General features: G+C 44.7%; 28 protein-coding genes, 8 long non-coding RNA genes, 4 other non-coding genes and 3 pseudogenes across 105 annotated transcripts; 19 read left to right on the top strand and 24 right to left on the bottom strand.

Moving 5' to 3' along the window:
• Positions 1-15159: 15159 nt before the first annotated feature.
• Positions 15160-132449, top strand: NPEPPS (aminopeptidase puromycin sensitive). 2 transcript variants are annotated; one of them, XM_027974632.2, is made up of 23 exons: positions 15160-15520; positions 23228-23312; positions 79771-79848; positions 92001-92122; positions 102195-102302; positions 103572-103772; positions 104228-104324; positions 104441-104474; positions 105624-105738; positions 107950-108114; positions 108952-109056; positions 109459-109519; positions 110777-110886; positions 113365-113428; positions 115188-115327; positions 117169-117303; positions 118561-118780; positions 123171-123313; positions 123920-123976; positions 126980-127087; positions 127570-127725; positions 127994-128041; positions 130948-132449. In XM_027974632.2, exons 1-23 carry the CDS (start codon positions 15260-15262, stop codon positions 131098-131100), a joined length of 2766 nt encoding a protein of 921 aa, XP_027830433.1. In that variant the 5' UTR covers positions 15160-15259; the 3' UTR covers positions 131101-132449. The 2 variants fall into 2 exon arrangements, with proteins under 2 accessions (XP_027830433.1, XP_060251551.1); XM_060395568.1 differs by lacking the exon at positions 15160-15520 and adding an exon at positions 25492-25624 and having other exon boundaries at positions 23226-23312.
• On the top strand, positions 90880-90979 carry LOC114117032 (U6 spliceosomal RNA; annotated as a pseudogene).
• A 14660-nt stretch (positions 132450-147109) lies between the features above and the next one.
• Positions 147110-163021, bottom strand: LOC132657421 (large ribosomal subunit protein uL11-like; annotated as a pseudogene).
• A 290-nt stretch (positions 163022-163311) lies between these two features.
• KPNB1 (karyopherin subunit beta 1) lies at positions 163312-187554 on the top strand. Of its 2 annotated transcripts, XM_015098744.3 has the most exons (22): positions 163312-163670; positions 163774-163832; positions 165905-166087; positions 168328-168528; positions 169543-169695; positions 171167-171226; positions 171790-171879; positions 172221-172331; positions 173204-173305; positions 174786-175010; positions 175898-176089; positions 176857-176987; positions 177535-177682; positions 178008-178079; positions 179240-179384; positions 180612-180694; positions 181169-181276; positions 181631-181774; positions 181887-181992; positions 182637-182751; positions 183398-183559; positions 184496-187554. In XM_015098744.3, coding segments are annotated over exons 1-22 (2631 nt in total). In that variant the 5' UTR covers positions 163312-163630; the 3' UTR covers positions 184497-187554. The 2 variants fall into 2 exon arrangements, with proteins under 2 accessions (XP_014954230.2, XP_060251552.1); XM_060395569.1 differs by having other exon boundaries at positions 183398-187554.
• LOC105610172 (uncharacterized) lies at positions 177827-193977 on the bottom strand. Of its 2 annotated transcripts, XR_009595576.1 has the most exons (5): positions 193716-193977; positions 190510-190602; positions 189899-189979; positions 179632-181403; positions 177827-179415 (listed from the first exon to the last, which is right to left on the bottom strand). It is a non-coding gene; the product is annotated as an uncharacterized LOC105610172 (long non-coding RNA). The 2 variants fall into 2 exon arrangements; XR_006061207.2 differs by having other exon boundaries at positions 177827-181403.
• On the top strand, positions 193703-211335 carry TBKBP1 (TBK1 binding protein 1). 4 transcript variants are annotated; one of them, XM_042255894.2, is made up of 10 exons: positions 193703-193736; positions 195630-195889; positions 196272-196394; positions 196632-196736; positions 197764-197944; positions 199170-199342; positions 199537-199598; positions 207923-208041; positions 208218-208945; positions 209790-211335. In XM_042255894.2, exons 2-10 carry the CDS (start codon positions 195665-195667, stop codon positions 209916-209918), a joined length of 1845 nt encoding a protein of 614 aa, XP_042111828.1. In that variant the 5' UTR covers positions 193703-193736; positions 195630-195664; the 3' UTR covers positions 209919-211335. The 4 variants fall into 4 exon arrangements, with proteins under 4 accessions (XP_042111828.1, XP_027830434.1, XP_060251553.1 ...); XM_027974633.3 differs by having other exon boundaries at positions 199167-199342; XM_060395570.1 differs by having other exon boundaries at positions 193703-194276; positions 199167-199342.
• Positions 211336-231485: 20150 nt separating this feature from the next.
• On the top strand, positions 231486-242950 carry TBX21 (T-box transcription factor 21). The gene is made up of 6 exons (XM_004012818.6): positions 231486-232081; positions 239375-239529; positions 239893-240014; positions 240612-240761; positions 240911-240972; positions 241214-242950. The coding sequence occupies exons 1-6, from the start codon at positions 231588-231590 to the stop codon at positions 241830-241832; spliced, it is 1602 nt and encodes a 533-aa protein (XP_004012867.2). The 5' UTR covers positions 231486-231587; the 3' UTR covers positions 241833-242950.
• Positions 242951-261065: 18115 nt separating this feature from the next.
• LOC121820708 (uncharacterized) lies at positions 261066-278939 on the top strand. Its single transcript, XR_006061403.2, has 3 exons — positions 261066-263960; positions 274791-274908; positions 277315-278939. It is a non-coding gene; the product is annotated as an uncharacterized LOC121820708 (long non-coding RNA).
• A 30801-nt stretch (positions 278940-309740) lies between these two features.
• On the bottom strand, positions 309741-321577 carry OSBPL7 (oxysterol binding protein like 7). Of its 7 annotated transcripts, none has more exons than XM_042255883.2 (24): positions 321448-321577; positions 319950-320118; positions 319709-319834; positions 319479-319532; positions 318766-318879; positions 318341-318451; positions 318143-318260; positions 317403-317506; positions 317180-317327; positions 316993-317085; positions 316783-316893; positions 316599-316693; positions 316308-316403; positions 315559-315696; positions 314894-314987; positions 314002-314234; positions 313727-313864; positions 312915-312978; positions 312736-312814; positions 311730-311874; positions 311489-311633; positions 311276-311402; positions 310937-311059; positions 309741-310736 (listed from the first exon to the last, which is right to left on the bottom strand). In XM_042255883.2, the coding sequence occupies exons 2-24, from the start codon at positions 320022-320024 to the stop codon at positions 310628-310630; spliced, it is 2640 nt and encodes an 879-aa protein (XP_042111817.1). In that variant the 5' UTR covers positions 320025-320118; positions 321448-321577; the 3' UTR covers positions 309741-310627. The 7 variants fall into 7 exon arrangements, 6 of the variants coding, with proteins under 6 accessions (XP_042111817.1, XP_042111816.1, XP_042111815.1 ...); XM_042255882.2 differs by having other exon boundaries at positions 319950-320099; XM_042255881.2 differs by having other exon boundaries at positions 319950-320048.
• A 1635-nt stretch (positions 321578-323212) lies between these two features.
• Positions 323213-329214, bottom strand: MRPL10 (mitochondrial ribosomal protein L10). Of its 3 annotated transcripts, none has more exons than XM_060394861.1 (5): positions 328118-329214; positions 327103-327236; positions 326810-326979; positions 325468-325632; positions 323213-325215 (listed from the first exon to the last, which is right to left on the bottom strand). In XM_060394861.1, exons 3-5 carry the CDS (start codon positions 326912-326914, stop codon positions 324733-324735), a joined length of 753 nt encoding a protein of 250 aa, XP_060250844.1. In that variant the 5' UTR covers positions 326915-326979; positions 327103-327236; positions 328118-329214; the 3' UTR covers positions 323213-324732. The 3 variants fall into 3 exon arrangements, with proteins under 3 accessions (XP_060250844.1, XP_004012865.1, XP_060250845.1); XM_004012816.4 differs by lacking the exon at positions 327103-327236 and having other exon boundaries at positions 323213-324180; positions 325071-325215; positions 329144-329214; XM_060394862.1 differs by lacking the exon at positions 327103-327236.
• Positions 329215-329379: 165 nt separating this feature from the next.
• LRRC46 (leucine rich repeat containing 46) lies at positions 329380-333868 on the top strand. 6 transcript variants are annotated; one of them, XM_027974642.3, is made up of 9 exons: positions 329380-329433; positions 329607-329681; positions 329785-329893; positions 331170-331293; positions 332159-332205; positions 332490-332599; positions 332785-332854; positions 333020-333168; positions 333301-333868. In XM_027974642.3, the coding sequence occupies exons 2-9, from the start codon at positions 329672-329674 to the stop codon at positions 333741-333743; spliced, it is 1062 nt and encodes a 353-aa protein (XP_027830443.1). In that variant the 5' UTR covers positions 329380-329433; positions 329607-329671; the 3' UTR covers positions 333744-333868. The 6 variants fall into 6 exon arrangements, with proteins under 6 accessions (XP_027830443.1, XP_027830446.1, XP_027830444.1 ...); XM_027974645.3 differs by having other exon boundaries at positions 329380-329681; positions 331185-331293; positions 333373-333868; XM_027974643.3 differs by having other exon boundaries at positions 329380-329681; positions 331185-331293.
• On the bottom strand, positions 329891-338033 carry SCRN2 (secernin 2). 3 transcript variants are annotated; one of them, XM_060394860.1, is made up of 8 exons: positions 337965-338033; positions 337419-337592; positions 336931-337112; positions 336173-336372; positions 335512-335727; positions 335226-335391; positions 334955-335135; positions 329891-332251 (listed from the first exon to the last, which is right to left on the bottom strand). In XM_060394860.1, the coding sequence occupies exons 2-8, from the start codon at positions 337590-337592 to the stop codon at positions 332201-332203; spliced, it is 1170 nt and encodes a 389-aa protein (XP_060250843.1). In that variant the 5' UTR covers positions 337965-338033; the 3' UTR covers positions 329891-332200. The 3 variants fall into 3 exon arrangements, with proteins under 3 accessions (XP_060250843.1, XP_027830442.1, XP_060250842.1); XM_027974641.3 differs by lacking the exon at positions 329891-332251 and adding an exon at positions 334374-334694; XM_060394859.1 differs by lacking the exons at positions 329891-332251; positions 336931-337112; positions 337419-337592; positions 337965-338033 and having other exon boundaries at positions 334374-335135; positions 336173-336924.
• A 1913-nt stretch (positions 338034-339946) lies between these two features.
• Positions 339947-348162, bottom strand: SP6 (Sp6 transcription factor). The gene is made up of 2 exons (XM_042255880.2): positions 347970-348162; positions 339947-345734 (listed from the first exon to the last, which is right to left on the bottom strand). The coding sequence occupies exon 2, from the start codon at positions 345674-345676 to the stop codon at positions 344549-344551; it is 1128 nt and encodes a 375-aa protein (XP_042111814.1). The 5' UTR covers positions 345677-345734; positions 347970-348162; the 3' UTR covers positions 339947-344548.
• Positions 348163-391727: 43565 nt separating this feature from the next.
• LOC114116860 (uncharacterized) lies at positions 391728-431816 on the bottom strand. 3 transcript variants are annotated; one of them, XR_009595344.1, is made up of 6 exons: positions 431757-431816; positions 427638-427717; positions 426963-427084; positions 394749-418001; positions 393207-393357; positions 391728-392890 (listed from the first exon to the last, which is right to left on the bottom strand). It is a non-coding gene; the product is annotated as an uncharacterized LOC114116860 (long non-coding RNA). The 3 variants fall into 3 exon arrangements; XR_003590657.3 differs by having other exon boundaries at positions 391728-393357; XR_009595345.1 differs by lacking the exon at positions 426963-427084 and having other exon boundaries at positions 391728-418001.
• Positions 395653-426161, top strand: SP2 (Sp2 transcription factor). Its single transcript, XM_004012813.4, has 7 exons — positions 395653-395710; positions 414869-414945; positions 415740-416714; positions 419223-419535; positions 420647-420821; positions 421049-421242; positions 424916-426161. Exons 1-7 carry the CDS (start codon positions 395704-395706, stop codon positions 425014-425016), a joined length of 1842 nt encoding a protein of 613 aa, XP_004012862.1. The 5' UTR covers positions 395653-395703; the 3' UTR covers positions 425017-426161.
• A 156-nt stretch (positions 431817-431972) lies between the features above and the next one.
• On the top strand, positions 431973-440917 carry PNPO (pyridoxamine 5'-phosphate oxidase). Its single transcript, XM_004012812.5, has 7 exons — positions 431973-432246; positions 435802-435926; positions 436388-436487; positions 437333-437386; positions 437640-437768; positions 438072-438142; positions 438363-440917. Exons 1-7 carry the CDS (start codon positions 432109-432111, stop codon positions 438529-438531), a joined length of 786 nt encoding a protein of 261 aa, XP_004012861.1. The 5' UTR covers positions 431973-432108; the 3' UTR covers positions 438532-440917.
• A 2633-nt stretch (positions 440918-443550) lies between these two features.
• Positions 443551-449310, bottom strand: PRR15L (proline rich 15 like). Of its 3 annotated transcripts, none has more exons than XM_012185981.5 (2): positions 449220-449310; positions 443551-444711 (listed from the first exon to the last, which is right to left on the bottom strand). In XM_012185981.5, exon 2 carries the CDS (start codon positions 444680-444682, stop codon positions 444380-444382), a length of 303 nt encoding a protein of 100 aa, XP_012041371.1. In that variant the 5' UTR covers positions 444683-444711; positions 449220-449310; the 3' UTR covers positions 443551-444379. The 3 variants fall into 3 exon arrangements, with proteins under 3 accessions (XP_012041371.1, XP_004012860.1, XP_012041372.1); XM_004012811.5 differs by lacking the exon at positions 449220-449310 and adding an exon at positions 448749-448970; XM_012185982.4 differs by lacking the exon at positions 449220-449310 and adding an exon at positions 448943-448970.
• Positions 449311-460829: 11519 nt separating this feature from the next.
• On the top strand, positions 460830-470154 carry CDK5RAP3 (CDK5 regulatory subunit associated protein 3). 3 transcript variants are annotated; one of them, XM_004012810.5, is made up of 14 exons: positions 460830-460856; positions 461080-461125; positions 462836-462967; positions 463247-463347; positions 463731-463779; positions 464445-464623; positions 464846-464982; positions 465162-465306; positions 465691-465801; positions 466322-466400; positions 467095-467183; positions 468989-469194; positions 469559-469730; positions 469822-470154. In XM_004012810.5, exons 1-14 carry the CDS (start codon positions 460851-460853, stop codon positions 469885-469887), a joined length of 1518 nt encoding a protein of 505 aa, XP_004012859.2. In that variant the 5' UTR covers positions 460830-460850; the 3' UTR covers positions 469888-470154. The 3 variants fall into 3 exon arrangements, with proteins under 3 accessions (XP_004012859.2, XP_060250840.1, XP_060250841.1); XM_060394857.1 differs by having other exon boundaries at positions 469559-470154; XM_060394858.1 differs by lacking the exon at positions 460830-460856 and adding an exon at positions 461498-461561 and having other exon boundaries at positions 469559-470154.
• A 35327-nt stretch (positions 470155-505481) lies between these two features.
• On the bottom strand, positions 505482-515610 carry COPZ2 (COPI coat complex subunit zeta 2). 5 transcript variants are annotated; one of them, XR_006061203.2, is made up of 10 exons: positions 515116-515246; positions 514390-514464; positions 512676-512757; positions 511916-512007; positions 511412-511467; positions 510634-510711; positions 508619-508670; positions 507981-508019; positions 507218-507333; positions 505482-505810 (listed from the first exon to the last, which is right to left on the bottom strand). XR_006061203.2 is itself a non-coding variant. In XM_060395563.1 (9 exons), exons 1-9 carry the CDS (start codon positions 515224-515226, stop codon positions 507280-507282), a joined length of 639 nt encoding a protein of 212 aa, XP_060251546.1. In that variant the 5' UTR covers positions 515227-515246; the 3' UTR covers positions 505482-507279. The 5 variants fall into 5 exon arrangements, 4 of the variants coding, with proteins under 4 accessions (XP_060251546.1, XP_027830450.1, XP_060251547.1 ...); XM_060395563.1 differs by having other exon boundaries at positions 505482-507333; XM_027974649.3 differs by lacking the exon at positions 507218-507333.
• Positions 514700-514768, bottom strand: MIR152 (microRNA mir-152). The gene has a single exon (NR_107948.3). It is a non-coding gene; the product is annotated as a microRNA mir-152 (primary transcript).
• A 9363-nt stretch (positions 515611-524973) lies between the features above and the next one.
• On the top strand, positions 524974-537228 carry NFE2L1 (NFE2 like bZIP transcription factor 1). Of its 10 annotated transcripts, none has more exons than XM_060395557.1 (6): positions 524974-525081; positions 526547-527571; positions 532271-532453; positions 532871-532960; positions 533184-533342; positions 534163-537228. In XM_060395557.1, exons 2-6 carry the CDS (start codon positions 527062-527064, stop codon positions 535510-535512), a joined length of 2292 nt encoding a protein of 763 aa, XP_060251540.1. In that variant the 5' UTR covers positions 524974-525081; positions 526547-527061; the 3' UTR covers positions 535513-537228. The 10 variants fall into 10 exon arrangements, with proteins under 10 accessions (XP_060251540.1, XP_014954221.3, XP_060251542.1 ...); XM_015098735.4 differs by having other exon boundaries at positions 532238-532453; XM_027974652.3 differs by lacking the exon at positions 524974-525081 and adding an exon at positions 525428-525487.
• A 5884-nt stretch (positions 537229-543112) lies between these two features.
• CBX1 (chromobox 1) lies at positions 543113-563706 on the bottom strand. Of its 4 annotated transcripts, none has more exons than XM_060395565.1 (6): positions 563488-563706; positions 548361-548537; positions 547735-547912; positions 547087-547181; positions 545125-545259; positions 543113-544582 (listed from the first exon to the last, which is right to left on the bottom strand). In XM_060395565.1, exons 2-6 carry the CDS (start codon positions 548498-548500, stop codon positions 544438-544440), a joined length of 693 nt encoding a protein of 230 aa, XP_060251548.1. In that variant the 5' UTR covers positions 548501-548537; positions 563488-563706; the 3' UTR covers positions 543113-544437. The 4 variants fall into 4 exon arrangements, with proteins under 4 accessions (XP_060251548.1, XP_060251549.1, XP_060251550.1 ...); XM_060395566.1 differs by lacking the exon at positions 563488-563706 and adding an exon at positions 562974-563266; XM_060395567.1 differs by lacking the exon at positions 563488-563706 and adding an exon at positions 563066-563266.
• A 62-nt stretch (positions 563707-563768) lies between these two features.
• On the top strand, positions 563769-596185 carry SNX11 (sorting nexin 11). 9 transcript variants are annotated; one of them, XM_012185973.5, is made up of 7 exons: positions 563769-576000; positions 579653-579707; positions 580151-580237; positions 580532-580632; positions 581905-582000; positions 582209-582421; positions 583164-596185. In XM_012185973.5, the coding sequence occupies exons 2-7, from the start codon at positions 579666-579668 to the stop codon at positions 583435-583437; spliced, it is 813 nt and encodes a 270-aa protein (XP_012041363.3). In that variant the 5' UTR covers positions 563769-576000; positions 579653-579665; the 3' UTR covers positions 583438-596185. The 9 variants fall into 9 exon arrangements, with proteins under 9 accessions (XP_012041363.3, XP_004012856.3, XP_012041362.3 ...); XM_004012807.6 differs by lacking the exon at positions 563769-576000 and adding an exon at positions 576133-576186; XM_012185972.4 differs by lacking the exon at positions 563769-576000 and adding an exon at positions 576133-576232.
• SKAP1 (src kinase associated phosphoprotein 1) lies at positions 594067-900332 on the bottom strand. The gene is made up of 13 exons (XM_027974662.2): positions 900189-900332; positions 846838-846943; positions 817248-817273; positions 801435-801551; positions 642637-642714; positions 641614-641697; positions 638734-638858; positions 636368-636431; positions 634035-634244; positions 624906-624956; positions 617582-617682; positions 596404-596512; positions 594067-594431 (listed from the first exon to the last, which is right to left on the bottom strand). Exons 1-12 carry the CDS (start codon positions 900235-900237, stop codon positions 596411-596413), a joined length of 1113 nt encoding a protein of 370 aa, XP_027830463.1. The 5' UTR covers positions 900238-900332; the 3' UTR covers positions 594067-594431; positions 596404-596410.
• On the top strand, positions 751690-766845 carry LOC132657420 (uncharacterized). Its single transcript, XR_009595575.1, has 2 exons — positions 751690-752276; positions 764992-766845. It is a non-coding gene; the product is annotated as an uncharacterized LOC132657420 (long non-coding RNA).
• On the top strand, positions 882280-882386 carry LOC114117024 (U6 spliceosomal RNA). The gene has a single exon (XR_003590820.2). It is a non-coding gene; the product is annotated as a U6 spliceosomal RNA (small nuclear RNA).
• Positions 900333-954390: 54058 nt separating the features above from the next.
• LOC101121617 (dnaJ homolog subfamily A member 2-like) lies at positions 954391-984565 on the top strand (annotated as a pseudogene).
• Positions 984566-998261: 13696 nt separating this feature from the next.
• On the bottom strand, positions 998262-1000732 carry HOXB1 (homeobox B1). The gene is made up of 2 exons (XM_004012806.6): positions 1000041-1000732; positions 998262-999590 (listed from the first exon to the last, which is right to left on the bottom strand). Exons 1-2 carry the CDS (start codon positions 1000618-1000620, stop codon positions 999262-999264), a joined length of 909 nt encoding a protein of 302 aa, XP_004012855.1. The 5' UTR covers positions 1000621-1000732; the 3' UTR covers positions 998262-999261.
• Positions 1000733-1009827: 9095 nt separating this feature from the next.
• Positions 1009828-1013994, bottom strand: HOXB2 (homeobox B2). Its single transcript, XM_027974663.3, has 2 exons — positions 1011710-1013994; positions 1009828-1010947 (listed from the first exon to the last, which is right to left on the bottom strand). Exons 1-2 carry the CDS (start codon positions 1012089-1012091, stop codon positions 1010265-1010267), a joined length of 1065 nt encoding a protein of 354 aa, XP_027830464.1. The 5' UTR covers positions 1012092-1013994; the 3' UTR covers positions 1009828-1010264.
• Positions 1013785-1020934, top strand: LOC105608416 (uncharacterized). 6 transcript variants are annotated; one of them, XR_009595568.1, is made up of 3 exons: positions 1013785-1017120; positions 1017533-1017595; positions 1020242-1020934. It is a non-coding gene; the product is annotated as an uncharacterized LOC105608416 (long non-coding RNA). The 6 variants fall into 6 exon arrangements; XR_009595571.1 differs by lacking the exon at positions 1020242-1020934 and adding an exon at positions 1018122-1018428 and having other exon boundaries at positions 1017533-1017583; XR_009595570.1 differs by lacking the exon at positions 1020242-1020934 and adding an exon at positions 1018122-1018428.
• Positions 1016026-1056379, bottom strand: HOXB3 (homeobox B3). Its single transcript, XM_012185970.5, has 5 exons — positions 1056273-1056379; positions 1040219-1040396; positions 1022688-1022775; positions 1019194-1019790; positions 1016026-1018359 (listed from the first exon to the last, which is right to left on the bottom strand). The coding sequence occupies exons 4-5, from the start codon at positions 1019639-1019641 to the stop codon at positions 1017527-1017529; spliced, it is 1281 nt and encodes a 426-aa protein (XP_012041360.3). The 5' UTR covers positions 1019642-1019790; positions 1022688-1022775; positions 1040219-1040396; positions 1056273-1056379; the 3' UTR covers positions 1016026-1017526.
• On the bottom strand, positions 1041882-1044741 carry HOXB4 (homeobox B4). Its single transcript, XM_042255871.2, has 2 exons — positions 1044197-1044741; positions 1041882-1043371 (listed from the first exon to the last, which is right to left on the bottom strand). The coding sequence occupies exons 1-2, from the start codon at positions 1044651-1044653 to the stop codon at positions 1043073-1043075; spliced, it is 756 nt and encodes a 251-aa protein (XP_042111805.1). The 5' UTR covers positions 1044654-1044741; the 3' UTR covers positions 1041882-1043072.
• Positions 1046129-1046237, bottom strand: MIR10A (microRNA mir-10a). Its single transcript, NR_107943.1, has one exon. It is a non-coding gene; the product is annotated as a microRNA mir-10a (primary transcript).
• A 993-nt stretch (positions 1056380-1057372) lies between the features above and the next one.
• Positions 1057373-1060255, bottom strand: HOXB5 (homeobox B5). The gene is made up of 2 exons (XM_004012805.6): positions 1059276-1060255; positions 1057373-1058597 (listed from the first exon to the last, which is right to left on the bottom strand). The coding sequence occupies exons 1-2, from the start codon at positions 1059835-1059837 to the stop codon at positions 1058350-1058352; spliced, it is 810 nt and encodes a 269-aa protein (XP_004012854.1). The 5' UTR covers positions 1059838-1060255; the 3' UTR covers positions 1057373-1058349.
• A 1610-nt stretch (positions 1060256-1061865) lies between these two features.
• On the bottom strand, positions 1061866-1070917 carry HOXB6 (homeobox B6). Its single transcript, XM_027974664.3, has 3 exons — positions 1070420-1070917; positions 1063786-1064310; positions 1061866-1062756 (listed from the first exon to the last, which is right to left on the bottom strand). Exons 2-3 carry the CDS (start codon positions 1064198-1064200, stop codon positions 1062497-1062499), a joined length of 675 nt encoding a protein of 224 aa, XP_027830465.1. The 5' UTR covers positions 1064201-1064310; positions 1070420-1070917; the 3' UTR covers positions 1061866-1062496.
• A 2290-nt stretch (positions 1070918-1073207) lies between these two features.
• HOXB7 (homeobox B7) lies at positions 1073208-1091178 on the bottom strand. The gene is made up of 3 exons (XM_004012804.5): positions 1091068-1091178; positions 1075794-1076899; positions 1073208-1074051 (listed from the first exon to the last, which is right to left on the bottom strand). The coding sequence occupies exons 2-3, from the start codon at positions 1076191-1076193 to the stop codon at positions 1073798-1073800; spliced, it is 654 nt and encodes a 217-aa protein (XP_004012853.1). The 5' UTR covers positions 1076194-1076899; positions 1091068-1091178; the 3' UTR covers positions 1073208-1073797.
• HOXB8 (homeobox B8) lies at positions 1077622-1091178 on the bottom strand. 9 transcript variants are annotated; one of them, XM_042255866.1, is made up of 5 exons: positions 1091068-1091178; positions 1082742-1082800; positions 1081448-1081620; positions 1079565-1080036; positions 1077622-1078782 (listed from the first exon to the last, which is right to left on the bottom strand). In XM_042255866.1, exons 3-5 carry the CDS (start codon positions 1081514-1081516, stop codon positions 1078475-1078477), a joined length of 849 nt encoding a protein of 282 aa, XP_042111800.1. In that variant the 5' UTR covers positions 1081517-1081620; positions 1082742-1082800; positions 1091068-1091178; the 3' UTR covers positions 1077622-1078474. The 9 variants fall into 9 exon arrangements, with proteins under 9 accessions (XP_042111800.1, XP_042111798.1, XP_042111799.1 ...); XM_042255864.2 differs by lacking the exon at positions 1091068-1091178 and adding an exon at positions 1083563-1084479; XM_042255865.1 differs by having other exon boundaries at positions 1081448-1085698.
• LOC121820605 (uncharacterized) lies at positions 1084088-1087420 on the top strand. The gene is made up of 2 exons (XR_006061196.1): positions 1084088-1085715; positions 1086281-1087420. It is a non-coding gene; the product is annotated as an uncharacterized LOC121820605 (long non-coding RNA).
• Positions 1086497-1095270, bottom strand: HOXB9 (homeobox B9). The gene is made up of 2 exons (XM_004012803.6): positions 1091068-1095270; positions 1086497-1088435 (listed from the first exon to the last, which is right to left on the bottom strand). The coding sequence occupies exons 1-2, from the start codon at positions 1091582-1091584 to the stop codon at positions 1088200-1088202; spliced, it is 753 nt and encodes a 250-aa protein (XP_004012852.1). The 5' UTR covers positions 1091585-1095270; the 3' UTR covers positions 1086497-1088199.
• LOC121820604 (uncharacterized) lies at positions 1092280-1112460 on the bottom strand. The gene is made up of 5 exons (XM_042255869.1): positions 1112074-1112460; positions 1111739-1111809; positions 1101272-1101413; positions 1098569-1098834; positions 1092280-1094344 (listed from the first exon to the last, which is right to left on the bottom strand). Exons 1-5 carry the CDS (start codon positions 1112302-1112304, stop codon positions 1094254-1094256), a joined length of 801 nt encoding a protein of 266 aa, XP_042111803.1. The 5' UTR covers positions 1112305-1112460; the 3' UTR covers positions 1092280-1094253.
• LOC132657419 (uncharacterized) lies at positions 1096009-1101812 on the top strand. 2 transcript variants are annotated; one of them, XR_009595573.1, is made up of 3 exons: positions 1096009-1096121; positions 1096388-1096483; positions 1097172-1101812. It is a non-coding gene; the product is annotated as an uncharacterized LOC132657419 (long non-coding RNA). The 2 variants fall into 2 exon arrangements; XR_009595572.1 differs by lacking the exon at positions 1096009-1096121 and having other exon boundaries at positions 1096374-1096483.
• LOC121820606 (uncharacterized) lies at positions 1111936-1143583 on the top strand. Its single transcript, XR_009595574.1, has 2 exons — positions 1111936-1115386; positions 1140832-1143583. It is a non-coding gene; the product is annotated as an uncharacterized LOC121820606 (long non-coding RNA).
• TRNAE-CUC (transfer RNA glutamic acid (anticodon CUC)) lies at positions 1119509-1119581 on the bottom strand. Its single transcript has one exon. It is a non-coding gene; the product is annotated as a tRNA-Glu (tRNA).
• Positions 1143584-1148122: the final 4539 nt, after the last annotated feature.

Raw genomic sequence — 1148122 nt, 5'->3', positions numbered from 1 at the left:
AGTTGGCTTAAAGCTCAACATTCAGAAAACTAAGATCATGGCATCCGGTCCCATCACTTCATGGGAAATAGATGGGAAACAGTGGAAACAGTGGCTGACTTTATTTTTCTGGGCTCCAGAATCACTGCAGATGGTAATTGCAGCCATGAAATTAAAAGACGCTTACTCCTTGGAAGCAAAGTTATGACCAACTTAGACAGCATATTCAAAAGCAGAGACATTACTTTGCCAACAAAGGTCCGACTAGTCAAGGCTATGATTTTTCCTGTGGTCATGTATGGATGTGAGAGTTGGACTGTGAAGAAAGCTGAGCACTGAAGAATTGATGCTTTTGAACTGTGGTGTTGGAGAAGACTCTTGAGAGTCCCTTGGACTGCAAGGAGATCCAATCCATCCATCCTAAAGGAGATCAGTCCTGGGTGTTCATTGGAAGGACTGATGTTGAAGCTGAAACTCCAGTACTTTGGCCACCTGATGCGAAGAGCTGACTCAGTTGAAAAGACCCTCATGCTGGGAAAGATTGAGGGCAGGAGGAGAAGGGGACGGCAGAGAATGAGGTGGTTGGATGGCATCACCGACTCGATGGACATGGGTTTGGGTGAACTCCAGGAGTTGGTGATGGACAGGGAGGCCTGGCGTGCTATGGTTCATGGGGTTGCAAAGAGTTGGACACAACTGAGCAACTGAACTGAACTGAAAATAAGTTAACTAGTTTATAGGTTAATTAAATAAGTTCACATATATTTATAGCCATTGTCATAATGGAGAATATTTAATAACAAATATTTGAATGATATAGTAAGTCAAATAGGTTATGATCCCCAAATGGTAAGTGTGCGTGAAAGTGCATGTGTTGTGAATCACTGGGGAAAAATACAGGTGGTCAGTGTATTAATTATTAACAGTGATTTTGTTTAGAATTACTGATACTATTTTATTAATGCTCATCTAAAATTCCTGTATTCCCTACATTGATCAAGTAATCCTTTTATAATCAAAAACCTCCTTACAATAAACCTTATTAAAAAATTTTTTTAAACCTTAGTTTTTAAAATAGCACGAGAACCATATAGCTTCTAGAAAAAAATACAGAAGAGAATCTTTGCAAATTTAAAGAAGGAAAACATTTCTCAGCAGGACACAAAAAGCACTAGCCGTAAGAGAAAACAATTGAAAAATTGGACTTCATCAAAATGATATCACTAAGAAAATGATATCACTGGGAAAAATAGGAATCACTGTGTGTGTGTGTGTGTGTGTGTGTGTATGACCAAGGATTCATATCCAGATAATTTATGGAGTGGCTGTAAATTAACAGCAAAAAGTTGAGCTACCCAATTAAAAAATGGGCAAAAGACTTGAACAGATGTCTCATAAAAAGAGAGATATAAATGGCCAATAAGGCATGAAAAGTGCTTGTAGCAAATGCTATGATATGCCGCTCTGATTCTCCTTTGGAATGAAGGGCTTGTTCTTCAGCTGTTGGAGAGGCTGTCAGCACACAGCCTTCAATCAATCCACTTCAGTGACTGCCTATGCTGAAGAGCACTGACTTGCCCAGGGTCACAGTGGCCATTAATAGGGGGGCAGAGAAGTCCAGCCACTTGCCTAAACTCAGAATATTTGTATTTTTTTTGAGTGCATTTTCAGTGCTCTTGGTAAGGTCAGCTAAGGCCTCTGAGACTCCATTGTACAACAGCTCAATTTCTTCCCTTGTCCAATAATGCTTCTGTCTTTTTTCTTGCGCAGAGGTTGAGCCTAAGTGCTCTCCCTGAAAAAACCTACTGCTAACTAATCTCCCAATGAGTCTGCTTCCAAGGGAATTCAACCTGTGACAATGCTCAACACCAGCAACCATCAGGAAAATGCAAATTAAAACCATAAGGAGCTATCAGTTACATCCACTAGAAGGGCTAAAAAAAGACTGACAACACCACATGTCCATGAAGATGTAGAAAAAGTGGAACTTTCATATAGTGCTGGTGGGAGTGTAAAAAGGAACCACCACGTTGGAGAATTGTTTGGCAGTTTCTTACAAAATTAAACATATATTTAACCCATGATCCAGGAATTGCATTCTTAGGTACGTAGTCAAGAGAAATGAAAACATATATGTATGACTGTATAAGAATCCTCATAAGTAGCCTTAGTTATAATAGCCACAAACTGGAAATAATATAAATGTCATTTCAATAAGAGAAGGAATAAATAAATTACAGTATCCTCCTACCATACTACTCAGCAATATGATGGAATGGAGTACTGATACACACGAGCCACACACCACACATATACACAAACACACGTAACACATACTAAATGATTTCACTGACATGAAGTACAGGAACAGGCAAAGAACGTCTATGGTGATAGAAAGCAGGAAGTACTCGGGTTGCTTGGGTGAAGTGGGTGAAGTGGGTGCAGGAGTGGGGATTGACTGAAAGTGCCAAGAGGAAACTTTCTGGGGTGATGAAAATATTCTGTATCTTGTTTTGACTAGTAGTTACACAGTGGTTACAACTGTCAGTAGGCACTGACATAAACATTTAAGATTTGTCCATTTTATTCATGAAAATTATATTTCAGTCAAGTTATACACATACATGGGGCTTCTCAGGTGGCTCGGTGGTAAAGAATCCACCTGCAAACGTAGGAGACACAGGAGACACGTTCAATCCCTGGGTCGGGAAGATCCCTTGGAGGAGGAAATGGCAACCCACTCCTGTATTCTTTCCTGGACCATCCGATGGACAGAGGAGCCTTGTGGGCTACAGTCCCTGGGGTCGCAAAGAGGCAGACCCAACTGAGCGACTGAGCATCACACATACACATACACACACAACGGCTTCCTCTAGGCATTCAGTAAATGTTTAATAAACAAGTGAAGAGATGATTTTTCTAAAGAACCAAATTATTAATAATTACGGAAAAGATTTCTCTCCCTGGCTTATGGCAAAATGTGATTCTCTTGGGATATTCTTTGATTTCAGCTCTGTGAATATTTATTATTTACAGTTGTTTTTTTCCCTCCTGCATTGAAATGACTAAGCTTTGATCTCTCCTAAAGTGGCAGAATCGGGTCTATAATGTCTGTCTGAATCATTTGCAGGTGAGTGGAAATGTTAAAAGGATATTAAGATAGTAACAGTGGTAGGAGAAAGAAATAAAAAACCATCATTGGTTTCCCAGTGTGGTAGATAAGCATTTGGCTGCTATTCCACATAATCTTGCCAACATCACTCTCAAAGCAATTTCTCTTACAAAATATGGCACAATCACCACCCTATTTTGAACATGGGTATTTAATCTCAGAAAAAGTATTTAAAGTATTTGAAATATTTGAAGAGAGAAGTTGATTTTTGTGGAGGCAGCTGATATCAACCTATGCTGTTTTCCACTGAAGTTAATACCCTGGGGAATATGAAAATTTGAAGAGAGAGAATCCTTTTAGGGGTTTCATAACCTAGAAAACTAAACATGACAGAATGCCAATGACTCTCAAGAGAAAGATTTTTGCAAACACACAAAGCTACTTTTAAATTCCCTTTAATAAAATCAAACAGTTCAAAAGCCATTGGCTGCCATCTTCAAAATCTGAAAGCAGACTACTGGTGGAGTTGCCAGATTTAGCAAATAAAAATCTAGAATCGAATCTTCAATTAAATTTGAATTTCAGGTAAACCGTTTTTCAGTATACTTGTTCCTCCCAACTATTGCCTATTTTAGTGTTAGCAGCTCCCATGAAATATCTAAAACATATTTGTACTAAAAAACAACTTTGAAAACTTATTTTTTATCTGAAGATCAAATTTAAATAGCCGTCCTGTACTTTATCTGGCAATCCTAGTATTTGGGAAAGCTACTTGGCCTACTCTGCAGAACAGGAGCCCTCCCTTGCCCCCCGCCACCCTCGACCCACGCCTGCCAATCTGGCTGATGAGCATGTACCTTGAGGGTTACTGCATGGAATTACAAGGTTAGCAACACTCATGTTGGGGCTTATCCGGGATCTCAGCAGTAAAGAATTCACTTGCAATTCTGCAGGAGATGCAGGTTTGATCCTTGGGTTGGGAAGACTCCCTGGAGAGGGAAATGACAACCCACTCCAGTATTCTTGCCTGGGAAATCTCATGAACAGAGGAACCTGGAGGGCTGGAGTCCATGGGGTCGCAAGGAGTCAGACATGACTTAGTGACCCAACAACAACAATGGTCATAATAAAAAGAACTGAAACTTTCTTCTGCTCCACAGATTCCTACACTCTTTCACACAAAAAATACTGTGAAAAACATTTAAATGTGTCCCTGTTATTTAGAGTGGTAATGGATTAGTTGTACTAAGTAAAGAGTATACTTCAGTTGGATCTCTAGAGTTTGTTTGAATAGGGCCTGAGAGCCTAGGATTAACCGTATGGATTTATGAACCTAGAGAACTTGTTTCTCTTGTTAGGTGTCATAGTCCTGAGGAATGAACAGACCTGATTTGTAAAGCATCTGGAAGACTTCAAATTTGCTGCATGAAAATATTTTTTTTCTGATGAGATTATCCCCCCGCCCCACACCTCTTTCACTAAAGGATTACTGGCATTGTTCTACTTTATAGGACTTGTTACTATGGTAGATCTCCCTCTGTCAGATCTCATCCTTTTTAATGGAGGCTGGAGTACCAGTACTCCAGAGGTAGGCTGAAACAGCAACATTGTTCTGAATCTGCTTTGAATGCTCATGGAGGGAGTATTCTTAGCATTAGCTGGTGCTCCATGGTGCGGGATTCTGTTACCTTCATTTGAGCTGTGAGCTGCCTGGTTATTCTAGCAATCAGATCTTTCTGTCTCCTTCCTATTACCTGGCCTTGAAGCCAGCTATCATGTGCCCTCTTTACCTTGACTCCCAGGCCCACAATTATTCTTTCCTTTTCTTTGCACTCAAATGCCAGAATTTTGGAATTTTTAGGACATTTACATGGTTATGACAACAGCCATGAAGAATATTTGAAAAGAGGACTGTCCAGTAAAATGGAGGGCATGTAGTCAGTCCTCCTAATATTTCAGCACTTGTCCTCTGACAGTTACCTCTGATGGCATGGATATTTTGAAAGGAGACAGGACCGGGAATCAGAAATTCTCTTCATGGCTTTTTTTTTGCAGTTAATTTGAGGCAAATTACCCCCCCCCCCCCAAATTAACTGCAAAAATCTATGTAACCTTCTGATCCTTTTTATTTGAAATCCCTTATAAAAATAATAAAAAAGAACAAAGCAAAAGGACCTTGTTTTCAATTTACTGGGCGTATCCTGTAAGTTTGAATCCTAGTGTTTGTAATACAGCCTATTGGGCTTCTCTGTCCCTTTACCATGAGGGTGGGGAAAGCCAGAGAAAACTAAGATCTTAAAGATTTTACCATTTAATTTTAATTTCTTATTTAGGAGTACAAAACAAGTGTCAGCTTTCAGGACTGCAATTTATAAACTTCAAGTCTGAACCCAACCTGGACAGAACTGTAGTATTCTAACTCCCAGAAAAAATAAAAGGGGCTTATAAGCCAAAGAAAGTGATTTACCCTGTCAAACAGTAAGAATAGCGCTATCGGTAAAATAGTAACTCCTTTTCCTCTCCTCTACCTTTTCAACTACTTTGATCCTGTCAGCCTCCCCTCTACATGATAGCCTCTTAAACTGAGATAAGATAGTAATGAATCACTTTATTAAAAGTACATAGGGCCAAACTAAGATGTCATATTTTGGCATCACTTGGCACTGAGACATATCAGAACAGGATAGAAAGAGTTCAGGGTTTCCTGATGTAGAATTCCTAAGATTGTTTTCCCACTAACTAGCTAATCTAGGTTTGGGGCAAAAAAAAAAAAAAAAATATATACACACACACACACACACACACACACACACACACACACTTTGTTCCCAGGACTTCCCTGGTGGTCCAGCAGTTAAGAATCTGCCTTGCATATCAGGGAACGTGGATTCAGTCTCTGGTTGGGGAACTAAGATCCCACATGCTAGGGAGCAATTAAGCCTACAACCTGATGCAGTCAAATAATAAATATATATATATATATATCTTGAATGTCTGAATTGTGCCTTTTTGCCTAAAGAGTTTTGTCTTTTTTTTGGCCTGCCCTAATTTCTGATGTCAGGTCCCCAGGGTATCTGTGCTCTGCCTCCTTCTCAGTGAATGTATATTTTATACAGTGTGATCGCACTTTGAACTAAAATAAACCATATCTAGAAATCTGGTACGGCTTCCCAAGGACTAAAGAATATGAATAGTCTGAATTGCTTTTTGTTTCTGTGGCTTCTTCTTGAGTCAATCCACAATGCAGAGATGATACCCTCTAAATTTTATTTTGGAAAAAACAGGCACCAGATCTCAAACGCTAGCCTCCATATTCCAAGACTGTTTTCCTAGAATAATGCAGAACATCTGCCAATGAAAGGGGACTAGATGCCTACCTTTCAATCTCTCTTCCCTTCTGGCATTATTTTATTCATTTTTTTATTGAGGACAAGATAATTTTCAGTTCAGTCCTGTGCATAAGCAGACCACAAGCTAATTTCTAGCTCCCCACCAGCCCATTTTAAAGGAGATCAGCCCTGGGTGTTTGGAAGGAATGATGCTAAAGCTGAAACTCCAGTACTTTGGCCACCTCATGCGAAGAGTTGACTCATTGGAAAAGACTCTGATGCTGGGAGGGATTGGGGTCAGGAGGAAAAGGGGACGACAGAGGATGAGATGGCTGGATGGCATCACCGACTTGATAGACATGAGTTTGAGTGAACTCTGGGAGTTGGTAATGGACAGGGAGGCCTGGCGTGCTGTGATTCATGGCGTTGCAAAGAGTTGGACGTGACTGAGCAACTGAACTGAACTGTACGCTTTTTAAGTGTTTATTTATCTTGACTCCAATGCAAATTCTGTAGGGAGCCTGGCAGCAGCAGATTTTCATCCTCAGTTATTTAAGATATGGCTAAAGTTTCAAAGGCAGGTTGGCAGGCCTTAATGTTTTGAGTATCTTTTCTTCACCCCACCCTTAACCTAGGGTTAGACATGGGTGAGATTATTCTCTTTGAGGTGAGGGGTCAAGACATAAAGGGAGGACTAATTCTGATGTAAATTATTCTTGTCAGGGATTTAAAAAACAAATAGAAATAGAGCCAAGGGTGGAGAGGCTATCTGACTGTTGCTAAGTTGCAGAGACAATGCTCTTGGCTACTTCACTGGTCTAGTTCAACCTGAGCCCTCACTTACTTTTTGGGGATTTGAAGTAAAGGCAAAACCATTGCTAAGTTAATTCTAACATGCCAGCTCCAAAAGAACCCTGTAACCTTTAAAGACTTGTGATTTCAAGGGAAATATTGTAGCAGCATTCCAGGGACCCACGCATCAGACACAGATATATGCATTCTTCCCTGCAGCAGAGGGCGTTGGCCTTAATTTCTAATTCATGTTCTGCAAGAGTCTGGTGACTGACCCTTCCTAAGAGTACAGGGCCAAACAGGCTCATCTCAACTTGAAGATCATCAACAAAGGGCCTGTGTTTAGTCATATAGTTGCCCAGTCACTTGGGATTGGTAAATAAATTTGCACTGGTGTTAGTGAAAAAGGACGCAGAAGTACTGGGAAAGGAAAAAAAAAAAGAGGGGAGGTGCTAGAAAGGAAGTAAGACAGGTGGAGGTGGAAATGCATGACTTTTTCAACTTCCTGATGGAAAGATACCAAGAGAAATAAAACTCTTTCCAACTCTGAGGGCCTTTCTTTGGCCATATTTGGATGTATATAATGTCATATTGCCATCCTAAAATAAATAAAGGAATGAATACATACAGACATACATATATCACCTGTTATGTATCGTTATTATCCACATTTTAAATAAAGCATATGGAATTAATCTACTTCTCTTTAATGAAGAACACAGGATAGGTAGGCAACATTCTATCTACTCCCCAACGGTTCAACAGCCATTTTAAGTTACAGAAAAGAGTGAAGGCTGGGATCTCATGGCATCAGCTACTATGGATTGCTCTCCAACTTTTTGTTTCCCTGGTTTTTGGAACCCCTTCACCATCTTCCGCAGGTAAGACTCACCTTAGTGGAACTAGAGTTACAAGTTCCAAACTGACATTGAAGCCTATAATTTCTAAGTCAGTGAAACTAAATGATTACAAAATGATTTACTTTCATGTAATGTGGGGAATGTTTTGGATCCGTAACCCAGTTCCTTCATATTCTCTTTGCTGTGAAACATCTCTTTCAATGACTTACATTTGCCCTATATAGTTGACCCTTGAACAGCATAGAGATAAGGGGCACTGACAACTCCCTCCAGTCAAAAAAATCTGTCTCTTAATATAACTTTATAGTCAGTCCCCTGCATCTGAGGATTCAATCAACCACAGATCATGTAGTCATATAGTTTGTATTAAATGAAAAAAAAAACCCCAAGTGGACTAGCATAGTTCAAACTTGGGTTGTCCAGTTAAGGGGCCAACTGTATATCCTTTTACTCCAACTCGTGCTATGAAGATCATTCTGATATTAAGAACATGACAGATTTTTTTTTTTTTTAGAAATTCTCAAACCACAAGTGAATATAATACTTTTCTTTGAGAAAAGTATGTATTATGCACTTATCTGCTTTAAGGCCATTATTAAAGAGAGAAGCCAAGAAATCTGTTGGAAGTGCTGCTAATGACCTTGAGATATACTGTCTTTTCCATTCTTTCTGAAGCCCCATTGGAGGGAAATTAATTTCTGAGAGCCTTAAACTTCATTTAAGTTATCCCAGAGAAGACTGTCTGGAGCATATGTCAGGTCCTTAGTCTTTTTATGGGAACTATTATGACCAACCTAGACAGCATATTCAAAAGCAGAGACATGAGTTTGCCGACTAAGGTCCATCTAGTTAAGGCTATGGTTTTTCCAATAGTCATGTATGGATGTGAGAGTTGGACTGTGAAGAAAGCTGAGTGCCGAAGAATTGATGCTTTTGAACTGTGGTGTTGGAGAAGACTCTTGAGAGTCCCTTGGACTGCAAGGAGATCCAACCAGTCCATTCTAAAGAAGATCAACCCTGGGATTTCTTTGGAAGGAATGATGCTAAAGCTGAAGCTCCAGTACTTTGGCCACCTCATGCGAAGAGTTGACTCATTGGAAAAGACTCTGATGCCGGGAAGGATTGGGGGCAGGAGGAGAAGGGGACGACAGAGGATGAGATGGCTGGATGGCATCACTGACTCGATGGACGTGAGTCTGAGTGAACTCCGGGAGTTGGTGATGGACAGGGAGGCCTGGCATGCTGCGATTCATGGGGTCGCAAAGAGTCGGACACGACTGAGTGACTGAACTGAACTGAACTGATATGCCATCTTCCATTCCTCTATCCCAGGAGGCCTGGGTTCAATCTTGACTTGCTGCATTGGAACCTCTGGGTCATGGGACTAGGGATGGGGCCAAGTAAGTTTCTCCCCTTTATCCTCAGCAGGGTCACAATTACCGTTGCCATGAAGTCCATTAGCCCTGATAGGTTTTTTGTTTTGCTTTTCAAAAATCATTCCTGTGATTTTATAAAAGAAGGTTGCCTCTAGCCTTAGGTTCACATAGTTTCTCTATGGAGCACACAACACAAGGGTTTTTTTACCCTTCAATACAAAGGGTAAAGTATTATCTCTTGGTCAACTGGTTAGTCAGGTCAATAACAACTGAGATGTACTTTGTGCAGGGCTCAGTCCTGACAGTTTCAGGAGAATAAGAAGTCAAGCTCTTGCCGGTAGTACATCTTAAAAAAGATATGTATATAAGACAAAGTGACAGAACAAGTACAAATATGTCAGCAAAAGCCAGTACTTGAGAGATGATGGGAAATGGGTTATAGCTGGGTGGAGTTAGTCAATGAGGACTTTCTGGAAGGGGTGAGTTTTGAAGGAAGGGAGGGGCATGGGTTTGCTAAGAAGGATGAGGAAGACTTTCCAAGCAATAATGCGTGAGCAATGGTAAAGAAGAGATAGTGAGCAAGCTCTAAGAACCAAGGATAAACAGGTTAGCTTGCTAAGACTGGAGAATCTGTGTTAAAGGGTAAAGAGAAACAAGTCTGAGAAAATGGTAAGGACAGCTCATGGAGAGCCTTAAATGGTTATATATTAAATTTGCTTTAACAGAAAAAGGGAGCCTCATGGGTTCTTGCATAATGAAAATAAAGAAGTTGAGGTACAGATCAGTTCAGTCGCTCAGTTGTGTCTGACTCTTTGCGACCCAATGGACTGCACCACGCCAGGCTTCCCTGTCCATCACCAACTCCCGGAGCTTGCTCAAACTCATGTTCATTGAATTGGTGATGCCATCCAATCATCTCATCCTCTGTTGTCCCTTTCTCATGCCTTTGATCTTTCCCAGCATCAGGGTCTTTTCCAGTGACTCAGCTCTTCCCATCAGGTGGCCAAAGTATTGGAGTTTCAGCTTCAGCATCAGTCCTTCCAATGAATATTCAGAACTGATTTCCTTTACGATGACTTGTTTGATCTTGCAGTCCAAGGGACTCTCAAGAGTCTCATCCAACACCATAGTTCAAAAGCATAAATTCTTCAGTGCTCAGCTTTCTTTATGGTCCAACTCTCACATTCATATATGACTATGGAAAATCCACAGCTTTAACTAGATGGACCTTTGTTGGTAAAAATGTCCCTGCTTTTTAATATGCTGTCTAGGTTTGTTACAGCTTTTCTTCCAAGAAGCAAGCGTCTTTTAATTTCATGGCTGCAGTCACCATCTGCAGTGATTTTGGAACCCAAGAAAATAGTCACTCACTGTTAACACTGTTCCCCCATCTATTTCCCATGAAGTGATGGGACCGGATGCCATGATCTTTGTTTTTTGAGTGTTGAGTTTAAAGCCAGCTTTTTCACTCGCCTCTTTCACTTTCATCAAGGGGCTCTTTAGTTCCTCTTCACTTTCTGCCATAAGGGTGGTGTCTGATATCTGAGGTTATTGATATTTCTCTCAGCAATCTTGATTCGAGCTTGCGCTTCATCCAGCCCAGCATTTTAAATGATGTACTCTGCATATAAGTTAAATAAGCAAGGTGACAATACACAGCCTTGACGTACTCCTTTCCCAATTTAGAAGCAGTCCATTGTTCCATGTCCAGTTCTAATTGTTGCTTCTTGACATGCATACAGATTTCTCAGGAGGCAGGTAAGGTGGTCTGGTATTCCCATTTCTTGAATAATTTTCCAGTTTGTTGTGATCCACACACTCAAAGGCTTTAGCGTAGTCAATGAAGCAGAAGTTTTTCTGGAATTTTCTTGGTTTTTCTATGATCCAACGGATGTTGGCAATCTGATCTCTGGTTCCTCTGCCTTTGCTAAACCCAGCTTGACCATCTGGAATTTCTTGGTTTACATTCTGTTGAAGCTTAGCTTGGAGAATTTTGAGCTAGGCTAGCTCAAAATTACTTTGCTAGAGTGTGTGATGAGTGCTATTGTGTGGTAGTTTGAACGTTCTTTGGCATTGCCTTTCTTTGGGATTGGAATGAAAACTGATCTTTTCCAGTCCTGTGGCCACTGCTGAGTTTTCCAAATTTGCTGGCATATTCAGTGCAGCACTTGAAAAGCATCACCTTTTAGGATTTGAAATAGCTCAGCTGGAATTTCATCACCTCTGCTAGCTTTGCTCATAGTGATGCTTCCTAAGGCCCACTTGATTTCGCACCATAGGATGTCTGGCTCTAGGTGAGTGATTACACCATCGTGGTTATCTGGGTAATTAAGATCTTTTTTTTTGTATAGTTCTGGAGAATTAGGAAATAGGGAAGCTGCAACAAAATTTTCCAGGAGGGAAAAAAATGGCTGAGTCTTAATGCCAGCTCTGCCATTTACCAACTGTACAACCTTGGGCAAGTCACTAAATCTCTGTGTGTCTGTTTTCTCATCTGTAAAATGGGGATAATGGTGTTGACCTAAAAGAATTGTTGAATGGATCAAATGAATTAATACATGTAAAGTGTTTAGTAAGCACTCAGTTCAGTTCAGTTCAGTTCAGTCACTCAGTCGTGTCCGACTCTTTGCGACCCCATGAATTGCAGCACGCCAGGCCTCCCTGTCCATCACCAACTCCCGGAGTTCACTCAGACTCACGTCCATCGAGTCCGTGATGCCATCCAGCCATCTCATCCTGTCGTCCCCTTTTCCTCCTGCCCCCAATCCCTCCCAGCATCAGAGTCTTTTCCAATGAGTCAACTCTTCGCATGAGGTGGCCAAAGTACTGGAGCTTCAGCTTTAGCATCATTCCTTCCAAAGAAATCCCAGGGTTGATCTTCTTTAGAATGGACTGGTTGGATCTCCTTGCAGTCCAAGGGACTCTCAAGAGTCTTCTCCAACACCACAGTTCAAAAGCATCAATTCTTTGGCACTCAGCCTTCTTCACAGTCCAACTCTCACATCCATACATGACCACAGGAAAAACCATAGCCTTGACTAGATGGACCTTAGTCGGCAAAGTAATGTCTCTGCTTTTGAATATACTGTCTAGGTTGGTCATAACTTTTCTTCCAAGGAGTAAGCGTCTTTTAATTTCATGGCTGCAGTCACCATCTGCAGTGATTTTGGAGCCCCCAAAAATAAAGTCTGACACTGTTTCTACTGTTTCCCATCTATTTCCCATGAAGTGATGGGACCAGATGCCATGATCTTCGTTTTCTGAATGTTGAGCTTTAAGCCAACTTTTTCACTTTCCTCTTTCACTTTCATCAAGAAGCTTTTTAGCTCCTCTTCACTTTCTGCCATAAGGGTAGTGTCATCTGAATATCTGAGGTGATTGATATTTCTCCCGGCAATCTTGATTCCAGCTTGTGTTTCTTCCAGCCCAGCGTTTCTCATGATGTACTCTGCATAGAAGTTAAATAAGCAGGGTGACAATATACACCCTTGATGTACTCCTTTTCCTATTTGAAACCAGTCTGTTGTTCCATGTCCAGTTCTAACTGTTGCTTCCTGACCTGCATACAGATTTCTCAAGAGGCAGGTCAGGTAGCCTGGTATTCCCATCTCTTTCAGAATTTTCCACAGTTTATTGTGATCCACACAGTCAAAGGCTTTGGCATAGTCAATAAAGCAGAAATAGATGTTTTCCTGTAACTCTCTTGCTTTTTCCATGATCCAGAGGATGTCGGCAATTTGATCTCTGGTTCCTCTGCCTTTTCTAAAACTAGCTTGAACATCAGGGAGTTCACGGTTCACGTATTGCTGAAGCCTGGCTTGGAGAATTTTGAGCATTACTTTACTAGCATGTGAGATGAGTGCAACTGTGTGGTAGTTTGAGCATTCTTTTGCATTGCCTTTCTTACTCAATATGTTATTATTAGACTAACAGAATTATATTATTAATTTATGACCAAAAATGGTCACAGAAATGAATCCATGCAACAAAAGGCCCCATCTCACATCTTAGTTTGAAAGGAGTGCAGCTTTTCAGTCTGTCCTAAAAGGTTTGTAGGATTCAGAGGATAGCAGGACAGGCCTAGAGTCTAAGATGGTGCTGATCAATATATTGATAATAGCTACTAGTCACATGTGACTGTTAAGCGCTCAGAATGTGCCAAGTCAGAATTGAAATGTGCTGTAAAATATGTAAAATATAAAATGTAAAATATACACTGGATTTCAAACCCTTATTTTGGAAAAAAGTTGCATATACACACACACACACATATACATATATATATATATACACACACATATACATGTATATATTTGGCTGTGAAGCTTGTGGGATCTCAGTTTCTCCAACCAGGACTGAATCTAGGCCATGGGAGCAAAAGGAATCCTAAATATCAGGCCACCATGGAACTCTTTGGTCAATATTTTTATATTGGTTACATGCCAAAATGATAATATTTTGCATATACTGGGTTAAATAAGATGTATCGATTTCACCTTTTTCCTGTTTTTGATGTGGCTATTAGAAAATTTAAAGTTAGTTAGCTAGGTTGCATTATATTTCTATTGGACAATGCTGGTTCAGTACAGCCTTCAGCACTGAGTTTTAACAATTAAGGGGTGCTATATAAGAAGGTTTTATAAAGGAACATGGGGATAGATAAAATCTCATCCTTGACACTTTAAAACATATTCAAATAGATACACATTTATGTATAATATATATTTATATTTAAAAATATATGCCTCAATTTGTGAGATGGCTATAAAACTGAGGGAGCCATAGCTAATTTACCTTTAAAGAGGCCACAATTGGTAAAAGGTCTTTTATGACTATAATTTTTTTGGCCGCACTGCAGGGCTTGTGGCATCTCAGTTCCTCCACCACGGATAGAACCCAGACCCTGGCAGTGAGAGCAGAGTCCTAACCACTGGACGGTCAGGGAATCCCCAGGTCTTTTATTTTATTTTTTTAAAGTAGAAACAAAGATGAAACTAGAAAAAAAGTGAAACATATCTTACTTTTAACATGAAATCATGAAAACAAAACTTCTAATTTTGAAAGCACTTGATCAAAGGTCCAAATCTTACTGATTTATTAATCTTACTGGTTTATTAAAAGATTTTCTGAGAAAATTTTTCATATCATCCCTTGAAGTTACACTGAAAATAACAGGAATAATTACGGCCAAAGAGACTCGGGGCGTTCTGTTGATCTGGAGCTAAAAATCTAGGCTGGGATTTTGCTCTAAATTGGTATTTTAACATTTTGCACTGACCAACTGCATAGGTTTCTACTCCAAAGACAGCCCGGGGGGTGGAGATGGGGGCGGTGAGGGGAATGTGGGGGACGTGGGGGTGTGATAAGGGAGCCCTCACACCTTTTCTCTGCTTCCCAAACCCTTCCGGGCTTCTTCCGGCTCCGGGAGCAGTCCGCTGTCCGCGGCGCCGCGGACAGGTGCAGCGCCAGCAGTCCCCTCCCGCCTCCAAGGCTCCCTCGCTAACCCGCATCCTCCCGCCCAGCCGGCCGCGCCCTCGCCGCTCCTTCCCCTGACTCGGCGCGTGCGCGCACACCGGCGGAGGCGCGCCCGCCCCGCGGGGCCGCGCACGCAGTTGCTGCCGCCGCCGCCTTCCCTCCCTGCTGGCCCTCCTCCCCTTCCCTCCCCTCCGCCCCCTTCCCCGTAGGCAGCCGGCCCGCCAGCCCGCCCGCCCGCACTGCCTCCCTCCTGGCCCCTGGCGCTCGGGCTGGGTCTCTCCCCCGCCCCTAGACTCCCCCGGTCGCTCTCCTCAGGCGGTCGCCGGCGCTCGGTGGATGTGGCTGGCAGCCGCCGCCCCCTCCCTTGCTCGCCGCCTGCTCTTCCTCGGCCCTCCGCCTCCTCCCCTCCTCCTTCTCCTCCTCAGCCGCTCCTCTCGCCGCCGCCGCCGCCTCCACAGCCTGGGCCTCGCCGCGATGCCGGAGAAGAGGCCCTTCGAGCGGCTGCCTGCCGACGTCTCCCCCATCAACTACAGCCTCTGTCTCAAGCCCGACTTGCTGGACTTCACCTTCGAGGGCAAGCTGGAGGCCTCCGCCCAGGTACGGCGACCCTCGGGCGCCGGGGGCGAGCTGCCGGGCAAGCAGTTAGGCCGCGCCCGCGGGCTGGGCTGGGGGCCCGACCCGGCGGGCGGGCCTGGGCGCTGCGGACCTGGGGCTGGGGAGGCCGGCTCGGGGACGGGCGCGCCCCTCTGGGGCGGCCGCTGGGCGCCCGGTCTGTGTGCTCTGCCCTGCTGGGCTAGGGCCCGGGCCGCGCGCCTCTGGGGCCAGCACACCTGTGTGGGGCCTCCCCCAGATCCTGGCCCTTCCGGGCTTGGTCGTGGTCTGGGAGAGGCTGGAGGGTGTTGGGGAGGCCAGAGGGGTCATCGGAGTGCATGCTCAGCCTTTTCCGTCTTTTTCCCCACGCTCCACGGAGGACACTTTGGAAGGGGCAGTCATCTGGGACTCCGGCTGCCGCGCGTTAGAGAGGAGGGGATTCTAGAAGGGGGAAGAGAGTGAGAAGGGGAATGTTAATCCCGTGCAGCCTAGCTGTGTTCTCCCCGCCTGCTCCGGCCCAGGGGCAGGGTTTCTAAGATGATCCGCCCCCTCCCCCTTCCCCTCTAGTGACAGTGCAGCAGTGACTTTGTTCTCTCCTAACCTCCAGAGTAGCTGAAGGAGGACCCCTGTCTCCGCTTTTCCTCCCATCTTCTAGCTTTGCAGCCTTTGAAGCAGGTGGATTTATTGCTACAGCGATGGTTGCTTAGCAGTACCCTCCTCTGAAAGAAGCCATCAGTTTTAGTGTACCACTGGTGAAAATATTCCATTACTCCTCATTGCAGTTTTTGGTGAATCATGCTCCCCCGCGCCTCCCCCCGCAGATTATCTAAAGTATTGTTTGATTTTGGAGATCGTTAGTATTGATGCCCTACAAAGGTCAGGGACAATAGACATTTGTGATATCGTGTTATGTGATGTCTTATGTGAAGTTCGTAATGAAAAATGGGAACTGTTTACTAGTACCTTTAAATATCTTGTAACGATAGCTTTAAATATCTTTTACTTGTTATCTTTAAAAAGAATGATGGTAAATATATTTTGTTTCATTTCTTTTCCTACTGCAGTTAGGGGGGGAAATCAGTAGGCCTCAATCTTAAAGAACAGGGTGTATGTAGCAATGAAATAAAAAGAAATGTAGACTAGCATAGCGTTGGAATGAATTGAAAGTTGGCAGTTGTATTTGAAAGCCTAGTACTCAGGTTGAAAATGTGTCTAAAAGTGTAGAATTAAAAAGTATACTGTCAGATTTGGGGTGCTTGTAGGAAAGCATGAGGGCTCTGTGGTCTCACTGAATCTAAAGACGAAACTTACCCCTGTAAAAGTCAGGTGATTTAAAAATTTTCCATTGAGAATATGAATCAGAATGAGTGCAATGTGGGCCTAAATTAGGATTTGAGAGGGTTATTTGGGAGACTGTTTGTTTGAGCCAAGTGACTATAGAATGTTTGATATATATTGGCTGGGAGCAGATGGGAGGGAGTGTAAACAGTAGTGTGTCTTGTGACTTGGCAGACCTGCGGGAAGAAGGACCTAGCAATGAATGAGTTCGCATTATGTCAAAAGGCTAACATTAAAAAAAAATCATTTGTTTTTTTACTCCATAGTTGTTTTACCCCATAATGGATTCATAATTTTGAGAAGTATACCCTAATAGGTTCATAATTTTGCGAGGTATACCCCATAATGGGTTCATAATTTTGAGAGGTATAGGGAAAAATTTCAGAAAAAAACTGTTAATAAAGGTTTTATTTAAGTGTTAGGGTAGAACAGCAAGCAGTGACATGCTTATCCGTTTTCTGCTTGGCATTTTGAAAGAAATGAGAAATATATGGAAGGCTGGTTGGGACACTGAGGGAGCACATGGTAATGTACTAGGTATTAGCAGGACTTGTTAATCTGATGCAAGGAAAAAAACAGGTTTTATTAAAGAAAGATTGGACTTTTTAATTGTACACATTGCCGCTTTTGATACTGTGAAGAGGAGTTAACATTAGTAAAATGTTAACAGTTGTTAGCATATATTGATGTTTTTGAAATAGATTGGAGCAGTAAGTTTAACCTTTGGGATTAGGTGGTATCTGATTGTGGAAGTCTAAAAATGTGAACAAAATTATATCTCTGGAAGCCAAATTGATAACTGATATTGTGTCAGTCCCCTAACAGTTTGGAATTACCTTGCACAAAGTATGCAATTTGCTTGGTTGCTTTAGTTGCAAAATTTTGTAATAAGCCCAGAGAATTTGTACAGGTTACATGTTAGAAATTTAGTAGATTTTTAACCAGGCCTGGGTGTGGACTCCTGGGGAAGATGAATTAGTCAGTGTGCACTGATTTAAAAAGTAGTTGTCTTTTACATAAGTGTGTGTGGTCTAATTCAGCAGGTTTTGAAAATGTGTTATCATGGGCCTAGAAAAATGGGACATTCCCTTTCCCCTCCTTGTACATTAGGATATGTGAGAGGAATAGACTTTCATAGCTATTTCAAATTCTGACTCTCTTGCTTTGTAGGTAATTCATTTAAAAATAGATTACAAGTTTATGTGAGTGGTGACAGTTCCTGGTTATGAGTGTATAGGGCTTTATACAGTAATTGTGTTATGGAAATAGTTTACCTGTGCCAGAGAAATAGGAGTCAGGATATACTAAACAATCCCTGGCCTCTGCCAACAAAATATTCATGATGGAGATGACTAAATTGGCACTTTGAGGAGAGTTACAGATACAGTAGATTATTTGGCAGACTGAAACTTGGCACCTAAATGGATGTTATTGTCAACCCTGTGTTACAGAAGTTTCTGCCCAAATTTTGCAGATTTTCTATGCAGTCATTTTGGTAGGGTTTTTTTTTTTTTCTTTTCTTTTTTTTTACTTTTAAAAAAGATAAAGGTAATTAATTTTGTCCAGCATTATGCTAGACCACTAAATGGTCTTAAATTTGAAAGATTAGTCATAAGGAATTGAATTTGTTCAGATTTCTATTATGTTTCTTGAAATGTATCATGGAGGAAACCCCCGAGTATAAGAGAGTTTTGTATGGTTTAAGTTTTATCCAGTATCAACTGGCAGTGAATTCTGCGGTGGGTATTCCAGATAAATGAAACTTATTCTTTGAGACACTCAGACTTTAAAAAATATTTACTGATTTGATGGAAATATTTATCTTTTTAAACTCTGTGATTCCTCATATTCTAGGTTTTCTAAATACTGGAAAGCATTCTCAATATGTCACTGATACTTATAACCATAGATTACCCAGGACTGTGTACTATAATTTGTTAGTTTCATATCTGTTCTTTAAAGTTTTTTTGCTTTTCTTATTCTCAGGTTATTACTTGCTGCTTACTGTGTGTTGTTGCTCCCTGTTGTGCAATTTCTTCCCTCTTCTGTTTTACTAAACTTGATCTGAATAGGTCTAAGTAACCAAATAAACAAGCTTGTTTGAGCTTAAAATTTTTTTCTAAATGTGTTTGATGGATTCTCTTCTGAGTGAAAGAAGAAAAAGTATATGGACTTTGTGTCATCGCTTCTGGTTTCCATAAAGGCTTTATTTATTTATTTTTTAACTTCCTGGTTCTTGATAACTGATATTGTACAATGCAGCCTACATAAATGTGGTCTTGAGTAGTAAATTATCAGTGAGACATCTCTGAACTTTGCTACATAAGTGAGCCTGTTCTTACTGTAAAGTAAATCTTACTGTAATCTGTATGTGAGTCAGTGTCAAAGGACTGAGTCTTCAGATAGCTGTTTTGTTGTTAATTGAGATGAGTTCTCTAGATCTTGGAGATTCCATTTTGAACACCGTACAAGTATGTAGTTCTCAGTTTATTTGGCCATTTGCAATCATTTTAACATTTTATTTTAAATTGGGAAATATTTTAAATACAGAGAAGTAACCTACCACTTAGATTTAGCAGATGTTAGTGCCTTGTCCCCTTTGCTTTAGACTTTAGATGTTTTTTGGAAAATAAAATGTCACAGATGCCACTAAAGTCCATTTCCATCTCTTCCCACCCTCACCCTGAGCGGTAAATTCTCTTTTTTGGTAGGTGTTATTTCTATGTATAATTTTAAAGTTTTATGGTATATAAACAATAAATAGTAATGTTCTGTATGTTTACTTGTTATGTTTGACTTTCTGCAGCTTGCTGGTTTTAGTGGCTCTTTTGTTAGAAAACTTGGCTCAATTTGTGTTTACTAATTATTTGCTCCTTATTGTCTTTAGAAATTATAGCACTGTTTTACAAAGGCAATGATTATTACAAAATTTTAATGATGAAATTGCTTGTTAGGCAAAGTGGTAGCTTGTCAGGCTTCAGACTGACTGGTTTTTGGAATTGTCAGACAGGAGGTTTCCTTTTACTAAAATCTCAGGGTTTTAGCAATCAGGAAAAAACCCTTTAGCGTCTTAATAGTACACGTAAGGTGTGTTCCTGAGTGACTGTGGTAAAGACTCATTCAGGAAAAAAATTGTCTCAGATTGCTCCCTTCCTAGCTCTTTGGAAACTTCCATTGCAAAATTGTTGCTAATGGTCAAGTTGTCTATTCAGTAGAAATGTTATGGTTTGGTTTAGCTGAAATACAGTCTGTATGGGACTCCAAGAAGACTTAACTAGCCCTAATTTGAATTAAAGAAAGAATATATTAATAACCCATTTATTCATAGCACCAGATGGAAAGGTTGAAAGTAAGTTTGTTTTCAATACAATTTATATGCCCACCTTTAGCATTCTGCTTCTATTTTAAGCTTGGAAAGTGAAGATGTTAATGCTGACATTCTTTTGATTTATTACTAGTTTTTTTTTCAATTGAAGTATAGTTGACTCAACATTATTACCTGTGTTTTTGATAGTGGAACATACAAGCAGTATTCAGTAACATGATGATGTTAACCTGTGAGGAATCACTGAATCATCAGGTTAGAGCTCTTGTTGGTAAAGCATCAAAAAGATCAGTGTGATAGTTGAGTGCATGCTTAAGTCCACATAGTTGTTTTAAATTACATTCCTTGGATGGTACAAAAGAGTATGCTGATATCCAATATAATATATAATATGTGCTTTATAGTACAGCACATAATTCTTAAGTTTGCTATCATTTTGATTAAGTGCTTTCTAAACCATTAGGTGAATGCTGTTAGATGATATTCAGATTAATATCTTTATGAGTAGAGCACATTTAGTCTTGTTCTCTGTGCATGTGTCTGAATAATAACATCTATTAAAAGATTACTATGTGTGAGGCACTAAGTGGTAAAAGAAACACTTTCTATGGATTATCCTGTTGTTTATAAAGTGCATTTCTAATATGAGACAGAATATATTGTCTGATTTTTGAAATTTGAGTATTGCCTTCCAGAAATGGCAGTACTCTGGAAAAATGTTGCTGTTCAACAAGCAGCTTAATTTATTAGTATAAACTGGTAGTGGTGTTCGTTGTTCAGTTGCTCAGTTGTGTCTGACTCTGCGGCCGCACAGACTGCTGCACACCAGGCTTCCCTGTTCTTTCTATAAACTGGTGGGTTTTCCCTAAACCCAGGAGGAATTGGAATGTACTTGTAACTGGATGTTGTGTCCTGTGCCTTTCCAAAGTACAAACACTTTTCCTCAAAACGGTACAATATTAGTGAGATAAATGTCATTTGGCATATGTCGTATAGTACAAGTATCTTGACATGGTAGATTAACTGCTTGGCTACCATTAAATTCATTGTAGATGTTGATGGATGAAAATAAAAGTTGCCTAGGTAAAGATTAAGACATGTAACTAAACAACTTGTTATTATTCTCTATGCCAACTTCAAACCCTGGAAAATTTTTTATTCATTTTACCCTTTGGTGCATATGCTAGTAAATGCTTTATTCCTGTGTTTCTGAAAAAAATTTTTAAAGTCAGTTTATGAATAGGCAAGGTTGTTTTTTTTCTTTTTGTTTAAATGTAGTGCTATAAACAGTCGATTGGAACTAAAAGTTTTAGTGTTGTTTAGATGTGTTCTGGCAAAATAAACAGTGTGAAGAAAGGAATATTACCACTTACAGAATTAAAAAACTGTTCACCAAATGGTATTTTTGTTTAGAAACAGGAAGATTTATGAGAAGATTTTGTTTTTTATAAGCCAAAATAGTTTCTCTTTACGTGTTATAGATTTTAACAGTCTGTTATAAAGTTTAATAACATACTGTCTGTAATTTAGGCCGGGTAATTTTAATATTAATCATATGTATGTATTGGTTCCTAATAAAATAATTACTCTTAGGTTTTTCATACAGATTTTATATTACTCTGTTTCTTTACCTAGTGTTGTGGTCTGTTCAGTGACCTCAAGGCACTGTTGACTACAGTTGATTTTGTTTGATCTACACAGTGTTTTTGAAAAATCTGAATTAATTGTCATTAATTAAAAATTGGGAGATTGCATATGAAATTTGTATTTGTGGCTTTTTAAAATTGAAAGATCTGGCAACGTTGTTTGTTTTTTTCCTCCCTATTTAGCAATAATTGGTTGGCTCCAAGAAATGTATACTTCTTCCTTCCTTTGCACATAGCTTTCCTTTATGCATAGCCTTCACCTGGCCTACTGTACTCACCTGTTTCATTGGCCTCTGTGGGCATTTGTTTGTGATTTAGGATATCTGTATTTTTGTTATTTTAGATTTAGACTGTTCAAATGTCTGAAAATGAATTTGAAGCTTTGTTTAATGCAACAATTATATAAAAACAAGGTTACAACCAAATTGGAAAATGAGCAGGGGTTATGAATAAGTTGCAGAGGAAAAACTTAAGGGCCAAAAAAGAAAGAAAATGAGAGAGGGAGGGAGGGAAGAAGAGAGTTGGGGGGGTGGTTGTAGAAGTTGGGGAGAGAGAAAGAGAAGAAACAAAAGAGATAACTAATGTTACTAGTGATCAGAAAAATTCTCATTTAAACAACAGTGGAATACAGTGCAAAGATTATACACACTTTGATATCATTTGTATAAGATTAAAAACATTTCTGTTCTTCATATATGTAACAAAAGTACTAAACATATATGAGAAAGATATACATTAGCTTAGGATAGTGGTTATCTCTAAGGAATGAGGAAGAGAGGAAGGGGCATTCTTTATACCTATATTTTACTTTTTTGGATCTAAGTCAAATAAGACAAAGCCGTAAAAGTTTATTTAATCTTGGTGGTGAGTCATTAGTGTCTCTTACATTCAAGATGTTTCTTTGGGAGAAGAAAAAATTTAAAGAGTGTTTTATGAAGTTTTGACGTAGTTTACAATACCAGGTTTCTTCCTCTATTCTTACAAAAAAAGCGTACACTCATGATGGGTATGATGTGCAGGTTGAGATACATAATTATTTGCAACATGTAAGAAAGGTTTCCTAATTAAAATTTTTTGAAATTAAAAAATTTAAGTTGTTTTAAATCAAGGTTTAAGTGGGGGAGAAAAGGCTTTTATTTAGCTCAGTGGTCAGATACTTGAATTCTGTGAAATACCTAAGTATTTATTATTGCTTTGAATATTACCACAAAAATGTGAATTGCTTTGGATATTTAGAAGTAGTCCTTTATTTCTACCATTGTTGCATAAATACTTAGTTTAGGTTTTAGTCATGTCTGGATTTTTAAAATTGCCTATGACGTATATTAGGCCAAGATGAAGATGTACATATTAATAATGTAGGCTATTTCTGACACTGCTGTCTTTTTTTTTTGGCCATCTTAGGTGAGGCAGGCAACCAATCAGATTGTGATGAATTGTGCTGATATTGACATTATTACAGCTTCATATGTACCAGAAGGAGATGAAGGTAAGTGCTGTTTTCCCTTTTAGTTTGCTGTCTCCATGTTTGTGTATAATATGTACTTTTGTGTGTGCTTTGGTATGTGTGTGTGTTTAATACATACACTTCAGATTAAGATAGCAATGTTTGTTACATTCAAAATAGGAAAATTCTTTAGATGGTCATAGGAGCTATTTGAATAATATGAAATAAAGAAAATGTCACAATTTTACTTCTACTTCAAACATTGTTATTTTGTGACCCTAGGCAGATCACATTTTCATGAGTGTAAAATAAATATAATACCATTCACATAGATCTGAAGAGTTATTTTGAAAAATTAAATGCTTTGAACATGAAAAGTTTCTCAAGCAGACTAGTTTATACGTGAGTTTCTTAAAGTTTTTTTTTATTCTCTTAAACAATAGATTAAAATTGAGATAGTGTTACTCATAATTGGGAGAAAATATTTGCTTTATGAGATCTAATGTGAAGGTTGGAAACTAAATGATGGAGTTAATTATAGAGGAAGAAAATGTTGAAAAGAAACATAGCTTAGAATGTGTGGGAACTCAGCATCTTTATCAAAGAAATATTTTAGATCTTATAATTATAATAAGAATTAAACTGATTAATCCATTTCTGCCTGAATTCTTATTCCCACATAAACTGCTTTTGAAAAAGTTACCAAGTTTGGCATGAACTCACAAGTATATCAATTTTGGATCTGGATTGCTCTTTACTTTTGATTTGACATTCCCTGTTAAATGGCTTATTGATTAGTCTTTGCTACTCAGACTTTTCCTCTTAGAAAACCTTCTCTTTTGATATACATTGTTAGAAATTTGATCTTTTGATTTACATTCTGTATTGCTATTTCCCCTTTTCACAGTATACTGTAACATTTTAAGGCCTGGCTATATGTGTCTCCTCAATTTTTCTTAAATTATCTTGTCCATAGAAAGATAAGATATGTAGCAGTTGAGCATATTATTGCCAAGAAGTACTTAAGTTCAGTTGATTGTAAATGAGGTCAACTGCTGCCATTTTAAGTTAGAGGAACAGATCCTTCAAATGGACTTTAATTGAGTGCCAACTTAAAAAAAAAAATCTTTGGTAAATGAAAGAGATTATTCAATTTCTTTAACGGAGGAAAAATGGAAGCACCTTAGGTAAGCATATCAAGGCAAGCTTTCTTTTTTGTAGGTAGAGAGCGTTTAAATTCAATATAGGGTTTCAAAAGGTTGTTTAAGGTAGAACTAGCAACATAAATGTGTATCCTCCAGTTGGCCTAGTTTCAGCTCAGGTTTGTTTTTATCCTCCTCTACTAAAGTGGCAGGAAAAGAATTCAGAGAATTTAAATGTTTGAATATGTGTAACTGAGTGTGCCAAGTGCATAAAGATCTGAATCTTAAGGAAGCAGTGTTAGTACTCTTAATGAAAATTGATAGGCAGTAGGATTTGGAGAGAGATTCATACAAATCATTAAATGTTTTTAAATATGTAAAATATTTTCTTCAGAACTAGCTAAGGTAAATTTCTCAACTCATCCTATAGCAGTAGGAAAAACCTGGAGTCATGTGTAAACCCACTTTATTTTAGAGTATAACAGAATAGGAAGTTATATTAATTTGATAGTTTAAGGAGACAGAAACAGATTTGGCCTTCCAGATATATACAAAGCTTAATTTTGCCCTTAGATATGGAAGCATTTCTTGATTTTTATCTTTTTGGGAGAGTATAGCACTGTTTCTTTAGAAACTAGTAGTTGTGAACTTGACTGTCAGCTTCTTCCAGGGCTGTAAGTTGGTGGCAGGGTAATAAATGAGTCATAGGGGAGATAGGATTTTTTAACCCAGCTAATCTCATCCAGTACCTATTAATATTTATGATTGCCTTCTGGAAGGCTGCTTTACGTATCTGTAGCCAAAATCTTGGTGCTTTAAGGTAAAATCAGAAAGTTATTTGAAGGCATGAAATTGTTGCTTCTGTGTGTAAATTTTTAATTGATGAAAAAGGCCATCTTGTGATATGTGCAGTAATCCAGATAGATCTATTGGCGTGTCTTTTTAAACTAAGGCACTGCCTTTTAAAAAGAAATAATTTATTTTAAAACCTATTTGAAATCTTACTTTGTAATTTTTAAAATGAGAAATCAGTAAGAAAAACGGCTGAAAACTGTTTTTTTACTGTTCTGCACTTCAAGGGTTGGTGAAATCATTAGCACTTAAGCCAGTGCAAGGAATGCACCTCCCTACACAGTGCAGGGATTAGTATTGTCATCAGCTTCTGCAAGAGAAATACGAAACTTTTGAGTGCCTGAACTCAGGTCCTGACAGGTAAATAGTCTTTTAATTTATCATTAATAGTTGATGGCTTGGGCATAACCACATAGAGAATGATCACTTGAAAGTTTTGTACCAATTTTCCCTTAGTATACTCTGTCAGGTATGTGTTTGTAGAATTAGCTATGTAAGAAAAAGCTTTTCCGTTAGTTACATAATATATCATGCAAAGTTCTATTATATAGTTTCAGATCCACCAGCATCACTTTGGTTTAGCCATATAAAGCATTTAAATTTTAACACATTTATTCTTGAAGTAGAATTGTGTATTTCAATATGACGCGTATGTGCATGTGTATTTCATGAAAGGATAAAACAGAAATATTGCCAAATATTAATTTTGAGTAAAACCATTCAAAAACAAGAAGGTTCCTCGCATTTGATCATAAGCTTTTATCCAACTATTAGTAACCTTTATTCTTCCATACAATTATGTGTGGATTAGTAAAAACATTAATACACCACTTTCTCTTTGTGATAGAGTTGTTTATGGCATTGTTCTGAAAATACATATGTGACTAATTAAGTGCTAGCTCTCAAATCAGGAAGAGTGAAAGAAGGGAATATATCCCTTTCCAGTACAAATGTACTAAAATATGATACCACGATTCATATGAAAATTTTTAAAGAAATCTGAATATAACTTTAGTTATACTAATAACAATATAGGGTAGGGCCTAAAACCAGTTCATTCAGCAAACTTGAATGAATTGGGCTGGATGTAGGAAAATAAGAAATTGGGGCAGAGGCTGAACCGAAGAGTCTATATGTCACATAAATATATTAACATTTTAAACAACTTTTCTGGCCAAACAGAACATTTTTGTGGGCCAGAATGCTGTTGATTTTGCAACCTCTGAAGAGGGATTTCAGGGAACTGTGGTGTGTTATGCATATTCTTTATCACTTGGACATGAAGATAAGACTTGAGCATAGATGTATCATTAAAAAGAGGAAAATCCCTTGGGGGATTCTTCTTGGTTCTTAATTGAAACTGATATAAATTATGTATAATATGCCATTACTATTAAATATGTTAAGCAAATAGTTTTAGTTTGTGATATAAGTTCTGTGGTATGTACTTTTAAAGAATTCAAAATATAGCATAACATCTTTTTTTAGGTAGCTTTTAGAGTTTTTGAACACTAAAGTGGCATTATTTTTGAGAACTTGTTTTTATTTTATCTTTTGTTTATTTGGGGACTTCCGTTATAGCTCAGTCGGTAAAGAATCTGCCTGCAATGCAGGAGACCTGGGTTCAATTCCTGGGTTGGGAAGATCCCCTGGGGAAGGAAATAGCAACCTGCTCCAGTATTCTTGCCTGGAGAATCCCACGGGCAGAGGAGACTGTCCATGGGGTCGCAAGAGTCGGACCTGACTAAGCGACTAAACCACCACCACTTGTTTATTTACTATTGTTTTTTCTGGACTGCACCACTCTACTTATGGGATCTTATTTTCCAAACCAGGATTGAACCTGGGCTCGTGGCAGTGAAAGTGCTTAAACCCTAGCCTCTGGATAGCCAGGGAGCTCCCAAGTTTTGGAAGTTTTGAACATAAAGTCTATTATGTGCTGTTACCCGTCTGAAGAATAGTTAAATTATTGCATAAGCTTGCCATAGTGTCCAGCCTACATTAAGGAACCAAATATTTCCCCGGTTCTCTGGTAACTGTCAGGGCAGCTGGTTTTCAGAATTAAATGTTGATTTTATTTTTTAAATTAAAAAGCTTTCGTTTTTGGAGTTTTAAATTTAGTGCAAAATTGATGAGGAAGTACAGAGATTTATCTTGTACCCATACGTACAGCCTCTCCCACTATCAACATCCCAAACCAGAGTGGTACATTTGTTACAATAAATGAGCCCACAGTCATTCTCACCTAAAGTCCATAGTTTAGAGTTCACTCTTGCTGTTATACATTCTGTGGGTTTTGACAAATATGTAATGACATGTATCTGCCACTGCCGTTGTAGTATTGTACACAGTCTTTTCACTGCTCTAAAAATCTGCCTGTGCTCTGCCTGTTTACTCATCTTTCTCCCTGGCAACCACTAATCTTTTTGCCATAGTTTTGTCTTTGCCAGTTTGTCATTAGTTGGAGTCACACAGTATGTTGCCTTTTCAGATTGGCTTTTTTCATGTAGTAATATGCATTTTTCCATGTATTTTCATTGTTTGGTAGCGCCTTTCTTTTTATCTCTGAGTGCTGTACCCTTGTCTGTACATAAGTTTATTTATCCCTTCACCTGCTGAAGGTCTTCTTGGTTGCTTCCAAGTTTTGACAGTTATGAATAAAGGTTCTGTAGAGGACATGAGATTTGAACTCCTTTCACTAGATACAAAGCAGCATGATTGCTGGATCCTATGATAAGAGTGTGTTTAGTTTTGTCAGAAATTGCCAAAATGTCCTCCAAAGGACTCTTATCATCTTGGATTCCAACCAGCAATGAATCAGAGTTCCTGTTGCTCCTCATACTCCCCATCATTTGTTGTTGTGTTTTGGATTTTAGCTATTCTATAGGTGTGTAGCGGTGTGGCATTATTTTAATTTACAGGACTGTAATGATTTCTTGCCATCAAAATACCTTCTTTGGTGGGTATGTTCAGGTCTTTTGCACAATATTAGTTGCATTCATGCGTGCTCAGTCTTGTCCAACTCTTTGCAACCCCATGGAGTATAGGCTGCCAGGCTCCTCTGTCCATGGAATTTTCCAGGCAAGAACACTGGAGTGGGTTGCCATTTCCTTTTCTAGGCAATCTTCCCAACCCAGGGATCGAATTCTATGTCTCTTCCGTCTCCTGCATTGGCAGGCTGATTCTTTACTACTGAGACACAATGTTAGTTGGAAAAAGAACAATAGAACAATATTAGCTGGGTTGTTCTTTTTCTTATTGTTGAGTCTTAAGGATTGTTTGTACATTTATTTGGCTCCGTAGGGTCTTATTTGTGGTGCACGTGTTTTTTGTTGCAGCATGCAGGCTTCTCTCGTTGCTGTGTGGTGCACAGGCTCTAGAGTGCAGGCTCTGCAGTTGCGGTGCACAGGCTTTAGTTGCTGTGCAGCCTTAGTTCCTGGACTCAGGATCAGACCCATGTCCCCTGCATTGGAAGGGGGATTCTTAACCACTGCACCACCAGGAAAGTCCCTGGAGCTGTTAATTTTAATGAAGTCCAGGTTATTTACTTCTTTCATGGATTGTGTCTTTGGTGGTGGTGTGTGTGAAAAGTCTTCACCATACCCAAGGTCAATTAAATTTTCTTGTATGTTATCTTCCAGGAATTTTATAGCTTTGTATTTCACACTTTGGTCATTGATCAGTTCCTCAGTTATGTCCAACTCTTTGCTACCCCATGGACTGCAGCACGCCAGGCTTCCCTGTCCTTCACCATCTGGAGCTTGCTCAGACTCATGTCCATTGAGTCAGTGATGCCATCCAACCATCTCGTCATCTGTCATCCCTTTCTCCTCCTGCCTTCAGTCTTTCCCAGCATCAGGGTCTTTTCTAATGAGTCAGCTTTTCTCATCAAATGGCCAAAGTATTGGAACTTCAGCTTCAGCATCAGTCCTTCTAATGAATATTCAGGACTGATTTCCTTTAGGATTACACCATAGTTCAAAAGCATCGATTCTTCAGCGTTCAGCCTTCTTTATGGTCCCACATTCATATCCATACATAACTACTGGAGAAACCATAGCTTTGACTAGATGGACTTTTGTCGGCAAAGTAACGTCTCTGCTTTTTAATACACCGTCTAGGTTTGTCATAGCTTTTCTTCCAAGGAGCAAGCATCTTTTAATTTCATGGCTGCAGTCATCATATGCAGTGATTTTGAAGCCCAAGAAAATAAAGTCTGTCACTTTTTCCATTGTTGCCCCTTCTATTTGCCATGAAGTGATGGGACCAGATGCCATGATCTTAGTTTTTTGAGTGTTGACTTTTAAGCCACCTTTTTTCACTCTCCTCTTTCACCTTCATCAGGAAGCTCTTTAGTTCCTCTTTGCTTTCTGCCATAAGGGTAGTGTCATCTGCATATCTGAGGTTACTAATATTTCTCCCAGCAATCTTGATTCCAGCTTGTGCTTCATCCAGCTCCGCATTTCACATGATGAACTCTGCATATAAGGTAAATAAGCAGGGTGACAATACACAGCCTTGACGTACTCCTTTCCCAATTTGGAACCAGTCTGTTGTTCCATTTCTGGTTTTAGCTGTTGCTTCTTGACCTGCATACAGGTTTCTCAGGAGGTAGGTAAGGTGGTCTGGTATTCCCATCTCTTTAAGAGTTTTCTTAGGACTGTAATCTATTTTGAGTTAATTTTTATAAAACAGGTAAGATCTGCCTGGATTATTATTATTATTATTTTTGCATTTGGGTGTTCAGTTTCCAGCACCATATATTGAAAAGATACATCCATTGTGTTACTTTTGCTTCTTTGTCAAGATCAGTTGACTGTATTTATGTGGGTCTACTCCTAGGCTGTCTGTCCTTTTTCATTTATCTGTTTCTCTCTTATTTCTCCAGTGCCGCATCATCTTTATTATTGTAAAGTCTTGAATGAAGTTGGGTAGTGTCAGTCCTCTGACTTTGTTCTCCTTCTGTATTGAGTTGGACATTCTGGATTGTTTGCTTCTCCATATAAACTCTAGAGTCAATTTAAAAATATCCACAAAATAACTTGCTAGGATTTTGATTGGAATTGTTATTGAGTCTGTAGTTCAGGTTGGGAAGAACAGATAGCTTGACAATACTGGGTCTTCTTATCCATGAACATGGAATATCTTTTTCTTCTTTTACTCCTTTGGTGTCTTTGTCATCAGAGTTTTGTAGTTTTCTTTGTATGAATCTTGTACATAGTTTGTTAGATTTATACCTAAGTATTTCATTTTGTGGGGTAATAATGTAAATGATACTTTTTAAAAAATTTCAGATACCACTTATTCATTGCTGGTATATGGGAGAGCAGTTGACTTTAGTGTGTTAACCTTGTATCCTGCGTCCTTGCTTTAATGGCTTATTAGTTGCAAGAGTTTTTTGTTGATTCCTTTGAATTTTCTACATAACCATATCATTTGGAACAAAGATAATTTTATTTCTACTTTTCCAGTATGTATACTTTTTCCTTTTCTTGTCTTAATTGTATTAGCTAGAACTTCCAGTATGATTTTGAGAAGCAGACTTGAGAGGAGCCATCCTTGCTTGTTCTTCATCTTAGCTGGAAAACTCAGAGTTTCTCATTAAGTATGATGTTAGCTGTATGGTTTTTGTAGACATTCCTTATCAAGTTAAAGATGTTCATCTTCATTTCTAGTTTGTTGAGTGTTTTTATCACGAAAGGGTGTTGTATTTTGTAAAATGTATTTTGTGCATCAATTCATTTGGTTATGTGGTTTTTCTTCTTTGGTCTAACTGTGATGGAGTACATTAATTGATTTTTAAACATTGAAACAGCCTTACATACTAGGTTAAGTTCCACTTGGTCATGGTACATAATTATTTTTATAATTTTCTTTTCAAATTTAAACTTTTTCTTTTGTATTGGAGTATAGCTGATTAACAATATAATGGTAGTTTCAGGTGAACAGTGAAAGGATACAGCCATACATATACATATACATTGTTGGATTTTATTCACTAATGTTTTGTTGAGAATTTTTGCATCTGTGTCTCTCAGAGATATTGTTCTATAATATTCTTATAATGTCTTTGTCTGGTTTTGATAGTGAGGTAATGACTAGTCTCATAGAATGAGTTTGGAAATATTCCCTCTGCCTCTGTCTTCTGTAAGAGATTGTAGAAAATGGATCAAGCCCATGTCCCTTGCACTGTCCGGTGGATGCTTAACCATTGACCGCTACAGAAGTCCCACCGTTTTATGGTTTTAATTGAACATCTTATATGATGCCACTTTCTCTCCTTTTTTAGCATATCAATTATACTTAAAATTTTTTTTTAGTGATTGCCTTGGAGTTTGCAGTACACATTTACCTCTAGACCACTTTCAAATAAAAAGATAATATTTCACAGGTAGTGTGAGTACCTTATAATAATATATTCCTAATTCTTCTTTCCTATTCCTTGTATCATTGATGTCATTCATTTCACTTATGCATACACCTCCACACAGAAGCCAACATAGTCAAATACATTGCTGCTATTAGTATTTTGAAGAAATGACTATCTTTTAGATGAATTAGGAATAAGAGAAACATTTTTATTTTACTCTTATTTATTCGTTCTTTGATGCTCTTCCTTTCTTATGTAAATCTGAGTTTTTGGCTTACATAATTTTCCTTCTCTTTAAAGAACTTTTAACATTTCTTGGAAATCATGTGTACTGGCAACAGATTCCCTCAATTTTGTTTGAAAAAGTCTATTTCTCTTCACTTAAAAAGACTTTTCTTTTTAGAGCAGTTTAGATTCACAAAAAGATTGAAAGATTTTCCTACAGTTTGAAGGACAATTTTGAAAGGTACAGGATTTTAGGTTAGTAGTTTTTCTCTCTCAACACTTTAAAGACTTCATTCTTTTCTTTTCTTGCTAGTATAATTTCTGAGAAGTCGAATGCAAAAAGATTGAAAGATTTTCCTGCAGTTTGAAGGACAATTTTGAAAGGTACAGGATTTTAGGTTAGTAGTTTTTCTCTCTCAACACTTTAAAGACTTCATTCTTTTCTTTTCTTGCTAATATAATTTCTGAGAAGTCGAATGTAATTCTTATCTTTGGTTCTCTATACTTAAGGTATTTTTTCCCTCCAGCATCTTTCAAGATTTTTTTTTTTCCCTCTAGCTTTGATCTTCTAAATTTTGACTCTGATATGGCTAGGTGTAGTTGGTTCCCCCCCCCCCCCACCTTCTTCCCACCCCCTGCCACCTCCCCATTATTCTCTTGGTCTTATCTTAGTTTCCTGGATCTGTGGTTTGGTTTCTGACATTAATTTAGAGAAATTCTTACTCTTTATTGCTGTAAATACTGTTTCTTTCTTTTTAAAAAAAATATTTATTTGGCTGCATCAGGTCTTAGTTGTAGTATGCAGGATCTTACCTTACAGTGTGAGGGCTCTTTGTTGTGGTGCTCGAGCTTAGTTGCCCCCTTTCTGACCAGGGCTCAAACCCATGTTTCCTGCATTGGAAGGTAGGTTCTTAACCGTTGGACCACCAGGGAAGCCCCTGCTTCTGTTTCTTTTTCTTGTCTTTCTGGTGTTCCTTTTGCATGTGCTTAAATGCCTTTTGTACTTTTCTCACAGTTCTTGGATATTTTGTTCTGTTTTGTTTTTGCTTTTTTCTAATTTTTTGTCTTTACTTCTCAGTTTTGGAAGTTTCTAGTGTTATATCCTCAAGCTCAGAGATTTCCTTTCTCAGCTGTGTCTAATTGTGAGCCCACCAAAGACATTATTTCTGTTAGTGTTTTTTATCTCTAGCATTTCTTTTTATTTCTTTAGAACTTCCATCTCCCTGCTTGTGTTATCCATCATTAGATGTTATTGTTGTTGTTGTTCAGTTGCTAAGTTATGTTCAACTCTTTGCAACCCCCTGGACTGCAGCATAACAGGCTTCCCTGTCCTTTACTATCTCCCAGAGTTTGCTCAAATTCATGTCCATTGAGTTGGTGATGTCTTCCAACCATCTCATCCTTTGTCGTCCTCTTCTCCTCCTGCCCTCGATCTTTCCCAGCATCAGGGTCTTTTTCAGTGAGTTGGCTCTTTGCATCAGGTAGTCAAAGTGTTGGAGCTTTAGTTTTTAGAAAAGTTACTGGTCTGGTAATTCTAACATTTGTGCCATATCCTTCCGTATATGATTCTGGTTTTGATTCTTGTTCAGTCTCTTTAAATAGTGTTTTCTGCCTTTTAGTATCCCTTGCAATTTTTTGTTGAAAGGTAGACATCATGTCCTGTGTAAGAGGAACTGTGATAAATAGACCTTTAATAATGCAGTGGTGAGGTAAGAGCAGAGGGGAAGCATTCTTTAGTCCTGTGATTAAATCTTACTCTTGGTGAGCTAGTACTCTCTGGGTTGAGCTTCACTGGTGCTTCTCAAGATTTCTTACCCCCTTAGGTGGGACAGGATGACTGGAAGGGCTGGAGTTGGGCATTTCCCTTAGGTTAGGCTCTGTTAGGAGAAGGCAATGGCACCCCACTCCAGTACGCTTGCCTGGAAAATCCCATGGACAGAGGAGCCTGGTAGGCTGCAGTCCATGGGGCCGCAAAGAGTCGGACACGGCTGAGCAACTTCACTTTCACTTTTCACATTGGAGAAGAAAATGGCAACCCACTCCAGTGTTCTTGCCTGGAGAATCCCAGGGACGGGGGGACTGGTGGGCTGCTGTCTGTGGGGTCGCACAGAGTTGGACACGACTGAAGCAATTTAGCAGCAGCAGCAGCAGCAGGCTCTGATAAAACCCTAGCAGGTTAAGTTCTGGTAAAAACAGTTTCTCCTGAGAGCAGGTTTTGTTAAGAAGAACCAGAGTATGCCAGCATATTTCAGAATGGTTTCTTTTCCCCTCCCCATGCCAAAAGCTTGAGGGGATTTTCCCCTGATACTCGCTTTTAGGACCTTGTATAGCTCCTAGAGGTAAGACTCACAAAAGTGTGAAGGTCCCCCTATGACGAGGTCTTCCTGGAATTTTAAACTCTCAAACTTGTTCACACTGAGCCTCCAGCACTTTATCAGTTACAGTTCAGGTTTTCCTACCCCAGCACTGGTTGCCAGAGGTGATTTCTTCTTTTGGGTTTCTGCACTGATAAGTTGTGATTTTCTGTATTTGCCTGTCTCCAATTTTTCAGCAGTGGTTTACCCTTTGTCCTCACTTCTTGGGTGGATCTGAGGAGAATTAGTGATCTCCACTTTCTCCAGCTTTTTACTTGTGCTCTAAGGATGGGATGTCAGCTTCTAAGATGTTTACATGTGTGACCAGATATCAGAAATCCTCTTGGTGATTTTACTTCCAACATAAAAGGTTGTTATTTTTAAGATGTAAAAGCAGTCTGTGCCATTTGTGGATGTATGCTTTCATTGCTCTTGGGTAAATACCTGTAAATAAAATGGCTGCATCATATGGTAAATGGAGAATTTTTAAAGAAACTGCCAGTTTTCTAAAATCTCTGTACCATTTTATATTCCCATCAACTGTGTGAGAGTTCCAGTTGTTCCCTATCCTTACTAACATTTGTTATATTCCATCTTTTCAATTTTAGCTATTCCAGTGGTTGTGTAGTAGTGTCGTATTGTAGTTTTAAGTTATATTTCCCTAATGGCTATTGATGTAAAGTCCTTATTTGCCATTTGTATTATCTTCCCTTGATGAAGTGTCTGTTCATACCTTTTGCCAACTGGAGGAAGTTGTTTATCTTCTAAGTGAATTTTAAGAGTTTTCATATATTCCAGGTTTAAGTCTTAGGTGGATATATGTTTTGCATACTCACCCAGTCTGTGGCTTGCCTTTAAAAAAAATATTTATTTATTTATGGCTGCACTAGGTCTTTGTTGCTATGTGTAGCTTTACCTGGTTGCAAAGATCAAGGACTACTCTCTAGTTGAGGTACACAGGTCTCTCATTGTGGTGGCTTCTCTTGTTGCAGAGCACAGCCTCTAGGCTCATGGGCTTCAGTAGTTGCAGCACAGGGGCTCATTAGTTGTGGCTCGCAGGCCCTAGAGTGTGCAGGTTTCAGAAGTCGTGGCTTAGTTGCTCTGCGGCATGTGAAATCTTCCCAGACCGGGATTGAACCCAGGTCCCCTGCATTGGCAGGAGGATTCTTATCCACTGTACCACAAGGAAAGTTTTGTGATTTGCCTGTTTATTTTTTGAAGAGCATAAGTTTTAAATTTCAGTGGGTTCTAGTTTGTTGAATTTTTCTTTTCTAGTGTTTGGCTTTGTTATGACTTATTTAAGATGTTGCAGGATTCAAGGGCATTGTGATTATCTTCTAGAAGTTTTATAGCCTTAACTTTTACATTTAGACCTTTCGATCCATTTTGAGTAAAAAATTTTGTTTGTGTAATGAGATAAGGGTAAAGGTTCTATTTTTAATTAATTGGTTAGTTATTGGTATATGGGTATCTACTTTTTTTTTTTGCAACATTTATTATAGAGGTTATTCTTTCCCCCTTGAATTTCTAGACTCTTTCTGTTGTATTTTGAGTCTTGAAATCAGGTAGTGTCAGGACTCCATACTTGTTCTTTTTAAAAATGGTTTTGGTCCTTTAATTTTCATTTTAAAATCTGCTTGTCAATTTCTATAGAAAAGCCTGTTGATGTTGTTATAGGAATTGCATTGACTCCATTGGGGAGAGCAATACTGAGGTTTACCATTCATGAAGAATATACATTTCTCCCTTTATTTAGATCTTCCTTAGTTTCTCTCAGCAGATTTTAACTCGTACTAGAGAGGAATTTTCTTCTTTTTCTTCTGCAGACAGAATACAGCTAGGTCATCTTTTTTTAAAAATTGTGGTAAAATTCACAAAACAAAATTTACCGTCTTACCCATTTATAAATGTAGAGTTCATTGGTACATGTTTACCTGGTAGAACAATCGTTCCTGCTATCCATCTCCACGATTCTGTCTTGCAAAACCAAAACTCAGTGCACATTGCGTAATAACACCCATTTCCCCTGTCCCTTAGCCTCTGGCAACTGCGATTATATTTTCTGTCTATGAATTCGACTACTCTAAGTACATTATATAAGTGGAATCTTCCAGCATTTGTCATTTCATGACCAACTTACTTCAGTAATGTCTTTAAGGTTCATCCATGTTGCGGCGTGTTTCATTTTAAAGGAAATGTAGTTTGTATACTTTGTTTATCAGTAGACATTTGGTTTGTCTCCACCTTTTACCTACTGTGTATAATGCTGCTATGAACGTAAGTGTGTAAATATCTCTTTGAGACTCTGTTTCAATTCTTTTGGATATATACCCCAAAACAAATGGCTTGATCATATGCTGATTCTATTTTTACTTTTTTTACCATACTGTTTTCTGTACAGGCTGTACCATTTTTCATTCCCACTGATAGTAGACAAGGGTTCCAATTACTCCATACCCTTGCTGCTGCTGCTAAGTCGCTTCAGTCGTGCCCGACTCTGTGCGACCCCATAGACAGCAGCCCACCAGGCTCCGCTGTCCCTGGGATTCTCCAGGCAAGAACACTGGAGTGGGTTGCCATTTCCTTCTCCAATGCATGAAAGTGAAAAGTGAAAGTGAAGCCAGCTCAGTTGTGTCCAACCCTCAGCAACCCCATGGACTGCAGCGGCCCCATGGCTCCTCCGCCCATGGGACTTTCCAGGCAAGAGTACTGGAGTGGACTGCCAATACCCTTGCTAGCATGTATTATTTTCTTTTTTTGGTAATAACCATCCTAATAGGTCTGAAGTAGTAACTCATTGTGGTTTTGACTTGTATTTCCTTAATGATTAGTCATACTAAGTATCTTTTCATTCACTTATTGGCCAGTTGTGTATCTTGGAGAAATGTCTGTTTAAGTTCTTTGCCATTTTGAATTGGATTGTTTGTTGTAGAGTGTAGGAGTTCTTCATATACTCTGGATATTAACCCCTTGTCAGATATATTATGCAGGTACTTTCTCTCATTCTGTAGGTTGGCTTTTCGCTTGGTTGATTGTGTCTTTTTTTTTTTTTTTTTTTTGCCCCACTGCATGGCTTTTGGGATCTTAGTTCCCTGACCAGGGATTGAACCTGGCTTTCAGCAGTCCTAACCACTGGAATTCTCTGTGTCCTTTGATGCACAAAAGTTAACCATTCATGAAGAGTATACATTAAATTTTGATAATATCTAATTTGTCTATTTTTCCTTTTGCTGCCTGTGCTTTTGGAATTATTGTCAAATCCAATGTCATGAAACTTTTCTCTTTTATTTTCTTCTAAGAGTTTTATAGTGTTAGTTCCACATTTAGGTCCGTTTTATAGCATTAATTCCCACATTTTGATTCATTTTTGTATATGGTATAAAGGATCTAACTTCATTCTTTTGCATATGGACATCCAGTTTCCCAAAGACTATTTTTTGAAGACTGCCCCGAGATCCAACCAGTCCATCCAAAAGGAGATCAGTCCTGGGTGTTCATTGGAAGGACTGATGTTGAAGCTGAAACTCCAGTACTTTTGCCACCTGATCCGAAGAGCTGACTCATTTGAAAAGACCCTGATGCTGGGAAAGATTGAGGGCAGGAGGAGAAGGGGACGACAGAGGATGAGATGGTTGGATGGCATCACTGACACAACGGACTTGGGTTTGGGTGAACTCCGGGAGTTGGTGATGGACAGGGAGGCCTGGTGTGCTGTGGTTCATGGGCCTGCAAAGAGTCAGACATGACTGAGCAACTGAACTGAACTTTCCCCATGAATGAATGAATGGTCTCAGCACTCTTGTTGGAAATTGTTTGACCACGTGTCGAAGAGTTTATTTCTGGGCTCTTCATTCTATTCCATTGGTCTGTATGTCTGTCTTAATGCCAGTACCACACTTTTTGGCATTAACAGTAGCTTTATCAGGGACTTCCTTGTAGCTCAAATGGTAAAGACTCTGCCTCTGAACCAAGAGACCAGGGTCCGATCCCTGGGTCAGGAAGATCCTCTGGAGAAGGGAATGGCAATCCACTCTAGTATTCTTGCCTGGAGAATTCCATGGACAGAGAAGCCTGGCAGGCTGTAGTATGTGGGGGTCGCAAAGAGTCAGACATGTAGCTTTATTATCAGGAAATGTGAGACTTCCAAATTTGTTCTTTTTTCAAGATTGTTTTGGCTCTCTAGGGTTCTTTGAGATTCTGTATGAATTTTTGGGTGGCTTTTTAAGTTTCTGTAAAAAATGCTGTTGGGCTTTTGAGAGGGATTGCACTAATCTATATTTTAGGAATCAGTGAACTAAAATTAATGGAAATGGATTATTTTAATTCAGATGACCATTTATCTGCTACTGTGGGCAAGAATGCCTTAGAAGAAATGGAGTAGCCCTCACAGTCAACAAAAGTGTCCGAAATGCAGTACTTGGGTGCAATCTCAAAAATGACAGCATTATCTCAGTTTGTTTCCAAGGCAAACCATTCAATATCACAGTAATCCAAGTCTTATGTCCCAACCACTAATGCTGAAAAGCTGAAATTGAACTGTTCTATGAAGACCTACAGAACCTTCTAGAGTGAACACCAAAAAAAGATGTCCTTTTCATCATAGGGGACTAGAATGCAAAAATAGGAAGTGAAGAGCTACCTGGAATAACAGGCAGATTTGGCCTTGGAGTACAAAGTCTGGAGAGGGGAAAAGCAGGCTTACTTAGTACTGTATACTTATTGCAAAATTCAGATTTAAATTGAAGAAAGTAGGGAAAACCACTAGGCTATTCAGGTATGACTTAAGTCCCTTACGTTTATACAATGGAAGGGACAAGTAGATTCAAAGGATTAGATCTGATAGAGTGCCTAAATAAATATGGACAGAGGTTTGTAACGTTTTACAGGAGGTGATGATCAAAACAATCCACACGAAAAGGAAATGCAAAAAGGCAAAATGATTGTCTGAGGAGGCCTTATACGTAGCTGAGAAAAGAAGAGAAGCAAAAGGCAAAGAAGAAAGGGAAGTATATGCCCATCTGAATGCAGAGTTCCAGAGAATAGCAAGGAGAGATAAGAAAGCTTTCCTCAGTGAACAATGCAAAGAAATAGAGGAAAACAATAGAATGGGAAAGACTAGAGGTTATTGATATATTAGAGATACCAAGGGAACATTTCATGCAGAGATGGGCATAATAAAGGACAGAAATGATATGGAACTAACAGAAGCAGAGGAGATTAAGAAAAGGTAGCAAGAATACACAGAAGAACTATACAAGAAAGATCTTAATGACCCAGATAACCATGATCGTATGATCATTTACGTAGAGCCAGACATCCTGGAGTGTGAAGTCAAGTGGGCCTTAGGAAGCATCACCATGAACAAAGCTAGTGGAGGTGATGGAATTGCAGTTGAACTATTTAAACCCTGAGAGATGATGCTGTGAAAGTGCTGCAGTCAATATGCCAGCAAATTTGGAAAACTCATAGTGGACTCAGGACTGCAAAAGGTCAGTTTTTATTCCAGTCCCAAAGAAGGGCAATGCCAAAGAATGTTCAAACTACCACACAATTGCACCTATCTCACATGCTAGCAAGGTAATGCTCAATATCCTTCAAGCTAGGCTTCAACAGTATGTGAATGGAGAACTTCAAGATGTACAAGCTGGATTTAGAAAAAGCAGAGAAACAAGGTCAAATTGCCTACACCCATTGGATCACAGAAAAAGCAAGGAAATTCCAGAAAAAGATCTATTTCTGCTTCATTGGCTACACCAAAGCCTTTGACTGTGTGGATCACAACAAACTGTGGAAAATTCTTCAAGAGATGGGATACCAGGCTACCTTACCTGCCTCCTGAGAAACCTGTATGCAGGTTCAAGAAACAACAGTTAGAACCAGACATGAAACAATGGACTGGTTCCAAATTGGAAAAAGAGCACATCAAGGCTGCATATTGTTACCCAGCTTATTTAACTTATATGCAGAGTATATCATGCGAAATGCTGGACTGAATGAAGCTCAAGCTGGAATCAAGATTGTGGGGAGAAATACCAATAACCTCAGATATGCAGATGACACCACCCTTATGACAGAAAGTGAAGAAGAACTAAAGAGCCTCTTGATGAAGGTGAAAGAAGAGAGAGAAAAGGCTGGCTTACAACTGAACATTCAGAAAACCAAGATCATGGTATCTGTTCCCATCACTTCATGGCAAATAGATGAGGAAACAGTGACAGATTTTTCTTGGGCTCCAAAATCACTGCTTATGGACTATGGCCATGAAATTAAAAGATGGTTGCTCCTTGGAAGAAAAGCTGTGACCAACCGAGACAGCATATTAAAAAAAGCAGAGACATTACTTTGCCAACAAAGGTCCATATAATCAAAGCTGTAGTTTTTCCAAAAGTCATATATGGATGTGAGAGTTGGACCATAAAGAAGGCTGAGATCTGAAGAATTGATGTTTTTGAGCTGTGGTATTGGAGAAATTTCTTGAGAGTCCCTTGGACTGCAAGGAGATCCAACCAGTCAGTCCTAAAGGAAATCAGTCCTGAATTATCATTGGAAGGACTGATGCTGAAGCTGAGTCTCTAATACTTTGGCCATCTGATGTGAAGAGGCGACTCTTTCCCTGATGCTGGGAAAGATTGAAAGCAGGAGAAGAAGGGGACAACAGAGGATGAGATGGTTGGATGGCATCTCCGACTCAATGTACATGAGTTTGAGCAAGCTTCAGGAGGTGGTGAAAGACAGGGAAGCCTGGCGTGCTGCAGTCCATGGGGTTGCAAAGAGTAGGTCTCAACCGAGCGACTGAACAACAACATAGATTTCCTTTGGTAGTAAAGAATCCGCCTGCAATGTGGGAGACCTTGGTTCGATCCCTGGGTTTGGAAGATCCCCTTGAGGAGGGCGTGACAGTTCACTCCCGTATTATTGCCTTGAGCATCCCCATGGACAGAGGAGCCTGGTGGGCTACAGTCCATGGGGTTGCAGAGTTGGGCATGACTTAGTGACTAAGCACAGCACACAGTTTTGTGGCAATCTTAACAGTATTGTCTTGTAATCCGTGAACGGGCTTCTCAGGTGGCTCAGTGGTAAAGAATCTGTCTGCCAATGCAGGAGACGTGGGTTTGATCCCTGAGTCAGAAAGATCCCTGGAGAAGGAAATGGCAACCCACTCCAATATTCTTGCCTGAAAAATCCCATAGACAGAGGAGCCTGATGGGCCATAGTCTATGGGGTTGCAAAGAGTCAGACACGACTGAACGCATGCATACCCACACACGCACACAATCTTTGAACAAAGGATGTCTTTCCATTTATCTGTGTGTTTTTTAAAGTTCTTTGAACATGGTTTTGTAGTTTTTTGTGTACAAGTCTTCCACCTCTTTGGTTAAATTTTTTCGTATTTTATTTTTTTGATGCTATTGCAGGTGGAACAGTTTTATAAGTTTCCTTTTGAGATTGTTTACTCTTAGAGTATAGAAATGCAGCTGATTGTTTTAATTAATTTTTTATCCTGCAACATTACTGAATTCATTTATTAGTTCTAACATATGTATATAACCTTTAGGGTTTTCTACATATAAGATTATTTCATCTGCAAACAGATAATTTTACTTTTTCCTTTCCAACTGAAGGCCTTGTGTTTATTTTTGTTGCCTAATTACTCTGGCTAGAACCTCTAGTCCTGTGTTGAATAGAAGTGGCAAAATCAGGCATCCTTATTCCTCATCTTAGGGAGAGAGCTTTCAGTCTCTCACTAAGCAAGGTTATCTTGGTCCTGTTGAATCTCCCCCTTGCCCCCAATTTGCTCTTCTTTCTAGTTTGTAGCCCTGTTAGAGGTTTTTGCTAAGATTTTTCCTTTCTTTCTTGGCCCTGAAATCCAATTTCTAGTTCTTTACCATCATAAAACTGCTATAATATAGGAGGCAGTAAATATCTTGAGGGGAAGTTGAATGAAGAATGTTAGACTTTATCTGTTATTCCATTTTTCTGGCCATATGAAGATTGGCTGCGTTGGTAGTCCTCAATTCCAAGTTGTATCTCCTCAGCCTAGTGAAATTATTGCAAGCTTTATTACTCTGCTTTCTCCATTGGCCTCTGTGTTCTGCTTAGAAGTCAGCAAATGCCAACAAGGGAATAAAGAGCCTGTGAATCTAGAGCTGATCTGTGTGTGACTCACATTCAAACACTTAAAACACTTAAAAAAAATTCAGTATTTATGGTTATTCTGATACCAGCTACGCCGCTAAACAGCCAGAGTGGAGGCCTAGATGCATCATTTCTTTTTCTTCTGTACTTCTCTGTTTGTTGTTATTTCGTTGCTGAGTTGTGTCCAAGTCTTTTGTGACCACATGGACCATAGCCTGCCAATCTCCTCTGTCTTTGGAATTTTCCAAGCAAAATACTGGAGTGAATTAGATTCATCATTTTAAAATGTGAAATATATTTCCGTATGAAATCCGTAGCAGAAGATGATATTTTACTTGACTGTAAGTTCAGCGGTTTACTGGCCGGATACGGATGATCATTTGGGCTTTCCAGGTAGTACTAAAGGCACTAAAGCACTTACAGTACGAAAGGTGCAGGAGACATGAGAGTTGTGGGTTCGATCTCTGGGTCAGGAAGATCCCCCCCAAAAAAGGAAATGGCAAACCCACTCCAATATTCTTGCCTGGAGAATTCCATGGACAGAGGAGCCTGGCAGGGTACAGTCCATGGGGTTGCAAAGAGTCAGACACGACTGAGGTGAGGTGTGCACGCACGCGTGCACACACACACACACACAGATGATCATTAGGAAGTGTTTTAAATGATGGTTTAATGGTTTGAAGATTGTTATTAAAGTGTAAAATACTGTCATAAATGTTGCATAGGAACAGTTTTTAAAATGAACAATTATAGGTTATGTTCTTGACATGGTATTTAATATATTGTTTTGCCTGTCTTTTAAAATTACAAAAGAAATACATGCTTGTTGTAATAAAATCCAACAATAGAAAATGTGAGATGTGAAAGTCTTCTTCCCTCACTTTATTATACCACCTACCCCACTAGTCTCAGAAGTAACCCTTATTAGTAATCTGATATGAATTCTTTTTATACATCCAAGTTTTTTCCTGTAATTACAGAAGTTAGATTATGATATATATATATATAATGTTTTATAACTTGCTTTTTTTAATTTATTTTTTAATTGAAGGATAATTGCTTAAGAATTTTGCTGTTTTCTCTCCGACCCCAACATGAATTAACCGTAGATATACATATGTCCCCTCCCTCTACAAGCCCTCCCATCTCCATCTCTACAACTTGCTTCTTTTTAAGCTAATGTGGTATACATCTTTTTTCTTGTTCTAATATTTATTTATTTTTGGCTGTGTTGGGTCTTGCTTGTGGCCCTCAGGATCTTTGTTGTGGCATTCGGGATCTTTTATTGAGGCCTCTCTAGTTGTGGCACACAGGCCCCAGAATTGTTAGGCTCTATAGTTGAGGCACACTGTCTCTCTAGTTGTGGCTCACTGGCTTTCTAGTTGCAACTCATGGGCTTTTTTGTCACTTGGCATGTGGAATCATAGTTCCTAACCCTCTGCTTTAGAATCATGGAGTCTTAACCACTGAACTGCCAATATGCTAAGTCACTTCAGTTGTGTCCAACTCTTTATGACCCCACGGACTGTAGCCCTCCAGGCTACTGTGGCCATGGATTCTCCAGGCAAGAATACTGGAGTGGGTTGCCATTCCCTTCTCCAGAGTATCTTCTGACCCAGGGATTGAACCCTTGTCTCTTAGGTCTTTCATAGTAGCAAGCGGATTCTTTACCACTAGCACCACAGGGAAGTCCCGTGTTATACTAACTATACTGAGTAAGAGATGTCTACTCTTCTATCCTGTCTTCCTTGAAAAGATGAAAGTGAGACCATTTCAAGTAGAAACTAAAACTTTCTCATACTTTTAGTCCAGATATATTACCTTTTGGTTCTTTTTTTATTTTGGCCATGCTACATGGCTTGTGGGATCATAGTTCCCCAACCAGGGATTGAGCCCAGGCCCTCGGCAGTGAAAGCTGGACTCTTGACCACTGGACTGCCAGGGAATTCCCAGCAGATCATGTTTTGGATGCTTTGACAACCATAAGCAATTCAGAGACAGTTTTGGAAAGTATGTTGTTGTTTTTTCTCCCAATATGTTGCGATTTTCTATTTTAATTGAACTTTACTCTGAAGGTGTATATATTCTAACATTTAAGCACTGGTTCCAGTGCTTATGTGGCTGCTTTATAAACATTTAGCATTTTTGGTTTATTTGAGTCTTTTTTTTCCCCCCTTTGGTCATGCCGTGTGGCTTTTTGGATCTTAGTTCCCCAACTAAGGATCAAACCCAGGCTCACATCAGTGAAAGCACTGAGTCCTAACCACTAAACCACGAAGGAATTTCCTATTTAAATCCTGCTGATGTGTAAATAAATAATTATTTATGTAAATTATGTTAGAAGCACGTGCATACCTTTGATTATTGTGGAACTGCAAGTAATGTGCAGAAAGTTCCCCTCTATCTCCCATGTTCTGCTTGCCTTTCAGGTAAATTAGTTAAGAAAGTTTATTACTTATTTGAAACCTTTCTGTCCGCAGTATTAAAGTTTGTTTGTTTGTTTGTTTTTTGCTTAAGTGGCCATTGTGTAGTCTTTCAGGTTTTTATTTAATATTGATTTTTAAATGGTAAGTGTGAAAGCATGTCTGAAGTATCCTTTATCTACAAGAAACTTAAAAGCAATTGCAAAAACAATAGAGATAAACAGATGACATATTCTTCAAGGGAAGAACTTATATATGGTATTAACAATAAAATAAAACCTCACATTTTAAATTCCTTATGTTGTTGGGATTTCTGAGTGTATCTGTGAACTGTATTCTGCTTTCTATGCAGAATGGATCTTTTTTTTTTTTGGCAGCACCATGGCTTGTAGGTTCTCTCAGTTCCTGACCAGGGATTGAAAGCCATGGCAGTAAAAGTGCCAAATCTCAACCACTAGACCACCAGGGAACTCCAAGAATGGATCCATTTTAAAATAAGTAATCTTCGGGAGTTCCCTGGTGGCCTACTGGTTTGGATTTTCAGGCTTTTACTGATGTGGCCCAGGTTCAGCCCCTGGTAACTGAGAACTCATTTGGGAAACTGAGATCCTACAAGACCTGCTGTGTGGCAAGAAAGTAAACTGGAGTCAGACTGAATAAATCTTGCATTAGAAGGAACAAATGATAGCTTTGTTAGCTTTGATAGCAAGAAATTGCACTGGTCATAGCAAACGCCCTCTTCCAACAACACAAGAGAAGACTCTACACATGGACATCACCAGATGGTCAGCACTGAAATCAGATGGATATATTCTTTGCAGCCAAAGATGGAGAAGCTCTATACAGTCAAACAAGATCAGGAGCTGACTGTGGCTCAGATAATGAACTCCTTATTACCAAATTCAGACTTAAATTGAAGAAAGTAGGGAAAACCGTTAGACCATTCAGGTATGACCTAAATAAAATCCCTTGTGATTATACAGTGGAAGTGAGAAATAGATTTAAGGGCCTAGATCTGATAAATAGAGTGCCTGATGAAGTATGGAATGAGGTTCGTGACACTGTACACGAGACAGGGATCAAGACCATCCCCATAGAAAAGAAATGCAAAAAAGCAAAATGGCTGTCTGAGGAGGCCTTACAAATAGCTGTGAAAAGAAGAGAGGTGAAAAGCAAAGGAGAAAAGGAAAGATAGAAGCATCTGAATGCAGAGTTCCAAAGCATAGCAAGAAGAGATAAGAAAGCCTTCTTCAGCGATCAGTGCAAAGAAATAGAGGAGAAGAACAGAATGGGAAAGACTAGAGATCTCTTCAAGAAAATTAGAGATACCAAGGGAACATTCCATGCAAAGATGGGCTCGATAAAGGACAGAAATGGTCTGGACCTAACAGAAGCAGAAGATATTAAGAAGAGGTGGCAAGAATACACAGAAGAACTGTACAAAAAAGATCTTCACGACCCAGATAATCATGATGGTGTGATCACTCATCTAGAGCCAGACATCCTGGAATGTGAAGTCAAGTGGGCCTTAGAAAGCATCACTACGAACAAAGCTAGTGGAGGTGATGGGATTCCAGTTAAGCTATTTCAAATCCTGAAAGATGATGCTGTGAAAGTGCTGCAGTCAATATGCCAGCAAATTTGGAAAACTCAGCAGTGGCCACAGGACTGGAAAAGGTCAGTTTTCATTCCAATCCCAAAGAAAGGCAATGCCAAAGAATGCTCAAACTACCACACAACTGCACTCATCTCACATGCTAGTAAAGTAATGCTCAAAATTCTCCAAGCCAGACTTCAGCAATACGTGAACCATGAACTCCCTGACGTTCAAGCTGGTTTTAGAAAAGGCAGAGGAACCAGAGATCAAATTGCCGACATCCGCTGGATCATGGAAAAAGCAAGAGAGTTCCAGAAAAACGTCTATTTCTGCTTTATTGACTATGCCAAAGCCTTTGACTGTGTGGATCACAATAAACTGTGGAAAATTCTGAAAGAGATGGGAATACCAGACCACCTGACCTGCCTCTTGAGAAACCTGTATGCAGGTCAGGAAGCGACAGTTAGAACTGGACATGGAACAACAGACTGGTTCCAACTAGGAAAAGGAGTACATCAAGGGTGTATATTGTCACCCTGCTTATTTAACTTCTATGCAGAGTACACCATGAGAAACGCTGGGCTGGAAGAAGCGCAAGCTGGAATCCGGATTGCCAGGAGAAGTGTCAATCACCTCAGATATGCAGATGACACTACCCTTATGGCAGAAAGTGAAGAGGAACTCAAAAGCCTCTTGATGAAAGTGAAAGAGGAGAGTGAAAAAGTTGACTTAAAGCTCAACATTCAGAAAACGAAGATCATGGCATCTGGTCCCATCACTTCATGGGAAATAGATGGGGAAACAGTGGAAACAGTGTCAGACTTTATTTTCTGGGGCTCCAAAATCACTGCAGATTGTGATTCCAGCCATGAAATTAAAAGATGCTTATACCTTGGAAGAAAAGTTATGACCAACCTAGATAGCATATTCAAAAGCAGAGACATTACTTTGCCGACTAAGGTCTGTCTAGTCAAGGCTATGGTTTTTCCTGTGGTCATGTATGGATGTGAGAGTTGGACTGTGAAGAAAGCTGAGCGCCGAAGAATTGATGCTTTTGAACTGTGGTGTTGGAGAAGACTCTTGAGAGTCCCTTGGACTGCAAGGATCCAACCAATCCATTCTGAAGGAGATCAGCCCTGGGTGTTCTTTGGAAGGAATGATGCTAAAGCTGAAACTCCAATACTTTGGCCACTTCATGCGAAGAGCTGACTCATTGGAAAAGACCCTGAGGGAGGGATTGGGGGCAGGAGGAGAAGGGGACGCCAGAGGATGAGATGGCTGGATGACATCACCAACTCGATGGACGTGAGTTTGACTGAACTCTGGGAGTTGGTGATGGACAGGGAGGCCTTGCGTGCTGCGATTCATGGGGTCGCAAAGAGTTGGACAGGACTGAGCGACTGAACTGAATTGAACTTTATTCCTTTTTAGTACAAATCAGAGATAAAGAACATGAAGTTTGCAATTGTACATGCTTGAATTCTTTCACTTTCACTTTAGTTGGTTTTGAATGATAGTGAAAGACTGATGAGCTGAGAAAAGAAGATAAAATAGCTGAGAAAACAAGAGAGGTCAAAGGCAAAGGAGAAAAGGAAAGATATATCCATCTGAATGCAGAGTTCTAAAGAATAGCAAGGAGAGATAAGAAAGCCTTCCTCAGTGATCAATGCAAAGAAAGAGAGGAAAACAATAGAATGGGAAGACCGGTTATCTCTTTAAGAAAATTAGAGATACCAAGGGAACATTTCATGCAAAGACAGGCACAATAAAGGGCAGAAATGGTATGAACCTAACAGAAGCAGAAGAGATTGAGATGCAGTGGCAAGAACACACAGAAGTATACACAAAAGATCTTAATGACCCAGATAACCATGATGGTGTGATCACTCACCCATAGCCAGACATCTTGAGTATCAAGTCAAGTGGGCCTTAGGAAGTATCACTGTGAACAAAACTAGTGGATGGAGGTGATGGAATTCCAGCTGAGCTATTTCAAATCCTAAAAGATGATGCTGTTAAAGTGTCGCACTCAGTATACCAACAGATTTCGAAAACTCAGGCTGCAGAATGGGAAAAGGTCAGTTTTCATTCCAGTCCGAAAGAAAGGCAATGTCAAAGAATGTTCACACTACTGCACAGTTGCCCTCATCTCACATGTTAGCAAAGTAATGCTCAAAATTCTCAAAGTGAGGCTTCAATAGTTTGTGAACCAAGAACTTCCAGATATTCAAGTTGGATTTAGAAAAGACAGAGGAACCAGAGATCAGAGTGCCAATATCCATTGGATCATAGAAAAAGCAAGAGAGTTCCAGAAAAAGATCTACTTCTGCTTTTTTGATTACACCAAAAGCCTTTGACTGTGTGGATCACAACAAACTGTGGAAGATTCTTCAAGAGATGGGAATACCAGACCACCTTACCTGCCTCCTGAGAAATCTGTATGCAGGCCAAGAACCAGCAAAACCAGACATGGAACAGTGGACTGGTTCCAAATTGGGAAAGAAGTACATGAAGGCTGCATATTGTTACTCTGCTTATTTAACTTCTATGCAGAGTACATCATGCAAAATGCTGGGTTGGATGAACCATAAGGTGGAATTAAGATTGCAGGGAGAAATATCAGTAATTTCAGATTACTGATAAAATCTGAGTTTAAATTGGTAAAATCAGATAATTACTGCAGATGGTGACTGCAGCCATGAAATTAAAAGATGCTTTCTTCTTGGAAAAAAAAAGCTATGACTAACCTAGACAGAATATTGAAAAGCAGAGATATTATTTTACTGACAAAGGTCTGTATAGTCAAAGCTATGGTTTTTCCAAACTAGTTATGTATGGATGTGAGAGTTGGACCATAAAGAAAGCTGAGCTCCGAAGAATCGGTGCTTTTGAACTGTGGTGTTGGAACACTCTTGAGAGTCCCTTGGACAGCAAAGAGATAAACCAGTCAATTCTAAAGGAAATCAGTCCTGAATATTCATTGGAAGAACTGATACTGAAGCTGAAGCTCCAACACTTTGGCCACCTGATTTGAAGAACTGACTCATTGGAAAAGACCCCGATGCTAGGAAAAGTAGAAGGGAGGAAGAGAAGGGGGCAACAGAGGATGATATGGTTGAATGGCATCACCGACTCGATAGACATGAGTTTGAGTAAGCTCCAGGAGTTGATGGACAGGAAAGCCTCGTGTGCTGCAGTCCATGGGGTGGCAGAGTTGGACACCTCCTGAGTGACTGAATTGAAAAACTGATGAATAGTTTTTTCCATATGGCTATGTACAAATATAAAGTATATGAGTGTATCATAGTTTAAAAGTTTTATTTGGGGACTTTCCTGGTGGTGCAGTGGATAATCATCCACCTGCCAATGCAGGGGACTTGGTTTTGATCCCTGGTCTGGGAAGATTCCACATGCTGAGGGATAACTAAACCTGTGTGCCGCCAACTACTGAGCCCTTGAGCACAAGGGCCCACACATCCCAACTTGTGAGCCCACATGGCGCAGCTACTGAAGCATGTGCGCCTAGAGCATGTGTTCTGCAGCAAGAGAAGCTGCCACAATGGGACGCTCATGTCCTGCAAGGAAAAATAACCCCCACTCACTGCAGCTAGAGAATGCCAGTGTGCAGCAACAAGGACCTAGTGCAACCAAGAATAAACTAATTTAAAAAAAGCCAGCAAAACTCATGGAAACATTATAAAAATAATAGATGAAAAAATCATCTGTATTTTGTGAGTTTTAAAACATTAAACAGCTTTAAGGTGATATAGATTGCTTTAGTGACTCTTAGTTTAAGAATTTAGATGTATTGTTTGATTATACAAGGTATATTTGTCTTCCTGTTAGGTTTCCTAACCTTCTGACCAGGTGCAACCAGGGTATCATTTTTCTTAATAATGATAATGTTAATAGTAATGATAATAAAAACAATGAAGAGTTCATTGCTTACTTTCTGCTAGGCACTAAATACAGAATCATACAGATATTCCTCCTTACAGAGAGGTTACTTTTAGATCATAAAATTGGCTCCTAGGGTCCATGCCCTTAAATCACAGCCTGTCATTAATTTAACGTCACCATATTTTAATTATATGTTTGTGTCTGTGCTGCTTCCTATTAGAATCTAAGTTCCTTAAGGTCTAAGAGCCATGATTCATTCTCTTTCATCTGTAGTCTTCCATGGTGTCTGACATATAGTCGGTGTTCGGTAAATTTTTATTGAGTGAACTAAAGCAAAGTCTAAAGGAGTAGAGTGAGTCTGTCACATTTGTTAGGCATGAATTTCTTCATATGCTTATTCTATTGACTTTATGTGTAACAAAATTATATTTGGGATTATTTTCCATTAGCTTTAATTTGTATTGTACTTTTGAGGAATACAATCAAGATGTATTATACCCAATACAAAATAAAAAGTTTAAAGTTAATTTTAAAAAGATATTTACTAATTGTAGAGATTCTGTATGGTGTTTTACTATTAAGGAAATGGAGAACATAAAAATTGTAAATTATATACTTTTTAGATTAAATGGAGAGAGAAATAATTCCATAGTAGCATATAATACTATATTATATGCTGTTGTTTTTTCCAGTTTTATTGAAGTGTAATTAGCAAACATTATCTATTTTTAAGGTATATAATTTGATGTTTTGATATACATGTACATTCAGTTCAGTTCAGTCGCTCAGTTGTGTCTGACTCTTTGTGACCCCATGAATCGCAGCACGCCAGGCCTCCCTGTCCATCACCAACTCCCGGAGTTCAGTCAAACTCACGTCCATCTAGTCAGTGATGCCATCCATCCATCTCATCCTCTATCGTCCCCTTCTCCTCCTGCCCCCAATCCCTCCCAGCATCAGAGTCTTTTCCAATGAGTCAACTCTTCGCATGAGGTTGCCAGAGTATTGGAGTTTCAGCTTTAGCATCATTCCTTCCAAAGAACACCCAGGGCTGATCTCCTTCAGAATGGATTGGTTGGATCTCCTTGCAGTCCAAGGGACTCTCAAGAGTCTTCTCCAACACCACAGTTCAAAAGCATCAATTCTTCGGCGCTCAGCTTTCTTCACAGTCCAACTCTCACATCCATACATGACCACAGGAAAAACCATAGCCTTGACTAGACAGACCTTAGTCGGCAAAGTAATGTCTCTGCTTTTGAATATGCTATCTAGGTTGGTCATAACTTTTCTTCCAAGGAGTAACCGTCTTTTAATTTCATGGCTGCAGTCACCATCTGCAGTGATTCTGGAGCTCCAAAATATAAAGTCTGACACTGTTTCCACTGTTTCCCCATCTATTTCCCATGAAGTGATGGGACCAGATGCCATGATCTTCGTTTTCTGAATGTTGAGCTTTAAGTCAACTTTTTCACTCTCCTCTTTTTTTCACTTTCATCAAGAGGCTTTTGAGTTCCTCTTCACTTTCTGCCATAACGGTGGTGTCATCTGCATATCTGAGGTGATGGATATTTCTCCCGGCAATCTTGATTCCAGCTTGTGTTTCTTCCAGCCCAGCGTTTCTCATGATGTACTCTGCATAGAAGTTAAATAAGCAGGGTGACAATATACAGCGCTAATTAACATGTCTGTCACCTCCCATAGGTAACATTTTTCTGTTCCTTGCTTCATTTAGTTTTTTTGTGGTGAGATCATTTATGATCTACCCGCTAGCAAGTTTTAAGCATGCAATACAACAAACACATTGCTGTACACTAGATTTCCAGAACGTAGTCATCTTCCATAACTGAAACTTACGTGGACCAATATCTCTCCATTTCCCCCTCCCTCCAGCTCCTGGCAACCACCATTCTACTTTCTGCTTCTGTGAGTTTGATTATTTTAGGTTCCATTCATGTGCTATCATGTAATACTTGTCTTTTTGTGTGTGGCCTATTTCATTTAGCATAATGTCCTCCAAGTTCATCCATGTTGTCACAAATGGCAGGAATTTCTTCTTTTTTAAGTCTGAATAATATTCCATTTAGAGCTCCCCAGGTAGCGCTAGTGGTAAAGAATCCTCCTTCCAGTGCAGGAGACAAAAGAGGCGAGAGGGTTCAATCCCTTGGTCAGGAAGATCCCCCTGCGGTATTCTTGCCTGGAGAATCCCCATAGACAGAGGAGCCTGGTGCGCCATAGTCCGCAGGGTCACAAAGAGTCTGACACAGCTGAAGCAACTGAGCAATATTCTGTTTACACATATAAACAGCCACACACACAAATACACCATGTTTTCTTTATCCATCCATCCATCATTGACAGACATTTACGTTGTTTCTGTGTTATACTTACTGTAAGTAAAACTGCAATGAACTTGGGAGGTACTGATTTCATTTCCTTTATGTATACAGAAGTGAGATTGCTGGATCATAAAGTTCTCTTTTTAAAAAATTTTTCGTTTATTTATTTATGGCTGCACTGGGTCTTCGTTGCTTTGTGTGGGCTTCCTCTAGTTGTGGCGAGCAGGGGCTGTTCTCATTACAGTGCACTGGTTTCTCTTTGCTGTGGCTTCTCTTGTTGCAGAGCACAGGCTCTGGGTACATGGGCTTCGGTAGTTGCAGCACTCAGGCTTAGCAGTTGTGACGCTCAGGCTTAGTTGCTCCGTGGCATGTAGAAGCCTCCTAGACCAGAGATCAAATGCATGTCCCCTACATTTGCAAGTAGATTCTCACCCATTGCACCATCAGGGAAGTAAGTCCCTGTAAAGTAGTTCTTCTTTTAACGTTTTGAAGAATCTTTATACTGTTTTCTGTAATGGCTGTACCAGTTTTCATTCCCAACAATATTACCAAGTTTCCCTTTTGTACATATTCTTGCCACCCCTTGTTTAGTATCTTTAGTCTTTTTTCCATAATATATATGCTGTTTTTGTATGCTAAAGAGTTAATTGTCCTCCAGATCAGTGCTTCTTAGCTTTTTCCCCCCCAAGATATTAGTAGAAAAGGATGTTTTCTTGGTATACTGGGAAGGAGAGGCTCACAGAAGGGTGAGTCTCTTATTGCTCAGGATCTGCTGGCTGACCCAAAGGCCAAAGAATCAATATTTGGGCAAACCTGTAATCTATATTTAAAACTGCCTTAGAACATTGTGTGAAAAATCTCTGCTGTGAATAGTTTCAGATTTTTAGAATTGCAAGGCATCTTTGCTTTGAGATCCCTTATAATAAAATATCAAGACCACCAGGGAAACCCTCACTTTTGATTTTTTTTTAAAATCCTCAATTGAATGTTTGTTTTCTGTTTCTTTAACTTCTGCTCTTACCTTTATTATTTCCTTCTACTTTGTTTGGATTTGTTTATAAAACAACTGTAAGTTTTTGGGTTTTTATTTTTAATTTCTTGAGATGGATGCTTGGCTTATTAATTGCTTTTCTAGTATATTCATTTGAAGCTGTAAATTTTCCTCCTAAAAATGTCCTGCTTTTAGCTATATCCCACACTTTTTTGGATTTGGTTTTTTTTTTTTTGGATTTGTTTCTTTTGGGGAAAATTCTCCAGGCAGTGACTGTAGCTCTTGTTACTTGCTGTTGCTGTTGCTCCTTCCGTCCTCTCCCCTCCCACCCCTCTTAAAGCTTTGTGAAGGTGTATGCAATATTCATATAGAATAAGCTGCATATCAGAAAGTGTATAATTTGATACTTTTTGACCTGTGAATGCGAGGGTCATGAACATATCCATCACCCACACGGTGTTTCCTCAATGCCCCTTTGTAATCTGTCTCTCTCCCTTTCCTTATCCCCAGGCAGCCACTGATCTGCCTCTACATTTTTTGATGTTCAGTTTTATCATTCAGTGAAAAATATGTTCTAATTTTTGGTCTATGGAATTTTTATATGTACCTAGAGATTTTCTAGTTTAATTTACTGTATGATGTCTGTATGTGTGCTATGTGCTCAGTAAGACTTGCTTTATGGCCTAAGATATGGTCAACTTTTAAAATGCTTGTGTGTGCTTCAAAAGAGTATATAGCTGGGATTTCCTGGTGGTCCCGTGGTTAAGAATCTGCCTTTCAATGCAGGGAACTCGAGTTCTGTCCCTGGTCCAGGAAGTAAGATCCCACTTGCTGCAGGGCAGCTAAGCCCAGGCACTGCAACTATTGAGTTCCTTGTGCCACAACTGGAGAGCCCATGTGCTGCACCTATAGCGCCGTGCTCTCTGGAGCCCTCGAGCCACAACTAAAGAGAGAAGCCTCTATGCTGCAGCTAAGATCTGCCACGGCCAAAAATAAATATATAAAATTTAAAGATAAATTAGAAAAACTTGAAACAGTATAGCTGTTGGATGTAGTGTTTTATGTATGTCTTATAAAGTCAAGTTTGTTAGTTTTCTTTAAATCTTCATTTTTACCAATTTTTTCCTCCTGTTTTTTTTTTTTTATGAATTATTGGTTAATGTTGGTATGCAGTTTTTTCTCATTCTTTACCTTCACTCTTTTCAGATCTTTATGTTTTAGGTAAACAGCTCTTTTTACTTTTTTTTCCTTTTAAAATCCAGTCTGAAAATCTTTGTCTTCTAAAGCGTTTAATCTGTTCACATTTAATGTAATTACTGTTATTTGGCTTTTTTTTAATGTACCATTTTCTTATGTATGTAATTTTAGAACAGTTAAAAAAAATTTTTTTTTAATTTGTAGTTGTTTTTTGGATATGTGTCGTTACTCTGGGAATTAACACCCATCCCTGACTTTAAAAAAAACCCAGTGTTGGGACTTCCCTGGCGGTTCGGTTGTTATGACTCCAGGCTCCCACTGCAGGGGGCACAGGTTTGATTCCTGGTCAGGGGATTCCTGCATGCCACACTTTGCAGGTGGAAAAAAAATCCAGTATTAATTGATCATTTCACCCTTCTTGGTAGTACAAGTATCTTAGAGCACTTAATCTCCATTTATCGTCCTCTGATTTATATGGTATTATTGTGGTATAGTTTAATTTTCTTAAGTATATATTTAGCTAGTTACGTGTCTTTGAGTAATAAAGACATTGTCTTAACTGTTTTCATTTAATTTGTCTTGTCCTCCATGCCAGGCTTTATTTGATTATTGGATGTTAAATTAGGAAAATTGTGTCATCAAAATAAGATGATGATTTTTTTTCATCTAGGGAGGACTTTTGTTTACTTTATCTGGGAGTCACTAGTACTCAGTTATAATCTTTTTCCAGTATCAGGGCTTTAGATTTTTCTGAAGTCCAAGTGGTTTCCTGTGTGGACTACTTTTCTTTCTTAGTCACCTTTACTATAATGTTAGTAAATTTTGAGGTTCAGATCCAAAGGAGGAATTGGTTTACCTTGACCCTCACCCAGAAATCTTGACAGACTCTGAATTCCACTTTTTGTCCCAGGAGCCCGCCAGACTCAGACTTTAAGGCTTGTATACCAGATCAGCAAGTGACTTTAGGACAAAAGTGGCCTGGCATAGAATAGCTTCCTATTTCTGGAATCCTATTTGTTGTGATACTTTTGAGATTTTTTTCCCCTCATTTAACTCTTTTAGTTTTAAGGGAGCTGGGTAAGTGAAGAGGAAAGTTTCTTTACATACTACTCTATTACTTGAAATACAGTTTCTAATTGTTTTATACATACGGAAAACAGATCCAGAGATTTAAGTAGTACTATAATACCACATAATCAGTGGCAGAACCAGGTCTAGAATCTGTCTTTGTGTTACTCTGATACTTGCATTGCTGATAAGTCATTTTAACTAATTATGCAGCAGTCATTTTGGGTTTCATGTGTATTTGGTATATGGCTAATTCTCTTTAGAATTTTTAGATTGCTTAATAGGGTAGGATGATTGTTATATAAATCCATGTCAAAATATGGAACTTTGAATCTAGGTATTGCTTGAAGTGCAACTGTGCATACAACAGAATGGCTTCTAAAACCACAGACATAATATGGTGGGTAGCTTGCCCCCCCCAAAAAAAGCACCTCATCACATGTTTACTCTAGTACTGAACTATACAGGCTTATGAGGACTATATAGAACTACTTAGGTTAGGTTTCCTGTTACTTACATATAGCAGTGGCTTGGAGGAAATAACATTCTGAGTTCCACGTGGACAGCTTATAAAGAAACCTTGCAAGTACAGTTGAATTGGAGCTTCTAAGTTGAGATTTTTAGATTTTACATTTGTTCAGTTCAATCACTCAGTTGTGTCCGACTCTTTGCGACCCCATGGACTGCAGCATGCCAGGCCTCCCTGTCCATCGCCAACTCCTGGAGTTTACCCAAACTCGTCTCCGTTGAGTCGGTGATGCTGTCCAACCATCTCATCCTCTGTCGTCCCCTTCTCCTCCTGCCCTCAGTCTTTCCCAGCATCAGGGTCGTTTCCAGTGAGTCAGCTCTTTGCATCAGGTGGCCAAAGTATTGGAGTTTCAGCTTCAATGTCAGTCTTTCCAATGAACACTTAGGACTGATTTCCTTTAGGATGGACTGGTTGGATGTCCTTGCAGTCCAAGGGACTCTCAAGAGTCTTATCCAACACCGCAGTTCAAAGGCATCAATTCTTTGATGCTCAGTTTTCCTTATAGTCCAGCTCTCACATCTATACATGACTACTGGAAAAACCGTAGCTTTGACTAGGCGGACCTTTGTTGGCAAAGTAATGTCTCTGCCTTTTAATACGCTATCTAGATTGATCATAGTTTTTCTTCCAAGGAACAAGTGCCTTTTGATTTCATGGTTGCAGTCATTATCTGCAGTGATTTTGGAGCTCCAAAAAATAAAGTCTGTCACTGTTTCCACTGTTTCCCATCTATTTCCCATGAAGTGATGGGACCAGATGCCGTGATCTTCGTTTTCTGAATGTTGAGCTTTAAGCCAACTTGTTCACTCTCCTCTTTCACTTTCATCAAGAGGCTCTGTAGTTCTTCACTTTCTGCCGTAAGGGTGGTGTCATCTGCATATCTGAGGTTATTGATATTTCTCCCGACAATCTTGATTCCAGCTTGTGCTTCATCCAGCCCAGCGTTTCTCATGATGTACTTTCATAGAAGTTAAATAAGCAGGGTGACAATATACAGCCTTGACACACTCCTTTTACTATTTGGAACCACTCTGTTGTTCCATGTCCAGTTCTAACTGATGTTTCCTGACTTGCATACAGATTTCTCAAGAGGCAGGACAAGTGGTCTGGTATTCCCAACACTTGAAGAATTTTCCACAGTTTATTGTGATCCACACAGTCAAAGGCTTTGGCATAGTCAAAAAAGCAGAAATAGATGTTTTTCTGGAACTTTGTATGTTAATATAATATGAAGGCAGAATCCATTATGGATTTCATAGATGATGTTAAGCACTGACAACTTTGGCTGATTTTATATAATTTTTTCCATTTCAGTCTTTTTAAAAATGTGGTCTCTTGAGTGTACCACCTTGTAGTTCTCTCTTTATACTTCCTTTTCTGTGATTAAAAATTTCATTAAGTTTAAACAAATGGGGAAGGTCAGTTAGTTCTTGGCTCCTTAGTTTCATGGCTCAACTAATGATTACCTTTCAACCCAAGATTATCATGCTCAAGTATTAATATAGGAAGACTTTTTGAATGCAGAGAGAGAGACAGAATATATATGTGTATGTAGAGGAGTAACATTAAAAAGTTAGACAAAGTAAGGAAGAAGAGGTGTTATTCTAAACTTAAATCTTACTGCTTCTGGTGAATTTTACTGGTGAAGTACCAACTTTAGTTAATTGTGACATGAGTTTGGGAAAACCCTGGAAATTGGTGATGGAGAGGGAGGCCTGGTATGCTGTGATTCATGGGGTTGCAAAGAGTTGGACATGACTGAGCAACTGAACTGAACTAAGACTTCCTTCTTAATATGAATGTGGCATCTTCTGACAAACTGATCTGTACTTTGGAGCTTGTTGTAAATCAGTACATAAAGAGCTTCCTCTTTTTTATGATTTAATGGAATGAATTTATAATAAATCATTAAGAACCCATACTGCAATGAGTAGTAGTATACATATCTCACATCATTTTGCACATGTGAATAGGTCTCTAGAATAAATTCCTGGAAGGCAGTTGCTGGGTCAGGAGGTATATTCATAATTTTGCTTGATATTGTCAAATTTATAGAGATCATGTTGTCAGATTTACTTTATAGAGATTGTATCAACATCTACCAGCTTGTTAGTCAAACAGCATGCTTATTAAGCAGCTTATCTTCTCAAATTTTTTGATCTTTTGTTAATCTGATGGTAAAAAATTTGTTACTTTGCACTGCTTTTACTTTGCATTTCTTTATATTGTAAAGTTAAAAATCTTTTCATGTATTTAAAAAGAAAATTGGGAGATATCAGTGAACATTTCATGCTAGGATGGACACAATAAAGGACAGAAACATTTGGGACATAACAGAGGCAGAAGAGATTAAGAAAAGGTGGTGAGAATACACAGAAAAACTATGCAGAAAAGGTCTTAATGATCTGGATAACCACAGTGGGGTGGTCACTTCATACTCCAGCCTGACATCCTGGAGTATGAAGTCAAGTGGGCCTTAGGAAACACTACTATGAACAAAGGTAGTGGAGATGATGAAATTCCAGTTGAGCTATGTAAAATCCTAAAAGATGATACTGTTCAAGTGCTGCACTCAGTATGCCAGCAAATATGGATAACTCACCAGTGGCTACAGGAGTGGAAAAGGTCAGTTTTCATTCCAGTCCCAGAAGGGCAATGCCAGAGGATGTACAATTATGGTACAATTTGCTCATTTCACATGGCAGCAAAGTTATGCTCAAAATCCTTCAAGCTAGGCTTCAGCAATATGTGAACCCAGAACTTCCAGATGTACAAGCTAAGTTTAGAAAAGGCAGAGGAACCAGAGATCAAATTGCCAATATTCATTGGATCTTAGAGAAAGCGAGGGAGTTCCAGAGAAACATCTGCTTCATTGACTATACTAAAGCCTTTGACTGTGTGAAAGTGTTAAGTCGCTCTGCTGCTGCTGCTGAGTCGCTTCAGTCGTGCCCGACTCTGTGCGACCCCATAGACGGCAACCTACTAGGCTCCTCTGTCCCTGGGATTCTCCAGGCAAGAATACTGGAGTGGGTTGCCATTTCCTTCTCCAATGCATGAAAGTGAAAAGTGAAAGTAAAGTTGCTCAGTCGTGCCCGACTCTTAGCGACCCCATGGACTGCAGCCTACCAGGCTTCTCCGTCCATGGGATTCTCCAGGCAAGAATACTGGAGTGGGTTGCAGATAACAACAAACTGGAAAATTCTTAAAGAGATGAGAATACCAGACCACCTTACCTGTTTCCTGAAAAATCTGTATGCAGGTCAAGAAACAACAGAACCAGACATGGAACAACAGACTGGTTCAGAATTGGGAAAGGAGTACGTCAAGGCTGCATATTGTCACCCTGCTTATTTAACTTATATGCAGAGTACCTCATGCAAAATGCCATGCTGGATGAATCACAAGTTTGAATCAAGATTTTGGGGAAAATATCAACAACCTCAGATATGCAGATGACATCACTCTTAAAGGCAGAAACTGAGGAAGGACTAAAGAGCCTCTTGATGAAGGTGAAAGAGGTGAGTGAAAAATCTGGCTTGAAACTCAGTATTCAGAAAACTTAAGATCATGGCATCTAGTCCCATCACTTCATGGCAAATAGAATGGGGAAAAGTGGAAGCTGTGACAGATTTTATTTTCTTGGGCTCGAAAATCACTGCAGGCAGTGACTGCAGCTGTGAAGTTAAAAGACACTTGCTCTTTGGAAGGAAAGCTGTGACCAACTTAGATAGCACATTAAAAAGCAGAGACATTACTCTGCCAACAAAGGTCTGTATAGTCAAAGGTATGGTTTTTCCAAAAGTCATATATGGATGAGAGAGTTAGATCATAAAGAAGGCTGAATGCTGAAGAATTGATGCTTTCAAATTGTGGTGCTGGAGAAGACTCTTGAGAATCCCCCGGACAGCAAGGAGATGAAACCAGTCAATCCTAAAGGAAATCAACCCTGAATATTCATTGGAAGTACTGATGCTGAAGCTGAAGCTCCAATACTTAGGTCACCTCATGCAAAGAGCCGACTTATTGAAACTGATGGACAGCAAAGAGTGACTAATCACCAAGCACATCGTGGTTCTATTTTCAGTCTTTTGAGGTACTTCCATACTGTTTTCCACAGTGGCTGCACCAACGTACATTCCCACCAACAGTATACAAGGGCTTCCTTTTCTCTACATCCTCACCAGCATTTATCATTTGTAGATTTTTTGATGATAACCATTCTGTTATAGATGTGAAGTGAAAATCTCATTGTTATTTTGATTTGCATTTCTCTAATAATTAATGATGTTGAGTACCTTTTCATGTGCTCAAACACATATTTAGAAAAGCTTTCTCTAGCCAGAGATTATTTTTTCATCAGTATTATTAATAGTTCCTGCTTTTACGTATAAATCTTTGTTCCATCTGGAATTTTCCTCTTAGGTATAAGATATGATTACAACTTAAATTTTTGCTCTGACACCATTTGTGGAATATCCATCTTTTTCCCCATATCCAAATGGTACCTTTATCATATACTAAATATATATATATATTTGATTCTGCTTCTTACTTTTGAATATGTTCTGTATTCCTGAGTTTATTTCCATGCTTGCTGTAATTACTATAACTCTGTAATCTGTTCTGCTATCTGGTGGAACAAGCCGCCTCATTGCACTTTTTTAAATTCACTGTATGTGTGTATGTGCCCATCACTCAGTTGTGTCTGACTCTTTGTGACCCTATGGACAGTACCCTGCCAGGCTCCTGTGTCCATCTATCTTGCCTGTATCCTGGCAAGAATACTGGAGTGAGTTGCCGTTTCTGCCTCCAGGGGGATCTTCCTGACCCAGGGATCGAACCACGTCTCCTGCATTGGCAGGCGAATTCTTACCTCTGAGCTACCTGGGAAGACCCTGAATTCACTGAGTTTCTCTTATTTATTTTTGCATATGGACATTGGAGTCCAATTGCATAATTATAAAATGAAAAAAATCCTGTTGGTGTTTTTATTGAGATCATATGGTACGTAACTTAAGAAAATTAACAACATTGTTATATCCCTAACTAAGAATATTATTTACCTTTCTCTTTCTCTTCTATGTCTTTAAGTAGTGTTTAAATTTTTCTTCATAAAGGTTTTCCTTTTCTGTGGAGCGAATTCCTTTTGTCATTGAAATCTGTTTTACTGAATTGGTTTAGTTGTGTTTAAAATTGTAAGAAATGTTTTGGGGTTAGGGTAGATGATATCCTTCTCTCTCTCTTTTTTTAATTTGGCTGCATTAGGTCTTAGTTGAGGCTTGAGGGGTCTTTTCCTTGCAGTGCTCAGCCTTTCCGCTTGTGGCATGTGGGCTCTATGGCTGTGGTGCATGGGCTCTGGAGGATGCAGGCTCAGTAGCTGCTGTGCATTCAGGGTTAGTTGCTCTGCAACACTTGGGATCTTAGTTTCCTGACCAGGGATCCAACCCGAATCCCCAGCATTGCACAGCAGATTCTTAACTGGACTGGACCACCAGCGAAGTCTTGGTATCTGTCTGGTTTTGTATGACCCCTTCTAGAAATTTTTGAACTTTTTATTGTGAAAATTATCATTACCTCAAAAATGTGCATATAACAGTTTTATAGCTTAGTACTAAACCTCATAAACCTCTCACATGCCCCCTTCTGATCACATCCTGTCCTTCCTGGAAGAGATTACCTTACTTTTGAGGTAATAATTGTCTTAGTTTGCTTTATAGTGACAATTTAAATGCGCATCCCTGAACAGTATTGCTTCATTTACCCTTTTTTGTATTTTATAAAAATGGGATCATAGTAAATGCTGTGTGGTTTCTTTCACTTGAGATATTACGTTTTAAAGGTTTATCCTCATTATTTTGTGTAGCTTGAGTTTTTTCTCTTTTTATCACTGCCCTGTATTCTATTATAGAAATATACCAAATATTTTTATCCATTCTTCATTGGTGGACATTGATGAACATTTGGATTGTGTCAGTTTAGGGCTACTGTGCACAATGGTGTTCTTACTTACTGTTCAGCTTGGTGCACATAAGCCCACTTTTCCATAAAGTATGTGCCTAGGAGTGGAGTTGCTCAGTTATAGTGTATACACATCTTTGGGTTATAGCAGTTATATTACTTTCACAAGTGTGTTCCAGCTATGCTGTGTTCTCGTTAACACTTGTTATTTTCAGACTTCTTGCTGTTAGCTAACTTGGTGAGTATTTGATGGAGGTTTTAATTTTTATTTTCTGGTTTTAATGAGGTTGGTTACCTTTCATATGTATATTGGACAAATTTATTTCCTCTATTGTGATGTATGTGTTAAAGTTTTTTTGCCCATTGTTTTATTGAGCTTTGTGTCTTTTTCTTAGAATTTAAAAGAATTCTTTTTATGTTCTGGATGTAAGTTCTTTGCCACTTACATGTTACAAATATCTTCTGCATCTTCACTTTCTTAATGATGCCTCTTAATGTACAGAAGTTCTTAATTCTCATAGGGTCAAATTTATCATTGTTTCCATTTATATTTATTTTTAATTGATGATTGCTTTACAATATTGGTTTGATTTCTGTCATACATCAACATGAATTAACCATAGGTGTACATATGTTCCCTCCCTCTTGAATCTCCCTCCAACCTCCCACCCTTTCCTACTCCTCTAGCTTATTATATAGGGCTTCCCTGGTGGCTCAGATGGTAAAGAATCTGCCTGCAGTGCGGGAGACTTGGGTTTGATCCCTGGGTTGGGAAGATCCCCTGGAGGAGGTCATGGCAACCCACTCCAGTGTTCTTGCCTGGAGAATCCCCATGGACAGGGAGGCCTGGTGGACTACAGTCCATGGGGTTGCAAAGAGTCAGACACAACTGAGCAACTACCACAGCATAGCACAGCTTATTACAGAGCTTTGTTTTCCTTTATTGCTCTTTTGTTCTTAAATTTCCCCCCTATTGCAACATCATGAAGGTACCTTCCCGTATTATCTTCTAAAAATTTCATTGTTTTGGCTTTCATAATCTACTTCTTGGTCTTCCCTGGTAGCTCAGGTGGTAACGAATCCACTTGCGATGCAGGAGACCCCGGTTTGACTCCTGGGTCATGAAGTTCCCCTGGAAAAGGAATAGAATACCCACTCCAGTATTCTTGGGCTTCCCTGGTGGCTCAGATGGTAAAGAATCTGCCTGCAATGCAGGAGACCTGGATTTCAAATCCTGAAAGATGATGCTATTAAAGTGCTGAACTCAATATGCCAACAAATTTGGAAAACTCAGCAGTGGCCACAGGACTGCATAAGGTCAATTTTCATTCCAGTCCCAAAGAAAGGCAATGCCAAAGAATATTCAAGCTACCGCACAATCCCACTCATCTCACATGCTAGCAAAGTAATGCTCAAAATTCTCCAAGTTAGGCTTCAAAAGTATGTGAACTGAGAACTTCCAGATGTTCAAGCTGGATTCAGAAAAGGCAGAGGAGCTAGAGATCAGATTGCCAACATCCGTTGGATTGTAGAAAAACCAAGAGAATTCCAGAAAAACATCTGCTTCATTGACTACACCAAAGCCTTTGACTGTGTGGATCACAACAAACTGTGGAAAATTCTTAAAGAGATGGGAATACCAGACCGTCTTACCTGCCTCCTGAGAAACCTGTATGCAGGTCAAGAAGCAACAGCTAGAACGGGAAGTGGAACAACAGACTGGTTCCAAATTGGGAAAGGAGTATGTCAAGGCTGTGTATTGTCACCCTGCTTATTTAACTTAAATGCAGAGTTCATAATGGAAAATGCCGGGCTGGATGAAGCACAAGCTGGAATCAAGATTGCTGGGAGAAATATCAGTAACCTCAGATATGCAGATGACACCACCCTAACGGTAGAAAGCAAAGAGGAACTAAAGAGCCTCTTGATGAAGGTGAAACAGGAGAGTGAAAAAGTTGGCTTAAAACCCAGCATCAAAAACCTAAGATCATGGCATCCGGTCCCATCATTTCATGGCAAATAGATGGGGAAACAATGGAAACAGTGACAGACTATTTTCTTGGGCTCCAAAATCACTGCAAATGGTGACTGCAGCCATGAAATTAAGATGCATGCTCCTTGGAAGAAAAGCTGTGATGAACCTCGACAGCATATCAAAAAGCAGAGACCTTACTTTGACAACAAAGATCCATCTAATCATGGTTTTTCCAGTAGTCATGTATGGATGTGAAAGTTGGACCATAAAGAAGGCTGAGAGTCGAAGAATTTATGCTTTTGAATTGTGGTGTTGGAGAAAACCCTTGAATGTCTCTTGGACTGCTCAGAGATAAAACCAGTCAATCTTAAAGGAAATCAATCCTGAATATTCATTGGAAGGACTGATGCTGAAGCTTCATCTTCAGTACTTTGGCTACCTGATGCAAAGAGCCGACTCATTAGAAAAGACCCTGATGCAGGGAAAGATTCAAGACAGGAGAAGGGGACAGCAGAGAATGAGATGGTTGGATGGTATCACTGACTCAACGGACATGCATGTGTTTGAACAAGCTCTGGGAGTTGCTGAGGGAAGCCTGGCATGCTGCAGTCAGTGGGGTTGCAAGGAGTCAGACATGACTGAGCGACTGAAAAATAATCTACTTTGTAGGTGCAGTATGAATCCAGATCCCAAAGCTTGGCTTTTACTCCTTAATGCAAATTCTGTTGTCTCAGTACTGCTTATGAGAACATGATCCTTTCCCCACTGCTCTGCAGTGTTCCATTTAGTAGATGACATGGAGGAAATGATATGTTTAGTATCTGTTGATTAAGTTCTTGGTCAACCTTCTGTGGATTTAGTACTACTTTAAAATTGAATTTATGTGACTACTGGTATTATTTAAATTTGAAAAAAAAAATGTGAGCCACTTTAGCATCTAAATAATTTTTTTTTTGGCTGGACCTCATGGCATATGGGATCTTAGTTCCCCTACCAGGGATTGAAACGTGCACCCTACATTGGGAGCATGGAGTCTTAATCACTGGATTGCCAGGGAAGTCCCCAGATAATGTTTTATGTTTACGTTGTCAGTGCAGTAAAGAGATCGGATAACCAGTGAGACCAGCATGAAGCCTGTGCTTAATAGGAAGGAAACTATTTATTCTTTATTTTTTATATTTAATGCTTTACTCTTTAATATTTAGGTAGTATGGTACAGATGAAATAAAAGATTAAATTGAAATACAGGATTGTAAGTGCATATGGATATATTTAGAAATTTTCAGTTAGGAGAAACTCTGACCTAGATTTTTTTAATAGGGAAAATAGGAGTTACCTTATAATTCCTCATTGTGTTACTCATTGTTAATACAAATTGGCCTTACCAGCTATAGGTTCCCTCATAGGGGTAGGTGCTTACTAAATAAAAAGCATTGTATCCCTCTTGAGGTATACTGTGGCAGAGAGAGCACCAGAATTAACATATTAAATGATAAAATGAGAAAGGCCAGCAAAAAGGGAAAATTACAGTGAAGTAATTTTTAATTTTAGTATTTTTAATTGGAGGATAATTGTTTTACAGTATTGTGTTTCAGCTGTACAACAACATGAATTCACTATAAGAATATAGATATCCCCTCCCTCTGGAGCATCCTTCCCACCACCCCTCTATCCTATCCCTCTATGTCATTACAGAACACTCAGCTCAGCTCCCTATGTTACACAGCAGCTTCCCATGAGCTATCTGTTTTACACATGGTAGAGTGTGTGTGTGTGTGTGTGTGTGTGTGTATTAGTGCTACTCTCTCAGTTCGTCCCACCTTCTTTTTCCCCCTTCTCCCCCCCACCCCCCTGCCAGCCTGCTGTGTCCACACATCAGTTCTCTGTTCTGTTCTCTATGTCTCTACTTTGTCTTTACTTCTCTATGTCTGCATCTCTATTCCTGCCCTGCAGATAGGTTCATAAGTAAAGTAGATTTATGAAGGGGCCTGGGGATCCTGGTATTCTTTGTGGAAGTGAGCAGAGTAATTTAAAGGAAAGGTACTGGACCAGATAGCATACCTGCACAAATATCAAACAGAAAACAAACTCTGTTCTAGAAGAACGCACATGAGAAAGGTTCTCAAATTTTGTCAGAGACTAAGTGGTGATTGGTCAGTTTTCATTCCGATCCCTAAGAAAGGCAGTGCCAAAGAAGGCTCAAACTACTGCACAGTTGCACTCATCTCACACGCTAGTAAAGTAATGCTCAAAATTCCCCAAGCCAGGCTTCAGCAATACGTGAACTGTGTACTTCTAGACGTTCAAGCTGGTTTTAGAAAAGGCAGAGGAACCAGAGATCAAATTACCAACATCCACTGGATCATTGAAAAAGCAAGAGAGGTCCAGAAAAACATCTATTTCTGCTTTACTGACTATGCCAAAGCCTTTGACTGTGTGGATCACAACAAACTGTGGAAAATTCTGAAAGAAATGGGAATACAGACCACCTGACCTGCCTCTTGAGAAACCTATATGCAGGTCAGGAAGCAACAGTTAGAACTGGACATGGAACAACAGACTGGTTCCAAATAGGAAAAGGAGTACATCAAGGGTGTATATTTAACAGCCTGTCACCCTGCTTATTTAACTTCTCTGTGGAGTACATCATGAGAAATGCTGGGCTGGAAGAAGCACAAGCTGGAATCAAGATTGCCAGGAGAAGTATCATCACCTCAGATATGCAGATGACACCACCCTTATGGCAGAAAGTGAAGAGGAACTCAAAAGCCTCTTGATGAAAGTGAAAGAGGAGAGTGAAAAAGTTGGCTTAAAGCTCAGCATTCAGAAAACGAAGATGATGGCATCTGGTCCCATCACTTCATGGGAAGTAGATGGGGAAACGGTGGAAGCAGTGTCAGACTTTATTTTGGGGGGCTCCAGAATCACTGCAGATGGTGACTGCAGCCATGGAATTAAAAGACGCTTACTCCTTGGAAGGAAAGTTATGACCAACCTGGATAGCATATTGAAAAGCAGAGACATTACTTTGCCGACTAAGGTTCGTCTAGTCAAGGCTGTGGTTTTTCCTATGGTCATGTATGGATGTGAGAGTTGGACTGTGAAGAAAGCTGAGTGCCGAAGAATTGATGCTTTTGAACTGTGGTGTTGGAGAAGACTCTTGAGAGTCCCTTGGACTGCAAGGAGATCCAACCAGTCCATCCTAAAGGAGATTAGTCCTGGGTGTTCATTGGAAGGACTGATGCTAAAGCTGAAACTCCAGTACTTTGGCCACCTGATGCGAAGAGCTGACTCATTGGAAAAGACCCTGATGCTGGGAGGGATTGGGGGCAGGAGGAGAAGGGGACGACCGAGGATGAGATGGCTGGATGGCATCACGGACTCGATAGACTTGAGTCTGAGTGAACTCCAGGAGTTGGTGATGGACAGGGAGGCCTGGCTTGCTGCAGTTCATGGAGTCGCAGAGAGCCGGACACGACTGAGCAACTGAACTGAGCTGAAGTGGTACAGTGATTAAGAGCGTCTGCCTTCTTTTCGTTATAGTGAAAGCTTTTTGCACTGGTAGACTGTGCAAACAAGATGAGCCACTTCCCCTTTCGTGTTCTCTAAGAATGACTGTGATTTTTGCATTATGATTGACCAGAGTCCTAAAGATCTAGGCAAGAGTACCTCCTCCTTAATAAGCTATACTTGGAAAGCCCAAAATGAGAACACATATTCATTAGATTTGTTTGATAAATGGGCATGCTATACAAATTTGATCAGGATCTCAAAAGGAGTATCTTTCAAAAGATTTTAGCATTACAAAATTTTTCATAATATGTTCACATGATGCCAAATTCAAAAGTTACACAGTACTAAGTAAGCCTGCTTTCCCCCTGTCCAGCCTTCAACCTCTCCTGCCTAGAGACAAGTTGTCAAGTTTGTATGTATCCTTCCTCAGATGTTCTAAGCATTTATAGACATATATGTTCATGTGTGTCTGTATATCTGTATCTACATACGTATTGTGTGTGTGCTCATAAATGATAGCATATTGTGTACATAGTTCTGAAATTCTTTTTACTTTTAAGTCAAAATTATATCTTAAATTATATTTTAACTTTGTAGGTATATATTGTCATGAATAACCTTTTTTAGTCAAAGTGAATATTGTTAGTAGTTTTGAGTGTTAAGATTTTTTTGTTATGGTTTTATACATGCTATGCTTATGTTCATGTTTTGCTTCTGTTTATTTGATTACTAAAATACATACTCAACACGTGCATGCTTATACCCAAATATGTGTGTTTATATCCACATATTTCAAAATACCAATTATATTTAGTTTTTTTCTGAAATGTAGTGCTCTATTGTAAGTAATTTCAGCAAGAGTCCTTATTTATACAGGTATAATGAATTAGTGGACTTTCCTGGTGGCAGTAAAGAATCCTTCTGCCAAATAGGAGACACAGGTTTGATCCCTGGGTCCGGAAGACCCCCTGGAAAAGGAGGTGGCAACCACTTCAGTATTCTTGCCTGAGAAATCCAATGGAGTCGAGTGGGCTACAGTCCATGGGGTTGCAGAGTCAGATATGACTTAGGGGCTCAACAGCAACAATGAATTAGTTGTAGTTAATGAAGAACTGTTACATATGTTATGATCTAGAAAAAGAGTGTTCATTTTTTTGATGGTCATAACCAGACACTATGCTAAGCACTTTACATAGAGTGCATTATATATAATCTTCAAATAACTAAGGAATCGGTAATGATTTTAATTTTATAGATATGACAGTGAGGGCTCAGATTTGAATAACCACATATGCCTGGTTATAAGATTACTATTCTCACATTTAAAATATTTTTTTAAAGATTTTTTGTCAAGCTTAAGTTTGGTTAAGCTTCAGTTCAGTTCAGTCGCTCAGTCAGTTCAGTTCAGTTCAGTCGCTTAGTCATGTCTGACTCTTTGTGATGCCATGGACTGCAGCATGCCAGGCCTCCCTCTCCATCACCAACTCCCAGAGTTTATGCAGACTCATGTCCATTGAGTCAGTGATGCCATCTGACCATCTCATCCTCTGTCGTCCCCTTCTTCTCCGACCTTCAATCTTTCCTAACATCAGGGTCTTTTCCAATGAGTCAGCTCTTCACATCAGGTGGCCAAAGTATTGGAGTTTCAGCTTCAACGTCAGTCCTTCCAGTGAACATTCAGGACTGATTTCCTTTAGGATGAGCTGGTTGGATGTCTTTGCAGTTCAAGGGACTCAAGTGTCTTAATTTCTGCAACACCACAGTTCAAAAGCATCAATTCTTCACCCCTAGTTTTCTTTATAGTCCAGCTCTCACATCCATACATGACTACTGGAAAAACCATAGCTTTGACTAGATGGACCTTTGTTGGCAAAGTAATGTCTCTTCTTTTTAATATTTTGTCTAGGTGGGCCATAACTTTCCTGCCAAGGAGTAAGCATCTTTCAATTTCATGGCTGCAGTCACCATCTGCAGTGATTTTGGAGACCAAAAAAATTAAATCTGTCACTGTTTCCACTGTTTCCCCATCTATTTCTCATGAAGTGATGGGACCAGATGCCATGATCTTCGTTTTCTGAATGTTGAGCTTTAAGCCAACTTTTCACTCCCCTCTTTCACTTTCATCAAGAGGCTCTTTAGTTTCTTCTTCACTTTCTGCCATAAGGGTGGTGTCATCTGCATATCTGAGGTTATTGATATTTCTCCCAGCAGTCTTGATTCCAACTTGTGCTTCATCCAGCCCAGCGTTTCTCATGATGTCCTCTGCATGTAAGTTAAATAAGCAGGGTGACAGTATACAGCCTTGACATTCTCCTTGTCCAACTCTTTGCAAGCCCATGGACTGCAGAACGCTAGTCTTTCCTGTCCATCACGACTCCCGGAGCTTCCTCTAACTCATGTCCATCGAGTCGGTGATTCCATCCAACCATCTCATTCTCTGTCATCCCCTTCTCCTGCCTTCAGTCTTTCCCAGCATCAAGGTCTTCTCCTGAGTCTGTTTTTCACATCATGTGACCAAAGTATTGGCGTTTCAGCTTCAGCGTCAGTCCTTCCAATGAATATTCAGGACTGATTTTTTTTTTTTTTTACAATTGACTGGTTTGATCTCATTGCAGTCCAAGGGACTCTCAGGAGTCTTCTCCAACACCACAATTCAAAAACACCAGTTCTTCAGTGCTCAGCTTTCTTTATAGTCCAACTCTCACATCCATACATAACTACTGGAAAAACTGTAGTTTTGACTAGATGGACCTTTGTTGGCAAAGTAATGTCTCTGCTTTTTAATATGCTGTCTAGGTTCATCATAGCTTTTCTTCCGAGGAGCAAGTGTCTTTTAATTTCATGGCTGCAGTCACCATTTGCAGTGATTTTGGAGCCCAAGATAATAGTCTGTCACTGTTACCATTGTTTCCCCATCCATTTGCCATGAAATGATGGGACTGGATGCCATGATCTTAGTTTTTGAATGTTGAGTTTTAAGCCAACTTTTTCACTTTCCTGTTTCACCTCATCAGGAGGACTCTTTAGTTCTTCTTTGCTTTCTGCCGGTAAGAGTGGTGTCATCTGCGTATCTGAGGTTGTTGATTCTGTTTATACGTCATGTAGGTAACTGTCTACTTATAATGCTCAATTTACATATATACAATTTAAATTATAACTATATTAATGTAAACATTAATTTGGTAATATTGCCTTTACTTTATTGAAGCATATTTATTGAGATTTTTCATGTATCTTTAGTGTATTAATGGCTTTCCACACTTTGAACAATCTAGTTGTTCCAGAGCAAATACTATCTTCTAAGGCCTTTTTGAATTACTGTATTATGTTTTAATTGAAAATTTTCTCTCTAGCCGTAAATCCCCATTCATATGTTATTAGTAAAGGTATTTTTTATTAATATATTTTATATGGGTACTCAGCGATCAGTGCAAAGAAATAGAGGAAAACTAGAGATCTAGAGATCTCTTCAAGAAAATTAGAGATACCAAGGGAACCATGCAAAGATGGGCTTGATAAAGGACAGAAATGGTCTGGACCTAACAGAAGCAGAAGATATTAAGAAGAGGTGGCAAGAATACACGGAAGAACTGTACAAAAAAGATCTTCACGACCCAGATAGTCATGATGATGTGATCACTCACCTAGAGCCAGACATCCTGGAATGTGAAGTCAAGTGGGCCTTAGAAAGCATCACTATGAACAAAGCTAGTGGAGGTGATGGGATTCCAGTTGAGCTGTTTCAAATCCTGAAAGATGATGCTGTGAAAGTGCTGCACTCAGTATGCCAGCAAATTTGGAAAACTCAGCAGTGGCCACAGGACTGGAAAAGGTCAGTTTTCATTCCAATCCCAAAGAAAGGCAATGCCAAAGAATGCTCAAACTACTGCACAATTGCACTCATCTCACATGCTAGTAAAGTAATGCTCAAAATTCTCCAAGCCAGACTTCAGCAATACGTGAACCGTGAACTCCCTGACGTTCAAGCTGGTTTTAGGAAAGGCAGAGGAACCAGAGATCAAATTGCCAACATCCGCTGGATCATGGAAAAAGCAAGAGAGTTCCAGAAAAACATCTATTTCTGCTTTATTGACTATGCCAAAGCCTTTGACTGTGTGGATCACAATAAACTGTGGAAAATTCTGAAAGAGATGGGAATACCAGACCACCTGACCTGCCTCTTGAGAAACCTGTATGCAGGTCAGGAAGCGACAGTTAGAACTGGACATGGAACAACAGACTGGTTCCAAATAGGAAAAGGAGTACGTCAAGGCTGTATATTGTCACCCTGCTTATTTAACTTCTGTGCAGAGTACACCATGAGAAACGCTGGGCTGGAAGAAGCACAAGCTGGAATCAAGATAGCCGGGAGAAATATCAATAACCTCAGATATGCAGATGATACTACCCTTATGGCAGAAAGTGAAGAGGAGCTAAAAAGCCTCTTGATGAAAGTGAAAGAGGAGAGCGAAAAAGTTGGCTTTAAAGCTCAACATTCAGAAAACGAAGATGATGGCATCTGGTCCCATCACTTCATGGGAAATAGATGGGGAAACGGTGGAAGCAGTGTCAGACTTTATTTTGGGGGGCTCCAGAATCACTGCAGATGGTGACTGCAGCCATGAAATTAAAAGACGCTTACTCCTTGGAAGGAAAGTTATGACCAACCTAGATAGCATATTCAAAAGCAGAGACATTACTTTGCCGACGAAGGTCCGTCTAATCAAGGCTATGGTTTTTCCAGTAGTCATGTATGGATGTGAGAGTTGGACTGTGAAGAAGGCTGAGCGCCGAAGAATTGATGCTTTTGAACTGTGGTGTTGGAGAAGACTCTTGAGAGTCCCTTGGACTGCAAGGAGATCCAACCAGTCCATTCTGAAGGAGATCAACCCTGGGATTTCTTTGGAAGGAATGATGCTAAAGCTGAAACTCCAGTACTTTGGCCACCTCATGAGAAGAGTTGACTCATTGGAAAAGACTCTGATGCTGGGAGGGATTGGGGGCAGGAGGAGAAGGGGACGACCGAGGATGAGATGGCTGGATGACATCATGGACTTGATGGACATGAGTCTGAGTGAACTCCAGGAGATGGTGATGAACAGGGAGGCCTGGCATGCTGCGATTCATGGGGTCGCAAGAGTCGGATACGACTTAGCAACTGAAATGAACTGAACTGATTGATTATCTTCATGATGTAATCCCTTAAAATGTTGTTTTTGAAGTGACCTATTCATTCTGCTAATGATTACTAAACCTACTGTGTGCCAGAAACCATTCTAGCATTGGAGGTAGAGTGGTGGACAAAACTAGGAGTTAGCCTTCCAGATATATGTATTCAGTTTGGGAAGATAAATAACAAATATGTAATGTAATGAGTATAGTGATAAGTACTCAGAAAGCACAGGAACAGAATATAGAAGGAAGCCTGTTGTTTAAGGTGATGGAACAGATTTCTAAAGAAATGATTTGAGCAGAGACCTGAATGACATAAAATGTATAGGTAGCTGGATAGAGAATTTTTCATGAAGTTGCAGAAACTCAGGTTAGAGAATGCTTGCAGTCTTTGAGGAACGACAGTGAGGCATCAATGGCAAAATATGAGTTCTAGTTATTACTCCACATCTACAATAGCATTTTGTTAGATTTTTGATGTGCACAGCATTGTATTTCTACTTCTGTATGCCCTTATAGTGTGCTTACCACCAGATCGTTCCAGTATCTTTAGTTGTGGCATGCAGACTCTTAGTTGCATCATGTGGGATCTAGTTCCCAACCAGGGGTGGAACCTGGGCCTCCTGCATCGGGTGCATGTTGCCTTCGCCCCTGGATCGCCAGGGAAGTCCCTAATTACTTCATATATATATATATATATATATATATATATAAAATCTCAGTGGTATCATATAGTATGTGTCCTTTATCTGACTTATTTTACTTAGCACAATAGCCTCAAGGTCCATCTATGCAGTCGCAGATGATAAGGTTTCATCTTTTTAAGGCTGAGTAATATTCTATTTTATATATAGCCCACATCTTAATTCATTCATCAGTGGGTGGATCCTTAGGTTGTTTCCAGGTCTTTGCTATTGTAAATGTGATGGACATAGGGATGCATATATCTTTTTGTATTAGTGTTTTTGTATTCATTGGATGAATACCAGAAGTAGGATAGCTGGATCATATGGTAGTTTTATTCTTAAATTTTTGAGGAATATCCATACTGTCTTCCATTAGTGGTTATACTAGTTTACATTCCCACCAACAGTGTATGAAAGTTCCCTTTTCTGTAGATCCTTGCCAACATTTGTTACCTTTTAAAAAAAATTTATTTATTTTAACTGGAGGATAATTACTTTACAATATTGTGATGGCTTTTGCGATACATCAGGGCTTCTTTGTTGCTCAGCTGGTAAAGAATCTGCCTGCAACGTGGGAGACCTGGGTTCAGTCCCTGGGTTGGGAAGATCCCCTGGAGAAGGAAAAGGCTACCCACTCCAGTATTCTGGCCTGGAGAGTTCCATGGACTGTGTAGTCCATGGGATCACAAAGAGTCGGACACAATTGAGCGACTTTCACTTTCACTTTTGTCATACATCAGCATGAATCGGCCATAGGTATACATGTGTCCCCCTCATCCTGAACCCACCCATCCTGAACACCACCTCCCTCTCCACCCCATCACTCCATGTTGTCCCAGAGCACTGGCCTATTATTTTTTGTCTTTTCTATAATAACCAGTCTAACTGGCATGAGGGAGTATCTCATTGTGGTTTTGAATTGCATTTCCCTAAAAATTAGTGATGTTGAACATCTTTTCCTGTGCTTATTGGCCATTTGTATGTCTTATTTGGAAAAAGTGTCTATTTAGCTCCTCTGTCCATTTTCAAATCAGGTTGTTTTTGTTGTTGTTGTTACTGTTAGTTGTATGTGTTCTTTATATGTTTTGTAGATTAACCCCTTATAGGATATGTTGTTTGCAAATGTCTTCCGATTTGATAGGTTGTCTTTTTGTTTTATTGATGGTTTCCTTTGCTGTGCAAAAGCCTTTTAGTTTGATGTAATCCCATTTGTTTATTTTTGCTTTTTTCCCCTTTGCCTGAGGACATATATCTAGAAAGATACTGTATTCTTGAGACCAATGTCAAAGATTCTGTTAAAGATGTTTTTGGTTATCTGTCTGTCTATCACTGGGTTGTAGAAGTTTTTATGTATATTCTGGATATAATTTTTTTGCATCTATACAAAGTAAAATATTTTCTCTTCGTCTGTGGCTTGCCTGTTCATTTTCTTCATAGTGTCTTTTGATAATTACAAGTTTTAAGTGTTTTTTACATACATATTCTTTTTCCATTATGGTTTACCAAAGGCTGTTGAATATGGTTCCCTGTATTATACAGTAGGATATTAATGAAATCTGATCAGTCAGTTTTTCAATTTTATGATAAGTGCTTTTTTTGAATCCTCTCCAAGAAATAATTGCCCATCTCAAGCAGATTTAGATTTTCATTATGAATATTGTAGGACTCCCATTAGAGGCTTTGCTCTCACTGATGACCCTAGCTGCTATAACATAGACTATAAGGCAGCAAAAATGGAAATAGACCAGTTAAGAAGCTATTATAGTGACCTAGGAGAGAAGTAATGATACACAGGACTGGGCTATAGTGGTAAAACCTTGAAAATTCTGGGATTAAGAATGTTGAACTTGCTTGTTGAGTGTATAGTGTTAGAGACAGACAGACATGGAGGGGGAGGCAGGCAGGATGCTTTCTTATTTTTGGCCTGCGCCACTGAATGGTGGTGGTGATGTACAAAACTACAGTTGACTGAGGTTATTTCAGACTCGACTTCTGCAAAGTAGTATGTTGTCCACACGAAGCAATTAGAAGAGTATCCCATAATCCAGGAGACTTTTAAAGAATTCAGATATATGGCTACTTTCTTTTTACTGAGAGAGAATTTTGGAGGAAACTTGCTCTTTGTTTTATACACAGGTGTAGTTGATATGTGTACATTTGGAAGGATATGCAGTAGGATATAATCTAGCGGTACAGTATTTGATTGTTTCAATTTAAAAACTGCTATTCTTTTGCTTTTCTGTCTTCATTTCTTACCAGTTTGAAGCTTTTCTTGTGCATTTATAAAAACAAGTTAGTTTTAGTAAACTTTTATAGAGATAGTTTTTGATCAGAGTACCTTGCTACTGCTGCTGCTGCTGCTAAGTTGCTTCAGTCGTGTCCGACTCTGTGCGACCCCATAGACGGCAGCCGACCAGGCTTCGCTGTTCCTGGGATTCTCCAGGCAAGAACACTGGAGTGGGTTGCCATTTCCCTGTCAATCCATGAAAGTGAAAAGTGAAAGTGAAGTCGCTCAGTCGTGTCCGATTCTTCGCGACCCCATGGACTGCAGCCTACCAGGCTCCTACGTCCTTGGGATTTGCCAGGCAAGAGTACTGGAGTGGGTTGCCGTTGCCTTCTCTGCAGAATACCTTAGAGGTACCATAATGCTACTTTATATCTGAGTTAGAAAAGTGCATTCTTAATCCTTGAAGTGCCTTGTAGCTTCCCTGGAGGCTGAGGAATATTCTATTCTTGGGGATCAAGTTAGAGCAAATCTAAGATTTTTGCCAGCAGAAGTCATTGTTTCAGTAGAGATTTATTTTATCAGTATTGTATATATACCAAATGTTGAGTTTCTGTTCAAATTTAGGCGCTATCTTATGATAATTGAAAGAATTTTGGCAATAGGAATAGCAAAGGAACTGAGTTCTAGTCCAGCAGTGTGACCTTGAGTGAATGATTTACTTTAGATACATCATTTTCTTCATCTGTAAAATGAGGAATAATTGATTATAAAGTTCTTTCAAAAACAAATTATTAATGCTTATTGGTTTTATAAAGATTTTGGCTTTATAAAACTTGTTTGAACCATCATATTAGAAACATTGGGAATTTAATCTTTAGTAACTTATGAGAAGAGAGTGAATTGTGGGCATCTTGCCTGACTCATAGAATGTTATTAAATCTGAATCACTGTTACCCGTATCAAACTTAAGCCTGTGACTGGTAAGGCTGCCTCTCTTTTAATAATAACTTTTTGAGATATAATTCACACACTATAGAATTCAATTCAGTGGTTTTTAAGCTACCGTCAGAATCAATTTTAGAACATTTTCATCACCCCAAAAAGAAAAAACCCATGAGCTGTCACTTTCCATTTCTGCATGACCTTCCAGCCCTAGGCAGCCACTAGTTTACTGTCTGTATGGATTTACGTATTCTGAACATTTCATATAGACATGTGGCCTTTTGTGTTTGGTTTCTTTCACTTAACATGTTTTCAAGGCTTGTCCATATTGTAGCATATATTAACACTTTATCTTTTTATTGTCACATAATATTCCATTGTATATCCCATAGTATCTGTTCATCAGTTGATAGACATTTGAGTTGTTTCTGTTTTTTGACTACTAAGAACCTTTGCGTATAAATTTTTATGTGGACATATGCATTCATTTCTCTTGGGTATATACCTAAGAGTGGAATTTCTGGGTTATACAGTTAATTCTGTGTTTAATCATTTGAGGAACTGCCAGGCTGTTTCCCAGAATATTTGGAAACATTTTTACATTCCTATCAGCAATGTGTGAGGGTTCCAGATTCTCTACATCCTCCCTAAACTTACTATTGTCTTTTTGGTTATAGTTGTCCTAGTGGGTATAAAGTGGTATCATATTGTGGTTTTGATTTGCATTTCCCTGATGATTAAAGATACTGAACATCTTTTCAAGTGCTTATTAAGGCTACCTCTCTGGGCGGTTTTTCTTTCGGAGTGAGGATGTGGGTGGGAATTGATCTGCTATGCTCTTTTCCTGAAGTGTCAACTAAGCATTCTGAAGTATCATTTAAATAAGCAGGCTCTTCTTACTACTGGTTCAGTTCAGTTCAGTCACTCAGTTGTGTCCGACTCTTTGCGACCCCGTGAATCGCAGCACGCCAGGCCTCCCTGTCCATCACCAACTCCCGGAGTTCACTCAGACTCACATCCATCGAGTCAGTGATGCCATCCAGCCATCTCATCCTCTGTCGTCCCCTTCTCCTCCTGCCCCCAATCCCTCCCAGCATCAGAGTCTTTTCCAATGAGTCAACTCTTCACATGAGGTGGCCAGAGTGCTGGAGTTTCAGCTTTAGCATCATTCCTTCCAAAGAACACCCAGGGCTGATCTCCTTTAGAATGGACTGGTTGGATCTTCTTGCAGTCCAAGGGACTCTCAAGAGTCTTCTCCAACATCACAGTTCAGAAGCATCAATTCTTTGGCGCTCAGCTTTCTTCACAGTCCAACTCTCACATCCATACATGACTACTGGAGAAACCATAGCCTTGACTAGATGGACCTTTGTGGGCAAAGTAATGTCTCTGCTTTTCAATATGCTATCCAGGTTGGTTATAACTTTCCTTCCAAGGAGTAACCGTCTTTTAATTTCATGGCTGCAGTCACCATCTGCAGTGATTTTAGAGCCCCAAAAATAAAGTCTGACACTGTTTCCACTGTTTCCCCATCTATTTCCCATGAAGTGATGGGACCAGATGCCATCATCTTCGTTTTCTGAATGTTGAGCTTTAAGCCAACTTTTTCACTCTCCTCTTTCACTTTCATCAAGAGGCTTTTGAGTTCCTCTTCACTTTCTGCCATAAGGGTGGTGTCATCTGCATATCTGAGGTGATTGATACTTCTCCTGGCAATCTTGATTCCAGCTTGTGTTTCTTCCAACCCAGCGTTTCTCATGATGTGCTCTCCATAGAAGTTAAATAAGCAGGGTGACAATACACAGCCTTGACATACTCCTTTTCCTATTTGGAACCAGTCTGTTGTTCCATGTCCAGTTCTAACTGTTGCTTTCTGACCTGCATATAGGTCTCTTAAGAGGCTGATCAGGTGATCTGATATTCCCATCTCTTTCAGAATTTTCCAGTTTATTGTGATCCACACAGTCAAAGGCTTTGGCATAGTCAATAAAGCAGAAATAGATGTTTTTCTACTGGTAGGGAGTAAATCAAAACCTTAATTTAATCTGCACACCTGTTTTTACCTTCCTTATTTGTATAAAACGTAACAAAGAATTTCAGTGGAAATAGGACTTCTATCTTGTTGGAACTGTTACCTTTGTTTGAGTGGGAGAACAGAACTTTCACTGATAAATCTGTGTTTTCGTTTTATTTTTTGGATCATTTTTGACTGTTGGGTCTTGGCTTTTCTCCCGTCGTGGGGAGCGGGGGCTGCTCCGGTGGCAGTGCGAGGGCTTCTCAGTGCAGGGGCTCGTCCCGTTGCAGATCCTGTGCTCTAGGTGCACAGGCTTCAGTAGTTGCGGAGTGTGGTCTTAGGAGTTGCAGTTTCTGGGCTCTAGAGCACAGGCTCATTAGTTGTATTGCATGGGCGTGCACGGGCTTAAATTAGTTGCATGTGGGATTCTCCCAGATCGAGGATCTAACCCGTGTCTCCTGCATTGGCAGGCGGGTTCTTTATCAGTGACATATCTTAACACTGAAATCTTGGCAACCTGTTCTGTATTTCAAATGTTCAGGAGTAAGACTGCAACTAATAAAGCAGTATAATTATTACACAAAGAAGGATGAAGTATGTCTGGGAATCCGGTAGAAAACCTTTTCACATTTATAGTAGCCCTATTTCCTTATATCATGAAAGTTTTGTGAATTAATGTAGGATGTGTAATTATTTTTAAGGAGCATATTTAAGTTAGGTTACATAGTCTAAAATAGGTTAGTTTGAAATGACACTCTTGTTAATAGGAACTTAATTTATTAAATTCAGAATATTTAATTTTATTTGAGATTTTGCTCTTGAAAATGTTAATTGCTACAGGCTGGATTTGGTCCAGTCAGATTTGTGAAGTAATTTTTTTTTTTCCATTCCAGAAATACATGCTACAGGATTTAACTATCAAAATGAAGATGAAAAAGTCACCTTGTCTTTTCCTAGTACTCTCCAACCAGGTAGGAGACATGGCTTTTATAAAATCCCATAATGAATAGTGACATCTTACTTCTTCCCCCAAAATTTATTGCATGTCTTCTTTTTTTTTTTTTTTTTTTTTTTAAAAAGCTCTTTGTTTAGGGAGATTAAGATCTTGGGCAAACTCTGGGAGATGGTGAGGGGCAGGGAGGCCCGGCATGCTGCAGTCCATGGGGTCTCAAAGAGTCAGACTCTGCTTGACAACTGAACAACAGTAACAGAGCATGAAGATAGAGCTTAAAACAGTCAGGTTCATTTCAATGTTTAGCCACCAGGAAAGAGTAAGAAATGACAGTCATTCTATTCTAGAACATAATTCATTGTTTTCACTTTTTCAGTTTCAGTTTTTTAAAATTACATCTACCTAGTTCTTCTACTAATTGAATCCAAATATCTGAGGCAAATGTTCCACAGATGATTTTGAGGTATAGTCGGAGATTAGACAGATGCCATGCTAAGTGAGAGCATGGAAGGAAAGATTCGTTGATACATTACTGCATGTGCCGTTTAAAAGCACAAAGAAACTAGACGTTCTGAGCTTAATATAGTGGAAGAAATGATATACAAATCAGTTGGTAAAGTACTGAGACTTTGATAAATGAGCATATGAAAAGCCACAGATAACATGAAAGAAAATACAAATGAATAATAACAGTGTGTTAAGATGTTTGCCCTCCTTGTAATGAGAGATATTGAAATAACTGCTACTGATAATACCAGTTTTTGTCTGTCATGTAATCAGAAGTAAAAAAATGAATCTCTATGTGACTGCCTTAATGTTACTAGTAAGAATATAAATCCATGTAATTTATTTGGAAAGCAGCCTGGCAGTATGTGTTAAGAGCCTAAAGATATTCATGTCTTTTGACCTGGCAGTTCTGGTATTTAGGAATATAGTATCCTAAAGAAGAGTCATAAATACAAGAAATACCTTATGCCTAGAAATGTCTCTTCAGACATTACTAAGATAGTAAAAAATTAGATATAATACATTTGTCCAACACTAAGGGAATAATTAAGCTAATTATGACATATATGTATGATGAATACATCCAGCAATTAAAAGTGAGGTTTATGAATTCTTAACACTGTAAAGTACTTATTATAATGTAAAATTGAAAAGCAGAATACAGAATGACACATACAAGGTGATGAATCATATCTCTAAAATGGTATGAATATTATATGTCTGGTTGTTGACATAATTGATGATTTTTATTCTTATTCATACCCTTCTCTGTTTTCCATAATTTTTATATTGAGAATATATTCCCTCATTATGAAGTGTTTATAGAAAGATTTTAAATTGGAGAAGTTTTATCTTGGTACTCTTTAAGACCTTTCATTTTGTCTTTTTCTCACTAGGATTATTTTTGTGTGAAATTATTATAAAAACAAATGTTTGCCATGAACCTGTATTAAAAAATACTGAAGATAATAACCTGAAAACTGAGAATTTCTCTCTCCGACCCCTTCTACTTTTATTGTCTAGTGAATCCTTCCAGAAATATTCTATGTATACATAAGTGTGTATATATTTTAACCCACAAATGGAATCACAAATATCACTGGCTTACAACATATTTCTTGTTTACACATGGGCCTGAGGACTGCTGATCATCTGCAGACATATTGCCAACTTCCCTGAACTCCACTAAGCTCATATGACTATTGATGCCAGGCTCTGTAGTTGAGTAGCCGCTATGTGCAACATGCCGTTCTCTCATATGGCAGAGGGCAGAAGCTCGGAGCTGGAGACAGCAACAAATCACAAACATTTAAAGCTTCTACGTGGATGGTGATGTTCATTCACATTTCATTATGCAAAGCAAATAGCATGGCCAAGCCCAAAGTCACTGGGGCAACAATTACCAGATATTGGATAAACTTCTAAATGAAACTATAAAGCAAAAAGGAAAGCAATAAGTATAATAGAAATGTAGAAACCCAAACAGATTAATATCCTAAGGAGTATTACTAATATTACATTCATTAAATAAAAAGAGGATAGAATAGAGTAAGCACACTTTTGGAAATTATAATATATTAGGAGTAAAAAAAAAAGAAGTTTTGAAAGGTGAAATAGAGGCATCTTCCAAATAGGAAGATTGGAGGACTGATCTAGCAGGACCAGGCATCCAGCTAGTGAAAGAGAGGATATAGAAAATGGGAAGGGGAAATTATGAAAAATATACAACATGAAAATTTATTTGAACTGATGAGACAGAAGCCTTAAGTTTGAAAAAATACACTCTCAAAAGGAAACTCAATAAATGTAAGAAGTCCCACACCAAAGCAAATTTTAGAATTTTCAGGGGGTAAAGTGAGGCTCTCAAAGAGTTTCTACCCGAGGCGAGGGAGTTAGGAGGAAGTTACCTTCAAGGTTCAGAAATCAAAAGAGCAGTAGATTTACAATGGAAACCAGACTCTAATAAAGCCATTCCTTGAAAATTATAAGTGAATCTGACTCTCAATTTAGAATTCTGTGCTTAGCCACACAGTGAGGTTAAAGAAAATATTTTCAGATCTTTGAAGTTGTAGAAAATTTTAATTCTTTGTGAAAGATATAGTAGTAGAGATGTAGTTTAGCTCAAACTTCACTTTTTATAGTAAGAAGAAAATTGAAAAGTTAAAAAAAAGCTAAATAAACAAGGTATTTAGAAATCACAGGGTTGTTACTGAGGCAGGTGTAGGGAGTAAGTAGCATTGGGTATGCCTGGAGCTTATATAGGTGGGCCTGTGGAAAACTGTATTGTGTGTTAGCCGCTCAGTCGTGTCTGACTCTTTGCGACCCCATGGACTATAGCTTCCCAGGTTCCTCTGTCCATGGGATTTTCCAGGCAAGAATACTGGAGTGGGTTGTCATTTCCTTCTCCAGGGAATCTTCCCAACACAGGGACTGAACCTGGGTCTCCTGCATTGCAGGCAGATATATGAGGTTTAAAACTGTGAACTATCATTTTGATGGAAATGATAGGAAATTTTTTAAAAATTTAAAATCTGTATCATTACAAACTATATTCTGTGTTCATACTATGAAAAGATTAAAGTCAGTAGCAAAAGACAAAAAATGCCTTTTCATATATTAGAAAAATGATATTTCTGAAAATTAATGAAGGAATGATGCTAAAGCTGAAACTCCAGTACTTTGGCCACCTCATGTGAAGAGTTGACTCATTGGAAAAGACTCTGATGCTGGGAGGGATTGGGGGCAGGAGGAGAAGGGGACGACCGAGGATGAGATGGCTGGAAGGCATCACTGACTCGATGGATGTGAGTCTGAGTGAACTCCGGGAGTTGGTGATGGACAGGGAGGCCTGGTGTGCTGCGATTCATGGGGTCGCAAAGAGTCGGGCACGACTGAGTGACTGAACTGAATAAAATTGCTACATACAGAACATGTAGGATGCAGCTAAAGCATTATTTTCAAAGAGGATATTTAGCTCAGAAGAAAGGCTAAAAATTAATTAAGAGGGCATCAAGATCAATGTTAGACAAAACAGGTAACTTGAAGAAAGTAGAAGAGAAAGATTTAAGGGCAGAAATTAATGAAATAAAAATGAGGAAGAGAGGAGCAAAAATATTTAAAGGTGGCTTAAAATAGCCTAAGAAGATGCATAAATCTAGTTAGCATGTATAGAAAAAAGTAGCATAGATTCAATTGTTTAGCATTAGGAAATTTGACATAATTTTTTAAATCAAAAATATTAGTGTGTTTATCAAAAGAAGCCAGAATATATTTGCTGGAACTCATCAGGTAAGAAAGGACATAAACTCCCAGAAGATATGTGTGTATGTGTGTGATGTATACCTGTATATGAATGTATGTGTGTATTATATATTCACACATGTATCTACTGAGTGCTTAATCTGTGCCAGGTACTGTTTTATGTGCATCATAAACATTTGTTAATCTGTTTTGAAATAGATTCTATGATCTCCGCTTTAATGATAAAGTATTGCGCCAAATGATGTATTTAACTTACATAACTTGCCCAAGGTCAACAGCTAATAGTGGCAGTCAGAGAACACAAGCAGTTTAATTCAAAACTTTGTGCTACTAACCACCACATTATGCTCCTTTTATTTTTTAAATTAAATGTTCAAAAAATGTAACACATGCACATGGCTTGAAATTCAAGTGATACGTAGTGATAATTTGTTGGTTGTTCTATTCCTGTCTCTCTCAGCCCCACTTCTCCTAAGTGGAGAATACAGTTTCCTATGTATTCTTTCAAAACTGCTCCATGCTTTTATAAGCATTTATGTTTATACCATTTAAGAACACAGAAGTTAGCATGTCATATGTATTCTCTACCTTTCTTTTCTCCTTCTTTATATATAAGAGGTCATTTATTATCAGTATATAAGAGCTACATCATTCTTGATAAGGACTTTTTACAGTAGACATGGTAAATTGTCAAGTCATTTCTAATAAAAGCAGGAACAAGTCACTGAAGGTTATGACCATTAGTATACACTATACTTTTTTCCCAGGTGACGCTAGTGGTAAAGAACCCACCTGACAGTGCAGCAGACTTAAGAGACTCAGGTTGGATCCCTAGGTCGGGAAGATCCCCTGGAGAAGGGAATGGCAACCCACTCCAGTATTCTTGCCTGGAGAATCCCATGGACAGAGGAGCCTGGGGGGCTGTGGTCCATAGGGACTCTAAATAAGAGTCGGACACAACTGAAGCGACTTAGCACGCATATACGTAGTATATTTGACAAAGTTTTGGAGATTTTTACCTAATGTAATATACTTAAGTACCTAATATGAATATTAGAATTAAAAATTATCATTTACAGATGTGATTGTATTAAATTATTGAATATATATAAATATGTTTGAAAATCACTGGCTTTCACATTTTCGTCAGATATCTGGGTCAGAGTTACCTAGTCATTCTTTGCTTTAAGAATAAAATCCTGATTTTGTTTTTTAAATTTCAGTTAAGTGGTGTCTCTTGTGGTAACACATACTGAGCGTGTATCAGGAAGACATTAGTAACCTTTGTGTTTAGCTGATTCAAACTTAACAGTCATGCCAAATACTATATAACAAAATAAAACATCTTTGTTTCTGAAACTGGCACCATTTTAGAATATTGGTTAACTTCCCATGATCATCTAAGGCCTAACAACCTTAGAATCAGTGGTTAAGGATCCTGTAGAGTGACAATCATTTGCAAAATGCTAGAAAATATTAACATTTTGAGGAGTGGAAAACAGGATCATAAGAAATGGTGACAAAAAGTCAGAGACTTATTCTCTTTATATAAAGTAATCTGTCTTAAATTTCATAGCTAGACTCATTAACTTTTTTATAATATAATTTTTAGTAATTTTGTTACTTCAGGTTTTGCAACAATTATTATACTCTCCTAAGCTTTAAAAACCAAAGTTTTTTGGAGGAAGTCCTGATTTTTCAGTTGTTTAATTAATAAATGAGCTTATATGTTTTAAAAGGCTTATCATCCCAAGAATAAATATTGTATACCTTGGATATTCAAATAAGGCATCTAATTTGAGGAAGCAAAGTCAGTTATATGTGAAAATAGGTATAAAATCAGACTTTCTGGCAATTGATTCTTTAGTGTGGTATAAAATTGACAGATGAAATTTATCATGAAGTCCTTATTCCTCCTGTTTTTGCCCTCAAATTCTGTATCAATAGCAAATATTCTATAATTAGTACTGTATAATGTGACACCAATTAAATTTAGTAATATATTAAAAAAACAAACGTGTTTTGTTTGAATTTCAGGTAATAACCCTTCCCAATAATTTGTATTTTGTAGTCTGCCACTTTTCAGAAATGGTCATTGTCAATATCTTGTTATAGTATTATGACCTTGGAGATTTAAAACCAAGTAAAAATGTGAGCAGACTTTCTTATTTAGTTAAGAATTTTAAATCCACTTTTATTCCAAGTAGGAAAAGTCAAAAGTAAATTTACCATGGAATATGAAGACATCTTGGAGAAGGCAATGGCAACCCACTCCAGTACTCTTGCCTGGAAAATCCCATGGATGGAGGAGCCTGGTGGGCTGCAGTCCATGGGGTCGCTAAGAGTCAGACACGACTGAGCGACTTCACTTTCACTTTTCACTTTCATGCATTGGAGAAGGAAATGGCAACCCACTCCAGTGTTCTTGCCTGGAGAATCCCAGGGACGGAGGAGCCGGTGGGCTGCCATCTATGGGGTCACACAGAGTAGGACACTACTGAAGCGACTTAGCAGCAGCAGCAGCATGAAGACATCTTACCAGTTGACTTATTGAAAAACAGACTGGCCAATTCCATTTATGGAATTGTAACATAAAATTGAGTTAGACACTTGTCTAACTCAATGAAACTAAGCCATACCCGCAGGGCAACCCAAGACAGGCGGGTCATGGTGGACAGGTCTGACAGAATGTGGTCCACTGGAGAAGGGAATGGCAAACCACTTCAATATTCTTGCCTTGAGAACCCCATAAACAGTATGAAAAGGCAAAACGATAGGATACTGAAAGAGGAACTCCCAGGTCAGTAAGTGCCTAGCACACTACTAGAGATCAGTGGAGAAATAACTCCAGAAAGAATGAAGGGATGGAGCCAAAGCAAAAACAATACCCAGCTGTGGATGTGACTGGTGATAGAAGCAAGGTCTGATGCTGTAAATAGCAATATTGCATAGGAACCTGGAATGTCAGGTCCATGAATCAAGGCAAATTGGAAGTGGTCAAACAAGAGATGGCAAGAGTGAATGTCGACATTCTAGGAATCAGTGAACTAAAATGGACTGGAATGGGTGAATTTAACTCAGATGACCATTATATCTACTACTGCGGGCAGGAATCCCTCAGAAGAAATGAAATAGCCATCATGGTCAACAAAAGAGTCTGAAATGCAGTATTTGGATGCAATCTCAAAAACGATAGAATAATCTCTGTTCATGTCCAAGGCAAACCATTCAATATCACAGTAATCCAAGTCTGTGCCCCAACCAGTAACACTGAAGAAGCTGAAGTTGAACGGTTCTATGAAGAACTACAAGACCTTTTAGAACTAACACCCCAAAAAGATGTCCTTTTCATTATAGGGGACTGGAATGCCAAAGTAGGAAGTCAAGACACACCTGGAGTAACAGGCAAATTTGGCCTTGGAATGCGGAATGAAGCAGGGCATAGACTAATAGAGTTTTGCCAAGAAAATGCACTGGTCATAGCAAACACCCTCTTCCAACAACACAAGAGAAGACTATACATGGACATAACCAGATGGTCAACACCGAAATCAGATTGATTATATTCTTTGCAGCCAAAGATGGAGAGACTCTATACAGTCAACAAAAACAAGACCAGGAGCTGACTGTGGCTCAGATCATGAACTCCTATTACCAAATTCAGACTTAAATTGAAAAAAGTAGGGAAAACCGCTAGACCGTTCAGGTATGACCTGAATCAAATCCCTTATGATTGTACAGTGGAAGTGAGAAATAGATTTAAGGGCCTAGATCTGATAAATAGAGTGCCTGATAAACTATGGAATGAGGTTCGTGACATTGTACAGGAGACAGGGATCAAGACCATCCCCATGGAAAAGAAATGCAAAAAAGCAAAATGGCTGTGTGGGGAGGCTTTACAAATAGCTGTGAAAAGAAGAGAGGCAAAAAACAGAGGAGAAAAGGAAAGATATAAGCATCTGAATGCCGAGTTCCAGAGAATAGCAAGAAGAGATAAGAAAGCCTTCTTCAGTGATCAGTGCAAAGAAATAGAGGAACATTTCATGCAAAGATGGGCTCGATAAAGGACAGAAATGGTCTGGACCTAACAGAAGCAGAAGATATTAAGAAGAGGTGGCAAGAATACACAGAAGAACTGTACAAAAAAGATCTTCACGACCCAGATAGTCATGATGGTGTGATCACTCATCTTGAGCCAGATATCCTGGAATGAATGTGAAGTCAAGTGGGCCTCAGGAAGCATCACTATGAACGAAGCTAGTGGAGGTGATGGAATTCCAATGGAGCTATTTCAAATCCTGAAATATGATGCTGTGAAAGTGGTGCACTCAACATGCCAGCAAATTTGGAAAACTCAGCAGTGGCCACAGGACTGGAAAAGGTCAGTTTTCATTCCAATCCCAAAGAAAGGCAATGCCAAAGAATGCTCAAACTACCGCACAATTGCACTCATCTCACACACTAGTAAAGTAATGCTCAAAATTCTCCAAGCCAGGCTTCAGCAATACATGAACCGTGAACTTCCAGATGTTCAAGTTGGTTTTAGAAAAGGCAGAGGAACCAGAGATCAAATTGCCAACATTCGCTGGATCATGGAAAAAGCAAGAGAGTTCCAGAAAAACGTCTATTTCTGCTTTATTGACTATGCCAAAGCCTTTGACTGTGTGGATCACAATAAACTGGAAAATTCTAAAAGAGATGGGAATACCAGACCATCTGACCTGCCTCTTGAGAAATCTGTATGCAGGTCAGGAAGCGACAGTTAGAACTGGACATGGAACAACAGACTGGTTTCATATAGGAAAAGGAGTATATTAAGGCTGTATATTGTCACCCTGCTTATTTAACTTCTATGCAGAGTCCATCATGAGAAACGCTGGGCTGGAAGAAGCACAAGCTGGAATCAAGATTGCTGGGAGAAATATCAATCACCTCAGATATGCAGATGACACCACCCTTATGGCAGAAGGTGAAGAGGAGCTAAAAAGCCTCTTGATGAAAGTGAAAGAGGAGAGCGAAAAAGTTGGCTTTAAAGCTCAACATTCAGAAAACGAAGATCACGGCATCCGGTCCCATCACTTCATGGGAAGTAGATGGGGAAACAGTGGAAATAGTGTCAGACTTTATTTTTGGGGGCTCCAAAATCACTGCAGATGGTGACTGCAGCCATGAAATTAAAAGACGCTTACTCCTTGGAAGGAAAGTTATGACCAACCTAGATAGCATATTCAAAAGCAGAGACATTACTTTGCCGACTAAGGTCCGTCTAGTCAAGGCTATGGTTTTTCCTATGGTCATGTATGGATGTGAGAGTTGGACTGTGAAGAATGCTGAGCGCCGAAGAGTTGATGCTTTTGAACTGTGGTGTTGGAGAAGACTCTTGAGAGTCCCTTGGACTGCAAGAAGATCCAACCAGTCCATTCTGAAGGAGATCAGTCCTGGGATTTCTTTGGAGGGAATGATGCTAAAGCTGAAACTCCAGTACTTTGGCCACCTCATGCGAAGAGTTGACTCATTGGAAAAGACTCTGATGCTGGGAGGGATTGGGGGCAGGAGGAGAAGGGGACGACAGAGGATGAGATGGCTGGATGCCATCACTGACTTGATGGACGTGAGTCTGGTGGACGGGAGTTGGTGATGGACAGGGAGGCCTTGCGTGCTGCGATTCATGGGGTCGCAAAGAGTCGGACACGACTGAGCAACTGAACGAACATAAAATTTCATCTAACAGTTCTATGTTTAAAGAGGTTTTCCTAGTCTAATAGATATTCTTTACTAACTTTATTGGGGCTTCCCAGGGGTGGCTCAGCAGCAAAGAATTCACCAGCCAAGCAGGAGACATGGGTTTGATCCCTTGGTTGGGAAGATCCAAGGAGAAGGAAATGGCAACCGATTCCAGTATCCTTGCCTGGGAAATCCCTTGGACAAAGGAGCCTGGGTTGCAGAGTTGGACATGACTTAGCGACTAAACAACAACAACAAAAACTTGATTACTGTGAACACATATGCCCTTTTTTTTTAAAATCAATGAATTCCTAATGAAAATAGAGAAATGTTATATTATTTATAGCTAAATTCTTTAGTATCAGTCAGAATTGTTTCAGATTCTTGTACTGTTTTTATATTTACTGTCCCAGTAATCTATCATTCTCTTAAAAAAATAAGTATTTATTGATCCCTTCAGCCCGAATGTCCAATTTAAAAAAAAAATACTATCACAAATGTCTGTTCAGTGGACCTTCAGCTGAGTTGTTTGGTTTTATTTTCCTAGCATGATTCAGAATGTGGTACTTTGTTTAGTTGTGACTTTGCTGCAAACATCTGAAATTTTTACTTGAAATTACTTTCAAAACCAGTTTGAGGCATATAAGGAAATTAGCTTAATTACTTCATAGGCACAATTAGTGTTTGTCTAGAAATAGATTGCAATTTTTTATTCCCATAATCTGCAGACTTCAACTTTTTATGACTTGGACCTTTCCAAAAAGCAAATTCAGTTTTGGAAGGTGAAGATTTGACTTTGTGAACATCCAAAAGGATATGTCAGAAAGTCAAGAACATTTTGAACAATGTCAGTGTCATTGCTCTGCAAGCTTTCCAAAATGTCAGTTTGAAGCATTAGGGTATAAAAGTTTTGATATAAGTGGCTAATTACTTTATGGTCATATTATATCTCTGATTTATTAGATTCCCACGCTATGGATTCTTTTATAAATAGGCACTTTAAAGGGATCAGTTACAAAGTCAACATTTTTGGGTTTTTTTGTGACTGGATTTATAAAATGTAGAATGGAATTATTGTTTTGTCATGCATCTGAATTTAGTAGATGACACTAGATAATAGTGATAAGGTTTTTTCTGTTATGAAAGAAAGTATAGTTGATGGTTAAACAACACAGGTTTGAACTGCATGGGTCCACTTATACTCAGATGGTTTTCAGTAGTAAATAGAGTACCTCACAGTCCAAGGTTGGTTGAATTTGGAGATGTGGAGAAACTGCAGATATGGAAGGCCCCTATCCCAGTGGTGCCTCTGGAGGCGTTAGTTGCTTTTATTGTGCTTGCTGAGGCTGTGCATGGGACTTCCCTGGTGGCTCAGATGGTAAAGCGTCTGTCTACAATGCAGGAGACCCGGGTTCAATCCTTGGGTTGGGAAGATCCCCTGGAGAAGGAAATGGCAATCCACTCCAGGACTATTGCCTGGAAAATCCCATGGACAGAGGAGCCTGGTAGGCTACAGTCCATGGGGTCACAAAGAGTCAGACATGACTGAGCAACTTCAGTATAGGCTGTGCATATACTAAAATTGGAACAATACAGAGAAGATTAGCATGGCCCTGCGCAAGGAAGACATGCAAATTTGTGAATCGTTTCATGTTTTTTTGGGTTACTCAGGTGGTTCAGTGGTAAAGAATCTGCCTGCCAAGGCAGGAGACCCAGGGTTCGATCCCTGGGTTGGGAAGTTCCCCTGGAGAAGGAAATGGCAACCCACTCCAGTATTCTTGACTGGGAAATCCCATGAATGGAGGAGCCTGGTGGGCTACAATCCATGGGATCACAAATAGTCAGACACGACTTAGCAACTAAGCACCTATAAATTATAGGTGGATTAACCCCCGTATTATTCAAGGGTCAGCTGTATATATATTCGTAAAAACTCTCATTTTGTATGAAAAAAAGAATGTCTTTATGTGTATAACTGAGTCACTGTACTGTACAGCAGAGATTGGCACAACATTGTAAATCAACTGTACTTCAATTAAAAAAACCTCCTATTTTATCTAAATTGATTTTGCTCTTATATAACAATAGAATATGTATTCAGGTTGTATTTTTATTTGCATTTAATAATTATTGGTTAAAATTTATTTCTTTAATATTCTTAGATTTCAGGAAAGGATCAATCTATGTGGCATAATTGGCAGAGAGCATGAATTTTGGATTAAACAGACCTAAGTTTTTAATCTTATTCTTGCTACTTACTAATTGTGTGACCTTGGGCAAGTTATTTACCTTTAGGGTTAGTTTCTTCATCTCACAAAATGGAGACAATGTCTGCCCAAGTAAATATTTTTAAAGCACCAGTGCATAATAGCCAGTCATACATCGAATATATTTATTTCTTTCCCTGCTTTTTGTGTATTGGTGATTTGAAACTCATTAGTAAAATTAAACAACTTTCTTAGCAGTCACTCTAAACATGACTTTCAGGTTTCCTTTAGGATTAGTTTGCCATTTATTTTAGTAAATACTGTATTCTGTACATTGCCAAGAGGAGTGTTTGAGAAACGAAGGAATGATTTGAACATTGTCAATAGCTATGAATTAATGCTTAATGACATGCTTCTGATAACTTGTACTTAATATCTCCATGAAAGTATTTTCATTTATCTTCAATCACAGGTACAGGAACCTTAAAGATAGATTTTGTTGGCGAACTGAATGATAAAATGAAAGGTTTCTACAGAAGTAAATACACTACCCCTTCTGGAGAGGTGCGCTATGCTGCTGTCACACAGTTTGAGGTATGGTATTCTTTAAAATACGAGCTTCCCAGGTTAGCGGTAAAGGGTCCGCCTGCCAACGCAGGAGACGCTAAGAGATGCTGGTTCAATCCCTGGGTTGAAAAGATCCCCTGGAGGAGGAAATGGCCACCTGCTGCAATATTCTCGTCTGGAGAACCCCATGGACAGAGGAGCCCGGTGGGCTACGGTCAGTGGGGTTGCAAGGAGTTGGACACGACTGATGTGACTTAGCACGCATGCATTCTTTAAAATATTATGATCTTGGGACTTCTCTCATGGACCTGTGATTGAGAATCTGCCTGCCAGAGGCTTCCCTGGTGACTCAGTAGTAAAGAATCCATCTGCTGGTGGAGAAGACATGGGTTCTATTCCTGATCTGGGAAGATTCCACATGCTGTGGAACAGCTGAGCCCATGCACCACAACTATTGAGCCTGTGCTCTAGAACCCAGGAGCCGCAACTGCTGAGCCTGCCTGCCACAGCTACTGAAGCCTGGGCACCCTAGAGCCTGCACGTCACATCAAAGAGTAGCCACAACTTGAGAAAAGTCCGTGCAGCAACAAAAACAAAGCACAACCAAAAATAAATAATGAAATAAAATTATTTTTTAAAAACAGAAAGAAAGGATCTCCTACCAATGCAGGGGACATGGGCTTGGTCCCTGGTCCAGGTGCTAAGATTCCGCATGCTGCAGGGTAACAAAGTCTGCGCACCACAGCTGCTGAGCTAGCACCCTGGAGCCCATTAACAGAAGCCATTCTCACGAAGGTCTGTTCTCTTATTCGCCTGATTATTTGAGGCTAGATGCCTGTAACCGTAATTGTATTAATGATTTTGAAATTTTTATTCTGTATTCAGTTATCTTTATTATACAGGGGAGAGAATTAGGGATGTGGGCTGGGGAATGATATTTTTGTAACAGTATCAGTATTAATTTAGTAGGAAAAGCCACAGATACAAAGTATAAAAGTAATCCAGGTGTTGGAAGTTTTTTTACCAGTATGTATTCGTATATAGCTATACACAGATATATGTGGATTTTATATACATATGTATATATGTAAATATAATTTTGTTACCTGTGTGTATGTGTGTATGTGAGAGTATGATTCCAGTGCTTATCTCTAACCCTTTTGAGCATTTCTTCATCTTGGAATGATTTGTTGGAGTGTGTCTCCAAATGATTTTTAAAGGGAGAGTATGTAGGTGGTATACTTCATAAGTATTGGGATATCAGGAAATCTTTCATTTGCCTTTATATACAACCAGTTTTACTGAACATATAAAAGATTTGTTGGGGGAGGGGGAAGAAAAAAAGAGCAGCCCCTGACATAAGTTGTTCTAGCACTGAAGCTAATACATGTTGTTTTCCTGTTGGATGTAAACAGAGTGCCAACCTCAGCAAGGTTACTACTTTGACACCATGATAAGGTGAGACAAAACAAGGCCCCTTCGTAATTTCCTCCAAGCACAGACAAAAACAAGGTCATTTTGTTCATTACAGAAGACAAACAACTCTCTTTCTTGGTTAAAATGAGTGACTGCTACTTTTTTTTTTTTCCCAAATGCAGTCTTAGGCTTGCTCTAGTTTGCCCTCTTTATATTCACAGAAAAGATAATACTCGATGACAAAATTGCCTCCACTTTCTGACAGCACTCAACTTAGAATTCTCATCACAGAGTAGTTTCTTACCTTTGAACTGAGACACCCTATAGTTTCTTTGGAGTGAGTTTTCCCTTGACAAGCCCAACTTCTTCAATAAGAGTGATTCAATTGGCTTACAGTTTTTCTCTTTCAGAGGTACATAAATGTTGGTCTAGGGACCACCCTGGTGGTCCAGTGGCTACGACTCTGAGCTCCTGATGTGTGGGGCCTATCGGTTTGATTCTTGGTTAGGGAACTAGATTCGTTGTGCTGCAACTGAAGATCTCGCATGCCGCAACTAAGACCTGGCACCGCCAAATAAATAAGTATTAAAGAAACCCAGAAACGCTGGACTGGAAGAAACACAAGTTGGAATCAAGATTGCCAGGAGAAATATCAATCACCTCAGATATGCAGATGACACCACCCTTACGGCAGAAAGTGAAGAGGAGCTAAAAAGCTTCTTGATGAAAGTGAAAGAGGAGAGCGAAAAAGTTGGCTTAAAGCTAAACATTCAGAAAACGAAGATCATGGCATCCGGTCCCATCACTTCATGGGAAGTAGATGGGAAACAGTGGAAACAGTGTCAGACTTTATTTTGGGGGGCTCCAAAATCACTGCAGATGGTGACTGTAGCCATGAAATTAAAAGACGTTTATTCCTTGGAAGAAAAGTTATGACCAACCTAGATAGCATATTCAAAAGCAGAGACATTACTTTGCCGACTAAGGTCCGTCTAGTCAAGGCTATGGTTTTTCCAGTGGTCATGTATGGATGTGAGAGTTGGACTGTGAAGAATGCTGAGAGCCGAAGAATTGATGCTTTTGAACTGTGGTGTTGGAGAAGACTCTTGAGAGTCCCTTGCACTGCTAGGAGATCCAACCAGTCCATTCTGAAGGAGATCAGCCCTGGGATTTCTTTGGAAGGAATGATGCTAAAGCTGAAACTCCAGTACTTTGGCCACCTCATGCGAAGAGTTGACTCATTGGAAAAGACTCTGATGCTGGGGGGGGATTGGGGGCAGGAGGAGAAGGGGACGACAGAGGATGAGATGGCTGGATGGCATCACGGACTCGATGGACGTGAGTCTGGGTGAACTCCAGGAGATGGTGATGAACAGGGAGGCCTGGCGTGCTGCGATTTATGGGGACGCAAAGAGTTGGACATGACTGAGTGACTGAACTGAACTGAAAGAAACCCAATATAGTTCAGGTTAATATGAAAATTTTTTTAATGTATAAAAACTTTGCTTTATTGTAGCTCCTGACTCCTTCATGCTATTATTGTCATAAAAATTTGATCTTTATATAGTATTAATACATCTAAGCCTGTCAGTCATTTTCTAATTATTACCTTATACAGTTGCCTTTTAAAGACAGAGTTAAAGACAAAACAGAAAAGAATTACAAATAAAAATGTTTATGGGAATTCCCTGGTAGGCTAGTGGTTAGGACTTTCTACTACAGGGAGCGGGTCAGGGTTCAATCCCTTGTTGGGGACCTAAAATCCTGTGAGCTGTGTGGTACAGCCAAAAATGAAAAACAGACAAAACCCAAATAAAAATATTTATGCTGTCTTTATAATTCCTCGGTGTTCCCCTTCATGGTGTTCTCCATTTCTTTGTATGGATTGGAGTTACATTTACTGTATTTCACTTGAGCTTACAGGACTTCTTTCAGTACTTCTTATAAGGCAGGTCTGCTAATGATAAGTTTTCTGTCTTTTGGCACAGCCTAATAAATAAATAAAAATAAATATTTAAAAATATGTTGTTCAAAACTCTTACATCTCATTTTGTCAAATAGGAGGAATCAGACTAAAATGGGTCTTCTCCCTTTGTAGAGTAACACAATTTAAAATTTTGCTGTATTTTCTTTGTGATTGCTTTTTAAATTATTTCTTTGTACCTAAAAATTTTTACCAGGTGTTCACTGTTCATTAACTTTTAATAATTGGTGAACCCTACTCGGGAGAAGGCAGTGGCACCCCACTCCAGTACTCTTACCTGGCAAATCCCATGGGCAGAGGAGCCTGGTGGGCTGCAGTCCATGGGGTGGCTAAGAGTCTGACATGGCTGAGCAACTTCACTTTCACTTTTCTCTTTCATGCCTTGGAGAAGGAAATGGCAACCCACTCCAGTGTTCTTCCCTGGAGAGTCCCAGTGACAGCGGAGCCTGGTGGGCTGCCATCTGTGGGGTCGCACAGAGCCGGACACAACTGAAGTGACTTAGCAGCAGCAGCAGCAGCAGAACCCTACTCACATTCAGATTCAGATCTTTCATCAGTATAGCAGTATTTTCTTCTGTTGCATCTTCATTATGTTTCTGCTCTGATCTCTTCTTCAGGAACATTTAATAATAGATTTAGCTCTAGTGTCTATCCCCTAAATGTACCTTTGATTGCTTTTATCACCTTGTCCTTTGTTTGTTTTTTGCTTAATATATATACTATTGAAGTATAATTGACTTACAGTGTTTCAGGTGCACAGCAAGGTGATTCAGTTATGCATATATTATTTTTGAAATTATTTTCCATTATAGTTTATTATAAGATATTGACTATAATTCCCTGTACTATACAGTAAACCTTTGTTGCTTATTTCATCTTTCTAATTAGAAATGTAGCAATCTATTCATACTAAGTCAAACAAATGGAATCAAAATATCATAAATTTTTAGGTAGGCAAAAATTCATAAGTTTTCTAAAATCTATATATCATATATATTATTTATGTATGTGTATACATAAGCTTTTTTACTATGCTTGATAAAGGCTTGAGAAAGAACATTTAAAAAAAAGAAAAAGATGGAGAAATTGGAAAACATAAACTAAATGAAATGGGAGGACTGAATGTGAAATAGAAAAAGTAAACTAGATAAAAGATCATCATATAGTCCAGTTGTTTTTAAACATGACTACTCATTAGAAGCATACCTGGAGCTCTGGAGGAAAAAAATGCAATACCTGGGCATTTGTATTTTTCAAAAAATTTCAAGATAATTCTGATAAGCATCTGGATTTTAAAAAGTGGTTATAGGTTTTTCTGTAAAATTGTAGTTTTGTTTGGTGATATAGAGTACTATTAATTTTCTGTTGACCAATCATGATACAGTGGTATAAAGTGAGTAATAGTTACATAATCACCATAGTAAAAGGTGTTTATCAGTTTTCCCAACCAATAGCCAGACAAAAAATAGATAATTATAATTTTAAGCCATAAGTGGTGCTGGGAAAACTGGTCAACCACTTGTAAAAAATGAAACTAGATCACTTTCTAACACCACACACAAAAATAAGCTCAAAATGGATTAAAGATCTAAATGTAAGACCAGAAACTACAAAACTCCTAGAGGAGAACATAGGCAAAACACTCTCCGACATAAATCACAGCAGGATCCTCTATGATCCACCCCTCAGAATTCTGGAAATAAAAGCAAAAATAAACAAATGGGATCTAATTAAAATTAAAAGCTTCTGCACAACAAAGGAAACTATAAGCAAGGTGAAAAGACAGCCTTCTGAATGGGAGAAAATAATAGCAAATGAAGCAACTGACAAACAACTAATCTCAAAAATATACAAGCAACTTAATGCAGCTCAATTCCAGAAAAATAAACGACCCAATCAAAAAATGGGCCAAAGAACTAAATAGACATTTCTCCAAAGAAGACATACGGATGGCTAACAAACACATGAAAAGATGCTCAACATCACTCATTGTTAGAGAAATGCAAATCAAAACCACAATGAGGTACCACTTCACACCAGTCAGAATGTCTGCGATCCAAAAGTCTGCAAGCAATAAATGCTGGAGAGGGTGTGGAGAAAAGGGAACCCTCCTACACTGTTGGTGGGAATGCAAACTAGTACAGCCACTATGGAGAACAGTGTGGAGATTCCTTAAAAATTGCAAATAGAACTGCCTTATGACCCAGCAATCCCACTGCTGGGCATACACACTGAGGAAACCAGAATTGAAAGAGACACATGTACCCCAATGTTCATCGCAGGAAACAACCTAGATGTCCATCAGCAGATGAATGGATAAGAAAGCTGTGGTACATACACACAATGGAGTATTACTCGGCCATTAAAAAGAATACATTTGAATCAGTTCTAATGAGGTGGATGAAACTGGAGCTGATTATACAGAATGAAGTAAGCCAGAAAGAAAAACACCAATACAGTATACCAACACATATATATGGAATTTAGAAAGATGGCAATGATGACTCTGTATGCAAGACAGCAAAAGAGACACAGATGTGTAGAGTGGACTTTTGGACTCAGAGGGAGAGGGAGAGGGTGGGATGATTTGGGAGAATGGCATTGAAACATGTATACTATCATGTAAGAAACGAATCGCCAGTCTGTGTCCAATGGAGGATACAGGATGCTTGGGGCTGGTGCACTGGGATGACCCAGAGAGATGTTATGGGGAGGGAGGTGGGAGGGGGGGTTCATGTTTGGGAAGGCATGTACACCCGTGATGGATTCATTTCAATGTATGGCAAAACCAATACAGTATTATAAAGTAAAATAAAGTAAAATTTAAAAAAAAAAGCCATATTGGGAACATGATTAACTTAACAGTATAAAATAGTTCCATACAGTTTGGGGGGGCCAAGCACAGTGATGCAAGTGGAAGTACATACATGCACATGTTTTCATCTGCCTAGCCGGTGTATGTCTTTTGGTTGGTGCATTTAATCCATTTACATTTAAGGTAATTATCAGTATGTATGATCCTATTACCGTTTTCTTAATTGTTTTAGGTTTATTTTTTGAAGGTCTTATCCTTCTCTTGTGTTTCCTTCTTAAAGTTCCTTTAGCATTTGTTGTAAACCTGGCTTGGTGGTGCTGAATTCTTTTAACTTTTGCTTGTCTGGAAAGCTTTTGATTTCTCCATCAACTCTGAAGGAGAGTCTTTCTGGGTATTCTTGGTTGTAGGTTCTTCCCTTTCATCACTTTAAATATATCATGCTGTTTGCTTCTGTCTTGTGGAGTTTCTATTGAGAAACCAGCTGATAGCCTGATGGGAGTTCCCTTATATGTTATTTGTTATTTTTCTCTTGTTGCTTTTAATATTTTATCTTTGTCTTTAATTTTTGTCAGTTTGATTACTATGTGTCTCAGTGTGTTCCTCCTTGGATATATCCTTCCTGGGACTCTCTGTGCTGCCTGGACTTGGTTAACTGTTTCCTTTCCCATGTTAGGGAAATTTTCAGTTATTACTTCAGATATTTTCTCAGGTCCTTTTTCTCTCCCTCCTCCTTCTGGGACTCCTATAATGTGAATGTTGGTGCATTCAGTGTTGTCCCAGAGGTCTCTTAGGCTGTCTTCATTTCTTTTCATCCTTTTTTCCATATTCTGTTATACAGCAGTATTTTCCACCATTCTGTCCTCCAGGTCATTTATCTCTTCTTTTGCCTCAGTTATTCTGCTCTGATTCCTTCTAGTATATTATTCATCTGCTTTTTGTTCTTGTAGGTCTTTGGTAAACATTTCTTGCATCTTCATTGTTTTCACGAGATCCTGGATCATCTTCATTATCATTTTTCTGAGTTCTTTTTCTGGAAGGTTGCCTATCTCCACTTCATTTAGTTGTTTTTCTGGGGTTTTATCCTGTCCTTTCATCTGTGATACAACTTTCTGCCTTTTCATTGAGATTAACTTTCTGTTTTGTTATGGTTTTTGTCTTAGCTGCTGTGGGACTGTGCTTTTTGCTTCTTCGGTCTGCCCTCTGATGGAGGAGGCTAAGAGGCTTGTGTAAGCTTCCTGATGGGAGGGACTGGCAGTGAGAAAAACTGGGTCTTGCTCTGGTGGGCAGGGCCTTGCTCAGTAAAGCTTTAATCCAATTATCTGCTGATGGGTGTGGTTGCACTCCCTCCCTGGTAGTTGTTTGCCCTATGGTAGGGTTAATGGCAAATTCCAAGAGGGTTTACTATGCCAAGGGAGGGGCCTTCTTGGCCTGATGCTGCCAGTGCCTCTGTCCCTGTGGTGAGCCCCTGTCAACCCATACCTCCACAGGAGACCCTCCAACACTAGCAGGTAGTTGTGGTTCAGTCTCCTGTGGGGTCACTGCTCCTTTCCTCTGGGTCTTGGTGTGTGCAAGATTTTGTTTGTGCCCTCCAAGACTGGAGTCTCTGTTTCCCCTAGTCCTATGGAAGTCCTGTAATCAAATCTCGCTGACCTTCAAGGCCAGATTTCCTGGGGATTCCCAGTCCCTTTGTCCAATACCCAGGCTGGGAAGCCTTACTTGGGGTTCAGAACCTTCACCATAGTGCAAGAACTTCTTTGGTTCTCCAGTTTGTGGGTCACCCACAACTAGATACAACTAGAGAGAAGCCCATCTACCACCCCAAAAGATCCTGTGTGCAGCAACTAAGGCCCAATGCAGCCAGACAGATCAATAAACTTAGGTCTTACTATCCATGTCACTCATTTAATTTCCTCTAGTATAAACTCATTTATTTAGTGCTGCTCCTAATTTGAATTTTTCTGTGTATTTTTTCCTTACAGTCTACTTAATTTTTTCAAACATCTTATTTACTGTTTAGTAGAATTCATAATTTATTTAATTTCTTTGACAGTGCAGTCAGACATGTTACATGTTTCCTTCGAGAAATCCTTTTCTAAAAAATATTTATTTATTGGCTGTGCTGGGTCTTCATTGCTGTGCAGGCTTTTCTCTAGTTGTGGTCAGCCTGGGCTACTCTCTAGGTGTGGTGCGCAGGCATTGCTGTGGCTCCTCCCGTTGCAGAGCACAGGCTCTAAGGCACATGGGCTGAGTAGTCGCAGCTCCTGCGCTCTGGAGCACAGGCTCCGTAGTTGTGGCACAGGGGGCTTGTTGCTCCATGGCACATGGGATATTCTCAGATCAGGGATCAAACCCTTGTCTCCTGCATTGGCAGGCGAATTCTTTACCACTGAGCCACCAAGGAAGCCCCAAGAAATCCTTTTTCAGAAGTATATGTTTCCCTGGCAGGCCAATGGTTAAGGTTCCACACTTCTACTGCTGGGGGCATGAGCTTGATCCCTGATGGGGAACTAAGATCCCACATGCTGTTCAGGCACCCCCCCCAAAAAAGAAACAAAAATTAAGAAGCAACAGTTAGAACCGGACGTGAAACAACAGACTGGTTCAAAATTGGGAAAAGAGAGTACGTCAAGGCTGTATATTGTCACCCTGCTTATTTAACTTATACACAGAGTACAGCATGCAAAATGCCGGGCTAGATGAAGCACAAGCTGAAATCAGGATTGCCGGGAGAAATACCAATAACCTCAGGTATGGAGATGACACCACCCTAATGGCAGAAATTGAAAAGGAACTTAAGAGCCTCTTGATGAAGGTGAAAGAGGAGAGTGAGAAAACTGGCTTACGACTGAACATTCAAAACACTAAGATCATGGCATCCGATCCCATCTCTTCATGGCAAATAGATGGGGAAACAGTGACAAGACTTTATTTTCTTGGGCTCCAAAATCCCTGCGGACAGTGACTGAAGCCATGAAATTAAAAGATGCTTGCTCCTTGGAAAAAAAGCTATGACAGACCTAGACAGTGTATTAAAAAGGCAGAGACATCACTTTGCCAACAAAGGTCCGTATAGAGTTGGACCATGAAGAAGGCTGAGCACCAAAGAATTGTTGCTTTTGAACTGTGGTGCTAGAGAATACTCTTTTGAGAGTCCCTTGGCCAGCAAGGAGATCAAATCAGTCAATCCTAAAGGAAATCAACCCTGAATATTCACTGGAAGAACTGATACTGAAGCTCCAATACTTTGGCCACCTGATGGGAAGAGCCAACTTACTAGAAAAGACCCTGATGCTGGGAAAGATTGAGGGCAGGAGGAGAAGGGGGCAACAGAGGATGAAATGATTAGATGGCATTATCGACTCAATGGAATGAGTTTGAGCAAGCTCTGGGAGATAGTGAAGGACAGGGAAGCCTGGTGTGCTGCAGTCCATTGGGTCACAGAGAGTCAGTCGGACATGACTGAGGGGCTCAACAACAACAATATGTCTTCTCTACCTGTGCGTATTTTGTTTGTCCTTTTTAAGATACAGAATCTTGTCAGCAGTTCCATTTCTATTTTACTAAAGATTCTTTCTTTTATAACTGATATTCTGCTGCACCACTAAATCTTATTTTGCTTTAAAGTTTATTACTCTTTTTTATGGTTACAGAAAGAATGAGATCTCTTTAAATAAGTGGGTCAAATGCTGACAGTTTTATGTGTTGTATATGAAAATGCTACTTGTATTTTCTTTGTAATCAGTGCCTAGCTTACTGCCTAGCATTAAGTGGAAAATAAATATTTGAAAAAGTGAATGAATGAATGATAGAAAGAATGGTTGTTACATGAAATAGTCCGGTAGGTTCATTCAGTGATAGTTCATATTTCATATTCTTTTTTTAAGGCTACTGATGCTCGGAGAGCTTTTCCTTGCTGGGATGAACCTGCCATCAAAGCAACTTTTGATATTTCATTGGTTGTTCCTAAAGACAGAGTAGCTTTATCAAACATGGTATGTATGTGTTAATGAGCATTCTTATATTTTGAATAAGCATTTAGCATATTTTGTTTGCTGATTAGATGGGATAGCATGGAACTACCTAGTCACCCAGCACAGTACTTGACACATAATGGGAGCACAGATGTTAGTGTTCTTAGTTTCTTGTAAGCCCTCTTTTTTTTTTTAATTGCCTCATTTGGGGAGTTTTCCCGCACCCTGGAAGAAATTCCTTGTAAGCTATGTTAACAAGATTACCTGCTTCCTTTAATTTGGAAATCTAAGTAAGAAATGAACTTAATAACTATTACCTGAGAGGAAAAAAAATCTGATAATCTTACTAAATGCCAAAAGTTATAGCCACATAATGAAGTGTATTTAGGTTTTAACTGATTGTGTTCCTGGATGTGCTCCCTTCACTGATGTCATTGAATATCATTCATAGTAGAATAAGCAATTACTACTTGAAATGTGTTGTCTAAGACTGCCTTATTTAAGACATAGAGTAGCCGGTAGACTATAATAGGAGTCTAGGGAACTTGGAAACACCTACTGGACCTGAAATAACTGGCTTTGCTTCCTTTATTAGTGGAGAGAATTCCATAGGTTCTCTTCTTAAAGATGCTTTTCTCAAATATTCTTAGAGAGCAAGCTAAGAATATTTACACTGATAATAAATTACACTGAAATGTTCATTTGCAGTTTAATGCAAATGAATTTATCAGATCAGTTCTTGAATAAGTCTTACTTGGAAGAAAAAATAGCAAGAACTTGAAACTGAGAGCCTGAATAGGAAAAAGGGAAATTAGGGAACTCTGAAAGTAAATGAGATCTGTCACAAATTTGCTTAGAGCCAACCTTCATACAGAATATGCTCTAAATCTAGAAATCTGTGCCCTTTGAAATGTCCAGTTTCATAACTACATTTTATTTTCATTAATATTTCTTATCTTCTATCCTTCATTCACTTAAAAGTATTAAGGCCTTAAAATATCCCAATACCTGTTATGTTAATAGGTATTCAAGAAAAGTTACTTCTTTTACCTTACAAATCCTTGGTAGTTTTAACACTTGAGCTCCAACTTCTTAGTATGTATGCTTCATCAGTTCACTTTCTTAGCAGGAAAAGTCTTGAGAGTATAATAGTACTGGGTAAATTAGGATAGAGAAGTAAGCAGTGCTGGAAAGGGGGAAGAAAAGGTTACAAAGCCTACAGTTTGGGGGTAGTGTTTGCTTTAAGGTATTTAATGTAAATCTGTTAAATTTTCCTTTTTTTTCCTTAAGAATGTAATTGATCGGAAACCATACCCTGATGATGAAAATGTAGTGGAAGTGAAGTTTGCTCGCACACCTGTCATGTCTACATATCTGGTGGCATTTGTTGTGGGTGAATATGACTTTGTAGAAACAAGGTCAAAAGATGGTGTGTGTGTCCGTGTTTACACCCCTGTTGGCAAAGCAGAGCAAGGAAAATTTGCGTTAGAGGTAAATGTACTTGAAGAGGATTGTTCCAACAGTCCATAACTCCAGGTTGGGGAATTTACATTTCTGATCAATTATTAGTACAATTATTTATAATCTAATCTGAAATATCTTGTGCTACTTTGGTTTTACTTTTAATAGACTCTTGGAACTAGCAACTTTGGTGTTAACATTTTGAAAGATAATAATTAAGGGAATATTAGAATGGAATTTATTAACCTAGAGAGTGGGGAGGGGGGAACATATCTAATTGTACTTTTCATACTGAGTTATAAATGGGTTAAAGTTTGGCTGACATATACAAAGCTTAGGGCTAAAGCAGTCTCTGGAGGTGGGGGTCCCCCAGGGTTGGTTTCTTGTAACTTGAGATATTTGGCTTGCAACTGGATTCCTTTGTGGATTTCTGTAGGAATGGCAATAGGATTTATCAGATGGTTCTTTTCTTTATACTTTTATAGGTTGCTGCTAAAACTCTGCCTTTTTATAAGGACTACTTCAATGTTCCTTATCCTCTACCTAAAATTGATCTCATTGCTATTGCAGACTTTGCAGCTGGTAAAGTAAATTTCATTTTATTGATAAGCTGTAATAACTTTTATTTTGAATTTTATGATTTTTCAAGAAGAAGTATGTATAAATGTCAATAAATGTTTATATTTTATTTTATGAAGGTGCCATGGAGAACTGGGGCCTTGTTACTTATAGGTATGTTAATGATGTATTACCCTGCCTTGTCTTTTAAATCACTGATTTCATGAGTGCTTCACTCCTAATTACAGTTCAGTAGCTTCTGCTTTGTGATCTGCCATAAATTTTCCTACCTTCGCCCATTTCCTTGAACATTTCAAGAATGCAGATGAACACCCTCTGGTGCTACTATCTGAGAATGTAAGATTTTGAAGTGAGCATCTGGCATTAGTAGTATTTCTAGATGTATTTTTGGCTGAGTTTCTCATTTCAGTGCCTTCTCTTCCTCCTGGTAGTTACATAGTTATATATCCAGCTTGAAGAACTTCCCCCGATTTAATGTCTTCTAGCTAAGTTCTTGGAGAAGGTGATGGCACCCCACTCCAGTACTCTTGCCTGGAAAATGCCATGGATGGAGGGAGCCTGGTAGGCTGCAGTCCATGTGGTTGCGAAGAGTCGGACACGACTGAGCAACTTCAGTTTCACTTTTCACTTTGGTGCATTGGAGAAGGAAATGGCAACCCACTCCAGTGTTCTTGCCTGGAGAATCCCAGGGACAGGGGAGCCTGGTGGGCTGCCGTCTATGGGGTCGCACAGAGTCGGACATGACTGAAGCGACTGCAGCAGCAGCAGCAGCCAAGTTCTTACGTGTCTGTCACCACAATATAAACATGTGGGTTGTATAATTTTAAAAGCAATGTCTGTAAACAAGTTTTGGCCTTCTACTTTGAATTGCCTTCTTCGATGAGCTAAGTTTTGGACACTCTGTTCAGTGTTCTTTTTGGGACTGTGGAATGCATCTTCCTCCAGCTTGCCACTTCTCTGCTTTTAATGGAAGAACTGTCTTCTCTTTCTGTCTAGCACAGTAATCCCTAATCCTTTAGACAGTTTTTCTAAAATTTCAGGCAGCTATCCTATAAACAAATTGACAATTAAACTTGCGTCACATCTTTGATCTTCTCTTGTATGAATTCAATTGGAGTAGTCTTTAATCTTCCCAGAACTTTTTCTATCCTGTGTACTCTAAGGAAATGTTTTCTTGACATCTTTAAAGCCTAACTTGACCATCTTATTTACTGTTTGAATCTCCCTCCCCCACTTCTGCATGCCTGCTTTTATTGAAATACATTTATTTTAAAAAAAAAATGTTTTTTTTTTTAAACACAGGGAGACTGCATTGCTTATTGATCCAAAAAACTCCTGTTCTTCATCACGCCAGTGGGTTGCTCTGGTTGTGGGACATGAACTCGCCCATCAATGGTTTGGAAATCTTGTTACTATGGTATTTAATATTTTTAAGTGCTCAAATATATTTTTTTCCTGCTACACCTTATGTTGGCTAAATAGTATTTCAGGTTTGGCTGGCACATTGTACCAAAAAAGTTTTTTTGATAGAAAAACTTTATTTTGAAAAGTTTTTATCAGGATATCCATGTTAATTAAGAACATACAGGTAATCTTTATTCAACAGAAAATACTACCTAAACTGTTCTAAATACTGCCTGCAAATGGGGCAAGTCATGATATTAATTTGGGTGAAAGGAAGAGATTCCACTTAGATAGACAATTTCCGTGCAGTGAGATTCAGACTGACTGAAGTTTTTTGTGTCATATGTCACTAGCTGTAAAGTAACCTGATGAATAGCAAACTATCTTTAATAAGGTTGAAATGTTTTTAAGGGTCATTTTCTTCATTGCCTAAAATTTTAAGTTGATATTTGATAGAAATGAAGGCAAAGAAACTACAGAATAACTGAAGTATATTAAAATTTCCAGCTCTCCTATTGAAGTCCTTGTTTATTGTAGTGTCTGTAGTGAATGATCTCTGTCCTCTAGTCTTGACCTTTCCCTTTTACTCTAAATGAATACTATCTATAGCAACCAACTGTGTTAGAGCTTGGAAGCACAGCTTTTAATAAGTGAACTAGAAGTACCTCTGCAAAGAAAGAACTGGAGATTGTGGAGCCAGCCAAATTCCCTGATGGCATTTTAGGCTGCCAAAGAGCAGAGCCCAACTTGGATGTTAGTTGAGACCACATGTCACAGAAATAGGCAAGAAAGAAAAACATTTAGCAACTCTTAAATGTCTGAGTTTGAGCAAACTCCAGGAGATAGTGCAGGACAGGGAAGCCTGGCGTGCTGCTGTTCATTGGGTCACAGAAAGAGTTGGACATGTCTTAGCAACCAAAACAGCAATGTGTCTGAAAGAGTTCCTAAAGAAAGTCAGCCCTTGAAAGTAAATCCTATCCTTTTTGCTTTGGTTGTTTAAAATTTCGCTTAGGGGTTAAAAGAAAAAAAAAAAGGTTGTTTGAAATATACTTTTACATGAAATTAAGTATGCTAGTTCCTGTGTTCAAACATGTCAGAAATGTTCCTTTCTCCTAACACAGCAAGTTTGTTGCCACCAAACAATTTTTTTTTTTTGCTGTGTTGAGGAGATTTTATTTTTAAACTTCCAGTAATAAATTTTAGTGGGGGAAATGTATGCATTCTCATGTTGCTTTTAAACACCTTTTTGTTGTATTTGAGTAACTTCTAGTTATTGGATGTCAGTTTTTTCATTAACTTAAATATAGGGGTTTAGAGAGACTTAGAAAATTACTAGCTTTGTACCAGCTTATCCCAGTGGAGTCTGTTAGTTAAATAAGTACACAAAGCATGTAGACAGATAGCCATTTATCACTATATTGAAAACATTTGATCTTTTCAGAATTTTAAAATACCCTTTTGTTTTTCACCATTGCATTTATCCTTTATCTTGAATTCATATAGTATTGCTTTTTTTAATGAGATTTAATCAACTTTAGTGAAAATTAGATTGAAATCTTTCTAGAAAGTTTATTTCTATTTTTAAAAATTGATTTTGTCTGTGACCCATTATATTCTTTGTCCACTCCACTATTAATTCTTATTATTAACAGATGAGAATTTTATATTCTATAAATGTTTAAATACCAGTTGTATTTAATTTAAACTTACTGCTATGACATTTTATTAATTTCATGTAATTCTTGTATAAGCAATACTACTTTTCTGTTTATCTAGAAAGTTTAACTTGTCACTCAGCAATGATTTTTTTCCCTGTCATTATGGAGATAGTTCCCAGTTTTCCTTGCCTGGCCCTAATAACTTTCTGGTTTCTTAAAGAGAGTTGTTTATTAAACTAAATTTTATATGACAGTGTAGCTCTTGCACACATTTATGCACTCTCTTCCCATTTTCCATCCTGAGGGTGTTTTTCATCCCCCTTCTTCCTCCTTTTTTACCTTTAGGACCAAAAAGTTACTTAGCAGTGGTGATAATGCCAGTGTCACCAGTTGCCATTCTTAGCAATTCTTTTGTTCATAGATGTGAATTATTTACTAAATGTTTTGAATTGAATTTTAGCTCATTAAGAGTTTTAGAGTATAATGGAAGGGACATAAGAGTGTTTTATATTAGTGGAGTGACCAGCATCTTCTTTCCTTTACATATTTCCATCTTCTGTTTTTAGGAATGGTGGACTCATCTTTGGTTAAATGAAGGCTTTGCATCATGGATTGAGTATCTGTGTGTAGACCACTGCTTCCCAGAGTATGATATCTGGACTCAATTTGTTTCTGCTGATTATACACGAGCTCAGGAGCTTGACGCCTTAGATAACAGCCATCCCATTGAAGTGAGACGTAATTTTCAGTCATTGGCCTTTCCTTTCACTTTCCATGAAATATGTAGTTTTTAAATTTTTCTTTGAGAAGAAAATTGCATGAGTGATGTCACTTACTTTTGTAGTTTATATTTCCATTTTGAAACTGCAGGCAGATTCTTTATCGAGTAAGCTACAAAGGAAATCCCCTTGAAATTCTACAAAGTTCTAGTTCTGTTTCATTTTAAACATCTATATCTTTGTAGAAGCAAGTTTTCTGTATCCATAAACATTCACTGAATTGATTTTTATTGATTAGTAATTGGGTAACCATACCTGTTGGGTAATATTATGATTCTATTGTTTCAAAGAAAATTCTAAACATACTTTTTTGTTGTCATTGCTTTATATATATTTTAATTATTTTGACTTAATCTGTCCTATTTTGGCTAGTTTATATGTATAAATTTTGCCTCCAAAGAGCTAGACTTACAGTCTACTTTGACATATTTAACCTGGGTCCTATGTAACTGTTAGCCATTACAATAAGTGCAAGAAGTCAAATGTTTTTCATCTTTCCCTTCCTGACCTTCACCTCCCTATCTCCAAAGAGATCCACAGTGAGTTGCCTCCCAGGAAAGCAGTGTCAAGACTGGAACCCAGGTCCTAAAGAGATGATGGGGATCGTGTTATGTATTCTGTTTTATTAGTACTAGTTATTACGCCCTTTTAAACAATTATACAGTATGAGTCACCTAAAGGTAAAAAGTATCTTACGGGTTAGAAGAGTTTTCCTAGAAAGCTCTTTATGTAATTCAGTATTACAGTTTGTCTGCTCCTGTTATAACCTTGAATCACACTGTCTGCCAGGTCAGTGTGGGCCATCCTTCTGAAGTTGATGAGATATTTGATGCAATATCATACAGCAAAGGTGCATCTGTCATCCGAATGCTACATGACTACATTGGAGATAAGGTAAAAAAATAAATTAATCAGCTAAATTCTTTAATGATCTCACAGAGTTTTACATGAAAAAGAAAAGTTTGATTTTATTTAGGTTAAGTTCCTAAGTAATTTTTCTAGAATCTGTAAGAATATTACTCTAGCTTATCTTTATTTCTTTTAATGTCGACTGTTTTAGTCTCTTGAATGATGTTGCAAATATATTTTGGGGGTTGGTGGAAGTCTGGTATAAAACTTAAAGTAGAAGGCAAAGTGTATACATTCTTAAATGAAAGGCAGTAGACATTACTGTGTTTTAGTAAATCTAATACTCAATTAACTTTGAGTAAATCAGTTTTTGAGTACTCTGTAGTCAAAATATACTATAATTCTGAGTTCTGACTCTCCTGGATTTTAAAAATTGTGTTTTTTCAGGACTTTAAGAAAGGAATGAACATGTATTTAACCAAGTTCCAACAAAAGAATGCTGCCACAGGTAATTTTTAATAACTTGAGATAGAAATGGAGAGAATGTTGGCACATTATCCAGAGTATGATATTTTATTTTTTTCTAAATACTCGATTTTCTATGTGACGGATAGGAAATAAAGTCGACTCTTTTGAAGATATATTACATCATAGATCAGTTTGAATCAGAACCTATTATCCTTTTGGTCATCCTCCAGTAGTCTGCTTTCCACAGTTCAGTGTTTTGCTAAAGAATCTGAAAAGTTCTGTTTACCTTACCAGAGCTTGTTCTTTTTTGGTGATTTGTGGGTTTTGTTGCCCTTAATTGACCATTGGACATTAAAATAGCTGCAGATTAACCATTTGTAGGAGTTGAACTTGTGGAACTACAGATTTTCACTGAAGGAAATTCTTAAAATTTTATGATAGTCTATGATTTATTAGATATTAGAGTCAAAAGGAAGAATAAAGGTCATTGATTGATTGATTATGAAACTGAGTTCCTTAATGAACAAAAAAAGTTTAAAAAGCAAGAAGATTTGTGTAATGTCATTAATGTTTAATAGAATCCCCAACCAGGAATTTAATAGATCGCCGATCAGGGATCAAACCCAGACTCACAGAAGTGAAAGTGCAGAGTCCTAACCACTGGACTGCCAGGGAATTCCCATGTACTTTCCTTTTTGTACATATAGTCCGTATATTTGGAATGTTCCTTTCTTCCCTGTCTAATGAGCAACTCCTCTTCAAGATTCAGAACAAAAATTATGTCTTGTGAAACCTTTATTCTTTGGATTTGTTTTTAAGGACTTTTTCCCCTGTTCATTCTTCTGTTATAGTTATGCTACATTGTATGGTTGTTTTGCTTATTCAGCCACCAGAGTTGTTTGACCATATGGACTTGACTTTGGCCTCGTCAGCATTGAATATTTTTTAACTTCTGTTAGTTGAATGGGTATAATGGTTTTAATTTTGTGAATGATCGTCTTGTAGTATTCTTGAATATGTTTCCATTTGTTTGTTCCTGTTTCTTGTTTGAACTCACCTGTTTGTCTTTTGTTTATAATTTGTAATTTTTTAATAAATTGGAACAAATTGTGATATAGTTCACTTAATGGCAAGGCAAGGGTAACATTAATTTGGTCCACTGTTTGTTTCCTGAACCTGAAAAAAAACCACAAAATTGGTCAATGATGTAGTTTCGAGTTATATAAAATTTCTGCTTTGTTTACAAAAATAAAAATGTAAATATTTTAGATTTTCATTGTTTGTATTTATCTTCTAGAGGATCTCTGGGAAAGTTTAGAAAATGCTAGTGGTAAACCTATAGCAGCTGTGATGAATACCTGGACCAAACAAATGGGATTCCCTCTCATTTATGTAGAAGCAGAACAGGTAAACTTATACAAAGTTCTTCAGTTTGTCTGATATTATATTAAATGAAATTCAATCGGTGTTACCAATTTGCTTTTCTGTACTTTTAGTATTCTAGGTAAGATTTAAACCAGCCCTTATACTCCTTTCTCAGTGATTTATTATCTGTATACCCAAAAGTTTGCCCCACATCTTTAAAATTATACATGGGTACAGTAGAAAACAAAATATTGTCTGCCCTTACTGTCCTCGAGGAAAACACTATAACATTGTTGATATAATTCTAAAATCACCAAAGGAGATTTATTCTAAGAATGCAAAGTTGGTTTAATATTAAACAAATAAGCAAGGTATTGACTCATAATTACTACATTAACAGAATCAAATTAGAAGAACCATATGCATTACTAGATGCATAAAAATTTGATAAAATTCAACACCCATTTATAATACCCTTCTTCAAAATTAGTTTTTAATGTTGGATGGCAGTATGATGTGATTTTGATTAGAATTAACATTCATATTAGTTGAACTGTTATCTGAATTCAGACAGGTGTAGTTCAAAATGAGTTGTCCTCCAGAAGGATTGAAAATTACACATCAGAAAGTTTGTCTTAACTTAGTTTAACTGTATGAAATTGTGAAATCTTTCTCTTAAATGTCTTTGCCATGGTTTTATGAGCTGCATAGAGAATTAATTCCGTTCATTTAGGGAGGAAGATTCATAGCTCCTTTTTGGTATGTGTTTGTCCTTGTGGTTCTGCGTTGTCCCTAAAGCTAATATTTTACAAAGCCTTCTCATTGTGGCAGTTTAAGTTAGTAAATTTGCTTTTCTGTAATTTAAGAATCTAGATGACATTTAAATCAGCGCTTCTACTCTCAGAATGCACCCAAGTGCTTGCAAGTTAACCTTTTAGAGACACATCTTAACCTTAAATATGACTGTATTTTATAATAAAGTATACACATTGGAGGACCTCTCATATTGGCTGCAAGCATTTGAAAAGGCAATTTAGGTAACACAATTAATCCTACTTGGTGGGAAAAGATATCTAAAACTTTAGTGAGCTGCCATTGTGACCTTTCTGTTTCTAGTCTTCTTTCTCCACTCTGGATGGACTAGTCTGTTATAGGAGATGGCTTGATCAAACTTGACATTGACACTCTACACAGATTGACAGATGGTTTTCATTTTACCTGTTTAAAGAATAATATACAAAGATGATTGTTGCTTTTACTTCTGGGAATTTCTATCCCTCAAAAACTGTCAGTACCTCAAAACTATTAAAATATTTAATGATTATAATAAAGCAAACTAAGGCCATAATTTTTTCAAGTAGAGTATACTTTTAAGAGCATAATAATTTACCAGAAGAGAGGATACTAATACCTCACTTCCTCCCAATGTTATTGAGACTCAAGGAACTTAAAACATCAAGCTACTTTCAAGATCTTACTTTTTTTGCACTTTTTTGGTCTACAAGCATAGCCAAATTCATCCTCCTTTTTACATTACAATAAAATGCATGCCTATGACTCAGTTCTTTTACAAATAGGAGAGCTCTGCAACATAGCATCTTGATTATGATCTGTCTCTCACCTTATAGTCCCTAAATTTAAAAAGTTCATTAGTAGTTTCTTTATGGCACTGAAGTGGCCATTGCTTCCCCACTCAGATTTTTAAGTTTTCAGTTCTATCTCTTATAGTCAGTTGATCCCTTTATAAAGGTCATTGACCCAATTTTACGTTTGGTTTAAGTGATCTTAAATCTGTTATAGCTTGTGTTATTTAAAATGTTCTAGAGTATAGTAACAAACAATAACTAAACAAAAGACTGAGTATTGTTGAAGTATTTTTTTTAATGTACTTGCTTTTATTGCTTCTGTTTTTTTAGTTTATTACAGTCTCTCCTCCTGACTTTATTGTTTCATTGCAAAGCTTATCCTTTGAAATAGGTTATGTTCTGCTTTCATGTTTGCCATTCTTTTTTTTCACTCAAACTTGAAACTTTATTTTGTGTTGGGGTAGAGCCAATTAACAATGTTGTGGTAGTTTCAGGTGAAGAGCTGAAGGGACTCAGCCATCCGTATACATGTATCCATTCTAAATGACTCTGAATATTGAATCCACATGCTGATTTAATGTTGCCACTTTTTGGAACTGGAAAAGACTAAACATATAACCCTCCTTCATAAGTTAACTGTGTATCCCTTTTGAAATTTTGAAGTTCTTATCTGGATACATCTCTGTTCTCATGGGCAGTATTACACAGGACCTGGCCTTTTATTTTTAGAGCCTTGTTCTTTTGAGGCCTTAATGAGAAATAGTGAGTTTTCTTCCATTCTGTAGTTTCATCATGTTTATCGCCATAGCATTTTGTGTATTCAGGAGCCATTTGGCTGTGCTGGTTTCACCTCTGCTTTGTCACAGAAATGTCTCCTCTGAGAAAAAAAAAGTGTTAATGCTCCTACAGCCTTTGTTTTGTTTTACTTCTTTAGGTAGAAGATGACAGATTACTGAGGTTGTCCCAAAAGAAGTTCTGTGCCAGTGGACCATATGTTGGTAAGCAAATGGCTATACATGGGAGCTAATCAGTGAATTTGGATACTATACCAGTAGTGTTTAAACTAATAATAAATAATTATCCATGTAAAAATAATAGAATTAAATAGAAATAAGGAAATGGTAATAGAATAAAAATGATAGGGAAGGAAAAGGAGGTTCATGGGGTATTTGTAGTATTCTACATCTCTGTGTTACTGGAGGCTATAATGAATGAATAAGGATATAAACATCAAGAGGTGATGTCTCTAGCCTGAATCCCTGAAAGAAAACTTGGTATGCAGTTTTGTACTAAGTCTTATGCACTTGTGTACTAAGTACATTTGGTATACTTGTGTATACACAGTGACTTTTTTAAAAAAAATTCTTGGTCATAGTAAGTAACTAAGCAGATAAAGCCCAATGATTATTTAGGTTTATTTTGTACCAGTCATTGTGCTAATAAGCACTATAGCTGATCCTTATTTCATACTCTTAGCAACCCTACTAAGTGGTTCATATTATTTCTGTTTTACAAATGAGGGAGCTGAGGCATAGCTAGATAAGTTAAATTGTCCAGGATCACCTATTTAATGAGTTAAAGAGTAGGAATTCAAATGAAATAGTTGCATTATATAAGTTTATACTCTTAACTACCACTCAACTGTGCTTTTTCAAATATTTCTACATGACATTAGACTCTTGTACCCAGGGAATTAAAGATAAATTGAAAAATTATGACGTGTTTTTCTGCACCTTTCTCACTTCCTTTAAAATAGTTCTCAACAGGGAGAGAGGTATATCAGAACCACCAGTGCCTTTTCATGTTCAGTCCACCAAATGATGATGCACTCTACCAAGGTTAAGTGGTATAGCCTTCAACTCTGAGCCTTCCCAGCATTGAGAATCACTCTCTTAATAAATGTGTCTGACAAGTCCGACCACAGGTTTATTATCTAAATAAATAATGTCACAGATGCTATTTTCCACATGTACCAGCAGTCTGCACTGTATGACTGACAGGTTTTACGGTTTTTCTGATGCTCTGTGAGCACTGTAGGCTGTATTAAAACCTGAATTATCCTAGTGTCAGGAGAGAATTTTCATCTGTGGTTTAGCCTGATAGCATAAAGCTATTTAAGTGATTAAGATAGTTCCATTAATGTACTGGGCAATGACTTTCTTTTGTTTGGCATCTTAATGCAAAATCTATTTTGCTAATACTTGAGACAGTATATGTATTTGTCTTACAAAACCTTTGGCTTTTAGCTATGACTCCTCAGTGACGGACTCTTAACAGCTCCCAAGGTGTATCCTATCACAGTGTCTTAGCAGTATATATACCTATTAAGGACTGCACTTTAGAATTTGTTTAAGTGCTGCGTGAGAGACTTAACCCACTCGAAATGTCTTTTATCATTAAAATCATTATCTCTATTGCTACAATCTGTAGGGTCACAAAGAGTTGGACACGACTAAGCAGACTAAGTGTGATATTGCTCTGAAAAGGGAAAAACAAAAAAATCATTGTATTTGTGATTCTACACAAATACAGATTCTGTTCTCTTTTTTTATAGGCTGTTGTGATTTTGTTAGTAAATTCTTTCTTCATTATTATTCAGGTTACCTAGAAGAGTTCATGCATCATTAAAAAGGAGCTGTTGGCTTAACAGATTCAAGTCCATACATGGGACACCAGTCCTCTCTCTCTACCTTACTTTCCATTTCTTCCAGTGAAAAATTATTTTCAAGTTTTCTGTTTGTTATTCTCTTGCTTAAGGAGAAGACTGTCCCCAATGGATGGTTCCTATCACAATCTCTACTAGTGAAGATTCCAGCCATGCCAAAATGAAGATTCTGATGGACAAGCCAGAGATGAATGTAGTTTTAAAAGATGTCAAACCAGACCAGTGGGTGAAGGTGAGTCCAGAAAGGCCATAGACATTTTTATCTTAACTAAATTGATTTATTTCTTTCATTTCCTGTATGCATTTTATGGCTGGCTCTAAATTCTACTGATTCATTTAGGTCTAGGACTTGCAAAGAAAAAGACATTTCTAAACTTTCTTATGTGAAATTTAGTGTTGTCTAGATATTTGCCTTTATGTCAGGTAAGGGAGTGGTTAATAAGCAATTACAAAGGATAGGATTAAAGAGGAAAAAAAGAGTAGTCTCTGTATAAAGTCACATTAGCCAAAACATTTGCAGTCTTGCAACTTCAAACTGCCCTGTCATTGTAGTGACATGTTAACTTCAGTGATGTGTTGTCATCGTGTGTGTACAACTATAATCAGGTGGGATCAGACGTAATAATCAGTTTGTGTCACTGAAGTGGGAAGTTCCTTTGAGCTGGTGTTTTAAAGGCGTTTCACAAAAATAACAGTAAATATTATTTTTCATCATTCTGTACTCTACCTTTCATAATGAAAATATCTGCTACAAATTTTTCTCCCAGTTAGAGATTCCTGATAGGAATTATGGGCTTCCCAGGTGGCTCAGTGAGTAAACAGTCCACCTGCAATGCAAGAGATGCAGAAGACACAGGTTCGATTCCCTGGGTTGGGAAGGTCCCCTGGAGGAGGGCATGGCAGTCCACTCCAGTGTGCTTGCCTGGAGAATCTCATGGACTGGCGGACTCTTGTCCATTGAGTCAAAAAGAGTTGGACATGACTGAAGTGACTAAACATGCTCACGTGCAATGGAATCATGTATTGTCTCAGACTTTCATGCTTGCAGAACTGTTTCTCACTCTGTTTTAAATATATTTTAAAATATTCTCAGTGGACTACTATATATTGCCATTTGGAATTATAACCTGGAGCATATGTAGCAGTATGAAGTTTTTCTTATAAGAAAAAAGTACAGTATGGTTATAATTAGGTAAATAAAGATATTCTTCCTATAGTAAAAGATAGAGGGAATCAAGACAATTACTATATTAGAAATGTGAAGTGATTTTTAAATATATACAAATAGTAAAATACATATATCTTATATTGTCATTTTATCATTAAAATATTTTGTATATAAATATTATGAAAAATATTTTTGAGTATTGGTAAATAATACTTTGGTCACTAAGTTGTGTCTGACTCTTGCTACTGTGGAATTTCCCAGGCAAGGGTACTGGGGTGGGTTGTGATTTCTTCCTCCAGGGGATCTTCCTGACCCAGGGATCAAACCCTGGTCTCCTGCATCTCAGGCAATCTCCTGAATTGCAAGCAGACTCTTTACTGACTGAGCATAGAAAATAGTGATAGTCAATGATTACCTCGCTCCAAAAATCATATGAAGCTGCCTTTTAAGTCCATGTAATTCTTTAAAATCTAGGTCCTGGCAGTTGCTATTCTGTCGAGACTCTGGGTTCAGCAGATCAATGTAAAGGTTTAGTTTTCCTTGGAGACTTTATTATCCAAGAGTTTTTATATATAGTAAATACTTTCTATAAACTGAAAACTATCCACTGAAATTAGAAACTTAGCCAGATTATTTCCTCCTTTTCAGCCATGTTCTTTCCACTGTCACTCACTTTGCCTCCCACTTATGTCAAGTTTCTGTGTTGTGTTGCTTCTGTTTTTATCTTTGATAAGTGATTACTATCTTTATGTGTTGTTTCATTTTATTCCCTGTCTGTTAACATAAATGAGCTTCATTGTTTTTCATTCAGGTGTACTAAAGCTAAAGCTCTTTTCATATCTACAAAAAACTGATTTAAAAAATAAATGCAACTGTTTAATAATACCTGTTGGATGTCTTTTCAGTTAAACCTGGGAACAGTTGGGTTTTACCGGACCCAATACAGCTCAGCCATGCTGGAAAGTTTATTACCAGGTATTCGCGACCTTTCTCTGCCCCCAGTGGATCGACTTGGATTACAGAATGATCTCTTCTCCTTGGTGAGCCTCAAATAGTATGATGGATTTTGTTGATTAAATGGTTTTGTTTTTCCTGGAATGGCTGACTAGAACATAATTAGAAGAATATAGTTCTTACTGAGAGGTGCATGCCTTTGGGACTAAAGAAAATGACTAATTATTAATTGATATGCAAGATTGAACCTATAGAATTTTCCAGAAACAAATCTCACTTTCTTAAGCCAGCTTTTTGCAACTGTACATAAACGATCATTTGTAAGGCATAAATTCTTTTCAATAGATATAGATATGAACCTTGAAGAGATTTCTCTATTGATGATTTTTTTTTTTTTAATAATTCAGAGTGATTTATATTTTTCTAAAATAGTGGTTGTACTTTGCTGGGAGACTCTAGAATTTTTTAAACATTCCATTATTATTCAAATTATAATAGCCCATTATCATTCTAAAATGATATTTTATATTTAGCTTTGTTCAAGAAAAAATTTAAAGGAGCACTTAGTAGTATTATCTTTATAACTCCAAAACATAGGTTAGATAATTTCTAGATGTCTTTGTGATAAAATTGTCAGATTCCTCCTAATGTTCCTTTAATTGGACTTGAAATTTTCATTCCCGTCTGTAGTAACTGGTTTTGGATTCCTCCTTTGTATAAACACAGATTAGCATTGATGCACAAAACCTCACATCTGCTGAGCTCATTGCTGAGAGAGACCTGTCCCAGGAGAGTGGTGTGTTTGTGCACTTGGCTGCTGTAATAAAAGTTCTTTTTCCTAACTCTGTTAGTTAATTCTGAAAGGGACGAATTTGTAGTACCTTCCAGTTTGTCTTCTTTTAGAAATGAGTAAAGGACAGGCTGAAGTTGACACAGTTTGCAGCTCCAGTTTTGAAAGCGCCTCTGTCAAAAACTAAAGCCCCAACTGTTTTTGTACCTTTTCTGACAGTATGAAAATTTTCAAAAGACAAACAATACCAAGACCCTAGAAACTGAATAGAAATAGGAAGTTAACTGTTCTCTTTCTTCTTTGTTCTTTCTAAATTGGTGACATTTTAACATTTTAAAAAAGTAGCTGTTTTATAAATAGCAAAAAAGTAAGGAATGTTGTCATAATACTGTTTTTATTTTATAAAATTTTACAGTGTTCTGAACTTATATAGTCTAGTCTCTTCCCTAAGGGATGACTAATTAGCAGAAGACAATGCCAAAAATGCATGCTTGTGCTTTTTGTTTTGTTTTTGTTTGAAGACTAGATTGATTTATGTTTTTTCCTATCCCAGGCTCGAGCTGGAATCATTAGCACTGTAGAGGTTCTAAAAGTCATGGAGGCTTTTGTGAATGAGCCCAATTATACTGTATGGAGCGACCTGAGCTGTAACCTGGGGATTCTCTCAACTCTCTTGTCCCACACAGACTTCTATGAGGAAATCCAAGAGTTTGTGAAAGATGTCTTTTCACCTATAGGGGAGAGACTGGGCTGGGACCCCAGACCTGGAGAAGGTAACGAATGTACTGAACGCAGAAGGAACTGATCAGAAATGGGTCCTCTTTAACTCAGCTGTTGTTGTTGTTGTTCAGTCGCTCAGTCGTGTCCGACTCTGCGACCCCGTGGACTGCAGCACGCCAGGCTTCCCTGTCCTTCACCATCTCCTGGAGCTTGCTCACACTTATGTCCGTAGAGTTGGTGATGCCACCCAACCGTCTCGTCCTTTGTTGTCCCCTTCTCTTGCCTTCAGTCTTTCCCAGCATCAGGGTCTTTGAGTCAGCTCATTAGAAAACCTAGCTGTGGTTAACAGTAACATCATCTTTGTATCTACTGGACATTACTATGTATTCAGCTAACTAGAAATGAAGACTTAGGACTTTTAAGCCTCCTGGTGAATTTATATGGGTAACCAACATAAAAACGGTGGTATGTGTATTTGTTGCTAAATATGATTTACGCACAGAGCAAATGGTGGAAATAAGTCTTTTACAGAGTTCCAAAGGCCCATTTTTAGTCAAGAAAAGCTAAAAGGGATTTTGGATTATTTTGTTGTTATCATAAATACCAGACACCTATGTACAACCTGAAATGATGTTGAGAGACACAGAGGCCAGTTTTCTGAATTAAAGGAGTTACTTGCTTTCTACATGTGTTCTCTTTATCTCTGTAATCATGTGTTTATTCTTTTGCTGTCATGTAAATGTTAGAATAGTGAGTACAGGCTTTAGATATATTTTCTACCATATGCTAATAACTGAAGGTTGTATTTTCCCCTGCCCTTCTTGTTCTGGGAGTCTTTTGCAATAAGAATAATAGTAAAAATTGTCTAGAGCTCTGTATCTATCTTTCACTGATTCAGCAAGCACTTATGCACCCAGTAAATAACCAGGTACTATACTAGGAGCTGGTGGTATAACAGTGAATAAAAAGTTGCCCTGTGTGGCTTACATTCTAGGGGAAGGCACAGCAAACAATTCAATAGATAGTATTTTAGGTGGCAGCAAATAATCATGAAGAAAAAGTTTAGGTAAGGTAGGTCAGGAGTAGGAGTAATAAGCCTCTGTTTTATAGAATAGAGAGTGGACGGGATATTTAAGCATAAGCCGAGACCTGTAGAAGAGAACTGTGAGGCTATGTGGTGGGGAAATGGTCCAAACAGAAACCAGCAAGTACAAGAGACCTGAGATAGAGGCATGCTTAGGTGCTCAAGGAGTAACATGGAGGCTGGTAAAGTCAGGGCAGAGTAAGTGTGGGAGAGAGGAGGGCGGGAGCAGAGCAGCTCCAATAGGACCTTTGGGACTCTCACATTTAGTGGTATGAAAAATTCATTTGGAAGTCTGAAGCAGAGGAACATGACTTGATTTACTCAGCTGTGTGAAGAACAGGCTGTAGTGGGGGAGGCAAAAGAGGAAGCAGGGAGACAAGTTAGAAAGCTGTTTGAGTAATGCATCTGGGTGCTGCCTGCAACTAGCATTTGCAAGTAGTAAATTCTGGGTATGTTTTGAGGGTGGAACTAAAAATACTTGGTGGTGGCCTGACTGTGTGGTGGAGAAAGATGGGAGTCATGAAATTTTGGCCTGAAGAACTGAGTGAAGTTAGCATATACAGAGACAGGGAAAACTGTTGTAGAAGCAGGTTTGGGTGCAAAAGGGAATCAGGAGTTTCGTTTTGCTCATGTTAAATTTGAGGTCCTTCTAGACATCCAAGTAGAGAGTACCATGCCTAGAGGTGCAGGCTGAGTAATACATTTAGTGCATAGATGGTATTCACAGCCATAAGATTGGATGAGACCACCTATGGCTTGAGTGTAGGTGGAGAAAAGAGGTGTGAGGACTGGGTCCTTGGGCAGTTCAGGATTCAAAGATTGGGTAGAAGAGGGGGAATCAGCAAAGGAGACTGACTGGCCAGTGATGTAGGAGAGTTAGGAGGAAGAGGCGTGTCCTAGAAGCCTTAAGCAGTAGAGGGAGGAAAGCGATCAACTGTGCCAATATTGTACCAAGTCAGGCAGAATGATGATGAACTGATGGTTACGTTAACTGGATTCTGTGGCATGGTGGAAGTCCACCAGGACTTCCCTTCCTCAGATGGTAAAGCATCTGCCTACAATGCGGGACACACAGGTTTGATCCCTGGGTTGGGAAGATCTTCTGGAGAATGAAATGGCAACCCACTCCAGTACTCTTGCCTGGAAAATCCCATGGACAGAGGAGTGTGGTAGGCTATAGTCCGTGGGATCACAGAGTTACACACGACTGAGCAACTTCACATGGCATGGTGGTGAACAACACCAGAATGGAAGGAGAGGAAAAGGAGACAGCAGTTTTAGACAACTTTTTAAAGGAGTTTTGCTAAAAAGAAAATCAGGTAAAAGGAACTAGGAGAGAGATGTGGGACCAAGGAGGCACTTTTTCACCGTGGGAAATTTTATGTCTTTGTTGATGAAAATGATACAGTAAAGAAAAATTCATGGTGTGAAAGAGAGAGGTAACTGCTGGAGTGATGGCTAAATACTTGAGAGGAGTTGGCTTTAGGTTGTAAACCAGCAGATCCATAAGAACAAGACAGGAAGTAGATGGACACAGATGGAGGTACATTGATGCGTGTTGCACTTTTCTTTCATGATGACAATATGTGAGACTTCACGGGCTCAAAAACACCGTTTTGAAATAGGGAGAAATGTCTTCAGTTTTCCAGTTTTACAGATGGAAGAATCAAATATAGCAGAATAATAAAAATACTGCATCAACACAGCAAATCAGCACCAGAATTATAAACTGGTTCTTTTAAGAACCTTAACTAGTCCCTAGTTGTGTTGTCTATTGATTTCTTATGGTTTCCTTAAACCTTGTATGGAGTTACAGTTTAAATACAGCAGAACGCATAAGTTCAGTTCAGTGACTGGACAGATGCATACCACGTTTCCGGCCCCACAGGAGGTTGCCCTGAGGCTACCTCCCAGTCGGTTCCTGCCACCCCCTACCCTTCCACCCCCTGCAGGCAAACGCTATTCTGACTTCTTTCACCCTAGATTAATATAGTCTCTTCTAGAACTTTATATAAGTGGGATCATAATATATATTCTGTTATCTGGCTTCTCTCAGTATAATGTTCTAGAGATACATATAGGTTGTTCATTTCTTTTTATTGCTGAGTGGTATTTCATTATATGAATATATCACAATTTATCTGTCTGTTGTGCTGTTGGAATCTATCAGTTTGTGTGCTAGTATTAACTTTTTTTTGAGATATAATCAGTATACCAAAAAATGCGCCCTTTTAAATACACAGTTGGGTTGTACAACTACCACCACCACCACTATCTTAATTCCAGAAAAATTTCTTTACACTCAAAAGAAGCTCCATACCTGCTGGCAGTTACTCTCTATTCCCTGGCAACACAGTCCCAGGCAACCACTAATCTGCCTAGTGCCTCACAGATCTGCCTGTTCTGACATTTCATATAAATGGAATCATACTCTGGCATTTTTTATTTGGCTCCTTTCACTTACTACAGTATTTTCAAGGTTCACCCGTGTTACAGCATGTATCAGCACTTCCTTTTTATAGTCAAATAGTATTTCATTGTATTGCATGATTATACTACATTTTCTTTGTTCATTCATCAGTGTATATATGCTTGGATTGTTTCGACTTTTTGACTGTTAGGAATTCATTTCTCCAGAGTGGAACTGCCGGGTCATACTCTGTGTTTATTAACCTTTTGAGGAATTACTGGACTTTTTTTCAAAGTGCCCACACCATTTTACATTCCTACCAGCAGTATATGAGGGTTCTAATTTCTCTCCATCCTGGCCAACACTTGTTATTGTCTGTTTTATTTTAGCCATCCTAACTGGTATGAAGTGGTATCTCATTGTGGTCTTGATTTGTATTTCCCTAATGGCTAATGGTATTGGTTTCATGTGCTTATCAGCTACCTGCATATCTTTGGAATAATCCATCAGACTTTGATTTAAAAAATCTAAGATTCCAATTTAATCTCCCTGGCGTACTAGTTCCGTATGTGGCCTTCCTCTAAATTTGGGGTCAAACTGTATGATCTAAGTGTATTCCTTCCACACATAATTCTTATTGGTGTAATTACCTAGATGGAGAGAATATTTAATAAATATTTAAATGGATACAGTTGGCATTTAATAAATATTTAATAAATACAGTTGGCATAGACAGAGTCAGCGTATTTGCTTATCTTAGTGTGTTATGTACTTCATTCTCATTATTTGATAAATTTAAATCAAGTGTTCTCTCAAGTACTAAGGTAATTGATTTTGTTTGTTCAAGATTGTAGGCATGGTCTAACACAATTATACAATATCCAGGTGGCATATTTGTAAAAAAATAAGCTTTTTAAGTAGTTCTGTATCTCTTTTACTTCTCAATCAGGTCACCTAGATGCACTCCTGAGGGGCTTGGTCCTGGGCAAACTAGGAAAAGCAGGACATAAGGCAACATTAGAAGAAGCCCGTCGTCGGTTTAAGGACCATGTGGAAGGGAAACAGATTCTCTCTGCTGATCTGAGGAGTCCGGTAGGTTTTCTTAATAAAGTACTTTGATTTCTAGGTGTCTGCGTCATTCTGTGTAGTGTGGAATGTATTTAATAATAACCAAAAATGACCTAAAGAATCTGCTTGCAGTGCAGGAGACCTGGATTTGATCCCTAGGTTGGGAAGATCCCCTGGAGAAGGGAACAGCAACCCACTCCAATATTCTTGCCTCGGAAATCCCATTGACAGAGGAGCCTGGCAGGCTACAGTCCTTGGGGTTGAAAAGAGTCAGACACGACTCTGATTAAACAACAACAAAAATGACCTGAGTACTGACTACAAATCATGCCTAATTCTCGTAATACACACCATCTAGGGAGTCTGTAGGCAACATCTCATTTGTGTAGTCTCTCAGCCCACGCTAGGGTACTAAAAGGTGATTATCAGTGCACAGTCTCCTGTGCTTTGCTGTTACTGCCTGCCCTCTACCTTTCTGGTTGCTGAAGTGGGCTCTTAGATTGTTGCCATAATTTGTATGTAATACCCACACAATTTCTTTTTACTTGCTTTCTGTCTTAACATTAGAATATTTGGAATAAGTTACATATAATCAGATGCCTTCTTTTTTGTTCCTATATTCTCTTGTAGGTCTATCTGACTGTTTTGAAGCATGGTGATGGCACTACCTTAGACATTATGCTGAAGGTGAGTAAATTTGGAAAGGGCTCCTATTTTCTGCTTTTGAAGTTGAATTGACACAGAGAGTATGACCTTGAATGGTTTAAAAAAACAGTCCTAACAAAAGAAATGCATGCTGATATGCACACTGTAAGCATGCATATATTTAGAAAGCTATAGGAGAAATATCTGGAGAAGGCAGTGGCAACGCACTTTAGTACTCTTGCCTGGAAAATCCCATGGACCAAGGAACCTGGTAGGCTGCAGTCTAGGGGGTTGCTAAGAGTCAGACACGACTGAGCAACTTTACTTTCACTTTTTACTTTCATGCATTGGAGAAGGAAATGGCAACCCACTCCAGTGTTCTTGCCTGGAGAATCCCAGGGATAGGGGGGTCACACAGGGTCAGACATGATTGAAGTGACTTAGCAGCAGCAGCAGCAGGAGAAATATCGGCTCATCTGTACCACCAATACAAATGCCAAATCATCTCATTTATTCACTTTTATAAATCACAAGTTTATGTATCTTAAATCTTAATACTAAAAGGTTAAGTTAGATTTTAAAGTCCAGTTCTTAAAAATTTTCCCATCAGTGCAAACTTACTCGGGGTTCTGCCCACTTTAAGTTTATTTCTGTGCCTAGGAAAGGGATAGATGATTAGGTGCCTCAAGGATTTGGTCTATGCTGGTGCCTCTTATGAACGGACAGGAAATTAATTCACTTGCCTTCATAGCCTCTGTAGTTTCCCAGGGTGGTTGGCATATAGTTAACTCTGACTTAGAAAAAATGTAGATAAAACCATGTCCTTACAACGGCAGTGATCTGTGTTAAAAGTCCTACTGTAGAGCAAGTGCTGTCTCCAGTGTGTATCCATGCAGTTATTAGTCTAACCTGGTGGCATTAGAGGTGGAGGGAGCTGATTCTACTTAGCAAATAAAATATGCAATACATGCCTAAATACCCAAATCATCCATCAGACCCATTCATTAAAACATCCACACTTAAGGATCTTAATCAGAATACTTTTCTGACCCCAAGTGCATCAGAATTACAAATCTAACTTCTGGTATTTTAAACAAATCGTATTTAAATGATTAGAATGTTTTAAAAATACACAAACTTTATTTAAGAAACTACATTGCGATTGTATTGCTTTAACTGCCTATGTTGTATAAGGGTTTCCTTTCTAATAACACAAAAAATTATACTTTGGGTTTACCTTTCAACTAAATGACGTTAAGGTCTCTTCTCACTCTTAATATTCTGTGAACCTGTGCACTATAAATCATGCATTTCTTTGCATGTGAAATGAGATACTTGGTATATTTTGTCCATTTCATGAAGATATGGGAAAAATAAAGGTTCTGAAAATTTCATGACAGGTCGTTTGACATTTTCATGTCATGGCATATGTTTAAGAATTTGTACCAGTGTGTTTATTTAATAAGAGTTTGCATCTGTTTAACACAAGGGAGCCCACAATGATTCAACTTACTATGCAAAGAGCTCTAATGAAGGCAGAATCAGGGTTCTTCAAGAAACCAGTTAGGGGAGGTTGGGGAGGGATGGACTGGGAGTTTAGAGTTAGCAGGTGCAAACAATTATTGTATATGTGTAACTGAATCACTTGCTGTACACTGAAAACTAACACAACATTGTAAATCAACTATACCTCTATAAAATTAAAGGAAACGAAGCCAGTTGATGGGAAATGAGAAGGATTTTGTGTTAGTAATTTAAGAATAATGAAGCAGGCTAAAGAACTAATTCAGAGTATATTTGAAATGCAGTGTTACGGTGCCATCTAGTGGACTCCTGTGACAGGTCCTCTTGGGGGTGGGCTGGGGAATGCTTCCTAAATGCCAGCGTTCAGACCTTGACTATTAGAGCTGAAAAGGACCTTAGAAATCATCTGTCCACCCCGCTCATTTTACAGATGGGGAAACTGAGACCCGGAGAGGTTAAGGACTTAGTCAAGATCACACAGCTAGTTAGAGGCAAAGCTGGGTCTAGAACCCAGGTCTTCTGACCTCCTATCTATTTTACTACACTGCTGCTCAAAAGAGTCCAAAGGAAAGGAAGAGGAAACTGGGAGCTGTGATGGGGTCTCCAGACACTGGTCAGTGTTAACTCTTCAGAGGGAAAAAAAAAAGGTCAAGAGAGTCTATAAATTAAGTTGTCTTAGAGAAGTATCTCATATACATTTGAAGTTCTAATTTTTAGAAAAACATAATGTTTTGTTTCTAATTATGAAAAAAGATTTTGGTATACTCACTATGGAAGATTTAGAGGCTAGAAAAGTATAAAGAAGAAAACAGAACTTGTAATTTTAAAAAAGTCACAAATATAGCCTGTATAATATGATCTTATCCATGATTTGGTTAATGTAAATATAGTAATTTTTTCTTTATACTTTTCTATTTTCTTAATGTTCTGCATTCATAATACTTTGCAGTTAAAAGTGTGATGCTGCATAATCCTACTGATCAGAGACCATTATTAATGTTAACATTTTGATGTGTTTTCAGGGTATTTTCTCCCCTTCTCATTAAATTTTTTAAAATTTAGAACCATTTTGCTTTGTATCCCTTCTTTCAGTTAATATATCAGTGGCATGTTTATGTCATCAAATATTCTTAAAATATTACTTTCAATAATGCTTCCTGTGTTTTTTTATTGATGAGTTGAATTGATTTCCAGTGGTATTAGTAATGATGATTATTTTGCCTATCTAACATAGAACATTAGTCAGACATCAGTGAATAAAGAATTTGGTCATGACGGGCTCACCCCTTAGATCTTGAGGTTGAACTGCTCAGAACTGATGACAAGCTCTTCATGTAGTGAGCACTTACACCTAATGATTTACTGTAGGGGCACAGGACAAAGTTAGTGCTCAGACCTCTTGAAAAATATTCTTTTGTTAATTTCATATCCTGCAGTCTTAGCCAATGAGAATGTAAAACAAAAGTTTCACCTCATTCAGGGAGAAATTAATTGTCTCTTTCTGTATTTTTTTCACTGTAGCTTCACAAACAAGCAGATATGCAGGAAGAGAAAAACCGAATTGAAAGAGTCCTTGGGGCTACTCTTTCACCTGAATTGATTCAAAAAGTCCTCACGTTTGCACTTTCAGTAAGTTACAATGAAAACTGCTTTTAGAGGGAATTATTACCAACTGATCTATAGCAATTGTCCTTGATTCATATTCTCTTGATCTGTCTTAATCCTAGACTAAAGGCTTCCTCTTTCTTGAAAAACTGGAGTAAGCTTTTGTTACTAACCACTATATTTCCCTCTAGTGGTAGGAATCAGAATAGTTGGGAGACTATGAAATAAACTGTAAGGTTGACACATCCGTGTGCCTACTTCCTGTCTCTTTCTTCCTTTACCCTAGAGCAGGTATCTATTGAGCAGCCATCTGTTGTACCCATCTCAGTGCTTCATTCTCAATTTGGCTGATCTGTAGGTTAAACATTCTCCTCTTTGCTAGAAGCTTCTGGTGCCAGTTATTCCTGAAACAAAAAGGGGATTACTTGGGTACCTCAACAGCATTTGCCCTTTCTGGCATCAGACAATATTCTGGATACGGTAGACTTGTAGTTTTCTTTTTTTAGGAAGAGGTACGTCCACAGGACACTGTGTCAGTAATTGGTGGAGTGGCTGGAGGCAGTAAGCATGGAAGGAAGGCTGCTTGGAAATTCATAAAGGACAATTGGGAAGAACTTTATAATCGATACCAGGGAGGATTCTTAATATCTAGACTAATAAAGGTAGGTGAAAATGTTTGAGTAGCTTGCTTATCATGGATATTACTGAGAGACATTCATGATTCACTCAACCCATAGATTATCGTCTGCTTTTTAAAAGTTTTCTGAAGTAGTTACTAGCTTTACTAAAGAGTTTCTCCATAACCCATCCTGTATCCTGTAGAATAAACTGAAGTTGGGAAAGAGTGGTATGATTTGTTTTTATGGTAAATGGAAGTTTGTTCCTAACCTCTTAGTTATATTTACTATTTATAAACCATTGTTTTTTCAGCTATCAGTTGAGGGATTTGCAGTTGATAAAATGGCTGGAGAAGTTAAGGTAAGGAAAGTACAGTTTACTTTTCACTTTTCAATCCAAAAAATAAAAATACTAATCAAATTATAATCATAGATTGTTGGGGTGACATACTTTAGGAGTGTCTCCATGTTTTTCTTGGAGAAAGGTTAGGTTGTATCCTTAAGGCCTGAAGAATTTAGAGTTGGAATCATCTTTGAGGGCATTAAAGTGTTTGAAAGAATGTGGAATTTAGAGTCAGTCAACCTGGATGTAAATCTGTGCTCTGCCCCTTGTTAACTGAGTGATTTCAAGCAGGCTTTTTTAACCTCTATGAGCCCGTCTCCTCTTCCATAAAATGAGGTGATAAGATTGTCTAGACTAAGTAATATAGGGGGCCTGGAACATAGTAGAGCTTTCATATTAGTTCTTTTTCCCTTCTGATACTTTTCATACGTCTTTTATGTGCACAGAGAGACAAGATGACTACGTAGGGACTCTACTCCTAGCCCTTTTCAGTGTCACTTCCACCTTCATTCTTGAAAGCAAGAAGGTTTCGGGGTGAATTTGGAAATTCTGAGAGCTATAATGTTTGGTTCACATTATGAGTTAATTTACTCAGTCATAGGTTAGTACATAACAGAGAGTCTAGATCAAGATTCAATATTATGTATTGCATTATGTAAATAATTACTTTATTGTAAAGGTAATAAATATTCCTGAAGGAGAAATACATATAATTAGTTCAAGGGGAGGCCAGTGGCCAAGTTAAGGCTAGTAAAGTAGAGGCCTGACTGTAGAGGGCCTTGTAGGCCATATAAAAATGCTCCTAAGAATGGGAAGCCCTTGAAATGGCTTATAAACAAAGGGATGACTTAATCTGGTCTATATGATAAGAATTTCAATCTGGCTGCAGTACAGAGAATGCAGTTTGAAAAGGGGAGATACTGGGAAGCAAGAATGATAAAGTAGCTTGGAGGAGATGGTGTAATGAAAGAGATTCAGTTCAGTTCAGTTGCTCGGTGGTGTTCGACTCTTTGCGACCCCACGGACTGCAGCTCGCCAGGCTTCCCTGTCCATCACCAACTCCTGGAGCTTGCTCAAACTCATGTCCATCACCAATTCCCAGAGTTTACCCAAACTCATCTCCATTGAGTCGGTGATGCCATCCAACCACCTCATCCTCTGTCGTCCCCTTCTCCTCCCACCTTCAATCTTTCCAAGCATCAGGGTCTTTTCAAATGAATCAGTTCTTTGCATCAGGTGGTCAAAGTATTGGATTTTCAGCTTTAGCATCGGTCCTTCCGATGAATATTCAGGACTGATTTCCTTTAGGATGGACTGGTTGGATGTCTTGCAGTCCAAGGGACTCTCAAGAGTCTCCTCCGACATCACAGTTCAAAAGCATCAATTCTTTGGCGCTCAGCTTTCTTTATGGTCCAACTCTCACATCCATACATGACTGCTGGAAAAACCATAGCTTTGACTAGATGGACCTTTGTTGGCAAAGTAATGTCTCTGCTTTTTAATATGCTGTCTAGGTTGGTCATAACTTTTCTTCCAAGAAGCAAGCATCTTTTAATTTCATGGCTGCAGTCACCACCTGCAGTGATTTTGGAGACCCAAAAAATAAAGTCTGTCACTGTTTCCATTGTTTCCCCATCTATTTGCCATGAAGTGATGGGACCAGATGCCACGATCTTAGTTTTCTGAATGTTGGGTTTTAAGCCAACTTTTTCACCCTCCTCTTTGACTTTCATCAAGAGGCTCTTCAGTTCTTTGCTTTCTGCCATAAGGGTGGTGTCATCTGAGTATCTGAGGTTACTGATATTTCTCCCAGCAATCTTGATTCCAGGGCTTGTTTTGTTAATCTTTAATACAGCCAATATTTATTGAATGTTTTGTCTGTATTGTGAACATATCTGGGGGAGGAAGAAGGAAGTAGTCAAGGATAATTTCCAGGTTTCTCATATGTAAGCAGTGGTACTATTTGTTGAGGTAGAATGAGAGGAAGTCTTACTCAGGCTCTAAGAACCCAACTGTGATAGGAGCCTTGGAGCAGGAGCCATTGTCATCCATGTCAGTAAAGTGACTGATTTCTAAGAGGTTTAGACTTAATCTGATGAATTAGTCATTCTCTCTTATAGACCTGTGATGACTAGTTCAAAGGAAAGACACCCCCCCCCCCGCCCCCTGGCTCAGTCCCTATCCTTTTGCTGGTTGATATTTTCTATGAAACCAGGTGTCCTTCATTAGAAAATGGTTTATTCAGCTTTTAATCAGTAAGCACTGCAATAATTACAATGAACTCTGAAGTAGTTTACTGTATGAAAATGTGTCTATCAAATTTTAAATTATTAGAATATGGCAGCAATTTAAGCTTCTTAGTTTTATTATCCCTTACACATTAATCTTTATTGGAAGTAGCCAAAATGTGTTGAATCCTTAACTACTCTATGCCAAGTATTTTATTTTCTCATAGATGATAAAACAGAGCAGTTAATTTACTCAGTCACACTTTAGTACATGATGGAGCCTAGATCAAGTCCCAAGGCTGATTTCAAAGTCTAGACTTCAAGTAGGTTTTTTTTAACCCCTGTGAGCCAGTCGCATCTGTAAATTGGGTGATAAGATTGTCATTTAGATGAAATAACACAGGGGGCCTGGTCCTTGATAATAGTTCTTTTTTACTTTCTTTTGCTGCTTGGACAGTGAACCTTAAAGAATATAGGTTCTTTCTCTCTGATTAGGCTTTTTGGCATATAATACATTAGGGGAAGAATTCCTACAGGTCTAAGATGCAGCTTGTTTTCTTTTAGCCTGGCAGTGGTAAATTTTCTGAGTGAAGCTTATGAACCCTTCATAGACAGTGGGTATTTTCTCATGACCTGTGATATTAGCTTCTTACTGTTGCTAGTAATGATCCTACATTCTGGATTGTTTTGTGCCAGGCTTTCTTCGAGAGTCACCCAGCTCCTTCAGCTGAGCGTACCATCCAGCAGTGTTGTGAAAATATCCTGCTGAATGCTGCTTGGCTAAAGCGTGATGCTGAGAGCATCCACCAGTACCTCCTTCAGCGAAAGGCCTCGCCGCCCACAGCATGAACCTGGAGCACACCGCCACTGCGGTTCTACTGCTTTGTGCAGGGATAAGGTGGAGCGACTGAACAGCTGATTCACATGCCAAGAATTTGGAGTCTGCTTTCAAGCCAGTGGGGGTTGGACAATGAATGTAGTTAACTGGTTCCTGCTCACACTCCAGAATTAAATTCTATTGAAAAAGGAAAATCAGCAATTCAGCAAAAAAATAAAAATGTAAATATGATAGTAATAAAATAGAGCATAACGAAACTGTGAAACTTCCTGAAGCCTTGTCAGTGGTTAAAAGTATTTAACACTCTCCTGTTAATGACAGATGTTCTGTTTTTATAACCTACGAAAAGGAAACTAGAGGCTTCTGTAAAGAGGATTTTTGTGAAGTGGGTTCTACAAGCAGCCTACAAGCCAAGTGTCCATTGCTGGGAATGGTTAAACATTAAAGGCTGATAGCTGGTATAATATAGAGTCTGTGCATAATCTCAAGTGGGGTTTTTTGTTTTTTGTTTATTTGGCATGGGGACTGATCAGGAAGATATATTTTCCTGCATAACTCAATCTGAACCAAGGATTGTAGTTTTCCTCCTTGCCTTCCCTTCTGTGTGACCCCTTGGCAAGAAAAAAAAAAAAAAAAGTTTTAAAAAAAAACAACAAAACCTATCCTGGTCTGGGTTTTTTCCTTCCCTTAGTTCCATCCCAACCCACCACCCCGGTGTCCTTCTTAGAGATAAATAATAAGGAAACATCTTTTATAGCCACATTAAATAAGAGAAACTGATATACATTATTTTTTTCTTTCTTTTTTAAGATGACTTTTAAGAATCCTGAAATGCATATAGGTGAGACAATAGAAATGAAGTTTTCAGCCAGGCCTTTCTGAAGGAGTTATTCTGCTGAAAATGGTCTGACAGGCAACTGTTGACCCTCTTTCTGACAGTATCAGCACTGGCTTCTCCTGGTTCAGTTCGGGCCTGTAAGAAGTCAGTGGTTGCTGATGCAGGGCCCATGTATTCGTGGTAACTGGTTTAAAAAAAACAAAGACTGTAAGCCTGTGTGTGCCACTCTGCTTCCACAGTGTATCCTACTAACAAGCCTCACCAACCTAATCCAGTGAGTTTTAACTCTAAATCTCATTCCTTTCCTCTTTCCCTACTTTTTTTCTTTTCTTTTTCTTTAAAAAAAAGAAAAAATATTTTTGTGTGTTATTAACAGGAATTCATATTTGGTGTGGCTTAACTGTATTTCAGAAGGTCATCAGATTGTGAGACTGCTTCCTTGAAACATTTTTGTGCTATTGTTTTAAAAAAATAATAATTAAAAAACAGTTGGCGTTAATAAAAATGTCAATGTGAAATCGATGTCCTGATGTCCTCTGTTCTCTTCGGTAAGCAAGTAAAACCTTTTCTGTCACTCAGGAGGATTATAAGTAGTTTTACTGCCATAGGGGTTTTTTGAGTCTAAGAAAATCCAGTTGCTTAGTTTCTAATGAATAGTACCTAGCCAGAAATACCCTAAGATTCCTCCTAAATTACTTCTGGATTAACTCAGAAACCTCTTATAGCTCCTTAGAGTCAGCATTAACGAGTTAACCTTAGCCTGCCAGTTCCTATGTCCTGAGGCTTCCTTTTATCTAGGCATGTGCTTACAGTACCAGCAAAGTAAAGACACCAGACTGAGAGAAATTATTTTAATGGAAGAACTCAAATCAAATGCTGGAAAGAAGTCTCAGTTTTAGCACACATGCAAGTTGTGTGTATATAACAGTTCAGTGGTTTGAGTCATGCTGGGGAGGAGATGGTGCTGGCTGCATTCCTCTTCAGAACTGCTGCTCATCCTGTTTTGTGTCCCAGGTCTTGACCCCCATGGACTGCATCAACAGGTTCCGTTGCCCTTTGACTTTAGGTTGTGTTGATCCAATTAGTAACACCGTCAGAAGATCAAAAGGCTGAGGAATGGATATTTAGAAGCCTGGGTATTTATTTCCCTGGCTTCTAAGTCACCAGGTCACATAGGTTGTCTGTGTTCCTCTACCAAAGACTGTGACTCCTAACAAGCAGCCCTCTTTAGCTTCTAGCTCCTTCTCTCTGCCCCTTTACATCTAGGGATAGAAAGGACCACTCATTTACTATCTCCTGAACTCTGCCCATGTCTTTGTGAACAGTCCCTTTATTAAACCTCCTTCAAATTACCCAGTTTTAGTGTATTTTCTGTTTTCCACTAATACCTTGATTGATTCGGGCACCAAAGTCTTGATGCTTTGGGTCTCTAAAGGTCTTAATCCAGCCTTTTCTGTGTCAGGTATTTTGTTTTATGTGGCTGCGCCGTGAGGCTTGTGGAATCTTAATTTCCCGACCAGGGATTGAACCGATGCCCTCGGCAACAAAAGCATGGAGTCCTAACCACTGGACTGCAAAGGAATTCCCTGTCAGATGTTTTAGTTTATTGTTTGTCTTCCAAATAGCTCCCTATCCTAGGTAATATACTCATTTTACAGATGAGAAAGCAGGCTCAGAAAAATTAGGTAGTCAAACAGCAAATAACTCTCAGTCCTAGTGGTCAACTCAAGCTTGCCAGTCTGCACGAACCTGTGTTCTTCCAGCTGATTGTTAGGTTTCCACAATTAGAAGATCATGCAGTCACAATGGATACAAGCAATAGCTTTTAAAATACTTAATGATTCTCCTTTTCCCTAATTTTTGTGAAAGTTCCTCAGTGGTGTCTGACTCTTTGCGACCCCATGGACTACAGTCCGTGGAATTCTCAAGGCCAGAATAGTGGAGTGCATAGCCTTTCCCTTCTCCAGAGGATCTTCCCAACCCAGGGATTGAACCCAGGTCTCCCACATTGCACATGGATTCTTTACCAGCTGAGCCACAAGGAAAGCCCAAGAATACAGAAGTGGGTAGCCTATCCCTTCTCCAGCATATCTTCCTGATCCAGGACTCAACCGGGGTCTCCTGCATTGCAGGCGGATTCTTTACCAATGGAGATATCAGGGAAACCTCTTTTCTGTAATTTAAATCTGGTTAAAATTTTTAGAAAGTTGGGAAGAAAGACAAATGTGTTAGTTTCTTATAGAAAATGTTATTTTATATTCATGGGAAGCAGTAGAGGCTTTTGGGACAGTGGGCAGCAGTGGATGAATTCTTATCTGCCATTTTCTAAGAATGAGTTTCAGGAAGTAAGGAACCCCTCTATAAAGAATGTATCTCTGTAGTGTGCAATTTGGGGAGTATGAGGGGGTTTATAGCTTTAAATCAAGTCTTTCAACTCTGTTATCCAAATGAGTCCTGGACTTGGAGCCACATTTGTAGGGCTAGTGATTTTTTTTCTCAGCAAGAAAATAAAAAGCTTTTGGTAATATAATGTTGACTGTATACTTACAGTATCATATTTGACTAAAGAATAAATCTGCTGTTACTAAATACTAGTTTTAGGATCTCGGGGTTGTTTTTCATAAGACTGTCTTCTGTGGGCTTATACCAGGTGGCTCAGTAGTAAAGAATCCACCTGCCGATGCAGGAGACTCGGGTTTGATTCAGGAAGTTCCCCTAGAGAAGGGATAGGCCACCTACTCCAGTATTCTTGCCGGGGAAATCCCATGGACATAAGAGCCTGGTGGGCTATAGTCCTTGGAGTAGGGTGGCAAAGAGTGCATGACTTGCCATGCATCTTTTCTGGTAATGCAAAATACCCACCCCAAAATGACCTGCCTTCTTAGAACAATCCTAGCACAGTGAAATGGTCAAGGTGTTTGGTTTCAAATGCAAGAGTGAGACGGGACCCTGACATTAATGAAACGTGGGCCAAATAACTTACTTTCCCTAGGAAACCAAGTCAGAGGATGATTGGTTCTTCTAACGGTTTGATGGTTAACTTTGTGATAAACGGTAGTGTCAGGAAGGAAAGCTGATTGGGCTGTTACTGCCACTTGTGGATAACTCTTGTTCAGTCGCTAAGTTGTGTCCGACTCTTTTTGACCCCATCGACCGCAGCACACCAGGGTTCCCTGTCCTTTGCCATCTCTGGAGTTTGCTCGAACTCATGTCGTTGAGTCAGTGATGCCATCCAACCATCTCATTCTCTGTCACCTCTTTATCCTGCCCTCAGTCTTTCCCAGCATCAGGGTCTTTTCCAATGAGTTGGCTCTTCACATCAGGTGGCCAAAGAGAACTCTGCTTCTCTGATTTTGTTGCTGATATGCTTTCACTCCTGAGTTCCTGGTCCAATGTTGGGGTGGAATTAGCAACAGAGAAGGAACATAGCTTACTATCTATCATAGCTTGTGCTTTCTCAGGAAGCTGCCGCCAACTGACAGTAGATATGCTATACACCAATTAAAATGAACACCAAGAAGGGAAAAACAGTCCTGCCATAGTTTGGCTGATCATACCAATATGGTCCTCTGTGACACCCACCTCCTCTCACCTCCCAACCACCTTAACCTTTATCATAAATTTGACAAATTGTACAGGTATACATTACACTGCAATCTTAACCCACTCATTAAGGTGTTGATTACCTTGTATTATGTATCCTAACCTTATGGATATACTCTTCTTCATGCTTATTAGACTTTTAAAGACATCAAGAAGGAAACAGTACACTGAATGGCTGATGATTTAATAGAAATCTCAAGACAACACAGGATACAAGGTAGTGGAGGAGAGGTGGAGAGAAACGGCTGATAAGAAAAAATACAAAACATTAAAAATATTTGACATTAATGAGGATGGGTGAGATGATTACTGCTTCTCTAATAGGTCAGTGGCCTCTTCTATCAATGGAGCATTTAAAGTCAGGAGAATAGGAGGGGTGTAGGAGGATGAAGTGAATGCTGTGGCCTTTACAAGTGCAAAGAAGCGCCTCCGCTCATGTCATCCTTGAAACAGACTCTCTCCCCACTGGGTAGACAGCATGTCTTATAGAAGATCTCTTGGCTACCAAAGCTGGTCTTTCCCTGCCTCTGCTGACTCTCTGCTCCCTATAAATGGAAAATTCTAGACCTGTGTGTTCAAATACAGTAGCCACCAGCCATATGCAGCTATTTAAGTTTAAAGTAAGTTCCACGTTCAAGTGCTCAGTAGCCACCCATGGCTGCTGCTGCTAAGTCGCTTCAGTCGTGGCTGCCATATGGGGCAGTACAGATATAGATCATATCCATAGCTGAAGAAAGTTCTATTTGAGCACCCTGATCTACACCTAGTATGTGCAAGTGTATGTTTTGTGTATGGTAGAGAATAATTAGATAAGTCTATGCAGAATGATCTCTGTTCATCTCCAAGGCAAACCATTCAATATCACAGTTATCCAAGTCTGTGCCCCAATCAGTAACGCTGAAGAAGCTGAAGTTGAACAGTTTTATGAAGACCTACAAGACCTTTTAGAACTAACACCCAAAAAAGATGTCTTTTTCATTATAGGGGACTGGAATGCCAAAGCAGGAAGTCAAGAAACACCTGGAGTAACAGGCAAATTTGGCCTTGGAATGCAGAATGAAGCAGGGCATAGACTAATAGAGTTTTGCCAAGAAAATGCACTGGTCATAGCAAACACTCTCTTCCAACAACACAAGAGAAGACTCTACACATGGACATCACCAGATGGTCAACACCGAAATTAGATTGATTATATTCTTTGTAGCCAAAGGTGGAGAAGCTCTATACAGTCAACAAAAACAAGACCAGGAGCTGACTGTGGCTCAGATCATGAACTCCTTATTACCAAATTCAGACTGAAATTGAAGAAAGTAGGGAAAACCACTAGACCATTCAGGTATGACCTAAACCAAATCCCTTATGATTATACAGTGGAAGTGAGAAATAGATTTAAGGGCCTAGATCTGATAGATAGAGTGCCTGATGAACTATGGAATGAGGTTCGTGACATTGTACACCAGACAGGGATCAAGACCATCCCCATGGAAAAGAAATGCAAAAAAGCAAAATGGCTGTCTGGGGAGGCCTTACAAATAGCTGCGAAAAGAAGAGAGGCGAAAAGCAAAGGAAAAAAGGAAAGATAAAAGCATCTGAATGCAGAGTTCCAAAGAATAGCGAGAAGAGATAAGAAAGCCTTCTTCAGTGATCAGTGCAAAGAAATAGAGGAAAAGAATAGAATGGGAAAGACTAGAGATCTCTTCAAGAAAATTAGAGATACCAAGGGAACATTTCATGCAAAGATGGGCTCGATAAAGGACAGAAATGGTCTGGACCTAACAGAAGCAGAAGATATTAAGAAGAGGTGGCAAGAATACACAGAAGAAAAAAAAAAATACACAGAAGAACTGTACAAAAAAGATTGTCACGACCCAGATAATCATGATGGTGTGACCACTAATCTAGAGCCAGACATCCTGGAATGTGAAGTCAAGTGGGCCTTAGAAAGCATCACTATGAACAAAGCTAGTGGAGGTGATGGAATTCCAGTTGAGCTGTTTCAAATCCTGAAAGATGATGCTGTGAAAGTGCTGTACTCAATATGCCAGCAAATTTGGAAAACTCAGCAGTGGCCACAGGACTGGAAAAGGTCAGTTTTCATTCCAATCCCAAAGAAAGGCAATGCCAAAGAATGCTCAAACTACCACACAATTGCACTCATCTCACATGCTAGTAAAGTAATGCTCAAAATTCTCCAAGTCAGGCTTCAGCAGTCCGTGAACCATGAACTCCCTGATGTTCAAGCTGGTTTTAGGAAAGGCAGAGGAACCAGAGATCAAATTGCCGACATCCGCTAGATCATGGAAAAAGCAAGAGAGGTCCAGAAAAACACCTATTTCTGCTTTATTGACTATGCCAAAGCCTTTGACTGTCAATCACAATAAACTGTGGAAAATTCTGAAAGAAATGGGAATACAGACCACCTGACCTGCCTCTTGACTGTATGCAGGTCAGGAAACAACAGTTAGAACTGGACATGGAACAACAGACTGGTTCCAAATAGGAAAGAGAGTACGTCAAGGCTGTATATTGTCACCCTGCTTATTTAACTTATATGCAGAGTACATCATGAGAAACACTGGACTGGAAGGAACACAAGCTGGAATCAAGATTGCTGGGAGAAATATCAATAACCTCAGATATGCAGATGACACCACCATTATGGCAGAAAGTGAAGAGGAACTAAAAAGCCTCTTGATGAAAGTGAAGAAGAGAGTGAAAAAGTTGGCTTAAAGCTCAACATTCAGAAAACGAAGATCATGGCATCCGGTCCCATCACTTCATGGGAAATAGATGGGGAAACAGTGGAAACAGTGTCAGACTCTATTTTGGGGGGCTCCAGAATCACTGCAGATGGTGACTGCAGCCATGAAATTAAAAGATGCTTACTCCTTGGAAGGAAAGTTATGACCAACCTAGATAGTATATTCAAAAGCAGAGACATTACTTTGCCGACTAAGGTCCGTCTAGTCAAGGCTATGATTTTTCCTGTGGTCATGTATGGATGTGAGAGTTGGACTGTGAAGAAGGCTGAGCACCAAAGAATTGATGCTTTTGAACTGTGGTGTTGGAGAAGATTCTTGAGAGTCCCTTGGACTGCAAGGAGATCCAACCAGTCCATTCTGAAGGAGATCAGCCCTGGGATTTCTTTGGAAGGAATGATGCTAAAGCTGAAGCTCCAGTACTTTAGACACCTCATGTGAAGAGTTGACTCATTGGAAAAGACTCTGATGCTGGGAGGGATTGGGGGCAGGAGGAGAAGGGGACGACAGAGGATGAGATGGATGGATGGCATAACTGACTCAATGGACGTGAGTCTGAGTGACCTCCGGGAGTTGGTGATGGACAGGGAGGCCTGGCGTGCTGCGATTCATGGGTTTGCAAAGAGTCAGACATGACTGAGCGACTGAACTGAACTAACTGATGCTCTGCTTGGGCTTCCCAGGTGGTGCTAGTGGTAAAGAACCTGCCTGTCATTTCAAAAGACATAAGAGACATGGGTTTTATCCATGGGTGGGGATGATCCCCTGGAGGAGGGCATGGCATCCCACTCCAGTATTCTTGCCTGGAGAATCCAATGGACAGAGTAGCCTGATGGGCTACAATGGGGTCACAAAGAACTGGACATGACTGAAGTGACTTTGCATACATGCATGCTTTTACCAACCTCATTGTAACAATTTGCTATTCATCTAACAACGTATCCCCTTAAAATTTTAATTCTGTTCACAAATGTAGTACATATCCATTTTCCAAATTTTGAAAGGAAAAAAACACCCCAGAGAATGACTATCCCTTCTTATAAATCCACCTCCTGAAGAAAATCATGCTTGCCAGATAAGTTTGGGGCATATTCTTCCAGCTATGTTTTTATACACTAGGCATCTAATTATTTTTAGTACGAAGACAGGCTGTGCCCTCTTTGCCTGTTCCCCTTTGTAACCAGTGCCACAAACTTTCAGTCTTTGCCTGATGCATCTAAGTGTGCCAGGCTTACACCTGCAACCCCTGATGTGCATCAAACCAAGGCAAGACCTGGGACAGGAGTAGTCTGAGCAGCTTTCAATGTCGCTGTCATCTGTGATCCACCCTTGACTATCTCAAAAGGGTGCTGGGCAAAGGTGGCCACTGGCACAGGAGCATCACAGCGACAGCCGAAGAGGTGAGAACAGCACCAGTCTCTTCTGCGGCTGCTAAGTCGCTTCAGTCGTGTCCCACTCTGTGCAACCCCAGAGACGGCAGCCCACCAGGCTCCCCCATCCCTGGGATTCTCTAGGCAAGAATACTGGAGTGGGTTGCCATTTCCTTCTCCAATGCGTGAAAGTGAAAAGTCAAAGTGAAGTCGCTCAGTCGTGTCCGACTCTGAGCGACCCCATGGCCAGTCTCTTCTAGTTGTTAACAAAGAACACGGTGGCACTGTGCTCTAACCCTGCCACCTGCTATTGATGCGGGAGGTGTGCCTTTTGGTCACAAAGGACCTTGATTATTGTAATATCAGAAGCAGCCCCACAGCACTGGACTAGAAGGCAAGGTTCTGGTGCATCAGTTCCACAGCCATGGAAGCCAGAGAGCAGACTCGTTACAAGAGCTTTCAGAGTAAAAGTATAGTATACAAGGCACCGAGCAGGAACAAGAACCACCGAATGAATAATTTAGACTTTCATTTTTGGCTGCACAGGCCTTCGTTGCTGTGCAGGCTTTCTCTGGTTGCAGCGGGCAGGGTCTTCTCTAACCGCGTGCAAGGGCTGCTTGCTGCAGTGGCTTCTCCTGTGGAGCACAGGCTCTAGGTGAGTGGGCTTCAGCAGCTGTGGCAGGTGGACTCAGTAGCTGGGGCTCGCATGCTACAGAGCATGAGCTTAGTAGCTGTGCACATGGGGGTTAGTTGCCCCAAAGCATGTTGGATCTTGGATCAGGGATTGAATTGGCAGGTGGATTCTTCACCACGGAGCCACCAAGCAAGTCCTGAATGAGTAATCTGCAGCGTGATGAGTCTTTGGAATGGGAAGTGCTGGGTGGTACAAGGGATGTTACTGGCAAGTTCCACGTAGCCTCAATGTTTAGGAAAGACTCCCGTGAAGAAACGTTGTTAAACTGGGACTCAAAAGATGCTAGCTAGGCAAAGAGGACAGGGAAGAGTGTTCTAGATGGAAGAAACAGCACATGCAATGCCAGGCCTATGGCTGGAGAGAACCTGACCAATTGAAAGAACCAAAAGAAACCCATAATAGCTAAAACAAAGAGAGTTCCTGGGAAGGTGGTGAAACAGGCTCTGGAGAGGTAGGGAAGGCCCAGGCTAGGGTGGTGACTTAGGCTACGTTGAAGATTCTAAACTAGCTAAAGGACAATGGGAAACCATCAGTTTCCTTATCAAAAAGTGAGAAATAATAATCTCAGAGTTACCAGGAAACAAGATGAGAAAAATGCAAGTCAAAGGTCTTTGTAAGTTACAAAGCATGATAGGAATGTTACTAACATTGCAATATCATTAGTAGTAATAATAAGCAGGGTTGCTTTCTCAAGTAATAGAAGTAATAGCACAAATCTTCTAAGTGGGAACATGAGGCAGTCACTTCCACCCCACCTCCCCAGCCACGCTGTGCAACTTGCAGGATCTTAGCTCCTGGATCAGGGACCGAACCTGTGCCCCTCCACAGTGCAATCACAGAGTCTTGACCACTGGATAGCCAGGGAAGTCCCTGAAATAGTCTATAGAGTATAAAACTCTGACTTATTCAAGGGAACTGACAGAAAGGTCAGAAGTTTATTTTAGTTGAAACTTGCAGTGTAAGGTTCCTGAAACCCAGGCGTTAGCTCAGCTCTTTGGAGCAGGATCACACCATTTATGGACATGTGTGTTTCTCAACTCCACTGACTCCCCAACACCACTTGCAGAAAAGATCAGTATTCTGCCTCCTTCTCAAACGCACCAGAGCAGAATGGCTGACACATTCTTTCCTCTTCATTTCTTCCAGCCAGAGCTGGGGCTCAGCATCTCCTTCCTAGGTCAGCTTTTGTGGAAGCTGTCACTATTCCCAAAACATTACACTCTTCTGAGCTCTTCGTGGCAAGATAATTATCCCAGTTAGCACCTGCATTACATTTTAGGAAAAATTTGACACCTGTCCAAGTCTATGATGTTTTACAATGGTTCTGTGAAGTAGGCACAACTGAATATCACAGAAACGGTGCAAAACCGGGAGCTCTCCTCTCCTATCTGATCAGCACAGATATGCCACCAGGAGAACTTAATGGCTCAATTTAGGCCACTTCCTCTCTGCCTGCAGCACATTAAGTTCTAACCAATGATAGAAGGGCAGAGTTTCTGCAAGTGTAGCATTTGATCTGGTCAACCAAACCAGACCTAATTCTTCCCCAGAGGTCAACATCATCAATGCTCCACACTGCCACATACCAGAAGTTGCAAACTTGCATTTTTGTCTTTGATATTCAGAATGTCTTTAAAACTTTTTGAAAGTTTGAATGCCAGTTTTTAAAAGTCAAATTGCACATCAAAGTTCAGATTTCTAGCTTTTCCCTTTTTAAAAAATTTTTATTGGAATATAGTTGATTTACAGTGTTAAGTTTCAGTTGTATCCAGCTTTTCTTGAAAAATCAGATCTGACACCAGTCTTTGGAGATGAGCAGAGTCTTCTGACCAACACACTCTACCTCTGTCCCTACTCGGACCAGATCTTTTACGAAGGTCCCATGACAGCTCCAGAATATGAGTTTGTATACCTACCCCCATACCCACCAGGCCTCATGAATATGGAATCCCTCCTGTGTGGCTCTTCCATATGCATGGGGCTTATTCTGTTTGGATGCAACTTTGAGAATGTTTTGGAGATCTTTGTGTAGATGAGAAAAAAACACCTTGGCCGCTCGTCTACCGCTGGTGGGTCTTAATTATTTGCAGCTACTTCCCAAGGGTAAAGATAAAAATCTTGATCCCACCAGACTTCTGTTAGGCCACTCCTGTCTGTTGTCTCCTCTGCTCCTTCACTCTGGCCCTTTTTTCATTCATTCAAAATTCAGAACCTTTTTAAAATATATATATATATATATACTTAAGAAGGTGCCGAGACAATGGCCTCAAATCATTTTTAAAATTTCATTTGTTCCCTCATTCATGTATTTGACTGGGCTAGGTCTTCACTGATGCATGTGGGCTCTCTCTAGTCACAGTGTGCGGGCACTGCAGGGGCTTCTCTTGCTGCAGAGCATGGACTCTAGAGCTTGGGCTCAGTAGTAGTGGCCCACAGGCTTCATTACTCCGAAGCATGTGGGATCTTCCTGGACCAGAGACTGAACCCATGTCCCCTGCACTGGCAGGTGGATTAACCACTGGACCACCAGGGAAGTCCTCAAATCATTTTCGTAATGAGATGGAGAATTTAAAAAATGTCTTATTGGAATCCCACTTCCAGTATACATCCAAAAGAACTAAAAGGAAGATCTCAAAGAGATATATATACACCCATGCTCATAGCAGCATTACTTACAACAGCTAAGAGATGGAAGCACCCAGGTATCCACTGATGGATGAATGGATAAATAAAATGTGCTACATACAGCATAATATTGTTTGGCCTCAAGGGAGGAAATTGTTGAACCTCGAGGACATATGCTAAGTGAGATGAGCCAATCACAAGGAGACATACACTGTGTGCCTCCCTTACAGAAGGTATCTAGAGTGCTCAAATTCATAGAGACACAAAGCAGAGTGGCGGTTGCCAGAGGTAAGGATGGGTGAGGGGAAAGTAGAGGTTGTTCACTGGATATAGAATTTCAGTTTTGCAAGATGATTAAGTTCTAGAGAGCCATAACCCACAACCATGTGACTATACTTAACACTACTGAACTATACACTTAAAAATGGTTGATGGTAAATTTTTTAAACCATGTTTTTTTTTAAGTGTTTTTTAAATGCATCATTAGAGATCTGAGTTCTGCTAGGGGTTCCAACACTGACTTCTGTGACCTTCAGGAAGGCACTCTCTGGAACTCAGGTCCTCTTCCAAAAAATGAGAGGGGAGAAGAGAGGATAATGAAAACAGCAGCCTCGGTGTGGGGCAGACACATGTGGCAGTGCAGGGTGAACAACTGAATGCTCTGCAAATAGTAGATGTCCTCGCCAACTCAAACCGTGGTCTCTGTGGTGACTTAATCGTAGGTTTTTTTAAAAAAAAACCAAGGTCTGTATTAAGTGCCAGAACCTTACAGAGGAAAGAACAACAGCCTGCCCTCAAACTACTCACAGTCTAATGGAAAAAATTAGAAACAGAACTAGAAAACAATTCACCATGTGTCACAGGTCAGTCTAACATATAACAGATTCAAATAGACACAACTTGATTCCCTATTAATGGGATGAAGGCTGGACATACACAATGACTGGTTGTTTGGGTAAATCAACAGTCTCAAATTAGAGCACAAGTTTAAATCTAGATAATCTTTTCCAGGTGTTTAGTGTAAAAAGGAAAAAAAAAAGTGTGTGTGTGTATACTTTCGACCATAGACTTTTGCTTAGATGCATTTTAACTGATATTTTAATTCTTTAATTAGTTTATTAATGTACTGATTAATTAATTGCATTTAATCAACTTGATTCCCATTTAAACAAAAGAAGCCCCAGACAGCTGGAACAAAGAGCACTCCTGCTGGCTGGACCACAGTCTACAAGGAAGAAAGCCTGAAGTGTGCGGGTTGATGGAGACCAATCTCCATACTCTGTTGACACAATTATGTCTCCATAAATATTATCCACAGCCAAGCCAGACTATCGTGATTAAGCTTTGGTTTTCAGTTCTTAAAAATATTTTTTTTTCCTGGAGTTAATAATTAATTTTTTAAAAATTGGGGAGTGCACACTTAGATTTCCAGGTCCCTATAATGAACTTTTTCTACCATCATCAAAAGTGTAGATATTTCCTATGTTAATTTCGTCTGATTTCTTGGAGACATCCCTTCTGGGGCCTTCTGTCCTCCTGCCCCAGTGCTGACTGATTACTCTGGAAGGCCTGCAGCCAGGTTATGTCACCCTGGGATTTCCTTTCATCATTATCATGAGAATTCTCTTCACTTCTCACCTCTGTTGAATATCCTGTTTCCAGGATCACATGTCTTCTTGTTTCTTGATTTGTTGTCTCATTTTGGCATACCACATCCTCCAGTCATTTCCTGAGAAGGGGTACATAGGTAGAAAGTAAAATTTTTTAAGATTTCACACATCTAAAAATGTGCTTACATTACTGAATTAACAATTTGACTAATTCATAAAGTTATAGGTCATAAATAATTCGAAAGCATTCCTCTGCCGTCTTCCAGAATGCCTGACGGAAAGCATGGTACCATTCCAACAACTGTTCCTTTGAACGTTAATTGCTTTTTCCCTCAGAAGGTTTTAGTAACCTTTGTCTACTTACTCAACAACCTGAAATATCTGATTTCTTTTCCATCCACTGTTGACATCACTTTGCCCACAAAGGTCCCTATAGTCAAAGCTATGATTTTTCCAGTAGTCATGTACAGATGTGAGAGCTGGACAATAAAAAAGGCTGAGTGCCAAAGAACTGATGCCTTTGAACTGTGGTGCTGGAGAAGACTCTTGAGAGTCCTTTGGACTGCAAGGAGATCAAACAAGTCAATCATAAAGGAAATCAACCCTGAATATTCACTGAAAGGATTGATGCTAAACCTGAAGCTCCAATGCTTTGGCTACCTGATACAAAGAGCCGACTCACTGGAAAAAGACTCTGGTGCTGGGAAAGACTGAGGGCAGGAGAAGAAGGGGGCAACAGAGGATGAGATGTTTGGATGGCATCACTGGCTCAATGGACTTGAATTTGAGCAAACTCTGGGAGACGGTGATGGACAAGGAAGCCTGGCAGGGTGCAGTCCATGGGATCACAAAGAGTCGGACATGGCTGAATGACTGAACTGACTGATGTTGGGCACTCAGTGGGCTTCTCATTCTGGAGATATATTTCATTCAGTCCTGATTTGACTTTTTTAAGTTTTCCTTTTTCAGCTGTGTCAGGCCTTAGCTGTGGCGCACAGGCTCCAGGAAACATGGGCTCTGTAGTTGCAGCACTCAGGGTTAGTTGCCCATGGCATGTGGAATCTTTGTTCCCAGAGCAGGGATAGAACCCATGCCCTCTGTACTGGAAGGTGGATTCTTAACCACTGGACTCTTAGGAAAGTCCCCTGGTTTGATTTCTTGAATTATCCCTTTGATGACTGCTTTCCCTCCACTTTTCACACTTTTCACATCTGCTCTATTTCTCTGTAACTCCTAAGATGAATGTTAACCCTTCTGCGCTATTTCCAGTTTAAAAAAATCTTTTCATGCCCGTTTTCCAGCTTTTTTTTTCTTCCTTTGGCCACACTATGCAGCTTGTAGGATCTTAGTTCCCCAACAAGGGATCAAACTTGGGCCTTTGGTAGTGAAAGTGAAGTGTGCTAACTACTGGACTGCCAGGGAATTCCCCAGCTTTTTTGTCTTTTTTTAATATAAGTCCTTTACAATACTGTTTCTGCCATACATCAACATGAATCAGCCACAAGTATCCGTATGTCCCTTCCCTCTTGAACTTCCCTCCCACCCCATTCTACTCCTCTAGGTTGTCACAGAGTGCTGGTTTGAGCTCTGAGTTACACAGCCAATGCCCACTAGCTATCTACTTTGCATATCACAATGCGTATGTTCCCATGCTACTCTCCCCATCGTCCCACCCTCTTCTTCCCCACCATGTCTACAGCTCTGTTCTCTGTCTCCACTGCTGCCCTGCAAAAAGGTTTACCAGTACTGTCTTTCTAGATTCCATATAGAATGTTAATATGATATTTTTCTCTAACTTATTGCATTTTGTATAATAGGCTCTAAGTTTGTCCACTTCATGAGAACCAACTCAAATGCATTTTTTTTAGCTAAGTAATATTTCCTTCTGTATATGTACCACAACTTCTTTATCCATTCATCTGTCAAAGGACATCTAGATTGCTTTTATGTCTTCAGTTCAGTTCAGTCGCTCAGTCATACATGGAACAACAGACTGGTTCCAAATTAGGAAAGACGTTCGTCAAGGCTGTATATTGTCATCCTGCTCATTTAACTTTTTTCATGTCCTAGCTATTGTAAATAGTACTGCAATGAACACCAGGTACATATGTCTTTTTCACTTGTGGTTTCCTCAGGGTATATGCCCAGTAGAGGGATTGCTGGATCATGTACTTTTACTGCTAGGTTTTTTTTAACAGCATCTCCATAACTAGTCTCTGTAAAAGTGAAATCACGCACTCATATCCCACTCTTTGCAACCCCATGGGCTGTAGCCTACCAGTCCCCTCAGTCTATAGAGTTCTCCAGGCAAGAATACTGGAGTGGGTTGCCATTTCCTTCTCCAGGGGATCTTCCTGACCCAGGGATTGAATCCAGGTCTCCCGCATTGCAGGCAGATGCTTTGCCGTCTGAGTTTGACTGTATAAATTTGCATTCCCACCAATAGTGGAAGAGGTTCCCTTTTGTCCACAGTCTCCAGCATTTATTGTTTATAGACTTTTTTTTGGTTGTCAAATAATCCTTTTTCTTTTTCCTTTGCCGTTCTTAACTAGCTGAGCACCCCACCGCACCACTGTTGATGTCATCTATGATGTCATGAAGTGGCAGCCAGCAACATTGCAGCCCATAGACTGGGCAGTCCCCAGGATCTCTTTTATGGTTCCAGAAAGTTCTCTAGCTAGAGACTGATACCGCATATATGCTGGGCAATGTTGATGATATCATCAAAAGTGGTTTCCACTGTGCTTAATGTTTTTCTGCTTCTTTCTGTCTCTTGGTGGTTCCTTGAGGGCTTTGATGATCAGGGCAGAAACAGAAGGTACTGCCTCAATCTGGGCCTGTCTGAATCATCAGTTTCACTGTAATCCTCAGACCCTTCCAATCACCAGTTGCCTTGGTGACGTCATCACCGAGCTTTTTTGGAGACAGGCCCAGGGGACCCATCTTGGGGGCCAGGGCAGACGTGGCACCGACTTCCCCATCAGTGTACCTCAGGTATACAGCTTTGATCTCATTAGGGTCGAACTTAAATAGCATCGTGGAGGCGGCTGGTGTCAGATGAACCTGGATTCGGGAGGACCAAAGCAAGTTGCACCTTTGCCTCCTCTGATCCGAAAGGTATTGTTTGTAGGTTTTTTGATCATGGCCGTTATCACCAATGTGACATGATGCCTAATTATAGTTTAGACTTGCATTTCTCTAATAATGATGTTGAGCATCTTTTCATGTGTTTATTAACCATCTGTATGTCTTCTTTGGAGAAATGTCTGTTTAGGTCTTCTACCTACTTTTCGATTGGGTTATTTGTTTTTCTGGTATTGAGTTCCATGACCTGCTTATATATTTTGGAGATTAATCCCTTGTCAGTTGTTTCACCCAGCTTTTCTTTATTTTTAAAGGATATTTTCTCAATTTTATCTTCTAATCCTTTGTGGGTTTGGGTTTTTTTTTTTAGTATTTATTTATTGGCTGAAGGTTTTAGTTGCAGCAGTTGGGATCTTAACTATCGCACGTGGGATCTAGTTCCCTGACTAAAGTTGAACCTGGGCCCCTACACTGGGAGCACAGAGTCTTAGCCACTGAACAAGCATGAAAGTCCTGTAACTCTGTGACTGCAGTTATTGGTTATCACATTTTTAAGATGTTTTATTCCCTGATTTTTTTATACCCGTTTTTACTTCATGGATGTAACGTCAGCTTCATATCTGAGAACATTTACCATCTTTTAAGTTATATTTTCTTTTGTTCTAGTCTGTGCTGTTTCTATATTCTCCAAGTTCCTTTGTTCTTATTTGTTTGGTCTTTGTCTTTCATGTTAGAGACTTTCTTCAACTATCTGGTGATCCTTGACATCCATTCACATTTCCAACTGAGGCACTAAAACTTTCTGGACACTCTGTAAACACAGAGTGAGACGGGGCTTCTCAGTTGCTGGACCTTACTGCAGTGAGCTGACTTTCACTGTGGACTCTCAGCTCTTAGAGTGGTTGAACAGTGGTTCCCCAAAAGACATATCCGCATCCTAATCCCCATAATCTGTGAATGTGACTTCATTTGTAAAAAAGTCTTTGCAATTAAGGATTTTAAGATAAGACCACCTTGGATACTCTGAGTGGGCCCTAAACCCAATAACAAGTGTCTATAGGAGACACCCAGAAGAGACACAGAGAGGAGAAAGTTATGCGAAGATGGAGGCAGACTGGAGTGATGCTGCTACCACCCAAGGAATACCTGGAGCCACCAGAATCTGGAAGAGGCAAAGAAAGAAATGCTCCCTAGAGCCCCTGGAGGGAACATGGCCCTGGCATGTTTTCAGACTTGACTGATTTTGGACTTCTGACTTCCAGAATTGAGAGAGAATAATTTCTTTGGTTTTAAGCTACCAAGACTTTGTTATAGCACCCTTAGGAGACTAAAGCACAAGTTGGAATCAAGATTTCTGGGAGAAAATTATCAATAACCTCAGATATGCAGATGACACCAGCCTAAAGGCAGAAAGTGAAGAGGAATTAGAGAGCCTCCTAATGAAGGTGAAACAGGAGTGAAAAAGCTGGCTTAAAACTCAACATTCAAAAAACTAAGATCATGGCATCCAGTTCCATCACTTCATGGCAAATAGATGGGGAAACGACGACAGACTTTATTTTCTTGGGTTCCAAAATCACTGTAGATGGTGACTGCAATCATGAACTTAAGACACTTGCTCCTTGGAAGAAAAGCAATGACAAACCTAGACAGTTGTATTAAAAAGGAGAGACATTACTCTGCCTACAAAGGCCGTATAGTCAGGGCTATGATTTTTCCTGTAGTCATGTATGGATGCGAGAGCTAGAAGGCTGAGCACTGAAGACTGAAGGCAGAAGGAGAAGGGACAACAGAGGATGAGACGGTTGGACGGCATCACCGACTCAATGGACAGGAGTTTGAGCAAGTTCCAGGAGATGACGGAGGACAGGGAAGCCTGGAGTGCTGCAGTCCATGGGACACAGAGTCGGACGTGACTGAGTGACTGACAACAGGACACTAACAATATCTGCACGTATTTCTTCATGAGATGGTCAGTTTTCCCAAAGGATCCTCCAATATGCTGACCGAAGAGCATTAATCTGCTTAGGACACTCTTAGGGCCAAGTGTGACAAAGGGGCCAGGTTTCACTATATGCTTTGTAGTTGTGTTTCAGCTATGCTTAGCATCCCTGAGTTCAGATAATGTACCTTTCAAGAAGGTGTATTAATCATGGTTTTACATTTTTTCTGTATTTACTGATGCTTTGACATCTCGGGGCCTTTTCAGCCTAGGGCAGAATGCCCCTCTGAATGCTAAAGAAAGTGAAAGTGAAGTCGCTCAGCCGTGTCCGACTCTTCCCGACCCCATGGACTATATCCTACCAGGCTCCTCTGTCCATGGAATTTTCCAGGCAAGAGTACTGGAGTGGGTTGCCATTTCCTTCTCCAGGGGATCTTCCTGACGCAGGGATTGAACCTGGGTCTCCCGCACTGCAGGCAGATGCTTTACCCTCTGAGCCACCAGGGAAGCCACCAAAATAAACTCATTGTCGCTTCTGAAAAGCACCGCTGGGATTAGAACCCAGGATCTCCTGTTTACTAGACACGCACTTTAACCAATTAAGCCATGGCGCCAAAGATTCTGAATGCTAACCAATTCTTAAAAGATAGTAAGTCATTCTGCCAGTGCACCTTTTATAAAACCACCAACCAATCCAAAACCCTTACTCCAAACCACCTCATTTATCAAGCTCACAATTAAAGTCACTATTCCTTTGTCCTAGTCACCCCAGGGCCAGATACCAGACTACTAAAGGCAGTTCCTATACAATGGAGCACAATAGAAAGGAATGGACTCTTGCTATGTGCCACAATGCAGATGAATCCCCAAAATAAGAAAAAAGCTGAGCAAAGGAAGGTAGGCACAAGAGGACGAGCTGCACGATTTCATTTAAAGAAATCTATAAAAATGCACAACAAAGATGCCAGACTGTGGCTGAAGATGGGAGAGCTGACTGCAAAGAGGCACAATTTAGAACCAGGTAACCAGTTTTCTTGCCTGGAGAATCCCAGGGACAGAGGAGCCTAGTGGGTTGCCATCTATGGGGTCGCAGAGTCGGACACGACTGAAGCAACTTAGCAGCAGCAGCAGCAAACTGGTTCTAAAAAAAATTTTTAAAGCCCTCATTTGCGGCACTCTACCAATTTCTGCGGTGTAAATGTTCCCACCATGGCCACTTTTGAGCTGCTAATGTGATACCGCTCAATGTAAACCTGAGAAGAGACATACATGAAACTGGTTCTCCTGAGCAGGTGCTAGGGTACTAGTCAGCCTCATCACACCACTACAGAGGGGAACAAAGGCGATGAAAATGTCTCGTACCTTGTCCTGGTTGTAACATTTGTCAAACCTTTCCAAACCGTACCCTTAAAATGGATGCACTTTATTGCTTGCAAGTTATACTTTAAAAATTGACTATAATGCTTCAAAGGAAGTTATCAGCAAAGACCACAATGCCCAAAAAGAAAGGACTGGTCATGTTATTGTCTATCTTCCTGACAGAATATGATGCAGCCATTCAAACAATTTATCAGATTTTAGCAACATGGCAAAATGCTTTGCTATGTTTTGTGAAAAAGGCAAAATAGGAATTTTATTTTTAGCTTGTGTTCGCCTATGCAAATTCTGCAGGCAGAATGCTTGGCTTTTTAAGTTAGTTTCTTTTGTATTTAAAGGCAGCAGATAGCAAAATGGTTTGAGTCCAGAATCTGCAGCTGCACTGCCCTGGATAGGCAAATCCCAGATGTTATTTTGCAGGTGGGTGACCTCGAGCAATTAACCAAACTACTTTTGAGTCTTGGTTTTTTGACCGTAAAAAGGGCATAATAATAGTTCCTACCTCACAGGGTTGTTCTGAAGATTAAATGAGTTAATATATGTAAACATCTTAGACTACTACAAAGAGCAAGGCTTTATAAAGATTAGCCATTACTCTCATGAGGCAATGATACTGTTTGGACGATAAACTTACTATATGGAATACAGGCATTTATTAGATGTCAAGGAGCAGTGGTTCACAACTGCAGGGGTAGGAGAGCAATTTTTGCTACCAGGGGACAGTCAGCAAGGTCTGCAGACATTTCAGGATTTTATTTAAAATATTTATGGTTGTGCTGAGTCTTCGTTGCTGCGTCTTCTCCAGTTGCGGCAAGTGGGGGCTACTCTCTGGTTGTGGGGCCTGGGCTTCTCATTATTGCGGTTTTCTCTTGTTGTGGAGCTTGGGTTCAGTAGCGGCTGCTCATGGGCTCTACAGTGCTGGCTCGGTAACTGCGGCTCATACAGCCAGTTGTCCAACCCACGGCAGGTGGGATCCTCCAGGACCAGGATCAAACCCATGTCCCCTACACTGATAGGATTCTTTACCACTGAGTCACCAGGGAAGCCCTGGAGAGTTATCTGATGGCCAGGGTTGGGGACCAGGGTGCAATACTGTACGTTAGTTAAAAGATCCTCAGTGCACAAGACAGCACCCCCACAACAGAGAATTATTTGGTCCAAACTATTAATGGCTCCAAGGTTGATAAACCTTTAGTTATAGCCTAATAGGGGACAAAGATATTATACTCCATCCCCGACATGGGGATCCTGAAAACCCTTGTAAATCTGAAGTGCTTACATTGGGAGCATTTTTTGTTCTGGATGTGCTCCTGGATGGCAACTGGTCACCAGAAAGACCAAAACATAATTAGAAGCTCAGAATTTTCAGCCCTACCTCTTACCTTCAACTTCTCTAAATAGGGGAGAGGGTAACAGTTGATCATGTCTACGTGAAAGTTGCTCAGTCGTGTACGACTCTTTGTGATTCCAACTCTCCAGGCCAGAATACTGGAGTGGGTAGCCTATCCCTTCTCCAGTGGATCTTCCTGACCCAGGAATTGAGTCAGGGTCTCCTGAGTTGTAGGTGGATTCTTTACCAACTGAGCTATCAGGGAAGTGAGGTCTACATGAGGAAGCCCCTATAAAAATCCTAACAGTAAGGGGTTTGGGAGCTTCCAGAGGAGTGAATACACCCTAACAGCTCCTGTGTTCAGACCCTCCCAGACCTCCCCCATGTATGTATCTCTTAATCTGTATCCTTTAAAATTTTTAAATTGTATTATTTATTTCGCTGCACTGGGTCTTAGTCCTGGCATGTACTACCTTTAGCTGCGGCATGTGGACCTAGCTCCCTGATGCAGGGTAGAACCTGGGCCCTGCACTGGAAGCATGGAGTCTTAGCCACTGGACCACCAGGGAAGTTCCTAAAAAATACTTGTATTTCGTTTTGGCTGAGCTGGGTCTTTGTTGTTGCATGGGCTTTTCTCTAGTTTGCAGAGTGGAGGCTACTCTGGGTGTTGTTGCCAGGGCTTCTCATTTCAGTGGCTTCTCTTGTTGCAGACCACAGGTTTGCAACAGAGTTGCGGTTCCCACACTCTAGATCACAGGCTCAACAGTTGTGGCGCAGGGCTTAGGTGGGATGTAGGATGTAGGGTCTTCTGCAGCATGTGGGATCTTCCAGGATCAGGGATTGAACCTGTGAGCCCAAGGAAGCCCCATCTGTATCCTTCATCATATCCTTTAATGCACTGGTAAATTTAAGTGTCGCCCTGAGTTCTCTGAGTCACTCTAGTAAATTTAGAGATCCCAAGGAGGGGTCATGTAAGTCTCAGATTTGTAGTCAAGTCAGAAGCTGTGGGTAACCTGGGGGCCTACTACTTATGATCGACATTTGAAGTGGGAGGTGATCTCGTGAGTTGCTGTGTTGTGCTCAGTCGTGTCTGACTCTTTGTGACCCCATGGACTGTAGCCAGCCAGGCTCCTCTGTCTACAGAATCTCCCACTCTGCCCAAGAATACTGGAGTGGGCTACCATCCTTACTCCAGGGGACTTTCCTGACCAGGCAATTGAACCCATGTCTCCTGCGTTTCCTGTAGTGGCAGGCAGATTCTTTATCACTGTGCCACCTGGGAAGTACCAAACCCTTAACCTGAGGGAGCTGACTCTATCTCCAGGTAGACAGCGTCAGAATTGAGTTGAATTGACCCTCACTGTCAGAGAATTGCTGGGGTGGGGGGGCGGGAACGGGGAGACTCCCACACATCTGGTATCAGAAACCTGTAAGAATAAAGGAGACACACAAGACAGCTTGCCTTTTCTTAAAACAACGAAGCATATAATCAAAACTGAGGATGTACTCAACTAAATAAAGAAAAGAAGAATAGAACATTAGCAGGGTGCTGCCCAGAACACAGGATTCCCTGTAACACCTGGCCAGGAGGGGCCTCAGTGAGCCTCAGGGTTTGTGATCCACTGGGCATACCCAGTGATTTTCAATTTTTACCTTATTTTATTGGTACATTTTTAAAAAGCTTAAGTCAACATTAAAAGCCTTTACTTACCTCTCCATCTGCATTCCAAGCATGAAAACCCAACTGGAGTCAGTTCAAATATGTTTAGTACATATACTACTTTTTAACACAATCTGACAATGATATCAAGCAATTAAAAATTCTAAAAAGCACTTTTTTGGGGGGAGGAGCAGGGTTTACCAAAATGTTACATAGTGATACTTTGATCTTCATTTAAAATTGAACTATGTTGAGAACTATCAATAACCTCAGACATGCAGATGACACCACCCTTATGGCAGAAAGTGAAGAGGAACTAAAGAGCCTCTTGATGACAGTCAAAGAGGAGAGTGAAAAAGTTGGCTTAAAGCTCAACATTCAGAAAACGAAGATCATGGCATCTGGTCCCATCACTTCATGGGAAATAGATGGGGAAACAGTGGAAACAGTGTCAGACTTTATTTGGGGGGGATCCAAAATCACTGCAGATGGTGATTGCAGCCATGAAATTAAAAGACGCTCACTTCTTGGAAGAAAAGTTACAACCAACCTAGATAGCATATCGAAAAGCAGAGACATTACTTTGCCAACAAAGGTCCGTCTAGTCAAGGCTATGATTTTTCCTGTGGTCATGTATGGATGTGAGAGTTGGACTGTGAAGGCTGAGCGCCGAAGAATTGATGCTTTTGAACTGTGGTGTTGGAGAAGACTCCTGAGAGTCCCTTGGACTTCAAGGAGATCCAACAAGTCCATTCTAAAGGAGATCAGCCCTGGGTGTTCTTTGGAAGGAATGATACTAAAGCTGGAACTCCAGTACTTTGGCCACCTCATGCGAAGAGTTGACTCATTGGAAAAGACTGTGATGCTGGGAGGGATTGGGGGCAGGAGGAGAAGGGGATGACAGAGGATGAGATGGCTGGATGGCATCACCGACTCGATGGACGTGAGTTTGACTGAACTCTGGGAGTTGGTGATGGACAGGGAGGCCTAGCGTGCACAGAGTTGACACAACTGAGCGACTGAACTGATGTTGAGAAATACACCAATATTTCACCGGTATTATAATTTGGGATTACAGGTGATTTCTGCTTAACTCTTCACGTCTTTTCAAATTTCTCCAGTGAGAAGCATGTATTATTTCGATAACTAGGAAAAGAACAAAGGAGCCTCCCCTAGTGGCCCAGCGGTAAAGAACTGCCTGCCAATGCGAGAGACCCCTGGCCTGGGAAGATCCCACAGGCTGCCGGGCAACTAAGCCTGTGCGCCACAACTACTGAGCCTGTGCTCTAGAGCCTGGGAACCGCAACTATTGAAACCCGTGCACCCAGAGCCCATACTCTGCAACAAGAGAAGCTACCACAGTGAGAAGCCCGTGCACTGCAATGAAGAGTAGCCTCTGCTCACTGCAACCAGAGAAAGTCCCAGCACAGCCATCCAGAAATACAATTATAAAAAAAAAAGCAAGGAAATAATGGAGGACTGAAAATGAAAGGAGAAAGTAGCTGAAGGTGTGTGGTCTGTCTCCAGGCTCGCTCTCTGGTCAGTACAGGAGAGGGCAGGGGCAAGGCTCTACTTCCCCCCCATCTCTCGGAGGCCCTAACTCAGGATCCAGGAAGCTTTTACCTCTGTATTCTTGCCTTTGTTCTTCTTCCTTCTTCATCCCCAGGATCGAATCCCTTTCTGTTGGGGGTGGAGGGGATATAATTTTTTTTTAAATCACCTATTTGCAGAAAATTGTTGATAGTGGGTTGGTTGTGCCAGGCGCTCCAGGGCCCTTGCCCTTGAGCATACAAAACTTTCTTCAGACTTTCCCTCTACCCATTTTCCTTGATTTTTAAAAACTAATTTTTGATCACAAAAGTAATATCTGTTCACTGAAGAAAAACTGGAATTCACAGAAATAAAAAAATGAATATAAAAATCATCTGTAATCTGCCACCCAGAGGCAGACATTATTAACATATGGTTTATACAGTCTCAGTCTTTTTCCTATTTGGATACACTGGTTTAATACGGTTTAATACACTTCTCTTCTTGGAACAAAACAGGACATCTATATAATATCTGCAAAACTCTTTTTATTGAGGTATACCATGCCTACGTTCAGTGCAAAAAATGTGTAACTCTTAAGTGTACCTCTTGATGAATTTTTCACATAAATACCTACAATATCTTTACTTGCTTTCTGTATTTAGCAATCTATTATGAACATTGCCTATATTATTAGATGATCTTTAATGGCATAATTTTTAATGGCTAACTACAATAGTCCACCACAGTAATGTACTGTAACTTATTTAACCAATCTGTCACTGCTAGGAATTTAGGTTGTTTCCCGTTGTTAACCCCTGCATTAGTTTTCTATCACTGCTGTAACAAATTACAAACTTAGTGGCTTACAGCAACACAAATTTATTCTCTTCCAGTTCTCAAAGAAGGTTAAATGAGTCAGCAGGTTTGTGTTCCTGGGGCTTTGTTGGTGCTCGAGTGATTAAAATTTCACCTGCCAGTGCAGGGGGTGGGGAAGCTAAGATCCCACAACCCTAGCAGTCAAGAAGCCAAAAGGTAAAACAAAAGCAATACTGTAACACATTCAATAAAGACTTTTATAAAAAGAACTGTTTTCTTTTGGGAAGCTCTAGGGAGAATCTGTTCCTTGCCTCCTCCAGCTTTCAGAGGCTGCTGCCATTCCCTGGCTCATGGCCCCGCATCACTCAGGGCTTTACCTCCGTCATCGCGTCTCCTTTTCTGACACTCATCCTCCTATCTCCTTCTTCAAAGGATTGTGATTACAGTGGGTCCACTGAGACAATCCAGTTCCCACCACAATCAACCTCAACCACAGCTGCAAAGTACCTCCTATCAGGTAAAGTAACATTTTCTTGGGCTCCAGGGATTAGCATCTGGATATCCTTCAGAGAAGACATTCAGACCACCACAGCTATGGACACTCCCCTCCCCATTTCTTTTTCTACTTCTGTTCCTTCTCTTGTCCCTCTCACATTTACTGCCCACTGGTTTTTAACACCATTCCAGTCCCCAAATCTCTTTATTGCTTTTGTTTCCTATGTCCTTCAAGACATAATTTATTCTTGGGAGCTCAATGATTGTTTCTGATCTACTGATTTCTAACTTACTTCCCCAAGCTCCAGCCTTTCTCTCAGATCCCAATCAAGAATGTACAGTCTCTGGGCATTCCCTGGCAGCCCAGAGGTTAGGACTTTGTGCTTCCAATACCATGAGCGCGCGTGCGTGCGTGCGTGCGCGTGTGTGTGTGTGTGAGAGAGAGAGAGAGAGAGAGAAAACGAGAGAGAATGTAGTTTTCCTTGGCTGTCCCCTTAATGTTTCTGAAACTGGATACATGACCCCTCCCCCATCCTCTACCCCACCTTCCTGCACCAACCTGGCTCCCATATAGGATCTTGTTAAAGTGACTACTCTCAAAAATATTTAAGGCTGAAGACTGAGGATTCACCTTGCATCTCTCTTCTATTTAATTAATCACTAAATCCCATCAATTATTTTATGACTTAGCATTCCTCTAATATTCACCTACTATCTTGGTTATTGCTAAAGTGTATAATTACACTTTCTCCCCATCAAAACCATACTGCTTTTATGGAGGTGGACTATCCTCTCCTCCAGGAAGTCCTCTGTGACTGCTTCTTTCTAGGATACCATCTTCCCACTTCTAGAGGAAAAACCACATAATTAAGTATCCACTATGTGCTCAGATTTTTCAACCATTTTAAAATTTAATCCTTACTTCTTTAAAACTATTTATTTGGCTGCACTGGGCATGCAGGATCTTTAGTTTCCGCATGTGAACTTCTTAGTTGTGGCATGTGGACTCTATTAATAGCTCCCTGCACTAGACTCTGAGCTTCCAGTACTCAAAGTCTTAGCCACTGGACCACCAAGGAAGTCCCTAAACCTTAATCTTTAAAGTAATGTTTTTAATGTATACAAATGAGGAAACTGAGAAGCTAAGTAACTATGCAAAGTAACAAAACTAGTAGATGGTAGAAAGTGAACCCCAGCCTGACCAACTCCAATGCCAAGCTTTTTGCCTCTACTCCACCATCACCTCCTTGGCGTTGAAGCCCATGGTTCAAAACTTGACTGTTCATTAAAAGCATCTGGGAAGGGTCTTCCCTAATGGTCCAATGGTTAAGAATCCACTTTCTAATGTAGGGAGGGGACACAGGTTTGATCTTGAGTGGGGAACCAAGATCCACATGCTGCGGGTGATAAGCCTGCATGCCTTATCTAGAGAAAAGCCCCCAGACGCCACAATTACAGAAAAGCCTGCATGCCGCAAGGAAGGCCCAACACAGCTCCCCTCACGCTCCCCCCCAAAAAACATCACCTGGGGAACTGATTCTTAAGTCCCATACCAAAGCCACTAATAAGGTTCTCTGAAGGTGGAACCCAAAAATCTATTTTTAAAAATTTCTATACTCATGACATATTACTTATTACTAACTAGGTATGCTTAACATATACACCTTATTCCATCAACTAGTGGAGGAAATACTGTCCTATTCATCTCTGTGACCCATCCAGTACCATTATAGAACAGGCACTAGAAAATATCTTGTTAGTTGTTAGAGTCCCCTGGTGGTCCAGTAGTGAAGACTCCACAGTTCTGCTGCAGAGGGCACAGGTTTGATCCCAGATCAGGGAAGATTCCGCTCCCCCACCCCCCAAAAAAATCCCTGCTGATTATTTCCTTTTAAAAATATGTATTTGTATTTACGGCTGTGCTGGGTCTTCACTGGCATGCACAGGCTTTTCTCGAGTGGTGGTGAGCGGGGGCTACTCTCCAGTCGCAGTGTGGGAGTCTCTCAATGCGATGGCTTCTCTTGTTGTCTGTTGAGAAGCACGGGTTCTATGCACATGGGCTTCAGCAGTTGTGGCTTGGTAGTTGTTGCACACGGGCTTAGGTGCCCCTCAGCATGTGGGATCCTCCTGAACCAGGGATCAAACCAGTGCCCCCTGCATTGCAAGGCAGATTCTTAGCCACTGGACCATCACGGAAGCCCTCTGTTGGTTATTTATATGCTAAAAAATTATAAGGTACACTGTGAGCTATATTATTACAAGAGTTCAAAGGATAATAGTAACAGTAACAGCTAGCGTTTACTGAAACCTCATCATATGCCAGGCCCTCACTGTTCTAAGGAATTCACAAGTATTAAACTTCTTAGGACTTTGCAATAATCCTATAAAGCAAGATCAGGACACAATCTACAGGGTCCCTCGTTAAAAAATTATTAAGAATTTCAACATGGTGACAGCGGAGCATTAAACCATACTGAGGGGCCAACATTTCTAGGCACATGTGTGGCTGTACAGGTCTCATACCCATAAGCCAACCCTGGCTAAAACTACTATCCCCATTTTACAGATGAGAAAACAGACACAGAGGCATCAAACAAGCATTTCCAAGATCACAGTTAACAAGTGAAGATATAAATGTGCACTATCTTAGAGAAGGCTTCACTGCAATCTATTTATGAAGTTCTCCAATCCTTCAAGGTTCAGATCAAAGACCCTTTGTCTAAGTATTCTCATAAGCCAGAAAAAATTATCCTCCTGATATTTTAGCTCCACGACCACATCTGGTTTGCACATTTCTTATGGACTTCATCACATCCCCATGTTACACCTGAAATAACCTGGGAGGTGGGGGGTATATCTAATAAACTCATGTATTTGAATGAATGATCAAAGACACAAACTTGAGGACTGGGAGAGACGAGGAGGTAACTCCAAGCAGGCACAGGCCTAGGACAGAGAGCACTTCTGAAGGACGAAGAGATATGGCTGCCCAATGGTACACATAGGTGCTAGTGTGAAGAACGCTGGAAAAGATGAAGTCTAAGATGTTATAAAGTGCCTTTAACAAAGCTAGACCACCACTTCTCAGGGGCCGAAAGGATATGGTGCATGTGCCCCTCTAAGGTCAGCCAGCTTTGCTTAGGAGGAAAAGGCATCAGGTCACAGTCTGACAGCTTCTCCCCTCGCAGCCAGTCACCTCACATATAAGCTCTATGGGTTAGCGGGGAGACTGAGCCTGGAGTGCCATCTGATCTCATCCATTCACCAATTCACTTGTTTAATACATGTTGGTGAACATATTCCAGAATGAGATACTTGCACCGAGCACTTCACAGCTCCCATTCATGCTCAGTCCACCCAGTGGTGTGCCCGAGTTTCCCATTTCACAGGCCTCAGGAATTAAGTAACTTGCTCAAGATCAGACAGCAGGAAGTGGAAGAGTAAGACTAAAACCCAGTTTCTCTCTTTAATTTCACAATTTGTTTACTGGACATGAATATTCCTGATATTCAAAAAGTTATAGAGAACAGCCTATTAAAACCCATGTACTCCATTCAGAGCTCAAGAGATAGAACCTGAAGCGCCTGTGTACCTCTCCACATTCTACTAAACCGCACTGCTGCCAATTCCTCCTACTTGGTTAACACTGCATGTGGCATCACCACCCAGAAATCTTCCATCAGTTTCCAAGTTCAGGGCCATTTCTATTTCCACTATTACTTCTACCCTTCTCCATTTTACAAGTAACATCTTGTATCAGGATTATTACAATGGCCTTCTAATTGGTTTCCTTTCATCTGCTCTTCTACATTACAATCACCAACCTTTTTAAAACCTTTGAGTAGCTGCCTTTGGTCTTAGGATATAGACAAAAGCATCTGCATGACATTCAAGGGTCTCAGACGGTCTTTCCCCTGCTCTGCACACTAGCTTGTTCCCTATGTTTTGGGCCTACTGGCCTTCTTGCACTTCCTTATAATCCCCAAGCTCCCTCCCACTACAGGGTCTCTGCACACAGTGTTCCTCCCTTCTTCATCTGAGTAACTCTCTTCCCTTTCTCAGGTAAACTTTCTTTCCTTGAGTCTCCTGGCTGGGTCATTCTTTATATCTCTCACTTTTACAACTTTACATTTATTTGTGAGATTAACTGATTAAATTAATAGGCCTTTCCTAACAGGCCAAGGACCAAGAACCACTTGCTTACTACAAAATACATGTTAAATAAATAATAGCTAATGTATATATAACATATATAACATGCTGGCAGTGATCCTAGGACTTACCAACCCACTAAGACCTCCCAAAAGCTCTCTGAAGCAGGTACAGTTATTAGCCCCTTTTTACATATAAGCAAAGTAAATCACACAAGCTAAAGAAGTGGCAGAGTTGGTTCATGAACTCAGGCAGTCAATGAGTACTAAGTGCCTCAGTAAATCTGCTGAATGCATAATGCTGAGTGCTTTTGACAGGGACTACATAGCGCCTATCTTAGTTCAACAAAAAAATCAGTTGGTTATGCTAAGGGTCTTATGTTTGACTGGAACTTTGCTACAAAACATTTCTCTTCTTAGCATTTTATTCCAGCTACCTGAAAATCCATTTGCCCTCACTGGTAGTATCATGAATCATGACTGATGCTGAGCAGAGGGGAAAACCGGTAAAAGGCCAGGAAAAAGTTGGTGAACAGAACTGCGGATCATTTGTAATATGGGTAATCCTCATAAAGACAATTCAAAGGTTTTCATAGATGTCATCTCACTTAACCTTCATTGATTCCTAATAAAGTTACACACACAGGGCAGTTCTGCATCAGCTGATAGATGAAGCAAAAGGCTGAGATGAGGATTCCTAAATCATCAGAAATTAACTAGTCACAGGATGGGTAAGGGAGGTGTTCCCCTATTTCCAATTTCAGAAATGCGTTATTTCTGGCAGAGAAAGACCTCTTCCTTCTTAAGGGTTAAAGGTAGCTAGCTAATTTTCCTGATTCTTTTTTGGCTGCCCTGCACCGCCTGTGGAGTGTCCAGTTCTCCCGACCAGGGACTGAACCCAGGCCGTGGCAGTGAAAGCACTTAATTCTAACCGCTAGGCTAGCAGGAAACGTCCTAACTCTTAGCTGGAACTTCTCAGCAAGGACGGTGTTGCTCTTAGGTTTTCCCAGTATGGCTACAGTAGGGGAAATTATCGTATAGGCTCAAGTTACACGGTAAAGAGCTCTATAAGCTAACTACATCCACTTAACCCTAGGCCAATATGGTGCAACTGTAACAATTCAGGAAATTCTTCACCCAAAGCCTCAATACCAATGTAAAGGAAGTCAAGAAAAACTGTACGCACCTTTTCTTTATGTGCATTTTGCTAAGTTAGAGTTTTCATTAGTTTCTTTCAGGGCTGTAACTAAAAAAGTCTAAGAACTTTATGCCTGTACACACATTCTTTCTGGTTCACGGGACCAGAACTTTACAATAGGAGCACCTTCGCAGGATGAAACATTTCTATTCCTTCAAGTACCTGATAGCTATGGATGCAGATCTAGGAGGAATCCCAATATCCAACCCACGTTGTTTGACCTTGTAACAGCGCAGGCCTCAAACTAGAAGTAGGTCTAAAGGGACTGCATTAGCATTCACCTCCTTGGAGTGGCCTGTAAGGACAGTGAGGAATGCCCGAATCCAGTCCCAATCAGGCCACTCATCAGCTGAATAACCTTGGACAAGTTGCATACCCTCTCTGGGCTTCAGTTTCCACATCAGCAAATTGGAAGTTGAACCGCACGGTCTTCAAGGTCCTTTCCAGCATAGAGCCTGGTACCAAGTAGGCCTAGCCATTAAAGCAGCTTCCTGTGGGCGCGGTGCAGGGCTTTAACGGTCCCCCCTCCCCCGCTCGAGCCCGCGAAACCCTCAACACGCCCCTCCGAGTGACGCCGCTTTCTCAACCGCAGCCTGGACACAGCTCCGCCTCTTCCCGGGGGCGTCCCGTCGTGCCCCGCGCCAGGCTTCTAAAGCGGTGGGTCGACTCCCGCCTTTCCGCGGCCCCGACCCCGACCTCCTCTCCCCAGTTTTGTCGGGTGCCCTATCCTATCAACGTCTAGTATCCCAGCCAATCACGCGGGTCCGAAGTCTTACCTTCGGTCCATTCTCCTCCCAGCGGCCAGCCGGCCCGAGCTCAAGGCCTTTAGCAGGCCAATCCAATCAGTGGCCGGCTCTGGCCTGCCTCACCCCAATGTCCCTCCTCTCGACCAATCAGCGCGCCCCATTCTGCTACCCGCCCAGCCAACCCCGGGCCTTGAAACCAGCGGGCAAATGGGCGCAAGGCGGCCCTTCAACGCTGACCGCCTGGCCAATTGGGGATTCCGCGTGGCCACGGCGGCAACCAATCGACATGGAGCGCGGTGCCGCCGCGGAGAGGTCCGGCCGAATATCCCTCCGCCTTCCTCCCTCCCTCTCTCTCCCTCCCTGCGAGCCGCCGTTCACTTACCGCCTCCCTTCCCTTCTTTCTCCCTCCGCCACCCGAGCACCAGCCGCGCTCTGAGCTGCCCCCGGGGTCCCTCCCCCGCCGTCAGAGGAGCAGCTGCCGCCGCCGCCAGCAGCAAATTAGAAAGAGGGAGGAAGGAAGGAAAGGAGGAAGGAAGGGGAGCTGGAGCGACTACCAAGAGGGAGCCGGTGAATGGGCTTGTGGTGACCCCCGCCCCCCACCCCACCCTCCCTTCCCACCCGACCCCCAACCCCCATCCCCAGTTAAGAGCCGCCGCCCGAGAGGCCGGGCCGTCGTCTTAGGAGGAGTCGCCGCCGCCACCACCTTCGCCATGGAGCTGATCACCATCCTCGAGAAGACCGTGTCTCCTGGTAGGACGCGGGGGCCGGGGGTCGGGCTGAGGTGATTGGGTGGGGGGAGGGGAAACCCTGGCCCCTCTGACCCTGGCCCTTTTCCCACTTTCCTTCCCCCCAGATCGGCTGGAACTGGAAGCGGCGCAGAAGTTCCTGGAGCGTGCGGCCGTGGAGAACCTGGTGCGTGCCACCCCACCGTCCCCCATCCCGTCTCCCCATCCCCTGCGTGCGGGCCTTCCCGCCCTCCCGGAGGCCCAGGCCTCGGGAACCCACCCCGCCCCATCCCGTCCCCCTCCCCCCCCCCCCGGTCCAACCTAACCCCGCCATCGGGAAGCCGGTGGGTGTGTCCCGCCCTGGGCCCCGGCAGCTAGCCAATGGCGCGGCGCGCCGGGGTGACTGCCGCCCAATCGGCGCGCGGCCTGAGGGCGGCGGTGCAGCAGGAGGGAGAAAGAGGGAGGGAGGGGAAGTTAGGTTGCGCCGCGCTGCGTGTTCAGCAAGGGTGGGGGTGGGGGAGCCGGGCCTAGGGGCCATGTGGAAGCTCCGAGCCCCGCTGCCCGCCCTGTTCGGATCAGGACCGGCTTCTTCTTCCTGTTCTTTGGACCCTATGATTTTCTACGTACTTGCAGAGCTCTACCTTTTCCAATTTCCCTTGATCTATGTTCATGGCCAGGCCTGCACCTGAATGCCTCTTAACCCATTCCGGCAATGTTTCTCCTTTTCTTGACTGTTATTCCTCTCCCAGGTCCCCCCTCCCCCTCAATCAGTAAAGACTAAATCTGCACCCAGATAACAGGCTGAGGCTCATCCTTGAGATCGGGCGTGTTTGCAGAGGAAATCACAGAGCAAAATTCCTCGTTTATCGTATTTTCGAATTTAAGGGGTACAGGGAAAAATGAATGTTAAGCCCACTAGAGACTGGACCTCTCTATAAGAATTGTTAGATGGATTGGTTGAAACAGCCTGTGTGCCAGTGATGTTTCTCTGTATTCCCTCCTGCTGGGGGGATGGGGAGCAGAGAGAAGGCTCAATGGTACTAGACATGGTTTAAGGTAAATATCACTGTAACCAGATGTGTTCTTCTGTGTTATCTATGCAAAATAACGCAAGCAAAAACAGTGACAAGAAGTATTTTTATTTTATACAAGCTAGGTTTTTTTGTGTTTTGTAGGTTCCCCCCTTCCATGTACTAGTTTTTGTTGCTCATCTTTTTATCCTTAACTTTCCATAGGAAAGATTTTTAACCACTAGTATGAAACTTTTGGTATATATATTTCTGTTTTCTGGTTTTGCTAAATTTGCAAGAAGCCTTTTCTTATTTCTAACATTTATTTTGTCTTGTTCCCAACGTTCCTAATATTCTTCAGTGGTACATAATTAATAAAAGTTTTAAGAATTATCTTCCACTGTGATTAAGGAACTTGTTAGTGGTAAGAAACTGCTTTGGGGTTTTCCTGTTAACTTTTCCATTGGAGAGAGCTTTTTGTGGGGAAGAGTAATGTATGTTAAGATACTTACACCAAAGGAGTAGTTTGAGGGAACCTCTGCAGTACAAAAGGTTGAGTGGATTAAAAAATCCACTGTGTTTAAACAACTCAAGACCAAAATGAATAGGAACCTTTAGTGTGGTAACCATAAAGTCATTTTCCTTGACATTTTAATCCTTTCAGTTGCCCCCTATTTTTAAATATTTGTTATTGCTTTTTCCTTACGTATACGTTTTACATTGTTACCCTCTTGCTGAAGCACTTAAAACTAAAGATTAGCGTCCTAAGTCTGTTTTAGATTTAGAAGTACTTCCCTCTCTCAGGCATGCTTTCATTCAAAAGCTACCCTTGAATATCATTCTTTTTGGACTAATGTGTTTTTTTTTTAATATAAAACAATTTTACTTTCTACCCTGTCATAACATATTCACTTAATAAGTATAATTTACTGAGGTACCAGATACTATTCTAGGCATGTAAAGAATCCTCTGACTACCAGTTTGTCAAACTTGCTTTAATTCTGGGGGATCTAATGTGAAGATTTGGGCACTAAGCTGTAACTCCTTGTTAAATGCTGAGTCTGTGTGAGAAGATGGATGACTTCCTTATGAACCAAGTAACATTTTTATAGGAATCTTGAAGTAAATATTATGGCATTTTCTGAGACATTATGTTATGTCATAAAATCTTTAGATTTTCCCCATTTTTTGGGTGCTTTTCTCAATTGGTGAAATTCCTAAGAAGTATTTTATTCACATCTTTTAACAGCCCACTTTCCTTGTGGAACTGTCCAGAGTGCTGGCAAATCCAGGAAACAGTCAAGTTGCCAGAGTTGCAGCTGGTCTACAAATCAAGAACTCTTTGACATCTAAAGATCCAGATATCAAGGCACAGTATCAGCAGAGGTGGCTAGCTATTGATGCTAATGCTCGACGGGAAGTCAAGAATTATGTAAGTAACTTTCATCTCCCTTTGTTCATACTAGCCTAGGGACTGTGGGTTCTTTTGTCATCTACTTGGGATAGGGCTGACAGTGTAATGATTGGGGGACTTAAATTTGAAGATGAAAGTTGTGTTTAAGTCTTTCTCATACAGTCTTTTTCTAAGTAATTCTTAGTTAACTAGCATGGAGCTTTTCTTGAACGTCTTCTGTAGATCATTCTCAATGTTTGGTGGGTTAGGCATGGCGCTGTGTGGTCAGGAAGGGAATTAAATGATCTCTTGGGCCTTTCAAGCCCAAAGAGTTTATGAAATAAGATTATGACTTCAATCTTGTTTTTATCTATTTAGCAAATTATGAGAAACTTTTAGAAATATCTGGCTTTTTGTCAGTGTTTTAAGGAGTTAGAAGATGGTTGTTGTTTGGTTTTTTTTTTTTTTTTTTTTTTTTTTTTTTAAGAAAAATCGAATGTCCCTTGTTGTGCATTATGGGATTCTTGTGAGTTTCTTGCTGAATTAGAAATCTGTGATTCTTGACACAGCAGAATATCAGAATATATGTATATATATATGCTTTTTTAAAATTAGATCTTTAGTGGCCTGTCTTACATGAAAAAGGTGCAAAGAGTAATAAGTCAAGAATCTGTGCAGTCAGATGGGCCCTGCTATTTGATGGGAAGCCATTGGGAAGATTCCTGCTTCTGTACTTGTGCTGGTCAAGGTTCTGCATATCATTTTTTCTGTTTCCTGGTTCTGGGTGTCAGCATTAGGTAAATTAGTGCCCTTTGCAGCAGTAACTTGTTTCTAATTATGTACCTCTTTCTCCAGTCTTGCATGGAGGAACTGATGACAGGAAACTGGGTTACAAAAGCCAACTTATTTTGAATCTTCTTTGGAATATGTAGAGCTATTTCTATCCACTTGAGTTTGCTTATATAACAACATTTTAATCTTCTCAGTAATTTGATATCAATGAAGTTTATCCCATTAATGACTGGAAATCTTGATATTTACTATTCAATTTCTTATTTTCCTCAAATTACACAGTAGTAAATGGGAGAAGACATAATCAGAACTGTAATTGGGGGTGGGGCACATCAATCTTAACCCCAGAATTTTTTAAAATTTTGAATAAGAATTTCTATCAGCATTATTGAAAGGTAATAGTTATTTAGGGCTTGTTTCCTTTTCATAGCACATCTGGTAATACTCTCAGTGCTGGTGGTTATTTCTGTTTTTTGAAATCTGGGTGTTGGACAGAGTTGAGAGCTAATTTCTTACTCCTCTTATTTCTGATAATTGAGTATTACCATTAGGGTCACCCTTGGTTAAATAACTTGTAGTACTCAAGAGTTAGACATTTAGTTTTTAAATCACCTGAGGTAATATTAATTAATGGTCTTCTGGAAGCAACTTAAAGGAGAAGAGATAAACATAGAGACTGGGATTCAGTATGCATTCCATACGTACTACAGATGGTGCAGTATGATGTGAAGGCACCTTACGATTTCTTAGTCTAACTTGGATTAATACCTGTTCACCCCCTGCCCTTTTGGACAGTTCCTCTCATCCCTGCTCCCTGCCCATGTCTTTGACACATAGATTTTGTTAAAGTCCAGTCTAGCTCTGGTAGGCCTAGAGAGCAAAACTTTCATTTAGAATCAGTCAGACGGTTACTGAGCTGATGATATACCATATAAGGGGGAAAGATAGGAGGGAGTTCATTATTATTAGCTACAAAGCAGGATACTAAGTGACCTGACCCAGTCAGCAGAGCTGGCCTGAATGTCTGGCAGCTACTCTTTGTCCTGTGTTCATGCCAGGAACAGTTAACTGTTTGCCTTTTTGAGTGGACTGGTGAGTCTTAGTGAGTTCATTGACTGAATTAGCTGATCATGATAATGATTAACTCTGGGTCATTGTGGCTTCATTCTTTGTCTATACTTGTGCCTTTGCTACTTTTCTTACCTTGTGTTGAAAATTGAGGTGAGGTCTCTGGCTTTGGAGATTCTATTTGGAAATAGGGGGTGATTGGTTTCATTTCTAGGCTCTGGGGCAATTCTTATTATGCTGCTCTTGGTATTGAGGCCAGCTGTATTCCCAACCGTTGGCCTATGCTGTGTATGCCTTTTCCTACTTTGCTATATTAAAGATGATTCAGAGGCTGATGTAAGGTGTGTGCTGGTAGGCACAATGTGTTCAAATAGTATTAGAAATTGATATCTTCTGTCTTTGTGTGTGCCCCTGCACAGGTTTTGCAGACTTTGGGCACAGAAACGTACCGGCCTAGTTCTGCCTCGCAGTGTGTGGCTGGTATTGCTTGTGCAGAGATCCCAGTGAACCAGTGGCCAGAACTCATTCCTCAGCTGGTGGCCAATGTCACAAACCCCAACAGCACAGAGCACATGAAAGAGTCAACATTGGAAGCTATTGGTTACATTTGCCAAGATATAGTAAGTACTGTATCTAACTTATATATTGCTGATTCCCTCTAGTTGTAACATGCATGGTATTGGAATTATTCCTTATCATCATAGGAAGAAAAAAACAAAAAACAAGCTATTGCAATGTGTTTTGAAAGTAGGGCTGCTTTATTTGTTAGACTTCTGTATTTGGATAGTTAATTTATCCTCATATTGCTAATCATGCCCTAAAGGAAAGAGACTGTTAAGGGTCACAAACTCAAGATGAAAATCCCTGTTTGGAGAGGCATAGATTCTGCTTCCTCTCCTTGACCTCATCCATTTCTGAAGACCCTCAATGTAACAGGGATGCTGTGTTACTTTTTCGATGACTATTTTACAGAAACAGGGTGCCAGCTGCTTCTGTGGTTGGTCTAACCACTGGAGCCATGACACAGTGTGTTAAATGCAGCAGTTCTAGGACTCTTGCTGCTGAGATTACCACTCTTGGTATCAGTTTTTGTTGTTGTTTTTTTTTCTATTTCTTCAGATTTTATTTGGTTTAGATGCTAAGTCATGTCCGACTCTTGCTACCCCATGGGCTGTAGCCTGCCAGGCTCTTCTGTCCATGGGATTCTCCAGGCAGGAATACTGGAGTGGGTTGCCATTTCCTTCTCCACTGGTATCAGTTTTGATATAGATGTGCCCAGTTGTTGATCCTTGGTCCTCAAATGTTCTGAAGCTTTACTTCAGTTGGTACAGACGGCCTGGAAGAAACACTACACTGCCATCTCCCTGTGCACAGAACGGTGGGGGGCAAAGCCAGCATTGCCTCATGCCCAGAGTCATTATGCTAAGAAGTCAGGAGATGAAGTTGATGAGTTTAACTTGTTCCAGTTCAAGTTTGGACTATCAGACCCTGGGATATTTTGCAGGTAGTTTGTCCTTAAATGGAAATGTTTGGGGAAAGATCAGAGAAAGTCCCATGATAATCTCTCGAATAGAAGGACTGCTGATTAGTCATGAGCTCAATTCTTATATTCACTGCACTTCTGCTTGTTTCAGGACCCAGAGCAGCTACAGGATAAATCCAATGAGATTCTGACTGCCATAATCCAGGGGATGAGGAAAGAAGAGCCTAGTAATAATGTGAAGCTAGCAGCTACTAATGCACTCCTGAACTCACTGGAGTTCACCAAAGCAAACTTTGACAAAGAGGTAAGTGTCTTTTGATTAAAAAATACAGGTTCAGAGGATGAGGCAGGGGAATTAAATGAAAGTTTTGTGTTGTTTTAAGGTTATGATTCAGAAAGTACTATCTTGTTTAGAAGTATTTATTTCCAGTCTAGTTAAGATTTGTGTTTTGTGAAACATGGCCATGGAGTAGGTGTTGCCATTTCTCATTTGGCTTTTGGGAATGATGTGATCTAAAACGTTTCTAGGCTTAGGTTTTCCCTTTTGCAGTCCAAAGTGTGAGTATGCTTGCAGGATTTCTTTTTTTTAATTATGGAAATTAGGCTGTTTCGTACTTCCATAGGAAGGTGCTTTTGGAAATTTATATGTAAATTCTATTTTGACTGACAGTATTTCCTTCTATTATTTACTTTCAGTTGTGTTAAAATGCACAATAAAATAAAGTTTACCATCTTAACCATTTTTAAATGTACAGCTCAGTAGTGTTAAGTGTGTGCACGTTGTTTTGCAGCCAATCTCCAGAACTTTTTTCATCTTGCAAAACTGAAACAATTGTTAATTCCCTGTTTTCCCCTTCCCAGTCACAGGCAACCAACTTTTCTACTTTCTGTTCCTGTGAGTCTGTTTACTGTAGATAATTTATATTAGCAGAGTCGTACAGGATTTGATTTGTCTTTGTGACTGGCTCATTTCATTTAGCATTATGTCTTGGGTTCATTCCTGTTGCAGCATTTTTAAAACTGAATAATATTCCATTGTATTTGCTTGTTGATGGGCATTTGGTTTGCTTCCTTCTGCCTTCTGGCTATTGTGAATAGTGCTGCTGTGTATATGGGTATACAAATATGTCTTTGAGAAGTTGTTTTCTGTTCTTTTGGGTATATTATCCAGAAGTGGAATTGCTGGATGATATGGTCTGAAAGCATTGTGTATATTTGTTGACTCTTTAGTTGGGCTTTCTGGTTTTGGGGGGGCCTTAGATTGGACAAAGTTGGGATGTTTAAGAAACCAAAGCAGTTCTAATTGCTTGGAAAACTGGGTTTTTCCTTGTAGATGTCAAAAGAGGATGGTAGCAAACAAAATTCATTAATCTTCTATATTTTACCACATTTGATCTTGGTTTGTTTAAGAATTCTCTTAAATTTTAAATGCAAGGAAAGTTTTCCTGATGTATGATTTTTTTGTTTTAACCATCTTTATTTAAATCCTGTGACCTACATTTTCCTATCTGCTTCCTTCTTCAGGTCTTGTTTAGTGAAGATCATTTGAGGGATTAAACGATTAGGGACCTCCTTAGAGGGCAGGTCAGATAGTAGACACCAGGACAAACACTAGAGTCCTCATAGTCCCATTGCTGTGTCCAGGAAAACCTGCAAACGGTCCAGAGTTCTGTGGGTCCCTGAGGGAAAGAGAGGTTTTCCTTGAAGGGATGGTCTAGTAATTTTCGTGTGTATATATGCTTCTTCTAATTCTCTTTATTTTTGTTCTTCTGCAGTCCGAAAGGCACTTTATTATGCAGGTAGTCTGTGAAGCCACACAGTGTCCAGATACGAGGGTAAGTGTAAGGTCATGTCTTCTATCTTTCCTAGGAGATGCTCACTCTAGCATAGTAGTTTGAAATGTTGGAATCTGGTGACTTCAGAAATAATGTTTGACGAATACTTTTATTAATAAAAGAATGTTTCTTCAATACGTTGGAGAAGAGGGAAGAATAGTCCTTTGGAAGCTAACATGATGGAAGTTGCCACCCTCTTAAAAAATATTTAAGGGAGAAATGGTTTGTGATCAGCCTTGCTACTTAATTGCTATAGGTTGTTCAAGGGCCCGTTTTCTGTTATAGCCTTTGAAACAGCTTTCCTACTTCAGGAACCTAAACCTTGACACTTGAAGCAGGTGGAAGTAACATCCAGTCTGAGGGCAATAGTAAGTAGTCCTGCCAAGGGTTCCACAGACACCTTTAAAGTAAAAAAGAAGGAAAGGAAAATATTACCCAAATATACCACGATTGATCCTATGGATTATTGACCGTCTTAAGTGAAGCAGTTACTTATTTACCTTTGTCAGATTGCATTGTTGTTAAACTAAGAAGTAAACGGTTTAATCTGATGTTTGCACAAGGTACGAGTGGCTGCCTTACAGAATCTGGTGAAGATAATGTCCTTATATTATCAGTACATGGAGACATATATGGGTCCTGCTCTTTTTGCAGTAAGTACTTCTGTTTTATGCAGTTGAGCATAGAGCTAATTGCAAAAGCCCCTTATTCTTAGATGCTGTTCTGTCAGTTCCGTAATCTTTTTATTTAATGTTGTGAAATCAAGGAAATTCCTTGAGATTTGAGTTCATCAGCAGTGTGCCAAGAAAACTTGTGCTAACTTTGTACTCATGAAAAGAGTATATTTTAAAACTCTGTTTCTTCCTGCGTTTCATTTCAGACCTAGCTTTCATAAATCTACATTTTTGAAACTTGAATATCTGTGGTTGTAGTAGGGGTCAAACTTGAACCAGCACTTATTTGGAACCTGGGGTATCTTGTTTTCTCTTTTAAGATCACAATTGAAGCAATGAAAAGTGACATTGATGAGGTAGCCCTACAGGGGATAGAATTCTGGTCCAATGTCTGCGATGAGGAAATGGATTTGGCCATTGAAGCTTCAGAGGTGAGCCTAAGAGGGCTGAAGTGGTGGGAGCTGTTATTCTGACTGGGTTTTGGAACTTACCTTTTTTATGGATGTTATTTTTCTCCTCTAGGAGAGCTTTTTTCTGACTGGGGTTAGAAGGTATCTCCATTTGTAGAGATTTTGGGTTTGGTTTTTTTCACTAGCCAAAGCCATGCGGCATCTATTTTTACCAGTTGGGATTTGTTGTAAATATTAGTCCTGTGAACACAAGGGGGCAGCAGGCAGTCACATTTTAACCAGATGCTCTCTGATGCTGAATTGTTTTCTTTTGGAAATCCTAATGCAAGGACGGGATGTATAATTGATAGCTTATCAATTCTGGTGAAGAAATCAGATATGGAGAAAGGGGTTAGTTCTGTACTTGCAAATTAAAATTCCGGCTTTGTTTCCAACCTTAATTGTCTTTATGTCCTTCAGAAAGCACCAACTTTTGGTCTCCTCATGGGAGCTTAGTGCATCTCTTTATCCAAAGGTCAATTAGTGAAAAAAGAAGGATTGCCTTGATCCTTTAAAGTAGATTCTATGTATGGCCTAAAAGAATCTCACTGAAGTAGCTAGACAAAATGAGTGCCTCCAAAGGCAACTCATACTGCATGTTACCATGGGCTCCATTTGTTTGGCGGAGGGACGGAGTGCACCTCAAGGCCTGCAGGATCTTCCCTGACCAGGGATGGAACGTATGCCACCTACATTGGAAGCGTGGAGTCTTTAACCGCTGGACTGCCAGGGAGGGCTCTGTGTCCCTGTTGCTCTGTGCAGACCCGTGGGCAGCTCTCGCTGTGTGCCTTTATATGGTATGCCTTCATGGTTTGTTTGCTGCCATCCAGAATTTGCTTTATGTTTCTCTTCAGGCAGCAGAACAAGGACGGCCCCCTGAGCACACCAGCAAATTTTATGCCAAGGGAGCGCTACAGTACCTGGTTCCAATCCTCACACAGACACTAACTAAACAGGTGAGTTACCCTCCAAATCTAGTCAAGTGAACTGTAAAGCCTTGGTACTGGTGGGTTTGCTGTGGAACAGTTGTCATGAAGGAACTCCGCAGTTCTGAAACAACTTGATGTTCTGTTACCCATGACTTCAAAGAGCTGAACTGGATCTATAAGGTCCTTTAGGCTCTGAGTAGTTTGTGACCAGATAAAAGTAACAAGACTTCATGAAGAATGTGGGTTTAATGAGTAAATAGAGAAATTATCTGTTTTTTAAAAAACTGTCTTTGGCTCTGCTGGGTCTTTGTTGCTGCGCGCAGGCTCTCTCTGGTTGTGGAGAGTGCGGCTCCTCTAGCTGTGCTGAGCTGGCTTCTCGCTGCAGTGGCTTCCCTTGTCGCCGAGCACAGGCTCTAGGGCACGTGGGCTCTAGGGCGCAGCCCTTGTTGTAGCGCGTGGGCTAGGTTGCCCCACAGCCCGTGGGATCTCCCCAGACCAGGAATTGAACGGTGTCCCCTGCATTACAAGGTAGATTCTTAACTACTGGGCCACCAGGGAAGCCCTGAGAAGTTATCTTCTAGGAAGTGTTCTTAGTTTCTGGTGTTCTTTTTGGCTTTATGGTGTTGAGAAAGATTCTGTCACCTCACCTGTTCTGGTGCCTGTGAGCTATACCAAAGAGCTGGCAGTGCTCTGAGGAAATAATGCTGTGACTGAGCACTGCAGGATTTCTGTGTATACAGGAATATAATTTGCTTTTAGGGAATTTCATGACTCTTAATACAGCAGTCTCAAAAGATAAGTAGAGATATATTACTTTGAAATGGACTGGGTGTTCCCTTAAATTTTCATCTCATCTTTCAGTTTTACAGTTGCCTTTTTTTTTTTTAATCTTTTGATCTTAGTATTTTTGCTTTTGTATATTTTTGCTGTGCATCTCATTGGGAAACAAATCATTCTTTAGGTATGTAATTTTCTGAAACTGCATAAGTATAATTGTCTTAAATTACTCTGGTGTGAATGGCCACAATAAAAAACACCTTGATTGCCAGTTTCAAGGGAAATCCAAATGTAATCTTTTTTAAATTTTTGAAATATAACAATTACTGGCATACCAGAAGGCTCTGCCTACCAGTGCCTTCTTCCTCTTCCCTCACCTTTAACTCCATAGGTTTTGACTAGTTTTGAGCTTTATATTACTAGTCATTTAGCTTTCTTCTGTTCTGCCTTTTACTCTATGTATTTGAAATTCACCTGTATTCATGTAGTGGGAGCTTGTTCATCTTGTTGTATAGTAGTGAGAAATACCTTCCCTCTGTCTGCATCTTGTTTAACAGAGGTTGTGTTGACGAATTTTTGTGGAGGAGATAAAGATATGAAGGTTTCTATTTTATTTACTTCCCCAAAGCTTAAGTTGTAATGATAATTGGGAGTACTGTAATCAGAGGTCCTTTTGAGTTGAAGAGCTTCTTTGATCAAGAACTGAACTACTGTCACATTCTTTAACCAGGATGAAAATGACGACGATGACGACTGGAACCCCTGCAAAGCAGCAGGGGTGTGCCTCATGCTTCTGGCCACCTGCTGTGAAGATGACATTGTCCCACATGTCCTTCCCTTCATCAAAGAGCACATCAAGAACCCTGACTGGCGGTACCGGGATGCAGCAGTGATGGCCTTTGGCTGCATCTTGGAAGGACCAGAGCCCAATCAGCTCAAACCACTAGTTATACAGGTAAAGCTAAGGGAGTGTAGGGGTGGGAAGTGGGATTGTTTATCGTTTAACCTTTTGCTTGAAGATTTGTCTTTAAGAACAAAGCTGTAAATAATCATCCACAAAGGTCACTTATAGATAGCTGTTTGCTGTCAATGAGGCATAAAATGTATTTCTTAACTTTTATTACAAAAACCATACAACTTGAAAAATGGAGACAAGGCCCCCAAAAAGGTTACCTTTAATCCTCTTGCCCAAGGATAACATTATTAATGCTTTGTATTTATCCTTGAAGGTTTTCTTCTGTGTGCGTACTAGGGTGGAGGTCTTACTGTATGAATACTTTTACAACTTGTTTTTTGTTGGTTTCTTTTTTCTTCACTAAATATTATAACACAAATAATTCTCCATGGTTTTCAATGATGTGGGTATTCAGTCCTCAGGACAAAATGACATGTAATGAAAAATCTTAATGAAAGTTTTGTTATTTATTTTCCTACAACAAGTGACACAAGAGTGCATTTTAGTTTAGTATATGGAACTCAACCTTTCAGGAATAGCTAAATGCCATTTCAGCTGCATCCTGGGATCTCTGCCTGAATAATTCAATAAAGATGGCTGAAAGTATTTGTACCAAAGTCTTAATAAAACTGTACTGAGATTTGATGAAGAGAGAGGGACTTTTTCATGTTTCCAGTTACTTTTGTTATATTGTTGAATATTTGACAAGCATATCGTATAAAATGACAAAACTGTTTTGATAACTTTGAGTTAAAACCCAACTATCAGTGTTTCCTCTTCTGAGGTGTTGGTCAGCATGAATTTCAATCTTTGTTTTTCTTTGCCAATAACTGTTATGTTTACAGGCTATATTTGTTTTGTTTTGCCAATAACTGTTATGTTTACAGGCTATGCCCACCTTAATAGAATTAATGAAAGACCCCAGTGTAGTTGTTCGAGATACAACTGCATGGACAGTGGGCAGAATCTGTGAACTGCTCCCTGAAGCCGCCATCAATGATGTCTACTTGACTCCCCTGCTGCAGTGTCTGATTGAGGGCCTCAGTGCTGAGCCCAGAGTGGCTTCAAATGTGTGCTGGGTGAGGCATTTTCTTCCTGTTGAGATAAGGAGCTTGACTAAGCCATTGGCAAGGAAGTAGGAGGTGTGGGAGAGAAATGGATCTACCTCACTAGAAGGCTCTTTTTGAATAGCATCTCCTTCCTAATTTCATCAATTAAAATGTGGGGGAGATGTGAGCTGCATGACCCAGAGGGAGCTGTTGACTCATGGTGACCGGTTTAGAACAGTCATGCTAACCCAGTGGGAAAACTCTGTGGACTTGGTTTTCTTTCTTTTCTTCAGTGGCTTGGGGACAAGAAATTTTAAGGTAGAGAGTTGCTGGCTACGAAAAGTACCATTGCTGAGAAGGGGTCACGAGGGAAGGAAGGTAGGCGGCCCAAGTGCTGAGTCAGTATAGGCTGAGTATAGTTCACTAGGGAACTTTGGGATTTGGGGGAGGAAGTTCAGATAAAGAATGAGTGGAATTAAAAGGCTTCCTGTGAATGCAAAGAGAAGAAATGAAGTGGTAGGCATTCATGGTAGGTGAGAATACTGTACTGTTTAGAGAATATTTCTCCTGTGGGCGGGAGAAACAAAATATAAATACAGATACATACATTTATTTAAGGATACGTATAGATATTGTCTTGAGATGACCTTGACAGGGAGAATTAAAGATTCACTGCCATTGATTTATTCTTAGATCAGTTGGAAAGGAACACTGCCCAGGGTATCTTAAAGGAAAATGAGGTGATTCTGGAATGGGGTTTTCAGGACTAATTAATATTTACTCTGTCTGGGTTTAAGGCTTTCTCCAGTCTGGCTGAAGCTGCTTATGAAGCTGCAGATGTAGCTGATGATCAGGAAGAACCAGCTACCTATTGCTTATCATCTTCTTTTGAACTCATAGTTCAGAAGCTCTTGGAGACCACAGACAGGTAACTGGTACTTAACAGAAATGAGTGGTGTCTTTGCATCCAACTCCTTTTACACTCTTTTTGGGGGCTGTCTAATATAGAAACATTGCAATAGGAGAAAGGAAAAGAATCCTGGTGCTTCACTGCCTGGCTTATGGGATCTTAGTTCCCCCACCAGGGATTGAACCTGAGCCCTTGGCAGTGAGAGCATGGAATCCTAACCCCTGGTCCACCAGGGAATTCCCAAGATATCTTTTTCATAGCTTTTTGTGCAAACTAGTCTATTGTCCACATAGGTTCTTCAACATTTTTAACTATTTTTCGTATAATTTTAGCCCTTTTCTAAAAGGGCCATTCTAATTATCAGGTCTGGAAACCATATTGAACATAATCATTGGCTCAGAGATTGAAATTTTGGTTCCAGGCTATATTGTGTCTGCCAATTTCAGATCAGGTCTGCAGCCATATTGGTTTGGGGGTTATTTTCAGTGAGATAATGTCTACATAAGAACGACTCTGTCCTTTCTCGGTCAAGACTTTAAGGTTTTTTGCTGTGTGTTCCTTATAGACCTGATGGACACCAGAACAACCTGAGGAGTTCTGCATATGAATCGCTAATGGAAATTGTGAAAAACAGTGCCAAGGACTGTTACCCTGCAGTTCAGAAAACTACTCTGGTCATCATGGAACGCCTGCAACAGGTGCTCCAGATGGAGGTGAGACTGAACGCCTTCCTGACGGGAAGGGCGTGGTGCTTTACACATGGCTCTGTTTCAAGACTGTTCTCTTGTTTTCGGTGTTTAAGTATATATGTTCTTAGAAAGACATAAGGCTCATACAAAAAACGTTACAACTTCCAATTGCATTGCTTAGTACAGTTTATTCATGTATGTGTTACACCATATATATGCATAAGTTTATTAACTTTCCATTAGCACTAGTAGAGATTATTTATCCAGCAAAAATGGAAGCTTTTTTGGGAGGGTGTTCAGAGCCTTTCAGAAGGTGTTTACTCAGAACATGATCTTCTTTTCTTTGTAGTCACATATCCAGAGCACATCGGATAGGATCCAGTTCAATGACCTTCAGTCTTTACTCTGCGCAACTCTTCAGGTATGATGGTGCCTTATCACTTAATAGTACCAGGAAAAGCGCTGTGTCTCAGGATGAAGATGATGTTGTGGGTGATGATGGTCAGAAGCTCTTCTCAAAAGACATTCGTCTTAGGAGAGTTTCCCATTTTCCTTTCTTGTCTGTCCATAAAATTTGCCTTTTGTACAATGTAGGGAAGGAAACTCCTCCCATTTGTGATGGTCCTCCCAAATATGAAGCTATTTTGTATTAGCAGCCTTTCATTTTGGTTTTCATCAGGTTGTTCAAGTGTAGCCTGGTCAGATTTGGTTCCCAGCTATGGTTCACTGAGCTAAAAACAGACCCTTGTGTTTTTGCCATCATCTTTTGAAGCAACTGCTTTTGGAAACTTTGTTATTTATAATTGTAATATACAGATTATAAATTTATAATTTCCTGATAATCACAGTAGACTTTTTTTTCTGAGGAGAGACTGGGAAAATGTTACTCCTTGATCATGACTAGCGTGATGGCATGGCTGAAGAGTTACTCCCTTTTTTACCTAAGAATAGGGAAACCTTGGAACTTGTCTAGTGCTTAGGGTAGTACTAGGTTATAGAATTGAGTGATGCTAACTAGACCATCTTACCTATGACTCCCTTCTCCTTAAGTCTCCTTACACCAGACTTAATTTTTTAAAACATGACTGTTAACAGCTCTTTACTGATTCAGTGACATTAGTTGAAACAAAGGGTAAGGAGGGAGGTTTGAAGAATGTTGAATTGGGAAAAGTCAGATTGGCTTTATCAAGACTTTCTTGACCAAAATCTGTAAATGGGTTAGGCCATTGAAAGGGTTGCTTTTTTTGTTTTATGAGTAATAATTCACATATGACATGTCCTTCTTCAAAGCTGAAATAATTTAACTGCCATTTCAATACAGCTAAATAATGGAGGCAGATTTATCACACTTGATGGAAGATCCTCTTATGCTTGTTCTGAATTGGGAAATAGATGAGTTATTTAGATGTATGTTTTGTTGCAGTTGATTTGCACTTTCAAAACTTCTGAGCAGAAAAAGCTTTTCCCCCAAAAAAAGTTCTAGAGACTTAACTGATTAAAAAAAAAAATCAAAGACACAGTATGGTGTGCTGGTTGGAGGGTTTGGAATTACCAGATTCTGAACTTTTATTCATTTTACAGAATGTTCTCCGGAAGGTGCAACATCAAGATGCTTTGCAGATCTCTGATGTGGTCATGGCCTCCCTGTTAAGGATGTTCCAAAGCACAGCTGGGTCTGGGGGAGTGCAAGAGGATGCCCTAATGGCCGTTAGCACATTGGTGGAAGGTCAGTGAGCCACAGTCAGGCAAGGAAATTTCTGTAGAATGCAAGAGAGTTTCAGTAGCCATGAAGAATTTTTGACTGCAAAAAGCATACTCCTGTCTTTTCACATACGTGTTATCGAGTCAGTTCAGAGTTGGAGTGAACATGAGTATAAATTTGTGCGTAACTGCCCTGCCACTCCCTGAAGTGAATGGGAGCCAGTGTGCAAGTCAGGCTGGCAGCTGTTTGGGGGTGGAGGGAACTCACCTACCTCATGTTCCTCGGGTTCCTTTTCCCCCTGAAACGTAACTTGCTTCATTGAGCTTTGACACCTGTAAAGGATGGAGGAAGCAAAGGTTTTATGTTTTCTTTCCTGGCACTTGGTACCTTCTGGTTTGGGTTTTAATGCTTTGGATCTAGGTTGAGACAATATGGTGCTTAGTATGGAATGGAATGAAACACTGAGTTCTAGGAATTAATTGATTTTCTGATTGTTACATATCTTAACTATTCAGAATTGCTTTGGGGAAACCGTATCTGACTTCAGAAACTGGGAATGCTTCTTCAGTGGTGGTCTATAAGGTGTATTACTAAGGCAGACTCATTTCTAGCATAAGGAACCTATGTCCAACTGGTCCGGCCCCTTGTGACCACCCTGGCAGGGCACAGAAGTTAATTTTAGTTCCCAGAGTAGCTGAATTGAATATGAAACCCAGACAGCTTTTCTTGACAGGCTTGTTAAGTAAGTCCTTGATGGAATTGTTTAAAGATCCTGATTTATTAAGCTGGCTTCTGGGAATCCCTCATGGACTGGTGGTTAGGATTTGGTGCTTTCATTGTCGTGGCCCATGTTCAATCCTTGGTCAGGGAACTGAAATCCCACAAGCCACATGGTGAGGCCAAAAAAACAAACTGGCTTCCAAAGAGTTCATGTTACAATCAGATGAAGAAGTATAAATCAGTATCACTAGCTCAGCCAATTCATAATTAACTTTGACATTCCTTGAGAGCCATACCGCTTGGTAGTTTCAACCAGACTGAAATCCCACTCTGGAGATTTGGCATTATCTCCAGCAGTAATGAATTTGGCTTGTCCAAGACAGCAGTAATGTCTTTATGATGAAATTGCTATTTAACTCTCATTTTACCCAGCCTTTTGACTGGAGTGCATACATTTTGGGAGAGCTAAGATGGTTATTTTTGCTCACATCTGTGATCCTGTGGTGCTAATAAATTGGGGTTTTTTTACAGTGTTGGGTGGTGAATTCCTAAAGTACATGGAGGCCTTTAAACCCTTCTTGGGCATTGGATTGAAAAATTACGCTGAGTACCAGGTAAACTGTGCTTTTCAAAAATAATATGTTTATGTCTTCATTTATACCTGGCGGGTATTATAGTACAGAAATCTGGATCCTGTAACCCAGGTGGGGCTTCTCCATGTGTATCAGGGTTGAGCTACTTTGTTGCCGTAAGTGTCTGAACTAAAAGTAGTCAGTAAGAAACTGGATATTAGACACACCAGAGTAGTACCCTCAGAAGGGTTTTGTTTTGTTTTCAATAAACCACCTGTCTCTGCCACCACCATCCCTGGTGAATATTGTCTTTTCTGTCCTTTCTTAATGATAGTTTAAATAACCGTAATTCTCTTTCTGCCGTATTGGTTGTTAAAATGAACTAAGCTCAGGGAAGAAGGGTCTTTCCTTCTTCAACTCTAAGTTCATGTGGTAAAGGATCAGTAGCTAGGTATGCCTTACCCCTTGCTGGCAGCCTTTTTCTGTTCCAGAGATGATCGACTTAATTCTTTGCAGGTTTGTTTGGCGGCTGTGGGCTTAGTGGGAGACTTATGCCGTGCCCTGCAATCCAACATCTTACCTTTCTGTGACGAGGTGATGCAGCTCTTACTGGAGAACTTGGGGGTGAGTGTCTACACACATAGTCTTAGATGGTTAAACATCAAGATCTGTGGCAGAGAGTTTGTATGTTCCAGAATGTTGGCTGTGGGCTTATGAAGGGAATTGTTCATTTTCACAAGATGATTCTAACCTAAGGAAATAAAGAGATGCATGCTCAATGTATGGAACCTGAGCGGCGCAGGTGGGAACCTAAGTGCAAAGGAAAAGTAAATATTATAATCTCCTCTACCTAGAGATGACCACTGCTGACTTTTGTGTATGTCACTTACAGGTCTATACCCAATATATTAGTTGCTTATTGTTAAAAAAGCTCTTTGAGTCTTTGGACAGAACTCTGTTTTTTTTCCTCCTTGTCAGAATGAAAATGTTCACAGGTCTGTGAAGCCACAGATTCTGTCAGTGTTTGGTGATATTGCCCTTGCTATTGGTGGAGAGTTTAAAAAATACCTAGAGGTGGTTTTGAATACTCTTCAGCAGGCCTCCCAGGCCCAAGTGGACAAGGTAAGCTTAAAGGTATCTTTTAAGTCCAGCCCTGATTGGAGGAGTGGGACTTTTCACAAATGCACAACCAAAAGCCATCGAATACAGTGATCCTATTCTTTTTCTCTTGCAGTCAGACTATGACATGGTGGATTATCTGAATGAGCTACGGGAAGGCTGCTTGGAAGCCTATACCGGAATTGTCCAGGGATTGAAGGGAGACCAGGAGAACGTACACCGTTGAGTATACATTCCAGTTGACTTAGTCTAGTGTGCACTTAGCCAGATGGACTGTGTGCTCATTGCATGGCTTACTTGTAAACTAGCACTTACTGCTTAAAAGAAGGGGAGGAGGAACAGTGCTCTAATGAAGGGAGTAGCTTTGGGGGAGGTTATAGACTTTATTATTTCTGACCACCATTCCTCAGCTGTGTTGTTTGATCATTGCAAGGGATGGAATCCAGCAAGCCTGTTGATGCTGGTACATGTATACCAACCCCAAGTGGGAGTTCTTGAGATGTGCTGCCCCTCCCCCAGTCCAGTCATCTGAATTGAAGGATTGGGGGATTAGATTTCCTCTGTCACCTGATGTTTTTTGTTATTGACCGGGGAAATACTGTACTTCACACTTCTGATGATATAGGCTTAAAGGAAAGGTTCCATTTGTCCTTCTATATATATATACATACTTCTGTTTGTTAAGGAGTATCTACCTCTTCTGTTGACTTGACGAATGAGGAAAAACAGTTTGGTGTAACTGTGTACGACTAGTTCTCTAGACCGAAGCCTCCATGATGGGCATAGGGTATTTGGGAATTTTGAAACAGGGTGTATGCCTGCCAGGTGGAGGGCAACCTCATTCGACCTTCTCTTTCTTTTATAGCGGATGTGATGCTGGTACAGCCCCGAGTAGAATTTATTCTGTCTTTCATTGACCACATTGCTGGAGATGAGGATCATACAGACGGAGTAGTAGCTTGTGCTGCTGGACTGATAGGGTAGGTTATACCCTGCTTCTGATAGCTGAATAGAACTTCTCATAGAAAATGAGAAGACACGTTATAAAGAATATTGAGAGTAGCCTGGATTCGCACAGGGGGGACTTCTTTCTTTAATAGACCCCATCATACCCTGTTTTGAGTTCTTAGGTGATCATTCATTTCGGACTTAGCTCTAATCTCATTCTAGACCCTCCAGATTTCTAATTCCCCCCACCAAACTCTAAGAAGTGAGCTCTCAAAGAAGTATAGAAGCAACATCAGATCTATGTCAACATCTCATATTCTGATGCTGGTCAACAAATTACCTCTGTTTGGCCTCCTCTACTGAGGGTTTCTGAGGCATCATTAGAAGACAGAACATTGGTTTTGAGGAGCTCAAAGACTTGGAGTCTAGTTCTGATTTTACCATGAATTGGCTGTGGAACCTTGGGTAAGGTCATTCTATTTTTTTTTTTACATCTCATTTTTGTAATCTTTTGAGGGCAGGTATTAGACTGACTTATGTTGAAAATTTCTTCTGGCTTTAAAAAGTAGGTAAATACCAAGAAACCTATAGCTAGCTTAGCTATAGGTGTGGAAGGTTCTAAACATGGTCTTGTTGTCGGGCCAAGAGCTCATTTTCAGTTGTGCTTATTTTGCACAGGGACTTGTGTACAGCATTTGGGAAGGATGTACTGAAGTTAGTAGAAGCTAGGCCAATGATCCATGAACTGTTAACTGAAGGGCGGAGATCGAAGACTAACAAAGCGAAAACCCTTGCTACATGGGCAACGAAAGAACTGAGGAAACTGAAGAACCAAGCTTGGTAAGAGCTTGTTTCCACTGCCCGCTTTCTTGTGCTTTCTTGGGGAGGAGGTACATTTTCTTTAGACTTCCCTGACAAGGACTTTCTTTTGGTGTTTTGTTTTATACTATTTCCCGTATAAGTGCTGCTGAGCCAGGACTTTGTTCCTCAGCCTTATACTACTGAAAGGGTCAGGCAGCCCCTCTTTCTTTGAGCCAAGTATTTGGTGATAAAGGACAGAATTTATATGACTAGAATTCAATGAAGTCGCCCCAAATCATTTTGGAACCTTAATAAAGTCATCGATAATGGCCTTTTCCCGTAAATCTTTTTTTTGCTGCTATTTCTTTCCTCATGTTCTTTCTTTACTGAAGTGCTTTTAGACATGGCTTTCTTTTACAAAAGATATCCAAAGTTGGAGTTGTCTGACCTCTGCTTTGAAATATAGCTTTGTTTTTCTCTCACATACTCAGTTATCTTACGTCACAGATCTCAGGGCTTCCCAGGTGGCACTAGTGGTAAAGAACCAACCTGCCAATGCAGGAGACATTAAGGATATGGGTTTGATCCCTAAGTTGGGAAGATCCCCTGGAGGAGGGCATGGCAACCCACTCCAATATTCTTGCCTGGAAAATTCCATGGACAGAGTAGCCTGGTGGACTACAGTCCATGGGGTCGCACAGAGTCAGACACAACTGAAGTGACTTAGCATGTGCAGACACACATCTCAGTAAAATTGGCCATTTTGAGTTTTGTCTTTATAGTTTTCCACCCTTTGTAAGTGCTAATGAAAGCAGGTGGATGGCACATAGGGAACTAATAAAAATAATCAGTCCTTGAAAAGTTGACAAATTCACTTCAGGTCTCTGAGCACTTAATTGTAGGAATCAGTGAGATGTTTGGCTCTATTGGCTATATGCAATCTCAAAAATTGACCTTTTTTCCATCTGTTTTTAGATCTGTTACCATTGGGATGATAACCTGAGACCCCCACTGGAAATCTCCAATCTTTTGAAAAACCCGGAAGTGAGGAGTGTGCACGGATGCTGAATGTTTGGGAAATGAGAGAATGAGTGAGTGAGGCTTGAAAACACACCATATTGAAAATCCTGCCACAGCAGCAGCTGCAGCCGCCAACAGCAGTGCTGTTAGTGAGCTAAGTAAGCACTGACTTCGTAGAAAACCATAACGTCGGCCATCTTGGAAAAGTGAAAAACAGTGGAATTACTTGCTTATAAAAAAGGAAGCTCTCGTCCCAGGAGAGGCTAGAACTAGCTTTTCTGTCTTTTGGCCGGTGCCGAGTGGAATGACTAGCTTGGGAGAGGAGGAGGGACTGGGTTCAGCTGTGGTGCTTTGCTGTAAAAGGCAGCCTGGCCTTTGCTACTGATGAGAGAGACGGAGCCTGGGTCTCAAGCCCACCTTTGGTGTACCTTTGCCACATGGTACTGGTACTGTATGCGTGCCGGCTAAAAGGAGGGTGAGGGGTTCTTCACAGTCTGAGAATGAGTGTGTGTGAATGAGGCGGTATCCACATTCTCAACTTCAAGTCATTGCAGTTTCTTTTTCCCAGAAAAAAAAAGGGGTTAGATGTTGCATTTCATAAAACTAACTGAAGTTCGGTCTACTGATGCAGCACAAGAGATGTAAGAGAAGAAAAAAAAAAGGAAAGACGCTCTTTAGGTTTTGTTTTTTGGGTTTTTTTTTCTTTCATTTTCTTTTTTTTAATTTTAGGGAAAACACTGACGAATGGTCAGAGCTCCCATCCTGATCTTTTCATCAAGGCGCCTTTCCTAATAATATGGTTCAACTGTGAATGTAGAAGTGGGGGGTGGGGTGGGGGGAGAAAAAAAAACAACTCTGGAGTTAGAGGATACAGAAAAAATAAAAATACATTGTTAACAAATAAAGAATGCAGACTTCAAAAGAATGCCACAACCCAAACAAACCAAAATTTAAACGCTCAGAATTGGCAGCACAAAAGAAAAGTTCTCTCCTGACATGTATTGTGGCAGTCTGAACGCCCCCAGAAAATTGTGCCAAAGAGTTTAGAAAACAGATACTGAGAACAAAACACATACAAACAGCAAACTTCAGGTAACTATTTTGGATTGCAAACAAGGAAAAATTAATGTTTATAAACAATCTGATAAAATAACCATTTGGAAACTGCTTGGCCTTCTGTTCTCATTTATTTGATTGATTATAATGAGGTATTGGTCTCTTGCTGCACTTCAAAACCAAGTGATCAAAAGAATACATATGTGTGTGTGTGTATATACACACACATATATATACATTAGAACTCTTGTGATGAAAATGGCACTTGAAAAGGTTATATTTTTCCACTGAAGTTGAAGATTAATAAAATGGTGTCAAAACATTTCCCTGGTCACACGCTTTAATATTTTTGTTTAAAGTGTGATGTGCTATGATAACTAAATCAGACAATTTTTTTCCCTTTTACAAGGGAACAGGGCACCTTGAATTTTGGTTTTAGCCTCTTTCAGCAATAAGGAGGGATGTCAGTGAGCTTTGATCCCCTTTTGGTTTTGCAATTATTAGGAGTTTTTGCTGGCATTTTGAATATGCTGCTTTCAAAAGCACCAAGGAAGATTTTAAATTGCTTCCTGGTATTTGGAGGATTAAAAAATAAGACCTTAACTTTCCACTTTTACTTCCATTCTAGCAAAAAATATGGGCTTACATTTTTTTCTCTTTGCCAACTCCCTGTTCAGGCCTTCCATTCATACGTGGGATTGGCTCAGTTTTGCCCATCCATATGGCAGCATCTCTAATAGCTCTTGTACAGGGTATCAGATATTGTGCCTTTTGGTGCCAGGTTCAAAGTCAAGTGCCGATCTATGAACCAGTGTACAAAAAAAAAAAAAAAATCCAGGTGTTTGAAGGAAAGACGCTCCATTGTGAATAAAGAGCTCACACCAGCTCCTAAGCCCTATGAAGAGGCCTGGCCTTCTAATGCCTTGTTTAAATTTTAGTTGTTCCTTGAGGGAAAGGATGATCTACTAACCATTCCTGATAGGGTTGGTCAGGGCTTAGGGAGGGGGCAGGAATATTGGGGAGAAAAAAAAATCTGATCATTCCTCAGTGCTACCCATTTCTGTCCTGTGTGGGCTGCTTAGCTAGACAGCAGGAGAATAAAGTACACCGAGAACCATGATGAAAACAAAACCTTCCGTGTGTTTTGTCATGTTTTGTTCCAGGGAAGCAGTTGACAAGTGCTGTTACTAATGCTTTCTCCCAGATCCGTTCAGTGATGGAGAGGAGGAAAGTGGGCTGGTTGGTTTGCGGTCTTGGTGCCTCGCAGTTTTCTTTGCACTGGTTATGCGTTTATTATCCTCTTTTTCTAGTTACCTTTGGCTAGTAGGTCTTCCCACTGGGTATTTGTCCTTAATCAACTGTACCACCTAAGGCAACTGGATGCAAAATGCATTCTGTCCACTCACTGTCTGGGCCTTCCCCACTCTAGTCTTGGCACATTCCTTCAAGAATGTCATTACCGTCTGGTAAGATGTCAGTGAAATGTGAAGAAAATAGGCATCAGACTAGGCTTTGGTTTGCCACAAGTGGCAGCTGCCTGTATCAATTACAATTACATTTATTAATTTTGCTTTTCATTTTCCCAGTTCCTCCCAGCTCCCTTCTGTTGAAATGTTGAGATTTTGGCTGTCAGAGGCAACTGCAACATTGCCTTAGGGACTTGTGGAGGAGGGGAATTGCTCAGTATAGTATTTTCATTTTCAGAACCAAGTAATCTAGTCACTCTTATATAAAAGTGTGTTAGTCCAACTTGAAAAATTCAAACTCCATCAGCTTTTGATAGCATCTTGAATTTTGAAACAACTTCCGTCTGTAATTGGCATTCAGAATGCCCTTGGCATGCCAGTCTGTGATGGCAGTAAAAGACCTGTTAAAACACTTGAGCCCAACTTTATTAACCAAAACTGATACCACCACCTTTATCTTCTAAATAAAGTCCGCTTTATTTTTATTTTCAACATTTTGCTGCTTCATTTTTGGTTCTAGATGGTGTCACCTTTTTGGAGGTGAAATGAGCTGTTTGAAAGAAGCTGGTATGTATGGTGACAGATGTGTGAGTTGGGGAGAGGAAGGACACATCTAAGGAAAAGCTCTACTGTAGTACAATGGGAAATGAGTGAGAAACAATTTCCTGCAAATTGAGGCAGTGAGAAAGAACTACGTGGAGGAGGTTTCCTGTCCAGAGAAATCTGAAACTGCTGGAGACTGTCCTGTCTTGTGCATATTTTTCAGGCTAATGATCTGGTCTGTTTAATGGCTTATCCAAAAGTTGGATTTTTTAGTTTGCAGCGTGTACTTAATTTCTGCTTACACTCTTTCCCCACCTCTGCCCCCCTAGGCCCGAAACTTGGAAAGAACACTAACTTGAGATTAAGAAACGGTCCTTTCTTTCACCCTGCTGTTTATTAGTGCAGTGAGATGCCTGCAGGCTACTTTATGGAAAAATGCACTTTCTTACTTTATGTTGGACAAGTAAAATGAGGGCTGACCTTCATTTTCCTACCTTAGCCTCCATGTGGCCTTTCACCATTTCTGATTGCACACCCGTCAGTAAGAAATTTTTGATCATGCATACCCCTATGTGTTGATAAATTATATACCTGTACTACTGTACCCCATATATTGTGTAATCATAAGACACAAAAATAGGTATTAAAAAGCAATTATATGAAAAATAAATATAAATAGGAGTTCTAATATTTTTTTTCTGTACCCAACTTTGGAGATACTGGGTTATAGAGGGTAACTTGTAATTCTTAACTAGACTGCATTAAATTTTGAGTGATGGCAAGAACATTTCTCCATTGAAAGTATACTTGGAGGAAAGAATGGTATCTGTTCATTATCTAATGATGGGGAGAAGCTGCTTCCCCTAAGAATCTTTTCCCAACAGTCCTCTAGATAATTCCCCATTCCTATCTAACTCCCTTCTCAACTAACACTGAGAAAGGACATAAAAGTACAAGGTTATAGTTGCACCTGGCCTCATCAAGGATTCTAGCCTGACCTCCCTGATGTGAAAAGTTGTAAACGCTGAGATTTTATGTTTTATTATACCTTAATTCTCAAAACCTTAGCAGGATGCTGTATGGGAGAATATACAGGCTTGAGGGGCAGAAAGGGTAATTTATCAGACCAAGGTCACAATGGAACTAGAGTTCAAACCCAGGCCAGTCAGTCAGATACCAAAGCCCAAGCTTTTCTCTCATTTGTCCTAGACAGATACTGTCCATCTTAGTAATACAAAACAAGGATCCATACTGTACGTATTTAAGATATGCCATCCATTTCCTTCACAGCAGTATGTAAAGGTGCATTTGTTGCTTATTTATTGCCAGATTTGCCAGCTATAATGAAGGCTCCCAAATTTGGTGACCTTGACTGTCTTTCCTCAGCCTAGGGCAGTGTCTGAAGTACAGTAGACCTTTATAAATATTTGTTGAACTAATGACACGCTAGTACAGTTGAGGGGGGTCTCTGAAATGGTATCACTTAGCCTTTGAAAGGCAGAGACTTGGGCTCCTGGCTCTTACCTCATTTGCTGGATGACTTCAGGCTAGCCTCTTAACCTTGGGTTAATTAGAGAAATGGGAGCAGGATTAGTCAAGTCATACAGTGTTCATTTTACGCACTTAAGATGCCAGGCTTGTAATAAGCATCTTAAATAAACTAATACAAGTAACCCTCATCAACCCTATAACAAAGAGACCATTTTAGTCCCAGTTCACAGATGAGAAAAGTGCAGTGCAGAAGGGGCAAGAACCTTGTCCAGTAAGCGAAGCAGGGCTGACTCCCCATGCTGTGCTTGCCCCGCTGGACTGTTGCAGACTGCTGTGCGTGGCTCAAGGATGAGCAGATGAGCCACTGCTCCCAGCAAGCTTACAGGTAACAAGCAGGGAGAGACATGGATGAAGGAGTTTTGGAATTAAATGATGAAGTCATTTTGCCTTGATTCCATGAGGTCCACTGTGAACCTTTTGTCAACTGTCAAAACAGCTCAAGGATGGAGGGGGAGGTGTGTGACATACTTCCTAAAGCCAACTTTACTCCCAGCTGGAGTTTGAATCTTCTCCCTGTACTTCTGCTTCACTTCCCCTCAGCTAGAAGCTTTGGGGAACAGGGCCAGGGGGCAGGGTGGATGTTGGTGCCTGATGGCCCCAAAGTGCACTCCACCTCTGAATTACCCCTGTGCCATCAGCCAATCCTGGGCAGTGCAGCATGGGTAGGAGGCCTGAGCTGTTCCCTCTCCCAAGTGTTCTTAGGCCATAAGTTCCTGAGCTTAACTCTGGGTATGAAACATACCTTCTTGTTTGAAAGCAAAGTACATCTCAGCTTTGGAGCCGGGCCTGAGCTCTGGATGCAGAGGGACAGCCTGTCACCATCCTGAAGAAAAGATATGAAATGGCTTCCTGTGAATTAGCTCTTCATTGCAATGAGCAATGCCTCCTATTTTCTGACCCCTGCCCTTCAAAATATTCTAAGTCCTTAGAGTATAACCTTGTGCAAATTATTTTCTGATCAGGAGACTCCTCATCTGCAAAATAGGAATCCAAATGAAGGAAAATAGAAAGTTCTAAGCACAGGATCTCAACACATGCATTAATTAAATTTACTGATCAATAACTGTCATTAAATTATGTGCCAGGCTCCAGGGATACAGTGGTGAATGAAGCAAATAAAACCTTCCCATGGAGCTCACATCTGCTGGACAGCACATAGTATTCAAAAATTCAGTAGAGGTATATCTCACTCAAAGATACTGTGGATTCTGTTATAGACCATCCTGATAAAGAGACTATCTTGATAAAGCAAGTCATACCAATTTTTTTAGTTTCCCCTGTGCATAAAAGTTACATTATACTGTAGTCTATTAAGTGTGCAACAGCAATATGTCTGAAAAAAAATGTACGCACCTTCATTTAAGAATAATGCTGTTGGAAAATTGGTGCCAATACACTTGATCAATGCAGGATTGCCACAAACTTCCAATTCGTGAAAAGCAGTATCTGGGGAAGTGCAATAAAGTGAAGTATAATAAAACAAGGTATGCCTATAGACGAATTTTTAATTGGGAGATAGCAGAAATGCACACAGTTGTGAAAAATATGAAGCACAAATAGTTATAAACTGTACCCAAACCTTGCAGATTTGACTGGAGAATGTATGTTACTTCCACAGAAATGGGGATCTGGGGAAGGAATGAGTCTTGCCAACTGTGCAAACCTCTGATATGATGGAAAACTATTGGCTACAGTTGGAATCCCAGGATGGTTCTGGAGCAAACCCTAATTTTCTAGGGTCTAGAACGGGAGGGCTAAGGTGGCAGCTGAATCCAGCATTGTCACATGTGTCTAATCAATTTTTCTGCCTGCCTGATTCTATTTGAGTCATCTGCATTTTATTTTGATTCAATCTTTTTGCCAGCTGCTACCACCACCTCCTCCATTTAAGGCAAGAATGGGACAGGAAAGATCGTGTTTCTCCAGAGCAAGAGTCCTGGGAGTGGGAGACAGTCCCCACTCCGATGATTTCCAAGGAGAAAACATGTTGGGCTGACTTGGGCCCTGCTTCTGTCTCTCCCACCAGTAACTCAGCCATCCAACACATTCCAGCCTTTCCTCTCACTTACCCCCCCCCCCCTTTCCCCAGGACCTTGGGTTTTACCTTTCTCTGTCTCTATCATGATGAACCCTGATAATATGGGTTCTTACAAGGGATTCAGACCAATTGCCAGTTTTCTCAGGTGAGAGAGGTAACATCTAAAAGTCACACAACTTCACCCACTTATTCAACCAGGAACACTCCTTCCTACCCTTCAAAGTTTACCTTAAACATTACCTCACCAGAGGATCTTCTCTGACTACTTTATCTAAAGCAGATTCCCACCCCCCAAAAAAATTATTCTTTATTGTTACCCCTTGTGTCTTCTTACTCTTTATCACAATTTATAATTGTTTCATTTATTAATTTTTTTTTCCCATCTGACTCCTCTACTAGAACATAAGCTCCATGAGGGCAGGAGACAACAGGTGTTCACGAAATCCTTGAATAAGCGTACAGTGAGCAAGTACTATCAGGGCAGCTGGGGATAAGGATGGATAAAATGCAGTCCCTGTTCTCAATGTCTGTCCAATACAAACAACAGAATCAGAAATGGGGGGATGCTATGAAATTAGGTCTAGATTCCAAGGAGGTAATTTGGGGGCAGCTGAACCAGGCATAATATCTGTTGGGCTTTTGCTACCAATTGCTTAGAATCCCAGATAAATCACTGGGCTGGCCCTGCCGGGTGACTCAGGCCTGAACCTTGACCAGCTCAGAAGCATCAGAAGCTGACAACTAATCTTGTAGAGTGTGTGCTTAGACTATACCTGGGCCCATTACCCTTTCCAGTGAGAGAAGGGCTGCCAGTCAGTTTCAGGTCCAGCTGATGGCCCAGTCCATGCTCATTAAGACCTCAGGCAACCCCACTACATTTATTTCCAGCCTCTAGTCTTTTGCCTGGTCTTCTAAGTTTTGGAAGAGAACCTGTACAGTCTTAAGGAAGATGACACCTGCCCAGCCCTCTGGATTAGTGGGGTGTCAGATGTCCCAGCTGGGTAGCCTTCATATCTAAAGGGCAGGGGGATTGTCCCACGTGGCTCAGAAAAAAAGCCAGTGTTCTGGACTGTAAAAGTCTAGCAGGAGAGACTGGAAAGGAAAGCAGCAGGAAAAGGAGGAGGTAGGAAGCGGTGAGAATCCCTTTCTTTGAAAGGAAGGACTACAGAGCCTCTGCTGGCTCTTCTGGGAGGAGTTCACCCTTCAGTCCACTCTTCTCCCTACAGTGGGGCAAAATGGGAGCTGCTGCTGCTGCTTCTCAAAGCTCACAGCAAGAAACGTTTTTTCCTGTCCTTTCCGCATTCACCACCCCTTCCTCCAGTAGCCAAAAAAGTAGGCTCAGGTTCCCAGCAGCCTGAACCTTCTCTCCAGATGTGAGGCTTCAAGCTAAATGCTGAACCCACCCAAAGCCCCTGATTTACCCTATACCCTGCTTCCAGGGTTGGCTTGTCAGGAGTTAGCCAGAGTCCTCCAGAATTTCCCGGATCATTCTCTACTGCAGCCAGGCTGGCCATGCCTCAGCCCACGTTTTTTAATCCATCAGGGAATAACCAAAAAGATTTTAACACCCCGGAGGAGACGAGTCACAGATCACCTTTAGTTCCTATCCCCATTCCTCTTCTACAGTTGCCCAGGTCAGGAATTATCGCCAATTTAATTCAGAAGGGTTAAGTCACTTGCCTAAGGTCACACAGTGGGAAAGGGACAAAAACTTGTGACTCCTCCCCAGCAGTTTGGCAGGTGCACAAATACTCTTTGTGGAAAGGGTGAAATCTGTTTGTTCATTTCGCTGGCCTGTGGGCGCCTCTGTGTGTTGGGGGAGGGGGTTGTGTGTGGGAGAGGGAAGCTGTTCTTCCTAATGAACTTTTATCTCCTCAGTTCATTCTAATTTCCAAAGTTACTGATTTAACGCTAATCCGACTGAACTCCACGGTTACAGTATTTATTATCAGAACAATGCCCCCTCCCCCAAGAGCAATGAAGAGTAGGTCTAATGTTTTCCTTCTCAAAAGAGCAAAGACCAAAACAATCCAATAAAGAATCTCACTTTCCCCTAAAATATATATCCTCAAAGCAAATCCCAACGCACCACCCGAGTTCCTACGCTGTCCGCAGACGCCCCCACACACCCGCCACGCCACACTGCGTGGGGAGGCGTCGGGGAGGGGGCGCGGAGCGCGGGCCGCGCGGCGGGGAGCCGGTGGGCGCCGGGCGCGCAGCCAGGCTGGGCCGCACGGCGGGGGCCGGCCGCCCCTCGCCACGTGGTGGTGGCCGCGGCGGGGTCCGCGGCGCCTTCCCAGCCAGAGAAACCCGGAGCAGCCGGGGAGGAGGAGGAGGCGGCGGCGGCGGCGGCGGAGGAGGAGCGGGGCGGGAGCGAGGGAGGGGGGCTGGGGGGAGGGGTGGGGGGTGGGGAGAGACCCGGCGGCGGCGACAGGGCGAGAGCGGAGCGCGGTGCCAGGGGGGTGGGGGCACCGGTGCCCGTCTGGGGAGGGAGCAGGCGGAGGGGGTAAGCTGCGATTACCAGCAGGAACCGGCAGCAGCTGTGAGTCCCGGCAGGGCTGGGCGGGGGGAGGGGAGCGGCGCCTAGGGTTGGCCCCCGGGGGTCGCTGGGTGGGCTGAAGAGGAGGTTGGCCCGCAGCTGGTCCAGAGGAGCGGGGAGGGGAAGGGTCCGGCGTCGGCCGTTCGCTTTCCCCCTGTCCCCCTCCTCCGCCGCTTCTCAGGCCGCACCGCTTCCGGAGCCCCTTCCCCGGCCCCGGAGGTGGACTAGGGGCCCGGGGCTCGGCGGCAGTGGGGGAGGGGGCTGCCTGGTCCGGGCCTCTGAGAGGGGGAGGGACGACAATTTCTGTCGGCCAAGCTAAAGGGGTTTAAAGGGCGGCTCTTAAAGGGGCCGCAGAAGGGGCCCGGGCCGAGGAGGCACCCCTTCCCCATCCGCCTGTCGTCGCGCTCGCGCGGGGCCGCTGGGCCGAAGGGAGAGAATGCAGAGGAAGCAAACGCGGGTCGCGATCGCCCAGGAGGCAGAGCCCCAGCTCGTGGGGTTGGGCTCGAAGTGGCGGGCCGGGGGTCGGGGGTGTGGTGAGCGCTGGTGAGCGGAGCTGGGGGAGAGGGGATAGGCTTGGAGAGGAGAGGGTTAAAGGTGGGGCCAGCCCTACAAACACGCGCACACACTTCTTACTCAGACCCGGTCACACGCGTTTCCCTGGCACTTAATGCGGGGCGGTGTTGGGGCCTGGGCCCGAGTCCTCTGCACCCAAGGCTTTTGCTGCCCGGCTTTGGGAGGTCGCGGACCCCACTGCCTCAATTCACACCTCGGGAGCCCCCTCTCTTACGCGCACACATGCTCCGGCGCGCGCGCACACCTCGGACATTCCCATAGTGCCTCACGTGACACACGGCCCCGAACGTGCCCACCCTTCACACACGCTCACGCACGCGTGCACACACGCACACACAAACACTCACGGCCTCCCGGTCACTTCCCCCTCCATCCGACCCCCGCCTGCATCCCCGCTTAAGGCGCTCATTGACTATGACACACCTACACTCATTCACAGACACACACTCCCCCCACACATGCCAGCCACAGACACATTCATAAACAGGGCCAGGAGAAGTACACACGCACCCCCTCGCCTACTGTTTCGGGAGCCCTGAGTCATTCCTGCCCCCTCCCAGGGCTCCCCACTTCCCTGTGTGCAGGCACACAGGCCGGGCTTAGGAGTTCTTTGTCTGCCCTCTTCACCTGAGCCCTGCGGCCTCTCCCAGAGCCCCCTTCCCCTCTGTGTTCCCTCAGACACAGCCGAGGACTTCCTGTGGGTCCCAGGTCAGGGGTGAGGAGGGCCTGGAGGGTTGCCACAAACCCAGTGTGAGTTGGGGAGGCGCTTCCTTTTCCTGAACTCTGGGATCCTACAGGAGGAAGCTGGGAAGTTGGGCGGGGGCCCAGCAGAGGATGTGCTGACCGTGGTGGGGCTGACCCTCCCAGAGCACTGGGCCTTCCTTAGGGAGGAGCCAGGGGTGCGGGAGGCCTGGCATGAGGAGCTTGTCAGAGAGGTATTTGGGGAAGTGAGGCCTGGGGTGGGGAGGGGACTGAGGAGTAAGTCAAGGCAGGCCTCATCTGGGCCCCCGGTGCTGGGAAGGCAGCGCTCTCCTGTCCACAGGTCTCCCTGGGTTCCGGAAAGAGTCCTTCTCCGCTTCTGGCTTCGCTTACTTGTCCCTGTTTGTCCCTGCTCCCACTGTCCCCCGCAAGTCTTACTTGTTTCTGGTCCCAGCCCCTTCCTCAGGGCAGCAGAGAAGAGAAGATGGGTCTGGGAGGGAGCTGTGAGACACAGAGGCAGGACCAGGCTGCATCTCAGCTGGCCACAGAGCTCCTCAGGCTAGGACAAGGGGTGTTGGGACAAGCTCTGGGCCCCCCTCCCCACCGTTGCTCCTGCTCTCCCAGGAGGCCCAGGGCGGGCTGTGGCCCAGGCCCTTGCCATGGAGTCCATGTTTGAGGATGACATCAGCATCCTGACCCAGGAGGCCCTGGGGCCCAGTGAGGTGTGGCTGGATGCCCCTGGAGATCCCTCGCTGGGGGAGGACATGTGCTCTGCCTCCCACTTTGCCCTGATCACAGCCTACGGAGACATCAAGGAGAGGCTGGGGGGCCTGGAGAGGGAGAATGCCACCCTCCGCCGCCGCCTCAAAGTCTACGAGATCAAGGTCAGAACCTGGGGGTGATGGGGGTCTGACTGTGTGTGTGGCAGGGGAGGGGGCTGCTGGAGATCCAGCAGAGACTTCATGGATCCGAAAGAGGGGTCTGGGGCACTCGAGGATCCCTCATGAGGATTATGGCTGCTCTGGATGGATGGGGACTCCGAAGAGCCCAGCACAAATCAGGAAGGGATCGGGAGGGATCCTCTTAGGAACGCTAGACCTTAGATCTAAAAAAGATCTGGCTGGTGGGAACCGCTTCCTGGGCTATGGGAATTGGGATGAACAGATCCCACTGGAACTGGGAGGGAGAGACTAGAACTCTGAGTCAGGTTGTGGGACGGGGACACAGTTAGGCTAAAGCTCTTCTGAGGGCCTACCTCATTTGCAGTACCCACTGATCAGTGACTTTGGGGAGGAGCACGGTTTCTCTCTGTATGAAATCAAGGATGGTTCCCTGCTGGAGGTGGAGAAAGTCAGCCTGCAGCAACGGCTCAACCAGTTCCAGCATGAGGTGAGCCCTCCCTGAGTCTTTGTTCCAATCCACCTCTGATAATCCCCAACCCCAGCCTCTGGCCTTCCGTCTCTTTGATCAGAGATGGCCATGGTCCCCCACAGTACCAGCTTCAACTCCGCCTGCCCTTCCACTGGGTGCTGGCAGTGGGGGTAGGAGGCACAGGGTGCTGCTCTGCCCCCAAGTCAAGGTAGGCCTGACTCTGGCTGCCCTCTGCCCTCTCTGTGCCTCATCCAGTTGCAGAAAAACAAGGAGCAGGAAGAACAGCTTGGGGAGATGATCCAGGCTTACGAGAAGCTCTGCGTAGAGAAGAGTGACCTGGAGATGGAGCTGGGGGAAATGGTGAGGTCCAGGGAGCCTGGGTGCTTGAGGGTGTGACCTTGGCTGTGTGCTTGTGGTATGCACTCTGCGTGTTCATGTCTGTCTGTGAGTGTCCACGTCTGGTAAGTGGGGTTGTGTGTCATACAAGTTGTGAGCAACTCTGCGTACATCTTGACTATACAGTGACGGAGGATGGCTATGTGAGTGGTCCTGTAGAACACTGTGAGTCTGTTTGTATGTTTGGGTCTCGTGCTGGGTTGACCCTCTGCCTATAGCACTGTGCTGGAAGGCTGTATGGGTAAGGACAGAGGGGACTGGAAGTGTTTGTGACTGCTGGGATGGGCCTTGGCCTGTGCGTGATTCTAAGTCACGGTATGGCCATGCAGTTGAGCAAGTGGGCAGGTGTCAGTCAGGAGACATGGTCTCTTACTGACTCCTAGCTATGACCTGGGTCAAGTCACTTAGCCTCTCTCCTGCCTCTGAGAAGCGGGGCAAATAATAACAACCTTGCTGAGCTGTTATGGGACATTCGTGTAAAAATGCTTTGACTTAATCGCCATTTACATGGCACTTACCTGTGTGCCAGGCATAATTCTCATCTCTTCAGGTATATTTACTGATTTTAATCCTTGTAACAAACTCACCTCAGAGGTAGGTGTGGTTAGCCCCATATTACAGATGAGGTACACAAAGCCCAGAGTAGTTACGTCACATATACAAATGGAAGTTTTTACGCTCTTGAGGGGGTGGCAGTGTTCGGATAGGGGGCTGAGTATCTTTAGAAGTGTTTCTATGTGTTAGTGACAGGGAAGAGGCATTAACTGTGACCTTGCAAGGGGCAGTAGCCAGAAACATCTGCATTGCAGTTGATGGGAGGGACCTTGTACTCATGGCCTCTTGGAGAGTGGAGTTGGGATGTGTGACCTGGGGCCCCCGCTCAGTTTGGAGGGGTGATGGATACCCAGACGCGGGGAAGTCCTGGGTTTAGGGAGCCCATTGGATTGCCCTGGCCTGGCGCAGGCCCTCACCCTTTTTTCTCCCTCTATAGCGGGCCCTGGTGGAGACTCACCTGCGGCAGATCTGTGGTTTGGAGCAGCAGCTGCGGCAGCAGCAAGGCCTCCGGGATGTAGACTTCCCCAGCCTGAGCCCCCCGCCCGCCCCTGCCCCACCCTGTGCTGATCTGGACCTTCACTACTTGGCACTGAGAGGGGGATCCAGCTTGAGTCACGGTGAGATTTCAGTGACCCCTGGTATCCATACTCCAAAGTCCCCCCAGCCAACCCCCCATTTCAACCCCGTTGGACACCTCTAGGGTTTCAGAGTGTTAGTCAACACCCCATTCAGTTCAGTTCAGTTACTCAGTTGTGTCCAGCTCTTTATGACCCCATGGACTGCAGTATACCAGGCTTCCCTGTCCTTCACCATCTCCCAGAGCTTGCTCAGACTCATGTCCACTGAGTCAGTGATGCCTTCCAATCATCTCATCCTCTGTCGTCCCCTTCTCCTCCGGCCTTCAGTCTTTCCCAGCCTCAGGGTCTTTTCTAATGAGTCAGTTCTTCGCATCAGGTGGCTAAAGTATTAGAGCTTCAGCTTCAGCATCAGTCCTTCCAATGAATATTCAGGACTGATTTCCTTTAAGATGGACTGGTTTGAGCTCCTTGGAGTCCAAGGGACTCTCAAGAATCTTCTCCAATGCCACAGTTCAAAAGCATCAGTTCTTCGGTGCTCAACTTGAATGTGAACGTGAAGTCGCTCAGTCGTGTCCAACTCTTTGCGACCCCATGGACTGTAGCCTACCAGGCTCCTCTGTCCATGGGATTTTCCAGGCAATAGCACTTGAGTGGATTGCCATTTCCTTCTCCAAGGGATCTTCCCAACCCAGGGATCGAACCCAGGTCTCCCACGTCTTAGACAGATGCTTTACCATCTGAGCCACCAGGGAAGTTCGGTGCTCAACTTATACTGTCTTAAATTTCTCCCATAATCACCTCATCCCTCCTTAACCAACTGTCCCCTCACCTCACCACTATTACTCCAGGTTCTCCCAACTGACATCCCTCCCTTAAATCCTTCGTTCACAGGCTCCTCCTGCCATTCCTATATATGCCAGCAGAGGGCAGCCCCACCCAGAGTCCCCCTGCTCGTCTTTGGTTGCAATTAGGAGAGGCCCCTACGGATGCTTGGGGACGAGAGTCTGACCAGGGAAACTCTTCCAAAGCCCATCTTATCTCTCCCCTGACCTCCAGGAAGGTTAGAAAATGCAACGCAGCCCATCACTGCCCTCTGCTTTTAGCAGAGGTTTGTCTGTCGTCCTGGGGTGGCTGCCCTCCAGCTGTCTCTCTTGGAACCCTCGTGCTGCAGCTCTCACCTGTTTCACTTTGTGTTGATCTGGGAGTGGGTGGAGGGTACCCAGCAGCTGGTTCCAGCATGACATTGTCCTTTCCTCTGCAGCAGGCTGGCCAGGCGCCACGCCGAGTATGAGTGAGCTGGAGCGGCGGCGGCTGGAAGAGGCTCTGGAGGCTGCCCAGGGAGAGGCCCGAGGGGCTCAGCTTCGGGAGGAGCAGCTCCAGGCCGAGTGTGAGCGGCTGCAGGGGGAGCTGAAGCAGCTGCAGGAGACCCGGGCCCAGGTAAAAGCGGGGGCACCAACCCCAGGCCCCTGCTCTGGCACCTGTGGAGCTCTGTGGAGTGCTGGGAGCTGCTGGAAAGAACTCTTACAGAGATCTGGGGTTTCCTCACTGAGTACAGACCCGCCCTGGGAATGGTAAAGAAGGGAGGTCCAGGCCAGTGAGGTTGGGGTCTGACTGCTCCATCTTTCCCTTAGGATCTAGCCTCCAACCAGTCGGAGCGGGACATGGCGTGGGTGAAAAGAGTTGGGGATGATCAGTAAGTCACTTTGTAATCCTCTTCCTCTGAACCTCTGCAACCCAGGGGGTGGCATTTTCCAGGTTCCCTCTTTGGTTCACTCCTTCCCCTCCACATTGTTTGGGGGAACCTCTCTTCCAAGCAGTCAGGGCTGTGTTTTGGGTTGCTTGTGCGGCTCTGCATCCTTCACAGGGAAGGAGGCGAGGTTCTGGCATGCTCAGGTTCTAGGAGGTTCCCTTTGCTTTCTCTGGCACCCAGGCCTGTGTCTTGTCGAGGTGTCGGGTTGAGAGAGACTTCCTCGGCAGCTTTGCTGCTGTGTTGTGTCCTCTGGTGAGTTCTGGGTCTCTGTGGGACTCATTTTCTATCCCAGTAACAAGGCCCAGCCAGTTGGGTTAACCAGCTCCTCCCTGACGAGGAGAAAGGAGAAGATGGTCTCTTTCAGGATTGTCTCCTACCTCAGGAGAGAGAAAGCTGAGACTTAAGAGAGGACAGACTTCCTTGAGTTCATGCAGCAGCAAGCCGGGAATTAGAACATATCAGGCTGGGGTGTCCCTTGGGGATCCTGCCATTGAAGAGAAGCAGCAGTAGGTGGGAAGGGCGCTGTGTCAGTGGGGTGCCTAGTAGGGGCCTCTGGGGCAGCACTGGGCAGCCAGGGAGAGGGTGCACGCAGCCCGGCAGCAGTGAGCCTGGTGCCTCTCACATCCGCACCCGAACTCATCCTCTCCCACTTTCTGAGAAATAGAGCACAAGCCTCCTTCCGCCTAAGCCTTCCCCCCACAAGATGAGGAGTGTGATGCAGACTCCCTCCTTTCATTGGTGGGGAAGACTGAGGCCTGGAGAGGGCAGGAGCCAACCCTCCAGCACACACACACCCGGCTCCGGGACTCCCTGGGCCTCCTCACCTTCCTCCCTGCTCTGGTCAGTCAGGGGTACGCTCACCTCTCCCTGCACCCTGGGGTGAGGACCTGGGTGGAGCTGTGATAGCTGGGGAGTGAGAACCTAGTTTGTGGGACTAATGGGTGGGACTCCTCACTGTTAGGGGCCTCTGCAGAGAGGGTCCACCCTAGCTTGTGGCTGGCGCTCAGAGCCCGTCCTAGCCTGTATGCCCAGACCCGGAAAACACACATACCCATACATGTTCCAGAATCCTAGCTTGCCCCTAAAGTCACACTGTATCTCCCTTTATGGCTCACTAAATCCACCTCCCTCCCAGAAGACCAGTCGAGAAACCTCCCTCAATAGGTTGAACCCAGAGAGAGGATTTTTTTTTGGCCGGAGTCTGAACAGCCAGGCTTCGGATCTCAGGGACCCCTCCTGGGATGCTGAGTGGCTCAGCTTTGCTGATTTCACTTCGTTGGCCCCAGGTTTCCCTCACAGGCTCAGCGGTCCATCACTGCTGAGGGATGTGAGTGGAAGGTGGTGTGGGGGAGGCCGAGAAGAGGTGGCACGTCCCCAGGGGCCGAGTGAGTGGGTAAAAGAGGATCCCTCCCACAGGCGCCTCTGGAGGCCAGGCCATCCATGCCACTCATCCTAGCCGGAACAGCCCCTTTTCCTCCCCTTACAAGGTACCTACGCCCACCCTGTCTCTTAGCCAGAGGGAGCTGGGCTCTGCTCCGGGCTGGTCCTACCAGAGGTGACATCCAGCTCCTGCCCCGGGTCTTCATGTTTGGACTCTGCTCACTGCCTCCCGGACGTCTGCCCCTGGAGCCAGCCGGGCCCTGCCTGCCCAGCTTGACAGTTCCTTTCAGGCCAAGCATCTCTGGACAGCCCCAGCTTGGCAAGAGTTAATTCTCAGAGGAAGTCCTCACTCCCCCGGTAGTTTTATTTTCTTATAAGCTCAGCTCCTTTTGGTAATAAGCTGCTTCCCGAGTGCTCCCTCCCCTGTCCTCCCACCTGAGGAGGCGTCAGTCACCTGCCCTCAGCTCCTTTCCCCGCACCAGCCCCTGCCTTCCTTTCTACTTCTGCCTGACCCTTCAGGCTCATGGGAATTTTACATGTGGGCCTTCCAGGAGAGGATAGCCGAGGTGGGTTATCTGGATGGAGGTGTGAAAGCAGAAGAGGGGGCCACAGAGGTTCCTGAGTCCAGCCCACGCCTCGGTGGGAACTCATTGTATCCCAAGAGGTGCTCCCCTCCTTGGCGTGGATGCCTCCAGGGTGGTCGTCACTTTTACTGTGGGAGTCCTGGCTGTTCACATAGCCTTCCCCACACTACAGCTGCCTCTATGAATTCCCCTCTGTGAGGCTGCCTGGTGCTGAGGGGCCAGGCCTGGAGGCAGTCCCAGCCCCAAGGTTTCCAGTCTCCCCTATCCCAGCCCCTGGTTCATAAGACCATCGTCAGTGTTCCTCTGACAATGGGCACCCAGACCAGATCGCCACCCTCCAAATCTGACCTCAGGGCAAGATTTCCCGGCCGTGTGGTCAGCCCAGCATCTGGTAGTCAGTGCCCAGGGGAAGGGCCACTGAAGGTGACCCACCTTCAGTGACCAGGGGCTAAAGGCAATAATGAAGGAAGAGATGGGAGTGGAGACCAGAAGGGTCCCAGCCAAGCGAGAGGTGCAGACCCACGGCCCCTCCTCTGGCCTATTCAGGGTCTCAGGTCCTGAGTGTGGCCTTCCTGGGGGTGTGGCTAACTCTGAGGATGGAAGGGCGATTGTGGAGAGGGGGCTTCTGAGGGGATGCAGGGCCAGTGAAGGAGGGGGTTCATCCATGAGGGGAGCATCTGTGAGCAGATGGGGGTTCAGTATCAGTGATGAGGGGGAAAACTATCGGCCTTTTTCCCCAACATGGGGGGCTCAATGTTGCAGCCTGGGTGCTTTTCCGCCCACTCCCCCCCACCCCTCTCTCCGCCCACAAGCCTCTGCGTGGGCTGCGGTTAGTGGTAGGGGAGAAGTGTGAACTCTGAGAGAGAGAGGATGGAAACTCTGCACAGAGGTCAAGGGCAGTGTAGGGGGGTCAGGACGGAAGTCGGAGACCCCCGTGTACCCTGAGCTCAGTCTCATGCCCCAGAGCCAGCAGGCCCAGGGCCTCCCCCTTCACGCTTCTCACCCTCCCTACTTCCTTTCTTTCAAATTTCCTTCAGCCCGGACGCCCAGCCCACAGGACTGAAGCCCTGAGCTCTTGCAGCCTTGGGGCTCCCCAAGGGTGGGGAGGGGTTCTGAAGTCGGGGGCCCACCACGCCCACCTAACTGTGGTCTGAGGAGTTGGTGGGCTTTGAACCACCTCTGACCCTCTCCCTGCCAGGGAGGCAGAGAGCAGCTCTTACCCACGCTATCTCCCTCGATGAGGAACACCACATCCTCCCCTCATTCAAACCAAACTCATTGAGCTGGTATCTCCTTAAATGGATCAAAACTGGTTTCCCCTTTTCACCTCCCATCTCCTAGGCATTTCCCCAAGTCCTTATTCCAGCAGACACCGTGCGAGGCAGTTTACCTATAAAATCTCATTTGAGTCTCACCAAAAACCATGTGACAGTGTTGTCCCCTGAGCAAATCAGGGTACAAGGAAGTAATCAGAGAAATTAAGTGCAAATACCAAGCAGGTCCTGAAATGATGAGGTAATAGCACTTCTGTGGTGTTTTTATGGTTCAAATTCTTGTCCAGGTAGGAGGTCCTTATACGAGGAGGAGCAGCTAGCCCAATTTGTTGACTGATCACTTTTGAAAGTGAAAGGAGGCCCTATTAATAATTCTGCCAGGTGACTACTGTCAACCAGGACAGCCCTGGGCAAACTGGGATCTGTGGGCCCCCACCCTGGAGGAGGACTCTGATTCCAACCCTGCTGTGAAACTTCTCCATTTAGCTGCATCTGGGGAGGCTTTCTAGACACCAAGAACATCTGGCTGAGCTGGAAGGGTGGCAGGGGCTGCCATGAAGAGCCGGGCTCTGTGGACCGCAAGTCAGAGCTGGTCGAGGAGAGTGAAGGGGCTCAAGGCGCCTGAAAGGAAGTGGTAGATCGCTGGGTTGTTGCAAGCGACTTCCTCCTCCCCCCAGCCCGCAACCTCAAGTCCGCTCCACGGCCGGGTGCCTGTGGTCCCCTCCCTGAGGGTCAGGCCGGGCGGGAAGACTAGTGCTGGGTGTGCCTGTGGGTAGTGGAAAGTTTGGTCCTTAAATGCCCTCGCAAGGGTGAAGTGGCTAGGGGGCAGCGGGGGCAGCTATGGGCAAGGATGGAGGAGCTGGGAATGCTGGGTTTCTGTTTTCCTCCTGATTCTGTCAGCCAGGGATTCTGACCACATGATCAGCTCTGATCCTGATCCCATCCCTGCCTGTAACCCCCATCCCTGCCTGTAACCCCCATCCCTCATCCTGACCCCAACTCTGTCTCCAGTCCTGACGGAAGATGATCTCATCAGACCCTGACTCCCGCCTTAATCTTGACCTCGAGCCGTCCCTAGTTCTAATCCCATGACCCACTGCTAGCCTGAATCTTGACCCTGCCACATCCGCATCCTCATGGAGGCTCCAGCGCATCACAGGGCACCCAGTGCACCAGGAGGACACTGCATGCAGAAGCCCGTGTGTCTCCCAGCTGGTTTGGGGCAGAATGCTTAGATCGCTAACCTTTCTCATCTCTGTTGCTTTATCAATAGCAGTGAAGATGATTGTTTCTACATGAGTTTTTGAACTCCCTGAATTATTCGTGGAAAGAAAGAATGAAAGGATAAGTCAACAGAGGGTGGAATGGTGTACAGGGCCTTGGAGCCCTTTCCTGCCAGCACTGCCATTTGCACTCTGGCTCCTCCAAAGGTGCCAGCTCAGCAGGCTGAGGTGCCAAGAGCCTGTTTGAGTCCCTGCTTCGTGCCACTGCTGCTCTGTGATGACCTTGAGCTGGCCTCTTAATATAAACTCTGTCCTTCCACTTCCACATGTGTTGAGCACCCTCCTGTCCCCTCCCTGGACAGGGCTGCTGATACTCAGGGATCCCAGGCCACTTTGGAGGTCCCCAGTCTCTTTCTCCTCCTCTTAGCCTTCTGCTGCCTTCCCACCTGTCTTTTCCCCCTTCCCTGATCCTTTTGGAAGGCAGTTGATAGCTGAGTAGTGAGCAGCCTTGACTTCAGCATCCAGGAGACCAGAGCTCCCATTCCAGCAACTCCACTATTACTAGGCTTTATGACTTTGGTCAACTGATTTAACCTCTGTAAGCTTCGGTTTTCTCATCTGTAACATGGAGGTAACAAGCCAGCCAACACTGCAGGGTTGTCCTGAAGATTAAGTTCTTAGCACAATGCCCGGCCTCTGATAAGGGCTCATACAGATTATGATTCTTTTCTGGGTGCTTCCCAAGTTCTGAGAGATTCAGACGGAACTTGTTCCCCATAATTTAAGCAATGAGGAAGCACCCAGATGCAGGCATCTGCTGCCGTTCACCTGACCCAGCCTTCCCAGACAGCCGTGATGGTGGAAAATAGCACTCAGGTGTGGGCCAGGAAGCGGAATGTGTATTCAGGTGCACGCATGCAACTCTTGGTTGTGTTGTGAAGTTGAGATTTTTTCCACTGAATTGGCAGTGTTTTCTAACGTGAGTCATTCAGGTCGTTAGCGTATTTAGCAGCCCAGGCCTGTGCCTCTTGAGGTGGGTAGTCACTAAATGCAGGAGGAAGGTCTCACAGCACCTTGGAGCATCAGGTCTGGTCCCCCTAACCTTGCCCAGGGTCTCAGAGGCAGTTTCGAGGGTTGCCTGGAGCTCCTGGAGGACACGGGGCAGTGGTGGGGGGTGCAGAGCTGGAAGAGGGGCTGAGTGTCCTGGGCTAGGGCCTTCTCCCTTCCATTTCCTGCTGCCTTGTCTATTTTGCTGCGAGGAGGGTACTGGGAACTCGGTGCTGGAAACTAGGGTAGCTCCTGACAAGGGGAGGAAGGCAGGCAGAGGAGAGATGGGGCCTGGCAACTGAGTGTGGCAGGTGAGATCTCTGAGGCAGGGTGTGAAGGCGACGACCTGTATCTGTCACCTGAGATACGCAGTGAAAGCAGATGGGGAGAGAAACTGGCTGCTCGGTCAGAGGGGATGTTCCATCTGTGCCCTACCCAGAGCCCCCTCCTGCCCTCACCACTGGGGGGTTAGCATGATTGTCTGGAAGTCCCCAGTCTGAGGGAGGAGATGCAGCTCTTACCCTCAGACCCCCTTGGCTTGAAGTGGGGAGACTTCCACTGGGAAGTCCCCCATTTACTATGGGCCATAGACCGGACCTCTCAGTCTGATGAGGGTGATGCCGTTCCTTCCCATAGACCCATGCTAAAGGAGGAGAGCGGGGGACATAGGACACCCGAGGGCTGAGATAAGATGGGACGGAGGCTGCAGCACCTTGGCAGAGGCTCCCCAAAGGACTCCTTCCCTCTGTTCCTGTCCACCATCAGACTGGTAGAGGGCACTCTCCCTCCCTAAGAAATGGGGTTGTTCCCCAGAATCCCAGCCTGTTTGCAGTAATTTGGCTTTGGCCCAGATGGGTTAAAAATAGTTTTGTTGTGGGAGGGGCTCCCCCTCCACCCAGCTCTGCCCCAGGATTAGTGAGAGAACAAGGCGAGGGCGAGGGAGTTCAGTCACCATCTACCCGCTGCACTCGGCTTTTCCTGCCCTCTGAAGCCCTAACCTCACGACTTCCCGTCCTCTTCTCCGGGGTTGGTCAGACACACACACACACACACACACTCTCTCTCTCTCACTCACTCGCCCTGTTCCTCACTCATCACACTGGTCTCACACCTCCCTTTGCTCCCTCCCATTCACATGTATCCTCTCTTACATGCCCCATTACCATGAGATGAGAGCAGGGTCCTCTCCTTGCTTCCCAGCTATTGGGGCAACACCCCCCCCCCCCCCCCCCGCCTCCCCGAGACAGAATCCCTCTGGAGTGGCCAAGCTTCTCTCTGCCATTTCCCCCCCAGCTCCGACTTCCACCAAGTTCCAGAATCCCTTCTGGATTGGGTGAGGGGGCAAGATCTGGGGAAACAATATCCCCTGCCTCCCAGGCTCTGTCCAGGCCCAGATCAGAGATGAAGGCAGTGACCCAAGTCACCTGTGTCACAGGCATAGTCTCCTGTTACGTCAGGATGGGCTCCCTGGAGGTGTGCAGGCTAGGGTGGGAGAGAGAGGAGGGGCAGCACTGAGAATGGTAACTCATTCAGCCATTCTGGGTCAAAGGGACCCAAAGAGAAAGGGAGAGAAAAGGAAGTGGTTGAAGTCTTTGCTGAGTCTGTTCCAGCTCCATGAGGGTGGGTGCCCTGGAGGCCTGAGCAGGAAGTGGGAGGAAAAAAAGGGAAAAAGAGGGACTTCCCTGGTGGTCCAGTGGTTAAGATTCCACCCTTCCACAGTAAGAGGCACAGGTTCAATTCTTGGCCAGGGAACTAACATCTTGCATGCTGCATGGCCTGGCAAAAAAGAGAAAAAGGGAACAAGAAAGAAAAATGGTAAGAGAGGCTCAATTCAATACTGACTTACTGAACAGCTACCGGGTACCAGATCCTGGACAAGATGCTGGGAATACGAACACAGTGATGATCTCTGTGTTTGAGGAACTCCCAGTGAAGTTCCAGAAGAAGGCAACTTTTGTTAGGTGCTTAACGTGAGTGGTACCCCCTGGAGGTGTGCCGGGCACAATAGCTGTTCACAGAGATCTCCAGGTAAAGGGCTCCCTGGTGGTCCTGGGAGTTGCAAGACTGAAAGGAGCAAAGCAGTGGACCTAGGCATACTTGGGTTCAAGTGTATCAGTCAGCACCTCTGCCAAGCCAGGAGGCCATGTCTTCACTTACAGAATGGGGCTCTTCATAGGCTGTGCAACAGCGGTCTCTAATCTTCCAAAGGTGAGAACTCCTCTGGCCCCCGCCCCCATACGCAGATTGTACTTCACTATTAGCATGAGTACTTTGAGAAAACTCACAGCGACAAAAGCTACTATAAATTCAGTGCAGCTTTTTGATGAATCTGTGTTTTATTTGTCACCACAGTTTCTGCACAGATTAGAAACACATTCACACATACCTGTATGAGATGTGTTCAGGCCACAGACAGTGCTCAGTGAATACACAGATTCAGGGAGCCCTTGAAATCACTGAGCGCTCCAGCCCCCGCCCATTGTCTTGGGAACCACTGCCCTAGCCCCAGGTAAGGTATAGGGAACCCCCTGGAAGAGGTTCCCCTTTGAGGTGGCCCTTAATGCCCAAGAGAATTTCTGCAGCGGGGGTTGGAGGGTCTGGGAGGGGAGGGCCAGATGCCAGGGCAGAGGCTGTTCTTCCTCCACAGCTGTGACAGTAAACCCACTTCCCTTCTCCGCTTACCCACTCTCTGCCCTCTGACCTCAGGGTCAGGGCAGGCTGCGGTCAAGCCTTGACCGGGGTGACTGGGTGTCCTTCAGGGTGAATTTGGCACTGGCTTACACGGAGCTGACCGAGGAGCTGGGCCGGCTTCGAGAGCTGAGTTCGCTGCAGGGGAGGATCCTGAGGACGCTGCTGCAGGAGCAGGCCCGGAGTGGCGGTGAGAGGACCCAGAGGGTAGCAGGGGCCACCCTCCACTTCCTTCCCCGGTACCCCGGCCTGTTCCACTCGGGAGGAGACTGGGTGGGCACTGGTGGCTGGCAAGGCCCGGGCTCCCCAGTCCTGACGTCCTCTAGCCCCACCATTGTCACCTGACCTGTTCCGCTTCTCTTCTAGGCCAGAGGCACTCGCCGCTGTCGCAGCGCCACTCCCCGGCCCCCCAGTGCCCCTCGCACTCCCCGCCGGCCCGCGCGGCGCCCCCGTGTCCCCCTTGCCAGTCCCCTGTCCCCCAGCGCCGCTCCCCTGGGCCCCCCTGCCCCTCACCCCAGCAGCGCCGCTCTCCGGCCTCGCCCTCCTGTCCGTCGCCCGTCCCGCAGCGCCGCTCGCCGGTGCCGCCGCCGTGTCAGTCCCCCAGCCCGCAGCGCCGCTCCCCAGGGCCCCCCACCTGCCCGGCCCCGCAGCCCCGGCCTCCGCCGCCCCCGCCGCCCGGGGAGAGGACGCTGGCCGAGCGAGCCTACGCCAAGCCGCCCAGCCACCACGTGAAGGCCGGCTTCCAGGGCCGGCGCAGCTACTCCGAGATGGCGGAGGGCGCGGGCTACGCGGGCGCCTCCCCGCCCTGGCTGCAAGCCGAGGCGGCCACGCTGCCCAAGCCGCGGGCCTACGGCGGCGAGCTCTACGGTCCCGGCCGGCCCCTCAGTCCGCGGCGCGCCTTCGAGGGCATCCGCCTGCGCTTCGAGAAGCAGCCGTCGGAGGAGGAGGAGTGGGCCGTGCCCGCCAGTCCGCCCAGCCCGGAGACCGGCGCCATCCGCTGCGCCTCGTTCTGCGCGGGCTTCCCGGTCCCCGAGTCGCCCGCCGCCACCGCCTACGCCCACGCCGAGCACGCGCAGTCCTGGCCGTCCATTAACGTGAGTGCACTGTGGCCGGAGACCCGGGAGCCCCGCCCTCGGCTTCGCACCGAGTGATGGGCGGGGCTCCCTGCCTTGGACGCCACACTCCTCCCCCGGACGGTGCGTCCCCCTCTCTCCAGTGGCGTTTTGTTGGCTTGAATTGGGGCCGACTCTTTAAAACTTATTCAGTTGCATGGTTAAAGACCCAGTCTTCAGAGTGACAGTCCTTGCTTTGATTCTGGACTTCAACACTTAATAGTAACCATCTATTAATTGGTGATGGAGGCCGTGCTGACACGGGTCTTGGGTCCCTGCAGGGACAGCCCTGCTCATTCAGCTCTGTTCATCAGGCCTCAGAGCCCTTTTCTGTCTGTCCTAGAAGACAACCGTTTCTCAGGGCTGTATCGTTTCACAGAAATAGTGAGTTTCCTGGATGTCAGAGCCAACCCTCGCCACCTGGAAGGACCAAAATACATTCCGGAGTCAGACAGAAAATTATTTTGGGGCGGTACATCGTTAGGGTTATCCGTTGCTCTGAGTTATCAGGGAGCTGTGTCTGAGTAATTCTGAGGGCATGTCTAGGTCTTGGCTCCCCTCATTGCTGCAGATATCCTGGCAGGCTGAGCATACCTACCTCCCCGTTCAGCACCACCTGGGGACACCATGCCCAGGATTGGAAGAGTGGGTGCTTAACTGGGGGAAAGTGGTTAGGGAGGGGGAGGAAGGGGGTGATATAGAAGTGCCCAGACGCCTTCTCATGCCACAGCGCTCCCTGCCTTGAGTCCTAGGAAAGGGCAAGCTGGAAAGTGGGGGCTGTGAAGGACTGATGTGGACCATAAACAACTCCTTTCTCTCCCCACAGCTGCTGATGGAGACAGTGGGCTCTGATATCCGCAGCTGCCCCCTCTGCCAGCTGGGTTTCCCAGTCGGGTACCCAGATGATGCCCTCATCAAACACATTGACTCCCATCTGGAGAACAGCAAGATCTAGGGTGCCTCCCCCCACCCACTGGCAGTTTCTCCTCCTTTTCCCATCACCCCCACTCACTCACTCACTTTGAATGCTGCATGAATCTCGTGGGGGGCTCCTGCCCCTTGCGACCCCCAGATACCTCCACTAGCTACTGAGTCAACGTGTGTGCCGTCTTCCCTGGTCCAGGCACCACTCAGCCCTGACTCTTCCCGGGAGGTCAACCGAGGCTCTCCCCAGCTCCCTGGCTTCTGCTGGGGAGGTGGGAAGGGCTGGGATGGGGAGGGGCGTATCCTACCCAGCCTCTCCTTCTGCCTTTCTCTTCTCAAACAGTTGGATCCAAGAAGGTATCTAGTGCTTGGGCCTGGGAGAGGGGAGGGTATCAGAAGACTCCAGAAGCTCCCCCAGCCCCTACCCAGATGGCCACATTTCTCAGGCTGTGCTCTGTCCAGGGAGTGCCTCCCTGTGGGGTCCCAGAGCCTGCCCTGCACACTGATGCCAGTTCCTCTGTCCCCTGGCCAGGTTGGAGCTCGTGGCATGGGTCCCCCACTGCGGGAAGGAGGCATCTTGTTTCTTGCCATTCCCTGCAGGCCAGCCTTGTTTCCCTCCTCAGCCCACCCTGGGGAATAGGGAGGGTGGGAGAGGAGAGGGAGGACCCTAAAGGACTGGGAGCATCTGGCCCCAAGAGTCTGCCCGGAGGCACCATGGCCCGCAGGCCAGTAAACCATCTGTGTCTGCCTCCCAGGCCCATGCCCTCCTTCTGGAGCCCCCAGTGTCAAGGCACAGGTTGTTAAGGCAGATGCGTCCCCCCACCCTGACCCCACTCAAGCCCTGACACCACAGGTGCCCTGGAGCCCAGGTGTGACTCAGCCTCCAATAGCTGGGTGGATGTCATCAGGCCAGCCTCCCAGGCCAGAACCTGAGGATGGGCCCAGGGTGCTGTGGAGATCAACTTAAAAAGAGCTAACCCCCTTCCCACACCCCAGCGACCCACATTCCCTCTGTGAAATCTACCTCAGAGTCATACCCTCAGAAGGACGGGTAAGCAGGAGGCCAGGGGGTCCCCGGGGCTGAGATGGGGAGCTTCCCAGGCAAGAGCCTGCTGCCCCACGATGAGTCCACTCTCCTCCACTGCGAGCCTCTCCCAGGCCTCAGCCCGGGCGGGGGCAGTGGGTGCTGCTCTCAGTGCACGTACCATTCTGACCCAACTCTTCCAGGCCCCCCACCTCCTCACCCGCCCGCCTCCTCAGTGCAGGGGAGGGAGGGGGTGTGTCGGGGCGGGGCAAGCGGCCAAGGACTACAGGTACACATGGCATTGTACCTTGAGTGTCCCCCTAGGGAGGCGAAACAGGGAAGGGGGACTGGAAAGGGGAGGCGGGGCCCCTGAGCTCTCTGAACAAGTTGAAAGTCCAAATAAAACTTACCTGTTCCATCTGTGCTCGGTTTGTGCTCTCTGTGGCTGGGGGAGGGAGGGAACCCTTCCAGGCGGAAGGTCTTGGAAACTGTCTCAAGTAACCACAACCACGGGAGGGCAAGTAGGGGATGCTTAGAGCCCCCGTGTTCCCAGGTGGTTCTAGAGACTCAGGCATGCGAGTGGCTACAGGTGACTTGTGATGTGGACTTTATTTGGAACAGATGGGGAGCAGCAGAGTGTATCTTCGTGACCAGCCCTGAGCAGGTGTCAGGGACTCGTGAATTTTCCCTCCCAGCAGGTCTGGCAGGTAGAAGTTCTGTAGCCTGAGGATTCATTTACCTGTAGCACTATTTTTTTTTTTCATCAAATGATTTCTCATGCCAGGAACCAGACTGGAGCCTCAAAAATGAAGGAACATTTATCTGGGTTCCATGTCCTTGTGGGTCAGAGAGTGGGTAGCGGCTCAGCGGGTGCCTTGAAAAGTGCCATAGCCTTGGAGGTCAGAGCCAGGTCGTGAACCTGTGACTTCTGCCCCAGCTTGGGCCGTGCCCTCTCGTCTGCAGAAAGAGCCTGAGCTACTTACTCATCAAATCTTGGTGCCTTTCATTTCCATGTGACACTTTTTGGCCAAGGATTCACTTGGAAGCAAAAGGCAGGAGCCACTGCTCACTGAAGACTCAAGGTCCAGCTCCAGACCCGGGGTTTACATCCCTCCCCGTTCCATGCCAAGGCGCAGTCCCCACAGGGAGCCTTCCCTGCTCCTCTGTTGCAGTTGACAACTATAGCTGCTAAAAGCTTGTCCAACCCTGATTTCATCTGTAGCCAAGTCTTGACTGCCAGGGAAGGCAAGAACAGACATCCCCATGGGACATGGCTTCTTACAAGCCCTGGTAGAGAGGGTTCTGGAATCTCTGGCACATGAGTTCCCCTGATTTTCTCCCACTTCATGGAAGAGGTTTTCTTTCTGCCATGGATGAATGCAGCACCCAGGTGTCTGGGTTTTGTTTGGACCCCTGGAAGCATTTGCTTGAAGGACATGAGAAAATTAGGGGTGGTAAAAAGACACAAAGCAAAGAGAAATCCCAGCCATTGAAAAGAAGGGCAAAGGGTGACCTGGAAATAAGCTGTGTGGGGGCATGGCTTGTGTAACCTCACCTGGTCCTTGGGCATAAGTCTGAAGGGGTGAGGAAACCCAGCTACCCACAACCTGGACACTCCTGTCACGGGGGAGGGGAGTATGGCAACGTCAGGTGCGGATTCCAGCAACATGTCTCCTGGATCTCTGGGGATGTGGGAAAGGGCTCAGATGCAGGATGGGAAGCTGCTTGGGGCTGGAAAGGAAGGGAAGGAAGAAAAAGCTAGTGTTTCCCCAGCCCAGTTCCTCTAGACCTGCAGCCTTTAACTTAATGCCTGCCCAAAGGAGAGGACTAGGGGTTGGAGAGCCCTGCCAACACTCATCCTTCTCTTCCCAACGGAATCTGGGCTGCGATCAGACGTGAGGACGCTTGTTACTCTTTGGGAGTAATTCAGGGACCCCAGGGCCTGAGACAGCGGGAGGCAGAGGGGTCTGGATCTCTGGGCTCCTGGAGCGGTGAGGAGGGTGGGATGACTTGCACAGGAGTGAAGTGGGGGAAGACCCCGTCGAGGCTGGAGACGACACCTGGGAACCGACTCACTTTCACCAGCACAGATGGGGAGCTGGACTTGGGGAGGAGGGGTCAGTGGCAGGGAGGAATCACAGACTCCAAGCCATCCGTGGCTTCACCTCCAAGTGCCTGAGGAAAGGCCGACACCCAACATCCCAGCTCCAGCCCTGCTGCCCTCTGTCTCTCCTTCATCCACCAGCTGTCCTGTGGGCCTCCTGGCCTCATCTTTGATTTCCTCAGCCAGAGCTACCAGCCTACAGCCACCCCGCCCCTCTCCTGGGTCCCTGTAGAAGCTGTGCCAGGTGATCAGCTGAGGAATTAAGAGCTTCTATCAGAAGCTGCTGCTGCTGCTGGTGCTGGTGTGTGTGTGTGTGAGAGAGAGAGGCGGAGGATGGGGGGTTTGGGGGGGTGGGAAGCTGATCGCTAGCAAACGGGAGGGGTGTGTGGGTGAGTCAGCCGTGTGTTAATGAGAAACACCACACCCCGCTGATTAGGACTAATGAGGAAGAACAGAGGGGGGTGGGGGTTTCAGTCAGTGATATCTTGACAGGGTTGCTTGCTCCCCCAGTCCCATTTCTCCCTTAGCCAGGGCAAAGAACAGAGCCACTTTGGCTACTGCAGGAAGAACGGAGGTTAGACTCAGCGATGAACCGCCCGGCGCGAGGCGGTCCTCGCTGAGAAGGGGTTGAACAAGGAGTCTGGGCAGAGACCTCATTCAGGGGAACTGTGAGAGATCCAGTATGCTCCTGTTCCTGCCCATCCTCTAATCTCTCTGTTGATTCACTCCAGAGAAATTTCTGGCACTCAGAGCTGTGCCTCCCGGTTGCCTCAGTGAAATCTAATGGACCTCTGCAGAGGGCCCTGATTAAGGGGGTGCTGCAGACAGGGCTCCGGGCTGTGCCCTTCCTATTGGCAGCCTGGTTTGAGGCATTGACTGTCTATGCAGATGTTAATAACCCAGGGGGGCCTGGCAGGGCTGAGGGCGGGAGGGGTTGGGGTAGGGGAAGGCCTGTGGGCATCTGCTGAAGGCCCTCATGGTAGCTTCCCTATCCTTGTGGCAGAGGCAGAGGCCCCCAGAACCCGCAGCGTCACCCTGCCCCTCCATGCCGACTCAGCTGAGGGCAAAGGCCCCAAGCTTGCCTGGCCTATGTTCCAATCCGGTGTGAGTGCAGGCCTAGGGGAAGGGAGGGCAGAGGAGGGCTGGGAGGGGGACAGGATGGGTGTCGGCCAGCACCTCCAACACCTCCTCATTTGCATTACCACTGACACCCTTCTTGACCAAGAAAATGGAGCCAGAAATAACAAGGGGGAAGGTGATTCCCTGGGGGGACCTTTGAGGTTCTCTTTCCTTGCTCCAACACTCCCAGTGCTGATGGCAAGAGGGCAGCCACCCCCTCCCATCACTCGCCGGCCCCTGGTAGGGAAATGTACTTATATTTGCTGCTCCCTCCACAGGTTGGGCAGTCACCCTGTCCCAGCCCCCACCTCCCTTGGCCCCGAGAACCCCAGCCTGGCCCCTTTCTTGGGAGCCCACACCACCTCCCTCCCTTCCTCTGGGAACCCTCTCCCTGGAGCCCCTCACACAGCTGTGCTGACCCCAGCTCTGCCCAGCTGCGTTGTTCTCTTCAGTTCTTCCTGCCTCCCCTCTCAGACTAGGCATTTCCGAGGGCAGGGCCCAGACATCCCCTGCCAACCTCGAGAGAACATTCTGCCTGAGAAATAATCCCAACACTAGCAAGGGAGCTTGTGAGTAGATTCTAGAAACGGTGAGAGGTAGACCAGAGGTGCGACCCTGGCCCTAGGGTCATGAGGTGGGAGGGAGCGGGCACTCCCAGCTCCATTGGAAGAGGCCTCAGTCCACCTTTACTTGGAGATATTGCCAGTTGTCCGCTCTCTGTCCTCTGCAATCCTTGGAGAAAGGGCCAGGACTGTTCATTTTGACTTACTTCTCCACTGCCCCAGGGACTACCACACAGACCCCCTGCAACGAACACATTTGGTGCTCAGTTTACATGCATTGAATTTACTTCTGTCCCGGAGAGGGCAGGGAAGGATGTGGCAGTCACAACTTGGAGGCGGGAGATGGTGAACGGTGAACGTGACGGGCCAAGTAGAGGGAGATGGGACCCTCCGCCAGAGTGTCCTGGAACCTGGGACCTGGAACAGCCCATGGGGAGGGTAGAAGCAGAACAGAAGGGCCTGGCAGGGAAACCAGGTCGCGAGAGACAGCCGCAAGAGCTGTGAACACACTGCGAGAAGGAGTGAAGGATGAGCTGAGAACTACCCCCACTCCCCCTCCAGAGATGCTATTTTGGAGGGAGCGAATATATGCAGTGCAGGGGCAGGAGGGGGAGTATGCCAGCTTCCACAGGGGTCAGCGGGACCACCCGCTGCCTGCACTCTCCCCTCTCCCAGCCAGGGCCAGCCGTCTTCACTGGCCTTGGAACCCCTTCCCTGCTCCCACCCCCACCCAGCACTTCCCTCCCCACTGGGAAATCTTGCTCCTTTGAGCACAGGAGGAGAAAGAACGAGCCTGAAGATTTGCAGCTGGCTTCTTGGCACCTGCCTGAGGGTCCCCTGGGTCCTCAGACTTAGGGAGATGCTTCTACTTCCATCCCTGCCTTGGAATGAAAACATGGCGGGTACAGTGGGCCACGGAGTGGGGCAGGCACCGCAGACCGCTCAGGGGGCCTGCACACTTTTTGCCTCCAGCTCTGCACTTAGGAGCTCGGCACGGATCCCCCTCTAGCAGCAAACAGGGAGTGAATCTGGTGTTAAAAGAGACCAGGGCAGAGGCCCCTTGCAGGGCCAGCTGGGTTCACCCACAAGAGGCCCAGCCCCTCTGGGTGGAAGCCCGTATCTTGCCCCTTTGGACCAAGGAGGCTGGACAGGGGTCGGTGTCAAGTAGAACCTCGCTTGGCATGGAGGGAAATTCCTGTGCCCCAGATCAACCTCTCTGAGGGGCCCTGACTCATTTTGGGATGAAGGCTCCAATGCCCTGCGGGTTTCTGTGGCGGCAGGGCGTGTAGAGAGCTCTGGGGACAAGAGGAGACTTTTGTTTTCGTTTTTGGAGCTTGACTTTTTTACTGCCTGAGAGCACAGCTTCAGCTAAAGGAGCAAGATTGCCCAAGATGGGAAGATGCTGGGCACGGCCGCAGCAGAAGGACCGTTAAGTTAGACTTTAGGAAGAACTTCCTATGAAGACGCTGGGGCACATTTCCTAGAGGAATCGAGGGAACCAGTTCCCTGAATGTTTTCCACAGTGAATCCCTCGCTCCCTCGGAGGCTGGGGGTTCGGGCCGGCATCGAGGTAGTGCAGGCCAGAGGCAGATAGACGAGAGGAATGACCCACTGCCAGGGCGGGGACTGAAGGCTCTAGAGAGGAAGGATGAGTGTGGGTTCAGGCATCAGAAGACATATGGCCCCACGCCAGACAAGGTGAGGGATTGGAGTGAGAAGATCACAGGTGTGAAAGCCTGTCTCTCATCTTGGTCCCTCTCCCACTGTCCGAGCATCATGCTCTTCTTCTTCTGGCCTTTGCAGACCAGGGAGGGAAGGAGAGGAGAGGAAAGCAGCCGTGGTGAACAGGCTGCTTCCCCTGTGCCTGGGGTAGGAGGTCTGCAGGACTTCTTGGCCAGAGGTCGGGGAGATGGGATTGTGCAGCCAAACTCCCTGGGGCAGAGGAGCTGGGGAGGCCAGCAGAGGGGCACGGGGATGCAAGAGCCTGTGTGATTATTCTGTCCGGGGCCCCCTCCTCCAGAGGGATGCCCAGTCCAGGCTTTCAGCCCACAGTGAGTAGATGGATGGGGCCAACTGGATGATCTTCAGGTCCTTCCCCCTTCCTGGGGCCCATGACCTTGTGAGTGTTGCAGGAGCTGAACTCTCTTACCCTTACCCCCCATAGCAAAAGCAATCTGTGGATGGGAGGTGGGGGAGGAGGAGATGGTGTGGAGATAGGTCACCCAGAAGCATGGGTGAGGGGCAGGGAAGGGGAGAGTGCCCCCTGGTGCTGGCCTTTATGGTGTGCCCAGCACACGCAGCAGAGAGCTCACCTGGGGGATCAGAGAGCCCCCTGCCTGCCCTGGCATTCCACTCCCTCCGGGCATGGCAGGTGGTTAAGCCTGAAGACAGAGGGGGGCCTGAGCAGGACTTGGCACAGGGGGTCTCTGAGCTCAGGGATTCGGGTGTCTCTGATCTCAGGCACGGCCTTAGGCCCCTACAGTCGGCACATGTGGGTATTTTCCCCATGCTGGTCCTCCAGGCTCACCCTGTCACACATAACCCCAGATACACCCTTCCAAAGACTCAACTGCACACACACACACACACACACCCTTCCTCACTTACCAGGCTCCCAGTGACACCCATCTGCAGAGACACGCTTCTCCCAACACGCATGCATTCAGAGTCTCACAGGACCACAGTGCACACATGTCCCAGGTGCCACAGGGACATGGACATGTACTGCCATGCATTCGCACAGGACCCATGCGGACCCCAGGAACAGTGTCCACTAACACACGCGTGTGCTCTGGGCTTTGCAGCTGACCCCACTGCCCAGTGGTGTGCTGGTGCATGTTCGACAAGCAGCCCTCCAGCTTGAGCTGCCACTGGGATGGTGCTGAGCCCTGGGGAGAGACCCACACAATCACCTCCTGCGAGCTGGTGCAGCCAGCTCCAGCCCACCACTCCACAATCCTTTGTAGAAATCACATGATAAATCTTAGCCACAGATGGGCAGCCCCCAGGAGGGCTGCACCTGGGCAGCAGTGACTCATTAGGGCAGCTTCTTTCCCCATGGGGGGCCTCCCCTTCCCTAGCTTCTCCCACACACAACCCCCCTGCTCCTGTCCAGACCTCACTTCCTGTCCCAAGTGTGGAGGGTGATGGTCCCCCCACCCACCAAAGGTAATTCAGGCAGGCTTCCTGGACGAAGAGGGCAAGGAGATGCTGCATGTTCTCAGGGAAGCGTGAAATCTCTGTGCCCAGCTGCTTCTGATCTGCATCTGCCCCCTTGCTTCTGGCCCGCCCCCCGTTTCCTGATTCTTCTCCCTAGTCATCAGGACCAGGAGTTGATCAATATTAAGAGCTGAGAAGGGAGAAAGTTTGCACCCTGTGGAGCAGTGGCTGGAGGTGCCCAGAGCCTGTCCTGACAGTGAGGAAGGACCTCTCATTATACTCAAGCTCTGGAAATGTTGCATCACTTCTCAGAGCTTTTGCTCCCCAATTAGGAAAAGAAAAAAAGAAAAGGAAGGGACTGGAACGGATGGTTTTAATTTCCCTCTTGGCCCTGACATTTTGGCATTCTATATTGCTGAGATTCCTCTAAAATCTACTCCTTTATTGCTAATCCGGATCTTTTCCCAGCTCATCAGGGAACTGATCAGATGTGGTTTGAGGCTGGATGAGGGGAAGCAGTGAGTGCCACAGCCCTAGGAGCTGCAGACTGGGTCTGGGCATCCATAGGTTTGGATCTGGGGCCTGGCAGGCCATATTCATTTGCGGGAACCTTCCAGCAGCCTCAGCTTCCCTGGTGGCTCAGAGGTTAAAGCATTTGCCTGCAATGTGGAAGACCTGGGTTCGATCCTGGAGAAAGAAATGGCAACCCACTCCAGTATTCTTGCCTGGAGAATCCCATGTACGGAGAAGCCTGGTGGGCTACAGTCTATATGGGGTCGCAAAGAGTCAGACACCACTGAGCAACTTAACTTTTCCTTTAACTTTTCCAGCAGCCTCTGTTCACTTTGCTATGGCTCCTGAACTATTCCTGCCACACACACATATTAGAGGAAAAGGGGAGGGAGACGGAAGAGAGAGGGAGGGAAGAAGGAAGGGAAGGAAGAAAGGAAAGAAGAAAGAAGAAAGAAAGAAGGAAAAGGAAAGGAAAGAAAAACAAAATGAAACAAAAAGGAAAGAAAAGAAAAGAGTTCACCTTGGATCCAGGAAGCAGCCAGCCTGACCAGTCAAGTTGCTGGGGGGACGTGGAAAGGATGGGGGAGGGCGGTGTTCCTGGTTGTTATGAACCCTTGCCCTGTGAATCTGTGAGGTGGGGGCAGTTCTGTGCCTTCCTGGGCTTGGACTGAGTTGTGCCAAGGCAGAGTAGAGTGCCCCTACTCTGCCCTGTCAGTGCCCCAGACAGGGGCTGGGGTCCAGCAGGCAGCCCAGGGCCTCCTGCCACTGCACTGCTGCTCCTTCTGAAAACAATTGAAACCACAAAATTGGCTTTGTGGTTGGGTGAATATCAGTCACTGCTATTCAGCTTGGCTTCCTAGGATGACTAAGGGGGTTGTAAGCCCCTTCTATGAGCCCCCCAGAGTTTCAGAGGCAAACTTGGAAAAGTGGTTTCTTTTGGAGGTTTTCGCTGGAAGCTGAGCTCCCAGGTGGCAGGGCTACAGTCACTGTATCCAGCGTGACCATGGGCCCGAGGTCTCAGGTGATCACCGGGTGGAGGGAGCTGTTATCCCTGGGCTGCCTCACGCAGCAGCTTAGAGAAGACAGGGGCTGAGGGTGAGGCCACTAGGTCCCCAGCAAGTCTCCCTTCAATCAGCCTGGGAGTCCAGTTCCAATTCTCAAGGGAGCCAGGAGCCAAGATGCTGCTGCAGGTGTGACTGGCCACAGTAGGTCCCATGGGCAGGGCCTGGGTGCTGGGGCTGGGACCAGAGACCTCAGTTGGCTTTCTCCCACCTCCCTCCCAGGTGGCTGTGTGACCTGCAGATAGTCCCCTCCACTCTCTGGGCCAAGTTCTGCTGGTGGTCTTTCAGGCAGGGTGCTGCAGATGGGAGAAGCCGGGCTGAAATGGGAATGCCTAGCCCCTGGTCAGTGCCATCTAGAGTTTGATGGTCTGGAGTCTGACAGGGCCTTACTCTCCATCCTTCTCAGAGTCAGGAAGAAACAATCGAGGTCATCCTGAGTGTGGGCTGGAGGTGTGTGGGTAAGAGAGTCGCTGTCTTTCTTCTGGATGTTGACACTCTTGGCCACTTTGCCGACCTCCTCCTTCCTGCACCAAGGGAGGAGTTTGCATTCCCTCCTCTCAATGTTGTGTTTTGTAAAGTGGCGTAAAATCATCCTTTCGAAAGTTTTGCTATTTTTATTGATCTGTAACATCTCAGAGGAAGAAGTGTGCTTGCCATGCAAATCCGTGTCAAGACTAATCTCCAGTCTCCTTCCCCCTTGCCACCCCTCCCCCCTTGCCACCCACTCCAGCCCCACCACAAAGAATGTGGGAAGTGCCTGCTGAGCCCGAGTACCCTCCAGAAACCCATTTGGGCTTCCAAAAAAAAAGAACTCGATCTGGGAAGCGGGAGGGTGGGTCCTCCCCAGCTCGGTTTTCCCTTTTAAGTGACTCTATCACTAAGCCTCGATTTCCCCTTCTTGACATGAAAGACTTGCATTCTTTCCTCGCTGACCGATTGTGCATCTGTGATGCCCGTGAAAAAAGGAAAAGGCAACCCTTCCCTTGACCCCTGCGGCCAGCGCGCCCGCGGTCGCCGCCGCAGTCCTGCTCCTAGTGCCCCCCCCCACCCCGCCCCAGTTCGGCCCTTCGATCTCTTTCTGACTGTCCACCGTCTCAGTTTCTCTCTCCGGCTTTCGTTCTCTGTCTCTCCATCTCTCTTCCTGTTTCACTCCCACGTTCTCCCCGCCCCGCCCCCGGGCTGCGGGTGGGTGCACGTGAGTCCTAGATTGCCGACTCAGACTTTTCTAACTGCCCCCTCCCCGGGATTCAGTTTCTCCAAACTCATCCTGCCCTCATCCGGGTCCGGGAATGGGGTTCATGAGCTTCGTGTCTCTTTGAGCCTCTGACTAGGTGGAAAGGTTGAAAGTCTGCAGGACCTAGCTGTCACCTGTCCGGACAAGCTAAGGACTGGGGGTCCCTGGTGGGACGAAGAAGGATCCGTTTTTTTGCGAAGGGAGGGGCCTACCTCCTCACTGAATCCCTTAATACCTCATCCTTTGGGGAAGCTGAAGGAGGGTAGGCTTCTCACTTAAGGAGAGGGAGGGAATATGGTTAATACCCAGGCTGCAAGGAGTGGGGTCCATGTGGACCAGACTTGTGATTCTGGGAGGTCTGGAGAGTACATGGCGGACAAGGAACATGTGAATAACATACGTGTGGAAAAACTCTGTGTCACTCACAGACACACCAGTGGCATGACATCTCCCCTCCTTCACCCCACGCTCACCCTTGGGGATTAAGGAGCCCACCCCCAATACCAGCTATACAAGTGCATTAAGTGTGCATACACACACATACCATGCTCTTGTACTGACACACACATCCGACTAGCTAGAAGAGCAGGACGGAGGAGCTGGGCTGAATGAGGGGAGGGGAGGGGAGGGACAGGAAGGCAGGGTGGCCCCACCCCCGCCCCATGCCCCATGCCCACCGTCCGCCGCCTCCTGCCTCCCGGTAACTGGCGAGGTCTCTGCCCCCTTGACTTTTCCCAGCTTCGAGGAAATACCTCCCTTTAGGGGAAAGCGAGATCGTGAGGGGAAGCAGGGGAAGCACTGACTCGGGGCAGAGGCATGAGCCTGATTTTCCAGTCTGGGGCGGGGCGGAGCGAGGTGGCACAGGGGACGCCCGGGTGATGGGGCCTGACTCAGAGCCAGAACCACAGAACTCGTACGCTGTATTGTCGTCGGGGAACAAGAAGCCACCAGGTTTATAAGAAACTGCGATTCATCTCTGCCCCCTTCTACCCCTCTGCAAGGGATCACAGTTAGGCTCGAGGAAGAACTTACAGTGGAGGGGAGGAAAGGACTGTCTCGGTTGACCTTTTTGGAAGGCTTCCCTGGGTTTGTTAAGGAAAGGTGGAGCATTTCAGGGGGTCTAGATCTGGAGAAGAGTCTAGGGCCCACGATTTGCCCACATGAGCTGTCAGAGGAAGCCCCCTCCTCCCTCCTAGCCAAGAACGGGAGCTCTTAAGCTCCACTTGCTGTCCCAGAGCTACTAAAGCTACAGCAGCAGCTTAAAGGTGTTCCAGAATCACAGGCCATCCAGGAGGCACGGAGAGGGGTGGAGCAACTGTCAGCTCCAGCCAGCTCTGTGCCCCGCTCATGGCCACTGGCCTTGCTTCTCACAGGTCTCCAGGTGAGAAGCAAGATGAGAAGTGAGCACAGATTCTATTAGCAGAAGGGCAGAGCTGAGGTGTGATGAACCTCAGAGTGGGCAGAGTGGGAGGCAGCACTGCCTGGCAGGGAGCATGCCCAGTGGCGCCCTCCTCCCATCTCTAAGAGCTGACCAGGCCTCCTCCCCACTCAGACAGAATCACCAAATGGCTTGGATGTGTGGCAGTGGGCCAGTGTTCAGGGGCAGGGAGTTCAAAAAAGTGAGGAAGGTCCCTGCTCCCGCCTCTGGAAACCTGCGCCTGGAAATCAGAACTTTTGGCTTCTTCCATCTGGACCTGATTTCCTCTACTGCTGCCATGCCCAGCCTGGCCTGGGCTGTGTGGCTGAGCCAGTCCCTGGCCCTTTTAGTTCCTCAGTCCTGCTCTCAGTCCTTGCCCCATAAGTGGGATGGGCTTTGCTAAGTAATGGAGCACAGTTCTGCACGGTCATCAGACAGGACACTAGGAATGACTTCCCAAAGACAGAGGAACACACACTGGGGGTGACCTGGGGCGGCCCTAAAGTCTTGCCTTTCTCCAGAGGGAGGGAAGGACTCTGAGCCAGCATTGTTTGAGTAGGATCCTTGTGAGCAGAGAAGGATAGGGGATAAAAATAGCTGAGACCCTAGGGAAATCAAATCATCCTCTGAGCATCAGTTTCCTCATCTGTAAAATGAAGAACGATAGTATCCCCTTTACAGGTGAGGTCACGGGAAGGGCACTGTGCAAGCATAAGGGTTCAGTGTGGGGTCACCAGCTTGACAAGGTACTTAACCTCTCTATGCCTCTGTTTTCCTGTCTGCAAAATGGGTACAGTGATCCCTGCCCCACTGGCCTGCAGTGTTGTGGAGCTTAATGAAATCAAGAGTGTGAATTGCCTGGGCGTCTTCTCTTTTTTCATTCTCTGTGTCCCCAAGCAGCAGTGGGATCATCAGGAAGAACTTGGGTTTTTCCAATTTCCAACTTGCTGGGCATAAACAGATGAGACAAAGCACAAACTGGACTCAAAAGCACAAAAGCAGTATGTCCACGAGAGCGTGAGCCTGAGGACCCTGGTACACAGTCCATTCCTGGGGCCCTGAGCCTTGGGTGGTGATTCCAGGTCAGTGTGCACGTGTGTATATGTACGTGTGTGTGTGTGAAATGCAAAGACCATGGGCCCAGTATCTCAATCCCCAACCATTGGTCCAGTTGCTGAGAACTTGCCTAGCCATAGCCATCACTCCCCAACCACAGAACATGTCAGGTTCTTGTGCCAGTGGTTGGAAAGAAATGGAGGCAGGCATGAGGTAGGCAGGCTAAAAGCAGTCACACCAGCTTCACGAGCCCTGTGGCTGGAGATGAGGGTCCAGGGGCTTCCAGCTGCCCATGGCTGTGGTAGAAAGATGTTAGCAGGACGCCTTGTGACACTTCCTGGGTAACTGAGGGGGCTGGGCAGCAGCCAACAGGCTCCCGGGGAAATCTCAGACTACTGTGTCAGAGCAGATCTGCGTCTGGTATCATAAGTGGGGTTAAACTCAAGGTCAGACCTAGCCAATCCATTTCCGTGCCAACATGGCCTTGGGTGCCCTCCATTGCAGTGGCTGGGACCCAGGTGTCCACTCAGCTGGAGATGGCTCTGCTCCTGCCTGCTCTGTTCCTCTCCCCGGACTTCCACTGGCTGTCTGCTGGATTTCTGCTTGTGCCTGGGATTTAGGAGAATGGAGCGCAGCACAGAGGGCCAAGGCGTTGGCTCTCCTCCCAAGTTGTGGGTGCTAATCTTTCCAAGATCTCAAAAGTTGGGGGATCTCAGAAAGGGAAATGAGACTGAGCTGCAGTATAAAGGGCTATGGGGAAACAACTTCTCAGCCTTAAGTGGATGAGGTGGGAGGTGACTCTAAACTGCTTAAACAGAGGGAATGCTCCAAGGTGTCTCAGGGCTTTGTATTATACAGTCCAGACTTGGTCACTCAGCCTTTGCCAGTGAAATGCTAGAAGATGAACTTGTCCCAGGCTCCTGGGTCTCCTACCTCACTCCTCCCTGCTGTCTACCTTATGCCATTCCCAGGCCACTGTTAGGTTTCATGGAGTTGAGAAGGAGGAAAGGAGAAAAAAGAAAGCCATGAGAACAGGCTAGAGGGCCAAAGCTGACCCCAAGCAGGATGCAGAATTGGCAAGAACAAAGAGCACAGTGGTAAGTGAATTTGTTCAGATGGGCCAGAAATGAGGGATAAGTCAGCAAGCTGCTTTTGCAGAGGGGGACAGAGCAGAGGGTAAGGACAGGCAGAGGGTAGGGAGGACTGCCAAAGTGGGTAGTGGTCTTAGTGTTTCTGGAATAGGCTGTGTATATATATATATTGTGGGAAGGGTAGGGCCAAACAGAGGAAGAGCTATATCTTCCTGCCTTTGAGGAGGAAGACCACGTGCAGCAGGAAGGCCAGAAGGCAGACCGCAAGTAGGACTTCAGAGCGTCCCCGTGAGACAGGGATGAGGGAGACAGAGGGCCAGCTGCTGGGCCTGCAGCCTCCTTGTCCCCACTCCCAGCACTCCCACCCCTGCAAACACTCCTCAGCCCCCTCCCACCCCATTTTGGCCTGCAGCCCTGGGGAAGCTGCATGGCGTTCTCACTAAGGATCCAGTGCCGGCTGTGGCTTCTTCCTTCTGACCTATTTTTTAATCATCTGATGGGATCCCCCGCCCACCAAACCAAAGCCTTGGCCCCCTGGGCCCGTCAGCTCCACCGCGTGTCAAAACTGCCCCTGTCACTTTGCGTTGGTTTCTCCGTCCAGCCAGCCCCTCCCCCAGGGCCTGAGAGCGAGGGCTAATTACCCAGCTGCTGAGCCCCCACCCCCTCCCTGCCCCTCCACCCTCAGCCCCAGCAGAGGGGCCCCAGGACCGCTGGGAGGAGAATCCTCACCCTCCCGCTGTGCAGCAGGAAGTCCTTGCTGCTAGCTAACTCCCATTCTTCCCTCTGTCCTGCCGGGAGTGGAGGGACAGACACAGATGGTGTTGGTATTGGAAGGGACCTTGGGAGACCCCTCAGGGGACAGACAAGGGCAACCAGTCTCTTGCCCTGGGTTTAGGGAAGTCTTCTGCCTCCCCCTGGCTCTAGAGGATGGTCTCTACTGACTGTTTCATTTTACAGAGCAGAAAACTGAGGCACAAAGAGGGAAAGCACCTGGCCCAAGGTCATCGGGAGTTAGCGGGGGAGCTGTGGTCAGAACGCAGAGCTCCCTTCTGCCTCTCCATTTCTTTCTGAGTCTTCCTCACCTGACGTCTCTCAGTTCCTTGCAGCTCTGCCCTCGTCCCACACCAGAAGGGTCCCTGCCAGGTCTCTCCCTTGCCCACTGGCCAGGAGAGCTCCAGCCTGGTTTTTCGGCAGGCTCCAGCTGGCTTCAGGCAACGTTCAAGAATGGGGTTTGTCCCCTCACCTCCTCCCCTCACTGCCACCTGTGCCCCCCTTTTCCCTTCCTCTCTGGTCCATCCCAGGTCCAGCCCCATCTAGTCTGCCTCATCTAGTCCCCACCCCCACAGTGTTAACCAGATGGACAAGCCAAAGGGCCTCGGAGCCAGAGACAGGCCCAGAGCAGACTCGCAGATGGGGGCCCAGTCCCAGACAGACAGACTGACATGCAGCAGGCACACTGAGACCTAGAGAGACCTCGAGGCGCTGACAGAGACGTGGAGATACAGAGGTGTTTGCAAATTCAGCCCCGGAGTAAGCAGATGGACAGACACCAAGAGAGTGACAAGGAAACTACTCTGAGGATAAGCACCCCAAGATTTTACAGATCCTAGAGCTAGAGGTGGATGTGAAAGAAACACATGGCCAGCCAGGCAGGAACACAGGGGACCCCAAGAGACTCAGAATCAGATAGATATAGCAGAGAAGAAACTCAGAGACTCAGAGGCCCTGAGAGACCAATAGGGTCACGGGGCAAACAGGGATACATACAGCTCACAGGAAGCCAGGCGAGGGCCTTGGAGAGCGAGGGGCCAAGCAGGGGCTGTTTGGCTGTCCTGTGGCCAGAAGCCCTGGGGAGTGGCCTTCCAGAGGCCTGGCCTGGCAGAGGCCTGACAGTGCCAAGGGATTGTACGATCTCCAAAGGCACAAGAGAGGAGCCTAACTGTGGAGGGGTTAACCCCTGGCCCGCATCCCACTACTCGGCTCTTTCTTGTCTGCACTCCCCCAACACCAGCTCCCTTTAACCAAAGCCCTGAGTATCCCCACCACCACCCCCCCTCAACTCCTGGTAACCGGACTCTGCTTCCTGCCTGAGATTAAGGGCCTGTCTGCTGAGATTCCCCAGGAAGGGGAGGGACACACTCTCTCCCTGGGGCCTCCCTGAAGCTCAGGACTGCCCACTCATAGCCTGGCATGCCCCCAAGATGTTGCTCAAGCACCCAACGTCTTGAGGTCCCTTCAAGAGGGGGCAGGAACCCTAGCCTGGAAACGCAGTGGAGGTGGGGTGCTCTGTGGGTGTGTGTGTGGGGTGTGGGTCTAGTGTGAAGAGCTGGGGCCCCAGGTGACAGCGGTTAGAGACAAAAGAGCTGCTCCAAGATAGGATGCCCCCAGGAGAGGCCTGAAATACAGGAGAAGCCGGTGTGGCCTGGAGCTAAAGGGTAAGGCTTCCCAGCCTTGCAAGGTGTAGGAGGTAAGGAAGGGGAACCAGCCTGGAAGTGAGAACCCAGAGCCCTTGCCCTTGATCAGTGTTGAGCCCACACTGATCAGCTGGTGCTGGGTGCTGGGGACCCGGAACTCCCGCAGCTGTCACGGGCAAGGGCTTCTACAGGTGCTTGTCACTCCCCTCCTGCCCTCCCTGGCTGTTAATCTGATGGTTCCGGCCATGCTATCTGAAGGACTGGCAGTCTGGGCCCAGAGCGGGAGGAGGTTCAGAGCAGGTGGGGGTGAGCAGAGCAGATGCCCAAGGAGTTCAGGGAGGCTGCATGTGGAACACGAGAAGGGGGTGAGGCTGCAGGGCTGTGTCTAGTGTCGCTGTGTGTTTGTGTGTGCGCGGATGTGCTTGCTCACACATGGGTGCTGTTCATTGTACGTGCACAGGCTGGCATGTTTCAAGCCTGCATCCGAAGAGCAAATGCACTGAGGGGCTGGAGAACTCGGATCCCAAGGTCACCTCGCTAAGAGTTCTTTGGAGGAAGAGGCTGAGCCTAATTTATCTCTGTGACCCCGAGTCCCTGGGGTTTGGCCTGTCCCGGTCTTCAGGGAATGGCATATGGGTGTCTGGAGGGGAAGACTGTCCTTCCTGGGATGGGATCTTACGGAGAGGTTCTCTTTGGGCCCAGGGCTCTAGTGGAGACTGAGGTCTGGATTTGAAGGGCATTTTGTGGGGAACCAGTGGATGCCAGGGGAGAGAAGGGACCTGTGGGCGGCTTGGAGGAGGAGGAGAGGAGGCACTTTAGCACAGCCGGTGCCTCTGCTCTGCTCTGGCCTCGGGGCAGAACCCCATGGCCTCCACACTGCCTCACACCTCACTGGAGACCTGGTCATCCTGACGGAAAGTCTTTTAGCTCCATTTACTGATGAGGAAGCCAGGGAGGTGAAGATACTTGAACAGACCACACAGCCAGTTGGAATCGGGGTTCTAAGCCAATTACACCATTTCTGTTGCCACAGGTCTCTCTGCCTGCAAACCTCCCTCTCCCTGGCCCATCTCCCCCGTCTTCTTTTCAGATCTCGCTCTCCTGGCCTGAGACTTTCTCATGGAGTCATGCTCTGGGTTTCTGACCTTGTGGTCCCTGTCCCACTCCATCTCTGCCTCTTTCAGAAACCCAGCCCAGCCCCCTCTCACTGTGCTCTCTCCTGTTCCTGTCCTGCCTCTTCTCCAGCATGCTGCCCTCCACAGCCTCTCAGGTTACGCCCAGCAGGGTGGAGGCAGACATCCTAGATCTCAGTGTCCTACTATGCTAGGTCTCTACCAACAGCCACCCCCTGTGACTGCCCCGTGGGCCATTCAGCACCCTACCCTGGCACCATGCAGCATGAGCCCATTCAAGAGCCTTCCAGGTCCTGGGAGTGCTAAGCATCCACACATTGTAAGCAGAGATCACAGGTGATTGTTTAGATTCTGGGGTGAGGAATTGCCTGGTCCTGGCACTTCGTTAAGAAAATGTACTCAATGCCTGTAGTGGCCATCCTCAACCATCACACAGTCTTCCAGGTGCCAAGGGGCACACAACAAGCAGGGTCAGGGCACAGGCTTTCTCAGGTTGGGACATGATTTGGAAGCAGAATGGCAAAATGAGAGTGGGCCTGAGAGTGGGATGCATGGACTCCGGGGGGGCCCAGCATCACCAGGACAGATACTGGATAACCAGCCACAGACCTGGGAATCAGAATCTCCAGAGGCAGGTCTGAGGAATTCACATTGTAAAGCTTCCAGGCACAGTCATGGCAGGTGCTGTGTGGCATCAGAGGAGCCAAGCTCCTTTTTGAGTCTTGATAGGAAATGGCTTGAAAAGAAGCCTTGAATACAGGCAGAACAGGGTGAAGAAAACCGCTGTCCAGGTTGGTGAGATACGGGGCAATTTACTTTTCTGTTTTCCAAACCTTTTCTGATGTGATCACATGACTTTTCATTTATTATGAGTGTTCTCCCTCAAAATGGGAAGGCAACACTCTTGTGGGAAAAGCACTGGATCAGGAGTCAAGAGATGGGGGTTCCAGCCCTGGCTCTGCACAAGTGGGGAGTGGGAGTTTGGTAAGTTGTTCATTTTCCCACAGTTCCCATCCAGCCTGTCTCATGACGTTTGATGTTTGCTGGAGACAGTGTCTCTCCCATCCTAGAGACATACCCTGTCCTTTGCTCCTGCCCCACCTAGACCAGCCTTCTGGATGATCAGTGGGCAGATCCACGAGAGAGGGGCTGGGATGAGCAGCGATGGAAGTGAGCAGACCCCAGGAGGCCCTGTATCCTGCTCCACCTCCCCCACCTCTCCAGTCCTGGGGCCTGGGAAGAGGATGAGGTGGCAAGGGGAGGAGGAGGTGTCACTGCCAGGGTTCTTCTTCTCACCCAAGCTGGCAGAGAGGCGGGACTGGCAGTGGTGACACCAGGGCTACTCAGCCCCTGCTTTTCACAGGCACTTTCTTTTTTGGGTGGAGGGAATTGGAGGGAGTGTGTGAGGAACCTGGGGTTGATAAGCCGGGCTATAAGACCCTCTAACAGTTCATCAGGTTACACAAAGACTGCCTCCTGCCACCCTCTTCCTCCAGGGACATGCCCCCAGGTCCACCTGATTCTGAGATTCATAATCCATCCTGCCCCCAAAGCTGGGCAGGGGCTTAGGTTCTTCTGTTCAGGGGTAGGGGGATGGATCACTTCACCTGAGGATGAGCATGGAGAGGAGGAGAGGGAGAGACAGGGAGGAACAGGGCCCCACTTGGCCCTCCATAGCCAAGCACTTAGCAAGAATGTCTCCCAGAAGAGGCGTCAGCATCCCACAGCCTCGTGTCTCCTGGGGAAACCAGTCATTCAAGGAAGACTTACTAAAATCTTTCATGTTTCCCCAAAAGTAGCCAAGGGTCTCAAGATTACCCTCTCTTTCAAGCAATGCAGCCCACATGGAACAGCAGGCAGAAACTCCCCCCTTCTGTAAGGATGGAGAAGGTGGGTAATGGGCCAGGAGGAAGCCAGTTCCGGGATCTGGTGCTGCGGTGTGCTGGCCTCCGTGCTCAGAGGATGTGCTCAAGCTCTTTCCTCCCCCTCTCCCTGGGTCATGCCCGCCTCCTGGGGTCCCCAGCTTTGCTTTCACCTGCCAACCTGCCTCTTGGTTCAGCTCTAGTTGGGAGCAGAGAGTCCCCATGGGCCCCTGAGGGTGAAGCCCTGTTGAGTTGGGACAAGGATGCAGAGATGGGGCCAGCTCCCAGGGGAGAACTGAGGAGAGCTCGGGTGGAAGAGGAAAGAGAAGAGGTTAACCTTAAACATGATGACAATGTTAGGGAATTTTTTAAAACACTCTTATAAATGTAAATCTTTATATATTGACATGTAAAAAATTCCATTACACCTTATTGAGTGAAAAATCATTACAAAGTGTGTATATGTGTATGTATGGGGTGTGTGTGTGTGTGTGTGTGTGTGTGTGTGTGTGCAAAAGACAGACCAAAAGGGGATGTGCAAGGAAAGATGTCTGGGGTCTTCAGCAAAATTGTAATCCTTTTTGCCTCTGGGGGATGGAATTTGGAGTGATATACACAGTCCTGTTTTTACTTCTTTGTACTGCTTAAATTTTCTATATGAGTGTGTTTTATCTTTATTCACAGGAAAACTCCCAATGAAGATATTTTCAATCAGGGGAAAAACAATCATCACAAAAGGAATATAACTACATTAGTTAACAGAAAAGGAAAACAGAGAAAGACAAGCCCCCAGAGTCCTACCACCAAGGCAGCCCTTCAGAACTTGTGGTGGGTTTCCTTCCTGTCAGCCAGCTCTGGGTCTGTTCAAAGCTGCTTTTCCATCCAGGTATAATAATAGACTGTAAAGTGCCACCCAGGTGTCCCCTCTCGTGTAAGGCTCACAGGCCGTCTGAAAAATGCATCAGTTTGTTTTCTCTAGCCTAGGGGACTTGAGGCTGACCTTCAGGCAAAGGAAGTGACTTGCCCAGGTCACATATACCTGAGTGATGGTCAGAGCCAGTCCTGGGACTCTGAGCACAGGTAGTCCAGTGCCGCTTCCAGTGCCCGTGGCTGACACACCCGGGCGCAAACCCTCAGCTGCTGCTATGCAGTTCGCTTGAAGGAACTCTTCTTGCTGCCCACCAGATCCCACGTCTGCCCTAGGCTGAAGGAACAGATGCATGGGACACAGCCCCCCTGGGCCTCTGGCAAAGAGGAAGAGCGCAACACTTCACACAAAGCCACTCAGCACGGAGCCTGGGCACATAGCGAGCATCAGTGAACATCTTGTCACATGACCATGGGCGAAGCAGCTCGGAGCCTGCGAGTAAGCCCATCTGGGTCATCACCAAAGGCTTCCCGTAGGAGGGGGCCTTGGAGTTGAAGCTTCAAGGATGGGTGGAATTTCCACAAGGGTCCAGAGGAGAGAAACAGTCTGGCGTTTCACGTGGAGGGGTTGACTCTCCCATAAAGCATAAAGTCTTTGAGCGTGAACTACAAGGCGCACCGGAGACTCGCTGCTCTGCACGATGGGGGCCCTACAGCCCTCACCAACCGTGTAGAATTTGCCGAGTTATTAGCCAGGAGGGGCGGGGTGAGGCGGGGCGGGGCCGAGGTGGGGGGTGGGGAGGTGGTGGCCGAGAGAGCTTCATAAAGCCACAGCAAAGGCGCCGCGACGCTAGTGACAGCGACCCGCTGGAGAGGGAGCCCGGGAGCTGCCGCGCGCCCGCCAAACGCGGGCGCAGGACCCAGGCGTCCGAGCCCGGGCTCCGCTGGGGCCCCGCCCCGCCCCCAGCCCCAGGGCCTCCGCCCCGCCCCCACCCACTCCTGCCCAGCCGACCCCCGCGCCCGCCCCCGCGCGCAGAGGGGCCGGTCCTCGACGGCCCGCGGGAAGGTGCCAGCCCGCCCCGGATGGGCATCGTGGAGCTAGGCTGCGGAGACATGCTAACGGGCACCGAGCCGATGCCGGCGAGCGACGAGGGCCGGGCGCCAGGCGCCGACCCGCAGAACCGCTATTTCTACCCGGAGGCGGGCGCGCAGGACGCGACCGACCGTCGCGGGGGTGCCAGCCTGGGGGCGCCCTACGCCGGGGGCGCCCTGGTGCCCGCCCCGCCCGGCCGCTTCCTCGGAGCCTACGCCTACCCGCCCCGGCCCCAGGCCGCCCCCGGCTTCCCCGGGGCGACCGAGCCCTTCCCGCCGACGCCGGGCGCCGAGGGCTACCAGCTCGGGGACGCCTACTCGGCTCCGGACCCGCGCGCCGCACTCTACCCGGGGCCGCGGGAGGATTATGCACTGCCGGCGGGGCTGGAGGTGTCCGGGAAGCTGAGAGTTGCGCTCAACAACCACCTGTTGTGGTCCAAGTTCAATCAGCACCAGACGGAGATGATCATCACCAAGCAGGGACGGTGAGTGAGCCGCGCGCGGAGTGCCAGCGGCGGGCGCCCCTTCGTCCTGCCTGCCCTGACCTAGACGCGCTTCTGCTTTTCTGTCGAGACCTTGCTCGTGTCTCCGTGCCCCTCGCAGCTTTGGCTCAGGCCTTGAGGGGAAGGAGGGAGTTGAGGTGGGGACGGACAACCTGGGGGCTGTTTACTCTCGGGACATTGCGCCGACAGGCGCAACCCAAACCCGTGAGTGACGGAGGAGAGAGACACAGGGAGCCATGGTTTGGTTTAGGGCGAGGGTGCCTATGGTTTCCCCAGGCACTAGTGTGCCGCTCTCTGCCTGAGTGGGGGACACCCAGGGCGCAGGGGGAGTGTGCGATGTGGGTCTGACAGAGCAGAGCACCTCTTCGCCACTATGTGCTGGGAAACCGAGGGGAGGGCAGAGTCTTGCAGTGGAGCGGGCAACAAACCAGCCCTCATCTCAGGGGCCCTCTGTGCCCACCTCTCCCAGCGCCCTTGCTGCTGTTGTATACAGGTCAGTTCTAGGGGAGGGAGACGTGTAAAACTGGGATTTGGTGACACAGAGATATAGTCGCCAAGTTTCCTTTCCGGTAGTACTTTGAGATCATGTGTCTGGTGCGTGCGTGTCGTGGGGGGAGGGGGATGGTACAGTGGGAGAGGGCACAGATTCCTTCCCCACACGGTCCCTGCCTGAGGGCACAGATGTCAATGGGCCTGAGCAGGTGAAGCGACCTCAAGGGTCCCAGCTGGCAGCCAGTCCCACTCTCTGTACCCTTCAAGGCCTGTCCCGGAAAGCCTGCCCCACCCTGATCCAGACATTCAGTCCACCCTGGGGAACCCCTGGTTCCGTGGCTCAGGCTCCCCTGAGCCCAGTGCGTGCAGGGTAGGGTTTTGGGGCTAAGGGTGCTGCTTCCGGAGAGAGTCTCCTACGTGGGGAAAGAAAGAGAAACTTGCAGCTTGTGTGTTATTTGTGTAGCAAACTCCACTGAGTGGGCCCTGACTGTGTCTGGTGGGTGAGAGTGTGCACCCACCCTTCCCAGGGGGGTTCTGTGTGGGCAGAGAACTACTGAGGGCCTCTGTGTGGAGCGACTGTGTCATCAGTGGACCCAAGAGGTGTTGCAGAGCAGATAGGAAGTGTGGGGCTCGGGAAGGGAGAGCGGAGAGGCCATGCTGGGCCAGAGGGTTGACACTCATTCAAGCAGCACCCTTGGCCCCAAACCCTACCCTGTATGCACGGGGCTCAGTGGAGCCTGAGCCGTGGAACTGGATCCCTCAGGGTAGGCTGAATATCTGGGCATTGCTGGAACATTTTTCCGTCCTGATGAATGATTTCTGTGGGATGGCTTGGAAGTGAGGGACCTGTCCACCGATCACAATTCAAGTTGCTGAACTGTTCTTTCTCGGGGATGAACCCAGGAAAGACGGCATTTTCTTTTATGGCCTGGCCTTCATCTTCTAGGCCATCTGATAATTCCTCTCTGCTCCCCCAACCCTAGCCCCCTTCTGGGTGCACCTAGGCACAGCCCAGGCTTCTAGGCTGGCATGTCTAAATTGGAGGGAACCCAGAAGGTCCTGTTCCGTCTTCTTCCTGGACATACAGGGACATGGACCTAGAGACAGTAAGAGGCTTTTCTGAGGTCGCATAGCACATCCATCGCCGGCAGAACTGGCACCAGCTCCCAGATGGTATGTGCCTGGGTTTCTTTCTCTGCTCCCCCAAGACCAGGGGTAAAAACAGCCACCAACACTGTCCAAAGGCCTTGATGCATTCATGGTGCTTTCACTTCCATTATTTCACTGCGCTGGGTAGGCCAAGCAGCCTCCCCGTTTGCAGCCGAGGGCGCTGAGGCGCAGGGGGCTGATGGCTTTCACTCGGTCACACGGCAGACCCGAACTCAAGCCTCCACTCCGTTGAGGCAGGAAGCCTTTCCTCCCCGGGGCGGCCTGCTGGGGTCTCCCCACAGACTTGTGGCCAGGCCCCTGACCCTCCAGTCTTAAGGGCTGGGGTAGACAGAGCTTCAGCAGAACTTCAGGGATGGGATCTGGGGGTACAGGACTGGCTGTGGGTCTTAGGGTGCAGTGCAGTACATATTGCTGTGCTGGTTGTCTCCTTTACAACCTCCTTTTTCCTTTACATTCCTGCTGAATAATCCTCTGTTGACAGTTGTGTTGTCTCTCTTTTATTTTTTATTTTTTTTATTTTACTTTTTTATCTTTTGGCTGTCCTGCGCTCATGTGCAGCATGTGGGATCTTAGTTCCCTAACTAAGGATTGAACCTGAGCCCCCTGCCTAGGCAGCTTGGAGTCTTAACTACTGACTCACCAGGGAAGTCCCTTGTTGTCTCTCTTTTATTTAAACCCACACACTTAATTTCCTTTATTATGAAAAATTCCAATATATATAAAAGTGAAGAGAAACGTGTAACAGATCTCCATCTACCCATTACCTAGCTGTCGATACCAGTCCAACCCTATTTCTACTTTTCCTTTCTCTGTTAACGTCCATACCTCGGGTCTGAAACTATGTTAGTGATAGCGTAATTAGTAAGTAAATCCTAGGCACTATGACTTCATCCTTAAGTAGTTATCCGTGCACCTCTAAAAAAATTTTTTTTTTTAAATAAACGCAATACCATTAGCAAACCTGAAAAGAAATTCTTAAATATCTTCAAATTTCCCTGATCGTTTTGTATGCTTGCGCGCACTCCCGTTTTGCAATCCTCACGCTTTCAATCCATCCTGACGGACTGCTTCGGACACTTCGTGGGCTGGAGCTGTTGGAAGGCGACAGTGGCCTCTCACCATTTCCCTTGAGGCCTCCTCTTGGATCAGGCCTCAGGGGCCCCAGGGTGCGGTGGAGGAGACAGAGGACACACGGCCCCCAGTTCGGCACCCGGGTCTGTGAACTTAGGCTCCAGTGATCTGGGAAGTCGGCAGCCATTTCCTTCTGCTACTGGCTTCTGAAAAGCAAGACGGGCTCAGTGAACAGCTCCCTTTCTGTCCTCCTGCCCTGGTAGACTGGCTTGTCCCTCTATGGTTTCCAGTGATCCGTCAGTCACCACCACATCACCCACGACTTTCTTCCTTTTTGAAAAATCCTTCCAGCAGGCCCACCCACAGCCCCGTAGCCTTTCGCCTTGGGGCTGACTCACTCCCTCCCAGATTCTTCCTCTCCTACCCACCCTAGAGCCACCCCGCAGTGTGGACAGGACACACAGTCATGCTCTCCTCCAGAGCAGGAATGGGATGAGGAGAGGGCCGGGGGGGTGGTTCTGGAGTCCAGAGACTGATCCAGGCAGCTCAGATGGGACTGGGAGGGGAAACAGATGATAGGAAGATGGACCGGCCAACTGGAGGGTTTGGAGTTCGAGTTTGTGTGTTCCTGGTCTGATAAGGGCACTCATGTTGCCCGGCCTCGTGTTGTTTCTGGGAGGCAGGCTGTCTGATAGTCAATGGTAGACATTCTCAGCAGAGGAAGAGCCAGGCAGCTGTCTCTGTGTGTGGGTGTGTGGGTGTGCAGTAATTGCTGGCAATCCCCATTTTTCTGGGTGTGATTAATTGATTATTATAATTAAGATAACTCTGTTGTTAAACAGCTCTATTTGCATTTGTGTATGTTTGTGCGAGGTTAGGGCTTGGTAAAACAATTTCAGTCCTGCATTATCCTCGATCGCAGGCCTCAGCCCTTTTGGTTTTCTCCTCTCTATATTCCAACTCCAAGAACTTTTTAGATCTTTGAAAAATATTTTTAGCTTTAAGCCTGCTTTAATTTGGGCTGATGGGCTTCATTTCTCGTGGGATGGGTGAAAATGGCTTTGCTTTTTCTCTTCCCCTGTTTGCTGGTGGCCGTCTGATTTCTATTTAGTGGATCCGAGGTTAGTGGGAGGAGGCACTCCCTTGATGCTCAGGTGCGTTTTTCATTTGGATCCGTAAAAACATTGCCGGAACATGCTCCTCAGACTTCCCTGGCAGTCCAGTAGTTAAGACGCCAAACATCCACTTCAGGGATTATGGGGGTTTGATCCCTGGTTGGGGAAAATCCCACACTCCCCGTGGAGCATGGCCGAAAACAAACAAAAAAACCCTCCTCAAAAGTGGTTTCAATTTACACCCCCACAGATAGTGGAGGAAAGGGCCAATTATCCTGCAGGCTCAATAGCAATTAGGTATTATCAATTTTGAAACATTTTGGGAACATGCCTGATAAAAGTGTTAGTCATTCAGTCATGTCCAACTCTTTGCAACCTGGTGAACTGTAGCCCACCAGGCTCCTCTGTTTATGGGATTTTCCAGGCAAGAATACTGGAGTGGGTTGCCGTTTCCTAACCCAGCTCTCTTACATTGCAGGCAGATTCTTTACCGTCTGAGCCACCAGGGAAGCCCAGACTGATAAAAACCATCTCCTTTAAATTTGTGCCTAATAACTGCGAATTGGAGCATTGTCGGAAGTGTTCAGGATGGGGAAGGGGTACAATGACTCGGCAAATCATTTCAAGGTGGATGGTCCTTAAGGAGTGATGAGCTCTCTTTTCTAGGGGCTCAGATTGGCATCAGACTCCCTTTTCCTTCCCAGCAAAGCGTCATGTAAATCAAGGGCTATTTTGGAATCCCAGCTGGCGGTGAGTCTAGATCTTTAGAGTGAAGCTGAGACCTCCCTTGTCCTCTCCCTCTCCCCTGCCCTGCCCCAGTCTCCTTGTGTCTCCTGCTTGTCCCTCTACTAGTAAGAAGCAGGAGGGGACGGTGGGGATTATAGCACATGCCCTGCCATCAGGAGACTCCAGCTCTGTGCTTCCACCAAGAAGCCATCACCAAACTTCTCTGAGCCTCATTTTCTTCAGATATAAAATTGGAAAAAAACATTTTGTACCTCAAAGGACTTTTTCAGTGAACTGGCTGCTGCATGAGTAGACGTACAATGAATAAGTTCCCTTCTCTCTCTTTATTACTACGTGTCTGGATAGGAACTGGGTACAATATAGGAAGCATGAATGACCTGACCACTGTTGCAAAATGAGTTAGTGGTAGCAATGGTTTGAAAATATTCTCTCACTCTCGATTGCTCAAAGCCTCATCCCTAACTTTGATTTCTCCAGTTGACTGGCACGCTAAGCTCCTGGGACCCAAGGCCTCAAACCAGAACTCTGGACTCTTGCTTGGGGTTCTTCAGCCAGGCCAGAGAGTTTTGATCACTCTGGGCCTGGGAGAAGGTGGGATGAGGGTGGGAGAGGGGAGACGGTGAGCTGAGTTGCACATCTTTCAAACTTCTTAACGGCTCTGAGAGGAAAAATGGACAGGAATTGTTATCTCCATTTATAGGTGAAGGAAGTGAGGTTTGGTTTAAGAATTAACTTATCCAAGACCATAGGGCCAGTAAGTCTCTTTTTCTCAGCCCAGGAGAGTCTGGGGAAGGCAGGAAGGTGACAGTACTCTCCCCGGAGATCTTTCCAAGGTTATTAGGGATGTTGCTCTAGGACCCTCTGGGGACTCGTGTGTGTGTGTGTGTGTGTGTGCGCGTGTGCACACATGCATGCTCAGTTGTGTCCAGTTCTTGGCGATCCCGTGGACTGTAGACTGGGATCCACCTGAAAGTGTTCCCTGACCCCTGGAACTCTCAATCCCCCAGGTTTCCTGACTCATGGACCAGTGCCTTTCTTCCCGCCCTGCAGGGCTTCTTGTAGGAGGAGGAGAGAAGTGTGTGGGAACGAAAAGCAATTCTGATGAGGGTTTGACTCTGCCATCTTAAGAAGTGTACTCTTCCTGCTTGAGTTAGAAGAGACAGGCTAAGCCGGAGAGGCGGTGGTGATGGTAGAGGTGCTGGTTGTAGTGATGGTGGTGATGGGAGTTGTGGTCATTGAGGTGTTCCTTGTAGTGATGCTGGCGATGGTGGAGGTGTTGGTTGTGATAATGATGATGTTGATAGTGGAGATATTGGTTGTAATGATGGTGGTGGTGGTGGAGGTGCTGGTTGTACTGATGTGGTGTTGGGGTGGGGGAGTGATAGTGGAGGTAATGATCATAGTGGTGGTAGTGATGCTGATGCTGCAGGTGCTGGTTGTAGTGATGGTGGTGATGGGGTGGTGATGCTGGAGGTGATGGAGATGGTTGTGGAGTGGCAGTGCTTAGTCCTCCGAATCTGTTACTCAGCACAATAGCACAGCATCCCAAATCCAACTTCCTCCACTTTTCCTGGGAACCAGGACTTTGATCACGAGAACTGTGCCCAATAGAGTCCCTCGTCCAGGTGGATGGAAAGCTCCGGCTAGGACTTCAGCTACTTGTCTGAAGACCCAGGCCTGGAGCAGGTAGCACTGCAGACGTCAGGCCCAGGAGGATGGGGCAGGGAAAGCCTGCAGATGACCGCTCTGGGGCTAGGTGTGTGTTAGCACCGTGAGAGCCGCAGCGAGAGGATGGATGATAGACTGAGGCCAGACCAGGGTTCGGGGAACTCAGAGATGAAGACCTACTAGGAACGGCCTGTGTTGGGGCTGGCTTGTGGCTTTGCTCCCCTCCAGGGAGCAAACTAAGGCTAGAGACGGGTGTGCAGCTAATGTTAGCAACTGACACTCAAAAATAAAAACATTTTTTAAAGCCCTGCTTCATAGTGTTTGCTGATTTCCCTTGCAAGCTGCCCACATGTTATCACTGAACTTGGAGTTGGGAAGAGACGTGAGGCAGCAAATATTATCTAGTATATCTCCACCATACCGATAAACAATCTCAAGAGCAGAGATAATAGTAAAGTGTAGTAAAAAATATCGAGAAGTGATTTTTTTGAGTATTTATTACCTTGACTTGTAATGTAATATATTTCATGGTAGTTTCTATGATTTAATCTTCATTGATATTTATTTTTGGTTGTGCTGGGTCTTCACTGCTGCACAGGCTTTCTCTAGTTGCCACAAGCGGGGACTGCTCTTATTTCGGTAAGCAGCTTCTCATTGCAACGAATTCCCTTGTTGTGGAGCACAGGCTCTAGAGCTCGAAGGACTTAGTAGTTGTGGCTCGTGGGCTTAGTTGCCCTGCGGTATGCGGAATCTTCTCCGACCAGGGATCGAACCATGTCCCGTGCACTGGCAGGTGGATTCTTAACCCCTGGACCACCAGGGAAGTCCTGATTTAATTTTTAATTGTTGCTGTCAAACAACTGGCTGGCAGACTTCCTGGACTTCCCCAGCTGGCTCTGGTGAGGATGAGAGCTGGCTCCAGCACACCACTGATGGGTGGCCTTTGCCCAGGAAACGGCTGTCCGGGGGACTGGGGGCCGATGATATTGGTGGGTTTCTCTGTTCTCCCCAGACGGATGTTCCCATTCCTGTCATTTACTGTGACTGGGCTGGAGCCCACCAGCCATTACCGGATGTTTGTGGATGTGGTCTTGGTGGACCAGCACCACTGGCGGTATCAGAGCGGCAAGTGGGTGCAATGTGGAAAGGCCGAGGGCAGCATGCCAGGTACGTGCCTCCTTGGGAACCGGGGGCATGATTTTTCTCTAAGACTGTGCGCCCCCTGGTGGAGCCAAGAGGAAACCCCCACCCCCAACCCCCTGCCTCTTGACTGCTAGGATTTAGTTCTCTAGTTCCACCCCGCCCCATCCACTCCATCCCACACCCCCCTTCCCCTCCCACTTCTCACTTTAATTCTGTGCTCTGTCCTGTCTTCAGCTCGGTCCTCTGCCCACACCTCCCCCATCCTGCCCCGGCTGTCCTCCCCCTCCATCCTTCTTGCCGTGCCCCTCAGAACAGGCAACGGAAGCCCCATATGACCAGGGACCTGGTCCCAGGAGCTGCATGCCAAAAAGATATAACTGTCCACAGGGAACCGCCTGTACGTCCATCCAGATTCCCCCAACACCGGAGCCCACTGGATGCGCCAGGAGGTGTCGTTCGGGAAACTAAAGCTCACGAACAACAAGGGGGCTTCCAACAATGTGACCCAGGTGGGACACCTCCCCTCAGGAAAGCCCCCCACCTTTCCCTGTCCCTGAGGCCACAGTGGATCCTGCAGGCTGATTCTGTTCTATAAGAGTGACCTCTCTCCCTCTCTGACTCTGGTTCTTTCCCACCCACCTTGAGAGGAAGCTGAATCTCAAGGCAGACGGGGGTCACATTCAGGCCAACGTGGGCCAGCCCAGCCTGGGTGTTTCTTCACCGAATCCCAGCTGCAATTGCTAGTATTGGGTATGGAGTCGATACTGGTGGTCCTAGGGAGAGGGTGCAGGGTTTCTTTGAGTTGAGCAAGCCTATTAAAGATGCCCTTATTCCCTGAGAAGCCCTGTTTGTGCTAATACTTTGGTCACAGTGGCCATTTGGAGATAGGAAAGGGGGCAAGAGAATAGCACTGGTGCCCTGAGGAGGTTCAGGACTGAGGTTGGAGGCTTGGGAGAAGTTACGTGTTGGCAGGGCAGAACAAGGGTCACAATGACTTCAGGGTCCTTTGTAGCTTGGCCATAGGGTGGACCATAGGTGGGGTGGGGGAGGGGAGGGTTCCTTTGCACTCCCTCCTCCCATGCTCACAGTCATCTCACCCGCCTCAGATGATTGTGCTTCAGTCCCTCCATAAATACCAGCCCCGGCTGCACATTGTCGAAGTCAACGATGGAGATCCAGAGGCGCCCTGCAACACGCACATCTTCACTTTCCAAGAAACCCAGTTCATTGCAGTGACCGCCTACCAGAACGCCGAGGTGAGGGCTGCCTGGGCGAGGGTAGGCTGAGCCTGGGCAGGTTGGGTGGGAAGAAGGGAAGAACAGGGCCCCTTGACTTCTTGGGAGTGAATTTGGAAGTTCCTCAGCCTCAGACTCAGCACTCAGATGACTGTTTCCCTTCTTTCTAGATTACTCAGCTGAAAATTGATAATAACCCTTTTGCCAAAGGATTCCGGGAGAACTTTGAATCGTAAGTGCCCCTGGGTTCAACTCATGTTGGCAGAGGCCTTCCTTGTCTGTCTGGGACTGGAACTCCAGACAAGTGCTCAGCCCTCTCTGCCTCTGCGGTGGGGAAGTGTGCAGTGGTTGCAGAAGGGCAGCGGGCAGGTCAGGAAGGAGGTATGGGGAGGGTCGTGCAGCAGGCAGGCTCCTAACTGACCAGTTCTATTCATGACCCCCTGTCTTTTGCCCCCTGTTTGTTTTTTTTAAAGCATGTATGTATCCGTTGACACCAGCGTCCCCTCCCCGCCTGGACCCAACTGTCAACTGCTCGGGGGAGACCACTATTCCCCTCTCATCCCCAACCAGTATCCCGTTGCCAGCCGTTTCTACCCCGACCTTCCTGGCCAGGCCAAGGATGTGGTTCCCCAGACTTACTGGCTGGGAGCCCCCCGGGACCACAGCTACGAGGCCGAGTTTCGCGCTGTCAGCATGAAGCCTGCATTCCTGCCCTCCGCGCCTGGGCCCACCATGTCCTACTACCGAAGCCAGGAAGCCCTGGCGTCTGGAGCGGGCTGGCCTGTGGGCTCCCAGTACCCTCCCAAGGTGGGCCCAACCAACTGGTTCCACTCCATGCGAACTCTGCCCATGGAACCTGGCCCTGGAGCCTCAGAGGGGCGGGGGCCAGAGGAGCAGGGCTCCCCCTCCCTGTGGACTGACATCGCCCCACTGCGGCCAGAGTCCAGCAACTCAGGACTGGGCGAAGGAGACTCTAAGAGGAGGCGTGTGTCCCCCTATCCTTCCAGCGGTGACAGCTCCTCTCCTGCGGGGGCCCCTTCTCCTTTCAATAAGGAAACTGAAGGCCAGTTTTATAACTGTTTTTCCAATTGAGCAGATGATGTGAAAAGAAAAGGAAGAGCGTCGTTAGGTTGGTGACGCCAACCACACCACAAACTCAGGACTGAGCTGTCCCCAGCTGCTTCTGTCCTGTCTCCTTTTGTAGTTGGTTGAGGAAGAGGGGGGTCAAGAAGGATTCTGAGGTTCACCTGCTGTCTCCTGGCCCACCGGGAAAACTGTGAGGACTGTCCTCTGCCCCAACTACAGTCATATACCTGGTGCTGCTTCTGGCTGTGGGTTCCCAGCTGGAGAACATAAAATGGACCACGGAAGGTCTGGGACACAAAAGAGCTTCCTCTCTTCTGCAGGTTGGGGTTGGGCTTGGGGGTGGGGGTGTCAGGGTCAGGTGGGATGGCCCAGCTGGAGACTCAGATCTCTTCCTCTGTAGAGTAACTGTCAGCATTTTCATTTCTGTGTGTGTTAATCCCTGATATGGAAATAAAGACACGTGGATTTTGTAAGTCAGCCAGCCAGGGTCAGGGAGAGGACCCGAGTGACTTTGAACAACTGGCCTGGGCCCCACCCTCTTAGACACAGTGGAGTCCTGAGGAAGGGGCTGGCAAGGGGGTGGGGATTGTGCATGACTCAAGAAGCAAAGTCTTGAGATTTCCCAAGTGGCTCGGTGGTAAAGAATCTGCCTGACAGTGCAGAAGACACAGGGTTTAATCCCTGACCCGGGAAGATCTCACATGCCATGGGGCAACTAAGCCTGTGCCCCGCCACCATTGAGCCTGTGTCCTGGAGCCCGGGAGCTGAACCTGCTGAGCCCACGTGCTGCAGCTGCTGAACCCAGCGAGCCTAGAGCCTGCGCTCTGAAACAAAAGACGCCGCCTCAATGAGAAACCTACATCCCACAGCTAGAGGGTAGCCCCGCAAGTAGGGAAATGCTCCGCACAGCACTGAAGACCCAGCACAGCCAAAAATAAATAAATAAACTAATTTTTTCATTTTAAAAAAGAGCACTGACTTGCCAAGGGGACAGGGGATGGTGTGTAAGGATGCATTTTTCTTTTTTTGGGAAACAGGGGAGGCTATTTATTGTACAGAGAGTGGTGTCCAGATATATTACTTTTGTCTTCATCACTTTCTGGAAATAAACACAAAACTGTCAAGCGTGTCCTGCTTTGATACCTGGGTGGGGGACACAGGCGGGGACTCTACTGGGAACTACAGCTGTACCCAAACTGTTCTCTCTGCTCTAGAACAGAACTTGAAGTTCCGAAGACCCTCCTAGAAACTAGAGGTGATTTCACTCGGGATAAACTGAATTAGAGCAATTCTGCATGTCCTGCCTTGGTGCTCAGGTTGATGGCTGATGCCACCTCTTAAGGTATCTTGGGATACCCTGACTGTAGAGCTGGATGTGAGGGCAAGACCAGAGGGTGGGGGCTCTGCAGAAAAAGATGACACTTGATTTTTCTGTGCATTTCTGGCAGCTTGGGATCTCCATCTTCATCTTGGGGTTGTTCAAAGATTAAGGAGTAAACATAAATAGGACCACATGAAATTGCTGTTTTCATAGGTCAAGAACAGCTAAATATTGGCAGTTTCATTTTATCCAACCTAGTATATGTAATGAGTTAAAACAGTGCCAGAAAAACAGTAAGCCCTCAAGGTGTAAACTATTATCATTGTCAATATTATCATCCTCTAGCTGTTTCTCTCTCTCCTTGCAAACATACTGAATTGTGGTTGTAAAATGATACATGCTTCTTTTAAAGAATTAAAGCATTGTGGAAAAGTATGAAGACAACAATAAATTATCTTAACTCTTACTGCCCATGAATAATTATCACTAACAATAGGTGGATTAGATAGACAGAAATATATGTATGATATTGGAATCATACTGAAAATGCTTTTTTTTCTTAAAACTATCAAATTTTCATTAACAGAAGCTAATGATAATGATAATAACAGCCCACCAAGCAAACCATCAAGACCCCCCAAACTCTCAAATGAGTGAAGAGAATTGCTGAACTCAAAATAAGTCTTCCTTCAAGATGAGAAATATTTCTTGAAAGAGCATGCAAAGGTTAAAAAAGGAGCTATGGGAAATAGTAAAAGGTCAGAGTTACTATGTTTGCCTCACCCCAGTCCAGAGTATACCATTCTAATGTGGGAACAATGTTACAGGCTTTGGGGTGTTGTTCCAGTTCTGTTCAGAGCCTGGAAAATTTTGCTTGTTTCATAGTTCACATGGACTCTTTTACTGGTCTCTGCCCAGAGGTAATTTTCATTACCATCTAGTCAGAAGAAGGAAAAGATAAGGGGACAGTCATATCCTTGGTTCCATCTTCTTTGGATTTGGAAGTTCATCTTTTTAAAATGACATGAGGAAGTCAGCCATCTTGCACTCTGTGAATACAGATTAATTCTTCACTTGCCCTACCCCTTGCCTCTCACTCTTTGGAGTTAATGATATTAAGTTGAGCTTATTTCTTTTTTGGGGGAACTCTGGTGGGTAGTTACAATAGTTTTCTCCCTCACTATTTTTAAATGGTTTTGGTTTACTTCATTATATGCAGTGAAAGCAGTTGTGATCAAGTCATACTCTTTTGTTTTCTTCTGGAAGTCTGGTTACAGATGTTTTGATGCTTTGTTATTTGACTCACAAAAGTTCATTACTAGTATTTCTTCACTGTTAGATGAACCTTCCCAAATATTATATATTTTCCAAAATATATTTGTTTATTTTACTGAATGTATATGAATTCACATACGCAGAGTTGTTAGTCAATGTAATGCATTTTACCTTATCAGTCTGACTACCCTGGTGATCCAGTGGTTAGGACTCCGCACTTCCAGTGCAGGGGGCTTGGGTTCAATCCCTGGTTGGGGAACTAAGACCCCCACGTGCCATGCACGATATATGAGAGCTGGACGTGACTGAGGACACACATGCACACGTATATACGGTGGTGGGAGTTAGGCCCTAAGTCGTGTCCAGCTTCTTGCAACCCCAAGGACCCCATGACCTGCAGCACACCAGGCTTCCCTGTCCTTCCCTATCTCCCGGAGTTTCTTCAAATTCATGCCCATTGAGTCAGTGATGCTATCTAACCATCTCATCCTCTGCAGCCCTCTTCTCCTTTTGCCATCAGTCTTTCCCAGGATCGAGGTCTTTTCCAATGAGTCAGCTCTTCGCATCAGGTGGCCAAAGTATTGGAGCTTCAGCTTCAGCATCAGTCCTTCCAATGAATATTCAGCACTGATTTCCCAAGATTGGCTGATTTGATTTCCTTGCAGTCCAAGGGACTCTCAAGAGTCTTTTACAGCACCACAGTTCAAAAGCATCAATTCTTTGGTGCTCAGCTTTCTCTATGGTCCAACTCTCACATCTGTACATGACTCCTGGAAAAACCATAGCTTTGACCATATGGACCTTTGTCAGTAAAGTGATATCTTTGTTTGCGAATATACTCTAGGTATGTCATAGCTTTCCTTCCAAGGAAATCTTTTAATTTCATGGCTGCAGTTACCATCTGCAGTGATTTTGAAGCTCAATAAAACAAAATCTGTCACTGCTTCCACTTTTTCCCCTTCTATTTGCATGAAGTGATAGGATCAGATGCCATGATAACCAGCTTTTTCATTCTCCTCTTTCATCCTCATCAAGAGGCTCTTCAGTTTATCTTCACTTTCTGCCATTAGAGTGATATCATCTGTATATCTGAGGTTGTTGATATTTCTCCTAGCAATCTTTATTCCAGCTTGTGATTCATCCAGCCCAGGATTTCACATGATATGTGTGTGTGTGTATATATATATATATATGTATGTATGTATGTATGTATGTATGTATAGATGCATGCTAAGTCGCTTCAGTCATGTCCAACTCTGTGCGACCCTATGAACTGTAGCCCACCAGGCTTCTTTGTCCATGGGATTCTCCAGGCAAAAATTCTGGAATTTTGGGGGAGGGATTGCCATGCCCTCTTTGAGGGGATCTTCCCAACCCAGGGATGGAACCCGCATCTCCTGCATTGACAGGCAGGTTCTTTACCGCTAGTGCCACCTGGGAAGCCTCTATTAATTTGCTAATGTTTGCTTTGTTTTTATTTGACTTCATCTAGTAAGTTTTCTTTTTTAGTTGATAAGGTTTTAGTTTCATTTTTGTTGTAGTTATGTCTGTCTTAAGCCGCAAACTAACAAATTTAAAAATAATCTTTTTATAATTTTATTTAAAATGCTTATTTAATTTTGGCTATGCTGGATCTTCGTTGCTGCATGGCTTTTCTCTAGTTGGGGTGAGTGGGGGCTACTCTGCAGCTGCAGTTCAAGGGCTTCTCACGGTAGTAGCTTCTCTTGTTGCGGAGCACAGGCTCTAGGGCTTGTGGGTTTCTATAGTTGTGGCTCCCAGGCTTTAAAGAACAGGCTCAGTAGCTGTGGCCCACGGGCTTAGTTGCTCTGAGGCATATGCGATCTTCCTGGATCAGGGATCCAACCCATGTCTGCTGCATTAACACGCAGATTCTTTACCACTGAGCCACCAGGGAAGCCTACAAAATCAAATTTTAGGACTCAAAATATTTTCTATTTATTTATAAATATAATGATCACATTAACTCATCACACAACTTAAGGACTAAACAATAATAACACAGCTAGCTATATATTACCCCATCCTATCTCCTGTCTTTTCCTTATGGATAGCCAGAACCTTGAATTCTGGGCTTCCCTGGTTGCTCAGTGGTAAAGAATCTGCCTGCAAGGCAGGAGACCAGGGTTCGATCCCTGGGTTGGAAAGGTCCCATGGAGGAGGGCATGGAAACCCATTCTAGTGCTCTTGGCTGGAGAATTCCATGGACAGAGGAGCCTGGAGGGCTACAGTCCATAGGGTTGCACAGTGTTGGACACAGCTGAAGCGACTAAGCAGCTAGCAGCAACCTTGAATTTAATGATCATCCTTTTCTTGCTTTTTAAAATTAACACTTTATATATCTAATTATTATGTCATTTAGTTTTTTGTTGTTTTGAACTTTATAATATATATAGTATATATCTTTATATTATCTTTATATGCAAGAACATGGAATATTTCTTTCTTCCTTTATTTATTTATTAAAAATTTTTTTGGCTACGCTACGGGACAAGTGGGATCTTAGTTCCTCAACCAGGGATCAAACCCTTGCCTTCTCCAGTGGAAGTGCAAAGTCTTAGCCAGTGGACTGCCAGAAAAGTCCCTCTTTGTTTATTTAGGTCATCATTAAGATCTCTCTCTTAGTAAAGCTTTATAATTTCTAAGTATAGATTTGAATATCTTTTATTAGTCTTAGGTATTAAGTTTTTTTCTCTATAAAAAGCATATTTTAAAATATATATTTCCTAATTGTTACTGGTGTGTAGAATTATAATTAATTTTTGTATGCTGATGATAAGATCCAGCCATCTTGCTAAGCTCATTATTTTTTAGTGGTTTGCCATAAATTCATTACTTTCTCTATGGGCAACCTGGTTATTTCAAATAATGAGAATGTTATTCCCTCCTTTTGAATCATTATCCTTCTAATTTTTTCTTCTAATCCTATCGTACCGGCCAGAACTACAAGTGCTAGTTCCTTGCCTTCAGTAGAGTGATTTCCCCCTATTTACTTCACTTTTCCCCTTAATGCTGGTTTGGTATTTCTGTAACCTAGTTCTCTCATTTTAATGGTATCTCTAGACATTTTAGATGCACGTTTAATCTATCAACATAATGTTGAATGATAGTCCGCCCTCCATTCTGGTCAATAAAACAATTTTAGATCACTTTGTTGTTGTTCAGTCTAAGCCATGTCTGACTCTTTGTGAAAGTCGCTCAGTCGTGTCTGACTCTTTGTGACCCAATGGACTGTAGCCTGCAAGCCTCCTCTTTCCATGGAATTCTCCAGGCAAGAGTACTGGAGTAGGTAGCTGTTGCCTTCACCATGAAATCTTCCCAACCCAGGGATTGAACCCAGGTCTCCTGCATTGCAGGCGGATTATTTACTGTCTGAGCCACTAAGAAAGCTCTAGTAATACTGGCGTGGGTAGCCTCTCTTCCCCAGGGGATCTCCCCAACCCAGGAATCAAACCAGGGTCTCCTGCAATGCAGGCAGAATCTTTACCAACTGAGCTACTAGGGAAGCCCGACTCTTCGCCACCCCATAAACTCCAGCACACCAAGCTTCCCTGTCCTTAACTATATCCCGGAATTTGCTCAAACTCATGTTTAGGTCACTTCAGCTCTGCTCTTACCCCTCTGATTCACTATTGCCTTTGCCCCCCAACTTACTGATTTTGACATTTCAGTTGTGTAGTTTCTCATTCCCCACAGATTAGACTCCTGTATTATTTTACCAAGACAGTACTTGTTTGGGCTTACTTTTATGTTACTATTCATTTTGTTCATTTTTCCTTTTAGCATTTCTACCTTTTTCTGATAAATAAAGTGTCAGACTTTATTTTTGGGGGCTCCAAAATCACTGCAGATGGTGACTGCAGCCAGGAAATTAAAAGACGCTTACTCCTTGGAAGAAAAGTTATGACCAACCTAGATAGCATGTTGAAAAGCAGAGACATTACTTTGCCAACAAAGGTCCATCTAGTCCAGGCTATGGTTTCCAGTGGTCATGTATGGATGTGAGAGTTGGATTGTGAAGAAGGCTGAGGGCCGAAGAATTGATGCTTTTGAACTGTGGTGTTGGAGAAGACTCTTGAGAGTCCCTTGGACTCCAAGGAGGTTCCACCAGTCCATTCTGAAGGAGATCAGCCCCGGGATTTCTTTGGAAGGAATGATGCTGAGGCTGAAACTCCAGTACTTTGGCCACCTCATGAGAAGAGTTGACTCATTGGAAAAGACTCTGATGCTGGGAGGGACTGGGGGCAGGAGGAGAAGGGGAGGACAGAGGATGAGAGGGCTGGATGGCATCACGGACTCGATGGACGTGAGTCTGAGTGAACTGCGGGAGTTGGTGATAGACAGGGAGGCCTGGCGTGCTGCAATTCATGGGGTCGCAAAGAGTCAGACACAACTGAGCAACTGAACTGAACTGAACTGAACCTTTTTCTGGGATTATTTTCCTACTTCTTGAGCTAAATCCTTTGTATGTTCTTTTAGAGAGAGTCTCTTTGTAAACTCCACATGTGCTCGTTTCTTATAAAAATCCTTGGTTTTACCTGCACTAATAAATGAGATTTGCTGAGAAGATGATTTTAAATGCTTAGTAATTTTCTTCTTACCATTTAATACAAGTTATTCCACCATATTCTAGCTTTTGTAGCTGTTTGTGAAATCTGATGCTATTCTAATTGCCATTCTTTCATAGGTCATCTGTCTTTTTCTTTTTGCTTTCTAGATCTTCTATTTATGTTTGATGTCCAAAATATTCACTATAATGTTACAAGTTATAAATTTATTTTTCTTGCTCATTTTTAGGATATTTTGTGCTTCTGGATCTGTGCGCTCATGGTTTTCATCAGTTCTAAAAGTTCTCAGTCAACTATAATTTTCTAGTTGAAATATAGTTGATTTATATTATTTCATTATCCCTTAAATATTGCTTCATTCCATTCTCTTTAATTTCACCCTTTGGGACTTCAATCAGATAGATGTCAGACATTTTTATTCTATTATTATTCATGCCACACAACTCTCTATTATATTTTTCCCTTGCCTTTCTTTGCTGAATTCTGGATAAATTACTGGGATATATTTTTAAGTTGAAGTCTACTTTCAAACTGTATCAAACATGCTGATTGATTAGCCCATCCATTGAGGGCTTTTTCCCCCACAGTTTACAAAAGACTTTCCATAAGTATTTTATATCTCCATTGCTTTACTTCAAAGTTATACTTTGCATCTTTATAGTTTTTTATTTTTTCCAATCTGTACAATCCTGATGATTTTCTGTTTTATAAGTTCCTTATAATTGCCTTTTTTTTTTTTGTTTCTGTAAACATTGTTTGCACAGTCATTCTGCATTTTATATTTGAAATTTTCAACATCTGTTGTCTTGGTGAGGGTGGTGGTAGGGATACTGCCTGGATGTGTTGTTTCCTCAGGTCCTCACTCAGAGTGTGTTTTTGCACACTTGATGGTCTTTGTAAGGTCATGTTTGACTTTTAAACCATACAAATCTAATAAGACTAACTTGGGGAAACTTTCTTCCACAGGTGTTGCCTCTCATTCAACAGATGTGGACCACCAAGTAGCGGCTGGACTTTTCTTTCCAGCAATAAAGTTCTATTTCTTGGCTAAGGGCTCCAAAAGAGTGAGACAGAAGCTTCCAGACCACTAAGAGCCAAGCCTGAGACTGGGATGGCATCACTCACACTGCATTCTATTGGTTAAGACCAGACCGTATACAAGAGCAAGGGAAACTATTTCCTCTCAGGGTGGGAAAGTAACGTGTGGTGCCTAGTAGTTCTCTTGGAATCTTTCCGTCACCATCAGTCTGAGAACTCCTTTCTTGTCTCTCTGGTGTTGGATCTCCTGTCTCCTGGATCGCGTCTTTCCATTTCATTGTTTATTCTGTTATTTTACTGAAGGGCCTTTTTTTATTCTGAAGGAGTTTTATGACGCGCAGGAGGTAAAACTAACATGTTCAACATGTCTGAAAACGTCTTTATTTCACTTGCATGTCTGGTTGGTGGCTTGGCTGGATATAAAAGCCTCAGTTGGGAATAATTTTCTCTAGAAATTGCCCAGGCATGTTTCCATTTTCTTTCAGTTTCCAGTATTGCTCTGAAGAAGTCTGATGCCATTTCAATTCATGATCCTTTGTGTTGGGTTTTTGGGTCCTCTCTTTATCCCCAGGGTTTTGAACATTCTAGATTATATTTGTTGGTTGGAAGCCTTTTTTTGGTCTTTTATTCTGGGGCATTCAATGAGACCTACCAATTCAGAGACTCTGTTCTTCATTCTTAGAAAATTTCCCTTTTATCCATTCTTTTTTGGTTCTCAATGTCTTAATCATATGGTAGATATCCAAGGTGATTCTCTAATTTTATTTCCTAACTTTAATCCTTTTTCTTTCTATTAGTATTTCAAGTGAGCCTCTAGTCTTTATCTTCTGATTCTGTTATTGACTTTAATATTTCTCTTACCTTGTTTTGAATTCTATAATCTCTCTCTTGTCTTCCAAATGTTTTTATAGCACCTTATATTTGTCTTAGGGGTAAAATATCTTTTCATATCGCTAAACATAGTGATTGGAAGATGGAGTTTTTTTTCCCTTGCCTCTTGCAATGTATCTTTTTTTTTTTTTCCAAAACTCTTTTTTTCTGCTTATTTATTTTAGGCTCTCTTTTTCATAGGGGAGGCTTGGCTCAAATATTTAGTAATCCTTGACTGTGTTTGAGAACAAAGCACTATAAAGATAATAATTTTAAAGAGAAGCAGGCACTGAAGCTTACATGAAAGCACTTGTGTGTTCATGTTGCTGTTGTTGTTTAGTAGTAGCTAAGTCATGTCTGACTCTTTTGCAACTCCATGGACTGTAGCCCACCAGGCTCCTTCTCTCCATGGAATTTCCCAGGCAAGAATACCGGAGTGGGTTGCCATTTCGTGGAGAAGGGATTAATCAAGCCCTTTAATAAAAGGGCTTCATTTCAGGGTTAGGTTGGGGACCTGGCAATGGTGTGCTGGAGCTGGCTTATCCGTTCAGTTCAGTCGCTCAGTCGTGTCCGACTCTTTGCGACCCCATGAATCGCAGAACGCCAGGCTTCCCTGTCTATCACCAACTCCTGGAGTTCACTCAGACTCACGTCCATCGAGTCAGTGATGCCATCCAGCCATCTCATCCTCTGTCGTCCCCTTCTCCTCCCACTCCCAATCCCTCCCAGCATCAAAGTCTTTTCCAATGAGTCAACTCTTCGCATGAGGTGGCCAAATTGCAAAAGCTGAATGGGCACACATATCCCAGCTCTGCATTCAGCAACATGAAGTTGGTAACTTGAAATTGTCTATGGGGATATTTATACCCGGAAAATCAGCAAATGCTACAAGCAAGGGCACACTTCCTCCCAAATTGTTGGCTGTTAAACATTTACTGCCACATCGCTAGGTTGGGAACCTCACAGTGAAACCTGAGAGGCACGTCCAGAGGTCTTTTCTCCTAAGATACCATTCAGTTCTCCAAAGGAGACTCAACTTTTTGCATGGTTGACAGCATTCCAGGAGTAGAATATAAGAAGAGAACTTAGAGGTCCAATTTTTTCTTTTATAAATTTTCATTTAAACTTCCTGCTTTCAGCTTTGCCTCACCCTGCCGCCTACTTTAGTATCCCCAAGTCCCATGTCTCTTCTCACTTTATTCAGAGAACGACACTGTTCTTTCAGGTGGTGGTAGATATCTTGATACTCATGATTTCAGACTTTTAGCTCATTCACTAATTTTCAGTTCCTTGCCTTAACTCCACCTGCCTGATATACTCCCAAGTCCTGAGCTTCTTAAGGGTTGCATGCCTGCTTCAGTCGTGTCTGACTTTTTGTGACCCCATGAACTATAGTCCCACCAGGCTCTTCTGTCCATGGGATTCTCCAGGTAAGAATGCTGGAGTGGGTTGCCATGTCCTCCTCCAGGGGATTTTCTGGACCCAGGGATTGAACCTGAGTCTCTAATGCCTCCTGCATTGGCAGGCAGGCTCTTTACCACAAGTGCCACCTGGGAAGCCCTTCTTAAGCGTTGCTGGGCTGGGCTTCATTGCTCAGCTGTGTCCAACTCTTTGCTAACCCATGGACTGTAGCCTGCCAGGCTCCTCTGGCCCTGGGGATTCTTAAGGCAAGAATACTGGAGTGCATTGCCATGCCCTCCTCCAGGGGATCTTCCCAACCCAGGGATCGAACTCAGGTCTCCCACATTGCAGGTGGGTTCTTTATCGTCTGAGCCACCAGGGAAGCCCTTCTTAAGGGTTATTGGTTGGTAAATCAGTTCACCCTTGCTGATTCTGTTTGGAGGCATTTCAGGTGTGGCTACATTTCAGTTTGTTGCTCCATCTTGCTTAATTGGATACTGGACTGCAAGGAGATCAAACCAGTCAATCGGAAAGGAAATCAGTCCCGAATATTCATTGGAAGGACTGACGCTGAAGCTGAAGCTGATGCTCCAATACTTTGGCCACCTGATGTGAAGAACTAACTCATTGGAAAAGACCTTGATGTTGGGAAAGATTGAAGGCAGGAGGAGAAGACAACGACAGAGGACGAGATGGCTGGATGGCCTCACTGACTCAATGGACATGAGTTTGGGTAAACTCTGGGAGCTGGTGATGGGCAGGGAGGCCTGGCATGCTGCAGTCCATGGTGTCACAGAGTTGGACATGACTGAGCGACTGAACTGGGGTGCCTCTATTTTCTATATTCCAAAAATTTGCTGAAATTTATTGGCTGCTTCCTTTACCTCTGTCACTTCTGCGGTTTTATACATTAGGAAGATTCTTCTATTATCATTTTGGTAATCAATAAAAAATTTAATTTAAAGATAATTGATGTACATTATTATGTTAGTTTCAGATGGACTACAGAACAATTTGACATTTACATATATTATGAAATGATGGCCACAATAAGTCTAGTAACCATCTGTCCCTAAAGTTATTACAATTTATTGACCATATTTCTGTGCTGTATATTATATTTCCATGATTTGTCTGATATGTAATTGGAGATTTCTGCCTTTTAATCTCCTTCATCTATTTTCTCTACTCTGCCCTCTCCCTTCTGGCAACCACCTGTTTTTTGCTCTGCATCTGAATCTGTTTTTGCTTTGTTTTATTTATTTTGTCTTTTAGTTTCCACATATAAGTGAGATAACGTAACATTGTCTTTCTCTGTCTAATTTCACTTAGCACTGCTCCTGTTGTTGCTCAGTCACTCAGTCATGTCCGACTCTGTGCTAACCCATGGACTTCAGCACCCCAGGCTTCCCTGTCCTTCACTATCTCCTGGAGCCTGCTCAAACTCATGCTTCCTGAGTCGGTGATGCCCTCCAACCATCTCATCCTCTGTTGTCCCCTTCTGCTCCTGCCTTCAATCTTTCCCAGCATCAGGGTCTTTTCCAATGAGACAATTCTTCCTATCAGGTGGCCAAACTACTGGAGTTTCAGCTTCAGCATCAGTCTTTCAGTGAATATTCAGGACTGATTTCCTTTGATTGACTGGTTTGATTTCCTTGCAGTCCAAGGAACTCTCAAGAGTCTTCTTTAACACCACAGTTCAAAAGCATCAATTCTTCAGTGCTCAGCTTTCTTTATGGTCCAACTGTCATATCCATATGTGACTACTGGAAAAACCATAGCTTGGACTAGATGGACCTTTGTCAGCAAAATAATGTCTGTTTTATAACATGCTGTCTAGTTTGGTCATAGCTTTTCTTCAAAGGAGCAGAGTCTTTTCATTTCATGGTTGCAGTCACCATCTGCGGTGATTTTGGAGCCCAAGAAAAGAAAGTCTGCAGTGTTCCCATTGTTTCCCCATCTATTTGCCATGAGGAGATGGGACCGGATGCCATGATCTTCATTTTTTGAATGTTGAGTTTTAAGCCAGCTTTTTCACACTCCTCTTTCATTTTCATAAGAGGCTCTTTTGTTCCTCTTCATTTTCTGCCATAAGGGTGGTGTCATATGCATATCAAGGTTATTGTTATTTCTCTCAGTAATCTTGATTCCAGCTTGTGCTTCATCCAGCCCAGTGTTTCTCATGATGTACTCTGCATATAAGTTAAATAAGCAGGGTGACAATATACAGTCTTGACGTACTCCTTTCCCTATTTGGAACCAGTCCGTCGTCGTTTCATGTCCAGTTCTAACTGTTGCTTCTTGATCGGCATACAGAGTTCTCAGGAGGCAGGTGAGGTGGTCTGGTATTTCCATCTCTTTAAGAATTTTCTAAAACAGCGTTGAAACATGTATATTATCATATGTGAAACAGGTTGCCAGTCCAGGTTCAATACATGAGACAGGGTGCTCAGGGCTGGTGCACTGGGATGACCCTGAGGGATGAGATGGTGAGGGAGGTGGGAGGGGGGTTCAGGATGGTGAGCACATGTACACCCATGGCTGATTCATGTCAATGTATGGCAAAAACCACTACAATATTCCAAAGTAATTGGCCTCCAATTAAAATAAATAACTTTTTAAAAATTCATGTAGCAAAAAAAAGAAGGAAAAAGAATTTTCCATAGTTTGTTGTGATCCACACAGTCAAAGGTTTTGGTGTAGTCAATAGAGCAGAAATAAATGTTTTTCTGGAACTCTCTTGCTTTTTCTGTGATCCAACGGATGTTGGCAATTTGATCTCTGGTTCCTCTGCCTTTTCTAAATCCAGCCTGAACATCTGGAAGTTCTTGGTTCACATACTGTTGAAGCCTGGCTTGGAGAATTTTGAGCATTACTTTACCAGTGTGTGAGATGGGTGCAACTGCACAGTAGTGTGAGCATTCTTTGGCACTGCCTTTCTTTGGGATTGGAATGAAAACTGACCTTTTCCAGTCCTGTGGCCACTGCTAAGTTTTCCAAATTTGCTGGCATGTTGAGTGCAGCACTTTAACAGCATCAACTTTTAGGATTTGAAATAGCTCAACTGGAATTCCATCATCTCCACTAGCTTTGTTCGTAGTGATGCTTTCTAAGGCCCACTTGACTTCACACTCAGGATGTCTGGCTGTAGGTGAGTGATCACATCATTGTGGTTATCTGGGTCATTCAGATCTTTTTTGTATAGTTTTTCTGTGTATTCTTGCCACCTCTTCTTAATATCTTCTACTTCTATTAGGTCCATACTGTTTCTGTCCTTTATTGTGCCTATGTTTGCATGAAATGTTCCCTTGATATCTCTAATTTTCTTGAAGAGATCTTTAGTCTTTTTCCATTCTATTGTTTTCCTCTATTTCTTTGCATTGATCACTGAGGAAGACTTTCTTATCTCTCCTTGCTATTCTTTGAAACTCTGAATTCAGATAGGTGTATCTTTCCTTTTCTCCTTTACCTTTAGCTTCTCTCCTTTTCTCAGCTATTTGTAAGGCCTCCTCAGACAACCATTTTGCCTTTTTGCATTTTTCTTGGCAATGGTCTTAATCACTGCCTCCTGTACATAGTTCTTCAGGCACTCTATCAGATCTAATCCCTTGAATCTATTTGTCACTTCCACTGTATAATCATAGGGATTTGATTTAGGTCGTACCTGAATGGTCCAATTTTCCCTACTTTCTTCAATTTAAGTCTGAATTTTGCAATATCTGAGCCACAGTTAGCTACTGGTCTTGTTTTTGCTGACTGTATAGAGCTTTTCCATTTTCAGTTGCAAATAATATAATCAATCTGATTTCAGTATTGACAATCTGATGATATCCATGTGTAGAGTTGTCTCTTGTGTTGGAAGAGGGTGTTTGCTATGACCAGTGTGTTCTCTTGGCAAAACTGTTAGCCTTTGCCCTGCTTCATTTTGCACTCCAAGACCAAACTTGCCTGTTACTCCTGTTACTCACTTAACTTCCTACTTTTGCATTCCAGTCCTCTATGATGAAAAGGATATCTTTTTTTGGTGTTAGTTCTAGAAGGTCTTGTAGGTCTTCATAGAACTGTTCAACTTCAGCTTCTTTGGCATTAGTGATTGGGGCATAGACTTGGATTACTGTGATATTGAGTGGTTTGCCTTGGAAATGAACAGAGATCATTCAGTTATTTTGGAGACTGTGCCCAAGTACTACATTTCAGACTCTCTTGTTGACTATGAGGGTTACTCCCTTTCTTCTAAGGGATTCTTGCCCACAGTAGTAGATATAATGGTCATCTGAATTAAATTCACCCTTTCTGGTCCATTTTAGTTCACTGATTCCTAAAATGTCGATGCTCGCTCTTGCCATCTCCTGTCTGACCACTTCCAATTTACCTTGATTCATGGACCTAACACCACCACTAAGGTCCATCTAGTGAAGGCTATGGTTTTTCCAGTAGTCATGTACGGATGTGAGAGTTGGACTATAAAGAAAGCTGAGTGCAGAACAATTGATACTTTTGAACTGTGTTGGAGAAGACTCTTGAGAGTCTGTTGGACTGCAAGGAGATCCAACCAGTCCGTCCTAAAGGAGATCAGTCCTGGGTGTTCATTGGAAGGACTGATGTTGAAGCTGAAACTCCAGTGTTTTGGCCACCTCATGCAAAGAGCTGACTCATTTGAAAAGACTCTGATGCTGGGAAAGATTGAGGGCAGGAGAAGGGGACGACAGAGGATGAGATGGTTGGATGCCATCACTGACTCAATGGACATGAGTTTGGGTAAACTCCAAGAGCTGGTGATGGACAGGGAGGCCTGGTGTGCTATGGTTCATAGGGTCACAAAGAGTCAGACACAACTGAGCAACTGAGCTGAACTGAATGGACCTAACATTCCAGGTTTGCACGTAACGTTGTTCTTCACAGCATCAAACTTTACTAGTCACATCCACAACTGGGTGTTATTTTCACATTGGCTCAGACTCTTCATTCAATCTGGAGTTATTTTCCAGTTGCATATTGGGCATCGGCCAACCTGGGAAGTTCATCTTTCAGCGTCATGTCTTTTTACTTTTTCATATTGTTCATGGTCTTCTAAAGGCAAGAATACTGAAGTGGTTTGCCATTCTCTTTTCCAGTAGACCAGGTTTTGTCAGAACTCTCCACCATGACCCGTCCATCTTGGGGGGCCCTGCACAGCATGGCTCATAGTTTCATTGAGTTAGACAGGGCTGTGATCCATGTGATCAGTTTGGTTAGTTTTCTGTGATTGTACTTTGATGTACTCTGTAGAAAAGTTAAATAAGCAGGGTGACAGTATACAGCCTTGACGTACTCCTTTCCCAATTTGGAACAGTCCAGTGTTCTAGTTAGAACATGTCTGGTTCTAACAGTTGTTTCTTGTCCTGCATACAGGTTTCTCAAGATGCAGGTAAGGTGGTCTGGTATTCCCATCTCTTTAAGAATGTTCCACAGTTTGTTGTGATCCACACAGTCAAAGGATTTACTGTAATCAATGAAGCAGAAGTAGATGTTTTTCTGAAATTTTCCTGCTTTTTCTGTGATTCAGCAGGTGTTGGCAATTTGATCTCTGGTTCCTCTGCCTTTTCTAAATCCAGGTTGTACATTTGTAAGTTCTCAGTTGTCATACTGTTCACTTAGCGTAATACCCTCTAGATCCATACGTGTGGTCAGAAATGGCAAGATTTCATTTTTAATGGTCAGATAATATTCCATTGCATAAATATACCACATCTTTCTTCATTCATTTATTGATGGGCACTTAGATTGCTTCCATATCTTGGTTATTGTAAATAATGTTCCAATGAAAGTTGGCGTGCGTGTATCTTTTCAAATGAGCATTGTTGCTTTCTTTGGGTAAATATCTAAAAATGAAGTTGCTGAATCCTATGGAAGTTCTATTTTTAAAAGAGCCTCCATACTGTTTTCCATAGTGACTGCACCAGTTAACAATGTCACCAACAGTGCACAAGTTCTTTTTTCTCCACATCCTCACCAACACTTGTTATTTATTGTCTTTTTGATGAAAGCCACTCTGACATGTGTGAGATAGTATCTCACTGTGGTTTTGATTTGCATTTCTCTGATGATTAGTGATCTTTTTAATGTCTGTTGGTTGTTTGTATGCCTTCTTTGGAAAAATGTCTATTCAAATCTCTGCCAAATTTAAAATTGGCTGTTTTATTGATGTTGAGTTGTATGAGTTCTTTCCATATTTTGAGTATTATCAGATATATCATTTGTAAATCTCTTCTCCCATTCTGTAGACTTCCTTTTTGTTTTGTTGATAGTTTCCTTTGCTGTGCAAAAGCTTTTTAGTTAGGTGTAGTACCATTTGTTCATTTTTGCTTTTGTTTCTCTTGCCTGAGGAAACATATCCAAAAGGCATTTCCAAAATAGATCTCAAAAAGCATACTGTCTATATTTTATTTTTCTTAACAGCTTTATTGAATATAATTGAAGTAAAATAAATGGCACATATTTAAATTATACAGTTTGTAAAGGTTTGACATACATATATATCCATGAAACCATTACCACAATCAAGATAAAGAATACATCCATCATCCCCAAAAGTTCTCTTGTTCCTTTTTGTGGAGGGGAAGCTTTTTGGATATATATATTTAAAATTTATTTGTTTTTAATTGAAGGGTAATTGCTTTATGATATTGTATTGGTTTCTGCCATACATCAGCATGAATCAACCATTGGTATATGTATGTCTTCTGCCTATGCTTTCTTCTACGAGTTTTATGGTTTTTAGGTTTTATATTTAAGTCTTTAACCTATTTTGAGTTTGTTTTTGTATATGGTATGAAAAATTAGTCCAGTTTGATTCTTTTGCATGTAGTTGTTCAGTTTTCCCAATACCGTTTATTCAGGAGGTTGTCTTTTCCCCATTGTATAGTCTTGTCTCCTTTGTCATATATTAATTGGCCATATAAGTGCAAGTTTATTTCTGGACTCTCAAATCTATTCCCTTGATCTGTGTGTGTGTGAGTGTGTGTGTGTTGTGCCAGTACCATACTTTTTTGATTACTGTAGTTTTGTAATATAGTTTGAAATCAGACAGCATGATACCTCTAACTTTGTTTTTCCTTCTCAATAGTGTCTTTTGTATTTCCATACAAATTTTAGAATTATTTATTCTGGCTTCCCTGGTAGCTTGGACGGTAAAGCGTCTGCCTACAATGTGGGAGACCTGGGTTCGATTCCTGGGTCGGGAAGACCCCCCCTGGAGAAGGCAGTGGCAACCCACTCCAGTATTCATGCCTGGAAAATCCCATGGACCAAGGAGCCTGGTGGGCTACAGTCCATGGGGTCGCAAAGAGTCAGACACGACTGAGTGACTTCTAGTTCTGTGGAAAATGTCATTGGTATTTTGATAGGACTTGCATTGAATCTAAGATTTCCTTGGGGAGTGGCATCTTAGCAATATTAATTCTTCCATCTCATAAACATGATTTATCTTTCCACTTGTTTGTATAGTCTTCAATTTCTTTCCTCAGTGTCTTAGTACATTGTATAATTTCTCTATTAGTACAGTTTCTTTCATCAGTGTCTGAGTACAAGGTTTTTACTTCCTGCTTATGCTGAGTCACTTCAATCATGTTTGACTCTTTTTGACCCAATGGACTGTAGCCCAGCAGGCTCCTCTGTCCATGGGATTTCCCAGACAAGAATACTGGAGTAGGCTGCCATTTCCTCCTCCAGGGGATCTTCCCAGCCCAGGGATTGAACCTACATCTCCTGAATTGCAAGCAGATTCTTTACCCACTGAGCCACTTGCAAAGCCCTCTTTTACTTCCTAAGTTAGATGTACTCCTAGGTATTTTATTCTTTTTATTGCAATTATTAGTGGAGTTGTTTTCTTTATTTTGCTATTAGCGCATTGTTAATATATAAAAATACAGTAGATTTGTGTGTATTAATCTTGTATCCTGCAACCTTACTGAAATCATTTATTAGTTCTAATAGATTTTTTTTTGGTGGGGTCTTTAAGATTTTCTCTATTTGATATCATGTCATGTGCAAACAGTGACAATTTGCATTCCTTTTATTACTTTATATTGTCTGATTGCTACGGCTATGACTTTTAATACTATATTGAATAAAAGTGGACATCTGTGTCTTATTCCTGATCTTAAAGGAAACGCTTTCAGCTCTCTACCTTTGGGTATGATGTTGGCTGTAGATTTGTCATACATGGCTTTTTTAATGTGAAGATGTGTTTCCTCTGAACCCACCTTGTTGAGAGTTTTAGTCGTAAATGGATGTTGAATATTGTCAAGAGCTTTTCCTTAATCTATGGAGATAGTCATATAGTTTGTTTTCTTTCATTTGTTAGTGTGGTGTATCATATTGATTGATTTGCATATATTGAACCACTTTTGCATCATATACCATGGCCAAGTGTATAATCTCATTTAACTATGGTGTATGATCCTTTTAATGTATCATTGAATTCAGGTTGTTATTATTTGGTTGAGGACTTTTACATCTATGTTCATCAATGATATTGGCCTGTAAATTTTTTTGTCTGTGTGTGTGTGGGATCTTTGTCTGGTTATGGTATCAGGGTGATGCTGGCCTTATAGAATGAGTGTAGAAGCATTCTTTCCTCTTCAAATTTTTCTAATAGTTTGAGAAAGATAAATGCTAACTCTTCTTTAAATGTTTTGTAGTATTCACTTATTAACTGCCTGGTCTTGGACTTTTGTTTTTGGGGTGTTGTTTTTTTAATTATTGATTCAATGTTTTATTCAATGATTCAATATGTTTTATTTCACAACTGGTAATTGGTCTGTTTGTGTTTTCTATTTCTTCTTAACTCAGTCTTGGGAGATTATTATTTTAGGAATTTTTCCATTACTTCTAGATTGTCCATTTTATTGGCATACAATTGTTTGTAGTGGTCTCTTACAATCCTTTGTATTTTTGTGGTGTTGAAATGAAACTTCTCTTTCATTTCTGATTTTATCTATTTGGGTCTGTTCTCTTTTTCCCCTTGATGAGTCTAGGTAAATGCTTGTCAGTTTGTTTATCTTTTCAAAGAAACTGCTGTTATTTCATTGATCTTTTCTACCATTTTTTTAAGTCTCTATTTCATTTATTTCTGCTTTGATCTTATTTCTTTCCTTCTACTAACTTTGGGTTTTGTTTGTTCTTATTTTTCTAGTTCCTTTAGGCATAAGGTAAGGTTTTTGTTTTTTTAAAGTTTATTTCTTATTCCCTAAGATAGGCTTGTATCATTATAAACATCCCTCTTACAAGTGCTTTTACCATGTCCCATAGATTTTGAATTGTTGTGTTTCCATTTTTATTTGTCTACAGGTATTTTTTAAAATCTTCTTTGATTTCTTCAGTGACCCATTGGTTATTTAATAGTATATTGGGTAGCCTCCATGTGTGTGCTTTTTCTTTGCAGTTTTTTTTCTTTGGTTGATTTCTAGTCTCAAGCCATTGTGAGGGGGAAAGATGCTTGGCATGATACGATTTAAATCTTCTTAAATATATTGAGACTTGTTTTGGGGCTTAGGATATATTATATATTCATATCTTTATATATTGGACTTCCCTGGTGGCTCAGACGGTTAAGCGTCTGTCTACAATGCAGGAGACCCGGGTACAATCCCTGGGTTGGGAAGATCCCCTGGAGAAGGAAATGGCAATCCACTCCAGTACTATTGCCTGGAAAACCCCATGGACAGAGGAGCCTGATAGGCTACAGTCCATGGAGTTGCAAAGAGTCGGCTCCCTGCTGCGTTTCATCATCAACTTAAAATATTCCTATTTTTATATATATGATTATTTTAAGTTGATGATCTCTTCAGTTCAAACTCATTATAAGCTTGTTATTGAAACTCCAACTAAAAATTTTAATTTATCTACTTAAAAGATAATTGTAATATATAGTGGAACTATGTATAATTTTGTTCTGTAGTTTCCAAATCTCCTTAAATGTGTTATTATACTTTCATAATTTAAAAAATTTTAAAAAATGTTTTAGTCACATGCTAAAACTCTGCATTTTTACCTCCCCCACCACATTGAATGTTTTTGATGTCATTTCAAAATATCTTTTTGTTTTGTATATCCCTTAACTGCTTACTGTGGATATAGGTGATTTTGGACTATTTTTGTCCTTTAGTAAGTGGTTGATCTACTAGCTTTACTCTATGCTTGCCCTTACCTATGAGATTTTTCCTTCCATTATTTTCATATTTTTAGTTATGGTCTTTTCCCTTCCACTTAGAGAAGTTCTCTTAACATTTCTTATAAAACCAGTTTGCTGCTGCTGCCACTAAGTCGCTTCAGTCATGTCTGACTCTGTGCGACCCCATAGACGGCAGCCCACCAGGCTCCCCCGTCCCTGGGATTCTCCAGGCAAGAACACTGGAGTGGGTTGCCATTTCCTTCTCCAGTGCATGAAAGTGAAAAGTGAAAGTGAAGTCCTCTGATTGTCTGTAAAACTCTTCAAATCTGGATGATAGCCTTGTCGTGTAGAGTATTCTTGGTTGTAAGTTTTTTCCTTTTATTACTTTGAAATATGTCCTGCCACTCCCTCTGGCCTGCAGAGTTTCTGCTGAAAAGTCGGATGATAGTCTTACAGTAATTCTCTTGTATGTATTATAACTGATTGCTTTTCTTTTGATGGTTTTTAGATTCTCTCTTTACCTCTAATCTTTGCCATTTTAATCATAATCTGTCTTGGTCTAAAGCTCTCTGGGAACTGTCTGTGCTTTCTGGACCGAGATGTTTGTTTCCTTTTCTAGGTTAGAGAAGTTTTCAGCTATTATTTCTTCAAATAAGTGTTCTGCCTCCTTTTCTCTTTTTTTCTCCAACTGGGACCCCTCTAATGTAAATGTCAGTACACTTGATGTTATACCATTCGTCTCTTAGACTGTTTTCATTTGAAAAATTTGTTTTCCTTTTTTCTGTTCAACTTGAGTGATTTCCATTGGTCTCTTCGAGTGTCCTGATCTATTCCTCTGTATCATCTAATCTACTGTCAGTTTCTTCTAGTGAAATTTTTATTTGTTACTGTAGTCTTCAGCTCTGTTTGGTTTCTCCTTGTATTTTTCAAGTCTTTGTTAAAATTCTCACTGTGTTCACCCATTCATCCATTCTTTTCCTGAGTTTGTTGAGCATCCTTACAATCATTACCTTGAACTCTTCTTTTAATTTAAAAATCATTTGTTTATTTGATTGCACTGGGTCTTAGTTGTAGCACGTGGCACCTTCAGTCTTCATTGCCCCTTGTGAGAACTTCAGTTGCAGCACGCAGGATCTTTCGTTGCAGCAGGCGAACTCTTAGTTACAGCATGTGGGATCTAGTTCCCTGATCAGGGATTGAACCCAGGACCCCTGCAGTGGGAATGTAGGGTCTTAACCACTGGACCACCAGGTAAGCCCCGTCTTAAACTCTTTATTGGGTAGATCACCTGTCTCCACTTCACTTACTTCTTTGTCTCAGGTTTTGTCTTATTCATTTGGAACATATTCCTCTGTCTCCTCATTTTGCCTAAGTCTCTGTTTATTTCTATGTATTAGGTAAGTTGACTACATTTCCTGGATTTGGAGAAGTGACCCCTATAGAAGACACCCTGTGGGGCCGAGCAGCACACTCCCCTCTGGTCACCAAAGGTATAGTACTGGTTCTGTGTTCTGCGTGGTCCTTTCTGTTGTGGTGGGACTGACTACTGTGGGCAAGTTGTTAGGCAGCCCTCAGCGTGGCTGGCTGTCAGGCCCTGCCTTGTGTAGTGGCTCCAGGAGTGCTGGTTGACAGGGCTGTGTCCGGGTGCAGCTGGCTGTGTATCTCAAGGGTCCTGGAGCTGGTGCCAGCCTACTGGTGGGTGGGTTCATGTCCTAGGGTGATGAGCTTATGTCCCAAGGTGGCTGGATGTGGAGTGAGGGAATGATGAAAATCACAAAATTGGCAAAGAAGAAATTTTTTTTTTAATTTTTAAATATTTTTGTTTAAAATTTTAAAATATTTATTTTTAATTGATTGTGAGATGAATGGAGAGAGTAGCAAGAAATAAGTTTTTAATTCTAAAAAAATTTTTTCAATAGGCTATGAAATGAGGCCCCTCTGTCATGCCTGACATTGTTTTTATTCCCCCCCCCCCCCCCCCCCCCCCCCCCCCCCGCCGTGGCTAGAGGTTTATAACTGGTATTAATCTGCTCAAAGAAACTTTGATTCTACTGATTTTTTATTGCTTTTTTCTATGCTTTAGTTCACTAACTTTTGTTCTAATCATTAATATATCCTTTTATTTCCCCCAGATTTTATTTTTTCCTCTCTTTTAGCTTCTGAAGGGGATAGTTAGCAACTTGATTCTGCTCCATATTTAAGGTTGTTATGTTATGTCTGTTTTAAGTATTCATTCTAAGGGAGCATTGTCACATTGGGGGCCAGAGCTAATAAACAATTTTTAAACTAAATACTCTTCATTGAGTTTGAATAGAAACTTAGAAACCTTTCACTCTTAGTAAGCTGGCCTTTTATCCCCCTTATTAGGAGAGTTTTAGTTAATTTTGTCTCTGCCTCTCATCCAGCGAGTATTTGTTTTTCGGGAACATCTGTCATTCTTTGACTTGATCTCTACTCTCTGTTTCTCTCCCTATGACTTTATCTCATCTTTTAAAGTTTATGTTCTGTACTCTGAGAGAGATTTCCAAGTTTGTCTCAGTTGCTGTTGTTCATCACTCAGTCATGTCCAGCTCTTTGTGACCTCACTGACTGCCGCATACCAGGCTTCCCTGTCTTTCACTATCTCCTGGAGTTTGCTCAAACTCATGTTGGTTGAGTCGGTGATGCCATCCAATCATCTCATCCTGTGTCATCCCCTTCTCCTCCTGCCCTCAATTTTTCCCAACCTCAGGTCTTCTCCAATGAGTCAGTTCTTTGCATCAGTTGGCCAAAGTATTGGAGCTTCAGCATCAGTCCTTCCAATGAATATTCAGGGTTGATTTCCTTTAGGATTGATTGCTTTGACCTCCTAGCAGTCCAAGGGACTCTCAAGAGTCTTATCCAGAACCACAACTTGAAAGCATCAGTTCATCAGCGCTTAGCCTTCTTTATGATCCAATTCTCACATCCATAACTCTGGAAAAACCATGTCTCTGACTATATGAACCTGTACTTATAATTTACATGAATGCCTTTGTGAATGTGTGTGGTTATGGCTATATCTTTATATGTTATTTTATGAGAGTTGATAATGGCAACACTTCTAAATAGCTGGATATAAAAGTAACTGCTGGGCTTAAGATGTGAAACTACACTAAACACTAGTCTAGTCTTTTCTCAGACTTAGCAAAGCTCAGCCTGTTTGAGTTACTTATATGTAGATTACCAATGGTTTCTCCAAGTGGGGAAACGGGACACAGGAAATGCATCAAGAAATATCTAAAAAAGTATAACTGCCTGTGCTCATATTCTTATATGACAAGTGTTCTTCTGTGATGAAAGAGAAATTGTGGCACAGATATGTGGTTGAATCACGTCCAAACACACACACCAGTATGATCATTTACTACACTGATTCAGTTTTCCCACAGTTCAGTCGTGCTCTTTAGAGCCTTCACTGAGAGTTTAAATTCTGATATTAGATTTGTTTCCCTTTTTAATTTGTGTTATCTATCTTCCTCTTATCCTTGGATAAAAAGTCTCTCCTACCAGATTTCTTTTACTTAATTGACGATGCTGATAATTCCCTGGAATTTTCTTTTGGACCTTGAAATGGCAAGATAATTGAGTGAGGCAACTTACTAATTAGGATTATTAGCTACAAATAAGTTAAATGAGTAGTTGAACAATAAAAGTTTGGGGGGAAAAATAGGTATGTGTCTTTAGATTATACTCCTTCTTTATGCAGACTCTAACCACAACCCCTTCCCTCCAGGGGTAAGACCCTGAAGGCCATGTTTATATAGCGTGATCCTGCCTTCCCATCATAGCTGGTTGGAAGAGGAATTGATGCATGAAGGAACTGGAGTTGAGAATTGCTAGTTACTTTGGAGTACAGCTTGATTTAGGTTGTGTAGACTGCAACGCAGCCAATTATATGAAAATACAAAGAGTGCAGTTCATAGATACAGGAGCAAAAGATGTGCAAAGAGATACAGAAATAAAGGATGAGAGAGGGAGTGAGAGCAAGAGCAAGGTGACAGTGAGAAAGAATTTCCTTGTTCCAGTTCCTTGCAAGGTCCACTTGAACTTCCTCTCTGTCCTCTGAGCCACATCCATGTGCTAACAACAATTCCCTTTTAGTTTCAAGCAGGATTCTGGGCCTAAGAGAACATTGATTAAGACATCCCTCCCTAGTCATAATATGCAAATTGTATCATTGTGAGTAAGAGGATGAAAAAGATGTTTCACATTCTGTTTTCATAGTGGGAGGTTGTGTATCCAGTTCATCCCAAAGTGATATCAACAGGATCAGGAAACAAGATGAAAAAGTGTGGGGGTGGGTTAGAATGAGGGGGCAGAGACCACATCCTCATTTACCCCTGTGGAAATTATTTGCTGATCCCTCAGAAAGTTGACACCCTCTTGCCTAGGACTTGTGAAGTATTGAGGTACAGGTTCCATATGAGCAGCAAAAGCTTGTGAAGCTTAGCTAATAGCCAATTCCTGATCATGGAGTTAAGGGTGAGAGCCAGCAATGAAAACTTTTAGCTTGTTGAGGACCCCAACCATAAGCTGAAGTGTAGAGTCATACCCAAGGTCTGCCTGCTCCTCTTGTTCAATACCAGCCAGAGAAACCTAGCGCCGCAGTTCAGCGAAAAAGCAGTGGGCGTACATTTCGGATGGATGCTGTGACTTTGGAGGAACAGCAGGTTGCCTTTTAAACAGGAAGACTGTGAGATTCATCTGGATGGGAATCAAGCCTGTGGAACTGACAGCAGGTTTGCAGGGATCAAGGGCACTCTCCAAGGTGGCCCTTGAATATCACCAGGGCCAAGGAGTTTTCTTGGATGCTATATTCTGTAACAGCTTTATTCTTTAAAAATGTTATATTATGAAAAATTCAAACATACAACAAATGCTTCAGATTCCACCATTATTGATATTTTCCCATATTTTTTCCATCTTTCCTTTTCATATGTGTTTAAAATTATGAACATTAGGATATTTCACCTCCAAATATTTCAGTTGGCATCTCTTAAAAACAAGAACACTCTCTCACATAACCAGATGCCATTATCACACTGACAAAATAAACAATAATTCCTAATAAGTGCCCATACTAAGTCCTTGTCCCCAAATTGTATTTCATGATTGATTTGCCTGGGAGCAGTGCTCCCAGAGTCAACATCTTTCATTTGATTGTATTCCTCTTAAAAATGTTTTAATATGGAAGAGTTCCCCCACTTTTTCTTTCATGCTGTTGACTCTCTAAGAAGCCAGATCAGCTGTTCTGTAGAGCAGTATCCCACCTTCTGGATCTGACCAGTTGATTCTCATGGTATCATTTAACTTGTTCTTCTTTCTCCTTCATTTCATGCAAATATATATTTGTATATACTACAGTAGAATATGGTATAATATATAACACAGTTACATATATGGAGAGAGAGAGAGTCTATCCCATTAGAACGCAGTCTGCTTGTCCAGCTAGAACTTTTTTACCAACTTTGCAAATGAAATTTAGGCACAGTCTGGGGTCATATCTTCGATGATTGCTGTTGTTCAGCCTCTCAGTCACATCTGACTCTTTGTGACCCCATGGACTGCAGCACACCAGGCTTCCCTGTCCTTCACCGTCTCCCAGAGTTTGGTCAAACTCATATCCATTGAGTTAGTGATGCCATCCAACCATCTCATCCTCTGTTGTCCTCTTCTCCTCCTGCCCTCCATCTTTCCTATCATCAAGGTCTTTTCCAATGAGTTGGTTCTTCGCATCAGGTGGCCAAAGTATTGGAGCTTCAGCTTCAGCATCAACCATTCCAATGAATATTCAGGACTGATTTCCTTTAGGATGGACTGGTTTGATCTCCTTGCAGTCCAAGGGATTCTCAAGAGTCTTCTCCAGCACCACAGTTCGAAGGCATCAATTATTCAGCACTCAGCCTTTTTGATTGTCCAGATCCCACATCCATATATGACCACTGGGAAAACCATAGCTTTGACTATATGGAACTTTGTCACCAAAATATTGTCTCTGCTTCTTAATATGCTGTCAAGATTGGTCATGGCTTTTCTTCCAAGGAGTCAGTGTCTTTTAATTTCAGTCACTGTTCACAGTGATTTTGGAGCCCAAGAAAATAAAGTTTGCCACTGTTTCCATTGTTTCCCCATCTATTTTCCAAGAAGTGATAGGACCAAACGCCATGATCTTAGTTTTTTCAATGTTATTTTAAGACAGCTTTTTCACTGTCTTCTTTCACCTTCATCAAGAGGCTCTTTAATTCCTTTTCACTTTCTGCCATAAGGGAGGTATCATCTGCATATCTGAGGTTATTGATATTTCTCCCAGCAATCTTGATTCCAGCTTGTGCTTCATCCAGCCCAGCATTTCACATGATGTACTCTGCATGTTAGTTAAATAAGCAAGGTGTCAATAAACAGCACTGATGTACTCCTTTCCCAATTTTGAACCAGTCCATTGTTCCATGTCTGGTTCTGTTGCTTCTTGACCAGAATACAGGTTTTGCAGCCAATAGATAAGATGGTCTAGTACTCCCATCTCTTTAAGAATTTTCCACAGATTGGGATGTGCCCTCTAATCATGCCCAGAGGTGGACCACCTACTCACCCTAAAATTAGAGGTCTCCAAAGGAAAAGAAATATGTTGTTTTCTTTGAACCGCTAAAGTTCGAGATCTCTGTTACAGCAGTTTAACCTGTCCTAATCAATACACGCCCCACTGAGTTATCAGAGGAAATATGTGCATAAAAGATAGCATTTATTATCATAGAACCATTTGTTGACTAGTCCTTTAGTTCATCATTTATTTGCAATGCTGTTCTTACCATATATCACACTCAAAGGTATACATGGGTATCTTTCTGGATATTTTCTTTTTAAAAATTCATCTATTTGCCCATTACAATTAATAACCTCAGATATGCAAATGACACCACACTTATGGCAGAAAGCGAAGAACTAAAGAGCCTCTTGAAAGTGAGAGAGGAGCGTGAAATAGTTGGCTTAAAACTCAACATTCAGGAAACTAAGATCATGGCATCTGGTCCCATCAGTTCAGTTCAGTTCAGTTGCTCAGTCGCGTCTGACTCTTTGCGACCCTATGAACCACAGCACTGCGGTTCCCATCACTTCATGGCAAATAGATGCGGAAACAATGAAAACAGTGACAGAATTTATTTTGGGGGGCTCCAAAATCACTGCAGATGGTGTCTGCAGCCATGAAATTAAAGACGTTTGCTCCTTAGAAGAAAGGTTACAACCAACCCAGACAACACATTAAAAAGCAGAGACATTACTTTGCCAACAAAGATCCATCTAGTCAAAGATTTGATTTTTCCAGTATGGATGGATGTATGGATGTGAGAGTTGGACTATAAAGAAAGCTGAGCGCCAAAGAATTGATGCTTTTGAACTGTTGTGCTGGAGAACACTCTTGAGAGTCCCTTGGACTGCAAGGAGATCCAACCAGTCCATCCTAGAGGAAATCAGTCCTGAATCACTGGAAAGACTGATGCTGAAGCTGAAACTCCAGTACTTTGGTGACCTGATGCGAAGAACTGACTCATTTGAAAAGACTCTGATGCTGGGAATGATTGGAGGCAAGAGGAGAAGGGGTTGACAGAAGATGAGATGATTGGATGGCATCACCGACTCAACGGACATGAGTTTGAGTAAGCTCTGGGAGTTGGTGATGGACAGGGAAGCCTGGCGTAGTGCAATCCATGGGGTCGCAAAGAGTTGGACACGACTGAGTGAGTGAACTGATTCAATAACACACTTTAAATCACATTTTACTTTGAGATAATTGTAGATTCATATGCAGTTGTACCTGGAAGAGGGCGTGGCAACCTACTCCAGTGATCTTGCCTGGAGAATCCCCATGCTCAGAGGAGCCCAGTGGGCTACACAGTCCATGGGATCACAAAGAGTTGGACATATATTTGTAATTGTTATCAAATGTTTTATCAGTATATAATTTCCTTCTTTGTCTCTTGTAACTTTTAACAAAATTTTAAATTCTACTTTGTCTGACAATGGTATAGACACTACAGCTCTCTTTTGGTTACTGTTTGCATGGATTTATCTTTTTCATCCTTTCACCTCAACCTCTTCATTGTCCTTCTATCTAAAATTAATCTCTTGAGGATGAGCAAATAGATAGATCGCATTTTTTTCACTCTGTCTGCCAATCTCTGTTGTGTAATTGGTATATTTAGATCATTTAGACCATGTCTTTACTATAAATTTCTCTCTCAAGCACTGCTCGATCTCATGAATTTTGATATGTCTTTTCATTTTCATTTAGTTCAGTGCATTTTAGGAACTTCCTTTGAGATTTCCTCTTTGATGCATGGATTATTTAGACATATGTTATTTAGTTTCCAAGTGTTTGGAGATTTTCTTGTTTTCTTTCTGTTATTGATTTCACTGTGGTTTAGAACATATTCTACGTGATTTCGATTCTTAAAAAAAAAAATTGACTTTGTTTTATGACCCAGGATGTGGTCTCTCTTAGTACACATTTTGTGGGCACTTGAGAAGAATATGTATCCTGCTGTTGTTGAGTAGAGTGCTCTATAAATGTCAATTAGATCCTGTTGGTAGAGGGTATACTTCAGTTCTTCTGTATACTTGGTTCTCTGTCTAGTTGTTTTATCAGTTGTAGAGAGAGTGATGTTGAAGTAGCCAATTTAATCATGGATTTGTCTGTTTCTTCTTTCAGTTATATAATTTTATTTCCTTCATCCACTTTTCTTCCAGTTTTATTGAGATGTAATCGACACTGTATAAGTTTAAGGTGCGCAGCATAATAATCTGACTTAGCATACATCATGAAATGATTACCACAATAAGTTTAATGAAGTATCTGTCACCTCATATAAATAGCAAATTAAAGAAGTAGGAAAAAAACAGTTTTTCTTTGTGATAAGAACTCTTAGGATTTTACATTCTTAGCAACGTTCATATATCGCATACATCTGTGGGTTATGTTTATCATGACACCAGTTACATAGCTAGTCATTATTTGTCTTCTGGCTGAAAGCTTGTAACTTTTGACCATTCATCCAATTCCCCCTCCCCCACATCCCACTTCTGCTAATCACAAATCTGATCTCTTTTTGTATGAGCTTGATTGTCTTTGAAGTATAATTGACCTACAACACTGTGTTAGTTCCTGGTATACAACATAGTGATTTGCAGTTTCTATACATTTCAAAATGATCACCACAGTAAGTCTTGTTACCATCTGTCACCGTCCAAAGATATGACATAGTTATTAACTCTATTGGCCACATTGTGCATTTCATACCCATGACTCATTTATTCTGCAGCTAGAAGTTTGTGCCTCTTAATCTCCCTCACCTATCTCTCTCCTTCCCCTACCCACCTCCACTCTCGGGCAGCCATCTGTTTGTTCTCCGTAGCCATGACTCTGCTTCTGTTTGCTTCTCTTTGTTCATTTGTTTTGTTTTGTAGATTCCACATATAAGTGAAATCATACAGTGTTCGCCTTTCTCTATCTGCTTATTTCACTTAGAATAATACCTCTTTAGACCCATCCAAATTGGCACAAATGACAAGATTTCATTTTTTTATGCCTAGGTAATATCCCATTGTACGTGGATACCATATCTTCACTATCCATTCATCTATTGATAGGCAGTTAGGTTGCTTCCACATCGTGGTTATTATAAATAATGCTGCAACGAACATAGAGATGCATATATCTTTTCAAATTAATATTTTTACATTCAGTTTTTGATTCATTCTTTTTTTTTATTCAGCTCTGTTCTTTGGTGCACACACATTTCCAGTAGCTATGTTTTGTGATAGACTGACCCTTTTATCTCTGCTTGGTAGTTTTCTTTGCTTTGATGTTACTGTAGCCACACCTGTTTTCTTTTGATGTTTTCATGATGTATCTTTCTTCATCCTTTTATTTTCAGTCCGTCAACAGCATTATATTTGGTGAATTTCTTATAGACAGCATATGCAGTTGACACTTGAACAATGCAGCTTGAACTGTGTGGGTCCACTTACTTGTGGATTTTTTTCAATAAATACTTATAATTAACTGAATCAGTGGATGTGGAACTGCAGATATGGAGGGCTTACTATGGGACTTGAACATTCATGAATTTTGGTATTGATAACACGTCCTGAAACCAATCCTCCACGTTGTTCAACAGTCAGTCTAGTTAGCTCATATTTTTTCATTCACTCTGCCAAACTGTCTTCTACTTGGTGTATTTATACCAGGGGTTCTAACCCTCAGGCCACTGGTCTGTGGCCCCTTAGGAACTGGGTCTCACAGTAGGAAGTGAGCGGTTGTCTTCCACAAAACTGGTCCCTGGTGCCAAAAAGGTTGGGGACCACTGACTTATATCATTCACATTTAATGTAATAACTGATATGTTATGGATTAAGTCTGCCATTTTTTCGCTTGTTTGTTTTGGTTTTAGAATTGTTTTCTCTGTATTTCATTTCTTTGCTTTCTTTCTCTTGCCTCCCTGTAGGTTACTTGAACATATTTTAGAATTTCATTTTGATTCATCTGTACCGTTTTTAAATACATCTTTTTGTATATTTTGGTAGTTGCTAGTTATTGCACTATACATTATATATATCCGGTCACAATCCGCTAGTGCTGTCATTTTGCCAGTTAAAATGAAAACCAGAAAACTTACCACCCTTGGTCCCTTTACCTTCCCCGTATTTAGTATAATTGCCTTCAATATCTCCTCCAGGTGCATTTAGCACCACATTAGACAGTGTTACAATTTTTGCTTCAAGCATCAAACATAATTCAGAAAACCCAAGAGAAGAAGGAAAGTTTGCTGAATGCACTCATACATCTTAAATTTATTTATTTATTTGTATTTTGGCTGTCCCGTGTCTTTGCTGCTGCACCGGTTTTCCTCTAGTTGCGGCAAGCAGGCGCACCTCTCTGGTTGCAGTGTGGGGACTTGTCATTGCGGTGGCTTCTTGTTGCAGAGGACAGGCTCTAGAGGGCACAGGCTTCTGTAGTTCTCGGTAGTTGTGGCTCCCAGGCTCTAGAGCACAGGTTCAGTAGCTGTGGCCCACGGGCTTAGTTGCCCCCAGGCATGTGGAATCTTCCAAGATCAGGATCAAACCTGTGTTTTCTGCAATGGCAGGCTGATTCTTTACCACTAAGCCATCAGGGTAGCCCAAACTTACTTATATTTTTGTTTTACATGTTCTTCTTTATTTTCTGATGCTCCAAAATTCATTTTTTTTAAATTTTCGTTTATATTTAGAGAATTTTCTTCAGTCTTTTTTTTTTTTAAAGGGTAAGTCTGCTGGTAACAAATTCTGTTAGTTTTTCTTCATCAGAGAGTGTCTTGATTTCCTCCTCATTCCTGAAGGACATTTTTGCTAAATGTAGGATTCTGGGCTGACACTGCTTTTCTTTCAGCACTTGGAAAACATGCCACTTCTTTCTGGACTCCGTGGTTCTTGATGAGAAATCCACTGCCGTTCAAGTTGTTTTTCCCTTATAGGAAAGATGTCATTTCTGTCTCACTGGTTTCAAGACGTTGTTTTGGTCTAGTTTTCAGAAGTTTGACTGTGAAGTACCTTGGTGCTGATTTCTTTGAGTTTTCCTATTTGGAGTTCATTCAGCTTCTTGAATCTGTAGGTTTATGTATTTTGCCAAGTTTGAGACATTTTCAGCTGTCATTTCTTTGTGTACTTTTAAAATCCTACCTTCTTTCCCCTTTCTTTGAGACTCTGATGACAGGAGTGTTAGAGATCTTTTATTATAGTCCCTCCAGTCCTTGAGACTCTATTCATTTCTATTTTGTCTGTTTTCTCTCTGTGGTAGTTATTTTTCAATCTTCTAGTTCACTTGTTTTCCCCTCTTATTCCTTCTATTTTGCTGTTGAATGCATCAGCCAAGTTTTAATATTTCCACTATTACATTTCTCAATTTTATTGGCTCTTCATGTCTCCTATTTCTTTGCTGAAACTCTATTTCTTTGCTGAGGCTTCCTATTTATTTTGTTTGTTTCAAGCATGTTTATTGAAGCATTTTTAAACTCCTGGCAGCTTTACAATCACGGTCACATAGCATTAACATACCTGTTGTCTATGTTGGCATGATTTCCTTTTTTTTCATTCAGTTTGAGAACTTCTCGATCTTGAAAGTGACTTTTTCCTGAACCCTTTTTCCTTTTTCCTGTAGCCTTTGAGTATTATGTTATGATACTCTGGATCTTATTTAAACCTCCTGTTTTAGCTAACATTCTCTGACACTGCTCCGACAATAAGTGTTGACACCCCCTCCTTACTGCCAGGTGGAAGTGGAAGTCCAGATTCTTCACGTCATCTCCACTGACGCTGAGGAGTAGGAGACCGCCCTCAGTGGCAATGAAAGTCCTGACCCCTTATTCAGCCTGTCCTTGACCTCAGTAGGTGAGTGGGGGAAAGAGTCAGTTGTCTCCTTACAGTCTGGCAAGCCTGGGTCTTGACTCCTCACTTGGTCTTTGCATGTACGGAGATTAGGTCAGTTTCTGTTGTTGTTCATTTGGGGGAATATTTTGGTAGTGTTTGGCTGCAGTAAAGTGGTTATTGTTCAAATTATGTCTATATTGCTAAGCTGCCCTTTTCCTGATCCTTTAGCTAGAGAGAGTAGATTTCCATAGGGTTTGCTTATTATTTTGTGGCCTGTTGGTGTTTCCAGATTGCTGGCTCAAGACCCAGTCTGGGATATATGGAGCAAAAAGGAAACCCACAGAACTCACCTCTGTGTTATTTTTCAGGTCACAAGGTGCCTATGACGGTCTACCTTCTTCTCTCCACTTTTCAGAGTTTTCTTATGTTGTTTTATGTAAAAGACCCAGGGTTTTCAGTTTCACTTAGCAGTAGGAAGAGGGGGAAATATGTCCACTACATTTCCTTGGAAACTGAACCATCCCCAAGAATATACTTTTTTTTTGGCTGTGCTGGGTCTTCGTTGGGGCACATGGGGCTCTTTGTTGCAGCGTGGGCTTTCTCTAGTTGCCGCCAGCAGGGACTATACACTGGTTGTGGTACACTGGCTTCTCGTTGAGCTGGCTTCTTTTATTGCGGAGCACCCATGTCCCCTGAATTGACAGGCAGATCTTAACCACTGGACCACCAGGCAAGTCCCCCCAAAAAGACATGTCTAATTACTGTAGTTTTATATTATGTTTTGATTTGATAGCAACACCTCCTTCATTAGTTTTCTCTTTAAAGAGTTGTCTTGGTAATACTCATGCTTTTATCTTCCTGATTAACTTTAGAATCAGTGCTTTCAATTCCCTTTTTAATAATCCCACTGGGATTTTTGATTGGAATTATATAAAATTATAGATTAATTGAAGATGGTATCCACTGCATTAGAATATTAACTTGTTGCATCTGAGATCAAAATCTATTTTTGCTCATGCTCTATTTTATGTTCTTCACTGAAGATCCATAGTTTTCTTGAACACTTTTCATTAAATGGATCCGTACAGTTACAGGTGTTTTTAAAGTTGTAAATGAGATGTTATTAACTAGCAAGTTCAACTGGTAAATGTGAGTGCCTGTAGAAGCATTGTTTTCTACTCAATCTTTTTATAAATTTTTTTCAGTGTTTTTCTTTTTCTCTTCTAAACATCCCCTTCCCCATTTCTTCTGGTAACAGATACTGGAGTGCATATATAATCCAGTACAAGTTGATCGTAGCATCTTACACTCCTGGATGAAAGGTGTACACATGACCCAAGATAAACCAATCAAACCCCTTCCTGGTATTTTTTATGGTTGTCCTTGACAGGAAGGAGGTTTGCTTCTTTTCTGATCATGGAGTTGTCAAGGACAATCCTGGATGCCATGGGTGGCCAATGTTTTCTAATTTGCTTAGAGAAAGCCACCCTAACTTGGAAGACAATGAAGCTGAAACAGAACATGAAAGGGAGAGAAAGTATTTCTCAACTGAGAAAGAGAGAGCAGTATTCCATCCCCATTTATAATATATCCCTGCCCTTCCCATCCCATAAGCCAAAAGCCCTCTCTTCATTAAATTACTTTGAGTGAGGTTGCTTTACATACAACTAAAAGAATCTTGACCATGAAGAACTGGTACAAGAAATGGGGTGTTGTATGACACAGAATTAAAAATGTGGACCTGGCCAAGAGGTGTGGAAAGCAGTAATAAACCATTCTTTCTAATCTCATTATCCTCATGGAAATGGATCAGCTTGTCTAACCATCTCCTGTTATATTTTAGGGCTCAGACTATGTGCCCAATGCTGTGGGAATTATTGGAGATTTCATTAAAAATAATATTTTTATTAGATACTGAATGTGATGACTACTAGTGACCTTCATGTGGTGCTGTGTGAGTGCTAAGTTGCTTCAGTCATGTCCAACTGTTTGTAGCCCTGTGGACTGTAGCCCACCAGGCTCCTCTGTCCATGGAATTCTTCAGGCAAAAATACTGGAGTGGGTTTCCATGCCCCGCTCCAGGAGATCTTCCCAACCCAGGGATTGAACCCCCATCTCCTGCATTGCAGGCAGATTCTTTACTGCTGACCCACCAGGGAAGCCCTCAGATGGTGCTACAAGATGCCAAAAATCTTTCTTCTAAACTGGACCATCAGAGGAGGTTGTATAATTAAGATTTGTTAATACAGATCTAACCAATGATCTAAGTCCAATCATCTAACATCACTTAGAGACAGTTGTGAGCTACCTATAACTGTGAAAGTGGAATTTTATTTTCAGTGGTAAAGTTAAGAGTACTCAGAAGAAACAATCCATTGTAACCATAACCTAATTTTTTTTCTTCATCTTTTTATTCTGTTTCCTCAGTGTTGGATGACTCCCCTCATAGTCCCAACAGCTCTCATGGCTGACAGCAGCTCCTGGGGCTACAAGCTTCCTTGTTTAATATCATCAAGAAAGAACACATCTATGTTCCAGCATTTTCAGCAAGAGTCCTCTGATTAGTTCTGATTGGGCTGCCCATCTCTGAGAGCAATCATTTTGGTGAGAGAGATGGGGACATACTTATGGCACCCGCCTAGACTTAGAGGTAGGAAACAACCCCGGATTAAATCTCTTGGCTGAGAGTGAGAAGGGGAAAGCTAGTTCCCTCAAAGGAGTTTCAAGATCTCAGTCACAAAAAGGATGCTGAGCTGTGAACCCCAGATGACCATATGCCAAGGAAGAATCTTGACCTAAGGCCTAGATGGATAGTCAGAGCCCCCAAGCCTGTTGCTAAGAGACGAGCCACAAGAAGTGGGTTCAGAAACAGGTTTCATGACTGGGCAAGCTATCTGACATTGGTTACTTGTACATGGCATCCCTAAGAACTGAACTGGCAGACAGCCAACTAGGATTTCAGGGAGTTATGTCACTAGAGAAATCCCAAGCCTGGCAAACAGAGGCCTCTGACTGCTTGACCCTGGGATAATTCCAACTCTGTCAGCAAGAAGTGGAGCACTTGAGCAAGACACCTCCAGAGAGGGGAATGCTCTTTACACTCCTCTCAGGTCTGGCCATGGAGGACAGTGGGCAAGATAATCCAGGCAGTGGACAAAATCAGGGGTGATCAGACTTGCAAAGAGAAACCCTATTTCACTGGCAGGAAAATAAGACCTCGCAGATCCCATCCTTCTGTCTGTGGCATTTTCCAGACTGAAGACCGCCGTCTGTTATTCCCCCCTATTCTTTTAAAAAATGCACACTAAAAGTTTTTTTTAACAAAAATAATAAGTGCTCACTTTTATAACACCACATAATATAGTAAGTTATAAAGAAAGTGAAAAGTGAAAGTTAGTCACTCAGTCGTCTTCTTGACTCTTTGCAACCCCTTGGACTGTAGCCCACCAGGCTCCTCTGTCCATGGGATTCTCCAAGCAAGAATACTGGAGTGGATAGCCATTTCCTTCTCCAGGAGATCTTCCCCACTCAGGGATCTAACCTAGGTCTCCTGCACTGTAGGCAGATTCTTTTCCATCTGAGCCACCAGGGAAGTCCCCAGTAAGTTATAAAGTGAAATTTAATCTGTCCCCAGACCCTCCTTCTTTGGGAGTGCCTACTCCCTGAGGTTTATATCGTTAAGAGTTAGGTCTGTATCCTTCAGCTATTTCCCTGTGCACATCTACACTGTACCTAGAGAGTAAAATGAAAACTTAAAGTCTTCCTCCATCGATCCTGAGGCCCATTCCCCAGAAGTAATCATGTTACACCATTTCTCCTTTTATCCTTCCTGATGGTTCTTCCATGGTGCCAGAAAATATGCTAATGTCTCTGTATTTAATTCATCAAGTTTAAACAGTATCTCCTGACTCCCTGCAATGAAAGGTGATGAATTTAGTTTGCTTTCACTGTTTCCTGTCTTTCCCTGATCCTTACCAGTCACCTATTTATTTACTCCTTCTATTACTTATTTTTAGGGCTTTAAATAATACATTTAAACATCTATTTCCTGACTTCTCTTTGAGTTGTTGTCTGTACAAAAATGATTTCACTTTATTCTCACACTTGATTGATATGCTGGCTGTAATTTCCTTTCAACATCAGTCTGAATCAGGTTTAGTGCTGTAAATAAGAGACCTAAAATAGCAGTGTTTCAAACAAGTTGAAGTTTATTTTTTATTTTTTCTCATGTAAAAGCCAGCAGGGGACTAGGCTCCTCCCAGTTTTCTGGTACACATTTGATGTGGTTGTTATTCTCATGGTCCAAGATAATGGCTTCTTATTGGCTTTCCAGGCAGCAGGATGGATAGAGGAAGGAGAGGAGGAGGAAGGAAGGCACGACTGAAATTCACTCACATGGCCAAACAGCATCAAGGGAGCCTGGAAACATAAACTGGATTCTGGGTGACTCTGTGTACAGCTAAACACCCAAGGTTCTATCATGAAGGGAGAGTGGGGGGCAGACGCTGGAGACAACTAGCAGTCTAGCCATGCCTCCCCCTGCAGGATTTGCCCTAGCTTCTCCTTGCACGGGGGCTTGCTGAGGAGATGTCTGTTAACAATCTAGTTTTCATTCCTTTGCAGGTAATCTGTTCTTTCCCCTTGAAAGTTTCCAGTGAGAGAGAATTGCATCTGCAGAGGCCTTGGGACCTGAGAGCACAAATCATGTTCTCACCACGTGCCGCTGACCTGCTTGTCCTTTTCTCAGACACTTTCCTTCTTGCTTCCTCTGTGTCCACCCACTCAGCCAGCGTGGGTGTTCACAGCTTTCCTCTCACTCTCCCTGAGTGACAGCATCCTCCCGTGGCTTTTGCTACCACCCACTGGGATGAATTCCAAATTTATATCCACAACATAAGCCTTTTTCTCAACCTCTAGATCCAAAACAACACACTCATCTCCTGGTCTCTCCACCCGACTGGCTCACAGGCCACCAGATTCTTCGTTGCCGCTTCCCTTTCTGCCTTTTGCTAATTTCTTGTTCATCTTTCCTATTTCAGTTGAGGGGCAACTTTTGGAGGCATGTGCTTTCTAGTTTATTTCTGTCTGTGTTGGGTGCTCCTCTCTTGGGTTCTCAAAGTGTCTGGTGAGTCCCTGTGTCTCCTCATTATCGTGATAATTTCCAACCATCAAACCCTTATCTGAATGGGAGTTATTTGATGGCAGAGATAATACCTTATCTCTGAATTCTCCGCAGCTAGAGTCTTTGGCAGACAAAAATGGAAATGACTTTTTTTTCCCCAGTCTGGATTATCTCCTCCTGATAACAGAATCCCCTTTTCTTTGGAAAACCTCCTCCTTTATTCCATGTGGTCCTGAGGAGCTGTGAGTGGGGGTGCTTCCTCTAGAGAGGTGAACATGTGACCCAGCCCAGGTTAATTACAGTCTCAGCAACAGTGATTAGACCAATGGGTGTTACTGACTGAGCAGGACCAATGACACCCTCCCTTGGGGTTAATATACAGACACAGGAAGGAGGTCCTCTCCATTTTGGGAGTGCTGCTTAAGATAACACAGGCATGGGGCGCTGGGTGGTCACCTTCCCTCCGTGAGAAGAGGTCTCTGCTGAGCAGAGCCAAGCAGAGATGGAGACGAGCCACAGGCGGGCAGGATGGGGCTCTGATGGCTTCCTTCTCCTCTTTAGGCTCTCACGGTGCCATCCCCAGTCATGTGAACCAACAAATCTTTTTGTTTAAGGTGGTTTGAGTGGGTCTCTACCACTTGAGCCAAAAGAGTTCTGACTAATAAGGAACTTCATAAAAGTTTAATGAAAACATTAATAAACCAGTGGACCAGTGCCTCTCTCGCCCACAGGCGCCCTCTGAGCATGGCAAGTTGCCACCTCATCTATGCTCTTTGGCAAGGTCGATACCACCCCCTGCCTGCATTTATGATGCCGGTTCTAAACTCCTCAGCCTGGCAAGTGATCTGACCCCAGCTTCCCGGCCAGGCTCCTGTCTTCCTCCGAGACAGGCTCTGTGCCAGCCAGACAAATGTTCACAGTCCTGCACTTGCTCTGCTGCTTTCAGCTGCTGCGTCTTTGCCTGAGCCTCTGAGCCTCAGCCTGGAATGCTGCCCTCCCCATGAATCCCAATGCACCCTCCGAGACCAGTCTCAAGTGGCACCTCCTTCAAATCCTTCCCGCCCCTCCCCCAAGCAGAGTCCAGCCCTCTTTGCTGCAGCAGTCGCCTCCACCGTCCACCTGTCACACTGAATTGCAGTTGTTTACTCACCCATCCCTCTACTAGACACAGCTCCTAAAGGGGAGTGAGCTGCACTTTATCCACCTCCGTGCCCCCATCACCCATCACCCGCAGCACATTGTCAAGTAACACGTGATGAGTGAGTAGAGGTCTTAGGAAGAAGGTTCATTTCCTTCTCTGTTCAATGATAGAGAGGGAGTTCCTCTGACCCCATACACCTCCAGGTTTCAGAAGAGCGGTGGGTCTTGTGATCTCTTCCTGGGACACTCTCCATGCCAAAAGGGTAGGGAGTGGGAAGCCAGTGTGAATGCCATCTGACTGGCCTGTGTCTACACTGGCTTCTGGTTCAGGACCATGTTGCCCTGGAGAACTCTGACTCTCCCTGAGTTTTGCAGAACTTTGAGTAGCCTGTCTCCTCCCTCACTGTCCACTTCCCAGAACCAACAAGGTCAGAGAAGGAAGGTTCTTGGGAATCTCCTGGCCCTCCATTCACGGAGCAGGACACGATCTGTGAGAGGTGTCGGGTGAGCTTTGGGGGAGTCAGAGAAGGAGCCTGGGGACATTCTTTACTTCGCAGCACACACATCCACTGTCTGTGCCTGAGTCACTGGGTGAGGCTTCCCAAACGATGAGAGACAGCATGGTGGAGTCTGGAATTCAGAGTTGCTGGGTGACTTTAGGCAAGTTACTCAACTTCTCTATGCCACAATTTCTTCATCTGTAAAAGAAAAATTAGTCCTTACTTCATGAGTAAGCTGCGAGGGATATGAGTTGATATTTGTAAAGCATATAGTAAGTGCTATGTAAACACTTGTTTAGACTATATTAGGGTTTCATGTCTTGAAGTCCAATCATAGGATTCTAGAACCCTTTTTGCCCTTAATAGAGAGACCACCCCCCACCCCCCCAAATGGTCTGTGAATGCATAGGCTAGAGGGTGGACATGGTCATGAAACTATTCAATATTTGGAGAATGGAAAAGATCTAGTGAATTTCCTCAAGTATCCACAAGAGGGCACCCAATTTCCTGAAAGAGCCCACTCCATATAGAGAGCCTGACCGGGACTTACTGCCTTCACAGGCCATAGTGAAGGAAGGTTCTGCCCAGTGGTGATAAAGGACTCACAGAATCATCTCCAAACTCAGGCTGTGTGCATCTCAATACACAGCACCTCAGAGACCCAGATATCCTCCACCTTTAGCGCTGTCCCTGAACCTGCTACCCTGAGGTCTGGATATTTGGGAAAGGGAGTGTCTGGTGCCTGGATCCACTGCTTGTCTCATCCCCACCCCCACTCCCGGAAGTCAGACCCCTCCACTAACTTCACCCACCAGGCCCTCAAAATGGTCCATAGCCTTATGCCATCACAAGCCCCTCACTCACCCCACCACCTGCCCCAGCTAACTGAGCTTGGCAGGAGTGTGGGCTGGGTCATGTGAGTCCAGCTCTGGTCCTCACAGTCCCTGGTTTTCCAGAGATAACATAAGTGGAGGGATTGTGAGGTGGTGAGACCAGAGACTTTCTTTGGCCTGGCGCTGGCTGAGACAGTGAGGGTTGGGATGGGGAGCTTGGGTCCAGGGTCTGATTCAGCAGAGAACTCAGGACCCAGTGGGACGGCATTGCTCTTGCATCCCTCTGGTAAAGGGTAGAAAAGGTGGGATGTAGGGAAGGGAAGTCCCACAGACTCACCCTCTCCACCTCTCTTCCTCCGCACAGTTCAGGCCCAGGGCCACCTTTCCTGCAGCCACCTCTGAGGGTGCCCAGTCAGGGCAAAGTCACTTCCAGCCCCTCCCTGCTTCACAACAAAGGAAGCCAGGGGGAGAGGAAATGACGCTGGCTTTACAGGAAAACTGGGTTCTATGCCTGACACTGTCATCGACTGCTTTCGCCTCTCTGGGTCTGCGTTTCCTCATCTGTAAGGTGGGGATAAGTGTGCCACGCAGCTCAGGCGATGGGAGACTGTGGCAGACTGGCTCCTGAAGATGTAGCTCGATCTTGGAAGGCTGGAAGGAATAGGGATCCTGACAACTGCAGGCGGGAACCCAAAACACTTCCTAAAATTCCCTAACAGCTGAAACAGAGCAGGTGGTGACCTGGGGTCTCTCTCAAAAATGAGGTCCTTCACCATCAGTCCGAGAGGGAACACAGCATCCCTGTGTCTGTTAGCCTGACCCCCCTCCCCAATTAAGGAGCCTCAGGCTGTGAGGAGCTTTTGACCCACCTGCATCAGACACTCCAGGCTTAAAGGAGCCAGAAAGTCCTGGAAGGGCAGCACATCCTAGGCGGATAAAAATGAAGGTTAAGTAAGGGGCAGAAATGGACACCTGCCCCAGGCATCACCTTCACTTTCACCTTCTTCACCTGTGGCCACTTCACCGGGGTGGCCGGGGTGGGAGGAGGCCCCGACGCCTGTGGACACCCAACTTCTCACTGGTGGCAGGGCTGCGCTGCTCAGTTTGGCCGCTCGGGTGTAGCTGGGGCCATGGCCGCGGGGCGGAGCCCGAGGACGGGAGACGCCCGAACGCATGGCCCTGGCAGGGCAGGAGGGAGCGGAGCTCCGAGTCCTCGGTCGCCTCTGCGCTTCCCTGGGGGCTGCGGGGCTCTGGGCGCTGAGGAGACCGGGGCTCCGCGAGGACGGCAGGAGTCTCCGAGCCCTCCCTCCGCGCACAGGATCGCGGGGCCCCGGGGCCCAACGCGCTCACCGGGCGCTGCGGGACCGGGGACCGCGCCTCCGCCGGCGGCGCTCCCCCTGCAGAGAGGGCAGGCTACCAAGCAGATGCGGAGGCTGCAGGATGACGAAAAGGCACCTGGGTCCTGTGAATTAAAGGTGTACATTTGTATACTGTGGGGGACCAGCAGCTCACACAATTCTCTCACCTGCTTTTGAAAATATAATAAACCATTTTGAGGAAAAGGCACATTTATTGTAATATGACAACTAATCAAATCACAATAGGAAAGAAAGTAGAACCCGGGAAGATGAGTGCCTGTCCCTGCCTCCCTTTGTCCCCAGGCCTGCTCTGTGGTCACATGATATAAGCCTGGTGATTCCCTACCAGGGTTTGGAGGACAGATCCCTAAAGCTGGGGTGCTGGACGGGAGACCCCAGAGCAGGCTGGTGCAGACGGAAGCCATCATCCCAGTGCCATTACCATCTGAGATTCCAGGAGGACAGGGGCCCTGAGGGCCTGGGGAAAGAGTGGACTCTTTCGTGGAGCCTGGAGCAAAGACTTTCAGGCCAAGCAAGCTGAAGGGTCCTGCCCAGACATGGCCACCACTGACCCAGCCACTCTGTCAGGCTGAACTGCTCTCCTCACACCCTCCCCTAGGAGTCTGAGAGCCCAAAGGCTTCCTCCAACCTCCTCAGGCAGTAAGACTCTTCTGTCTCCTCAAAGCTGAGGAAATTTCCAGGAACTGACCAGCAAGCAGAGAAACCACAGGGCGTGGTGAGTGTGGACAAAGTGAGATCACAGGTCACTTAAGATGACTCAATACTTCAAGTGAGAGAGCGTGTTAGGAGGGCCCCCTGGGAAGGCTGCACCAGTGAAGGGGACCCCTAGGCTACCCAAGCCTTAACCATCCTCAGGGTCTGTGGCAAGGACAAGGGATGAGAGCAGACACCCGTGGGTCAGCCAGGGTCGCCCAGACCTCTGTGTTTTGGGGCTCTGAATGGTGGGCCCCTTTCAGACTGGCAAATCTGGGCTTCTGTCATGCTTTGGGTATGGCTGTGTGTGTAAGGAATGCCCATCCTCCCCCTCCCCCGTGGCTTTCAGGAGAGCAGCCTCCCTCAGGCCTTTGGAAAGGTTGAGCACTGGCCTTGCAAGGTCTCAGCATTTTCAGGCCCTTGGGCCTCCCACCCTGTGTCAGCTCTAACCTGCCCTTCAAGGCAGAACTCCTTTAAGGAAGCCTCCACCGAGGATTATTATCCACCATGTTCCAGGTGCCCTGGCCTGGCCTGGCTCAGGAGAGAGCTTCAGTAAGACCTGAGTTCAATCCCTGGTTGGGAAGATCCCCTGGAGGAGGAAATGGCAACCCACTCCAGTATTCTTGCCTGTAGAATCCCATGGGTAGAGGAACCTGGTGGGTTATAGGCCGTGGGGACATGACTAAGCAACTAAGCAACTAAGCATGATGGTGCTTGTAGAGATGTGAATTTTTCACTCTGCACACTGACGGTAATAAGTCCAATGACATGGGCTCCCTCCTGCTCTTGTGATCTGAGGGAGGAGTTGACATCCTCCCTAGGACGGGCCCCCACTCAGTCATGGGCAGGTAAATAAGCAGATGACTGCACATCTCAGCTCACTGTTCCTAAAGTACTTAGTTCCATCTTATGTACCTGAAGTTAGACTTTAGTCAAGGATTTGAGGGGTGTTTATCTTGCCTGGTAAATTCCATGGACGGAGGAGCCTGGTAGGCTGCAGTCCATGGGGTTGCTAAGAGTCGGACATGACTGAGCGACTTCACTTTCACTTTTCCCTTTCATGCATTGGAGAAGGAAATGGCAACCCACTCCAGTGTTCTTTCCTGGAGAATCCCAGGGACGAGGGAGCCTGAGTCAGCACAGAGTCAGGACTGAAGTGACTTAGCAGCAGCAGCAGCAGCAGCAGTATTATCATAACAATTATGTTCCTTTTCCCTAATTTGTTTGATTGTTCTTGCTTTTACAATGAATGAATGTATTTTTTTCTTACAATAATTTATTTTCTTTAAAAAAAATTTTTAAATGATGTTTTGGTTATGTGATCTGCTGTGCCCCTGTCTCTACAAATATATACCTTACGTATGTTCATCTTTCAATGCATACGGAAAAATCTTGAACCTTTACTACAAAAATGTGAACAGGGACTTCCTTGGTGGTCCAGTGGCTGACTTCCTGCTCCTAACGTAGGGGGACTGGGTTCCATCCCTGGTCAAGAAACTGGATCCCCCACATGCTGCAACTAAGACTTCCTGTGGCCAAATAAATAAATACTTTTTAAAAAATGTGAACAGTGTCATGTCTGAGGAGTTACAGTGAGAGCAGATCTTCAGTGTCTTCTTTTGTACCCTTTAGGATTGCTTACATATTTTATAAGTACTCCTTTAAGAGTTAAATTTGAGAGAAAGTATTCATAATATTTCACTCAATGATCCTAAAATAATAAGCCTCTGTTGGCACAGATTCATGTGTAAGGATGTTGGCTGCAGCATGATTTAGAGAATATTTAGAAACTAAGAACCTAATCTTCCATCAATAAAGAACTGGCTAAATAAGTTGTCATCTAGTTTTTCAATGGCGACCCACTCCAGTACTCTTGCCTGGAAAATCCCATGGATGGAGGAGCCTGGAAGGCTGCAGTCCATGGAGTTGCTGAGGGTTGGACACGACTGAGCGGCTTCACTTTCACTTTTCCCTTTCATGCACTGGAGAAGGAAATGGCAACCCACTCCAGTGTTCTTGTCTGGAGAATCCCAGGGACAGAGGAGCCTGGTGGGCTGCCATCTATGGGGTCACACACAGTAGGACACAACTGAAGTGACTTAGCAGCAGCAGCAGTTTTTCAATAAAATATGATACAACTTCAAAAACCCCACTTTTATAAATTACTTGATATGGGAAAATGCCCTTGATATGCCCTTACCTTTTAAAAGCAGGATACAAGTTTAAATATAATTTATAATTTTCTTAATTTTGTTGTAAATTTTCTCAAATAGATTTGCATCACTTTTATCTGCAAATGATTTATTTAAATGAATGCAAAGAGCATTTAAGCCTAGAAAACGTTCATAGACCTTCCAATCCCTCCTTCTAATGATGTGCGCGTTGGCTTTTTCCGCCTGTCCCCACCACACCTTTCCCTCCAAACTCCCCTGCCCCTAACCCAATCACCTCTTGACCCTCAGTCCTTTTCACGGGACCTGAGGTGCCTTTTCGTCATCCTGCAGCCTCCGCATCCCCTTGGTCACTAACTCTGAGGGTAGAAGATCCCAGAACCCCGTCCCCCGGCCTGCCCTCTCTGCAGCGGGGAGCACCGCAGGCGCGGGCGCGGTCCCCGGTCCCGCAGGGCCTGCTGAGCGTGTTGGACCAGGGCATCCGCGATCGTTTCGTGTGTGCCGAGGGAGAGCGCGGAGACTCCGGCCGCCCCCTCGGACCCAGTGTCTCCCTCGCGTCCGGAGCCCTGCAGCCGCAGGGGAAAAGCAGAGGCGGCCGAGGACTCGGCGCGCCGCCGCTCCCTCCCGCCCGGCCCTGGCCGGCGCTCGGGCGTCTGCGGTCTTCGGGCTCCGCCCTCCGGACACTGGGCACTGCAGCGCAGCTCTGCCCCTGGGTCTCCACACACCCGCGAAGCTGGGTGTTCACACACGCCCGGGGTCACCTCCCACGCCGGGCATCCCGTGTCGGTGCCGCAGGTGAAGATGAGGGTGAAAGTGGAGGTGATGCCTGGGGCAGGTGCCCATTTCCGCCCCCTTAACCCTCGTCCTTGCCAGCCTGGGACTCGCTGCCCTCCCCAGATTTTCTGGCCCTCTTTAGCTGGGAGTGTCTCTCCTCTGTTCGAGGTGGGCGGGTCAGGAGCTCCTCACAGCCCGAGGATCCGTAATAATTCGAGAAGGAAGTCAGATATAAGAGATTAGAAATACAGAAGATACTGTGTTTTGTCCGCGGAGTGCACTTGACAGGAGCCAGGATTTGGGGCCCCTGCCGGACCAGCAAAAGGCGTGGGGCCTTGAGCCCAGCGTGTGGCGGGCAGCACAGCCTAAGACAGCCCAGGCTGGTGACTAGTTTGGTGACTCCCAGAGCCCCACTTACCACCGGCTTGACCCCTGGAGTTCATAGTTTATTCAGTACCACCATCCTCTTTGACTCCTCTGTCAGTTCCTGGAGGAGAGTGGGAGAAGGAGGGGCCAGATAGCCAGGGCTGAGCAATGGGTTATCCCAGGGCTACCTGGTGCCCTGGCTTTGCCCGAACACGGTTACCTGAAGTATGGCAAATCCTTGCAACGACTTTGCATTGCCATGGTAGATTAAGCACACCTCTGCACCCCATTTCACTCCAAATCCCACAAAAGGACAGAAAGATGGGAGAGGGAAATAGTATGAGCAAACTGGAAATGCTGACGAGTTTCTTCAACATGGAGATCAATCTAGATCAGTCTCCCATGAGGAAGAAAATCATGACATCTCTGGTGGCTCAGATGGTAAAGAATCTGCCTGCAATGTGGGAGACCCAGGCTGGATCCCTGGGTGGGGAAGATCCCTTGGAGAAAGAAATGGCAACCCACTCCAATATGCTTGTCTGGAGAATTCCATGGACAGAGGAGTTCGGTGGGCTCCACACCATAGGGCCACAAAGAGTCGAACATGACTGAGCGACTGATACTTTCACGCTTTACGCAGGGAATGGCTCTGGAGCTGGAACCAGGGTGATTAAATGCTGCATCTGGAAGAGTGGGCAGCACCACATCCCTTTAGTCACTACTGCTGAGCAGCAGGCATGAGAGATGCAGAAACGGTAAAACAAGTGTGGGGCCCTGTGACTGGAAAGCAGGGTCAAGGCGTCCTCACACCCAGAAGACAAACTCCCAGCTCATCCCTCTGTTATATCAGCACACTGTGTCTAATAGCCTGAGAGCTGAGAAAAATGAGACATGTGAAGAGGTACAGTCAGTATCTCCAGAGAGACGGCTGGCAATCTGTCACTTGCTCAGTCTCTAAAGAGCCACACCTCCTGCTGAGCCTGTCCATGGTAGTTCCCTCTCATGTTGGCTCTGGGCTGGCCAGGGACCTGCTCTAATCAGAGCACTATGACAGAAGTGTGCCAGTTCTGGGTTTAACCTTAAGAAGGTCTGGCATGTTCCCTGTCAGTATTCTTGGCAGCCCTGAGCCACCATTTAAGAAGTCCAGCTACACTGCTGGAGAGATCAAGTCGAGTCACTTAAATTGCATACAGCAAGTGAGATCTGGTCATCCCCGCTTAGTGCAGCTGTACGGACCACTGGCAAGACCAATAGAAGAACCACCCATACGGCCCTGGCAAGAGGACGGAATCACGAGCAAATAGTTGTTTCAAGACACTGAGATCTGGAGTAGTTTGTCGTACTGCAGTGAATGACTGAAAACCAAAGGCAAGATATCTCATACACACACACACACACACACACACACACACACACACACACACACAGCCAGAAATCCTAGAAATTAAATATTTGATTGCCAGGGGGAAAAAAATTCAAAATATGGTTGAATAACACTTGGAAACAGCTGATTAGTTAACTGAAATATTGAACTGAAGAATCTCCCACAATACAGTACAAAGGAGGATGAAAGTGATGGGAAGAGTAAGTGAAAAGCTTAAGGTATTTGTAGAATTTCCACATCCATCTAATAGAAGTTCTATAAGAAGAGAACAGAGGGTCGAGGGTGGGAGAAGCAATAAAGAAATACAACAGTATTTCTTATACATCTTCAATTTGAGAAAGTCCACCAAGTCTAGTGGAGGAAGAATTAAAAGGTCAACCCATATACACGCTGGGTTGGCATTTAGAGTCCAGTGATGTTGAGAATATTCTAAAACCAAAAGAGTGGGGAAAGCTAAGGAGCTAACAGAGGTGGGAGGAGAGTTGGCCTCAGAGGGGCAACCCAGGGACTTTTTGAAGTGATGAATCTTGCATGTCTACACTGCTGTAGTGATTAATGACTTATACATTTGTTAAAATTCAGACATGTTTACCAAAAAGGGTGATTTTTACTCTACGTAAATTTTTTAAATAAATAATTTTTGAAGACTATGTAGATAGATCATGAATCAGAATGACTTGCGTCATGAACACAACACAAAGCTGGAAGACAAGAGAGAGAAATAGCCTAAAAGTTCTAAGGGAGAAGATTTTAAACTTGAAATCTTAAATGCACCCAAATAACTTTCAAATGAGGAGGCAAAGTAAAGAAGTTCTTGGGTATGCAAACCTGAATAAAGTTTAACACTCCTGAAGCGCTCAGTTGTTCAGTCGTGCCCCACTCTTTTGTGACTCCATGGACTGTAGCCCGCCAGGCTCCTCTTGTCTGTGGGATTTCCCAGGCAAGAACACTGGAGTGAGTTGCCATTTCCTCTTCCAGAGGATATTCCCAGCCCAGGGATCAAACCTGACTCTCCTGCCGCTCCTGCACTGGCAGGCAGATTCTCTACCACTGAGTCGCCTGGGAAGCTTACATACTCTCTAAAAGAATGGTTTGAGGATGCACCCAAAAAGAAAAGGCAATGCATCCAAAAAAGAGGACAATGTGGGGTAAATAAAGGGCAGGGGACAACGAAACTAGTGTCTTTAAGTCTAATTAATTGTTGATAAACAAAAAGGGGAAGAAATAACAAGCTGAGAAGCACACCTCAGGCTATCTCACTGTGGGAGTTGGCAGCAGTACTGGTTGGGCTCTTGGGACAGGATGCTTCTGGGGGTCTTATTTAGCCCAGGAAATTATGTATCTGTTAAGATGACTGATGTAGTCCTCCTCATATGCAAATGGAAAGATACCCGAAATATACTATTAGGTTCAAAAAGAAACAAAAGTTATAGAAGGATATTTATAGAATGATTGCTATTTTAAATACACACACACAAATACATACACATATGTAGTTTGCATGTGTAAAAACATTTGGACGATGCAACTGACATATGACTCAACAATTGCACTCCTGGGCAGTTATCCCAGTGGGAAAAAAAAAAACCATGTTTACACCAACACAGGTATGTACATGAATGTTCATAGCAACTTTGTTTATAATACAAATAAATAGAATGTAAGTCAAATGCTGGAGGAGGGCATGGTAACCCACTCCAGTATTCTTGCCAGGAAGATCCCATGGACAGAGGAGCCTGTCGGGCTGCAGTCCATAGGGTTGCTTTTGAACTGTGGTATTGGAGAAGACTCTTGAGAGTCCATTGGATGGCAAGGAGATCAAACCCGTCAGTCCTAAAGGAAATCAGTCCTGAATATTCATTAGAAGGACTGACACTGAAGCTGAAGCTCCAATACTTTGGCTACCTGATGCGAAGAACTGACTTGTTAGAAAAAATCCTGATACTGGGAAAGATTGAAGGCAGGAGGAGAAGGGGACAACAGAGGATGAGATGGGTGGATGGCATCACCGACTCAATGTACATGAATTTCAGCAAGCTCCAGGAGTTGATGATGGACAGGGAAGCCTGGCATGCTGCAGTTCATGGGGTCCCAAAGAGTCAAACACGACCGAGTGACTGAACTGACTGACTAAAGCCAAATATTAGAATCAGCTCAGATGTACTTCAACAGATAAATGGTTAAACAATTGTGATACATATATACCATAGAAAACTACTCAGCAGTAAGAAGGAATGAACTATTGCCACAGACAACAACTTGGATGAATCTCCAGTGAATTAAAAAAAAAAAAAAAAAGAGCCTTTCTCAAGTGGTTGTATATTGTATTATTCCAATTATAAAATATTTTAAAATGACAAACATTTGGAAATGGCAGTCAGATTGTTGTTTGTCAGGGGGTTAGGGATGGTGGGGAGAAGGGATGGAGGGAGGGAGATGTGGTTATAAAAGGGCGGCGGGAGAGGATCATTGCAATATCGGGACTGTTCAGCATCTTGACTGTACTGGTGATTACACAATCCTGCACAGGTGGTAAAATGGTACAGAACTAAACACAAACACACACAAATGATGAGAACAAGTAAAACTAAAGGATTCTGGAAAAATTGCATGGATGGTATCAATATTAACATCTTGGTTGTAATACTATGACACTATAGTTTTGCCAAATGTTACCAGTGGGGGAGACTGGACCAAATATCAGATTTCTCCATTATTTCTTTTAACTGTAAAATGAACCTATGATTATCTCAATAAAAATTGAAAAAAAAAAAACCTTGAACACGTTTACTGCAAAATGATAAGACTGATGACCTTGAAAAGTGGGGATAGGAGGAAGAGTCACTTATACATTTTCTTTTGTATGCCTGTAGTGTTTCAATATATTCTACATCAAGAAAGCATCACTTCTGTAACAAAACGAAAACAAATCTTTGTCTAAATTGCTTTAAAGATGGATATATAAACATGAATATGTTAATTTTATTTGTTGCATTGACAACATATTTGCAGTTTATCTTAGAGTATCGTGTTTGGTAAAAATCTGACTTTATTTTTGACCAAAATGGTTTATAAACTACTGTAGTATTGTTTGTCAAACTCTTCTTTCTTTCCCATTGATTTATGATGCTGCCTTTAGTACAGGCTAAATTCTTACATGTGCTCCTGTCTCCTCTGCTCTGTGTTATTTTTCATAATCCATTTGATGATTAGTAAAAAATACATTTGACCTAATTAATTTAGAAAATATTTTAATATCTGATGAAAATTATTTAATTTTAACATCTATTTCTCAAAATTTTTTTTCTGAAATGGTCTCATGTTTATTCTTTCAGACATCTAGAAAATCAATAGGATTTAGAATCACATCGGCATGTTGCAAAGAGGCCATTCTTAATGTTTTATTACAAAATAATTTATGTTCATAATGACAATTCAAACAATGCAAAAGGCTTAAAAACCATGATATCATTTCTCTCTCTCCCCACCCTATTCCATCCCTCTGACATAACTACTGTTTAGAGTTTAATGTGTATCCCTACACACCATTCTTTATGCTCATGTGAAAATGAAAGTTAGTTCGCTCAGTCTAACTCTCTCAGTCTACTCTCTGGGACCTCATAGACTGTAGCCCATCAGGCTCCTCTGTCCATGGAATTCTCCAGGCAAGAATACTGGAGTGGGTACCCATTCCCTTCTCCAGGGGATCCTCCCGACCCAAGAATCGAACCCAGGTCTCCTAAATTGCAGGCAGATTCTTTACTATCTGAGCCATTTTATGCTTATATAAACAATTAAATATATATACATATTGATGACTTTTTTCTTTTCATTAAAAAAATGGATCATATTTATATTACTCTGAAATTTGCTTATCTTATTCAAGAGTAAATAATAGAAGTGTTTCCTGGTCAACAAACAAATCTTATCCCCCATTTAATTTTATAATCTAGTTTTTCTATCTTTTTGTCATACAGTAGTTTAAAGAACTAAATTGTTCTAGAAGATTTGTTATGAAAAGCTTTAGCCTCTCACATTCCCTATTCTTTTTTCCTTGGAGGCAACTGCCTTAACTCTCTTAACTCAAAATAATATATTCATATGGCTACTAATTTGTTTTTCAGTTTTGATATATTATTTACTTCCCAGGATGGAAAATAAGGATTTACCTTCCTCACCTCCAACCCTACTCATACATCCTCACTTCTCCACATAATTATATCATAATGTGGCTGAAACCTGATTGACTAGATCAGTTGTCCATGTTCACATCACTGGGACCATGTAAAGCCCTATTTTTACAGCTGAAACTCACAGAAGTCCTATGAGTACTTTTCCTTTTCTGAGCAACTCTTTTTGCCCTCCAAAGTCAGTCATTGTTTTTGTTTGCTTTTTTTTCTAGAAATATATCACTACTTCAACCCCAAACCTTCTGCCAGGTGTCCAAATTGTTTCTCAGTATTTTCAGTTGCATCGGGTAATCTGATCCTTTCATCTTACGGAAGAATCTTTCCTGAGCAGAATATTCCCTTCTGCTCCAGTCTGGGCTGGCCACTCTCCCAAGTCATCCTTCTGTTTCTCCCTTGGGTTGAGTTCCTGGTGCCCGTTCCCCCTTTCTTAACTTCCACCCTCATTTTGGTAGAATATATCCTCTAGTAACTTCCTGAGAAGGAGGACATGGCTTGTATTTTCAGAATTTGTACATCTTGAATTCTTGGTTTCAATTCATGTTAAATTGGTAGTTTTTGCGGGTGCAAAATTCTAAGAATTAACTCACCCTCAGAGAAGTAATGGTTCATTTTCTTCTGACTTCCGGTGTTATCTTTGGGGTTTAAAGCTTTTCTGGTTTACATTTTATATGCTAAAAAATTTTCTTCTTTCTCAGGAAACTTGTAGGATCTTTTCCTGGTATTTGGGAATTTTGAGATCATGTGCTTTTTTCACGTGAATCTGTTTCAGATTTTTTAGTCAGTTTATATTTTTTGCTACATGGACTTTTCTCTAGCTTGGTGAGCGGGGGCTAACCCCTAGTTGCAGTCGGTGGGCTCTCATCGCAGAGGCTCCTCTTGATGAGGAGAACAGGCTCTAGGGCACTCAGGCTCAGTTGATGTGACACACAGGCTTAGTTGCTCCAAGACATGTGGGATCTTTCCGGATGAGAGATCGGACACGAGTCTCCTGCACTGGCAGGTGGATTCTTTCCTGAGCCACCGGGAAGCCCTGATTTTTTAATCAGCTTTATCTTCTTTGAAGAAATCTCTTCTGGGAATTCCCTGATGGTCCAGTGGTTAGGACTCCTCACTTTCACTGCCATGGGCCTGGGTTCATGGCACCTCTCCACTACCTAAAAGAGAAATCCCTTGTAAAACCTTCTGGTCGAAACTCACACCTGGGAAAGCCTTGTCACCAGACTTTTCCAAGAGCAAGTGACCCTTTTGTCTGCTTATGTTTGAGAATAGGACACGAAACACTTATTGGAGTAGCTGAGTTAGAGGAGTAGCTGAGCTTCATCTGCTGTGGGCTCATGTAGTGATCTAGCTGGACCTTTTGAATATTTCCTCATAAGCTAGTCAGATTCTCTAAGAAGGTCCCCTGGACCCCTTGCCTATAAAGTTTAAACCTTGAGGCCAGTGTCTGGGTGCTGAGTAGAAGAAAGGTCCAGGAAGGGGGGTCTCAAAATTTATCATATCTCTTGTTTCCTGAATAATAATTCCATTCTCAGCTACATCTGGGACCTCACAGGGCAGAAACTATTTATTTTAATCGCTCCACACAATAAAACTCCATTTTTCTTTTGGGAACTGGAAGAGGAAGTTGTTCATCTGTGTTGAGTATGAAGAAAATCAGAGGATGCAAATGTCTCTTAAACAGGGTTTTAAACTAGCTTCCTTTTCCTTTTTTGAATCTTACCTTCTACCCCACTTCCAGAAGTGCCTGGTGCCTGCTATGCCAGAGCCGTTGGGAAATTATGTAGAAATCAGGTTCCTTACTAGGCTTTTCCCACTGCTAGCTGTATGGTCATTACCACTCACCATTTCTTCCCAGTTGCCAAAATTTTGTTGATACTGTCTCCTATCTCAATTACTATGTTTTTCTTTTAATATCTATAAATAGCTGTTAAAGATAACACATGAATGTGATAAGCAGACTGAAGTTTTGCTCCATTGAAGAAATGGAGAATGGTAAAAACGGTAAAAACTAAAGTAACAATAGGATTATTTTTCCTTATTTTTAATCACTCTAAAAGAGAATTTACTTTAAAAAATAGCTCAATAAAGATCACAAACCTCAATATAAAATTGTAAAACTTCTAGAAAATATAGGAAAAATTAATTTTTAACATTAAGTTAGGCAAAAATCTGCTAAATATTATACCAAAAGCAAAAAAAGAAAGAAAAAAACTGATAAAATTGGACTTCCCTGGTGACGTAGTAGATAAGAATTTGCCTGCCCCTGCAGGGGACACAGGTTTGATCCCTGGTCCAGGAAGACTCCACCTGCCACAGAGCAACTAAGCCTGTGCACTGCACCACAAGCAAGCCAGTGCTCCAGGGCCCACCAGCTGCAACTGCCAGGCCTGCATGCTGCAGCCACTGAGCCCATGCTTCACAAGAGAAGTCACCGCAATGAGAAGCCCATGCACCGCAACGAAGAGTAGCCCCCACTCCCCTTCACTACAGGAAGCCCGAGAAAAAAGCAAGGAAGACCCAGCACAGTCAAAAGTGAATATATAAATAAACAAAATAGATAAAATTGGACTTCATTCAAATTAAGAACTTATGCTGTTCAAATAATACCTTTAAGAGAACAAGAAGACAAGCTACAGACTAAGAGCAAATATTTGCAAGATAAATATCTGATGAAGGACTTGACCCTAAATATATAAAGAGCTCTTAGAATGCAATAATAAAAAAACAGCCTAGTGATAAAGGGTCAAAAGATTCAACGAGATGCTTCAATAAAGGAGATATATTAATGACAGGCATATGAAATGCTAGGATCACTACTCTTTAGAGAAATGCAAATTAAAACCACAATGAGATAACACCACACACCTATTAAAATAGCTCAAAAATGGGAATTCCCTGGAGGTCTGGTGGTTAGGACTTGGCGCTTTCACTGCTGTGACCCAGGTTCAATCCCTGGTCGGCAGACTGAAATCCTATGAACCATACAGCTAGGCCAAAAATAAATAAAATAGCTAAAAACAAACAAAATTTAAAATTCCTAATAATACAAGTGGTGTTGAGAATGTGGAGCAAGTAGTGATCTCATCCGTTCTGAGTGGGGATGCAAAATGGTACAGCCACTTTGAGAAACAGTTTGTAGTCTCTAATAAAGTTAAAGATATGACTCAGCAGTTCTACCCCTTCATATCTATCCAAGGGAAAAGAAAACTTTAGTTCACACAAAAATCTGTACATGGATATTTATAGTGACTTTATTCATGATTGTCAAGAACTGGAAATAATCCAAATGTCCGTCAACTGGTGAATGGATAAACTATGATACATCCATACAATGGAAAACTACTCAGCAATGGAAAGAAATGAACTATTGATACACCCAACCACATGAATCTCAGATGCATTATGGTAAGTGAAGGAAGTCAATTCAAAAGGCTATATATGTTATACTATTATTCTGTTTATATGACATGTTGGAACAGGCAAAACTATGAGACAGAAAACAGATCTAAGGTTGCCCGGAATAGGGTAGGGGAAGGAGTTGACAACCCAAGGGCACGAGAGAACCTGTATGTGAGGGTAACAATATGCATTTGTTGAAAATACGTAAAGTAAAAATGCATAGAGAAAATTTAAAACGAAACTGTACTTCTAAAAGGGTGAACTTTACTGTATGACTATACTTCAATTATTAATAAATATTGCCCAAATGATTAAATTTGATTTATTTAGTGGTGATTGGCAGAGAGAAACATCATGCACCCGTGTACAATCTGTCTTTACTGAAAGCCATTTCATACACATGTGAAAAGCAGCCTTTCAATTTCCATTTTGCTGGACTAATCCATTTGGGCCCATGTGGGATAGTAAGGTTTTTGCCATCAAAACCAAAGCTGTAATAAATATCTGCTTCTTGTTTGTGCTTTTACTATACGGGACGTGACTTTAAAATTAAAAAGTCCGAGGGTACTTCTCTCTCTGAGTGATGAAAGCATACAGGGAAGCTTCTAAACCTGAGTAAGGGGCCTGGAGTCTACTCTCCGACACAGCAGAGCTCTGCGTCACTGCCTAGCCCACCCACCTAGGAGGACATCAAGCCTCTTTCCCAGCAACTGCCAGCCCTACGCTACACAGGCTCAGAAGTTTTGGTAATAGTCAAACGACTAAATTGATGTGTATGAAGTTTTAATAACACCTGTAAAATCTTTAGTGGTATTATAAAAATGTACATTAATACGACCACAGCAAGGAAACGTGAATGCATAACATGGAAAGAAATGATCTAAAAAATAGCATTTATCATTGCCTTTGGAGGCAGGAACATGAGTGATTATTTCCTCCTTTCTGTATTTCTGCATTTTTTCTATATATTAAGTGTTAGTCAATCGGCTGTGTCTGACTCTTTGCGACCCCTATGGACTGCAGTTTGCCAGGCTCCTCTGTCCATGGAATTCTCCAGGCAAGAATACTGGAGTGAGTTGCCATTCCCTTCTCTAGGGGATCTTCCCTAGCCAGGGATCGATCCCAGGTGTCCTGCATTGTAGGCAGATTATTTACTGTCTGAGTCACCAGGGAAGCCTGTATATTAAGAGGATCGGGTTAATTTGATGAAGTTTCTTTCCATCTAGAGTAGTCCATCCACCCTGTCCTTACCCTTCTACTATAAAATTATGTTGTTGAAGAAACCAGGCCAGTTATCTTGTAGAATATCCCGTATTCCAGATTTCTCTGTGCTTTGGGGATGGCATTTAACTTTTCCTTTGTCCTCTGTTTTCTATGAACTTGAAGTTAGGTCTAAAGGCTTGAACGATTCAGGTGCAACTTTTCTCTTGGATAAGAACATTTTAAAGGTGATACTAAGTCACTCACATTACATGTCCCCAGAAGGCACATAAGACACTTTTCGTATGAAAGCCTGATGAGCCACTTTACAGTGAAGGCTTCAAGCTGTTACCTCCTGAAGCCACAAGACAATATTGGCACCACGAAGAATGGATCAACCTGATGTTATGAGCCTTCTGGGGACATGCGATGTCCAGGACGTAGCACCACCCCTGAAATGTTCTTATCCAAGAGAAAAGTTGAACCTGAATCGAATCAAGCCTTTAGACCTAAACTTGTGTTCACAGAAAACGCAGAGCATAAAGGAAAAGTTAAACGTCATCCCAAAAGCACGGAGAAATCTGGACTATGGGATATCCTATAAGGCTGAGTGAACTCCGGGAGTTGGTGATGGACAGGGAGGCCTGGCGTGCTGCGATTCACGGGGTCGCAAAGAGTCGGACACGACTGAGCGACTGAACTGAACTGAACTGAACAAGGTAACTGGCCTGTTTTCTCCAACAGCATAATATTAACAGTAGAAGGGTGAGGACAGGGTGGACTACTCCAGATGGAGAGATAATAAGAGGCATCATCAAGTACCGTGTGTGGACCTTGACTGAATCCAGATTCAAACGGCCCAACTGTAAAAAACATTTTGGAACCCTTGGAAAATTTGAAAATGGACTAGATGTTACATGACACCAAAGAATTATTATTTTTTTAAGGCATGATAACGGCACTGGGGTTTTGAAGAAAACATCCATGTATTAAGGACTTCCCTGGTGGCTCAGTGGCAAAGAATCTGCTTGCCAATGTAGGAGACTCAGGTTTGATCCCTGGATTGGAAAGATCCCCTGGAGAAGAAAATGGCAACCCACTTCAGTATTCTTGTTGGGAAATCCCATGGACAGAGGAATCTGGAGGGCTACAGTCCATGGGGTTGCAAAGAGTTGGATATGACTTAGCGACTAAACAACAATCCATACATTAAAGATACAGACTGAAATTTATAGAATTGAAAAGATGTGAGGTCTGGAGTTTAAAACAATAATAGGAAGAATAGATTACGCAAGTGTGGGAAAAATTTGATAATTGCTAGTTCTGAAGGATGAGAATATGGGGGTTCATTTTATGTTCCTTCTACATTGTTTCATAATGCTTTTGTAATAAAAATTAAACATTTATAAAATACACGGTTATATTGTAAAGATCATGAATGGTGAGTGGATATCTTGGGATAACATTTCCAGGGACAACATCATACATGAGGTAAACATTGCTTCTCCTCAAGCAGCTCGGATAGAAGTGCTCAAACAGTCCCAGTAGTGAAAATTAGTACAATGATACCAAAGGAGCAATTTGGATCAAAAAGTTTTATAAAATGAGAATGACAAAGAAATAGTTCTATTCTAGTCTACGATAATTTTATATAATGACACTTTCAATATAAAAGTGTAAAATTAGCAATTTGAATGTTTTTGATAGTAAAAAACAGTGTTAGAAATGAAAAAATAAAAGCTTTCATTTCTTTCAGTACCAAGTAAATACATCCCTAGGCATAATTTTTTTTCAAGATTCTTTTAAGGAATATTCTTAATTTTCATATCTTTTATATTGCATTTTTGGTTCATGTAAAAAAAATACATGTGGCATATGCCTTGGACTTAAAGTGTAATATTAAAATAAATGCCTATGAATCAAATACTCAATTAAGAACCAAAACAATACCAATATCTTTGCATCTATCTGTGTCTTCCTTCCCTACCTATATGCCTGAGTCTCCTCCAGAGCTTACCATTATCCTGAATCGTGAGTTTATTACTTTTTTGCTTAAAAAATTTTAATCCAATGTTCATATATTCTTAAATTATTATTTAGTTGTATTTCTTTTTGAGCTTTCTAACTCTTAGAAGTTCCTTGGGGTTCTAGTCTATTTGGTCTAAGACATGATGCCTTAAACTTTATTTTCACCAGGGTAAGGGAGGAGCTTGGACCCTTCTTGAGACAGGGAGCCATAAAGCCACTGGAGCTAATTTCATAATTTGCCTCAATCTTTCCAACCTGTTCGGTAGCATGGCATGTGAGTTGTCAGCACCCTGGACAGATCAGAGTCATCTCAAGTGCTCTGCTGCCTTCCCTTCTCCTGAAAGAAAAAAAAAAAATTTTTTTTTCCTCCTCGTTTCACCCCTCGGGTTTTTGCAACATTATCCTAAATCATCAGTGTTCTGAATGAGGGACCCATTGACTCTTCTGGTTCTGGATTTTGCCCAAGTTGGGAGCCAAAGGATTTGTACTGAGTCTAGGCTTGGAGATAAGATGTCTAAGGCTTCCACCTCTCCTCCACCTGATATTTTTCTCATATGTAAAAACATGCAAGAAAGTATTTCCCTTTTAATGTTGACAATATGATTTTCTAGTGTCTGAAAACGTACTTTCCGTCCATGTAATGTTTACATCACATTTCAGGCAAAAATTGACCTCTTCAACATCCTGTGAAATCACAGTGAGCAAAATTAACCCCCTTCAAAAATATTACTATTTGCTAACCTCACACCCATTAAAAATGGCTATCATAAAACCACAAGTGTTGGGGAGAAGAGAAAAACCTTGTACACTGTTTGTGGGAGTATAAACTGGTGCAGCCAATGTGGAAACATCCTCACCGACATTTATCTGTGATCTTTTCTGTGATAGCCTTTCTGACAGGTGTGAGGTGATATCTCTCTGTGGTTTTGATCTGCATTTCCCTGCTGATTTATCATGCTGAGCCTCTTTTCATGTGTATATTGGTCATCTGTATATCTTCTTCAGAAAAAAATGTCTATTCACATCTTCTGCGGATTTTTAAATCTTTTTCTGCCTATTTAAAAATCTGTTTATTTGGTTTTGAAATTGAGCTGTATGAGCTGTTTAATATATTTTGGATATTAACTCTTTGTCAGTCATTTCATTTATAAATATTGTCTTCCATTCAGTCACTCGTCTCTTCCTTTTGTGGATGGGTTCCTTTGCTATGCAAAAGCTTTTAGGTTTAATTAGGTCCCATTTGTTTATTTTTGATTTGTTTCCTTTGCTTTGGGAGACATATCTTATTTGTATGTTTCTAACTGTCCAAGGATGAACATGCGTTATTTTTAACGGGCGGGTAGGGGTAAAACACAACCAACCAACCAACCAACCAAAAACTAAGGAAAACCCAACAATCTAGAAAGGGAACTTGGTCACTACCTCCTCTTCTGACAGGGGTCTCTAAATTATCCTGCCTTCAGGCATCTCCGCCCCCATGCCTCTTATCCTCACCCCTTGCGGGCTCTTCCAGCCCACGCAGCTCCTTCTCTGTCCTCCCCTCGGTCAGGACTTCCTTTTCCAGATGGTCATCTATGGGACACATTTCATACCTATGAGATGGAGAGGATGAGTGGTCCACGCTGTCGGGGGAGACTGTCCAGAACTGGGTCCCCAGGCCCCTTGCCCTCTCTGCAGCGGGAGCGCAGCAGACGGAGGCGCGGTCCCGTGTCCCGCAGCGCCCGGTGAACCTGTTGGACCAGGGGATCCGCGATCGTCTGCGCGGAGGAAGAGCGCGGAGACTCCCGCCGTTCAGCGGTTCCCGGGTCTCTCCCGCACCCGGAGCCCCGCAGCCCGCGGGGAAACGCAGAGGCGGCTGAGGACTCGGCGCGCCGCTCCCTCCCTCCTGGCTGGCGCCCTAGATCGGGCGTCTGCGGTCCTCGGGCTCCACCCCGTGGCCACGGGGCCAGCTGCACCCGGGCTGCACGGCTCCGGCCCCTAAGGCTACTGCGAATCTGGGTGTCCACACGCGCCAGGGCCACCTCCCACCCCGGCCACCCTGTATCGGTGCCACAGGTGAAGATGAAGGTTAAAATGAAGATGATGCCTGGTGCAGGTGCCCATTTCTGCCCCCTTAACCTTCATCTTCATCAGCCTACGACGTGCCCTTTCAGGACTTTCTGAACACTTTAGCCTGGAGTGTTTGATGCAGGTGGGTCAGGGGCTCCTCACAGCCTGAGGCTCCTTAATTGGGGAGGGGGTCAGGCTAACAGACACAGAGGTGCTGTGTTCCCTCTTGGGGACTGATGGTGAGGGGCCCACAGAGTGGGGGGTGTCACCCTTTGCCCGCCACCAGTACTTGAACCTCACATCTTTGGGGGAAGATGCTTTGTATCCTTTTCTTGGCAAAAGTATTGGGAAACCAAAGGATGGACTGGCGTCTGCCTGCCCACACTTGACCTCTGCTTCCTTCTCTCTCAGGAGGTCCTGTGCTGCACTGGGAGGCAGCAGAGCTAGTGGTGACTCTGGTCAAGGTCATCTGAAGCCACCCTTGTCCCGAGTCCCACTGCTTAGAGAACGCTGGGTCCCACAATCTCTTTCGAAAAAGAGAGAAACTGGCCCATTATCATTATACCCATCCTGGTGGTGGTTTAGTTGCTAAGTCCTGTCTGACTCTTGAGGCCCCATTGACTGTAGCCCGCCAGGCTCCTCTGTCCATGGGATGTCCCAGGCAAGGATATTGGAGTGGGTTGCCATTTCCTTCTCCAGGGGATCTTCCCAAGCCAGGGGTCAAACCTAGGTTTCCTGCACCGTGGACAGATGCTTTACCAACTGAGCCACCAGGGAATCTCCGATACCCACTCTACAGAAGGAGAACTAGAGAAGGGCAGCAATGGCAGAGCCAGAGCCAGAACTGAGACCTCCTGGTGCGAAGTCCAGCGTTCTCACCTGCCCTCTATGCCGTGAAGGTGGTGGACGGGGAGTGTTCTGGCTTCTGATGACCTGGCTTGGAGGAGAGAGGCTGCCCTGGGCCTCTCTTGCTAGTATTGCTGGTGGAGGTGGGGAGGACTCCCCGTCTCCCACTTCTCTAGCTCCCTCCAGGGTCCTAGGCCAGAGGACTTCCCACAGCAGCCAAGACTTCTCTGCTAAACGGGCACTGGCCTAGCTTCCTTCTCATCCCCAATCTCATCCTTCCCAGGAGGCACAATGACACCCCTTGACACCCCACACCCCCCCACACACACACCATGCATACACCTTTGAGAAACACAGCACAGAGAGTCTTCCCAGGCCCAGGACAGGAATACAAATGCAGACCCTTATGTGTGTGTACTAAGTCGCTTCAGTCGTGTCCGACTCTTTGTGACCCTACGGGCTGTAGTGCACCAGGGATCCTCTGTCCATGGGATTCTCCAGGCAAGGATACTGAAGTGTGTTGCCATGCCCTGCTCCAGGGGATCTTCCCGGCCCAGGGATCGAACCCTCATCTCCTGCATTGGCTGGTGCGTTCTTTACCACTAGCACCACGTGGGAAGCCCCTCGTGTATTAAATACTATAAACCAAGCTAACAAATAAAATATGTTCTATTGTCCAAACTTGACAAAAGGTAACTTCATTATGACCTGAAAGGTCAGGTTCCAATTTAGAATTTCCAGACTCCTCCAAGTTCCTCACCAGTGAGGGGAGACCTGGCGCTAGGCCAGTGGCAGACCCCCATTTCTGTCATGGGTTGGAACTGCTCATGCTGGCAGGCAGTTGACCCTGGACACGGTGCGCCTGGGAAAGATCCCTGCACTGTGGTCTAGAAACCAGCTGGTCAGGAATTCCGGCCACCGTATAGATCCCTTTCCCCGTGGGAGGGGCGCTGTCAGAGGAAAGCCAGGACCAGACCTTTCAAAGCTGAGGACGCTGGCAGGGGCACCTCCTGTCTGGACTGAAGGGTGGCCCTCTTCCTACTCTGCCTTCTACTTGCCTTTCTCTTTGAAAGTTCAAAGTTAGGGGACAAGACTAATTCAGAGTTTCCTGCCCCAGTGTGTGATGGATCTAAGGGCTACAGAAGCAGGAAAGGTGTTAATAGAATCTTAGTGGAAACTTAGGGGCAAATTCTCTTATGAGGGCTCTGCATGGGGGGGTTGTCTTAAAAGAGCCCCTGGGGCAGTTGTCTGACAGTGAGGAGGCACCAGCAGGCAAGGTTTGGTCATGCCCCCAGACCTGCAGGGCAGTTTCTGGGTGTGGTTGGGGACACTTGGGTTTCCCAGGAAAGGGGGTTTCCTGGCCCAGTGAGTGTTTTCTGAAGAATAAAGTGGGGACTTCCCTGGTGGTCCAGCGGCTAAGACTGTGCTCCTAATGCAGGGGGCTCAGGTTTGATCCCTGTTCAGGGAACTAGATCCCATATGCCACAACTAAGAGTTGGCATGCAATAACTAAGACCTGGCACAGCCAAATAAATAAATATTAAAAAAGAAAAAACAGTGAAGGTGGACAGGTATTGAGGGCACTGCTGATAAATGGTGTCTGTGTTGTGAGCTGGGCGCCAGCCACCGAAAATTGTAGGGTTCTGATACTCTGAGCCAACAGTGGGTGCAGCCAGCTACTCAGGATGTGCCTGCTACTGCTGCTAAGTCGCTTCAGTCATGTCTGACTCTGTGCAACCCCACAGATGGCAGCCCACCAGGCTCCACCATCCCTGGGATTCTTCAGGCAAGAACACTGGAGTGGGTTGCCATTTCCTTCTCCAATGCATGAAAGTGAAAAGTGAAAGTGAAGTCGCTCAGTAAGTGTCCGACTCTTCGTGACCCCATGGACTGCAGCCTACCAGGCTCCTCCCTCCATGGGATTTTCCAGGCAAAGGTACTGGAGTGGGTTGCCATTGCCTCCTCCGCAGGATGTGACTGAATCGGTCCTTTCAAGACACCCAGACGCCCTCTAGAGGATGCTTGAAGAATCTCACTGCCTCCGTCCTGGATATAGGGCCAGCTGTATCTGAGGCCAGCTCTTTGAATTCTCTCTCCTTCTAGCTCCTGTCCAGACCCTTCCAATTTCTTCTTCCACCTACGGCCTCTGCCATAGTCCAAACCCACCTGAGAGGCCTCTCCTATTAGGTACCAGCAAGGCCCAGCATCCCCAGCATCCTGGCATCATGGGGCATAGTGCCAACAGTCTAGATTTATCCATAGGAAAGCACCCCTCCAAATACATTAGGTCCCCAAAGCATCTTCCAGCAACCTGAAGATTTTGTACTACATGATGACATATGTTCATGAGACATGGATAGTCTCATTAACTCCAATTTTCACTGCCAAGATTCTCTCAGCCCCCAGGAGCACCCTGCCCAGAGCCCCATGCCCAGCTGACCCTGTTGTAGTGGGGATCTTGAGAGCTCTCAATACATAGGCTCTTAGTGAGCAGGTGAGGGGAGGATGGCAAGAAGCAGGGTGGATCAGTCCCTGAACTTTTAGGTCAGTTGGCCAGGTGAAGAGGCTGAACAAGGAAGAGGTAAACAAGAGTCAGCTCAGGCCAGCCTGTGAGGGTCCCTGTAGAGTCGTCCTGCCCTCCCTGATCACCTAACGGGCACAGAGTCAGCCCCAGGGGGGAGAGCACTAAGCCCCATCTCCTCCTCTGCCCATGCTGGAACCAGAGGGCCTCTGAAGGGGAAAGTCAGTTGATCAGCGAGTCCTTTCGAGGAAGCGGGTATCATTAAACTAATGACCAGCCACATGGGGCCCCGTGAACTTTCCCTGAAAAGGATCCCAGGAAATGTGACCCAGGATCTCTAAGGTGCTTGTGGAGAATGGGACTAGAATGAGAGCACCGAGGACAGGAGAGCTGTGTACCCTTTTGGGAACAGACTGAAACCTGCGGACGTGGAGTCAGGCACCAGGACCTCTGCATCCTGAGTGGGCGTCCGTCCGACCCTGAGGGCATCCCCACCGCCGCCCGATGTGGTGCTCCTCCTCCCAGCCGTGGGCCGGGTGGAAAAGCCCCTCTCATGGCCACGTGGGCTGCATGATGTCAGGGAGCAAGGAGGGGCTGCCTCCAGCTTGAGGGGATCAGATCTGCACTCTGTTCTCCAGACGGGAATATGAAGTGCCCCCTAAGAGCTACAGATCAGCACACAATGACTCCACCCAAACACCTGCACCAGGAGATGCTCAAACCCAGGCCCTGCGTCCCTAGGCCGACCCCAGTCGGCCTCAGGATGCCTGTCTGGGAGAGCTCAGTGCTGCCAGCAGAATTCACTGCTTGTTCTCGCCAACACCTGACCCAGGCCCCTAACCTCCCTTTCTTAGAGCATTTACTAAACAGGACTTGTCATCGTGATTCCTTCCTCTGCCCCTCCTCCTCCAACAAGAGTGTTTTTCACAAGAACCTGAAGGCCACTTCTTGAAGTCACTCATCAGGAAGGATAGAGGCCATGTCTCCTGGTCTCTCTCAGAGGACAGAATCCTGAGATAATTGCCGCTCGTGGGCACCCTGGCCTCATCACACAGACACTCCTAACGCTGTAGTTTTCTCTTCTCCGAAGCTGCTTGAGACCCCGCTGCCCTTCCCCACTCCTTCATGCTCCCCTTAACCGCCCAGGGTCCTCTGCACAGATCAGAACGGAGCTCAGCTCTTTCCCCTCCTGTCGGTAGTCAGTGAGGAAAATCTGTTTTCACCACTTTATATATTTTTAAATATAAATTTATTTAATTTAACTGGAGGTTAATTACTTTACAATATTGTATTGGTTTTGCCATACATCAACACGAATCTGCCACGGGTATATACGTGTTCCCCATCCTGAACCCCCCTCCCCCATTGTACCATCCCTCTGGGTCATCCCAGTGCACCAGCCCCAAGCATCCAGTATCATGCTTCAAACCTGGACTGGCAATTCGTTTCATATATGATATTATACATGTTTCCACTTTAAAGTTCGACTATGTTTACTTTTGACACAGGCTCCTGGCCTAACCCTGGTTCAGCACTCCCTCCCCTCTGCAGTTCACTACAAACACACACACATACACACACACACACACACCAAACCACCCTTTATTCAGAAGATATAGGGAATGGGGCATGGGGGCAAGTTTTAAGTGTTTCTGGCCTTTTTTTGCCCCTTGCTACCTGGGTATCCCCAATAGCAACTCAGTCATTACGGTTTTGTTTTTTTTTTAAAGATTAAACCACTGATTTGCAACTTTGATTAACAAATTTCATCTATATCTATAAAAACCAAGATAACTGATAACTTGATTTCAACTCAAGTTTTGACAGCCGTTGAAGTTTTGCATTAAAAAAAAACTGCAAAATGTCAACTGAAAAAACACAAAATGCTGGGACATGAGTTTGTACTTAAATGCTACCAACTTCAACAAATAGAGAACGGTGCCTATCAATTCACATCAGTCCTCTGGTTCGAAACACACTTTCCACTAGACACGTCTTATTCACTCTTCTGGGCGGACGAGCGGGTGGCTTCTTCAGTCAAAAGACAACTTTAATCTCTCTAGGTGGAGCGATTTGGGGTTGGAGGGTCCAGGCAGGTGAGCTGAAGACTGACAGCTCTTGCCTGCCTCCCTCACCCTCTGCCACCATCCTTGGGCCGTGGTTTTCCTCTGCTGTTCAAGCTCTGGTCTTTGCTCATCCGGGGAAACAGGCCCCTGGCTTTACAAACTGGTGTGTCCCACCTTGCCTCTTTCCCAAGCTGAGTCAAAATATGGGCCGTTGAGCCCATATCCTCCCCTCTGCCTGGGACTGCCGCATCCTCTGAACAAGGCCCGGGGTCTGGGCTGGGCTGCCCTGAGGCCCACAAGGAGCAGACTTCCTGTGCCTCCATCCTCAGACTGGATGGAGAGGGCTTAAGAAGGAGGCCTGGCCTGCCTTCCTCAGAGCAGACTAGAGCACCATCCAGGCCTGTCTTCCTGGTGCCCAGGAGGTGGCCACTGCTGTCTGTACCCACAGTTGTTTCCTCCCCTTCTGCAGCCTGCAGTCAGAAATCCAGGCACCCCTCTGCCCGGCCTGAGCGCCCCCATCAGCAGCCGTGCACCAGACCCTGACTGGGTGGGGAGGGCTTCTGAGAGACAAGGGTCCTCCAGTAGGAATGCCACAGCAGGAGCAAAACCAACTTGAGCATTCCCTCCCTCCGTTGAGCTGGCACCGGGGAGGAGAGAGGATACTGGTCTCCATGGCAAAAGCCACAGATGACCTGGTTCCTGTGGGCAGAGGAGTTGCGCCTAGTCTCCTGTCTCCATTAGAAAAATACCTTTGGAATTCGGTCTATTTGAAACTCTAGTTCTTAAAACACGTGGGAGTTGAACACAGGCTGGTTGGTCAGGCTGTGTGTGATTCTGGGTAGAAAGGTCGGGGAGGAAGAGAGCACACCTTGTTTTAAAAAGATCCTGAATGTGTGCAGGCTTCGGCTTTTTCTGGAATGGGTTGAGGTTATTTCTGGTGCATGGTGTCAGGACAAATTTCTTCCTTTTAGCACCTTCTGTAAATAAACTGTGGAAATGTGGACCACACTCCAGGGGTGGCGGTGGGCGGGGTGGGGAGGGGCTGGGGGCGAGGGAAGAAGAAAGGGATAGCGCTGGAAGGGCTGTTTTAGCTCAGGGGACTCCCTCTGTTCCTGCTGTTCCCCTGAAAAAGCATGACCTCCTCTTGGGACACCGCTTACACCAGAGCAGAGCCTGTGGGGGCAGTGGGGTGGGCTGAGGGGCTAGGAGACCACTAATGAAATCAGAAGGCTGCACATATGTTCTCCTCTAATACACAAAGGAAGCCAAATGAGGGAACGGAGTCTCTGAACAGAAAGGTGAAGCACTTGGTCAAGGTCAGAACAACTCTGGAGTAACAGCGCTGGGGTTTGAACTTGGGAAGTGGTTGGGGGTGGGGTGGAGAAATGCAGCTTGCCCTGTCCTCCCAACCCTTCCAGTACCTCCCCTCGCTGCATCCTTTCCTTGAAAAGTCACTGAGGGAGTGAGAGGGTGAGCACAGACCTGACTAAGGATGCTGGGGGTTGGGGACAGGGACCACACAGGTTTCTGCCTGGTTGAAGAGTCTGGGTTTTCCCTGAGGCACTCAGAAGCAATGGATGTATTTGAAATTTATTTCTCTTTTAAAATATTGGCCTGAAAGCCAACATTAAAATGGAAGTGACTTGAGGTTCTGAAAGTGAAAGAAAGTGAAGTCCGACTCTTTGTGACCCCATGGACTATAGCCTACCAGGCTCCTCAGTCCATGGGATTTTCCAGGCAAGAATACTTGGAGGATACTGCAATAGTCCAGGTGAAAGTTTATGAGGGCCCAGTCTAAGCCGGGTATCACTGGGGAAGGGGCCAGAGCCGAGAGCCACTGAGGCACAATCGAGGTGAGGCTTAGGGAGAGAGATGACACTGGGCCTTTAGCCCAGTGAGTGGGGAGCTATGGACTTCCACTGAGCTTGAGCCTGCCTGCCTACTGCCTGCTCGGTTGAGTCTGACTCTTTGTGACCCCATGGACTATAGCTCCAGGCTCCTCCATCCATGAAATTCTCCAGGCAAGAATACTGGAGTGGGTTGCCATTTCCTTCTCCAGGGGATCTTCCCACCGCAGGGATTGAACCCGAGTCTCTTGTGCCTCCTGCATTAGCAGGCAGGTTTTTTACCAGCTGAGCCTCGAGGAAAGCCTGAGCTTGAGCACACGTGTTTTTAAAGGAATGGTCACAGGCCAAAGTTTGAGACAGTCTTTATTGGAGCTTGGAATGTCATAGCAATTCACCTTTAACAGAGGCAGACTGGTAAGATGAGCAGCAACAGCAGCAGGACGTCCAGCCTACATGAGGAATCCTGCTCGCCCGCAAGCAGGACACAGACACAGACACACACACACACACATCTACACAGACACGCACACATGCTCGCTCACTCCTGGTGGGTCAGAGGCCAGGTACCCTTCCTGCCCTGCCTGCTCTGGGGGGATCCGCTGAGCTGAGACTGAAGGAAGCCACTTGAGGACCAGGGACGAAAGAGCTGGCGGCTGCAGGCGTTTGTGGTTTGGGAGAAGGGGATCCGGGAGGACAGGGAGACTGCCAGGGCCAAGCAAAGGGAGCCCCCCTGGGCCAGGGCATGGAGAGAAGATGCTGGAGATGGGGCATGGGAGGCACGGGGGTGGGAGAAAAGGCCATCCCCTCTCCTTCACTCACTCCAACCGCACAGCCTCACAGCAAGGGCCAGAGTCCTGGGCCGAGGAAGCCTGGGGAGCATCAGGGGGCCCCCTGTGTCTTAGGAAGGCACTGAAATGGGGAAGATCTTGAGGGCCTGGAGACTCCCCCAGGAACCCCAGGAGGGAAGGAAGGCGGATGGCAGAGCAAGGAGGGTCTTACATGCCGGTTGTCTGGGGGCAACAAGACTGGGGAAGCACGAACCCTGCTTCCCACCCCAAGCAAGGGGTGGGTGGTGGGCTGAGAGGAAGCCCCTCTGGCCGGCAGAGGGGAGAGGGCCAGAGCCAGGGCTGCCCCTTCGGTCTCCAGGGCAGCGAGTGGGAGAGCCTGGCCTCGTCCATGTGTCCGTGGGGGCAGGAGGGAGGGACCGAGGCCTCCTGCCCCCGGGGCCGGGGCTACCAGAGCACGGCCCCGTCCAGGTTCCCATAGCCTGGCTCAGCCCGCAGCCGCCAGTACGTGTTGTTAGTCACCCACCACTCCTTCCCGCTGCTGTCCGTCTGCCGCCTGGGGGAAAGGGGCCGGGGAAGGGGAGGGGTGAGCGCCCAGCACTGAGGACGCTGCCTCACACCACAGGCCCCACTCGAAGCAGCAAGGGACTAGTGGGGAGGGGGAGAGAAAGCAGGGGGTGGTGGTCGAAGCAGCAAGGGACTAGTGGGGAGGGGGAGAGAAAGCAGGGGGTGGTGGTCGAGGGGGCATGGAGGCACCTGAAGAAGCGCGCCTGGTGGACAATGTTGTTCTCCTCCATCACTTTGCGCCTGTCTCGCTGAAGCTGCTCGATCCTTCTCTTCTGGGCCTCTGCCGCCTGTATGTTCCCCTCCTCCAGGTATCTGGGCAGCCAGACTGCCATCAGTGGAACCGCCCCACCCTCAGGGTCCCCCCAGATCAATCCAAGGCTTCTGTCCCTGCCCAGTTCTGCCCTCAGACAGGTCCCATCTCCCTGAGGCAACACCAAGAAGGAAGGATACAGTCCCGGGTCTGTGCACAAACCCCCATGGGGAGGGAGAAGCCTGGAGCTTCCAGAGTGGCTCCCGCCTGGCACTGACCTCTGGTCTGGCCGGAGCCGCGTGTCCGTGGAAGGCAGGGACCGTTTCAGCTCTGCGGTCAGCTCATTCAGCTCCAAGGCAAACTGAGTGAAGCCGAAGTTTCGCTCATAGTTTGGGGGCATTGAGTCTAGGGGGAAGGCAGGGGGCTGGGGCAGGTGGACTGTGCGCAGCTGCCCTCACCCCTGCCCAGCCCGCCCCGAGCACCTCACTTACTGGGCTTCCAGATGCACTGACCGCCCGGCTGGGGTCCGCGGTACAGCCCCTCATGCCACTTTCCGAAGAGTCGGTGGAGGACACGGCCACTCCGGCTGAACACGGCCCCCTGTACCTCATGGACGTTGGAGCTCCAGTACTTGGCCTGGGGTGGGGTGTGGCAGGGGGCTTAGAAAGAGGTCCCCTCCCCTCCTAGTGGAGGGGCTGCTGGGGCGGAGAGTGGGGGCAGGCGGTCACCCACCTTGCAGAAGGTGAGCTTGCAATGGCAGGAGCTGTCCTGCGTGTTTCGGATGAGCACCTCCCCGTAGTGCTCGATCCAGCGCTGGCCACTGAGGATGTTGTGAATGCAGGACGTCACCTTATTCCACTCAAAGTGGTCCCCAAACCTGAGAGAGAGAGAGCAGGGCGGGTGAGGGGCAGCTGGCTGGCCCTGGCGAACAAGTGCTACCCTGACCCGGGGAATGTCTCTCTCATCGGAGCAGGTCACGTGGGTCCGGGGAAGGAGCCCTGGCATCCTGGTTCCAGCTCGTGGCCCTTCCATGAAGGATGACATATTTATTAAGTAGAGCAGCCTTCCCAGAGAGTACTCAAGTAACACATCTCCATTTGCTGAAAAAGCTCCTAAGCGCCTAACTCATGGGAGTGAAAACATAGACAGGGTCCCTGCTCTTGGATGCCAGGGACCTTGGTAGGCTGATCATATACAACAACCTGTTTACTACCCACTTCTGCTGGCTATTACTTATTACTCTTATTCTATAGATGAGCAGACTCAAGTATTTTTGCTGCTGCCTAACTGTTAAGTGGCAGAACTAAGACTCCCACCCAGGCCTCTTGACCCTGAAGCCCAGGGTCTCCTGCGCCCCTCATGCGGGCCTCTGGTTGCAGTTCCCCACCTGTAACATGAGCTAGATGCGGATGCTTCAAATACAGTTAGTGACTTGTCCTAAAACGACTTTAGGTCTCTGTGTGTGTGTGTGTTTGTTACAATGCACTAGCTTCAAGTCTCAGATGCATTTCTTACTGTGAGTCATAGTCAAAAATTGTGAAAGCTCTTGGTCAGATGGCCTTGATGAGCCCTTCCAGCTCTAAGACTTTCCCTTTTCTTTACTAACAACTGCTGTAAACATGGGTTTAAAGTGCACAGACACTGCCCCACCCCGAGCAGCTTCAGGATACCTCCCCATCCCAGCCCGGAGGATGGCCTGTGGGCTGGGCCTGGCTGCCCAGCACTTAGGAACACTCACCTGGGCAGGCTCACGTTGACTGTCCCAACAGGCACAATCTCCAGGGATTTGCCCCAGAACTTGTTCTTCCACTTCATGTCTGGAGTTGGGTTGGGGGAGGGAGAGCGACAGCAGAGGTAAGACCAGAGGGTGTTCCAGCCCCTCCCCATCTGCCCTTCACTCCCAGCTCCAACTTTCACCTTGCCAGAAGATGAAGTTCTCAGATTCTGCATGGCACGCTGAGATGGGGGGGTGATGGGAGACCTTGAGGAGGAAAGAAGTTCTCTGGAGGCTGCTCCTGAGGACTGTGGGGTCTTGCTCCTGACCCCAGGCCCCCAACACCCCTCACTTTCACCCCCAGTTCCCCTATGAACCAGAAGACCAGCTAGTTCCAGGTCTCTTGTCCCTGTCATACTTGGCCACCACCCAAATTCCATCATCCTCTCCTTTCCCACAAGCCCCAACTTTCTCTCTTCTCATTCACTCCCCTCCAGGGCTCTCCTTGCCTCTCCCCATCCCCTGGCACCCACCACCGCCTGAGTGTTCTCTACATAGTGCAATTCTAAGAATGTCGCTCTACTGCTTAAAACCCTCCCATGACTTCCTGTGACCTTCAGGATTTAAAAACCAACCAATCAACCAATCAACTGTTCCTTATCTTCACCCACAGGGCTTCTCAAGGTTTGGTCCTGCCTTGTCTTCCAGCCTTGTCTCTAACTCTTTCCAAATGTGCTCCATCCATCCCTTTACACTGCCTGGAACAGCCTGGTCTCCCACCTCCTTGCACACTTGGCCAACTCCAATCCATCCTTCAAGACTGAGCTCAAGAATAACCTTATATGAGGTTCCTCGACCCAGAACACAATGCACGTGTTTCAAGGAGTGGGGACCTCCTTTCCTGACTGCCCATCTGCGGGGGGTTCTCACCCCTGCCCTGGCCCCTTGAAGCCTGGATCCTCCCTAGCCTCATCCACAGGGCTCCCCCGCCAGCCCTCTTCTTCCTGGCCTGCACCTGCTCACTGATGAAGCGGAAGCCTCGGTCAGGGCGCTCACACTCATAGGTCTCCCCCAGGACAGGGTTGAAGGGCTTGCAGCCCGCCCGGTGGTATGTGGAGGAGTAGGCAGACACTGCGAAGGCTGCAATGTACACCTAAAGGGGGCAGAGCACCAGGGGATCAAAGGAGATGTTACCCACGGCCACCCGACCTGGGCAAGAATGGGGGCTGGGAGACGGGGTCATGAGAAGTGGCAGCAGCCAGGGCGGGGTTGGGGCTGGGGCCGGCGTACCATGCGCTCGCAGGGGTCGGCGGTGCGGCTGGCCCGGTCTAGGAGGCTGCTGTACTCCAGCTCCTCGCAGAGCCGCTGCAGGGTGTTGAGCGGCTCGTTGAGCTGCACTGGCATCGACACCTTGGACAGGTCCTTGCCGATGTTGTTCCGCAGGATGTTCCACAAGCTCACGTCAGTGCCGGGCCCGCTGGCGGCTGGCAGGCATCGGCGGCGGGGCGGCCCCACGGCTCCTCCTGGAACACAACCCGCCTGTCCCTCTCCACTGCACACCACATCAAGGCCCCTCCTAAGCTCCTGCAGCGCCCCGAGGTGTGTTCACTCCCAGGCTCCAGGCTCAACTCACTACAAGGAGCCTGGGCAGGTGGCTGGGGGCTAACTCTTGAGGCACTCCCGGGGATTTAGGTGCGCACAGGGCTAAGAATCAGAGGACGCTTCCCATTGTTGGAAACGGAAACCCTGCACCCAGAACCTCTTCCTGAGTCCCATCCTTGGCTTCTACTCCCTTTCATAAACACAGAAACCGAGGTCAGGATGCAGACTGTCCAGCCCATTGTATAGACAAGGAAACAGGCGCCTGGGAGTAAAATGACTCTACAAAGCCAGGCTGCTATAATAAAAGGTGGCAAAGTGGGCTCTTCTGCCTCACGGAGGCCCACATGAGCCTCCTCAGAAGCCCAGCGTGGAGGCCAGCCCCAAGCTGAGCCAGCCCCACCCCCCAGAGCCACCGCTGGAACCCAGCTCACAGCTGAGCCTTCTTCACTTCCAGTCACCCCAAAGTCAACGTCCAAAGCCATCAGCCCACCAGTCCTACAAGGGACAACTTCCCAAGGGGCCTGGGCCCAGACATTCTCCGTTTCTGGGCACCCCTCCCTCCTGCTCGCCAGGTGGGCACCTTTCTGACAGCGCTCGGCTCCCCGGAGATCCAGCACCTCCTCGGACAGGCTGGTGGTGACTTCACTGGTGCACGATTCCTCCTCCTCCGAGCCCTGGGCCGGGACAGATGACAGGCCGGGCAGACTAGGCCTCCCTGGGCAGCTGGGCAGTACCCAGGGCCTGGCGAGAATCTGCCCAGCTAGCCCTTTGGTGGGAAGGGGAAGAGAACATATTTGGGGGGTCTGAACCCTAAGATACTGCCCCAGGAGGCCTGATGTCACGGTGTGCCCTGTCACCTTGGGAGGGAGAGGGCCCCCAGCTCAGGGACCTGGTGGTCATGAAGGGAGGGAAGTAAGGGATTCCTGGGATCCAGGGTTGGGAAGGCAAGGGTCAAGGGAGCGCAGAGGCTGAAATGGGGTCACAGAAAGATGACTGGTGGTGGAGCTGAGGCAGCATTTTCAGGAGAACCCATGAAGACAGAGCACATCAAACTGGAAGAAGGGTCCTCAGCAGAGATTTCTAAGCAGGGCCACACAAACCCAGCAGGTCTGGCCATGTTCCCAGAGAGAGCGGCCGAGCTGATTAGAAAGGACTTGGGGATGTACTGATTCCAGCCTCCCGGAACCCCAGCCCTCTATTCCCAGGGTCCCTCCCCTCTCACGGGCAACGTCCCCCCTCCCTCACCTCATTCTCAGAAGAGCTGGCAGAGAGGAGAACCTCACAGGCATCAAAGAACTCTGTGTGGGAGTCAGCAAGGGATAGGACGCTGCTCTGGGACAGCTGGGGGGTCAGCTCTCGCCCCTTCATGTACAGAGCTTCTTGCTGTTGGGAGCAAGACTGGTTGGTGTCGGCCTGAGGCCCAGCCAGGAGAGTCGGGCCAGGCTCCCCTGGCCTGACAGTTCCCTCGAGAGGAAGTGTGACTGGGGACTTTTACTGTCTGAGCTGTGCAGAGCAGGAGGAGATGTGGAGGGGAGTGAGCATCGTGTGGTGTGAGGCCTGGGGAAAGATCCTGGCCTGGGAGTGAGGAGACACAGGCTCCACAGTAACTGCCTGTGCTTCCCGCACTGGCTCTGAGCCCAGCTCCACGCCCTTGGCGTGTGTAGGTCCCATTATCACCCGCCCTCGGTGGCTTAGGAGCCTCCGGGTCACGAGGCCGGCATGCAGTGCAGCCAAATGCAAACCCATATAGTGCAGGAGCCTGGGCCCATCATTAGATCCATTAAGGCTCAGTCTCCTTATCTGTGAGCTTGAGGGCAAGAATCGGCTTCCTCACGAGGTCCTGACTTAAAAGCGCTCTACACACTATTAAGAAATGATCCGGATATGGCTGCTGCCTGTGTTCTGTGAAAGGGCCTGGAGTTTCAGGTCTGAAAGCGAACCCTGCCTTCGCTCCTGCTGAGAAAGGAGGGCCCCACTGCCCACCCAGCTCCCACCTCCTCGGGGTTGAGGGAGCTGAAGGAGTCTGCAGTGGTGTCGGAGGAGACGGACAATGAGTGGAGGCGCCTCGGGCCAGCTGAGGTCTCAGAGACCTGCGGGGAGAGAGTGAGGGAGCAGGTACAGGGCGGGGATAGGGGGAGCCCCCCACACACATTGAAGGCCTGTCAGGCAGGGCCTGCCTCAACCAACCCCCTTCCCGGTCCAGCCCTGCGACCACCCCCACGCCTGCCCGGAGCCTGCCATCTTCAGGCCGCTCCTCCCACTAACCGCCCCGTCCCCAGGCTCACCCCCAGCCTGGATGGCTCCGAACCCGGGTGCAGGTCCCTCAGTCGGTCCCGTTCAGCAGTGAGGGCAGCCAGGACGCTGCTGAGCGAGCTGTGCACTGTGGGGGCAGGGCCGGCCATCAGACTCCCTTCCTCTCTCTCGCCCTCCCGCAACCTGCTCCCAGCCACCCCTCCAGCTCACACTTACCCTTCTGGGCCAGGGCCCAGAAGCTGCGCTGCAGGTGGGCATAGTCTGGGGGCGGCAGTCCTCGGGGGCCTGAGGGGTCTCGGGACTCCAGGTAGCGAGACAGGTTGGGAACTGAGCCGTGGAGACGACCCACCTGTGGGTGAAGGGGAAGGGTGGAAGGGCCCAGCTTCCTTCAGCGCCTCCCACCCAGCGTCTCAGGGACCACCTCACCCGCCCGATGGTGTCGTCCTTGGCAAAGCTCTGCGTGCACCACATGCGGCTGGTCCGCTTCCCCTTCTTGGGTCTCTCCGTTGTCACCGAGGCCTGGCAAGTCGAGGTGGGTGAGTTTCGGTCTCAGGGTGGAGAAGACCGCCAAAGCCAAGAGAGAGGCGGACAGCCGTGGAGGAGGAAGACTCACAGCCTGGCAGCTGCCTGGGCACAGGGGGAAGGGGTCGCTCCAAAGGGGCAGAGAGACAGCCGGAGGTGGTCTGGACACGGTGGGAGGGGCAACTGGGAGACGGTGGCTCTCCAGCAAGTGGCAGTGTGTAAGGGGGCAGGGGACCTGTCTGGGGAGGTGATGGAGATTAATATGGCAAGAGGGGAGAGGCCCGGGCGGGCCCCTGTCTCCATCTGGACCTCACCTGGTGCGTGGGGATGACAGGGGCCGAGGGAATCCGGTGCAGGGACTCCAGGCTCTGGAGGAGTCTGTGCAGTTCCTGGAGCTTGCCCTGACACTCCGAGAGCTCTGTGGGAAGGATGGATGAGGAAGGCCCTCTCCCAACACTGGCTGGGCTCCCCTCCCTCCTCCAAAGACTTCACTAGCAGCCTGGGGAATCCTGACACTGCCTCCCTCTCCCGCTCATGAGCCCACAGCCGCTCCCGGCTCCCACCCTTTGGTTTGGCCTCCAGACTGGCACCCCAGTCTGCACTCTGTCCCCAGACCACACTTCACCTCCGCTGCCTGCACATAGGCCAGGCAGCCCTCACCCTTGCTCTCCTGCCTCGGTCTGCATTTCCCTCTCCCGGGCCAGCATCACAGCGCCCAGCTCTAGGAACCTGATGCCAAAACGCACCCCTTCCCTGGCACTCCTCCCCAGGCCCCTCCCTGTGGTGGCACCCAGGACCTTTGTCAGGAGTCCCAGCCCTGTGCCCAGCTTTATGGCTTAGAGCACAGGCCCTGCCTTCTCTGTGAGCCTGAGGCTCTGGGGGTGGGGCCTGAGGAGACCTGATCAGCTAGAGGTAGAGGCTGTCGCCCCCACTAGACAGGGGCTCCCAGAGCAGGAAAAGAGGCCGCATTTTCTCCTCCCTGTGACTGCTGATGCCACCGAGACACAAGAGCACGGGCCCTCCCCATGGAGGCTCAGGGCCAGGGATCCCTCACCGTGAGAGCAGCGGTCCAGCCCATCACTGTCCCTCAGCCAGGAAGACACCTTCTCCCGAGGTCCAACCCCTGGCAGAGCCGAGGCACTACCCACTGCGGGAGGCTGGGCACCAGCAACCTGTGGGACGAGTCAAAGGTCAGGAAGGCGCCTCCTCTGAATCCTCACGTGACTGGGTCCTGCCCTGGGGCCCATCTTACCTTCCGGTGGGAGGTGCTGGGCAGCACGCTTCGGGGCACATCCAGGTGCTGGGCTGAGCGGTGGGCACGCAGCTGGGCCACCCAGCTCTGGAACAGGTCCTGGGACTTGATCTGCAGAGGTGATGGAGAACGAAAAGGACGTGTGAAGGGAAGGATCGCTTTCTAGGGGCAAGAAGTTGGGGCTCTGGACCCCAGGCAGACAGGATCTCTCCCTACGGCACACACAGATGGTGCAAAGGCCCCTCTCTGTGCCTGTTCACATAAGAACCAGCAGGGCCAGTTTGCCGTTGGCTCTTGTACATGGTGGGACCTCCCCTCTGGTCAAACTCAGATGGCCCCTCAGCCTCTGCTCCTCTCTCCTGCGTGACCCAGTGCCTCTGCCAGGCTGGGGGGACAAGCCCTCCCCCGCCTCCCATGGATGTCACCTTGAGGTGGTAGATGTTGTCTTCAGTGTCAAGGTCAATGCGCTGAGCCTTTTTGTTGATGGACATGACCGACAGTCGGACATCAATGGAGCCATGGAGCTTCCCCTTGGTGATCTGGGATGGAGAGACCAAAGAGGGAAAGGGACATGAGTTGAGGCCACCGGGGCCACCACCCCCTTGAGGTCATGCTAGGTTCAAAGGTCAGGCAGCAGGTTCACCCTCAGGCTCAAGTGACAGTGTCAGCAGGACATGTCAGTCATCCTCCCATGCACTGGACAGCCTGCTATGTCACGTCACAACCAGAGCTCCAGGGAGTCACAGAGCGAGGAACACTTCCCACCCTCGGGAGTCTGCAGGAAGGGCTGATGACGATGAACCTCCTGCAGACAGCCTGGGTGTCTAGGCCTTTAGTTTCTTGTACTTGCCTGAGCATGGTACGAGGATAAGGATGATAAAGCCCCTCGGTCTTGGGCACTAATCTGAGCCTGGCACTGTCCCGAGAGGCCTCACCAAACAAAGACTCTACAAGTGGGTGATCACTCTCTCTCCACCTTAGGGGTGAGGAGTTGAGACCCAGGGAAGTAACCTGCCCAAGACCCCACATCCAGAAAACGGCATACCTGGGATTTGGGCCTTGCTCTGGGGGATTCCAGAAGCCCCCTGCCTGCCCAGGGCCCCCTTCTCTCACACCCACAGCCGAGGCCCCAACTCACATCTTGCCGAGTTGTCGCGTAGTGAAGAATCCCATCCTCAAGCACGAAGTATCTCTGTGAGGGTGCCCAGAAGGAACAGGACCGGGGTGTGGGGTGCGGAGAGGAAAGGGTGTAGAGCAGAGCAACCACACGGAAGTCTCTCCTCACACACAGATAGCCTGTGCTGCCCAGGAGCCCCACATCCCTTCCGGCCCCGGCATCTGGCCCCTCCCTCTGCCCTGCCACCCTACCTTGTGCCAGCCCTTCAGAGGCCACTTCCTCTTCTTGAGCAGGTGGCCTTCCTGCCTCTCGGGCATGATACCCTCTGCCCCCAGCCGGCCCCGAGGCTCCTCCACCACCTCCCACAGCTCGGTGGCCTGCAGTCCAGGACAAAGGGCGAGGGGGTGGGGAGCGGTGAGGCCACCACATCTGTCTGTCTCCTGAGGGCAGGCCCCCCTGCCCTCCGCTCCCGCCCGCTTCCCACCCTCAGACCTGCTGGGCACTGCTGGGCTTTGCAGACTGAGTGCTCTCGGCCAGGGAGGGAGGGTCCCACTCTTGGAAGTCCATGGGGAAGGGAGTGGCCACTCCCTGCTGTGGACGGAGAGCACAAGGGGAGGGACGTCACCTTGTCCTGAGGGGGCCCTTCAAGCAGAGAGAGAACCTGTGAGCATAGACTTGGCTGTCACCTTCCCCACCTCCGCCCCCTCCCGCTCCCTCTGAGCCTTGAGAGCCCCAGCACATCTTCTGCTCACCTGCTAAGCCCATCCCGAGCCCATCCCCACCCAGGGCAGGTCTCCCTGCCCACACCCTCCGGCTGCGGCCACTGCCCAGAGAGGCAGAAAGTGCAGCAGGCAGGCCGGTGCCAAGAGAAAACCTCGAAAAGTCCGCTCCGCCCCACCTTAGGCACACACATTCTCTGGCTCTAGGACACACTGGGTGCTTTCTCTGGAGGATTCCCTGGGGGGGAGGGTAATCAGAGGTGAGCCGGGCAGTGAAGGAAGAGGCTCCAAAATAGGGCAGAGGGATTCAGGGACTGGGCAGGCGAGATCTCACCCCAGCTCCTCTTCCTCGGGATCCCAACCCCACTACCACCACCACAGAAGTGCAGACGCCCCTGCCATCAACCTTTTACAGAGCACCCCCCCAACCCTTGACCCCAGCTCCATAGAGGCCACCAGCTGCCTGACCAACGGGCCTCCGTATCTTCTAGTTCACGGGCTCCCATTGTCCTGCCTGGAGAGACCCCTGACACAGCCCCCATTTTCCCCTGGGCCCCCCCATCAATCATCCTCTTAGGATGCCCACTTCGGACCCTCGGCCCACCACCACCCCCTCCCCCCACCCCCACCCAACCTCCTTTTTCCATCCCAGTCCTTGGGGCTCCTGAGAAACACCATCCACATGGAGAGTGCTGGGGACAGACTGATGGAGACACATGCTGAGGTCTACACTGGTCCCTCAGCCGTGCCCACAGGCGCCCTGGGCACCAGTCCTGGCCATCCTGACTCCACGAGGGGATCAATAATGCATGAGACTCTGTGTGTGAGAGATGGGGGAGGGGACTGGAGGGGGCAAGGTTGGCCTGAGGCCGGGGAAACAGCTCACATCTTCTGATGGAGCTAGCAAGCACCTGAGGAGCTGAGGTCAGGAGGGACAGGGATATGGGGGGTGCGGGTGGCGGGAAGGTCAGGGCAGAGGGGTCCATGCTACACTATGAGAGGCTGATCTGGGGGAAACTCCTGCATTTAGCCATTGGAAGTTCCCAAACTCTTCCAGTATTGGGACATCCCTGTACCCTCTTCCTGGCCCCTCACTGCTTGTGTGTGGAGAAGCAGACTCTGTTACGGAGGGCGCAGGTCGAGGTGAGCCAGGTGGGTGCCCTCTTTCCAGCTCCATTCCCGCCCTCATCTCCGGACCAGTGACCCACCAGCTTCAGGTGGGAGGAAGCCCTCTCAGGGAATGTCAGCTGATGCCAGAGCAGCCCTCTTACCCCAGGGTCCATGGACGCCAGTGCTTCTTGGCCCGAGCACCGCTCCGCCTCTGAATCACCGTCTCCAAGCCACCGGCTCCCTGCTCTCAGAGCTGAGCAGTGGCGGCAGCTGCAGCAGGAAACCAGGAAGGAAGGAGACGTCGGAGCCTCCCCTCTAGCCGGATCTCCTCACCTCCCCCTCCTCGGCCCCTCCTCCTGCCGAGCTCCAGGCGGCCGCTCAGCTCTGCCCCCCTGCTCCCCGGAGGACTCAGGGCTGAGCTGACTCCCCAGTGTCCAGGCTTGGGAGTGAGGACAGAGTCCCCTTTGGGCACAGTTCCAGATAGATCACAGAGTACTGAGGAGTTGCTGGCCTCAAGCCAGCGGTGGTAAAGAATTTACTCATACCAGCATGGCCTTGACCCGTTAGTACCCAAGGCCGTTTCCTTGTTAACCCCCGCTTCTCGTTTTACAACTGAAAATAGGTGGCTAGATTTGGAGCCAGCAGAGCTATCAGGTTGACAGGAGGGGAGGGATGGCCCGAGGGGACACAGTCGATGGTGCCAAGGGCACAGTCAGCAGGGCAGTCAAGGTTAAGAGGGCCACAGTGAGGCTGTCACTGGGGTGATGCGCTGCCAGGTCAGGACTCAAGGGGGCTGGAAGCACCTAGGTGGTAGGACACTCCCACCCACCCCCGGCCTACCAAGTCTGGATCAGGAGCAGGTCCAGGGCAGTAACCAGCTGGCTGGTAAAGGGCTAGCCCAGCCTCCCTCTCTGAGCGCCTTTACCCTTCTGCTAGAATAGTGTCCAGCTGCTCAATTTTAATTAAAAACTTGCTCTTGCTGAAAAGTCTGGAATTTATTCAAATGGATGTGAACTGGACTGACAGCTTTAAGTGCAGTACAGCCCCTTTCTAGAAAGTAGGTTTTGAATGGTGTGGCCTCAGGCACCGCCAGTGGGTGAAGGGTGCAGTCTGAGGTTCTTTGATTCCCAGTATGATGTGGGCCACTTTCCCATCCAGCTGTTGCTGCCTCAGTCTCGGCTTACCCTTCAGGGTCTTACATTGCTCAGAAGATGCGTGCTCTGTGTTCCATTCAGAACCTCAGCACAGTTCCTGCCACCCCAGGAGGGCGCTGTTGGCACCTGGCAGGGCTCTGGAGCCAGGGAGAGCACTGGGCAGCGCTGGCCAGACTAGCTCTGGCACCCAGGCACCTCAAGGGCCTTTTACTTCACCTTATGTTGATTGAGCATCCCTGGGCGAAGGGCAGAGCTGGGCACCGTGGGAAGCTGATCCCGGACCAGGGAAGGAAAAGCTGCCGCAGATAGCCACTGCCAGAGCAGCGTCTGCCCAGGACTGAGGAAGCTGCAGCACTGCTCCAAGTCCCAGAAACGGTCCATGGCCAACTCTGTGCATCACCCGTGTCCACATGGAACGTGCTCCCATCAAGGACAAGGGCGGGCTCCAAGTTAAACATCCTCCATGAGAAACTTTTAGTTCCCTGAGACCTGGATGAGGCCTCTACTAAGAGCCTTCAGACCCTGACATTAAAACAGAATCCTGGTTTCCCCCTCACTCAGCTCTTTTTGTTTTGAACTACCTGAGACATGTCAGCTACTTGGTAAAGCGGGCGGCTGCCTTCAAAAGGACATGCATGTAAGCGGTGTCATTTGTGAGAGCAGGTACAGGGAAGTGGCAGGCTTGGACATGGGAAGAGGAAGGGAAGTGAGTCAGAGATGACCCTGGGAATATGTCTACAGGGAGGATAAGCTTATAAACAGCAAAACACAGTTAAGAAATATGTATTTCACTTTATCATAAAGCAGTACTCCGAACTTTCCCATGACATGACACACCCCAAGGGTACAGCATTAACTCTCAAAGCACTTTTGGGACCCTAATGAGAAAGCTCTAGTGTAGAAAACCAGGGGAGCATCTTCACAGCTGAAAAGAGCCTGCTTCAGTCCCTGTGCTGCCTCTTACTAACAGCATGACCTTTCACAGGCCATTTAACTTCTTTTCCCCACAGTCTTCCTGTCTGTGAAATGGGGATAATTATGTGAGAAATCAAGGAACTAGCACATGTAAAGTGGTTAGCAGTGAGCCTGGCACAGCAGGCTCTCAACAGATGCCATTCTCAGCACAATTAACTACTCAGCTGAGCTATTCTGGCACATAGGAGCCACAAGGGGCTAGGCTGGGAGGCGTGTGCAGCAAGGCACAGTGAAAACAGAAGACAGGGCTTCTCCGCCTTGGACCTGGAAAATGGAAAGAGATGGCTCCTATCAGGTCCCAAGTTAGGAAAACTAGGAACAAAGACAGTGATTACAAGCCTCTGTTCTGAAATGAAATTCCCCTACATCTCTGGGTGGCCATGTACTGGAAGAGATCATTGTCAGTAAAAGCCAGGTAACACCACCACTCCCTACCCTAAATTCCCCATGTCTCCGACAGCCAACAGGGCAGAATGTATTTATGGGCAGGCTGGGTACAGGAGGCTGGCTATGAGTCCTGAACAGGGTTGGGAAGATCCGGCTGCACGCTGGCTGGCACGACGGGGTCCCCCTCGTGCTGTTGTCTGGCGTACTGATCCAGCAGGGCAGTCAGCTGGAGGGGGTGGTGCTGAAGCAGGGAGTGGGTCCGGGCTGTGAGGAGGGTGAGCCCTCCTACCAGCTCCCCCTGTGCCAGGGCCAGGCTAGGGAGCTTGGAGTAGTTGATGAAGCCCTGCCTGCTGAGGATGGTGTCGTCAATGCAGCCACCTAGAAGAACACAGATCAGAGAGGCTCCCACACATGATTTTCCTCTTCAAAGACAATGGTTTCACCCTAGGAATTTGCTCTCCACCGCCCTTTTCTACCTCCCAGTCTTCCCCCAGGTCCAGTCCCCACCTGTGTCCCACCCCACTCCCAATGTTTCAGATCAGTCCCCTCCTCTCCTTCCTAACTCTTCCATGGAAAACCCTTCCATGTATTATGTAACCTCCACCACATCAGTGTTTCCTCCTAAATTTCCTTGAAGAACCATGGTGTGTGTATTGATGGAGGCGGGGGCAGTGGTGGAATTTGTATTATCTGTATTATATACACAGATTCCTGCCCCACCAACAGATAACTGTGAAATCAGCATTCTCTAAAAGAAGCGCCTCCAGGGTTTCTCAGCATCAGAGGAATCCTGTCCCTCAGCACCCTTCCCTTGGCTTGTTTAAGAATCTTCATCTGTGTGGGTTTCAACACCCACTACCCCCTTACTGGACTTCCCTGGACTTCCCTTCAGTGGTAAAGAATCCACCTGCTAATGCAGGAGACCCGGGGTCAACCCCTGGGTCTGGAAGATCCCCTGGAGGCGGAAATGGCAACCCACTGCAGTATTCTTGCCTGGGAATTCCCATAGACAGCGGAGCCGGGTGGGCTATACTCTATAAGGCCATGAAATAGACACGACTTAGTGACTAAACCAACAACAAAACACCCCCTGACTAGACTCAAGGTGTCTGAACTGCCCCTCCCCAGAGTGACACAGGCAGGCCCCATTGTGAGGAAGGGGTCCCCTCCAAGCATGGCCACAGTGTTACCCACACGAGCCTTGAAGGGGACACCAGGCTGCTGGAGCACCCACTCCACTTCAGCCCCACCCCCAACTGGCTGCTCACCCAGCAGCGGCAGGAAAGGCACACTCTTCAAGATTCGCACCATCTCCTTGACCTTGGGTTCTTCACTGACCAGCAGGAAGTTGTGCCCCACGAAAAGGGGCAGCAAGTTTTGGTATTTGGAATCCTCCAGGAAGGGCTTTAGGATCTGGGCCGGCAGGAGAGAAGGGCTTACTGAGGCTGAATAGGAGGAAGAGTCACCCACCTTGGTCACAGGCCATCCCAGGCTGTGGGCTTCAGCTAATGAAGGCCTCCTCAGCCCCTAACACAGTTCAGGCCCCGGACTAGAGAGCTGCCATGGAAGGGAGCTGGGAATGCCATTCTGGGCACAGATGCTGCAGTCTGACACGGGGGTGGAGTGGGTGGGGAACAAGGTGAGGAATGAAGGTCCGCTCCCTACCTGGTTGGGGAAGACCTTCATCAGGATCTTGTGCTTCCGCAGCCGGTGCCGCATGAGAAGCTTGTCCTCCGCGCTCATAGCCACGTTCTGGCAGACAGCTATCATTCGGTTGTCTCGGAAAACTGCTGCTATCTCCCGACGGAGGAGCCGGATGAGGCCTGTCTCCTGAGGTCAAGAAGGGAGGACCAAGGGGCCATAAGCTGCCCCTTCTAGTATTCCTTACTCCCTCGGGGATGGGTGCCAGAGCTCCCAGTGATGCCCAAGTGAAGATTAGGGCACAGGAAGGAGAACCAGGCCCCTGACTCTCAGAAACATGTTCTCTCACTCCACCCTTTCATTTCCATTTGATAACTACAGGCTTCAGAGCAGTATTTTTATTATTTTAAAATTTTATACTATCATCTTTTTATGGTGCCATGCAGCTTGTGGGATCTTAGTGCCCCGACCAAGGACTGAATGCAAGCCTTTGGCAGTTAAAGCGCAGAGTTCTAACCACTGGACTGCCAGGAAATCCCCTGGAACAGCATTTTTTCCCCCTCAAACGTTAAACTTTTTATTTTGTATTGGAGTGCAGCTGATTAACACTGTTGTGGTAGTTTCAGATGAAAAGTGAATAGACTCACCCATACATATATATGTAGCCACTCTTCCCCAAACCCCTCTTCCATCCAGGCTGGCACATAACATTGAACAGAGTTCCATGAGCCTAGAGCAGTGTTTTTAAAACCTGAGAACACTCAGTCCTTTTGAAATGCACAACGTCTGACTCAGCTAATGTTATTTTGATAATAATATTGTCAAAATTACTTAATTAGCCCTCTGACACTGTATTCATGTTGAATTCTTTTACCAATTTAAATACTAGATTACTCTTTTGCAGTGTTGATTCAAAATTGAGGTATTTTCACAGAACAAGACTTCATTTTCTCAAGACAGTGTTTCTCAAAGTTGAGAACTTGGGGACTTGAGAGCCACCATCAAGTTACTATTCTACTGATCTTTCTGCCCTTTTTCAAGGACCAAATACTTTGTATTGTTCCTCTAAGAAAACCTGGAAGCTTCAAGATCAGTGGGATGTTCTCTCCTATGTGGAGAGTTTCAAGCACACATTTTTGGAGACAAGAGTGAAGGAAACCCACACCTGTCCAATCCACTGAGTCCAAGAGGCCAACCGAGAATCAAGGGTAGATTTCATTTTAAAGGATCTGAACTCTGGGATCAAAGTGGGGAAGTTACAATGTGGATGACCATGTCCTGGAGTGCTACTTCATTATGGCCACAGAGACAAGATCACTTTAACCCACCATCCCACCACGGGCGACATGCCCAGCCTCCTCCTTACCTCCTTCGGGGGGCTGGGAGGGGGCGGCAGGCACCTTGGGTTGACAACAGGTTTGGGGGCAATATACTCAGTCACAGCCATCAGCTTCTGCCGCTCAAAGTGCATCACACGACGGTGACGAGTAACAGCCTTGGAGCCACAGCGGATAATCTGGTGGGTGGGCAGCCGGCCTGGAAGAAGACAAGGGCCATGTGGTGAGATGTAGCATCTTGGAAGCCTTAGTCTGCCCCAGAGACAAAGAGCCTTAGTCTGCTCCAGAGACAAAGAATCCACCCTCTATGAACGGAGCTCACAAAGCTAGCCTTGGCATTGAGTGGAACAAGGAACTGTCTGCTGGAAAGCCTGAATCCCCAGACCTTTTCTTCTCTTTAATGGGTGACCGTAGCTCAGGTGTTTCATCCTGGAGGAGCCCACTCCTCCAGCTCTTCTTTATGCACAGAGATGAGGAAAAACAGGAACAAAGGAGAAAATATTTCAAACACATTTTTAAAAGGAAAGAGTTGAACGAACTTTTTCTTAAGTGACCAAACACAGATTTTATGTTTGAGAGCCATATGGTTTGTTGCCACTACTACACTCTGCCACTGTATCGTGGAAGCAGCCATAGTCACTATGTAAACAGACAGATGTAGCTTGTTTCTAATACAACTATGGAGAGAAGACAGTGACCTGCCCTGCCATAATTTGCCAACTTTAAGCCAGTGGTTCTCAAAGTACGCGCTACCACCAACTCCCAACCCAACAGCATCACCCAGGAACTTGTTAGAAATACAACTTCTCGGGCCCTGTCCTCGATCTCCTGAGTCAGTAGCTCTGAAGAGGAGCCCAGCGAACAGTGTGTTAACAAGCCCTCCAAGTGATACTGATGATGGTGAAGTTTGAGAATCACTGCTCTAAGCACTACTCCTTCCCCCAGGATTTGAAGCAGGAGGGAAAAGTTATACTGTTCTCACATCTCCCCCGAAACAAGTTTTTCTCCTCTCTACTTTTCTTTTTTACAGGCATTGCTGCGGAGCACCCCTCAGAAGACAAGGGAGACATTCGAGATACCAAGGCCAAAGAAACCCCTTCATTCTCAATAAAAGGACTCAGGTTACAGCTTCCCATTTTCAGCCCTCCCCAAGCCTAGGATGGGATCTCAGGGAAAGTTTCAGTCAGAAGGTGGCTCTAATAATCAGAGAGCATGGAGATTTTGCTGAAGTGAGAGGTTTTCTTGCTAGTGGCCACAAATCCTAATGGTTGAGAGCACAAGCTCTCTATCTGATGGAACCAAATTTTTTCAGTTTTATTGAGATAGAATTGACATACATGGAGCCAATTTTCAATCTTTCTTCTGCCACTTACTGGCTGTGACCTTGACCATTCAACAAGTTTCTTCACCTGTAAACAGGGGAAGAGAATGTCTTCTTCATAGGATGCTTTACGATTTAAATGAAATACATGTACTTATCACTGTGCCTGGTCTATATAAGGTACTCAAAATCATTCATTAAACAAATATCTATAGCATGCCTACTAATATCAAGCACCATGCCACCTGCTGGCTATGCTGAAGGAATAGGGTTCTGCCTTGATGGAGTTAAAGTCTAATTGCCTGGAAAATCCCATGGATGGAGGAGCCTGGAAGCTGCAGTCCATGGGGTCGCTGAGGGTCAGACACGACTGAGCAACTTCACTTTCACTTTTCACTTTCATGCATTGGAGAAGGAAATGGCAACCCACTCCAGTGTTCTTGTCTGGAGAATCCCAGGGATGGGGGAGCCTCGTGGGCTGCCGTCTATGGGGTCGCACAGAGTCGGACATGACTGAAGCGACTTAGCAGTAGCAGAGAAAACAAACTAATGCAAAATTACAGTTTGTGATGAGGCGAAGGGGTCAATAAACAGGGTGACAGATACAGACTTAACAGGGGAGACCTTCTTTGCAGAGGGTGGCTACGGAAGGCCTGAGATCTTCATTTTTGGAGGCAGAAAAAACTAGGTAATGGGTTAAAACCCTAAACAAGGCAGGGAGACTAGGGGATAGAGAATAAGTACTGTGGTTGTCCCCGACGCTTCTGCTGTGTTGCTGTTACTACTAGAATCTGGAATCACAGGAAATTAGATTAGGCCAGCGATCTTCATAGGATGCTTTAAGGTTTAAGCGAAATAATATATGTAAAGTACTTATCACTGTGCCTGGTCTATATAAGGTACTCAAAAATCACTCATTAAATCTACAGTCAGCGGGAGCTGTCTGGGATCAGAACTTTGGGGAGAGGACCAGCAGCAGAGGAGGAAGACGAGTAGAGAGCATCGGCCAGAACGCGCCGCGAAGACGCGGGCCGCTCCTTACCCGCCTGGGGTAGGAGACCCCCTCGCAACATCCCAGCCACGGCCGCAGCCATCACCACCGGAAGAAGGACCGGGAGACGAGCGCGACGGAAAGAGCTAAGTATTGTGGGTAGTACCAGGACCGGAAGCGGAGGGAGGAACCGCCGGCTGGAGCAGTAATCCGCATGCGCCGAACCCGGCACCTGGGAGCCCGCCCTCGCCAGGGCGTCGTCAGGCGTCCGGTCTCCTAGCAACGACGCCTCGAGCCGCTCTTTCCATCCGTCCGCACCGCTATCTACCTACAATCCCCCTGTAGGCGGCCTGGAAAGCCCCTATACACCCCTCAAATTCCAGATCCTCCACTTCGATTTACTTTCGTCTTCTGCCCTACCCCAACAGTTAGCTCTGAGCCAACCCCTTTCCATTATCCCCCAATTCTCTGAGCTTCTCTCTCCTCATACCATCCTGGGTTCTTCCATTCCCAGGGGCTGTCCAAGCCGCTCTACTTCTCTTCGTTCCAATCGCTCTGCAAGCCAGCAACTTTTAGATCATGCCTGGAGGTGAGTAGGGAGGTGGGACGGTAGGTAGAACAGTTGGTTAACAGTAGTAGAGTCAGGCCTCCAAGAACAAGGAAATGTAACAATTGGACTCATCTTTTCACAGCTAAACTTGCCCAGAGTCCAGAGGAAGTCAATGGCATGTGCATTACTGAAGCCCTCATCACTAGGCGGAACTTGGCCTTCCCTGAGGATGAGGATCTGTCAGAGAAGATGTAAGTGCACCGGAGAGGAAAGGGGTGCTGGAACGTTGAAACACACAGAATGACCAGCAACCTGAGCTCTACTGATTTGTCAGCTTACTTTTGTCTCTCTCTTTATTCACTCTACACATTCATTCAGTGGCAATGTCCAACTGATTCTTCCTCCTTAAAAATCATTCTATCTTTTTTTCACCATGCCCACTCAGTTGCTTTAAATAAGGGTCTAAAGTCATCACTTCTCAACAAACTCCTAATTAGCCTGTCTGCCTCCAGTCCAGGCACCCCATACTGTTGCCAAAATGATCCTTTTAAATAACAAATCTGATCAGACATACCCTGATAGGACCTTCCTTAACTTCCCTAGCACCTCCAGAATAAAATCCAAACACTTTAGCCTGGTGCCTTTTCAACCTTATTTTTTGCCACTCTCCGTAAGTGTGATTCCTCTAAGACCCCATGTTCTCACAGCTTAGCACTTACTACTCAGAGTGGTCCTGGGGTGAGTGGGCAGCATCTGCATCACCTAGGAGCTTGTTAGAAATGAAGAATCTCAGGCCCACTTACTGAATCAAAATCTGCACTTTAACAAGACTCCCTAAGGGATTCATGGGCACATTGCAGTTGAAGAAAGGCTGGAATCACACATACTATTCCTTCTGCTTGAAATGCTTTCTCATCCCCCCTCTCCTTCCAGTCTAACTCCTACTTATGTGTCATCTCCCCCAGGAAGCATTCCCTGAATCCTCTGGATTCAATGTATAGTCCATGTACTCCCTTAGTCCTCTGCACATGCTTCTGTCATCCACTTGTCATAGATGTTTGGCCAGCTTCCCTAATAGTGATGGGCAGGGACTCTCTCATTTGTCTCTAAAGGGCATTCAGTAAGTGTTGCAGGATTAACGAATGGGTGGGTGGAACAAGTGATTTTCCTTCCAAGGACCACTCAGAAGGGATGTGAGGAAGGATCTCCTCTCTGTCCCAGCCCCTGCCTCCCCAACCCAAGCTGGCTGGGGAAGTCTGCCCCCACATCTGCAGGAACCATAAGCTGCCATCACCCAGTTGCCCAGTCCAAGGAGTCTCACTCCCCTCTCACCCTTATCCCTCCCAGTGCTACTGATAGATACTGAGGTCTCCAAGTCAACCCAGGTTCCCAATCTAGACCCCACCTCATGAGTCAAGCAGGTTTCTCTGACATCTGATCAGAGTCACTGAGCCATCCATCCCTCCTTAAAACACCGTCCCCTCCATCTTCCTGCTAAGAGACCACAGAAGTGGCACTCCGTCACAGCACCCGTTTGCCCAGGTTCCACACGCTTGCTGAACTGCAGACTGTTCGCCTGGACCGGGAGGGAATTACCACTATCAGGAACTTAGAGGGCCTCCAGAATCTTCACAGCCTCTATCTGCAAGGGGTAATGTCCTGCCTCCTGCCCTCCCTTCTCCCTGGGGAGGGGACTCCAGCCCCTATGAGCCATGTCTGTTTAATCTGAAAGACGCCAACCAGGTCATCTTGCCCATTTACTGGTGTTCAGGCAGGCAGACCTTCATTGAAACGGTTCCAGATGAATCAGGAATTCTGTTGAATTCAAAGACCAGGACACCCAAAAGAGATCAGAATTCTGCTGAATTGAAAGACCAATGCACCCAAAAGAGATCCTGACCGTGCTCTTAAATCACCGTTTTTCTATCAGACACTTTTCTTGTTCTAGAAGTCCTAGATGGTGTCTGTCCTAAATCTCTCATGTTATACAGCTCAAGTTCATTTCCTGTTTTGAAGGAAAGGAAGAGGGAAGCATAAGATTCCTCTGCATCCTTCAGAACCTCAAAGGCTTTTTGGTGGGGGTGGGAGGGGGCGTGGTTAATCTCTAGGCTCCCTCAGGTTGAATACACCCAGATCCACCCAGTTTCCCCCACAGACACTGGGCAGATCAAAGTAGTATAGGTTTGCACTTCCCCTTGGTGTGTGCAGTCCACCACCAAGGCCTTTCCGTTTCCTGGCCCCCACCTTGGTTTCCTTTCTCTGATGTCCAGGTTGTGGGGCAATCAGGGTACTTAAATCAAGTTTAGCCAGCCCCAAATTTATGTCCTCAGCCATCAACTTGGAGAAAGCAAATCATCCCAAGGCACTCACGACTTGTTCAAGGGGAGGGGTGATCATTCCCAAAGGGCCAGGTCTCCAGCCTCAAGAGTAGATACGGTCTTAGGGCTTTGTCCTTTTAAAGGGACCCCACTCAACTGACCTTAGCTTGGTTTCCCCACCTTGGTCTCTTCCTGCAGAACAAGATTCAGCGAATTGAGAACCTGGCCTGCGTCCCCTCCTTACGGTACATGGTGCCAGGGCTCCGGCAGGGTTGGGGGAGGGGAGAAGAGCTAGAATGAAGGGGAGAAAACCTGGTAATACTCCAGAAAACTGGCTCAGATGTCCCCAAGCCTGGCTGCTGGTCAGCCAAGGACCCTACAAGCCTAGCTCTGCTTCCCTGATCCCAGGAGGCCCTGTGTCCCCACTCATCCAGCTGCTGAGCCAGGGGGGCCCCGGGCACCTGGGGCCCCATCCCTTCCTCCAACTGTCCTGTGATTCAGCTGTCTTTTCCCCTCCCTTCCCCTACAGCTTCCTGTCTCTGGCAGGAAACCAAATTAGGCAAGTGGAAAACCTCCGTGACCTCCCCCACCTCCAGTTTCTGGACCTTTCTGAGAACCTGATAGAAACACTCAAGCTGGGTAGGAACGCCCTTGCCCTGGCTCATGGAATAGGTCCTGGGGTGCCCTCCCTCCTCTCTGCCCTCCTCCCTGTGCTTGCATCAGCAGCACATCCTCCAGGGGGCCAGGACCTGTGCAAAGGGGCAGTGGCTTTGGACTGGAAAGTGGGGGTGCGAACCTCATCCCCCTTTCTTTGCTGTGTGCAGATGAATTCCCCGAGAGCCTTCTCATCCTCAACCTGACTGGAAACAGCTGCACCAACCAGGATGGCTACAGGTGAGAGGAACTGAAGGTTCCCGTGTTGACCTGACCACAGGCCCATCTTCTAGCTCAAGAACACCACCCCTCCCGGTGTGGTTGCTGCGGCTTGTGTCTGCACATCCTCCCAGCTCCACACCCGGGGTGCCCTCCTAGGTAACCTCTGCTCTTTCCACCCCACAGGAAGCTGTTGACAGAAGCCCTGCCACTGCTCCTAGACCTGGACGGGCAGCCTGTGGCAGAGCGCTGGACCTCGGATGAGGAGGATACAGCCTTGAGTGATGAGGATGAGGAGTTCCCAGAGCTGAGAGGCCCATTCTGCTCAGAACGAGGTGACCCTGCTTTCCAAAGGGTGCAGCTGCCCTGTGGGGTCCGGGAGACGCTAAGACAGGCGGTGGTGTCTGGGGAAGTGGTCCCAGGGCTGGAATAGTCCTTCCCAATCTGCCTTGTCTCCTCCCCTCTAGGGATCGTAGGGGAGAGTGTGCTTCTGCCAAGCCCGGGGCTCTATCCACCACCCACCATCCCACCCCTCACAGGCTTCCTCAAGGAGCTGGAGCAGGAAATGAGCAAGCACCGGGAGCTCAGGCAGCAGACAGCCCTGCTGGAGCACCAGCTGAGGGTGGAGACGCAGCCCACCCTCACAGACCTGCCCCCGCTGCCGGGGGTGCCCATGGCTGGGGACAGCAGCCCTTCCGTCACTCCCACTCAAGAGAAAGAGACACCCCCGGAGCCTGCTTCCTTGCCACAGGCCTCCTCTACCACCAAGAGACTGTGCCCTCTGGCTCCCAGGGGCCAGCAAAGCACTGTTCAGGCAAGGAAGGGGGCCAGAGTAGCCGCAGCCGCCAGGGCCTCTCTGGCTGGGGGCCCCAGCACAACCAAAACTGTGACCAAAAGAATCAAGAAGTGAAATGCAGCCCACTGCTATCAGCAAAGCCCCAGGCACATGGAGGAACGAGGAGTGGGCCTCTCCTCGGCCTGAGAGCCCTGGCCTGTGGCAGGAGCCTGTCCCCAATAAAGCATCTCTAGGCCCTGCGTGTGTCTTCTGCATCACCTGGGGCATCTCAGGGGAAGCTGTCAGTAAAAAGCACCCAGAAACCATAGCAGGAATACAGAGCCTGATTCTAAAGAACAGGATCTTTCAGGAACTGCCCAAGGGACTGGCACCCCACCTCAGGGCCCCCACCTGGCTTCTGAGCCGGCAGGAGGCGGGCACTGCCTGGTGGAGATGCCATCTCACAGTAGACACATCGCATACCACCGCTCCCCACCACCAGGACTGCCCTTCCAAGGTTCAAGCCAGGAACCAAAAACGTGTGGTTGTAATTCTCCCCATGAGCAGCCACCTGCTGTACCAGCCATGCCCCTCCATGTTCCCACACCCACATGCTGGGGGCCCCCCATCTCCTCACAGGTTCCTCCACCACCTAAGTCAGAAGAATCTGCTGCCCAGCAAGGCTCCCAGAGGCCCTGCAGCCACCGCAGTGCTGCCCTTTGTCCTCTCTTGGCCCTCCCACCCCCACTGAACCTGGACACTGAACAAGAAAATAAAACACATTTATTAGGGCTAAGGCCGACCTGGCCACTCAGAACAAGGCTGGGGTGGGGGATGAGGTGAGGGGATTGCTCTAGCCCTCTACCCCAGGGGTCCTGTGCCCACCGCAGCCCCCTGAACCCCAGACCAAGTCAGGAGGGGCCGGGCTCAGGCATATGCCTGGCTCTCCTTCTCCACAAAGGCCTGGAAGAGGCCGCCCAGCTCCTGGGTGGGTGGAGCACACTCCCTGGTCAGCAGCCCCCGCACAGCCGCCAGGCCTTCCTGCTCCAGGTCTCGCTGCTTCTGCCGAAGCTGCTGCCCCTGAGCCTGCCCAGGAAAGGCGGCAATGACTCCCCAGGACAGGCTTCCCTCCGGATTACGGGGTAGGGGCAGATGGCTGCCGTCTCACATAAGCAGGAAAAAGGATATACACCCAACATTCTCCAGGGCTGACTTTGAAGGGAGAGACTCCTCTCCTCAGCTCTAGAATCTCCTTCGCTCCCAGTTCCCCTCATATTTCGAGAGTGCCAGTTGGGGTGGGGGAAATGCGTCATCCCTCCAGGGTAGCCCCTCTTCCCCGGGGTTACCTGTTCACTCTCCATCAGTCCCAGGGCCACCTGGTGTCCACGGTAGAGGGGGTGCCGGCGATCCACCTGAGTCTGGAATCGAGGCAGGGTCCGAACAGGGTCGTGTGCTCCAAAAGTGGGAGACAGCACCTGGGGGGGCTGGGCTGCCCCCACCCCAAAGATGAAAGGTTTGAACACTGACCTAGTGGGACAAGGATGGAAGATAAGGGCTCTGGTACCCTTCCGTCTCCCCTGCCTGGGGTGCTCCCCTCCAGCTTCCCCACCCTCTCACCGGGATGGGTCTGGTGTGGCAGTGAGGAAGTGCACGCAGGGCTGGGTGGGGTCCCGGGGCAGCACGGACACCATGCTGGCCGTGGTGCGGAAGCCCCCAGAGTCCATACAGATGCCGCTCTCCTTGTCCCTGAGGATGCCCATCATCACCTCTGCCGTGATACCCCCTGCCAAGGAGGACCCAGTGAGGGCCCCCGGGGGGCAGAAGGGGGCCCTCCGGCCTCAGAGTAAGCCCCCGAGGCTGTGGGAGGGAGGAGGGCTGGGCCCCACGCTGCCCACTCACTGACCTTGTTGCTGCTGCAGCAGCTCCCGCCCGGCCCGGAAGCGGGCCTTGGCAGCCTCCATGCGCACAGGCTGCTGGCTCAGGGAGAAGACCTGGGCAAAGTCAAAGGTGCCCTGCCCGTCCCACCAGCCCTGGGCCCGGGCGTGGGGCCGGAGCTCAGGGTGTTCTGCCGAGATGTCCGAGCCGATGCTCAGCTGGTTGGAGATGTTGTGGACTCCCTCTGCAGAGGAGATGGGGGGTCGCTCATATATTCTTGAGCCCCTGTCCTGTGCCAGGCACTCAGCTAGGCGCTGAGAACACAGTGGTGAAGAGAACAAGACAACCCTTGTGGAGGGGACAGATAAACCGATCACACGAATAAAAGAGAGCCGGCAGCTGCAGGGAACATCATCATGAAGGGACCCCAGCTTGTGTATAAGGGAGAAGCCTGGCCACCAGGAAGTCCAGGAAGGCTCCCCAGAGGAAGCTGCAGGCTGAAGCACAAAAGGACTCAACCAAGTGAAGGGGGAGGTGAGGTACCTGAGAGGGCTCATCTCCCATGTCCCTGGACGTCCCCACCATCTGAGACATTTGCACCTGGATCGGGCCTTCCTTGCCCCCAACACCATTCCCACCCCAAAAGGAGAACACTTCTGGGAGGCAGGCCCCAGCGCCAGGCCCCTCACCCTGGATCCTCCGTGCAGCCCACAGCCTCCCCGCCGTCTCCAGCACCCAGGCCTCAGTCCGGTCAGCCAGCAGGAAAGTGTTGTGGTAGCAGAATGGCGTGGGGTCCTCCCGGCAGCTGCCCCCTTGTCCGTAGCGCTCCAGCAAGCCTGTGATCACGTGCAAGGCCTCCCGGGCAGAGCTGCCCCGTTCCAAAGCCAGCCTGGCACAAAGAGTCCAGGGAACAGAAGGGCGATGGGGTATCAGTGCTGATGGTAGAGCTTCAGTGGACACAAGAGTCCCAGAGAAGTTTGGTTGATGAGCCCAAGTCACAGAGAAAATCGCCACCATCTGTAGGCTTGTGGTTTTCAAGGTGTGCTCTGAGGGTTCATGAAATGGACTGAAACACATTCTTGGAGGAAGACATGCCCTGAGCCCTCCATCTCTTCTATCAGAGCTGCTCCACGTTTACTGGTTTTACAAACCAAAATTCTTCATGAGATTTCACTTGAAAAAAAAAATTTGCTTCTATTGAAAAAAAAGTTAAACCACTGCCCTATTTCTGGGCCAGGAGATACCCAAAGCTGGCTACATTTGGGAGCTCCTCACCAGACTGTGGAGATGGGGCCAGAAGAGGGGAGGGGAGGAGGCAGCCTACCTGGGGAGGACGACAAAGTGGGCAGAAAAGGGGAGGTGCTTGGGGGCAGGGAGGGTGGCCTGGGTCAGTATTCAGCCCCAGATTTCTGGTGTATTGAGGGGATGAAGGAGGGCAGGTCCGCACCTGAGTAAGTCCATTCCCAGCAGGGCTTCCCCTTCCCGGACTGGCTCCTTGGTCCACACTGCCTCATTGCCAATGCAGACACCATGCTCGTTGGCGCCCATCTCAGCCCCCCACAGCCAAGAAGGGCGGCTCAGGATCACAGCATGGGTCTTTGACACCTGTTCCACCTCAATGTAGGTGCACTGGAGATGAGGGAGGAGAAAAGGGAGATCCACTTAGAAAGGGGGAAGGTACCTGTAAAGTGGTGGCGCTGTACCCATCACCCAACACAGCCCTTTGAGGAAGATCTTCTTATCCCTATTATACAGATGGGAAAACTGAGGTCGACAGCCGCGAAATAACAGGTTAGGTCCCAGTCAGTAGACTCAAAGCTCGTGTTCTTTTCACCACATCTGGTAGCTTCTCAGCTCGGGGGAACAGAGGAGGAAGGTTTTAGAAGAATACCTAGTACTGCCACACCTCCCAGCACTCTAGAAGGCCTAACCCACCTGGAGGCGGCTCCCAGGAGCGTGCGTGCGTGCCGGTACAAACACCACTTCCTGCACCTCATCCCGGGGCCGGTCAGAGTTCTTGGCAAAGATCACGGCTGGGAGAGCCGAGGCCGGGGGCACCGAGACAAAGCAGTCACAGGAACATGGGGTGTCAGGGCTCCACGACGCCATCTGGGGAGAGATGGGGATGCGTGTGTCCCTCTCAAGCCACCTCTGACGGGGGAGCGGTCCTAGGGAGCACCCCTCCCAACACGTGCTGACACCAGGGGAAGACACTGCGACGGGTTTGCGACGCACAGCACCGCACTCATGCTCGGTGCTCGGCGTGCGCGAAGGAAACGCCCACTCTCTCCACGGGCTCCAGGTTTGGGAATCGCAGACGGGCTTAGACCGCACGCTCCGAGGGCCCTGCTCTACTGGGGAACGTGACTCTTCAGGGCAGTCGCAGGAGCGCCTCCCTCGCTACCCAACCTCTCTCCAAGAGTCCCAAGCCCCTCTTCTGTCGGCCCTTTTCTCGCTCCCCCAACACTTTATGCTCCTCACCCTCTCCCCGTGCAAATCCCCAGCTTAGTCCGCAGTCCTACAGCCTCCGCTTCAGGTAAGGTCTCTCCCAGGGGCGGAGGCTCCTGGAAGTGACCTGGAAGACTTTGGCCTCGGGGGCGGAGTCGAAATCGAGCGCCTGCAGTTCTTCCGTTTTCCAGCAGAGCGCGCGCCAGCACCACTTCTTGGAGCTAAGCGGCCTTCGGAGTCCGCTTGCTGCGTGTCCTACCCGGGTGCAGCTTTTAGGCCTGATGAAGGCTGCGACGAATCCGCTAGTTTCTCCAGTGGGGTCACTGTCGGGAGAGGGAGCCGGAGGTGGAAAGAAGCCCACGTGAAAAGGGAAGAAAGGAAAACTTCGCTGATTCGTTAGAGAATGTGGACAGCTAGGGGCATCTGGAGATTAAGGAAGAACCTCAGCTACTTGTGACCTAATTTGAATTCCAAAGGCACAATTCCAGGCTGGTGCACTCTCCTTCGCATCCCCGGCATATCGTTTCCCCGGCTCTTCCCCATCTCCCACCTCTCCCTCCCCAACCCCTCAGAAATAAGATCGAAAAGAGAAAGATCGACAGGAGTGGTCACAGGCCAGGAGGCCTGGGAATAATTTAAATGAATTCCTTAAAAATTTTAAGGCATATATACCTGGTGGCTCAAATGGTAAAGAATCTGCCAATAATGAGGGACACCGGGGTTCAGTCCCTGGGTGGGGAAGATCCCCTGAAGAAGGGAATGGCTACCCATTCCAATGTTCTTGCCTGGAGAATCCGTGGACAGAGAAGCCTGAAGGGCTACAATCCATGGGACCACAATGGGTCAGACACAGCTGAGCAACTAACTCATATGCACAAAATCCATTCTGAGTCCCCAAAGGCCAATTCTGCCCCACAGTGCTCAAACTCATTGGAAGTTAGCTTTGAAAGAAAACTTGGAAATTTCTAGTCCAAAGATTTGTAACCGAAACAGCAAAGGAGAAATCTTGGCCAAGGGGGCATATATCCATATGGAGGTAGACTCTGATCTCAAATATTCTGCTTTCCAGGTCATTTTCCTGTATAAATCATCTCCATAACCAGCATTTAAGTGAATGCATCTCACTCCCGTTTGCTTTATGGAGCCCTCTGGAATGTGGGGAGAGGAGACAGTGCAGGTTATATACTTGGCCCACGTCCACCCTGCCAACCAATCAGTGCTGCTGCTCAGAGCTCTGGCCGCAGCATCCCAGCCTTTTGTCATTCCTGGGATGGGAATGAAGGTGGAGGTTGAGGTTTCCCCGGGGGGCAGGCTGCGGGAGTGATGGCTGGGGAAAACCTACAAGATAAGGCTGTTGGGACATCTGAAATCTGAGACATTTTCTTTTTTAAAAAGATTATTTATTTGTTTCTATTTTGTTGTTCTGGGTCTTCATTTCTGTGTGTGGGCTTTCTCTAGTTGCAGCGAGAGGGGGCTGCTCTCTAGTTGGGGTGCCTGGTCTTCTCACTGCGGTGGTTCCTCTTATGCGTGGTGCAGCTCTAGAGTTCAGGTGGGCTCAGTAGTTGTGGCGCAAGCGCTTAGTTGCCCGGAGGCAGGTGGAGTCTTCCCCGACCAGGGATCAAACCGTGTCCCCTGAATTGGCAGGTGAATTCTTAACCACTGCAAAGTCCTGAGACATTTTCTGATTGCCTCCAGATAAACAAGGTTGGTTCCCAAGAGGGTGCTGTTTCCAGGAAAATGGGTGTCACTTTCAGAAAAGGGACTGCCACTTGAACAGAAGGTTGACCTAGAAGCTAGGCTGGAGGGAGAAGAGCATTACCTCGAACTGTGCAGACCAGCATCTCATCCTGCTCCTTTTTCCTGCTATAACATAGCGCCTCAGGCCTCTTTGGGCAGGTCACTTTACCTGCAAGGGCTTCAGTGTTTCCAGTAACGAAGAAGGCATTGGACTAGATCAGTGGTTCTGAATCATGGATGGGGTGAGGAGGGATTATATTTCAACCACACAACTCCCATTGCATAGGACAATACTTTAATACTCTGCTTCTCAAAGTGTCCGAGGATTGCCAGCATCAGCATTATCTGGGAGCTTGTTAAAAATGCAGAATCTCCGGCCCCACCTCAAACCTACTGAATGGGAATCTGCCTGTTAACAGGACCCCCAGGTGTAAAGTTTGCAAAGCGCTGCTCTACTGCACCCTCAAGGGACATAATTTGGTGGGATGTTGGGGCGTGAATCGGGGTATCTGGAATAACTCCATGGATGGTTCTAATATGCCCTCTTCCAGGTGGGAACAACTGGACTACTTGGTTCCTGAGATTCTTTTCAAACCCACACTGCTCAGATGCTGAGCAGTCAGACTCGCTAGGATTAATGGGAAGTGAAGGATGCTTCTGGTGTGATGTACAGGGTGGGGGTGGGGTCTTGAGGTTGCCACTGGACGTCCTTCCAGAAGCAAATATCAAGGCTGTGTGGTGATCAACATTGAATAGCCGCCTCGCTGGGCTGGAAAGCCAGTTCACGTCGTGCACTTCCCCAGGTGCCCGCTGGGGGGCAGGAACAGGCAGGAGAAGAGGCCTGGGGCCGTACCGCACAGTCTCCAGCTGCAGTTCCCAGGCTGCTGGTTCCCTTGTCACTTTCCCGTTCCTGACTCCACTCCCCCACCCTAGAGGGCTTCTACTCCCACTTCCCAGGAGAGAAGAGTGGCTCAGAGACGTTGCCAAGAGGGGTCAGACCCATGTTCTTATTTCCCAAACTTGCTCTCAACCCCTCTAGGACTGTCCTGCCTGGGACTACAGAACTGAGGGGTCAGAGGTGGCCCCGGGCCCCATTGAGGGGGGAGGGGGCAGCCAGGCAGCATTGCTGCCAGGGCCAGCAACTAATCATCAGAGCCCCACCAAAGGCCCCCGCTAAGAATGCAGGTCAGCGGGAGGAGCTGCAAGCGGAGGAGGGGCAGCCCCAGCCCTGCCCAGACAGGCCCAGCCGGCCCCACAGCTGCCCTCCTGTCCCCTGGGGGCAGCGATGGGGGACAGGAGGAGAGGATTCACCAGTTTCCTGGGGTCTGAGTCCCCAGAACCGGGAAAACAAAAAGAAGAGTTGCAGGGAGTGGAGTGGGCCTGAGGTCAGAGGAATGCGCCTCCACCCAGGCGTCTAAGTCCAGCAGGATATGAAAATAAACATTTGGCCCCTCACCAGTCTGCTCTCCACTGTAATCCCTAAATCACACTGATGCCACTTAAGAAACTTTGGAACATCAGACTCTCCCAAACAAGTGATGGAATTGGCCAATCTGGGTACCAGACTTGGCTCTGAGAAAGTCGGTTAGGGTTAAAGTGAGGGGAATAGGAGTCCCACTAGGGTAGGTAATTTTGGCCATCATGTAGGATGAGAAGGTGGAAGAATACAGTAACCTACTCTGCACCCTTGGAGCTAAAAACTGATCCCTATCAACCTTCCTAGGTTTGGGACTCTGGAGTCATGAGGCTTTTACTCTGACATGTGTCAGGCACCAACTGTGCACCAGGCACGGAACAGCCTGGAAAAAGTATGCATTCGCACATATCGGGAGGTGCCCCATGGACCCAGTGAAGCACTTCTGTGCACACTGCGATTGTGTAACTGTGTCGGGTCTCTAGCTGGGAGCTGCAGTAGGAACCTTCCCTTCATACTTTCCCGCTGGGCGGGAGCCCATCAGATAGCTGGGCTGCCTTTCATCACCTTGTCCCTGATAGGGATCATCCTGAGTGAAGAAATCGCTGTCAGTCACCCCCACCTCACTCACAACCAGAAGGCCTGATTGACAGGCACACCCCCACAGGGGTGGGGAGAGGGGACCAAGAGGCTGGCCATCACTGGGAAGGCAGGGAACCAGCATTCTTGGTGGGGGAGGCTAAAGAAGGGGCTTGCATGCGGAAGAGGAAGGAAATATCTAGAATCTTTCCATCTCCACAGGTGAAGACCAGGGAAGGACAGTCGGCCCAGCTATCAACCCGAGGGAACCCCACCCTCCTCCTGCACCAACAACCTCCAGGCAGGGCAGGATCAGACCCTTCAATCAGCTCAGCTCTGCCCCCAAACAAAAGGAGGGGAGGCTGCCCAGGGCTGCAGGATCAAAGAGAAGTGTCCACCCTACCCTGTAGCCAGCCTGGTCCTCACTGCTGAGGGACCCTGAGTCAAAAAGGAAGCCAGAGCTGGAAGACAAATGAAGCAGTGATGTGGTTGATGACTTTATTATGGCATAAAAAACACAGGCCACTTCTTCCTCCTCCTCCCCCCACCCCCCCTAAAGTGGGTTCACAGCAGTTAAAGAAAAAAAAAAAAAAATCCTACATTTCTCCTCTAGGGGGCTGCCTAGAAGAGGGCAGACAGCCAAGCAACCTCGGTCTATAAAAGAGGGGGGCAGAAGAAAATCTATCCAAAGCCCTCACCCGCACACCTTAGAGCTTGGGGCCTCCATGGGGGGAACATCCACACCCCCCTCCCCAACCCCCACTAGGGAGTTCCCCTGAGAATGGTCACTGGGAAGGACTGTCCTGGTGGCACAGGGAGAGGGTGGCTGGTTTCGATGGGTGGAGGAAAACGGCATCTCACGCCCACGGAACCCTCTCTCCCTCCCCCTTGCCCACCAGGCCAGGCAACCTGCAGACACTGCCCATTCTCTTCTGCCCCCAACTCTCTCCACAAGGGACCTCTGGTCAGATAAGCAGGAGGTAGGGACAGAGGGAGCATAAAGAAAGGACGTGACTTCTTAACCTACCCCATGGGTCCTTCAGGGAGAGTCACCCTATCCCTCGTAAGAAGGGCTCTCTTCTAGACAAACATATGCCCCTCCCTCTCAGATTCCAGCCCCACTTCCCGAAAAGCACCCAGTCCTTGGACTGGGCTCCAGCATCCCCAAGGAAAAGATGCTATGGGCCTTAGGCCAGAGGACCTTGGCTGGGTTGAACAAGACGGGGTCTCCCTGGCTGGAGACCCCAGGCTCAGTAGAGAAACACACATACACACAGAAACACACACATACATAGGTACACACAACATGCACACACATGTCCTAATATTAAATAAAATACCCTTTGCTTATAACTTAAAAAATCAATACACAACTAACCCTTGCATAGGGCTCTGGGTGGAGAAAGAAGGGCAGGGAAAAAGGAGGTCAAGGGAAACCTTAAGACCGCTATCTGGAGCCTGGGAAAGCCCACTAGCACCAGGGTCCTATGGCCCACCAGACCCTTCCCCCCATCAGCTTCCTTCCAAGTGCCTGGCTCAGCCTCTGCTGGCTTCCCCCGGCCCCACGTTCCCCACTCCAGGATCACCATCAGGATGCATTTTTAGCATCTAAAAAGGGAATAGGGATGCTTCCTGGACATCACCTCAGAAGGCAGACCCCTTCCAATGAGAGAACCTCTTCATTTGGAAGGGGAGCCTCCTAACACACTCTACAGGAGGGGCAAGACTGGTAGGCAGCAGGAAAGGGGAGGGTTGAGCTAAAGAAAGAGTGGGGCTTAGCTTCTCGGCTAAGAGGCAAAGAAGAGAAGATGGCCAGACAGGAACAGACTTCTCCACTCAGAGCCAAACAGTTGGAGGTGGACATTCCCACCTAACCCCACGAAGCTGAGATAACCCTCTTCGTTCTATCCCTAAGGGGAAGGCAAATGCCAGGGACTTAGGGTGAGGAACTACATCAATTCTGGAGCAGGGGCTCCTGGCTGCCTTGAAGACCTACCTGGGGTGACAGACCAGAGTGGGCTACTGAACTTTATTTCTATAAAGACCAAAAGTGAAGGGCTGAATCAGAGTTAGAGAGGGAAAGGCTTAGTTCCACTCCCTGACCAAATTCCTTTCTCCCATTTTTTTAGAAGAGATTTCCTTGCTCAACCCCCGCATCTAGCCCTCTCCTCCACCCCACCGGTCTTGCTGGAAGCTGTCGCGGGATTCTGGCCCTCTTCCCCTCTTCCTTCATGCCTCCATCAGACTGGGTCTGGAAGGCTTAATAAGGAGGCACATCAAAGGCGTTACTTCTGTGGCGACAACCCTCCCAGCCAGATAGAATCTCCTCCCTTAGGGGGACCCCCAGCCTCTGATACCCCATCTCAGCTCTTCCTCCGGAAACCCTGGGGTAAAAGCAATCTAAGGGGGATGAAAGGGACCCGGGGCGCAGGGCGGCTCTGGAGGCCCTTTTATGTCCCGGTTCCCAGGCGCTAAGGACGTGTCCAGACAGCTACCCCCAGCGCCCGGGGCGGCCCCACTCCCCTCTGCTCCTGGGACACGCTGTCTCCTCCAACCTGTGCCCTCCGCCCTCCAGCCGCCACAGGGGTATCCCTCCCCAACTCCCAGCCCAGGGGCGTGAGTGAAATAGAGGAAGGGGAGAACTGACCGGCATGCACAGCTCCTCCCTGCCCAGTCAAAACAGTCAAACGCATCTGTCCCGTCCAGCTCCAGAGACTACGAAACCCCTAGCGCCCAGGTTCCCTGACCCCCACACCACTTTTCCTCCCTCTCAATAAATAACCACTTTCTCCTCTTACTCAAGCCACCCCCCGACCAGGGCATCCGGCCCGAGGGCTCTCTTCTGATGGCCCCAGGGAAGACCAGCGGGGAGGCAGGACGGAGGAGCTCAGTTGGAGGGAGCCGCGCTGCCCTCAGCCTCGCGCTTGCCTTTGCCGCCGGGGGGCTCCACCCCGCCAGCCTTGCCCTCGCCCGCCGCTGCCCCGGCTGCCTCCTCTTTGGTGCCCTCGTGGGTTTTCATGTGTTTGGCCAGGTGGTCGCTGCGCATGAAGACCCGGCTGCAGACGGCGCAGGGGAACTTCTTGGTGCCGGTGTGGGTCTGGAGATGGCGCTGCAGCTCGTCAGAACGCGTGAAGCGCTTGCCGCAGAAGAGCCAGTTGCACACGAAGGGACGGTCACCGCTATGCCAGCGCAGATGCGCCTTCAGGTGTGACGTCTTGGCGTAAGCTTTCCCACAGCCTGGGATGTGGCAGTTGTGCAAATGCTTCTTCTTGCCCCCATCGGGCCCGCATGGAGCCCCCAGTCGCTCCGCCTCCAAGCAGTTGGGACAGCGGCAAACGGTCTGGCCTGAGCTGCGGGGCACCGACCGCCGGGAGCCTTTGGGCCGGGCCGCCCCGTCCAGACTGGTATCCAGGCCCTGAGACTCTGGGGCTGCTGCTTCCAACGCCTTCGCCCCGTCGGGAGGCACCAGGAGGTGCTGCCCTCCGGCGGCTGGGAGTAGGTGGTGCGGATGTGGGTGGGGCGGCGGGGCGCAGAGCTGGTGGTCTCCAACATAGCCCCCCAAGCCAGCCTGAAGCGCCCCGGGGTGGCCCGGTGAGGTCAGCGCGCTCTGAGCGTGGGGGAGGTCCATCCAGCTGGTACCCGGATGAAGGTCCCACCACGAGCCATCCTCGGTGCCTGGGTGTGTCGGCCGGAACCAGGATTCGTAATGGTGTGACATGTCCGGCTGCAGGAGCTTGGAAAAGGGTCCCGGGACCAAGGGGCTGTCGTTTTCCAGGTCCTCGCAGGTTACCCGAGAGGAGGCCCCCGGCAGCTCATAGCCCTGTGAGAAGTCCACCTCGGGGCCCAGAGGGAGGCTCTGCAGCTCTCCAGGCTGCAGCGGGGAGGGGTAGTCCCCGGCCTCCGGGCTCGTGTGGCCCTGGTATGTTTGGAGAGGCTGCAGGTCGAGGCGCGGCGGGGAGGCGGCAGGCGCGTCCGTGTGCTGGCTGCCCAGAGAGCCGCAGACGGCGGTTAGCATTGCCGGGATCCGGGGTGGAATGGGGGACAGGGATAGTCAAGGGCACCTCAGGTGGGACCTGAAGGAGGCAAAGAAGAGACAAAGTGAGGAAAGTAACTGGCTTATTTTCCTTCCCAGCCCAGATCCCCTCCCGGGCCAAGTACTTCTTTCCCACCCCCAGGTGAAAAGAGGGGAAAGAACCTTTGGTTGAGGACTAAAGACCAGTTAAGAGCGCTAGGGAAGGATTGAGGGTGCGAGGCCCTCCACCGATGGCAGACGCTGACAGAAATTCACCTTCTCCTAGGTGATCCTTCCTACAGGACCCAGCTCATCCAGGGAGTTGGGCTGGTCCCAGGTGAGCAGGTCAGACTTACCTAGATTACAGTTCTAGAACCATCCTAGCTGCCCAGCTGGGTATCAGGGGCAGTGGCATTGCTCCCATATCCCTCCCCCAAAATTCCCACCCCCACCCCCACAGATCTGCTGCCAGCCAGAATGGAGAATCTAGGCTCATCTCTAGTTTAAGTCCCCACCTTAACTCAGGACTCACCTGGGTAGAGGGAGGTGTTCTAACCCAAAACTTAAGGTGACCTGACTTCCCAAAGCCACAAGCAGGTTCTGAGGTTTTAGAAAAAGAGCCCTCTTTCCATCCCTGAGGCATGTTCAGTGAAGAAGAGCATTTCTCTGCCCTACACCACTCCCCCCAGCTCCCTGCTGGCTGGATTGCCCCAGCCCCATCAAACCCACTCCCGTACCTGGCCCCCATTCCCTTTCTCTCTAGCGGGGACTTCACCTTCCCAGGGTATAGCTACAGTGCCAGTTTCCAGAGGATGTCTCTCCACCAGAGAAAGCTAAGCCCCCCCTCTCTGACCTGACAGCACCCAGCCGGTTTTCTGGCTGCCACCTCTGCCCTCCTCCAATCTGGGGAAGACCCAGATATGAAGCCTGGAGGGGTCTGCTTCCCCGGAGAAGAGGTCAGCCAGAGAAGAGCTTACCAGCAAGCTCAGGAAGATAAAACTGCCACCTCCGTAAGGGATTTGGGGACAGAGTGGGGGAAGCAATAGGAAAAGCCAGAATAGCACAGAAATTAAGAGGAAGAATTACCCAGAGATATACAGGGAGTGCATAATCTAGACTTGGATCGTTTTTTAGGAGCTCTCCACATGATTCTAACGTGCAACCAAGTGTTGAGAACCACTGCTCCTGGCCAATCCTCTTATTTTATTTTTCAATCCTCATTTTAAAGACGAGGAAACAGCCATAATTGGAAAAGTCACTTGAAAAAAGATATTCAATCTGTTCATTCAATCAACTAGTATGTATCTCCGTGAACCAGGTCACTCCATTCCTGGTCTGTTTCTCTTTCCTTTAACCATTGGGAACCTAAAGACCACCCCCCTCCAGAAAGAATGGGCCCCTTTCTGGAACACATACTTGTCACTTGAAGGTCCCCCTCATCTCACCACCTCTTAGTAAGATCTGGGAGCCCTGCCCTGATGCCTGGAGTGAGTTCGGGTGCCTGGACCTTCGCTGATTGTGGCGGGAGGAGACAGTGGTTTAGGGCAGGGATTTTTCCCTCCCAAATAAGTATTTGGATGACCTTACTATCTTCTGCTTCTGGGGGACCAGGGAGGTCGCTTCGGTTGTCTGGGAGAGGGAGGGAGTAGGGAACTAGGGCGCCTACTCAAGCTCCTGCTGCCTCACCACAAGAAAGGAACTGGGTGAAACGGCAGGAACAGAGCCTCAGGCCCAGGCGGGGCAGCCCAGTAGGGGCTGGGTAGGAGCAGTGAGGTCTGGGACCCTAATAGCTTTTGGCGCCTGGGAACTGCCCCAGGGGTTGGAGTGGGGGTTGGGGAACAAGCTAACGATCCAGGCTCCAGAGTGGCCTCTCCAGCCACAGGGCCAGGGAGCCCAATCCTGGGATGCACTAGCCTGCTATCGAGATCTCGGTAAGGGAGACAGCCGGGCGCGTACCCGGGCTTGCGGCTCCCCAGGCGCGAAGGCGGGTAGAGACACCCTTCTTCCCTCTTCCGCCGGCTGCCTCTCCCATCACCGGCGCTCAGGTGGTTAGGACTTCCGTACTCCCGGTCCTCAAGTTTCCAGTCCTCCAGCTGTCCCAGTCGCTCCACTTTCCCCAGTCTCCAGCCTCTCCCTTCCGCCCCGTTTTCACTCCGCCGGGGCTCTAAACCCCTCAGATTCTTTAGGACCACCTCCCCCGAGGCCAGAGGAAGCTGCAGCGCGTTTCGGACACGTCTTTCCGAGAAGATCCCTGGTGCGCGCGCCCCTTGCCGCCCGGATCCGGGCGGGCTCCTACCTCGAGTGTGCGCTCGGGCTCCGGGCACGGCAGGCTGGCGCGCTCCCGAAGGGCGCTCTTGAACCCGCGCGCCAGCGGGCTCTCCAGCGGCGAGCGGCAGGAGCCGAGGGCCAGCGAGAGCAGCGAGCAGACCCGGCAGCGGGCGGCGGAGGAGGGGCGGAGAGAGGCGGCGGGAGGGCGGAGGGCGGGCGGGAGCCGGCGAGCGAGCGAGCGAGGCCAGCTCCGCCCGTGACTCACCGCGCTCTCTGCCTTCATCCTCTGCCCTGCGCTCCTTTTTCCCCGAATTCACGGCCCCGCCCACCTCACCTGCGGCCGCCTTTAACCCTTGCGGGCTCAGCCGGACCGGGCCGGGCCCAGGGGAGAGGGAGGGCGGGCGGGGGGTGGGGGGTGGCGGTGATCTCTAACTAGGTCGCACTCCGCCCCCTCCCTTGCTCCTCCTTGGCCCCTCCACTGCTGGGGCGAGGGGCCTGGGCGGGGTGTCTCCCGGGTTCTGGGGCCCGCCCCATCGAGCGGAGTACTGCCCTCGAGCTGGCTTGGTTTGGCGGGCACGCAGGACTCAGACCCTGCGGGAATGGAGGAGGAGGCGGGTCCTGAGGGTGATACCGAGTCACCCTAGGGCGCCGTTTGCCTCGACGCCCCACCACCCAGCCGCCCACCCCGGCTAGGCAGAGCTGCCACAGAACGGAGAGGAAAGAAACAGGATTGAGCGCCGAGTATGTGTCCTGTCTACCCCAGGCCTGGGCCGTGAGAAGCTGGTCTTGGCCGCTTCCCTCTTTCACCATTCCCCCAGCCGCTTCTCTCCGTGACCACCACCTTTCCAAGTTCTTTGCGCTCTCTCTTGCTTCCCGGCTCTCTGGCTACTCACCGTTTTTTGAGTGACCTCCTCCTCTCCTCTTCCCACCCATCTGGTCGGTCTCTACCTGCCCCCTCAGCTCTCACTCTCCATCTACCCCTGGGCAGCAACCCCAGCGCCTCCCAGGTCCGCGTCTCAAATACAGTCGCGTTCCCCTCGGGCCCGAAGGTTCTCAGCCTGCGCCCAGCCCCTCTCGTCCTCTGGCGCACCCGACTGTGAAAGTTGGGTTAGGCGCCGGGATAGCCTGGGAAAAGGACACTTCTGCAAAGATTTGCGCGACCCCTTGCCTCACTCCTTCCCAATTCTCATCTGAATGTCTAAACCCAAGGTTCATAACTTTGGAGAAAGGTCTTGGATTCCTGTGAGAAAAACAAATGCAGTGCAGCCCTCTGCAAAGTTTCAGGGCGTTTGCGACGCCCACCTACAAACTTCTCTCCAGATCGGAGTTGATTGAGATAACCAGGGCGGATGAGTTGGGGAGTTCCCGTCTCCTCCCCGCCAGCCTGGCCTGTGCGCCGGGCTAGGAGGCTCCCTTCCCAGTGGGTGCCTCCCCGTACTTGCCGCTTCGACCTCCTGAAGTGACTCTTCTGTTGCAAGGGGAATTCTGATCAACTTCCTAATATTTTTCGTTGCCCCGGCTGGCTTTCCCTATGCGCTCTGCCATCTGCTTTTTAAATTTCGTTTTTGTCTTTACATCTATTTCATACAACCTGAGTGAAATTTAGGCTGATTCATTTTCACAGATAGAGCTTCGGTTCCACCGCAGTTGGTTTACCTGTCCTGAATAGTAAGTGCAACTATTAAACTGCCAAACTGAGTCCACAAGGCACTTGAAAATCGATCTTTTTGTGTATGGTTCTCCACCACCAAACATACACATTCTCATATCCAGAATCAGTGTTTGATTCATCTGTGCAAATCCCTCGTTTGTAGGACCCGGTTCCCTCATCTGGACAACCTGGGTACAAGTCGGGAGGGTTTCCTGGGGCTTAGAAAAATTGATGTTCCTAAAGCATTTAACCCGTGGGGCCCCTGGTAAGCTCGTAGTAAAGGGAAGTTATCGTTTATAGTGTTATAATTATTAAATAAGTTGGTTCCCAGCAAATGTTTGTTGGATTAAGGTATATTCACAAAGATCTTAGGACTGGAAGTTGACAGACCTAAATTCTATCTCTGGCCCTGCATTTGCTATGCTGATCTGGTGAATCAGGTTGCTCTGAGACTCAGTTTCCTCATGAGTGAAATGCGGTTAGAGCAGCCGCCCTGTGGGGTAAAGGACGGGCAGGCACTTAGGAAGCCGAGAGGTGCCGCCCAGATGTCAGGGATTGCACTTTCTGATTGGGATTTAATTCCTGACTCTTGGGCCCCTGAGATGTCGAGTCTCAAGAACGGCTCTGGGTCTTTGTGGCCACAGCTAAATGGACACCCCCTTTCTGTCCACATGGTTTTATTTCCATGCATTCAGCCTGCAAATCTTGACTTGGATTTGCACTTGAGTTCATAACCACATCTGGAACGGAGTTACAGGCTCACATCGAAGAGCCTGCTACTCGAATTTCTGGATTAAGTCTGATTCGACCCCTAGGAATTCTCTTCCTCCTCCTCGTTGTCCTCCCAGCAGCCCACTGACCTCTGGTTTAACGCCTGAGCACAGATCTAACTCTTGGTGGGAAACCCGAGCCCCTCTCTCATTTATGTATAGGCACCAGCTTGTCTTGTCTTCCTGTTTCCATCTTTCCCTGGAAAGAACACAGAAAGGTATACTGCCCCTGGATGGTAGACATCCCACCAGGCTTTCACCCTGCCCCCCTTTAACCCCGCCAGGTCCTGACCCACAGCCACCTGGGTTTCCCAGAAGCAAAGACCCTCCATCTGCCTGGAGCTCATTGTCATTGTGAAATTCAGCAGTGCAGTTGTCTCAGAAAAGTCAGCCTTCCTCACTTCCTGCCCTCCCTGGGTTTCTGCCTCTGACTCAGGACAATTTCTTTCTTCCAGATCCCCCTCTGCTTTTGTTCCTTTGGTTCCAGCCCTTTCGATTTCCCACTTGTGAGTTTCCTTACTTAATGATGCTCATAGTCTAATCTGACTGCCAAGATCGCCCCTGCCTGCTGCCTGGATATCTCACTTCAAAGTTGAAGCACGCTGCCCACCGAGATCTGTCCAGGACTTGGGCCATTTCTCGTCCCCCTAAAGGAGTAAACAGATTTTGCCAAAAGTGCTGTCTCCCATTCTTGCCACTCCTCTCCTTCTCATGCCTCATTTATAGTCAGCAATCCACTTTGTAGCTGGAGCAGCCTTGATGGTCTCCATGTTCATCATAACCAGCATTTATTTATTGGGCACCAACATCTCAAATTCTCATGAGCATGCAGCAAGGTAGTTGTTATTATCCCCCCATTGTACAGATGAGGAAGCTGAAGTTAAACGGCCTGCCCAAAATTACAGAGCTGTTAAGAGACAGAGAAGGAAACCAACTCCAGATCTGTCAGGCTCTAAAGCACATATTCTGCCCCCTGTTCAATCTAGCCTCAGCAGTAGTGATGGCCCTGGAAGTCTGGCTCCCCTAGATCCTGAAGGTGGAAAGGACAAAATTCTTAAAATATTCCCCAGCACAGAGCCATTAAGATCCTGATGTTCAGACAGGACAAACTGGTCCCATCTTGGATTGGTTTGCTGTGGTCCCTTCCAAACCTCAAGTGTCCCTCTGTAGAGATCGTACTATGAGAATATCAAAGCTATTCAGTCCATAAAAATTGTCCAGTGCAAACCCTCATTTTGAAATTAAATCTCAGAATGGGGAGGCAAGTAGCTCAAAGTCATACAACAAGTTAGAAGCAGAGCAGGGGCCAGAACCCCAGTCTCCTGATTCTTGGTCTCCTAGCTGCTTGCTCTTCTCTACTCCCAACTCCCACTTCCAGGTTGCACTCAGCAAGCTGGTGATCACAGACACTAATACCTTCCTCATATCCCCTCCTGCCCACCCCCTCACCTCCCCCAAGCTCCTGAGAAACTGGACAGAGTCCAGAGCTGGAGTCAAATGTTATTCTTTCATTCATCCTTTATTCACTGAACTAACACTTACTGAGAGCCTACCCAGGGCCAAGCACTTAGCATGCAGCGTTAGTTGTGTCCAACTCTTTTCGACCCCATGCACTGTCGCCCACCAGGTTCCTCCATCCATCCCTGGGATTGTCTAGGCAAGAATACTGGAGTGGGTTGTTATTTCTTTCTCCTTCCCTATTTGGGGGTCTTCCTAAAGCACTACTTGTGCACTAATTCTATTATAAACCCAAATGTCCCTAGCATCACACTCACTCTCAATCTAAAAGATGAACCCAACTGAGGCTAGTACATCTCTATATGTGTGTGTGTGTGTGTGTCTAAAAATGTGTGTGTACTCACCACACCTGTGTGTACCTTTAGGGCTGGAATATGGGGTGCTGGTCCTCTCTCCTCCATCATAAAGGATGGTCCTCACAGGACATGAACGGTTGTTTCCCCCTTACGACTTTTGCAGATATGCTATCATGTATGGACTTCCATGTGGTTGAGTGTGTGCCCTGCATGTCTGTTATATTAGCCCTTCTATTTTCTCAGAATGAAATCCTCTGTCAGATCTCAGCCCAGTACAGAGACCTCCAAGAATCCTCTTTTGTTCTCCATGCAGACCCCTCTAAGATCTCCCTCTTATGTTCCCCTCCCCAGTTCAGAGAGAATCAAACTTTCTAACCCCTTCTCAGTGAGCCCAACTTTGGAGTGGAGATCTGGTCCTCCTGTCCCCTAAACTGGACAGAGAACAGCCCCTCTTACCAGTCCATGGAGCCCAGAGTTGGCAGCAGCAGTGAGGGGCAAGTGGGGGTGATGGAAGAGTCAGGCTTTATAAAGGGTGCAACAGTCAGAGCCAGAGGGGGAGGTGAGAGACTCGGGCAGGGATGCTGCCAAGTCCTCACGGCCTCGGAAGCTTTTAGGATAATCCAGGAAACAGTGGCCCCCGGCTGTCCTGGGGGAGTGGTGGGGCTGAGATCTGAGTCTCTGATGTCTGCCAAGAAAGGAGGATTTCAGCTGGAAGAGGCAGCTGTATGGGGGGGTGCTGGACATCCTTCCCTCCCCAGAGGTTGGACAGGTGATGGGAGAGGGACAAGGTGGTTCTCCCAGGATGGAGAAAATGAGAGCATCATCAGAGGAAAGAGCTGGCATGGCAGGAGCTCTCCAGCTCCATCCCCCTCCTTTTGTTTTCTCCATGGACATGGGAAAGAAAGAAGGCACTTTTAAGACGTCACACACACACACACACACACACACACACACACACACACACACACACACACACACCCCTTCACGTGGTCCCTTCCTGAAGAGCTCCCAGCAGCGTTCCTGGCTGTTCTGGCAGCTGAGGTGGGTCTCTCATTCTCTGCTGGGGTCTTGTTCCTTCTCCCTTTTTTTTGTCCCCCTTTCAGTTACTTTTCAACTCGGAACTGCCAGGAGGGTCCAATGTAATTCACATTTTTGGATCTAGGATCTCTCATTGTCAAATAGGAAGGGAAGACATTCTCCCTGAGTTAGGATAGGGTGGGGCAGCTTGGGATGGACAAGAGTTCACCAAGGACCAGAGGCAGAGCCCAGCCAAAAGCTTTTTATAAGGAGGTTGGCCATCCTGGAATGCCAGGAGAGTGAAGAGGCTGGGAACACAGCCTACAAAGGGAGAAGGGGCCTAGGGGTGGGTTTAGGTGGACCCGCATGGTCCCCAACCACATAAACTGAACAGTAGAGTGGTTGTGTATTTAGGCATGCTGACTAACAGGAGCATGTCCTGGAGGAGAGAGGGACAGAAGATCAGGAAGGGGAAAGCAGATGAAACAGGCTAAGACCAGTTTCCCAAAGCTCTCTTAAGCTAGGAATTCTAACCCACATAGAATAGCCTGGAGACTTTTCATGTGACCACATCCCATTCTTGACCATTGCCCAGTGCCCTCGGCACTGGGGACAGGAGCTGCTGTGCACCCCCTACACACGCACAGATCCCAATAGCCCAGGGCTTGCCTGCCACCTCCCCCACCAAGTCTCCCACAGGGTGAGTCAGGGCCTCTGCACCCTGAACTCTTGTCCTGCTCCTCCCCCTACACCCCCAGAAATCTCTAGACTGGGGATTCCCAGTCCCTTCATTAGCTTTTCAGTAATTATCCTGTAAAGGCCCCGACAGGTCCTTCTTCTACCCATTTCAGAGATGAGAACATTGAGGCCCTTAAGAGTGCAAAAAAGCTTAGCAGAAAGCCACCCATCAGGCAGGAGAGAATAGAGTGGTAAGGGGCTTAGGAGTCACAGCTGCACCCTCTCCCTTAATCCCAGGCAAAATTAAGAGGACAGGGCTCATGTACAACTCCCTGGGGGAGCCCAGGCGTCAGGATAGAGGCAGGCTCCAGGGAGGGGCTTCCCTGGCCCTCCCCACCTTCCAGCCCAGAAAATCAGAGTGAGGGGGGAAACAAGCCGAGGAGACCACACAGGTGGAGTAAATAATGTTAATACGGGAGCATTATCACTAGGGCATTTCCTCATGGATAAATGTCTCAAATACCAAAGGATGCCTCCAAATTATAGTTAATTACAGAGTTGATTTGCATAAATTATAAGGTGAGCATACAAATTCTTTCAATCGGTTCCATATGCTTAGGTAGCAGGTCCAGTCCAAAATGGGAGAATCTTGGGGTGGGGGATTTGGGAGGAGGAAAAGGATGAAGCCCTTGGCTTGGACCTACTGGCCCACACCCCTCCCAAGCCCTGTGATCAGTAGAGAGTGCCTGGAGACCCTGACTGGTTTGCGGGGAGGGGTTTTACCCAGATCCTGGTTTACCTGGACCCTAGCTGACTGGAGACCCCCTTCCTCCTCTCTATTCGCACCTTGGAACAAAGTGCTTTCCCACCAATAATGAGGTAGGACAGTGGGGGTGGGTGGTGCGAAGGGGCCTCAAGCTGCATGGGGGGGTGGGACTCCGGAGCCCAGGCTTCCGGGTGTTCAGAGGAAAGAGGGGTGCTGGATGAAGCTGAAGACCCAGCAGAGTTCATCGCAGATTCAAGCCCCCGTCTTGCTCTCAGCTCCCCCTCCAGCCCCCCCCCCCCCCCCCCGCCCAGTTCCAGCTCACTCCCAGAGCCAACCCTCCGATCCCAAGTTTGATGTTGCCGCTGCCTGCACCTTCCAGGTGGCTCCTCAGAGGCTCAGACGCGCAGACTTTTGTCTCCAGTGCCTGGGCCCATTTCCTCTGCCCTCGCCTCCCAGTCCCCACCTCCTCCCTCACCCACCTCTAGCTGCTAAGACTCTACTTCCTTCTCCAGCTCTCTAATTTGTCCCTCCTCCCTCCTGGCCCCCATCCTCACCCAGAGGCCTGTCTCCCACTCTTCTCTCCACCTCTGTCCTCATTGCCCAGCCTCCTTCCCCCAGACATCCCGGGTCCCCTCTACACTCAGCTCTCAACTTTACTTTTCCCTCCCATCAAGAGCTTTCTGCTGCCCAAGCTGCTTACCCTCCTGCCCTCAGATTATCCTACCTCATGCCATCCTCCAAATCCTTACGGTGGTTATTTCTCTCATTTTCCCCCTATAAACCTGCTCCAAAGGCAAGAGCTACTGGGTTAGCTTGGGTGTGGGGGGTGTGGGGAGGGGCTGAGGAGGAGGCTGGACTAAGGTCCCCAGACGTGTGTGGGTGAAAGTTTACCTTTGTCTTCAAAGCCGAAAGTAAGTGAGGGAGACAGAGAGGAGAAAGGAATGAAGAAACAGTTTTGGGTACTTAGTAAGCAGCACTCTTGACTGGAAAATCCCATGGACGAAGGAGCCTGGTGGGCCGCAGTCCACAGGGTCGCTAAGAGTCGGACAGGACTGAGCAACTTCACTTTCACTTTTCACTTTCATGCATTGGAGAGGGAAACGGCAACCCACTCCAGTGTTCTTGCCTGGAGAATCCCAGGGACGGGGGAGCCTGGTAGGAGGCCGTCTGTGGGGTCGCACAGAGTCGGACATGACTGAAGCGACTTAGCAGCAGCAGCAGCAGCAGCAAGCACTGCTTAAAGGCTTCCCAGGTGGCACAGTGGTAAAGAATCCACCTGCCAATGCATGAGATGTGGGTTCAATCCCTGGGTTGAAAGATCCCTTGGAGGAAGGCATGGCAACCTACTCCAGTGCTCTTGCCTGTAAAATTGGGGTAGATAGAGGAGCCTGGCCAGCTACAGTCCATGGGCCCACAGAGTCAGACATGACTGAGCACAATAACAGCAAATTTTGCTTAAATATTTACTGAATGAATGAATGAACAACCGAATGAATGAGCACTTGATCTGTGAAAGTTCTAGAGAAGTGCCAATTTGGTGATAGGAGTTACTTTTATTTTTTCCCCCAAGAAAGCACAGCAAGGGTTTATTAAGTGGTAGGAGGTTCTGAGAGGGATAGCAGGCCAACTGGGGTGAATAGCTGCCAGGAATTTCTTCTCATTTGGATTCGTTTTTAGGTCTCCTAGGGGGTTTTCTCGGAGAAGGCAATGGCACCCCATTCCAGGACTCTTGCCTGGAAAATCCCATGGACGGAGGAGCCTGGTAGGCTGCAGTCCATGGGGTCTCGAAGTCAGACACGACTGAGCGACTTCACTTTCACTTTTCACTTTCATGCATTGGAGAAGGAAATGGCAACCCACTCCAGTGTTCTTGCCTGGAGAATCCCAGGGACGGGAGAATCTGGTGGGCTGCCGTCTATGGGGTCGCACAGAGTCGGACACGACTGAAGTGACTTAGCAGTAGCAGCAGCAGCAGGGGTTTTCTGCCACTTCTGTATCCACTCACCCAAACTGTCCTGCAGACCAATAACAGATTAAGTATCATGAAATGCCACCCCGTCTTTCATCTCAAACATGTCCAGTGACTCCTCAGTGCTGACTGTGACATTTAAGACCCTCCTTAAAAAAAAAAAAGGAAAAGACTTTCTACTTGGCCTCCATCACCTTCACAGTCTTCACTTGCACTAGTCCTTGTTTAAACCCTCCAGCCCAGCCCCTGCTGGACTTAATCTTCACCAAACATGTCTAGCCTTCCTACTTTTGCTCCAATTATTTCCACCCGTCACCCCGCCTATGCCCTCAAGAAAGCTTCTCATGCTCACGCTCCCGGCTCGTGCTTTCTCTGTGGAATCACCTCCTAGCAGCATGTCACTGCCTCAGTCCTCTGAACTTCCATAGCATTGATTTCCACACGCTTTTTCCATGGAGTTGTCTTATCTTCCCTGCTGGTCAGTAGATTCCTGGAGGGCAGGAACCATGTCCTTTTCATGCCACAGGGTGTTCAGCACAGCACCTTTCTCTGAGAAGAGCACATAAGCCGCAGCTGAGGGAACTGGAAAACTACTTCCCTGTAATCGATGCTTCCAGAAGCTCCTTAGTTGAGGAGGATAGTGGTGAAGGCAGAAACCTGCGTCAGGAAGGAAGGTACAACAGACGCCTGGATACCTGAAAACCCATGAAGGAAATGAACCCAGCTTCCCCACCGGCTGTCCCACCCCCTCCCCAGTTGTGTGATGGAGGTGGAAGGACATGAAGGGTTGGAGTGAGAGCTAGAGGAGTGAAATGCGCTGCCCTATTAGCCTGCTTGGAACAAACTGTTGGAGGTTTGGGACAAAAAGGGCAAGGATAATGAGTGGGAGCTGAGAGAAAGGGCTGGCTACACAGCAGCCATGGAGAAAAGCAGAGGCAGAAAAAGCAGAATCCCCTTTGTCCCTCTGTGAGCAGCTACAGTTCTTACCAGATGCTGATCGTGTCATGCCTCAGTTTAAAAACATTCAATAGCTCCCCATTCCCTATAAGAGGAAGTCTAACAGAGAACCTGCAGCCAGGGTCACTCGGACAACCTCCAGCTGGATCCCATGAGAGGAGAATTAGAGGGGAAGGTTGGGTTTCAGGACCTGGCAGGCGAAATTGACCAGGCATACACTTTGGCCTGGAATTTAAGCCCCATTTCCCCATTGGGTCTTGGCCTACCTTTTCAACCTCACCCCTCTCACTTCCCAGGCTCCAGCCACAGGAGGCTGCTTCTCATCCTTATTGTCCATACATTTTTACACCCCATAGTCTTCTTTGTTTGAAATGCTCTTCCTCATTTCTCTGTCTGTGAGCTTCTATTTGATCCTTTGAAGCCCAACTCATATATTCCCCTCATCTATGAAGCCTTCCCAGTTCTCTAAGTTACTCTTTTTTTCCCAGAGTCCTAAAATACAGAGGGCTGAACACGGCCTGATGGGTGATACAGTTAAAGGTGTGTGTGTGAGCACATGAGCCCCTTGAGGGACTGGAGTTTTTCTGATCCTCTTTGTATCCCTGCAGCATCTCATACAATGACTAGTGCTGAGTGTGCAATAAACTGATGGTGCACTGAACTGAACTGTGCCCTTTGCAGAGGAGAAGGGGTTGCCAGGCCAGGGACTGTGGGTTATCTATAAATCCTATTGTCTCAGCCACCCGGGGTTTGCCTTGCGGGGCATCAAGATGGAGCACCAAAATCACAAAAGCATGCCCTGACCCTTCCTCTTTCACCCCCAACTATGCCCAGGGCCCTGTCAGGAACCCAAGATCAGGCTGGCAGATGTGGCTCATTGAGAGGCCCAGTATCCTGTGTTGTGGCCAGCTGGGCACTGCCACCAACCTGCAGCCAGGGTCGTCCAGACGACCTCCAGTTGGATTGCACGAGAGGAGAATTAGAGGGGAGGGCTGGGCGAAATCTGACAGGGAAGGGGGAAGGCAGGCAGTGCCCTGGAAAAGGGGCCGGTCTCATTGTTGTGGTCTGTCTGGGAGATTCCTCCCCTTTTTAATTTGCTTCCTGATTGAGGGGTTGGCTCTGCCTGCCCAGCTCCCCAGTCATTATCTGCTGCCGGTGGCTCAGGTGCTGGCGAGCCTGGCGTGGCCCCTAGGTTATTACCTGGAGCTCTGGGGGTGGCAGAGGCTGCCCCTCTGGCCGAGGTGGGGGCCTGTCTGGAATTTGCCCTGATTCTACCACCCACGGGGCCGCCATCTTGATGCCTAACATGGTGGACACACTCACACAGTGGGGGACTGCTTTTATGGGAGACAGCTGGTCCCAGCAGGATTTTAAAGTCTAGAAGAAGCTTCGTCAGTAAAGAGCCTACAATATTGATTCAGGAATCTGAGACACGTAAGACATAGGGGTTAAAGCACCCAAAGTCAGAGTCATTCCCCAAAGGCTAGTGAAGGCGGTCAAGTTAGACAACGAGAACTTCCCAGCCACGTTGAAAATGAAGGAGGCCAGTGAATCGCAGTGATTTCCACCATGAATTCCCCCTGTTTTGCAGTGTCCAGAAAACCAAGAGTCATAGAGGGGAAGGTGTATCATTGCTCCAAGAACCTGCGACAATCAGAACCCAGAATCTCTAGAGTGGACAGGGAGGGGTTCAGGCTTCTCACTGAGGGCCCTGGAACATGAGACCACTAACCTCTGCCTGGTGCCACTGGAAACAGCCTAGAAACCTCCAGGAGAGGGTCCCCTAGCCTCTGCCTCTTTCGGAGTCCCCAGAGCTCTAGCCCTTTACCCCATTCCCGATTGGGCCTGTGGGCTTCAAGGACAGGAGATAATATCAAGACAAACAGGAAGCGCTGAATTAGAGACATGAAGTTTGTTGTTTTAGAGGGCGCCCAGCGCCAAGCAGCGGTGCCAGATTGGCAGCCTGGAGCCTGGCGTCTGCATGCTTGCTACACAGCAGCTCCCGCTTCACACCCTCAGTCAGGACTTCTGCAGGAGGACTCCCTGCAGAGGAAGGGAGTCTGGAGGCGGAGATGGCAGGGAAGGGGTTAAACAAGGGGTTTCTTTTTTTTCCTTCACCAGCTGAACTTTTGTAGAGTCACCTCTGATGCAGATTGGGCAAGTGTTTATAAGTGTCTGCTCTGTCCCAGGCCCAGGCTGGGCACAGTCCCTCTCCTCTGTAGCTAAACAAACCCCTTGTTGGAGAGCAAGCTTCATGGAGGCAGGGGGTTTGTGTATCATTTCCCTCCCAGTTCTTGGAAAGGTGCCTGGCACTCTATGAAGGCTTTATGAGTTTGCTGAATGGATGAATGGAAGGATGGATAGGTGGAAGGAAGGAAGGAAGGGCCCCTTAGAATGCGTCTAGGAGGGTCCCATGACTTTTCGGCCCACTGGACTTCTTAGTGGGAGCACTGGTGATCCACTGGTGTTCTCCTCCCCATCCTGGCTGCCCACAAATGAATCTTTGAGTCTTGATACCAGTAGGTGGCCATGGTCCATTCACTTGCCCAGATGCCACCAGGGAGTTCAACTTCTAGGCTGCAATCAGAGAGGAGGAGGAGGAGGGGTGATCAGGAAACACAGGTGGTCCATAAGGCAAAGCCCACCAGGCCATGACAGACCCCTCCCTGGACATTATGGTGCTAGTGGTCTCCCAAGCCTGGAATTGTTGGCCCTCCTGGGCCCTGGCAAGCTGCCCTCTGCCCTGGCCCGCCTCCTTCCTCCATGGTGGTGCCAGTCTTGGGGTATGGCAGAAGCTGAACTGAGAGCCACCTCACCTTCTTCCCGTGGCTCCATCCCCCTGTCCACACCCAAGAGGTGAGATCCTGGGGCAGTTGGCATCTGACAGCCTGGCATCAACTCATGCCCACAGCTTGGAAGCTGCAGTAATTAGAAGGGAAGAGGGAGCGAGGGGGAGAAGGAGTGCGAAGACAAGCTCAGGAGAAACCTTCTCCTGCCTGCCGCAGGGCAAACTACTTCAAACGAATTCGTTTCGCTCTTGTGAAACTGAAGACAATTTCCTTTTCTGTCATAAAACAAATTATTGCTCATCAAGAGTGCTGGGCTAGTCTCTCTCCCAGAGGGTTTCTCCTGCTCCCGTGCAGGGCCCCAGGTGGGCAGGAAGATGGGCGTGTCAGGGGAGGGGGCCCAGGGCCCAGGAGGCACCTGAGGAGGAGCAGGGAGGAGGTGTGGAGAGAGTAACGTCCCCATTAGGAGGAAAACAGCGCTATGTCCTCCTTGTCAACCTCCTCCCCTGACCAGGGACAAGCTCTGACCACCGGCAGCAAAAAGATTCTGGGGAGGTCATCTCACTCATCCCCCTGCCTCAGAGCCGGGTTGGAGAGAGGCTCCACCTCCTCCCTCAGGCACCTGTTCATGGGCTAGAGAGGTGGGGAGAGGAAAGGGAAGCACAGAGAAGTGGAGGAACTTGCCAGAGATCACTCGGCAAACTAATTAATGGCAGATCCAGGATTAGAACCCAGTGGGTTCTCTTCCAGGCCAAAACCAGAGGATGCCTGGAAACTTCATTTAGAACTTTTTGACTTGGGACGGCCGCAGTGAGCCCATGGCAACCAAATACTACTGCCAGGTTTATAGGGCTCAAGAAAGAGGGACCAGTTACACAGGTTCCCTCCATCTCAACAACTGACCCCCAAGACTGGCTCCCCCAGGAAACCTCACCTCTCTGGGCCTTCACTTTGGTAAACTCTTCCAGGGAACCTTCTGTCAGACCTGCCAGAGAAGCCACCAGGACTGTCTTTCTTTCCACCCCGCCACTCCCCTCTCAACTTTCAAGACTCTGCCTTCTTCTTCTCTGCCCTGCTCCCGGGCCAGGGCTCAGGGCGACTCTGTGCTTATCTGTGCCTCAGCTCCTGTCGATTCTTTCCCGTCACCTCCTGATAATTCCCTCTAATTCCCTCCCTCACTTTTCCCAGCCCTGCCCTCATGGAGTGTTTTTTGGAAATTAGGAAAATATCAAGGTTCCTATCCGTGGTGTGTTTCTTATCAGGGAGGCGGGAGGTACAGGCCCCATCCTCAGGGAGCTCCTGCCTACTTATACAAGACCCAGTGCACACCCTGGCAGACTCTGGCTGAGAAAACAGGGGCACCAGGATGGGGAGAAGGGGCAGGGGAGGAAGGAGGAAGCACGGTCGAGTGAGGACTCCCTGGAAAGGAAGGGGAAGGAAGATGTGAGGAGATGCCTGGAGTGGAAGATCCAAGCCATAGAATCCTTGGAGACTTGGAGACGAGGAAGAAGTCAGGCTGAGGCTGGGGCAGCATCGTGACGCCTGGGAGGGAGCTGGGAGCCAGGACAACTACGGGGTCAGACAGGCCGCTGGCAGGGTCCAATGTGAACAACCATTTCTAGGGTGTGGAAACCCAGTTTTATGCTGGGGTGAATAGAGAAATCTTTGGGGATTGGCTGTCAGACTGGAGCAGCCAGACATCTGTGGTGAACGGTGCCGGGGACAGCATGAAGGGCAGAAGGGAGAAGTCCCCCATCCACTCTTTGCCCAGGCACATGCGTTCCCTTCCCTCCCAACCCACTGACCAGCGCTCCTTTGCTCCCAAGGGAAGTGGGGCCTTGCCACATGATACTCCTGATAAAAATTCCTTGTGGGAAAAAAAAAAAAAAAAAACTTCCTTGTGTCTGACCACAGTTCCCCTGGTGGCCAGTGGGGGCTTGGTAAGGAGAGGGGCGATGGCGAAGGTGGCAGGGGCAGACTGCAAGCAAGTGCCCCCACCCCTCCACCCTGAAAGTGGCTGGAAGAGAGACAGGGAGGAGGAGATGAGCAGAGGGCAGGGCCTGGAAAGGATCATGTCCGGGCGAAGACTCTGGCTCATCGGACATGCCACGCTGGGAATCCAAGAATCCGTGGTGGGAATGGGCCGGGCAGGCAGAACAAAGGATGAAAGGAGGCTGTGTGGCCAGCTGGGACATACACACCCTCCGCTGACGTACTTCAGTGGCCGGTGACCTCAGCCAGCCGTCAGATCCCGTCTCATCATGCTGTTCCAGTGGGGTCCCCCTGGAGCCCGCCCCGAAACGTCCTGAGAACATAAAGAAAGTCAGTTAGACTCCCAGCCAGACCTGCTGTCAGGGTGAGCCTGGGCAATTGCGTTTCCTGAGATGCATACAGTCAGAGGAGGGGACATGGGGAGGTGAAGAGCAATGATGAAGCTTAGAAGGAAAGGGGCAAAGATGTGATGTCAATGGTGCCCCTTGACTTGAGCATCCAGGGTACCCACCATCAGTGGTTTGTGTCCATGTAAAGATGCTGACAAGGGGAGGGCAGTGCGTGGGTGGGCCTGGCATATAGAAAATTTGGGTTAGACCCCAAGAAATCCCTTTCTTTGGGGTAGTAGGACCAATAAGGCTCTGAGTATAGAGCCCCCCGCCAACACTAGGAATGTGGAATCAGGGCTCCGTGCAAGGGCAGATCACTGCTTGGTTCTACAGCCAGGCAGGGCGAGGGCAGGGCAGGAGGGGGCTCTGACCCTCCCCCGCACCCCTCCCCTGGAGCCACAGAACTCCCAAGGCCTCCCAAGGAAACTCGCCACCAGCACCTCACCTTTTCCCACGGACCAGGACAGGGAGGAGGGCTGTGGTGTTAGGGAGTGGGCTCCATGGTGTTTCCCTCCCAGCCCTGAGGTGAGCAGCCTGAGAAGGAAGAAGCCCCCTGGTTGGGGACCTTTTCTGCTCCTCTAAAGACCTCATCACCACTGGAAACCTTAAACCAACCCTCAGGCTCAGTCAGACTTGTATGCGGCCCCCACCACCCTCAGACTCCAGACAGCTTCACACACAATCACGTCCATCCTCTGCCATCGCACCCACACACACCTGCACTCATCCACACACTCTCATAGGTCATCACTCACTGAGCGGCTCATTCAGAACCAAACACAGACAGATACCACGGAGTCACGCCACTCCCTGTCGGCCCACAGTGACCACGCGTGCGGGTGCCGACGGACACATCCCCTCAAGGTGTTGCTGTGACCTGCAGTGGTCACATACACGCTCACGCAGAGACCCTCACTCCAGAGGGGCCCTGCCCACATGTGCCTCCATCACACACTCCCTCTCCCTCACTGGTAGACCCTATAGTGAGCACCTGCTGTGTTCTGGGCACTGGGCTGGAGGCAGATCCAATATGGTGCCTCAGGGAATTTGCAAGGTGACGGGATAGGCGACTCGGACCAATAAACAGATTGTTGCCAAGCATGCACTAAGGGCTTCAGAGGAGTAGACATCAAGTACTATGGGGACTTACTCAGTCTTGGGGGTCCCAAGAGTCTTCCCACATAGAGTGGCATCTTTCCCTTTCTAAAGATGCATTCCTCCTAAAAGCTCAGGGCTTCACAATCATTGTGAGGTAGATATAAATATCCCCATTTTACAGGAGAGAAAACTGAGGCTTGAATAAATGAGAGGAAAGTCTTGCAGCTGATAAGGTAATGGAACACAGACTCCAACCCAGAGCTTCCTGAGTCAGGTGCTCATGGACACCATTAAACTGCCTCCCCTGGGGACTGAACTTTCACACTCTCAGGACCTACTCTCTAGAGCCATTCACCAACCCTTCTAATGCCACCCAGACCCCCCAAGCCCCAAACTTCTTGTACACACACAGGCCCACCCTCCAGCCAGCTGACCTCACGGGTCCTCCCTCCCAGGAGACAGGGCCACTTGTCACTAGAGGAGCCATAATTGGCAGGTGCTGAGGCTGCTGCTGGAGCTTTAGAACAGGCAGATGGGAGGGAGGAGAAAGGCTCCTGAGGCAGGGGGCTTGGGAGCTGGGACGGGGGAAGAGGGAGGGGGCTGGCTCCAGTGCCCTCTCCTCCTCTCTGCAGGTGTAATTAGCCCTGGCAGATGAAAGGGCGTCTTTGAAAGCGGGTGAGATCCTTGTCTGTCAGCAGGGCGCTCTGGGTGGCATCGGCAGCTTATCCTGAAACCACACACGGCACCAGAGCCGGGCTGTCTGGGCGCTGCCCGGGAGGCAGGGAGGCAGACCCCAGGGGTGTGGGCCCTTGAATCCCCTCTCCCCAGTCTCTTAGCCCTGGGCTTCCTGCCTCTTTGGGCAGGAGCTTCTCAGAGCGGAGAATCCTCCAGAACCTGGTGGTGCCAACCCCAGTAGTCTGATGCCCCATCCCTGGGCCTTAGGGGGTAGCGTACTTCCTCCCCTCCCCTGCCAAGCTGGACAGCAGGCCAAGGACAATGGCCCTAGGCAGTCCTTTCATCCTGAGATCTCAAAGCGCCATCTAATTAACCCTGCCCAGGTTGGGGACTTCCTCTGAGTCCCTTTAGAGGGGTGTGGTCTGGGACCAGCAGTTCCCAGATCCCTGCTTGGATAGGAGCCCCGAGAGAACAAGGTCTCCCAGAGTGTTCTTCCTGTTTGGGAACTGGGGATACAGAAAGGGATCTCAGGGGAACCTGAGTTTGAAACCCAAAGGGAATAATCTCTGATACATCCCATCCGTCTCCTCACAGATGGGTTCCAACTCTAGCAAAGGATGAATCTCGCAAACGCCTGTGGTGAAAGAGTCCAGATACAAAGAGCACATTACATGACAGTCGAAAAGTCGGCAAAAAAGCCACAGCTATATGCTCTTCGAAGTCAGAATATTCTGTTACTCTTGGGTAGGGGTTAATAACTGGAGGGGACACAGTGAGGGCTTTGGGGTGCTGGTCAAATTCTGTTCCTTGAGCTGAGTGCTGGTTACCCAAGTGTGTTCACTTTGTGAATTTTCACTTCATGGTTTAATTTACTTCTATCATGTACTTGTGGCACCTTTCGCTTTTTGTGTGTTTTAATTTATTGTTTAATAGAAAGAAAATTGCTTTACAATGTTGTGCTGGTTTCTGTCTTACAAGACGAATCAGCCACATACCCTATCTCCCTCTTGAGCCACCTTTCTATATGCATCTCATAGTTCAATACATGTTTGCATTAAAAGATTTTTACATATCAAGCCAAAACTATGCTTTATGAATCCTTGAAGGATCTCTCATATCGGTCTCTTTCCTCGGCTAGAAGATCATAGTAATCACTCCAGAATGAAGACCTAGTGGGGCCAGATTCCTGGAGAATTTCTGGACTGTATGTGTGTGTGTGGATAAGAAGGCGGATAAGAAACTGTACAGAGTCGGCACACTGGCGGAGGCTCTTGCACCCCCTTTCCTGCCACCCCCCCCTGATATTCATACTAACACGCTAACCGGTGCTATTTTGCTGAAAGCCAATGGATGCTTTGATGCCCAGGGAACCAATGAGATCGTCAGAATCTCTGCTTTCCTCTGCCCCACCCCCTCTATCTGCTCCTGAAATCCATTTCCAGTCAGCTCCCACCTTCTCCACCCCCCCATCCCCTAAGGTCAGCTCTGTCCCTTTCATCTTCCTCCTCTGCTTCAGGGCCTAAAGAGGTATCTGGAGAGAGGTGGAGGGGTGTTCGTGGAGGAGCCTTTGGTCTCCACCTCATCAAATGACATCCTTGTTTCTTTGTCTTTCCTCTACCCTGGAAAAGGGTAGGAGGCATTGCTTTCTTCTACTGCCACTGAGGGAGAGGGTTTTGAGCTGGACCTTTGGGACAACTTCCTGACAACTGAGGTGGCGAGACGTGTGTGAAGGGACTGAGGAAATAACCAGGAGAGAAAGGCATGAACACAATGATGGTGCTTCCTCCGACATTGTCTGTCTGGTCGGGATAAATGTCTGGGTTTCTCAGTGGGTAGCCCAGGACCCACAGTCATATCAGACACTGAACCTCTGCCTGTGCTATGTGACCTCAGGCGGGACCCACTCTTTCCTGCTCTGAACTTAGTGGGGAGACCTGGTGCCCACTAGTTTGATTGACGGTCTCCATAACCGGGAGCCGAGAGCCACCTTCCCTAGTTTTCTGGCAAATCTCAGCACCCGTTGAACTCATCCTCTCTAAGCAGCTCCGCTAAAACACACTAAGAGGGATTTGTACTTTTCTGAGCTTCCTTCCAGCAGGCAGAGTCCTTGACCTTCTGAAGTATTCTCAAGGATCCTTGCAGAACAGTGATTGGCCCATAGTAGGAGCTCTATAAATATTTGCTCAATGACAAATGGTTCTTATGTTTGAAAAGTCCCCCTCAAGTCCATCCTACGTCTCTATAAACGCCATTCAAATTTTCAGTTGTTGGAGCTTCAGAAGAGAGAGGTCATCTGCCATCAACAATGATGGATTAAACACCTACTGTGAGCAAACCTTTGTGATATGTGACTGTCTTTTCATAATTTAAGAGTTTTTGTGCATCACGGGGAAATATAGACATTATTTGGAGTGACTTTAATTGGAGTATAATCTATAAAAATATTGAGTCTCTATGTTGTACACCTGAAATTAACATGATGTTGTAAACTAACTACACTTCAATTAAAAAAAAAAAGTCTTGGCTCATTTCAGTGCTTCTTACTACCTCCCTTCATCCGCCAAGTCCAACTTTCATTCGACCTCAATGATCTATGCTCCAAGAGTTACCCAGGGTTTAAAAGAATACAAGAAATAAGGAGCTTGTTTTCTCTAATTTTATTTGTTCTTTCTGTTTCTTCTTGTGTCACCGTTTTAAGCGAAGGCCTCTGCATTTCTGTCCTTTGCCTCTGTAGCCTTCTCTATAGTCTCTGCTTCTTTATGTGTGTGTCTGTTTCTTCCTTTGTCTTTGGGTGTGCCTCAGGCCCTCTCTCTCAATCTCTCTCTCTCTTTTCCTCCTTTCCTTTACAGCAAATGGGTAAACAGGTGGTTGAGAAATGGCAAATGGGAGGGGAAAAAAAAAAAAATCCAGAAGAAGCTAGAGTGGAGTGTTTTCTTCCAGGTATCAGGGTCGCAGGTAGCTCCAGCCCTCCCCAGGAGCGAGTCCGGACAGGTGCAGCGCCTGTCCAGATGTTGCGCAAAGCGAGGCACGTGCCCACAGCCCAGGCCTGGATCAGGTTGCGGGGCAGGGACAGGGCTGGGGGTTTGTCCAGACCAGAAATAGCCTTTCAGGTCCCTGTCCCGGACAAAGACCCCGGCCACCGCCGGGACTGCTCCTCCCCACTCTGGCTTGCGGGCGTGGAAGGCGGGGAAGGGTGGGTGGGGGGAGGCCGAGAGGTAGTTTGCCGGGAAAGGACACTTGGGGACCGGGGAGGGGAGTTCCCTGTGTCTGGGCCGCGGGGGGAGCTGCAGGCCGGCGGGGGTGAGTAAGGCCCAGCGGACGCAGGAGGCTCAGTGGCGGCGGCGGCGGCGATGGGGAGGAGGGTAATTACGCTGGGAGGCTCTCGCCACAGCACGTCCCCACAAATGAGAGGCCCCGGGCCCCAGACACCACACAACAAAGCAGGAGGCAATTATTTGGCTCCAGTGGGAGGGGACAGCCCTTCGCCGGCCCACTGCCGCTGAGCACCCGGCCTCGCCGAGGGCGCGGGGGCTGAGAGAGCACGGACCGCTCTCACCGGCCCCCGCGGGCAGGGGGGCCCGAGGGACTCCCGCTGGGTTACCCTCAGAGGGGGTCCCGGTTGGGGCAGGCAGAGCTGTAGGAGGCCCTCAGCATGATTAGAGCCATCGCTCAGCCAGCCCGGAGCCTCCCACAAGGCCTCGGGGAGGCCTCCTGGGCACCCAGGAGAGCGAGGCGAGCAGGACCCAGGGCGGGGCTGGGGCGCGGACGACTTTGTGCGAGTCCTAGGGAAGCCAGTGGCCAGCATCTGAACCCCCCCTCACCCCTCTTCCCCAGCTGTGGCCACACAACTGGCAACCGGGAGGCTCCCAGGCAGGTGGGAAACCACAGAGGAGGGAGCAGGAGCCAGGGAGATTCCAGAGCACGTGGCCAGACCTGGAATTCACATAGTTGATATGCAAATCAAATGCAAATTTGTCTTCTTTTATTGCTCCCCTCAAAAATCTTCGGATCAGGCCCTTTTGGAAGTGAGGTATGCCTGATGAGCTGGGAGTACCTCAGCCTCTGCTGACCCTACCCGCCCCCACACCCCCACCCGGGACTCTCCATCCACCCATGTTTGCTACAGGAAAACTGTTAGAAAGTCCTGTTAATACCTTGGATTCATTTAGGACCTTCCTGCAAAGGACTTTCCCTCTTTAGATGAAAGAGCCCAAAGTACAGATGGGGAAAAAGAGGCCTCAAGAAATTCAGGTACTTTCCCCTGCACTAAGAGCCCACCTGGAGAATGGCAGGGCTCCTGGAGCCTTCTGACAACAACCCTAGGTTATCCATGTGCCAACTGCGGGAGGGGAAAGAGTTCAGACTAGGAGCCCTAAAATCTGGTCTCTGGTCTCAGCTCTGCCCCTAACTTGCTGGGTTATCTTGTTCAAGTCACTTCTCTAGGTTCACGCCCTTCTCTAGGGCTTGGTTCCTCTGAATGTCAAATGACCACCTCTGGAAAAAAGCTCTTCCAGATGTATCAGGGCCATCTGGTGGTGTTGCTCAGAGACCTCTGAGACCACCACCCCCATCTTCGTCCCCATCAGCTCCCACCCTTCCCTGCTCCAGTTCCACGGAGAGTGAACCCCTAACCCCTGACTGTCTCTTCAAAATCTCACTCAGAATCTGCTTCAGGAAGCCTCCCCTGATTAACCCTGCTGAACTGATTGCTCCCTTATGTTGGGGCCCCTCCGTCTGTGAAAGGCATTGTTTGTCCCCTAAGTTTGGCTGTGTTGTTATTGTTGCTGAAAGAACTCCTAAGTAATTTTGAGAATGTGTGTAATATCCCCTTCTGCCCCCGCCCCCTGCCCCCAGCACAGGCTGCAGGCAAGGACTGTGTCTCTTCCATTGGACTAGGGCCTTCCTAAGGGCCTGGACAGTGTCCTTGGGACAGAGGCCCCCACCTGGGTGGAACTGTGTCTCTACCATCAGATTAGAACCTTCCCCTAGGGTTGAGGACTCTGCCTCCCCGACTTGCCTAGAGCCTTGTTCAGCAGGGGCCCTTCTCAGGAGGAGAGACCCAGACAGTGTGCCTCTCCCAGCTCTTCACTGGCTGATTTCTCAACTTCTCCTTCAACTTCGTGCCATGGCCAGGTGCCTGATTTTGCCATCTCCCTCTCCTTCCTGGGGGTCGTTCTGCCTCTTCCTCAGGAAACTGGCCTGGAATCTGCCTCCTCCTCCCCCTCCTCCCCTCCTCGCCTCCTGCCTCCCTCATCCCTCTCTAAGACCTCAGGGCAAATATTTGCCATCTGCCTTGTTAGTGGGATCCTGGGGCTGGCTCCCAGTCTCTCTGCTGCCCTGGGGGGGCGGGTCTGAGAACACTTCTCATCAGAACTGCCCTCACCACCGCCAGAATGCTTGGAGGTCCCTCGCTCACCGCCCTCCTAGGCTTCCTGGGGCCGGCGGTGTCTGGGATCCAAAAGTCCTAGTCTATCCTCTACTCAGGGGCTGAAAAACCTGTCAGAGTAAGCCTGAGGGGGTGGGGGGCCACTGACACTGCATGCATCTTCCTGAGTGTTGCTCATTCACATCTTCTCTGCCTTCACCTCAGAGAGACTCCTTACCTGGGAACCTGCCACTTGGTATTAATTAGTATACTACATTTATTGGTCCAGCCCAAGAAAATTAATGCAAATGCAATGCAAACCTGATACAAAGAGGCTCCACATCTGAAGGAGGAGACTTGCCTCTCTTTCCAGAGGTGGTGATTTGCAATTCAGAGAAACTGAGGCTTAGATAGAATGCTTTCCTGGCTGGGATGCTGGGGCCTTTGGAAGATTCCAGAGGCCACTGACCTGAGTTGTGTAACAGGTATGCTCTCTTCTTCCTTGGACCTCATCTAGCCTGTGGGGCTTCTTTCACACAGTTTCTATTAATACGCTTTTCCTTCTCTATGACTTGCTCCTTCTCTGGCTCCTGCCACTCCTTGCCCTCTGCACAGGAGCCCCAAACCCCATCATACTCCCTGTAGCTGAGTGACAGAGATGGTTCACCACGTCGACTCTGAGGGGCCTCACCTGCCCCAGTGGGTCCTCCCCACCAATCTGCCCATGAACCTAAAATCTCTGCTATTGGAGTGTTTCTGTGAGTGCCAGTGATAAATGCAGGCAGCATCTATTTAAAGACCTGTGACACTGAGGGGTCTGGCTGATGGGTTACCACCTCAACAGAAAGCAGGAAGTGTAGATTTGGGATTGTTGGAGAGGGCCAGGGAAGAAAGCTGGAGTGAAAGGAGGAGTAATCGCTAGAAATACTTTCACTTGACGGGCGTTGTTTATTGAACATTTACCGTGTCCCAAGAACTGAGCTGGGCCTGCAGGTGTGGTGAAGAGTGCCCGCCCTCATTTAGCACAAGGGGGTTGTTCTCAAGCTTGAATTACACCAGCATCACCTGGGATGCTCATTAAAACAAAAGGTTCCAAGCCCCTGTTGATTTAGTAAGTCTCTGAGGTCCCGGGAATGTGCATTTAGACAAGCATTTCTCCTTCCCTTGCCCAGTGATATCCATGCAAGTGGTCTGGGGATAGAAAACCTTGGTAGGGACTTCCCTGGTAGCCCAGTGGTTAAGACTCTCCCCTTCCAATTCAGGGAGTACAGGTTCAATCCCTGGTTGAGGAAGTTCCATAGAGTGTGGCCAAAAATATATAAATAAATTTTTTAAAAAGGAGGGTTTCCCTGGTGGTCCAGGGGTGAAGAATCTGCCTTGTAATGCAGGAGATACTGGCTCCCACATGCCTCAGGGCAGCTAAGCCCGTGTGCCACAACTACTGAACCCATGTACAACAACTACTGAAGCCTGAGGTCCTAGAGCTCATGCTCCACAACAAAAGGAGCCACGGCTAGAGAGTAGCTCCCAGTCTCCACAACTAGAGAAACCTGTGCAGCAACGAAGACAAAGTACAGCCATCAAATAAATAAATATTTAAAGAATTTTAAAAAAAGAAGAAGAAGAATCTGCCTTGCAATGCAGGGGACGTGGGCTCGATCCCTGGTTGGGGAATGAAATCCTACCTGCCATGAGGCAGCTAAGCCTGCACTGCAACTACTGAACCTGTGCGCCACAGCTAAGACCCCAGCAGCCAAATAAGTAAATAAGTATTAAAAAAAAAAAAAAAAAACAGATTAATGTTTCAAAAGTCTTTAATAAATCCCTGGTGGTATGTTTTGAATTCTAAGAACATCCTGGAGTTTCGAGGCCCCCGGGAGGCAGAAAGAGGGGAGGAGGGTGCTAAGAGGAGGAATGAGCGGGAGGGGAGGTGCAGGGTCTCGTCAGGGTGGCTCGCTGGCCCCTCACGGTCCCTGTCTCCTAAGGAGCAGGCCTGGCTCCCTCTCCTGAGGAGGGCCTTGCTCCACCGCAGCCTGTTGATTCCTGCCCTTCACCTCCCACGGGGAGCGGGGCACCTTCTCTGGAATCCATGGAGGGTCAGCACCAACCGGGCGGGATAGCAGAGCCGTCTGGCCGAGACCCCAGGCCATACTCCCCACCCCACCTGCTCCTTCCTCCTGCTCTCAAAGAGGTCCTCCTGGAGTCCGTGACCAGGCTAAAGAGACAGGGGCTGAGAGGAAGGGCTTGAGGAAGCAGAAACGGTAGAGGTAGAGAGCGGAGGGAAGAAGCTGCCCCCCTCCTCTCTGCGCCTGGCGTTTGATGCTGGGGGTGCGGAGACATCTCCTCTCCCGGAAACTTAAGGCCAGACAGATAAACACAGATGGAGGGAGAGACTCAGCTGCTTTATTTATGGGCCCGGTGACAGGCCCTCTCCTGTCTCAGAGTCACTAATCTACCAGGCGGAAGAGACATCCCACCCCCTTGCCGCCACTGTCTTCCCTCCCTCCTAAGACTGGGGCTCAGCCAGGCTCCAAGCCTCCCCCGCCAGTCGGGCGCAGGCCTGCGGTGCCAGCTCCTGGAGCCTGGGGGAGAGCGTCCAGGGCTCAGGGTCTACCTCCAACAAAGTGGAGGACTTCGTGTCCTGCTCCCCTATGCCCCACCCTGCCCTGAATGGGACATAGAGAACATTTGACTCTGGCAAGGAGACCCACTCCTATGAACGTGCCTGGGGACAGGGGGATGGTTTAGATACCACCTCAGGAGGTCCTTCCCGCAGAGAGGCCACACAGTTCAAGTGTCTGGATTTGGAAGTGTCTGCGGAGCCCCCTGGGCTGGCCTGGCTTAGGCCTCCCTAGAGCAGGGACTTATGGGAGATTCCTGATGTCCCCAAGGGGTCAGACTCAGAGCCAAAAGGTCTGGTTCCCTACAGTATTTCTCCCTCCTTCTCCTTTTTTTTTTTTTCCCCTTTTTTCCACACTGCTTGTGGGGTCTTAGTTCCCCTACCAGCGATCTTACCCAGGCCCCTGCAGTGGAAGCTCAGAGTCCTGGATGGCCTAACCACTGGACCGCCAGGAAAGTCCCTGCAGTGTTTGTTTCTAATGATCTCCCTCTAATGGTGATTAACACCCACACAGAGGGGCTCTGGGGACCCCTGTGAACTCTTCCTTCTCTCCCATGACATACTCCCGCCCCTGGCACCCTCTTAAATAGGGTAAATTCCACTGGAATTTACTGGAGCGGGATCCAGCAGTCACCCGGTCTCTCAGCAGCCGGACAACACAAATTTTTCTGGCCTCCCTTGCCCTGTGCCCATCTGCATGGCCTCTTCATCCTGACATTTTGATCCAGATCTACCCTAAACCTGGGCAGGAGGAGAAGTAACTCAGCCTGCCAGAGAGAACTGGTCCCTCAGGCCCTAGGCTTGAAGGTCAGAGAGCAGCCAGAGAGCAGGAAGAGGAGGGGGTCAGGGAGGGGGCAGATTCCTACGCGGTGGTCAAAACTGGACACGGGGAGTCTTTAAAATCCCAGCGATTTGGGGATTTAGTTCATAGGATCAGACGGCCAGCCGGCTCCCTGACTCACCAGACAGGGACCTGTTCAACTTGCCTCTGTCTGTCATTTCAGTGACTTTGGGTCATCCATGGGCCAGGGAGGAACTTCACCAAATGACACACTCCCCTACCCTCTCCCCTTCGGGTCTGTCCTGCTCTCTGCCACTTCCCCTCCTCTGTACCTGATCTTTGCAAACTCCCCCAGCCCGGGAAAAAGGGGGGAACTGGAATCCTAGCTTACACTTACCTTGAAGTCTCAGGCAGTTTCTTCTAAAGATAAATGGGCATAGCTCAAGGATAAATGACACCACCTGCCTCTCCCCCTAATCTCCTTCACCTTCTCCTCTTGGAAGCCCTCTGCTAGATTTTCTCTCCATCCTTCCAGCACCACCTCAAGATTTCATTCATTTGCTGTGTTTCCTTGTTTCTGGACTCTGATGACGAATCAGGGATGTGTTCTGTCTTTCCCCTCAGACTGGGAAATCTTTGTGGTCTAGAACCATGTCTCTCCTATCTAACCAAGAGCTCCCTGAAACAGTCTCCTTCTGGACCTATTCCCAGTGCTGGGCACAGGACCCTGCCCACTGGCAGGCAGAGCCAACAGCCAGCCCTGGGGAGGGAGGAGGGTGAAGGAAGACAGGCACACTCATTTCTCCAGTCCTGTAAACAGATCACCCCAAAGTTAAACCCAGGGAGTGATAGGAGCTTATGAGAAAGGCTTCCTTCCAGTAGGGGAGACTTTTAATTTGAAAAGAAGGAAAAAGAAAAAGCATTATCCCCCAAGAGTTTCAAAAGCACCTCATCCCACCCTGCCTTCCCCTTCCCACTTGCTTCTTCCTTGGAGGCCCAAGACAGAGGGTAGAGGGTCTGCCCCATCTCATTTGGACTGTCATGGTTCTCCCTTCTCCTCCCACTGGCCTGTCCTGCCCGCCTGAGGGCCCTGGCTCCAAGCCAAGTGTCAACCCGCCCAGTCCCACCCAAGGTCCTTTACTCAGGGCAGAACCAGCTGGGGAGGGCAGTGCCTCCTTTTCCTCCTGACATCTGTCAACCTGTCAACCCCAAGGCCCCCTTCCACGTGACAAGATGCAGTATTAATATGTGAAGCAGCCTGTGGACCACTCTGAACTCAGGGGCATTTCTCGATCCACAACAGAGAAGGTGTGTGTGTTCAGCTTGGGTGCATTTTCACCTCCTTCAAGTGATTTTAGAATCCATGGTCTCGGAGAGGTCATTGTGTCCATCCTCCTGCCCATGCTGAATGAGCATCTCTGTTGGGTTTGAGACCACCACCATCCTAGCAAAGAAACCATCATATGCCTGAGAATTCCCTGGCAGTCCAGTGGTTAGGACTCATGCTTTCACTGTGTTGGTCTGGGCTCAATCCCTGGTCAGAGAATTAAGATCCAAAAGCCATGCAGGGTGGTTAAAAAAGAAAAAGAAACCACCACACCTCTCCCCAGTATTCTGAAGCAATGAAATGCAGAGACCCACATGGAACCAACAGGCTGGTTGGTGTTGGCTGCTCCCATCTAAACCTAGGGGACTGGGGTCCCATCTAGTTTCTGATTGGCAGAAAGCTGCTGCCCAGGCGTCTCTTCCCTTTTGCCAGCTGCCCAAAGAGCTAATGAGAGCTCTCATTTACTGAGCTCTTATCGTGGATCGAGCACACACAGTTTCTGGTTCAATCTTCACAACAAACCCTAAGGTTGGTCTTATTATTACTCCATTTTATAGATGAGGAAGTGAAGGTTACGGCTACATTTCCCAGCCTCCCTTTAGGCCAAAGGCAGAATCATTGTTTGATAGACAGCAGGGGGTGCCCACTATGGACAAGGCTCTGGGCACTTGAGGGAATGGTCAGTGGACAAACGCCTGGCCCTCTCTTGGGATGACATCTCTTTTTAAAAGTGTTTTATTTATTTACTGATTTATTTGATCACAAAGTATGTAGAATCTTAGTTCCCCAACTAGGGATCAAACCCACACTCCCTGCTTTGAAAGTGTGAGGTTTTAGCCACTGGACCACCAGAAGTCCCCAAACATCTGTCTCAAGGAACGTTCAGTCTGGAGGAGGGCACTGATGATCTGAGAGAAGAGTCAAATCGTACTTGAAAAAACAGCGATTTCCTGATCCCTAATGCCAACATCCCACTGGTACCAGCCAGAGGCTTCCATGTCTGTGTCCAGGTCCCAGGTGTGAGCCTAGGTCCCTGCCGACCCTATCCCCAGAATAAACAGACTTGGGATTCATCTTCTCCGAGGACAAGAGAAAACCCCTTTCCAAGGCTGAAGAATTCTTCAGAAGACCTTCTGACTTCCATGGCTGCAGGCCTCTCTTGAAGGAAGAACATTCTCCCACCTGAAAGAAGGGAGATGGCTAGGATGAACTCTGAAGGCATCTTGGACTTCCGTCCCATCCCATTTCCTCTTCTTCGTCCTGGCCAAGCTCTGGGGATTATGACAGTCTTCAGTGTGGGCAATAAAAAGTGCCTAATTGGTTGTTGTCCAGCTGGGGCTGCTCCCTCTTCCCCTGGTTGGGGCGGGGAGCCGGCTGAGTTAGTTTCACTTTTGTTATTGCAGCCTCCCATGGTTGCTGGGCGCTAGCGGAAGCAGCGCATCCAGTGGGAGCCAGCTGCTGGGACGGGATACTGCTTCTGCAATAGGCATCCCCGGGGAGGCGAAGGGCCCCAGAGAGGGCCAGAATGTTAGGTAGGCCACATCGCTCCTAACCTGGGAAAGAGGATACCACCCCCTGGCTTCTGTGGGAGTCAGGAGGAGTGCAGGCATGCTCTCTGCTCTGGCCTCAGCCGCAGCACTTTTGCTTCTGCAGTAGAGGGCAGGGGAGGAGAACACGGGCTCCAAAGCCAGGCTGCACCTGACTGTGCCATTATCCAGCTGCTGACTCTGGGCAGGTTACTTAAGCTCACTGTGCCACAGCTTTCTCATCTGTAAAGTGGGGCTAAGCACATACAAAGCATTTAGAGCAGTGCCTGGCATGTAATAAGTGTTGAATGATTGTAGCCACTAGGACTTTCCTAGCTTGGCAATGGGAATGAAGAGATGGGATGTAAGTCAGTCTGAATTTCCCCATGGGGGGAAGGGGATGGATGAGATGATTTCTGGGGCAGAGAAGCTGGGTTTCCCATGGGTTTCTCTGAGATTGCCCATGCTGAACACAGCTCTCCTTGTTTCCTCTTGGGGATAATGAACCTGACCTGTCTACCTGCGTCTTAGCCAGAGACTGCACAGTCACCACTCTGGATGGCTTCTTCCCTTCCCATTTTGAGGACACCCTTATAAGCTTAGGACTTCCCTGTGGCTCAGATGGTAAAGAATCCGTCTGCAGTGCGGGAGACCCAGGTTCGATCCCTGGGTCAGGAACATCCCCTGGAGTAGGAAACGGCAACCCACTTCAGTATTCTTGAAAGAATAATCCCTATGCACAGAGGAGCCTGGCAGGCTACAGTCCATGCGGTTGCAAAGAGTCGGACACTGAGTGACTAACACTTGCACTTACTTGCTTCTAACCTTGGGCCAGAGAGCCCTGAAAGCCAGGAGGGCCAGTGAGACCCCAGGATGGGAGATCCTCTGCCGTAGAGGCTGTGTTCAGCTCCCCCAAGCCCTCTCTCCCACCGTCCACCTTGCCTCTCCTGACCTTCAGCAGGAAAGCTATTCCTCTCTTCCTACCTCTGATTCCAGGAAGGGCAGAGCCAAGCACAGGCTCCTCACATTCCTGGCAAACCTGCCGCCCAGGCTGCGTCCTCTCCCCTGGGAGTCTTTGAACAGACTGTTCCCTCCTCTGGGAAACACGCTGCACCCTCTGCAGCTCTCATCTGGTCCTTCCTGAGCCCCTCCTGTACTGGACACCAGCCCATCCCTTCCTTGCCTGTCCCCACCCTGAGACTCCCCAGGGCCTGCAACCTGAGACCCTCTGTCTCTCCCCTTGGTCCTGGGTGAGTGTCCAGCCTCCCCCATCAGCCTTCGAAGCTGCGACCTGTGTCTTACTACTGATCCCCCTGGACCATGCAGGTCATCCCTCTGGGTCTCAGCCATGATAACCTTTTCCCATTCTTCAGGCTCCCCATTTTTGATCCAGGAAAGCGGCATAGTCACTGGGCTGCCTGCCACCTCTGACTGCACCTGGGGGCTTGGCAGACAGACAGCCACCTGTCTCAGGAGGCTCAGGTGGATGCCGGCAGGCAGTGGAGGCCAGGGGTTCCCCATCAGGGACTCCCTAGAAGCCTGTCCAGTGCTGGAGGCTGCCGTAACAGATCACCCAGTGACAGGGTCAGGACCCAGCTAGGCTGCAGCAAGAGAGGAAAACCCCTCACCCAACTGTTGCCCTGCTCAGAACTTTTTCTGCCCCCTCCCCATCACCTGCCGCTGCTCTGTGTCTGCTGTCTCTTGGGGCGGGGTGGGGGGGGATGCTTGTAGGTAGTGGGTGGAGTGGGAGCAACGCTGCTAGCCCCTGGGGGGCAGCTGAGATTTATAGGACTGGATTTTTACAGGCTGGGGAGAGGCCCCAGGCTGGAGCTGTGGAGCCTGACTGAGGAGCAAATGCATAAAACCTCCAAACATGAAAGTCTCAGCTGCAGCCTCCCCCAACCCCCCAGGCCTGTGGGTGGTGAGAGATTTACAGCTCTTGCACAAGGCCTGGAGGGGACCTGGGGAAGTTGTGAGGACACTTCAGAGCCAGAGTAACTCCCCACCAAAGCCTTCACCTTTCTCCTCTAGGAAAAAAAAATTACTCACCACGAGAACAGGTTGGAGCTGCCAGAAAGATGGTTATCACTGCGGGGACCCCGCCCCACCAGGTGACTCCAAACTTCCTCCCCTACCCTGGACTCTTCTCTGCCCGCAGGTCAGGGAGAGGTGCCTGGGGCTGTGTGGTGGGGAGGAAGAGGGGACAACCTCCAGGAGGGCCTCCCTCTGGGGACAGTGGGGCTCAAGCTCCCAGGGTCCCTTTTCCCAGACAAGGAAAGGGCAACAGTGGCCTGGAAGTGGGGGCAGGAGTGTGGGTGGATTCCCGACAATTCTGGAAGAGTCTCGACATTTAGGGAGCACTTTCAGAGTGTGTCCGTGGGGTAGGAGTCTTACCTGAAGGGAGATAAGGATGGCCCAATAAGGACACAAAAACAATGAAAACCCCGGAGCTCAGTGGCCGTCTCTCAGATCAGCCAATGAGCCAAAAAGCTGAGCTGGGACTCTCAGGAGTGGAAGGCACTTGACTCAGCCCCATACCCTCAGTTCTTGCCCACTCAACTCAGCTACCAGTTTTCCCCTGGGCCAAAACTCTGGCTCCTTCCCGCCCGTGGCAGGATTATCTGTGATAGGGCTCCACACCGGGGGCAGTTTAGTCGGTTCAAGGGTATATTTTGGTCTCCTCCCTGACTCTGGACTCGGCACCCCATCATCCTGGTCCCCCACTTCCCCTGCACCTGTATTGAGAAGCCCTAAATTTCAGCTGGGTAGGGGAGGGGTACACTGCAAACCACTTGAAAGGGGCCAGATGAGCATCGTGGGACAGGTGGAGATCCAGAGCCTTTGAACTGGGAGGGGGTGGGGCTGCTGCCAGAAGATGGAAATCCTGGGCCAGGCTGGCAGCGCCACAGGGAGAGGGCCGGGGAGGAAGCCCCATAAAAGGCTGACCCACCCTCTCTCCAGCCTAGCCTTCCGTTCCACGCCCCTTAGTCCAGCCTCCCAAGACAAGAGCTGGCACTGAGACAGCTAACTGAGTAATGTCTCGGGTGCCCAGCCAGGTGGACAGACTCACTCACTGCCAGGCCCCACCCTGAGTGGTGGGTCAGCACCCCCAGGACCAGGCCAGGGCATGGTACGGAGGAGATGGAGGCACTGCCAGTCTAAGCAGGGCACCACTTGAATCCAGCCCACCAGGGAAGAGGTTGGGGTGGGGAGCCCCATATTCAGGAGAAGGTGGGGTGCAGCTGTACTGTCCCTCTTGGTCTTTCTCTGACTGGCAGGCAGGTGGGCAGGGCAGGGAAGGAGGACAAACTCAAGGTCAGCGCTCCAGAAGGGAGGGGGCAGTCAAAGAGGAGAGAGGGCTTTCTGCCTCCTTGGCTCCTAGCCCCCTTCAGATGACAGGCCCAAGGAGGAGTGGGTTGGGCTGGTCAGGACCTGCCTCCAGCCTGCCTTCCTTCCCAGCAGGTCGGCAAAATTACTCTCCTGGTACTGCTTTTTTTTTTTTTTAATTTTTTGAAGCCAGATCAAAGGTGGGATCCAGCTGGGCGCTCTAGTAAAATCTCAGCAATGCGGAGCCTCGGTTTCAGTCGGGGAACCAGGAGCTGGGGGAGGCACTGTCCCTGAGGGCTCAGGGATGCGACGAGAGTCAGGAGTGGAGCTGGTGGGTGGGGGCCCCGTCAGGAAGGATCAGTGACTGGAAGGATCCAGGCCAGGCTACGGTCACCCTTGTCTCCACTGCTCTACTCTCCAAGGAGGGACCCACCCACGTGTGACTCTCCCAGTCCCAGCATCCAAGCTAACTGGAACCTGTGTTCACACTGGCCACATGTCACCGCTCTCATCCTTGCCACTGGCTCCAGGGCATTCCTTTGTAAACCAGGAAGCTCTTAGATTAGATAACCTTACTCCCTCTTGCTGCAAAAGACAGCACATTCCCCCTTTCCATTCTGAGCTCAAACTAGAAAAACTCATCTCCTTACTTCTCTGTACTCTCCTGGTGAAGCTGAGATTCAGTCAGCCGTGCCAGCAGCAGCTCTCCCTTCCCTCCTTGCTGCTGACCACAGTGTCTTCCTATGTAGGCCAAATAACTGCCATTCTTGTTTGGGAGACTTTTTCCTTCCCCCTAAGGACTACCATATCTCTTCTTCTTCCTGGAGCCGCACTGCCATCCTTAATATTGTGACTGGATGGGGTTAATGGAATCCTGCATCCATACTGGTTTTCCGAGTGAACACGTCCTTGACACGGTCAGTGCGGGACTTGTGCAAGCAGCCCACCCTTCTTTCCTCACGACTCCTGAAGTCTGTAAAGGCCTGGCTGCTGCTAGACACAAGGTGCGTCCAACAGGACAGAGACAGATATCCCCAGAACCTTGGCTGACCCTGAGACGCCCTCCCTGGTCATGACAAGGATGGCCCTCCTTGTTGCCCTAGGCAACAATCCTTTACTCAGGTTCCGGCTTCTCCCAGACATTGAGGTCCCTGGCAAGTGCGTTCCTGGGCACACACACTTAGGTGGGTCTTGATGTAAAAGAAAGGACGGCGAGAGCGCCCCTTTCACAAATTCTGCCATCACTAATGCCCTGTGTCACCTCGGCCAACTCCTTCACCTTCTCAGGGCTCCAGTTTCTCCAACCATAAAATAAGGGGTTAATTGTCCCTCCTAGGGAAGCTGGCAGAGTTTGTTGGGCAATGGCTCTGAAGTGTCTAGGAGGAAGGAGATTTATAAATATAAGGGATCATTAGAGAGGATTTCACAGCCATTTTGTGGGCCCCAACGTTATGATTAATATTATTATGGTTATTGTTATCACCACTTCCCGAGTCTCTGCCAGCTGGGTCGGAGCTCCCAAGTGAAGAAGTCATGCTCTTGAGCCCAGTGTCCCAGATAATGGCCTCACTCAATGCCCACTCTCCACACTCAGGGGGTCTGGGGGACTCTCAGGAGGCTAGTGATGAAGAAGGAGATGGAGTTTTGACAAAAGGGCTTTGGGGATCCAGAAGAGAAAGTGCCTGCCCAGGGAACTTCACAACTGCTCTGCGTGCCTAGGGATGTTTCCAGTCTGCTGTGGGGAGTCTGGGCTCTGAGAAGCAGACATGGAGCTGTGTTCCCAAGGTCAGGAATGGTGGGGAGGGGCTGAGCGCAGGCAAGAGGCCGAAGGGGAGAGAGGATGCTGTTACCACAGGCAGTAAGAGGAGCTGGTTGGTAGAAAATGATTCCTTGGAGAGGCAAATGGTTCTTTTCAAGGAGTCTTTGTAGAGGCTGGAACGTGCTCTGTGTTCAGGCGAATCAGGGCACAAGCCTGGCAAACAGTGGGTACTCAATGAATGCTTGTTAAATTGAATTTTCAAGCTTGTCTTTCTGCTCCAATATTAAAAAAAAAAAAAACACAAAACACCCAGCATCCGCTGTTTGGAAATGCCTTGGCCGCCCCCTGGTGGCGACACACAAAGGCTGGGGAGCCACCAGTGCCTTCCATCCTAAAAGAATCCTGTGGGGGCTGCCTTTCAGAGGTTTCACAGATATCATCCCAAGGGGACTGGGAGTAGGGAGAAGCCGGGGAAGGGGAAGAACTCTGTGGGGAAGGATGAGTGGAATGTCCTCGCTGGAAGATTCCATGGCAGTTGGTGGAGGACAGCCATAGGTCTGGGCAGGGGAAACACGGGACAGAGGGAGTTGATGAGTCAGTATTAGGCTAGGCATCTCTGGGTAGTGGAGAAAGAAGGGTTGCTGTGTGTGTGCCCTTGGAGTGAGGATGGGGTAGCTGCCAAAGTAAAATCTGGGAGATACATTTTACAGCTTCTGTTAAATTCTTCGTGCTCAGAAAAGACTAAGGAAACCTGGATAATTGAAACCATAGATGGACCTGGGAGAAAAAAAAACAATGGTTCATTTAAATTAGGTCTATGTCCCATCAAATCTTTCTCTTGGCATGTAAGAGTGTCAGGAATGGTTTGAAAAGTCTGCAACTTTCATTTTTCTGTAGGTGGCAAGAGGAGAGATGAGAATGTAGAAAACCAGAGGAAGGAAAGAGAAGCAGAGGCTACTGGGGAAATCCTTAAGGCAGAACGAGCAGCCTGTAGAAGGCTGAGTTGGCTGCGACTCTTCAAAAATAACAACAAAGCTTGGGTTGCAGTGATGAGTGAGGATCAACAGAAAGTCAAGCGCTGGGACATTGATATTCTCCTAATTTCTGGACCTCCAACAGCAACTGCACCAGCTGGTTCCTTTCATAAGAGGTCCCAGAAGGAATGTGGAGCTTCTTGAGGGCAAAGACTGTGGTTCTGCAGCCATTCCTCCCTCCCTCTGGTGCCCTCGGCATCCTCAGGGATAGACGCTCGCTATCTGGTACTGATGAATCAGATGGGGGCAACCACATGCAGAAAAGAAGAAAAAGGAAAATGTCAGGAAGCAGGAAAAACATGGGAAAATGAAGAGGGAAAGGGGTTAAGAGACAGACAGGGAAGGAAAAGTGAAGTGGAGGTGGAGGAAGCTGGGACTGGAAGAGAAGGAGATAAGTACATGAAAAATGTTAAAAGGATGCTGGAAGGTATAGTTCTGGTAGCGGCAGAAAAGGAGAGACGACCCTCAACGGAGGTAGGTTACCTTGATTCAGGCAAGGAGGGGCGACAGTCGGCCTAACGACCAGGCTGAGAGGGATCAGGGAGGCTTCATATTTAAAGGGAGGTTGTGGAAGCGATAAGGCAAATGTTATCAGGTGGGACGTTTTGGGTAATCTTTTGTTGAGATGGTATTTGTAGTTGAACAAGGGGTGGGAGGTTTCTGGGCAGGGGGTGATAAGTCCCAGGTAGATGCAATCGGCCCAGAGCACCAGGGTGGGACTTAAAAGTTCAGTTTTGTTTTCCCCGCAGTTAGATGATTCAGCAAGGGCCTTTGAGACCATTGTTTTCTTTTCTAGGCCCAAGGACTCCTTCATTCCAGACCCTGAAATCATAAGAAATGGGAAAAAGGGTGCTGTATCTCTCTGGCTACTTCCTGCTGGATAGGGACGATGGTTCTGTGTCTGGAATGGAGGATTGTCCTAGGGCCCAGGGTCTCCTTTTCCTGAGGTCAGGGTGAGGCTCTTGAGAAGAATGGTTTTGACCTGGTCTCTAGAGGTGACCTAAATTCATTCTTGGAGAAACCTTTGAAAGAGATTGAAGAGACAGGGTCCAAATAAGAGGAATAAAATGATAAGTACCAATGGTCCCAAGAAAGGGAGCAACCAAGGGAGGGCCAGTTGGAACAGGTTTTGGGGAGTGTAAAGGTTTTGTAACTCTTTTCTGTGGCATTCGATTCTGTCTCTAAGTTCTTTGACTCTGCCCTAGACTATGCCCATTTCATTAACAAAATAGCAGCAGTCCTCTCCTAGGAAAAGGCAGGTCCCTCCCTTTCCCTCAGTGAGAAGGTCCAGGGCTTGCCTATTTTGTAGGGCCTCAGAAGCTAATGAGTTAATTTGTCTTTGGACCGAAACAAAAGACTCCTCTACCTGCTCCACATCTTCATTAAGTTCTTGGGACAGCTTGTAGCAGAAATGGGCCGAGGTCGAGATGCCCCCGGTCCTGGCGCCTAGGGCTGCTGCTATGCCAGTCCCAGTCAGGAGTGGGGCTATGACAGCTCATTTTTTTCTGTGGGAAAGTTCCCCTTGGGGGTGGACTATCTGTTCTATCTCTTCTTCTTTGAGGATGGTTATACCTGGGGTCAGGAAGATCAGTGGGGTCAAGGGGGAAACATGAATATGCGTAGGTCCCGCAGAGAATGAAGATCCCCAGATTAGTGCAATTGTTTGTGCTGTTCCAGAGAACCCAAGTGGAACAGAAGGAGGGAGCGGAGTTTGTGAGACCAGTGTAGTTGGGACCAGAGTAGTTGACACAGGTTAGGTCTGAAGAGGCTGAGAGAAGGACATTGTCAGAGCCTGGCCCAGTGAGTTGCGTAGCTTTCTGTTGGGGAGGGGAGGTGTAGTTGCCTGTGACAGCCAGGTTGAGGGTAAGGGCATTGCTCTGCGCGGTGAGGGAGACAGTGACGTGCATGTCCAGCACTGGGATGTGTGTTGTGTGCGCTGGAAGAATTGGAAGGAAGAGTTGAGAAGGCGGGTAAGGTCTTGGTTGTCAGAGGGAGGTTTTAGGAAATGCCATAATTGGGAAAGGAGGTCTAGGCGTTTATAAGGCTCTGGGGTCGCCTGTCACCGGGAAATTATGTTCTGTATGACTTGTTCTTGTTTTCTTTTCCCAATATTAATCTTTTACCCCACTCCCGTCGGAGAAGGCAATGGCACCCCACTCCAGTACTCTTGCCTGGAGAATCCCAGAGACGGGGGAGCCTGCTGGGCTGCCTTCTATGGGGTTGCACAGAGTCGGACACGACTGAAGCGGCTTAGCAGCAGCAGCCACTCCGGTCTGAGTACCCCCAGTGGGTAATGGGATAGAAACATATGTTTCTTCCATTTGGCTAATGGCAGGTGCTCACGAAATTCCCTCTCTTCTGTACTTTAACAGTGAGTAAGGATTTGGACTTCCGCCCCCGCAAGGTTCATGGTCTTGGAGCCATATTATAACATGAGGAATGAATATAGGAATAAATGTCTGAGCAGGGGCAGGGACTAGCCAGAAGGCAAGGGAGTGCAGCAAGGATAAGGAACAGGGGAGTCACGGGTCTGTTAGGCAGTGTGGAGGACATAGCACCCTAGGAGTAGAATACAGCTAGCAACGTAGGCGATACCGACAAAGAGATGAAGGATAGGTGACCAGTCCTGAGGGGAGACAGTTACTGGGCCTATAGCAAGGACTAAATTAAGAGTGCTGTTACAGTTAGAGAGACGAGGAGAGCCCAGTCAGGGCGAGGGGCGGAAGGCTCCAAGTTGGTGGTTGCTTGAATCTGAGGAGGAACAGTGTTCATGTATGAGAGTAAAGAAATCAATTTCTTCCGGACTTAGGTTGTAGAAGGTCCCCTGGAGCCACGATGAGACACCAGGGTGGTCAGATCTTCGAAGGAGGTTCCGGTCGGGTTGCTGGTCCAGAGGTCTTGTAGTAGTTGGGTCAGGAACAGTTGTAGGTTAAGGAGTGTCGAGGTCATTCAGTGTCCTCTCGGGTGGTTGACAGGGGTTATCACTGGGTGATTTTTAAGGAGGTGGGTCCTGTGAGGGAGACCTAATAGGGGTCAGTTAAGGAGGGCAGCGCAGGGTCAGAGGTGACCCATTTTAGGCGAGAGAGGTGTACCCAGGAGGTGACCTTCTGAGTTTAGCTGCAGTCGGTGTGAGGAGGAGGATTTTGAATGGTCCCTGCCACTTTGGGGTTAGGTCACCCTGGGGATTATCAGACGGATAGACCATGTCCCCAGTTTGTAAAGGGGGCAAGGGGGCTTGGGGGTCAAGGGTGGGCAAGTTGTGGTTGATGTATTTCCAGAGGGTATTGTGGAGTTCCATCAGCAGAGGGGAGTGTAGGAAGCTTGGAACTGGAGGAGGTTCAGGGGGAAGTCCAGGAGGGAGCATGGGCCTTCCATACAACACCTCAAAGGGGCTGAGCCCCAGGGGCTTTCTGGCCAAAGCCGGTACTTTGAGGAGAACAATCAGCAAAGGTTTAGTCCAATCCAGATGTACCTCGAGGGACAGTTTGGGAAGAATTTGATTATTCTATTCATCCTTTCTACCTTTCCTGAGGACTGGGGACGGTATGGAATGTGAAATTTCTAGGGTATCTGAAAGAATTGGACAAGTTGTTGGGTGACCTTGGATGTAAATTCTGGGTCATTATCAGACGGTAGGGATGAAGGTAGGCCAAACCTGGGGATAATTTCTGTGAGGAGGATTTGGGCCACGGTGTGGACCCTTTTGTTTGTGGTAGGAAATGCTTCTACCCATCCCCAAAAGGTGTCCACATGGACCAGGAGGTATCTGAATCTCCGAACCAGGGGCATATGAGTAAAGTCTGTCTGCCACTCCTGTGCTGGAAGGCTGCCTCGCATTTGATGGGTTGGAAAGGGTGTAGGTTTAAGGTTGGAACTGGGATTAGTACATTGACATGTCTGATAGGAGTGGGTAAGGTTATCTAAATATTGTTGGTCAGCAGTCGACATGGGGAAGTGGTTACGGAGGAGGAACTGTTGGAGTGTCTTAGACGAGGGATGAAAGAGTGAGTATAGATAAGAGGACTTCTCTGGTGGTGGGAGGTTGGATGGAGTCAGGGCTAAGAGGACAGGGGACTGGAGGGAAGGATGGGACAGGGCTATCTCCTTTGCCTTCTGGTCTGTGGCATTGATATGAGACTTCCCTTTTGATGTCCCCTACGGTAGAGGATGGTGGCTTTGTTTGGTAAGAGTGTGCCTCTAGGAAGTTTGTGGATCAGGTCTGAATTAATAGTGGGGGATCACTTGGGTTAGGAAACCTCTTTCTCTCCATATTAGGATATTTGAGTGAAGTATGTTATAGGCATATTTGGAGTCTCTGTGGATGTTAACCCTTAGATTTTTAGCCAGAGTTAAAGCTCTGGTGAGAGCTATCAGTTCTGCCTGTTGGAAGGTGGTGTGAGGTGGCAGAGGTGAAGCTTCAATTGTCTGGGTCCCGTGATTGTGACGAAGGTCCCCCTGGATGATGGCATATCCTTCTGCAAAGGGTGGGGATTTTTGAGAGCTGCCATCAACGAACCAGTGTGGTGGGTCTAGGATGGACTGATCTGTTAAATGTTGGAAGGGGTTTTGGGTAAGATCTACCCTAGGCTGCATCTATGTATGAGGGGGTCTGTTGTAGAGGATGTGGGTAATAAGCTGGCGGGGTTAAGGGGAGGGTTGGGGAGAATGAGAGCAGAGGGTCGAGGAGAAAGGCATGTAGGACCTGTACCCTGGAAGAGGGAAGGGAGAGAAAAGCCTGATGTGATAGCAAGTCTCAGAAGGTGTGTGGAGAACAGACTGTTAAAGGGGCATGCCTAGAGAGTTTATTTGCTTCGGGTACGAGCGCTGCAATAGCAGCCACGGCCTGTACACAGGGAGGCCATCCCTGGGTCACCATGTCCAGCTGTTTTGACAGATAGGCTATGGGAGCCCAGGTGTCTCCAGCCCACTGACATAGAAGTCCTAGGGCCTGTCCTTGGTTGGAGTGGGCAAAGAGAAAGAATGGTCTGGTGTAATCTGGCAGGTGGAGAGTTGGCACTCAGAGGAGGCTCTTGGTGAGCTGGCAAATAGGATTGGACAGCGAGGAGGGGTTATAGAGGGGCTCACCTAGACAACCTTTAGTTGCCTCATAGAGCGGCTTTGTAATGAGGGAGAAGTTAGGGATCCAGCTACGGAAAAAGTTTAGGAGGCCGAGGATAGAAAGGAATTCCCTTTTTGTTTTTGGAAGTGGACAGTTAATCAAGGCCTGGATTCTATCTGGGAGAATAGTTCTTTGTTGGTGGGATATGGAAAGGTGACATTTGTCTGTAGGTGACATTTGTCTGTACTACTTGGGCCTTGGATCGGGACACCCAATAACCCCAGGACCCCAGGGCCCCAAGGAGTTTGGCAGTATGTTGAAAGGCAGAGTTTTTGTGTTGGGCTACAAAGGAGCTCATCTACGTATTGGAGGAGATGACTCGGGGCTAGGTCGAGTGTCTGTAGGTCCTTTTGTAAAGACTGTCCAAAAAAGTGGGGTCTGTCTCTGAACCCCTGGGGGAGAACTGTCCATGTTAGTTGTTGGGAAACATGAGTCTCGGGGTCTTGCCAGGTGAAGGCGAAACGGGGTTGGGAGAGGAGGAGGAGGGGGATGGTGATAAAGGCATCTTTGAGATCTAATACCCTGAAGTGGGTTGCAGTTGGGGGTATCACAGACAGAAGGGTGTAAGGGTTAGCGACTACTGGGAATGTCGGCATGATGCCCTCACTGATTTTTCACAGATCCTGGACCAGTCTCCAAGAGTTTGGTCCCTTCCTTACTGCCAGAATTAGGGGTGTTGTGTGGTGAATGGGTAGGAATTAAGATGGAGACTTTCAAGATGGTCTATGATAGGCTTAAATCCCTTGTGGGCCTCCAGGATGAGAGAGTAATGTTGAGTCATTATAGCTGAGGGGTCTTTTAGGGTAATGTGGAGTGGGGGATGATGTTTGGCTATGGACGGGTGATCAGTGTCCCAGACTTGGGGGGTCTTTTGCCGTCTGCATGTAGAATATAAAGACACTATCGGGGGGGGGTATGGTAATAAAGACCCCAATTTGGATAACAAATCTCTCCCTAGGAGTGCCATGGGACACTGAAGCATTATGAGGAATGAGTGTATGAGGGTCGATTTTCCAAATTGACAGAGTAATGGAGGACTGATTTTGGGCCTTAAGGGAACTCCAGTTCAGTTCAGTCGCTCAGTCGTGTCCGACTCTTTGTGACCCCACGAATCGCAGCATGCAAGGCCTCTCTGTCCATCACCAACTCCCAGAGTTTACCCAAACTCACGTCCATAGAGTCACTGATGCCATCCAGCCATCTCATACTCTGTCATCCCCTTCTCCTCCTGCCCCCAATCCCTCCCAGCATCAGAGTCTTTTCCAGTGAGTCAACTCTTCGCATCAAGTGGCCAAAGTATTGGAGTTTCAGCTTCAGCATCAATCCTTCCAATGAATACCCAGGTCTGATCTCCTATAGGGTGGACTGGTTGGATCTCCTTGCAGTCCAAGGGACTCTCAAGAGTCTTTTCCAGCACCACAGCTCAAAAGCATCAATTCTTTAGTGCTCAGCTTTCTTCACAGTCCAACTCACATCCATACATGACCACTGGAAAAACCATAGCCTTGACTAGACGGACCTTTGTTGGCAAAGTAATGTCTCTGCTTTTGAATATGCTCTCCAGGTTGGTCATAACTTTCCTTCCAAGGAGTAAGCATCTTTTAATTTCATGGCTGCAATCACCATCTGCAGAGATTTTGGAGCCCCCAAAATAAAGTCTGACACTGTTTCCACTGTTTCCCCATCTATTTCCCATGAAGTGATGGGACCAGATGCCATGACCTTCGTTTTCTGAATGTAGAGTTTTAGGCCAACCTTTTCACTCTCCTCTTTCACTTTCATCAAGAGGCTTTTGAGTTCCTCTTCACTTTCTGCCTTAAGGGTGGTGTCATCTGCATATCTGAGGTTATTGATATTTTTCCCAGCAATCTTGATTCCAGCTTGTGCGTCTTCCAGCCCAGCGTTTCTCATGATGTACTCTGCATAGAAGTTAAATAAGCAGGGTGACAATATACAGCCTTGACGTATTCCTTTACCTATCTGGCACCAGTCTGTTGTTCCATGTCCAGTTCTAACTGTTGCTTCCTGACCTGCATATAGATTTCTCCAGAGACCTCCTTTATTGTGAGTTCTGAGTCTTGAGTTGGGCCAGAGTAGGAAATTAAGAGAAAGTGGCTCCAGTGCCTACTATAAAGGAGATCTTTTCACCAGCCACTACCCCACCTAACCTGAGTTCCAAGCTTGTGTCCAGGACACGGGCCGGGGGGCTGGAACCCAGGTCCCGTCATTGGAACAACTCTCGTAGGACTAGGCTGGGGTTCCGGGGAGAAGTGGGGATCTCTCCAGGGGCACCAGGGCATCCCTGTGGACATTCCACTCTCCAGGTCTGGGAGGTGGGGACCTCCCCAGGAGTGCCAGGGCATCCCTGGGGACAGTCCATTTTCCAGTGTCCCCATCAACCACAGTTTGGGTACGCTTTTGTGGGGGGGAGGATCGTGGGTTTGCGCATGTCTTTGCCCAGTGTGCTGACTGGTTGCATTGGAAGCAGGGTCCAAGGGGCAGGTCTTAAGTCCTGGTCTGAGATGACTTGGGCCGGGCTGATCTCTTAATTGCTGGCACCAAAAAGGCATATTTAGCTTCTGTCATGGTCTTTTTCTCTCGTAGCCACCTCCTATTATTGAACACCTTGAAGGCTACTTCTAGAAGGTCTCTTTGTGGGCGGTCTCGGCCCTTCTCTAGTTGTCGAAGCTTGTGTCTAGTGTCAGGGGTGGACCGCCTGACGAATTGAACACGAAGGTAGAGTAACCCAGCAGGGATGGTGATATCTAGGTTGGTATACTTCTAGACTGCCTCTGTGAGGCCTGCCAAGAATAAGGCTGGATTTTCATCTGCCCCTTGAGTGACTTCCCTGACTTTATCATAACTGACATGGATAGGAGTATTTTTCTGCTTTCCTTCTAGAAGGCAGGTAGTCATTTGATTGAGTCTCCTGATACCTAGGTCACCGGCTAGTACGTCCAGCGGGGATCTAACTGAGGCACCGCCTCATCAGCAGCTGGGCTATCCCGGTCTTGGTTATGTAAGGGATCGGCATGGGCTTTCACTGCTTCCCAGACACGGTTCTTTTCATCTGGGGTGGGAGTGGCATTTAGGATATAATATACGTCATTCCATGTGAGGTTATAGGTCTGGGAGAGTCTCAGGAATTCTTTTCTGCATCTGGTAGATTTTCAGAAAATGATCCTACCTTTTCTTCTATCCGGTTCATGTCTGACAATGAAAATGGCACGTGCACTCAGGTGGGGCCCTCTGGTCCTGCCACTTCTCTCAGGGGAAACATGTACTGACCCTGCGGCGGCGGGGGGGGGGTGGGTAGTGGGGTTGAGGGAGAGTCAGGAGAGGTTTCAGAGTCAGTAGGTGAGTTGGATGAGGGGGAAGGAGAGGGTTGGAGGTGTGGCTGGTAGGGAGGGGGCTGTCAGTGGGGTCAAACTCCAGGGATGCAGAAGGTCACCACCGGGGGTTAACTGAAGAAGAGCCCTTTTATTTGGGAGGCAAGGTGCATAGAAGGACCTTGTAGGTGGAGCACACCTTACATAGGGAGGACCAGCTCCGAAGGGCCCAAAAGGCTTGGGTATATGGGACCTTCGACCACTTGCCATTCCGTTTAAGGAAGTCAGTGAGATTTTTAAGAATGTTAAAGTCGAATGTGCCAAATTCAGGCCAGCGGTCTTGACTGTCCAGTTGGTATTGAGGCCAGATCTGCATAGAGTTGTTTTAAACGGTTAGCTTTGAGTTCAGTGAGTAAGAGTGGTTTGAGATTTTTGAGAACACAGGCCAGAGGGGAATCTTTTGGGACAGACTGGCCAGATCCCATAATTGAAAGGCAAGCAGAGGCTCCCACTGGGAGTTCGAGTTGTCACCCATAATAACAGGCGTTATGAGAAGAGAGCTCTGCGTCGAGGTGGAGCATCCCTCACTGTTGCCTACAGAGTGGCCCTGGGCCGGGGTCCCCGGGACCCGGAGAGGACTGGGTTCTAGGGCACCTCTAGAACACCGTCCAGATCTTACCTTAATCTAGGGACTGGCTTGAGTGGAGTGTTGCATGTAGAGCAGTCGAATGGCAAGAGTTCCCTATTCCAGAGGTTGTCAGAGAGCAAAGGGGATAGAGCCGGAGGCCTGTGGGTACGTAAAGCACCAATAAAGCCTTAGGACAAGGCTTGCAGCACTCACAAGGGCACTAGGCGTCCCTGAGGGGAACTTATGAGCCCTGGCAGAAAGTGAGTTCACGTTTCCAGATTCCAGGAAAAGGGGAAACAATAGAGGGAGAGCGAGCGAGAGTGAGAGACATGAGTGCCTCGCCCTCTCCTGGGTTTCGGCACCAAGAATGTAAGGTAGTACGGGCTGAGGCAGAAAAGGAGACGACCTCAACAGAGGTAGGTTACCTTTATTCAGGCAAGAAGGGGTGACAGTCGGCCTAACAACCAGGCTGAGCGCGAGAGGGATTAGGGAGGCTTCATATTTAAGGGGAGGTTTGCGGAAGCGATAAGGGAAACGTTATCAGGCGGGACATTTTGGGTAACCTTTGGTTGAGATGGCATTTGTAGTTGAACAGGGGGTGGGAGGTTTTGGGCAGGAGGCGATAAGTAACAGGTAGATGCAACTGGAGCATCAGGGTAGAGGCCTGGAGCATTAGGGCAGGACTTAAAAGTTCGATTTTGTTTTCCCAGAAGTTAGATGATTTAGCCAGGGACTTTGAGACCGTTGTTTTCTTTTCTAGGCCCAAGGACTCCTCCAGATGCAGTCATTCAGTCAGTCAACAAGCATGTACCATGTACCTACTATATATCAAGCAATGTGCTGGGAGTGGAAGGTGCTGTGGTGGACAAGACAAATACAGGGACTTTAGTGGTGGAGAACAGGTTAACTTTACCAATTAGAAACGGGGAGAAAGTGACAACTTAGGGCAGGAAGAGGCTGAAAATGGTTGGAAACAAGGCAGGCATCACCAAAGGAGAAGCTATGTCCAGGTGCACCCACGGAAGAGATTCTTCTCCTGGTTGATGCTGAGACCTGCAGCTGGAACCACCTGTCCACCCTGGCTCTGTGGAGATCGTAGCAGGTAGGATGGGCAGGGGAGAAACTCAGGAAGAGGAGGGACAGGACTGGGTACAGGTGAAGGTTATAGACTATTCAGAGTGGTTTACCTGAGGACCCCCACCAGAAAACATCTTTGGGCTGACCAGCATTCTCTAATTTGGCTGCCTGTTGGAGTAACCTGAATAACTTAATACCCTCACCAGGGTTGCACCCTCAGAGATACTGATTTTCTTGGCCATGGTTTAGAATTTATTAAACAATCATCTCTAGTGAATCTAAAGAGCACCCAGGGGAAAGCAGGCATTAGGAGCTGGCAACCTTGCCTGTCCTCTCTGTAGAGTCTGGGGGCCATCTGCGGGAAGCGATCTATGGGAAGCGAAACTGTGTGATGGCTTTAGTGTGTTCTAAGTGAGGCTCAAGGACTCCAAGGGTCCTGGCAAAAGTACAACGGGGTCTTCTCCTTAGCAGGCTCCCCCTTCCTCAGCTGTACCTCTGGTGGAAACAAGAAACATGGTGGTCTTTAAAGGAAAGAACCATTTAAACTACTCAAAACTGCTGCCAAATTCTTTGAAGTTTTTGCACCCTGCCCTCTACCCACATATGCAAATCCCTCCTGCTTCTGCTGGCTTCATGACGGGGCTTCTGGGGTGGAAGAAGCACAGCGGCCCCAGCTTTCATCTCATAAGAGGTTTGGCAGTAGCCCAGCAGGAAATTCAACCCCACCTCACCCCTCAAATCCCTGCACCCTAAAGTAGCTGACTCATGGAACCCAGGCGGAGTCCTTGGCTCAACAGTGAAGCAATCTTACCTTGAATAATGGCATGGGAACAGACTGTACGGTCTACATAAACAAGTCTTATGTAGATGTAATTGTATGCAAATATTCATTCTTTAGCTCAGCATACATTTCCTGCCAGTCTTCTAGTCCTGGCCTCAAACCTTCCACTGCAGCCCACAGTCTAGGAGAGAAGTCAGAAGAATGAAATTGAGTAATGCAGTGTGAGAGAGTGCGGCCCTTTGCCTGTGCCAAGAACAGCCCAGAGAAGGAAAACGATCTGGCTTAGTAGGAGATCAAACTTTGAGCAGGTTCTTGAAGGATGCATAGGAGTTTACCAGGAAAAAGGAAGGAAAAAGACAGGAAATGGATGAGTATGTGTTTAGGAACTGTGGAACCTTTTCTTGAGGCAAAAAGGTAGGATTATGGAAAGAGAATAGGATGGCAGAGGGAGATGAAACATGAAAGGTACACAAAGAGTGTGAAGGCCATTGCTTGCCTAGAAAGGAGTATGGACTTTTTATCTAGAAGGGCGAAGGGAGCCAATGAAGGATCTTAACTGAAAAGATGAATTCTTTTGAAGTCCTATTTTTTCAAAGGGGTAGCCTGGAAGAGACTAGTAACAATCATTCAATAATTACAATATACTGAGCATTCTGCTCTGTATTTTATTACATCAACGATTCATGATAATATTATTCAAACTGCCAGCCATGATCAAGAAAAGAAAGTAAGGGAAAGGATAAAATAGGAGGAGGTTGGGATTAACATATACACATAGGGCTTCCCTGGTGGCTCAGATAGTAATGATCCGCCTGCAATGCACGAGACCTGGGTATGATCCCTGGTTTGAGAAGATCCCATGGAGAAGGAAACGGCAACCCACTCCAGTATTCTTGCCTGGAGAATCCCACAGACAGAGGAGCCTGGTCAATGGGGTCGCAGAGTCATACACAACTCAGCGACTGAACATGCATGCATATATAAAATGGATAACCAATAAGGACCCACTGTATAGCATAGGGAACTATACTCAGTAATTTGTAGTAACCTACGAGGGAACAGAATACATACACACACTCACACACACACATATATATATATATCTGAATCACTGTGCTATACACCTGAAACTAACACAATACTGTAAACCAACTAGACTTCAATATTAAAAAAAAAAAAAAAAGGAAAGGAGGGAGAAAGGGAGGGAAGAAAGAAAAAGATTGGACAGGACAAAAAACATCAATGGATCATGGTAGGAAGGGTAAGTATTGTTTTTGTAAAATTTTATCATCCACTCACAGGAGTGTAAGCGTACTGGGTAAGAATGCAAATGTATTTCTCACTGTGGGGTTATGATTTAAAAAAAAAAAAAAGGAAAGTCCTGCTGTAAGGTGTAGGTGTGAGCAGCCTCATTTCACAGATGAGGACATAAGATGCACGGAGTTTCGGCACCCTGCCTCTCTTCTAAGTAGGCCGTGCGAGTTTCGAACCCCGGCTGGTCTGACACCAGAGTGGATTCCTTCTCACTAACGCGTTCCAAAGTTACACATCTTACAGGGAAGAGAAACCTACCCAGGTCGCGCCTGCCAAGTGCTGTACTCACAGCGCTTCATTCAAGGAGGTAAGTGGGGGCAGAGGCCAATTCTGTCCACCAGAGGCGCTCGTTAGAATGCACATTTCTGTCGTGCGCCGGACACGAGAGGCAGTCCTAAAATCTTTTAGAGAGCTTCAGGTGATTCTGATACCCACGTTGGCAGGTTGATGCAATAACCAGGTGAAGATTATGAGGGATTTGAACTGAGACGGTGAAAATACTTTGAGAAGTGTCACGCAGCCCCAACTCCCGCTATTGTGCCTGCCGCCAATGTCTCACTGACAAAGTCGCCTGGAGGCTCACTTCCCTCTTCAGAAGCGATGAAAGGTAAAAAATTGAATAAAAAGCTGGTGACTTTCAACTCACCAGGCAACGAGTTGAATAGCGGAAGAACAAGAAGCCCCTACCACACCAGGGCGACGCTGGATTTAGGCTCAAAGTAGATGCTATTTATAGGGCATTTGTCGGCCTCACCCTGAGGACTTTTGATTGGCTTTAGGGCAGATCTATCACTCATCTTTTGGATTAGAGGTGGGTGGAAGGTCAACCACGACCAATACAAAACCACTCCTTAGCTAAGCCCCTCCCCATCTAGCTTCCTGTTGCTGTCCATCAAACACCTGGTAGGTGGGACTTTGCCTCCCTTCAGTTGGCTGGCGAACATGTCGTTCACTCTTCAGTAAGCTTCCGGTTGGTGCCCGCTACCGTCCGTCAGTGACATTTCACAGGTCTATTGGCCAAGCCAACGTCGCTCTAGATGACTCTCTTTGATTGGTTGATAGTGCTGTCGGTCCCCAATGTACCGAGCTCTTATTGGTGAGCGCTGCCGTCGCTCGGGCGGTGGCGGGCTCCGGGATTGGCGGGTGCTAGGCGGGCGGTGTCAGGCTCTCGGTGGCGGCGGAGGCGGCGGAGGCCAGGGAGGAAGATGTCGTAATGAGCGGTGGGTCCTGACCGCTGCCGGCGGGGTCTTCCCGGCTCTCAAGGGTCGGGAAGACGGGCAGAGGCCGCAGGGAGAGGGAGCCGGGACTGGGGGTTCCCCCCTGGGGCCGGACCTGGCGCCGGGGCCCGGCTCCGGTAGGGGCGGGGAGGGAGGATTCCCGCCCGGAGGAGGAGCGGGGCTGGCCAGCCAGGCGGAGGCACCCGGAAGGGGGCGTTCGACTCCCCGCCCCCTCGGAGCCCGCTAGGCGGGAGGGAGGCGCTTCCGGGGCTGGCGAGAGGAGCGGGCATCCAGGGCAAACCTGGCACCCCGTCTGCCTGGTCGCCGGCCCACCTGAGTGTTTCCTGGCCCGGGGACGTTGCCTGGGTCTGCTCTGAGGAGGCGGTCGGGCTCCCTGTGCGCTTGTCCTGTGTTCCGGGACCCTCTTGCATTTTGATTCTTAAGTGCCCACCAGCGATTCAGTGTTCTCCCGACTGCAGAGAGGGGCGGGGGAATACTTGAAATTCCGACGGCGCCAACACATGGGCACTGATGGGCGTGGAAGCCAACGTAGTTCTCTGGGTAGAAAGTCTAGAGATGGTGTCAGGACACTAGGGCGCTCCCTAAGTAGATGACCTCTCGCCTTAGACTGAGGAGTGGGCAGAAACCTTTTAATATTTTCACTTGCATCTTTGAGCTTCCAGCTAGATAATGTGTTAATGCTTAGCAGAATTGTGAGACGTTTAAGAACTTGTGGACAGAACTCCCAGCCTGTTGCCTGATATCCCATGGGGGTGGAGAGGTTGGAACTGCCAAATCCCAAAGGCCAGGAGCAAACCTAATGAATGACAGAAGAAGTGAAACAAAATGGGTATTTCCTTTCTTCACCCCACCTCCATTCTCATTGCTAGCTTATGATTCTCAGCCTTCTACCCATGCTTCTTGGCCTATGTTCCGGGTGGCTTTCTAATTTTAGATGAAAAGGAATTGTGTCTTCTCCTCCCAGCAATTGAGAAACTTGTCCTCACGGCATTCCTTGGTTTTGATTCCAAGATACTGTCATGTTTAATTGTTTCTTAATTGACTTGATCCAGGGGGTCTCAGTCAGGCTTTTCTCAGTGCATATTATCCCGAAGTTTGTGTCTTCTTCTGAGACTACTTCTTGCTCACTTATTTGTTGCTTTCTTAGAGAAAGGGAGGGAGGAGCTGATGAATCTGCTTTAAACAGTTAATTGACCCATGGTCACCCATTACACGGGTTTCATTGCAGACAAGAGTGATGACTGTTGGGCAGTATACTGGCATGCCCGAAACTTGCATGCTGTACCTCAGAAGGCATTAAGTATGACAGTGGAGGACTAAGTGTTGAGTGGGTATTTTGGATAAGATTTTTCAGGCTAGAACATTTAGGGTGTTGGCCAGCTCATAGAGAGGCTTTGAAGGGAATGAATGTAGATTCCACACCATAGGAGTAATTTAGATTTGATAGCATAAAGAAACCTGTTGTCTGCAATAATGAATATAACTGCAGTGTCTTACTTTGTTTTAAATTCTTGTGTGTGATGAAGGGGGCGAATCTGTCAGACAACCTATCAATTGGGCCAATGATGTCAGTGTTCCAGTGGCTTCTCAGTTCAGTTCAGTCACTCAGTCATGTCTGACTCTTTGCAACCCTATGAATCACAGCACGCCAGGCCTCCCTGTCCATCACCAACTCCTGGAGTTCACTCAAACTCATGTCCATCGAGTCGGTGATGCCATCCAGCCATCTCATCCTCTGTCATCCCCTTCTCCTCCTGCCCCCAATACTTCCCAGCATCAGGGTCTTTTCCAATGAGTCAACTCTTTGCATCAGGTGGCCAAAGTATTGGAGTTTCAGCTTCAGCATCAATCCTTCCAATGAATGATCTCCTATAGGATAGACTGATTGGATCTCCTTGCAGTCCAAGAGACTCTCAAGAGTCTTCTCCAGCACCACAGTTCAAAAGCATTAATTCTTCGGCACTCAGCTTTCTTCACAGTCCAACTCACATCCATACATGACCACTGGAAAACCATAGTCTTGACTAGACAGACATTTGTTGGCAAAGTAATATCTCTGCTTTTCAATATGCTATTTAGATTGGTCATAACTTTTCTTCCAAGGAGTAAGCGTCTTTTAATTTCATGACTGCAGTCACCATTTGCAGTGATTTTGGAGCCCCCCCAAAATAAAGTCTGACACTGTTTCCACTGATTCCCCATCTATTTCCCATGAAGTGATGGGACCAGATGCCATGATCTTCATTTTCTGAATGTTGAGCTTTAAGCCAACTTTTTCACTCTCCTCTTTCACTTTCATCAAGAGGCTTTTGAGTTCCTCTTCACTTTCTGCCATAAGGATGGTGTCATCTGCATATCTGAGGTTATTGATATTTTTCCCAGCAATCTTGATTTCAGTTTGTGCTTCTTCCAGCCCAGAGTTTCTCATGATGTACTCTGCATATAAGTTAAATAAGCAGGGTGACAATATACAGCCTTGACGTACTCCTTTTCCTATTTGGAACCAGTCTGTTGTTCTGTGTCTAGTTCTAACTGTTACTTCCTGACCTGCATATAGGTTTCTCAAGAGGCAGGTCACGTGGTCTGGTATTCCCATCTCCTTCAGAATTTTCCACAGTTTATTGTGATGGCATAGTCAATAAAGCAGAAATAGATGTTTTTCTGGAATTCTCTTGCTTTTTCCATGATCCAGCAGATGTTGGCAATTTGATCTCTGGTTCCTCTGCCTTTTCTAAAACCAGATTGAACATCTGGAAGTTCACGGTTCACGTATTGCTGAAGCCTGGCTTGGAGAATTTTGAGCATTACTGTACTAGCATGTGAGATGAGTGCAATTGAGCGGTAGTTTGAGCATTCTTTGGCATTGCCTTTCTTTGGGATTGGAATGAAAACTGACCTTTTCCAGTCCTGTGGCCACTGCTGAGTTTTCCAAATTTGCTGGCTTATTGAGTGCAGCACTTTCACAGCATCATCTTTCAGGATTTGAAATAGCTCAACTGGAATTCCATCACCTCCACTAGCTTTGTTCGTAGTGATGCTTTCTAAGGCCTACTTGGCTTCACATTCCAGGATGTCTGGCTCTAGGTGAGTGATCACACCATCGTGATTATCTGGGTCATGAAGTTGTTTTGTACAGTTCTTCTGGGTATTCTTGCCACCTCTTCTTAATATCTTCTGCTTCTGTTAGGTCCATACCATTTCTGTCCTTTATTGAGCCCATCTTTGCATGAAATGTTCCCTTGCTATCTCTAATTTTCTTGAAAAGATCTCTAAAAAAAAAAAAAAGAAAAGATCTCTAGTCTTTCCCATTCTGTTATTTTCCTCTATTTCTTTGCATTGTTTGCTGAAGAAGGCTTTCTTATCTCTCCTTGCTATTCTTTGGAACTCTGCATTTAGATGCTTATATCTTTCCTTTTCTCCTTTGCTTTTCACTTCTCTTCTTTTCACAGCTATTTGTAAGGCCTCCTCAGACAGCCATTTTGCTTTTTTGCATTTCTTTTCCTGGTGATGGTCTTGATCCTTGTCTCCTGTACAGTGTCACGAACCTCTGTCCATAGTTCATCAGGCACTCTATCAGATCTAGTCCCTTAAATCTATTTCTCACTTCCACTGTATAATCATAAGGGATTTGATTTAGGTCATACCTGAATGGTCTAGTGGTTTTCCCTGCTTTCTTCAATTTAAGTCTGAATTTGCCAATAAGGAGTTCATGATCTGAGCCACAGTCAGCTCCCGGTCTTGTTTTTACTGACTGTATAGAGCTTCTCCATCTTTGGCTACAAAGAATATAATCAGTCTGATTTTGGTGTTAACCATCTGGTGATGTCCATGGGTAGAGTCTTCTCTTGTGTTGGAAGAGGGTGTTTGCTATGACCAGTGCGTTCCCTTGGCAAAACTTTATTAGCCTTTGCCCTGCTTCATTCCGTATTCCAAGGCCAAATTTGCCTGCGACTCCAGGTGTTTCTTGACTTCCTACTTTTGCATTCCAGTCCCCTATAATGAAAAGGAGATCTTTTGGGGGGGTTAGTTCTAAAAGGTCTTGTAGGTCTTCATAGAACCGTTCAACTTCAGCTTCTTCAGCGTTACTGGTTAGGGCAGAGGCTTGGATTACCGTGATATTGAATGATTTGCCTTGGAAACGAACAGAGATTATTCTGTCGTTTTTGAGATTGCATCCAAATACTGCGTTTCGGACTCTTTTGTTGACCATGATGGCTACTCCATTTCTTCTAAGGGATTCCTGCCCGCAGTAGTAGATATAATGGTCATTTAAGTTAAATTCACCCATTCCAGTCCATTTTAGTTTGCTGATTCCTAGAATGTCAATGTTCACTCTTGCCAACTCCTGTTTGACCACTTCCAATTTGCCTTGATTCATGGACCTGACATTCCAGGTTCCTATGCAATATTGCTCTTTATAGCATCGGACCTTGCTTCTATCACCAGTCGCATCCACAGGTGGGTATTGTTTTTTGCTTTGGCTCCATCCCTTCATTCTTTCTGGAGTTATTTCTCCACTGATCTCCAGTAGCATATTGGGCACCTACCGACCCAGGGAGTTCCCCTTTCAGTATCTTATCATTTTGCCTTTTCATACTGTTCATGAGGTTCTCAAGGCAAGAATACTGAAGTGGTTTGCCATTCCCTTCTCCAGTGGACCACATTCTGTCAGACCAGTGGCTTCTAACAGGCATTAATGTCTGTTGGAAATGGATTCTCATTGGCTGGAGCGATTGGCAAGTTTTCTAATTCTCGGTCTTCCACTAGGTTGTACAGAGGCTTAACGTCTTTGTTTAAAAGCAGCAACAATGAGGGGGAAAAAAAAGCTGGTCTGACATAATTATGAACCCCCTGGGCTAGGCTTGTAAAGACATGGTCTCTTTGTCAAGGAGACCCAAGTAGAGTTAGTTCATCATTGGAGCGTCACTTCACAGCTCTGCAGGGAGAACTAATGCCAGGAGGAAGAGTTTGGCCTCACTGTTTGGCTTCTTATAGACCAATAGGCTCTTTTCTCTTAAATTCTATTAAGTTTGGGGCTCTGCAGGCCTGTCAGAGGAGAGAAGTGTTAAGAAGATTCTGGCAACTGTCCGGGTAAAGGAGCCTCCTGGCATAACAGCAGAGAGGACAATTCAGTTTGATATCTTTGGCCTTGAAATTGCTAGTTCTTCTGTTTGTGAATAGTAGCGTTTTGGAGAAGTTGCACAGTCTCTTGTAGCCTAAACGGTTGCTTTCACTATAGGTATATGATCATTCACAAGCTTGCTTTACGCAAGGATTGCCCAACCCAGGCCTTTTTGAAAACATTTAAGCTTGTTGCAGCTTACCAGTAGACCCTAGTGTTGGCTTGGGTTTAGCAATCTTATAGACCTTGCTCACCCACATTTCTATGATGAAATGTAATATATTCTTCTAAGATTCTTCTTACCTCCTTTGTTCTCTGTCAACACACAAATTGGAACTTTATGTCGAGAGATTGAAAAATTTAGGAATTATTTTGCAGGAGATAGACAATGGCCACAGAATGAAGGTGCAGAGAACTGCTTTAAAGGATGTATAGAGTATCAGAAAACGTAGAGATGTGAGTACTTTTGAATTTAAATGATTAAATTGTCCAATCTGAAACTTCGTGAGCTGCAGACTTACAGCAAAATCTATCTGGAGGCGCTCTAGTATTTTCTTATTAGTGTATTGGGTGTTATATCTGGAGTTTCCCTTTGAGCAGCTTAACTGGATTTGTGAATGTCTTCCCAGCAAGTTCTAAACTAGCTGGGCTGGAAGCCAAGATGGGCTAAGAAGTGGATATCACTGTGGAGTGCATTTGTTGATGCTTTTTTGTTTTTGCTTTGCTTTTGTTTTGAATCCACATGCATCTCCTCGAGTGACTTCCTTCTATTGAAGGAAGGAAAAAGAACTTTTTCTTTATTCCTTTCTACCCAGAGTCAGCACTTAGATCTTTGTATTTCTGAAACATAGTTCAGAGTCACTTTTCTCTGTTAAGAACTACTTCTTCGGTTATCAGATCTTTTCTTGGCTAGCAGCATTCTCTTGGGGACCTCAGGGTGGGGAGGCCTCACTTTGCTGTCAGTTGTCTGTTGAAGCTAGGTTGAAAAGATGGATGAAGAAGGTAAAAACATGGGGCAGTACTAATTCAAGGGCACTATCAGTTTGAGTAGGAAAGGGTTAGAGATTGCCCTTGCGGAGATGCTCTCACTGGTGGATTTGTTCAGTTGACAGGATTCCGAAATGGAAAACAGGTTTTTGTATTGCCTCACTCAAGGTGAGAAGAGAGCCCAGAAGCAAGCTGAATCAGCTCTGGCAGCCTGGGGACACTGCCACTTCCACTGCTCTTCCTGGATATTCTGAGGCCCCCACTGATGATGCTTCTCATCAGCTTGGCCTTCAGGCTGGCGTGCTCTTGGGAGATGAGTACTGCTCAGGAGCAGAGGAGTACAAAGAACAAAGTGCTCAGTTTTGCTGCTTCTCAGTTTACCCTCTGTGAGCAACTCCAAGCAACGTTGAGATGTCAGAGCTGTTTGCCACAGGAAGAAGGTGCTTGCAGACCCAGCTGAATCCTCCCTTTGCCCATCTCATTTCCCGAGCGACAGTTTGTTTCAGCATCAGCACTGCATGCTGTCTCTAGCCAGAATCCCCACCTCACTGGATGCATCTGTCCCCAAGCCATGATTGAGGCTGTTAGGTGGTCTCTTCATCTCAGCCATGCAGTGAAAACGGCTCAGAAAGCAGCAGGCACTGGCCTGCACACTTCCAAATATCCTCTTTCTAGAGCTTCCTCTGTGGGGTGTTTGTTATCTCTCCTAGGGGACTCGGTGGAACCACAAAGCCGCCTTTCAGAGGGTGTAAATAGGGAGGAAGAGACGGCAGGCCGGGCCGTGTGATTGGATGTGGACTATGTCTGCCCCCAGCTAGTGTCTAACTGGAAGTCTTCTCAGACTAGCCTCAGAACAGACCAAAACATTTCCCAGCCATCAGAAGAATAAATGGTGACTCTCTCGTCCCAGGGGAAATGAAGTCACCACTAACTTTAACCAGTTGTGTCCCGGATGAATATACAGAGTGACTCACAAACGTGACGAAGCAGAGAAAGCATGTACATAAAGTTTGTACATAATGATATTCTTTAGAGGGGAAAAAGTCTGTCTTGGTTTCTTCTTTCCTGTTTTTGGCAGAGTTCTGAGGCCTAGTATTTTTGTACCGTTTCCTGGGACTCTTTCTCACCATCCCCTGCTGGCTGTCCTGTGTCCCCACTCACTTCTCTAGGGTCTCTTCCAGTCTGATAGGATGCGAGCTAGCAAATGATGTGGTCCCATTTTCAGGAGAGAGCTGCAGGGTGGAGACAGATAAGAGGTCTTCAGACAGCAGGGACCCGCATCATCTTAACTTACCTTGGGAAAGAATTTCTCCCCAGTACCTGTTCATTGAAAGAGGGATTGAGATGCGGCACCTGGTGTGTGGTGATGAGGTGCATGTCTGAGGTTTCTGTCCAGGAGAAAGACTCGACTGTGCTGGTCCACACACAGACTCTTGTCCCCATGTGAAGTGACTGGCAGAGTTGAGTTCCTTCTGTGATTGGGTCGGCTGAGCTGACCTGGTGAGTGGATGCCAGCACCTAGTGCCAGGACATGCAGATCTGCAGGTTTTTTCCTTCGGTTCTTAGATTCTGCTCATACTCTCCAGCTCTGCAGCCTCCAGGATTCATTCATTCATCCACTCAACCAATATATATATGAAGCATCTTCCTTGCCAGTAGGTAAGGAAGGTACATCTGGTAGAAGACATTAAGTAACTAGTAGATATCAGACAATAAGAAGTGCTAAGGGGAAAACTGAATAGAGGACGGGAGAACATGAGGGGTATGGTGTACATAGGGTTGTCAGAGAAGGGAGTTTGAGAAAACCCTGAAGGAGGGAGGGGAGGGATTGAGCCAGGCATAATCTGGGGAGTCCATGGGGTTGTAAAGAGTTGGACAAGACCTAGCGACTAAACAACAACAATCTGGGGAGGGGAGACGGGGGTGGGACTGAGAACTCAAACAGAGAGAACAGTGAGTACAAAGGGCCTGCAGAGGGGCCCTAGCTGGCATGTATTGGAATAGCAGGGAGGCCAGCATGGCCTAAGCGGTGAGTGAGAGAGAGTGACAGCTAAGTCAGAGAAGTCACATGGACCCCTTATGTGTCATGGTATGGACTTTGACTCTTAATTTGCCTGGGAGATAGTATGTATTAGGGACTCTGAGCAGAGGAGCAACAGGATTGCATTTAAGTTTGATGGGTCTCTGGATGCTGGTTGAGAATAAAACCAGCAGAGACAAAGAACCCCAGCTAGGAGACTCACAGATATCCAAGCGAGAGATGATGGGGACCTGAACCTGGGTGATAAAAAGAAGTGGTTGAGAAAGCAGTCAGATTCTGTATATATTTTGAAGATAGAGCTCAAGTGTTTCTTGACAAGTAGAGAGTGGGCTTCCCTAGTGACTAAGTAAAGAATCTGCCTGTAATGCAGAGACCTGGGTTTAGTCCCTGGGTCGGGAAGATCCCCTGGAGAAGGGAATGGCTACCCATTCCAGTATTCTTGCCTGGAAAATTCCATGGACAGAGGAGCCTGGCAGACTGCAGTCCATAAGGACACAAAAGAATCCAACAGGACTGAGCACCTAACACAGAGTGGAAAAAAGAAAGATCGAGGATGACTCCCAAGGTTTTAGGGCTGAATAGCTGAAAAAGTGGAGTTCCATTCACTGCCCTGGGGAAGTTTGAAGGAGGCACAGAATTAGGGAGCTCACAGGAGCCCTCTTTGGGGCTAGGGCAGGTTTGAGTTGCTTACCAGTACATCCAAGTGGAGATAACAGTAGGCAGTCAAGATATACAAATCTGAAGGTATGTTTAGGAGTCATCAGGACTGTGGTGGTTTAGTCACCAAGTTGTGTCCGACTCTTGCAATCCCATGTACCGTAGCCCATCAGATTTCTCTGTCCATGGGATTTTCCAGGCAAGAGTACTGGAGTGGGTTGCCATATTCTTTAGGGGATCTTGCCAACTCAGTGATCGAACCTGTGTCTCCTGCATTCCAGGCAGATTCTTTAGCACTGAGCCACCAGGGAAGCGCCGACTAGGTCTCTGTGAACCTATATATATTCTTGGTTTCTAAAGCTATGAGACTAGATGAAATCCCCCAGCAAACAGGTGTAGACAGAAAAAAACCCAGGACCTAAGACTGAGCCCTGGAGCAGACTAAGCATTTAGAATTTGAGAGACAGACCTAGCGGAGGAGTCTCAGAAGCAGCAGCCAGAGGGGTAAGAGGCCGCCCTGCAGGCCGAGTGAAGATGTTATTTCAAGGAGGAAGAGGGGCCAGCTGTCAGATAACACAAGCCTAGATCTAAGAATTAACCATCCAACTTGGCAAATGGAGGTCCCTGGTGGTGGGGGTGATTTTTGTGGTGTGGATAGAAAGGGGCAACCTGGCTGGAACAGGTTCAAGAAAGACTGGAAGGAGAACAATGAGGGACAGCAAGTACAGGGGCTGTTGCGAGGAGTTTTGTTCGATAAGGAGAGAAATAACGATCTTGGCTGATAAAGGGAGTCTTCTTGATGAAATTGTGGCTGAGGCTGAGGTCAAACTTGGGAGAAGACTAGAGGGCTCAATAAGTGGGTGGAGACAGGATCTGCAATCTTTACTTGCCTCTGGCAATAGCCACACCTGGAACTACTCTCTTTTCATGAAAATCGATGAAATTCCTTCTACTGTTACAGATCTCTTTTATATGATTATTCTAATTGTTGGATTTTTGCTCATAGTTTTTCTTGATCCTTTCTGTCTCAGTCCATTCTCAGCTCCCTTTGAGGTCCAGCTTAGTTTCCTAAAACCAGCTATGGTTTAGTCTTTCCCTTACCAGCTCTGAATTCTTCCAGGCTAGGCAACTGGACTGGGCCTAGGAACTGTTGCTGGCTTCAGGCCCAGGTGAGCTGACCAAAATAGCCAACAGAACTGTTTGCACAGAGTGAAATTCCTCTAGGGGAAATACCATAGCAGATAGCCAAGAAAGCCTTAGTTAGGGTGGTAAGACCCAACGACACAATAAAAACCAAGTACCCCCAAGGCCTGGCTGTGGAATCTGAGCCAAGTTCTTTCTCAGTTGTGGTGTTTCTTTGTTTCCCTTCTCTCATCCCCTGGCTCAAGAGTAGTATTCTCAAGTGAAAGACCAGTGAAACAACCCCCAGTCTGGTGGGCAGGGCTCCAGGGCCCCGTCGGAAGCCTCTTCTGTTACGTGGTGCTCCCAGGGGCAGCCTATGGAGAGAGCTCTAGAGGAGCTGCGCTCCCTGCCCTGTTGCCAGGGGAAAGTTCTGTGAAGGTGCCATGGCGCATATACACTGGCACAGAGCAGCGGCACTTGCCTCACACGCGGGGAGCCCTTGCCCCAGATGTCAGGAGGGCTACACATGAGCTCTGAAGAAGGACTGGAGTTGGCCAGACAAATGGGAGAGAGTGTGCTTAGGCTCCAGCTGAGAATGTGTTGTAGCTCCTGAAGTGGAAAAAACGGAAATGCTTGTGGAGAGAGTTGAAAGGGCAAGAGATAAAGTGGGAGAAGTTGGGGGCGGGAGAGGGGGAGGTGGTCAGGGAGGGGAGGCTTGTTTTGGCCTAAACTATTGAAGGATTTGTTTGCTGACTATATAGAGCTTCTCCATGTTTGGCTGCAAAGAATATAATCAGTCTGATTTTGGTGTTGACCATCTGGTGATGTCCAGGTGTAGAGTCTTCTCTTGTGTTGTTGGAAGAGGGTGTTTGCTATGACCAGTGCATTCTCTTGGCAAAACGCTATTAGCCTTTGCTCTACTTCATTCTGTACTCCAAGGCCAGATTTGCCTGTGACTCCAGGTGTTTCTTGACTTCCTACTTTTGCATTCTAGTCTCCTGTAATGAAAAGGACATCTTTTTGGGGTGTTAGTTCTAAAAGGTCTTGTAGGTCTTCATAGAACCGTTCAATTTCAGCTTCTTCAGTGTTACTGGTTGGGGCATAGATTTGGATTACCGTGATATTGAATGGTTTGCCTTGGAAATGAACAGAGATTATTCTGTCGTTTTTGAGATTGCATCCAAGTACTGCATATCGGACTCTTGTTGACCATGATGGCTACTTCATTTCTTCTAAGGGATTCCTGCCCGCAGTAGTAGATATAATGGTCATCTGAGTTAAATTCATCTGAGCTGATTGTGGCTCAGATCATGAACTCCTACTTGCCAAATTCAGACTTAAATTGAAGAAAGCAGGGAAAACCACTAGACCATTCAGGTATGACCTAAATCAAATCCCTTATGATTATACAGTGGAAGTGAGGAATAGATTTAAGGGACTAGAATCTGATAGGCAGAGTGCCTGATGAACTATGGACAGAGGTTCATGACATTGTACAGGAGACAAGGATCAAGACCATCCCCAAGGAAAATAAATGCCAAAAAGCAAAATGGCTGTCTGGGGAGGCCTTACAAATAGCTGTGAAAAGAAGAGAAGCGAAAAGCAAAGGAGAAAAGAAAAGATATAAGCATCTGAATGCAGAGTTCCAAAGAATAGCAAGGAGAGATAAGAAAGCCTTCCTCAGCAATTGATGCAAAGAAATAGAGGAAAATAACAGAATGGGAAAGACTAGAGATCTCCAAGAAAATTAGAGATACCAAGGGAACATTTCATGCAAAGATGGGCTCGGTAAAGGACAGAAATGGTCTGGACCTAACAGAAGCAGAAGATATTAAGAAGAGGTGGCAAGAATTCACAGAACAACTGTACAAAAAAGAGCTTCATGACCTGGATAATCACGATGGTGTGATCACTCACCTAGAGCCAGACATCCTGGAATGTGAAGTCAGATGGGCCTTAGAAAGCATCACTACGAACAAAGCTAGTGGAGGTGATGGAATTCCAGTGGAGCTATTTCAAATCCTGAAAGATGATGCTGTGAAAGTGCTGCACTCAATAAGCCAGCAAATTTGGAAAACTCAGCAGTGGCCACAGGACTGGAAAAGGTCAGTTTTCATTCCAATCCCAAAGAAAGGCAATGCCAAAGAATGCTCAAACTACTGCTCAATTGTACTCATCTCACATGCTAGTACAGTAATGCTCAAAATTCTCCAAGCCAGGCTTCAGCAATACATGAACTGTGAACTTCCAGATGTTCAATCTGGTTTTAGAAAAGGCAGAGGAACCAGAACCAGAGATCAAATTGCCAATATCTGCTGGATCATCGAAAAAGCAAGAAAGTTCAGAAAATCATCTATTTCTGCTTTACTGACTATGCCGAGCCTTTGACTGTGTGAATCACAATAAACTGCGGAAAATTCTGAAAGAGATGGGAATACCAGACCACGTGACCTGCCTCTTGAGAAACCTATATGCAGGTCAGGAAGCAACAGTTGGAACTGGACACGGAACAACAGACTGGTTCCAAATAGGAAAAGGAGTACGTCAAAGCTGTGTATTGTCACCCTGCTTATTTAACTTCTGTGCAGAGTACATCATGAGAAACGCTGGGCTGGAAGAAGCACAAGCTGGAATCAAGATTGCCAGGAGAAATATCAATAACCTCATATATGCAGATGACACCATCCTTATGGCAGAAAGTGAAGAGGAACTCAAAAGCCTCTTGATGAAAGTGAAAGAGGAGAGTGAAAAGGTTGGCCTAAAACTCAACATTCAGAAAACGAAGGTCATGGCATCTGGTCCCATCACTTCATGGGAAATAGATGGGGAAACAGTGGAAACAGTGTCAGACTTTATTTTGGGGGCTCCAAAATCTCTGCAGATGGTGATTGCAGCCATGAAATTAAAAGACGCTTACTCCTTGGAAGAAAAGTTATGACCATCCTAGATAGCATATTAAAAAGTGGAGACATTACTTTGCCAACAAAGGTCTGTCTAGTCAAGGCTATGGTTTTTCCAGTAGTCATGTAGGGATGTGACAGTTGGACTGTGAAGAAAGCTGAGTGCCGGAGAATTGATGCTTTTGAACTGTGGTATTAGAGAAGACTCTTGAGAGAGTCCCTTGGACTGCAAGGAGATCCAACCAGTTCATCCTAAAGGAGATCAGTCCTGGGTGTTCATTGGAAGGTCTGATGCTGAAGCTAAAACTCTAGTTGACCACCTCATGTGAAGAGTTGACTCATTGGAAAAGACTCTGATGCTGGGAGGGATTGGGGGCAGGAGGAGAAGGGGACAACAGAGGATGAGATGGCTGGATGGCATCACTGACTCGATGGATGTGAGTTTTAGTAAACTCTTGGAGTTGGTGATGGACAGGGAGGCCTGGCGTGCTGCGATTCATGGGGTTGCAAAGAGTTAGACACAACTGAACTAAACTGATTGAAGGATTTAATCTGGGGGAGTAGTTGAGTGAATTTACATTTTAAAAGATTGTTTAGACAAAACTGTGGAGGTTGGATTAGAGGTGGCTAGGCCAGAGGCTAGGGAGCCATCTTGAAGGCTTTGGGCTGTATTTCTGGCTGGGCTGAAGGTGGTTAACTCTAGCATAAGGCAGATGGAGAGAGATTCATATTTAGGAGGCAGACCCAGGAGGACTTGATGATTGGGTGGTGATGAGGATAGAGCTCTGGTTTCGTTGTGATTGGAAGTACCAGAAGGGGCTGGTTAACCAGAAATATTTATTATCCATTCAGCCTCCAGGCACTGGTGTCACTGTGCTGTGTAATAGGCTTGATGTAACGGCTCAGCAGTGAAAACAGACCTGAGCCCTCTGATTTCCGTGAGTGTGGAGGAGAGACGTTAAGCCCATAATGATTTAATGCATGGTGAGTTACCAGACAAGTTAACCTCGTGTCAAGGCTCCTCAAAGGCCTCTCTGAGGAAATGACATGCCTTTTACACAGTGGGCTTTTGAGGGGAAAAAAAAAACAACCTGAGGTCTGAAGGGTGAGTCGTGTTAGCTAGTGAAGAGAGAAGAAAGAGTTCTGAGCAAGGACAGGGCAGGGATGAGAACAGGGAAGAGATGGAGGCTCTTCAGGGATCTGAAAGGAGGCCCATGGTGACTGGGGATGAGCAGGCCAGGGAGAGAATGGGCCCAGGTAACAGCTCGGCATTGGCAGTTCTATGGCCAACCCAGGTGAAAAGCCCACAGAGGGCTGGAGGTACTGGTCCACCACTCAGAAGGGAGATGTGTAGCCCATTCATAGACCTGGGCTCATCAGCCTGGGAAAGGTACTTGAAGCCATGTGAGTGGGGACAGTCACCCCTGGAATGGGTGTTGGGTGGGAAAGATGATAGTGAGGAGCATCCGTACTGAAGGAATGGCCAAAGGAGCCTGCAAAGGGAAGAGGTGGCTGGAGAGGTAGGAGAAAATCCGTGGGGATTTCAAGAGGAGGGAATGGTCAAAGGGTCAGGGGTCTGCTGGATTTAACAATGAGGGCCCTGGTCCCCTGGCAAGTGCAGTATCAGCAGAGACCTGGGGTGAAAGTCCAAGTGAGCAGGTGAGAAAGGAGCGGGACAGCAGGGTGCTGGCAGCTTTTCCACTAAGTTTGGCCAAGGAATGAGGAAGCTGCAGCTGGAGGGATGGAGGTGGAGATGAACCATCGTATGTTCATCCAGATCTGGGACATTCACGGTTTTAAATTGGAATTAAGTTGGTTTCCAGTATAGGGAAAAGGAAAATCAAGAGTGGACCCGTCAGGCACTGAACAACTCCCAACCCCTGCCTGGAAGCCTTGTGTGACAGCCTTGGAAATTTTCCTTGGAGTCTAAGACAGCTGCAATTGCTGGTAGAGCAAACCACCATAAAACTTCATGAGCCAGGGAAAGGGGAAAGTTACAGCAGAGTCCTGATGCCAGCACAGACTGAGAGCGTTCTCCCTGCACCATCTTGGTTGGTTTCATTTTCCTCCCCGGCTGGCCCCTGAAATACTCCTCTAGATCTCAAACCAGTGGTTTCTCTCCTAGAGTCTCGCAGAGCTTTGTGGCCCCCGGGCTGTGGAGCTGGACAACCAAAATGGAGACTCATCTCCCTGCCACATCCTGGGATGTCATTCTGCAGTGGCGTCAGGACTCTGCTCTAACTTCCTAACTGAAAAGCCACTCAGCCCAGCGGAATCTCTAGACACTTTGACTCCAGGGCGCTGGTGACCGCAGAGGGAGAGAGATGGGAAAGGGAGGTGAATAAGCGCTGGGCCAGTTTTCATTTTGTTTGCACTGTATCCTTTTCTGGTGTCCTCCTGTTTCATAACAGGGGATGTCAGAGGGAGAGTCATTCACCATTTTTAGCTAAGTGAACCTGAGCCCAGGGGAGCCTCCTGGAAGAGCCCCTGCCTGCCCTTCCCAGCCCTGCCAGCAACTAACTCATCCTGTGTTTTTATCAGCAGTGAGGTTTGAGGATTATAAAAACATTTACATTTTCAGATCAGATCATTTCATCCACCTTCCCACCCCCCCGGAGGAACACACATCCTGCCTCTGGGTAAATGACTCCAGAGAAGGGAGAACATTACCTCAAGAGGCAACTGATCCCAGTGTTTGAAAGTTCTCCCCTCTAGAAAGCTGAAATTTCCACCCCAAAGTCTTGGTTCTTCTCATTCAGTACATGTGTGGAATAAATGTCCTGGTGGACACCACCACAGCTGCCCTCAAGCTCCTCTTGAAAACCCCTCTTTCAAAACATCCCTCAGGACGGAACCCGACACTCCAGGCGGGGCCAGTACAGAGCAGACGAGGACTATTATTTTCTATGACTGAACTTTCGGAAATGCAGTCCAAGATTGCAGTAGCTTTTTTGGCAACCACATCTAGGTTCTGTTGCTTCCCATATAACTTTGAGTCAAAACCACTGGGGCTTATTCACATGAGAAACACGGTTAAGCTCTATCTTCCTGTCCTATGTGCATGCGATTTTTTTTTTTTCTTCTTAACTCAAATGCAATGTTTACTCAACTTCAAAGTTTAAACCACCATTTATTGATTCCCCACTCTAGGCTCAATATTTCTCATTGCTGACGCCTCCTAGAATCGTGTTAGGATGACCTTACCTCTGTTTCACAGGTGGTGCACTGAGGCTGGGAGAGGAAGGCCCCAGCCGTCCCACAGTCTGAATGCTCATTTTGGTCTGGAGCCTCATGCTCTTGAGCACTGCACACACCGGTTTTTTTAAGTTCTCTTTGAACCCTGGTACAGACACCCATTGTGTTTACAATCCTCAGTTTTGTGACATCCATAAAGTTAATTTGCCTTCTAGGTCTTTTGCATGGTTTCCCTAACTTGGGTGGTGGATAGACTGCTTTGAAGCCATGTTTCCAGCCTGTAGGGCACAAAACCAATTTAGTGAGTCACAACTGGCGTTTAAAAAAATGAAATAGAGTAGAAAAATATCAAAGCCCATCACATGTAGCAAGGGCAAATTTTATTTCAGGAAATTCTTACTGCATGAGCACAGGACAGGGAAGTATGTGGGGGTGTATGTGCATATACTGGGTCTTGATGTAAATTGTTTTTATGATTGTGGTTCATGGTCTAAATAGTCTAAACACTGCTCTAAAGGGAAGATGTTTTTTCAGTCAACTTAGGTTGTTTACACTGTAAGGCTGCAACCTTACTTAATTATGTATAACAATCTGTTTATCAGTTCATAGATGTAGTGCCTATAAAATTAATTCAAAAACTAAAGAAAAGCCAATAAAATCAGCATCATTTGGTGGGGGGAAAAGTTGACTAACCTCAGTTGCTGCTGTCAGTATACGTTCAGCACAGATTTGACACCCTGGCTCCTTGAGTTCTGCACACCCACCCTGCCGTGTCTAGTGTCCAGTGACGTCCTCCGAGGCTTCTGAAGAGCCATCATCCATCACTTTGCACAAATGTGCCATGAATTAAATGTGCAGAATTAAGTTGTCTTAAGCCCATGTAGTTAAGAGTGGTGCCACTTGGTACCAATATAGTGGTACACAACTCCCAGAGGCCCAGAAATGTGCAGATTGGTTAAGCAGCAGTTACTCAGTCATCTGTAGTTACATGTTCTTTTTTGGCTGCCTCACGAGTCAGTGCGTGATCCTAGCCCTGACTAGGGGTCAGACTCATGCCCTCTGCAGTGGAAGTGCAAAATCTTAACCACTGGACCACCAGGGATGTCCCAGTAGGTGTTCATTTTTAAAAGATGATCATCGCAGTGAAAACACAAGAATAAAACATTCTGCTAGAAAAAGCATGAGCCTCCGAGGGGAACCCTGCCAACCCGGTCGGGAGACCCACCTCTAGCAGGAGACCCTGGCTGGCCTCACAGCAGCACACTGCTCAGGACAGACTGGATCTCAGCACTTAGGTAGAGGCATGTTCAGCTTAGCCCCCAAACTAGACTATTATTCTGCATGTAGTTCTTTCCCTTCTTGTTCATTAGAATACTGTGACCGTTTCGGTCAAATGCCCTGTTGATTCACAGGGAGCTTTTGTATACTATTCTCTCAGTGTAGCCATCCAAAACCCCGTAAAAAAGAAACAGGTTTGTTCAGCATGACCTGGTTTTAGCAACCCCATGCTTATTCCTTGAGATCACTGCCTTCCTTACGTTAGTAATTGTAGCGCTGTTCAGTCGTTTGTTCTAGGGTTTTGCTGAGGATCAGTGTCTGTGATATTTCAGGATCCACCTGTGCGATCTGCCCAGAGCTGCCCTCTGGCTCCTCACACAGTTTGCTGCAAAGTCTCTGCCTACTGTGGAGTGCAGCTCATGTGGCCTCGGGGCCTGGAAACCGTTTAGGGCATTGACGAGCCTGCTTACTAACCTGTCCTGGGCTGCAGTTCCTGCTTTACCTACCTTTTCTTTACCTTTTCTCATTTAAGAACCATTCTCCCAAAGAGAAACCAGAGACCAGCCAAACTGTGAGTGGTTCCAAGCGCTCAGTGCCTGAGCCGTTCTGCCTCTTCCCGTCTCTGAGTGATACCCTTCTTGTTTCTGTACTTCCTGAAACCTGCTTTCCAAAGGTCTGAGGTGTATACAAGTCTGACTCTCTGCACGGTGCTCTTTTTCTTGTGATCTGTAAACTACAAGAGGGCTTAGAGTCGCAAGCTCCCCTGATTTCTGTTTTACTTGTCTTCTGTTTCTCCTAGATCAGACCTAAGTTCAGAGTAGAGAGTCCTTCATTACTCCCTCAGCGTTCTTTATTTTCCTTTATTTAAAACGAAAGTATAGTAGAGTATATTCATTGTGGGGAAAATGAGAAAATACAGAAAAATGGGAAAAATTCTTTAAATGAAGCAAAAATCTACCACCAGGAGATAATGGCTTTTAACATTTTAGCCTTTTTTTTAAATAGATTTTTTCCCTGCTATATTCATATATAGAATTATATACTCATTTAAGAAAAAGTAGGATTTATGATATCTTCATTCTCATTACATTCAGTTATTAACTCTCCTAGTCTTGGTGATACTATGGGGCCATGCCTATCATGCTATGTAAAACTAAATTTATTTAAAGTAATTATTCATATGCACGCGCGCGCTCTCTCTCTCTTTCTCTCTCTCTCTCTCTCTCTCTCTCTCTCTCTATATATATATATATAGCTCGATACCTAGGCCATTGTGTTCATGTGGTAAAGGCTGAGCATAAAGTGATCTAGACTTTTTACATGGAGTGGGTGTGTCCTTCTTGTCAGAGATCCCAGCTCAGCGATGCTTCTCTCCAGACTGGCTTGGCATCTGGTTACAGCAGGAGTGAGCAGAAGCTCTTGTCAGAGCTACAGGAATAGCTGGGGGGACGCCCCTGCCCACCGTATAGGGGCCCCAGTCTAGCTGGGGAGAGGCAGCAGTGCCTGGCAGAGAGGGCTCCATTAGGTGGTACCGCTTAGTTACTGAAGCCCATGTTTTTATAGTCTTGGTATCTTTACATTATTCTAGACTTTTTGATGGTTGGAAGACAGCCCAGTGGAGGCAGGACCAGCTGTCCTCACAGCCTGGATGGCTAAGTCTGAGAAAGAGAGAAGGTCTTTGTAGGGTTGCTAACCTTGAGTAGGGTAGTGTGGGGAAAGGTCATCAACCTCTCGTGGGGAAGCAACGGCAAATAGAGGCAAAAAGAAAATCTGAGGCCAGGGGACTTGGGTTCTTTTCAAGCACCATGAGTATTATTCCATCTCTTTTCTTCCAACAGAACCACAGACCAGCATGGCTGCCACTGCCGCTGTCAGTCCCAGTGACTACCTGCAGCCTGCCGCCTCTACCACCCAGGCGAGTGGGCAGTGGGCTCTGGGGGTTGGGGGCTGTATTAGCCTGGAAGGGCTTGCTGAAGCTGACATGAAACCACAGCTGAAGCTCTGTGCTGGCTCACTATAACTGCCCAAGGCTGTGAGACCAGGGAGGGTTCAGTTTTTCACTTTTTCTGACCTAACAAACCAAGGTAGCTCATCTAAGATGCAACAATTGAGTCAGGAGGAAAAGCAGGATGCAACTCAAGGTCCTTCCACCAGACCCCACTGACCATACAAGGAAAACAGAGACTGTCCCTGCACCCCAGAGGCTCTTTCCTTGTCCATCGAAAACGTCATGTCCCAAGCGCTGGAAAACACTTTTCCAAAGGGTTTATTCCTCCTGTCCCCTCCACTTGTCTTTCTCTCCTTCCCTTCCTCAGTGCTTCCTCACTTGATGAGTCAAGGATCCTTTATCGCTGGGGTGGGGTGGGAGCTAATAGAGCTCCGTCTACAAGCTGAGGGTGATTCTAGATCCCCATTAGATACCATTAGGCCCAGGGAGTAAGAGGTCAGCTCATGTTGCTAGTTCACCCTGTCAAGGGATGCTTCTGGGGAGTTCCTTCCTGAGAAGGACACTTTCCACCTTTTCTCTGTTAATTCCTCAGTGGAGAAACCACTGGGGATGGGGAGACTGGGACAACTGCAGGGGAAGGATGCTGGCACCCCACTCGTCAGGTGGGGAGGAGCCTGCTAGGAGGAGAGGATCCTAAAGGGTGGGGCGGCTGGGCAGCAGGCCTCATGTCTCACTCTTGGTCTCCTCCTGGTGTTTTGCAGGACTCCCAGCCATCTCCCTTAGCGCTGCTTGCCGCGACATGTAGCAAAATCGGCCCTCCAGCTGTTGAAGCTGCGGTGACGCCTCCTGCTCCCCCTCAGCCCACTCCACGGAAACTCGTCCCTATCAAACCCGCCCCTCTCCCTCTCAGCCCCAGCAAGAATAGCTTTGGAATCTTGTCCTCCAAGGGAAACATACTTCAGATTCAGGGGTCACAGCTGAGCACGTCCTACCCTGGGGGGCAGCTGGTGTTCGCCATACAGAACCCCACCGTGGTCAACAAAGGGACCCGATCGAACACCAGTATCCAGTACCAGGCAGTCCCTCAGATCCAGGCCAGCAGTCCTCAGACCATCCAGGTGCAGCCCAGTCTCACCAACCAGATCCAGATCATCCCTGGCACCAACCAAGCCATCATCACCCCGTCCCCGTCCAGTCACAAGCCCGTCCCCATCAAGCCAGCCCCTGTCCAGAAGTCGAGTACGACCACCACTCCGGCACAGAGCGGGGCCAATGTGGTGAAGCTGACAGGCGGCGGCGGCAATGTGACCCTTACTCTGCCTGTCAACAACCTCGTGAACACCAGCGACCCCGGGGCCACCACTCAGCTCCTCACGGAGAGCCCCCCTGCCCCGCTGTCTAAGACTAACAAGAAAGCCAGGAAGAAGAGTCTTCCTGCTGCCCAGCCCCCTGTGGCCGTGGCCGAGCAGGTGGAGACGGTGCTGATCGAGACCACCGCGGACAACATCATCCAAGCAGGAAACAACCTGCTCATTGTTCAGAGCCCCGGCGGGGGCCAGCCAGCCGTGGTCCAGCAGGTCCAGGTGGTGCCCCCCAAGGCTGAGCAGCAGCAGGTGGTGCAGATTCCACAGCAGGCCCTGCGGGTGGTGCAGGCCGCGTCCGCCACACTCCCCACCGTCCCCCAGAAGCCCTCCCAGAACTTCCAGATCCAGGCTGCTGAGCCGTCACCTACTCAGGTACCACACTGACCTTTCTGCAGAGCTTCCCTCTCCTCCTCAGCTCTAAACGGCTGATGCTCCGTTCCACTTGGCTTGCTTTTCTAGGTGATGCTGATGCATCTTCCCATCTGACCTCAGCGTTGGGAGTCAGGATCGTTTGGGATGGGTAGTAAGGGCCCATTTCTGCCAGATCATAGGGCCACATACTGCTTATCTTTAGAAATCAGGTACAACATCCATATATACGTATATTTTGAAAACTTCCTTTAGGGGGGGTCTTTTGGTAGAGGGATGAGTAGGTGGCAGATAGGTAAAGTTCAGGGACTTCCCTGGCAGTCTAGTGGTTAGGACTCTGCTTTCATTGCAGGGGGACACAGGTTTAATGCCTGTAGAGGAACTAAGATCCCACATGCCACAAAAATTTTATTTTTTTTATTCTAGAACTGCATACTCAGAATGATAGTAAGAGTGAAAAAATTCTAGTCAGAACCATAGAATTTGATATAAAGTAAGAAAACCAATGAGAAAAATGCTAATCATTGTTAATGACAAAAGTTCCGAAGAGGCACCCCTCCCTAGCTTTATAGCAGGAACATTTAGGATAGATCTATCTGTAATGCTGACCTAAACAAGAACTTCCTTTTGGCATTTGTTAGGGGGCTGTAATATTCAATTTTATATGGCTCTGCAGGGCAGCATTTACACTTTGTGTAAATTTAGTAAAAGCCAGAGATTAGGCCCATGTTGCAGATGGAGAACCTGAAACTCAGAGAAATTATTAATATCCAGATCTAATAGAGCATGAATAACTGGATTCAACATAAAGAGCCAGGATTCAACTCAGATTTCAGACCCACACTTTTTTTCCCTTATTCCACACTGGCTCACTATGTTATGTATGGCAGGGGCTACACTTAAAATTGTATAAGGATTTCTTTTTGAATATAAAAAACCAGCTCCTGCCATGGAGGAATTTATAATCCAGTTGTCTGTAGAGAGGACCAGGGCATCAGGGAGAGTGATGACAGCAGGGAGTGTGCAGGTGGAGAAGCACCCTGGGGAGGAGATCTGAGGCCTGCCCTCCAGTGCTTCCTCCCTTCTGGTATATTGCACACTGCCCAGTGGCTTTCTATGGATCAGTGTAAGTTGTTGTAGCACGTGTGAGCCTCCCTTATCAGACCTACCTTGATGGTGAAGAACTGAGGCAAGACTGCTCAGGTGCTGAAGCCTCCAGGCGCTTCCTTCTCTTCCCTAAGGTCCCGGGTCTTGAGACTGATGGAGGCAGGGCTTAAAATCGGGGTCCTCCTAAGGAAGTAAGAATACATGTGCAGAAAGATTTAGCGCTACGTTATGTTTTAATGATAGTATATTTCCTGAGGTACTGTCTGTTATCCAGCTAAAACCCAGCTATTAACTGGATCTTCTAGGCGAATTTCAATCTTGTCACTAAATAAATTCCTAAAAGTGGGTCAAAGGATATGCATGTTTTTTTGTTTGTTTGTTTTGTTTTGTTTTGTTTTTTGATATGCATGTTTTAAAAAATGTACTGTACTCTCTATGAGAGAGATTCGCAGTCCTCAGTCCTGAGGTCACATCTGGCCAATTTGTGTGGTTATTCACCATAAGACAGAGACCTCAAGACCTGCGTAGCCTAAAATATGTATGTATTATCTTCCCTTTAGAGAAAAAGTGTGTTGGACTCTGCTCTGTATTGTGAGAAAGAAAATGTTCTAGTAACAGAAATTTCTGATATGCAGAAAATAGCAATGATTTGCAAAAGGGGCAGGCACATACCAGAAAATTGAGGATGAGATGTGTACTTAATAATAGATAACATGAGGTTTGTTTGCTTTTAACTGAGAAATATGGTCCTAAATAATCCAAGGATCAAAAATAATCCCAATCAAAAAAAATAATAACTCCAGTCAAAATCATAGCAGACTTTTTTTTTTAACAAATCATTTGAGTATAAGTTGCCATCTTGCCCCTGTTACTCCCCAATGTTTTATAGAAAGTGTGTAATTCTTAGACACAAGAAGGACATACTACATAACAACAGCACAACCATCAAGCATAGAAAGCCAGCAAGGATGCACACTTTTAATTCAGAGACTCCGTTCAGGTCTTACCACTTGCCCCAGTGATTCCTTTGTGGCAAAAGGATCTCCTAAAGGCTGTTTTCACTTGTTCGAAGAACATTCACAGTGCGTCTTTCGTGAGATCATCATTTAGCTGCCTTCTTATTCTTCAGTTCAGAGATTTGGCATTATATTTTTCTATGCTAAGTAAACTGTTTTGTTTCAAATCAGCAGATAACATCTGTCAGCTTAGTACAGGGATGCCATCAGCCCTGTTTGTTGGGCATCAGCAGGGGGTAAATGTAGGTCTGGGCTAGTTGGAGAAGACTTGGGTGGACAAAGAGGTCCCCGTTTCTTCCTTGGGGCAGGGAGATGGCATTGCATTGAAACGTGGCAGGTGCCAGGACTCTCAGGGGGCACTGACTTTTTCCTCTCTGGCGCCTCCCAGGTCTACATCCGTACGCCTTCTGGTGAGGTACAGACGGTCCTCGTCCAGGACAGCCCCCCAGCAACAGCTGCGACTGCCTCCACCACCACTTGCAGTAGCCCTGCGTCCCGTGCTGCCCATCTGAGTGGGACCAGCAAAAAGCACTCGGCTGCAATTCTCCGAAAAGAACGACCCCTGCCAAAGATCGCTCCTGCTGGGAGCATCATCAGCCTGAACGCAGCACAGCTGGCAGCAGCGGCCCAGGCCATGCAGACCATCAACATCAACGGTGTCCAGGTCCAGGGCGTGCCCGTCACCATCACCAACACTGGCGGTGAGGGAAGTCCCCTGGGCTGGCGTGTGGGCAGCATGCCTGTGCATCGCACACATAGGCCTGACATTTGCCTGGTCCCTTCCATCTTAAAAGCATGTTCCTTGGTCCTTACGTCAGCTTTGTGAGATAGTTTAAGACATATGTTGGCCTTTCCAGCAGCTAAAGACCTTGAATATGATGGAGAGCATAAGATACACTCAGGAAAACTTTCCAGCTAACATATGCATACAAAATAGTTTGGTGCAGACCAAAGACATTTTCAGGGGAGGCTCTGGGTAAAGGTACTTGAAGGAAGGCTTCTTGGAGAAAGCCTTGACTTAAGGTTGATAGAAGAGAAGGGAGCCTTTGGCAGCAAGACTGGCTTGTATGGCACTCAGTTCGGTGGCAATATTTAGTAATATCTTCAGTATGAAAGCCACCTTGCAGATAATAAAACACTAGTTACTGAGCAAAAATGGTTCATTGCATTCTTTAGCTGGGTGAAGGGCACTATTCAGAGTAATTGAATCTGTCTGAATCTCCTCCCTTCATCCTTGGTTTAGCAGCAGGGAGGAGTTCGCCTGCAGGCACTCCCCTGCTTTGATGGCTTTGTGCAAGTGCCGGGGGGACTTGATTAATTCCGGAGTGCAAAGCACTGTCTCTCCCTCTATGAACAATAATTCCTGGATGCTTTTCTGGGAGCAGAGTTGGTGTCTCACAAGGACCTAAAGCTGGAGGAGATTCTGGGAAAGCGTTTCAAGATAGGACCCAGGTGGGCAGTGTCTGGAAGTGACTTCAGCCTGTGTAGCATAGTGGTTCTGGGCATTGACTCTGAAGTTGATGACCTGGGTTCAGATCCAAGTTCTATAAGTTCTGGCTGTGTGACTGTGAGCCTCAGTTTCTTAATCTGTAAAAGGGGGATGATAGTACCTATTTCATGGGCTTATGAAGCTTAAATGCGTTAAATACATTAAAGATCTCTAAAATGGTATCAGGCACACAGCAGGCTGAAAACTCTTAGCCACTATGACTGTCACCCTCACCCTGTACAGGAGGGCAGACAGGAGTCAGGCTCCCTCCTCTGCGCCCTTCAGTTTCCTCACCCTGAACTGTGTCCCCGTCCTTCCCATAGGACAGCAGCAGCTGACTGTGCAGAATGTTTCTGGGAACAACCTGACCATCAGTGGGCTGAGCCCCACCCAGATCCAGCTGCAGATGGAACAGGCCCTGGCTGGAGAGGCCCAGCCTGGGGAAAAGCGGCGCCGCATGGCCTGCACGTGTCCCAACTGCAAGGATGGGGACAAGAGGTAATTCGAGGCAACTGGCCAGGTAGCCAGCCCAGCGTGTGCCCTGTTCCCCAAGCCCTCCCTGGAACACAAAGAGGGGACGAGGCAGCAGTTCCTGCCACCTGGCCTCCTCCCCTTCCTGTGCTCTCCGGCCTGACCCCATGTCCTCTCTCCATCCTGTTCTGCCCCATCTCTACCTCCCGCTCTCTCTGCTTGTTCCTCTACCCCACCTTCAACCCAATTCCCAGGTCTGGCGAGCAGGGCAAGAAGAAGCACGTATGCCACATCCCCGACTGCGGCAAGACTTTCCGTAAGACGTCCCTGCTGCGGGCTCACGTGCGCCTGCACACCGGCGAGCGGCCCTTCGTCTGCAACTGGTTCTTCTGTGGCAAGAGGTTCACACGGAGCGACGAGCTCCAGCGGCATGCCCGCACCCACACAGGTCTGCTTCCCTCCCCTGCAGCGCCCTCCAACCCACCCCCATGTCAGCTCCCCACCAGCGACATGGAGCTTCCTGGCCTGGCCACGGTACTGCCACACTGAGCGCGGGGTACAGACTCTCTTCTCTCTTCTCTTCTCTCTCTTCTCTCTTCTCTGGTAGACCTCAGAACTCCCCGGGAGGTTCTCACAAGCCTTTCCTTTTTCATAGTGTTTCCCACAATGAGGTCACCTGCGCTGCATGGCCTTGATGACTTCTGCCACAGCTGCATAGTTATTTAACAGGCACTGTGCCAGGCTTGTTGTTCAGTCTCTAAGTCACGTCTGACTCTTTGCAACCCTATGGACTGCAGCATGCCAGGCTCCTCTGTCCTCCACTCTCTCCAGTTTGCTCAGATTCATGTCCATTGAGTCAGTGCTGCTATCTAGCCATCCCATCTTCTGTTGCCCTCTTCTCCTTTTGCCTTCTGTCTTTCCTAACATCAGGGTCTTTTCCAGTGAGTTGGCACTTTGCATTAGGTGGCCAAAGTATTGGAGTTTCAGCTTGAGTATCATTCCTTCCAGTACTCAGGGCTGATTTCCTTTAGGACTGACAGATTTGATCTTGTATGCCACGGAGGTCTTAAGAGTCTTCTCCAGCACCACAGTTTGAAGCATCACTTTTTCGGCACTCAGCCTTCTTTATAGTCCAACTCTCACATCCGTACATGACTACTGGAAAAACAATAGCTTTGAATAGATGGACGTTTGTTGGCAAAGTGATGTCGGTGCTTTTTAATATGCTGTCTAGATTTCTTTCCAGGGAGCAAGTGTCTTAATTTCATGGCTGCAGTCACCATTTGCAGTGACTTTAGAGCTCAAGAAAATAAAATCTGTCATTGCTTCCACTTTTTCCCCTTCTATTTGCCAAGAAGTGATGGGACCGGATGCCATGATCTTAGTTTTTTTTAAATGTTGAGTTTTAAGCCAGCTTTTTCACTCTCCTCTTTCACCCTCATCAAGAGGCTCTTTAGTTTCTCTTCACTTTCTGCCATTAGAGTGGTATCAACTGCATATCTGACGTTGTTGGTATTTCTCCTAGCAATCTTGATTCCAGCTTGTGATTCATCCAGCCCAGTATTTCATGTGATGTACTCTGCATATAAGTTAAATAACTAGGGTGACAATATACAGCCTTGTTGTACTCCTTTCCCAATTTTGAACCCAGTCAGTTGTTCCTGTCCAATTCTAATTGTTGCTTCTTGACCTGCATATAGGTTTCTCAGGAGACAGGTGAGATGGTCTGGTATTATCTTTTTAAGAATTTTCCAATTTGTTGTGATCCACACAGTCAAAGGAGTAGTAGTCAATGAAGCAGAAGTAGTTTGTGGTTGTTTTTTTTTAATTCCCTTGCTTTCTCTATGATCCAGCAAAGGTTAGCAGTTTGATCTCTGACTCCTCTGCCTTTTCTAAACCCAGCTTGTACATCTAGAAGTTCTTAGTTCACATATTGCTGAAGCCTAGCTTGAAGGATTTTGAGCATAACCTTGCTAGTATGTGAAATGAGCCCAAGTGTATGGTAGTTTGAACATTCTTTGACATTGCCCTTCTTTGGGATTGGAATGAAAACTGACCTTTTCCAGTCCTGTGGCCTCTGCCTAGTTTTCCAAATTTACTGACATACTGACTGCAGCATTTTAACAGCATTATCTTCTAAGATTTTAAATATCTCCTCAGACCTGGAATTCCATCATTTTCACTAGCTTTGTTTGTAGTAATGCTTCCTGAGGACCACTTGATTTCAAACTCCAGGATGTCTGGCTGTAGGTGAAAGATCAAACCATCATGGTTATCAGGGTCACTAAGATCTTTTTTGTATAGGTCTTCTGTGTATTCTTGCCACCTCTTCTTAATCTTGTCTGCTTGTGTTAGATCCTTACTGTTTCTGTCCTTTATCGTGCCCATCTTTGCATGAAATGTTCCCTTGATATCTCCAATTTTCTTAAAAAGATCTCTAGTCTTTCCCGTTCAGTTGTTTTCTTCTACTTCTTTGCATTGTTCATTTAAGAAGAGCTTCTTATCTCTCCTTGGTATTCTCTGCAACTCTGCATTAAGTTGGGTTTATCTTTCCCTTTCTCCCTTGCTTTTTGCTTCTCTTCTCTCCTCAGCTATTTGTAAAGCCTCCTCAGACAAGCATTTTGCCTTCTTACATTTCTTTTTTCTTGGGGATGGTTTTGGTCACCACCTCCTGTACAGTGTTACAAACCTCCGTCCACAGTCCTTTAAGCACTCTGTCTACCAGATCTAATCCCTTGAATCTATTCATCACCTCTGCTGTATAATCACAAGGGATTTGATTTAGGTCATACTTGAATGGCCTAGTGGTTTTCCCTACGTTCTTCAATTTAAGCCTGAATTTTGCAATAAGGAGCTCATGATATGAGCCACAGGCAGCTCCAAGTCTTGTTTTTACTGACTGTATAGAGCTTTTCTATGTTTGTCTACAGAGAATATATAACCAATCTGATTTTGGTGTTGACCATCTGGTGATGTCCATGTATAGAGCTTAGGTTGTTAGAAGAGTCTTTTCCTATGACCAGTGTGTTCTCTTGACAAAACTGTTAGCCTTTGCCCTGCTTAATTTTGTACTTGAAGGCCAAACTTGCCTGTAATCTGGGTCTCTCTTGACTTCCTACTTTTATATTCCACCCCTATACTGAAAAGGAGATCTTTTTTTGGTGTTAGTTCTAGAAGGTGTTGTAGGTCTTTATAGAACTGGTCAGCTTCAGCTTCCCCAGCATCAGTGATTAGGGCATAGACTTGGATTACTGTGATGTTGAATGGTTTACCTTGGAAACAAGCCGAGATCATTCTGTTGTTTTTGAGGTGGCACCCAAGTACTGCATTTTGGGCTCTTTTGTAGACTTTGAGGGCTACTCTTATTTCTTCTAAGGAATTGGTTATCTGAATTAAGTTCGCTCATTCCCATCCGTTTCAGTTCACTGATTCCTAAGATGTCAGTGTTCAGTCTTGCAATCTCCTAGACATTTTCTCATTAACTAATTTAATTTCCATACGACTCTATGGAAACAGTACTACGATTATGCCCATTTTCTGAGGCATGGAGCAGGGGCAGGGTCCCATAGCCAGTGGCTGGTGGAGCTGGTTCAACCCAGGCCCTCTGGCTCCCAGCTTTCCTACTGTTATTTAACAAATGATTTTCCTTAAATCATTTTACTATTTTTACCCTTTTATGTCCAGTGAAGGATTAACTTTTCACATCACAGACTTGAGACCATAGCTAAGTGTTTTAATGTACTCACAAATAAATACAAAACTATAAAGTAGAAAAATGTTCATCCATCTACCACCTAAGATTGTCCTGGGTGCCTCCAATGGTCCACAGCACATGCTTTGAGAACTGCTATTCTGGCAGATGCTCCCAGTGAGCAGACATGTAGCCTGGGCCTGGGATGCGAGGCCAGTAGCGGGGGCAGGTCTCAGACACCCTCTGTAGCCTCAGAGTAAATACTCAGAAGTAGCTAACCCAGCCTGGGTGGGTGGGTGTGATTCGAGCTGTTAGTGCTCAGGCTGGCAGGCCAGAGGGGAGAGGGCTTTTCCTGTGAGGGGGAGGACTTTGAGCCGGGGTTAGGCAGAGGGACATGTATCTGTGAGTGACAGGCATCTCCTCTTCCCAGGGGACAAACGCTTCGAGTGTGCCCAGTGTCAGAAGCGCTTCATGAGGAGTGACCACCTCACCAAGCATTACAAGACCCACCTGGTCACGAAGAACTTGTAAGGCCAACTGAGGCAGGAGGCCCCACAGATGCAGACCTGCCCGTGTCCTGCCTGGGCCTCTGGCCGAAAGGAGGCCCATGCTGTCACGGGCCCGCCTCAACCCCGGTTCCTGTTGTGCGACTGTCCCCACAGGAAGGGGCTCTGCTGCCCCCGTATGCACCTCCTTCTGAAGCCCCTTGGCTCCGCCCTGGCCCTCCCCTCTCACCACAAGCTCCTGGCCTGCCCAAACCATGGACACTGGCCATGCCCAATGAGACGTTCTAAATCAGGACGAGTGGGAACCCTTATTTCCAAAGGAAAAACATGAATTTCACTCCGTCGAGGAGCAAAGTGAGCCCCCTCCCCCCAACACTGCCGGAGTCGCATCGTGCCATGCCCCTCTCCCTCTCCTGCACCGCCCTGGCCCCCTTGGCCACTGCGGACGCCTGGACGCCCGGGGCCCTGCACCCAGGGCTCCACTGGCAGCCAGTCCGCCTCCACTCCACACGCCCCACCCGACCCCGACTCTCCTCCAGCACATTCCAACTTTCTATTTAAAAAGTAAAGCTACCCACCCACTCCCTGATTCCCCTCTTTTTCTATGGAGAACGTTGCCTTATACTCTACTTCCGATGATGAACACTGTGTATTGTGTGTGCTTTAAAGAAGTTTATTTAATTGCTCCCTTCTTCCTGTCCTTGTTACTCACCTCCCCCATGCCTGCTTTTAGTTTAGGGTTTTTGGGGGGCAATGATGAGCATATGAATTTTTTTTTTTCTCACTTTAGCAATTCTCTTTTCTAAATGACACAGCATTTCAACTCAAATCTGGATTCAGATAAAACACCTTCCCATCCTGAACCTCCTCCCTCTCCCCATCATCTCACCCACCCTGACCAGCCCAAGCCCTACTTGTGTACAGTGTATATTGTATAATAGACAATTGTGTCTACTACATGTTTAAAAATATATTGCTTGTTATTTTTGAGGCTTTTAAATTAAAACAAAAATCCAACTTTATTTTTAGTTGTAACTGCTTGAGGTATGTTTTATGAATTAAGTGACAGATTTGTTATCCTTTATTAACGATGTACTTTGTTGGTCAGCACTGGGCTGACAAAAATTTTTTCTTGCTAATAAATTTAGTTGCCTGAGGCAAAATCTGCAACTTGGCAGTGCAGCTTCCTTTGTCTTTTCCCTGGTAGCAGGGAATCCTGAGAAGGGAGCCCTGGTCTCTTCAGAGCAATCCACACTGGGACCAGGGTGGGGCCTTGCCCTTCTGACCTTGGCAAATCAGGGACGCAGCCCAGAAAGGGCCTCAGCCACATGGACCTGGCATTGGCACAAGCCCCCAGAGCACCTGGTGGGACTCCAGAGGGCTGAGCTTGGTGCAGGAGTTTCTGCTTTGTTTTGCCTCGTTTTGCCCAGATCGAAGCAGGTAGACTCTGTCCACAGACTCAAGTCAATAGCAATGCCTTCCTTACCAGCTAGTGAATCCCTCCACTCAACCCTCCAACCCCTGGAGGAGAGCTTTGGCCTCCGAGCCCGTTAATAAGAAGCTTGGGAGAGAAACCCAAAAGGACCTCGCCTCAGTCACTTGCAGAAGGCTAAAGAATCTGGAGAAAACAATTCCCCAAGACCCCTTCCCAGGGTGGGGGTCCAAGCCAGAACCCAGCTCAAGAGAGAACCCTGGCCACAGATTCTGTTTTTCTTCTATCCCCTCACCCCAGCACCCCAGGGACGGCAGCAGGCTAATTTTGGTTTCAGCAAGTGCTGCAGATCTGAATTTTTGGAGGGGTGGGGATGGGGCAAGGCTATGAGATCTGGGCTCGTGATGGTAGGCAGGCTGAGATTGGAGCCAGTTCAGTACCTGTGTTTAAACCTAGGAAGGGCCTGAAGAGCATCTGGGCTGAAGGAGAAGAGACAAGTTGTTCTCAAGCATATAGAGAACGGTATGTGCTTTTCTTACATCAGCAATTCCTCTTCACCAGCCTCAGAAGGATCCGGCCACGGTGGCTGTTCTGTGCAGGAGTGGCAGGGAGCGCGTGGAGCTCTCCATCCCCTTACTCGGTTTCCTCTGTCACCAGCAGCCTGCATTTTTGCAAGCAAACATCTTGTCTTTAGAGCCTGAACACCCTCACATCAGCTGAAGCAATAAAAGGATGGATCAGAGGTTTGTCTGCCCTGATCACTTCTTTATTAAGGTAGGGAGGCCCGTCCAAGAAGCATACTTAAGCCCTTTGAGTGATACCAGACCCACCACTGACTTCCCTGACATGAAGCCTCCTACCTAGCCCAGCAGCCCCACATCTCATCGCTGCACTGGCAGGAGGCAGAAGACATGAGGTATATTTATCCACTCTCAAGTGTGGAATGTGGGACTAGAAAACTGTCTTACTGTGTTCTGGATTCGGACTGGCGGGAAGAAGGGGCATGTTAACAACTGATCTCTTTCTGCCACACGTTCCCCACTGGCTTTGCTCTCAGGCACAAACAACTATCCTTTCCTGGGAACTGTGGTTTATGCTTCAAGGGCAGAAGCTGACCTGACTCCTCGGCATCCTTTGGAAATGAGGTGCCAGCCCCTAACGGGCAGAACAGCATGCTGTCACTCAGGGTTTCCCTTCTCCAGTGAGACACATACCTGATCATCTCTGCCTCCTATGGGATGCCTGAGTTAGAAGGGGAGCAGGAAGATGTATTCTGCCTGGCATGGCTAATGGCCTGAGGGAAGAACAGAGAGACCCAGTGACAAATTAGCCCTCATCTGCTTCAATCTATCCCATACTGAGACTTCAGAGTTGCAGGGGTGGGGACTGTTAGAGTGATGCAGCCCAAGCTCACTCTAGGCCAGAGGCCTCCCCAGGACACCTGATTGGCCCTGGTTGAAAATGACACCCCCATCAGCCTGGGAGGATGGAATAAAGAACAGGGGTGTGGGTGAAAAGAAAGCAAAGAATGGAGGGAGAAGCAGAGAATCGGGGCTTGGAGAGGAGCATCAGATACCTGCTCACTGGGATCCTGGGCAAGAGGAAATAAATGACCACAGGTCAGGTCAAGACAATCGACCAGCAGTCCTTAAATAAAACTAAGGAGCCACCAGGTCATATCCTTTGGGCCTGCTGAGACCCCATCAGGCCTCCTCCCACTCCTGTGGCTCTCACTCAGCGCTGGGGCTAAGATAGTCACCCCAGAGCTCACTCAACCTTGGAAACCTTAACACCCCTCCAGTCCCACCAGGTGCCCAAAACCCCAAGCTCCACTCACCAGGTTCAGAGAAGCTTAAGAAAAGCAGATTATGCATAAATATTACACATTAGCATTTCCTGGCTGGGATTGTGAGAAGGAGCCAGGGACATTAAGGAATCCTTCCCATGAAGGAGCTTCTCGTGGGGTACACATATGAAAACAAAGGGACATATTTGGGGAGCAACCCGTGAGCCTGTGCAAAGGATCACATGAGGGGTTAACCGCATAACTGCAAGCGGGACACTTAGGTAAGGGTCAGCCTCCTGGCATCCAGCTCTGGGTCCCCTGGTAACCATACTCAGGGTTCAGGCATCTGCTGACAGAGCACCAAGTACCCATCTGTGCATTCTGAGGCTCCAGGCTGAGTTCACCCAAGGCCAGGCCAGAGGATTCCTGAGATTTGGGCCCCCAGCACACCTGGGGTTGGTTCCAGCCTGCTGTTGGTTCCCTGGAAAGCTGGGGGCTGTACTGCACAAGCATCATTAACTCCCCCAGGTTCCCCTTCCTCCCCAGACATTCTCATCCTTCCCTATGGCTTCAAGTGCCACCTCGGAGGCTCATGACACCTCAACCATCCCATCAGTCTAGACCTCTCCCCCAGCTTCAGATCACACATGGTTGTCCCATAAACCCTCACACTCAACAGGCCTGATGGTGACTTCATCTTTCCCTGAAACCTTTCCTCCAACACGCCCTCACGTTAAAGAACAGCACCTTCCCTGATGGCTCAGACGGTAAGGCATCTGTCTACAATGCGGGAGACCCGGGTTCAGTCCCTGGGTTGGGAAGATCCCTTGGAGAAGGAAATGGCAACCCACTCCAGTACTCTTGCCTGGAGAATCCCAAGGATGGAGGAGCATGGTAGGCTACAGTCCATGGGGTCGTAAAGAGTTGGACACGACTGAGCAACTTCACTTTCACTCACCACCCAGCTCACCTAAAGGCATCCTGCTGAGTTAAATCATTCCTCTCTACTTCATACCCCCCAAACTCAAGCATCAGGCTCCCTACTCCCAGGTCTAGCTTAGAGAATAGCATCTCCCAGTGTCTCCCTGCCACTGCCTCACCCTCCTTTGCCCATCACCTACTGGTCACCAGAGCCATGTCCCCAAACAAAAATCCAGTCACCAAGATGTAACTGAAATGTATAATTTAATCAAACAATTAGACTAAAAATGGTGATGTAAGAACATAAATGCAAAAGCATTAGGAGAAAACAGGCAAGGCATAGCCCCCAAACAAATTCTCCAACCTTTTGCTGCAGATTGAGAAACTGGGGTGTCTCTGTACAATGCAGTATTGCAGTATAGCTTCTATTCATTAAAGACCTCCAAGAAAAGATTAGTAACTTTACAAAGTTGGGGGGTGGTAAGCAAAATATTTAAGAAAATCAGTAAAAAAGAAATTTAATTCTCCCAAGCAGTCAAACCCCTTGCTGGGCAGCACCCACAGCGGGTGTCATGTCCCCCCTCTGGTTTGCACTGCAGGGCCCCTTTGTGATCTAGACACCAAATTCCACTAGGCAGAAAAGCACAATACAAGCCTACTGATTATCTTCAAGACAAAGGAGAAATATAAAAAGGCAATCAGTTGCAAATTTCCTCACCAACAGCAAAGGATGGAAGAGGCTGTCGGAATCCAGTACTTTTTCTTGCTACCTGGCCTTAAAAAGCTAGGAATTAGACACCCTAGTTTGACAGCAGCACAGGATGAAAACTGAGAAGAGCTATCTAAAGCTGGCCCTTGCCACCTGTCTGATCTTTAGCAGTCACCTAGCCCCTGTCTCCTTGCCTGGCCTGTTTTCTCACCACCTTGCTCTGGCAGTATCACACTCAAGTTGTTCTGTCTTCCTGGAATGACTGTTCTTTGCCCATCTGGAGAACAATTACTCATTAAGACAAATCAAATGTCTGCTCCCTTTATGAAGCCTTTCCCGACTGCATAACCCTTGGAGACCACATTCTCATATTTGCTCCCCTTTACCTTGCAGATACATCTGTTAAAGTTCCTGTACCTCCTTAGTTTAGAGATCTGTCTCCCCCTATAGAGTGTAAGCCCCCTGTGGGCAAGAACTATGCACGTTTATCTTCATATTCTCAGACCTAGCTCAGTGCCTGGTCTTTAATACATGTCTTCCCCACTACACTGAGCCCTTGGCTTTTAAATTTTAAACAAACCATTCAAATGATCCTAATTTTGGTGTCCCAGAATCTGGGCCCAGGGTAGCATAACCCAACAGTGCTAAGAGGGTAGCCCCATTAATAAAATCATGTGAGCTGAAGAGTACTAATCACTGCTTATCCAGGTTCAAGTGCAGGGCCTTGGGAGGGGGGAAGCAATGGTCATATGTAGAAGAACAACCTCAACAAGAAAGGAAGTCCAGTCACCTCTCTCTCAATTGTGTCAAGAGAGAAAAATGATGGCCACACAAAAAAATTTCAACCAGTGGAGAATCCATTGATCAACATCATTAAACCTTGAGATGAATTATTTCTTTGCAGCAAATCTGTCTTCCAGATGCCATTTGGCAAGCTATGTGCACATAATAAAGGATGACAGTCATCTAATGTAGGGCTTAATGAAGCTCGGCAATAATGCAAACACCTGGTCAGGGAAGGGAAGTTCCCCTTACCTGACACAGTCCTGGGGTGCCTGCCTAAAAGGCTCTTGCAGCTCCCCTTCTTGATGTTCAGGAAGGACTACAGAGAAGCCTTGACCCTAGGCTGCCCAGCCAAGTCAAAACTGGAATGGGCACTGGCAAGTGTCCTATTATTCAAGCCCCTAGTCCACATCCTGGAAGTGACTTTGCATGGCAACCTGCTCCCCTGTGCCTTTAGTTATGGTTGTCACTGACCTGGGAACTAGATTCCAACTACCGAGAAGAGGCAAAATGTGAAAAAGGAGAAACAACAAAGAGGGAGGCGGCCCTGGAGCGATGGGGCAATCTTTCCATCTGCTGGAACACTGGGTAGTATGAGCTCCGCTGCAACTACAAAAGAGGAAACCATGAGGAAAGCGAGGAGCATGCTCTGACCTGCATTACAGAAATGAGGCTGGAGAGCGGCAATTCAGAGCTGAAACAGGAAGATGGTTCTCATCTGGGATAGTTTGATCCCAAATTTCCCTCTTCCCCTTTCCCATCTGGCCATCTGCTTTCTTACCCATGGTCTCCTCCTGACCTAACTGCTCCTCCCAGACACCAGAGTACCTCCCCATACTCACACACTATATACACACCCCTATCCCACGAGACCCGAAGTCATATTTCAACCTCTCCCATTCTCGAGCCCAAATTTCAAACCCCCACCAGATCGCCCCTTTCTGTGTCTCCACTACACTTTGCTTCAGAGTCTGGCCCCTAATTCCATTTTCCGTTTGTCCTTTCCAGACCGCCAATCTCTACACTAGCCTTCGGGCATCTGCTAGGGGCGGGCCTCTTAAAACTGACTATCTCCACAAGCCCCCAGCGGCTCCTCCCTTGCCCCTCCCGTCTGGGCCGCTGCAGTCCCTATACCTTTAACAAACCTCCACGTGCGTGTTAACCGAGGTGACAGCATTTCCTTCTCTCTCTGCTCCCGCCCCGGGAGGCGCCGTCCATTGGCTGCCGGGTTCCTCTGTTCTTGTTTTAATTGGTCTCGCTCCTGGAAAACTCCAACCAATGGTCTCTCCGCTCCCGGCTCCCTCCACCGTCTCTGGCTTCCCATTGGCTCCCATTGGCTCCCATTGGCTCGGAGGACTTAGGCTGTCGGCCTGGCTTGGTGTCTGATAAATTGTTCCTTGCCGGGAGATTTCCCAGCTAAGACACTGGTTCCGAACGCAACGGAACCCAGCGCGGAGCCACGCCGGGTCACGTGGCCAAAGGGCCCATGACATTCAGGCTGCGGAGCGTCATCGTGACGTTTGGACGATCCTCCGAGTGGCCCCGCTGCCTCCGCCACCTCTGCAGCCGCGGTGCTGCCATGGACCTGGGACCGATGCGCAAGACTTACCTCGGGGACCCAGAGGTGCCGCTGCCCTGCAGGGCCTCCGCAGTCATCTCCCGAGGGGAGGGGCATGGAAGGGATCCCCTGGGGTTTCTGATCCACCTCTTGGGGCTCGGGGTTACCCCTATGGGAGAAGCGGGGGTTCAAAGACAACCAATGGGGGAGGGTTTCTGGAGAAACGAGGATGAAGGTGGACTCCAGAGGCAGCTCGTTATAGGCACTCAGGGCGCTCACTTGAGGGTTGCCTGGGAGGAATCCTGCCGGTCGTTGGGCGCACTTCTAGGACGGTTTACTTACCTCTCTGGGTCTGTTTCCTCACTTCACAAGTAATATCACTGACCTCACAGGGATGTTATGGACTTTGATATTTGTAAAATACCTCTGTTGTTCAGTCGCCAAGTTGCGTCAGACTCTCTGCAACCCCATGGACTGCACCAGGCCAGGCTTCCCTGTCCTTCAGTATCTCCCAAAGGTGGCTCAGGCGGTAAAGCGTCTGTCTACAATGCGGAGACCTGGGTTCGATCCCTGGGTTGGGAAGATCCCCTGGAGAAGGAAATGGCAAACCACTCCAGTACTGTTGCCTGGAAAATCCCATGGACAGAGGAGCCTGGTAGGCTAAAGTCCATGGGGTCGCAAAGAGTCGGACACGACTGAGCACACATCCACTTTCATGTCCATTGAGTCGGTGACGCTATCTAACCATCTCATCCTTTGCTGCCCTCTTCTTTTGCCCACTTTCTCCTTTTGCCTTCAATCTTTCCAGCATCAGGATCTTTCCCAATGAGTCGACTGTTTGCATCAGGTGGCCAAAGTGCCTGCTGCTGCTGCTGCTAAGTCGCTTCAGTCGTGTCTGACTCTGTGCGACCCCATAGACGGCAGCCCACCAAGCTCCCCCGTCCCTGGGATTCTCCAGGCAAGAACACTGGAGTGGGTTGCCATTTCCTTCTCCAATGCATGAAAGTGAAAAGTGAAAGTGAAGTCGCTCAGTCGTGCCTGACTCTTAGCGACCCCATGGACTGTAGCCTACCAGACTCCTCCGCCCATGGGATTTTCCAGGCAAGAGTACTGGAGTGAGGTGCCAGTGCCTTCTCAGAGTAAAGTGCCTAGAACAGTGATAATCAGCTTGTTTAGTCACCAGTCGTCTCCAACTTTGCGACCCCATGAACTGAAGCCCACCAGGTTCCTCTGTCCATGGAATTTCCCAGGCAAAAATACTAAAGTGGGTTGCCATTTCCTTGTCCAGGGTATCTTCCCAACCCAGGGATTAGAACACGTGTCTCCTGGATTGGCAGGCGGATTCTTTACCACTGAGCCACTTGGGAAGCTTATGTTTGTTGTTGTTGTTAAATGTAACTAGTTAATTTATTTTGTCTATTTTTGGTTGCTCTGGGTCTTCCTTGAGCAAAGGCTTCTCTCACTGGGGAGCATGGGGCTCTAGGTGTGCGGTCTTCCCATAGCTGCAGCCCATGGGCTCAGTGGCTGCACCCTGGCATGTGGGATCTTCCCAGACTAGGGATCAAACCCCAGTGCCCTGCATTGGCAGGTGGATTTTAAACCACTGGACCCCAGGAAAGTCCATAAATGTTTGATAAATAAATAACACTTTGAGGAGGAGGAATAACTTACCCAGGAGTGCAGGAGAAAGCTCCTGGATCTTACTTCCTTTTCTCTCCTCAGATGAGAAACCAAGAGAACTATTTTAGAATTAGGGCCCAGAACTGGTTACCAAATCTAGTTGCATGTAACATTTCCAGAAATGCTTGTTAAACATGAAGTTTTTCATTAAATCTCAGACTTGTTGGGGGAAACCACTGACCCAAACTGCCCACCCAGGCCAGGCCCCAAAGTAACCACTTGCATGAGTTATCTTAAACCAGAGGTCCCAGGAAGGAACCTGGAACTAACAAGCTAACACCCTCTAGAAGAATTTGAGAAAGGTCAAAAGGAGAGAGGAGACAGTCTGTATGTCCTGCCTACCTCCCAGAATCCTTCTGACTGGAATCCATCTTGGCTGAGCAATGTGCATGCCACCAGGAAGGACCCTGAGTCAGAATGATTGGCCAGAGACAACCTGGAAACCAACAGCATCACCATAAAACATGAAACTGCAAGCCAAGTGGCAGATCAGTCCTCCTGGGTTCCCTTGCCCTGCTGCTTTCTACCTGGGCGCTCCGTCCCAATAAAGTCTCTTGTTTTGTCAGCAAGTGTACCCCTGACCTGCCTCTTGAGAAATCTGTATGCAGGTCAGGAAGCAACGGTTAGAACTGGACATGGAACAACAGACTGGTTCCAAATAGGAAAAGGAGTACGTCAAGGCTGTATATTGTCACCCTGCTTATTTAACTTCTATGCAGAGTACATCATGAGAAACGCTGGACTGGAAGAAACACAAGCTGGAATCAAGACTGCCGGGAGAAATATCAATAACCTCAGATATGCAGATGACACCACCCTTATGGCAGAAAGTGAAGAGGAACTCAAAAGCCTCTTGATGAAAGTGAAAGAAGAGAGTGAAAAGTTGGCTTAAAGCTCAACATTCAGAAAACGAAGATCATGGCATCTGGTCCCATCACTTCATGGGAAATAGATGGGGAAACAGTGAAAACAATGTAAGACTTTATTTTTGGGGGCTCCAAAATCACTGCAGATGGTGATTGCAGCCATGAAATTAAAAGACGCTTACTCCTTGGAAGGAAAGTTATGACCATCCTAGATAGCATATTCAAAAGCAGAGATATTACTTTGCTCACTAAGGTCTGTCTAGTCAAGGCTATGGTTTTTCCTGTGGTCATGTATGAATGTGAGAGTTGGACTGTGAAGAGGGCTGAGCGCCAAAGAATTGATGCTTTTGAACTGTGGTGTTGGAGAAGACTCTTGAGAGTCCCTTGGACTGCAAGGAGATCCAACCAGTCCATTCTGACGGAGATCAGCCCTGGGATTTCTTTGGAGGGAATGATGCTAAAGCTGAAGCTCCAGTACTTTGGCCACCTCATGCGAAGAGTTGACTCATTGGAAAAGACTCTGATGCTGGGAGGGATTGGGGGCAGGAGGAGAAGGGGACGACTGAGGATGAGATGGCTGGATGGCATCACTGACTTGATGGACATGAGTCTGAGTGACCTCCGGGAGTTGGTGATGGACAGGGAGGCCTTGCGTGCTGCGATTCATAGGGTCGCAAAGAGTCGGACACGACTGAGCAACTGAACTGAACTGTACCTCCTCGGACAATTCATTTCTGAGTGTCAGACAAGAGTCCGCTCTCAGGCCTTGGAAGGGATCCCCCTTTCTGCAATTGACCTGCTTAATGAGAATTTACTGGGTGGAGCCCAGGAGTTGTTTTTTTTTTAGGCTTCCCAGGTGATAGGTTTGACACCTGTGACATGAAACCCTGCTTTGTCAAATTATTCACCATTTTGTACCTGTTTTATTACCTATAAGATGAGGCTAACAGAACCTTCCTGGGGACGGGTTTTTGTTATGAGGACTAAATGAGTTAACATTTGAAAAGTGCCTAGAACAGAGCTATGTACACAGTAAACACTCTGTGTAAAATGAAATAAAACTCTCCCTTCCCAGGCATTTGAGGAGACTCATCTGACCTCCCTGGACCCTGTGAAGCAGTTTGCTGCCTGGTTCGAGGAGGCTGTTCAGTGTCCTAACATAATGGAAGCCAACGCCATGTGTCTGGCTACGTGTACAAGGTAGGCATAGCCGTGGGCCCTTCTGTAGGTGGGTTCAGATGAAGTAGGAAACTTAGGAAGCTTTCAATTGGATGGATGACAACTTTATGATTCTAGTTCTATTATTAACATGCTGTGTGGCCTCAGGCAAGTAATTTGTCCTCTCTGGGCCTCAGTGTCCTTACCTGTAAACAAAAGATTAGACTTGACTCAATTCCATTTAGTGATAAAATGTAGTGCCTCATTCATCTCTGCCCTTGATGCTTCCACCTCCCAGTACACACACCCTTGTCTCCCTCAGCTCCCAATCTCCCCAGTTCCCATCTGGGGAGGTAGATCTCCATAAAGCCATCTCCCTCTCTTGAAATCTAGCACAGTGCTGGTTTGTATCATTCATTTGACAATCAGTCATAAATCCCTTGAGACATCGCTTGTATTAGCCTCTTATTCAACTCTTCTTCCCCCTCTGCTCTTTGCCCCAGAGATGGGAAACCATCTGCCCGCATGGTGCTGCTGAAGGGCTTTGACAAGGATGGCTTCCGCTTCTTCACTAACTTCGAGAGTCGAAAGGGAAAAGAGCTGGTGAGGGTTCACGATAAATCCTTCCTGGGCCTGCAGGGTCCAGCCCTGGCTTCTTGGTCGCCTACTCATGCCACCCCTGCCCCTGTCCACTTGCCAGCCGTGCTCAGGCACTGTCCTGACTAAAGGCCTTTGCACTTGGCTTCTCTCTGCCGTGAATGAGGGCAAGCTTTAAGCTCCTCCACCTCCCTAGCTGTTTATCTGAGTAGCTCCTGTTTCTTCAGGTCTCAGCGCCCCCGTCACCTCCTCACGGAAGCCTCTGGACTCCCAGGCTGAGCCAGCCCCTCTCACTTTGGTCACTATAATTTACAAGTTTCCTTTCTGCCATTGTTTTAGTTTCTAACTGCATGTATTCAGGGGATTATGTGATTAATGTTTATGTCCTCTGCTAAACGGTAAGCTCTGTGGGGGCGGGACTGCCTCTGAGATGTCTCTGTTATACCCCCAGCCCCTCTTCTGTTGTTGAGCACAGAGCTGGCACTTCGTATGTGTTCAGTTAATGAATCCAAAATGAGTAGCTCTCCCCCGAGTCCAGTGCAGTCAAATGTGCATTTCGGAGGATTTGCAAATCTGTGGGTGAGAGAAATGGCAAGCCTCACTCTGGAGTCCATCTGGCTGAGGCTTTCAATGCAGGTCTTCCATTGACTCTGTGAACCTGGGCATGTTAGTGAACCTCTCTGAGCCTATCTCCACACCTGTAAAAGCAGGCCACCTTTGGGGACTTGATGAGATGCTACAGTAAATGCATCTGCAGGACCTGCTCGGTGCAGATCCCCTACCTTGCCCCTGTGCTCAGGCCTCCTCTCTCCTGTCCTGATGACTGTCTGTGGATTCTCTTCTGTTTCCAGGACTCAAATCCCTTTGCTTCCCTCGTCTTCTACTGGGAGCCCCTGCACCGTCAGGTGAGTGAGCATTCCTGGGACAGCCGGGGGTGGACTGGAGGTAGGAGGGGCCTGAGTTTATGGATGAACCTGGTGAAGGTCCCCAGGCTGCGCAAACATCCTGCCTTTCAAATGGCTCTCACTTAGCTGGGCTACCTGGAGTCAGGCGCAACGGGGCAGTGGATAAAGAGAAGAACAAAGAAGACTGGGGCCAGTGCTGGTCTGGAGGGCAGGTGGCCTTGAATGTTATCTAAGGAGGGCCGTCCCTGGGCAGGTGCGTGTGGAGGGGCCCGTGAAGAAGCTGCCTGAGGAGGAGGCTGAATGCTACTTCCACTCCCGCCCCAAAAGCAGCCAGATTGGGGCTGTGGTCAGTCACCAGAGTTCCGTGATCCCGGATCGGGAGGTGAGTGGGGCTTCTCCTTAGTCCTTTGAGTGGTGGGTGCCTTGGCTCAGCCCCAGAGGCTGTCCCCAGGGGGTGCCAGGGCCCTCTCTCTCCAGCAAAGTGAAATGGATGGTCTCCCTGGGGGATGTGAATATGGGGAGCAGGGATCAGGCCTCCTGTGTCTGTCTGACTCTCCTGTTGAACTGTGCCCCCGGAGGTCACCTGTGTCCCCAGCGCCTGGCACAGAGCACAGACCCTGTAAGTGGTGATTAAATGAATCACTGACTGGGTCTGGCCCTTTCTTCATTTCCTTCCCCTGGACAGTATCTGAGAAAGAAAAATAAGGAACTGGAGCAACTCTACCAGGAACAGGAGGTGCCAAAGCCAAAATACTGGTGAGTGATACAGGGGGGTCACCTAGAAAGGGACACTGGGGCCCTCACGCTTCCTTGAAGCCATGCTTGGAATTCCAGATATACTCCTCCCTGGCAACCCTTGTCAGATGCATGCCAGCAACTTCCTTCACGGGACCCTGGATGGCGTGGAAGGTGGTAGGGGTTGCCTGGCTGGAAAAATGCATGCACAGGGCACCAAACCGTCTACTTCTCCTTGTAGGGGTGGCTACATCCTGTACCCACAGGTGATTGAGTTCTGGCAGGGCCAAACCAACCGCCTGCACGACCGGATCGTCTTTCGACGAGGCCTACTAACTGGAGACGCCCCTCTGGGGCCCATGACCCACCGAGGCGAGGAAGACTGGCTCTATGAGAGACTTGCGCCCTAACTCCCAATCTGTTGGCACTGAGTGGAGCTGGGGCCAGTGCCCCAGAGAGGGTATGGGATGTGGGGCCAGACCCTTATAAACTCAACCCATTTCCCTTCCTGCCTCTTATATTCAGGGCCCTTCAGTGTTTACCCTCGGAATTCTCCGTAGTCAGCTAGTCTAGTGGAGTTTTAACAGTAGCACAGACGATCACAAACAGAAGGTCTCGTGATTATCTTCTCGACCTTAACTATAATTTATTGGAATAGCTCCCTGTAGGGGTGGGGCTGGTGTGACAGGGGTAGGGCCCCAGCAGCCTTGTCTCTTATCACATGACAAGAGTCTGGCCAAAGCCGATTGGTCCCAGCAGAAGCACCCGAGGCAATCTAGCCAATCGGTTTTTCTATTCTTTCAAATTTGAAATCTAGAGACTCAGAGCATAGGAGCCAAGTAAACAATGGCGGCCTAGAAACAGCAACTTCTGGCTGCCGTTCTTGCAATTCTCTGAACGATCCACGGATCCCTCCTTCCCACGCCTGGGGTTGTCCGGTTCCTCCTCCTACCTCAGAAAACCCATTGTCTTTAAAAAAAAAGAGAGAAATTTATTTTTTTCTTGGCTTAAACCGGTCAGAATTGATGTGCTTATAATGAAAAGAATCTTAACTCATTTACTAATAGGATATTTTTAAATCTCTTACCCAACTGATAGCTGCCCTCCATTATCTGAAGACGAGCAATGTGGAAAAGAGACTAAATGTATTCTCTGTAGCTGTAAAGGACCCATAGGTGGAAGTTAGATGAAGTTAGATTTCATCTCAATATGGGAAGAAATTTCAAACAACTGGGGCTGCCTAAGAGGGAGTAGGTTAGTTAGTGAGTATTCTGTCCCTGTCAGACAGGAGTTTTGTAGAAGGAACTCATGCTAGTACCTGTGGGTCAGGAAGATTTTCATCAGGCCTTACTTTCCACATTTGTTTTTAAAAACTCAATGTATGTGAGGGCTTTCCAGGCGGTACTAGTGGTAAAGAACCCACCTGCCAGTGCAGGAGGTGTAAGAGATGTGGGTTCAATCCCTGGATCTGGAAGATCCCCTGGAGGAGGGCATGGCAATCCACCCTAGTATTCTTGCCTGGAGAATGCCATGGACAGAGGAGCCTGGTGGGCTACAGTCCATAGTGTTGCAAAGAGTCAGACACGACTGAAGCATCTTAGCACAGCACATATGTATGTGAAATACATATATATACACATTTATATGTATTTCACTTTCCAGATATAAAATTAAAAAATAGAGCTTATACTTTTCTGACACACATCCCTTTACCTCCCTTCCATCCCAAATGATGATGACTCCTAGGTCACCGGTTTTCACTGGATTACCCAGGAGCTTTAAAAACCCTGCTGCTCAGTCCCACTCTCAGAGGTGATTTGACCAGTGTGAGTGCAGCCTGGACTTGGGGAAATTTCAAAGGCCCTTGGGAATTCTGTGCAGCCAAGGTTGAGAGCCCCTGTTGATAGATCTTTGCTACTTGCAGTGGGGCTTCCCTTGTGCCTCAGGTAGTAAAGAATCTGTCTGCAATTCTGGAGACCTGGGTTCGATCCCTGGGTTGGAAGATGCTCTGAAGAAGGGAAAGGCTACCCATTCCAGTATTCTGGCCTGGAGAATCCTATGGACTATGTAGTCCATGGGGTCGAAAAGAATCAGACACGACTGAGCGGCTTTGATTCACTTGCAGTGTAGTCCACAAGCCAGCAGCTTTGGCTTCCCTTGGGAGTCTACCCCAGACCCATTGAATCCCACGCTGCTTTAAACAAGACCACTCCTGCTTCCAGGTAACCAGATTAGTCTCAACCTCTAAACCAACCACTTCTGCAGCTGGATTCTTCGGTAGCATTTGGCTAAGGCCTGTGCTGAGCTATAGACTTTGTCTTCTTCGAGCACAAGTCTGGTGACCAGGGGTAACGTGGATGAGTGGCCTCCAGGCTGCGGAGAGGAGCCAGGCTGGGCAAATGTTTGCTGTGCCTAAGCCAGGATCAGAGAACTGACTGTTTGCATACATTGGCCTTTGAGCTTGCAACTCTGTAAACTGCTTCATTCCACTGTATGGGTGTGTGCTTTGGCATCTGTTACTGACTGCCTCCTCCAAGAGCGGCCCTCTGGGTGTTGACCACCCCCCACCCCCACCGGCCTCCTTAAGTCAGGGTGCAGGAAGGCGCAATGCTAGCCTTGTGGCCACTTGCAAGAGAGGGTGCTGGAGTGCCCTTCTCTACCTTGTCCTGTTATGTTATGGGGTCTGTGTGTATCCCCTGCTTTGAGCCTGGTCTCAGCTGTTCCTTTCCTTTCTTCTGTCTGACAGTCCCTGTGCCAAGTCTAAAATAAAAGCTCATCAGCCATCCATTATGTAAATATTTGATCTAGCCTGGTCTCATCCCCCACCCCCCATGTTTGAGGGGAGTTGAAGAATTTAAGCAACTCCTCCTACCTGGCTTCTCCACTTGGGGAGGTTGGGCGTCCAGCAGGGGGAGCCCAATGCCCAGGGTTGGCCCCTTCTAGGCAGCACAGGCCAGTTCTAGTCAGCCCCTCCTGCCCCCCTCTTTCCCCTCTTGGGTCCCTTCCCAGTGAAACTGTGGTCAATAACCGTGGCCTCTCCCGCTCCTGCTCATATTTTCATATTTGCACTCTCGCTTCCTCCTCCTCTGGCCTGGTGAACACTTGCGGCTGCCTGGGCGCTGACTTCCTGGGCAGCCAGGTCTCCTTGGCCCTTATTACCTGCCTCCAGCCCATCCGTCCATCCCTTAACTTAGGAATATGCGTGGAGTTTTTGTGGGAGATTCTGTGGCTGTCACTTTGGGGCCGTGGAGTGGAGTGGCATGCTCAGGGTTGAGGAACCCACAGACCCTCTCACCTAAGAGGGAAGATAGTGGCCTGGTGGTTGCCAGTATGAGACAGAAGCACAGGTCAGTTGCCTGGGGCCCAGCCTCTCACCCCTCCCCACCCCTTGCCTCAGGGAACCTCAGGATGGCTGAAGTGGCAGGTCCCTATGGTTTGGGGTCTCACCCTTGAAGCTGGTTGGCTTTTCCTCACTGGTTCCAGATTCTGGGCGGCCCCCTCAGAGGATGCTTGCCTCCCAGGACCGCAAGGCCCAGGCATGGCCCTCTCTCCCCACCTTCCCACTGCAGAAGGTGACTGTACTCCTTTCCTTGTTCTGAGCCTCAGTTTCCCTTCCCTGTTATTGTTCATTTGCTCTGTCCTGTCTGACTTTTTGCAACCCCATGGACTGCAGCACGCCAGGCTTCCCTTCCCTGAGCAGATAAAAATCCAGTGTGAAGGGGGCTGTGTGGTGCGGCAGCCATATGCACGGTTCTGTCCTCAGTCCCAGCTCTGCCACTAGGAACCCCTGACCCAGGTCAGCTAATGCAGCTGGAAAACTAGAAAACGGTGATAATGACAGCAGCTATGATGAGAGGGTTACAGGAGGAACTTGGTGGGGTTCTCACCATAGAGCTGGCTGATTACAGACCCTCTGAGTATGAGCTGCTAACTGGGCAGAGCTGCAGTCGGCTGAAAGTCAGCTCCTCCATGGGAGGCTTTATGGACTGAATGATTTTGGGGACCCTAGAAAGTTCCGTGTGGTGGGGAGGGATGGGGAAGAGGCTTGGGGGAAGGCCATACACCTGAGCCCACCTTCCCTCCCTCCAGTCCCTGGGCTCCCTTCCTCTTCTTCAGAGTTGCCTCTGGCCTGGGTGAGGCCAGCTAACAAAGGCCCCCTTGTACAGGTCTGTTTGTTTTGGTAAATGTCCTGAGTAACCTCCCTGGGGTGGCCCAGCAGCCTGTGAGGAGCTGACCTGGAAGCCACAGAGTCACATCGTTTAGTTGTCACCTTGGTCTCTTTCTGTTCCCACCATGAGCTCCAGAGATTTGGCCAATTTTTTTCCAGTTCTCAGTTCCTGGGGCTTGAGGAGGGTCTAGACCTAACAGTGTAGGGAGTAAGCGCTCTGTTCATCCTTAAACGGAAGCATGAGCTGTGGTGGAGTTCCTTCATAAAAGAGAGGAAAGGAAACCGATATGCACTGGGCAGATACCTAGGACTTCTTATGGGTCATGTAATACTGACCATGTACGTGTGCTAAGTCACTTCAGTCATGTCCAACTCTTTGCAACCCTTTGGACTATAGCCCTCCAGGCTCCTCTGTCCCTGGGATTCTCCAGGCAAGAATCCTGGAGTGGGTCGTCATGCCCTCCTCCAGGGGATCTTCCCAATCCAGGGATCGAACCTGCATCTCCTGTGACTCCTGCATTGCAGGTGGATTCTTTACCACTGAACCACCAGGGAAGCCCTGTCCTGGCCACTGTCTGTGAAACTAGTACAGCCCCTTTTACAGAAGAGGAAGCTGAGGCTTAGAGGAGATTTTGTTTTTGCTTTTTAATGTTCCCCAAATCACCCAGCTGCTAAAGGAGAAACCAGAATTTGAATCTGGATCCCAAACTAAACCCCTGAGATTTGGGAGTCAGTCACCAGAGGTCAATGGCACCCCACTCCAGTACTCTTGCCTGGAAAATCCCATGGATGGAGGAGCCTGGTAGGCTGCAGTCCATGGGGTCGTGAAGAGTCGGACACTACTGAGCGACTTCCCTTTCACTTTTCACTTTCATGCATTGGAGAAGGAAATGGCAACCCACTCCAGTGTTCTTGCCTGGAGAATCCCAGGGACGGGTTTCTGGTGGGCTTCTGTCCATGGGGTCACACAGAGTCAGACATGACTGAAGCGACTTAGTAGCAGCAGCAGCAGCACCAGAGGTCTGCTCCATTCTCTTGGAGCACCTGAAGGCCTTTCTGTTGCTGAGGTATAACTAGCTCCTTCCTTTGCTCTCTCCATCTCCAGACGCTAAGATGGCTTGGTGGTGAAGTTAGTGCCCTGTACGCTATCTTTTTTCACTTGAGGACCTTTCCTGATGCTCAAAAGGAACAGTTTGAACACAAAGTAAAAAAGAGTAAAGTCATGAAAGACTTTACAGTAAATGTAAGACAAGAGCGTACATAGGTTCTCTGCTTTTGCAGTATTGTTTATTACAAAAAGAAACCTACAATTTTTTTTCTTTTAAACAAAATTCAAGGCTCCAGGACTCATCTCTGGGGCTGATCCATCTTAAATACTAGTAGGGGTAGGAGGGCTCCTGCCAGAACTTCCCACCCCTTTTCCAAGTTTGGGCCCGAGGGACAGTGTACTTTCCCTTTGAGGGTGCATGCAGAACCTGTGGGGTCCCTGGTCCGGCCTTCTGCAGCACCTCCTGGGGAGTGCCAGGGTCCCTTCCTGCTTCGCACCTGGGGGCAAAGTTCCAGGAAGTTTCCCACTTGAGTTAGGAGGTGAACTCAAGTTCATCATCTCCACCTCAGCTCCAAGAAACCACCCCCATCACGTGGCTTCTGGAAAATGCACTCAGAATGGATCCAGAGAATAATCACACGTCGAGAAAGGAGAGGGAGCAGTAATTTAAACTCACCCTTGACCCCGTGCCCCGGCAGAGGGTGAGGTCTGTCCGGATCCCTTGCTCCATTCCTTCCACGCCCACCTCCCTGCTGGCGCTGCCAGTGCTTCCAGGAGGGCTGTCCTTCCCAAGTGGGACTTTTCAACCTTGAACTGAAGTGCCTTTGTATGTGGCGGGGGAGGGCGGGAGGACCTTCCAGAAAGGCCTTCCAGAAAGCCAGAGCACATAAATACAAACCTAAAACCAGACATTTCCTGCCAGCAGGCACCAAGTCCCCCCACAGCTTCAGCTGTGGCCAAAGAGGCCAGCGTGGCGAGCTCCTGTCTCAGACCCAGCTGATGGCAGGGAGCGGGAAGGTGCTAGCGTCCTCCTCGGCCCCCTTCACTGTCCTTTGCCCTCCCTGTCATCAAAGAGGTTGGGGTTCTCTGCCAATGAGGCTCGGACCTTTTTCTTCTCCTTGAAGCGGCCTGAGTTGGAGACTTTGACGTGCTTGCCCTTGGTGTTCTTGTCCACAATCTTCTCCAAGCGGGTGTTAAAGTTGCTGTTGGGGTTCCCACCGTCAGGCCTCGGGGGCTCCGCACCACCCTCACTCTGGGTGTAGGTGTCAGGGATCTCATACAGCACTTTGGGAGTGGATTTCTTTTTCCGCAGGAAGGTCAGCTTCCACCAACCAACTTCGGTCATGGCGTTCCCAGACCTGAAGGTGGGCCTTCCTGCAGGAGCAGGGGACGTAGAGAAAGGGGTCAGTGGGGAGAAGGGGTAGGGGCCTTGGAGAAGCCCTTTCTAGTCTCCCAACCAGGCTTGAAAGAATTGAAGGTGGGGCCAAGTGAACCCAGGATTCAGGTAAGCGATGCAATCCTTTCGGTGAACATGAGGGGAGAGAAGGGTCTGGGGAAGAGGCAGTCAAGAAAACATCCACGGGGAAGCCATCTGAGCCAGGTGGATGGGACAGTGGGACAGCTACACTCCGCTGCCAGACAGCTTGACACTCCAAGCTGCTTGGGGCTGCAGGAGAGTGAATAGCTTGCCGGGTCATACAGCAACTAGGCCTTGGCCACCTTCCCAAGCTCTTCCCGCTATGCCTCCAGGCTCTGCTGCCAGGAGCAGACAGGTGATCAGCTGGTATCAGACGGAAAGAAATACCCTATGCATTTTCTTTGGAATTCATTACAAAATTAAACAGTATTTGTGATGTTCAGAGTAATTTGGACTTCCCTGTGGGTCACCACCGAGGCTGAGGAAGCAGCTGGGGTTTTTCTAAGGGAGAGAAACATCAGGCTGGGAGTGGGAAGTCCCAAGAACTATTCCAGCCTCGTGACCTCTGGCAATGTACATCTTTGGACCTCAGTGTCCTCAACTGTCCTTTCCAGACCTAACATTCAGCTCTAATGTTAATCCTTGCCTACAAGGTAGACATGCTTTGCAAAGTAAGACTTATTGAAGGGTGGTTCCCTTTCCCCATACAGCTTCCATAAGGACAGGAGTTCGAAGGAAACCTGAACATTTGGAAGGAAGTTTGGTGGAGCAAAGAGGTACATGTGGGGTCTGGTTATCACAGGCTGGACCCTCCATAAGGGTGCCCCATGAGAGGTGGGGCAGGGTTCTGAAATCCAAGCTTCTCCACTGACAACGTGACGTGTCCTGACACAGTAGCGGCCTCACCTTTTACTATTCCATGAAGTTGCTACCTGAGCTGATAGAACTTTTGGCAGATGAAGTTATCTGGACACAAGAAAAAGAGAGTATAGGATAGAGATATTAAGATCAATGAAAGAGCAGGCAGAGTGATGAGAAATGGAAACATCTTTGGGCCTGGAGAAGTTGGTGGTCTGATTTTCAGAACTCCATGGTATTGTTGCAGGGAGAAGTCAATTCTGGCTCCATGTTGAAACTGTTTCCTTGACTTGCTTTCCATTGCTTTTGTTATTATAATCCTACATAATGGCCTGTCTCAGAGAATCCTGCCCCTCTGCCTGACTATTAAACTAAAGTGCCTTTGTTCAGAACCCTGTCCACCCATAGATGGCAGGAAGGAAGAAACTAACACATCCCCCTGCCTGAGGCTTGCCATTCTAGGAGATATTTGCAAAATTAATGGCCTTTTTACTTTGTTTCCTCCTCCCTGCCATCTCTGGTCCATAAAAGAACCTGGCATTCAGACCCTGAAAAGATGGTTATTTTGAAATGTTAGTCTGACATCTTCTTGGTCGCTGGCTTTCTGAATAAAATTGTATTCCTTGCCTCAACACCTCGTCTCTCAGATTCATTGGCCTGTCATGTAGAGAGCACAGCGAGCTTGGACTTGGTATCAGTGTGAGCTGTGCAAGTCCGGAGGAGGAGGGGGCAATAGCTGCAGCACACCTGAAAGCTAGATGATCAACCAGCCCAAGGTCAGGGAAATATATCACCTACTTTTAAAAACTGATGGTCTTAACTACATTTTCTAAAAAGACCAGAAGAAATATGACAAATGATTAATATTGGTTTTCCTTAGGTAGTAGGAATATGGGATATTTTCTCCTCTTTCTCTCTACATATATATATATATACATATATACATATTTTAAAGTTTTATTTTATTTTTTTGATTCCCAGATTTTCCATAATGAGCCTGGAGGTTTTTTTAGAAGGGGCACAGGTCAAGTTCATAAACAATGAAAGAGGGACTTCCCTGGGAGTCCAGTGGTTAAGACTCCATGCTTCCAATGCAGAGGGCATGGGTTTGATTTCTGGTCAGGAAACTAAGATCCTACATGCTGTGCAGTTCAGCCAAAAAAGTATTTAAAAAGAAAAAGAAAGAAATGAAAGCAGGATGCTGACCTAAGCTTGAAATGAACTGAGTGCCTGCATCCATGGCCTCCTTGTTGTGGTTGTCCCCTGGCCCTGCATATATCCATCCGCTTGCCCAGAGCAAGGGGATTCCTCCCCACCTCTCTGTCCAGGAAGCAGATCCCACTTTGCCAGCTCTGTCCCTCAAGCTGAGCTCACGAACCAAGAAAATCCCAAGGAGATCTAGTGCAGCTTCCACTTAGAAAGTGAAGGAGGGGTGAGTGGCCAGGTAAATACGTTCAGGGCGCCCTGGAGAGGTGAGTGCACCAAGGAGACAGCCTAAGAGCTTGCTTTGGCAGCCTGCCCCACCTGGGCTTAGCACAGCCTTGCACAGAACTTGGTGTTCCAGAATAGGTTTCTGGAAGGAGCCTTGGGGAGGGCCAGGAAGGAGGGACAGGGTGCTTGCTTGGCCTATGGGTGCCGCAGTCACCACCTGGTCTGGGGCAAAGCCCACAACCCCACCATGGCCCATCTGGGACTGCTAAGGAACTTGGGGAATGGAAGATTCAGCTCCTGAAACAACAGTAACCACCAAACTGCCTTGCTCTATGAGAGTACCCTCTGCCTGGGCCACTTAAAATATACCACTTTAACAGGTCTTTGAACTTGGCGTGCATGGGTCTTAACTCTCCTTGGAGTAAAGGGAGCCACTTGTCAGAAAACCACAGAAAGAGGTCAGAGTGGCCCTTGGGCCCTGCCCTGGAGCCTCCACCACGGCACCAAAGTATTGGTGCCCTTGGCTTCTGGCCTTGAATTCTGGTCTCTCCAAAATGCTTTCTGCTAGGCCTTGCTGTCCCTTCTGTCCAAGAGGACATGACACATCAGTAGGCAGATGTTTAGCCCTTTAACCAAGGCTAATCTACGGAAATCTGAATTTGCAGAACAGATAAACTAGAGGACTATTCTTTGTTTTTCAAAACAAGGGGGCTACACGATTCTTTTAAATAGTGAGCTACCTCAAAATAGTGTAAAATCTGATTTGTTTAGAAATAGTGACACAACAGTCAACTTCCCTGGCATCCAAAGTTGCAAAAAGCCAGAGGCCAACAGCCACATGCCCACGCATAGTCACAGGAGGCTAGAGGGACCTGGGGGAGGGGAAGTACTTGGAATTTTGAACAGACTCAGCAGTTGGTGATATACCTGCTTCTGTAGGGCCTGAGCAGGTGCACTGAGGGCAAGGCCCTTGCCCCAGGGCCTTGCAATCCATCAGATGATAGAAATCAGCCCTGAAGATGCAAGTTACACCTCCACCGTTTGCACAGCTTGGGAATCCACAAGGGCCTCACAGGATATCCTGCCACCCCCTGCCTATGGTGGTTAGCACCCTGGCATGCATGTGGGCACCCCAGGACAGCTCCCACCATGCCAGCTGGGTTCTGTGAACTGCCCTAAGTGCCTTGCCCAGACAGGGTTGGGCTCCTTCTGAGCTGGAACAAGTTAACCATTGACCGGGGTGGAGGTGGAAGGCTGGAGGTGGGGGTTGAAGGGGCGAGTCGGCTTCCTGCAGTAAGACAAAACTCAGGACCTCTATTCCTTGCATCTCTGCATGGCCCCTGTGGTACTTCCCCACTCTGCATGACACTCAGGTACCCTGGAGAGGACAGGGATATATTCCTACCAAACAGCCAGAAACATCCTCCAGTGGAGGAGGAGGTAGCAGGTGGTAAGCTCCTGTCCAGCAAGAGTTAATAGATCAGTGCTCTGGAGTAAAACTTTCCCAGAAGGAGCTCTGTTGGAGGCCTGGATTGACTCCAAGAATCCAGTGGGATGAGTCGAGCCCTGCCTGCCCACCTAGAGATGGGAGCCGACATGCCTGGTCCCCCTTTCCAGCTGGGTGTATCAGCCATGGAAGCAGAACTGAGCCCCCGGACAGAGGCCCATGCCTTGGTTTCCCCTCCCGCCCACCCTCTGCCAATACCTGTGAGCCCGACTGCTGGGAGGCTGGAGGCGAGAGCTTCCCTAGAGAAGGAGCTGAGTGCAGGAGCTGCGCCCTGGGAGACTGGGGGAGGTGGGGATGCCTCCGGACTGCCGCGCCAGGCAAGGCTCAGTCTGGGAGAGCTGGGTAGGAGCAGCTGTGCAGCAGGTGCGGAGAAACAGGTGCAGGAGCCCTACCTGCTCCGCTGTGGCCAGGAGTCAAGGTGAACCTGAAACCCAGCCCCTCCCGGCTAAGTAAACAGGCCGGCTCAGCTGATGAATATTCATTACCCCAGAAATCCAATCCCAGCGCCCCTGCACCCACCCAGAAGACAGGGTCCTCCAGGGACCGCCTGGCCAGGAAGAGGAAACCCCAAGGGAAGTCAGGGGTGGGGAGAGCCCGGAGCCTCTTGCCTCAGCCTGCCACTCTCGGGCGCCTGTTTGCACCCCCAGCCATAACTGAGGTCATCCCTACCTGTTTCATGCCCCAGGGAGGCCAGACCCTGTCCAGCATGAAGTGCCACCTGGACATTACCCCAGGCACAATCCAGAAAGGGTTAAGGGCCGCTGCTCCCGGCGGGAGAAATGGGTGCACCCAGCTCCTTTGAACTCAAGAGTCGAAACCAGTCCCTGGTCAAACTGGTTGGCAGACCGGTTCCCAGGCTGCCTGCTACCACCCCAGGCCTCAGGCGGGTGCTGGGTGGGAGGCTGCGGTTCCCTCCTGACCTGAAGGCTTTTCCTCAAGTTCTCCCTAGAAGGGGGTTGAGTGGCACCAGCTCCTCCTTAGGCCATGTTCTCCAGACCCACCACAACCTCAAGTGTCTACACCCACTCCTCCCTCACTTAGAAGCAGTCTTCAAAGACCTTGAAACTCTGCCTTCCGCCATGGACTGTGTCCCATTCCAGGACCGAGGAGATCTGGAGGTGGGGGTGGGGGGGGGGGTGGGCACTGGGTAGAGGAAAAGCGTACAATTCCCCCATCCTTGGCACTCCCTCCAAGTTATATTCTAAATTCTAATTAACCAGCTCTCAAACCTGCCCACACCTTCAGCACTGAGTCTACATGGTTCAGCTTCTCAAGGCCTCTTGAGTTCATGTTTGCCTCCATCCTAAACACCCCCTGTGTCCCTGGACCTCAGGTGGACGGTCCTGCAGAGGCTCCCCATGGCCCATAGTGGAACCCACTTGGCCTGGCCCTCCTAGTCTGCACTTTCTCTTCCAAACTCTCCCTGAACGTGCACACAAGGCCTTTCTCTGCATACCTTCCTTGGTATGGAAGCTAAGAGGATGCGATTAGGAATGGTCTCCCCACCCTCTGAGTAAACCAAAACAAACTCCTATTGATCCTTCAAGGCCTAAATTATTATGCCCCCTACTCCCCCGAGAACTGTCTTACTCCTACTGGGCTTACTCACATGCTTCTATTTAACATGCCATATACCATGATTGATTAAATGTGTACATACACACATACACATATATAGTAATGTAACGATCCAGTCACGTATTTGCCTCTCTTAGAGAATGTTAGCTCCTTGAGAGAAATATCCTATGATATCCCTTATGTGTAGAATCTAAAAAGAAATGAAATAAATGAACTTATTTACAGAACAGACTCACAGACTTAGAGAAGGAAGAGGATGAGGAAAAAGGATAATTAGGGAGTTTGGATCAACATGTACACCATATTTATTTAAAATGGATAACCAATAAGGACCTATTGTATAGCACAGGGAATTCTGCTCAAGGTGATGTGGTAGCCTGGATGAGAGAGAAGTTTGGGGGAGAATGGATACATGTATATATATTAGTGATTAGTTAGTGAAGTCACTCAGTCCTGTCTGACTCTTTGCGACCCCATGGACTGTATATATATGATTGAGTTCCTTTGCTGTCCACCAGAAACTGTTACAACATTGTTAGTGAGTTATACCCCAATATAAAATAAAAAGTAAAAAAAAAAAATGTTAGTTCCTTGAGCCCAGTCTGTCACTGATACGGACCTGGCATATAGTTAGTACTTAATGCAAACTTTAAAATACAAATAAGAAATATAAGTATTGTCTTTAAGAAATTCTTAATGCAGCCCCTTGTCCCAGGTAAATGTGAGAGAAAACCCATTTATTTCACTTCTGGCGGTTTCAGCTACAGCACACTTGCTGACGTGTTATCAGCTCCCTGGGGATCTATGAGAATTAAGGATATTGTTTTGTAAGGTTCTCCTGGCTCTCGTGAGAGGTATACACAGCTGTCCCAGGAAGATTTCCAGATCTGTCACTTTCTCTGAAAGCCTGGTGGAGAGTCAGGGTCCAGTCCAGAAGGTACCGAAGAGGCTAAAAACTTAACTGAGGTCTTGGGAAAATAGTAGAAGGATGATGGGATGAGCACTAGCTTGGGGACTGTAACCAAGGGTCAGGACACTGTCCATCTGTACGGGAGGAGGGGCTTGTGCTGAAAACACTCACTCCCTTCCCCCCTCTCACCCCACACCACTCTGCTTCAAAACCCAGGCCTTTCTGATGTGTGCGATCCAGAGGGGGCAGAATTCTGTTTTCTCAGCTCCACTCTGGAGGAGGCACCCCAGTGGGTGGGATTTAAGCGGATGCCTACGTGACCTGCCCTTCAGAGAAGGCCAGCAGGGCCAGGTACAGGAGCAGGGGCCCGCCCCAGCTCCCCATCCTGGGAGGGACCAACCTGGGAAGTTAGGCCCAACCCCTGACCTTTGGTAGGTTTATTTCTGGGAGGAGCAGGGTTGGGAGGGAAGTTTGAGATAAGGCTATAAACTATGAATATCCCTTAAACAGATCACCCCCACAAGGCTGCTATATTGTTTTCTAGAATTTTCCACCTTTTAACACACCTTCTTAAAACTAGGTTCAAGTGCGATATTTCAAATACGAACACAAAATGTGCAAGTTTTCAGAAATGTGTCCTTGTTGGCTAAAGCAAGTTAAAATAATACACCTCAGGGGGTCTCCAGGACCTGGGTGCCCTTTTAGACATGCAGCCATGGGGTCCCACTGGGTTGCAGATCTAATCTGGCCCAAAAGATCATTCCTAGTTTATTGACCTCTACCCAGGGAGTAGAGCTAGACTCCAGGGATATTTATTTCCCAAAGTAGGGAGAAGGGAGGGCCTGCCATCCTCCTCAGCACTCCCCTTCCTCTGGAAGGCCAAGAGATGAGAGAGTCTGGGGGTGGCCAGCCTGGTTGAGGGCCAAGTGGGGCAAGGCCACAGACTGGTCTCCAGAAGCTATACCAGGTACAGCCGGGAAGAGGGCAGAGCAGGTCTGGGGTGGGTATTGAGGTTGCCACTGAAGGGGCTGCCACTGCTCTCCTTCAAGGAGACCTCAGTGGGCAGTGGGAATATGAGCAGCCAGTATTCATGTGGACTGTGCGAATACTTAGAGCTCTGAATCCTCATTGCACTCTAAGATAGAGCCTCTGAGTGGGTTCACCAACTTGCATCCCCAGCAGCAATTTTCCTCTTTCTCTTTGTATTAGTTCCTTGTGGCTGCTGTAACACATTACAACAGACTCGATGGATTTAAACAACAGAAACGTATTCTCTCACAGTTCTGGAGGTCAGAATTCCAAAATCAGTTTCACTGGCCAAGACGAAGGTCTTAGCAGGGTCATGATCATTCTCGAGTCTCCAGGGACAATTCATTCCTTGCCTCCTCCAGCTTCTGGTGCCTGTAGGCATTCCCTGGCTTGCGGCCACATTACTCCCCTCTCTGTCTCCTTCATCCTCACGTCACCTTCCCCTCTTTCATGTTGTCTAATCTCTCTCTATCTCTCTTTTATAAGAATACTGGGGAGAGGGACTTCCCTTGTGGCCCAGTGGTTAAGAATCCACTGGCTATTGCAGAGGACACAGGTTGGATTCCCAGATTCCCATGAAGCAACTAAGTCCACGTGCCACACCTACTGAAGCCCAGACCCTAGAGCCCGTTCTCCGAAACAAGAGAAGCCACCACAATGAGAAGCCTGTGCATCAGTAGCCCCTGATTGCTGAAACTAGAGAAAGCCCAGGGGCAGCAACAAAGACCCAGCACAGCCAAAAATAAATGGAAAAAAAAAAGAATACTCAGGAGAGTATGCAGGGTCCACCCAGACGATCCAGGATGATCTCAATCACCTCTGCAAAGCCTCTTTTTCAAACCAAGTCATATCCACAGGTTCCATTGATTTGATGTGTATGTCTCGGTGGGGGTGAGGGTCGGGGGTGGACTGGAAGATGACTTTTTTTGTCCTACCACACTCTTCATTTTGACCATTTCTGTACTGTCAGACTGTGGTAGTGAGTGTGCCAACCAGAATACCCTGCAAGGAAGGACTTACTGCCTTCCTCAGCTGCTGGCCTCCAGCTGTCAGCTCTTTCAGGGTCCACCTCAGCTGCAGAGAGCATCTCTCCCAAGGGCCTGTCCTTCTAGAGATGTAAGGTCCAGCCATTTCAGCCCCATGAAGGACATGCAGAGGGGCCGTATTCACTTCACCAAACTGACAAGTTCTGCAAGGCCTGCGTTACAGCTGAATTTCTCTCTCTGCCCAATCCTACTTCTGTCCGGTTCCTCTCACAGGAAGTGATCCCAAGTAAGCATCTTGCCCCCTAAACTTCACCTACTCTGAAGAACACAACCCAGGACAGAGATATTAACATTTTTGCCAATGCAACGGAAGTGAAGTAATCATTTTTGTGTCTTATATATTTACTTTCCCTAAAGCTCTGGATTGCGGCTTCCCAGGTGGCTCTAGTGGTAAAGAACCTGCCTGCCAATACAGAAGACGTAAGAGATGTGGGTTCGATCCCTGGGTCAGGAAGATCTCCTGGAGAAGGGCATGACGACTCACTCCGGTATTCTTGCCTGGAAAATTCCATGGACAGAGGAGCCTGGCAGGCTACAGCCCATGGGTTTGCAAAGAGTCAAACACAACTGAAGCAACTTAGCACGCTCTACTGCACTGGATTGAATAGTGTCCCCCAAACTCAGGTCCACCTGGAATCCCGAAGTGTGACTGTTTTTGAAATAGGGTGTTTGGAGACGTAATTAGTTAAGCTGAGAACATACTAGATTAGGGTGGGCCTTAAATCCAAGGCCTCGTGTCCTTACAGGAGGAGAGACATGAAGGGAGACGCCATGCGATAACAAGAGCAGCGGATGAAGTGATGCAGCTGCCACTCAAGGAACAGCGAGGGTTTTCCGCAGCCACCAGAAGCTGAGTGAGCGGCAGGAACAGATTGTCCCTCAGAGCCTGTGGACGGAATCAGCCTTGCTGACACCTCGATGTTAGACTTCTGGCCTCCAGAACTGTGAGAGAATACATTTCTAATTTATCTAAATCATTTTATTTTATTTTATCCATTTATTTTTAGCTGCACTGGGTCCTCACCACTTTTTTCAGGCTTTCACAGTTGCAATGAGCTGAGGCGGTGCCCAGGCTTCCCATTGCGATGACCTCTCTTGTTGTGGAGCTTGGACTCCAGGCACACGGCTTCAGTAGCTGCAGCGTGAGGGCTCGGTAGTTGCAGTTCACGGGTTCCAGAGCGTGGGTTCAGTAGTCATGGCGCACGGGGGCTTAGTTGCTCCAAGGCATGTGGAGTCTTCCAAACAGGGGATCAAACCCACGTCCCCTGTGCTGGCAGGCAGATTCTTAACACTGACCACCAGGGAAGTCCTTATTCTATTTTTCAATATTTACTTATTTATTTATTTGGCTGTGCCGGGTCTTAGCTGCGTCATGTAGTATTTTTAGTTTCAGCATGCGGGATCTAGTTCCCTGACCAAAGATTGAGCCCGAGGCCCCTGCACTGGGAGCCCAGAGTCTTAGCCCTGGAATACCAGGGAAGTCCCATTTTTATTATTTTAAAGCACCTTAAGTGCGGTGCAGTGCTTAGTCACTCAGTCGTGTCTGACTCTTCGGGACCCCATGGACTGTAGCCCACCAGGCTCCTCTGTCCACAGGGATTCTCCAGGAATACTGGAGTGGGTTGCCATGCCCACCTCCAGGGGATCTTCCCAACCGGAGGATCAAACCCAGGTCTTCTGCATTACAGGTGGATCTTTTTACCATCTGAGCCACCAGGGAAGCCCTTTAATGCACCTGCTTGGTGATAAGTTGTTACAGCAGCCCCAGTTAACCATACAGGGAGTTTCTAGTAAGACTGAGAGTCTTTTCACACATGTGTGGGCCATTTGGGTTTCCTGTTCTCTAAAAAGATCCTTTTGCAACACAGAAAAATGTCTCCACCTGCCCACTGTTGTCCTTCTAGCACTAAAATAATACAACTGCTTTTATGGATTCTTGGGCTCTTTGCACAACTCTATAGCTTGACAGATATCGGCTGCCTATTAGTTGGGAAATCTGATCTACAGGATAAAATTTCAACCCTTCGTCAGGGACCTGAGTGTTCCTCATGGTCTCATCTTGCCAGTCTCTTCAACCTGATTTCTCTTCCCATGAATATCCCACAATAGACTTCTTGTGGAACAGCCATGCTGTCTCTCACCTATGTGCTTTATCCATATTACTTACTTCCTCTTCCTAGAATGACACCCATCACTTACATGCCTCTCCTCCCTCCTCTCCCTCCTCCCACAGTTCATTCCCATCCTACCAGACTCAGCTCAAGTATTACAGGAGTCTGCTCTGACGGTTTTCCATCCCCATCTCATGCCTTTACCCCTCAGTTGAGAGGGATACTCCCCCTTTTCTGTTTCTTTAACCCTCTAAGCATCCCTCTTATTTTGTCTATATGGATTTTTTTAAGCACTTACTATGTATGAGCACAGAGTTAGGCTCTGGATGTGCTGTCATGGGATTTAGAATGTGGTGGGCCTCTCACATATCATACAGTCATTTCCTTGGAGAGCTGAGACCATGTCTTATGTTAAGGTCTCCAACACATTGGCCAATGTATTCGGTCACTCAGTCACATATGACTCTTTGTGACCCCATGGACTGTAGTCCTCCAGGGTCCTCTGTCCATGGAATTTTTCAGGCAAGAATACTGGAGTGGGTTTCCATTTCCTAACTCCAGGGGATCTTCCCGATCCAGGGACTGAACCCACGTCTCCTGACTCTCTTGCATTGACAGGCAGATTCTTTACCACGGAGCCACCTGGAAGGCCCACCTTGGCAAATTGTGCTTGACGAATAGAGGGTAACTAACATTGAACAGAACGGGAAGGGAGGCTAAAGAGGTGAGAGGTGTGGCAATGGGCTTGGTTTTCCTCCCTGTGAAAGAGCAGATTTCCTCCACCTGCCATGATGGGGATGAAGAAACCATGGAACGCAGGGGCAATCCTCAGAAGATGACACCTTGAACCCAATTCATGAAACTCCCCGGTGAGTTATTTTCCCTTAGACGACTAACAAAGGTGAAGGGAAGGAGAGGGCATGGTGGCCAGGGTTTATCATGGGTCCCAGAGCACCACCCAGCTGACTGGCACCTCATGGGCCTTCTGGCTTATGCTTAACTTATGAAGCTAACCAGCCCTAATATCTTCGCCTCAAATTCCTCCCTCGAGCTCCAAGTGACTCCAAGTCCTCAGCTGTAGGGGGAGGGTTGAAGGAAAGAACTGGGACATGCACAGCCCTCCCCCCAGGCCGAGGGATCACGGTCCCCGGTCCCCGCTCACCGCTAAATACCTCCCTGCACCAGCTGCATCTTCTCTCCTTCCTCCACAAGCATCCATTAAGCCCCTGACACTCAGGGGCTGGGGTCCCAGAGATGAACAGGCCTGTACTCCCTGCCCACAAGGTGCTCACTGACTAGCTGGGGAGAGAGACTGCAAAGACCAACCCAGAGACTACACTGCAACCAGCAAGAGGCCAGCTGAGAATGCTGAGTTTTCAGAGCCTTCAGCCCAGCAGGCAGACACACACACACACACACACACACACACACACACACACACACACACACACACACACACACAGCACAGTCAGTGTTGCTGTGAGCAAACACACATAAGACATGGACCATAAAGTCATAAACATAGGGTAGATAAAATAAATGGATTATTTGAATGTCAAGGGTAAGCCTTCCTTTTATAGATATTGCCAGAACATGTGCAGTGGACCTTCTTGCCCAGAATGGGGCGTGGTAAGAAAGAACTTTGGTAAAGGCCAGGAATTGCCAAGGTGGGGGTGCTGACTGTCTGACACAACATCAGGGTAGAAAGTGGGAATTGGGCCGAAGAGGAGGGAGGAAGAGGCCTGCGGCTGTAGTGGCCCAGCTGCGTGAATGCAGCAGGCAGGGCTGCCAGAGAGGCCACATCCCACGGAGAACAAGAATGCGGGCTGGGGAGCCAGACAGGCCTGAGTTTGGATCCCAGCCTCACCAACTACCAGCTCTATGATCTTGGACAAGTTACTTAATTACCTGAGCTTTGGCTCCCTTGCCTTTAAAACTTGGCTAATAACAGTACCAGATTATAAGGTTGTTTGGAAGGATCAAATTAGATAAGGCTTGTAAAACATCTAGATCTACACTGGCGCTCGGCACAGACTACCACTTAATAAGCAAGCTAACAACAAAGGACGGCAAGGCAGCCTGCATACACAGCACCCCGAGGCCCTGTGCTTTCCTGTCTAAAGCCTCCACAGGCCTCCTGTCTTCTTCCTCACCTTCCTAAGTGCTACCCCTCCGCCGACAGCACCCCACCTGCTAAATCAGCAGAGAATTGAGATTCACCGTCAGAGTCTTTCACAGCCTCTCTCTGCCACTTTCCAGAGGATGGGAGCCCCAAGGATCTCGATGCCCTAGAGGCCAGACGACTTGTGTGCTTACCTGCCCATTGGCCCTGAGCCTCTCGATGGCCTCAGAAAAGGACAACCAGTGCAGATACTGCACAAAATCCGGACCCCTACACTCTCTGGGGCTACCACCCTGACGCTAGCACTCGGCCAGAGCTGTTCTCAAACACCCTTCTTTCCGCATGAGTCACCTAGGGTGCTGCAAGCGGGTGGGGGTGAAGTGCTGGTGGTCTCTGCCTCCACCACCTTACCAGGGCTGGGCCTTCCAGACTCATCCTGCCCTGCCCTGCCCTGCCCTGCCTGTTGGTTCAAGGAGGAGAGATGCACCTTGAGGGTGGGGCAGGGCCATGCTTCTTGGGATGTCCCAGGGAGCTAGGAACACATAGTTGAAACCCAGTAAGTTTGTTTAATCATGGGGAAGCTCCAGCCATTCCTATAGCCTGAGTCAGGATTCTACGATGGGAGCCAAATTCCCATGAGAGAGCCCTGAAGAGGCTCTTAGTTCTGCCCTATGAGCCATTTTTATGGAAGACTTTCAACTCCTTCTATAACAATAATGATTAATGTTTCATAGACACACAGAGAGTTTGCAAATAATGAGAAAAACAAATCTATGAAAGTATGTTGTAAACTATAAAGAGTTACATACATCTAGTGGGTTTGTTTATTTAAGCTTGTAAATAGAAATACCCTGAGATGGTCAGGATGTTTTATCTCCATGTGGAGGAAACCGTGGCTAGCAGAGAGCTTATCGAAATGGTCCAAGATTTCATTGGGCAGGAATCTAGGTCTTCTCACTGCCCTATCACATCACACAGTTCAATAAAAAATTTACTAAGCCCCAAGTGATGTTCTGGGCAGAGGTGGTAGGGGAGGTTGGTCACTTAAAATGACTCAGGCAGAGCCTCCTGGAGGAGCTAACAACCTGGAAGGGGAAGGGTGCCAAATGGCACATCCAGTCTTGTGAGATCCCCTGCCCACCCTCTCTCCTCTGCACTTCTGGACCCATCTCATGCTCTCCCTCAGCTTCAGCCACAACCTGGATGCGGATGAATCAGCCTACAGCTCTCCAAAGCTGTATCTTCAGCCCCCTGAACTCCAGAGCTGCAGACCCAAGTGCCTCTTGCATACTTCTCACAGGGGAGTCTCCCTGGGCCACCAGCCCCACAAGTTCAAAGCTGAGATGCCCTCCTCCTCACCCCCTGCAGGATGCTCAGTATCCTGCATCCCTGAATTAGGTGGGGCACTCCCACTCAACCACCTATGCGTCACCCTGTTGACCCACTCCCCACCCACACAGCCAACCAACTGCCAAGTCCTGTCCATTTTCCTCCAAACCATCTTTGAAATCCAGTCCTTCTCTTCCTCCTCATGCCTCTGTGTCAGGTCAAGCTCTAACTCTTGCATAATAACCTTTTAACAGTCTCCTTGCCTTCAGCCTTACCTCCCACGAATCCATCAGTCTCTGCAGTCAGTTTGTACAGGTCCCTCTTTGCCTCAAGCCTCAAAGCCTTGAAACCCTCCAGTGGTTCCTCTCTCCCTGCAGGGGTGAAGTCCAAGTTCCTTCCTGAGATGATATGATATGATACTACCCTTCTGCCTTTACAGTCCCTTCTCCAGCCACCCTCTGCCTCAAACATTTCACAGCACAGAAGCTGGCCTGTCTGAAGGGCCAGCTTCATAAGTGTGAGACCTATGCAGTTTATATATATATTTATTTATTTGGTTGCACTGGGTCTTTGTTGCTGCCCACAGGCTTTCTCTAGCTTCAAAGAGTGGTGGCTACTCTCTCCAGTTGTGGTGCAGGGGCTTCTCAATGTGGTAGCTTCTCTTGTTGCGAAGCTCAGGCTCTAGGCTCACAGGCTCAGTAGTTGTGGCTCCTGGGCTCTAGAGCACGGGCCCAGTAATTGTGACCCACAGGTTAGTTGCTCCGAGGCATGTGGCATCTTCCCAGACCAGGGATCAAATCCAGGTCCCCTGCAGTGTCAAGTGGATTCCTATCTACTGCACCATCAAGGAAGTCCAGTTCATATATTTTAACAAGGGCATTTTAATTATACACGGGACTCCCGTAGTTATCTTGCTAGTCTTTCCCGCCTGTTTTTCCCTGCACCTCGTTGCAAAGCCTGCAAAGCTTTGTACAGTCTACTCCAACCGGGAACACCACTCCCACATCTCCCTCTTTCTGCAGCTCTTCTTTTAACACTCAATTTAGGTGTTATCTTTGGGATGCCTCCTTTGACCCTCCTCCCTCCCCATCCCTGCCCTAATCACATAACACGTAGCAGGTGTTCAACACTTGTCTATTACATAAATTCAGTGAGAAGGTAATGTGCCAAAAAAGACTTTTAAACCATGATCCACGGTAAAGCGAGGCAAGTAGGGCGTTTCTAAAAAGACTCTTCTTGAGAGTCTCTTGGACTGCAAGGAGATCAAACCAGTCAATCCTAAAGGAAGTCAACCCTGACTATTCACTGGAAGGACTGATGCTGAAGCTGAAGCTCCAATACTTTGGCCACCTGATGCGAAGAGTTGACTCATTGGAAAAGACCTTGATGCTGGGAAATATTGGGGGCAGGAGGAGAAGGGGGCGACAGAGGATGAGATGGTTGGATGGCATCACCGACTCAATGGATATGAGTCTGAGCAAACTCCAGGGGATGGTTTACGACAGGGAAGCCTGGAGTGCTCCTATTCACGGGGTCGCAAAGAGTCGGATACGACTGAGCGTATCTAAACAACATCAAGTTATGGGCAGCATTATCACCATCTTCTACCCCACAAAGAACCACAATGCACTGGAATGTTTTCCTCTGGAATTGCATTTCTACTCTTGTATTCAAAATTTTTTCCCACTTATGTTCAAAATTAAAAAATGACATCATTAAAAAAATAAATAAATAAACAACATCAAGGACCTCTAGGTTCCTCAGTAGGCGCTAGGACCCTGTCGGCCGACTCGTTAATCTTTACGCAGAGGGCTCCGCGCCTGTCTGGCCGGGAGCGACTGGGATCAGCTCCAGGGCGCCGCCTGCTGGGATTCTGCAGCCTCTGCAGCCCTTTCCGGGCGCCCCAGCTCCTGCCAGGTCTTGAGCCCGCCTCGCGTCTCCCATTGGCTGGCTCCTCTTCTCCCGCCCTTCCCGGGCTCAGCCACTCGGAACCCCGGCGTGGGTGGGGCTTGAGGCCTGGGATGGAGCGCGCTTCCCGATTGGCTCTGAGGAAGGCGGTGACGTGGCCCGAGAAGACCCATCTGTGCCTAACCCGAGGCTCAGCCAGAACAGCCCTGGATTAGTGGTAGGCGGGGCGTGTCCCGGTCGGAGGCCGGAAACGGAAGTGGAGGAAAGATGCAGGTGGGGGAACAGCAGCTGGGGAAATGGGGGGCTGCCCTGGGGCCCCTGGGCTGAGTTCAGCCGGTCCTTTCCTGACATGCTTCCTCAGGCTCTCTCCGGGGGCGCCCTCCCCGGCCCGTTGTGCTGGCCCCACAGGGTGGCGGTTGGGGCGATGAAGTGAGCGCGCGAGCGGCTTGTCAGCTCGCAGCACTCACGCACCTTTCCCCGCCGTGTTTCCCGCCAGGACCATCAGCACGTGCCCATCGACATCCAGACCAGCAAGCTACTCGGTAGGAGGGGCGCCCCCGCTCACCTAGCTGTCAAGGGGAGACCTGGCCCCCTGGCCCTCTGTCACCAACAGCGGACCCGCCGACCACTCGCTCTGTTCTGTGCTCCCATCTGTGGCTGGACCTGCCTCAGTAAAAGGAGCGGGAAGGAACCATGCATAGAGTCTATACTTGACCTGTGTTTTCTATTTAAACGTATATAACATGTTGTCAGTCATGTATTTTAGGGACAGAGGAGAGTTGAAGGCTTGCCTTAAAGATGATCAGCTGCCGAATGGCAGATCTGAAGTTAGAACCTAAGTCTGTCAGGTTCCAGTATTGTATTACGCTGGAAAAAAAAACTTTCTTCCTTTTTATTTTTTCCTTTGACTTTAGGAGGAAAAGGCACGTAGGTCCAGTTGAAAAGAAAACCTTTTAATGGCCAGACCATCTCCCTGCTGTCTGTATCGCGTCTATATACCACCTCTCTAGTTCAGAGCCAGGGAAGGGCCTCTTCACTCTGACCCCTCTAGGGCAGTGCACAGCTCCTGGATTTTTAAATGGTCTTTGAATTAATTGTTTTGATGCCAGTTGTGTCATTAAGATGACATCTGTTTGACTGTGTCGTCCCTTTGCTTCCACTTCTGTGACATCTACATAATTTTTGTTTTTGGAGATTTTAGTGGAGTGCAGCAATGGGGATATAACTGATAACTAGTGTGGGCTCCCAGCATTTGACCAGTTAGCAGATTTCTTAACAAGGGCAAGGTGGCCACTTAGTGGAGCGTCTTTAACTTCATTTTGGATTTGTCCCAGCTCTTCAGGACCTGTACACTCTTGATGTATATGCTTGTTATTGGTCCTGAAAAGGACTGGTAAAAACCCAACCATTTATTGAGGGTTTATTCTATACCAAGTGCTGTTTTATGGGCTTAACATTATGAAAATGAAGACCACTACAATTCATTGAGCCCTTGCCATGCGCCAGGCATGATGTTCAGTGTTCTACCGTTTGTACTCAGTATATTTATCATGCCCATTTTACATGTAGAGAAACTGAGGCACAGAGAGGTTGAGAGACTTGCCCAAGAAAGTTGGTAATTAGAACCAGGACCAGCTGACCACAAAGTCTAGGTCTTAGCTCTCTCCTATGAGGAAATGTACATAGCTCTCATCCACCTATACCCTCAACTGAAAACAGATCTGGCCCAGAATCCAGGAGATCAGTCACACTGGTATCCATGTGTGCAGGATGGTGCTTCGCTGATAAGAGTAGACCAGTGTTATTTAGTCCTTAGGGGCTTTGCAGTTGTTCATTCATCTGGTATTTGGTGTAACCGACTTGTGTTTTTCATTGTCATGGTTAATCCCAGCCCTGAGAAAGTAGAAATTGAATGGCAGTAAGAAAGATATAATTATCCATGGAAGCAAAAATATCATGGAGAATTTAGAGTGGTCCAAAGTGTCACTTTGATGTCAGGACCAATTGAAAGCTTTCCTTTATCCTGTGTTGAGGCAGTTACTTTATAAAGTCACATTGTGGATAAAGTTAGGTTGCTGGAATCTGTTTAGCCCCAAGCATCCCTTTGAGCCTGTCTTCATTCCCATCTTCCCGTGACCCCCACACCTTAACCAATATGAGTACAACTTTTAGCCAATGCCTTAGCATATTTCACTTGAATCAGTGATGCAGTTTTGGCCATGGGAATGCTATGATTTGGGTTTCTGCTATAGACTGGCTGGTAGATAGAAGGCACTGCAACCTGAAATGGCAGAGTCTAGTATTGACCATCCGAGAGAAGATCAATGCCGCCATCCAGGACATGCCAGAGAGCCAAGAGATCGCCCAGCTGCTCTCTGGATCCTGTGAGTGCTTCGGGGCTGCATTACTGGACCCCCGTCTTTCTTGGGGTGGTATAAATCTGCTGAGCTGTTCCTCTTTCTTTAGTCATAGGACTGACCTCTAAAGAAAGAGAGGCTTTTATTTGGGGTATAGAGGCTGGTTTATTTCAACACAAAATGATGAAGGGGAGAGCTGTGCCCTCTAAAGTTACTGGCATATACATGAGTCAGCCATATGCGGAGGCTGCAGTGGTGGGTTAGAGACTATTATTTCCAAAGTCTTTGTTTTTCTTTGCTTTCCAGACATTCACTACTTCCACTGCCTAAGAATTGTGGAGCTTCTCAAAGGCACTGAAGCCTCCACAAAAAATATTTTCGGCCGGTACTCTTCACAGCGAATGAAGGCAAGTATGGGTGACGGTGGTAACGCGCAGCTGGAGGCATCCAGTCCAGGGGGTCAGAGGCTGTCTGGTCTCGCTGAGGTTCCATTGGAGATGCCCCCGTGGAATATTTTCTCAGCTTTCTCTCTGTCCCCATAGTTTATGCCAAAAGTAGATCCTGAAAGTGGAAGTATCAGTCGCTCAGTTGTGTCCAACTCCTTGTGCCCCTACGCCTGGGTTTCCATTTGCTTTAGGAATCGCTTGTTGGCACCATACTCTTAAAGTGGGTGGTCCAGCCAGCATTATGAAGGAGGATGAGGATGCAGAGACTGGGAGAGTGTCCCCTGTTGGGCGATTGAGCTGGGATGTGGCTGCCCTCCTGGCTCACTTCCTGTTTCTTTTCTTAGGATTGGCAGGAGATCGTAGCCCTGTATGAGAAGGACAATACCTACCTAGGTAAGGGGCCCAACCTGGGAGTCCCAGTGTCCACGGGGAGGCTCCCTCCTCGAATTTTGAGACACTGGGCTTCTAGGAGGTACAGTTCATGTGGGGAGAGAGGCTGGTGTGTAGATATTTGTGAGGTGGGAAAATAAATTTCAATGAGTGTTGGGAGGAGGATGACTACCAGGCAGGTTGTGGGCATTTGGATGGGTGCTTATGGGTCTTCTGCCGGTCACCTCTTGATGACTAGCTCCCCCGGCAACCCTCTGCTCCACTGGGCAGAAGAGGCACAGGCTGACCTGGGGCCTGTATCAAGTGCCTGAGAGAATAACTAAAAGGCTGACTGTAGTTTGGGTTGTATTTGCTAACAGTGTAAATAATTATAATAGCTAATATTGACCAAATATTAATACTTACTAAATGCAAGGAATTATACTTGAGTTTTATATGAATTCTCTTAATTCTCATGATAAATATTACTACCTCTGTTTTATAGTTGAGGACTGGATTGGAGAGGTTAAATGACTGTCCTCGGTTCCACAGCCAGGAAGGGGAGGAGCTGGGAGGTCAACCCCCATGCTCTTAGCCACCAGGCCAGGGTATATTTGCACATGTCCTTGGGGCGTGCCTGCCTTAGGTCTGGGGGTCTGGAGTGAACTTCCTGCGCCCATCTTTCTCAGTGGAACTCTCCAGCCTCCTGGTTCGGAACGTCAACTATGAGATCCCCTCCCTGAAGAAGCAGATCACCAAGTGCCAGCAGCTGCAGCAAGAATACAGCCGCAAGGAGGAAGAGGGCCAGGCGGGGGCTGCCGAGATGAGGGAGCAGTTCCACCACTCGTGCAAGCAGTACGGCATCACGGTGAGCAGGCCAGGTTTCCCGCGGCGGGGGACACATGCCTGGGGCCTGGCTGTCTTCCTGGGCCCGCTGCCTTTGCTTCTGGGGAGGGCTTTCCTTCTCTGCTGGTTGGGCCCTTCTTGGGCGAGTTTCTTGCCCATCTTTAGTCTTCAGACATTTTCTTTAGTCCACTGGACTCCACTTCCCACCACTTCTGTCTAAGCCCACCTCGTGGATCCTCTCTAGGGGGACAATGTCCGAAGAGAACTACTGGCCCTGGTGAAGGACCTACCAAGTCAGCTGGCCGAGATCGGGGCGGCGGCCCAGACCCTGGGCGAAGCCATTGACCTGTACCAGGCCTGTGTGGGGTTTGTGTGTGAAAGGTATTGAGGGCCCTGGCTTCTCCCCAGTGGAGGAGGGGCGGGGACCATTGAGCTACTTCCCCAACTGAGCTCTCTTCTCCACTTGTGCTTTTCCCTCGTGGCACTTGAGTGCCAGGCCCAGCAGTGGGCCTGGCCTCACAAGTGGGCAGCAGGAGGGTCAGTGGCATGCTCCATTGCAGCCCCACAGAGCAGGTGCTGCCGATGCTGCGGTTTGTGCAGACGCGGGGGAACTGCACGGTGTATGAGTGGAGAACAGGCACGGAGCCCACGGCAGTGGAGAGGCCACACCTTGAGGAGCCCCCTGAGCAGGTGGAAGAAGACGCGGTAAGACAGGCGGAGTGAGAGCCGCTTCCTCCCCTCAAGCATTGTTCAGTCCTCCTCGGTCCCCTTTGAACTCAGAGTCCAGAGGGAAGAAAGGGGTGTTCCTGTGAGAGAGACTGTAGGTGGCAGGGCCCAGAAGGCCCTACTCCTTTTTTCTGGCTTTCTGGAGACCGCAGGGTAGATGAGTGCTGAAGAGGCCCAGGAGGCTGGTCAGCTTTGAACTGGGAGCCCTTCAGTCCCCTGAGCTCTCTGAAGACAGACTTTCCTTTGGGAAACTTGGAGGCCATTGTTTGAACAGTGTGCCGTTGTTTCCTACTGAGACTTAGAAGAAGGCAGGCCCCTTTTTCTCACCCATCTTCTTTGAACTAACATTTTTTTCCCTTCTAGATTGACTGGGGTGACTTTGGGTTGGAGGTGGCATCTGAAGGGGCTGACTCTGGCATCTCTGCCCAGACTGCTGGAATTGACTGGGGCATCTCCCTGGAATCGGATTCAAAGGTTGGGATGCTCTCTCAGTCCATCTCTCTTGAGGACTTTCTGTGATTGCTATTTTGGTGATACAAAACATGTTGGGAATTTCCTAGTGGTCCAGTGGTTAAGACTCCGTGCTTCCACTGCAGGGGGCAAGGGTTCAATCCCCGGTCAGGGAACTGAGATCCCGGGTCCCTTTCAGTGTGGCCAAAGGAAAAAAAAAGTTTTCTCTCTTTCTCTTCAAAGACATCACTTGAAGTTCACAGCTCTTGGACCACATATAGTTTGGGAGGAGGTAGAGTTTCCAAAGTGACATGTTGGAGTTTTGATCTCTTTCTCTTGGTGTTTGGGGCAGGTGTAGGGCTATAGGCAGGTGGTACCTATATGCATGGGCCCACACTGCCATCTTTGCCACCTCCATCAGGGCTGGAGGTCCTTCATACAGTTGAAATGTGCATCATTGGACTTATTGAGGGCTTTAGTTTATCCTGGTTGCCTTTGCTGGGAGTTCTCCCAACAGTGCAGGGGTTCTTTGCTCTCCACCCAGGAAGCTGGGGGTGATGAGATAGACTGGGGAGACGATGCCACTGCTCTGCAGATCACCGTGCTGGAAGCCGGAACCCAGGGTGAGTGTGTTGCTCCCTGCAACCCTGGCAGAGGGTACCCCTGTGTCTCTAGAAGCAAAGAAAAAGTACACTGCCAAGACTGCTTCTCATACAGTTACCTGTTTTTTGTTTTTTTTTTTTCAAAATCTTGTTGATGATGTGAGTGTAGTGGATAGAGAAGAGTTCTTAAAATGAAGCCTAGAAACTCTCAATGCTTTGGATATTGAATGTGGGTCAGCCTTTGTCTGGGATGTTCCGAGAGGGCTGACAGGCTCTGAAGCCTGACCTGGCCCCCCTTCCCCACAAGTGGAGAGGCTGTGACTGTGATCTGAGCCACTAGAGGGCAGTGCAGGATGAGAGTTGATGCCCACCAAAGTGAAGGAACTCTTGGTTCTTTGGAACTCAGCTTTGGGGTCTTCCTCACAGACTGCAGTTGGCTCTTGGTGCCTGGTTAGGGCTGCGACAAATGGGAAAGGGTGAAGGAACTCTTGGTTCTTTGGAACTCAGCTCTGTGGTCTTCCTCACAGACTGTAGTTGGCTCTTGGTGCCTGATTAGGGCTGTGACAAATGGGAAAGGGTGACCCTTCCTTCTTGGGTTGGAACAGGAAGTGGCTTTAATGCAGTGTCTGTGACCATATTAATGCACCAGGACTTCTCAAACCGATGGTCTTGCCTAGTCTTTAACCACTTTATCACTTCTCTCTCTTCCTGGCAGCTCCCGAAGGTGTTGCCAGGGGCCCGGATGCTCTGACACTTCTTGAATACCCCGAGACCCGGAATCAGTTCATTGATGAGCTCATGGAGGTACTTTTGTCTCTGGATGTTGTGCGGGGAGGCCTGGCACCAGCATAGGCGGTATTGCTCTAGACGCCTGACCTGCCCTTCCTGTTTGTGTAAAGGATGCTGAGTGCTTTCAGTGTTCCAGAGCAGGGGTGCTCCCATTCACTCTGGAGCATTAGGATGCTTCCCATTCATTCCATTCATTCAACGGACTTCCCCAGTGGTTCAGTGATAAAGAACCCACCTGCCATGCAGGAGCTGCAGGAGACATGGGTTTGATCCCTGAGTCGGGAAGATCCCTTGGAGGAGGGTATGACAACCCACTCCAGTATTCTTGCCAGAGAATCCCATGGACAGAGGAGCCTGGCTACAGCCCATAGGGTCGCAAAGAGTTGGACACAACTGAAGCGACTGAGCACGTCTTCACTCAACAGTGTTTATCATGTTTATCATCCTTCCTAAACCCCTGGCACTGTCTGAGGAGACGAGCAGAAAACAAGGCAGCATCCTTGACCTCACGGAGCTTGTAGTCTAGTGGGGAGCGCTGGCGAGAAACGAGGCAAACAAGTGAAATACGCAGCATGTTAGGTGTTAACACAGTGCCATGCAGAAGGAGAGCTGGAACGGGAGAGGGGACTGCTGGGAAGGCCTGTTTTTATGTTAGTGGTCAAGAAGGCCTTATTGCAAAGGTGACCAGTAAGTCAAAACCTGCAGGGGTTGCAGAGAGAGCCACGCCCACGTCCGGCAGAAGAGCCTTCCAGGCAGGGGGAGCAACACAGAAGCTTGGAGGCAGAAGTGTGTCCTGCACAAGTGATGAGCAAGGAGGCCAAGCAGGGGAGCTGGGGGAGTAGAAGAGCTCGGAAAGCTGAAGGGAACTGGGAGCTGTTGGGGCTTTGGAGCAATTTTTGTTTCATGTCATCTCTGTGGCTGAGGTGTCTGGCAGCCCACAGTAAGAAGCTGTTCTTGGACCTTCTTTGTGGTACTGGGGAGCTGGGGGCCTGTCTTTGTTGATTTCTGAGTCTGTCCACTTCTCAGGCCTGCTGGCAGGGGAAGGCCTCCTAGAAGGTCTTGTCCTCACCAGTCTAGGTCAGGTTTCCATGGCTGAATAAAAGTGACAAGACATGTGACTGGTTCTCAGATTCTGCCTAGCCTTTTGTTAATCTAGGGCTTCTCAAACATAGACTCCTGTTCCCTGAATCTCATTTTTCCCATGGAGAAAAAATACCTTCATTCAGCAGAGAGAACCCCTTGAATTCTCTGCTTCGTAGTTATGTGATCCATAGCCTGAGAGGAGGAGGAGGTGGTCCTGGGTTAGGTAAGGCCTGCGGCAGCAATGAGGGGCTGAAAGGTGATGGTGGAGGCTGCCCCAGACTCCCACCTTAGAGTTGGTGAGTTTCTAGCAATAAAAATGCTCAGAGGACATACCTGCTCCTCTGTTGTTCAGGCACTAGGTGCGTGTTAGTCGCTCAGTCGCGTCTGACTCTCTGTGACCCCATGGCCCGTAGCCCACCAGGCTCCTCTGTCCATGGAATTCAGAATACTGGAGTGGGCTGCCATTCCCTTCTCCAGGTGATCTTCCTGACCCAGGGATTGAACGTGGGTCTCCTGCATTGCAGGCAGAGGCTTTACAGTCTGAGCCACCAGGGAAGCCCCGTTCATTTGCTAAGTCGTGTCCAGCTCTATTTGACACCATGGACAATACCACACCGGGCAGTCCCCTACTATGCCTCCTCCAGCCAACCCTTACTTTTTTCTTTATTTAGAGCAGGCTGAGGGCCTAGCTTCTGAGTGCTTTCCTCAGTTTGAACCAAATCCTCTTGTGTCCTCAGCTCGAAATCTTCTTGTCCCAGAGAGCAGTGGAGATGAGTGAGGAGGCAGACATCCTGTCTGTGAGCCAGTTCCAGCTGGCTCCAGCCATCCTGCAGGGCCAGACCAAGGCAAAGATGGTCGCCATGGTGTCGGCACTGCAGGATCTGATTGGCCGGCTCACCAGTCTTCGAATGCAGCACCTGTTTATGATCCTGGCCTCACCAAGGTCTGGCTTTCCCCTTGCTGTTGGGCTGTTCCTGGGCATGTTGCAGGGCACTGCCATCTTGGGCGGCCCTGCCTCCTTGTTTCCTCCTCTCTGTGACCCCTTGGACCTCATCCCTGCCTCCCATAACTGCACCACCCCAACTAGGGTTGGGGGTTCTCTTTGGGGCAAGATGGGGTGGCTTGACATATGCAGGCACAATCTGCCTCCTGCGTAGGATAGGGAAGTGGGAGTGGCATTCCATACAAGGAAGGACTGACGGATGTGGAGGCTGAGCGGCCGACAGAGACTGCCCTGTTCCAGCAGTTGAATGGGGACACCCAGGCTGTCCAGAGACACCGAACACTTACATGAATGCCCTGCCCAGGTATGTGGACCGAGTGACTGAGCTCCTCCAGCAGAAGCTGAAGCAGTCCCAGCTGCTGGCTTTGAAGAAAGAACTGATGGTGCAGAAGCAACAGGAAGCCCTCCAGGAGCAGGCGGTTCTGGAGCCCAAGCTGGATCTGCTGCTGGAGAAGACAAAGGAGCTGCAGAAGCTGGTGAGAGCAGAGAGGCAAAGCTGCCCAGTTTGCGCAGAACGAGGCCCCTTTGCCTTCTGCCTCCCGCCCACCCGGTGTCACTGTCTTTCAGATTGAAGCTGACATTTCCAAGAGGTACAATGGGCGCCCCGTGAACCTGATGGGAACCTCGCTGTGACCTACTGCCGTTGTTCCTGTCCATCTTCTCAGCGTTCAGGATGGAGGAGGGACAGCACGGGGCCCTTCCTGGTGAGAGACTAAGCCAACTGGAAGATGGAAGGCCCCGGATGGAACTGTCACCCGGAGGGTGATCTCAGCGCTCTCTGTACTCTCTGCAGGAGGCTGTCTTGATGGTCCTTCAGCCCCTCAGCCTCAAATCACAGCTTCTGCTCCTTCTTGTTAATGTAGTTGGACTTTAATAAAAGAGAGACATTCTTATTCCCTACTGACAGTGCCCGTCTCTGGGCCTGGGGTTGAGGCTGTATACCCACTTGCATGGGGTTCTTGATTCTGTGAGGTACCAGGCTGGGGACTTTTCCTCTTTGCCTCTGGTGGCAGGGAGGCCCCACAGATTAGTATCTACAGTTCAGCAAGGGGCTCTGGGGTAGCTGAGTCAGCCGGGGCCCTTTCTCTCCACGGCCAGGCCCAGACTGCCCCACTCAGGCCAGAAGCCCAAGGGGAGCAGTCAGGTGGCAGCCTTGTTGGAGCCAGCAAAGCTGTATTTTCCTTTTAATCACAGCTTACCTCCAGGCAGAGGGAAGATGCGGTTTGGGAAGGAAGGGTCTGATCAACAAGGTGGAGACAGGAGTTGTCACCTTCGCTAGCTGCCTGTCTACTTCCCACCCATAACTGCCTGCTCTGTGATTGGGTACAGCCCACCCCAGGCCAGCACCCCTCTCCCTGGCCACCTACCCATCCCCATTTCCCAGGAAGGGTAGGGGTTGGGGGTGGCCAGCAATTCGATTTTAATTTCATAGCAGAGCAGTTGATTCATGGCTCTTTGTCGCTGGCGTTGACTCCCGTAATGACTTTCCATCAAAATGAAAAGTGGAGTGACACCACTCATTATTCCTGCTGCTTGTTATCTCAGTTCTGGGGAGGGCCGCCCCCTCCCTGCTGCCTTTCAGCCGTCCTGGACAGTGAGTGATGGCCCCTATTAATCACCGACCCCGCGGACTCCGGCGGACACACGCTATCCAGAGGAGAGAGAGATAAGGCCGCATGAACTGCTCGAAGCCGCTCCTATCAATTAATGTCAGCCCATCGCTTCCCCCCAATCTTTGCCTGTTCACCTCCTTTTGGGGGGATTGGAAGTCTAGGAATTGAAAAAGGAAAGACATTGGTGTGGAATGTCGAGGTACAACTGTCCTTGGAATAGAAGGGCTCTGGGGCCTGAGCGGGTGTGTCCCACCCTCAGGCGCTGTGAAGCCTCGGCTGGGGAGCTGCCTGCGGCTCTGGGGTCCTTTCTCTCTGAGAGCGTGTCGGCTACCTCCTGCCCCACCTGTTTGGCTGTTGGCTCCACTGGCCTTCTGACCTACCCCTTGCGGCCGCCATCAGCTCGCTGAGCCATGCTACCCTTGCCCGCTCTGATGTCCCTCGTCCAGTCACCAGTTGTCACACAGGCTCTTTGCTCACAGGCACTGGGCTTTGGGGAGAACCCTGTGGTCATGTGACCACGGCAGGCTGGGTTCAGGCCTCCTAAGCTCTTGCTCCTGCCCTCAGGCGCACCTCGCTGGCCTTCTCCACCCTGCCTGGGGCCAATAGGGGATGTTGGATGTGCTATTTGGCTGCAGGAGACAAGAAGTGGGTTTAATAGGTTTTCTCAGCAGATTTTTTGTCACCTTGGTAAGCAGTGTGGCTAAGAGACTTCTCTCAGGGGGTACTGGGCCCATTTCACTGCTTATCTGTTGAAATCAAGGCCCATCTAGCTGTAGGTTCATGTAACTGATTTCTTAAAAGAACCATATCGTTGGGTTTGTTCTCCAGAGCCTCTAGCCCTATTTGCCTGTGACCCTGTGCTTTGCTTCCTGGGTCCTACTTTCCCCAACCACCCAATGGCATTGAAGAGCCCACCTGGCTGTTTGACCCCGCAGAAGGGCAGCTCTGTGTCTTTCCAATCTGCTCCCAGATTTCCCGGAGCATCACTCTGATTGCATTTAGCTTCCTGCCTGTTCATCTCAGAGGTGGTTGTGAGGATTAAATGAGTTAACATCTGCAGAGCTCTTAAAACAGTGCCTGGCACAGCGTATGTGCTTGCTGGACATATGTGAGCTCTTATTTTGGGTTTCTGAAACAATGTTAAGAATGCTTCCTCCTGTCCTAACTTCCTTCTTTGAAGCGGGGTGGGGCGGGTGGCGGGGGGCCGGCAAAGAGGCTCCTTGGGGAGCTTGAAGACCAAGTTCTGAGCAGTCAGGTTTCTGGAACTCCCAAAACAACAGGCAGAGAGAGGAGATGGGCCCAGATTACACTCTTGGAATCCTTCGTTGGATGAGAGTTATGTTGCCAAGAGCATTCTACTTTTCTGTTTGCTTTTATGCCACCTCTTTGCAGAGAAGATTTAAGGTGCTCACTGCTTAGCTAAGACATGTCATTACCGGCCTCAGATAAGGAAAACATCACCTTTCCAAAATCCTTTCACCCAGGCAAATCCCGGCATTGTCAAGCCCGCTCACTATGACTCTGTTCAGGTGAAGCCTTTCTTCCCGCATAGACTCTGTCCTTTCCAAGTCTGGTTCTCAAAGTGTAGGATCCCTTTGCTCTGCAGCACGTGATGGCCGACCATGAAGGTGGGTTAAGTAGAGTGCTAATGATGGCTCCTCTGGGTTCCAGCCACTCAACTAAGGGCTTGACAGGGAGATAGGTCCTATACATCCAGAACTACTGTCCCAGGGCCTGTGTGGGGCAGGGGTTCTCTGTATCATTAAGACCAAAATCTCACTCTGAGTATGATCTGCTCTAGGGGAGCAGGAGCTAATTCTGCCTGGTTGTGTCCGTCTCCCTTGTTAATTCCCCAGGTGTTCCTTACAGTTTCTCCCCTAAAAACGTGGATCCTGCAGCTCTCCCTGCTTTTTCATTTACACTTGCCTGTACTGTTACTAAGTTCTATTTCATCTTCCCCCACACCCTACCCCTGCTTGGGCCGCCACCGCCAGATCTTAGTTCCCCAACCAGGGTCTTGGCCCTCAGCAGTGAAAGCACAGAGTCCTAACCCCTGGACCACCAGGGAATTCCTGCTTCATCTTTTAATTGCCATGTGTTTATTTTCCTCTCCCCACTACTCCAAACACGTACATGAATGCGCACACACAATTTAATAACAGTAGCCGTGGTGATGGGCATCTTCTCTGGAGCTAGACTGTCCGGGTAAAATCCCAGCTCCACTCTTGCCGCCTGTGTGGTCTTGGGTGAGTCCCTGGACCTCTCTGCACCTCATTTTTTCACCAGTGAAATGACAAAGGAAGACACCCTCGAGGTGGATAGCTGTGGTGAGTATGGGCAGCACCCAGAGGGTACCTGGTGCAGAAAGACTGCTGGCAGCTTGTGAGGGGTGGTGGATGCAAACATCCTGGACTTAGGTTAGAAACTTCCATTCAGGTCCCGGTTCCATATGTCCTGGATATTCCAACACATCCCAAACCACCCCCATCAGCATCCGCATCCCACCCTGTGTCCCTCTCTTATCTCCTATCTCTGTTCTATCAACAGGCTCTTGGCTCTGCTGGTTCACCTCCAATCCACCTTTTCTGTGTGCTTTGTTGACCTAATGATTTCCCTACTTAGAAACCCGGATGCCCCCTCAGCTCCCCAGACTCCTAGTGTCACAGGGTAGCCCTTGACATCTGTGTTCACCTGCCTTTCCAGGCTGGGTATCCACTGAAGATACCAAACCCATATATGTCCCCAGACCCCTTCTGGGGTCCTTTTAGCCCTCCTTTTAGACCCACACTAGCTGGTGAGACCCACACTCATTTCCAGTTCCCAGGCAGAATGAGTTCCCCCCATCCTCAGCAGCATCCCTGATGCTGTCTGTAGATGTCCTGAATTCAGGGAGCATCTCTCGACTATGACTGCCTTCCCATGGGCTGAGCCCCAAACGGAACTGCTTAAGAGCAGGGGCTGACTTTCGCTCATTTTTGCCTCCTTCCCTTTTGTGCCCTCCCCTTTGGAATCTCATGGGCTTCCCTGGTGGCTCAGATAGTAAAGAATCTGCCTGCAGTACAGGAGGCCTGGGTTCGATTCCTGGGTCAGGAAGATCCCCTGGAGGAGAAAATGGCAACCTACTCCAGGATTTGTGCCTGGAAAATCCCACAGACAGAGGAGCCTGCAGGCTGCAAACTGTGGTGTCATAAAGAGTCGGACACAACTGAGTGAGCACGCACGCTTTGGAATCTCAAACTTAACTTCTCTGAACTTCAGTTGTGTTAGTGATCTCACAGTTGACTCTGACTTCTAAAATGTCAGATCATTTATGACATTTTATGATTATATGACATTTTATGACATGTTACGATCACGTGGTACACAATTAAGTTAAAAAAAAAAAGAGTCCCATAAAGAAGTTTGGGAAGGAAATTGGGTTTAATTGGGCTTTTAAAAATGAACCAATGGTCAGATTAAGTCCGATCCACAGTTGTCTAGTGATAGTGCCTGCCCCGAGGATCTTCTGGGCCAGTCTGTCCTATCTCTGTTTGGTTGAGGACTCTTCCAGAGAAAAGAGCTGCTGTTCAGCCTCTTGGAGGTTTCATGGCTTCACTGACCTAAGTCTGCCGCTGCTTACTGAATGCTGCCCACATGCTGCGTTCTGAACAAGCTGATCTGCACCCCGGGTAATCAGGCCCCAGGCTCTGCTCCCAGGTTCCTAGCAAATTGGCGGGGAGGTAAGGGGGGCAGCAGGAGGGTGTTGAGCCTGCTTCAGGGCAAAAAAGCCTGGGATGCCAGCTGACCCTGACGAAGATCTCTGTGTCCTCCAGGCGCCCTTCCTCTCAGGTGGTGAGCAGGGCCCTTCTGGGTACATGGGCCCTGAGTAAACTCATACCTGTCCTGCCTGCCACCCTTCTCTCCTCCCCCAAGCTCCAAAGAAAACCAGTGTGAATATTTAAACTTCTCCTGTGTGTCTAATAAAAAGTTCTGCACTATTTAACGCCCCAGCTATCCATTACTGTCGGGAGCTGCCCTCTCCCTCCCAGCCTTCCCCTCCCTCCCTCTTGCCCAAACCCCGCGCAGTGAAGCCATTTGTCAAAGCCCTCGCCGCAGGCTGCGCTTGGCTGTGTCTGAAAGGACAAGCGCCCTGCAGGGGGAGGCGGGGATGAATAAAGGGGCTATGCAAATTGCTGCTTAATCTGCAGAGAAACACCCAGGCTTTGGGGAGACGCTCATTACTTCTTTTAACTGTGATTAACGGGCAAATTAAACCCGAGCCCTTAACTCTCTCCTGGCAGAGGACTCGAACGCAGAGCCCTGGGCTGTGCAGGTGGAGGGAGGCTCTGGTGTGTAGCTGCAGCCCCCGGGGGGCTGGGATCGAGGAGAAGTCTGACCCTTAACCTGTGTGCCGATACCATTGTGGAGTAGGAGGGAGGGGAGCCCCGAATTGGGTAGGTGGGCAGATCCAGCGCAACTTAATACATAGGGAAGGGAGCACCCCATGCCCTAAGAATGAGGGAGTGGCCCTGGGTTGCTGCCTTCTGTTCCTCGACAACAAAAGTGTGAGGACTCTCTGGCCTCCCCTGCCAGGACCTACTGTTGGTGTGACCACAGCACCTTTAGCCCCAAACCTGGGGCTGAAAATGTGTGTCTGAGGAACCTCCAGAAGTTCAACTCCAAAACTGACCTTGGGCCCAGGGAGGTGGGAAGAGGCAAAGAAGCAGAAGGAGGTCAGGGACTGTTTTTATGGGAGTAGAGCATGCTAAGTCACTTCAGTCGTATCTGAGTCTTTGCAACTCCGTGGACCATGGACGGTAGCCTTCCAGGCTCCTCTGTCCATGGGATTTCCCAAGCAAGAAGACTGGAGTGGGTTGCCATGTCCTTCTCCAGGTGATCTTCCCAACCCAGGGATCCAACCAGCATCTCATGTCTCCTGCCCTGGCAGGCGGGTTCTTTACCACTAGGGCCACCGGGAAGCCCCATTTATGGGAGGAGAGACCCTAGGAACAGTCTTGCTACAGGTTATACAGGTTATAAGCTTACAGAGTCTAGCACCCAAATCAGAAGGGGTCAAAGGTCCAAGGCAGCCCTCTCTGTTTCTTAACCCATCCGAGTGTGTGTGTTAAGATATCTGACACAGCTCAGAACATATGATTTAACCCTTTTTGTGGGCACCATTCAGTGGTGTTAAGTTCATTCACATCGCTGTACAAACATCCCCACCACTCATGCTGTCTGATTTTTGAGCCATCCTGGGTCACCTATAGAGCCAAAGACCAGCCACCTACAGTCACCTCTAATAGACAACAACAAGTGAGGCAGAACTGTAGGTGGAATAGTTTTGTTTGAAATGCAAAAACCTGGGTAAGGCCGCTGGTGCCTGGCACTCCAGGTGAGTGGAATGGAGGCCTCATGCTCCGGAGGTGGATTGGGTGGAAATCCTGTAGGGATTCTCTGTTAAAGAAGGTCCCCTAAGCCTGAGTGAATAGGAGGTGAAAGATGACATACAACGGTGACAGACTGTCTGTCAAGCTGACGGGGCCGAGGAGAGACACGGGCCCGTATTTTATTTTGTCGTCGTCAAGTGGATCAGTAGGTCTGTCATAGAAACCAGGCCTGACAGCTCGCTCAGCGACTCAGCCCTCTTTTCTTGACTCCTGCAGCCCAGCTCCACCATCTATTAAAACATCCCGGGCTGTCAGGGATATTAAAAGGCTCTGTCACTCCTTCTTAAAACAGTCATAAATACAATCTGGACATGAGCATTTGGGCAGGAGCCCCAGTGCTGAATGGGAAGAGACAACAGCAGGGACGCCTACCTTCCTTGAGAGCCAAGGCTCAAACAGGGAGCCCGGGATTCCTCTCCTTTTTCTCTCGAATGCAAGAATAAGGGCCGTCTCCAACATCTGCTGGGGCCTGGCATCTTGAAAACAACTGTTGTCAAACGTAGAATGTGGCCTTTGTTAGCATGACCACAGCCTCAGCTTATCTCTGGTGCCCGGCGCACCCAGACGGCACCTGTTCTACATGACTGCTTGTGCACCTGCTTCCTAGGCCTCCCCATGTGGCGCAGTGTGGGAAGGAACCAAAAGGCAATGAGAGAGCCCCCCATTCTTCTTCCTCCTGTCCCTCTTCTACTCTCCCTGCCCTGCGAGGCCTCATGACTGACCCATCCTGGAACAAGGGTCTTAGGCTAGAGGCTTCCCAGGCAGGCTCCCCAGAGTGCCAGATGGAACTTGTAATCAGGCCAGTTGGAAAACCCCAGTCAGCCCGGAATCCTGAGTCTCTTCAAATGATGGGATCACAAATCTTCTTGCCTGGAAACTTCCAGCTCTCAAAGAGGGCATTCCCTTCCTTTCTACATAAGCGTGCATGGCCTCAGGCTTCTTGCTAGGAGCTGGCCCCTCTTTTCAAGAGCATCCTATTTGGGATGGAGGATGTTTCTCCAGCTTGCAGCTCTATGCCTCTATACCCAGGCAAATTCTTACTCTGGGCTCCATCTCTGTTGGGCTATGTTGTCACCAAGTGCCTAGTTTACTGAAACATATAAAGGCCCTGTGCTGACATCATCAGGGCAGCACCCCGGACACTGGCCTCTTGAAATGTCCTTTCTTCTGCCCACCCAGTGTTTGAAGGCTGGAATCACTTCCCATCCCAGTACTTCTAGATAACTTTGGATTTTTTTTTAAACTATGGACTGATTTGTGTGTGTGTGTGTGTTTATTTGTTTTCAAAGAAATTACGTTCTCAGCAGCTTTCCCCGAATATTTCATGTTAAGAAGTGTCAGACTTTTAGCCTTCCTTTCTATAATATTTATTACATGCCTACCTTATTCAGTCGTCCAGCCCCAGAGGACAGGACTAGGTCTATGTGTGGAGGAAAGAGGGAGGGCATGTTTCTGCCTAATATATGAAGCCTTTCATGACAACCAAAGGTGCTCCACGGGACACAGGTGAGATAGTCATCATCACTGAGGACCTTAGGCGGGTCAGTATCTGGTGGGGACACTGCAGAGGATGGGAGATTGGTGGGATGACTCTGAGAGTCAGTGACTGGGGCACTTGGTATGTCTGGAAGCTGAACAAGGCCTAGCAGCTGTTCCCCAGCTGCCTTCCATGCGGCCATCTTGCCGTGTAATCCCAGATGATCAGGCCCCTCACCCTCTAAGGTCACGGGGCCAGCGGCAGGGTAGTGGGCAAGCCCTTCTTTGCTCTGGTAGCCCCAGGCAGTGTCTGTGACGGCCTGGAGAAGGCAGCATGTGAGAGGTGGTGATGAGAAAGAGACCCTACCAGCTTCCGGGGTAGAGAAAGGCTCAGAGCTCTCTTCCGGGCCACGCCCCTCCCACTGGCTTCCACTCCTACTCCCCTCCAGCCATCGTCTCCCTTTCCACCTGCCTTAGCTTCTCCCTCCCTCCTTTGCTCTTCTAACCCCCTTCCCTCCTCCACAGCCTCCCGCATCTCCATGGCGATAAAAGGGGAGGTGTGGTGGGCTGTGCCCTGTATTTGGAGTCGCTCCATAATAGCCCCTTTCTCTGGAGACACAGGGGCTGCCTGTGGAACTAATCTCTCCCTGCCCATCAGCTCACAAAGGCCAGGGAAGCCCCTCCCTCAGCCTAGCCGCCCCGGTGACCCCGAGCTCGTTTCCGGTGCGCTTCCAGCCCTCCGGGGCCTGCAGCTGGGCCTCTCTCATGGGATCCTGCACACAGGCAGGGTCACCCCGGCTGACCTCCCCCGAGGACAGGGGTCAAGCCCCCTCTGGGGTCTCCAATGTGATTGGAAGGGAGCTGAGGCGGGGGATATGGGGGGTTGTAGGGGGAGGACCGGCATGGGGGAGGGAGCCTTCTCTTTTAATGTAAAATTAAAAGACTCCCTGTGTCTTCCTGTCTTTGCAGCTCAGGCTGGGTCGCCTGGCCTGGGACCCCACCCCTGGGAATCTGGACGTCTTAGAAATGAGTTAAACTCTTGGCAATGGGGCTTGGTCAAACCTGATCTGGAATATCGGAATCTCCTTAGCTTAGTTGCGGGCTCAGAGGAGGTTCTCTGGGTAGCAGAGCTGTGACTGTATTAGGCAGGAAGGAGGCCTCAGGCTTCAGAAATGATCTACTTAGCTCAAGCCATCCTCATCCCTGGAGAAGAATATTCGAGGGAGTGGATCTGGTGGAAACACAGACTAGGAAGTCAGAATGGCTGGGACTCAATCCCAGCTCCACCACCTACCTACTGTAAGACTTCACGTGTAGAATGGGATAATACTGCCTACAGTTATGACGATCAAATGGTTTAACACATGTAAAGTGCCCAGAGGGAAACTAGCTTGTTGTCCACGTTACATAAATGTTAGTTATGAGGGTTATTGATGCTATTATTATTGGGTCTTGTAGACCTGTACTTCCTGAACAGTGCTTATTTCAAATATTCAAAGTCTTTGTCCCTACAAGTTCTCTCTCTTTTCTATGTTATAGAGCACATTGTGATTTCTGGCAAGGAATAATATACAGTCACTCTCAATTGCTTGTTGATGAAAAAAAGGCATATTTTGCCTATATAGACAGCAGCTCTAACCAAGGGACACAGCTAAGCCAGAAGGGAGTCATTGGCCCCTTATAAAACAAGGCCAAGTAAAAGATAGGAGTTCAGAAAAGTTGAAGGAGGTCTGATGGGAGCTGCCAACAGCTCTCCTAACCCACCCAAGTTATTACTGGAATCATTTCAGGAGATAATTTAATGCTCTCTCTCAGTGGCCCTGTTTGCTCCTGCAGGGAAAAATAAATAAATAAACAAACCCAACCACCCCAACCAACTCAAGCTTTATGAGAACATCACTTGCAAATGTTTAATGACACGGTTATTAATATAACTGTCCTGGCACCTCCCCTACATCTGATCACTGGTGAATTATGGGCCTTGAGTTCTGACTGCTGCTCCCATTACTGCAAACAGTTCCACTCTGTCCTTGCACACGCACAGAGACCTCAGAGTCTGGAGCAGGGCCTGCTGCCCCAAAGTTGGGAGCAGGAGAACTTGGGGAGTCTGGCTAAGGGGTGGGGCTGGAGGGTGAGAAAGAACTAGCTGAGGCTGGGCGAGAAGGCACCCATCGGGTGTGGTGGTGGTGAGAACACTTGACTAAGAATCCAGAGGCCTCACTTTAACACCATCTTTAGTTCTATGTTTCAGCCCAATCTTTCGGTTTCCGGGACCTCATTTCTTCACCTATTACATAAGGATTTTTAAAAATTATTTCTTCCTCTTTGCCATTTTTAAGCATGTATAATGTTCCAGGCATTGTGCTAAATGCCTTAGATGATTATTATTATTCGGCTGCACCACATGGCTTATGGGATCTTAGTTCCCCAACCCAGGGACTAAACTCTGGGCCTTTGGCAGTGAAAGCCAAATGCTTTCAAAGGTCTGAGTCCTAACCACTGGACCACCAGGGAATTCCCAGTATTGTCTTATTTAATGAATTCTCAGGAGTGTGTATGATAATACTCGTTTAATCCTCATTTAGTAGATAAGGAAACTCAGGCTCTCAGAAATTCAAAAGCTTGTCTGAGGTCACACAGCTGGTAAGCAGGGATACTGGTCTGCAACTTTAATCTGCCTGACTCCGGGGCCAAAGCCCCTTACTGTCTGTCAGGCTGCGCTGCCTGCTGGGGACAGTAACACCTGTCCTCCCACCTGGGAGGGTGGGAGACTCAGATGCGCCCCTGGCGGTGGAAGGGCACTGCCAAGCGCACAGCGGTCAGATGTGGTGACATAAAAGGGTTCCCAAAGGAAGGCAAAAGAAGTTGGGGTGGGATGAACTGAGATTAGAGGCATGGGCTACCAGAAGAAGCTGGCAACATCCCCAGAGGACTGGATTTAGCAGTGAGCAGGCCGCATCCTGGCAATACTGCCTTTGGAAGAACACGTGATAGTTGATTTCACTTGACAATGAAAGGGGAGCCTCTTCTCATGTTCTGAGTCTTCCCGCTCTTGCCGCGCTGTTTTTGATTCTGGTCTCGCTGGGTCATCCTCAGAGGCTCTGAGCTGAGCAAAGCTGTGGTCCAGCTGAGGGGGCAGATGCTGCTGTTTCCTGCTATCCAGGATGTGGTTCCACAAAGGACTGATGGGCCTGGAGAAGGTGAAGCCCCCAAGGAGAAGTCCCCCCTTAGGCCCTAGGAGTTCAGCCATAGTGGGTAATTGGTGGAGCTGGCACAAGAGTAGAGAGGTGGCCAGGGGCTGTGGACAGTCGGGACAGACCCCGCTCCCCCCTTTCCCCCCATTCCCACTCCTTGCCTCTCCTGGCCTGGCCTAGGTTTGCTGGCCGGCAGGCTGGCTGCTTGGTATTCTGCTCAGGTCCCTGCATCCGGCCTCCTGGCTCCCCTGCCAGAGGGGCCTCCTCCCCCAGCCCAGCCTGGGCCATGTATTATCCTCGCAAGATTGAGGGCCTAATGGAGGTAATCAGCACCGGGGGAGCCACTCCATCCAGGCTTAGGAGGGAGGGCAGAGACGTGCTGGTTGGTGCCTTTGCCCACCCTGAGATCTGGGTGTACTTGTGGGGGCCCCTGGAACTGAGGAGGGGCTTGCAGCAACCCCTCAGGGAGGACTCTGGACAATTTCAACCCAGGACATGGTACTGAAATAACCCCTCTCTTCCTCTCTCTACCATACCCTTGACATCCGGGGCCCCTGTGGGGAGACCCCAGCCACCACCAGCTCTCCTGAAGGACTTTCTGCTTGCTGTGGGGAGGGCAAGCTCCCACACCCAGCCCACCCCTCGCCTGAATGCCAGCTGGCCAGCGTTGGAGCCAGTGCTGCACGGCCTATTGTTTCTTGACTCTCCTCCCACGGTGGGAGGTAGGGGGGCTGAGCCTGGCCCCCCAGGTCAGGAGCACAGGGCAACCCCTCCCCTCCCCAGGCTTCAAAGGCCTGCAGGGACAACCCTTGCCCCTGCAGGGCCTCTCCTCTGGGAGCTGTGAGGGGGGCAGCTGCCCCCAGAGCAGCATTCAGGAGCTCCCTGGGAGTGAGCAGAGCAGGCCAGGAGGTGATCCTGGGCATGCAGGAGGTCACGCGAGGGGAGCTCCCGAGGCAGAAGGCCTGGGAAAAAAGCCTGGGGATGGAGGAGGCCGCAGAAGTGATATCAATACTGTAACAATACTCTTACTTACTACCGAGGGCAACTAGAATTTTTTTGAACACTCAGGGTGGACCAGGTTCTGTGTTTTCCATGCATCACATTATTTCATCCTCACAGGAGCTGGGTACATTACACAGCAGGAGGAAATCAGGCTCGGAGAGGTTAAGTAACTTACCCGGCCTCCCAGAGGGAGGATCTAAACAGGGTTTGGACTCACTCTGTTTGACTCTAGAAGCCTGCTCCTAACCACAGCGCTGGGCCACGGTACTAGGCGGCTGAGAGGGAAAGCAAGATGGGTCACAGGCAGCCACTCCACTCACTCACCTGACTCCATTCACGTCGGCAAGACATGCGTTTCTCACCAAGGAGCGACCTGGGATCCAGGAAGCAATTTTTTCACTGGGCCCACATAGATAGAGATTCTCTTTCCTCTCCTGCTGGCCCGTCTCCCCTTTCTATTAATAAGCTTCTTACTCCCCCTCTTCCCAGGCTAAGGGGCTCTTCTCCACCATCTGCTCCCAAGATGGCCGACACCGTCCACCTTGCTTCCCAGGGGATGGATGGTCCAGGACTCATCCCTCCCCGAGGTGCTGTAATTCGAGGGGCTGCCCAGCTGGAATGGACCCAGGGCCTCCCCAGATTGCCCTCCCACCCCTGTGAGCTGGCTGGCCTCTGCCCTCTGCCCTCTTCTGCCATTAACCCTGTCACCTGCCGGACATCAGCCCCGGGGCCCAGTCTGTCAACCGTGGCCAAAGATGGATGGGGGAGCGGCTGGGAAGCATAAGCGGCGACCCCTTAATGAGATCTGGGCGGGGAGGGCTGGGCTCGATCAGGCAGCGCAGGGCCAGGCTGGTAATAAAGGCCCTTGCTGGGTATGACCTGCGCTCCTTCTGTGGAGCAACCGCGGAGGGAGAAGCTGCAATACAGGCCTGGAGGGCACAGGATTCAGTTGCCACTTCCCCCCGCTTCCCACCACCCCGGCCCTCTCTCCCCTCCACTGGCAACCAGACTTGAGGCGGGAGAGATGAGGAGAGCCTGGGGGAAAAAAAAGAGGATCCACCACCCCCTATTCTTTCTCCTTGGCGTGGTGACCCCGGCTCCCTGGGAAGAAACACAGACACAAAGAATCTCTAGGAAACAGGAGACCAGCTGCCTGGCTGCGGCAGCCCTAAGGCAGTCCCAGGAGACTCCAAGCCTCCTGTCCAAGTACAGAGAAACTGGAGAGTGGGAGCCTTTGTGGGGTGTTGCCTGTAGTAGGTTTGGGGGTTAGACTGACTTGGGTAAAGGGGTGAGGGTGCTTCGTGTGTCATTCTGGTAGGGAGTGGGGAGAAATTCACTCCCTGCGGATAGGAATGAGGTTGGTTGAAAATAGGGCTCTTTGAGTTTGAGGGAGGTCCTTTATAACCCCATGAAGACTCAGGAGAAGCTTAGTCTTTACCGGATACCCAGCAAAGGTTGGCTGCAAGACTCTTTGGCCACTACTTTGACCTTGTCTGTCCCCAGAGTGACCACCTGCAGTGATTTCTGGCTTCCCTCCCAGCTATTTAGTTCAGGCTGAGCAGGTTTGTGGTGCAGCCTCAGGAGGCTTGGACTCTGGTTCAGCTTAGCTGTATGAGTCTTGGCAACTCTTTTCTGGGCCTCAGTTGCTTTATCTTTAAAAGGTAGCGGTAGACAGTGGTCTTTATACTTCTTTTACTTATTAAATTTTATTTATTTATTTATGACTATGCTGGGTCTTCGCGGCTGCGTGGACTTTCTTCTAGTTGCGGTGAGGGGGCTACTCTCTAGCTGTGGTGTGCGGCTTTCTCATCGCAGTGGCTTCTCTTGCTGCAGGGAACGGCCTTAGGGCGTGTGGGCTTCGGTAGTTGTCGCTTCTGAGCACGAGAGCACAGGCTCAGTAGTTGAGGGGCACAGGCTTAGTTGCTCCACGGTATGCGGGATCTTTCCAGATCAGGAATCAAATCCGTGTTTCCTGCATTGGTAGGCAGATTCTTTACCCCTGGACCACCAGGGAAGCCCTTCACATCTTTTAAATATTAATAGAAGGCCCAAAGCTAGTGCTGTGACTGGCTAATCTGCACTGGCTCTCAAGGGCTTCCCTGGTAGCTCAGTTGGTAGACAATCTGCCTGCAATGCAGGAGACTGGGGTTTGATCCCTGGGTTGGGAAAAATCACCTGGAGAAAGAAATGGCAACCCACTCCTGTATTCTTGCCTGGAGAGTCTCATGGACAGAGGAGCCTGGCAGGCTACAGACCATGGGATCACAAGAGTCAGACACAACTTAGCGACTAAACCACCACTCGAGGGCTCTACGAGCCTGTTATGTGCATTTCTAACTTTGCGCTGGGTGACTTCCAGTTATTACCTTGAAATGGGCTTTGGTGGAAGTATTCACACCACGGAAACTGGAAAATGCTACAGATTGGAGCTTCTCTATCACCACCCCAGTAAGAACTGGCTGTTAAACTTTTACCAACACACTACGGAACAGCTCTTATGTGACAGGTATGAAAACAGAGAGGAGCAGAATCACTTTAGTTAAAGCAGGGCTGCCCTCTCCCCACCAAACCTTGCCCCGATCCAGGACTCGTAAACCGTCATATCAGAAGGATGAGATTCATTCCAGCCCTGAATGCTGTGAGTCTAAGCGACAGGCCACAGAGGCGACACAGGAAGGAGAAAGTGCTTGCACCTGACAAGCAAACTTCGTTTCTGTGTTCACCTAAGTTCCATGATGAATACAAAAGTCAATATTCCCAAAGCCGGCCTCCTTTCCTGCCTATTAGAATCAGCTGATTCATTCTTGTCAGGGTGGAAAGGTGGGGACAAGCAAAAGAAAAACAACTGTTCGAAGCTGAAAGAACTCTGGCATTTAATCTAGAGGTTTCTAAATCATCAGAATTACCTGGGAAGATTTTTAAAATAACAATTTCTTGCCCCTGTGCCTAGACCTACTGGTTTCAAAATCTCCAGTGGGGGAGAGGTTTTCTCTCATAGCTGCTGCAGTAGAGATGGAGGGCTACAATCGGTGGTGAGTCATCAATTAGACTTTGTCCGCTTTCTAAAAGAGATGTCCTCATTCTCCCTTAGCAAAGGAATATTTTTAAAGTGCTTTCCCACAGCTAAGTCTCTGCTGCATTTCTAGCCCTCTCATCTATATAGTGAGCTTCCCAGGTGGCACTGAAGTGAAGCGAAAGTCGCTCAGTTGTGTCTGACTCTTTGTGACCCCATGGACTATATAGTTCATGGAATTCTCCAGGCCAGAATACTGGAGTAGGTAGCCTTTCCCTTCTCCAGGGGATCTTCCCAATCCAAGGATCAAATCCAGCTCTCCTGCATTGCAAACAGATTCTTTACCAGCTGAGCCACAAGGGAAGCCCAAGAATACTGGAGTGGGTAGCCTATCCCTTCTCCAGCAGATCATCCTGACCCAGGAATCAAACTGGGGTCTCCTGCATTGCAGGTGGATTCTTTACCAACTGAACTATCAGGGAAGCCCCAGGGGGAACAAGTGGTAAAGAACCCACCTGCCAATGCAGGAGACATAAGGACTCAGGTTTGATCCCTGGGTCAGGAAGATCGCCTGGAGAAGGGAATGGGTACCCACTTCAGTATTCTGGCCTGGAGAATTCCATGGGGTCACAAAGAGTTGGATACGACTAACACTTTCACTTTTTCTTTCATCTATATAATTATTTTACTGATGACTTTCAGAGTTTGCCTGCATGCTGAATGTTCTGGATTTATTTCTTCATTCCACAAAAATTAATTCAGCACCTAACTGCCAGGATCTATGTTTGGTGCTGGGGAGACGGTGATGAGTAAAATGGACTTGATCCTTGACCTTTGAGCTTACAGCCTTGTGAGGGAATCAGGATGAAACTACCAGTGTTGGGATGCGGCATAAGGGAGATGTCGGGGTTAAGAAGAGGGAGTGAAGGAGAGCGTCCTGAAGAAATGAGAGTAGGGTTGTGGCCTTAAGATAGTCTAGGAAGGAGGATGGAAGGGTAGGGAGCATTGTTTTCAGCATAGAATGGCATGTGTGGGGCTGAAGGTAAGACAGCAGCTGCTGCTGCTAAGTTGCTTCAGTCATGTCCGACTCTGTGCAGCCCCATAGACGGCCTCCTACCAGGCTCCTCTGTTCCTGGGATTCTCCAGGCAAGAACACTGGAGTGGGTTGCCATTTCCTTCTCCAATGCATGAAAGTGAAAAGTGAAAGTGAACGCCCTCAGTCGTGTCTGACTCTTAGCGACCTCATGAACTGCAGCCTACCAGGCTCCTCTGTCCATGGGATTTTCCAGGCAAGAGTACTGGAGTGGGGTGCCATTGCCTTCTCCAAGACAGCAGAGTGGGCCTCAACTGACCGAGTGAATGTCCACACAGCTAAAGCTTTCTGTCATTTCTATGGCCCTTCCCAGAAACCCCTCCAAGCGCCTCCATGACTGTCTGGGCTCCATGGAGTCCAGAGCAAGACAAAGAACTTTTGTCTGATCAGCTGAGCTATAATGAGAGAATGACCCCCAGCTTCTTTATTTATGCATCCAGCACGGAGCTTGCTTTTGTAAGAGCAGCACTGTATTGCTGTCTCACAGTCAGCCATGCATTTTACAATAATTCTACATTGTCTACCCTGGGTTTTATTTCTGCCTAACTTCCCTTTCAGCTTTCTTTTTAAAAGCCTTGCCTCTTTGCTCCCTTTTTACTTATCTCTTTCTTTGAAGTGGAACACGTAGAGAACATGTGGGTTTCAGGGAAATCTGCCATCCCAAGGGGCCTTCTCCAATGAAATGCAGGTCAGCCTGAGATTTGGAGTTGAAAGCTGATTAGTCTAAATGCTCACATCTTAGAAAGTCTAACCAATCTGCCCATCAAGGCTGCTGATCCCATCCTGTCTTATTCGCGGCTGGGGCAGAGTCAGCGCCAGACAGTGATGTGCCAGGCAGAATAGCATCTTTGCACAGCGCCTCCTGGAAGGGAGGGCAGTGGGGAGGGGGCAGATGCTGAGAGGCTCATGGGAGCCATGCCAACAGATGGGTCTGCCTGGGTGCCTGACTAAACCAACGAACCCTTCCCAAGCCAATCCGCACGCGGGGCCAGAGCCCATTCTTTCTCCGTGAGATCCCCAGTGAAGCAACTGGGGCCACGGAGGAATTCATCGGTGGGTGGGAGCGGGGAGGTCAGCAGGGGCAGGCTGGGGGTGGGTCTGCTCGGATTAGCCCGTGGGAGCTGAGCCAGCCCCGGCGGGCGGGGCTGCTTTGGCACTCTCCTGCAGTTACCGGGCCTTCCTGCCTGCCTGGTTGCTGGTGTGCGGAGCTCAGCCCCCTCCGCAAAGAGCCCCTGAGAGGGGCCGGGAAGGGGGGAAGGCCACCCGTGGCCTTGTGAGGCTGAAGCACAGGCTCCTTCCTCAGCTGCCAGGGAAGAATTTAATTACCAATTAAAGCCCCCTCCATCTGTTTCAGGCCTGCCAGAGAGCTCTCTCTACCCTTTAATTACATCTCTGACAACAATTTAACTCAATTAGCTGGTAAACACAGCAGAATGCAGGCAACCCGGGGCACCCTCTCATCCCTGCCATCTGTCTGTCTGTCTGATGCTTTCCCCACCCGCTCTCAGTCTGTCTGTCCTGCCCCGACTTCCCCATCTCACTCTGATCACCCCCCTGTTTCCTCTTTTCCTTCTGTCGCTCTTCTCCAGCACCTCTTGTCTGCCTCAAGCCAGCTGGGTTTTCCCCCTGATCTTTGTCATGATATCTTCCTTTCCCATCTGTCTGTCCACCCCTATCTGCTGTCTGTCTTTCCCTGGCTCTGTCTGGCTCTGTTCATTCCAACTTGCCGTCAGTCTCTGCAGGCCAGTCTCTAGAAAGCCCTCCTTTTCCTTTCCTTCTCCTGTTTCTTTCTCCTTCTTTGCCATCCCTCCCATGTTTAAGCAGATCCATCCCTTTCAACATCTCTTCTTTGAGTTTCCTTCCTGGTTTGTTTCCCTAACCTTTACCATCTCCTTTTGTTTGGTCCACTTAACACAGACAAATGTCAGCCAGAGGATCTGGCCAGTGACTGGCTCAGAACTTTATGTATATTATTTGGTTGAATTGTTACTAAAATTCTGTGAAGTAGGTTTATTTCCATTTATAAGTGTAGTAATCGATGCTCTGAGAAATTTTTACAACTTGCCCAAGGTCACAGAGTTCGCAATGTATTGAATGAGGATTCAAATCCAGGTCTGTTTACGCTGATGCTGAATAAGGGAGCTGGCGCCTGTGAGGGGAGCAGCTTGGTGGATAGCAGAGAAGGCCCGGGTATGGGGGTGCAGGGGGAAGGTTCTGCGCTTCTCAAATGAAGGGCAGAACCAGAGATTACCAGTTAACACTGGGTGAAAATTAGGGATGATTTCTGAGAAACTAACTTCACTATTTCTGCTGGAAAGAATCTTCCAGATTCTAAATTGCTACAGTGTTGAAGAAGTTTCTCAGTCCCCTAAGAAAGAAAATTTCTAAGACCCCGGAGCAGTTGGGGAGAAGGAGAGAAACCAGTAGGCTCTAATTATCCTAGCAACCCTCTCCTGGAATGAGGCGGGGGGAGGGTGGGAGAAGGGCAGCCTGATCCGTCTTGTGGACAGGCAGGGACATGATGGAGACCCCAGGTTGGCCAGGTAGTCACATGGCTGCGGTCAGGCAGACCCCAGCCAGATAAAACTCATCTGCTTTCTTCCCCTGTCCTTCCTTGGCCGACTAATCATTCTTCCTGTGATTAAAACAGGAAAGAATTGGGGGGAGACTACAGCAGTGAAGGGGAACTATTTCTTATCTCTGTTTTCTACCTTTCTTTGATTTTAAGGTTTGCAGTCCATCCAGCAGGGTTAGGTCCACTTGGGGCTGAAAACTCACTTCTACCCTGCTTTCTGCCCCTTGAAGCAGGAGTGCTGGGACTCCCACTACGTTCCTCACACACAGGACCTGTCTCTGAAAGCAACTGGAAACTGGATTAGAGTCAGCCTAAGTAAGGGGACTGGTACTTCACCTAAAATTGTCATCATTACAAATCTCTCAGAGGAAATGCCATTCTGTAGGCAGTTATGAAAAGTCTGGGCAGAGGCAACCAACATGCAGATGAAGGGTTGGAAGAGAGGCAGGGGCAGAAAAGCAGAACTCAGAATGTGGAGGCTTCTTGTCCAAGCTTCCTCAGCCTTATATAAGCAGTGGGTTTGTGGGCAGTTTCTATAAACATACTGTAATAAAGACCACAGAATAATGAGGTTGCTGGGTTGTTTTTTTCTAAACTTGATTACCTAGAATTAAAGATATCAAGGGACTAGAGAGGTCTATCTAACCCAGAGTCCTTCCTGCTGCAAGAATTCTTATTATAGTGGCCATCATAGTATATTTCTTTGAATACTTCCAATGACAGGGAAGTCACTACCTCACAAGGTAACCCTTTTCCATTTTCAGACTATTTTAACATTTAGAAAATCCTTTCTTGTATTGTCACCCTGTAATTTCCATCCTTCTGTCCTATTCTTACCTTGAGAAGCAATGGAGAATGTGTAAATTTTTCTTCCTCAGTTCAGATGCCAATCCAATGTCTAGAAGGCAACCAATAGGAACCCTTGAGAATTTAAACATCCCTAGTTCCTTCAGCTCTTCCTCAACTGCTCTTATTTCAAAATCTCACTATTCTTTTTCTATGTACCTCTTTTCATTAGCAATGCCTTTCTTTATAAATACTGCCCCAGACTGAAACTGGATTCTCTAAAGTCCAATGGGCACAGGACAGAGAAAGACTATTACCTCCCTTGTTCTGGATACTGTATTTTTATTAATGCAGCTCAGAATCTATAATGTTTTATGGCCACTACAGGTCACAGTAATCTTTCTATCCTATCAGCATATCGAGGTGGCAGTTGAATAAATTGGTTTGTTAGGGGATATGCCACCCTTAGACATGTCATCCTAACTTCTACTGAGTTAATGTTTTTAGTGAGGAACAGAAAACTTATCATTTAACCCTTTAAAATTTCATCTCACTCAATTCAATTTAACTAACACTGATAGAGCAATACTGTGTTTCGCTATGCTCGATTTTGGACCAATGTTCCCGTCCTACTGATCTTGAACCTGTCACCTAAAATATTAACTAGCTCTGTATCAGCCTCAGATCTGATGAGCTTGTCTTCCATGTCTTCATTCACCCTCCATGAAGTACTGTGCCTCCTGAGAGGACTATTTTGAAAGAATCAGTATCTAAATGAGTCTCTCCTTCAAATGGAGGATTAGTTGGTTTTCTGGTAACTGTTAATTTTGATCAAATTCAAGTACAGAAGACTGTCAAAAATAGTACAAAGAGCTCCCATTTGCCCTTTACCAGATTCACCCACTGTTTACATTCACCTCCATTTGTTTTATTTCTCTCTATCCACATGTTTATATATGCATAATTTCTCTGAGTTTTGGAGAGAAATTGGAGACCTCATGTTCCTTTTTCTCTACTTGAGTATGTATTTCCCAAGAACAAAGGCATACTCTTATACAAACAACTTTACTATAGTTGCCAAAATTCAGAAATTTAACATTGCTGCAAGACTATTATGTAATCCATATTCAAATTACATCAACTTCCTCAGCAATGTGTTTTACAGCGATTTCCAGCCCCACCTCCCTTCACTCCCGGTCCAGGAGTCAGTCTGGGATCATTGACTAGCCAAGCTCTGTATAGGAGGCTGTGGTTTCATTTCAACATTTTGCTAAAAGCAGTTTTGAAGCTTTTTTCTTTTTTTAAATGCCAACCTATGAAAAACAGTCAAAACATCCCACCTTCCAAGGATGAAGATCTGGTACCTCTGAGGAGAGCAAAACAAATGTTTTGCAGACTCTGAAAGTAATTCCCATGAAGCCACCACAAATGTTTCATGCAATGGAAGCATTTGTAACAAGTGTAGGCACCCGGTGAGATGGCTTGGGAGGGAACTTCCTCAGAGAGGAATGACTCCTAGGATATTTGCTTATAAATTTGCCTCATGACTTGATAGACAAACTGCACCACCATCTTAGTTAGAGTTTCACCTCCCAGAGAATAAGGCCTATAAGATAGACACATTCTCCCTGGCCCATTTGTTAAAAGTCCTGGACTGCTGGAGCTGAGCCCCAGGTTTTGCTCCCCAAAAGAGCTATTTATACTTGCCATAGGATGAACCCTTAACCGCTAAGGTCAGGCATGAGGGAGGGAGCTGGACCAACAAAGATGTACAGGGTAATCAATTCCCAACAACTCAAAACGTGGTCACACTGATGGAGAATGGATAACATTGACATCCCACCCACTTGCTCCATCATGGACACCCAATAAATATGAAAGCACATTAACAAGCCTGTGGCAGCATTCTGTACAGGATTTGCTAAACTAAGGCATCTTGGACTCCACCCAGAATTCAGGTTAATGATGACCAAGCGATGCTTCTGTGGATTTCCTCCCTTGCACCCAGGTTCACAGCCTTAGAGCTTAGCCTCTCATTGCTCTTCTTCTCCTTGTCTGTCCTCCTAATTTCAGATCCATCATCAAACTACTTCACATTTCTCATGTTTACTCTTTTCTCTCTCTCTTTTTTTTTTTTTTCTGGCTGTGCTGGATCTTCACTGTGGTGTGTGGACTTCTCTAGTTGCAGCGTGTGGGCTTAACTCCCCTGTGGCATGTGAGAATCTTAGTTCCCTGACCAGGCATGGAATCAGTGTCCCTGCATTGGAAGGTGGATTCTAAACCACTGGACCATGAGGAAAGTCCCTCTCACATTTATTTTTTCGTCTCCGTTCTGGTCCAGGTCCCACTTTACTGGTTCCCTGCTTTCCAGTCTCTTTCCTATTGATTCATTCTATGTACTATCACTAGATTAATTTTCCCTGTAAATATATGTATATACACATACATACACACACTGACACACACAGTATATACATTGCCCCACAAGTCCGTGCTTAATACTTTCCTCAAGTTTCCACTGTAGATCCAGCCAAACTCACTCATCCACAAACAGCCTTCTTCTTGGCCGTTGCTCTTGTCATTCATTCCCTCTCCACATCACTCCATTCCATCACTCCATCGGTCACTTTTTTAGAGACCTGGGATCCATGGCTCAGGGGACCCCAAGCTCCAAATCCTGCAACTCTTCTCTCTTCTCTCAGAGCTCAGTAATGAAAGCATTTGGTATCTATACTACTTTTTTGGCACTTGGCACATGACTCCTTAGATGATTTGTAAATTTAACGTATATACTCTTTCTCCTAAAAAAGACTGTAAGCCCTTGAGGAGTAGACATCATGTTTACCTATCTTATTTTTAATGTGTGTGTGTGTGTTTGTGTGCTAAGTTACTTCAGTTGTGTCTCTTTGCAACCCCATGAACTGTAGCCTGCCACGCTCCTCTGTCCACGGAATTCTCTAGGCAAAAATAGTGGAGTGGGTTGCCATGCCCTTCTCCATGCGATCTTCCTGACCCAGGGATTGAACCTGGGTCTCTTGTTTGGCAGGCAGGTTTTTTACCACTAGGGCCACCTGGGAAGCCCTATATTTAAAGTAATGCCATTTATATAGTTGGGACACTGCATGTTCAGTATTGGTGATCACGGAGCTTGTTTGAAAGGGTCTATAACCAAATAATGTAACAGTCAACATGCATTGAGCACACAATAATCATCAGACACAATGCTGTACACTTTATGTGGATTATCTAATTTATCCCTTCTACAACCCAGTGATCTAGGAACAATTATAATCCCCATTTTAATGATGAGAAACTGGGGCTTAGAGAAGCTTACTAATTTGCCCATGGTCATCCAGCTAGTGAGTAGAATAACCAGGATTCAACCCAGATGGTTTGATTCTAGGGCCTGGCTCTCAACCACCATGCTACATCCACAAAAAAGGTAACCCTCCCACCCCAAGGCTTTAAGTAATAATTTTGATGCTGCTGATAATAAATAAACATTTTTTCCCAAGGAAAGTGGGGCTCTGATATGCTCAAACAGCTTTTTAATGTTTAATAACTTCATTCTTGCAAAACTCTTTGGGTGTACACATTCAATCCTTTCATGAGAAGAAGATAAAATAAGCTGCAAACTCATATTTGAATTTTGCCTGGTCTTTCAAGGGCTACTTTCTTCTTTTTGTTTTTTGGCACAGGATAGTAGGGAGGAAGTCTCAAACCTCAGAACAGTCTATATTTACAGACTGGCTCCAGTGTTTCTGAATCCCAGGCCTGGCTAGAAATCTACAGTCTTCAGCTTCCACCCAGCATTCCTAGAGGGTTGGGGCTGAGGAGGATTTGGTGGGGAGGACGTAGGAGTAGGGTTGTGTTTTCTCATAATTTAGGTCAACTTTGGGGTTCCGATGGGGCATTCTGTTCCTTATCCAGAAAAGAGGAGACAAAATAGGATGCATTGTGTATGTTCAGACTGTGTTCACAGAAGACATCTCAGCAAGGCAGGCCCTATCACAGCCAGCTGATGTCACCAAGAGAGGAGGGGAAGATGGAGGAAAGAAACAATAGGAGGAGAGACAAAGAGAGAGGGAGGGAAGATGGTGCAAACAGGAAGATGGCAAATACGGTGGAGGAGGTGGGAGCACAGAGAGCACAGCAGAGGAAAGAAGAGAAGGCTATGGAACCGTATTCCCTTCTCCCCTCCCTAACTGACGGGCGAAAGCTTCTCTGCCTTCCATGCAATCCGGAGGGGACATCACCCTCACCCTTACCCTCCCCCTCCGGTGTTGTCTCGCCCGAGGTTGCAAACAGGGCAGACTTGTAAACAGTTGATGAAAATGTCCTCGGGTTTCTCCAGAAGTTGCCTGTTTCCTGGGGCCATTCCTTTCCTTACAACCCTCCGGGAGACCCCTCCCGGCAGACCCCAACCAGGCTCCAGCAGCCCCCCTCTCTCCTCCATTCCCCCAGCTCTCCAGAGGGGCTCGCGTCTCCCTGATGCGCTCCGGTCTCTGTCTGAGCCATCCATCAAGGGTGGCAGGCTGAGGGAAACATGAAAAAGAGCCTATTTGGCTATTAACATCCCCTCCCGCTTTGTTGTCTCTCTTCTCCCCACTCCCCTTCCAGCCCCCCACCCCTCCCCTCCCTTTCCCCTTTTGCGGGAGACAAAACCAGACTGACAAGCTGAAGACTCAAACATTAATCAAACTGCGCTCCGGAACAACCTTTCCCTCGCATTAATAAATACATTTGCGGCCCCTCATTGGACAGTTGGCCTAATTTGTTTCTTTTTTGCGGGGTGGAGGGAGCAGCCGCGCCCGCGCCCCCCGGCTCCCAGCAGCCCAGTGCAAAGCAGATGTTCCGCAGCGGACGCGGAGCAGCGCCGAGCAGCGCGCCCCGGAGGCCGCGGTTGCCATGGCGACGGCCCGGCCGCCTGCTGTCGCTGAGCATGCTGTCTCGCCCGCTCAGTGATTACCTCCATCTCCGCAGCGTTCGCCATACGGCCCGGATTCTAATCAGATCCCCTCCCCCTCCTCCCTGCCTCCTGGCGGAGCCCACCCTCCTCTGGCCAGCCCACTACCCCTCCAGCTCCCACATCCTTGGGGCTCGTTAAAAACTGGGGTACCTCCTTGATAGTGCCAGGAAAGAGAAATGAGAGAGAGGAGGAGCTCTCCTGTGTTTAGGGACGATCGGATCCCCTTGGGAAGAGGTTCTGTGCACCTGAGGCCATCTTTGGTGGCCCTGGATTCCAGGGGTCCAGCTCTCAGTACTGTCCCCCGGAGACTCCTCCTCCCCTCCCTGCTTGGGTATGCGGAGGCAGGTCACCTGGGCTGAGAGAGGGAGGGGGAGAGATGAGGCAAGCAACCCTAGTCCACCTCCACCTGGACAAGACTCTTCTGTTCTGATTCTGGAAGTGCTAGGAACAATTTCTGCTGAACAGATTAGAGGTGAGGAGGGTTTCTGGAACAATCAGAGCATCAGTCTAAGCTGTGCCCCTGTGTTAAACCCACTGGTTTCTCAGGCTAAGAGGAGGAGTAGAGAGGCATGTGTTTGCTACTCAAATGATGCAGGCCTGGCTTGAGTTAGTCCCATGTTACTTCCACCCCTCCCCATCAATACCCAGTACACTCTGCACTCATCCAGACTGGTGGTGGGTAGGTCTATGGGTGCCTCAGCTACATGCCCAGCAGGCAGCCTTGCGCGAGTGGTACACATGAAGCTTCTTCGGGCTTGGCAGTGGGTAAGGGGCAGTTGTGAGCCCTCAGGGCCTTGGGGTATTTGGAGAGCTCTCTGTTGGGCAAGGAGGGTCCTCTCCCTGAGACTTTGAGCCTTGTGACAAGATCCCAAACATCCCTGGCTTAAGGACAAACAGGGTAATAACAGCAGCCACAGGAAGAAGAGGACATCGGGGCTGGGGTGAGGCCTACATGGAAGCAGGGCTAAACATGTGGGGCAGGGTGAGGATGCCACCTTCCAGGCTGGCTCACCAGCCAGGAAATCCAACGGGCTTAGAGCAAAAAATAATTTTGCTTTAAGGGAAGGGGCCCTTTGGAGTGATAAGTGTTAAAGTCCTCATCTAGGCCTGGGAAAGCTCGCTCCAACACTGCTACAGCATCCAAAATGCCAGTCTCCCCCCACGACACCCCTCGCCCGGTGTGTTTGCTGTGAAGTCCTGAGCAGCGCCAATGAATGAGGAGAAATGCTACTTTGGGCTCTCTCTGTGCTCTCCCTCCTGTCTACCAGAAATCCACGTTTAAGTCATGGGGCCTTCAAAGATCGAGCCAATCCTTCATTTTACAGGTGAGGAAACAGAGACCCGGACAGAGAGCATAACTGGCCGGAGACCCACAGCTCACACAGTGGATGCGGCTTCCCTTTCTGCTGTGAGGCCGCTGTGGCCCCTCCCTTTCCCCTTGCTGAGGCCACTGCCTGGGAGACTGGTTTCCAAGAGGCACAGGCAGAATCCCAAAAATCTCAGGCCTTTCTAAGCCCAATGTCACCCTGTCTCCTGAAGGCCTGTCACCTGAAGGCGCTCCACTGAAGTGACAGTTCCCGCCGGCCTGCTAGCTCAGGGCCCCTCTGGGGGGCGGGGGGTGGCCAGGGAGCTTTTGTGGGCCCTCCCTCAGCCGATTGTCTGCAGCTCTGTCATTGTCTGTCTGTCACTCAGAAGCGAACCAGTGGGGGGAAGAGGTCAGGCTGGTTGGTGGACAGGGAGAAAGAGGCCTGTCCCTCTCAGAGAAGGGTGGGGAAGATGGGGGGCAAGGCAGCTTATTCAACTGGCTCATCCCACCCCCTCTACCCGCCTTGGCTCCCCTAGGAAATTCCAGGCTTTGCTCATTTAGGACCAGGGCAGCAACTGTCCACAAAGACCCATCTCTTCTTGCCATGTGAAATCTTGAATGCCCACTGGAGATCTGCTCCCTTGCCCTGCCCTGTCTAGAAGGGGCTGCAAAGGCATCTAATTCAAACCTACTTGGAAAGGGGTCTCCTCGTGGCCCCCACTCCACACGACCACCTTCTTGACACTCCTGTGCTTGCCTGTGTCCCTGTCCCCATCTGCCTCATCAGATCCCCCAGGTTCCACCCACCCTCACCCCCCCTCCCCCCCGTAATCCCACCCAGATCCCTCCCCTCCAGAGCCCCTGTTCTCAGACTGCCCTGGCTTCCACTTTACACTGCTGTCTCCCCAGATTGTACGGTTTCCAGTCTCCCCTTGCTCCCCCTGCACACAAATCTACCTCCCCAGATTCAACTGTTTTCAGGCTTCTCTCTCTCTCTGCCCTCTGTACACGAACTATCTCTCCAGATCCTGCTGTTTCCAGGTTCCCCCATGTTTCTCCGGTACACAAATTGGCCTCCCTGGGTTCGGCAGTTTCCAGAACCCCCTTGCTCTCTCACTAGGCAGTCCCATTTCCCTAGATTCAGCTGTTTTCAGGCTCCCCTCATTTGCCCTGTACACAGATTCCTCTCCCAGGTTCTGCTGTTTCCAGGCTCCCCGACTTCCCTTGTACACGGATCAGTCCCTAGCTTATGTTGATCCCAGCTGCCTAAGAGATTGTGTAGGTTTACGGAGTGGAAGGAAAAAGAAAGTCAGAAAGAGAAGGAAGAGAAAGATTGTCATCAGGGAAACTCCTTATCTCTCTGGTCACCCAGAGCTCTAAGCAACTTGTACGCAGTAGACTCTGAGCCTGGGACTCCCTTGAGCTGATCTGCGCTGGGACACCCCAAGTCCCCCTTCCCTGCTGCTGCCCAGGGTCTCAGCTTTAAGCTAAGCCTCCTCTGGAGGGCCCCTTCTTGGAGAGGGTGCTTGTGCACACAGGAGGCAGGGCCTACAAGAGCCTTACCAAGTCTTGGGCTGTCTCTCAGCCCCGGGCCCCTGTCTCTCCCCTGCTACTTCCTTCTTGCCTTCCTAGGCCCTCTGTCTCTTTCTCACCAGCTACACCTAGGCTTCTCTCACCTTATTCAGCTAGAACTTAAAGGATGCTCCAAATGCAGCCTGAGGATAAAAGGTGTTCAAAGCTAGAGACCCACACTTTTTTCCTTTCATTTTTTCAGGATGAAGTAGTATTAGTCTCGGGTCCTAGAAATTCATTATGTGCCTGGACCAGCATCCTGGCATGCTTCTACAGCCTTCCTAAACACTTGTGTTTCATCCTTGTGACATACAAGATGCCCTACATCCTAATCCTCACAGAGGGGAGGGGAGGGGCTGATGGCTCTGTTCTTCAGGTCTTTCCAGGGCTCTTACCTTCTCTGATTCACTTCAATCGTGCCCCCAAAGCTTCTGGAATCTGGGGAGGTGTGTCTGTTCTCCATCTCCTTCCCCCACCCACATACCCAGTAGCCCCATCCCCGGCCATTTTGTCGGTCACAATGCCCCAACTTGCTGGCTCCACTAAACTTTCTGGGTTCACTGGGGAGCAAACAGGAAGACAGGGCAGGTCCAGGGTAGTGCTCTCACAGAAGAGAGAACTTTATTGAAAGTGAAGCCCACAGGTTTCCGACCTCTCTGCTTCTGCTCCCAGGACCCCGCGAGTGGCTTCAGTTTCCCCGCCTGTCAAGCAGGGCTGACACGCCTGCCTACCTCACAGAGGTTGGGATCGCAAAATAAATTACATATGTGAAGAAAACAGAATTCTTTTACAGAACCTGACAAGTGTGAGCTATTTACCTGAGTCCTATTTAAAGAAACCTGTACAAGGAGCTATTTTGTATTTTGTATATAAACTCTCCTTCCTTTCTTTGAAAGGAAACAAAGTTGATGACACTCATTTATTAATTTCATTATTTAAAAAAAAACACTATTGGGGATTTCTCTGGTGGTCCAGTGATTAGGACTCCAAATTGCCAATGCAGGGTGCGTGGGTTCAATTGCTGGTTGCTGCTAAGTCACTTCAGTCGTGTCCGACTCTGTGCGACCCCATAGATGGCAGCCCACCAGGCTCCCCTGTCCCGGGATTCTCCAGGCAAGAACGCTGGAGTGGGTTGCCATTTCCTTCTCCAATGCATGAAAGTGAAAAGTGAAAGTGAAGTCGTATCTGACTTGTAGCAACGCCATGGACTGCAGCCTACCAGGCTCCTCCGTCCATGGGATTTTCCAGGCAAGAGTACTGCGGTGGGGTGCCATTGCCTTCTCCGATCGCTAGTAAGGGAACTAAAATCCTACATGCCCCACGGCACAGCCAAAAAATTTAAGAAGTAGAACTAAAACCACCACTATCGGGGATTCCCTGGAGTTGGAGTTATTGTACTTAGAAACTGTACAACCTACCTACGGACAGGTGTCAATACTCACTGAAATGTAGACTTAAAATTTGTGAATTTCAGTGTGTGTAAATTATATCTCAATAAATCTGGTTGAAAATGTGCAAAGAAAACCTGTATTGGGGTTTTGAATCCAGAAGCCCTGTTTTTTTTATTTTGTTTTAATTGCCCAGGAAGGCACTCCTTGTTGTGGGAATTCTGTGTATAAATGTTAGATTTGGGGGCTCTGCAGAGAGCACAAGGATACGGAGAGGTAAGCAGGGTTTCAGGGAACCCTTACTGCTGACCCAGCTCTGTCACTTCTTAGCTCTGTGACATTGACTAAATCATCTTTTGAGTTTCACTTTCCTCAGCTGTTCTTCTCCCAAAATCACCCAACTTCCTTTCCCTATCTCAAAGTTTAGGCTTTCTTCATTGTCTGAGCCCTTCAGCCCCCACCCCCAACTTCCAGCTGAATGGAGTCAAATCTGGGGTGTTGGACAAGAGGTCTGGTTTTGCGGACACTGTATTCATCAGGGGCCCTGTTTTCTCAGCATAACTGCCCCTAGTTCCTAGGGTCTCTCACCCTCTCATCCCTTCAAGGTCCGCCCACCCCACCGACAGGGGCCACGTTCTGCTCTGTGGTGGAGGGCATCTCTAGGAATGGACTGCAGAGCTCAGCTAGATCTGGTTCCTGCCGGCCTTTCCAAAGGCCTCATCTTGATCCCCGGCGGCCAGGAAGGAAGGATGTGGAGCTGGTCTTACGGCGCCATCTTCTGGACAGATCTGTGAGAGTTCATTTTACTTGCAGTCATTCAGAGAACACACAGCTATTTTTTTGGTTTTCAACGTTTTAAAAAATCTCACCCGCTTCCCCATAACCAAGTTCTGATTTCTGCCCTTTCTGAGCCATTTCTCAGGAGATACTGTACCAGGAGCCCTCTAACCTTCTGAACATAGGGCTGGATCCTCTGGAGGGGTAGTGGGTTAGGTGTGTGATTCTGCGACCCATGAATTGTAGCCTACCAGGCTTCTCTGTCCATGGAGTTTTTCAGGCAAGAATACTGGAATGGGTTGCCATTCTTTTCTCCAGGGGATCTTCCCAACTCAGGGATCGAACTGGGTCTCCTGCATTGCAGGCAGATTCTTTACCAGCTGAGCCACCAGGGAAGCTGGAGGGATAGGGATGATCCCTAATCCATCCAGACTCAGAGCAGCTGAGGCCGGTCTCTTTCAATCATTCTGTCAGTGAACCCATGTCTCCAAATATGTCCCCATATGTCCCCAACATACCCACCCCAGGAATCCCTGTCAATCACTAAGAAGCTGTTGCCTGGAGGCAGGGACATTGCCTTCATGACTTTCAAAGTTTTCTTCTATCCTCAGTTTCCCTGATTGAGGGCTCACTGCAGCCAGGAGAATAAGATGTGTATTTTCAATGCCTTAAAAATCAGGTGTCTGGACAAAGAAGCAGAAGCATCATATGACATAATGTTATATGTGGAATCTAGAAAGACTTGATGCAAACGAACTTATTTACAAAACAGAAACAGTCTCACAGACTTAGAGGATGAACTTAAAAGGTTGCCAGAGAGAATGATGAGGGGAAGGGATAGTTAGGGAGTTTGGGATGGACAGGTACAGACTGACACTGCTACATTTAAAATGAATAACCATCAAGGACCTACTGTGTAGTACAGGGAACTCCGCTCAATGTTCTGTGGAAGCCTGTATGGGAGGGAGTTTGGGTAAGAATGGATACATGTATATGTATGGCTGAGTCCCTTTGCTGCTCATCTGAAACCGTCACATCATGGTTAATAATCGACTATGCTCCAATACAAAATAAAAAGTTTAATTAAAAAGTCAGATGTTGGGATAAAGAGAAATTGTGGGCCTGGTCAAAAGGAGTCACATCTCTCATGCCATTTCTTTTTCTCTCATTTGATGTATGTCTGTTTTTAGAGTGGATGTAGGTGAGGGTGATAAGGGGGCACCAAATACATAAGCTATAAAGTGGATTTATTACTTTAAAATTTTTTTATTGAGGTATAGTTGATGTGTAATGTTACAGAAGTTTCAGGTGTACAATATAGTGATTCACAACTTTGAAAGATTATACGCCATTTATACTTATGATAAAATATTGGCTGTATTCCCTGTGCTGTACAATATATCTTTGTGGCTTATTTATTTTATACATAGTAATTTGTACCTATTAATCATCTGCCCCTATTTTATTCCTCCCCCTTTTCCTCTTCCCACTGGTAATAACTGGTTTATTACTTTAAATTTTTTATTATTTACTTATTTTGGCTGTGCTGGGTCTTGGTTGCTGCGTGGGCTTTCTCTAGTTGCAGAGAGCAGGGGCTGCTGTCTGGTTGTGGTGCCCAGGCTTCTCACTGCAGCAGCTTCTCTTATTGTGGAGCCCCGGCTCCAGAGCACATGCGCTCAGTTGTGTGACACACGGGCTTAGTTGCCCTGCCGTATGGGGGAAATCTTCTCAGACCGGGGATCGAAACCGTGTCCTCCGTATTGGCAGGCAGATTTTTAACCACTGGATCACCAGGGAAGTCCAGTTTATTACTTTTTAATATGCCATTCAGAACATAAATGTGAAATCATTTTCCCTAACAAAACGGTCCTTTTGGAAGCCCTTTTGTGGAATGATTGCCTGCAATTATCTAAATTAATTCAAAAGCACTAACTCTTCAAACTGAGTGGACTTTTGCAGGCTGTTTGGTGACAAGATGTGTCATCAAGCTGGATGGCACTGTTTAGATAAAGAATGGAAAGGGACTATAATGAAATGACTGCCTTCTGTGGGTATTATGCTGACTCTAAATTCTTATTTCCCTTTTCGATAAGCATTCCATATTGCTGGCAGAGTTCTTTGTTCAAAATACTGAGCTGGTATCACTTAACTGCTTCAAAGTCTTTAACGGATCCCCATCACCTTCAGAATACAAACCAGACTCTGTAGTCCAAGAGCAGTGGACAATGGAGTCAGACCAGCCTGGGTTTAAATCTCACCTGTGCCCTGAGGCAAACTATCCCAATTCCTGGGCCCTCAGTTGTAAAAATAAATTTAACAGCATCTACTTGGTAAGCCTGTTTTGAAGATAGTAGGATTTCTAAGGAGCGCAGATTAGTCAACTCAGTAAATGGCAATGATTAGTTAGCATGCCATTCAACGCTGCCCTTGATCCCGTCACAACCTGTTTAGTGAGGAGTTTCAAGTCTCAACATATCCAGGCCTCCCCACAGAGACTCACAGCCTCCATTCCAGCTACATGTGCCTACCTGCAGTTCCCTAGACAGATTCTCTTCTGCTTTGCTTTGCTTACACTATTTCTCCCTTTACGGTGTCTCTTTCTCCAACTTCTTTCTACCAAATACTACAGAAATAGTCTCTTGTGTCAACATTTCTAATTGTTTTCAAGATGAACTGGAACAGCCAATTAGTAAATATCTATTGAAATGACTTATTTCAAAAGAAACATTATTTTACTTTTATTATTATTATTTGTGTCAATACTGCTTTTCTTACTGAAGAACCTGTTCTGAGGGATAGCTCACTGGTCTGTGTGTACAATATAAGGTCCACACATATTTCACAATAACTCTCATTTCTGTGGATCCTCATCGAAGACGTTTTCCAGTTTTAGTTGATAGAGATGAGGAAGAGATTAGGAAGCAGATAAGGACCATACATATGTTGATGACAGAGTACAATCTGGCAGCCATTTGATTAATTTATTTTTTATTTTGTCATGAAGTATGACATACCTACAGGAAAGAACAAGTCTTAAGCACAAACTGAATTTTTAACACCATTCAGATCAAAATAAAGAACACAATTTGATTGCAAAAGTTATTTCTACCTTGAAATATCTGTCATCTCTTTTCTCCTTTCAATCCTCCACCCCACCCCACTGCCACCTCTGGGCCCAATCACTTGCTTATCAGTCTCCCTCCCTTCTTTCCCTACTGCCCGGCTCCTGGCAAACACTCAAATGTTTGAGTGAACGAAAGGAATGCGCGAATATCGTTAAATGAAGGAGGCCCAGTTTGGAGTGAAAGTGAGGTCCGTAGGGTTGTGCCCAAAATACTTTGGGTAAATGATTCAATTTTGCCTACATCAGGTTCCGGAATTAGAGAGTATCCATGAGAAATCAGGGGTAAGATTTTTTTTTCCCCCCTCTGTAGTTTAAAGGGAGATTAAGAGCACCGAAAGTTTGATCCTTAACCCGATCTCCAGCTCATCCACCAACCCACTCCCAGGCCTGTCTGGTCCCGCCTTTGCCATACTGAGCCACGAAGCAGACACCCTCCCTGCCGAGGTCCAGTCAGCGGGGAGCCATCCATCACTGTCTGGATACGGGCCAATCCGACCAGCTCAGCCTTTCTGCCAGCCAATGGCCGGAAAGCAAAGGGCGAGCGGAGCCAGAGAGGGGACCGCCGGCTCAGTGTCGTTTAAAGCGGGGTCCAAGGGCCTGGAGGTGCTACCTCTGTGTTCCTAGCTCGGTCTAGGTGTGAATAGCGTCCCCCCTACATCTGAGCCCCGGGCCAGTGTTTCAGTGTGCGCCCTCCGGCTGGGTTACTGACGTCCCCGGTGCCAATTCACAGGAGGAAAGGGGGCGCCCTGAAGCCCCTTACCCACAGATACTCGAGACCCGCGGGGTAGCCCACGAGGGCAGAAAGGAGCCCAGGAATTGAGAGCAGACGGCGCCCCCACCCTCGCGTGCTGCGCGCCCCAGGCCGCGCACACACGGGGGAGCGGGGGAGGCAGGGCCAGCGGGCAGAACTCCAGCCAGACAACCAAGCCCGCGGTTCTGGCGGCTCCGCGGGGCTGCGGGCGCCGAGAAGGGGCTGGGGGTGCAGTAGGCCTGTCCGCCTCAGCCCCGGGAGAGCCAGGCCTGCAAACTTGGAGTCCTGGACCCCCATTCTGCCAGCGCTCCCCAGACCTCCCGGATCCCTGCCCCCGCCGCCGAGGTTCCGCGCAACCTTCTGAGCTGCCCCCTCCCCGCCGAGGGCGTGGGTCGGCTGCTTCGCTGCAGCCCCTCTCCCCAGAGTCCTTTGGCCATAAAGGGCAAGGGCACCTCTCTGGTTGCCTCTCCGCATTACCAGGGCCCCTCTACTCATTCCTCTTAATCCAGTGTAGTCCCTGTGTGGGCGAGCGGGTCGGACGACCCTAGGATTGGGAGCGTGACAAAGCTGCCTCTTTCCAGCGGTCCTGGCTCTGTGGAAACTGTCGTAAATACTCTAACCTTTCAGAGCCTCGGTGTGCCTCTCCGTAAAATGGGCAAGCACCGCATAGTCCACAGTATTCGGTGAGCCAGTTTGAAGTGCTGGGCCTTCCCATTCCAGTCCCTGCACAATTGAAATTGCAGGACCCAGCTGGGCGCGAAGGGTTACTAGGAAGCGAATTTGCCCCTCCGGTTCTTGCGGTCATTTAGAGGCGGTGGATGGAGCGGACACCGGATGAAGCCGAACATTAGCCAAAGTATTTCTGGAAAATCTCTCATTTCCCGTCGCCACACTGGCCCCTGAACTCTACAGCACTTAACTGCACAGTCTTTTTTTTTTTTTTTCAGGGTTGCATTATTTATTGGAATGGTTGTGTACAAAGTGTTTATAATCTGTTTATATAACTATTATTTTCTCTAATTACAAAAGTAGGCAGGCCCATTTATAAATATCCATTGTAGAGAGTTTTGTTTTTTTTTTATAATGTAGGACTTGCTGACACGCAGGGACCGCTTCTACTAACACCCAGGGTCTGTCACTTTCAGCAGCGGCAGGCAGAAATTCATGAGCAGTGCCTGCAGCGGAGCTCGCAAGGCCGGTCCCGCCCGCTGGTTGCTAGGGCAACGCCCTGCCGCTAAATTTGGAGGCCAGCGATTAACTAGCTGGAGCAGGGGTCTGTCCCACCCTGGGGGCGGAGTTAGCAGAGGGCGCGGGACTCGGAGGGAGCGCGTTCCCCGCCTTTCCCTCCAGGTGGCGCTATAGGATCGTGGATAAAATCGCTGGACCCGGCTCCCCGCCGCGGTGGGCGCCTAGGGGCGGAGCCAAGGCGGGGCGTGAACTTGCATCTGCAGTTGGCTCTGGATCGGAAAGTTATCAACACTCTCAGGGACTTCTGTACGCCACGCAGAAAAGGGAAAAAGGGGAGGTTCTGGAACAGGGAGAGAGAAGAGGAGTCGTGACCCCCGAAAGTCACTCCATCTTTCCCATCTGCCTGTAGGATCCCTCTCCTTACCTGCAGTTCTCACCCTCGGGCGCGCTAGGTGCTCTGGACACAAATGCAAGGTGGGAGCTGGGCCGGTGTCTCCTCACCCCCAGTATCTGGGCCTAGCCAGGCTTGCAGCGCTCTAGTACCCAGGATATATGCCAGCATTGGATTTCCGCGCAACTTCCCGAGCAAGCCAAGAAAAACAGGCGTGCTGTTCCTCAGTTTGTCCAGAGGAAACCTTTACGCCCTTCCCTTCTGGAGACTGAGAATGGAAAAAGTGAGCTGAAGAATACCAGTGCGGCCACCACGTGTGTAGTATCTTTTGCTCTTTTCTTCCCAAATGCACTATTTCTCCCATCGCGACTCTTTCACCCTGTCACAATCATATCTAGCCCTCCACAATCATACACCGCCTCACTTAAGTTAAATCGGCTCCTTTCCCTTTACCCACTTCCTCCCCAGTCACACAACCACAAAGATACACCTAGTACTGGGCATCCAGAAGATGCCTCAGTGTGCAGAAGCCCTTATCAGAACACACACACACTTCCCAGGCCAAAAGAGAAAGAGACCATTGGCAGGAGACAAAAGCAGGTTTATTTGGGCTCTGGGGCCAGGGATGCCTAAGGTGTGAGTTAAGACAACTCAGCTGGTTCTCAATGCCCAAAGGGCAGGCCAGGGCAGGGAGAAGGGGTGACTCAGTATTGAAGCCAAATCTCTGCATTTCAAGTCCCTGGCCGGAGACCTCGGGAGTCAGTTCTGGGAGGGCATGGGTTCTAATGTTCCCTGGGGTTTCTGTGCTTTTGCTAGGATTGGGGGAATGGTCTGGGGGCAGGAGCCTGGAATGCACAGCCTTCATTTCAGTAACGACCATTTAATTTGTTCCTTGGCAGACTGAAGAACCTGGGTAGGGTGGGGTGTGGAAGGTTGAGAGAATTACTGGCTGGAATTCAAGTGCACTAACAGTGCAGTGGCAGGTTGGGGGGATACATGTCCTGGCAATCCCCAGTCACTAGGTGGCAGCAGCTCATCTCTGCCTGCTTTAAGGGGGGCTGGGCCATCAAGATGGAAAGAGCCGCCCAAACTGGCTGTAGCCAGCAACCAGCCCAGATGGGAGCTGGCCCAGCCTGCCCTCTGGTTCCAGCATCTGCAGCCCTGGGTGTGGCAGCAGCCTTGTCTCCCCCACACCCACACCATGCCATGCAAGCTTCCACCCGCAGTGCCACGTCCAGGCAGAGGCGGGCCCAGGCCTGACACTTCCTGTGCCCAGACACCTCACCAAACCCCTAGCTCTAGCTTTGGCTGGCAGTAATTCCTCAACACCCCACCCCAAGCTGCTGCTGATGTGGCACAGCTGGCAAAGGACTCCTGGGCAGGCTCTGCTGAAGGCCACCTGCACTCAGATGTGTTCACTTTCATATCCTGCTGTGAAACCACCTCAGCCCCATATTTACACAGATCCATGCAACTGTGCACACACCATGCAAACACAGTGCGGACCCCACCTATGTCCCTCAGATTGTCCCTCCAGCCATCAAGCCTCACTCCCACCCAAAGAAGGCTGATCCCACACTGTATGTCCCTTCCTCCTGCCCACTCCCCCTCCTCTCTCAGGGACAGCCTGGACCTGGAGTCCTCCTGCAGTTCTCAGAGAAGATCTACCTTTCTCCTTATTTCATCTCCCATTCACTACCTGCACATCCCTTGGTGTTTACTCAAGAATTCCATTAAAAGTGCTATGTCTTCATTCTTTCCCCCATGGAAAACAGGATGTATGCCAAGAGCTTTCCGTGCTTTAGCTCATCTAATTTTCATAATAACTCTATAAGGAGTGTCCTGCGATTATTGTGGCTCAGACGGTAAAGCGTCTGTCTACAACGCGGGAGACCCGGGTTCAATCGGGAAGATCCCCTGGAGAAGGAAATGGCAATCTACTCCAGTACTATTGCCTGGAAAATCCCATGGACAGAGGAGCCTGGTAGGCTACAGTCCATGGGGTCGCAAAGAGTTGGACACGACTGAGCAACTTCACTTTCACTTTCACTTGTGATTATTCGAGGCCCAGAGAGGTAGAATATCTTGCGCTAGGCCACCCAGCTTGTAGGTAGTAAGGCAGAACGCCACATCCTTTGGACGACTCACACCAGCGCCCCTGTTCTTATCTGCTCTGCTCATTGCCCCTTAACCTCTTTAGCCCTGAAAATTGCCATGCGGCTGCATTCATCTCATCAGGGTAGGAGGAGGCAAGGACAACGGGGAAGGGAGAGGCCGCGTGAGCATGAAGGGCAGGTACAGCAAAGGGCACCACACCTGGAGCCCCACATGAAATGGCATGGGCCCATCTCAGCGTTGGCCACTACAGCACGAGGAAGTTAGTGCCAGGGCAGGAAGCTCCATAAAAGCAGGATTAGTCTGGGCAGAGAGACCTGCAGGTAGACAGAATGGAGGTCAAGCCTGACAAGTAGGAAGTTTGGGCAGCTGGGAAACCAGTCAGGCTGTAGATCTGGAAACCTCAGCCCTGTCCCACATGCACCCTCAGATAGGACCATGCAGGGGACTGGTGGGCATGGACTTTTCCACACTCAGGTCACTCAGGGACAAGGTGCAGCCCAAACTGGCTGTGCCAGCGGTGAGAATGAGATCCCATGGTGGATTTAAGTGTCCCTTAACAACCTCAGAGTGGACCCTAAAGAGCAGGGGTCAGGGGTTAGAAGAAAACTCCTATTTGGGATCCTTTCCAGAGGCCTGAGCCCCCACACTGCTTGGGGAACAAGTGATCCAGGCATCTCCAGTGTGGGCAGCTCCTCCTGGGCTTTGACCCAACTATACCCAGCTAGGAGATAAGGTGAACTGCTGGGAAGGCATCATCATTTATTAATACCCAAGCTCCACATTACCATGGGGACCCTGGCAGCCGCCAGTGGACTGTCTCCAAGAGGTGGCCTGACACAGTCATCCCTTCCTTCCTGCATCCCTGACTTCTCTGCCTGGAAAGCCCCACTGGGTCCCCCTGGGATGCTCTGTTCTCCTCCCTTTAGCCCATCTCTGGCCAAGGCAGATGGAGAGGGCCTACCTGGGCCACACTGTGTTCAGTCAAGCCGCTGTCATCCGCCTATGGGGGAAGCAGAATCAAGGTGGTCAGGCCAGGGCAAGGGTAGCGGGTGAAGAAAGACAGGTGAGAGAAAGGGGCTTGTGGGTGGTGAGCAGATGCTGTGATCAGGGGATCCAGAACTGCATGTGTATCATTCAGGGGAAGTTCTAGAGCCCTTGGAAGCCAGCATCCTCAGGGATGTCTCTGGGACATGGTGGGTGGAGAGTGAGGGGGATTAAAAATGACAGGAAAGGCTTCATCTAGACATGAGAAGCCAAACTGGGTGGGGAGATTCCATCTCTTCCCCTCCAAGGCCAAGTTCAAGGCAAGGCAGCCACCAGGTGTCTCTGTGAGGATTTATTTCCTCAGTCTGTACTTCTCACCAGGGAGGATTGTGAGGTATTTATAATTGGCCAAGGGAAGAGGACAGAGATCTCTTTTACTGGCTGACATCCCTCCAAACTGCTGCTCCCCTTCAGAAGTGCATCAACCCAGTGGCTGCTTCTGCTAGAGGAGCTTGGGTTCCCTTTGCCCAGACACAGGGAAGACCGGAGGTACAGAGGATGGGAAGGGGAGCCTGGAGGGGATGGGAGTAAGGGGGGATGCAGGATGACTCTCACCCTAAAATTCACTTTCTGGATCACTTGCTGAGGGTCACTCTCCAGAATCACGCTATAAAGTGAGAGAGAAATGAGGAAGAAAATCAGCCCCATGCTTTCCTTGGACTCTGCTCCCTGCTAAGCCCTTTGCTTCCCTGCCATATCCTGCAACATCTCCCTTCCAAGGTACTTGGCCCGCCCATACTCCTCAAGCCAGAACTCCCCCTCACCATGGAGCCCTGATTCTCACATACTTTGTCATTACTGGGCAAACACTTGAGAGATCAGGCCAGGGCAGTCCAGTCTAGATCGATCAGGTTGGCAAAAGCAGGGGCTTAAAAAGTGAGAGTTCTAGAAAGTTCACTTCACCTCTGGGATGAAGGGTTGGATTCAGATGCAGTGAAGGACGAGAAGCCCCCTGGGGTCCCTATCTGGTTTCACTATTATTTTCTGCCATGGGGTTGTGCTATACATGAAAGAAACGGAACTGCAAAATCAGAATCTACCTTCCCTTTTTTTTTTTAAACTTCCCTTTCGACAGACCCAATTATGGAGGCATTTCTCGGCTAGTTGGCACTCTTTGATGATGCCCTGGGGGGTGTGCAGGGGGGAAGAGTTGGTCACTGTGGGTGAGAAAGGGTCCACAGGAACTGAGTGACTGCTCCTCCTCGCCCAGTGGGCCTCCTATAGGGCTGAAGGAAGTGAACAAACATTTCCTGAGACCTTCTCCCAGGCTCATCACAGGGGCACTTGTAGCCCCAAGTCCCGCACCAGAGGTCCTTTAGAGCGACAATTCCAGGCCAAGGTTCAGGACCAAATGTTGCTTCCACAAATGCTTCCCTGTTTTCACTGGAGGGAAAGGGGGCCAAAAACTGGGCCTTCTAGAGGTACAGATGGGAAGCTGATAAAACTTACAATCTCCCTTGTGAAGGCCCTGCACCTCATTTTATATTTGTAACTGTGTTTTCTTGAAGAAGTTCCACACCAAATTTTATATACAACTTTTATATTCCACAAAACCTGGTCTTATTTCCCTCACTGTTGAGTCCTAGCAATTAGCACAAGGCCTTGCAACAGCAGCAGCAGACAGTCAACAGACATAGAGGAAAAGAGGGAGGGAAGGCAGGAAGAAGCCCACAGCCCCCCATCTCCCGGGGCCCCTGTCCCCCAGCAATGTGCGTCATTGCCATGAGAAGAGCACAATCTCTGGAAACATGCACAAGTTTAGATCTTGGCCCTGCCACCTCCTAGTCATGTGACCTTGGGCAAGTCACTTAAATCTCTGAGCCTCTGTTTCCTCATCTATTAAATGCATGTAATCACAGGCATGTGGATGTCTCACAGGCGATCCGTTTCCATTATTCTTTGCCCCAGAGCCAGAACTTCTTTTTCTCCCTGAATATTGCCCAATCCCCCCATAGAAATTCACTAACCAACCTCTCATAAGAGCTCCCAGCTTCCTAAGATTATAATCTTAAACCAATAAGAGGAGACAAGATTTACTGAAGGAGAACTATGAACTCCACCTGCATCACCTCATTTAATCCCACATCCTTTGAGGCAGTTTCCTTATTGTCTCCATTTCAAAGCTGGGGAAAGTAAGGAAAATAAACAACTAGCCCAGGTCATGCATGCAGTCGATGTTGGAGTGAACCTCTAAGAGCGAGAGGTGTAGCTGCCGCAGGGCTCTGCCTGAATGAAGTCTTCCCAGGAAGGGTGGGTGTCTGTGCTGCCTGCTTCTCCTGGGCATTGGAGAGCAAACCATTCCCCTAAAACCTTGCCTGGTCAACAGTCAGCCATAGTTTGACATCAGATTACTATCTTGCGTGCTTGACTTTGGCTAACATTGAAGTCAACTTCCATCATCATGAGTGGGGTTGGGGGGTGGGATCACAGGGAATATGCTGGAAAAAGGGAGGGAGAAGCTGGCCAGAGAGCCAACAACATGCTGGGTGCAACCTAGAGCTGAGAACCCTCAAGGCCACCTCCCACTGTGAGGGTTCTTGACCAGTCCCTCTTCCTCTCCCACTCCTCACCCGCCATCCACAATCTCATCCACCACCAGGAAGGCTCCGTCCATGTTCTCCAGCAACCAGCGCTTCTCCACGTTCTTCCTGAAAGAAGACACAGCTCTGGAACCTGCCTGTGGCATGGCCGGGAGGAGCCGGGTCCTTGCCTTAGTGAGGTGGACGCGCTCTCTCCAAAGACTGCCTCATTCCCCACCCTCCAGCCCCTGTCCCCCCACAAGCACAGGGAACGAGGATGTCAAGGGGAGTGAGGGTAGCACCTGGGCAAGGGATTCCTGAGCAGAGGACGGGTCTGCTTCCTTCAGCCCCTCATGCTCAACTCCACCCACGCCGCCCCCGCCACTTTTGGGCACTGATGCTATTTCCACCCTAAAGCACTTCAGGTACTACAGTGCTATTATAGTTACACATGTCGACTGAAAACACTTATTTTTGGTTATCCGAGTTTGATTTACCCAGGCCACTGGTATCACTGGAGTAGATACCAGATCACTGAATGGGAATGGAGGGAAAATTACCCTAAGCGTCAAGTCAAAAAACCTTGAGTTTGAATCTTGGTTCTGATAGAAACAACCTGTAACCTCAGGCAAATCACTTAGCTTCTCCAGACTTCATCTTCTGGCCATACTATTGTTTGATCAGGTAAAGGGCAGGAGCCTTGCAGGAAGTTGCTCTGGCTCCAGATTTCATCTTGTGGAGACTTAAGGAAAAAGCAGGGAACCATCCTGCCTGTGATGTACCAAGGTCTGGGGGATGGGAGCCTTGGAGGACAGAGGACCTCACTCACCTTAGCACGTGGTTCAGGGACTCAAACAGGCAGGTGAGAACAGACATGAGCATCAGCTGGTGAGGAGTGGATACAGGAGGAGGAAAACGAGAGAGACTGAGGTTGAGAAGGCCAGAGGAAACCTCAGAACCTAACTGTTGGACAGCTGCCCCTCTCTAGGGAGGACAAGGCTGGAGCCTGGCTGCAACTTGACCTGAGAAGGTCCCTCCCTGTGTTTGAACTGGGAAGCGCTGGAATGCCTGCTGTAGGACACTGAATACATCCTTCTCCAGTGATGCATAACAGAGACAGACACTCCCGGCAGAGGACTCCATTTCTGGTACCCAAGGAATGGAGGAGTATCATGGATATGCATTGTTTCAGAAAGAACCATTCTGGAGGCTTCCAGTTCCCTAGAGTCTAGAAGTAGGGATACCAAGGGTGAGCCGCCCAGCTTCTTCCCCAGATTCCAAGCCACTCCCCCACAGAGAGACCCTCCTTGTCTCCCCAACCTCCTGAATTCACCTCATTCTCGTAGGATGAGCCCACCACATACAGGAAGAGGTCAATGCTGCTCTTGTAGACGATGGTCATGCCCCCGAAAAATGCAATCTCACCTAGAAGAGAAATGGGGTCTCAGTTCTGGTCACCTTTGCCTGATCCCTCCTGCCCATCTCCAGCTCTGCACCTCTCCCCCTATTTCATTCTTCTTCCCAAGAACACCTGCAAAGGAAATTCCAGTCCAGTCCAGTGGTTAGGACTCTGTGCTTTCATTGCCAAGGGCCCGAATTCAATCCCCAGTCTGGGAACTAAGATCTCACAAGCAGTGGCCAAACAAAAAAAGAATCCTTGCAAAGACTAGAACCCTTGGAAAGACCTGCACTAGGGACACTACCAGTGTCCCTCTACTTCATTCCTAGCACCCAACTGCCTCATTCTGAGAAGTCAACAAACCTGGTTTAAGGCTGACCTTTCACCCACCATGTGCAATGCCTCTGACCCTCAGGTTGGCGGTGGCCTCTTCCACTGAAAGGAGTCCAGGCATGCCAGAAGCAGGTAGGTGGGAGCAGGTGGCAGTAGCGGGGGTGTGTGTGTGCTGGTGAAGGGGAGGAGGGTGAAGGTTCACCAGAAGAGAAAAGGGAACAGCTGGGAAGGGGAGGAAAAAACACCTCTGAAGAAAAGGGAATGGCCTGTGGGTATGTGAGGCCGACAGGGACAGCTCTGTCCAGGCGGAGATGACAGTGTGCATCTGAGAGTTCTGCGCAAGGAAGATGAGGACACTTACTGTCAGTTCGGCTGGTCTTGTTGAAGACATTTTTCTCGAAGGCCATCTGCTCTTTCATGGAGGGGAATGTGTCATCATAATACTAGGAGGAAGGGAAGGAGAAAAAGTGACAGCCGTTCCACAGGGTCTGGCTTCTCCCTGGATGGGTGGCAGGGTGCTGGCCAAGTGGGACCCTGCTGCCATGCCCCCTCTCCTCTTGACTGCCCTCTATGCCTGTCTGCTATTTCCTCCTAAACACAAATTCTGAGCAAAGAGAGTCATAAAAAGTAGAGGAATTTTGAGGCCTGCCTTTGGAGTCCTGTCCTGATTTCTTGGAGACCTTTGTGCATTCAGCAGATGGCTGGGGCAGTCACTAGCCACACTGTTTCTACACTAACCTGAGTCTACAGGAAAGAAGGCAGAACCAGGGGCTCTTTACCACAATAATATCATAACAGCTATTTTATTATCCACATTGTATGGATGGGGTAACTTCCCTGACACCTCACAGTTTAAGGGACAGAGCTGGGATGCAATGGCAGCGATAGTCTGACTTCAGACAGGATTATGATGAAGATCCCCTGGAGAAGGAAATGGCAACCCACTCCAGTATTCTTGCTTCGGAAATCCCATGGACAGAGGAGCCTGGTGGCTACAGTCGAAAGAGTTGACACGACATAGCAACTAAACAACAATGACAACTACGGTGAAGATGAACTATCTAAGGCAGAGTTCCTGGCACACACTGCCTAAGGAAATCAATGCTGTTTTGTTGGGTTTGATAAGACTGTCTCTCTGACTCAGTTCCTGCATTTGCACATGGATGTGATCTGCTGGGAGGAGGCCCTGGAACCTTTGGTTGCTGAGCTACCTCTGACCATCTGCTAGGGCAAGGGACGGTCAGCTCAGCTTCCATTTTCTGAATGTAGATTTTGCCACCTAGTGCCCCATCTGCAGGCAAATTAGTGGTCTCCCTGCCAGCCACTGTTGTGATGAACAGGCTCCCTGCAATGTCATGAAGACAAGAAGTTTCAATCTAAAAAGTCTAAAAACAATCTAAACAATCTAAAAAGTCTACGTTGCATTTCATAGCTAGTTTAGGTGTCACAGCCCCACTATAGTTAATTGTGTTGATGGTAGATATTTATTTTTGGATTATTCTAGTTTGGTTTGTCCGGCCATGATCACTAGCATATATACCAGATAACTGAATAGTTGGTGCAGAGAGAATCATCCTCCTGAGCTTCAAGTCAAAATACCAGAGTTTGGATCCCTGCTCTGATATTAGTACCTGTGATTCCAGGCAACTCTAGCTTCTCTAGACTACCTTTTCCTCATTTATGAAAGAGTTGGATTAAAATCTGGTCTATAAAATCCTATGTTTTAAATCCTTAGTGTTTACCAAGCTGTAAAAGCAAAGCAGAGGGTACTTGTTCAGAATTGGGGGACCAGGTATCCAGGGTCCCAGGCCAGTGCAAAGGACAGTGAGAAGACATTCCGGGGAACATGAGTAGAAACAGAAGAGACAGCCCCTCCCCCTCTTTGGGGGCCAGCATTCTGACAAGGCAGGAGGATGGACAGAATGACCTTTGGAAGGGTCTCAGCTGAGCTGCTCTGTGTTGCAGAGCCCACAGTGGGGTCTCTCCTGCCAGGTGAGTCAGCTGGGTGGGGACTTCTGGACTTGGGCCTGTGGCACAGTGTCTTCAGGGGCCCTCCGGTGAGGGTGGGAGGTTACCTTGGCCAGCAGGCGGTGTCCGTCATTATCTAGGATGAAAACGGCCTTGATAGTGTAGAGGGAAGGTTCCTGCAACTGACACGGGGGAGAGCTTTGTTGGCCCCTAAGCCAGCGCAGACCCCTGTCATCGGCTCTACGTGATCTGCTGATCCCAAGAGTCCATCCTCAGGCCAGCGACCCTAGCCCCAAAAGTTCACAGCTGGTTTCGGCCCAACCCTATGCCACATGGACCACTCGGGTGCCCGCTCCCCTCCCAGGCAGATGTCCCACTGCAGGCCCTGGGTGGGCGCTGTGCCCATTGGGTGCAGAAGGTCCGTCCGGGCCCAAGTTCTGTCATGCACTGACTGCTCCAGAGCCCGAGTCGGAGTGTATCACAGAACCTGGGCCGGGGGGACAGCGGCGCCGAGCTCCTCCAGCGGCCCCCGGCGCCCTGGCCCGTCGGGCTCCAGAAGCACGCACGTCAGCCCGCCGCCGGGGCGGCCCCGCGCTCCCTAGCCCTCCGGGAGAGACGCAATCCAGCCGGGCCGAGCCGTCCCCGCCCGCTCCGACTGCTCCAGAACTTCGCCCACGCGGACGCCGCACCGGCCTCCTCCCGAGTCAGCGCGGAGGAACTTTTCTGCCCGCGCGGGCGCCGCCCCTCCCAGGCCGGTCCCGGCGGCAGCAAGTTCCCCGGCGCCCGGCCCGCGAGCTGGCGCCCCCCGGCCCCCGGCGCCGCCCGCTCCGTACCCGCAGCGCCGCGGGCTCCCCAGCTCGGGCGGGCGGCGCCGGGCCCCCAGTCGGGGCGGCCGCGGCCCCCTCCCCCGGGTGCGGACGTGGCCAGGCCTCCGGCCGCTGCATTCCGCTCGCTGCCTCGCGCTGACAGCGCCGCCCCGCCCCGCCCCGCGCCCCCCGGGCCGCCGCCGCTCCTCCCCGGCGGCCGCCGGCCTCGCGCCCGCCCCTCTCAGCCCCTCCGCGCGTGTCCTTCCTTTCCCCGAGGCCCTTCCCTCCTCGCCCTCCCTCCTCTCCCTTCCCGCCCTCTCCGCCCTGCGCTCACACCCCAGCTCTCCTTCCCCTGGCTCTCCTTCCTCTCGCCCTCCTCGGCCCCTCAAAGCCCAGAGCTCCTTGTGTCCTCAGTTTGTCTCAAGAACGGCCTCCTTTCCCCCTCCTGCCTTCTCTCTGGCTTGTGGGTTTGGTTTGCACCGACGTCCACAGGCTGCCCTGAAGCCATCAGAAAACACAGGCAAAGTCCAGTTTGTCTCTGGACTCCTGGTAGGTACTGTTGGCACAAACACATCAGGTCATCCTTTGGACTTCAGAGACAGGTCCTAGCAGCGGGAGCAGATGAGGACAGCTCTAGAGAGACTCCTCTGTGCAGTAGAGTTTCTCCCATGCCTCTCCCGAGACTTGGGGAAGGCAGCCATAGCGCCTGGACACCTCTGCAGACACGGACACAATCTGAAATGAGACAGATACCCAGCAGTACAAATGTTCCGCCTGTGAATGGCATCAGGCTTTGCTATGCTTTGGTTCCTTTGGCCTAGGTATACTAGGTGGTTTAATCACTATGTCGTGTCCGACTCTTTGAATCCAAAGACTGTAGACTCCCATGCTCCTCTGTCCATGAAGTTTTCCAGGCAAGAATACAGAAGTAGGTTGTCATTTCCTTCTCCAGGACCTTCCCAACCCAGGGAATGAACTCTTGTCTCCTGCATAGGAAGCAGATTCTTTACCCCTGAGCCACTGCTGCTGCTAAGTCGCTTCAGTCGTGTCCAACTGTGTGTGACCCCATAGATGGCAGCCCACTAGGCTCCTCTATCCCTGGGATTCTCCAGGCAAGAATACTGGAGTGGGTTGCCATTTCTTTCTCCAATGCATGAAAGTGACAAGTGAAAGTGAAATCGCTCAGTCGAGCCCGACTCCTAGCGACTCCATGGACTGCAGCCTACCAGGCTTCTCTGTCCATGGGAATCTCCAGGCGAGAGTACTGGAGTGGGTCACGATTGCCTTCTCTGCCTGAGTCACTAGGGAAACCCATTAAGTATACTAGAGGGCTTTAGCTTCAGAATCTTCAAGGCTAGTGGGAAATTAACAGTACTTCAATGGCACCCCACTCCAGTACTCTTGCCTGGAAAATCCCATGGACGGAGGAGGCTGGAAGGCTGCAGTCCATGGGGTTGCTGAGGGTCGGACAGGACTGAGCGACTTCACTTTCACTTTTCACTTTCATGCATTGGAGAAGGAAATGGCAACCCACTCCAGCGTTCTTGCCTGGAGAATCCCAGGGTCGGGGGAGCCTGGTGGGCTGCCGTCTATGGGGTCACACAGAGTCGGACACGACTGAAGTGACTTAGTAGTAGCAGCAGCAGGCATTTACCCATCACTATAGTCAAAATTCTCCAAGCCAGGCTTCGACAGTATGTGAACCGTGAAATTCCAGATGTTCAAGCTGGATTTAGAAAAAGCAAAGGAACCAGAGATCAAATTGCCAACATCTGTTGGATCATCAAAAAAGCAAGAGAGTTCCAGAAAATATATACTTCTGCTTTATGATTATGCCAAAGCCTTTGACTGTGTGGATCACAACGAACTGTGGAAAATTCTTAAAGAGATGGGAATACCAGACCACCTGACCTGCCTCTTGAGAAATCTGTATGCAGGTCAAGAAGCAACAGTTAGAACTGGACATGTAACAACAGACTGGTTCCAAATTGGGAAAGGAGTACATCAAGGCTGTATATTGTCACCCTGCTTATTTAACTTATATGCAGAGTACATCATGGGAAATGCTGGACTGGATGAAGCACAAGCTGGAATCAAGATTTCCAGGAGAAATATCAATAACCTCAGATATGCAGATAACACTACCGCTTATGGCAGAAAGCAAAGAAGAATTAAAGAGCCTCTTGATGAAAGTGAAAGAGGAGAGGGAAAAGGTGGCTTAAAACTCAAAATTCAGAAAACTAAGATTATGGCATCCGGTCCCATCACTTCATGGCATATAGCTGGGGAAACAATGGAAACAGTGACAGACTATTTTCTTGAGCTCCAAAATCACTGCAGATGGTGACTGCAGCCATGAAATTAGAAGAAGCTTGTTCCTTGGAAGAAAAGCTTATGACCAACCTAGACAGCATATTAAAAACCAGAGACATTACTTTGCCGACAAAGGTCCGTCTAGTCAAGGCTGTGGGTTTTCCAGTAGTCATGTATGGATGTGAGAGTTGGACACAGAAAGCTGAGTGCTGAAGAATTGATGCGTTTGAACTGTGGTGTTGGAGAAGACTCTTGAGAGCCCCTTGGACAGCAAGGAGATCCAACCAGTCCATACTAAAGGAAATCAGTCCTGAATTGGAAGGACTGATGCTGAAGTTGAAACACCAATATTTGGCCACCTGATGCGAAGAGCTGACTCATTTGTAAAGACCCTGATGCTGGGAAAGATTGAAGGTGGGAGAAGGGCACGACAGAGGATGAGATGGTTGCATGGTATCACCGACTCAATGGACGTGTGTTTGAGTAAACTCCAGGAGTTGATGATGGACAGGGAGGCCTATTGTGCTGCAGTCCATGGGGTCACAAAGAGTCGGACACGACTGAGCACCTGAACTGAACTGATAGGCATGCATTTTATAGTTAAACTCTTTAAGGTACATTATATAACTCACACCTATGAGGTGGGTGTTCTCACCCCCATTTTAAGGAAGGGATACTCAGAGTTTGCGTGATCTTTCAAGATCCTTTAGTTAATCAGTAGCTGAATGGAGGTGGAACCCAGGTTTCAGACCAAGAATTTCTTCTCCACTCTTCTCTTCAGGTCATCTTATGTTGGGTACCCCGCTCACTTATGAGGGTTTCCTCTGCTGAATAGTATCAAGCTATCTCATTTATCTCAGCTTCAGTGTCATCACCAAGAGGCCCTTTTTAACAACCACCAACTCTAACTTGATAGGTCTTTGCTGTCCCTTTGTGTCTCAGCACCCTACTTTTGTTGTACTTAATTTCTAAATACCATTTTTACTAATTTGTTTACAAACATGTGTGGTCCTTCTCTGCACCAGGTGTTATGTCCTACAGAAATAGAGATAATGTGCCTGCGGAATCCCTGGTGCCCCAAACAGGGCCTGGCACATGACAGGTTCAATGAAACCATATTTTATGTGCTGAACAAATATTTATTGAGTGTTTACCATGTGCCAGTTGCTTTTTTAGTCACTGGGACGCAATAGCAGCCAAAGTAAACAAAATCTTTGCTCTCATGGAGCTTATTCAAGTATTTGTGTGTGTGTGCATGCATTTCGGTGCAATACCCACAGTACACAGATACGTGAATAAAATAGTCATATTTGAATTGGTGATAAGTACTGTGTGAAGAAAGGGGCTTCCCAGGTGGCAATACCCACCTGCCCATACAGGAGATGTTTAAGAGATGTAGGTTCGATCCCTGGCAGGGAGATCCCCTGGAGAAGAACACGGCAACCCACTCCAATATTCTTGCCTGGAGAATTCTCATGGACAGAGGAACTTGGTGGGGTGCAGTCCATAGGGTCACAAAGAGTTGGACATGACTGAAGTTACTTAGCATGCGTGCATACTATGAAGAAAAATTTATCTGGAAAGGGTATCAGGAATGTTAGGGGTTGGGGAGAGGCAGGGGAAATTGCCATTTTCATTAGGGTCATTTGAGAAAGCCTTCAAGGTGACACTTGAGCAAAGAGCTGAAGGAAATGAGGGGAAAAGCCACACAGACATCTGTGGAAACTTCTACTGAATGTCTTTTTATGATGCTGTAGAAGGCACACCCAGATCTTCCCTGCAGGCTACCAGACTTATAATAATGAACATTAATCAATGCTATCTGGTATAATGCGGGAAAAGACAGTATTTAGTTTGGATTCCAGATCATCAGACGTTATGTCAATGATCATGCCAGGTCAATATGTTATTAAAAATCCTGATTTGATTATTTCCATGCTTTAATATTCTGTGACCTAGTCCATTATTAGTTCACGTTTACAAAGACAGCACCAAAAAGCCTCCGGGGCATTTTCTAGCCTCTGTATAACGGATGGTACCCACAGTGGGAGAGAGTCAGCTTGCAGAAGAGAGGAGATCTAGGAAGACCTAAGAAGACTGGGGACTTAGCAGGTGTGGCTTCCGGTAAAGAGGGAGGAGTCAGTTACAGGAGACCAGCTGAGAGGACAGAGGGGCTGGGGATGAGAGAGGAGGCTGGGGAGAGAAGCTTAGGAACCACCACAAAGTCCTCAGCATCACCACCTTCATCACCTGGGTTACTATTGTTAACATCATCAGGACTGCTTTACTGCTTAAGTGCCCTGGGAAGTAAGTAAATCCAGAGCGCTCAGATAGAACTTTTCAAGGAAGAGATTTCTGCCAGCGATGACTCTTCGGTGAACTCCCTCAACAGAGAACCTAGGACTCCTTTCCTTCCTCTGATCCCTTTCCCTCCTGAGGGCCCCTCCATCCTGGGGCACCCCTTTAATGGGGGTTCTGTGTAAACATACAAGCTCAGTGTGAATGGTGTTGGGGCAATGGCCCCCACAGAACATCACCCCACGTTTAGGCTGACAGCACTTGGGAAGCATGCGAACGCAACAGAGAAGTTGCTGGAGAGCCTTCTCGGAATGAAGAAGCCAGAGCTGGGTTCAAAAAGAAAGCGGCTTGCTGCTTCCCGGCTTTCTCCTTCCTTGGGGGTGGGGGGAGCAGGTTGTGCTAGGAGGAGGTGCTGCGCGCATCTCTAAGCTGCTGAGGTCAGGGGAGAAGCTGGACTCAGAATTGGTCCTGAAAACCCACACACGTATGTCCTTGCTCTCTGGAGTCTCCAGGAGGCTAGTGATTCAGATAGGTTTCCCTCTGGGCCTTGGTTGTGTCTTGGAGGTAAGACCATTCCATTTCCTCTGACTCACCCTCCTGCTGCCACATTTCAGTGCTGTCTGTCCTAGGATTTCAGCATCTGTTCTTGTGTGACAAGAAGAAACAGCTCCCTTGGGTAACAGCCTCTCTCTCTCCTTCCTGCTATAATGTCAAGAGGGGGAGGTGTGTGTGCAATGTGAGGTGTGGTTGTATGTGCTTGTGGCATCCCCCAGAGAAAAAAATGAAAGCTTCCATCCTTTTTCTGCAGGATGAATTTCCAGTTGACCCATCTAAGGACAGCTCTCATATCTTCGACGTTTGGTTTTCTCTGGGATAACCAGGCTGTGAGGTGGGCTGGAGAGAGAGCTGGGCAAGAAAGGAACCTCACCCTTAGCTCTACCCATGCATGAGTGGCTTTATACATAGGATCGGATTTTCAAACTGGGTGAATATGTATATTATCTCCATTTTATCTCGGAGGGCCCAGCTAGTAAGTTTTTTAATGCAGCTGAGTCTAACACACCCACCTTTCCCACATCACAGTAACACCTCGCTGACTGTGACATGCCACACTGCGAGCTACACAAAGAGAATTACCCAACACTGTTTGAGACAACATAGTGAGACATACAAGGACCACTGAACTCAGCTTCATAAAATGTTAGACCAAGATGTGAATGATCAGTGAAACATTTTCACTGGCTAGGTCCAGGACAAGAACATGTCAGGATGGAGAAAACATATCCTAAAGTCAGGTGGTGATTCGAGTCTGTGCCCATGATTAGCACTGCTGTTCTTTTTCACTCAACATGGATTCTTGCTCCAAGCTAGTGATTCTCTCCTCTGGCTGCACATAAGAATCACCTAAGGAGCTCTTACAGAATCCTGATGCCCAGGGCTGCTCTGGGAGACTCTGATTTAATTGGTTGGGGGTGGGACCTGGGCACTGATAATTTTTACAAGCTCTCCAGGTGATTCTAATGTGCAGCCAGGGTTGAGAAGCAATATTCTAAGACAGCAGTGGGAGGGGTACATAGGGAAGACTGGCTTGTAGAACCTCTTTTGATGGTTTAATGGTAACAAGCTTGCTAATGATGTTTACCATGTAAGAAAGGGGGCCAGATGTCTGGATTAGCTGGAGAACTAATTGATTTCCTTGCAAAACAGGGTAACATTTAGTATTGACAGGGTGTGATCCTAGAATCTCTCAGAAGGGCTGTAAGAAAATCTCAGCATTCCCCTGAGGTTGGGGGGTGAAAAATATTTATATAGATTAACATCATTTAAAAACATTTTTAAAGAAAGGAAACCACAAGAGAGCAGAAAGATTTGAGTTTCCCCTTAGGGGAAAAAGCAATTCCTGCTATTCCAGAAGAACCTCGAGAGGCAGCCAGTCTGCCCTCCCACGTGCCCTTCTCCCAGGGTTTCTTGGCAGAAGCCATCATGGGAGGTTGACTGGAGGATGCCTGCGCAGTAGAACTTTCCCCAGGGAGGAAGGTGGGTCAACACAGATATCACTGGGGCAAGGAGGGATATCCAGGGATAGCTGGCTTTTTGTATGACCCTGAATTCCTGTGCATTAGAGCTAACTAGCTTCCTGGCTTCCCACTGCCTTCTCTCCTGAGCAGTCTAGATGGAGTCTCTTCAGCAAGGCCTGGTTCAGCTGGTGGCTTTCAGCCTCTCTCTTCTCAGGGAGTGCGTGCATGCGCTCACTTTTTCCAGTGGGCTTCTCGGTCTGATTTAATGGATATACCAGGACTGATGACACATCAGCACGGGATCTTTCTTTTGCTTCTTGGGTAATTGTCCTGTTAACAGCTGTTCCAGGCAGAGAAAGGGGGGGGGGGATGTGGGGGAGAGGGAGGCTTCCTGGGTGAAGAAGGATACACCCTGGATTTTACAAGGTTAATGAGTGGGTTCTGGGAAGGAGGTTTGCACCTGCTCAGACTTGATCTGAAACTCTATAGACAGAGTGAAAGACAAGACAGTCTTTCAATCTCCACTTCCTACATAGAGTACTATTAAATATCCTGGGCGCCCACACCCTGCCAGGCCTCACCACCGGCTGCTGACAGTGTCTCTACATCTCGATTTTCCTTAGCCCTTGCAATGGGCCAGCAATTCTTTGTCTTTCCTTTTTTACTTCCCACCTTTTCAGTAACCGCTAAGCAGAAAACTTTTTCTGACTACCCCTAGTCATTCTTTTACTAGCAAAACAGTTCCCAATTCAGCTCTCTCCCACTTTACGCTCAAATAATTATTATACACATTTAAACATAGTACTTGAAGCTGGGAGGCAAAAAGAGAATGAACAGGATAGTTCAAAACAAAAGACCTCTCCACACTTCTCTCACCCCTTCTCTAAGGATGAACGAGGAGCCCCTCCTATCCTCAGTGCCTGCAACTCTCTCCAGACCCAAGACCCCAGAAAGGAGAGAAAGGAAAGGAGACAATGGGTAAGAGGGCAAAGCCTGTGAGTGATTAAAAAGTGACCAAGTGAATTAAGGCTTCCACAGTGATGTGAGAATATCACATGTGATGTCCCTGGTGTAGCTTTCCCAACCATAGCTGCCATTTCAGTAAACATTTATCTAGATTTCATGTTACTCTTACATGTACTAATGACCTTATTTTTCATCCCAGACACCTGGTACCCTACTGTGCAGCTCAAAAGAAACTTGGAAAATACAGACTGTCCAACACATTCAATTCTGTTGGTGCTAAAGTTCCCTGACTCCCCATAGATAAGATTGCTCAGCTGTCTTCTCAGAACTGTGTCAAGGTTTAAATTTGTTCTCTATTTGCTATGTGAAACAGATGGCCACTCTTCGTATGCAGTCCCTCCTATCTTCTCAAAATAGTCTTGTATTTAAGCCCAGTAACTTTAGTCTAGCCTTGGTATCTTCTAATACTTTGGTTTTAAAATATTTTCTTCTCAACCCCCTTGATATATTTTTAGAGTTACTGATTTCACCTTAATTTCTCCTTCATTTTTATCCAATATTGGTCTTATTCAGGGGCTGAATGGCCATCCACTTCCTTGATAATATGCCATATCCTCCAAAACCACACCTCCTCCAAGGATTAATTTGTTTTTAACAAGAACTTTTTAATCACAGGACTGCTTGAGTTCTCCTTCAATTATTCAGCAAGGTTTTTTTTTTCTTCAGATTTTATTTATTTATTTATAGCTACCTTGTGGGCTTGTGGGATCTCAGTTTCCAATCAGGCCACTGCAGTGAAAGCCCATGTCACTAACCACTAGACCCCTGAGGAACTCCTAGCAAGTATTTATTAAGTGTCTACTATTGCAGGCCCAGTTCTAGGCTTTGAAGATTCAACCGTTAATACAGAAAAATTCTAGTCCTCAATGGAGTTCATATTCTAGCATTTTCTGGAAGACAAATAGTAAAACGAGAAAATAAAACATGTGCTCTCTGAATCCATCTTTGAAATGGGTAACTAGCTCAGCAGTTTTAAGAGAATTCAACGGTTATACTTCTGTATAGTGAAAATGATCTATAATCTGTGAACCATCCCAGATTTAGTTGCCTAACTCCAAACATGTGATGGACTCGACCTCATCAAGTGAGTTATCAGTTGGCCTTGTCCTTCGTTGTACAAGGACCAATGACTTGCCCACGAGATTAGCAGGATCTTCTAGGGAGAAGATCCCTAGAAGGGATCGCCTCTTTGTCCCACAGCTAGGAACAACGTACTACGAACTCCAACTCAGTGCTTGTCTAAAAGGGGTCTTAGCACTATGGGTCGTTTACTAAACGAGCGAGGTTATCACGCTGCCACAGCAGGATAAGCGAATTAGAAACTCTGGTGTGATGCCTCAAAATGTGCAAGCTTAACTCCCCAAAGTGATGCTGGAGTAAACCAACGTTCGAAAATCAAAGATGTTGATTAGAAGAGACTGGAGAACACTAGAAACTGAGGAGTTTCTGAAAAGCAAAACTAACCTACGTGGGAAGTTAGGCGGGGGTGGAGCAGACAGGAGGTGTTTGTATCGTGACGAAAACCACCAATTATGCCACATCGCTCATATCCCCAACGTCCCACCACTGTCATGGCAACCCGTCCACACGACTTGCACACGACATGGGGCGCAACGATCCCTGACTGGCAAAGGGCCTAGTGCCAGGCTCGCATGGAGCGGAAGCTGGGAGAGCGGTTTCCGCTACCAGCACCCAAAATGGCGGCACGAGCGTCCACAGCACGCGAAACACATGCTCTGTGCCCTACCTCGGCCTCTCAGGTCTCACTGGACTTTTGCAAGTCACCATGGGAACCCTCAATGGGGGGATTCCGCGCTCCGGCGGTGATACCACCTCCCATTCCCAGCCCTAAGCCCTTATACCCGTCAAAGAACGCACTGGAAGCGCTCAGCCTGTTTACTTCACTCCATGCCCACGCTGTAATACCGCCTGCGGCCGAAGCACGGCCGAGGGGTCCCAAACGCCGGGCGCTGTGGCCTTCGCCCCACTTATTGGTGGGCCCACGCCGCGGGGCGGGCCTACATGCCTATTGGGCCAGGGACCATGTCAGTCTTGAGAAACCGGTAAAGGGAGAAGGAGGCATACTCAGTTATTGGGCTCTCTTTACTATCAGTCAAAGCGACATCCGGCGACGGCCACCATCTCGGCTCTTTGATTGGAGAAACGTATTCTCGGGGAGGACGCGGAGGGCGGGCTTCCGAGTGAGGTGGAAGGAGGGGGCGGGGAGGGAAGCGGAGGCTGGCGAGCTCTAGGCCGGCCGGCGGTGGCGGCTGCAAGGCCTGGACTCGGGCTGAGGGCTTGCTGTGGTGGCAGCGGCGGACGCCGAGCTCAGCAGCGGGTATCAAGCACGTTTCTTTCCCTAACGGGAGGGGCGCAGCCCCGCGGGACCGAGGCTTACAGAGTGAAGGGCGGCGGGGTGGAGCTGAGGGGCAGGAGGCGGGAGCGGGCGGCCGAGCGGGGTTTGCCTCGGGGCCGGGCCCTGGGCCTGGCAGGGAGGGGCCGAAAGGCCGTGGAGAATTCCAGCTCCGGGGTGGGTTGGACTGGGGAGGGCTGAGGGCCTGAGAAGGCGTGGTGTTAAGCCCGTGCTTGGGAGCGGGGTGGGGCCATAGGGGCGGAGGGCGGGGTGGGGTTTGGCCGTCCCGGTGGGTCAAGGCCAGGAAAGTAGCACTTGTTCTCTGCTGCCCAGAAGGCTAGAAGCCGAGGCGCCAGGAGCGGCATGGCGACTTGGTCCCAGCCGGACTCGGGTATCCGGGGCAGGGTGGGCCCGGGCTCAGACCTGGCATTACTCGATCTTTAAGGGACCTCGTCCGGTTTCTGGAACTTAATTGTTCCTGGGAGGTTTTTAGTAGTAAATTGCGTGAGAACTGGAGGGTAGTGTAAGCAGGAATTCTGGGTCGCAGTTATGTTTACTCTAACCAGATAAAGGGTGTGTGTGTCTGTCTGTCTGTCTTTGGGTATGTGTGTCTTTTTCCCTTTAGGATGAAGTTGGTAGGTGGGTCAGCCTTGGAGATCAGAGGGCTATGTCTTGGTTTATAAGGTTAACGGAAGCTCAAAAGTAGAGACTAGAACTGAAAGGCAGGTTTACTCCCTCCCCACTTGGCTGTCTGGGTTGAAGAGTTGGCCATATCCTTCTAATTTGGATCAGAAGGTCACATGAATGAAAATAAAACATGCGTATTCAGATTCTGGACAGAATAATCCTGTTACAGACCTCTTCCCATCCCACCAGTACCCCCACTTTTTTTTTTAATGTGAAAGTAATAGGAAAGAGAAATCAGGTTTTAAAGTTGGGGAAACAAAAGGTGTTATTCTTTTCTGTGGTGGTGTTGTTTCACACTCCCACGCATTAATAAATTCTCCTAAGAACTTGAAGGGACAAGGATTATAGGCAGTTTTATCCTGAGAGATGGGAAACAAACTTTATGTTAAGATAGGAAATGGACTTCTCATGCTAAAAATAGAAGCTGGGTAGTGTGTAATGGGGTGGGGGAGGGTTGGTAAATCAGATAACATGTAAAATATTTTGGATGCCCTGGGCATTATCTGCTTATCCAAAATGAGCTACCTTTTAGAGCATCACAAAATTAATATCCAGATATTGAGATCCCTTGTGAGTAGTACCTTCTTTTCATAGTTGTTCTATCTGTACAGGATTTTGTGGGTTTTCTGGGAGTATAATAACTGGATTTATTTTTTAATAAAGAGATAAAAGTGGCCTTTTAATATGTTTCCTACCTTTTGCCTTGATCCTGGTATGAAAATTAAAAAACCTTATCCTGTTGCTTTTGTGATTCCTGTTTCAGGTTTCTCTGGAAACCCCCCTGGTAAGTGTGGAGGAGGCGGGACACTCTGACCCAAGACAAAAGGCCTGTAGCTCCAGCCAAAGAAAATAAACCTTAGGAAGGAGAAGGAGAAAAAAAAAATCATCAGCTGTTTCTGAGAACAGCCTGCAGTGGAATCTACAGAATCTACAGAGAGGACAACTAATGTGAGTGAGGAAGTGACTGTATGTGGACTGTGGAGACAGTAAGTCACGTGGGCCTTGAGGGCCTGGACTGGGTTAGCAACAGTTGTACTTTCAGAGGTGAGGTGTCAAGAAGGGAAAAGTGAATGTGGTCTGGAGTGTGGCCTTGGCTCCAAGGGGCGTGTTTTCCTCTGAGGCCATCAGGGAGCTCAGCCCCTGTGTTCTGCCAGGGTGGGGTACAGGGTTTGGCACTGAGGAGGGTGACTTGCTGGCTGGAGCAGCAGAGCAGTGGCCTTGATTTGTCTTTCAGAAGATTTAAAAACCAAAAAACATAAACATTCTGGTCCTTCAGCAATGCTTTCTCTGAAGAAATACTTAACGGAAGGACTCCTCCAGTTCACCATTCTGCTCAGTTTGATTGGGGTACGGGTGGACGTGGATACTTACCTGACCTCACAGCTCCCCCCGCTTCGGGAGATCATCCTGGGGCCCAGTTCTGCCTATACTCAGACCCAGTTCCACAACCTGAGGAATACCTTGGATGGCTATGGTATCCACCCCAAGAGCATAGACCTGGACAATTACTTCACTGCCCGGCGACTCCTCAATCAGGTGAGGGCCCTGGACAGGTTCCAGGTGCCAACTACTGAGGTTAACGCCTGGCTGGTCCACCGGGATCCAGAGGGATCTGTCTCTGGCAGCCAGCCCAGCTCAGGCCTCGCCCTCGAGAGTTCCAGTGGTCTCCAAGATGTGACAGGCCCAGACAACGGGGTGCGAGAAAGCGAAACGGAGCAGGGATTCAGTGAAGATTTGGAGGATTTGGGAGCTGTAGCCCCTCCAGTCAGTGGAGACTTAACCAAAGAGGTTAGTGGCAATGTGGAGGGGTGGTGGGAAGGGTCTGAGGTTGGAGGGGTGGGTTGGGCTGGTGCTGAAGGAGTATGGTTGTTGTACTAAGCCCTGTAAAGAACCAGAGCGGTTCCAAGGAGTCTCGGGCATTGTTCTTGGTTAGGAATGGGCTGGGTTGTCTGACTAGAATCGACCCACCTCTAAATGTACTGTCAGGGCAGTGGGAGGTTCCTAGAACATGCCTGTGTGTTTACTGCTTGGATTTCAACATGAGGCCTGGGGTGGGGGAGGGAGTCATGTTGTGATGAGCTTTGATGCGCTGTATATCTGTTGCTAAGACACAGATATTTTGTGGACTGTTGCCTTGTACCTCCCCCCACATCAAAACACACATACATATCCTAAAGTTCTCCTCCTTTGTGGTCAGGCGTGTTGTTGTTGTAAGGTCCTGATAAGTCGGCTCTCCTGGGCCTGAGCCAGGGGGTAGATTTAGATAGTTATTCTTGGCCAGGAGAGGGCCAGGCTCCCATTCTTTGCTAAAGGCCTACTGCAGGGAGTAGGGACGGGAGGGCTGGAAGCTAGAAGAGAAACTGCATTCTGCTGCTGAAGTCAGCTTGCTTTGAACTGTCAGAGATCTGAATTCCTGACGAGTGGCTGACATTCTGTTCTGGAAAGAAGGTGATGCAGTTGCCTTTAAGAGTGTTAAATGGCTTCTGCTGCCCCTGCTCCACCAGTGTGATAAGATGGCTTTGAACTCTGCTTTTGACCCTGTCTTGCCGTGCAGTCGTAAGGAGCTTGGGAAAAGGTCTGCTTTGCTTGCCTGGCTGTTAGGGAAAGAGGGATTGTACTGGGCTGGGTTTCCCAGGGCTGAGTCTTGAAGCAAGGGTGCATGGGGGGAGTGTGGGAAGAAGAGGGTATGGAGATACGTTGAAACTTTTACAGAAGCTGTAGAACTTGGCTCTCTCTACCAATCAGACCAGGTTTTGCCTCCCACCCTCCCGTCAAGTCTGTTCCTGAGTTCAGTTTTCTGAATGTTAGTCATTGTCAAATCATGTAGTGACTGTCAAATCATGTGGCTTCCTCTGGGCCCGTGGTCCTCAACTGGGGATGATTTTGTGGTATCAGGGGACATGTGGCAGTGTCTAGAAACAGATTTGGTTGTCACAACTGGAAAAGATGTAATTGGGATCTAGTTGGGAGAGGCATGGGATACTGCTGAATTTCCTAAAAAGCATAGGACAGCCCCTAAATAACAGATTGACCTGGCCCCAAACGTCCATGGTGGCAGGGTTGCTCTGTGCTTAGCTGGCTCATACTAGCTCTGCTTTGAGGGAGACGAGAGTTATCTGAGCCAGGGGGCCATGAGCGCTGCTTGCCTTGCCCTGCCTCTCTGCTGAGATTCTTACAGTGCCACCTCTCTTCTGCTTCCTCTGTTCTTTTCCTTCAAATGGGCTCCAGTCTGGCACAGTGGTCTAAAGAAGTGTGCCTCCCAGCTTCCTCTTCCATCCCCCCACCCCATGGTAGCTCCTCAAGGGTTGAGTATAACTGGGCTTGGGAACTCTGCTCCTGGGAACCCTGCAGGCGTAGCTTCATTCCTCTTCCTACTGGAAGCTCTCCTGGGATTTCTTGGCCTTCATGAAGTTCATTCTTTGCCTGACCCCAGGCCTTCACTGTTCCCTTTGGAGGTTGAGGATGGGTCAGCATTAGGGGCCCAGGCTGGGTATGGGGGAAGGGAGGATTATTGTGTCTAGAACAACATTTCCTCAGCAACTCAGGGATAAAAATACCCAGGTCCAGAGCATGTGACAGGCACTGCTGGAGCTGGTATTATCCCCGGGGTGGCAGCACTCCCCTGCTGCCAGGCCTATTCGATGGACAGCTATAGCCCAGGCCCTTGTCAGGGATAGGATTCCCCTCGAGGTTGGCACTCTGCCCAGAGCGGGGGGTGGCCTGTGTACAGCTCTTAGCAGGCGAGGAGGAGCAGTCTGTGACCGTGGAGAACATACTGTCCCTGACCTGACCTTAGGTGCAAGGGGAGCAGCGGTGAGGATGGGAGCCAGAATTGTGACCCTGATTCTGCCAGGGTCTTATTTTCTGCTTTGGAGATGTGAGCTGGGGCTCAGGCAGAGAATGCTCTTGAAAACAGCTGGGGTTAAGGGTGGGGGGTGGGGGGGCAGGGGATGTTTTTGTGTCCAGGACTTTGCAGAGCACCCTTCATGCTGGCCTTCAGGCTCCTGTCTGCCTCTTGCCTAGGCCTGCCCAGCACCATGACATCCCTGCCTGTGTGTGTGGATGGCTTCCCCCTTCCTCTCATCTGGCCTGCTCTGGGGTGACAAAACCCTTGGTTCCCAGTGAATCTGGACGCACTGGGTTCCTGCCCAGCCTAGCTTTGATCCTTGGGCTTGAGGACGACTGGCCACAGCCCTACAGAGGAATGAGAAAACTCCTTCCACTTCCAGGGAAGAACTTAGATTCCCAGAGAAGCTGCAGGAGGAGTGTCTGTCCAGTCCTGAGTGGGCTGGGTAAGCAGGATGCGACAGGAGGGAGAGTGGCACCCCTTCCCCCCAGGGCTCTCTCACTGCGCCACCCAGGCTGGCTGACTGGGCTGGGTGGGGCTGCCCGCCCCTGGGTGCGTCTCCTTGAGGAGACGGAGGCGGCCCAGGGATGGGCTGGTTCCTTGCGGCAGCTTCTCCAGCTGCCCTGGTGCAGAGATTGGCTCCCGGCTGCAGCTAGGTAACAGGCGGTGGGAGGGGATTGGCTCCTTCCGCATCTCCAGCGGAGACTTGGGGGAGGAGATTGGCTCTCGTCGCAGCCTAGGTAACGACAGTGGGAGGGGATTGGCTCTTTCCGCAGCCCAGCTGCTGACCTGGGGGAGGGGATTGGCTCTCTGCAGCCTCAGCAGTGACCTGCGGGGTGGGAGGGGGAGGGGATTGGCTCCTTGCTGCAGCCTAGGTAACAAGTTTGGGGGGCATGGGAAGGGGGAGAAAGGGAGGAGCGGGAGGATAGGCCCAGGAGGGAGCTTGCTTTCCTCTGCAGCTTGAGCACGGAGCATGGGGTGGGAGTCCCATCTCACTGCAGCCTCTGCGGTGAGCTCAGGGTGGGGGCTGCCAGGCGCCTGAGTGGAACTGGGGTTGTGAGGTGGGAGGGGGCTGCTTCAGGATGGAGAAAGGGGGCTGGGCTGGGCCGCCCAGGCAGCAGCACGGGCGGGGCACCCTTCTTGGGCCCCTCGGAGCTAGCAAGGGGCCACCTTTCCAGCCTGGTTTGCTCCTTGAGAGCCAAGAGCTCCTTGGAGCCCCCTGTCCGGCTTCCCGGCACCAGCTGCCCTGGGGCTCATCTCGCAGACCATGACCCGCCTGGACCGCAGCTCTCACAGTGGTGGGGGCCATGCCAAAGGGAGCCGGCCCCTTAACTCTTTGGTGGCTGGTCACCGGGTGGCCCAGCCCCCCTCTGCTCCTGGGTCCAGGGCTTCTGTTCAGGTTGGTGTGTGTGGGGAGACTGGGGGTGGGGGAGACACCTGGGAGGTCTTAGAGTTAAGGTGGGAAGGAAATGTCTGGTCAGAGCTAGGGAGGTGGGTCTAAGCTCTAAACTAAGGATAATGTTTTATGGAAAGTATCTGCCTTTTAACATCTGAGTTGAAGGCAACAATTCAGGGTTTCTTCAGCCACATGCATGTATAGGAAATCCAAATGTCTCATTTATTGGGGTTGTGTGCTGGTATGCTGGGTGGCAATGGGGGTGGCAGTTGGAGCAGGAACTGATCGAGAGGCGCCAGGGTAGAGTGGGAGGGAGGCATTTTGGTGCCCAAGGCGGCAGTTGTGGCTGGGCGGTGATGGGGGCTATGTCCTTGAGTGGGTTGACTGATGGCAGTCAGTGAGTCCTGGGGTGTGGTAAGGGAGTGAGCACTGGTGTGAGGGGACACTGTGGGGCTGGCCTTGGCAGGGGTGGGGTGCCCAATGAGGATCATCTGACTGCCTGAGGCTCTCCGGGGATTGAGGCGGCTTGCTGGGATCAGCTGAGAGTGGGCATTCTAGCAGGGATGGATCTTGAGGTGAGCCTGGGCTAAGAGTTGTGGGTGTTCATCCGTACTCCTGCCTCAGCCGGGGAAAAGGGGAATGGCTGTAGGGAGGGCTGGAGGTAGCCTGTGGTTGTCATTGGTTGCATCAGGTGGTTGCAAATGCAGGGATTTTCCTCTCCAGCCCACCCCACCCCTTTATGCAAATACAGTGGCACCATAGGCTGATGCAAGCCTGGCCACTGCGAAGCGATTCTGCTTCACAGTGCACCCTTAGTTGCCATGGCCATCTTTCTACAAACCAAGTTTAAGGGATTCCCATTCCCAAAGTGAGAGGCGTCTTCTGCTTCGCCTCCTTAAGTTGTGGTGAGATTGCCCTGCCTTTTGGCCTGGCTGTGTTTCTGGTCCAGATCCTAAGTGCACAGGCTAGTTTGGTGATAGTCATGCTAGAGGTTTTTGCTAGCTCTCTTTTTGTTTTGGAGGGTGGTGTCTGGAAATAGATGAATGAATCCTTGCTGGTACGGAGGGGACAGCAGAAGAAGCTGGCAGGTGTAGATTGGGAGCGATCCCACCCAGGAGTAGTTGGGGTGATGCTTGGAGGGACTTCTGAGGGGCAGGACAGGGAGGGGCCCCAGGACCCCAGAGCTAAAGTCATGGTGCTCTATCTTTCAGGACATAGATCTGATTGACATCCTTTGGCGACAGGATATTGACCTGGGGGCTGGGCGAGAGATTTTTGACTACAGTCATCGCCAGAAGGAGCAGGATGTGGATAAGGAACTGCGAGATGGAGCAGAGCAAGAGGACACATGGCCAGGCGAGGGTGCAGAAGCTCTGGCTCGAAACCTGCTAGTGGATGGAGAGACCGGGGAGAGCTTCCCTGCACAGGTACTCCCACCTCTGCCTACTTCTAGAAACTTCTCTCTAGAGAAGGCAGTGTGTGTCTGTGGGATGGGCCTGAATGTGTACCTTGGGTTGGGATCTCTAAGTCACAGCGGTGGCTGAGGAAGTGGGAGTGGAAGAGCCGAAGCAGCAGTGGAGGGACCACACCTTACAAAGAAGAGCACAGGGAGGCAGAGCACCTAGCGGCTGTCTGCTGGCATCAGAGCCCTCCCGCTCGCTCTCTCCTCCCCTGGAGTTTGGGACTTGTGGCCAGCCGACAGCCTGGGGACGTAGGGAGAGTGTAGCCCTATGACCACACAAGGCCTCCTTCCAGCTTTCCCTTGGAAAGGCTGGGGAAGGGGCTTTGGCCCACAGGCAGCCAAGGCCTGGGTCAGTCAGACTTAACAGTTGCTGTTGCCACAGGTGCCTGGTGGGGAGGACCAGACAGCCCTGTCCTTGGAAGAGTGCCTTAGGCTGCTGGAGGCCACCTGCCCCTTTGGGGAGAATGCTGAGGTGAGCAGGACTCTAGGGAGAGCCCACTGAGCCAGCAGGGTAGCCTGCACATGGTGTGTCTCTGCGGCTGCCTGAGGGGCCAGCTTTTGGTGTTGGCCCTATCCTGGCTGCTGGGGGTGAATGCAGAGGAAGGAAGATACAGAGCCTCAGGCGGTAGTCTCTGGGAGGAAGCAGAAGGTGGTCTTTCCTCCTCCCTTGTTAAACCTTCTGTGTTTTGCCCTAGTTTCCGGCAGACATTTCCAGCATAACAGAAGCAGTGCCTAGTGAGAGCGAGCCCCCAGGTCTTCAGAACAACCTTTTGTCTCCTCTGCTGACTGGGACAGAGTCGCCATTTGATTTGGAACAGCAGTGGCAAGATCTCATGTCCATCATGGAAATGCAGGTAGGATTTTCAGAACCAGGCACAAACCTGTCGGACTTTGTGTGGAGTATCTTCGTTTTCAGTTGCTTTTCCTCTTCTGGGTAAAGAAAGAGTAACACCTTTCTGATTGATAAGAAAAGTGGGGATACTGAGGTGTAACTGTCCAGGTGTCTCATTGGGGCAGTAGTGGGTGGAGTCAGGATTGGGGTTTGGGAAAAGCAGCTCCGGGACTGAGGCTTCTAAAGCAGGCCTGCCTCCTAGGTGCACCTTCTTCCTTTCCTTCAGGCAGGTAATCACTTGGCTCGGTGTTTCCTAGATCGAGCATTGAAGCAGGCTGACATTCCTGCAAGTCCTTTGCAGCCATTGTCAGGTCACTTGGCCCTCACATCATCTTGCTGGCCCTTTTATTATTTAAAGGTGAGGACACTGAACTCAAAGAGAGGCTGAGTGAAATGCTTCTGGTCTTCCAGCAAGTGGTGCAGCTAGGCTGTCTCACTGCAGGCCCAGGTGTTCTCTTCACTGTGCTGATTTTGCAGTGTTAGGAGCTTTTTTCCTCTCCCGTCATGATGGGGGAGTCTGACCAGAGGTGACCGGGAGCCCATCAGTCCTGCCTTGGGGGGAGTTCACAGGGAGGAACCCATCTCTGCCAGGCATGGTAGATCAAGTGGGGCTGGGAGCTGAGGCTGCTCCAAGCCTCACTTGATGGGCTCTGGTTTCCCATCTCTTTCATTTATACCCAGGCGGCCATGCCTGTGTTGGGTGCCTGCTAGTGTGAGCCCCCAGCCACACCAGGGGAGGGAATCTGCGCACAGTGAATGGTGACGCTCGTCTCTCCTCCCAGGCCATGGAAGTGAACACATCAACAAGTGAAATCCTGTATAATGCCCCTCCAGGAGACCCACTGAGCACCAACTACAGCCTTGCCCCCAACACTCCCATCAATCAGAATGTCAGCCTGCATCAGGCATCCCTGGGGGGCTGCAGCCAGGACTTCTCACTCTTCAGCCCGGAGGTGGAGAGCCTGCCTGTGGCCAGCAGTTCCACGCTGCTCCCGCTGGTCCCCAGCAATTCCACCAGCCTCAACTCCACCTTTGGTTCCACCAACCTGGCGGGGCTCTTCTTTCCGCCACAGCTCAATGGCACGGCCAACGACACAGCCAGCCCTGAGCTGCCTGATCCGCTGGGGGGTCTGTTAGATGAAGCCATGCTGGATGAAATCAGCTTGATGGACCTGGCCATAGAAGAAGGCTTTAACCCAGTACAGGCCTCCCAGCTCGAAGAAGAATTCGATTCTGACTCAGGCCTCTCCTTGGACTCCAGCCATAGCCCTTCCTCCCTGAGCAGCTCTGAAGGTAGTTCCTCTTCCTCCTCCTCTTCGTCCTCCTCTTCCTCCTCGTCTGCTTCTTCCTCAGCCTCTTCCTCCTTTTCTGAGGAAGGTGCCGTGGGCTATAGCTCTGACTCTGAGACCTTGGATCTGGAAGAGGCTGAGGGCGCTGTGGGCTACCAGCCTGAGTATTCCAAGTTCTGCCGCATGAGCTACCAGGACCCGTCTCAGCTCTCCTGCCTGCCCTACTTGGAGCACGTTGGGCACAACCACACGTACAACATGGCGCCCAGTGCCCTCGACTCTGCTGACCTGCCGCCCCCCAGCACTCTCAAGAAGGGCAGCAAGGAGAAGCAGGCCGACTTCCTGGACAAGCAGATGAGCCGGGATGAGCATCGAGCCCGGGCCATGAAGATCCCGTTTACCAACGACAAGATCATCAACCTGCCTGTGGAGGAGTTCAACGAGCTGCTGTCCAAGTACCAGCTGAGCGAGGCCCAGCTGAGCCTCATCCGTGACATCCGGCGCCGCGGCAAGAACAAGATGGCGGCGCAGAACTGCCGCAAGCGCAAGCTGGACACCATCTTGAACCTGGAGCGGGACGTGGAGGACCTGCAGCGGGATAAAGCTCGGCTGCTGCGGGAGAAGGTGGAGTTCCTCCGGTCCCTGCGGCAGATGAAGCAGAAGGTCCAGAGCCTGTACCAGGAGGTGTTTGGGCGGCTGCGGGATGAGAACGGGCGGCCCTACTCGCCCAGTCAGTACGCGCTCCAGTACGCCGGGGACGGCAGCGTCCTCCTCATCCCCCGCACCCTGGCCGACCAGCAGGCCCGGCGGCAGGAGAGGAAGCCGAAGGACCGGAGAAAGTGAGCCTGGGGAGGAAGGGGGTTGACGCTCACCGAGATGGGAACTGGAGAAGGGCTGGGCCTGGACCTGGACCTACAGCGGGGACTTTAATGCCTTCTTATCCAATAGATCTTCTCAGAGGGGATGACTGCGGGTCAGTGGACAGAAGAGGCAGGCGCTGTCTGGTTCAGCTTCCCCCGCTGAGGGGGTGGAAGTGGCCAGACCGCCTGGGTGGACCGGGCCCTCACCCCTGCCCCTTTCCTTCAGGGGAAGGGTGGTGCTGGCATTGTTGGAGGCCAGCAGATGGGAAGGAAGGGACTTGTGAGAGGAGGGGGAGGTAGTAGAAAGTCAGTCTCATCACCGGGAAGGAAGGAAGGGGAAGGAAAATCAAAGCGGGAAGAAAATCAAAGGGCAGGTTAAATTGGCTCTGGCCAGGATTCCAGGCATCAGGTTTTAGGGGAGACTAGATCATTTGGTGTGAGTAAACCCCACTTCACCCCAGGGGAGGGGTGGAACACGGAGTGGGTTCTGGGAGGGGCTTCTGAACTCTCCTGCCCCTGCACTTTGGCATCCCTGAAGGGGAGCTCTTGGATGATGTTTTCTGTGAGGTTTCGGTCATGGGGGAGCCACTGGGACCCGACACTGACTTGAAGAGTTAGGATGAAACAAACGGTAGACAGGCGAGGGTCAGGCCCTGTGTTGCAGCAGCCCCAGCCAAGCATGCCACTCAGCTGCCCTGCCATCCGCCTTCCTCTGTGCCCAGTCCCCCCTGAGCCAAGGCTCCCACATCTCCACCAGAGCCTGCATGTGAATGCTGTTCTCTTCCTGCCCGCGTGCCCCTGCCCCTCAGCGGCTGCCTGGAGTTCTTCTGCAGCTGGGGTGCTGGGCCTGCAGCCTCCTGGGAGCTGCTCTGAGGCAGGGGGTGATGTGGAGAAGCCAGGCAGTATTCAGCACAACACTGGGGAGTGACCCTTCCCTCAGGCCTCCCCCACCAACTGGGCTTGTCACTGGAAAGACAAAAAATATGAAACCCAGCAACGACGACAAAAACTAGTCCTTTTAGAGTTTCTTGCGCTTTGATTTTTTTTTTTTAGGGTTTGAGCCCTGTTTCACTTATAGGGTCTAGAATGCTTGTGTTGAGTAAAAAGGAGATACCCCAATATTTAAAGCTGCTAAATGTTCTCTTTGCCATAAAGACTCCGTGTAATCGTGTGAACACTTGGGATTTTTCTCCTCTGTCCCGAGGTCTCTGTCTGCTTTCTTTTTGGGTTTCTTTCTAGGAGAATGAGAAGTGCATGTAAGAGGGGCTGAGGGTACCCCTTCCCCAAGGCTGTTGGCCACAGGCAGCTTCTCCTTACCCCAGTTTAGCAAGGGCTTCTGGCGGACTGCCTGGGGGAGGCAGAGAGGGGAGCGCCAAGGTGACCAGGTGGTTTCTGGACCCGTGTCTTTGCTGCCTACTGCCGTCCCCACCTCTGCCTGGGTCTAGAGCATGGTCTGCCCCAGACTGACAGGAATGAGTTCAAGTGGGGGAAGCACTGATTCTCTTCCCCACTTGGAGGGGGAGGCGTTCTAACTGAGCAGTAGGGATAGAAGGCATGAGCCTGGGAAGTGCTTTTATAAATTATTTCCTTGTAGATTTATTTTTAATTTATCTCTGTGACCTGCCAGGGAGAGGAGAGAGAGAGAGAGAAAGAAAGATGCTGTGAGCACATGACAAAATAAAATAAAATGAATGATTCATTCTCAAGTGCAATTTTTCCCCATTTTGAATTTAAACTGAGTGAGTGTAAAGGAAATAGGCCCCAAGAGGAGAGCACTGACCACTGGCGAAGGCAAAGCTCTTATGGGAAGGTGGGTGAAGAGTTGGGCAGGTTGACAACTCAGTCTTAAATACTGCATTAAGTCTTCCAAAAATGAGTTTATTACCTTTTTGTAGGGCTTGTCAGCTGAATCCTCTTAGAGGAAGAATTCAGTGTCCTTTGGCCTTATTCTCATAGGGCTGGGCGGGTTTCGTCACGCGGCCCAGCTCCTTACCTGTCCCCCTGCGGCAACTCCAGTTCTAACACGGACCATGCTGTTACTTCTCGGGTGGTCCCACCTGCCAGCTGGAGCGCAGTCAGTGATGACAGTGAGGATGGAAACCTGAGGGATGGACGGACCGGCGCATGCCAGGCCCTTCATTGGAACAGCAGGGCCCCAGGACTAGAGAAACAGACAATTTGACCCCAGGGTTTAAGGCATTTGAAATCCTTTCCAGCTGAGGTGACCAGAATCTTCTCCCTCAAAAAACCAAAAGCGTGTGAAGTGGTGAATGCTTTAAGGCACCAGATGGTTGTTAGGACGGCCTCATGCCCATCTATGGTAGGTACTTTACAAATGCCCAAGTAATGAATGGGCCACTTGGCAGTCTCTGTGAGATTACCAGACAAGGTTTTGGGCTGGAGGCTGTGTTCTCTATTATGAAACCTGTGATCTGGAACTCCCCATGTACCACTGTGTGACCTGGTTCCGTGATGCTACAAGAGTTTATTCTGTGGGGTGGAATAGAATTCTGGGAATAAGGCTGAGCTCTTAATTTGTTTCAATTTACAATGGCTTCCCACCCCCTCCTCCCCCAACCCTAGTTGGAAGGGGTTGGTTGGTCCTATCAAGAAAGAGCTGTTTCCTAAGGCAAAAAGAGAAGGCAGCAGAGGATGAAATGGTTAGATAGCATCGCCGACTCAATGGACATGAATCATGAATTTGAGCAAACTGGGAGAGGATAGGGAAGGCTGGCGTGCTATAGTCCATGGGGTTGCAAAGAGTTGGACACAATTTAGCGACTGAACAACAACAAAACGACTGTAAACCAAATAAAACAGATTTTAAAGGGAAAAAAGGCTAAAAATTAAGTTGGAAAAACTGCTGATAAAAATATATAGAAAACTGTGACAAGTAAAATTCAGAGTAATGTCTTTGTATTCCTTCTAGATACATGTATACATATTTTTGTTTAGTACACAATTAGGCTTTAACTTTAGTTTTGCAACTTTTTAAACTTTTTTTTTTTAGCTCTTAAGAGAAAAATGCCTTACCTCCCCTTTGCTAGTGTTGCTTCTGGTCTGAGAAAGTGTGTTTTGGTCACCCCCTTCCCTCATGGCCCCTTATGGAGAGATGTACAGCTGTGTCTGGGAGCTTGCTGATTAGCTGGGGCTTTGAGCCAAGTTGGTCAGCACTACTGTGGGGCTGACCTCTTTTTGCTGTTGGCAGGTGGAGTGGGTGTTCCAGCTTCAAGGCTTTTTCTGGCAGGAAGAAGCAGGAAGAAGATATGAGAACTCAAGTAAGGCCTGTGAAAGCTGTTGCACCTGAGTCAGGAAGTGACACAAGGTCCTAGAGTTCACAGGGAGATGAGTAGGCCTCAGGACCAAACTTCTGGGTGTCTTTTTGGGTAGGGGTCAAAAGCTTGCTTTGTCTTTAGTTCTAGGCATCATTCAAACTGATTTTCCCACACATCTTTAATTATGTAAGGCAGTGTAAGTAGATCCTTTTTTTTTTTTTTTTTTTCAGGCTTTGTGGGGTCTTAGTTCCTCAATGGGTGATCCAACACTTACCCCCTGCATGGAGTCTTAATTGCTGGACCGCCAGGAAAGTCCCAGATCCATTGTTTCAGTCTCTGCCCCACATAAGGTCTTACTACTGAAACCAAGGCTATTTCAGTATCAATAAAATAGATCTTCAATAAAAATAGAAAAAAAAACACCCCACACAGAACCGAGGGGAAAAATAGAAATCTAGAGACATGCTCCAGTGTCAAGACCTGGCCTTCATAGCCGACTCCTTGCTTGTCCTGGGGAAAGCTGAACAATTAAAAACAGCCGTTGAATGAGGAGGTACTTACCATGGAGTCCTCTTAGGCGGCCTTCACCCCTGCTTTTACCACCCACAGCTACAGCAGACCTGCTCTTCAGGTCTGTTTGGCAAGTAGCTGGAAAAACAAGTGCCTTGTAGAAAAGTGTCTCCACCACCCTATTTTAACTCATCCAGTAGGGACTGACCTAGAGCAACAGCTTCAGAAGCTCAGACTAAATACATAGTTCTAGGGCATTGACGCTATGCAGGTACTGAAAGGGGTACCAGGTTGGGGTCTGCCTTCCTGGAGGTCATTTTCACAACCCAGTGTAGACATGCTCTAGCAAAATCCGTGTTTGATTACTGATTATGAAGAGTGGTTAAGCCTTTTTTTCCTATCCCTGATCTATATGGGAAGTGAAAGGGACTCAGACCTTCAACTTGTCACTTTGTCAGTGTACCAAGCACCCTTCTTTCACTTCCACTTCTCACACAGAGGTGTCATTCTTTCCTCCAGTTCTGAACCTTTCAGTAGAGAATGAGCATGTGGGGACTGAGGGGATGTGAAACTTAATGCGTGGTTTGAGTTCCAGTCCTTATTAGATCTAGGACTTTGAAAGTTCATGTCTGCCTGAAGTAGCGGAGAAACATAAATCTAGTGTACAAGTTGCCGCCAGTGGAGTGAGAATATGGGCCCTTGCTGAAGAGGTGTATTTTCACAATCAGTAGGATAGAAACCCTTGTCTTCCTGAGTGTGCAGACATACTGTCTTAAAGCTGGTATAATGGAGTAGGCTACATGGTATTTGTTACTAATTCCAGTTGCTGTTTCAACCAAGGAAATAAAATCTAGTTCATCTGGAGAGAGGGAGAAAAGACCCAAGTGTTGGGGCTCTGCCTTTTAAAGAAATTAAATGAGGCTAATTCAGTTGTCTCAACAAGCCTTCCAATCTTCAGCTAGGGGCTGAAGCAGTAACCGAAACTATAGGCCCATGTCCCAGAGCCAGGTCCCAAAGTAGCCCAGCCTGGTCTGTGGCTATGCAAAACAGTAAACAGGGCAGGACTGGTCAAAGTCAACTAGGATTTTAAAATCCTCATGGCATGAACAGTAGCTTTGGTACTATCACAAACTATGCAAACCAACAAGGTCAGAATGCAGACTCAGATCTGCTGGTGAATTAACACTAGCTATTTATTAAGAAAAACTAGTCAGAATATATTGTAAACTTGAATGTTTTAGCCTTGCCTCAGAGTTCTGCCACCTAACTGGCCTAAGCCAAAAAAAAAAAAAAAAAAGAAAAGCCTTAGAAACATTCCTTGCTCTACTTTCTTCAAGCAGGGCCAACTGTGCTTTTTATCCCAGAAGGATGTTTTTTTCTTCCAGATTTCATTTGCTTTCAATACCCATCAGTTTACTCAAAAGGAGGCCCTAGGCCAAGTCGATTAAAAGTCAAACAGATGAGAGAGAAAACAACTCTGAACTCTTTGGCTAGGGAATCACTAACTTTTAGAGAAAACCTTGCTGGTCAGTCATACCAAGGTGATGTGCAGATCAGAGACTGATGGTTGTCTAAGGATCTTAAGCTCCTATATCAAACTTCTTACCACACACCAGAACATCAGGATGCTGAAAGAAGGAGAAGGAAGTCAAGACTTCCTTTTACTTAGTAAGCTGAATGCTGGCCTGGTAGTGGTATTTGTATTTCAATCAAATTCTAGTGGCGGGAAAACACTGAGCCTAGACTTAGTTCATTTCTATCAGTTCTGAGTTTTAAATGAGAACATCTTTATGAGAAGGCGGACTTGCATGCACATCAGATTAATATGACTTGATCAGATTCATTTGCTCTCCAACAGCCCAGCTCCATACGTAGTTCAGGATTTGGAGCCATTGCAGAAATCTGGATTTCAGAGTTCCACCAAATTATTTTGATGTAGCAATTTCTTCTAGCATTCCCCCTTTCTCTAAGAGGAAAATATACCTTATAATACAGATTCCCAGTGTCACAGACCATAAACTGTAAATGTGTTGTGTACATATGGTCAATGCTAACTAGACAAGGGTTAAAATCAGTGGAACTCCAGTCTGAATGAGTTCTGGAATATAAGATTACATCTGAAAATAAGTACTTAAAACTCAAGCTATTAAAAATTATTTGTAATTGGTAGTCAAAATTTTCAAATGCCATTGGAAAGCAGAAAGAGTGTTTTTGTATTTATTAACTTGAAACTAAAGGCAGTAAAGGAGCACGGTATTTTCTCTTGACTGGCTTTGCCAGTGTCAGACAATGATTCTGTCATCAAATTAGTTAGCTCTTGTTCTTCTGTAATGGTAACTAGGGCAACAACTTAATATTATCTCCTTGACTCTTGGGCTAGAGGTCTATGATGATGTAGTTTTGTCAAAGGCGTCCGACATGTTTTTGCACATCTGAAGACATGCTCTACGAATACTTTCTGAAAGGAGACTGAAGATTTGTTGTGTCTATGTCTTATTTTTTCCCTAACACTTTTGCATGCATGTTGTGGCTTCAACAATCACTTGAGAAGAATTTATCCTTCATTCTTGAGTCTAGAAATGTGTGGTAATTGGCTTTTAAAGATAACAAAATTGTGTTCCTTCACTTCAGTTTTCATTGCATGCATTATCAATTCCAGTGTCTTCCCTGGGAAAGAATATGGTTTTTTAAAATACTTATTTTTGTCTATGCCGAGTCTTGGTTGCTGTGCCCCAGCTTTCTCTAGTTGCTGTGCGTGGACTTCTCATTGTGATAGCTTCTCTTGTTGCAGAGGACAGGCTCCAGAGTGCACAGGCTCAGCAGTGTGGGGAATGCGCTTAAATGCCCCATGGCATGTAGGATGTTCTTGGACCAGGGATAGAACCTGTGTCCCCTTCATTTCAGGAGGATTCTTAACCACTGGACCACCAGCGAAGTCCTACAGTTTATTTGGAACAAATGCTTAACTATTGAGTAGAGCTGAATTGATCTCAGTGGAAATCCTGCTTCCCCTTTTGTAACTGACAAGAATCCAGTCCTAGGACTTGCCTGGTGGTGCAGTGGATGATCCAGAAGATTCCACATGCCACGGAGTAACTTAAGCCTGTGCACTACAAGTTCTGAGCCCATGTTCTAATAAAGCCCACACACCCCAACTACTGAGTCTGCATGCTACAGCTACTGAAGCCTGTGCACCTAGAGCCTGTGCTCTCAACAAGAGCAGCCCCCAGCAACGAGAAGCCAGTGTACTGCAAAGAGCAGTCCCCGCTCGCCCCAGCTAGAGAAAGCCCACATAGAGCAACAAAAGGCCCAGCGCAGCCAAAAAAAAGAATCTAGTTCTGTTTGGGCTCTAGAATTATAGGCAGCAAATGATGTTAAGAAAATGGATGACGTTTTAATTCACTGATCAATCACAGGACCAATACCTGAAAAGTCCGGAGAAGTTGGCTTTAGCTAAGGTCATACAAATTTATGATAACATTAGTCAGGATCTAAAGCTAACCCCCAAATCTGTGTTTCCAAACGTATCACAGTTTGGAACTGCTACCAGGTCACAGACTGCTAAATATATTTTGAGCAGTATGAAGACAGAATGATGTGACAATCTCTATAAAAATTGTAAATGCTCAGTAAATACTAAATTAATATCGTGAGACCACTCAAAAGACTCACACCAGATACCAGATTTTCAAGCCTATAGTATTGAAAAACCATTCAAGCGTGCAGGTTGTTCCCAAAGAGGATCAATCTATAAAATAATAAAAGGCAAGGAGAGTTTCTAGCAAGACAAGACAAAAATCAAGGATTATAAATCTATATAGTTTTATTAAGACAAAAAACTGACAGTGTTGATATGAAGTTTACATTTAAACAAAAGTTTTCACAAAAACCTAACACACGCCTAAAAATTACAATGGAGTTCTAGATGCAGATCAAGACGATGTCAACAACTGATGGATCTCACGACTCAAGACAGCGTTTTGGATTTTAGTTAATTCTTAGGATTAAAAAAATTGTTTTGTTTTAAAGTGAACCACTGCCCCAGTATGAAAATTTATCTTCTCCTGAGACCAGGGCTTTTGAAATCATTCAACTCTTGAACTTGTGCTGTCAGTGACTGAACCCTGCCACCAATGGTTTCAAAGTTCAAAAAACAGAGGCTCCAAGAGTTTTCCACCCTATGAGCACCGGCCCTTGTCTTTCCCTACTCACTTACCTCCTATACCACTCTCTGCCCTTCCCTAAATACTTCACCAGTGGCTTGGATGGAGAAGCTGATATTTGTAACTTCACAATAGGAAAAGAAAGGGTCTTCTTGTCAGTTTCATGAGTAGCACCTCTAAGACAGAATGATCTGCCTGTGTATACACTCCAATAAGACTTTTCCTCCTCAACCAGTTTCCATCTCCCAAATGGCAGCTTTGGTAGCTTCTTATTCCTTTGTTGGGAACAGCATTAAGCTCAGGCAGGGGAATACCTTGGCTTCTAAGTTTCAGGCATTCACAGCTTTTAAACAGTCTCTCACAGTCCTCATTTAGGTTGCCAATGACATTTTTTGAAAGAATACAATATTCTGGACACTGAACCCAATCATCATTAGTTGTTCTTTCCTTTGTTTCACCGTTTCCCCAAATTTTAACAAAAATGATCCTAACCCATCTCCCTTCTTTCCCACCCCACCCCACCCACCCCAAATAATACACCAGTAATAGCCAAAAACTACACACATGCTACGCTGTAAAAATGCAGAGTTAACACTATCGGGAAGAAGGCTGTGTGGGTTGTGGAGATGCTCTTTGAAGATCTACAGTATCTCTTGCTCTCCCACATCCCATTCTACGTTTTGTCCTTCATAGAAGGCCCTTTGCTTTTTTTTTCCAGCAAAGTTCAGAACGGGTTGCCTTGAAACACTGACCCTCCTTCCCCTCCACCGGGATGGGTGTGCAAACTGTACAGCATGGAGCGGCTTTGAAGCCCTGGGCTGCTGTAGGGCACAGAAAATATACTGGCTCTTCAAAGGACATCTTCTCAAGCCACCTTCATGGTGTCAAGACAAGGAGAACTCCTTCTTTCCCCACTTGAAACCCACAGTCAGATGTGACAGGGGCTGGTATTCAAGAAAGTTAATTCTTATCATCTTTTTTGTCATCATCCTCTGAGGGGTAAGAATGCCACGTCAGCCTTTCCTCATAGAAGGATATGACAACCTGTGGGCACTTGACATTGGCTTCCTTGGCAGGGACCAGATCAGCCTCATCAGAGTTCTTCCTGTAGAACAAAGCACAAGAGACTTTGAGACCAGGTGCTGGTGGTCTCCAAACATGGATCTCCCAAGAAATTGGGCTTTAAAAATATTAATTCCAGGGACTTCCCTGGTGGTCCAGTGGCTAAGACTGAGCTCCCAGTGCAAGGGGCCCAGGTTCGATCCCTTGTTAGGGAGCTAGATCCCATGTGCTACAACTAAGACCCAGAGCACCCAAATAAATAAAAATATAAAAATATTAACTCCAGAAGTCAGGCCAGGGAAGGATGATAACATGGGGTAAGCATCATTTACTAGCAGCTTTTGGTCAAATAATATCCTTGGATATCTTCTCCCATTGAAAACACCCTCTTTGTCAAAAGCTAACTCTAAACCCCTGGGAACCTCTGAAAACTCCCACACATAAAAAACATGACACTCTCAGATTCTCTGAAGGAGTAAGGGAGGCTGCCATATTCCCCCAAAGCCATATCCCAGCTACTAAAAGCCCATAGACCCTGGCCTGCTAACAGGATTTAATACCATGCTAGATAGTAAGATTTAATACCAATCTGGCTCTGGCCAGAGCCAACGCAGGTGGAGACTTTCTTGCTGACTCATAATCACACTGTTAACACTACCAAATACCATGCGCACACAGATAGGCCACAACTCCCAGGTGCTTTGAAATGGTGCTTCAAAACTAGGAGGTAGAAAATAAAGGGACTGTTATGTAATTCTCTATATTTTTCTGAATTTTAAAATGTTCTAAAAAATTGAGAACCACATACATATTACAAGGGACTTCAGCATAAGCTCTCTCTTCAGGTAATTGGGAGCATCCTAGATGAAAGCAACAGCACAGGGCAGGCAGCAGACAGATACATGTATGAGGGGATCTCTGATGAGGCACCACACCAGACTTCTGGAACCTCAGCAACATGTATACCTAAGCCACACAGCCCCACTGACCCAGGGAAGGGTAAGTCAGGAAAGTATGTTTTTAAACAACAGATAAGAGAACGGGAGGGCAAAGAAGTGTAACAGTATGGGAGCCTGAAGCAGCCTACCCCTTGCTGACAATTCAACAACAGCCTCTGAGGTAACAGTTCAGTCATTTCACTGCACAGAAAAACAGCTACTTAGGAAAATGAACAAGTATCTCCATTCTCCAGGAGAAATAACTTTAAAATTAACTTGGTTTTATAATCAACATCCAATCTTAACTTGCAGTTACATTCAGCTATAATCTTTATACATACTAGTGAGTCAACCAAAGGGATGTAATGTCAAGCAATGAGGAAGTGCTACCATTACTCAGACTGGTCGCATACAGCCACACAAAAGCATATCATAATTGGATTAAGTAACTCCTGGTATTAATTCTTTTCCCCCATATGCAGCACTTTAAAATGAACTTTTCTCCTATAGGCCAGCAATAAATAAGCTAAAAGAAGGCCAGGTTCAATAAACACCTAGGGAATGGATGGTAAAAAAAGAAGAGGTTTAGTCACCCACTCCAGTGTTCTTGCCTGGAGAACCCCAGGGACGGGGGAGCCTGGTGGGCTGCCGTCTATGGGGTCGCACAGAGTCAGACACAACTGAAGTGACTTAGCAGCAGCAGCAGCCAGCTATGACACTGGATTTCAGTGTTCAAGTTAGGCCTCTCTTGCCACCTTCTAAAGGAGAGAAATTAGTATAGACACAAGTTTCCAAGAAGGTTCTAGACTGATAAAAGGATAAAGTCCCTAGAATAATGCTTCCTTGGCAAAGGCTTAGAATTATTCCCTCCTAATTTATATTTTAAAGGCAGTGATTGAGCTCCGTTTTGGGGAGAGGAGAACAAGCATTTCCAACAAGCAAGAAAAAGGGAAGAAAGTCTTCCTTTTGGACAGAGTAGAGAATTTTGGGTTAATATAGTTCTTAAGCGTCTCAGGACAACTGCTTTCATTAAGATGTTTCATGGAGTACTACCACCACTGGTTATAGTGAAAAAAAGCAGGCTTCTCTGTGCTTAGTAAAGGGGCCTTGCTGACCCCTGCTGGCAGACTTCGCAATTGAAAATTTGCACCAACTGGAAAGGATCTAACCAGGACAAAGAAAGAGCTTCAGAAATTCTTTCCTAACCCTGAGAAGTTAACAGTTTCTGATCCTGGGGCTAGCCTGATCTCTATTAAGAAGGTGGTGGAAAGGGAGGATGGTTCAATCACATTTCATTTCCCCCCACTTTATTACAGAAGTGAAATGTGATTCCTTCCTGTATACACCTCTCCACTCTAGATTTTCTCCCACCTCCTTAAAAAAAAAAGGGGGGGGGGTTGCAAAAATCTGAGAATCCTAAGGGCCCTCCCTGTAACTCATGAGACCAGGTTGACAGTCAGGCCGAGGGTAACTATTGAAGGACTATGCCATCTTAAAGATTTCACACCTGGGGAACTAGAATTTCCAAGGTCTACCTCTTTTCCTTTGGCATGGAACAGATGAGGAGAAGAAAAACAATAACAACACACAGAGCCACTGGCAGACTCACCATTTCATTAGGAACATGAGTTCTCCACTGGAGTCCGTAGCTCCAATAATCCGCTCTGGTTCCAAACCCCGGGCAAAGCCTCGTGGCTTTTCTGACTGTAAAAACCAGATGGAACAATTTTAACTGTATGGGACTGTTCTCCAGACTACAGCTACTCCTGTTTTGATGATAATGTAATCAAATCCTTCTGCCAACATTTCACCAATTCTTTGGCTCTAAGTCACAAGCCTTTTAGAACCAGAGTGATTATTCCATCAAGTTTTGATGTGCTTGAGGTTTCCCCATGCGTAAAAAGGGACATTCATCTCAAGCAAAATAAATGTTCACAATTGTTTCTTCACCCTCAAAAGGTACCTTACTTTATGGTATTGAATGGATTAAAACCTGAAATGATTAAAACATTGACAGCATCTCCTTACACAAATTAATACCCTTGCACTTACTTGTTCTTAAACCTCAGATGTGAGTAGATTATGTGCCTTCATGAGAGAGCCCCCAGGTATTTTTAAAGCATTAGCCTATCTAAGACTGCAAAAGGACTGAGATCCAAGCAGCAGCAGAACAAAAGTGCTGAAACTATCTGGCTATCAGCTGCTTTGACAGCAGCATGAATTCTGGGCTAGTAGAAATTCTTATTTCAAGTCTTACCTCTTCTTTCTTCTTCTTTGGTTTGCTCTCCTCCCCCTTATCTTCCGAATCAGAATCAGCTTTGCGCTTGCCTCCCTCTGATTTATCTGTCTCGTGCGCTGTTTTCTGTGACTGCAGAAACTCAGCAATGAGATCAGGGCAATCCAGGTTCTCTTCTGGTTCCCATGTGTTATCCTCACTGAAACCAGAGGCACACGAGTCACAAAGTTAGTACACACTCCACCGAGAGGCACAGGAGGACGAGAGCTGCTGTCCTTGGAAAAGAACTAGATTCTGTCCAAGACCAAGAACTCGACAAAGCTCAAATTTCTTGGGAAGTGGTAGGGGGCTTTTTAGTATTAACACAAATCGAAAGCTGCCTCATTCAAAAGAAAGTTTACGTTCTCTTTGCAAATTTGCGTCAGTCTTAAGCCATACACAAAACGGCTCATCAGAAATCGGTCATGCATGATAGCATTTTGTACATGTAGATCATTTTCCTAATTAGAGTATAAGCCACGGAGGCCAAGCCAGAGTCACAGCGTACCCATCGGAGCACCCTGTGCCCTGTGTCATGCACATTATCAGTCTCCTGAGAAACAGCTGGTGTTCGGATGAACACATCTTTCTAGGTGAATGAAACTTACTCTGAGAAGCCCTTCCACTTTAGGAGATACTCCACTTTGCCCTTTACCACTCGACGGTCTAGAACTTTTTCCACCACATATTCTTCTTCCTCTTCTTCTAGCACCTCCTCCACTTTCTTCTTGTTTTGTTTTTTCCCCATAGTGCCCGCCAGCTTTCTGGTATAAAGGATGACGCCGCTAAAATGATAAAGGAAATAAAAAGGACATTAGGGTACTCTTCTTAGGGAAATATGTAGATAAGAAAACCAGGGATATAAAAAGTGACTTTAATAGGGCCCAATGCTGTTATTAAATGTTATGCCTATTCATTTTCAACAGCCAAGAGTTTTCTGATTATGTTGAACTAGAAAGTTTTCTAAAACAGCTCCAACTAATCTCACAGCAAAACTTCTTTATGCCTGCACATCCACTTAAAACTTTTATACTCATTCTAAGTTTTAAAATAACTCCCAATACTTCTTTACTTATGATATCTAAAGTATTACATTAATTTGAAAGAAAAGCAATCTTCCCAAAAATAAGGTCTATACATCAAACCTAAAATATATATAACCCGCTGATCCATATTTTCTCCTATTCTCTGAATGTTTTTCAATTTCACCAAAGTATTCGACTTGGATTTTTACTATGGGAAATGGCTTATCCTATTTATTAGACATCTAGTTTAATTTTCCCTTCTGTATATGCATATATAATATATACAATTCTTCTGCATTGTTAAGCACCATCTCTTTTGAGTTCCCTTAAGATTTTTTATGTGGTTTTTCTTTTCTAAGAATGGCACCATTAATTGTCATTTAAGTTTTTATTCTTTCTAAGTCTGAGAAAGATTCATAAAAATGCCAGAATGACCATGAGATTCTCTAATGAATTTGGAACTATGGGAAAAAAGATATCACAGATAACAAAACCTGTATTCTTTTGTATATCATCAAGCTAGGTAACCTGTAGGGCTTCCCAGGTGGTGCTAGTGGTAAAGAACCCACCTGCCAATGCAAGAGACATAAGAGACATGGGTTCGATCCCTGGGTTGAGAAGATCCCCTGGAGGAGGGCATGGGAACCCACTCCGGTATTCTTGCCTGGAGAATCCCATGGATAGAGGAGCCTGGTGGGCTACAGTCCACAGGCTGCAAAGAGTCAGACACAACTGAAGCGACTTAGCACACACGCACAGTAACCTCTAAGGGTTTTTCCAGTCCCCTACAAATCTGTTCTCTTTGGTCCTTCGGACAACTCTTCTAACTGCTGGGTAGGCATAAAGCCTACAACTGTGTCAGTAGGTGGCGCCATTAGATACTAAGACAATAAAATTGATCTACAAAACTGGCTGAAATCTACAAACTGATAGATCAGCGACCAGCAGGAACTATAGAGTGAAAAGTATGGCTGATGATCCAAGACAAGAAAGTGGTTACTACAATGTTTCATGTTTGTATTTAAGGTAGTGCCAATTTGGGGGTTAAACTGCTTATTTCTAGCATCTTTGGGAAAGGAGTCTTACTGAGTTAAAGTATAAACACTTCTACTACATATTTTTAAACTGGCATGTGGACAGAATATATTTAGAAAGAGCTCATCTACAGACTATATGAAACAAACCTTTCATAAAAATCAGGCTCACCATTGTGAATCAGTTACAGTATCTACAGATGTTGAGTTTACATTCTGAGATATTCTCATTTCGGTACATATGAGCAATTCGGACTAGTGAAACAACAGACATTTGGTTGGCTGCTGGAAAATTTTAGACGTTGCAAGAGACTGGAGATTCAAGAGAGTAAGTAACGGTCCCTGTTTTCCAGAAACCTCATGTCTGCCAATTAAAAATAAAGACACCTCTTCCACTAAAGGCATTCTGAACTTCTTCACACACAAAAAGTTTTCTGAGGTGCTTTTAGTGTGGTCTGTGGCAACACCCAATGCCCCTGTCCACACAGCTCACACACACGTCTAAGCTGACTCTTCATTTACATTTGCTCATTCCTCTTCTTTTACATACCAAAGATTTTGCTTTCCTCCCCTCCCCAAGCCCTCTATGTTTTAGTGCCACATGAGTTTTCCTTTTCTTGTGTTACTGAACAGACAAATCAATGCACTGAATGTCAGCTTTGGCTAATTATTGGCTATTGTGCCTCTGATTCAAAGGCTGTTTCTTCTTCCCGGAGGGAAGTATTTTCAGGTTTTCAGAATTCTGACTGCCATGATAAGTGTTATTTTATCAGGAAAGAAAACAAACCTAATTTTTCTTTAGGATAAGTGCTGCAGTAGTAGCTGCTCCCAAGAACAAGTGCTACTCTTTGCAAGATTTATCATCAGTCTTTGGTTAATGTGCAGAGAAAAATAAATTGACAGTTACCTTTCAATAACAAAGGGTACCACAACTCCCTACATTAGTTGGACTCAGAAATTAGAAGCCACTCCCTTTCTAAACAGACAGAAAGAGAACAGTGGTTTACAGACAACTCCAAACCAGTAACTGTCCCCTAATCAACCTTCTTCTAAGCAATTAAAGAAAGTAAAGAAAAAGCAGTCTTATCACTCTGGCTTCAGAATTAAGAGCTACTTATCTGTGTTGTTTACATTAATAGCTGTATATGTCTTACAAAAAGTCCTGCTACTACAAAATAACGACAGTTTCTACCTCATCGCTAGCTACTGGGAAATCTGGAGTGAGACTTTTTGATTTTCCTCTTACTTAAACTCATTGTCCTAAGAGCAACTGAAAAGAGAAGTGAAGAATGTAGAAAATAGACCTCCACTTCTGTCTTGAGTTTTCTTAACTAGCTCATCCCAGCACCCATCTCCAGGTTAGATTCTTTATATTGGAGATTCTCACCCAGGCTTCCCAATGTGAGTTTTTTCCTTATTTATTGGTACATTTCTGGGGTCCTGAATAAGCCATTTGTCAAAGTCAGTAGAGAAGTGGATTAAATACACAACTCACTCTTCCCAAAAAACCAAGCACTTTCAGACAACCCAAAGTGAAAATGTTAGTCGCTCAGTCATGTCCAACTCTTTGCAACCCCATGGACTGTAGCCTTCCAGGGTTCTCCATCTGTGGGATTTTCCAGAATACTGGGATTTTCCAGAATACTGGAGTGAATTGCCATTTCCTTCTCTAGGGAATCTTCCTGACTCAAGGATCAAACTTGGGTCTTCCGCATTGTAGGCAGAGTCTTTTCTGTCTGAGCCACCAGGGAAGTCAGACAAGCCAAGAGCTCCCTGAAAGATTATGACAGACCAGTCACTTGCATATACTTTCCAAACTGATAATGTCAAGAGAAATCCCCTCTCCTTGAATACGGCAGTCTCCAAATACCAGCAGTAATACCTGGAAGGAGGGCTCTCAGTTGTAATTGCTTGACAAGGAAATTTCAAAGTAACTCAGATCAGAGTAGTAGCACAATGGAAAAATGCCATTAGTCAATTCTATTTGCCACTCTCTAAATATCCTGGCAAACAAATTATAGCATAAAAAGTGCCAAAATCAACGAACAAAGGGTCAAGATATATACCATACATCACAATGTGTACACAGAGGTGAACAGTTCTAAATTAACTTAGAAATCTTAGTCTGTGGACAAGTCTTCTTAAAGCTCATCACAATGTTTCAGACAAAAATACCTACAATCAGTTAAGCTGCTATAATTTTTACCTAAATATTAAACTGGATCTGCCACATTAAAAAAAAATGAATTTTAACTTTTGTCTGTGCTGGGTCTTCACTGCTGCACGCAGGCTTTCTCTAGTTGCAGAGAGTGGGGGCTACTCTCTAGTTTTGGTGCACAGGTTTCTCGTTGCAGTGGCTTCTCTTGTTGCAAGAGCATGGGCTCTAGGGCTCTAGGGCCCCAGGGCTCCAGTAGCTGAGGATGGCTGGTCTCTAGAGGGCAGACATCAGTAGTTGTGGTGCACAGGCTTAGCTGCCCCAGGGCATGTGGGGTCTTCCCAAAGCAGGGGTCGAACCCATGTGCCCTGCTTTGGCAGGCGGATTCTGAACCGCTGGACCACAAGGGAAGTCTGATCTGCCACATTTAAAATGCCTAGAAAAATAATACTTCACATTTATATTGCACTTTACAGTTAATGTGCTACCACAACTCATTTGATCTTTGAAATCATCCTATAAAATAAGCCATTCAGATGTCATTGACACCTCAGAGATAACACAACAGACTTATAGGAAATAAACCTCCCAAGGTCACACAATTAATAAAATTACAGCACTTCAGTATGCACATTTCCTAGCAGGGCTGGGCTAATGACCCTGCCACCCACACAGAACTAGGAGCTAGACCAAAGGACAACATACTTAAAGGGAGACTTCCCTCCAGTCTATACAAGGAAAGGATCTGACTTGATCCTCTCTACAATTTGTCATCAGTAAATAAGGAAGTGACGGACAATGATTTCTTTCAGTTAATACCCTGGAGTATGTATAGGTGTTTAAAAACTACTTGGTCTTTTCCAGTGAGTCTGCTGATGTGAAGAGCACACTCACTAGAAAAGACCCGCATGCTGGGAAAGACTGAAGGCAAAAGAAGGGGGCGGCTGAGGAAGAGATGGTTAGATAGCATCACTGACTCAATGGACATGAATTTGAGCAGACTCTGGGAGATGGCAGAGAACAGAGGGGCCTGGTGTGCTGCATCCATGGGGTCGCAACCTAGCGAACGAACAACAGCTGTTAAATCAACAGGTGTGACAAAGTTTTGGTTTTAAGGGCCCCAGGAGTCTTCTGAGTCTTTTAAATTGACAAGTGCTGTCTGCTGAGTTGTTTCAGTCATGTCCAGCTCTTTGCAACCCCATGGACAGCAGCCCGCCAGGCTCCTCTGTCCATGGGATTTTCCTGGCAAGAACACTGCTAGGAAAATGGGTTGCCATTTCCTCCTCCAGGGGTTCTTCCCGACCCAGGGATCAAACTCACGTCTCCTGCACTGCAGGTGGATTCTTTGCCACTGAGCCAATAGGGAAGCCCTGACAAGTACAGAATTTTGCATTTTTGTTGCTTAGCAAGTAGACTACAGAGAATTACTGAGAAAATGCCAGTTTTAAGAACCCAAACTTGTTCTATGGTGTCCCAAAGAATCTAGGAATAGTGTAAATCTGAAGCAAAGTCATGAACTCATAGCTCTTTAAGAGAAAAAAACACAATTGAGATTCTCCTAGACACCCCTCCACTCTTACAGTTAAGAGCTAGAAAATGGAAAGGAGTAACAACGCTGCTTGCTGGCAGAAGACCATGAAGTATCAGACACAGGATTAGGCATTCTGTTTTTGAATACAGGCATACCTCCAGACCTCTACAATGAGTCTCTCAACTTTTCTCTTTTCCCAGTGCATATAAAAGTTGTTCACACTATACTGTAGTCTACTAAGCAGGCAATAGCATTATGTCTAAATAACCAATACATGTACCTTAAACAAAAAATACTGCTAAAAATGCTAACCATCATTTGAACCTTTAGGAAGTCATAACCTTTTTGCTAGTGAAGAGTCTTGCCTTCATGTTGATGGATGCAGACTGATGAAGGTGGTGCATTATGAAAGATGGGGTGGTTATGACAGTTTCTTAAAACAATGAAGTTCTCCACATTGACTCTTCCTTTCATAAACTGCCTTCTTTGTAGTATTAATGCTGTTTGATAGCCTTTTACCCACAGAACTTCTTTCAAAATTGGAGTCAGTCCTGTCAAACCCTGCTGTTGCTTTATCAAATGAGTTTGTATAATATTCTGAATCCTTTGTTGTCATTTCAACAACCTTCACAGTATCTCCACCAGGAGTAGATTCTATCTCAAGAAATCACTTTTTTGGCTCAACCATAGGAAGCAACTCCTCATCAGTTGAAGTTTTATTTTGAGATTGCAGTAATTTACTCTTCAGACTCCCCTTCTGATTCTCTTGCTATTTCCACTACATGTGCATTTCCTTCACTAAAGTCTTGAACTCCTCAAGGTCATCCATAAGGGCCGGGAATTAACTTCTTCCAAATTCCCATAAGTGTTATATTTTGACCTCTTCCAATGAACCACAAATGTTCTTAATGGTATCTAGAATGGTGAATCCTTTCCAGGTTTTCAATTTTCTTTCCCCAGATCTATCAGAGGAGTCACTATCTATGGCTGTTATAGCCTTACAAAATGTATTTTTTAAATAACACTTGAAAGTCAAAATGATTCCTTGATCCACTGGCTGCAGAATGATGCTGTGTTTGCAGGCATGAAAACAACATTAATCTTTTACATCTCCATTAGAGCTCTTGGGTGACCAAGTGTATTATCAATGAGCAGTAATATTTTGAAAAGAATCTTTTTCCCTGAGCAGTAGGCCTCAACAGTGGGCTTAAAATACTGTAATTTTATTGTGTGCAGCAGATCTTTTCACACCAAGTATTAGTTTCTCCATGTGAAATAAATTAAGATTTAAAATGATAAAGTTATTGTAAAGGAGATGCACCAGGCAATAGAAAAAGCTTAAGAGTTTTCGTCTGAAACTGGAAAACGGGGATATAAGGAAAGTACCATACATTGCTAAGACCAAAAAAAAGCAGCTTTGGGGGCCATGTTGTAAACTGTGTTGTAAACAGATTAGATTTTTAAGGGCCCTAAGATTTTTGGAATGGTAAATGAGCACTGGCTTCAACTGAAAGTCACCAGCTATATTAGCCCCTATAGAGTCAGCCTATCCTTTGAAGCCAGGTATTGACTTCTCCTCTCTTGCTATGAACAAGTCCTAGACGGCATCTTCTTCCAACTGAAGGTTGTTTCATCTACACTGAAAATATGTTGTTTACTGTAGCCAACTTCATTAATTATTTTAGCTAGATCTTCTAGATAACTTGCTGTACCTTCTACATCAGCACTTGCACCACTTGCATCACCTTGCACTTTTACGTTATGAAGACATCTTCTTTCTTTAAATCTTACTAACCAACCTCTGCTGACTTTTCTGCAGCTACCTTACCTTGTGAGGCTTTCACAGAAATGAGGAGTTAGGGCCTTCTCTGGATTAGACTTTGCCTTAAGGAAATGCTCTAACTGGTTTAATCTTCTATCCAGACCATTAAAACTTTCTACATATGAGCAAAAGCCTGTTTTGTTTTTCTTATCATTCATGTGTTCACTGGAGTAGCACTTTTAATTTCCTTCAGAAACTTCCTTTGCATTCATAACTTGGCTAACCAGTGCCTATCTTTGGCCTTCGGCTTTTAACATGCCTTCTTCATTAAACTTAATAGTTTTTAGCCTCTAAAGTGAGTGACACAACTTTTCCTTTCACTTGAATACTCAGAGGGCATTGTAGTGTTATTAAATGGCCTAATTTCAAGGAATAGGGAGGCCTGGGGAAAGGAAGAGACTGCAACAGCTGGCAGATTAAGTTCTGGTGTCTTAAATGGGCATGGTTTGTGGCACCCAAAAACAATCACAATAGCAATATCAAAGATCACTGGTCACAGATCACTATAACAAATTTAACGTAATGAAAAGTTTGACGTATTGAGAGAATTGCCAAAATGTGACACAGAGACATAAAGTGAGCAGATGCTGTTGGAAAAATGGCACTGATAGACTTATTTGACACAGGGTTGCCATAAACTTTTAACTTGTAAACCTTCAATTTGTAAAAAATTCAATTATCTTCAAAACACAATAAAGTGAAGTACAATAAAGTGAAGTCCGAGTGAAAGGGTATGAGAAGGATCTGAGAAGACAATGTGAGCATAGCTCCTGCTTGCCATCACATACATGAATTATAAAGGGCTACCCCAGAACTTCCAAGCTGATTTCTTGCCAGCTTTCAGAAAGGTCAAACTCCACATGTGAAGACAAGGTAACATCTACAGACCTCTGAAACCAGACCAGCAGGATGTTTTCAGTAATCGCTAAGGTAAAACACACTGGTCTGGTGAATCTATATTAAGAAAGCATTCACAGGAAAGCAGACCTTGAACAGAGAACTTCCATCTAAATGAGAAACACTCACCTATGGAATCTACAAATACAGAAGTCTACATCCCGGGAGTCAAAAAATAGAGTATGTGTATTATTTTTAAAAATATTTTGTTTTTCTAATTGTAATTAGCTGATGTATTCAAATGGCAACCCACTCCAGTGTTCTTGCCTGGAGAATCCCAGGGACGGGGGAGCCTGGTGGGCTGCCGTCTATAGGGTTGCACAGAGTCGGACACACTGAAATGACTTAGCTTAGCTTATTCATATTCAATTACTTAAAGCAGGAAATCAGTTTCCTTCCTGAAAATCTGTCTTTGTCCTTCTACATGTAAACTGACCCAGATGTACCATATGTGAAAATAGATATTACAGTTCTATAATTTGCCTTTTAATATAATGTATCTCTGACATTATTCCATAAAGATCTCCATTCTTAAGCTGCACAATATTCCAAATTGTATGGACATACCATACTCTAACCATTCACCTAGTGATGAAAATTTTTTGTTTCCTATTTTTTATTATTGCAAACAGTGTTGCTTTGATCACGGCATCTCATCTTTAAAAGCTCCTTAGGCGATCTGATGCACATCCTCGGAAAAAAGCCACTGCTACAAGAGGATTGACAGAAACTACATTCCTCAGTCAAATTACATAATTATTGCAAACATAAATCAATTCTTATACTTAGCGAAAAGGTAGGTGAACATTTAACTTCCTCCATAAAGCCCATTATTCCAGCCCATTTAGAATAAGGCTGGAACAGTAAGTGATAACTGATTCTTGAAAACAAAACCTCCATATCATCTTCAACAGCATTCACTCTAGACCGTTTTTCTCCTAGCAATGAAACTGGAAGAGTACTGCTTGAAGACTCCTTATAATTCCTCTAGCTAGTATGAGCACCGGAAGCATATCTTTCCTGTCCTAGATCTCTCAAAACTATGCCTATAGGCATTATGTATGTTTACTGCAAACTCAGTTTCCTCATCTGTAAAACAGGTGTAATAACTCCATGGAATTCCTCTGGGGTGAGCTTTTTATGACCTTCTGGCATTCATTATCTATTTACATATCTGCACTTATGTTCTACTTCATTATTTACTGCTTTAAGCATAACTCTGAAATCCAGTGCAATGGGAACTTGGTGAGAAAATTCCATTTTTTCCCCCTGTGTATATGGCTGAAATTCATGGCTAGGTTTTTCAAAACATCATAGCAGCTCCAGAACACTCAAGAAGGACCCAGATCTGACTGATAAGAATGACCAGTAATTACAAAACAGAAACCAAGATCTCATTTCTGGAATACTGAGAAAGAAGAGCTGCCAGAAACTGGGAAATCACATTTCATACACCTGAAGTGTAGAAATTCCTTATGTTCTTTATCTTATCCAGGCAGAAGAATAAAGATCTTGTAGTAAATGGCAAAAGGAATCTATCTTCCTAGGAAGATAGATAGGTGACGAAAAGGAAGTAAATTCTGGATACAAACTATGGAAAATTTCAACAGAATTATTTGCAAAGGGAATTTTAAGATTTCTGAAGAAACTACATAAATACCAAAAGTCAGTTTTAATGATTTCTATGGTAAAGTTCTATAATAAACTTCAGAGATTATGATTTCAGGCTCTGATTTTACAGATACACTTTTTAAAAAGGTCAATTACTCAATTAAATGGTCTAAGAATTCATGTAGCTTTTACTGAGTTCAGAATAAAATTATGACATTGATTTCTCTCTATTCATACTCTGTATCTGGTCTCTTGTTTTTTATCTTAAATATCTTTTAACTTATACATTTCTCTAGTCCCACTACTACCATCCTACTCCAGGTAACCACCGTCTCCTGCCTGGGTAACTCCTAACCCAATTCATTCTCAACAGCAGCCACTGATGTAAAAATGAAGACCTCCATACCATTATCTGCAGGCATTTGAACTGAAGACCACTGCATCAAACCCTAACAATCACGATTACCTTGCCCTTTGCCCCATTCCCCACTCAACCACTTCCCTAAAATGCCCCCATAAGAAGCATCCTTGAAGCCCCAGACTAGTTAGATTAACTCTTCCTGTGAACATACTCCTACATCATCTACTGAGCGTCTATTATGTGTGAGACACTAGAAAAATGGGGAGAACACCGCAAACAAAATTCCTGGTCTCTTAGAGTTTATATTCTAACGAGGACAAATAAGTGAGCATGAGTGGGAGTGTATGTATGCATGTGTCTGCAGAGTAGGGCTCAGAGAAGAAGCAAGAAAACATTAATGGGACTTCCCTAGTGGTGCAGTGGTTAAGATCTCGCCTTCCAATGCAGAGGGTGTGGGTTATTGTCAGGGAGCTAAGATTCCACATGCTTCGCCACCAAAACATGAAACAGAAGCATTACTGTAATAAATTCAACAAAGATTTTAAGGAGACAACTCAGCAAAACTTAGGAAAATATACCAAATTTGGAGAACAGTGGGTTCAAAGTCCTAGGGTGAGAAGAGCCTGCTTTATCTGAGGAACAGAAGTGTGGCCAGGTAGAAAGAGCTAGACTGAGGGAGCAGCAGGCAAGAACCAGCTGATCATTACCGTGTATTTCACTCCCCACTTCACTCCTCCTTCATCTAGCTCCTTTTTCCATTCCATGTTTTCCTTACCTGTCTTTTGCCTCTAGCTTAGGTTCAAGGCCTAGTCAGTTAACAGCATAAAAGTTAATGGCTACAGCTCTACTAGCTTTTAATACCATCTATTAAAAAAACAAATCAAAACAATAAGCATTTACTAACAGCCTGGGTGGAAAAAGGTAACCAATTCATTCCAGCTAAAGCACTGAAAGCTTCTGCAAGTTCCACATCACAGGAACCCCTCTGACCCCGGCAAATGGAGCTGTTGGGCTAGGGTAGCAGGATCTGCAGACTCACAGAAGTAGAGGCTTTTGAAAATATAACTTTTAATATAACATAACTTTTGCTGAATACTGAACACTTAATGCATAGAAAGGCACTTAATTCAACTCTCACAACAAACACTATTAAGTCCATTTCAGGAAACTAAGGCTTTCTGAAGCATAGGAAAATTCCCAAAGTCTCCGAAGGGTAAGACACAGAACCAGGAATGTAAGATTAAAAACATACAAAAAAGTACAAAAGCAACTGAAGTTCAGTTTCATTTCAACAGCAGAAATAACAGGAGTATGTAATAATTAGCAAAATAAATATAAGCAAGAATAAGTAGCCACAAAAGTATTATAGGGGTTTAGAAAAATAAATAGCTAGGGTGACTAGAGGTTTTGAAAAGTCAGGATTTGAGGTAAGGCTCCAACAGCATTTGAAAAGCGGGACTGGAGTGGGGCAATTTAAGCCCAGGGAACTATCGTTAACAAATGCAATGAGGCACTTCTGAGGTAGGCAGGGTGTAAACCATCTTGGGTGGGAGTAGAATGAATAGGAAAGCAGCAGGTAACTGCTAAAAAATTTTCTGCAAAGTCTCCTCCACCTTCCTTAGAAAGGCCAAACTCCTCAGTATAACATCTAACACCCTTTAGATTCACCTATTCCATACTCCCACTTCCCTCACAAATCTTACATTCCTGTCAAAACGGAAAACTATAACCTGAACGTACGCTGCACACTTCCTCTACGCATGGATTTGCTCTTTACTTAGAAGTGTGTGTGCACACGCTCAGTGTGTCCAACTGTTTGCGACCCCGTGGACTGCGGCCTGCCAGGCTCTTCTGTTCATGGAATTTTCCAGACAAGAATACTGGAGTGGGTTGCTATTATCCTGTCCAAAACTAGTAGTCAAAACCCTATCCATCCTTCAAGAGCTAGTGCAAATGCTACTTCTTCTATCACGTCTACCCAACTCAGCCAAGTATTATTTCTCTTTTTCTTGTAATTACCAAAGCATTTTGTTTTTATTTTTACTCAGACACTCAATTAAAGGTAGGTCTGGACCTGGCATACGGTGCTGAACCCCATATGGGCAATAAGAATGGATGTCTCAGAATCAGATAACCAAGGAACAGAGGTTGAAAGCTCTCAGCTTTTCAGGGAAAGCTCAGCAAACAAATTGGATTATGATCAGTAGCATTACCAGACACTGAAAGGCAGGTGAAGGCATGTATAGAACATTCAATCTGTAGTCCTTCTGACTCATGTTTCTAAATGCTTTTAGTTCGTCCGTTAGCTGTAGCTGTTTGTGAGGCAAATGCTTTCCAGATGGAAAACTTTACTGAGCAAAAAACAAGAATTTGTGCCACATACCCAGTGAGCAGGGCTTTCATTTTTAAAGGAATCCCTGTCCTCGAATTTTGGGATCTAGGACTAGAATATCAGTGTGAAAATAAAATTAGAATTTTATCTGAGATGTGTCCAAAACTTTGGCTAACTCCTTTTCATTGTGCTGATGTAAATAAAACTATATCTATCTATCTATATCTATATATATAAAAGCCACAAGCATCTGTAAATATTAGCAGGACACAATGATACCAGAAGCAAATCTTTTAGTTTAAAATGAAATAAAAGTGATTAGAAAGCAAGACCACAATTATGACTAAGTTGGAATTAAAAGCAGAGACCAAAGCATTCATAGACAACACAACAAAATCAGAGTAATGACACTAACTTCTCAAATACCACAGTTGTTAAGCTTTCAATGTGTTAGCTACTATTAAAGAAAGGCACAATTTCACAGACAAATTAGGCCATCCTCTCTTGGTCAGCAAATCACAAAAGCTTAAAGGCAGTAACTCAAACACTCACACGATCAGAATTTTGTCCTTAATCAAATAACTTCTCCAGTTAACCTTGGAAAGGCTATTCAAGTTTTCAATAGACATTTCTATTGAGAAATACTTAGCTCCATACAAAGGACACAAAATTTTCAAAATACTTACGTAACAGAAAATATTCAAAGTACTATGTAGCTTGCTGTTGAAACCCAGATCCTGAGTGCTCTCCTAGTCCTGGCGTAGGGTATTTAAAACTGCCACTTACACAATCTGCACACCTTTTCTGTATTTAATACCCAGGTGACTATATTAAAAACGGAGGCTAAGACAAGAACGCCAAGGGCAACAGTTTCACTCTGCCAAATGTCATAGAACAAAACCAGGCAAATTGATTATATAAATGCATAGTGAGTCATTCTGCTAACTCAGGGAATTCTCAGGAAGATCTCAAAGCCCTATCCATTCATTCAACAATATGAATGAACTATGTGTTAGTCTTGGATGAACAAGAGGCATGGCTCATCCTACATGAACCCATAAACTAGCCATTAGCCTCTTATTTAAAAAACTACCCAGAAAAATTAACTATGATGCAAAAATTCATCAAACACAACGGAAAATCTATTATACCATCAGAGACAGTATACGAAAAGGGAAGATTTCATTGGTAAACCACTAGAAAATTACAAAAATGCATCACTTCTCTTTAAGTAGTATGAATTCAAAAAGAAATATTTTCCTAGTCTCTAAAATGGGCACCAGAAGATAGAATGGTTGCTTCCTTTCCTTAGATGATGATAAAAATATTAGTATCCTGTAGTCAAACTGCAGGATAGGGTATTCTTTCTCGGTCTCCCTTAATCAAGAAGCTAGATGCACAAAGCTACACGATACTTACATTTTTAATGGAAAAAAAGAAAAAAACTTAGGCTACAGCAGCCAATGAAGAAAACAGCACCACAGAGAAAATTGTAAAGGACTGGAGAGTCTGAACTGCCCTAAAGCTTTATCAAGGAGTGGCCAATTCCAACAATGTGCTCTTCAAACGTATCACTTTCCATATAAATATCTGTAAGCACTTTGGAACACAGACACTAATTTCCCAACTGTATTCCTGCACCCATTCCAAAATCTTGGACCTTTTAAAACTATTCAAAATGCCGACCGGAATCTTAACACAATTGAGAAGGGTATCTTAAACCCTCAGCTAGAGGTTCTGGTATAACTGATCTTGTAAATGCCACCTCAACAGAGTCGAACCAGTACATGTCTGAATGCAACAGCAATCCAAGAAAAACCTTTGCATCTGAAGTTTTGAAAAAGGGGTAAAGTAGTGCTCCCTTCGTGTTCAAATTTTCTAGCCAAGGACAAACTGGCTAAAAAACTTAAGAGCTGAAGGAAAAAATCTGACAATCTCATGAACTTTTCCACGTTCTCCCTCAACTTCCCACACCATCTCACAATCTCTCACTAACTTCATTCCTTAAATATGAACTCATCTACACATTTCTACAACTTCACTGCCTTTTGTGACCAGCAACAGTCCCAGATAAAAACTTATGTAATCAATTACGAATTAAAGCAAGATTTGCACTGGGACTTTTTAACTCCTTAAAGGAAACACGGAATGAAGGCAGGCAGCAGAAAACCTGGAAAAGATAATAAAATGCGTTCCATCTTTTCTTCACACATTCTTACAGCCGATCAACCAGGAAGCAAGCGGTGGCCAGTTTTTCCCTTTTCTTGAGCAAGCCTCACAGAAAAGCTCTCGGGACCTCCGCCCACTTACTCTAACAGTTTCTCCCCGCCACCCCCAGTCCCCGAGCAAAACCAGGCAAATACCACCCCTCCTTCTAGACCCTTCCCCAATTTACTCAACAGACCTCCCCAAAGCACTACACTTGGGGCTGCCCTGCCCCCCCAGCCGCTTACAATTTCCTCGAAGTTACCGCTCCGCAACTCCGCAAGCGGAGTTCCTATGGCAGCCCTGGCGGGACCCAATATTCTCAGGTTACATTTCTAACCTCGGGTCTTGCAGTCGTCAACCCTCCCTACGCTGGTTCAAGCGCCCAGGCTATCCCGTCCGTCCTCTTCCCAATTGACTATGTTTCCTCTCCAGCCCAATCCCCCAGCCGCCCACCCAACCCACGTAGCATTGTCTTGGTCTACTCAGGCCGAAGGGCGACCCGCAAACGCTCGGCCCACCCCAAATCGCTTCAATCTCTGGCTCCGGACTCGCCGCCCCGCCCTCTCCATCTTCTCGCGCTCTTCGCCCTACCCACTGCGCCCGGCAGAAGACTGCGCGGGGAGGGAGAGGGAGTCGGGCGCGCTCCCCGCTCCTAACCTCCGCCGCGAGCTCGCGGCCCCTGATCCAGGGCTCCCGCCGCCGCCGCCGCCGCCGCCGCGCGCCATCCCCCCGCTTGCCCGCCTCTAGCGGGCTCTTCACCTCAGAGCAGCGCCCACAAGCCCGAGAGGAATCGGTGCCGCGCTACTGGCGGGTCTTGTCCGGCCGGCCGGGGGAGTGGCGACCAGAAAAGCAACAAGCCGGGTGACCACTGTCGAGCCCCCTCACTGAAGCGGCGTACCGCAGGCCCCTGCCAACGGCCCTCCCCTCAGACGAACAAAAGAGCCTCGCACTCTGCGCTGCCCGCCGCCCGCACCGCGCAGGCGCGATGACCCGCCGCACAGCAATATGGGACTCGGAGTCCGTCCCGGACTACAAGACCCGAAGTGCTGCGCGCCTTCCACGGCGCCACGCACAGTTTGCGAGGGTTTCGAGAAGTTTTAATTTTTCTACCACTAGTGTCGGAGACGGAGAAGGCAATGGCACCCCACTCCAGTACTCGTGCCTGGAAAATCCCATGGACGGAGGAGCCTGGTAGGCTGCAGTCCACGGGGTTGCTGAGTCGGACGACTGAGCGACTTCACTTTCACTTTCATGCATTGGAGAAGGACATGGCAACCCACTCCACTGTTCTTGCCTGGAGAATCCCAGGGACAGAGGAGCCTGGTAGGAGGCCGTCTATGGGGTCGCACAGAGTCGGACACCACTGAAGCGACTTAGCAGCAGCAGCAGTGTCGGAGAAGGCGATGGCATCCCACTCCAGTACTCTTGCCTGGAAAATCCCATGGGCGGAGGAGCGTGGTAGGCTGCAGTCCGTGGGGTCGCGAAGAGTCGGACACGACTGAGCGACTTCGCTTTCACCTTTCACTTTCATGCATTGGAGAAGGAAATGGCAACCCACTCCAGTGTTCTTGCCTGGAGAATCCCAGGGACGGGGGAGCCTGGTTGGCTGCCGTCTGTGGGGTCGTACAGAGTCGGACACGACTGAAGCGACTTAGCAGCAGCAGCAGCAGCAGTGCCGAAGCGACTGTTAGTTGAGAACGCTGCAACCTAGCAAACTAAAGCGTGTGGTTTTACAAGCGAACCCCTTGATGTTTGGTGTAAAATATAAACCACTTTTGGACAGTAGTTCACATCCTTGAAAATTTTGAATCTTATTTCTCACCAGATCTCTATAAGGCTTTCTCACCAGATCTTTATAAGGCTTCTAGTTCTTATCGTTGAGATTAAAGTACTTCCCCTTCGAGGCCTTCCCTGACCTCCTAAGCTAGGCTAGGTCCCCCTGGTAGGTGTCATTCATGATACCCTGAACTTCCCCCTTACACTGGCTGCACGAATGGGCGGCTTTAGGGCCGAAACCCTCAATATCCATGAGTACCCTTCCCTCACCCAGCCTCCTCAAAGACACACCGAAACAGGCAAAAAACCTGTTTCTTATTCTTTGAGACAAGTGTTCTAGTTTTGATTTCAGCTAGACTGCTGTCCCCAAACTTGTTCATGTGGAAATTCGGTCTCATGATGATGTTCATCCTACTTTACTGTCATTAATTAGTATCTGTCTTTGTTGGACTTAAAACTCCACTCCCGTTAGTGCAGAAACCTCTGCCCAGTACAGCGCCTAGCATAAGACAGTCAAATCAACATTTGTTGAATAAATGATTAAATAGGTTAATATGTGGGCTTCCCTTGTGGCTCAGCTGATAAAGAATCTGCCTGCAATGCAGGATACCTAGGTTCGATCCCTGGGTTGGGAAGATCTCCTGGAGAAGGGAAAGGCTACCCACTTCAGTATTCTGGCCCGGAGAATTCCATGGACTGTATAATCCATGCAGTTGCAGAGTCTGACAGGACTGAGCCTCAGCGACTTTCACTTTCACTTCTCAGGTGGCTCAGTGGTAAAGAACCTCCCTGCCAATGCAGGAGAGGCGGATTGGGTCCCTGGGTCAGGAAGAATACCTGGAGGAGGAAATACCAACCCACTCCAGTATTCTTGCTGGAAATTCCCACGCATGGGGGAGCCTGGCGTGCTGCATACCATGGGGTCTCAAAGAGTCAGACACCACTGGGGCAACCTAGCACACGCTCATAGGAGCAACTGAGCACGCACACAAATTAATGTTCTTTTCCTCCTTGAAAGAAAATGGAGGTGATCAAGCTTTCATCTTTTTTCTTCACATCACGTTCATGGGGTTTTTCCATCTCCCCCTTACTCTACATTTCCTTGTTCAATTAGAATCTAAACAGAATGTCTACCAAAAGGTGACCTTTCCCCCCTTACTTGGAATTCAAATATCCTTCTAATCAGAAGAAAAGGAGAAAGGAAACGAGTCTACTGCACTCCGCCCCAGAAAGCAGGAGTCTGCATTTATATAACAGTTTTGCTGAGTCCGGAGAAGGCAATGGCACCCCACTCCAGTACTCTTGCCTGGAAAATCCCATGGGCGGAGGAGCGTGGTAGGCTGCAGTCCATGGGGTCGCGAGAGTCGGACACGACTGAGCGACTTCACTTTCACCTTTCACTTTCATGCATTGAAGAAGGAAATGGCAACCCACTCCAGTGTTCTTGCCTGGAGAATCCCAGAGACGGGGAGCCTGGTGGGCTGCGTCTATGGGGTCGCACAGAGTCGGACACGACTGAAGCGACTTAGCAGCAGCAACATCAGTTTGCTGAGTCAGGTACCGTACAGAGTACGGTAGATAACTGGGGGTCTACAGAAATATTCTAGAACCCGTAGTGGGTTCTAGAGAACTGCCATGTAAGAAGAACCCAGCCCAACAATATCATAAGAGTTTTGCTGAAAGACCCATGAGACGGGCGAAGGGGGCAGTTCTTCTCGAGACATTTTTTGGTTGGGTGTCCAAAAATTCATCTATTCACTCTCTCCTGAAGTACATTAGTTTGTTTTAGATAATTTCAGTGATAGAAACTTAGTTGTAATAGTATTACTTATTATTGAGTGCTTATTCCCCAGTTCTACAAATCTTAAGTCTTTGATTAATATTATTTAATCCTCTCTTTGAAAAGCATGCGTGGGGGGACTTTCCTGGTAGTCCAGTAGCTAAGTCTCCATGCTCCCAGTGCAGGGGTCCTGGATTCTATCCCTGGTCAGGGAACTAGATCCTACGTCCACATGTGGCAACTAAGACCCCCACATAGCCAAATAAATACATTTTTTCTTATTTAAAAATTGTCACATTGCTATCTTAAAAGCAAAGTTATTTAATCCTGATATCAACCTTGGGAGGTGGAATTGCTATTTCCATTTTGCAGAAAAGTCTCAGAAGCTGCAGATCGTGTCCAATGGCATTAAGCAAGAAAGTGTTGGAATCAAGATTTGATGTTATTTCTAACGCTAAAGCCATAGTTCTGCCTGCATAAAATGCTGTTATCCCCAGTTCCTCATACTGAGCTGAATCTGCTTCCCCATGGAAATGCCACCTATTTCCTTCCTTCTGGCTTCTGTAGCAGCACAGTTCTCTTCTCTAACTTAATTCCTCTTTCATATTATACTTCTAGTATTGAAATTCAGCCTTCATGTTCCTTAAGGTCTCTCCTTTCTAAGCTCAACGTCACAGTTTTCTTGTACTGTATATCACAGGACAGCAGTTTCAGATCTAGCGCATCTAGTTTGTTAAATTCTGCCTCTTAGAAGCATATTTCAGAATAGAGGAGCCGTCACAGCCCTGGTGCTCTACGTCTCTCCTGAGTTAAAGGAGTCAAAGGTCACCTTCTCTTTTTAGGTGCCAGAGCACAGGCTAGTTTATGCTAATCTGCAATCAATTAAGAGCTCTCTTGTTAATCATCTGTTCTGGAGTTCTGCCAGGGATGGATGTCAAACTCTCAAGCCTCCAAGCTTCTGCATTAACAAAACCTTTTTTTGAAAGTCTTTTGGGATTAAATGGATTTAATTCTTTTCTTTTCCCATAAGAATGATGACATTTCAAACTATTCAGACCTGCAGCGTTTCTTTTCTTTCTAAGAGTAATGGCAACTCAGTCATAATGCTCTTGCTTGAGACAACATTTGAAGTGACACTGCTCCAGCAGGAAGTATATCTGTCACACGAAATTCCCAAAATCACAAGGAATGTGAGGAAAGGAGGAAGTGTGATGTTACAAAACAGAACAAGGACTTGGTATCAGGCTGAACTGGATTCAATTCTGTTTCTGTTATTTGCCTGCTGTGTAACTTTGGACAAGCTGCTTAGCTTCTCTGAGCATCAGCTTCCATAAAAATATAAAATACCAAAATATTATTTAAGACCTAACACGCAGCATTTCTGTAGGATTAATAGTAATGTGTAAAGGGAATGGGGATTGGCACATAACTGGCCCTCAGTACACAGTAGTTATTTTAAGTACAATAGATAGCTGCTTTTGAGATATGACTTAAGGAGTGAAGGAAATATAGGACTTTAAAAATATTTTCTTCTGCACTATCTGAAATTCTTTTTCTCCACAATTTTTAAAATATATAAAACTTTAAAAATATTAGATACATTCATATTGTTGTGTGACCATTGCCACCATTTATCTCCATAACTTTTTCATCCTCTGAAACTGAAACTATACCCATTAAACGATAACCCCTCATTCCTCCCTTCCTCCAGGCCCTGTAATCACTATTCTACTTTCTGTCTCTACGATTTTGATTACTCTAAGTACTCCTCATATAAATGCAATCGTACAGTATTTATCTTTTTGTGACTGGCTTATTTCATTAGACATAAAGTTCTGAAATTCTCCAAGCCAGGCTTCAGCAATATGTGAACTGTGAACTTCCAGATGTTCAAGCTGGTTTTAGAAAAGGCAGAGGAACCAGAGATCGAATTGTCAACATCTGCTGGATCATCGAAACAGCAAGAGAGGTCCAGAAAAATATCTATTTCTGCTTTATTGACTATGCCAAAGCCTTTGACTGTGTGGATCACAATAAACTGTGGAAAATTCTGAAAGAGATGGGAATACCAGACCACCTGACCTGCCTCTTGAGAAACCTATATGTAGGTCAGGAAGCAACAGTTAGAACTGGACATGGAACAACAGACTGGTTTCAAATAGGAAAAGGGGTGAGTCAAGGCTGTCTATTGTCACCCTGCTTATTTAGCTTCTATGCAGAGTACATCATGAGAAACGCTGGGCTGGAGGAAGCACAGGCTGGAATCAAGATTGCCATGAGAAATATCAATAACCTCACATATGCAGATAACACTACCAGTTATGGCAGAAAGCAAAAAAGAACTAAAGAGCGTCTTGATGAAAGTGAAAGAGGAGAGGGAAAAGGTGGCTTAAAACTCAACATTCAGAAAACTAAGATCATGGCATCCCATTCCATCACTTCATGGTAAATAGATGGGGAAACAGTGGAAACAGTGGCTGACTTTACTTTTGGGGGCTCCAAAATCACTGCAGATGGTGATTGCAGCCATGAAATTAAAAGACGCTTACTCCTTGGAAGGAAAGTTATAACCAACCTAGACAGCATATTCAAAAGTAGAGACATTACTTTGCCAACAAAGGTCCGTCTAGTCAAGGCTATGGTTTTTCCAGTGGTCATGTATGAATGTGAAAGTTGGACTATAAAGAAAGCTGAGTGCTGAAGAGTTGATGCTTTTACTGTGGTGCTGTAGAAGACTCTTGAGAGTCCCTTGGACTGCAAAGAGATCCAACCAGTCCATCCTAAAGGAGATCAGTCCTGGGTGTTCATTGGAAGAACTGATGTTGAGGCTGAAATTCCAATACTTTGGCCACCTGATGCAAAGAGCTGACTCATTTGAAAAGACCCTGATGCTGGGAAACATTGCAGGCAGAAGAAGGGGACGACAGAGGATGAGATGGTTGGATGGCATCACCAACTCAACGGACATGGGTTTGGGTGGACTCTGGGAGTTGGCCTGGCGTGCTGAGGTTCATGGGGTCACAGAATCGGACACGACTGAGCGACTGAACTGGAATGTTCTCAAGGTTCATATGGACATATGTTGCACCATATGTCAAAATTTCCTTCTTTTTAACACTGAATAATGTCCCATTGTTTGTATATATCAAATTTTGCTTATCCATTTTTCTGTTGTCAGACACTTGAGTTGCTTCCAGGTTTTATGGTATACAGCTATCTTTCTAGACCCTGTTTTCAATTATTTTGGTTACATAGTCAGAAGTGGAATTGCTGGATATTAGTAATTCCATTTTTAATTTTTTAGGAAGTCCACACTATTTTTCCAGCGGCTGCACCAATTTACATTCCCACCAACTGTGCCCAGGTGTTTGAATTTCTCCACACCTTCATGGTTTGTTGTCTTGGTTTTTGTTTTGCTTTAATAGCAGCCATCCTAATGGTGTGTGAGATTCTTTGTTTCATTTCGACTACTTCTTGAAATTCTATTGTTAAATATTTTTATTCATTTGGGGTTAACCAGCATTCTCTTTTAAAAGGCAAATATACTTAACAGCTATCTCTCTTATCTCCTCTGGTCAGACTGATTCTCAGTGACTTGCTGGTAGTAACTGGACTTAATTACCTATACTTCTCAAATCACACACCCAGAGCCCTGATGTGACTGGTTTTTCTTAAGGGATCAATACTTAGAGTACCATGACTTGCCTGCATTTCAAGTACAATAAGGATTCACCCCATTATCCAGTGTTAGAAATTAATGTTGAAAAAAAATAAGACAGATGGAGCACTGCCTGTTTGTGAAAATTATTTGATTAATTTATTTAAAAATATTTATTGAGTAATACATGGTGCAGTGATGTCAAGCTCTTATATTTTTTAGAATTTCAAGCTCCAGAAGGCCAAGGTATTTTCCTGTTTGGCTTACTGCTTTACTTTTAAAGCCTGAGACAGTGCCTAGACTATCTAAAGGGCTCAGTGTTTGTTATGAATGAGTGGATACATTCTACAGATATATTCTATGGTTCTCCAAATATAGTCCACACACTCTGGGAGTGCCTAAGATGGTTTCAGGGAGTCTGCATGGTCAAAACTACTTTAATAATAATATTAAGACAATATTTGGTCTTTTGCATTGTGTTTGTATTGTACAAAGCCAGATGAAACTGCTGGCATCTTAGCATGAATCAAGGCAGTGTGGCACCAACTTGTACTATATTTATATTCTTCACTGCTACAATGCAATAAAACAACTTAAGGGTCCACTTTCACTTAAGAGTGTCCATGATGAAGCAGTACAAATGATTAATTTTATGAAATCTCTCCTATCTTTTTAATGTTCTGTGTGATAAATGTGACATATACATAGAGCAGCTCTGCTAATTACTGAAGTCTATAGTTGTGCAATTGTCTGAGAGGTGTGAATTGAACTAGCTGCCTTTTTTCATTAAATACCTTTTTTTTTTTTTTAAGAATAACAAAAACTATGGTCATTCAACTTGGATATTTGGGCAAAATGGACCTGTCCCTTCAAGGAAAATGACTGAAAGAACGTATTTCTGCCAGTGACAAAATCTGAGCTTTCAAGCATAAATCATACTTTTGGAAATTGTGCTGAAGTAGAGCAGAATGTGCCACCCACAAATATGGTACACTGGCTTGTGGATTATTTTGAGCTGAAGGCAGTAACACTCAGCAGGCTTAGGAAAAACTTTTCCCTAGTTGGATGGCATTACTGACTCAATAAACATGAGTTTGAGCAAACTCTGGTAGATAGTGGAGGACAGGAAAGCATGGTGTGCTGCAGTTCATGGGGTTGCAAAGAGTTGGACACGACTTAGCGACTGAGCATTAACAACTACCCAACAGAATTTAGATAGGAGGCCTGTATTAAAAAAGAGCTCCTACCAGAGATAACTTTTTTTTTTAACCTGATAGACTTTTTCAGCAAGACTGGGTAAACTTCTAATTACCAAATATCTACTCTCTTTCTAGTACTGTGAATTGCCCTCCTTTTTTGAAGCTCCAAGCCCCTATTGTAGTCTTCGTCTCAGGATGGCAAAGAAGTCTCCATTGCCTAACTTGCCCTTGGGTCTCATTTTGATGGGTTTCCCCTAAGTACGAAGTTGGTTTTTCTCCCATTACTTTGTCTTCAGTTCAGTTCAGTTCAGTGGCTCAGTCGTGTCAGACTCTTTGCAACCCCATGAATCGCAGCACGCCAGGCCTCCCTGTCCATCACCAACTCCCGGAGTTCACGCAAACTCACATCCATCGAGTCAGTGATGCCATCCAGCCATCTCATCCTCTGTCGTCCCCTTCTCCTCCTGCCCCCAATCCCTCCCAGCATCAGAGTCTTTTCCAATGAGTCAACGCTTCGCATGAGGTGGCCAAAGTACTGGAGTTTCAGCTTTAGCATCATTCCTTCCAATGAACATCCAGGACTGATCTCCTCTAGAATGGACTGGTTGGGTCTCCTTGCAGTCCAAGGGACTCTCAAGAGTCTTCTCTAATACCACAGTTCAAAAGCATCAATTCTTCGGCGCTCAGCTTTCTTCACAGTCCAACTCTCACATCCATACGTGACTACTGGAAAAACCATAGCCTTGACTAGATGAACCTTTGTTGGCAAAGTAATGTCTCTGCTTTTGAATATGCCGTCATGTCCGACTCTGTGCGACCCCATAGATGGCAGCCCATCAGGCTCCCCCATCCCTGGGATTCTCCAGGCAAGAACACTGGAGTGGGTTGCCATTTCCTTCTCCATTGAATATGCTAGTTCAGTTTAATTAGTAGACCAGGAAAAGAACATAGTAACAAAGGGAAAACTTTTCTGCTCTACAGGAAAATGCTGTATCCACCAGTGAGCTTGATGGCTTCACAAGATTGATGAGATTACTGATGATTTGAATAAATGTGGTTTTTAAAATGCTGAATAATGAAATGCATCAATATTTGGAAGATCTGGGGGACTTTCCTGGTGGTTCAGTGGTTACGACTTTGAGCTTCAAATGCAAGGGGTGTGGGTTCGATCCCTGGTTGGGGAACTAAAATCTCACATGCCTCCTGGCGTGGCCAAGAAAAATAAAACATATTTGGAAGATCTGCATAACTCAGGAATATTTTCCAAATGGTTTCAGATTTCCCATTGCAACTAACTTTTAAGGAACTACCATTTGTTGAGTTTTGCTAGTAACAAATAAGAGTATTCAGAAGCCCTGCTTGGGCCAGCACTGAGCTGCTATAAAGCTGGCCAGGCAGCTCTGGCTATCAACATGCACCCTGCCAGAGCATCTTGCTTTGTCTCTGCCCCTGATCAAGAATTAAGCTCTCCCCTGTGTTATGATGGAAGAAGCAAGGAAGACCCGCCTTCTAAATGCAGAGCCCTGTCAAGACTGAATGGAACTCCTGCTGTGTTCTTTTCACCTATTTCGAAGGGGACATTAGCAGCATACACTTTCTCAGAACACTTCTCCAGAGCTCTGGGCAATGTCAAGAGCCCCCAACCAGCCAGAGCAGAGAGATGATCCTGAGGAATGTTAAGAAAATCTACTTCCCCACTGATGGTGGACCTGCCAGTACCAGCTTTGAAGTTGGAAAAAGCCAGTCTCCAGAGAGAAGAAAAGATCTGTCCTTTTACTGAAAACTTTGGTGTGAAGTTCTTTTCCAAATCTGTTTGTGATTTTCTACTGTGAATCCACAGAGACTAGAGGCATCACTGTCCTTTTCTCTTTCTGCCACAAAAGAGGGTTGAGTCCAGAGCAAGTTTCTGTTCTCTCTGAAATTCTATATTTCTCTTCCTTGGCACCTATGCCCCATGCCAGGGTTTGTTTGTCTGTTTTTAACTTGTACAGTGAATCCCGAGCATATAAGATGGTTAAAAGAGCTGTTCAGGGACTTCCCCTGGTGGTCCAGTGGTTAGGATTTTGTGCTCCCAATGCAGAGGGCATGGGTTCGATCCCTGGTTGGGGAACTTAGATCCCACTTGCTCTGTGGCAGGGTCAAAAGAAAATAAAGAGCTGTTCAGGAATGGGGAGCATAGAGGCTCATATGCCCTCACCCACTGCCCTCCTTAGAAATCAGGCATCTTACTCTCCATCAGTGGTGTCTTCCATATCGAGACTAACCACATGGTACCATATGGGATTGTCCCACTACAATTCCAGCCTGATGCTTTCTAGCCTTAACCTGGTCAACTTCCCTCTTGTCTCTACCAAAAGCAAAATAGAAGTAGGGTGGGGGGCAAGATCCATTAAGAGTGTATGGAGGCTGGGCACTCCCTGCATCCTTCAAGTTTGGAAGGAAGCTGAAAAATGTCTCTAGCTGGCCCTGATAAATGAGATAACTTTCACTTGGAAAATTTGATCCCTCAATTTCAAAAAATGATCCCAAATGAAATGGTTGAGCAATCTGAGAAGTAACTTCTTGCAAGTTAGTAAGCAAACTGCCTCATCCCAAGCAGGTCGTACACTCAGTTCTGTATCCAAAACATTCCTCAGAAGAGCTCCATGACTTCCTGGCTGCCCTTCCTCTGAGGAGGAGGACCCTGGCATCCCAACCTCCACAGGTGCTCATTCTTACTGGACAGCCTTCTGCAGGTTGCCATCACCACTGGAACCTTTGCTGTAGCTCTTCCACCATTAGCAACATCTGGGAAATAGTAACTTTCTTTTCAGCACAGAACCATTGGGGCCACCTGTGCAGATACCACGGCATCTTACACAAATTGGAGGTAAGAGGCATGGCTGGGTCCAAGACTTGGCAGCAGGACTTCCCTTCAGATTGTTCCAGAAAAAGTTATGAATTTCTCCAAAGTCCTTCATCTCTCCAGTGTGGGAAGCAGCCTGGTGTCCAGTGTGAGCTCTGTATTTACCAACCCCGGAGACCCCCTGCTGTCAACAATCCCCATGCACACCCCACCTGCTCCCATGTAACAGCTCAGAGAGTGAGTAATAAGACATTTTTGGATTAAAATTAAAAAAGTATCCACAATTATCAGAGAAGGCTAAAGATAATTCTCCCTTTTCTAGGTGTGTTATCTGCATGAGACCAGATTTTCTGGGTTTCCTTGTCCAAAAAACAGTACAACGAATGAATGGGGAAGCACATGGGAATTTACAAAACTGTAATATAATGCCACTCTGCTCAGAGGGTCTCCCTAGGTGTCACAGTGGTAAAGAATCCGCTTGCCAATGCAAAAGCCACAGGTGACACGGGTTCTAGTCAAGGGCCAGGAAGATCCCCTGGAGGAGGAAACGGCAACCCCTTCTACTAACCTTGCTGGGAGAATCCCATGCAAGGAGGAACCTGGAGGGCTACAGTCCAAGGGGTTGCAAAGAATCAGACATGACTGAAGTGACTGAGCACCCATTCAATAATTTTTTTAAGTGTAGTTATATTTCATGAAATATATTATGTCCACATGTAATGGTTTATTATTAGCTCTGTGAAAGTTGCTCAGTCGGGTCCGACTCTTTTCCACCCCATGGACTATATAGTCCATGGAAGTCTCCAGGCCAGAACACTGGAGTGGGTAGCCTTTCCCTTCTCCAGGGGATCTTCCCAACACAGTGATTGAATCTAGGTCTCCTGCATTGCAGGCAGATTCTTTACCAGGGAAGCCTCATTATTAGCTTTGTGTGCTGTGCTTATTCGCTCAGTCGTGTCTGACTCTTTGTGACCCCATGGACTATAGCCCGCCAGGCTTCTCTATCCATGGGGATTCTCCAGGCCAGAATACTGGAGTGGGTTGCCGTGCTCTCTTCCAAGGTATCTTCCCAACCCAGGGATTGAACCCAGGTCTCCCGCATTGCAGGCAGATTCTTCACCATCTGAGCCACCAGGAAAGTCCATTATTAGCTTTAGGTGAATTAATAAATGCTTTTAAATTTCTCTATTTAAATTTCCAATCCAGTGAACATCCCACATAAACAAAACCTCTTTGGGAGTCCACAATCATTTGTAAGAATGTAAAGGGATCCTGAGACAAAAATGTTTGACAAAAGTTGCTTTAAGTGCACCTTACGTTCTGAGCTATCTCCACCTTATAGAAGAGGAAAGTAAGACAAAGATTTAAGGCCAGTTTAGGGCCACATAGTTACTGTAGTGCTTGCTGGGTATTGTGCCCAGATCTTCTAACTCCAGAGCTTGTATTTGTGACTGTAACTTTTCCCTTGAAATTAACCTTTGCTAAGACATTTTAAAAGTATTTTAAAAAAAACAATCTTCATCATAGTCAACGGATTCTTCCTTCTTTACTGACTAGCTGCGCGATCCTTCCTTATGTTTGTCTCTCAAGTGAACGAACTTGCAGTGTTTGCAGGACTGTCCGCAGTTCGGCTTTCGCTAGGACAATCGAGTTTTCGAATCTGAGTGGGCGACCCCTTGATAATTCCGCCGGGGAACAGAAACTTACAGGGTTCAAACGGGCACTCTCTCCAGACTGAGAGAGGCTCCCACGTTCCTGATTCTCCCACGCTCAGCACCGCTGACTAACCTTTCACACCTCCCGGCTCCTGGACCCACTTTGGGACATTCAGGGACGCTTCTTGGCTACTGATTGGCTGCGCTTAACAACAATGGGCGGGACGCGGCTCCGGATTGGACGTCAGAACCCCTTCTCCTCCCCTCGCCCTCATCCCCCAAGCAGCGCCCCAAGAGAGAGGTGCGGGATCTAGATTCCTGCCGGGGCCTGGGCGGTGCGGACCGCGCCGCCGCGAGAGGTGCTTGTCACTAAGAGCCAGGGCCTGCGGGGGCGGGGCGCCCTGGGCACCAGGGATTGGCGTGCCTGCAGCCTTCTCCCGTCGTGCACCGGGGCGCCGGCCGCTCACCCGGAAGGAGAAGCCGGGACTGTTACTATATGGTGGGGCGCTGGCGGTGTCGCTGTGGGGAGTGGGCGCTGCTCTCAGGCGAGGGGGCGTGGACAGGTTCGCGGGCTGTGGATGCTACTCTGTGGTAAGGGCCGTGGGTTTGAGCGTCAGCAGTGGTGCTTGAGGTGGGAACCTTGCTGGACATCCTAGGAAAGGAGCAGCCTCACCTCCCGGGATGAAGACGGGTGCTTGGTCCGGATCCAAGGAAGGAAACCTGGCTTTCCATTTGGTTTTATAAAATATATAAAGCATCTTTCCTTCCCACTCCCCAAGCTTAGTAGGCAAAGGGGAATAAGGACCACGTCGTCCTTTGGCTCCTCGTTCGTAAGGAATACAGGAGTTTGCTACGTTGACCCAAACGCTGGGACTAGGAGTAATGGCAAGTATTCTACGGGGACACAGGAGGCTCTTGCGCTAGATTGTGGTGCCTTTGTTACTTAGCTGCAAGTAGAAGGAGTGGCAAGTTACAGATGAACAGAAGGATAGAGCAGAGCTGCTTGGCTGAGAACAGGCAGATGCTGGTCAGACCTGGGGAGCTACTTCTGCTACTTGTGGGTGTTTCAAAAGGAGAGCTTTTTGAGTTGCTATCCGGCACCAAGGGCTGAAGAATGAGCAAGAAGGGATGGGAGTCTTGGCGGCTTATATACTTTGATCACCGGATTTTTTCTTTTTTCGGATTTGTTTTTGTAACGTGCCTTTTGAAGTTTTAGAAAGTATTGAAGTATTAGTTTAAATGGGAGTGAAAATTGTGGAGCTAAAGCCTTGGAACAGTGTCTAACAATTCCTGCCTGGAATTGTTTAGACACTGGAAAGCCTTACAGGCTACTTTATAAATAGCAAACAACTGGATTTTCCCCGGAGATACTGGTGCTGGTACAGGTGGAGAAAATAAACTTCAGACGTGATTGAAAGGGCCCAGGAAATGTAGTTAGCGCTGCATAAGTAGCTGAGAGGGCCACTGACTCTATCCTTAGTTGGGTGACACACGGATCCATCTTCCAGATCATAGAGCTAAAATTAAGAACTTCCTCTTTTTCCTCCAAGGGCAGAAATGCTTCATTTCCTGCTGAGGAGTGGGGTCTACAGGGAGGAAGCTGATGGAGGATAGTAGTTGCTAGAAATTATTCCTTAAAGTCTAGGTTTTTGTGTTTGTCCAGTGTTTTTAAGGAAAGTTACATTGGAAGCTTTCTAAGTGCCCTTTAACCTTAGGGTTAGTGAAGTTGCTCAGTCGTGTCCAACTCTTTGCAACCCCATGGACTGTAGCCCACCAGGCTCTTCCATCCATGGAATTTTCTAGGCAAGAGTACTGGATTGGGTTGCAATTTCCTTCTCCAAATCTTAGGGTTAAGTGTATAGCATCTTGGGGGTCCTAAGACTTTTCCCCCCCCTCAGATATTTTTTAAGTCAGTTTATAGCTGTTTGTTTCTAAGTGGTGTGAGTCCCAAAAGAAAGGAGAGACACTTGTTCTCAGAGCCCTTGGCTCACTCTTCTTGAGCCTAAGAGTGATGACCATTTAGTTACTGAAATATGGTCCTGAATTTGGCAAACTTTTCAAGGCCCTGGAGATTCGTGAGCGTCACTTAGTGTGTGGATTTCCTTATTGTCATCTTTCTTGCCCTTACTTTTGTGGAAAGACACTTCAGTGTATTTAATTTTGCTCCTGTGCTGGGAATATACCAAATGCCTGAAATGAGAAGAGAAAAAAATTTTTTGTGTAATCTGAGGAGATTAATTGTTCACAGTGAGTCAGCCTGCTCTCTTCAGCTACAGCCGCTAGCCTGCTTCCATCCAGGATGTAATACATCAGTGGTTACGGAATTGGGATTTCCCACTTTTCAGTTCAGGGCCTTTGTGGTAGTGACTGCATCAGATGAAACGTCAGAATGTCAGCAAGTATATTATTTAGTATGGCACTGCAATCACAGCATTTCCAGTTTGCTGGACTGTATAGCCCAGATTTGTCCTATATCGTGCAGCTTCATCTCTGCATGCAGTGTCTGTGTGTGGAGAGACCTTCTGATGTTCTGGAAAAGATTGGGAAAGCTGTGTGTCCTGCTAATTTTGTGGTGTAGACGAGTTCCTCTCCTCCTGAAATGTTAGCCTTGTGTTAGCACAACATAAAGGAGAAGGAAACTCATTACCTGCTTTTCTAATGGTAAAGCAGAACTAATAAGAGAATGTGTTTAAAATTAATTGTGGGACTGTAAAAATGAGTGGGTGTGTGAATGTGCATGGGGGGAGGACAGGGGGAGCTTAGAGATAGTCCCATTTTCCCAGGAGCCAGGCTGGATCATTTGTTGGCAGTACATATTGGCTGAAGTCAGTTTTCATTTCAAGGTAAATTGGAAAGGGAAATTAAACCTTATTGTTCCGCCCTTAAGAGAGGAGAAGGGGGTGGAGGCAGCAGCCAGAGTGGATGCTGTTGAAGTGGTTCTAGGAGTAACAAGATTAGTGCTGTATTTTAACAGAAGGTGACATCATGGGCCCCTTTGGACTTGAGTAACCCTGTGCCTCAGCCTTCATGGTCCCCTTGTTGGAGTGGGCGATGTTGCTGCGCATGTAAACTGCCACATTGGGGGAAATCAGTGGTTTAGGCTTTAATGAATCTTTGCAAAGGAGCGGAAAACATCCTGAGTCGACCTGTGCGGCTCTGGGGTGCTTGGGCAGAGGTACAAACCGCATGTTGAGAGGAAATGATTAGAACCATTGTCTTGGGTTCTGGAAATGGAATTAGCTAAGAGAAGGTCACAACTGGGCAACCCGCTCAGGTGCCCCTGGAACTCTCCAACTCAGATCTGCCTCTGGGGTCCTGGGTGTGCTTAAGCAAGACAAAGGGAGACGTCTCAGGAGCCTCCGCGTTTGTGGGGTTTTGGTTTTCTCTAGACAGCCAGGAGGGGGCGATGTTAGGCTCAGTTAGAGAGCTGTGCTGTGTTGGGCCAGCAGTTCTCAGGCGAAAGGGTTTTACAGCTCAGCCCGCCAGTTCTGGCCGCCTGAGGTGACATTGTTGACCTGAACTTGTTTTGGCTAGAAGTGGCCCCTGGTTCAGAGTCCCTGCCATGGTCTGAGAAGGGAGGTAAATCCCTCAGGGCTTTTAGCTTGGCCCCCAGCTCATGTGTGTTTCGCGGCTCCCCCAAAATCTCAGCAGGTAAAGAATCCTCTTGCAACAGGAGACGTGGGTTTGATCCCTGGGTTGGGAAGATCCCCTGGAGAGGGGAATGGCAACCTGCTCCAGTGTTCCTGCCTGGAAAACCCCAGGGGCAGAGAAGCCTAATGGGTTACAGTCCAAAGGGTCGCAAAGAGTCTGACATGACTGAGCAACGGTGTGCGGTAGCTCGTGTGGGGGGATTTTTTTGCTTCCTCTTAAATTTTACACAAGAGCAAAAAAGTTGCCTGGATTTCCCCAGGGGGGTCGATTAAAAATTTTCAGGGTTTTGCCCTGGCAAAGAGAGGTGAGAGTAGAGGCATGCTAACAGAGATTGATCCTGAATCTCCTGTCTCTCATCAGATGTTTTCTTCCAATGGGCTTTTGGTGTAGGATGTTGGAGAACCAAGAGCAGGAGGTAAGCATGTGATTTCCGGGAAACATCTGGGTGAAAGCTTGAGGGGCTCTGCAAGAGCCAGATACTGCTCGGTGGTGGTGTTCTGACAGTAATGCCTTAGTGGTTCTGATGTGCTCAAAGTCAAGCGAGAAGAGGGAGATCAGTAGTGAAGGCATGACTGAGAAATGAGGTTCCATTTCCACTAACTTTCTATTCATCGGAAGGTACTAGAATGGAAGCTTCACGAGGACAAGGATTTTTGTGTTTTGTCCTTGTTCTGCCCCCAGTGCCTAAGCACGGTACCTGTCACATAGAGGGTGGTCAATAAATATTTGCTGAATTGAATGAATAAATGAACAAATGAGTGAAAGTTGGCATTGAGTGGAGTACTCTGGCCGCCCGTGTGTTGGAACCACCTTACTATGTGGCTGCTCTGAAGCTGAAGGAGCATTTCTTACCTCTAGGAGGTGATCACTGTGCGTGTTCAGGACCCCCGCGTGCAGAATGAGGGCTCCTGGAATTCTTATGTGGATTATAAGATATTCCTTCATGTAAGTGTATCCGACATTGATATTGGGATCAATATACCTTTCAGGGCTGAGGGCCAGTCCTGAGCAGAACCTGTTTATGGAGGTATTGACAGAAGAAAAGAAAGGAGGAGAGGACAGAGAGCCTGGGGTCTGCCTGAATTGTTTTCAGGCTGCTGGGTGGCACTGTGCTCTGCTTGGATCCCCTTGACTGGGACTGTGGCCTGGTGACTTGAGTCCTTGGTGAGAGGGATGACGGGGATTTTGTGTGAACTTGGGCTTTTCCACCAAACCCATTTCACATGCTTTTTCCTATAGACCAACAGCAAGGCCTTTACCGCCAAGACGTCCTGTGTGCGCCGCCGCTACCGGGAGTTTGTGTGGCTGAGAAAGCAGCTCCAGAGAAATGCGGGTTTAGTGTGAGTTCTCTTACTTCCTTCTTGGGTCCGAGACCGGCTTCTTGGGTTCTTCCTTGGCAACTGGGGTTTACAATCAAGAGAACTTGGCAGCATGACAGGTACTAAGGCCTCTGAGAAATGTGTTCTTAAATTATGTTTTCAAGTCAGTGAAAAAAAGTAATGACAGAGTTCTCATTTCTAATATTTTGACCTAACAAAGCCAAACAAATCTAAAGGACATTTTTCTTTTTTATATGCATAGGGCTAAACAAAGGTACTGCTGGCTGTGTAAATATGCTTCATTGGTTATCAGGAACTTTTTAGCACCTGGACTAATTTGACACATGGTGTTCCTGTCCGTTTGATATGTAAAAATTGTGATTTTTTTTTTTTTCCTTTCTTCTTTTTTGTGTAGAGATCTTTATCCAGAGTTACTACAGACTGAGAGCCTTAGGACAAGCACTGTTGTTCACTCCTCACCTACATGCTGCAGATAAGCCCTAAAACTGGAGGCAGTTTATGACAGTGATTCCAACACAGTGTGGTTACTGAGTGCTGTGGTGACTTTGTTGACAACTTAGCCAATTAGTTAACATGTGGGATTGATGAGGCCACTGTCATGAGTCAGTCAGGCCCTCATAAGCCAGTCGGAACTTCCTCTGAACAGATCCTGTATCCTCTAGTCTGGCCTGCTGTTTTCAAGCATGTGCCTGCCGTGCCTCACAGGAGGGGCTAGGGAGGCTGGAAGAGTTTGTGGATGAGTTGCTGCAACCTGACTACTTTTAGAAAATTCCAAACGTGATCTTTCGGGACTGGAGATGGTAGCCTTAATTTACACACAAGGACCCAGCATCCTCCATGTCTCCATGTCCAAGTTTCTTCCTTTTGAAATAGTAGTTGATGGTGGGAGTGGGTTCTGAAAACGAGAGTCTAGCAGCCTGGAGTTTGTAAGTCCTAGGCTTGGTTCAGATGCCAGCTCTGCTGCTTATTTACGAGCTGTGTGGCATAGGGAGATTTACTCAACTTCTCTATTTCCTTACCATTAAAATGGGTACGCTGACATCTTTCTCACAGGGTTTTGAGGAGGATAAATGAGGTAAGGTTTGTAGACATTTAGCACAGTGCCTGACACCAGGCGTGTCATCAGTTGGTGTTAACCCTCTGCCCTTGCCCTCTTATCAAATGCTATTTGTGTTGATTTGTGTCTCTTTTTAGGGGCTTTCCTTGATCAGGGACTGGAGTGACTGGGATGTTACTTATCTTGGGTATGTGTTACATTGTGTGATCTCACAGGCCTGTACCTGAACTTCCTGGCAAGTCAACCTTCTTTGGCAGCTCAGATGAGTTCATTGAGAAGCGACGACAAGGTCTACAGCACTTCCTTGAAAAGTGAGTGGACTTGGAGGGCTGGCACTTGCCTCTGGGGGTGGCAGGGGTGTGTGCGCTGTGCGGAATGCCCCCCAGGAACACACAGACATGTTTGTGTCAGATGCTCTTGCTCTCAGCACTCACTCACGCCAGAAGGCCTCAGAGGATGGGGCTGGGTCAGCTGCTGTGAGGCTGACGCTCTGCGCTCTTCTGCCTGTGTCTGCCCCAGGGTCCTGCAGAGCGTGGTCCTCCTGTCAGACAGCCAGTTACACCTCTTCCTGCAAAGCCAGCTCTCAGTGCCTGAGATAGAAGCCTGCGTGCAGGGCCGGAGCTCCGTGTCCGTTTCTGACGCCATTCTGCGCTACGCTATGTCCAACTGTGGCTGGGCCCAGGAAGAGAGACGGGGTTCCTCTCACCTGGCTGAAGGAGACCAGCCCAAGAGGTAACTGAATGCTCTTTTCTAAGACACCAGTGGCTAGGATTACTATAACGTGGGCCAGTGAGGTGTCCATTGGTAGGGAAAGTAAGGTCATGGCATTGGTGGCCTTTCAGGAGGGCCCCTGTCATCCCATGCATGAGGGCCTTGGGTCTGTGCTGACTCATCCCTGGGAGATGGCTCTCCTATTGCAAGCTGGGGAGAAAGAAGAAAAGGCTCTCTTATTTGTTGTGTTCTTTATCCTCTCCCCCAACCCCCATTTTCCTTAGATGACAACTTTACTGAGATATATTCATATACGTAAAACTCACCCTTTTATGTACAGCTCAGTAGTTTTTGTTTATTCACGAGGTCATGCAGCCGTCCATCATCACAGTCAGTTTTAGAACATTTTCATCACCCCTGAAGAAACCTTGTACCTATTAGCAGTGACTCCCCACACTCCCCAACCCCAGACCCTAGCCCTTGGTAACCACTGTCTACTTCCCGTGTGTGTGTGTGGCTTTGCCCATTCTGGACATTTCACACAGGTGGAGTCGTGCCTGTGGTCTTTTGCGACAGACCTCTCTCACTTGGCACCATTTCCCGGCGCATTCGTGTGGCAGGGCATATCAACACTTAATTCCTTCCTGTGGCCAAATACTATTTCCTTGTATGAACAGGCCTCCCTTGTTGTCCGTTCACTTGTATTTGTTGATTTTTGTTTACCTGTTCATGCCCTCCTTTTCCCTTTCCCACTTTTTTCCAGTTGTTGCTTTCTCCCAAGACCCGGCCGGAGGAGCTCTCCCTCACCGCCTCCCGGGGAAGAAAAGGACCAGTTCGAGGTGTGGGCTCCTGTGGTTGACTCTGAGGCTCCTCCCTTGGAGAGCCCCACTCTCCCACCCACCTCCTCTCCATCATGCTGTGGTTTTGCAAGACCTGATGAGGGAATCTCTGCTTCTCAGCCTGTGAGGAGAGTCCTGGGAGGGGACCATGCTGTGCCTTTGGACCCTGGTCAGTTGGAAACAGTTTTGGAAAAGTGAGCTCTCCTTGGAGCTCTGGGTTTTGCTCGGAGGTGGATGAAGGCGATGCAGGCAGGGAGACTTGCTCAGGCGGGGTTAGGCACAGGCTGGTGGTGGGAGGCTGGTCCGCTTCCTGTTTTACCATGGCCTCTGCTCAAGTTGGTTCTGTGGAGATTGGTCATAACTCCTCAGGCTTCTTCGATAAGGATAAGACACTGTGCAGGTGTTTAAGTTAAGCACAAGACCCAGGAGTTGTTGGTTCTGAGCCAAACCCCGAATTTACTCTCCTGGAAACTGAATTTCTTTAGATGTTTGTTAATGGGTCCAGGAGCACTGTCTCAGGTGACTGGTTGGGGACCTGAAGGTGGCAGATTTTAATCTACCTTATCAGAGGCTGCTCCAGCAGAAATGCTTGTGTTTCTGTTGTGTCATTGTGTTCCAACTGGCTATGTTTTTGCTGAAGTCCCTGGAGCACTGGTTTCTGGGAGGCTGGCCTCTTGCTACCTCCTTGCACGGACAGGGGGGTGAATATTTTTTCTCCCACCTCCTTGCTTTTCCTCCACTCATAACCACTGAATGGAACGGTGCTGTGACTCCTGACATTGGGGTTTCCTGTGCATCCCAGGACCTCGGCCTGGCTGTATGGGGCCTGAGACCTGTGAAATAGCTTGTGGCCATCCACAAAAGAGAAAGGTTTGGTCACAGCCAAAGGACAGGGAACGATTCAGGGGGCTTTGTTTTGGAAAAGATACCCTGGACTGTCCCTGCCTCTCTGGTTATAAAGCCGAGGTTGACTGTCTTCTCTGCAGGGTTAGCTGAGCTCCTTTCTTGTTTGAATCCTTTTCTTCTCACTTAGTAACAGCTCCCTTTCCCCAGGGCTTCAGCCACCACGTGTCCCTCTGCTGTGTTGCGGGAGGCCGTCTGTTCAGTCCAGTGGGGTGCAGGGGCTTTGTTTCTGCCTGGAGAGAGGGCTCTGGGGATGGAGATGAGAAACAACACGCCTTCCTTCAGACAATGAGGCGTCCTGCCCTCCTGCTGCAGTAATTCTCTCCTCTGAGAGCTGGAGCTGGAGGAGACGAGTGTCGCTGGCGTTCTGCTTATCTGCCCTGGCGTCTGTGTGTGGTTCTTCTCCATCTCGCCTGCCCCTCCCTCCCCTGGCCCCCGCACCCGGTCCATGGGTTCTTCTACTACTCGCCTATGCTGTGGGACTGTCATGGCATCTAGTTCAGAGGCTTTGGCCTGAAATAAAATTCAAGTATTTAAGACTGTTGCTGCAGTTGGTGTCTAACAAGCTGTAGCAGTGGAGGAGGCATTGAGGGCTGGCGGTAGTCACTTTCATAAATCATGAATTTATCAGCGTGGAAATAATGGTTCAGAACTGAGCTCGGCAGCTCTCCTGCGTTGTGTGTGCAGCTCAAGTTCACCACTGGAGGAAGGACTGCCTTCCAAAGAGGCAGGATCCAGCTCTTCTCACAGTGATGGGCATGAACCTTGTTAGGTATAATTTACCTGATGCTGCTTCCATCCTTGCAGCCTGTCTGAGGTGCCAGGTGCTGAAAGAGAAATAAAGTTTGTCAACAGGCAGATGCCGAGCCCTGGCTGGGACTCATCTCTCTTCTCTGCCTGCCTCCCCTGGGTCTCTCTTTTATATGGTGCAGCAGAGCAAGGCGAGGATAGAAAGCCTACAGAGGCAAATCCAAAGTGTCAAAAGAAGTTCATTTAAAAGGGGAAAAAAACTCCATACACAGCCCTCACAAAAACCCGACAGATGCTAAGCTAATGGCATCCGCTCTGCCGATTGGTGGGGATGACTCATGAATATTAATGAGTCCAATGCTCCAAATGGTGCAGCTGTGAACCCAGCTGTGCTTGAAGCTCTCTGATCTCGAAACTTCCAGACAGGAGCCGGAGGTGGTCTGTGTCAATTCCCTACTCAGCCAAAAAACAGCAAGCTGGGTCGGCTTCTTCTGTTCATGCCTTTTCTTCCTGGAGTTGGTGCTCAGCCGCCAGTTCTGCCAGCAGGGTTGGCTGCTGGGACAGCAGGAGCCGGTCAAAGACACGGATGCGATCTTTCTGACTCCTGGCTTTTTTAATGATCCATTATCAGCAGTGCATACAGCAGGACCTCAGTTAATCGAAGGCCAGGCGCCGTCCCGCCGCTGTCTTGTGCAGAGTTGAGTGTAGGCCATGGAAGGAGATGTCCTGTAGGGGGAGAGCTTTTCTAGTAACGTGGGCCTAGAGTTACCAGAAAAACAGCAGGGATGGTTTCCTCCCCATCTCGGCAGCGCTGTCTGCTGCTCCCCCGTCTTGCTGTGTCCCGGCGTGTGCGTGGTTGCTGCCGTGGCTGACAGCCTCTGTAGGGAGGATGGGGAGCTACTCGGGGCAGTGGCCTGCTGGGCTGTTTTGTAGAATGGAAATATGTTTTTGTTAGAATTTGGGTTTGAGGTAGGTTCTGTGTCTGACTTACAGTCACTGTACCAATTTTATTTTTTGCCTATCTCGTTCAGCATGTGGGACCTTAGTTCCCTGACCAGGAATTGAACCCTTGCCCCCTAGAGTGAAAGCACAGAGTCCTAATCATTGGACTATCAGGGAAGCCCCTTGTCATCTTTCTTCTGACAGTTACTTATGTGGCCCAAGTCTATTCATGTCCTGTAACACAGGATAAGTCATCCCAAAGTCATAGGTTTCCTTTTGTTTCGTGGGAGGAAGTGTGTGTGTGTAGGAGGAGGTGGGTTTTCTTGTGTGAAAATGAGTTTCATACACATTGTTTATTTGACCATGGTGCCCAGTGAGGAGGGGGCAGGGGAAGGAAGTATGACCCTTAGTTTCTAGCTGAGGACACTGAGCTGATCATGGTTTTTTAAAAGTATGTTTCAGGTAGAACTGTGGGAAGAGAACTCTGGGAAGAGATACTTCCCAACTTCTGTAAAACAAGATTTTTTTCCCCCCCAAAAAAAATCTTGAAAAAAAAGCTGGGGACTTCCTTGGTGGTCCAGTGGCTGAGACTCCATGCTCCCAATGCAGGGGGCCCAGGTTCGATCCCTGGTCAGGGAACTAGAACCCACATATCGCAACTAAGAGTTTGCCTGCTGCAACTCTGCAGATGGGACATCCTGTGTGCGGTACGGCCAAAAACAGGGATAACTAAGTCCCCCACTGTTCAAGGAGAAAAAAACTCCCCTGCAGATCTTTTCAGAGTCGTTCTCAGAAATCCTCCACAGTCCAAGGTTTGCTCACCGCCAAGGCCGTAGAGCTGCACCACCGAGCCCGAGGTGGCTCGTACCCGCTCCCATAGCTTTGCTTAGGAGGTGACTGTGACTTTAACAGTCTGACTGGACAGTAAGTTTAGTTCCATGTTTGTGAATTTGTTTACATGCTCTTGCTGAATATTCTTAACACCCAGGAGTGGGGAGGGCAGTGGACCGGGAGGATGCGAGGTTGGAGGTAAGAATGGAAGCAGCCCAGCCCCCAGCCTGCCTCATGGGGATGTCTCACTGGGGCCGGAGTGGCGTCTGCAGATTTATGTATGAGCAGCCAACTGAGGCACAGCTGAAACCAAGCTGAGGAGCCCTGCAGGGCAAGCTCGGGACTTGGGCACTGATCCGCAGCCACCTCCCCAGGCGATCTTCTGCCAGCAGGGACCAGCTGTGTAGGGGGAATGTCACCTGGCTCGAGGTAACCTTTCTTTGAGCTGGGGATGAGTGTCCCTCTTCCTGCTCTGTTTACAACTTTACCTTCTTTGCTGAGGGGTTTTTCAGTCTGCTGTGGAACCCCCCCGCCCCCACCATGTTCTCGCATCTTCATCCTGCCCCAGGTCTTCTCTCCAAGGAACAGTTGTCAGCTGCTGCCGTGACCAGGTGTCCATTAGGCTCACCAGCGGGGCAGCAGAAGTAACCCATGAGGACAGCCACTTCCCCCTCAGTAATGGCTGGATTTGGAGTTGGAAGGCTGGAACCTCAAGCCTCAAGATAAATAAACTTGGACCGTTTATGCTCCAAAGGATGAAAAGTGCTGCGTTTGTAGGAGACAGCGCACCTGGCTCAGTGGGCAGAGTCAGCTTGCTCCCTTCTGCTCAGGAGAGCCCGGGTCCACTTCCCCCAGCAAAGGAGGAGACGGCGCTGAAACGGCAGCAAGGGAGGTGTGTCCTAAGTGGCGAGATGGTGAAGCGACTGTGAGAGTAAAGGAGCGCCCGAACGCCTGCAAGGGCTCCGCCCCGGGGAAGGACAGGAGCACGAGATGCTTCCGTGATCTGCGGATTAACAGTTCTTAACCTGCGGCTGTCAAGTCCCTCCTTCCTATTTTCAGCCTGCTCGACTTTTTCTTTTAAACAGCCTTTCGAAGGGGCCAGCTAGTTAGAGCCTTTTTGTGTGTGTTGTAAGTGTTTCAGGCTTTTAAGTGCTCCAGCCCTGTGTGTGTCCCTTCACCTAGTGGCCTGGTTGGCGTGGGAAACCAGGCCCACCAGCAGCCTGACCTGAATCCCTCCAGCATAAGGCCAAGAATAGTGAGAGCCTGCAGCGGTTTGTTGGACGCAATGTAACCTGCTTGCAAGCTACAAGACTTAGATATATTCTACCAATTAGGACACATCTGTTAGCGGCGTTGAAAGGCAGGCACTGTCTCTTTAAGAGCCATCCCACTCCTCTCCTTGAGTGATGAGGGCTGGGAACACAAGGGAGTCAGATGCTGATTAAACAGTCCTACTGCTGAGCTCTGTTAGAAAATTACTGTAATTATGATCTAGTCCCAGCAGAGGGATGAGTTCCAATCCTGCTAATAACCCTTCCAGGTGCCTCAGATTCGGGGCCCATGGGAGGCAGCGTGGACAGGGCTCTAGCTGGCCCTTCAGTCTGCCCTCTGCAGGCAGAGACAAAGGTCCTGGACCCCTCATCTCCTTTTGGCCTCCTGAGAAGGTGATGGGTTTTGGTTGTGTTTTTATTTTTTGATTCTTAACAGAGCTCCTGGAAGCCATTCTGTAAGAGAGGACTTTCCCCTAAACTAGCACAAAGGATCAGGAAAATCATAGCCTTAAGATGACTGTCCTGACCCCCAACTCTGCCCAGGACGAGCAGTCGGCACCGCACCAGCCCCAGACCAAGCGCAGGGATCTAGCGTGGGCCCTTGCACCGCCGTGGATTCTATGCCGGTTCTGGGAACCTGGGCTTCTTGCTCTGAAATAGTACACAGGGTTAAAATTCAGTCCTGATTGAGACTTTCAGGGCACCCCTTCTAGGTTTCTGCTACAGAAACAGGAAAAAGGATAGTTACTACGGGATTCACTGTGGTGCAGCCCTCTGAATCGGAAAGCGCCAGTTTATTCTTTCGAAAACATCACTCTTGTGGTGCGGTTCCGCGGCAGCGCAGGTGAGCAGATCTCCGTGTTCCTGTTGAACATGGGGGCTGGCTTGCTGGTTCTTAAACGCTGAAGAATTCATGACAGTTATACTCTGTCCTTCCAACTTCCTAAGCCTCTCCCTGTCACTAATGTAGTGGCTAAAGTGCAGACTTTTAGAAGACAAGGCAGTTTCTCTTACTTGGACCTAAGCAAATTCATATGCCGTGAGACAGTGGTTCTCCACCGGGGTGGTTTTGTTCCCAGGGCACATCTGACAATGTCTAGAGACACTCCTGTCAGAAAGGGTGGAGGGAGCTGGTGGATCAGTACTGGCATCTAGTGGGTAGAGGCCAGATGCTGCTGAACATTTGACAGCCCCCTAAACATAGAATTATCTGGTCCCGATTTCAGTGCCACGCTGAGAAGCCCCGTATCAACAATGAAGGAGTGAGCACTCAGTCCCCTCCCGCGCCTCCACTGCACTGCTTTGGAGACGAGGAAGAGGTGATCCCAAGTCTCCAGATGCCAGGTGCTTTCTTGGAGGTGGAGTATATTCACAATAGGCTGAGCAGGGTGCCCACTGTGGGTGGCATCCAGGAAATGTAGGGGGTGTGCGTGTGCCGTCTCGGTGACTCAGGGCAGAGCAAAGCCCGTGCCTGACTGGTTCAAAGGGAGGTGTTTGTAGCCTGTTTTCTGTTCCATGATCGCATGTGGGGGATAAAAGGTGCCCAGCTGCTCACCATCAGGCTAAGAGGATCTGCAGTGGAACCAGATGCCTTCTTTGAGGACCTGCACTAGAAACCTCTTGGAACTCACTCCCATCATGGGAGGCAAGGAAGTGGCATACTATGCCCGGTGCCACAAAATGCTTCCCTCGATGGCACTCTGCCAGGTGGTGGGGTGGCAGGCCGTGATGGGCCCCGTGAGGGAGTGAACACACACAGCTGCAGACGGCTGGCCACTGCCGTGAGCAGCTTGATGCCAGAGACACCAGGCCTCTCAGAACAGCCTGGGCATCAGGAAATGAGAACCTGGTTGGCAGGGTTTGCCTAAGGGCCAGGCCTGCAGGGGAGAAGGAATGTCGCCAAGCATTGTGCCAGGGGACCGTTTCATCTCTCTATCTGCTGCCAGCTCCCCTGGTGACTAGATAACCTATTCTGGCATGTTTTTAGGGTGACCACTCATCCCTGTTTACACCTACGATTCTGGCATCCTTATCAGTAATGCCGCCTTTCATTTCCAAAAAATGTTACATAGTCTATTAATTGCACTTTAGTTTCCTCAAATACTGTAGTTTTTTAGGGGTGGGAGCATTATATTTAGAAAGGATTTTGGTACAAAATAGGCCGCATCTTAAAATATATCATTAATTGAATCCCAAGAGTAGCAAAAGGGTAGTCAGTTCATACTAACTTAAAAAAAAACCCAAACCAAAAACATGTTTTCTGAGCAGTTAATTTTTGATAGGAAAACAGGGCGAATTCAAATCCCTTGAAGAAGAAAAGTCTCTTTTTAGTTTTAAGTTTCAAGCTTCCTGCCCAATCTCTGTAAATTCTAATGGGAAATGAAATAGCTGGGCAGAAGAGAGGGGAAGCAAGGGACTAGGGTAATCCACAAATGAGAAAATTAGTTTGAGTCACTGGGCTGTGTAACAGGGATAATCCTCTATGTAGACAGCTGCTTTTTCTCAAGTCAGCTCTACAGAGTCTGCTGGCGCTCTGGGAATTAGCAAGTCAGTGCCACTCAAGATTTATCTTCCCAGAGTCGCTCTTGGTGGGGAGACCGCAGGGACAGTTTCCTTTTGGCCAGAGATTAAAGTGCCTCTGTCCCTGGTGTCCAGGAGTTTTGTTCTCAAGATGAGAAGGGGAAAAAGAAAGAACATACGAACATACGTTCGTTTATTTTCTTTCTTTTCTTCCTTCTCTTCAACTCCCTCATTCTCAGACTGATGTGTAAAGGCAGGACTGTCCCACCTCCTCCCCCAGTGCAGGCAGAGGCTTTGTGACACCAGTGCGTTATTATGTGGTTGGTGTGGAATGTGGATTTTGGGAATGTGTCACCGGGGTGTCTTGCCACAGCAGCCAAACTGGAGTGATTCAATAAGCAGTGCAGCAGACCTCGATTTTCAAAAGTTCCTTATGTCATTTCCTCTTTAATAGCGGATTTTGTGTGATTTTCGTCTTTCACATCTTCAGTTTTGCCATTTGAAAAGACTAACTACATTTAAGTGCAAATGAGCAAGTAAAAAAAGTTAAATGAGCTTTTAAAAAAGTTAACACTTGAAATCTAGGCTATTCCTTACATAAAGTGAAAGTGGCTCAGTCGTGTCCACTCCTTGTGACAGTCCATGGAACTCTCCAGGCCAGAATACTGAAGTGGGTAGCCTTTCCCTTCTCCATGGGATCTTCCCTACTCAGGGGTCGAACCCAGGTCTCCCGCATTGCGGGTGATTCTTCACCAGCTGAGCCACCAGGGAAGCCAGAGAATACTGGAGTGGGTAGCCTATCCCTTCTCCAGGGGATCTTCCCTACCCAGGAGCCAAACTGGGGTCTTCTGCATTGCAGGCGGATTCTTTACCAGCTGAGCTACCAAGGTATCTGTTCCTGACAGGAGGGATGACATTGATTTGGTCCCACTTTAAATGGAATAAAAATGTCTGGGTTTAGGGAATGAGACTGAATAGGAGTTCTGTCTTTTCCATTTTTATTCACCAGAGGGAAAAGATGTAGTTGGTTTTGAATTAAATACAGATATCTAAGAGACAGACCATCATGTCGAAAAATTTAATATTGAGGTAATTGTAAAACAGTGTCTACGCTGTTTTGCTATATGGATGACAGAAGAAACACACTGGAAAAATGTATTTTTAATGAAATGTAGCTGCAAGATTGCTTTTAGAGCATTTAGTATTCTCAGATATCAACTTGGATGATACAGGCTGAACTGTACCAATCTCAGGTCAGATTATCCAGTGGATGTTGGTAAGTTCTGTGTTAATTATTATTTATCTGTAAAGATATTTATACAGATATTTATCTGTAATGGATATCTGTACATTTGCTTCTTAAATACAGGATTTTAGCTTTCTTATTAACATAAAATCAAGGAAGGAAAAAGGTGTCCCACCTTGTGCCCTCTCCCCTCTCCGGTTTCATGTGCTAGTGCAGTTAGTGGCTGTTCAAAAGCCATCCTACATATAATGTGGTTAAGTGCTCTGATGCCCCAGTTATCCAGTTAGTCACAGGCAGTAAGGTGGGGATTTGGTTAGTGGAGTCAAACAGAGAAGCAGTAATCTGATTAACCAGTTGCTTTCTGAGACTGTTGGCTAAGATGGTGACTGTGGAATTGAGCAGATCTGCTAGATGAGGTTTAGCTTCAGGCAGACTGTGGGAATCCACTGCTTTCTCCTTCACAGAGAATGCCCTTTGTTTGTAGATGGTCTTGAACTTGCTGTATCTTTTCCAGCATGTAACAAGGCCAGAAATGGCCAGCTGGCTATGGACCAGATTCCCAATTAGTCCATTTGTTTCCTTTAGGGCCGGACTACTTTCTTTTTCCTCTTTTGCAGCTAGGAGGTGAGTGTGGGGAGGTAGATGGAGGTGCCAAAAGACCCTTGTAGTTTGGCAGATGATTTCCTCAGGTCTGCAGGTACCGAAAGGACTATCGCAGTAAGGGGGCTTTGTTTTAAAGGTCATGCCACTGAGTGTCCACCTGTGCAGACTGGAGAAGCATCTCACCTTGCTCCTCTTTATACCTCTTCTGACCCTGCCCCAGATACCTCCTCTTCCTCTTCCGGTTTCTCCTTTTCTGTCTTTCCTCATGGAACAGTGGTGGTACAATGGTATTCTCTTCTTTTAGCCACCCAGCCTTCCGGACTTGGGACTCTGAGGATTCTCCTCAGAGGAAGCAATTGGGTAGAGTGGTTTCTGTTTGCTCCTTCTGTTAACCACTTCAGAACAATGCCCATTGTCTTTACCTGTAGGTTGGGATTGGTGCAAATGTTCCTAAAACAGAAGGCAATTGGTTCCCTTTGGTTCGTCTGCGCATCTGCTGCCACCTAGCGGTTGCTTCTCCTTTGGCACCCTGTGTAAAGTTGAGGGGCTGTCATGGACAGTTCTGTAGCGCCTTTTATCTCTGCCTCTATTTTTTCCCCTCCCAGACCTAAATTGTCCTCTCTTTTTATATCTTTATCCATCACATATACACAAAGCTTCCTTTTGTTTTACTCCTGGGTCAGAGAAATCTGGAAATGAATAACTGGCATAGGACCTTTTCAGAAACCTGGAATCCACTAACAACATCCCTGTTTGTTCCCGGTTTCTCTCTTCGGTGACATGAAGTAGTGTCTTACTGCAGGGCTATGAGATGGCGGGGACGAAGGATACTACCAATCCAGGACAGCTCTAAATAGGAGAAGCTTTGAAGATGAAATTTCCTTAGCTGCTCAGTTGCTCATCTCTCAATATTTCTTGTGTAGAGGGTCAGGCATTAATAATAACTAAACCTTATTGAGCAGTTACTATGTGCCAGATGGTGTTCCAGGTATGTTACACTTATTAACTCCTTTAATCTCTTTAATGACCCAGGGAGATGGAGTATACCCCTTCTAAGGTGAGGAATTTGTTTCCAGGCTGATCCCAGAGTTTTTTTTTTTTTTTGGCCACACGACCTGGCTTGTGGGATCCTAGTTCCCAAGATTGGGAAACCAGGGATTGAACCTGGGCTGGCAGTGAAAGTGCCGAGTCCTATCCACTGGACTGCTAGGGAATTCCATCAAAATTATGTTCTTTTTTTTAAACAAAAATTTTTAAAAAAGAGTGCAGGCTCGGTAGTTGCGGTGTACAGGCTTAGTTGCTCTGAGGCAAGTGGAATCTTCTGGGACCAGGGATTGAACCGGTGTCCCCAGCACTAAGTGGATGCCCATTCACTAGACCATCTGGGAAGGCTTCAAAGTTATGTTCTTAGCCATTATGTTTTGCTGCCTCTTCAAGGCACAGACACCCCGAGTGCTAGCCCCAGGAAACAGGGCTGTGTAGACACAAGCCTTCCCCACAGCACTTCCTCAGCCTGCAGGACCCTGGGGCTAGTAACTGAGGCCCCAAAAGGAACTCTCCAATGTGCTGACTCCAAGAACGTGCTTCTGGCCCTGTCTCATTTCAGACAGAGTGAGCACAAAAGATACAAATAACCAAGTAGGTGGGCTTGCGTTTTCTCTCGGGCTGTCCCTCCCCATGTTGTTTGGAGGTGATAAGAATGCCCAGAGCCAGCATTTTGATACCAGTTTACAAAAGGAAACACAACTCCATCACACGGGGTAAAGAACCAAATCAGAAGTTTATTTGTGCTTTTGAAACCAGCCAAAGCAACCAGCAATTTCTTCCTCCAAAGGCTTCCTTCTCTCTCACCTTCTCTGAGACGAGCCTGTGGAAAAGGCAGAGGTGGGTGTGTGGACACGTTTAGCAACGGCTCAGCTATGCGGAGGCGGGTTTAGTAGCAGGTCGGCTGAAGAGGCCTCTTCTCGCTTGTCTTACGGTGGTTTACGTTCACTGTGCAGGGGTGTCAGTGGCTTGGGTCTCTTCTCTAAAGAGAAGAGTTGGTGGTGGTGGTGGTGGGCTGGCAGGGGTAGGGAGCGGGCTCTCCGTTTCTTCAAAAAGGCAGGGTAGAGAGAAGGATGTGTGTCCTAAGGGGGAAACACACATAAATCTGCTTTTATGATTCGAAATATAGAACATATAAAAGGGTGTAGAGTAAAAAGTGCCTCCCTCCTACCCTGTCTCACAGTCATGTAATTTCTGTCGTTGGAGGCAAACAGTGTTATCACCATCTTTCTCCTTCCAGTGATATCTCAATCTCATACATATAGAAGCAATGAGACTCCCTTTTTTACACAGATGGAGCAAATCAGACCTATCTTTTACTACTTTTTTTTTTTTAACTTACCTACGTATCTCAGAATGTATTCCATAGGTGTGGAGCACTTTTTTTCTCCTTACTTTTAAATAGTATTCAATTCTATGAATTACTACAGTTCCTTGGGGAGGTCTCTATTGAATGTTTAAGTCATTTCCAGTGGTTTGCTATTACAGGTAACCTTGTGTGTATATTATTTTGCCTGAGTGCAAGTGTACCTGTAGGATAAACCCCTGGATGTGGAATTGCTGGGTCAAAGAGAATGAGGAGAGAAACAAGTTTGTCATTAAGTAAATTACAGAGTGAAGTAGGGAGAATTTATTTAGATTTGAAGAGAATTTCCAATTCTTCTGCATTTAGGGCCTAGAAATGGAGTCCTCACTGGGAAAGTCATAAAGTCAGACCTTGAGTGAGAGGCGCGAGCTGGCGCCTCGTGGTTGTACCAGGGCATTAGAGAGTGAGAGCCCTCCTTATGCAGCGTCCTAAATGCGCAGCTAGGACACTGCTGCTGCCACTCGAGTGGCCCTGGTCTGGAAGGTCCCGAGGCCCGTCACTGTCACACGGGCCACCCCCAACCCCCAGCAAGAAAGGCAGCTCCTGTTTCAGGTTGGAAAATGGAGCCTTGGTGTCCACCACCACCACCCTAATTCTAATCATGTTGTTATCCCACCCAAAGCACGCACTCACTCTGCTGCTTAATGTGGTATAATGTGGTTCTTGCTCATTAAATGCAACCCATAGTCTTTTTGTTGAGTTGCTAAGTCATGTCTGCCTCTTTGCAACCCCATGTTCTATAGGTCCTCTGTCCATGCAATTTCCCAGGCATGAGCACTGGATTGGGTTGCGATTTCCTTCTCCAGGGGGTCCTTCCGACCCAGGGATTAAACCCATGTCTCCTGCATTGGCAGGTGGGTTCTTTCCTGCAGAGCCATCAGGGAAGCCCGTATTCTTTATTACCTGAAAGTTACTTTGATTATGTTCCACAGGAATCCTTATACTGGATTCCTAATCTTTGCCAATCATATTGCAATACATGGGCATTTGGGGGAAATGTTGCCTGGGATTTGAGAGCTGTGGATAAAGAAACCCAGATCCATCCTTGTGGCAAACATTCCTAATTGCTCTCCAATATTTATTCTCTCCTTTAAATTTACTAATGCCTCCCCTCCTCCCGACCACTCCACTTTTAAGCTGGATACAGGTTCTACCTAGAAGAAACTTTCTTTGTAGCTTGGGGTGTCTGTATATCCGAGTTCTGACCAATGGGATATAAGCAGAAGTGGCGTGTGCAACATCTGTGAGGTGTCCTTAGGAGAGAGGTGCGTGTCTCCTTTCTCTCCTGTTGGGTAGGAAACTGACATGATAGTTGGAACTGGAGCATCCATCTTGGGCCATGAGGTAACCACGGCAATGCTGACCACATGCAGTGTGGCCAAAAGAGAAGGTACCTGGGACCTGAGCACCTTGGATTACTTACCTCCAGATTCTTACAAAAGAGAAAAATAAATTTCTGTGTTAATTAAATCACTGTTAGTGTGAGTTTTCTGTCACACGTTATTGAATCTAATCCTGACTGACACAGTCCCCCAGTTTAGGAAAAACAGTTACAGGCTTAGCTTCTTTCAATGGTAAATTACCGTCATCACTTTTGGAAATGAAGAAAAGTTACTTCACTGGAAACTCTCATCCTTCACAGAGAAGTGAAGGCATGGCCAACAAATCTATCGGCATGGTTCTGATACCTGGGCTTCATCTTTCTTCCACTTCAAAGGCAGTGGTGAGATAGTCCTTTGGAACAATCCCAATGAGGCTGTTCAGTTCTCCGACCCACCAGCCATACATACTATATTCCTGAAAAATGAAAAGAGGGTGGTTTCGGTTGGAATTTAGTCATGCTTCTGTTAATCTTAGGTAATCTGTTAATGATCACATCGGAGAGTCTGTTGCCTGGTTTCTTTGTTGACACTATCAGTACAACTCATTAAGACTCCTGATGGGCTTGCTAAAAGTTATCTAGGGCTTGCCTGGTGGCTCAGTGGTAAAGACTCTGCCTGCCAAAGCAGGAGACACAGGTTTGATCCCTGATCTGGGAGGATCCCACATGCTTCGGGGCAGCTAAGCCCGAGTGCCACAGTTATCGGGCCTGTGCTCTAGAGCCTGGGAGCTGCAACTGCTGAGTCCACGTGCCACAGTTACTGACGCCCAGGTGCCCTAGAGCCTGTCTCATTGCATGCTGAGACCGCAGAGTAGCCCCGGCTCCCCGCAATTAGAGAAAACCTTCACAGCAGCGAAGACCCAGCACAGCCCAAAATAAATCAATAAGAGATTATTTGAAAAGTTATCTAGAAGAAAGCCAGCAAACTCTGCTCTCCTCTCACCACTTTCTGTCTGCGCTGTACATTTAGCGCATTTGGTGCCGTGGCTGAACCTGAAGAGCATGTCTTTTATCAAGCAGAGTGGAACAGCTTCTTTGGGGAAAGCTGGGCACACCCCAAAATGCCAGAGCACTAACGTATGCAGGGAGTCAGGTCATAGTGCAAATCAATAATCTTTCCCAAGCTTCTTCCATGTGCAAAGTGCTGTTTGAGTTCCCATGAGATGGGTGCGAGTCAGAACACTGCCTGTTCCCCGGGAGTTCACAGCACAGAGTAACGGGCTTTGGAGTCAGACAGACTGGGATCTCATCCCTACATGGTCATTCAGTAGCCACGTGACCGGCGGGTCTCCTGGCTCTAACTTCCTCTTCTGTAAGAGTTGGGATAACATCACCCCTCCCCTCTGTGGTGGGGGACATAAGTGATGCCACCGAAGTGAAAATAGTTCAGTGTCTGATACATAGTAGACACTCTAAACATTAGATGCCTCCCCTGCAATAGGTGGGAGGTTGACAAGCGCATCAATAATAACAGGCAGGACATGATAGGCAGGGAGGGGGCAAACAAGAAGGGGGTTGAGAGGGTTTAAAAGAAGGGCAGTGCAGGGTTGCGAACAGAGCTCCTGGAGTGCAGAAGAGCTGCTCAAAAGCACAGCGGCTGAGGGGCATTACAGAGCCCCTCAAGCTCTGCAAGCACTAGGGCATGCTTCCCTTCTTTTGAAGGAAGATATTTAGGAATTCATGGGAAGTACATGTGTTCCACTTCAACTGGATCTATCTTTTGCACAGCTGACTGCTGAGATCTAGCGGAAAAAGAAAGAAAACCAAGTTTTTGAAACAATAAAATTCTGGGTCAACTGATTATCTTTTTGTTTCTTTTAGTGGATCTCCCCTCTTCCAACTCTGCCTCTCCCCTAACTCTCGGCAGCTGACCTCTTTTCCACCTTCAAAGAGAAAAGAGAAGCTATCAGATCCATCAGACTTCAGCCACCAAAACAGGAACTTACCTGTTTTGACAATCACTCTTCTGTTCAATTAAAGTGGAGGAAGCGTCCCTCCCCTGGTTATGCACTTGTAACTCTCTGCTTTGTTTCTTAGAGACCAGGTTCTGAGGCGTCTGATGCCTGCCTCTAATGTAAATGGCTCCTTCCATCAGCACTGAAGTGGACTCAGGTTTCTTTCGTCTTTGAAAACAGTTATTAAATAGTTCCTACCACATGTCTGCAGACTTCCCTGGTGGCTCAGTGGTAAAGTATCCACCTGCCAATGCAGGAGATGTGAGTTTGATGCCTGGGTTGGGAAGATGCCTTGGAGAAGGAAATGGCAATCCACTCCAATATTCTTGCCTGGAAAATCCCATGGACAGAGGAGCTTGGCAGGCTATAGTCCGCTGGGTTGTAAAAGAGTTGGATACAACTTAGCGACTCAAACACCACCACATGTCTACTTCCTATTTAGACTAGCCTATCTATGCAAACTGTCAATTCACAGTCAAATTTATTGAAAGAATTTATTTCATTTACTGCCCCAACTTCTTGCTTTCTATTCACTCTTTGAGCCACTGTAGTGTAAATGCTTCTGCCTTCATCACTCCACTTACGCTTCCTGCTGCTGCTGCTAAGTCGCTTCAGTCGTGTCCGATTCTGTGCGACCCCACAGATGGCAGCCTACCAGGCTCCCCTGTCCCTGGGATTCTCCAGGCAAGAACACTGGAATGGGCTGCCATTTCCTTCTCCAATGCATGAAACTGAAAAGTTGAAAGAAGTCACTCAGTCATGTCTGACTCTTAGTGACCCCATGGACTGCAGCCTACCAGGCTCCACCATCCATGGGATTTTCCAGGCAAGAGTACTGGAGTGGGGTGCCGCTGCCTTCTCCACTTATGCTTCCTACAGCCTCCTTATTGCTCAAATTCTGTGAGTGCTTTTCAATCCTTAACTCTAGCAGTCCTGGCACTATGGATGTTTCTTGAGGTATTTTCTTCTCTTAATTTCTATAATTATACTCTTCTGGTTTCCCTCCTACCTCTCTGGTTGCTTCTTTTCATTCTCATCTTCCTTTATCCCTCCTTTTCCTGTGATTTTCCAGGGTTTTGTCCTGGCCTCCTTCCAATTTGATGTGCTTTCCTTGAGCAATCTTACACACCTGTGTAGATGACGCAACAATAGCTCCAGCCCGGATCTAAGGATTGGATCCCAAAACCCAAGGGCGTATTTCTCAAGCTTCTCAATCTCATTCTGTCCTAAATTTAACCATCACGTTGCCTCTTTCTCTGTTTCCATTTCCGAAGTATCTTTATCACCTGTGTTCTCTGTCTCAGTGAGTGGTACCGCTATGCAGTCAGTTACTCAAGCCAGAAACCCAAGAGTCATTCCCAATTTCACCCTCTACCAATCAGTGCTCAGTTCAGTTCAGTTCAGTTCAGTCGCTCAGTCGTGTCTGACTCTTTGCGACCCCATGAGTCACAGCACCCCAGGCCTCTCTGTCCATCACCAACTCCCGGAGTTCCCTCAGACTCACATCCGTCAAGTTGGTGATGCCATCCAGCCATCTCATCCTCTGTCATCCCCTTCTCCTCCTGCCCCCAATCCCTCCCAGCATCAGGGTCTTTTCCAATGAGTCAACTCTTTGCATGAGGTGGCCAAAGTATTGGAGTTTCAGCTTTAGCATCATTCCTTCCAACGAACATCCAGGACTGATGATCTCTAGAATGGACTGGTTGGATCTCCTTGCAGTCCAAGGGACTCTCAAGAGTCTTCTCTAATACCACAGTTCAAAAGCATCAATTCTTCGGTGCTCAGCTTTCTTCACGGTCCAACTCTCACATCCATACATGACCACCGGAAAAACCATAGCCTTGACTAGACAGACCTTTGTTGGCCAAGTAATGTCTCTGCTTTTGAATATGCTATCTAGGATGGTCATAACTTTCCTTCCAAGGAGTAAGCATCTTTTAATTTCATGGCTGCAATCACCATCTGGAGTGATTTTGGAGCCCCAAAAAACAAAGTCTGATGTTGTTTCTACTGTTTCCCCATCTATTTCCCATCAGTCCTCAGGTTCTGTCAGTTCTCTTTCCAAAATATCACTGGACTCCATCCACTTCTCTCTATTCGCATTGGCAACGGCTTAGGGTCATGTCACTGTCCCCTCTCCTGAAGACTACAGAAGCAATAACCAAATTGGTTTCTGTATCTCCATTCTTATTCTCCAATCTACTCTTTATTCTGTAGCCAGAATCTTCCTAAAAGGCACACTGATAATATCACTGCTTTGCCTAAAACCTTTGAGTTCCTACTGCCTATTGTCAACTTCTTAAAAAGACGGATAAGACCTTGCATGAACTAGTCCCACTCATTGTCACGTATCCCCTAAACCTAGTGAGCTCTTAGAAAAACAGAGTTTGTCTCTGCTTCTCCCCTGGGCCTCAGGCTCTCACTGCGGAGCCTTTCCTGTGCCTGTTTAGCCTCCATTTCCCCCCTCCCTTCCAGGAGGCTCACTCCTAAGTAGCCCTCAGATCCCGGCTCCTAACTCTCTCTGGCCTCTCCAGACACCCCTTGCTGCCACTCTCTGACTGAGCGGGGCCCCAGCTCTGTGGTCCACAGCGCTGCGCTTCTCCAGGGAAGAATGCATCATGCTGCCTTGTATCTGCCGGCCTTTGTCTCAGTGCCAGTCACTAGGTGGAAAGTTCTGTGGGAGCAGAGACCTTGATGGTTTTGTTTGCTCTTGTTTTCCCACTCTCAGCATGGTCCCTGGCACAGAATAGGACCCCAAAAAACCTTGTTGAATGAGGTTATGAAGGGACTTCCCTGGTGGTTAAGATTCCTTGCTCCCAAAGCAGAGGGCACAGATTTGATCCCTGATTGGAGAACTGAGATCCTACGTGCCTCGCAGCCAACAACAATGACGAAAAATGAGATTATGAAGAAATGGAGGGGGAGAAGTGGGAATACACACTCTGAATTGAGCAAATTTAGTTACAGCCAACTCCAAGATACTCCCTGGTGACTGAAGATACTCCCTGGTGACTGTGGCAGGAAGAGAGCAACTGCCTTTAGAGACAGTTTCCCAAATGGCTCCCTAAATACCATGAAGACGCCATAGGAAGTGAGACTACTGAGCTGATGCTAAAAGGAACAGGGTATTAGCATTTAAAAATCAGTCTTAAATAAATGAATGTGTCCGCCTCCTTCCCTCACTGTCCCCGCTGCATCTTCTCGTTGCCCCCTTCCCCGGGAGAGGGGCCAGCTTCCCCGTACAGCCCGCACTGCTGTATGGGAAATTACCCAGAATCCCTCAGCCTATGCCTGTCAGGACATTCTATTTTTATAATTATTAGTTTTTGGCCACACCATAACGCTTGTAGGATCTTAGTTCACCAACCAGGAATTGAACCCAGGACACAGCAGTGAAAGCTGCAGTACTAACCACTGGACTCCCAGGGAACTCCTATGTTAGAACATTTTTAAGCTCCTCCTGATACAGTTATGTTGCTATTTCCCAGCACTGAAGTTAGGGCAGTTTCTGCCTTAAGTTTCCCTATAGTGTTGCCTCCCACTAGCATGTTGCTGCACTGGCCGTGTCGACCAGGGTCCTGTTGCGTGGAGGGAACGCATGCTCTGTCTTAGAAGTTCTAGCTTTAGCTTTTCTGCTGTCTCACTGGAGACAGTGGGCACCGTGTTGTCTGACAGTCATTTGAGCAGTCAGCTTGCTTACACAGGTGTGAGGTGTGGTCTTCTGCCTGCCAGATGCTGCCACCTTCATCACCTGAGGGGCTCAGCACAGGCATTCTCTCCCCAGGGACCATTCAAGACTTCTGGGTCTGACTCACGCTTGGCAGCATCCTGCTTTAGCTGTAATGCCAGGAGTAGAGACTGAGCCTGGGGAAGGTGCTGTCTGCCAACTCGAACAGGGTGCAAAGAGGAGGCAGACGAGGCCCAGAAGGAGGCTGCAAAGGCTGGGCTCCCAGGCAGTACGCCCTTGCTCGAGGGGAGCGCTGACCCTGCCGACCACAGATGTGGTAGTCTCAGCACAGCGGTGAGAACTGGGATGAGTGGCATCAACTCTCTGCCCTTCAAAACAAAAAAGCAGGCAGAAGTGTAAGGAGGATGGCGCAGTCTCGGAGACCATATGCCTCCTGCTGCGGGAGCCTAGGAGTTGAATCAAAGCACCTATAGGTCTTGGGATCTGACTGGCTTCTCCAGATTTCACCCCTTGGCTGGATACCCAAAAAAGGCTGCAGGGCTGAGATGTTTAAAGCATGAATGGAAAATTTCTAGCCTTCTCTTCTCCTATCACCGCCCCCCACGCCCATGCATTGCTCCAGCCCAGTCTGAACACCACGAGGTATTTTAAAATAATTTCTACTTTGATGAATTGCTGGGGAGTCCACAATTGCTCATAATCAAAGGGAGAAAAATGCAAATGAGATCCGGCCGAGAACTATCACCACCAAACGTTTATTTCACTGCACAGTGCCAAAAAGAATTAAAACAACATTAAACTCACAGCAATCATGTTTAAGCCCTCGTTTCCAAGTGCCAAATTGCACCACTCTGGATCATACAGATGTTCGTTAATTATGCTAATTTTTATTAAACTATTAAAATGGAGAGAGTACTGGCTCAGTCAGGCAGACCCCAGCTCTGAATGAACTCTGCTCTTGTCTAGAGGTGCTAATTTACTGCATTTTTATTAAGTTGCTGATTCTTGGATTTTAGTTTTGGGATGGCAGAGATAACTGAATTCTTGGGATCAACATTTTCAATAAAGTTTGACTTCTTTTTGCCCAGATGTTTGGAAGAACTGACTGGAAAAATGCCTGAGTTGGTCCCGGGAGACCTGAAATCTTCAATGCAGAAATGTCTTTACCTTCAGTCAAGGGTTGGGGGGGGGGGGGGGATGCATACCTACCAGTGACAATTTAGGGAATCAGAATTATATAGGCTCCCTGCTCCGTAACTCTATACACTGTGTGTGGTAGAGCTAAGACATTAATTATACAAAATGGTTAATTGAAGATGCTTTGTATAAGAATATGAAAAGCTATTTAAAAAACAAACCTTTTACATCAGTGCTTGCTTCTTGCCGCAAAATCTTTCAAGAAGCCACTCAATGTGGTTTGTTCTCATTATAAATATTTCTAGGCATGATTAAACATCTGTTTGCCTCAACATCAACCCTGCCCCATCTCCTTGAGCCTCTCAAATGAAGGAGTCTTAAAAACGAACTCAGTTATTTGGACTCCGTTAATCTGGTTGGAGTCGCCCTTGGCCTGGATGAGCAGATTATTGGGGGAACCTGAAATAGGCACAGCCTTCACCATCAGCAACAATCAAAAGTGTTTATGGAAGCTTGCACACCACAATAAAAGGATTTATGCTGCTAATCTCCATTAACAAGGAAACAAACAAAAAAAAAAGCCCTACCAAACCTGCCATAAAAAGAACAGCAACTTCTATAAACAGAAAGCAGTATGGCCACCAACCACGGGTGCACTGCACAGCTTGGCTCTGCCTCCAGTGGTTTCCTATTGCTGTTTACGGCTTCGAGACGATCATGGCCCTCCTCGGCGCTCCTCCTGTCACAGGGCCCTGAGTCCGTGTGGTGCTGCAAATACCCTGTCAGTAGGTGTCAGGGGGTGTCAGGGGGAAAACCAGCAGGCGCCTATCATAAGCCTTAAAAGAGATTAAATGCCCCTACTCCATGATCGCTACATTTTAATTTCTCTCCTCCCTGCTGGTTCCTATTTGCCAACGCGCTTCCATGGCTCCCCTGGAGTAGCACAGACATGACCTGGAATGACCATCCTGTCTTGGGATGAGAATTCAATTTCTAGGCTCAGTGAATCCTAGGCTGTTTCAGCAAAAGGAACTCACCATCCTCTAGGGCAGATTCTTAAACTAGAGTCTGTGAACCCCTGGCATGTGGATGGACGTGAAGGGATCTTAGAATTCCTTGAAACTGGTATGAAATTTACGCATGTGTACATGTGTCTCGTCCCTTGGGTGAGGTCCCAGACCTTTCGCCACATTCTCAAAGGGTTATGAACCCTCTACTGTTTTATCAGTCAGCACTTCAGGGGGAAAATACATGATCTTTTTGGCCTGGATCGGCACTTTGACCCAGTGTGGCCATCTTCCCGCTACTTCCCTCTTTTAAAACACAAAAGGAAAGGAAATCAAGAATCTTGCCATGCTGGGTTTCCAAGGCTTCAGCCTTCCAGTTGCCAAGTCTGTTCCTGCTTCAAAGGCTGACCAAGCTTGCTTATCCTTTCTAAGGCCCCATCTCTTTAATGTGACTTAAAAGTTGTGGTGTCTTCTCATAGCTTCCATTCAAATCCACATGATGGCTTCTGGAACAAGCTGCTTGACACCCTCTTTTTCCCTGAGAATGTTCCTAATGGAAACATTCTCTTTTTACATTGAATTGAGCTTCAATAAGCCTCTGTGGAACAAGATTCCCAGAAAATGTCTCATACTTTTGTTCTTTTAACCATCAAATTTCACTGTATCAGTGCTTGTAAACAGGAGAATTCTTCTCCAAGAGAACAATCAATCAGCCCCTAACAGGAAAGATCAATAAATGCTTGATACATGTCTAAGAAAGACCAATCAATCACAGAGTTATTGGCTTATGATTGCTTATTTCTCTTATTAGTGCTTGCGCATCATACATTATCATTAGTAAAGATGGGGAATTTGAATTCCAAAGCAGAGTAGATAGTAATATTCCAAGGTCAGCCAAAAATATAATATTTTTACTCTGGGTTGGACTGCAATCTCTCTACTGAAATTTAGCTTTGGAAATTTAATGCTTTCTGAGGCTATCAAAAATTATTAAATAAATTGAGGTCTCTAACTCAGCATCCTTCCAATTGCTGAGAAAAACAACTGTTCACCACAGACAAACAGGTGCCCGTATTTCAGGACAAACGGTTTTATGAAGAGGTTTTGTTGAAGGAGAAAGGAAGTGGTCAGTTGGGTCGACAGTGGATTAGTGCTGTTGGAACCTGTGAAAGGATCTGAGCCCAGTGCTTGGCTGGAACCTTGGGTAGCCTGGCGGCCTCTCCAGGCTGTTTGTTTCACACCATGTTTAAAGTTCTTGGCAATCGTTTTCTCTTTTTTCTGTTATTCAAAGTTTTGGTCTATAAATCATAATAAAAATGAATCATTAAATTTGCCTCAACTGAACTAGTTTTATTTATTGCCGTATTTCAGGGAACCTGCTAACCTGGACATTGGTGAGCCTGGATCCTGGGCTGGGGATGGGGGCTTTGAGTATAAGAAAGGGGACATGGAAAGGTGGGTGGCCAGCAACTGCAGCTGGGAAGGGGGCAACTCCACAAAGCTCACTATGGCTAGAAGCTGAGAGTTCTGAGACGTGGAACGTGTCAGCTGCATGGAGGGTCTGAGAGCCCTGAGTCCAGGGGACTATTCAGCTTCAAGTCTGAACTGATGTCCCGAACTGAGTGTGAGTGGATACCACAAGGTCAAAGCAAGGGTGCAGGACCTGTGCACAGAGCAGACACAGTGGACAGTCTTGGTCACGGGAGTGTGTACAAAACACAGAGTGTGCATGACCGGAAAACCGCCAGTGAAGAGGGCAGGAGGTGCAGGGCCGTGTGGAGAGAGGAATGAGAGAGAAACACACAACTCGAACTCTGCCTAAAGGAGAGAGGAAGCATAAAGGGAGGGTAAACACTTTGCAGACAGGAGGAAGCAAGGTGCCCAATACAGAATTCAGAAACAATAGAGACAGCACCATTGCGAGCTGATAGGATTGTGATGCCATGTGAGACCGGCCTATTAATATGTATTCCATAAACTGCAGCTCGCAGCCCCGCACAGCTCTGTTTTGCTCTGACCGCAGTACCAGCCTCAGGCACCACAACACAATTTGGAAACAATGTGACGGAAATGTTTAATCTGCTCGGCCCATCTGTGCTGCGTATTTCTCCAGATCTCCCTGAGAGAGGCGCCTTGAATCTCCACATTGCCTTTAATATTCTCCTAAATCACCTCCCCGCTGCACTTCAAGGGCCATTGCTACAATATCACAGGTTCATCTAAAGTGCAATGGGGGTGGAGTGGGGGGAGGCGCAGGCCAGGATATTTTTTATTTTAAAATAATTTTCAGAGATCGTCTTTTTTGCTTCCTTTAAAAAAAAGAAGAAAAGTTATTCTACTGTTGCCGTAAGGTTATTGAGGTTGTTTGGTGCAAAACAGGGTAGGATAGAGTGGAATCATTCTCCAAAGAATTATTTTTATTAATCTCGATTCTCTCAGTTGGACATGTGAAGGGGTGAGCAGATGCTCGTTTTCTCGTCTCTGTTTTTCTCTTATCACTGCACCTTGCTAGGATGATGTGTTCATTTGGGGCTGATGCTTCTCTGCTTTTCTCACTGCATCAGGTATTGCTTTGACCCTGCCCTGCTCCAAATAAAGTCATCTTGTTCAGGACAGGTATACATTTAGTCCCTGGTCACCATGCCCTCATCAGAAAGGGACACTGTCTATATTATTAATTTTAGCTTAAAATCTTAGATTTTCTCTCTATAAGTACAGATGTTGAGCATCAAATATCCGCTGCCTCTTCTCCACTTAATTTTGTCAGATTTCCTGATTTGGGTCTAGAATGTAGGAAGCTGGGGTAGGTTTTGGAGAAAGAGAGGATGACAAGTCACTATGTTCCAGACCGTAGACAAATGAAGAGTTGCACATCACCAAGAAAATTAGGATTCCTTTTGCTATGTGAACTAAAGAAATGAATAATTTAATCCACAAGATTGTTCCGGGGAGGGAAAGGCAACGTCCCAGTTGCGGAGCCTACAGCCTGTCGGTGTGTTACATCATCTGCACACATAGGCGTTTCCATGACAACCGCTTATAGCTTCATTTCCTGGATCCCTCTAGGGGGTGTCACAGCCAGATCCACCTGCTTTTCACCCTACCCTCGGTGGGGTCATGGTAAGGTCGCCAGAATAAATGAACGCGGGTACTAATGATCTGTTTACTGCTGTTTATGCTCTGTGTGTGTCAGGGGCACGCACATTTAGAGAGCTCATTATGGTTGCAATTAGAATGCACCATCGCTAGATATTTAACTCCTTTTTCTTTTAAATTAGCATTTTAATAACATTCTTTGAGCAGAGAAACAAAATGACCATTTTTCACGGACAAACTTCTAGCTGTAGGTGCAACTTTAATGGCAAAGTTGTGAAGGGGAAAGAAGGGAGAAAAAAAAAAGGCCATTTTTACTACTTTCACCCTCCTCCTTACCAAAAGGATATTTTTATTTGCTTGCTAACACACTCAATTTCCTAAATTTGTTTTGAATCCAATTATTTTGGGTGGTTTAAAGTACCGCACTCTTGTTGGACGGAAATTAGCAGCTATTGAAATTAACTTTCTATGTGACCTGTGAAAGGGGCTAAAATAATTACAAGTGTGTATAAGAAAGCCTTCTCTAAAAGACCCTTGCTGCAGGATCAGGCTGTGATCTGATGCTACCATTATCAAATATCTTTATACAGTAATTGCAGGTGCTATTTTCTTTAAAAAGGTGACTGCAGTTATTGTTTTCATTTCATAATTCTTAGGATTATCTTATAGAGGATGATGACAAAAACTTGTCATTATAAACGGGATAAATCAGAAGCTGAAAGAATGAAAATAATAACATGGCATCATTTGCCATTTAAAAAAGGTGAGATTTTAGATCATCCAAAAATAAGACAAAATGGGAAAAATACAATGTAGAGACCCACTGGATCAGAATGTTCCAATAGGCATTGATTCCTTTTTAGGAATCAGTGAACACCTTTGCTAGGTGTTTATAGATGCTCTGTTTGTAGAAAGTACAGTGAAAAATAACAATTTGAATGTTTCGATTATCTTTCCCAGTCGGTTCCATTTTCATTATTTATTTCCTATAAATCGGGACCTTGCTGAACATAATTCTGCAGACAAGGAGGTGGATGGGACAGCCAATGTGAACGAAGAGATAGATGGGGGGTGCGTGTAAGATAGATGCTATGCGTTTATGAAAAGGAGCAGTATGTCTGCATGTGAACATTCACAAAGTAGAGCAAGCAAGCGTGTGAACTATAACGGGTATTTATAGGGGAAAAAAGGCGCAAGGAAGACTGTATGGGAACAAGCACACTGAACTGAAGAGGGTTTTCTCCTACCCTCCACGTCCAAGTTCCGCTAAGATGTCCCGAGCTCACTGTAGCTCCTATGAAGCCTCACAAGCCTTTCCATGACAACAGATGGGGGATTTCACAGCCAGAAGAAGCAGGAGGTCAATAGTTGAAAAGCAAGAGTTACAAAGAGAGATCTTTATCGACATCAAAACAATCCCACTAAAAAACACCCCTGAAAGATAGAAGGAGGAAAAATTTAAAGACGTAGCAGGGAAGAAAAGAACCCTTTATAAAAATGCAGGTTTAAAATATTTATGCTTTTGTATTAGCCTGGTTGCACCTTAGACTCTGCCATTTCATAAATAAAATAAGGATAGCATAGACTATAATTTGGTGATAGCTACCCCAGGACATATCTAGATGCACTTCTGTTATTTTAATTAAATACTGCATTATGGTTTGTGACAACTACATAGCTACAGCGTAAATGAATTCGGAATTAAAGTGTTACTTAGGCATCCAGTAATTTTTGTTTCATTCTTCAGTTTTACAAAGCAAATAGCTATAAAATCAAGATGTTTGTTCATTTACAGATGGAGCAGGATTGTTGTTGGTGTTTTTTTTTTTCCCTTAATCCTCATGCACAAAAAGAAGACACAGCTCAGAGTCTGGCTCCCAACACTATGAGCCACATCACAAAGGAAAACACATCCTCTTGACTAGAATGTAAAATACTGAATATTAATCGCTGGTATTTCGCTTATCTTTCTAGCCGGGTTCTGTCTTTTAACAATTACTCTGATGGGCTGCAATCTTGCACTGCCAGGAGATTTTTCACCTTTGTTTAAGAGTTAGAAATGCATTTTATTTTGTTAAAAAAAATTTTAAAGTTCATAATCCTCCTTGGAAGTTTTTAGTATCTGGAACCCTTGCCAAATACAGAATATTAGTGGCAAGCAGCAGCAGCAGTGGCAAGAAGAAAATTGCCAAAGCTCTTTGCTGAAAAGATGAAGCTCATTTCTGCATCTAAAAGAAAAAATATTTTTCATTCTAGCGGTATTAATATATCCTTAATGAAACTGGAGAGGGCATTACAATTTGATATAATCAACTGGTCAGTTTAAATGTCACTTCACTAGCAAATAATGAGAAAGGTTCAGAATATTTGTCTAACAGGCACAGATTTTCACTCAAAATTTATATAGACGAGTAAAAGGAGTTTTGTTCAAATGTGAGGATTTAATTGTATCTTGATTGTGTCATATGCCAAGATTAAAGTTTTTAAATAGTAAGGTTTCTGAAATCATTGTATTTCTAGTTTTAGAATCAATATAATCTTTATTAGCCTTAAATACCACACGTCTGGCAACATCTGTTAATTCCAGCTTTTCTGTGTTCTAACCGGTTACCTCAAGCCCCCCATAACTAATCGTATAATGCATAGAAGTTACTGCCCTGTGTATTTGCAAGAGGTTATAATTTGCTTCAACATTTTGCTACTTTGGTTGGAGAACTGGATCCATACACTACCAAGAAACACTGGTGGGCAGAGGTTTGGGGAGGCTGAATTCCTTTTGAGAAAATAATTACACAGAAACAAAGCTTTCGTGACTCCTTTTAAATAGAGCATCTCACTGAAATGTCATCCAACCTCTCTGGCAGATTAGTGAGGAGTTGATCACTAAATCTCTGTCTGATAAACGTGCAGCTGACTCTGGAGGAGCTGCTTGTTATACTACTGGCAGTTGGAAATGGAGGGAATGTCACAGTTAAAGACACAAATTTTCCCCATAATATATTCGAGTGGAAACCTCTGAATCCAATACTACATGGGCATATCTAATAAATTCACAATATTTCAGTCTCAACAGCCTTCACCGGTTAGTTTTAAAGATTTATGTGGTAAAAAATTACTCAGTGATGAATATGGTTTATTCTGTGCAGTATTGGAGGTATAAGGAATTAAACTACCGTCTTTAACAGTGAATTTATTATTACCTCTGTCAAAAGACGAAGCCTTTAACAGCATTTGTTATAAATTCACTGCAAAATAAATGGCTGGAATTTCTTTTTACACTGGAGTTTGTAAAGTATCAGGCGATTCTGAGCATTAACCTAACCCTGTATGGCTTATATGGCTCTAGGTAAACATTTCTGTCTGGGTCTCATGGCTAATTATCAGATCTGGGACTTTCCACCTGACTGAAAGGGGTGTGTGTGTGTGTGTCTGTGTGTATAGAAAGTGAAGGGTCTTGTCCAGGACAAAAGTTCAGGACTAAGGAGATTGAAGTGGAAAATGCCAAGTTTACTTTTTTTTTTTTTTTAAAGGGTTTATAATAAATGGCCGGGGTATAGAGAATAAGGTTGGTAAGTAGTCGGGCCTTTTGCTTGTAAGTTTATATGCATGCATATGCACGAGCGCGCGCACACACACACACTCACAAACACCCTCTCCCTTTTGTCCTCTCTTGGAATGGGTGTCCCCTCATTTATAAAAATTACCTGGAAGGAATGAGGCTGCCAGGGTTTGTTCTAGACGATTGGTTCCTGTCTGGGGGAAAGGAATGGCCTCTACTGAATTTGACCGGTGTGTGACCGTTGCCTTCCAGCTGACCCCAAATCCCATTCCCATCCTCCTAACTCTATAGCCTCCCACAGGGGTTATTGATGAGAGAAAACACCACCATCATCATCATCTTCGTCATCACAGCACAGTGTCGACCTGCTTGTTAACATGAAATGGGGTGATGGGGACAGCTTCTGCTTCTCTTTTCATATCATCATAAATAAGAAAAGATATTTTCCAATGGTACCCCTCCTCACTGCCCCCTTTGTTTAGGTCAGAGGTGAATGATAGCTCTTTGGCAGGCATTGATCAGTTTCATCGCTATGTCTGGGCAGTCTGTGCCCCAGGTCTGTATTTTCCTATTCTCCCTACTTCCTATCCCCGAATTACCTCCCAAATTACCCTGCCCATCCCCTGCTCAGCCAAGCAGAAGGTAATAGTGCCTGAGGAAGTCCTAAATGGACACTAGATGTCACCAAACACCTCCTTTCCCTTAGAGCCCTGAAATTAAAAAAAAAAGCCTTCATTTAAAGCAATTGAAGGAATTAACTTATCTGTTTTTATGAGGGTTGTTGTCACATTCAACTAAGCACACTTAAAAGAGGAAGTACTGCTGCATTCAGATAATTTTTACAACATACAAATCTCTTCTGGAGGAGATGGGGTCAAGGGAGGGGAAAGGTCTACATTCTTTAAGCAGTCCTTTGAAGGAGTAGGTGAAGAACATTGGGCTTTAAAAATCCCATTACAACAGACATGGTGTCACGTTCACACAGTCCAGGTGGGGCAGGCCTGTTGCATTCAGATAACTAGGTGCTAGGTTGGGAGCCACGATCCACCCTGAATTTAAGTAGCTATGACCCAGTGCTGGGAGCTAAATGTAACCCAGGGTGATGAAATTGGTCCGTCCTCATCCACATAAGACCTATGGCCATCTGAGAACATTGTATGTTCAATATTACACATGATCTTGCTTGTAAGGCTCCCTATTCCCATATCAACTATACCAGCAGAGAAGACAGCCACAGCATGGTGTGTGGGTGCTGAGAATATCTCTAACCCTGGCTTGGCCCCGTGTAAGTATCACCTCTCTTGGCACCCAGTTTGTTGCTCCAAGGCTGCCTTCCATGGGAATAAGCAGCAGGACAAACTCTGGAAGAGCCCAGGGCCAGCTCATGAGGTACACCAACATAAGCCCAAGAGATGCAGCCTATCAACTCTGTTTACCTTAAGTGGAAGACCTCTTTCAGGAACCTCTTCTTCCTCGTCAACTGAGAAAGAGTTCCTCTTCCTCTCTCTCATTTGCCCTTATCTGCTGGACAGGTCATGTTACTACTATAAATCACTTCTGGAACAGGAGGCTTAAATTTTAAATGGGTGTTTATTTAAGTTATCTCGAATAGTAGAACAAACACCTTTATTATTTAGAAGAAGGTTCTCTAGTGAGAGCCTTTAAGCCAAGAAGATAGAGTCACTTCTCTGTAAGCTGCAAACTGTGGCTTGACTCAACCAGAGACTTCTTACTGCCCTTTCTCCCACTTACGATAAATGCCCACAGCAGTGCTGGTCCCCAGAAGGGCCTTAAGATCATCAGATAAAAGGAATCAAGCCCAGGGCGTTGTGTTACTGCACAGAGGGTGATTCAGCACCTGCCCTGTCATGCCTGGTGCCCAAGCTGAATGGATTTTTGGAGTACACCTGTTGTTGAACCCCTGCCAAGTACTGATGGCCACTAACCCCCAAATCACTTTTCCCCGCTGTTGATGTTTGGAATGTCAGACAGGACTGAGCAGCAGCCGGTGTGTATTTCAAACACAGCAGATGGATTTTTATATTAGCTCCTATTTCATGTTCAGGCAGAGCGACCGCCACACTAAAACCACAGCTTCAGTGCTGCCGCGTTTGCGTCTGTGAGATTAATTCTGTGAAATTAATTGGGACAAGATTGAAAAGGAAATTAAAATGCAGCTGAGTGAACAGGCCTTTCAAACACCTTTTTCCTGCTCTATTCAAACTTGAATTCTGCGGTGGTCGCAGGCATCGTGGGAAGTAATTTACGGGAGGCAGGCTCTCAGGAGCCATCGGTTACGTATGAGGAGGCCTGCACAAGCGCCACAATCTGGAGCCACTGAAGAGCACTGAACACCCCGCTGTGGCCTGAGCTGCGTCCCTGCGCGGGCGGAAGTGGAGTTCAGTACCCGCACCAAAAGAGCTGTTCAGAAATATCTGGGTCCAAAAGGGATGGATGCACAGCTCTCTGTTATTAAAGTCGCCTTTTAATATATTTGCAACCCAAATTGGAACTCAGTGCATTATGTGGGCAATGCAACTTTGGGTCTTAGGAATGTATAGATGTGTTAGGGGAGGCAAGAGGGATCCTGCTGACTGTGTCTTTGGTTACTGTTTCAGAGGTGGGATACACGGCTCTGGCCCCTCCTCAAAGAAGTTTGAGCTGTTGACCTATTTTGCCAGTGACGAATTCTCTCAGATCAGGAAAGGCACAGTGCATTTCCATGTAAAGTTTCTTCACTGGGTGACCTTCTGTTCCCAAGTGAGGACATTTTGAGCTTTCAAACATCTCTGTGAAGTGTTCTTGGCAGGACAGGATATCTTTTTTTCTCTCTCAATTCACTAATTTATTGAACTCCTAATATGGACCCAACATTGACCTAAAAAATTCTACTTTGTTGTTAATGGACAAGAGGGGAATATAATGCAGTTATCATCCTGATGCCAGGCACTTCTTCACACAATTCTTTAATGTAAGTAGCACAACATCCTTTAAATAGAAATTATCCCAATTTTTACAGATGAGGAAACTAAGGATTAGCAAGATGAAGTGACTTTGTTCAGGGTCACATAAATAAACCACCTGTTGACAACTTGCTTCTCTAAGGACAGGCGATGGGCATTTGGATACCCAACCAATAAACTTCTCTGAAAAAAAGTTTTTAAAGGGTAAGTAGCTCTCTTTTGGGGATCATTCCTGCCCCAAAACCCTAGACCCTAACAGACTCTCTTGGCTGGAGGATTCTAGGATTCAGGGTTGGGTCATACTTGGGCAACTATTAAAAAATGGCAAGTGTGGTATATATACGTATACATACACACAAAAAAAAACACACACTGGGATACTAATCAGCCATAAAAAAGAATGAAATAATGCCATTTGCAGCAACATGGATGGACCTAGAGATTCTCAGAGAAGTAAATCAGATAAAGACAAATATGATATGAGTTTTCAGGTTAAAAAATAATATGTATGAATGTGTATGTATAATATACATTATGTATACAATATGTATAAGTGAAAAAGTGATATGTATGAAAATGATATGTATGAAACAGAAATAGACTCTAGACACAGAAAGAAAACTTATGGTTACCAAAGGGGAAAGGGAGAGGGAAGGATAAATTAGAAGTTTGGGATTAGCAGATACATACTACTATATATAAAACAGATAAACAATAAAGTCCTACTGTACAGCACAGAGAACTAAGCTCAGTATCTTATAATAAGTTATACTGGAAAAGAATCTGAAAAAGAATGTACATGTGAAACCGAATCACTTTGCTGTACACTAGACACTAACACAACATTATAAATCAACTACACTTCAAAAACAAACAAACAAACCAAAAAAAATAAAAAGAGAGAGAGAGAAAGAAGCAGAAGGAAGCAGCAGGAGCCCAAGAATAGTTATCACTCCCCAATGCCCACCGCACTTCCTGTTCTTTACCTGCCACCCCCTGCCTCTCAGAACATTTCTCTCATCATACAAAGAGAGAGGGAAAAGCCAGATGCATTTATGAGGGTCCAAAACAAAAGAACATAGGAGTTTTTTGGTTTAATCTGAAAAAATAATTAAAGCTAAGACACATCTTTGTGTGGAATTTCTTCAGCAGATTTGCAATGTCAGCCTCACCACGTTTGTTTAGACCGGGAATGTCTGAGGTGGAAGGAACCTCAGAGGTCTAACACAACTCCCTCATTTTACAGGCAAGGAAACCGCTCCAGGTAAGCTGAGCTGCATCTTGTCTTGTCTCAGGGAAATAGACTTCTCCAGGTTCCTAAGAAGCAGGCTTTTCTTACTTGACAAAGGTTCTACTGGTCAGGGAGAAAAGTAAAATGCAGATTTCCAGATATCATTTTTCTGGACTAACCTCAACTTGAGTCAGTTCTGTTCCTACAGGTGTGAGACGCAGGCTGCAGAGTATAACTGACTCCAATAAAGGAAGGCAACTAGGGCTGCATGCACGCATGCTAAGTCGCTTCAGTCACGTCCAACTCTTTCAGACCCTCTGAACTGTAGCCTGACAGCTCCTGTGTCCATGGGATTCTCCAGGCAAGAATACTGGAGTGAGTTGCCATGCCCTCCTCTAGGAGATCTTCCTAACCCAAGGATCGAATCAGCGTCTCTTACATCACCTGCATTGGTAGGCAGGATCTTTACCACAAGTGCAACTGGGGCTAAAGTGAAATAAATTTAGGATCCATATGAGAGAAAATTCCTGAGATTAGGAGTAACTGAACATCTGGATAGACAGACAGCTGATAATGGTAGTGGAATCTCCTTTTCTATCTGCCTGAATTGGTTCATTTGTGCTTCTTAGAGGCAAGGGAATGGATTGGGTGGCCTTTTAAGGTTGCTTCCTGTCCAAGGACTCTTATTGAGTTAAATAATATAATAAAGGTAAATCCAATCTGAAATGCTCCCCAAGCCAACGTTAACTGGAATGAAATTTTATGAGGGAATCTTCAGTTATGCTTCTAGCTTCTCATTTCTTTCCCTGACATGCAGAGGTTAGCAATGTGAAGAAGGGAGGCAACCGATGTAGCTTTTAGGGTAAGAAATGTGCTACTATCAAGGTAAGAGATGACAACAGACTCAGGACCTTCCAAAAGACAGAGAAAGAAGCTTGATAGAATCGATGCAGCAACGTACTGCCCCTGAATTAAACTCTGATATGTTAGCTTTTAGTAATGGAGGAGGGGAAGAGGGATTGGTTAAAAAAAAATCCAGATTTGGGAAGGTCTCCATGTTCTTTGGTATCTCAAAATTACAACAGCCCTGGCAACCACAGACAGCTCTGTACTACTGGGCAAGTCACCGCACAGCTCCTTCTAAATGGAGGAAAGGGACCCCCAGTGAGAAGCCATTAACAAAGGCCAAAGACATGCAAAACAAACAAAATAATCATGACCGAGAGAGGAGGCCAGCAGACAGTCTGGCTCTGTTCTCCCCCCTCCTGCTGCAGGCACCTCAGACAATGTAAACAGTTAATTTGTTCACCTGCAGGCTCTGGGCAAACAGAGGTCTGGTCACACCTGAGTGGATAACTCGATTACCCCTGTAATGCCAGCGTGGTAATGTACACAAATTCTATTACACGGCAAACCTTGCTTTCGGGCATTTGAAATACCAATCAGGCCAATGTCCACTCCCTTCTTTGCTTTCAATTTATTCTTGGTGTGTTGGAGCTGCACCAGAATGGCACTAAGGTGGGTGCTGAACTCGGAGTCTGGAAGAGATCACTAAAAGACTGTGATCTCAGCAGGGATTGCAGGCCTCCTGCTGTCTCAAAGAAGGCTGGATATGAATTTGGTCCCAGTTCAAAGAGGACCTGTTGTAACTGCTGGAAGCTACCTTTTATCAGTCCTGGTCTTTTTTCTAACAAGTTCTGGGATATTTCAGACTGAGACAAACATCTGGTCAAGGGAGTGACATTCACAGAATAAAGATGAATGGCAAATGATGGGTTAATGACACAATGGGTTTTCAATTTCTCTTTATGGAGTTCACCTGAGTATGTGTGCTAAGCTGCTCAGTCGTGTCTGACTCTCTGCGACCCTGTGGACTGCAGCGTGCCAGGCTCCTCTGTCCATGGGATTCTCTAGGCAAGAATACTGGAGTGGGTTGCCATGCCCTCCTCCAGATCTTCCCAATCCAGGGATCGAACCAGCGTCTCTTACATCTCCTTTACCACTAGCACCACCCCTGAAGCCCATGGAGTTCACATACATACTCAACAATTAAAGAGCAAACTGGGCCTCTTTCAAAAATGTATTTGTTGATATTGTCTCATGGAGGGAGAACTTTTTAAAAGTTTTTTTTCAGGGACAGAAATTTATTTCCTTAGTCCACTTGTACAGAATATGAGCAGTCTTTCTCTACAAAGATGATGCTACTGATCCCTCAAAGAGTAACCCATGAGTTCTAAATCTTCACACCAGTGATAGATCTGAAATAATCTTTTTTTTTTTTTTGGCCCATTCTTTGGTATTCAACACCACCATTTGTGAGGTAGTTAGCTGTGGCTAGGGGCTACCTTTGTGACTGAGGAAGAGAATAAAGTTAGCCCTTGAGGATTGGATTCACTATCTTGGCCTTACAGCACTTACTCAAATCAACTGACCTAACTAGCTCTGACTCCCTCCTGCATATGTAATTATATTACAGTTTTGTTTATCTATAAATGAAATAAGGCAGCTGACCTAGCTAGAATATTTTCAAAAGTATTTTACTGTAGTAAATTATGTATATGGTAATGATGTTTTAAGCATCACATAGACTCTTAAAAAGATCAAATTTTGATTGGCATAGTTTTGGTATTGTGCCTACTTTATTGTATTTTTTTAAATTTGGAAATTAGTTCCTGAATCTGAATTTTCAAATAAACTTTGACAATTTTAAAACAATGGAGATTTACTCTGTGTGTGAGGGGGCCATGTAATACGCACATGAAAAGTATATGACATGGGATAATTCTGACTGACATCATCAGGAGGGAGAAAATCAACTTTTGATCCAAGCCCCACACTCTAACCCTTACCTTGCTCAGAATTCGGATGAGGTCACCTCGTTGGAAGGACAGTTCATCTGACTGGTCACCATGGCAATCCCACAGGCCCTGGTAATAACTGGCATAGTCCACTGATCAAAGAGAGGAGAAATCAAAGTTAAAAGGACCCTGTCTTTTTCTAAGGAGCCCACATTTTTGCTGCAAATGGAAACAAGGTTCTGATATTGCCCCTAGGAAACCTAAGATTCAAGGGATCTGGGATGAGATACAGCCAAACACTCAGCCAGAGCAAATGACTGTGGGAGAAGGAGGTTATTAACTAACATTAAATGTTTACAGATCATCCTTAGTCAGATGCTATTCAATAATATGATAAATATATTCATTTATTAATAAAAGAAAATCAGGCAGGTAATTTTTCACTTGGTCTATAAGTAAGCAGCACAAAGAGATTTTCTGTCAGACTTTCTTCATACAGGCTGTCTACACTAGCCAGTGCTGCTTTTTATTACGCACTGAAGGAGTGAGGTGTCTCCAACTTCTGCCTGTTTATAAGAAAGGCTGAGTCAGCCAGCACAGGTCGGCACTGCAGCCTTAAAGGCTGGCCTCCTCTGTTACACAGGAACTTCATCCTGCACTTCCCACCCAGGTACTTACTATATGAGGTAATTACCAATAAATGTGGAAAAGAATAGCCCAGTTCTTAAGTGGAACCAAGGGGGTGTCTCATCCATTACAACTAAATTCTGGGTGGGCTGGCCCTTTTCCAGCATCTCATTTGTAGACCCTGAACATGTCTGCCAAGATTTATCTGTAAGCCCCCTGGGGAAAAGAAACCAAAGTGATCTGCATTAAAAATGAAAGCAACTGAAGACGACAAACCAAGCTTTAGAAGCAGCCGGAGAGATTTACTGGCCTCCTCAGCAAGACTAGATGGCAGTGATGCTGCAGGACAGTCATTGATTCTTAACAATGAAGAATTTGTATTGATCTTCTTCTACCCGGAAAGGTTAAACACTAGAGTACAAAGTGGGAGAGGATCTGGGGATGTGAATGGCAGGAGTGCTAATGCCTCCTGGACCAGGGCTTGCCATTCCTAGGGACACTGTGTATGAAAACTGTATGCAGAACACCCACAAAAGGTGACATTCCTGACGACAGGAGTCGGGAGTCCTGGTTCTGATCCAGCCTCAAGTGATTTGGGGGGCACCTTATTTTGCCAGTTTCCACCTTTCCCTTCATTTGTCTTGACCCTCTAGTGAGAGTGATGGTGCTAGTTGCTGAGGATGGGATAGGTGGAGAGAAGTGGGCAGTGCGGGGACAGAAGCTCTGCCTATATTTGCTTTTTTCCTCCTTGTTCCTAACTTACGAGCAATTCAAAGAATAGAGGCACAGAAGAACAAGATCCTTATATGTCTCTGGGAAAGAACTTTAGTAGGAACCTTAAAGTGCACAAAACAGAGGAGAGAGAGCTATTTAGTTAAGATTCAGATATTGCAAACAGAAGTGAAAATGTTAACCATATAGAAACTCAAGGATATTTTGTTTTCACAGAAAGTGTTTATATATTCAGTAGACATCAGAGGGCAGCAAATGAGATGACTGCACTGGAAACATTCTGCCACAGAATTATGAACATGTTTGGGAAAAAAAAAAACCATTGGGAAAAAATGCTAATTACTGAAAAGACAAGGCATATTTTGGCAGGGATATCAGTGTATGAAACAACAGAAAAATATCAGTTCCTGAAAAGTGAAAGTAGTTTTCCCAGAGGATATAATGCATTTTCAGTTGTAATGGAGTTGATTATTCATGCCAAGATTTTGGCTAAGTTTAGGAATGAAAAGTACATTGACATCAATATGTTTCATGGATTTATATATGGTAAAGAAAATAATTTTATAAAAACAGACTTTTAAAAAACATCATTTGAGGTTTTCGAATAGGAAGACTTACAAAGTTATCTTGGCCTTTTCTGGCCTAGCAGATGGGCACTGTGGTGTATGCCCCCCACGTGCCTGGGTGTGGGCCAGCTCCCTGATATGATGGGTACCTTTTGAGTCTCTATGTACAAAGTGATTTGATATTGGATATATAAGACACCTGTGGAGAACACCAGGAAAAAGAGCTATTCTAAAAGCACAGCAGATCGTAGGGAATGCAAAAAGCGAGGAGAAAAACAAAAGCCTTCCAAGAAAAACTAAAGGTAGAAGACACTTTCAGTTCTTCATAAGCTAAAAGCCTAAAGAAGACAGAACTCAGGAATCCAGGCGATCGCTTAGCCTAGTCCAAGAACTGGAATCATCAGAACCATTACAATGCTGCTTTGGAAAAGAAGCAGAATGAAGGATAAAAATGGAAGGAGGTTAGACTGGCAGTCTAAACAGAGGTATCCTGGTATTAATGAAATCAGGGTGGAGGAATGCCTTAACTGGACAAGACTTGACTCTACTGAAGACTCCCAGTTTAAAACAGGTGACTGGCATTTATGTGTATATGTGCACACAACTTCACTACCTTCACTCGTTAGCCTTCAGCAAACATGCAAGACACTGGGAATTCTGCATGGGCCATACACATGGTCCCTTCCCTTAGGGCTGCCATCCAGCAGGGGCAGCACCATGAAACAAAGTCACACAACTATTTATTTATTTATGATTGTGATATATCTGCAAATGAGAATCTGAGGGTGCTGTGTCTAACAGGGAATCTAACATAGTCTGAGGGCTCAGGGAAGCCTTCCCTGAAGCTTTAAGTTGTAAAACAAAAACCTGATAAAATCTTGAAGAGGGGAAGAGGTAAGACCACGGAGGGCTTTATTCCTGTAGCTTGGTCCCAGGAAGAGCTACACGGCTGGGAGCCTGCTGGGCCAGGCCAGCTTCTCCCTAGGCTTGCCCAGCACTCCTATGAACAGAGGATGTGTGAGGAGACTAGGACGTCTTTAGACCAGTAAGGAATTGGGAGCCTGAGAGAAGATTGACTCTCTGGGAGGGTCTGAGGCTCCTTTAGGTTTACATTCCTTTGGCAGCAGTCTGAGATCAGAAATGGTGCAGCATTCTGACTATTTAATTAATTCAAAACATCCTCATTCTCATTTTGAGGACATTATTCCATCTAATTATTTTTTTCCAGTCTGTCCATTTGGAATGAAAAACAAAAGAATAAAGCTTAATGCCAGCATTTCTCAATGTCTTTCCAAAAAACGTAACTCTGCACTAAATAAAGCCTGGTAATTCAAAAGCAAAGCACTAATATATTCAGCATAAAACAGACAGAGGACCTAGAGCAATAATGACACCACTAATAACTAAAACAGTTATAACAATTAACAACAATTACAATGATAGAGAAGCTAATGGGTATGATCACAGCATTTAAATTGCTAGCAGAGCTGAGGAGGACTTTTACTAGAGGGAAAAAAAGGGGCAGCATCTTATTTTTTTTTTAATCCCACGTAAGAGAAGCTATGCCCCCAAGCAGGCAAAATGTCCTAGAAGAACAGAAGCAGAGCAAGTTAAAAATATATTGTTTTTCTCTCTTTTCTAGGTATTTATTGCAAAGCATTTGTCATTCCACACCAGGTCTTTACAACCAGTGATAGTGTCATTTCTCTAGTAACGGAGGCCAAGTTGGTGCTACTATTGACAGAGTCGATATTCGAAAATGAGTCACCATGGTGTGGAGAGTTCTAAGGTGAAAGGAGCGGACACGGTTCTGCCTGCCCCGCTCATTAGGGACAACAGAGCTTGACCATGCTCTTTCCAGAGTTCACATGTCACTTTGGGTTTCTGTTTGAGGGATATTGGGTAGCTCCAGAATTCAAGCTGTGACCAAGGAAAAGAGGTTAAAGGCAAGCCAGCATGTTGTTTACACTTTCTTGATAAGCAAAAGGACTGTGCCAATGTCGCCCTGGGTATAATTACTTAATAGATTATGGAAAACAGAGACAAAAGGAGAAGACAGATAAAGCCAGTTCTTGCTAAAGCATGAGAAAAGGATAAAGAAGGCCAAAGCAGTGGCCTGTTGGAAGGGACTTGAAATGTTCTCTAGACCAGCCCATAAAGGCCACTGTGTACATACAGTCCATTAAGCAGACTCAGTCTCATAACTTATTAGCTATTTCAGAAAGAAAGACATAGAAAAATTTGCCAAGCTCTACTGACTATGATACCAGAACAGGAAAAACCACTAAACAATACTATTTGCTTTTTTCATAGCTTTTTAGTCTTTGAGTTTTGAAATTATTGGGCTTCTCTGGTGGCTCAGATGGTACAAAATCTGCCTGCAATGCAGGAGACCCAGGTTTGATTCCTGGTTCAGGAAGATGCCCTGGAGAAGGGAATGGCAACCCACTCTAGTATTCTTGCCTGGAGAATTCCATGGACAGAGCTTGGAGAGCTACAGTTCACAGGGTCACAAAGAGTCAGGCACAACTGAGTGACTAAGACTTTCAGTTTTGAAATTATTATGGTTCTTAATGTTATTAAGTATGATCTTGAAGCCAGGCACATTCACAGATTCTAATTTTCATCTCGTGTGTTCCTTTTATTGGGCCAAAATTATAGTTGGGTGATTATCCACTCACGTTTGGTCTTGGAAAACAGGTTTCAAAAAGTATTAACAAGAGCTGCAAATACCTCTGTGGATTCCCTCTGTTTCTTTTATGTAACAATTTACTCCATTGGCGGCCACTAAAGTGGAAAAAATACCTCAGAAATGGAAAGCTCATCAGCAATCATTTTTCTGCAGAAATGACTGAACATCGTCTCCTCCTTGGCTGAGTTTGGCCATAACTTCAGAGCAAAAATAACCTGTTTCAAGATCTTCTTTGGTCAGAGGTTTGACATTTATAAGGATGATTCATGCCTCCAGCCCTGCTTTTGATCTGACATGGCATAGCCAAGCAAATGGCCAGTTGTTTTCATACAAACAGCAGAGAATGAGTTTTACTTTTGGCTACCTGGACATGCCTTCTCATGACAGAGAATGGAGATAAGCTATCATCACCAAAGATACTTAGTGTTAGACCGTTAGGCTGATGGGTTAGAATTTAGTGAAAATCTGAGGTGTTGAAGAGTCACTCATTAGAATAACCCTGTTACTAACAGTCAAGCTGTAAACTGAGCTCTTTATAGATTGAACAATCAATACTACAAGCCTGTGATAGATTTTCTAGGTAACAGAATAAAATAAAAGAAATTACATCTTACAGGGTCATTAACACCCAATCAGGATAAACTGAATTCTTTTTTTCTCTCTCTTCTGATAAGATCTTAGTTGGGCTTTAAAAATGTTAGCAATTCCATCAGGGAAAAAGCACAGCATTCCAGGGAAAGGATCCCTGAAATAGTGAAGAAAAGCAAGTAGATTTTAAAGGTAATCTTGGTAGCCATGGTATCATTTAGGAGAAAATACTTTTCCCCCTCAAAGGGCATGTGGCACCTGACTTGCCCAAGTGAACCAAACTTGTGTAGCTTGCCTATTATAGAAGAATTTACACTGTCCTGGAGCTCTTGCCTTTTATATGTCTACCCTTCCCTCAAACCACTATATTTTATTGTTTTAAAGCTAAGTAATGACACTTGGATGTTACATATTTGTTGCCATTTCTATAGCTCCTTTGTAGGAAAGCCATCATATAAATTCAATCAATAAATAAGTAAATACAATAATAATAAAAATTCTTGCCTCAGATTCTGCAGAGAGAGGGAAAAGTTCTCTTTTGCTTTTTAATCCCTAAGTCACCAATCATTATAACTGGTGGGAAGTATAAACCATAGAAATGTATTTAGAGCTCACTGCCCTTTAACAACACCTATTTTGGAGGCAGAAAGCTTGAGGAACAAAGGTTTTTGTTTTTTTGTTTTTTAAAGAAGTATTTGGATTATAGCTGTTGGAACAGTTAGGAGACAAATCTCTCCTCACTCTTCAGACTGAACCTTAAAAAGAGGAGTAGAGGGAGAAATGAGATGGGGGAGAAGTCTGAAACTGAATTTTAGGCTTTTGCCAGAAGGCTGCTGCTTCCTGAAGGGAGTTTAATATAAAGTTGACCATAAGAAGCTTCTAGTTACTCCATCCAAGCTGTCCACATGAAGTGCTTCTTTCCTGCACCAGTGAGGGAAGTTGGTTGAGAAAAGGCATACGTGGGATATGGGTTGGTAAAGAAACAGACTTTTGTTGTTGTTGGAATTCTGTACAGCAAGCAGAACAGTAAAAAAAAAAAAAAAAAAAAAAAATCACAGTGGACTTAATCACAAGCGCTAACAGTCATGAGGTCCTTACTTGAAACTACACTAACATTCCTGTCATACTTGCTTCACTTCTCTTTGGCTTTGGCTCGTGACTTCTGGTCCTGCCTCTTTGCTGTTTTTTCTCTCATTTGGAGAAGCTGGGTCCTTCACCAAACCTGTTACATATTCACTTCCAATGGAGAATTCACCCAGGAAGTGGGCTTTGCTGAATGGATTAGGAAGAGAAGAAAAGGCACGAGGAAACAGAGAAAGAGGAGAATGGGAAAAGGTGGAGAGACCAGAGAAACAGGAGGGGAAAAGGACAGAAAGAGGGAAAGAATCCCTAGGCTTAAGACTTCCTTGGGATCTCAAAGAAAAAGTCAGCCAGTATCTAAATCAGTCACTTCCAGGCTCTGCTGATGGCATGAACGTCCTTGAGGTGGCCTGTACATCATATATTCCTTTACAGACAATGACAGACTAGGACCTTGGTCGACTTGAGGGGGTTTTAGAGGGGCATCTGACCTTAGAAAGGATGGGCTGACTAACAGACTGAAGCATGGTTAACAGTCTGGGATGAATAAGATGTAATTTTGTATTCAACAAACCTGTTACATATTCATTTCCAAATGTGCCTGGAATCAAACCAGGCCATCAGAAGTCAGCATCACCAAGCAATTCTATCCTTCACCCCACGCTCACTTTTCAGATCTGACACATTTCCATTCCCCTCTGAACTTGCAATCTCCGGGCCTCTCAGACAGGAGACATTTCCATTCTTTCCATTCTCAATCCTCCGATCTTTTAGAGATGAGGCAATTCTATTTTCACTGTACTGATTTAAGAAATACTGATAGGGAAAAATAAATATCTGGTTCAGCTTCTCACCCTCTTTAGGATAAATCTTAGCCGTTCTGGGAACATTAATTAGAGTGAATGGGTGGCTACTTTTAAGGTTGAGCTTTTTCCCTGTCTAGTCATCTTATTCGGGGCTGTTGAGGTCAACACACCAGTACCCTCTTAGTTAGCAAGTCCAGTAATGTCTGTAGTCAGAGAACGGTGCTTTCTCTGGCGGGAAGCCTGAATATCCTACCCAGCTCTGTACGTTTTTGAAGCTCTCATACCTCCTTTTTGTTGAGTGCCACTCTCATCCTCTTCTAGATCACACTCTTCATCTGTGGGGATAAACATGATCAGCATTAGCAATTAGTGGTCAACAGTCTATTATTTGCACTGATGGGTCTTTCTCTGAGCTCAACACACCCTCTTCTTTAAGGCAATAATTACCGTATTCTTTTTTAAGTTTATTTATCTTTTATTTAAGGATAATTTCTTTACAGAATTTTGTTGTTTTCTGTCAAACCTCAACATGAATCTGCCAAAGGTATACATATAGCCCCTCCCTTTTGAACCTCCCTCCCATATCCCTCCCCTCTAGGTTGATACAGAGCTCCGCTGGAGTTTCCTGAGCCATACAGCAAATTCCCGTTGGCTCTCTATTTTACATATGAGAATGTAAGTTTCCATGTTACTCTTTCCACCCTCTCCGCATGTCCATAACTCTATTCTCTATGTCTGTTTCTCCACTGTTGCCCTGTAAATAAATTCTTCAGTACCATTTTTCTAGATTCCATATATATGCGTTAGAATATGATATCTGTCTTTCTCTTTCTGAATTACTTCACTTTGTATAATAGGTTCTAGGTTCATCCACCTCATTAGAACTGACTCAAATGCATTCCATTTTATGGCTGAGTGATAGTCCATTGTGTATATGCACCACAGCTTCTTTATCCGTTCATCTGCCAATGGACATCTAGGCTGCTTCCATGTTCTAGCTATTGTAAATAGTGCTGCAGTGAACAATGGGATACATGTGTCTTTTTCAGTTTTGGTTTCCTCAGGATATATGCCTCCATATTCTTTTTAAAAAAATCATTTCTCACCTTCAAAGTGGCCTTCTCTCCCTCTCTGTTCATTCATTCACAAACATTCTTAAGCGCTTACTATATGCAAGCCATTGCCCTAGGAGCTGGAGGTGTGGCGCCAGACAGGACTGGTCAGGCTCCTGCCCTTGTGAAGCTTCCAATCCCCTGAGTTATTTAGGTGCCTATCATTAGGATCCCAATCCTCTTTCTCAGACCCTGTTTCTCCTTTCCTTTGAGAATTCTCTTCAAAATGTGTTATCTCCATGTAAGTATTCAGAGTTTGTATATGTGAAGCTAAGCACATGTTTAAACCCTCTGTGATTAATTAATCCTTAATGTATCAAACGTTCTTCAATTGTTACAGAAGCTGGTCATATACACAATTTCATGTTCTTGGTACTTGGAGCTTGTAGTTATCTTTTTACTGTTGATATTCAGGCTGCCTCGTTCATGAGAGTGTGAGCTCCTGAGGGCAGTTGGAATGAATGGCGGGTACACAATGAATTCTAAGTCACTGCCATTGTCTCACTCCATCCAAGTGTTTATATAGCCAAAGTCACAACATGATTTCTTACCTTCCTTAACCTGTTTCATCCCAGACTTTGTACTACCTGATAACATGAGAATTAGATCCTTATCAAGAAAGCCTGAGTACCAGAATCATATTAAGCTGTTTTATATGGGGGGTAAAATGCACAGAAATATACTTGCTAGTCTCCTTTTCATCACTACCACACACACAAAGAAACACACACACAAACATTCAGAGACTGAATGGGGCATAAAAAGCAACATTTTGAGGGTTGAACACTCAGTTTCTTCTGGCCACATATACTTTCCTTTCTCTTTGTGAATCTGAGGGCACTTACCTGTCTTGTTCCCCATAGTTATACCTTTAAATGGAACTTTTGAGGTGACGGCCCAGGACAGCCTCCTCTTTAAATATAAGGTTTACAGGGCAACATGAGTTACAGTATGTCAGACTGGGAGAAGTAAACTCTAAGCTCATAACTATGAAGAACCAGCATAAGAGTATGTAACACACTACAGGACATTAAAGAATTATAATTAATTTCACATACAAAATGAAATAGTTCCTCTGCAAAAATTTAAATTAATATTGTTATTGGGATTGATACTTTGGGAAATAAGTCACATGTTACTAACATTTAACTAGGTATATAACATATATATATATAACATAAGCCTGCCCTCAAGGTCGTATGGGAGAAGGGCTCAACTCTCCTAATCTCTGTGTACGACACTGCGGCAGAGAATTTCCTACTCACTGCCTGTAGTGCTACCCCACCTCTCCATGAGGAATAAGGATGTGAGATAATGGAGGAGTGAGATCAAATATCGGAAATAGATCGCACTGAAATCAATCACATTTAACATCATTCTTTGCACACGGTCTTCTTGTTATTACCTGCATTTCCTTCCTTTCTCTGCTATGATGCTTTTTCTTTTTGATGTGGGACCAATTTCGCAGGATTGAAAACATTCAAAGAAGAGTTGGTATGTGCTCAGTTTTAGAGATACCCAATAGTTTGGACAGAGAACAGCTCTTTTGCTGATATCAGACAACTTAATCACAAAGACCAGTAATTCGCTGTGCTGAGGCACTTCTGCAGAGAGGGTTTATTCTACCTCTGCTGTCTGTGCGCAGATGTCTCTTCCTCCCAATTCTAATCAATGTAAATTGGGTCAGATCTCCGCTGTGAATTACAAATTGGATCCGAAGTTGGAGGGTCACTGTGCCTGCTACTCCACCCCCTTCCCACCACCATTAGATGGGAAGCTACACCAAAGATCTTTTCTAAATAAATCAGACTTTATTGTAAAACTCGGCCACTGACGAGACATAACCTCATTAGCATTGATTTTAAAATAAATTATTGAAAGTGGCTTGCCTGCTCTTTGCATTTGTAAAATAGGAGAATGTAAATGTATTTGCAATGATAAAAATGAAAACTAAAACTTGATTCCTTTATCCTTTCAGGCAACATCACTTAAACCAGTCATGATACAAAAATGGAAAAAAAATAAAACTCTGCTTTATGCAGTTCAATTATAGAACAGATACTCTGATTTCCACTGGGCCTGTAGAGTCACCTGGAAAGAAAGCAGAATGTTGGCCACAGGTCTTACGTATCATTCATCAACGTTACTAAGCGCTATGGTGGTGCATGCGAACCAGGATGCTCCAATCCCTATGTCTATCTAAGTCTGTCCTTCCCAGGTGGCTAAAAGCAGGCCTCAGAGTAGGAGCCCAGCCACTGAAGTGAGAGGTTGGGCGCTGTGTCTCTGCGGTCTTTGAGGGAGTAAGTATGGGGACCATCACCTGGTGAAGGCAAGTGCCCTCCCTCAGCAGCTAGATGTGTCCTGTCAGCGTTGTCCCAGAGTAAAAAGTGAAAGTAAAGTGTCAGTCGCTCAGTTGTGTCTGATTCTTTGAGACCCCATGGACTGTAGCCTGCCACCCTTGCCGGGATTGTCCAGGCAATAATACTGGAGTGGGTAGCCACTCCCTTCTCCACGGGATCTTCCTGACTTGGGTCTCCTGCATTGGCAGGCGGTTTCTTTACTGTCTGAGCCACCAGGGAAGCCCCCAGCTTCAGAGGGCACCACACAAATAGCTGAAGGGTTAGCTGCGCAGTTGTGTCTGACTCTTTACAACCCCATGGACTATAGCCCACCAGGTTCCTCTGTTCAAGGGATTTTCCAGGCAAGAATACTGGAGTGGGTTGCCATTCCCTTCTCCAGGGGATCTTCCTGACCCAGGAATCGAATCCAAGTCTTCCGCATTGCAGGCAGATTCTTTACTGTCTGAGCTACCAGGAAAGCTGAGGCGTACAATTTATCTCGGATCTGTCCGTGAAGTCAAACTGATATCTTTCAAACTTCAAAGTCAAGAAGACTGATTATATGGCAACACGCAAAAAAAAAATGCTCACAAAAGGGGGTTAGACAGCCAAATTTCTTTCTTTTTTTTTTTTTTTTTCATCTGTAAGGTGAGGCTTTAATTTTAAAAAGATTATTTTGAAAAAAAAACTTTTTAGGCTAAAGAACTTGTTGAATTTCTGTATAAGAATATTATTAGGCTTTTTAGCATGACATCTACTAAAATACATCTTCATTTAAGGAGGAATTAAAATTTATGTGCTGCTCAACTTTAAACAGTAATAGATTATAATGGTTCTTGCTCCTAACAGCGCATATGGGAACCCAACCTTACACAGGCTTTAAACAAATTAACCTCTAAAGATTACTGTCCACTTATTACATTAAATGCTCTACTTGATTCCCAAATATTTCATTTCAATTGGGAAAACAGTTGAGGAAGATTCTGTTAACTGTGCGAATGTGTAAGAGAACCATGGGGTATCACAAATGAGCATCTCCAGTATCCAGGGAGTTGATTTCAATCAACACTTTTGGCACAATATCAGGGACACTAATGAGAGGCTGAGAGGAACAGGACACTGATTCCACTGTGGGGACCCCGAGAGAAGCCAGCCTGCTATGACACCTAGCTCCTTTCTGAAGTGCTGCTCTGACATCAGCTGAACTGGGAATAAAATTTTTAAAATGACGAGATTAGAAAGAGGGAGGTCACTTCTCTCAAGTAAAGCAAAGTGACAGAAGCTTTAAAAATGCTGAATGTATCAATGTGTAACCAGATGTCAAGGTGCTCTGGTGACAGATGTAGCAGAAATGCAGATAACCTCGAAGTGCAAAGGGAACAGGCGAAAAATGGAAACAGAAACCACTCCACAGAATGCATAGATATGTTATAAATCCATGGATGCTACAGCACCTCTTCAAATAACATGGCAAATAGGAGCATGATGCTAATAGCACATTTAATTCTCTGTTGTATAGCTGGTAATCTCAACTGTTACCTCAAAATATTTGAATCCTATCTCCGTGGTAGGATCTTGAGTACTAGATATTAAACTCAATTTTTGCTAACTGCAACACTTGGAATACACTGAATTTAATTTCAAAAATCATAATTGAGCACCTACTAATTGGAGGAGCAAAACCTAAATACAAATCCCTGGGGTAAAGGCTGCAACAGAGCTCAGTTCCAGCTGAGTCTCTGGGAGGCTGTCACTGAGGAGACTCAGTGGGTCCCCTTTCACAGACTGGGGGCAGGGATTCGAAGTAAAAGAAAATGCACGGTTCCAGTTTTGGTGCTGGTCAAAAGCAGGTTTGTCTGGAGCCAGGGGTGCACAGGGCCGCGGGGAAGAAAAGGCCAAGAAGGGGCCCGACGGTAGCTTTGATTCTTTGATGCGCCCCTCATGGAGCCCTGCTTTTCCATGAAATTGGGACTTGTTTCTTCACAAACTTTGTACTTTTGGTGTCTGCTTTTCTTCTTTCCTTAGACTTCTTGCTACCATCATTCCCCCTTTCTGTGGGTCTGGACAACTGTATGGGGGAAAAAGAATTCCACAGAATGGTTTCCATTTGTCTCAAATGGAAAAAAAAAAAACAAAAAACCAGTTATCTGCTTTATCATAAAGTGATCTGGTTTCTGAGTCTATAATGACCCTCCAGGGCAGTGCGGGCAGCCTCAGAATGTGCACACATTCCCAGGGAAGGCGCTTTGTCTTTCCATGTGCTCTCCTGAAATCTCTCTAGACAACACGGCCAGATTCTGTTGCTACTGCAGCTGCTGCGAGGCCTCAGTTACAGCTCTTCAGTGGTCTCAGGTGCCTTGCTGGCTTCCAGGCTTGAGGCCCCAAAGAGAAACCTGATAAACAACTGTCCTTTTGTGGAATCTGGAATCATGAAACTGGGCCTGTGCTAGGCTGCAAAATAATTTGGGGGAGGGGTGAAAGAGGGTTCAGAAAAGCCTTCCATTTTCTACATACTGCTTTAGTATTTCTTTGTTGGTAGTTCCCTACAGTTTAATCTACTGCAAATGAGATCTTTAAAATCAAGGGCTCCCATATTCTTAACATGGATATTCAGAAATCCCAGTAGATAACAATCCTGAAACCATATTATCTAGGACTCACATTGTGGTCTTGGCTGAAAACCTCGAGTGCTCTGGTTTTCCCTCAAGGGAAGGAGAGTGCTAGCCATGTAGCAAATGCTAATTATCCCATGATTAATGTGATGTAGTGCATTTAATTTGATGATCCATACACTATTTTGATTAGGAAAAAACATTTTTGTATTGACTTGGTATATGTTACAGGCACTTTTCTTTCAAAACTAGGAAGTCCATTAAAATTATATTCTGGAAGGAGATCTCACTTACACAGCCTTTCCCATAGAGACAGTGAGGCTGGTGTAGGCCCCATCCCAAAGAAGAAGGAGAAGCAGAATTGACGGGCTAAATCTCCTCTACAAAGCACATTTAACTGTTACTGTGAGACATGTCTTAGAGGCCCAAGTCATTTGATTATTGATGAGTGTGCAATATTAGCACAATCCCACCTTACTGTCAACTGGCCCTCCACCCAGCACCTGTCTTCGCAGTAAAAATGGGCCTGAGCAGAAGGTGTGAGCCACTTTCCATCTGCTCAGGATTTTCAGTTTCACCTGCTTCACACGTATCACTGAAAATGTCCAACCGGACTGTTTTAGGTCTGGTTGGCGGAGATGGGGAATGAGCCAATTCCCAGGATTCTTCAAAGAGGCAACACTTTCTGTTTAAATGCCACCGAATGGAGAACAGCCAGCATTTACTGAACACTGCCTTTATGCCAGGGCTCTCAGTGCTTTATGCATTCTGTTCCAGGCCGCTCATGCATCCTTTGTGACAGCTACTACTGTTCTTCCCATTTTACAGCTGGCAAAACCACCCCTGAGAAACAGGGCAGATAACTTGCTCAAGGTCTCACAGCTGGCAGATGGCAGAGCAGGTCCATCCTGACCCAGAGCCAGCACTGTTACTGCGACATCATGCTGTGTCTCACATGTCACTGCTCAGGGGGTGGTCTTCTGAGATGAGTGTCAGGCTCCCTCACATCTTCCCTCAATTCCTCCAAGACAGGGAGGGTGGCACAGGCAAAACCAACCACAATTCCAGAAGCAACAAGCTGAGTAGCATGGACAGGAAGCTGGCTGATGGAGACTTGCATCTGAAATAATTGCATCGTAATAAAATGCCAATAGATCCCAACTTCAATGCAGTCTCTAAAAACTGTGATGGATAGAAGCTTTGGGGAAAGAACCTGTTGGCTGGGAATAGCCCTGTCCTTTAGAAAATAAACCAGCAAGTTGGCTGCTTTTGCCCTAACCTGGAAAGAGACCCTGGTTTTCCTGTGATGTGGCCTTCCTCACTTCTGAGGGGCAGGTGTTGTAAGCATAGGGTAAGTGGCTTTCCTCAAGAAAGTGGACCAGTCTCCATGTCGTTGGAGTCCACTCCAATATCCAAACTGGCATGAGCTTTGGCACACTGGGCAGTGCCATAATGGCTGAGGGTAGGGTTTTAAGAGGCCTGGGAAGGATGGTTGCTAAGAAACCAGTCACACATTCAGTAACCCACCTGGGGTTAGGTTTTATTTTCTGAGGCATCTTTCCCTTTACTCTCCTTTGCTCTGTGTGTCTGAGCATCAGCTGCCTTCTCCCTGTTCCTCTGAGAAGTAAACACAGGCACTAGCAACCCTTCTTTGCTCCGCAGAAGGCTGAGTGGCTCTGTGAGGTTTTCCCAGAGCACTCTTACACAGCTGTGACCTCAAGTGGAGTGTCACCTGGATATCTCCCCCAGCCTGGACAGCAGCAAGTAGAATGTGAGCTTATCAGGAACCTCTGGCCAAGTTGGGGAGTACATCTCCTTTTAGGGGTTGTTGTGATTTAGATCCATTTCCGCACCCTGCTGTTGCAATGGAGCAGACTGTGAAAGGGAAGATTCTCAGAGGAGCTGTGTTTTAATGTAGCAATTTGATTCAATTTTCCACTCTATAAAATTACCCATCACTGCTCGTTGCTTTCTAACAGACACCTTCACTCTTAATTTAACAATCCTATCGAATTCTGCCAGGGAAATTGGAAAAATTTATCACCTGTGAAATTTTATTTTCCTTTGGTTGTATCTGTTTTTGTAAAACTTCATTAACGACGATGACTTGCTGAGGAAATTATCATTTTTTTTTTTTAACTTCAGACACAAGAAATGGCTCGACCTCAACCAAGATATCATTTGCATAATAAAACACAACAAAAAGGCTGGGGAAGTCGGCGACTGGCAGAGGCTGGAAGTGCTGGGAGAAGAAGCAGGCTCTTCTTGTCGTGGGTTGGTGACTGAGTGCGTGAGGTCCCAGTCAGGAGGAAATGTACAGCTACAGCCCTGCAACTCAGGAAGCAATGACGTAGCTTCTCCCCAAGGGAGAGATGAACGCGGTGTTGACAGGGTTGAACCCTTCTTAGGAAGGCTTGAAATGTCAGCTGCTTACTGACAATATTTTTAGCAACCAGCCCTGATTTCAGGGGCCTGAGTGTTAGGTTCACCTCAGCTCCTAGGTTCATCTGGGATTGAGGTTTAAATTGCTGTAAATTTAGACTTAACTTGGATTTCTCAGCAGAGCACTGAACTCCTGGCAAATTTCCACAGGAGCGATCTTTCTGAATGGACTTGGAGATTCAGCGTTCTGTGGTCTAACTACCTCACCATTAAAAGGCTCAGGCTTCATTTTTTGCACAGTCTGACCCCCACTGGGCTCTGCACTGTTCAGCAGCTGCTATTACCCACACATGAAGTGGCTGGGCAGGAGCAGGGATGACTACACAGTTTTTGAGATGCTGGTTATCATGCCTTCGGGAAAAAAAAAAAATACGTACAGTAGACCTGGGGTAATGGTGGGCAGAGGACGCGTGTTAGGTCTATTAGCAAGAGATGGGATTTGATTCGTGGTATATCTGGACTAGGCAAAGGTGAACTGTGCTCTGTCAAGGCTTTACTGTGTTACTGAAAAGGCTTGTCAGCATTTATATTTCTGCAGTCTTTTCATATCCTTCATCATCTGAGGTGACTTTCCATTATCTTCACAATTACACAGAAAAGAAGTTCAAACTAGAGAGTTTTGATGAAGCTCGCGGTGAACCTATGAGAACCAGCATGAGTATTCTTGACTCTTGAATCTGTTGATGTTTGTAATAAATTACTTCACGTGCAGAGATAAAAGACACTCCCCACCCCCATCAACTCATCTTGCTCCCAGGGCAGGGCTTCTGTGCTGGGAATCATGGAAGCTTCCCTGTAGTGCCTCCTTCAGAGGTTTGGCTTCCTCTGGAGCTGTCCAAGTTGTATTCTTCCACCAGGTCTCGAGTTTCTAAACCAGAGGAAGGTAGTTAGAAGATGAAATGTCTCACCTGGTAAGATTTCATAAATATCTTCTTCTTTCTCCTCCATAGCCTCTTTAAGCCCCACGCTACCAGGCAAGATAACGGGTCTGCTTTGGGAACCAGAATTTGAGGAGTCAAAACCATCGATATCATCGTACATCTCTTCTTCTTCCTCTTTCTCCTCTTCTTCCTCCTCCTCTTCCTCCTCTTCATATGGAATGGTTAAGGAGCTCAGGTCTGTCAGGGCAGAGATGAGAATGAATCAAGATAGGGTAAAAAGGAAAAGGATAAGGCAGGGAAGGTAAGAGGGAGAAGGAGGAGGAGGGATGAGAATAAAACATGTCAAAAGAAAATGAAACACCAGGTTAAGTGCTGTTATTTCTAATGTGGGACTTGGTGGCAGGAAATCTACAGAAAAGGCCAGACTAGCACTGCATCAGGTTTAAACCATCAACATAAATCCTTCCTTGCAATAAAACTTGATCAGGATGAAGCAGCCCTGAAAAGTATGGGTGTGTGAGAGCACATGAGGTGAAGGGAAGAGAATAGGCCAGAAGAGGAAATGCCAGCGTGCTTCGCGCTGCTTGTCAAATGGAAAACTGGGAGGGTGAGTGATGGCCTAGGTTCTCCAGGGCGCACGGAGCCTGGGAACTATGGTGGCTTCCATAGGATACCTGAGCTGTCAGGAGCTCATTCATCTCCCCCATGGTCTCACTGCAGAATTTCAGAGAGGTTTGCTTGTAAAGAGAAAAGCGGACAAAAGTGGAAGAGGAAGAGAAAGTGGGAGGTGGAAAAATATAACAGTAATATAGGACCAGATGGAATGGCTGAGTGATGTGGTTTCCATGTCCTTTTGCAACTGTACAGTCTGGCTGACCTTAAAATGGGTCACCACATAGAGGATGTTGAGCCATTACAGCACGGGGGAGCACAGGGCAGGAGAGGGAGATTGCTTTCTTATTTTAATGGGCAACTGGGAAGGTTCATTCTCTGAGGCGCAGTATAGTGCTCTCTGAAACCCTGCTGAGGGGCTCTGCAGGATGGGCGAGAGCAAGCAGGGTGCTCTGGGGAAGAAAGAATAGAGAGACATCCGATGCTCATTTCGAAATGCAGTAAAACTGTTTGGCTTGATTAGGCTTTTAATAAAGATTTTGCAACTATTTTCATCTGAATTCTGGTGCCACCTCATATGAGGAAGGGATCAAAGACACATCTGTGGCTTAAACCATATGTTATTATTTTGTTTGTTTTAAAATAAAATGGAATGAATAATTTCTTCAATGTGGGATTCTGAAAGTACCACAGGGTACAGCTCAATAAAGCTGCTTGGAGTTTTATTGAGGTTTACACACTTAGGGGTATATTACACGCATAAATCCAAGGCACCTAGATGAGAGCGTACCCTGTAGTCTCACCATCAATGTTCATGTTTGCCGAGTCCTAGTCTATTATACGTGATGCTCTTGGTAGTTGCAATAGTTTGTTCCTGTGATAGTAAAGGCATAAACTGAGTAAAAGAGGCAATTGTAATTAAAGCTCTGGTGCTTCCTTCTTCTTTATCCACAATAAAATCTTATAGCAGAATTAAAAAGACTAGATGAAAAGGCTTGGTGTTTTTAGGTTGATGTTCTTCTCACTAGGTCTTGGGTCACGTATGAAGTTGGTGCTTCTGTCTTTCTGCAGAGGCAGGGTCCTGCCATGAGGTATGTGTACCATCAAGAGGGTTATCGGTGTCAGGCGATAGACTCAAGGCTGGCTGCTCCTACCTGCTGGGCCCCTCCCAGACAAGGCTGCCTGGGCCTTGTCACTGCTGTGCCTACAGGATGGCCAGCAGAGGGTACTCTAAGAGCAGTCATTTAACATCTTCAGGCAGGACTCTTCCCAGTCAAAGCAAAGAGCATTTGATTGTGGTTTGGGAAACAGCAATTTGTTTTTTGTGTCCAATGTTCTTAAAGGCCACCTAGATGAGTTTATATTTCTACTTGACTAAAACTGGAAGATTTTGAACCTAAACCACATCTAGATGACTTTGGTATCATGTATTTCCTTTCCAGAATATAAGGGGTTACGAGATACTGAATTGAGCTGAGCTGGTTTTTAGCATCTCTTTTCTGGTGATTATAAATATTACAGACCTGCCTGTAGGTAGGTGGAAAAGCTAGAATGATACTAGAGGTCACCTCCAGGTTGATGGTTTCTTTTCCTTCTGAATCACACATGGTACTATTTGTTGTTATGTGAAAGATATGATAGGGAGAATGGGCAGATAAAAATATATTGAAGTCCATGGATTATATTTGTACAATACAACTTGAATTGAAAACAGACTGAAATACTGTTTCTGTAATAACGATACTTACCCTTTAACAAGAAACCTATTTGATCCACCCAGTCTCTGGCTTCAGCTGGACTAGAAGCTGTAAACTAGAGAAAAATTAGTGCATTAGTTTATCACTTTCACTAAAATTTCTGTGAATCCTTTAGGGAGGTTCAAGGGGAGGAATCTTGTGAGCTGAACTGCAGAGTCAAGTAGAAGGCTCAGAATTCTCATTAATTCTCAGATTCCTGAGAATTAAAATTTAGAAAAAAGATCAAAATCCCACTCAAAGTGGTTTTTCTCCTTCAGTAACTTTGCATACCCAAAGTTGACAGCTGGATTTGAATCCTGAATTCATGTTCATGTGCATTCATTCATTTCATTACCCATTCATTCATCAGGCATTTATTGAGAACAGTTTACAGAGAAAAAGGCAAACCCAAATTCCTGACTTCAGATCAACGTGTCAGTTTTGGAGACAGCACACACACTTGACAAGGGAACACTACAAAGTAAGTGCATCTGAAAACAGCTGGATGTTGAGAAAAGACAGGGAGCACTTATCATCACCTATGGTAAGCCAGGGAGGCTTGTTGAAGTAATACTGTTTGGGTTGAATTTTTAAAGAGAGTTGGTGGAAACTGGTGGAGGGAGCTGAACATTTCAGGTAGGGAGAACCAGCCGCCAAAGATTAGAAATGAGACCATCAGGTATAGGGAAGGTAGGCAGATCAGCTTGACTGGAGAACAGTTAACAGATGAAGCTGGAGAGCTGAGGGTCAAAGAATTGAGGAAAAGGCTTTGAGTATTAGGAATTCAGATTTCAAGTGCAGGCAATACAGATGAAGCCACTGTAAATTCTAGCAAAAGGAGAGGGAGATTCTTTCACTTGTTGTGAGTAGGACAGACTGAAATAGGGAGAAATTAGAGACAGATCAACTAGAAGGCTACTTAACTAGTCCTCTGAAGGAAGTGATAGGGACTTAACTATTGTGATGGCTGTAGAAATAAATCAGAAGGGAAAGATCCAAAGGATATTGTAGAGGAAGAATGCACACACTATGGTAATGACTTGGATTCAATGGGCCAAAGAAAAGAAGTAAACAAACTCTACATCCTGATTCACAAAACAGGCCATCACAGGCTTTAGTAATTTCTTATTTTAAATGAATCAACTTGAAATGACTGTTCCTGAAAAACATTTTTATTATCTGGTCATTAGGGTAAGATAAAAACATGTGCTATACAAGAAACTTAGATTCCTGCTTAAAATTTATTAATAAATACTGTCATTCTTGATTTCTTAAAAACACTTGTCTATACAAATGACTAGGGAAATTGTTTTAGACTTACATAAATTTTTATCTGGGCCTTGCAAATCAGAACTTAATAATAAAAATAGGTCTATAAAAAATTCCATAGAAAAGTTTGGTTTAAATTGAAAAATTTCTTTTGAAATTACATAATTAAAACCTAGGTCAGTTTTACAAGATAAGGGTGAGGATACTGTAGAAACAGGAAAGGATGAGTGCTGAGAAAGACTTGAAGGGTCAAAGGGTTACGTAAGTGGTTAATATTAACCTTAGCATGGCTTTTCTCTTTTTCTTAAGTTAGCTAAAGTCTTTCTAAATTGTTTTAGTACAACTGTGATGAAAGTAGCCAACAAGGAGGAAAGAATATGTGTATACACCCACAAATTATGTGTATTCAATGTAAAAGTATATTTTTGGTGAAAAATCACTATATTCCCATATTCAGACTTTTTTTGGCCTTTTAAATTTTATAATGCATTACCTATTATATCAAATATATAAAAACGAACACAGTGAAGACTGTCTCTCTCACCCCCACTCAAGTCCTCTAGTTCCTCAGTAGTCACTCTTATTACTCAGTACTCATTGCTTCTAGTATCTTAGAAATCTTTCCAGAGATATGCAGTGCACCTACACACAGGAAGATTATTTTCGATAGCAAGATGAATATGCAAAAATGAATTATTTCTTCACTCTACAGTCAGATTTCTCTTTTTCTGGATTTCATAAAAGGAAGTGAAGATTATCAGTTGAAAAAGAAAGCGAATGGAAATTAAAGCCATGGAATTAGAGACTGAATAAAGAATTGGGTTGTGTGCTGCAATAGACAAGACTTTCAACTGCAGAATGAGACTGAGAAGGGAAGGGATGAAGAGATGGAAGCCTGGCAAAGGCAGCATCTAGGATGGATGGATGAATGCGGCAACAGAAGGGTGGGCACAACACAGCAAAGGTCGAGGACATGTCAAGAAAGAAAGTCTTGCTAAGAAACGACAGGTAACAAAGGATGGCATCCTGCATCACAACCACAGCTCACATGCAACATGGAACAAAACTGCGACACTAATGAGGATCTCCAGCTCTTCGGCTCATCCTACCTCATAGCTGCGCCTATCCTGGGAGATCAGCTCAAAGCAGGATTCTTTCTTGGAATCTTTTCGCAGGTAGGGGGCCATCCGTACACTGTAGCCCTTAATGAGGAAGATCCCTTTGGGCTGCTTGCCTGCAAGACAGGAAAGCTTCCTTTATCTCTAGAGAGATGCAACTGCCAAGGGAGGGCATCTTCTCTGGATGTAAAATAAAAGCACAGAAGCAGCTGTTACCTCCCTGAGGAACCACAACAGTCGAGGAAGGGCTATTAGAGAAGCTTAAGAAGAGGCTTCTGTGACAGGCAGAGATCACTGCCAAGCTAGGGAATGCAACATGAAAGATTATTTTGCCAAAAGAGGACAATGGAGACAGAGAATTTATTAGAATGTTAAGAGATCTATAACAAGAGAAAGAAGAAATTATTACGGGGGGGGGGAGTGGGGAGAGTATGGCTATAAACATGAGGCTCTTGAAGCCTATTACAGAGCCGAAACATTATTATCAGGTCCAGCAGAGCACATGTGAGGGGAGGGACAGCAGCCCAAGGGGCATTATAAGTCCGGGTTCTCCTCTGATGTCTTACGTAGCATTTGAGCTAGACTTCTCTTCCTCTCCCGTTGGTCAGGTGGAAGTTCATGCTAGAGGGAGAATAATTAAAACTCGGTATTTTATCCCCCTTGCAAGCAGTCAGATTGGGAAGCAGCAGAGTACTGTTGAGTATCGTTAGATGATGAGGGAGGGAGTGTTAAAGGAAAAGGACCCTAAGTGAGTGAAAGGAGAGACGACTATGCCTGTCACTCTTAAAAAAAAAGTTAGAAACAGAAAAAGAGGGGGTGGTTCCCAATGATTTTGCGTCCTCCTCGTGGTGTGGTTCAGAACTTGTAGAAGAACACAGCCACAGTGTCTGGGTGATGCTTTCTGTCCTGTAGAATAAATTTCTTTGTTTTGGCCACACCTCACAGCATGTGGTTCCCTGACAAGGTTTTCAACCCAAGCCCCCTTGCATTGGAAGCATGGAGTCTTGACCATGGGACCACCAGGGAAGTCCCTAGAATGAATTACTTTTTGATGATGATGATGAGAGGGGTGGCAGTGGGAAGAAAATAGTTACAGAAAAGTAAAAGAATCTGTCCTCACCTGGTTGAGCTAAAAGAAATACACAAACACTCTGTACTTACTAAGAAAATGTCTTGGGCACAATAAGAAGTAACTGGCAAGAAGGGAGCCATGCAACAGTGCTTTTTGACACCAGAATCTTTTTTGTTAAAGTATCTCTTCTTGCTCTAACTGGCCACTAAAATGCTTTGCTGTTCTTTGGTCACCAGATTTTATTTCACTCTGATGGCAAAATGGTCAATAAAAGTCTCCAAGCCTCTCGCTCTTGCTCTCCCTCCTCACCTTTCGTGGGAAGGATTCTGAATGAATGAACGTGATACCTGGTTTTATATCCAGATATACCAACCACGTATTTAAATGTAAGGGAGATGATAAACATTTTACCAAGGACATATACTTTACATTAGTTTGAAGGTTCAAAATAAGAAAAGAAAACCTGGCTAGCCTAGAATTCAGGGGAGAAATTTTAGTTGCTGGATTTGAGAGTGGGCTAGGGGTTGGAAGGATGCAGGAGGCTTATTATTCAGGTTTTGAGTTATGCTACTATCATTTCCAAGTACACCTCACACTTTACCCATATATGGGAAAGGCTCTGAGGAATCGTGATGGTGAACCCAAGATGAAGGTTAGTGATAACTGTTGGAGGCAGAGAGGCAGAGTGAGGTAACTGCCTTGAAGCCCAAGATCTAATCTGAAGGATTCCATGTCATTTAGCAAAGCTGTCCTTTCTGCTACTTTTGAGCCAAAGGTGCAGGAAGTCCAAAGGCAACTGAGTAAGTATCTGACTATTCCCTTGACTAGTTATCCAGGCTTTGGGAGAGGAATAAGTCCAGGAAAGAAGGAAGAAGAGAAACAGAAAATTACTGAAAGGACAATAAAGGATTTACTTTGGACCACTCGCCTCTGTAAGGTGGTAGAACCCAAAGAAATCCCTGCAAGATTGCTACTTTATCTTCCTCTTGTGTTGCAGCATTACTCCTGCAGCAGTCTATCCAGCAGGAAGGAATTCCCTACTTCAAAGTTTGCATTCACCTACAGTGATAACTTTTAGCTTGTAGTTATTTGTAGCTCCTCCAGTTTGTGCTTATATCTTCTATTCCTTCTCATGAACTAAGCAAGAGTGATAAGCTGGGATGGGAGGTCTTTTAGGGATAGCTCATGAGTGTTGTGGCTGATTGAGTCAGTGGTGGCTCATAAGAAGCTGCTTCTGGCTTGGGTCAACACTTTGCTGCTGCTGCCATCTGGCTGAAGGGTGTCTCTCGGGCACAGCAACTATTGGGGTCTCAACACTCCATGGCTCTAGGGATGTCCATTGGATTACATCCCAGGAGCCAGTAGGATAAAGTTTGAAGCATGCTCTTAGAGAGTTCGTACTCAAAGGTTATATTTCTGGGCTGTTGGTAAGCTGCTAAAATCCTTCTCAGAATTATTATCTTTCAATATTTAACCTATGTTATTAATGCCTATAAAGTGTTTGAAGTTCTTTTTTAACAAATGCCAAGGCATTTGACCTCAATAATATGTGATTAGTCATAAGGTAGCCTTTTGATATGCTGACCACACTATCCTAGTGCTTAAAGGGGCTATAATTTCTAAACTGGTATGAGTTTTTGGTGATGAGCAAGGTATTATTTAGTCAAGCTTATTTCCAGCATGTCTCTTTACGGGTGTTAGTTAAGGACTACTAAGTTTAGATCTAAGTGCTTGAAAATTTACGAAGTGCTTGTTGTATCCAGGAGTGAGATGCTGCTGTGCAAATGAAGAACACTTACTTTTCTCATTAGCATAGTAGTAGAAGAGGCCTCTGCTGACAACACACCATCGCTTCTGCCACTCTGATCCAAAGAAACTATGATCTAAACAGAAGAGCAGTAAGGGACATAAATTCAGGTAACTACAATCACTGAAGAGTCTGTAAAATCCAACAACACACAGTCCAGTGTGTTATTGTTTTATTTTCCAGGTTAATGGACTGTAAAACCCTCCCTTTCACTCCCACAGGTTATCCCATATTGACTCAGAGTGCAGAGGACTCACTCAGTTAAAGGCCCAAGTTCTAAACAGGTTTTGCTTGCTCTGACCTCAGCGGTTTCTCTACATTTCCTTTATCTTTCAGGTTCTATTCTCATCCTATAGTTATAAAATTCTCCACATCTCCAGATCTTTATGTGTTGTTGCCTTTTCAGTTCAGTTGCTCAGTCGTGTCTGACTCTTTGCGACCCCATGAACCGCTGCATGCCAGGCCTCCCTGTCCATCACCAACTCCTGGAGTCCACTCAAACCCATGTCCATGACACTCTAGGCCATGGGCATGAGCAAGGCTTTCTTTGTACTAAGCCAATCTGCGTGAGTGTTAAACCTGGTACTCCAACCCTACTATCCTAATTACAGAGTGAGAGCTGAAGATTTGGACTTGTCTGAAACTTGAAAGTCAGCTGCTTCACATATGATATAAAAATTACACTTGAGGCAACACAGTTCACTCTTTATGAGTGTACACTGAGAGATGAGAACAAGAATACAGTCATTCATTTATTCATTCAACAAGTAATTACTAAGCAGGTGTACCAGGTGAACAAGACAGAAATCAATCCCTCTCCTGATGAAGTGGAGATCTGGGGCCAGGTCTTTCCAGCCTACACACAGGTATCAGGCTTTTCTTTTTCCCTCTCCCCTTGCCTTATGCTTGCCTAGTATAGCACTGGGCACAGAGAATGCGTTCCCTAGGCTAGCCCTCTTTTTCCTCATTTCCATTCTCTTTTGGAATGTTCTGAGATCTGGGGTCTAATCAGTACCTTTGCTTTTCTTCTCTAAGTATCCTTGCTTGATGATATTATCAAGCTCTTGAGCTCCTCTTTCGATGTCTTCCATTCCTAAAAGGAATAAGAGCAAAATGTTTTGTTGAAATCTGACAGAATTTTATTGGTTTGGGCTACTTGAGATAATCTACATTAATGAAGAGATGCAGACGGGCTATTGCATAAATATAATACAGAATAAAACAATCTCCAGATGACTGGAGGAGAGTAAATTTTCTTTCTTTCTAATTAAATCTAATGCTGAAATTGCTTAAAATGACTTAAATATAATATTAGTCTGTACAAGGGAGGTTGTTTAAATGTGCACTGATTGGTAAGAAAAGGACTCCAGGCGAGGAGGAGGAGGATGTGGCGCGCGGAGGGGAAATGGCTGTGGAAAACAAGCCGGAAGATGATGATGGGAACAGCAATAGCAGTCATGTAAAAATCTTTTTACCGAAAAAGCTGCTTGAATGTCTGCCGAAATGTTCAAGTTTACCCAAAAAGAGGCACTGATGGAACACTAATGAGAGATCATGATGCAGCCGTCCTTTTGGATTTCTTTTTAATAATGTGTGACCCTTCACCTTTGATCCCCTGACCTGCATTACCTTGGCTCTTACCACACACTTGTTCATGGGCGCGGCGAGAAGAGGGAGCCACAGAGCCGGAGCCAGGAGGGCTGCCCCTGGAGTGAGAGCTGGCAGAACTCGTAGGGAGAGCGCAGCCATCCTGCCAGCGCCATGTCTGGCTTCAAGACAATTCTATTAGCGAATTAACTGTACTCAAAACCCGACATTAATTTGATTCAAATGTTACTAAAAATGAAATAGATTAAAGCGACCCAGTCTTGCTTCATTCAGAGTTATGAAAGAGATCTCTGGCCTGACCTGGCTCTGTCCGCGTGTCATCTGGTCACAGAGGCCTGTGTGACCACCTGTACACCCACATCCCACTGTCGGTCCCATCAGGGAGCTGCCCTTTATGTAAGAGCGATGGTCTGTTTGTTGGCCCCTGTCTGACTCCCGGGAGAATGGAAGCTCCATGAGAGCAGGGCAAGGCCTCTGACATGTGCACCCAGTGTCCCCAGAGCCCACGATAGAATCTACAGTGTAGGGTCTAAGTACATGCTGCCCAGCGGGGGAGTGGGCATCTCATCCTTCTTGAAAGTTTTCCTTTAATATACCTCTTTTACATGACTTCTCAGAATGACAAAGCAGTTAAGTTTGGGGGGAGGAATAGAAAAACTTTGTTGTAATTGAAATGACTGTCGGACTGGTAGAGGGTACATATTAGGGCTCAGAGTTAAGATTACAATAAAACTTTCTACGTGTTACAAAAAAAAGAAAAGGACTCCAAAAAACTAAGAATTTGCTTAACTAAACACACACTCACCTTTTTCTAACAAACAGAAAGTCACCTTAGTAAACATATTTTTATTAAGTTCACACAAAGAAAGGCTATGCATAGCTGAACTTGGCAATAATTGCCAAATCCCGGTTTTGTCAATGTCAAGGGAAAAGTCTAAGAATGGTAGAAGCCTTTACACAGAGAAGATCTGGATCTGACATCAGCTTTTAATTGTATGCTGCTAACACTCTTGGCTTTCAATTAGCCTCATTAGGTACAAATTTATTGAGAAGTCAAGATCCTAATTTGTCTTCCACCACTAGGGTTTATACTTATTTTACAGAAGGGAGGGGTAAAGATCAGAGACAAAGAGGAAGGAATTTAGTTCTCAAAAAAATAAACAACAGCAAAAACAATTAAAAACTCTGTACTTCTTAATTAGGAGAAATGAAGGGAGTGGGCTAGCATAGTCCTAATATTCATTCTTTTTAGGTTTGGGGACTAAACCTTTTGCTTCTACGCCGTTTCCAGCTTAGTTTCAAAAATGTAGATCAGAAGAGCTCTTTCTTTTTTAGCTGAGTGCCTGATTCTTTTTCCTATTTGTTCTTATTTTCAACTGCTCGTTCATGGGCTGTTTCCATTTGTGTGTTTTGCAGTTAGCAAACTCTGTGGCTGCTATAAATCTCCTGGATGGGTCTCAGGGTGCACACATGAGATGAACAGCAGCAAAGGAAAGTTCATCTGTCTAGGCTTCTTTCATTTCTCCCACCCTTCTGAAAATTCTAATATCTCTTTGAAAATGTTCTCCAAGAAAACAGAGGCAGATCATACTAAGGGTGAGGACCTGGTGCAGCTAAGCAAGCCCTTGAAGGAGAACCTATCCTCTCTGCCTGCTGTCAAAAAATAAATTGCTCCTAGAGGCCTAAAAATTAAATGAAAGACACAAGGGATAAGAAAAACAGGGTCCTTTAAGCCTGGAGTTTCCATCCTTTCTTCCCACCATTTTTTCCCCCTTTTTTTCAGGTCTTGTTAAACTTAGAGACACAGTTTCTTAAGGATGCCGAGAGTCTGAATCATAAAAGACATGTTAAACATTCTATTAGAATTCAAACCTCCTTTTTTAATGCAAATCTAAATGCCATTTTATGGAACATCTATAATTATGAAAATGGGAAGACATTGCCTCGTGTGCAGGGAGAGTCTGTGAGTATGAATATTACATTAATGGGCCCACACCAGCTCACTGATCCTGCTGGCAGGAGCATAAAAAATGCTTGAGTGAAACTTTTATTTAGATGTTAAGACTCCAGGCCCCAGCGGGGTGACAGAGACAGTCCCTGTGAGTTGCCATCCGAGAGAGAGCTTGAATTGAATTACCCAGGGGGGAAGGAAGTAGTGATGAGCACTGCTTCGCTTATTTAATTTCATTTACTTTCAGTACATTATCAGCATGAGGCTTTTCTCTCCCTACCAACTGAAACCCAAGAATGCCACCACCAAGAAAACAAAGACATAATGCAGCAGAGATGTTTGAATTCAAAGTTACTAATTTTAGGAGACTAGGGACAGCACCATCACTACCTTCTTACCTTAAAAGTCACACTTGGTTTGCTAAAATTGGGCACTGAATGAGTTGCTGAATTTCCTCTCTTGGTCATCCATCAACAAGATTCTGAAGAGGAAGAGAGCTGGAAATACAGTATTTTATATGCTGTGTTTTTGTAAGATGTGGTATGTTGCTTTCTTATTAGAGGGAATCTGTATTGATGAGCTCTCTTGCCTGAATTCCCTTATGGGCAGTGGGAAAAAATGGGGGATTATAGGTGAAGTTTGGAATAGCTAGGGAAAAAAAATTAGAACAAATCAATTGTTATTCTGTTGATTGTCTTCTATGTCTAAGGCACTCTGTGATGAGTGCAATAACAGAATTGTTCTCAATGTAAAGTTGACTCTGAGCCCAATCTTATTACCTCCACCATCTATTAGATAAACCCAGATGGGATCCAGATCAATTTCAATCCAAGGTGAGAAGCCACTGTGGCAATCAAGTTCTCTCCCCTTTCAGTGTCAGCTCAGAGTCTCACTGATCAAGAACTGGTGGTCCTGAGGATATACACATTAACTCCAGTCCTGTATGATGAGGCTGGAAGAGCCTTGTATGCCTGAATTCACAAGTGAACTGATATGCAGAGTTACTTAACATGTAATAGAAAGTATGTAGATGTTTTACAGGATGGTAATAAAAATATCATTTTTCCTATCATAAAAATGGAAGGAAGAAGCCACAAACCATTGCATGAGTTGCTATTTTAAGGCAAAAACATTTAAGTATATAAATTTTTTTTAATCAAGGCTTTTTGTCTATTACCTAAAAAAGATATCACCACCTTGATGGAAAAAAAGAGAAATGATTTAGATTTATTGGGAATAAATTGCCCTTTGGATAAACCTAGGGGTGTATCACATTATATCAGCACAAAACAGAATTGCATTAGTGTCATAATCTCTCTCTCCTACTGCACTTAACTAAACCTCTCAGAATAGCCCATATAAAGAAAAGATTCACTTAGCTGAAGGATGTGGGGCCATAAAGATAAGATCAACAGAGAAGAGTGTTACCCAGAAGTGATGGCCACCCAACTTTCATGACAGATGAAGATAAAAGAAATTCTCAGACATCTTTCTTTCCCCATCCAGATTCCTTTAAACCCTGTATCCCACCCACACCACCTCTGCAGAGTAGAAGTCCATCTCTCAGCACTAAGCATGACTCCTTAGTTAGCCACGCACAGCAACAACAATGGGGGCCCTTTGGAGTGTGATACATTTCCATAAAGTAGTCAATAAAAAAGACACGGGAGCTTATGTGAGTCACGGCCTATTTAATCAGCTGCATTCTAGCCCACTGAGAAAAGAGAATTGGAGAAATCAGTTGGCAATACCACAGCACAAGGCTAATAGCACAAGAGGTCGCACAATTTCTATTGCAAAAAGGTTGCAGCAAAAAACAGTACCCACGAACTTTCATTATAGGTACTGGCTTGGTCTCTTGCCCAATCAACCTGAAATGAAAATCAATGATTTAAAAAATTCCATCTTTTGCTCAACATTTTCCTCTCCCAAAACTGGACTTCTATCCTGTCCTTTCCTTTTAATCCAAGTTCTTTTCAATTGTTTGAAAAAGAGACCAAGCCAACTCCATCCTGGAGACGGATAGCTACCTGGGGTGAATTTCAGGCAGGATAAAGTTTACCAGTTTCTTTCATTAAAGTACCCATGATATAGGACCTGGGATTTGGGGGGATGAGGTTGGATAAAATCTAAAATTTGAAGGTTGGGAATGGTCAAGTTCCATTTGTGATTCCAATTCACTCACGGATCACTGGGGTGTGTGTGCATTTGCAAAATGACAGATATATTTCACAGTGTCTCAAATGGACAAAATCAAAGGGGATATGGCAGGTAGGGTGGGAGGTATAGTAGTCCCCTGTCTGGTGGTGGTTAATCTCCAGCATCACTTTGCAGACAAAGGTCTGTGTAGTTAAACTTATGGTTTTTTCAGTAGTCACGTATAGATATGAGAGTTGGACCATAAAGAAGGCTGAGCACCAAAGAATTGAAGCTTTTAAACTGTGTCATTGGAAAAGACTCTTGAGAGTCCCTTGGACAGCAAGGAGATCAAACCAGCAATCTTAAAGGAAATCAACCCTGAATATACACTGGAAGGACTGATGCTGAAGCTGAAATTCCAATACTTTGGCCACCTGAGGCGAAGAACCAACTCATTGGGAAAGACCCTGATACTGGGAACGATTGAGGGCTGGAGGAAAAGGGGGCAACAGAGGATGGGATGGTTGTCAACTCAATGGACGTGACTTTGAGCCAACTCTGGGACACAGTGAAAGACAGGGAAGCCTGGCATGCTGCAGTCCATGGGGTCCCAAAGAGCTGGACATGACTGAGCGACTGAATAATCTGTTGGTTAAATCCTCTCCTTTGTTTTTGGTTTCTGAGTCCTTCTTTAATACGTTCATTACTATTTTTCTTAGCTTCTTGCATTTCTGGATTACTTTTTGCTTTTCTTCTCAATTTTCAGGAACCAGTCAATAAATGACAGTTTGAGGTATCTGGCAGGAAGTGTTCATCTTCTACACATGAAACAGGGACAATGGTTTCAATGACTCTTCCTTCATTAGTCCCCTGGGACAGGCTTACATAAGTCTTGATCTGCTATGGTTGCATCCAATAGCCACTTGAGTTTACATTTATTTCTCACACTTTTCAGTCTTTGTGTTTTGCAGTCTATACATGTGTATAGACTAACACATGTAAGGGGAAAAATTCTAAGCCATTAATAATAATAGATTTAATTGGATAGGAGGTGAAAGGAAGGGATTGAACACAAAGTACTTAACCAAGTTCTTCAACAAACCATGACATAAGAAACTAAGAAACAAAATAAGTGCAATTGGAGCTAGACTGAAGGATGTCAGAGAATGGTAGAAATCATTAAAACCAATGCAGGAGACAAATATTCAGGAGATCTTGATGGACCCTTGTTTGCCCTCCAGTATTTTAAGGTCTTTAAAAAAAATCTGTTAATCCAGGTAACAGACCAAACTGTAAAAATCTATGAAAGAAATTTGTTACACTGAGGATATAGAAAATTCCCAGTAGAGTCTAGGCCAGAAGTGCTAAGAAGAAAATAGATAATTGATGTATAAAATTATTAAAACTAATACATTTTAATAAAAATGTTTTTTAAAAACCTAACAGGTCTTAACCTGCATTTTATCAAGCATTTTCACATTTAATTTGAGCTTCATAGCATCCCTGTGAAGTATGTATTACTACCATTTCCACTTTATAGACTAGGAAATAGGCTTACTGAAATTACGGGACTTGCTGGAGGTTGCTCAGCTGGAAAAGCCCAAGCACTTTTCACCACCTTGAGTTTCATCTGAAAAGACACATTCAGAAGTAGCTGAGGAAAGAAAGGGTCTTCCCACCTCACTTGCCCATAAGAGACCTCATTTAAACATGGAAAATGTGGGACTTCCCTTGTGGTCCAGTGGTTAAAACTCCAATGCAGAGGGCACAGGTTTGATCCCTGGTTGGGGAACTAAGATCTCAAATGCTGTGGGGTGCAGCCAAAAAAAAAAAAAAATTACAGAAAAAGAAATAGACATAATGTACAGTTATTCCAATACTTTAATATCAAAAAATTACTTTAAGGTCCTGTATTTCTCATTTACTTTGTACGGTACTAGATGACTAATCTATAGAATTGCTTTTAGGGCAAGTCTGTGTGAAATTCAAGAGATCAACCGATATGTCGAACAAAAATGAAAGAAAAAGAAGGCAATAAAAGGATACACAAGGAAAAGAAAATGCAAGGGAAAGAAACCTGGAGCTCTCAAACAGTGCTGCTTGAACACCAAGATTTGAAAGGCCTCCTGACACAAGAGAAGAAAGAAAAGGAAGCCTGGTCCACTGTGGGGCTCATGCAGGAATCTTGGAGATGATTTATTTATTCTTTAAGGAAGAAATCTTGGTTTAAAAAGAAGGAAGATTTTAAAGTCAAATATCCAAATTGGTTTCTTTTCATAAACTGTCCATTAATAATGCCAAACTTGTTTGTTGTTTAGTCACTAAGTCATGTCTGACTCTTTTGTGACCCCATGGACTGTAGCCTGCCAGGTTCCTCTGTCCATGGTATTTCCCAGGCAAGAATACTGGAGCGGGTTGTCATTTCCTTTTTCAGGGGATCTTCCCAACCAGAGATCGAACCTGCGTCTCCTGCATTGGCAGGCAGATTCATTACCACTGAGCCAGCAGGGAAGCCCCAGTGCCAAGCTATAAGGTAACATACAGAAACAATTAATGTTCATGGCATATGAAGAGATTTCTTGTTTCCACAAAAAGGTACTACACTAATTACCACAGACGCCTGTGGTTTTCAGGGATGTTCCTCTTCCATGTCTTTACTTTCAGTTGGATTTTACTTACAAGAAGTGAAAGTTTTGGAAAAAAGGCCTTCCAACTCTAAGTGTGATAACTTCAATGCACCAGTTCTAGCATCTATATAAACGGGAATAAACAACAGCATCCAGTAAGTAAATAGTTCATCTAATCCAATGTAATAATTTATTAATTCTCAATCCTGGTATTAGGATACCAGGGCATCTTTTGATCAGTTGAAGGTATTGATAGAAATGGCAGAGATTTTGAGTAATTCACTTTAAGAATAAGAATGGATTCAAAGCTTTTCCATAATAATACCATCATTTACATTCAATATGCTTTCTTAAAGGAAAAGTCAATTAAAATAACTTATAGTGTATTTTATTTATGCCACAGTCAATGGTGATTAAACACATTTGATGTAGTATTATAATCATGGCAATCAATAACTCCAACAGAGCTTTATTTCCTTAAAAAAAAAATTGTGTTTCTTCAAAATCATGGGTTCTTATGGAAGTGGGTTGGAGACATAAATGTTGGTGGTCATGTGCTATGGGAAAAAAGATGGAGAATTCATGTAATCACCACTGAAATGGTTTAAACCCAGGAAGCCTCTTGTGTCTTCTGATTTTATTAATAATATGTATCTATAAGTTGGGGCTTCCCTGGTAGCTCAGATGGTAAAGAATCTGTCTGCAATGCAGGAGACCTAGGTGTGATCCCTGAGTCAGGAAGATCCCCTGGAGAAGGGAACGGCTACCCACCCCAGTATTCATGCCTGGAGAATTCCATGGACAGAGAGGAGCCTGGAGGGTTACAGTCTATGGGGTCACAAAAAGTTGGACACGACTGAGTGACTAACACTTTAATTCAGTGCCTTTAGCTTTATTTTTAATCCTAAGAATCCATCCTTAATACTGAGCCACAGAGATCCAAACGACCTGAATTCCTTTTAGCAGCCAAACCACAGTAAGTGGCAGCAGGATAAAGTGAGAATCCTGACCCAAATCCAGACAGTGATGCTTCAAATGGCTTTGAGAGTCTAAGGAGGAGAGGATTTCAAATACCAAACTGTTTTTTGTTTTTTTTTTCAAACAAATCTTGAAGAATCATTGTATTCTCATCTCATCTTGAGACAGGCCACTTTAATACATGTGTTACTTGAGAGTGTTTATCTTTAAAAATGAATGACAAAATATTATTTCCAAATATATTTACTTACTTCTCTACTGGATTATGATAAGAACAAGGAGAAAAGGAAAGCAAAAGAGCCCTCCCTGGGTTTGGGGTCACTTTTCAACTGGTTTGACTTCTACCCCTCCACCATACTGTGGCCAGAAATCATCTTCCTGAAACATATATCTGGCCCTGCCACACTCCTGTTTACAGCCTTTAATGGTTCTCCCTAGCCTGTAGGAGGAAACTCAAACTCTCCATCTCTTCAAAAACTTTATCTTCCAGTTTCATTTTGTCCCAACCCCTTATCCTTTCTAGTACTCCAAACAATAAGTGACAGGCTTTGCCTTCTGGAATATGGCATGTATTTTATACTGCCAGGCCTTGGCTCATGCTATTTTTCTTGGTTGGGAATTTCAATCTCTATCACCATTTTCTGAGGAGGGAGTCCTCCTTTAAGACTTAATTCAAATGTCACATCCCTTCTGAATCTTTCTCTATTTCTCCAAATAGAATTATATCCTCTCTTTTCTCTGCTCTAATACCATTTTCTATAGGGTATTATTATAGCACAGTCTTGGTTCCCAGAGACCCTAAATCTTTCCCCCAACACTCTCTCTCCATTCTTGTCTCTTTGCTTAGATGTACATAAGATCTTAGTTACTATATAAAACTGCTAGAAGCCTGAATGAAGAAATAGAAAAGGGACTTCCCAGGAAAAAGAATGTAGCGGGGGATCTGGGTAGAAGGCAATAGGGAGGATGGCCTAAAAAGGGAAGGAGGGTAAAAATAGATCTTGCATTCATAGGGAGACAGAGAGCACTTTGAAAAAAATTAAATGAACAAAATATCATAGTGCCTGGATTGAAATGAGGGAACAAAGAAGGATCCAATATGGTTGTGTCCCAAGGAGATGGGCCAGTGTTTGCACCCCAAGTGTCTAGGTAAGGAGAGTAAGAATTATTGATAGACTGAGGCAGAGCTGGAATGGCTGAGACCCATCACAGGGCAGGGCTGTACTGTAATTGTTGAACTGATGTGGGATAAAGAATAATCCTTCCCTAAAATACACTCAGTAAACTCCAAGGAGTTTGGTGCTAATTATTTAACTTCTTGAAGCCTAAAGAGAACCTGCGGTGGGAAGTCTGGTCCCTTTCATAGAGGGCAGTTCGATTCATTAGTCATATATCTGTTTCTCTCTGTATCCCCAAGGGCCTCACACACACAGTAGGTGCCCAATAAGTGTTTGTTAAACTGAACTGAAACCACTTCCAGCTTTATGGGATTTGTGGTCTAAGAAGGCAATATGGGAGTGAATATTTGTTAAATAATTCCAGTTGAGCTATTTCAAATCTCGAAAGATGATGCTGTGAAAGTGCTGCACTCAATATACCAGCAAAATGGAAAACTCAGCAGTGGCCACAGGACTGGAAAAGGTCAGTTTTCATTCCAATCCCAAAGAAAGGCAATGCCAAAGAATGCTCAAACTACCGCACAGTTGCACTCATCTCACACGTTAGTAAAGTAATGCTTAAAATTCTCCAAGCCAGGCTTCAGCAATACGTGAACTGTGAACTTCCAGATGTTCAAGCTGGTTTTAGAAAAGGCAGAGGAACCAGAGATCAAATTGCCAACATCCGCTGGATCATGGAAAAAGCAAGAGAGTTCCAGAAAAACATCTATTTCTGCTTTATTGACTATGCCAAACCTTTGACTGTGTGGATCACAATAAACTGTGGAAAATTCTGAAAGAGATGGGAATACCAGACCACCTAACCTGCCTCTTGAGAAATCTGTATGCAGGTCAGGAAGCAACAGTTAGAACTGGACATGGAACAGCAGACTGGTTCCAAATAGGAAAAGGAATACGTCAAGGCTGTATATTGTCACCCTGCTTATTTAATTTATATGCAGAGTCCATCATGAGAAATGCTGGGCTGGAAGAAGCACAAGCTGGAATCAAGATTGCCGGGAGAAATATCAATAACCTCAGTTATGCAGATGACACCACCCTTATGGCAGAAAGTGAAGAGGAACTCAAAAGCCTCTTGATGAAAGTCAAAGAGGAGAGTGAAAAAGTTGGCTAAAAGCTCAACATTCAGAAAACGAAGATCATGGCATCTGGTCCCATCACTTCATGGAAAATAGATGGGGAAACAGTGTCAGACTTTACTTTTTGGGCTCCAAAATCACTGCAGATGGTGATTGCAGCCATGAAATTCAAAGACACTTACTCCTTGGAAGGAAAGTTATGACCAACCTAGATAGCATATTGAAAGGCAGAGATATTACTTTGCCAACAAAGGTCTGTCTAGTCAAGGCTATGGTTTTTCCAGTGGTCATGTATGAATGGGAAAGTTGGACTATAAAGAAAGCTGAGTGCCGAAGAATTGATGCTTTTGAATTGTGGTGTTGGAGAAGACTCTTGAGAGTCTCTTGAACTGCAAGGACACCCAACCAGTCCATTCTAAAGGAGATCAGTCCTGGGTGTTTATTGGAAGGACTGATGCTGAAGCTAAAACTCCAATACTTTGGCCACTTCATGAGAAGAGTTGAGTCATTGGAAAAGACCCTGATGCTGGGAGGGATTGGGGGCAGGAGGAGAAGGGGACGACAGAGGATGAGATGGCTGGATGGCATCATCAACTCGATGGACATGAGTTTGAGTGAACTCCGGGAGCTGGTGATGGACAGGGAGGCCTGGTGTGCTGTGATTCATGGGGTCGCAAAGAGTCAGACATGACTGAGCGACTGAACTGAACTGAACCACAATCACTTCCACCTAAGTCACAAACAGTAACTTTTGTTCTGCCGTAGAGTCACTATTCTAATCTTAGGGTTGGTACTGTGAAATAAGAAAGTAAAAAAGGGAAAGAAAGGAAGCTTTAGCCAAGAAAGCCAGGAGAAAGTAGCAGGTGAAGAAGTCAAGAGGAACCATAGTGCTAAGAATGACGGGAGGATGGACAAAGAGAATTTGGGGGGAAAAATCAGGAAAAAATAGCATGGACCTCAACTGGAGAGAACTAAATCTCCCAGCTGACTGCACAGACTCATGGAGATATCAGTTCTTTCTACCTCAGAAGTTATTTACCTTCAGGAAAGCATCAAAGGATGTGTACAGAGAAAGTCATAATGGACAAAGAAGGAGCCAACCACAACAACTTACCAAGTGGATAACTGAATATACTTCAGAAAACAGCCATTGATGGCAATTTCTGAGCTGCAGGCCTTGAGTGGCTGAGAACTTGGCCCTTTCTTTCCCCAGTTTTGTTCTTTTATTTTCCTGAAAGTTTTATTTTCTCTTTGAACATCACAAGTATGTCTGTTTGCATCCTGTACACAAACATTCTATGTGTGCCTGATCACGTGACACTGCTGATGGTGAAAGCTGCATGGGGATTAGTATACTAGAATCCTGGAGTCTTTATTTTAGCTATTCTCCAAACCCAAAGATTTCAGGAAGGAATCCAATAATAGTAATTTTGCCTTCTCCATGTCTCTCTAGTGAAAAACATTCAGATATCATCAGAGCACTGCACTGAGAAAACTTTTAAAGCAAACAAAGCAGAAAATAAAAAAGGAGACTCAGGAACTAATTATTGTGATTCTCTGGGGGTATTTCAGGGTGGGTGATCTAATGAGAACTCTCATACCCCATCAGGAAGAACTAGATGGGAACGCAGTGATCTCAGCAACGTGGCTTTGACCTGAGATGTATCAGCTGCTGGACAAAGGGCCACTCCCAAGCCAGACCTCGCTCCCAGCCAGCTCCCTGGGTGCCTCTGTGCAACCATATGGGATTGATGACAGAAAAATGATGGCTGCAATAAGGAACCTTGAGGGCAGAAATCACCACCTTTTCTTTTACGTTATACATATGAGATTTAAGATCTTTTTTGGTTCTTCTGTTTCATCTGACAAAACTCAAGCAAGTTTGAAGTAAGTTGAACTTTGCAAGGAAAAAATTAGGGAGGGGAAAATGAGGGTGATGTTGCTAGACTCAAAAGTTTCCAACCAAATCACCAAGTCTGTAATTGCAAAATAAAAACACTAAATCTCAATATCTATTTGCACAGCTCATTAACTAAGGGCTCACACTCAGCAAATGGGAAAAAAATAAAGGAAAAAACCTTCAGTACCAAGTACATTTGGAAAGTTACTGTGGAGACCTGTCTTTTCCTAGGATCTAAATTAGGCTGTTGTCAGATGCATCCATCTGTCTGTCTTTACTGTTTATGTGGGAAGCCGCAAGTTGGGATGAGGCAAAGCATCTTTTGTCAGACTGTGCTGGAGAGAAAAAGAGAACATTCCTTTCTCCACTGAGTATTCTGAACATTACAGCAGGCACTCGACCTGCTTTGCTACTGGGACAACATGATTTACAATGTGAAAAGGGAAAACCTAAATCACTAAGTAATGAAAACATTAAAGTTAATGCATCACAAGTGAGGAATTTATTACCATTAACTCCAATAAACAGTTATAAAACACTTGTCCTTTCCTGTCCATGAGCAGGGACACAGACACTGGACTTCATTAAGCTCAACTTTCTTTTCTTCTTCACTAGACCAGTCATGTGTGTTTGAACCAACCACCATTTATTGTTAAGTGGACTGGTTCATTTTCCAGGACTGTAGAAAGCTGAAGGCACATCCATTTTGCTTCACGGTGCTTGGTATAGACGGATGAAATAGCGAAGTTTAGAAGACATGCTGCTCGGTATGGCTATATGAGTTTATTTAAAACTCCCTAAAATGTATGTCCGATAAAAACAGAGTAACTTCCAAGCAGCCTTTCTCAGAGGCAGGTATATAAGTAACAATGCCTGGCGAGGAGGGTGGCATATTGGATGCCAATGCATGTCAGGTGCATTTAGCTGAATAATTTTTCCCCTGTTATTGTTTGGTATAGCACCTTAGAAACCCGAGATGGAAACCCATTTCCTTCCAACATCTTTCTCTGTCACAGGGGCATACCAGTTTATTACCTTCAGGTTGTTCATGAACAAAAGAGGCTGCACATATTGGATGGCTAAGGTAGATTGGTTCTGGAATCATTTATTTTAGAGGAAAAAAAGAACTATAGTGTCTTATTGGAAAGCCAACTCTAATCATGGAATTGCCTGAGTGTTACAAAGCAGATGGGAGGCAGCATGAAATTCAGGCTTCCCTGACCAGTTATAATAGTAATGATGATAATACTAATACTTCACATTTGGATAGCCCTTTATTTAGTGTTTGTAAAGTGCTTTCCTTAACAACATCTCTTTGATTCTGATACAGATAGAATGGCCTCAATAGTCTTGCCTTTAGGAGTTGAAACTGAAGCTCAGAAAGGGTAGAAGACTCTCACGCAGCTGGAAGGAAAGAGAATCAATACACAAATTCAGTGTTTTTTTAAGCTCTGAATCTAGTACTTTTTTGGTTACATTATGCTATGACAAACATTTTACGTAATGAATAATGCTATAGTCATAACTATAATGTAGCCAAGATAAAGAGTGTTTTAATTCTAGATTTCTCAGCCCAAATGGTTTTTAGGAACCCTCTCTGTTAAACATGGCTACATTATTGGTACTGCGGGATGGACTCTTGGAATTGTCCAGGATGTCCAGCTTTGAAATGAGGTCTGATTTTTGGCATTACCAGAAAAAGGCAGGTACTTGGATGATTCTCCTGTTGGGTCTCCCATGGGCCAAACTATGTAGAACATATGAAAGAAAGGACTAGAGAGGCTCTGACGCAGAATCTGAGCTGTGCATCCTGCATTGCCAGCACCAGGATTTCCATAAGTAAGACCAATTGCTAAACAGTAGTATAATTTAAGGAGGCAGTAATCACTATTTTAGCATTTCCATAAAGAAGAACTCTTAGATGAAGACGTTACAGGTCTCATCAGAAGTGATGGAGCAAATGACCCTGCCACTCATTTTGCACACAGGGAAATGAAAGCCCAGCCAGCTGTGATGCATTATATGACTCACTCAATGATGCCCTTATGTGACATCATCCAAGGTAATGTGACTAATTTGTTGTAGAGTTGAGAAGAGAAATGGAGTTTTCTGACTCCAACTCAGCATCATATCATTCTTTCACTCCCACAGTCAGGAAATGATCCTTCTCTAACCCTCGTTTGACACACAGTACAGCAGAAAGTGGTAAGCCATCCTGAAAACAGGTGAATTAAGTAATAGTCTCTGTCCTGAACACTGAGGCCCCTAGTCTTCTTTTACTGTTCAGTTCTAAAACCCTGGTAGTTGTGTACAAGGGTACCTCCAACAGATTCATGGATCCTTCCCTGGAAAAATGAATGACCTCAGAGAAAAGACCTGCAGACACTGACATTTGGGAGACCCCAAGCGAAATGGCTGGGTCTTCCTGTCACTCTTAAGTTTAGGCTTTCTAAAGTGAAGTCCATCAGTGAATATGTCCCACCTTGGCACACGGAAGTTTCAATCAGCCTTTTAGTGCCTCATATTTAAATATAAGCAAGGTCTAAAGATCCCTAGACATTTGCAGAAAAGCTTCCAACATGGAGGACAAAGACCAAAACATAAAAAGGAACTCAGAGGAAACAGTTAATTTAGGGAGCAGAAAGGAAAATTGAAAACCAAAACAAATGAGCCATCATTAATGTTCACAGAGGGATGAGAAGACGCTGAATTCATGAAATAGGATGCTTAAAAAGAAACGATCAGAGAACAAGAAAGGCTGGTCTTAAACATATGGTAGTCAAACTTAAAACCAAAATCAATAGATGGGTTGAAGATGTAATTGGGGAAATATTTAAAAAAAAAGATAGGGCAAAAAGATTAAGAAAACAGAAAACAGAAGAGATAAAAACAAATCTTCTGACTGAAAGAGATCGCCATATACCCAGCACATGAAATTTCAAAGAGACCCACATCTTGGTGATGACTTGAAATTTCATAACACAACGAATAACAAGAAGTTTGTAACAGCTTCTGAGTTGGGGGAAAAATTGGTCACACACAAAGAATCAAGAATCAGACCGGCATCGAACTTCTTTACAGTGACACTAGAAGCTAAAATGAAGCAAAACTTTACAAATTCTAAGGGAAAATAATTTCCACCAGCGTTTTAACACCTACACTACCAATCAAGTGTAAAGGTAGACTGAAGAGGTTTTCAGACATGCACATTCTCAGGAAATTGACATCCGGGGCATCCTTTCTAGAATGCCACCAGAACACGTGCCCCACCAAAGTGAGAGGGTCCATCAGGAAAGAAGGTGATGGATCCCGGTGGGGCTCTGACCAAGGAAAGAGGCAAAGGGAAGTTCCAAGGTAGGCAGCCCACAGTGCGGAGGAGGACAGAGGTCTCCAGAAGAGCTGCTCTAAGAACAAAATGGACCTGCTGAATCATCTGATGTGGGTGAACACTTCCAATTCTGCTACAAAGTTCGGGAAGAATTAGGAATGGTGACTTAGAAAACTAATAAAATGAAAAAAACCAAGGCATTTTCCTACTCTGGAAAAAACAAGAAATAAAATTTAATTATAGAAGTTTATAAGGGTTGGCAGTAAATAAAATTTACACAGTTAAAACATGTAAAGCCTAAAACTGAACAAACTAAAAATTATAGTATAATCATGTTGGGAAGATGAAGGGAGGAGAAGTGAAGACTGGGATTAGAGAAGAGTGTTAAATCTCCCTCTGCCAAAATATAAAATCAACAGTTAATACTGAAAATTGAAAAAGAAAAAAAACCCTGTATAATCATATTATTTAGAAATTTATTATTTAAAATTATTTAGAAATAATATTATTTAGAAAGAATTATGTCATGAATTTCTGAATGTACACAGCAAAATTGATGAAAGATTTGAAGGGGTTGCTTCTGGAGAGTGGTACTCAGGAATTAGAAAGGGATGAATGTAGTATTATTTGATTTTTAAAACCATATGTCTATTATTTTGGTGGAAATAAAAAATAATTAGAAAATAGAAAAAACAGCTTTACAACTATTTTACAACAAAGCCACAAGACTCCATATTTATATAATGATGATATCCATTCTGAATTTTGCTAAATATACAAATATTCTTAACCTTGGTATGAAGGGTTTATGACAAAGGAATCGAGAAAAGAAAGAAGAAATTGGTGTGGAATAAAGAGAAGCAATTTTTACTAAAAACCACTTACACAAAGCCATACGTACCATTGAATTAGGTACCATTTTAAGAATATTTTAATATCCGTAATCTTTGTACAATTTAAGATTCATTTGAAATTCTAATGTTGTACTTTGTACTATAGGTTTAATTCTGCTTAAGCCCTTCCTACATTGCAAGGGGACCCACAAAAACAGGAGGTCCCTTTCCACAGGAGATCCATTTTATTTCACAAGTAACAAAGGGTGTGTGATCCCTTAATGAAATCTGGGGGTCTGAATCCCTGAGTATAAACTTGCATTGCACTTTACAGAATAGTTTTATATCACTAGGCATGACCAAAATTGTATAAAGTAGCTGCAGATAAAATTAAGACAGAAAAAATTTATTTGGAACCTACCATGTGGTAGGTATTGCACCTGAGAGCAAACAATTCCCAGGACGTCCTAGAAAGACAACTTCAGATCAGTGCAAAGGCACAGAGGGTACAGACATGATTTTAATTTATAGGATTAGAAAGGTACAAGGCCATAAAACAAGACACCTGTTGTCTGCATTTATGTTAAAGGTTTCATTTTTTAAAAAAATAATCAGAAACCCATAATCATTATTCTTGACATAAATTACACATTAGATTGGGAGTGGAAATCATGTTTTAAGACTAGGAAGGGAAGGAAAAGTAAAACCAACTGCATGTAATTTTTCAAGTGGAAACAATGGCAATATGAAGATATATGGGCTTCAGACCCTCTGGTAGAGGAAAGAGGCTGTGCTCTCTTACCTCTTACAGTGTCACTCCTGTGACCTCTACCATTTGAAATGCTTTGATTCCACCTTGCCCAAGGGACCTGTGAGCAACGGAAAAAGGGATGAAGGATGCCTATGCCTGACCTCACCTTTACATTGTCCAATGACTGAAGGTATAAATCAGCTTTCCCCTTGAAGACTCGAGTGTCAGAAGCTCATGTGAAATGCTGGAAATATTAAATGATGTCCCTGAGGGTTTTACTGTTACTCAGTTTTCTGCTGTAACTGGGAGAGCTGTTCACATGAAGGATACTCTCCCCCAGGACCTCAATTTGTATACAAAATGAAGTATGAAACTCCAACAACTTCTTGCCACTTTGGAAAGAAAATAAACAATTAGTGGAGGTTGCCCTTAGCCTGCTGGTCCTGCTTATATTTCAATGATCTCTGTCTATTCCCAGAGAACAGTTCACACCAACAAAGGTGTGATACCCTCATTATAAATCCTTGTTTCCAGGGTAATAAATCAGTGATGGTTAAAAAAATCTCTGCAGACAATTCAATGCATTTTTGTAATGAGGAAAAATAAAAACTCTTTGCTTTGTTCTAGTTAGCAGAGGAAGTGTACTAATAATAATTAGAATAGAGGATCAACTGCCCCAGGGCCAAGTTTCCAGTGCTAGCTCATCACTGTGATCTTGGGCTGCATCTAAAACTTCCTTCCAATATTCTTTCTGCAAAAATTTTAAATCTATGGACTGTTAAATCTCCCAACACACTTTGTTTTTTTTTTTTTTTGAGTATCATGTCTCATTTTATTTTTTTAATTATGAAAGTATGATAACACATTTACAGGAGACTTACAGGAAAAAACAGAACAAAGTTACATATAGTTCCACTATATACTACAATTATTTTTATTAAATAGGTAAATTGGGCTTCCCAGGTGGTGCAATGGTAAAGAATCTGCCTGCCAATGCAGGAGATGCAAAAGATTCAGGTTCAATCCCTGGGTCGAGAAGATCCCCTGGAGGAGGAAATGGCAACCCACTCTAACATTCCTGCCTCGGAAATCCCGTGGAGAGAGGAGCCTGGTGGGCTGTAGTCCGTGGAGCTGCAGAGTTGGACGCAACTGACCATGCACACATGACACAAGACAAAAAACATGAAAAATCAAGATTTTTATCCCAACACACTTTGATTCATTAATCCTCACTGCTGCTGCTGCTAAGTCGCTTCGGTAGTGTCCGACTCTGTGCGACCCCAGAGACAGCTGCCCACCAGGCTCCCCCGTCCCTGGGATTCTCCAGGCAAGAACACTGGAGTGGGTTGCCATTTCCTTCTCCAATGCATGAAAGTGAAAAGTCAAAGTGAAGTCGCTCAGTCGTGTCTGACTCCTAGCGACCCCATGGACTGCAGCCTACTAGGCTCCTCCGCCCATGGGATTTGCCAGGCAAGAGTACTGGAGTGGGGTGCCATCGCCTTCTCCATTAATCCTCACTACTACCTCTATAATAGGCATGTGTGTTAGTCACTCAGTTGTGTCCAACTCTTTGTGACCCCATGTACTGTAGCCACCAGGCTTCTTTGTCCATGGAATTTTCCAGGCGAGAATACTGGAGTGGGTTGCCATTTCCTTCTCCAGGGGATCTTCCTGACCCAGGGATTGAATCCAGGTCTCCCGCACGGCAGGCAGACTCTTTACCATCTGAGCCACCAGGGAAGCCCACAATATAATAGGCATAATGATCTGTAATAAGAAAAATGATCATTTTTCTCTTGATGGAGAAATTCAAGTGATTCATTCAAGTCTCTCAGTTAGTAAGTGGACAAAGCAGGAACAGGAATAAAGAGTCCACATGACAATCCGTACCATTAATCTCTTGGCATCTCTTTTCTCCATCAAAGATTTGAAGTACTGGCACACAAAGAATATATAGTCCCTATTATAGAAACATGACTATATATCTGTATAGAGCTTCAGAAATTTTAGAGCATGTTCAAATCTTTTATTTAGTTCAATTTTTATAACAGTCCTATGAGGTAGGTATTTATAGACTCTGTAATGAAGGAATAAAAGTAAAACGAAACAGCTTAAACAGCTGAGAAGAGCCAGGGAAAGATTCAGGATTACTTAAGACACTGTACAATCCATAATTACATCATGTTTGTAAGAGACAGCTAGATGTATGAATATATTTATTAGCCTGCCTGTTTCTGTGCTATAATAGCAGACTGATCTCTAAAAGAGCCTCTGCTCTGTGTTCTAAGACCATATTCCAGTCATGAAAGGATATTCAGAATGGTGTAATGTGCTCTTTTAACACAAGCTCTCTTGTCATCGAACCATGGCTGAATTAGGGATGAATGACACTGCTTCTCTACAGGGGAAAAAGAAAGTGTGAGGGCTGAGAGGGATCCCAAATAGCATACAAGGGAAAATGAAGAAAAAAGGCTCTTTTGCCTCCCAGAAGTCTGAAAGTGAAAGTTGCTCAGTTGTGTCCGACTCTTTGCAACTGCATGGATTATACAGTCTATGGAATTCTCCAGGCCAGAATACTGGAGCGGGTAGCTTTCCCCTTCTCCAAGGGATCTTCCCAAACCAGGGATCAAACCCAGGTCTCCCACACTGCAGGTGGATTCTTTACCAGCTGAGGCACCAGGGAAAACCCTCAGAAGTCTAATCTTTTGAAATAGGCCCAGTGATTTTTTTTAAAAAAGCAGCACCAGATGGAATCAATGCTGCTTAACTAGTGTGTGTTTAAGGAAACTGGAAAAGGGTCCCTCTTCCAAAGTATCTTCTCAACTGACTCCCTTAATTCCTGAAATACCACCATTAGAAGTCCATTCCCTTAGATGAAAGCATTATTCTCTACTGAAATCCAAATGCCTCTGGGAGAGGCACTCCCATCCACAGTATGATAACAAACAAGTGCATCAGGGATATTGAGAGAGGGAGGCCCAGAGAGTGGCTCTCCCAGGGACAAAGCACGGTCACTTGCAACCATGCCTCAGGCCACCAAGCAGAGATAACCGATGGAAGTATGTCCAGTGCTGACTCTTACCCATGAGCTGTGTGTGGCTGACGACGTTGCATTGAGCTATTATCAGTCATGAGTACCTCAGAGCAGTGGTTCTTAACTCAGCTGCACATCACAATCACAATCACCTGTCAATCTTTCAAAAATGGAGATACTTGGACAGTACCCGACATTTGTGGAATCAGGACCATGTGGGAGTATGGCTGAGGCATGTTTATTTCTACAAAGCTCTATGGATTTTCAGATGTTCTTCCAGAGTTGAAAACTGCAACCTTGGAGCGAATGTGTCATCCTGATGGCTTGCTGGTGGGCCTTGGTGAGGCGGGACCCCAGGCTGGGGGCCTGAACACCGAGCACCAGAACAAGTGGTGAGAGGCAAGGGAGGTTCCATAAACACGAAGTAACAAAAGATGACGCGGAAAAGAACCGAGATGACTTATCTATATCACAATGTTGACAGACTACCTGGGAGTATCATTATTACCAAGACTTGATAAAACACTAGCCTATGAAAGTTAGGACTTCTGCATAACACCATTTAAGAAATACCCGGGCAGTGATTGTTTATGCTCATATAACTCAGGTTTATTTCATCCTTTCAAAAGGCTGAAGAAGCCTCTTGCAGTCTTTTCATTACTGTACTATCTCTTCCCATCCCATTCTTTATAGTCCTCTCTCTGAGTCTTGCCATACTCGTCTTATCCTCGATTAGCCTCCAAAGAGAGTACTTACCAGGTAAATCTGTTAGGACTAGTTCCGTCAATGTGACAGAAGCCCCCCTAAAATAGAGGCCTAACAAGAAAGAAGATAATCTCTCAGGAATAAATTATGCAGGAGGGAGGTAGCCAGGCAATTGGAAGGTATTTCATGGGCTCGTCTCCTCTGTCTTGTCTCCACCAACCTTTCGCAAATGATTTCTTCCACATGGTCTGAGGTGGCTCCAGCTCCAGCCAGCAGGAAGGGAAAAGGGGGCAAGGGCCACAGCATCACCCTCCCTCACCTGTGTGTATCCCTAAAATTAACCCATTCCTTTCAGATTCCGCTGGCCAGAACTTGAGCTGCATGGGTGAGTCTAGTTGTTAGGGAGTTAAGGAGGCAGGGAGCTGTTCAGGGCAGCTGTGAGCCCATCTAGAAAGACAGAGAAGGGGAGATGGCTAAGCCACACCAGCAACTGTGCACGCAGCAAAACAAGTACAGGCGGTCACCTTATGAACCTAGACTACTCACCGGAAAGAGCAAATGAGTGCGGTAAGCAAAGACTGCTTAATGCCAGGTGTTGAGTAATTCGTGGTGATTAGAGGAAACTGTTTTCCACTAATGAAGAGTGAGATTATGTTGAAAGTAGTTATCTGTGGACCAGGCATCACAACAGAGGCCTCAAATAAATGAAGTGCTTGGTTTGTCTTTTGAAAGCTTACAATTCCTCTTGGAATTATGTGATCCCAAAAGTCCACCTCTTGCCTAATGAAAGATCTGAATTCAGTCCTTCTTCCCAAGTCCCTGGAGTCAACTTCTGTAATCTGTCAGGAGCAGAACAGCATACCTGGTCATGGATTTCCACACTAGCTATCAATAAGTAAGAGAAATACTTATTTCACATTCGAATTCTCCTGAGATGAGCTTTAAAAGATTCTGATCAATGAAGAGATGTACTTTCTCCTGACTCTAGGGTTCCAGGTATGTCAGTACCTCCCAGTCTGTGACAAATCTGAGAATACAAAGCAGAACTATACTGGTCTAGAAGCATGCAGTCTAAAACACAAGAAATCTGTTTAACTCTGTAACTGTGTTTGGATTGCTTCTAGGATGGTTTAAAAGTAAAGTACTGCTTTGTTTTCCCATCAGATCTCCCTATATCACCTGATTGACTTGTTCCCTTTCTCTGTGTTTCTCACTCGTCTGGCTGATTGAATTGTATAGCCAGTTAGCTCAGTTAGATAGGGCATGGTGCTAATGAGACCAAAGTCACAGGTTTTATCCCCAGATAGGCAGACAGGTATCCAGAGTAAAATTCTGTCCCATGTCTGCTTGGTTGCTTCTCTCTCTCTAGTTAGCTGTTCTGAAAGGATGTGTACTTCTCAAAAGGGGGACAGAGTAAGAAAGAGTTGGTGTCTTAGCAGAGATAAGCTGTGCTGTGGAAAAACCCCACAAAATGCTGGACTGGAAAGATCTCTATACCAAGAAGAATACAAAGTAGTTTGGTTTACAAAAAGGTCCCTCCTACTTCCGGGACACTAGGACCCACAAGCATGGAGACTGAGCTGAGACACTAAGGATGGAAAAAGAAAGCTAGAGAGGCAAGAACAATTGTCATATTCCTAGGCTAGGGTCCAGAGCTCTTGTTTCCTGCTTCCTGCTGGATCCAGGACATTCAGATCACATGTGGTCTCCTATTTCCAACCCCACCTCAGTGTTTCCAAGTCAGTGGTGAGTTGTTGTGATGTTGTGGAGGAAAATCATGTCCAAAACAGGAATAAAATTCACAACTGCTTCTACTTGTTCTAGATAGAAATGTCATTTCTCACCACTGGAAGACTTCCCCCACCCTCTCCTTATCAAAAATCTGTCACTCTGTCCACACATCAGGGAGAACAAATGTGTTTTTGATCCCTCTGTGAACAAACGAGACTCAGCACCTGCACAGTGCTCAAGGGTGGCTGGCCCTCATCCTCACTCTGAGCCGGCTGCTGCTCTTGGGCAGAGAAAGTAAAAATGATTGATTCAACATCTTAATTAAGATAAACAAACAAAGAGGAACATCAAATAATGGACCTGACAGTTTGAAACAAACTGAAAGTACAGCTTAGTATTTCATAAAAGAAAAAGCGTTTGATGTGAGGATGGCAGTTTAATAATTTGTAAATATCACTGGCTTGGTATTATAGCTAATCCAAATATTTTCATTTCTCATCATAAGTTACCCTCTGCTGATGGCTTGTCCTCTTCAACTCACAGCTTTCACCGTGGAGCCTTTGACAGGGGTGGAGAGGAGAGGAAGAGAAAGGGTCACAGGTTCTTTGTGGAATGTGAATTACATTGTCAACTTCCTTTCTACACTCTGATTCAGATAGTCCCTGGAAAATATCACCAACAAGCCCCAAGCTTTTATTGCCTCTTTCTTCAGCTCCCCTAAAAAAGTATCAAAATTTAATCATTACAGCTTTCCATTAGCTTCTGACTGTTTTACTAATTAAGTCTGAGCTTTTTCCCATTCCTAATATGTAAAGAAATGGGAAATGAAACCTCCTCCACTAACTGTAATGTCCATACAATACTGTTTTTATACCATAATGAAGTAGTTAACTATATACTGAAAAGGTGTTTTATTGCCCCTGCTGCTGCTGTTGCTAAGTCGCTTCAGTCGTGTCCGACTCTGCGCGACCCCACAGATGGCAGCCCACCCGGGGCCTCTGTCCCTGGGATTCTCCAGGCAAGAATATTGGAGTGGGCTGCCATTCCCTTCTCCAACGCATGCACACATGCTAAGTTGCTTCAGTCATGTCCGACTCTGTGCGACCCATTGCAGGTTGCCATTTCCTTCTCCCTTTATTGCCCCAACGCCTTACAAATAGGGTAGCTGGGGTAAGTTCATGCTTGTGTCTTCTGCCAAAACACCTTTGGGTGTGTGCTGAGGATAGGCAGCAAGTTGTGATGGCAATTGTACAAAGGTGAATGTGGGAACCTCTGCGTGGGTCAGAGCACTGTGACTTAGTGCTTGTGAAAAAAAAATTTGGAGAAAGAGTAGACAATTTTACTAACTTATTTGGGCTATCCAAGGGAACAAATCAGATATAGGTCTGTGAAAGCAGAGCCAAAGGAAAACCACTGGGCAGCCGGAGGCTTTGGGCTTTTAAAGTATGTAAAAGGGAAAGGGTGAGTATGCAGGCCTGTCAGATCAACCTGTACGTGGATATACCTCTGGGTTCAGGCCATGACCCTTCTCTTGTGCTTTTCCATTTTACTCTTTTTGCTCAGGTTCTTAACAGCAGCATCTTTTGGTCTTTTTTTTTTTTTTGCTCTCAGATGATACCAAGCCCACGCAGAGACCACACTGGGCGGGTGTGACTGACTGGGTCCCTCAGAGGAAGCTGCAGTTCTGAGAGTTCTCCACAGGGAAGCAGTATGAGATCAGGGTTTAGATTAGGTGGCCCCAGCGCCTCTAGCTTTCCCTGATTCTGACGGAGACTGTCCTTCTGTGTGCGAGATGACCAACAGGGCAAGCTCAGGCCTCAGGAGACCCCACCCTCCTCCCCAGCCCTGAGCTTTACTACCATCTCCCCACGTAGCTCTCCATTCCCAGGTCTGTTTTTTTGCATTTGAGTCATCAGCTTGCAGAATACTGCTTTGTCCATTCCATCTCTGGTCTATGCTTTATCTGAGGGATCCCATTAAGGCTAAGGATGCCCTTCTGGCCAAAATGGCCATATTTTAGCTGCTGGGTTCACATCACTGCTACAGAGAGGAAACCTGCAGAGGGGTCTTTAGCAACGTGTCAGGCATGTGTTTTTTTGGGCAGTATGAATTCTGGTAACCTCTGAATGGTTGGATAACTCTTGACATTTCTCAGGAAAGAACTGGTTCCCATCTTTGGCACTCTGAAGAGAATGGTGCCAGCAACAACTTGATTTTGTTTGCGTTATAGAGAGTAATACACCGTTATGGTCAAAATTCATAAATAGAGAGCTTATAACTTAGGTTCTATCTTGACAATGTCCCGTTGATATATTGTGTGATAAAAGCAAAGTCACTACTTATCTTCTTTGCTTATAAAATAGAAATTACACCTGACATATTTCTGATAAGCTGCAAGAACTATGTACTCTATGTGGACTTTATACAAAGTACCCAATACGGTGAATATTCTTAAGATAGAAAAACTTTGACCTTTCTTTTGACAAACATTCTCTAAAATACATTTATTTTAGTTGACACATTGACAAATATTACATTTGTGAAAGTTAAAACTTTCTGAGAATTTTAAATCTTGAAAGTTCTTCTAAAACAGTGAGCAGAAATCCCATTTCCAGCATTTCCTGTGATGAGAGTGGTTTCTTAAAATATATGTCAGGCAACCTATCTCTTATCACACATTTTCTTTCTTTACCTGAAGTCTAGAATTTAAATATTTCTGTCAAGTTTAAGAGAGGTATGTGGCACTGATTTTACGCCAATTTCATCTTTTTCTTCACAGTCTATCCCAAACCATTTTCAGACCCACCCCCTAAATTGGTTACCTTCTTTTCTAGGTACAGTCAACAGAAAACAAGCAAGAAGCTTGGAAAGGAGAGTGAGACCTGCCTTTTCAGTGATCTTTGAGGTTACTTTGCCTCCCAGACAGGTTGATACAAAGATAAGCAAAAGAAGAGGTTGTGGACAGACCTCCAGGAAAACTCTCTCAGGAAAGGATCGGCTGCAGTAGTGCTAGATAAAAATTGCAATTGCCCAGCTTTATCTCTCTGGGGTATAAATTGGATCAGAAAGGTAGGGACTGAGACACATATAAACAAAATGGAGCACACAAATAAAATATTGATTTTCCCCCCTGTATTCCACCTCCAAAAGATAACTAAACCAACTCTCAGTGGGAAGAATGCTATCTTCATAATACCAGCCATTTAAATTTTTCACAAACTGCAATAGCTGCGGTTATTGGTATAGACTTCATGCTCTCTCTTCTGACCTAATATGACTAGTAATTTTTAGAAATTTTAGGTGATGCTATGCCCAAAGGAGTTTTAATGCTGAGGTGAGATGATATTGCTAAGGTCTGTGTCACCCATGATTTTGTGTGTCTGTCTAGAAAAGGTTAGGCAAAGGTAAGAGAGATACAGAGCTCACTGAAACATCTCCTATCAAAGAAAAACTTGTTAAAAAAAGATTTTAACAGCTCAAACTACCTTGGAGGCCAATAAAAGCACCAAACCTGATTATTAGACCATGATCTGAGGTTAGAAAAAGGACTCCAGTGCTGACTGATTGGAAAGCTATTGGAAATAAATAAAAAGGCTACATTATGTGAAGCGGAGGGTCACAGCAAGGGAGCATCTTGAGAAGTCATAGGTGCACTGATTACATTTGTCACATTTAATGACTGCTTTGTGTATGACTTGCTTTTTGTACATCTTTTGTATGAGATATTTTTAGATAAACTGACTTCACAGAAGAGGAGAAAGGTAATAAGTGTCACCTTGTGTTAATATACAAACTCTCCACCTTTGGGATCAAATTTGGTGCAGGGCACAAGTGAAATGAGTTTGGTGGCCTCAAGTGAGGCCACCATCAATAGTTATCCTTAAACAAAATCACAAATCATTTGCTGGCAGCAGAGATCAGAGACCTGGAGCTGATAGCAAGAGTGTCACAGGTCAGGAGGAAGACTTGGGCGGAAAACCAGCCATTACCTCTGGGTCTCCAGCCTTACTTCAGCTCATGCAACCAAGCAACCCTTCTCATCCATAAACACTAACATTCACACTGATTTTATGACCTCTCTTTGCCTGCCAAACCCAACATCAATATTCCCAACAACATTTCATGAAACCCCCTGTTATCTACATCCTCATCACTCAGTTCTAATAATAGCAATTTCATAGTCACTATGAAAGGGAGGCCTATTTTTAGAATACTACTTGTCATTAGTAAAATAATGGAACTTGTTTGTTCCAGTGAATTCTAAGTCTAAACATTGCTTGCTTTCTCTCTACTTAGTGAAGGGCTTCTGTGCTACTCTGATGAAAACATAGAGAATTAGAAAACAATGACTGTGTGAATGACATTTACAGAGATCTCATTCTGGAAAGGGCACATTTTATTGTGACTCTGTGTCAAAAGTGTAGTTTCATCAGAGGACAGGAGGCAAAAGAAACAGGCAATCAATACTTGGGCCTGTGATATCTGAACTGAGAAAGAAAATCATTATCCTGTTATTTTTATTGTGGCATGATGCTTGAAATACTGTACTTTGTTTCCATATTAATCCAGTATTTTGAGGGTTGCAGATTTAAAAAACCCTCACAGGGGTAGCCATGTGAAATTAGAACACAAAGAAAAACAAGTATGCACACATATTTTACGGTGGGAATTTGGAGAAAGACAGATTGAGAAAGAGAAAAGTTAACCTTTTGTAAAAGATATAATAATCCAATTTCCTGAATCTGTGTATCTTACAGCTATGTTTAATTTCTGAGTTTTCAGAACCATCAATAAAGGGTTATTTGTTTCTAATTTTGGGGCAAAACATATAGATTTCTAGTAGATAAGAGCTCCCTCAATATTAACAAGGTTATTTGGATAATATTTGTACTTCTGTACTTATTGAAAATTTTGTTCCATTGTTAAGAAACTAAACAAGTCCAAGGTAGAAAGCACGTGGAATTTGACATTTGATTTTAAAGTTTGGTGTTATTTACTTCTCACTGGCAAAACACCAGTCACTGAACTTGAATTTCTAGCTGAAAAAAGGAGAGGAATTATCATTCACAAACATTTTTTAAATTCTTGTGTCCAGCTTTAAGTACCTTACCAATTCTGCCTAACTGCTTCTAATATGACTGTTTACTGGTTATTATTTTCAAAACACTTCAAGATATTTAACCTTCCCTTCTCTAGATTTCAGCATCCAATATGAAATTCTATCTGAATGCATATTATGGAGAGTGGGATCATACCCACTCTGCAAAACATGAATACAGCTATCCTCAACCTAACTTTCATACTTCTGAGGGTTAGTTATTTAAATTTAAATTCTATTTTTTCTCTTTGAATTATTATCGATGAGATTGGCATTATATAGTCTCGAAGTCATGACCTGCTTTTCTAGGCTGTCTGTTGCAGCCCCAGGGAGAGCTAAGTGGGTCCTTAATGAACAAGAAAAGGTTATCATGGCTGCACGTGGTGTCTCCCAGTCTGCTCTGGCTAGAATCTCCAGCCGCCAGAGATAACAGTTCAAAGTCATGCAAATGAGGGCTACTGGCTACCACTTTGTTCCTGTGATCCTTTGGCAAATGCACAACAGCAGCAGGAAAAAAGGATGTTCTCAGAGACCTAATCCATCTGGGCAGCCGGTTTATTTCAAGTAAACAAACTACTACAAGCTACCCACAAGAATTGTTAAAATTAACAGAAAATGACAATACCAAGTGCCAGTGAGGATGGGAGCAACTAGAATTTTCACACACTGTTGGTGGGAGTATAAATTGGTACAAGCCATTAGAAAAACTGCTTGGCAGAATCTATGAAAATGGAATCCTCTAACCTCTCGTAGGTATAAACCCAACAGAAACACCAACATAGTGTGCACCAAAAGACAGTTATAAGAATGTTCACAGCAGCTTAAAACAAGACAACTGTAGGCAATAATAATTAACCTTTTTATCATGTAAAGAAAATGATGTGTAATCCTACCACTTTGACAGAAATTAATATTGTGAAGAGAGTTTGTAACTTGCTTTTTAAAATTTAACACTATATCATGAATCTTTTCTTAGGCAATTAATTTTTAAAATATTTAGATTTAAAAGAAAAAAAGATACATACAAATAAAATAAACAACCAAAACAAAAACACTGAAAAAAGAATATTCATAGCAGTATTATTCATAATATATCCAAAGTAGAAGCAACTCAAGTGTCTACTTACAATAGAATGAAATAAAATGAATAAATAAACTACTTTACAGCAATAAGAACAAAGAACTACTGCTGCATGCAAAAAGAGTGATAGTTCTCACAAATCCAATGCTGAATAAAAGACTCTAGATACTCAAGAGTGTACTGTATAGCTATTCACATGAAGTTCAAATACAGGCAAGATTAACCTAGTGATAGAGGTCATGAGAGTCGTTACCTTGGGGGAGATGATATTAGGAAAGGGCACGGAGAAGATTCTGGGGTGCTGATAATGTTCTAAAACTTAACTGGGGTAGGGATTACATGAAAATATTCATTTTGTTTAAAAAAAAATCATTGAGTCCCATGCTTACAATTTTGGGCATTTTTGTGTATACATAATATACAATAAAAGTTAACCAAAAAACTATCAGTGTAGTTTGTTATTAATTAATGCCTTTGTCAGCTTATGAAATACTAGGAAACAAGGGAAGAATGACCAAGGTAGTTTCTCCTTGAATGAAATTTTCTATAGAATTATATAAGAAATTATATGTTACATGGTTAAAAAAAATTGTGTTTCTTAGCCTGGAACTCATAAAGCTAAGTGGTGACTTGGCTTATACTGATACAGAACTTGAGTACTGAACAGTGTGTTATATCAGAGGTCTTATAAGGAGGGTGCTAACCAGCTATTCCATTTATGCAGCCATTTAAATAACTTAAAACAGGAAAAATTTCAGCTGAACATTAGGAGGAATTTCTGAGCCAGGAAGTTGAATGATTGTGGAAACATAAGTGTTGGACATTTTTAAGAAAGAAAAACATGGGCTTCTCTGGTGGTCCATTGGCTAAGAATGTATCTGCCAATGCAGGGGACGCAGGTTTGATCCCTGGTCTGGGAAGATCCTACATGCCTCAGAGCAGCTAAGCCGGTACTCCACAATAGGAGAAGCTACCACAATGAGAAGCCTGTGCATTGAAATGAAGAGTCTCACTCTTGGCAACTAGAGAAAAGCCCACGCAGCAATGAAGACCCAGTACAGCCAAAAATAAATAAATTTAAAAGAAAGAAAAACAGCTGGCAGGTGGACAGGAGCCCCTGAGATGTCTTTTAGCAGCATTCTTCAGTTCATAGTGGAAAGGTGGAATGTTTGAAAATCTACTCTAGTATAATGCTTGGTGAGAGCAAGTGTTCAAAAATATTAGCTCCACTCTATCACTGCTAATAATACTTAGAAAACATTTCAAGTTTAGGTGGGGGTCTAGCCCTAAATTTATTCAGTGACAGTGAGACATCCCCAAATCAATCTCTGTTTATAATCTCTGTAGCCAACTCCTTCTGATGATAAAAGAGAGAGAAAGTCCAAATGGTTAGTATCTCTAAACTGTAGTGATTTCTGAGATGAAACATGGTATGTAAATATAAAGAATTATTAGTACAACAAACCTGGCCAACTGCAACATTGATGATACCAGAAATGTCAGTCTAAATGAATCTTAACATTGGCTCAGGAATTAAGTAGCTACAGGTACCCATGGGCTTTGAGAAGCAAAGAGAGTCACCACTGGGCTCTGAGGAAGCTAAGCTGGGGTAAAAGGAGATAGGTCTAGAGGAAACTTCCTAGCAAATGTGATAAAATGGGTTTCTGAAGCTAATGTAAATCAATAATGGTTTAGCTATTATCGAGAGTTTTCTAGAAATTTTCTTTCCATTCACTACCTTCCTCTATACTCCTACACTCTTTCTGCAGCTAAGAAAAATCATATTTCAGAGATATAATTAAACTGACTTTTTTTTGGTAACTGAAAAATATACTTAGCTAAAATGAAGATGTATATAGATCAATATTTTTTTAATTGAAGTAAGACTGATTTACAACATTGTGTTAGTTTCAGGTGTACAACCAAGTGATTCAGTTATTTCTTTCAGATTATATTCTATTATAGTTTATTATAAGATATTGAGTATTAATCTGTGTGCTATACAGTAAATCCTGTTGCTTATTTAAGTATAGTAATTTGTTTCCATTAATCCCATACTCCTAATTTGTCTCTTCCTCCTTCCCTCTTACCTTAGGTAACCAAAAGTTTGTTTTCCATGTCCATGAGTCATTTGTAGAATTTTTAGATTTCACTAAAGTGGAATATAAGTGATATCATACAGTATTTGTCTTTGTCTGACTTGCTTCACTAAGTATAATATTCTCTAGGACCATCTATGTTGCTCAAATGACATTATTTAGTTTTTTAATGGGTGAGTAATATTCCATTGTATATACATATATACCACACTAGAAAAATATTTTTAGTGCTTTTAAAATGTCCTCTTGAAAGGTATATGATTTGAAAACAAGCCCTTTAGTGTTAAAGTGCTTTTAACTCAGTTCCTGTGTAGCTGTGGAGATTAGTGGCATTCTGAAACCTGCAGGAGTTCCTGCCTGGTAAATAGAAATTGAGTTATAGCAACTATAGTCTGAATAATCAGAAATAGATTTATGCTTCATAAAGACCTATGTAAGAGAAATAACTATGTGGAAATTTTAAGTCCTTTCAGTTTCTGATTTCCAGCAGCCCTAGAATGGCTTGCTGGCATAACCAAGGCACTTGCGCTTAATTATAAGCAACACGGCAATTCTCCAAATTATATAATCAAGTATATGACCTTATCTTCTGGACAGTTCCTGAGTTACTACTAAATTTCCACATTATATGCTGCAACTACATGCTGCGCAGTGTACTGTCCTTTTGGCATGCCCTATGAACTTCTGAAAACTGAAGTGTGGGGCCAGTATCCTATGTGCATCTGTATCTATAAAAGCCAGGCCACAGAACCACTAAGTCTGTCCAAGAACAGATACTTCTACAAATTTCACAAATCAAGTCTAGGAGAACTATCACATACGTTTGAAAACAATTGGTTATTTAAAAATAAGCCAATGTAACCAGTTTTATTAGCTCAGAGTGACCCACGGTTGATGGTTTGCTTTGAGTTATTCTCTTTCACTTGAAACTCTATTGGCATATTCTATGAGTACAAGTACTGTGCTAGGGATTGAGAAGGGCAGATGGCCTCTGGGAGCTGCCACAGAGAGCTAAGCTGATTATCTGAAATTGTAACAATGCAAGAAAATACATGATTAGGTGTCAAGATAAAAGATAAACATTTGAAGTTCAGAGACGGAGGTGCTCGTGGACTGTGGAGGAGGCTACCTGGAGCTGGACTCTGAGAGCTTCTGTTGGGTGAGCATGTTTGCCTGTGTTCTAGGAAATGCTCAGCATTTAATCTATGAGCTTGGAAAAACAATGAGACTTCAAAGATCATGCTAAAAAGTTCCAGAAATCTAGGTTTCCTTTAGTTATGCAGAGTCATTGAAAGTTTTCAGTCAGAAAGTAACGTTTTTCTAGCAGTGGAGATGATTCAAACATAGTTGTTCTACAACTATGCTGCTGACTGAGCTATTCCATTTTTCAAACAGAATAATAATTCTTAATAAATAAATTAGTTCTCAATTCTTGCCTTAGACTTTTTTTCTGGAATAATGTGGCATATCCAAAGGTAGTTAATGGATAAGAAATGCTATCAAATTAAAATTTTCTCCCATAATTTCACCTTAAATCTTGAGTTATTTTGCCATTTTTCTACAGGGAGCCAAAAAGAACTAGTAAACAAATATATAATGGGAACTTTCTGGAGACCACGCCCATCATGCTTAGTTCAGTGGCCCTTTTGAGAGGAGAGGGGAGTTGGCTATACTCCTAGTTGAAAGTTTATTTTGCATAATATAATATGGCATTATTTTATGTTAGTAAAAGTGTTTATATATAGGAATCAAACATATTTAATGAGGTTTTGCCAGCTGTACTAGAACACATTTGAAAATCACTGTTATGTTTCTGAAAAGTCTTATTGTTTTACTTCTATTTATTCATTTATTTATTTGGCTGTGCTGGGTCTTCATTGCATAGGCCTCCTTAGTTGTGGTGCACAGGCTTAGTTGCCCTGTGGCACATGGGATCTTAGTTCCCCAACCAGGGATTGAACCAGGGTCCCCCGCATTGGAAGGTAGATTCTTAACCACTGGACAACCAGGGACATCCCAATATAGCCATACTCAAATCTATTAAATTTCAATAGATTTAGAAAGCAGAAAGAACAGCAGAGACCTCACTTTGCTGACAAAGGTCTGCATAGTCAAAGCTATGGTTTTCCCAGTAGTCATTTACGGATGTGGAAGGCTGAGCACTGAAGAGATGCTTTCAAACTGTGGTGCTGGAGAAGACTTTTGAGAGTCCCTTGGACTTCAAGGAGATCAAACCAGTCAGTTCTAAAGGAAATCAACTTGAATATTCACTGGAAGGACTAATGCTGAAACTGAAACTCCAATACTTTGGCCACCTGATTCAAAGAGCTGACTCACTGGAAAAGACCCTTATGCTGGGAAAGATTGAGGGCAAGAGGAGAAGGGGTCAACAGAGGATGAGATGGTTGGATGGCATCACCGTCTCAATGGACATGAGTTTAAGCAAACTCCAGGAGATAGTGAAGGATAGGGAAGCCTGGTATGCTGCAGTTCATGGGGTCGCAAAACGTCAGACATGACTGAGTAACTGAACTGATAGGGAACACTGTCTTTACTACACAAGAATTTATAATCTAATAGAGAAGGGCAGATTACCATGGCCTCTGGCTGAGTCATGGTAAAGGCTAATAGTAGTTGTATCTCTAATACATGCATGTAGATTCCCTAAGTAAAATAGTATATTTTCATGTGCTTCTCCCTTCCTAATATTGACTTAGAGTTAGGTGGGATTAAATGAGTTAATGGTTGCACACAGAGGCTCTCTGTATTCTGTTTTTGACCACACAGAGTAGGTGCTCAATAAGCATTTTATAAATCAATGAGTTAAAGGTCTTAATATAGCAGGCAGTCAGAGATTTTAGGTCCTGTTATTGATTTTGTCATATATTTATTAATCAAACAGATATGGGAATACCTATCTGTGCTCATTTTTTTCTCTTGGTGAAATCACAATGATAAAACTTCTTTTACAGAAATACGGTGATGCCTGAGATACTGTGTGCAAAATGATTTGTATCCTTGGAAGAGAGGGATCTTATAAATAGAAGGCATTGTTCAGGTTACCCACAGCATTCAAATTTAATTTGTAGCATTTGGAATACGTGGAAGGTCCATGACCTCAGTAATGAAAGCTGCTGAGCCCCTGATGCCCATGGAAAAAAGCTTTTTCTCCTTGTTTTTCTGCCTGCAAGAGAGTGGCTACTGTTTCCCCAGCCTGTCTGTTCTAACTATGATGCACTTATTTTCTTCAGCGTTATCCCAGTTTCTCATTATGAATACTGAAATGAGCAGATCCTATACTTTGGAGTGGGCAGAAGGTGCATAATCTGAAAGAGCAGTAATAAGGGCCCTCAACTTAAGAATGAAGAGTTGAGAGAGATGGGTAAAGAACACTGACTAGGACGTGCGAGAAAAGACAGATCAATCCCAACGATTCATCATGCCAGGAGCTGTCCAAATAATCAAAGGTATCAGCCTGGGTGATGTATAGCTGATGTCACTTGGCGAGACCCTTAACAAGGCAGCTAGTACAACAGCTGCTGCTGGTCAGTGAGTATCACAGCACATGCCAGGCCAGGGCAGGGGAACACAGACCATCCATCACTGACCCAACTTAATGGCTAGGCTTATTAGTAAACATTCTCTGTGGCTGACAGCCTGTAATGGTACAGGATGTTCCCCTACTGTCCCCCAAATAAACTGACCCACCTGACAGACGTGTGAAATCTGTGGTCCCTCTTCAGATTCTCAGAATAAGTATAATTTATTCTATTTTATCGATAGAGGCAATTGTAGATCTTTAGGAAAAATAAGAGAAGCCTCCATTTAGCAAATGCATTTGTAATCAATTCTTCTCTCAAGATGGTTTTTCTCTTCTTAATGGTAAATCAGAAAAGTGACAGTGTATGTTGACATACATGCATTATTCCATAGGCACTACTGTAGGTGAATTTCATCTATATTTCTCCCTACTGTGGATCAGAAATTCCCAAAGTGGAAATAAAATCCACTCTCTGTACTAAAGATATCTAAATCTACTTTAACTACATTATGTTCTTGGAGAGGATATCTTAATGGACTAAGTATGAGGTTTGAAATATCTAGACTTCCTGGAACCACAGGTTCAGTTCCCAGCTGAATCGGCTCAGTCCTCCAGTCTTCACTGGCAGATAAATTAAGATACTAAGAAGCTTACCATGCATAGATCTCTTAGATGAACTGTAGTAAACCATAATCTCATCTATTTTTTTAAGTGCACATTAAACTTGGTTCTGGTGTTTTTGACCTCACTGAAAAATTCTGTATAATATGCATGGTTAATCTGATGCTTGTCACTCAATAAAGACATACCATTTAGGGGAGAATGCATCCTCCCTCAAATTTAGAATTTCTTAAGCATATGGAGTTTAAAAATGGTCAGGTTATTGCAATCCCAATTACTCCTTCCTAACTCTTCACCTTTTGTTTGTCTGGACTTGAGTTTTCGTGCCTCAGCCTTCAGTGAATCTTCCTCTTAGCCTGACCTTGGCTAGTTTCTCTAGTTGTGGCCATTGACCTTGCTTTGAATTCTGGCACAGGCTAGTTCTCCACGTCTTACTTATGGCTTGGATCTGGATTTTTCCCTACTCTGACTTCCAAGATTGGAGTGCTCCTCCAAGTCTTACTTCAGTTCCTATAGATGGAGAAGGAACATGGTATAATGAAAAGAGCCTTAATTTTAAAGAAATCAAAGACAATTTCCAGCAGGTCTGTTCCTTCAATTGCTCCTATTCATTCTTGTCTTGTGTTCTAGTACCAGCTTTGCTATTAAGTAGTTCTGTAATGATGGGCAAGTCTTTTGATCTATCTGCATTTTGATTTGTAGAACTCATGGGGGATACCTCACGAGTACATGGCTCCTGCTCAGGTCTAAGATTCTTGGATCCTCCTTTGAGATCCCTGTCACCCAGAGAAAGGGACTTAAAAATGTCTTAAATCTTAAGTTTTATGTATCATCAACACTACTAATAAATAGTGTTGAGAATTTTATAGAATACAGAAAGTATTGGCATTTTGGAAATTTATATCAAGAGAAAGTAGGCTCAACAACATGGCCTCAGAACATCTTTATTTTTTAATTGTGAGGAATGGAAGAAGTGAAGTTTACTAGTCAGTAAATTTATTTAACTTATATGCAGAGTACATCATGAGTAACACTGGGCTGGAGGAAGCACAAGCTGGAATCAAGATTGCTGGGAGAAATATCAATAACCTCAGATATGCAGATGATACCACCCTTATGGCAGAAAGTAAAGAACTAAAGAGCCTCTTGATGAAAGTGAAAGAGGAGAGTGAAAAAGTTGGCTTAAAGTTCAACATTCAGAAAACTAAGATCATGGCATCGGGTCCCATCATTTCAAGGCAAACAGATGGGGAAACAGTGGAAACAGTGTCAGACTTTATTTTGGGGGGCTCCCAAATCACTGCAGATGGTGACTGCAGCCATGAAATTAAAAGACGCTTACTCCTTGGAAGGAAAGTTATGACCAACCTAGACAACATATTAAAAAGCACAGACATTACTTTGTCAACAAAGGTCCATCTAGCCGAGGCTATGGCTCTTCCAGTGGTCATGTATGGATGTGAGAGTTGGACTGTGAAGAAAGCTGAGCACCGAAGAATTGATGCTTTTGAACTGTGGTGTTGGAGAAGACTCTTGAGAGTCCCTTGGACTGCAAGGAGATCCAACCAGTCCATTCTAAAGGAGATCAGTCCTGGGTGTTCATTGAAAGGACTGATGTTGAAGCTGAAACTCCAATAGTTTGGCCACCTGATGCAAAGAACTGACTCATGTGAAAAAACCCTGATGCCGGGAAAGATTAACGGCAGGAGGAGAAGGGGACAACAGAGGATGAGATGGTTGGATGGCATCACCAACTCAGTGGACATGGGTTTGAGTGGACTCCGGGAGTTGATGATGGACAGGGAGCCCTGGCATGCTGTGGTTCATGGGGTCACAGGAAGTTGGACACGACTGAGTGACTGAACTGAACTGAACTGAACTGAAATGGTGGTGGTAAAGAACATGGACTCTGGAGCCAAACGGCCTGCTTTGAATCCAGGTTCTGCCATTTACTAGCTCTAAGACTTGGGCAAGTTGCTCTCTACACTTCAGTTTTCTCATCTGCAAGATGAGGGTAATGATAATATCTACCTTATATAGTTATGAGGATAAAATGAATTATTATTGGAAAGGTGCTTAGAACTGTGTCTGATATGCAACTACTATATAAATATTGGTTCAATAAAGATAAATACTGTAGCTATAAATTCCATCAGGCGTTTCAAAGTATGTTCCTATGTGTATCCTGAGCATTAATGAGTAGCAGAGATATGATCCATATTTAATATCTAGAATTTGGCTTATGTATACAGAAACACTGATGTGATTCAGTATCATTAAGATTGCTGGAATCACCATCATATAAATAGAGTGTGTATGTATGTGCGTTTGCATATGTGTATTTGTGTGTGTGTGTCAGAGAGGGCATGGGAGGGAGAGGGAGAATGAACAGAGAGAAATCTTTCTAACCCACCAAGGAAAAGTCTGCCTCTAAAACAGTTTTAGTGTATTGTGTCTAGCTCAAGGACAGGATATAGAACATTTGTGTTGTTAATAAACCTCCCATAGAGAGCACTGACACTTGAATAGCCCTAAATGTTTTTTGACATCTGGCCAAAGCTGGTAACAGATGCTTCTATAGGTTGGTTTCTGCTTTTAGAGCATCATTCAGATATTACTGTAGGACTGTGTTAGATTCCCCAATTATACTCAACTTAAAGATAAAGGTGGGAAAAATTTAAGCCTTGTACTCTTCTAGAGCTGGAGAAATAGCCTGGCTAACATTTATTAGATTCCACTTATGTGTCAGCTGTTATTTTAAGTGCTTTACAGGTATCAACTATGCAGTTTTCATAACAACCATATGAAGTAGGAATTCTCCCTCTTTATAGGTGAAAAAACTGAGGCACAGAAAGGTTAAGTAATTTGTCTAAGTTACACAGCTAGGAAGTGTCAGAGCTCACTGTCATGCCTTTTAAAGCTTACCAGGTGGGGCTGAAGACCAGGTTTCAGGCATCATGGGAAACCAAAGGAAGAACTAGGCACCACAGATCTGACCTGAAGGAGAGGTGGGTGTAGTAGGATTCCTAACAGACTTTCTTAGTGCCTGGCACCAGGGCCTCTTACATGCAGGGAGGGTAAGGAAAAGGTAGGAAAGGAAAGGGAAGGGAAGACACTGTGGTTTAGCATCTGATGCTCCTTGAGGAGGATGAGTGGTCACGTCTTAGCACTGCCTTCACACCTGGTGACCCACCAGCGTGGTGTTCTCATCCATGCATCCCCAAGGGCAAAGCCTAAGTCTCATGCCCTTTATCCTCAACCTAGCACAGTGCCTGGTATGTTGTAGGCACCCAATAAACATGTGGAAAGTATGAATACTCTTTTTAGCTTAGGGAGTTTTGAAGCTTTAAGATGAAATTTTAGTTTTTGTTTCTATTACATAAACTTGGAAATAAAGCAAGAGAATAATGAGCATCAGTTGTCTGAAAATATCAACTTGGTTGGCAAAAGCTTTTCTTGTTGTCATAAAACATTTCCAGATTTTCACACATAGGTTCAACTCGTCATCATTTTTTTTCCTGCCTTAATCTTGAGTATGTGTTTTGTCTGATGCTGAACACCAGTGTTACGCTCCCCAATTAAAACACCAGGAAGACATTTTAACCTAAACACTATTCTTCAGATTAATGAAATCCAATAGCAACTCTTTCACCTCTGGGCTATTCCAAACCAAGCGCTAATGACCACAGACCATTCCTCATCTTGTGCTTGGATAGGGAGCTTGGAGAAATGAGTCTCGGCACTGTCCATTTTTTAGTGGAGAGTACACATGTCACAAAATTTCATTTTAAAATTCACCTCCTTGCTGACAGACTCTGTGGGAAGGGCAGAACATGCAGGCTCAGATCTTGAACTGAAAAATCCTTCTCATTTTTCAACAATGCCCCTTTGGGTTGGGATGCAGGTCAGGCAAACTTGTCTAGCCATGGACACTACTGAACTGTCTGCTCTAGAGCTAAAAAAAGATGATGATTTCCTGGAATATCTGCCCTGTGATTTTTACAGGAACAAGGTTCATTAAATTAAAAATAATAAACCAAGCAATTTTCTTATTGAAACCTATTTCTTAGAACAATCTGCACGAGAGGGAGCCTTCCAGGATGTCTCCCCAGGTCCATGCCAGGCTGAGGCCTCAGCGAAGCTTTGTTTTGTGTTCAACTTGAAGGTCTTTTTTGGTAGATTCTTCCAGAACTACTGGATGGGGACAGGGACAATCATGCCCAGCAAAAGAATAACTTGCTGATTGACAATTCGAGACCAACCCATTTACACAAATGAAATAATTATTTCTTAAATTTATTCTCTGAATGAATAAGCAGGTATGACTACATGATCCTAAACTTTTATTAGACAAAATATATCAAAATGGCATAAAATAGAGGCATAAAAATATTCACTTGACTGAAGCTTGTATAAAAATACATTTGCATAAAAAGACATTGTGATAATTATTGTCTTACATATATTATCTCATGTAATTCTGATGATGGAGGGGGTAGATGTGATACAGATAATGCAGAAAGAAGACTCTGGCGTTTAAGTTGCTTGCACAGGTCTCAAGCCATCCAGGAGACTGCAGGCAGTGTCTCTGTCCCAGACTCTTTAAACCATTTAGTGTTCCTGAGTTAGTGTGCACGGTGGATCTCAGGCCACCTGCACTTGCATCACCTGGTACCTTGAAGATACACTTTCCAGAGCCTCACCCCTATTTCACTGGTTGAGGTCACTGGACATTTACATTTTAAAAACAACCTTCTCCAAAAGAGCTGGTCATGCAACCATGTTTGAGAGGCATCTTGCACACTAGTTCTTTCAGACCAATACTGCTGCTGCTGCTAAGTCGCTTCAGTCGTGTCCGACTCTGTGAGACCCCATAGACGGCAGCCCACCAGGCTCTCCCGACCCTGGGATTCTCCAGGCAAGAATACTGGAGTGGGTTGCCATTTCCTTTTCCAATGCATGAAAGTGAAAAGTGAAAGTGAAGTCACTCAGTCGTGTCCGACTCCTAGTGACCCCATGGACTGCAGCCTACCAGGCTCCTCCATCCATGGGATTTTCCAGGCAAGAGTACTGATACTTACACCTTAATTTCAGAAACATTTAGGGCTTATTGCAATGGCTGTTGCGAAAGCATGCCCTGCAAAAAGACATGCTGAAGAAAGAGGATTGAGTGGAAAACACAAAAACTCAGGTGCAGAAAGTAAAGGCAAATTAAATCAACCACTGGCACAATCTGAGGAAGGGGACTACACAAATACTTCACGTTGGTGACAGGATTTCAGAAAATGAGTTAACCAATGAATAGTTTAGAAGGCAAGGAATTTTAGCCTGAGATCTGATAACTGTCTCCAAATATTTCAAGGGCTATCCCATAGAAATAGGGAATATTGGGAGAAGTAGAATCTGTGAGCAGAAGCTAATGAAGGCAGGATTAGACTCAGCATTAGAAAGATACTTCAGACTCTGGAGAGCTGTCCTAAACCCCAGCCAGCCCTGGGGAGCAATGGTGACTCTAAGATCAGAAGGCCCACTTCATTGCAGGAGAAACTGTCACTTCCTGTTCATAGAGTGTCCTACGCTGACTGGGGAGTTGGCTTTATCCTCTGTAATTCTTTATTCTCTCTATATTCTCTATTCATTCTTCTCAAAATACCCATGTAGAATAAGTGAAAGTAAATACTACTGATATGGATTTTACAGACAGAGAAACTGAGTCAAGAAACTAAGTTGCTTAAGTGAGGTGTTTGCTAGCAAAATCGAGGACAGGTTTGTCCTTCCCGCCCTTCTTCCCTCTTGCCCCTCCTGCTCCACCCTATAAACCACTTAGGAGTCTCTTAGGAAGACCCAGAGCACCTTGGAATACAGCTTGAAAACTGCCATTCAAGGTCAGTCACCTTGAAACTTAAAATGCAGATTCCTGAGCATCACTTCATATTGGCTGAATCCCAATCTGTGGGAACGGGACCTAGGAATCTGAGCACAGCTAGGCTGGGACACCACCATTTTAGACTTCCTTCGACCTGAAGTAGAGGACAGGAAATCTGATAACCTTGTGTTGTACTTACTATTCTTTGTAACTTCTGATAGCTTTCTGTAAGTTCAAAAACATCACCAGGCTTTCTGTAAGTTCAAAAACATCACCTTCCCATATAAACATCTCATTGTCCTCAGTTTATATTTATATAGGCACATATGTAAATACATAACAATGGTAAGTTTATGTATTAACAGAAGTAGCAGATGGCTGCAAATGTGATATGAATGTATCTGAGTCATCAGTAAGGGTTCCCTGTGTATTTACAGGCCTGGGTAAATGTCAGCTTTTACCCAAATTATAGCAGCTAGAATGTATGGATATAGGAGTAGAGCAGAGTTAGAAAAAAATTCCCTGCCCTTCCCATAAGCTCTGAGTAAGTATCCCATTGGATTAACTGGAGTCCACTTGATTGCTACAGTTTCAATAGCTTGTTCAGACATCGATCGCTGTCATGTCACTAGGAGAAAAGGATTAATAATAGGGTGCTCAGGTTGGCTCAATACTGCTGATAGTGCCTGACAAAAGACCGTTAGTAGGACTCCCATGGGGATGCTGCCTGCGTAGGAAAGCTACAAGCAACATCATTCAGGATTCGGCAGAATAATGATTAACTCCAGAACTTCAGCCTACAAAACCTGACCAAAAGTTTTTGTTATTTCCAAATAAATTTGCTCCCCGATCTTTCTTTTCTTAGGATCACAGATGATCCAGAGCCATGTTTCATAGTGGATATCCCCACCTGTGACTATATCCTTGTATAAGTCATTATGCTTTGATTATTTATAAGAAATGTATTTTTGCATCCTGATCTTGGGAAACAGTAAGAAATTAGAGAAGCTTGGTTTGTTTCCAGGGTAAATCTTATAGAAGAAATACTCCACCTCCACTAGGAACTCTGCCACAGTTGTGGCTAGTAGATATCACAATCTAGGGAGGCCATGACTTTCTGGGCAGCTCATTTAAAAGTAGCCCCATTTCAGCTACAGAAAATTAGATGGAGCTACTTTGCAATGAGATTCAGCATTCAACTGGAATTAAGATGAAGGAGGATATTAAGAGGAAACAGCTGTGACTCTTCACATTAAAAGAAAAGTGGAAGAACTACCCTGTTAGAATGCATGGTTTTGCTGGACTGTATCTCCCCTGTTTGGCCAAGGTTTAGGGAGATGGACGAGAAAGAAGGGGAGGGACTTCTCTGGTGGTCCAGTGGTTAACAGTTCACTTGCCATCGCAGGGGACATGGGTTTGATCCCTGGGAAGATCCCACATGCCAGAGAGCAACTAAGCCCAAGCACTGCAACTGCTGAGCCCAGGCACCGGGAGCCTGTGCTCTGCAATGAGAGAACCCATCGCAGTGAGAAGCCCACACACCACAATTATGAGTAGCCTCCTGCTTGCTAGAACTAGAGAAGGCCCTGTGCAGAAAGGAAGACCCAGTGTAGCCAAAAATAAATAAAAACGTCAATAAAAGAGAGGCACGATTCTGACTTCTAGTAAAAATAAGAACAGTTTTGTTATTTAAATAGATCAAATATAATACTAAGAAATTTAAGTGCAACAGCTTTTCTCTCTGGCTCCCCTACCATATAGGACAAAATTTCCAAGTCATTTGGTGATTTGTTTTTAGTTGTGAAAGGTGTTAAGGGTATTTGTGTTCATAGCCAGCAGTTTAATCACTACATGATTCCTTATACAAGTGCATTTAGATAATTTTCTGGGTTTTCATAACAGCTTTATTTATTTATGCTTTAATGCCTTTCCTCTTAAGAGCTCAAGATGCTAGTTATTTAACACTATACATCCAGACACGAGGATTAAAAAGGCACTGGGTGCCATACTGCTGTCTCCAATGATAGCTCCACTAAAAATAACACAATTAACTTGATGTCAGCACTCAGCTTGTTCTTATATATAGGTTTCTTAAAAATATCCAGACTACTTTAATTAGAGCCACAGACTATTTTAATTATTCCTAAAAGACTGAATATACTCCACTGACTACAGTAAATATATGAGATAGAAGACAGTTCTCCAGGAACTTACGTACACTAATGACTGTGTTCTCCAGTTACTTTCCTGGGAAGATGAGCAATTGTTCAGGATGAAGTTAGCACAGACACGTGGCTACATATGGACAACTGAGAAGACAACATGTCACCTGGCATGAGGGAAATGGCATCCTGAGCCCCAGATATCATCAGAAATGCAAAATTTCAAGGTTCAAGGTAAATCTGTTGTTCAGTTCAACTCAACTGTAATGAGACCCAATCCAATCCAGTGAGCCCTTAATTCAATGTTATTATGTATTAGGTAATGTTCTGAGAGCCCTAAGGGTACTAAGATAAATAAGAAATAAATTTAACTTTCAGTGAGTTATTTTTCTGGTAGGAAAGACAGTCAAATGAATAACATAATGAACATGGAGAATAAAAAGCATAATTATAGACACATACATTAATACACAACAGATAAAAAGGATGAGGAATGGCATGATATGGTAGAACATGTATCAGTTTTGAAATCATGTGAACCTTGACTTAAACTCTAGATCTGTCAACTGCTTGACATAAAGCTTTAGGGAAAACATTTTAACTATTTTTATCCTGATTTTATGGCTTCCCTTATAGCTCAGTTGGTAAAGAACCTGCCTGCAATGCAGGAGACCCAGTTAAATTTCTGGGTTGGGATGATCCCCTGGAGAAGGGATAGGCTACCCACTCCAGTGTTCTTGGGCTTCCCTTGTGGCTCAGCTGGAAGGAATCTGCCTGTAATGTGGGAGACCTGGGTTCGATCCCTGGATTGGGAAGATCCCCTGGAGAAGGGAAAGGCTACCCTCTCTAGTATTCTGGACTGGAGACTATATAGTCCATGGGATCACAAAGAGTTGGACATGACTAAGCGATTTTCACTTTATGTTTTGAGAATGGAAATAGCACCTACTTTGAAATGCTTTGTGAGGTCTAAGCAAGTAAGATTTACAAAAGTATCAAATATAGTTCCTGATGAGTTTCCTAGCAGGCACTTAATAAATTTTAGTATTTTAGTTTTATCTGTGTGTGTGTGTGTGCTCGTGAAGATTTCACAGAGTAGACAAAGACTAACCTGGGTTTATAATGATGAATAGGATTTCTCTAGGAATAAAGGAAAAGTTTAGAGAAAAAAGATTAAAAAGTGGGGAATATCCGTTATTGTTGATATATAAAAATATAAAAGGCAGAACAAACAGCAAAGGTAGATGAAGTTAGAGAGGAAGCAGAGATTTACAAAGAAACTGAGAAATGAACAAAAATGTATATACTCAGGAGACATCACAGAATGGGTGACCAAGGAGCATTAAGCAATCCTGACAGCTGAACGTCTAAAAGTAGTGGACTGTCCTACCTTGCCAGGTGACTATGAAGTTTGGACAGTCTCAAAAGTTAGCTTTCTGAGTTCATCAGTGTCACTCACAGACTTCATTCAGTAGCCAACTGCAGAACAAGATCAACCAAACAAAACTCTGAAATGGAGAATGCAGTCTTTTTATCCTGTGCGGAGGTAACAACAGCAGAATACCCAAGATGCTGCTGTGCAGTCTGTTAAATTTGGGCCAGAGAGATGTTTAATTGACTATGAAGCACAGCTTTTAGGAGTGAAGCAAAACTAAGGATGGCCAAGGATGTTGGTGTTCACCTTCCAGATCCAACTCATGGCACTGAGAACACACTCTTTGCAAGTATAAAGTGATATTCCATTCCCAACATTACATCACCCAGAGGCAAGATTCAAGTGTACTTGGACCAGAAGTGAAACACACCAGAACATACTAGAAGATCTGTTTTTCTCACAATAGCTCAAGGGAACATACTTCCTTCCTCTTCTTCTTCTTTTTTTTTTTTCCCCAGAAATAGCTTAGGATGATCCATTGATTTAGGAGGGAAACCACCCCAGGCTTGGATGGAGCTGTAGACACAGTTTGAAGGATAAAATTCATGTGGGCCCACCAGAAAAGATGTTCAGCCTTTTAAAAAAAACAGTTACACTGTCATGGGATGATGGTGTTCTTTCAAAGTCAGGGACAACACAATCAACCACAGAGTTAACAAAGTTCTTCAAGCTCTTTAATATTGAGGATGCTTCTTAATATTCCTTCATTTGTTCAATAAATATACTCCAAGCACTTCCAAAGTTCTAGGTCCTGGAGAAACAAAAATAAGTAAGATAACTGCCCTTGAGGAACTCAGTCTAGAGAGGAAGGGGATAGAATGGATAATACAAATTATTATCATTTGTATTAATGCTTCTACCAGGTTCCATGAAATCATACAGAAGAGTAAGTAAGTCTTCCCAAATCTTGAATGTTGCATTACTGTTATTGGAATATACCCTATGCAGAAGTTTATGCATCATAGAAGGTTCACAATTAAGTATTAATTGAATTAATGAATAAAGTGATAAAACCTCTAATATAAATGTATCCGTAGTGTTTAGTGATTGATATAATTAAATAATCACTAGTGCAATTATTTAATCACATTAATTGAGATTAAATAAAGAAATTTAACAAACACTTGGTATGAGTTTGGCAATCTGTAAAATGCTATGAGACTGTGGAAGACAGTTTGTCAGTGGAGGAGGAGGAGGGACAAGTAGGGATGCTGAGACTATGAGGTTTAAGTTGAATCTTGAAGGAAGAGTAAGAATTCACCACATGTACAAGTGGAGGGAGCAGGATTCTGGGCAAGGAGGAAAGTATGTTCCAAGATACGCAGGTGTATTTTGGTCCAGGGGACCACTTGTGTACACTTCAGTGTACCTGGAAACGTAGGGTGCTTTTAGGGGAGTGAGAGGAGATGAGGCCAGGAGGTCATCATAGTAGTATCTCATACTGTCAAAGTGCTTACTATGTGCCTGACAGTGGGTCAAAATATGCATTTTATTATGAAATAGTCAAAACAGCACTAATAAGTAGGTACTATTATTATCTCTGTTTTATAGATGGAGGAAATTAAATTCAGTGAGGATAAGCAACTTGCCCATGATCATACAACTATGAAGTTGTGAACGTGGACTTCAAATTCAGCTCTTTCTGACTGCCGAGACCATCCACTTAACCAACATTAGTTCTATCTTATACATTAAAAAGATATTTGTTATGACTCAGCAACTCCAGATTCCCAAATACAATAAGAGAACATCATAAGTTTTCAGGACTATAGTAAAATGAGAAAAATAAGAACTGTAAAGTGATTTTTTTCCCCATAAATTTACATAAAGTGTCATGTTCGACTCTTTGTGACCCCATGGGCTATACAGTTCATGGAATTCTCCAGGCCAGAATACTGGAGTGGGTAGCCTTTCCCTTCTCCAGGGGATCTTCCCAACTTAGGGATTGAACCCCGGTCTGCCGCATTGCAGGCAGATTCTTTACCAGCTGAGCCACCCGGGAAGTCCTAAAGTTACATAACTATTCAATAAAAGAGAATATTTTTCTGGATTTGTGTTCTTCCTATTTTCTGACATCAATATATTCCTTTTGTGAAATTATGTTGAAAGAAGGTGATAACTTTTTAAAAATTCTTGTCAAAATTAAAAACCGGCAATACCATGATAACCTCTTCAAATCTAGGAAATCACATCTAAGCTGTGAAGCCATGCTGCCTTATGAATGATTGTGTAAGGATTTAAATGTGTCTTGTAAGCAATGGGCACTCATTTGAGTAATTTTAGTGATAAAATTATAAAATTTGCATTTAGAGGGATTATTCTTTTATAAGCATTGAGGATGGATTAGAGAGGGAATGATGAGAGTGAAGACATGGAGACTGGCTAGAAGTTGATCACAATAGTCCAAAGAAATGATGAGAAAGCTGCAGGAAGACTTGGGCAAGAGAATTGAGAGAAGGGGATGGTTTCCAGAAACATTGAAGTGGCAGACTCAGCAGGCCTTGGTGACCAACGAGATACTGGGCGTGCAGGAGAGAGAGGATCTAGGGAGATTCTCAAGTTTCCAACCTACACCACTTTGAAGGATGGACCATCCTGTTTAAGATTTTTTTTTAATACAAAAAGAAGAGCAGGTCAGTGAGGGGAGACACACTAAGTTCAGTTCAGACATGTTTTGATTTCAAGGACAGTCAAATGAGTGTGATTTTAAAATACTGATTCTATCTTACCAAGCTTCTGGAAAAAAAAAAGGAATATCTAATATATTCATGAGATTTGATATAGTTTTTAAACATTCAAGGCCCCCCCAAATTGCTACATGAAGTAAAAATTTTAGTGAGTGTACAAAATTAATCCCAGACATTGGGTGTGTCATATGACTACTCATACTGTAAGCACTGTCACACTTCATTGTTAAGATGAATCAGAGAAATATTAGTAAACTGTGAATTGTTCAAAAGGTTTTTGGGGACCAATTAGAAACACTAAAATAATGATCACAAAGTGCTTTGAGATCCTCAAAAGAAAGACGCTAAGAAGAAGACATTATTAATGTTGGCTATAAAGATATAGAAATAAATATTTTCAGTTACCCAGAAAAGCCTGTAGATAAAAGACAATGACTCAGTGACTCAGAAACAAATGCCTGATATTTCTGAATTTCTATGAGAGTAAATAGTAACAAATCAAGTACACCCTTTAAAAATATGAACATTTGGGGTGACAACAGCTTCCTAAGGATGGATATTCTTTAACACAATATCCATCTCTGGACAATGAAATTCACATTCTCTCCTCACCCACCCCAATTAAAGGGAAAGAATCTCAACCTGACAATCTGCCCTTCAGTATCTGAGACCTGGGCTGAGGGCAGATCTAGTGACCTCCTCCTGAATAAAGAGGGGAAGGGGATTGGGCAGTAAATTCTGTCCTGGCGAACATCAGCTCGGCTGTAAATCGGAATCCTCTCCGTGCCCTCTTTATTATCACATTCACAGCATGAAGTTATGAGCTTCCTCACAGCTCCTGCTATAAAAATGTGATGGATGGTAGGGAAACCTCAGGGAGTTAATCTATTCTTCCATTAAATTTTACTTTAATTGGTCTGTGAGTCAATCAGAAACTCACTAGACAGTGAATTAAGAAAGAAAAGAATGAAATAGAAAAAGAGCTTTCTTTTGCAGTTACTATATTATAATGCAGGATTATTCTTCCATTGAAAGAAAAGGGAGACCACTGGTCCATACAAATAATCCCTGGCCCTGTAAAGAAAATGAGAGAAAAACAGGCAACCATGAATTCCATTCACTGGTGACATTAATACATATGACATTTATACACACTCACATGTATTCCACCAAGAAAAAGCAGGCTTCTCAGAACCCCCTTCACCACCAGGACCAGTAATTAGAATGAGAGAGACAGAGAGAGAGACAGGGAGAGAGAGAAAGAATAAACCTTCACTGCTGCCTCTGAGAAAATGAATACAAAGAAAAATAAGCTGTTAGGAATTCTATCATCAGAAACATAACTCTGTAGGTACAAAAGAAAGTAGATGCTAAAGACCAAGGATGGATCAGCTGAAATTTTCATGGGTTCAGTTAGTAAAATGTTTGTGCAGCATTTAAGGCCATAATGGGCTCTGATAAAGATTCTCAGAATCTAATAATGGCCTCTCTGGACTTCTTGTCTAATTAGTAGAATAAGAAGCGAGCCAGCTTGGAACTGAGCATTGCTTGAGATGAGGAAGAGGGAAGAACAGGCAAAGCTGAAAGAAAAATAAACCAGAGGGAAGCAGAAGAAAAACAAGAGCAGCCAGGGCTTCAAAAAACTGTGCTCCTGAGCTGACAACTGAAGTTTACGTCTTGAAATATATGATAATAAGGTTTTATGGGAGTGAGCCCCAGGGACCCAAATGTCTCTCTGTAAACAACAGGCTTGGGGGAAAAGCCAAGGTTTGAGTAATGTACTGTCTCTACTCACGATTTAAAAAAAGGCAAAAAAGCAGTGAAGACAGGAAATAACTCCCTTTATTCTAAGTGTAGAACCCTGAGTTGCAGCAAATGCCCTCTGAGGGCAAAGACAATTGACAACCAGTGTAGAAATACAGTTGTCCCATGTTAAGACAAGGAATTTAAGCCTCAGCTGCCTCAAAGACCTGAGGTTGTAGAAGAACCTAGTGGAGCGCGGCCTGTCCACTCCTGACACACAGGCAATACATGTCCAGAGACCGAATGGTTTGTGGTACAGTGCAGCTCCAGTGGAGTTACTGGAGGAACGCCAGCATGGCCAAATCCTTGGAGTGTGTCCTCTTTATCTCCAGTGCCGGAAAGGGTTAAGCCTGAACGTGCTGCCTGTTCCTGCTGGTCCACATTTCAGGCCAGGTTACCTAGAGGGATATTACCAGCTGAACTCCACGTGCAAAATGATGATTTCCTTTGGAGACCGGGGTCAGGTAAAGCTCACAGGCAGCCTTAAGCAACAGCTAAATGATCAAAGTCCCTGGTGTACTCTGAGACTAAATCAGGTTGCGTTTAAAATTCTTCATCCTCAAAGACAACAGCTCTCTCCTCTTTATATAAATGCAAGGCCATGAGACAGGGAAGTGCTATTTCTACAGGCATTAATTCCACCTTATATATAAAAAAGGTATTTGTGTGCCCTAATCACTCCAGGTCTAGAATCATAAGGGACCTTGTTTCTTAGTGGGAGGCTATAGTGTGAAAGGTTACTTAGTCATCACTAGCCTCTAGCGATGCTGAACACCACACATGGGGCTCCTCAAACAGGAAGTCAAAGCCAGGCCTGACCCCTGGATGAACTCGGTGCATTTTCGGGCAAGAGGCCTGATGAATCTCCAGGGACAGTGCTGCTCTGTGCCTCTGTGTATGTATGTGTTTACTCCTTCCTGTACTGTGTGTGGAGGTGGGTGGTACTAAAGGGAAGGATGGTGTGAAGGTTCTGGATAATTATGAAAATTAGATCTTTTACAGCAGGCTTCAAGCTCAATTTGGGTTGACAGCTCATGAACAGATCATCTGAAGTCTTAATAGGCCAATGCTGGTTCAATAGTTGTATGGGTAAATCATGCACATTTGTGCCACAGCTGACACAGAAAGCAGACCCACATGCCTCAGAGGGATCATGTGGATGAGTCTATATTTAACACCCTTTCTCTCTGGGGAAGGCTGAACAAAGCAAAACAAAACACATCCAAAATCTTGTCTGCAACTTTTGCTAGTCAAGAAAATATTTTAACATTCTTTTCACTATAAAATATCTTAGTAGTAGAAATTATACACGATTAATAAAGCAATTCTAAATATGTTTAATATTGATGCCTTTCCAAAGTATTTCTGAATCCAGCAGTAAGAGGTATTATCCTCTAAACTGCTTCTATTCAAAACCAACCCAGCTGGGTCAGGGTGAGAAATTTTTTTCTACTTTCCAGTTACCTGTCCCCTAAGCACGGACTCTCCTGCTTTTGGGACCCTGGTGGTAGCTTTGTGAAATGATGTCAAGATACCCAGGCCCCTGACACATCCTGAATTCCCCAAGAATGTGTTTCCTGAATATTCCTGATAATGGACTTAGTACTACAAGCGTCAATGAGGTTGGGTAAAACAGCGTTTCCTGCTTAAAGGAGGAAAGAGCCCAACATTAGAAGCATTTTCTTCTTATTTTTCCCTGTGATTGCAGTAACAGCTACTCACAGCTTTGCATGGGGGAAGGGATAAAGCAAGATCACTAACCAGCCTGGCATCTGGCTTCCAGCAGGGAGAGAGGCTCATCCACCTCACCCCTCAGGCTTCTTTAACTGAATTAGCCGTATTAAGTGCCCTGGTAGCCCAGGGAATGAACGTCGTCGATCAGTGCCTGGGAAGGCATGTTTGGAGGGTATAATTCTGCCGGAGGAGAATGGACTCCCCAGCACATGGACCTAAACTGCAGAGTAACAGAGCCCTAAATCTCCAGTTGCAGATTTACAGCCTCTATTCTCCTTCTTTACTGCAAATACAATCCGGCAGTAATGGTCTAACACAGCAACACCATCACCAACTGGCTGATGGCTCGCATAAAAGCAATGTCAACCAAAAACTATGAGTTTATAAAAGGGAACAAACCCTCAACAGTGACAAGAACATGAAACCCATTAACAATTTAAACACTTACCATTTTTTATTTCCTACCTTGAAGCTATTATTGCTGATAGAAAGCTTCTCAGTAGAGTTAACCACTGCAAGGGAAGCCTAGGAAGCTGGCTTAACTCCTAAGACAAGAGGTTATATGGTTTGAACCATTTGATGGTGTGGTTTGAACCTTTGTTAATACGAATGCCACCTGGTAACCTGTAGCGCAAAAGAAAATCACAGTTGTGATAGGATCTTCCCTAGTAAGCCTATCAAATTATTCTCAGGGATCACACTGAATAAATATGGTTGGGACTGGATTTGCTAGTCGGTTGAACATGCCAAGACTTAGGCCTGTACTGTAGAAGGAAGGATAGGATGGTTTGTGGAGGAACTTCTGTAAAAATCAAAGATCAAATCTTGGCTTTATGATATTTGATGTTTATATGAGGTTTTATTTTAGTTATAGCTCTAATCCCTTGAAGGGACATTGCCACCACAATATTTCTACTCTGTGAATTGACTATACCTGAGCTATAATGGAAAATGTAACTTGTCACACACTATTACCTTCCAGTCTTTAGGTAATCAGGTACAAAGATTATAACTAATTTGCCTGACTTAACTACAGGACTCTCCCATTAGAAAAATATTGCTATGGAATTCTCTGGGGAAAAATGCTTGAGTAAGCATCTTCTCCCCTGCTCCTCCCAACCAGTGAAGATGAAGATAGGGCCTTAAGGAGACAGAGAAGCACATCATTGGGTGATTCACCCCAAAACAGAAGTTCTTTATTTGGTTCTTTAAATGACAAACCCAGTGGCAAGAACAAAGTCATTTCTTTTGTAATTTTGAGTTTTGTATGTGTGTAGTTTGGTAAACAATTCATCTTTTAGAAATAGGATTATAGCTTTAAAAAGGAAAGAAACCTTGTTTTTGCAAAGAAAAAAATGACTATGTTGAATATGGTCACATATATCCACACAAATAGTACCAATGAAGCTAAAGCTCTTGATTTACATATATTGTGCTGATTATTTGAGCAATTTAATATAAAATTTAATCTACACTAATGGGCCTGGGGGAAGTACAAATAAAACTGAAGAATAAATACTTATTTTGCAGTAAAATGAATACCATCAATATGTATAAAAACACCAGTGCACAGAATATTATACTCTAAGACTATTCCCTTATTTTTGGCACTTTAGAAATGCATTGCCTCACAAAGGAATATCAACCTATCTACAGGCTCTCTTAACCTCGGCTAGTTTTAAGCAAGGGATCATTTCATACTGCTTTTGCTTTATGAACAAAGATACTGAACTGAGCAACACTGCACCTGTTGGTCTTAAGTGCCTCCTCCTCCAAAGAAAGAAAAGAAAGGGGAAAACAAAGAAAAGAAAGAAAAGACACTGGGGAGAAGGAAAGTAAGAGAAATTAAATAAAGGACAAGAGACAAGAAACTTACACAGTAAGATATTCTCCCCCCAGTGGGCAAGGAAATCAAGCTATAGTAATTCCCGTTATAACAGTGTTAGAAAATGGTTAGCCTTAATGCCTGATAATGACTAGAGCTAATATGGTTCTGCTTTCAGTGTGGGTAATGCTTAGAGTAGCAGGATGCATGGCCGCTTTCTGGACCTATACAATCAACCCCAATGAAGCCTTTTCTCTAGCTTGAGTCATAACCATAAATACCACTCCATCCCCACATTCCAGTCACAAAGTCCTTCCTTCCTCCCATGCCCCTAAACAAAGGGGACAACAGTGTGTGCGGTGGGAACATCTTGAAATAAGATATCGCTCCCCAAATGGAAGGAAGTCACAGGGGAGATTGACGCCATAAAGGCAGTTCCATCCTATTGAAACGCCAGCAGATGGGGTCATAAACATTTCCTTCTCCCCGTGCTAACAGCCACAGAGTCAGCTTCATCTTTATCTTTATCTTTATCTTCCTGTCAGGTCATAAATACCTCTCACTCAAGCCTCACACACAGCTGGGCCACGCCAGGCAAGTTTACTTCCTGTTAAGGGTTCTTTTCAGCAAACATTTAGAAGTAGGTGGGGTGGGTGGAAGAAAACTAAAAACTCTGCTGATGATACAGTGCAGTAAGGGAAACTTGGGAACCTCAGAGAAAGGTTTGATCAGACCAGGAGACAACCAAACTGCCTAGCAAAAAGCATGAGGATCCACTTAGATGAAGATACTTTCACAGGGAAAATGGCTCAAGTAATTAGTTAAAAATTATACTCATTACAAACAAACAGAAGAGCTGAACACTGTCAGTAGCTTTTGTTCTTGATCCTAGAACCTCTAAAATGCTGCACGGGTTCTTTCCATGTGTTCATGCATCTGGAACCCAGACCATAATCACACAGGATGGGAACAGGAGATCTCTGGGAGCAGTAATTCAATTAAAAGTCCTTGCTTAGCTAGAAGTTGGAAAAAGAATGTACCCCTTTTACTTACAGACGTTGGGCACATGGGGAAGGACTGACCTTCTGACTTCCTTTCATTCAAGTAGTCTTATGCTTGGGAAACAATCTGTCTGAGGGATTCTTAGCAGTTCCAAAATTGTAGAATACAAAATGGTAGAAACCTGGAAGATAGTGGGTATCTTCTTCCTCCATTTGGCTGGAGCAATTGCCCCTCTTGAATTTCTGGGATATTTGTGCTTTTCAAAAGTCACTATCATCTTTATATAATGCAGCCTGCAATCCGATTCTTTAAAAAATTACTGTTTTTAAAATGTATATATATTTGCTGTTATTTATTTATTTTTGGCTATGCTGGGTCTTTGTTGCTGTGCATGGCCTGTCTCTAGTTGCGGTAAGTGGGGGCTACTCTCTAGTTGTGGTGCGTGGGCTTCTCATTGTGGTGACCTCTCTTGTTGTGGAGTACAGGCTCTAGAGAGCACAGGCTTCAGTAGTTGAGGTTCTCAAGCTCTAGAGCATGGACCAGTAGTTGTGGTCCAGGGCACAATAAAAAAATACTTCTATATTAGCAGAAAAGTTAGTGGAAATTAGGTGTCATTATATCTTACACATAAGCACTAATTCACTTGCTTTACAAAAATTTCTGCTCTGTGGTATGTGGAATCTTCCTGGACCAGGAATTGAACCCATGTCCCCTGCACTGGCAGATGGATTCTTAACCACTAGACCACTAGGGAAGTTCCACAATCTGATTTTTTTAAAAAACATCATTTAAATGAACATTTTCTGGTAAAACAGTAAAGTCTCTTTAAATAATAATGATAATGCCAGCCTGCGGTTGATTATAAAAAGATGTTTCTTGCTCAGACTGGAGTTGGGAAAAAGTATCTTCATTTATGCTTTGAGAGTGGCTGCTCTGTGTAATTTAGATACTATGTAACTTTGAAAGAGAGAAAAATGAAAATAGCACTAACAAGTTTTCTATAATGGTTATCACAAATGAGTTTGACTCCAGCCCCAACATTTCACTAGCTGTGTAACCTTGGGAAACTTACTTAACTTCTCTGTGACTCAGTTTTCTCATCTGCAAAATGGGTACAATAACAGTCCCCTCCCCCTTTTAAATTGTTCACTGAAATCTAGTTTATGTTCACTGAAATCTAGTTTAAAATCACATTTTAAGTTATCTCATTTCTTATACATAGAATATCATAACTTTCCTATTTTATTCCACTTTAGAGTCATTTTCTTTCATTGTACTTAAGTTATCTTCCTTCATATTTCCTTTCTCATTGGGATTTACAAAGATAAACTAAATTAACCTACGTAAATCACTTAGAACAGAACCTGGCACATTGTAGGGTCTATGTAAGTGTTACCTTGCATATGAAATAGAATGCTTAGGCAATTTAGTCATCTGGATGGCATCTAAAGCAAAAGATATTGATTACATTCTTAAAAAGCTTCAATTAGGCCTCAGACTGGCATTCAAAGTTTTCCATAAATTTGGCTGATTTGCTTTACAGTTCTCTCTTTTCACCTTCCCACAATTAAGTAACCCCAGTTAGACTGAACCACGTGGTGTTTCCTGAACTCAGCCGCATTTTCCCACCCCTACATCTTGCAGATGTAGCTCCCTCACTCTGCAGTTTGCTACTCCTACTTTTGCCTTCCCCCATCTCTATCTACTGAAACCACAGCATCACAGAGTTTCTCTCATTCAAGCACGAAGACTATTCTATTTTCCTATCCATCTAAAGTCTGACTCAAATGCAGCTGCTTCCTGAATCAAGGAGTTTTAGAGCTGGAAGAGCTTAGAGACCAAATGATCTATTTTTTTTTTTTTAATTAGTGCCCAAAGAAGTTAAATGATTTGCCTAAAGACATCAAGTTACAGACTACAGCTGGGGCTTCCTAACTGTGCAGACATCTCTGAGAGCAAATCACAGAGCCTCCCGGTCCTCCTCATCACTGTGATCTTTTTTTTGGCCACACCACGTGCATGTGGGATCTTAGATCCCCAACCAGGGATCAAACCCACCACACACCCTGCACAGGACCACCAGCGAAGTCCCCTCAACACTCTGATCTTAACCTGCCTGGTATCCTTGGAGTTGTTACAGCACCTAAGCACTTAAAACATAACCTTTTGAACAGCAGTTATTTGGGTACATGTCATCTCCCACTATGTCTCATTCACCTTTGACACCTCCATTTCTATCCCCAGAGGGCTTAGAACAGAGCCTATAACAAGGAGGTACTTAGTAAGTATTTGAAGTAATATATGAAAGAATGTTCACAAGAAAGGAGATGAGCAGCCTTTTCATTCCATTGACTCAGATCTCTCACAGTGTCAAAGTTCTTGCTAATCCAACTATTTGAACTGAATCATCAATTCCAGGGCACAATAAAAAAATACTTCTATATTAGCAGAAAAGTTAGTGGAAATTAGGTGTCATTATACCTTACACGTAAGCACTAATTCACTTGCTTTACAAAAACTTCTGAGCATTCATGTGTATTTCATTATAAGTTATGCACAAGAGATCTTGGGCTGATAATTTATGGAATAAGTAGGAGACCAAATTCTGAATTCTGATTGGTTGCCATCCCTTGGGGAAAACTACATATGACACAACTAGAGATCTATTAACTGAGGACCTTGAAAGCACACACATGATAATTAAGGCAATGACACAGCAAAGAAGTATAGAGAGGCTAGGGAGTAGTAGTCATCAGAGGAAGCTGTTGATATCATGTGCCATGTCTATGTTGTCTACTTTATGATCCTCCAATTTGCAAACTAAACCCAACACTTCTGATTTCTCGTTGTCACTCATTTATTTTTTACTCAGTGATTTAAGAGTAACCTTCCTCTCCTTCCCTATGAAAGTTTTGGTTGCTGATCAAGGTTTGATACCATTACATGTGTACTTTTCCAGCTGGGAACAATAGCAGTAACAATACGTGAACCATTTAAAAATTTCAAAGTGCTTTTATACGTCTCTTTCCATCCTTTTTTTTCCCAGCAAACTCAGGAGGGTGTGTCAAGTGCAAACTATATGCCATTGATGTGTATATGATGTACAGCAGCTACATATCTATTTTGCAACATTATTCTACTTTAGTTCTGGAATTTCTTTTCATGAATTTTCCTAAAGGAAGAAAGGCATATCTCTATTATAATATCCTGCTTAATCTCTTAATCACAATACATAATTACTTTATTTATTGGTTTTCTTCTTTATTACTAGTCTCTCCAATAGAAAGCAAAACCCCATAAGGACAGGAACCTCATCCATCCTGTTCTTTCACTGTAAGAACTTGACAAGAAATTGCTGAATAAATAAACAAATGAATGGCCAACACTATTCTTTCTATTAAGACAAATAGGTCATAATGATAAAAGAGGCTAATCAACAGACCTCCTAGTGAAGGACTGATTAGCTGTATTTTTACCCATTTATCTTCCATGAGGGATGATGATCTACAGAAAAACAAACAGTTCTCTTAGTTTTTAGGTTTGCCAATCCTCTACCAAATAATTATTGAATGTTTTCTCAGTATGCATGTGTGCGCAAGCTCACTTGCTTGTCTGACTCTTTGTGACCCCATGGACTGTAGCCTGCCAAGCTCCTCTGTCCATGGGATTTCCCAGGCAAGAATACTGGAGCGGACTGCCATTTCCTCCTCCAGGGTATCTTCCCGACCTAGAGATTGAACCCATGGCAACCCACTCCTGTATTCTTGCCTGGAAAATCCCATGGACGGAGAAGCCTGGACTGAGCGACTTTACTTTCACTCCTGCTTGCAGGCAGACTCTTTACCACTGCGCCACCGGGGACGCGCTTTCTCAGTGTAGGGTACTGCAGTAGAACTCTAGGCAATAAGAAGTTTAAGATATAACCCTTGTCTCCAAGGATCCCATGTGATTACAGCAATATGACAGTAATATAAGATAATAAAAACAGTTTCAAAGTAAGTGGCGCAGTCAACATTTGTTCTCAGAGAAGAAGAAACTGACTTAGAGTGTTGTGGTCAGGAAGAGCTGCCTAGGGTGAGGAAGGATTTTGAGTTGAGTTTCCATCAATGCAAAGGACTCACTAGAAGGCCTTTAAAATAAAATCCTGTAACTTCAATATGCCTCAGTATACTTTAGAAATACTTTGAGATCCTCCAACAGACAGTAGCTTGTCAATGCAAAACTGTTGGGCTGGCCCCATAGCAGGTTTTCAATGGCTTTATGCATGTTTAATCACTCTTATTTGGTGTAGTTCTCTCAGCTTCAGTCCCATTAGAATTTAAAAGGTCAAGTTTCAGAAGCCTAAAAAAGTGATTTAGAATAGAAATGCCAACTTAACCTTAACCACAGCTAAACTAATGCTATAAAAGTATTGAAAATTGTACCTCATATAAAATCTATAAGTGAAACAAGAATATTAAAACATTTTCATTCTTTCCTGAGGCTATATTATAAAAACAGAATTTTAGTAAAATTAAAAAAAAAACACAATTTGAATTTCACTAAAAATTATGGCTCACTGGTAAGTGTTGACACATATTGCTCATCTGGGAGAGCACGGAGGCCCCATAAGTGAGTGAGAAAGGAGACTAGGTAGACCTAACGGCTCAGAAAGGGAGCGATCTTTTGAAAATGACATAGATTTGTTATAGCTCTGAAGGGTAAGACAGGACCTGAAGAGCATTTTCTACAGCTTGCCAGTTGGAGCTCTTACTTTTTACCAGAAGCCTCCCTATCCAGAGCCTTTTACCTGCACTCTGGCTTGCATTTAAATATCTCTTGCCTTTTCTCACCAAAGCATTCCTTTATTACAGTTTTGTAATATGTTGTATATTAAAACAACTCCAAACTGTTAAATCTACCATGGTTTGAAAGATGATGTCTTTTTTTTCCTGCCCCAGAAAGAAATGATTTTTTTAAACTGACCCCTTTCACTAACAGAAAAACCACAAATTAGCCAAAATAAGTGATTCTCTCCTGAAAAAGGAAAAAGATTTTGTGGTATCATTATTTAAAATCACAATTCTCTTTTTATAATCATCTCTGTGATATAACTTTATCTATCAGGAATTATAGTTCTATTTCTGATATTTCCACACCTGCAGATATATAGGAGATTAAAAAGTGGATGAAGAAATGTCATCATAAAGCAAGCAAAGTCCTGAGGGAGATGGCCTGGGCGACAAGTGACTTAGTATAAACGGAAGGTGCCAAATAGTAATAAAAACAAAATGGGAAATCATGAGAATAAAATAACTGTGTATTAAAAATATATTTGGACCAGCTCCTCTGTGCTGGCATTTTGTAATATTAACTGTTTAAACCTGCTTAAAATGAGAGCTTTGAGTTCTCAAAATCCTTTAATTCGGTTAAACATCCGCTACCCTGAAAGGGCTCCACAGAATCCCATAAAACATTATTTATCTGTGCGCGTTAACTGCACGATACTGTAATTTCCAGAATAAATGCTGGGTGTAAATTGTTGTTTATGTTGGATCCTGACTGTCTTTACGAGAAACAAAGTGAAAACGGAATCTTCACAGCTTTATTTCTTCCGTTAAAGTCTATTCTGCAGCAGGAAACATGCCTAGTGGAGTTTCTTAATGAATACTTATAAAGCCTGTTGGTTAAAACCAAGTATACAGAATCACCTCCAAATGTATACCCTCTTTTATTCCACATTCTTTTCATTTAAATCAAATTAAGTTAAAGTGAAAGTAGTACCATTCACATAGTTAAGGGTCTCTCAGCATTTTTATGCAAAGCCTGTAGCCACAAGTTTATAACTTGGAAGGGACAAGGAGAAAATTGGGGGAACCCCCCCAAAACTTTAATATAGAGGAGCTTGGCCTGGAAATGAAGTTTTACTTATCTTTAATGACTTTTAAAGGTCCATCTTGGTCAAAAGATAAAGACATTTTAGCAATTTAAGACATTTGGTTGGAATTTTCTTGTTGTCTTTTTTTTTAAGCTTTCAAAGGCATTCCAGCTAATTGATTAAAACATTAAATCATCTATGTGCTTGAATTTTCTAAAGAATTTAAATATTAGAAATTCCATTGTACCATCTTCCCACTTTCTGCCACACACACAAAGCACAAATAGTGTTCCCCCATCCCTCACATTTTTTTTTGCAAATGCAAGGGGAAGTTAGGGTTTCAAAGTCAAATAGGGTAGGACTATGTAAAATTTCGAGATTCTGTTTTTAATTCTTTCCCTGAACACTTGGTAATTTTCTTCTTCCAAAACACCATTGCTAAATTTTAAACAAGAACACACTTTCCTTCACTGCATTCATAAAGCATTCATTTACCATTTCCTCTGCAAAAAAAAAAAAAAACTGCACAGATTTTAAGCCCAAGAATTTACTGTGCCTGTGCAGCAGCTGCTCTTACCTGATAAAATTGTGATGATTCTTTCTGAGCGATTATGACTTATCAGGTCAGTGACCAACAAACTATAAAATAGATTCTAACAGCCCCCAAAGGGTTGGTACAGACTCTTGAGTAAATAATATATGTAAGAGAGGATGGAAGAAACAGAGGGAGAGAGAAAGAGGGAGAGAGAGAGAGAAACAAAGAGAACAACACACTTATGAGTGACCCAGTTGGTTTGTTTAGATGATATAGGACAGGAAGACAGGATCCTTGATTTTAATCCTGGTTTTCTCACTCAGCAGCATTTCTTGAGACCAAGAGTCAGATAAGAAGGCAGCACTGTTTTCAGCAAGAGCAGAGGCCCCATAGCAACTCTATAGGTATATGCTATCTTGCCCTGGGTTTGATATGAGCCATAAATTAGTTGTTACTTTGCATGTATTTATACTTGTGTCTTCCCTGGTGGCTCAGATGGTAAAGCGTCTGCCTGCAATGCGGGAGACCCGGGTTTGATCCCTGGGTTGGGAAGATCCCCTGGAGAAGCAAATGGCACCCACTCCAGTACTCTTGCCTGGAAAATTCCATGGACCGAGGAGCCTGGTAGGCTATACAGTCCATGGGGTCGCAAAGTGTTGGACACTACTGAGCGACTTCACTTTTACTTTCATACTTGTATCTGAAAAGATACCCACTGACTCCTTGGAAAATCTACCAATCCTTATAATGAACTCTAATAGACGGAATGGGTCTCCCCTGGTGGCTCAGTGGTAAAAAATCTGCCTGCAAGCAGGGGACATGGGTTTGATCTCTGGGTTGGAAAGATCTCCTGGAAAAGGAAATGGCAACCTACTCCAGTATTCTTGCCTGGGAAGTCCCATGGACAGAGGAGCCTGGTGGGCTACAGTCCATGGGATCTCAAAGAGTCAGACATGACTCAGTGACTAAAAAATAATAACAAGAGAAGGAATACAAGGATGGACCATTACCATTTTTGTGTCTTGTTCTAGTTAATGCCTTAGTGAATAGAAGAACTTCTATCTAAATAAGTTTACACTGGATTTAAAGGAAGTCAAGGAAACTTCAGCATAGAAATTAGAATATCATGATAAAAATGACCAAAGCACTAAGACAGTACGTGTGTGCACAGGTACACATCTGTGTGTATATAGATTCAGCCACTTAAAACCACAGACAATATGAGGGAGGAACTTTGATCTATATCCTGTACTCAAGTTTTCCTGATTGCGTTGGCTTTCCTGGAGATCTCTGCTGTTTTATCGTTAGAGTAGATGCTAGAGGAATTCTCTCTGGTTTAATGGCATGGATCAATTCAGTTCAGTTCAGTTGCTCAGTTGTGTCCAACTCTTTGAGACCCTATGAACCACAGCACGCCAGGCCTCAAGAGTTCTATGTACCTTTCAGATCTCGAAAACTGGATGCGAACTATTGTTTAGGCTTTAAGACCACAGATTGAATAGCATCATTCTGGTCCCCAGTGGGGACACATCACTGTGGTCATTCCTCACTTAACTGCAACTTGAAGTAAGCACAGTAAGTTTCAGGTTCTGAGTTGTCCTAACTATCATTAAAGGGAAGGTTCTGAATCTTCACCTCACTGGAGATTTACAAGGTCAGAGAAGAACGAGAAAGGCTTGAGGCTGAGGCATGGATGAAATGGATCCTGTAAGTCCAATGGGACTCTAATGAGTCTAAGCCTAGAAACTTTGAGGATTGTACTATTTTTTCTGGGACAGAACTTGGATCTTTAAGCTGTGGCAAGGCCAAGAATGAAAGAGTGTGGGGAGGGAGAGGGAGAAGAGAAAGATAAATGTAAGAACTAAGATGGTTTTCCAGAGATGAGTGTGGGATGTTTGCCAAATAACCAACACTATTCTTGACTCAAGACAGAGCAATTTTATGAGCAATGGCTTCATTTCCCTCTAAAATTACACAAGTGGCATTTCTTGTGATTTTATAGAGATCATATTATAGTTGTTTTCTCTAAGGGGACCCAAATTAGGGAGGGGTTCAGATGGCTTCAGGAGACTTCTCTTAGGCTTAGGTGCTGGACTCATCTCTCCCTACCTGACAGGGAGCCCCTGTGTTCTGTAATAAGTCCTCTTCTTCTAAATTACTGTGGAAGGGACCAGGGTCAATGTTGCCTCACCCCTTCCCCAGTTCTCTATGAGAGATCAAGAGATACGCTGGCTGCCACCAAAGGGAGGCAAAGGAGCCAAGTTCAGATAAACTTTTGATAAAGTGCCATAGCAAACCCCTCATCAGAAGGTAGGAAAGGTCACACAGTAAAAAAAAAATAATAAGAAAATATAACTGCTTTCTTATGAGGAAAATATTATGAGTTCTTCCCCTTTTTCAGCTTTTATGGAAGGAGATTCTGCCAGTTCCTTCAGAAAAAAATAAGAAAAAGTAGTTTTAAAATGAGATTATGCACCTTCAGGGTGCCATTAGGAAGTTTTACTGTACTGAGATGACATGAAAGCTCTGGAATTAATATCCCTGAGATGCTTCAAACCTGCAATAGCAATTATTGTACTACGTGTCCCTGGATAAATAATAGGGCCATTCAACTAATTAGCTTCAATGATTTCAGCTCCCTGTAAATTCTCTCTCACTCGGCTATAAAAATAACACTAGGAAAACTTTTGGTAAGAGAAACTTCTTTCAGGAAATGTTTTCTTTTCTTTTTTTTCTCCCTTCAGTTCATGACGCACATTGTATAAAGTAACTTTCATCCCTAATCACAGAACTTGAATAGAATATACAAAATTTGTATAGTATTAATTGCCATTTGCTGCTACTGAAATACTGATTTAACTCTCTAATTTATGTGTCCCACGTAATATACAAACATTTTGAGAAATTTAAACCAATTTCTTGATACACACAATAAGTAGTCATGTAACCATGAACAGAGTTTAAACCCTAAGTGCACACATATATATATGACTAAAGATAAAAGCATGAAATATTTATATCCACATTTCATTGTATTATCACTTTTACTACAGAGAACTTGACAACATGTTAGCTTTGTGATAATGCTCATGGAACATTAATTCATTTTTTCATATTTACTGAGTGCCTACTAGATGTAAGACATGAAGTTTCTTGTGCACACCTCCTTGGAAGAAAAGCAGATTTACTTAAACTCGGTATTATACCTCCTTAAAGTGACAAGAGTTCCCCTATACTCCTATCCACTAGAAATACCAGTAAATTCCATAAATTCAAAACAGTAAGGATGCGAACTTCAATAATGGAAGCAAATACAATTCTAACATTATCAGTAATAATCTGAAAAATCTATGATATCACCCCAAGAGGTCTGAATTTCTTAAAGCTTCAGGTTTGGTTTGCTTTTGCTTATTCCTTTGGGTAAACAGTTAAGATTTCTTCTTTCCCTTTCATGGAAATTTCTACACACACTGAAATGAACCAGAAGCTCCTCCCTGGGATGGGCTGGTACTCCCCCTTCAAATGCTGTACGTCATCATAGCAGAGGGACCTAATAAGAGGCAGACGATTATAAGCTTTGTCTTTGGTGAAGAAATGAAGAGGAAAAAAGTCTGAAACTTATGTTTGGGCTTATCTTGTTTTTAATTAACAAAATATAATTAAAATTAAAGCCAGACAAAATGACTGGATCTTAAATCAGAATTATGTCTAACAGTAGAGACTGCGGTCGTCTGTTAGTACTCATTAGAGGTGACCTACACCACTTTCTGGGTCTCCCATTTTGCTCCACTATGTATAGGCAAGTTCTTTTTAGTTTCTTGACTATATAAAAAAGGTTTTTTTCTTCTTTCTGTATCAATACTTACTAAATCATATATATATAAAGACAGATGTACTGAACATTAGGAATACAGTAATAGATGAAAAAGTCATGACTATTTCTGAAGCACCATGTATTATTAAATTCAAAACAATTCCCCTAAAATGGATAATTATGTAATCTGGCAGAAACTAACCTTCCAGTCAAAAAGCTGAATACTAAAATTTTCCCAAATGTAACCAAAATATGGTCAGAGATTATAGTTTTTATTTTGCAACTATTCCATGTTATTCAAACATTCCAGTCTCTGCTTCTCAAAATATACACCCTAAGAGCTACCTGGGAGGTTTGTGATATCAACCCCCATAATTTTTCCTTTGAAGAGATCTTCAGCCTCAGCTGAAGGCTGAGAAATGCAGTCAGTTCACTCTAGGAGAATATAAGTCATAACGTTTGTTTTGGAAACCTATTTTACCCTATATTTCTCAATGAAATAAATTGTATAAATGAAATAAAACTGACACCACAATATTTACTAAATTACTACTGTCTGCTCTCAGTTTAACACCCTGACTACCACTAGTTTCCCTGTTCAGTTTAGTAGGCAAAAGAGCAATGAAAAAAGTCTTCAGCAAAGAATGTATTTTAAAATCAACATAAATAAGATTATAAAATGGACTTAGCATAGTTTCCTCCTTACTTGTTACTCCTATACATTTGTCACTTTCTTCATATTCATGTATATTCTTCAGTTTACCAGGCTTTGTGTGTATGTATGTGTGTGTTAGGAATTCACACATGGACCTAGGTCAATAAAGTCCAGAGAGTAGAGGAAGAGAGAAATATTCAAAGAAATCAGTCTCATTTAAACAATGGTCTGATATTACATGATGAAATTAAAATAAAACTATAAAAATTAACATTCAGAGTTGAAAATGACTATCAATGATAATTGAATATTTAAAGAGGAAAACACAGCAAAAAAATTTTTAATATCATATTTATACATAAAAGGAAATAAAGGTCCCATAACAGTGTATTTTTCTTTCAGTCTGTGGCATTACACAGTCATACATTTTTGCACTGGAGATGCAGGCAGCTAGACCTCCATCTGCATACCAGGGCTCCTGCCTCTCAGGAGAGCTGTAAGGCAGTGCTCTCAAAACCCCATGAAGAGAAACTCCCCTGTACAATTTGGAGACACTTTGATTCATGGAAAAGCAGGACTGATCTACTCATCGGTGCTCAGAAAGGCTTCTAAAGGACAATGCCTATGATACAAGGAAAGGAGGGTAAAAATGGGGCAGGAGGCTCTGAGGGCTCCTTCAGCAATTGGGGGTGGGGAAGGAAGGAGCCAAGCTATAAATAAAAAATATTTCTAGAAATGGTATGTGGTTGATGCATTATTAATGATTGTGAAATATATCTCAATATGGAAAGGAGAGTGGCCACATCTCAAGATGGAATAGAGCCAATATCACAAGATACTTGGTCCAAACACTGCTGGGACTCTTGTGATTTTAGAAGGATTCAAAATACCCCTAAAGTCAAAGAGTTTTATTAAGTGTTCATAAGTCTACTTGATAAGCACAGGGATGATAGCAAATAATTGATATGCAATAAAGGGATGAAAAAACAGAATATTATTTCGACAGTCTCAATTTTTTAAAGCTACCAACAACTATATGAAAATCTAGCATATTGCAGCTTTTAAAATATTTTATTATATCTTAAAACCTCTGTCTTAAAACATTTTAAAATAAGTCTCATTGCCTTCTAAGTTTGGAAAGTATTGTAGCTTGTTGCAGGTCATGTAACTCAAAATTCCTGATTTAGCATTCCATTTTGACCACTAGCTATACTCTCTGTTAACACACCCTGGGGCTCAAAAATGTTTGCCTTTTCATATTTGCAGCATCTAGCCATTTGTTTTTACAAACACAAATCTTATATGTAGAGTTATGTAATAGGTTACTATAATTATAGCAATAATGCAGATATGCGTAAAGATGACCAAAACATAACAGATGGTCACAAACTTAAGATTTATAACTTCAAAAGGTGGTTTCATTTAGAGGGACATATTTGTGGCATATCCATGGACATTCATAAAATTTGTTGGTAAGTCATGAGGGAGGGAGAAGAATAGTAGGTTAATATACTCTTTTCTTTGCTTTTTCTTTTTTCTATCTAGATGGGAGATTTAGTCCTGCTGCCTGAATTTGAGGGTCTCTCACACTGCTCATCTGAACAATCAATTTTTACTGCTGTAGAAGATAATAATGGTAATAACACTATAGAAAAAACTACCATGACCCATAACTGTAACTTATTACAGTCTTTTTAAAAATAACTGTAGAGCATGGAGCTTCTTCATTTCTTGAAGCAGAAAAGGAGCTGACAGTTGGAGCCTCTGAGGCTGTCTATATATCTCCTGAATGCCTGCAAGAGGCTGATGTGCTCACAAAGGAAGGGCTACTTTGGGTGTGGGCCACATGGATGAGAAAAGTGACCCAACACTAGAAATTTGCTGAGGATAGTCACCTTCTGGCTAGCCTGTCCTCTTGCACCAAGTGCCAGCAAAAAACTCTGTCAGAGTAACATGCTAGTGCTTTATCATCCTACATGAGGAAAGCTGGGATTCGTGGCCAGTTACAGTGATGCTCTAATGCAGTAAATCATCGGTATTCCCACCAGGACTATCTTCTATGGTGCTTTTGATATTGAAGTTTCAAAGATCTCTGTTCACCTGAGTAAAAACCATAAACAAAATCTCCTATAAAGCCCAATATCTTCTTCTGTTGCATTTATCAGAGAGGATACAAAATATGAAGCTTTATTTCATCCTAGTACACTGATATTCACATGCTCTAGAAGAACTCACCTGGTTTCTATATTATGTGAAAGAACTGCCCATGTAAGACAAATTATATTCCAGACACTTTCAAATGAAGTGGATTCACCAAGCACACCATTTATCTTCAGATCTGGAAGCCTTCCTTAAAGCATGACTTTGCAACAAAGGAGTTTTAATGCCACTCCACTCTGTAATGCACTGCATACTAACAAGATTTATATACATTACTGGTGCAGTTAAGAAAACTTGAATGACTTGCAGTTTCTCTAGATGAGATTTAAAAAAGTCTTAAAAAGAGTGTACAGCATACAAATGAAACCAGATTACATTAGAAGTTGTTTAAAAGTACAAGCATAATACTGCTTGTGTACTAGCCAGGGAACACACAGCAAAGATTTGTTTCACTTTTCTTAGACAACCATTCTACAGTCACTGAACATAAACAACCATAAAGTTACAGCTGCTTTTAAAATGTCACTTAGGGACAAACTGTATAGATGGGAAATTAGATAGTATTGAATGGTTTCAGAAAAGGACTAGCCCTATACTCTGAATTGCCAGCTCTGCATTCATGTGAAATATAAACTATTCCTCATCACTAACCATATGTTTTCACACAGAATACATACATCTACAATGTGATTCAAATGATTTCTCAGAGTAAGAATGATTAACGAACACTTTCTGAAATATTCTTAAAATTGAATCTAGTTATCTAGTATGAAAATTGAGAAAAATGAAGTAGGTGAAGTTTGGGAGATAATTAAAATTTTAGGCAGATGCTTGGATGTCCATAATTTTTTTAGATGGGAGATTTTACAGAGCATGCTACAAAAATGACTCAAAGCTAGGATTTCAGTTAAATATGCTAAGACAAAGCAATATACTTTTAGTAGGCTGAATAAAATGTAGAATAACCTGCATTAAAAGAGCACATAACAATGTCAAATCTTTAAGCTTCCATCCAGAGAATTTGCAATAAAATGAAATCATTAGGCAGAGAGTGGTCACTGCTATGATGAGAAGAAAAAAATAACTCAAAAGTCTAATATCTGTTATTATATTAGAATAGTCCACTTTCTTCTCTATATAATAACACTGGGCATTAAAGAGCCATTATGCATACCTTATTATTATTTATGAAATTACAAGTATACACGGCGTCTGATAACTCATCTTTCTGTATTAAGCAGGAACATACATTGTTTTTTAAAACGTCTGTCTTTACAATGTGCTAGGTAACAGTTTTCTGTAGCATAATCATGAATGCTTTATATAATGTCTTTTATAAGAAGTTATTAAGGATTATGACTATAGCAACATAAACCTAATATAAATATGAATAAAGTATTTAGGAATGGTATTTTCACTTAGACTGCTACCTATATAATTTGTAGCAATATAATTATCATAGGAGAAGACATACTACATTTACAGAAAAAAGTCATTTCCATGAATGTTAGTAAAAATCCTATAATGTAGGTTGTTTTTTTTTTAGCAATTTCACAAAACCCATGCCTTTAAAAACATGAGAAGAATCCAGAATGCCACCTACAGCATTCCTGACAGCAAAAAAACCCCCACAAAAACAAAAAACCAGCCTTATTTGAAAAGCCAGGTGCATGTAAATTTCCAAACTACAAGTAGGTGGCAGTGGAGACTTGTCTGGATGATTTTTCTCAGTTGGAAACGTAAAAGGAGGGAAAAAAATCCTCTCTGAAAACAAGTTACAAACATACTAAAATAAATAACGTCTTGAAATGTAACCTCCCATAGCAGATCACTATTAAGAGCTAATAAAATATTTGTCTTTAGGGACCAAAATCCTACCAATCCCTTAATGAAGACATTCATAGCACAGAGAATGAGCAGCACAGAAGATGAAATAAGGAAAAAATGTAAAGAGAGAGGGTTGGAAAATTGTTTTTCCACATATCTCAGGGTAAGAATTAGGAATTTTATATGGACAAAAGACTCCGTTGGCAGCATGAACTATATAAACTTAAAACTAGTAAGTTAGCAACTTCAGAAGCCATTAAGAAATCTCCCGTTTGAATGTAAATTTAAAGGGAAGGTGAATGAGTTCATTAGGCTCTGGTCTTTAATGAAGAATATCAATTGAGTCCATCAAAAAACTGTTTACAACAAGAAGCTATTAAACAATGTAGACATATTTAAAGTGTGCTCAACTCTAAATAAACATAAGAAACATTAGAATAAAACCACCTGAATTGCCTCTCAAGGTTAATGAGTAGGCATTTAGATTCATTCTGTTCCCAGGTTTACCTGCAAAGATCAGCAGGGTCATTAAATTGTATTATCAATTCAATCTAATTGATTTGACTTGTGGTGATCATATTAGAAACTAGAGAAATGCCCAAGAATAAACTCTGGAGATGTGTGTGTGTGTGTGTGTGTGTGTGTGAATATAGATGGAAAGAAACAGGTAAATGGATTGTCTGAGGAAAACAGAAACTTGATGTTATTCATATTAGAATCACCATGTGAAAAGAAAGAAAAGTAAGCTTACAGATCAAAGCTTTTTCACACCATGGTTATTTCAAATCAGCTTTTCTCTTTGCCTTAATTGGTTAACCACGCAGTTAACAACAAAGGCAACCAAGAAGTCAACAGATGCAAGAAACCTGGTGAAAACAAATGTCACATTCTCAGTACTACTGTTCCTTCTGCCTGGAACATTCTTCTTCTATTCATCTTTTAGGATTCAATTCAAAACCCACCTACTCCAAAATGCCTTTCAGAATCCCCCATGTGGAATTAATCTCTCCTACTCCTACAGTATCTCTTTAAACTTCTATTATAGCAATGATCACATTCCAGTATTAGAGCTAACTACATTTGTGTTTGGGTCTGGATGACCCCCAAGTTTGCAAGTCTCAGGAGGGCAGGGGTCATTCGTTGATAATTTCTGAAAAAGTTTTGGTGCCATGCTCTTCAAGGAGAGAATGCCTCATGTGTGTTTATCTGAAGTAATGGAAAGGATTACTTAAAACCATCTCGTAAAATATGACCTGTTTCATAGCTGCAAATAGTGAGAATTCTGTGTTCTGACCAAGAGAAGGGTGGCCTGCTCTGAATAGATTCTTAAAAAGCTGAAGAAGAAATATGGCGCCAAGCTGTACCCTCTCCTTAATATACTAAGCAGTTCTAGGAAGTGCAGGCTTGAGAATCATTAGTGCACTGGCCTCATAGGAACAGTAGGGGTCGCTTTACAGCCGAGGCTTCCAACGGAGGAGCCTCAGACTGTGATGGGAGGAGCCTCAGACTGTGATGGGAAGAGCCTGCAGAAAACCTTGTCATTGTTTTGGTAACCTTTTAAATGAAAGCAGCAGGGGGCGTTAGTCAGTTCTTGCAGCAGAGATCAGAGGCCTGGAGTTGAGGGTAGGGGGGTGGGTGGGGAGATGTGAAAACTAAAAGGATGTCCAGTCTCAACCCAGAATTCTCAGATTAAGGGAGAAAGTTCTGAATTAATAGGGTTTGTTACTTAGATTTCCATCATCAAAAGAGGTTTGGTGTGGTCCTTCTCTACCCTCTTCTGTTCCTCCCTCCCTTCTGACGTTAGAGGTTGCTTTTGTTTTATGGTGGGTGGGTGGGGGCCTCACACACAATGAAAGAATATTGGAAAAGTTCTGTAAAAACTCCCACGAGAGAACAAAATATCTGGAAGTCATTCTTCCTCTCAATACGGTGTTGGATCAATTTCATTCTTCTCCAGATAGTGAGTGTATAAAACTTGTGCCAAGCTATGTAAGTACAACCAAATTTCAGTAAGCCTTTATTGCTTTCTGCCAAAGATCTGCAACTTCTAATTTCCTGAAATGCTGAACATACTGAGACATTAATGTTGCAAATAAGTAAAAATATTAGGAGTGTGGCTGCAGATGCAGAAGGCAAGAGGACCTAGCTGGAGTGTCCAGAGCCTCTCACACTGGAAGGTCAAAAAGAACCTTTCACCTGCAGGACCAGCCCTCAATCACTAGGTTAGAAAATCATATTTAAGAAGAAGGAATCATTTGCTGAGCCTGGCTCCAAATCAATACATTTCAAGTAGACTTACTAGATACAAATATAAAATAACCCTGCTAGAGGCATATGTTAAAATTGGACCAGGATGCAGTTTTAAAAATGATAGAAAACTCTAGGAACACAGCTTCAGAATAAAAACAGCACACACTTTTTTTTTTTTGGTCTGGAAAGCTGTGGTTTTGGATTACCTTAATCCATAAAATTATGTCATACAATGAATTGGGCAATAGTGACACTGGGTTTTATTTTTATAAAGTATAAAAGTATATTTGTTTGATGAGTAAAGATTTGAACAATTAAAAGAAACAAGTATATTGTAATATCACTGCATGAGGATTTGATTTTCCTATTCTATTGTACATTTTAAATTTCTTACCCTGTTACTAAAAAGCCCATGAAACAGATTTTTTGAATATATATTTTATGAGTCAATGCCAAAATAAGAATGGAAAATTCCTCAATCATAGACATAATCTTTAAAAGATGACAGTCATTCAGCCTGTAGATTTTCAATATTTAGATATTTCATTGTGCAAAAACAGTTATTTTAGAAAATGGGCAGACAAAAGAAGTAAAAGCAATGAAACTCAAACTTGATGATTTGGATACTTCTAAGATTCCTTGAAATATTGTGGGCAAGGAAAAAAGTTAAAGTGAAAAGATAATCAAGAATTGGTATGAAATAAAAACAACTAAAGAATAGCTTTCCCTTCAAAACTATTCCATGTGCAATTTTTTTCTAAAGCCTTTAAAAAAGTTTTGGCAAATGAATTGTGGCTGGGATGTTTCAAATTAGTGCAGTAAATAGATTTTCATTTCAAAAGCTTACCTACTTAAAAGCATTTAAATTTTATTTAATATTGACTTTTATTAGATTGATTCTTCAGGAAAATAAGGTCTTGTCATTTAACTACCAGCAGGTGGTGGTATTCACAAATAGGGTACAAGAAATACTGGAAGGGCTGTGAATAGAACCAATATGTGGTTCAGATTTATGGATTATGGATTTTAAAACATTTTTAATGGAGTTGTCAGCTCTCTGAAACTACTTCCATTCCCATCTGTTCCATATGAATGTAGAAACTTGGAAGTTACCTTAAAATATGTGCCCATAGGAGGTTTCACATTAAAAACAACAGATCTCTTCATAAAAGAGACAGTATTTTCTATTTTTAAATATTTTAAATTTCTGTATAACAATGCACTTCAAATAAACACAGATAATTAGACTCTCAATATTTTGGGAACATCCAGGTTTAGAACCTCGTCTATTGTCTACTCCAGGCAGACGTGTATCAAGAAGGAGCACTAACTGTATACTTCAGCCAAACTAACCTGAGCCAACACTGAACGGCAGGCACTGTGTACACACAGTTGCTAGGGAGAAAATATGTACGTTCTTGTCTCCCAAAATAAAACTCCCAGGTTTCAGAGGATACAGAAGCAACAAGAGACGGTGAACTCCAGGCGTCGAGTCAACAGCTTCAGGGCCTTTAGGAAAAGGCTGAAATTATTTGGTTTTGACCGCCAGATGACCTCCATTGCTGCCCAGTCTGATGGACAGTTGGACCATTAGTTCTTTTAACACACATTCTTTTCCTGAAACACAGACAGCACTCTGCATTTGTACAGAGCAAGAGAGGAGAGCAAACGAGAGCGCCTGAAAGGGAAGAGACAGAGACGTACATCCACATAGAAACTTCTAAACTAGCCGCGACCCTGCCACTGACCAAAGCCTCAGGCTAGAGGAATTCATTCCAAGCAAAGAGACATCAGATCATTTTCCAGAAAAGTCCAACTTAAAAAACAGACTCTAGACTACAATTAAGCAAGACTACATCTGATACAAGTCTAAAACAAAAACATGGAAATGGTTAAAATGGATTTTTTTGGGTATTTTCTAAAGCAATTTTATTTCTAGCTTTAAAGTCAGCACTACTACTTTTTAAATACACAGATCAGATAAAAAAGTCTTACTGTGTCTCCCTTAATGTTAGTTCAGGCTTAATGCAATATTGTTTTCCACTTTATGTCACCTAGATCTTTGTAATCCATTTAATAAGTATAATTCCCAGGCCACATCATTTGTGGTATATGAAATTCAAAATACATTATTTTATTTGATTTTTGGGGGTATGCATGTGTTTGGATATGTGTGAATAAGAAATAACTTTTGATCTTATTATTCGTTCAGAACAAATCAGGAGCTAAACTTTGGTCTCAAAGCAAAACTGTAAAGCACAAAGACTATTCCAAAGAGACCCATCAAAGAGACTGAACTTTGACAGGAAGTGGGGGAGAGAAAAGAGTGAAAAAAGGAAATTTAGATGGATCTTTCTATCTTTAAATAAAGCAAAGTTTAATCTCGATTTAATCAGATTTAGAAAACACACACACACACAAATAAGCCCTCTATCTCCATTTTCTTGTGGCTTGGCTGACAGAATGGCGCTTGTCCCCAGCCTCTTCTGACTTTCCTCTTGGGGTAAGTGATGAGCTCTGCTGCAGTAAACGAGGAAACATCTGTTTGACTTTCTGAAGCTGGCATGGGGAGCTGAAGTCAATCACAAATGCCACTTTCACAAACAGGTCTCCCACAGGAACCCTACTAAAAACATGACTCTACTGGGTGAACCACAGTTCCGGTGAGTGATGGGGAAAGCTGCTCTCCTCTCCAGCTATTTGAAACAATACACACTCTTCATAGGATTTGTCTGCAGTGGGATTTAATGGATCCCAATCTGTTAAAGAGAAAAAGTACCTGGATCCAGTTTTAATTTTAAAAGTTAGTTCACATCGAAGCCCCAAAGACTCTGAAATGAAGAGTGAAGAAACCTATGAAACTGTGGAGTGCTACCTATTCAGAAAAGGCATACAAAACCTCAAATTATTTTTTAAGCATATTGACACGGTAGTTAAAAAAAACATCAGCACACTGTTTTCCCATTTTATTTAATTCTAGTGTTGTTGCTATCAGCAGTGTGAATTACTTAGGAGCAGCACTGGCTAGAGGTGTGTCTAGCTCACTTGGGCTGTAACCTCTATATTATTTTTCAAGCTAGGGAGTTGCATCTGCCCATAGGCAGACTCCTGCAGCAGGTGGAACATGCTGCTGACCATACTGCCAACTGCCCCTTCCATTAGTATCTTACCATCTGCACACCTTTTTAGATTGTACAGGTTTCCAGTTAAACTTATTTTTAAAAAGAACCTCTTTTCTTTAATGATTTTCCTTTTTATGAAAAATGACTGCTTTCTGTTTGATTCCTCTCTTGGGATATTTACTCATCTCTCTCTTGAACAGGTCTCCCATTTCCTTGTTAGCACTTGATTTGGCTGATATCATAGTGTGATTATTAATCTGAGAGTTAGCTGAAAGTATTTTAGGGAAAAACTTAAAAAAGCAAAACCAAAGACAAAACCAACCCAATCTAGTCAACCAAAGTGTTTACCAAAAGTAATAGATTTTAGAAGGTATAATCAGATAGGTCTTCATATAAATGTCAGACTGACACAAACATCATGCTGCATAATTCTATTTAGCTTTCAAAGGTAAAGAGTATTTGTGTCAGAAAGGAGCTTCTTTATTATTTAAAGACAGTTTCCACCCATCAGAACAGATGGATGGTTGTTGCATATGCCACGTTCATCGAGAAACATAGTATTGAAACTGTTAGTGCAAGAAATCGTGTCTGTAGCTGGAAATCAAATTTTCAAGATTCTGTTTTTTCTTATTCCTTTTCTCTTTCTCTCTTTTTAAATTCAAGAATAGTATTTCTACCTTATAATTACTGGGAGAATTCTTAAGGGATGAAGTGGAAATATTCAAATACACATGAAACTGTCTTTCTACTGTGAATACGACTAACACTAAACATATGCGTTCACTGCTTTGCCCTAAGGAAAGCCCTCACAGAATAGAGCAGATGACAGAATTAGCATGTTGCATATTATTTTACCATGAAAATAATGTGATGAAGAGCAATCAAATAATTATTTTTCTCAAATTTGTTTTCTACCTCTCTCCCCATACTCAGGGCTCTGAATGTGCCTAAAACATCAAAGATTTTCTTTAGATAAGATTTCAACTTTTGAATTTTGAACACTGAAAAGAATACCCTAGGTTGAAATTCAAACATAAAGTAGATATATAAAATACTAGGCCTTTGTGAAAAAGACAAAAAACAAAATTAGATACTTCTCAACATACATAACTTAACCTAAATAATACCTCAGTTTTACTTAGGTTTTATAATCAAAAAATTACTCTGAACGTAAGAAAAAGTAGTTGGCGAATTCTTCCAAAATCAATTTTAATTAAACACACACACTTTAATGTTGAACATGCCCATTTAATCAATGATTTTGGCTTGAAGGTGACATGACTAGAGTTTTCATTTAGAATTACCACTTGGTACTAATAGGAGTTCTGTAAATGAGTTCTTAAGGTTGATACCCAAAATATTATCCTATATTAATCATTAATAGCTTAGAAGGTGATTTTCTAAACTTTGCTTATTTTTCTAAAGGATGGGTATGGCTTAGCTTCATTTGCTGTTATAAAATGATTTGTAATTAATTTAATATTAGATTGCTTACAAAATTATTTGCTCTATTTCTATCCTTTCCTCATTTGGTCTTAAGTACCAGCCATGGGAGACATTTAGGAACTTCCTTAGGGAGAGCGATTATGCAAACAAAGGCCGGGAGGACTGACAAAATAGATATTGACAAATAAATGGAGGGAAGGGAGAGATGGAAAGGCCCACCATTTCCTGAGTGACCACACAGAGGCCATTTATATGTATACTAACAGTAATACCTCAGGTATATATTACTATGCCCACTGTATAGAAGAGAAAGCTTAAGATTAGAGAATTTAAATAACTTCCCTGAGATCATACAGGTAGTTAAAGTAATAATTATTCTAGGCTTTGGAATACCTTACAAAATGAATCTGTAAAGTCTCTGAAAGACAGACCTTACCTACTCTCTAGAGTTACAAGAAAGAAAACTTGAAGAGGTCTTCAACTTACTATGATAAGCCAATTTATAAAAATGGGAAAAGAATGGAAAATAAATCAGTCCCGGATAACTTAACAATTAGTAGCTAAAGTTCAAGATGACACACTGAAATAATAAGATAAAAAAGGACTACTTAAAAAACAACAACAAAACTTGTATTACAAAGATGCTTAATAGTGGAAGGCCCTAAATGTCACAGTTTTTTAATATACTAACTTTACTTGAAAATAGGCAATCCTTGCCTTACAAACCTTTGCGTCACCACTGCAGTGTGTTAATACATCCACTGCCACCACTGTAACAGGGAGCCTCTGAAAAATACTTAGGAGACGGAAAATAATTTGCTGGTACAGAGTGGAGAGATTCAAGTCAAGTTTTCAGTTTAATGCTATATGAACTAAAACCAAATTAAGATTTTTAAGACAGTTGATAAAAATAATTCTAAAATTCATAGGAAAAATAAAAAGCAAAAATAGCATTTTGAAATTTTTAAGAAGGAAAGCAATGACTGACATGAACAATTATTAAAACATTACAGAACTACAGTAAGCCCTATGACTGGTGCAAAAATACTCAGATCAACACAACAGAAAAAGATCTTTTAGATATAATAAACTAATACATGGTAAGGCACACAAGCAAAAGACGGTGATTGAATAAATGATATTGAGAAAAGTAGCAATTTGGAATGAGATCAATCTAGATTCTTATCTCACACTCAGTTCAGTTCAGTCACTTAGTCGTGTCTGACTCTTTGCGACCCCATGGACTGCAGCACACCAGGCTTCCCTGTCCATCACCAACTCCTGGGGCTTTCTCAAACTCATGTCCATTGAATCAGCGATGCCTCACACTAAATATAAAAATATTTCACACTAGATACCAAAATAAATTCCACCTGAATTAAATGTAAATATATAGAAGTCAAATTACAGAAAACTAAAAGACAGTAAATCAAATCCCTTATGATTATACAGTGGAAGTGAGAAATAGATTTAAGGGTCTAGATCTGATAGACAGAGTGCCTGATGAACTATGGAATGAGGTTCATGACATTGTACAGGAGACAGGGATCAAGACCATCTCCATGGAAAAGAAATGCAAAAAAGCAAAATGGCTGTCTGGGGAGGCCTTACAAATAGCTGTGACAAGAAGACAAGCAAAAAGCAAAGGAGAAAACGAAAGATACAAGCATCTGAATGCAGAGTTCCAAAGAATAGCAAGAAAAGATAAGAAAGCCTTCTTCAGCGATCAGTGCAAAGAAACAGAGGAAAACAACAGAATGGGAAAGACTAGAGATCTCTTCAAGAAAATTAGAGATACCAAGGGAACATTTCATGCAAATATGGCCTCGATAAAGGACAGAAATGGTATAGACCTAACAGAAGCAGAAGATATTAAGAAGAGGTGGGAAGAATACACAGAACTGTACAAAAAAGATCTTCACGACCCAGAAAATCATGAGATGTGATCACTTATCTAGAGCCAGACATCTTGGAATGTGAAGTCAAGTGGGCCTTAGGAAGCATCACTACAAACAAAGCTAGTGGAGATGATGGAATTCCAGTTGAGCTGTTTTAAATCCTGAAAGATGATGCTGTGAAAGTGCTGCACTCAATATGCCAGCACATTTGGAAAACTTAGCAGTGGCCACAGGACTGGAAAAGATCAGTTTTCATTCCAATCCCAAAGAAAGGCAATGCCAAAGAATGCTCAAACTACCGCACAATTGCACTCATCTCACATGCTAGTAAAGTAATGCTCAAAATTCTCCAAGCCAGGCTTCAGCAATACGTGAACTGTGAACTTTCTGATGTTCAAGCTGGTTTTAAAAAAGGCAGAGGAACCAGAGATCAAATTGCCAACATCCGCTGGATCATGGAAAAAGCAAGAGAGTTCCAGAAAAACATCTATTTCTGCTTTATTGACTATCCCAAAGCCTTTGACTGTGTGGATCACAATAAACTGTGGAAAATTCTGAAAGAGATGGGAATACCAGACCACCTGACCTGCCTCTTGAGAAATCTGTATGCAGGTTAGGAAGCACAGTTAGAACTGGACATGGAACAACAGACTGGTTCCAAATAGGAAAAGGAGTATGTCAAGGCTGTATATTGTCATCCTGCTTATTTAACTTATATGCAGAATACATCATGAGAAACGCTGGACTGGAAGAAATACAAGCTGGAATCAAGATTGCTGGGAGAAATATCAATAACCTCAGATATGCAGATGACACCACCCTTATGACAGAAAGTGAAGAGGAGCTAAAAAGCCTCTTGATGAAAGTGAAAGAGGAGAGTGAAAAAGTTGGCTTAAAGCTCAACATTCAGAAAACAAAGATCATGGCATCTGGTCCCATCACTTCATGGGAAATAGATGGGGAAACAGTAGAAACAGTGTCAGACTTTATTTTTTGGGGCTCCAAAATCACTGCAGATGGTGACTGCAGCCATGAAATTAAAAGACGCTTACTCCTTGGAAGAAAAGTTATGACCAACCTAGATAGTATATTCAAAAGCAGAGACATTACTTTGCCGACTAAGGCCCGTCTAGTCAAGGCTATGGTTTTTCCTGTGGTCATGTATGGATGTGAGAGTTGGACTGTGAAGAAGGCTGAGAGCCGAAGAATTGATGCTTTTGAACTGTGGTGTTGGAGAAGACTCTTGAGAGTCCCTTGGACTGCAAGGAGATCCAACCAGTCCGTTCTGAAGGAGATCAACCTTGGGATTTCTTTGGAAGGAATGATGCTAAAGCTGAAGCTCCAGTACTTTGGCCACCTCATGTGAAGAGTTGACTCATTGGAAAAGACTCTGATGCTGGGAGGGATTGGGGGCAGGAGGAGAAGGGGACGACTGAGGATGAGATGGCTGGATGGCATCATGGACTTAATGGACATGAGTCTGAGTGAACTCTGGGAGATGGTGATGGACAGGGAGGCCTGGCGTGCCGCGATTCATAGGGTCAAGAGTCGGACATGACTGAGCAACTGAACTGAACTGAACTGAAAAGACAGTAGAATATTTAACAAAGTAAAAGATAATAGAATAGAAAAAAAGTATATTTTAAGTTGGAAGTGATAAAATAAGTAAATAAGACAAGGTTAAAAAACAAAAACAAAACATAACTTGTGTGTATAACAAGTGTCAATCTATAACAGGACTAGAGAATGTGGCATAAATGGGAATATGACCCTGAGGGATATACATACCTTCCCTGGCAGGGTTAATCTGCTTTGGGGTCATATTCTTATTTTACGATTTTCATTTATTTACTTAGTTCTGGCTGTGCTGGGTCTTCATTGCTGTGTGGGCCTTTCTCTAGTTGTGGCGAGCAGGCACTCCTCTCTGGTTGTAGTGTGAGGGCCTGTCACTGCAGTGGCTTGTCTTGTTGCAAAGCACAGGCTCTAGGGAGCTCGGGCTTCGGTAGTTGTGGCACATGGGCATAGTTGTTCCTCTGAATATGGGATTTTCATGGACCAGTGGTCAAACCCGGGTCTCCTGCATTGGCAGGTGGATTCTTTACCACAGAGCCAGCAAGGAAGCCCTGGGGTCATATTCTGGGGCTTATCCAAATTATCATGCTTCATTGTTCATCTACCTTGAATATCACTTTGAGATTCATTTATATTTTAAGAAACTATATATGTTTTGAAGGACAATGGAGATACTAATTATTCAGAAATTGGCATACATTAATTTAATCAGCTCAGTTCCTACCTCTAGGAGATAAACCACACTAAGAAAAAAGAAAGTTCTGACTGGTGGGGAGGAAACATAAGTGATTTGGGTGTTTCTAATGCTTTGTATTACTGAAAAAACAACTTTAGTGTATTTTCTGAGCCCTAAAATAATAGAAATATATAGTAAACATTTAAATCATATAGAAAATACAAATAAAAATCACCATTTGTGACTTTTTCTTTCAGATATCTCCTTTGCATATATGCATGTACTCACACATGTACACAAAATCTTGGCAAAATCAAATCATGTTTACATAATGTTTTATAACATGCTTCTTAACCTTCTCAAATGTCATACTTTTTCATACTGTTCAAGGGGTTCTCAAGGCAAGAAAGGCAATGTCAAAGAATGTTCAAACTACCACACAATTGCACTCATTTCACATGCCAGCAAGATCATGCTCAAAATCCTCCAAGCTAGGCTTCAACATTAGATGAACTGAGAACTTCCAGATGAACTGAGAACTTCCAGATGTACAAGCTGGATTTGGAAAAGGCAGAGGAACCAGAGACCAAATGGCCAACATCCATTGGATCATAGAAAAAGCAAAGGAATTCCAGAAAAACATCTACTTCTGTTTCATTGACTATGCTAAACCCTTCGACTGTGTGCATCACAATAAACTGTGGAAAATTCTTCAAGAGATGGGAATACCAGACCACCTTACCTGCCTCCTGAAAAACCTGTATGCAGGTCATGAACCAACAGTTAGAACTGGACATGGAACAATGGACTGGATCAAAACTGGGAAAGGAGAATGTCAAGGCTTATTGTTACCCTGCTTATTCAGCTTATATGCAGAGTACATCATGCAAAGTGCTGGGCTGGATGAAGCACAAGCTGGAATCAAGATTGCCGGGAGAAATATCAATAACCTCAGATATGCTGATGACAGCACCCTTGTGGCAGAAAGCAAAGAACAACTAAAGAGACTCTTGATGAAGGTAAAAGAGGAGAGTGAAAGAGCTGACTTAAAACTAAACATTGAAAAAACTAAGATCACGGCATCCAATCTATCACTTTATGGCAATATAGATGGGGAAACAATGGAAACAGTGAGAGACTTTATTTCTTTGGGCTCTGAAATCACTGCAGATGGTGACTGCAACTGCAGCCATGAAATTAAAAGATCCTTGCTCCTTGGAAGAAAGCTATGACAAACCTAGACAGCATAATAAAAAGCAGAGACATCACTTTGCCAACAAAGGTCCATATAGTCAAAGCTATGGTTTTTCCAGTAGTCATGTATGGATGTGAGAGTTGAACCGTAAAGAAGGCTTGAGTGCCAAAGAATTGATGCTTTTGAACTGTGGTACTGGAGAAGACGCTTGAGAGGCCCTTGGTCAGCAAGGAAATCACACCAGTCAATCCTAAAGGAAATCAACCCTGAATATTCATTGGAAGGACAGACAGTGAAGCTGAAGTTCCAGTACTTTGGCCACCTGATGCAAAGAACTAGCTCACTGGAAAAGACCCTGATGCTGGGAAAGATTGAAGGCAGAAGGAGAAGGGGGCAATGGAGGATGAGATGGTTGGATGGCATCACCAACTCAATGGATGTGAGTTTGAGCAAACTCCGGAGATAGTGAAGGACAGCGAAGCCTGCTATGCTGTAGTCCATGGGGTCACAAAGGGTCAGACATGGCTGAGTGACTGAACAACAACAATTCGAATTATGGCTGGAATATAATCATTAACACAATGATAACCATCTACTTATTTTCAAAAAAATAGTCATGACATTTGTTGTTGATGAGTCATTCATTCATGTCAAACTCTTTGCAACCCTGTGAACTGCAACACACCAGGCTTCCCAGTCCATCACTATCTCCCAGAGTGAGCTCAAATTCATGTCCATTGAGTTGGTGATGTTCTCTAACCATCTCATCCTCTGCTGCCCTCTTCTCCTTTTGCCTTCAATTTTTCCCCAGCATCAAGCTCTTTTCCAATGAGTTAGGTAGCCATTTCCTTCTCCAGCGGATCTTCCCGACCCAGGGATCAAACCTGGGTCTCCTGAATTACAGATGGATTCTTTAGCGTCTAAGCCACCAGGGAATTCTGTAGCATCTGAGCCACCACAATTTGGATATATCATAATTTATTTAAGAAATCCCCACTAGTGGACACTTAGATTGTTTCCAGTTTTTCACTCTAATGATGAAGGCAGCAAGGATAAAGTATAGCAACTTTGTTCAGTTTTGACTGTTACCCAGCTGGTGCTAGTGGTAAAGAACCCACCTGCCAATGCAGAACACAGAAGAGATGTGGGTTCTCTCCCTGGGTGGGGAAGATCCCCTGGAGAAGGGCATGACAATCTCTTCCAATATTCTTGCCTGGAGAATCCCATGGACAGAGGAGCCTGGTGGGCCATGGTCCATAGGGTCGCAAAGAGTTGGACCTGACTGAGTGCCTTAGCACGTACGCATGTAAGAGCAGCTCAGAATTTGGTGATACCAAATGCACTCCTTCAAGCCAGCCGAGCTGATTCAAATGGAGTTTCTGTTTGTTTCCACCTCACTTTAGAACCTGGAGTAGGAAATGGCAGTATTGTGGGATCGCAAAGAGTTGGACCTGACTGAGTGACTGAGCACACAGGCATTCCTGCACTTGAGAGCCACTGCACTTTCTTGCCTATTCAGCCTGGATCTCAGGGTCAATCACCACAATCCTTTGTCCCCTTGAGATCTACCACACTTACTGTGCCATTCCCAATCTCTTTTCCCAAAAATTTCAATGTCTCCTCCTCCATTTGAAAAGTCTCAGTTCTCTAGAGAAAAAGCCTTCTGTTAACCCTAACCCCCTTTCTGCTGTTTCATCCCTTATCATACCAGTAAACTTTGAGTTAAAACAGTCTGTACTACTGCTTCCATTTGTCACCTATTAGTTTCTCCAGCTCAGTTCAGCTCAGTAGCTGAGGCATGTCCAACTCTTTGTGACCCCATGGACTGCAGCATGCCAGGCCTCCCTGTCCATCACCAACGCCTGGATTTACTCAAACCCATGTCCATTGGGTCGGTGATGCCATCCAACCATCTCATCCTCTGTCGTCCCCTTCTCCTTCTGCTTGCAATGTTTCCCAGCATCAGGGTCTTTTCAAATGAGTCAGCTCTTTGCATCAGGTGGCCAAAGTATTGGAGTTTCAGCTTCAGCATTAGTCCTTCCAATGAATATTCAGGACTGATTTCCTTTAGGATGGACTGGTTGGATCTCCTTGCTGTCGAAGGGACTTTCAAGAGTCTTCTCCAATACCACAGTTCAAAAGCATCGATTCTTCAGCGCTCAGCTTTCTTTATAGTCCAACTCTCACATCCATACATGACTACTGGAAAAACCATAGCTTTGACTAGACAGACCTTTGTTGGCAAAGTAATGTCTCTGCTTTTTAATATGCTGTCTAGGTTGGTCATAACTTTTCTTCCAAGGAGTAAGAGTCTTTTAATCCATGGCTACAGTCACCATCTGCAGTTATTAGTTCCTTAACAATAGGATTTTGACTCCTACCTGAAAAGTGACTCTAAACCTCTTCTTTCAAAGTACCCAATGGCCCACTAATTGCCCATCCCAATGACTTCTTCTCAGTACTTACTCTGTCAGATCTTTAAGCAATTTGCTATATTTCTGACCCCCTCTTTGAAATTATTTCTTCCCTGAGTTCTCCTAATTCTCTGATATCCTTTTCCTTACTATCACCTCTGTCTGCTTCTTCACATATTGGCATCTCCCAGAGTATTATTTCTGATCCTCTTGTTTCCTTCCTCTGTAGTTTCTCCCAGGGTGATCTATCTCTTGGGCTTTAAGTTTTAGCTTTAAAACAAGAGAAATACAGGTTTTAATAAAACCTATCTCTATCTCTGAAAAGTCTTTCATTTAAATTTCTGAACCTATAGTTCTAATATCCCAGTTGCATAACTCCTTGAATTTGAATGATTAATTTGCTTTTGGACATTGTTTGGACATAGCTCTTACTGGCAAGGCAGAAAATGACTCAAGGTTAGAATCAGAGGAGCTCCCAAGGGTCAAGGGACAGAAACCACAACAAAATCCCACAATGCACCAACTGTAGTTTCTGCTGCTGTTGTGTATATGACCGCCAGATGTCCTCGCATCTTTGCGTCACTTGATTAAAATTCAAAGTATCCAAAGAGGAGTGTTCATTTGGTCAACCTTAAATCAGGTGGTTGGACCCTGACAACACCAGATTTTGTTGAAGAAAAATTTGATAGTGGAAGAAACTACTCTTATTAATACCACATATAATAGGTGGTAACACAAAAAGGATAAGGGAGTTTATAGGAAGGGTGAAGAGCTGATTGCAGATGACCAAACAATAAAACATCCCCATCATGAAATACTAAGGTTTTTTGGTTCCCTAATATCTCACAAACTAAAGTCTAAACTATTAACAGGAGGTGATGAGAGTGGATTAAGGGAAGAGGAATATTCATATTTTTCACAATTAACCTTAAGTTACCTCCATGTCATTCTCCCTGCATATTCTCCAATCTGCTAAGTATTTTTATACAATTTGCTTTTGTTTCTTGATATTTTCCCATTTCAAGGTATCCCTGCTTTCCTTCTTCCTTAGGTTAAAGTCCACTCATCCTTTAAGATTCAACTAAATGTCACCTCCTCTGCGAAGTCTTCCCTGATTCCCTTAGGTAAAACTTATTTTGTTCTCCCTCTACTTAGCACCTTGCTGAAAACACTAATATATCTCAATAATTAGGGTTAGCTGTGCACATCTGTTTTCCACTGGATTGCTAGTTCCTTGAAGGCAGGGACTGGGTCTTATTCATCTTTATATCTTCAGAGTCTATATCAGAAAGCACATTTTAAGGAAGAATTAGGAAGCAGAAAAGGTGATGTTGCTATAATTATGAGGTCTCCTAACTTACAGTTTACATTTTTCAGTTTAACTTCTTTTGTTCCATATACTGTACTTTCCTAATCATTTCAAATGAAATAGTCTATAGAGTTTTAGGTCAACTTTACCCTTGGTCAGGCAACTTTTCTTATTTCTTACTCTTTAGCCAAAGGAAGCAGAGAGTAATGTTCCCATTGCTTTTTACTCCTGAGATGTCATCAGTACTTTCAGAAGTCTTACAAGCAATTCAATTTTGCTTAATTGACAAATGTTTCTTTCAGAAGCACAGGCTGAGTTAGTTGCATTCATTTCTCTGTATCTTAGACACTGAGCTTAAAACTAAGAACACTAAAATATCTTATGCAATAAGTGCATTGAGGTCTTTATGTAACAGAGTTTAGACAAGATATTATCTGCAGCAAATAGTATCTGTGGTTATCAATCAGTTTCCTTATAGTAAAAACAATTCTGTGAAATGTCTGCAAAATAACATGGTCAATAAGCATCATAGGCATAAAAAGAAAATTAAGTTTCTTTTTAAAGAATATTTCTTTTACATTGCAGAAATTATCTTTGTAACATATTTTTCAGGAATTAATTATGAGAATACTTTTGATTATCTGAAAGTTTTAGAAAATAAAATACAACCAGAAACCAAATTTTAAAGGAAACTATTACATTTATGAAATGGACTTTCAGTAGCAGTTAAGTATTAAAGTTGCATTTCTATAAAAGTAGATATTTTACACATAACCTGGGATTTAGGCAGGCCACAAAACCTTAAAGTGACAGACTTTCTGTCATTTGTGGATGGTCTAATTCCTCTGTACTGGAATTAAATCTTAAAGAAGGTCTGATTTATAAGATGAGTATATGGTGCATTCCTTGAGAAGTCAGTTAAAAAGACTCAAAATCCAAGAATGTTGAATTTATTTTCTTTTAGGTTCATTCTGACCAAATTCCACAACCAACAGCTGTTTTTTTTTATTTTCCAGTTCCTGGGATACATATGAAGAAAATGAAAACTTGAGAATTTGCACTGACCACTCAAAACAATGAAGAGATTTTAACAAAGATGATAGAAAACTACTCTTTATGAAAAAAAGGAAATGTTCCATCAGCTTTATTTGTTCTGAGAGAAATGACCAATAGCTTGTGCTGGTTATACACCTCAATGATCTGGGAAACTATTAAGCATCTTCTACAACTACTGTACAATTGCGCTTATCTCTCATGCTAGCAAGGTAATGCTCAAAATCCTCCAAGCTAGGCTTCAACAATAGATGAACTGAGAACTTCCAGATGTACAAGCTGGATTTGGAAAAGGCAGAGGAACCAGAGATCAAATGGCCAACATCCATTGGATCATAGAAAAAGCAAAGGAATTCCAGAAAAACATCTACTTCTGCTTCATTGACTATGCTAAACCCTTTGACTATGTGCATCATAGCAAACTGTGGAAAATTCTTCAAGAGATGGGAATACCAGACCACCTTACCTGCCTCCTGAAAAATCTGTATGCAGGTCATGAACCAACAGTTAGAACTGGACATGGAACAATGGACTGGATCAAAACTGGGAAAGGAGAATGTCAAGGCTCAGCTTATATGCAGAGTACATCATGCAAAATGCTGGGCTGGATGACGCACAAGCTGGAATCAAGATTGCCGGGAGAAATATCAATAACCTCAGATATGCAGATGACAGCACCCTTGTGGCAGAAAGCAAAGAGGAACTAAAGAGACTCTTGATGAAGGTAAAAGAGGAGAGTGAAAAAGCTGACTTAAAACTAAACACTGAAAAAACTAAGATCACGGCATCCAGTCTATCACTTTATGGCAAATAGATGGGGAAACAATGGAAACAGTGAGAGACTTTATTTCTTTGGGCTCTGAAACCACTGCAGATGGTTACTGCAGCCATGAAATTAAAAGACGCTTGCTCCTTGGAAGAAAGCTATGACAAACCTAGACAGCATAATAAAAAGCAGAGACATCACTTTGCCAACAAAGGTCCGTATAGTCAAAGCTATGGTTTTTCCAGTAGTCATGTATGGATGTGAGAGTTGAACCGTAAAGAAGGCTGAGTGCCAAAGAACGGATGCTTTTGAACTGTGGTACTGGAGAAGACTCTTGAGAGGCCCTTGGTCAGCAAGGAGATCACACCAGTCAATCCTAAAGGAAATCAACCCTGAATATTCATTGGAAGGACAGATACTGAGGCTGAAGCTCCAGTACTTTGGCCACCTGATGCACAGAACTGACTCACTGGAAAAGATCCTGATGCTGGGAAAGACTGAAGGCAGAAGAAGGGGGCAATGGAGGATGAGATGGTTGGATGGCATCACCAACTCAATGAGCAAACTCCGGGAGATAGTGAAGGACAGCGAAGCCTGGTGTGCTGCAGTCCATGGGGTTGCAAAGAGTCAGACATGGCTGAGTGACTGAACAACAACAACATCTAAAGCACAATTATGCTTTGGGTGTGTATTATATTCCTAAAACACTTTCTGGCAGAAAGAATCTAACTTAATCTTACACACAGATACAGACACAGACACAGAAATAGACACACACACACAAACATTTCTGTTTATCCTCCCAGGCATAATATAGTCACTCTCATTGCAAAGCTTTCTCTGATGTGCCAAACACAAAGCTAATTACTCCTTCTGCTCTATTACATTTTACCATTTTAAGTCTTCCGGTATCTCCATCCCCCATCAAGCACTGGGCTCATCCCAGTCAGGGATCCTGTTCCCTTTGTAGTCTCAGCACTTGCACTATGCCTGACACACTAGATGCTCAATAAATATTAGTTGAATGAATGAATAAGTGAAAATGTAAATTGGATGAATAAATCCTAGTACAATAGCCAAGAGCAGTGACATGAGGCAGAGAAAAGGATGAAATCATATAAAGTCTTTTTGGATGTGTTAGTGATGTTGAATCCAATTCTAAGGGAAACAGAAATCTTTGAATAATGGCAGCATGGTGATCTTATTAAAAGAAGCTAAGAGTAAATTTAGACCCTAACGCTGGGAAAGACTGAAGGCAGGAGGAGAAGGGGACGACAGAGGATGAGATGGTTGGAGGGCATCACCGACTCGATGGACATGAGTTTGAGCATGCTCTGGGAGTTGGTGATGGACTGGGAAGCCTGGCATGCTGCAGTCCATGGGGTCACAAAGAGTCAGACACGACTGAGTGACTGAACTGAACTGAAGAGTGAATTTGGGGAATTCAGCTGGACGATTACTAAGATGATTCCAGATGAGAATGGTAATGGCTTGGGCTGGGCAGAGATGGTAGGGATGAAGAGTAATGGATGTATCACAGATTCATTTAGGTGGCAGGTCGTAACATTTGATGAATGCTGAATGTTGGGGTGGGGGATGGGGTCAAAGAAGATTGTGTCATTTTTCAAGAGAAAGTAGCCGAGTTACAGGTGTGGGGGAACAAAGTGTCAGGCATGTTGAATCTGAGGTGCTGGTGAGACATCCACATGTTATTATGAGGGAGGAACCAGTCCTATCCTCCCTCTTTACATACAAGGCAACTGAGGCTGAGAGAGTTTATTTAACTTGCCAACTGGCCAGGATCTGTCTCCAGAGTGAATGCTGTTAATTCACATGCCACTCAATGTCATGGTTCTTTGGTTAAAGAAAGCATCAACACACAGGAAACAGAGTTAGTTGCACTGTTGACTTCCTACTTCCTGAGACCAAAGCGTGTCTCAGTGGAGGCAACCATGCTGAAGAGGCCACTGAACAGCTTTAAGGCAAGGTGGTGATATTCTGAAAGCCTTTCTTTCCACACATGTCTCTGCCTAAATAGATGGCAGTGAAGCCACAGAGCACTAGAGAAAGACATGGAGCAGAGAAAAAAATGGAGGATCCTCAGGGCACCAGCAGCAGTGCAAAGGTCTTATTCAGGTGAAAGGAAATGTGTAATAAAATTCACTGGTTCAGCTGAACAGGCAATTACAGAGTTAATAAAACAAGAATTCCTGACACAATAGATTCTAACACTGCCAGGAGTGTCATAGTCGCTAAGTGACTTTTTAGTTTGCTGATCATTGATCCACTAGACACTAACAGCTCCAATCAGATCAATGCAGAATAACATATGAGCAGGACTTTAGCATGTTAAAAATCTACTGGAAATTTTACATGAAAGAGTTCATTATCTGGGTAATGTAACCTATGTCCAAATGATACATGTGGACCATTTGTCATGTTTTTTTAATGGCAAAAATGAATTTTTTTTCTAAACGCTTAATTATGTGAGAAATTCCACTGCCGAGAAACTGAAACCACTTGGGTGTCATGAACGTGTAAACATGTTAATTTGAGCTGTGATACCTAGAAGTACTTTTCATCTCACTCTCTTAGCTTACCTTTCCCCACACCTCACCCTCACCTCCTCTCCTAGGGCCAGCCAATACTCTGTTCTTGGTCTTCCTCTCTCTGTGGCCTGGGCCAGCTCCACTTTCCCTGAATCCTTCTCTCCTGTGCTTACAGTTCCTTCTAGGACTTTGTCTTCTAATGCCAGTATTTAACCCAGGGTCTTTCTTTCTATCTTTATCCCCTAGGGCCCTGTTGTATACAGTTTTACCAGAAGAGGGTGGATAGAAATATACATGCAGCAAAGAACTCATATATCCCTTGGTTCTGGAAAGACATGACCTAAGAATGTTATGTATAACTGAATCACTTTGCTGTACAGCAAAAAGTAACACGTTATAAATCAACTATACTTCAGTAAAAAAATAAATAGAAAGACATAACCTATAGCAATAACAGTAGACTTTTTTACAGAAGCCAGGCAAATCATAAAGGCTTCTGGAAAATGTAGTTTATATATTTGACTTTGAATATTTTATTGAGATATAATTTACATAAAATAGAATTATTTTAAAATGTATAGTGTGATGAATTTTCAAAAAAATATATTGAAATACATATTATCAGTTCAGTTCAGTTGCTCAGTCATGTCCGACTCTTTGCAACCCCATGAATCACAGCACGCCAGGCCTCCCTCTCCATCACTAACTCCTGGAGTTTACACAAACTCATGTTCATCGAGTCAGTGATACCATCCAGCCATCTCATTCTCTGTCGTCCCCTTCTCCTCCTGCCCCCAATCCCTCCCAGCATCAGAGTCTTTTTCAATGAGTCAACTCTTCACATCAGGTGGCGAAAGTATTGGAGTTTCAGCCTCAGCATCAGTCCTTCCAATGAACACCCAGGACTGGTCTCCTTTAGGATGGACTGGTTGGATCTCTTTGCAGTCCAAGGGACTCTCAACAGTCTTCTCCAACACCACAGTTCAAAAGCATCAGTTCTTTGGTGCTCAGCTTTCTTCACAGTCCAACTCTCACATCCATACATGACCAATGGAAAAACCATAGCTTTGACTAGACAGACCTTTGTTGGCAAAGTAATATCTCTGCTTTTTAATATGCTATCTAGGTCGGTCATAACTTTCCTTCCAAGGAGTAAGCGTCTTTTAATTTCATGGCTGCAATCACCATCTGCAGTGATTTGGGAGCCCCAAAATATAAAGTCAGCCACTGTTTCCACTGTTTCCCATCTATTTCCCATGAAGTGATGGGACTGGATGCCATGATATTTGTTTTCTGAATGTTGAGCTTTAAGCCAACTTCTTCACTCTCCTCTTTCACTTTCATCAAGAGGCTTTTTAGTTCCTCTTTATTTATATAATCATTACCAAATCAAGATATGTAATATTTTCATCATTCCAAAAAGTTCCTTTGTGCCCATCTACAGTCAATATATTCCCTCTATCCCTGGTTTTGGCAACCATTGATCTACTTTTCTATGTATAGTTTTGACTTTTTAACAAGGTTCTATTGACTAAGGTCCATCTAGTCAAGGCTATAGTTTTTCCTGTGGTCATGTATGGATGTGAGAGTTGGACTGTGAAGAAAGTTGAGTGCCAAAGAATTGATGCTTTCGAACTGTGGTGTTGGAGAAGACTCTTGAGAGTCCCTTGGACTGCAAGGAGATCCAACCAGTCCATTCTGAAGGAGATCAACCCTGGGATTTCTTTGGAAGGAATGATGCTAAAGCTGAAACTCCAGTACTTTGGCCACCTCATGCGAAGAGTTGACTCATTGGAAAAGACTCTGATGCTGGGAGGGACTGGGGGCAGGAGGAGAAGGGGATGACAGAGGATGAGATGGCTGGATGGCATCATTGACTCGATGGACATGAATCTGAGTGAACTCCGGGAGTTGGTGATGGACAGGGAGGCCTGGCGTGCTACGATTCATGGGGTTGCAAGGAGTCGGAAACGACTGAGTGACTGAACTGAACTGACTGATAGATTAAATCATATGTAGAGACATGGATGGACCTAAAGAGTGTCATTCAGGGTGAAGTTAAGTCAGAAAGAGAAAAACAGGCATCATATAATATTGCTTATATGTGGAATCTAGAAAAATGGTATAGATGATCTTATTCACAAAGCAGAAAGAGAGACATGGACATAGAGAACAAATATGCGGAAACCAAGGGGGAAAAGGAGAGTGGGAGGAAATTGTGATTGACACATATATACTATTTTCAAATTAATCTATTTTAACTGAAGAATAATTACTTTACAATATTGTGATGGTTTTTGCCATATATCAACATGAATCGACCACAAGTATATATGTGTCCCCTCAATCCTGAACCCCCCACATATACACTATTGACACTATGTATAAAATAGATAACTAATGAGAACAGACTGTATAGCACAGGGAACTTGACCTAACGCACTGTGGTGACCTGAATGGGAAGGAATTCCAAAAGAGACGGGACACATGTATATATATGGCTTATTCATTTTGCTGTTCAATAGCAACTAACAGAATATTGTAAAGCAACCATACTCCAATAAAAATTAATTGAAAAAAATCATATGCTAGCTAATTTTTTATGTTTGACTTCCTTCAATTACCATAAAACCTTTGAAATCCATCCATGTGGTTATATGTATCAGTGTGTGCGTGTGAAGTCACTTCAGTGTGAGTCACTTCAGTCATGTCTGACTCTTTGCAACTCCACAGACTCTATAGGCTTCTGCCAGTCTCCTCAGTCCATGGAATTCTCCAGGCAAGAATATTGGAGTGGGTTGCCATGACCTCCTCCAGGAGATCTTCCTGACCCAGGGGTCAAACCTGCATCTCTTAAATATATCTCCTGTGTTGGCAAGTGGGTTCTTTACCACTAGTGCCACCTGGGAAGCCCTATATGTAAAAGTGATACACTACTAACAAAAAAATATGTGTCAGTAGTTTAGTACTTTTTATTGCCAAATGGTATTCCATTATATGGATATACCAAAGTTTGTTTATTCACCAGTTGATGGGTACGTGACTTGTTTTCAGTTTGGGGCTATTGTGAACAAAGCCTCTATAAATGCCAAGACAGACTCTGTGTTCAGATTAGGCAGTCTAGATTCACAGCCCAAGTTTTTACACACTCCATTCCCCAGGTGCCCAAACAGGAACTGTGAAGCTCTTTGCCAACATCGCCACACCTCTTTCTCACGTTCCCGACTGCTCCTGGTTCCTATGATGCTCACCAAGTAGATGTTGCCTGCACCCACATCAAATACCACACATTTAGGCTGGCGGACAGAAGAAATGTGACTTCAGATTGTGCTTTAAAGAAAGGCTTCTGTCATTTCAAACTAATTAAGGGATTTATTTGTAAGGAAATCCTCTAACACAGATATCTTTAAAGAGAGGACTCAGAAAGTAACAAAATAACACTTTGGCCACCATTTAGTGGTCAGCTTAAATTTTAACATGGCTCTTGAAACCTCTCTTACTCATAATTATTGATCTAGTTGTTTATCTTTGTAATAGCATCTTAGTGTTAGTCACTCAGTCATGCCTGACTCTTTGCGACCTCATCTAGGCTCCTCTGTCCATAGAATTCTCCAGGAAAGAACACTGGAGTGGGTAACCATTCCCTTCTCCAGGGAATCTTCCTGACCCAGGGATCTAACTGGGGTCCCTCATGTTGCAGGTAGACTCTTTACCATCTGAGCCACCAGGGAAGCCTCTGTAATAGCATTTCTGCTTTATTGACTATGCCAAAGCCTTTGACTGTGTGGATCACAATAAACTGTGGAAAATTCTGAAAGATATGGGAATACCAGACCACCTGACCGGCCTCTTGAGAAACCTGTATGAAGGCCAGGAAGCAACAGTTAGAACTGGATGTGGAACAACAGACTGGTTCCAAATAGGAAAAGGAGTATGTCAAGGCTGTATATTGTCACCCTGCTTATTTAACTTATATGCAGAGTACATCATGAGAAATGCTGGGCTGGAGGAAGCCCAAACTGGAATTAAGATTGCTGGGAGAAATATCAATAACCTCAGATATGCAGATGACACCACCCTTATGGCAGAAAGTGAAGAAGAACTAAAGAGCCTCTTGATAAAAGTGAAAGAGAAGAGTGAAAAAGTTGGCTTGAAGCTCAACATTCAGAAAACTAAGATCATGGCATCCGGTCCCATCACTTCATGGCAAATAGATGGGGAAACAGTGGAAACAGTGGCTGACTTTATTTTTCTGGGCTCCAGAATCATTGCAGATGGTGACTGCAGCCATGAAATTAAAAAACAGTTGCTTACTCCTTGGAAGGAAAGTTATGACTAATCTAGACAGCATATTAAAAAGCAGAGACATTACTTTGCCAGCAAAGGTCGGTCTAGTCAGGGCTATGGTTTTTCTAGTGGTCATGTATGAATGTGAGAGTTGGACTATAATGAAGGCTGAGCGCCTAAGCATTGATGCTTTTGAACTGTGGGGTTGGAGAAGACTCTTGAGAGTCCTTTGGACTGCAAAGAGATCCAACCAGTCCATCCTAATGGAGACCAGTCCTGGGTGTTCATTGGAAGGACTGATGTTGAAGCTGAACTCCAATACTTTGGCCACCTGATGCGAAGAGTGGACACATTTGAAAAGACCCTGATGCTGGGAGAGATCAAGGGCAGGAGGAGAAGGGGAATACAGAGGATGAGATGGTTGAATGGCATCACCGACTCAATGGACATGGGTTTGGGTGGACTCTGGGAGTTGGTGATGGACAGAGAGGCCTGGTGTGCTGCGGTTCATGGGGTTGCAAAGAGTCGGACACGACTGAGTGACTGAACTGAACTGAACTGTAAAAGCAATGGAAAAACATCTGACAGTGGTGTGGCTTTTTAATTTAGAAAAACAAAAACCAAAAATAGGCATAAGATTAATATTACTGTGCACTAGTCTATGGACAGGGAGGCCTGGCATGCTGTAGTTCATGGGGTTGCAAAGAGTCAGACACAACTAAGCAACTGAATTGAAGTCTATGGATAGGTAAGAATTTTTTAAAATTTCTAGTTCATCTCTAGTTCATCTCAGTTCATCTCTAGTTCATATTTTTAGCACTGAAGTAATAAAGAAAACCTGAGGAATAGTACTTAAATATAACAAGGAATATATATTCTATAATGTTTTAAAAATCACATTAGCATACACTTCATTCTTTGGGGAAAGGAAAAGAATGGCAAAACCCCCTGGTATCCAATGATAACAAGTTTGTCAAGGCTAATAAAGTTATTTAGAAAATTCTTATGTTTGTCCAAAGTCAAACTGTGCATAATTTTTTCTTTTTATGTCTTTTATTAGACAAAAATTATTATAAAAATTTCAAACATGTACAAATATAGAGAAAATGAGATAATCAACCTCTGCACTTATCACCAATTACTGCAGCTTCAACAATTATCAGTTCATGGCCAATCCTATTTCCTCTATTCCCCATTAACTTCTCACTTACACCCAAATTAATGAACTATGTTTTTAAAACCTTAATATAATTTTAGATTTTGAGAAAAGTGACTAAGATGGTACAGAGTTCCTATATATCCTTCACTAGCTCCCCCCAGTGCTCAGTTCAGTTCAGTTCAGTTGCTCAGTCATGTCTGACTCTTTGCGACCCCATGAACTGCAGCACGCCAGGCCTCCCTGTCCATCACCAACTCCTGGAGTTCACCCAAACTCATGTCCATCGAGTCAGTGATGCCATCCAGCCATCTCATCCTCTGTCGTCCCCTTCTCCTGTTGCCTCCAATCTCTCCCAGCATCAGAGTCTTTTCCAATGAGTCAACTCTTCGTATCAGGTGGCCAAAGTATTGGAGTTTCAGCTTTAGCATCAGTCCTTCCAATAAACACCCAGGACTGATCTCCTTTAGTATGGACTGGTTGGATCTCTTTGCAGTCCAAAGGACTCTCAAGAGTCTTCTCCAACACCACAGTTCAAAAGCATCAATGCTTTGGCGCTCAGCCTTCTTTATAGTCCAACTCTCACATCCATACATGACCACTGGAGAAACCATAGCCCTGACTAGACCGACCTTTGCTGGCAAAGTAATGTCTCTGCTTTTTAATATGCTGTCTAGATTGGTCATAACTTTCCTTCCAAGGAGTAAGCAAGTGTCTTTTAATTTCATGGCTGCAGTCACCATCTGCAGTGATTTTGGAGCCAAGAAAAGTAAAGTCAACCACTGTTTCCACTGTTTCCCCATCTATTTGCCATGAGTGTTGGGACCGGATGCCATGATCTTAGTTTTCTGAATGTTGAGCTTTAAGCCAACATTTTTATTTCCCCGCAGTGCTAACACATTACAAAACCAGTGTCACTGCCCATACCAAGAAACTGCTTTTATTTTTCTGTAAGAAAAACTGCATAACTTTTGTGCTTCTTGCTGCGTGCATATCTACTCATTTGAGGGAACAATAACTATAAAATACCATTCACCCTTAGCATTTTGCAATTCCTTGCAATTATTTTCTGAATTTGGCTTAAAAAGTACAAGTACTTTAAGATCTCTGAAATAACCATAAACAAATGAAATTTTTAGTTAACAAGATATTTGGGAGAGTCAAGTTCCTAGTTCAGGGACAGAATATGATCTAATAATTATCTAAACATAGAAATACCAATAAAGTTTTGGCTCAGACACATCGGCTGTTTCTAAAATATAATTACAATGTCAAGAGACTCCTGCTCTGAGTCTCCCGTAGGATGTTTAAGAGCAAATGAGTTTCCCCCTGCCATACCAAATTCCATTGTTCATCATGAAATATAATGAGTTATCTAAGCCATCAAATATTTGGGTTCCTCTGTTGATGGCCTTACAGTGTAAGTCTTCCTTGGCAGGGTGACTAAACCAGTACTTAGTAGATCCTTAAGAGCTAGTGGGCTGGCATGCTATCCCTGTTTGTAGCTCCAGTAAATAAGAGAATCATGGCAAAAAACACAGCTGGGGTCATTTTGGAGCACAATTTTGTCAAGACCATCAAAACAATCATACATCTTAAACAGCTTAAGAAATCCAAGGCAGCATTAACAACAGTGAAAAATAAAGAGCTTAGAGTCTTTAGACAAAAATACATAACTGATGAGAGAATACAGAGAAAAGTTGTGATTAGGGTATGATTAGTTGTGATTACGATAGAGAACTAAAGAAAGTTTCCTACGAGTACGAGAAGATATGTTTAAAATTGTATCTAAAATTTAACTGCATATGATTAAGATAGCATAACATAGTGGCTAAAGCCAGATTAATTCTGGAGTCAGACTGCTTGGCTTCAAATCTTAGTTCAACTCCCTCTAGATAGTCTGTGACCTGGCCAAGTTTTTTAACTCTTTCAAACTCAGCTGAACTTCTGGTGTTTATAACAACCCTTGCCATCCACAGACGCAGCAGATTTGGGCCAATAAGACCCACACAGAGGAGATCAAATGTTTGTTGACTTACCTGACCAGTGATTACTGAAATCTGGGGGCAGGCAAAGATGGGGTCTCACTGGTCCCTGAACACTCATCCAATTACAAGTGAGAGATGGTTACAAACTGCTGCTCCATTCCATTTTCCTCTGGGTGGGGAAGTAACTCAGATGTCAGGAGGACAAAGTACTCTCAGGCTGCCGAACTGGCTCTCTGTCTGGGTACTTAGCTAGTTCCCCTAGGACAGAGAAGGAGACCCTTCTCTGAGACCAGACTCCACTCCTTCCCTGTCCCATATGGAACTCTCTGATGAATGCCCCAGACTCTCACCATCATCATTTGAACACCATTAATATTCAGTCTGTTTTTATGCTATTCCTTGCCTACTCCTTTTTCTCTCTTTTTTTTTTTTTTGCCTACTCCTTTTATGCTGAATGCCTTAGAAGTAATTTTGAAGTTGTTTTTCCAGCTTAAACACAGTTCACAGGAAAACCAGCCACTCCCTCCCTTTTACATTTCACATTCCTTTTCCTCGTTCTCTGCTCCCTGCTCCTCCTTAGCTAAATCCAGTATGGTCCCTTCTCCTAGCGTGAGGTACCAACCTGTTAACTGGCCAATCCAACACCATTTATGGCAAGCATCTGTAGTTGTTCTATTTAGGAAATCCTTTATAATCATTTTTTTAAAAGTAGGTCATGAATAGGATGCTAATTAAGATAAGAAATAATCTGTACAGGTCAGTATCTTTCAAGACATTCTACATCAAATAGAAATTTTATGGTGAGTTTGAAGTTTTGAAGCAGATCACTTATGGGTAGTTGTCAGAACATGCAGGAAAAACTGTTTGCCGTCTTAGCATAGGTTATTTATGAAATGGCATTCCTTTCAGTGTACTCAGAGGCATGTGGGCCCACAGTGAGCTCTGCCAGTTCTGAGGGTGGTGATCTGTGAAGCAGGCTTGGATGTGGGTACATAGGTCACTTCAATGTTCAGATGTATCTATCACCATGTTCGGAAATAGTTTCTGAAAAGCACAACTGGCACATTATGGGAAAAAATATACTAATATTAGATATGTTCCTTTTCTATAAGTAACTCAGGGATTCAGATATTCTGTGATAATTTCACTCTCGTCTTAAACTAGAGGACATGATATCTATATCAACTAGTATATATTTTAGCAGTACTGAAAGCTTGGAAATCTTAAAGAAACCTGGACTTTAGCCAAGTCTGGGAGGACCTGGCTTTCATGGACCACCAAAGGATTTGGTACAGACATACATGATGAGACTAAAAGCATTTGGGCTTTGTTCACAATTCAACAAAAATCTCTCCCCGTAGTCATTAAACTTCGATTAAGTTACCAGATCAGTAGTTTTCAGCATCAGATGCCAGGCAGCACACACTGAAATTCTTAGTTGCTTGAGATTTATGAAAGTCATATTGAAAGACATGGAGGTATAGATTAGCCTACAAAGCAATTAAATGGAGAGTTCTCTCACAGTAAGCCTGAGGCCTCTTATGACTCAGAGAGAAGGTCATTTTTTTATGCTTTCGGTACACGCATTCTATAAACTCTCCAAATCTTCACAGCCATCTCTAAATATTCTTTTGGAGTATTTGCTCAATTTTAAAATGTTACTAGGGATGGGAAAATAAACATATAGCAAAATATCCAAGCCATTTGTGAGTGAGCAGTGAATAAGATGGGAAACGTGATTCTAGGAGAGGAACAAAAAGCTTATTTCCACCTACTGTCCTTTTTTTTCCCTTCCAGATTTAATGAGAAATAATAACATATAATATATAAGCTTACAGTATACAATGTATTGATTTGATACATGTATATATTGCAAAAAAAAGGCAAAGGAGAAAAGGAGAGACATACCCATTTGAATGCAGAGTTCCAAAGAATAGCAAGGAGAGATAAGAAAGCCTTCCTCAGTGATCAGTGCAAAGAAATATAGAGGAAAACAATAGAATGGGAAAGACTAGAGATTTCTTCAAGAAAATTAGAGACATCAAAGGAACATTTCATGCGAAGATGAGCACAATAAAAGACAGAAATGGTATGGACCTAACAGAAGCAGAAGATATTAAAAAGAGGTGGCAAGAATACACAGCAGAACTATACAAAAAAGATCTTCATGACCCAGACAACCACGATGGTGTGATCACTCATCTACAGCCAGACATCCTGGAATGCAAAGTCAAGCGGGGCTTAGGAAGCATCACTACGAACAAAGCTAGTGGAGGTGATGGAATTCCAGTTGAGCTATTTCAAATCCTAAAAGATGATGCTGTGAAAGTGCTGCAAATGCCAGCAAATTTGGACAACTCAGCAGTGCCCATGGGACTGGAAAATGTCACGTTTTCATTCGAGTCCCAAAGGCAATGCTAAAGAATGTTCAAACTACCGCACAACTTTACTCATTTCATATGCTAGCAAGAAATGCTCAAAATTCTCAAGCCAGGGTTCAACAGTACATGAACTTCCAGATGTTTAAGTTGGATTTAGAAAAGGCAGAGGAACCAGAGATCAAATTGCTAACATCTGCTGGATCATCGAAAAAGAGAGTTCCAGAAAAACATCTACTTCTGCTTTATTGACTATGCCAAAGCTTTTGACTGTGTGGATCATCACAAACTATGGAAAATTCTTCAAGAGATGGGAATACCAGACCACCTGACCTGCCTCCTGAGAAATGTGTATGCAGGTCCAGAAGCAACAGAACTGGACATGGAACAATAGACTAGTTGTAAATCGGGAAAGGAGAATGTCAAGGCTGTATATTGTCACCTTGCTTATTTAACTTATAGGCACAGTACATCATGTGAAAGCCAGGCTGGATGAAGCACAAGCTGGAATCAAGATTGCCGGGAGCAATATCAATAACCTCAGATATGTAGATGACACCACCCCTTATGGCTAAAAGCAAAGAAGAACTAAAGAGCCTCTTGATGAAAGTGAAAGAGGAGAGTGAAAAAGTTGGCTTAAAGCTCAACATTCAGAAAACTAAGATGATGGCATCCGGTCCCATCACTTCACGGCAAATAGACGGGGTAACAATGGAAATAGCGACAGACCTTATTATTTTGGGCTCCAAAATCACTGCAGATGTTGACTGCAGCCATGAAATTAAAAAACACTTGCTCCTTGGAAGAAAGCTATGACAAACCTAGACAGTATATTAAAAAGCAGAGATGTTACTTTACCAAAAAAGGTCTGTCTAGTCAAAGCTATGGTTTTTCCAGTAGTCATGTATGGATGTGAGAGTTGGACTATAAAGAAAGCTGAGGGCCAAAGCACTGATGCTTTTGAACTGTGGTGTTGGAGAAGACTCTTGAGAGCCCCTTGGACAGCAAGGAGACCCAACCAGTCCATCCTAAAGGAGATCAGTCCTGAATAGTCATTGAAAGGACTGATGCTGAAGCTGAAACTCCAATACTCTGGCCACCTGATGCAAAGAACTGACTCATTTGAAAAGACCCTGATGCTGGGAAAGATTGAAGGCACAATCTTCAGTCCGAAGGATGACAGAGGATGAGATGGTTGGATGGCATCACTGACTCAATGGACATGAGTTTGAGTAGGCTCTGGGAATTAGTGATGCCAGGGAAGCCTGGCGTGCTGTAGTCCATGGGGTCACAAAGAGTCGGACATGACTGACTGACTGAACTAACTGAAGGTATATAATGTATTGATTTGATAAATGTATATACTGCGAAACGATTACCACTGTAGACAGCTTTTGCTAACATCTCTATCACATCACTACCATTTCTTTTTTTGTGTGAGAAAACTTAACATTTACTCTCTTGGCAACTTTCAAGTACATAATACAGTATCATTAATTATAATTGCAATGCTGTGCATTAGACGCTCAGAATTTACTCATTTTCTAACTGGAATTTTGTATCCTGTGACCAACATTGCTCCATTCCACACTACCCCTTGGGCCCTGGTTCTATGAGTGCAACATCTTTGGATTCCACATGTTATTATATACTTTATATATAATAAGTCTTTCTCTGTCTGACTTATTTCATTTAGCATAATGCCCTTGTTTCATATATTAATATATATCACACCTTTTATCCATTGTCCATTGGTAGACAGTTAGGTTATTTCCATATCTCGGCTGTTGTGGATAATGATGCAATCAGTAAGAGAATCAGATAACTCGTTGTTATGCTTTTTTCATTTCTTTTGAATATACGCCCAGAAGTGGGACTGCTGTATCATATTCTAGTTTTAATTTTTTTTGAAAAACCTCTATATAGTTTTCCATAGTGCCTGTACCAATTTACACTCCTAATCAATAGTGCACCAGGGGTCCCTTTTCTCTACATCCTTGCCAAAACTTGTTCTTTGTTGCCTTTTTAATAATAACCATTCTAATAGATGTGAAGTAATGTATCAGTGTGGTTTTGATTTGCATTTCCTTGATGATCAATGATGTTGAGCATCTTTTTCATGTACCTGTTGGCCATTTGTATGTCTTTATGGAAAAATGTCTATTCAGCTCCTCTCCTTATCTTTAAAATTGAATTGGGTTTTGTTGTTGTTGTTGAATTGTATGAGTTCTTCATATATTTTGGATGTTAACCTCTTATCAGATATATAACTAATTAACCCTAAAGAAAGTAAAGATTTAAACAGAAGACCTGAAACCATAAAAATCCTAGAAGAAAACAAAGGGGAAAAGCTCCTTGACATTGGGCTTGGCAATAGGTTTTTTGGATACACCAAAAGTACAAGCAATGAAAACAAAAATCAGTCAGTGGGACTACATTAAACACCTACTCTCCTTTATACACTACCAACTCCTTTTGCTAGTCACGCTGGGTCTAAAAGAAAAACAGAGCCCATATATCAGTATTTCCCATAAGTCCTTTCAATCCTTTTGTTGTTTAGTCGCTAAGTCATGTATGACTCTTTTGTGACGCCATGGACTATATATAGGCTGCAAGGCTCCTCTGTCCACGGGATTTCCCAGGCAAGGAGTGGGTTGCAATTTCCTTTGGCCTCTAAATAAAAGTTTCATTTTTTCATTCATCCTTTTCTCCATCAGAAATCATAAAAATCATCAAGTATAATTTCATAATGAGAATAGGACAGAGGGATTCTGAATGTTGTTCCTTACTCTGTGCATTTCCTCAGACATCTACTTTGGAAGTCAAATATAAATTAACATTCTTGCTTTGCCACAGCTGAGTAATATGGTCTTGGGAAAGTTACTTAACCTTTCTGAGTCTTAATTTCCTCATCCGTATAATAGAGTTGGTAATATCTAGTTTACAGGATTACTGGAAGAGTTAAAGTGAGATATTACATAGAAATCAGCCAGTACAATACCTGGCATGTACAAAGTTTTCAACAAATGGTTGCAATTTTAATTTTGGTAATTAGTAGCTAATTAGCTTGGGTAAAAGTTTTCAAAAAGGTTGGGAAGGCTACCTCAACTGCTTGGTGGAAGGAGAAAATATATAAACAAGTAATTAGTTAAAAAAAAAAGACAAAAGAGACGTCACTCACATTACCGTATAGACAGGTTTGGCTGTATAACGCTAAATTTTAGGTATTTTTGAGTGTGAGACTATTGTTAGACCATAGTAGGGAAGTTGTTTCAATTATATAGGGAAGTACAGTATATAAGAAATATGAAGCCTGGAGTACCTCACAGGACTTATTTTCACAACCTTCAATGAAAGGCATTATGCAAGTATAAATTATGCACCTTCATGCTTATAATTATACCTAAACCACATATTCCCAGAAGATTTCATTATGTAATTTTTCACACTTAACTTCGTTTCCTTTATAAAGCAACGTGCCATAAAAAACCCTCTGTAAAAGAAATCATTACTAATCACATATTTACTATATAAAGAAAAAATGTTTTTCTAAACATTCATATTTATATTGCCACATTAGCTACTCTGAAATTGTTATTGGACAAAACTAATCATCTATTCATGGCAGGTAAAATATTTATAAACATGATTTAAATTACCTACATTCAGAGACTTCATAAAATCTTTTTCCAATAAACTTTCTCCTAAAAATTCAGAAATATATTAATAGCCATTAAATTGCTGTGTGAACATTGCAGGTCACTTGCTTCCAATTCTGGCTCAGAATTATGCAAACTAGTTTTATCCCCAAATTCTCTCCATGTCCTGCAAAATTTTTATAAGAAAATTCTCTGCACTATAGCCATTACAATGGCATTAAAATGACTTTTCAAATGGCACATGCAGAATCTCTAAATATTTGAACTAGAAAAGCAAAGATAAAGTCTATGAGTTCAGCCCAAAGGCAAATAGCTAACTAGGAATTACCAAGTAGATCAAAGCTACATAAGCATTCAATAGGCATACAATATTTACAACCAACATCTACAATATTCCCGTAACATACGTACATATACTCGACATCTTCCTCAAGAGCAACGGTTCTTTTTGGCTTGAAATCAGCTTAATATAGTAATTCCCTGTTCCCTTATAATTGCTCTTTGTATTGCTCCTCTTAACTAGCTAGATAATTTTAATTACTTCATCAAAGTCACTCAGTAAATTGTACTAGTACCACAACTAGAACAGTCTGTTACAAACCTGGTTCCACATTTCATTACCTGTAGTCAGCAACATCCCCCAAACCTAAAAATTTCACAATAACAGAAAATGAAAAATATATCCAATAAGCAACTTACAGTTTAAGAGAATGGCAGGGTAATTACATTTATTGAGTAGAAACAAAAGTAAGACTATTACATAATATTTTGTTCCAAGACTCTAACTAAAATAGTGTACATAAGATATTAAACTTGAAGGTGTGAAAGGAAATGATACATGATTGCTAATAACATGAAATAATGGTTAATCCAAAGCAGAGACATAGTTCCTACTAGCCAGGGAAATTTTTGGTAAGAGAAGAAAAAAGGGAGCAATTTCTGAAAAACAAAAATACCGATATATAACATACTCATATAGAAACTCCTCAGTACTCATTTTTATGTAATTTTGGACTATGAATTACTAAAGCAGGTTTAAATTGACTGGTCTATTTGTTATCAGATATCAGTTAGCTAAATGCTCCTCAGACTATAGGGATCATTAGCTTATCAATTAAATAACAGCCAGTTGCACATTGGGTCTCAGACAAGAGACCAGCTTGCTTGTCAACATATATACACAAACTCAAGTGAAAAAGAAAGTCCATTTTAAAATGCACATTCTGAATTGCCCACAATAAATATCTGACACAGCTAACCAAAATGTTTTAGCACACTCTTACACCTTAGATAGCAGCAGGATAAAGCAGGTAATAGAACAATTCACATTAGACAAAACTCAAAGCTATGATGTAAATTTATATGAAAAGAAGTAAAAAGTAAAAACAGACTTACTTAAGAGGAACTGGTATATCTTTAATTACTATTAATTACTGCGTATTTAGTAACTGGTATTTAATTTGACAAATATTCAATTTTCTTACAGATTATTTGCAAGCCAGTCTGATTTCTACGAATTCTTGGGAGAGCTTAAGTCAAGAGGTAACATTTAATGGAGACATGCTCTGATTTGTTATCTCTAATTGATCTGTCCAACATATGGTGAGTTATGAAAGTCATCAGTGATTTCCTCTTATTTTTAAATAGCAATAACTCTATGTAAAAAGTTATATTTTATAGGTTTATCAAAGTATAACTCTTATCAAAAACCTTAAAGCATTAGCTAAGATTGTATCAAAATTGTGACTGATTCCAGGTTGAAAATAAATTTAAATGTTAATACTTGAGGCAGATTGCTAAGGTGTCTTAGCCAACTTTTTATCATAACTGTGTCTACCTAAAGGCAAGCAACAGGAATGCTGGGAAATAGCACAAACAATGATTTTAAGAAAATACAAAAATGATATATACGTACAAAATAAAAGTGTATAAACTTGTACAGCGTATAGCAATATAGCTACTTGTAATATAACGTGAATAGTGTGGCTTCAGGCAATCGAATAGAGAAGTGAAGCTGAACGCTGCTATACCAACCAAATGGCAAATGTGACACCTGATAATGTAAAACAGAGGCATCCCCAGGGCGCCATGTAAAATTATTATAAAGCGGTGAAATAACAATATAAAGTTAATTTTATTAAAATTAACAATACTTCCCATCAGCACGAGACAATCTATATTCAAAATTAAAACAGTAGGAATGTTTATCTATTGAAGCATTCTGATAGGCTAAATATTGTTGACTGTTAAAAGAAATAAAGTTTCTAAGCCTCTTATTTTTTATTATACATTCATCCTTATGAGTATTTATTATACTCATCCTTATGAGTATCACCATATTCAAAGGCCTGAAATTAAAAACATGTTTTCTTATGAAATTTGGCATATCTGGCATATTGCTATAGAAATGTCTCAGCCTACTGTCTGTTTTTTTTTTTAACAGAACTTTGATGTCTTAGAGATTAAAAAAAAAAACGGATAAATTGGTCAAATTTTGCATGGTACTTTTCAAGTAGTACAATGAAATAGAAATAGATAAAATTAGTAACTTCATGATATTATCTAAATCTTGATGTTTGCTATTTTTACTACTTTCTATTGTTTGCAGAACTGATCTGCAGACACTTACCAGTTATGAGATTTTATGTTAAGTAAATGTACCAATTTTTAGGCATCTTTAGCTTTTAAAAGTGAGTTTTTTCGTGACTGTAAAAGGAATACAAGGTCACTGTAGAAAAGAATTAAAAGGATAAGAGTGCAAAGAAAAGAATAAATATTATTCCTAATGTTATGTTGTAAACTCTAGCCATTATTAACACTTCGGAACACAACCTTTCAGTACTTTTTCCTATGCAGTGATAAGCACATGTACTTTTTTAAACTTTTATTCTATTTTTAGTACATATGCTTTTTAATTCTTAGTAGTAGTAGTAGTAGTCAGTAAACCTGACTGAAGACTATACCATTTCACAAAGTGAATTTTATCTTTTCACCTAAACTAAAGGAATATTTCACAGCATATACTATGTTTTATCTAGAGATAAGCTACAGTTATATGACAAACTGCTTCTGGTGAAGAACTGAACATTATAGTTTTAAATCTAGGAATTAGTTGGTCAATAGCACCATAGAGTGGGGTGGGGGATATATTCTATGGATTAAGATGAATTTTGTCATTATGGAACAGAAGAGTTAATTTATGAGATCCTGAAATTTCAAGGAACATCCTATATTTTAGACACTTGGAAAATCTGTTTTATATATTTGGAAATCTATAAATTTACTATAATAAATCCCTATAAAAGCTAGTTTTATGTCCTTTATCTTTGAAACTAAAAACCTGGATTATATAAGGTAAAGCAAGGGAGAAATTTAGGAATTATTTATAATTAAAGATGATATGCCTTTTAATGCTATTATCAAAGGAAAGATAATAGCAAACCATATTATGCTATTTGGTATGCTATTAACAAACCATAAAAAACTTATGTAACATTATTAAATTTTATTTAAGCCAAGAAAATCTAAGCTTATCCCGAACCCATTCCAAATTGTTTAACTCTGGCTACTGAGCTGAGGCTATTACAGTAGGTGTTTATTAGACAACTCACTAGAAATTTCATAAGATCAATGAAGTTAGAAGATAAACAAGAATTTTCCCAGCCTCTTTTATTATTTCTAGATGGCCTCTTTTATGTTTTTAAAGGGAAGAAGGCAAATCTTACACTTCTACACTTTTTGAGCACATGATCTCCCTTCCCTATTTCATTTCTCTCATATTTTATATCATATCATACCATTTATTGCCCCCCTCCCCTTGGAGGAATGTAAACTCTGTTGGAGAGTTGGGTTTTTACACTGATGAATCCTTAACGGTAGAACGGTACTAACACATAGTAAGTGCCCAATTAGTATCTGTTGGAAAAATTAATGAGTTTTCCCTAACTGGATACTTAGAATTAGCAGAAGTCAATTTAATCTTCAAAACAAAGCAAGATTCTTTTTAAAAACAAGAAATTTAAAGATATTTCTTCTCTAAAGTTGGATTTCTCTTACTTTGAAAATATATTTTAATAAGTTTTGGCTTCCTCGATAGGGTTATTTTGATACCAACAATTACTAGAGCCTACTTCACTGAAAATTTGTGAATTCATTTTAAAAAATTTCTGAAGACACCATTTTTTTTGCCACTGTTGCTGGAAAAATATGATTCCCTCTGTTCTCTTTCTTGTAAAAAATATACTAACCACACAAATCCAGGTAGCTGCCTTATCTACTCTGCCTCATCTATTCTTCTGCTAAGGAAATTCTATACCCTGTATTGTTATTGAATAAGAGGACCATTCTGAAAAATCTGTATACTGGCAATCAAACCATTCTGCAAACAGGAATGCAGATTCCAACGATAAGATGAGTGAGCAGGATGCAAGAACACCTTAAAGATCACCTGCCATACTTGTGTTTGAGGTGCTCAATGGCTGTTTACATCAAGTGCCATCTGGCTCTATAGATATAATAACAATTATTCCATCGAGGTGTGTAGCTCCCTAAATCATATTAATATACAATGATTCCACTAGTCTTATAGGAGTTGATGTCTTTGTATGCTCCCATTTAACCTGGGTAATGTGCTAAAACAAGTCTGCCTCATCATTAAGAATTGATTTTTTATTTATGTGAATGTCACTGGCAATCCCATGATATCCCTTTGTAATTCAGTTGAACAGGACTGCATACTAGTGTTAATCTATTTTTATGGCATATCTTTAAAAATTTGCAACATCTTGCTACATTTGGATATTTATATAGAGATTTGTGTTCCCGCAGAAAGCGGTTGTTAGCTTTGGAGACCCAATTCATACAGCAATAGGGCAAGTATCTAATATACTTCATTAGCTATCTTATATCAGATAAGGGTTTATTTCCTTAAATTATTTAACCTTGGTAGAACTACTCAGATCACATAAATAACAAATACACTAATGAAAATCATTAGTTAGACTATTCAAAAATGAAATCAACAGGAGTAAAATTAAAACATTTCTAAAATCAGCCCTTTGGAAACATGTTATAAAAATAACTTTGTGCATTTACCATGATCACTCATTTCTTAATGTTGTTGTTGGTTACTTATTTAGACACTGACATCAACAACTTTACTGATGTGCTAATATTTGTAAAAATGTTACACTGCTTTTTCTGGCTAATTCAAATCTGATTTTAAAAGTTATGGTTATGATTATTTATAAATGTGCCCTAATGACTTTTGCTAATTTAAAAAATGTTACAATAAAACAATAAACAGTAATAAAGAAAAAATAAATATTTTAAAAATACTGGGTAAAAACATTGTAAAAATTACACTTTAGATCTAGTTTTCCGGAGAGTACTTATAGGATCATTAAACAATTACCTCATGGGGAAGTTCTGTCAGAACACCTTTCATATTTAGGTGCATATTATAGACTTGAATCTATTTAGAAAGCAATAGTGAGCTTCTTTAAAAATCACAGAATTTGGAGTTGGAGGAGGTTATGTTATACATGAGGCTGTTGCCCATTTTATACTGTTGTTTTAAAGATAGAAATTGCTCTTATGCTACTGTTTATCACATATAATCAGTGATAGAGCAACTCATTAGGAAGGTGAACAAGTTTCAAGACATTCAAAGAAATGAGGCAATACTTCACATCTAAAGGACTTTGCATAAGAGTGTCACTGAAAACTATAAACTATTTTAAGATTCTTGGTCTAGAGAAGTCTCTTGTACATTTCATGGATTATTTAGACAATTAACAAAAAAGAATACCGAGGTAAAAATCATTATTATAACTTGAACATATATGTCCTAAAACTTAATTAAGGGCTCACACTTAAGAAAAAATTCATAAAAATCTATATTTTAGTTAAAACTATGAAACTAATGTAGCTTTCAATGTAATCCACTAGTACCTGTCCTTAAACTATAATTTTTACAAATATGTTTCCTGAGATCTGCGCAAATTATATATTATACATGTCATAAATAACAAATAAGTAACTATGCATTTTTGTATTCAATACACAAATATATTTAGTGCTCAGATATTTTCACTATATAGAGGTCCACAAAGAAGCTTGGGGACATATCTCTGTGCGCTTCAGAACTAAGTGTGGTGAGCAATTATCAGGAGTAATATACGTGTCAGTTTTTGAGTACACTATTGCTTCTAAACATTATTAAAAAACCACTACACAAAGATGATAAAAGGTGGATTAGTCACCTAAATGCCTATAAATTGAGATGTAAGGTCAGAGATATTCCCTTTACTCACCCTGTTGTCTCACACAGGGTTGGTTGGTCACAATTCATATCCTGGTGCGCACGAGGCATACACTGTGGTTCAGAGATAGTATTGGGGACTTGGTTCACAGTCTCACAAGTCAGATTTTAAGACATAATAACAGTGATGTCTATGATACTATTTTAATGCTTTATTTTGTTAAAATGATTCTTTATTTTAGGAATGAGTCAGGTAAAGAAGGAATATAGAGTCAGTTTGAAATCTACTTCAGAGTTCACCTCAATCGGTGAACAGTGAGTGCTCTGACAATGACATTCACAACAGCATCGCTGCTGGGTATTCCTATAATTTGCTCTCTATGATCGTCCCTTTAAACAAAAAGCTCTGTACTCAGCATGCAAAGAAGTTAGAAGTGGGGAAAGGAGGGGGAGCCACACATATAAGAAGAGAGAGGGGAAAAAACTGCAGATCAATCATTTATAATTAACAAAAATCCGATTGGTGCTTTAAATAGAGATCAATGTGTTCCAGGCTGCCTGGATTGTGGGGATGTATTCACCTTCTCGTAACTCTCCAAGCAAGCTGTCACACCTACAGAATCACCATTTGTTTTCTTAACAAAGCTTCAGGGGGCGCCAGGCTCTCATTGAAATTTCATTAATCTAATGGAGTAAAGTCCTATAGAAAAAAATCAAATTCTCGTTGGACGAGATGCTACCTGGGAAAGATAACCTCTGTTTGAACTCTCAGACTCGGATCGCTCTGCTATTAGTCTGAGGAAACAGACAGCAACAACGCTGATTACAGCCACCGGCCTCAACAATTTTTTTTTCTAACTAGCAATTTCGAGAGCAAGTGCCACAGTGTCAGCTAAAGAAACACAACTGCGGGTTTTCTGCAGAGCGAAATGGTTCTGAAATGTCACTGAATAGCTCACAAAGGACGCCAGTCTACGACAACAGGGACATAAGCATGTAGGAGAAAGGGCCCACACAACCTCCTTTCAAAGGTATGTTGTTTACATGCATGTAATTTGTGAAACCCACAGCTCTTCAGTTCAGGGATTTCACAGAAGTCTAAACTAAAATCTGTTTGGAAAGCAGTAGAGAGATTCTTCCAAGAGTCACAGAAGGCTGGGTGTGAGGAGCTTATGATGTGGTATTCACATAAATAGGTACATACATAGTGGGTGAGAGTCTTCAAGTTTCCAAGACATCAGTTTTAACTGTTATTTGGTGATCATATTTTGGCAACACCTCCAAGTAATTTGACTCACAAGTGTGCAGATATGGCCCAAATATGTACATGTAACAACATTTGAAAGGCAATTCCTCATGTTAATTCCTCAAAATTCCTTCTAGGAATGTCCCCATGGCTCATCTGATACTCACATGGCAAGAGTATAGGATGGTAGTCATGTACATGGTAAAAGGGCCAATATGACTAAAGCTGCATCTATCCCAAACTAACATCATTCTCCATGCTGCTTATTTTTTCCTCTATTTAAACACCTATTTTTACAGTTTAAATGACTAATAGCCCAGAGCCTTTAGGTGCCCTGTACGCAGTCCAAAGAAAAAATGAAACAACCTGTAGAAACCCCTCTGCTAGGCTCCTATGTGAACACTATGCTTTTAAAGAAGCGACTGGGCTAAAGGAAGAAGACTTTAGCCAGGCAAGATCACAGTCAAGTTCAGCACTGCTTTCTGATTCCATCAGCTCCGAGGTACGGAGGTGATTGTGCAAACCTTACTTGTGTTAAAAGAGAAAACTAATCTTACTTTAAAGTAAAAAGAAACAAGTAATTTGGATGAAAACTACAACTTATGTTTATTTAGAAAAAAACAAAGGATCTAAAAATTGTAGTACTTAATAAAGAGAAAAAAACAATATTTTGAAAAAATAGACTTCTTAGGTAACAACTGAGATAACTGAAAAAATTCTGAGTCTATCTTTAAGATAATATTTTTATTTTACAAAAAGTTTATTGCTTTTCACCTAGGTCATATAAAGCCTACTGCAGGTCAGGAAATATCTTATTTCCAAAGTAGTTCACAGGAGTGAGTCACTTCCTATTATATATTTTCTCCATTACTCTGTTTATGGGTAAATATTTTTTACTTGGGATAGATTTAATATTTTTTCTTCTGGGTCTAAATTTATCCACAAAGACTTAGCTTGTGTTCATACATAATTCCTTTAATTTCCTGTGTGAGATCCACCTGTAGAATTATACTTCCTGCTATCTACATCCCATTTAAAGATCCCACTGAATGTATATAAATTTTTAATTCTAAGCAACAGAAAAATGGGTAAATAACACATTGATGTGTCTATGTATATGTACTGTTTATATAAACATGTAATATATGCAAATCAATACTCACAAAAAGTTAGTTTACCTAAGTTAAGATTATTCAAATCGATCCTGGGAACAAAATAATACACCTTTTCTAGGCATTCATCCCTACTATAGAGACGGAGAAAGAAAGATTGTGAGAGGGAGACACACACATTCAGATGAGCCTTCAGGGAATTGTATGAACTTTTGAACCAGAGGCGGAGAGCCAGAGCCCAGCCTGTTCCCACTTTAATAAACATTTTTTTTCTTCAATTAATTAAGGTTTGGAAAGAAAAAAAACCACAGAAGAGAAGTAATTTAGCATGCAACGCATACTTTACAGATGGATCCTACCTTCGGATGCTTATTAAATCTATGCATGATTGCGCTGGAGAAAATTAATTGCATTGTTTCTCACTATTCAAAAGAGGGTTGCAAACAGCTCAAAAATAAAAAGGAAAATGAAGCAAGGTTGTTGTTGTTGTTGTTGTTTAAAAAAAACAGCAACTGTATAAAAGGAATACTTTCAAAGTCCTAAAACAATACCCACAACTGGCCTAAGAGCACAAAAAATTCCTTTAACATTTTTTGCTGTTTCAAAATACTGTGTATGTTGCCAGAATATACATATCTGTTTTAAGTTTACACATATCCTGGCCTCACTAAAATTTCCTACTCAGTGGCATTTGAACTATTCAATTAAGTGGTGAGTTTTTATTCAAATCCTGCTGTGAAGAAAGATTTACATGAGCAGCTGGGAGTACACACTAGCACACATTCACTGTATCTTGCTTAGTGGGTATTTTCTCCATTCCAGTCTTTGGAAAAAGTGATAAATTCCTAATTTGGGGGAAGGGGAGAAAATATAAAATATTAAGAATATGGGTAATCATTTGCAATTAGCTTTAATTTTGGGGGGAAAAAAAAACTCAGATGCTTCAGAAACTCTGGTCATTTTTGCCTTTCTCAAGTACTGCTGGTGGAAGCTGAACTGTAACCTCTCTCTTAGACTGTCCTGAAAATGACCTTCATCAAACTTGAAAGGACTACTCTCTGTCTAAGGAGTTAGAAGAGCCATTAATTTTCCTAACTCATTCATTTCCAGATTAAAAAAAAATTCCTTGTGTTACTTCATTGCAGATGCTCCTTTTGATGTGACCCACCTTGTTGTTGACTTGACTAAAAACATTTCACTTAGAACTTCTAAACTTATTTGATTGCATGACCCAAATAGATGGTGGTTTTATTTTATTCTTCCCACTCCAAGTCTATAAATCAGTCTCTCTAATCCCTGGTTAATGTGTATAATTATTTTAAAGTATTTATCATGACACAAATTTGGCTAAGAGTAACAAACTAAGGACATATCATAAATAAATGAATCTGTCTTATGTATAACAGAGTTTGTAAGATATGGGAAAAATATAGATATATTAACATTGGGATTAGTTTATATAGTGCCTTTCACCAGAAGGTCTCAAACAACAATATAAATGACCTCATAAATAATTATAGCTTTTAAATCCCTAGTTAGGAATGGGACAAAACAAGATCCCATGGTGAGACAGGTAGAGCAAAACTTCTAAGACAAGTATTCAGCTTTTGTTCCCTTGCTTTACCTCTTAAAGTCAGATCTACCACCCTGTTAGATCATCAACCAATTGGAAGTAGGGTCTCATCATCATGCCAAAACATCTGGTTCAGTTCGGGCACTACTAAAAAGAGAAAAATCTATGCTGCTGTGAGAAACTCCACTCAAAAGGGAGCCAATGCCTTGTGTTGGTAGACTTTTTCTTGATGTAACACAACAGTGTGTAGTACCTATGTTATTGATTGGTAAAGAGAACAGACAGGAATATATCAGCTTGGAGCTCCGGAACATTATGATTACAAAAGACAGTTTAACTGAGGTTAACAGGGCCAGAGTCAGAAAGGACAGGGAAGCCTGGTGTGCAGCATTTCATGGAGTTGCAAAGAGTTGGACATGATTTAGCAACTGAACAACAACTTAAGTGAAACCACGCTGATAGGTATGAAATGCCTGAATAATAGAGGTAGGAAAGAGCCTAAAAAGGGAGATTTCTTAGTTCAAGGCACCCGAAAGATCTCTTCTGTTTGTTGTACTCCAACTCTGAGCAACAGGCTGACTGCATCCTACACCTATACATTTGACCTATCTCTTTACTACAGATTCTCTCAGCTGCTTCAATATTTACCTTTTAAGTTTCCCCTGGAATTAACACAATCCTCCCCACCTCAAACAGCGAGCACTGCAAATGAAAGTGCTGTATATCATCCCTAGCTGCTGGTCATCTACAGTTCTGGGACTTCCTCTATTAAAGATTCCATCACATTAGGGTACTTTATCATCTTTCTGCAGAAGTTTCAGAATGAACACCAACAAGCAACTAGTCAGCAGCTGCTGGCAGAGCAGTTTTTGTAGTACAAGTGACTCTGGCCTTCCTTGGATCATTTCCCATTGAGTATGTGGAAGAGTTTATCAAATGCAAGATACCAAAAGCACAAAATAAGTCTAGGAAAGTAGATGATTAAACTCACTTTCAAGAATCCAAGAGTTCTGAATATTTTTCAGATTTTTAGATACCCACTGTAAAAATGAGAAGAGTTAAAAGATAAAAATTTAAAACTCTTAATTGACTTAGTTTTTATTTTATATTTCTTACAAACGTTACAATGAGTACACTATTCTCCTGGAGCAAAGAGCTCACCGATGACTGGGGGATTAGATTCAAGACATTATACTTTGATTTAGCAAACCTCTGTATTCATTTATTATATGGGATCCTGTTTTCCTGAAAGAGTTAAACTCCCTCTATAAGGTAAAGAGCTTAATCACTCTGGGATGAGATTTTTTTTTCTATTTTCCAATGCAATTACTCTTTGTCTTCAATCTAATTGACTTCACTTTCCATGTTAGTGGGGGAAGGGAGGTAGGTAGGAGAGATGCTGCATATGTTAGAAGACAAATAGTGTAAATTGCAGACTTTTTGATATAAAGGATTTTTCAAAGACAAAATATTGTGTGCTGATAAAAATGTTTAAATATTCAGTGTTGTTGTGGGTGGAGATTTGGGCTATTAGGAACTGGATTTCTTATATGGAGAACATTAGGGACATTGCATAAAGAGCGTTCATATTTATAAATTATAAAATATCTTGGGATTCTCTGTATGAAGAGTACCATATAAATATGAGTATTTTCACCTCACATGGGCTATCACAGATTGTTGACATCTCAGCAAAAATGTATTTCAGTAGTCAGCAGGATATATACTCTTCTGTGGATTTGACTTTTCTGCCATCTTCTCTTCCCTGAGCTGTAACATGGCAGGAACATGTTGACTGCCTCTCTTCCCTTTTCTAAAGTTCTTGACTCTCATTTGTCTTTGCAGTGTCGGTATATAGCATTTGCCTTTGTACTCATAGGCCATACTATTGAAGGAAGGGAACATTTATCTTGGATCTATCTGGGATAGTGTTTTCCACCCTCAGTATTTCTGGTGTCTAAGGAGAAAAACCTCCAGATATCATGGACAAGGGGGAGAGAAGGTGATAGTCACTCTGTGGCACATTAAGAAACACTGTAGAAACAGGAGACTACTATTATCTCGAGGTTCTTTGGAGGGTCTTGGGCTATGACAAACACACATATGTATGTATAGTCATATTTTTTAGGGTTCAATTTGACAAATTATTATTGAATAGCTACCACGTGCTGAAATCTGTGAAAGATACAGGAGCAATTAACCTGTGAAAGATACAGGAATAATTAAGACACCACTCCTGCCCTGTGGGAGCTCACAACCTTTGGAAAAGCCAGCACATGGTAAGTAACATAATGCAAGGCAAACGGTGGCAACAACTACAATAAAGGCATTGATCAAGTAAAACATAAGACAGGGAGAGGATGAGGCTGCTGCTGCTGCTGCTGCTGCTGCTGCTGCTAAGTCACTTCAGTCGTGTCGGACTCTTAGCGACCCCATGGACTGCAGCCTACCAGGCTCCTCCGCCCATGGGATTTTCCAGGCAAGAGTACTGGAGTGGGTTGCCATTGCCTTCTCCAAGGATGAGGCTACCTTGGAGCAATTAGGAAGCCATGTAGAGAAGATGAGCCAAGCCTTGTAGGATCAGTGCATTGTAGGTGGCTGGAGAAGATGAGAAAGGCATTCTAGGTGGAAGACACAGGGCTGGTTTTGGGGAATGATGAATAATGAGGTTGGAGTGTAGGGCATGAGATTCAAATGTAGGAGGTAAAATGAAAAGTACAGATAACTTGTATTTCAGATCATGCTTTCAAATCCTCTTCAAAATAAGCTGAGATTATGAAGCTGCAGTGTAACTAGATAACAGTTCTTAACGATGAGTGTTCTTGGCCCATTATCCCCTTGTATACTCAAGAGGTTCACTGGTTTGGTTCCCTCCTAGGCCTGCTCTCAACCATGGAGGGTTCTGCCATTCTCAGACAAGTGTGCTGGCCTTTTGTGATGCAGTGTTGGGAAGAATAAGAATGAGACAGAGTTTGAAAGTATAAAAGCCACTTGGATAGATAGTAGAGGACAGATAGCCAAAAAGCACTCTCCACTCTGCACTGCTAAGAATGAAGAGGAACACAGCTGGACAGTAGGTGTGAAAGATTTCAAGGGCAAGAGAGCAAGAGGCTCCAGGGAGCTGTGGAGATTCTGAGAGGGGACAGTGGCCTTGTAAAATATACTGCATGTATATGTGAGGACTGAAATGTTTGTGCTTCTGTGAATGTGATACCTCTTCAGGACTGGGTCTGGTGTCAACAGGGATAATGGTAAGCAAAGATTCAGGACAGCTCAGCATGAGAACATATGTGATTTTCTAGAGACAGGAAGCTGTGCCTCACATTATACCGGAGAGAGCTATGATGGTTGGAAGTGGATCAGGAGCTCTTTACCATTTCATTCTTCCATGAATTCTCCATTTAATGTTTAATGTTTAATGCTTGTTGAATAGATTGAGATAGTTCTTACTGTATATTAATTAATTCTTTTCTTGACTCTGTCATGCTTTAGTGGCTGCCCTAAACTTCCACTCTCCATTTCCATAAGCCCAGGGCCAATCCCTACTCCATGCTCTTTACTCTCAGCAGATGGCCTTGCCCTCCCCGACTTCCAAGTAAAAATATCTCTGCATCATTATCCCCCCTCTATCTTTTAACTCCTTTCTCTAAGAAGTAAGTGCCTTACCTTTTAGCTTAAGACTGATTCTTGAATAGTATTATACAACCTACCTCCACCTTTCCCAGAACTTGATTCTATTTATTATCCTTTCTTTTTCAACTGTTCTTTCTTCTTTTCAGCAAAATTAGCTCAGATCTACCCTCATCTAAAACAAAAATCAAAGAACCAAAAAAAAGTTCCTCTTCACCTCTTCCTTGCTACCACTTATCCCTTCCCTTATTTTTAGCAACCAACTTTTTAAAAGTGGTTTGTACCCACAGTCTCTGGTTTCTCAGTTCTCATTCGCTCCTGAATCCCTAAAATCAGCCTTCTACTTTTACTAATCTACTGAAACTGCTCCTCAAAGAATTAGCAAATAACTTCTTAGTTTTGTTTCCACCATTCTTGTCCCTCCCTAAAAATGCCCCACCCCATACCTAAAAATACACAAACATGGAGGGAGATTGTCAGTTACTCACCTTTATAGCCCCTCAACATGTAGCATTATGCCTTGTATATGGTAGAAACTCCATGAGTATTTAAATTGAACGTGCATTTCTTCAACCAGTCTCATTGTCCCCATGATTCCTGATATTCTCTGACCATGTCAGGAAACTAGGAATGGTTTCAGATGCTACAGCTAGTATCAGGGCATGCAGCTTTCTCTAATGGTTTAGAGAATTAGGAAACATCTCATTCTCAATTGTCAACAACAAAATTATTTTAAAATTCTCGTATGTCAGAAAGTATAATAAAAATTGTGTTATTTTGATTTTGTTGCTAAAATATACAAAACAAACATATACATGAAATGTATATCATGATGATCGATGGTAGTGATCAAGAACTCAAAAATGAAGAATTTGAAACACAGAGACTTGCCAGACTTACCAAGTGGCTTTCTGTTGATCCAAACATAAACCATGTTGTAAGATCTTGTAAGGTATTATGCAATAAGCCCTATTTTCCCAGAAAGCTCTACAATGGCTGAGACACAATACATACTAAAATATAATCAGAAATAAGCCAGTCACTACTAATATATTGATTGACACCTTCAGTAAATAGGCTTCTTTTGTGCAGAGGGTGCAAAAACAAATATTCGAATCCAAACATCTAAGGTTAATCAATGGGATGTGGGAACACTTTTTACTTCTATATTTCCCTTGAGTGTCTTATATGGAATTTCACTAACAGGAAGTTCTCCCATCTCTCACGAACTCCTTCATACACTGAAAACCTTTAGGAACAGTGATAAACAGCTCAAGAGTCACACAGCTTCTTGGACATATGTATATACTGAGGTTACTGGCCACTTCCCTGTCCTGTGTTGCTGCCCAGCTAATTGCATGCAACATGAAATGCCTAAGAAAGCCAGCAGAATCGCCTTGTTACAGTTGTTTACTTGAAGCATTCCTTTAGAATAGGCCTCCCCACCAAGAATGTAAAGAATCCATGGGTCCTGCACAACGTTCTAATGCCTCAGTCAAAATCCATTTTCTTTGTCACTATTTGGTTCAACAGTTCAGGTAAACAAACATTCTGGGAGCACTTACCCTACAACAGGCACCGTGCTAGACCTTCTGGGAGCCAGAATCCAGAGCAAGATAGAAATTTGTAAACATAGAATTCCAGGACAATGATGGCAATGATTTGAAGATTTCAAATCACAGGGATACTTTTCTTAAAAGGTGAACTATATTTGGGACAATTCTGTATTTTAAGGTAAAAGTCAACATTTATCTTAAAATATGGAAATGCCCAAATTTAAAATCTGAAATTTAAGGTTTTAAGGATCATTTAAATGTTAATAGAATAAATTAATGAGAGCAAACTAACAGAAAAACATTGATGAGTCTACTCACTGAACAGATTCTTCTCAAAACAAAGTTCCTTAAAGGCAGTAAACATTTTTATACAACAGTAGTAGGGGCAAGGAAATATGAGACTCACTCCAACTAGCATCTGTAAATACATCTTTTGGCTACACCAAAAAGTTACCAGATAGGGGGACATCCAGTGCCGCTGTCCTGTGACACTATTTGTAGGGAAGGGGATCTCCTTATTACAAACCTGTTTTCTCTTTTTAAGGCTCTCTTGCCCTAGATATTTTCGTAGATAACATTATATTTTATCTCAACCCTTTCAAATAACCTGTAAACAGTCTTTACATTAATGCCTGTGTAATCTGTCAAATAATGCTCTGGAGTATTAGAAATATAAATAGATGAGAATTTTACTCTCAAAGAGCACTTTATTCATCTGGTTTCACTACAGCTCTATGACAAAAGCTGTTGAGTGAGTATACCAAGACCTTACTGAACACTCAGACAAATGAGGCAGACTACTTTCGTTCATGTGCCTCCAATTTTGTGGCTCTAGAACTATTTAGAAAATCTCTATATGTGATAAAATCTTTGTGACAAAATGTCTATAAAAGAGAGAGGCTTGGGATTTCCCTAGTGGTCCAGTGGTTAAGAATCCCTTTTCCAACGCAGGGTACTTGGGTTCAATCCCTGGTCGGGTAACTAAGACCCCACATGTCACGGAGCAACTAAGCCTGAGCACCGCAATAGAGGAGGCCATGCGCCACAACTAGAAAGCCCATGTGTTGCAACTAGTGAACCCACGTGCTCTAGAGCCTGTGCTCTACAACAAGAGGAGCCTGACAGCCACAACTAGAGAAAGCCTACGTGCCACACCAAAGACACAGTGCAGCCAAAATTCTGAAAAATAAAAATAAGTATACAATAGAAAAGACATAGGCTTGGGGAAAACCTTCAAAAATTTGACTCTAATGACCATTTCTAAGAATGAAATACAATTCTCTGAGCTTGTCATACCTAGGACATGTACAGAATTATTAGACAATAAGGAGATATTTTCTTGCTATATATAAAATAAATTGTCAGTGTTTGGGGAGCTGTATGGCATACAGCTCAGTAGACTGTTCAGGAGTTTGAATGCTAAGGTTGTAACTGAGGATGTAGAAACATCGTTATACATGAGATTTTATATTTTGCTTTTATCACATTACTTAACCAACACTAAGGAAACAGAAGTAAACTCTGGAATGGTTCTGAGCTTTAAAGCTAAAAGAAAAAAATAAAAGAGTTTTAAATTCACAATCAGGTACATTACTTGACTTTAAAGGAAGAGATTATTTGCTTTATCTATCATAATACCAAAGTATCATACAATTAAAGAAGTTATGAGTTAAGCGTATGGATTCCTGCGTGTGCTCAGTCACTCAGTAGTGTTCAGCTCTTTTTGTCTTCATGGACTGGAGCTCACCAAGCTCCTCTGCCAGTGGAATTTTCCAGGCAAGAATATTGGAGAGGGGTGCCATTTCCTACTCTAGGAGATCTTCTCAACCCAGGGTATGAACCTGTGTCTACCTGTATCTCCTGCATTGGCAGGTGGATTCTTTACCATTAGCACTACCTGGAAAGCCCTATGGATCCCTACAAAGCACTTATTTTAGATAATAATGACATTTGTAAAAATTTTGATATATGTGTCTTTTGGAAAAACAGACTCTTAAATATAGATAAGGAAAAGAGGTCTCTACCCTGTTCAGTTTTTGGAAAGGATTCCTTTGAACACTACAATTATAGCTAGGAGAATAGAAAACAATCTACATAAGTAAAGAAACAAATGCCTGGGGAAAGGATGGGAGGTTCTTACCTGCAGCTGCAGCAAATGATACAGAAGTTGTAGGAAGTGGTGTGGAAGACAGAGACAAGTTCACTGTCATTTCTAAAAAGTAGAGCAAGTGGGCTTCTACTGCATCATAAGGGACTCAGGCTGGACATTAGGACTACAGTCCTGATAGCAACAGCAATGAACATAAAATGACTTGTTAAAGAAGATAGTGAAATCTGTTTCTCAAAATAGCAATTAGACAAAGATATTTCTTTACCCTTCTGAGATACAGTCTTTTTCAAAGAAAAGGGATAGATAAGCGTATTTTCCAAGGTAGCTTTCAATTCTTTAATTACATAGTGGTGAATTCAAAACGGTCATCCTCCTTTTGAAGTTAGAGAGTTATGGAATTTAATGTAATTTAAGAGATCATCCAGCTCAATTCCTTTTCTATACATGGAGAGGCAGCACAGTGCAGTCCAGAGGTTGCCACGCTAGGTAGGATCCAAGGGCCAAATCCCACCTACCCTGTTTTTGTAGGGCCTGATAGCTTAGAATTTTTTTAAAAGCATTTCTAAATGGTAGGGGGAAGATCAAAATAATATTTCATGACATATGAAAGGTATAAGGAATTCAAATTTCAGTATCTATAAAACAGTTTTCTTATATAGCCACACTGTTTATTTGCATATTATTATAGGTGCTTTTGCACTACAACTGACACAGTCGTCACTCTAGAGACTGTATGAAAATCCTAAGATACTAACTACCTGGCCCTTTACAGATGCCTGGTACCGTGGATGACGCACGTAAGGTCTAAAGCTAGACTACTCAGGTGTGATACCAGAAAAGAGTGTGCCTCAGTTTTCGGAGCTGTAAACTGGGAACAACAATGGTATTTACCTAATAGAGTTGTTGTGAGAATTAAGTGAAAGTGCTTAGACATTAATGATTGGTATAAAGTAAGAATTCAGTAAATATTAGATATCTTTATTATTACATATAAAGAAACCCTGGACCACAGAGATAAAGTGACCCCAAGGTCACAGAATTTGCTAGAGGCAGACTGGAAGTATTTTCTGATTCCCCTTGCCTTTGATGATATTGTCTTTCAAATTTTCTATATTGCCAGACCAAGAAAAAAATTTTCTGTGATTTTTTTTTAAAACTACCTCAACGCCACTTTAAATGAGAACTTCAGTTTCATCAGACCCAGTCACCTATCAATCCTGTTACCTAAAGTGACCTAAAGGCAACTTATGGAACATCTGAGCTTTAGTTTTCTACCTCAGACATCTAGAAATTAAGATTTTTCTTTATGCTTTCTAAAAAGGACAATAGAAGTCCCTTACAGCTTAAAATTAGTACGTCTGTTCTTTTTAAAATATTTGCTGCAAAAACTTCAGAAGCAAATCACTGATCTGGACCTCAGAATTTGAAGGATAGCATATTAGTCCATGAGCATTTCCGGTATAACACAGTTCATTTTCTCTTGTCACTTTTCCTCCTTATCAATTCTTGTATATAACCAGCACCACTCCAGGTTTTCCTTTTTCTGTGAAACCTCTGAAACTTAGTAGAATGTTTGTTTACAGCCCTGGATAACCACCTTTTCCAAGGCTTTGTTCATAAGAGGCCTTTCTTCATTAAATCCACTTCCAAATGGTCACTCCATTATGCCATGCTTCCTTGTCAGTGGTATACAATTTCAAACAATTATACATTTGTCATTGCTGTCTAATTGTTCTCTAGTTTTTCTCTTTCTAAGTAGTACATCCTATCTTGCAAAACTGGAATTGTTTAAGACCATGCCACATTTTTTTTTAATATTACTCCACAGTACTTAGTTGAAGTTATTTACATAGTAGGTATTCAACCAGTACTTCCTGCATTAATAAATGAAAATCCATAAGTATATCCTATGAACAGAATTTAGTGATGAATAAATAACACCCTTAAACTACCACCAAGATTGTGAAAAGATTATTTGTTAGCACATAGATTTAAAGATAAATCAGCAAAATTAAAACAAATCAGAAGCATAAAAGTACCTAATTAAAGTACACACTACAACTCACAATAAAGAAATTAACTCTAGATCCTTAATGTTTACTTCTTTCAGATATATTAGCTCTATGACACCGGAAAATGTTATATCTGATGTAGATGCAGTGGGCATTAGTAAAAACTAATCTAAGTATTTTTTTAATATTGAGATTCTACAGAAGAATAATTTTCATCTGTGTGTATAACATACCTATAGCAACATTATTTAATATATGAGTATGTGAAGTATATTTTATTACAATAGTAGACAAGCAAACTGAATGTGTCCCAGGAAGGGGTCTTTTCCATTAACGTTTATAAAGGCTTTCATTTCAAACTTTCATTAACATCTGACAAGCAAGCTGAAAAAGCTTTGCTTAGAGCTTAGGTTAGGGGCAAAATGCATTTTGGTAAAACTACTCCAAGATTACACTGACTGGCTATGCGAGAATATACTAATTTGTTTTGTTTTGTTTTGTTTGGAGTGTGGAGAAAAGAGAGAGAAAGGGAGAGAAAAGTCATGGACCCTACTTTGTGGTTGCCATGGAGGCAAGGTCAGCCTTCCACACTTGGATCTACCAGCAGAGTTCAGACAGGTCAACGTGTGACCGGCTCAGGCCCTGGGGTTAAAAGTTCAAGCAGCGATGGAAAAACCAATATGTCCACGCAGAGTATGCTGTACAATTTATTTCAATTTACATCAAGCCATGCATATAAAATTTAGATAAATTCCATTCAAATCTGATGTTGCCTGACACACAATGTATGCAAACAGATGTCTGTGGGGCTTTTTCTGTGCTTTAGAAAACAACATTAAATTTAAAAATATGTCTCTGGGATTTCTTTATTGAATTACAAAATGAACATAATTTTAACTTAAATGTTTTCATTCTTTCTTCCAATTTTTTTTGTGGAGGTCTTAATAATTTCTCAGTTCTCAATCTACTCGATGTCATATTAAAGAGGATAATGTATATTTACAACTACTGCTTCAGTATTATTATAGTTATAGATTCTATTTATATCCCTTACCACTTTCCACAAATATTTCGTGATTGATATTTCTGATTTATCTCTGGCTTCTACCCTCATCGCCTTTGCTTTCTACTCAGAACAGAGCAAGGATCCTGGAGGCTGCTGGGTCGTCTTCCAGCCACAAGGTGGCTCCCCCTCCCCCTTCTCACAAGCCAGAAGGATGTACATCTTTGCTGAGTGCTGCAGGCCGGCTAGGATTCAAAGGCTAATTATGACACGTAAATACCATTATTTTTTATCATGAATTGAATGGATCACAACACAGACTCTGGAACAAGATGATAAAACGCAAAACTGTATCTTTAGATACAATTCAGAAAGAAAAGACAAGACCATTGTGTCCTGCCTAATTTCTCTTCACTCGTCCTTTCAAGGGTACAACTGACTAACCTTAGGGCAAAATAAGAAAAATAATAAAACACCCTCAAGGAATCTAATTTTGTTGCCAAAGAACAGACTCACAGACTAGATGGGGCCACTTTTAAGAATAGTATATAACTTATTCTCACTCAAACTGGACCCGCATTTGGAGTAGGAAAGGCATTTAGATTTTCTGGTTCCAATAACTTTCCCACAAGGAAGTTTTCATGGGGACTTTGAAGCACTTTCTTAGATGTCCCACACCATGTTACAGATGAAGAAGAGTGATCTCTAATACTGCAGAGCTTTAAAAGGTGTAGAAATAGTACATATTTACTTCTTGCTGCTTAGGAAGCAAGATCCATATTTCATAAATATGATTTTTACAGAATACATCATAATTTTCTACAGATGAAATAAGCAGAGAGACAAATAATTTGTTCTATTCCATGGAAGGTCTTTAAAAAAAAATCGGAGTCCTAATTTCTCAAATTTTTCATTTTCTTTTCTGGGGAAAAGCTATTTGAACAAGTTTTATTTTCCTCATCTGTAAAATGGAGATAAAAATGGGAGCTATTCCTCAAGGAATTTTTGTCAGGATTAAATGAGTTAATATATGGAAAGCATTTAAAGAGAGTCCTTAGTACATAATAAGAGCCATATAAATGTTTGCTGTTATTATTATTATTTATTTGAGCCCAGTACCTCCTTGTTTGCAACTATCTTGTGACACAAGTATTTGTGAAAAATGAACTTTCATGGATTTTGTAAAGACACGAAGAGTATAATTTTCTAGATACTTGAATGCTCTCTGATCATGGATAACTTATGATGTCTGTTTTTTTCTTCCTCAAGAACTTAAAAAAAATAAGTTGTTTCTTTCCATTTCATGATATTGCTTTCAACATGACATAAAAAAATAAACACTGGTTTCTAACTCTCAAGCTTGTTTTAGATAAACTTTAGCAATTGCATCATTTTACTAAGGCAAACAACCATAAGTGATGGTTCTAATAACCTGGTTATAATATTCATATTGTACAAATTTTCATTTTCTTTTTTATCTATATTAAAAAAGCTTCAATATTCTACTCATGCTAGAATGTAACTTTGTTAAGCTTCTTGTTAAACTTAGAACATATGAGTCCCCTGCTTCTAAAGTAAATAAACATTTTGAATTCCCTTGTAAGCACTGCCTTGACAACTCTTAAACAAATTTTCTAAGGGTACAAATGATATCCTTAAGGTGACCCACAGTAATTCAGCCATGAGCAAAAGTTTATGTGGACATAAAATCCTGCATTCACATAAATCCTTGTTTGTATAAGGAAGGATCTGTATAGACAGATGTAAATAAATATGTATGTATCTGTATGTATGTATATACATAAATATATATGTATATATACATATAGGTCCACATGTATGCCATCCACATATATTCCAAATAGATGAAAATACATATTTAGAGACCAAGTGTGATAAGCAAATCAATTTTCAATAGCCAAGGGAACGAGTATGACATTTTTTAATACCTGCTATACTGTCAAGCAACCCTTTATTCTTTATTATCTCTGTCAGCTACTACTGGGTGCCTAGTAGACAAATGCTAGTCCTAGTCGTGGTCATTTATTTCTATTTGGAATTATTTCAAGCCTAACTCTTTAGAACTGCTTGAAAATGCTGTTCTGGTGTGTTGGCCTTGCACCCTCGAGTGAGAACTGGAATTAGTGGGGCTAGAGAGGAATCTGTTTCCAGAGACAATTTGGCACATTTTTTTGAGGGAAGCCTGCCTTGGCTTTGACCACATTTGCACAAATACAACTTTGAAAGACCCCTTTTCCATTCAGAGCAATATGCATGTGCTACCATAAGCAGTGTCTTTTGTTGCCAGAAGCAGTTTTTGCTGCATGCATCAACTTTCCCCATATTCTTAGCAACTCTTTCTTTTATGCCAGTTTCAGACATCAGTTAACAGAACCCCCTAAGGAACAGATGTACTGAAGAAATGCATCAATTTGTTATTTGTTACAGTTTGGGGGTATCTGTCCTATGGGTTTTCTAGCCAAAGGCTTATAGGTTTCCCAAGAGAAATTTACTTTCATGAGAGAAGAAAACTGAGGCAAATCACTGCTGTTAGACCCTGAAGTCAGAGACACTGGTTTGTTGTTCTTCTGTACATGTGAAGAAAAAGCCCACAGTTACAGAAACAGTCGTGTTTCAATCCATCTCTCATTCTTTCCCAGTGTGAAAAATTACAAATGAAACTAAATTTTTCTCTGTCAATAGAATGTGTATGATTACAGCTGTTCATATTTTCATTCTAATGAAGGGCTGCACATTTAATTGTAAGATTTATTAGGTACTGTACATTGCTGTGTATATGCAAAACAGTTAATCGACATCTAAAATGCTGGTTGTTTATTCTGACATTAATGATCATATTTCTTAATTTGAAACAAAAAGCATTTGGGTAAAATATATTTTTCCCCTCCAAATAAGAAATTAATAAATTCAATGTAAGAAATAAAAAGGGCTGGAGAAAAAATTTACTGATTTATGTATGTGAGGCTGGGGAAAAAAATAAAGATGCTAAAAAAAAGTCCATAATCCCCCATTCTGCTGGAAACAAGAGAGTTGATTGCCAGCTTTGTTTGATTTCACAGAGATCTCATACGAGGCTGGGTTCATAAACAGGTGAAATGATGGAGTTTATTGCAACGCACATCAACACTGAAACTAAATAACTGTGTTGCCATCTCAGTCCCGCTGAAAGACGGATGGTAAACTTGACCTGCCGCTGGTACTATCCGATTGCCATTTTTTATTCCCCCTTTGCCGCCCCCCCAGGCTGAGCCACGTTGAGTAAATGCATGTGCACGGTCAGGTCAGGCCCCGGGATCGGGTGAAACTCGGTTCACATTTGCATACAGGCGGAGCCTCACAATGAAAGCCCATCTGTTCCCGTCTCGGAGTACAAATCGAATGTCACCCAACTCACTGCAAACGACAGCGGCATGGCCATTAGATGGAGGAACACTCAGCTCAGGTTACGGATATGGAACTGCTGATTTGGGTTTAAATACCTGATAACTGAAGACTTTTCATTATATTTGAACAAAGAATGAACTTTGAACTGCTCAGGAGACACCCTCTCTCTACATTAGGCACCCCTCCCTAGTTGTACCCATTATTATTAATACTTAACTGCTATATTTTACACTCTATTTTTGTACAAAAATTAGCCAGGCTGAATGTCATAATGTCTTAAATAATTGCTTTTTTATTTTATTTTTGGAAGTGGGAAGGGTAAGGGGTGGAGCAGAAAAGGATGTTGTAACTAGAAAATGAACTCTGAACTCTATATGCCCTCAAAGGTCATTAGTATCACGGCAATGTAGTTCCTTGAACTTCTAAATTTTACTAGGGTGGAAATTTCAGTTGCTAGAGTTAAACCAACGAACTGCCCCAACCCTTTATTCCTCCCTCCCAAACCCATTCAGTCAAGTGAGGCACCTATCTCCTAGAATGTTCTCCATTCACAGGCCTGTTTATTCCAAAACAATTTATCCCCAAACAGTTTATCAATCATGATCTGTCAGATTATTTTTCTGTTAAAACTTGGCAAGTATCTTAGAGTTTACAGACCAAAATCACATACATTCGGACACAAAAAAGATAAAGCTGTTCAAGAAGACACCAGGATAATAAGCCCATCCAAGCATGGAACATGATAAACACAAGGAAATTCATTAGCAAAAATATAGGTAAGGCTTTCATCAGATACCTTCTTGTCCTGTTTTATGGTAAGAGTCATGTACTATGAAAATCTAAGGAGGACACAAGCATCTGGGGTTTGGTTACTTGTGTTTATATTTGAAATATTTCTGTATTTTTTACATAAATCACATTTAACATTTCAGTCATTAGCCCAGTTTTTTGGAGCCCTGGTGCACGTGTGGTTGAGATAGCTCCAGTGCAAAGGAGAGAAAACAGATTGGCTAGTTCTTTATTCCAGTTATGCTTCTTGGTATCCAGTCAGTAATAGTGTCACTTTATAAACTTCAAATGTAATACCTGATTGGATGGAAAAAATATTTTAAAAGTATCTGCAAGAACTTTATTTGCCTTAAGCAATTATATACTTTTTTTCTTGCATATATGTCTCTTTATTAAAACACTAAAACAATCTTAAAGAATTTAATGTATTGGGATTATACATGGAATCCAGAATGTTTAAAGGGCACTGGATTTTAAAGGCCATGTCTCTTCAGCCAGGGTTTCTTTACCACTATGTGAAACTATGTTCTTATTGTTAGTCCTTTAAAAATAATACCAGGGTTAAGAAAAGATTTGAGAGCTTTTTCTTTTTTCATCCCATGCAAGAGCTTACGGTCAACCTTAATGGTAGTTCTACATTCATTAAAAGGGAGAATAGACTCTTTGTTTCAGAAGAATAACCAAGACAAGGGTGAATTTTGGTTCCACGTTGTCAAGTTTAAGGGGAAACTGAATTCAGGAAAAGAGAGAAGAGTCAGAGACAGAAGGAGGGCCCCAAACAACTTTCTCAACTGTCTCCTCATTGCCTCCAATCTTAAAATATTTTATTGTTTTCTTGCAAACAAGTCAGGAATTTGCATTAGGGAACATGTGGCCATATGATCTCTTGGAGATGGGCTGTTTATTTGCATTCCATGCAGCTGGATGTCTCGTGTATGATTACCAAAAAAACAGAAGAGACCAACAAGCAAGAAATATAATATTAGAGATATTCTTTCTGTCCACATCAGGAGAAAATGCCCTATTAAGGAGGTGTAATGGCTTTAATTCTATATCCCCGAAGGGACATGATTGAGAATGCTTCTGCTTATTTCAAAATGACAAAATAACTTGTGTAGAGAAATATTAGTTGTTTGGTTTCTTGTTATGCACTATTGATAGGGATGTGTGAACAGGAACCGAACCTTGAACTTAATTTCCCCTTTGAACTCATGACCTTTGACAAGATTCCCCATGCGTTCCCCTTCAGACAATTTCATCACAATTACAGTCCCTTCCACTTGAGTTAAAGATATATAATCATTGATTTGACCTAATTACCTGATACATCCCTTTCTTTGCAAGGTGAAAACTAAATGTGTGAACAGAAGCTGACCCGTGAAGTTCTGATAACCAATTTTTATTCTAATTATCATAAAACACTTTCAGTCTTACTCTATTTTTCTCAAGTTTTCTTTTGGTCCCTTCCCTGAACCCACTATTCCTTCACATTCAATAATGCCCCGTAGGTTTCAAGCTGCTTGGCAACAGACCTTCTAATGCATTATGCACTACATGTTCAAAGTGTCATTTTTAAACAAAAAACTAAAGACTAACTCTGCATTAGAAGGTCGCCACTAATTCCTGTCTTTCATGAAAAAGTCTTCTGAGGAGATAAAAGAATGGAAACTAGAAAGTTCCCATAAGATTCTGAAATTATCTCACTTCTTAGCATCAATCTTAGAATGAGAATCAATGACTCTGATTCTCTCCTAATAATTTACAAACTTTAGGTTATAAAGTGGACACAGGAAATATCAACAGAGTTAGTATAATCAATTTAAACTATGGGGGATTATCTTTTTTTTTTAAGGAAACTGTATGTGTATGTGGGGGGAAGTGTCCACTTAGTTTAGTACAATAAATCCCACACAAAGACTTTAATAAGAAAGTTTAAATCATAGAATATACTAAAATATTAAATATGTGATTTAAAAGCAAACTAGAGTTAATAGAAACTACACAAATTGACTTTAAAATGAATTTGCATTTCTCTCTACTTCAACTTATATTTCTAAAAGGAGTAAACTGAAACCACAAAGTTTTCATTATCTTGTCTTAAAACAACTGAAAAATAAAGATGAACTGCAAAAAGTTAAAACAACTAAGAATAAACAAAGAAGAAACTGTTTTATCTCTTCATGTCATAGTTTATATTCAAGGCATCACGTTTTCTCAAAATGAAATGACAGTCAATTTTCCTTTATGTCATGTTTGCGTCATATCACTCCAAACGTTTGTTAATAGGCATTACAGGTGAAAGAGGGCAAAAGATCTGCAAAGAATACACCTCTGCGGTTGAATCACCTGTTCTTTTTGCTGGAGCTTCTTGTGTCCTCTCTTCCAAAAGTTAAACAACTCTTAAATAAAAAGTAATCCTTCATCTCATCTGAGTTTTAGCCTCAGCAATTAGTTTTAATTATACTCTGAAACCAAAGGCCTAAGCAAGCAGGAAAGGAAAAAAAGTATGTAGGCAAACTTTCTAAGTAGAAAATTATCAAGGTGTGCAGTGAGGCAAATCTTTAAAATATTAACTTTTTATGATGTCAAGTGTAACTAGAATTGGACAGACATTACAAATTAGGCTGGAAGGTTCCCAAAATGCTGGACAATTAAGTAGAGTTTCTTGAGGGTATAGCTCAAATCTACTTCTCTATAAGAGTACAAAAATTATAAAGAACTTGAGGAATATTTTTATTTTTTTTATTTTTAGTTTTTTATTTTTTACATTTTAAAATCTTTAATTCTGGAATATTTTTAAAAATGCCTGATTTCCATATCTACTTCTGCCCAACAGCTTGAGGTATAACCAAAAAAGTACCAAAGAGTACCACAGTTTCCTTAATTAAAAACTATATCTAGTCAGATGGCTGGGATTCATGTTAAAGTCACATCATTTATTTGTAAAAACTTTGCTTCTAATTTTTGTTTACCTATCACCAGGTCCTTTATCAATATACAATAATATAGGCATATTAGGAACTCCAGGAAATAGAGAAATAGTGTACTGATGCTGTGACAGAAATAATGGATTTGGCTTTATTCTAAATCCCTAGATAGCATTATTTTGAACCCCATCATTGTCAAAATGGATGGATAGCAAAATATAACTAAAAGAAACTGTGCTCACTTGCAGGTCAGATCTAGGCTTGAGGGGTAAATTTAAAAGTTGCACATAGAGTAATTTGGGGAAGAAATACTGGAGTAGAATGTTCAGAAAAAAGGACAAATGTTATATCCTTGGGATGGGAGGCGGTGCTGTGAAATGACTCTACAGTTGAGATTCTTAATGTGGTATCTGGGAACATTCTGAAATGATATGCAAATACGCATGTGTGCTTGCCTGTGCGTGCTCATTTTTATGGCAAGAAGAACCACTGCTATATAGTGATAAGAAAAGGAATAAAAGCCCACAAAAAATGATTATTACATTTCCAAAGAAAAGATGTTGGAAGTCAACAACAGCCATCATCATCTCTCACTCAAAACAGTGATTCTTAAATTTTTGACATTGATTGCCCCAATTGTATATTTTTTGTTAGACACAAAATATATTTATATTAATTTACAATTTATATAGATAATATCACTAATCTGTTAATATTAGAAAACCTTAGTTTTATATATCCACAAACACACAAAGTGACACACATATACACCCACCCATATATTCTAATTTTTTTTCCTATCTTCTGTGGATCATCTAGTACACTTCATCTGGTCTCTCCCTTCTTCCACTCCTATGCCCCTTATAATTAATTCTACAAACAGTAACTAGAAAAATCTTTTAGAACTAACAATTATATCATGCCAGTCTCTGGTTGGAACTCATTAGTTCCTTACTATAGCTTAAAAGGCTCTCCAGAATGTAGTTCTTTCTGTGTCTTCAACCCCGTTCCTCAATTCTGCCTCACTTATTTAGCTCTAGCCATACAGGTTTCCAATCCCAAAGAATGTTCAAACTACTGCACAATTGCACTCATCTCACACGCTAGCAAAGTAATGCTCAAAGTTCTCCAAGCCAGGCTTCAACAGTAAGTGAACCATGAACTTTCAGGTATTTAAACTGGATTCAGAAAAGGCAGAGGAACCAGAGATCAAATTGTTAACACCTACTGGATCATTGCAAAAGCGAGAGAGTTCCAAAAAAACATCTACTTCTGCTTTATTGACTACGCCAAAGCTTTTGACTGTGTGGATCACAACAAACTGTGGAAAATTCTGAAAGAGATGGGAATACTAGACCACCTGACCTGCCTCCTGAGAAATCTGCAGGTCAAGAAGCAACAGTTGAACTGGACATGGAACAACAGATTGGTTCCAAATAGGAAAAGAAGTATGTCAAGGCTGTATAGTGTGACCCTGCTTATTTAACTTATATGCAGAGTATATCATGAGGAGTACTCAGCTGGATGAACCACAAGTTGGAATCAAGATTTCCAGGAGAAATATCAATAACCTCAGATATGTAGATGACATCACCCTTCCGGCAGAAAGCGAAGAACTAAAGAGCCTCTTGATAAAAGTGAAAGAGGAGAGTGAAAAAGTTGGCTTAAAGCTCAACATTCAGAAAACTAAGATCATGGCATCCAGTCCCATCACTTCATGGCAAATAGATGGGGAAACAGTGGAAACAGTGGCTGACTTTATTTTTGGGGGCTCCCAAATCACTGCAGATGGTGATTGCAGCCATGAAATTAAAAGACACTTATTCCTTGGAAGGAAAGTTATGACCAACCTAGACAGCACATTGAAAAGCAGAAACATTACTTTGTCAACAAAGGTCCGTCTAGTCAAGGTTATGGTTTTTTCAGTGGTCATGTATGGATGTGAGAGTTGGACTATAAAGAAAGCTGAGCACAGAAGAATTGATGCTTTTGAACTGTGGTGTTGGAGAAGACTCTTGAGAGTCCCTTGAACTGCAAGGAGATCCAACCAGTCCATCCTAAAGGAGATCAGTCCTGGGTGTTCACTGGAAGGACTGATGTTGAAGCTGAAACTCCAATACTTTGGCCACCTGATGTGAAGAGCTGACTCATTTGAAAAGAGCCTGGTGCTGGGAGAGATTGAGGGCAGGAGGAGAAGGGGACGGCAGAGGATAAGATGGTTGGATGGCATCACCGACTCAATGGACATGGGTTTGGGTGGACTCTGGGAGTTGGTGATGGACAGGGAGGCCTGGCGTGCTACAGTCCATGGGGTTGCAAAGAGTTGGACACAAATGAGCAACTGAACTGAACTGATACAGGTTTCTTAATTATTCTCTGAACACTTCAAGATCATTCCTATCTCAAAGCTTTGCACTTGCTTCTCCTGCCTGGAATTCTCTTCCTTCAGGTCCTTGCCCGGTTTGATATCACTTCATTCAGGTCTCTCTTCAGTGGCCCCCTCTTAGCACTGTCTCAAAGAGTCCCACTGACACCCTTTACTTGTCACTTTCTATCTCTGTGCCTTCTGGTCTTTTTTGGTTTTGTTTTGTTTCATGGCCTGTTCTATGGCCTGACACTATACTATATATCTCCCCTAGTAAAATGTAAGCTCCATGTGGTGAGGGATTTTGACAGTTTCATCTATGTGTCCCCAAGAACCTCATGTAATTCTAACTCAAAACCGGTCCTCTATGATAAATGAAGAACACCAAAGCAACTGACAGACATTCCACATGCTGTTCATTTGAAAATTAACCTGAAAAGAATGTTCACATGACAGAGACCACCACACTAAGATGAACTATCAGCTAAATATCAGCTCTCTCTTTTCTCAATTTTCCCAACACCAGATTCACATCTTCCTTATGATACCATCACTGTTTCTTATGTATGATCCCTGTTTGCATATAGATCTTATCTCCATTAGTAGCTTTGGTGGGAAAAATCCCTGTCTGACCCTTTATTTTCCTCCTTATCACATCCAACATGGAGCAAGTGCCCAGCCCCTGGACTGTGGGTGGGGCTGATAGTTATTACATCCTAGCCATGACAAATTGAGGTTCAGCTGCTCATGCAAGAGTGAGAAATGTCAGCCCCTTGGAGCCACCTTCAAAGATGATCCTTGACTCCACACTCAAATGGATGGTCATGGGCATTCATCTGTTGACAAGTCTGAATGAAGAAAAAAGACTCATACTGGAAATGAATCTATGAAAAATCACCAATTCCTTATATGATAATAGAGGAAAAAAACTAGCTCAATGTTGATAAAGGAATGATGAACACAAGTGGAGACTAAACTTATCAGAAAACCTTCTTTTTTAGAGGTCAGTTCCTAAACAGAAGTAGAAATATCACAAATGTGGCATTAAAATAATAATGCTTAGTACAAATAATGTATTGAATAAACTTAAGAAATCAAGTTATGCAATAGGAACAATTTTAAGGATGATAAAATGAAAGTGCTCAAGTTTCAGACTAAGCAAAGTATAATCCTATACTCAGACCAGTAGGCTGGTTATATTAAATGCCCATAAAAATCTCCTTCTGAAGGAAACTCAAATATACTTGGACATGAATAATTTTCATGTGCCAAAATTTACGTAAAACTTGAAAACAAATAATAGTAAGCAAGCCACTTAAAATTTCCAGATCTTATTAACAGTATCATTACCCATAAATTAAAGGAACTATAATAAATAACTTCTTCATATCTCTTCTTATTTGAATTACAAGAATTCAAGTAAGAACCTAACTGAGTTTTTCAGGGTGCTTATGTTAAATTCTCATGAGACAGTAACTTAGAAAGTATCATAGAATTCTGAAAAAACAGAGAGGCAATCAAAGACTAAAGTAGGAGGTAGAAACTGAAGTACTTCAAGAATAAGTGGAATTCAATCAAGAAAAAATTGAAATCAACAGGTCTGGGAGAAAAATAAATCAAAATGCCAGTATCCATAAAAAGGAAAAGTTTAGAAAGCACAATACTGTTAAAGATCTCATGACAACAGAGAAGAACAAGTGAGCTTGCAATAGGACACAATAGCAAAAATAATGATTTTTAGATTTTATATACAGCACCATAACTCATACTGGCCTAGGAAGGCATTCATGTTTCTATACTCTTATGTAGGAATTGCCATATTGAAACAGACCAGTGGTCCATCCCTTTTGCCACACTGCTCTGACAGTGAACAGATGTTTAGAGGAAAGGTCTACTCTCACCAACCCAAATCCAATAATACACCTAATGGTGCAACTCTATATCAAGAACATCATTTCTTTTTGACCTCAGATGGCAATTATCTTCTCCCCAAAGCTGACTTACTTTGATTTCATGCTGGGTGGCCCACTTAAGAGAGAGGTCTCACTTAAAATTACATCAAGGCTGCTATTGTCATTCATTTGGTTTTTCTGATACACTAAACTACTTTCACAATTTGCTGACTCCACCATCAACTATTAGGCTCTCAGAGGCGTGGAATCATGCAGGTATAATATAAATAGTTGTGTTTGTACTAGCAACTGATGATTTAAGAATCTTTTCTCTCGTAAGATTTTCTATTATTAGCGTCAATATTTTCAAAGACTTGAGTATTCCCAATTTAATATAAGTGATCATCTTGAAGTGGAGACAAAAAAGAAACACAAATCTTTAATATTTGAAGGAAATCATAAATATGCAGAGTGGTAACAATAACCTTTTGATAGAAATTCTCTAGAACAAATGAGGTCTTGGGCTTTGTTTTGATGACTCTCTGACGGAGTGGAAAAAAGATAAAAGAAGTACACTGGAATGGCAAAAGGCAAGCAGGCAATCAGAAGTATGAAACCAGAGATGTATCTCAGTAGTTTCTGGTATTCTGCAGGTTCACATGTCCACTGCAGAATCACTTCAGTTATAAATCCCAAAAGTTCTCCCAGCTCCAATCTCCCTTGGGGAAGATATTTGCCTGCCATATCCTTTCTATAGTCCTGGAGGAGACAATTTAAGAATTAGAGCTAGAACAATATTTAAGCTGGGAAAATAACGACAAGCTTGGAGACACCAATCATTTCCTCCATCAGTGTATCTGTGACATATGAAACCACAGCAGATAATGGTGCTATACAACTTGATCAAAACAGGCACATTAATGTTCTGAATATTGCTTTAGAGATGGTTCTTCTGTTTTAATAAAAATTTGAAGCTTTGATAAGAAAGCTTATGATTAAGTGTCTAAAATATTCCTTATATGAAAACCATCTAATAAATGGACAAATAACCCAAGGTTCTCTAGCAATTAACAAGCAAAAAAACTGAGAAGCATAATTATTAGGATATTTCATAAGAGATCCAAAGGTATACAAAATAAGCCACGAACAAAAATCAAGTCAAAAAGAAAAGAAGAGTAAGTTTCCTATTCCCTGGAGTTCTTATTTATTTTTAGCTGTATCATCAGGCTTGTGGGATCTTAGTTCCCCAACCAGGGACAGAACTTAGACCTGCTGTAGTAAGAGTGCAGAGTCCTAATCACTGGTCTGCCAGGATATCCTCATGAATTTCCTATCAATGATTATGCCAGGAAATAGTCTCTCATGAACCACAAAATAACCAAATAATAATTCAAGAACATGTCATCAGGAAAAACTTGGCCTAAGTATGAATTAAATGAGATCTCTACATACCTTGAAAACTCTAAATCAATTCTAGGATCTAAATAAATCAATATTACCTTAAAATTAAACTGATATTTCTAGACAAGTATGTCCTTCAAAAGCAAAAATTTTCCTTACTATTCTAGAAATAAGGTTGCTATAAAAACCCATAACATGGTAGAAACTCTCAGTGCCCAGCAAACTTATAAATGTTAAATAAAAATGAATGATTGGAGATGAACTTTGTAACTTCTAAAAATAGTAAGTTACTGTAGTATAAAAAGGAAAGTTAGCTTATCTTCAAAATCTTAAGGCAAAGGAAACACAGAAAGAAAATATAATGCATACTTCCTTATCAAAAAAGCATTTCTTCTTATCAGCAATTATAGTTAAAAGAGAAGAAATAAAATGCACTATTGTATACTTGACAGTTGCTGAGAGTAAATCTTAGGCATTCTCACAACAACAAAAAAAGGGAAAAAGGGGAAAAAAAGAGAGACTGAGATTTAAGTGTGTGAGGTGATGGATGTGTTAATTACCTTAATCTTGGTAATCATTTCACAAAGCATATATGTACACTTTAAATACATACAATTATATTTGTTGATTATTCCCCAATAAAGCTGGGGGGACAGCAATAATACATAAAATTCATGGATATTTAAAAACTTATTCAACTGTTACCATGCTGGGCAAGGAGGAGTAGAGGACAGTGATTACTGAACTCATTAAACATCTAATGTTGTCTATTTCTTTTGGAAATCAGTGTATTCAGGCTTAGGCCATCCGAACCAATGGCAGGCACAGAGATAATAAGAATCTTGACATGTAAGTTCTCAGAATATCTCCTTTCTTTTTTTTTTTTTTTTTTGAGGATGTCAGACTAGTCAGTAATATAGTTAGCAGTCTATAACAGGATGGAGAGAAAAAGGCAAGAGATTTAGATAATAAATAAACCAACCCAATTGTAGGAGCTACATATTTATACATGGTTTCCATTTACCCAAAAGCAGAAAATGGTTCCTCAAGAAATCATTAGGGCCAATTCCTTATCTTCTTAGACATAAGTATGTAACTCATTCAAAATAGATGGTTAGTTGTTCAGTCACTCAGTAGTGTCCAACTCTTTGCGACGCCATGGACTGCAGCATAACAGGCTTCCCGATCCTTCACAATCTCCTGGAGTTTTCTCACTCATGTCCATTGAATCACTGATGCCGTCCAACCATCTCAATCTCAATCTCTGTCTCCCCCTTCTCCTCCTGCCTTCAATCTTTCCCAGCATCAGGGTCTTTTCCAATGAGTCAGCTCTTTGCATCAGGTCGCCAAAGTATTGGAGCTTCAGCTTCAACATCAGTCCTTCCAATGAATATTCAGGGTTGATTTAGGATTGACTGGTTTGATCTCCCTGATGTCCAAGGGACTCTTAAGAGTCTTCTCCAGCACCACGGTTCAAAAGCATTAGTCCTTCAGTGCTCAGCCTTCTTTATGGTCCAACTCTCACATCCATACATGGCTACAGGATAAAACATAGCTTTGACTATACAGACCTTTATCGGCAAAGTGATGTCTCTGCTTTTTTAATAAGCTGTCTAGGTTTGTCATAGCTTTTCTTCCAAGGAGTAAGCATCTTTTAATTTCATGGCTGCAGTCACCATCCACAGTGATTTTGGAGCCCAAGAAAATAAAGTCTGTCACTGTTTTCATTTTTTTCCCCCATGTATTTGCCATGAAGTGATGGGACCAGGCTATGGTTTTTCCTGTGGTCATGTATGGATGTGAGAGTTGGACTGTGAAGAAGGCTGAGTGCCAAAGAATTGATGCTTTTGAACTGTGGTGTTGGAGAAGACTCTTGAGAGTCCCTTGGACTGCAAGGAGATCCAACCAGTCCATTCTGAAGGAGATTAGCCCTGGGATTTCTTTGGAAGGAATGATGCTAAAGCTGAAACTCCAGTACTTTGGCCACCTCATGAGAAGAGTTGACTCATTGGAAAAGACTCTGATGCTGGGAGGGATTGGGGACGGGAGGAGGAGGGGACGACCGAGGATGAGATGGCTGGATGGCATCACTGACTCGATGGACATGAGTCTGAGTGAACTCTGGGAGATGGTGATGAACAGGGAGGCCTGGCATGCTGCAATTCATGGGGTCGCAAAGAGTCGGACACAACTGAGCAACTGAACTGAACTGAACTGAACTGAACTGATGGGACCAGATGCCATGATTTTACTTTTCTGAATGTTGTTAAGCCAGTTTTTTCACTCTCCTCTTTCACCTTCATCAAGTGGCTCTTTAGTTCCTCTTCACTTTCTGCCACTATAGAGTGGTGTTATCTGCATATCTGAGGTTATTGATATTTCTCCCAGCAATTTTTATTCCAGCTTGAGCTTCATGTAGCCTGGCATTTCACATTATGTAGTCTCATATAAATTAAGTAAGGAGGGTGACAATACACAGCCTTGATGTACTCCTTCCCAATTTTGAACCAGTCTGTTGTTCCATGTTTGGTTCTAACTGTTGCTTCTTGACCTGCATACAGGTTATTGAGTCACCTCATTTTTAAAGATTTTCAAGGAAGAATATTCAACAATGATCTCTGCAGTCCAGTTCATCCTCCTCTTTCATCATTTTTAGAGGTAAAATGCTCTTTCCAGTCCATCCCTCTCCTTTATCACATGTAACATGGAAAGGTCTTCATCACTGTTCACCAACACCACAGCAAGAGCCTCTTAACCTTATCATGTAAATTCATAAAACCTTTTTCATAGTCACTTACAAAATAAAGTTTAAACACAGTCTTCACAATTCATACCCAAACTATTTTTACATCCTTGTCTCTGTTCTTACCCGTGCAGCCTCTGTGCCAGCCCAGCTACCCAACTCAACCCAAGAAAGTCTTCTTTCATATCTTTGCTCATACTTTCTTATTTTCTGGTATTACATTTCCTTCATTCTTAACTGTTGACTGTACTTCAAGGCTCCTTGAAGTTTCTGGAGAATTTTCCACTCAAGGTGGTCTTACACTCCTTTGTTCTCTTACTATATTATAGAATTACTATAGTCTACCTACAGCACATTTTCAAATAAATCTATTTGTAAGCTGCTTGAAGGCAGGGATAGTCTTATTCCCCCCCTCCTTTATGTCTTGGCTTAGAGTTTGCACAGAAAAGCACTGAAATTTTTGCTGGGTTGTGCGTATTTGTAGGCATATTTATCTAGATCTCTTTCTTTTGAAATGCAGTTAATTCCAGGGTAGAGGGAAAATTAGCACAAAATCTATAATAAAGGGAAGTTCACTAATAATTACACTCAAGGTATAACAGAAAGAGTGGCCTAGACATTTCTGTTCTTCCAGTCTTGCTACTTACTGACGATGGCCAGAGCAAGTCACAACGTCTCTGTGCAAATGGCTGCTATACTTCCAGGCAACAACTCTGTATCCCAGGCAGGAAGAAGATAAAGGGACAAGAGGAAAGGCAAAAGCAAGAGAAGCAAGGGGCTTTTTCAGCTTTTTTGAGAAGAGACATTTCTTCCAGTGACTTCCACCTTACACCTTCCTGGCAAGAACTCTGTATTATGGCTATCTAACTGCAGGCCTATCTATGAAGGCAAGTGTTTTCAGCTGGGCACATGGCTACTGTGGACAAAATCAAGGTTCTGCAAGTAAGAAATAAAGTGAAATGGATGCCGATACACAATAAGTAGAGCCTGTCACAACTTACAAGGAAGACAGTGACATTGCTACTGAAAACGCAGCATGAAAATGACAACAGTAAAACAAAGCTAGAGAAGAGGACATCAACTAACAAGAGAAAAGCCTCACAAGACTGCATCAATCACTGGGCAGAGAAGTGGCAGATGAACTCCAGTGGAAAGTATTAGCTAATGTTTTTCTTTAGTACTGGGAAAGTATACAAGACATTTTGCTCACAGAATTCAGATTATACCTAGTGTACTGCGGATATTCAACAATTAAAACCAAAGAAAAGTTTCTCACTTAGATCATTAGAAAGTGATCCTTAAAGACATTAGTCTAATGGATTACTCTGCCAAATAGGGCACAAAATGGAAGTGTTATGATAGAAAGCATTGTGACCTTTCTTTTTAAATTAATTTATTTTAACATTTATTTAACAAGCAATTATTGAGCATTCCTATGTGAAAAGTACCATGCCAGATTCTAGAGCCTAGAAGAGGAAGAACACAAAGTTGGATTAGGCATTATCACTACCTGCAAAAGAGGTTATAATAACGACGGAGAACATATATGAAGGCCTGGACCAGAAGGAGGGATGAGAGAGGGATGATGCTGAGTGAGGGCAGATTCCAAATAGGACCATGGGTGCTGGGCATCTGTTCCTCTAACACTGCCCCAGGGACAGCAGGAATAACCTTCCCAGGTCTGGCTGGTGTATTTTACAGGACATCTAGCCCTTTACAAACACATGCTGTGCCTGATGTTTGCCCCTTGTGTATACTTATGTCGCTGTGGACTCTTGTGTGTTCTCAGCGGTTAGTCAACACTTGTTTAATGTCACAAATAATAGCGTACTCATTAAAAAAAAAACCAAAAACCCAGTCAATGACCTTTAATTTTAAAAAGTAACATGCTCAAACCAGCAAATTTAGAAATATAGAAATATACAAAGGAGAAAAACCCCATAATATTATAACCCAGAGAAAGCCACTATTAACATTTTGGTACATGCTCTTTCTGTACTGTTTTGTACCCTGCTTTTTACCTTTCATATATCATGAATATTTTCCTGTGACAATAATGACTCCTCTACTGACAACATGATTTTTAATGGTTGAACTGCAGTCCATCATATGGTGTACTGTAATTTATTAAACCAATTCCATGTAATTAGACATTTAGGTTGTTTCCAATTACTTGATGTTCTAGGAGCTGTACTGGCTTATTTCCTTAGAATAAACTTCTCAAAAGTGAAAGTTCTGGGCCTAGAACTCTGCATGCACATTTTCAAGATTTTTGAAAAATAACTGTTTTTAATTCTAAAAATAATAAATGTTCACTATATAAAATTTAGAAATAAAATCAGGTCAAAAATATTTTGGTGAAGAATAATATAGTCTTTTCTCAATGCTCATATGAAATACATATATTTCAGAAAGTAAGAGCTTATTGTATGTACTGTCTTAAAGCCTTATGTTTCCCTTTAAAGTATAAATATCTTCTGATAGCCATTGTTCTTTTATAAACATCACTTTTAATGGCTGCATATAATCCATTGTGTGGTAGTAGCTTAGATGTTTAACCTGGTTCTCAATTTTGTGCTTTTATAAACAAGTCTGCAGTGAACACCCTTGAACATTTTTATGTATGTTTATTTTCTTAAAGTACATTTAAAGTTGAACTGCTAAATCAAAGGACATTTGCAATTACAGTTTTTGTTACCTTTTCTCCAAGCTTACCTCTAGAAAGATTGTACTAAGCAATATACCCACTTGCAGTGTGTGGCCACTTCCTACACTTTTGTCCAACACTGAGTATTTTCATTTGTTGCTGCCCAACCCTTTTCAGCCTGATAAATTCCAATTTATCTTTTAAGACGTAATTCAAATAGCACCTCCTTGAGAGACCTTCTTTGAATACCAGTTTCCTTTCCAAGTATAGTTACTGCTCCCCACACTGTGCTCTCACAACACCATTTATATTCCTCATTTTTAGTGCTTATAAGTAGTCATATTATTTATTCAGATACTGTCTTTTCAATTAGACTGTGTGCTTCTTGGAGGAAAAGGTCATATCTAATTCACTGCCACAGTCCTAGTACCTAGCTGTGTCTAACACACACAAAGCAACAACAACTACCTGTTGGATGAATGTACAGATTACTGCCAGAACTTCCCATGTTTTCCTACAGAAAATACTTCAAGCTTGTTTTCAGATTTTAATGCTTGATATAACGTGCTGTATAATAATCTATAGGTATTGTAAAAATAGGAAGTGTTTGAGATTTTTGATGTGTAATCTAGTGGGAAGTACTCATTAATAATCTTTGCAGAAGGAAAAACAAGTAAAATATGGGGAAATTTAAATATAATTACATTATACTAATGTTATAACATAACACTGTAATCTTCTCAAGTCTGTAAAACATCAAGAATTCCACCTTTATTATAAAAAGCTTGAAACAGGAACATCTTTGTATGTACATCTTGCTCTTCCTTCCTAGAACTGTCCTGATAATGGAGAGGAATGCATTTGTTTACATTAGTATGGGTCAGACTAATTAGGATGTCTGTCAAAATCTTCCTGTCTCATATTATTCCTGAAACTTGGATAAGTCCATTTATTTCAAACCCAGGGCAACAGAGAAGATAAAAACAAAAGGAATTATCATAGCTTGTGGGAAAATCTACAGGTCAAATGACTGAGGCTCTTCATTCTCCTGGAGCTTTAGAATTATTGGCAACAGAATTTGTAAGGTTGTCTCTCATTGGAATTGTTTTTCTGCAAACTCAGCATCCCTGTGAGTGAAGAACTAATTTTGTTTTAAATGGTTTATCTAGACCAAATTTAAACACTTGGACATTACAGGTTATAGTATAAGCATTCCTTTTATGTTTGAAATCTTTTTTTTTAATGTTTGTTTTCATTCTTGTATTGATTGTAGATTAGAACTCAGAGTAGGAAATTAACAGTATGTCCAATAGTTTCTCCTCACTGTTTTCCTAGATTGGGCACTATCAAAATTTACAGACAACTAGGAACTTATGATAAAGCTCTTTAATCCAAAATAGTTTCTTTCCAAAGAACCATTTTAAGTGATGACCATAAGGTGAGTGATAAGAAAACTGAATGGGTAAAGGGTTTATAGCCATTTAGAATGGACCATTAGGGTCAATACAGAAAAGAGCAACTGCTTAATTGTTTTTCTTCTTTTTTAAAATTTACCTATGCATTTTCCAAAGTGACAGCTAAAAATGTAATGGAATGCTCTTTCAATAAAAGTACAGAAAAGCATAAATTCAAGAGACTAAGTGGTAGACCAGAAAATAAATCACAGTTCTTAGATTGGGGTTCTAATGGCATCTGCAAGTTGATTTAAAAAAATCTGGCCCATGTAGAAAATTTTGCCTTGTAAATCTCTTTTAATCTACATGTTCCCCTTCATCCCTTACTTTTCCTTATAATTTATCTGTTGAAAAATCTAGGCTTTTTGATTGTTAGAATTTCCTACTGTCAGCACTTTGCTAATTGCATACTCACAGGGAAGTTCAACAGGTTCTGTCCTTTTCCCCTTGCAAATTGGTAGTTGGACCCAAAGACTTGATGACTCATATTTGCCTTTTTTATGCCTCAGTTTCTTAATTTGAAACCATAATTTGAAACCACACATGAAAGTATTGCAGCTCACTGGGATGTCTGTACTTATTACTGCAGAAGGAGCAGGGGCTAAGAATAAGCATGGAGAGAGTGTGCTCAGACCCTGCAATTGCCCAGCTTCTGGTCAATTGCATGATCTCAGACAAACCTCAAGCTCAAGCTTTCTCACTTATAAGACAAAGTTACCACTCACCTCATGAGATTGCTATGAGGGTTAAATGGAGCGACACATTCAAACAAGATTTTTAAACTGTAAAGTGCTATAAAATCATACTAGTCATCATTATTCATTACCAGGGGCTTAAATAGTTTTATAATTAAAAGTTTTAAATGTCTTAGAGAATTAATTTCTTAAGAAAGATTAGATATGGCATTGACACAAAACAAGGAGATGATTTATTGACTTAACGAATACTTGTGAAGGAATAAATGACAGCCTCCCAGCCCCGCCCAGAAACTTACAGCCGTATGACTCAGGAGCTGAGTTCTGTAGGATGAGAGCTTGTAAGCTTCTAGCATACACAAACATCACAGTACCATTTAAACAACTCACTCCAAAGCCACTCATCAAAATGTCGAGTAATGATTTATAGCAGGTGAATACTGAAAAAAAATGCTGATTTTTATTTACCTTTCAATCTGTGCAAATCCATTAACTATGGATTCTAATGCTCTTCTTCAAAGCACTTTGCCAGGTCACTTCCCTTCTTCCACTCCACATCCTGTTTTCTCTGAGCTTCTCACATAAATTTACTTGAGGGTCCTTCTGCCTATACACCTACCTCACACCTCTGACCTTCTCCTCAGCCACAGCCAATGTCTGAGCCTTCTTTTCTTTTTTCTCTTGCCCACCCAACTTATGTCCAATCCATCTTTCAAGAAGTTTCTGAAATACTATTTCCAGGTTGTCTTGACCATGTGGTTAAGAAGAAGCCATTCTGAGTTTCATTCTCCTTTATGGAATCCACTAGCTACATAAAGCCATTTACTTATTTTAAATTTTTTAAAATTCACTTTTTACTGGAGTACAAGTTGCTTTACAATGTTGTATTAGTTTCTGCTGTACAGTAAAGTGAATCAGTTATACGTATACATAAACCCACTCTTTTTTTTAGGTTTCCTTCCCATTTAGGTCATCACAGATCACTAAATAGAGTTCCCAGTGCTAAATAGTAGGTTCTCATTAGTTATCTCTTTTATATATAGTGGACCAATCTCCAATTCGTCCCACTCCTACTACATGAAACCACTTAGATTAATCAAAAATATATATATTTTTGGCCATGCTGCACAGCTTGCAGGATCTTAGTTCCACAACCAGGGGATGAACCCACACAACTCAGGAGTGAAAGTGCAAAGTCCTAACCACTGAACTGCCAGGGAAATCCCTAATTTAGCCTCAGTCTTGCTAGTCACATTTTCAAGTACTCGGTAGTGACATATGGTAGTGGCTATACTATTGCAGAGTGTAAATATTATAGGACACTTCCATTATTGCAGGAAGTTTATTGGATAGCACTGTGCTGCAGCCCATTTCCTCTTCCTCTTCTATACAGTCTTGGAAGACAATGCGGAAGAAATAAGTAAGCTTTGAAATTAGATGCCCTTTAGCTTTTGAATATTGGACTTAAAAGTGACTATATGAAACTGTATAAGTGCTCTGCACAATGCCTGTCAGAGGGTAAGTGCTCAGTGAATGGTAGCCATTAATACAATACTGCTTTCCCAAGTAACTCCAGAATCTCTAATTTTCCTTTTAGCAGTGTATACAAGAATCTGCAGAAGCAACAGCAAATGTTACTTCCTTTTCTGTGAGGCTGTGTGGCATATTCAAAAAGTTATAGACTTTGAATGTATAAAGACTTATTCAAACCCTCCTCTGCCACTTTATTATCTTAGGACCTTGAGCAAATTAATCTCTGGTGCTCAGTTTCTTCATCTGTAATATGGGAACACTAATACCTACACTGCACAGTAGTAATGATGATTAGAGATAATGTATGTAAAATACGATGTCTCGCATATGGTAGGCATTCAAGAAATTTATTATAGAAAGCAGGTACTATTAATTCACCTTATAGAGTGCCATGTACTCAACATAGTTGCATATTAAGTGATTGTTGCTCTTGGTAATGAAGGTCAGGCTAGTAAATCTTTTGTAGGGTGACATTTTGCATTGTTTTAAGAGTTTTCCCTCAATAGGGCTTTCTCTAGTATTCCTACAGTGCAGCTAAACTAAAGTTTTTCTCTATGGTATTATTAATTCTGCTCATAATAGTTCTCTTAAATTTATGTAAGAAAAAAAATGAGTATTCACAATCATCAGACAGGCTTTAATTTACCATTATCCAGTAGTTTTTACTACTATGAAGACACTTATGGAGTGGCATGCTGGATTGGAATTGTAAAGATTGGCATGAAGAACTGTCACCATCACTGTCACCAATGAAGGCTGCAGCTTAAAATTATGCCCAGACAGCAAGTCTGAAATTTCTGCCTTCAGAGAAAAACTTAAAAAAAAAAAAATCACAGTATTTTTAAAAACAGAGATTAAATGCATATATGAAAAATTGGAGGGCAGAAGGAAGGAGAAGGAAGCATTTTGTATCCTTAGATCCTCTTACAAATTCATGCTGTCAGGAGAAGGGCAAACAAGCATTGAGTCTCTCGTTTCCAGTAGTTGGTACTCCCTAAGTGAGAGTACATTTCAAGCAGCTGTTCTACCGGCTTGCTATGTCTTGTTCCTTCATCTGCTAGAATGCTTGTGGGTCTTTCTAAAATATCCTTGGAGGAGTAGGTGGAAAGTGGTGAATCAATTTAGTATCTAGTCACTCCCCAGGAAAAAAAGAGTGACCAAGTAATCAAATGAAGAGAGCTCTGAGTTCAAACACCAGGATCATCCCATGGCATGGATTTTGTTATCACTGAGCATAATTCCTTTATCTCTTAGAGACAATCAACCTTCAGCCAGGGGAGTGTAACCTTAAAACCTCATAACTCAGTTTAACATAGTGTTACAGTTTGGGGTGATAGTTGTCAGTGCTGGGGCTGATACAATCAGTCTGAGGGAACCTAGAACAAAGAGTGGTGGGTGAAGAGCATGTCACCTCTGTGCACATTTGTTTCCCTGATGAACAAGGAACTATTAGCTGCAGAGAAGGCATTATCTAGGTGAAGAATGATGCTGATTATTTTAGTTGCCTCTCTTGCAATTGTGGGGTAGAACAGAGGGTCTCAGTGAGGTAAGCAGCAGGTTTTTTACTGTGATGCTGAGGATTTTTTTAAAAATTAAGTTTAATTTGGAAAGGTATATAGACACATAGCTCTTCTTCAACAGAAACCAGAAATCAATTTGAGATATAGACCTCTTTTTAACCTCTGCTCTTACTTCATTAAATCAAAAAGTTTTACAGTACTGAATCATATAAGACTTTAAAAAGTCTAAAGGCTTAAACAATTAGTGTTGGGTTAAACAACAGATTTTATACAAAATTCAAGAAGAACTTGTTAATAAAACATCTGAAGGGGGAAATAATATATTCATTGAGCATGTAGCTTTCTGAAGGAACATGCACCATCTTCAAATTTTAATTCTCAATAAATTTAAACTAAAATTGTGAACTTCTATATAAAATATTATTCCTAAATTCACCTTCCCAATAAAGTTGTTTACCACTTAACAGAGTCTTGCCATGTTATGTTTTAAATTAATAATTGCTGTCATTGACTCTAAGTAGAAATGCAACCTGTAAAGTATTTTAAAAAAAACTACTCATAATTTTAGTTTGCTCTTAAAACTACAAGTATTTTAAATTACATTTGTTATTTCAAAATGTTTTTCCTTAATTTCACTATTAGGCAGAGTTCATGATATTATTACATCTTTAAATAATTTATAACTTTTATAAAAGAATAACAATGTTAACTCTTCTTTGAATGCAGATTTTCTGGTTTTAGATGTAAATTTTTATTTTTATTTTTGCTGAATATGTTTATTTTTATTATTTCTTTTCACATGTCTGAATCTGCTGGATTATAGACTTATAGTTTAAGTTAGCATCTTAGAAATCCAAGAACTTTCATACAACAAACTCATTAAAATATATTTCAGAATCTGACTCAGATAACAACATAAAATATCCACTTTTATCATTTAAAAAATGACCAGCATATTTCATTTTAAAAGGATAGTAAAAGTTTCTTAATCAAAAACTTCTTAGAGGTTTTTTACCACATGGATTTACTGCAAACTTGCTGTATCTGCCAGGCCAGTAAACCTACCAGCCCCTTTAGTCAATATCTCACATTGAGATGCCATGTTTTAAGAATCTTCCTGATCAGGTAATATTATAGAATATATTCTTTTCTAATCCTATAGACATACCTTTCAAGGGCACATTTATAAGAGCTGGAAGGACTGAGGAAAAATAAAACCCATACTGTTTTTTAGAGTTTTAAAATATTCTTTATTGGAATTTCAATAATTCATTTAGCAGAGTGTGCAAAAATTTTTATAGAAATCTTCTCTTAATTTTACACTTTTGCCATATGTTGAAAATCATATTTAATATGGTCTTATATCTTCTAGACTGAAAGACAGAATATGTTAGACTTTGTCAGTGATAACTTGGGTAAGAGTTTAAAGAGCACTGTAACTAAATCAGAACTCAGTTTTCACCTATTCCATATAGGAGAAGTAAACAAAGTCCTGAAAGCTTTTCCTAATTCTGATTTCTATAGTGCTAGACCAGGATCCCTGAAACACTCTGAACAGTGATTCATACTGTAACAGTCATAATAGCAACACTAGTAACAATCATAAGTGAACTGTAAAATGTGCTGTAAATACTAACTCAACTGTTAGAATTAACCTGTGCAATTACAGAAATTTCACCTTAACTAACTTCTTAAAAAGAGTATGAGAAACAACAAAAATGCTAAGGAAGGCCACCACCAGAAACAAAATGCAAACATCCTAAAAGTTTATAAATTTATGTACTTTCGCAAGTTAGTCTGCATTTATTTTTGCTAGACATGTTTAGTGTAGTAACCTAGCCTTCTTAACTAAATTGAAATTAATATCAATTGTTCCAACAGTTGTGCTAAATTTCTTTGCACCCAGTATGCAAAGTCCTTATTCATACATGTACCTTTCTCTCTCATTTAGAGAAAGCTGGGACTTAATACAGCTGAAAAATGTCTTTCCACTGGTAAGACAAGTTATATATATTATCTCTTAACATGAAATGAAACATATTTTTTAAAAAGTTAATATATATTTAGAATTATATTATGATTTGATAATTTATCTGTGGAACAAATATAAAAGCGGTGAAAAGTTGTTTTTTTGGAAACCAGGATTTAAACAAGTGAAAGAGACAGTAAGAAGTTTCTCTGGCTGCTTTTTACGTCTTATTGCAAATGAAAAGGGTATTTTAAGGAATTCTAAAGTAAGAGAGAAACACTTAAAAAGAACATTATCAAATTTAAATAAATTTGTTATTCTTAAAGAAACAACATGCAAATGATTTCGCAGGACAAGCTCCTTGAATTGACCTGGTGTTCCTTAGAAAAATTCAGAAAAAATTTGAAAGCTTTTGTAATATGGAGTGAAAAAGCAAGGAAGAAGTAAGTAACCTGCCTTATTTTTAGCTTTAAAGATATGACAAGGAAAATAAAAATTATCTATAATGACATTTAATAAGAACACAGATGAGGTTTTCTAGGAAAATCTCTTCTATCCTATACTTTGACAACGATCACAAAACTCCAACAAACCTTCTGACACCTCCTTATACCTACAAAGCCAAATATTTGCAGTTTCTATATCACAATGTATCAACTGTAACCATCCAACAAATTGGCTGTTTTAATTTCCCTAATTTTAATGCTAAAAGAAAGAACACAAAATCTTAAACTGATTAATGAATTTAAGTTAATAAACAGTTTTTCTAAAATGAATCTTTTTCCAATAGCCAAGTAAACACTTATCTTGAAGTAAGAAAGCTACACTTAAAAGAGCTCTGTGAAAGTATATATGCTTAATTTTAAATCAATAGTTCAAAGAACATGTGCCTAAGAGCAGTTGTAATTTTTTGATGACCAAACTAATTGAAACAGAAGCAGGTATAACTAAAGGCCATTATCTGCATCTCTACTCATAATTATAAGCATGTTCCAAAGTTTTAAAGAAACTCCACAATTTAGTCTGTCTCATGAAAAGTATGGCCTTAACATGAAAAAATCAGATCCAGCCTGAAAAACCTGACCACAGATTAGGAAACAGGGGTATATAAGATCCCTCAACCTGACCACAGATAAATCTCAAAAATGTTGTCAAATTATTGTTTTTCTAAAAGTGTAAAAACTCGACTTTTACTATGAAGATCCATAAATGCTTTGTTATTAAGAGATTCCATCTTTAGGTTTGTTAAATTTTGTCTTCAGATATTCAGAGGAATGTCAATACTAAAAATTAATAAATAGCTGAGATTAAAATTATATTCATACATCTTAAGGGAGAAGCACATAAAGTGAATTAATTTCCCTGTTTGAAAAAAACAATTATCATCTCTTCAAATGAGGGAGAAAAAGAGAATCCGTCAAAACTGCCAGTTCTCTATTTAATATTTAAGTCATTATGCTATTCTTACCTATTTCACCTGTGAAACCCCTTCTCATCTTGTTCTGCTATGTCCACGCCACTCTTCTCTTGTACTTCCTCCGTGAATATAATATTAAATCCTCTCTTTTAAAATTAAAAATATTTAATATTAAAAATCATGGTCTCTTATTTATTTCTAGAGCTCTTAGAATTGCTAAACAGGACCCCATTTTTTTTCATTAGAATGTGACTTGAGCATAAAGGCAATCTACCTCAACCATTATTCAAGTTTTTCAAGTAGCTTAAAAAAAAACTACTGAGGGGCAGTGTTTAACTTTAATCTATCTTTTCACCTCCTGGATTGCCATGTAAGGCATATTAATAGCAACTCTTCATTGGTTCTTATCTCTAGACCAACTATTCCAAGGAAGAACAGAAATGCTACTTTTAATTGCCTCCTAGAAAAACAATTTTGTGCTACACGTAGGAGTTTTTTCCATAGGCAATACACTTGAATTCATCTGCATGCCAGTTCAATGTTCCCTTCATGTTTGCTACTTACTAGACATTTATGTAAATATAACTGAAATTCACAGAAGGGATGCTACAATAATATATTATAAAACTAATAACAATTTGTTATAGGAGATATAGGATATCTGTTTAAATCTGTTAGAAATGCTAACAATATCCATTTTTAATGGAAAAGAAAAAAGTACCTGCAAATTTGGTTTAAAATTCATATTCAAGGCTCCCTCATTTATTTAAGAATATAAACCCTCAAGATTATGGTTTTACTTGTCCTCCTGACTTGTGTAATAAGAATATACTGAAATGACAGTTGTTAAGAAATTAATATTTTTTAGGTTTTAGGGCATTAATAAAAGAATAGGAACTTCTCAGATCTGAGTGTGTGTTTGTGCTTGAATATATATACATACACATGGCAATCCACTCCAGTATTCTTGCCTGGAGAATCCCATGGACAGAGGAGCCTAGTGAGCCACAGTCCGAGGGGTTGCAAAGAGTCGGACACGACTCAGCGACTAACGAACAAACGATACAATATATATGTATTTATATGTGTGTGTGTGTAATTTTTATATGTCGTAGTCTATAATTTTTAAATTCTTGGATTCATTCCCTATATTCACGTGTTGAGAACTTATGTATCTTATAGCCTTGGATCATTTTTAAAACAAAACAATCCAGAAAAGTTCAAAAGTAATATTTTCTTTTACCACAAGAGGGGGCTAGAGAATTCTAATCTCTTCTAAGGTCTATAAAACCCTTTTAACTGCTACTTTATAGACATTCAATTACAACAGGCCATAATACATTAAGGCATTAAAATACACATATATCCCAACATATGCCAAAGCAAGAACTACACTAGCGCGCCCACCAGATGATCACCAACACCAACATCAAATAAACACTTAGGCGTCTTCAAGAGGTTTATATGAGATTTTACACTTTAGTCAGCTCTTTTGGTTAGGTGAACCCTTTGGAATGGAAATATCAAGGAATGTGATAAAATGCCCAAGAAGTGGAGAATATGACAGGAGAAGAGTGAACTAAGGATTAAGAGAACTGAAATTTATGTAGTTTGGAAAAGTGAAGACTCTAGGGATGAATGTTCACAGTCTTTAAATACCTTCTAAAGGTAACAATATAAATGAATTAGGGGAATTATCCAGTCTCGGAAGATGGTATAGAAGAGAGCAATGGCCTGAAACTAAGGAAGGAAAAGTTTAGGTTAGACATGAAGAATAAATTAGTAATAATAGTTGGGCGGGAAATATGTCCTGCAAAGGAAGGATACAGAGCATAATGGCTATATTTGATAATTAATTAAATGAGATATTAGTAAGAATGATGTGAATTCATTAGAAGGGCTAGATTAGATAACTCAAGTGATTTTTTTTTCCCCTAAGCTGTGACAATCTCTAGGCCCAACTACGTACTTGGATATTCATAAATGTCTTTCAATGATGATAATGGTCATTTGTAGAAAGGAGTGCTCATGATCCCAGTTAACCCTATGTTTTTTTGATTAAAACAAAATCTGGAGTATTATTATGAAATAACATAATTACAAAATTAACCATTAAAATGATGCTTATCTCATAGAGAATTCCATTAAAATAAACTATACCATATAAGCTATGGTATAAGCTATAGCTAATAAACTATACCATATAAGCTATACCCTAACAGCTCATAGAAATGGGTCCGCAAATAATTGGCTAAAGGTTTCTATAAGTGAAAATTTTCCATGAAGGAACAACTCCCCTATAAATCCCAGTTTTACAAGCCAGAGAAACCACTTTGTATAATCTTTCCCTCTAGACTAATGTATCTGGGTTTAAGCTACTTAGGGCCTAACATAAAAAAACCTGTCACTCAAAGTCAGAAAGGCAGTGTAGAGCATAAGTGTAATTATAGTTTATGAATTCAACAATCTTCCCATAGTAGACAATAATATTCTAGATTAACATGTTTCAGCATTGTTTTAAACAGCATTACTAACATTTACTTTTTACTCGAAAAGCCAGAGTTCTATGACAAAGCAAAAGAATTTATGGCTAGAAGAACAAAGATCACCAAAGCATGAAGAAATCACTCTACATATACACTTACATATATATACAACAAAAATATATAAAGCATAATATATATTAAGTATAAATATAAATATATGCCTATATAAATTAAGTATATATATCTACATACTTGGCCTGAAAGTTTTATGCTTAAACAAAATTCTTTCACATTTAAGTGAATATTAAACTTTGAGATAAAAATGGTCAATGGCTTTGCAGCTTGAAGAAAAATGGTCTGCCTTTGACTCAGTTTTATATATATATATATACATATATCAGATAACTATATTACATTAGCAACCAAAACACTGTAGATCATTTTGCCACCACTGTAATGACCACACTAACAACTTCAATAATCACATACTAGGACTTTCATACTACCACCACACTCATTGACTCGTTTAGAATTTGGAGAGAAACAAAAAATATTTGAGGCAATATAAAAAAGCTTAATCTCATCAGCCAAATCATTCACTTAAAAATCAACTATTTACATTTAAAAATGGCCACTGTTACTTCAATACTAATTATAGTAGAAGCTCAATAAATGTTGTCCTTTCAAAGAATGGGCTTTTGCTCATATTGCTAGGGTGGAAAAAATTTCTAAAATCACGTTGGCTACAGCAAAGGCCAAATCTTATCCTGACTTTCTTTCAAACTACTCCAACCAACTGTTTTTTGTTTTTTTTTTCTGAAAACTCAGTCCTTCAAAATCAGCACTTGATTATGTACCATATACCTTATTGTGGGGGTGTTCAGTCTTCTCTCTTCAACTAGATTATTTACTTACTAACCAAAGGAATCACACCTTATTTCTTTTTGTATCCTCCACTCATCCTCTAAATTCATAACTGAATAAGAGCATTCAATATAGGAATTCAATAACTAACTCTTCATTGGCAGTCTATTAAAATCTATAACATGGACAAAAAGGCCAAAAAAGATAATGAATTAGTTCTCTGTCAAGTCAATTCAGAAACTAATTGTATGCTATTCACAATTGTAATTGTCCGAATTTATGGAGCCCTTTGAAATTCTTTATAAAATACTGCTTACAAATCATTCTGGGAAGATAACATACATAGGCCAGAGAGACACACATGTCTAAAGAACGTGACTAAAACTTCTGAAAAATAGCTTAATGCCCATGGCCAGGCAAAACTATCTGGGCCCACACTGAAAAGCATGCTGAGATCAGGCAGGTGAGGAGAGTACACAGTATGGGTCAGGGGAGGCTGTGCCCAGGTCTTGGTTTTCTTACTGATTCTGTCTTGTTGACCATAGGACCAGGCACTTGACCTTTTTTAAAATGTAGTTTCCATTTTGGTAAAACAGAGATTAGATTGGGTGATTACCAAGTCTCTTCCATGTCGAAACTGCCATGGTTTTAATGTTAAAATGTGGGTTAAGTTTGCAAGGAGTTTTTCCTAGTGAAAGAAGCATTATGGAAGCTATCCAACAATCAACACATGCGAGAGTGCTTTACTAAAGCACTGGACAGAAGGTTAGAGTTTAAATACGCACCAACAGCCCAAACATGCTTGGCTGAAGAATGAAAAATGAGTAGTTCATAGACAGATAATTGTTATTGTTTTTTTTATTCTTCACAAAACATGTATAATCCTTGGTAATCATTTGTTTAAGTTATATAAATTACTGTCAACTTTGAAGCCCAGTTTGTCATCTTCATCTGTGATTTATACCAGACTATATAAACGACATGATGTCTTAGATCTAATAAGACATTTATCTTCATGAAGGAGGCCACTGCAATCCTGAGTGACAGCTTACTTACCCTTATCACAGTTAACTCAACACTGAGTCCTTAATTTCTCCCAATGATCTGAAATCTGATGGACTCACCTGAAGCCAACAGAGACTTGTTCAGAAATCTACCATGCTCATGAAAGTAGGTGTTTTATAGTAGGAATTTATTCTTTGACTCTCAAAACACAGACATAGAAACCAGTTTTGTGCTCTTCCACAGTGTACACTCTAAATACACAGACATAACTTCTGTTAGGTTTGACAGGAGTCATATGCCTTACTAAAGAAAAATATACCCGCAAGCAATAAAGATAAAAGCAAATAACTGAAGAATAAAAATGAAATGAGATAAATGCTTGTTTGAATGTATGTATGTTTATTTATATAATCATATATGGAGAGGGACTATTTGAGTCACTTCTATTATCATCATATAATAGAATAAGAAGGTACTAACAACCCTAAATATGTTCATATAGTTTAAGTAATTTAAGAAAAATACACACGAAGAACGTAATGTGCTTGACCCCATCAGTGAGAAAGAAGCAAATGGCTTGCTGTTTTTAGGCCATTAACTCTTTCAACCTACTAGGGTACCAATGACTGAACTTGCAATAGCTTTCTAACATTCCAAGTAAAGCAGCCATAAAACACACACATTTTCCTCCAAAGCTGTCAGCAGTATTCAGCCTAAGGTTTACCTGATCAGAGGGGTCACTTACCACTAGTCACTGCACCATTAATTCACACAACCCGTAAGTATGTGCAGTTTATTTATTATGTGAAACAATATAATTTATATAGTAAAATCAGGCCTTACACACAACTCATAGCAATGAGGTCTCAAACTGGCTTGTGAACAAACATTTTTTTATCTTCACTGAATATAAAATCTATCAGGGGTGCTATGAGTAGACTTGCTATGGTTTTTCCAGTAGTCATGTGTGGAATGTGAGAGGTGGACCATAAAGCAGGCTGAGCACTGAAGAACTGATGTTTTCAAATTATGGTACTGGTGAAGACTCTTAAGAGTCCCTTGGAGAGCAAGGAGATCACACTAGTCAATTCTAAAGGAAATCAACCCTGAATATTCATTGGAAGGACTGACGCTGAAGCTAAGGCTCCAATACTTTGGCCACCTGATGCGAAAGACCCTGATGCTGGGGAAAGATGGAGGGCAGGAGGAGAAGTGGGCAAGAGAGGATGAGATGGTTGGATGGCAACACCAATTCAATGGACATGAGTTTGAGCAAACCCGGGGAGATAGTGAAGAACAGGGAAGCCTGGCATTTTGCAGTCCATGGTGTCTCAAAGCGTTGGACACGACTGACTGACTGAACAACAACAAATCCTCCAGTTATCATTACAAAACATTAAAAAATGAAGCCATAGAAACTGATTCTCTTTATTTTAAAAATATTCTGTTTTTTAATATATCTTTCAGAAAAGGCATGGAGTTGAAAATGGCCACTGGTACATTAACAAGTCTACAGTTTCTTTTAAATCAAGTAGCATACAAATTGGTCTATAAGGGCTCTTCACTTAATCATTTTTACTCTTCTCCAATGATGGTTGCAGGTTTTTACTTTTCCAATTCTATTTTTCATTTTGCTGGAGAACAAGAATGCTTTATAACCTTTAATATCCAGATGTAAAAATAAGTTCGAAAAACATTCTTCCTCATTTCTTCCCAGATATATCTAACCAATACCATTTATTACCTTATCCTTAATTAGAAGGTAATAATACATGATACATAATATTAATATATTATTATAGATTTCTGGTTTCTTCACTTAAAATCATTTTATTTAAAAAATTTTTCTTCCAGAAGGAGTCATTGTAACCTTCTATAGAACTCTTTCCCTAACCCATCTTTAAAAAATTTATATATGTGTTGTTTAGTCGCTAAGTCATTTCTGGTTCTTGCAACCCCATGGACTGCAGCCTGCCAGGCTCCTCTGTCAATGAGATTTCCCAGGCAAGAATACTGGAGTGGGTTGCCATTTCCTTCTGCAAAAGATCTTCCCCATTCAGGGACTGAACCAGCATCTCCTGCCTTCGCGGGCAGATTCTTTACCCCTGAGCCACCTGGGAAGTCCCATATATACACGGGGGTTCTTCGTAATTATATATCCATTGTATATTTTGGACAATGACAGCAATCAGATTTTGAGCTTCATAGTTGGCTGGCTTTTGTATAGTTACTGTACTGAATGCTTCATACTAAAAAATTTTTCCTTCAATATAGTAGAAACTATGTCTTCCTAAATCTATAAATCTAAGTTTTATTACTTGTTAGCAAGTTTTCATTCCTGATTATGGGGTTACGCTCTTGTTTGCAGGTACCTCTCCATAGGCTATAGCCTGACATTCTCAGGCTGAGGGCAATTTACAAAGGAAGAGGAGAAGGAATTGCGATTAGGTAGCAACATGCTCTCATTTTTATGCATGGTTTAGCATGTAACCTTGGTTTTCATTTTATGCTGTGCACCTGGTCAGGTTTCTGTATTCTTCTAGATCTCTTTGTAGTTTTCACAAAAGCATGACCCAAACACGACACGCACCATGGTTATCGCTTCTCATCACTGAAGTAACGGCCAAATGGGTCAGACTGTGTCCTTGCACAGTTGTACGTTTAGGATACTGATCTGGCTAGAGCTGGAAAGCAACCAAGCTGAAACATTTCAGGACTGATCTTTCATTTTTCTAATAAAGATAAAAATTCCAAGTGTTTAAAATAATGTTACTATAAATAAAAAATTTTTTTAATCTTTTGTTGCTAATGGATCACTGTAGCTATCTCATCAGCAAATGAAGACACTGTCCATTTGTCAACATATTAATAGTGTGTTTTCCCAATGAGATAGTCAGCTCCATGAGGGCAAGGACCGTGCTTGACTTTTTACTGCCTTATAGCTTTGCACAGCATTGCCTTACAATCTCTAAATAAGTATTTGTTAAAATAATGAATAAATAACATATCAAATGTTACTGTTCTCTATAATGGTGTAGTCTAGTAAAATAGGATATAAAGTTTACTTAAAATTTTAACATCTTTATAAGCGTCTCTTTAATTTCACAAGAAATATACATATCTTTATTTTTCAGGGGAAGGAAACAAACATTTATTGTGCCCATTATCCATCAGGCACTAGGCACTTTGCTAGATTCAATACTTTGTAGAAACATATCTTATCATCCTACAAATAAACAAGTCTGCTCTTACCTCTACTATTAACAGTGACACTTTGGGAATTCTTTCAACTTTAATGTGCTTTGGGATTTTCCAGGTAATAGGTTTACCTCTCTCAACACTAATCACTTTCTTTAATTTCAACTATTTTTAATGAAAACATTTTAAATATACTATTTCCACTTAGAGGTCTTTCTGGCTTACTTATTGTGTTCTCAGTTGTGTTTGGGAAAGCTGGAAATACTAAGTAAGTGACCTATGGATTAATGAGGTACTATTGTTCTAATTCTGTCAAGCATTAGATTGATCAAAAACAAACAAAACAAATTTTTTGTTTTGCACTGTTAATTTTGTATAATTATTAATTAGCTACCAATGTAATTATTAAGCTTTCAATCCAAATGATGTTTTTAGTATAAAAGCTTAGGTATTACTAATTGAGCTAGGATACAAAGCTCAAACAAAATAAACTGCTTTTGTGTGACTGAATCTATAGTTCTGTTTGGTGGTTATCAATTCAACGAAAATAAGAAAATACGAAATCACCAAAATGGCTAAATGAAATAAGAATTAATGACAAATTAAAAGGAGAAGGGAATGCAGGGATTATGAACACTTGGAAAATGCCAAAGTCGGAGGGAAATTTGGAAGAAAAATAAATACTAAGATCACAGACTAATAAAGAAAAATAAAGAATAATTTACCAACTTTACTCCCAATCCCTAAGTGAATAATAAGCTTCCAATTTAATATTCAGTTTAGTAGCATTTCGACATCCCCCCAGTACACACACACTGCAAAGGCACAAGAGAGACTTTGATAAGATAACCATGTGCATCAGTGATGATCAAACCTTCTGTTCAAGTGGCCAAATGCCAGAAGAGGCACAGTGAACTCCCACCCCTGGGATATCTGAGCCTGAGCCAGAAACTGGCAGCCACCATGCCAAAATTTTTATATTCATGTATCTTAAAAATTCATATACATGCCACTATATTATATACCAATGTGTTTCTAATATAATGTTTATAAGGGTTGAATTATTTAACTCTTCCCATTCCCAAATCTTCAAATAAAATAGATGTTCCAGGAAGATCTGCATTATGGTTCTTGTGATTTTCCCTTCCCCTTAGACAACACCAGTATGGTCAGAGGGATGTGAGTATGGGTTAAAATGATATCCTATTATAATATGACAAGCTCAAGAGTCTCAAATAATCCTCAATAAATCAATAATTCAATAATCATTAAACAAAAGCTCTAATTCTCATGAACTTCACTGAAGCTAAAAAATATGAAAGAAGGTTAAACTGGGCCCTGCAATCTTAAAAAGGTCTCTTAGCTTTTCAGCTACAGTTCTTATAGAAAGATCAATAATGATGTCTTCCTGCTCCAATATGGAATTAGTGTTTCCCTAAGTACATTAACTTGAGAACTATTGAATTATCTAGGAGGATAGCACCACAATGAAACAAATAGTTGTTCTTTGCAAACGAGTGATTACCAATACAGAGAACCTTCTGAAGGCTGCTGGATTGAAAATGACCAAAGGCAAAGACCCCAGGACAAAAAGTATAAAAGTATGGTCACCCTAAAGACAGAAAGATGACACTCACCCTCATCCTGATAATCTGGCAAAAAAGGTGCATCTGATGTAAAAGAAGGGCCATGAGTTCCACTGTGATTATCATCGGAGCTGTCCTGTCCAAGATAATTTTCAGGTTGGTCTCCCCCTGAGGGACAAAAAAGAAAGGAAAAAAGGTCATACTTCTGACATCTTAATAAATGTCTTTGTAGATTCCTTCCAAAGGCCAGTGTTAGTTACTCAGTCGTGTCTGACTCTTTGCGACTGACTCTCCATGGTCTGTCCATGAAATTTCCCAGGCAAGAATACTGGAGTGGGTTGCCATTCCCTTCTCCAGGGGATCTTCCCAACCCAGGGACTGAACCTGGGTCTCCTGCATTGCAGGTAGATTCTTTTCCATCTGAGCTACCAGGGAAGCCCAGATTCCTTCGGTATTTACCAAATATATATACCCATTAACGTAAGAGAAACATATAAATAATTTATAGAACCAACCTACCTGGATGGGAAATTTTCCATTCAACTAACTAGAACTGAGAAACTGTTAAAATGAGGAGACCTTTTGCCACCAGAAATTTCCCCATCACACTTAAAATGAAAACATAGTTATAAAAATATCCCATTAATTACAACTTGTACCCTGAATGCCCCTATTTCCAAATGAAATAGAATAAATTACACAAAGAGTTAAACTTCTATACATAATACAGTGTAGCAAGGTCAAGCGGAGAAGTGGGGGAGCCTGGTGGGCTGCCGTCTATGGGGTCGCACAGAGTTGGACATGACTGAAGCGACTTAGCAGCAGCAGCAAGGTCAAGATTCTTTCCTTTGCTAAAAAATAAGACAAGTAAAATTTGGAGAGAATCTGGACTATTCCAATTTAAATCACTACTTGTTTTACAATTTTAAGGAAGTTCTCTTTATAATTCTGGTTTACAGCCTATGCAACCAACCTCTTAGGAATTCTAAAAACCCTAAGAAGGTAATATTTGTTCTGCAAAATTGCTTTGATGAAAGGTAATGTATATACAATTCTGAATAAGGCAATTAAAATAATGCTAATCTCTTTTGGGTGTTTTTGACACACTAGTGGATTATATTTTGTAGAAGTGGCCCGTGCTATTACAACACTTTAAAAGGTTTAGAAAGAAGATGTTAGCTCATTCAGAAACCAGAAGAAAAGGCTCTGCACTGCAAATGGCTTTCTTCAAAATCCCCCAAACAGAGGTACAGTCTGCTGATAAAAAGATACCAACAGCTGCTCAGTTCATTTCACAAACATGAAAAGAGGATTTTCAACTGAATTTAATATTATCTCAAATACTAATTTCCAAAGGAAATCACCAATGCTAATCTCAGCAAACACTGTAGAGTTTTGGCCCTGGATTTCAACTAGGGAGCAGTGAAACCGAACAACCTACATAGAATCTGTACTGCCTCACTTTAAAGGTTTATTTCCTACAATTAAACTAGAAGGATAGGGAGGATATAAAATGATTAAAAGTGGAAAGCTGTAGCCTTCTCTTTTCATAAATTAGATGATCATATCTAGATTCCTCTGCAGACGCTCAATGATAGGTAGACGTCCATAACTGAGGTGAACACCTGCAGATACAGGACTTTAAAAATAAACTGTGAAGTTTGTTGTGGAGAATAAAAGTAAAATTGAAACAAACAAACTCTTCACACAACAGTCACTGGCTAGAGTGGGAAGAAATGCTGTGTTTTACTAGGTTACTTGATCAAGATACAAAGCTTATAGTTCTGCTAAAGTACTACTGAGAAATTTCTATTATAAGCAGAAAAATTCTCAAATACTGAACTGAGGGCTAAAATTCTCAAATTTTACATCACTGCAAATCCACTGAAATGATATTATTAAGGCAATCTAAATGTACAGCCTGGCAGGCAACCTGAAAGTGAGCTGTGAGGTTAAAGGAATTTAAAAATTTTGAGTCAAAGATCCAGTTAAAAAGTAGTCATATGGGTTGCCAAGCAAAATTTAACATTTGTAGGACATAATGGGCATTATTTATCAACTGTCACTCCAGACTCAAAGTTTTCTGCTTGCTCCAGAAATCTGACAAATCTACTCTTACATATTCTAGCAGTGTAGGCTTTTTTTAAAAAGGCAAATCAGGAGGGGCTTTGCTTTGCTTTGTTATTTTAAATGAGCTTTTAAGTTTTGGAATAGTTGTGGATTTATTCTAAGTATTGCAAAGATAGTACAAGGAGTTCCTACATACTGTTCAAGCAGTTTCCCCAATGTCAAGTTTTTACATAACTAGCGTATACTTGTCAAAATCAAGAAATTAGCACTGTACACTGCTATTAACTAAACCACAGACCTTATTCAGATTACACCAGTTTTCCCACTAGTGTCCTTTTCCTGTCACAGGATCCAATTCAGTTATATTTAGAGCTTCCATTTTTAAAGTATTATCCAAAATACCTGCCTGGATTTGGCATGCCTGGAGAATCCCATGGACAGAGAAGCCTGCCTGGCTATAGTTCATGGGGTCGCAAAGAGCTGGACATGACTGAAGTGACTTAGCATGCATGCATGCATTATTAACTTCAGATGGAAAAGTCACTTCCATGTGATTCCTATGGTGTCTAAACAGTTACTCACGGTGAGTTTTTAATAGCTACCTCTGTGCTAAATAAAAGACCATGACTCTGTAAAGTATACAACAACAAAGGTATACAACTCAATGCAGGAAAAATAGAGCCTAGGTCAGTACTAAAAATGACTGCAGTGGGGGAAACATTTAAAAATATGTTTTACATCCAAGTGTAATTAGTTCCTGATGAGGGAAATGTAGCTGTAAGTGTTTTCAGTGTCATATCAAGCGGCCCAGTTCCCCTGGACACACACAGAAAAAAAGCCAGTGACATATAAGTAAACACTCCCATGTAATTAAAATGATTATAATTATTCAAGATGCATGGGTGAAAAATTTTATAGAAGAACTAATAATTACTATGGTCATTTTGGATTTGTTGAAGTTTAGAACATAATTTTTTCTTAAAACATAATCGCAAGTAATCTCTGGACTTATCTACAGCTCTTACAATTGCAGTTACAAGTGGCCACAACCACAGTCCAGTGGGATCAGACATAAATGATCACAAACTATAGTGACAGACATTTCCACTCAGGAGCTCTACAATTAGGGCTTAGAACTCCACCTGCTTTGAGTGGCTTTCTCACAAGCAAGACCCCTAGCCACTAGAGACACTCTTTCCCATTGCAACTCACTCAGAATCAATATATTTCTATCCAGATATATATATTCTAACACACAATATCTCCATTAATCACATCCACTACCTTCAGTCCCTTCCTTTTGTATTTCTAAACAAGATCTGGGGGAACTATATTAAGGGTTCACCTGCTATTAGCTGGTAATTTGCTCCTCTAATCCTAAGTGTCATAAGAATTGGGCACCAGAAACACCCCTTAGTATACTCAGTGGCAGGTTTCCACTGAGTATGGTGCTGAGGGGCCTGTAAGGAGGATGACTTCTCTATTGTTCTTTCCTTCGAGTCAAACTCAATTTCATTCATGCTCCATAGAGTGATAAGTTGGGAATTTCTGAGGGTTGGAGCAGGAAGATAAAGCAGCTTTGTGTCAGGTGTAAGGTAATTATTTGCTAGGGTTTCTGTGCTATTTGTTTTTATTCCCTGTGTTTTCATTAACAGCTAATGAGTTTTCTCCCTTAATTCTGAAACAATAGCTTAGCCACTTGAAGTTGGCTTTTTCTGCCATGAATTCAACCAGCTGTTGCTGCTCCATAAACTTTATGGAGAAGTGAATTAAACTGCTAAAAACTTTCATTTCCTAATTCAATTCCAAATAAAACAGGGGGGAAAATGAGCCATGATGATGCTCCCCTTGTAACTATTTTGACTCACAGCAAATCCATCTGATTCTGAACTTGCAGGTACTATTTGCAGATAAAAACAAACCATAATGGTGATTTTACCAAGAAATGAGAGAAAAATTTAAAAAGACAGAAAAAATAAAAAAGCATAAAACATAAGCATAAAAACATAATAGTAAATACAACATATAAATGTTTGTTTATTCAATATGCAAAGGCTCAATGTGTTTTTTTCATGTTACTATGAAGTCATTATCTTTTACTTTTCTCCTAATTAATTATGAGCTATATTATATAAAAACTTTATGCACATCTGCAACCAACTATATGGCATGGTTGAAAATTTTCTAGGGTTTGCTATTACTTCACCAAGTATCTTTGGATAATATAAGGAAAATGAAATTAATGTAAAGTTGTCTGCATTGTTTTTGCTTTCATTGTTGACACTGAAAGGGAATATACAACTTCTGACTCTATTTGATACTTAAGAACTTGCGAGACACACAGCTCCTTCTTTAAATTAATAAATCTTAAATAAAATGCCATAAATAAAGGGGTCTCTGATCCAATCCAGTTAGTTTTCATGCTTGATAGCGTTAATATTGCCAGATTTTCATGGACCAATTTCCTAGTAATGCAGTTCCCAAAGCTGAACTAAGGTAAGATTAGTAAAACTTCAGTTTATTATTCCTTATCTATAACCATTCACCTAAATATTAAATATAATACCAACTAAAGAAATATATTGAGTACATACGTGTCCATATAGATGTGAAATGTTATTCACATGTAAACATATTCTGGAGAACATTCGTAACACCAAATCTAAAGTTCTGTCACCACTTCCATTATAAATTAGACACCATTTTGCACATACTCATGCGTTAGAAAATGTATGGTGTTTCCCACAGAACATCTTAGAGGCTTCACCTATTTCTAAATATCCATTTCGATTTGCATGGTTAGTTCTTGTGATTAATCCATGTATAGTGAAGGTCTCAAATTCTTCTCTGTTCTATACAGCCTGACTTCCTGCCCATCTTTTTTTTTTCCTTTTGGCCTCCTGCATCTAGCCATAACTCAATGTATAAATATTCTTTTTTCTCCCAAGGCCCTGGAAGTGAGTATAATAGTACTGAATGTCATTAAGTCTACAGAACAAATGATGGCCCAGGTAAAGAAAGTTTTCATTTATCATTCTTTTAAAAAGTTGCTCCAACTAGATCTTGAATGTGCAAGAAATAAATTGAGCCTACGACTAAGTTTTTTAGCTTGGAATACTGTTTATACTAATTGTATAAATCATGCAAAGAATCACAGACTTCTTAAGAACCTTTAGGGATCTCATTTGTAAAGAGAGCATGGTTTAAATGATAAGAAATGGAATCAAATGGGTTGGATGCTTATAGCAGAATCACTCCAACAACCAAAAGGGCAGCATGGTTTAATAATACTTCCAGAATGAACTACATCTGTCAGGGGTGAGTTGGACAGGAAAATGCCCAGGGGAGCCAATGGCAAAGTTTCTTTTTTTCTCCTTCCTTTAAAAAAAAAAAATCCTTCATGATGCAGTTTTTCGTTTTGACCAGTAGGGTGAGCTGCAGTGTGTAGCATCATCCTAGTTCTTCAAAAAAGAAATAAAAGGTAGCCACTGTGTGAACACTCTGCTCTTTCCTTCCTTCCCTTGCCTCACACAGCAAATGCTGAGATTTTTAACCCTTCTTAGGTTTCACATAAAGACATAACTCCTGGACATTAACAAACTGGAAGACTGACAGCAAAATATGGACCAGATAATTGTATATGTGACAATGCACACTTCATAAAGCAAATTACAGCCTGTCAGCAATCATTCCGGCTTTACGCTAACACATTCCACCCACCACTGTTATTATTCAACTGCTACTAAGGTGGGACCTGCTGAGTCTGAATGTTTTCAATAGGAATGAGATTTTGACAGAATTCAAAACATGTAAATCTAGGTATTTGGTAGTATGTAGTAAATATACTATAAAATGAATGCATTTATTATTTGGCAGCCAGGCAATCATAACTGAAATTATTGGTTCATTGTTCTGTTTTCCACTGTATTCTCGGCATTTAAGTCTTACTATGAAGCTATTCAACTGAATTTTCAACATGTTTTGACTTATAGGAGAAAGCAGCTCTAGTAACAATAAAAATATAATAGCTAACTGAACTCTTACTGGTTACAGGCTCTGGGTCAAGACCCTTTAGGTACTATCTCATTTAATCTACAAAATAATCCTGTAACCCAAAGTTACAGATAAAGAAATTGAGATCCAGTGATTAAACAATTTACCCAAAGTCATACAGGTGACTCATAAGTGACTCTGACTCCGCCTTGTCTGATTATAAGATCTTGTTCTAATTCACTGAGCTGTACAGTCTCCAAATATGCATGCTTTGTAAATTACAATTATTACTCAAAGGCAAAGCATACTGAATGACTTGAATTTATAGCATGTGCCATTAATCAGTATATTTTTTTTACTTCAGTAAGGTAAATCTATAAAATCAAAAGTATAATTTATTATAAGTAGTGGGAATACTAGTAGTCATATGCATGAAACTAACAAAGTCAAATGCGGTCAATTATTTGGTCAAGAAGGAGGTGGTCCAATTTATAGGTTCAAAGGTACCTATTATAGTATTGTTGCAGTGATTTTTTTTAGAAATACCACTTTTTAGCATGAAGCTCATGCTTACAAAAAAATACAACATTTTGGGTTTAGTCAGATCAATTATGTTGAATTTTTTTCTAGTGACGTCTGTGTGATTTTGTTTGATCCTGGATATTTTGATGCTGCTTCAGACAAAGTGAGGCAACATGTTCCACACCCAAATACAGCTTTGACCTGGCCTAGCTATAGAATACATTTCCTTTCTGACACCACCATACTTAAGTCTCATAGTAGGAAAACGCCTCAAAAATATGCTGTTAGCTCTGAATGCAGCAATTTTATTACTATTTGATTTATCTTGCTCTCTTTCCCTCTTTTCCTTTCTCTCAAATAATAAACTGAGCAGACCTCAGCACCTAGTCCCTGTCCTGACGCATCCTAGGATCTATCATATCCCAATCAGCTTATATTACTTCTTGAGGGAAACTATAAGCCCACTTGGATTTCAATATCTTCTGCTGAAGAAGAATGGGACTACATTGTCTACAGGCAGATATAAGAAAATTTCACAAAAGACAAAGAAGTAAAAATAAAATAATGTATAATAAAGAATGTACTATGGGTAAGATAAGCAGGCCTGAAAACGTGAAACGTCTTTTAACATAAGGAAGAAAAAGTGAGTTTTCTTTGTGAGTAACATAGACCTCCAATACCACTAAAGCTGGAATGGCAAAAAGTGACAAAATTCAGCCTCCTTTTGCCCCTCTGCCTAATAGGAACTCCTGTTCATATATGAAAATAACGTGTATAACAACAACATTAACAACCAAAGCCTCTTACCATCAATAATTCTGTTCAATGTTTGGTCTTTTTTGGAACAGAAGTTTCACATGGAAAAGTATCTCCTTATATTTAAATTTTATTTTTCCATCTTTATTGGGGTACCACTAAAAAGGAAAGTGCCCTAATCTTAAGAAAAGCGGTATCACTTTTTAAGTTTAGGAAAATGCTTTTTAGAGATGAACTGTGATAATCAACTTTCTAAACTGGCAAGTGTGTGTTAAGCGCATGTCAGCTGACAGGGATAGACAAGTTCAGAGATTGGCTTTTCCACTCTGCTTCTCAAGCATTAGTACTGACTGGAATCTTTATTTTATACATCATGTAACTCCCCTTGTACATAACTTAACAGTTCCTTTTCTGTTTTAATGGGATTTAGCCTGGTAAACAATAACTATTAAACAAGTTTCCAAGAGAAGTATGTGTTGCTGAGAAGCACAGTGAAATGCTATATATAGAATTGGGCTTAACTATCACCTTATTCAGTCTCCAGATATCAAAAAAACTCACTGGCTTTCAAGTCCAAGGGCTTATTCACAGAGAATTTTAAGCAGAAACCCCAAAAATGTTGTATTCAAATTAACCAGGGATTTCTCTCAACACTTTGGGTCCAAACCATGAAAATTCATTAGAGACACAATTCATGAAGTAAATTAATATTTATACCAAAATTCTGTGTTCAGGAACTGTACTCTTTACCTGATTTTCTGTATTGATCCAGGGATAATTCTATCTAAGAAATAATAGTTTATAAGTTTTTTTCCTCAACAAGTGTCCAGGCTAATCAAATAAAATTAAAGCAGTCATTAATTTATCACTTTATTTTTTTTGCCATCTACATAATGACAAGAATCAGAAGTTCTATGAGCCTTTAATTACTACACATGCAAAAAAGAAAGACTAAGATAGGGTAAAAAGGTATTCTTTATCAATTACCATGGGTAATTGATATGATCCTATTTTATTATTTATTTTAAAGTATACTTTTAAGTGGTAGGTTAACTTGCCACACTTATGTAATACTGGTTTCCAAACGTGAAACAAAAGAGAATACTGCTATTTTATATCATCATCAGGATCTCACCTATAAATTCATATGTAAAAATAAACAAGGAAAAAACATGAATGGATATAAACTACCAAATCATGATTCTATTGAAAAAGAGCTACTGTATTAAATCCAGATTTTTGGTGTGCTTCTTTTTCTCCCAAGCTTTGTTGATGTATCATTGACATACAATATTGTATTAGTTTTAGATGTACATCATAGTGATTTAATATGTGTATACATTAAGAAATTTTGGGGGGATTTTCCATAAACTTTTAATGAATTGAAAATATATTAACAGGTAAGACTCCTCCGCCAAGACTGTAAGTTTAGTCAACATCCATCACCTCGCATAGCTACAATTTTGTTCTTATGTTGAGAACTTTTGAAATCTACTCTCTTAGCAACCTTCAAATACACAATACAGTATTGTTAACTACAGTGAGCTTTATTAGATAAAAAAGTTAAGTATGCCCAGAGCAAAAATTTCAAACATTACAAGAAGGCGTGTAATGAAAGCTCATCTTTTTTCCCTTCTCATGGTTCTTCTCTCCAGAAGCAATATGTTTTGTGGGAATTCTATGAATTTTCTGTCTAAATATAACAAGTATCTGTGAGAGTAGTAAGTCTTTTTGTTTAAAAAAAAACAACAAAGGTAGCATTTGTCTTATCTTGTATCCTGCTTTTCCTCCTAATCATTTATCTTGGAGGTTGCTTCATCTTAGCAGAAATAGACTTACTTCACTTTTAACTAATTTTTAGCCAAAAAATAATTAATGCACATGGTGAAAATTCAAATCGCACCAAAAGATATAAATACCAAAGATTCTCTCTGTACTCACACTGGTACCCGCGTCAGCAGGGGTACCATGGTTAATAGATTCATGTGTATCCTTCCAAAAATACACTATATACAAATAAAAGCAAGCAAACTTGCATGCATGCGTGTGCACATACACACAGAGTACACTGTCCAAACTGCCCTCTTCATTTAACAATATGCCTTGGAGAGCTCTCCATGATACACATATATATTCCTTTAATCTCTATGTAGCACTTCATTAAATGCATATAACATACTTTATTTAACTAGTCCCCTACTGCTGAGCATTTAGGCTGTTTGGAGTCCTTGCTAGTCCAAACAATGCTATAAAAGAACATTTGTGTGTATAATATATTGTATAGGGAATACAGAAGGCAGCAGCATCTGATTCAAATGAGTTCTTTTGCCTGCATGAAAGTCCGTTCTTTTTCTTGTGTCTCAAGATCACATATGCCAAGATGGGACTTTAAAAGGACATCAAAGCCTTAGAAAATTTTAAGGTTAGAAAGGAAAAAGTGAGTCTTTTTGTTAAAAAAAAAAACTAACCTTTGACAGAAGCTGCAAAATAGTGCATTGATTTAAAAATGCATTATTGCATTATGCCACTCTAGAAAAACCCAACCAGTAGATGTATAGGAAGTAAAATATTTGAAAAGGTATCAAAGTCAGTAATTAAATTTAAAAACAATGTGTGTGTATATGTCCACTTTCTATAGATTAATTTGTATAACATGTAGCAAATAGGGAGAGAGGAGAAAGGTCCAAAGGAAGTCAAGTCACAAAAGCAGCTGTCAAGATTGTTGATGCTAAAAGTTTGGGCTAAAGCCAAAGGCAGGAGCATTCGTCCTGTGTACATTTCCCCCTATTAAATTCCCAAAAGACATGGAAAACATTCTGGAAGATTTCTTTTTAAAAAGTAGTATAGGTTAGGATATTCTAGGTTCATAACCAACACTTGTGTTTATAAAATATTAGCATTCCAGGAATAGTGATAGAAAGACACTTAACAATAAATTACAAATATTGTAAATTCAGACTTTTTCTTACATTTGCAAACACATCATAAATTTAGGCTATGTTTCTTTGTGTAAATCCTACTTATGACTGTGCTAAAACCTTCTGGCATGAATGCAAAGAGTATTTTCATAAATAAAACTTGTAAAATCACTGTACACTCCATTAAGTCAAAAACACTTCTCTTCAACTTCAAAGGGAAACCTTTCTCTCCTTTTTTTAGTGCTAAGATGGTGTTTCTTTGCTGCTTTAATGACTTGCTTCTTGTAGTTGTCATAACTACATGCTCCAAGTATGTGATAGTAAGAGAAGAGAAGGAAAGTGACATCCATGCTTCGATTCAACATGTCTCAGACATTACAGAGCAATAAGCTCATAAATCTAACCTCTGAAATGCCTACCAATAAAAAGTCTGCACACACAGCCTTTAAACACAAAATCTCACAAATATACGTATATATATATTTATACATACATACATACATATATGTATATGTATGAATATATATATATATGGTGAGTTAAATGGCCTTATACCAGGGTTCAGCTGGAATGGATGAATATTATAGAAAGATATGTGAATATATATTACCTAAGTTCCATACATGGATTTACTTGCATAGCCCTACTTTGAAACATAAACACAATACTTGCTACCACTTCAGTAAGCGCCTACCAAGCGGCAAGCACTCCTCATGAGTTCATCATCTTATTAAAATTCATTACAACTCATAATAAGTGTGAAGAAGATATTATTAGGGCTTCCCAGGTGGCGCTAGTGGTAAAGAACGTGCAGGAGACTCAAGGGACGCAGGTTCGATCCCTGGGTTGGGAAGATCCCTTGGAAGAGGGCATGGCAACCCACTCCAGTATTCTTGCCTGGAGAATTCCATGGACAGAGGAGCCTGGTGGGCTACAGTCCACAGGGTTGTACAGCATCAGACACGACTGAAGTGACAGCACACGCACACACATAGATATTATTAGCAAGATTTTGTAAATGAGAAGGTGATGTCACTTGCTGTAGCTCACAATGCTTGTTAGTAAAGGAACTGGGATTCGAGTTCAGATCAACTTCAAAGCTCATGCTCTATCCTGAACAAAACATTAAACTTGAAACAAAATCTTTAAAAAAAGCCCTCATTATTTTATGTATTTTGTGTCCAAGATACATAAAGTATCTTACGCTTTAATGTACTAGAAACAAAATATCATTACATTTTTTATTAATTTCAAACTAGATTTTTTTCTTTTATTCTTGCATTATGGTGAATTTTAAAAATGTACAAAAGTAGGAAAAAGTATAATAACCCCCTTTGTACACATTGTCCAGCTTCAACGTAATTTATGATCCATTTTATTTCATCTATACCCCACCCCATTTATTTCTTCCTCTCCCATATTATTTTGAATAATACATCAGAATCTATTACTTTATCTTCAAATATCACAGCATACAAATATAAACATAATGTCACTGTCACACCTAAAAAATTAGCAGTAGATTCTCAACATAAAAAATCCAGTCAGTGTCCAAATTTCTAATTCTCTCATAGATTTTATAGTTTGATTCAGGATGCAAATAAGGTTCACACATTAGTTGATATGGCTTTTAAATCTCTTTTAATCTATAGTTAGTGTGGTTTTATAATAACATTTTCTTTATTCATTTTGTATTATTTGCTTTTGCTAAACTGTATTTTTTGGCATCAATTCACTTTGACAAGGGATATAGGCCTGCTACTTCAAAATAAGATTTTTAAGATTCTCATAGTAGAAAGTTTTCATATTGAAATATACCAAGTAATTTTCTCATAAACCCTCCACATCACCTATGCAGATACTCAAAGAATCTTCAAGCTGGCAAGAAATTTCACTGGTCCATATTTACCATTATTGCAAGTATAATGTAAGTGACCACTGGACAGAAAAAAATACCATTTTGTTACATATATTTATGATATTCCCATGGTCTTTCTTAAATTTTTATTTAAATATTGTATTATTTGTTTTAGACTCTGGGTCCATGGTGGGCAATTTTTCTAATACTCATGAAGAAGTTTTGTAGCAATAAATTTAAATTATAAACACTATGCCTTGTAACTGAAACTTTTTCTAACTGTAACTGTCACTAGGATCAATACCATCAAGCACTATGGCTATCTAAAAAGGTAAAGCTAATATTGTTGCAGTAATTTGAGCAATATCACGTTTTAAATATCTGATTGCTGAAATGGTAAAAGTTCCATAGCAATGATTCCAATGTACTTTCTGTGTAATTTTAAGTGAATTTAAGTGGAGAAAAAGTTTTCGAAGTAAACAGGGCTTGAATTATCAAAGGAATCTCAATCTTATTAAAAAAGAAAAAGTCTTTCCCATGTCTTACAATTTTGTTTAAGACCATTAAAAGAGGTCTTTCATTTATGTTCCTTCTATATTAAAGTAATAAATTATTGGGATTATTTTTCTTCCTATTTCATTATTTTTAAATGAACATCATTCAGGAAGTTAAACAGTGGACGAATATGAAAATTTAGGTGAAAATGGAAGGAAAGAATTATCATAACACCATGAACAGAAATTATACTACGTCCAGCCACCGTGCTAGGACTTACACATATTACTATTAGTCCTCATGACAACCTGCAATGAGGCAGTAAAATACAGCAATGAAGATACTGGGCTCTAGAATACTAATAAGCATGGAGTTTCTTATTAGGGTGATGAACACGTTCTGAAGTTAGACAATGGTGATGGCTGTGCAACTCAGTGACTAAAGTAAAAAACCACTTATGCATACTTTTAAAGGGTTAATTTTTTGTTATGTGAATTATATCACAACATGGCTTTTATATTTTCTAAAAAGAGTACATGTTACAAACTCATACCGATTAAGTTAGACTTCTTGAGGAGATTGGCCTTGAGCAGTTCTCTTAACCACTCTCTGCCTCAGTAGCCACATCTATCAGATGGGTATATTAACAGTACTTATTACATAGGGCTGTTCTGAGGGTTAGATAAGATAATGCATGTAAAAGACTTTGCACAGTGTCTGACACATCTTTGTTTTATAGATAAGGAAGCCAGGATTCAGAAAAATGAAGCAACTTGCTAAGTTCACATAACCTTTAGCTAAATGGTATAGTGAGACTTGAACCCAGGATTATTAGGCCTCAACGTCCATGCTCTTTCTACCACATCCTGTTTCTTCTCCAGAACAGGGACAATACTCTCCTGATACTATTCCACGATCACTCTTCCATCGCATTAAAACTAGCATTGAATGGAATGATGGATAAGAAATGCTTCGCTTGAAATCCTTCTCTAGGTCTAGCAGTCTACTCTCCCAAGTATCTCTCTTTTAAAGGTTACCTTTTCAGCACGTTATGTCAACTCTTCTATAACTAAGGACTATTTTTCCTCTAGGCACCAGACTTTGGTACAAATATTCTGAAGAATATGCCTATGTGTTTAGGGAAACGCAGAGTTAATAAAATTCATCCATTCACCTTCCTGCACAAAAACCCTGCCACAGACAAAAATGCCAGGGATGTTTGGAGTCACCAGTTCTGTCCTTCTTCACTCCCTTCCCAATACTACCTACTCTTTCAGGGCTCTTAAAATACTTCTGCCATCTGTTCTACTTCTTACATATTCTTATTCTTTTCATAATCCCAAATTGCCCCATAGTATCTTAAATAGACCTGTTACTGCTCCCAGCCAACCTACATTCTAGAAGCAAACAATCTGCTAAGATCTGACCAAAAGGACAAGACAAAAGATACCCTTTATTTCCTCTTCTGCCCCTCAAAACTGTCTTAGTGGGAGGAACAAAGCTGGGGGCAAGCCACATGTACATGGGTTTTTCTATTTTATCTTTCCTTACATTACTTCCAAATGAGCAAAGAATATGCAATTTGCTACATATCTCCAATCACTGTCCAGAAGTAAACAGTCTTCTGCTCTAAATAAACTCTTCTCAGTTGTCTCCTTGACTGCTCTACCTCCGCCTTCTTTCTAAAACAGAAAGACTGTGTAGAAGTTACCTGTGCTGGAAGATGACTGTAATGCCACTATCACAAGAATCTGGTGAGATGTGTGCTTTGTCCTTTGAGCCCCACACAGTCCCTTGTGTTAAGCTCTAAAATTATTTTCTCTTCTCAACACATTACTGTACCACATCTCTGACACTAATTCTTTATTTCTCCTTTAGGTAATTAATTCTGTCTTCACAGTTCCATTCGTTTCTGCCAGTTTACATTCATATTCTGCCCCCTGTGGATTTTGGTTAGCATCTGTTAAACCCTGAACTATAGGGCCATTTCTTGAATAGCATATTTCACATTTTGCAAAACAAACTGCTACATTAGTACATATAATTCTCTATTCTCAACCTATGTTTTCAGCCATAAATGCTTTAGGACAGTGAGATATACAGTAACACCATATCACATTATTTAAAATGTTACAAATGCTATGGTTATAATTTACAAAAGTTTAAAAACTTTAAAAATATAATATTTTATTTTTAAAGTTTGCTTTTAAAGAAAACTTTTATAGACTTCAAAGTATGAGCTAAGAAAATTAAAATTTTAATAAAACTAGTATCATTACAGTTTGAATTTTTTAAGGTACTACTGCTCACTAAGATGGATACATTGATAATGTTAAGAAAAAAAAAGGAAAAGCTTGCAATTGGTTAAAAAATTTTATACAGCAAAATAGTTCATAAAGATATTTTAGTTTAAAATGCTTTGTGATTTTTCTGAGAAAATAAAAATCTCCCATTTATAACAAGTTGGGATAGTTAATATTCAGAATGATGTTTCTGACATTCTCAACCAGGGTACTAAAAATAAAGAATGCATATACTTTAAAGGCACCCCCTCAAACTGAAATCAGAAAAATTTTCAATTTTGAACCTTTTAAAAATGTGTTTTAATCCTGTCTCTTTTTTTCAATTTTGCACACAGCTGTCTGTTGTACTTTTTAGAATCATGCCAGATGCTGGGTTCATCAAGCAAAAGCAGGAAAACAATGGTTTGAAAGCAATTAGAAGCACTGAGGCTGCAGCCAGGCTCATATTAAAATGTGATAACACCGTTCTAGTGGGAATTTCAACACTACTCCATTTCTGACATTTTTCTGCTGCCAGACGGGCAGGCTGTGTGGAAGAGCACTGTGATTGAGGAGGTAACATACTGGAATTTATTTCTGGAGCAATGAAGGATTAGTTGAGTTGGAGCCCTCCCAAGGCTTTTATTATGGACTCGGCCACCATTTTATTTGAATGCCGGTGGATCCTATTGGCATCTAACAAAGCTCAAGGAATAAAAGCATACTAAAGCTTTGGTCCTATAAAATAGTCTAGCACTAATTCATTCAAAAGGCAGAACCATCAGGGTTTCTTATTGCTAAAAAGCAGGGCAAGGGAGCCCAGCAGGGTGAAGGTTAATTAAACACTCCACTAACTTTCCTCAGAAAAGGCTAATGCCACCCTATGGAGAAGCTTACTTAGAAGATATAGAAGTAACAATGCCATCTACACATTTTTAGTATGAACCATAAATGGTTGGAGAGGACTCACCTTGGGGCTGAAAATTCCAAAAGTATCTGCAATAAAAGGAAAAACAATGGAGATAAGTCAAACTTGTATTTCTCAATCGTGGCGTATGATAGCAATGGCACTCCTTCCAAAAAGCTTCCTAAATAGTCACTAACTAGCCAAAGCCACAATCCACTCTAAGAAAAACCAAAGGGTTGTCCTTGAAATTTGGAGAAGGCAACGGCACCCCACTCCAGCACTCTTGCCTGGAAAATCCCATGGACGGAGGAACCTGGTGGGCCACAGTCCATGGGGTCGCTAAGAGTTGGACTCGACTGAGCGACTTCACTTTCACTTTTCACTTTCATGCATTGGAGAAGGAAATGGCAACCCACTCCAGTGTTCCTGCCTGGAGAATCCCAGGGACGGGGAAGCCTCATGGGCTGCTGTCTATGGGGTTGCAGAGTCGGACACGACTGAAGCGACTTAGCAGCAGCAGCAGTCCTTGAGATTTGAAAGATTCTTAAAGGCTTGAACGGGACATTTAACTCACTGTATCTCCTTAGATAAGTTTGACTTTAGAGCTAGAAAGGTCCTAAAATATTACCTAACCGTGGTCCAGGTTTCTCCCAAGGAGCTCTGCAGGCTTTGAGCAGGACAATTCCTTGTTTTGATAACCTATCTTGTGTATTACAGGACAATCAGCTTCATTGGTTCTGGGCACCAAAAACCAGTGGCAACCCCAGTTGTTATGACGACTAAAACACCGCCCCCCCCCACACACACACACATCCCCAGATACCTTCTAGGCCTAAATTCTTAATTTTACAGGTGATGCATGAACAACTGACTCAAGGTCATCTAATATTTTAGTGTCCGAGCCAAGACTGGGGCTCTTGCAATTCAGTCTATCATTCCATCTCCTCTTTTATTTTGGGAAATGACTGGCAAACCCCATAACCCTTGAAGTCTTACAAATAATGAAATGGCAATAGCAGAAGGGATCATTTGCAAGTCACTTATTTGAAATCTAAATTGCTTCCCCCGCCTCCCCACAGAAGCAATGTTATATATAGCGGCTACCCACAAAAGTCTATTGTACTTTGGACTCCATTTCCTCCTGCCTTCACAGGATACTTACATTATTCTACATCGATTTTCTCTTGTATAAATTCAACCTCTTCCTCTCAACATGGCCCTTTCCATCAGCATTTATGCTCATATAAAAATAAAGCAAACCTTCCCTCACCCCCTTCATATCCCTCCATCTGCTGCCCTCTTTCCTTTCACATCACAGTGAAATTTTCAAAAGTGTTGGCTATAGTCTCTCTCTCTTTCCTCACCTCCCACCCGCTCTTCAATATATCCCAATCTTGCTTACGGTCACGAAATATTAATTCTTGCTATAAACATAGCAATCTCTATCCCTCTAAGTGGAAAGAATATTTTTCTATCCTCATCTTGACTTCCCAGGGGCATATATGAGTATAACAGCATTTTTTTTTCTAAAGGAGAGAGTTCACAGTTTTAATCCAATTTTTAAAAATATTCCAAAAAAGATGAGGAAAAGGGTAATACGTTGATGATAATGGTGTGTCTTCTAGTACATGAAAGTGTAAGTCACTCAGTCATGTCTGACTCTTTGCAACCCCATGGACTATATAGAATTCTCTAGGCCAGACTACTGGAGTGGGTAGCCTTTGTTTTCTCCAGGGGAATCTTCCCAACCCAGGTCTCCAGCATTGCAGGCAGATTCTTTATCAGTTGAGCCATAAGGGAAGCCCAAGAAAACTGGAGTGGGTAGCTTATCTCTTCTCTAGCGGATCTTCTCAACCCAGGAATCAAACCCGGGTCTCCTGCATTGCAGGTGGATTCTTTACCAAGTGAAATAAAGCTACTTTGGGGAGGAACACCAGCCCAATGAGCATCTAGGCTATTTCTTTATAAAAATTCAGAAAATGGAGAGGAAGGAGATATATGCAGGGAGTATACATCTCTGGAATATAATCCAGAGATGAATTTGTGGGAAATAAACAGAGTTGAAAAGAGAACATGAAGAAACCTTGCAACTGACTTTTCTTGTTCCTTTTCTTTCCCAGAACAGTTTCGGACTGGCAATCAGGTGAAGGAGTGTTAAGATGCTTGGGTTAGAGGGCAAATAAAGTTCAGAACAGCTTTGACATCTTCAGTGGAAAGGGGGAGAGGGGATGAGAAGGGGGAGGGTGGGAAATATAAAGGTGCAGCATCTGGGGAAAAGGGCATCCACATTGACATAAGGGCATATGTAAATGGAAACTAGCTGCAACTTAAATAATTTGTTTATATTAGTATAATGGGTCAATTTCCACCAAGCAGACACTGCCATTTCCCAATGAACTTGGCCAATGTGAAAAGTTCTCCATAAATCTCCTGTCTGTAAAACACAGCTTACCAAGCAAATTATCAAGAAGGTGAACAATTTTCCATCTTCTAGTTCTATTTTTCCATCTTTTCTCAAGGTTTTGCCTTGCCCCCTCCCCATTCCAATCATTATCTGACCTCTATCTAGTTCAATATAAATAGAAATTAGGATATGAACATGTGCAAATTGTATGTGTGCACTCCTCTTTCCAAAATGTTAGTGACAGCAACAGCAAAAACTTGGCTGACAAATGTTTTCACTCACTGATCGAGAAAAAAACTTAGCCATGCCCCAGTGGCAGTTAAAGGGCCAATTCATGGTAAATTGTCAAAATAGATAAAACGTTACTGATGATCTCATTCTCTTACCTGTTCCCACCACCCCTGCTCTCCACAATCTCCATCCCAACTCATACACATTTTCAGTTCCTTTCTCTACGTACTATAAAGTGTCCTGGTTTCACTTGTTAGTTAAGGAGATGTTATATGTTCACATATACCAAGTATTGCTTCTCCCAATAGTAGTTATATTTTAAGAAGACTGTTTATGGAGAAAGAACTTAATTGAATTTAATCCAATAATCTGCTTTATACTGTAATTAAATATCTCAGTCAATAAAAATTATATATAGAACTTGACGTAGAAAAATGACATGAAGTGGAATATCAGTTCGTTTCTTTCTCAAGGGATATAAAACTATCCTGGTAAACTACCTCTTTTTCCTTTCTTCTTATTTTAACTCTTTATTACGTAACAACCCTAAAGGAAGTCCATAAATACACACACACACACACACACACACACACACACACACACACTCCTCTATCCCAGAGCTCAGAGAGGATACTTCTAAAAGGCAAGGCCAAAAGGTGAACAATCTCATTTCTCACTGGAGGGCACCATGGATTATTCTTTGCTGACTCACTTAAAAGTCTTAATCTTATTTTGTTAAATATATCCTATGGATGGTGTTCATTACATTCTCTGGAAAGATGATTCCGCACTAGAGAATGCCTCCTTAAGAGGCATTTAGTCAAATCCTGCCAACATCTTCTAATTCTTATCCTTCACTTTAAAAACAATTATCCTTTAGCCAGAGACTCCAACAAGTCTGAAACTAGAAATTTTAAACCAAAATACAAAGACCACAATGGAAATATATAGAAGAAAAAGCATGCAAACACACACACAGAGTTGTGTTTATCCTAAATGCCTCTGAGAATTTCATATCAGGGCTGAGCAGATAGATAGCAAACACTTCTTTAATCTTCTCTTTGAAGCTTCAGCTTCAATATGAAAGGGAAGCTATCACTCCTCTACAATATCCATACCTGACATCATCAGGTCCATGCAAATGATATTTGGAACTGGAAAAAAGATGAGTACAGAATGAGCAGAGAGAGAACGCTGCAACCATATTGATGATGATGATTTTCACATTCAGTCAAAATAAATCCATCTTTACTTGTGCCTCCAAAATTAAAATGGAAGAATAATATTTTACAACATTTAATCTATGCTACAGAATAAAGTCTTAAAAATTTTATTATTATAATTATTTAATTATCTATTATTTTTGGCTGCACTGGGACTCCACTCAGGCTTTCTCCAGTTTTGGGGGGGCGGTGCGGGGGGCTACTCTCTAGTTGCAATGCACGGGCTTCTCATTGCAGTGGCTTCTCTTGTTGCAGAGCACATGTCCTGGGGCACACAGACTTCAGTAATTTCAGCACACGGGCTCAGTAGTTGTGGCGCCCACAGGCTTAGTTGCCCCAAGGCATGTGGACTCTTCCAAGACCAGGGTGGAACTCCTGTCCCCTGCATTGGCAGGCAGATTCTTAACCACTGGACCCCAGGGAAGTCCCTGAATAAAGTCTTGAAATTTTAAGGTTACTTTATATGCAAGACAAAATTTGCTATTTGTGTTTTTAAATTAGAGAAGTTTTAATTGAACTTTAAGGAAAGGTGGAGCAAATAAAATTAACTCACTATATGGAGGGAGTCTTGATGTGCAGCTATAGCTATCATAGCAGTAGTAATACTAATGATAATAACAATGCTAAGATTTTTAAAAATCAGTTGTTGGACATTGTTTTAAGTACTTATATAAACTTACTTCCTCCACATTCTAACCCTATTATCATGCCTATTTTATAAATGAGGAAATCGAGGCATCAAGAGGTGAGAGAACTTGCCCATGGTTTCATAGCTACTAATCAAGGTTTATTAATCCTAGCTAATTCTAGCAACTAGATCCAGAACAGACACTCTAATAAGAAATTAAACAGGAAAGTTTTGGGACTCTGTGTTTCCACTGCAGGGGGAGGCCCATCTCAGATTACACTTCAGTATCTTTCAAATTGCAATCATACTATTCTAGTTTGCCACTTAAGATTGATGGAATATGAGATTTCTCCTAAAAATGAGGCTATTAACTTTTAATCATTAGTTTGGGGTTTGAAGGTGGGTGTCAAATTCTTGACCATGGAGCTAACCAATAAACATGGTTAGTGAGGTTAAAATATTCAGAGCTTTAACCACTAAGCTAGCTAATTAGATAGATCCTGGTGAAGTAGGTAAGACAAATGTAACTATCCTCATTTTATTGGAACTATCTAAGAAGGAAAAATAATTCCATTTCCTAATTATAATAAAACTCTGTATTCAGCATTTAACACAAGCTAGGTGTTATGGCAGAAAGTGAAGAGGAACTAAAAAGCCTCTTGATGAAAGTCAAAGAGGAGAGTGAAAAAGTTGGCTTAAAGCTCAACATTCAGAAAACGAAGATCATGGCATCTGGTCCCATCACTTCATGGGAAATAGATGGGAAACAGTGGAAACAGTGTGTCAGACTTTATTTTGGGGGGCTCCAAAATCACTCCAGATGGTGACTGCAGCCATGAAATTAAAAGACGCTTATTCCTTGGAAGGAAAGTTATGACCAACCTAGACAGCATATTCAAAAGCAGAGACATTACTTTGTCAACAAAGGTCCATCTAGTCAAGGCTATGGTTTTTCCAGTGGTCATGTATGGATGTGAGAGTTGGACTGTGAAGAAGGCTGAGCGCCGAAGAATTGATGCTTTTGAACTGTGCTGTTGGAGAAGACTCTTAAGAGTCCCTTGGACTGCAAGGAAATCCAACCAGTCCATCCTAAAGGAGATCAGTCCTGGGTATTCTTTGGAAGGAATGATGCTAAAGCTGAAACTCCAGTACTTTGGCCACCTCATGCGAAGAGTTGACTCATTGGAAAAGACTCTGATGCTGGGAGGGATTGGGGGCAGGAGGAGAAGGGGACGACAGAGGATGAGATGGCTAGATGGCATCACCGACTCGATGGACATGAGTTTGAGTGAACTCTGGGAGTTGGCAATGGACAGGGAGGCCTGGTGTGCTGCAATTCATGGGGTTGCAAAGAGTCAGACACAACTAAGCAATTGAACTGAACTGAACTGAGGTGTTGTGCTCAGTATACATTTTACATGTATTATTTTATCTTCATCATAATCCAATGAGATTATTACTGTTACAATGATACTATTACTATCCCCATTTTACAGATGAGGAAACTAAGACTCAGAATAATCAAACAAATTGACCAGGATCATGCAGCCAATAAGTGGCAGAGTCTGTATCTGTATCTAGGTCTGCTGGGTAACTGCATTTCTACTGGCTGTAATGCAGAAAACAAGTCTAGTAGTAAGAGAAGTTATAACTGTTTTGTCAGACAGCCTAGTTTCAGGGAGCAGTCAGTTCAGAGTCTTTAATTTGGAGTCAACTATGGATTCAACTATTTGAGCTTTGGGAAATTCACAAACTCCCTGAAATTATAGGCGAAAAGTAATGTGTTTTCTTTTTCCTTGAAAAAGAGTCCATGAACTCCATTAGAATTCAAAAAATGTCACTAACTCGCCTCCTCCAAAATGGCAAGACCCACTTATCATTAGATGAGTAGGGTTAGATGAAAAGGATTATAATGGCATTATAAACCTAGCTATGCAGAAAGGCTAAAACCTGTAATCTAGAATATCTAGATGAAAATCTTTTACAACTAAAGCATTAAGAGTGTTGTTTTACTTGTGACTTACAAAAATTTAAGACCCATCATATATTCCCTGTCTTGGTTAAAAAAAAAAAAATCAAATCTCTTCCTGATGACTTACAGATGTCCAGATTTGAACTTCAGTTTTTTGTACAAAAACAGTGGTGTCTTCTAAATGGGTAGGCTATCTGTAATACTCAGTGTCCAGAGACTTCCATTTCCCTCTTGATCATCTCTGTTCCCTGGTAATGGCTATCTCCAAACAAACTGCAAAGACTAACACTAAAGTGTTATCCTGGCACTCGGAACGGCATCTCAGAATTCAGACGGACACCGGGTTGAGCAGGGCTTCAGTAGTAAGTTAATAAGGCTAGGAAAACCCTTGCATTTGACCTTGAGTAGTGAGTCACATGGTAAATACTGATTATACCCCCAGGAAATGACTTTTCTGAACAATGCTAATAGTCTCTATACTGAATATTTCCTATAACGTCTTCTCTCATTTGGGAAGATTCAGTTGATTTTGAATTCTCTTTCCACTACCAGTATTCCAACAGAAAGAATGGGCAAGGGGCAGAGGTAATAGGGCATGACACCCAAGAACACAAATGGGAAAAGAGCACCATCTGGTGGAAGTCTCTGATGGAGCATCAGAGGACAGGGACCCAGGGGTGGGGGTGTCCGACTCTTTGTGACCCCATGGACTGTAGCCTGCCAGGCTCCTCTGTCCGTGGGATTCTCCAGGCAAGAACACTGGAGTGGGTTGTCATTCCCTTCTCCAGGAGATCTTCCCAACTCAGGGATCGAACCTGGGTCATTGCAGGCAGATTCTTTACTAGTTGGGCCACCAGAGGTGGGGGTACCAGCCTTAGAAACAGTTGAGCAAGAATGGGAAGGTCCCTGGGAGTGGTGCCCCCATAGTCCTAGTTCCTTCAAGCCATCAAAAGTACAAGAACTAGTATCTGCAGGAAGCTTACAATCTTTTCTAAAATATGAGATACACATGAAGAGAATACACATGAAGAGATAGTCAATTTAAGATAGTAAATTACAAACAAACACTATGGTAACAACAGCAAAAAAAGATATGCAGATGATAGCACTCTAATGGCAGAAAGTGAAGAGGAACTAAAGAACCTCTTGATGAGGGTGAATGCAAAGAGTGAAAAAGCTGACTTGAAAACACAACATTGAAAAAACTAAGATCATGGTATCTGGTCCCATCACTTCATGGCAAATAGGGGAAAAAGTAGAAGCAGTGACAGATTTTATTTTGGGGGGGGGAGCGCCTCCAAAATCACTATAGACAGTGACCGCAGCCATGAAATTAAAAGATGCTTGTTCCTTGAAAATTATGACAAATCCGGACATATTAAAAAGCAGAGACATCACTTTGCCAACAAAGATCTGTATAGTCAAAGCTATGGTTTTTCCAAAAGTCACGTACGGATATGAGAGTTTCGCCATAAAGAAGGCTGAGTGCCAAAGAATTGATGCTTTCGAATTATGCTACTGAAGACTTGAGAGTCCTTTGGACTGCAAAGAGATCCAGCATTCATACTTTGGTTGCCTGATGCTAAGAGCTGACTCTCTGGAAAAGATCTTGATGCTGGAAAAGACTGAAGGCAAAAGGAGAAAGGGTGGCAGAGGACGGGGCTTCTCTGGTAGCTCAGCTGGTAAAGAATCCACCTGCAATGCAGGAGACCCCAGTTCAATTCCTGGGTTGGGAAGTCCACTGGAGAAGGGATAGGCTACCCATTCCAGTATCCTTGAGCTTCCTTGGTGGCTCAGCTAATGAATCTGCCTGCAATGCAGGAGACCTGGGTTCGATCCCTGGGTTGGGTAGATCCCCAGATGAGATGGTTAGACAGCATCACTGACTCAATGGACATGAATTTGAGCAAACTCCAGGAGACAGTAGAGGACACAGGAGCTTGGCATGCTGTAGCCCATGAGGTCACAAAGAGTAAGATACAACTTGGCAACTGAACAACCACAACAATGGTAACAACAGATGATAAGCACCTAACTCATGTAATAGAAGGAGGTGTCATAAGAAAGTCTTGGATTATTTGGGGGGAGGTAATATTTCTGTGATCTTGAGTCTATGTCCACAAATTTTAGAAATCCTAGAAGACAGCACCACAAAGTTATCTTATAAAATACAATGGTCACAATTAAACTTGTATTAAATAATAAACAAGTAACACTATCTGATTTGATTTGATAGTATCACCCATTACTAAAAAATTTTTTTAGAAGTCTATTTGCAGATAATAAAAAAGAAATAATATAAAATAAATTCATTAAATAAAATCCTATTCACCGCTAGAGTCTTCTGTAACACAATCACTACATGAAATCCCTGCTATGACATTAATAGTAAAATCTAGGAGCTCAATGATTATGCCCTTTCATTGAAACACTGGAAACCTACGTTCTAATATTTCATCCCCTGTGTTCTAGCATTAACACTGCAAATTGTGGTTGCTATGCAATCCCCCTACTCCCTACATGTAACAGACAACCAAATATGACTCAGTGGACTATTAAAGAAAAATGCTAGCTAGCTGTGTTGTGGCAAAATGAAAGACCCTAAATGTCAGGTCAGAGTTAAATTTTTTTTTCCTTTGTGTAGAAAAAAGGGAACAACTGAAGGGTTCATTGGTCGGTTGGTTTGCTTATTTTTAAGGATAGGGAATAATGTCCATTTTGATCAGATCCAGCAGAAATGTGCAGCCTGGATGGGAGAGAGAGGAGCAAATCGGTTTAGGAAGCTGCTGGAGAGCAAGAGAAGGGGCAAAAGGTTTCAGAAGCAAAGTCACAGATGTCTTTTGATTCCAAACCTGTGTTTTGAGAGAGAAAACAAGGCAGAACTCACAAAGAACTCTAGCTGATTATCATATTTTAATCTGTACTATCTTTAGCCCTTGCCCTGCCACTTTTGTCACCACTGATACTTAGAACCTAATTATTTTTTGCTTGCTTCAGGTTAATAGCTACTCTTAGACCACTGAGACTCCTAGTTATGTGACTGATGAATAACTGATAACTAGATGGCGGTGACTGTGGACCATATACTCCCTGAATTTTACAGCTAGAAGGACATCGAAGGTCATTTAACTCAGCCTCTGACTTTATAGATGAGGAAAATGAAACCTGAGGAGGTTATCTGATTGTACCATAAGAGTTTAAAAATCCACATTGTAGAGCCACGACAGTTTATCTTGTGCAAAATCAGGTTCAAAATGTGATATTCATTTGAAAATTCCTTTGGTATTTTTCTTGTTGTGAACATGGCCACTTTATTCACCTGAGCTCAAATATTACATAAAATTTTTAAACTGGACTAGTTCCTGGGGCTCCTCCAGGCAGTGTGGACTTGTGAACATTAACATGTCAACAAACCCTTTATATCTCAAGTTATGGACACTGCATTCATTCTCTCAAACAGTAAAAAATCTCCACTATTTTGCCAGACACTCCTTGAGGGTCTGAGAGCACAGAAAGCCTGAACTGTGGGCCAGTTTGGCTGGAATAATGCAAAATTGTGCAAAAGTGGTGTGAGTGACCTAAAACACATACAAGGTAAAAATTGGGGCCAGCAAAACTAGGTCTGGCTAATCCCAGAATCCGTCTTACTACCTGCAGATGAGAGTTTCTGGGGGTGGACCTGGGGTCAGACTGAGGGAGGATGCCTGGAGGGGAGAGTCACAGAGAGGCCAGGCCCAGGATGCAGAGAGAAGCCAGGCAGAGGGGCCAGGTGTTCAGAGCAGGTGGCAGAGGGCCACAGCAGATGTTGGGGTGGGGGCGGGCACGCAGGCAGGGCAGGATTGTGAATGGGTTCCAACCTGAAAGTCTTTGTTTTATCTTGTGAAATAGACTATGATGTTGAGCAAGAGTGAGAGTTGATATGATAAGGTAAAGGCAGCTAAAAACATTAGAGGGAAGAATATTGAGGAAAATGAAAAAGGCTGTTGATACAAAGCATGTGAAATAACTGCCAGGCATCATTAAGGGGTCAGCTGAGGTTGGAGACTAAGATTTACTGTGGCGGCAATCCAATTGTGTCATTTTTCTCCAGCACTAATTAGCTGCCCAGGTGTAAGGTCAGAAAAGGTGGACAGCTGAACTGACCCAAGTTTAGAATTTTTCTAGGCTTGTGGGATAAAAAGACAAGAGAGTAAGAGAAGACTGGAGGAGCCTGCCATGGAGCTCAGGATGGCCAGGGTAGAAACCAATGGCCAGGGACTTGACTATGCTGTCCGCACATATAAACTACTTTAAACAATCAAATATTAAAATAGTCAACATTTAATATTCAATTAAAAGATTCAAAAATAAGAGATACAGTTATTCTACTCTTCTCTCTTGGGACTGTTCTTTGTCCCTAAAGTCTCAAACCTCTCTTATCTCATGTTTCCTGCTTCAGCGGCCAACATCTCCATCCACCCAACTGAAGCTTAGGAGTCATCTTTTATCTCGTTCCCTATTCTATGTATATCCCATCAATCACCAAGACCTGGAGATTCTATCTTCTTCATTTATTTTTAATCTATCTCCTCTCCCTCACTATGGGCACTGAATTCACTCAAGTCCTCAAAACACCTCACCCAGATTAATATAACCACGTCCAAAGTGGTCTGCCTGCCACTTTGCTCCTCTCTGAGCAATTCCCATCAATGCTGATGGAGAAGGAAGTGCAGTGACTGTGAAGAGCAAAGGCTCTGCAGATAAGTCCAGGTTGGAGTTCTAGCACCTTCATCTTCTAGCTGTGAGACTGTAGCTGCAGTCTCAGTTTCTTCATCTTTAAAATAGAAATAATAATATCTGTCACGTTATCATTCTTGGGAAGATTAACTGAGATGATATACATAAAGAACTGAGCATTAGGCCTGGCACCTGGCAGCCTTCAGTAAACCTCAATTGTTATGTCATCCAGTCAGTTCAGTCGCTCAGCATTGTCTGACTCTTTGTGACCCCATGGACTGCAGCACGCCAAGTCTCCCAATCCATCACCAACTCCTGGAGTTTACTCAAACTCGTGTCCATTAAGCCGGTGACGACATCCAACCATCTCATCCTCTGTCGTCCCCTTCTCCTCCTGCCTTTAATCTTTCCCAGCATCAGGGTCTTTTCAAATGAGTCAGTTCTTCACATCAGGTCGCCAAAGTTTTAGAATTTCAGCTTCAGCATCAGTCTTTCCAATGAATATTCAGGACTGATTTCCTTTAGGATGGACTGGTTGGATCTCCTTGCAGTCCAAGGGACTCTCAAGAGTCTTCTCCAACAGCACAGTTCAAAAGCATCAATTCTTCGGCGCTCAGCCTTCTTCACAGTCCAACTCTCACATCCATACATGACCACAGGAAAAACCATAGCCTTGACTAGATGGACCTTTGTTGACAAAGTAATGTCTCTGTTTTTTAATATGCTATCTAGGTTGGTCATAATTTTTCTTCCAAGGAGTAAGCATCTTTTAATTTCATGGCTGCAGTCACCATCTGCAGTGATTTTGGAGCCCCAAAATTAAAGTTTGACATTGTTTCCACTGTTTCTCCATCTGTTTGCCATGAAGTGATGGGACCGAACGCCATGATCTTTGTTTTCTGAATGTTGAGCTTTAAACCAACTTTTTCACTCTCCTCTTTCACTTTCATCAAGAGGCTCTTTAGTTTTTCACTTTCTGCCATAAGGGTGGTGTCATCTGCATATCTGAGGTTACTGATATTTCTCCCGGCAATCTTGATTCCAGCTTGTGCTTCATCCAGCCAAGTTTCTCATGATGTACTCTGCATAGAAGTTAAATAAGCAGGGTGACAATATATAGCCTTGACGTAGTCTTTTTCCTATTTGGAACCAGTCTATTTTTCCAAGCCCAGTTCTAACTGTTGCTTCCCGACCTGCATACAGATTTCTCAAGAGGCAGGTCAGGTGGTCTGGTACTCCCATCTCTTTCAGAATTTTCCACAGTTTATTGTGATCCACACAGTCAAAGGCTTTGGCATAGTCAATAAAGCTGCGGTAGTTGTGGTGGTTTAGTTGCTAAGTCGTGTTTGACTCTTACAACCCCATGGACTGTAGCCTGCCAGGCTCCTCTGTCCATGGGATTTTCCAGGCAAGAATACTGGAGTGGATTGCCATTTCCTTCTCCAGGGGATATTCCCGACCCAGGAATCAAACCCTGGTCTTCTGCATTACAGGCAGATTCTTTACCAACTGAGCTATGATGGAAGCCCCAATAAAGCAGAAATAGATGTTTCTCTGGAATTCTTGCTTTTCCAATGATCCAGAGGATGTTGGCAATTTGATCTCTGGTTCCTCTGCCTTTTCTAAAACCAGCTTGAACATCTGGAAGTTCACAGTTCACGTACTGTTGAAGCCTGGCTTGAGAATTTTGAGTATTACTTTGCTAGCATGTGAGATGAGTACACTTGTGCGGTAGTTTGAGCATTCTTTGGCATTGCCTTTCTTTGGGATTGGAATGAAAACTGACCTTTTCCAGTCCTGTGGCCACTGCTGAGTTTTCCAAATTTGCTGGCTTATTGAGTGCAATACTTTCACAGCATCATCCTTCAGGATTTGAAATAGCTCAACTGGAATTCTATCACCTCTACTAGCTTTGTTCATACTGATGCTTCCTAAGGCCTACTCAACTTCACATTCCAGGATGTCTCACTCTAGGTGAGTGATCATACCGTCGTGATTATCTAGGTTGTGAAGCGATCTTTTTTTGTACAGTTCTGTGTATTCTTGCCACCCTCTTCTTAATATCTTCTGGTTCATTTAGGTCCATACCATTTCTGTCCTTTATTGAGCCCATCTTCGCATGAAATATTCCATTAGTGCCATCATTATTCTAACCACCTAACAGCACAAAAACCAAATCTTATCATCCCCCTGCTTGAAATCCTTCAGTGGCTTACCCCAGTCTGGCCCTCCCCTCCTCGGCTCACAGTCTTGCTCTTACACATCACAGCTCTCTCTCTGCTGGCACACTTTTCTCTTTAGATCCCTCCCTCTACTAGCGAACGCCTGATGGCCCTTTGAGGCTCAGTCTAGTCTCCTGCGTTAGGTGCTCCCCCTTGCACTCCCCTTAGCAGCACCTGTATACTGTACCACAAGCTTCTTGTCTCTTTATGTTCCTGAGCCCTCAAGGGGCAGTAGCACAGACCTTGCTAAATAAGTGAATGGAGGTGAGAAGCAGAAGAGCTGTCTGTGTTAAGCATGAGTAGAGCACTAAGTATATTTCAGGGTGCGGTGGAGACAAGGCTGAAGAGGCAGGCAGAAGGCAAGGCTTTCTAAGCAATGCTACAGAGTATGGATTTTATCCCAAATAAGATAGGGAGAAGTGCCCTCCTCTTCCTCTAAATTACTCACACAAAGGTAAGAGGGGGAAAAAGAGAAATCAAAGGAAGGAAAGAAAATGAAGAAAAGAAAGATAAAAATAAGTAAGCTCTGTTAAACTAAAACATCCAAGTGAAGAAGGCTTTCACCCAAAGCCTGGCTTCAAAGACTAACTACAAAATGACCGGCAAAAATAGACTTCAAAAGACACAACCAAATATACATCACAGTGGCAAGAATCCAATATATAAATACAATCAATTTGTTTCCTCATTAAAAGCCTTCATGAAGAAAATGATTTAATACAAATGCTAAAGCTACTGACACAGATTAATTGAAAGATAACAGAATTCTAATTAAAGAATATTATTTCATTCACTAAAACAAAATTTGGATAAATATATAAAGACAGAATCTAGAAAGCATCCTTCTATGGTAACCACTCTTAAGAGCTACAGTGAATTGCCGAAATTAAAAAAACAACAACTCCTATCCTTAAGTGTACATTTTCTTCCAATTAAGGACTGAGATGCATACAAAAATTCAGAAATCATCTTAAAATTATTGCATAGTTTGGCCCTCAACTTGACTTTTTTCTAATTGTACAAGAGTCTGTACTAAAATATCATTCTTCCCCATTTATTTCTTGGTACAAGGCCTATAGCAGTCACAGTTAACCCCTTATATGAGATACTCAGTTATCCAAATCATAAAAGTAGGAAACTGGATTAGAGCTAAAGGCTAATGACTATGTGACCAGTTCTACTGCTGTATCAATACAGGTCAAGGGTCACCAGCAGTTCAGCCACAACAACCAGTCAATCTCAGGACTTACCTGACCCATCCTGGGGCCAGGACTTCTGGTTCTGTCCCACATCAAGGGATTCCCCGGCATCAAAAATGTCTCCAGATGTTTCCAGGCCATGCGGAAGCACTTAAGACAGCAGGCAAACATCAGGACAAGGAAAGAACCAAGACTATTTATTCTGACCATATCTCCATCCCTCATCCTAGAAGCTAATTAGGTTGAAATGTTGTCAGCTACTGGCTGGCCCTAAGCCGGGCTGGTAAGATCTTCCTGTCAATCAAACCCAGTCATATTGGGACTCTCCTAACCACTCAAACCAACAGCCTACTCATACTTCCCAGTCAAATCCTTCTTCCTTTGTTCCCTCTCACTGTTAAAATTCAGTTTAAAACCAAAATAGCTACTTATCTAAACAAAAATGGTATCTTCTAATAAAGATTTCTATACCTACTTGTCTGATTTTAAGAATCTCCTGGAACCCTAATTGAAACACAAATTCCCCAGGGTCCACACCAGACCTAGTAAATTAGCATGTCCAGGTTAGTGACCTAAAAGTCTGTGTTTCTAACAAGATCCCCAGGTAATTCATATGATGGGGCAAGTTTGTAGAACACCATTAAGGACATGGGTATTTCATAAATGGTTGCCTGTTAAGGGAATTATAAACAGGCAGCCCCTAGTTCAAGTATAGACTGTATTCCAAAATTCACTTCCATTGTTTGGATCTGGAAATGCATTTTCCTAATGAAACAAAGTGATAGATAGTGTTAAATTTTCTGCATCTTCTTTTAAAAAAATTAAATCTTGTTTACAAATGTGAAATATAGTAAATATAATCTTTAATTTACCAACCAACCACATTTCAAAAGCTGAAGCACAATGTTGTCCATTTAGAGTGTATTTTCCCACTGACATAAAGGAAAAGTGGTTATATTATCTGGTTATCCATAAAAGCTTGTGAAGCTCATAATAAACCAAAGGCAGCTATGGAATCAAGGATATAAATATGAGCTCAAAGCAAGAAATACTGGGAAGAAAAAAACATCTGTCTTCCTTTTCTGGGCATGCACAGAGAATAAACACAGGCACCCTTTGAGAGTCTTATTCCTCTTCTCTCCCTTTGCAACCATCCTCTGCCTCCCAGAGGCCTCAGCCCAGGAACCAAAGACTCATATGATATCCATAATTCCCTACTAAAGCATCAGCTTACCCATCCCTGTCCCATGCTTTACTCTCTGCAGTCATGTACCTCTTCTCCACAAATCCAGTAAAAATTCCCATTTCCAGGATTTGATTCCATCTTATCTTTTCAGCTATGTATCTCATTACTTCCTTATACCTAATCAACAGAATTATCCTTTGGTTCCCAACCATGGCTAAACTTTTATCTCCTCTGTTTCTTTGTACATGCTATTTTTGTGTGCAATACATCTGACCAAAAATCCATCCCTTTCAAACCCAAGACCAAGCCATGATGACATTTCACCCATGAAGACTTCTTATTTCTGTATCTTTTTTATCTTTCTCATTAGGTTGCACATTTCTTGGGAATATCTATTGGGTATCTACAATGTAACATGCCTTGTATTAAGCACTTTTATATCCATAACAACAATCCTACAAGGTGGGTGTATTGTATAATTATTTAGTTTATCTGGTTCAAAAACAAGTTATAGGAGGACTGAAAACTGTCATATAATCACCACAAAAATGTTTTGCACATAGTAGATGCTCAATAAATATTTGGTGCATGAATGAAGTAGCATTATTCACTTACGAAGAAATCAAGCCTCAGTAAGAGTGCTGGCCAAACAATCATCCCGCCTTGGTTCAAATCCCAGTTCCAAACCCTAACAGCTGTATAAACTTGAGCAAGTTCTCTGAACCTCAGTATTCTCATCTGCTAGCTGGGGATTATTAACAGTATTCGTCTCACACCTGTTGTGAGGGATAAATGAGAAAATGTGTATAAAGTCCTCCAACACTGGGCCTGGCACATGGTAATTGTGTGATGAATGTTAGCTGTGACTAACTCTTCAGTGCAGAGGCAAGAGTTTCTAAAGCCCTCATTCTTTCTGAAGAAAAGGATCCTCTGTTAACTTTTTAACCCTCAGTGTACCTAGCACTGTGTGTTGCCCATAACATAGGTTCAACAAACTTATCAAATTTCCACAGCACAATCATCTTAACCAAAAGTCAGAAGAAAACCATTCAATAGGGCTAGTGCACATCAAAGTACTCTGGCATGTAGAGTTTGAGTGATTTTTAATTTCTTTTTATCTATTTGTATTTTCTAAATCTCTACAGTGAACGTGTAAATCTTAAATCACTGATATCAGAGCCCTTATCCCTCCAAGTGAATTTATATTTGTAAAAGAGGACTATGCGCCTAAACGAATCTCTAAATGGTGAAAATCCAGGTATGCAGCAAATTGAAACTAAACATTTCAGACTAACTAGAGAAGATACCCATGCATGGTGGGCTCTGTGCTAGCTCTGTTCATAAGCCTGGCCGCTTAGTGGCCCAAGAACTTCTTGAAAAACAGGGATATATCTTCTCTGACACTTGATCACCTGGCATTGTGCCCAATAAAGAGTAAACAAATAGCCAATACATATTTGTTAAGTAAATTAACTGCTTCCGGCTTGTAATCCTCACCCTTGCTTTTAGTTAATTCCATTTCTCTCCATGACCAACATGAAAATCAATCACGGTGACTGATGTTTTGAGAAGGAGGAAGTGAATGGTTTACTCAAGCACCATCACTTTGGAAAGCTAGTCTCACAAATAAAAATGTTTCACTAAATAGCCACACAGAGTGTAGATAATCCTTTTCTAATGAGGGATTCATCCTGTGTCAGTTCAGTGCAGCTCAAAAAGATAAAATCTAAGAAACGGAAGTTGTTCCTTGTCAACAATTAGATACCTCATCTAATGAAGACCTTGAGAATGAACTTCCTTTATTTAAAAAAAAACTTATTTTAGAAAAGTCATCATAAATTACTAAAAGGAGTGCTGTATTTCATATGGCTCAAAAATAATCTTACTTTTGTGTGTGCACGCATGCATTACAGAGTTTAAAAAAAAAAAAACCTCCAAATACATCTATTTATTTGAATAGAAGTGACCCAAGGCTACAATTAAAGCCCAGTTTCCTCTATCCACATCTCTTTTCCCTGCAATGCCAACTCCTTTCCCACCTGGAAAGAAATACTCTTTGGTTTTTAAATCCCTGCTTCTTTTTGTTCCCTGCCTCTTTGTAAAACAGGAAAAGTTCTGATATCAGTGATTTAAGATTTACACATTCACTGTAGAGATTTAGAAAAGACAAATAGACAAAGAGGAGAAATTAAAAATCATTCAAATTCTATATGCCAGAAGTTACTATCATTAACATTTTGGTGTATTTTTTCAGACACGTCTCTGAAAAAAAAAAAAACAATTAAACCATTTCTTCATGTATAGTATATCATATCATTCTATATCCATATATCTTCTTCTATAGCACAAATGATTAAATTATCTTCTTTTTTATATCTCCCCTTTTAACAGAATGGAGGAGCAGAATAAACTGGAACAGGGAGAAGCCTGAAGCAGAGAATCAGAAAAGAGAATTGTGCAAAGCTCTGAGTAAGACTTCATGAGAGCTAAAATTTAGCCAGTGAGAAAGAGAATAGAAGGGAGAAGATAGATTTAGAATGAAGAATCAGTAGGCTTGTTGATGGTTTGGGGAATAAAGAAAGAAGAGTCAGGAGTGACTTCCAGGATTCTACCTAGCAGGTCAGGACCTAGTGAAAGCAGAAATAGACTTTAGGCGTAAGCAGAATATCAAAATAATGAGTTCACTTCCAGACACTCAGTCAGATATGATTCTTCTGGCTACAAAATAACAGAAAATCTGACTGGCAGAGGCTTAAGCAAATACAAGTTTATTTTTCCTTCAAAACAAAGAGTCTGAAGACTGGTGACTCTACCCATGATGCAGGGTCCCAACAACAGCATGAAGGACCTAGGCTCTTCCCTTATTTCTGCTCTAACACCTTAGAGCAGAGTTATGTCTTACAGTGGCTACTGCATTTCAGTGCTTTATTTTGGCCTCCCAAGCATAAGATTTGGAGAAGGAAATGGCAACCCACTCCAGTATTCTTGCCTGGAGAATCCCATGGATGGAGGAGACTGGTAGGCTATAGTCCACGGGGTCGCAAAGACTCAGACACAACTGAACGACTTCACTTTCTTTTCTTAAGCATAAGGTCGTCATGTGAGAAGCTATCAGAAGTCTTCTCATGTTTCTTTGGCCAAAACTGTATCTTATGCAAACTCTAGACCAACCACTGGCAAAACAGAATGGCTTTGGAAGGACATGAGTCCTTCCCTGGGAAGGTGGGGTGCTGTTGTCTAGGAAGAATGGAGGGTGGCTGCTGGGGAGGCATATAGCAGGGTCTGTCCCAGCTTTGCAAGTTTGAGATATCTATAAGATAATCTATAAGATACCCGAAAGGAGCTGTCCAATATGCTGTATAGTGCCTTGGAGAGAGAACTGCAGTTGAGCTGCAGAACTAGGAGTCATCCATGTTCTAGGGAAGCTATAGAGTTAGGGGGCACGCATGCAACTGCTTGCAGAGAATGTGATGAGAAAGAGGCAAGCCCAAGAAATAGCAGTGAAGAGGGCAGGGTAGAAAAACAAGCTCAAGCCAAAGCCTAAACTAAGAGTATAAGTACAGGAAGAAGGAAAACCAGGAGAGACTATTATCATGGGGACCAACAGAGGGAGAGAGTTTTTATTTGCTTTTGCTGTTTTTATTTGCTTGTTTGTTTTTACTTTTTGAGGCAAAGGAAGCTATTAATATCGTCACATGCTGCAGATACACCAAATAAGACAAGGATTGAACAGTGTCACCGGGATGATGCAATCAGCAAGTTACTGGTACTTTGGCAAGAATAACTTGATAGGAGCAGAGATTAGATTGTAGGGGACTGAAAAGAAGAAGCCAGAAATGGCTAGCCTAGGCTTCTATTTCAAGAAGGGTGTCTATTAAAAAAAGAGAGAGAGAGATACAGGACAGTAGCCAGAGAGGGATCACTGTGTAGGATGTAATGTTTTTCTTAATATTAGGAGGGATTTGAGCATATTTATATGATGAATGGAGAGATGTAGTCAGGAGGGAAAAGCTAAAGTTGAGAGAGAAGGTCTCTGGGAGGCAGTGGTTACAGCAGAGTGCAGATGACAACTGTGAATCAAAGCCTCAGTCCTCAAATAGCATGAGGGGAGACTCTGAACTCAAACGATGACAGAAAATTGTAAAACCATGCAGGCAAATCTCAAAAGGGAAGAGGTTTGGCAAAAATTGAATAGTAAAAATCTAGAAATGACAAGCAAGGAGCATGAAGGATGCCAACAGCACTTCTGGAAAATGAGCAAGTTCTATTTAAGATAGCTGCAAGCAAAACAGTATCCTGAAGAAGAGCCATGTTTTACTTGGGCAGGGATGCAGAAAAGAGGTTGAGGATATCGTGGAGTTTGATTATACTAGAACATGGATTCTAGGAAACACAGGGGGAAGGATTAGAAAAGAAATCCTCAAGAAATATGAAAGATGGTGGAAACAAGGAAGTGCAAAGCTTTACAGGAAAGATGATAACCAAAGGCAGAGGGCTTATGATGGATCATGTCTGGACTAACTGGCATCCACACTCCAACAGAACTCCAACACACGGGCAGCAGCCCTGTAACCTTATGCCACAGAATATTAGAGAAATGTCATCAGAGGAGACGTTTAAAGAGATGGATGCCATCTTTACAAATGGCTCTGTAACTCCTAATGCTCAATAAAAAGAATGTGTTCTATCTTTGGACAAGAATATATGGGGCTGGCTACTGAATAGTAAATTTCAAAATATAGAGGATCTCTTGTTCTAATGTTTAGCCAAGGACCAGATAACACATTTATAACAGTTTCTCCCTCATTCAATTCACATTATTGAGCTCATATCATATGCCAGTACTGTGATAGATTATTTTTCAAAAAATGAACATCCATGTGATTAAGGAGTTTATAATCTCCATAAGTATGTCTTCCGAGTTCTAAGAAACTGAATTTAAAATGAACTTAAAAGTATGTGGTAGAGCAGTGATTCTCAAACGTTTATGTGCATACAAATAACCTTGGGATCTTATTAACATGCAGGTTCTGATTCAGTGGGTCTGATTCAATGGAGCCTGAGATTCTGCATTTTTAACAACTTTCCAGGTGATGTTGATGTTGCTGGTCCATGAGTCACTCTTGAGCATCAAGAAGCTAGGACTCTATATTTCTTGCTTTGCCTTTTCTATTTACACTGACCTATAAGGTCCTAAATTTTTTCCCCTTTTCCTTTTTAACTCTCTTACCCATCTGTTCTTTCTAATAAAAAGAGAGGTTAGGGTAGAAAAACTTACAAAAAGCTTGCTCTTCTATTAGCTACAAAAGCAACTATTAGCTATACAGACCGCCGTCGTGAACTTGTCAACCATCTATCTCATGTGATTACATACTTTTGTGGAATCCCTACTATTTCAAACAGGGCACCTAGATATTCAGTAAAAGAATAAACAGACTGGGAGCCGCAATTAATTCTAGTTATGCCATATGGCAGTATAGAACACTGGCTGGAACCTGAAAACTCAATTTCACAAGAGTTTTACTTATTCTGAATTTTAATCATTATAGGATCAGCAAACATATGTCTACCAACTTGCTCCATTTACACAAAATTCTAAAGAATAATCACACTGCATACTCAAAAATGATTGGTTTTTCCCAAATGGACTTAAAATTTCTCTTCTACTGGATTCTCAAAATCAAGTAGCTGCTGACAGCTCCAGTTTAATTTCTCTTTCAAACAAAATCTTCAAACAGTACTTTTAACAAATAGTATTGTTTGCTTTCTTACCAGCTTCATCATCAGTTCACAGTGTAATTTTGCACAAGTATAATTTTCTCTGGTTCTGGATTCCTCATCTTTGGGGCCGGCTCAGCTGCTGACCCTCCTTGTCCCTGTGAACTCCCTCCATCATGCCTGTCACTGCTGAGACACCCATCCCACCACATTCTCTCCATTTCAACTCTCTCCAGAATGGAGACATTATCATTTCTAACACATACTCCATCGCCTGTCCTATTAGAGCTAAGATTCTTTCATCTCCTGTACATCTCATAATTTCAAGATAAGGACAGAAAAATCAGTTCTTTTTCTGTGAACTTTTGTCTCTGGTGCTTGAGAGACTATCCTGATATTCCCTGAACATGTTTTAGTGATAACATTTACTGCACCGGGGCCAAAATGATTTTCTGCCACTTTCAATTCTAGTTCAATAAAAGAATAAGAGTTTTGTTTCTAACCTCTGTCATTTTTAATACCATAAAATGATTTTAAAAATGTAAAATTGAGTTCCATTTCCTACTGGACTACCAATCTCATATTAGCTTTCCTTTTATCAAATTTATGAGGAAAGTCAGAAATTGCCTTTCCTTAAAAAAGATCAAAATCTCAGGATCTCCTGGGCAGAATGCTTGAATTGAATTTGAGCTCTCAATAATTGCTGGCCTGGAAGTCTTAAAGAAGTATAAAAGTTAGATACTTAAAGTTAGTTATGTCAGAAATAACAAACTGAAGGATTATCCCTTAGACTACTATCGTCTGAAATAATAAGGTTATTCTTAGAAAATTATAATCCTAAAAATACCACAGACATACTTATTACATTTCCAACTTGAGGAAGTCTATGGTTTTCTGAAACCACAGTATGAATGAAGTCTATGGTTTCTGAACTGCAAAGTGAAACAAATGTTTTTTGCAACATCATATTATGAAATGTTTCAGATATGCATAAAAGGTAAATGAACACCATATATGTGTATACTCATAATCTAGATGCTATGATTCACATTTTGTTATATCTGCTTTGTCACTTATCCATCCATCTAGCAGATGTTGCTAGACTCTAGATGCATATATAATTAACTAAACTTCAATATTTATTACAGTTCCTTTAAACCAATAAGCTTTTGAAAGATGCCAATTCTTTTTTAAAATAATGGCTTGCTTAAGTAAACTATGCAACCAATTAGAAATCCTACATTCTAAATCCTAATCTTTTATTAATGCTCTTACTTTGAGTAATGTCACATATCTTAGTTTTGTCATCAACAAAAAAACAAAGGTTCTTGGTAGATAGGAGGTCTTGATTATCAAATCGTAAAATGAACATTGTGGTTACGGCAGAATCCAGAAAAGAGAGACACTCCCTTAATATAACTGAGAAATAGCTAATTGGAAATTATGTGGGCATAAAGTTTTCTATAAATTATAATAACTCTACAAGTCTCACAAACTCAAGAGGGAGCTTGAGGGTGAGCATTTAATCATAACGCATAAGCGTCACTATATATCTATGATAAAACAAATTGATTATTGAAGACTGAGTCACTCCAAGTGGGAATTTCATAACAAGGCACTAGCACAAAACTGGAATTTTCTTGGCTTTGTGAAGCCGTAGCTGGCTTATAAACTCCTTATTAATTAAGTACAGTAAGCACTGCCACAGAGATAGCTGCCCCTTCCTTTACGAACTGTTTATTTCCCTACACTGATTTTTTTTTTCTCTTTTAGAAGATTGGCCTCGAAGGGGGATTCTTTGAAGCCTGAAGAATCAAAGCTGCTGCAAAGCACTGCTGAGAGTTTCGAAAGAATTATGAAGAAACTACATTGGACCTGAGGCGATAGGCTGAGATCTCCCTAAACAGGTCAGCAGTTGGTCTGCAAAATATTCCCACTGCCAAGGAGGCGGTGACATCTTGTGTAAATCAAAAACTAAAACCCTGAGATATCTCATTTCCATTTTAAATGCATGGGGGTTAAATATGGATATCTAGCACTTGAGAAGTTCCTTTGGGATTGATTTTTTTTCCTGTCGTTTCCAAGCCCTTTGCTGGGTGAGATAAGAAGGACCGCATTTCATTATCAACCCTGCTAGTGCTGCACTTCAGGGAGACTAGATGAGGCTACACAGTGGAGAGAAGATCCGGCTTCCAAAGAAGAAATGATTCACATGTTGTGATTATAAAAACCCACTTTAGGCCCAACTCATTTTCAACAGAATCATGAATAAAATGAGATCCCAAGGAAATGAAATTTCCTGCATCATTTTGCAAATTAAAACAAGAGAAAAATCACAGTGATACCATAAAAAAATCAAATTTTTGAGGTTTCAAGGTTTGGTTGGTAATGTTTGCATTCTTGTAACATTTGAAAAAACAATCCCAAATAACATTTTGGGGGAGGCAACTGAAAAAGAAAACACAAAATCATGGTTAGGCGAATCTTCTATTGAATCAGACAATGTTACAGAAAAAACATCAGAACAAAGACTTTGAATTCTGAGAGCTGACCCAGTGCTCTTGCATTTCTCTCCCCTTTGCTCTAATTTCAGTATAACACAGGAAGTGGATACAGGATGGATCTATATCAGAAATAAGAGAAAACCAGCAAATTAGAGATAACCACAACCAGGAGGGCCTCACGCCACAAGTTTCTGGAGATCCACAAATAGATGAATACAAAGAGGCTTTTTCCTCCCACTGGCTTTCTATAAGCACAATAAATAGCACACATTGGGACAAAAGATTAGATCCAGATCAAGTGAGATTTAAAATCATGGCCAAAGTAAACATTGGTAAAATGAAGACAGTAATTTCATATAAAGGATCTTTTCACACAATGTATGAATTAAGAGCCCCCATTTATAGACAAATAGAAAAGCTTCTAGTATTAAAAAATTGATACTGAGGATTTTCTGAGATCTTCCAAGACAAATCCATTTCAAGTAGAAAATAGGAATGTGCCCAAGTAAAAATGATGGCTATAATTCTATCAGAAGTAAAGCAAATTCAGAGACCTAACTATAGGACTAAATATAGGACTAAATAGTAGCGCTCAGCTTATTCTAATGGGTCAGTCCAACCTGAAGGGAGAAAGCTCAGTTATCTGCCTGCTTCCCAGGTTTCATTTCAAAAGTCCTTTCACTCTTGATAGGACATGTTATTCTGTTTCATGAGCTCAATACTGGGAATGTTTAATGAAAATGTTTGAAAAAAACAAAATTGAAAAAAACCCACTTACTAAAAAGTTACTGTACATCAAAATTACTCATATAAAATATTTATTTTATGGGATGACCAAAGGGAGAGGCTTCTATCTACTAACACTACCAAAATAGCCCAGTGTAAAAGAAAACAAAAATGAATCAATTTAATCTTATAGCTGGTACCAAATCTAAGACACCTACTCAAGTGAAAGAATAAACAAAATAATAATCATCATAAAATTAAAAAAGAGTCATACAGTTCAAGGTTGCTTTGAAAGTATAGGAAACTTTCTATGAAAGAACATATAATAAAATGATCTTCCTTTCCAGGTTAAGCCAAGAGACCAATAGCAAGTAATATTGTATCAGTTTCACCTGTAGACCATTTCAGACTAAAAGAGCAACAAAAATAACCCTTTACTACTCCCAGTAAGTATATCTCCAAAAATCTTTAACACAATTGTGAAATCTCAACATATACTCACTAAATAACAGAAAACTAGTACAGGGATTTAGCATATAATTGATAACTTGAGAGCCGTGAAGTTATAAGTTTTTGTTTGCTTTCTTGGTTAAGGGTGAGAAACAGAGATAGGACTGGAAAAGGAAGAAATGAATTTTTAAACTTCAAGATGTGGTCAAATTATTGCTATGAGTTTGAAGCCTTTTCAGAGCTCTTTAAACTTAGATAGATTGCACTAGTACCTACTACCTTTTTTATTTCTGCATTGACACTGAAACTTAAGTGAAAGTAGCAAAGTGAACAGAAAGAGAAGATATGAACAAATATCTAAACTTGTAACACAAATGTACCAACAACACATTTCACATTTCTTCTCTTGATAAGCACACTTCATTTGAATGTTTTTTGTTTGGGAATTTTAAGCTCAATAACGAGCATTTAGGAAAAGTAACATTCTCCATGTAATTAATGGTGATAATATTGACAGCATATCACTTTGAAAATCTTGCTCTCAAGAGTTACATTGGACTAACTTCTTGTCTTTCCTCCTATAATACAAAGACACAAGAACAATATATTCTTAAACTAAATTCTGTTTTAAAGCTAAATCCATGGTAAGATGACAAGAAAAACAAAGTTCCCAAAGAGAACTGGAATTATTTTTATGATATTTGTACTAACATATCATGTTTCATGCAGAGCTATATGCTAACCACCCACAATGAGACATGTTCAAGATATTCTTTCAGTCTGTACTTTAAAAGCACTGGTTTTGTGGGATTTGTGCCATAATCCTGTTATATAAAGTTATTTCTTTATTTCTTTCCATTTCAATGTGCTATTAATCTACCTGTCTCTTTTTGGAACTCCTTTAAGTTTCACAAAAGAAAACAATACTCCAAGTTTGTTTCCATTGGCTCTAGACTTCACTTCCAACAGTAAGCATAAATGACTAGCTGTTCCAAAGTGAGCCATGGAGAATTTATCCCTACCTCAGTAATAAAAATTTTCTATTTTCTTCACCCTTTTCCCCATTCTCAATGCATTCTTGCTGTCAGATGGCCTCCCCTGAATCAAACTTAAGAAATGCTCAACTGTTTCTGCAAATGCGTAAGAATGCCATCAAACGTCTGAGTATAGATCAAGCATGTTTCATTCCAGGTGTCTCACAGCTGGCGCTGGTCCTGCAGTGACCACCGCAATAAAACAGGAGGAGCCTCTGCCTGGCTTTCATCCTAATCATTCTCTAAAGAGCTTGCTGAAAACTTGGACTCAGAATGTGAAAGCTGTTAGTTTTAGGGAAAAGGTTTAAATGAGGAGGCAGTTTGAAGAAGAGCCATGAACATCACAGCTCAGGACATCAAATACCACAACAGGACTTCATTTCCTTGGAATTATGCAAAGTGCCATCCGTTTTTTATTTTGTCTTATATGGAAAACATTACCCTTCATTGGTAACACTCTTAAGCCAAAAAGACCCTATAAAGACAGAAATACAGATATGATTTTCAGTCTGGGAAGACAGAAAAGCTACTTGTACTGAAAAACAGATGAGCACTTGGAGGACATCCATGACTCAACACAACTATCATTTTCTGGGGTCAGTCACTCTGGGCAATCGAAAGGTGGCAAACAGCACATAGCAGCTGTGATGAAGTCAGATGCTTTAATTTACAGTGAGTCCACAGTCATGGCAAACAGCACTGAATTCTGAGCCACCATAAAAATTATGGCCAAGCCCCTAGAGTTTACCAGGAATCAGTATTTTCCCATCACTCCACTCTATTCTCAAGCAGCACAGTGTTGAGGAGATAATTAAAGGAATTAAAGCAAGGACACAACAAAGATAGAATGGAAAGTTTTGGTGGGGGGGAGTATATGTATATATGGCATTTATATTTATCTAGTGTCTTTCCCAGATTATCCTGCTAGAGATTTCTTACCCACCTTTGGCCCTAATGTGCCAAGTTAGTAGTTTTAGACAGATTCCTACCTCCCCCACAAATTTACCAACCCCCTAAAGTTGTATTGCTTTAATATGACTCAAGATAAAACTTTTAAAGTGGCTTTCATTAATTCTTTTGATGTTACTTGGCCATTTTCCATACACATGTAGCTCTCAAGTTTGATGATTCCCAAATTTCCTTTCATACTCAGCCCCTGGGAGAGATACAACTTCCATGCAAAAAAAAAGTAAATGTGATTGGCATTGTACAAGCTTTCAGTGCTCTCAAAGCAACTGCTACCAATACATATAAGTACATAACATCAACCAGCCATAAATGGGGCCATACACACAATGGGGCTGAAAAAGAAGATTCAGTGAGACAAGGGTTACATTATGGGATGATGATTGAATGGGTAAATTTAAGACAATTTCAAACAGCTTGCCAAAGGAAATCCTCATTTTTCCATTTTCTTGTATAGTATCTAATTTCTGGCTCCTCATTTCCTCCTGATCTGATAATTATGAAATTCTAAATAAAGTGTCATCTTTCTTACAACAAATCAATGAACAGAAAGCTCCCATCAACAATGCAGATGTTTCCTAAAACCTCTGCTGATTATTTCCTGAATATCTATCCCACAAACCACACAGCAAGTCCTTTGAGAACAAGGAACCCTCTCTACCTCATAATAAATACAGCTTCTATGTCTGTGTGCATGGGTGTGTGTGTATGAGTGTGTGTATTCACTTAAAAAAGAGAACTAAGAAGTAATAAGTAAATGATAACAGTGAGATAACAGTGAGTCACCACAAAATCACCTTTTATTATCAATTTCAGATTGAAATTCAGTCCTTTCCAGAGCTACACTGCAAATAAGGGGAAAGGAGAATTTCTACTTATTGTATATTTGTCTCCATACATGAAATAAAATTATTTTTACATTCCTTACCACAGATTTATACCATTAACACCACCACATACACAATTATATTTTGGGCATCCCTCTCCCTATGCTTGCTGGCTCAGATGGTCTGTCTGCAATGCAGGAGACCCAGGTTCAACCCCTGGGTTGGGAAGATCCCCTGGAGAAGGAAATGGCAACCCACTCCAGTATTCTTGCCTGGAGAATCCCATGGATGGAGCCTGGTAGGCTACCGTCCATGGGGTCGCAAAGAGTCAGACATGATTGAGCAACTTCACTTTCACTCCCTATAATACAGTTTAAAATAATTCCATCTTTGTTCCTCATGCCATCCTTATAATAATCTCATAATACAAAGATCAACTTTGTATTAAAAAATAAAAAATTCTTTAAGTTACTAACTGAGCCTTCAGATACACAACTAAGCCTAAACTTATCCACTAATAAAGTATAGGGAAGTTTGTTTTAAACACTCTTCCAACCTACCAAAAATTACAGATATTCTCACTTTTGCAAAAAGCTCTCATCTTTTGCATTCTGTTTGCTTCAATTATTCAGGGCAACCCAGGCTGATAATTACACAGTCCCCAGTTGCTGAGTAAAAGTGATGCTTAATTAGCCAGCAGGAAAGATCGATTAAGATCCAGCAGGGCATCTTGTGAAGTTCTCTCACATTCCTGGAGGGAATATATTCTGGCCATGCCCTTCGAAAGGATAAAACTCCTTGCTTCTAAAGAGTTTCAATGACGTTTCTAAAGTAGATGATAAGATCTGTCTGCTACACAAATGAAATCCCAGGTATAACACTGCTGATGCTCTTCCTTTACTAAGAGTACACAGTTCAAACGTTTCAAATCGTATTGCCTCCAAGTCAAAAAAGACTTAAGATTGTACTCACTTATCCCCAACTCTCATTCAGTTACCACACTTCAAACAAGCAGTGGTTGGGGAATACACTGTAATGGAAATTTTTAATTTCTCCCTCCATCAAGCAAGTGTATGCATCTGTCAGGTGCTCACATTCTGAAAGGCACAAACTGGGTGAGGGCCTTTAATTAAAAAAGGAAACTTAATGACCATGATATTCCAATCAGCCTGAGATTAAGACATTTTAATAGGAAGAGAGAATCAACTGGATAAGTCTAGTTTAAGTTTTCTATTCGGGAAGGAGATGAGGATATAAAATCAGGACCAAAAGTCATAATGGAAATTATCTCATACTGCTTAACATCCTCTCTTTCAGTAATTTGGACAAGCATAAATATTTAGCTTTTCACCCATTTTGCAAAAGTGTCCAATAAAGACTAACATAACAATCCAAAGCTAAAAGCAGAATAACTTTTTTAACATACATAATTATCAAAATATTTCCATTGTGGTAAACTAACTACCCTAAATATGCCTGCCTACCCTCAATGCAACTCAGTAAACATTTAAAAGCCTCTACCAAGTATAAAGAACTATAATAAGTGTGTCTTACTTTGATAATTTATATACAATTAAAGTAGATTTTGCTGATTATAAATTGCTTTAAACTTTATGAAGAAGAATAATGGAACCGGTTTATACAAACCTAGCTTTGATTTGCTGCAAGCCCCGTAGAATATGGTCTCTGTTGTCCTTTGCACCAGCACTGAGGTTCTCATTCCGCAAACCTTCACCCAGGAACTCTTCAGTATCTAAAGGAAAAGGAAAGCTGATCAACAGAAAAGAAAAAGTACCAAGAGAGAAGGAAGAAAATCTGGAGGATTAACAAATGGGTATAATTTTCTCTTTAAAAACTTTAAAGTTGCAAAGTAAGGTGATTGTAAGTAATGCCATAGAAGACCATACTTCTGTATATTTCACTCTAGTGCCTGTAATATGAAACTGCACTAGATATACTATCAAGATAATGTTACAAATTTATACAGTTGGGTTACATAAGCATATTAAAATTTTGTTTTACATTCTCACCACTCAACAACACCAAACAAAAAATCCTACATAGCTACAACTAGGACTTTTGATGGGGTATAAAGTTCTGAAAATAAAAATTTCACTGAGGACCGCCATTAAATTCCAAGACATATGTCATATCTATTGCATATGTCATTTAATAGGTTCCTCGAAGTTCCTCTGAAGGCTAAAGGATGAAAAGTTGAATTCAAAGGTAAAAATAAATGCTATCTAAAATTAAATTAATGCTTTTGAACTGCGGTGTTGGAGAAGACTCTTAAGAGTCCCTTGGACTGCAAGGAGATCCAACCAGTCCATTCTGAAGATCAGCCCTGGGTGTTCTTTGGAAGGAATGATGCTAAAGCTGAAACTCCAGTACTTTGGCCACCTCATGTGAAGAGTTGACTCATTGGAAAAGACTGTGATGCTGGGAGGGATTGGGGGCAGGAGGAAAAGGGGACGACAGAGGATGAGATGGCTGGATGGCATCACTGACTTGATGGACATGAGTTTGAGTGAACTCCGAGAGCTGGTGATGGACAGGGAGGCCTGGCGTGCTGCGATGCATGGGGTCACAAAGAGTCAGACACAATTGAGTGACTGAACTGAACTGAATATGCCACATTAATAGGATAAAGGACAAAGACCATGTGATTGTCTCAACAGATGCAGAAAAAGCATTCGACAAAATTCAACAGCACTTTATGATAAAACAAACAAACAAAAACACTCAACAAACTGGAAATAGAAGGAAACTTTCTTAGCCTCATAATGATCACCTACAAAAACCCACTAACATCATACTTAATGATAGGTGAAAATCAACATACAGACCCCTCCCTTTTAAAATAAAGTCAGGGTGCCAGAAAAGGGAGCTCTAAGGCCCTACCCACCGATGTCAATTGCAGACCCAACTGGAAGAGATATATCACTATATCTCCAACAGGGAGAAGGTTGCTACTTTACTACAACAGGAGGAAGGAAAAAATTTCTCCTTGTCCTGCAAGAGTCTGGTCAATGAAAGACTGTTAACAATAACTCAGTCAACAAGAAGCCATTACACTTGGAACTTCCAGTTTTCTCCAATGGTCTCTGTTTATAACAGCTCCTGCCAGTTCCTTCTTCTCCTCTATGACAGAAAGTTCCTCTCTTTTGTTTTCTGGGCTTGCCTGTGGATAACCATGGTTGCATGTCCTTAATTGCAAGTCATTGCTGTTTCCAAATAAACCATTTTGCAGGTAAAATAACTGTTTGTTTTACTATTTTAGGTCAACAAATGAAAGGCTGAATACTTTCCCCCTGTTCCTAACGATCAGAAACAAGACAAGCTGTCTGCTCTTACCACTTATATTCAACATTGCACTGGTGCTAGACAGGGAAAATATGCAAAAAAATGAAATTAAAAGAGTCTAGGTTAAAAAGAAAGAAGTAAAACTATCTCTACATGCAGATGACATAATCTTGTACATAGAAAACCCTAAGGAATCCACTGACAACTGTTAGAACTAAAAAATGAGTTCAATAAGTTTGCAGGATACAAGATTAATATTAAAAATCAGCTGTATTTCTATACAGTAGCAATGAACAAGCCAAAATTAAATTAGGTAAATTCCATTTAAAATAATATAAAACAGAATTAATATTGAGGAATAAATTTAACAAGAGAAGGATAACACTTAAACTCTGAAAACTACAAAATATTATTGAAAGAAATGAAAGACCTTAAATTAAAGGAAGAAAATAAATGGGAAGACATCCCATGTTTACATATGAGACTTATGGCTATTAATATGGGAATATTTCCATATTGATCTAAATAGTCAATGCAATCTCTATTAAAATCTCAGTTGGATTTTTTGCAGAAACTGACAAACTAATCCTATAACTCATTTGGAAATTTGAGGTACCCAGAATAGTCAAAACAATTTTGAAAAAGGAGGATAACTTTCCCATTTTCTGATTTCAAAACTTACTACAAAGCTACAGTAATCAAGACAATATGGTATTGGTATAAAATCAGACACACAGATCAAAGGAACCGAATTGGGAATTTAGAAGTAAACCCTCACATTTATATTCAATAAATTTTTGACAAGGATGACAAGATAATGCAATGGAAAAATTGTTTTTTAATAAATGGTGCTGGAACAATTAAATATCCACATGTAAAGAAATGAAATTGAACCCCTACCTCATACAATATACAAAAATTAACTCAAAATGGATCATAGACCCAAACACAAAAGCTAAAACTATAAAACTATTAGAAAAAAATAGGCACAAATCCTTGTAACCTTGGATTAGATAATAGTTTCTTAGATATGATGCCAAAAGAACAAGCAACCAAAGAAACAAATTGGACATCAAAATTAAAACTATTGTGGTTCAAAGGATGCTATCAAGAAAGTGAGAAAATTTTTGCAAATCATGTATCTAATAGGAGACTTATATACAGAATATATAAAAAGCTCTTACAATTCAATAATAAAAACACAAATAACCTGATTTTAAAACAAAGAACCTAAATAGACATTTATCCAAAGAAGATATACAAATGACTAATAAACACATGAAAAGATGCTTAACATCAGTTGTTATCAGGAAAACAATAATCAATACCACACTGAGGTACCAATTTCACATGGCTACTGTCAAGAAGATGGACAAAAATGAGTGCTGTTGAAGATGGAGAGAAATTAGGATCCTTATACATTGCTAGTGGGAATGTAAAATGGTGTTGTTACTTTGTAAAAGTCTGGCAGTTCCTCAAAAAGCTAAAAAGAGAGTTACCCACCAATTCCACTACTAGGTATATACACAAGAGAAATGAAAACAAGTGCTCAAATAAAAACTTGTACACAAATGTTCATAGCAGCATTATTCTTAACAGCCAATAAGTGGATAAGTACTAACACCCATCAACTGATGAACAGATAAAATGTGGCAGCAATAAAAAAGGAAACGCTGATACATGCCACAACACAAATAAATCTCTGAAATCATAATTTCATCCATCAAAGGAAACCAGAAGCAAGGGTCACATATAGTATAATTCCATTTATATGAAACATACAGAATGGGCAAAAATCTATAGGAATAGAAAGTAGATAAGCAGATGCCTAGGGCTGTGGGAGAGAGGGATGCAGATTGAAGAATGAAGGCTAAAAGGGTTCAAGTTTTCTTTGGAAGATGAGGAAAAATGTTCTAAACAACTCTGTGAATATCATACTAGAAGCCATTGGACTGTACCCTTTAAATGGATAGGTTTTATGGTATAAGAACTACATCTCAATGAAGCTGTTAAAAAAGATAGAGTGCCTGATGAACTATGGAATGAGGTTTGTGACATTGTACAGGAGACAGGGACCAAGACCATCCCCATGGAACAGAAATGTGAAAAAGCAAAATGGCTGTCTGAGGAAGCCTTACAAATAGCTGTGAAAAGAAGAGAGGCGAAAAGCAAAGGAGAAAAGGAAAGATATAAGCATCTAGATGCAGAGTTCCAAAGAATAGCAAGAAGAGATATGAAAGCCTTCTTCAGCGATCAGTGCAAAGAAACAGAGGAAAACAACAGAATGGGAAAGACTAGAGATCTCTTCAAGAAAATTAGAGATACCAAGAGAACATTTCATGCAAAAATGGGCTCAATAAAGGACAGAAATGATATGGACCTAACAGAAGCAGAAGATATTAAGAAAAGGTGGCAAGAATACACAGAAGAACTGTACAAAAAAGATCTTCATGACCCAGATAATCACAATGGTGTGATCACTCATCTAGAGCCAGACATCCTAGAATGTGAAGTCAAGTGGGCCTTAGAAAGCATCACTACAAACAAAGCTAGTGGAGGCGACGGAATTCCAGTTGAGCTGTTTCAAATCCTGAAAGATGATGCTGTGAAAGTGCTGCACTCAATATGCCAGCAAGTTTGGAAAACTCAGCAGTGGCCACAGGACTGGAAAAGGTCAGTTTTCATTCCAATCCCAAAGAAAGGCGATGCCAAAGAATACTCAAACTACCGCACAATTGCACTCATCTCACATGCTAGTAAAGTAATGCTCAAAATTCTCCAAGCCAGGCTTCAGCAATATGTGAACCGTGAACTTTCTGATGTTCAAGCTGGTTTTAGAAAAGGCAGAGGAACCAGAGATCAAATTGCCAACATCCGTTGGATCATCGAAAAAGCAAGAGAGTTCTAGAAAAACATCTATTTCTGCTTTATTGACTATGCCAAAGCCTTTGACTGTGTGGATCACAATAAACTGTGGAAAATTCTGAAAGAGATGGGAATACCAGATCACCTGACCTGCCTCTTGAGAAATCTGTATGTAGGTCAGGAAGCAGGAGTTAGAACTGGACATGGAACAACAGACTGGTTTCAAATAAGAAAAGGAGTATGACAAGGCTGTATATTGTCACTCTGCTTATTAAACTTACATGCTGAGTACATCATGAGAAACTCTGGACTGGAAGAAACACAAGCTGGAATCAAGATTGCCGGGAAAAATACCAATAACCTCAGATATGCAGATGACACCACCTTTATGGCAGAAAGTGAAGAGGAACTAAAAAGCCTCTTGATGAAAGTCAAAGAGGAGAGTGAAAAAGTTGGCTTAAAGCTCAACATTCAGAAAACAAAGATCATGGCATCTGGTCCCATCACTTTATGGGAAATAGATGGGAAACAGTGGAAACAGTGTCAGACCTTATGTTTGGAGGCTCCAAAATCACTGCAGATGGTGATTGCAGCCATGAAATTAAAAGATGCTTACTCCTTGGAAGAAAAGTTATGACCAACCTAGATAGCATGTTGAAAAGCAGAGATTACTTTGCCAACAAAGGTCCATCTAGTCAAGGCTATGGTTTTTCCTGTGGTCATGTATGGATGTGAGAGTTGGACTGTGAAGAAAGCTGAGTGCCGAAGCATTGATGCTTTTGAACTGTGCTGTTGGAGAAGACTCTTGAGAGTCCCTTGGACTGCAAGGAGATCCAACCAGTCCATTCTGAAGGAGATCAGCCCTGGGATTCCTTTGGAGGGAATGATGCTGAAGCTGAAACTCCAGTACTTTGGCCACCTCATGTGAAGAGTTGACTCATTGGAAAAGACTATGATCCTGGGAGGGATTGGGGGCAGGAGGAGAAGGGGACGACAGAGGATGAGATGGCTGGATGGCATCACTGACTCGATGGACGTGAGGCTGAGTGAACTCTGGGAGTTGGTGATGGACAGGGAGGCCTGGCGTGCTGCGATTCATGGGGTCGCAAAGAGTCGGACACGACTAAGCTACTGAACTGAACTGAACTGAACTGAATGTAATAAGTGTAATAATGTGTTTCTGTGGTGGCCCAGATGGTAAAGAAACCACCTACAATGTGAGAGACCTGGGTTCAGTCCCTGTGTTGGAAAGATCCCCCGGAGGAGGGCATGGCAATCCACTCCAGTATTCTTGCCTGGAGAATCCCCATGGACAGAGGTGCTTTGGCAGGCTACAGTCATGGAGTCACAAAGAGTCGGGCACTACTGAGCAACTAAGCACAGCACAATGTGAACAAAAAATTTAAAGAGGAAAAAATTTTTTTTAATATTCAATGTAATAAAACAGAAGAATATAATGTAGCAAATAATAAACTCATAAAATGATATATAACTGATGACAATAATCGTGAAAAGTTAGAGTCCTCTATTAAAAACAAGCTATAAGGATATATTGCATAGCATGGGGAATATAGCCTATGTTTTATAATAAGTATAAATTGAGAATAATCTATAAAATTTTTTAATCACTGTGTTGTACACCTGAAACTAATATAATATTGTAAATCAACTATACTTCAACTACAAAAGTAAAAAGTTAACAGAAACAAGGGAAAAAGAAAACTAAAGAATTTCTATGTAAAAAGATACAGTTAATTTGTTTACTGTTTAAAAGATATTCACCTGAAATAAGGTGAGACTGAAATTAAAAGACAGGTATGCAAAATGTCCTAAACAAATTTTCTTAAAAAGCAAGAATAGCAATAATTCATATCAAAGTAGAACACAAACAAGCCAACAGAGTAATTTTATTTTATATAAAGTACAATCCATAATAGAAATGACCTGTTATGTGCTAAATAGAATAGCACAAAAATATATACAGTGAAAAATTCGAGATAAAAATATATAATTATAGAGGGCAGTTATGTCCAATAGAAATAAAATTACACACTTAATTTAAAATTTTCTAGTAGCCTCATTTCAAAAGATAGCCCCAAAAGAGAGAAAATTAATTTCAGCAATATTTATTTTATTTAACTCAATAGATACAAAATATTATGATTTGGGGCTTCCCTGGTAAAGAATCTACCTACCAATGCAGGAGACATGAGTTGTATCCCTGATCTGGGAAGATTCCACATGCTATGGAGCAACTAAGCCCGTGTGCCACAACTACTGAGTCTGTGCTTTAGTCTGGGAACTGCAACTACTAAGCCCTCCTGTCACAACTACTAAAGCCTAAGCACCCTAGAGCTCATGCTCCTCAACAAAAGAAGCAACAGCAGAAACAATGAGAAGCCTGCATATACCACACTAGGGAGTAGCCTCTGCCTGCCACAGCTAGAGAAAAGCCTATGCAGCAATGAAGATCCAGCACAGGCAAAAGTAAATAAACAAATTTATTTTTTAAAACCAAAATAGTATGATTTCAATATATAATGAACAAAAAATAATTATTGAGCTATTTTACCTGTTTTTGTATTATATCTTCAAAACCTATGTTCATTTTACACTTAACAACACATATCAGTTGAGACTAGTGACATTCAAATGCTCATATTTATGAAAATTAATTAAGCACCGATTACCAAAAAATCAATAATTTCTTAAAAACTGAAAATTAGAAAGATCTATTTTATGATGAAAACAAAATAAAAGAAGAACTTAACATTTAAAAGAGTAAAAAAATCTCTCCATACTTAAGACATTTGAAAACACATGCACACATACATTGTGGGTCATAGAGGAAACTCAAAACTATAATTACCATCTATTGAGAAAATAGCCTGTGTAAAATATTATGAAATATAACCAGCATTGTACAGAGTGATCTCTTATTTATAGACCTTTATAGACCTCAATATTTCCAATATTAAATAAGAAAGGATAAAAAGAAATACATGAAGCAACAAATTCAAAAAATCAGAAAAGAGCAATACACCAGCCTATGGAAAGCAGGAGAAAGAAAACAATAAAGATAAAAACTGAATGAAAAAGTTAGAACAGTGGTTGTCTAACAGTGCTCTCTGGAGTCATGAGCATCTGATAACAAAGAGGACACTAATAGATGGAGAAATATACCATGTTCATGGATCAGAAGAATCACTATAGTGAAAATGAATATACCACCCAAAGCAATCTATAGATTCAGTGCAATCCCTATCAAGCTACCAATGGTATTTTTCACAGAGCTAGAACAAATAATTTCACAATTTGTATGGAAATACAAAAAGCCTTGAATAGCCAAAGCAATCTTGAGAAAGAAGAATGGAACTGGAGGAATTAACCTGCCTGACCTCAGGCTCTACTACAAAGCCACAGTCATCAAGATAGTATGGTACTGGCACAAAGACAGAAATATAGATCAATGGAACAAAATAGAAAGCCCAGAGATAAATCCACGCACCTAAATGCTTCTGCACAGCAAAGGAAACTATAAGCAAGGTGAAAAGACAGCCTTCTGAATGGGAGAAAATAATAGCAAATGAAGCAACTGACAAACAACTAATCTCAAAAATTTACAAGCAACACCTGCAGCACAGTTCCAGAAAAATAAATGACCCAATCAAAAAATGGGCCAAAGAACTAAACAGACATTTCTCCAAAGAAGACATACGGATGGCTAACAAACACATGAAAAGATACTCAACATCACTCATTATCAGAGAAATGCAAATCAAAATCACAATGAGGTACCATCTCACTCCAGTCAGAATGGCTGCTATCCAAAAGCCTACAAGCAATAAATGCTGGAGAGGGTGTGGAGAAAAGGGAACCCTCTTACACTGTTGGTGGGAATGCAAACTAGTACAGCCACTATGGAGAACAGTGTGGAGATTCTTTAAAAAATTGCAAATAGAACTGCCTTATGACCCAGCAATCCTACTACTGGGCATACACACTGAGGAAACCAGAATTGAAAGAGACACGTGTACCCCAATGTTCATCACAGGACTGTTTATAATAGCCAGGACATGGAAGCAATCAAGGTATCCATCAGCAGATGAATGGATAAGGAAGCTGTGGTACATACACCAATGGAGTATTACTCAGCTATTAAAAAGAATACATTTGAATGAGTTCTAATGAGGTGGATGAAACTGGAGCCTATTATACAGAGTGAAGTAGCCAGAAAGAAAAACACCAATACAGTATACTAACGCATATAAGTAGAATTTAGAAAGATGGTAACGATAACCCTGTATGCGAGACAGCAAGAGACACAGATGTATAGAACAGTCTTTTGGACTCTGTTGGAGAGGGAGAGGGTGGGATGATTTGGGAGAATGGCATTGAAACATGTATAACATCATATAAGAAATGAATCACCAGTCCAGGTTCGATGCAGGATACAGGATGCTTGGGACTGGTGCACTGGGATGACCCAGAGGGATGGTACAGGGAGGGAGGAGGGAGGGAGGGGTTCAGGATGGGGAACACATGCACACCCGTGGCGGATTCATGTTGATGTATGGCAAAACCAATACAATATTGTAAAGTAATTAGCCTCCAATTAAAATAAATAAATTTAAATTTTAAAAAAAAGAGGAGTTGGAGAGGTGTCAATTGAGTGAGACTCTGGGAAACTCCCTTCCTTCCCTCCCCTACAATTCCCCTTTACTTTAATCACAAGTGCTTGGCTTTTATCTATTTATACACTGGGATTTCATATAAGATCTTAACTTTGAAAAGGGTTCCATTGCACAACTTAGTGGCTAAAAAACCACTTAAAAACCATTACTTTCACTGAACTTAAAAATAGTGAGAAAAACATATATAAATGCTAAATAAGTATAAAAGCTGGAATTTTTCACGGGTTAGGGGGAAATCCAATAAATTGATGTACTGTCAGCAAATGTAATCAAGGAAAAAGGAAAGAAAGCACAAATATACAGAAATTAGACAGAATAAAAAGAAGCAATAAAAAACACAATTTTTAAAGATAAAGAAATATTTGACAAAATTGGTGAGATTTCAAGTTATTTTAATTTTCTTCTTTGTGCTTTTATGTCTATGTAAATTTCATTTTTATCCCTTTAAAAGATTATTTTCAAAAATAAAGTGCCATGTAAACAAAATAAAATGTCATGCAAATAAACTCTCAGTGAAAGTTTCTGAGAAAAATATAAATTTTTAAAACTGAATTGAGAAATAGAAAACCTGACTCCTGAACAGGCTAAAAACCAGGGGAAGAATAACGGAGGCAGAAGATAGGATTAGTGAAATAGAAGATAGAATGGTAGAAATAAATGAATCAGAGAGGAAACAAGAAAAACGAATTAAAAGAAATGAGGACAATCTCAGAGACTTCCAGGACAATATGAAACTCTCCAACATTCAAATTATAGGAGTCCCAGAAGAAGAAGACAGAAAGAAAGATCATGAGAAAATCCTTGAGGAGATAATAGTTGAAAACTTCCCTAAAATGGGGAAGGAAATAATCACCCAAGTCCAAGAAACACAGAGAGTTCCAAATAGGATAAACCCAAGGCGAAACACCCCAAGACACATATTAATCAAATTAACAAAGATCAAACACAAAGAACAAATATTAAAAGCAGCAAGGGAAAAACAACAAATAACACACAAGGGGATTCCCATAAGGATAACAGCTGATCTTTCAATAGAAACTCTTCAGGCCAGGAGGGAATGGCAAGACATACTTAAAGTGATGAAAGACAATAACCTACAGCCCAGATTACTGTACCCAGCAAGGATCTCCTTCAAATACGAAGGAGAAATCAAAAGCTTTACAGACAAGCAAAAGCTGAGAGAATTCAGCACCACCAAACCAGCTCTCCAACAAATTCTAAAGGATCTCCTCTAGACAGGAAACACGAAAAGGGTGTATAAACCCAAACCCAAAACAATAAAGTAAATGGTAACGGGATCATACTTATCAATAATTACCTTAAACATAAATGGGTTGAACGCCCCAACCAAAAGGCAAAGACTGGCCGAATGGATACAAAAACAAGACCCCTCTATATGCTGCTTACAAGAGACCCACCTCAAAACAAGGGACACATACAGACTGAAAGTGAAGGGCTGGAAAAAGATATACCACGCAAATAGAGACCAAAAGAAAGCAGGAGTGGCAATACTCATATCCGATAAAATAGACTTTAAAACAAAGGCTGTGAAAAGAGACAAAGAAGGCCACTACATAATGATCAAAGGAGCAAACCAAGAAGAAGATATAACAATTATAAATATATATGCACCCAATATAGGAGCACCGCAATATGTAAGACAAATGCTAACAAGCATGAAAGGGGAAATAAACAATAACACAATAATAGTGGGAGACTTTAATACCCCACTCACACCTATGGACAGATCAACTAAATAGAAAATTAACAAAGAAACGCAAACTTTAAATGATACATTAGATCAGTTAGACCTAATTGATATCTATAGGACATTTCACCCCAAAACAATGAATTTCACCTTTTTTTCAAGCGCTCATGGAACCTTCTCCAGGATAGATCACATCCTGGGCCATAAATCTAAACTTGATAAATTCAAAAAAATCGAAATCATTCCAAGCATCTTTTCTGACCATAATGCATTAAGATTAGATCTCAATTACAGGAGAAAAACTATTAAAAATTCCAACATATGGAGGTTGAACAACACACTTCTGAATAACCAACAAATCACAGAAGAAATCAAAAAGAAATCAAAATATGCATAGAAACTAATGAAAATGAAAACACAACAACCCAAAACCTGTGGGACACTATAAAAGCAATGCTAAGAGGAAAGTTCTTAGCAATACAGGCATACCTCAAGAAACAAGAAAAAAGTTAAATAAATAACCTAACTCTACAACTAAAGCAACTAGAAAAGGAAGAACTGGAGAACCCCAGAGTTAGTAGAAGGAAAGAAATCTTAAAAATTAGGGCAGAAATAAATGCAAAAGAAACAAAAGAGACCATAGCAAAAATCAACAAAGCCAAAAGCTGGTTCTTTGAAAGGATAAATAAAATTGACAAACCATTAGCCAGACTCATCAAGAAGCAAAGAGAGAAAAATCAAATCAATAAAATTAGAAATGAAAATGGAGAGATCACAACAGACAACACAGAAATACAAAGGATCATAAGAGACTACTATCAGCAGTTGTATGCCAATAAAATGGACAACGTGGAAGAAATGGACAAATTCTTAGAAAAGTACAATTTTCCAAAACTGAACCAGGAAGAAATAGAAAATCTTAACAGACCCATCACAAGCACGGAAATTGAAACTGTAATCAGAAATCTTCCAGCAAACAAAAGCCCAGGTCCAGACGGCTTCACAGCTGAATTCTACCAAAAATTTCGAGAAGAGCTAACACCTATCCTACTCAAACTCTTCCAGAAAATTGCAGAGGAAGGTAAACTTCCAAACTCATTCTATGAGGCCACCATCACCCTAATACCAAAACCTGCAAAGATGTCACAAAAAAAGAAAACTACAGGCCAATATCACTGATGAACATAGATGCAAAAGTCCTCAACAAAATTCTAGCAATCAGAATCCAACAACACATTAAAAAGATCATACACCATGACCAAGTGGGCTTTATCCCAGGGATGCAAGGATTCTTCAATATCCGCAAATCAATCAATGTAATTCACCACATTAACAAATTGAAAAATAAAAACCATATGATTATCTCAATAGATGCAGAGAAGGCCTTTGACAAAATTCAACATCCATTTATGATAAAAACTCTCCAGAAAGCAGGAATAGAAGGAACATACCTCAACATAATAAAAGCTATATATGACAAACCCACAGCAAACATTATCCTCAATGGTGAAAAATTGAAAGCATTTCCCCTAAAGTCAGGAACAAGACAAGGGTGTCCACTTTCACCGCTACTATTCAACATAGTTCTGGAAGCTTTGGCCACAGCAATCAGAGCAGAAAAAGAAATAAAAGGAATCCAAATTGGAAAAGAAGAAGTAAAACTCTCACTGTTTGCAGATGACATGATCCTCTACATGGAAAACCCTAAAGACTCCACCAGAAAATTACTAGAGCTCATCAATGAATATAGTAAAGTTGCAGGATATAAAATCAACACACAGAAATCCCTTGCATTCCTATACACTAATAATGAGAAAGTAGAAAAAGAATTTAAGGAAACAATTCCATTCACCATTGCAACGAAAAGAATAAAATACTTAGGAATATATCTACCTAAAGAAACTAAAGACCTATATATAGAAAACTATAAAACACTGATGAAAGAAATCAAAGAGGACACTAATAGATGGAGAAATATACCATGTTCATGGATCGGAAGAATCAATATAGTGAAAATGAGTATACTACCCAAAGCAATTTACAAATTCAATGCAATCCCTATCAAGCTACCAGCCATATTTTTCACAGAACTAGAACAAATAATTTCAAGATTTGTATGGAAATACAAAAACCTCGAATTGCCAAAGCAATCTTGAGAAATAAGAATGGAACTGGAGGAATCAACTTGCCTGACCTCAGGCTCTACTACAAAGCCAGAGTCATCAAAACAGTATGGTACTGGCACAAAGACAGACATATAGATCAATGGAACAAAATAGAAAGCCCAGAGATAAATCCACACACATATGGACACCTTATCTTTGACAAAGGAGGCAAGAATATACAATGGAGTAAAGACAATCTCTTTAACAAGTGGTGCTGGGAAAACTGGTCAACCACTTGTAAAAGAATGAAACTAGATCACTTTCTAACACCACACACAAAAATAAACTCAAAATGGATTAAAGATCTAAATGTAAGATCAGAAACTATAAAACTCCTAGAGGAGAACATAGGCAAAACACTCTCAGACATAAATCACAGCAGGATCCTCTATGATCCACCTCCCAGAATTCTGGAAATAAAAGCAAAAATAAACAAATGGGATCTAATTAAAATTAAAAGCTTCTGCACAACAAAGGAAAATATAAGCAAGGTGAAAAGACAGCCTTCTGAATGGGAGAAAATAATAGCAAATGAAGCAACTGACAAACAACTAATCTCAAAAATATACAAGCAACTTATGCAGCTCAATTCCAGAAAAATAAATGACCCAATCAAAAAATGGGCCAAAGAACTAAATAGACATTTCTCCAAAGAAGACATACGGATGGCTAACAAACACATGAAAAGATGCTCAACATCACTCATTATTAGAGAAATGCAAATCAAAACCACAATGAGGTACCACTTCACACCAGTCAGAATGGCTGCGATCCAAAAATCTGCAAGCAATAAATGCTGGAGAGGGTGTGGAGAAAAGGGAACCCTCCTACACTGTTGGTGGGAATGCAAACTAGTACAGCCACTATGGAGAACAGTGTGGAGATTCCTTAAAAAATTGCAAATAGAACTACCTTATGACCCAGCAATCCCACTGCTGGGCATACACACTGAGGAAACCAGAATTGAAAGAGACACATGTACCCCAATGTTCATCGCAGCGCTATTTATAATAGCCAGGACATGGAAACAACCTAGATGTCCATCAGCAGATGAATGGATAAGAAAGCTGTGGTACATATACACAATGGAGTATTACTCAGCCGTTAAAAAGAATTCATTTGAATCAGTTCTGATGAGATGCATGAAACTGGAGCCGATTATACAGAGTGAAGTAAGCCAGAAAGAAAAACACCAATACAGTATACTAACACATATATATGGAATTTAGAAAGATGGCAATGACGACCCTGTATGCAAGACAGGAAAAAAGACACAGATGTGTATAACGGACTTTTGGACTCAGAGGGAGAGGGAGAGGGTGGGATGATTTGGGAGAATGGCATTCTAACATGTATACTATCATGTAAGAATTGAATCGCCAGTCTATGTCTGACGCAGGATACAGCATGCTTGGGGCTGGTGCATGGGGATGACCCACAGAGATGTTATGGGGAGGGAGGTGGGAGGGGGGTTCATGTTTGGGAACACATGTAAGAATTAAAGATTTTAAAATTAAAAAAATAAAAAACTAAAAAAATAATAAAATAAAAAAATAAAAAGATTATAACCAGTTAACTTAAAAAAAAAGGGGGGGGAAAGAAGAAAAGGTTGCTAAAATGTTTCTCTAAATTCATATTAATATAATTTTTAAGATGTTTTTCAAATCTTTAAGTAATGAATAATTCTGGTTCTATATAAATTATTTCAGAGCCTAGAAAAAGCAGCTTCTCGTATTATTTGGTATAACATAGCATAACCACAGTTCTAAAAGAGCACAAAAGGGAATCAGTTTAAAGTTAATACAGAGGGAAGGGTGGGATGAAGCGATAGTTAAGGAGTCTGAGATTGACATGTACATACTGCTCTGTTTAAAATGGTTAGCCAGTGGGGACCTACTGTGTAGCTCAGGGAACTTTGCTTGGTATTATGAAATGATCTAGATGGAAAGAGAATTTGAAGGGGAATGGATGCATGTGCATATATGACTGAGTCATTCTGCTGTGCACCTGAAACTAACACAGCTAGTTTCATGTGTATTATACTCCAATATAAACGTTTAAAAAATTTTTAATTAAAATTTTAAAAGTTAATATAGATACAAAAATCCTAAATAAAACACCAGTAGATCACACCTAACAGTATATTAAAAGAACAATACAGTTTATCCTGGTAATATAAAGATGTTTCAATATTATTGACATATTACATACTAATACATCTCTTATAAGTAGTGTTAGTTGCTCAGTAATATCTAACTCTTTGCAATCCATGAACTGCAACTGACCAGGCTCATCTATGCATGAAATTCTCCAGGCAAGAATACTGGAGTGGGTAGCCATTCTCTTCTCCAGGGGATGCTCCTGACCCAGGGATCAAACCTGGATCTCTGAAATTGAAGGCAATTTCTTTACCATCTGAGCCACTAGGGAAGCCCATTTATATAATAGGTTAAAAGAAAAGTTTATACAAACCTTTTTGTAAATGACAGAACTTTCTCTGATGATATTTATTATCTGTTTGTGACAAAACTATATTGTGTGTGTGTGTGTGTGCGTGTGTGTGTGTGTGAGTTGCCCAGTTGTGTCCAACTCTTTGCAACCTCATGGGCTGTAGCCCACAAGGCTCGTCTGTCCATGGAGTTCTCCAGGCAAGAATACTGGAAAATTCCACAGACAGGGGAGCCTGGTGAGCTACAGTCCATGGGGTCACATATGTAAGTAAAGAATACCTTCTCGACTAGCTGCATATTTATGGCTGAAAAACTAAATCATTATTACTAAAGATTGTTTTTTCAGCTACTCCCACTGTCAAATAACATTGTTGTGGAGGTTTTACACAAAAATAAGTCTTAGAAGGAAAAAGAAGTCATTATGTGCAGATATTATGACCAAATACATATAAGCTTAAAGTATGAACTTGGGAAACTTTTCCAAATTTTAAGAATTCACTTGGGTAACCAGAAAATAAATGCTTTAAAAATTGATACCTTTCTGGGCAATAGAAGAATAGCTTGTGTTGCAATGATTTTCCCACAGATAAGAATTGTCAACAGTAAACAAAAAAATTAAGAGCACCTATTTTAGGGCACTGAACAGTAGCCAAGGGCTTCTCTGGTGGCCCAGCGGTAAAGAATCTGCCTGCAATGTAGGAGATACAGGCAGGAGACAAGGGTTCAACCCCTGAGTGGGGAAGATCCCCTGGAAAAAGGAAATGGCAACCCACTCTAGTATTCTTGCCTAGAAAATCCCAATCCATGGGGTCACAAAAAGTTGGATACAACTAAACAAAAAACAATGAAAGCAGTAGCCAAAGCAGGCAGAAATTGGTGGGGATTTGATCCTTGAAAGAAAAGAACTACTGGGTGAGACTTTTATTTATATAGCTTTTCACCTAAAGGTACTCCCAGTTCATTTGGTGTGGAGTGGCTGGGGCGCACCCTTAGGCAAAAAGCTTAGTGGACTGTGGGAAAACACCAGTGCCACAACTTAACGTATATTTGGAGTCTCAGAAGAAGATTAAAACCAGAATAGGACAGAAAATGTACCAGAAGAAATAACAGAAAAAATAAGAGTCAAAATTTTCCCAAATTTGGTGAAAAAATAGCAATTTACAGATTCAAGAAGCTCAGTGGAAGCTCAGTTGGATAAATATAAAGAAAACTAAACACAGGTAAATTACAGGCAAACTGCTGAAAACCTAAAATAAAGAGAAGAATTTCAAAGAAGCCAGAGAAAATGATCTATTACACACAGAAGAATAATTATAGGAATGAGAGTTGACTTTTCATCAAAAATAATGGAGGCCAGAAGATGCTAAAATAACATATTTAAAATTTTGAAAAGAAAAAGGGAAAAAACTTGTCAACACAGAATTCTATATCCAGTGACAATAACTGTCCAAATGTAAAGACAAAATAAAGACACTTTTCAGATGAACAAATACTGAGAAAAATTTTTGCTAAGAAACCTGCTTTAAAAAGAAATCTAAATGAAATTCGTCAGGCTGAAGGAAACTGACGCTAAAGGGAAACTCAGATCAACAGCAGTACCAAAATGCTAAACATGTGGGTAAATATAAAACATTATCGCTTTTTTCTCTTAATCTCTTCGAAAGTTAACTGGCAATCTGAAGCAGAGATTATAAAACGGCACTGCACAGCTTATTATATATATAATATAATATTATATATATATATATAGCAATAAAACAGAAGATGTGGAAAGGAGAGTAAATGAAGCACCTTTTGTGGTATAAAATTAATTCTGAGTAGCCTGTGATAAGTTAAGGAACACACTGTAATCAATGGAACAACCCTAACAGACAAAACAAACAGGAACAATTTTTTTTAAATAGAGAAATCAAAATGGAATATTAAAAAGCATTTGAATAACTTTCTGCAAGGGCAAGTATAGCCAAAAATGTGACAGCTGGAAAAGAAATAGTTCAATGGTAGACCCTAAATCCATCCCTAGCAATAGTTGCATTAGTTGTAAATGAACTAAACACTTCAATTAAAAAGCAGAGACTGTCTGACTGAATAAAAATGCAAGACCCAATTATATGCTGTCTGTCTACAGGAGACACTTTTTTTCCTTCCAGTTTTATTGAGATATAATTCACATATAGCATTGTTTAAGATGCACAGCATAATGATTTGACATACATATGCCATGAAATGATTACCACAGTAAAATTATACTTATCATCTCATACAGATAGAAAATTAAAGAAATAATTTTTTTCCTTGTAATAAGAACTCTAAGCATTTACTCTCTTAACAACTTTTATATATACTGTTGTTGTTGTTTAGTTACTAAGTTGTGTTCTACTCTTTCAAGACCCCATGGACTATAGTCTGCCAGGCTCCTCTGTCCATGGGATTTCCTAGGCAAGAATACTGGAATGACTTGCCATTTCCTTCTCCAGGCGATCTTTCCAATCCAGGGATCAAACCTGTGTCTCCTGCATTGGCAGCCAGATTCTTTACCACTGAGCCACCAGGGAAGCCCTATATATACTGTACAGCACTGTTACTTATATTTACCATGCTGTACATTACATCCCTAGTACTGACTTATGACTGAAAGTTCGTAACTTTTGACCATTCATCCAATTCCCTCTCCCTCAATGCCCAACTTCTGCTAATCACAAATCTGATCTCTTTTTCTATGAGCTTGATTGTTTTTGAAGTATAATTGACCTACAACAGTATGTCAGTTCCTGGTATACAACAAGCATGCACACTGTTGTTTCAGTCATGTCCTACTCTTTGTGATCCTATGGACTGTAGCCCACCAGGCTCCTCTGTCCATTGGATTCTCCAGGCAAGAATACTGGAGTGGGTTGCCATGCCCTCCTCCAGGGGATCTTCCCAACCTAGGGATTAAACCCAAGTCTCATTATGTCTCCTGCATTGGCAGGTAGGTTCTTTACCACTAGAGCCACTTGGGAAGCCCAGTATACAACACAGTGATTTACAATTTCTATACACTTAAAAATGATCACCACAATAAGTCCAGTTATCATCTGTCACCATCCAAAGATACTACATAGTTACTGGCTATACTCTCCACACTGTACATTTCATATTCATGGCTCATTTATTTTGTAACTAGGAGTTTGTACCTCTTAGTATCCCTCACCTTTCTCCTTCCCCTCCCTGCTCTCCACTCTGGCAGCCATCTGCTTGTTCTCTGTAGCTATCACTCTGTTTCCGTTTTGTTACGATTGTTCATTTGTTCTTTTTTTTTTTAGGTTCACATGTAAGTGAAATCACACAGTATTTGTCTTTCTCTGTATGATTTATTTTACTTAGCAGCATAACACCCTCAAGGGCATCCTTGTCTTGTTCCTGACCTTAGAGGAAATGCATCCAGCTTTTCATCATTCAGTATGATGTTAGCTGTAGGCCTGTCATATATGGCCTTTCTTATGTTGAGATATATTCCCTCTATACCCATTTTGTAGAGAGTTTTTATCATAAACGGATGTTGAATTTTGTCAAAGTCTTTTTTCGTAACATATAATGATCATATGATTTTTATTCTTCAATTTGTTAATGTGGTATATTACATAGATTGATTTGTAGATACTGAATCATCATTGTACCCCTGGGATTAATCCCACTTGATCATGGTATATGATCCTTTTAATGTATTTATTTGGTTTGTTAATATTTTGTTGAGGGTTTCTGCATTCATGTTCATCAGTGATATTGACCTGTAATTTTCTTTTTTTTAATTATTATATCTTTGTCTAGTTTTGGTATCAGGGTGATACTGCCTTCACAGAATGAGTTCTCAGAAGCATTCCTTCCTCGGTGATATTTTTGGAATAGTTTGGGAAGGATAGGTGTTAATCGTTCTCTAATTGTTTGGTAGAATTCACCTATAAAGTCATTTGATCCTGGAATTTTGTTTCTTGGGAGTTTTTAAAATACTGATTCAATTACTGGTAATTGGTCTATTCATGTTTTACATTTCTTCCTGATTCAGTCATGGAAGAATGTATATTTCTAGGAATTTGTCCATTTCTTCTAGGTTGTCCATTTTATTAGCATATAATTATCATAGTAATCTACAAGAGACACATTTTAAATAAGAAGGCACAGAGAAAATAATCTTAAAAAATAGTGGAGATATATATATACACACATATGTATACATATGTATATTTATATGGATAACTGATTCACTTTGGTGTACATCTGAAACTAACACATTGTAAATCAACTATATTCAAATAAAGACACAGGCTGGAAAAAAGAATGGAAATTATACAGTATGCTAAGAGTAAGCATAAGGAAGATGAAATGGCTATATTAATGTCAAAGTAGACTTCAGGACATGGAATATTACCAGATATAAAAAGAGATATTTCATAATGATAAAAGGGCCAAGTCATCAGGAAGACAGAAAAATTATAAATGTGTATGCATATAACAGGAGAAGGAAATGGCAACCCACTCCAGTATTCTTGCCTAGAGAATCACGTGGACAGAGGAGCCTGGTGGACTACTGTCCATAGGGTCGCACAGAGTCGGACACGACTGAAGCAACTTAGCATGCATGCATGCATTGGAGAAGGAAATGGCAGCCCACTCCAGTATTCTTGCCTGGAGAATCCCAGGGACAGAGGAGCCTGATGGGCTGCCGTCTATGCGGTAGCACCGAGTCGGACACGAAGGAAGTGACTTAGCAGCAGCAGCAGCAGCATGCACGTAACAAAATAGCTTCAAAATTACTTGAAGCAAATTCCAACAGAACTAAAGCGAGAAAAAAACATGTCTACAACCATAGTTGGAAATTTTACTATCCTCTTTAAGAAACTAGTAAAACTACTAGATAAATAATCAATAAAGAGATAAAGAATGTGAGCAACACTATTAACTTTGATCCATTTGGCATTCATACAATGCTACATCTAACAACTACAGAATATACTTTTTTTAAGTGGATGAAGTGTTCACCAAGATATACATTATTCTAGGCCATAAAATAAGTCTTATAAACACCAAAAATCTAAAATCTTAGAGTATGTTCTCTAATCAAAAAGAATTAAGTTAGAAATCAATAACAATGAGATATCTAAAAAGCCTCAACAATTTAAAGAAACATAATTCAAAGAGTAAATATTCTTCTTTAAATAAATTGAATGATTATAAAATAAAATATTATAAAAATTTAAAAATTATAAAATCCATCCAAATTTGTAAGATGCAGTTAGAGCCACACTTAAGGGAAACACACAGCTTTAAATGTTTATAGTAGAAAAGAAGAAAGGTTTAAAATCAATGATCTAAATTTTCATCTTAAGAAAGTAGAAAAAGAAGACCAAATTAAACTCCAAACAGAAAAAAGAAAATAATAAAAAATAAGAATGGAAGTCAATTAAATAGAAAGCAGAAAAAGCATTGCTTGGTTCTTTTAAAAGACCAATAAATTTGATAAGTCCATAAAGATTTTATTAAGATTCATAAAAGCAATACAGAGAAATACCAGTATCAGATTGAGAGGAGAAAAGGAAGAAAAAGTATTTCTCAGACTTTAGAAAACAAACACAAACATATTTACTTTTCCCTAATAAAAAAGGCATTGCTACTCATTGTATTAATAGAAACACTGGAAAATAAATCAATTGATATAAGGAACACAATTACAATTATTTACAATCCCATCACTCGTTCAGTTTTTATTCTGTGCTGACATAACTTTATTTTCATTTACAAAAATGAGATATCAAAAGTTTTGAACTTTTTCCACTAAACACTAGTTATATCACAGATCATATAATGAAGTATTTTGTAACCAATTAAAAATAATATTCATGAGGAAATGGAACAAATTCAAATATTCTCACAACGTATTTTTAACACAATACTGAAGGAAAAGGAGAAGAAGAGGAAGACGAAGAAAAAAGGAGAGTGGGAGGGGAGAAGGAAGATTGAAGGACTGACATTACTCAACTTAAAGACTTACTACTATGATGCAGTGATCAAGATAGAGTAGTACCATTGGAAGAACAGACACAGATTAATGGAACAGAACAGAGAACACAGAAATAGACCTATACAAACACAGTCAGCTGATCTTTGAAAAAAGATATAAAGCAATTCAACTAAGAGAGGATAAGCCTTTTTAACAAATTGTGCTGGGACAACTAAACAATCAAATTTTTTAAAAAAGGCACAGCTCTCCCTTTATACAAAAATTAACTCAAGTAAATCACAGACGGAAATGCACACAGGAGAAAATGTAAGTGGCCTTGGGTTTGGCAATGGGTTTTTAGTTATAAGACCAAAAGCATGATCCAATGATCCATGAAAGAAATAATTTAGACTTCATAAAAATGAAAAACTGCTGTTCTATAAAAGCTAGTGTTAAGAGAATGAAAAGACAAGCCACAGACTGGTAGAAAATCTTTACAAAACACATACCTAATAAAGGAAGTATATCCAAAATAGTTAAAAACTCTTAAAACTCAATAATAAGAAAACAAACAATCCAATTTTGAAATGGACATAAAATGTGAACAGAGACCTCACTGAAGAATATACACTGATAACAAAAAAGCAAATCAGCATAATCGTATGTCATTAGGAAACTGCAGTTCAAAACAATGATATATCACTATATACATCCTTGAATGAACAAATTTTTTAAAATTGACAATACCAATGACTGACAAGGATGCAGAGCAACCAGAATCTTATTAATTGCTGATGGGAATGCCAAATGGTATATCCACTTTGGAAGATGGCTTGGTTTCTTACAAAGCTAAATGTAGTCTTACCATAAGATCCAGCGATCATACTCCTAAGTATTCACCCAACTGACTTGAAAACTTAAGTCCACAGAAAAATCTGCACATTTAGATTAGAGTAGCTTTATTTACATTTGCTAAATTTTTGGAAGCAATCAAAATGTCCTTCAGTAGGTGAGAGGATAATAAATTGTGATACATACAAACAGTGGAATACTATTCAGTGCAAACAAGAAATGAACTCTCAAGAAATGAAAAAACATTCAGTTCAGTTCAGTTCAGTCGCTCAGTCATGTCCGACTCTTTGCAATCCCATGAATCACAGCACGCCAGGCCTCCCTGTTCATCACCAACTCCCGGAGTTCACTCAAACTCATGTCCATTGAGTTGGTGATGCCATCAGCCATCTCATCCTCTGTCATCCCCTTCTCCTCCTGCCCCCAATCCCTCCCAGCATCAGGGTCTTTTCCAATGAGTCAACTCTTCGCATGATGTGTCACTGGGGAACCTTAAATGTATTAAAGAAATGGAGTAGCCATCATAGTCAACAAGAGTCTGAAATGCACTACTTGGATGCAATCTCAAAAATGACAGAATGATCTCTGTTTGTTTCCAAGGCAAACCATTCAATATCACAATAATCCAAGTCTATGCCCCCACCAGAAATGCTGAAGAAGCTGAAGTTGAACAGTCTACAAGAACTTCTAGAACTAACACCCAAAAAAGATGTCCTTTTCATTATAGGGGACTGGAATGCAAAAGTAGGAAGTCAAGAAATACCTGGAATAACAGGCAAATGGCCTTGCAGTACAGAATTAAGCAAGGTAAAAGCTAACAGAGTTAGCAAACACCTTCTTCCAACAACACAAGAGAAGACTGCACATGGACATCATTAGATGGTCAATACCGAAATCATATTCTTTGCAGCCATGATGGAGAAGCTCTATACAGTCAGCAAAAACAAGACTGGGAGCTGACTATGGCTCAGATCATGAACTCCTTATTGCCAAATTCAGACTTAAACTGAAGAAAGTAGGGAAAATCACTAGACCATTCAGATATTACCTAAATCAAATCACTTAAGATTACACAGTAGAAGTGAGAAATAGATTCAAGGGATTAGATCTGATAGACAGAGTGCCTGGAGAACTATGGATGGAAGTTCGTGACATTGTACAGGAAGCAGGGATCAAGACCATCCCCAAGAAAAAGAAATGCAAAAAGGCAAAATGGTTGTCTGAGGAGGCCTTATAAATAGCTGTGAAAGGAAGAGAAGCAAAGGCGAAGGAGAAAAGGAAAGATATATCCATTTGAATGCAGAGTTCCAAAGAATAGCAAGGAGAGATAAGAAAGCCTTCCTCAGTGATCAATGCAAAGTAATAGAGGAAAACAATAGAATGCGAAAGACTAAAGATCTCTTCAAGAAAATTAGAGACCAAGGGAACATGCAAAGATGGGCACAAAATTGGTATGGACCTAACAGAAGCAGAAGATATTAAGAAGAGGTGGCAAGAATACACAGAAGAACTGTACAAAAAGGATCTTCATGACCAAGACAATCATGATGGTGTGATAACTCACCTAGAGCCAGACATCCTGGAATGTGAAGTCAAGTGGGCCTTAGGAAGCATCACTACGAACAAACCTAGTGGAGGTGATGGAATTCCAGTTGAGCTATTTCAAATCCTGAAAGATGATGCTGCACTCAATATGCCAGCAAATTTAGAAAACTCGGCAGTGCCCATGGGACTGGAAAAGGTCAGTTTTCACTCCAATCCCAAAGAAAGGCAATGCCAAAGAATGCTCAAACTACCGCACAATTGCACTCACCTCACACACTAGTAAAGTAATACTCGAAATTCTCCAAGCCAGGCTTCAACAGTATGTGAACCATGAACTTACAGATGTTCAAGCTGGTTTTAGAAAAGGCAGAGGAACCAGAGATCAAATTGCCAACATCTATTGGATCACTGAAAAAGCAAGAGAGTTCCAGAAAAACATCTACTCTGCTTTATTGACTATGCCAAAAACCTTCGACTGTGTGGATCATCACAAACTGTGGAAAATTCTGAAAGAGATGGGAATACCAGACCACCTGGCCTGCCTCTTGAGAAATCTATATGCAGGTCAGGAAGCAACAGTTAGAACTGGACATGGAACAACAGACTGGTTCCAAATTGGGAAAGGAGTACATCAAGTTTGTACATCAAGGAGCACATCAAGGCTGTATATTGTCACCCTGCTTATTTAACTTATATGCAGAGTACATCATGAGAAATGCTGGGTTAGATGAAGCACAAACTGGAATCAACACTTCTAGGAGAAATATCAATAACCTCAGATATGCAGATGACACCATCCTTACAGCAGAAAGCGAAGAAGAACTAAAGAGCCTCTAGATGAAAGTGAAAGAGGAGAGTGAGAAAGTTGGGTTAAAACCCAACATTCAGAAAACTAAGATCATGGCATCTGGTCCCATCACTTCATGGCAAAAGGATGGGGAAACAGTGGAAACAGTGACAGACTTTATTTGGGGGGGGGCTACAAAATCACTGCAGATGGTGATTGCAGTCATGATATTAAAAGATGCTTGCTCCCTGGAAGAAAAGTTATAACCAACCTAGACAGCATATTAAAAAGCACAGACATTACTTTGCCAACAAAGGTCCATCTAGTCAAAGCTATGGTTTTTCCAGTAGTCATGTATGGATGTGAGAGTTGGACTGTGAAGAAAGCTGAGTGCCGAAGAATTGATGCTTTTGAACTGTGGTGTTGGAGAAGACTCTTGAGAGACCCTTGGACTGCAAAGAGATCCAACCAGTCCATCCTAAAGGAAATCAGTCCTGGGTGTTCATTGGAAGGACTGATGCTGAAGCTGAAATTTCAACACTTTGGCCACCTCATGCAAAGAACTGACTCATTTGAAAAGACCCTGATGGTGGGAAAGATTGAAGGCAGGAGGAGAAGGGCACGACAGAGGGTGAGATGGTTGGATGGCATCACTGACTCAATGGACATGAGTCTGAGTAAACTCTGGGAGTTGGTGATGGACAGGGAGGCCTGGTGTGCTGCAGTCCATGGGGTCACTGAGTGACTGAACTCAACTGAACTGATGTGAAAGAAGCCTATGGGTGAAAAAAGCCAATCTGAAAAGGTTACATATTGTATGGTTCCCACTACATAACATTCTGGAAAAGGCAACATTATAAAAAAATTCAGTGGTTAGCAAGGGGTTCAAGAGGAGCCAGAGGGATGAATAGATAGAGCACAGGAGACCTTTAGGGCAGTGAAACTATATTGTATGACACTTTAATGGTTGGCACGTGGCATTTTGTAATTGTCAAAACCTATAGGACTTTACAACACAAAGAATGACCTTTAATGTCTGTAGATTTCAAAGCAGGTTGGGGGATCTCAGGGAAAATTGCAGATGAACAACATAATCTAACTAATTACAAATACATGAATTAAACTCATTGAATGGGGGAAAGGTGCTGACCTAAGTAACATTGGTAATGGGTAGTCTATAAGACTAAAGGCAAAAGGAACTGCAGGTGAATACTGGACCCTAGGCAACAGTTTCCAGTGCGTGTACAGGTTATCACTTCTTATACTGCTAAACATGTATAGTCTAATCAAACAGTAAGTAGATGGTGAATGGCGGGAGTCAGGTTTCTCAGTTTGGGAATGGAAAGGAGAGGAGCAAGAAGCAAAAATATTGAGGAGAAGGGCTGAAAAGACATTTTTCCAAAGAAGAGATACAAATGGCCAATATGAAAAGATGCTCAAAATCATTATTAGGGAAATGTAAATCAAAACCACAATGAGATAGATATCACCTCAATCCATTAGAACAGCTATTATCAAAAAGGCAAGAAGTAATAAGTGTTGGAGAAGATGTGGAGAAAAAGGACCCCTCATGCACCGTTGGTAGAAGTATAAATTGGTGCCACCACTATGGAAAACAATATGGAGATTTCTCAAAACATTAAGACTTAAACTATCATATGATTCAGCTATTCCATTTCTGGGTATTTATCTAAAGAATACAACAATAATTCAAAAAGGTATAACCTCTATTTTCATCATAGCATGTTTTAACAAATTCAGTTCAGTTCAGTTCAGTTGAGTCTCTCAGTCGTGTCCGACTCTTTGCGACCCCATGAATCTCAGCACGCCAGGCCTCCCTGTCCATCACCATCTCCTGGAGTTTACTCAGACTCAAGTCCATCGAGTCAATGATGCCATCCAGCCATCTCATCCTCTGTTGTCCCCTTCTCCTCCTGCCCCCAATCCCTCCCAGCATCAGAGTCTTTTCCAATGAGTCAACTCTTTGCATGAGGTGGCCAACGTACTGGAGTTTCAGCTTTAGCATCATTCCCTCCAAAGAAATCCCAGGGCTTATCTCCTTCAGAATGGACTGGTTGGATCTCCTCGCAGTCCAAGGGACCCTCAAGAGTCTTCTCCAACACCACAGTTGAAACGCATCAATTCTTCGGCGCTCAGCCTTCTTCACAGTCCAACTCTCACATCCATACATGACCACTGGAAAAACCATAGCCTTGACTAGATGGACCTTGGTTAGCAAAGTAATGTCTCTGCTTTTGAATATACTATCTAGGTTGGTCATAACTTTTCTTCCAAGGAGGAAGCGTCTTTTAATTTCATGGCTGCAATCACCATCTGCAGTGATTTTGGAGCCCCCCCCAAAAAAAAGTCTGACACTGTTTCCACTGTTTCCCCATCCATTTCCCATGAAATGATGGGACCAGATGCCATGTTCTTTGTTTTCTGAATGTTGAGCTTTAAGCCAACTTTTTCACTCTCCTCTTTCACTTTCATCAAGAGGCTTTTTAGCTCCTCTTCACTTTCTGCCATAAGGGTGGTGTCATCTGCATATCTGAGGTGATTGATATTTCTCCCGGCAATCTTGATTCCAGCTTGTGTTTCTTCCAGTCCAGAGTTTCTCATGATGTACTCTGCATATAAGTTAAATAAGCAGGGTGACAATATACAGCCTTGACGTACTCCTTTTCCTATTTGGAACCAGTCTGTTGTTCTATGTCCAGTTCTAACTGCTGCTTCCTGACCTGCATACAGATTTCTCAAGAGGCAGGTCAGGTGGTCTGTATTCCCATCTCTTTCAGAATTTTCCACAGTTTATTGTGATCCACACAGTCAAAGGCTTTGGCATAGTCAATAAAGCAGAAATAGATGTTTTTCTGGAATTCTCTTGCTTTTTCCATGATCCAGCGGATATTGGCAATTTGATCTCTGGTTCCTCTGCCTTTTCTAAAACCAGCTTGAACATCAGAAAGTTCACAGTTCACATATTGCTGAAGTCTGGCTTGGAGAATTTTGAGCATTACTTTACTAGCATGTGAGATGAGTGCAATTGTGCGGTAGTTTGAGCATTCTTTGGCATCGCCTTTCTTTGGAATTGGAATGAAAACTGACCTTTTCCAGTCCTGTGGTCACTGCTGAGTTTTCCAAACTTGCTGGCATATTGAGTGCAGCACTTTCACAGCATCGTCTTTCAGGATTTGAAACAGCTCAACTGGAATTCCATCACCTCCACTAGCTTTGTTCATAGTAATGCCTTCTAAGGCCCACTTGACTTCACATTCCAAGATGTCTGGCTCTAGATTAGTGATCACATCATCATGATTATCTGGGTCGTGAAGATCTTTCTTGTACAATTCTTCCATGTATTCTTGCCACCTCTTCGTAATATCTTCTGCTTCTGTTAGGTCCAGACCATTTCTGTCCTTTATCGAGCCCATCTTTGCATGAAATGTTCCCTTATTCATTTTCTAAATCATAAAATCACTATGCACCAAGATTTTGCCAAAAACTGACTATGCATCTACAAACTCTCAAATACGAGATATACAAATTGAATCCATTATCTTTCCCTATACCTTTGAATGACATCATCATCTACCTAACTGCCCAGGCCAAAAACTTGAGAATCATTCTAAATTCCTGTTTCTCTTTAACTGGGTCCTGTAGACCTTGTTGTTTAGTTGCGAAGTCATGTCTGAGTCTTTTGCGACTCAATGGACTGTAGCCTGCCAGGCTGCTCTGTCCATCAGAATTTCCCAGCAAGAATACTGGAGTGGGTTGCCATTTCCATCTCCATTATCACAGCATTTTTTACAATAGCTAAGATATGGAAACAACCCCAGTGCCCATCAATAGATGAATGGATAAAGAAGATGTCCAACTCCTTGCAGCCTCATGGACTGTAGCCTATCAGGCTCCTCCGTCCATGGGATTTTCCAAGCAAGAGTGCTGGAGTGGACTGCCATTTCCCTTCTCCAGGGGATCTTCCTGACCCAGGAATCGAACCCAGGTCTCCCGCATTGCAGACAGACACTTTACTGTCCGAGCCACCAGGGAAGCCATATATATATATAATGATGGGTTACCATTCAGCCATAAAAAATGATGAAATCTTGCCATTTGTGACAACAATGGATGGACCTTGAAGGTATTATGCCAAGTGAAACAAGTCAGAGGGAGAAAGACAAATATTGTAAAATTTCTCTCATGTGTGGAATATAAAAAGCAAATAAAATAAATAAACAAATAAATGAATAAAACAGACCAAACAAAAACAAACATGTGGATACAGTGAACAGAATATTGGTTATCAGAAGGGAGGGGAAGAGGCTGAAATGGGTAAAAGAGTGTCAACTATATGTGACAGCAAGAAATTAAATTTTTGGTGGTAAGCACACTGTAGTGTACACAGAAGTAGAAACAGAATGTTGTACACGTGAAATGTATACAATGTTATACAACAATGTTGGCTCAATTTTAAAGAATAATAAGGAGAGCAGTCTAAAATGAATTACGAGTTCAAGACATCAATAAGAGCTCATGTTCAGCTCCCTCACCCATCAAGGACCACACATTCATGGGGAACCTGTTGCTAGACGGAATCTGGTGCTACCATGGGGAACCATTGGTAGATGACCTGCTTCTGGGTCGGGGTTTTGTACATAGCAGAGCAGCTCCCTTGCTGCAAGCTATTGCAAGTCTAAAGAAGGGTTTATAAAAAAAAAGTTTTTTTTTAAAGAACTCATGTTTAAGTTTGTACAGATACAGATAGTTATGTATAGAAATTGCTAGTGCGAAAGCCGCTCAGTCATGTCCAACTCTTTGTGGTCCTACGGACTATACAGTTAATAGAATTCTCTAGGCCAGAATACTGGACTGGGTAGCCTTTCCCTTCTCCAGGGAATCTTCCCAACCCAGGTCTCCCACATTGCAGGCAGATTCTTTACCAACTGAGCCACAATGGAAACCCATAGAAATTGCTAGTAGATAAACGTATATGTTATTAGTGGTAAAGAACCCGCCTGCCAGTGCAGGAAACATAAGAGATGCAGCTTTCATCCCTGGGTTGGGAAAGTCCCCTGGAGGAGGGCATGGCAACCCACTTAAGTATTCTTGCCTAAAGAATCCCATGGACAGAAGAGCCTGGCAGGCTACAGTCCATAGGATCGCAAAGAATTGGACAGGACTGAACAGACTTGACACAGCATGCATATATATATGTGGGATTATTATGCATACATATATATCTTTATTTGTCAGTGAGAAGACCTAAAAGAAACAATGTCCTAGTGAAAAAGAGCATATCTACTACCAAGATCATGGTTTCTAAAACCAATCTTCAATAAAAGGAACCAAGGCTTTTTTGAGAGATGGCTAATTCTAGGTCTAGGGCAGGAAACATACAAGATGAGCCTGGACCATTTTGTGTGGCCAGAAAGTAAGGAAGTGCCCAAAACATACACACACACACTTGATGTGGCATGTCAAAAGGAACTCAGAAGCCAAGTAAAAGAGCTTAGTGGCCAAAGTTACAACAATTTGAGCAACAAAGTTAGGTAACACTGGATTATAACTCAAAGTATAAAATAAGTGTTCATGAGTTCACAATGATATACATATTAATAAGGAAATGAATAAATTAATACATGGGAGAGAAAACACAAATCTCCAGTGCATAATTCCAAATAATGTAGACACACCACCCTAAGGAAGAAGGAGCATAACTCCCAACACTCAAGTGTAGACTGCACATAGAGACTTCCTTCCAAAGAATACAGTATTGAAAGGGGAAATAAAGAGTAACTTGACAGAAACTTTATCAGCCAGGCAATCAAAGAAAACATCAACAGTTATAAATCATGTTAATTGTATGTACCCTTGACATGTGATGAGAATGACACTTTACTTCCGTGATCTTCTTTCCAAAAACCTAGTCTAATCATGAGAAAATGGTCAAATTCTAATATATGGCATTCTACAATATATTTGACCAGTACTCCTCAAAACTCTGAAGATCATCAAAAACAAGGAAAGTTTGAGAAACAGTTGCAGAGGAGTTCTAAAGAACTAAATTAAACGAGATATCCTGAATAGGATCCTGGAAAAGAAAAAGGACATTAGGTAAAAACTAAGGGAAATGGAATAAACTACAGACTTTCCGTCAATAACACATCAGTATAGGTTCATTAATTGTAACAAATGGTTCATTAATTGTAATAAATGGTTCATACTAATGTGAAAGTTAATTAATAATGGAGGAAATTGGGGGGACAGGGAATAGGACAATTCTCTGTACTACCCACTCAATCTTTTCTGTAAATCTAAAATTATTCTAAAAACTAGTTTATTAATTTTTAAGAAGTGGTATATGATATAATCTTGACGTTTTATCCAAAGAAAGGGAGAGGAGGGGCTTCCCTGGTAGCTCAGCTGGTGAAGAGTCTGCCTGAGGTGCAGGAGACCCGAGTTCGATTCCTGGGTCGGGAAGATCCACTGGAGAAGGGGTAGGCTACTCACTCCAGTATTCTGGTCTGGAGAGTTCCATGGACTGTATGGTCCATGGGGTCACAAAGAATCTGACAGGACTGAATAAACTGCAGATTTTAGTCAATAACACATCAGTATTGGTTCATTAACTGTAACAAATGTATCATACTAATGTGAAAGTTAGCTAATAATGGAGGAAATTAGGGGGAGGGGGAAGGGAATGAGAATTCTCTGTACTACCTATTCAATCTTTCCTATAAATCTAAAACTATTCTAAAAACTAGTCTATTAATTTTTAATATATGATATAATCTTGACATTCTACCTGAAAAAAGGGGGAGGTACTTGGCTTAATTCAGTCATTAACCCAGTCTAAATTGAGTCCTTCCTACAGGTCAATCACGGAGAAGGAAATGGCAACCCACTCCAGTATTCTTGCCTAGAGAATCCCAGGGACGGGGGAGGCTGGTGGGCTGCCGTCTATGGGGTCACACAGAGTCCGACACGACTGAAGTGACTTGGCAGCAGCAGCAGCAACACAGGTCAGTCAGGTACTGTGATAAGACACCAAAATATTAACAATGGCCATCTCTAGGTAGTGGAATTACAAGCCATTTTATCATCTTCTTCATACTCTTCTACACTTCCTAAATGTTCTAAAATATGTGTTTTACATATGAAAAAAGTAAAATTAAAATTACTATGCAAGCATAATGTAATATTACTCTTAGCTTAGATTGACTTTAATTTTTCACCCTCCTCTTCATTTCACTCAGTAGTAGTAGATTGTACTGATTCATAGCTGGGAACAGTAAAGGAGGACACCCAGGCAGAATAAAGATCCTGTGGAATAATGATTCTGGGGAATAAAGATCCTATGGGAGATAGATGGTTATAATGGATATTTTGTGCCTATAGATGTTAAATATATATATGTGTGTGTATATTATTTTGAACCTCTACTTGCCTTACTAAATTCTTATAAGTAAAATATCCCATGTAACTCTATCTGTATGTACTAAAATTGTTAAAAGGGAATCAACAGGATATAATTATCCCCCAACTCATTGGGGGATATTTGATACTTTGATATTTTATTATGAGTTTACTTGTTACGTTTCACTTTAAAATTACTTTTTTGAAGGCTTCATTTCAAAACACTTTAGAGGGCCATGTGTTTATTTAAGTACTTATTCCTTCATCTGCAAGTGTCATCTACTCAGAGGAATAACATGGCACAAAGACAACCTCTTCCACCTGTCTCATCTTTTTTTTTAACCTGATCTAAAAATACTCCCACAACTCACTAGACGAACAAATTTATAATCATGAAAACATAAATAAGTCAAAAGCAAGAGCTATAGGAGGGATTATGCATTAGTATTTTACACACTTCCCAATTCATTTTATAAGCCAGAATAACTCTGATATCAAAATTTAAAGATATTAAGGAAAATATCTTTAAAAATACTAAGGAAGGAAAACTACAGACCAACATATAATACATTTGCCTCTCAATTTAGAAGATGATGTTACTTACAGTGATTATGACCTGAAGGTGCCTCAGTAAGGCGGCTCAGAAATGCACTGCTCACCACTGAATAAGAAAGAGATTTCTACCTCCTGTATTTTAACCAAGTTCACCACTCTCCCTGGGTGGGTTTTCCATTAAGCAATCAGCCTTGTGCAAATAAAAACTCTTCTAATATAAATATCATGTCTTATCAAATCAGAATGCCTTAGGCATCTGTAACTACCAAGCCCAGAGTGAAAAACACCACTGAGTAACAACATTCCAGAGGTGCCTCTGACATCACATCACTCACTACACATAATACCTGATGGTACAAGGTCTATACCTTTGACTAATGAGTGAGCAATACCACACTGGTATAAATATCCTCACACCTAGGAGAAAAGACAAAATCAGAAATGTACCATAAATATTGTCACTTTTTTTTTTCTAAATCCCTTTATTCTGCTACAAATATTTGAGCACTTATTATATGCTGTATACTGAAAAAGTGAACAAGACAGATCCAAACTAAAAGTTTACAGTCTACCAAAGAATAAAGACTTAAATAGACAACTAGAATAAACTGTGATACGAGTTATAATAAGAAAAGTGAGGGAGGCACAGGCCCACAGTAGGTGTACCTAGTCTAGAGGGAAGTAAGTTAGGGAGATCTCCCAGAGACCTAACCTTTCATCTGAAACCCCCAGATCAGCAGGTCAAGTATGTATGCTGGGGTGGGGAGGAGCTGGTAGACTGAGGAAAAGAATGGCACAAGCATGGAAACATCCTGTGCACAGGTCCTAAGGTGACAGATCTTAGTTCAGCTGGAGAAACTGAAAGAATTCTAACTTGGAAGCAAGAACACAAAGGTTAGGGGTAAGAGCAACAGTGATGAAAGATTATTCTGGAAGGCAAGTTTGTAGCAATATACAATATTTTGTACTAAAAGTAATCTACAATGATTTAAAGTCCCATATTGAAAAGGCAAGCACAGCTCTGACAAACATGCATCTTCTTATTATAATTCACAGCTTCCCTGAAACTTAGATTTCCTCAGCTTCCAGGCAGCTTATGAATATCTATTTCATCAAACCAGAGTAGGAAAGGAAAATAGGAAAGGAAAACTGAAGGGCAAGGGAAGGGAGGGTATGTGGAAACTTGTAGACACGACTAGTCATCAGATCCCTGGGAGAAACCACTGCAGGGTCTAAGGCCAGCTGAAAAGATTCTGACTTGACAGGATGCACCCAAGATCTCCAGGTTCTGTAGACTGGTGAAAGTCTTTGACATTCTCCCAAGCCTCTCACCTTTCCATTTTATGAGGCTACCAGGGGATATTTTGTTTACTTGGAGGAGAATGACATCTTAAGGGTCACATTTTTCAAACTACCAAAAAATAAAGGTTGCCTCCACCTATTTTCTAAATACTGCTCCTAACACACAGAAAGAACAAAATATTAAAGTTGGTGTTCTTTAATAGTTAGAACATTTTTGTTGATATATTGTTTCTAAAATTCAAAAGTTCACTTCAATCAGCCTTCTAATTTGAAGGCAGGATGAATGACCAAATGCTGCTGAAAACAACTCCACCAACCAAAAACCAATCAAAGTGTTCCTAGAGGGGATATTTTGCTAAAGTATTTGAACTAGTAAAGCAGAACTCACATTTCTGAAAAGAAGGATACCATAAATTTCTGTCTATACTTACATTACACCCAAGAAAATATTTCAGATTTTTGTTGGCACAGGGTGAAATGACTCAAAATTAATTATATTAAGTTTAATGCTAGGCAGTATTTCAGCCTCTCATTAGTTAAAAACAAAACAAAAAACCCAAGTACTCGCAAATATTCTTTAAACGTGAATTGTCCTGGCTGGCTGGGCACAATCACAGAAATATGTTTTATCACTGCTGCTGCTTTGACAGTCATTTTACTTCAATAACCTTCTGCTGGCTTCCATCATCTCTCCTCACCCCACCCCCAGCCTTCTGTCTTAACACAGCACCTCCAAGCCTGTTGGTAGCCACATTCTCAGTGGGAGCGGAGGTCAGAGGTAAAGAGACAGGAGAGAAAGGGTGGGAGATGAGAGGAAATTCTGTTCTCCTTTCTCTCTGGGTCCCTCCACTGGCTCTTACCTCCTTCCTAGGTGAGGCCCATTCCCATTCTCATTCTAGCTTATTAAATAGGCTCTTCCCTAATCCTGGGAACTCCAACCTAGCTCTCACCCAGCCCCTCATACCCTTCCCAGTCCTGACCACTGGAGTCACTCCCCAGTCACAATGCCACCATCAGAGCTTGGAGTTAGGGAACAGGGGATTAAAGGAGTGCTCCCACTAACAAAGAGGAAGCCAACAGAAGGGGGAATGGCCCAGGCTTCAGGACTGAAAGGGTTTCTGGAGTCTCAAATTGGACGATCATTCCCCATCAAAATATGCTTACAGAATTCTCCTCTAGGGAGCTTCTCTGGTGGCTCAATGGTAAAGAATCCGCCTGCCTATGGAAGAGACACCGGTTCAACCCCCACATCTGGAAGACACCCCTGGAGAATGAAATGGCAATCCTACACCAGTATTTGCTTGGGAAATCCCATGGACAGAGGAGCCTGGTGGGTTACAGTCCATGGGGTCACAAATGCGCCAGACACGACTTAGCGATTAAACAACGATTCTCCTCTAGGTAAAATACAAAAGGGTTTTTTTTTAAATGCATGACATACAATTAAGTTTAAAATTTGAATAAACAGTGCTAGCTTCGGCAGCATATATACTAAAATTGGAACGATACAGAGAAGATTAGCATGGCCCCTGTGCAAGGATGACACACAAATTTGTGAAGCGTTCCATATTTTTAAAAAGAATGCATTTGAATCAGTTCTAATGAGGTGGATGAAACTGGAACCTATTATACAGAGTGAGGTAAGTCAGAAAGAAAAACTCCCATACAGTATACTAATGCATATATATAGAATTAAGAAAGACGGTAACAATGACCCTATATGCAAGACAGCAAAAGAGACACGGATGTAAAGAACAGTGTTTTGGACCCTGTGGGAGAAGGCGAGGGTGGGATGATTTCAGAGGGTAGCATTGAAACATGTATATTATCATATGTGAAGCGGATCGCCAGTCCAGGTTCAATGAATGAGACAGGGTGCTCAGGGCTGGTGCACTGGGATGACTCTGGGGGATGGGATGGGGAGGGAGGTGGGAGGGGGGTTCAGGATGGGGAACACATGTGCACCGTGGCTGATTCATGTTGATGTTTGGCAAAAACCACTACAATATTGTAAAGTAATTAGCCTCCAATTAAAATAAATAAATTAATTTAAAATAAAATAAAATTTGAATAGACAACCTTTACTGGGTGAACATGTAAGTTTTTGAGATCAATTTCCAAAAATATATAATAAAAAGTTATACATAGCTTCTAATCCTAATCTATGAGAACCATTGTCCTTTCTTGTCCAGACTTAGCATTAATGCCCTGAACAGTCTTATCAGAGAAATACATAATTTTATGATCCACAAAATAGTGTTTAAAAATGGGATGGCCTGGGAATCAACTTAAAGAACATGGTTCTTTTTCCCACGTGGGGAAAAAAAGGTATTAATAAAGAAAATACCTAAGTAAATGTTAGAAAACAATCTACTCACTATTTAAAAAAAGAAAAACAAAATCTAGGGGCAGGATGCTACTTCAGACTCATCTTTCAATTTTCAAGGATACCTACATCTTTTCTAATTAAAATGTTTAATTTATCTTATAGATACATAACTCTGAACACTTTGAAGGAGTTAAAGCCTTAAAGATGAGATGTGACCCTTTGAGGATGAAGATGGGAACCTATTTGGAAAGGAGGCATATAGGAAATGTTGTTGGGATTGTGGAGAAGAGAAAGGGGATCAAGGGAGAGGAGGGACTCCTCTCAGGGACCCATCCCAGGAGTCCTTTGTTTGAACTGATGTCCCAGAGGCAGGGAGTACAGATCTGCACCATCCTCAGGACTTCCCTGAGTTGCTAACAGTAAGACAGCCTTTCCAGTAACAGACTATGGCCATGCACTTGGCCATGCCTAACAAATCATGCCTGCCAAATCAAAACAATCTCCACCTTGGAAATAACAGAAGACCACATTTCATTCCAGATATTTGGGTATTCTATTTAATTAAGTGTCACAACTTTCCCTTTAGTAACATATTACTATTTTACAGAAGCACCCTGGTTACTGATCCAACTTCTACAAAGTCTCATTGACAGCTTCTGATAGAAACAAACAAAAAATAATCATTTCTGATTCCTTGTCACAAATATACTGAAGGTATCAGACCATTAGTATTTTTGCAGTAACTTAAATATCTCAGTAAAATCAAACTTCTGAAACTTCAGTGTTTAATTTTCCTACTCTAATGATAGAAGGCTTCCCAAGTGGTTCAGTGCTAAAGAATCTGGCTATCATGAGCCACAGGAGACATGGGTTAGATCCCTGGGTAAGGAAGATCCCCTGGAGGAAATGGCAACCCACTCCAGCATTCTTGCCAGGATAATACCATGGACAGAGGAGCCTGGGTGGCTACAATCCATGGGGTCACAGAGAGTCAGACACGACTGAGCATGTATGCACACACGATGGAAGCCTTCATAGATCTTGTCTTGCTTATTTTCACACCAATTAAATAAAAGTATCATAGTGAGGGGGGAGGAAATGACTTTTACTGCGCTTCAGTTCAGTTCAGTTCAGTTGCTCAGTCATGTCCGACTCTTTGCGACCCCATGAATTGCAGCACGCCAGGCCTCCCTGTCCATCACCAACTCCCGGAGTTCACTCAGACTCACATCCATCGAGTCAGTGATGCAATCCAGCCGTCTCATCCTCTGTCGTCCCCTTCTCCTCCTGCCCCCAATCCCTCCCAACATCAAAGTCTTTTCCAATGAGTCAACTCTTCTCATGAGGTGGCCAAAGTACTGGAGTTTCAGCTTTAGCATCATTCCTTCCAAAAGAAATCCCAGGGCTGATCTCCTTCAGAATGGACTGGTTGGATCTCCTTGCAGTCCAAGGGACCCTCAAGAGTCTTCTCCAACACCACAGTTCAAAAGCATCAATTCTTCGGCTCTCAGCCTTCTTCACAGTCCAACTCTCACATCCATACATGACCACAGGAAAAACCATAACCTTGACTAGATGGACCTTTGTTGGCAAAGTAATGTCTCTGCTTTTGAATATACTATCTAGGTTGGTCATAACTTTTTTTCCAAGGAGTAAGTGTCTTTTAATTTCATGGCTGCAATCACCATCTGCAGTGATTTTGGAGCCCCCCCCCAAAAAAGTCTGACACTGTTTCCACTGTTTCCCCATCTATGTCCCATGAAGTGATGGGACGGGACGCCATGATCTTCGTTTTCTGAGTGTTGAGCTTTAAGCCAACTTTTTCACTCTCCTCTTTCACTTTCATCAAGAGGCTTTTTAGCTCCTCTTCACTTTCTGTCATAAGGGTGGTGTCATCTGCATATCTGAGGTTATTGATATTTCTCCCGGCAATCTTGATTCCAGCTTGTGTTTCTTCCAGTCCAGCGTTTCTCATGATGTACTCGGCATATAAGTTAAATAAGCAGGGTGACAATATACAGCCTTGACGTACTCCTTTTCCTATTTGTTGTTGTTCCATGTCCAGTTCTAACTGTTGCTTCCTGACCTGCATACAGATTTCTCAAGAGGCAGGTCAGGTGGTCTGTATTCCCATCTCTTTCAGAATTTTCCACAGTTTATTGTGATCCACACAGTCAAAGGCTTTGGCATAGTCAATAAAGCAGAAATAGATGTTTTTCTGGAACTCTCTTGCTTTTTCCATGATCCAGCAGATGTTGGCAATTTGATCTCTGGTTCTTCCGCCTTTTCTAAAACCAGCTTGAACATCAGGAAGTTCACAGTTCACGTATTGCTGAAGCCTGGCTTGGAGAATTTTGAGCATTACTTTACTAGCGTGTGAGATGAGTGCAGTTGTGCGGTAGTTTGAGCATTCTTTGGCACTGCCTTTCTTTACTGTGCTTAGAACTTGTTTTAAACCTTGTATTAAATTTTTCATCTGGCAATCAATTGTAATCCTTTAAGGCATATATTTTGCTTTTTCTTAAGAGGTAAAACTTGTTGGCAAGGCTAAAATCATACCCACCAGCTTTGTTTTGGCTTGCAGGAAGTTGTCAGCATACAATAGAGAAACTGTCAACATGTTCTGTGGTTTGCTTCACCTGCTGATTGTTTCTGCCCCATGACCCAAGAAATGTATGGTATTTATATTTTTAATTCCTCTACCTCCTGAAGGTGAAAAAAATGACAATAACTATACACATATAGCATAGAGAAAACAAAAACTGGAAACACAGATAGTACTATAGATTAAGTTTTAACTACTGACTGGTCTGCAAATCTGAATTAACACTTCTGCAATCTTCACTGAATCTATCCTACAGAAATATTTGCATATATAGACAAAGATGCAGATATGTTCTCTATAGCACTGTGGAAATATTAAAAAAACTGTAAACAATCTAAACATCCTTTAATAGGGGAATAATTAAATTCAAAACACTGTACAATAGTTAAAATGAATATATATATATGAGTATATTCATAGATTTATATGGGAAAGCTTACAATGGTGTGATGTTAAAAAAACAATTTCTTTTTTTCTTTTTTTCATTGAACTATAGTTGATTTACAATATTGTGTTAGCTTCAAGAATACAGCAAAGTAATTCAGATACACATATATATTCTCTTTTACAGATTCTTTTCCAATATGGGCCCCTGCAAGATACTGAATATAGTTCCCTGAGCTACAGAGTAAATCTTTGTTGTTTATCTATTTTATATATAGTGGTGCATATCTGTTAACCCCATACTCCTAATTTATCCCTCCCTGTCTTCTCCTTTGGTAACCGTAAGTTTGTTTTCTTTGTGAGTCTGTTTCTGTTTCGTAAGTAAGTCCATTTGTATTATTTTTTAGATTGCATGCATAAGTGTTATCATATAATAGTTGTCTTTCTCCGACTTACTTAGTACAATAATCTCTGAGTCCATTCATGTTGCTGCAAATGGCAATATTTTACTATTTTTTAAATATTTATTTATTTGGCCGCACCAGGTCTTAGTTGCAGCATGTGAGATCTTGTTCCCTGACCAGGGATTGAATTTGGGTCCCCTGCATTGGGAGCTCAGAGTCTTAGCCACTGGACCACCAGGGAAGTCCCTATTTCATAATTTTTATGGCTGAGTAATGTGATATATATACATATCACATCTTCTTTATCCATTCAACTGTCAGTGGACACTCTAGTTGCTTCTATCTCTTGGCTATTATAAATTGTGCTGCTATGAACACTGGGTTGCATATATCTTCTCAAATCAGAGCTTTCGTCTTTTCTAGATATATGCCTCGGAGTGCGATTGCTGGATCATATGGTAGTTCTATTTTTAGTTTCTTAAGGAGCCTCCATATTGTTTCCCACATGACCACACCAATTTATGTTCCCACCTACAATGTATGAAGGTTTCCTTTTTTCCACACTCTCTCCTGTATTTATTGTAGGCTTTTTAGTGATAGCCATTCTAACTGGTGTGAGGTGATAGCTCACTGTAGTTTCGATTTGCATTTCTCTAATAATTAGCGGGCTTTCCCGGTGGCTCAGCAGTAAAGAATATACTTGCCAATGCAGGAGACACAGGTTTGGTCCCTGGATTGGGAAGATCCCCTGGAGAAGGAAATGGCAACCCACTCCAGTTTATTCTTGCCTGGGAAATCCCATGGACAGAGGACCCTGGTGGGCTACAGTCCGTGGGGTCACAAAGAGTTGGACACAACTTAGAGACTAAACAACAATTAGCAATATTGAGCATCATTTCATGTGCCTCTTGGCCATCTGGATGTCTTTGGAGAAATGCCTGTTAAGTTCTTCTGCCATTTTTCAATTGGATTGTTTGTGTTTTTTTTGACACTGAGTTGTATGAGTTGTTTGTATATTTTGGAAATTAAGTCCTTGTTGGTCACATAATTTGGAAATATTTTCTCCCAGTCTGTAGGCTGTCTTTTTGTTTTGTTTACAGTTTCCTTTGCTGTGCAAATGCATATAAGTTTGATTAGGACCCATTTGTTTTTGCTTTTATTTCTATTGCTTTGGGAGACAGAACTAAGAAAATATTGCCACAATTCATGTTAGAATTGTAGCAGGCTTCAGTGGTTGTAGCACACAGGCTCAACAGTTGCAGAAAATGTTTTGCCTATATTCTCTCCTAGAAGTCCTATGATATCATGTCTTATATTTAAGTCTTTAAGCCGTTTTGAGTTTTTTTTGTGTGTGTGCGTATATGATGTGAGGGAGTATTCTAACTTTATTGATTTACATGAGTCTGCCCAGCTTTCCCAACACCACTTGCTGAAGAGATTGTCTTTTCTCCAATGTATATTCTTGTCTCATTAGTTAAAGATTAATTGACCATATTGATGAAAGTGAAAGTGGAGAGTGAAAAAGTTGGCTTAAAGCTCAACATTCAGAAAACGAAGATCATGGCACCTTATACCATCACTTCATGGGAAATAGATGGGGAAACAGTAGAAACAGTGTCAGACTTTATTTTGGTGGGCTCCAAAATCACTGCAGATGGTGACTGCAGCCATGAAATTAAAAGACACTTACTCCTTGGAAGAAAAGTTATGACCAACCTAGATAGCATATTGAAAAGCAGAGACATTACTTTGCCAACAAAGGTCCGTCTAGTCAAGGCTATGGTTTTTCCAATGGTCATGTATGGATGTGAGAGTTGGACTGTGAAGAAAGCTGAGCACCAAAGAATTGATGCTTTTGAACTGTGCTGTTGGAGAAGACTCTTGAGAGTCCCTTGGACTGCAAGGAGATCCAACCAGTCCGTTCTGAAGATCAGCCCTGGGATTTCTTTGGAGGGAATGATGCTAAAGCTGAAACTCCAGTACTTAGGCCACCTCATGCAAAGAGCTGACTCATTGGAAAAGACTATGATGCTGGGAGGGATTGGGGGCAGGAGGAGAAGGGGACGACAGAGGATGAGATGGCTGGATGGCATCACTGACTCGATGGATGTGAGTCTGAGTGAACTCCGGGAGTTGGTGATGGACAGGGAGGCCTGGCGTGCTGCGATTCATGGGGTCGCAAAGAGTCGGACATGACTGAGCGACTGAACTGAACTGAACTGAGTATGTGTTTATTTCTGGGCTCTCTATTCTGTTCCATTGATCTATATATCTGTTTTTGTGCCAATACCACACTGTTTTGATTACTGTAGCTTTTTATTGTCTAAGGTCTGGGAGGGTTTATGCCTCCAGCTTTGTTCTTTTTCCTCAGGATTGCTTTGGAAATTCTGGGTCTTTTATGATTCCATATACATTGGGATTATTTGTTCTAAATGTGTGAAAAATGTCATGGATAGTTTGATAGGGACAGCACTGAATCTGTATGTTGCTTTGGGTAGCATGGCCATTTTAACAATATTAATTCTAACAATCAAAGGTCATGAGATGTCTTTCCATTTCTTTGAATCATTTTCAATTTCTTTTACCCATGTTTTATAGTTCTTAGCACATAGGTCTTTCACCTCCTTGATTAGGTTTATTCTTAGCTCTTTTTTGTACACAATGTTTTTAATTCACTAAAAAACTTTTTTGGTTGCACTGGGTCTGCATTGCTGTCCATGGGCTTTCTCTAGTTGCTTCTCGTTGTGGTGGCCTCTCCTGTTTTAGAGCATAGGCTCCAGGTATGCGGGCTTCAGTGGTTGCAGCATGCAGGCTCAGCAGCTGCAGTGTGTGGCTCTAGGACACAGAGGCCTCAGTAGTTAGAGCACACAGGCTCAGTATTTGCGGCTCATGGGCCCTGGAGTACATGGGCTTTAGCAGTTGTGGCTCACAGGCTCTAGGGTGTGGGCTCAGAAGTTACAGTGCATGGGCTTAGGTGCTCATGTGGAATCTTCCTGAACCAGGGATTGAACTCGTGTCCTCTGCACTGGCAGGCAGATTCCTATCCACTGTACCACCAGGGAAGTCCCTGGACACAGTATTAAATGGGATTGTTCTTTCGCTTTCTCATAGTTCATTGTTAGTATAAAGAAATGCAAAAGATTTCTGTATATTAATCTTGTAACCTGCAACCTTGCTGAATTCACTTATTAGTTCCAATAGTTTTAGTGTGGAGTCTTCAGGCTCTTCTATATATAATATCATCTCATTTGCATATAATGACAATTTTGCCTCTTCCCTTCCAATTTGAATACCTATTTTTCTTCTCTGATTGCTCGGGCTAGGTCAAGTAATCTATATTCTTCTATGTTGCACAAATATTCTACAGTAAAAATATATTCATAAGTTATTTTTGTAAAAAATACATGGACCATAACACCTATCAGAATACCTAAAAATAAAGAATACAACATCAAGAGTTTGTGAGGAAATGGAGTAACTATAATTCTCATATACTGTTGTTGGGAGTGTAAAAGAGGTTACGATCACTTTGGGAAACTGGTTTCCAATAAAATTAAATGTTTCATTCCATAAGACCCAGTACCTCCACTCCTAGATCTTTATTCAGGAGAAATGAGTGTTTATGTTACAAAAAAAGTTATACAAGAATTCTCATAGCAGCTATAATCATAGTAACCCAAAACTGAACAATTCAATTGTTCATCAGAAGAAAAATGAATAAGCAAACAATGGAGTCACACAATGGATTACTACTTAGCAAAAGGATAGATAAATGATACACAGAAAAACATGTATGAATCTCAAAAACATTATATTGAGGACAGACACAAAAGAGATCATACTGATTTATGAAATTCCAGAACTGGAAAGGAACTTTATTGGGAGATGGAAATGTTTATGTCTTGATGTGAGTTGTAGTCACACAGGTATATACATATATGAAAGTCATCCAGTTGTAACACTTAACACTAGTGCATTTTATATACATTAATCACACCTTAATAAAGTACTGGGAAGGAAGAAAGGAAGAGGGGAGGGATCAATGGATGAAGAGGCTCACACAAAGAGCTATCAAAACGGAAAATTTATTTTAAAGGGAGGGTGATTTTAAGGAAATTTATTATAATACAGTAAGGAGAGATTATCTATAACTTTCTAAGTACCCAGGACACTTCTCATATTTGATTTATAATATACAGGAGCTTAATTAATTCCAACTTAACTATCACATTGGTATAAGTATGTATAAATATGTGCCATTGGATACATTTTAGTAAAGCTCCTATTATGTGAATAAAAATTTCATTTCCCTCATAACATACTAATATTAGAATATCAACAATGTTAGAAGGAGATCCTAGATGAAATTTACGTAATTCATAAATAATTTTTTCAAAGCCATAAACTTTCAGGAAAGCTTGCTCTCTGGATACTAAGACCACTGTTTCTGACCCTACATCTGTCCTATCTTCCATGTAAAAATTGGATAGTAAAATTAAACAGTGGAACACAAAGACTCCAAACCTGAAAAGCCATCTGTTATAATCACCTAACCTATAATGCAACACTGGTAAACCAGAAAAGCAAGCAATGAACTTGGAAACACAGGGGAAATAAATATGAATAAATGTAGCAGAAACTATAGGATTTCTGTACAGTGTAATGGTTCATAATGTGAAAAATTAGATCTATTATAGTTATGTCAATATGTTAAGATTCTCTGATGATGGCAGAATTTGAAATTTATCTTATTTTTTCTATACTTAAAGTGATTAAAAATTGTTTAAGTATTACACTTATATAATGAGGTAAAAACATTATTCTCTTAATAGCATTAGAATTCCTCTTAGGAAGAGAATCACCATTGTTTGGCAAAGTAACCTGTTTCTCTGTGGGGGTGTTGGTGGGAGCCTAAACCAATAAACTACCTTTGGTGAAACTACCTTTCCATGTGGCAAGAGAAAAAAAACTTTTTTTTGTTTGTTTTGCTCCAGACAGGATACAGGGAGAAAGTACCAGTGAGAAAGCATAAGGCTGAGAACTACATCAGGGGAAAGGCCAGAGGGCACTGTCTCATGAATGGATTGGCAAAAGGGAGTTTAGGAACAGGAATGGCTAATATTCAATATGAAATATTTTGCATAACTGTCGTGGAAACCCCTCCTCCCTCTCCCTCTACCCCCTGACTCACAGTGATGTTTTCGACACTCACAGGGACTTCATGCGGACAGGCCTCTGTGGAAATTGAAGACAAGGATATATGTCACGGCCATAGTTTCTCAACCCTGGCACTACTGACATCTGCTGCTGCTAAGTCACTTCAGTCGTGTCCGACTTGTGCAACCCCACAGACGGTAGCCCACCAGGCTCTCCCGTCCCTGGGATTCTCCAGGCAAGAACACTGGAGTGGGTTGCCATTTCCTTCTCCAATGCATGAAAGTGAAAAGTGAAAGTGAAGTCGCTCAGTCGTGTCCGACTCTTAGTGACCCCATGGACTGCAGCTTACCAGGTTCCTCTGCCCATGGGATTTTCCAGGAAAGAGTACTGGAGTGGGATGCCATTGCCTTCTCCGCTACTGACATTTGGGGCTCGATAATTCTTTGCTGTAGGGCTGTCCAATGCATTGTAGGAAGTTGAACAGCATCACTGGCCTCGACCCATTAGGTACCAATAGCACCTTCCCTAGTTGTGACAACAATAACAAAAATGTCTCCAAGTGTTGCCAAATGCCCCCTGAGGGACAAAACCACCCCATTTGAGAACCATGGAAGCAGGGGAACCTGGAAGGAAAGGTAACCTTGAGAATGCACACCCTTGGAGAATTCTTCAGATTTTGAGGAGATATTTGGCCTTCCACCATGAGGAATAGATCTTGCCTAGAGTTCTGAACTCCCTCGTAGCTCAGTCGGTAAAGAGTCTGACTTCTATGCAGGAGACCTGCGTTCAATCCCTGGGTCGGGAAGATCTCCTGGAGAAGGAAATGAAAACCCACTCCAGTATTCTTGTTTGGAGAATACCATGAACAGAGGAGCCTGGCAGGCCTCAGTCTATGGGGTTGCAAGAGTTGGACACGACTGAGCGACTAAACACACACAGCACAGAGTTAGTTCAAAAGGCCTGGGCAGCCCAGCTAACATCTAGGACATACCCATAATGAAGCTAAAATATTTCTACCAATTAAAAAAAAATTCTGTTTATTAAAACAGAAAGGGAGAAGGGAAAGACTGAACCTTTTTTTTTCAACTGAGAAATAATGCAAAAATACTATTTACAGAAACACACATGCATTAAAGCATTCTATATAACAAGGTAAGGAACACATGGCTTTCTTAAGTTAGCAAGGAAGCTAACTTCCTCTTTCCTTCCTCCAAAAAGTTCTGATCTAAGGAAGGAAATGAAGAACATCCTGAAAGAACCCCTACAAACCTCCTCTAATTTGGAGGAGCAAGGATGAACCACTGACCCAAGCAAAAGGCCTATAAGTTTTCCTGGGGTGAAGCAGTTGTAAGAAGAGAGATCAACAAGACTTCCTCAAAGAAAAAAACCTTTTTTAAATTTTATTTATCAAACATACGGTGTATAATACATTCTAGATACTATTCTAACTTCTTTTCAAATACTTAGTCCTTTATTTCTCATAAATTCAATGAGATAGGAACTTCTCTGGTGGTCCAGTGGCTAAGACTGTGCTCCCAACGCAGGGGGCCTGGATTCAATCCCTAATCAGGGAACTAGATCCCACATGCTGCAACTAAGAGTTTGCATACAACTAAGAGCTGGCATGGGCTTCCCTGATGGCTCAGATGGTGAGCATTGAATAGATGCTTTCTGACTGTGGTGCTGGAGAAGACTCTTGAGAGTCCCTTGGTCAGCAAGGAGATCAAACCAGTCAATCCTAAAAGGAAACCAACCCTGAATATTTATTGGAAGGACTGATGCTGAAGCTGAAGCTCCAGTCCTTTGGCCACCTGATGAGAACAGCTGACTCACTGGAAAAGACCCTGATGCTAAGAAAGAGCGAAGGCAGGAGGACAAGGAGACGACAGAGGACAAGATGGTTGGATGGCATCACCAATTCAATGTGCATGAGTCTGAACAAACTCCAGGAGATGGTGAAGGACAGGAAAGCCTGGCATGCTTCAGTCCAGGGGGTCGCACAGAGTTGGACATGACTGAGAAACTGAACGAAACAACAAAACTTACCACAAAGAAAATATACAGGAGCTATGAGAAAATATTAACCTTCAAAAAGAAAAATATATTGAAGAACTAGAGAAAATATCTCCCTCTGAAGTACCCTTATTATTAAAGAACAGAAATGTTTAAAAATTTTCTTTCATATTTCCAACAACATCCAAAATGTCATTATGTCTATAAGCCAGATTTACAGATGTAATGAAAACAAAACAATGAATGGTGTGGAGAGAACACAAGGAAATTTTTTTTTAAATAAATAAATGCTGAATTTAAAACCACAATCAGTGACAGATGAGACAATAAAAGATGAAACACAGAGAATAAATTGGGGCTCAATATATTTACAATATAAACCTTAGTATAACAGAATAAAAGCAATGACAATAGAAGAAACTTTCTCATGTTAAAGACCTTAACACTATAGATCAAAAGGGTTCACTACATACCAGGCAAAAATAATCAAAAGTCTAACTTTGAAATTATCCAGTGACATTTTGAGAGCAAAGAAAAATATCCTATAAACATGCCGGCAGGCAGTGGGAGGGATGGGTTATAAAATAAATACATCAGTTTGGCATCAGACTTCTCCTCCACAAAACTGAAGACCAGGAGATACAGGTAAAACTTTGAGAGGTTAAGTTGAGAGGAAGGGAAAGGAATTGATCCTAGAACCTTATCCCCACAGCTAAGTTTATATGAAACTAGACAGACACATACTCAAACTCAGAGGCACTCAGTAAGTGTACTATCAAAGTCCCCTTCCTGAAAAATCCACTCGGCATCACAGTCTCAATCGTCATCTACTAGGGCTTTCTGCACTACCCGATACAGCAGCCACTGTGGCTACTGAGTAGCTGAAACGTAGCTAACATAACTGAGGAACGGATTTCCTTTGGTTTTATTTAATTTCAGATAATTTACATAGCTACATATGGCCATGGTTACCCTTCTAGCAAAGTCTAAATATCTAAGAGATAAAGAGCTCAAGAATGAAAAAGTCATGGTACAAAAAGTATGCAATGAACAAGTTAAGCAAAAGTATCATTGTATTTCATTAAATATAAACTATCCAAAAAATCATTATAGCTATGGTTTTAAATATTATGCAAATATCAAAATAATTCTTATAACCTAATATACACAATAAAAACATTAATAATTCTGAATCTAAAATCTCAGATTATATAAGCCATTTCACATTTCACATTGGAGGAGAGAGTAGAAGATACTGTTTCATTCTTAACATTGCTAATCAAAGGGACATGGTTTATTTTGTTTTTTTTTTTTTAAGCTATAAGAGTCAAACTATCAGTGGAATAAAACCAGGATGTATAACTTTAAAATCACTCACAAGGAAAAAAAAAGAACATGAGTGATCTAAGAAGATACTCAGGTGACCATAGCAAGTGAAAAACAGTAAGTGGAAAAATCAGTATACAAAACTATACACACAATATGTCCCAACTTTTAAAGTCTGTACAAATAATAAAAACTGAAAAATATGCATGGAAATTTAATAGTTGTTGACTATGGGTGACTGTTTTCTAAATCTTCTACATGAGCAATACTACCTTTATAACCAAAAAATTTAGCATGAAAAAGAAATAAGGGACTTCTCTGGTGGTCCAGGGGTTAAGAATCTGCCTTCCAACACAGGGGATGTGGGTTCAATCCGTGGCTGGGGAACTAGCATCCCATGTGCAGCAGGACAACCAAGCCTGTGCCCCACAGCTAGAGAGCCTGAGCATCACAAATGAAGGGCTCACACAGCCAAAAAAAAAAAAATTAGTTAGAAAAAAAGAAAGAAATGGAAGTAGGGTCACATACATTTCAGAATTTAGCCAAACAATACCGCCATTTATCCAGAAGACAACCCAGTATTAAAAAATTAAGCAAAAAAGACTATGAGCAGCCAATGTGTAAGTCGCAACGTGCAGACCTAAAGTTTGGGTACCATGTTCATCAAGAGAGACCTTTATATTTTCTTTTACACATATCTTAATTCCAATGAACTTAATTATCTACTGTTTCTAGAGCATCGGGGATACTGATACACTGAGAACAGTACAAAGTGATAGGCCTGGTCTAACTGTAGGAAACAATGACAAAAAATTAAAATATAAAACAGACACATTCACAAAGCAGTCCAGTGGCAATTATGGCAAAAAAATCTCTAAATAACTTAATATATCTCTATACAGTATGATAATTGATATACACTGTAACAATTCAGACTTAAAGTGTTCAGAGAAGTTGTCTTGAATGCAGACTGGTTGAGGAAGTGTGAGAAGTTTCTATAGAATCCGAGAAAAAATTTGATCACAACTGTTTATAATAAAAATAATGCTTAAAGAGAACATCTTCAGCTATCCAGCACAACTCACTCCTGCGAGTTCCACAGAGTTGGAATTTTACCATATTGAAAAAGATTTTATGGTTGGCTACATCAACCAGTACAAAACTGGAGAACAACCTGGAATGAAATGATTAATGACTTCTTTCCAAGGAAGTTTAAAACAAGTAACTATAGGCATGTCAGAATCAGCATTAATGCAACAATTGCTACTAAATGCAGCTGAATTGTGGATGTTATTTTGGCTCTAATCCATGTTTGAGCAGGATTTAGGTACCTTGTAGATACTTATTACCTATTAAACTCAGTAAGCACCATTCCATCACACAGAACAAATTATGAACTAAAGAAATATTTATTCTATTTCCTTTACAGCTGCCTCTTGTGCTGCTGACTTCAAAAGAGATACTAGAAAGACAAGGAAGAAACTGATTATGTTTGTATCTGTGAAACAAAGACTATGCAAACTGTCAGCACGCCATTGTTTCTGTTTCCAGTGTGGTTATCATAGCACAAAAACAAAATGATAACTTCTACTCCTGAAGCCTGATTATTTGAAAATAGACCTGAATATTTCTTCCTCTTTCAATAAGGCAGTAAATGTCCTTCACTTTACTTATCTATAAGGCACTTAATTGCTGAAATGGACTAGTTACTATTTCTATATGAGAGCCTGACAGAATCTGAGGAAGATGGTTCCTGAGTTACTCTAGAAATCTCTCACTGATTTAATATTTGCCCAAAATCCAAGAAAGCACTAAAAAAAAAAAAAAAAAATGGGGGGGATCCCCACCTTCCGCATATCTCTAGTACTAAAAACAAAAAAGCATAATCACAATACTGGTTAATGGTCCTTTGGAACTCTGACCTCTCCAAGCTTCTATTTGTCCTTTGTTCCTTTTCCTTTTAAATAGCCTTACTGGTTGTTTTATCCTGATTACAAAAGTAATACATGGTCATTGTCACGGTTCAAACAACATGAAGATGTATGAAATAAAATAACCTCTCTCTCCCCAACCTTCTCTTTCCCCTCCCTAGAGAACCAATTTGGGAGCTTGGTGTATATTCTTTCTTACTCTTTCTTAGGCTTACACAAATATTATGGGGTATTTTTTTTGGTGGGGTTGTTTTCAAACAAAAATGGTATGTTATTTATACTGGTATGTTATTTATACTATTTATATTGCTTTTTAGTCTCAAAAATATGTTGTCAACACTTCCTAAGACAATATATAAAGATCCACCTCACCCTTTTTAACGGTTACAAAATATTCCATAAGATGGATGATTCCACAAGATATCATCGCCTGACTTCTCCCAACTCATGGCCACTTACTATGCATCCTGATATATATACTTCAGGCTTCCCAGGTGACTCAGAATCCACCTGCCAATGCAGGAGAAGCAGGTTTGATCCCTGAGTCAGGAAGATCCCCGGGAGAAGGAAATGGCAACCCACTCCAGTATTCTGGAGTCTGATGAGCTATACAGTCCATAGAGTTGAACACAACTTAGCGACTAAAACAAACAAACAAAAATATATACTTCATGTTCTTTACTTTCATTAACATAGATTCCTAGGAGTGGAGTTTCTTGGTCAAATGTTTAAAATTTTATCCTTAAAATTAATTTTAGACCTTCAGCGTTTCTGTTCCCTTCTTCAATATGCAAAATCTGGCATAAACCTTTCATAATGCTTTGCATATCTTATTTTTCAAAGCACACACATTATGTCAAAAAACGCCCCTGTCATTTATGCTCTTGTAGTTATAAATAAATAAATGCTAAAGTTATGGCTGTGATGGCCAGCATTAAATCACGGTGCAAATGCTTATGGCTTGGTTTATGAAAGTAGTAATTCATTGTGGAAACTCCACCCCCACAGCCTGTGGCAGCATTGAAGTAGCAGCACTCTCACCCTATGACTCCCTCCACTGAGTGACAATATAGAGATCAGGACCTACATATTTTCTAATTGTCAGCAGTTAACCTTAAAAAGTGTGTGTGGGGGTGGGTGGGGGAAGACAAACAGCAACAGATGAAAAATTGATAGCCATTATGGGCTTCTAATATTTACAAACTATTTGTAGTCCAGTGAATAATTCTGTTGGTCTACAACAGAGAATGTGTTCCATAAAAAACAAAACCTACAACCAATATGTTGCTATGATTACACAAACCTTTCAAAAGTATATTCTTCAAACATTTTTCAATAGAATTATTGGTTGAATTCCACTTTCACATTTTTTTTCTCTACTTCAGATTCAGACTCTAATTACATACTTTAAAAAAAAAAGGGGGAGCCTTAAAGTAATACATTAACCAACATAGCTTCTTAGAATTTAATCTTGGATTGTTCTATATATTCCAAAGACCCGAGCACCAACACAGATTGTTAAGACACAGCAAGTTTGATACAGAAGTATGTGACATGCAATTAATCTCCATTCATACTCTGCTCTACTTGTCAGCAAACAAAGGTTCTGCTTTAGGAGGAGATCTGAAGACTTCAATTAAAAACAGTCAGCTAACAAGAAAATAATCTAAACTAAAGGAAGGTGGCAGGTGCAGAAATGAGTTGTTTACCAAAGTGTCAGTTTTGAACAATAAAGAACTGCACATCAAAAATGCTGAAGGAGTGGATGTCATTGTAAGCCTCTGAAAATAAAAAGGAATTTTCTATCAAGGCTGTAAACAAAATCTAAGTATAGTTTAACTAGTTTGTAAAACAGGTTTCCTCTCAACAAATGACAGATATCAATAAAAAGAATCTGTTTATATCTTTAACTGCAAGCAGAATGAAACTTTTTGCCACGGTTCCTTCTCTCCTGGAAACCAGACACAGTACAGACTCTCTTTATATTTGGAATTACTGAGCCAACAGCAGACGGAAAGGCTGGGTTCCTTCTAGACATCCAGATGATGCTCTTTTACCCCACAAATACTTCTCTATTCTGAAAATTTAGATTCACTCAGGTTGCAAGCAAAATAAATTTTGGAAACTTCATTTCATAAGAAACACGTAGTTGACAGCTTTTATGGAAGCAACCCAGAATGGAAACAGCGCTACAAACAGACTGAAAAGACTTGCCAAATATTTGATTAGGAGGCATTTATACCAAGATAACATGGTAATGGAGATATAAAACCAATTAAATTGAGAGAAACTGAAGAGAAAAAAACATACTGCTTGCCAAAACTATGACCTGCCGAAAACAGGCCATCTGTTAAGTATGTGTCAAAAATGTCACCTCTATACCAAAAGGCTTAATTCTGAGCGGTTTCCTCCTGGGACCCTTATGCAAACACAGATTCCAGGTCCCCATCCTTCCAGGAAGGTCGGTTACAGGAAAAGCAAATTATTAATACTTTTTCACCAGGAAAAGTGGGAGGCAAGCAGATCTTGCCCATTAGCAAAAAGTGTCTCTGGAGTGTTACAGCGGGATGTGTTGAGTGTTAGTGAGTATGGCCTTAACTCTTACAAGGACTGATGGGCTCTACGGTTTGAGGGTGAACACACCGCAATGGGGCACTTCTAGAAAGGGAAGAGATGTAACACTGGGATCCGACCCGGGGCAAGAGGGAGTCTGTGGGCGGGTGAAGGGGGCCTGAGGTCTGGGTGTCCAGGCCTTGGCCGACAGGAGCCCCTGAGCCCTAACAGCCCCGTGAGACCGTGGGGAGCTCTAAGCACGAAGGTCAGGGTTCCCTGTGAAGGGACACAGTCAGGGCTGGAGAGGGGCCAGCGCGTAACCCACAGACGCAGGGCGTCCTGAAGAGAAAGGGACAGGCTGAAGGCCAGCCGCGGCGGCCCGGGGACCTTGAACCCGGCCAGAACTTGCTGAGAAGCCGGGAGGCTAAGTGGGAGGTGGAGACGCCTTGAGGGAAAAGAAAATGTGTTACTAGGAGTGAACGGGACCCCTGAGCGAGGGGTGAACAGCTGGCTCTGCAGAGTCAGGACTCCGGCAGCAGCCTCGAGGTTCTAGAAGGCGGGAGGGAGCCGACGGGGAAGGCCGGCCTTGGGAGCCGCTGGCGTCTCGGCTGCTGCCGGCTCGGCACGTGCGACTCCCGGCGGGCTCGGCGGCGCCCGGGCCAGCGGGGCGTTACCTTCCAGGAGCCAACGGATCTCCTCGGGGAGGGCGGCGGCGGCCTGCATGTGGCGGGCGGCGGGAGAGGGCCGGGCGGGCGGACTGGCGGGCGGGCGGGCGGCTGCGGCGGCACCTGGCCCTCAGTCGCCGGCGCCGCGGGGCCGAGCCGCAGGGCGGGGCGCGCTCAGGAAGCGGCGCGCGGCGGGCGGGGCGCCTGGGCGGCGGCGACACCTGTGCGCGGGGCCCGCGCCCCTACGCCCGCGCCCCAGGGAGGAGGTGCCCGCCCCGCGGCCCCCATTCCCTGTCAGAACAAAGACGCGACGCGACTCCAGGCACCTCGCCTCCGGGCGCTCCCCATTCTAAGCTCGGGACCGCGGGCCTCGCCGGCAGGTGGAGAAGCCACCGTGGGGCCGAGATGAGGCGCGAGGAGGTGGAATCCGAGGACAGGGTCAGTCCCCGCCAAGCCGGGCCGCAGTCATTCCCGACTCAGTTCGCGAGTCCAAGCCCGGAAAACCAGGGCAGAACCGTGGGTCAGGCAAACCAGGACTGTTCGAGGGAATGATCATAAGTCCCAATAAATAATCTCAAGTCACCAACTTCAGGGAGACTCAAAGCAGACCCTCTGCAATGGAAACACGGAGGCAAAGTATCCCTTCCTTCCCTAAGGCTAAAAGGATGAGAGGAAAAAGAAGCGGTAACCCAGAGAGAAAGCTAAAGGAGAGGAGCATCCAGCCCTTTCCCTGTAAGAGTTTAAAAGGGAGGAAAGTGAAGGACAAGATAACAGAAGTGGGCTTCCTTCTCATTCAGAGTATGTAGGTGTCAGGTGTCCTAGCTGTGATATCCTGTGATATTGCACAATTTTACCTGGGGAAACAGGACCACTCTGGATTATTCATCACAACTTCTGTGAATCCACAGTTATCTTAAGTTGTTGTTGTTGTTGTTGTTTTAAGTATAGGGCAAGTGTCATGAAAAAAGTATAAAGTGCCATGGGGTGATACAAGGAGGGAGATGAATATAAGAAAAGGAGGGAAAATGTGTGTGCGGTGTAATGGTGCATGTGGCATTTGAGATGGCTCTGAAGACACCACACTTTGAAGGGGCAAGGGCGCAGGTGGAAGGACCAGAGTAAACAAAGATGGAAAAGACTTCTCCTGCTTCAGGGCAGTTTCTGGCTGGTGTAGGGAAATAGTTGTCAAGAAAAAGTAAAGTTCTACTGTGAGGGAACTTGAAAGGGTAAGGATTCTGAACTCATTTGAGTGGACATTGGGAGCCACAGACAAATTTTGAGATGGGGAGTGAGCTAACCTGAGCCCCTGCACATCTCACTTCACCTCTATCAGTTTCCTTCTTTGTAAAAAATAGTTTCTATTATCAGATTCTATGTACACTAGAATATGTGGAAAGGATTGGGAGTAGTAAGAGAAAGGAAACAGAGAAGATGGGTGAAGTGCCTTTTACAGTAACCTCAGGGGAAATAATGACAGAACCGTGGATGTGGAGATGGGGGCAAGGAGAAACTGTTCAGAGGACTCTTGGAAGCAGTTCCTGCCTCCAGGCATAGCTTCCCCTCCAGAGATACAGTTTCAAGTTTGGGGGCTTGATCCTTTAAGGGGTCCAGTGTCTTTGAGCCATCTATACATCTAAGTACTGCAACCTGAAGAGGAACGATGCCTTGGTTTCAGGGTCACATGACTCACCTACCAGTTCCAGTAATTGGGGTGAAAGTATAGGGGACAGAGGCTGGCTAGAATCTCTGGGGAATCTGGCCCCTGTTACAAGGCATCTTTGCCCTGGGAAAGTTAACATGGGCAGGCTGCCTCCTTCAGGCTCCAGAGTAAGACCAGTTCCCCACTGGGGCATTTTTCCCACACTCACTGCTCCTTCTATAAAATTGTAGCTGCTCTGGAATCATTTTTGAGTACTTATGTGTTAAAAGGCAACGGAGCTCTGTGTACTACAGTTGCAATTTTTCTTAAATCTAAAAGATTAAAAAAACAGCACAGTCCCTCCTATATGTAACCCCAGCACTTTGCCTTGCTTTCCTCTCAACAGTGGGAGGAAATTTGACAACCTCCCTCCCTTCTTCAAGGGTATTTGTCAAATGCTGAAATAGGCTACAAGTTAAAGGGTTGTTTGATAAAAAGCAATAAACCCTAGTAATTGCACATCCTATCAGGACTCACTGCCTGTCATAGCTTACTTATACCAAGGGAAGCAGCAGAAACTCAAGGCAAAGATATTCTACATCCATTCTGGGTGCAGAGAGATGGAGTAGAGGGAGGTGCACAGTTGGGTAGCGTGCAGTGAGTGGCAGATTCCAATACACCATTGTCATGTTGCATCAAGGTTCCTCATTGCAGACAGAAACCCGCCTCCACACATGAACGCAGCCCCTCCTTAATCATCTGAGGACCCTGGTTCAACAGTCAGCCTCACTCCTAATGACATTCTGTTAAATGGACAAATTCCTTTGAAGCCTTGTCCTTCTTTGAAATCCAATTTTGCAGGAAGCCAAATCTGATTGGGGGTAGCCATGGAAACCACACTGAGGAGTCTTCGAGGAGGTGGAGAGAGGCAAGGCAAAATGTGATAGTCAAGAGTCTTTTACTGCTCTGTCGGAAATATCAAAGGGATCTGGAGAGGTTGGCAGCAGACGAGTCGCTGCCCGGGTCCTGTTTGTGTGGCTGGGTACCATGTGGCTGTCATGGAAGTAAGCAGCCAGCTGTCTCCACACACAGGCAGGGGGATGGAGCAGAATACACAAGTCCCAGGTCTGTCTGCCTCCCTCTTCTTCCCCTCCCCCAAACCCAATTCCAGCAAGATCCTAGCATCCCTTTCTTAGCTATCTCTCCTGTAATGGCTAACAACAAAAGAATGACAAGGTTAAAATACAAGGCCCTCACAGATAAGAGGTTCTTTGGAGCAAAGGCCATGAAATTCATCTGAAATTCCTTGTAATTAGATAAGATAAGGGTATCTGAAGAGATGCAGAGCAGCTGAAATGGACTCCATAGCACAACACGCAGAAAGTCTACCACCTGGTCCACAGGGGCCCCTCTCTCACTGTTAGCAGACAGAAGACATGGAAAACAGGGCCCATGCTGGCCTCTCGGCTGCTTGGAGATGCCATCTACATGTTCTCGTGCCAGGTGGGCACTCACTAAATATGCATCCATGGGGTGTTCGGAGGGTTCAGTCAGGAAGAAACAAAAGCATCTGGCACCTAGAATGGCATGGGGCGGAAACAACTGCAAGCAAAGCAAGAGCTGACTGGCACTGCTCAGCCCCAGGTGAAATGGGTAGGGAGAGGAGACTGCAGAGGGCAGCTCTTGGGCTTTATTCCGAGTTGGTTATTGATCCCTGGATGCTGGGTCACGACATGCGGCCGAGCTGACGTCTGCCCTGTGAATGTGCGGCCGCTGCATCTCAGCCCCTCGGTCCCAACCCCATCAACCGGGTTTATTGACTCTTTTATTGACGATGCTGGGGCCTAATGAGGACAAGAGCTACACACTTCATTAAGGACCGTGGAAAGAGAGATGATGCATCCAGCTGGTGCCAAGAACCAGGCTCACGGCATGCTTGGCAAGACCCTGGAAACCAAGCCTCACGGCACCCTTGAGGCAGAGGAGCTGGACACAGATGCTTGCTTGGGCACTTTGCTTGGTGGCCTTAAGATACAGGGTTTTCACAGCTTGCCAGAAGCCTTATTTTTACCAATTAGCTAACCTTTCGATTTAGGAGCGTCCTGCTATGCACATGATGCACTTCGATGGTCTCCCCGCTCACACTTCCAGATTCTTTGCACTAATACAACAAAATAAACAGGTTCTCATATCGTATCAGGGAACATTTCCAAAACAGGTTCTCAGTGAGGCCCAGGCTCAGAACAGAATGAGAGACTATTAAAACTCAAGAATTTTCAAGGTGATTCAAATTTAAGATGAGGAACTGACCTAGTGCTCTGCCCAGGGCCACCCCGCTCACCAGAGGCTGTGCTGATACTAAAATCCTGGTTCTCTAGTGCTGGTCCAAAGCTCCTGTACAACTGAACACCTGAGATGGATAATTATAGTCCAGGGATTACTGAGCAGCTCTGTGAAACCATCATAGTTGGTCCCCCTCCATCTGAATGGTAACATTTCTCTCTTTGTCCTTTATATTTCTATCTCTCCCTTTATTCTGTTTCTCTGTATTTCTCAATCAGTTTTTTTTTTTTTAATCTTCTTTGCCTATCCCTTAGACTACATTAGACATCCCCCATGGTTACTGCTGAGCTGAACAGAGGCCCTAAAGACCAGAGGTTGCTGACTCTGACATTCTCTTGCTTTGATTGGTTCTCTTGGGAATCTGAAGTGGCGGTGGGGTGGGGGGGCATACAAAAAGTGTCAGCTGTAGCAGATGAGGCTGTGCACTGTCTGAGTAGGATGTGCAGGCAGTCTGTGGGGTTAATCTGCATGAGAAGCAGGTGGGACCAAAGCTAATTTAATAGGCTAGATATATGCCGTCATGATAACTTTGAAAAACTATGGAAGGAGTAACCCTTTCTTTTAGGAGTGATTAAGGAAATTAAAGATTAATAATAGAAGGAAAGCAACCTTACAAAGGTTGAACTGATCTTTTCATTTGTTATTTCAAAAAGCAAAAGTTTAAGCTTTGTAAGCCCCTTCCTTTATTTCTGCCCTTTCTTCTCTCTCAATTCACTACAGGTTTTAGAATTCAGGGTAGGGGCAGGAGGGATTCAAGGTGAGAGAAGAGGCTGTTACCTGGAATCTGAGAGAAATAACCTGCATGGCACAGGTTGACAGGTGCACACTAAGAGGAACTGATGTAATCTAGCCAGACTCAACAATATTCACAAATACCAACAGACATACTACCTGGACACCAGCAATGGCTGATTATTTCATTGCAAGAATCTGGGTGAAAATACCCTTCCCTTAGTGGACATCTTGTGTGTAATGACCTTTGGGTCCCCCAAATAAATTCTTTCCTTTCCTTCAGAATTGTGTCAGTGTCCATTTTGATGTTTTCCTTTCTAGATGTGTATTCTTAAACACCCTTGTCCTAAATGTCCTAAAGATCCTTGGACTTCTGACGCTTCCAACAGCATTTTCTACCAGTGTAAACCATGCTCTTTCATATACAAGACAGTACTCGCAGTCCTTGTACTGATTTTTAGACTTTATTTTTTCTGATCTTCTAAAGGGTGGATTGTTCCTCCTCTTTTCACAGAATTCCTGATCCCCACTCTCCTACCACCTTCTAGATCTTCACTCTCACAGTCTTTTTCATCTTCAGCTTTTCCCTCTGTCTGCTAACATCCTTGGTCTCCTCCATCCTAAAAACAAACAAAACACACAAATAAAACCTTCCTTCAACCCTGAGGCCTTCTCCAATTTCATCTTCTTCCTTTCCCTCATCAAATCTCATGTCTTTGCCTGTCTGTTTTGCACAGTGAAGCGACTCTCTCAAGGGCATCAGTGCCCTCTTTCCTTTTCACCTCTGCTCTGTCTTTACCAACTTATGTTTGCAGCCTTGGGTGGCATTGGCCTCTTACTCTTGCTTTGGGCATCCAGCTCCCTTGGCATTGCCCTATTCTGGTCTTCTTCCTATCTTTCCTATTGTTTCTCTGCCTCTTTCTTTGGCTCTCTTCATTTCACCTTCTAGTCACAGGTATTCACCAAAGTTTCACACTGGCCTTTTCCCATTTCCTCTCCTTGCTGTCTGAGTCCCCAGGATTTCATTTTCCCACTGCTCCAACTTTCTCCTTTATGTAGATGACTCTTCTAATCGATATCTCTGTTCCCCATTTCCACCTGGATATCTGAACAGTTTGACCAATTTATTTCCTGTCCCCTTAGTCCTTGTAATGGCAACAAAGTTCAGTGAAAGTTTTATGAGCTTAAAAAAAAAGTGAGTCCCAATTCTGGCTCAGTCACCTACCAGCTCTAAGCCTCTGGACAGAGCTCTATGAGTCTCAGTTTCTTCATCTGTAGATTGGGTATCATACTCCCCACCTTACAGGGTAATTACAAAGCTTAAATAAGATGGAATCTATAAGCAGTATATGTTATATGCTCAATAAACTGTAACCATTATAAAGACACTGCTGTTGTCCAGTAATCCAAACTCAAAATGTAGGACTCATCTTGGACCCTTCCTCACCCCCATTCCAAATATCCACCAATCTGGCCAATCTTACCTGCTCACAATGGCTTTTGAATCCTGAGTGTCACCACTGGTTTGGGTTCTCATTATCTCTGTTGAGAAGTGATACTGAAATGGCTTTTGATCCTCAGTATCCCTCAATATCCAATATCCCCATTATTATATGCTACTCGGCATCCATGTTGCAGAATACGTATCCCAAAGCTCAATCCTGACCCCACCTAAAAGGTGATAGAGCATAGTGGCCCTAAAGTCAGACTGTCCTTTGTTCATATCTGCTACTTGCCTACTATGACCTTAGGCAAACTACCTGTCCTCTCCATACCTCGATTTCCTCATCTGTACAGTGGTAACACTATTAGCACTTTCAAGGTTGCTATGAGGATTCAAAGAGCTCATATATATTGTGTTTATAACACCTGCAACATGGTAGGTGATTCACATATGGTAGCAATTATTATCATTTCTGCATTCATTCCCTGCGACAACTAGCCCTGGGAGGTGCTTGATGCCTGAATCATCCATAATCTCTCATTCAAACCTCCTTGCTCACTAAAGATATATTAGAGGAGAGACTGGCCAAGATATGGGTGCCATTGGTCTCCAAGGATGAGTTTTTCCTCTATGAAGCTAACTTACCTTTAAAGAGATGAAAAGAGTGGCCTTGGCTTCCTTGGCACCAGGCTGTAATGAAGTGGAATAATCAGCAGGCAGATTCTCCCTGCCCACCTCCAAAGATTTCTTCCCTGCCCTGTCTATTCTAGAATACTTGCAGTGCTTCCAAGTCACATGGAAAACATTCATCTGAAGGCATGAGATATTAACTCCTCTTTTCACTCGCTGTGGCAGAAGTCAAATTATCACTATAAATACAGACCCCAGAAAGAATCAATCAGAAGGCAGATGACATCCCAGGAGTTGGTAGCCTCTTTAGTCTGGAGGCTGCAGGATTGAGCTCTACCGAAAGTAGGGGTGGGATGGGGGGCATGGTGATGACAGGAAGGGGTGGCAGACTAGGGATGAAACAAGCAAAAAAGAAAACTGAAAAAAGAAGAAAGCGAATGAGAAACTGGGTGAAAAAATAAATTGAGAAATAGAAAATATAGGAGAAAATAAAGAGATTCCCATAATCTGGAAGATTAGAAATTAAATCAAATAGATCTAGTCCATTTCCCTAGTGGTAATTTCAGGTTATACTATGTTCCACCGCCAAGGACATTGAGAAACTTCAGAAAGTGGCTGTAAATTCCCAAAGAAAAGCTCCTTTTGGAAAGTCAAGCCATTATTATCTGCTGCTGTACTTTTTAGCATATGCACTATCAACACAATGACACGTCTTATTGAGTACTATGTGATATTCCACATCGTGAGACTATTGATGCAGAATTTCCTTTCTCAGAGCTCAATATTCCAATCAAAGCCTGTTGCATCAAATCACTGAGGCCATCCACTTAATGACAACTTGTAAGATGCATATTGCAGAATATTCATGTTCATTTTATGCTCACAGTGCTTAAAATCTCCTCTAAACAGCCTCTGCTCCCAGTCTATTAAGGTGCTGGTGTTATCTACACTCCATTCAATGGTGTGGAAATAATTGTCTTGAGACTAAAGAAAAAATTGATGGTCACAAGCCGAGTCAGCACTTGTGTTCTTTTCTTACTCTGTTGAATCAGGTGTTATTTACCTCTTCCAACACCTGGGACTCCTGATAAGTCATTCCCCTGATAGCTTTTTCCAGGACAGTGCTGTGGGGTCTTTGGAAGAAGCAGGGATCCTTCATAAATGGTATTGTTATCAGCACAATTCACACAGCTACCAGATGTACAAAATCGAAACCACCAAGGGCACTCAGGCACAGGGGCCTCCCCCAGCTCCATCTGGCCGCTCTGAAATGTGCTCATGACTTGGAAGTTATTAGAGAGAGAAGGGCTTTACTCAGCACGGGGGTGGTGAGGAGATGCTTGCATTCTGACAAAGTCGGGTGCTTTTTGGTTCCCGCATGTCTGCTATACCAAAACCACCGTATCAGAGTCCCAGAGCCCCCCTCCCTGCAAACCTGGCTCTATTAAAAAGGCCTGCCTGGTACAGACAGGTTGACCCTTCTCTCCATCTCTTATCTGTGGGATGAAGCACCAGGACTCGGGCTGGTGAAGGAGAGCAACTGCTCCTGGCAGCTGATAGTTCGGCAATGGGGCCTGTGACTTTGCCTTTAAATATCAACGACACACACAGACAACACACTGGCAGCATGAGAGGTTTCCATGGTGACAGAATGCAGGCCATGACCTCTGTAAATGTAATCAGAGCACTGGGATTGGTGTGTGAGACAGGTTTAATTTCTCCTCCTGTGGAAGCTCTGTGGTCCAGGCCATACATAGGCTTCATACATTGACAGACAACCTGTTATCTTCACCAGGGCAGCTCTGCAGATGGCAACCCCCACTGCTCCAGAGCTGCTTCCTCCAGTCTGAGCAGGCTGCAGGATGTGAAAGGTCACTAGGGGCTGAAACAGCAGACACATTAATACCTGGCATCCCTGTCCAGTGTCCTCAGGAGGTGCAACTGTCCCTTTTACGGGAAGCAGCTGTGGCATGGTCCAATGAGAGCCAGATTAAGGACTTGGAAGATTGGTGGAAGTTTTCACCTCTGCTCTGCCACCAACAGTGTGACCTTGGTCAAGTTATTTAACCTCCAACTTTCAACATCTTCCCCCAGGGAGAAAATGCTTGGGTAAAAGAGTTCTGAGTGTTTCCAAAGTCCCCAGGAGAAGATGGTACCTACTTACACTTAACAGGGGAGAATTCTACAATCTCCAATGGAATCCTGCCCCAAGAAGTAAGTTTTCCATCTTACTAGTGCTAGTTACTAAGACTTCAAACCCTGATTCTATAGTTGAAAACAGATAATGTGGGGATTACCACTGGAGAGCCTCAGCAGGACTTTCTCACCTCTATCCTGATTTGGAGACAAATACATGCCATGCATGCTCAATCGTGTCCAACTCTTTGTGATCCCATGGACTGTAGACTGCCAGGCTCCTCTGTCCATGGAATTTTCCAGGAAAGAATACTGGAGTGAGTTGCCACTTCCTACTCCAGGGGATCTTCCCAACCCAGGAATTGAACCTGTGTTTCCTGCATTGGCAGGCGGATTTTTTACCAATATGCCACCTGGGACTCCCTTTGGAAACAAAACCAGGACACAATTCCTTCTGAACTGGCCTTAAGCTGGAGACCAGTTCATGCTAAACTGATAGAAAATGGCTCAGAGAGAAATGTAGCAGTATCAGGGACTTCCCTGGTGGTCCAGTGGTTAACTCTACTCTCCCAATGCAGAGGACACAGGTTTGATCCCTGATTGGGGAACTGGGGTCTCACATGACTCATGGTAGGGCCAAAAGAAAAGAAAAAAAAAAAAGGACATGTAGCAGTATGAAAGGAGGAGCCCACAGTCTCTTCCCTTGACCTCCACTCAGCCTTGGCAAAGAGCTGCTCTGGCCACTTTGATGCTGGCATCCTCTGAGTCCACTTGCCAATTCATATGAGACACTGGCAGACTTCAGTTACCCATCACCCTGCTTTTCTGATGTTTTATACTGTTTCAGTATAGTGCTCTGAAAATAAACAAAACAAAACCAAGATTTGGGCTAAGAAGAGATTCATAGGGCTGTATGACACATTCTTCTTTCCAAAAGTAACTGGTCCATTAGATTCTCCTTTCAGAATCCCGACAGAGAATCTCAGAATTTCAGAGCTGGGACTTTAGCAACCCCATAACATACAGTGAAAAGGCCCAGTCTGAGGCCTGAACTGGAGAAGTAATGTACCTGCGTTACAGCAGATTAACGAACAGTGGAACCACAAGTGTGTCAGGGCCCCACTCTGCTCAGCTAGGTACTAATTTAGTTCCTGGATGCTTTTGAACCTCAAACTGAAGCAGAGAGGAAGTGGGGGGAGGATTCAAAAGTGGTTGTTGAACATTAGAATCAGGAAATGGTGATTTGGCTGAATCTACAGATAATAGCATTACCACTTCCTATGTTAGCTGATGCCAAAGAGGGAAGATTCTAGACAAGAAAACAGTCAAGTGACAGGACTGTAAGCTTCCACACAACTGTCCCCACCCAATTCACACTGTTTCTCTCAGGCCACTGAGGGGAGCAGGAGTCTGATTGTTTATAGGGTTTTTTGGTTAGTGTCCAACACAGAATCATGAAATCAAAGAACAATGGAGTTTATAGGAACTCCAAGAGAATTATCTGGTTTGGCATCATGTTTTCTGATAACTAAATCATCTAGGATAGATAATTCGATTATCTTTTATTTTTATTAAAGGATCTACTTTCTCAACTGTACATGAGGAAATAAGTTTCCTTCCAGCTCTAACATCCAGAATTCCATGATTTCTTTTTCAGACTCTTTTCCCTTAAAGGTTACTACAACACTTAAAATTCTTACTGTGAAGAAGAGCCATAACTTTGAGTAAGGTATTATCTCCAGAAAAGAATCATGCTCCATCAATTTCATTTCAGCAAACATGAACTGAATACCTCGAATGTGCCAGTAACAGTGTCAGATAGTAAGAGTTCATAAATAAATCAGATATGAATTACCTGGCAAGGGTAACATGGTGTCCATTCTCACTCTTTGTCCCATTAGTACACATCAGTTTATCAGATTAGTAGCTGTCCTCAGAGGCTGATATAGGATATAGGCAGATAAATTTTGATATGATATGATATGATATGGAAGCAAAAAGTATCTGGGACACTGAGCTTTATCCAAGAGAATTCAGTTCCTGAGTGAATATCAAAAATTAATTAAATATTAATATTAAAATCAACTTGAGGGATTGGGCACCAATGAAGGATGGAGAACAAAAAAGGGATCTGAAGGCAAGGAAAGCTTATTTCAGAATTTTTTTCCCTAGGAGCTTTGATCATTGATTGCCCTTTGGCCAAACTTACTAAATTCCTGGCTCAGACCTGGGCTTCCTCAGTGGCTTCTCTTTGTCCTCAATAAGATTTAGTGTGGGTTCCCAGGTAGTGTGGCTTCCCTCATAGCTCAGTTGGTAAAGACTCTGCCTGCAATGCAGGAGACCTGGGTTCGATCCCTGGGTTGGGATAATCCCCTGGAAAAGGAAATGGCAACCTACTCCAGTACTCTTGCCTGGAGAATCCCATGGACAGAGGAGCCTGGCGGGGCTACAGTTCATGGAGTCACAAGAGTCGGACACAACTTGGCGACTAACCCACCATCTAGGTACTACCAGGTGAGATCACTTTAACAATTTGTCCCTAGGACCACTGGATCAATAGACCCTCATCTCTCAAACATGATCTCAGCCCTTCTTTCTCCTTTCTTGTGTCTTTCTGTTATTTCCAGGATTAGTTCACAAATTTGCATTACTTCTGCTTCTGCCAACACTTTGGTTCTTTTTTGTTCCCTTGGCTTATTTTGAGAAGTGCCTACTTTTGCTGTGCTGCCCATGAAGAGTGGTCTTTTTTACCCATCACTTGACAGACTTCAGTACCTCCTATGGCTGGGTCAGGAGGGCTTAAGAATAACCACATGCTGCCTTCCACGCAAACTCTGTCACTGAGTGTGGCCCATCTGTCGACTCCATCCTTACTTTTGTGGTTTTCTTTCAACAGTCTCCTTTTCTTTCCAACAACCCAGCTTCTTTAATGGTCTCCTATATTAAGACTCTTTTGTTTGGATGAGACAGAAATCCAAATCAAATAGCCTTAGGCAGATAGGGAAATTGTCATCAAGATTCCAAGGAAGGCTGAAATAATTGAACACGGAAGGCAGGCCTTAAATGTCTTTGGGCTCCTGGATACTATAGTGGGCTCTCATTGGCCCAACAGAAGTAATTGTAGCCAGGAGAACAGTGTCATGTAAGAACATAGCAGCTCCTACAGAAACCAAATGTGTGGAAATGGGGGAGAAAAAATCCCTAGACAACACAGATTGCTGTTTCTTAAGGGGCGTAGGGTTGCTGTACAAAAAGAACAATCTATCCATCACAGCTCCCTACAGATCTGCCTGTAATGCCTAAATCACAATACAAAAGGTACAAACTCTCTCTTACCGAACTTCTAGGCCCTTGAAAGTCAGGGGTGTGGTCAGACAGGGGTTTAGATCCTTACTCTTTTCACTCACTGGGCCTTAGTTTCAGCCTGACAGGGACTCTGCTTTACTAGGTGTTAAATTTTTGGTTGTGAAATGTTCAGGGTGGACCCAGATATCACAAAGATAACAACTTGTCTCTTCTTAGCCAACTCCCCATCTCTTCCCATCTTCCCCAAGTCCGTAAATGGTACTGTGGACAATCTAACTGCCCAATCTAGAAACCTGGGCATCATTCATTCCTCTTCCTCCCTGTGTCATTCCACTTACTAAATATCTTTCAGACTTGTCATTTCTTTCCAGCCTGGCTGCCACCATCCTGTTGCAAACTACCATCACCTCTCACCTTGCAGCCCTCTAGTCTTCTACCCTCTCAACCTGTTTTCCACCTTATTGACAGTGATCTCTTTTTAAAAAAATCTGCTTATGTCTCTCACTCTTTAAAACTTTAGCAGCCCCCCAATATTATCCTTCCAAACCCCTCAATATGGCTAATATGCCCCCACTCCTGACCACACTTGACCTCTTGCTTATCTTCTCTGCCAAATGGTCCCTTATTCTCTGTCCTCTTCAGTAGCAGATTTCTTTCAGTTTCTCAGTGAGACGTACCCACTCCCACTTTCATTTTTCCACATGTGCTTTTCCCTCTCTCTGCAACAATCTTCCCCGCCCCCCCCCACCCCCTTTCAGTTGAGTCTTACGCTTCAAGTTTCAACTTAAACATCATTTCTTCTAGTAACCATCCTCGGCTCTTGAGGCTGGCTTGTTTCCTTCTCATATGTTCCTGTAGCACTAAGGCCTGCCATTCAAAGCTCAAGTTCCATCTGTAACTACCTATCTACCACCTGTCTTCCCTCCCAACTGTAAGCTCCCTCAGGGTCCAGACCTTTCCTCTCATGTTCATTCCAGTACGCCCAGCACTTACCGTGCCTGGTACATAGTAGGTTCTCAACATATGCTCATTGAGGACGTGCTGAAGGTAAGTCTGTTGGGTATTATTTTTTTTAATATTTATTTATTTATTTTGGCTGTGCCAAGTCTTAGCTAAAGCACGTGGATCTTCAATATTCGTTGCAGTATGTGGGATCTAGCTCCCTGACCCGGGATGGAATAAAGGCCTCCTGATAGGGAGCACAGAGTCTAAGCCACTGAACCACCGGGGAAGTCCCTATTGGGGTTTTTTAAATACTTTTTATTTTTAATTAATCTCAAACTTATAGAAAAGTTTAGGTACCACAGTACCTAGAATTCTTATTTACCACTGTGAGCTTTTGGCATCCATAGATCCATCAATTATAAGCTTTTGTCACATTTGTTTTATTATTTTCTATTTCTGTAAATTTACACATTTTTTCCAAACCATCTGAGAGTAAGTTGCAGACATCATGCTTCTTTTCCCATTAATAATTCAGTAGTATTTCCTAAGAATGAGGATATTTCCTTAACACATTATCAAAATGAGGGAAGTTAACAAAGATACCTGAGCTCTTTGTTTTAAGTGAAAAGTGAAAGTGAGCTCTAATTCTGTTTTTTGTTTGTTTGTTTGTTTGTTAAGGGAAGTAGAAGTACTGGGGAAGGGCTTTCTAGGATTAAGGTCTCCCCTTCTCCTTCCTCTCTCTCTGCCCCAGTTCAAGAGCTTCTTCAAAAGCTGAGGTCGTGGTGGGGAAGGCAGTGCCTGGCTGAGGGCTGCGTGTGCCTGTTCTCCCTCCGTGCCCCGACTGGCAGCAGCAGCTTCTCTCACCCACGTCTATGCCTCACGTTAACCTGAATCCTCTGTCGGAAAGCTGGAAACCCTCTGAGCAGGATGGCTTTGTTCTACATCGTCCCCGGAGGGAGAAGGAAACCCCGTCCGCCGGAAGTGCAAGTTGGAATGAAAGGTGAGGCCCAGGAAGTGGGAAGATGGCTCCTGGGACCAATAATCAAGCTTCGGCATTTCGGGCCTGCATGAAGAAGGCAAAAAGAGGAGCCGCGGTGGTAGAGTCAGATTTGCACACCTCGGGTCCTGGGACCATCCTGCTCGGCTGAGTGGAATACCAAACGAGGGTGTCTTGGAGCTGCACTTCACCTCAGCCAGGCAATCGACAGGAGAAGCAGCGAGCGAGACCGACAGACTGTCACTGGCAAAATGAACTGTCACCTCCCATTTTTCAGAGGCGCGGCGGGATGAATTGCAGCCTTGAACCGTGCGGCCCGCTGCTGATTGAGTTCCGCTGTCTTAGAACCCCTTCGAACAAGGCGAGTTCATTTCAGACTGACGTCCCACCGCTTATCAATTTAGGAGCCAGTAAAATTAACCGCTTCGGAGCTGATTCGCTCCCTTCCCCTGCTTGGATTGCACATCCAGAAAGGTCACCAAATAAATCTCTCTCTGGGTCCTACTAGCATAATATGCAGCTTGGAGACAGGGTCTCAGAAGAGGGGACTTGAGCCAGACATAGCCCAAGCCCGAAAGGTTGCCAGGCCCCCTCATAGCCACCTGTCCATGGCAGTGTGTGACAAGAAAGGCCTTTGCTAGCTCTGCTGCTGCTGCTAAGTCACTTCAGTCGTGTCCGACTCTGTGCGACCCCATAGACGGCAGCCCACCAGGCTCCCCTGTCCCTGGGATTCTCCAGGCAAGAACACTGGAGTGGGTTGCCATTTCCCTCTCCAATGCATGAAAGTGAAAGGTGAAAGTGAAGTGGCTCAGTCATGTCTGACTCTTAGCGACCCCATGGACTGCAGCCTACAAGGCTCCTCCGTCCGTGGGATTTTCCAGGCAAGAGTACTGGAGTGGGATGCCATTGCCTTCTCCATTGCTAACTCTGCTCCCACCAAATCAGCTTCTGCTCCCAACAGATATAGGGTTGGGTACAGTTGGGTGGCTGAGAGTGGAGGTGCTACAGAAGAGCCCCTAGCCTTTCAGCAAAGACCTCTGCACTGCTTGGACTGAATATTTCCCATCTGCTATGGACTGAATATTTGTGACCCACCCCTATTCATATATTGAAACCCTAATCCCCAATATAATGGTATTTGAAAGTGGGCACTTGGGAAGTTGTTGTTGCTCAGTCCTGTCCAGCTCTTGTGACCACCATGAATAGCAGCACGCCAGGCTCCCCTGTCCTCCACTATTCTCCTGGAGTTTGCTCAAACTCATGTCCATCAGGTTGGTGATGCCATCCAACCAACTCATCTTCTGTTGCCACCTTCTCCTGCCCTCAGTCTTTTCCAGCATCAGGGTCTTTTCCAGCATCAGGGTCTTTTCCAGTGAGTCTGTTCTTTGCATCAGATGGCTAAAGTATTGGAGCTTCAGCATCAGTCCTTGAAATGAATTTTTAGGGTAAATTAAGTCATGAGAGTAGGGATCCCATGATGGAATTAATGCCCTTAGAGAAAGGAAGAGAAACTGAAACCTTTTTTCTTGGCCATGTGAGGAGAATACACCAAGGAGATGGCAGCCATCTGTAAACCAGGAAGAGGACTCACCGGAAACCTGACCATGCTGGCACCCTGATCTTGGAATTCCAGCCTCCAGAACCATAAGAAACAAATGTTTATCGTTTATGCCACCCAGTCTGTGGTATTATGTTATATCAGCCCTAAGTCAACATCCTCTGGACCTTACAAATGGGAGGTGCCTGTCAAATGTCTATTAAACCAAATAAGACTTAATTGCTTTAATATCAATATGTAGTTTGCACGGACAGGGAAAAGGGATGTTTGTACAAGGGCAACTTTACTGTCATATTTATTCACCGAGCACCAGCCCATGCTAGAAACCCACTAGCAAGTTGAAATGCAGCAGAGCAGAGTCCTCTGTCTCCAGAATAAAAAATGTCTTCAGCCACCCCTGCCCTACGTGCACGCGTGTGTGTGCACGTGTGCACACACACACACACACCCCTCTTCTGCTCACAGAGTTCTGTCCAGTAAGTCTAATTAGCAAATCTTAGGGCTTCTCCTCTATATCTAGGGCACAAATTGTTTCATCAATACTCTTTTGAACCTCTTCTCACCACAGGAGATTGCACAGTGTTGGTTTGTGGAGATACAACTGAATCACTTTTACTACGACTTTAAGATATAAAGGTGATTTTAAGGTGAAGGTGAGATGATGTCTATGTCCCAAATTAGTGGTCTCTGCTGCCTGAAGAGAATGTGTTCATGTTCCTGTTCTCATCCTAATGGTTTATTTCTGTGTTTTCATTGGGGACTTTTGGCCCTACATCTGCAGTGAGAAGACCTAGTTTTCAGCTCTGGCTCTGCCTTCCCTAGCTAAATGACTTGAGCAAATTGCCTATCTAAACCTCATCTTTCCCATCTGTAAACCCAAACAAGTTGTTAAAAAGTTCAAGTAACGTCATGCTTGTGAAAACCTTAGTAAACTACAAAATTATGTACAAATGCTGGAGTTTATTCATTTTAGTCTCAGCAACAAAAGAAAAACCTGAGAATAAATGCCACTGCTGCTGCTGCTAAGTCACTTCAGTCGTGTCTGACTCTGTGCGACCCCATAGACGGCAGCCCACCGGGCTCCCCCGTCCCTGGGATTCTCCAGGCAAGAACACTGGAGTGGGTTGCCATTTCCTTCTCCAGTGCATGAAAGTGAAAAGTGAAAGTGAAGTCACTCAGTCGTGTCCAACTCTTAGCAACCCCATGGACTGCAGCCTACCAGGCTTCACCGTCCATGGGATTTTCCAGGCAAGAGTACTGGAGTGGGTTGCCAGTGCCTTCTCCAAATAAATGCCACACAGTATCTCAAAATTTGATCCAGCAATTCTACTTTTGGGATGTGTCCCACAAAAATGCTCTGATCTGCAAAAGGATGTTTGTGTGAGGAATTTCACTACAGCTTTTTTAAAAATCGGAGAGAACCTAAATGTTGTCAGTAGAGAACTGGGTAAATAGTGATGCATATACACTATGTAATACTGTGCAATAGTAAATATAATGAGATAAAGTAAATAAAAAATTCTTATGGTTGTAATATTCATGCATCAATGCCAATGTATATAAATTAACAGGTATGGTTATCACATCATTAGATACTTGAGTCACATATGATAGAAAAATATCTTCAGCTAAGTCTCAGAGAAATAACCTAAGCTTTAAACAAAATGGGATCATCCCACATATAATACATGGATTTCCATTTCCTATATCCTGGACATCTCCTTATGTCAGTCCACTTTTACTTTTATAATTTTTTAAATTTACTTAATAAAACTTTGGCCATCAAATATTAAGATAGTTCTCTGGGTTAACTATTGAAGAGAGAAAGGAGATTTGTAGGTAGCTTATATGTGTTTTCAGGAATACAAATCTATAATTTTCTAATAACATAAGCTGGGTGCTGGAGATCACTGCAGACAGTGACTGCAGCCATGAAATTAAAAGATGCTTGCTCCTTGGGAGAAGAGCTATGACAAACCTAGACAGCATATTAAAAAGCAGAGACATTACTTTGCCAACAAAGGTCCGTATAGTCAAAGCTATGGCTTTTCCAGTAGTCATGTATGGATGTGAGAGTTGGACCACAAAGAAAGCTGAGCACCAAAGAAATTTATGCTTTTGAACTGTGAACTGTTGGAGAAGGCTCTTGAGAGTCCCTTGGACTCCAAGGAGATCAAACCAGTCAATCCTAAAAGAAATCAGTCCTGAATATTCATTGGAAGAACTGATGCTGAAGCTGAAACTCTAATACTTTGGCTACCTGATGCAAAGAGCCAGGGTCTAACTGGAAAAGACTCTGATACCGGGAAAGATTGAGGGCAGGAGAAGGGGATGACAGAGGGTAAGATGATTGGATGGCATCTCCAACCCAATGAACATGAGCAAACTCTGGGAGATAGTGAAGGTCAGGGAAGCCTGGTGTGCTGCAGTCCATGGGGTCACAAAGAGTTGGACACTACTGAGCAACTGAACAATAGTGTAAGAGCAGCCTCTTGTTATAAGTTGAAACAGCCCTAACCCAAGAATCAGGTGTCCAGCACTCTTATCCCAGCTCTGCTATTAACTTACAACATGATATCAACTGAATCACTTATCTGGGCCAAAGTTTCCACATCCAGATAATGAGAGTGTTAAAGTACACATTCTCTAAGGTCCCTTCAAGCTGAAACTTCAGTGGTTCTATGAAATCACTTTTCAAAGACTTAATAAATGGTGTTTATATATAATAATAGTTTCTGGTCATTTCTGGAACTAACGGGAAGACTTTAGCAAGACTTAAATACTCCACTTACATGCAGGGCAATACACTTAAGAATTTTTTAAAATCTAAACAAAAAGGCTCTTGTCCTCGAGAAACCTATAATTTAGAAAAGAAAATGGCAGCTGAATTAATAGGAAAATAGGAGTATCAGGTTTTACAAAAGGAATGTACACAGCAAGATGGCTGTGTTAAATCAGTGGAACTTAAATTTATGGTGCTAGAAGCCCTAGGGTTTCTCAGAAGGATTGTGAAGCTGCTTTCGGGATAGGGCAAGAGGGTAAGGAAGTGAATAGTGCCTCCTCCCCATACCTGGTTTAACCAAACTAGATCTACTTTCCCCTGCATCATGCATCTAGGAAATCTAAGAAAGATTTCTAAAGAAATAGGGCTGCTACAATAAAGTTGTGAAAACTGCTGGCCTAAATGATTTCTAAAGGCCAGTTCTGTCTTTAAGTTTTCACAATTTTATGATTCTAAGATGTATGTAAATTAAGTTTTTATATTCTGCACTCAATTTTGCATGTACACAGGAAATTCACTTTGTAAAGGTTAATTCTCTTGTAAAACAAATAATTATTTTGTAATATGAATAATGAACCCTAGGTGTATCTGTTAAACACACTCAGATTTACCTGTCCTGAATTTTTTGAACATGAGGCATGTTTGTAATTACAAAAGAATAGATGAGAAAATAATTGGATGAGGCAGGCAAAAGAGTTATAAAAAAGATTCACAAAATCCCTGGGGCACCATGGAGAAGCTGTTGGTTTCAGCATAAAACCAAAGATCCTGACCTGGAGCTAGAACTCCTGAGCTCTGCCATTGAATTGAGTCATTTCTGTTTCACAGAACTCACCTCAGAATTGACACAATTGGTAATTGACACAATTGCTGAGTGCTTTCTATGTATTATTTCATTTAATCCTCCCAACTCTATGAGATGGGTATGATTTTTCTCTCCATTTCACAGAAAACTGGAACCAGGGGTGGTTAAGTACCTTGTTCAAGGTCACAGAGCCAGGATTCAAACCCAGGGACTGAGCACAAAGCCCACACTCTCAGCCACCACACACTCTTCTCCAAGTTAGGGTCACCCATATGGCAGACTCTTTCAGGAGAAAGAAGCCAGCCTTGTGCTTGATTGGCATCAGGCTAGCTGTCAAGGGGGCAGGAGTCATCTAATAAATCCCCTTTGCTCTACAGAGGAGGAACTGAGACCACCAGAGAGAGAGGTGAGCTGTCAGGGCCTTGAAGCCAGATTTGGAACTAAATATTTTCTTGAATTTATGAATGGGAAACTTACTTTTTAACTTATTTAATGCACCATGCTTGTGCTCATGGTCACTCGCTCAGTCGTGTCTGACTCTTTGTGACCCAGTGGACTGTAGCCTGCAAGGCTCCTCTGTCTATGAAATTGTCCAGGCAAGAATACTGGAGTGGGTAGCTATTTCCTCCTCCAGGGGATCTTCCCAACCCAGAGATCAAACCCTTCTCCTGCATTATCATTGAGTCACCTAGGAATCCCTAAAGCACCCCTACACGTTAATTATTGTTAAGCCTATTATTTGCTACAATGTTTAGTAGTCTAAAGGCTCTAACCCAAAGCTTAAGGTTATGGACAGCAGCAGACACCATCATCCAGAAAGTACATTTAATTCATGAAACCTGACTCACATCTAGAATCCTAATTAGACAGTATAACATTAGTTTCCCAGCCTCTGCAGTACGCACACTCACACACACACTCAAAACCAGCACACACACACACCAGAAACAGTGGGCATGGACCAAATGCTAGTATTATTATTTTAAGAACTTTCTGTAACCTTTGTCATGTTGAAAGAACTGGCATCTTTTTATCCTGATTTATACTTACCTGATTATCAGTAAAGAACTTCTCAAAATGCCTTTTGTATTACTTATTTTGTAAATTACTAGTTCTACACCCTGGAGAAGAAAACAGCAACCCGCTCCAGTGTTCTTGCCTTGGAAATCCTGTGGACAGAGGAGCCTGGTGGGCTACAGTCCATGGGGTCACAAAGAGTCAGACACAACTGAGTGACTAAATAACAACAAATTCTACTCCTTATCTATTTTTCTTTGTGAGTATTTGTCCTTTTATCTTCCTATAGACTTTTAAGACTTTTTTTATATAGTAAGAGTATTAACCCATTAACCAAAGACCATTTCAAAATGTCAAATTTTGCTAGGAACCAGCCCTGATCTGATTAACCCAGGTGAGTGTCCCTTTGTTTAGCATCCCTCGGTACTTGCACATCACATTTATTCCACACGTATTCCACTTCATTCAGTGCATGTACATACCTCCCACCACCTTTTTTTTTCACACTCTCAGCAGCAGAATTGTGTTTGTTAGGGAGATAGGTCTACTAGAGAGCTCTCAGATGTCAAGGGCAGACAAACACCAGCGGTCTGGGATCTAGAGATGAAGGCACAGATGCCAGGAAGTGGATGGTCTACCTTGTTCAAGAATATGAGAAAGGGCTTAACATCATGAAATCAGTTAGCAAGATGGGGTGGTGGAATCAGATCCCAGATGACAGGAGTCTACTGCTCAGGAAGACATTTATAGTCACATCACAAGTAAACAAAACACATCTAAATGGCCTTGATCTTCTTTTATACTTCCTGCCTAGGTAGGAGGATGTGGTCTCAGGAGCTAGCACTGCAGACATGAATAAAAAGTGTTAGCTGCTTAAGGAAGTAATATATAAAGTAGCAGCTGCATTTAGGTCTCTAGCTGTTATTATAGATAACTGTGTTGTAGGTGTTACCAAATATATTTACTGCAATTGATTGGGTAGATTCTCTAAATAGCTTACTCAATACTCACACTCCTTTATTTCTAGCAGAATTGCCTCTAGTGATAAAAGCTGAAAGTACAAGATTCTTGCTTTCCCAGGTTCACTTGAAGCTAAAGATGGCCACAAGAGCCAGTTCTGGCCAATGAGAGGTAAGAGGAAGACCATACTGGAAATGGCTGGGGACACTTTTCTTCCAGTTAAAAGGATGGGCATCGTGCCTGTGAATATGGTTGTGTGAGGACATGATTTCTTCAACTATGGGAACCATAGTTCCACAACTATGGAGCTATGGAACAACTTGGTCTAAAGACCAAGAGCCAATGATGAGGCTAAAGAAACAAAAGGATAAAAGAAGTCTGGTCAGCTGTAGTATGAGACAGTGAAAGCTGCTATTGAGGCTTTTAAATATTCTTATACCTGCCAATGAAAGCATTTTGATATATTAAAAATGCAAAACTATCCAGAAGCTGGAATTGTAAATATATAAAATATGTTAGTGTGTGGATAAGGACTGGATGGTATAATGACTCATACCAGGATATTCTATAGAGAGGTGGGAAAAGGAGGCACAGGGCTCAGTTCTGGACATTCTGATTTAATTAGCCTGGGAGGACCCAAATATTGGTTTTGAGTTGTGTGTGTGTGTGTGTTTTTTAATGCCCTCTGGATGATGCTAATACGTACAGGCAGATTTGAGAATCTGTGATCTAGTCCAGCTCACTCTTTGTGTTACATTTGAAGAAACTGAGAATCAAGCAATGTGATTGGTAGAAACCATATTATGCAAAGGTGGCTTCCCTGGTAGTTCAGCTGGGAAAGAATCTGCCTGCAATGCAGGAGACCTGGCTTAAATCCCTGGGTTGGGAAGATCCCCTGGAGGAGGGCATGGCAACCCACTCCAGTCTTCTTGCCTGGAGAATCCCCATGGACAGAGGAGCCTGGCAGGCTACAGTCCATGGAGTCACAAATAGTCGGACATGGCTGAGCGACTAAGCACAGCACAGCAAGCCAAGAGTGGATTGTGCAACAGTCTTCAGGGTCACTTCTTCCTCTTACCTCAGCCCCTCTGGATATGCAGTGTCTTCTAAGTCCTTTCTGCACTGAGCCCTCAAATATTGCACCCTCGAGGGCAAGGTTCTGTGTCCTTTCCTAGGTACCTATCCTGGTCAAAACTCTCATTCCCTCAGGGATCTGCTGGGCAACCAGCAAACTAATCTTGAATGAATTCCAGCCAAGGTGTTAATGACAGATAATGGCTTAATGCATTACTCCTCCCAGATAACATTTCCAGTTTAATAGAAGTCTTTTAATGCCTAACCCAAAGGAAGCAGCCTGAAAAGTGCAGCAACTGCAAATACCTGGCACCTCTGCCCCTTCTCTGTTTCTAGAAGTCATCTCCATACTGGGACCGAGGCTTTCTGAGAAGTCAGTCCACAGGGCTCTGGACAGCCCCCACCAACCAGTGATGGGAGTGATGTTGTAAGATGAAATCTATTGTCGAACAAATATTTACCGGGGAGTAAGGAGACTTGAATCCTACTCTGGGGCTTTGGCATTATCTGGATATATGGCCTTAAAAAAACTATTAAACATTTCCAGGTCTCAGTTTCCTTATCCATAGAATGGCATTAGAATTGAGCTTCTCCACTGAGAAGCTCATGATCTTCCAGAGATTCTCAAAACCTGACCTGATAGCACAGCAAGCTGGTTGTTGCTACTAAGTACCTCTTCCCTTCACTCCTCACTAGGAGAGGAAATTCACCTGAAGCAGGGACATCACCTTTCTAGCTCTGTTATGTCCCTAAAAGGCCCTGGAGAAACAAAGTAAACCAGCATTTGGGGTGCCTGCTAAGAGGCCAAATCCCATGACACTGGGAGCCCAATGATGTGGTTCAAGGGGCCCAAGAGTGGCCCAGTGGAGAGTATTCTATCAGTCAGAGGGGCAGAGCCTCTATGCAAGATCTGTCAGGAATGGGTGTGACTGTTCCAGAAGACACATCAAGTGGGGAAAAAATCAGGTGTGCAGATAACGTTTTGTGAATGTCTTTCTAATTCTCAATGCTTCACGAAGGAATCTCAGAGATTAAATTAAGCTGTTAACCCTCTAGGCGCTCCTGTCGTTTATTGTTAAGGAATTAATAGGAATGTGGGAATGCAGATGGCCTGGCTGTCAGCTCGGAGAGGCGATTTTTCTGATCTCCACGGACGTTTCCAGCATCTTTCATTAAGCGCTCATGTACCAATTTGTCATTTTAACCGAGCAGGAAAGAAACTCCCACTGAACTCCCTGGCTCAGGTGCTGGGAGTTAAATCCTCCCACGACAAGGCCTACAGGGTCGCATCCGTGGGGGAGGCTCTGGCTTCCAGGGGTGGTGAGTGGCCTCTGATGGAGGTAGGGTGGAGAGGAGCCACTCCAGGAAGGAAATCGGGATCCCCAAACCTAGCTGTCCTGGGCACAGGTTTCAGGGGGCTGCAAAAAGCCGGCTCTAGAAATACTAAACAGAGCAGAGATGTAAAGAAACTTATTTCCTCCAGCGCGCCAGAGCGCAGGTAGCCTGCTCAACGAGGGGAGGCGCCACCTACAGGAGAGAGAAAGACCTGCAACCTGGTCTGGAGAATTCAACCGCTCGATGGCAGGGATTGAACGGCTCCTCCTCTTTCTCAGCCCCTGACGTTTATCCAGTACTTTTCTCGTGTCAGACACTGTCGTAAGCGCTTAACATATATTAACGCTTTTAAACTTGACAACCACCCAATAAGGTAGGTTTTATTGTCGTCCTTGTTCTATAGACTAGAAAGCTACAGCTCCAAGAGTAACATGCCCAAAGTCAGACAGTTGATAAGTGGGAGGCTGGAATCCCAACCCTGAGAGTCTGGCTCAGAGCCTGAATGCTCACCAAACATTACCCTAAGGAGGGTGTGGTGGAATAGAGTTAGTCCTAACTCCCCCCATGATTCACAGTATAACTCACGGCTAAGTATTTAACTTAGCCTTCAATTCTGCACCTTGGCGTTCCCATGTTTTTGAGACTCCCTTAGGTAGCTCAACATTCAGAAAACTAAGATCATGGCATCTGGTCCCATCACTTCATGGCAAATAGATAGGGAAACAGTGGAAACAGTGGCTGACTTTATTTTGGGGGGTTCAAAAATCAATGCCGATGGTGATTGCAGCCATGAAATTAAAAGATGCTTACTCCCTGGAAGGAAGTTATGACCAACCTAGATAGCATATTAAAAAGCACAGACATTACTTTGCTAACAAAGGTCCATCTAGTCAAGGCTATGGTTTTTTAGTAGTCATGTATAGATGTGAGAGTTGGACTGCAAAGAAAGCTGAGTGCCGAAGAACTGATGCTTTGGAACTGAGGTGTTGGAGAAGACTCTTGAGAGTCCCTTGGACTGCAAGGAGATCCAACCAGTCCATCCTAAAGGAGATCAGTCCTGGGTGTTCACTGGAAGGACTGATGTTGAAGCTGAAACTCCAATACTTTGGCCACCTGATGCAAAGAGCTGACTCATTTGAAAAGACTTTGATGCTGGGAAAGATTGAGGACAGGAGGAGAAGGGGACGACAGAGGATGAGATGGTTGGATGGTATCACTGACTCCATGGACATGAGTTTGGGTGGACTCTGGGAGTTGGTGATGGACAGGGAGGCCTGGCGTGCTGCAGTCCATGGGGTCACAAACTGAGCGACTAAACTGAACTGAACTAGGTATGTGGAGAGAAAACTGTTGTTAAGGTAATCTTGTGTAATAAGAAAAGAGAGGAGGGAGTAGGGGTGGTAGAGCTTGTGTGGCCCCCATCTTCAGTTTATAGAAGAGAATTAGAGAGAGAAGGACCCAACCATGATGACATTCTCAGTGACAGGGCAAGAACTAGAAGCCAGGTCTTCTGACTCCATGTTTTCCACCCATACAGCACCTCCTCTTTAATCATCATAGCCAGGATGAGCTCTGTGTATGAAAGAAAGCTGATCACACACATTGTGGCTTCAGAGACTCCAATCACACACATTGTGGCTTCAGAGACTCCAGGTCCACCCTCTGAGCAAAAAAAGAAAAAAGTTTTTTGTTTGTTTTAACCTGGGTGGCTCTTATCTGAAATGCCACCATTAGTGACTCATATCTCTCTCTAAGACTTTGATCCTATCCTCTCAGGACTACTAAGACTTTTACTGTTGGCTGTCATTTCATGTGTATATGATTGACTTCCAAAGCAGTGCTCTTGAAGTGTGGTCCACAGACAACAGCATCTCTGTCATCTGCATATTGTTAGCACTGCAAGTCATGGCTTCTGCCCCCGACCTACTGAGTCAGACCTACCTTGGTTCGCAAAATTCAGTGGATGTGCTTAAGTTGAAAAGTTTATTTAAAACACAGCTTCCTGGAACAACTCCTCTCCACTCCATCCCCAGAGATTCTGATTCAGCAAGTCAGGGGGAAAGGCTCCAATAATTTGCATTTCTAACAAGTTCTCAGATAATGCAGTTTCCATGGTCTGGAGTCTATACCTTGAGTAGCACTGAAACGGTTCCTGGGAGCAAATACTGAGAGGGGAGAAGGAGGACAAGCACCTTGGGGTAAAAAGACAGAGACAGGTTATTGTTGAGGGTACAGATTGAAAACTTGAAGTGAAAAGCTGCTGAGGGTATGGGTTCACAATCATGCCTCTGACTTTCCATTTGGATAAGTTCAAGTATTAAAACCATTAAGGGATTTAATACAATATACAAATGTATGTAAACTGAATTTATCTAGCCATGATAAAGTCTATTCTTGCCTTGCCTTTTGCTGAGCCCTGCCTCTCTGTTACAAATGGAAATCTTCCCGGTCCCCTCTGACCATCAGTTAGCTCTCCAATTTCATTCCAGATTTAACTGCACTGCAGTGGCAGACAAAGCTGGCCTGATGGCAGGAATACTGTTCCCCGATGGTATCAGAACCTCTTCTGTATTTATGTTTGCTCTGCGACTGTCACTTGTATACAATCACATAGAGACTCTGATATTAAGACTTGGGCTACAAATCACCCCCATGGCACAGCTCTGGTGGAAAAGGAAACGGGGCTTCAGTGGCAACCAGATAGCAAACACGAGTTACATTGCCCTTGTACCAAAATAGGCATCTTTAAGAAATCATGTCTTCTGGTCCTCCTTTGCTGTACTTCAGATAATATGGTACCCAGAGGAACCCAGACAGATAACAATCTCTTCTATTTGTAAAGACCACTTGTGAAGGAAACTCCATAATCTCCTGGCGCTGGAGTGTATTATTGTTCAGCAAGTATTCACTGTCCTCTCTGCCCTTCCATGGGGGGAGAAAACTTACCACTCCACGGGTGATGGATTTAGTCTTGTGACTTGCTTTGGCCAATGAAACATAAGCAGAGATTTCAACTCTATTTGCTTGGCCTGGCTTGGCTTTTCCATTTCTATCCTTGGCTGTGAGAAGAGCACACTCCTGTCACTTTGGCCTGGGTCCCAGAATGAGAAGGTACACAGAGTGGACCTGAACAAGACCCATAACCTGCAACAGAAGTACTGTAGCCCATCTGCAAACCAGTAAGCAAGAAATAAGGGTTGTAACCTCTAGCATTTTAGATTATTTGTTATACAGCATGCTAAGTCACTTTAGTCATGTCCGACTCTTTGTGACCCCATGAACTATAGCCCTCCAGGTTTGTCTGACCATGGGGTTTTCCAGGCAAGAATACTGGAGTGGGTTGCTATAGCCTCCTCCAGGGGATCTTCCTGACTCAGGAATAGAACCCACATTTCTTACTTCTCCTGCATTGGCAGACAGGTTCTTTACCACTAGCAATACCTGAGAAGACTTTGGAAACCCTGGGAAGCTACCTGGGAAGCCCTGGGAAGGTATACAGCACTATTTAGTAAAGTTGACTGATATACTCCCTCAGGCATCTGTTCCACTGAAATTTTGCCAGTAAATTTTCCCCTATGTCTAACCTGAATCCCTCATATATTAAGGTAAAGATCCATTTCCATCTGCAGGCCAAACAAGGAGTCACTAGGTTACATCCTTGATTCTAAATTCAAGAAACGTAGCTTGATTTGTTTGATATCTATTTGGGCTACAAAAATAGAGATGCACTAGGGGCATGAGGCTTCCCAGGTGGCGCTATTGGTAAAGAACCTGCCTATCAACACAGGAGAGGTGAGAGATGCTGGGTCCCTCCCTGAGTCAGGACCACCCCCTGGAGGAGGGCATGGCAGTCACTCCAGTATTCTTGCCTGGAGAACCTCATGGACAGAGGAGCTTGGCAGGCTGCAGACCAGTGGTTTGCAAAGAGTCGGATGCGACTGATGCGACTTGGCACATAGGCACAGGGGAATGATTTATTTTACAAAGTATTATTTTTGACTGTCTTTTTTGGAGCTATTAAGGGGTGGTTCCTCAAAAGTGACCATATCCTTCAGGAACCAGAGAGGTAGGAGTGGGAAAGGTGAGAATTTAGAGACCTGAGTAAAATACAGTTAAAATGACTCCGTCATGTCCAACTCTTTGCTACCACATGGACTGTATCCCACCAGGCTCCTCTGTCCATGGGATTCTCCAGACAAGAATACTGGAGTGGGTAGCCATTCCTTTCTTCAGGAGATCTTCCCAACCCAGGGATAAAACCCTGGTCTCCATTAGTGGGCAGATTCTTTATCACTGGTACCACCTAGACTTCCCTTATTCTCTATCAACTCTTACTTAGCACTTATCACAGTTTCCAAATATTTTCATTATTTGCCTGTTTTCTTTTTTTATTTGTCTCCCCTACTAGAAAGTGTTTTCATATGGCTAGGGCCAGTGTTCATCATGCCTATTTTCACTTTGTCCTCCAGTTCTCAGCAGACCCTGACATGTAGCAGTAGCTCAAAAAATATTTGTTGAATAAATAAGTGAATTCTAATTAAGCATGTCACTAGCCAGGTAAGGGGAAAACAATGAAAAAACAATGAGATCTACAATATAAAAATATAACTCCAGCATTATGTAATTTTTGTTCAATGGGCACCTAATTATGAAGAACTTTGAATAACAATAATAATAATAAGTCAGTGGGGAGCGACAGAAGAATTTTCAGCTAGGGAAGGACATGATGTAGACAGCATCTTGGTACTGTACATAGAAAACCCTAAAGATAGTATCAGAAAATTGCTAGAACTAATCAGTGAATTTAGCAAATTTATAGGATACAAAATCAATACACAGAAATCACTTGCATTTCTATATGCTAACAATGAAAAATCAGAAAGAGAAATTTAGGAATCATCCCATTCATCATTGCAACAAAAAGAATCAAATATCTAGAAATAAACTTACCTAAGGAGACAAAAGAACTGTACACAGAAAATTATAAGACACCAATGAGAGAAATCAAAGATGACATAAACAGATGAGATATTCCACGTTCCTGGATAGGAAGAATCAATACTGTGAAAATAACTATACTACCAAATGCAATCTACAGATTCAATACAATCCCTATTAAATTACCAATGCTATTTTTCACATAACTAGAACAAAAACGTTCACAATGAATATGTAAACACAAAAGACCCCAAATAGCCAAAGCAGTCTTGAGAAAGAAGAATGGAGCTGGAGGAATCAAACTTCCTGACTTCAGATTATACTACAAAGTTACAATCATCCAGACAGTATGGTACTGGCACAAAAACATAAATATAGACCAATGAAACAAGATAGAAAGCCCAGAAATAAACCCATGGACCCATGGGTACCTTATTTTGACAATGGGGCAAAGACAGCCTGTTCAATAAATGGGGCTGGGAAAACAGGACAGCCACATGTAAAAGAATGAAATTAGAACACTTCCTAACACCATACACAAAGATAAACTCAAAATGGATTAAAAACCTAGATGTAAGACCAGAAACTATAAAACTCTTAGAAGAAAAAACATAGGCAGAACACTTGATGACATAAATCAAAGCAAGATTCTCTATGACCCACCTCAGGAACCTATATGCAAGGTGAAAAGACAACCCTCAGAGTGGGACAAAAAATGAAACAACTGATGAAGGATTAACTTCCAAAATATACAAGCAGCTCATATAACTCAATACCAGAAAAACAAACAACCCAATCAAAAAGTGAGAAAAAGACCTAAACAGACATTTCTCCAAAGAGGACATACAGATGGCTAACAAACATATGAAAAGATGCTCAACATTGGTCATTATTAGAGAGATGCAAATCAAAACTACAGTGAGCTATCACCTCACACCAGTCAGAATGGCCATCATCGAAAAGTCTACAAACAATAAATGCTGGAGAGGATGGGGAGAAAAGGGAATGCTCTTGCACTGTTGGTGGAAATGTAAATTGATACAGCCACTATGGAAGATGGTATGGGGATTCTGTTAAAAACTAGGAATAAAACCACCATTTGACCCAGCAGTCCCACTCTTAGGCATATACCCTGAGGAAACCAAAATTGAAAAAGACACATGTATCCCATTGTTCATTGCAGCGCTATTTATAATAGTTAGAACATGGAAGCAACCTAGATGACCATCAACAGATGAATGGATAAAGAAGTTGTGGTACATATACACAATGGAATATTACTCAGCCATTAAAAGGAATGCCTTTGAGTCAGTTCTAATGAGGTGAATGAACCTAGAACCTATTATACAGAGTAAAGTAAGTCAGAAAGAGAAAGATAAATATTATATTCTAATGCATGTATATGGAATCTAGAAAAATAGTACTGAAGAATTTACTTCCAGGGCAGCAATGGAGAAACAGACATAGGGAATAGACTTGTGGACATGGGGAGAGGGGAGGAGAGGGTGAGATGTATGGAGACAGTAACAAGAAAACTTACTTTACCATATGTAAAATAGATAGCCAACGAGAATTTGCTGTATGGCTAAGGAAACTCAAACAGGGGCTCTGTATCAGCCTAACGGGGTGGGAGGGAGATAGGAGGAAAGTTCAAAAGAGAGGGGATATATGTATACCTATGGCTGATTCATGTTGAAGTCTGACAGAAAACAACAAAATTCTATAAAGCAATTATCCTTCAACTAAAAAAAAAAAAAAAAAAGGCATCTTGGGATAATGTATCTAATTGCTGTGTTCCGGGGTGGTTTCACAGAAAGACCAGGTAGAAGGAAACTTCAAAGTGAGATGATAATAGCCTGAAGTGTGGGGTGGTGATGGCAGTTAAAAGGCATGAGATTGGGATAGAAGATTCAGTGAGCTTCTCGCCAGATAGGAAAGGGGGTCAGCAGATGGGGAGTGTCAGTACAGTTGAAAGCAGAAGCACACTTAGAAATATGGAAGTTTGGAGAAGAGGCCAACTGTGTTTGGGTGAGCTGATAGGTTAATTTAGACACACGGAATTTTAGACAGTGGCTGGTTATCAAGTGAAAACACCCAGTTCCCAGTTAGAAATTCAGGACTGGATCTTGAGAGAGAGATCAGAGCTGGAAACCTGCACACAGACACTAGACTCATGGAAGTGCTGGGGTAGGAAGAGAAAAGTCGAAGACTAAAGCCAGCCTTGAAGACTGACTAGTTACAAGTAGCAGGAGGGTGGGGAGTGGCTGATGAAAGGGCCAGAGCAAGCAGAATCAGCAAAGGGTCTCAGAGGCCAAAGTAAGGGGGTGGACAGTATTTGAGGTCCAGCCCTGCCTCTTGCCCTTTGGCTGTCAGACTTTGTGAGGCCTCTTTTAGGAACAGAGGGAAGCATCCTTCAACCTGACTTCCTTGCCTTTAACTACCTGGGTGGCTGGGGGCCCCAGGGCTCCATGAGCCTTTGAAGAAGATTCTAGGGAAAGGGAAATGGAGAAATATGATCAATAACAAGTCTTGTTTTTTTCTTCCACTTCATAGGCAGGAAGAAATCCAGGGCTGTAGCTGGTGCTATGATGGGTGTATTCTGCGTGTTCAAAAGGTCATCTGGCATGGAGACAGGCTAAATTATTGCTGGAGTGTATGAATCTGAGGAGGTTCTCCATTAACATTTATTAGGAATTGTCATCGCTTCAACCCGAATGGGCCCCAGATGTGGAAACCCCAGCTGCCCCAGACTTCTCTTCCGGGCTGCAATCTCTCCTCTGATTTATTGTTATTAAACATGACCAGATTTTGTAGAGGGGAAAATTGAAGAAAGCAACACACACATGGGGAGCTGTTGGGTGGAGGCTGCCAAGAGAAACAAGCCATTTTATTCTATCTGGTGACAGTGTGAGCACGTGAAGACGCAAACCATTGTGCCTCTTTCCTAAATCAAAAACACACAGGCCTGAACCTCTGGGCATCTGTTCACAGGGCAAATGTCTTCACCCTGAGGGTGAGCAAGGGTCAGTTGAAGGTAATAAGAAAGGCTAAAAATAGTCTATGCTTAGAATTCTAGAAGCCACAGCAGGGACCTTCTTCTTCAAAATATATTACCTTCCAGGGCAGACTACTTCTTGGGAGTAAGTCACACCCTCTGGATATTAGGTCATTTTTCTTATCAGTAATATTTACTCTTCCATTGTGTGATAATTGTGAAAGATCCCAAGAAGTCAAAGTTAGAGCCCCACCTTCAGATCACTTATAATTTTTTCATTTATTCACTCATTCAACATAACTTTATTAAGCACATATGATGTATCAGGCACTGTCACATGTGTTGAGGAAATATTAGTAAAGCAGAGAGATAACGTCCAGGCTGTCAGGACACCGACATATATGTGAGCGAACAAAGTCAGAAGCTATGAAAACGGTAGCTAATAGGCAAAGAAGTGTGTGAAAAGGAAGGCAGCAGAAAGAAAAGATACTGTATTAGGAATTAGGAAACCTGAATCCCAGGCCTGGCCCCACTCCCTAAGAGTCTTGTGCCCTTACATAGGTTACTTCACTTCTTGAAACCCCAGCTTCTTGATTATAAAATGGTGATAAACCTGTTTCGCCTTATCTCATAGATTTCTTGTAAAAATTAAATGATGTGTTTGAGAGCTTCCCTGGTGGCTTGGTGGTGAAGAATCCGCCTGCTAATGCCAAAGATGCAGGTTCAATCCCTGGGTTGGGAAGATCCCCTGGAGAAGGGAATGGCAACCCGCTCTAGTATTCTTGCCTGGGAAATCCCATGGACAGAGGGGCCTGGCGGGCTACAGTCCATGGGGTCGCAAAAGAATCAGACATGACTTCACAACTAAACAATAACAAAAGGATTTGAAGAGTCCCTTGTAAACTGCAAGTTGCACTATGGTGTCAGGAGCTTTTGTGAAAAGTGCCAAATAAATGAAAAGGCAAGTGTTATGGGACAGGATGTTCCTGAGCCAGAAATCTGGGGACTCTTATGCTTTCTCTTGGAAGAGGAACTAGAAGGATTATCCCCAGGTACAGGACATGTGTCCCTGTGCTGTGCTTAGTCACTCAGTCGTGTCCAACTCTTTGCGACCCCATGGACGGTAACCTTCCAGGTACCTCTGTCCATGGGGATTCTCTAGGCAAGAACACTGGAGTGGATTGCCATGCCCTCCTCCAGGGAATCTTCCCAACCCAGGGATCAAACCCAGGTCTCCTGCAGTTTAGGTGGATTCTTTATCATCTGAGCCACCAGGGAAGCCCAAGAATACTGGAGTAGGTAGCTTATCCCTTCTCCAAGGGAACTTTCCAACCCAGGAATCAAACTGCATTGCAGGTGGATTCTTTACCAGCTGAGCTACCTGGGAAGCCCCGTGTGTGCCTAGGGGAGTCTTTTAATCATGGGATCTGGATATCTTTCTGATCTTACTAACAGACTGGGAAATTCTCACTTCACAGTGCCTTTTCCTAGAAATGATTCTATGCAGGAGTTGTGGCAAGTGAACACAGGTAATGAGGAAAGTCTCGAAGACACTGGATCCAATTACCTTTGTTGCTGCATTGTGCCTCTTTAAGATTATCTAGGTCCCGAGGAGAAGGAATTATGTTCATCCATTTCCTTTATCTACTTTCCAGCTTTACATCCCTTGGCCACCCCCAATGTACTTAGAGCATCTGTATAAGCTAGCACACACACACTTGCATTGTATCTGGAATTAATGGTGATATCCCTATCCCCGACTTTCTTATACCAAGAACCAAAGCTGCAGCTGCTTCCTCCTGTTTTGGAATGTGGCTAACCTTGCGGTATCCTTCCTAAGCCTCACAAGCCCATACATCCTTGACATGTAAAGGATAAAGGCTTAACCTGCTCCCTAGCACTCATCACTCGCTGAGTGAGGGTTCCCATTAATCCAAAAACAGGAGCATCTCTGGCTTGGGCATGTCCAGGAATGGGAGTACTGCCCGAGTCTTCTCCTGGTGGCCATACTTTCCACACACAAACACAAGCACATTTGTTTATTAAATATTTAGGGTTTATGAACAGTTTCTAGAGCTGTGCCTTCAAAACGGCTTGCATTATGTGCCAGGCATGGAGAGGGGCCTGAATCATAGCCAAGGTCCATCAGTAAGGACACTCTGGCAGCACCAAGGATACAGTAGCCCTTGGGTTGTAATTCTACTCAGGGGAAAATTCTAGTGAGGAGTTGGGGGCACTTTCCACTTATTCCATTGCAGAGTTTGGCTGAAAAGGTTATCCTTTTAGGAGGTTACTGGCTTTCTCAAGCCAGTTTGACTGTAGGGATAAGAACAAGGAGAGGAGGAAATAGAGGAAGTTGTAGGGAATTGGAAATATTCTCTGAGGGTTTCTTCCAGAGGAGAGGCCTGCCTTCAGTGAAGCCTCTGCAAATCCACCTCTTTTCAGCTTGGCGCTGGGAGGTGGGGCAAACAGAGATCAGAATACAGGGAGACAACAGAGATTATTGAGTTGCATCAGAGAGTATCTGGAGAGAAAGAAAAGAAGAGGAGGTAAGAAGTGGGAAAGGAATGACTAAGGGGGATTTTTACAGCTCTGATTTTTCCTTAGACAAGCTCACTGGGGCTTAGATGGTGGGATGAATGCGGTCTAAGAGCCTGTTATCCAAAAGGTGGTTCACAAGCCTCAGCATCAGCCTCACCTGGGATCTTAGGCCACGACTAAAACCTATTGAATCAGAAATCACCTTGTAATCCCTAAACTGTTAGTTTGCCCACTGAAGTTTCAAAAGCCTGGGATCCTAGGGTGGGAATGACTACTTGCAATGACCCACCAAAGTCTGTGCTGGATGACCTTTCCTTCCTTTTCCTCCCCTGTTCTCAATGCTAGTGCTGGGAAGCGACCCCTAAGAATTACTTCAGCAGGCTCCCTTGCCCTCTGATTTCTGCCTGGGTTCAGCCAGTGTTCAAGAAACAGTGCCTTTACCTGAAGGTTTTGAAGGGGAAAGTGAAAGTTGCTTAGTCATGTCCGACTCTTTGAGACCCCATGGGCTATACAGAATTCTCCAGGCTAGAATGCTGGATTGGGTAGCCATTTCCCTTCTCCAGGGGATCTTCCCAACCCAGGGGTAGAACCCAGGTCTCCTGTACCTTTCTCTGAACCTGGCCTATATCTTCAGAGATACACCTTTATTAAACTCTTGGTAAACAGGCCCTGTCCAAATGTGCCATACCTTTCCCAGGGGGATCCTGATCAATACAGGACCCTGGAGAACAGACTCAGGAGGAGTTCTTGCCCATGATTAGGGAAGGGGACTAGATGAGCACCTCCAATTTGAGGATCTTTGAGACTGAAGGAGCCATTTTCAATCCTACATACTATTTGTTGTGTGAGTCTTAAAATAATTTTTAAAGTTTTCGTTGAATTTGTTACAATATTGCTTCTGTTTTCTACTTTGGTTTTTTGGCTGTGAGGCATGTGGCATCTTAGCTCCCCAATCAGGGACTGAACCCGCACCCCCTGCATTGGAAAGCAAAATCCTAACCACTGGACAAGGGAAGTGGAAGTCCCTGTTGTGTGATTCTTGTTTCTGGAATAGAAAAATATATCACAGGAGCACTTGGCACTTTTTCCAACATGCCTTGGCGTCTGTGCGACAGTCTGTCTATTTTTGTGTTCTCGTGTGAGCCATAGAAGGGTAGACTGGAGCTGCTTTGTGAACACTGATTTTTTTAGTTTTCAAGAATTTTACAAAACAGCTGTTTAAAAAAACTAAAATACAGCTGAATTAAATAAACTGCATTTTTTAAACAAAAATAGTAAAAACTCATCCCTTCATAATTATTTTGCTAAATTTTACTATAACCTAACCTTTTGGATTCATTTGTGTCTATCATAGTTATATGGTAGAAATACTGTGTGATGACGTGCTACTACACATCTCTTCCCAGTTCTGTGCTCAATGATGTCATTATGATAGTTTGAAAGAAGGCATGGTGGGAATATTTACACCGAGGAAATTGGCAAGTGCTACAGATCGGGACAAGACTTTCTGTTTCTGGAAAGCTGTTTATTAAACATTTTCTAGCCCATCACAGGGGTTCATCCCTATCTTTGAAGGAGGCTGGAGAGATGAATGGGAAGAAGGGAATCCTTTGATATGGTCATGGTATTTGGTCTTGGGTATTTTTAGGAGGGGTCCATATGCTCTGTTTCTGCAGAGAGAAGGCGAAGTGGAACAGACTTGGCAATTGACAAGAAAGGATAAACAGAGAGGGAAATGTCCTCTTGGGCTCCTGGGGGCAGGCTGGATTAAGCAGGCTTTTTAGCGTGTGAGATGTGGTATTAATAATAGCTTACTTTCACAATGGGGTTGTTTGTTTAAAAGCTCTCAGAGTACTTTACATCTATTACCTCTTTCATCTTTCAAGTATTTGAGTGAGCAAGGGAGAAGCAATAGAGACATTTCTTCTTAAAGATGGAACTTAACCAGGGAGGTTAAGCAACCTTTTTAACCTCAGAAAAGTGAGGCCCTGGGGCAACAAGGTCCAAAACCCAGAACTGGACACTGATCAAACTCCCTGCATTTTCTAAGCAGAGTTTCTCTCCTATGAGAAATTCTGTCAATGAAATGATTTACAGTATAATTACATTTTCTATTATACATTATATTCCATTATACATATAGAGCGATTTCCAGAAGTTTATCCCACCACTTTTTCTAAGAACCTCAGAACCCAACATCAAAACCCTTTTTCTATGAACCCTGTAGCAAGAATTACAATTATAATCACTTTACATTGAGAGAAACAGGCCTGGCAAGTTGCCCAGGGTCTCGACTTGTAAATAGCTGAGTCAGGATTTGAACCTGGCATTGTACACTGCACAACACCATGCTTGGTATGAGTTTTCCTTCCTCAGAACAGACATGTTCTAGTCCACCTTCTAGTCAGTTCAGACAGACATATCTGACTGTGACCCCACAGACTGCAGCACGCCAGGCTTCCCTGTCCACCAACTTCCAGAGCTTGCTCAAACTTGTGTCCATCGAGTAGATTATGCCATCCAACCATCTCATCCTCTGTCGTTCCCTTCTCCTCCTGCCTTCAATTTTTCCCAGCATCAGGGTCTTTTCCAATGAGTCAGTTCTTCACATCAGGTGGCCAAAGTACTGGAGCTTCCGCTTCAGCATCAGTCCTTCCAATGAATATTCAGGACTGATTTCCTTTACGAACTCTCTGCCTTTGAGAGGAAATTTCTAATTCTGATCTGCCATTCAGTTAAACTGTCTAGACTGAGAGCCTGTAGTGGGTAGACTCCTGAGCTAGATACCGGGTCCTGGATGAGAAGTTAGGAGATCTCGGTTGGAGCTCTGATTCCTTCCCTGACTTGCTATATAGCCTTGGGCAAGAAGAGTCAAGATGTGTTGTGGATGATGCTATGTTCCAGGCAACTTTACATCATTCTTTCACGTAGTCTTCACTACCACTCTGTGAGAATCGTTATTTTAATTTTTAAAATGTGGAAACTGAGTCTCAGAGAGCTTAAGAAACTTGTTCAAGGTCATTAGGTAGTAAGTGATAGAGAGGGCGTTTGAACCTGTGTCTCCAACTCTAAGCACCACCTTCGCTTCCCATACCACCTTGCCCCTTTCAGTTCAGTTCAGTTCAGTCGCTCAGTCGTGTCTGACTCTTTGCGACCCCATGAATCGCAGCACGCCAGGCATCCCTGTCCATCACCAACTCCCGGAGTTCACTCAGACTCGCGTCCATCGAGTCAGTGATGCCATCCAGCCATCTCATCCTCTGTCGTCCCCTTCTTCTCCTGCCCCCAATCCCTCCCATCATCAAAGTCTTTTCCAATGAGTCAACTCTTCACATGAGGTGGCCAAAGTACTGGAGTTTCAGCCTTAGCATCATTCCTTCCAAAAGAAATCCCAGGGCTGATCTCCTTCAGAATGGACTGGTTGGATCTCCTTGCAGTCCAAGGGACTCTCAAGAGTCTACTCCAACACTACAGTTCATAGGTGTCTGTTTTCTGAGACAAATCCAGGCCCCTGACCTCTCTGGATCCCAGCTCACACCTCCATCAGCTGCTAGGTTATGTCCCTAATCTGGCAGGAGGCACAGGGCTGGGAAATTTTCTTGCCATCATCAATCTTCTCCCCAGTTCAAAGGTCAAAAGTTAGAGATTTTGATTACCCCAGCCCTCCACCTCTGGGATGACACCACATTTTACTTGGGGTCAGCAGCCACACCTCTCCACTTCTGCAACATTCTTCAGAATGTGGGCTCCTCACCCACAACTCATACCTACCCTGGGGCCAGAGTGCTCATTAAGGGGCAGGCGGGGCAGAGGCGAATCTCACAAGAGATCCATCAGGGTGCTGAGCTGACAGGTGCAGGCACTAGCCTCCAGCCAGAGGAGAACCTGCCTCATCCAAGAGGACTTTGTCTGGAAAAGGAAGGAAGGATGGGAAAAAAGAGAGAGAGAGAGATCAGATCACTCTAATTATCCGGTTCTAAATCACCGAGAACCTTGGCTCAAACACCCAAGTGGTGGAGGATAGATTTTTCACCTTGACTCCTGATAATTTTCATTGATTTATGTGGCCTGAAAGCCTTTATTTGCTACTTAGAGGCAGCGTGCTTCTGCTTGGGAGGCCCGGGAATCCCCTTGATGCTCTCACCGTGGAGGTAGAGCTGGCTGTCCAGCCAAGGGCTGAGTTTCCTGCTTGGTTTCAGTTGCTGCCTGAGAGCCATGGGGCTTAATGGGAGCCGCTGGCCTGCCAAAGCCGCCTCCCTACTCCCGTCCCCTGAGCCTGCCTGCTTCTGGTCACAGCTCCTTGAGTTTAACACTCCTGGCAGCTTAGCATTCTGGTTTTTATGTGCTAGGCCATAATATTTGGTGAGCTGTGAGATGAGGTGGGAGCATTTGCAACTGGCACTTCCTTTCCGGCCCTGACCTGTGATTTGGGCCAATGGTGTGACAAAGCGAGGCCAGCCCTCCCCACCACTGTGACTCCCACCGGTGGCTATTTGGCCCCAGGTCCTTCCTTCCTTCTCTCCTCTTCCCCATGATCCCATGGCGGCTAGACTCCCATAGCTCATGGCTCTTGAAAGAGGGTATTCTGTCCACACATTCTAAATCATGAGCTCAGTTTAAATGTTTCAAAGAGCAATTCTGAGTCTGCCCAGGACCACATTCTAAAAGGGGAGGGGCATGTGTCAGGAGGAAGGCTTTCTAAATGTCACAGGCTATGTAAAAATCTTGACTGATGATGACAAACCGATGAGGAGGCCAGTGAGTCAGCCAGCAAAGGTCAAGTTTTCTGGGGGATTCGAAGCATAAGAGAGCAGTGGGCAGACTTTGAAAATTCCACTTCCTCTATCAGAGGCCCTTGATGAGTCATTTGGGCACCTCTGGTCCATTTCTCTCAGTATATGGCCCCTGAGTTTTCCCTGCTCCTTAACCTGGCCCAGGTGAACCCACAGTTCAGATTCCTGTGGGTCCCTCAGGCATCTTCCATCTACAGTTCTCTTATTTTCTGCTTTGTGTTCCCCCTCCGTGGCCTTCTACTTGCAGCTACTTTTCAGGAATAGAGTAGGTCTTGTTATGACAGCATGGTACAAGAAAATGTACTTGTTATTGTTAGGGAGTATATAGAGCTGATTATTCTTAGGGGGTATATAGATCAGGAGTTCTTTAATAAAGTTATTACCAGGAGATGATGCCCACCTAGATGCAGACCCAGCCTTCAGAAACAACAGGAACAGTGGAACCTCCTAAAGTGTCTTCTTTGGCACTTTGACCTAGACATAATAGGATGGATCAGGAAATTTCTGGATTCCTAGGGGAGAAGCAATGCAAATAAATAATTAGTATGAGACATTTAACTCATAATAAACATGTCTCATGATAGAAGTTTTAACAAGATTAACAAGATAGAAGTTTATTTTTCTCTCTCAGAATAGTCTAAGCTGTAGGTTGGCAAGAAGCTCTCCTTCATGCTGTCACTCAAGGACCCAGGTTCCTCATTCTTGCTTTTCCCCTATCCCCACCATCTTGCTTTTCCATTGTGGTCTTTGTCTGCTTGATCCAAACTGCTTTGAGGGTATATGCGTGTCCTGGGTCCCAGGGAGAACAAAAAGTATAAAAGAGGCATAAGCTAAGCTAAGCTAAGACACTTCAGTCATGTCCGACTCTGTGCGACCCCATAGACGGCAGCCCACCAGGCTCCCCTGTCGCTGGGATTCTCCAGGCAAGAACACTGGAGTGGGTTACACATTTGTTAAGGTCCCAGCCTGTAAGTGGTCCACGTCACTTCTTCCTCCATTCCCTTACCGAGAACTTAGTCACTTATGTACATATATGTGTGTGTGTGTGTATATATATATACACTCATCTATAATGACAACCTGGTGGCTCAGATGGTAAAGCGTCTGCCTGCAGTGCGGGAGACCCGGGTTCGATCCCTGGGTCGGGAAGATCCCCTGGAGAAGGAAATGGCAACCCACTCCAGTATTCTTGCCTGGAGAATCCCATGGATGGAGCCTGATAGGCTACAGTCCATGGGGTTGCAAAGAGTCAGACATGACTGAGCGACTTCACTTCACACTCATCTATACATACATACATACATACATACATATATATATATATATATATAGAGCCATGTGTCCAACCATTCAATTATTCTGAAAAAAGAAAGAATGGATTTTTTAATAGTGTTACCACATCAACCTATAAACACCACCAAATAGAGAATCTTCATTTATTATAAGGATGGAGATTTTGTTAAAGCTGGAACCCAGAAAAGTGTGATTCATAGAAGACATAATGTCTCAGGGGTTTGAAAAGAAACTATTTGATTTGTTTTTCCAGACATGAGACCTGGGGGCAGTCAGCAGTAAGCAAGAATGACCAATACCTATAATATTGCTTATATTTGAACAATGCTTTATATTTGAATAATGATTTCTATCTTATGAGGACCTTTTCCACACATTATCTGATTGAATGTGAAAGCATTCCTGATTCAGGAAAGCAAGGTTCAGAAAGGTGAAGGGTCTTGCTTGAAGTCACTCAACTCATAAGCTGCAAAGGTGGAATCAGAACCCAGATCTTCCAAATTCAAGTCCTGGAACTTTTTACATAACAATATGCTGCCTATTCAGGTTATAGTCCAGGAAGGTGACTAGTTGGATGTCCTGTGGGGAATCAGGGTTTTACATTTTTTTACTGGACTTCTTTTTCAGTCTCCATGTGATTTAGGTGTCATTATTAAGATATCAAAAGTCAGCTGAATAATAATAGTACTGGCTCTTACTTGTCGACCATAAATCTTATCTACGTGTCATGATGACCCAGGAAGGGAGACATAATTATCTTACAGAGAAGGAAACTAAAGAGGTTAGGTAACTTTTCCCAAACACACAGCTAATCAGCGATTGAGCCAGGACGCGAACCCAAGTTGATCTATGTCCTTTCTCTCTGTTCTGGCTTGAAATATGAAAGGTATTTGCTGCTTGGGCCTTAGGAAAGGACACACCAGCAAAGCTTGGTAATCACAAGCCTGAATTAGACCAAATTATTTAAGCTTTTCCCAAACTCCTGACCTCCCATTGGATATCTTAGAAATTGAACCTATAGTCAGGTCTTCACTTGCCATGACCTCCAGAGGCCCTTGTCCATTGGACTCACAGACGTTTTTGGTGTCCGAACTGGAAGGAAACAAAGTTCCTCTGATCCAACATGTCCTTTTTATAGATGGCAAAACTGAGACCCAGAAGGAAAAAAAAATAGCTTGCCAGTGGTGTCAGGACTAATTCTTTGGCAAAACCAACACATTCATTTGATTCTTGAGGCTCCAGGCCCCTGATGACCTCCTGGACTAAGCACTGGCCTTGGCTACCACCTGTCAGAGCTTTCTTCAAGCGAGGAAACAGGCGCAGAACTCACCGGGCTCTGTGCAGCCGCCGCTAAAGCTGTCCCTTCTCCCTATTCCATCCCCACCCCGCTGGGCGGGCTTGCAGTTTTTCTGAGGCAGGGCCAGCCTGTTCTGAGCTGCAAGATGTATTAATCAATTTGATGAGGATGTTAAAGCTTTCTCTTTGCAACTAATTATGGCCTGATTTATAGGCCTGGCCTTGGTTTGATAGAGCTCTCCTCCTGACAGGGATGAATGTGGTACTGGCATAGACCCCTTCATCTCTTCCATTTCTCTCTCTTCCTCCCTCCCCCCTCCCTCCCACGTCTCCAGCCTCCTGACTCTGCTCTTGGTTCCCACAGGAACACCCTAATGACACGTTGACAAGCTGGGAAGCATAGCCCCCTCTCTGGTGCATCCCCCTCTGGCACCACCGTCCCTAGTATATTCTCTGACATGGGCAGATGGAGGCCCTGGCAGGCCCCAGCCACCACTCAGGTGCTGAGCTTGAAGAAGCCCTACACCCATTCCTTCTGGAAACAGAGAATATTAAAACTATTTGGGGTTGACACAGCATCTTCTTTCCCAAACACTTGAAGAGCTTGTTATAATGAACTTCATGCCCGGTTGGATTGGGTTAAATGAAGGGTTTCAGATAAGTTTATTCTGGCTATTTTACAGATGGGAAAACTAAGGCAGGGAGGTGAACTTGCCTGTGATTGCATACACAGTAGAAGAGTTAAGGTGAGAATGAATTAGTGTCCCGGCTTCTAGCTCCAAGATCTTCACCCTGGTGTACTGTTCCTAGGAACCCCTGCCTCCAGGTTGGCTTCCTTGTATCCACAACAGTTTGACAGAAGAGGAACCCTTGTGCATACATTGGTTTTCTAATCTTAAGCATGAGGGGTTTTGTGATAGTGGTATGCAAATAAAATATGAGATAAGATCTAAATATTGGCACAGCATACGTACGCCTGTATACACTTACACATAGGCTGATTTCCAGTAATCTTTATGTCACACAAAAAAATAAGGAACAACCCCAAATACTCCCCTTCCCTAAATTTGAAAGCCACACTTGAAGGTACTGCTAATCAGTCCCCTCTCCCCAGAAGAGAAATTATTAAAGGAGATGAAATTCAGACTTGGTTGACTAGCTAGCTATCTCAGAGGACACTGGTGAAGGAAGGTGGGTTTAAAATATGTTTTAAATACTGTATAATAAGATTGGTGGGAAATCTTAATAGTGATGCTATTTAGTGGCAATATTCTTTTTTTCCAATATTCTTTTAAATTAAGGAAAGTTGGGGTTTTGGCCATACCACACAGCTTGTAAGATCTCAGCTCCTGGACCAGGGACTGAACCCTGACCATAGCAGTGAAAGGCCAGAATCCTAACCACTAGGCAACCAGGGAACTCCCAGGAAAATTTTAAACCTGCTATCCTCCTTGATCTTTAAATTATGTTAATGGTTGATGAGATAGGCCATATTATCCTCACCTGAAAAGTAAGCACAGAGATGTTAAAGATTTTGCCCAAGACCACTCAGCACGGTAGCAGGAGAGCCTAGCCAGATGGCTTAATTCATCACCTAGTTTCTACTCTTTTATCCTGCTTGTGATCTCCACCACTGTTATCCTCCATTTCCTCCCGTTTAATGCAGATATCCAAAAATCCTCTACATTTCTCTTTAGAGAAAAACATCAGGAGTGTGCTCAGGGTTTGAGAAGCAGAAACAGAGCCAGTGTTGGGTGTGTAATTAGGAGCATTAATCCAAATGACCAAGTTAATCCAATGGATCAATGACAAACATTTCCAAAAGCTCCAACCTGGAGACTTCCCTCGTGGACCAGTGGTTTGGAATCCACCTTTCAATTCAGGGAATGCAGGTTCCATCCCTGGTTGGGGAACGAAGACCCCACATGCTGTGGAGGAACTATGTCCACGTGCTGTATCTCCTGAGCTCACGTGCTCCAGAGCTCGCATCACAACTAGAGTCCCTAGGATGCACCGAAGGACTCTGCAGGACTCAACCAAGATCCTGAGGGTCACGACTAAGATCCAAAGCAGCCTAAATGATAAATAAATAAAAGCTCCTACTTGAATTGGGGGAGGGGATAGGTGGAGAGAAGGTAACCAGGAAGACAGGAGCAGGTGAAAGCCCTGAAAGATGGGGCTTGGTGTTGGGTTGAAGAGCTGAAGAGCCCGTGGTGCAAAATGAGAGGAACCAGTTCAGAGCCTCAGGAAGAACTAAGGACAGTCCTGATTTGCCTACATCTTTCTTTCTGGAAAGTCAATGCTCCCTTCTGGGGCACAAACTTTCCCAGGACCACATTTTCACGTGGAACCTGGAGCCTTATGTCCACAATCCCATGAGCATTATTACAGAGGCTTGTGACAAAGCAGAGTTTGCTCACATGGGCATTAAATAAGAAAGCAGTGAACAGTGAAGGATGAGGGGAAACCCAGGCCAAAAAGATTGAGACTGAGGGGGAGCTAGCTGGGAGGAGCAGGGTTAGTGAGTCCTGGTGAGTTGTGCTGAGTCTGCACACCTAAAATGTGGGCAAACCAGGCATCTAGAGGTCAAATGTAAAGGAAAGAGCCCTGGGCTCGGGCCAGAAGGCCTGTATTTGAATCTCATCTTTGATGCAGACTTTAGACAAGTCACTTCTCACCGTCTCTCCTTCTGGAAAGTAACAGGGTTGGACTTGAACTTAAAGTCACTTTTGACTTTGACCTTCTAGAACTCCTGACTTCCCAGTCGAAACCACCCTGTGCCATGGAAACAACCTCAATGTCCATTAACAGATGAATGGATACAGAAAATGTGGCACTCGTATACAACGGAATATTACTCAGCCACAAAAAGAATGAAATAATGCCATTTGCAGCAACATGGATAGACCTAGAGGTTAGGATACTAAGTGAAGTAAATCAGAAACAGAAAAACAAATACTATATGATATCACTTATAAGTGGAATTTAACATATTACATGAACTTCTGTATGAAACAGATACATAGACATAGGGAACAGACTTGTGGTTGCCAAGGGAGAAAGCTGGTAGAGGAGGGATGGCTTGGGATTAGCAGGTGCAAACTATTATGTATAGAACGAATAACCAACAAGGTCCTACTAGATAGCATATGGAACTCTTCAATATCCTGTGATAAACCATGGTAGGAAAGAACATAATAAGTATATGTATATGTATAACTGAATCACTTTGCTATACAGCAGAAATTAACACAACATTGTGAAATTAACTATGCATCGATAAAAACAAACAAACAAAAAACCACCCTGTGCACATGTTTTTCTAATTCTGTCTTCCCTCTGCACTCCCTACTGAGCACTTATTGGATTTGTTTTTTGGTGGGTAGAAGTCCCTGGTTTCTCCCACTAGACACAAGCCTCTGAAAGACAAGGACCATCTGGATCTCCTAGCTCTCGGAGCCTCCAGTAGAGAGCTTTGCTTGCCAAAGAGGCTCCATGAGGTCCTCAGACACCAACGCCTCTCCTGTCACGTGCACCTCTGTGTTCCTGAACCTGCCCCTGCCCTGGGCCCAAACCTCAGGGCTGCCTTGCCAGGAGCAGAGGATTCTGGGAGCCCTCCATGACTGCACATTAATCCCACTGGCGCTGGAGGCCCCTCCACCCTGAGGAGCTGACATTTCTTGATGAGGAGCCTGGCTGCCCTGAGTAGATGAAAAGCTGCCTTCACAGTGGAGTGAATTCCCTTAGACCCAAAGCAGCTGTTCCTCGATGTCTCCAAAAACAAAAATCCTCATGAATAAATATTAGGGGAGAAATGAGGTTTCCCAAGAACAAAAGCAGAGTTGAGGAAGTTATTGAAAGAAGATGGGATCTTTCATCTCATGAAATATGTCACTTGTATGTTGCCCCAGACTCCCCTTGCCAAACTCCCTCCCATTCTACTGACCCAGAGCCACATCCTGCTTCCCTTACATGGAAACAGGCAGCACCGAGGAGATCATCTGCTCAAATTTTCCTTCAGAGGAAAAGAGAAACCACAAACAGCTGCCCCACAGGCCCTCCTGCCAAATTCCAGCTTAAACTGGGGATCTCGATGACCTCATCAGTATCTGAGCTGGAACTCACTTCTCCAGAGACAGAGGGGCTGCCAGCATCGCTCCAGAGTCCCTGGAAGGAGAGGAGGATAGCTGGTGGGTTAGCACCTGGGCTACACACGCAGAGGTGTGCTGAGATCTGCACCCAAGGGCTGAGTCATAGACCAGGCCCTGCCTTGCCAGTTGGCATCTGGACTGCATCCCTCCCCCACCTCCCCCTACCCCTTCAAAAGCCCTTTGCTCCTGCAATCAAAAGAAGTCCTAATTAGAGCCTCATTCCTCTCATCTGGATCCCGGTGGAAATGCAAATACTCTTGGGAGAAAATGTACCTCTGTGAGAACGAACGTATCAGAGCCTGTCCAGGCTAATCTTGCCGAAACAGAAGGTCTAACAGAACAGGGGGACCCTGGGGAGGCAGTGGAGTGAAGGGATCAGGGCTTCAAAGCTCCTACAGGGTCAACAATGCAAGGGGAGCCTCAGACACCTTGTAGAACAAACCCCTCATGTGGCAGATGAGGAAACCAAGGCCTAGAGAAGGCAGCTGTCTCTCCAGGGTCACACAGCTAGTTAGTAGCAGGAGCTGCCACTCAAGTCTCCTACCTCTTAGCCCTGTGCCAGCTGCAGAAAAGGAAAGCCCAAGGCCTGAAGGAAAAACGTTGCCTGCTTCACAGTTTGCCTGGGGCTTCGCACCTCCACCTTCATAGAAGCTGGCTCCACTAGGAGTGACCTCTGTTCTTAGATGAGAGTAGTTGCAAGGGAGCGTGAGTGGATAGAAGGGAGTGGATGAGACTGGGGACCGGGTGAAGATCTTCCTGAACAGAGATTTTGAGAGAAGTCTGAATCTTCAACTGCATCAGACTGTGTAAATGATGTTAAACCTTGATTGAGAGAGGAGCTACTGGCTAGTACTGCTTTCTGGCCCCAGCTACCCAGAGGAAAATAGTCATGCTATTGTATTTGGAGGCAAAGGATGACACACTAGTAAATTATTCCTTGTTTGGATTCCTCTAAGGACACATTGGGCTTCCCTGGTGGCTCAGATGGTAAAGAATCTGCCTGCAATGCTGGAGTCTTGGGTTTGATCCCTGGATTGGGAAGATCCTCTGGAGAATGGAACCGCAACCCACTCCAGTATTCTGGCCTGGAGAATTCCATGGACAGAGGAGCCTGGCGGGCTACAGTCCATGGGGTCACAAAGAGTCAGACATGACTGAGCAACGAACACTTTCACTTTTTTCACAAGGACGCATTCCTTTCTTCCTTATCTTTGTTTCTATAAGAGAAGAAAAATGAGACCTTAGAATCAGATCTGGGATAGGTGGCTTAAACTTTAAAAAAAAAACCAAAACATTGTTTTATTATGGAGAAATATACATAACAAAATTTACCATCTTAAAAAAATGTTTTTGATGTATAGTTGATTTACAATATTGTTAGTTTCAGGTGTACAGCAAACTGATTTAGTTATATATACATATACATATATATATATATATATACACATATCTATATCTACAGTCTTTTTCTATACTTTTCCATTAAAGTTCATTACAAAATATTGGATATACATCCCTATGCTATACAATAAATCCTTGTTGTTAAAATTTGCCATCATGGGGAGTTCCCTGCTGGTCCAGTAGTCAGGACTCACTGCTTTCACTGCTGTGGCCCAGGTTTAATCCCTGGTCAGGAAACTAAGATCCTGCAAGCCAATCAGTGCTGCCAAAGAAAAATTTACTATCTTATTCATTTTTAAGCATTCAGTTCACTAGTGTTTACATTCACATCGGTAAGCAACCAATCTTCCTATCTCCTTTCATCTTGAAAAACTGGGTGCCCATTAAACAAATATTCCCCGTGCCCTGCTCCCCTATACCCTGGCAACTACCATTCCACTGTCTGTCTCTATGACTTTGTTCTGGGTACCTCATTTAAAAAGAATCATTCGGTATTTTTCTTTTTGTGACTGGCTGATTTCAGTTAGCGTAATGTCCCTAAGTTTCATCCATGTTGCCGTGCAAGAAATGTAGGATTTCCTTCCTTTCTGAGACTGAATAATATTCCATTGTATGCATATGCACATTTTTGTTCATTCATCTGTGGTGGACACTTGGGTTGTTTTGCCTTTTGGTGATGATGAATAGTGATGCTATGGTCATGGGTTGGACCATACTGAGACCCTGCTTTCAATTCTTTTGAGTATATGCCCAGAAGTGGAATTGCTGAATCAGATGGTCATCCTATTTTTAATTTTTTGAGTAAATGCCATACAATTGACTTAAACTTTGGAGGCTTTGGTTTCTTCACCTATAAAATCGGCTCAAAGTTGTTATGGATATTGTAGAAATAATGTACAGAAGGCTCCTGGCTTGAGACTTGGTACAAGGACTTGGTACCATTCCTTGGTACAAGGAATCTAAGAAATTATTTTTCCCCATGGACTCTTGAGGGGTTGTGTTTTATTTCTGCGCCCCAAGCTTTTAGCACAATGCCAGAGTTGGTGTTGGATATATGACTGTTAGTGAATGAATAAATAATCAATAAATGGATCCTTATAATCCCTAGAGTACTTAGAATAATTCCTGTATACTATAAGTATTCAATAAATGTAAGTTGAATGAATATGTGTATTATTTCTTATAGATGCTTATTTTTCCTATATCCCACTACATGAGAAAAGGAATTTATTCATGTCTCTAAAGTTCCTGGCAGGACAATTCAGAATCAAATATTTGGCCTTTTGCTACTTATGCCAGTGCTGACAAGGACTCCCACTTTCTAAGGTCCCTCCCTTTTCTTCCCCTAGAGCAAGTGAATCCCATTGCACAAGGAGGGTAAAGAAGGAAGATCCCCACGTGAAAGTAACCAGAGCACTTCTAGGCTGCACTAGACATGCTAGCGTTGCTTGCTTCCTGTTATATTCATAGAACACTCACCATGGGCTCCGAGGCATATTGCAAAGCCTTGTCTGTGTTGGATCCTTTTAGTCCATGCAACTCAGGGAATTTCAGACACCAGCCCCAAGTCCAACAGCAATTACCAAGTCTCACCTCTCAGAGCATCTCCATTCTGTGACTGCCTGCTTGACCCAGGGACTTACCAGATCTTATGATGGAACTGAATTTTTTTCTTCCAGCAAGTTTGGCTTCTACTTCTCTAAGCACTGCCCACAGTACACCCAATGTTTTAACAACTCAGCTCCCTGGAACCTCTGTATACCGTCTTTTCTTTTTCTGAAACGTCCTTCCTATTCACAGGTATATTGGCCAAAACTGCCTACAGTGGTGACTGGAATAAAGATCAAGAGGGAGGAAAATTCCCTCCTGGGTGTACGGATTGGGAACTCAGGGTGGATGTCCTTACCACCTTACACAAGACCTGTCACACGGGAAGAGCTCAGTTAAGTGGAATAGGCAAATAAATGTTGGTGTCACGTACCACATTCCTATATGATTCTCTTTAGGTTACCCGGTGCCCGGCATGAGCTTCAGAAACATGTCTCTCCCCTGACAGGATGTCTCCTAACCCAGAGGCACTATCTACCTACTCTATGGAACCCTTCTGGGTCCAAATTCCTGCCACCTCCATATTCTATTAAACAATAACAACAACCATGTCCTATGAGCTCCAAAACTTCACCAAGAACCTTGCTTATGATGACAACTTAGACCAGGGCTTCTCGACCTCAGCATTTTTGACATTCTGTTCAGATAACTCTTTGATGTGGGGGGCTGTGCAGTGAACTATAGGATGTTTAGCAACATGGCCCCCACTCTCTAGATACCAGGAGCAACTCCCTCTCAGTTTCAACAAGTGAAAACATCTCCAAACAATACCAGTTGTCTCTTGTGGTTTTAGTGGGTGGGGGAAGGAGGCAAAACCACTGGCTTAGACTGAAGCAGAAGTAATTTCTCTACTTTTTATCGCCTTATGGGAATGGAAAATATTTCTCACGTAGAGGAAAAGTTAAGAACTGATGACTAATGTAATTCCAACCCCTAGGGTTTCTCAGAATTGAAACTGGGAGCACTCCAGGTGAGATAATCCCTGACTGGGACAAAATTTCCATGTCACGTCATTGGCGTGCAGAATGAAATGACAGAGAAAGGAAATGGAAAAGTGTGAGGGCATGCCCCAGCAGAAGTTACTGGAAATGACAGTGACTCTCCATTCCTCAGATGGGACCTGCCAGTATTCTAAATCTAGAGTCACATACATGAAGGCCCACTCTGGTTGGACTGTACCTGCCTGCAGAAACTGGTGCCCAGAGAGACTAAATAACATTCCTGATGTTGCACAGCATATCAAAGACAAAATCAGGACTCGAACTCCCTTTGAAGTTGGACATCTGAAAAACATGAGCACCCTCAGCTGCCCAGGGCCTTTTCTTTTTTTTTTTTTTTAATTTATTTATTTATTTTAATTGGAGGCTAATTACTTTACAATATTGTAGTGGTTTTTGCCATACATTGACATGGATCAGCCATGGGTGTACATGTGTCGCCCATCCTGAACCCCCATCCCACCTCCCTCCCCATCCCATCCCTCAGGGTCATCCAAGTGCACTGGCCCTGAATGCCCTGTCTCATGCATTGAACCTAGACTGGCGATCTGTTTCACATATGGTATTGTACATGTTTCAATGCTATTCTCTCAAATCATCCCACCGTCGCCTTCTCCCACAGAGTCCAAAAGTCTGTTCTTTACATCTGTGTCTCTTTTACTGTCTCACATATAGGGCATTGTTACCATCTTTCTAAATTCCATATATATGCATTAATATGCTGTACTGGTGTTTTTCTTTCTGACTTACTTCATTCTGTACGATAGGCTCCAGTTTCATCCACCTCATTAGAACTGATTCAAATGCATTCTTTTTAATAGCTGAGTAATATTCCATTGTGTATGTGCCACAGCTTTTTTATCCATTTGTCTGCTGATGGACATCTATGTTGCTTGCATGTTCTGGCTGTTGTAAACAGTGCTGTGATGAACATTGGGGTACATGCGTCTTTTTCGATTCTGGTTTCCTTGGTGTGTATGCCCAGCAGTGGGATTACTGGGTCATATGGGTGTTCTATTTCCAGTTTTTTTAAGGAATCTCCACGCTGTTCTCCATAGTGGCTGTACTAGTTTGCATTCCCACCAACAGTGTAAGAGGGTTCCCTTTTCTCTACACCCTCTCCAGAATTTATTGCTTGTAGACTTTTGGATCACAGCAATTCTGACCAGTGTGAGATGGTACCTCATTGTGGTTTTGATTTGCACTTCTCTGATAATGAGTGATGTTGAGCATCTTTTCATGTGTTTGTTAGCCATCTGTATGTCTTCTTTGGAGAAATGTCTGTTCAGTTCTTTGGCAGGGCCTTTTCTTTTGTCTGTCCAAACTGACTGTAGAAGCACAGACTAGACCAGAAAGACAGAAGTATTTGTGTGTGCTCTTGGCTTGGGGGTTGGGGTGTGGTTAGGGGGACAGGACTGTTCACAACAGCCGGCCATTTCCCGAAATGCTTTGGGGTGGCTGACTTCTAAGCACACTATCTCACTTTCTTGTTGTTGCGTGGAGATAAGCTATCGACTCCTGCACAGGATCAGCTGAGGAAGTTGGGAGGGAGGGGAGGCCTTGGCAGCCGGCAGGAAAGGGCTGGCAGCAGAAAAAGCAAAGCATCCTGGGGACAAAACTGCTGACTGGACTGTTATGCAGGAAAGAAGGAGGGAAGGAAAGGCAAGGTGAGGGGAGAAAATATGGAGGGGAAAGGCAGAGGGACCCACAAAAACTAGCAAGACTCAACAAAACAGACACCAGGAGAGAATTTTTCTGCTCTTTCTATTAAATGTGTATTTTCTCACCAAGCTGTAGACATGCCACTTTAAAATGTGCTTTTCTTCCGTCTTGGCCTTCAAAGAGTTACTGCAAACCAAATATTCTTTTTTTGCATTTCTATTTTTTTAATTGAAATATAGTTGACTTACAATATTGTGTTAGTTTTGGATGTACAGCAAAATGATTCATTACATTTTGATTCAGGTTCTTTTCCCTTATAGGTTATTTCAGAATACTGAGTAGAGTTCTCTGTGCTATACAATAGTTATCTTTTTATACATAGTAGCATGTATATATTAATCCCAAACTCCTAATTTATCCCTCTCCTTCAAACCCTGAAGCTGGGAAAGTTTGAGGGCAGGAGGAGAAGGGACGACAGAGGACGAGATAGTTGGATGGCATCACTGATTCAGTGAACATGAGTTTGGATGAACTCCAGGAGATGGTGAGGACAGAGAGGCCTGGCGTGCTGCAGTCCATGGGGTCACAAAGAGTTGAACGTGACTGAGCGACTGAACAACAACAACTCAAACCATATATTCTTAAAACTTATCCAGTAAAGAATCAAGTCTTCAATAGTAATTTACTGTGTGATCGCAGAAAATTTATTCAACTGTTCTCAGGTTTATGCTCCCCTCTTTAAAAAAATGCAAAGGGCTTCCCTGGTGGCTCACTGGTAAAGAATTCTGCCAGTGCAATAGACAAAGGTTCGATCCCTGGTCCCAGAAGATCCCACATGCTGTGGAGCAATGAGGCCCATATACCGAAACTACTGAGCTTGCGCTCCAGAGCCTGGGAGCTAACTACTGAGTCCACATGTTGCAACTGCTGAAGCCTGCGCCCTAGAGCTTGTGCTCTGCCGCAACAAGAGAAGCCACCACAATGAGGAGCCTGCTTACCGCCACTAGAGAGTAACCCCTGCTTTCCGGAACTAGAGAAAAGCTCACTCAGCAACAAAGATCCAGCACAAAAATAAATAAATAAAATTATATTTTAAAAATGCAGAGACTATCCCACCAGCTGCAAGGAGAGGCTTCACTGTCTAACTCACTAGAAGTGCTAAAGAGCTGTTCTTTCATCTGGAAATACCCAGGGAGAGATTTTCTTACCAAGAGCTTTTACATCCTCATTCATTTGAATTGTCGCTCTGGGAGCCAGGCAGGGAACAGGTATTTTTATTTTACTTTAATGGATAAGCAGTGGTATAACTAGTGACAAATGGATCTCTCCTCTGTTACACTCCTCTGTTACACTCCTCTGCGTACTATGAACAAGGCCCTCACTTTCTCCTTTGAGCTGGATTCCAGGACTTGGCTGAGTAGACCAGATTTGAGGGAGTGTGGGTTCCTGTGCTTTGGGGAGGGGAGGGACTCACAGACTAGCAGAGAGGCTGCTGGTGTCATCAAAAGTCTTGAATTCAAGAGCCTCTCTTCTGAACCCAGCTGCCAGAGCCCCTCACAGTTCTGTGGGTCCACAGTTTTGGCTGCTCTGGCTTGGCCTCACCTCTGGGACTAAAAAACAGCAGAGGACATTCTATCCTCCTCTGACAGACCAAGTCAGGGTTGAGTTAGGAATCAAGAATCACAATAAAAAATACCCAGGTTTGTACCCTTAGTGAGCAAACAGAGTTACTACTTCTTCTTCTGTTGTATAAGGTCACTCCCAATTCCTCTTTCCTCAAGCTTTCCTCTCCATTCCCAGCCAACATGTAGGTGGCAGCTGTTTCTTTATTTATACCCTTTTCCAAAGCCCACATCCTCCAGGAGGTCTACTCAGGTTACCCTGCTTTGAGGAATCCTTCCTTTACTTTGTTATTAGATACCCAAATTCGTCTTCAAGAACAAGACCCTGCACACACAGAAAGACAACAGTAAATTAGGAGTGAGTTATATGGCTAGTGTAATGTATATGCTAGCGTGTAAGTTAATGCCACGTGGAGGAAATCCAGAACTGTCCCTGATGATACACTGCCTTGGGCTCGGAAATTCCCATTTTTAGGGAACTGGTTCCTGCAGAGTTGAAGGGATTATGATTCTATTAGTCACGGGGCTGATTCCCCTTGGTTGTTAGAATGAGTCAAACGCAGCCCTGGCCCTGAGCCCCATCTCCCCAGAACCAAGTTGGAGAAGGTACCCCATTGGATGAGGGTTTCACCCAGAACCCGCCCCCCTTCCTTGGATAGCACTGTCCTGCTCGCTGCTGAAGTATCTCCTCTCTGTTCAGACATCCAGGACAGAAGAGTCTCCAAAGGGAGGAGGGCTCCCACATGCCCATGAGGAAGGGGAGTTCTGAGTTCAAGTCCAGGAACAGCCATAGAGAGAGGAAGGACCAGCGAACAGGACAGCCTTTCCCTCCTCCCTGCGAGGATACAAAAGCACCAAGCAGCACCAGTATCACTCTATCCTAAAGTGATGTCCAAGACCATTCCCGGCCCCTCTGCCTCTTCTGAAATGGTCAGTCACAGAGAGAGCTCCCTTAACCTTGGAGCAGTCCCCTGGGCCAGGCTGGGTCAGGTGACAACTCAAGGAAGCTCCCGGGACAGGGAAAGAGTAGGCGCATCCAGGCCCAGGGTCCTCTCCAGCCCCTGCCGCGGCTGCACCGGGGCAGCAGGTGCAGTTTCCCAGCAGGATGGAGCGGGTGGCTCTGCTCTTGACAAATTGTTTTTCAGGGCGGTACACTCTTGGGTGCATGAACTGAAGGTGCGAAAGAGAGAGACGGCAAGGAGGGAGGGAGATGAGGGGCGTCCGGAGAGCAGAGAAGCGAGGCGGGCGGGTGGCTGCGGTTCACATCCTCCGGCGGGCGCACCGGCCGCCGCTAGGGTGCAGCTGTGGGCTGATGCGGGCGCCGGGCCGCGGGCGGAGCGCGCCGGAGACCCGCTGGCAGCGCTGGCGAGGAGGTTCGGGTGTTGTGTTTCCACTGTAACGATAATTAGGCGGATTCTGTGTTTATTTAGGCTGAGAGCTGTAAGATAAATGACAGCTTCGAAGATGCTTTTCAGCACTTCATAAATCACCCACCGGCCCGGGCAGTTTGCTTCTGCCACGTCTGGGTTCTTCCTCGCGTCCTCCCCGCCACCCCCGCCACCAACCCCCCACCCCGCCCGCACTCACCGGGAAGAGGGCACCCCCGGGACGACCCGGGTGCTCTCGCCACACAGGGCAGAAGAGCAAAGGGGAAAGTGTGTCCGTCCTTCCCGAAGCTCGCCGGCGCCGGGCAGCGGCCGGGAAAGCTGTCAGGAGAGACGCTTCCCCCCAAAGGGGTCCCCGCGGGCCTGGGGGGCTCGCTTGACGGGCAGGCCTGCCCTCCTCCGGGAGAATACGGTCTCTAATGGGCTCTAATTCAAGCTCTCTTCCCCGTGCCTCGCCGACACAGCTGGAGATTTACAGGAGACGCAGACAAGTATTTATAGTGTTGCTTCTTCCTCCAGTGACAGTCCTCGCCTCTCCCGGGGACTCCGCCGGGCAGAAGGGTCCTGTCCTTGCCCCCCGGGAGAGCACATTCTTGCATAAGGCTTGTGGCCAACAGGCTGTCTTTCTATGGGAGCTTGGGACTCCTTGACCACTAAGAAGGGCAAAGACTTGGAAGGTGAGGCACCCCCTAGTCAGGCCTGAGTCAGGTCAGTTCAGTCCTTGGGAAGAGGGACTGGGTGTGGGGAGTCAGATGCTGAGCCTGTGGAAATGTGACCGGAAGCTGCAAAGGGCACAGTGGAGGTGATACCTTCCCACGTGGAGGTTTCAAGTCAGACACTGCGGGATCTCAGGTCAGATATCAGGGTGGCTGGTATGTCCCCTTCTCCCAGTTTGAAAACATGGATCTGGGGAAACTGGCCTTGGGTCAGACAGCCAGGTTAGCCTTCGGTAGGCAACAAGCCCCAATAATCTTCTTATGAGACCAGTGCTGCCAAACTCAGGTCATCCACAGCTTGGGGAAGTCCAACCAAGCCACCAAGGAGAGGGAGGGATTTCTGGCTCCAGACACCACACTAGTGAGAAGGGCAGGCATACAGCCACTGCCCTCCTCCACCTGCTGTCACTTCAATCATGTCCGACTCTGCAACCCCTTGGACTGTAGCCCAGCAGGCTCCTCTGTCCATGGGCTCCTCTAGGCAAGAAGGCTGGAGTGAGTTGCCATGCCTTCCTCCAGGGGATCTTCCCGATGGATGGAACCAGCCTCTCTTATGTCTCCTTCATTGGCAGGCGGGTTCTTTACCACTGGCACCACCTGGGAGGCCCTCCACCTGCATAGCTTTCACCTAATAAAGGGTCTGCTGTTACACTGGAGAACAAAGGCAGCTTCCCATGTGGAACACTCTGCCTACTGGTAGTCCAGGAATCACAGCCCCTGGGTTTGTAGAGCCCATCCTCACTGGGAGGGCGCTATCTGGACCGCCAGAATGCACCCAGAAAAGAAGAAACTGGGCCAGACACTAAGCTTCAGAGATTGGAAGATTAGCTACTGACATTTCTGTTTTGTAAGGCATGAAAGAGGCTGCTCTTTCTCTGACAAGGAAACTAAGCAGAAAGGACAAATGTGGTGGGTCAGGTCCCCAGCTCAGGGGCTCTGAATTGTCATGCTAGTGCTGGGTAATCCCATGAGCTCCATCAGAGCTCTATTCAGCATTCATCAGGCACCATCTCTGTGCCAGACACTGCAGTATGTGCTGGAAATAAAAGATGAGAGATACATCCCCTCTACTAGAAGGCGATCTCTGGAAGATACATGTCTTCTACTCTAAGAATGCGTGCATGCTCAATCGTACCCAGCTCTTTGCAACTCCGTGGACTGTAGCCCACCAGGCTCCTCTGTCCGTGGGTTTATTACAGCAGGAACACTGGAGTGGGTTGCTATTTCCTTCTCCAGGGGATCTTCCCAACCCAGGGATCGAACCTGCATCTCTTGTGTCTCCTGCACTGGCAGGCAGATTCGTTACCACTGAGCTACCAGGGAAGCCCTCTAATGGAAGAGATGAACATAAAAACAAAGCATTACAAACAGCTATAGGATGAGGACTGGTACTTAATTGATGAGACGTATTTCCTTTTTCAGCAAGGGTGTTCAGTTCTCCATAGTGGAATATTGCTTAAGTCTGAGTAAAGCTATGGAAATACTGTAGTTAAGAACATGGACTCTACTGGCGGACACATCGAGCTGAAGTTCCACCTCTGCCACTTACTAGTTATATGATCTTGGGCAAGTTTAACTTCTTGTGCCTCTTCTATAAAATGAGAAGAATGATTCCTGTGATTATTATTTTATTGGGGTTACCTCATAGGGTTATAGTGAAGTTTAAGTGAGAGGATGCCAAAGTACCTGGAATATAATAAATGCTCAATAACTATTAGCAATGGGGGTGGGGGGTGGGGTTGTGGGGGAGAGAAAGTCAGAGAAATGCTCCAGTCCCCTGAATAAGAGAGCAGTAAAGCTCTTGCACAGTCACTGCCATCTTCTCCAGTTTCACAGCATTGTATCAGGATATAAAAGGCTTGGGTTCTAATCCCACCTCTTCCCTTAGCTGGTGATGTGTTCTTGCTCAGTTTCTGAGTTTCAATTCCTCCCTTGTCAAAAGAAGGGGTGAACTTCCTTCTACAGTCTTTTCACCTTAGACATTTTCTAGTTCTATTTAAGAATACACACAAAAAGTGAACATTAATATGTATATCGATAATTTTACAAGTCAATTAACAAAATTCATTGTCGCAACAGTCTCTAAGCGATGCTCAATCACTGATAAATGTCCTTTGTGGCACTCAAAATGATGATATTTTAAAAGCTGTCCCCAGTCCTGATAAATATCTCTGTGATGCTATCAATAGCGCAGTAACGACACTGAAGCTGTAGCAAGGTCAAGATTGAAGAGATCGAATCTCTAATCCCAGAACCATTTCAGAAGCTGACTCCAGGCACAGGTTACTTGGAAGAACTTAGATCTACTGTTTTTCTTCTGGAGACTTGGATCTCTCTGATTGACTCATCTTCATCCTTTCAACTCTCCTTGTTCATCCAATTTAATCAACTCTACTGTATATTTCCATGTGCCAGACATCTTGGCTAGATGCTTAGTATAAAGACAAATGTGACTCCTTTCCTCCAAAAGTTCACTGTCTTTTAAGGAGAGATACATGAAAACATACCAAATAAATGTAATAAAATATTGTAAATGCTGTGATGGAAGTCTGAGGATGGGACACTGAGGGTGGCCAAGAAGAAGTGGTTGATTATCTCCCATGCCTCCATAGCATTCTACACATCCATACTTGTATGAATGAATCAACCAGCAAAGAGCCTGGAGTAGAAGATTTTGGTGAGGAGAATAGCAGGAAGGGAAAGAAAGCTATCTGCCTCCCAACAATGCTATGAAACAAACAAAGCAGTAAATTAAAGGCAGGAGGCATGGAGTTACACATCTCTGAGAACAACTCCTTGAAGCTAGAAACTGATATACCCTGAAGCTGGTATTGCCTTTCTCTCTGATCTAGCTTGTAGACAATCCTAAGGCTGCACATTGCCTAGCCAAAACAAGTTGAGCAGGGTAGGGACAAAGGCGGGCCAGGAGGACTTTCTGCCCCCACACACCAGAAGAGCTGAATCTCCTCCCCAGACTGTGATGTGGAAGCAAAATAGTCATAATGCCAGCTACTGAGGAAGTTGGACAAAGATGAACCAAGCCTCTCTAATCTTCATGTGATCAAAGGCCACATTGCATCTTGTTGCATCTGGGGCTCACTTGCTCTATAGCTAAGGATCTGGCATGCTCAAAGGAAGACAAATTTATAGGTTTATCTGTCTTATGGCCCACAGATTTCACCAAACACCAAGAAGGCTGGGTGAGAACATGTGGGCAGGGCAGCACAACTAGCCGTGCCCAGGTAGAAGAGCCCCCAAATACATGCCCTGTTCACAGTGGGGAGGGTTGACACCTTCCTTGGAAAAGATAGTACATTCCTTTCACTTATGCGTTGGTGTGAAGTGCTAAAGTACAAGAAGGGGAACAGCTGTCAAATTTACTACTGAGGTCCATCTTCATAGCTCAGATCTTCAGAAAATATTTTACGATATGATAATTCAACCCTCCTCAGAGCTTTGCTTCATTTCTGCTCCCTTGGAGAAGCAAGCAAAGAAAGCTAGGCGTCTCTAACTCAACCCTGTGTTTGTTTAGATGCACTGAAATCCCCTGTGCGGTTAACTTTAGCTTTTTCCCATTGTCAACAATCTCAGAGAAAGCCTCAAACACTAGCCAATGTTTACAAGCAGATCTCAGTAACTGTCACCCAGTAATCTCTTTCTTCTGACCCCTGGCTTCAAACTTGGCTCTGCCAGTGCTCTTGACTTTTCCCACACTTTCCAAGCTTCCAGTCAAAGAACATGCAGCACAGCCTGTTCTCCAGTGTGAGCATGTAAATTCTGCCCTCAACAACTCCAGGCCCTCCCAGCTCCTGGCTTGGACCCTATCCAGAGGACAGATAGGCACAGACAATGGAATATCTTTTTAAAATCTGCCCTTCAGGTTGAGAAGTTGGTGTCCCTAATTCCTGCCAGGAGGACCTGTAATTTGAATGTTACTCTAAGACTAGAGAGAGGAGTCACCAAAACCTGGAACACTACTTCACCGGTATGCCTTGATAATCAACAGTTGAGAGCTTGGACTAATGCTGGGTAATTCTATTTGACTCAACAAACATTTGTTGAGTACATGCTAAATGCCAGGCACTGTGACAGGTGCTGGCAATTATTGCTAACAGCCTGTCCTTCTGAAGCAGTTGGCTCAGGTTAGAGATGCTGTTACATAGCTGGGGGAAAAGGGACCGAAGGAAGAACTGAGCTCAATACCACAGCTCTCCCTCTTTCAGAGAGCATCTTACATGTGAGAAAAACAGGAGCACAAAGGGGCCAGGTCGCAGCACATTTCATTTGCACTGAGTCAGCTGCTTATCTCTCCTTCTTCTGAATTCTGGCCCGGTAGACAGAGCTGGGGATGTGGAATCAAAAAATGTTGGGTCCAGGGACTTCCCTGGTGGCCTAGTGGCCACTCGCAATGCAGGGGGCCCTGGGTTTGATCCCTGCGTCAGGGACCTAGAGTCCACATGCTGCAACTAAAGATCCCACATGCCACAACTTAGACCTGGCTCAGCCAAATAAATAAATTTAAAAAATAAAAAGACTTGGATCCAAATTCCAAATCCTGCATTTAGTTGTATGAGCATGGGCAAGTTTCTTGACCTCCGAGTCTCAATTTCCATTGATATGTAGCGAAAATAAAAGTAGTTGTCCTGCCTACCTCATAGATAGAGAATATCAGATGAGATCATGTAATAGAGACCAGTGCTTCTCAAACTTTAATGGGCCTGTGATTCACCTGGGGATCTTGTTAAATTACAGACTCAGGGTCAGTGGATCTGGGTAGGCCTGAGATTCTGCACTTTTAATAGGTTCCCAGATGATGCTATTGAGGCTGATCCAAATCACACTTTGGGTAAAACATTATGGACTATTTACTGGTGGTGGTGGTTTAGTCACTAAGTCATGTGACTCTTGCGACCCTATGGATTATAGCCTGCCAGGCTCCTCTGTCCGTGGGATTCTCCAGGCAAGAATACTCGAGTTCGTTGAGGTTTCCTTCTCCAGGGGATCTTCCCGACCCAGGGATCGAACCCAGGTTTCCTGCATTGCAGGCAGATTCTTTATTGAGTGAGCTACAAGGGAAGACTGGACTGTTTACTAATCAAATGGAAAGGATGGCTCTGAGGAACATCTGCACTAACTAAACATCCAAAACGCATTCAGAAATCCATAGAGCCCTACTGAGTGAGTAGAACTGAGGTAGGCAGTCACTGTGTGGGTAACAAGAAATTTACGACGTGTCTTTGCTTACTTAGGTGAAATTATTAGAGGATAAGAATCCATCCAAACTTAGCAGCTGGGTCAAAAAAAAGAAAAAGGGATTCTTCTATCTCCTTCAGTTAAAAATATTTACCCTGGATGTAAAAACACTGGAATAAAAATCAGGAGGTCCTTCATCCTATTAAATCATATCCTACAGATTGCAACTATCTCCTGCCAAATTCTCATCAAATCTTTTGAAACTGTTGGAACAGATTTTCTTGAGGTTAGAGACCTCATAGCCTCCCCAGTTGTGGGCTTGGACCTTATCCTAGTGTTCAGAGACCCTTTAGAAGTCATCTCAGTGTGCTTATAGTCATTGACATTGTCCCAGATGAGAAGTATCTACCTCTTGTATCACCTCACACCAGTCAGAATGGCTAGCATCAAAAAGTGTGCAAATAATACATGCTGGAGTAGGGGTAGCCAAAAGGGAATCCTCCTACACTGTTGGTGGGAATATAAATTGGTGCAACCTCTATGGAAAACAGTATGGAGATTCCTTAAAAACCTAAAAATAGACTTACCATATAATTCAGCAATCCCACTCCTGGGTATATGTCTAGAAAAGACAGAAACTCTAACTTGTGAAGATACCTGGACCCCAATGTTTACTGCAGCACTATTTACAATATCCAAGACGTAGAAACAACCTGAATGTCCGCTGACAGATGAATGGATAAAGAAGATGTGGTGTATATATATAAATATACATATATATAATGGAATATTAATCAGCTATTTAGAAAGAATGAAGAAAGTGAAGAGGAACTAAAAAGCCTCTTGATGAAAGTGAAAGAGGAGAGTGAAAAAGTTGGCTTAAAGCTCAACATTCAGAAAACAAAGATCATGGCATCTGGTCCCATCACTTCATGGAAAATAGATGGGGAAACAGTGGAAACAGTGTCAGACTTTATTTTGGTGGGCTCCAAAATCACTGCAGATGGTGACTGCAGCCATGAAATTAAAAGACGCTTACTCCTTGGAAGAAAAGTTATGACCAACCTAGATAGCATATTCAAAAGCAGAGATATTACTTTGCCAACTAAGGCCCGTCTAGTCAAGGCTATGGTTTTTCCTGTGGTCATGTATGGATGTGAGAGTTGGACTGTGAAGAAGGCTGAGCGCCGAAGAATTGATGCTTTTGAACTGTGGTGTTGGAGAAGATTCTTGAGGGTCTTCTCCTTGCAGGAGATCCAACCAGTCCATTCTGAAGGAGATCAGCCCTGGGATTTCTTTGGAAGGAATGATGCTAAAGCTGAAACTCCAGTACTTTGGCCACCTCATGCGAAGAGTTGACTCATTGGAAAAGACTCTGATGCTGGGAGGGATTGGGGGCAGGAGGAGAAGGGGACGACAGAGGATGAGATGCCTGGATGGCATCACTGACTTGATGGACGTGAGTGTGAGTGAACTCCGGGAGTTGGTGATGGACAGGGAGGCCTGGCATGCTGCGATTCATGGGGTTGCAAAGAGTCGGACATGACTGAGCAACTGAACTGAACTGAACTGAATGCCATTTGCAGCAATATGGATGGTCCTAGAGATTATCATAGTAAGTCAGACAGAGGACAAATGGTATTACTTATATGTATAATCTAAAAAATAATACAAATGAACTTATTCACAAAACAGAAACAGATTCACAGACATAGGAAAAAACTTACGGTTCACCAATGGAAAAAGCAGCGGAGGGAGTTTGGGATTAACAGATACCCACTACCATATATAAAATAGAGAAACAACAAAGGCCTACTGTATAGCACAGGGACCTATATTCAATATCTTTTAATAACCTATAATGGAAAAGAATCTGAATCACTTTGCTGTATACCTGAAACTAATAGAATATTATAAATCAACTATACTCAGTAAACAAACAAACAAAAAGAAACATCTACTTCCCTTTCAAATGCCTTCAGAAAATGCCTCTCCATTTCCCTAATAAAAATGATCATTTGCTCACACTCTTAGGGAGTTTAATATTTGGTTAACATTTGTATAACTCCTGTGAGTGCATGTGGTGTACGGTTAGGCCACTCAAGATGGCTGTTTTCTCGCTGTTTGTGCATCCCCTGTTTGACCAGTCCCTTCTTCACTCATATGACTATCCACTCCTCTTAATTACAGGGCTTAATTAGCCCCTGGTAACTGATGAGCCCCCCGATGTTGATTCCCCTTATAGATGGTAGCCTCCTTCTACCCTAGGAGCCCACTATCTGCCACACATGATAAGGTGTCAGTCACTCCAGGACCCTTTGGGTAAGGTTCCCCTACCCAATTAAACCATTGATGGTTTTGTTGCTGTTCTTAGGTTCTTTCTTTGGTCTCAAGGCTGAGGAACTACAAGGGGTTATCCTAGCAGTATGCAGCAGAGAAGTGAGCTTGAGTCTGCTTGTCCCAGTTACCTACAAAGAGATGATCCATTTCTCAGAACCTGCATGGCCAGGCCTGCAAAGGCCAAAACAAAGCATACAATCGGACAATTATTGGAGGAAATATTATAATGAAATATTCCTGATGAGAAGCAAGACTTTCAGATTTTCGTCTTATCTTTGCTACCACCCAGCTTGTCTGGGATGGAGTTCTCAACATTTCTAAACAGAATTTACCTGCTTTTAATATACATACCTCTTCTATGGCTAGAAAGACTTTATGATTCAAAAGAGAAATGAAAAGTGAAAAAAAAAAAAACAAGAAAGCAAAACACATTCTTTTTTGTTTGCTTAAACAACAGAAATTTCTGTTCTTAAATTCTGGAGAGTGGAAATCAAAGATCAAGGTGTTGGCAGGGTTACTTTCTTCTGTAGTCTCCTGTTGGCTTGTAAATGCTGTCATCTCCTTGTCTTCGCATGGTCTTCTCATGTTCTAATCGCCTCTTCATATGAGGACATTAGCCATATTGAATTGGGGCCCACTCTAATGGCCTCCAGAGAAGGCAATGGCACCCCACTCCAGCACTCTTGCACCTGGAAAATCCCATGGACGGAGGAGCCTTAGCGAAAGTGGGGTCGCTAAGAGTCAGGCGTGCCAGACTCTTAGCGACCCCACTTTCACTTTTCACTTTCATGCATTGGAGAGGGAAATGGCAACCCACTCCAGTGCTCTTGCCTGGAGAATCCCAAGGACGGGGGAGCCTGGTGGGCTGCCGTCTATGGGGTCGCACAGAGTCGGACATGACTGAAGCGACTTTGCAGCAGCAGCAGCAGCTAATGGCCTCATTTTATCTTAATTACCTCTTTAAAGAACTTGTCTGCAAATATATTCTTGAGGTCCTGGAGAACACATTTTAAAAATAACATTCCCCTGGTGGTTTTTACATGTGTTTTCCCAACAGTTGCTAAATTCCAGCTCCTCTTTGGTCCTGGAGAGTCGGATTCAGCTGGAGCTAACAGAAATCAAATACATGTCTAACGAGAGTTCCCGAAAGTCTGGACTCCAGAACTTCTCTGGAGAGCAACAGGCACTGGGGCTCCTGCTCCTGCAAGCCTGCTGCTGATGCAAAGCAGGGAGTGTTTCCTGGAGAAGGGAGGCCTGGGAGGGGTAAGTGGTGACAGTTTATCTGAAGCTGGCGCTGGGTTCATTAAGAGGCCTGGTGCAGTTTATCTGCTTCTTGTCCACAAGGCTCAGCTTCTCTGCACTCTGAGTCCAGGTCTTGTCACCATCCCAGTCCTGGCGGCGTCAGGTTGGAAGAGTGTGAAACAGAGCATCCCCCCACTACCCCACCCCAATCTCCCCTTGTCTCCAACTGTCTGTCCTCAAGGGGTCACATAGGAGCTGCAATTGTAGGAATCAAGCTTGAAGCCTTCAGTCAATACTTTCTGCCCCCTGACAGTAAGGTCCTGGGAGATGATTTGGCTGCTCCAATAAAGAAAAAAGCCCAGACCTCAGCCGAAGGAGGTAGAGGGACAACAGAGACATGGACTCACCTTTGTCAAAGCCACCTTGCCTTAAATGTAGCGGACACCTATTTTAAGTGGTCCCACTTGTCCTTGACACATTCTAATAACAGAGAATGGGACACAATTCTGTGTTTCAGAAGAGGAGGTCCCGGAATCGTGAGGCCTCTTTCTTAATGCCCCACAGCAACTCAGTGGTAGAACAAACAATGGAACATATCCTGAGTCCTGGTCCAGCCCTTCCTGGGACTGAAACCTTTACTTCAAGCTTTCAGTCCTCTTCTCCACTCAGCTGCCAATAGTACAACCATCTCTGAGAGTAAAGATGCTCCAAACCCTACAACAGGGTTGTTTGATAGCCAGGGATGATCACACTGCACCATCCGCTCCCTCTTCCCTGGTTCTCCAAGATCATCAGGACAACAGGTGCATCTGCGGGGGCTGAAAGGCCCAGTCTGTGAACAGAAAGAAGATCCTTTGGCCAGACCCAGTTTCTCCAGTGCAGAGGAAGGTGCTGACCTGTCCAACAACTCCAAACACTGACCCAGCAGTAAGGGGACCCCCTCCTAGAGGGCCAGTGCATTATTCAGCTATTTGGAATAGACTAACAAACTGAGATTATTAGCCTCTGGTTCTATCCAAAGAGTACTACCACTGTCTACTATTGGAATCCATGTCCAAAGGGTTATTGACTTTTACCAGGAGCGTGGGAGGCAGTAAATGGATTTCTCCAAGTCAAAAGGAAGCAGTTGTTTTTAATGGGAAATCTGCCTCTTCAAAACCCCCAAAGCTGTCAGGAGCTCCATTGTCCCCCTCTCCGAATTCTGCTTCCTTGAGGGACCGAGTCACACTTACTCTTTGCTATCTGCTTTCTCTAACCCACCAGCTGGGTTACTTTTTCACCCCAGGTGCATGCAAGTACCAGGGTCGTCACCACGTATAACCAGGCAGCCACGTTCCTAAACACACGTCAGTGGCCACGTAACTCCATACTCTCACACTCAGCTGCCCACAGAGTGTCTCTCAATTACAGCATGGTCGCTGAGAGCTTGGGACCTTGGAACGAACTCTCCTATGTTTAAATCTCAGCTCTTTTTACTGGCTGTATACTTAATCTCTCTAAGCCTCTATTTCCTCATATGTTAAATGGATGTAATAAGAGTATTTACCTCTTGGGTTTTAAATGAGATCAAGTGCTTAGTGCAGGGATTGGGCACATAATAAGCACCCCATAAATGTTAATTATTATCGTGAATGCCTCTCTGTCTTGAGGGGCTTCTAGGGAGGAGGCGTCTGCACTCTTAACACTGAATTCCATCCTTCCTTCCTGAGTGTTGTCTGTCCCAGTGGGTCTTTCTCTACTTTGTCTGTCCCCAGCCTTCATATAACAGGATCATCCCTGCTGTTCTTTGCCCAGCAGATGTCCTTGCTCTCTTATTCTCCTGGAAGTAAAAAAGGGCAGATGGATTATTTAGCTACCTCTTTCCAAAATCTGTAAATAAAGAGCAAAATGCCCTGCCACCAGATAGCTGGAATCAGGACCCACTTGACCTTCTATTTAAACCCTCAGAAGCCCCTGCCCCATCTAGCCCTGCTGCCCTTTGGACTGGGGTGGGGGTCTCAAGAGAGGTATGTATGTGAGGCCTGTGAGTGGCTCTCCCCAGCTCCTCAGAAGGTTGCTTATCAGGGAGTGAAACACCAGCCCTAGCTTTCCATGACAGCAGGAGCTGCCTGAGAAGAGAGGCTGAGATAAATGAAGGATCCTTCATCCCCGTCAGCGTGGGCCAGACAGAAACCAGGTGCAAGGCCGTGAGCCTTCAACTTTTATAAACAATCTTCCATCGCCCACTGCAGCAGCTTGAGCCTGAGATGGGGATTAGAAGAACAGCTTCTGCAGGCCTGGGGCCTCTCAGCTGGACAGCCAGTTAAAGGGCACGTAAGATAACTGGCTGCTGGGAAAGATGCTTGAGGAAACCCAGCCATTCGTCAACAGGGGGTTTGCTTGACCTGGCAGGAGAGAATCTGATATCTAAACAGTTCCCTGTGTCCCTGAAGCGCTCCGAAAGTTCTCCAGCTAAATATTTGATACCACACCAGATGATAGCCCAGGGCTCTTCTCACCAGTGGGAGAAGGCTGCCGCTAGACAGGAGAGGAAGCCTAGTCAGTACTAGGTTCACTGAAGTCAGGCAGGACTTGAGGTGGTGGCATCCCAGCTATGCTGATTTTGAGGTCCTTTAACCTTCTCCAGTCCAACCAGGGGTAAAGACTTTGCCTACCAAGAGCTGCTTCTCTGGGAATCCACGAAAAGACATGGAACCTAAATATCTTTTGAAGGCAGCTGTCCCCCCTTCCAGTCCTCCACCTGCCTCCTCACTTCTCGGATAGATGTTTTGTTTGCAGGAACTGAAAAAATAGCCATGACCCCTACGCTCGGGTGGTCAACACCAGCTTCATCCACCTGAGATTACAAAATAAAGGGAAGTGCCTGAATCCCCTCAGGGAGGTGGGGAGACTGGCCTGGCTGAGCATGAAAGAACTTTTGTGTTTACAAATCGCATTTATTCAGCAGTGGGGATGAGAAGGTCTACAATTCCATGTTCAGAGTTTCTTGTATAATGCTGAGAAGGAAAGCACATTTCAGAGAGAATTGCCTCCAAGAGAAGGGTGTTCCTCCTCTGGTTGGAAGGTAAGAAACAAGAGTCAAAAATAAGGCTCTCGGATCAGTCAGGCTCGAGCTCATGTCTCTGCTCTGGTATTTACTCCAGTGGTCATTGCGATCTTGGAAAGTTATGTGACCTCTCTAAGTTTCAGTTTCCTTGTCTGCACGGTGGGGATGGTAGTAACTAGTTGTAGGGTGGTTGTGAGGAGGACTAAACAGTGAGGCTTGTGAAGAAAGCACTTACCAGAGTGATACAACACTCAGTAAATGGCAGCTATTATCAGTAGTGAGGTCTCCACCTTTGGAAGAAAACATAGAGATAGAGAAATGAAAATTATCTAAGAACAGTTTTTTTGGAAAGGGCAGAATTTCAACACAGAACACACATTCATTCTTTTAAAACCCCCTTGGTGTTATTAAAAAAAAATTATAACATATACATAAATAAAAGGACATAATCGACTCCTATTTACCCAACAATACATAGCTTCACAACTATCAAGGCCAATCTTATATCATCCATACCCCTTACACAGGTATAGTCTGTTTTAAATAAGCTATTTTGGCCATAAGTGTGGATTATTTTCTTATAGGAGAGAGAATATGGGATTTACAGCATAAAAACTTGTTCCATCCTTGATTAGCTGTTTGACTTTGGGGATGCCACTTAATTCATTTAATGCTCAGTTTTTCATCTGTAAAATGAAGTTGTTAATAATTAGACCTGCCATACATACTTCAAAGAGCTCTTGCATAGAGGAAATTAGATGTCTGTGAAAGGGCCTTGTAAAAGGAAGTCTATGTCAATAGCACTGGTTGTTACAGCTCCACCTCTCACAGGGGGTGGCACTGAGTATGTGCTCAGCAAACATTTATTATGGCTGTGTTAAGCACCAGGCCAGGTCAGGCCAAAGACCTGCCCTGCAGTCTTAGGTTGCATCCCTGAGCCTAGCTGGTCACATTGCAAATACTGTCACTAAGGCAATAGGGATCACTCAGTGTGTCCCAGCCCTACTGTCAGAGAAGTACATCCCTCAGTATACACATCCTGTTGGACCGAGAGTCACTTCTTATACCATATGTCTTTGTTCAATGTCAAAGCCTGGAAAATGTCAAATTATGTCCAGTCTCCAGTGCTGTATTTCCGTTAAAGACCAGAATGAGAATTACAGAGACAGTGGGTAAGACCTCAGAATTACATGTTGAAAAAAGAAGCTTTTTTTCATGTAAAGAACATAACCCAAATCACCCTTTCAAAAGCTATTTGGGGATAAGTCTTAGGTCCAGAATTTAAAGCTTCACTGGGAAACCAGAGAGGGATCCCTGATCCAAAGGGTGACCCTGCAGCTGTTTTGGCTACAGCTGGAGAGATGCTATTTCTCTCTCATTTTTCTTTCCTTAGAAGAGAATTTCATCTTTGCCCCAACCTCTGCATCCTGGTAGCCCATGAAAACAATATTTTCCTGCTCAGCAGGGCAAAACCTCTTATTTCCTGCTGTCCTTTTCCCATCTCCTAGCTCCACACTGAAGTCCTTGCTGTAGACAGATTTCTCCAGCAAGTTATTTTCTCACCACTGAGCCCCAGCTGTTTTGCATCCCTGAAGCATGTCAGGGCCAGAGCAGAAATGAAAGGACTGAGGCAGTGTCAGCTACAAAGGGACCCAGGTCACTAGTGATCAGATTTTTTTAATGAACCTGAGGGCCAGGGACTTGAAAGGAAGGTCAGAGTTCACAGAAGGGTGATGGCAATATGCGTCCAGATTATTAAATACTGAATGTGAAGACATCGATGTTGTTCCAATACTCATTCCCTCCAAGAGCTCAATGCTGCACTGAGCAGTTAGGGCTTCACGACCTGATTGCATGAGCAATCAGCAGTCTCCTGGAAACCTCTGACTTCATGCTGCCAGAGGAGCATGAAGGACATTTGACAACTGGATTATATCCTAAGACTTTGGTTCCTACTCTGACTCCCCAGGTTACTGACTTCTCCTTTCTCCCAGAAAGAATTCAAGGTCAAGTTTTCAAAGTGCTTCCAGGAGAAGAATGTGGTGTACAGAGGGGAATTCTTGCTGAATAGTTCCCTCTGACCTGTCCCTAATACAACTGTTTCTCTCATTCCCATCCGATTATACCTCTGAGTTTTGGAGATCTTGATTTCTTGGTCCCAACTGCAATGAGGGCTTTCTTAGCATTATGATCCTAAGCATCGCTGAAAGGAACACATTTCTTGATGGGAATCAATCTATATTCATTTCAGTTCAGAATTGTTTTCTTTATTTGCTTCTGGGAGCAAGGTACAACTCAGCCTTCTACAAAGGGGTGATGTCCAACTTTACTGGTGGTTCTGGTTAAGCCAGCCATGCAAATGTTCCCAGGACATATGTTCACAAGAGATACAGGGAAAGACCCAAAGGGAATGCTAAAGTCATTGAGAGATCTCAGGGTCATCTAGTCCAGGCTCCCATCCAAGAACTTTCCTTTCAGATGGCCATATGCTGATGCTTTAACACCCCAAGTTATAGCAAGTTGATTAGAAAGTCCAGTTTTATTGTCAAAAAGTTCTTCCTATTACCTTCCTAATCTCACTCTTAAGAGCTAAACAGAATAAATGGAAGCCCTTTCAAGAACTCCATGTGTTATTCTTTTAGATCTTTGAAAATGTCTGTAATATCTGCTCTAAGTCTTTTCTACTCCAAGCTAAGCATTTTCAGTTACTTCCACAATGCCCTATACAGGAAAAGAACAATGAACTGGCAGTGAAAAGACCTGGCGCCACCAATTTTCGTCTATGTAGCCTTAAGAAAGTCAATGAACCTCTCGGAAGTTCACCTTCTTCCTCTGTAAAATGAAGACTAAATATGCATACTTTACCTACTGTTTTGAGGATCAAATAAGATAACATCATACCACAGAAATGCAAAGGATCGTAAGAGGCTACTGTGACCAATTATATGCCAACAAATTGGAGAACTTTGAAGAAGTGGATAAATTCCTAGAAACATACAACCAACCAAGACTGAATATTGAAGAAAAAGAAAATCTAAACAGACCAGTAATGAGTCAGGAGATTGAATCAGTAATCAAGAATCCCTAATAAAGAAAAGCCGAGGACCAGTTGGCTTCACTGGTAAATCTACCAAACATTTAAAGACGAACTAACATCAATCCTCCTCAAAATTTTCTAAAAAATTAAAGAGGAGAGAACACTTTCAAACTCATTTTACAAGGCCAGCATTACCCTGATACCAAGGCCCGACAAGAACCCTATAAGAAAGTTATAGCCAATATCCTTCATGAACATAGATGCAAGAACCCTCAACAAAATACTAGCAGATGAATTCAACAGCACATTAAAAGGATCAAACACTATGATCAAGTAGGATTTATCCCTGCAAGCATGAGTCAACATAAGCAAATTAGTAAATGTGATGTTCTGCATTAACATAATAAAGGATAAAAACCATATAATCACCTTAATAGATGCCAAAAAGGCATTTAACAAAATTCAAAATCCTCTCACGATTCAAAACTCTCCACAAATTGAGTATAGAAGAAAGTACCTCAACATAAGAAGGCCATCTATGACAAATCCACTAACATCACACTCAGTAATAAAAAGTTGACAACTTTTCCTCTAAGGTAAAAAACATGACAAAGATACCCACTCTCATAACTGCTATTCAACATTACACTGGAAGACTTAGTTGGATCAGTTAGGCAAGAAAAATAAATAAAAGGCATCCACATCAGAAAAGAAGTTAAATTCTCTCTAATTGTAGTTGACAGGAACTTATCTATAGAAATACCTAAAGACACCACTAAAGCACTATTAAAACTAATGAAAGAATTCAGTATAGTTGCAGGATATAAAATTAACATGCAAAAATCAGTTTCATTTCTATATACTAACAAGGAACTATCAAAAAGGAAATTAAGAAAACAGTCCAATTTATAATAGCACCAGAAAGAATAAAATACAAGGAGGTGAAATATTTGTACACTGAAAACTATCAGACACTGATGAGACAAATTGAAAACGATGCCAATAAATGGAAAGATATCTCATATTCACGAATTAGAAGAATTAATATTGTTAACATGTTCATACTACCCAAAATGATCTACAGATTCAATGTAGTCCATCAAAATTTCAATGGAATTTTCACAGAAATATAAAAAAGAAATTCTAAAATACATATGGAACCACAAAAAACCCTGACTAGTCAAGGCAACCTTGAGAAAGAAGAACAAACCTGGAGACGTAACACTTTCTGACTTCAAACTACACTGTAAGGCTATAGTAATCAGAACAGTATGATACTGGCATAAAAACAGACACACAGACCAATGGAACAGAATACAGAGCCCAGAAATAAATCCACACATATACGGCCAACTAATCTTTGACAAGAGCATCAAGAATATATAACGTATATTAGAAAAGGATAATCTCTTCAATAAATAGTGTTGGGGAAATTGGATATCCACACGCAACAGAATGCATTGGGCCCTATGTTACACATATGCAAAAAATAATTCAAAATGGATTAGATTTCAATGTAAAACCTGAGGGATTTCCCTGGAAGTCCAGTGGTTAAGACTCCACACTTCCTCTGCAGGAGGTATGGATTTGATCCCTGGCAGCAGCAGCAGGAAACTAAGATTTTGCATGCCATGCAGTGCAGCCAAAAAGAAAATAAAAGTAAAACATGAAACCATAAAACTCCTAGAAGAAAACACAGGGGGAAAACTCCTTGACATTGGTTTTGGCAATAATTTTTTGTGTGTAACACCAAAAGCACAGGCAACAAAAGCAAAAATAAATAAATGGGACTATGTCAAAGTAAAAACAAGCCAAGTAACATACAGCAAAGTGAGTGAACCATCAACAAAATGAAAAGGCAACCTATGGACTGAGAGTAGATATTTGCAAACCATATATCTGATAAGAAGTTAATATCCAAAATACACAAAGAACTCATAGCAAAAAAATAAAAATAACTGCATTAAAAGGACCTGAGATGACATTTTTTCAAAGAAGGCATACAAATGGCCAACAGGTATATGAAAAGGTGCTGTTGCTGCTGTTAAGTCACTTCAGTCGTGTCCGACTCTGTGCAACCCCACAGACGGCAGCCCACCAGGCTCCTCCGTCCATGGGATTTTCCAGGTGCAAGAGTACTGGAGTGGGGTGCCATTGCCTTCTCCAGAAAAGGTGCTAAACATCACTAACCATCAGAGAAATGTAAATCAAAACCACAGTGAAATATCACCTCACATCAATTAAGATGGCTAACCTGGCTGCTATTAAAAAGATAAGAGACAAATAGGGTTGGTGAAGATGTGGACAAGGGAACCCTTGTACATTGCTGATAGGAATGTCAATTTGGACCACCGTTATGGAAAAAAGTAATGAGGTTTTTCAAAAAAAATAGAACTGCTGTATGATCCAGCAATCCCACTTCTGGGTATACATCCAAAGGAAATGGAATCAGTATGTTGAAGAGATGTCTTCATCCTCATGTTTGTTGCAGTATTATTTACAATAGCCAAGATATGGAAACAGCCTAGGAATTCCCTAGTGGCCCAGTGGTTAGGACTCCATGCTTTCACTGCCAAGACATGGATGCACCGACAGATGAACGGAGAAAGAAATTGTGACTCACACAGGAATATTATTCAGCTGTTAAAAAAGAGATTGTGCCATGTGCAACAACATGGATGAATCTGAAGGACATCATGCTAAGTGAAATAAACCAGACACAGAAAGACAAATGCTATGTGATCTCCATATATGTGGAATCTAAAAAAGTTGAACTCATAGAAACAAACGGTAGAATGGTGGTTGCTAAGCACTGAGATATAGAGGCTATGGGGCGATATTGGTTGAAAGGCACAAAATTTTGGCCAGAAGATGAATAAGTTCAGGGAAACTAGTATGTATCATCGTGGTCTTGTTGTTGTTCAGTCACTAAGTCATGTCCGTGACCCCAGGGACTGCGGCACACCAGGCTCCCCTGTCCTTCACTATCTCCTAAAGTTTGTTCACATTCATGTCCATTGAGTCAGTGATGCTATCTAACCACCTCCTCTTCTGCTGCTCCTTCTCCTTTCACCTTCAATCTTTCCCAGCATCAGGGTCTTTTCCAATAAGTCAATTCTTCACATCAGGTGGCCAAAGTATTGGAGCTTCAGCTTCAGCATCAGTCCTTCCAATATATATTCAGGATTGATTTCCTATAGGATTGACTGGTTTGATCTCTTTGCAGTTCAAAGGACTCCCAAGAGTCTTCTTCAATACCACAACTTTTAAAGCATCAATTCTTCTGCACTCAGCCTTCTTTATGGTCCAGCTCTCACATCCATACCTGACTACTGGTAAAACCATAGCTTTGACTATATGGAAATGGGAATACCAGACCACCTTACCTGTCTCCTGAGAAAAATGTATGGGGGTCAAGAAGCAACAGTTAAAATAGGACATAGAATAGCTGAGTGGTTCGAAATTGGGAAAGGAGTATGACAAGGCTATATATTGTCATTTTGCTTATTTAACTTATATGCAGAGTGTGCATGAGTGAATGTGTGCTTAATTGCTTCAGTCGTGTTCAACTCTGCAGTTCTTTGTAGTCTGCCAGGCTCCTCTGTTGGAGAAAGCAATGGCAACCCACTCCAGTACTCTTGCCTGGAAAATCCATGGACAGAGGAGCCTGGTAGGCTGCAGTCCATGGGGTCGCGAAGAGTCAGACACGATTGAGTGACTTCACTTTCACTTTTCACTTTCATGCATTAGAGAAGGAAATGGCAACCCACTCCAGTGTTCTTGCTTGGACAATCCCAGGGACAGGGAAGCCTTGTGGGCTGCCATCTATGGGGTCACACAGAGTCAGACACGACTGAAGCGACTTAGCAGCAGCAGCAGCAGGCTCCTCTGTCCATGGGATTCTCCAGGCAAGAATACTGGAGTGGGTTGCCATGCCCACCTTCAGGGGAACTTTCCAACTCAGGGACTGAGCTCGCATCTCCTGCACCTTCTGCATTGCAGGCGGATCCTTTGCCCACTGAGCCACCTGGGAAACCCCTATATGCAGAGTATATCGTGCAAAATATCTGACTGGATGAATCACAAGCTGGAACTAAGATTGTCAGGGGAAATATCAATAACCTCAGATATGCAGATGATACCACCCTAATGGCAGAAAGTGAAGAAGAACCAAAGAGTCTCTTGATGAGGGAAAGAAGAGAGTAAAAAAGCTGGCTTGAAACTCAACACTAAGAAAAAACTAAGATCATGGCATCCAGTCCCATCACTTCATGGCAAAGTGGAAGCAGTGACAGATTTTATTTCCTTGGGCTCCAAAATTACTGCAGATGGTGACTGCCCCCATGAAATTAAAAGACACTCCTTGGAAGGAAAGCTATGACAAACCTTGACTGCATATTAAAAAGCAGAGATATAAATTTGCCAACAAAGGTCCATCAGTTCAGTTCAGTTCAGTCACTCAGTCATGTTTGACTCTTTGTAACCCCATGAATTACAGCACGCCAGGCCTCCCTGTCCATCACCGTCTCCCGGAGTTCACTCAAACTCATGTCCATTGAGTCGGTGATGCCATCCAGCCATCTCATCCTCGGTCGTCCTCTTTTCCTTCTGCCCCCAATCGCTCCCAGCATCAGAGTCTTTTCCAATGAGTCAACTCTTCGCATGAGATGGCCAAAGTACTGGAGTTTCACCTTTAGCATCATTTCTTCCAAAGAAATCCCAGGGCTGATCTCCTTTAGAATGGACTGGTTGGATCTTCTTGCAGTCCAACGGACTCTCAAGAGTCTTCTCCAACACCACAGCTCAAAAGCATCAATTCTTCAGCGCTCAGCTTTCTTCACAGTCCAACTCTCACATCCATACATGACCACAGGAAAAACCATAGCCTTGACTAAACGGACCTTTGTTGGCAAAGTAATGTCTCTGCTTTTCAATATGCCATCTAGGTTGGTCATAACTTTTCTTCCAAGGAGTAAGCGTCTTTTAATTTCATGGCTGCAGTCACCATCTGCAGTGATTTTGGAGCCCAAAAAGATAGTCTGATACTGTTTCCATTGTTTCCCCATCTATTTCCCATGAGGTGATGGGACCAGATGCCATGATCTTTGTTTTCTGAATGTTGAGCTTTAAGCCAACTTTTTCACTCTCTTCTTTCACTTTCATCAAGAGGCTTTTTAGTTCCTCTTCACTTTCTTATATATTTGGTATTTGCTGAATGAGTAGATACTAAGTGTTCTCACCACAAAACAAAAGCAAATAAGATTATGTGAGGTGATGGATGTATTAATTAACTTGATTGTGGTAATAATTTCATAATGTATACGTGTATTAAATCATTACATTGGCCTTAAAAAAAAGTCACATTGTACAACCTAAATACATACAAGTTTTGTCAATCATACATCAATAAAGCTGGGTGGAATGAAATAATATATGTCTACATTATTTGATTATTGTAAAATATTACACACATGCTTTTTCATCATCATCACTTTTCTCCATTCTTGGTGATTTCCTCTGACCTCTCTAGTTCAGAGTGTTCAGCTAAATAAAACACTTGCTAGTTCAATAGGAGTTCATGAGCCACTGTTCTAGGCACTACGAAAATAAAGACAAAGTGGTCTTTGCCTTCAAGGTAATCAGAGGGCTATAATGCTCTAGACTAAAAGCCATAATAAAGGCTCCTGCAGAGAATACTCTAGGAATACAGTTGTAAAATTTCCAGTGCAGATGGCGTGGAAGAGGCGACAATGGGGCTGAGTATTAGAGGATGCATAAGCATTATCCAAACAGAAGAAGGTAGGAGGACATTCTAGGTAGAGATAAAACATGCAAAGACATGAAGTTTAGTCAGATCAAAGGTATTTTGAATTCAAAAAGTCACTGTTTCATCAAAGGACATAAACAGAGTGAAAGGCAATCCACAGAATGGAAGAAAATATTTACAAATCTTATATCTGAGAAGGGGTTAATATCCAGAATGTATAAAGAACTCTTACAATTCAACAACAAAAAATAAACAACTCTATTACAAATAGGCAGAGGACTTGAATAGACATTTCTCTAAAGAAGATATACAAAGAGCCAATAAGCACATGAAAGGATGTCCAGCATCACTAATCATTAAGGAAAAGTAATTTAAACCACAATGAGAAACCACGTCACATCCATTAGAATAGCTACCATCAAAGAAAAAAGAGAAAGAAAGAAAAGAAGCACTGGTGAGGATGTAAAGAAATGAAAACCCTTGCGCATTGTTGGTAAGAAGTGAGCAGCTGCTGGGGAAAGCAGTATAAAGGTTCCCCTCAAAATTATATAAATTATCATACAACCCAGCAATTCCACTTCTGGGTATATACTCTAAAGAATTCAAATAAAGGCTTCAAAAGATACTTATGCACTCATGTTCATAGCAGCACTATTCAAAATAGCATAAAGGTAGAAGCAACTCAAGTGTCCATCAACAGGTGAAGAAATAAATATGATATAAACACACAGTGGAATATAATTCAGCCTTAAAAAGGATGCAAAATCTACATTTCCCACACTACAACATGGATGAATTTTGAGGACATTATGCTAAGTGAAATAAGCCAGTCATAAAAATGACAAACATTGTATGATTTCACTTACATGAAGTATCCAGAGTAGTCAAATTCATAGAGGTAGACGATGGAATGGTGCTTATCATGGGCTGGAGAAAAAGAGAATGAGGAGTGATTATTTAATGGATACAGAGTTTCAGTTTTTCAAGATGAAAAGAGTTCTAGAATTGTTTGCACCAAAGTGAATGTGCTTAACACTTGTGTTCTGTACACTTAAAAATTATTAAAATTGTAAATTTTATGTGATGTGTATTATATTGTATCATATTAATACAATAATTGTATTACACCACAATTTTTTGCAAAAGACATTTTGGGAAAGTTAAAGGAGTTTGTAAGGACTGGGTATTATTGCTAACTTTTTTAAGTGTGACAATTGTTTATATAGGACAATATTTTTTATTCTTAGGAAATGCATACTAAAAAATTTAAGGGAGAAGTGCAAGCTATTTTGAAATTCATGAATGGAAAGATAGATGTATAAATAAAAAGTTATATAAAACCAACCTGATAAAATGATAACCCGTGGATTCAGGTAGATGTACAGTGTTCATTGTACTATTCTTTCAATATTTTCTCAATATTTGAAAATTTGTATAATAAAATTTTGGGGGGAAAAAATTTCTTAATTGCTTTATGAAGGTGGAAATAATAACCAAGTCATCACACATGCAGAAAATAGTTAGATGTTTCAGTAGGAGTTAACTCTGGGTATGACTGCCCCAAAAAAGTCAACAAAACAAAAAATAATCACAAGCTGTATTAACAGAAATATAGTACTCATAGTGTGACTCTGGGCAAGTATTTATCCTCTACAAGTCTCAGTTTCATCATGTACGAAATAGGAAAAGAATTAAATGATACACTGAGTGTTAAGAGCTTGAAACATAAGTGAATATTCAACAAGTCTCCATAAGTAGCTGTTAGGATTGCAAGAATAAGGAAAATGCGACAGTCCTAACGGACTTCTGTGCTGGTGGTGCTATGCTCTGCGCCCGGTGTGGTCAAAGCATATTCCTCTGGTTTCTTGGGTAATATTGTCATATCATATAATGAGCTGCTGAAGGATAACAGGGTTTCACCTGGAGTAGGAAAGACTGAGGTAGGGAAGGCATTATGACTGTCTTCTGAGAGCTAAAGGATTAAGCCCTAGGAGCAAAGGGAGAAAGTTCATTAAAACAAAGCTCATGTTAAATAACGTTTGAAGAGAAAACTGTGTCAGGAAGTTGTTAGCTCCCTGACTCTGGTGATGGGTGAGTTGCAATCAGAGGCTGGACAACCACTTGATGAAAACATTGTCATGAAAACGAGATTGGGCCAAATAATCTTCATGGTCCGTTCCAATTCAGGGAGTCTAAGATGCTCTTAAAACATCGCACCTGGAACTGAATGATGCCTTAGAGGTGAGATATGAGACAAATACCCTCCTTACTAAAGTTATTGTTACTTAAATCTTGAAGATCTCTATGTTATGTGAAGAAGAGAGAAAACTCAAAATTAAATATATTTGTTATATCTGTCTGTTGTTAATATTACGTCATCTATGCCAAATGTTCGATCTACTCATCTTTACTCTTGTATTCATTCACTTATCTTTTCAGTATTTCATATTTATTTATAAGATATGTCTCCCCCCGCCAGGTAGTAAGGATACAAAAATGAACAGACATAAGAACAAGAAATATATGCAAGGTAAGGGCCCAATGGTGGAATTAAGAGACATGGGCAGAGCAGATAAGGACAGAGATTCACTCTGGCTGTGGATGGTGGGAAGTCTTCCTTGAAATATTTGAGCTGCATCTTGGAAGATGAATGAGGTTTTCCAGATGTAAAATTAGTAGAAAATCATTCAGGCAAATGGCAGAGCTTATTGGAAGTCAGAATAGAAAAGAATACCATGTTTTGGAGGGAAATGTAACCAGGTAAGACCTGGTAAGGTCTCAAGGATATATAAAAGGCCAAGAACATTAGTAATATGTATTGCAATTCTAAAAGGAAAGAGACTTAAACACCCAGCTTTCTCTTTCTTCTCTTCTCATTTTTCAAGATCCCCTCATAAAACCCAGTATCTATTCATTCTTTAAACTGGTGACCTCATATTTTCACAATGTAAGTTTTAAGAATTTTCTTGCCTCCCAGCTATCCTTATATTTTAAGAGAATTTGAAGCTGTAGAAATCTGGAATTAGTCTCTTCCTGGTAGTACATTTCAGATTATTAATTCCTCAGAATACACCTTACCTCCTCCTTACTTCTTTTGTTTGGATTGTCTTGGATTTCCCATCAGAACCCTCTTTGCAAGCTTGTTATGTGTGGAGCACTCTTAGATTCCCTTAATGTTGCCTCCAATTAATCGAAATTCCTTTTCCCTCCATTGCTTTAGCTAACAAGCAGTGCTGATGATGGGAAAGATGAAACTGAAAGCTGAAGAGGCTCATGAAGCCTTAACTTGACCTATAAAAGAATTCCAGCATGATCCCTGAGAAAACCTGTATGCAGGTCAAGAAGCAACAGGTAGAACCAGACATGGAACAATGGACTGGTTCAAAATCAGGAAAGGACTGTGTCAAGACTGTATATTGTCACCCTGCTTATTTAACTTACATGAAGAGTACATCAAGCAAAATGCCGGGCTGGATGAAGCACAAGCTGGAATCAAGATTGCCGGGCAAAATATCAATGACCTCAGATATGCAGATGACACCACCCTTAAGGCAGAAAGCGAATAGGAACTAAAGACCCTCCTGATGACAGTGAAAGAGGAGAGTGAAAAGTTGGCTTAAAACTCAACATTCAGAAAACTAAGATCATGGCATGCAGTCCCATCACTTCATGGCAAATAGATGGGGAAACAGTGGAAACAGTGTCAGACTTTATTTTGGGGGGCTCCAAAATCACTGTAGATGGTGACTGCAGCCATGAAATTAAAAGATGCTTCCTCCTTGGAAGAAAAGCTATGACCAATCTAGACAGCATGTTAAAAAACAGTGATATTACTTTGCTATTGATGCTTTTCAACTGTGGTATTGGAGGGATTGATGTTGAAGCTGAAACTCCAATACTTTGGCCACCTGATGTGAACAGCTGACTCATGGAAAAGACCCTGACACTGGGAAAGATTGAAGGCAGGAGGAGAAGGGGACAACAGAGGATGAGATGGTTGGATAGCATCACCGACTTGATGGACATGCGTTTGGGTAAACTCTGGGAGTTGGTAATGGACACGGAGGCCTGGCATGCTGCAGTCCATGGGACCCCAAAAAGTCAGACATGATTGAGCAACTGAGCAACAATCATGATCCCAATATGGGTTCAGTCAGTTCAGTCGCTCAGTCTGACTCTTTGTGACTCCATGGACTGTAGCATGCCAGGCTTCCCTGTCCTTTACCATCTCCCAAAGCTTGCTCAAACTCATGTCCATAGAGTCAGTGATGCCATCCAACCATTTCATCCTCTGTCGTCCCCTTCTCCTCCTGCCTTCAATCCTTCCCAGCGTCAGGGTCTTTTCCAATGAGTCAGCTCTTTGTATCAGGTAGCCAAAGTATTGGAGTTTCAGCTTCAACATCAGTCCCTCCAATGAACACTCAGGACTGATCTCCTTTAGGATGGACTGGCTGGATCTCCCTGCAGTCCAAGGGACTCTCAAGAGTCTTCTCCAACACCACAGTTCAAAAGCATCAATTCTTCAGCACTCAGCTTTCTTTATAGTCCAATTCTCATATCCATACATGACTACTGGAAAAACCATAGCTTTGACTGTATGGACCTTTGTTGGCAAAGTAATGTCTCTGCTTTTTAATATGCTGTCTAGGTTGGTTATAACTTTTCTTCCAAGGAGGAAGCATCTTTTAATTTCATGGCTGCAATCACCATCTGCAGTGATTTTGGAGCCCCCAAAATAAAAGTCTGACACTGTTTCCACTGTTTCCACATCTATTTCCCATGAAGTGATGGGACCAGATGCCATGATCTTAGTTTTCTGAATGTTGAGTTTTAAGCCAACTTTTCACTCTCCTCTTTCACTGTCATCAGGAGGGTCTTTAGTTCTTCTTTGCTTTCTGCCATAAGGGTGGTATCATCTGCATATCTGAGGTTATTGATATTTCTCCTGGAAGTATTGATTCCAGCTTGTGCTTCCTCCAGCCAAGTGTTTCTCATGATGTAGTCTGCATATAAGTTAAGTAAGCAGGGTTAAATAAGCATATGTTAAATATACAGCCTTGATGCACTCCTTTTCCTATTTGGAACCAGTCTGTTGTTCCATGTCCAGTTCTAACTGTTGCTTCCTGATGTGCATACAGATTTCTCAAGAGGCACGTCAGGTGGTCTGGTATTCCCATCTCTTTCAGAATTTTCCACAGTGTGTGGTGATCCACACAGTCAAAGGCTTTGGAATAGTCAATAAAGCAGAAGTAGATGTTTTTCTGGAATGCTCTTGCTTTTTTGATGATCCAATGGATGTTGGCAATTTGATCTCTGGTTCCTCTGCCTTTTCTAAATCCACCTTGAACATCTGAAAGTTCATGGTTCACGTACTGTTGAAGCCTAACTTGGAGAATTTTGAGCATTACTTTACTAGCGTGTGAGATGAGTGCAATTGTGCAGTAGTTTGAGCATTCTTTGGCATCGCCTTTCTTTGGGATTGGAATGAAAACTGACCTTTTCCAGTCCTGTGACTGCTGAGTTGTACAAATTTGCTGGCATAATGGGTGCAGCACTTTCACAGCATCATCTTTTAGGATTTGAAATAGCTCAATTGGAATTCCATCACTTCCACTAGCTTTGTTCGTAGTGATGCTGTCTAAGGCCAACTTGACTTTGCATTCCAGGACGTCTGGCTCTAGGTGAGTGATCACACCATCGTGATTATCTGGGTTGTGATGATCTTTTTTGTATAGTTCTTCTGTGTATTCTTGCCACATATTCTTCTTAATATCTTCTGCTTCTGTTAGGTCCATACCATTTCTGTCCTTTATTGAGCCCATCTCTGCATGAAGTGTTCCCTTGGTATCTTTAATTTTCTTGGAGAGATCTCTAGTCCTTCTCATTCTATTGTTTTCCTCTATTTCTTTGCACTGATCACTTAGGAAGGCTTTCTTCTCTGTCCTTGCTACTCTTTGGAACTCTGCATTCCAATGGATTATTCAGTTTTAATCCTGTTTTTGTCTCTGTAGTGTTGGAGAAGACTCTTGAGCGTCCCTTGGACTGCAAGGAGATCCAACCAGTCGGTTCTGAAGGAGATCAGCCCTGGGATTTCTTTGGAAGGAATGATGCTAAAGCTGAAACTCCAGTACTTTGGCCACCTCATGTGAAGAGTTAACTCATTGGAAAAGACTCTGATGCTGGGAGGGATTGGGGGTAGGGGGCAGGAGGAGAAGGGGACGACAGAGGATGAGATGGCTGGACGGCATCACAGACTCGATGGACGTGAGTCTGAGTGAACTCCGGGAGTTGGTGATGGACAGGGAGGCCTGGCGTGCTGCGATTCATGGGGTCGCAAAGAGTCGGACATGACTGAGCGACTGAACTGAACTGAGTTTCAATACAGAACTGCTGAGAGAAAGAACTGTAATTCCCCCATTACTACTATTTAATGATTTCAGCAAAAACTGATACTCCCTTTGGTCAAGGGGTTGAGAGTGACTGTCTGCAAAGAAGAAAATATGGCGTGCCTGCTCGCTGTCTGCGCCCACACCTCCGCTGCTGCTTAGGGCCCGGCTTCGCTCCTCCTGCTGCTCCGCCTTCTTGCCTGTGAGCTGCACGGCGGCCGCCAAGGCGAACGTGGCCGACAGGAAACTGTACATCCAGGGCGTCCCGCGTGGCGCCAGCGAGAACGAACTGAAGAAGGCATATAGAAAGTTAGACAAAGAATACCATCCTGATAAGAGTCCAAATGCTGGTGACAAATTCAAAGAAATAAGTTTTTCATATGCTGCTGCTGCTAACTCGCTTCAGTTGTGTCCGACTCTGTGCAACCCCATAGAGGGCAGCCCACCAGGTTCCCCAGTCCCTGGGATTCTCCAGGCAAGAACACTGGAGTGGGTTGCCATTTCCTTCTCCAATGCGTAAAAGTGAAAAGTGAAAGTGAAGTTGCTCAGTCGTGTCCGACTCTTCGCTACCCCATGGATGGCAGCCCACCAGGCTCCTCCGTCCATGGGATTTTCCAGGCAAGAGTACTGGAGTGGGGTGCCATCGACTTCTCCGGTTTTTCATATGAAGTACTATCAAATCCTGAGAAGCAGGAACTATATGACGGATATGGAGAATAAGGTCTTCGGGAAGGTAGTGGTGGAAGTGGTGGCATGGGTATTTTCTCTCATTTTTGGTGGAGGCTTATTTGGCTTCATGGTCAATCAGAGCAGAAGTCGAAATGGCAGAAGAAGAGGAGGGGACATGATGCATCCGCTCAAAGTATTTTTAGAAGACCTGTGTAATGGCAAGACAACCAGACTACACCTTAGCAAGAACGCACTCTGCGGTGGCGCGCAGTGGCCAAGGTGAGAGTGTGGAGCTAGCTATTCAGAAGGGTAGTGCTGGTCTGGGTCGAGGTGTACACATCATGATCAAACAGCTGGCTCCAGGAATGGTACAGCAGATGCAGTCTGTGTGTTTGGACTGTAATGGAGATGGAGAGGTAATTAATGAAAAGGACTATTGTAAAAAATGTGAAGGGAAGAAGATGACTAAAGAAGTCAAGATTCTTGAAGTCCACATAGACAAAGGCCTAAAACATGGACAGAGAATTTACATTTACTGGGGAAGCAGAGCAGGCCCCAGGAGTGGACCCAGGAGATGTTGTTCTTTTGCTACAAAAGAAAGAACATGAGGTGTTCCAGAGAGATGGGAATGATTTCCACATGACATATAAGATAGGACTTGTTAAAGCTCTGTGTGGATTTCAGTTCACATTTAAGCACCTTGATGGACATCAGATTGTGGTAAAATAACCCCCTGGCAAAGTAATCAAACCAGGATGTGTTCTTATAGTTCAAGGTGAAGGAATGCCACAATATCATAATCCCTTTGAAAAAGGTGATCTTTACATAAAGTTTGATGTGCAGTTTTCCTAAAAACAACTGGATCGACCTAGACAAGCTTTCTGAATTAGAAGATTTTCTATCATCTAGACCAGAAGTTCTAAGTATTATTGGAGACAGAGAGAAGGTAGAGCTTCAAGAATTTGATAGCACTCAGGACTCAGGAGGTGGTCAGAGGCCTGACGCCTATAATGATAGCTCTGATGAAGAAAGCAGTAGCCATCACGGACCAGGAGTGCAATGTGCCCATCAGTAAACTCTGCAAACAAATTGCATGGGTGGATTTTCTTTCCACATTGGCCTGGTTTGTTTTCCGCAATCCAGCTGGAGCATCTGGTCAACCCAGATGAACAGATGGACATCTGTTGGTCTATGTGTAACTTTTTAAATTGGTATAGTATCTACAGAGTATATAATTTAAACTAACCACAAAGCTTTACATCTTTATCTCGACTGTTCTATAGCAGAATAAAACACTTGAAACAAGACTCCCTTTCACACATGGGTTATAAATTTCAGTCCTGATATCTGTGCTTGATTTTTATCAGTTTTGTGTAGATTTTGTGTTTCATATTTTAAATTCAAATCCCACTTTGTAAAGTTTCTATATAGTTTGTCCTGAAGCTTTGTGTTTGGCTGTATCTGCATAAGCTGCTACAAATAGAATAATTTCATAGGCTGTATCTATCATTTAGATGCATGAGAAAATGGACTTTGCACACAATGGGTTTGGAGCTGACTGGGAACAATGGAAAAAATATCATTAGCTGAGCTGTGGTTGTAAAGTTTTGGGCAGGGGTGTGTTTCTTTTTCTTTCTTATTTGTACCATCTTGTGAAAGGTTTCTGGAACTGAATAATAAAAAGCAGTTGGTGTTTATTAAAAAAAGAAAAAAACATGGCATGCTTGGAGTCCCTTCGCTTGTGAAATTACCAAGACTGATTATTTCAGCATGGTTGTCTCCAAGCCAGCTTCAACACAAGAAAAAAGGACTGGTAAGATGCCTTCCCCTGAACAGTTTAATTTGTTTGACACATCTCATTGGTAAAAGCTCAGGTGAAGGGATACTGAAGCCGAACGAGGGCTGGGATCTCTAAATATGTTGAAAATGTTATCTGTTCTTTCTCAAATATGTCTCTCCCCTTCAGGTATTTGCTCTGTGATAGCCTTTTCCCTTGGCAGCCGTTGAGTCTCTGTGCCTCGTATTTCAAAACTGATAAGGAAAGGCGAGACCCTCCTGTGTTGCGGGGCACCTGGGGAAGAGAGGCCATATGTAACTTGGGCTGTGTAGCCTCACAGCCAGTGCTCGCCCACCTCCCCCTAGTTGTGCAGGCCTCACTTGGCTAGACAGCAGAAGGTAACAGAGAAGGAGAAAATAAATGGGCTTTCTCTGAAGGACTCACACATGCACTCTCTACTGATCTCCTTATCTGCACACTTGGCAAATTCTTTACAACATCTGATCAAGGAAGGGCTTTTTTTGATGTTTCTACGTGTTCTAGATTTACTGCCCTGCTGCTGGGATATGGTGAGATGTCCTTATCAGGAGCCTCTTCAGAGCCTTTTCCAGATGGCTTGCAAAGTCTGTGTATTTTTAAATAAACATCAAACTAGTCCTGGAATGTGGCTTCTCTGGGGCTAAAGCAACATTTGCATAAAGCAGGAGAGTAGATGCCAGACCCTAATCCAACTGTATCCCTTCTCTCTCCCCTTCCTGTCTCACCCTAGACTTCCCATCAAGTTAATTCTGCTGTCAGAACCATTCCGTTAGTCCTCAGGATCAGGACTGAGCTACAGGAGGGGAAGCTCCTCATGGCCTCCAGGCTTCTGCCTTTCTAGCTGCCTTGAGCCTGACTCTGTTGGCCAGTGCTGGGAGGCTCACAGGTGGAAGGAGTTGGAGATTTTGATCTGCTTATTACTCAAAGGCTTCAAAGCTCTGATCTATATGTCTACCATGATCAAGATCTCCAATAGAGTGGAGGAGGGGGGCAGGAGAGGTGTAGGGGGAGGCAGAGTCACGTGAAAGCAGACACTGGGCAAAAAAGCTGAAAACCCCCACTTCTTATCCATCCTTGTATCACAACTCCCAGTACCTAGAAAGTCATAGCATTCACATACCCATCATAATGGGTTCTCAATGAGAATCTCTTCCCAAATTCATGTTAATAGTCCCCTTCCCATTGTTCTCAGGCTTGCAGTAATGTGCCAAACCTGAACCCTTCAACATCAAGGTCAATTACGTTCAAAGTGCCTACATATTTCCAAACTTGGAGAAGACACCCCCGCAAGTGGAAGATTCCTGAAGCAAAACCTCCCATAATGGACAAGCCCTCAGACCATAGGGGTTTTCATAGAATCCAGGAGTCAACCAATATGTGACTTGGACTCTATCTGCAGGAATTCTTGATCTTTAAGGGTTATACCCACACATATATATGCACACACACACACTCCCTAGTTAAACCTGGTCATCTTGAATATTGGGGTAGTCTGCTTCATTTCTCTTCTTCTACAGGAAAAAAGCAGTGTTTCAGACTCTATAAACAACAACTGGTGGTCTGAGAGCTAAGGCAGGGTTAAGAGCAGGATGCGGTGGAAGACAGGCTGACATCCTAAATGCATTGCATCCAGATATGTGGTCTTACATATAAATTCTAGAGGGTCAGAGGCAGAAAAAGGAAATGATATGTTGCTTTTCAGATATGTGATCTTGGGTACATTACTTATTTTCTCTGAGCCTTGGGCTCTTCATATGTGAGAACAATGATCATACTAACCTCCCAGAGATGAGATGAGACATAAAGGCTAATAGCCAAGTGTTATATAAATGTCAATAACAACAACAATGATAACAAAAATAATAACAGCTGCCACCAAGAAGGGAAATAGGGAAAAGCATTGCAAAAGAAGTAGCGTTCCCTGGATAGCAGAGCTGGAGAAGCTGCCTTAGCCCAGGTAAATATGCACTTCCTTCTCTGGAGATAAGAGGGCTGCTCCTTCTCACCTTCCACATTGTTTCTCTACTCTAATGCTCCTTTCTCTTCTCACAAATTACACAGACTCAGCTCAGCAAATGTTTGTTCCCCACAATGGCTACCAATCTGGCCACTTCCTCACCAAACTTGGGGATTTGTGTGGATCATAGTATCAGTGACTAATGCAGCCCTAGAGGTCAAGTAGATGGACATAGTTTGAAAGAGAGAAAGGGTTCCTCCCATTTCTCACCAGCCTGCTCCACTGTCTTTCCCTGCTCAAGCTATCCTATCTGTACCAACAGAAATATAGTGCCTAGATCGAGGGATATAAGTTTCCACTCTACTTAGACCTGGTCTAATCACACTTTATATTTTCTGTTCAATTCTAGACACTTTGTTTTGTAGAAAATATTAACTAAGGAAGAAAAAGCAGGATGAGGAAAGATCTGGAAATCAGGTCTTCGGAGAAACAAATTAAGGAACTGGAAATGTATATTACTCAAGGGGTATACATGACAGCTCCCTTCAAATATTTGGAGACATAGCCTGTGGAAAAGCAATTAAGAGCTGTGGGTTGCCTCCAGAAGGGAGCAAAGGAGTAAGCTCAATGCATGCAAGTCCTAAGGAGACAAACTCCTATTCCATATAAAGGAGTATTTTCTAGTATATAAAGCAGTTCAGAATCAGGGGAATCTCCCTTATAAATTGTGATCTTCCCATTGCAAGTGGTGCCAACTCCAGAATATGGTAGTGAAGATTGAATGAGGGTGTAAAGGATAAAGTCTTTACATTCCTTCCATACCCAAGCTTTTTGTTGTCCTTTTGCCCACTTTCATTTGTCCCACTTTCATTCTCTTTCTCAGATGGGCATCAGTGAGTTTGAAATAAGCAAGGAATTCCCAGCAGTTCTCAGCTTCAGCAGTGATATATCTTGGAAAACTTACTCACCTAAGGAGAAACAAAAGACTCTTGGATTATATTCAGGAGGTGTGTGGGGAAAGAGAGAAGAGAACAGATTCCATATCTCTCTATGAGCTAAGAAGCAGCTAGATGGCCATCAAAATATCCAAAGGCAATGCTGATTTGAAAGCTGGGTTAGTAGTTAATGGTATCTCATTATTGGGAAGGTGTTTCTCTCTACATCTGCCAGTTCAGTTCAGTGGCTCAGTCATGTCTGACTCTGCAACCCTATGGACTGCAGCACTCCAGGCCTCCCTGTACATTGCCAACTCCTGGAGCTTACTCAAACTCATGTCCATAGAGTCAGTGATACCATCCAACCATCTCATCCTCTGTCATCCCCTTCTTCTTCTGCCCTCAATCTTTCCCAGCATCAGGGTCTTTCCAAATGAGTCAGTTCTTCGCATCAGGTGGCCAAAGTATTGGAGTTTCAGCTTCAGCATCAGTCCTTTCAATGAATATTCAGGAGTGATTTCCTTTAGGATGGACTGGTTGGATCTCCCTGCCGACCCAGGGACTCTCAAGAGTTCTCCAACACTACAGTTCAAAAGCATCAATTCTTCGGCGCTCAGCTTTCTTTAAAGTCCAACTCTCACATCCATACATGACTAGATGGATGACATGACATCCATACATCCATGGCTTTGACTAGGTGGACCTTTGTTGGCAAAGTAGTGTCTCTGTTTTTAATATGCTGTCTAGGTTGGTTATAACTTTTCTTCCAAGGACTAAGCATCTTTTAATTTCATGGCTGCAATCACCATCTGCAGAGATTTTGGAGCCCAAAAAAATAAAGTCTGTCACTGTTTCCAGATCTATTTGCCATGAAGTGATGGGACCAGATGCCATGATCTTCGTTTTCTGAATGTTGAGTTTTAACCCAACTTTTTCACTCTCCTCTTTCACTTTTATCAAGAGGCTCTTTAGTTCTTCTTCGCTTTCTACCATAAGGATGGTGTCATCTGCATATCTGAGGTTATTGATATTTCTCCCAGCAATCTTGATTCCAGCTTGTGCTTCTCCCAGCCCAGCGTTTCTCATGATGTACTCTGCATATAAGTTAAATAGGCAGGGTGACAATATACAGCCTTGATGTACTCCTTTCCCTATTTGGAACCAGTCTGTTGTTCCATGTCCAGTTCTAACTATTGCTTCCTGACATGCATACAGATTTCTCAAGAGGCACGTCAGGTGGTCTGGTATTCCCATCTCTTTCAGAATTTTCCACAGTGTGTGGTGATCCACACAGTCAAAGGCTTTGGAATAGTCAATAAAGCAGAAGTAGATGTTTTTCTGGAACACTCTTGCTTTTTCGATGATCCAACGGATGTTGGCAATTTGATCTCTGGTTCCTCTGCCTTTTCTAAATCCACCTTGAACATCTGGAAGTTCATGGTTCACATACTGTTGAAGCCTAACTTGGAGAATTTTGAGCATTACTTTACTAGTGTGTGAGATGAGTGCAATTGTTTGGTAGTTTGAGCATTCTTTGGTATTGCCTTTGTTTGGGATTGGAATGAAAACTGACCTTTTCCAGTCCTGTGGCCACTGCTGAGTTGTCCAAATTTGCTGGCATATTGAGTGCAGCACTTTCACAGCATCATCTTTTAGGATTTGAAATAGCTCAGCTGGAATTCCATCACCTCCATTAGCTTTGTTCTTAGTGATGTTTCCTAAGGCCGACTTGACTTCGTATTCCAGGATGTCTGGGTGAGTGATCATTCCATCATGATTATCTGGGTCATGATGATCTTTTTTGCATAGTTCTTCTGTGTATTCTTGCCACCTTTTCTTAATGTCTTCTGCTTCTGTTAGGTCCATACCATTTCTGTCCTTTATTGAGCCCGTCTTTGCATGAAATGTTCCCTTGGTATCTCTAATTTTCTTGAAGAGATCTCTCGTCTTTCCCATTCTGTTGTTTTCCTCTATTTCTTTGCACTGATCACTGAGGAAGGCTTTCTTATCTCTCCTTGCTATTCTTTGGAACTCTTCATTCAAATGGGTATATCTTTCCTTTTCTCCTTTGCTTTTTACTTCTTTTCACAGTTATTTGTAAGGCCTCCTCAGACAGCCATTCTGCTCTTTTTCATTTCCTTTTCTTGGGGATGGTCTTGCTCCCTGTCTCCTGTACGATGTCACGAACCTCCATCCATAGTTCTTCAGGCACTCTGTCTATCAGATCTAATCCCTTGAATCTATTTCTCATTTCCACTGTATAATCGTAAGGGATTTGATTTAGATCACACCAGAATAGTCTAGTGGTTTTCCCTACTTTCTTCAATTTAAGTCTGAATTTGGCAACATCTGCCAGAGGTCTGAACAAAAACACCTCTCCCCTTTGCCTTTACAATCCCTTAAACCTTAAAAACCCTTCATTAAGCTTGCAGAATTGTGTGTGTGTGTGTGTGTGTGTGTGTGTGTGTGTGTGTGTGTGTGTTGGGAGGAAAGGAAAGTCCTTTCTCTCCAGGTTCATCTACATAGAAAGATTACTATTCACACATATTAGGGACCCATTAGCTTTTCTCTCTCCTTTTCCAATCAAGAGCTTTGGACCTCAAGAGAGAATGGACCTTATGATTCAGGAAACAACTCTCACTTCCAGGCTGAAATGGAAACAGGCAGTAAGGGTGCTGAGTGAGACCCATTCTGACTAAAAAAAAACTATCTATGTCTGGAGCCCTGCCTCAGTTGAAAGGAGAGGATGGAAGAGGACTCCTGACCTCAGAGAAGAATCTGAGTTATGTCTCAGCAACTGAACAAACATTTACACTTGTCACCAAAAATAAAACTGAAAACTAAACTTGAGAGTTCTGGGGAAAGAGAAAAGAGAGAGAATCCTGTCTTTTGTTTTCCAAGGGAGAAATCTGAGATTGGGAGCAGCTCAGCCCCTGGCCAATGCAGAAGATGTCAAAGCAATAAGTTTTTGTACTGATTAAATTAAACTCAAACCTAGGACCCTGTTTTTCAGAGAACCACGTGTAAGAGGGCTGGAGGGAAAGAAAGAGTAAAGCAAAACATTTTTCCAGTTTCCACATCCCTTTGACTTGGAGACAGTATTCAAAGAGAGGAATTTTTAAAAACAAATTTTTTTCTCTAGTGAAACAGAGGGAGTTTTTCATAAAGGGAGGATTCTGGAAGACACTCTGATTATTTTTGGTAGATTTATTTAACACGGTTTTGATTTTTTTTTTTAATAGGATGTTGAAGAACCCAAAGCAAGGACTGATATTGGGCACTAACTGGATGCTTTTTTTTCTTTTGTTTTGTGTCTGTCTCTCTGTTCTTCATCATTACATTCTAGGGATAAGCACAAGCTCTTTTTCTTTTTTCTACTCAAGGTAGGAAGACTCAGGTAAAGTCTACTGAACTCTGGTCCAAACACCCAAATGAAAACCAGGGGGGAAAAAAGCAGCCTTCCAGATCTCTGGTACTCTGTGAAGGAGAAGTCCTGTTTGGGATTGTTTGCTTGTTTCACTTTCTCTTAATTTTTGCTTTCCCACTGAGAGCATAGCCACATGCCACCCAACGTGGAGAAATGACTCATCACTTGCCTCCTTTCTTTTCATTTCTATCCTGGGAATTCTGTAGAGATGGATTAGAGGGAAATGTTTTTAGCAAAAGGCCCTCTTCCTTTTCACCTCTATGCAGACAACTTTTCTTCAAAACTTCATTTTATACCACTTAACAGTCAAAACATAAATTCCAAAGAGTGAAGAGAAAGAGAACCTTCCCACGCAGGTCACATTACTTGTCCCTCCAGACTGCTTTCTCTAACTGTTGCAGCCAGAACTGTGTGCAGAACTGTGTACAAGGTCTGTTTGGGTGTAGTTCGGAGGCACAAGTAACAATGCTTGTTTATAGATAGGTCTGTGAATGTGTGAGAGAAGCTGGCATGTCTCTTTGGGAATGTGTCAAGGTGTGGATTTCAACAGGTTTTGAAATGTGTGGCAAGGTAAGCATGCAAACCCTTTCAAAGGTGTCTTTGCAATCCTCATCCAATGCACCCAAATCACTGAATTTGAATTGCTGAATACAGACCCCCTGCAGGATTAGGAACTTGCCTCACCCCACCCATCCTTCAGAGAAGGCGTGGCCTTCCTGCCTTCCTCTAACTTAGGGTAGTGTCCCTCCTGCCAGGCCCCAAAGATGGGGACTGAAAATTGAATTCCGAAAAACGGCCGAGTGAAGTGGAGAGACAGTGGAATAACTGGAAGTGGTGGAGGGTGGGAAGCTCGGGGCTGGAGAAGATCATGGGACAGCTCTTTCTGCCAGCTGCCATCCTGTTTCCTCACACATGCCTCGGAGGCTTTTCTTCTGCACAGCTTGATGTCCAGCTTCTGCCTCTTCGGACTCCCCAGCCCCCAAAACATTAGCTTCCAGCAAAGGCTGTGTCTGAAATGGAGAATCAGAGAACTCTGGTTAAAATTGTCAGAACCATGCCTAGGACTCTTGAACCTTTGAGTTTTTTCAGGTAACTGCTGAGGAATTCCCTCCCCCAACTCTGTTCTTCTTAGGGGGCCCTTGATCTAGAAATCTAACCCCAGAGAAGAACTCCAGGGGCTGGAGGTGATTTTGTCTTTTCCATGACACTTTTGCTTCTTTTTTCTTGCTTTAAGTTAGGTGACCAGGATCCAAATGTGTAGGGCTACAGTGGGAGTAAGCAAGATGTCATTAATTCCCAGCAATTTCCAACAATGGTAACTAACCACACCAGAATGGATAATCTTCCCAAGAGTTCTGAGAAACTTCCAGTAGATAACCATCATCGCCCTTGACTTCTGTTAAGCATCAAAAGTAATGCTCCCCTCAATGTTCTCTTTCAGACCGAAACAAACCCAAGCACTCCCGTGTGTGATTTCACTTTATTGGGCCTAGAAGGGGAGGACATCCCAAACATTTTCAGAAGAGAAGACCTTGGTCAATTGGTATATAAAGGACACAGCACTCTGTGGAGTTGAGCTGAGTGATGCAGAAGAGAAAGGAAGGCTTGTTCACAGCGGAAGCACCTGCCTAGATCTCCCTCCAGAAGGACAGTTTCTTTATTTTCTATCAACATTTCTACCAACCTAAACATCCAGCTGGGCCTTCAAACCCTTGACATTTCTAAAATTGAGTCTTTTCTTGAGTTTACACTTGCTACAGTAAAGGAAACTCAAACAAAACAAACAAACAAAAACTCTATGGGTGAGCCCAGGGAGCACGCTTGTTCTGAAGCTGCAAAGGGAACTCTGTCATTAGCCTGAGATAAATACCCCTAACGCATGAACGGAAGTCGAAGAAGAAAATGCCTCCTAAGTCCCCATCCATCTGCCGTTCTACTTTCATTATTTTCGTATGAATCCATTGATCATGGTAACGCTCTTGGACTAATTTAAACGTCTGAAACGACATCATTTCAGAACACCATTCTGGGGAGTGATCGACTTCTAGACAAGAGGAATTTGCTTCAATATTCACTTGTCCAACAAATATTTGCTGAGCATGTACTATGTTCCAGGCATTGTTGAAGGCACTAGAAATGCAGCAATGAGCAAAACAGAAATCTCAGCTTTCATGCATCTTACAGTCTAAAAAGTTAGGAAGTTAGAGGCTATTTTCATAAGTGGATGCTGATAACATGCATGTCACTTCTTTATTGTCTTGGGGCTTTTAGTATCTCTGGAAAGAGAGTCCAAACTATTACAAGTTTACCAAATTTTTCTACCATTAGATGTAGTTCAGTAACACTAATAACATGGCCCTTTGCAGTTCTGGATCATGTCCCCAACCTGACAGTCCCATTTTAGCCAATCTCCATACACCCCTTCTCCAAAAAGACAATCATTTGCTGAGTCGTCTCTCCTCTGGGAGGCCCAGGCACTGGTCCAGCAAGAGTGGAGAGACCAGGGCATGACCCCACGACCGGGACCCTTCCCCCGCCCTCTGGCCTCCCTTGGACAGGCAGCTCCTCTGGGGCTGGGGGGTGGAGGGCTGCAAGCCATTCAGGGCTGAACTCTCCATGAACCAGGAAGGGAACAGGGTGGGGGCTGCCGAGTAGAGCCAGCAGGAGCTGGCTGGGGAGGCCAGGCTTCTGGGCAAACCTCTCTGGCTGAGTAAATACTGAGCTGCCTCATCTCCAAGGTGGGGGTTGAAATGGAGCTGTCAGGCCAGAGTAAACTGAAGGGAACTTTGGGGCCTCTGAGGAACAGAAGGCACATGTTTTGTGGGGCTCCCTCCCTCCTACATTCTCCGTCCAGGCAGAAAGAGCTATAGGGTTCAGAATTGTCTAGATCCAGGCCAGTGATCTTGAGAGCTGGAGGAAACTGACTGGAGTGGGTGAGGGAGAAACAGTAATTTTAATTAGCTCTAACTAAGCCCTTAAGCTATATACAACATGATGCTCTCCCCACCCCTCCTTACCACCCCCTACCCCGACCAAGTTTAACATTCTTTCTCACTTCTGTCTTCTATTATTAGAAGGAAAGACAAGTAAAGCTGTAGTGAGATAATGCAACTTATATTAAAGACTGGGAAAGCAGGCACAGAGAGGTTAAGTGACTGATTCAAGGACGCCCTTGGTAGAGGAAGCTCTGGTCTCCTGACTTCCTAAAAAAAGTCTTTCTTCTCTGTAGCACCTGATCTACTTATTTCCCAATGAAGAGAATGACAGTGGCCGAGAGGTCCTACCTTGAATGGAAGTCAACAGCTGCTTGAGCCATTCTGTTCTCCCAGGAATGGACATTAAATATTTTGCATCTCCAACTCCTGTTCTATAAAACAGCAAAAGATGAAGCATCTGGAATATTGTGGTTGAGTCACGTGAAGGAGGCCATGCAAGGAAGCTCACAGAGCTAGGACCGAACCATCACAAAATAAAAACTGGTACAATTGCAGGGGGTGCCACAGGCACGGACAACAGTGAGAATGTGCTCCCAGAATTATGCAGCGAGACTGTCTGGCCCAAAGTGTGTCTCATTCCGATGTTGCGCTTGCTATGAACTAGTATTCTGTGGGGCTACCCTGAGCATCTTCATTCATAACTGTTTTACGTCCCAGCAGCAAATGCCATGGTTATGGTGCCACATGAGTCTGCAGGAACGGTGCTGGAGGCTGAAGGTTAGAGAATGCCTGCTTCTAGCATACCGAGGCCAAGCACACCTCAAAAAAAATGTCTTCTATGAACACCTAAAACAGAAAACCTCTACTGTACACTGCCAGGCAGGGTTCTAAGCATGTCTCTTGTATCTCACTTATTCAACTTCCCTCATTTTACATCTGAAGAAACAGAAGTACAGGGAAACTATTAACGGGCATAAATTCACTCACCCAGCTGATAAGAGAACCACACTGAAACTAAGGGGAACCACACTGAAAACTAAGCTACACAGAGCCCTTGCCCTCCACTGCTCTAAATTAGGAACTCAACGTGTCCGCCTTCAGGGCTTCTGACCCACCCTCCCAGCAGAGAAGGGAGAGACAGTGCTGGAGGCTCTGACAACTCTCCTCTTCTGCAGGTGAGTGGGCTGAGACCTGAAGGAAAGGGTCTTAGCCAGACCCACCTGAGTATTCTCAGCTGCTCAGAAGGGAATCCCCTCTACCTGTCCTTAGCTCCAGAACCTGTCACTAGTCTCATCCACCATTCAGGGATCAGACAAGACACAAGTGTGAGGAGTGAAGATGTGTGTGTACCCCGAAGGGTCAAGATGTACCCTGGAATTAATTAAGGACATGTTCCCTTTAATAATTATAGGTGTTATCATGCCTCACATTTATTTATTAGGGACTGCTCCCTAATATGTTATACATATAAACCTATTTATTAATATCAACCCTATGAAATAGATGCTCATCTTGGAGGAAATTAAACTGGGCAAACTGCCCAAGGCCACAGGTTGTGAGAAGCTGGGCCCACCATGTAACCTCCACTCCACCCAACCCTCTGAAGGATTTGAACCCACATATCTTGGCTTTCCTCTCAGGTTCATCTGGATCTCTGCGCTCTTAGTCATCAGGAGATGCCCCTAGCCTCCCCACCTCCTCCACGCCCCATCCCACCAACTCCCCTCCAGCAGCCCAGTGGTATTGGTGCAAGGAATATTCATAACAAAGACATCCACCTTAAAAGTAAGAACTTCAGGGCTTTTTAAATCTCTTTTTCTTGTCTCTCTCATCCAGATCAAAGGGCCTCACAGTGGAAGAACAAACGCTGAAGAAAAAAAGCAAATGAAAGAGGAAAAGTTCACACTTAGGGCTGAGAAACAGATGGTGCAGAGGGTTGGGTGGAGTGGAGGCTACATGGTGGGGGAGGGGCTGGGAGCTCCTCCTCAGAAACCTTGACAAACTTTCAACCTGAGAACTTCCCCCCAATGAAGAATGGGGGGGGGGGGCATGTATCTTTATTACAAGAGTTTTATTTTCAAAACAGGAGACTTTTTGGAGATCTTGTAAATGGAGGTGTTGGAATGGAAGCCTTTAAATTTTGCAGAAAATGTGTTTTTAGATTTCCTGGTAAATAGAATTCCCTTTGCCCCATCAATGGCTTTGAAAAAACCACCTATCTGAAAGGCATGGTGGAGACTATGAAGGAAGCAGCATGTCATCTATTCTGGAAAGTTTAACAATGTGTTTTTGCTTGTTTGATTGTTTGTTTGTACCAACCACTCCTTTGTCATTTTAGATAGGGAAATATCTAAACCTTTTGTTTCTGCAATAAATAACTTCTGTGTAGACCAGTCTGAGGCCTCAGATAAGTAGGATTTGGGGAGAGTACAAAGCAGGAAAGGAGTTAGGATCAAAGAGGATGGGGGTGCTTGGATGTATTGTGGATTCTTTTGAGCAAGCCTGTTAACAGAGAATTTTGCCCCTCATCCCTCCATGGGGGGGAAATCAAATGGTTCCTTCTGCTATGGCCAAAAACCCAATAGACCAACCTCCCCTAGGCTCTATGAACCCCAGTCAGAGGTCCAGGGTCATCATCCTTTGGGTCCTGCTCTAACAAAAGGTCCTTCCTCCTCCTTGATTTTCTACCCAGTGGCCCAAAGTTTGCAGGATCCAGAAATACCCCAACCAGAAGGCTCTATCAGCTGACATCCAATGGCTGCAAGCAAGGGGAGTTCTGTTTCCACATACACTGCTCTGTGCCCTGTCAAGGTGACCCCTTTGGGGAAACCGACCTTGGTGGCGATTTCAATTAAATGCAGAAAAACAAATAGATTTTTTTTTTTTTTAAAGATAGTGGGCAAAGCATCAGCTTCTGGGAAATCTGGGCTTCCTCTTCCAAACCACTTGTCTTCTTCTCCAGCTGGACTGTGCAGTTATTGGTAACTTGGCCTCTCCTATAACAGCACTAGTTTCATTAGGAAGCAAATGCTCGGCGTTTCTTGCGCACACTGCTAGTCTTTTTCGCTCCTTGTCTTCCTTTGAAAGGTCGAGAAATCAATAGATGGAGTGGATAAGACGCCCCCTTGGTCCTGCTGCTCGCTCCCAGCTGTTCTGGTCCAAGGCACTGGGGCTCCCGGGATCCCCGGAATCAATAAACCAGGCGGGAAGCCGCAGACCCGCGTTCTCTGGGCTGCACTTCAGGGCGGGAAAGCTGACGGTTTGCTACCGTCTTGGCGCTGCCCGACCCTGGCCCCCTTCCCTGCCCCCATCTCCGCCGACCAAAGGGGACCTGTGGTCAGTGGGACCCGCCGGGAGACAACTGCTACCACCACGGGCGCGGTGTCGGCTTGTTTGGAAAGCCTGGGGGCGCTTCGAGGTTAAAAAGGTCAGCGCGGGACTGGGGTTTACCTCCTCCGCCCACCCCAGGCCCTCCTGGCTCCAACCTGCCGCTGTCTCCCCCGCACCCCACCGACCCCTCGGCCCTTTCGCCGCGCCTCCCGCGCCGTCCAGCGCTGGAGACCCGGGCGGTCTCTCTCAGCCGGATGGACCGCACTTCGGAGGCAGCGGGTACGGCCGGAGTCTCCCAGCCGCGCCGGCTCCCGGGCGCCGATGTCCGGCTTGGGTGGAAAGGCGCTGGCCTGGGGGCGGGAGTGGAAGGGTTAACCTGTGTGCCAGTCTGAAGTTTGTCGGGCGACGCACCCTCTGACCTTCTCTAAGCAAGAATTGGCGGGAACGGGCCAGTGCGCAGTCTTCCCAGCAAATATTTACTGAGGCCCACTCTATGCCAGGCCTCGCTCTGGATATGGGGGAAGAAGTGGGGGAAGGGGTAGAGGGCCCTTCCCTTCGCCTTTCCCCAACTTCCTCCTCTTTTCACACCCTTTTCTGTTCTCTCCAAACAGATCCACTATTCTCCTTTCCTGCCTTCCTCCTCTCAGGAAGGTCTCCGAACTGTTTCCTCCCTACCTCCTTTCCCCTCCAGGTCTTCCTGGAGGACTGACTCTGTCAGATTAAGAAACCTAGGACCCGGTTCTGCTTAGGCCCCACCCAGTAAGTCCTTCTCTTTACCCAACTGAGATCATAAAGCTCAGATGCTTCCAGCTCAACCAATTTGCATCTATTCTTTCCTCATCTCTCCCCCAGCCCTCTTGGAGAGAGCCCGCTTAACCCCTAGACAGGAGCAGAAGATGCCGGAGGAGGGGAAAACAGACTTTATTGAAATGAGGTAGCTGGAGGTACAGAGAGAACCTGGTTGCTTGGGGCTCAGGTTTCCAGAAAGAGTGGTGTCTCCACTGTCCCAAGGTTCAGAGAAATGCTTGATGCTGGTCGGAGCTCTCCCTGCACCTGGGCCTCCCTGGGCTGCACCAGGGGTGGGGGTGGAGATGAGGAAGAAGGTCCTGGCTTTTCCAGGAGGCAATAAATAGGGGAGGAACTAGTTGGGGCGAGCCTGCGCCTTCCTGGTAGAGGCTTGCTGGGGTCCAGCCTCAAACAACATTCCAGAAGTCTCTGAAGTACCAAGTTCCAAAACACTTTGGTAGCTTCGAGATAAAGTCGCCGGGGCTGGGGTGGGGGCAGGTCTCAGAAAACAACCTCTGGAGGCCGCTAGTGCAATACAAATGTGCCAGGAGGGGGTTAATAGGGTTTGATGGGGGTGGTGGGGGGAGTTTTTTGGTCTGTCACAAGGCAGCTGGTGCTATTGTAAGGTCTGTGGCAACTAGAGAGATTAAGCATTGGTCATAGCCAGCACCCAAATACCTCCCACACAGGAAACCTCTCTGTCCTGGGCCTAGAAGGGGGAGTTAGGATAAGAGTGCATGAGAGGAGAGTCCTCAAAGCTCAAAGGCACTGGACTGAACAAATGGAAGTTGGAAGGGAAAAGAGAACCTGGGAGGTTGGGACTTGCTCCCATCCCACCCGAGGGCTGATCCCTAGATTAGAGGCAGAAGGAAGCCCTTCCCTCACATTAGACAGGTTGGGTCTCCCATGCCTCTGGTCTGGTAGGGTCCCCAGCCATCAGCACCCTGCCCAGACTGGAGGAAAGCAGTCCCCCATTCCTCCCAAAGGCAGCTCTGAACTGGAGCCCCAGCCTAAGTAGTCGAGCTGAGGCCGAGATTAGGGAGAACAGAGGAGAGGGCTGGACAGGACTCCTCGTTTCTCTGGTGCTGAGGAGTCCCGGGTGGGAGGTTTAGTTCAGGAGGTGACAGAGCTGGGCGAAGCTTCCGGGGAGGTGCACGTGGACTGGTCGGAGGTGTCTCCAGTCGCCTCCTTGGGACAGCCTGGAGGGGCTGGGGGCACCCGGCCTCCCTCCCGCTCCCGCTTCTTCTGCTTCATGCGCCGGTTCTGGAACCATATTTTGACCTGCGTCTCATTGAGCTCCAGGGTGGCAGCGATCTCCACCCTCCGGGCCCGGCTCAGGTACTTGTTGAAATGGAACTCCTTCTCCAGTTCGGTCAGCTGCCGAGTGGTGAAGTTGGTGCGGAGGCCACCTGGCGCACCCAGGCCCAGCTCGGACACCTTCGCTAGGGGCGGGGCGAGAGAAGGGCCACGTCAGTTCTCTCCTCTTTCTCCTTCCCCTCCCCGCCCCCCGCCCCGGCCAGCTCTGCACCCCCAGTCACCACTCTATCCAGCTTCAGCTCTCAAAGTTTCCGTGGATCACCAGGCACCCCTCCAGACAACCTGGAGCCGCACCCCACACTTCCACCCCCCAGCTCCCCCTCGTCGGAACACCGGGTCCTGGGCGTGCGCTGAGCACACAGATCAGGAAGTGCGGCTGTGTGTGGAGACTTACCCTTAAGGGTAACTGCGCACTCACTCGGTGGGGAGACCCCACCTGACCTGAGAGTGAGCACAGTGCTCTTACCTGCCTCTACCCGGTATGCAGGCAGGAGCCCAGCCCAGGACACCTTCGTGCAAAAGCAGCAGAGCTGCTCTGAGCCCCCAGAGAGGGGGTGGCCACGTCTGAGCCCTACCTGTCTTGGGTGGGTTCCTCTTAACCTTCATCCAGTCGAAGGTCTGGGCTGTAGGGGTGCTCGTTTCTGACGCGCAGGCCGATTCCTTGTCCTCGGAGAGGAGATCAGCACAGGCCGGTGCAAAGCTCCCTGTCTGCTCGTTCCCATAATGGGGCTGCGGTGGAGGGTAGGGCCCTGGGCCCACTCCAGCGGTTCCATAGCCATCGGAGGACAAGGCCCCTAGCTGGGCCCCATAACTTGAAGGATGAAAATAGCCTCCATCTCCTTCCAGCTGGCCCAGAGGGTAGTACTGAGAAGACCCGTAGCTGGCACTGCAGGCAGCTGGGGAGTACCCCGAGGTCGCAGAGCTGGGGAAGGGCACCCCTAATGCCGAGGGTGGCTGTTGGGCCAGATAGCCTGAGTTCTGCTGGAGTGCAGAGCTGGGCAGCCCCCCACCATAGCGGGTCTCGCCTGCATAGCTGTCAACAGCGGAAGCCGAGCTGGGGGGGAAGGAGGTATGGGCGCTGTGGGCGCTGTAGGCGCTGGGTCCCCGGTTACAGAGTGGGTACTCTAAGAAGGAGTTCATCCTATTATAGTCCATGCGTGGAGGCCGCAGGAGGGTCGGCCCGTTTAGGGAAGACACCCTCTTGCCCTACAACCTTTCGGCAGTATGTCACAGCGCAGAAGCTTGCATCCATGGCCTAACCCAGCTTGCCTGGGCCAGCGCTCCCCCAGGAAGGGGGTAGGGAGTGGGGGTGGAAGGGTGCATGTGATCTCTCCCAGGCCAATGGGCGCAGCGGGCCACAGTTTGGCAGCCCCAGCGCCCATCCATCACCCCCCAAGCATTAGCATGACAAAGACACTTCAATCACCCACAGCCCATCCATCTGAGGGCGACATGGAAGCGTCAAAAACATCTTTCTTCAAAGACTTTTGGAAAGAAGGGACCAGAGGGAGAGGGGGCAAAAGTTAGAGAAATATTCAAGACTTTCCTCCCCTCTCAGTCCCCAAGGCCTTCAATAGGCTCCTAGGTTATTAGATTTGGACAAATTCAACCCAGCTGCCCTTCATTCTTCCCACCACCACCCCCTTCACCTCACAAAGGAGCAACCCCCTCCCCAAGTCTGTAGACCAGGAGATGGGGAATCCAGCCTCCTTTGCCCAGAACTCCCACTCTGAGTTTCTTTCTCCTAATTTGGGGTGATGGGCTAGAACAGCCAAGTCAGGTATGTTGTCTTGGGCCAAATGGATGACTGTGAAGGGAAAGGATGCAAAACACCTAAGGGTGTGAGGCATGGCCTAGAATCTAGAGAAAGAATTCATTAAGTGAGGGGTGGGAAACTGGCATTTCAAGGAGCAAGACAAGATGACAGCACTGCGGAGAAGAGGATGAGAAATGCCCCATTCCCCTCTCCACCTCGCCACATAACCACTCTCTCCTCATTCACACATCCATTTCTCTCCCTCAGCTTCTTTTTATATTCTCTCTGTCTCAATCCATCTCTCTGTTCCTCCATCTCTCTCCATATTTATATTCCTTCCCTACCTATCCATCAACTCATCTCTCCGGATGTATTTATCCTCTCTCTAGCCATCCATAGCTGTAGCTGGCTCGCTCACTCAGACTCAAATAATTCCCTGTGTCTCTCCAGAGAGCCACAATGAGCACAGAGCTAGGTGATGTTTACTTACAGGTGAAGACGAGGGAATTTTTATTCTTTTCCTGAAATGTTTTAAACTAGTGTAGTGCATTCTTCTGGTTCCTTCCTGTCCCACACCCCTCTCCCCCAAAATCCCAAGCCTCAAATCCATAAATTCAATAGCAGTTACATCTTAAAGATTACTCAAGTTTCCAATGAATTTTCTAGAATAGATCAAAGGATTTTGCTTAGAGAATGGGAGCTTCCGTGTGGCAGTCTTGAGGCTCAGGAGGGGAGTCTCACCCCTTTCTTCTGAGTGTGTCTGTTGGGTTATGGTTGGGGGAGGGGAGGAGAACAGGAAGTGCCTCCTTCACTCGGTTCAGACTGAGATGCAACTAGAGGGAAGCTCTTAGGTAGAGCCCATTGATTCCCCTCCTCCAGACTCTGGGGACAAGAGCTTGGCGCAATCTAACACCCACGCTCATTTGTAATCTGTCAGGGTGTCTGCCTGGCTGAGGCCTGGGGCCGGGGCTAGGGCAAGTCCAGGAGGGCAAGAGTTCAGAAGAGGATCTCTGTAAACAACTGAGCTAAGGGGAGGAAGGGAAAGCAGGTGGGACAGGCCCAGGGAGGACCCTCAAAACTTCTCAGGTTTCCCCACCCCAGAAAGGGCAGGACGAGTCCTCCTCTCTGCAGGGAGGCCCAAAGTTGTCTCTCTCAGTCTCTGTGTCGCTGCTCCCTCTTTCTGTTTCCCAGTTCCCTAGCTTGGCCTGTTCTCTCCTCCTTTCTGTCTCTATCACCAGACTCGCACTGCCTTTCTCTTTTCTTAATAACTGTGAGCCTTATTTAGCCCCCAACTATGAAAAAGCTTAAAGCATTTCACAGGACCCCGGCTTCCCTCCCTCCTCATGTGTACTCTGCTTCAGAGGAGCAGGACAACTTGTGGGGAGGGACCAGCTGGCAACTCTTTTAAGAGAGATGCAGTGGGGGAGGGTGAGAGACTGTTCAGTGCCAAGTGATGAGGATGGACAAAGGAAAGGAGGGTTGAGGTGGGAGGTGGAAGTTGGGGGCAGGCGGTGGCTGCAGAAGGATCGAAGAGAAAAGGAGTATTGAGGTGAGAGCAAGCATACTTCTATTGCCCTTTTTGGGTTGGTAGATGCTCCCAACTGTTTCCTCTCACTTTAAGATGTCCTCCACAGAGGCCTTTGAAAAAGAGGGAAGTAGGGAACCAGGGTTTCCCTTCAAACCTCACATCTGAGCTAGGCCTTTATCTGACCTGGCTGCCCTTCTTCTGGGAGACTTGAGACTCCACTTTCCACATTTCTCTCCCAGGGAGAACCTCCTCACCTCATCCCTCGCTCTTCTAATCAAGGAAACAATCTGCGGTCTAAAAGAAGAAGTAAATTTCAAATCAGATTGAGAAAAGAGTAGAAATCATTCTGGGAGTTGGGGAAATGCAGTTTCCCTAGTTAATAGCTGAAGTCACCAATAGTCTATTATAAATACAGAAGGAAAGGGGTGGAGCAAAAGTGCCTCAAGTTGTACTATCAAGTGCAGTAATTGTTTAAGCCTCAGCTTCCCAATTCATCCCTGAACCTTGCTACCTTCTCCTGTGTACCAGAAAGATGAAAACTTTCCAGATTTCCTGCTGGCTTCCCTGGTAGCTCAGCAGTAAAGAATCCTCTTGCAGTACAGAAGACATGGGTTCAATCCCTGAGTCTGGAAGATCCCACGGAGAAGGAAACGGCAGTATTCTTGTCTGGGAAATCTATGGACTGAGCCTGGTGGGCTACAATCTACGGGGTTGCAAAGTCAGACATGACTGAGCAACTAAGCAACAACTCCCAACCCCAGCAGAAAGGACTGAGAGAAAAGGCAACATGGGTTCTTAGGTTCCCAGTCTCTTCCTCCTTAAAAGAAACTTCACTGGCCTCTGGCTTGAGACTATGGAGCCTGGATTCCTTGTTAAACCCACAGCTGAGGGCAACCAAAACAAAGTAATCCCCATCTGAAGTAACCTGTGGCCTATAGGATTATCTGGTTGACCAGATTAAATTCACCAGAGATGGTCTGTGTAGACTCAACAGCAAAGTTAAAAATGGTTGATTTCCTCTTTTTATAATCTATCTAAACATATAGGTGAGCAGGGAGAACACAGGCATATTTAGAACTGATATGATCTTTGAGAGATGCTGGTCCTTATGCCACTAAGACAAGACCATTCTAATCAGAATAGGGATGTGTTAGTAGTTTATACCTGATTCTGGACTTTTCAATGGAGGAAGCTGCCTTAGCTGAGGGTTGGCAGAAGCAATCGGAACGCATCTTTCATTAGGTCCTTAAGTGCCTCTCTGCCTGCTCACTCACGCCAGATCTTAAAGGCCAAAGCCCAAGATCAAAGATTGGAACTTAAGAATTAAAAGGATATTCAGGGTTATAATATTTTTCTCTATAAGAAATGATTTCTTGTTGCTGTTTTTGGGAAGGATGCAATCTGAATTTAGTGGTGTGTTTTATTGCAAGCTCATTAAAATACCACATGTCTGGTTGAGAACTGTGGATGGTGCATATTGTAATGGGAAGACTATTAGTTTGGGGCCTAGGAAACTTGGGTTCAAATCCTTGCTTAGCCATTTCTTAGCATTATAATCCTGGACAAGTTCCCTGGTTTCTCTGAATCTCAGCCTCAGAGAAGAAGCATGGGTTTAATACTACTTACCTCCCTACATTGTTAGTAGGATTAAAGCAAACAAGAAAACATAAACCATAGAGAACTCTGTAAGTGTATGATATTAACATATACATGCACATTCTGAAATGAGTCAGTCTTTAATATAACTGACTGTTTTTAATATAACTGACATATTAAAATATGGAAATATGTGATGGGAAAATAGCAGATGGGCTATATTTTTATATACCATATCACCATATATTATGTAATATGTACTTTATCATATGCACATTTCATTGAAAATTCAGAAGGCTGCCTCTGTTCAGGCAAAGAACTTTCTTCTAAACTGGAGGTGTTTTGTTTTTTTTTTTTAAGTAAAGCCTAATATTATATAATCTATAACAAGCCCTCACCTTAGCTAATATAACTCTAATATTATATAATTTGTTAAAACTGCAGCAGAAAGATTTAAGATTGGGCATTAACAAGAACTCCCTCACTTTCCCAATTTGGGAGAAAACTGTCCTTGTCAGGGTTGAGGGTTGAACCTGACTTCTGTGATGTCAGAACAGGATGTAAACCTTCATCTAGAAGGAAAAGTAAGTCAGAGAGTTGAGATCTTGCTAAAAGGAAAGATTAGAGTGACATGAAGAGTTGAAATAATTTTCTACTTAATTGGGCTTATCCAGGTGTAGTGGTTGCGGCCAAAATATCCACATTGGAAACTTTATTGAACACTGATTGAGCTGAATTTGTATCCAAATGACTGTCCAGACTGTGATTTTTCTGTGGTGGTTAGGAATTAGAGACGGTTTTGTGTGTTAGCCACACAGTCATGTCCAACTCTTTGTAACCCCATGGACTGCAGCCCACTCGGCTCCTCTCTGTTCATGGGATTTTCCAGGCAAGAATACTAGAGTGGGTTGCCATTTCCTTCTCCAGGGGATCTTCCCAAACCAGGAATCAAACCCAGGTTTTCTGCATCATACGCGGATTCTTTACCATCTGAGCCACCAGGGAAGTCCACAGAAGGTTTTAGGAAGGCATTTTTACTGCTGACTCTCTCCTCAGAGGAGGAAGCAGTTTGTTCTATCTCCTTCAGACACCAAATATCTGCTTTTGAGTAGGAAGAAGGATGGAGGAGGAGGGAGCAGGAGGGCAGAGCTGGACTGGAAAGGTCAATGGAGGATTTGGGCCACATTAGCTGCAACAGGTGGAGAGACTGATATAGGGCCCAAGAGTCTACTTTCTGCAAACTGAGGACATGTATTCGATAGAGCATATTTTAGGAGGATGTACAGTGGGGCCATTGAGTGTTTGTCAGAGACTTGAAGGAAAGATGGGGAGAAGGTTCAGCAGAGCTATTTAGGGAGACCCATAATTTGTACCCATGTTCTAATACCCTAGCAACCAGATAAACACTGACCAAAGGGGATTTTTAAAGTCTAGCACACTGGGAATTCCTGGCAGCCCACTGGTTAGGACTCAGTGCTTCCACTGCAGGGGCCACAGGTTCCATCCCTGGTCCAGGAACTCAGATCCCACATGCCTCAATGTGACCAAAATGCATATGTGCTCAGTCATGGCTGACTCTTTGTGACCCCATGGACTGTGGCCTGCCAGGCTCCTCTGTCCATGAAATTTTCCAGCCAAGAATACTGGAGTGGGTTGCAATTTCCTACTGCAGGGGATCTTCCTGACCCAGGGATTGAACCTGTGTCTTCTGTGTCTCCTGCACTGCCAGGCAGATTCTTTACCACTGCACCACCTAGGAAGCCCTTAAATAAATAAATAAACATTAAAAAAAAATGAGGTCTAGTACATCATGGCAAAGAAGTTTGGTGCCTCTTTTTTTTAGAAAATGTCCCACTTCTTAATACTCATATTCATTGAATACCTGGCACCTGGCACACAGCACTACAGCTAATTACATACTTGTTGAAAAGATTTCTCTCCCTGCTCACTTAAATAATGCTTGGGGCATGATTGTTGGGCAAATTAAAATTCATTAAAATGGCTCTACCAGATACTTGTGAAGTGGGTTATTATCAGACATCAAAAGTCACCACCTCCATTTAAAAGCACCTGACGCCAGGTACTATAATAAATACTTGATACATTGTTTGTAAAGACTAATGAATATACTTTTGGCATATGTTGATGCAGAGAATATTAGAGTCATTTAGTTCTTCCATTTATTTTACAGTTGGAGAAACTGAGGTCCAGAAAGGGGAAGAGACTTACCCAGGCATAAGTTTTTTAAAAATGTAATGGCTCAGGATTAGAGTGATTGCAAATAATTTCTCAATCTAATGGTCTTTTGCTTTCACCATAATATTAATGGGCCATTCTTCTTAAAAAATGACTCACCAAGAGTAGGGCAGACTGACCAGCAGCTTTCAGGACAGCACTGAAGCCTTCCCACTCCAAGCACAGCCCATTTATAACCAGTCTGTCCTACAGACCACTTAAGAGGAGCCATACCACATCAGGATGGGATAACTGAGTGCAGCCACCTGGCACTGCCCTCTAACCTGCCACTGAGAGGGGGCAGTCTGCTGCCTTGTCTAAGAACTCCCTTCTCTTTGCCTTCCTTCTCCATAGCCAGCCTGGAAAACTCAGGTTAAAAAGGATGACCCTAGAGATGAAACAAACAGAAGGAGCTAACTTAGAACACAACTTAGGCACCCTGAGTCCTGGCCCCTTATGAATTCTAAATTGCCATGCATTCCTTTGAATTTGAAGTCAGATGGAACAGAAAGGAGAAGTCATTTCTTTTTATAAATGCCTTGCCTCTTTGTTCTTCTCTGGTGGCCTCAAAGATGGTGAGTTTCATGAACAGGAGACAGGAGAAACAGGCTGTGTGTTGCCTGTAAAAACAGCTCTAACTCCTCTCTAATAAGCAAGGGAAATACTGGACCTTCTGATTTCCTGGATTGGTTGTTTCTCCCCCCCAGGATGCAAAAAGTACTTAGATCTAAGCAGGTAGATTGAGCCTTTGGTTGGGCCTCCCAACTCCCACTCAGTTGGGCAGAGAAGATTCAGGAATGATGCAGCCTCAGGCAGAAGCTAAAATTCAGGGCCCTTTGGGTCTCTGATTTGGGGTGGGGAGGATTGGAAGGAGGTGACCCGATAAAGTGGGTGAAAAATTGTTAAACATGGAGGAAGGCAGGAAGCAAGGTGGCACTATGATCCAGCAGTACTTCTCAGACTTTAGTATGCCTGTAAATTACTTGGGGATCTGCTAAATTGAGGTTTTCATTCAGTAGATTTGGAGTGCGGCCTAAGAGTCTGCATTTCTAAGTAGCCCACAGGTAGTGCTGATGCTGCTGGTCCATGGAGGAGCAAGTCTCTTAGAAAACTGGAGCCTCAGAGGCCCTTGAGTATTACAGACCAAACTGTGATTCCAGGAGGTGAATTCTCTCCAACGGAGCAGAGCCTGTATTTTTGGCATTGATGAAGTGTGCTCTCCTTTTGACCAAAGAAAGCTGAAAGGTGGGCAATTAGCAAGATCCTTCTGGTATTCTCCATCTTTGTAAACAATCTGCTATAGCTGAAAGAGCATTTTTAATTAGACCAAATTATCTAGTTTGGCTGTCCATAGAAATCAAAACCCCAGCTGAAATGTCTGTTTTATTTTGTTGGTGTAAAGATGGTTATGTGCTGTGATTTTAAAGGGGTTAAACATTGCCCATAGGCATATTTTATGGAGAAATAAACACACAACCCAATGAGATGTATAGTGTGGTTTTAATATATTATATATTCACTTATTTATGGGGAAAATAAACACACAAGCCAACAAGCTGTATTATTACTTTAATATATTGAAATTATTTCATATGTATATATTTTATGAGGGAAAATAAACTAATAAGATACATGATATTATTATAATACACATCTAATTGTTCTATATTTATTTATGAAAGAAATAAGTGCAATTTAACATGGCATAAGATTACTTAATGCAGGAGATGAATTCTATATTAAGACAGTTTAAGGGATTAAATTCCAGCTGAATAAGATGTGTGTACTGCCCACACTGAAAGACCAGATTAAAAAAAAATATGCAGGGGTCTGTTTAGCCCTGTATGTCACGACCTATGTGGGCTCCTGGCTTTTCCTGACAGTTGTTGCCTCTCAGTGGCTGGTACTCCAAGTCCCCATCCTGCTGGTTCAGGGGAAAGTCTGGGAGGTCCGGGAATAAACTGCTTTTCAAGAACAGCAGCATCTGCTGGGGAGGTAGCCCTGCGGTGTCTGTTTCTGAGCCCGAGAAATATTAAATAAACCTAAGGAGGATGGATGGCTTTCCAGGGCCCTTTAAATCTCCACGTTCCCCGGAACAAACCAGGAGGCAGGTGGAAAGATCGATCCTTGCCTCCCGCTTACTGGGTTTGCAAGAAACCTGCTAAGGTGCGGTGAGGGATAGGAAGTAGTGCTGAGATGGCAAATGAAGTTGTTGGCAAAGACAGGTAGGTCTGCATTTGGAGAACGCTCTGGCCGGGCATCAAATCCCAGAGCGAAGGATCAAAAGTCAGGTTTGGCGAGGCAGACCCAGCCAGTAAGATCCGCCATTCACCCTCTCCCATTCCCACCCCCTCGCGGACTATCTGTCTGTCTCGCATCCTCAGCATCCGTTGGGCTGATATTTCAAACAATACAAAAACAAAAAAGGAGCCCGTGAGACAGGGCCCCCTCTCTTCACGGGCATCGGGATGGTCCAAAAAGGTGAAGGTGGGTGCGGGGACGGTCCCGGGGCTGGCCGCGCGCATCCTGAGGCGGCTGTCATGGCGGCCACAGTCTCTTCCCTCCCCTCCCTGCCTCCCGACCCCAGCGCCATTTTGAGCATCTTCCTGGCTTCCCTGTCTCTCTCCCGCTCTCCTCGCTCCTTCTTCGCTCCATACAAGCCAAGCGCCTCCCAACGCTGCCCGGGCCTCCCGGAGCTTGTCGCCCCGCAGCTCCTCGGACGCTCCTCCCGACCCCAGGAGCCTTAGGGTGACTGAGGGACCCGCTCCGGCTACATTTTCCACACGGCCTCCTTTCTTGTCCACTTGGAGGCCAGTAACCATCCCTGGGTACGGGACCCTGCTTCTCAAGAAAACCCCCGACCCTACTCCACTCCTTGGCCCTGCGCATGACCCCCAGACCTCGGGTTCCCCAGGCGTCCTGCGTCCTGGAAAAAAAAACCCTCCATTCCGCTTAGGGCACTGAGGCGAGAAGCCTAGGAAGCCCTAGGGACCCTCCCAATCTAGCTGAACCTCTACGCCTCCCACCACGACTGTGAAGCCCGCGCCTGAGATCTCTTCTTGCTCTCACTTCAGCTGGCAGCACACCCTCTTCCTCCAAGGGGCCCCTTTTGTACCACCCGGACTTATCCGGCCCAGGGCAGAGCCAGAGACAGAGACAGACAGAGACACACACACACAGAGAGGGCGGCCTGGCCTAGTGAGTGCGGGGAGGAAAGGGACTGGGTCCCAACACAAACACTAACTCGTTTCCGTATTATAAAGACATTTATTTAATCTATGAAAATAATGTACAATAAATACTTTCCCCTTTTCCTATTAGTAAAGGATTTTAATAAATAATCTACGGCCTAAAACTTAAAAAAAAAAAGAAAGAGGAAAATAGGTTCCTCTAGTTCTTTTTAAGAAAGCACACACCCCCCCTCCCCAGAGTTTAATTATTCCTGAGATTTCGTTGGAAGGACTCTACCAAACGGATTTTTTAATGTGTAATTTTTAAAAGACGCCCGTGTGTCCAATATTTTAGAGAAGAAAGGAGGTGGATTAAACGCTAATTCAATAATACCTGAATTTTAGCAAAACACATAAAGAAGTCCATACGACTTGGCGCGGGGGGGGGGGGGTCCTTGGGTTTCCCCACAGGCTGCTGAAGGGGGGCCGGGGGTCGAGAGAAGGAAGCGGGTTATTAAGGGAACTGCAGGTCGATGGCACACAGCGTGCTGGTGAAGAAGTCCAGCTCTTCCTCGGAAAAGGGAACCGGGCTGTCTAGAGAGCCCTGGAGACTAGGGGAGAGGCCTCCGGACAGCTGGAGACAGGAGTCGGCCGCGAAGAAGCTGAGGTCGGGCAAGAAAGGCGAATCCTGCCGCTCCGAGAAGGCGTCTTCTGGCAACGGCTCGGGCTCCCGTCCGCCGTCCCCGCGCGGCGCGCCGCCCGGGCTCCGCGCGTCTGCGCCCTCCACGCGAGCGGCCAAAGGCCGTGGGCCCGAGGCGTCCGGAGGCCCTTGCGCGACCTCGGGCGGGTGACAACAGGCTGCTCGCGAGGCCCGCAATACGGAGGGGCGGCCCGGGCTAGCCACAGGCTCTTCGGCTGGCTCGCCGGTGTTCTGCGGCGCGCCGGGGCAGGCTGGCTCCCCGTCGGGCGGCTCTCGGTGCTGCGTCTGCCGTTTGTGCTTCATGCGCCGGTTCTGGAACCACACTTTCACCTGCCTTTCGGTGAGGTCCAGCAAGGCCGCGATCTCCACGCGTCGCGGCCGGCACAGGTACTTGTTAAAGTGGAATTCCTTCTCCAGCTCCAGCAGCTGCGTGTTGGTGTAAGCGGTGCGCAGCCTGCGCGCCCCGCCGCCGGCGGCCTCCGGTAGTCCCGGCCCATCTGCGGGGAAAGCGGGCTGGGCGTCAACGCGGGCCGTGTCCTCAGCCCAACCTCAACTCGGCTGAAATAAAAGACTATCCCATCCTCCCAAAGCAATGTCTGCGGCACCCCCGACCTGCCCGCCTACCAAAGCGGCTCGCTCCCACGGCTCTTGCCTTCTTTCTCGTCCCTCTCTCTCCGCCAGACCCGGCCAGAGTCAGCGCACAGCATTCAGAGAGCCGCCCACGGACCATGCAGGGGTTAGGGAGCGGCTCCCTTTCGCCCCCAGAACCTCAGAGCCCCTCCCAGGTCCTCCAAGTGGATCCCTCATTTCAGCACTTTCTAACTCAGCCTGGGGAGAGGATTCATAAAGAAAGATTGTTCCTCACCTCTTCTCCTCCCTAGCCCCCAGCTCTCAAATCCCCCCACTTCTCCTAGAGCTAGAGTAGATGGGATTGAATCTCTTCCTGCCTCCAGATTCGACCCCATCCAACAACACTCCTCCACACAGCTAAATGTGAAACCTCAATAGAATCCTTTTCTCCTAGCAGAAAAAGATGCTCTTCCCCAACCAGCTTCCAAAATCTGCTGTAGGGAAAGGAAAAAAAAATGCTGGCAGCGGCCAGGCCTGAACCACAACGATCTTTTCTGCTTTCTCGTCCCTGGAATCGACAGGGGCAAGAAACCCCAACAGGCTCGACACCTTTTTCTACCTCCCCCATCGCTCCTTCTCCCCCTTTTTTTCTAGCTGCCCCTCACCCAACCCCTATCACGCTTACCGACCTGCCGGCGATCCGACCCCGGAGGCCGGGACGGAGGAGGCGGCCGGGGGAGATGCGGCGGATTGGCTGGGTTTCTTGGCGGATTTCTTCTCTTTCATCCAGGGGAACTCGGGGGCCAGGGGGGCGGCGGGGAGCGGCGGCAGCGGCGGCAGAGCGGGCCCATCTTCGGCTCGCTTTTGGCTCCCGGGTCTCTGAAGGGTGGAGGCGCCGGGCTGGAGGCTGGGGAAGGTTTGCTCGAAAGGAGGAGGAGGAGGAATTAATGTCGACTCCTTGATTGATGAAGTTTGAAATGTCTCCAAGACAGCGGGGAAGGAAGTCAGACACTCGGCGAGCGATGGCTGGCTGTTTATAAACCCAATCTCCCTCTCAAATTCAAAATTCATGGCTTTCAATGGTGGGGGAGGGGGCCTGCTGGGGGGGCGTCAGGAGGGAGGATCGGAAGGGACCCCCCCTCCTGCCCCCCCCAGGTTTGTGTGATGCAGCGATTTTGGGAGGGGAAGATTTTGTTCTCTCTCTCTCTCTTTTTTTTTTTTTTTTAAATTTTGGGTCTTTATAATTGTATATTGCTGATAAATACAAGCGTATGGGGACTCTCTCTATTAAACCCAGGACTCCAGCGAAATTGCAGGGAATTCATGGTCACGGGACCCGCCTTGGCCAATCACTCGTCTGGGCCTGGTAGAAAACAGAGCATTATTTGCTTTAATTGATTCAAAAACTCTAGAGGACCATGACCTGGACACCATGAGCCCCCCAGTCCTACATGCCTGCTCCCCATGCCCCGCTTTCTCCAGAAAAGCTGAAGGAACCTTTTCTTCATCCCCATCAGAGGAGGGGAGGTTCTGGAACCCAGGAAACAAGAGAACCTAAGGGAGAAGTCTTCCTCTTTTTCAAATACTTTTAATACAGTAAAGCTTTCTTTATAAGGCCAGCAGCATTCCCTGCCCCCACCCCCGGGGAAAAAAAAAGCTGAGTGAGGATCTCAATATGGGAGGAAGAGGTAGTAGAAAGAGGTTTTCCCCTTTGGGAAAGGTCTGTGTTACAGTGCAATAAGGAAGAGAAGAGATTTACAATCATCAGCATCACTATCCCCAACCCACCCCCCAAAAGCAACAGATAAATCTTAGAAAATCGACAAGCACTCCTAGGCTGACACAGAGGAGTGAGATAGACAGTGAGGAGCCCTTTTGGGCCTCTGGCCTGTGGAGCTGTGAAGTCTCGGTTCCCTTCTCTGCCCAGCATTTGCAGCACTGCCCCTGCCCCTGTGTCTACCTGCCTCCTCACCTGGAGGCATCGGGCTCCTCTATGACACCCCAGCAAACAGGGTTGAAGATGCATATGCACCCTCTCAAGCCTCAAGCCTGTATCTGCATCTATATCCAGGAACAGGAACAAGAATCAAGAACCAAGGTAGCTCCCAATTTGACTTAAAGAACTCTCAAACTTCAGGCCAATGTATTGGAAGGGGGTACTCCCCCCTACAGGAATGCCCTTGCCATTTTCCTCATTGTATGTATGTATAAATAAATACCCCCAACAAGATAGAATTCTCTGTGGAGGGGGTGCAAAAATAATGATCAAAGATGATATCTCATTTCTAGCCCCTGGGGAAATTGTTGTTTTTATTTCTTTTCAGAAGTTCAAGATAGTATGAACTTTAGGGAGTGCTGTAATTTACTGGAGGGAATGGGTACAAGACTCACAGCCCCAAGCAATCGGTGGGAAACTAGATCTCAAAGCAGAAAATGAAATGTCGATCTGGGGTAAGATTTTTAAATAAGTGGGTCAGAGGGACCGAGAGGAGATGAGGCGATCAATCTTAGCCCCCTGACAGCTCCCTCCGATGGCATCAAAGAATTTGGCTCTTTGGGAAAGCAGAGGGAACAGCCGAAATTCCCCATCCCTTTAAAAGGCCTGGAGGTGGGGGGTGTTAGCGAAAGAGAAAGGTGATTCTGGGAGAGCAGGGAAACAGATGGGAAATGGGGACAGAGGAAAGGCGCTGGGTTGGGTGGAAAGTTTTTCTGGAGAACTCCCACGGCTCCGGCCTCCCCTCCCCCTCCTTGCTCGGCAGCGAGCAAGGAGAAGGCTGGTTAGCAGAGAAATGGCAACTCGGCCGGGAGCTGGAACTAGAAACTTTGTGTCAGTGTAACAGCCGCGTGGGTGGTGGTAAGTATTCATCCGTGTGGGTTGGGGGTGAGTGTTTAAAAAGGATAGAGGAATCTGAGGAGAAGGGTGGGGGTGGAGGAGAGCCAGGAGGAAAAGGGGGGAGCTGGACGTGGGGGCTGCAGGGACGGGGGCGGCAGGCTCTGGAGGGCTCAGATCCAAGGGAGCTGCTCTGAAAAACTGGGCAAACTAGCCAGAGACGGTTGTGTCCAGCTCGGCTCCAAAGAGTAATTTTTGCCACTTGGAGGTGAGGACGGGGGTGGAAGTGGGGAGTAGGCACAGAAGAGTAGTTGTCTGCAGGTTGTGCAGGAGGCCTAAGAGGGGTCTCCCTCCGGCCACCCCCTTGAGAAGCCCTGGAAGTTTTTTCACAGCCTCTCCAGCTGGCTGCAGGGTTGAGCGATTCTCTCCGCAACAACTCCGGCTGTCCCTGCAGGAAATACGGCTCTCTCTAACCCTGCTGACAGATTTTACGGCCAGATTAGAGAACAGCAGAAAACTTGGGTGTTAAAAGGGGCCAAGAGAACCTTCCTTCCCAGAGTCGCCGCTTCCCCGCCCCCCTGTTGTGCTGTGAATCTTACTGTACAGATACTTTCCCCTCGACTTTGGCTGCTTAGCTAGGGGCTGAAATCTCTAAGAGAGAAGGGAGGAGGACACCAAGCCAAGGTGGCCCTTATTTTTCTTGATTGCAATTCCAATTTCAAGCCAAAGCTCTGTTTTTCAAACTCAAGTTAAACTTTCTGACTTGGCCTGCCCCTCTCCTACTAGATAAAAAATCAGTCCAGTCTACATCTAGAGCCAAACAAGGCGCTTCATCTAGTTAACACCATTCAGAAAATGTTATTCAGGGAAGAGGAAGAGAGAGAGAAAGAAAGAAAAACCCATGAACGTTATTTGATCCCAATCAAACTTTGTACGCTCTTATGCCTTTAAATTATAGCTTGACCCAGTGCTAAATTGCTTGCTGCTTGGATGAGCCTAGTCCAGTTAAAATCCTACTTGGTGGTGGTGTGGGGGGTGGGGTGAAGAATTCAGGTTGCTTTTTTATTGTTATTTATTGTTGCATAAAGGCTATAATTACTAACCTTGGACTGCCAGGATACAACATAAAAATGAAAATCAGCCCTGGCTTTAAGGCTGAGGGCCTGGAATGATTCTCACCAACACGCCCCCCACCCCCACCATCTCTACCACCAAATATATGCTCCTAATTAAGCAATGCTAGAACATCGCTTACAATTAGAATTATGCAACTCTTCAGCAAGCAGCCATCGCTTCTCTTTCAACGAATTAGCTCCATATTTCAGCTTCCCTGTCTCCTAGCTCTTATCGGCTCCAGCGATGCGGCGGTGACATTTCATCTTTGACAGACCCTCTCTATCCTCGCTCCAATGTGATAAAACTTTTATGGAACCACGACTAAGAAATGAAGTTTTCCCAAGGATCGTGGAAACAGAGCGGCACATTAGCCTGGGGACCATTTTATGTATGCTTGGATCCATAGCTTCTCCCACCCTCCTCCTCTCCCCTTACCCTGGCGGGGGAAATCAAACAGGCCTCCTCTCCCTCTGTCCTGAGTTTTATTTAGTGATTTAATTTCACTTTAGTTTTAAGGTTTGACCTGAGAAGTCTAGGCTTCAGAATTTTTTTTTAAGATTAATCATTTTCCTTTGTTTTCATTTTAGACCCAATGGTGGTTGGGCTTCGGGTCACGTGACGACTTCTTTGTAGCTCCGGAAGAGAACTGTGAAGTTTAGGTTGAAGAAGCAGTAATGGGCCAGATTTCTGTTGTTGTTGATGGGGTGGGGGGTGGGGGACAGTGGGGAGGCTGTGGCCAAAGAAGCAAAAAGACAAAAAAAGGTCAATCAATGAGGAAAAACTGAGAGGGGAAGAAGCCAAACAGAAAAGACCTAGAGAGAGTCCCCTGGTCTCCCTTTGCCCCAAACTTGTTACTTAAATCTTAAGAAGTTGGCAGAATGTTCCAAGCTTGGGTGAGAAAAACCAAATAAACCTGAGACACAGATGGGGGAGGTAGGGCCCTGAGCAGGGGAGCATAAAAAGGCCAGGATAGGGTCTTCACCATTCTTCTTCCCTTGGGGAAATCTGGCAGTCAGCAGCCTGCTGCTCTGCTATCTAAATTGGACCACCAAGACAAGATAAAATTGATAACAGAAAGTTTATTCAAGAATTATATGACAGACAACCCTTTTAAGTAAGGAAAAAAAGTAACTACAGAAGAACAAAGAAAGTTCCAAGAGGGAATTAACTCTAATTCTACAAATTCAGGACTATACAGTGACAATTAGGAGCTGAGTTCATGCCTTTTAGAACTAATTACAATTGTTCATAAGTACAAGTTTAACATAAATCTATAGCTTTTTTCTAGAGTACAATAACTAAAATAGCTGGATTTACATGACAGGGAACACAACGTCCTTTATAACAAGTAAATACTAAAAAAAAGTACAATTTTTTCCTTTTTCCCTCATATAAATACATAATGTAGGGGGATAAATAATAAAAAAAAAGAAAATATTTTAACAAGCTATAACCAATAAATATATATGAAAATGTTCACTAGAACACACGTTTTTTGAGCAATGCTGGACTCCTGCAGGCCCAGGCATCTCTCACAGTTGTTTTTAATATCCATTAAAATGTAAACTCTAAGTGCAACAAAAGTGTCCTGTCCAGGGTTGAGCAAGGCACACACGCCCAGCTGCAGCCCCCGCCTGGGACAGTTTGTCAAAATATACCCTGTTTTCACGTTAAGTCAAGAGAGCAACAGAAGAAAAGAGAAGTGTAGAAACTCGAGTCACCGACTGCTTTCTGTGGAGTGAGGGGGATGGACCTGGAGCTGCGATGGGAGACAGCAGAATGGGCAAACCTTTAGTCTTGACAACTTGCCTGCCCTCACCTCCCAGCTTTGCCATAAAAGAAAATATATATATATATATTTATAATATAGACAGCTCTTTCAGGATCTCTCACCATCCCTGAGCCCTCTGAAGACTGTAATTGATAGGGGTGGGGTATAGATATTAACGTTCTAGAGCAGAAAAATATGGGACTAGAAATGGAGGGAGTGCCCAATCAACCTTCTCCTATCATGGGAAGAAATCTGAGGATTCAGGAAAGTGGGAGGGGGCATGCTTTGTGCCCTTGGTTTTGAAATGTATTAAATTTTTTTTTAAGGAGAATTGCCAGGAAAGAAAAATCAAGATTTGGGGGAATTAACCACATAGAAGGAAGGTAAGTTGGTTGGTTGGCTGGTGATGGCCTAGCCATCTTGTCTGTTTTTTAAAATGTGCTTCTTTGCCTGTTTCCCTATCTCCTCTTCCTCTACCCGACTCCCTAAGGTGGAATTCCAACTGAATATTGCTGGAGGCCTAGGGTTGATGGGGTCATCTCCAATCTGCTGTAGATTCCTTTCCAATGGGTTGGCAGGCAGACTAAACAAGAGCTGCAGGACTTAAAAAGCAACCTCTCAGGCCAGGGGGAGGGGAAGGAGCTCCAGGCCCTTTCTTCCCGGGAAGCTTGGTTGCCATCTCCCTGCCTCCTCTTTCAGACCTCCCGACTGCACCCCACAACTCCACAGCCCCCGCCCCTCCTGGGTCTCCTCCACCCCAGGACCTGCCCCTCAGCCCTCCCTCTCCCATCACAGGTGTGTTAACTTGGGCGCTTCTTGGATTCTACCCTGAGGAGGAGGCGCATGGTGAGAGGAGAGGTCTGTGTAGGTAGGGTGGGGGTCGCAGGGTCCGTGGTGCTGGCTGGGGGCCATAGGGGGCGCCCCGTTGTAGTCCAGGTTCCCCGAGGGGTGGTGGGAAAGGTGGTTGAGGCCGTAGAGGGAGGGGCCGGCAGGGGGCGGCAACGGATCCGCGTAGCCGCCCCCGCCCACGTACACCGGGCTGCCCTGCATGGTGGGCGTCCCGTAGGCGCCCCCGTTGGTTTGAAGGACGTGAGGCTCGTAATCGGGCGCCGGGGTCTGGGGATACTTCTGCGGGGCGCCGCAGCCTTTGAGGGGGGGCTGGTAGTTGGAGGGCAGCGCATAGGCATTCTGGTGGGCTTTGCCGAAGGCGGGCGGGGACGGGCTCTCATAGCTGGGGGTCATGGAGTGCAAGGCGTTCATGAAGCCGGCCGTGGACTGCATGGGCTGCGAGGGGCTGCCGGCGGGGGAGGGGCCCCCCGAAGACGAGGCCAGGCCCTTGGCCTTTTGGTCCTTCTTGTATTTCATGCGCCGGTTCTGGAACCAGATCTTGATCTGCCGCTCGCTGAGGTTCAGCAAGTTGGCCATCTCCACGCGGCGCGGCCGGCACAGGTAGCGGTTGAAGTGGAACTCCTTCTCCAGCTCCACCAGCTGCGCGCTCGTGTACGCCGTCCGCGCCCGCTTGGAGGCCGCAGACCCCGGGGGGCTCTTGTCCCCTCCCCCGCCGCCACCCCCGCTGCCGCCACTGCCGCCGCCGCCTCCGCCGCCGCCGCCGCAGCCCTCCGCTGGACCCGAGGGGGAGGGGTGGGAAGGGGAGAAAATGAAATAAAAGATAATTACTGAACACGCCGAAATTGAATGCATCGTTTCTTAATAAATCCAGGCCCGGACTCGGGAGGCCCCGCCGCCCTCCCCTTCGCGTCCCCGCCTCCTCCTCTCCACTGCCCCCCGCCCCCACCCGCCGCATTAGCGGACACTCTATAATAGTGGCATTTATTAAGAGACCTGTTCTCCTCTCACTGCCCCAGCTTATGAAAATTTGATCATGTCACGCAGACAGAGCCGCATGGCCATTTATTTAGGGCTGGATTTTCTCGCACACGCTTTCTCCCCCCTTATCCCTAGTTCCAGGTGTAGAAGACACTCCTCCGCCCTCCACCGCGCCAGGTCCTGTGGCCCAGACAGGTGCTTGAGGAGAACTCCTGGGCGAGTCTGGACATTCTGGGCAGGGCACGAAAATGGGGAGCGAAGAGGCTGCCATGCCTGGAGGCCGAGACCGTGGGCCGCCCGAGCGATTGTGATTAATATCCACAGTAGTAATACTTAATAATAATCAATCGTTGACGACTCTGCGTCTACTGGCAGCGTCTCGTGACTCTGCAGCCTTGCAAAGGGCTGAGGCTGAGCACCTGGCCTTCTGGACCTCTCAGAAGTTCAGGTGGAGGGGGCCAAGAGGGAGAGGGTGCTGGCGGGGTCAGGGGTCACCAGGTGGGGGGGGGTACGGGAAATGCGCCATAGCTGCCGCCGCCGCCTGGGCGCCTAAGGGCTGGGTGCTAGAATAACAGTGACATTCCTGGCCGGGACAAAAGCTGACGACGACGAAGCCAGAGAGCCGGTACCTGTGCCAGGGGAGCTGTTTTTCAGCTTGGACGTTTGCCTCGACTCTTTCATCCAGGGGAATATCTGTTTGGTGAGGGTGGAGTTGGAGCCGGCACCGCACTTGGGGGGGCCGCTTTTGCTGGGACCGCCCGCGTTACTGCTGTTGCTAGTGGTACTGGTAGGTGCGGCGCTGGGCGGGGGCGAGCCGGGCGGAGCCGGCAGGGGCTCTGAGGCCAGGCCCGGCCTCATGCAGCTGCCGTTGAGTTCCTTGCCCTTGGCGTGCGCGGCGGCGTTGCCCAGGGACTGCAGCGAGCACGCTGAGCGCTGGTAGTCACTTTCCAGGTGCGTGGTGGCCTGGAAGGGGGGCTGAGGGGGACCGTCGTAGCCGAAGCCATTGCTGCCAGGGTATGAGGGGTAGCCTCCGAAGAGTGCGGCGGCGGTGTTGTCGTAGTAGGTGGCTTTCTGCATCGCTGGGCGAGGCCCTGGTGGTAGGTGGCAACTTGCAAGAGCCAGATACCCTCACGACCGGACATTGGCACCCCTTGGGGTCACGTGGCACGCCGGACCCCCCCCCCTTTCTGCCCCCCTCCTCCCGGGATCTGTTCGTAGCGGTTGACCTGCGGGGTGAGAGAAGAGACACGGGGAGAAGAGGACTGGGGCTCGAATCCATCTTAGGAACTGAAAAGGGAACTGACATCAATAGGGTTTTTCTTCTCCCCCACCCAACATCTTCACAGCAGATGCTGAGGCCACTTGCTTGGCCTGAAATAGATTTTTCTTATATCAGTGCTTTAATTTTAAAAGAAAAAGCCCACCAGTTTTCATCTTCACTTAAGAAAATAAGGACTCCACTCCTTTGGGAACTGCCTGGATATAGAATCTTACTATGGCAAGGGCCATCGCTTCTCTCCTGCCTGCCTACTAGCCCCTGACCTCTTTAATTCCCTCTCCCTGCACCTGCCCCCCCAACTCTGGGATAGGGTGGCTCAAGGGGGGGAACTCCAAAATAAAAGCATCATCAACACCCTCCTCTGAGCTGAGAGGCCTCCTGCCTTTGCCTTCATCTAGGTTCCTTTCATCAAGCAGAGTCTAATCTGGAGAAAAAATACTGAGGCTGAGGATCACCGGAAGAGGCAGCAGGAAGAAGCAAGTTGAGCAGGGAACCTTCTGATGTGAGGGAGCCTGTCCTTACCCTCCCACCTCAAGAAGCAGCAGCCTGACCCAAAATTTCCTGAAGATTTTCAACCTCCAGAGCCAGTGGAACTGAGCGGCCTCCATGGCCTTGGCTGCAGGTACCACCACCTCCAGTCTGAGTATTTGCTAACCAAGTCTGGGATCCCGCAGCCAGCGGCCCCCATGGGGCCCCCAAATGGAACAGGATTGTTTCTTTGGTGGGACTGGTTGGTGCTATGACCATTTGGCTAGGTCTTCCCCCACTCTCTTTTCATCAGGCATAATTTTTTTTTACCCACCCTTTCCTTGACAGTCTGCTTCCTTTGATTTTTCCAAAAGAAGAAGAGAAGAAAGAAACTAGGTAACTGCTGGACTTTTCTAAAAAGAGATGGGAAAGTGCTTTCTAAAACACAAATTTTTTTCCCTAAGAAAAAGAGAAAGTAAACAAAGCAATCTAAGCAATATTATCTGGGCTGGAAACTGGGTGCCCCTGTTTACTGAAGTTCTTTGAGGCAAAAAAAAAAAAAAATCATTAGTTTAATGCAGGCTTTTTAAAGTGTGCTAGAAAAATAAAGGTTCAAGCTGTCACAGGATTTTGTGTATTTCTTCCGAAACTTCTGACTACATACCCCCAAGCTCACCAAATGTCTTCTCAACTCCTCACCATCACTCTTTATAGAATCTTTAGATTGACCCTATCTTCTGACATATGAGTTTGAACTAGTTAAATCTCATTCAGCCCAGCTAGTCAACTCTAAAGAAAACTAAAAATAGGAAATAAAATAAAAAGGGAGTCCAGGTGAAGGAAATCCCTCTCACACATAAATCCCCTTCTTAATGGCACAGATTTATACTCAAAAGGGAGCCGGGTAACTCTGAGTTCCGATTGGTTTCTGGGAAGAATTTGTTTCTGGGAAACACACAGGGGTCTGCAAAGCAGGAGGTCCTTCCAGGGAGGAGAACTGGAGTTCAATTGACCAGGCTGACCCAATCCCTTTATTATTATTACCATTAGCCTCTGATGATTTAACCAAAATTAGCTTCGGAGCAGCCCTGGTTGAAGGGGGAATTAATTAACAGGCATCAGTTGAGTTTGTTATTAATAGATAAGAGAATGAAATAAAAACGTTGGAGGGGGTTGGCTGGCTGGGCCCTGGCTTTATTTAGTCTAAATGATTGTTACAGCAGTAATGATGATGATGATGATGATAGTTATAATAAAACAATAATTTGACTAGACGCCTGGGGCCGAAATTCCTGTCGCTCCCCATGCAATGAACTCGCAAACCATTGCAGCAACGAGGCCAGGCGAGTGTGGGAAGCAAGAAGCTAGAGGCGTGATAGAAAAGAATGGAGGCTCCACCGGCAGCCAGAAAGGGCCGGGAAGGTTTGTGGATGGAGTTAGTCCCTGGCTGCCTCTGTCGCCGCCGGGCTGTCTCGGCTGCTGCTGCCATGGTGCCTGGCGACAAGCTATGTTGGCCCAAGGAGGCGAAGAGAAGCCTTCAGGACGCAGAAACGGTTAGCAGCGGCAGGTTCCAAGCACACCCGGCCGAGGACCAGCCCTAGGGCAGCAGCAAGTTTGGGCGCTGAAGGTAACTAAATTAAAAGGCGCCTTAGCAACTCCACACCGGGACTTTGCCAGGCCCGGCGGGCCGGAGGGCGCACACAGAGGCCCGGCTGATGGGACAGTGAGAGGAGCGAGAGGTGCCGAGGGGATCCGAAACCTGGGGATCCAGGAAAAGGGGGGTGGGGTGCAGTTCTACCAAGCCAAACACATCTATTTCCCTTGCCTCCATGTTGAAAAAATCCAGGCTCCATCTGGCTTCTCGGGAGAGAGAGAGGGAGGGAAGGAGACAGTGGCTCCCGGCTTCCCCCAGGGTCTCACTGGAGAAGGGCGGTGAGCCACCCCAAGAAATCCACTTTTCCAAGCAACCCCCCCAAAAAAGGCTTGGGAGAGTAACAATAGCTGGGAAGACCAGGGAGAGGGGCTAGGCCACCTTCCAGGACTTAAAAAAAAAAAAATAGAAGAGAAATAGAACAAAAAAGGAAGAGAGAAAAAAGGTTAGGCTCTTCTTAGCAGCCGGGCGAAAATTCAGTCCAGATCTGGCTGCTGAAAGAAAAGAGAAGAGAAAAGGAAAGAAGCAGGAAGAGAGAGGGAGAGGGAGAGAGGGAGGGAGGGAGAGAGAGAGAGAGAGGGAGAGAGAGAGAGAGTCGCTGCGTGGAAGGAAGCTTAAAGCTTGTGAACTCTTCTTGAACCGAGATTGGAGTCATATGGGCCATAAATCATTGAGACATACTCTCCGCCATTCACAAACTGATAGCCTATTTCAGTCCAGCTTACCTTAGCCACCGACGAGGGGAGAACAGGCAGACATAATATATATTCACATCGAGCCCCAGCGCGAGCGGCAGGCGAGAAATCTCCCCTCCTTGAAGGCAAAGGAAAAAAAGACCACTGTTTAAAGCGGCGTCGCCCCCCTCCCCAATAGCCACCCCGGCTGGGGAGCCCGAGGGGCAGACCGGCCGGAGGAGCCGCTCGGCGTCCGCTTCAATTCACTCGGCTTAGGAGCGGGGGTGCGCAGGAGGGAGGGGGTAGGGGAGCGGGAAAAAAATAGAAGACCGAAAGGTGCTCGGGCGGCTCAGCTCGCCGAGAATCCAGCTCCAGGCTCCGGCACGGCCAAGCCGCCACAGTGCGGTTGCCCTATAAGACTGGTACGCCCTACTCTCCGTAACAATGGCCTCTGCTTTTGCACAGGGAAAAAACCACACAGACACACACACTCACACACACACAAGCTCACACACACCCCCACCTCTCCCCCTTTAGCAAGCTTAGATGCCTGATAAGGAAGGAAGGTGATGGTGGTAATGGGGGAGGGGGGTATTTTGAACGCCCCCCCCCCCAGTTAAAAAAAAAAAAAGAGTGAGAAAGGAAAGGAGGTAGAGCTTTTAAGTTTTGTTTTTGTTTTTTAAGGACAGGTAAATTTTTAAATTCAGATTTTGGTGGGGGAGGAAGAGGAGCTCAAAGACAAGGCAAAGCTGGTGGAGTTCACAGTTCCCCACTACCACCACCACCACCACCATTAGTAAACCCTTCTGTCTAAGCAGAGAGTAGCTTGGGAGGCCCTGGCCTTGCGGGGGTGGGGGGATGGTTCCTGGGTGCCCCTCTGCATTCATTTGCAGTGGGAACACTAGGACTTTTTTTTTTTTTAAGTAGTTTCACTCTTGCGGGACTGGTGGCTGAGTCTCAGCAGTCTGTTTCTTCTCTCCCCCACACCCTCTATTCCTCCTCTCTCCCCGCAAATCTGGCCCGGTTTCCAACCTGGGGTGGGGGGAACCAGAGCTTTCTTTTCAAAAGCCCCCTCCCATTTTTGAGAACAGACAACAAGCGGTGAGTGATTATTTCAAAAATCCAGACCATCTTGTAGGGGAGGGGGGTTGAGGAGAGGGTGACAAAAGGAAGACCTTGTGTTTAGCTTGAGTTCCAGACACTGCTGGCAATAGAGAAGCTGTAAGAACTTCACGGAGAAGTTTCTGTTAAGATTCTCACCTCCGGATAGGCAGAAGGGGCTAAGAGGTGATAAGGACATTTGTACTTCTAAGAAGATTCAAAGAACCAGCAAAATGCCTTAATTTTAAATGCACTGGCAAAAGAGATGGAGGGTAGTTATTTTTATTATTATTATTGTTCAGAACAAATCTGTTTACTTCTCTCAGCTCTTGCAAGATTTAGGACTCTTGAAACAAGTGAGGAAAACTACAAAAGCTCAAGTTGTCTTTGAGTGTGTTTTAGAAGGGCAGGGAAAGGCTAGGAGGCCTGTAGGAGGAAGACAGGAGGCAAGAATGTAGGTGTCTGCAGATTTGGGGCGGGGGTGGGGAAGAGCCGTTCCTGGCGGAAGAAAAAGACAAAAAAAGCACCAGGACCTTTCCAAAAGCAGGAGTGTTTGCAGCTTGGCAGAACTGCTGACTCCGGGCTTAGAGGATAAAATAGAAGTCTGGCAGTTTCTCTTTTCTACGAAGGCAGCTTGGAAAACTTGTTCTCTTAACTCTGCGTAGACAGAGCCAGCTACTACCCTGTGATGTCCTGGTTAGAATCCTTGGCTTTTGCTTTTTCCCATCTGGATGGACCAGGAGAGAAGGGACTGGGAGAACAAAGGTGAGAGATGGTTTCCAGCTATTGTCTCCCTTCCAGGAGAGGGTGGCGGTGTCTAGCAAAGCTTCCCTCATACCCCATAGCTCCCCACTCACTGGCTTTGCTTTGGGCTGAGAAAGGGTCCTACTGTCTACTCTCATAAGGTGTGGCCCCTGGCCTCCTCCAGTCCCCACTTCTTTCAGGCCCACTAAGTCAGGCTTACTTCATGGGCTGGAACAGCCAGTTTCCTGGGGCCCTGATGAACTGGAGTGGAGAAGGGGACTCTGGCCTTCCTAACCTCCAGCAAGGAACCAGTTGAAGAGTCTCCTCCTACTGTGAGGTCTCTAGGATCCTAATGCCTGCCTAGAGAGTTGGTGGCTGAGGGTTGTGGGGAGGTGAAGATGGAAGGTGGAAGCCATTTTTCTATGTTTATTAGTATCAGGAACAGAAAATACCCAAGCTGGACACACTGCTGGGGCTCAAGCCAGGACCCTTAGAGAAAGCAGTCAAGGCTACAAAGAGTCTGTCCTGAGATCTCCAGACCCTGGTTAGAGACCTGTTGGATTGGACCTTACGTAGTTCTAGGCCTGGTGGGTCAGTGACTCACTCACGAGGCTTCTAGAGGTTTAAGAGACCAGCACCTTTGGATCTTTTCCCCTCCCACATTAAAAAGTCAAGAATGTACCTCAGACCCTCCAACTCTTCTAGCTGTTACTGCCACTAAAGAGAGAGTCATTGAGAAGTTAAGAGGCTAGGAGGATCTGGTCACTTGTGGGACCTGAACGGCTTCGCCCCAATGAGTAAGAGAGAACCCAGGGACATCCAGTCAGCCTGCAAGAGGATCAGCCTGGAGCTAAGCCAAGGGCAGAGGAGTTTTTCCAGACACAACAGTGGACCCCTCCCCGCTCTGAGCCTGGATTCTTGTGGTCCCTTCTGGCTACACAAGGAGATGGAGTGCAGTAGAGTGGGAGCGAAAAAGAGGGCTGCGAGGAAGAAAGCTAACCTGGAGCAAATTTTCAGAGGACATGCGCCCCCAAATGCAGTAAGAAATAGAGTAAGGACTTCTTAAGTAATTCTGAGAGCAAAGCCCCTTCCAAATGCTTGAGACACAATTAGATCCCAGTTTGGTTTCCTTCTGGACTTTATTATTCCTTTCCGGAGATTTTTGGTTGGCAGAGAGCCCCTTTTGGGGGCTGGGAGGATGGGGGATGAAAAGTAGAATGGCAGCTCCAGGATACCCTTTTCGTCTGAGGTACGTCTGCAGGCTAGAGACCTTCCAAATTGCAAGGGACAGACGGGTGGTGAGGAGCCTGGGCAGGAAAATTAGGGTAGGAAACACCAGTGGGATTGGAGGGAAGACTTTGAGGTCTGGAAAAGGAGGAGAGAGGGATTTATCATCTCTGATAGTGAAGTCATAATTTAGGGGGAGACTAGAGAGAGAAGAGGGAACAATCTCTTCCTGGATTCAAGTGGGGAAACTTGGGCAACTTACCGTGTGTGTCTGTGTATGTGTGTGTGAGACAGAGGGAAACAAATTTTTTTTTTAATTTTAAGAGAAAGAGTAAGACACAGAAACCTTAGAAATTAATAATAAAGGCAAAAATCAGAGAAAATGCCCCCCTTCATAGACATTCTTTCCTATTTCCCCAGAGCTAGACCACTTACTCCCCTACTCCTAATCCATGCCCAGTACCCAGACACCGGGCCCTTAAAATCCCCTTGAGCAATCACGGGTGGGGGGGCACGCTTGGAGGCCACCGGAGATGTCTGTTTCCTTCTGCGCCCAAAAAATCATCAAAGAACAAACGAAAATTCTCCTCTCAATAAGGCCAAACTGCCTGGTTCCTTTAAAATCGATTTCTGGTATCAGCCTTGGGATGACCAAGGGATTTTCCCCACCGCTGCCCCAGGCTAGCGCCCAGCTCAGCCAGCCCCAAATTTGACTTGCCCCCCCAGGCTCCCTGAGAAGCCGGGACCTGGCAGTGGGGCTGGGGGTGGTGAGGCGTTTAGCAATCTCTTTCTGGCCCTGTCTGAGTTCCGGGTCCCAAACTCTTCCAGATTCACTGGCCAACTCTGTGGCCTCGGAGACTCGTGAAAAGTACACACGCGCACACACACACACACCCCTGAATCTCCATCTCTTTTAAATATTAATGAAATTTCAAAGATGGGGGCTAGAAAGTGGGAAATGCTACTGCAAATCGCTCTTGGTATTTGGATCCCGAACTCCCACCTTTCTAAGATGCCTGAGCCGGTGGGAACAAAGGGGCAGAGGAAGGAAGATTTCGCGCCTGGGCGGAGGCCGGTGTACACCCAGCTCAGTAGAAGCCAAGATCCAAAGAAGAAAAAGACCAAGACTGAAGTAAATAGAAGTAAATTCTGAGCTGAACTCTCCCCTAACCCCAAGAGTGGGGGCAAGAAACAGAGGAAGACAAAACAAGGCTCCCATAAGGGTTTGCAAAGTCTGTTCAGTGAGCAAGGAGGCCGAGCCAGTGCCCCTACACCCCTACACCCGTGGACCAAGACGGTGAGCGGCAGCGCCCAGTTGGGTTTGAGCTCCACTGTATCAGGGGTCCCGCCTCACCTAGAAGTTCTGTCCCGGCCTGACAAACCCCACCCCTGTGGATGTCGAGACAAAAGGTGGGCAAGGCAAGAAGGAGAAGGGCAAATCTTGCACAGCTGGGTGCCTGGGGTCGGGGTGGGTTGGGGGGTTGGGGGGGGATTGCTGGGGAAGGAAGAGAGAAGCTGCCAGGGGAGGTACAGGACCCAGGGAGTTGCTGCAAGGGACTGACTGCGCAGGTCTCTCCTGACGGATCAGATGCCTCTCTCCCACTGACCTCTGTTTAGCAGACAATAACTCACGGGATTAATGACCAATCAGTGGAAGCCCTCCAGAACTGCCTCCAAATATAAAACTCCAAAGTCAGAATGGGATAGGCCCAGAATCTGGGCCTGCTGGCCCTTTCGTTTTTTTTCTTTCTCTCAAATAGGGTTTGGGGTGAGACTTTAAGAAGTCTCGGGCAAAAACAGACTATTTCCTCTCAGGATTATCTGGCTAGGAACTCTGATTTCCAGAATCCCCCCAAAATGAATTTGTTTCTCCTTTCTTCCCACTTCTTCCACCAGAATTCATATCCCTGACAACACTTCCTAAGGCAGTCTGGAAGCCGCCCCTCCTCTGCTAGCCTCCCCATATCCCTGATCCTACAAGAAATCTCCCTTCTCACATCCAGGCCACTTCTGAGAAGCCCCCACCTCTTTTGAATTTTGTCTTTTTTTTTTTCCCAGTTGGGAGAAGAAATGGAAAATAAGAGCAAGAAGACAGGGGTCATCCACCTTGCAGGACTTCTGTCCTGGCTTCCCTGGGAGGAGACCTGGTGTAATGCCATGGCCCCCTGCGTCCAAAGGCTCAGCGGGGCAAAGTGAGGCTGGGAGTGGTGATGGTGGTCTGCTGTCTCAGATCTAAATGCTGAAACCATAATTTGGTCCCTGCCCTGGTGTTGGAGGGACTTCAAAAGCTGTATTCCCAACAACTCCAGCCTCAGCTCCGAATCCTGGCAGAGAAAGTGCTTTGCTCTTTGAGGCTGAGCCCCTCCTTCCCTAGCTCCCCTTCAAATGCCAATCCCGGCCCAACCCAGCCAGCTAGCCCCTCCCACTGCTTTCTATCTCCAGTGCTCTAGGCTTGGGCTTCTCCTCTGCTGAGAATAAGGACACCTTCAGGAGGAGGAATAGTCCAGATTCCAGTGGATTTCCTCGAGTCAGTCTGAATAACCATGCACTTCTCTGGACATATACAAACTTCATGCATACTGCAAATATGCATGCACATAGTGACTTCTATACTCAGGTGCCCACAGAACCCCAGGAGCAACAAAAAGGAGTCGCTCCCAAGCACTAGAGAGTTACTCAAGGTCAGAATTGGGAAGAACTCAGGGAGTGTCCTGTCCAATGCTGCCACTGCCAAAGATAGAGAAACTGAGGTCCAGAGCCAGGAAGTGGCTTGCCTAAAGTCGTACATAAAGGATAGGTTTGGGAGTCAGGAGGCTTGGATTCCAGGTGGTCCAGACTGGCTGTGTAATCTGAAGCAGACTTCACTGGGCCTCAGTTTTCCCATCCCTAAAGCAAGATCACATGTATGGAGGGGAGGGCTTGGGCTAAATGATCTTCCCTTTTGAGCTGACAATGTGTGGTTCTCTGTGTACTGATGTAAAAGTGAATAACAATAAGCAGTCATAAACTGATTTCAGATAATAATGGGCACCATCTCATCCAAAATCAGACTATTTCCTCTTGAAATTTAAATGCTTACACCCCCACAACTGAGTGCCAACCCCACTCCTGAACCCTCAGAGTCTAGTGCATTGGTTTTTACTGCCCTTCTGTGTCCAGGGTGGGTTATTCTCCACCTTCATCACCAAATCAAAAGTACTATTTTCAGACATAGCAACCTGAGCGGTAAATAATTAATTTGTGTAATTAGAGGAGGAAGGCTTCAACCTGGCAATTTTTAACCAGGAGTCAATGCACCCATTGTACCAGCCTGGCCTTCTCACCCGACCCCCAACTCTGCCCACACACCTACCAGCTTCCCCAACTGCCTCCCCCCACTGGGAGACCAGCATTCCCAGGACTACCAGCCAGGGTTCATGGAGTCAGACTGTTCCCTCCCCAACAATGTTCCATTCTCTGCCTTCTCCCCTACAGAAACCTGTCTGCCTGCAGCTGCCCCTCGAAGCTAGCTTTCCCGACCCCCTAAAGCTGTGCTGGGCTCCAGGTACCGGCTCTCTGCTCTTGGGACACATGTAATCCACCTCCCAGCTCAAAATGCCCCAACAATGCAGCGAGTTTGCATTTCAAGAAACTCCCATTAATATCAATTTACTTCACTGAAACCTCGGGTTCTTCATCAAGTTGATGATTTATGATAAAATCAATTAAATTACAGCCACTTAGGGCCCAGCCGCTTCCTCTCAGATTTCATTGGTGCGGGGCCCAAGTGTCTGGTGGAAAAATGCAAGTTTAGCTGGAGGCGAGGAAAGATAATTCTGCGGCTGAGAAAATTTAATGCAAAACAATTTCCAGGCAAAGCCCAGTGTCTGGACAGAAATGCAAAAGCCACCGGTTGGCTGGCCAGCGGAAATAACTATCTGGGGGTCAAAATATTTTTCTCCCACCCCCATTATCCTGCTTGGGCTCCTTTCCCCTGGTCCCCTTTGTACTCACCCGCTCCCTCCCAAACAGAGATTTTGGGAGAATTTGAGCAGTACTAGTGGAACCCCCACCAGCCTCAAACCACCAACAGCCCCTACCACTTCAGGCCTTTTTCTCCCACCCCTCTCCCCAACCCAGCTGTGCTCACTAATTCCTACGTCTCGCATGGCAAAGTTAAAGGTTCAAAGTGAAGATCAGGCGGCGTGGGCAGATGACACAGAGGGGCCAGGGACCAGGCCAAGTGGGCACTGCTGCGTGTGGCTGTGGGAGGAAAGAAAGCACAGACTGCAGGAGCACTCCCCCATGGCGAGGGTACGAGGCAACAGAGAACGTCCAGAGCAACCAGGTCCTGGGTACCCAGACCTGAGAACATCAGGTCCTCATGCAGCTGCCAGTGTGCTCACTTGTAAAGCGATGCTGTACCTGACAAACCCCGACCTGAATGAATACATATGTGCACTCACACAAAACACACCTACGTGTATGCTTGCACACTCTCCTTACATCTCACATCCTGCCCCTGCAAAGAGACAGCTCCCACCATTTCCCCACATCTGGAAAAATAAATCCCAGTGAATCAACCTGGCATCGCCTTCCACTCCAAAGAGAGAGGGTTCTCCCGCCTCTGCTCTGTTTGGTTTTTGGTTTCCAGAGGAGGCAGGGAGTAAACACAGCTTCTCTGAAGCCATAAATCACCCCGTCTCCTACCTTCTCAGTTTAACACCCGTCCTTAGCGCAGCCTCTTGTAGTTTCAGCTTCAAAAAACCCGCGAGGTGCTAGTAGGCTCTGACCATGGTGGCAGCTGGACTTTGGGAGCAGGACCCAGCCCCCCCCCTTCACTCCAGCAGCTGCCCCTCACATTTGCCGCACAACCCGGAGCTCCCAATTCCCCTGGAAAACCCCCCACAGCTTCCACCGCCCTTCCTGAACCCCAGCGCTCCGCAGGCCCTAGTCGGGTCCTGTCCACACCCCGCATTCCTGCACACCGACCCGCACCCTCCGCCCGCCCGCCCTCACTGCCTCTTCAACTCGCTCCCATCTCTGGCTCGCACCAATCCGACTGTCCTCCCAGACGGGCGCGGGGATCTCGGGCACTCAGCTCTCACTCCGAGCCCGGTCCGGAGCCCGCACCTACCTGTGCGGTTCTGCTAGGGCGCGGGCAGCGGCAGGCGGCTGGCCGGGCCCGGGTCGCCAGCGGGGGCTGAGCGGCCGGCAGCATCCCGGCCCCACCGGCCGAGGCGAGGAGAGGCCCGGAAGCACTCCCCCAGCCCGCCTGCCGCGGCAGCCGCTTTGTTCGGCCTTCGAGTCCGCGCGCGGCCGGGCGCGTGGAGCTGCGGGAGGCGCGCGGGCCCGGCGCGGAGCCCGGTCGAGGCTTCGAGGCGTGAGCGGGCCGAGCGGCCGGGCGAGAGGAGCGGCGACTGCCGGGGCGCGGGGAATCGGGGGCGCCATGGCGGAAGGCGGGCGCGCAGCGGCTCTTCAATGTCACCGGCGAAATGGGTTCCATATGTCCGGCCCGGCGGAGGAGGGAGGGGAAGGGAGAGCATTCTGAGCAGGACGGGACAGGAGCATGGGGGGCGCGACGGGGGGAGCCCAGTGGCGGCCAGGGGAGGGACTGGAGAGGCAAGCAAGGTTTGCGTTTTCCATTTTCCCTGGAGTTGTCTAAAGCTGCTTAGGCTGCTGGAAACTTTCCATTTTTCCTTTTCTTTCCAGAAAGATGGAGAAAGAAGGAGATTAGCGAGGGTAACATCCTTGTGTTCTGGCCAGGGCTTCAAGGGAGAAGATGTGGATTGGAGGTGAAAGGGAAAGTTCTCAGGCTGCTGGAAGATCAACTTCTCCCTGCCCCTGAAGACGGAAAGAAGAGACCAAACGCAGGAGGGGGAAACAGGTCAAGGAAGGAGCCCCAGGGTCCCGGTGTGACACACCGACACAACCAGCAGCCCACCCCAGGGTGGGATTCTCTTTGGGAAGATTCCAGTCTTTAAGTTACTGAAGATGGTGGTGGAAGAGGAGTTTGAAGTGCCCAAGACATCTTGGCCATTCCCAACACCAGTTCCTACCCCAGCTGCTTCACACCTGATTCAGCACCCCAGGGCCTACTCTAGAGACGCTGCTTCTGGGATGGCCTCGGCTTTGGGCAGCTGCCTGTGAGAAGGCACAGAGCCTGGAGGAGCTTCCAGACCCTACAGTCCTTTCCTCAATGCCGCCCACCCCAAGGGGATGGGCTCTTTCTCTGCATGTCTATCTCTATTTGTTTTTCTCCTTTCTCCCCCCTCCCTCTCTCTCTCTCTCTCTCTCTCTCTGCCTTTTCTAACCATCTCTGTGGTCTCTGTCCCTTCCTCACAGTCTTTTTGTCTTCTCACACCCTGCTTCTCTCTTTGTCTTTAGTGAATTTGAATGGGGCTTTGCTAAGGACTTCAACTTCGGAGTATCTCCAGAAATCACTTCTGGACTCGATTAGGCTACCCCTCTGGGTAATGTGGAGCCCTTGGTCTCAGGGCCCTGTCCTCCTGGGAGTCGGGGGGTACTCATCCTTCTGCCATGGAGACATCTCCTACAGAGAAGGGGGCCAAAGTGAGTGGTTTCCTTTCCACTTCCCTTCTCACTTAACTCTCGTGTATGTACCTATCCAAGTTGGGGGTGCCTTCTGCCAGGACAGCCTCCCTGCCCCTCTGAGTGGCCTTTGTCTCCATTCTCCCTGTCATCCTCTCCTTGGGCTCTGCCTTGACCTCCCTCCTCAGAAAGGGAAACTGCTGCTGCTTCTCTCTCTGGGACCCTCTCTTTTTTCCTTCTAACTTTCTTTCCTCATCTTTCTAACTCCTCTGCTCATTAAAGCATTGGCAGCCCAGCTTCTTAAAGGCACATAGATAAACACTATAATTATATACACAAAAGTGGACTCTAGCAGAGTCTGGGGAGAAGATAAGAGTCAGCAGCTTTCCTAAAGCCCCTTCTATCAAATACATTTTGCCCCATCTCCCGAACAGCACAAAAGCCAATGGGGTGTGTGTGTGTGCGTACGGAACTGTAAGAAGCAGGGCACTTCATGGCTACATGAACCAAATGTTTAAAAAACAACAAACCTGCTGATCTGGAGGGTAGGCCTGTATGCCTGGATGGAGGGCATCAGGCCTCACAGAAGGAGATTTAGCAAGGGGGCAGAGACTGACTGAAAGATAATGGTAGAGAGGGATGCTCTCCCTGCTTTTGTCTCCCGGGGAAGAGAAGAGGAGGGGGTATCCCCAGGGCCAGAAGAGACAAAGACATGAAGGGGGCATAAAGAATGGAGAGGAAAAGCAGGGGAGGGGGGGCGATGGCAGATATCAGGCCTCCACTGTGACAGGGGCAACAGCAGAAAGGGGAGTTGGAAGAACAGGGGCAAGGGCCTGTGAGGTTGGGTCCCAGCTCTCCTCGGGGGCTCTGGCCTGTCTCAGGGAGCAAACCCTTCAGCCTTCTTCTGCTATTCCCCACCCTCCAAAACAGGCTAAGCTCAGAAGCTAGCAACACCCAACTGTTCCCTTCCCCCTGGCTCAGGGATTCTAAGACTTTAGCCTCAATCCTGAAGCACTGGATTGAGGGTGAACTCTCCCTTTCCACATTTACCCCCTGCCCCCATCACTTCCCAGGTGAGGGAGAAGGAAATAGTTGCTTCCTACACTGAGGGGTCGGGGCGGGCGGGGGGGGGGGCAGTGCTTCTCCAACACCAAGGATGGGGGGCCTGAAGGGTCTGAAGCCCCCTATCCCTCAGGCCTCTCTGCTGCTCCTCCAGTCCTTCCCACCTCCCCATGATCTCCAGCCCTGTCAAGGCTGCCCGTGAATCCAGTCTCTTCCCAGCTCCTTTTAGCAAGGCCAGGTAACTCGCCCTGACCCATCCCAGCCTAGGGTCTTGGCCTTCTCCTTCTCTTTCTCACTAAGCCCTTTTCAACCCAGACTCGCAAACTGGGAGGCCTCACCTACCACCACCCCAAAAGCTGTCTGTTAACAAGGATAGGGCTCAGTGCCCACTTGGAGCAGGGCGTGGGAGTGAGCCCCTAGGTGGACTGGGCCCTAAGCAGCCACTCCAAGGCATAGCTGATGCCATGAATAATTAACACCTGGGCGCGGCATCACTCTAATTTTCCTGCTCAAAGGTTTACACTAGCAGGCAGAGTTAAGTATCACAGATAATAGTGGCTATAAAGTCAGTTGGCTGGGCTCCAGCCAGGGAAGGAGATGCTAGCAACCCCAACGGAACTTGGCCAAGGCTCTGTCCCTCTGCCTCTCCTCCATAACAACTTTGGGGGGGGGCAGTGCATAACATCCCCAAAAGCCACCTCTGGCTTTGCTCTCAACCGGCAGACCCCTCCCCAGTGGGGAGGTACTATGACCTCTCCCCCTCCCAATCTATACCCCATTTACTCCCTCTTTGGATGGGGACTTATGGAGAGGAACACACCCTGTGTCCTGAAATGCTCTCCAACTTTCTGAGACCACCTGGAAACATTTCTCTTCTAGAAAAACTTAGAGAACTTTTCCCTCCTTTAGCCCTCAACACACAGGCCCTCACCGCTGAGGAAACTTTCTTTGTTTCAGGAGGTCGAAGGAAGGCTACTAGGGTGTGAATTCACTTCCTTGTTTTGTTAGAAAGAAGGGTGGGGGGCCAAAGCTTTCAGCTTCCCTCCCTGCCCTTCAGCCTCTGCCTCCATTGTCTCCCCCAGCTTGGGTAGCTCCTATCCCACTAGCAACACTGTCATACAGGTCAGTCCTATAGGTTGAGCTTGAACACTATAACCGAATCCCTCCAGCCCCCTCCAGTTGCAGAGGACTTCTTTTTGGTCCCCATGGATTGCAAACATCTTTGCCTTCAACTTCAGTAATTTCTTCTCCTGCCTCCACCTTTCTTTCCCCCAGGCTCCTCCTGCCTTCAGAGTTGGGTTCTTTACCCTTGGCAGCATCGGAGCAGCCAAACTCCTGGAGGGGAACCACTGAAAAATGAAGCTCTGTCTGCTGCTGCAGGAATGTTGGCTGTTATCAGGCTCACAAATATAATTTTTATATTAGGTCGTGGTCTTTGACTGGGTTTATATGCCAATGAGGCATTTCTAGTTTACCAAATTTATACAAATCTCGCCTTAATTGATAATCACAGATGCTGTAATTTAAGACCTCCAGCTATAGAGCTTTCATATTAACTGCTGATATATTACTGTAAATCGTCTGAAATAACCAACTCCTGGGAGCAGAGCAGAGAGAGAGGAAGTGCCTCCGAGAGTGACTCTTTCCCGGCCGCAGAAATAGCCCAGCTTCCACATCATTTTCTGTGAGAAATGATTTATCGAAGACATGGCCATAAACAACACAACTCGCTCACAAACACACGCAGACGCGCACGCACGCACACACACACACACACACACACACAATGGCTGGCATGCCGGCCGAGAAGCTGACACCCATATTGCTATAAATCAAGAAAAAGGTTGGAGGAGAGGGAGAGGGAGAGAGAGAGAGAGATAGAGAAGAGGAATATTCCTAAAATCTCCATGCAATGCCTCAATGGGTACAAACACACAGAGCACCATGTGAAGAGAAATGGCAGGAAATGAAGATGGCTATTTGTCACATTTTACGACAATAACATTAATAACAAACAATAAATTTACATGGACATATAAGACGCGGTAGGTAGTGAGAAATCCCTTCTACTTACAATACCCCAGCCCGCGGTGTGGCTCCGGCTGCGGGGCTGTTTTATTGCTGCCTCCCTCTTTTTCTCTCTCTCTCCCTCTCTCTCCCCCTCTCTTTTTTTTTCTCGGGGTACAGGCTTGTTTTTCAAAGGACAGTTGAATTGCACGTCAGAAACAGGGAGACCGAGCCTGTGATTTTCCTGACGAATACATATCTATTCTGCAACCTCGGCATTAATTATTTAATGAATCACGTGACCAGGAGGGGGAAGGGGGTCTTTCGATTTCAGGCTCAAAGGACCACTATGACCTTCCCCTTCAGGAGGAGAAATTTTCCTGCGAAATAGGTTTCCCCGAACCCACCAATGGAATAGTAGCCAGTTCTCTTTCCCACATTCATATCTGTATCTGCTGTTTCTACACTTCCTAACCAGCATCCCCCCCAGACACACACTTACCCACAGCCCACCTCTCCTCTCTCCCTTCTCCTCCTGCTTCTGCTTAGTTTGTGAAGGTGCAGAAATAGTCTGCAGGGGCGTCTGGGGGGGTGGGGTGGGATGGGCACAGAGTCCTTCTCCAAGCCCCTGGATTTCTCAGCATCCAGTTGCTCTCTCTACATCCTTTAACATTAACATTCTCCCCAACTCTATTTTACCATCACTCCTAGGATATTTTAGTGGGGCATACTCCCTGTCTTCCTTAAATGACCAACAAAATTTCTAAAGGGACCAGCTTCAAAAGAAACATTTCATAGATCCAGATTATATGTGTATAAAGAAGGGGGTTTCTGGCTTTAATTCTCCTTTTAAAAAAATCTTTTGTGGTACCTTTCGAAAGGGCAGAAAAGGGACAGGGTGAAGAGATGACTTGGGAGCTTCCAGAGTTGAGAGTAACCACAAGGGGGACTTTTTTTCCTTGTGTTGTTACTGTTACAGGGAACCAAATTCTATTGAGAATGCGCTCTAGAGACAAAGACCTGGAGTGAGAAGATTCCTACACAAAAGAAGTGGGAGCTCAATCTCTGGGTACTTATGTCACACCCTGCCTCAGTCCCTCCCCACCCACAACACACCACTGAAGATAGCTAGAGGTTTGAACTGGAGGGGAGGAGAGGGAAGAAAGAGGCTTTGAAGTTGGCCTGACAGGCCAGTTCCTATTTTCCAGGTACTAGTAACTGACCCCCCCCCGCCCAGCTTCCAATCAGCAGACAATGGAGAGATCAATAGGAAAAAGATGAGGGGTTTCATATTGAAGGGTTAAACATCGGTGCTGATAGAAGAAATCCATCCCCTCTGCCTAGAGAGAGAAACATACACAGACTTCTTCATCTCAGATATAAACAAAACAAAACATCCCTCCAAACCTTCACATACAGCTTGGCGCCAGAAGGAGCAGACCAGATATGACCAGAGTCCCAGAATCGAATCGGAGTCTTTGGCCACGGTGTGGGATGGGGTTGCAAAGGGAAGCAGAGAAGACATTCCTGAAGGAGCCCCTCGCCCAGCCCACACTTCCAGCCTTATCTTCAGCAGCTCTGGGGCAGCCGCAGGGGCCGGCGGACAGGGAAGAACAGATGTGGTTTGGGGCGGGGGCAGGGGGCCGAGGAGCCGCCAGCGGTTTATCTGGAGGGGTCTCAACCAAAAGCGACTCGAGGGGGAGAAGGTTGAGTACCCAGGTGCCCTCACCACCCCTGAAGAGACCGCCAACCCAGGTGGTGTCTGGGTCCAGCGGGAGCAGCGGAGCGGGCCCCCGGCCGAGCACTGGGCCGGCCTGGTCCCCTAAGAATACCGCTCTCAACGCTCGGGTGGGGCGCCGGCGGGCCCGGGCTCTGTAGGGGGGTGATCGGCTTTGATTGTGCAGATACAAAACCCAGACTGGTATTGAATTCAGCCGCGAGCCCGGCTCCAGCGAGGGGAACTCCCTGCAAGGTCCTGGCCGGAGAAATCCATTAAAACTGCCCTCCCCCCAAGAAAAGCAGGCCACTAAAGTCTAAAAGAAAAATACAGGGCGGGAGCGGGGGTAGCAGAGAAGAGAGGAGAGAATATGCGGGGAGCATGGGAAGACACCAATCTCAAAACTGGTAAATTCATTTTAAAGACGAGCTAAAGAAAAGCCGGTGACACGGAGGCACGCCGGGCAGGTTCTGTTCAAATGCCCACACTCTTTTCGGATCCTGGGAATGTCCATGTTCAAATAAACAAGCGCCGGGGCGCGAGCAGAGCCTTGCTGCCGATAAAGCGAACGTTTATATTGTGAGAAAGGCGAGATTGATTTACGAATCTGAACGCGCCGGTTTTATGGCCGATCACAAATCCGTCAGCGCTCAACTCACGCTGGGAAACTTCCCAACTCCGCTTTCCAACCAGACCCCCCTCCCGGGGCCGCCGCTTCCATGGGAGACCCACCACGGGCACTGGGGCGGCCCCAGCGGCGGCCGGCATAGGCTAGTCGGGCAACCCCACTTTGCCCAGGCGGGTGCAAAGAGGAGGGAGCGTGGGGAGGGCCGACGAACTGGATGAAGAGAGATCCAAAGGTTTGGAGGATAGAGGTGGCCGCTAGAATTGTAGAAGGTGAGCCCAAGGGGCTGGGGAGCCTGCCGGCAGCACTCAGCTCTACAGAGGTTGGGGGTCTGGCAGTGAGGGTGGGGGAAATGCTCAGTTCCCCTTTGAAGGAACCCCAGCCTTCCCTTTTCCTTTGGTGGACCTGTAATCCTCACATGGCAGAAAGTAGGTTGGAAAGACCCAGGTGACTAGATCTTTGTCACCTGAGCCTACAGAGAGCTCACAACTGGTTATCTGCTCTGAGGAGTTATGGGTGCACATCTCCCCTGAGTCCCAAATATTTTCATTTCAGGAGTCCAGCTTGCCTTTCTGCTGGCTCCCTTTTCTTACCAAGGCCACCAGCCCCTGCACTTGTTAAGCCACCCAGGGACAAAGGAGAGGATACCAACCAATGCCAGGCCAGTTATTGCTTGTCTGAGACAGTCCCCAACACAGGAGACAATTTACAAAATGCAAACCAACATCCCACATATATCCCAGCAAGGTTCTGTTTCTCCTAGTGTTAACTCAAGGGAACATTTCCTCTTCCCAGCTGGAGTCTGTCTGTCTCTCTCTTTGTCTCTATCCCCTCCTAAGAGGATGGCTGCTGGTATAGATTTTTTAAGATACAGCAAATAGAATTCAGATTTGGAAAGGCTCTCTGTTGAGTTCACATCTTAGCAAATCCTCCATGCATCTCTTAAAAGTTGTTGGAAACTTTGGTTAACGTGGCACAGCTGTCCCTGAAAATGATCAGACAGCCTACACTGACCCTTCTCCCATCACTCTTGCTCTGTTGGTGGGGAGGTACTCTGTGGGCACTGTGTGTAGCTGGAGTGGGATTGGAGAATGGAGAAGGGGGTGACCGTGATTATAGAAATAGCTTCCTAAACAAAGGGACTTCAGAAAATGGGTCAAGAATCTGTGGATTTGGAGAACAGACCTCAAGAGACAGTAACCACAACAGGGGCCCTCTCTCTCCTTAGGAGCCAGGGGCTTGTTCCCCTAGCCCTCTGAAGCCCCTGGACCTCTCATATCTGTCTCCCTTTGTCTTTCTTCCCTCAGCCCCCTCCAAAGGGACAGGAAAGGAGGAGGGGTGAACTGGATGTGGATGGGGGGGGTGTGAATCTGCCTGAGAAAAGGAGCTCTGCACAGAAAGAGAAACCAGCACCCTACTTCCCTCCCCTAGCTGAGCTACTTTTTTTTTTTTTTTTGCGCATTTTCTCTTCAATGGACAGTAATAGAAAAATAATCCAGAAACTTCAAGATAGAAAAAAAAAGGGGGGGTTGAAGTCTAGTGGGGGGTGGAGAGGGGACATGCAACAGCCCAAGGACCCCTCGCTGCAGAGGTGTGACTTTCCCTTCTGGGCAGGAGGCAAGAGCCAACACAATGTCCAGTCTCAGAGAGGTCAAGGGGCTTCCGAGGTCATTTTGTGGTTCTAATACTGAGCTAATCGCCTAGAAAACGTGGCCTCTCCATGAACTCTCTCTCCTGCCGGCCTCCTACTTCCAAACCCTCAGTGAGTCCCAAGGAAAAAAGGCCAGCACATTCTGGTCTGAGGCAGAGCCTACTGGCTCCTTCACCCTCAGAAGCAGGGCCCCTGAGCGGGGAACAGAGCCCCCAAGCCAAGAGAGCAAAAGGAAAGCAAACTAAACTCTGAGCCTTCAGGAAAAAGGGAGGGGGCAGAGTCGAAGAGGAAGATTCTGGCGTCAACGAACCTTGCCTGCAAGCAGAACAGTTTCCTGCTCCAGAGAGTGACAAATATTTGTCTAGAACCCCAAGCTAGACACAAAAAGAAAAACTGAAGACATCCAACTATACCCACTCTGAGGTTGGGATTTTTCATCCAAAAACTGCCTTCCATTTTTCCAGGAGGTAGCAGTGACAACAACTCACCGGTATATAGATCTGTGGGATACCAGCCCCCAGCGTAGACAAGCAGACTTATGGAGCCCACAGGCCACATGTGCACCTCAACTCAGTACACACACACACACACACATGCTGGGGCTCCCCAGGCCCTACTGCATTTTCTAAAACCAGAAAGCACTTCTCAACTGCCTCCCTATCTTTTCTGGGAGTTTTCTGGGACCCTAACACCTCAGTCCCAATCAGTTCAAACACTCTCCAGGTGTCAGTCCCTGACCCAAGCATCTGTCATCATAAAAGGCATCAAAACAGGACCAAGCATTCACCATAAAAACCCTGTGAAGATAGTTGAAAAAGAAAAAGGAGGCGAGAGAGTATTTCTTCTTTCCCTTGTAAAAAGAGCTCATAAAACGATTAAAAAAAAAAAAAAGCCAACCCAGGCGGGGGCTTTGTTACCTTTGCGCCTCTCGCCTCCTCTGGCCTGAACTCCACGGATCCCATTCATGACGAACAGCTTCTTCCAAACTGAGAGAAAAAAGTTTTCAACTTTATGGTTCCAAATTTTTTCCCCCTTGCAGATCCGGGAGTGGCGGCTAACACTTTTTTCCCCCAACAGCCGGTCTGCGGAGATTTGCTGTTGAATAATAACAAAGGAGAGAGGATACGTATTTAAAGAAAAGAAGTGATTAATGGTTTTCTGTATAATTCTCACATTTTTCTTAGCTCTTGTCTACACAGAATGGCTGTGAACTTTAAGCTCCATAGAAATCTTTTTTTTATTCTATTCATACCTTCCTAAGGGCAGCTTTGATTTGGTTCTATAGAGACATTCCTGGGGGGGGGGTGGAATATGCTTTTTAGGAACTGTTTTCCCCCTCTAGAAGGGAAAGGCGGCTGCATCCCTGGGCAGCTAAACATCATACCAGCGATTCTACTGAAAACAAAGCTCGCTGCTCTCAACCTCCAGGTCCAGGCGATTTGCTAAGAGTTTCCCCGCAGCATTGAAACGGGCGGTTCAAACACCCCTTCCCGTGCGGTGGACCCCGGGCCAGTCTGTCCTGGGGCCCTACCCAGCCTCAAACACCTGGGAGCTGCACACCAGAGAAACAACGCAAAAGAAATAACAGTAAAATGTGCTGGTGGAATTGGCTAATTTTATTTTCTGAAGGCAGATGGGAGTGTAGAACGACTTTGAATTGCATTTGCTCTCCAGAGCCCTGAAATTTTGGGGGGCAGGATGGCTGTACCTGGGGCCATCAGAGTCCGAGACCAGAGCCTTAGAACTTCTCTTGGGCTTGACCCCAAAGTGGCCCAGGCCTCCCCAGAGTTTCTGAGGGTCACTTGCACCCTATCCCCCTTCCCCCATTCCATTCTAGGGGTGACTGGGACCTCAGAGACAGAAAGCTATTTGGTCCCCAGTCATACTTTCGATACTTTCTATGAGAAAGAAAATGAAAATTAATACAGGAGCAGGGCTTCACAAAAGAGGCCATTTGTCTTCTTGATTATCTATTTGCTTGTCAGAGTTTGAGCTATGGCACCGGCTAGCTCCTTTGTAATATAAAAATACTCTGAAAACCTGCAAACACCCAGAAACATCTGTGCAAAAAATTAGACTCATTAAAGCCTTAAACACCTCAGAGGAAAAGGATACCTTCTTACGGGGAGGAAAGAGGCCAGCCGCGCAGAATCCTCCCTCGCAACTTTAATAAGCAAAGAGCCGTCTGTCTAGAAAGAGACAGCTTTAACCGCATTTTATTTGGTTATGACAAATAAATCACCATATGAAAGCTTTTGCCATACTTAAGCCTCTTGTGTCCTACAATGAAACATTTTCTCCCCATTAGGGATTGGAGTCAGCCCTCCCAGTCCTTTCAATCCATTTTTGGACTAGAGGGAAAAAATAAAAAACCCCAAACAAAACACACCCACCCCAAAAGGAAAACACACCAGCTACCACAATTTGCAGTCCTCTGAGATAGAAATTCCCATTGGATCCTTTGAAAAAATTCCTCAACCACACAAATGTGAGGCCGAATGGACTGGGGTACTTAAAATATACACTGGGTGGCATCGGTCTGCATCTTAACATCAAGATTTCAACAAAAACACGCCGTGCTGATCACAAGAAACCAAACATTTATTTCTATTGTCACTCTATACATGACACACATTTTCACACCAACGAAGGGTTCTAGACTCAAGCAGCCCCAGGACTAGGAAGGGGCCTGGTTTGGAATGTCAGAAAGAGAATAGGAGAGAGGACAGACGCACATGACATAAAATAATAATAATAATAATAATTAATAATCATCATCATCATCAATGCAACAATGATAAACTATGGGAGAGGTCTCTGTAACCTTATCTCCCAGATGGGAAGGGCATTTTATTGCCTAGTTTCACATTCACTTTCAATCTAGGAGAAAAGGCCTCCACTGCACAACTCTTGATTGGGGAGAGGGTTGTGTCCAGCTCCCAGAAGGCAACTGGCCTCTCACCCAGCCAGGCATGGCTTGACCTTCCAAAGGAGGGCCCTCCCAGTCTCTGGGTCCTCTTTTTCTCTCGGACTCAAATACCCTGCCCTGCTCCTGCGCAGCCGAGGCACCCTATGTCCACCTGTCCCCAGCCTGTCGTCCCTACCCCGGCCCCAAGGTGGAAGGGGGGTGAACGGGCATGGAGGGGAAAGGACGTTGTGTGCGCGTGTTTGTTACCGTGGCCAAAACACTGTGCTATCTGGCAGTCAGAGGATGCTTTCGCTGGGTTTCAGGAATGAGGGACAAAGAAAGAAAATCCAGACTGTCTTCCGAGAGCGGCAGCAGCAGAGGCGGCGGCGGCCGAGCCGGGCCTCATTTGTTAGCCGGGTGTCGAGGTAATGGTCGCCACCGAGGCCCGTCCTCTCCTCGGCAGAGTAAACAAGACAGATGGGCCTGGGCCTGGCGTGATTAAAGATGAAACGTGGATCCATCTTCGCCAAAGCTGAAAATGAGGAGTGCAGCCTCCTCCTATTTCTCTTTCTGTCTTTTTCTTTCTTCCTTCTTCTTTTTTTTTTTTTTTTTTTTAAGGAAGAAAGCAAGAGACTTGAACCTTGCTTCTGGGGGGCCTCGCCCGGCTCCCTATTGTCATTTCTATAAATAAAGCTTCCCCTCCCCCCTCCTCCGCATTTATTCGTGTAAATAGACAAAGTGGGGGAGGGCAGGTAGGCTTTTTCGGGCCCAGGCCCCAGGGTCCCCTCCCTCGTCTCCCCCAACCACCCCCGAGCTCGCCACCCACCCCCGCCCCGAGGTTCGCGGCTCCTACAAGGGGGGCACTAGAGCGCGGGGGGGCCTCCGTTGGGCCGGCCAGGGGGCCCTCCGGCTGAGCCTGCGGTGCCGCCCGAGCGGATCTTGGTGTTGGGCAACTTGTGGTCTTTTTTCCACTTCATGCGCCGGTTCTGGAACCAAATCTTGATCTGGCGCTCGGAGAGGCAGAGCGCGTGGGCGATCTCCACCCTCCGGCGCCGTGTCAGGTAGCGGTTGTAGTGAAATTCCTTCTCCAGCTCCAAGACCTGCTGGCGAGTGTAGGCGGTCCGAGAGCGCTTGGGCTCCCCGCCGGCGTAATTGGGGTTGACTGGACACACACAGAGAGAGGGAAAAGAGAAAGTTTTATTGCCCCGAAAAGGAGGAGGGGGAGCCCTTTCCTCCAGCTAACGCAGTGTCTCCCCCCCCCTCCCGCCACCTCTTCTTCCTCCAGAGGGGGTGGGACGAAGGAGAAAGCGGGACCCCAGGAGGAGAAAGAGACCTCTTAAGTTTTGGGCGACTGTGCGGTCACGACGTTGTTGTTTGGGGAGGGGGCGGGGAGGAGTGAGGAATCTTCACAAGGTTTTAATCGCTCCTCTCTCCCCCTACTTGGCCTGGGGCCCGGGATGGGAGAATGAAGGGTGAAAGAGGGAGGGGGGCTTCCCTAAACTAAACCTTTCTGTTAGTTCCCACCCTCTATGTTCCGATTCCAAGCAGTGCCTGCCCCCAGTAAAAACTTTTGCCCACTAGCCAAGAAGCCAAACTAGAGGAAAGAAAGGAAAAAATAAATACTGGGAGTTGACTCAACTCTCCGCTTAAATACAGATTACCTCCTCCCCCTTCTCCTCCCCCACCTCTCACACCCCTCCCCAATTTCCAACTTCACTGAGACTGCATCTCCCTGGCGAAAAAGTCGCTGGTGAGAATGGCAGAGGATGGGGAACCTACTTCAAAGGCGCGGGGCCCACCAGGCCATAAAAATTTATGGGGGATGTAATTATGTGGCTCTGAAAACAGGCGACCGTAAATCTCTGGCAATGGCGAGTTTATAGCGGGGACAATTGGCTTCCCCTGGCTCCCCCCACCCCCACGCCTTGAGGTCCCTTTGGTGTAAAGCGCCGGGGGTGGGAGGGGGAAGGGGTGCCCACGCACTCACCCGTGCTCACGTGAACTTTGCGCATCCAGGGGTAGACGACGGGCTCTTTGCACGCGGAGTGGGACGGGCTGGGGTGCAGGGGGTTCTGGGCGCACGGAGGCGGCGGGGGGCTGCTGTTGACCGCCTCACAGCGCTGGCCGGGCTCCGGGAGGAGGGCCCCGGACGGCGGCTGTGCAGGAGCCCGAGGGGACAGCCCGGGCGGTGGCGGGGGCGGCGGGGGCGGCGGCGGAGGCGGCTGGGGCCCAGGGTCCCGGCAGGCCGCGTAACGCTGCACGGTGCACGCCGAGCGCCGCCCGAAGCCCGCCTCCGGCTGGAAGCTGCTCTCTCGCCTCTGGCCGCCGGCGTAGTACCCCGGCGAGTGGTCGCTGGGTAGGTAATCGTTCTGTGAATATTCCTCGCACGGAGGGAACTTGGGGTCGACATAGTTTGAGTTGATCAAAAAAGAACTCATAGCCATTAATTTCTGGGAATTGTCCACAAAATATACTAAAATTTATTCCGACCCCTGACTCGTTTTCCTGTTTCCGAAAGCCCTCCTACTTACTGTCAAGTGAACAAAGTTAGGGGCCCACGTGATCCTCGGAACCAATGGCCGCCCCGCCTGCGATTCCCGGATAAGGAAATCTGCTCACCCGGACCCTACTCCAGCCAAAGAGGTTTATTTCCCCTTCTTCTCCACCCCCCCTCCCTACCCACCCAACAGCAGGATTTACATAGGGCTCCTGCGGGGCCACCGCCTCCTCGCCTCGCCTCGCCTCTCCGGGATCGCGGAGAGGGAGGGAGAGAGAGTGAGCAGGTTGCCACCCGAGGGCCTGTTGGGGCGCTGGGCGGAGTGCAATCCCTGGATCCCCTCAGAAGTTGGCGTTCTGAATGTGGCCCCTCCCGTCCTGCTCCCCCCCCCAGGCCTTCCTTAGGGTCTTAGCCCCTCTTATCGATGGGGGTATGGAGCATCTGCACCCAGCGTCTAAGCAGGGGAGTTAAGTGAGGGGCGGACTAGGGGCTCCGCCTGGAGAGGAGAACCCGCACAGGGGAACGAGGCATCGAGCGTGGGCCTTTTCTCTGCAGCCGCACGGGGAGGGGTAGGGAGTGAAAAAAGAGGCGTCGGAGCAACCAGGCGGGTGTACGGAGGGACTTGTCAGAGATGAATGGAACCTCGGGCGGATCGATAGGAAATTCATGCACTAATTCGGGGAGACCTCGCCTTCCAAATCGCATTTAACTGCGCTATTAGTTTGGCTGTGTCAGTCAGTCCGTCTGTTCCCCCTCTCCTCTCCACTCCTCCCCTTATCTCACGCGGCCCAAGCCGGGAGAAACGAGTTGGTTTCCCACATGGAACATGAACATTGGAGTAAAAAACCGCCAACTTCTGAGAGCACGTTGAATAGCAATTTGCTAATTCCAGAAACACCGGAGCAAGGCTAACCGTGGCGGCGAGATGTTCTAATTGCCGTTAATGCCGCGCCTCAGCAGCGAGCAGAAATCTCACATCCTTGTGATGCTAAGGATAGGAGCCCGGGTGATCCCCACACAATAACACCCTTTGGTAATCGCGTGTTTCCAGGGCATCTTGTTCTGCACCCAAACGGAAAGGCGACCTCTGCATCCGTTTGAAAAGTGAATTTCCTTTCCCTTTGCACACTGAAAACAATAGTCATTTTTACCAGATTTTCAGTGAAGCCTCCCTGAAACCCAAAATAGGGACTAGCTGGACCAAAGGGAGAGGACAAAATAAAAACATCAGCAACAATATTAACCTTTTAAGATAGTGAAAAAGGACTAAGGCTCCCAAGGGCAGGCATGGGTAGATTTCAGGTAGATGATTCCTCCATCTCTAACCAGTTGAGGGAGAAAAAGAAAAGAAAAAGGAATCTTCGTGTCACCGGATGGTCCTCATTTAGGGAAAAAAAAAAATTTTGTCTTCAGAAAAAAAATGAGCGGAGTGTTTATGTCAACTACATATTCCCCTAGATACGAATTTGTGATCACAAAATTCCTTACACAAATTCGGATCTACAGGGTATATACAGAAGACAGACAGATCTTCTTGGCCCAGAAATTTTCCAGTCCTATTTTCCACGCATCCTTCGTTTGGGGTATGGTTTCAGTGCTTTGATTTTTTTTTCCCCCTAGTTTTGAGCTCTGGGAGCAGGAAAAGACACTGTGTGCCGACGATTACTGGGATTACAAGGTTTTCAACCCTCTTCCTCTTCTATTAGAAACAGAAACAGCAGGTCCCGCAAAGGGACGCGAACCTTGGGGCTGCTGTGCATCTCCGCGGCAGTGCATGAATTATGAGATGTAAACATTAGCTAAGCACAAAAGGAGGAAGGGTCATCCTGAGGCTGCCGCATAGTCAGAATCAGGCCCTTCTGGGTGCCCTCCAGCCCCTCCCCTCCCCCAGGACTTTTTTTTTTTTTTTTAAGAAAAACAAAACCCCAATCGGTAACTCCGTGTTCTTCTGCAACCTTTTAGTTTGTGATCAAACGAAAATCTAGATATTTTCCAAGGGGCCTCTCAGCAAAGGGAAGAGGGATAGGCGGCTGGGTGTGAAGGGGGTGTCATAAAAGTCCTTTTGGAAAAATTCAATGGTAAAAAGAGAAACAGCTGTAAAGAAAAATGCTGGGAGACCAAGCAGATGGGGCCCCAGATATTTAATGACGGGCAATTCCGTTTACAACCTGAGAAAAAGATCAAAGGCGTTTCATTTCCGAATGGAGGGTGAGGAGGAACCATAAAAGATGCAGCCAGATGATATTGTGGCCCCTCCCAACCTCCCATACCTCCTGGGGCCAGAAAAGGGGGATGATAGCTGAAGTGTGAGGAGTCCCATTTCCCCCACCTCCCTAGCTCCTGGCAGGCTCTCTCCATCTAAACTTGCTTATTCAGCCACCTGCTAGTGTTGCTGGCAATGGGACCTAAATGGGGATCTGGAGTTTCGAAGGGACTTCCTGAGGCTGCCAGTAACCGCCGAATTTACTAAGCTGGGAGACTGGGGATGGAGCTGAGGGAATGGCATCCTAGACTGTGAAAGCTAAGGGCCTTCAGAGGGTGATGGGAAGGGTGCACAGAACCTCTTCTCCACCCAGACTCCTCACTCATCGCTCCAGGTCTGAGGAATACTTGCATCCTTAGTAATATAATAAAAATTTCTTTAATAAATACATCAACAAAACAAAAAACAATCCTCTAGCCACCACACTCTAAAGGTCTGTGCCCATACCCCGCCCTAGGACCCTTGCACATGGGTAGGAGGAGAGTTTTCATCTACCAGCCACTGAGTCCAGAGACCCTCTGATTTTCTATCCCAAATCTACCTTGCCAGGTTTGGCTTCTAAGCTTGATTTCTAACACTAACACCTATATTTGAAAAATCACACACACACAGTAATATTGCAGTTATCTTTGCCAAGAGAGAGTCCAGTAAGTAATCTCATGCTTCCATTTGGGCACTCAGGAAGACTGACACCTGGCCCTGGACCCACAGACAAAATGTGTGGATAGAACCACCACCAGCCCCTCAGCTTCAAGCAGGGACCTTTCCTAGTCTTGTCAAAGGCTACTTTAGTCAGGGGCACCATTCCAACTGGCCAGACCACTTCCCCTACCCCATACCTCCTGTCCTTCTCAACTCGCCACCCTAAAACCCGTCCAACTCATAGGCTTTTCAGAATTGGGAGAGGGCCTCTGTGCTGCTCTACACTTCTTAAGAGATGGAGTCCAGGTGCCCCCAAGCACCCGAAGAGAGAGGGTGGAAAGTAGAGCCCGTGGGGTTGATCCTGGGGACAGAGCGCAGAGATTTTTCTCCTCTGTGCGCTGGGAGCCGCCACCTGCCCATCCCACCGAGGGGTCGCACTCCCCACCCCAGCCAGTCCCGCCGCGAGGGGTGGAGGACTGGGTTTATCAGCAACCTTCGAGACGAGGTTGGCCAGAGCAGGAGGCTGCCTCTCGCCTCCACCCGCGAAGAGCACTAACATCAATACGCATACTAAAAATAAGAAAGAAAAAACCAAGGCTCCACGCGCTTTCAGAGCCACCTCCCCCGCGCTCCCGATGGCTCGCTGGCCAGCCGGCCGCCTTCTCCCGGCAGCCACAGGTTGCCGCAGTGACCTCTCGCTGCTCAGGCCCTCCGCCGTCCCGGGCGTGTCCAGCGCGCGCCACCACCGCTACCTTTTGTCGGCGGGGAGGGAGGGACAGAGCGAGCGAGGGAGTTCGCAGGCCGGGGAGGCGAGCCCCCGGGCGGCCCGCGTGGCAGCGGCCCGGAGGAGCGCAAGGCCCGGAGGGGCGCGGGCGGGAGTACTCACCGGGCCGCTCCCCGCGCCCTCCCGGCCGCCGGCCCGCTCGCGGGCCCGCGCGGCCCCCGACAAGCTCGCTCTCGTCCACTATTGTGTGTTCGGAAAACCGAACCGCCGCGGCGGGCAGAGGAGCTCCGGGGCCCCCTTGGTGGCCGGAACAAGACTTTTTTCTTTCTTTTTTTTTTTTTTGGTGTGTTGTTTCTGAAGTGCAAGTTTTCGTATTAATCTCATACTTTGGCAGTCTTTGTTAAACAGCTAGGCGCGTCACCAGGCTCTTGAACATTTTAATAATTTTTAGACGCCGTGACCTGCGGTTCACCCCCTCTCGGGCCTCCCCCACGAGCAGGCAGTTACTATAATAACGCTCGCGCAGTTCGCTGGGTCATATTGAATTTTGCGCAGGTCATTACTTGGGAGAAAAATGACAGAGCAAGGAATTTGATTCAGCTCATCCTCTCTAGTTCTACTTTTGGCCAGAATCTTCCCGTCCCTTCCCCCAACTCCTACCCCGCAGAGTCCCACTCGAATAGGGACTCAGCCGACCCGCCTCCGCCTTGATATTCCATCATTTCAATATTTTTTCTCAGCTTTCCTTCCGGGGGCACAGAGGGAGTGGGTAGAAAACTACAGGGGTTCACTTTGCAGCCCGTGATGGAGACCAGCACCTGGAGAAGTGGAAATGTGGGGATCTGGGTCCCAGAGAGCGGACTTGAGCCAGAACCCCTATAAATGATAGGGCATTGATAGGGCCTGTATTCCCACTCAACTGCACACTCTGCTTTGTTCCGCCCCTCACTGCCAGAGAGATCCCCATTTCTGCCTGAACTGCAAGCTGTAGGGCCCCAGGAATGAGACCTCCACCTCCTGGTGCTGAGATCTGGTCCACAGGCCAGCATGTTTGGGGAAGATAGAATCCTGAGAGAAGGGCTGGACTGCACTGGTCAAACCTGGGGACTTGGCTTTCAGATGCTTTAATTCTCCTTTAAAAATCAAACAATATCCTCCCCACCTCCATTTTTATTTAAAATTACTTCCCATCTATACTATACCTCTTTGCCTACCCCCAGCACCACCACCAGGAAGTTCAGGAACAAATCAAAGAGGTGCTTAAAATACTCGAGATTTTCTTTGATTTATCCCTCCAGGAGTGGCATGCCAGTAACACATTTCAACCAGTATAAGTAGATCAGGTGATTATCCCTCCACCCAGCTCAAGTCTCAGGGCAGTGTCTCCAAACGGGTATCCCCCTAGTTTGGGGAGGTTGGGACTAAGCATCCCAAGGCACCCAGCTTGGCTTGGGATGGCAGAAGTCTTCCCTTCCCCATTGTGAGGCCCCACCAAGCCCAGGACCCAGTCTACTCCACAAAACTATTAACTTGCTAACACTCTGTCCTGCAGTGGAGGGGATGAGACTGAGGAAGAACAGATAGAAATAGATTCTCCGGTTCAGGCTTTGACCTCTACTTCCTCTGGAACCCAGGAATTCCCTCCTGACCTGACTCCCCAGAAAAATCTGCCTGAAGGCCAAGTAGAAATGAGGACCCATACCCAACTGGTTTAGTTTAAAAAAAAAACAACTGGGGTCAAATTGATTTGTTATCTTTTCTGGCCATGTTTCAAAAGGCGTTGATATGAAAACTCTCAAATTATCTTTTTTTCTGGCAGGACAAACACCCAGAGAGCATCTCCAATATTAAATGCTTAGAAGAGAATGATGACATCTCATAATGCAACAAACAGTCATTTAAAGATCCAAAATAAGCATATGTCCTGGTGTTATAATTACAGTGTCTCTAAGCATTATACTTATGAGCTAAGCCTAATGCATAGATTGAAAGTTCATTTCAGGTCGCCAGTTAGAAAGATCTCTGTGAGGCCATTCAGTGTTTTTCCTTCTCATTTTCCCTCCCTCCTTGAAACAGGAAGAGAGGCATTCTGGAAGAACACACAAGTGTAGGTTTGGGAGAGAGTGAGAGAATTAAGGTAACCTTCTTTCAATATCCAACTGCTTAAACTCCAGCACTTTGGAAGGAGGGATAGGAGTTTTTAAACTCCCTCTAGTCGTGGCCCACGGTTACTGGACTCCAATTGCCTGGACCCCATCTGGGGGTTAGGAATCCCTGAAAAACTAGCCTCCCTGGAGGGAGAAGAAGCTAGGGGATCCAGCTATTTTGCCCCTTTAGAGGAAGCCTGATGGGGCTGGTGTGGGTGGGAGCCAGGTCTTCCCCTTGGAAGGCTTCCTTGGCCCCACCAAACGTCCTACAAGGACGTGTGGGTAATTGGATTTTTTAAATGTGTGCGGCTGGGTAGGTTTTAATTAAATTTTATATGGCGACTCAAAGGTTATCTTTAGGAAAGAAGATTGCGTAGAGGATTGGCCATGCCCAGAGCGCTTTCTTTTGTGCATCTCCCGAGGCCACCAGAGCCAGTTTGGGGAGGAGGACTTCTTCCCTCAGTTCTTCCTCAGATATCTGCCTCTCCGCTCTCGGTGCCGCTACCCCACTCCCCGAGCCCACGAGTCTTCCTTACCTCGAGCATCCCCCGCTCGCTCTCTTCTCTCTTCGCACACACACACAGCCTCCTCCCCTCTCCCACCCCTCTCCCACCCCGCCCCCGCCGCGGCCGGCTCACGCACGCTGTAAACTTTTGACCCTCCAACTTCGCGACCCCTCCGGCAATAACACTGGCCTCACCGCCCAGGGTCTCATTCTGCCGCTCCCGGTGCAGAAACCCAAGCGCAAACCATTTTCCCTGCCTTCCCCCGTCTCCCCCTCCCCCCGGACCCCCCCCCTCCCCGCCCCGCCCCGCCACTACCTCGACTAAGGGCCTTAGACCTGGGAAAGAGGAGTCAATCTTTTTCCATTATTAAATAACTCCTCCTCGGGAAAAGATGCCAACTGCACTTCCGACTTTTTTTCACCACTTCCCGCATTTTCACCGTCTCTCATGTTAGATGCCTGGAAGAGCTTCTGACGACCCACCCCTCTCCATTCTTGTGTCCCCCAGAGTGGGGCCGCCGTGGCCGTTGCCAGGCGAAAGGACATACGGCAGCCATAGAGTGGCCTGACGGAGAGGGGTGTTTCTGGGCCGAGGAGTGGAGAGAGCTTGGAGGAAGGGTTCCTTGGGACCGGAGGGGGCCCAGGCCCCAGAAGGCTTGAGAGAGCTCAGGGTCCAGGCTCTGCAAGGCCCAGCGGGCCCCGGGCCACCTTGCCGGACAGCTCGCTGGCGCCTAGAAGGCTCCAGCCTGGCTGTGAACTTGGTCTAAGGCGGACTCTGCTGGCAGCTCGGGGACGTTACAGCCTCTGCCTCAGCTAGTGCAGCGGCCGCGCAGCGACCTGCCCTCTTTCGCTTTCCTTTGCTCCCAAATATCACCTCCCAAGCCCCCAACTCCCACAGAGAAGGATTTTGTTCCTCCTTCCCTAGGGACCCTTGGGAATCTGTAAACAGAAAAGAGAGAGTTAAGAGACACATACAGAGAAAAAGAGACTAGGACAACAAGAAGCTCCGATATATCGGGCTTATGCTCCACCGTGTCCCCAAGGCCCCAAAAGGAGATGTTTCCACATGCAAGGACTTTCCCCCTTCTGCTCCCCTAAACGCTCCTTTTTCAGGCTGAATCCACACCCCTCCACCGGGCCTTCCTGGGTCATCTCTTGACTAGGCAAGCGGTGTTGGGGCATTGGAAGTACCTTCCTCTCTAGACACATTCGTCCCTACCCTGCTAGGCTCCGGCTCCAGGGGTCAGGGATGGTCAGCCGCTGCGTTCAGAGGCCGCAGCGGGGCCGCAGCTAGGGAGGCTCAGACCAGAGCGTGGCTCTGCAGCGGGGGCCGGGGGGTTGGGGGAAGCTAGAGGAGGCCAAGAGGAGATTTAGGGAGAGAAAAGATAGGACAGAGGACGCCTGAAACATCGAAGGAGAAAGAAGCGGGAGAGAAAGAGATTAAAACTTGGGAACGTGCTGATCTATTCGGAGTCCGACAGGTCCAGAATGGCCCTAAGGCCAATCCTCTCCAGTCTCCTGAATCCCCCACTTCCTCTTGAAGCCCGAAATTTCGGTCTCAGTAAATTCGCCAAAAGGAGGAAAAAATCGGCCTAAACCTGTAGGAGCGCTGAAGGTGACGGCGGTGCGGCCGGCGGCGCTAATGTATGCGGCAGCGGCTCGGAGCCCCAAGTAGGCCGGCGCTCGGCCCGTCTGCTGACCTCTTCGTGATCCCGGACTCTATGAATTATTGATGAGATATGAGCGTTGATTTCCCCTTTCAGGATGCAAACTCCATTATATTGTTAAAATGGCGATTTAATCGTTGAGAATAGCTTTGGTGTGGGTTTTTTCCCCCAACTCATTTGCACCTCCTTCCTTTTCATTTAACTCTCTTAATTAAATCCTTTAACAGATTTTAATCACTTTTTGGAGGGAGGGATAGGAGGAAGGAGAAGGCCATCACTACCACCAACAACAAACACTAAACACAAGCCGGAAAGCCATAAAAAGCTTCTACCTTGGGGAAGTTGAAAGGAAGGTGGGGAGGGGATGTTAACCCCTCTAAAAATGTCCTGCTGGAAACAACCACCATTGGAGTGCTGGGGCAAGCTAACTCTGAAGTGTTTGGGCCTGGGAAATGTTTAATTCCACCCTGAAGAAGTGTGTAGTCCAACTGTGAAGAGTAAGTCAGGCTCACCCTTCTTGCTGAGAAGTCAAGGGACATGCAGCTTGGGGAAGACACGTGTTTCTTGTGGGGAAGCGATTCTCCAATCTGAGCCCCAGGGCAAGGATTACTGATAAATGTCCATTTTCCTTAAAAGCCCCCAATTTCTCCCCTCCCCCATCCCAAACAGCTTGGTTTCCAGGCGGTGTCTGGGTTAATTAATATGGATGTGTAACAGCGCTGCAGCAATCGATAAATCCCGCTGTGGGCAGATCCCAGCCTCGAAATCTGATTATTCCGAGAAACTCCAAAAAATGGAGACAGTGACCAGTAGGCTCTGCCCTAAAAGAGGGGACGTGTTCTTGCTAGCCCTGTTCTCCTTGCTTGGCTGGGCTGATCCCAAGCTGTGAAACCCATACAGGCAATTGCCTTCTTTGCTCTGTCCCAAAAGGGACTGAGTTTGGGAGACTGTGCTGAGTGGTCCGCTTCTCCCTCATTTGGAATCCTTGGCGTCCATCTCAGCATTCAAACCCAAGGATAAAGGAACCATCCTAAGAGAGGAGCTTACTCTTGGATCCCCCCCCCCCAATCCGTCCCCACCAGACCCCAGTGAATACTTGTCACAGCCAGGGAAGAGTTAAGTGTCCCTGCAGCAGTTACAGAGAGGAAGCCGCCAATGAAATATGGGTGCTTGGAACTCCAGGCCCGGCTGGCTTTCCTGTTTACACTTCTTTATACTTCCTCCCACACCACAGCCTCAGAGAAACAAAACAAAAATAATAATAAAAAATGACCAAGTAAAACAAAAAATTAAATTGTCTGTTGAGTGGTGGTCAAGCTGGCCTCAGAGGGAAAAGGGAAACTATAGCCTTACCCTCCGACTGCCAGTCTCCTCTACCCTGCCCCAGGTGGAAGGTACCCACAGATGGGCATGAGGATTTGGCTAGTAAGTTCCAGCCTGCGGCTCAAAAGGTTGGGGCCTGAATCCAGCCAGGGAGAGGAGAGAGAGGAACAGCCTTCTTGGAGAGTGTCTTGGGGAAGGCTAGAGAGCAAGACTTGGCCTGGGGCAGAGATAGCTCCTTTGCATGAGAAATCCCTGGGAAGCTTTCATCTTCTCCCCCAACAGATCCTTGCTGGGATTCATGGAAGACAGTTACCCACAGAACCTGAAGTGGGGAAGAGGAAAGCCCAGCTAGGATGGGATCTTCCCCAGTTAGGATCTGCTCAGAGCAAGAGGAGATCCTCCAAGAGTTTTGGCTATTGTGGCAGAAGTGGGCACCCACACCAGAGCTGCCCTTTGCCATTTCAGAAAATCTCTCTAGATATGCCCAGCAGATGTCCCTGGGCTGCTGGCCCCATACATTCTTTCTCAGAATTTGCAGAACTGATGTGGGAGGGGGCCAAAAAATCTTTAGCGGCAGACCCGGTGATCTGGGGTTTCTGAGAGGGTGGCTGGTGGCATCAGAGTGAGACCAAGGGCATAGGAATGGGGTTGCCCAGGAGTCCCCTCATCGGATTCTGTGCCCATTACCTTCTTCCTTTACATCTTATTTAACTCATTTGCCTTGTCCAGAGCGGAAACTTGTGGAAGTCATGCCTCCAAATTTTACTAGTATTTTAAATGGTGCTTGATGTCCTCTGGGAACTGAGCAGAATCTCCTTTCCATGGGATACAGATGCCCCAACATTCTGGGAGAGATGTGTCTTCACACCAAGGGGAGGACACCTATGCACTCAAAGCCTCTGTCCTCTGTCCTCTTTGCACTCAAAGCCCATGAAGGGTGTCCAGTAAATTAGGCCTGGACAGGGATCTGAGAGCTCAGGGAATAGAGAGCAGCTGCAGGAGAAAGCAGAGATGGGGAGAGAGTGTAGATGTTCTTTAACGTGAAAAGGGGAGGATCTGTGACCCTCTCCTGGTCCCAAAGACCAGAAACCCCTTAAGTTGTCACAGACCCAATTCCAGGGACAACAGGAGTTGGTGAGCTATATCTAGAGATGGCAAAAGCAGGCATGAGGGGATGGTTGATCTGAATGTGTCTTTAAAAATGGAGAGGTCGATTTGGTGAGGAAGAGACCTCTAGCTTTCAGAAAGAGGGTGGCTTATCCTTAGAAAATAACGGGCCCCCTGGGGGTCAAATAATGCAATCCTTCTGGTTTGTGGTGCCACAAAACAAAGGGCCTCTAGGCTCTGGTAGGGAGAGAAGAAGAAAGGAGAGGAAAGAGAACACCTTTCCAATTTTCTCTCCCAGCTCCTGAGACCCTTTCACTCTCCCGACAGTTGGGAGTCTGTGTTCTTCAGCAACTTTTATTTTTGGAGGGATCGCTAGGGATTTGCTTAAACACATAGATCCTCTAGAAAGGATCTATAAAAAGAAGCTCTCCCATTCTCCCCACTCCTGGCCAGGAATTAGGTTTTGGATTTGAGGGAAATGCCCCCCTCTGTCTTCTCCCCACTGGGACCTCAGGACCCTACATTGAGTCAAGTCAGCATATTGGCTTGGGACCAAAAGTCTGAAGCTGGGTGCAAAGGCAGGCGCACCGCTCTGCATTCCAGATAGCCCTGAGGAAGGCATAGAGAACCCAGGTACCCCCTTTCATGGGTTCAAAGTTCTAAAAGCCAGAGAGTGCGCCAGTGCAAGGCAGCCCACAGCAGCTGCTCAGCCTTCCCCAGGCTTTTTCTCAGCTCAGATGTATCCAGATAAAAGTGCCTAGCGGCGCGCCCCCCACACCCCTGACAAATGAATGTCATAAAGTTTCTTTCCTGGGGGTGGGGAGGCATCTGTCTGAAGATGCCCAGTAGTGGAGTGCCCCCCCCAACATGGGGCCCTCCTGTCAGCAGTACACACCCCTCCTTTTTGCCCCCTAAATTTCCAAGAGGACTGAAGGAACCCACACAAGCCTTTTGCCCACAAAGAGTCAAGCACTCCTGCAAATAAAACCAGGCACCCAACGACTGCGGAGGCCTTATCACACTGAACTAGGTGCCCCACTTAACACCCAGCTGGTCAGAACTTGGTGCAAAACCAGGCTAAATTTCCCCCACTTATTACCCTATAGCCCTGCTGGAGGCACGGTTTCCTTCCCCTAGTTTCAAGCCCCACAATTTCAAGGGGAAAAGCGAAAGCTGGAAGCAACTTACTGCGGGAGAGCTGGGCCTGGGCTGCCGCCACACCACCGCCTTCTGGGCCCGGAGAGCGCTCACCTACCTCTGCCCCCTTCCCCACCACAGCGAGCAGTTAAAGTGTCACTTAACATTCTGGAGAATGTGAAATATACCGCGCGGTGTCAACTCCCCAAAACCATAAAACTAACTTTATGGACCTCACGTGACTTTCTTGAGCCAGTGAGGGGTATCTGTCTGACTTCTCCGCGATTTTTACGATCTAACTTCAAGATAAAACCCCTATCCATTTGACATCTAAATGTCATAGCGACTTTTGGGATAGTTTGCTATGGACAAAGGGGGACAAAGTCAAGGGGGATGGGGGAAAGAGGGCCCAGTAGAGCCTCCAAGACCCTCGGCAGCCTCCTCACCAGCTCCCCCTCCCCCCCAGCCCTGTAAGAAGTTGGGCCAAGCTGGAAGGGACGGACTGGGTAAGTGTCCAGACTTGACTCTTGTACTCAGGGTGGAGGCTGACTTGGATGGAAGAGGACTGGGCCCGGGCCCTGGGCCAGTTCGGCTGAAGGGGAAACCAAGGGCCTTCTAGGAGGGACCCCAGCTCCTAATCAAGAGGGCAGGTCAGTTGGGCCCCTGGAGAGAAGAAGCCCTTGATAAATGTAGAGAAGACTGAGGGTAAGAGGAAACCTTTGAAATTGAGCTGATTTTTTTTGGAGGGGGGTTTGCCTACTGGGTGACAGGGTTGAATTGGGATTTGACTAGGGGACAAGGGGGCTGGGCAGGCCTGCTTAGGGCTTAGGCCCAAATTACTTTTCCTGAAGAGGTTTCCAGAGACTTTTCCGGCCAGCTGGTGGAAGGCCAGGGTGGAGTCCAGCTCAGCCTTTCCCTCGCCCCTTGCTCCAGCTTCAGGTGGGATTTGTGGGCCTCTCAGTCCCCCAGGCATGAAGCCTGTCCCCTGGCCCAAGTACCACTGACTAAGCAGAGACTTAGAAGGCTGAGAGGGGCTGCTGGGGAGCATCCTACTCTCTCTTCCCCACACCCCAGATCTACCAAGAACGGTCTAGGGTGTGTCTGGTGATGGGAGAGGCAGGCCCCCAGAGAAAAGACAAGTGGAAGGGCAGTGGAGGAGGGGAGACATTTATTTGACTTCAAGGAAAGCTACAAACAAATACCAAAAGCGAATCACTGAGACAGGCCCGGCAAAGACAGATTTCACACGTAGCACAGCATCCACTCGCTCACTACAAATGGTCTTGGAATCGAAATGGGTAGGGAAGAGGGGATAGGTCTGACCCAGACTATCCCCATATTTACAAGCTTTGGGCCCTCTATGCCAGACCCATGGATTCACAGAGAAATACACAAGACGTTTTACACTGAGGATTATTTTTGTTTTCTGAGGCTCCCAGACCAGGCCTTGTGGGGCCTACCCAGGCGGCAGGAACTTAAATCTCACTATGTACCTTCCCTCTTTTCAACATCACCCCTTTGGTCCCCCTTAGCTCCCTCCCACCTCAGGACCAAGCCTTAGGAAACTTGGGCCTAGGAGTGGGGAGAGAGGAGGAAGAGGAAGGAGGAAAGAGACACAGTCATGGACTCCCGGGTCTCCGAGGCCAGCTCAGCTGGGCCCGCGCTGCGGCACTATCCCACCTCAACTGCTGCCCCTTTTAGAGAAGTTTCCAGCTGAAACTCAAAATACAGCGATCATCCTTTTATAAATAAGTTATAACACAGATGGGGAGGGGAAAGTTCACATTAAACATGCGAGTTTCTTTTTTTCCTGGGGGAAGGAGTGCAACCACAGACACGAACATTCAGAAACACTGGCGGATTGGGGGTGAGCGCAGGGGAGTGGGGAGCATGGAGGGAAAATAATAATTATCATTATTATTACAATAATAACAAGATTAACCAGTCCAGGAGAGAGGGAGCCACAGGAAGACCTAAGACGAAACGAAAAATCGTAACACAAGGCCCGGGCTGAGGCAGGCTCGTGGGAACCGGTTCCCAGCGGGCGGCGGCAGCGCGAGGAGGCTTGGAGGGGCCAGGGCTGGGGGCGGCATGAACTCTTGGGCCGCCCGGGCTCCTCCCGGCGGGCTCAGGGCTGGAAGGCGCTGCCGGCTGTAGCCAGGCTCATACTTTTCAGTTTGTTGTCTTTCTTCCACTTCATGCGCCGGTTCTGGAACCAGATCTTGATCTGGCGCTCGGACAGGCAGAGCGCGTGGGCGATCTCGATGCGCCGCCGCCGCGTCAGGTAGCGGTTGAAGTGGAACTCCTTTTCCAGCTCCAGGGTCTGGTAGCGGGTGTACGCGGTTCGGGCCCTTTTCCCGTCCGGCCCGGTCATGTCTGGAGCAGACAGAGCAGAGCGGCGAGGCCGCGTTATTCTGGTTAAGGGAGGGGGCACTGGGTGGGAGGGGGGAGTGGAGCAGGACCCAGGCGTCCCCGGCACCCAGCTCACCGCAGCTCCGATCCTCCCCACTCCAGATGCCCGCATCCGAGCTTGCTTTCTGATGCCCCCTTCTGCACCCCCCACTTCTGCCCGCAGCGAAGGCGCCCGGCTTTGTCTCTGGCTCCCTCCCTGTGCCTCACCCTTCGCTGGGCTCAGGCGGCCGCTCACCCCGGGAGGGAGGAGAACGGTTGCACTTTTGCCCTGGAAAGCTCGTTTTACTGCTCGCCCCTCCTCTGCTAAAAGCAGTCTCAAAATTTCGGGGGCAAGCAGGACCCTTCCCCATGTTACATAAACCCCATCCTTCATCCTAAAGCTAGTACAGCTGGGCAAATAAAACCTAAGGCGAAATCTGGGAACAAATTATTAAAAACACTCCTCTTCAACCCCCCAGCTAAGCCCTCTTTTGGCTCTGTCCCCCCGAGCTGTGAGGACCCTCTTAAGAGTCTTCTCCCCCTCCGAAAAAAAGAAATCTATATTTGAGGAAAAGCCAAGCTCTCCTCGCCGACTCCCCCCACCCCCAAACGCGGAGAAGGAAAAGCCGAGAAGACAAAAAGAGGAGCGAGAGCGAGAATTACCATGGCTGATGTGAAGCTTCCTCATCCAGGGGAATATCTGCGGAGTCTGCCCCTCGGGCGCCGCTGTGGAGGTGGCCATGGGCTCTGGCTGCGCCCGAGCTAGGCTTGGGCTGCTTAGCTGGCTCGCCGCTTCCTCAGGCTCCGAGGACGCGCTGGCCTCGTCTATTTCGGTGAAATTGGCGCTGGAGCTGGCCGGGGTCGCCTGGTCGGAGGGGGACGAAGCAGAGGGCTTGGCGCCGTGGCTGTCGCCGTTGGTGCAGGGCAAGGACTCGGGCGAGGACAGGGAGCAGCTCGACGCCGCTTGCCTGAAGCGGGGCTCCTGGGCGGGCGCAGGGAAGGCGCGCGAGCTCTCGCCCACCGCCCCAAAGTGGCTGGAGGAGGCCGAGGAGCGGTTGACGCTGAGGTCCATCCCATTGTAATTGTAGCCGTAAGAGCCGGTGTGCATGGCAGCGGGATCCCTGTAAGAGCCGCTCAGAGAGCTGCCACTGCCATAATTTAGCAACTGATAGTCCGGGCCATTTGGATAACGCCCCGAGAAGGAGTTTACAAAGTACGAGCTCATTTGGGTGATTTTGGAGGGCTTGATTTGTGGATCGTGGTCGTTATAACCCTGTGCTTCACGATTTATGATGTATTAATGAATTATAGCGATGCACTGTACTTCGTTTTGCTATGTATGCGGCCAAATATGGGGGGGGGGTTGGAAGGGGGATGGGGGGGCGTTAGGGAATCACGTGCTTTTGTTGACCAGTCGTAAATTCTCGCTGATGACCTCAAGAGGTAATTCATGCTCTATGGTTACAAATAATGACGATCCGAGAATCGTTAGGGCCGATTCAATGCGAGCCTCCGAGAGAGGGGGAAAAAGGAGAAGGGGGAGAAACAGGGAGAAGGTTGGCGGCCGCCTCTGAGCAGAGCGCGCCACCTCCCGGCGAACGGCGGGAGCGCGGGCTGCCGACCGCCATGGCGGCGACGACTGCCTCCCAGCTGGCTCCGTGCAACCGCCGGGCTAGAAAGAAACCCGGCCTAGGCTAACCCGAAGGGTTGAGTCTTTTAGAGGAGAAACCCGATTAAGCCTTTACCCACTTTCTCGTAAGTGGAGTTTATCGTTCGGTACTTCTCCCTGTCGTCGTCGTTATTATTATTTTAACTGAAGGTGATCAAAGCTTGATTTGCTCTTCCTTTACTCGGGCCTTGCAAGTCTTCGAGATGGGGGGCAGAAATGGGGGAGAGGTTGGAAGATGTGTGTGAAAAACAATTATTGCAAAGGGTTTCCCCTGTGAGCTCGGCCTGGTCTGCTTCCTGACCCGGCTGCAGCGGTCCATCCACAACATCCAGGCCAAGCCCGTGGGGCAAAGCCAAGGGTTCGAAGGAGAAACTTTCGCTTCTCCGGGTCCCCTGAGAAGTTTGAAATACTCTTCCTCATCCTTAGCCCAGGACGGAAGGATGGCAGAACAGGATAGGGACCCCAAAAGAAGAGCCCAGCTGGGGCTAAGTGGCTTAGATGGGAGAAAAACGGTAGAGGCCACCGCATCAGGGACTCGGGTTTGGCTGTAAACGTGGTCCTGAGATTCTGGGATCAAGGAAGAATCCTTCCGCTTTCTCACCAACTGCCTGCTATTATTGCCTTGGGAATCCCTACTTGAGACCCCTTGCTGGCATCTGGGTAGTTTCAGAATTTGCCGGGCGGCTCACGCCTTCCCGGGAAGGGAAGGGAGTTCGGAGGACCAGCAGCGCCTTGCTGAGCGCGCTTGGCGGCCAGAGACCGCCACAGCTGGGCCCCCTCTGCCGGATGGCTATTTTCTTTAAAAATAAAAAAGGGAAAGAGAGGGAGGAGGAAGAAAGGAAAACAGGCTCCTCATCTTGTCGCCTGTGTGAGGGTGGGGGTGGGGTGGGGTGGGGACAGAATGGGTCCGTTAAAGTTGATGCGATGTGACCAAACTGCCCCGTCACCTGGCTTCCTGCCCTCAGGTCTCCGAAGAGCAGGGGGAAAGTCTTGCCCTTCGCCCAGGCGCCTGCCGGCGGCTTCACATCCCCCTACTTGTCGCTGAGCCGCTACTTGAGGCAGGAAGGGACGCCTGGAGACTGCAGCTGTGGGCAGGGAGACAAGACACCCGGTGGCCCCAATTTAGGCCAGGAGCCGAGGGCCAAGGCCGGCGGAAATCAGGCCATGTGGGCAGGCCAAAGATCACCGGCCTCAGGGATCCTGCGGACATAACCCAGCGCTGAGGCACAGAGACCCGCCGGGCTCAGTCTCTGCAGGAGCTCCCGGCTAGGGGGCCTCGGTGGCGTTCCCTCCTGCCACGGACAAACGAAGAAAAGCTAGAGAATAATAGGGGAACGACTCGTCTCCGTCCCCCAGTTCTGCACCAGAAAAGGCCGTTGTGAGCCTCAGCACCGGCGAGGCGCGGCGTTGGAGTCTGGGCCGGACCGCTGCAGCCTTTATCTCAACTGTAACTTCCGAGTCGCGTCTGGCCCTCTGGGGCCGACCAGAGCTCCGGCCTTCGCTGCAGAGTTTCCGGCACCGGGACGCAGGGGTGGCGGTGGGGGTGGGGGAATGGCAGGGGAGGAGCAGAGGTGACTGAGCAGCGAGGTTTTACGTCTTTATTATTATCATCATTATTAATAATATTAATATTATTACCGAAGTATTTCACGTCCAGAGCTAAGACACGACTACAAACACAACACATAGAAAATTAATAAAATAGAACTTTGTTTTCTTCTGAGGCTCCTCTTCTTACTTCTAGGTAGTATGTGCTCCTTCCAGTGGCTTTGGGGAGGGGCTGGGAGAGAGGTCTGGGGTCAGGGAGTCTTCGAGGCCCCCGCTGAGGGGACTGCGAATCTACCATTGAACCGTGCACGGGCGACATGGACGAAATGAGACGCGACACGGACAAGAGCATATTGCTCTGCTTCCAGGAAACATCAAGTGAGTCCGGTCCTCAGTTCTCACGCGGGAGCCTGTTCGGGCTGAGGCGGTTGTGCGGGCATGGAGGCGGCGCTGGGGTGCCGGCTGGGCTCAGGCAGCACGGCCTCCCAGCGCCCAGCGAGCGCTCTGCGGGCGGGGGCGTCCAGGAGAGCGCGGGGCCCCGCCTGTCGCGCTCTGGAGACCAGGTCCCCAGGCTCCCCCGCCCGCAGAGCCTTCCCCGGAGCTCTTCGCTGCCCTCCGTTCCCCGCAGGCCTCTCCCTTCGCGTCCCCCCGCCCCCTGCCAGCGCCTTCATTCGGCCGGTTTTTCTTCTTCCTCCTCGGCACTGAGCTGAGACGCGCTGAGCAGTTTGCTCTCCTTTTTCCACTTCATGCGCCGGTTCTGGAACCAGATCTTGATCTGCCGTTCCGTCAGGCACAGGGCGTGCGCGATCTCAATGCGCCGCCGCCGCGTCAGGTAGCGATTGTAGTGAAACTCCTTCTCCAGCTCCAGCGTCTGGTAGCGCGTGTAGGTCTGGCGGCCGCGCCGGCCGCTGGGCCCAAAGGAGGAACCTGTTACGCATAGAGGAGATGTTGAGGTCTGGGGTCACCAAGGCCAGAACCCCCCTCCCCCATTCGACCCTCAAACGGGGACTCTAGCCTGTCCCGGGATGCCCTCCACTCTCCCTGGTTCCCTGCCCCCCCCTTTCCTCACTCCTCCAGCGCCCCCTCCAGATTCCCTCCGGGTCTCCTCGGCTTTTGCCTTCTGTCTAGATTCTTGGTGGGGGGATGGGAGGAGCAGTTTTAAATCCCACCTGAGCCTAGGGGGAGGGGCTGGAGAAGCACTGGCCAGGTGTGTCTCTTCCTAGACGCATCTTTTCTTCCCATCTGGCGCCCCCACCACCCCGTGACAGATTCTGGCCCTTAATCTGTAATGACGTGGATCGATCCGTAGTCAGCATTAAGGGCTCCTCACTTTCGTGTCCCGTTAATGGACATCAATTTGGGATTTAAGACCGACAAATAATCCAACCTGAGACCCCGGCGCCTGCTTCTCCCTCTCTCCGACTCCGCCCGCTCCCTCTCTTTCTTCCCCTTATTCTCCCCCCCTCCTCTGACTACCACCCCTTTCCGGGTGCCTCCTCTTTCCCCAGCCCCCGACCCCCAGGGAAAACCAGTCCGGGACAGACTCAACTCTCCCTCGCCAGCGTCAGGCCGCCCCCCTTCCCATGACGTACTCCGTTTTTAATGAACAGTCTTGGGGTGGGGGACCGGGCCAGAGCTGGGGGCGCCAGGGAGAGCCCAGCCAGTGGCTGCGCGGGCTCTGTCTGCCTCCCTGACCCGGATCTCGGCTGCTGCCTGGCCCTCGCAGAGAACCCACTCGCTCCCCCTGGCTCGGAGTGCATCTGGGACTTTGCAAACTTTGCAACTCCTGAGGGCGTGAGGGCAGCGCGGGAGATCGAGGCAGGCGCCCAATCTTCCCTAAGCTCCAACCCGAGAGGCTTTCTCCGTGGAAGAATTGGGTGGGGGGGCTCTCTAGTTCTGACTCTAGGGGGGAGGGAGCCCATGGGGGTCGCGGCGGCCTCAGCAAGTCTCACTCACTGTTGCATGAATTCATCCGCTGCATCCAGGGGTAGACCGGAGTGGAGCACTTCTGCTCCTCGGCCTCGCCGAAGACGCTCTTGTCCTGCGCGCAGTCGGACTTCCGCGGCTCCGGGTGGAACGGGGGCGGCTCGTCGGCGCCCGAGAGCGCGCAGGCCGACTCCTTCTCGCGGTAGAAGGCCGGCGCCGGCCCGTAGTCGCAGGGCGCCGCCCGGCCGTAGCCGCCGCCGGCCGGCGGGTAATAGGAGGAAGCGGCAAAGCCCTTGTCTTGGCCGGGCCCGGGCCCGTAGGGCGCAGGGTAGTGCCTCAGAGGGTCCGCATAGCCCGACGAGTAGAGAGGGAGCTGGCCCAGGAAGGACTCCTGCCCGCTGGCCAGAGTGACGGGGAAGGTGGAGTTCACGAAATAGGAACTCATTGGGAGGGGAGGCGCGCGCGGCCGCTGCTGCTCCGCCGGGTTTATGATTTGTTGTGTTTTATAGTCCGAGCGCCGCGCCTATTAGTAGTATATCTGAGATTGGGTTTTAGCTGAGGGGGGATGGCGAGGTGCCAGTGAGGGCCAGAAGGAAATACAACCATCTGATCCAACACTGACCAATGGCAGAGGCAGGAATTGTCAAATAGCACCCAGGAGGAGCGCAGCCCGCGCGAGGGACCCGCGCACAAACCTATCAACCTTTTTTTCCTCCTTCTCCTTCTGCTTTCTCTCTCTCTCTCTCTCCCCAACAGCACAACGCGTCCCGTTCCACCTACGTAGGATCTGCGACAGAGGCGTCTATGCCTTTGAGGGAGGAGGGAGCACTTGGATTGAGACCACCCCATCCTCCAGTGATTAAATAAATATATCCCTCCCCTCCCCACGCAGGAATAGGAAAAAGTTAATTGTGTTTTCAGAAAAGTTAACCCCTGACTTGCTTGAGCCCCATTCCCTCAAGGGAAGGTGGATAAATATCTCGGAATCTGGAATTTCAGTCTCCCTAGAAGAGAACTAAAGGAGAAGGCTGGTTTCTTGGGTTTTGTGTTGGTAGGAGGAGAGAAGAGTTCTCCGCCGATTAGCATTGCTTTCAGAAATCGAGAAGCAAAAGAAGAAGAAACCATCTCCTTCCCAGGTTTTGAAAACTGTTTTTCCTGTTTCTCAGACCTACTCCATCTCCTCCAAGCCTGGGCTTATTATTCCTGCCTCTCTACAGCTCTTGTAGTCTGAGAGGCAGGCCAGAGGACCCAGAAGACTGGGAATTGTGAGGAGGGTCTGAGCCTAAAAGCTTCTCCCTTTTGATGTGCGGCTAGATTAGGAGCTTCTTGGAAGGCTACCGCTGCCGCTGCCCAAGATATCTTGCCTGGTTCTAGTATGTATTGCTTGCGTTTGGCACAGGAAGGGGCACTGGGAAGAGGGGGATAGGGAGAGGAGGGGTGAGAGGTTTGTCTGATCCCTATCCTGCCTGCAACCTTCCCTCCACCCCACTTCCTACCCCAAAAGACATTAGAATATCCTGGGCTACAAATTCTTAGGTATCAAAGGTGCCTCAGTAACTACAGGGAAGAAAATTGTTTCTCCTCCAGTTTCAGGTCCTCAAACCCTCCTGATTTTGGAGACAATCAGAAACCAGTGGGAAGAGAGGAGCCATCGCTCCTTTTCCAGGTCTCTCCAGAAGCTGACAGTTCTTTTTTAATTAATTCTTTCTCAAGACGGTTTTTGTTTCATTTTATAAAGGGGGAGGGTTGGGTTCTCCTGGGGCCGCAGCAGGCAGCTTACCACTATCATTCCGTATCCCCTCTCCAGATGCTCACTACCCTTCTGTCTCTCAGCATCTCTACAATCCCTCCCACCTCTCATATATGTATTACCAGCCTGCTGCCTACAAGCTTTGGTGTGAGAGAGTGTGTATATCTCTGACTCTTATTTTAGGAAAATGAGCATTGGAACCAGCCTGGAAGACTGAAGCACAGTGTATTTTCAACATTCTAATGCTCATAAAGAATGACAAGCTTTGGACCTGGGGCCAGGAATGGGCCAGAATGTGGGACAAAACCTGATGATGAAGGGACCAGGCTGACCCTTCTCTGACTTGTTCTTTGGACTCCTTTTTGTAGGCCAAATCTGCCCACTGAAGATGGCACAAGACACTAGGAAAAGTGGTAAAGGATTGAGGTTAGTGACCAGGGATGGAACTTGGTTGTTGCAAAGTGGCCCAAAAGGCTCCCTAAACTTAGGACAACTTCTCCGCTCTGCCTTCATGGTTAAGTGGCTATTCCTGGTTGACCCATCAACCACTTCCTAGCCCCTCTTGGGGGAGGGGGTGTCAAGATTTTAAAAAATAAACTCTAGCCTCCTAATGATGCAGTCATAAGTGCTCAAATCCAGCTGTGATTAGGCCCACTCCTGGAAAGGAAGGGAGAACATTTGGGCTGGAGGAGCAAGGTGGGGAGAGTGCCTTGTGTCCCTCCTCCTTGCTACTGAGGCTGGGCCTTGGGCCTCAGCCCTCTCTCCTTTCTGGTCACAGTGTCCTCAAACTAGGACTGTTTAGTATGGGCTTTCCCATGAAGCCTGGATAACATAAGATTCAGTGAGAGATGAAGACTTCCCCTATGATAGAAGCACGAAAACAATCGCCTTATCCTTAGAGTCATAGCCCCAAATTAACCTCACCTCTGCAGGTTGCCTGCCACGAGATGGAGCCGCAAAGGCAGGGCCTGGGCGCCTGGAGTCGGGCATGAAAGGAAATAGCGCCTCATCGCTCTTATCTAAGCCCAGAGGTATTTATGAGCGTTTATTCGTCTGATCCGTTTGTTTGGGAGAAAGAGCAGGCAAGCAGGGCTGGGCCAGAGGCTGCCTGACTTCTGGAGTCAGATCTCTATGAATCTGTCTGTGGTTGCATCCACCATTGTCGGTCTGTCTCCAAGAGGGAACATATAAATACACAGTGGGCACAGCCATCTGCTGGTCTGGGGTGTCTCTCCCTGCTCAAGGAGGAGGTGTGTGTACGGAGAGGTGGATGTAAATGTGTCCTAAGTCTTGAGTACACAACAGAAGGATTGTATAGAAATCCCACTGGCAGGACTTATAATTGTAATTTCCTGAGCTGTGAATCTGTGGTCCTGCGGACGTACACACATTCCAGCTCCCCGGTAAATGTCGAAATTGTGTTCAGCTCCAGAGTAGAATTCTCCTGCATGGGTAATCTCAGGGAGAATATTTGCCAGTAGGTGTTTGGAGGGGAGGGGTATTGAGACATTGTCCAGGCTTCCCACTTCTTCTTAGCTGCAAAGCTCCCTCCCACTCCCGGCTCTTAAGGGTTGTGGGCAACTTCCCCCACCCCAATCTCAACTCTGATTGGGGTGGGGTGAATTCAAACATCTCAACCCAATTCTTCCTCTAGAGTCCATGATTCTCTGGGTTTGGGGAACATATATGTTCCCAGAGGGGCAGTGTGGCCTCTCCCAATTTTTGAGAGCAGTTTACAGGGAACACTGCCTTAAAACTAGCTCCTCCAAAGCAAGGTACAAAGATATTTCCATTATGCAAATAAATGGCATCTTCTCTGTTGGAGGGGGGAGCAGTGGCCCTCAGCTCCCTCTCCCCGGGCCCATGCGCACCCTAAGAGCCCTTAAAGGTTTCAACCCTCTGTACAGCTGCCTTCCCCTCTCCATCTGTCCTTCCGATTGTCGGCAAGAAAAACCTCCAAGGGGCCTAAGACTTTCAGGGAGCACTCCCTTGGGGGCCCCTGCACTGGGCTGGGCCTTCCAGCCGCCAGAAAGTCACTCTCTGCTGAAGAGCTGAAAGGGCTGCTCCTGCGAGGCAGACTCACAAGGCGCCAGAGGCTCGGGCCTCAGAGACCCCGCGTTTGCCCCTAGTACCGCTGGGCCCCTTGACTCCGGCAGCTCCTCCAGCTCCAGACCCCGTAACACCTAGGCCTGCCTGGCACCAGAGGCAATTTCCTGGAGCCCCCCGCCCAGGAACTGGGGCCACAGCACCTTGAAAGGAGCGGCCAGAGCTTCCTCCTGCGGCTTGAAAGCCCAAGCTAATCAGTAACCCGTGAGACGGGCCAATATTCAAACTCGGCGGCAGCGGCGCGTACCCTCGCCCTCGCCACCCCCTCCTGGGAAAGCAGTCGGCTTCAGCGGGTGTGAAGAGCCGGGCAGGAACGGAAATTACAATGATTTGCTTCCTTAATGATTGATCCCCACTCCCCGCTTTTTCCCAAAGCATGTTTGTGTCGATTTCGCTTGAAATGATTGGAAATGGGGAAGGGGACACACACTCACTTGCACACACCAACAATTTCCAGAAAGCTCGGTTCAGTTCTTTCACCATACACTCAACCGGCCAAGGAACTGGCAAGACCCACCAGTCAACCCGGAGAACACAGACTCGGTTTGTCTTTTGACAACCGAGTGGAACTGCCCGGGCCGGCGCCTCCCCTGCAGGACCCCTCCCTTGGCCGAAAAGAAAACCAAATAAACCTTGAACAGCCTTGGCCTCGGATGGATCTTCCTAGCGGCCCTCGTGATCCCCTCTTGAGTTTGGCGGGGACGCCGGGGAGAGGGTCGACTCTGATCCCCCAACCCTTTGATTCAGAGCCCCGTGCCCGCCAGATGCAGTATTAGTCCTTTTAAAATATGCCCTAGAAAAAAAGCCGCTTCCCCCAGCCAGCCGCCAGGTTTGGAGCTGGGATGGGCCTGACAAGAGAGAGGGATCCTCGTTCTCCAATTCACATGTGGGCAAGCTGGAACCAAGATCCAGCGAAAGGTGATAATCTGGGCCGAAAGTCCCCAGAATCCCGCCAAAGCTGAGCGGCTGGGGGCTCCGGGCGTGGGGCCGGGTTCAAGCAGCGTCGCCGGGCTTGTGGCGCCGAAGCCGCATGTCTCCAAACGGACGGTAGATGGCAGCAAACCGCATAATTTGGGTCAGAGAGAACTGTCTAAGGGATGATTTATACCCCGCCAAGACTACAGGAGAAAAAGACCTTTATAGTCTGGGTAGGTTTGGGGAATTTTTCCTTTAAGAATAGGCTCCGAGTGCCGCGGGTGCTGGCCGAGAACTTCTCTGGCTTCACAGCCGAGGGGGTCCCTTCAGGCATCCATACTGGGCCTGCTTCGAGGGCATCTACCTGTGCCACGAGGGGCCCCCTCCCGCGCCACAAGTGGCTCTCTCCCTTTTCAGCTCAGTAGTGAGAAGGCCAGTATTCCCCTATGCGCATCCAGACCCTGCAATCCCTGGGCCACCAGAGACCCGAGATTGAAATCTCTGCATCTGGTCCTTAAAAAGAGGAAAGCAATCACCTATTTCTGCAAACCAAACTAAATCAGTCTCTCCTGCTCTCCGAGCCCTAAGTCCCTTATCTCTCAGCTGGCAGCTTCCCCAGAACCCCTCTCTATTTTTAAGTCTTCACCTAGCGACTGGCGCCTTCTTCAACCCCACCAGCTACTTTAGGAATCTAGTCTTCCCGCCCCACGGTTCTTCTCCCGGCTCCCCCCACCCCGCACCCCCCCCCCCCCCCCCACCCCCACCCCCACCCCCACCCCCACCCCAGGCCTGGCTCGGGAATGGAATCAGGCGCCGGAGGGACAAGACTAGCTGTCTGAGCTCAGTGCCAGGCAGCTTTCTAGTCCAGACACCATCAAATCCCCTAATGGGAATTTCTTTTAATTTTCTTCTCTTTATTTTTCTTTTTTGTTTCCATACCTAAAACAACAACGTGGTAAACAGCTTCTTCACAATCACCACATTTGGATCCAAGAAAGTTTGAAACGTTTCCACATCAGACACACATGGCAATTTTCTCCTCCACAGAAATCCACACATCCCATACCAATAAAACACAAGGTACAGAACCAGTATTACACAGAAACCAACACGCTGTAAACTACCGCGTTAAAAACCACAAAATTGTCTCCCTGCAGAACGAGCCTCCCTGCTACGGGAGTGGCCAAAGATCTGGGCATTTTCAGGCAGGCTTCTTGGAAGGAGGGGGGGGTCTCCCTCAATTTGGGTGCCTCCACCCACAGCCTTTTAATTTCAGAAATGTTTCCGAAGGGAGATAATGAGTATTTCTCCGTGAATTGTTCTTTCTGTATCTCTCTAGCCGCCTGCTCGCCCTCGCTGGCCTCAACGGAGATTCCAGGCCCTCCAGAGACCAGGACGTCTCTCAGCGCCACCGCCCCTCGTGCCAACGGTGCCGGAAAGCCACGGATACCCGTACCCGCACCGGGCAAGAGAACTGCGCCGGGGCAATTGGGGGAGGCCGGAACAAGGGAGAGATGGTGGGAGGGGGAGGGGGCGCAAACCCACAGAGGCCGTAGCAACCGGCTTTATGCCGGCACCCCAAGTCCAGACACCCCCCTATCCTTTCTTCCGCAGCCCTCTAACTTAAACCTCTTCTCCCAGCTTAAATAGGCCACTTAGAGCTCGCCTCCGTGGCCCCTTTCGGTTCCTCCGACCGTCTTCCCTGCCTTGCTTCTCCTCCAGGAAGCAACCACCCCTCTCTCAGCCACCGAATTTCCTAGGAAGCCTCTCCTTGCAGCGCCCGGAGGTGGGGTTCAGCCCTGTCTTGGAAGAGGGGGGAGAAACAAACCCAAGCCCCACCCCCTACAAAACCGATGCAAAAGAATAAGAAGAAAATTGTAGAATCTCCCTTACCTTTGCAGACCTTGGGGTTTCTTTCCTCCGATTGAAAGGGGTGGGAGAAAGGGGGGCGGGGAAGAGCGTTCGGTTTCTTCTTCATCTTCCAGATAATATTGTCCCAACCTGAGAGCCGTTGCTTCCCCTTCTCTGACTTGGGAGAGAGGGTGTTTCGCTTTTCTGATATTTGCATAGAAAATGGAGTAAGTTCTGGCTTTGAAAAATGGTATCAGGCTGCAGTCCTGGGCAGATTGTCCATTTACTCTCCATGATGACTAAAATCCCAGATCAGCAAGCAAATTAACTTAGAAATTAAAATTATTTTTGGTTCTCTCTTTTGTGTAATTCCCACCCCTCCTCTCTCTCTCTCCCGCTCTCTCTTCTTTTCTCTCCCCCTTGGTTTTCCTCTCTCTCTTTTGCTTTATCGAGCTGATACTGAAGTATAAAAATATCAAGAGGCTGGAGCCCTGAAGGACGACAGTGCTCCGACCTAGGTGTGGTGTCCAAAAGAATGCTGCATTATAACCACCAGGGAAATGATAAAAAGTTCATGTTCACGATCGCCCGGCCACATGACCGGCGCTGGCCAATCGCTGGATTCAACCACTCATAAACTTCTATCACAAAGTTGTAAATTTTCATAAAACAACAAGGAATTTATTGCATTTCTTCATGGCTGCTCCACCAGCAACCCTTTTCTCAGTCGCCATCTTCTTTTCTTCTCCTTCTCGATTTTTGGGGAAACCCCAATCTGAGAAGGTGTGAGATTTGGGGTGTGGGGAATCAGATTGAGGAGGCACAAGCATCCATCTGGGAAGGGGGTTCTTTTTGGAACCTCCCTATTCTCACTGGAGCTCTGTCCTTCTTTTCTAGTAAAAATTCACCCCAAAACCTCCACACAGGGTCTTTTCTAAGGCAATTTGGGGGTGAGTTGGGAGCAACAGCCAATGTCCAGAGCTGCCACTAGCCTCAGGGCAAAATGAAAGCGTCAAAGCCCCCTTTCCCCCTCTGAATGCCCCTCTGACTGCCCCCCTCACTCCCAGCCCTATAGATGGCAGGACCCCACCTGTGAGGGCTTGTAGCACTGCGGGTGTGGGGGCCGCAGATTCCCCTAGGGCCTAGCTTTTGTCCCAAGTAAGGTGTCTCTAATGGAGGCTAAGGCAGACACTCTAACCACCGAATGATTGCCTCTGCACCCCAGGAATTGAAGGAGAGCAAAGCCGGACCCAGACACTTGGCTCTCTCGCCTAAATGTGCACTCGCTCAGGTTCCCAAGGACAACTCCCCATGCTCTCTGCAGGGGGAGAGGGTGGTCTGCGGTCCTTAATGTGGGTACCGCAGGTTTAGGAGCCTTTTACTTACAAATTTAGAGTAAACAGATTCTCCTCATCCTTGCTTCCTTCCAATCCTCTTCCCCTTTCAGCGCCCGTAGCCTGTTTTTTAAATTTAAATAAGCCAGGATTTATAATCTAATAAATACTAAAAATCAATTCCGAAGGTCTAGACGGCATCCTCTGGTATTTCTCAATCAAGGGGATGTTTTGGAGCCAAACAACCCAAATTCACCCCGGGTTTCCCAGGTCCCCTGCTATACGCCGGTATTTTGAATTGAGCTACCAGCGCCCAAATTCAGGAAAGGAAGTAACCTCCTTCGCAAAATGTTCTTCTTTTTCTCTTTCTCTGTACCCCGGAGAAGATTTCCAGATTGCCAGCAGCGCGGACAGTGGGCAGAAAAGCGCGGAGGCAGCCGGCTGAGCTCTGGAGGCCCGGCGGCCCGGCGGCCCGGCGGCCCGGCGGCCGGGCTCAGAGCGGCCGGGATGCGGCCACAGCAGTCGGCTAACTCGCACTGCTCAGCCTCTCGCTCCCGGTGCTCATTTTTTTCTCCCCCAATTTTAAGTTTTATTTGGGTCGGTGGATCAATTTAAAATGAGGTAAATTAAATGAAAGTAAAATAAATTGAAATAAAATAACCGAATAGCTCTTGCAGAAAATATTTGCGGGCTGAGCGGAAAGCCGGGAACATCTCGAGGTTGGAGGCCTGTCTGGGCGGCCGGGAGGTTTCTGCTCGTCTGCCCAGCCTGTGCCCAACGCCGCCTGCCCACCCACCCGCCGGCTGGAGAAGGAGCGGATTTGGGTGGTCACCTTCCCTTTCCTTCTGCCCTTCCTTAGCTTGGGGCCTAGCACTTTGGATTTCAGCTCTGTTTATTTGTGCCCCGTGGCGGTACCGAGCCACAGCCTCGTGTGAAGGCTTGGATGAGGAAGGGTCTGTGGAACTCTGGGGTTTGGCTTGGCTTGGTTTTGTGAATGTGTGTGACTGAGCATGTGGACTCAAGGTCGTGTTTACTAGGGGGCAAATATGAGTCTGTGTGTTTATAAGCCAATGTGTGAGTGTTACCCTCGTATATATAAATGTGTCTGTGAGTGAGTGTGAATGTAGGTTTACTTGTGTGAGTGAATGTGAATACATGTGTTCTGGAAAGGGTTTGGGATGTGTGAATGCTTGTATATTTATTTGTGAACATAATGAATATGGGTGTTTGTGACTGTATGACAAGGTATATATTTATGTGCAATGTCAGCCTGTAACTAAGTGTGATTGTGTGTGTGTGTCAATGTGTGTAAAAAAAAAAGGCGGGGTGGGGGGGAACTACATATGTGTGGTATCTGGCTAGAGCAAGGAACACAAGGAAAAAAAGAGCAGATACCAGCACATTAAGAAATGAACCGCAGCAGAAGCTGGGCACCGGTGTGCATGAGTATCTCTCACCCACTCCCAACCTTAGAGACACAGAAAATAGGACATATGTTTATTTTTAATTTCTTTTATTTCTCCATCTTTCAGATATACATAGACTGGAAAGAGGATCACAGGGCTGGCAGGAGCAAGGAGCAGCGGGCAGACCAGGTGCACAGAGGGGACACTTGAGCTAGTTGGTGGGTCCTTGGGGCTCCCTAAGGCCCCTTCAGTGCCACTACTGGGAAGGCAGGGGGCTCAGGAAGGCAGGGAACCACACACAGTCCAGACCCACAGACCACAAAGACAGCATCAAAGAGGGACCTTACAAAACAGCAAGATTTTACCAAAGACCTTACAATTAGCGACATAAAAAAGGGGGAGGCAAATTCCAGAAAGCTACAGAACAGGTAGATGATGTCCTTTCCATACAGTACAAAACAAACCTGATGGACTTTCCTATAGGTAGTATTTTTTTCAGTGTTAAGAAACCAAAATTTCACCTTCTCTCCTTAAAAAAATTTTAACTGCTTTCCATTTAAATAGTTTTGTTTTTTGCTTTTTTTCCTATTTGACTTGAGTTTCCTGGTTCAGTTCCCAGAGCTGAGCTTCTCTCTCTCTCTCCCTTTCTCTTCTCTCTTCCTCTGCCCTTTCTCTGTCCCTCACTCTTCCTCATCCTCCTCCACCTCGGCCTTGTCCTGGCTGGCGGCCCCAGGGCCCGAGGTCTTGTTCTCTTTTTTCCACTTCATGCGGCGGTTCTGGAACCAGATCTTGATCTGTCTTTCTGTGAGGCAGAGCGCGTGCGCGATCTCGATGCGCCGCCGCCTCGTCAGGTAGCGATTGTAGTGAAACTCCTTCTCCAGCTCCAGGGTCTGATAGCGGGTGTAGGTCTGGCGTCCTCGCTTGCGGTCGGTCCCTGCGCAGAGTATTTACGGGAGAAAAGTCAGTGCGTGCAGAATAGGCCATGGCAAGGAAAACCATGCAAGTGACCCTGGAGTGCGACTCTAGGCGTGGCCGGAGGGCTTTTCGCAAAAAGAAAAGGAGACAAACCGCCTTACAGGTCGTCTACCCCTCCCCCATCCCGTTATGGAATGAGGAGGAGGTGAGAATTTGCAGATTTCCTTGGCGCAGTGGAGTTGGTCTGAGAGCTGTTGCCCTCTGCTATTTTCCAGTGAGTGGCTGAGAATCAGGCTGTCCTGCCTGCCCACCTGCCCAGACAACTCAGCCCTCCAAAGCAATCTTTGGGCCTCTGGGAAGGCACAGGAGGAGAGAAGAGACAGCAGCCTGGTTTGGGGTGGAACACTCAGTACCTGGCTGGTGGGGGCAGACGGGCAGGGGAGAGCTTCCCAGGTTAGGCCCAAACCTTGAGGAGGCTGGAGGGAGGTTGTGCTGGGGGAGGTGCTGGTGCCAGCCCTCCTAGGAAGGAGACAGTGGGAGGAGGGGTTGGGGGCCTAATTTCAAGTTAGATAAAAGCCAAGCTGAAATGTTTATGAGCAGAAAAATTTGGGCTTTAATAAATCAGCTGGAAAGGCAGTTGAATTATGGAGCAGGTAATGGGAACTGTGACCACTAATACTGATGGAATAAGAGCTGGGCTTCTCTTGGCCCTCACCCTGGCTGGACTGGGAGCCTCTGACCACATATCTTGGGTCTCCTGGATCTTGAGAGACGCCTCGGAGTCCAGGGCAACACAAAGAAAGCTGTCTGGGACAGGCTTGTCAGGAGACCCCCACAGAGCCTCTGGTCTCTTGGGGTTTCTGCAGTAGCTGCCTCAGTGGCCTGTACTCTCTAACTCTTGATTTGACTTCTTGGAGTCCTTGTTTCTCTCCCAAGAGGACATCCATCCTTCTGGAAGGACACTTGAAAACTTGTTGGCCAGTTCTCCAGGGGTGCTAGGAAGGGCACCTGAGGAAGTCAGCTGGCCTCCCCATGAGGCCTCTGCTCCATTCTCTAGTTCTCCTGCCTCCCCCTTCCCAAGTTCACTGGGGAGTCAGAAGCCTCTCTCTTTTGGTTTCAGCCTCCCTCTCTCCACCTGCCTGTGTCCCTGACTGAATCCTCATCTCCTCTCACACCCCCTCCTCCTGCCAGGCCTCTAGAGCCCACCTCTAATTGTCCAGAAGGGAATAATGGGGGAGCGGGTTGGCTGGGAGGAAAGGGGGAGGGGAGAACTGCTCAGAGCTACAGCCCCCTCCCCCAGACCTCATCCAAGCTGGGGCTGAGGGGACACACCCAGAGATGAGATCCCCGGCGGGGGAAAGGAGAAGGGAGGGGGGGAGACCCTAATGGCTATTCTCTGCAAACCCCAGCCTTCCTCCGCAAGACAAACGGCCTCGTCTCCAGCCCGTGCCGGCGCGGCTGATAAATATTTAAAGCTAAAAGGCCGGGAGGAAGGGTGGGGGGTGGGCTGGGGGCTCAGAGCGCCGCGGCGTCGGCGAAGAGGGATCCGCCAGGGATGCAGAGCGAGTCTGAGAGCACCAAGCAAAAATGGGAGGGGGGCGGCGCGCCGTGTCGCGGCTCAGGGGGGGCCGCGTCCCCAGGGCCGATCTCCTACCAGGAGCACTCTGGACGCGTAGAAGGGCGGTTGGCCGGGAAGGGGGCACCTTCCGGGATATGTGCCCGGGCCACTGCGGCTCGGGACAGCTCGGTGCGCGGCGTTACCTGAGCTTCGCATCCAGGGGTAGATCCGGAAGTTACTCTCGGCCGCCAAGTCCGAGTCCCTCTGCTCCTTGGCGCCCGCCGCCTTGGCAGAGTCGCCGGGACACACCCCGGAGAGGTTCTGCTCAAAGGGCGCGCAGTGCATGTTGAAGGAACTCGGCTCGAGCCCGTAGCCGGCCGCGTAGACGCCGGCTGCGCTCTGGCCTGCCATGCCCCCCCCGCCGGGGTACAAGCCCTGCATCGAGGCGGCGAAGGAAGCGCCCGAACCGGCTCCATAGCCCGGGCGCTGGGGGTTGGAAGCAAACGCACAAGAAGTTTGTTCGGGGAAGGCTCCGGTAGCGAAAACCGAACTTGCGGCAGGATATTTAGAAAATAAAGCATTCGCATAATACAATGAACTCATAATTTGGCCGGATGATTTGTAGGCAGGGACGTTTTAGTGTCGGTTTTACGAGATTCCTTGATATATTACAGAATTAGAGTCCAGATTTACACCAAAAAGGACCCCCTTTTTCCTCTCTGGACCACGTGACCCCACCCACGTGACGTCCCCTCAGCCAATGGCCGATCAGCCTCCCCACGGCTCCCGGTAATGTGGAAAAAATTGTGTGGCGTTGGATTTATAAAATATGATCAATAATGAATGGGAAAGCCAGGCCCTATGGATTGGGGCTGGGGGGCTCCAGGGCCGCTGTCGACCCCCGTGGGCTGGAGGCAGCTTGCAGGCGAGATTTGGGGGAGGAAGGGATTGAGTGGAAGGGAAAACAAATAACCTGAGAGGGATCCGAGTTGTCACCCACCCCCGCCCCATCCTCCCCAGCCCGTTACCCAGCCAGAAACAAACGCAGGGATTGCACACAACCGGTGGGTGGGGGCGGGCAGGCCAGGTCTTTATTAATCTGGAGCGATTCAGCATGGCTGGCCCTTTGGGGAAACTTGGTCCGGACTTGGTCCGTTTCTCCTGAGGTGAGGCGCGAGGTGAGCCTGGCCTCACGCTTTCTCTGTGTGCGGCCCAGACAGAACGGGCAGAGATGCAGCGAGGTTTCGTGGGTGCTCCCAGCGGTGCGGGATCCAGCCCCAGGGGCGTTGGATGCTGCAGTTTCTGATGGCTTAAAAAAAAAAAAAAAAACGGTTTGAAAATAAAAAAAGGAAGAAGGTGGGGTGGGTGGGAAGAGAAAGGAAGGGAGGAGGGTGGCCCGGTATGCTGCTCTGGTTATGGGAGGCGGATGCCTCAGTCGAGCGTGGCTGCTGGAGAAGCAGAGCGAGAAAAGGAAGGCGGCGAGTCACCACTCGGCGCTGGGCGAAGGTAGCCAAGTCCCAGAAAGGGAGCGGCAGGGAAGAGCATCTCCCTTCTCCTTCTCCCCCGACCAGAGTACGAGAAAAATCAAAATATAAGCCAGTTTAGCAGCTCGGTACTGAACCTCTACCCCTGCACGCGCACACACACACACACACACACGCACGCTCACACACAAGAAAGAACACGCAAAAACAAAGGGGGAGGTGCGAGGGGGGGTGGGACAAAGTCAACAGCCCAGGCGCATCTCTCCAGCGTGGCCTGGGCTCGAGGGTCTCCCGGGCCCTCAGCCTCGGAACGCGAAGGGAGGGGGTTTCTCTCGGCTCCCCTCCCTCGTTTCTCTTTCCTCCAATCGCGCGCAGCCGCCTCCCTCACCCCCTGCGCCCCTGGGCCAAGGGACTGCACCACCTGCCTCCAGCCTCCGCCCCCTCCTCTGCGCGGCCGGGCCTGGCGGGCGCTAGAGCCGGTAGACCAGCTCCCCCCGCAAATCTGCAAGGCGCTGGGAGCAAATGAGGAGCGCGGGTCGGGCCAGTCTCGGGTTCTCGCTTGTAAACTTTATTGTAACTCTTCCGCCCTTTTCAGGCGCAGACAACAGAACAAAGTATAGAGGAACAACAAAATATATAATTAGCCCTCCCTCCCCCCAATAAAGCAATTCACGGATACAGGATACATTCTCTTCACAGTAAACCTAAGAACACTTTTAACAATTGCCCACAGCGCGCATGCTAACTAAAGTAACCTCTTTTGAGAAACACTTAAGACGAAATTGTCAAACCAAAGCGGCGGGCGCGGGGGGGTGGGGGGGTTGGAGGAAAAGAGAGAAGCCAGAGAGAAAGCCAGCGAGCTAGAAGGACAGCGGGGAGGGGGGGTGGGAGGGGAAATGAGGACGAGGCGAGAGAGAGAGAGAAAGAGAGAAAAGAGAGGGAGGGAGACAGAAAGAATTACGGCGTGAATAGGCAGTTTCATGTTGTTGGGAGAACTTAGCAGAAATCGGTACCTCGGTCATTACAAAGAAGCACGTTCAAAGGAAAAAAAGACCATTGCACAAGGAGGCTTTTTACACGGGGCGGGGGCATGGGGGGGTGCTCAGCCAGGCCGCAGCCGCTTACCCTCGCAGGGCGAGGGAGTCCATGCTTAAAATCCTTTTCTTTCCCCCTGGCCCCCAAGAGAAGGGAAGGAGATCCACGGTAGCTCACACACAGAAGCTATTACGAGATACTACCACTAGCGGGGACTGGCGCGGCGGGGACGCTGCGGTGGGAGGCCAGGCTCCGGGCCCCGCTCGCGGGGCCAGAGCTCTCTCGGGCGGGGGCGGGCGACGGTGGCGCGGTCGGGGGACCGGCGGCCGCAGGGCGGCCGCGGCCCTGGCAGTCCCAGCTGGAGCCTACTTCTTGTCGCCCTTCTGCGCGTCGCCCTCGTCCGCCGCCTCCGGGGCCCGCTCCAGCTTCTGTTTCTCCAGCTCCTCCTGCTCGCATTTGCTGCTGGGGAACTTGTCTTTGTTGTTCTCTTTTTTCCACTTCATCCTCCGGTTCTGGAACCAAATTTTGACCTGTCTCTCTGTCAGTCCCAGTGCATGAGATACCTCGATCCGCCGCTTGCGAGTCAGATAGGGATTAAATAGGAACTCCTTCTCCAGTTCCAGGGTCTGGTAGCGGCTGTAGGTCTGTCGGCCTCGCCTGCGTCCGGCGGCTGCTGGGAATAGGGGAAAGGGCGAGACAGAGGGGAGGGGAGGGTGGGGGAGGGGGCAGAGACGGAGAAGGTTGGAAGATTCGTGAACCAGCCTAGGAGACCAGTATAATAAGGGCAGGGGACCTTCTACCCCGCGCAGGGGCGGGGGCGCTGGGAGGCCGCGGTCAGTGGAGGGGGGGTGAGGGGGATCAGACACCACTGAATCTAAGGGAGCCAGAAAGGGGTCCCCCCTCCCCTGGTAAGCAGCTCCAGAGAGTTGGGCGGGGGTGGTTGAATCTATTAAAAGTGCCATAAACTTTAGAAGGAAGGATGTGAAGGAGGGGGAAAAATAAGAATAAAAAAAGCCGGGATGGGGACGAATGGACCCACCTTGAAAAGCCCCCAGAGCCTCTGCCCCAGAAGAAAAGTTTCTTCAGGGTAATTAAACTATAAAGCAATTGAGAAGTGCAAAAGTTGAGCGCCCCCACTCCCGCCACCCTTTCTCCACTACCCCCCATAAAACAGTAAAAGGGGAAAAAAGGAGGGGAAGAAGAAAAGTCAGGCAGGGTGAGGGGTTTATGGATTCAGGAAATGTCGCTTAGCGACCTCCTTCAAGGGAAACAAAAAGAAGAAAAGGAAGAAAAGGGAGGAAGGAAGGAAAGAAGGGGGAGGCTATCTGAAACGGAGCGAGCACGTCTTCCAGGAGCTGGGGACACCGCTGCCCGGCCTGCCCGGCCCCCTGCCCGTCCTGGGCCCCGGGTCTCCCTTCCTCCCCCGCCCCTCGCCGGCCCCCGACGCGAGCTCACCTTGCGGGCGCATCCAGGGGAAGAGCTGTGTGGGCGACGGGCTCTGCTCGGACCCCTCGGCCTCCTCTCCCAGGCCGCTGGCGGCGGCGAGCTTGCAGTCGGCGTACTGCACCAGGTCTGGATCCTGCGCACCGAACAGGCTCTGCCGCTGCAGCGGGTCGTAGCCGTAGAAGTTGCCCGGGTCCCCGTGGCACGCCACAGCGCACGGGTTCTGCTGGTAGGGAGCCGTGGACAGCGAAGACGGCCCGTGGTAGAACTCCTGGATTTGCGACGGGTGCTGGAAGCTACCGCCGCTGCTGGGACCGTACACCACGGTGGGTCGGCCGCCCAGGTCCTGGGCGAAGCCGCAGTCATAATAATTGGGGCGCAGGGACTCCCCGGTTTTGTATTTGGAGAACAGTGAGTTGACGAAATAAGAGCTCATTTTATTGAATTTTGAGGCGGCGGCGGCGGCGGCGGCTGTAGTTGGGGGCTGTTGGGGAGGGGGGGGGGGGGGGGAAAGGGAGGGAGAGAGAGAGAAAAAAACGCGGATTCGCCGGCTCCTAGTCACCCTCGCCAGGAAAGGAGACGGGAAGGGAGGAGGTGGGGGAAAGAAAAGAAAGAAAAGGCGAAGAAGATCTCGAAGCCACCACACTTTTTGTGATTTCCAGGAATAGAAAAGGACAGCGAAGCCTCCAAAAGTCTAGGCTTGCATGGCAGCCGCGGCTCGCTCGCCCTCCCCCCACCCCCCACCCCCCACACAAAAATATACCGCCACTTAAAGAGGTCCTCGCTTTACATTTCGAAGAAGGGATGCCAGTTCATAAACAGTTTTCGGTGATTTACTTCCCTGCAAATGAGTTGTTTCATATTTTGCACTGTCTTTTCATGATCATTTGCATCCATTAGAGACCCCGCATCCTATTGGCTTCTCCGTACTCCTCCCGGACAGAACGCAGAGCGAGGGTGAGAGCGAGAGAGAGCGAGCGAGAGAGAGAGCGAGAGCAGAGAGCGCCAGGGAGTGAGGAGAGAGCGGAAAAAAAAAAAAAAAAGGAGGGGAAGAAAAAAAAAAAACACCCAGGGAGAGAGAGGGGGAGAGGGGGAGAGAGGGGGGAAGGAGAGGGGGGGAGAGAGAATGAATACGGATTAAATCTGTTTAACTACCTACATTAATGAGATATCTCTTGCCTCACAACAAATCAAATACCTTCGCAGACCACCCCCAAAGACTGATGTGGGGGAGTCACGGAAAAAAACACGCACACACATACACAGCGCGCCAGGCGTAGGCACGCTGTTAATTTCGCGATTTTAACGAGGCAGTTGGAGTCTTTTTAAATGTCAGGGTCGCTTCGGAAAAATGTAAAAGAACACGGTTTAATTGCGCCGAGTTTTAAAAGGTCCTATAAATGTAATTGGTATTTTAATACAAGTTATCAAATCATACAGCTTCCTCTCCTAAACATATTTTCAAACAAACGAGGTAGTCATATTTAAAGCTTTAATGATCAATTTCCTTATTATTGATAAAGGTTTAACTATCGTGTGGAGGGAATTGGCTGGGTAACCGGCCCCCAAAAAACGGCTGTAAACTCTTTAACAAACTATAAAACGCAATAAAGCCGAGTCTGTTGTTGTTTATGCCGCAGCGCATAAAAGCTGTTAGCATTTTACGAGTTCTTTCCTCTACAGCTATAAAACTGCAGCTTCGATCGCCCCCGCCGCCCGACTGCAGCACGGTGGGGGTGACAAAGCCGAAATGAGAATGATTATGAGGGTTTTTTTTTTTTTTTTTCGGGGCAAACGGTGACTTTTCTGAGATTTTCCGCCTCCTTCAGCTGTGGGAGCACGTGGCCCCATTCCCTCTCTGGAGCCCCCAAAGTAGCCCCACCCAGGCCACTCACCAACTTTCCTTCATTAAACAAACAAGGTTTTTCTTTGGAGAAGGGATCCAGGAGGTCCTGAGGAGGCATCCGGAGGAAGAGCTGAAACTTTCTGGTGTTAATGGGCAGTGGAGAAATCCTGAACAAAGCTCACCCTGCAACTCATTCTGCAGTTGAACACAGCCTTGGTTGGCCTGGGAAGAGGGTGCTAGAATGAGGAGAGGGTCTCTAGAAGGCACTGGGGCCCAGTAAGCAAGCCTTTAGGAGACCAACTCTGTGTGATGGGAGAGGGGCCTGATGCCACCCGCAGGATAGTACCAGCTGGGTTGCCCTAGTCCTGCCCCAGGCCTTGGGACCCAGTAACCAAGCCCAACTGGCTCCCAACCTTCAGTCAGGCCAGTTCACTATGCCTTCCACATCACCACTAGGTGAGAGGGCACCACCAGGCCCATCAGCACATCAGAGGGAGGGGAGAGCAACTGAGGCTGCCGCCCTGGAGTCTGGCCTTGGTGCCCGAAGTCCTGTGCCTTCCTTCCTCTGCCCTGAGCAGTGACTGCAGAGGGTGTGTGGGGAGGGGCACCTTTTAGCCTTCACTGTCCTTTCAGCCACTGTCACTGCCTCACCTGACCTTGGGGTGGAGGGATTTGGATACAGCAAGGCCAGAGTCCCCCATGTTCTCTCCTTTCCCCTTGGGCGCCTCTAGTTAAAGCTGGCTCTCCTTCGAGACCTAAGGACCTAGGGCCTGAGACACAGAGTGCAGAACCCAGCTGACTGGATGCCACCCTGTCTTGCCAGTTGCCTTTGCTGGCCTACTGGGCCTAGTGACAGTGGTGGCCAAGCTTTAGAAGGCCCCAAACTGAGGATCCGAACCAATGGCTTCCTGAAGAGGCTCCTTGTCCAAGGAAAGGAAAGAAGGAAGGAAGGGAGACAGAGAGAAAGACATTTTCTAGCAACAAAGGTGGAGGCTTTACAAATACATTGTCTATTGTTTATTCATGAGAGAGTGGCTTGCTTTTGGAGGGGTGTTTTGGGGGGTTCCACTCATCCTCCCCTTTGTAAAAATGAAACCCATTACCTCTTCTAAGGGGAAGGTACCAATGGGGCCACTTGATCCTTCAAAATCGAATCTGAAGACTGGAGAGGGGCTGATAGGGAAAGGGAGAAAGGAGAAAAGGAGAGGAGCAAACCAGGGTCTTGAATGTTTAGCGCCAGGCTGATGGGGTGGTGAGGCAGCGGGAGGCAGAGTTAAGTTGTTGCCGAAGCGAACATTTTTATCAAGTGCAGGGGATTTTATGGTCATGATTTGAGGACTCACCGGTGAGATAGAAATTCAATGGCTTGTTCTAAATCATCCCTACACCGTGCCAGAAATTCCTGATGGAAGGAAAATGTTTCTATTATAAGAAAAAACAAGAAAGAGCGAGGAGATAATTTATAAACACCCAGCGGAGCGCAGATTTATTAGAGAAACTCAAGTTGAGAAACTCCGCTTTCCGCTTCGCACCCGGTCCAGGGGGAGGAGAGGTGAGGCTGCAGAGTGGCTAATTTTAAGGAGAAGGGGGGCATCTATTTCTCGCGCAGGTTTGTCCGAAATGGGGAGCAAGGATCGGGCCGGGCCGTGTGGGGAGGAAACGGGAGATTTGGAATCTAAGGGGCTATGGGCAGGGGCTGACAGCGCGCGGGTCACCGAACGAAAAACGCCTGGAGTGCAGGCCTCCAGCTGCTAACTTGAGATGGGACCGGTGCTCTCCAGGTCTGCCTGGGGCCGGGGCCAGGGCACACGAAGCCGGAGCTCTCACCTGGAAACCACCCGACCCGGGGAGAACCGAGCCCCTGCTTCCTGCACTGTGCCTATCCCCACAGCCATGCAGAAAACGCACTCTTTTCTGGCGGCCCAACTTGGCCCAGAACTACTCAGGAAATACCCGAGCCTTTTGCACCTCGCTGTCCTGGGGAGCCCCTGCCCCAGCCTGTATCGCCCGGCGCCGCCCCGCCCAGCCCCGGCCACATACAAAGGCTCTAGAGCCTCGGTCCTTGCCGAGCCGCACCGCCGGCTCTGGGCACCTCCGAATCCCCGCCAAAGCCACGGATCCGTTCCCCCTAGAGTGTCCCTACCCCCAACCCGGCCTGGCTCACCCGGTTCCCTCTCCTGCCGATCTTGCAGCAGCCTAGGGCGGCGGCTTCTCCATCCGACCCGCTTCTGCCCGCTCGCCCTCTCACCTGACCTGCTCACCCGCATCCGCAGGGATTCGTCTCGTCCCCATCCCGGAAAATCTCATTTTTCTGAACCAGTCCTCTTTTATTTGGATTCACTGGTTCTATAATTACTATTATTCCCCATTTTCATGCATTTGTTGTCCCACGGAACATAGAAACTGGGTGAGAAGCCCTGAGCCCTCCTTATGGGGGAAATTTAAAAAAAAAAGATCATTTGAGGAGAGGAGGTCAATCAACATCACTGTATCTGAAATCTATAAAATGGGGGAAACGGCCATAATGAACCCTATTTTTATTCTGGGCAAATAATTCATGACTTTTGGTAGCGCTCAATTCATAGATTTCAGGGCCGATCGAGGTGCGAGGTGCAGCCACGGGCGCCCGAAGCCGCCGCACCGGGGATTTTTCACGTGGAGCAAGGATGCCATCTAGCGGCCGTTTTGAGGAAAGGCGCCGCCGCCACCGCTCCCTCCTGCCTCTCCGAGAGCCAGCCACTGCGCCAACAACCCCGAGAAACTTTCAATATTAGCCTAAAAGGGGAGGAAAATGAGAGCGTGCGAAGGGGAAGGCGTCGGAAATCAGGAAATGGTTCATGAAATTGTGCAGTTAAGTTAGAGATTTAAAAAAGAGAGGAACAAAAAGAGAGAGAGGGTGGGAAGGGAAAAATAAGTCAGCTTTTCTCTCTCTCACCCCCCACCTCAAGCCCTTAATTTCGCGCGGAGACGGCCGAGCAGTGCGCCTTGTATGGCCCCTAAAAGGGGGAGCCGAACACTTTTCAAACCCAACACGATTGTTTCAAATTCTGAGGGAAAACAATTGGGCTTTCTGTGGGGGGAGAGGAGGCCCGAGAGGGTAGGAAAAGGATCAAGAGGCTGCTCGCGCCCAGACGTCTGGCCCCGCCGGACCTGCGTGTGTGTGTGTGTGTGTGTGTGTGTGTGTGTGTGTGCCCGCGCGCGTGTGCAGGGGGCTTCTCTTTATGACGCCCGATTGGGGGGGGGGCGCTTACGAAGAACAAAGACTAGAGTCTCAATTGCGTTCTGTGAAGCGTTTGTGACAACAAAGTGTTCTTCCCTCGCCCCTCCCTCCTCGCCCCTCTTTGCCCCTTGGGGCCCCCCGAAACCTCGCGCCCCGCGCTCCGGGCGGGTGCGGGTGGGGGCGGCCGAGCCAGGCCCACCCATTCGCCCGCCAGGCCCGGAGCCCAGGCCCAGCTGTGGCTCTCTCGGCTCCGGAAAGTTTCCCCTCACTGTTTGCTTTGCTGCTGTTTAGTTTCTTAACCTTCAGAAATTTATACGCTATAAACTTTTATAGCGGTCATATTCTTTTATTGCTGCGCACACGGCATTGAATTCCTCTCCCGGCTTCTCTCTGGCTCGCACTCTCCCGGTCCCCCTCTCTGAATCCCTCTCTTTTATTACAGCAGATTTCCCCATCTCCGGCTTCCGAGCCTCTGCATCCTCGCCTTTGTTTGTCTTTAAAGAAGCCACCCGGGGCTGGGGACCCAGACGCCGCCGCCGGAGGCTTCCCGGGGCGCCCTCGCCCCCCTACCCGGCAGCACTCCGTTCAGTTCCTGCCTCACTTTTTGCGTTTCCTTTTGGCGGAATCTGGCCTTCTCAGCTCCGTCTCAGCTCAGGCTGGCTCCTGGGAGCCCAGGATGAGGAGGGAGCCTAGTCTACGCAAGCTCTAAAGGCAGATTCACTTGATATACCGACTGGAACCCTCGGAGGAGGAGGCGGGTTGGGGCCCCAGCGAACCGGGAGCTTCGCGTTCTCCTGCATCCGGCTGTCTCCGATCTTGCGTTCGCTGGAGAGGGGTAGGCCTGACCTTTTCGCTTCCAGGCCGGTTTCACAAGGGCCAGGCTTTGTCCCCACCTCTATCCCAACCTCAGGGTCTCCGCGGACTGCAGCGCCGTTGGGTGGGCCCGGTGGGAGGCTCCGGCAGGAGTCCGGCGCCCAAGAGCCAGCCCGGCAGAAGCGGAATCCCAGCGCCTGGATGAGAACCGCCTGGCGGCTGACAACAGCGCTCCTCATCTGAGGCTTTGGTGGTGGACGCCGCAGTCTGAGAGGGACAGGAAGGTGCCTTTTGAAACCGAATTTAGTTTTGGGGTCCGATTGGGGAAGGGATTCCCCCCCATCCCCCGCCCCGGCCCGCCCCGCCTCGCCTCAACCATTTCTGTTCGACACACAACCGTCTCTCCCAGCCTGCAGGAGCTGCCTCCCCAGGCCCCACTCCCAACAAACTCCACCCGCATCACACCAAGGCTGCTACCCCGAGGCTCAGGTTGGAGCCTCAGACTCCAGGTGGGGGTTGGAAACCTGGGGTTCACTCTTTTTGAGGGGTGGAAGAAAGGAGAGCCTGGCCTTGTGGAGGCCTCTATTTGCATCCTGTCCGTCTGCAGCAGGGAATAGCAGAAAGAAGTTACTGCTCTCTTCACTTGCGTGACATTTTAAAGTGGCCAAACCAAGGTGCCTTTCTCAGCCAGCTGAGGACCTGCTTCCAGGCACAGCAGGGCAACCTTGCCTTTCCTCTGGCTCTGGAGGTGGTGAGGACGTCTCCAGCATAACTTAAGAGGAAGGTCTCATTGCTCCCTGCAGACCCAGATCCCATCTCTAATCCTTCTTTCCTTTTCTTCCCCTCCAGTCTCCCAGCCCTCCTGTTGGAAGGTTCTTCTCAGTTTAAGCAGAGGTCCTGGGTCCAGACCAGCTCGCAGCTCCTGCAGGAAACCCACCCTACAAAGTCTAAGGAGAAATCTCTTGGGCGCAGCACTTTCTCTTTTTTCCAAGCCACCCTCTTGGCACTAGCACCTCTACTTCTGGTCAGGTGAGGAGAGCCAACACAGAATGACACACGAGAGGCTTGTTGTCTAGAGTGATATATATTTTTTGTTCTTTTTCTTGTTTCTTTTTCTTCCAAAACAATCAGAGCTCTAAGCCCTTCACCCTCCCCACTCCCACCCACAACCCTCCCTTGTAAGCGACAACTGAAAACAGGCGAGACAATCACCCCCAAAGAAATCACAAAACACAGCACAATTTCACGACTGCCACCGACGAAGCAAAAAAAGTTCTACTGGAATGTCCCCTTGCAGGGCCGGGAGAAGCAGGAGCCAGAGTCTATGAATTGAGGGGGGGTTGTAAAGGTGGGGACGCAGGGGGAGGAAAGGAAGCAGAGAGTAAACCCTAGTCTAATGCTTAGGTGCGATTTCGGCCTCTTTCCTTAGCAAGCGGGACTGCTACCCAGCAGCGTGCGCGCGCAGGTCGCCATCCAGGCGGGTCTCAGCGCTTGTGCGCTGAAGCAGCAGCTGCCAAGCCCGAGGCTCCTCCGCAGGGGTCGGACTGGGCAGGACTGGAGGAATAAGTCAAGCTCCGCAAGCCCAGAGTTTTTGCTCCTCCCTGTCCTCCACGACTTGCTCTGGAGAGGAGCCCAGGAATCGATGCACAATAAATTCTCCATCGGGTTCTCCTGACCTGCTTTCCCGCCTAAGGAGGAGTACAGCTAGCAGAGGATGGGGGGGGGGGGGGCGGTGGTTCTACAGGGGCGACTTGACTCGCTGGTGCAAGGTGGACTGGCCTGGCCGAACAGAGTTGATTTCAGAGCTGGGGAGGATGCAGAAGAATGCAGCAGGGCCGGTGTCAAGCAAGAGAGGCCACAGTCTCTGTCAAGCAGGGCACAGATGAACAGGAGGATGACATTGTCAAGGCTTATGACCCACGATCTGACCTCCTTTTGTTGGAAGGATAGGAAAACAACATGCAGAATTAAACATTTCCTGCAGCAAAACGTGTGTATGTGGACTACTTTCATAAAACCTAAGAGACTCTCATAAGACCACCACTGCCTTTCCTTGCCCTTTCTAGCCCACCAGCTGGGGAACTGAGTTTATCCCATTTGGCCTTGAGTCCATGCCTGGGGACAGTTAAGGAGTCCATGGGGGTGATGCTGTGACGCTGGGCCCCTTGAACTGCAGCGCCTCATTCAGGAATGTGTCTCGAGACATCTTCTTGGTGTGTATTGCATTAGGGGTAGACCCTGGACTTTTCTGATGGTCTAGGGGCTATTCTGCCAGATGTGGGGTGTGATGGCACTTGGGGTGTCACTTTGAGTGTTGACTGTGGGCTTTTCCCATTGTTACTGTGGGCTCCAGGCTTTATGCAGGCGGGCGTCTGTTGGGCTGTGTGAAGCTGGAGTGTCCCCGGGTGACTTAGGGATAGGTGCGTGGGAAGGAACAGGCAGGTTGGAAGTGAGGAACTGGGGTTGCCCAGAAAAATTAGGAGGGTTACTAGGGACTCTACTAGGGGTTGTCTTTCCTTGTGGCCCATCACCTTAGGAATCAACTACATCTACCTTCTAAATCAATAAAAACTCCTCCTGAGACCCAGGGAGAAGAGGACAGGTGAGGGCAAAGGAAAGGAGAGAGCCTCTAGATACAGAAGAGGACTTTGAAGAGAAAGATCCCTTCCCCATTCACTTGAATACATCCCAGACAGCACTTGGCTCTGCAGCCATCACTTATAAATAAGTGTGAGATGGAGAAGGGGTGGGGTGGGCTAGGGGAATCTTTACTCTTTGCCCTGTTCCTTATTCATTTTCTTCATTTTCATCCGCCGGTTCTGAAACCAGATTTTGACTTGTCTCTCACTCAGATTGAGGAGTCTGGCCACTTCGTGCCTACGGTCCCTGGTGAGGTACATATTGAACAGAAACTCCTTCTCTAGCTCCAGCGTCTGGTATTTGGTGTAGGGACAGCGCTTTTTCCGGGAAGAGCGAGCGTGCAGCCAGTTGGCGGAGGGGTTGGCTGAAAGAGAAGCAGCGATAGAATCAAAGAAAGGAAAGGGGGTGAAAGCCCCTGTGTTCATCTTCCAAGAGGGTGCCCCTTTGGTCTCTACTCCCCATTTTGCATTAGAGAAAGGGCCACCTGGGCCTTCAGCTCCCAGAAAGGGTCTCAGAGATGGGCCAGGAGTTGCTATAGATACCTCCAGGTGAGAGATCTGGGGACAGGATAGAGCCAAACCTGTGCCAGGCATCCCACAACTTCCAAAGCTTTGCCTGTCCCAGGCGCTCTCTCAGTCTCTTTCTCGGCTTGGGTCAGAACTGGTTAGGATTTGGGTCAGAGCCCAGCCTGGCTGAAGCCCCCTCCCCCACCAGCTCTACAAGACTAGAGGTGGCTGGCTGACTGAGGAGTACTGGCTCTAAGTCTGAGAGGTAAGAGAAGGACTGAGCTAGGGGAGAGGAGAGTGGCTTCTGCCCAGCCAAACTGAGGGACCTCCTGGGCCTCCAGTCCAGTGCACCCTCCTGTCTTAACCACAAGCTTGGGTCTCTTGGCCACATGGCAGCAGGCATATGTATCTATGTGATAGCTCGCCACCCCCCCCAACACCACACACCACAAATATGGTTTGCATTTAGAGACGCAAACATTCAGCACACTCCAATTCACATGCAACCCAATTACAACCATTTATCACCTCCAGCCTGTGGACAAGAGAGCGCTGAGGGCTCACAGATAACTTATGGTTGCAATAGTCTCCGTTTCCGCTCCTGCTCATCTCGCAGTTTGGTTAAAGCAAGTTCAGGGAAATTGGGACGCAAGATTGCTCCAGTCCCAAGGTGGGGAGCCATGGATCATGTGGGGGTAACAGAGGTCCATCACAGCACACCTAAATCCAACTGGCTTCACCCGGTGAGAGGGAACAGAGAAAGGGGAGATTGAGGGGAAGTGGGGGATAAACAGGAAACAAAATATATACAGGCTTCTCTTCTCCTTACCCCTGAACTCAGAAAAGTTGCTAAATAAAGCAGAGTTCATTAAAAATAGCAGCCACCCTCTGCTAGATTCCTTCATCTCAAATGAAAAGCACTGAATTTTTTTTAAGTAATAATAATCTGGTTCATCCTACACTAAGTACCCTGTCTTACCAATTTGCAGTGCTATTTCCTTAATGTGATTGCCTGGGATGTGACCCGAAGTCACATTAAATATGAAAGAGGAAAAAAAAAACTGTTAATAATTGATCCTAGCCAAACTGCTGCCTTGCAATAATGGACTTTCCAGGCAGAGTTTGGGGGCCTGGGGTGGGGGGTCTGCTTGGGTGTGAGTAGGGAGGCTTTGGGAAGAGCCGTGTTACCCAAATGTCAGCTCTTGTGATCCCACCTGGCAGGTTGGAAGGGGTGACCTGAGGGAGTAGGGCAGCTCTCTTCTCTCCAGCAGGCAATAAACCCCCAAAGGACCCTTGGGCCACTCTGTTGGTGGGAAATCCGGTAGGGCAAGCAGAGACTTTAAAAATCTGACCCTCATTCTTTTGAAAAAGAGTAAGGGGTGAGGACTTGTCCCCACCAGCCTGCAGGTTATTGTTTGGGGCCTAAGAGCTCCGACCAACTTGCCCTTCTTAGCCTTAAAAAACGAAAAATCCGAGACACTTTCTGATCTCCTTAAGGAGCAGCATCTCCTGGAAATTAGTCCGACTGGGGTTCCTGGAGGGGGTGCATTTGGAGGGGTGGGAGACGGTGAGAAACTACCTTCCGAGGATAAAGTTCTCCGCCTCTCCGCAAGCCTCTCTTGCCCCCACCCTTCCTCTCCCCAGGGTCCTTTCGGGATCTTTCTCCACGCCGCGGGTCGGCCCTGAAGTTCGGAAGCGATTCCTCGACTCCCCGCGAGGCGGACAGCTCCGGCTGGGGCTAGGGAGCCCTGCGGAGAACAGCGGGAACCGCAGGAAAGGAAGCGGCGACCCGGGCGAGGATGCCAAAGGAGGGGAGGGGGCGACCGGAGGGAAGGCTCCTGGGGAGGGGCCGGCGCATCCCGGGAGGGGGCTCAGTCTCCGGGTCCTGGGCTTCCCCCGCCCCTCCCGCCTCCGGCTGCGGACCCTGAGCGGCTACTGAGCGAGATCTGCTAGGAACAATCCTCCGCCAAGCTGTTGCATCGCAAATAAAATCCTAATGAGCCCCCTCCCACTTCCCCTTGGCCGGCTTTTACGGTGTGCGCGTGGCGCGGGGAGCCCTGCCAGCCGTGCAGGGCCCGGCTTCCCGGCGCGCTCCCGCCCTGGCCCGCGCGGGCTCTCGGCCTCGCCGGCTGCCTCCCCGGCCCCGCCAGCTTCTCTCCCAGCCGGCGGCTGTCGGCCTCTTCCCGGGCTTTCGGCCCGGGCCTCCGGGGGCGTGGGGGAAGGGAGACCGAGAGAGCCGCGAGCTGGTCCCTGAGCCCCGGGTTCCCGCTGGACTTGACGGAGTGGGGCGGCGCGCCTCCGGCGGCCTCAGTCTCCCTTTCTGGGGCACCCAGCTGCCTCCCTTCCTTCCTCCGTCTTCCCTCCGCCCTCGCCTGCTCTCTGGCCACCGCCGCGGTTTCCCTTCACATTGTCCGCAGTTTATTGCCTCTCCCCTCCCCTCCCCCTCGCCTGGCCTTCGGCCTGGGTATTTCCTCACTTTTTATAACTTACTTTGATCCGGCCTCTCTTTGTCCTCGCTTCCTTCGCAAATTTTATTGTCCCCGTAGCCGGGTCTTTGATTAGACAGGACAGCCTCCCTGCCCGCCGAAGTTTCCAAACTGTACTCGGGCGTGCCCTGCTTGAGCAGCTCCCCAGGCGCGCCCAGCAGCGGCTCCGCCTTCACAGCCGCCTGGCCCTGCCCCGGAGCAGCTTCGCCGCGCGGCGCCGGCTCCAGCCAGGTGCGGAGGTACCTGCTCTCGGCCGGCGGGACGCCCTGGGGCTGGATGTAGGGGTGGTAGACGGACGGCAGGCTTCCGGACGTGTGCGGGCTCAGCGGCGCCCACGATGCGCCGAACACCGGCGCTTTGGGCTGGAAGCTGCACGAGGGGAACTCCAGGTGCTCCGCGTGGCCCGGCTGCCGGGGGCTCGCGTACTGGCCGGAAGGAAACTTGGCTGGAGGCGCGTCCTCACTCTCGTGACTTATGATCGAGTCGACATAATAGCTGCTAAGCGTCCCAGAAATGGACATTCTCAGACATTATCCGGGCGCTCGCAGGGGGAAGGGAAACGCTCGCGCGCGGCGCTCAAGCAGGGAGAGGTGGCACCCGGACCGGTGTGAGGGCTTTCGGACGCGACCCCCCCAGCCCCCCACCCTCCCACCCCCACCCCCTGCTCAACTTCTCAGCCAACAAAGTACAGTGGAGCAGCCCGGCTCAGCGCTCCTTGCAAAATGATTGGTCAAAGTTTTTCCGACTGCCTGATAAAGCGTCAGCTCCGACATAAATCAATCGGGCGAGGGGGCTGCGCTCTCGCTGTCATACGTCCGCACCGCATTCCATATCGAGGATGGATTGTTTTATGCTGATGCAATGTGCTATCACGTCAGGGCTCCGGCGGCCACGTAACCTCAGCCCAAGCTGCCGGCCGCCCGCCCCCCAGCCCCCTCCCGCTTTTGCAGGAAGGGGGGCAGTTCTCGACGTGGGGCGGCGGGGGCGGAGGAGAGGCGGAGGGAAAGCAGCGGGCTGCCTCGGGAGGGACGCTGGCTGTGGAGCCCTCTCCCTAGGCGGGTCCGAGAGGGAGCGCAGGACACAGGGAGGGAGCGAGCTGCAGCCAGGGGAGCGACCCGAGAGGCCCGGGGCATAATTAAAGAAAGAGGAGGTGGTCCCGGCCCCTTCACTAACACACCTCCACTCCACCCCGCCGGCCCTAGTTTCCTCTTCTCAGTCCCTTGACGCAATATGTTTATTAAACAATAGCGCGGCAGCAAGCCACTGGAGATGAAGGAAAGGGGATGGGGGAGAGTTGGGGTTTTATAGGAGGGGACTCTGTAACTAGTTTGGGAGGTTTGTAGGCCTGGGACTTTCTCCTGACCCCTCAGTAGCTGAGGGAGGAGAGAAGGGAATGAAAGTGCCTGAGTGTCCAAAGATCCTGCCCTAAAATCTAGCTGTCTTGAAATTAGAGCCCATATGAGGATAAAGGGATTCATCAGGCAGGCCCTGGAAAGTTGAGCCTCTGAAAGAGTCTAGTACAACTAGTCAAAGCTCCTTTAAATTTCTTGGGCCTCTCTGGCCTTGGTCAGAGGAAAGGGAGGTGCACAGCCATCTCTCCTTTCCTCCACTGAACAACAGACCCTTAACATTGCCCATGGGGGAGCCGAACGGGAGAAAGGGTTAAGGGAAGTTCCCTAAGGCGTCAGCAGGGCAGAGCTGTGAGAAGGGGTCCAGAGTTCTCTCTCCTTCCACCCAGTGGGGAAGGAGGTGAGTCCGGGAGTTTCCCCCTCTCCTGACCGCTCTTCTCCGTCATTGCCCGCTCCGAAGGATTTCCAAACACGCTGTACTGGGCACAAGCATAGACTCGGAACCTGCGGGGTCAGTCTCCCGCTCTCCCGCCGCTTTTCCTCCTGCAGACTCTTGCAAGGAGCTACCAAACAGCCCACTTGATTGGTATCTACTCAGCGGCCCTGCGCCGGGACTCCCCCGGGGCCACCGGCTGGCTTCCTGGCCCATCTCCAGCCCTCGCTCCTGCGGCTTCTGCCCTCGCTGCTGTTGCTTCTGGTGGTGTGGGCGCTCAGGGAGGGGCGGCCCCTGGACAGACCCGCTTCTCTTCGGTCAGGTTTCAGGCAGGCTGGCGCCGATTTTCTTAGCATTCTCCGACCCTGGGCCCTTGTAAGACAGGCTGTCCCAGTCCTGTCGTTTTAACAAAAGCGGGACCATTCTAATTTGCGGTTTTATCTTTTTGGCCATGCACCCTTGTGCCATGCAGAAGGCTGCGGATCACCTCCACACACGCACAGACACACTCCCGCCCGCTTTTCTTTCCAAATGAAGCCATCTCGTGTCATTATGTGTGAAATACGAGGGCAAAGCGCCATATTTCTTCACATTATGGCGATTTCAAAATGATTTTTTAAAGATCAATGCCGGCGCCCAGTCGGCCCCCTCCTTTTCCATCCCAGCTCTCTGAGGGCGACAACCCAGCAGATCAGGAACCAAACAGAATGAAGATCTGCTTTTTCCATGGGACCCAAGTGGGAAAACAGAAACTCAACGCAAATTCTTCTAAGTAGCGTTTGGACGCTTGGGAAAGTCGAGGGAGCTCCCCAGACTCGCTAGCGAAAAAGCTGGGCACCGGGCGAATGAATCACAGTTATGGAAAAGCACCTGTTCTCCATTTGCCAGACCTACGCCTATGCCGTCTGCTGTTGGCTTTACCTGTAATATAGATATTCTTCAGGAAAAAAAAAAAAGAAAAAACTCCTCTCCTACTATAAATAATGGTGTTATGAAGCATGGCGGGCTGAGTCTATGACTTTCCGTAATATATAAATTAGGGGCCCAAAGGACATGAGGGCTGTGGCCAGGGACTTTTTTATTTATGGCAAAGCTACAGCGCACTGGGCTTTTCTTAAGACCCAGGCTGTGCAGACGCTGGGCTCCTGCCCTTCTGGTTGCCATTCTGTCTCTAGCTTTGCGGTTGCCTCTCTTTGTGACAAGAGAGAAGTTGAGAGAGTCACTTAGTTTAGGGAAGAAGTCTGAGGAAGAAGAACATTTAGGCTCGTGACCTGTGCCCTACAAGGGTGGGGTGTCCCAGCAGACAGGTCTGTGGACTGCTGTCTGCCTTGTGAGTTGTCCCTAACCCCTGGGGGCTCCGGGGTGCTGGGTGAGGAGGCGACTCAGACCTCTCTTCAGAGACCAAAACTTAGCTTTTGCTCACAAACAAGCTGGAGGGTGGGAATAATTCCAAAGTGACAGGTTTGGGAAGTCTTGTCATCTTCTCAGGAGAGGTGACTCTGGAGGGAAGAGAATGAACCAGCACTCAAGCCCTGGAGTCTGCACCCCAGCTCGTCTCCTCCAAGAGGGGATCCAGATACACCAAGCAGTAAGTCCCACTCAGCTAGGCTTTCTAGAAAGCACTGCTGCTCCAAATTGGAACTCAATTTCAGCTCAGGCTTCCTCTCAGTCCTTGTCTGGGTGCTCTGAGGGCCTGTGAACCGCCCCCCAAAACCTCGTTCTCTCTCCCAGACAATGATACCCACCATGAAGGAGAGAAGCAAATAGGATTGTGGCCCCTGGAGCCCAGCTTCTAGTGCTGCTTAATAGAGGGTTGCTTGAGTGGGGATCACTCTGCCCTGAGAGACCAAACTGCTCCCCACCTCCCCCCAACCCTAAACAGAAAGAAGGAAAACCCTCTCGAAGCCTCTTGCCATTCCCTGCACCAGAGCTATGCCTGAACACAGCTGAGGCCAGTAGCTGATAGTTCTGGGAAGGGCAGGCAGGGAAGAGCTGCAGCTTCTGCTCACAGTGGGGCCCAGAGCAGCCAAGAACCAAGAAGGAGGCCGAGGTGAGAAGATGAGAGGCCAACCCTGGCCAGGACCAGCCGGTGAGTGCCTGTGGTTTAAGGGCTGTTTTAGAGGGGCCCTTCACTCTGAGGTAAAGAGAAAATCTAGACAGAGGGAAGGAAATAAAAGCAAGGAGAAAAACAAAAAAGAAAAACAGTAAGTGGAAAAGGGGGAAAGTTTTTTAATCAATAAGCTAAGCTGAAATCTATGCATGCGTATTTGAATAGATGTGTTTCCTGTACCTATATTTCACATCAATATTTCCATATGGGGAAACTAGCGTGCAAATGTGCTGTGCTCTATGCTGTGTACAGAATATACAATAAATAAATCTGCCCAACACTAATACTATATGTGCTTGGGCATTTGTATATAAGATCTAATGGTGCATATGTAGATGTGCGTATGATACGGGTTTGCAATTCTGCTCACATAAAAAGATCTATAACCCCAAAGCTTGTGTGTACATTTGTATAACCATCAAACACTTATAGACAGGGCAAAAGCTTGAGTATTTGTGTACTCGAACTGTGGCTTATAAAACATTAGCTGATTCAGAAGCTTCACTATATTCAAGCAAAATATCCACAAACACGTGTGACCTAAGTCTGGATTCTTTTACAACTCCATTCAAAACTATTTCTCTGAGAGGTGAAGGAAATGCCTCAAATTAGCCCAGGGCAGATTGTGAAATTTTGTGACTTTTCTGTCTGACCATGAAATCCTTTACTGCGTCTCTTAGCCAAAAACCACAGGGAGAGTGTACATCCTGTGACACTTATTTCATGGTAGTGATGGACACGGGGATGAAGGCACAGTTCCTTGTGCACAAGTGTGTCTCTGACCAGTGGTCAGAGATGAGTTGAATGTGAAAGCTCTCAGGTAACTGTAGAGGTCACACAAAAGCACTGCTGTGTACAATGAAATTAGGAAAGTCCCCATGGCACCTGGAGTTTATTTCTCTGACCCAGGAGCAGAGTCCAGCCCCACTGTTGGAAAGAATGAGGGGTGGGGACACTTGTTCCAGCGGGTGAAATCAAGATTCCCCAGAACCTTCACCCTTTACACACAAGAGCCTCCAAAAGGAGCTGCATCCGATTTGCAAACATGGGTTCAACCCTTAGGGCTTCCATACCCTCCAAGTGGGGATTTTAATTGTAAAGTAACGAAATCTTCTCCCAAACCTCCCTCCAGGTTGTCAGAGGTGAAAAGAAGGACAGACAAAGAGGTCAGTTGCCCAATCACATCCCAGGAATTTCTAACCAGCTACCAGCCACCAGGAATATGGGAGGCCATGGGGTGGCTGACTCTTTGGGAGCGCGTATCCAGGAGGCCAAACGGGGTTGGTGGCAGGCGGGGCGGAAAGGAGTTGAGCAGGTAGAAGGTTATTACGGAATTGCTTCCATAAAACCTGTGGCTGTTGTAAAACTCTCTGCTTTCCAAAGACTTTATTTCCTCCTTTCTCTCTAACATCCCCCTTTTTTCTTTTTACAGCACTGTTCCTGGAAGGGGGTGGCCAAGAGACACCAAGGGATGGAAGACAGGCTCTGAGTGGCTGGGCAGGTTCCTGAGAGGCTGGGGAGAAGGAAGGTAAGGCACCAAGACGCTCCAGACCTTCTTCACCCAAACCCGAGGACAGAGGAGGAAATGTCAGGACAGTGGGCTGCATTTCCTCCCAGGCTGAGGATGGGTCTCCCAAGGACCTCCTCCACCCTAGCAGGGGCCCCTTATTCAGAGACACCCTTCTCCCTCCAAGTCAGCCCCGGCGCCAGAGCCCCATCCGGTCGGGCCTCTTCCCGACCCCCTTCCGCCTTTCCTCTGCCTCAAGCAGGAGGAAAAAAGTTTGGGAACAAAAGTTAGCTTATGCTTTGGACGTCCCCCTCCTTCCACCAGCACTTGTAGTCACTCCTTTCCTGGGCAGAGAGCCAGCAGCCTGGAGAAGGCTGGGGTCAAAGAGGGTATCACAGCTTTGCCCCTGCCCCCTCCCCATCTCCTGTCATTCCACCAGTCTGGGCTGAACTGTCCAACAGTCTGGGGTCCCCACTAACCTGCAAGACAGGCCCCTCTGGGTGGGGGTGGCCCTCCAGACTGGGGATACCCACATCCCAGCCCAAGGGTCTATAGGGGAACCCTGGCCACTCAGTGCGAAGAGGCCAGCTCAGGGCTGAGGAAAGGAGGGCTGTTTTGGACCTACCTCTGTCTCACTAAGGGGAGGGTAGAAAGGACCCTGGGAGCCTGGAGGCTGAGACTGCAAGAGATCCTGATGTTTCCCTTTCAGAATAGGATAGGCTGAGCCCTATTCAAGGACACCTGAAGCTTCCTATGGAAGTGGAGCCCTGTCCACCCAGTAAAAGGTTACAGAGACCTCAAGGTCATCCTGTGAATCTGTTGAAATCAAGTGCTTGCCAAGTTGGGAAGTCTTTCTTTAGAAAGTCTGAATGTAGCCCAAGCAGTTAGCTTGAAGCCCTGACTCCGATCCTTCTGGCTCTGTAGAACAGCCCAGAAAGGTGCCTTTGGAGAGTGGAACAGTCTTCAGTGCCCCTTCCCCTCCCAACACATGTGTAAACGAATGCGTAAGTGGGAAGACACCCTAGGGCAGCCCAGATCTCCTCTCTGGGGAACATTCCTGCTGCTCCTGGATTAGGGACATCACACCTCTTCACGTGTTGCAAGAGTGAGACTAGTTCTGAGTCTGCTTCCCCACCCACCCTCCACTCCTCCAGCTAAGCGAGGAGCAGTAACTGCCGTGAGTCGGGTGGTTTAATGTCGTTGTGTTCAGAAACCCAGGCCCAACAACATAAAACTACCTAATTCACTCAGCAGTTCCAGTTCACGCTCCAGGTCAAGGGCTCACTGCGGACAGGCCCCTGCAGCCATTTTTGTGGGCCCAAAGGGCTGGCCAGCTAACTTCCTTTTTCTCCACCTCTTCCCAAACAGAACACAGTTGCTAGAAAACAAGTTTAGAGAACTGGAGGCAGGACTTCAGGCAAAACCTCTGGAGCTGGTTCTGGCAGCTCAGATTCCAGGAACTTTTGTTCCCTCTCAGGAGCTCTAGTCAGAGGGGACTCTGGGCCCCAGGGTTAGATATACCTGCTTGGTCACTGCCTCTCAGCCTCTGTCTCTGAAGCTGGAGGTCTCCACAGCCAAAAAAAATTCCGCTCTCAACTTCAAGCTGCTCTCATAGTATGTGTGGGGTCACCATCTGTCTAGCGCCTTATCCTCCAGGGTCACCCAGGGTAGCTCTAAGCCGAATCCTCAAGCCCTACCTCAGACCCCAACTTTGAAACGGGCACAGACCAGAGAGTGGAGAAAAACTGACAATCGGAGCGGGAGCGGAAAAGCAGAGCGGGAGAAAGTCTCAGGAAGACTAGGGCGCAAACACAAGCCCAGAACTGGAAAGGCAAGAGGGCTGACCTGAGCAGCCTCCAGGAAGTTACCCTGCCCGTCTCCGCAGAGGGAGAGCTGTCCCAGGTGAAACAACCCATTCCGAATTCGCAGATGAAACCGGGAAATTCGCTCCTTCCTTCTGGACCTTCAGCCTGGACCCTTCTCTCCCCGGCCCCCACTGATGTTCCCTGCTGCCACTTCCGTCCCTCCGGACCCCGCGCCCTCACAGGTGCCCGAGCGCGCACGCCGCACCCGGCGGCGGCCGCGCGGGCCCAGCGGCGGACTTACCTTGGCGGCGGCGGCGGCGGGAGCGGCCGTCGGAAGGGGCGGCAGGCGCGGAGCCAGCGGTCCTGTCCCGCCCGGCCCGGCTCCCTCCCGGCCTCGTCCGGGAGGCCGGGGTCCCAGCGGCCACGTGTCAGACGGGGAAGTCCGAGGGGGTTCAGGAGTCTGCGGAGCCGCCCGCTCCCCCTCCCGGGTATAAATCTTGGGGACCGGAAATACAATAAAACTTCACCGTGTTGATGAACTTCAAATGGTTTACATCCCCTCCTGTCCTGAAAAGAAAGACGGCCGGGGGCGGGTTAAAGGAAGGGGAAACAAATTTACGAGCCGCGGAAGCACCCGCTCGGCCCCTTTCTTTCGCCCGGCGGCCGATGTCCGCGTGGAGAGAAGCGGTCTGGCCTCGGACTTGGCCCGGGGTCCCCGCCGCCCCGCTCGGCGTTCACGGGGTCTGGAGGCCACCTCCCCCCGGAAAACGCACCGAGGCCTCTGCTCGCTTCCCCGCTCCTCGCGAGCAGAGCCGGGCCTCCTGGTTACGGCTCTGACTGCCAGCCACGGCCTGACCTCGGTTCTTTGCATCTTTCCGCCGAAAGCGGGTTTTTTTTTTTTTCTTTTTTCGCTCTAGCCGCCAGATCTTTGCCCTGCCCCTCCCTGTTTATTGCCAGGAACTTGCTGGAAAGGAGAAGAGAGTCAGAAGGTCTGATGGGCTGAGTCGGGCAAGGGCACCCAGAGAAACCCCGAGCGGCCAGTCTTCGCCGGAATGGCAGTGACGGCCAGCGGCTAATAAGTGTCCCAAATCGTCTTCTCTCTGCTTTCCTAAAATACTCAAAATCAAACAAAAATGACCACTACCCAGCCCGCCACTAATCCTCTCCACAGTTCTTTTCTGCCCTAGGCCATTTTTCTGTTTTGTTTTTACAAACTTTGTGGAATCCGGATTTGGAATGGCAGTTCGGCTGTGTGAACCAAAACTGAGTGTGAACCCAAACTGAGAAAAATCCCTTTCACCTTGGGCTCCAGATAACTGGGAGTGAAGTTACTGATTTCTTGCTCACTTTGATGAAGGGGTCTGGTTAGGTGCGCTTCAGGGTGGGAGAGCAAAGGAATTCCAGCGTGCCTCACTAGTTATTCACAAAACAAAACAAGAGAAAACAACCAAGGATTCGGGTCTGACATGCTCTGGGGAGGTTTGTGTACAGGATTGAGGCCCGGCTGCAAACGGAGGTGGGGACTGGTACATTGATGCTCACCTTCTCACGCAGACACACAGGTGTGACTCTGCATGACTCATGAACTCCACCACCTTACCCCTCCAGGAAAAGGCCCCAAAGCATTACTGAGGATTTTTAAAAAATGGATTAAAAGTGGCATGGACAGGAAAAATATGAGGCCGTGGCTTACAGTTTCCAAATTTTCTGAAAGGCCAACTCTGCCTCAGGCAGTCCCACTCTGCCTTAGCTGGCAAGGGGTACGGAATGCCCTCTGGCCCCTTCCCCTTCACCGAGAAGGAGGAAGCTGGGAGCTCATTAACAACTGGAAGACAGGAAGTAACTTGTTTCTATCCCAACATTCAGATTCCAGGATATGCATGGGGCGGCCCCTCCAGCATGTGCCCCACTTCCCTCTTTTCACTCTTGGTCTTGCTGTACATTTCTTTTTTTTCCCACTAAACAGTCACTCTTTCTATCAGAGAGGATTTGCCTCTGAGAGTTATTAGTGACAGAAGAACAGCAGAGCGGAGAGGCGGCAGTTTCCACACCATTCTAGAGTGTTGTTGCCCACCCCTGCCCTCCGAGGCGGTGGGGGTGAGGGCGGGTAGAGACAGGTCAGTGTGCTGGCTCCCTGCCCATTGCTGACCTCACTCTCGGTGGAATCTGGAAAAACGGAAGAGACTACAGCCTTAGAATGACATACCTGAGCACACACTAATTTTGCACACACCTTTCGAGGGGGGCTTTCTGGTTTCTCTTTACCCCATGCCAGGAACCCAGGCCGTGGATTTCAGTTTAAAAATTAAACTCTGCATGAGGCCTCCAGCACCTAAAACCATAGATGCTGGGCAGCGTTTTTCATCCCGAGGTCACTTGGCCCCAGAGTCAACTTTCAAATGCTCACCACAGATACCCAGCAACAGGGGAGCTGGTGCCAACAAGCAACCTCCTGAAAGTCTCTCATACACTAGTTGATGGTCACTGAGTGAGTAAAAGCCACTTAGGCTTTTTCTTAGGCAATGTTTCTTTTCACCCTCAGCAGTTTTTCCAAAAGCACGTCCATTTCCAAGTTAGTCTGAAAATTGAAAATGTAGATGATCAAGCTGTTAGATTTGGGGGAGGCTTCTTCCTACTGCAGTCCCTCCTGGAAGATAAAGCAGAGTTCTAGCATAATTGGTGGAGAGTGGACAATTTGGATGGCGAGATGAGACAGTGTAGATGAGATGCCCAACACCGGATCCTCAAAGGAACAGAAATTGAGACACCACCGCCCCCCACCCCCATTTAGTGAGAATTACAAGAATAAATATTTGGGGGCCTTCCAGGTCCGCGTCCTTTCCTAGGGTTCATTAAGCGGGGGCTGTCTCAGACAAGTCAAAGGTGCCAGAGGCCGTGCTCCTGAAACCCGAGCTGAATTCGCTCCCTGCCCACCCTGATTTCTGGTTCAGCTGCAGAAGCAGCTCTGAGGTCGCTGGCGGATGGGGCTGTGGCCGCTGCCGACCTCTAGGCGGCGGCCTGGTGTTGACTCCGCGCTGAAGCAGATCCTCCTCCCGCAGCTTTGTGTCCCGCGCCGGGTGAAGGGGCCTGCAGACGCACTGGGCTTGGCCTGGAGCTGGACGCCGGCGTGTCGCCTTTGGCGCCCTCTGCCAAGCAAAAGAAACACGATTAAACGAATGAGGGCTGGGAAAGGAATCCACAGCTAATCATGACTCCATCCGCTCCCAACCCCCTATCCCATCCCCGACTCTAGGGAGCCTTCCACAGCCCAAATCTCCTTTGATCTCTCCGGAAGCCGGCTCAGGGGCAGCGCCAGAAGCTTTAACCCGCTCCCATAACTTGCAAAAGAAGTCACTGAGGCCCGAAGAAATTAAGTGGTTAACCCCAAATCAGAGCAGCTATTTAGAATGGTGAAGGAGGGTGGGAGGACATGTCCTCTACTCTGAATGTAATGTTTTTATTCCAAATTATGATGGCCCCAGCAAAAATGTCTTTCTTGTAAGCAAAGTTCATCTCCAGAATAAAGACTTTGGAAGTTGTCTATATTGGAAGTTTGGTATTTCCTGGATTTAAGATCTGGGGGGACACATTGGGAATTGGAGACAGACATAGTGACTCAGCTAGATCAGGAGCCAAGACAGGTCCTGCCTCTTCTCTTCTAGGACTGGTCAGCTCAAAGCTGCTGTCACCTCCCTAGCTGTGTCTGATCATGGGCAAGTGCTTTAGGCTTTTGAAGGCCTGGATGAAAATGACCTACTAGACAGGGATATTGTAAGGTTTGATCACATTGTAAAAGAGACCCCATGAGTAAGAGACGATGCCTGATATAAGCCTGTCCCATAAACCCCAAAGAGAGGGACTTTTAGAGTAGGCAGTTGGGCTACTCTCTTTGGCTTGAATGGGACCAGTTATAGGGGGTAAGGGAAAAGAGGGCCTTCCCTCATAGCTCAGTTTGTAAAGAATCTTCCTGCAATGCAGGAGACCCTGGTTCAATTCCTGGGCCAGGAAGATTTGCTGGAGAAGGGATAGGCTACCCACTTCAGTATTCTTGGGCTTCTCTTGTGGCTCTGCTGGTAAAGAAAGTGAAAGTGAAGTCGCTCGGTCATGTCCCCCTCTTTGGGACCCCGTGGACTGTAGCCCACCAGGCTCCTCCATCCATGGGATTCTCCAGGCAAGAATACTGGAGTGGGTTGCCATTCCCTTCTCCAGGGGATCTTCTCAACCCAGGGATCAAACCCAGGTCTCCTGCATTGCAGGCAGAAGCTTTAACCTCTGCGCCACCAGGGAAACCCTTCTGTCTGCAATGCAGGAGACCTGGGTTTGATCCCTGGGTTGGGAAGATTCTTTGGAGAAGGGAAAGGCTATCCATTCCAGTACTCTGGCCCGGAGAATTCCATAGACTGTATAGTCCATGGGGTCACAAAGAGTCGGACCCGACTGAGCGACTTTCATTTACGCTTAAGGGAGAAGAGGCCTGTTCAGGACCCAGTCCCTCTGAGCCTGAATTCAGAGACATCCAGAACCTGAGAAGAGGAGGTTGGGAGGAACAGGGGTTGCTCTCTGCCAAAGCAGAGATACATTTTATACTGCAGAACCCTCTAAGAGAAGATTCTCCAAAGTTAGTCTTTGGACAGAATTCCCAGAGACTCCCCTGTGGGAAAGGGAGGGAAGAAGAGAGGCAGGCAAGGGGGGCCACTGGGGCCACAGCAGCAAAGGGCACGTGCTACCATGGAGGAGACTTCGGGATGCAGTGCCTGCCCAGGGCTGGGCCCCAGGGGACACTGCTCTCCCAGACAGGCGGGGGTTCTCCCGGACGCCTAATTACTGAGCGCACATCTGGAGCAGCTGCGCCCCACTCGGCCTCGGGCACATTATTCTGCTCCAAATTCTATTTTCATTTCTGAGGCTGAGTCATAAAAGACTCCAGAGGCAGGATAAAGTCGGGTCTGTGTGTGTCAGCATTCCTCTGTGTGAGTGTGTGTGTGAGTCTGTGCGGGTAGCGTCTGCGAATCTCACTGTGATTGCCCAATCCATTTGCAAAAGTTGGGGGGGGGGAGGAAGGGAGCAACATCAGGCGAATTCAACTGCGAACATACTGTGGGCCTCATTATCCGCCCATTTCAAGGGGAAGCATTTGGGGCTCGGAATTAGCCAGTTAATTGCAGCACTTCTTTGTTCATTTTAGGGCAGGAGGAACTGCGTTCAATGAAAATATTCCAAGTTTCAAAAACTTTTAAGATCTTTTCATTGTCATTGTTCTTTATTTCCATCCTCATTATGCCACTTGAACATTCAGATCTGCCAGTATCACATCAACATTATTTTACACACACACACACACACACACACACACACACACGATTCATGCCTGGAAAAGTAACTCAGTTTCTTTGCATCAGCAAAATCGGGAAGTCTTAACTCTGGATTGTTGTAAGGTTTAATTAATGGACAACATGTCTATGAGTTAGTGCAATGCCTAACGAACAAAGAGTAAAGAGGAACTGTTAATAACAGGAGGAGGAGAAAAGAGGTGGAGGAGAGAGGAACCGGGAAAAGAGGAGGAAGTCTGCTTTGTTCTCAGAGAACCAGTCTAGGTTGGAGGGTGTGCGTCTCAGCCTGTATAATGTATTCTTTTGACTTACAGCCATGTCCATAAAAGTGAGGCCCCTTGAACCCCTCGGCCTGTAACTACCTCTTCAATAAGGAACAGAGAATTGGGGCAATTATCTGGCTCATTTCAGGTTCAAACTCTCTTTAGCCTGAAGTATCTGGATCTGGTGGGGGAAAGGTCTGGGGAGTGGTGGTATAGTCTAATCTGACTTCTCAATGAGCCTTTTCCCGTTGCTGCAGTGAGCAAGAGCCTGCCCTAGAGAACGGGTAGAAAAGAAACAGAGGCCCCAGAAAGCTGAAATTAAAACAGAACATCTGAGAAATGCTTGAGAAAAACCAGGTCTTGCTTGTTTCCTGGGCAGCTATGAGGTTTTGGAGCTCCCTGATGAACCAGCCTCAGAGGCTCCCCAGACAAGCCACAGACCTTTGCCTGGTGGGAACTTTCATTCCATGTTCAACAAACATTTCCTGAGTGCCCACTGTGTGCCCAGTTCTGGCTGAGCTCTGGGGCTCCAGTGGGAGCTGCCCCCCACCAGTTAGCCTTGCTGATTCGCAGTCATCCAGAAGTCTCTGCTCCCAGAAACTAGTCCAGAGGCCTGGGAAGGGGGACAACCCTGCTGGGCAAGAACTTCTGGCCAATGACAGCATTGCCTTTTTAGAGCCAAAGTCCCCATGCAGGGGAGGAGCCAGATGGTCTGGGCATCCCCCTCCCATTGTCTGTCAGAAAGAGGCCAACTCCACGGTGGGGATGGCCTTGTGGGGGGAAGGGTGGGGCAAAGGGGCGTGAAGAGGGGAGGAGAGATGACTACAGGCTCCTGACCCTCAGTTGGAAGTTTTTAAGAACACCAATTAGCTTTTTTAATTAGTAAAGGGGAGAACAAACAGGCATATATTTCTTCTGCTCTGATTAAAAACATTTAGGTCAGGTGTTCACAGCCAGAATTATTCAGTTTAAGTTGTCCCAAGCAGAAAATGGTTTATTTTTTCTTTTATTTTTCAGGCAGGGGTCTGAATACTATTAGCCAACCATTGGCTTCTTGTTCCAGCCCAGAACTGCTTCAGCTGGTAGCTGGTGGTTGTGCCAGCTCAGAGAGGGGCAACCAGGAGTGGGTTGGGATCTTTCCTGCCCACAGTCACATTTGCTTGAAATGTGTAGGCAGTTGAGGGGTGGAATGTGTGTGTGGCAGGAGGGTACAATAAAGTCAATAATTTCCAGTTGCGTTAATTTGTCTGAACATCATCCAAGAAGAAGGAAGTTTCTTTACCTCCCAGACCCCAAATAAACCTGATTTTTCTTCTGGGAGGTATGGTTTGGTCAACTGAAAAGAGTGAAGAGAAGGCCAGGAAGCTTTTACTAATAGTAGACTGGAGAGAAAGAATAAAGTCTAAACACGTCTCAAACATCGAGTGAGTTTAGATGAAACTAGGAGGTCACTGAGGCTTGTCAGGGGCCACCTGCTCCTTGGCTCCTACTAAGGACTACAAATATATTTGGGAGCAAATGTCTTCCCCTTTTAGCTAGTGTCTAGTATCCACCCACCCCCCTTCCCTGGGCTTCTAACCTTGGCTGTCTCTAGCCCCACAAAGAGTTGGGATATCCAAGAAAACCGAACAGGTAGATCAGTAGGGGACACAAAAGAACATTTGCTGGGCTCACACACAGCATCATCTAGGGTTGGGTTTTTTTTTTTTTTTTTTTTTGGTCAAACAGCCTTCCCTTCCCAGGAGTTCCAGCATGTTTCTTATTCCCTGGAAGGCTGCTCAAGCCTGGTATCCCTCTAGCAGTTGGTCCCACTCTTGGCGGGGTGTCCAAGATCTGCTTTGCCCCAGCACCCCACCAAAGTTTCTCCACACTTTCTCAAGTGTACAGATCCAGGGAGGGAAGAAAGACCAGACCCCAGACCCCAAGAGCGGTGGGGAGAGAAGCACTGCTGCACCGGTGTTCTTAAAGGTGAAGGCTGGCCTGGCAAACACGGGGACAGCAGCCACAGGGGGAAGTGAAGGTCTGAGCTAGCTGACCGTATTTGGTCTCAGTATTTTCCAGACACTAGCTTCTTAAACTGATCTAAATAGGAGTTCATAACCTGGGGTCCAAAGGGTCTGAAACCCTCTGAAATTGTGGGGTTTGGTGAGTACTGTGTCAGTGAGGTTTTTTTCCCCCATGGGGAGAAGGAAAGCAACAGCTTTTTTTTTTTAAAGCATGGGCAAGTGATCCCCAAAATGCTAGGAACTTTTTATTCACTTGTGCTTGTGCTAAATCGCTCAGTCATGTCCAGCTCTTCACGATCCATTGGACCTTAGCCCACCAGGCTCTCTCTGTCCATGGGATTTTTCCGGCAAGAGTACTGGAGTCGCTTGCCATTTCCTTCACTATTCACATACAAGTACTACAAATACGATGGTGAGGGAGGCAGTGAAATAGACTTGAGTATCTGACAAGATAAATTAAAGGAACAGACAAACAATTGTGTGTACCAAGGTCATGTGGATAGCTTTCCAAGAGGTACCTGCTCACAGGGGCTGAGAAACCCAGGACTGAGACAGGCAGCCGAGAACACCCAGTCCCCACCTCTTGTGTGCACCCTTGCCCACATAGAAGGATGTGCAAGGTCTGTGTGTCTATAATAAAAATGAAATGGAGCTTTACTCCTCTGGAGCCTGGATCTTCAGGCATTTGCTGCCTTGTCCATACTGAAAGAGAGCCGAAAGTTTTAGGATCTGTTTTCCCTTCACAAACGCCCTCCTCTTGGAGGGATGGGGTCCGGGAGGGGAATATTGCCCGGATCTCCAGCTCCCTCAGTTCCAGCCAGGCCTATAGTGCCCCGTCTGAGACCGGGGAGCCCACACCGCCAGCCGCTAGCCGGGGCCACTCGCCATGACCTTAAAGTTCTCTTGGTCCAGGCTGGGCACGGAGAAGGGCGCGAGATTCAGCAGGACAGGTAGACAGAAGCAGACACAAAGAAAGGGGCCTCGTCTCCTGTATTGCAGGCGGATTCCTTACTGTCTGAGCCATCAGGGAAGGGCCAGAGAGAAGATGGAGAATCAGAAAGAGCGAAGTGAAGCAGCCGAGCAGGAAAGAGGGAGCTGGAGCGCGGCGCGCAGGTAGAGAGGCCGAAACCCGCGTGCTGAGAAGGACCCAAAGGGGCCTCGGAGGCGGCCGGGCGCATCTTCCTCCCATCTTTACAGGGAGGTTAATGAGCGGCCTCTCTTTCTAAACCGCCTCTTTACAACTCCTAGATCTCCTTAAGGCTCTGATTAATTAATCAGCCGGCTCGAGAGGAGAGAGGTGCCCCTCCGCTGGGACCTGGCAGGTTTCGCCAGTTCGTTTATTAATTGTGGTGAGGAAGGGCAGGGGAGGGGAAATCCCGGGCCAGGAAATGGGGGCAAGTGGCGCGGGCGGCCAGGAGGGAGCAAATGGACTGTTCCTGAGGGGCAGCTGAGCGCGGGGACCCGGAGACTAGGACCCACACCCCCTCGGAGCAGGAGAGCGAGAACACCACTCTCCCTCGGAAAGGGCGCCCCGCCCCAGCCTCCGTCCGTGCGGTCGCCAACAGTCCTCCTAGGGCCAGTCGCTCCCAGAGATAGAGGCTGGACGGAGCCCTCATCCCACCGCGTCTCCTCCCCTTAGACCACGGAGGTTGTGCACCTATAGGCCCTTGGCGTTGCGGCGTCCCGGGGAAGAGGGGGTCACCTTGTAATTGCTACCTCCCTTCGCTCCGAAAATGCCATTTCCGGACGCTTCTGCCAGGTTTGAAAGCCTCATTTCTAATCCTTCAGCCAGGCTCCCGCCTCCAGAGGGCCGAGGCTCGGTGCTAGACCTTCCCAGGATTCCAGATCCCACCCCAGCGGCGCCAACCTGCGGCTGGGCGGTCGGCGATGCGGCTGGAGGCGCGCGGAATCCCGAGGTGCCGCGACCCTCCTCCGGACGCCAACTCTGCGGCTCCGGCTCGGCCGCCTCCCGGCCTGGCGACCTTCCTGCCCTCCTGCCCACAACCAGGCCAGCGCCCGGGACTGGGAGCTCCACCCCGCGCGCAGCCGGGAGGCGAAAGTGCTGATCCCCAGCCGAGCACCGCGGGATGCACGCCGTCGGGGGCCGCCGCGTTGGCCCAGGGCCAGGGAGCCCTAGATAGGACTCCGTGTGTTCCGCGCAGTCCTAAATACATCCGGAGTTGGGATCGAGGCGCGTAACGGAGGCAAATCCTTCCGCCACGACTTCTCCAGCCACCCCAGTCCCCAGGAGACGTGGTCCCACTGCAGTGCGCACTCTCTCCCTGGAGCCGCAGCAACTTGTGGAGCCTCATTCCCCCTGGTTCACATCAGAGCTCAGGATCCCGGCTCACCAGGGCCAAGGAGCTAACGGATTGACGAAGAGGTAAGAGGTTTAACGAGTAGAAACTTGGACGCTCTTCCTTTTTATTGTTTCAAAGGACAGGGTCCCTGGATATTGACTCCTCGCTCCAGAAGAGTTTCGGGCATTCTGACCAGTCCTTTCGAGTCCAGTGGGGCGGGGGCTTCCACCGTAGGTTAAGGAGTAACTTTCCAGGATGGTAGAGGCTCAGGAGTTCATGGTTATTATTCTCATTATTGTTACTCATTATTATCCAGTTAATTTGGGATTAAACCCTCACCTCCACTCCTGCCGAGACAGCCTTGCACAGTAGCCCGGAATGAAAAGGGGGTGACTCAGAGCTGCCCCAAGATGGGGTGGGGTGGGGGAGCTTTGGCCTTAATTACCCCTGCAAGGTAGAGGCTCTTTTCCTATAACTAGGGCTGAGGTGGGGACAGAAGGAGGAAGAATGGAAAGTGGGCTGAGGGCAGCCACTTTGGCATCTTCCTAAGAAAGCCCCACTGCTCTTGGACCTACTCCTTACAGACAGTGGTAAGAGAGGAGCACTAACCTGGGTACTTTCACAGGAGGTGGACCTGGTAAGCATCCAGTTATCAGCTAAACAGAAAAAAGTGAAGACCTAACTGATCATATTTGGTCTCAGAATTTTCCAGATACTAAGTTCTCTGATGAGTCCAAATAGGAGTTGTTAACCTGATGATCAAGGACTCTGAAGTCCCCTGAAATTGTGGGATTTCATGGCTCTACAAGAAAGCCTTCATCATCTCCTGAGAAGCCCTGGGAGGAGAAGAAGCAAGGGTGGCATGGGGAAAGGAGGCGAGAGGCCCCACCTGCAGTCTAGTGTCCTAGACACTGAGCTCTGGACACTCATCCACATACTGCCAAAATGGAGCATGCAGATTTGCCAGTCAGCCATGGAGGCAGATTTTCTTCACTGCTTTCAGGACAGGTCGGGGTGCCTAAGCAGATTACAAATCTGGATGTTTTCCTTTCAGTTATTCTTGATTTGGGAGCTCTGGGGCCCTTAGGGCAGTAAAGCAGGAGAAGAACCTGTCCCTTGATCTCACCTCCACCTGGTAAACAGTCCAGCATCCCCAGCCGGCTGGGTCAGGGGTCAAACCTGCCCCACCAAGTCTCAGTCTGTGCCAGGCTTGGCCCATCAACCCTGTCAGCTCTGAGGGCTCATTTCTCTGTGAGCCCAGGTCTGCTCCCTCCACACCTGGCCACCTGAATAACTACAGCAATTTTTCTTCTTTTTCCTATTTTTTGAAAACTGCAGAAGCTGCAAATCCTTAGCTCCTCTTGAGGAAGATGGTGCCTTTGGATCTTGGGATGAGGGGCATTGTGGAATCAAATTAACCTCTAAAGCATTGCAGGGCAGGGTCTCCTAGAGGACTTGGTGCTTCAGATCAGTTCTGGGTGCTGCCTGGATGGGTCAAATAGTCCCTGCTGTCCATAGGGTCGCACAGACTCGGACACCACTGAAGCAACTTAGCATGCATGCATGCATGGATTCTTCTGTCTTTCTATGTTTGAGAAGAAGACAAAACCCAAGAGTAAGAGAGTGATCAGGGAGGAGAAAATGAGGGAGAGATTACAACAGATTCAAGTAATCAACTTCTCTTTCTAATCCAACAGCATCTGAAGCCTGATGCTTGTTTTAATCAGGCCAGGAAGAGAAGTTGGAGGCAGGGTAGGTGAGAGACCAAGTTCTCAGCTGACTGAGCCGTGGGGTCAGTGCCTCTGAGGCAGTGAGAAGGCAGAACCATCCTCTGGGGATGGTAGGGGTAGGGGTCTGGGTCTCCTCAACTGCAGTGTGGAAGAGTGTGGGGCTCTTAAGGGTCTCCAAGGTCTCCTGTGTTGCCTTGCCTGGGTCTAGTAAAGTCTTTCCTTGCATTTCCTCTGGGGCACACTGCTTGTTTGGGGGGTATGTGTGTATAGAGGTAGTGGCTCTAAATCCTGGCAGATGGCTAAGAGCAACTGCCTCCCTGGGAGCCCAGGGAGGTATGATTGAGAGTAGAAAAATGCTTCATTTTTCTAGGCTAGGGGAGTGAGGAGGCCTCTCTGGACTTGGAGCCAAGTGCTCCAGAGTCTAGGGAAATGGAGGGGCTGCAGCTCCAAAGGGGGATTTAGAGGAAAGGTCATATCAGGAAAAGCCCTGAACGCCCTATTGACTACAGTGTTATAAAGGAGTTTCCACCAAACTCCCTTCGTCCAAGAACCCGGACTTTCTCTAAGGGAACAACTCCTCACCATTATGGGTCTTTGTGCTTCTACTAATACTAGAAAGTACGATTCTGTGCTATATGTTTCCACATTTAACATACATGGAATATGTGAAATATACTGTGTACCATTCTTTTTTTAAGGGGAGTGTATATAGGTGAAAATATGAATTTCCTGTCTGCTACCTTTATTGCTGAGCACAGTTGGGAAAACATCATTTCCTGTCTCTTTTGCATGTTTTCATGAATCCTCTATCCTCAACCTTTACAGGACGGCTTAATACTCTGAGAGGCACAGTTGCCCTGACCCAGGATTGCTCTCTGACTCCTAAGAGTTACCAAGTCCTAGAAGACCTTGAAATACCCACCATGCAGCCCCTTTATGCCTGCTTTTCTCTACATGCCTTTTCAGAGGCGAGTAATTTTTATTGGCCCAGTCCATACAGATTGAGATCCCTTCTCTGACTTCTGCCCCCTCTCATAAACAAGCCCCTGGACAAAAATGCATACGCATCATTTTGTGAATGTGAATTTCTAGTAAGATGGCGGCGCCTGGCATCCCTTCAGATTCAGACACAGGCTCTCCCAGGCAGAAGGCCCTGGGAGGCTGCCGCACAGTCCGGAGGGCAACGAAATCTTGGTCCCCTCCCTACGTGGAAACAGAGTCTGAAGCGAGACTCCCCCCAAACATTCTCCCTTCATCCTTTCTAGGGGGCTGCTGCAGTGAGAGCTGAGTCTGCATCTTGGGGGCCTGCAGGCTCCCATCCGAAAGCAGCGTTTTAGGCCAATTTCTAATTTCTGTGGAGAAAGAATAACCACTGTCCCTTTCCAAGCGACCCCTACCCACAAGACCGGTCGGGGCCGCGGGTCCTTGACACTCTCTCTCTCCTCTTGGTATCCGGGACTCTGAACCGGGAGACCCCGCGGAGAGGGCCCAAGGCTGCACTCGGCAGCGGGGAGCCAGCGGCGCGCGCGGGAAGGATGGGAGGCGATTCTCTGCCCCCTTACACACACCTACGCCTGAAGAGCGAGTCGGGCGGGAGCCAGCGGGGGTTGGGGAGCAGGAGTTGCGGGTACGCCCCAGACCCCACCCGGGACGCTGGATCGGTCCAGAGCTCAAGGTGAGCTGGTGCCCCGGGTAATCTACCCCCGCCGCGGCCTCTCGGCGCTCGAAGTGCGGCTGGGGGGGCGCTGCCCACCCCCAGAGGGCTCTTGGCGCCGCCGCTCCGAGCTGCGTGGTCCCGGGCCCCGGCGGCCGGCCGGTGGGAGGCGGGAAGCGTCTACCTACCTCTCCGGACCGCGCCGTCCTCCGCGCGTCTTCCAGGGCTGCAGGAACCGGGGACGTGGGCACGACCGAGCCTGGGGACGGAGGTGACGGCGCCGGGGCCTGGGGTGAGGCTGCTGCCGGTCGCCGCCCCCTCCCCCGCCCTGGGAGGCCTCCGGGAGCAGCGTCTAGGTCTGGGGCGGCGGCGCCGACGGCGCGGGGGCGCGAAGGGACCCGTGCGTCCTGGTTCCCCTGGCGCCAGCGAGCGTTGGTGGTGGGGGGCGAGGACGGGGCCGGGGCACAGAGTCCGCGGGCACCTTCCTCCGCGTCCGCCCGGGCCCGGCTCCCGCCGGTCTCACCTGCCCCTCCCTGGGGCGCCGTCGGATCGCAGCGCGGCGGTTCCCAGAATGGGCCTTGCCTGCTTCTGGAAGGGCAGGGCCGCAGAGGAAAGGCGCCGAGATGGCCGGCAGAGAAAAGAGAGGGTGTGAGAGTGTGTGTGCGTGTGTGTGTGCGCGCGCGTGTGTGTGTGTGTGTGTACAGAGATAGAGAGGGAGGCAAAGGCGAGGTGGGGGTGGGAGGTGGGAGCGCATTACAGACTATAGGGAAGAGAATTCGAGGAAAGCTTCCCAGAGAAGCGGGCAGATGCAGAAATAGACAAAAGAAGTGGGAGAAAGCAGAGTCGGGGGGACAGAAAGAAGCCCCGGGCTTCTGAAGTGAGCGACAAGTTGTCTTCGGGAGTTGGGAATGTGAGCGGGAGGGGCGAGGCCGGAGGAGTCTGAGAAGAGGAGCGGGCGCCCTGACCTCGGCAGGAGGCGACAGACACAGGCGGAGGACCCCTCCTCCGACCCCACCCCCACCTCACCCAGTCCCTCGCCAGGTTGCAGCCCTTCTCTCGCTGGTGCGGCCCCCGGGCGACTTCCCGCGCTCCTCTCCTGCGGCTTCGCCCGCCTGGGGCTCAGACCGCCTGGGGGTCGGCACCAGCCTGAGTGCTGCCCTTCAACCTGCCTTCTTTCTTCAGTTCCCTGGGCCTTAAATGGGACCTTCCCCCATTGAATGAACAGCGCAGGTGAGGCCGGAGGGAACGACCTTGGCCAAGGTCAAAGGAAGAGCTTGTAAGTTTCACTTTCCATCCCAGCCCTTAGGACTCCTTTGTGTTTAGTTCTTTCGGATTGCTGAAGCGCCTTCCTGAAACCACAGGCTCTTTTTATTTTTCTATCAGACCCCAATAGAGGTTTCAACTTAACCTATTATCTGTGAAAACTGCCACAATTTGAGTTCTAACCTTCCTGACTCCCAATTGGTTGGTCTCTAGGAACTGCCCTGTTTGCCAGGCCTCAGAATAAGCCTTCCTCCACAGCCAGCATGGGGCTGGCTAGTTAGTGTTAGTGGCTCAGTCATGTCTGACTCTGCGACCCGATGGACTGTAGCCTGCCAGCCTTCTCTTGTCTGTGAAATTCTCCAGGCAAAAATACTGACATGGGTTGCCATTCCCTTCTCCAGGGGATCTTCCCAATCCAGGGATTGAACCCTGGCCTCCTACATTACAAGCAGATTCTTTACCCTCTGAACCACCAGGGAAGCATGGGGCTGGGGAACCAGTCAGAATCCAGCCTGTTCTGCAAATGGTTGGTGGTGGGGGGCAGGTATGATATGTCTCAGATCTGAGTTCTAGGCCTGGCCTTTGCCAATAACTGAAGCCCTGGCCCCCTACCCGACTTTTTATTCAGTTTGTTTCCCTGTAAAATGGGGGAGCAGGCAAGATGAATTGCTTTGCCTCTACCTTTCCACTGGTTCACAGGTTCTGGTTAGCTTACACTGAAAAGGCATCCAAATGATTATTTTATTCTGAAGCCACTTAAATATGAGTATAGAAATGTGACAACATTTAAGTTTGCTTAGTGAATGAGTCTATTTTTCTGTACTTTTATGGATAATGCAGCAAAACTGCTAATGTTAAGTGTGTGGCTCCATGTATTTTTACGTATGTATGCATGTACCTAAGTCAAGATATTTTCAACCTTCCCTTATAACCTTGTAGTCAATAACCCTCAGAAGGAACCATAATTCCGTCTTCTATCACCTTAGGTAAGTTTTGTCTGTCCTTGAACTTCATATATATGAAGTCATGATAGGTAATCTTTCATGTTTGGCTTCATCTGCTCAATATTATGTGTGTGAGATTTATCCATGTCACTGTGTTACAGTAGCTCATTCTTTTTAATTACCTTATTTCAGTTAATGCCATATTCCACTGTTTGAATATATGCCAATATATTTATTTATTCTTTTCTTTGTGGACATTTGAGTTGTTTCCAGTACTATATAAAAAAGCTGCTATGAATATGAGCATTTGTGTCCATGTGTTTTTTGATGGACACCTACACTTAAGAGACTCAGGAGTGGAAATGCTGGGTCATAGGGAAGGGGTATGTTTATCTTCGATAGAAACTGACAGTTTTCCAAAGTGGTTGACTAATTTATACACCCACCAGCAATGTATGAGAGATCCATATCCCTTCCAATACCTGGCATTATCTATATTGTTTGTTTTAGTTATTATGGGGATATATAATGATGTTGCGATGTATGTATGTGTGTGCATGCATTTTTAAAAAGTGCTAAAATAAATAACTTTTATAAAATTTATAACATAAAATATCCACTGATCAACAGCTCCCCCTTCCACCATCTTACGTTCTGTTTCTGTGAGTTTGACTTCTTTAGACAGCTCACGTACGTAGAGTCATACATACAGTATTTGTCTTTTTATGACTGCCTCATTTAATATCTTCAGGGTTCTTCTGTGTTGCGACATGTGACAGGATTTCCTTAGTTTTTAAAGCTGAATAATATCCCATTGTATATATATACCATGTTTTCTTTATTCATTCATCTGTTGATGGACATCTGGGTTTCTTTTACCTTTTCACTATTGCAGTTAATGCTGCCATGAACATGGGTGTGCAAATATCTCTTTGCTGCTGCTGCTGCTGCTAAGTCGCTTCAGTCGTGTCCGACTCTGTGCGACCCCATAGACGAGAGCCCACCAGGCTCCGCCATCCCTGGGATTCTCCAGGCAAGAACCCTGGAGTGGGTTGCCATTTCCTTCTCCAAAATATCTCTTTAAGATCCTACTTTTCAATTCTCTTGTGTATATCCTCAGAAATGGGATTGCTGGATAGTTGTATTTATAATTTTTTGAGGAACTTCTATACTGTTTTCCATAGAGGCTGCACCATTTTTACATTTCCACCAACAGTGCATGGGACATTAATTTTTCCACATCCTCAACACTTGTTATTTCCTGGTTTGTTTTATTTTAAATAGCTTTCATTCTAATGGGTAAGAGGTGACTTTAATGTGCATTTCTTTGAAGATAGTGAGGTTGAGCACTTTTTCGTATGTTTATTTGCAGTTTGGATATCTGTTTCTGTGCCTTTTCATTAAAGAATTCATTCATTTACACAGAGAGAATCAAGTCAAAGGGCCAACAGCTCTGAACTCTTCACCATGTAAGGAAAGCCATTCTGGACACATCAACCATCATGGAGCTCCAGCCAACACCGTGGGAAGCACAGGGATTCCCTCAGCAACCCCACAGAACCATGAGAATCAGTTTAAGTCATTACATTTGCCATGGTTTGTTTTTCAGCAGCAGATAATTGAAATAAGGTTTGTTTATTTTTTGAAAAGATTAATTCAGAAAACATTAACTGCTAAGCACTGAGAAGTAGAGTGATGACTACGATTTAGGCAGATCCTGTAGTCAGGGAGCCACACATTCCAGAGGGGAAATAGAGAGGAGGCCAGAAGCCATCATACAGAGTGTCAGAAAACAGGCCCCAGGACGCTGCAGAGGGCCCTTACCTGAGTGAGGGGCAGGAGAGGGCAGTCTCCTGTTCATTTAAAATATATTTACTCTTGGACTTCCCCAGTGGTCCAGCGGTTAAGAATCCCCTTACAGGGGACATGGGTTCAATCCTTGGTCTGGGAAGATTCCACATGCTGTGGGGCAACTAAGCTCATGAGCCCATGAGCCACAACTGCTGAGCCTGTGCGTTGCAACTAGAGAAAGCCTGAGTGCAACAGCAAAGACCCAACACAGCCAAAAATAGAAATAAATAATAAAACGTAAAAATATATATCTACTCTTAACAGATACATACTGCTATATATAAAATAAACAAAATAAAAATATATAAACATATAGATAAGGAAGGACCTATATAGCACAGGGAACTATATTCGATATCTTGCAATAACCTATAATGGAGAAGAATATGAAGAAGTATAAATATGTATGAATCACTGTGCTGTAACCTGAAACTAACACAGCATTGCAAATCGACTATACCTCAATTAGAAAAATATATTTACTCTTCAACCCAGATTTATGAGTCAAACACTGTACTTTTTTTAAAGTTTATGTGTGTGTTTTAAGATATCCTTCACTTGTTTTTCCCCAAATTATATAAATTGGGAGTTTATAATAATACAAACTAATGTTGTATTTTTCCATACTTTTCTCTGTTGCTTTTACAAACATAAATACACACAGAGAACTTTTCTTTCTTTATTTGTCTGTTTTTAATGAGATAGGAAAAGACATACACACACACACATATATATATAACTTTTCAGCCATCTTGCTTTTAGGAGATGGCCAAAGAGTATATGTATTTCAATAGCTGTTACCAGTCAACTTTCTTTAAAAGCTACATTAACTCTCATTTCCACCAATAGTGTTTTTACCCTTGATCATATGAGCCAATGTGATAGAGAAAAGTTATCTCCTTTATTTCATTTGCTTTAACTGAATATTGGAGAGGCTGTCCATCTTTTCTCGTATCTATTTGACCATTTGGATGTGCTCTTTGTCTATTTTCTTTTTTAAAACTTTAAAAAAATTGTCAGTTATCAGCATTGCAACTATTTCCCCAATGTATTGTCAATTTCATTTATGGTATTTTTTTCATCTGTTTTAAAAATTAAGGTCAAAGATGCATATCTCTTAAAAATAGAAATTGAAGTATCTGGCTTTATTTAGAGAGTTCTCTGTACTCTACCAGGTGTTCATGTAGACACCTGTATTAGTTTTCTATTACTACAATAAAAAACTTCTCACTAAGTTGTCATCTTATAATTTGTAGTAGGTCAGAAGTCACACCCACAGAGGTTTCACAGAGCTGAAATCAAGGCACTGTGAGTGCTACATTCCTTTCTGGAGGCTCTAGGGAGAATCTGTTTCCTTGCTCATTTGAGTTGTTGGCAGAATTTACTTTCTTGCACTACAGGACCTCCATTTCCTTGTTGGTTGTCCCTGGAGGGATGTTCTCAGCTTCTAGAGGTCAACCACATTCCTTGCCTCTCTCCTTTCTTCATCTTCAAAGCCATCACTGGCCTGTCAGGTCCTTCTAATGTTCACATTTTTTCCCCCTTCTTCTCTGGTCTTCATCTCTCTAATTCAACCAAGAAAGATTCTTCAGTTTTCAAGATCTGTGTGATTGGTCCTACCCGGATAATATGGAATAATTTCCCTCAAGGACATCAAGGTCCTTAATCATATCTCTGAAATCCTTTTGCTGTGTGGGATAACATATTTATAGGTTCCAGGAATTAGGGTGTAGACATCTTTGAGGGGTCATTATTCTTTCTACCGCAATATCTAAATGTTATTTTTCTTAATTTTTTAAATATACCTGAGATTTATTTGTACATATGGTGTGAGAGTACAAGCTTGTTAATAGGTTTGATCATCTTTTCATGAAATTATTGGCTCTTCTGTAAATTGCCTATTTAAAACCTAAGCTCATCTTAAGCGGTAACATAATGTCATTTTATTGTCATTTAGTGAAAGCTCTTCGTTTCGGGTAAATATTAATCTTCAGCCTTTTATCTGTCTATCGTGATAAAAATAGCCTTTTGTGAACAAAAATAGGCACAGTTTCTAACCTCATGAAACTTACATTCAGGGGGAACATAGATGTTAAATTTAGAAGTGAACATTTAATTACAGAGTCACATAAAGTGCTTGAAAAAAGAACAAGCCAGGCTCTGTGGTAGAGAATTTGGAAGAAATTCATGGAAGTTGTCTGTAAGGTTCACAGAAATTGTCTTATAACGCCATGATATTGCAACTAAGACCCGAAAGACAGGTAAAGAGTTATCAGGTAGAAGCACAGAAGACAAGGGTGTTCCTGGCAACTCTCTTCTCATCTCCACCATCCTGTGTGCGGCTGAATTTGCTCCTCGTCATTGCTTTTCACAAGACTTTCAGGGTCAAGTGATTCCTGGTCATGAAACAAAAGAATCATCAATCCATTCTTCAATGGATTCGAATGAAAAGGGTAATAAAATCAGGTCCAACTCCAAGAGAAGACACAGGAGAAGAACAAGGCTGGCTCTATGAGGAACCTCACCTATGAAGTGGCACTCGGTGTCAAGGTTACTTGCCTTTTACCATATCACTCTGAGAACATCACTACTGTCTGAGCAGTTGGCTGTGTTTCCCTGGACGATGATTTTTCTCTTTCTGTTGGTGTTTCTTCTTCGCTAGTGTGTTGGTTTAGTAATAAATCTAGAAATTGGTGGGAAAAAAAAATGTTCCTAGCAGAGACAGTAGTGCAAAGATCCTGAGGTAGTGTATAGGGCTAATTAAAGACAAATTTTCTATAAATCTGAAGCTATTTTTATAACAGGCTATTTGTATAGATTAAAGAGATTCAGGTTCATAGAAAGTGGGACTTTTTTTCCTTCAGTATTTTTTTGTTAGCTTTATGGAAGTATACTTTATATATAATAAAATTTACCAGTTTAAAGTTTATAATCCAATGATTTTTAATGAACGTTTATAGTTCTGTAACTATTTCTATCCCCACAAAAATTTCCTGATGTCCTTTTGTAGTCAGTCTGCTTCCCACCCATCCCAAAGCCACTGTTGAACTATAATCTTGTCACTGTTAACTTGATCTTTGTAGACTTTCATCTAAGTGTAATTATTCAGAAAGTAGTATTTTTCTCCAGCTTCTGTCATTTAGCATGCTAACTTTGAGATATTTTTTTTCATATTGTATGTTTCAGTAATTGGTTTCCTTTTAAGGCTGAGTGTATTTATCCCTTTTTATAGGCATACAACATTTATTTATCAGTTTACTAAATGTTGGACATTGGGATTGTTTCCAGTTTGGCGCTGTTATAAACGAAGTTGCCGTAAACATTAACTACAAATCTTCACGTGGATAGATGTCTTCTCTTAGTGAAATCCCTAGGAGTGGGATTACTGGGTTATATAGTTGGTATATATTTCACTTGTATTCTGTGACCTTGTTAATATCTCTTATTTGCTATAGTGGGAGTCTTTAAAGCAGATTTCTTAGGATTTTCAACATAGATGATCTGTAAATAAAGACAGTTTTATTTGTTTCCAATCTATATGCTTCTTATTTCTCTTGCCTATTTCACTGTGTAGGACCAGCAATTCAGTGTTAGTGGTGAGAGCAGATAACCTTGTCTTGCCCTGATCTCATGGAGAAGCATTCATTCTTTCAGTATTAGGTATGCTAACAGGTATAAGTTTTATTAGTTGCTCCTTATCAAATTGAGGAATTTCCCTTTTGTTCCTAGTTTGCTGAGAGTTTTTGTCAAGAATGGATGGTAAATTTCATTAAGTAGTTTTTATATCTCTATTTTTTAGTTTTTTGATATTGTGAATTGAATTACATTGGGCTGTGTGTGTGTGTGTGTGCGCGCGCGCGTGCATGTGTGTGCCACACTATGCGGCTTGTGGGACTTAAGTTCCCAGACCAGGGATTGAACCTGGGCCCTCAGCAGTGAGAGTTTGGAGTCCTAACCACTGGACCACCAAGGAATTCCCTATATTTATTTTTCAAATGTTAAACTAACTTTGCATTTTCAGGATGAACCCCCCCTAGATTTTGGTATATCAGCCTTTTTATTTACTATTGCATTCAATTTGCTTAAATGTTAAGCCTTTTTATATCTAAGTTCATGAAGATTATTGATTTGAGGTTTTGTTTGTCTGTTTGATTTGGTTTTTAATTTTTTTTTTTTTTTTTGTCATTTGGGTATCAGGGTAATGCTGGCCTCATAAAATAAGTTGGAAGAATTGCCTCCTCTTGTATTTCCTAGAAATGTTTGTGTAGAATTGTGTAAATACTCTTTCCAAAATGTTTGGTAGAATTCACCACTGAGGCCATCTAGACCTGTAGTTTTCTTTGTGGGATTTTTTTTTTTTAAGTTCCATTACAAGTTATAAGTTCCATTTCTTTATGAACATAAGACTATTCAGGTTATATATTCCTTCTTGAGCAAGCTTTGAAAGTTTGTGTCTTTTAGGGAATTTTAAAGGAATTCTATATTGTTGAGTTGGTTCTAATATTCTCAGAGGGTGAGATGGTTGGATGGCTTCACTCAGTGGGCATGAGTTTGAGCAAACTCCAGGAGACAATGAAGAACAGGGAAGCCTGGCATGCTGCAGTTCATGGAGTTGCAAAGAGTCAGACATGACATAGCAACTGAACAACAATATTCCCTAATGTTCTTTGAATGTCTCTAGGATCTGTAGATGTTTCCTCATTCATTTCCAATCATGGTAATTTACGTCATCTCAGGTTTTTTTTTTTTTTTTCTCTTTTCCTAACCAGTCTGTCTACTGCCTAGAGGTTGATCAGTTACATTAATCTATTTTAAAAGTGTTTGGTTTCATTGATTTTTCTCTATTGTTTATGTATGTGTGTGTGCTCAGTCGTGTCTGACTGTGACCCCATGGACTGTAGCCTGCCAGGCTCCTCTGTCCATGGAATTTTTCAGGCAAGAATACTGGAGCAGGTTGCCATTTCCTACTCCAGGGAATCTTCCCAAGCCAGAGATGGAATTAGAATCTCTTGCGTCTCCTGCACTGACAAGTGGATTCTTTACCACTAGCAACACCTGGGAAGCCCTTCTATAGTTTATACATTTTCTTTCATTGATTTCCACTCTCTATTATTTCCTTACTTATTATTTCTTACTACGGGTTTAATTTGTTCTTCTATTTTTTTCTAATTTCTGAGGTACAAGTTTAGAGTATTGCTGTCAGACCTTTCTTCTTCCTTTTAAAAATAATTTATAATTTATTTATATTTATTTTTGGCTGTGCTGGGTCTTCGTTACTGCGTGTGGGCTTTTCTCCAGTTGCAGCGCGCAGGGGTTACTCTTTCTTGATGGTTTCATTGTGATGGTTTCTCTTGTTGTGGAGCAGACTCTAGTGCGTGAGCTTCAGTAATTGTAGCATGTGGGCTCAGGAGTTGTGGCACACAGGCTTAGTTACTCCCCAGAATGTAGGATCTTCCTAGACCAGGGATTGAACCTGTGTCCCCTGAGTTGGCATGCAGATTCTTAACCACAGGACCACCAGGGAAGTCCAGGACCTTTCATCTTTTCTAAGGTAAGAATTTAATGCTATTATTTTCCTGTAAGCACTGCCTTAACTACATTTACTGCATTATGATAAATTACACTATTAAATTTTGTTCAGGTCAAGATATTTTCTAATTTCCTTTGTGATTTCTCATAAGATCTGTGAGTTATGCTTAATTTCCAGAAATTTTGATGAGTTGTCATCTCTATTGTTGCTGATTTTTGGTTTAATTCTGTTTTGGTCAGAGGACATACTTCGGAAGTTTGAATCCTTTTAAACATATTAAGAATTACTTTTTTGGTCAGATTATGAGCCAATAATCATATGACAAGAGGACCAAGCCATTATCATACCTGGACCCTCTTAAAATTCACCCCCAATGTTTGACTCATAACTAAACTGTGTCATTTCATTTAATTAAATTTGAACTTAAGTCAGTCCTTATGGTGCTCTATGAGGCTTACAATCAGAAGCCAGTAATGGAGGTGAAAGTTCTATTGAATGCCTTGTCCAAGAGTTCAGTCCTGTGTATTTTTAGAAGTGAAATGAATGTCTTGGTCATTCTCACTGTCAGGAACTCTGAAGGGGATAAAGGGTATCTTGGTGAGGCCTTGTATTGTGGCTCTAGTATGTACAGTGACATGTCTGACTTTGATTTGTTTTGAGGCATTTGTGAAGCCAGAACATTCCCAGAGTTCTTTATCCCAAAAGAGGTGACCTTGAGTAAAGAGTTGTTGCCACCATTGGTTGGACCAAATGGCTAGACCACTGACTATGGCCTAAATGTCTGGAAAAATGTGCAGAAAGGACCAATTGGTGGCTGAGACATCCTTTATTGCTAAGAGAACTGCCAACATTTGGCAAATTGGGTGGACCCTCAGGTTCTATCCTTTATCAGAGATGTCTGGTAAGGAATGGAGGCAAAGAGAGAAAGCAGACTTCATCAGGGGTGATCGTGGCACTGTCATCCTTCAAGCATATGAACTGTTCACTCAACAGATCCTCAGGAGCTTCCCAAGTGACCAAGGATGTGGGGGAGGGATGATCTCCAACACTGTGGTGGCCACCCTCCTTCAGGAGGGATTTGCTGCAGGACCAGGTTTGGCTCTGTCTTCTAGATACCATTTTCATTTTATCTAGGCGACATCAACAACCATGCCAAGTTTGTGGGTGATTCATTATGTACCGATAGATAGCTAGACTAGACTTGAAGCAGTTGATCAAATGTACAGCTCAATATATGATCGATGATTGTAATAGTGTAACTCTAGAAGGCAATGGCACCCCACTCCAGTATGCTTGCCTGGAAAATCCCATGGACGGAGGAGCCTGGTAGGCCACAGTCCATGGGGTCATGAAGAGTCGGACACGACTGAGCTTCTTCATTTTCACTTTCATGCATTGGAGAAGGAAATGGCAACCCAGTCCAGTGTTCTCACCTGGAGAATCCCAGGGACGGGGGAGCCTGGTGGGCTGCCATCTATGGGATCACATAGAGTCGGACATGACTGAAGCAACTTAGCAGCAACTTAGCAGCAATAGATAGCTAGAAGAAATAAGGGCCAATGTTTATTGAGTACTAAGCACTACACCATTTAAGACTCTTTTATGGCTGTGATTTTTTTTCTATTTTTAAATTCACTTTGCTTCTGTGATCCAGGAAAAGGTCAGGCATTCTCTGCTTAGAGTGGTGAAGGGCAAGGTCTTTGTAGACAGACAGACAGAACAAAGCTTAACTCTTGGCTCTGCCTACATTCACTGTCTTAACTTAGGCACCTTCATCTTTCCTTAACTTGGAAACTCAGCTGATAAGTCTTTGAGACAAGTGCATAAGAAAATATATGGAAGTAGTTTAACATAGTGGCTGTTATGTAGTGAGACTTCAGTTAAGTGTTAATGATAATTTTACTACCCAATTTGCATCTCAGCTGTTCACTCGCTGTGGACCAGCCTGAACCTCAGTTTCTTCCTCTACTATGTGAGGATAATAATAAGCATCTCAGAGTTGTTTTGAGATCTAACCCAGTGTCTTACACTACAACACATTTACTCTCAGTGTAACAGAGCAGTACAAACGACAAAGACCCACCTCCAAAGGCATTGTCATGGGACCGCCAACACTCTGGAACGCAAACATTTCTGTAATGTAGCAGCTCCTACAATACAGCTCAACACACATTCTTGTCTATGCAGTTCATCTGCGTCCCAGACATCATGCTTGTGATCTCAGCCCTGCATGCTGGGTCGGGGGTGGTGTTTCTTTTGCATAACATAGTGGTTGAAAGCTTGCTGTCCTGGAGTCAAATCCTAGGTCTTCCTCTTATTAGCTGTGTGAACTAAGATAAGTTATTTAACTTCTCCAGAAGTCAAATACAAATTAGGGCTAGTTAATGTCTGTCATTTCTCAATGTAACTCCAACCTCTGAGGTTTAGAGGAAAAAACAATATGGGATAAGCAAATTAGATTTTTTTAAAAAACTTACTGTTTTAATCACAGGTTCTGTCCCAAAAAGAAATCTCAATTCTTGGCTCCAAAAAAGGGAGAGGGATGGGTATAGCATGAAGAATTTAATTTAGACCTGAGATGACATTCTCGGCAGCATGGGTCACTCAAAGAAAAGTAATGACTAAGAGGAAGGAAAAGAGGCGGAAGCCACATTAGTAGGATCTCAAAACAAAAGGCAGCTTCACCGAGACGAAATGATTTGACTGTAGTCTTGGGCAGGCAGAAAAGATAGCTAGATCAGTGGTTTCCAAATGTTTTTGATCAGTCCTGTAGGTATATATTATATATGTATATATATATAGTACATAAAGTACAATTCTCTTAAGTAAATAGGAGAAATTTGACTAGAATTATCTTTGGATTGCCTGGAGTTATTGCTTCTCTTTGACAGTAAACCAAAAAATGAAGTATGGTTATGAAGTATATTTATAGTGTGTGAGTGTTGATACATATTATGTGTATAACACAGCGAGAGAGAAAGAGAGGATATGTGCTGGGTCTTTGTGTCGTCTAATGTTTAACTGATCTATTGTATTTCAGTTTTTAAAGTGCTGGTCACAATCCACTAAATGTTTTACACCTCTCATCCATGAGCCATGACTCACAATTTGAAAACCCGAGACTAGGTGATTTCTTTCTATCCATTTTAATATGAGCCCAAGAGAGGCTTATTCTCACTCCATACTTGATGTTTCAACGTAAATCTTTTGGATTTACATAAAGTACAATTCTCTCAAGTAAACAGGAGAAATTTGACTAGAATTATTTTCGGATTGCCTGGGGTTATCGCTTCTCTTTGACAGTAAACCAAAAAACTGAAGCATGGTTATGGTCTGATGGCTTGAGTTGAATTCTGGCTCTGCCTCTAGCTGGCTGTCTCAGCTGCCTCAGTTTCTTCATCTGTATAACAGAAATAATAATAATTATGCTGCTGCTGCTGCTGCTCACTCACTCAGTCGTGTCCGACTCTTTGTGACCCCATGCTCCTCTGCCCATGGGATTCTCGAGGCAAGAATACTGGAGTGGGTTGCTATTTCCTTCTCCAAAAGAAGTCCTAGACTCACTCAAACAAATATTAAAGACTTAAAATAGATTCCAATTAAGTGAACTACATGTCAGAAGAAAGCCTAATACTACTTTGCTGCTAAGTCACTTCAGTCGTGACCCGACTCTGTACGACCCCGTAGACGGCAGCCCACCAGGCTCCCCCATCCCTGGGATTCTCCAGGCAAGAACACTGGAGTGGGTTGCCATTTCCTTCTCCAATAATAATAATAAATAATAGTAAAAGTAGTAGTACTAGCAGTAGTACCTGCCTCCTGAGTAACCAGGTAAGACAACACAGGCTTGGGACATAGTAAATGCCCCCAAATATTGGCAACCGTATTATTTATTATTTTTGAATATTCAGTGCTATTGTCTTGCAGCGGAGACCTGAAGACAGCTTAGCCATAAGCAACACTAAACTAAGGAAAGAAACTGCAGGCAGTAAATTGGCATCTTTGGAAAGTTTCCCATTGGACCTGCCTTACCCTGGACAGACACTAGAGGGTGCTCCATGCTCAGAAAGCCGCCTATTTCCAGGCCCAGAGACCTCTGCCAGTGATGGCTTACATGAAGCTCACTTTCCCTTTGAGTCTGGTGATTAACTGTGAAGGAGCTGCTGCATTGGTTCTAAAACGAAGAACTTTGGAGGAATTAGGAGGCACAGCAGTCAGTTGTATCAGGCAGAAATTTAGCTCCCTCAGAATTTCACTAATTGGCTTTTAGCTGGGCTGTGACTTTCTGGAATACTGGGGCAGCATCTTACTCAACCACAAGCCCCAGAGTCTAACACACATAACATCTGAAATATTGTGATCACTTTGTAAGTATCGGGGCTTCTCTCGTGGCTCAGATGGTAGAGAATCCCCCTGCAAAGCAGGAGCCCTGAGTTTGATCCCTGGGTCAGGAAGATCCCCTGGAGAAGGGAATGGCTACCCACTCCAGCATTCCTGCCTGGAAAACTCCTTGGACAGAGGAGCTGATGGGCTACAGTACATGGGGTTGCAAAGAGTCATATACAACTGACTGACTGACACTTTCACACTTTGTCAATATCTGTGAAAAGGCCTGAAAGTGAAAGTGAAGTCGCTCAGAATAATTATAATTACAAATTGGCAAGTGCTGGTATGTATGGCCACTGAGCATTATGAAAGCCTCCAGAAGGCTGTGATTGGGGCAGGTTAGCTGGACTAGCTTCCTTAAATTCGGGAGTCCTGGTCCTCTCAAGAGTACAAAGAAATTCTCTTCCACATTTGGCTTTTGATATTTAAAAACAGCTTTGTGCTCCATTTCCTGCACGTCTTTCATGTGGAGTGATTTCTAGGTTTCTTACCAAGTTGATCACTCCCTGCAGAATTGTAAGAAGCAAATAATAGTTTAGGGTCTACTGGGTTCAATAACCTCCTGCTATTCTACACATCATTTAATTATATCTGTATCTCATTTAATTTTCATAACAATCCTGTGAGACTAAGGTTATTATCCACACTCTACAGATTAGGATAAGGCAGGATTTCATAACTAGCCCAGGTTCACACTATTAGTGAGTAGCAGGGCCAGTGTTTGAACCCTGATAATCTAGCTTCAAAAGATGCTCCTCAGGGAATTCCCTGGTGGTCTGCTGGTTAAGACTTGGCACTTTCACTGCTGTGGGCCTGGTTTTGATCCCTGGTCAAGGAACTAAGATCCCACAAGCAGCATGATGTGGCAAAAAAAAAAAAAATATATATATATATATATGTTCTTTACACTGTGAATTAGCTATATTACAATTAAAAATTTTAAAGATGGTTGTTTAAAATTTCACGTAAAAGAATAACAACAATAGCTAACAGTATAGAGGGTGCCACGTACTCTTCCAAATGGTTTATATTCGCCAACTCATTTAAGTAATTTATTCATCACATATATTCAGCTGTCACCTATTTTGTTAGTACAAAAACCTTAATACAGAAAAGTAAAGAGAATAATATGATAAACAGCATGCACTTATCACCTGGAATGAAAAAATAGTTAATGCTAATATTGTCTAGCCAAAGCAATCTTGAAAAATAACGAAGTTGGAGAGCTTACACTTCCCAATTTCAAAAGCTACAGTAATCAAGGCAATGGGGGCCTGGCAAAAGGATAAATGTATAGATCAGTGGACTAGAATTGAGAGTCCAGAAATAACCCATATATCTATGGTCAAGGTGTCCAGACCATTCAATGAAGAAAGATCCTTTTTTTCAACAATGGTGCTGGAACAAGTGGATATCCACTTGTTCAAAGTGCAAAAGAATGAATTTGGATCCCTAAATTCCCCATTCATTCTATAAAAATTAGCTCAAAATGGGTCCAAAACCTAAATATAAGCGCTAAAGTATAAAATGCTCAGGAGACACAGGTGTAAATATTTTTGATTAGGCAGTGGTTTCTAGATATTACACCAAAATCACAAAAAGAAAAAAATAAACTGGGCTTAATCAAAATTTAAAACTTGTGTGGATTGAGGCACTATCAAGAAAGTTAAAAGACAAGCCTCAGCATGGAAAAACATATTTGCTAATCATAGCTCTGATAAGGGTCTTGTATCCAGAATATATGAAGAGCTCTTACAATGTAACAATGAAAAGACAAATAACACAATTTAAGATTGGGCAAATGATTAGAATAGACATTTCTCCATAGAAGATATACAAATGGCCAATAAGCATATGAAAAGACAATATTGTTAGTCATCAGGGAAAGGCAAATCACAACAACAGTGAGATACTACTTCAAACCCAGAAGCATGGCTCTAATCAGAAAGACAATAAACGGTTAGCAAGGATGCAGGGAAATTGGAACCCTCATGTATTGCTAGTGGGAACACAAAATGGTCGAACTACTGTGGAGAACAGTTTAGCGTGTTCTCACATGGGTGCTATAGGACCCAGGGATTCCACTCCTAGGTGTATGCCTCAGAGACTGAAAACATACGGTTTATATAAAGATTTGTATATGAATGTTCATAGCGGCATGATTCATAATAGCCAGAAAGTGGGAACAACTCACATGTCTATCAACTGATGACTAGATAAACACAATACGGAATATCATGCGAAGGGATATATAATTCTACCATGAAAAGGAATAAAGTGCAGATACTACCGCATGGATGAACCTTGAAAGAAGTAAAAGAATGCTGTCCCAGAAGCCAGATGCCATGTATTGTGTGATTTGTTATATTAAATGACCAGATAGGCAAATCCATTGAGATGTGTGATTTCCAGGGGCGAAAGAGAGGCAGCAATGGGGAGTGACTGCTAATGGGCACAGGATTTCTTCAAGGGGATGATGAAAATGTTTTTAAATTAGGTAGTGGTGATGGTTGAGCAACCTTGTGAATATACTGAAAATCACTGAATTTTACACTTTAAAAGTGGTGAATTTTATGGCATGTAAATTATATCTAAATATGCAAAAAAGAGAAAAGTTTATATTCTCATCTCTAGCTCAGTTGTACGCAAACATTCTGGTCAGAAAACCCCTCTATATTCTTAACAACTATTGTGGGCCCCCAAGAGCTTTTGTTTATGGGTTTTGTTTTCAGTTTTGTTTATGTGTTTATGTTAAATACCCATTGACATTCACCATTAAAACAGAAAATTTTAAATATTTGTGAATTCATCTAAAGTAGCATTAATAAACCGTATACATGTTACCATGAGTAATGGTTTTTGAAAAATATATTTTCTGAACCAAAAAAATTAGCAAGAAGAGTGGCATTGTTTTTGCATTTTGGCAAATCTCTTTAATATCTAGCTTAATATAAACCAGGCAGATTCTCATATCTGTTTCTGCATTCAATCTGTTTTAATATGTTGTTTGGGTTGAAATACATGAAGAAAACCCTCCAATTTCACAGATTTGTAGTTAGAAGGAGGAGTATTTTATAGCTTTTTAAACAATTGTAGTTATTTTTCTTAGATATCATACCCAAACTGGGCAAGCGGTAGTTTCTTGGAGATCAGTTGCAATGTGGAATCTGAAATCAGATCAACAAACTTTTCATTCTGTTACATTAAAATGCTGACACATTTCATGATTCAATACCAAAATTTCACATTCACTGATATCAACACCAAGCTCATTAGAAAAGTCTAGGTTTAAGGAAGCTATAAGCTCTGGGTGGTAGATCTAAGTTTTCCAAAATATCAATATTTGTTTTAAAACTTGAATCTCATAATTAACAATGAAAGCTGCCAGTCGTTTTCCTTAAAAGGGAAAGCTCACTTTCTTTAAAATACAAAAAAAAATCGAGGTTTTCCTGGTGGGTCATTGGTAAAGAATCTGCCTGCCAATTCAGGAGACACAGGTTTGAGCCCTGATCTGGGAAGATCCCCCATGCTGAAACTAAGCCTGTGCACCACAACTATTGAGGCTGTGCTCTAGAGCCCAGGAGCCACAACTCCCAAAGCCCACGTGCCCTAGAGCCCGTGCTCTGCAGCAAGAGAAGCCACTGCAAAGAGCGGCCCTCTCACTGCAGCTAGAGCGTAGCCCCCACTTCCACAACTAGGGAAAAGTCCGTGCAACAGTGAAGACCCAGCACAGCCAAAAATAAAATACAGGTAAATAAAATTATTTCAAATATCTATCAATACCCAGGTCTGAATTAGCATAGATTTCTTTTTCTGTCAGTCACTGTTTCAAGGAAAAATGGTGTTCCTTTTTTTAAAAGCAGCTAGGGTAGCTCACCAGAGAAGGCAATGGCACCCCACTCCAGTGCTCTTGCCTGGAAAATCCCATGGATGGAGGAGCCTGGTAGGTTGCAGTCCACGGGGTCGCTCAGGGTTGGACACGATTGAGCAACTTCACTTCCACTTTTCACATTCATGCATTGGAGAAGGAAATGGCAACCCACTCCAGTGTTCTTGCCTGGAGAATCCTAGGCACGGGGGAGCCTGGCAGGCTGCCGTCTATGGGGTCGCATAGAGTCGGACAGACTGAAGTGACTTAGCAGGTTAGCTCACAGACTGAAACAAGTGCTTTTCCTCAAGACAACCACTGTCCTTCTATGTGCAGAAGTGCAACTACTTTTCATGTACTCGGGGGACTGAGTTTTAACAAACCTACTCATTTTTATTGCTTCATCAAGCTCATCCTTAAATGAAACTGGCTTTTGTCTTGTCTTGTTCTAACTGTGAGTTTGTGGTGGTGAAGAATGCATGACTTCCTGTACAATCTGGTGCCATGGCAGCTTTACCATCACTAAAAGTGATGTCGATGTCAGTGTGGGGAGAAGACAAATTATGACTCACTGTTTGACTTCATGAGCCCCCTGGAAGTGTCTAGAGTCCCCCAGGAGTCTTCGGACTAGACTTTGAGAACCACTGCTCTTGTTCATTCTTTCATTCAAACATTTTAATGGAACACTTGGTATGTGCTAGGCCCTAGGGCCACAGAGGGACACAAGCCAAGGCCTTGCATTCTCATGGAGAGACCCATAAATAAACAAGAAATTTTCAGGTGATGGTAACACAAACATGAAAGAGTGTCATGGAGGAAGGGGACAATACTAGACAAATGAAGGAAGACCTCTCTGGGGTGACATATGAGTGGTGACCTAATTGGTTACGAGTGTCTGGGTATCCTTGTCAGAACGCAGTGCTCAAGGGGCAGAAGACATAGCGCTTGCATTGCTATAATCCTACAGAGTAAAGCCATCGCCCCTCTGCGTCTGCACATCACACCTTACGAAGAAGGCATCCCATCCAAGACACTGGGTTGGAAAGGATCAAAAACCTGTGTTCTGATCCCATCTTTTTCTTTTGCCAGGGATCAAACCCATCCTCCTGCAGTGGAAGTGCAGGAAGTGAACCCCTGGACCGCCAGGGAAGCCTGCTGTTTCCATCTCAGCAAACTCTTCTCTTCACCTCTTTGAGCTTCAAATTCCAAGTCCTTACTTGAAAATAGCATGGTAGTAACTCCCCAGCCCACCTTATTACCATATGGTGGTAGTGGTTGTTTAGTTGCTAAATTGTGTCCGACTCTTTGTGATCCCATGGACTGTAGCCTGCCAGGCTCCTCTGTCCATGAAATTTCCCAGGAAGAATACTGGCTGCTGCTGCTGCTAAGTCGCTTCAGTCTTGTCCGACTCTCTGCAACCCCACAGACTGCAGCCTACCAGCCTCCTCTGTCCATGGGATTTTCCAGGCGAGAGTACTGGAGTGGGTTGCCAGTGTCATTTCCTCTCCAGGGGATCTTCCCAACACAGGGATCAAACCCAAGTCTCTTGGATTTCCTGCTTGGCAGGAAATCTTCCCAGGCTTTCCTGGGAAGCCACACCTTAGTAAGAGTGGAATTCAAATGAAGTAAGAATGTACTGGACAGTTCTTTATCCAGTGTATTAAATAAATGTGTTACCTACTCAGTCAGACTCATTTACCTTCGCCTGCAAGGAGTGGGGCTGCAGGTTCTAACCCTGAGCAAGGTCAGCTCAGTCAGCCCCTCCCCTAGTGGCCTCTCCTTTTTCACAGGAATCTTAGTTGAGTCATATCTCTTCTATTCCAAATGGGGATTTTTTAAAAAAATATTTACCTTTATTTATTTATTTGGTTGGTTGCACTGGGTCTTAGTTGTGGCATGAGAACTTGTAACTGTGGCATGGGGAATCTAGTTCCCTGACCAGGGATTGAACCGGAGCGCCCTGCATTGGGAGCTAGGAGTCTTAACCACTAGACCACCAGGGAAGTCCCCAAATGGGGATTCTTTCTTTGGAGAGAATCTGATAAAAGACCTGACATCAATCCTAATTTTTGAAAACATCTCATTCCTTTCTGCAGGCTCTCCCATTCTTCTTCCTTTCCTAGCTTGTTGAAATCTTATAAAATTTTGCCTGCTAAGTCGGTAGATTTGTATTGCTAACAAGCCTGTCTTCTATGTTTTCATTCAAGTTATGGAATAAACTGCTAAGCCTTGCATAGGACACTTAAGAACCTCCCCAGCAACACACATGTACACACATACGCACACATACACCCACCCCCTTCATCCTCCAGATTGCTACTGCGCTGGTGGTGTTTTACCAACTTCACATTATTATGTGGCCATATGTCAGATCTCTGGGCTTCCCCAGTGGAGCAGTGGTAAAGAGCGGTAAAGAGCTCCTGCAGGAGCCATAGGAGATGCAAGTTTGATCCCTGTATCAGGAAGATTCCCTGGAGGAGGGCAGGGAGACCCACTCCAGTATTCCTGTCTGGAGAATCCCATGGACAGAGGACCCCGGTGGGCTACAGTCCATAGGATCACAAAGAGTTGGACACGACTGAAGTGACCTAGCACGCCTGCACATATCTTATCTCCAGCTGGTTCTCTGGCTGTATATGATATTTGGCTGCCTTGCAAACAAGGTCTCCTGCAGATTGCTCTCCCAAGGGCTTCTCTTAGATTAAGAAATACATGTGACTCTATGAAGATACGCTGTTTACCTGGGTTCTTAGAGTGTTTAACTCGCTTCATTTTGCACAGAGCGAATGGAGGTGTGGAGCCACATAGGGACTAAAAGCTGAGAATACTAAAACTTTTTATTCATTGTGTTCGGGCCAAGGAAAACGGAGAGCCGGGAGGCAGAGGGTGGGATGAAGTGGCGAGGGGCCGGAGACCCCACCTGGCGACCTGCAGGGCTGAGGAGCGGTCAGTACGCTCGCTCCACAGGATTAACGTCTTCCGGCTCGCACCGGGGGCCGCGCGGGAGATGCCTGGAGGGGGACAAGAAGCGGCTGCCACCAGAGTGTCCCTCAGACGAAGAGCAAGTAGAGTTTGGCCCAGAGGCTCCGGTTCATCCCAGGGGCATCCTAGGCCCAGACGCCCGGCGTCTTAAGCGGGGCGCGGCGCGCTACTCCAAGACCCCAAACCGAATGGAGAGCTACGCGGCAAAGTGAGGCTTCGAGGAGGCCCGCGGTGGCGGTTCTTTCCCAAGGCAGGGAAGATCCTTAGCTCTGACCCCTTTTGGTCAAAAGCTGAGAGAGCGAGGGGGGCGATGCGGCGTTACCTAGGGGACCCAGGCCGGCAGAGGTCCCGAGGTGCCGCCGCTTCTTCAGGCTGCTGCGTTGTTCCGAGAAAGGCGGCGTGGTCCCCGGGGCTTCTGCCTGTGCAGTGAGCGCCCTTCAGTTCAGTTCAGTCGCTCAGTCGTGTCCGACTTTTTGCGACCCCATGGACTGCAGTACGCCAGGCCTCCCTGTCCAGCGCCCTTCGGGTGGTTCCAACCGCAGGCTCCGGGAGCTGAGCCGCTGGCCTCCGTCCCTTGGGTGGCCGGCAGGGGGCGGTGTTGGGCCACAGGTGAGCAGTATTGCCTGGCGAATCCCAGGGACAGAGGAGCCTAGTGGGCTGCCGTCTGTGGGGTCGCACAGAGTCGGACACGACTGAAGCGACTTAGCAGCAGCAGCAGAGCAGACCCAGCCGTACACTGAATGTGGTTCCGGTCCTCTGGTTGGGTCTTGCCACTACCGGTCTGTCTGGACTTGTTCACCAACCATTATCTGGGTTCTCGCCTACCCACACCCCACATCTCTCCTGGTTCTCTCAGGCTGCCCCCCTCCCCAAGTAATGATGCCTGCACACCTCCAGAAACGTTTTTTTTTTCCCCAGAAACGTATTAATGCAATACTCGCTCCACGGATAATTCTTCTTGGTCTACTGGAGTGGGGTGCCATTGCCTTCTCTGAGAAAGAGGAGGTGGCCTGGTTCAAGTTCCTGATCTGCCAATTGTCAGCTGTTGTGACCTTGGACAAATTCCTTTACCTCTCTGGGTCAAGTTTCTCATCCTCAAAAACACACTAATAACAACAGTAATATCTGTTGTGCATTCTGCCAATGACTTATATGCCATGTTGTTGTTCAGTCACTAAGTCGTGTCCGACTCTTTGTGACCCCATGGACTGCAGGATACCAGGCTTCCCTGCCCTTCACCATCTCCCAGAGCTTGCTCAAGCTCATGTCCACTGAGTTGGTAATGCCATCCAACCATCCTGTCCTTTGTCATCCCCTTCTGCCTTCAGTCTTTTCCAGAATCGGGGTCTTTTCTAATGAGTCAGCTCTTCACATCAGGTGGCCAAAGTATTGGAGCTTCTGCTTCAGCATCAGTCCTTCCAATGAATTCTAACCATTGATTTCCTTTAGGATTGACTAGTTTGATCTCCTTGCAGGCCAGGGGACTCTCAAGAGTCTTCTCCAGCATCGCAATTCAAAAGCATCAGTTCTTCAGCTTACAGCCTTCTTTATGATCCACTTCTCACATCCATACAGGACTACTGGAAAAACCATAGCTTGGACTGTACAGATCTTTGTTGACAAAGCAATGTCTCTGCTTTTTAATATGCTCTCTAGGTTTGTCATAGCTTTTCTTCCAAGGAGCAAACATCTTTAAATTTCATGGCTGCAGTCACCATCTGCAGTGATTTTGGAGCCCAAGAAAATATAAAGTCTGTCACTGCTTTCATTGTTTCCCTGTGTTCGCCATGAAGTGATGGGATCAGATGCCATGCTCTTAGTTTTTTGAATGTTGAGTTTTAACCCAGCTTTTTCACTCTCCTCTTTCACTTTCATCAGGAGGCATTAGTTCCTCTTCACTTTCTGCCATAAGGGTAGTGACATCTGCATGTCTGAGGTTATTGATATTTCTCCCAGCAGTCTTGATTCCAGCTTGTGCTTCATCCAGCCTGGCATTTCGCATGATGTACTCTGTGTATAAGTTAAATAAGCAGGGTGACAGTATACAGCCTTGATGTACTCCTTTTCCAATTTGGAACCAGTCCATTGTTTCATGTCTGGTTCTAACTGCTGCTTCTTGACCTGTATACTGGTTTCTCAGGAGACAAGTAAGGTAGTCTGGTATTCCCATCTCTCTACACAAGGATTTGGCGTAGTCAATAAAGCAGAAGTAGCTGTTTTTCTGGAACTCTCTTGCTTTTTCTGTGATCCAATGGATGTTGGCAATTTGATCTCTGGTTCCTCTGCCTTTTCTAAATCCAGCCTGAACATCTGGAAGTTCATGGTTCACATGCTGTTGAAGCCTGACTTGGAGAATTTTGAGCATTACTTTACTAGCATGTGAGATAAGTGCAATTGTTTGGTAGTTTGAGCATTCTTTGGCATTGCCTTTTTTGGGGATTAGAATGAAAACTGATCTTTTCCAGTCCTGTGGCCACCGCTGAGTTTTCCAAATTTGCTGGCATATCGAGTGCAGTACTTTCACAGCATCATCTTTTAGGATTTGAAATAGCTCAGCTGGAATCCCATCACCTCCACTAGCTTTGTCCCTAGTGATGCTTCCTAAGGCCCACTTGACTTCACACTGCAGAATGGCTGGCTCTAGGTGAGTGATCACATCATTGTGGTTATCTGGGTCATTAAGATCTTTTTTGTATAGTTCTTCTGTGTATTCTTGCCACTTCTTCTTAACATCTTCTGCTTCTGTTAGGTCCATACCATTTTTGTCCTTTATTGTGCTCATCTTTGCATGAAATGTTTCCTCAGTAGCTCTAATTTTCTTGAAGAGATCTCTAGTCTTTCCCATTCTATTGTTTTCCTCTATTTATTTGCATTGTTCACTGAGGAAGGATTTCTTATCTCTCCTTGCTATTCTTTGGAACTCTGCATTCAGATGGGTAATATCTTTCCTTTTCTCCTTTGCCTTTTGCCTCTCTTCTTTTCTCAGCTATTTGTAAAGCCCCCTCAGACAACTATTTTGCCTTTTTGCATTTCTTTTTCTTGCCATATGCTATGTATATTATCAGCTTGGAGATTAAGATGAGAAACTGTGATTCTACGAGGAAGCTACAGGAGTAGCAGAGCCAACATCTGAGCCCAAATCTGGCCCTTTCTACCATGTTACCCTGCCTTGCAGGGCTGCAATGAGAATTCAAATGTGAAAATATTATTATTATTTTCAAACAATTCAATAAATTCAAATGTGAAAATGTTACTATTATTTTCTTCTGACAGTTTGGCCTGGATTCTGGTGGATTTTCTCTTTTACTAAGAAGGGAAGTAGGGTAAGGCATTTTTCAAGTGTTAGACATGTCCTAGTTACTGGGCTTGTGAAACCAAGCCCACTAGAATACGAGTTCCAAAAGGATGGGGCCCTCTTCTGTCTTGCTCACTGCTCTGAGTCTGTTTTCAACATACTTCCTGATGCATAGTAAATGTACAATAAATGTGAAGGAATACAAAAAGTTGTATACCTCCCACATTCATTCCAAGACGGATCCTGACATGGAGCCATTTTTCACACCAACCATTCAATTACTAGGTAAGTGACACTAATTACTAGCTCTAATGGCCACTGTCTAATTTAATTAAAGAGGATTATTGGATCTCCTGAAACTCCTGTCATCCTCCCATTGTCTAAGTCATGGGGATTCAATAAGTCTTATTAGTGTGTTCACAAGAGAAATTAAGTGAATCAGCTTAGTGATTCACCTTAGTGACTTACGACACTGAGAACAGGTGTGGGGAAATGACACGTGATAAACTGAAGTCTCTGAGAAAATGTGGTGGGCTTGTGGCTCCCAGTGTCCCAGGAATACTCTCCCAGGTGGCTCCAGGCTTTGAGCCACCCTCCACCCTCAGCCTGGTCTCCATGCTCACCCTGCTTCAAGAGTCTACTTGCCTGGCCCAAAGCATTTTTGAGGAACGTCATGCTCTTGGTGCTGATCAGGCTCTTAGGCCTCAGGTACCAAATCCTAGGACAGATCTGTGAATACTGACCAACGAGATGGCAACAGCAAGTGGGGAGAGCAGAGGTAGACTTCATTCCAAAATCAGGCAAAGAGGACTTCACTGATCTCAGTCCAGTGGTTACAAATCTGCCTTCCAATGTAAGGGATGCAGGTTCAATTCCTGGTTGGGGAACTAAGATCCCACGTGCCACAGGGCAACAGAGCCCGTGGGCCGCAACTACTGAGCTCAGGCACCTCAAGTAGAGAGCCCATGTGCCAATCCTGCCTGCTGCAACCAAGAACCCCTCTCATGATACAGCCAAAACTACATAAATAAGTATTTTAAAAATATAAACAAATAGTCACAGGCTCTGAGAAGGAAATTGGAAAGTAAAACAAGTTGTCTACACTGACTCTGTTAAATTTCATTAAAAAAAAGAAAAACGGACTTCCCTGGTGGTCCACAGATTAGGAATCACTTCCAATATGGGGGACACAAGTTCAATCCCTGGTCAGAGAATAAGATCCCACATGCTACAAGGCAACTGAGCCCATAAATGCCAGCAGCTAAGACCTGATGCAGCCAAAAATTAATACAAAGAAATAAATTTTAAACAACATAGAATAATCAAAATCCATAGGACTTTCTGGCAGTGATATAGTAGAAAGAACAAAGACCTGGATTTGAGTCATGAATCAAATTAGCCTCTCACCTCCAGTTATCTCAGCTTTAAATGAAGGCATGTGATATATAATCAGAAATATATATTTGGTCTTCTGACACAAAGCTCCTAAAGCTTTTGGAATATCCTGTAATAAGAGCAAGAAAGAGACTATTTGTTATGTTAATCAGGTGACTTTTGGTCCTCACTCCGGGATGGGGCTGATTGCCAACAGAGCCAACCATTGGATTAGAGGTTTGGACTTTTCAGTCCCATCCCCCGACCTCCAGGGAGGGGAGAGGGGTTTGAGATTGAATTCAATCAGCACTACTGAATCAGTCTTGCCTGTGTAATGAAGGCCTCCATAAAAACCCCAAAAAGACTGGGTTCAGAGAGCTTCCAGGTTGGTGACCATGTGGAGATGTGAGGAGAATGGCATGTTCAGAGCGTTGTGCCCTTTCCCCATGCTGTCCTCTGGCTGTTCCTGAATTATATCCTTTTGTAATAAACCTGTGATCTAGTAGGTAAAGTGCTTCTTTGAGTTCTGTGCTGCTGCTGCTAAGTCGCCTCAGTCATGTCCGACTCTGTGCAACCCCATAGACGGAAGCCCACCAGGCTCCCCTGTTCCTGGGATTCTCCAGGCAAGAACACTGGAGTGGGTTGCCAATTCCTTCTCCAATGCATGAAAGTGAAAAGTGAAAAGGAAGTTGCTCAGTCGTGTCCAACTCTTAGCAACCCCATGGACTGCAGCCCACCAGGCTCCTCTATCCATGGGATTTTCCAGGCAAGAGTACTGGAGTGGGGTGCCATTGCCTTCTCCATTGAGTTCTGTGAGCCACTCTCAAAAGTTAATCGAACACAGAAAGTCATGTAAACCGCTGATTAATAAATTGTGGGTCAGAGACACGGGTGACAACCTGGGTTTTCAACTCTTGTCTGAGCTGTGGAGGATCCCGGTGTGAACCTCTAACTGTGGAATCTCTTGCTATCTCCAAGTTCAGTTCAGTCACTCAGTTGTGTCCAACTCTTTGCAACCTCATGGACTGCAGCACACCAGGCTTTGCTGTCCATCACCAACTCCCAGAACTTGCTCAAACTCATGTCCATTGAGTCGGTGATGCCATCCGACCATCTCATCCTCCGTTGTCCCCTTTTCCTCCTGCCCTCAATCTTTTCCAGCATCTGGGTCTTTTCCAATGAGTCAGGTCTTCTCATCAGGTGGCCAAAGTACTGGAGTTTCAGCTTCAGCATCAGTCCTTCACTGAATATCAGTGAATATTCAGGACTGATTTCCTTCAGGATGGACCGGTTGGATCTCCTTGCAGTCCAACGGACTCCAAGTACAGACTGTCAGAATTCAGTTGAATGCTGGATCACCCAGCTGGTATCCTGAGAATTGCTTGGTTGTATGGGGGAAATTCCACACACACAATTGGAATTGGGTTCAGAATTCAAAATAGGGCAGTATTTTCTCCTTATTTTCTTCCTACTTCTCTGAACTTCCTTTTATTTCAGTCATTAAGTCTTCTTCTTTTGCTCTCTCCTTAACCTTTGGTAGATTCCATCCCCAGCCTTCTTCTTCCCCTACACTCTCTCACTGCAGTGTTGCTGTTGTTCAGCCTCAAGTCATGGCTCACTCTTTGTGACCCTGTGGATTGCAGCAAGACAGGCTTCCCTGTCCTTCACTATCTCCCGGAGTTTTCCCAGACTCATATCCATTGAGTTGGTGTCCAACCATTTCACCCTCTGTCACTCCCTTCTCCTCCTGCCCTCAATCTTTCCCAGCTCAGAGTCTTTTCCAATCAATGGCTCTTCACACCAGGTGGCCAAAGTATTGGAGTTTCAGCTTCAGCATCAGTCATTCTAATGAATATTCAGAGTTGATTTCCTTTAGAATTGACTAGTTTGATCTCCTTGCAGTCCAAGGGACTCTCAAGAGTCTTCTCCAGCACCACAATTCAAAAGCATCAATTCTTTGGTATTCAGCCTTCTTTATGGTCCAACTCTCACATCCATACATGGCTACTGGAAAATCCATGTGTGTGTGAGTCGCTCAGTTGTGTCTGACTCTTTGCAACCCCATGGACTGTAGTCAGCCATGGGATCTCCCAGGCAAGAATACTGGAGTGGGTTGCCATTTCCTTCTCCAGGGGATCTTCTCCACCCAGGGATCGAACCTGGGTCTTCTACATTGTAGACAGATTCTTTACCATCTGAACCACCAGGAAAGCCCAGATAAACCATAGCTTTGGCTATACAGACCTTTGAAGGCAAAGTGATGTCTCTACTTTTTAATATGCTGTCTAGGTTTGTCACAGCTTTCCTTCCAAAGAGCGAGCATCTTTTAATTTCTTTGCTGCATTCATCATCTGCAGTCATTTTGGAACCCAAGAATATAAAATCTCTCACTGTTTCCACTTTTTCCCTTTCTGTTTGCCATGAAGTGATGGGACTGAAACCATGATCTGGTTTTTGAATGTTGAGTTTTAACTCAGCTTTTTCACTCTCCTCTTTCACCCTCAAGAGGCTCTTTAGTTCCTCTTCATTTTCTGTCATTAGAGTGGTATCATCTACATACCTGAGGTTGTTGATTGTTCTCCCGGCAATCTTGATTCCAGCTTGTAATTCATCCAGCCTGGCATTTCACATGATGTACTCTGCATATAAGTTAAATAAGCAAGGTGACAATATACAGCCTTGATATACTCCTTTCCCAATTTGGGACCAGTCTGTGATTCCATGTCCGGTTCTAACTGTTGCTTCTTGACCTGCATACAGGTTTCTTAGGAGGAAGTCTCATTCATTCTTGGATCTAATCGATACCTATATGAGGTGATTCCAAGATTTATTACCAGTCTTGTCTTCAATATTAAAAAAAAAAAAAACTTTAAAAAGAACTTTGGGGCATGCTTCCATCTTTGACCAATCAACTGTACTTGACTGGTGGTGTCTATGACCAGAACAACTATTAGCATCACAGAGGCGGAGTAGGCAAAGGAGGTTTACTGGGGGAAGTCTAGAGTAGAGTGCTGGACAGACAACACCTACAGCTACCAGTTGAGGACCTTCTGATTCGAATACTCCTATTGGTATTTCCTCATCTTCCTCTTGAAACCTGAATATCCTCCTGTTCTTCTAACCTCGGTGAATGGAGCCACCATTCACCAAGTCACCCCAGATACAGCTCTGAGTGTCATTCTAGAATTCTCCTTCTCTATCGACAACCCCAATACCTCTAATCACTCACCAAGTCTGATTCTACCTTCTGAATAGTTCACTTCTCCCTCCTACTGCCACTTTCTGAGCTCAGGCCCTCCTCCTCCATCTGACCTACTGCAATAATCTCTTAGTTGGTCGCTGCTCCTAGTCTTGCCCCCTACTCTTTTAACTCTCCTTATTGATAGCCTTTGTTTTCCTGAATGAAATAGATTATTTTCTGATTATATTAAAAGTGTATGGGTACTTACCTGGTGGTTACTTACTTACTCCAGTGGTTAAGACTTTGTCTTCCAGTATAAGAGTTACAGGTTCGCTGCCTGATTGGGGAGTTAAAATCTCACATGCCTCTCAGCCAAAAAGCCAAAACATAAAAAGGAGGCAATATTGTAACAAATTCAATAAACTTTAGAAACGGTCCACATTAAAAAAAAAAACTTGAAAAAATGTTTTTAAAGTATGACCATTTAAAGTACCAATCAGTACAGAATAATGTAAACACTGCCTGAAATTTGACTGCCATACGATAACTATGCTATTATGTTGGTAATCATTATTTTTTGCATTTCTTTATTTCAAAATCACTGCAGATGGTGACTGCAGCCATGAAATTAAGACACTTACTCCTTGGAAGAAAAGTTATGACCAACCTAGACAGCATATTCAAAAGCAGAAACATTATTTTGCCAACAAAGGTCCATCTAGTCAAGGCTATGGTTTTCCAGTGGTCATGTATGGATGTGAGAGCTGGACTGTGAAGAAGGCTGAGCACCGAAGAATTTATGCTTTTGAACTGTGGTGTTGGAGAAGACTCTTGAGAGTCCCTTGGACTGCAAGGAGATCCAACCAGTCCATTCTAAGGAGATCAGTCCTGGGTGTTCTTTGCAAGGAATGATGCTAAAGCTGAAACTCCAGTACTTTGGCCACCTCATGTGAAGAGTTGACTCATTGGAAAAGACTCTGATACTGGGAGGGATTGGGGGAAGAAGGAAAAGGGGACGACAGAGGATGAAATGGCTGGATGGCATCACCGACTCGATGGATGTAAGCTTGAGTGAACTCTGGGAGTTGGTGATAGACAGGGAGGCCTGCCGTGCTGGGGTCACAGAGTCGGACACGACTGAGTGACTGAACTGATTCATTTAAATATATATTCAATACTTTTGATCTGTGAGATATATATGTATATCATTTGTGAAATATATATGTCACAGGCCACATCCTGCCTTGAGCACTATGCTTTATAAACGGGAATTGTTTATAGTCTCCTGGCACATACCATGTTGTTCCATCTCTCTGTCTTTGTGCCCTAAACCCTAAACCCTGTGCTAGTTTCCTAGGGCTAAAGTAACAAAGCACCACAAACTGGGTGCCATGAAAGAATAGAAATTTATTCTCTTACAGTCCTGAAAGCTGGCAGTCTTAAATCAAGGTGTTGGCAGGGCCATCGTTCTTCCAAAACCTCTAAGAGGGAATCTTTCCTGGCCTCTTTCAGCTCCTGGGTGGCCCCAGGCATTCCTCAGCCTGTACGGCATAATGCAGTCATTGTCTTTGCCTTCATCTGTCTTCCCCTGTGTCTGTGTCCATTTCCTCCCGTGGTATTTACCCTGTGTGTCTTGTCAATGTGTCCGTATTTCCCTCCTTTCAAGAGGCTCCCTCACTCTAGCATGACCTCATCTTAACTAAGTACAGCTACAATGACTGTTTCCAAATAAGATCATACTCTGAAGCACTGGGGGTTAGGACTCTAATATTTCTCTTAGGATGACACAATTCAGCCCATAACATACCTTTTCCCATTTTTTTTTTTACCTGAACAACTTCTCTTCACCCTTCATACTTCAGCCAAGGCATTATCTTTCTGAGAAAGTTTTCCCTGAAGCCCCTAGGTGAGCCTGTGTGTTTCCACAGTGGCTTTATCAGCATGGCACATTTTATGAGAATTATCTGTAAATGAATGATTTTCCTTACTTAAACAGAACCCCCTTGAGAGTAGGGACTATAGCTTCCATCTTTACTTTATATGCCCAAAATTTGTCTCACATTAATTAGTTCAAGACTAAGTGGTCTGGCAGAGAGGCAATAGCAGCCCACTCCAGTATGCTTGCCTGGAAAATCCTATGGACGGAGGAGCCCATGGAGTCGCTAAGAGTCGGACACGACTGAGCAACTTCACTTTCACTTTTCACTTTCATGCTTTGGAGAAGGAAATGGCAACCCACTCCAGTGTTCTTGCCTGGAGAATCCCAGGGATGGGGGAGCCTGGTGGGCTGCCGTCTGTGGGGTCGCACAGAGCTGGACACAACTGAAGCGATTTAGCAGCAGCAGCTGCAAGTGGGCTGGAGGCTCAAAAAAGTTTATTCCTCTGTTCACCAAATGAGAATGTTTTTCTCATTTTGATGGCTCATCTGCATTCCAGCTTGCAGGAGAGGAGGAAAGAAACTATGGAAAAACACAAGACCAGGGTCTTAAAGTTCAGACCCCAAGTGGCTCGCCTTACTTGTACTCACATTCTGTTAGAACTTAGTCACACATGGCCACACTTACTTAAAAAAGGGTCTGGAAATATGTCTTCAGTGGAGCAGCTATAAATTACTTTTCAACTCTGTTATAGTTCCACGACCCTTTATCTGCAAGTTCTGGAATCTCAGCAAGTTCTGAAAAATCAAAAGCTTTTACTGAAGTTTCATGCAAACTCATTTGGTGGCAAAATCTGACTTGAAATGACACGAGGCATCTATCAAGACAAGTTATAGGCTTTATTTAACTCATCTAGAATGAATATTAATGGGTTTTGTTGCAGAAGTGTCAGTATATTTGATTAAGTTCTGTTTCCCCAGCCCCCAAATGAATTGGCCACAGGTATACATATGTCCCCCCCATCCTGAATCCCCTCCCTCCTCCCTCTCCACCCTATTCCTCTGAGTTGTCCCAGAGCATCGGCTTTAGGTGCCCTGCTTCATGCATTGAATAGATGGCCATGCAGGATCTTTAGTTGCAGCACTTGGAATCTAGTTCCCTGACCAGGGACCAAACCTAGGCCCCCTGTATCAGAAGCTCCGAGTCTTAGCCATTGGACCACTAGGGAAATCCCTGTTAGTTGGTTTTTATAGGTGTTCATTATCAAGTTGAGAATATTCCCTTCTACTCCTATTTTTCTGAGAAGTTTTTGCTTAATCATAAAATGGATGTTGAATTTTGTCAAATGTTTTTTCGGCATCAATCGATAAGATCGTGTGGTTTATATTCTTTATACTGTTAAGATGGTGGATTACATTGTTTGATTTTGAATATTGAATCAGCTTCCCATCCCTAAAATAAATTTCTCTTGTTCATGTTGTATATTTCTCTTTATATTTTGCTGAATACTATTTGCTAATATTTTGTTAAAGATTTATGTATTTATTCTCCTTAGGGACTTTGATCTGTAGCTCTGTGTGTGTGTTTGGGTGTGTCTTTATCTTAGTATTAGGGTAATATTAACTTCATAAAATGAACTGGTAAGTAGTCTTCTTCTTCTGTTTTCTGGAAAAGACTATGTAGAATATAATTCTTCTTTAAATGTTTGGTAGAATTCTCCAGCGAAACTATCTAGGCCCAGAAATGGAAGAAGTAGGGGGTTTCGATTATAAATTCCGTTTTCTTAATAGTTATAGCATTATTAAAACAAACAACCTCTTTCATACCACATGAGTTGCAGTAGTTAGTGTCTTTTGAGGAATCGGTCCATTTCATTTAAAGTGTCAAATTGATGTGCGTAGAGTTGTTCATACTGCATTTGTTTCCCATGACTGCTGTAACAAATTAACACAATGGCTTAGAACAGTGAAAATGTATTATCTCACATTTCTGAAGTCCAGAAATTCAAAACAGTATTAATGAAGCGAACTCAAGGTGTCGGAAAGACTAGGCTTCGTCCAGGGAAGCACCCATTCCTTGCCTTTTCCACCTTCCAGTGGCAGCCTGTAGCCTTGCTTGTGAAGTTTTTGCTTAATCATAAAATGGATGTTGAATTTTGTCAAATGTTTTTTCGGCATCAATCAATCACATTGCTTCAACTTCTCCTTCCGATGTCACGTTACCCTCTCTTCATTCGATGTCAGATCTCCCTCTGCCTCTCTAAGGACACTTGTGATTGCACTTAGGGCCTACCACGGTAATCCCCTCACTTCAAAATCCTTACTTAATCATACTCACATATTTCCTAAATAAGCCAATATTTTCAGGTTCCTAATATCTTCTTAGGCCATCATTCAGCCTACTACCTACTATCCCTTGATTATTCTTTTCAGGTCTACCGGGGTCTGGAGTGATATCTCCTGTTTCATTCTTAATATATGTTTCTTCCCTCTTTTAAATTTGTTGATTGTGCTAGAGGTTTATTGATCTTTTTAAATAATCAGCTCCTTGTCACATTGGTTTTCTTTTTCTTTTCAGTTTCCTGTTACTGTCTTCTTTTTTGCTTTCAATTTTATAAATTTATGCTCTTTATTATTTCCACTTGCTCTGGATTAATTTTACTCTTCCTTTTTTCCCCTAGGTTCTTGAGTTGAGAGCTTTGATAATTGATTTGAGACTTTTCCTCTAATTTTACACTAAAAAATATATTCATTTAGTGTTACAAACTTCTTTCTCAATGGTGCTTTAGCCAAATTTTGATACTGTATTTTCATTTTCACTCAGTTCATTATACTTTTAAATTTCACTTGATAATTCCCTCTTTGACTCATATATTATTTAGAAGTATGTTGTTTAGTTTCCAAGTATTTGGAGATTTTGCTGTTACCTTTTTGTTTTTGATTTCTATTTTGGTTCCATTATGGTCAGAGAACATGTTCAGTATGATTTCAATTGTTTTAAATTGACTGAAATTTGTTTTATGGCCAATACTGTGATTTACCTTGGTATATATTCCATGGACACTCAAAAACAATGAGGATCTGCTGTTACTGCATGGAAGTTTCTGTTTGTAGGACTTCCCAAGTGGTGCTAGCAGTAAAAAAACCTGCCTGCCAATGCAGGAGACATAAGAGATGTGGGTTCGATCCCTGAGTTGGGAAGATCCCCTGAAGATGGGCATGGCAACTCACTCCAGTATTCCAGTATTCTTGCCTTGCCTGGCGGGCTACAGTCCATTGGGTTGCAAAGAGTTAGCAACTTAGCAAGCACGCTTCTGTTGATATCTATTAGGTCCTATTGGTTGATGGTGGTATTGAATTCTTCCTTACTTTTGTTGATTTTCTGTCTAGCTGAAGCCTGTGGATAGGACTTTAAATGAGAGAAATATTTAAAATAGGGGGATAGCAATCAGGCACAGGAAAAGGAAGTGACTCACCCAGGTAGTGGGCCAAGGAATAGAACATCCTCACACAGCTGTTTTTACTTAGGAAAGATACCCTGGAAAAAAAGAATGCAGTTTTTCTCCCCTTTTTACGAGATGCTGTTGAATTCCTTTCTTCTGTAGATGTACTGCCAGTGGCGTGGAAGCAGTTCAGAGTGGGGAAGAGAGCATCATCATGTTGGAATTGGACACCTATAGAGTTCCCTGTGCTATTCAGGAGGTCCTTATCAGTTATCAGTTTTATATAGTGGGTAGATGTCAATCCCAATCTCCCAATTTATCCCTCCCTACTCACTATTTTTATTTTTTCATGTTCACACACACACACACGTGTCCCTTGTGGAAGGGCCACACCATCACACATCCGCTTGCAGCCCTCGGCTTGCCTCTGGTCTCTGGTTTCTGAAGAGCTTTTTCCCTCTTCCTAGTCCTCACCCCACGCCTCCCTGCTGGCAGCCGGAGCTCTGAGAGTGCTGGGTAGTACAGCAAATTCTCTGAGCTTCTGTGAAGGCCCTTGAACTTTGTTCTCAAATGGCAATCCACTCCAGTACTATTGCCTAGAAAATCCCATGGACAGAGGAGCCCGGCAGGCTGCAGTCTATCGGGTCGCAAAGAGTTGGACACGACTGAGTGACTTCACTTTACTTCACCCTCATCTCTGGCTGGATTTGTGGGTTCACAGCTAAACTCAAGGTCAGAGTTCCTTCACCACTAGCTTTAACTCCTGCTCTAACCTCCTCCATCCCTTTCCAGAGCCCTCCCAGCTTAGGGAGGGGGAATCTGAATCAAGGCTGCACCAGCCACTCCTCCCCAAGTTGTTAAGGAGGAGAACTGAAGCTGCATGCTGGACTGTCTCACAGCTGCAACCAAGAGCAAAACGGACGGGTTCCCCTCAGACTATATTATCCCCAGAGGCTGCACAATTCAGCCCATCATCAAGGGTACCTACCCTTGGGAATTCAGCACCTGGAGGTAAATGGGTATTTGCCTTGGAAAGATCCAAGGAAGCCTGGAAAACCATTTCCTTCCATCCTTCATGCTGTGGAGGTGGTGTACACACTGAGACAGGAGGCCAGGACCAAACCTCTGATGAAATTCTCTGCTCCAGGAACATGGAGCCTCCTGATCTCACACCATAGCAGGCGCCTGACAGCATGGCTTGGTCTCGCCTGGTGCACAAGCCCTTTGTTGGCCTGGTTTGGGAGTTCCCCTCCAAGCCTCTCCCAGGCACATACCCTCTCTGCCTCTCTCTGTCTCTCTCTTTCTCTTTCCGGCTTTCACTCTCTCTCCTTTTTTCTATCTTTATAAATCTGCTTTCTTTCTCCTTTCTGGTATCCTCCACCCTTTTCCTGTCTTTCTTCTTTCTTTAGCTCTCTCCCATCTTTTGCTCTGTTCTCTCTCTCTCCCCTCCTATTCCTTCATTTTCCTATGATCTCCAAAACACATAGCTTCTTCTCAGAGCTGATTCTCTTTGACAAATGAGGCATTGGTCCAGTGGAGTAACTGTTCAGGTGACCTTAAATTTGCATTGCTAGCACCCCACTCCAGTACTCTTGCCTGGAAAATCCCATGGACGGAGGAGCCTGGTGGGCTGCCGTCCATGGGGTCGCCAAGAGTCGGACATGACTGAGTGACTTCACTTTCACTTTTCACTTGCATGCATTGGAGAAGGAAATGGCAACCCACTCCAGTGTTCTTGCCTGGAGAATCCCAGGGATGGGGACCCTGGTGGACTGCCATCTATGGGGTCGCACAGAGTCGGACACGACTGAAGCGACTTAGCAGCAGCAGCAGTGGTCAGTTAAATTCTTCCTGAAAAAGACTTCTATATATTCTTTCCAGATTTTCATTTAAAATTTTTGTACATAATGCAAACATGCCTTAAGTAAAACAGAGTTGCCATTTGCTGGTTGAAAAGAAAATCCCTTTTTCTATTCTTTTTTAAATTCTTCCCACCCTCCCACCCCTGGCCTTCCATATATCAAGTGGAGTTTTATAACCTTCTGTAGGGCAGCCCTGCCACTTGCCCTAGAGGTGATGGGCTGATGACAGCTTGTGGATGTTGTCACCTTGTCAGTGCAGGGACTAAATCAGAAATAGACCCAAGTGGCTAAATCACTTCAGCAACCTTTCTGATTTTAAAAGAGAAATACATTCAAATGGTTTTTAAAAAATTATAATAATGTATAAAGTGAAAAATCTCCCTCCCACAATGTCTCCATCTCCCCGTTCTCATCATAGCCCTGTCACCTTAGAGGAAACTGCTGCGATTATCTCTTTTGTGTCTTTCCAGATTGTGTTTATGAAAATGAAAATTACCATCGTAATATGCTGCTGCTACTGCTGCTAAGTCACTTCAGTCGTGTCCGACTCTGTGTGACCCCATAGACAGCAGCCCACCAGGCTCCCCCATCCCTGGGATTCTCCAGGCAAGTTGGAGAATACTGGAGTGAGTTGCCATTTCCTTCTCCAATGCATGAAAGTGAAAAGTGAAAGTGAAGTCCTGTCTGATTCCTAGCGACCCCATGGACTGCAGCCTA

Source organism: Ovis aries, chromosome 11 (assembly GCF_016772045.2).
Source record: "Ovis aries strain OAR_USU_Benz2616 breed Rambouillet chromosome 11, ARS-UI_Ramb_v3.0, whole genome shotgun sequence".
Classification (NCBI taxonomy): domain Eukaryota; kingdom Metazoa; phylum Chordata; class Mammalia; order Artiodactyla; family Bovidae; genus Ovis; species Ovis aries.
The sequence above is the reverse complement of the archived record's forward strand: the minus strand, read 5'-3'. Positions and strand labels throughout refer to the sequence as shown.

What these genes read in the sequence shown, in the direction of transcription:
- NPEPPS (XM_027974632.2), top strand. Translation starts at nt 15,260, where the DNA reads ATGTGGCTGGCAGCCGCCGCCCCCTCCCTTGCTCGCCGCCTGCTCTTC. An exon ending in ATAACAGCCATCCCATTGAA is followed by an intron (nt 108,115 to 108,951) that starts GTGAGACGTAAT and finishes ACTGTCTGCCAG; the next exon opens with GTCAGTGTGGGCCATCCTTC. An exon ending in AAATGGCTGGAGAAGTTAAG is followed by an intron (nt 128,042 to 130,947) that starts GTAAGGAAAGTA and finishes GTTTTGTGCCAG; the next exon opens with GCTTTCTTCGAGAGTCACCC.
- KPNB1 (XM_060395569.1), top strand. Translation starts at nt 163,631, where the DNA reads ATGGAGCTGATCACCATCCTCGAGAAGACCGTGTCTCCTG. An exon ending in GTGCGGCCGTGGAGAACCTG is followed by an intron (nt 163,833 to 165,904) that starts GTGCGTGCCACC and finishes ATCTTTTAACAG; the next exon opens with CCCACTTTCCTTGTGGAACT. An exon ending in TGGCTTCAAATGTGTGCTGG is followed by an intron (nt 176,090 to 176,856) that starts GTGAGGCATTTT and finishes TCTGGGTTTAAG; the next exon opens with GCTTTCTCCAGTCTGGCTGA.
- TBKBP1 (XM_027974633.3), top strand. Translation starts at nt 195,665, where the DNA reads ATGGAGTCCATGTTTGAGGATGACATCAGCATCCTGACCCAGGAGGCC. An exon ending in TCAAAGTCTACGAGATCAAG is followed by an intron (nt 195,890 to 196,271) that starts GTCAGAACCTGG and finishes CCTCATTTGCAG; the next exon opens with TACCCACTGATCAGTGACTT. An exon ending in AGTCCTGGCCGTCCATTAAC is followed by an intron (nt 208,946 to 209,789) that starts GTGAGTGCACTG and finishes CTCTCCCCACAG; the next exon opens with CTGCTGATGGAGACAGTGGG.
- TBX21 (XM_004012818.6), top strand. Translation starts at nt 231,588, where the DNA reads ATGGGCATCGTGGAGCTAGGCTGCGGAGACATGCTAACGGGCACCGAG. An exon ending in GGCCGAGGGCAGCATGCCAG is followed by an intron (nt 239,530 to 239,892) that starts GTACGTGCCTCC and finishes AACTGTCCACAG; the next exon opens with GGAACCGCCTGTACGTCCAT. An exon ending in TTCCGGGAGAACTTTGAATC is followed by an intron (nt 240,973 to 241,213) that starts GTAAGTGCCCCT and finishes TTTTTTTTAAAG; the next exon opens with CATGTATGTATCCGTTGACA.
- OSBPL7 (XM_042255881.2), bottom strand. An exon ending in TCAGTGCATCTGGAAGCCCA is followed by an intron (nt 311,403 to 311,488) that starts GTAAGTGAGGTG and finishes CCTTCCCCCTAG; the next exon opens with ACTCAATGCCCCCAAACTAT. An exon ending in CGGCTCCGGCCAGACCAGAG is followed by an intron (nt 311,060 to 311,275) that starts GTCAGTGCCAGG and finishes CTGGCTGCCCAG; the next exon opens with ATACCTGGAGGAGGGGAACA.
- MRPL10 (XM_004012816.4), bottom strand. Translation starts at nt 329,195, where the DNA reads ATGGCTGCGGCCGTGGCTGGGATGTTGCGAGGGGGTCTCCTACCCCAG. An exon ending in CTCCCAGCCCCCCGAAGGAG is followed by an intron (nt 325,633 to 326,809) that starts GTAAGGAGGAGG and finishes TCTTGACCTCAG; the next exon opens with GAGACAGGCCTCATCCGGCT. An exon ending in GCCTTTCCTGCCGCTGCTGG is followed by an intron (nt 324,181 to 325,070) that starts GTGAGCAGCCAG and finishes GTGTTCTTCTAG; the next exon opens with GTGGCTGCATTGACGACACC.
- LRRC46 (XM_027974642.3), top strand. An exon ending in ACCAACCAGGATGGCTACAG is followed by an intron (nt 332,855 to 333,019) that starts GTGAGAGGAACT and finishes TCCACCCCACAG; the next exon opens with GAAGCTGTTGACAGAAGCCC. An exon ending in CCCATTCTGCTCAGAACGAG is followed by an intron (nt 333,169 to 333,300) that starts GTGACCCTGCTT and finishes CCTCCCCTCTAG; the next exon opens with GGATCGTAGGGGAGAGTGTG.
- SCRN2 (XM_060394859.1), bottom strand. Translation starts at nt 336,560, where the DNA reads ATGTGTTTCAGTCCATTTCATGAACCCTCAGAGCACACCTTGAAAACC. An exon ending in GCTGCTGCAGCAGCAACAAG is followed by an intron (nt 335,392 to 335,511) that starts GTCAGTGAGTGG and finishes CCTCCTTGGCAG; the next exon opens with GGGGTATCACGGCAGAGGTG. An exon ending in GCCACACCAGACCCATCCCG is followed by an intron (nt 335,136 to 335,225) that starts GTGAGAGGGTGG and finishes TTGTCCCACTAG; the next exon opens with GTCAGTGTTCAAACCTTTCA.
- SP6 (XM_042255880.2), bottom strand. Translation starts at nt 345,676, where the DNA reads ATGCTAACCGCCGTCTGCGGCTCTCTGGGCAGCCAGCACACGGACGCG.
- SP2 (XM_004012813.4), top strand. An exon ending in CTGAGCCGTCACCTACTCAG is followed by an intron (nt 416,715 to 419,222) that starts GTACCACACTGA and finishes GGCGCCTCCCAG; the next exon opens with GTCTACATCCGTACGCCTTC. An exon ending in TGCAAGGATGGGGACAAGAG is followed by an intron (nt 420,822 to 421,048) that starts GTAATTCGAGGC and finishes CCCAATTCCCAG; the next exon opens with GTCTGGCGAGCAGGGCAAGA.
- PNPO (XM_004012812.5), top strand. Translation starts at nt 432,109, where the DNA reads ATGACATTCAGGCTGCGGAGCGTCATCGTGACGTTTGGACGATCCTCC. An exon ending in GTCGAAAGGGAAAAGAGCTG is followed by an intron (nt 436,488 to 437,332) that starts GTGAGGGTTCAC and finishes TTCTGTTTCCAG; the next exon opens with GACTCAAATCCCTTTGCTTC. An exon ending in GGGAGCCCCTGCACCGTCAG is followed by an intron (nt 437,387 to 437,639) that starts GTGAGTGAGCAT and finishes GTCCCTGGGCAG; the next exon opens with GTGCGTGTGGAGGGGCCCGT.
- PRR15L (XM_012185981.5), bottom strand. Translation starts at nt 444,682, where the DNA reads ATGACCGAAGTTGGTTGGTGGAAGCTGACCTTCCTGCGGAAAAAGAAA.
- CDK5RAP3 (XM_060394857.1), top strand. An exon ending in GAAGGACAATACCTACCTAG is followed by an intron (nt 463,780 to 464,444) that starts GTAAGGGGCCCA and finishes CATCTTTCTCAG; the next exon opens with TGGAACTCTCCAGCCTCCTG. An exon ending in TCATTGATGAGCTCATGGAG is followed by an intron (nt 467,184 to 468,988) that starts GTACTTTTGTCT and finishes TTGTGTCCTCAG; the next exon opens with CTCGAAATCTTCTTGTCCCA.
- COPZ2 (XM_060395562.1), bottom strand. Translation starts at nt 515,226, where the DNA reads ATGCAGCGGCCGGAGGCCTGGCCACGTCCGCACCCGGGGGAGGGGGCC. An exon ending in GACACCGCCTGCTGGCCAAG is followed by an intron (nt 512,758 to 514,389) that starts GTAACCTCCCAC and finishes CCTTCCTCCTAG; the next exon opens with TATTATGATGACACATTCCC. An exon ending in TCCCTGAACCACGTGCTAAG is followed by an intron (nt 510,712 to 511,411) that starts GTGAGTGAGGTC and finishes GTCTTCTTTCAG; the next exon opens with GAAGAACGTGGAGAAGCGCT.
- NFE2L1 (XM_015098735.4), top strand. Translation starts at nt 527,062, where the DNA reads ATGCTTTCTCTGAAGAAATACTTAACGGAAGGACTCCTCCAGTTCACC. An exon ending in CCTTTGGGGAGAATGCTGAG is followed by an intron (nt 532,961 to 533,183) that starts GTGAGCAGGACT and finishes GTTTTGCCCTAG; the next exon opens with TTTCCGGCAGACATTTCCAG. An exon ending in TGTCCATCATGGAAATGCAG is followed by an intron (nt 533,343 to 534,162) that starts GTAGGATTTTCA and finishes CTCTCCTCCCAG; the next exon opens with GCCATGGAAGTGAACACATC.
- CBX1 (XM_060395565.1), bottom strand. Translation starts at nt 548,500, where the DNA reads ATGGGGAAAAAACAAAACAAGAAGAAAGTGGAGGAGGTGCTAGAAGAA. An exon ending in AAGTGGAAGGGCTTCTCAGA is followed by an intron (nt 547,913 to 548,360) that starts GTAAGTTTCATT and finishes CTCTGGTTTCAG; the next exon opens with TGAGGATAACACATGGGAAC. An exon ending in CTCATGTTCCTAATGAAATG is followed by an intron (nt 545,260 to 547,086) that starts GTGAGTCTGCCA and finishes TCTACCTCCTAG; the next exon opens with TTTTGAAGCACCATTTCAAA.
- SNX11 (XM_012185973.5), top strand. Translation starts at nt 579,666, where the DNA reads ATGGGCTTTTGGTGTAGGATGTTGGAGAACCAAGAGCAGGAG. An exon ending in TGGAGAACCAAGAGCAGGAG is followed by an intron (nt 579,708 to 580,150) that starts GTAAGCATGTGA and finishes TCTTACCTCTAG; the next exon opens with GAGGTGATCACTGTGCGTGT. An exon ending in CAGAGAAATGCGGGTTTAGT is followed by an intron (nt 580,633 to 581,904) that starts GTGAGTTCTCTT and finishes GTGATCTCACAG; the next exon opens with GCCTGTACCTGAACTTCCTG.
- SKAP1 (XM_027974662.2), bottom strand. Translation starts at nt 900,237, where the DNA reads ATGCAGGCCGCCGCCGCCCTCCCCGAGGAGATCCGTTGGCTCCTGGAA. An exon ending in GCCAGATTATCAGGATGAGG is followed by an intron (nt 642,715 to 801,434) that starts GTGAGTGTCATC and finishes TATTCCTTTTAG; the next exon opens with GAATGGAAGACATCGAAAGA. An exon ending in TGGCACTCAACAAAAAGGAG is followed by an intron (nt 617,683 to 624,905) that starts GTATGAGAGCTT and finishes CTCTTTGATCAG; the next exon opens with TGGACTATGCCAGTTATTAC.
- HOXB1 (XM_004012806.6), bottom strand. Translation starts at nt 1,000,620, where the DNA reads ATGGACTATAATAGGATGAACTCCTTCTTAGAGTACCCACTCTGTAAC. An exon ending in GAGGAACCCACCCAAGACAG is followed by an intron (nt 999,591 to 1,000,040) that starts GTAGGGCTCAGA and finishes CCCCGCCCCTAG; the next exon opens with CGAAGGTGTCCGAGCTGGGC.
- HOXB2 (XM_027974663.3), bottom strand. Translation starts at nt 1,012,091, where the DNA reads ATGAATTTTGAATTTGAGAGGGAGATTGGGTTTATAAACAGCCAGCCA. An exon ending in CGGGGTCGGATCGCCGGCAG is followed by an intron (nt 1,010,948 to 1,011,709) that starts GTCGGTAAGCGT and finishes CTTTCCCCGCAG; the next exon opens with ATGGGCCGGGACTACCGGAG.
- HOXB3 (XM_012185970.5), bottom strand. Translation starts at nt 1,019,641, where the DNA reads ATGCAGAAAGCCACCTACTACGACAACACCGCCGCCGCACTCTTCGGA. An exon ending in AAACAGCTCCCCTGGCACAG is followed by an intron (nt 1,018,360 to 1,019,193) that starts GTACCGGCTCTC and finishes CCTCGGGTCCAG; the next exon opens with CGGAGGGCTGCGGCGGCGGC.
- HOXB4 (XM_042255871.2), bottom strand. Translation starts at nt 1,044,653, where the DNA reads ATGGCTATGAGTTCTTTTTTGATCAACTCAAACTATGTCGACCCCAAG. An exon ending in CAAAGTTCACGTGAGCACGG is followed by an intron (nt 1,043,372 to 1,044,196) that starts GTGAGTGCGTGG and finishes GTGTGTGTCCAG; the next exon opens with TCAACCCCAATTACGCCGGC.
- HOXB5 (XM_004012805.6), bottom strand. Translation starts at nt 1,059,837, where the DNA reads ATGAGCTCGTACTTTGTAAACTCCTTCTCGGGGCGTTATCCAAATGGC. An exon ending in GAAGCTTCACATCAGCCATG is followed by an intron (nt 1,058,598 to 1,059,275) that starts GTAATTCTCGCT and finishes TGTCTGCTCCAG; the next exon opens with ACATGACCGGGCCGGACGGG.
- HOXB6 (XM_027974664.3), bottom strand. Translation starts at nt 1,064,200, where the DNA reads ATGAGTTCCTATTTCGTGAACTCCACCTTCCCCGTCACTCTGGCCAGC. An exon ending in GCGGATGAATTCATGCAACA is followed by an intron (nt 1,062,757 to 1,063,785) that starts GTGAGTGAGACT and finishes TATGCGTAACAG; the next exon opens with GTTCCTCCTTTGGGCCCAGC.
- HOXB7 (XM_004012804.5), bottom strand. Translation starts at nt 1,076,193, where the DNA reads ATGAGTTCATTGTATTATGCGAATGCTTTATTTTCTAAATATCCTGCC. An exon ending in CCCCTGGATGCGAAGCTCAG is followed by an intron (nt 1,074,052 to 1,075,793) that starts GTAACGCCGCGC and finishes TACTCTGCGCAG; the next exon opens with GGACCGACCGCAAGCGAGGA.
- HOXB8 (XM_042255865.1), bottom strand. Translation starts at nt 1,081,516, where the DNA reads ATGCCTCCTCAGGACCTCCTGGATCCCTTCTCCAAAGAAAAACCTTGT. An exon ending in TGTTTAATGAAGGAAAGTTG is followed by an intron (nt 1,080,037 to 1,081,447) that starts GTGAGTGGCCTG and finishes CCTCCCCAACAG; the next exon opens with CCCCCAACTACAGCCGCCGC. An exon ending in CCCCTGGATGCGCCCGCAAG is followed by an intron (nt 1,078,783 to 1,079,564) that starts GTGAGCTCGCGT and finishes CCCTATTCCCAG; the next exon opens with CAGCCGCCGGACGCAGGCGA.
- HOXB9 (XM_004012803.6), bottom strand. Translation starts at nt 1,091,584, where the DNA reads ATGTCCATTTCTGGGACGCTTAGCAGCTATTATGTCGACTCGATCATA. An exon ending in CAAAGAGAGGCCGGATCAAA is followed by an intron (nt 1,088,436 to 1,091,067) that starts GTAAGTTATAAA and finishes CTTCTCTTTCAG; the next exon opens with CCAACCCCTCCGCCAACTGG.
- LOC121820604 (XM_042255869.1), bottom strand. Translation starts at nt 1,112,304, where the DNA reads ATGCGCTCCCACCTCCCACCCCCACCTCGCCTTTGCCTCCCTCTCTAT. An exon ending in CACCAGGCCGCCGCCTAGAG is followed by an intron (nt 1,098,835 to 1,101,271) that starts GTCGGCAGCGGC and finishes CTTTCTTTTCAG; the next exon opens with GACAGGAGGGGATGTAAACC. An exon ending in CCGCCGCCGCCGCCGCCAAG is followed by an intron (nt 1,094,345 to 1,098,568) that starts GTAAGTCCGCCG and finishes TCTTCCCTCCAG; the next exon opens with AGTCACCTCTCCTGAGAAGA.